The sequence below is a fragment of the Scyliorhinus canicula genome, chromosome 20 (genome assembly GCF_902713615.1).
Source record: "Scyliorhinus canicula chromosome 20, sScyCan1.1, whole genome shotgun sequence".
NCBI classification, from domain to species: Eukaryota; Metazoa; Chordata; class Chondrichthyes; order Carcharhiniformes; family Scyliorhinidae; genus Scyliorhinus; species Scyliorhinus canicula.
In genome coordinates, this window is record NC_052165.1 from 77,757,470 (window position 1) to 78,910,902 (window position 1,153,433).

General features: G+C 48.1%; 1 protein-coding gene, 1 long non-coding RNA gene and 1 pseudogene across 2 annotated transcripts; all 3 read right to left on the bottom strand.

The window, feature by feature from the left end:
* Positions 1-42,573: 42,573 nt before the first annotated feature.
* Positions 42,574-601,021, bottom strand: large1 (LARGE xylosyl- and glucuronyltransferase 1). Its single transcript, XM_038780758.1, has 15 exons — positions 600,603-601,021; positions 413,064-413,250; positions 279,690-279,976; positions 273,220-273,302; positions 258,315-258,438; positions 254,253-254,424; positions 218,547-218,651; positions 176,822-176,934; positions 167,991-168,116; positions 87,604-87,759; positions 66,473-66,636; positions 62,891-63,169; positions 55,415-55,561; positions 53,985-54,180; positions 42,574-46,506 (listed from the first exon to the last, which is right to left on the bottom strand). Exons 2-15 carry the CDS (start codon positions 413,167-413,169, stop codon positions 46,309-46,311), a joined length of 2,256 nt encoding a protein of 751 aa, XP_038636686.1. The 5' UTR covers positions 413,170-413,250; positions 600,603-601,021; the 3' UTR covers positions 42,574-46,308.
* On the bottom strand, positions 324,906-326,506 carry LOC119954984 (annotated as a pseudogene).
* A 437,786-nt stretch (positions 601,022-1,038,807) lies between the features above and the next one.
* On the bottom strand, positions 1,038,808-1,125,554 carry LOC119955053. The gene is made up of 3 exons (XR_005458374.1): positions 1,125,495-1,125,554; positions 1,106,891-1,107,081; positions 1,038,808-1,039,677 (listed from the first exon to the last, which is right to left on the bottom strand). It is a non-coding gene; the product is annotated as an uncharacterized LOC119955053 (long non-coding RNA).
* Positions 1,125,555-1,153,433: the final 27,879 nt, after the last annotated feature.

The following is a 1,153,433-nucleotide window of genomic DNA, read 5'->3' on the forward strand; positions in this document are numbered from 1 at the left end:
AGCAATACCCCGCACAGCCCCCCAGCACTGCCTGAGCAATACCCCGCACTGCCCCCTAGCACTGCCTGAGCAATACCCCGCACTTCCCCCCAGCACTGTCAGAGCAATACCCCGCACTGCCCCCAACTGTCAGAGCAAAACCCCACACTGCCCCCAGCACTGTCAGAGCAATACCTCGCACTGCACCCCAGCACTGCCAGAGCAATACCTCGCACTGCCCCCCAGCACTGCCAGAGCAAAACCCCACACTGCCCCCAGCACTGTCAGAGCAATACCTCGCACTGCACCCCAGCACTGCCAGAGCAATACCCCGCACTGCACCCCAGCACTGCCAGAGCAATACCCCGCACTGCACCCCAGCACTGCCAGAGCAATACCCCACACTGCCCCCCAGCACTGCCAGAGCAATACCCCGCACTGCCCCCCAGCACTGTCAGAGCAATACCTCGCACTGCACCCCAGCACTGCCAGAGCAATACCCCGCACTGCACCCCAGCACTGCCAGAGCAATACCCCGCACTGCACCCCAGCACTGCCAGAGCAATACCCCACACTGCCCCCAGCACTGCCAGAGCAATACCCCGCACTGCACCCCAGCACTGCCAGAGCAATACCCCGCACTGCCCCCCAGCACTGTCAGAGCAATACCCCACACTGCCCCGCAGCACTGTCAGAGCAAAACCCCACACTGCCCCCAGCACTGCCAGGTCAATACCCGCACTGCCCCCAACTGCCAGAGCAATACCCCGCACTGCCCCCAGCACTGCCAGGTCAATACCCCGCACTGCCCCCAACTGCCAGAGCAATACCCCACACTACCCCCCGGCATTGCCCCCTGAGAGTCAAATTACTCCATTCTGCCGGGAAACATGTAGCTGGGGTTGGGCACCCAGCGGAAAAGAGAATTGCAATGGCCGGCGGCTTCCGGCTGATATTTCATGATAAACGTTCTAAAATCCTTGCATACGTATTCCAAAAAGAGGACAAATACTTTTCGAAGGAGAGTGTAGTGAGTAGAGACACAGAGTACGCACAGTTACGAGAGCTCGGCTTATTCCCACTCGGCCTGGCCTGCCCAGACCCACACTCCATTGCTTGTTCCCTGTCTTCCCTTACCCCATACTGTTAATGACTCCACCCTTGTGTGGCTGGGCCCTCTGACAGCGGGTGGCGATCGTGGGGGGAGGAACTCTGAGCAGGGGGACTGGTCGGCCCCTGCGGGACGCCGCCCGTGCCTTTGACAAGCTGAGGGATGGAGACAGAGTTTGTACAGTGAGGGAGGAAGCAGCCAGGGCTTGTGAGCAGCAGGAGCCTGGGGCAGCCTGAACCCTCGGAGGGTGATTAAAGAGTCAAGAAATGGAATTGGGACCGAGTTAGGCTGACTGGCGGCACCACCGAGTCTATGGAGCCTCATGGAGATAGAGGAGAGGGCTGATGGGGTGGAGCCAGGAGCTGGTGGGCCAGACAAGATGCCTGGCGATCACTGCACTGAGGAGCTGAGGGCACGATTAGAACAGAGAACCGGAGCATTGGCAGTGAATATTCTCCGTAAATAATTGCTTCTCGGAGTTACGCTTCCCCCTGACAATTTATACAATTTGGATGATGGTGGAATAAAAGAACCTTGTTTCTAACCCTTGTGCAGTCTGCATGCTTAAACCACACAATACGTTTGTCCTATTACCCCCCTTTCTGCCCATCACACCATCCCTACCCCATTTCCCCGACTGTATTCTTGCTTCCTGATGCTCACTTGCTCTGCTGATTGGTCCGTCCTCCCACTTTAAAGTGTTGCAGCAGACCCAGGCCTTCTCCAACAGGCTTTTCCTCCCATTCAAAATGGTGGGCTGCCCAGCAGCGTGAAAAACAAACGAGGACCTCACCATTAATACAATGGGACCATCAAAATGGTTTCAGCCTCTCACTGACAGCACAGGGGCAAGGAAGGGTCTTCTGACTGCGACTGCCTGTGTTCAATAACCGTGTTCGAAAACTGACTTGGCTGAACCGAGGTACCAGAGGACCTCACTGTGGTGATATGCATCACTGTAAATACACAAGGGGTTAATGTAAATACACGTAGACTAGATAAACACTAGAGGGAGCACCAGAGACATGACACACAGACATCCAACCAATAGGCCAGTAAGATAGGACACGACCAATGGGCATTCAAGACACACACAGAGGTGACACTATCACAGGAGGGCATTGCACCAACCCACATAAAAGGACACAGCACACATGATCTTCCTCTTTCCAGTGGGAACACTTAGTGAGTACAGACAGGGTTGATTCAACACATCACATCCACCACGTGGATTGTAGCAGACTGGTTTGTCAGTCTGAGTAGCTATAGCAGGATTAACAGGAGAGTCAAATCCAAGTAGGAGAATTGTTAATAGTTCAATAAATGTGTTAAAGCTATCTCCAAGTCAGAACCTTCCTTTGTCAGTGCACAGCAAGGAAGCAGCTTATGCTACGTCAAGCGCATAACAAAACACTCACAACCATCCAAAGGAGGAGAAGGGATGTTCCAACCTTCATCCTTCCCTCATCTAACATATCAACAATCGCCTGCCTTCCTAAACTTTTATGTGGGAAAGTAAGTCAATGTATGTGAATCACTTCAAGACATAAAAGGAACAATATAGTTTTTATTATTATTGTGGAATTTTAGGAATAAAATATAGTCATAAAAGTCATAGAATTACAGTGCAGAAGGAGGCCATTCAGCCCATTGAGTCTGCACCGGCTCTTGGAAAGAGCACCCTACCCAAGCCCACACCTCCACCTTATCCCCATAACCCAGTAACCCCACTTTAGTGCAGCACGGTAGCACAGTGGTCAGCACAACCGATATGAACCGAGACATTTTCTCATGCAGCAACGTGATAATCGTTAAATCATCTATTGTTAAGTGATAATGGGTAAATATTGGCCAAGACACCCGTGATGACACCTCTGCTTGTCTTCAAAATAGTGCCGCAGGAAGTTTTATATCCACCCAATAGGGCAGAGGGAGCTTGAATTAACATCTCATTCGAAAGCTGGTACCTCTGACAGGGCAGTAGTCCCTCAGTTCTGTACTAGGATTACACGCCTTGACTTAGTGCTTGTGTGCCTGAAGTGGGATTTAAACCAGCTAATTTCTATCTCAGAAATGAGAGTGCTACCAACCATGAATGGAAGGCAATCAGGTAGACTCTTTTTACATAGTTCAATATTAGCAGATCTCTGTTATGGTGGCCATGAAAGACATTGGGGGGGGTGGGGGGAATCAATAGGGTTTCATGGACTATGAATTTCTCTATTAAGTGAGCGGTAGCTCGCCCAATTGGAAAGGTATGGTGGGAACTTAAAAATGGCCGCTCCAACCCACACTGGCATCTCCATAGATCCCCGGGCTTAGTTGCTTGTGTTGTACGCCATGGTATTTTTTGAGTAGTAGGGGCAACACGGTAGCACAATGGTTAGCACTGTTGCTTCACAGCGCCAGGGTCCCAGGTTCGATTCCTGGCTTGGGTCACTGTCTGTGCGGAGTCTGCACATTCTCTCAGTGTCTGCATGGGTTTCCTCCAGGTGCTCCGGTTTCTTCCCACAAGTCCCGAAAAACGTGTTTGTTAGGTGAATTCTCCCTCCGTGTACCCGAACAGGCGCCGGAATGTGGCGACTAGGGGCTTTTCATGGTAACTTGATTGCAGTGTTAATGTGAGCCTCCTTGTGACAATAAAGATCATTAGTATTAGGGGCCTCACGGTAGCATGGTGGTTAGCATCAATGCTTCACAGCTCCAGGGTCCCAGGTTCGATTCCCGGCTGGGTCACTGTCTGTGTGGAGTCTGCACGTCCTCCCCGTGTGTGCGTGGGTTTCCTCCGGGTGCTCCGGTTTCCTCCCACAGTCCAAAGATGTGCGGGTTAGGTGGATTGGCCATGCTAAATTGCCCGTAGTGTAAGGTTAATGGGGGGATTGTTGGGTTACGGGTATGTGGGTTTAAGTAGGGTGATCATTGCTCGGCACAACATCGAGGGCCGAAGGGCCTGTTCTGTGCTGTACTGTTCTATGTTCTATATTATAAAAGGGTTCGGTGTTGGCGAAGTTATTACGTTGGCGACGAGGAGTAAAAAAACAAATTTTTTCCGAGCAACATTCAGAGTCCAGCTCTGCCCTAGATGGATTTCAGACCAATCATGAAGAGGTGGAAGAGACCTCCTCGCCGGGGAGCACTGAGGATAGAGGGGGAGGGGTGTTAAGGTGACCACGGGGGACATGGGGGAATGTCAATGGATGCGGTAGCTCGCTCATCAGGAAATGGATGGCGGAAGCTTAAAACTGTTGCTTCAACCCAGACCGGCATCTCCGCAGGGATCCGAGCTTGGATGCACATATTGTAAGCTGTAGTAGCTGCTATTTTTTATTCCTACAATAAAGGGATTTGCTGATATAAGACTGGCCATGGCGAAGTTACTTCCCTCTCTGGCTCCAAATCTCTGACTTTTTGTATTCTTTAATATTTTAACTCAGTTCCTCGTGGGCCAACTTAGGTAACTTGAAGACTTCAGTGAGAGTGCCTAACACACTCTGCTTTATAAGACCATTTTAATTTCCTCTGAGCCCTGGAACATTGGGTTCCACCTTCCCACAACATTTGTTCTGTAGACCCAATGGGAATACTCGACAGAAGCATTAAAGCTTGTTTAGCCAATGAGTCACTTAAAGCCCTCATTATTCAATAGTGTAATGTTCCGTAACTAAGCCCAAACTGCCCAATTACTGGACATATAAATCAGCCATTATTATTTCCCCCGCCAAATTAGACTTCAGACTTTACATTGGCTTCTGCTAAAATCACATGAACTATGAGATAATAACTCCTCACAGCAAAGGAATGCACTGTATTATATCTGCTGTCATCTATTTATATATATACACTCAAGCATTTAGTCATCGAATCATAAAGTCAAAGTGGTCTACAGCACAGAAATGGCCCTTTGGCTCATCGTGTCTGAGGCAGTCAAAAACAATCACTCCTAAGTATTCTAATCCCATTTTCCAGCACTTTGCCCATACCCTTGTATGCCTTGGCGTTGCAAATGCACACCTAAATACTTCTTAAATGTTGTTAGGATTAATGACTAATGCTTACATTTTTTTTAATTTAAAAAAAAATTTAGAGCACCCAATTCATTTTTTCCAATTAAGGGACAATTTAGCGTGGTCAATCCACCTAGCCGGCACATCTTTGGGTTGTGGGGGCGAAACCCACGCAGACACGGGGAGAATGTGCAAACTCCACACGGACAGTGACCCAGAGCCGGGAACTAACCTGGGACCTCGGCGCCATGAGGCAGCAATGCTAACCACTGCGCCACCGTGCTGCCCTTACTAATGCTTACTTTAACATTAACATAAGAGGTCAAGATATATCAGCAGGTATAGCAGAATGTTTGTTTCAGATCGATTGTCAAAGCATTGGTTTATACCCCAGTTACCCTGGCACGTTATTATCCATATAAAAGCAAGTTACTGAGGAATGCTGGAATCTGAAACCAAACAGAAAATGCTGGACTATCTCAGCAGGTCTGACAGCATCGATGGAGAGAGAACGGAGCTAACCTTTCGATTCTGGATGACCCTTGTCAAAGCTGGAGAGAACTGGAAATAGGGTCAGATTTATACTGTTGTTGGCGTGGGTGGGTGTGGAGCAGTGGGGCTGCATAGAGGGCCAGCAATAGTAAGAAGTCTTACAACACCAGGTTAAAGTCCAACAGGTTTGTTTCAAACACAAGCTTTCGGAGCGCAGCTCCTTCCACAGGTGAGACTTCAGTAAGACTTCTTACTGTGCTCACCTCAGTCCAACGCCGGCATCGCCACATCATGGCCAGCAATAGGTAGAGATTGACAAAGCTGTCGTTGGCAGAAAAACAAAGGGAATGTAAACGGAGGTGATCAAGGCTAAGATAGTGGCACATGAAATGAAAAATGAAAATCGATTATTGTCACAAGTAGGGTTCAAATGAAATTACTGTGAAAAGCCCCTAGTCACCACATTCCTGTGAGGCTGATACGGGAATTGAACCTGTGCTGCTGGTCTTGGTCTGCTTTGCAAGCCAGCTATTTAGCTAAACCAGCCCCCACATTAAGAGATTAGAATGTGTTAATGGAAGAACAGAGGTAAGCAGTGTGTCAAAGGGCAATTAGGAACAGGGAACAAATGCCCCAAGCAAGGTGGGGTGGAGGAAGGGGGGAACAAGGTGAGGGAAAAACAGATCAATGGCAGAAATGAAAATAAATTGATAGAAACAAAAATGGGGTGAAGGTGGAGGAGAGGGTTCACAGTCTGAACTCAATGGTAAGTCCGGAAGGCTGTAACGTGCCGAATTGGAAGATGTTCCATAGTAATTGTCCATAGTCCACAATGGACCATTGACATCTCTCAGAGATTCAGCTAACATCAGCATTCCTCTATTGGTGGATGACCAGTGTGACTGAGATATGATAGGCCTCAGGTACAAGTATGCTGCAAAGCTCAGCTGGGCAGCACGGTAGTACGCTGGTTGGAACATAAGAACTAAGAGCAGGAGTAGGCCATCTGGCCCCTCGAGCCTGCTCCAACATTCAATGAGATCATGGCTGATCTTTTGTGGACTCAGCTCCACTTTCCGGCCCGAACACCATAACCCTTAATCCCTTTGAATAGTCTTCAAAAAATTATCTATCTTTACCTTAAAAACATTTAATGAAGGAGCCTCAACTGCTTCAATGGGCAAGGAATTCCATAGATTGACAACCCTTTGGGTGAAGAAGTTCCTCCTAAACTCAGTCCTAAATCTACTTCCCCTTATTTTGAGGCTATGCCCCCTAGTTCTCTTTCACCCACCAGTGGAAACAACCTGCCCGCATCTATCCTATCTATTCCCTTCATAATTTTAAATGTTTCTATAAGATCCCCTCTCATCCTTCTAAATTCCAAAGAGTACAGTCCCAGTCTACTCAACCTCTCCTCATAATCCAATCCCTTCAGCTCTGGGATTAACCTAGTGAATCTCCTCTGCAAACCCTCCAGTGCCAGTATGTCCTTTCTCAAGTAAGGAGACCAAAACTGAACACAATACTCCACAATACTCCAATACCTTATACAATTGCAACATAACCTCCCTAGTCTTAAACTCCACCCCTCTAGCAATGAAGGACAAAATTCCATTTGCCTTCTTAATCACCTGTTGCACTTGTAAACCAACTTTCTGTGACTCATGCACTAGCACACCCAGGTCTCTCTGCACAGCAGCATGCTTTAATATTTTATCATTTAAATAATAATCCCGTTTGCTGTTATTCCTACCAAAATGGATAACCTCACATTTGTCAACATTGTATTCCATCTGCCAGACCGTAGCCCATTCACTTAACCTATCCAAATCCCTCTGCAGACTTCCAGTATCCTCTGCACTTTTTGCTTTACCACTCATCTTAGTGTCGTCTGCAAACTTGGACACATTGCCCTTGGTCCCCAACTCCAAATCATCTATGTAAATTGTGAACAATTGTGGGCCCAACACGGATCCCTGAGAGACACCACTAGCCACTGATTGCCAACCAGAGAAACACCCATTAATCCCCACTCTTTGCTTTCTATTAATTAACCAATCCTCTATCCATGCTACTACTTTACCCTTAATGCCATGCATCTTTATCTTATGCAGCAACCTTTTGTGTGGCACCTTGTCAAAGGCTTTCTGGAAATCCAGATATACCACATCCATCGTCTCCCCGTTATCTACTGCACTGGTAATGTCCTCAAAAAATTCCACTAAATTAGTTAGGCATGACCTGCACTTTATGAACCCACGCTGCCCAATGGGACAATTTGTATCCAGATGCCTCGCTATTTCTTCCTTTAGTGATAGATTCCAGCATCTTCCCTACTCCCGAAGTTAAGCTCACTGGCCGATAATTACCCGCTCTCTGCCTACCTCCTTTTTTAAACAGTGGTGTCACAGCACCAGGGTCCCAGCTTTGATTCCGGCTTCAATCACTGCCTGTGCGGAGTCTGAAAGTTCTCCCTGTGTCTGTGTGGGTTTCCTCCGGGTGCTCCGGTTTCCTCCCACAAGTCCTGGAAGACGTGCTTGTTGGGTGAATTGGATAGTCTGAATTCTCCCTGTGTACCCGCACAGGTGCCGGAGTGTGGCGACTAGGGGCTTTTCACAGTAACTTCATTACAGTGTTATTGTAAGCCTACTTGTGACAATAATAAAGATTATTATAATTATAAAGCACAGGAAGTGAAGACTCAAATTCCAGGAAAGTTGCACAGGGATTTGAACCGTGCTGCTGGCCTGCTTTGGCCTGCTTTCAAAGCCAGCGATTTAGCCCTGTGCTAAACCAGACCCAATGAGCGCCACAGACGCAAATTGAACTAATTTTACAAGTAGTGTGGCCAATTCACCTACCCTGCACATCTTTTTGCGATGTAGAGGTGAGATCCGCAGACACGGGGAGAATGTGCAAACTCCTGGGGCCAGGATCGAACCCAGGGCCTTGGTGCCATAGGCAGCGGTGCTAACCACTGCGCCACCATGCCTGTGGCCTCAGAGGACAATCTATGGTTATTATATCCTTCCTCAGGTAAAGAGACCCAAACTACACACAATACACCAGGTGTGATCGCAGCAGGTGTGTTGTTGGTGGAGCAGACACGAGGGCCTGAATGGCTTTCTGCAACTATATATTATTAAATGTCCAAGACTTGATGGAAGAGCTGAACATTTCTAGCATCATTTCCATTAGTTAAAAAATGGAATTTACAGAATGTGGGGGTCGCTGGCTAGGCCGCCATTTATTGCCCATCCTGAATTGCCCTTGAGGTACTGGTAAGCTGCCTTCCTGAACTGCTGCAGTTCCTGAGGTGTAGGTACAGTGTTAACGTAAGCCTACTTGTGACAGTAATAAAGATTATCTATATTATCTTCAATCACTCACTTAGCAGGAGTTTAAAAAGGTAAGATTGGACCTTGGATGTTAAATCACGGGTGTTCCTTTCTCAGGCTCCTTTTCCGGGCCTCCTCCTGCCGGCGGGTGTTCCCGAAGAATTGTTATTCTTCAATCAGGTTCCTCCAAGTTGGTCTCTTCTGAGCAAAGGTCTCCCAGGCATTGATGTCTATGTTCCATTTCTTGAGGTAAACCTATAAGGTGTCTTTGAAGACCTTCCTTTGTCCTCCTCTTGTTTGGGATCGTTCCTTGACCTGGGTGAAGAAGATTTGCTTTGGCCGTCGAGACTGACATTTGGGCGGCCCAGGGGAGTTGGTTTCTGATTATTATGGTCTTGCTGCTGGTGCTATTGACTCCTTCAAGGACACTAATGTTAGCACGGCTGTCCTCCAAGCGGAATCAGAGCTAAAGTACATTTGGATTTTGCAATGTATTTTAAGCTGAGTTCTTTACGCGTCTCCCTGATATAATCTTCATCCTTAGAAGCCTCACCAATTACTTCAAATGATTTAACAAAGTTTAATGCCTTAGTTGATATATGCAAGTCTCCTGTAAGCTAATGTGAACTATCTCTCTGACAGGTATTGCAACAAATCAATCACCCACCCCTGAGAGTGCACTGCTAAAGACCATCCCGAAATGATGTCATGGGACACTGCACTTCAGCAGCTGCTGCTTTCGGACATTGAGCTTGTCAATTAGCGATTGTCAAAACCCTCCCCTTCTCCCCCTTTCCTCCCTGTCCCTGTTCCCACACTCTCTCCCCCCTTCCCTCCCTTCCCATTATAAATAGATGGGACCATTGTGTTTAAGTGAGAAAATATATTTTATTGCAAGACATTTGTAAAAGTTGAGGCAGTTTTATTTCATTGTTCAGCTGGTAAAGTCAAAAGTTATGTTAAATGTTAACTCTTTTCAAAGTTTTGTATTCATAAAATAATTTTCATGAATAAATGTTTTACATTAAACTTTAAAAGCTTCTACAAATGTTTTACTGAAGCATCAGAACACACCATTTAATTGAGATCATTATAAATGAATAAGGGAATTGAAGTACACAATGTAGAAACATATTTAACATGGTAACACAGTGGTTAGCACTGTTGCCTCACACCAGGGATCCATGTTCAACTCGGACCTTGGGTGACTGTCTGGTGTTTGTATATTCTCCTCCCGTCTGCATGGGTTGCTTAGAACCGTGGAATAGGACCATAGAATTCCTATAGCCCAGGAGCCATTCTTCTGCATTGCATTGATTCTATAATTACAATTTTTTTTAAAAATCAGATGTTACAAAGATAGAAACAGCAAAAAGCCCTGGGGCGCTTTTAAAATCTTATTACCATAATCTAAATTAAAACATACAAACATTTTTAAGAATGCCACATGAAAAATTGTATGATAATAGAGTGCAGATTTTAAATAGTTTCACAGATTTAAAACAAATAACCAAGTCTGTGTTCACTTCTAAATAATCACCATTAATCATAAAAAGATAAAAAATATACTTTAAAAGAATCAACACGAAAGGTAACGCTTGTTTTAAAGAAAAAGCGAAAGAATCTGTTAAAAAAAACGTCAACACACCTTTAAAACAGTTTTTTAAAATAGTTGCCTGCTGTTTTCTTTCTAAATCTATTGTTTAAATGCTTGTCCTCAATGGACAAGCCCAAGCTGTCCACGTCTTGAAGGGGTGGGGCTGCACTCCTTCTGCACCGCGCTGGAGCCTGCGCAGACGGGGTGCTGGAGGCCGTAGGCTGCCGAAGGGAAAGGAAGGTTCGTAGAACATAGAACATAGAAAAATACAGCACAGAACAGGCCCTTTGGCCCACGATGTTGTGTCGAACCTTTGTCCTAGATTAATCATAGATTATCATAGAATTTACAGCGCAGAAGGAGGCCATTCGGCCCATCGAGTCTGCACCGGCTCTTGGAAAGAGCACCCTACCCAAGGTCAAAAACTCCACCCTATCCCCAGAACCCAGTAACCCCACCCAACACTAAGGGCAATTTTGGACACTAAGGGCAATTTATCATGGCCAATCCACATCCCTGGACTGTGGGAGGAAACCGGAGGAAACCCACGCAGACACGGGGAGGATGTTCCTCGTAACATCGGAGCACAGGTAAGTACACACCTGCCTATTTCAAATTTGGCGACCCGTGGCTACCCACTGCAAGCAGGAAGTTACAGGCCATTGACTAAAATAAAGTGTTAAGCAATATATTCCACAGTTCGCAATATGATTAGATTCGCACGCTGAATTCCATTTTGCTTGAACAGCTTAACGTCTTTTTTAAATTCTGAATCCTGTTTGGGTTGCTTGAATATTCCCACATCAAGTGAATTGCCAATAACATCTGTGTATCCTGGCAATACGGAGTTTATAGAATTGCTCTCAACGCTTCAGCAGGTTTCCAAGATGGAACTAAAGGATGTATGTTTGCCATGGGATGTGGGCGTTGGTGGCTAGGCCAGCATTTATTGCCCATCCCTAATAGCCCTCGAGAAGGAGGCAGTGAGACGCCTTTTTGAACTGCTGCAGTCCATTTGGTACAGGTACACCCACGGTGCTGTTAGGGAGTTCCAGGATTTTGACCTAACGACAGTGAAGAATGGTGATATAGGTCCTAGTCAGCTTGGTGTCTGGCTTGGAGGGGAACTGGACAGGTGGTGGTGTTCCCATGTGTTTGCTGCCCTTGTCCTTCGAGTTGGTAACAGTCGTGGGTTTGCAAGGCGCTATTGAAGGCACCTGAGAGGGTTTCTGCGGTGAATCTTGTAAATTGTACACTGTGTGTCGGTGGCAGGGGCAGTAAATGTTGATGGTGGTGGAAGGAGTGCCAATCAAGAGGTTGCTATCTCCTGGATGGTGTCAACCTTCTTGAGTGTTGTTGGAGCCATGCTCCTCCAAGCAAGTGGAGTGTATTTTGTCACACCACTCGAGCCGTTATAGATGATGGACAGGGTTCTTAGTTTAAAATTCCAATGACCTTGTCCTTTTATATCTTTGTATTTCCTCCAGTCTCAAAATCAGTTGAGATATCTGAGTTTCTCTAATTCTGGCCTCTTGTGCATCCACGATTCTATGTGCTGTATCATTGGTGACCATGCCTTCAACTGCCTCGGTCCCAAGCACTGGATTTCCCTCCCTACATCCCTTTGCCACTATTTCACTTTGCTCCTTTAAGACAATCCTTAAAATCTATCTCTTTGTCCAAGCTCTCGGTCACCTATGCTAATGTCCCCTTTTGCGGTGATGCACAATCAATGACACAAAGACGAGAGTTGGTTGCAATTGAGGCTTTATTACACGAAGATGTGTGGCCTCCTACGGCAGCTGGCGAAATGGCTGCTGTATGGGGAGCACACATATTTATACTCCGCCGACTGGGCGGAGCCAGCAGGCAGGGATCTACCCCCGTACCTGTTGTTCAGGGCCTTACTCGTTCTCCCCGTGTCTGCGTGGGTTTCCTCCGGGTGCTCCGGTTTCCTCCCACAGTCCAAAGATGTGCGGGTTAGGTGGATTGGCCATGCTAAATTGCCCTCAGTGTCCAAAAAGTTTAAGTGGTGGTTACTGGGTTACGGGAATAGGTAGAGACATGGGCTTGAGTAGGGTGCTCTTTGTCAAGGCCGGTGCAGACTCGATGGGCCGAATGGCCTCCCTCTGCACTGTAAATTCTAAGATTCTACCATAAAGCACCTATATCGACATCCTCTATATACATTGAAATTCTCTGATAGATGGAAGCAATACTGCACTTCCAGGCTGTCACATGAAAAAAATAGTTCTTCGCCATTTGGTGGTTTCTTCATTCAATGGATTGCATTGGAGTCCAAATGATAACGTGCATCATTTCAATCCTGAAACATTTTGCTAAGTGGGGAGGTGGTGGTGCAGTGGTACTGTCGTTGGACTAGAATCCAGACAAAAGCACTGGAGAACCTGGGTTCGAATCCCACCATGGCAGATGGTGATTTGAATTCAATAAAAATGTGGGATTGAAAAGTGAATGATGACCGTGAAACCAGTATTGATCGTTGTACAAACTCATCTGGTTCACAAATGCCTCTTTAGGAGAGGAAATCTGCCATTGTTATCTGGTGTGGCCTACACGTGACTCCAGATCCACAGCAATGGGGTTAACTTTTAACTGCCCTCTGAAATGGCTCAGCAAGCCTCTCAATTCAAGGGCATTTAGGGTTGGGCCCTAGCCATCAATTAAGAAAAAAATCCCGTAATATTGAATAGTTAGATTGTTGATTAGATGGAGGTATCTCCTAATGCAGTAATATATCATTCAGACCACTGGGGTGAAGTTACTCTGAAGGGCAATTTTGGCCTAATGATGATAAAGATTGCTAAATGAGTGCTCTCCTAATGAGACAAACCTGTTTGAAATTCTGGGTTTAACACAGAGTTCTGATCCTAATTGGTAATTATTGTAATTTGAACTTGCTTGGAGGTGTTCCTTTCATTCCCGAAACAAGCTAAGTCAGGGGGGAGCCTAGTAGGATGCTGCATGACCAACGTTGCCTGTTTCTCTGGTAACCAAGATGCCCAATAAGGCAGCATTGTACAGCACTCCCTCTTAAGTGAAGTGCTCAGAGAATTTCCAGAATAAATTTTGCTGGAGTGTTGAAGTGTCTAAGGAAGTTTGCTGATGTGATAATTTCAGACGTTCTCTTCACAGCTCCGCGCAGCGAGTGAGCATGAAATGATGTATTTCCTTTTGAACAGTCAATGAAATCTACATCAAAGTCATGTTTAGTCCCAAACAGCTGGAGGCTTTTAGGAAAAGGTGATAGATCATGTGCGAGCTACTAAAAATGACACCCAGCCTTGTTAATGAGCACTCGTAGGCAATTTAATTATCAATTGGAGCCTTAACAATGGTCCAGGTGGCTCGCTTCAATCCCTTGCCAAAATGAAGTCCATGCACTAAATGTGGGATAAACCAATGTTACAGCAACACTCGAGCTCGGTCACCTCATGAGTATCTTGGGCGCCTCCAGTTTAAAGAAAATGTTAACGAAAACAAAATGAGGGTTAATCAGGAGCTGGTGACTGAAACATTTTGGATTGTAAAGGCTGGGCTATGGGGCCTTTGAGGGAGGTGAGGAGCTCCATGTTTTAGCCGTCTGGGAAGGAATGAGTTGATGGTGTGATAATATAATGTTTCACCTTGTGAAAGCACAGGAATCAAATGACATAGCCTGGATTTGTAGGTTCGTAAGTTCAAAATTAACCTGTGGAAACAATATTTCAGTGAGTGAATGGTCAATCCATGGGCTAAATAGTCTACCGAAGGAAACAATGGAACATTGATTCATTACTATACACATTCGAGATGTTTCTTTAGTTTAACATTTTCTATGTAAACATACTAATCATACACAAGGGTTGGTGAAACAATAACCTGGGTTCTTTATTTGTGATAAGGTGTGGAATTCTCCGACTGTTGGGATTCTTTTTTCCCGCCAATATTGCATCCCCGCCTGTGGGTCTCCTGGCGGTGTGGGGTGGCTTCAATGGGAAACCCCATTGACAAGCAGCGGGAATAGAGAATCCCACCACCAGTGAACAGCGCACTGCCAGGAAACACATGACTGGATAGATTTAATTGGGAAGCTCAGTATCAAACATTTCTACCCTGCTGATTGCTGACTGCCTACAAATCCCGGGACTGATACATCACATACTGTCGAGGTGTGTACTGATTGATAGTAAATTTGAGATAAGCGTCCTTAACGGAATCATAGAATGTACAGTGCAGAAGGCCATTCGGCCCATTGAGTCTGTGCTGGTTCTTGGAAAGAGCACCCTACTTAAGCCCATGCCTCCACCCTATCCCTGTGACCCAGTAACCCCACCTGACCTTTTTTGGACACTAAGGGCAATTTATCATGGCCAATCCACCTAACCTGCACGTCATTAGACTAAGGGAGGAAACCGGAGCACCCGGAGGAAACCCACGCAGACACGGGGAGAACGTGCAGACTCCACACAGACAGTGACCCAAGGCAGGAATCGAACTTGGGATCCTGGCTCTGTGAAGCAACTGTGCCGACCACTATGCTACCGTGCTGCCCTAACCAAAAGATTACCTTTAGAGAATCATGCTATTTACATATCAGCTCAATAAAGTAGCATTGTGTCTGCATGGACTTCAACACAGAGCAATACATTTCAAAGTCTCTGAACCGTATCCAGCTTTCGTTCTGGCGATCCTTGCTGGTGGCTGATGTAATTTTTCAGAATGCTGATGGGATTATGTTGCTTCTGTTACATCTGAGGCCACTATCCAGTTGCAACATGGACTACTCAGGGTTTCTGGTTGTTGAACTGTTCCGATTTGGCATCTGTTTCACCACATTGATTCCTGGGATGGCAGGATTTCCGGATGGAGAGAGACTGTGTCGACGAGGCCTGTATTCTCTGGTGTTTAGAAGAACGAGAGGGGCTCTCATTAACACATAAAATTCTAAACGGGGTTGGATAGACTGCATGCAGGGGTGATGTTTCTTCTGTTGGGCGGGGGGCTAGAACAAGTGGTCACAGACTCAGGACATGGTTGAGGCCATTCAGGACTAAGATGAGGAGAAATCCCTTCACTCATGGGGAGGTGAACATGCGGAATTCTGTTCCACAGAAGGTTGTGGAGACCAAGTCATTAAAGATATTTCAGAAGAAAATACATAGACTTTGAGATACCGAAGGCGTCAAGGGGGATGGGGAAACCGCGGGAGTGTAGCATTGAGATAGAGGCTCGGCCTTGAACATATTGAATTGTGGAGCGGGGTCGAAGATCCGAGTGACCTCCACCTTCTATTTTTTATGTTTCTATGTTTAATTGCTCTGTCATGCCAATTGCTATTGTTAGTTAATATGATGTTGGTGGTCATGTCCATCTTTCACCCTCCCCTGTTTTTCAAGTAATGCAACATGTGGTCCTGAGATGATAGACCAGTGATGACTGGGTAGGTTTTGTCCACCGAATAGTAATTCCACATTTGATTCCTCAGTATGGAGTTTGCAATTTCGGAATAGGTATCCGCACTCAGTTCAAACACTGTTGGGTAGGTTGTTGGCTTATGGTTTTATTACATAAGAACATAAGAACTAGGAGCAGGAGTAGGCCATCTGGCCCCTCGAGCCTGCTCCACCATTCAATGAGATCATGGCTGATCTTTTGTGGACTCAGCTCCACTCTCCAGCCCGAACACCATAACCCTTAATCCCTTTATTCAAAAAACGATCTATCTTTATGTTAAAAACATGTAATGAAGGAGCCTCAACTGCTTCATGGGGCAAGGAATTCCATAGATTCACAACCCTTTGGGTGAAGAAGTTCCTCCTAAACTCAGTCCTAAATCTACTTCCCCTTATTTTGAGGCTATGCCCCCCTAGTTCTGCTGTCACCCGCCAGTGGAAACAACCTGCCCGCATCTATCCTATCTATTCCCTTCATAATGTTAAATGTTTCTATAAGATCCCCCGCTCGGGTTACGCGTAACTATTTACAATCCCAGACCAGACCCCAACAGTGGCTATGATACTAAACAGAAACCCCAATATTTTATTTTAATTTTGTAAGACTACGAGGAAAGGATACCTCACTCCAGGAGTAATTTCACGATGAAATAGGAATATGGTACATTAAAAGAAACTTTATTACTAGTACAGTATTAAATTTAATATCACACAATAAATATCTTACAATTACCCCATTAAAAAATATTAATCAATACAGTAACACAATAACCCTTAACTTCCACTCAAACAACAAAACCATCTCAGATCCCAATCTACTTTCAAACACAGTTAGCACTCGGGAATTTATTGCTGTAAAGAGATGTCATAGACATAGACATAGAACAGTACAGCACAGAACAGGCCCTTCGGCCCTCAATGTTGTGCCGAGCCATGATCACCCTACTCAAACCCACGTATCCACCCTATACCTGTAACCCAACAACCCCCCCCTTAACCTTACTTTTATTAGGGCACTACGGGCAATTTAGCATGGCCAATCCACCTAACCCGCACATCTTTGGACTGTGGGAGGAAACCGGAGCACCCGGAGGAAACCCACGCACACAGCGGGAGGACGTGCAGACTCCACACAGACAGTGACCCAGAGTGTCTTGGACACTCCACTTTGAGAAGGAGGGATCTTTTGAGATTGCTTTAAATAAAGAGATCTGACACCCTGTCAGAACAATGCAGAATCTCTGGCTGTATTTCTTCAGGGAGTAGAGTATTTCTCTACTCCGCCTCCAGCCAAAACCTAAACTCTGAAAACCTCAAAGCCTGACTTCATGAGCCCTGACTCGTCCCATTGATTACATCATCTTACTGAACTGAACATAATGGGTGGGATTTACCGGCTGTCTACGCCGGCGGGATATTCTGGTCCCACCCACGGTGCACGGGTTTACCGGCGATGAGGGGTGCAGTCAATGGGAAATCCTGTTTACAATGTTAGGACCAGAAAATCCCATTGGCAGGCCACCTCCCCCACTGAAAAATAGGCATAGATTGGTCGGTAACTCGCTAAATCGCTGGCTTACCAAGCAGGCCAGCAGCACGGTTCGATTCCCGTACCAGCCTCCCCGAACAGGTGCCGGAATGTGGCGACTAGGGGCTTTTCACAGCAACTTCGTTGAAGTCTACTCGATAAGTCAATAAGCGATTTTCATTTCATTTCTCATTTCAATTGGAAAAAATAATTGGGTACTCTAAATTTAAAAAAAAAATCACCACCAGTCAGCTCTCTCTCTCTCTCTCTCTCTCTCAAAAGGTAAGGGCCTATGGTCCTCGGGAACTATGGCAACTTTCACTTTCAAATAATGTCCAAGGCAACGGAGGAAAACACTCCTTCAAAATAGGCCCAACTGCGAGAGCAGACAGTGCCTTGTTTTAATCTCATCCATTAACATCACTCCCTGATAGTGCCACCTATCAGCAATGCACTGGAAATATCAGCTAGATTTTTCTGCACAGAGGTTGTCTCAACCACGAGTCAAAGACGCAGTTCTGCAGTTGACACTGAAACGTTAGGCTTTCATGGTCATTATATGGCGAATGTTTTATGTTTGATCTACTCTTATGATACATTCCTGGATATGTAAAACATACTCGGAGATGCTGGTATAAATCTGAAATAGTCAACGACAATTGCAAATGGAAAGATATGCGACGATATTCGAGAGACCAAGTTATTCCCTGTCTCGTATTTAAACTGTAGGCTTTTCCATTACTGCAGTCGTTAAGTTTAATTGCTTTTGAGTTAAATTAAATTGACAGTTTTAAAGGTTTTCCAGCCTTTTTCTTTGGCGTTCTGGACAGTGAGCCGAACTACCACTGGATTACAGATGGTGGCGCTCCTGAGCTGTTGAACATCACGTCCTGCAAGTGTGGCCCACCTCTGGTGCTACTATGTCCAAGTGTGAGGTGTTTGAGGTGTTCTAACCCTCTGGTTTTAAAATGCCTCCTGACTCCGGGGAGGAGGGACAGACTGAGAAGGTTAGGAATTTACACGGTTTGACATGATGCACGCAGAGTCTTCATTCCAATACAGTTCTCCCAGCGTTACATTGTGTGCTACAGAAAGCAAAGACTCACGTAATATAGAAAGTTTCATGACCCCGAGACTTGCCAAAGCACGTTGCAGCTGGTGAAATATCTCTGAAGGGCGGTCACTGTATTGTCGGAAGTGTGACAGGTAACATGAGCAGAGCAAAATGCCATAAGCAGCATTTTAATGACAGCCAGATTTTCTGACTATTGGTTGTAAGTTCATCGAATTGACGGTGCAGAAGGAGGCCATTCAGCCCATCGAGACTGCACCAGCTCATGGAAGGAGCACCCTACTTAAGTCCATGCTTCCACCCTATACCTGTAACCCTACCTATAATTTTTTGGACACTAAGGGCAATTTATCATGGCCAATCCACCTAACTTGCACATCTTTGGACTGTGGGAGCAAACCGGAGCACCCGGAGGAAACCCACGCAGACGCGAGGAGAACGTGCAGACTCCACACAGACAGTGACCCAAGCTGGGAATTGAACCTGGGACCCTGGAGCTGTGTAAGCACTGTGCTAACCACTGTGCTAACATGCTACATGTATACCGTATATACATGTGCACACGTGGTTCAGCTCTATTAGCCTTGCTCAGACAGATGACAACACAGCCTCCTGATCTGGCCTCAATTGCACTTTCCCACCCATCCCCGATAACCTATATGAATATATCTGTATATATATTCAGTAACTTAAGGAAGCCAGTGGTAGTGGAACAAGGATTTACTGAACCATGTACAATACTCTGTGTTCGAGGGCTCTCCTGATCATGAAAGCACACAAAGAACACAAAGATGTGATTGCTATAAGTATTTATTCTTGGCACGCAGGATGGTAACAATGTAATTCTATGTACAAACAATTCTGTCTATGTTACTGTGAAGCTAAGGACAGAGGTAACTGTCCCATTGTTCGTCCTACTACCAAGTAGTAGTCTCGTCCGTCCCCTGGTATATATATGCCTAAATGGGTGACTGGTTCCACCTACTGGCAGGAGGTCGTAACTGTCACTACATGTATTGGTCAGTGGCTATGCACACTGGTGCAGTTATATACAAATATATACATTGGTGCAACTATGAACATTTATACATAGATGTGGCTATTAGCATATCATCACACTGCCCACGGCAGTGGCTCTTTCCCAATCCAGTCCTTGTTGGGACAGTCAACAACTCTGGGCCTTGCTTGGGCCGGCTTTTATGAGTAATCTTTAACGGGCTGGGTGGCCTCTGTCATAATATCCACTCATGTACATAATGAGATGCAGACAGGCAGTGATTGACACACAGGATGACCAATGAACACACAACACAGAATAACCAATCACCAGACAGGACACCACCACTATAAAGCCCACAGGGCATTAAGACTCCCGCTCTTTTCGGGACCCAGACACTGAGACAGTCAGAGTGCACAAGTCAGTGGACATTATTGCCAAGTGGTAGCTAGTAAGTCTGTTCGAGCTAGTAAGAGGTCGTCAGTAGGTTTAGTAGAGTGTCAACCCACAGCTGAACATGTACAGCTGTTCTTAGTTTAACTAAAACAGTGTTGGATCATCTCCGGTGTTAAACGTTTGTTTCTAGCTTCCCTGCATCCAGTTGCAGTCAACGTCAAACCCACCCGCCTCACACATCATGGTACCAGGGAGCTATTAATGCTGCTGAACCTACCTCGAGTAACTCTGCAACGACCAGAAAGTGGCCATCCAGCGATATGGACAACATCCGGCCTCCTCCGCAGCTCTGCATCTCCGGCACCTCGCCGCCAAGTGGCAGATCGTCAAGCAAAAGTTACTCCTGTATATCGAGGCCTCCGACCTCGAGGCAGCATCGGATACCAGGAAGATCGCGCTATTTCGCTCGACCGCGGGGGATCACGCCATCCATATCTACAACCCGCTTACGTTTGCCAATGGCGAAGGCAAGACGAAGTTTAAAACGGTCCTGCTAAAATTCGACAGCCACTGCGACATTGAAGTGAATGAGATGTACATCGGTACATCGGCTTTCAACGGTGCATCTTCCAACAGAAACATCAGGGTAAGGATGAACCTTTTCAGTCCTTCCTGACCCAGCTCCGCATCCTGGCGCAGTCATATAATTATGGCTCGGCAGCTGATTCCATGATCCGGGATCAGATCATTTTCGGTGTCCACTCCGATTCCCTGCGGTAGTAGATCCTCAAAATAAAACAGCTAACTCTACATCGCTATTGAGACGTGCGTGGTCCATAAGCATGCCAAGAATCGTAACTCCCACATCAGGGCGGCAGAAACTGCAAAACTGGCCTCCCACGAGGCAGAACGGGTGCAGGCCATTGAAAAAATGCAAGGCCTGAGTATCGAGGAGAGTGGCCGTTCTGCACGCTTTTCCCAGGTCCCGACACATGCGTGCCACAGCCGGGTGGACAACGAGGCTGAGAACCCTAATGCGCAGGTGCGTACGTCGGCCGACCGCGCTGCATATACGCGTTGGCGCACGGAACGCGCTGACGTCAGCGTTATGACGTGTCCGAATTGTGGCTCCGCCCATTTAAAGCGGCAATGTCCAGCCAAAGGATGGCGATGCCTACAGTGTGTGAAGCTTGGCCATTACACGGCCTGCTGCAGGTCCGCTCCCCCGATTATCAGCCAGCAATCCCAGACACGGCGCAGAAGTGTCCGCTCGGTGCAACAAGACATGCAGGATACTGATCCTGACAGCCCTACGGACCCCGATGCTGACTGCCTTGAGTCTCCATATTGGGTGGGCATCATAATCACACGCAAGCTGGTCCCCACTGCACCTGCAACCCGCCTTTCGATCCTCAGTGTGGATCCAGACGATGAGTGGTGTGCTGTCCTCACAGTCAACCAGGCTCGCATCCGATTTAAACTGGACACCGGCGCATCTGCAAACCTCATATCGCAGTCAGATCTCGACAACATCCGTGACCGACCTAACATTCTGCCACCAGCCTGCCAACTCCTTGACTACAATGGCAATACCATAGCTGCCAGTGGATTGTATCGGCTAGGGGTATCTCACAAGGAAATCAAGGCAACTTTACGATTCGAGATCGTCCGGCCTGACAGGGCGTCCCTGCTCGGTGCTCGTGCCTGCAAGCTCCTGAATCTGGTCCAGCGAATCCACACCATGTCCTCGACACCGCCGCAATGCCAGCAATCCCGCCTGTCCCAGTGCCGGCGTCTCCTGCTCCACCTCTGCGGCGATCGACCAGAATTCGGCGCCCACCTCAAAGACTGAATCTATAGACTTTACTTTTGTACATTTTGTTCAGTTTGCTCTGTATCTGCACGATCGACACCTTCCCATGTACATATGTCCGTTAACTCACCACTTGTACATAGTCAGGCATGTATATACCTTCACGTTCCATAACTTATTTTTTAAAAAAGGGGGGGAGATGTCATAATATCCACTCAAGTATATAATGAGATGCAGAAAGGGAGTGATTGACACATAGGATGACCAATGAACACACAACACAGAACAACCAATCACCAGACAGGACACCACCACTATAAAGCCCACAGGGCATTAAGACTCCCGCTCTATTCGGGACCCAGACACTGAGACAGTCAGTGGACATTATTGCCATGTGGTAGCTAGCAAGTCTGGTCGAGCCAGTAAGAGGTCGTCAGTAGGATTAGTAGAGTGTCAACCCACAGCTGAACAATGGGCAGCACGGTAGTATAGTGGTTAGCACAATTGCTTCATAGCTCCAGGGTCCCAGGTTCGATTCCCGGCTTGGGTCACTGTCTGTGCGGAGTCTGCATGTTCTCCTCGTGTGTGCGTGGGTTTCCTCCGGGTGCTCCGGTTTCCTCCCACAGTCCAAGGATGTGCAGGTTAGGTGGATTGGCTATGATAAATTGCCCTTAGTGTCCAAAATTGTCCTTTAGTGTTGGGTGGGGTTACTAGGTTATGGGGATAGGGTGGGGTTGTGGGCTTGGGCAGGATGCTCGTTCCAAGAGCCAGTGCAGACTCGATGGGCCGAATGGCCTCCTTCTGTACTGTAAATTCTATCTATCTATTCTATCTATGTACAGCTGTTCTTAGTTTAAATAAAACCGTGTTGGATCATCTCCGGTGTTAGACGCTTGTTTCTAGCTTCCCTGCTTCGTCAACATCAAACCAACCCGCCTAACACATCAGCCTCCGCCCCCTACTTGGGAAGCCCGTATTCCACGAGTCCCTGAATATTTATGGTATAACCCTGCCCCAGTGCTGTTCAGCTCATACCCAGGAGCTTAACACAAATGACCCTGTCAGGCCAAACGGATGACTGAAGCAGTTCTGTTTAACGGAGGGCCACGGTTGAAGGCCTTATCCACAGCCCCAACAAAGATGATCAGGTCAAAACACGGTTTGATAAATGATGCTGCTACTCTCTGTAACTCAAGGGTCATAGTTGACTCTATTGATCTGGCAGCAATGGACCAGAAGGTCATGACCCTGAGCTCACTTCTGAAGGCAATTGTAGCAAAGGGGCAGAGAATTCAATACACGCAACAAAACATTGACCAAGATTTGAGACAGTTGATGCATAATTCGGCTACTGTTATAAAGCCGAGCAGAGACCATTAATAAACTGATTAAAACATTCTGAATGATGCCTGCAGTACCTTTTGAATCCTTCATGAATAACCTTCATGAACAATAATTCATGAAGGCCCCCCCCGCCTTCTCAACCTTGCTCCTTGCCTGAGGTGTAATGCCCCTCATCTTAAATCGCCACCAGTCAGCTCTCCACCTCAAAGGGGAAAGCAGCCTATGGTCACCTGGGGCTATGGCAACTTTCTACACCTATGGATCATGGGTGCTTGAACAGACACTGGAAAATTTGAGGCAAATTAATGAAGGGGTGGTTCCCTTATGGGTAACAAATGCGCTACTGCCTCACGGCACCAGGGACCCGGGGTCAATTCCAGTCTCGGGTGACTGTCTGTGGGGAGTTTGCACTTTCTCCCTCTGCGTGGGTTTCCTCCGGGTGCTCCGGTTTCCACCCACAGTCCAAACATGTACAGGTTAAGTGGACTGGTCATGCAAAATTGCCCTTAGTATCCAAAAAGGTCAGGTGGAGTTACTGGGATACGGGGGTAGGGTGGGGGAGTGGGCTCTAGGTAGGATGCTCTTTCAGACAGTCGGTGTAGACTCAATAGTCCAAATGGCCTCCTTCTGCATTGTAGGGATTATCATGGGATCATAAAATTTAGTGCAGAAAGAGGCCATTTGGCCCATCGAGCCTGCACCGGCCCTTGGAAAGAGCACCCTATTTAAGCCCACACCTCCACCTTATCTCCATAACCCAGTAACCCCACCTAACCCTTTTTGGACACTAAGGGCAATTTAGCATGGCCAGTCCACCTACGCTGCATATCTTTGTACTGTGGGAGGAAACCGGAGCACCCGGAGGAAACCATCACAGACACGGGGACAATATGCACACTCTGCATTGACAGTGACCCAAAACGGGAATGGAACCTGGGACCCTGGAGCTGTGAAGGAACAGTGCTAATCACTATGCTACCATGCCGTCAATTCTATGATCTATTTAATCTTTCACAACACAAATACTAACCAGTTGCCAGCTCAGGGATTTAACACAAAGATATAGAACTAACGTTGGATGTATTGTGGATGTTGATCGATGTTGTGTTAGTAGTACCTGTCACACCCATTTCAACACCTGTCAGGATGTTATATAGAGTAGAGAGTATTGGGGTAATTGGAGGAAATTGTTATGTTAAATGCCATAACATCCCATTGTATGTTGTAGAAATAGAGGGAAATTTATCAGTATAGCTTTAGATAGGCGTAGAGTAGAAGTCACCTCATAGTTTGTGCACATCAGATATATGAATAGAATAATAATAATCACTTATTCTCACAAGTAAGCTTCAATGAAGTTACTGTGAAAAGCCCCTAGTTGCCACATTCCAGCGACTGTTCAGTGAGGCTGGTACGGGAATTGAACCCGCGCTGCTGGCTGTGTTCTGCATTACAAGCCAGCAATTTAGCCCACTGTGCTAAACAAGCCCCGAGGCAAGGTGTGGATTTAATGCTACAGTATATTGCACAATGGAGGCTATGTGACTTCAAAGAGCCAACCCAGTCGGGCAGCACGGTAGCATGGTGGTTAGCATAAATGCTTCGCAGCTCCAGGGTCCCAGGTTCGGTTCCCGGCTGGGACACTGTCTGTGCGGAGTCTGCACGTCCTCCCCGTGTGTGCGTGGGTTTCCTCCGGGTGCTCCGGTTTCCTCCCACAGTCCAAAGATGTGCGGGTTAGGTGGATTGGCCATGCTAAATTGCCCGTAGTGTCCTAGGAAGTAAGGTTAGGGGGGAGTTGTTGGGTTACGGGTATGGGGTGGCTACGTGGGTTTGAGTGGGGTGATCATTGCTCGGCACAACATCGAGGGCCGAAGGGCCTGTTCTGTGCTGTACAGTTCTATGTTCTATATTGCTTACCTGGGTGAAGAGAGATGTTGTAATACCACATGGTAGCAGATCCTTCAATATGGGAACAATCGGCTATGCCCCATACAGTGTGTTTCACCCACAAGTACCAGCAAAGAGTAGGGGAGATGGAACTAGTGAAAATATACAGGAGAGGAACATTTGACATGCGAATCGCAGAAAGTGTGAAGGACAATCTAACACTGTAGTTGAATCAGAACTCCTGTGCAATTCCCTTCCTGCCAGAACATCTGACAATGATTCGAAAACAGACTCAGGGAATAAATAGAACAGACTACATACTTCAACGACAAGCCCGAATCTTAACAGACAGTATTGATCAGATCGACGTCTCCATACCGTGGGAGGATCTGTGGAATAGGGGCTCAAGCATGCAAATAAGATCATGAGACCATAAGATATCGGAGCAGAATTAGGCCGCTCGACTCATCGATCATGGCTAATATGTTTCTAATCACTATTCTCCTGCCTTATTAATCAAGAACCGATGTATCTCAGTCGCAAAGACATTTAGGGTGCGATTCTCTGGGCTCGCTACGCTCTCACTCCAGCGTAACGAGGCCGGTGAACAGCAGGAGTGACCAAAATGAGATCCTTGCCAGGCACCAAACAGTTTGTGATGCAACCCATAGGCAAAATCAGGATCTCGCCGTAGTGTGGCGAGAAACCAATTATCAACACGTGAGCCCCATTACTGTACAATTAACGAGAGCCACCCGTCATCCAACGGCCTCCTGTCACTCAGCGGCCTTCCCAGCAAGTCCTCACGCTGGTGCTGATTAATACTCCTTCCGAAAAATACGAACCTGGCGGAAGGGGCTGGTTTAGCTCACTCGGCTAAATCGCTGGCTTTTAAAGCAGGCCAGCAGCACGGTTCGATTCCCGTACCAGCCTCCCCGGACAGGCGCCGGAATGTGGCGACTAGGGGCTTTTCACAGTAACTTCATTGAAGCCTACTCGTGACAATAAGCCATTTTCATTTTCATTTCATTTCAAGGGCTTCTGTGAGGAGTCGAGGATTTGAAAAGCCATCAGTGCTCACAGGCACAGGGATGCTGGGCTTGCCACCCCAGTGCTCGGTGGGGAGCCCCGTGGAGGGGGGTGGGAGGGTCCTCTGGGGATATGGTCTCCCCTTCCACCCCCAAGCTGGAAGACTCACGGGAGTGAATCTCCATTGGTCCCTTCAAGTGGGGACCAGCCACCATGGACACGGAGGGGAAGCAAGATGGTGAGTACCCCCTCTACACTTACCTCCAGGGTGCCAAGGGGGGTCCTTCAGGAGAGATGGAGCCTCGGGCCTGGCTGGAGGGGCTCAGGTCAGGAGTCTTTCCCGGGATGGGGTTCGTGCGGCAGGTCTTCCCTCTGTAATGTTGAAAATCATTAAACTCTTTCAGCATGTCAAGTTGGAGTTATGTTTTCCCTCTAATCTGTTGGGACCCTTTGGTGTCTCTACCAGCATGTCAGCATGGTGGAACAGTGGCTAGCACTGCTGCCTCACAGCACTAGGGTAGCCAGGTTCAATTCCGGCCTTAGGTCATTATCTGTGAGGAGTTTGCACTTTCTATCCGTGTGTGCATAGGTTTCCTCTGGGTGCTCCGGTTTCCTCCTACAGTTCAAAGGTGTGGAGGTTAGGTGGATTGGTCATGCTAAATCGCACCATAGAGTCCTAAAGGTTAGGTGGGGTTCCTGGGTTACAGGGATAGGCTGGAGGTGTGGGCTTAAGTAGGGTGCTCGTTCCAAGGACTGGTGCAGACTCGATGGGCGGAATGGCCTCCTTCTGCACTGTGAATTCTATGAATCTATAAGTTCAAAGATCTGTTAGATAATGGTAAAAGTCTTCTCTCTGTAGTGTCGGAAATCTTTGAAATACTTTTTTCACAGTCAATTACATACCCCTTTTACTTATTTCAAGCCTCTGGACATGCTGAAGAAGCCCAAATGCTTTTAACTACATTGTTTACATTCAATTTCAGTGTTCATTAAATATTAATGGGGCATTGGGGCAGCACGGTAGCATAGTGGCTAGCACAGTTGCTTCACAGCTCCTGGGTCCCAGGTTCAAACCCCACTTGGGTCACTGTCTGAGCGGAGTCTGCACGTTCTCCCCGTGTCCGCGTGGGTTTCCTCCGGGTGCTCTGGTTTCCTCCCACAGTCCAAAGATGTGCGGGTTAGGTGGATTGGCCATGCTAAATTGTCCCTTAGTGCCCAAAAACGGTTAGGTGGGGTGACTGGGTTACGGAGATGAGTTGGAGGTGTGGGCTTGGGTGGAGTGTAGTTTACAAGGGCCGGTGCAGACTCGATTGGCCAAATGGCCTCCTTTTGCACTGTAAATTCTATGAATTATTTGAACAAGACTCAGGGCTGGATTCTCAGATTCTGGGGCTATGTCCCCACACCAGCGTGGGAACGGTGGTGTTTTACGCCAGAAGAAAGTGCGCAAAACTGCCACCGATTCCCATCCGGAATTCTCCCTTCCGGGGACTAAGTCCCCATGCCGGCAGGAAAACTGGCGTCAATGACGCCGTCGTGAACGGCGCCCCAAGGTGAGGAATTCTCACCTGTCTATGGGACTAGGTGGACGCCGCTGGGTTTGGCGCCACTCCAGCTTGTGCCGAAGGGCCACCGCAGGTTCGTGCATGCGAGGAAGCGCCGGCATGATTCCACGCATGTGCGGGGTGCCCGGTGTATTCTCGCGCATGCGCGGGGGGTTCTCTTCTCCGCGCCAGCACCTGGGCAATATGGCTGAGCCCTACAGGGCCCCGGCACGGAAGGAAGGTGCCCCCACGGAACAAGCCTGCCCGGAGAACGGTGCTGGGTTACTGTCTGTGTGGAGTTTGCACATTCTCCCTGTGTCTGCGTGGGTCTCACCCCCACAACCCAAAGATGTGCAGGCTAGGTGGATTGGCCACGCTAAATTGCCCCTTAATTGGGAAATGAAAATAATTGGCTCCTCTAAATTTGTTAAAGAAAAAAAAGAAAATGATAAAAGGCAATGAAAGGAACTGTGACAAATCTACTTCAAAAAGTTTCCACCACATCAAAGGGAAAACTTTTACCTTCATCTCATGTACCAGCACGGTAGCATGGTGGTTAGCATAAATGCTTCACAGCTCCAGGGTCCCAGGTTCGATTCCCGGCTGGGTCACTGTCTGTGCGGAGTCTGCACGTCCTCCCCGTGTGTGCGTGGGTTTCCTCCGGGTGCTCCGGTTTCCTCCCACAGTCCAAAGATGTGCGGGTTAGGTGGATTGGCCATGCTAAATTGCCCGTAGTGTAAGGTTAATGGGGGGATTGTTGGGTTACAGGTATAGGGTGGATACGTGGGTTTGAGTAGGGTGATCATTGCACGGCACAACATCGAGGGCCGAGGGGCCTGTTCTGTTCTGTGCTGTACTGTTCTATGTTCTATACCTTTATTTTATCAAGCTGACAGACAGATTACACGTTTAAGGCGGGAAGACTTTCACTTCATTCTCACACATCTTTAATATTGTAAGAAGTCTTACCTGAGGAAAGAGCAGCGCTCCGAAAGCTGGTGTTTGAAACAAACCTGTTGGACTTTAAGCTGGTGTTGTAAGACTTCTCACTGTGCTCACCCCAGTCCAACGCCGGCATCTCCACATCTTTAATATTGACATGCTGACAGACAGTTTGAAGGGTTGGAAGGCTGAAGATGGAAAGACCAGCCAAACGATCTCCAGGACTTGTACCAATTCAAACCAGTGGGACTCGGGCTTGATTGGGGGAGGGTGGGGGGGGGGGGGGGGGGGGGGGGCGGGGGAAGCGGTGTGTACGGAAGCATTATAGGAGGAAGGTGGATCGGGTTTACAACCCGATAATTGCTTTCAAATAAATGCAGGTAAGGACTTTGCATTTTCCCGCCAGGTCTGGATGGAAAACCAGGTCTGTCGGGAAGAGAGACGAGTGAAGGGCTTGATGCCTGGTGTGAAACCCGTTTCTTGCCCAATGTTCGATTCAGCGCCAGTCGTGAATCCTGCCGCTAGTTGGCGGAGCTTAAGAACCCCCCCTCATATATTTATTTTAGTACAGTTGTTATAGGTAATTATTACTTAAACTTAATCAGGAAAGGGATCCATGCCATTGTAACAACAGTGCTCTGTGCTCGCTTTAATTAATCCTATTGGCAGGCCGGTGAGGCCTTGCACGTGGTTAATGTTTGCGTGCATGAATGCACAGTGGTTTGCGAGTTGGGCCATGTGGTCAGTGTCCGGTATTCCTGACCTCCGCCAGTGCCTGCCCTCGCAGGACGGGGAATGGTTACTACGGAAACAGCACCAAGTATCTGATCGAAGAAGCTCTGTGTTTGACAGTATTGGCTATCCAGCTTCCTGCTGGTCAACAGAGCGGGTAAAATCTTTAACCAATCACCTGGGTGATCACGGCATTCCCGAGCGAGATGTGCAGCTGTAACTTTATATCGGGTCTGTTTCCTTTACAAAGCAAGCCAGCGCCCAGTTACCACGTTCACGTTGAGTGCGGCGTACAAACCAATCATGAGCAAACTTTTCTTGCACCTCAGTTAATGGTTCACAGGATATAGAATCATACAATTTACAGTGCAGAAGGAGTCAATTCGGCCCATCCAGTCTGCACCAGCCCTTTGAAAGAGCCCATCATTTAAGCCCACACTTCCAACCTATCCCATAACCCAGTAACCCCATCCAACCCTTTTTGTGGACACGAAGGGCAATTTAGCATGGCCAATCCACCTAACCTCCGCATCTTTGGACTGTGGGAGGAAACTGGAGCACCCACAAGAAACCCACGCAGACACGGGGAGAACGTGCAGACTCCGCACAGACAGTGACCCAGCGGAGAATCGAAACTTGGACCCTGGAGCTGAGAAGCAACTGTGCTAACCACTGTGATACCGTGCCGTCCTAAGGATATATGTCCAAGTTATAGCTGATCCCATAAAATGAAATCTTGTGAACACAAATCGGACAGATACTCTACTCTTTATACAATGAAGCAGCGGAATTAAAATGCAGTGTTGATTCATAAGTTTATTTCACATCAACATTTCCATAATTTGAGGCTTATCCATAATATATCTAATTAGTGGTATGGAAGTAGGAATGGTAAATTAATAATCCCGAGGAAATGAGTTCAAATCCCACTCTGGCAGATGGCGCGTTTGAAATCAGATTTTTTTAAAAAATCTGGTAATAAATGGTAAGTGATCATGAAGTAAGCATCCTTTAGGAAACTCTACCCAGATTGGCCTTTGTTCATTGTTTATCTTCAGGACACACACTCTTTCATCTTTATAGAATAGAGGATGAGCAGGCTGATTATCAACTTGTAACCAATTCATTTTTTCCAATTAAGGGGCAATTCAGCGTGGCCAATTCACCTACACTGCACATCTTTGGGTTGTGGGGGCGAAACCCATGCAGACACGGGACAATGTGCAAACTCCACAATGACAGTGACCCAGAGCCGGGATCCTCAGCGCCATAGGCAGCAATGCTAACCACTGTGCCACCGTGCTGCCCTTGAATGGCATCTTGAATGCTCTTTCCAAGCCAACCAGTACCGGAGGAGGACTTGAACCCTGAACTGCTTTGTCAGAGACAGGGAAGCTTTCAACAGAGACAGTAGGCTTGCGACCTACATGTGCTTCCAGTCCTATGCCAGCATGGTTGTCTCTTAACCACCCAGTTGAAATAGTCTAGCCCACATCTTGAGAATGCATTAAAAAATAAATCCCCAAATCTGTGCCCCTCCCGCTAAGAAGGTGAGCCCAACAAAATGTCAAGATGCCTCGAATGCCAAACAAAACATGCCACAGGTGGTAGGGGGCGCGGGAGGGGGGGGGGGGGGGGGGGTGTGCACTGCATGCAGATGGTGGAGGGGTTGAACGTGTAAGGTGGTAGCTATGACAAAGTGTCATCCAGACTCGAAACGTTAGCGCCCTTCTCTCTCCACAGATGCTGTCATACCTACTGAGTTTTGTCGAAGAGCTATCATAAAATACCTACAGTGCAGAAGGAGGCCATTTGCCCCATTGAGTCTGCACTGACCCCTCGAAAGGACATGCTACATATGTCCACTGATGCATCCACCCAATCCTATCCCCATAACCTGCACATCCCTGGACACTAATGGGCAATTTACACTTTCCCCCTTACTTCCTTTTGCTTTTGTCCCTGTTTTACTACCTTCCGACTTCCTGCATCGGTTCCCATCCCCTTGCCACATTAGTTTAAACCCTCCCCAACAGCTCTAGGAACCCCCCCCCCCCCCCCCCCCCCCCCAGGACATCGGTTCCAGTCCTGCCCAGGTGCAGACCGTCCGGTTTGTATTCATCCCACCTCCCCCAGAACCGGTTCCAATGCCCCAGGAAGTTGAAACCCTCCCTCTTGCACCATCTCTCGAGCCACGCATTCATCCTATCTATCCTGACATTCCTACTCTGACTAGCTCATGGCACTGGTAGCAATCCAGAGATTACTACCTTTGAGGTCCTACTTTTTAGTTCAACTCCTAACTCCCTGAATTCAGCTTGTAGGACCTCGTCCCGTTTTTAAAATCTATATAATTGGTGCCTATGTGCACCACGACAGCTGGATGTTCACCCCCCCCCCCCCCCCCAGAATGTCCTGCAGCCACTCCGAGACATCCTTGACCCTTATACCAGGGAGGCAACATACCATCCTGCAGTCCCGATTGCGTCCGCAGAACCGCCTGTCTATTCCCCTTATGATTGAGTCCCCTATCACTATAGCCCTGCCATTCTTCTTCCTCCCCTGCTGCACAGCAGAGCCAGCCACGGTGCCATGAACCTGGCTGCTGCTGCCTTCCCCTGGTGAGCCATCTCCCTCAACAGTATCCAAAGCGGTATATCTGTTTTGCAGGGAGATGACCGCAGGGGACACCTGCACTGCCTTCCTACTCTTGCTCTGTCTTTTGGTCACCCATTTTCTATCTCCCTCAGTAAATTTCACCTGCGGTGTGACCAACTCGCTAAACGTGCTATCCACGACCTCCTCAGCATCGCGGATGCTCCAAAGTGAGTCCATCTGCAGCTCCAGAGAGGTCAAGCGGTCTAACAGGAGCTGCAACTGGACACACTTCTTGCACATGAAGGAGCCAGGGACAGTGGACATGTCCCTGAGCTCCCACATCGCACACGAGGAGCATGACACGGGTCTGGGATCTCCTGCCATGTCTTAAACCTTAGGTAAACTTACACAACTACAATTACAAATAACGAAAGGAAAAATAAATAAATAAAGAAAAACTACTTACCAGTCACTTACCAGGGTTAAAAAGCACCTCCTCCCCACCCAGCTTCGAATTGCCACCTAGCTTCAAATTCCTAAACTCAGACTTGGTTGTGCCTCACTCTGGCTGTGTCTTCTCTGGCTCACTGGGAGAACTCACCCAGGGTCTCAGATGCTCTCTGGTTCTCTCCCTTTCCTGATTATCTCACTGCGCCAAATTACCAAGTTCCAAATTCCCACTCTGGATGTGTCTCCTCAACTTGCGCAAAGCAGGTGAAATTGTGAGACTAGTTAAGAGGAAAAAGGAAGCATACATAAGGTCTAGGCAACTGATGACAGACGAAGCTTTGGAAGTATATCAGGAATGTAGGACCAATCTGAAACGAGGAATCAAGCGGGCTAAAAGGGGTCATGAAATATCTTTAGCAAACAGGGTTAAGGAAAATCCCAAAGCCTTTTATTCATATATAAGGAGCAAGAGGGTAACTAGAGAAAGGGTTGGCTCACTCAAGAACAAAGGAGGAAAGTTATGCGTGGAGTCAGAGAAAATGGGTGAGATTCTTAACGAGTACTTTGCATTGGTATTCACCGAGGAGAGGGACATGACGGATGTTGAGGTTAGGGATAGAGGTTTGATTACTCTAGGTCAAGTCAGCATAAGGAGGGAGGATGTGTTGGGTATTCTAAAAGGCATTAAGGTGGACAAGTCCCCAGGTCCGAATGGGATCAATCCCAGATTACTGAGGGAAGTGAGAGAAGAAATAGCTGGGGCCTTAACAGATATCTTTGCAGCATCCTTGAACACGGATGAGGTACCGGAGGACTTGAGAATTGCTAAAGTTGTCCCCTTGTTTAAGAAGGGCAGCAGGGATAATCCATGTAATTATAGACTGGTGAGCCTGACGTCAGTGGTAGGGAAGCTGCTGGAGAAGCTACTGAGGGATAGGATCTATTCCCAATTGGAAGGAAATGGGCTTATCAGTGATAGACAACATGGTTTTGTGCAGGGAAGGTCACGTCTTACCAACAATAGAATTCTTTGAGGAAGTGACAAAGTTGATTGATGAGGGAAGGGCTGTAGATGTCATATACATGGACTTCAGTAAGGCATTTGATAAGGTTCCCCATGGTAGGCTGATGGAGGAAGTGAAGTCTCATGGGTCCAGGGTGTACTAGCTAGATGGATAAAGAACTGGCTGGGCAACAGGAGACAGAGAGTAGTAGTGGAAGGCAGTTTCTCAAAATGGAGAACTGTGACCAGTGGTGTTCCACAGGGATCCGTGCTGAGACCACTGTTGTTTGTGATGTACATAAATGATCTGGAGGAAGGTATAGGTGGTCTGATTAACAAGTTTGCAGATGACACTAAGATTGGTGGAGCAGCAGATAGTGAAGGGGACTGTCAGAGAATACAGCAGAAAATAGATAGATTGGAGAGTTTTGGACTTCTGAGGCTATAAAAGGCTCTGGCCAGACTCCATTTGGAGTATTGTGAGCAGTTTTGGGCCCCATATCTAAGGAAGGATGTCCTGGCCTTGGAAAGGGTCCAGAGGAGGTTCACAAGAATGATTCTTGGAATGAAGAGCTTGTCGTATGAGGAATGGTTGAGGACTCTGGGTCTGTACGCGTTAGAGTTCAGAAGGATGATGGTGGGGATCTTATTGAAACTTACAGGTACTGCGCGGCCTGAATAGAGTGGATTTGGAAAGGATGTTTCCGCTGGTTGGAAAAACTGGACGCAGAGGACACAATCTCAGACAATCCTTTAAAACAGAGATGAGGAGGAATTTCTTCAGCCAGAGGGTGGTGAATCTGTGGAACTCTTTTGCCGCAGAAGGCTGCGGAGGCCAAATCACTGAGTGTTTTTAAGAGAGAGATGGATAGGCTCTTGATTAATAAGGGGAACACAGGTTATGGGAGAAAGGCAAGACAATGGGGATGAGAAAAATATCAGCCATGATTTAATGGCAGAGCAGACTCGATGGGCCATGTGGTCTAATTCTGCTCCTCTGTCTTATGGTCTTATCACCTCTTACATTTTCTGGGGTTTAGAAAAGTTTTGCGTTTGGTGTTCAGTCTCGCTGAAGGACAGTGAAGGATGGTTGGTGGTGGTGGTGGTTGAGGTGGGGGTGGAGGGGGAAAATTTCCTTTGACAAGTGATGTGTTGGGCAAACTGGGTCGATGTGGACTGCACTTGATGCAGTGTAGCGAGAGACAGACTTCCAACACTTGATGAGATGCAACACGATTTTATTTAACATCTAAATTATTATACACGTTCAACTGTGGGTTGACACTATGCTGACTTGACTGGAGGCCTGATGCTAGCCTGACCAGACTTACTAGCTACCACATGGTGTTTGCACTGGCTATGCTCACGAGCTCTGACTCTCTCAGAGGCTGGGTCCCGAGAGAGCGGGAAAACTGGTGCCCTCTGGCTTTATAGTGGGCGTGTCCTGTCTGGTGATTGGCTGCTCTGTTGTGTGTGCTTACTGTTGATCCTGTGTGTCAATCACTGCCTGTCTGCACTCCATTATATACATAGATGTATATTATGACAACAAGAACCTAAAGGCCGCAAATGTAATTAGTATTCTGAGGGGAAATGTGAGTTCTTGACTAGCAGTTTGAAGCAAGACATTAGGCCGAGCCGATGCACTCTGCTCTGCTCCCTAGAATGGCAAGCTTCTTTGACTTGTGGTTGCCCCACCGGGATTGTAACAAAATTGGGGACTTGAGTCGGAGATCAAACTGGGAGACAGTAAAGCCGGTTCACTGCAATATTCCAGCACCTAAACAAACAAGATTTCACAGTTGCTTTTGTTGCATTTCATGAGGAATCGGCATGGGTACCTTTTGAGGCTCAAGCCTTTGTTGAGGGAGAATCTGTTTCCCAGAGACTTCGAACAGTTGAGAAAAGATGATTTACAGGCTGCAACAGAGCATGGATCTAATCGAAGCGAAAAGGGACAGGACCTTTGAAGAATTGACTGGTCGCCTGGGGTTCGAGGAAGTAAGGGCCGGAATTGAAAAAGAAATAGAACTAAGAAAGAGTGACTGAGAGAGAAATTAATGGGGGGAAAAAGATGTTAAAAAATTGAAAATGAAGCGCGAGGCCCTATTACACAAGCTTCAGTTGATAAATATGTCTGACACAGAGGGAATTGCTCTAAATTTCCATTTGGAATTGGTGAAGAGTTATCAATTTGGTGAAAATTTAGGAAGTACCTAACTTTAGTCAGGAGAGAATGGAGGTATATTTTGTTCCTTCGAGAAAATTACGATGAACCTGAATTGGTTGATTGAGTAGGAAGGTGGCATTGTGGTTGGCACTGCTGCCGCACAGCACCAGGGACCCGGGTTCGATTCCGGCCTCAGGTGACTGCCTGTGTGGAGTCCCCCCGGATCTGTGTGGGTTTCCAACGGGTGCTCCAGTTTCCTCCCACAGTTCAAAGATGTGCAGGCAGCGCCGGCCCTAGGGTTGCTGGCGCCCCGGGCAAGCTGAACTTCGGCGCCCTTCGGGGGGGGGGGGGGGGGTAGGGGGAGCGGGGCCGGGGGGCCGAGGGGGCGGGGCCGGGGGGCCGAGGGGGGGGGCCGAGCCCGAGGGGGGGGGCGAGCCCGAGGCGGGGGGGGGGGGCGAACCCGAGGCGGGGGGGGGGGGGGCCGAGCCCGAGGCGGGGGGGGGGGCCGAGCCCGAGGCGGGGGGGGCCGAGCCCGAGGCGGGGGGGGGGGGGGGGGGGGCCGAGCCCGAGGGGGGGGGGGCGAGCCCGAGGCGGGGTGGGCGGGCCCGAGGCAGGGTGGGCGGGCCCGAGGCGAGCCCGAGGCGAGGGGGGCGGGCCTGAGGCGCGGGGGCAGGGCCGAGGGGGGGGGCGGAGGGGGCCGCCCTGGGGGAGGGCGGCCACCGCGCATGCGCATTTGGCACCGGCCCAACTGCGCATGCGCGGGACCCGAGTCTGGCGCCCCCTAGCACATGGCGCCCCGGGCGACTGCCCGAGTTGCCGGTGCCTTGGGCCGGCCCTGTGTGCAGGTTAGGTGGATTGGCCATGATCGGTGCTCAGAATTATGAGGATAGGGTGGGGGAGTCGGTTTAGCTAGAGTGCTCTTTCGGAGGGCCAGAGCACTTGATGGACCGAACAGCCTCCTTCTGCACTGCAGGGATTCCATGAAAGATCAGGGGGTTATCCTCCCACAATGTCTTCTAGGGAAGACTTCTGAGGTATACTCATCCCTTTTCGCAGACTGCTTGTGTTAGAGAACTTTGGGCTGCATGTGGTGCTGAATCTCTGCACAGAGTGATGCAAGTGTTTGTGGGGTACAGGATGCGGTATTGTTGTATTGACTATTTAGAGTACAAATTACCGTGGACTTCTGGTGGCGACACGTAGGTGCATTTCTCCTTTTCAAGACTTTGGCCATGATTCTCCGACCCTGTGCCGGGTCGGAGAATCCGCAGGGGAAGGTATGAACCCCGTTCCGCCGCCGGCTGCCTTATTCTCCGGCGCTGTTTTTCAGGGGCCGGTGGGATTCCCGCCACGCCGGCCGGGGGCCATTGGGGGCAGTTCTCCGGGCCCCAATGGGCCGAGTGGCCGTAAAGTTTTGGCCAGTCCCGCCGGCATGAATTGCTCACCTCACACACGGCAGGACCTGGCAGGAAAGTGTGTGAGGGTGGTCCTTGGGGGGGGGGGGGGGGGGGGGTCCGACCTCAGGGGGATCCCCACGGTGGCCTGGCCCGTGATAGGGGCCTACCGATCTGTGGCGGGCTGGTTCCGTGGGGGGTGGGGGGGGCCCTTCTTTCCTCCGCGCCGAGCCCCTGTCGGGCTCCACCATATTGCCCGGTGGCCGGCACGGAGAAGGGAACCCCTGCTCATGCGTGGAAATACGCCGGCTGGTCCGTGCATGTGTGGAAATACGCCGGCTGGTCCGTGCATGTGTGGAAATACGCCGGCTGGTCCGTGCATGTGTGGAAATACGCCGGCCGGTCCGTGCATGTGTGGAAATACGCCGGCTGGTCCGTGCATGTGTGGAAATACGCCGGCTGGTCCGTGCATGTGTGGAAATACGCCGGCTGGTCCGTGCATGTGTGGAAATACGCCGGCCGGTCCGTGCATGTGTGGAAATACGCTGGATGGTCCGTGCATGTGTGGAAATACGCCGGCCGGTCCGTGCATGTGTGGAAATACGCCGGCTGGTCCGTGCATGTGTGGAAATACGCCGGCTGGTCCGTGCATGTGTGGAAATACGCCGGCTGGTCCGTGCATGTGTGGAAATACGCCGGCCGGTCCGTGCATGTGTGGAAATACGCCGGCTGGTCCGTGCATGTGTGGAAATACGCCGGCTGGTCCGTGCATGCGCAAAATCACACCGGCTGTTCCGGGCATGCACGAACTCGCCTTCGGCGCCGGCTGGAGCAGCGGGGACGACTCCGGCGGCAACCTAGCCCCTGAGAAAGGTGAGAATTCCTCACTTTGGGGGGGCCGTTGACACCGGAGTCGTTGGCGCTGGTTTTCCCGCCGGCGTGGGGTCATAGTCCCATTTTCAGAGAATCCCGCCCTTTGTATTTTTGGGTCTCGGGTGGAGCTTGTGGGTGAGCTGGTGTGGGAAGCCCTAAGCAGTCAGTGGAATGTCGAAGTTCCAGTGGAAAGGTCAGGGAAGGAAGGGGGAGAGTGAAAGTCTGCCAGTGAGTCTGACAGGAGGAAAGATGGCGGGGGCTGGTTCATCGGGTGGGGTGGCTCCCATCACGGTTGAGACTCTGACCGAGGTGGTATCGGGGAGTTTGAAACGCTGTTTTCCAAACATTTAGACGTGCTTTGGAGGGAGAAGACGGCTTTGCTCAAAGAGTGGGTGGAGGAGGCACTTACCCCGATGAAGGTTGCATTAACGAAGATGTTGATCGAGGTGCAGGAGCAAGGGGAGAAGATGAAGGAGGTGGAAGAGGCACGGTCGCAACATAGCGGCCAGTTCACCCCAATGAGTGAGGAGCTGTTGAGGGTGGCAGAGGTCAATAAAGGGCTCAGAGGTCCTGGAGAACAGGTCGAGGATAGAAAATTTGAGGACCGTGGGTTTGTCCGAAGGGGTGGAGGGCCCAAAGTCGACCGGGTATTTTGCGAACATGTTCAGCAAGTTGATGGGGGAAAAGCCCTCCCTCTATGAGCTGGATAGGGCGCCTCGGTCACTCCAGCTGAAGTCCAGAATATGGGCGGCCATAGACTGCTTCCACAGCTACCAGGCGAAGGAGAAGGTTTTGAGCTGGACGAAGCAGAAGTGGGACGTGAAGTGGGAAGGCGCATACCAAGATCTTACGGTGGAGTTGGCGTGAGGCCTTCAGTCCGGTGAAGGCGACATTGCACAGCATTGGGGTGAGGTTCTGAGTGGCCTACCCTGCGAAGCTGAGAGTGACTCACAGCGCGAAGGACTTTTATTTTGAGACTGCGAAGGAGGCGTTCATGAAGCTTGAAGGACTGGCACTGAGATGGGATCAGGACTTGGACGGTGTGGACCGGGAATGTTTTTCTTTGATTTTTTTTGGGGGGGGGGGGGGAGGGGTTCTGTTTAGTGGATGTAGTCTCCCCATCCTGACGATATGGCTGGAGGGTCGGAGTTGGTTGTTGATGGGAGTGTGAGGTGGAGGGATTGGAGGGTTTATGGGCATGGGGGACTGGGTTGCTGAGGGTGTGGTGGGGAGAATGGGGGTTCTGGCAGGTGTCGCTGCACCAGCAAACAAAGTTTGGCTGGTGAACGGGAGTGTGATGGGGGAAGGGGCCGTGGTCATTGGAGCCTGGTCTGGACAGTTTCGACGGATCGGGGAGGTGTGAATGGTGGGGGGAGGGAATCGATACTGGGTGAGGTGTTTGCAAGAGGAAGTGGATTTTGGGAAGGGGGGTGGGGGTCGACAGTAACAAAAGGATAGGGTGGGTCTGGCTGGATGGGCGGGGCCTGGGTAATGGTGATGGCAGATAGGAAGGGTGGGGAGAGTCAGAGACTCCCAGTAAGAATGGTGATGTGGAACGTGAGGGGGTTGGGGAGACTGGTGACCAGAGCGAGAGTTTTTGCGCACTTGAAGTGATGCTGCAAGAGACCCATCTGAGAGTGATGACCGGATGAGGTTTAGGAAGGACTGAGTGAGCTAGGTGTTTCATTCAGGATTTGATAGTAAGGCCCGAGGGTGGCAATTATGGTGGTTATGCGGGTGAGGTTCCAGATGGCAAAGGTGGTGGCGGATCGGGGCGGGGGGGGGGGGGGGGGGGGTAAGTATTTGATCGATGGGCAAGTGTGTTGGAGGGGAGATTGGTGGCATAGCTAAGGATAAAAGTCCCCAATTGGAATGATGCGGGGTTTGTGAAGAAAACGCTGACTGTAATCCCGGATTTGGATATTCACAAGCTGATTGTGGGGGGTGGGGTTGGAAAACAGTGCTGAAGCCGTGGGTGGACAGGCCTAGCCGCACTCGCTGACCCTTGGAGGGGGCGAAGGCATTGGCTAGGCTTATGAGGGAGATGGGAGGGTGGGGGGGGGGTTAGATCCATGGAGATTTTTACACCCAAGGGATTGGGAGTATTCTTTTTCCCTCGTTCTCGAGGATTGACTTTTCTGAGGTGGGGAAGGCTATGTTGGTTGAGTTAAGAGGGCAGAGTATTTGGCAATTGTGACCTCGGATCATGCTGCACATTGGATGGGCGTGGTGCTGGAGAAGGGGTTGGTGCAGAAGCTAAGGTCGAGGATGGATATGGGGTTGTTGGAGGACCAGAGTTTCTGTGATAGGATGGGAAAGATGATTGAGGAGTATGTGGGGTCCAATTGTATGGGCGGGCTCGCTGTCAGTATTTTGGAAACCTCTGAAAGCATTGGTGAGGGGGGGGGATGTGATCGCATTTAAGGCTAAGGTGGATAGGGAGGAACGGCAATGATTGATAGAAGAGGTTATGGAGGTAGACGAGGTACGCAGGAGATGCAGGCTGGGAAGGTGTCGGGGCCAGATGGGTCCCTGATGGAACTTTACAAGAAATTTAAGGATAATCTGGCGCTGTTGTTAGTGAAAATGTTCGAGGAAGCGATAATTCCGGGGTTTTTTACAAAAACAATGGGACACATCTCCATCTCGTTGCTGCTAAAGAAGGACAAGAACCTGGTGGAATGTGGGTCGTATAGGCCCATATCTCTGCTGAATGTAGATGCCAAGATATTGGCAAAAGTGTTATGGTTGGAACAGATGGGGTTTTGTTAAGGGCAGACAGTTGTCATCAAATGTGGGGCTTTCTCTGGCTGGGGGAAGGGTGGTGGTAGCATTAGATGCGGAGAAAGCATTTGATCGGGTGGAGTGGAGTTATCTGATTACAGTGTTGGAGAAGTTTAGGATTGGACCTAAATTTGTGGTATTGGTTAGATTAAGTGAATTGGCTATGCTAAAAAAATTGCCCCTTACTGTTCAAGTTAGGTGGGGTTACAGGGATGGGTTGGCGGAGCGGGCCTAGGTCGGGTGCTCTTTCAGAGGGTTGGTGCAGACTCGATGGGCCGAAAGGCCTCCTTCTGCACTGTTGAGATTCTATGGTATCTATTCTATGGGATGATGGGCAGACAAGCCCCCTGGTCCTAATGGCCTGCTTCCTCGGGTCTTAAGAGAATTGGCTGTAAGGATAGTGCAGGCATTGGTTGTAATCTTCCAATTTTCCCTGGATTATGGAGAGGTCCCAGTGGATTGGAAACTCCAAATTTCCCGTTTCCGACCACTGGAGGAATTAGAAAATCCCAGCCTCGATGTCAGTTACCCTAACATCTGTTATTGGGAAAACGCTGGGATTTATTATCAAGGAAGTAGCAGAAGGGCATTTAGAAAATCGTAATGAAATCAAACAGCATCAACAGCTTCTGGAATTGAAATCATGCTGGACAAATCCACCCCATGGGGGGGGGGTCTCCTTTGGTGGGACCGGAAGATTTCGCCGATGGGAACGACTGGGAAATCCCAACTGTGATGTTTCTGGAATTCCAAAAGGCATTCCATAACATGCCAAACCACATGACAGATATCCGCACAATATAAAGAGCTCATTTTATTTATTTTTATTCGTTCACAGGACATGGGCTTCGCTGGCTGTGCCAGCATTTATTGCCCATCCCTAATTGCCCTTCAGCGGGCAGTTATGAGTCAACCACATTGCTGTGGGTCTGGAGTCACATGTAGGCCAGACCGGGTAAGGACGGCAGATTTCCTCTCCGAAAGGACATTAGTGAACCGGATGGTTTTTTTTCCGACAATGATTTCGTGGTCATCAAAATTCCAGATTTTTATTGATTTCAAATTTCACTATCTGCAATGGCGGGATTTGAACCTGGGTCCGCAGAAGATTAATCTGGGTCTCTGGTTAACTAGTCCAGTGGCAATACCAGTATGCCAGTGCCTCCCCAAATTTGGCTGATGGATTATAACGTGGGAAAATGTGAGGTTGTTCACTTTGGTATGAAGAATAGGAAAGGAGAATATTATTTAAATGGAGAGAGATTGCAGAAAGCTGCGTACAGAGGGATCTGGGTGTCTTTGTTGATGAATTGCAACCGTCAGCATGCAGGTACAGCAAGTAGTTAGGAAGGCAGATGGCAAGTTCATAGAACATAGAACGATACAGCGCAGTACAGGCCCTTCGGCCCACGATGTTGCACCGACATGGGAAGTCAAAAACTAAAAGCCATCTTTATTGTAAGGGGATGGCATATTTCAGTAGCAAAATCTCGCTACAACCGAACAGGGTATTGGTGAAATCAACTAGGGCGCAGTTTGGGTCCCTTATTTATGGAGGGACATACTTACACTAGAGGTAGTTCAGGGAATTAAGGTGATTCCTGGGATGAAGAGGTAGTCCTGTGAGGAAAGGTTAAGACCCATTGGAATTTAGAAGAACGAGAAGTGATTTTATTGACATAAAAGATTCTGAAGGGGTTTGACAGGGTAGGTGCTGAGAGAATATTTCCCTTCTTGGCGGAATCAAGAATAAGGGGGCCCAGTTTCAAAATGAGGAATTTCTCATCTAGGATAGAAAGATCCCAAATTAGTCTTTAGAATTTTCATTCATAGAGGGCAGTGGAGGCTGGGTCATTGGATCTCTTCAAGGTTGAGTGAGGTAGATTTAATCTACAAGGAATCAATGATTGTGAGGAGTTGCTTTGAGTGCAACTTTGTTGGATTGGCACTCTCTGATTGATTCTTGATGAACAGTTATTAAAATATGTGCCACAAACAAAGCCTTATTCAAGGAAGTAAGGTGCACAGGACTACAAGTTTCATGGGTTTTTAAAATATTTTTATTTATTATTCTCTCTTGCACAATGCCAAAGTCAGAAGACAGTTCTGCTTCATGCCGACTGACCGTTTCAACAGTCGTTCTGCCCATTGTGGTAACGAGTGAACTTTGTTCAGTGATCGGAAACAGCTCGCCCAGTCTTGCAGGCCTTCCAATTGTCCCCCAATGGCACTCCACACTGTCTCTAACTAACCTCAGGTGGGTAGTCTTCGCTGTCTAACTGTCCTCCAATGGTACGCCTACCTGTCCAATCTCCTCCAATGACACTGCCAGCTAGCTGTGCGTTATCCAGTCGCACTTGGAGAGGTCCTCTATCCTTCAATGGTCTTCCTAGCTGCCTGACTTTTCTCCAAAGGTGCTCCTAACTTTCCAACTATCCCCTGATGGTTTTCCTAGCTGTCTGACTCTCCTGCACTCGTGTTCCTGTCTCTGCGAATTGTCTAACTACCCTCCAATGTCACTTCTAGTTGGAGTACAGCTGTGCGACAAAGGAGTCAACAGTATGCCAGCAGCACCCTGTACAGAGTTCAACACTTCTCCAACGGTACGCTGAGTAATCCAACAAAAGGTACCTCCTATCAGTCCACGAGATTGATCAGTAGCTCTGCAAAGAATCCCCAAACTATCTAAAATAGCACTTCAAAATCCCAATGGTGGTGACATATTTAGCTCAGTGACATTCCAAAGGGTTAAACAATTGAAGCAGAGGGCCGGAATTCTCCAGCCGGTGGGATTAGTGTATCCCCCCTCTCCCCCATGGGTTTCCCGGTGGCTTCAATGGGAAATCCCATTGACAAGTGGGGGGGGGGGAGAACCGGAGAATCCCGCTCCATAAGTATTTCAAACAGGCCAAAGGATCCCTTCCTATCTAATACTGCAGACAGCCTGTGAGAATTTCAGGAAGTCCTACTCACACCCGGTGGAATAACATTAACAATCCGGCAATTGAAGCACTCCAATAGTGTTTCGTACAATCCACAGGATCTACCAATTTGTATTCTCAGAGGTCCAAAGATTCTTCACACATGCTCCAGTGATTCTCAAGCAGTTCAATGGTGCTTTGCGTCGTCCAACAGTCTTCCAGTGATTGTCCAGTCCAATGCAACACTGTGCTCTGATCCAAGAAACCTGAGGCTTACATAACCTAGTAATTAGTCTACAGTTCATCCATCGTGCTCTCCCTGAGGACAAAATGTGTTAAAAAAGGGTATATTTGTGTTTTTGCCTACCTGAAAGGTCCAATCAGATTATTTTGTGGGCACCAAGAAATGCTGATTTCTCTTTTTGCCAGTCAGTCACCAGAACAACTGGCTTCATCCACATTTATCCATTGTGAGTTGGGGGGGGGAGGAGGGGGGTTCACCAGAGCAGGTGAGAATTGGCCAGGCAGGCTATTAAGCTCACTTCCCTCCAAAAGGTCGCCTGCAGTTTGCACGATGGTGAATTCTCCCTCAATTTGGTGGATTTCTTCAGAACCGCGAGATAGGTTTGGATGAACAAACCCATGTGACCACGTTCTCCCCAAATATCAATCTGAACATCTTCCCATTGCTACATCCCATTGCTGGTTTAGCACACTGGGCTAAATCGCTGGCTTTTAAAGCAGACCAAGGCAGGCCAGCAGCACGGTTCAATTCCCGTACTAGCCTCCCTAAACAGGCGCCGGAATGTGGCGACTAGGGGCTTTTCACAATAACTTCATTGAAGCCTACTCGTGACAATAAGCGATTTTCAGTTCATTTCATTCCTTGCATTAACCTAGTGTCCCGACCTCAATCACCTTGAGTAGAAACCCGCCCCAGTGGTGATCCCCCTCTGCCTCTGATCATCTTGTTCTGAAATTAAATGGGCTCTATTAAATGAATCACCACATGTCCTGCGGAGAGATCATGGACAATCAACTGAATTTACCACCCTGCCCAAACCTTAGAGAGTGTGGGGGAGCGCGGGCACATCATGCCACTGTGGCCTACATTTCCACTGTCAATTTGACCTGGACTTCAACATCAAGGGTAGTCCTCGGACTTTCATGATTTCAACTCGACAGCTGCAACCCCAGCCTCGCTGTGTCTCAGGAAATTTAGAAACAGTTTGGCATTAACTGGAAAGGTTGAAATAGGAAGCCCCCAGGAAGAGGTTGAGAAATCTTCCTCCTCAGACCTGTCAACAGGTAAACATTTAAGCAGCCACCTTACTGCAGAGATTTGGTCAATAGACCCAAATTGGGAGCTTTCGGGAGAAGCGGTTAGCACTGCTGCTCCACGCCGCTGGGGACTGGGGTTCGATCCCGGCCTTGGGTCACTGTCCGTGTGGAGTTTGCACATTCTCCCCGTGTCTGCGTGGGTCTCACCCCCACAACCCAAAAGGATGTGCAGGGTAGGTGGATTGGACACGCTAAATTGTCCCTTAATTATGGAAAAAAAAATTGGGTACTTTAAATTTATAAAATAAAAACGCCCCCCCCCAGTTAAATTAATTTCTTTGATTCCAATTCACCCAGAGTGACCTCAGCAGCACAAATGACTCCCATCCTCGATGAACAGGCAGATGCTGTTCTGGCTCGGACAAATTAAATAAGATGTTACACCCCAGCATGTGATTCTGAGACACGGTCTCCTTCATTTCCTTTCACAGAAGTTGACAAATTCCACGTCCATATTATTTTTAGGTTTGAATCGTCAAAACCAACCCTGCTAATTGGGGGCAGCAGAGGCTGTGACCCAATCCAAGCAACGTCAGCCACTTGCGCGGGAAATTCAACTTCCAGCTGCAATGACTCAAGAGGTAAAACCTTGCAGCTTGATTTCCTTCTGTCGTTGGAAGCACCCACCCGTAGCCGTGCCCACCCCTGGCCCTCGGCTGGGCCGCCCTCCCCCACAAAACATGAACTCTGCTTCCCCCTCTACAGATGCTGCCAGACCTGCTGAGCATTTTCAGCATTTCTTTCAGATCTGCAGCGTCGGCGAAATTTGGCTTTTGTTTGACCGAGAGGTCGGATATATGGACGTTTTAAGTTTCGGATGGAGAGGAATTTTGGCTGCCCGTTGTCTCCCGACACCCTGAAGCGTTGACGTTGCTTTTCCAAGCAAAAGGTGACAGGGCCAGGCCGGGCTCTTGAATTGGCTCGAGGCAGCTGGGACATCGGGATGCGGTGGTGTGGGAACGCCCCCTAACAACGGCAAAAGGTGGCCGAGGAAAATTAACACCACAGTCGGGTCGTCGACGCTAGTTGCTAGGTTACACCAGCCCAGGGACAGCACTGCTGTTACTGATCTATACTGGGCCCTGCCATTCGTGTTTCTTGTGGGTTTGCTTGGCCGCCACAGCAACTGTGTTAAGCTCTTGAAGGAGGGCAGTCAAGGGTGGAGCCCCTCTGAATAATCAAGGAGCAACATCGTGGGGAGCACCTAAAGCCTGGACCATCCCACCCTCCCATCTCAAAGGGGCTGCAAGGCCATTAGTGACCTGCCTTGAGGGCAGGGCAATAAGATGGGGCAGAGAGGCCTTAACAAGCAAACGATAGGAATACTGTAACAGTGCCTTGGAGGACTCAATGTAAGCTCTTGTGAGTATGACTCTTCCACCCAAATCCTGACAGTTGGCGGGTACACACGTAAATTTTGGTTTCCATTTTTGCATGACTGGCTGAACACAGCCCCCATTTCACTCCTCGCAGTGTTTTAAGTGAAGTCAGCCGAGGGCAGTCCAGGGTCTCAGCTGTTGTTTTCCGCCGTCAGGTATTTGAGTGCCGCAAACCCGTAGCGGCGTGACATGTCCTGCTGGAACTCCTCCTTCAGCGTCTTCAGGCAAATTCGATATTGCTTGTTCGAGCGGAATTTGGTGATGTCAAAGCTGGGGGCGTGAGGCATGTGGATCATGTAAGCATTGGGAAGGACGATAAACTCATATTCCTGCAACAACACAAAGAGGGAGGTAGGTGGAGAACACCCTGTTAGATATGTACAGACAACTGGAGGAATGAGCTTTTGACTTATTTGTGATCTTAACATCCTCTGGGACCGGAGATGGGAGGGTTTGAACCCTCTTCTCGATAGTCTGATGAGGGGAGGCGAGAATGGAGTGTCCAGATGCTGCGTGACAGATCCAGAGTTAGTATTCCTACGTTCAGAATTGGACACTCAGCCCATGTCTGTCGAGACAGACACACTCCGCATGTTGTGATGAGGCCCAAAGTCGACAACAAATAGGTGGAAAATCAGGCAGTGAAGAGGAGATAAAGAGTTTACAGACGGATATAGATAGGCTCGGAGATTGGGCCTAAATTTGGCAGATGGAGTTTAATGTAGGTAAGTGTAAGCTTATCCATTTTGGCCGAAAAAATAGAAAGGCAAATTATCGAAATGGAAATCATATTCAAAATGCGTCTGGGCAGAGAGATCTGGGTGTCTTTGTTCATGAATCTCAGAAAGTCAGTATGCAGGTACAGCATGTAATTAAAAATGCAAATGGAACATTAGCATTTATTGCAAAAGGACTCGGGTATAAAAGTAGAGAAGTGTTGTTGCAATTGTATAGGGTGTTGGTGAGACCACATCTGGAGTAGTGTGTCCAGTTTGGTCTCCTGATTGGAGGAAGGATGTGGTGGCATTGGAGGCAGTTCAGAGGAGGTTCACCAGATTGATTCCGGGGATGGAAGGGTTGACGTGTGAGGAGAGTTTAAACAGTTTGGGTTTATACTGGCTGGAGTTTAGGATTGGGAGGGGATCTGTTTGAGGTATATAAAATGCTAAAAGGGATCGATAAAGTAAACGTAGACCAAATTTTCCCCCTTGTAGGGCAACCTAGAACATGTGGTCACAAATATAGGTTGAGAGGCGGTAGATTTAAAACTGAGATGAGGAGGGACTACTTCTCGCAGAGGGTGGTGAATTTGTGGAACTCACTGCCCCATAGTGCGGTGAAATCTGAGTCATTAAATGGTTTCAAGAAGGAGACAGGTATATTTCTGATTTTAAAAAAGGGTCAAAAGGATATGGTGAACAGGTAGGGAGGTGGATTTGAGACCAGGAAGTGATCAGCCATGATCTAATTCCTATGTTCCTAAAAACTTACTTTATTTTACAACTACTATTATTCACAGCTCCAGTAGCTCCCTACTGGGTCTTCTCTAGTCGGTGCCTGACTGGTAGGCTCTATTTATACAAAGCGAACATTGATAAAGGTCCCCCACCCTCTAATCGGAGGAGTTTATATTCTGCAAGATCCATGAGGTAGTTAATCATCCCTGTCCTGTAAAACCTGTGTGGGTTATAGCAGTAGGCATTGCTGACGGCTGCCAGGGACCCCCTACATTAAGGAGAGCTGGGCTTCTTTAGCCTTAGTTGTAGCCTCTCCCATAGGAGATTAAAAACAGTGAGGAAGGCAATGGAAAACCAACTCAAGTGGGAGACTTGAATTAGGATCGACCCTCGAATACAACTCGAGATGGTTGGACAGAAGTCACAAAATCACTGTTAACAGCAAATCAGCTGCCTCATAATCCAAGGTTACAGACTCAAAGCTTGTGAATCTCCCCCCACTACTGCTGCACCCCTCCTCTCCTCTCAGCCTCCTCAACCCCATTCAGACAGTCTTTAAACAAAACCTCAGAATGTCGGCAAGCCAACTGGTCACTGAATGCAGGACAGCCGAGACACATCCCGAGCTCCCCTGATGTTCTTGTACATTCACAGGAGTCAGTGGACAGCGTTCAGCTGTCGCAACGCTGCATGTCCTTCTGCAGCTCGAGACCAACAAAGTTAAAATGGAAGCCTCCTTATTACTATGCTGCCACAGCCTGTTGAGCTTATCAGGGCCTCAAGGTTCTGCACTACATAGACCATCACTGTTCACCAAACGCACCACAAGGTGTCGTTCAATATTAACAAAGTCCCTTCCTCAGCAAAACTGTATATTTTGGAATTCTGAACGTAATTTAAAGTTTAAATTATAATTTTGCCTCCTTTTAATGAGGACAAGGCACTAGATATTTATGTATTGGCTTTGGACCTTTATTAATCAGAGAATTTAATTGCCCTTGAGAAGTGACTTCATTAGGATCTCAGTGATAGATAATGAAGAGAAGCAAGGTGATATTTTTATCCTATGTCCGCTGAATTTTCTAAAAGAAAGCCCACACCAGCAGTACCATTACACTTATGGATGGATATTAAAAGGTCCTGTGACACTAATTCAAAGATGAGCTGGGGAATTATCTCCGGTGTCCTGGTCAATATGTATCCCTCAGGAAGCAACAGTAAAATAAATGATCTTCTCGTTATCTCGATGTCGCTTGCAGGATGCTGTGCACACAGTGGCTGCAGCGTCTCCTACATTGCAGCACTGGACGCGCACCCAAAAATAACTTAATTGGCCGTGAAACACGGCTGAACTTCCTGAGTTCATGAAAGGTGCTATAAAAATGCAGATCTATCACTCAAATGCACCACCGGAGGTGCTGTCCTTCAGATGACACATTAAATCAAGGCTGGCAGCACGGTAGCGCAAGTGGTTAGCACAGTTGCCTCACGGCGCCGAGGTCTCAGGTTCGATCCCTGCTCTGGGTTACTGTCCGTGTGGAGTTTGTACATTCTCCCCGTGTTTGCGTGGGTTTCGCAACCCAAAGATGTGCAGGGTAGGTGGATTGGCCATACTAAAATTGCCCCTTAATTGGAAAAAATTAATTGAATACACTAAATTTATATTAAAAAAAAGCCAAGGCTGCATTCGGCCCTCCCAAGTAGGAGTGGAAGATCCCGGCACACTATTGCAAGGAACCTATTTTGAATCCCTGTCTGATCCTTGTTTCCTTTTTATATTCCTGTCTTGCTGGCTGCTTTTAAACTGCAGACTTTTGAACCCCCCCCCTCCCACCGAAAGCTTTTGGTTTGAACTGGCCCAGGCGCACCCCTCAATCCTGTGTGCTATGTGGCTGGCTCCCGTGATGTCATTTTGCTGGACTTGGCTATCAGCCAATCAGCTCTTTTGAAATCCAAGTCTCTGACGGGCTCTCTATTCGTTCCAGAATGTTCTTAAACATTCTCTATGGTTCCAGAATGTTCTTAAAACACAGACAGGCTCCATTTTTCAGAGCTAAGCGTCAGTGCTGTTTAGAAATCGAGAGCAGCCAGAAGCAGGTTTAAAACACTCTCTCTTTCCAGCAAGGCCTGTGACATTTTATCTCTGATTAAAAGATTGCAAGCAGTTCTGTAAAAACCATCAGCTAAGGCTGGTGATTATAACACTTGTCAGCCTGACCTGCGAAAATGTTACTTCTGATTAAAAGGCTGGGGAGATGAATCTGATTTCTCTCAACTGGTGGCCTGTGTTTAAAGGCCTTTCTCTCTGCAGTCAGTTTAACCAATGTTAGGATCCAGTCCAACACCACTTGCAGGAAGAGGGGAATGTTTAAAATCCTCAGGTGAAGAATTCTAATGTTATCGCAGCAAGGCTAAGAGCCAGTCCGGTGGAGGTCATTCAAATGAAAGTGACTCCCAAGAGAGAATTCTAAAGCCTGCATGTTCTAGTTGGAGACAAACGTTATAAGATCCAAACCACCCGATGATTTCACCACTTTGTGTCATTGGACCTACAAAGATTAATCTCTTGCCCTTTTAATCCATGTTATTTTGTGATCCTTTACCTACCCGCACCATGTGTCTGTCTTGCATGTGTCTGGGTGGAGGGTGGGACGGGGTTAGGAGAATAATTAGATTAGCAGACCATTGTTCTAGAACATAGAACAGTACAGCACACAACAGGCCCTTCGGCCCTCGATGTTGGGCCGAGCATTGTCCGAAACCAAGATCAAACTATCCCTGTCATTCTGGTGTGCTCCATGTGCCTATCCAATAACCGCTTGAAAGTTCTTAAAGTGTCCGACTCCACTATCACAGCAGGCAGTCCATTCCACACTACCACTCTCTGAGTAAAGAACGTGCCTCGGATATCCCTCCTATATCTCCGACCCTGAATCTTATAGTTATGCCCCCTTGTAACAGCTACATCCACCCGAGGAAATAGTCTGAACGTCCACTCTATCTATCCCCCTCATCATCTTATAAACAAGATCTTCTGTTATTACCATTGCGTGTTCATCTCTTCTCTTGTTATAAATAAAGTTATTAAAAATGTTTTCCTTCAGGGAGCGGTGTATGAATACGGGGAGAAGGCGAGTAGGATGCTGGCACACCAGCTCCGAAAGTGAGACGTGGCCAGGGAGATTGGTGGAGTGACGGATAGAGATGGGAAGGTGGTGCGGAGGGGGTAGACGTTAATGGGGTCTTTAGGGACTTTTATGGGGAAATGTACCGGTCTGAACCCCCGGTGGAAGGGGGGGGAGGGGGGGAATGGGGCGCTTCTTGGACAAGCTGCGATTTCCGAGTGGAGGAGGGGCAGGTGGAGGGACTGGGGGCGCCGATTGAGCTGGAGGAGCTGGTTAAAGGGATAGGGAGCATGCAGTCGGGGAAGGCGGCGGGGCCGGATGGGTTTCCGGCCGAATTTTATAAAGTGTATCCGGACCTGTTGGGCCCCCTGTTGGTTCGGACCTTTAATGAGGCAAGGGAAGGAGGGGGGGGGGGGGGGGGGGCCTTTGCCCCCAACTATGTCACGGCCGCTGATTTCCTTGATTCTTAAGCGGGACAAGGACCCTCTGCAGTGTGGGTCATATAGGCCGATCTCGCTGCTAAATGTAGATGCCAAGCTGCTGGCAAAGATCTTAGCTACAAGAATAGAGGATTGTGTGCCGGGGGTCATTCACGAGGACCAGACAGGATTTGTAAAGGGAAGGCAGTTGAATACCAACATACGAAGGCTTCTCAATGTCATTATGATGCCGGCTGTGGAAGGGGAGGCGGAGATACTGGTGGCATTAGATGCGGAGAAGGCATTTGATAGGGTTGAGTGGGGGTATCTGTGGGAGGTGTTGGAAAGGTTTGGGTTTGGGGAGGGGTTTGTCTGTTGGGTGAGGTAGCTTTATGAGGCCCCGATGACGAGTGTAGCCACGAATAGGAGGAGGTCGGAGTACTTTCGGCTGCACCGGGGGACGAGACAGGGGTGTCCCCTGTCCCCCTTGCTCTTTGCATTGGCAATTGAGCCCCTGGCCATGGCGTTGAGGGAGTCGGGGAACTGGAGGGACCTGGTGCGGGGTGGGGAGGAGCATCGAGTGTCGCTTTCTGCGGACGACCTGTTGCTGTATGTGGCGGACCCGGTGGGGGGAATGCCGGAGGTGATGAGGATTTTCAGCGAATTTGGGGGTTTTTCTGGGTATAAGCTCAACCTGGGTAAGAGCGAGCTGTTCGTGGTGCACCTGGGGTATCAAGAGGAGGGGATTGGTAGGCTCCCACTGAAGCAGGCAGGGAGGAGCTTTAGGTACCTGGGAGTCCAGGTGGCTAGGAGCTGGGGGGCCCTGCACAAGCTCAACTTCACAAGGCTGATGGAGCAAATGGAGGAGGAGTTCAAAAGGTGGGATATGTTACCACTGTCACTGGCGGGTAGGGTGCAGTCCGTCAAGATGACGGTGCTCCCGAGGTTTTTGTTCTTGTTCCAGTGCCTTCCCATCCTTATCCCGAAGGCCTTTTTTAGGAGAGTTAACAGGAGTATTACGGGATTTGTATGGGCGCATGGGACTCCGAGGGTGAGAAGGGTGTTCTTGGAGCGGGGCAGGGATAGGGGGGGCTGGCGCTGCCCAACCTCTGTCGGTACTATTGGGCTGCCAACGCAGCGATGGTGCTTAAGTGGGTAATGGACGGGGAAGGGGCAGCATGGAAGAGGATGGAGATGGCATCCTGTGTGGTCACGAGCCTGGAGACGCTGGTAACGGCGCCGTTGCCGCTCCCTCCAACGAGGTATACTACGAGCCCGGTGGTGGCGGTTACCCTCAAAATTTGGGGGTAATGAAAACGGCATAGGGGGGAGGTGGGGGCCTCGATGGAGTCCCCAATACGGGGGAACCACCGGTTTGGTTTGGTGGGAGGGAGAATTGTGTACATGGGTTTGTTGGATGCGGCGGGGTGTTATCTCTTTCCTTTTTGTTGTTTGCTTTTTTTTTGTTTCAGTAGTTGCTTTTGTAGTTGGGTGGGCGTTGTTCTTGGGTTTTTACCATAGTTGTTCTGTTAATATTGTTTTGTTGTTTATATTTTGTGAAAACCTTAATAAAAATTATTTAAAAAAAAAATGTTTTCCTTTCAGATCTGGTGCCTGTAAGTCATTGGAATGAAAATGAAATGAAAATCGCTTATTGTCACGAGTAGGCTTCAATGAAGTTACTGTGAAAAGCGCCTAGTCGCCACATTCCGGCGCCTGTCCGGGGAGACTGGTACGGGAATCGAACCGTGCTGCTGGCCTGCTTGGTCTGCTTTAAAGGCCAGCGATTTAGCCGAGTGAGCTAAACCAGCCCCTGTTGGGGCAGTTGGGGGTCAAAGCTCTCAGGAAAACATACAAGTTATTGGTTAATTCACTTGAGTTGGGACTCGGGGGGCCTCTAGGCTGGAATTGACTAGCCCAGGGTAACACTATTGCAAAAAGGAACAGGCAAGTTTTCTAAGTGGCTTGGCCTCATATTTACTCATCTTTCAGCCAATAAAGGAGTGGTGCAATGGTTAGCACTGCTGCCTCACGGCGTTGAGTACCTGAGTTTGATCCCCACCCCGGGTCACTGCCCGTGAGGAGTTTGCACATTCTCCCTGTGTCTACGTGGGTCTCACCCCCACAACCCAAAAATGTGCAGGGTAGGTGGATTGGCCAGGCTAAATTGTCTCTTATTTGGAATACTTAAAACAAAATAAAAGGAAAAAATCTTTCAGTCAAAATTGGCAAGATAGATGATCTAGTCATGATCATAGTGCTGTCTGTGGGGGCTTGCTGTGCATCAAATGACTTCTGCACTTCCTGTGACAGACTACTCTTCAAAAACTCTTCAGCGGCTGTAGAGAAGTTTGGGATGTACTGAGGTGGCGGGCAAGCCAGAGAAATCCACGTCTGCCATTTATTTTCTGCATTTTGTCAGTTTGAGCTGTGTCGAGAGAAAGCATTCTGAGGTAGGATGACAGGTACTGATCGGAGAATGAATTAACAAGCCTCCAACAGAGTTACAGCCCGAGAAATCTCAGACTCTAATCGGGCAAGCCAAGCATCTCACTGCTTCATTTTACAAGTATGGAACTTTCAGGTGAAATATCGGGTTCAAACTGGTGGTGACAGTGATGGAGCAATTTGGAATGATGGATCAATGGAATCACACCAGAAGCATACTGCACATTAGAGTATATCAGTAAAAGAGTGATTTTCCCCATTTTGTATAGCGTTTAGTGCAATAAATAAGACAGGTGACAGTACAGGCTGAAACGACTTCCTTTGTCTAAGGATGCGGAAATTAGATGGATTACGGTACCTGTGCATCCAGCTCCATGACATGTGCTACTTTGTTCCAGCCAAACCCGACAAACCTCCTGTCGTACTCTGGGCAGTCGCGCCTTACTACAACGTAAGGCTCAAAGTCCGCCTCCCAGTTGACGTGATAGGGCGTGGTGGCCGTCCGCCACTTGGCAAAGTTCGTTGGAGCGTGACCCTTGGTCCAAACATGATACCTGCGGAGCAGACGATGGACAGTGAGTCACAGCTCTTCTCTATGCAGGCTCCTCAGTGCTCACAGCATGCCTGTTCGTGCGGATGGGGACATGTAGGAACCGGAGTAGGCCATTCAGCCCCTTGAGCCTGCCCCGCAATTTAATGAGATCATGCCTGATCTGTGCCCTAGCTCCATCTACCTGCCTCTGCCCACATCTCTCAATATATATACATATGGGATTTACCTGCTATACATAAATGGCCAGTATAATGAGGTAAAGCCATTACAGAATTCAATTATATAACAAGAATACTCCTTTTACCGTGTATTGTGGCTGTATTCTAACTGCCATCACAAACTGTGACCCTCACATCAGGGGATTAGATGGGATTAGACGCGGGTTCAAATGCACATTAACAAGATACCATTTATTTACGTTCCTTCTCGCATTGACTGAACCTTAATGAGGTCCAAACGAGAGAGAATGCGCAGCTGTTACATCCCAAAATAAATGTCAGAGGAAATGGTTAATGCTTTAACATCGACTCAAGTAACAGCTCATTTTAAACATGGGGCGTTTTGAGAGGAATGGACTGAGAAACCTCAACCCAACAAACTGCACCATCAAACTCATGTAGCTGCTGGAGATGAGGAAGAGGGGTTCTTTATAAAGTCTCTTACATGGAGAGCATGTGGCCATGAGGAATCCCCTTTATGATTTTGTTTCAATTAGCAAAGGAAAGGTTGCAAGTGGAGGTGCAGCTAATCCCTGGATTACGTTAGGCCTATTCATTTGGGATCATCTATTAACAAGTCATTTTCTGGTATAGAACATACAGTGCAGAAGGAGGCCATTCGGCCCATCGCGTCTGCACCGACCCACTTAAGCCCTCGCTTCCACCCTATCCCCGTAACCCAATAACCCCACCTAACCATTTTGGACACTAAGGGCAATTTAGCCTGGCCAATCCACCTCACCTACACGTCTTTGGACTGTGGGAGGAAACCCACGCAGACACGGGGAGAACGTGCAGTCTCCCAGTGGGGAATCGAACCTGGGACCCTGGCAGTCATTTTGCATACTGGATTCGATTTTTACCCTCCCTAGCCCAGTGGTACTAAGGCCAAGTGCTGATGGCCTGGCTGATCAAATATAATAGATTTGATCCAAAATGCATATGAGCGCATTATATTACATACTCACAATTTAAAATGTGTTATAGGCATAAAAATCTAACCTGTTCAATTATTACCTAAAAGTGAAGAGCGTTCCCATGTCTAACATGGACAATAACTCCGCTTTAGATTTTGGGAAGGACAGGCGATAGCGGAGAGTCTCAAACGCTGGCACAATTAGAGCTTTCTTTGTATTAGCCATGTCAAGCTGGACAACAGACTTCCTGCAAGAGAAGGACACACAGTCTTCAGAACTGCAAATAATTCAGATCACACAATATGATCCAGAGTATGAGAAGGGGGAGGAAACAGACAGAGAGGGCTTGGGGGAGAGAGCATACAGAGCGGGCTTGAAGGAGAGAGGTACAGAGAGGGCTTGGGGGAGAGAGGGTACAGAGCGGGCTTGGGGGAGAGAGGGTACAGAGAGTGCATGGGGGAGAGAGGGTACAGAGAGTGCATGGGGGAGAGAGGATACAGAGAGGACAAAGGATACATAGCGGGCATGGGGGAGAGAGGGTACAGAGCGGGCTTGGGGGAGTGAGGATAGAGGGGGCTTGGGGGAGGGAGGAAACAGAGGGGGATTGGGGGAAAGAGGTTAGAGGGGGCAAAGAATACAGAGGAGGCATGGGGAGAAAAAGGATGCAGACGGGACAATGGGGAGAGAGGATACAGAGGGGATATGGGGGGGCGTGAGAGGGAGTCGGAGAGGGCACAGGACAGAGGGAGACAGAAGGGGAATGGGAGAGAGAGGATACAGAGGGGGCATGGGGGAGAGAGAATACAGAGGGGGCATGGGGAGAGAGGGTACAGAGGGCATGGGGGATAGAGGTTACAGAGGGCATGGGGGAGAGAGGATACAGAGGGGGCATGGGGAGGGAGGAAACAGAGGGGGCATGGGGAGAGAGGATACAGAGGGGGCATGGGGGAGAGAGGATACAGAGGGAGTATGGGGGGGAGAGGATACAGAGGGGGCATGGGGGATAGAGGATACAGAGGGGGCATGGGGGAGAGAGGATACAGAGAGGGCATGGGGAGAGAGGATACAGAGAGGGCATGGGGGAGAGAGGATATAGAGAGGGCATGGGGAGAGAGGATAGAGGGGGCATGGGGGAGAGAGGATACAGAGGGGGCATGGGGGAGAGAGGGTACAGAGGGGGATTGGGGGAAAGAGGTTAGAGGGGGCAAAGAATACAGATGAGGCGTGGGGAGAAAAAGGATGCAGACGGGACAATGGGGAGAGAGGATACAGAGGGGATATGGGGGGGCGTGAGAGGGAGTCGGAGAGGGCACAGGACAGAGGGAGACAGAAGGGGAATGGGAGAGAGAGGGACACAGACGGAACATGGGGGAGAAAGGGAGAGAGATGGGGAATGGGGGAGAGAGGAACACAGACGGAACATGGGGGAGAAAGGGAGAGAGATGGGGAATGGGGGAGAGAAGGAGTCAGGGAGCAAGGGGGAGAGAGGGAAGTTGTAGTAGTGGCATATTCCTGCAGATGGTGGTGCTGAGCCACTCAGCAGAATGTACTCATTGGGCTGGATTTACCGTTTTCGGGCTTAAGTGCGGAGCATGTGTGGCATTTTACGTCAAAAAAATCAGCGCTGACCGCTCACCAATCCTGCGACCATAAAACCCCCGGCTCCCACGGTAAAAATGTCTGGAGAATGGCCGGGTCCTTGACCGCGCCTGCGCACAGCGACGACCTACAGCGGTTGCGTCGTAAATAATGGCGCTGGCCGTGCGCGGGCCAGACCTGTCAGATAGTGCCTCCCGGCCACTCGTGGACCCCCCCCCCCCCCCCACCCCACCCCGGGCCAGCAGCACAGCTCCCACCCAAGTGTGGCGGCCCTGGACACAGTCCACAGACGCCACATCGGGTTCCCAACATAGAGGCCACACGTCAACTGCTCGGTTGGTAACACGGCACATTGGGGGCAGAGCATCGGGGGAGGGTGTTCAGGTGACACGTTAACGCCGTCCCAACAGCGTGCGGTGCGACGCGATGACCCCATTTCGGAGGGGGCGGAGGAAACGATTTTGGCGTCAACAGGTGGGAAGGAAAGGCAGCTAATGATTCCAAATTCCGTTCTTGAAAACCTCTGTGAGGAAGGGAAGATTGAGAGGGGGAAGAATTCGGAGACACAGGAAGCCAGTGTCCAGTGGTGCACCACAGGGATCTGTGCTGGGTCCCTTATTATTCATCATTTATATAATCAACATAGATGATTATGTGGAGTGTAGGATCAATATGTTTGAGGATGACACAAAGATTGGCCGGGTGGTTAACAGTGAGGTTGAGTGTCTTGGTTTACAGATGGGATGGTCAAATGGACAGATAAATGGCTGATGGAATTTAACCCTGAAAAGTGAGGTGATAGTCTTTGGAGGGAAATATTTGACAATTAAGTATTCAACAAATAGCATAACACTGGGAAGTTCCGAGGAACAAAGGGAACTTGGCGTGTTTGTCCAAAGATCTCTGAAGGCAGTAATACGTCTTACAACACCTGGTTAAAGTCCAACAGGTTTGTTTCAAACACTAGCTTTCGGAGCACTGCTCCTTCCTCAGGTGAATGAAGAGGTATGTTTGGTATGTCTTCATTCACCTGAGGAAGGAGCAGTGCTCTGAAAGTTAGTGTTTGAAACGAACATGTTGGACCATAACCTGGTGTTGTAAGACTTCTTACTGTGCTCACCCCAGTCCAACGCCGGCATCTCCACATCATCTCTGAAGGCAGGAGGGCAGGTTAATGGGGTGGTGAAAAAGGCATACGGGACACTTGGAGCGGAATTCTCCGCTCCCCACGCCGGGTGGGAGAATCGCGGGAGGGCCGGGCGACTCACGACACGCCCCCCTGGCGTCCCCGCGATTCTCCCACCCCCCGCTCGGAAGAATCGCTGTTCCCCGTTTTTCCTGGCGACCGCCGATTCTCCGGCCCGAATGGGCCGAGCGGCCTGACGTTCCCGACTGGTTCACGACGGCGTCAACCACACCTGGTCGCTGCCGTCGTGAACATGGGCGCCAAATGCTAGTTTGAAGCTTGTGGGGGGGGGGGGGGCGGAGTGGGGAGTGAGCACCACGGCCGTGCTCGGGAGGGGACTGGCCCGCGATCGGTGCCCAAAGTGACGCACTCTTTCCCCTCCTCCGCCCCGCAAGATCAAGCCGCCATGTCTTGCGGGGCAGCGGAGGGGAAGACGGCAACCGTGCATGCGCGGGTTGGAGCCGTCAGCCGTCGTGACATCAGCGGCGCATGCGCGGGTTGGAGCCGGCCAACCTGCACATGCGCGGCTGACGTCACTTAGGCGCCGCCGTCGCGTCATTCTCGGCAAGCCGCCTTGACGCAAGCATCAAGGCCCCGCGGCCAAGAGTTACGGAGCACCTCTCCTAGACCCCCCCGGGTGGGGGCGAATAAGGTGCGAGGAGCGGCCTTCCCGATTTATCACGGGTGCGGAGAATTCCGCCCTTGATTTATCAATTGAGGCATAGATTACAAAAGCAGGGAGGTCAGGTATAGAACTTTGGTGAAGCCACAGCTGGAATACGGTGTGCTTTTCTGGTGGCCACCTTATAGGAAGGATGTGATTGCACTGGAGGGGGTGCGGAGGCGTTTCACCAGTATGCTGTCTGGGATTGAACATTTAAATTATGAAGAGATGTTGTATAGGCTTGTATTGTTTTCGCTGGAGGAGAGAAGACTAAGGGGTGATCTGATTGAGGTGTACAAGGTTATGAGGGGCATGGGCAGGGTGGATAGGGAGCAGCTGTTCCCCTTAGTTGAAGGGTCAGTCATGAAGGGACACAAGTTGAAGGTGAGGGGCAGGAGGTTTAGCGGAGATTTGAGAAAAATAATTTTTACCCAGAGGCTGGTGATGGTCTGGAATGCACTGCCTGGGAGGGTGGTAAAGGCGGGTTGCCTCACATCCTTTAAAAAAGTAACTGGATGACCACTTTTATAGAATTTACAGTGTAGAAGGAGGCCATTCAGCCCATCGAGTCTGCACTGGCCCTTACAAAGATTACCCTACTCAAGCACACGTATCCACCCTATCCCTGTAACCCAGCAACCCCCATTTAACGTAAGGGCAATTTATCATGGCCAATCCACCTAACCCGCACATCTTTGGACTGTGGTAGGAAACCGGAGCACCCGGAGGAAATCCACGCAGACACGAGGAGAACGTGCAGACTCCGCACGGACAGTGACCCAGCCGGGAATCGAACCTGGGACCCTGGAGCTGTGAAGCAACTGTGCTAACCACTATGCTACCGCGCTGCCCCTAACCACTTGACGGGGCTGCAGAGTGGCTAGTACTGCTGCCTCACAGCTCTAGGGTCCCAAGTTCGATTCCCGGCTTGGATCACTGTCTGTGCAGAGTCTGCACATTCTCCCCATGCCTGCGTCAGATTCCTCCGGGTGCTCCAGTTTCCTCCTACAGTCCAAATGTGTGTGGGTTAGGTGGATTGGCCATGATAAATTGCCCCTCAATGTCTAGGGATGTTCAGATTAGATTATGGTGTTCCAGGCATTGTGGGAGTGGATATTGGTAGAGCGCACTTTTGGAGGGCAGTGCAGACCCGATGGGCCAAATGGCCTCTTTCTGCACTGTAAGGATTTTATGATTCTATGATTGACACGTGGTAACATTCAAGGCTTTGGGCCAAGTGCTGGCAAATGGGATTAGGTTGGTAGATCAGGTGTCTTTCGTGTGTTGGTGCAGACTCAATGGGCTGAAGGGCCTCCTCTGCACTGTATTGTTCTGTGATTCTGAGATTCTGTGAATGAGTTATAGGCGGGTCAGGATGCATGGGGCTGAGAGGAGATCAAGCTGATGCTATTCCTGTGGGTGAACAGAAGCTAACACCTCAACACCATCCTGTCTACCTGCAATTCCTCAGTATGTCCTATTGAGATGTAATTCTTGGATGTGGGCATCGCTGGCTGGGCCAGCATTTATTGTCCATACCTAATTTCCCTTGAACTGAGTGGCTTGCTGGGCCATTTCTGAGGGCAGTTCAGAACCAACCACATTGCTTTGGGCCACAGGTAGGCCAGACCAGGTAAGGTAGGTCAGACCAGGGAAGGTAGGCCAGACCAGGTAAGGTAGGCCAGACCAGGGAAGGTAGGCCAGACCAGGGAAGGTAGGCCAGACCAGGTACGGTAGGCCAGACCAGGGAAGGTAGGCCAGACCAGGGAAGGTAGGCCAGACCAGGTAAGGTAGGCCAGACCAGGGAAGGTAGGCCAGACCAGGTACGGTAGGCCAGACCAGGGAAGGTAGGCCAGACCAGGGAAGGTAGGCCAGACCAGGGAAGGTAGGCCAGACCAGGGAAGGTAGGCCAGACCAGGTAAGGTAGGTCAGACCAGGTAAGGTAGGCCAGACCAGGGAAGGTAGGCCAGACCAGGGAAGGTAGGCCAGACCAGGGAAGGTAGGCCAGACCAGGTAAGGTAGGCCAGGCCAGGTAAGGTAGGCCAGGCCAGGGAAGGTAGGCCAGACCAGGTAAGGTAGGCCAGACCAGGGAAGGTAGGCCAGACCAGGGAAGGTAGGCCAGACCAGGGAAGGTAGGCCAGACCAGGGAAGGTAGGCAAGACCAGGGAAGGTAGGCCAGACCAGGTACGGTAGGCCAGACCAGGGAAGGTAGGCCAGACCAGGGAAGGTAGGCCAGACCAGGGAAGGTAGGCCAGACCAGGTAAGGTAGGCCAGACCAGGGAAGGTAGGCCAGACCAGGGAAGGTAGGCCAGACCAGGGTAGGCCAGACCAGGTAAGGTAGGCCAGACCAGGGAAGGTAGGCCAGACCAGGGAAGGTAGGCCAGACCAGGTAAGGTAGGCCAGACCAGGGAAGGTAGGCCAGACCAGGGAAGGTAGGCAAGACCAGGGAAGGTAGGCCAGACCAGGTACGGTAGGCCAGACCAGGGAAGGTAGGCCAGACCAGGGAAGGTAGGCCAGACCAGGGAAGGTAGGCCAGACCAGGGAAGGTAGGCCAGACCAGGTAAGGTAGGCCAGACCAGGTAAGGTAGGCAAGACCAGGTAAGGTAGGCAAGACCAGGTAAGGTAGGCCAGACCAGGGAAGGATGGCTCATGTTAGTGAACCAGATGGATTTTTACGATAATCAACGGTCATCATTACTGTGACGACTTTTCGGCTCCAGGTTTTATGAACTGAATCTAAATTCCACCAGCTGCCCTGGTGGGGTTTGAATCTGTGCCCACCAAGGTACCAGGAATATCAGATACTCGCCAATAAATCCAACAGGAATCAGGAGAGACCTTGTTACCCAAAGAGTAGCTGGAATGTGAGGACTTTTCACCAGAGTTGAGGTAACTAACATTTCAGAAGAAGCTATAAACTGAGAAGGGAGAAAGGAATGGAAGTTCATGCTGATTGGGAGTTAAAGAGGGGCAGTAGGAGGCTTGTGTGGATCATAAACATTAGCACGGGGCAGTCGGGCTGAATGGCCAGCTTCACTGCTCCACACAATTCTATACGTGGAAACATACACAGAAAATAGAGAAGGAGTATACCATTCAGCCCTTCGAACCTGCTTCACCTTTCATTATGATCATGGCCGATCATCAAGTTCAAGAACCTGATTCTGTTTTCCCCCATATCCCTTGATCCCTTAAGTCCCAAGAGCTATATCTAATTCCTTCTTGAAACTACACACTATTTTGGCCTCAACTACTTTCTGTGGTAGTGAATTCCACAGGTTCACCACTCTCTGGGTGAAGAAATTTCTCCTCACCTCAGTCCTGAAAGGTTTACCCCTTATCCTCAAACTATGACCCCTAGTTCTGGACTCCCCCACCATCGGGAACATTCTTCCTGAATCGACCATGTCGAATCCTGTGACCATTTTATAAATTTCCATGAGATCCCCTCTCTCTCTTCTAAACCTCTCAATTTACACCCATTCAAATAACAATCTGTCTTCCTATTATTGCTAATGAAGTGAATAAACTCACATTCAATGACACTAAGTTGCATCTGCCATGCACTCACTCGGCCTGTCCAAATCCCACTGAAGCATCTCTGCATCCTCCTCACAGCTCACCCTCCCACCCAACTTTGTACCATCTGTAAATTTGGAGATAATACATTTAGTTCCCTCGTCCAAATCATTATAATAATAAGAATTATAATAATCGCTTATTGTCACAAGTAAGCTTTAATGACGTTACTGTGAAAAGCCCCTAGTCACCACATTCCAGCAACTGTTCGGGAGGCCGGTACAGGAATTGAACCCGCCTTGCTGGCCTTGTTCTGCATTACAAGCCAGCTGTTTAGCCCACCGTGCTAAGCCAGCCCCGAATTCACATTAGTATATGATGTGAACAGTTGAGTTCCAGCACAGATTCCTGTGGTACCACACAAGTCATTGTCTGTCAGTCGGAAAAAAAATTCATTTATTCCAACTCTTGCTTCCTGTCTGCTATCCATCTCAAAACACTATAATAACATTTTCACTGCTGTCGCCACCATTCAGTCTATAGTTTGCGCCATCGTGGCAACTGTGACCCTGTCCTGCATGAATACTCAACTTCATCTCATTCATTACCTCAGGTACTCATAGAGACCATACATGGGGAGGAAGTCAATGTCAGACAGGAACATGTAGGGTGTGTTGACATGTTTCATCGCTATGTTCCGTAGCATATTGACAGGGTAGAATTGTCCTTCCTTGTAGACGATGTGATAGCCAACGTTGCTTCTGCTCATCAGAACCTCAGAGCCCTGGGCGTAGCGGAGGAACTGCTGGGCCTCAGCGTCAGACAGATAGAGCGCGAGACTGATCGGGCCCTCCCAGTGCTTACAGATTGCCTCCAACATCTGCAGTCTGAGGGAAGAGCAAAGATAATCAACAATGGGCAGTCGGTAATACGGGAATATGATAAGGAACATGCAAGGGATATCAGGGCTAGCACAACAAGTTGTACAATTAGTTGTCCGGGCGGCTAGGTGGCACAGTGGTTAGCCCTGCTGCCTCACAGCACCAGGGACCCGGGTTCAATTCCAGCCTTGGGTGACTGTGTGAATTTTGCACTTTCTCCCAGTATCTGCGTGGGTTTCCTCCGGGTGCTCCAGTTCCCACAGTCCAAAGATGTGCAGATTAGCTGGGCTGGCCATGCTAAATTGGCCCCTAATGTCTAAAAATGTGTAGGTTAAGTGGTGTTATGGGGACAGGGCGGGGGTCTAGGTAGGGTGTTCTTTCAGTGAATCAGTGCCGACACGATGGACCGAATAGTCTCCTTCTGAACTGTAGGGATTCTATGGAATTGAAGGCAAAATATTCACCTGATTAGGCAATACAGAATAGGAATGTATTGAAAGACGTGACAAATGGTGTCCCTCAAAGATCGGCGCTGGGGCCTCAAATGGTCACTGTATTTATTGATGACCCTCTTCCTTTCACATTGCACCTCCCTATGCCAACGCAGATGCTCTTTAACCTCCTCTCTTCCCACTGTCTGGGGCCCAAATTCCAGTGACTCAGCGGTTTACTCGCACTGCTTTCAATTTAGTTTATCACATTCACTGCTTACTATGTGGTGCCCTGTACTCTGCAGGGGAATGAACACAGGCTGGATGACCACTTTCTGGAACACCACTGTCCCATCTGCACACGTGACCCTGGGCTTCCAGTCACCGGCCATTTTATTTGTTCACCTTTGTTCTCGTGCTGACCTCTCTCTGTTCTCGGCCTCCTTAGCCATTGTTACTGATGCTCAGTGTAAAGTCGAGGGACAGCAGCACCTCATCTTTCAATGAAACACTTTACAGCCCTTCAGGCTCAACATTGAATTCAATCATTTCAGCCAGCCTGTGCCTCCAGTTTTACGGACAATAGCTATTGGCAACGGTTCTGCTATTCCCAATGACTTCTCCTCCAGGCGCACCATTTGTTTCTTTATCTGCCCCCTTTTACCATCTCCTTGTCTCGCGCCACCATTCCTTTTACCATTCAATCTTTCCATAGACCCTGCAGGATATGTAGGAACATAAGGAGCAGGCGTAGTAGGTCGTTCAGCCCCTCGAGCCTGCCTCGCCATCCAATAAAATCATGGCTGATCTGACTGTGGCCTTAAGCCCCACTTTCCTGCCCCCTCTCCCAATAAACCATTGTCTCCCTCGTGGATTAAAAATCTGTCTAACTCAGCCTTGAATATACCCAGGGGCCCAGCGTCTGCTGCTCTGTGGAGTAGTGGATTCCCAAGATTAACCCTCTGAGCGAAAATCTATTATCCTCATCCCCACCTCAAAAGGGAGACCCCCTATTTTAAAACTGTGTGCCCTAGTTCTAGATGAGGGGAAACATCCTCTCAGCGTCTCCCCCTATCAAGCCCCCTCAGGATCCTATATGCTTAGGGCGGCACGGTGGCGCAGTGGTTAGCACTGCAGCCTCACGACGCCGAGGACCCGGGTTCGATCCCCGGTATGGAGTTTGCATATTCTCCCACTATCTGCATGGGTCTCACCCCCACAACCCAAAGAGATGTGCAGGGTAGGTGGATTGGCCATGCTAAATTGTCCCTCAATTGGAAAAAAAAAGAATTGGACATTCTAAATTTATTTTTAAAAAAAAAGAAAAACCCTGTATGCTTCAATAAGATTGTCTCTCAATCCTCCAAACTCCAATGGCTCAAACATTCCTCATGAGTCAACAACTTCATCCCAGGAATTAACCCCCTGAACATTCTCTTCACCTGCTGAGTGTTTCCAGCATTTGCTCTTTTGATCATAGACAAATGATACCTTGCTCTGGTTAGCTTGTGGTTAATGCTGATCAGAGTAGGGTAGAAACTGGGTAAAAAAGCATTCTTGTTATATTCTCTGGTTGGTATTGTAGTAAGCTCTGCTGCCTCACAGTGCCAGGGACCCGGGTCCGATTTCAGCCTGTGCGGAGTCTGCACGTTTGCCCCGTGTGTGCGTGGGTTTCCTCCTGGTGCTCTGGCTTTCTCACACAAAGATGTGCAGGTTAGGTGGATTGGCCATGCTCAATGTGCGGGGCTGCAGGGATGGTGGGGACTTCGATGGGCTGAGTGGCCTCCTTCTGCACTATAGGGATTCTGTGGATTTTCATTGAGTACTGTGAAAGCACTACCACATTATAATGATTAATGAGTGTTGCGGTTAAATCATATTCACACAAACTTGCCTACTCTAAGTGGTGAGGACTGTATTCCTTTGTGAGCTTTATTAGGGTAGTATCGAATCTCACTATCTGATCAGCAGCTGAAGGAGTTGGGCATAAACTGTCGATGACAACGCCTGTGTATGATTGCAGTATGCAATGCACAGCAACAAACAATCATTAACATTGAACAAACAGAAAATGAACCGATGGAACTGACTAATTGCTTGAAAGGGGACAGGCATTGCAAGGCTATGGAAAGTGGACTAATTGAATAACTCTTTCAAAAAGATTTCATAGGTCAAATGGCTGCCCCTTCTGGGCCATACCAGTCAATGAGGTTCTGACACAATGACCCAAATATTCTGTTATCCGGATCACCAGAGAGTGGATGAATGACCCAAGACGCGAGTCAGGACTTTCATGAAAGTCCTGATCGGCTGACCTCTGTGGGAATTGCTCCAAAGTTTTGAACTTTCAATGGGCAATTGGCCCCACCCCAGGACCCTCTACGAATGTCTCCGACTTTGAGTTAGAGTCAGAGACTTGGGGCAGTTCCAAAGTACTTACGCGGATAGTTACCATGGAAAGATTTACAGCTGGCCAATAACCTGGTTAACGGCATAATTGAGCCCCCAAATCACTCACACTGGCCACCCGACACCCCTCTCAACTGCCCGCGCCCCCACACCCGACTACCCACCCAACCTCACTAGCCACCCCACCACCCGATTAACCCCTCACGTGACCTGGATTTGGGTTGACAGCCGAGACTGGTGAAAAATGTTGGTAGCTTGTAATGGACATGCGGGAAGTGCGCTTGGGAATTGTTACCCCAGCCCCTTGTTGCCACAGGCTCACTAATACTAACACACTGGGAAAATTCAGTCCCAATTAACAGTCAGAGGAGGAGGGTACTAGCCGTTGAGCAAAAGTTGATCATTGTTCTCTTTCCCACCACTAACTTCACCTTTAGGGACATGGATTAATAAAAGGATGCTTCCTGACCTGTCCATTGATAGCTGAGCCACCAGTGTAACCTCTGTGTTTTCAGCAGAAGGCTCAAATTCGTAGTGCAAGAAATAGAGATGGGTGCGGTGGACAGTGAATCGTTCCCTCCGGAATTCATAGCACGGGTCATCCTCATCCAATTCCAACAACTGCTTCTGAAGCTGAAAAACAGAAAATGTGTCACGACGAAGACCAAAGCAAAGTGAGAGGAACAGTATTTCATTTAGTGGGTCAGTACACCCACTGGGCCAGGGCTGTCAAGCTCACTGGAGATACTGAGCCTCATCCAACCTGCCCGCTCTTGGTGAGGGCCACGTGCAGGAGATATTCTCTGGAACCTTGTTTCTGCAGACATAATGTGAGCTTCCACGGAAACTCTGCCTCACCAAAATGGTTTCAATCACCCCGCTATTCCAAAGGAAACCTCGTACAGCGCCTTTAACGAAAGCTGCATTTTTGTGGCAACGTGAGCTACTTTTACAATTATTCCAGATATTGGAGAGACTGGAGAAGCGAATTGTTCTTCTTCGAGAAGAAATGGCAGAGTGAAGATTTGATGATGGCTTCCTTTTTGGGTGGAGTTCTGATGGGAATAAATGAGGGGAAACTGTATCCACTTACAGAAGGGTTGGCGACCAGAGAGGATGGATTTAGGGCCATTGGCAAGAGATTCAAGCAGAAGTGGAGGGGAATTTCTTAACATGGGGAGTTCTTGTGACCCACAATGCACTGCCAGACGCACAGTCAGCAGTAACTTACCTAAAGGAGCTGTATGTGTACTTGAAAAAGGCTGAGGGAAAATAGCAGAGGAGGGAGATGAATTGAACAGTTCTTTCAAAGTGCCATCTCATGATGGGCCAAATGGTCTCCTTCAGTGCTGTACCATTCTGTGCCAATTTGGAAAACTGATCTTTGTGTAACCTTCCCATGTAACATCTCATTTTTCTCATCCCATTTGCTTCATAGTATTTTCCAGTAATTTTTTTTGACAAATTAAAAGTGTGTTTTCCATTCAGATCCACAGAGAAATATAGAACTACATTTCAGAAATCCTATGTGGTGCTTTTAGGCAATTTGACCGATTGATGTGTTTCTGGAGTACAACCTGCTCAGTTTCGGTGGGAGGGCAGAGAACACCAAAGACGATTGAAATGGTTTAAAAAAACATTAATTTTCGCTTTGGAAAAAACTCGATTTTCTTTTGTGACAAAGGCAGTGAAGCAATTGTGTATTTCTTCCTCCTCCCCAAGTGAGTCAGTTGTTTGATTGAGGGAAAATAACTGAACTTTACTTTTAAATTAAACCATTGAACTGTTAGATTAAGCATCTCCATCAGCAGAGTAAATGGTGCAAATAAAAGCTTAGCAGTGGATTTAGGAATGGACACATTTGTCTCGCCAAGGTTTATGGATCTGCCTCATTAAAATAGCAGCCACCACGACAAGCTCCAACACCACCCTCTCCCTTTCACTCCGATCTTTCAGCTCCCCTCCGTTATCAGTCCCTGAAGCACAGTGGTGTAGTCATAATTATTCCGCTGCTCTGGCAAAACATCATTTTTCATTGTAATTAAAGTAACAGTCGCACCACCCAGGTGCCAGGCAATGACCGTCTCTGAGAGAGAATTTAACCATCTCCCCATGACATTCAAAGACATTGCCATCTTTAAATCCTCCATTGACCAGAAACTGAACTGGACCGGCCGCATAAATAGGGTGGCTACCAGAGCCGGTCAGAGGCTAGGAGTCCTGCGGAGAGTAGCTCACCTCCTGACTCCCCAAAGCCTCTCCGCCACCTACAATGGAGTACTCCCCACTTGCCTGAATGAGAGCAGCTCCAACAACACTCAAGATGTTCAACATCATCCAGGACAAGGGATCCCACTTGATTAGCACCCCATCCACCACCTTAAACATACACTTCACCACTGATGCACGTGTGCACCATCTACAAAATGCACTGCGGGAACTCATCAAGTGCAGGAGGCGGCCCTTCGGCCCATCGAGTCTGCACCGACCCACTTAAGCCCTCACTTCCACCCTATTCCCATAACCCAATAATCCCTCCTAACCTTTTTGGAAACAAAGGGCAAATTAGCATGGCCAATCCACCTAACCTGGACTTTGGGAGGAAACTGGAGCACCCGCAGGAATCCCATGCAGACACGGGGAGAACATGCAGACCCCGCACAGACAGTGACCCAGCGGGGAATGGAACCTGGGACCCTGGCGCTGTGAAGCCACAGTGCTATCCACTTGTGCTACCGTGCCGTCTCCTTCAACAGTACCTTCTAAACCTATGACAACTACCATCTAGGAGGACGGGGGGCAGATACCTGGGAACTCTACCACACGAAAGCCTCCCCTCCAAGTCACTCACCACCCTGACTTGGAAATATATTGCCGTTCCTTCACTGTCGCTCAGTCAAAATCCCAGAACTCTGTCCCAAACAGCACTGTGAGTGTACCTACACCGGATGGACTGCCATGGTCATGCCGTGCTTACCACTACATTCTTACAGGATAATCAGGGATGGGCAATAAATGCTGGCCTAGATGCCCACATCCCATGAATGAATCAAAACAAAAGTGCCATTTAGATATTCTGTGTATCAATCATTTCTTGAGGTTACTGCATTTATCACTCTGGATTCTGTTCATAGAGCAAGCCTATTGGGCTCAAACCACTATAGCTCTGCCTTTTCATGATGTACTTACTTTCTTAACTCACTTTTTCCTTCCAAATCAAACAAAAAGACAGATCTGTCGAGTGCTTTTGTGTGCGGAAATCTTTCCAACGCGAAATCCAGACTTTTCTCACCATGATTCCAAAATTGGCGGACATCTTTTTGTACATTATAATAACATTTACATTTTAACTTATAAGACCACAACCCAGAACAAAGTTGAATTTGACTTTGTAAAACAGGGTGTGAAACAATTAGCCCCTTGATCCTGTATTACAAGAGCTCAACGAGTTGAACATCGTATATCGTTCTTGCTCCAAAACCCTTAATCCCTTTGGAAAATGAAAATCTATCAGTATCAGTTTTAAAATTAACAATCGATCTAGCAGCAGTTGAGGAAGAGATTCCCAAACTTCCATCACCATGGTGTGTCAAAGTGTTTCCAAATGTCACTCCTGGAAAGCCTGGCCTCCTCGCTGCTCTCTATGCGTGCCCGTTATAATCTTGAAAAGCAATCAAATTACCCATTAGCCTTCGATGTTCTTGGGAATACAACCATTCCACATAATTTAACCCTTGAAGTCCGGGTATCACTCTGGTAAACCTATGCTTCATTCCCTTCACAGCCCAAAACTGCTCACGGTATTCCAGGTGTGGTCTGACCTGGCATTTATCTAGCTGAAGTATCTCCTCTGCACCGCTGTTTTCTTCTCCTCCAGATGTAAAGACCAGCATTCCTTAAACCTTCATGATTATTTTCCCGGACGGGAATCTCCGGTCCCCCATCCGTGTGTTTCTCGGCAGCGCCATTCGCTGGCGGTGGGATTCTATACTCCCGCCGCTTGTCAGTAGGATTTCCCGTTGAAGCCACCCCACACCGTCGGGAAACCCGCGTAGCCAGGGTGCGCTGCCGACGGGAACTGAGAATCCGAAAGGCTGGAGAATACCAGCCATGATCTCTGTTTCTGGGCCTCCGAGCTTTCACTGAGCCTCCAGTGTTAGAAATTCTGTGTTCTAACCTTTTTGTAAGTCCAAAATGGACAACGTCACAGCTGACGATATTAAAATCTGTCTGCTACAGTTTTGTCCATTCGCTAAATTTATTAATATCTCTGCAGTTTTATCTTTCCATCTTCACTTCTTAGAAAGCCGCCTATTTTTGTATAATCACTAAACGTGGATAGTCGGCTTTCTAGCTAATCATCTAAATCATTCATAAATATGATGAGTAACTGAGGCCCCAAAACTGATCTTTGCAGGGCACGACTAATCACATCCTGCCAATTGTGCACATGCCCATTATCCCTACTCACTGTCAATAGCTGTTCAGCCAATTTCCTTATCCCAGTCAATAATTTACCTTCAATTCCATGGCCTTCGCCTTCAACTGACAGTCTCTTAACGAGAAACCTTAACAAATGCCCTCTACAGGCCTTCCTCCCTCCCCCTCAACCCCCCCGCCCCCAGCCCACCCCCCCTTCAAAAAATTCAATCAGATTTGTCAGGCTTGATCCACCCGTTACAAATCCGTGCTGACTTCTCTGATCAGTTGGAAATTCTCAAGGTGTTCAGTCACTCTAGCCTTCATTATAAATGCTGGTAATTTGCTGACAGCAGATGCTAGGCTAACTGGTCTATAATTCTGTAGTGCCTCCCTCTTAACCTCCTTCACTGGCGGATAGTCGTGCACAGTTTCCAGCGACAGGTCTCTGAATCAAGAGAACTTAGGAGGATTTTAAAATTCTTTCAGAGGATGTGCCCTTCGTTGACAAGGACAGCATTTGCTGCCCGTCCCCGGTGGCCCGTGGACAGGGCGTCTTGATGGGCCACTTCAGCGGACATTGGTGTGGGTCTGGAGTCACATGTAGGCCAGACCAGTTAAGGATGACAGACTTCCTTTCCCTAAAGGACAAGAGTGAAGCAGATGGGTGTTTGAAACAATAGATGATAGTTGCCATGGTCACCACTGCTAAGATTAGCTTCAAGTTAAATTTCCAGACCTTATTAATTGAATTTAAATTCCACCAGGTGGGATTTGAGTCAGTCTCCTGAGAACATGAGCCTGGGCCTCTGGATTAGTCGTCCAATCACATCGCCATCACTCTTCTCTCTCCCCCTATATCATAGTTCAAGCATCTACAATGCATTACCTTCCTCTAAATCTTTAGGATGGAGACCATCTGATCCTTGGGATTTGTCACAGTTTACTACTGCAATTTTGTACACCGCAATTATTTGGTTTATATTAATTTGGTGATGCCCTGATGCTCCGGTTTCCTCCCACAGTCCAAAGATGTGCGGGTTAGGTGGATTGGCCATGCTAAATTGCCCGTAGTGTAAGGTTAATGGGGGGATTGTTGGGTTACGGGTGTACGGGTTACGTGGGTTTAAGTAGGGTGATCATTGCTCGGCACAACATCGAGGGCCGAAGGGCCTGTTCTGTGCTGTACTGTTCTAATTCTAATTCTAATACTAATTCCTGCTATATCCAAGGTATCGAAACATAGAAAATAGGTGCAGAGTAGGCCATTCGGCCCTTTGAGCCGGCACCACAATTCAATATTGTGGACCATTCTGGTCGCCACACTACCAGAAGGATGTGGAGGCTTTGGAAAGGGTGCAGAGGAGGTTTACCAGGATGTTGCCAGGTCTGGAGTGTGTTAGCTATGCAGAGAAGCTGAATAGGCTCGGACTGTTTTCATTCGAACAACGGAGGTTGAGGGGTGACCTGGTGGAGATCTACAAAATTATGAGGGGCATGGATAGAGTGGATGGACGGGCACTCTTTTCCAGGGTGGAGGGGGCAGTCTCCAGGGGGCATAGGTTTAAGGTTCGTGGGGCTAACTGCCACATGGGGTGACTTCAATGGGAATTTCCATTGTCAAGGCAGCGGGACTAAAAGATTCCGCCACCAGGGAACGGCGTACCGCTGAGAAACACGCAGCTTGGGAAACAGAGAATCGAGCCCAATATCTTTTCCATCTGTGCCCACCATTTACTAGCTTAAAGTCCTTGTGACCATCCTATTGGAAGCAGCTCAGAGAAGGTTTGTTTGTCTAATACCAGGAATAGGTGTGTTGTCTTATGAGGAAAGATTGGATAGGCCAGGTTCGTATCCCCTGAAGTTCAAAAGAGTAAGAGGTGATTTGACTGAAACATCAAAAATACAGAATTGGCGTACCTGCCCACAGATCTTCAAAGGTGGCAACACAAGTGGACAAGGTAGTCAATAAAGCATATGGAATGCTTGCCTTCATTGGACGGGGGCATCGAGTATAAAAACTGGCAAGTCATGCTACAGTTGTATAGAACCTCGTTAAGGCCGCACTTGGAATATTGCGCACAATTCTGGTCATCACACTACCAGAAGGATGTGGAGCCTTTGGAGAGGGTGCAGAGGAGGTTTACCAGGATGCTGCCTGGTCTGGAGAGTGTTAGCTATGTGGAGAAGCTGAATAGACTCGGATTGTTTTCATTAGAAAGACGGAGTTTGAGGGGTGACTTGATAGAGGTCTAAAGATTATAAGGGCATAGCTACAGTGGATGGGCAGGCACTCTTTCCCAGAGTGGAGGAGTCAGTCACCAGGGGTCATAGGTTTAAGGTCGGTGGGGCAAAGTTTAGAGGAGATGTATGAGGCAGGTTTTTTATGTAGAGGGTGATGAGTGCCTGAAACGCGTTCCCAGGGAAGATTGTGGAAGCAGATACATTAATGGCGTTCAAAAGGCATCTCGACAAATACATGGATAGGATGGGTATAGAGGGCTACTGCACTTGGAAGTGTTGAGGGTTTTGGCAAAGGTTGGTATCATGACCGGTACAGACTTGGAGGGCCGAAGGGCCTGTTCCTGTTCTGTATTGTTATTTGACCATGGCTGATCATGCAAATTCAGTATCCGACTATTTCTCTCCATACCCCTTTAGCCGCAAGGCCCACGTCCAGCTCCCTCTTGAATATATCCAACGGACTGGCCCCAACAGCTTTCTGTGGTCGAGAATTCCACAAGTTCACAACTCTCTGAGAGAAGAAGTTCTTCCTCACCTCAGACCTGAATGGCTTACCCCTTATTCTTAGGCTGTGACCCCTAGTTCCCAACATCAGGAACTTTCTTCCCACACCTAACTTGTCCAGTCCCATCAGGATTTTATATATTTCTGTGAGATTCCCTTCTCATCCTTCTAAACTCCAGTGAGTACAAGCCCAGTCGACCCAGTCTTTCTTCATATGTCAGTCCTGCCATCCCGGGAATTAGTCTGGTGAACCTTCGCTGAACACCCTCAATGGCAAGAATGTCCTTCCTCAAACTAGGAGACCAAAACTGCAGTCAATACTCAAGGTGTGGCCTCACCAAGGGCTTGTATAACTGCAGCAAGACATCCCTACTCCGTTACTCAAACCCTTTTCCTCTACTAAAAATATTTAAACACGAAAATAAAATATTTATTGAATATACCCCCCTCCCCATTTCCTTATTTTTACTAACAATACCACCATTATCCATTTGGATTGGCCCCCCTTTACTCTTGACCAGCCTCTTTTCCTAATAATGTTGTAAAGTGGTTTAAACCTCTTACAGGTACCTTCCCATGTACCCTTTTGTAGTTCTTGCTATTTGTTTTGCCACCCTTTTTCTCATTCTTACTTGCGAGGATCTGTGTGCTGTATCTTTGTGCATTTTTTAATGTTTTTCTTTTAGTTGTCCACAACTGTTTTCTTTGGCAGGTGGAGCTCTTTCCCCTTAGGGATATAAATTGGTAATGTGTCATGTTGAATCCTTTTTAGGACACAATCTGTCGGTCTTCTGTTGTTTTACCCATTAACAGATCTGTCCAGTTGACTGTGGACAGTCTCTGTCTCGTTCTATTGAAGTCAACCTGATCCAAATCTAGAATCTTCGCTGTTGCCCTCCATTTATCACTTTCCGTGCCACGTTTAACTTGATTATATTATGATCGCAATGAAATAGAGTTTCACATACTGTTCGGTTTTTAGCTAAATCTGGCTCGTCATTCATTACTCAATCTAATACGGCCTTGCTTGCTTGTCGGTTCAGCTCATTATGTGCAGCAACTTGCGCTCTCGGTGGTGGGGAACTTGGAGGTTCGAAGGTCATGTATTGTGGTGAGAGAGTGGCATACTGGAATCCTGCTGCCTTCCTGGCTCTTCCCAAATTAAATACTGGGCAGAAATGTCCATGGTCCACCTTCCCACCCTGCGACTAATTGAGGTCCTGAAGTGGGCAATTAAAGGGGCAGCACAGTGGTGCAGTGGTCGGCACCGCTGCCTCACGGCGCCAAGGACCTGGGTTCAATCTCGGCCCAGGTCACTGTCAGTGTGGAGTTTGCACATTCTCCCCGTGTCTGTGTGGGTTTCACCCCCACAACCCAAAGATGTGCAGGGTAGGTGGATTGGCCACGTTAAACTGCCCCTTAATTGGAAAAATTAAAAAGTGGGCAATTAATGACCGCATATGGGCCTCATCCCGCTGCCGTTGGTACTAACCCAGGTGTGCCTGTCACTATTCAGTGTTAACGCCATCTAAAACTTCATGAACTGTCACTTCCTGGGGTTGGGGGAGGTGAGGGGGGTTGGTTGCTTGATCGAGGGACTTGACATCAGGAAGGGGAGGCCCGCTGACAGCCACCCCACTGCCCTCGCTGCTAATCCCCCTGCATCGTTCTCCCTCTGACCCCAAACATGCGGAAGTACTCAGCCCATATTATTTACCTGTGACCTGGGTTGCTGCACGATCCTTGGGGGGTCTGGTGCATGTCATTCCAGCAGCAGCCACCACCTGCCCAGTGGTGCTGCTGAGCACAAGGGCTGCTGGCCTCTGAGACTCGAGGGAAAGGGCCGTCGGTGGCCTTGTCACTGGCTAATTGGCGTGTGGCTCAGTGAGCCTTCCCAATAGGAGGCAGCACAGGTTTCCTGCCAGCTCTGCAGCCTGATCCCCTGACGCAATGCGATTCTGCCCAAAATTGCAGAACACTAGCCTGAACAACTCAAAAAGATTGTTCCCTTTCTCACTGAGGCTAGTTTACTTATCCCAATCTATATGAAAGGTAATATCCCCCATTAAAACCAGTCTGCCATTCCTACATGCATATGCGATCTCAGCGCTTATAAAATCTGCCACTTTGTAACTTCTATCACAACTCCAACCACAATTTTAAATACGTTTCTATTTCTGAATTCTAGCCATAAAATCCCCTCTGCCTGCATATCCCTCATTACCTACTATATTTAATTCCCAGCCCTGACCATTTTGCAGTCATGTCTCCATTACTACTGTACCACCATTTCATACCTTTGAAGTTAAATTTATGCTGGAAATTCAGTGTGTTTGTTCCCTATACTCTGTCCATAGGTATAAAGAACACTAATTTGGGCCTATTTTGTCCTACTGATCGAATGCATTCCTCACGTGTTTCTTAATTCTCTTTCTGAATTCATTCATTTTACATATTTCAATTTTCCCTTTACCTGTGGCACCTGAAGCACAATTTCTGAACTGTTACTTCACTTTCATCTCTCTCGCTTGTTTTCATAGAATCATAGAATTTACACTGCAGAAGGAGGCCATTCAGCCCATCGAGTCTGCACCAGCTCTTGGAAAGAGCACCCTACCCAAGGTCAACAACTCCACCCTATCCCCATAACCCAGTAACCCCACCCAACACAAAGGGCAATTTTGGACACTAAGGGCAATTTATCATGGCCAATCCACCTAACCCGCACATCTTTGGACTGTGGGAGGAAACCGGAGCACCCGGAGGAAACCCACGCACACACGGGGAGGATGTGCAGACTCCGCACAGACAGTGACCCAGCCGGGAATCGAACCTGGGACCCTGGAGCTGTGAAGCGATTGTGCTATCCACAATGCTATTATTTCTAAAGGCCGGAATTCTCCAGCGGTTGGGATTCTCCGTTTCCTCCTATAGCCCACCCCTGCCCATTGGTTTCCTGGCAGCACGGGGTGGCTTCAATGTGAAACCCCATTGTCAAGGCAGTGGGACTAAAAAGTCCCATCACCCGGGGGCGGCTGAGGGATCGGAGAAACGAGCCCAATTCCTTTTCCATCTGTGGCCTCCATTTACTATCTTAAAGTTCTTGTGACCTGCTTGGGTCACTGTCTGTGTGGAGTCTGCACGTTCTCTCCGTGTCTGCGTGGGTTTCCTCCGGGTGCTCCGGTTTCCTCCCACAGGTACCGAAAGACGTACTGTTAGATGAATTGGACATTCTGAATTTTCCCTCTGTGTACCCAACAGGCGCTGTAGTGTGGCAACTAAGGGATTTTCACAGTAACTTCATTGCATGTTAATGTAAGCCTACTTGTGACAATAATCAAAAAAATAAGGGGCTGGGTTCTCCGCCGGTGGGTTCCTGCGTTTCGCCGGATGCGCACTCACGCCAGCGGATTTATCGTCAATGGGAAACCCCATTGGCCAGCTGGGGGGATGGAGGATCCCGCCGCTGGCAGGGTCACCCATTTAAAACGAGATGAGGAGAAATATTCCCCTCAGAGGGTCGCAAGTCTTCCTGAGAAGACGGTGGAAGAAGAGTCTTTGAATATTTTTAACAGGTTTGTTTCAAACACTAGCTTTCGGAGCACTGCTCCTTCCTCAGGTGAATGCAGAGGTATGTTCCAGAAACGTACCAGAACATACCTCTGCATTCACCTGAGGAAGGAGCAGTGCTCCGAAAGCTAGTGTTTGAAACAAATCTGTTGGACTTTAACCTGGCGTTGTAAGACTTCTTACTGTCCAACGCCGGCATCTCCACATCATGAATATTTTTAAGGAACAGTCGGATAGATTCTTGGTAAGTGAGAGCATGGTAATCGACGATGCAGATTTGAGGTGACTATCGATTTACCATGATTTTATTAAATGGCGGAGCAGGCTCGAGGGCCCGAAGGCCTACTCCTGCTCCTTGTCTGGGAATATTTTCCTTTCCTCTAGTCCTAACCTGATTCATCAACAGTTCTTCCTCCTCGTCGCAGTACTGGTGTCAGTGTCAAGCCGTTCTTTCTCAAATTCCTCTTTCAGCCAGGTGTTCTCCTCACGAATCTACTTACCCACAATTTGCAAGTGGCATAGATAATAATCTAAAGATAACAAAGCTTGAGGTCCTGTCCTCTAATTTAGCTCCTAGTTGCTGGCACTAACTGAAAAGGACCCCTCGCCCACTCTTCCCTATGGTGTTGCTCCCAACATGGGTCACACTGACTGGGTCATCCCCCTTCCTTTCCTGTATCCTTTCAAACTGGTTCGAGGTGTAATTCACCCTGGCACCGAGTTGGTAACACACCCTGTGGAACTCATGATCCTGCTTACTGCCGCCTTAATTATTGAATTCTCCACAACCACCACATTATGGCCGAATTCTTCAGCTGTTGGGATTCTCTTTTCCCATTGGCAGCTCATTCCCACCCACAGGTTTCCCGGTGACATGGGGTGGTTTTAATGGGAATCCCATTGACAAGTGGAGGGAAGGTAAGAAGCCTGCCACCAGCGAACGGCGCGCTGGGGGACCAGGGAATCACGCCCTATAGTTCCGCCGCTAATCCTCCTGTCCACTTTGGGTAGCTGCAGTTTCTTCAGAATCTCATTGGCTACCTTACCAGGGTTCTCCTAACTCTATGCTCCAAATCCATTCTGAGCCGGTACCTCTCTCTGAAGCAAACATCCCAGATACTGCTCCATATCTCTTCTGCGTCGAAGAGTCTATAAACCTCGTTCCAGGTCAGTGACTGAACCTGGGAGATTTGAGATGGAGACATGTAATCCTGATGTGTTTGCTATGGACCGACCTATGGTCTACAAAGCTCACCCATACTGCAGTCCCTAAGAGATAGGAGCAGGATATTGATCCAGCGACAGTGAAGGAACTGCAATATAGTTCCGTGAGGATGGTGAGTGACTTGGAGTGGCATATGCAGTGGATGGTGTTCCCATGTGTCTGTTTCCCTTGTTCTTTTAGGTAGTAGGGTTTGTACGTTTGCACAGTGCTGCTCAAGAAATCTTGGTGAATTGTTCGCCGTGCATCTTGTAGATGGTACATACTGCTCCCACGGTGCATCAGTGGTGGGGAGGGGGTGATTAATTAAGGTGTCGGATGGGGTGCCAATTAAGTGGGCTGCTCTGTCCTGGATAGTGTCGAGCTTCTTGGGTGTTGTTGGAGCTGCACTCATCCAGGCAAGTGGGGACTATATCATCACACTCCTGGCTTGTGCCTTGTAGATGGTGGACAGGCTTTGGGCGGCATGGTGGCACAGCTGCCTCATAGCGTCAGAGTCCCGGGTTCAATTCCGGCCTTGGGTGACTGTGCAATTTTCACTTTCTTCCCGTGTCTGCGTGATCCGGGTGCTCCGGTTTCCTCCCGCAGTCCAAAGATGTGCAGGTTAGGTGAATTGGCCATGCTAAATTGCCCCTTAGTGTCCCAAAGGTTGGGTTGTGTACTGTGTTTTGGGGCTAGGGGGGGCATGGGCCTACGTAGTGCGCTCTTTCCAAGGGTCGGTGCAGACTCGATGGGCCGAATGGCCTCCTCCTGCACTGTAGGGATTCTATGATCTATGAATCAAGGTGAGATACTCGCTGCAGGATTCCCAACCTCTAATCTACTCTTGTAGCCACAGCACCTTAATGGCTGGTCCAGTGAATTTCTGGTCACTGGTGACTCCCAGGCTGTTGATAATAATAATAACTCATTGTCACGAGTAGGCTTCAATGAAGTTACTGCGAATAGCCCCTAGTCGCCACATTCCGGCGCCTGTTCGGGGAGGCTGGTACAGGAATTGAACCCGCTCTGCAGCCTTGTTCTGCATTACGAGCCAGCTATTTAGCCCAGTGTGCTAACCCAGCCCCTTATGGCGGGAGATTCAATGATGGTAATGCCAAGGGGAGATTTTAGACTCTATCTTGTTGGAGGTGGTCATTGCCTGGCACTTGAGTGGCAAAAATGTAATTGCCTCTTAACAGCCAAAACCTGAATGTTGTTCAAACTTGGGCGCGAGCATCTTAATTATCTGGGGCGCTGTGAATGGGACTGAACAATGTGCAAACATCAGAAAATATCTACCCCCGACCTTGGAAGGTCATTGATGAAGCAGCCTGAGATGGGTGGCCTTGGACACCACTCTCAGGAACCCCTGTGATATCATCTTTCTTTGTGCCAGGTATGACTCCAATCAATGTTACTGTCACTTCCAGCAATCTCTTTCACCGTCTTCCTGTAATCTGTTTTACTGGCACTTCCTCTAGTCTGAGTTTCAGTCTCTTTTTGGAATGACTCGAGTTTAATAATACTTTCCAGCAAATCAATAGACCGCTGTCGGATCCCAGGCCCCGCGTAACTAGGTCTCTTGGGGCCAACGGCTTTTGTATGTTTATAGCTCACCTCCGACGCTGCACTGAGCATGAATATTACAGTCATAAAACTGCTCGCAATGGTCAGAATTCACTTTCACGATGGAAATTAAAACTATAATTTCTGCTTGCCTTAACCTTCCTAGTTCGCCCTTCTGAAATTAAACCAATCCTTCCTTCAGATTTTTTTTGCCTTAAGTGAAGCTTTACGATTTTCTTCCTCATGGCCATTTTCCCATCCATTTTGGAGATGGGAGTAAATTGAGAAAGCTACAGACCCAATTTTAACAGGACGACGCCCTGGTTCCGCCTCCCACCTAAAGCCGGTGGACGGAAGGGCAACGCTGTTTGGAGCCATGAGGATTGCCCTGGTAAGGTGAGTGGGGGAATGGGGAGGGGGGGCGGGCAAGGGCAGAGGGCTTTCCTAGTGGATTTTGACTGGAGGAGGAGTCAGGGAATCTAGGGAAGGGAAGTCCCAAACCTTCCTTGTTGCGCCAGGAGGGGCTTCTGATTCTCGATTTAGCTTCATGTGGGCTGGGAGTTAAAATGGTGCTGCTCGTCTCAACCCCGTTCTGTCGTTGTGAACTTTTCGGACCGTCCCTCGCCCTGTATCTGCCGTGTTGGGTGGCCCGACCAGGAGTAAGGAATGCTGCTCGGCATCGCTCAGGAAATCATTGGAAACCTCTCCATCACTTAAAGGTGCCAATCACCTTCGCTGATAGGATGCTTCTTTTCTTCTTAAGGATGACAGCTACCTTTCAGCAATGCTGGAAAGAACATTCCCAACAACGTCTCAACCGTGATTACACAGTTACAGCTGATACTCTCCAGGCTATCTCCCCCCACCCAATGGTACAATTCATGCAACAATCAATCAAAGCTAGTGCATTTTGTTCACATCAAAATGTGATGCATTCATCCTATGGATTTGGGAGGAGGAAGAACTCGCCCCGCCCCCTGCCCCGCCCAGTACCCCTGACTTCAGGAATACGGCAATTGTACCTATCTTCATGAAGGGAGATGCATCATATTGTCAAAACGACGGAGACATTTACAGATTGTGAGTAGCAGGGAAAGTCCTGACACACCCTGTCTCCTGAATCGGCTACTTCCCGTGGCTGTCTGGCATTTTCTGTTTTTGTTTCAGAGTCCAGCATCCGCGGTAATTTGCTTTTAACCAGGAATTCAAAGTTACATTCATCAACCTGACCAAAGGATTTAACTCAGCAAATCGCGAGGCTCTGTGGCTTGCGTTCCGAAGATGTGGATGTCGTAGAAACTTCATCACAATCTCTGCAATTGCTACATGATGATGTGACTGGGACTATCTGGAGTGGGAGACTTGAAACAGACACCTGGACCAGGGTCAAGCTCGGTGTGTGATACACCCTCCATACTATTTATAATCTACCCGACAATGGGTAGTCACCTCATCAAGGATCAACTGCCTGCTGGCATCAATACTAAATACCATCTAGATGGAAAACTCTTTCCCCTCAGTTGCCTCTGTGTAAAAAGCAAACTGACCAGCAGAGGTAGACATGAGTTACGGTTTGCGGATGATTGTAGCGTTGTTTCCCAGATTTGCAAACTAATCTCAATGAGATCCAGATCCTGAATTTTGCCAAAACAAAATTCTTATGTCAACCCATATCTGGCCAGCAAAATATTTCACCTCCCACATATGTTGAAGGGGAGACTCAGAAATATGTCGAACATTTCCCATATCTTACTCTCAAAAGGCCAGCATTGATGGTGGATCTGCCATGCCAGTTCAGCCTTCGACAAACGTGGGCTGAGACTGTTGGACAGCAAAGTCCTCCACAAGTCAACAAAAGTCCGAGTACTGCAGAGAGACCGGGGACTCTGGATCAGTGACAAATAAGGTTGCGAGGGACATTCACTCCGCTGTGTAATGGGAACATGGAGCTCACTGGCTGAAAAGGTTGGTCGAGGAGGGAACCCTAAGAAGCATTTGGATGAGCACACAAGGCTACGGATCAAGTGCTGGAAAATGGGATTGCAGTAGATAGGTGCTCGATGGCCAGCCCGGACACGATGGGCCGAAGGGCCTCATTCCGTGCTGAAAACTATGAAATAATAAAATTATCGGCCAGCATATAAATAAGGAATGGAAAAGTCGGGATGGCAATACAGAGATGGACAGGATAAAAAAAAATCACAGGCAGTGATAGGGAATATGAGGTACATTAAATTATTTTGCTTTATTCAGTATTTACCAGGGATACACCTGGGCATGGCCTCAGAAAAGGAGATTAGAAATGATATAACTACATTTATAATTAAAAGAGGAGAAATATTAAATGGTGTAATCAAACTGAAAGAGGATAAACCCGCTGATCTGGACAGATTACATTTCTGTATTTTTAAAAAATTGAGGGAATAAAGAGTAGCCACAATTACACATATTTACTAATTCATTAGACAAAGGTACAGTGCCAGAGAACAGGCAGATAGCTAAGATTGTACCCAACTTAAAGGAGGGAAACGGAACTTGTCCAGTGAGCTGTCGACCTGGAAACGTAACGGAGAAGGAAAGGAAAAAGAAAATGGGAAAAATATCTGGACATCAAAATTATAATCATAGAAAATAGGAGCAGGAATAGGATGGAAAACGGCAGCTTCCTTCACCATATTGTAAGTGACATAGGGAGAAAGATCCAAGGGACAGATCTTGCATTGTAAAGCTGGTGGGTGGGGAACACGATCAATGCCTGCTCTGCCCAGGAGCTTAGCTTTCAAAAGATTGGATACAAAAAAAATTAAACATCAAACACCAACCCCCAGCCAGAACGGGCCTCACCACCCCCCGAGAAATATCCCCCCACCCCCTCGACGGAATACCCCCCCCAAAGCAACACCCCCTCCCCCCCCCCCACACACACACACAGATCACCCCTCCTCACCCCCCACACTGACACCCGGCACTGCTCGGCAGGTGTGGGAGGCCAGTTGTGATGTATATTGGTGTACCCCCTTTTTCCGATGTGAATGGACAATCTAACGAGGGGGGTGGGTGGGAAATGAGTTTGTCCGGCGTAGAAACAGGATTTTCCACTCACTCCGTTGATCCCAACATCTCCCCCCCCTCCAAAATGGGAGCTGAAAATCCCCGTCTGTGGGTGGCACGGTGACGGTGTGGAGTTTGCAGTGTTGTTTCCCACTCTGCACCAAATTGTGTGGAGTTTGCACTCTCTCTGCGTGTCTGTGTGGGTTTCCTCCGGGTGCTCCAGTTTCCTTCCACAGTCCGAAGATATGCAGGTTCAGTGAATTGGCCATGATCAATGTGCGAGGTTGCGGGGGCTGGGTCTAGGTAGGGCGCTCATTCAGAGGGCCAAGGCAGACTCGATGGACTGAATGGCCTCCTTCTGCACTGCAGGGATTAAATGGATTCTCTGAAGGTCAAATTACAGCTTGACCCGAAACACTACTTACGTAGTGTCTCCCACCCATCCTCCTCCTCTAACTAAAAAAAAAAGTTCTGTCCGTTGGATTGCTAAACTAACAAGTTTTTAATTTTTATTTTTCAGTAGTTGGGAAGTTAGTTCACTGGGAATGGAGGCTAGGGCAGTTGAATGTTCCTCCTGCAGAATGTGGGAGGAAAGGGTCGCCTCTAGTGTCCCTTCTGACTACATCTGCGGGAAGTGCACCCAACTCCAGCTCCTCGAGAGCCGCGTTAGTGACCTGGAGCTGGAGCTGGATGAACTTCGGATCATTCGGGAGGCGGAGGAGGTTATTGAGAGGAGTTATAGGGAGGTAGTCACACTTCAGGTAAAAGAAGAAGGTAGATGGGTTACCATCAGGGGAGGGAGAGGGAACCGGCAGGCAGTGCAGGAATCCCCAGTGGTCGTTCCCCTCTATAACAAGTATACCGTTTTGGATACTGTTGCGGGGGACGACTTACCAGGGGTAAGCAATAGGGCACAGGTCTCTGGCACAGAGTCTGTCCCTGTTGCTCAGAAGGGAAGGGAGAAGAGGAATAGAGCACTTGTCATTGGGGACTCCATAGTTAGAGGAACAGACAGGAGGTTCTGTGGGAACGAAAGAGACTCACGGTTGGTGTGTTGCCTCCCAGGTGCCAGGGTTCGTGATGTCTCTGATCGTGTTTTTGGGATCCTTAAGGGGGGGGGGAGCAGCCCCAAGTCGTAGTCCACATAGGTACCAACGACATAGGTAGGAAGAGAGATGGGGATTTGAGACAGAAATTCAGGGAGCTAGGGTGGAAGCTGTGAGCTAGAACAAACAGAGTTGTTATCTCTGGGTAGTTACCCGTGCCACGTGCTAGCGAAGTGAGAAATAAGGAGAGAGAGGAGTTGAACACGTGGCTACAGGGATGGTGGAGGAGGGAGGGTTTTGGTTTCCTGGATAATTGGGGCTCATTCTGGGGTAGGTGGGACCTCTACAAACAGGATGGTCTTCACCTGAACCAGAGGGGTACCAATATCCTGGGGGGGAGATTTGCTAGTGCTCTTCGGGGGGGTTTAAACTAATTCAGCAGGGGGATGGGAACCTAAATTGTAGTCCCAGTGTACAGGATGTTGAGAGTAGTGAGGTCAGGCATAGGGTTAAAAGTTCGAAAGAGGGCACCGGCAAGCAGGACGCTGGTTTGAAGTGTGTCTACTTCAACGCCAGGAGCATCCGGAATAAGGTGGGTGAGCTTTCAGCATGGGTTGGTACCTGGGATCTCGATGTTGTGGCGATTTTGGAGACATGGGTAGAGCAGGGACAGGAATGGTTGTTGCAGGTTCCAGGATTTAGATGTTTCTGTAAGAACAGAGAAGATGGTAAAAGAGGGGGGGGTGTGGCATTGTTAATCAAGGAAAGTATTACGGCTTGAGGACTCGTCTACTGAGGTAGTATGGGCCGAGGTTAGGAACAGTAGAGGAGAGGTCACCCTGTTGGGAGTTGTCTATAGACCTCCGAATAGTTCCAGAGATGTAGAGGAAAGGATTGCAAAGATGATTCTCGACAGGAGCGAGAGTAACAGGGTAGTTGTTATGGGGGACTTTAACTTTCCAAATATTGACTGGAAATACTATAGTTCGAGTACTATAGATGGGTCAGTTTTTGTGCAGTGTGTGCAGGAGGGTTTTCTGACACAGTATGTAGACAGGCCAACAAGGGGCGAGGCCACATTGGATTTGGTACTGGGTAATGAACCCGGCCAGGTGTTAGATTTAGATGTAGGTGAGCACTTTGGTGATAGTGATCACAACTCGGTTATGTTTACTTTAGCAATGGGCAGGAATAGGTATATACCGCAAGGCAAGAATTATAGCTGGGGGAAAGGCAATTATGATGCTATTCGGCAAGATTTAGGATGTATAGGATGGGGAAGGAAACTGCAGGGGATGGGTACAATCGAAATGTGGAGCTTTTTCAAGGAACAGCTACTGCGTGGCCTTGATAAGTATGTACCTGTCAGGGAGGGAGGAAGTTGTCGAGCAAGGGAACCGTGGTTTACTAAGGAAGTTGAAGCACTTGTCAAGAGGAAGAAGAAGGCTTATGTTAGGATGAGACATGAAGGCTCAGTTAGGGCACTTGAGAGTTACAAGTTAGCCAGGAAGGACCTAAAGGGAGAGTTAAGAAGAGCGAGGAGAGGACACAAAAAGTCATTGGTGGATAGGATCAAGGAAAACCCTAAGGCTTTCTATAGGTATATCAGGAACGAAAGAATGACTAGAGTAAGATTAGGGCCAATCAAGGATAGTAGCGGAAAGTTGTGTGTGGAATCAGAGGAGATAGGGGAAGCGTTAAATGGATATTTTTCGTCAGTGTTTACACTGGAGAAAGACAATGTTGTCGAGGAGAACACTCAGGTTCAGTCGACCAGGCTAGATGGAATTGAGGTTCAAAAGGAGGAGGCGTTAGCAATTTTGGAAAATGTCAAAATAGATAAGTCCCCTGGGCCAGATGGAATTTATCCTAGGATTCTCTGGGAAGCCAGGGAGGAGATTGCAGAGCCTTTGTCCTTGATCTTTATGTCGTCTTTGTCGACAGGAATAGTGCCAGAAGACTGGAGGATAGCAAATGTTGTCCCCTTGTTCAAGAAGGGGAGTAGAGACAACCCTGGTAATTATAGACCTGTGAGCCTTACTTCGGTTGTGGGTAAAATGTTGGAAAAGGTTATAAGAGATAGGGTTTATAATCATCTTGAAAAGAACAAGTTGATTAGCAATAGTCAACACGGTTTTGTGAAGGGTAGGTCATGCCTCACAAACCTTATTGAGTTTTTTGAGAAGGTGACCAAACAGGTGGATCAGGGTAAAGCTGTTGATGTGGTGTATATGGATTTCAGTAAGGCGTTTGATAAGGTTCCCCACGGTAGGCTATTGCAGAAAATAAGGAAGTATGGAATTGAAGGTGATTTCGCGGTTTGGATCAGTAATTGGCTAGCTGAAAGACAGAGGGTGGTGGTTGACGGCAAATGTTCATCCTGGAGTAGTCTGTTTTGGGGCCACTGCTGTGTGTCATTTTTATAAATGACCTGGAAGAGGGTGTAGAAGGATGGGTTAGTAAATTTGCAGATGACACGAAGGTCGGTGGAGTTGTGGATAGTGCTGAAGGATGTTATAGGATACAGAGGGACATAGATAAGTTGCAGAGCTGGGCTGAGAGGTGGCAGATGGAGTTTAATGCGGAAAAGTGTGAGGTGGTTCACTTTGGAAGGAGTAACAGGAATGCAGAGTACTGGGCTAATGGCAAGATTCTTGGTAGTGTAGATGAACAGAGAGATCTCGGCATCCAGGTACATAAATCCCTGAAAGTTGCCACCCAGGTTAATAGGGCTGTTAAGAAGGCATATGGTGTGCTAGCCTTTATAAGCAGGGGGATTGAGTTTCGGAACCACAAGGTCATGCTGCAGCTGTACATAACTCTGGTGCGGCCGCACCTGGAGTACTGCGTGCAGTTCTGGTCACCACATTATAGGAAGGATGTGGAAGCTTTGGAAAGGGTTCAGAGGAGATTTACTAGGATGTTGCCTGGTATGGAGGGAAGGTCTTACGAGGAAAGGCTCAGGGAATTGAGGTTGTTTTCATTAGAGAGGAGAAGGCTGAGAGGTGACTTAATAGAGACATATAAGATAGACAGAGGGTTAGATAGGGTGGACAGTGAGAGTCTTTTTCCTCGGATGGTGATGACCAACACGAGGGGACATAGCTTTAAATTGAGGGGTGATAGATATAGGACAGATATCAGAGGCAGTTTCTTTACTCAGAGTAGTAGGGGTGTGGAACGCCCTGCCTGCAACAGTAGTAGACTCGCCAACTTTAAGGGCATTTAAGTGGTCACTGGATAGACATATGGATGAAAATGGAATAGTGTAGGTCAGATAGGCTTCAGATGGTTTCACAGGTCGGCGCAACATCGAGGGCCGAAGGGCCCATACTGCGCTGTAATGTTCTATGTTCTATTGGAATAAAGATTTGATAACAGTGGTCCCAACTGTTGTGTAGTGACCTAATCCCCACCTTCTGCCACCGTGAATAGTTCACGTGAAGAGGATGAATTACTCTTTCCTCTTACTCCCTGCTTTCTGAGTCACAGCCAGCTAGCAATCCATTCCAATCCATGTTTCTCAACTCTACATGCCCTGACCATATTCATCACTCTATTAAGGCACAAATGCCTTTTGAAAAATCCATATATATAGCATCTACTAAATGATCCTGATGTACTCTCTGTAATTTCAAACAACTACAACTTGCAGAAAGGCTGGAATAATTGGCAAATCTGTGCCCTGGCTAAAATCTATCCCTCAATCAACATAATTAAAACTGGTGATCTGTGCATAGGCTCATTGCTGTGAGCACATTGTCTGCCATGTTTCCCACATTTATAATCCTCATCTGATAGGCAGCACTTTCTGACAGTGCAGCACTCCCTCAGGTTGAACTACGTACTCAAATTTCTGGAGTTGGACTTGAATGTTTCGACTCCGAGGTGAGAGATCTACGCATCGACACCTCGGAATAAATCATTCCCAGTGAGCCCAAACACTCCCAGTCAAACAGCACCGATCGATGTTGGGTAGACTTCCTCCACACTCACGTTTTGACTGTTCTTGTCCACCTCGCTGGGACAGCCAAACAGCTCCCGACGCAGGAGATTCCCATCGTACTCCAGAAAAGTCAGATAAAGGTTTCGGAAGAACTCAACGTGCTTGTTCTTCACCCGCAGTTTCTTGGGAGAATTCCAGTGGATCACCTGCAAAGGCAATAAAGCACCATCAAAGTCATATCCACAAGCTAGCCCAAGAAGGCAGTCAGTACATATCACACAGTCGCACTATACTGAGGAACTGGCTCACTAACACTTTGCCTGGCCTTCATTGTAATTAATTACTGTCTGCTGCTAGGCTTCCATTACCATTCTAATTTATTCTTCCTTGTTAATTCAGCATTGCACCTTTTAAACAGAGGCTTGGTAGCACGGAACTTGAATATCGTTGAAAAAACATACTGCTGAGGTTTTTCGTCTTGCATTCATCGGAGTGGCACGGTGGCACAGTGGTTAGCACTGCTGCCTCACAGTGGCAGGGATCCGGGTTCAATTCCGACCTTGGGTGACCGTCTGTGTGGAGTTTGCACATTCTCCCATGTCTGCGTGGGTTTCCACTTTCATCCCACAGTCCAAAGGTGTGCAGGTTAGGTGGATTGGCCATGCTAAATTGCCCATAGTGTCCTTAAAAAAAAAAGTAAGGTTAGGGGGGGGGGGGTTTGTTGGGTTACGGGTATAGCGTGGGTTTGAGTAGGGTGATCATTGTTCGGCACAACATCGAGGGCTGAAGGGCCTGTTCTGTGCTGTACTGTTCTATGTTCTATGAAGCGAGAATGTGCTGTGGGCAGATTTAATTGCGGGTTATAAAATTATGGAAGGCTTAGATAGAGTCGATTGGAAGCACTATTTCCCTTAATGGGAGGCCAATAACCAGGGAGTATTGATTCAAAGAAATTGGCAGAAGGATTAGACGGGGAGTTGAGGAGAATTTTCCTCACCCAGAGGGCGATGGGAATCTGGAACTCACGACGTTAAAAGGCGGGAGAGACAAAACAGTCATTACCTTTAAAAAAAATACTTTAATATGCATTTGAAATGCCGGAGCCTACAGCGCTGGAGACCAACATCTTGACTGTGGGATTAGGCTGGATGTCAGTTCATCAGCTAGTATGGACACAATGTGTTCAAGTTGAGAATCGGTCTGCCGGACACATGAAGGCCCATGGCAGAAACTCATGACCCTGAGTAGGCGAGACCGCCAAATTGATGGACAACCACCATCAACTAAGGCTTCAGGGAGGGTTCAGAAAAGATTTACTGGAACGGTTCCCGGAATGAGGGATTTCAGTCTCCTGTAAGGATTGGAAAAGTTGGGGCTGTTCTCTTCGAAGAAACAAAATCTTTCGGAAGAGATTTGAGCAAAGTGTTCAAAACCATGCGGACAGCGATTTAAGGTGAATGACAAAATTGATGTCAATATGAAGAGACATTTTTTTTCCAAAGCAGGGGGTTAGGATCTGGAATATGCTGCCTGAGAGCGTGGTGGAGGCAGATTCACACAGCGAGTGGTCAGGATCTGGAATACACTGTCTGAGTGTGGTGGAGGGAGATTCACGCACCGATAGATAGATAGATAGAGAAATACAGCACAGAACAGGCCCTTCGGCCCACGATGTTGCGCCGAACATTTGTCCTAGGTTAATCATAGAATTTTGGACAATTTTTCATGGCCAATCCACCCAACCTGCACATCGTTGGACTGTGGGAGGAAACCGGAGCACCCGGAGGAAACCCACGCACACACGGGGAGGATGTGCAGACTCCGCACAGACAGTGACCCAAGTCGAAATCGAACTTGGGACCCTGGAGCTGTGAAGCAATTGTGCTATCCACAATGCTACCGTGCTGCCCTTAGTGGTCAGGATCTGGAATACACAGAGTGTGGTGGAGGCAGATTCACACAGCGAGTGGTCAGGATCTGGAATACACTGTCTGAGAGTGTGGAGGAGCAGATTCAATCATGGTTTTCAAAAAGGATAAACAGCTGGAGAGAAAAAAATTCCGAGGCTACACGGAAAGAGTGAGAGGAGCTGAGCTGTTTTTCCAGAGAGCCAGTACGAACAGAACCATTCTTTAATTCTATAGGTTTTTTAAAAAGAAAAATATGAAGGGCCATGGGGCGACACGGTGGCACAGTGACTAGCACTGCTGCCTCACAGCACCACGGAGCCAGGTTCAATTCAGGCCTTGGGTGACTGTGTGTGTGGAGTTTGCACTTTCTCCCTGTGGCTGCATGGGGTTTCTCCGGGTGCTTCAGTTTTCTCTCACAGTCCAAAGATATGCAGGTTAGGTAGAGTGGCCATGCCAAATTGTCCCTTAGAGTTCAAAAGGTTATTTGGGGTCAAGGGGATAGGGAGGGGAGGTAGGGTGCTCTTTCAGAGGATCTGTGCAGTCTCAATAGGCCGACTGGCCTCCTTCTGCACTGTAAGAAGTCTATGATTCATGGAGATAGGGCGGGGAAGTGGGATTTGAGTAACATTCCCAGATGAGGAGCAAACACTAATATCAGTGTGAAGGGCCACATTGTTCCCTTCTGCACTTTTAATCCTGTGCATTTCTTCCTCAAAAAGTATTTAATTCACAAAGAATAAAAGAATAAAAATCATCTTGCAGTGATAAACAGAGCAGTTCACCTTCTATCTGCCAGGATTCATTACAATAACTGGTTAGGCAAATAATAATGTATACAAAAGAGTGATGTACCATTAGAAAGATAATATTCATCCCACTCACAATGGGTCAGATTCTATTAATCAAATTAAATTAAATTGTTGCGCATGAGGACAAGCAGGGATTTGAATCATGGGAGGCAGTAAGATTCTTCCGACCTTCCTTGTCTAAATATAATAGATCTAATCTGTCTCACCAGATTACAGACTTTTAAAATTTCATTCTTGGGCTGTGGACACCATTGGCAAGGCCAGCATTTTTTACTGTCTAACTCTAATCGCCCTTGAGAAGGTGGTGGTGAGCTGCCTTATTGAACCGCTGCAGTCCATGTGTTGTTAGAGAGGGAAATGAAATGAAAATCGCTTATTGTCACGAGCAGGCTTCAATGAAGTTACTGTGAAAAGCCCCTAGTCGCCACATTCCGGCGCCTCTCCGGGGAGGCTGCTACTGGTATCGAACCGTGCTGCTGGCCTGCTTGGTCTGCTTTAAAAACCAGCGATTTAGCCGAGTGAGCTAAACCAGCCCCAGTGAGCTAAACCAGCCCCAAGATGGGAGCTCCAAGATGGGAGGGCACAGTGGTTGGCACTGCTGCCTCACGGCGCCGAGGACCACTGTCTGTGTGGAGTTTGCACATTCTCCCTGTGTCAGTGTGTGTCTCACGCCCACAACCAATAGATGCGCAGGGTAGGTGGATTGGCCGCACTAAATTGCCCCCTTAATTGGAAACATTTTAAAAAGAGGGAACTCCAGGATTTTGACCCAGTGACAGTGAAGGAACGGCAATGTATTTCCAAGTCAGGATAGTGTGTGACTTGGAGGGGGATTTGAAGGCAATGGTATACCAGTCATAGTCTGCCCTTGCCCAAGGTGGGCAGCACAGTGGCACAGCGGTTAGTACTGCTCCTTACAGCTCCAGGGACCCAGATTCAATTCCAGCCTCGGGTGACTGTGTGGAGTTTGCACTTTCTCCCCGTGTCGACGTAGGTTTCCTCCGGGTGCTCCTGCTTCCTCCCACAGTCCAAAGATGTGCAGGTTAGGTGGATTGGCCATGCTAAATTGCCTCTTAAGTGTCCAAAAGGTTAGGTAGAGTTATGGGGATAACGTGGAGGTGTGAGCTTAACTATGGCGCTCTTTCCCAGGGCCAGTGCAGCCTTGCTGGGCCGAATGGCCTCCTTCTACACTGTAAATTCTATGATTCTTCTGGAGGTGGGGGATTCTTTGATTTGATTTGATTTATTGTCACACGTATCAAAGTACAGTGAAAAATATTTTTCTGCGACCGCAGTACATACATAATAGACACAAAAATAACGCGGGCCAAGTTAACGCAGAGCATCTTATTGTACAGACTGTTTGATCTCCCCAAGCATTCCAAATTGACTTACACTCCTTTCAGTTTAATCTCCAGTAGTTGTTGCTCAGAATGCAGTCTGCTCTACATTGGGGACGCCAAATGCAGACTGGGTCGCTACTTTGTAGAAGCCCTCTGCTCAGTCTGTAAGCGTGTCCCTGATGGTCTGGTCACTTCTGTTTCACTTGATCACCTTGCTCCCCTGCTTACATTTCTGACTAGGTCTATCACATTGCTCCAGTGAAGCTCAACACAAACTGGAGGAACAGCAAAAACCTTCAGTTTGCGCACTTTAAAATCTTCTGGACTCAACATGGAGTTCAACAACATTAGGCCATGAATCTATCCTCCATTTTGATTACCTTCCGCCCCAAAAGGCCAGCTTGTAACTTGTTTTCATCATTTTGAAATAATTGACCTTTATTCTGTTATTAACACCTACTTCAGACCTATGATTTGTTTCTTTACTATCACGATTACAACTCCCTTTGTCTTTTGTTCTATGAAATGTTTAATATTTAATTTCCTTGGCATCTAATCTAGCCCTGACCTTCCCTTTGGTTCCACCTGACCCCCCTTTCCCCACTTTTGCAACAGCATAAAGCACACCGTGACCAAGATTCTCCGTTTCGCTGGCTGGTCAATGGGGTAAGCCCCACGCCATCGGGAAACCCCCCGGGCTGCCGGCAAAATGGAGAATCCCGACGGGGGAGAATTCAGCCCCGTATTTCTACCTTGCTTCAATTCTGAAGGCAAGTCATATTGGACTCAATGTTAACTTTGGCCCAGATTTTCACTAAGATGGAGATACTCTCTGTTGTGGATAAATTCTTGGCGGGTTCTCCGAGCCATCGCGCCGAAATCGCGATCGGCGCGGGGGCGGAGAATGGATGTCAAACCCGAGATCAGGTCCGACACCGCTCCAGCGATCCTCCGGCCCCCAGAGAACCGCTGCCAATCGCCGGCGAGCGGACAACGCGGCGCCGCTCGGGGGCCATTGAAAGAGGGTCCCGTGGCGATTCACCGAGTGCAGCTGACTGAGTTCCCGACAGCGTGGTTCTCTCATGGTTCCACCCTTCGGGAACTCGGCATGGTGGCTGCGGACTCAGTCCGCGGCCTCCCTACTGGGGTGGGGGGGGGGGGGGGGGGATCATTTACAGGGGGGGGTGGGTCCTCCAGGTTGGCCAGGCTACCGATCGGGGGTCACCGATCTGCGCGTGTGTGCGATCTTGGGGGGGGGCCTATGTTTTCGGTGCCGGTCCGCGGTGTGGGCACTGAAGACCTCCGCCGTGCGCATGCGCGGACCCCCTCGGGGCAAGGTCCCGTCTAGGCAGCCGGAGGTGCGAGGATTACTTCGGGGACCTGCTAGTCCCCTGCAAATTGGAGAATCATCCCAGGCTTTCTCCAGGTAAGTCCAGAGTGATTTGTGCACGTTTTTTCGCGTGCATGTGAGACATAGCCCCATTATTGGAGAATCCTGCCCCCTATTTTGACAGGTGTCATGCCTGGGTTCGCACATGCATGCTTTACAGAGGTAGCTGACCATTTAAATCATCAGCTTCCTCCACTGAAGTGGGATTTTGCTGGGCAAGGAATGTGAAACCTGAAACATGCAGATAGATGAGGTTCGGAGGTCAGAACTTGGATAGGGAGGAGATAAAGTACCTCTTTCGGTATGGTCCTGGGACACCTTTGAAGGAAGTACGTCACCTTTTAGAAGAGGTAAGGAACCCTTTAGAAGATATCCTTTGTGATTGTTACAAGTCAGCATGATTGTGCTTGAAAAGTGCCCAAACTCATTAGAACTGTCAAGGAGCTGTCAAGCTGCCAGAGAACTGTCAAAACTTATTTGATCTATCAAAACCTATTTGAACTGTCAAAGCCACCAATCGATTTAACTCTGTGGGCTTGAAATTTTAAAAGATTGTCTGGAATTTTTAAAAAATTGGTGCGTGATGTTTTATTCTGTCCATTGACATAAGCCTGAGTGTTGACCTTGTAGGATTTCTGCTGCAAAGGTTGATTATACCAGCTAACATTATCACAGTGAGGTGCCTGTTAAGTGTGCAATTTGGTTAACAGCTCTAAGTGGTCATAGCATGGAAACATGTTTTTGTTTAATAGTACTGTAATCAATAGACACAAACTGTATGTTAGCATGGAAATTAGGTTTGTCTGTGATGGATACTGGATGAATTGGCGTGGAATGGGTAAGGACCAAGCATGGTGAGGGGGGGGGGGGGGGTATGTGTGTGTGTGAATGGGTTGACACAAGTTGGCATAGGGTCTATAAAGGACCATGGGGGTGGGTAGAAGGACATGGGGTGGCGGGGGGCAGGGGAGACTGGTGTTGATGGTAGTATGATGTGGCATAGATTGTCCTGGGTGGGACATGGGGAGTGTGCCAGGGGCTGGGGACGATTTTGTAGACGCGTTGAGGTTTTCCGGCACTTTCTGTTTTCATTATTTGGATGCCCAGATACAGAAATCGTGAACAGAAGCTGCTCGGATATAAAAAGTAATCAAAATGATCAATAGAATTTTGATTTTGATTGCAAGGAGGCTAAAATGCAGAGGGCAGCTAAACTATATAAAAATGTGGTTAAATCCCAGCTATCGCTGTGTGTTGTTTCCAGTACCACACCTCAGGAAGGATCCACTGGCCTTGAAGAGAGTGCATGTGCACATTCCCCACAATGATAGCAGGGTTAAAAGCGATATATCATGAGGACAGATTGTACAGACTTGTTATCCCTTGGGTTTCGATGGTTGAGCGGTGATATCATTGATGCATTTAAAACTAAAAAGGATCAATGGAAAATAAATATGAAAAAATAATTTTCCTTGGTGGGGGGGGAATCCAGAACAACAAGACATGGTCCTAAAATTAGATATAGCCGCTCAGGAAAGAAATCAGGACGCATTTTATTTACACAACGGTGAGTAGAAATGTGGAATCTGCCCGAATAGGCTCGGGGGAACCCATTTTATGAGGGACAATATAGTAAGGCACATGGAACTGAGGTATAGATCAGCTATAACAGAACAAACTAGAGGGCCTGAATGGCCTACTACCAGTCCTCATGTACAAGAAAGTCAAAGACTTCATATATAGAAATTTAAAGTACAGAAGGAGATCACTCAGCTCATCGAGTCTGCGCCGGCCCCTGGAAACAGCACCCCACTTAAGCCCACACCTGTAACCCAGTAACCCAACCTCACCGTTTTTTGGTCACAAAGGGCAATTTAGCATGGCCAATCTCCCAACCTGCACATCTTTGGACTGTGGGACGAAACCGGAGCACCCGGAGGAAACCCACGCGTATACAGGGAGAACGTGCAGACTCCGCACAGACAGTGACCCAAGCCGGTAATTGAACCTGGGACCCTGGAGCTGTGCAGCAACTGTGATAACCACTGTGCTACCGTGCAGCCCCCTACCTTACCTTAGTTTTCATATTTTATACAAAATAAATTCCAGGTATTTTCACTGATCCTAAAAAGGATGTTTTGTTTCATCTATTTTCCTTCAGCTCAACGGAACTCGGCATCGGAATGGAACATACCATCCACATGCTTTCTGATCAGCCCGTCCTGCTACTCATCACTGAAGAGAATTCTGGATGATCACAAAATTGTTACAGTACAGGAGGCCATTCAGCCCATCGAGTCTGCACTAGCTCTCTGAAAGAGCAATCTACCTCGCCCCACTCCCCAACCTTATCCCTGTAACCTTGCACTTTATTTCTTTTCAGATGGAAATCAAATACAGTTTTGACTACCTCGATCGAACCTGTCTCCACCACCTTCTCAGGAAGTTTGTTCCAGGCTCCAGCCACCCTCTGGGTGAAAACCTATTTCCTCATATCACTTCTGCTCCTCTTGCCAATGTATTTGAATCTGTGCCCGGCAGCAATGTTAGTTAATTGAGTGCCATCAGTTGCTGGTGAGAGTTCTAGATTATCATAGAATTTGCAGTGCAGAAGGAGGCCATTCGGCCCATCGCGCCTGCACCACCTCTTGGAAAGAACACCCTACCCAAGGTCAATACCTCTACCCTATCCCCATAACCCAGTAACCCCACCCAACACTAAGGAAAATTTTGGACTCTAAGGGCAATTTATCATGGCCAATCCACCTAACCTGCACATCTTTGGACTGTGGGAGGAAACCGGAGCACCCGGAGGAAACCCACGCACACACGGGGAGGATGTGCAGACTCCGCACAGGCAGTGACCCAAGCCGGAATCGAACCTGGGACCCTAGAGCTGTGAAGCAATTGTGCTATCCACAATGCTACCGTGCTGCCCCAAACATGGAAGGGGGGCCATGTTCTGGGACATCACAGGGCCACAAGACATGGACAGGTGGGTTTGGAACCCCCAGCTCACCATTGGCACAGGCGAGAAAACCCCCAGCTCACCATTAGTTTAGCCCAGGCCACCCCCCACTTACCATTGGCACAGCTAAAGGCACCCCCTACGTCGACGCTACGGCCTACACTTCCTCAGGAAACTAAGGGAATTCGGCATGTCCACATTAACCCGTACCAATTTTTACAGATGAGCTATAGAAACCATCCTATCTGGCTGCATTACAGCTGGTATGGCAACTGCTCGGCCCAAGACCGTAAGAAACTACAGAGAGTTGTGAACACATCCCAGTCCATCATGTGAACCCGCCTCCCATCCATTGACTCTCTCTGTCTACACCTCCTGCTGTCTTGCAAAAGCGGACAGGATAATCAAAGACCCCACTTGGGTTATTCACTCTGCCATCAAGCAGGAGATATAAAAGTGAGAACACTCACTAACAGATTCAAAAACAACTTCTTCCCCGCCTGTTACAAGACTCCTGAATGACCCTCTTATGGACTGAACTGATCTCTTCCACACATCTTCTCTACTGAGTAGTACTACACTCTGTATGCTTCACCCAATAATAATAATCTTATATTCTCACAAGTAGGCTTATATTAACACTGCAATGAAGTGACTGTGAAAAGCCCCTAGTCACCACATTCTGTTGTGCCTGTTCGGGTGCACGGAGGGGGAATTCAGAATGTCCAGGTTACCTAACAAGCTCGTCTTTTGGGATTTGTGGGAGGAAACCGGAGCACCCGGAGGAAACCCACGCAGACACTGGGAGACTGTGCAGACTCCGCACAGACAGTGACCCAAGCCGGGAATCGAAACTGGGACCCTGGAGCTGTGAAGCAACAGTGCTACCCACTGTGCTACCGTGCTGCCCACCATTCCTGTGTCTATGTATTTACATTGTGTATTTATGTATGTCCTTTTGTTTTTTTCTCTTGCATGAATAGAATAGAACAGTACAGCACAGAACAGGCCCTTCGGCCCTCAATGTTGTGCCGAGCCATGATCACCCTACTCAACCCACGTATCCACCCTATACCCGTAACCCAACCCCCCTTAACCTTACTTTTATTAGGTCACTACGGGCAATTTAGCATGGCCAATCCACCTAACCCGCACATCTTTGGACTGTGGGAGGAAACCGGAGCACCCGGAGGAAACCCACGCACACAGGGGGAGGACGTGCAGACTTCACACAGACAATGACCCAGCCGGGAATCGAACCTGGGACCCTGGAGCTGTGAAGCATTTATGCTAACCACCATGCTACCCTGCTGCCCCTAATGATGATGGAATGATCTGTTTGGACTGCACGCAGAATAATACTTTTCACTGTACCTCGGTACACGTGACAATAAAACAAAACCAATCCAATCCGGGCCCACTATTGGCACAATCCAGGGCACCGTCATATCTCCACTGGCACAGCTTAGGGCATCCTGCTCATCATTGGCACAGACCAGAGCACTGAGTGCTAGGCAGCGCACCAGTGACATACCCCAGGGCACTCCGAATGCATAATTGGCACAGCCCATGGCACCCCCAGCTCACCATTGGCATATGCCAAATTCAACCTTTGACCTCGCAAATTAAATTTGGGTAGTATGACCACGGCCCTGGTGCTGAGAATATAACCAAGACAGTGATACTGGTAGACATGAGGTCTCATCCACCATCTCCTGAATTAGGTGGTGGCATTGATGTACCATCAATTGGACGCGAGACACGATGAAGATCCAAACTGTGGCTTTAATCAGCTAGTTGTTAGCCCGGTGGCCGACTACAGAGAAAGGCCGACCGCCAATGGAGGCGGGGTCTACTTGCCTCTCGACCAATTGGTGAGCAGTCACATGACTAGTCCCAGCCAATCAGGCAAGAGGGACATGACCAGCCAGAGCCAATAGGAAACCAACGCTCTGCACCAATGGCAGTGCTCCCATTCATACCACCACAGGCACATCCCAGTGTTCTGTCCAAACAATATGACTGACTCCAGTCCTGAGTGAAATCTGGTTTCTGATGGGCAAGTTAGAGTTTTATCGAGAATATATATTTTTGTTTGCATTTACTTGTTAAACATTTTAATCAGCTGATTTATTCACTTTACTGGATAGCACATCATGTTTGCCATAATTTTATTTGTCAACACTTTTAATTCTTGGCTGCTGCTGCCGTTTAATTCAGGCAATATAAAGTACAGATGGCAGAATTCCATTGGTTTACTGAACAAATGGAGTTTCATTTTCACTCCCTTTCACTTGGCGTCAACAGGAAGGTTAACAACCTCAAAATGCAGTTGCCTCCATTTGAAATGGCGCCTTACCTCTAGCTGTCCAAAAGACTGCCTGTTTTAATTGATAGGCCCTTGTTAATATGGAAATCTGGCCTCGAAGGAATGTCCCTTTGTAAAGCAGATCTGGAAAGAAATGCGATGGTTTTTGTGGAAGTTCACTCCAAACAGTTCCATAATGCTCTGCGCTCCAAGAGCTGTCCCCAGGCAGGCTCACTGAGACCAACATCAACTCGGTGAAAGAAGCTCTTTGATGCACCCAAAATATATCAATCACCTCCAAATTTGCGGAAGGCACAAAATTGGGTGGGAGGATGAGCTGGAAGCAGAGATCCTTCAGTGTGCTTTGGTCAAGTTGAGTGAGTGGGCAAATGAATGGCAGATGCAGTTTAATTTGGATAAATGCAACGTTATTCACTTTGGTAGCCGACTATCAACAGATGGCCATAAATTAGGAGAGGGTGGGCGGCACAGTGGTTAGCACTGCTGCCTCACGCCGCTGAGGAACATGGGTCGATTCTGGCCCCGTATCATTGTCCGGATGGAATTTGCACATTCTACCCGTGTCTGCTTGGGTCTCACCCCTACAATCCAAAGACGTGCAGGGTAGGTGGATTGGCCGCACTAAATTACCCCTTAATTGGAATTTTAAAACAAAATTAATTAATTAATTAGGAGAGGGGAATGTGCAATGAGACCTGGGTATCCTCGGACACAAGTCGCTGAAGGTAAGCATGCAGCTACAGCAGGCTGTAAAGAAGGCAAATGTTATGCTGGCCTTCATTGCGAGAGGATTCGAGTACAGGAGCAGGGATGTCTTGCAATTATACAGGGCCTCGATGAGGCCACACCTGGAGCAGAGTGTACACTTATCTGAGGAAGGATGTTCCTGCTATAGAGCGAATGCAGACTGATTCCTGGGATGGCAGGATGAATGTTTGAGGATAGATTGAGTTGGTTAGGATTGCATTTGCTGGAGTTCAGAAGAATGAAGGGGGAGCTCATACAAATGTATACAAAACTTAACGGGATTAGACAAGGTAAATGGAAGAAGGATGTTCCCGATGGTGGGGGTGTCCAGAATCAGGATCACAGTCTGAGGATACGGGGTAGACCATTTAGGACAGAGATTGAGAAAAATTTCTTATTTCAGAGAATGGTGAGCCTGTGGAATTCGGTACTACAGGAAGTAGTTCTATGTTTTCGAGGAGCAGCGAGTTATAGTATGAGAGGCAAAGGGGATCAGAGGGCAGGAGGGAGGGATTAGGCTATTGAATTGGATGATGCTCCGTGATAATAATGAATGGTGGAGCAGGCTCGAAGGGCCGACTGATCTCCTGCTCCTATTTTCTATGATGTGGAGATGCCGGTGTTGGACTGGGGTGAGCACAGGAAGAAGTCTTACAACACCAGGTTAAAGTCCAACATGTTTATTTCAGACACTAGCTTTCGGAGCACTGCTCCTTCCTCAGGTGAATGAAGAGCATACCTCTTCATTCACCTGAGGAAGGAGCAGTGCTCCGAAAGCTAGTGTCTGAAACGAACATGTTGGACTTTAAACTGGTGTTGGAAGACTTCTTATTATTTTCCATGAGAAAGAGCAGACAGGGAGATGTTGCTGAAAGCAGCGGGACTGGTGGCCTGAAGTGCATATGTTTTAATGCCAGAAGTATAACAGGTAAGGCAGATGAACTTAGAGCTTGGATTAGCACTTGGAACTATGATGTTGTTGCCATTACAGAGACCTGGTTGAGGGAAGGACAGGATTGGCAGCTAAACGTTCCAGGATTTAGATGTTTCAGGCGGGAGAGAGGGGGAGGTAAAATGGGTGGAGTTGCGCTACTGGTTAGGGAGAACATCACAGCTGTACTACAGGAGGATACCTCAGAGGACAGCGAGGCTATATTGGTAGAGATCAGGTATAAGAAGGGTACAGTCACAATGTGGGGGGGGTTTACTACAGGCCACCCAACAGCCAGTGGGAGATAGAGGAGCAGAGAGGTAGACAGATTTTGGAAAGGAGTAAAAGCAACTGGGTTGTCGTGATGGGAGACTTTAACTTTCCCAATATTGTCTGGAACTCACTTAGTGCTAGGGGCTTGAATGGGGCAGAGTTTGTAAGGAGCATCCAGGAGGGCTTCTTAAAACAATATGTAGATAATCCAACTAGGGAAGGGGCTGTACTGGACCTGGTATTGGGGAATGCGCCCGGCCAGGTGGCAGAAGTTTCAGTAGGGGAGCATTTCGGGAACAGTGACCACAATTCAGTAAGTTTTAAAGTGCTGGTGGACAAGGATAAGAGTGGTCCTAGCGTGAATGTGCTAAATTGGGGGAAGGCTAATTGTAACAATATTAGGCACGAACTGAAGAACCTAGATTGGGGGGGGGGGGGGGGGGGGTGTTTGAGGGTAAATCAACATCTGACATGTGGGAGGCTTTCAAATGTCAGCTGAAAGGAATTCAGGACCAGCATGTTCCTGTGAGGAAGAAGGATAAATATGGCAAATTTCAGGAACCTTGGATAATGAGAGATATTGTAGGCCTCATCAAAAAGAAAAAGGAGGCATTTGTCAGGGCTAGATGGCTGGGAACAGATGAAGCCTGTGTGGAATATAAGGAAAGTAGGAAGGAACTTAAGCAAGGAGTCAGGAGGGCTAAAAGGGGTCATGAAAAGTCATTGACAAATAGGGTTAAGGAAAATCCCAAGGCTTTTTACACGTACATAAAAAGCAAGAGGGTAGCCGGGGAAAGGGTTGGCCCACTGAAGGACGGGGAGGGAATTTATGTGTGGAGCAGAACAAATAGGTGAGGTACTAAATGAATACTTTGCATCAGTATTCACCAAAGAGATGGAATTGGTGGATGTTGAGTCTGGAGAAGGGTGTGTAGATAGCCTCGGTCACATTGAGATCCAAAAAGACGAGGTGTTGGGCGTCTTGAAAAATATTAAGGTGGATAAGGCCCCGGGGCCTGATGGGATCTACCCCAGATACTGAAGGAGGCAAGAGAGGAAATTGCTGAGGCCTTGACAGAAATCTTTGGATCCTCACCATCTTCAGGTGATGTCCCGGAGGACTGGAGAATAGCCAGTGTTGTTCCTTTGTTTAAGAAGGGGAGCAAGGATAATCCAGGGAACTACAGGCTGGTGAGCCTTACGTCAGTGGTAGGAAATTACTGGAGAGAATTCTTCGAGACAGGATCTGCTCCCATTTGGAAGCAAGTGGACGTACTAGCGAGAGGCGGTTTTGTGAAGGGGAGGTCGTGTCTCACTAATTAAAGTTTTTCGAGGAGTTCACAAAGATGACTGATGCAGGTAGGGCAGTGGATGTTGTCTATATGGACTTCAGTAAGGCCTTTGACAAGGTCCCTCATGGCATACTGGTACAAAAGGTGAAGTCACACGGGATCAGAGGTGAGCTGGCAAGATGGATACAGAACTGGCTAGGTCATAGACGGCAGAGAGTAGCAATGGAAGGGTGCTTTTCTGATTGGAGGGTTGTGACTAGCGGTGTTCCGCAGGGATCAGTGCTGGGATCTTTGCTGTTCGTAGTATATATAAATGATTTGGAGGAAAATGTAACTGGTCTGATTAGTAAGTTTGCGGACGACACAAAGGTTGGTGGAATTGCGAATAGCAATGAGGACTGTCAAAGGATACAGCAGAATTTAGATCGTTTGGAAACTTGGGCGGAGAGATGGCAGACCATGTTTAATCCAGACAAATGTGAGGTAATGCATTTTGGAAGGTCCAATACAGGTAGGGAATATACAGTGAATGGTAGAACCCTCAAGAGTATTGCAAGTCAGAGAGATCTAGGTGTACAGGTCCACAGGTCACTGAAAGGGGAAACACAGGTGGAGAAAGTAGTCAAGAAGGTAGTCAAGAAGGCATACGGCATGCTTGTCTTCATTGGTCGGGGCATTGAGTATAAAAATTGACAAGTCATGTTGCAGCAGTATACAACCTTAGTTCGGCCACACTTGGAGTATAGTGTTCAATTCTGGTCACCACACCACCAGAAGGATGTGGAGGCTTTAGAGAGGGTGCAGAAGAGATTTACCAGGATGTTGCCTGATATGGAGGGCATTAGCTATGAGGAGCGGTTGAATAAACTCGGTTTGTTCTCACTGGAACAACGGAGGTTGAGGGGCGACCTGATAGAGTCTACAAAATTATGAGGGGCATAGGCAGAGTGGATAGTCAGAGGCTTTTTCCCAGGGTAGAGGGGTCAATTACTAGGGGGCATAGGTTTAAGGTGCGAGGGGCAAGGTTTAAAGGAGATGTACGAGGCAAGTGTTTTTACACAGAGGGTAGTGGGTGCCTGGAACTCGCTGCCGGAGGAGGTGGTGGAAGCAGGGACGATAATGACATTTAAGGGGCGTCTTGACAAATACATGAATAGGATGGGAATGGAGGGATCCGGATCCCGGAAGTGTAGAAGATTTTAGTTTAGACGGGCAGCATGGTCGGCGCAGGCTTGGAGGGTCGAAGGGCCTGTTGCTGTGCTGTACTTTTCTTTGTTACAATGTTTCTGCCCCAAAGAGTGTTGCAGACTGGCACATTCCAAAGGGCCAGGACGACATGTTGAGCGGCGCATTAAAGCTTGAGGCAGTTGCCGCTAATGCTCAGTGGGGAAAAGACTACAGTCTAAGGCCCTCAAGCCACAGTACACAGAGGATCTGCAACTGCTCGGGCCACAGGCACTAGAGAATGTTTAACACGAAACGTATATTGTAAATACAACCTGTAATTTTAAGAGTAGTATAGCATTTCAGATTGCCACATCTGGAAAGAAATTGGATCGTTTTGCACTTTATAGGAGGTCATGCGGCGCAGTGGGTCGCAACCCTAGCTCAGGGCCAGAAGATCCTGGTTCAAGTCCCACTTCAGGACTTGGTGGCCACAGAAGGTGCATACATGACGTGGCCAAACAGATGGACTATCGTCCTTCCAATATGCCTGATGGCATGTGGTAGAGGAACAGTTTCCCGGTCAGCCATGTTGCAGAAGGAAAACTACCGCAGTATGTTGCCAAGCAAAATCAAGGAGCATCCAATGAAAGTCTATGGTTGCCAATGACATCTGAGGGCACTGCAGCTGGAGGAGGAAAATTGCCCCTTACGAAATGTCCGCTCGAACTGGTGCGTCATGTACCTTTCCCCGATTTTATGCATGAAGTATGTTTTTGAGAAAACAAAATGGGCCCATTTGTCATTTTGGTTTGGAACTGGGTGAACCTCATGCGTTGCAGCCAGTTGAAAAGGTGTTAGAACTAAAGTAGATTGCCCAAGGTAGTTGCTGAATTACCTTTGTGGGTCACGGCGGAGCAGAGAGTGAGCGCTGGCACAGGAAAGGTTAGGGCCTTCTTCACCATCAGAATGGGAGGCTGAAAAACCCACACTTCTATCGTTGGCTGGCAGTGGTCGAAAGATATGCTCATGAATTATTGAAACTAGGATGTCGAGTTCAATAAGCCCTGCATTAATACGTCCGATTGTAAATGTAAATGCTACATTTGACACATCTTTGTACTTTGCCCTCTTTATGAAATAAAATTGACTCGTAACTCGCTTAACAACACTTAAATCTAACCCCAAATCTAATCGGCAACAGCACATTTTCTTGCTTGCGTGCTCAAATATTTTTCGCTTGCTCAAAACGTAAGTGCATTCATATAATGCCTGATGCAGCTTCAGGAATCCCCCAAAGTGCTTTGCAGGCATTGAAGCAATTTTGAACTGTAGTCACTGTTGGTAATTTGAACAACTTATCATCCAATTGTAATAAAATCTGATCCAAAAATCCACAAACTGAAGTAATTTATTCGCAAAGGCGCAAAATGATTCTCCACCGAGGAAAAACTTAATTGATTGCAACTGAAAGATAAACAAAATGAGACACAAGTGTATAATCAGCTCTGTTGTCAGCTCGTGTAGTTGGCTCGATTCTCTTCCCCTTTCAGGTAAACAAACATCTCTATATACAAAACACACAGCCTGCATTAATTTTCCCTGAATAAGGTTTTGAAATGCCAGGGAGCAATATTTTTTCCATTGCGCTGAGGACAGTTACCGTGTCATCTGGTACAAATACATATCGGTGGGCGTGGGAGGGAGGGGTCACTTTGAAAAGGGTGAAAACGGTCACTAAGTAAATGCTGTGCTAATGAAATGAAAAAATGAAAATCGCTTATTGTCACGAGTAGGCTTCAATGAAGTTACTGTGAAAAGCTCCTAGTCACCACATTCCGGCGCCTGTCCGGGGAGGCTGGAACGGGAATCGAACCGTGCTGCTGGCCTGCTTGGTCTGCTTTAAAAGCCAGCGATTTAGCCCAATGAGCTAACACCGGAGGGAAAAAGCTTTGATAAGCTGTGTTTTCGGCCACAGGGTCAAGATTCCCAATCTTCCTGCATCCAGTCCCGCTGACCGCAATACCCTGAAAACTTTGTGCAGCTTTCTTGTTACCCTGATTCCCTCATGCAGCCCAGCACACGCTGCTAACTGGTTCCACGCACAATAGACGGACTAATAATGTGCGAGGTCAGCGCGTGTTCCAGATAACCTCCAGTAGATAACAAGTAGATTGACTTGTTCTTAATCTAGGATCGTGGGCCGAAGGGCCTGTTCTATGCTGTATTTTCTATGTTAACATAGAACAGTACAGCACAGAGCAGGCCCTTCGGCCCTCGATGTTGTGCCGAGCAATGATCACCTTACTCAAACCCACGTATCCACCCTATACCCGTAACCCAACAACCCCCCCTTAACCTTACGTTTTAGGACACTACGGGCAATTTTAGCATGGCCAATCCACCTAACCCGCACATCTTTGGACTGTGGGAGGAAACCGGAGCCCCCGGAGGAAACCCACGCACACACGGGGAGGACGTGCAGACTCCGCACAGACAGTGACCCAGCTGGAAATCGAACCTGGGACCCTGGAGCTGTGAAGCATTTATGCTAACCACCATGCTACCGTGCTGCCCCTATGTTCTAGCTCTTAAAGATAGTCTGTCCCTCTTAAAGGGAAACTGCAATCACAGGAGGCTGCTGCTGCTGAATGTCAGTGGATGGAAATGGAGGGTAGGGAGAGGGTACCATGGTTCACAGAAGCTCATTGGAGGCTTAAGCCCCAATTGGGGGCGAACAGGAGGAGATGCCATGTTTCAGCGGTACATTTCAGATCGGAACAACTCTCTGCATCAATGTCTTTTCCTCAAGGCCCCTCTGCCAGCCACAGGAAACTGTTTCTCCTTACTTAGCGATCAAAACCTTTCATGATTTTGAACATCATCTTAAACCAATCGAATAACAACAATAGTAATAACAACAGTAACTGAAGACTTCTATCCCTGGTATCCTTCCAGCAACTCTACTCTCCTCCCATTTAAGGCTCTTGGAAATCCTTCTGCAAATTTTCCCCAGAGATGTCCTACGTTTACGAAAAATACTGCATTTTTATTTACAAGTTTATTTCTTTCCTTTACAGTTCTGGCAAATCAAATCTCAAATTCATCCTTTCAGTAAAACCTAGGCCAACAGTTAGAAAGCTAAACGAAAGAAACTCAAAAATACGACAAATATTTTCATGGTTAAGTTTGATCATATCGTTGAAGGGGCGGCACAGTGGTTAGCACTGCTGCCTCACAGCGCCAGGGACCCAGGTTCAATTCCAGCCTCGGGTGACTGTGCGGAGGAGTCTGCACGTTCTCCCCGTGTCTGCGTGGGTTTCCCCCCGGGTGCTCCGATTTCCTCCCACAGTCCAAAGATAGGCAGGTTAGGTGGATCGGCCAAGGTAAGTTGCCCGTAAGTGTAGGTGGGGTTATGGGAACAGGGTAGGGGCTTGGACCTAGGTGGGATGATCTTTAGGAGGGTCAGTTCAGACTCGATGAACCAAATAGTCTCCTTCTGCACTGTAGGGATTCTATGATTCTATGTAACTTCCTGCATGTTTCTGCAGTGACATATTATTGTGCTTGGGTGTGACTGGGTTGCTACCTCACTTTGATTTCCTAGAATTTGTTTTTGACGGGCTTGGAGAGGCATTTTCTCAACATTATTTTCACCCTGAATTGATCTAAGGATATTTTTAACCTCCTACACTGATTATGGGTGGGTTCTTGTGGCACAGTGGTTAGTGCCTCTGCCTTTCAGACAGGGGCTCCAGGTTCGGCTCCCACCGCAGAACTGGATGGCCAACAAAGCTGTGTTCATAAGACGACCAAACAGGTTGTGTGTCAACCTACAAAATCCTTCCAACACGCCCAATGGGAGAGACTCCGTGATGTGGAGTGGCACCCCACAAACTGTAAGTCTCTGGTGACAGACGAGCGAACAGTTCCAGGGAAAAATGTCACTATGGGAATGGATGGAAAGTCTGTCTTGTACACCACCCGGTGCGGGAGAAGAGGAACAACATCGGTGACTATGGGACTCCCAATGGAAGAGCACGCCGGGAGTCGAGAGGCTTTGTTGTACTATGAATGGAACAGGCTTGACGAAGTCGTTGGTCTATTTCTGTCCTTTTATGTTTGAATGTTCCTCTACATAAGGGCAGCACGGTAGCATGGTGGTTAGCATAAATGCTTCACAGCTCCAGGGTCCCAGGTTCGATTCCCGGCTGGGTCACTGTCTGTGCGGAGTCTGCACGTCCTCCCCCTGTGTGCGTGGGTTTCCTCCGGGTGCTCCAGTTTCCTCCCACAGTCCAAAGATGTGCGGGTTAGGTGGATTGGCCATGCTAAATTGCCCGTAGTGTCCTAAAAAAATGTAAGGTTAAGGGGGGGTTGTTGGGTTACGGGTATAGGGTGGAAACGTGGGTTTGAGCAGGGTGATCATTGCTCGGCACAACATTGAGGGCCGAAGGGCCTGTTCTGTGCTGTGCTGTTCTATGTTCTATATGTATACATTAGAAATTGCAGTTACTGGGTAAGTTTGGCAGATCGAATATTTTTATAATTAAGCCATCCTTTCATTTGAACCTTCTCAATGGTTGATTCCTTGTTGCTTTCTTCCCTTTGACATGTATGTCTATCTCCTCAGTTCTGAGTCATTATTATTTTACTTTGAGACTGTCAACAAAGTATGACAGGAAAAGATGACGGAGATAGCGTTAGAGGCTTAGGACATGTTACAGCCCACCGGAAGTACGTGCTACATGTGCAACTTTAATATTTAAGGAAAGGACCATAGGCATCTCTTTCCATTAGAGAGATAGCCTGAGGGGTACCACTCCATAGCAGCCTTGGGCCTAGGCAAGTCTCTATGAACTACCATAGCTGGTACAGGGGTTGAATTTGGGTTGTTGCCGTTATTCTACACTATACTCTAAGCCATAAAGCCAACTGAGCTAATCGACTTCACAAATAGTTTTGATAAATCCAGATTGATGACACACTTGTCTCCAATTCAGTGATGACTGACAACTTAATGGAGTTTATACACCAATCCACAATGATTGCTAATCAGCTAATTCGCATCGGTATTAATAGGCGCTATTATGTCTCACATCTTGTTATTTCCTACTGTGCCGCAGTGTCAAGTTTGTTTGATGGCACTCTTTAAGGCACCTTGGAGCATTCCCACATTACGAGCGCTATATACCAGCAAGTGGTTATTGTCATGTGTGTAGTTATTTGTAATATAAAAGTGTTTGAAGAAAGAAATATTGACATTCGTGCAGCGCCTTGTCACGTCTTCAGAGAAGCATCTCAATACGTTCGACCGAGGGCTAAAATTTCAGTGATCGTTGGGGACGGGATTGAAGCAGTCAGACCCAGAATTATCCACTGGCACAGTCCTCCCTCTGAGCCAATAGATCAGGTCGGTGGGCAATAAAGGCAATTAAGGGGCCTGTTAAAGGGTCTGTTAAAGGACAAGGCCTTCCAGCAGCAGACCTGGGGGTCAGGGGGCTCAGCCAGAAATATTTAAAACACCGCTTGGTATGGATGTTGAAAGATGGCTCCAGCCTCTATCACATAACACAGACAAGTCGGCTGCTTTGGCCATTTTTACTTTGAAAGCATCATTATCACTCTCAACAAGTCCACCTGTTCGGCACACTCCAATTCTCACACTCACATCTTTCCTTGTAGGAGAAGAGAGCACAGAACACCCAGAGAGGAAAAGAAATGGAAGGGTTCTCCAGTAATTTCACAATTCACATCTGTAAAGAAGGTGTTGAGATATCAGTGGAGTCTCTGTGTGTCTGACCATTGGAGACGGGAGCATTTTCTCTTTGATTATTCCAATTCATGTCTCCCACAAAGTCTTCAAGTGTCCCACAAGAGCTTTCTAGAAAGGTGACGATGATGAGCCCACAGAGGAGGCCACACACTCTCTGGGTGTCACGGAACTCATGTGGACTCGCACTTTGGTGCGCCCATTCAGAAATCCCGGTGAGGCAGTAATATTTTACAGCTGTGACTCACATAACACAAGTCAGCAAGAACTGAAAGCGGAGAAAGGGACAGCAGTGGAGAGTTTTCTTCAGAGTGAGCAGGAGGTTCTAACCCCTCATCATCTGATCACAGAAACGGAATCTCGCTGGCCGTGAACAAACTGGATCCGGGACACTGTCGGCCTGACAGACTCAGGTTGCTGATCCTTTGCCTGTGAACTGTGTTTAGCCGCCTAAAAGTTGCACCTCACAGCAGGCCTGTGAGGAAGACTTCAAGCTGCACCTACTGATTGATACTCTTGGTCCTCATCTGAGCCCTGACCAAGATCGGTCACAGTTGCAAAGATCAGAAGCGCAAACCTGCAAAGTAGTGACATTAACTTTTCTGTATAGTGGGCAAACACCCTTCCACTCAGCCAGGCACAAAAGCAGCTGGGATGTTGCAGTACGTGGGGGAAATTTTTGTCTGTCCACTGTAGCACAGTGGTTAGCACAAATGCTTCACAGCTCCAGGGTCCCAGGTTCGATTCCCGGCTTGGGTCACTGGCTGTGCGGAGTCTGCACGTTCTCCCCGTGTGTGCGTGGGTTTCCTCCGGGTGCTCCGGTTTCCTCCCACAGTCCAAAGATGTGCAGGTTAGGTGGATTGGCCATGATAAATTGCCCTTAGTGTTAGGTGGGGTTACTGGGTTATGGGGATAGGGTGGAGGCATGGACTGGGTAAGGTGCTCTTTCCAAGAGCCGGTGCAGACCCGATGGGCCGAACGGCCTCCTTCTGCACTGTAAATTTGGTGAAAAACTTCCTCAATTGCTGTTGTGCTCTGACCTTATTTTCAGCGGCAAGTTTGAAGGCATGTCCTATTCATAACATGGATTGTGTTCACATGGACGTTTGTGGATTTGTCTGTTATTTTTTTTTCATGGATTCTAACAAGATAGCTAAGATGGCTGCCAAGGGTTATGTGACCGTTGAAACTTCAACACAGACAACCAGCCCTGGGATAGTCCAGACAGTGAATAGACGTCCAGACAGTGGCCCCTCTGTGAAATTCACACCTGCCATTGCTTAAGGTTTACTCCAAACTTAAAATCAATGGCTTTTCGGACTTCACATCTCCCGTTACAATTTAACAAAAGAGAACTTCAGGAGACCAGGTAACCACAAGTAGGTGTGAAGGTCTGATCCCAAACAGCTTATTATTCAAAGACCAAGAGAGACCAGAGCAGTCTGCAAAGAACACTGCTACAGATTAAAGCAGCAATACCAAAGCCTTTTTTAACCATGGAAGCAGTTGTATCTAAAAATGTCTCCCGGCTTGATTCCTAATGCAAGTCTGCTTGTAAAGATATTTGATCTCCTGGTACAAAAACCGTAAGTGCTAAACTTAATGACCTGCTGAATAGTCACCTCTTTCTCCTGCAGGGATCCTAATATCAGACTCTAGCTTCCACTCCAATTTGAGTGGAAGGCTTCTTTCTTTAAAGGGACTGACATAACCTACCAAACAGAGCCAAATGCGTGAATTATGAATTACTGTTTTGTTTACAACTTGTGAAAGTGCACTATTCTCTCTAACTGTAATTTTATTCGTGTGTGTGCATGTGCGAGAGTGAGAATGTAGTGACTGATGTGATGTTTAGACTTTTGTAGTGAATATGTTCATAATCCTCTTTAGTTAAACCCACAAATGCTTGCTGCTGCTGCTACCCAAATTGTCCATATAATCAAGGGGGTAAGGGACACACACACCTTCCTTTCCAAAGCCACACTAACTATGGATAGGAAAGGAAAGGCTTCAAGGATTTCAGTTCTCGTCTGGCCTTATCTGTAACACCATAAAGGTTTGTTAAAAAAAAATCACAGTTAAATGTGGATAGTCAATGGGTTAAGTCTTTGTCCTTCCCAACATTGCCAATTTCAACCCCTCCTAACCACTCCCAAACCCACAACTGCTGCAAATAAGTCCCACTTTAGTTATTGCAGCCAACAACCCACATTGCCTCATGCCACTAACCTTTGTCTGCATTAAATGTCATGCTCGTTCTTTATTTTATCAACAGAGCCATCCTTGATAGAACAACATCTCCATCTGCGCATCATTTAATGTGCTTACAGATGCTACAGAGTATAAATCATTCAGAGTGAGCCTGTCAGAGAGAACTCGTGGAGAATTGTGCTAGTGGGATCAAGTGACGATTTAAAATGTATTTGCTCATCTTTGCTACAGTCAACGTAATTCAGTTCTGGTGCAGTCTTCTGTTCAGTTTATTCAACCTATTTGCACTCATCATTTCAACCTGTCATATGCTGGGGAAACTGCCAGAATCATTTGGAAGAAAACAAATAACACTGCCCGAGTCCAAAAAAAAAACATAATGAAAGCTATTAAAACTAAAATTGTGACCACTGAACCCTGTAGAACCGCGACTGAGATCAATTTGCGGGAGTGATGAAAACCTAATCGGCTGCCGCCGTTTAGCGAGTTCAGGCCATGGACGGAATTTAATGCCCTTCCCTGTGGCCAGTTTTGTGGTGGTGGTGGTGGTGGGTGAGGAGGTGTGACAGGAGAAAACCTTCTGCCTTCCCACCTCTGACCCAATTAAGTCTACGGCACAAGGCCCATGGACAGCCTTCCTGCCCCACCACCAATGAAGTGGGCATAAATTTCCTACTGAAGGGCCTCATCCTGCCAACTAAGTGGGCATCATTCCTCATCCCGCCCGGCTGTACTTAACCCAGTGGTGGGTATAACGACCAAACCATATGGGGTTGTTTGCCATCGGCAGTTGTCAGTCGCTCAGTGCTTGATCGAGGGGTCCTGGCATCGGCCTGGGGTTGACCATGCTGCCGGCTCCTCCCCCCCCAGTACCATGACCCCAGCCTGCTACCCCTCCCTACAGCCATCACTCACCAGTGGCTTAGGATTCAGTGACAGTACTGGGCCTCGGATGTGTGTCATACCACCAAACGCCACTGCCTCCTCAGTGGTGCTGTTGTTCAATAGATTCTGATTGGCTGGGGTCCTTGATCCCCGAGAAGACCCGCTGTTGTCCAGGGCGATGCCCTAAACCTATCAAAGTCTTGACAGTGTGTCCTTGGATGGTGAGTCTAAATCTAGGAGTCAGAGTGTCAGGGTACGAGGTCAGCACTTAGGACTGAACTGAGGAGAAATTCCCTCATGTGCAATTTAAAAAATTTGTTCTTGTGATAGGAGCGGAGTTGGCTCGGCCAGCATTTGTTGCCCATCCCGAATTGAACTTGAGAAGGTGGTGGTGAACCATCTTCTTGAATCGCTGCCGTCCGTGTGGTGTACACCCACTGTGCTAGTAGGGAGGAACGACGATTTATTTCCAAGTCAACATGGTCAGTGGCTTGGAGGGGAACGTGCAGGTGGTGGTGTTCCATTATGCATATAAGGTCACCTCATATTAAACTAGGTCGTAGAGATAGGCATTAAGGAACCTCCTAAAGAAAAGAGAGAGCTACAAAGGTTAGGAGGGGAATTGTAGAGATTAGGGCCCTGGCAGCGAAAGACACAGCTGCCAACTGGACCAAGGGAATAGGAGTGATGAGAGGCCAGGACGAGAGGAAGGCAGAATTATTGTATTGGCGGACTGAAAGTCAACGTTAATTGTACTGCCTATGTACCTTGCACAGGTCACAGGTTTGGAAGGTGCTGTCAAAGGGGCGAGTCTTTAAAATTCTCTACCTAGACGGCTGTGGGTACTCAGTCGATTAGTGTGTTCAAGAATGAGCTAAATTTTGGGGGACTAAGTGAATCAAGAGTTGTGGAGAAAGGGCAGGGGGTGAGGTTCAGTGACAATCCTGTTACAGGGTTGTGCCACTTTGGAACTCTCGGCCTCAGAAGGCTGTGGAAGCGGGATCACTGAATATTTTTAAGGCAGAGGTAGATAGATTGGTGAGGGAATCAAAGGTTGTCAGTGGTAGGTGGGAATGTGGAACCTGTAACACAAAAATATCAACCTTGATCTTATTGAACTGCAGAACAGGATTGAGGAGCTAAAAGGCCTGCTTCTGCCCCAATTTTGCATGTTTGCAGGTATTGCCTCACAGCGTCGGGGACCTTGGTTCGATTCCGACCTTGGGTGTCTGCGTGGAGTTTGCACGTTCTCCCCGTGTCTGCGTGGGTTTCCTCCGGGTGCTCCTGTTTCCTCCCACAATCCAAAGATGCGCAGGTTAGCACGGTAGCATGGTGGTTAGCATAAATGCTTCACAGCTCCAGGGTCCCAGGTTCGATTCCCGGCTGGGTCACTGTCTGTGCGGAGTTTGCACATCCTCCCCGTGTGTGCGTGGGTTTCCTCCGGGTGCTCCGGTTTCCTCCCACAGTCCAAAGATGTGCGGGTTAGGTGGATTGGCCAGGCTAAATTGCCCTTAGTGTCCTAAAAAATAAGGTTAATGGGGGTTGTTGGGTTACTGGGATAGGTATACGTGGGCTTGAGTAGGGTGATCATTGCTCGGCACAACATCGAGGGCCGAAGGGCCTGTTCTGTGCTGTACTGTTCTAATTCTAATTTAGGTGGATTGGCCATGCTAAATTGCCCCTTAGTGTCCAAGGATTGAATGGGGTCTCAGGGATAGGGTGGAGGAGTGGGCCTGGGTGGGGTGCTCCTTCAAAGGGTCGGTGCAGACTCGATTGGCCAAATGGCCTCCTTCTGCTCTGTGGGGATTCTATGAATGCTTTGGGATATCCCAATGTGCTTTTCAGCCAATAGAGTGCACTCACTGCTGTAATGCAATTAATATGACAAGCCAATTTTCACAAAGCGAGATCTGACAAGTAGCAACGGGGAAAATGATCGTATCCGGCTTTTTAGGTGCTTATTGGTGAACACAAATTGGTCAGGACCACAGAGAATTTTCAAAAATTCTGTCATGGGATGTGGTCGTCGATGGCTGGGCCAGCATTTCTTGCCCAACCCTCACTGCCCTTCAGGAGGCAGTGAAGAGTCAAATGCATTGCTGTGGGTCTGGAGTCACGTGTAGGCCAGACCTGTCAAGGGTGGCAGAATTCCTTCCCCAAGATGGGTCTTTATTAAAATCAATAACGGTTTCATCATCAGACTTTTATCTCCAGATTTGTTTTACATTAAACTCGTTTTTCACCATCTGCCATGGTGGGTTTCGAACCTGGGCCCCGCAGTCCATTATCCAGAGTACAATGACGATACCACCAGCCAGTGCCTTGTGGAGTCCCTCATGATGGTTAAAAGTCATAGAGCTGACAAAGAACATTAAGCTATATATTTCAAATACTATTTTATTTACACTACTTTAAATGATTCGCACATCTTACTAAGTAATGGCTAAGAAAAGAACAGTATGAAATCTATGCTACAGAAATCTATAATATCTCTCTAATACAACTAACACCCTAACTCAACCCTTCTCTAACACCTTCTCCCAGAAACCTAGGAGGCACCGTATATTTATATGACTACTCTATGGTGCCATCTAGTGTTGAGATACATGGACATCATCTTTACACTCCCTACATTATACATATCACTACAAGTGCCTCCCTCAAATTCCCATGTACTCCATCACAATCATGCCATGGGATAATTTACTCAGGGACCCTGGAAGCAACGGTAGAAGTGATTTTCCGGTCCTTTTTGACTCAGACTCAAATCCCGATATGGCCGGAACCTCTTGCAAGAGGGTCATAATGGAATTTGCGATGGGGAGATCTCAGAATGAGGTCTTCCCGCTCGCAACGTAACCAAGTTCACATCCAGCGGGTGCGTGAACCTGATTTCCATTCATTTAAATACGTTTTTATATTCAAATTCGGCATAGATTTACATAGAATTTACAGTGCAGAAGGAGGCCATTCGGCCCATCGAGTCTGCACCGGCTCCTGGAAAGAGCACCCTACCCAAGGTCAACACCTCCACCCTATCCCCATAACCCAGTAACCCCACCCAACACTAAGGGCAATTTTGGACACTAAGGGCAATTTATCATGGCCAATCCACCTAACCTGCACATCTTTGGACTGTGGGAGGAAACCGGAGCACCCGGAGGAAACCCACGCACACACGGGGAGGATGTGCAGACTTCGCACAGACAGTGACCCAAGCCGGAATCGAACCTGGGACCCTGGATCTGTGAAGCCAATTGTGCTATCCACAATGCTACTGTGCTGCCCTTACAGGGACTGGTTTAGCTCACAAGGCTAAATCGCTGGCTTTTAAAGCAGACCAAGTAGGCCAGCAGCACGGTTCGATTCCCGTACCAGCCTCCCCGGACAGGCGCCGGAATGTGGCGACTAGGGGCTATTCACAGTAACTTCATTGAAGCCTACTCGTGACAATAAGCGATTTTCATTTCATTTTCATTTCATTAACGCCAAATCTTCTAGGAATGTCAGATGTTTCCACCTACCAGCGTGGCGTAAAGCCGGTGGGGAATGCAGACCTGACGTGATAACCATGCTGGGGTCGCGGAGGTCAGTGTAACCCTGGGGTGGTCAGGGACATGGCAGGGCAGTGATCCTGCATCATGAAGGGGGCGGGATCTGTAGGCGACCCCACAGCAGAGGTTCACTTCACGTGAGGGGGTAGACAATGGGAGGGGGAGGCACCAATGCCCCAAAGACTGGAGATCGGGGAGGTGAGGCTCAATGCCCAAAAAACCCGATTTGCCATTTTGTGGGGAAGATTCTGCTCAATCTCTCCAACAGTGCAGCACTCGCTCGGGACTGCATTGGTGTTTCAGCATGGATTATGTGTTTAAGGTCCTGGAGTGAGGCTTAAACCTACAACTGTCTCAAAGGCTAATATGCAGCAGCACATCAAAAAAATCTGCTGTTCGTCTTTGACTAGTGTACTCAGCGCATCGAAATCACGACAAAGAAACTGGGACTGCAGCCCAATCACAATGTTGGCGATCAATCTGCACCGAAGTCCTAATCAAACATGCATTCTTACCAGCAATGCATCTTTATCCAACCCCCTTTCCCTCAGCCTTATCTGTAATCTTTTCATAAATGTCAACACGGCTGCTTACTGCATTCTATCGTCTCTCAACTCTCTGGAAATAACTCTCTCCTGCTTACCTTCAACTTTAAGCTTCAGGGATCCAGCAATGGATCCTTGAAGCAACATCTATGTTGCCTCATCCGACAAAATGTTAGGTACCTCTGTCAAATCAGCCCATTTGACAAGTGTCTCTGTACACACCCCACCATTTAAAGCATCCTACCTTACCACAGGCAGTTTCTTGTATTTTGCAAATAGTGCTTGCCCATTTGCCACTAACTTTAAGTGCCAATAACAGTGCCCGCTCGTGGTGTTTAGTCTAATATTTCGCAACTCTTAAAGGCCGATTTTGTCATTGTTGCATCCAATCAATATCTCACTTTAGTATGTAAAGAGTGCCGTAAACAAATCGTTGAGACACAAAGTGGAGCGAGACAGCATAGCGGAAGTTGTCACATTTCCCAGGCATGTGCATAGATCCCCTGAAAATGGAATCACTCTAACCTCTTGGGCTTCTGCAGGACGGGATTCAGGGCGAGTGGAGGGCTCCCTTGGATTGGTCAGGTAGGTTATAAAGGTAATTTAGAAACAGCAAACAAGAACTGTTTTGACCCTCGTTTCGGGATTTCCCAGCCTCTTCCCTGCCTGTCGACAAGTCGTTAGGGTCACTGAGGTAAGTGCAGCAAGCCGAGGGTTCGTCAGTGAAATAGACAGGCTGGGAAGGCTTGATCAGGATCTCCAGACATGGTCATTGAGAGGCCATTGCTTGAACCACTTGTTCTCTCAGAGTGCTTTCAATGCTTGAGTGGTGTTTGTTCATATGCCCGAAGGCATTTCACTCATTTTCAGTTGCACTTGTTTGCTATCAGCCTTCGACAGACCAAAAGAGAAGCTCCACCTTCCATCTCTGATGAGAGGTAAGGAGGCAACTATCAGGGCAGCCAACAGCAGCTATAGCAGCAGGGGGAGTGAAATCAACAGTGATGCCGACTGCTTCTGCTCAGCTACATGTCCTTCTATGGAGAATAGGGGATGGACACAGAGATCCAGGTGGAAGGAGGTGAGACCCCAACACAGTGTGTAGGGGCAGAGGAGCAGCTCTCTCAATATGTCTGACAGGTTTGTTTGGAATCACTAGGTTTCGGAGCGCAGCTCCTTCATCAGATGAAGGAGTTGACGAAGGAGCTACGCTCCGAAAGCTAGTGATTCCAAGCAAACCTGTTGGACTTCAACCTGCTGTTGTAAGGCTTCTTACTGTGCCCACCCCAGTCCAACGCCGCCATCTGCACATCATCAATATATCTGAGCACTAGTGACTCACATCTACAGTGCTGACACATACAGCCCCCGGAACAAGACCTCCTTCCCGGTGATGACACGTTGCCAATGGTGTCTGACTCTGGAGAGTCACTCCCTTGAAAATGGTCCTGCCTTTCCGGAAAGGACTAAGTCAGAGAATTTTGTCCATTTCCTCAACATTCTCATTTCTCTCATGCCTGTTCACAGTGCAAACAGCTGATGAGGGCTTCTAATAATCTTAATAATAATAATCATTATTAGCATCACAAGTAGGCTTACATTAAAGTGACTGTACAAATCCCTTAGTCGTCACACTGAGGGCGAATTCAGAATGTCCAAACAGCACGTCTTTCAGGATTTGTCGGCGCACCCGGAGGAAACCCACGCAGACACGGGGAGAACGTGCAGACTCCGCACAGACAGTGACCCAAGCTGGGAATCGAATCCGGGTCCCTGGTGCTGTGAAGCAACAGTGCCAACCTCTGTGCTTTTGTGCCGCCCAATCAGTTTCAGTCAGTTATTTGCCCTATCAAAAGCCACAGAAGATAGTTGGGTAATGCATCCTCGCCACCTCAGTCACCTTCCCCATAGCCTCCTGTAAACCCATCTTGCCAGCTCACTGAGCTCCTTGTCTGTAAAAGAACTCCTTCTTACATTTCGGACTATGGTAACCTTCATGTATAGTGGGTTAATTGAACTGACACCAATGCACACGCTGCAAGTAGTTGGAATTGCTTTGTATTCCTACACCTTAAGCAGCATGCAATCTAACCTGTTCTCTACCCATCCCCATACCTTGACGTCCACCCCGTATAGTATGTGTGGTGAATGTAATATATGTTAATATATATGTTAATTCACACTGTTGTTGTACGCGCAGTAGCGCTGTCCTACCACTAGGGGGAGTAGCACTGGGAGCACTTAGGAACTTGTACTGGGCTCCACCCTTGGTTCCGCCCACGACTCCTCCCCCTAGTGCAGTTGTATAAGTACCTGTGTCCAGAGTCAGCCTGGGTCACTACGAGTTCATCGACAGGTAACAGGCTGGCTCTGAAGTAAGTCAATTAAAGCCTAGATTCACATCGGAAACACGTGTCTGGTGAATTGATGATTCCATCAGTATGAATTCCAAAACTGCATGCACATAGGCAGACAAGGTCTTGAAGGGGAAAATGGCACTGCAGTAATGTCACTGAACTAACTCCTTCCCCTCCCACCCAGAACCATGGTAGTACTCCCCTTTTTCCTCACTTTCCACCCCACCAGCCTCAGCATTCAAAGGATCATCCTATGACATTTCAATCTCAAAAGACCAAATGTATCCAATTTTCCATCAATGTAACCTTGGGATGCGGAACACAAAAAAAAACATGAGAGCAATTTTAATCTTGCCCTTTGAGCAGAAACCCATGGGTGCAAAATTGGCATTATACCCTGATCAATTTTACTCTCCACCTGTACAGGTGTAGCTTAAAAGTAGTGTTGGACTTGATGCTGTGGTTTCTCCATCTCCTGCGTCAGATTAAAATGACCTTCTAGAGGGTGTGTTACAAGCAGTACAAGATTCATCACAAAGCAGACCAGCTGTGATTTTGAACACCTCTATTAGTATGAATCTTCGCTGATCTAAAGAGGAAAATCCCAGCTTCCCAGTCATTCTATGGGACTGACGTCCCTCATCCCCAGTATTTTTCTGGTAATTCTCCCCCACATCCTCTTCAAGGTCTTGACCACAATACCCAAGGTTGAGGCTTAACCTGTGATTGAAATAGGTTTGGCACACCTTCCTTGCTTTTGTGTGCTCTGCCTCTATTTAAAGACAGACCAGATTATCTAGTTCCCCAACACGATATCTTATTGGCCCCTGAATGATGGTTTTTATTTCCATTGCTATAAGCTAAATCTCATTTCGCAAACTGATCAAAGTGTGTGCGTGAGATCTTTGACCTTAATTTACCTTTGCACGTTTGAACCTTTGCTTCTATCCCTGGTGTCACAGTTTAATTTTTAAAAACAAAATGTTGCACATGTACTTTCCACCCCATCTCTTTATTTTCTCTAAGGTCACCTCTTTGATGTATAATTCTGAGGCCCAAAAAGGCCAAGTCTTCTCGTGCTTTACTCATGACTCAGTGCTCTGTCACTACAGATCAATCTCACTGCTCTTCTCTGTGTGAGACTGATTTTGAAGGAGTTTAAAAAGGCATTTGGTGCAAATACAGAATTATCAAGGTGCCATTGACTTCTGGACAAATACAACTTAAAGAACAAGCAATGTTTGGTATGGTGGCGATAGCATGGGCAGTTCAGGCATTGTACCCCATTGATGTTGTAGATGAGGGGTTGCATGACAGAGGGCGACATCTAGGAACTAGCCAACTGATCTGCACACTTTTAAGATTTAATTAAGTCCCAAAGCAAGATGTGACCTTTATAGACAGTCCAATAAGACTGTGACCATTGTGTCCTTGGGCAAATGCACGGGAGTTCGCAACAGGAGGTAGACACCCATCAGTCACTCTAATTAGACAGAAGCCCGCGTGAACAAAGTACAGCACAGGAACAGGCCCTTCGGCCCTCTAAGCCTGTGCTGACCATGCTGTCCGTCTAAACTAAAATCTTCTACACTTCCTGGGTCCGTATCCCTCTATTCCCATCCTATTCATGTATTTGTCAAGTTGCCCCTTAAATGTCACTATTGTCCCTGCTTCCACCACCTCCGGTAGCGAGTTCCAGGCACCCACTACCCTCGGTGTAAAAAATTGCCTCGTACATCTCCTCTAAACCTTGCCCCTCGCACCTTAAACCTATGCCCCCACCTAGTAATTGACCCCTCTACCCTGGGGAAAAGCCTCTGACTATCCACTCTGTCTATGCCCTTCATAATTTTGTAGACCTCTATCAGGTCGCCCCTCAACCTCCGTTGTTCCAGTGAGAACAAACCGAGTTTATTCAACCGCTCCTCGTAGCCCTCCATACCAGGCAACATCCTGGTAAATCTCTTCTGCACCCTCACCTGTGGGGTGTCGGAGATTGTTAAAGAAGTAGAGCTCAGTCAGAGGACGAGCACAGCAGTCTCTGAGCATCACTAGGATGCTCCATAAATATGCAGATTGGGTGGATTGGCCACGCCAAGTTACCCCTTAGTGTCCAAAGGTTATGTGCGGTTGCAGGGATAGCATGGGGGATTGGGCCTAGGTGGGGTGTTCTTTCTGAGGTTTGGTGCAGACTCGATGGGCCAAAAGGCCTCCTTCTGTACTGTAAGGATTCCATGATTGTAAAGCTTTCTCCAGTAAGAGAAAGCCCTAGTTATTATTCTACATAGTGTGCAACTTGTTTGCACAGTTCAAAGTGGTCTCCATTCAGCTGGATGAGCTGCATTTTGATGGATGTTCTGCCATATGATGTTAGATAATGCGCTAGGAAATATGCTGCTGTGCAGTTATGTTGGTCTACATCCAGTCCCTCTCGATGAGGGCAGTAAGACGATGGGACAGGGCAGCCCGCTAAGTTCCCATTGTGGCATCCCAGTCTTCCCCAATTCAGTAAAACAGGCAAAAGGATATGACTCGCCAAAGCCTGTACACCATCTCCAAGCCACAAGTCAGGAATGTTTTGGAATACTCTCCACGTGCCTGGATGAGTGCAGCTCCAACACTTAAGCTCCTCAACACAATCCAGGATAAAGCAACCTGCTTGATTGGCACTCCATCCATCACCATAAGCATTCCCTCTCTCCAGCATGGATGCACAGTGACAGCAGCGTGTACCATCTACAAACAACTCACCAAGTCTCCTTTGACAGCACCCTCATAGCCTTCCACCACCTACAAGGACAAGAGCAACACGCACAGGGAAAACTACACCTGGAGGTTTCCCTCCAAGTCACTCACCATCCTGACTTGGAAATATATCACTGTTGCTTGGTCAAAATCCTGGAGTTCCCTCCCTAACAGCACTGTGGGGGTATCTACACCGCATGGACTGCTGCGGTTCAAGAAGGCAGCTCATTGTTGGGAAAAGAGTTAATGTTCCCCAGTGCTCAAGTTAGACTGGGAGCTTTCATTGCTTAATGGACCACACTTACTGTTTGATAAACTGCACATGAATATATAAAGGGGATACAGGTGGCACTGTGGAATATTGGAGAAGTGACTTCTCCAAGCGAACACAATTAACTTGGGAGTCAAAGAAGTCAAGACCTGCTTTCTAGTTCTTATTAGTGTTATGATCAGAGCATAACACTTACTATCACCTTCTCTTGGGCAATTAGGGATGGGCAACAAACTGTGGCCGAGCCACGATGCCCACATCTCGCAAAATAATTTTTAAAGATCCAATGTTCCATAATTGGAGGATGATCCTCAGGGAGGGGAGACACAGATCTATGATCAGTGGGCTTTGGTATTTGTGAGTTACAAGGAAAGGAGCTCTACACTATTTGGTTGACGAATTGTTGTTGAGAAAATATCAGGGTGTGACGAGTGCTAGTTATCTTGGCATTAGGGGCCCTTGCTCACATAGATTAAGTCCCCATCGTGTGTTGATACTTTGATGGGATGTGACATCCTGTGCTATTTCCTTTCACCCCTGTGAAGTGCCTCGGGCCATCTTTTCTAAGTTAAAGGCACTAGAGAAATGCACACTTCTGTCGGCTTGATGCAAGTGGGGGATTGGGCCTAGGTGTTCTTTCTGAGGTTTGGTGCAGACTCGATGGGCTGAATGGCCTCCTTCTGCACTGTAAATTCTATGTAAAGGCTTGCATTTATATAACCCTATCCCTGTAACCCAGTAGCCCCACAAAGGGGCAATTTAGCAAGGCCAATCCACCTAACCTGCCCATCGTTGGATTGTGGGAGTAAACTCCGGAGCACCCGGAGGAAACTCACACAGACACGGGGAGAACGTGCAGAATCCGCACAGTCAGTGTCCCAATCTGGGAATCGAACCCAGGTCCCTGAGCTGTGAAGGAACAGTGCTAACCACTGTGCTACCGTAACCAACACTCGTCGATGATGGTTCTGTCCTCTTAGTAAAGGCCAGCAAAAATATTAGCGAGTTCTGGTGGATTCGTGGTCAAAGGGTGGGTTGAGATTTGTGCGCGTCCAGTTATTTTGCCAGTGCCTGTGGCAGAACCCTTACTTACAAAACCACTTTCACTGGACTCGCAATACGGATAAGAGGCATCTTCGTGCCCAGCCGCTGTTAACTGAACACGACAAGTCTCATTTAAATCTGAGTGGGTGTGGAGGGGGTTAATAGTTAATTCTAAACCAGCAAGGGTTAAAGGCCATCACTCTGAAGATTTTCCTCTCTGCCAATTCCATCATTAATATAAACACAGAAATCCCCCGGTGATTCATTGATGTCAGTCTACAGTTACAGAGAGTGCTGAAATGACTATAAGACATCTGTAGCTCGTGAAGCAGCCCCAGCTGGGACTGCAGTTTATGATACATGGTCACTGTCTCTCTTCTCTCATTAAATTCCTGCTGAATTCGGAATTTTTTGCATTTCTACCTCGCACATAAATCCGTCCAAACACAAACAATTCCCTTCCATGTGCAGGTGATATTACAATTGTGATAAACAGCCCTGTATTTAAAGCTGTAGTATATTCCAGGATATCAGCCAGGATTTATTGCTCTCAGTTTAGCACCATTGAATCCTACAGACAACATCTGTTGGAAGTATTGCAGAGGGCTGCCTGATGGCTCCGTTTACCCAGTCTGTGCTGGCCCTCTTTTCTCTCCAGCCCGCATTGGGTTTAGCTGCTTTCACTAGTGCAGGTGCTACATTTGGACTCAATGCCCCTTCGTTTCATAGGAGAAAAGCAGTTCAGGTTCCTGTCCTTAGTTACAATCCAGTGGCCCCTCCTGTGCTCGGTGATGTGTGTTCGACAAGGACGAGGCTCAGCCACTCCCTCTCCCATACCAAAATATTACTGAGGATCATTGTCAAAGCTCACCCCATAAATAAAGACCACATTTTGCCCATCAGCCACGGAGCTGTGCTCCAGTGAGAAGAAGCTACAACGTCAGGAGAGGAAGTAAGAATAGAGGCTAAAATAGAGGCAAACCCCAGCCACTCCCTCCAACACCAACCCAAGGCCTGACGTACTGGAGAATCTCAAAAGGACAGGATAATTGAACTGAGAGAGGCACAGGATAACAAATGATAGAAAGGAAAGGACAGAGAGAGAGAAGGACAGAGAGGGGAAAATTCCAGAAAGAGATGGATTGAACCACAGTGAGAGAAAGGAAAGAGAGAGGGAAAGCACAAATAAGAGATAAACGGAGCCATCAATAAGAGAAAGGACAGAGATAGAGAAGGAGGATGAACAGAAAGAGAGGAAGAAAGGACAGAGAGGGGGTGGGAAAAGACAGTGAGGGGGTGGAAGGACAGAGAGAGGGAAAGAACAGAGAGTGAAAAAAGACAGAGCAATAAAGGTCCGGGGAAAAAGGACATGGACAGATATGGAAAACAGAGGTATTATGTTATGTTATTTGAGTAACGTAAGTCGCTACTTGCTGTAGAGGATGTTGAAAAATACTCCAGTCCTCAAAGTAAGTTGAAAGTATTTATTTAGCAATGACAAAGTTACTAAATGAGTTTGACACTCTGCTGATCTAACTCTAGCAACACAGTCAACGACTAGCTGTATTAACTGAATCTAAGCCACATGTAGTGGCCTACTTTCTACACTCGTTCTGTTCCTACAGTCTCTGCCGGGGAGTGAGAGCTTGTGTGAGCTGTGTTTTTATAGTGGTCGTGTAATGTCCTCTAGTGGTGATGCCACAGCTGGATGTTCTGATTACCCATTGGTGACATGTCTACATATCATTACAAGAGGGATAAAGGGAAACAGAGGGGATGGGAGAGGGAAATAGAGAGAGATAGAGAGAGAAAGAAAGGACAAAGAGAGAGGGGTAAAAGGATAGAAAAACAACATGACAGAGACGGAGGCAGAGTGAATGGACAAGGTGGGAGAAAGGAAATAGGGAGAAAGTACAGAGAAGGAAGGGGCAGATAGGGAAAGGGATAATGGCAGAGAGATAGAACAGAGAGAAAGGAAAGAGAGAGGAGCAAAGGACAGGAAGGGGGAAGGAACAAATAGAGAGGGAAAGGACAGAGTTGGGTGAGGGACAGAAAGAGAAGGAATGGTCAGAGGGCGAAAAGAACTGAGAGAGGAAGGGATAGAAAGAGTTAGAGGGAATGGCAGAGAGCAAAAAAGAAGAGGGAATAGGCAGAGAGAGGGGTTTGGGGAGGACACAAAATGAGATTTTAACTCCATTGGCGCGGGATGAAGCCAGTCAAATTTAACATTGATTGAAAAATGATGTACATCTACATTTCAGTAACTGAAATTTCTAATCTCCAAAAATTAGTTTATAAAATTATAATGACCTAAGAAAATAATTATTTCAAAATTATCTGATTAAAGCACCCTTTTGCATCTTTGAATAGTTTGGTTTATAGTTCGACTATACAGTCTTGTCGCCTGCAAAAGCTTTGAAATTGAGAGCTTAAATTTTAAACTGCTAGAGGATGTTGCAGACTGCGGAAAGCCAGAATTTCCAGAATCTACCAGTTAAATTCTTCCTTCATGGCTGTTTAACTTCATGGTTTAACAGAATTATTTCAGCTTTTGTTTTCCCCAAGTGCTTGGGAACCAAAACCTGAGAACAAATTTTCATCCTTTTTCCAGCTAAATTCACATTGATAGGATTATGAACCACTTAAGCCTATTATGAACTGATTAAATTTCTTTCAAGGGCACAGTCTGTTTCAGAGAGAAGAGAAACAATAGAGGGGGGTGGGGGTGGGGGAAAGAGATAACACCTGAGCGTGTATTAGATCCACAAATCCAAAGCAATGGCTCTCTCCAGAATATTGCTGCCCAGGCTGCAACATCTGTGCTTCAACAAATAAAAAGATGTCAAATTATCAGTTTGGTGTTTGTTTATTTCTCTCAGTAAGTCTCTTGGTTCCTCCCGATTGGCTACTACGTCAATCACAAGGAGTCCCCAAACCTCCAAATGTAAAAAAGGTCCGTCTCTTTTGAGTCAGGGAAACAAAATGGCGGCATATGGTGTTGGTAAGCTTCACCTCAAGATGTGCGAGTATATAAATCTGAATGTATCCAAATGTCAGACTCCCCAGTGTCGATAATTTTCAAAATCTCTAGTTTTAGTGTGACTATCATCTGCAGTTTGAATGACTATGTTATTAGGCACTTTGTGCTGAATTGATAGAAGCCATTTTAATAAAAACTAAACCAGCATCATTGTAAACCAGCCAGATTAGTTAAGCATGGTCATTAATTGTGAGACAATTAAAGGATAAGTAATTCATTAAGAGAGATACAAACAAAGAACAATGCAGCACAGGAACAGGCCCTTCGGCCCTCCAAGCTTGCGCTGATCACGTGTCCTATCTAGACCAACTGCCTGTATCCTTCTATACCCCGTCTGTTCATGTGTCTATCTAGTTAAGTCTTAAAGATCACTAACGTATCTACCTCAACCACCTCACTTGGCAGTGCATTCCAGGCCACCACTACCCTCTGTGTAACAAACTTCCCCAGACATCTCCACTGAACCTGTCCACCCCTCACCTTGTGCCCCTTGTAATTGTCATTTTCGCCCTGGGAAAATGCCTCCAACTGTTCACCCTATCTATACTCCGAATAATTTTATAAACTTTTATCAGGTCGCCCCTCAGCCTCCGTCTTTCTAGGGAGTGTTAGGCTGGAAATGTAATATGCACCACAAAAGTTTGTAACTTTTATAATTATAAATACATTATTAACATTTGATTATTAATACAGACTCTCAAAATGCTGTGGGAATTACAAGCGCTCATAAACCTCCCTCGTACCCGTTTGTAGCCTGGTAATTGTTTACATAATTCATCCTGAGCCTCATTGTTAAAAGATAAAACCAAATAAGCAATACATTGAGCTTGGACAAAGAGTCATCCAGACTCGAAACGTTAGCTCTCTTCTCTCTCCACAGATGCTGTCAGACCTGCTGCGGTTGTCTCCGTATTTTCTGCTTTTGCTTTCCAGCATCCGCAGTAATTTGCTTTTAACTAAGGAATATATTGGGCTGGATTCTCCCATTCCCCAGCCACGTGTTCGCTGGTGGCAGGATTCCGTCTTCCCGCCGTTTGTCAATGGGATTTTCCATTGAAGCCACCCCACAACACTGGGGAACCCGTGGGCGGGAGTGCGCTGCTGGCGAGAAAAGTAAATCGCAACGGCCGGAGAATTCCGACCATTATAATTGAACAGAATTCAGGAATCAAGGCCTTTAAAAACGAATGGAGTTTAAATTTGGATGATCAGTCAATGAATATATGAATGGCCCTGGGAATGGAGCAATACACACGGCACAATGCACTCTATAACGGTAGCATTGTGGATAGCACAATGGCTTCACAGCTCCAGGGTCCCAGGTTCGATTCCGGCTTGGGTCACTGTCTGCGGAGTCTGCACATCCTCCCCATGTGTGCGTGGGTTTCCTCCGGGTGCTCCGGTTTCCTCCCACAGTCCAAAGATGTGCAGGCTAGGTGGATTGGCCATGCTAAATTGCCCTTCGTGTCCAAAATTGCCCTTAGTGTTGGGTGGGGTTACTGGGTTATGGGGATAGGGTGGAGGTGTTAACCTTGGGTAGGGTGCTCTTTCCAGGAGCCGGTGCAGACTCGATGGGCCGAATGGCCTCCTTCTGCACTGTAAATTCTATGTAAACATTGCGCGTGCTCTAACCCACCAAGAACATGTTGGGAGGGATTCTCTCAGCCCGGGCCGGAGAATCGCCGCAACTGGCGGTAATCGCGCCCAGCCGGGACATGATTCTCCACAGAGTGGAAAATCAGCGTCATTGGCGCCGGCGTGGTCGGCGCAGAGCCGGTCGGGGGCCGCTTTACCCCCCCCCCCCCCCCCCCCCCGCCGATTCACGGCCAGGATGGCCTAGCAGCCGTAACAAAAAGCCCGAGTCCCGCCGGCGCCATCCACATGTGGGCTTACCCAGCGGAACCTCAATGTCTCCGCTGTGGCCAGACCTGCGATCGGGGCCCACCGAACTGCAGGCCGGCCTCTTTGGTTGGGGGCCTCCTTTCTTCTACGCCGGCCCCTGTAGCCCTACGCCATGTTGCGTTGGGGCCGGCGCGGACCCCGCAGCGCCCAGTTGACGCCGGGATCAGCAGCTGGAATGGCGTGAACCGCTCCAGTGCCATTCTGGCCCCCTGTAGGGGCCAGAATTGCTGATCCTGAGGCCATGTTGACGCCATCGGGAAATGCAACGGCGCTTCCAATGGCGTCAACACTTAGCCTCAGGATCAGAGAATCTCACCCCCTATGTCCATTCTCCTGTCGATCAGGTGTCGTGATTCACATGCCAAGGATTCATCACACCCGATTAACTCACCGCACATATTCATGAAGCCACAAGTCATCTCTCTGAGCAGCAAATTCATTCTAAAATCAGCACTTTCACCAGAAAACCACTAAGTAACATGTAAAAACACCAATCAGCAATGAGTAGTCAGCGCTCCACTCACATGCATTGATGGGAAATGATTGATGAATTCTCCCTTTCCCAGTTAGGCACAATGACAGTCGAGGATCTCTGTTGTGTATGAAGTCAAAGTAAGGTAACGTTTGTTAACTATTACCCAGCAACATTCCTGACTTCATATTTTGTATCCCAAAAATTTACACCGCCTGCTTTTCTTTCTTTCAGAAAAAAAGACTTCTTGGCAGAAGCCCCCCGACCAGGGGCACGACTGTCGTGAAATATGGCGGTGTAGGTCTCTCTCTCTCAGCAGCCACCACGCCAGGTTCACGGGGCGGCATTCTCTGATCTAGAGGCGAAGTGTTGACGCCTTTGTAAATGCCGTAACTCTTGTCTTTTTTAGGATTTTCAGGGTTGGTCCAGGCTCAACGGGGCAAATGGCCTCTTTCTGCACTTTAGGAATTCTATTCTATTCTAAACCTTCTCTGAATGGCTTGCAACACATTTACATCTTGACTTAGATAAGGAGACCAGTCCTGTACACAATGCACTGTACAACTGAAGCATAACATCCCTACTTTTGTAATCAATTCCCCTCACAATAAATTATAAAATTCTTGTTAACTTTCCTAATTACTTGCTGCACCTGCACACTAGCCTTTTGTGCATCGTGCACTTTCTTAGGACAAACTTGCTTATCTTCTTGATATAACGCAACAAAAAAATGCTTCTTTTGTCCTACCTCCCATGTAGAATGAACCCCTGAATACAGGGCCACTCCCTTTTTACATGGCACCATGTAATGAGAACATCATCATTGAACCAAACTAGTCCAATATCCCTCCTAGCTAGATCTCAAGGTAAAACTGTATTTGGAAGCACCTGGACCACAAAATAAAAATCGTCGGCCTTGCTTCTACTCATAAGTCCAGAATCGGTCTAGCTCAGTCTGCTAGACAACTGGTTTGTGATGCGGAGCAATTCCAACAGCGTGGGTTCAATTCCCGTACCGGCTGAGATTATTCATGAAGCCCCGCCTTCTCATTCTTGCCCCTCGCCTCACGTTAAATCACAGCCAACCAGCTCTCCCTCTCAAAAAGGAGAGAGAAGCCTGGGACTACGGCCACTTCCACTCAAGACGTCAGACCAATTCCTTCACCCCAGACACGGCTGTCAATCAAAATCACTAATTCCAAGTGCTGTAATACAGTGATCTATTACTGACATATTCAATTACCTGCATTGTCTGGTTGCTAGCGCACTATCTAACCAGATACTATTTCGTCAGCCTATTTTCCATTTTTCCCTATTTTCCATTGGCAGAAACCAAAACTGAGCCACGCATTAATTGCCCTCGGCTTTCCGAGCGAGCCAGGATATTTACTCATAAACTGTGAAAGAGAAACCAAATGTGAAAGATGTGCGGGTTAGGTGGATTGGCCATGGTAAATTGCCCGTAGTGTCCTAAAAAGTAAGGTTAAGGGGGGGGGGGGGGGGGGGGGGGATGTTGGGTTACGGGTATAGGGTGGATACGTGGGTTTGAGTAGGGTGATCATTGCTCGGCACAACATCGAGGGCTGAAAGGCCTGTTCTGTGCTGTACTGTTCTATGTTCTATGTACGAAAAGAAACTGTGCTGCTCAGTTGTGTGGGAGGGTGAGCTCTGAGGAAGATACAGAGATCCTTCAGTGTGATTTGGAAAAGTTGAGTGAGTGGGCAAACGAATGGCAGATTCAGTATAATGTGGATAAATGTGAGGTTATCCACTTTGGTACCAGAAACGAGAAGGCACACTATTATCTGAATGGCCATAAATTAGGAGAGAGGGGAATGTGCAACGAGACCCGAGCGTCCTCGTACACCAGTCACTGAAGGTAACCAAGCAGGTACAGCAGGTGGTAAAAAGGCAAATGGTATGCTGGCCTTCATTGCAAGAGGATTCAAGTATTGAGGCAGGGATGTCTTGCTGCAATTATACAGGGCCCTGGTGAGGCCACACCTGGAAAATTGTGTGCGCAGTTTTGGTCTCCTTATCTGAGGAAGGTTGTTCTTGCTATAGAGGAAGTGCAGCAAAGATTTACCAGACTGATTCCTGGGATGGTGGGACTGACGTATGAGGGGAGATTGAGTCAGTTAGGATTGTATTCGCTAGAATTCGGAAGAATGAGGCGGGATCTCACAGAAAACTATAAGATTTTAACAGGACGAGACAGAGTAGATGCAAGAAGAAGGGTGCTCCCGATGGTGGGGATATCCAGAGGCAGGGGTCACAGTCTGAGGATATGGAGTACAGCATTTAGTACTGAGATGAGGAGAAATTTCTTCACCCAGCGAGTGGTGAGCCTGTGGGATTCGTTACCACAGGAAGTAGTTGAGGCCAAAGCGTTGTATGGCTTCAAGAAGCAGTTTGATGCAGCACTTGGGGCGAAGGGGATCAAAGGATATGGGGGTGGAAGGCTGAATTAGACTATTGAGTTGGATGATCCGCCATGATCATAATGAATGGCGGAGGAGGCTTGAAGGGCCAAATGGCCTCTTCATGCTCCTATTTTCTGTTACTATGTTTCCAGCCAACGCAGAATTAAAAATGAAAACCTCGCGCGCACAAAAAAAGACATTTGTTTCCGTCAGCCTCTTTGTGGAGAAAGGAATACTAGAGGAATGCATCCAAATACACAGAATACTGTGTGAAAGCACCTGTTCACTGGGAAAAGTATTCTTTTGTGTCAGAACCATGGGGCAAAACATCCATGTGTGAGAGAATACTGGGAAAACACCCATCTGTGGGAAACTACTGGGGAAAACAGCCAAGGCAGTGAACCTTTGCAAATACCTGTCAAATAATACATGTTGTTTAATGAGAGGTTCCCACAGTTTAAATCCCTCTTGACTGCCTCTTACTTTTGTATATTGAACATGTCGGAAGTAAGGGTTTTCCAGAGACACGTTTTGGTACTGCTTTCATGTCGTGTGATATGTTACAACTTTCAACTCAATGGGAAAAATACGTCGGTTGACTCGTCTTGACCGTAGCTACATTCTCTGTTTGGATTAATTTGGCGTGAGTGTGAATCAATCTAGATCACACCTTCAGGTACGGCCAAGCTGAAATAAGTGTGCCAGTCACAGACCGAGCTTCCAGCTTTTTTTTTTAACTTCCACAGCGCTGGTACGTAGATGTGAGCTGCAAGGTCGGAAATTCAAATCCATGACTTTAATGGCGGGTGATGTGGTAAGAATGTTCATCAGCTTTTATCGTACCAATCACCAGAAGTGTAAGGATAGTTTCCCGGAGTCAGTCAGACAATTTTTACGGGGCTGGTTTAGCACAGGGCTAAAGAGCTGGCTTTTAAAGCAGACCAAGGCAGGCCAGCAGCATTTCATTTCATTTTTCTCCCCGTTTGGTTTTCAGGCACTGGGTAACAAACGGCCCATTACCGATGGTGGATAGGCAGTGAGCAGCCTAATCAGGAGGCCTAAGGCTGCCAACTCTGTTTGGACAGATTGCTGAAGGTTTCCTTACATGAACTTTCACCTCTAAAGCATCTGGCCCTCATGCTTACGTCTTTGCTGAGCCCACACGTTAATCATTGTGGTGTACCACCTACCCACGGCCAATTGACCAGCGAGCGGATAGTCTCTTGGTCACCTGACAGGATGAAGCTCGATGGTCAGTCAAACAGTTCCATCTCTGGTAATCTTTACAACTGATAAATGAAAACCGTTTGAAATAAAATTAAGAAAACGCATATTTTCTTTTTAATGCTGCTGTGATCATTCTGCTGTATTTCGCGCAGCAATGTCCCAGAGATAATTACTTCATTCTTAGAGACTGCAGGACAGTGCTTAAAGGCTGGCATGAAATGGGGCACTGACCTCAATAATATTATTTGGGTGAGATGCCTGGAAGATTTTGGCTTCTTCCCATGCCTGCAGTGGTATGGGTTAAATCCCTAAATTGATGTGGGTGACTGGGAAAGGGGAGGAGGAAGGAACATCATCCCCTCACGGTTCCACACAAGATCGATTGGAACGGGTTTCCTTTATTTAAGTAAAGATACCCAGTCATTGCTTAGGTTGCAGCAATGGTCGGAGAATCCAGAGGGCTGACAGGTCCAGAGGTTGTTCTGTTCATCCCCAAATAACTTTTTCCATGGGGAGGGTCCAGAATCATAGGATGGTTACAGCACATAAGGAGGCCATTCAGCCCAATGGTCTGTGCTGGCCCTCAAAAGGAACAGCTCATCTACTGCCACCCTCCTGTGGCCATGCAAATCTTCTCTCTTCAAATCCGATTCCCTTTTGATGCTCCGATTGAATCTGTCTCCACCACACTCTCAGGCAGTGTTTCCAGATTCTTGCCATTCATAAGTTATCATAGATTATCACAGAATTTACAGTGCAGGAGGAGGCCATTCAGCCCATCGAGTCTGCACCGGCTCTTGGAAAGAGCACCCTACCCAAGGTCAATACCTCCACCCTATCCCCATAACCCAGTAACCCCACCCAACCAGCGCCGGCCCTAGGGTTGCTGGCGCCCCGGGCAAGCTGAACTTCAGCGCCGTTCGGGGGCCGGGGGGGCGGCGGGGCCGAGGCGGGGGGGGGGCCGAGGTGGGGGGGGGGGGGCCGAGGCGGGGGGGGCCGAGGCGGGGGGGGGGGGGGGCGCCAAGGCGGGGGGGGCGGGGCCGAGGCGGGGGGGGCGGGGCCAAGGCGGGGGGGGGCAGGGCCGAGGCGGGAGGGGGGGGGCCGAGGCGGGGGGGCGGGGGCGGAGTGGGCCGCCCTGGGGAGGGCGGCCACCGCGCATGCGCTGGTTGGCACCGGCCCAACTGCGCATGCGCGGGACCCGAGTCTCTGGCGCCCCCTTACACATGGCGCCCCGGGCGACTGCCCGAGTTGCCGGTACCTTGGGCCGGCCCTGCACCCAACACAAGGGCAATTTTGGACACTAAGGGCAATTTATCATGGCCAATCCACCTAACCTGCACATCTTTGGACTGTGGGAGGAAACCGGAGCACCCGGAGGAATCCCATGCAGACACGGGGAGAACATGCAGACGCTGCACAGACAGTGATTCAGCGGGGAATCAAATCTGGGACCTTGGCGCTCTGAAGCCACAGTGCTATTGTTATGGACCAGGGTTTAGAGAACTCCAAAGTGTATCATGGAGTTCACCTGACCCACAACCTTTAATAGATTGTGGTATGGGGAGCACTCGGCCCACTCTACAGGTGTGGTACAGCAGAAATGGAAAAGTATTTTTTAATGTTTATTCTATTAACTCAAGTTAACCTTTTTGAAACATACAGTGAACATCTTAGCAACCATTAATTCAAATACAACCCCCAAAGAATACAACACTAAGTAATGCTTAATAACTTCCCAAACAACATCCAGAAGACAGAAGAAACACCTTTCAAAAGAAGCACATTAGGTTGACATTCACTACTGAGAACATTTATAATTCTGAATTCACCAAATGATCAAGAGATAGTCTTTTGATGGCAGAGAGAACAGCAGTACACCTGCTTGGTGTGGCTTCAGCTCCAACACTGAAAACGAAACTAAAACACACCCTGCAGCAAACAGCCTAAAACGAAAGTAAAAAGCTGACAGACAGTCCAGCCCACCCACGCTTTGACATCACTGCAGTAGTAAACACCCATTTCTTAAAGGTACTCTCACGTGACACTATTCACTTGTGCTACCGTGTTGCCCATGACTTCTCACGGCTTCTCGCCTTTCCAAAAGTGTGATGCCCAGAACTGGATGCAATATTCTACACGAGACTAAATCATTTTTTCCTCTTACAGGTTCTTCATAACTTTTGTATTCTATGGCCCTATTGATAAAGCTCAGGATACTGGATGCTTTATTAGCTGTGTTCTCCATTTTCCCTGCCAACCTCAATGATTTATGCACCTATAAACCCAGTTCCCGTTGCTCCGTCCTCTATAGATCTGTGCCCTTTAATTTAATTGTCTCTCTGCATTCTTCCAACCAAAATAAATTACTTCACACTTCTCTGCATACAATTTCATTTGTCACTTGTCTGTCTAGTCCACTAATCTGCCTGTTTCACTTTGATTCTGACCTGTTTCCTTCCGGTCTGCTTCACAGTGATGCTGACCTGCTTCATTCTCCTCCCGGTCTGCTTCACAGTGATGATGACCTGCTTCATTCTCCTCCCCGTCTGCTTCACAGTGATGCTGACCTGTTTCACACAACTCCTAGTCTGATTCACAGTGATCCTCACCTGCTTCACACCCCTCCCGGTTTCTTCACAGTGATCCTGACGTGCTTCACATTCCTCCTGGTCTGCTTCACAGTGGGGCGGCACAGTAGTTAGCACTGCTGCCTCACAGCTCCGGGGTCCCGTATTCAATTCCAGCCTCGGATGACTGTCTGTGAGGAGCTTGCACTTTCACCCCGTGACTGCGTGGGTTTCCTCCGGGTGCTCCGGTTTCCTCCCGCAGTTCAAAAATGTGCTGCATTGGTCATGCTAAATTGCCTCTTAGGGTCCAAAACGTTAGGTGGGGTTACTGGATTACGGAGATGGGGTAGAGGTGTGGGCTTAAGTAGGGTGCTCTTTCCAAGGGCCGGTGCAGGCTTGATGGGCCGAATGGCCTCCTTCTGCACTGTAGATTCTATAATGCAGATGTGCTAAACGCTCCTCCCGGTCTACTTCATGGTGATCCTTATCTGCTGCACACTCCTGCTAGAGGAAGGGTTCGAATGCCTCCTTTGGCTGCCCAAAATTGCATTAGCAATATAATGGCGCCCATGGGTAGGAATCAGGCATGGGGAATTTGCCCTTTGACACAAAATTCCATCCAGAAAATGTGAGCGAGTATCAATTTCTACCCACTGTCTCTGACTGGCGAACTGCTCAAGCAGCCCACTGCTATTCCTCCCAGTGCTGAAGTATAGCCTGCGACTGTCACTCGGCTACGTCACTGCAGTAGTTGCACACATCAAGTCCCCGAGAAATCCTTTCCACGGTTATGCTTGGATCGTGATCTGTGAAGCCCAAAGTTGATAACTTTCTTCCCTAGCCCAGGCCAATCGAGTTAACAATTCACTGCTTTAACTAGTTAAATCACTCAGAATCTTTAAAAAGCATGTAAAGTAATGTAGCTTGGACTACAGCGCAATGGCTCATGAAAAATAGGACCGCCAAGCTCAAAGGTTAATTGGCTTACCTGCCTGATGACATCCGAGAATTATTTCCCAGCATGGAAGGATCCATCTTGTCTGATTGTCTCTCTCACATCTGGTGTCCAATCTCTCTTTGTCTAAGTCGCGTGCTTTCGGAACTTTGCCCTCGTTTGACTCAGTTTCAAACGTGTTGGCCTACACATCCTTGGCCTCCCATAGTTTTGAAATCAGGATTCATTGTCCCATATCCTGTTCCAACTCATTCTTTCCCTCTACTTCAAGGCTTCTTGGGCGGGATTCTTCGATCCGCCAGCTGCGTTATACTGCCTGGCATGCCCTCGTCGACAGCGGGATTCTCCATCTTCGCAGGTTCCCACCGGGTTTTCCCATTGTAGGCCATCCCACGCCATCGGGAAACACGAGGACGCGGGAGCACTGCTGGTGGACCGGAGGATCACGCTGACGGAGAAACCCGCAGCTTATCTTTACTGGCCTTTCCCGCTCCCGCAATCTTCAGGATGATAAAACCCAAGTAAAGGCTTCGAACAATTGTGATGTCTCAGACTTGGCTCTTTTTCAGCCCTGTAGTGTTCTGCAGAGGTAGCTGATCAATAAATATTAAATATGATGAGAATCCAACAAGATTGCATTACGAGGAGTCCTGATGAGGAGTTTAGCCACTGGAACTACATAACAGAAACTGCGCACTATCTTCAACCCATTTTGTATAGAGTTGGACATAACCAGAAAATAAAACTCCCTGGTCTTTGGTAAAACAAGGTTTTGACAGGAGAAAGTTGGACTATCTCACAAGGTGAGATTTCTATCCTCCAGGTGCTGCAATGGTGCTTCCAATTAGCTCAACCAAATGGATGAGATCGGCCTACTGAATACAGACTGGGGATTGAACAAGAGAACTCAACTCACCTGCCATTATAACACAGCTCGTTAACTGTCTAAGTCATTAGGAAAGCAAAGGGAACTCCTTTGTTCTTTCACATCCACCGGAGAGGGTTTAACATCTTGGGCTGGATTCTCCGCCCCGCCGCGCCACATTTCTGTTTCTGCATGCTGGCAGGATGCTCCGTTACGCCGGCTGGTCAATGGGCTTTCCCATTGTGAGGCTGTCCCACGCCGTCGGGAAACCCCCGGGTTGCTGGCCAAATGGAGCATCCCGCCGGAGGAGAATCCAGCACCTTACCTAAAAGATAGTGGGCGGGATTCTCTGTTGGCTGACATTGAAATCGCAAAATGTGATTGGGTGGAGAATAGGTTCCGACGCAAAAATTACGGCGGCCCCAGATTTGACGCCAAATCACTATTCTCGATCACCTCGACAGCGGCGTCAATGCGGTCCGGAAGGCATGTACAGTGAACTCTATTTGCATATCATTAGTGGGCCGACTCGGTATTCTCTGGGGCCTCCGTGATGATCCTCCTTCGATGGGCCGAGTTCCCGATGGCACGGTTCACGTGCGCTTTTAAAAAGCGGCACGAAATGTGGCCAACATCGCCATAGTTGTCTGACAGCTGTGCCGCTGGCCGGGGAGCTTCTGCCAGGGGGAGTAGCGGCGGGTGGCCAGGAGGTGGGCTGTGGCGTTGGGATGGACGGACACGGAACACCATTGCTGCAGACGGAAAGACAGCCATGCAGCTGCGCACACCGCTGACTGGGGAATACGATGACAAGGATCCCAAAGATTTTTCTCACAATAACGTTGTTGGATCACCTTAGCAAAAATCTATATGTAGCTGTTCTATTCAACATGCTTCCCTCCAAGATCCTCACAATAGCTCTACAAATTAACTCTGAAAATATCCAGCCCGAGGGACGACACGCTGGCATGGTGGTTAGCAATTGTGCCTCACAGCGCCAGGGGACCTGGGTTTGATTCTGACCTTGGGTGACAGTCTGATGTGGAGTTTGCACATTCTCCCCATGTCTACAAAGTTTCCTCCGGGTGTTCCGGTTTCCTCCCACAGTCCAAAGATGAGCAGGTTAAGCGGATTGGCCATGCTAGATTGCCCCTTGGTGCCCAAAGGTTGGGTGGGGTTCCGAGGTTGCGGGGGAGTGGCACTAATGAGGGGCTTTTCTGGGGGGGGGTCAGTGCAGACTTGATGGGCTGCATGACCTCCTTCTTGAACTGTGGGGATTCTATGATCAACTTTGAGGAACTGTCCAATCTCTTTGGCTGTTTTAAGAGGATTGGGACAGGAAGAGACCAGTCAACCCCCCGTGGGGCCTGTTCCGTTATTCAGAAGATTGGGTGCCTCAGCTCCATCTACTCACCTCGGTTCTCTGAATGTTAATAGGCTGGCCTGACAAAAATCTATTCTTGGCACTTTTGAAGCTTTCAATTGGCCATTTTACTGCTGCTCCTTATATGATGGCTCCATCGGAGGGATTCACCCCCAGATAAACACAGTACTAGCAAAATGGCCAAGTTGGCAACATGTGGACCATTGGTTTACCAGTTACACTGGCAGGTCGCGTTCCATGATTGCATCCTCCACCGTTAAGTGGAGGTGGGAAGGTGCATCAAGATGTTCCTGTGACATAACACTGCAAGAAGTCTTGCCTCTCTGAAGCAGTGAGTCCAACATTCAACAACAAAATGGAGCAACCTACTATTTATACAACACCTTATGCAGGAGTATAATTATACAAACAATGTGGTGGGGGGGGAGGGGGGGTTGGGAGAGGAAAGAGAGGTTGAGAGCCACAAATTCATGGAAGGAATTCAAGAGCCAAGGGCCCAGATGGCTGAAGACATGATTGTCACCTGGAGTGAATGATGGTTGATGCACTGGGGGCCATAATTAGAGGAATAGTTCTCAGAGAGGTGTTGGATTGGAAGGGGTTTCAGAGGAATGGACGGGGTGGGTGGGTAATGCCGTGCAGGGTTTTGAACACACGGATGAGACAAAGGGAAGCTGATGACTGGCTGAGGCAAAAGGAGTGATTTCTACCATGTTGTGATTTGCACCATTTTACTCTAATTGTGGAGGCTGCCGAGTCAATCTCCGGCTCGGAAATTTAAACTAATGCTTACTCAGAAAAGTCAATTCCTGAAGCAAGCCGTGGCCTCTGCAGGAGCCAGTTGTTTCTGTTGCTATGGCGAACTCCACAGGCCTTGTCACATCCATTTATCACTGCGAGGAAATTGTCAAGTCAAACTGCTTTAAAGTTTGCTCGCCAATTTGTCATGGTTTAGAGGGAAGAATTGAGTTGCAGTAAGGAGGTCGAGTGATTATCCCGAACACCAAATCAGGCCTAACTGTCTCTCTGACTGGAGAAGATGTCTGAATCTGATTTTGTCTTGTACGGAGAGGGCCTGGGGTTTGCCGTCAGGAGACAATGAAGGCCATCGTGGCTTTGAGGGAACTGACTTTGCAAAGCGTGTACAATAGCAAATGGTAGGAATTTGTTTTCTGGTGTCAAAGCCTGCTGCCTCCGAGGTTGCTCACAGACTCCTTTGTGTAATGGATGATGGTCCGTAACCGAGATCCATTATAGTTTAGATAGGAAATCATTTCTGCTTCCAGTCAGCCTCCACCAAAAGAATGCACCCTTTACCATCCAAAATTCAGCAAAAGGAGTTGGGTGGATTAAATTGCCCTGTAAACCCGATCAAGATGTCCGAAAGCCCCATCCGCCCAAAGCCCCATCTCTCCCTCTATCAGTCGACTAATATTTCCGATACACAGCTCCAGGGTCCCAAGTTCAGTTGCGGCCTTGGGTGACTGCCTTTGTGGAGTTTGCAGGTTCTCCCCGTGTCTGTGTGGGTTTCTTCCGGGTGCTCCGGTTTCCTCCCATAGTCCAATTGGCCATGGTAAATTGCTCCTCGGTGTTTATGCGCAGTTAGGTCGGGTTACTGGGTTAGAGGAGAGGGCGGAAGCCTGGGTGCTCTTTCCAAAGGCCTGTGCAGACTCGATGGGCCGAATGGCCGACCTCAGCACTGTAAATTCTATGATTGGTTGCAGGATTGTTAACGGTGGTCAGCTGAGAGACGTCGACGAGCAGCCTGGCTCCCGGGATCATTTTAATACGAGATAGCTTTTAAATTCTTGCAGAAAATGTCATCCAGCTCCAACACCAAAGCCCTTGTTGCCAGATAAGATTCCACCTTCTACTTTACAAAGTATGCTCAGTTGACAAGAACGGCCTGACAACAGTACAGTTTGAGGGAAAATGCCAGAATCTATTATCACAGAATCTCTATGGGGCAGAAAGAGGCCATTTGGCCCACTGGGTCTGCACTGTCACTCTGGAAGAGCGCCCTACCAAGGCTCACTCATCAGCTCTATCTGTATAAACCTTTAACATAACCTGCACATCTGTGAATGCTAAGGGGCAATTCAACATAAACAATCCACCTAACCTGCACATATTTGGGCTGTGGGAGGAAACTGGGGCACCCGGAGGAAACCCACGCAGACATGGGGAGAATGTATAAACTCCGCATAGAGGTCACCCAAGGCCGTAATTGAATCCGGACCCCTGGCGCTGAGGCAGCAGTGCTAACCACGGTGCCACTGTCTGTGCTAACTGGACACTTCAAAAATAATGGTAGGGTTGGACAGAGTCAACAGAAGGTGGCTCTAGAAATAGTGGATGCATTGGTGGTCATCTTCCAGGATTCTATAGCTCACTTCACTCCGATATTCAAAAAGGGAGGTAGAGAGAAAGCAGGGAATTATAGACGAGTAAGCCTAACATCGGTAGTGGGGAAAATGCTTGAATCCATTATCAAGGACTTTATAGCGGAACATTTAGAAAGCAGTGGCAGGATCAGTCAGAGCCAACATGGATTTATGAAGGGAAAATCATGCTTGACAAATCTGTCGGAATTCTTTGAAGAGGTAACCAGTACAGTCGACAAGGGGGAGCCAGACGATGTGGTATATTTGGACTTTCAGAAGGCGTTTGACAAAGTCCTGCGTAAGAGATTATTGTGCAAAATTAAAGCGCATGTGATTGGGGGAAACTAGTGTAGGGATTAATGGGTCCTTTTCAAATTGGCAGGCAGTAACCAGTGGGGTACCACAGGTATCGGTGCTGGGACCCCAGCTATTCACAATATATATTAATGATTTGGATGAGGGAACAAAATGTAAATCTCAAAGTTTGCAGATGATACCAAATTATGTGGGAGGGTGAATTGTGATGAGGATGCAGGGATCCTACAGCAAGATCTGGACAGGTTGGGCGAGTGGGCAAACCAATGGCAGATGCAGTATAATTTGGATAAGTGTGAGGTTATTCATTTTGGAAGCAAAAACAGGAAGGCAGATTACTACCTGAATGGTTGTAAATTGGGAGAGGGGAGTGTGCAGTGGGACCTGGGTGTCCTTGTGCACCATTCGCTGAAAGTAAGCATGCAGGTGCAGCAGGCGGTAAAGAAGGCTAATGGTATGTTGGCCTTCATTGCGAGAGGCTTCGAGTATAGAAGCAGGGATGTGTTTCTGCAATTATACAGGGCCTTGGTGAGGCCACACGGAGTATTGTGTGCAGTTTTGGTCTCCTTCTCTGAGGAAAGATGTTCTTGCTCTCGAGGGAGTGCAGCAAAGGTTTACCAGACTGATTCCAGGGAAGGCGGGACTGTCATATGAGGAGAGATCGACTAGATTGGGATTGTTCTTGCTAGAGTTCAGAACAATGAGGGGGTATCTCATAGAGACTTAGAAAATTCTAACAGGACTAGACAGGGTAGATGCAGGGAAGATGGTACCAATGATGGGTGTGTACAGAACCAGGGGTCACAGCCTGAAGATTCAGGGTAAACCATTTCGGACAGAGATAAAGAGTGGTGAGCCTGTGAAATTCATTACCACAGGACATAGTTGATGCTAAAACTTTGAATGTATTCAAGAGGTGGCTGAATATAGCACTTGGGGAGAATGGGATCAAAGGCTATGGGGAGAAATCAGGATTAGGCTGTTGAATTGGATGATCAGCCATGATCGTGATGAATGGTGGAGCAGGCTTGAAGGGCCAAAACGCCTCCTCCTGCTCCTATCTGTATCCATGAAAGGGAAATCGTGTTTGACAAACCTTTTGGACTTTTTTGGGATTGTGAGTAGCAGAATAGATAAGGGAGAACCAGTGGATGTGGTACATTTGAATTTTCAGAAGGACTCCCACAAAAGAAGTTGGAAAAAAAAAGAGAGCACGTGGGATTGGAGGTAATATACTGGTCTGGATTGAGAATTGGTTAACAGACAGAAAACAGCGAGTTGTAAAACACAGTTCAATCTCATATTAGCAGGCTGTGGATAATGGGATAACGCAAGGATCAGTACTTGGTCCCCAACTATTCACAATCTATACCAACGATTTGAATGTAATATTCCCAAGTTTGCTGATGACACAAAACTAGGTGGGAGTGTGAGTTGCGAGGAGGCTTCAAAGGGATTTCGACAGGCTCAGTGAGCGGGCTAAAATATATGGCAGATGCAATATAATGTGGAAAAATGTGAAGTTATCCACTTTGGCATGAAAAACAGAAATTCAGAGCATTCACAAGGTGAGCGAGCTCGTTCATAAATGGTGCAACTGTCCTGTGAGGAGAGAGTGAGGAGTCTGGGCCTAGATTCTCGAGAGCTTCGAAGAATGAGAGGTGATCTCTGAAGCAGCCAAAATTCTAACAGGACTCGACAGAGTAGATGCAGGAAGGATGTTTCCCTGGCTGGAGAGGTTCTAGAACTGGGGACAGGGACGGGGATTGGGTGGGGGGGGGGGGGGGGGGGGGGGGGGGGGGGGGGGGGGGGGGGGGGGGGGGGGGGGGTGGACACATTCTCAGAATGAGGCAGGCCATTGAGGACTGAAATAAGGAGGAATTTCTTCACTCAGAGGGTGGTGAATCTTCGGAATTCTCCACCCCAGCATGCTGTGGAGATTCAGTCATTGAGAATGTTTAAGACAGAGATCGATACATTTCTAGATATTAAAAATATCAAGTACATTGGGGATAGTGCTGGAACTGGCTTTGCGGCAAAGGGCCGACCTTGATCTAATTGAATGACCGGTGGGGAGGGGGGGGGGGGAAGAGGTTTAAGGAGCCAAATGTCCTACCCCTGCTCCCGTTTCTTATGTTCCGAAGGATGCTTTCTGAAATCACATGTACATCTTGGCGGTTCCATATATCAATGGGTAGTGCTCTCTGAGTCAAAAGATTGTACGTTCAGGTCCCACCTTGAAGAATTGAGCAGAAAATTGGGGTGGTCACTCCGCTGCATTACCTGCTGCCTTTCAAATGGGATGTTAAGCTGAGGTTTCCACCTGCCCTCTCAACTGCTGTGATTCCTACCCTGAACAGTAACTGCACTCGAGAGCTGGTACTTTATCTTCCTTTCTACTCAAATGGGAATGCCCCTCACCGTGAACCTTTTTCATCCTTTCGGGGGACGTGGGAGTCGCTGGTTAGGCCACCACATGTTGCCCGTCCCTAACTGCCCGCTTGAATGTGATCATAAGCTGCTTTCTCGAAAACTGCTGCAGTCCATGCGGTGTAGGTACGGCCCCCACGGTGATGTCAGGAAGGGAGTTCCAGCGTTTTGATCCAAACGGATTGGATGACCACTTTGCGGAACACTCAGTTCTGTCCGCAAGTGTGAGCCATGGGTTTCCCCTCCTCTGTCATGTTAATTCATTGCTTTGCTCCCACTCTGACCTCCCTGTCCTTGGCCTGCTGAACTGTTCTAATGAAGGTCAACCTAAGCTCAAGAAGCAGCACCTTATCTTTCAATGAAGCACTTTACAGCCTTCTGGACCAATTTTTAGGACAGCAATATCATTCCTTTTTTCCCAATCGAATCTCTCCTGCCTTCTGCTTTATTTCAGACCTCCACTCCACCCCCCCCCCCCCCCCCCCCACCGCCCCGCCGTACTCCCGCTTCACTGCGGCATTTCTCACTTCTTCCAATTCTGTGAAAAGCCATCAGCCCACAATTCAAGGAGGACCTTATGTGTCGTGCAGCTAATCATTCACCTAAATATTGCTTGGATTGAACTTTCTCAAGGTTAATACTATTTACGTCATCGGCTAATGGAACTTGGGGCTAGCAAGACATCGGAATAATTTTTTACGTTTGGTGCAGCTCAGGAAGGAGTTGGAGTCCCTCCAGTAATCTGTCACCATTCTGTGTCTGGGTCTGCCGCAACTTGAAAATAAGGGAATGCACCAGATACGACTCACTTGGGACTGTGTCAAGTCAGTTCCCTGGCAGTTTAAATGCTGCAAAATGTTACCATTCCATGTGTGACTGCATTAGCCCTGGTATCGATGGCACTGGTCAGATACCCCTGCTTGACATTGGCATGCTATTGTGTATGGTAGACACATGTGATGAAAATACATTTTATTGTATTCAGGTACCATACATTGTATTGGCGTACAGGGCCAAATCCCTCATTCTCAATAGCGGTGCATGCTGAGACATTTGCTGCTATTTGAGGGTTGTAATGGCATCGGTGGTTCTGGGGCCTGATTTAGGTCTGAAGCAGGAACATAAAATACGCCAGAAATGGATCCGTGGAAAGCACTTGCCCCTTTGGGATCTATCAGCACGTAAACCTGGCCTCTTTGCCTGACTTTCTCTGGTTTTTATTGTAATTTACTTACAGCTGTCCCGAGCAGGAACACAACCTGCTAAGGAGCAGCTTGAAGGAAACCAGGGGGAGGAGGAGGGAAACTGCGCCACGCACCCATCACAGATCACCTTTCATTTCCCCAAACCCACCACTCTGCTCACCCCTCGCACACCCCCCACACTGCTCACCACCCACACACCCGTCACACACACTGCTCACCACCCGCACACCCATCACACTGCTCACCCCCCGCACCCTCCACACTGCTCACCACCGCACACCCGTCACACTGCTCACCACCGCACACCCGTCACACTGCTCACCCCCGCACACCCACCACACTGCTCACCCCCCGCACACCGCTCACCCCCCGCACACCCGTCACACTGCTCACCCCCGCACACCCACCACACTGCTCACCACCGCACACCCACCACACTGCTCACCACCGCACACCCGTCACACTGCTCACCCCCCGCACACCGCTCACCCCCCCGCACACCCGTCACACTGCTCACCCCCCGCACACCGCTCACCCCCCGCACACCCACCACACTGCTCACCCCCCACACCCTCCACACTGCTCACCACCGCACACCCGTCACACTGCTCACCCCCGCACACGCACCACACTGCTCACCCCCCACACCCTCCACACTGCTCACCACCGCACACCCGTCACACTGCTCACCCCCGCACACGCACCACACTGCTCACCCCCCGCACAACGCTCACCCCCCGCACACCGCTCACCCCCCGCACACCCGTCACACTGCTCACCACCCGCACAACCACCACACCGCTCACCCCCCGCACACCTGTCACACTGCTCACCCCCACTCTGCTCACCCCCCGCACACCGCTCACCCCCCGCACACTGCTCACCCCCCGCACACCTGTCACACTGCTCACCCCCACACTGCTTACCCCCACACCCTCCACTCTGCTCACCCCCACAAACCTGTCAGACTGCTCACCGCCCACACTGCTCGCCCCCCACACTGCTCACCCCCACACCCTCCACACTGCTCACCCCCACACACCCTCCACACTGCTCACCCCCCGCACACCCACCACACTGCTCACCCCCCACACCCTCCACACTGCTCACCCCCCGCACACCCACCACACTGCTCACCCCCGCACACCCACCACACTGCTCACCCCCCGCACACCCTCCACACTGCTCACCCCCCGCACACCCTCCACACTGCTCACCCCCCGCACACCCGTCACACTGCTCACCCCCCGCACACCCGTCACACTGCTCACCCCCACAAACCTGTCAGACTGCTCACCCCCGCACACCCTCCACACTGCTCACCCCCCGCACACCCTCCACACTGCTCACCCCCCGCACACCCTCCACACTGCTCACCCCCCGCACACCCGTCACACTGCTCACCCCCCGCACACCCGTCACACTGCTCACCCCCCGCACACCCACCACACTGCTCACCCCCGCACACCCACCACACTGCTCACCCCCGCACACCCACCACACTGCTCACCCCCGCACACCCACCACACTGCTCACCCCCGCACACCCGTCACACTGCTCACCACCGCACACCCTCCACACTGCTCACCACCGCACACCCACCACACTGCTCACCACCGCACACCCACCACACTGCTCACCACCGCACACCCTCCACACTGCTCACCACCGCACACCCACCACACTGCTCACCCCCCCACACTGCTCACCCCAGCACTGCTCACCACCCCCACACTGCTCACCCCCACCCCCACACTGCTCACCCCCACCCTGCTCACCCCCACCCCCACACTGCTCACCTCCCACACTGCTCACCCCCACCACACCGCTCACCCCCCCCCACACTTCTCACCCCAACAGTGCTCACCTCCCCCACCCCCTACACTGCTCACCCCCCACTGCTCACAACACCATCACCCACCACACTGCCCACCCCCAACACTGCTCATCCCCACCCCCCACACTGCTCACCAACCCCCACAGCTCACCCCCACCCTCCACACTGCTCACCACCCCACCCCCAACACATAGCTCAACCCCCACCTCCCCTACACTGCTCTAACCCCCCCACCCTGCTCACCCCACCGCACTGCTCACCCCCCCCCACACTGCTCACCCCTACACTTCTCACCCCTACACTTCTCACCCCCACACTGCTCACTCCCACTGCTCACCCCCCCCAACACTGCTCACCCCCCCCACATTTCTCACCCCCCACACCCCAACACTACTCACCCCCCACCCCCCAACACTGCTCACCCCCCACCCCCCAACACTGCTCACCACCCACCCCTAACACTGCTCACCGCCCACCCCCCACACTGCTCACCCCCCCACACTGCTCACCCCCCACCCCGCTCAGCCCCCACCCCCAACACTGCTCACCCCCCCACACTGCTTACCCCCCACCCCCCCACACTGCTCACCTCCCCAACGCTGCTCACCCCCCCACATTGCTCACCCCCACCCCCAAACACTGCTCACCCTCCCACACTGCTCACCCCTCACCCCCCCCCCACACTGCTCACCCCACCACACTGCTTAACCCCCCCACCTCCCACACTGCTCAACCCCCCTACACTTCTCACCCCCCAATGCTGCTCACCCCCCCACCCCCACACTGTTCACCCCCCCACTGCTCACTCCCCCACCCCCCCACACTGCTCACCCCTACCACATTGCTCACCCCCCCCACACCGCTCAACCCGCTACACCCTCGACTCTGCTCACCCCTCCCAACTGCTGAACGCCCACACCTCACCCTCCCACACCCCTCACACTGCTCTCCCCCCCCCCTCACCCACCACACTGCTCACCCTCCCACACCCCTCACACTGCTCTCCCCCCCACACCCACCACACTGCTCACCCTCCCACACCCCTCACACTGCTCTCCCCCCCCACACCCACCACACTGCTCACCCTCCCACACCCCTCACACTGCTCTCCCCCCCCCACACCCACCACACTGCTCACCCTCCCACACCCCTCACACTGCTCTCCCCCCCCTACACCCACCACACTGCTCACCCTCCCACACCCCTCACACTGCTCTCCCCCCCCACACCCACCACACTGCTCACCCTCCCACACCCCTCACACTGCTCTCCCCCCCCCACACCCACCACACTGCTCACACCCCTACCCACTCGACTCTGCTCACCCCTCCGACATTGCTCACACCCAGATGCAAAACCACGCTCCCACATCCGACACAGCTCACCCCACCATACCCGGCCCCGTGGACCTCCGACACTGCTCACCCCTCACACTGAAGCATCCTTGACACTGCTCACCCCCCCCCCAATATGGCTCATTCCCCGTGGAGCCCCCTTACTGCTCACCCCTCCCCCATACCCCTGACACTGCTCACCCCCCCCCCCCCAATATGGCTCATTCCCCGTGGAGCCCCCTTACTGCTCACCCCTCCCCCATACCCTTGACACTGCTCACACGCCCCACACCGCCGATACTACTCACCATTCCCACGCCACCCTGCCCAAAGCACATACTCCTGGTGGCCTCCGATTCCCTGGGAGTCGCCCACGAGTGCTGTTCCGCCCGGTCCCCATTTGTGGAGTCCACTACTGAACGGCGCTCACTCGAGGCGAAGGAGATTGATTCCACGCCTCGGGTACCTCAGAAATCTGCACACTAAAGTGAGACTAGTTGTCTCGCTCCTATCTGCAGATGTGCCTGAAAGTAATCTTATCCACAATGGGTGGGATTTACATTGCAACATCTCGTGAGATCGAGTTAGATCTTGAGAGGCGTGGCGAGCCGGGTAGATCCCGGGAACGGGTCCTCCCGGCTTCCGTCGTCTACGCTGCGCCGCGCCGACCTGCTTTACTGGTGCAGTGTGGCAGTAAAATCAGGCCCCAAATCTTTCAAATCCTCAGGCCGGGAGCAATTAGATGCTAAATTATTGAAATTAGGAGCAAAATGTTAACTTCAATGTTCAATTCAACTTTCCCAAGACTCAAAAGGGTCGTACAGCGGATAAACCAGCATTAGGGATGATTTTGCTCAAAATCACAGTCAAATCTTTTTCTCCCCAACATCTTTAAACTCAATACACAGAGTCGTGCACAAACAACCTTATGACTCTTTCAAGAGCAGTCTGACAAACATTCGGGTTCAGAGGATTTACATTCTGCCAGGGAACTTGTTAAAATTACAGATGGAATGCCTGCTGCCCTTGGGGAGAAACATGTGCAGTTAAATCACCAGGTTTGTGCACAGCCTCACATACAATTAGGCACAGAATACCGCAAACAAAATTAGAATGACATAAATTCATATTCCCTTGGCACTGAAGGAGGCTGGGCCGCACACTGTACCTGCATCGCCTCTTTGAAACAGTTATCCATTATTCTAACTCCCCTAACTCCCGACAGTTATTTTTATTTTTGAGTTACTCTCCTGTTTCCTTGCGTTCGACAGTCTCATCCTATTCATGTACTTGTCAAGTCGCCCCTTAAATGTCACTACCCTACCTGCTTCTGATGTGGAGGTGCTGGCGTCGGACTAGGGTGAGCACAGTAAGAAATCTTACAACACCAGGTTAAAGTCCAACAGGTTTGTTTCAAACACTAGCTTTTGGAGCACTGCTCCTTCCTGAGGTCACTTCTTACGGTACCTGCTTCTGACAGCGAGTTCAGGGACCCACTCCCCTCGGTGTAAAAAACTTCCCTCGTACATCTCCTCTAAACTTTGCCCCTCGCACCTTAAACCTATGCCCCCTAGTAATGGACTCTTCCACCCTGGGAAAAAGCTTCTGACTATCCACTCTGTCCATGTCCCTCATAATTTTGTAAACTTCTATCAGGTCGCCCCTCAATCTCCGTTGTTCCTATGAGAACAAACCGGGTTTATCCAAACCCTCCTCATAGCTAATGCCCGCCATACCAGGCAACATCCTGGTATACTCTCTTCTGTACCCTCTCCAAAACCTCCACATCCTCTGGTGGCGTGGCGACCAGAATTGAACACTATATTCTAAGAATGTCCAAAGATGTGGATTGGCCATGATAAATTGCCCTTAGTTGTAGGTTAGGTGGGGTTACGGAGGTAGGACAGGGGAGTGAGGCTAAGGTAGGGTGCTCTTTCAGAGGGTTGGTGCAGACTCGATGGGCTGAATGGCCTCCTTCTGCATTGTCGGAATTCTATGATTCTAGGCGAATCAGGCAATATTAGGTGCTTAAGGCTGGAGTCCAGAACCCTTTAACTCATTTTCAGAGTGTGATCCAGAATCCAGCTGCAAACACAACTCGGTTGCATTAAAATACATAAAGGCACAATACTACTGGACTTAATTATAAAATAGCTAACTGCTACATGAAATCGCAGTAAAATGATAAAATCTTTAAAATTGGTTTTCCTTTGATATTTCGTCAAAATCACTTCTGTAAGTGGTGTGAGTGACTTACGTCCAGGAGTATTCCTCCACTTTGCAATATCTTTTTCTTTAAACAAACAATTTTAATGAGGTTTTTTTGGCATTACAAACAGCAACAGTATAAAAACCGACTCCCTATTCTATGCTGCCCTAAACCCCCCCCCCCACTCCCGCGTGACGATTAATTCTCCGCAAAGAAGTCAATGAATGGTTGCCACCTCCGGGCGAACCCTAACAGTCACCATCTCAAGGCGAGAAAGCTCGCCATGTCCTATAGCCAGGTCTCTGACTTCGGGGGCTTTGAGTCCCTCCAAGCTAACAGTATCCATCTCCGGGCTACCAGGGAAGCAAAGGCCAGAACATCTGCCTCTTTCTCCTCCTGGATTCCCGGGTCTTCCGACACCCTGAAAATCGCCACCTCTGGACTCATTGCCACTCTTGTTTTCAATACTCTGGACATGACGTCCGCCTGCCGATATCCCAAGTTTTGGACACGCCCAGAACATGTGGACATGATTCGCTGGTCCTCCCAACACTTTGCAATATCTAACTGTACAATAGAAGAACCCAGAAGTAAAACAGTTCGCGAATACCTACCCCACCCCCATAACTGAGTGTGGTGAGCAAGTGTCTTGAAGTAAGAAGAAGGGGATTTGCCAAGTCTGGAACATGGTATAATTCATGGAATCATAGAATCCCTTCAGTGCAGCAAGAGGCCAATTTGGCCCATCGAGTTTGCACCAACCCTCCAAATAGCATCCTACCGAAGCCCACTCCCCTGCCTTAACCCTGCACATCTTTGGACACCAAGAGTTGGATTCTCCCGCCCCGCCGCTGCAGGAATGCCACGGGTGGGCCGTGTACAATGGAGACCTCCATTGACCTCGAGAGGGATTCTCCGGTCGCCGGGCGGATGCGGCCAGAGAATCCCAACCTCAGGGCCAATTTAGCTTGGCCAATCCATCTAACCTGCGCATCTTTGGACACTAAGGGGCAATTTTGCTTGGCCAATCCATCTAACCTGCGCATCTTTGGACACTAAGGGGCAATTTTGCTTGGCCAATCCATCTAACCTGCGCATCTTTGGACACTAAGGGGCAATTTAGCTTGGCCAATCCATCTAACCTGCGCATCTTTGGACACTAAGGGGCAATTTAGCTCGGCCAATCCATCTAACCTGCGCATCTTTGGACACTAAGGGTCAATTTTGCTTGGCCAATCCATCTAACACGCCCATCTTTGCAGATCGCACATCTTTGCCAAAGGGAAGAGAATGTATGGAAGCTACAAGGTGCTCAAAATATTGTTAAATTTATAATTGGACTTGTAACTGGCACGCCGATATGGGATGATTGCTTGGAGACCAAGAATTTGGAGGAGATGAGTTCATGTCTTGCTGTCAGGTAAGGGCTGAAGAACAAGGAACAAGTGGAGTCAGGCGGTCAAACCTGCTGAGGCCACCACTAACTAAGTAGATGATAAAAGCGGTGAGAGGGTCGACCGACTGTGAATAATGTTACGCTTCCCGCGGCATCTGTCAATAAAGAACTGATCAATCACCGAGCTGCGAGAAGGTGGGTTCAGCCTATCCGGAGCCGATTACACAGGCAGCATGCACAGAGCGGGGAATGAGAAACCGTGCTCCCGGATAATAGTTAGCTAGCTTAGGGCAAAGTAACCTGATAAACTACTTGGAGGCCAGACGGAGCGATCAGATGGTTCGCTCTGTTCCAACTCTCGGACAAACCCAAGCAGCCCCGCCCATGTGGAGGCGTGAATATAATTCTTATTGACTGTAGGATTTTGTAATGCTGAATAAACGCATTGGGTGCGAACAATAACTTGGTCGTCTTGAGTTGTTGATACCAGGAGTAAACCTCTGTACCATCAGTAGGGAGTCAGCTCGCACCAGGAGGGCTCCTTTGTAATTTGAATTGGACACCGTGGGCCGGATTCTCTGTCCCGCCAGCTCCGTTTTCCAGCGCGGGATCCTCCAATCCGGCAGCCGGCCAATGGGATATCCCATTGTGACCGCCCCACACCGCCGGAGCATGGGTACGTTCCCTTCACAATGGAGAATCTCATTGACAGAGAATCCAGCCCCCTGACTTTCACAGTACGCACGTGAAATACTAGCCAACACCCCATTGACATGATGTCGGATATGAATTGTGAAGCTGCGTTGTACACAGGCAGCAAGCTAACGTTACAGTCAAAGGAAATTCCACTGACTTTGTCCATTCTCATTTCTCTGCCGAAATTGTGGAAGAAATAGTAACCGACGTAGCCTGTTGCTTTTGTAGCTGACAAACATTTTGCATTTTCTGGCCAGAAAATTTGGGATCACAGAACTTGATCCATTGCATTGTAGCTTTCAGCTCTGACCCTAAGGCCATGCAGTGCTGACTCTTGCTCAACACGTTACTGTCCATGTACCCTTTACCCTTTCTCTTTGTGTGTTTCGAGCTGCAGGAAGGGGCTGCTGTTCATGGTCATTCTCAACCCAGTGGGTTTGTCAGTAAGACCAGCGACTTTGCCCCGGAACTACCCCCCACTCCAACCTCCCCAACCCCACTCCGCTTGGGGGTTAAACATTTCAATGGCCCTGGCCAACCTATGATGTGGGAGTGTTTGCCGCCCTGAGTGGCAGCCTGGGTGAGGGATCCACCATATGCTGCCAGGGTTAACAGCTCACTGCAGGTATCATAGGCTGGTCGGAACAAAAAGATCCCAAGGAATCCTAATGCTGCCCAATAATTGGCCACTCTGAACCCTCTTCGCCTGAATGTGTTAAGCGTACCAACTTCACGACCACTCCCACCTTCCTGTACCCGCTGCTATTGCACGAGCCTGGGAAGTGAGGGGGTGCCCAGCTATTAGACTGCGCGAGGCAGCACTACCGATGTCACTCCTGCATCCGCATGATGTTCAGATGGACACACACTCTTTCAGGAGTCACCAAAGTTTCGCTGATCTTCCAATCAAGGAACCACATTCATAGAACCAATGAGGCACAGGAAGAGGCCATTTGACCCATTGAGTCCATGCTGGCTCTCTGCAGCACAACCCAGTCAGTCCCATTACCTCACACTTGAGCATATTTGCGTAAATGCCCATCCAAATTGCTTTTTAAATAATGGGTTGGTGGGATTTACCGGTGCCACCAAGGTCAGCGGACCTTTGGCTGGTGCACCGCATTCCCCGGTCCCACTTTTGGCAGTCCAGTGGCAGGACTGTAAAAGCCAAGCATTGTCTCTGGTTCCACCATTCTTGTAGGCAGCTAGGTCCACATCATCACCAGTCTTGGTCTAAAAATGTTTTTCTTTCTGCCACCATGCGCTCCCGACCCACCCCTCTGACGATGATCTGTTACCTCAGAGCAATGGAGCCCAGAACATCCTGGTTTTCTGCGCTCAGCCACTCAATCCCTCAGGGAAACCCGGTGGCACACAGTGATTAGCACTGCTGCCTCACAGTGCCAGGGACCAGAGTTCAATTCCGACCTTAAGCGACTGTCTGTGTGGCGCTTGCACGGTCTCCCCGTGTCTGCGTGGGTTTCCTCCCGGGCACCCAAGATTTTTGGGGCCTCACGGTAGCATGGTGGTTAGCATCAATGCTTCACAGCTCCAGGGTCCCAGGTTCGATTCCCGGCTGGGTCACTGTCTGTGTGGAGTCTGCACGTCCTCCCTGTGTGTGCGTGGGTTTCCTCCGGGTGCTCCGGTTTCCTCCCACAGTCCAAAGATGTGTGGGTTAGGTGGTTTGGCCATGCTAAATTGCCCGTAGTGTAAGGTTAATGGGGGGATTGTTGGGTTACGGGTATACGGGTTACGTGGGTTTAAGTAGGGTGATCATTGCTCGGCACAACATCGAGGGCCGAAGGGCCTGTTCTGTGCTGTACTGTTCTATTTCTATTTCTATTTCTAAGATAGGTTTGGGTGTGGGAGGTTGCTGGTGCATGCGAGTGTGAGTGTGCGTGAGTGTGAGTGTGTGTGTTGGGGGTTTTGCCATTACAGGTCTGGTGAGGCAGTGAGGTGTGGCGAAGAGCCACCAGGGCCGTGGTTCCGATTTTGATGCGTTTTCCGTGTTAAAATCTGTGTGAATGACAGGACCAAGCAGCGAATCCCACCAATTGAATACTGGAGGAATTCCTAACCTTGCAGGTGACGACAAACAACTCCATAAATCACTGGCAGAAATAATGAATGAGCTGCAGTGTGCCCAGTGGGCCCAATTTCTTCTGGAACATTGAATTAGATTTGCATTAAACAGCACCAGCACAGCACAAAATCACTGGGAACATATTCCGAAACACTGCCAAGGGCTCAGTGACGTCACCTGCATATGAATACATGAGGGCAAGAAGAACGGAGGGCCCGGAGGTGGAGAAGGCTAGGAGGGAGTTTGCGTGGAGCTTACACTGTTGGGACTGTTTCTGTGCTGTACATTTTGGGCCATTCCACCGTGAAGGTCTGGAAGGATCCTGGCTGACTCTCCAGTCTGTGTTGAGTGGGCTGATTTTAGATAGGGTCGCTGGGGCTGTGAGGCAGCAATGCCAACCACCGTGCAACCCTGCTGCCATGCTGGAATTTGAGCCTGTGACCTTAGAGCATGAACCTGTGCCTCTAGATTACTAGTCTAGTGATATTATCATGATTCCACGCTCCCTCCAGACGCCACTGACTCCCTCTCTCAATAGACATTCTGAATATTTAAACCATCCTGGACATTTTTAAAAAAAACATTATTTCTTGGGATGTGAGCATCCTTGGCAAGTCCAGCATTGCTTTGGGTCAGACCAGGTAAGGACGGCAGAAGTCCTTCCTTAAAGGACATCAGTGAACCACATAGGCTTTTACAACCATTAAAGCTGCCATGGTGGGATTTGTACCCATGTTATAGAATCATATCATCCATACAGTGTAGAAGGAGGCCATTCGGCCCATCAAGTTTGCACCGACCCTCTGAAAGACAACCCTATCTAGGTCCATGTCCCCATCTTATTCCCATAAGCCCACCAAACCTTTTGAACAGTAAGGAGCAATTTAGCATGACCAATCCACCTAACCTGCACATCTTTGGACTGTGGGAGGAAACTGGAGCACCCGGAGGAAACCCACGCAGACGCGGGGAGGATGTGCAAACACCACACAGTCACCTGAGGCCGGAATTGAACCTGGGTCTCTCGCGCTCAAACAGGGTCTCCCAGATCATTACCCGAGGCCTCTGGATTATCAGTCCGGTGACATTACCATTACATCACTGCTTTCCCCTACACCTGCATGGCCTAAATACCCGACTCAAAGGTAAAAGGGTCTTAAAGTTCTTGTAAAAAGACAGAGAGGCCCTGATATTGATGAGGGGTTTGGGGAATGGGGGTGTTATGTTGTGTGGAAGAGTGTGGTGGAGGTCAAACCAACTGCTAAGGCCAGGATCTGTCAGGCTGCCAATTTCATGGAGGCCCTCGTTGATATTTTCATACCTTCATTTCCCAGCTGACACTAGCCAAATAGACAGCCATGCTGATGAGCTGGAGGGTCAACCAGCAACAGGAGTCTACAATCAGGAAATTAAGGATGTCCCTGACAATCAGGTGCTTGGAGAGGGGAGGCTGCAATTGGGACGGCTGACGGGATGGTGATGTGGGTTATGGAAGACTTGAGGCTTCTGATAGGAACGGTGGCAGGGCGGGCCGGGGCCTACTCCAGCTCCTTCAGGCCGGAGTGAACGGTATAAAACCACAAACCTACTACCTCCCTCTCCCTGCTGACTTTCCTGCCCTCTAAGGAAACCTATGCGTCACCAACCAATCTTAAATCAGGCTTCTTACTCCATGGTGGGAGCCTGCTTTAAACATGTTAATGAAGTGACCCATTTTTTTCCCAATCGGGCACCCTGATGTGACCACCATGGAGAGGTGTGCACTTGCATGGCACGTTTTCCCCATATTTGAGCATTTCAAATTCCTGTGCAGCCATCTGATTATCATGGGCGGGATCTACTGGTCGCCTTACCCTCGAAAAGCAGCGTGGCGAAGCCGGTTCTTTTGGGATCTACCCGGCTTGCCACGCCTCGCAAGATCTAACGCGATCTCGCAAGTCATCGCAATGTGAATCCAGCCCATTGTGGGTCACCTGGAAGATCTGCATATTCGACTGAGCCAGGTGGTCTCACTCTGATGTGCGTTTCCACGATCTGCCCAAGGCGTGGAATCTAACCCCTTCACTTTGGAGACCTCGAGCGAGCGTCGTCCAGCGCTGGTCCCCACACACGGGGACCAGATGGAACATCTCTTATGGGAGTCTCCCAGAGGATCGGAGACCCCCAGATGCTTTCCCTCTGGACAGGGTGGCATCGTGGCACAGCCAGCCTGTCACCCTACCCCTGCTGCCATTTTGTATGCAGTGGGGGTCAGGGCAGGGGGGGGTGCCCTGCGGTGGGGCACCCCGAATACCCCCTTACAGTGAATTGAGGCTTGGGGGACTTCGGGGGGTCACATCAGGAGCTCGAGAGGTTGGGACATCATTTAAAAATCTCTCGCTGCACTGAGGAGTTCCAGCGAGCGGACCTCTTCACTCCAATTAACGGGGCCTACGTGCTGCCTCGGCCGCGTATTCCCCGCTGGAGCCCCGGATCTAAGCGGATGGGCGTTAGACAGTGCTCCCTGTGCCGGGAAACACCCGGCTAATTGCGCTGCGCGACTTTGTCCCCATTTGTGCAGATCGCGCCCCATACATATTTGACATCGAGCCCAGAGTGTCTCACCAGAATCCCTCTCCTTCTGTTTCCACTCACTCTCAGAGAACATCTTAATTATAAAAAATTCATCTTCACTTTCCTACCTTCCAATAAGTCAGCTCCTCAGAATCATTACAATGCTTCAAAAATGTACCAGCTGACCGAGATCTCACAAGGGGGCCTTCCACAAGGTTGTGATGAGATAGATGGAGCTCTCAGATGAGATGTGCACCATCTGCAGAGCCTCATGAGGTACAAATATCCATTAGGATGTCCGGCCAGTGGTGCAGTAGCCCCCTGTCTGCACCTGGACCTATTACTGAAGATGTTTCGAACTGCAGTGGCCTGTACTTCCAAATTGTCACCATCTCCGCAGCGGTCCCCATCTCCGAAGAGTTCTCATCTCAGTGTCCCACCCATCCACACCACACCTCCCCCAAACCTTTACAGTGGACCTCATCTCCACAGTGTTCTCCATCTCCGCTGTGTTCCCTGTCTCAATGGCGCCCCCAGGCCCATCACAACCCCCACCATATATCCCCAAACAATTACAATGTTCATCACCATTAGGATCTCCATCTCCACATTAGCCAACATTCCCACTGTGTTGCCTATCTCCTCAGTGACCCCCATCTCCTCAGTGACCCCCATCTCCTCAGTGACCCCCATATCCTGTGACCCCCATCTCATTGGCCCACATCTCCTCAGTGACCCCCATCTCCTCAGTGGCCCACATCTCCTCAGTGACCCCCATCTCATTGACCCCCATCTCCTCATTGACCCCCATCTCCTCAGTGACCACCATCTCCTCATTGACCCCCATCTCCTCATTGACCCCCATCTCAGTGACCCCCATCTCCTCAGTGAACCACATCTCCTCAGTGACACCCACCTCTTCAGTGACCCCCACCTCCTCATTGACCCCCATCTCATTGACCCCCATCTCCTCAGTGACCCCCATCTCCTCATTGACCGCCATCTCCTCAGTGACTGCCATCTCCTCCTCAGTGACCGCCATCTCCTCAGTGACCCCCCCATCTCTTCAGTGGCCTGCATCTCCTCAGTGACCGCCATCTCCTCAGTGACCGCCATCTCCTCAGTGACCCCCATCTCCTCAGTGATCGCCATCTCCTCAGTGACCCCCATCTCCTCAGTGACCCCCATCTCAGTGAACCACATCTCCTCAGTGACCGCCATCTCCTCAGTGACCCCCATCTCCTCAGTGACCCCCATCTCCTCAGTGACCCCCATCTCCTCAGTGACCCCCATCTCCTCAGTGACCCCCATCTCCTCCTCAGTGACCCCCATCTCAGTCTCAGTGACCGCCATCTCCTCAGTGACCACCATCTCCTCCTCAGTGACCGCCATCTCCTCAGTGACACCCATCTCCTCCTCATTGACCCCCATCTCCTCATTGACCCCCATCTCAGTGACCCCCATCTCCTCAGTGAACCACATCTCCTCAGTGACCCCCACCTCTTCAGTGACCCCCACCTCCTCATTGACCCCCACCTCCTCATTGACCCCCATCTCCTCAGTGACCGCCATCTCCTCAGTGACCCCCATCTCCTCAGTGGCCCACATCTCCTCAGTGACCCCCATCTCATTGACCCCCATCTCCTCATTGACCCCCATCTCCTCAGTGACCACCATCTCCTCATTGACCCCCATCTCCTCATTGACCCCCATCTCAGTGACCCCCATCTCCTCAGTGAACCACATCTCCTCAGTGACACCCACCTCTTCAGTGACCCCCACCTCCTCATTGACCCCCATCTCATTGACCCCCATCTCCTCAGTGACCCCCATCTCCTCATTGACCGCCATCTCCTCAGTGACTGCCATCTCCTCCTCAGTGACCGCCATCTCCTCAGTGACCCCCCCATCTCTTCAGTGGCCTGCATCTCCTCAGTGACCGCCATCTCCTCAGTGACCGCCATCTCCTCAGTGACCCCCATCTCCTCAGTGATCGCCATCTCCTCAGTGACCCCCATCTCCTCAGTGACCCCCATCTCAGTGAACCACATCTCCTCAGTGACCGCCATCTCCTCAGTGACCCCCATCTCCTCAGTGACCCCCATCTCCTCAGTGACCCCCATTTCCTCAGTGACCCCCATCTCCTCAGTGACCCCCATCTCCTCCTCAGTGACCCCCATCTCAGCCTCAGTGACCGCCATCTCCTCAGTGACCACCATCTCCTCCTCAGTGACCGCCATCTCCTCAGTGACACCCATCTCCTCCTCATTGACCCCCATCTCCTCATTGACCCCCATCTCCTCATTGACCCCCATCTCAGTGACCCCCATCTCCTCAGTGAACCACATCTCCTCAGTGACCCCCACCTCTTCAGTGACCCCCACCTCCTCATTGACCCCCATCTCCTCAGTGACCGCCATCTCCTCAGTGACTGCCATCTCCTCCTCAGTGACCGCCATCTCCTCAGTGACCCCCCATCTCTTCAGTGGCCTGCATCTCCTCAGTGACCGCCATCTCCTCAGTGACTGCCATCTCCTCCTCAGTGATCGCCATCTCCTCAGTGACCCCCATCTCCTCAGTGACCGCCATCTCCTCAGTGACCCCCCATCTCTTCAGTGGCCTGCATCTCCTCAGTGACCGCCATCTCCTCAGTGACCGCCATCTCCTCAGTGACCCCCATCTCCTCAGTGATCGCCATCTCCTCAGTGACCCCCATCTCCTCAGTGACCCCCATCTCCTCAGTGAACCACATCTCCTCAGTGACCGCCATCTCCTCAGTGACCCCCATCTCCTCAGTGACCCCCTCTCCTCAGTGACCCCCATCTCCTCCTCAGTGACCCCCATCTCAGCCTCAGTGACCGCCATCTCCTCAGTGACCACCATCTCCTCCTCAGTGACTGCCATCTCCTCAGTGACCCCCATCTCCTCCTCAGTGACCCCATCTCCTCCTCATTGACTCCCATCTCCTCATTGACCACCATCTCCTCAGTGACCGCATCTCCTCAGTGACCCCCATCTCCTCAGTGATTGCCATCTCCTCAGTGACCCCCATCTCCTCAGTGACCCACATCTCCTCAGTGACCCCCATCCCCTCATTGACCGCCATCTCCTTAGTGACCCCCATCTCCTCAGTGACCCCCATCGCCTCAGTGGCCGCCATCTCCTCAGTGACCCCCATCTCCTCAGTGACCCCCATCTACTCAGTGACCCCCCATTCTCTGCAGTGACCCCCATCTCCTCCTCAGTGACCGCCATCTCCTCAGTGGCCGCCATCTCCTCAGTGACCCCCATCTCCTCATTGACACCCATCTCCTCATTGACCCCCATCTCCTCAGTGGCCCCATCTCCTCAGTGACCCCCATCTCCATAGTGGCCCCCATCTCCTCAGTGGCCCAGATCTCCTCAGTGGCCCAGATCTCCACAGTGGCCGACATCTCTGCCGTGGCCCCTATTTCTTCAGTTGCACAGATCTCCGAGGAAGCCCACATCTCGTCAGTGGCCCAGATCTCTGCAGTGGCTTCCATCCCCTCAGTGACCCCCATCTCCTCAGTGACCCCCATCCCCTCAGTGACCCCCATCTCCTCAGTGGCCCACACTAACTCTGGTGTCTCGCAAAATCTCCTTTAATGATGGCCCAAAGAAAACGGCAAACCGTCCCTTCCGGAAAGGGGGAGGGGGAAAGCCAGATGGAGCACAATTTCTCAACAACCCACTCTGTCCTTCATTAAAGCCCCAAAACAAATGATAACGCAGGGTTGCTGGGCGGAAGATGAAAAGCAACCCAAATTATTTATGACATGTATGGTTGCTGTTTGTTATTACAGTTCAAGTTTAGTTATTGAAGTTATATTCAAATTACCCGTAGCCCAGTTGAAATTAAATTACACATGTTTTGTTAAAAATTTGAAATCTATTCTCCCCCACTGGACATATAGTACTGAAGCCTTTCTCGTTTCAGCAGTTTGTAAACATTGCTGCGGGTAGTCATGTACATGTCAATTTTGTATTTGCACCTCTGTTCCTTGGTTCCCTCCAAGACCAACAAGCAGGGAGAGAAGATTAATGGGGCCGAGGCTTAATATACTGACAATTCTCTTTGTAAGTCAAGATGTTATTAATTATGAATATGCAACGGTAATAAACATTTAGAACTCCGCATTAAAAACAGCATACTCTCGGGAAGCAGCTTTGCTCAGATCTCATGCAGTGCCAAGTCATTTTTTCATTCATTCATGGCTAGGCCAGCATTTATTCCCCATCCCTAGCTGCCCTTCAGAAGGTGGTGGTGAGCTGCTTTCTTGAACCGCTGCAGTCCGTGTGGTGTAGGTACACCCACTGTGCTGTTCGGGAAGGAGTTCCAGGATTTTGACCCAGGGACGGCGAAGGAACGGAGATATATTTTCAGGATGGTGAGTGACTTGGAGGGAATTGGCAGGTGTTGGCGTTCCCATGTATCTGATGCACTTGCCCTTCGAGGTGGCAACAGTCGCAGGTCTGCAAGGTGCTGTGGATGCACCCCCATAATCCTCAAATGCCTTTTTATATTATTCGTTCATGGGGTGTAGGTGTTGTAGGCTGGGCCAGCATTTATTGCCCATTCTTAGTTACCCTTGAGGGGGCAGTTAAGAGTCAACCACATTGCTGTGGACCTGGAGTCACATGTAGGCCAGACCGGGTAATATTGGCAGATTTCCTTCCCGAAAGGAAATTGGTGAACCCGATGGCTTTTTAATGAAAAACCACAACGGTTTCATGGTCGTCAGGGCAGCACGGTGGCACAGTGGTTAGCTCTGCTGCCTCCAGGGACCCGGGTTCAATTCCCGCCTCAGGTGACTGTGTGGAGTCTGCACTTTCTCCTCGTCCTGCGTGGGTTTCCCGCGGGTGCTCCACAGTCCAAAGATGTGAAGGTTAGGTGGATTTGCCATGCTAAATTGCTCCTTAAGTGTTCAAAATATTAGGTACGGTTACTGGGATAGGGTGGAGACATTGGTTTAAGTTTCTTTTCAGGACCAGTCCAAACTCGATGGGCCGAATGACCTCCTTCTGTCCTGTAGGGATTTTATTGAATTCAAATTTCACCATCTGCAGTGGCGGGATTTGAACCTTGGTTCCCAGATCATAACTGTGGGTCTTTGGTTTACCCGTCCAGTGAAAATGCCACTACGCATTGCCTGTCTCACGTAACTTTGAATATATTCAATGACCCAGCCTGCACTACTCTCCCGAGGAGTGTATTCAAAGACAAACAACCCTCTCAGAGAAGAAATTACTCATCTCCGTCTTATTTTGAAACGGCGCCCTTATTTTAGATTCCCACATATGGTGAAACATCTCCCAGCACCCACCCTGTCAAGGTCCCTCAGAATCATCTATGTTTCAAGAAGATCACCTCCCATTCTTCTAATCGCTGATGAGTACAGGCCCAACCTGCTGAACCTTTCCTTAGAAGACAACACCCAGAAATTATCCTGGTGAACCATCTCTGAACTGGCTTAAATACAAGCATATCGCTCCTCATGGGAGGAGACCAAAATTATACAAGTGTGGTCTTACCTATACCCTGTATAGTTGGAGGAAAACGTCCTGACTTTAACTGTGCAAACCCCTTGCAATAAAGATCAACATTCCATTCACCTTCCTAATGACTGACTGTACCTGAATGCTGGTGCTTTGTGATAGATATATAACCAAGGGCAGCACGGTAGCATTGTGGATAGCACAATTGCTTCACAGCTCCAGGGTCCCAGGTTCGATTCCGGCTTGGGTCACTGTCTGAGCGGAGTCTGCACATCCTCCCTGTGTCTGCGTGGGTTTCCTCCGGGTGCTCCGGTTTCCTCCCACAGTCCAAAGATGTGCAGGTTAGGTGGATTGGCCATGATAAATTGCTCTTAGTGTCCAAAATTGCCCTTAGTGTTGGGTGGGGTTACTGGATTATGGGGATAGGGCGGAGGTGTTGACCTTGGGTAGGGTGCTCTTTCCAAAAGCCGGTGCAGACTCGATGGGCCGAATGGCCTCCTTCTGCACTGTAAATTCTATGATAAATTCTATGATATACAAGGACATCCAGATCCTTCTGAAATGCGGCATTCTGAACTAATAACATATTATTTTTCTATTCCTCCTGTCAAAGTGGACAACCTCCATTTGCCAAATTTTTGCCCACTCACTGAACCTGTCTCTATTGCTTTGTAGAGTCTTTGTATCCTCCCCACAAGTTGCTTTCCTACTTACCTTTATGTCAACAGTACGTTTGGCTAAAATACAGTCTGGGCACGATTCTCCAGAAAGATTTGTCAGTGTGGTAGTTAGCGGGAAATGCCACGAGTTTCCCGACGCTCGGTCCAGGGAGGCCGACAGTGTTCTTCAATGTCAATTGGTTCACTTAAGGAGGCCCCAAGTGCTTCTCTCCGCATATGACGTCTCACCAGACGATTCGCTGGCACACCACTCCCCAGCCCTCAGCTAACAAGGTTGAGCACCCCTTAAGTTACTCTTGCTAGGGCAGCACGGTGGCCTAGTGGTTAGCACAACCGCCTCACGGCGCTGAGGTCCCAGGTTCGAATCCCGGCCCTGGGTCACTGTCTGTGTGGAGTTCGCACATTCTCCCTGTGTCTGCGTGGGTTTCGCCCCCACAACCCAAAAATGTGCAGAGTAGGTGGATTGGCCACACTAAATTGCCCCTTAATTGGAAAAAATAATTGGGTAATCTATATTTAAAAAAAAAAGTTACTCTTGCCCAGCCAACCCCAGCCAGCCCACAACAATGGCGCCCAGGAGACCAGCCCCAAGATTCGGGGATGCTGGCCTGGGGAGGCTCCTAGGTGCAGTGGAGGCCAAGAGGGATGGCCTGTTTGCCCGACGGTCCCGGAGGGTCTGCCACATGGCAGCCAGGTTTTCCTGGGACGAGGTGGCGGCTATGAGCACCAGGAGTGTGACCAGGAGGATTGACCTCCAATGCCAGAAAAAGGTCAATGACCTATACTGGGCACCATGAGTGAGTCGACACCTCTCCATGCGACTTCCAACCCCCTCCCGCCAACCCCCTTCCTTCACCCCCCCACGCATGGTTTTGCCATGGGATTAAGGGTTATGGTGTTCGGGCCGGAGTGGAGCTGAGTCCACAAAAGATCAGCCATGATCTCATTGAATGGCGGAGCAGGCTCGAGGGGCCAGATGGCCAACTCCTGCTCCTAGTTCTTATGTTCTCTGTGTCTCCTCGGGAAAAGCTCTCCCACAACTGTCAAGGGAAAGCCCAGTTTGGGTGCCGGCCACATGAATCCTAACCTCCTTTGAGGAGCGGGAGGTGACTGGGTTGGCTGAGTACAGACTGTTCACCAACCCGGAGGCTGGTGGACGCCGCAGAGGTGAGGAACCACCAGCCTCCACCTGGAGGACCTGTCAAACACGAGTTGTTATTGCCTTACTGACTGACCCATCCCCCTCACTGACCCCATGTCTATTCTCCCGCAGGTCCTGCATTGCCCAGGTGAGTGTTAGAACGGTAATTCTTTTTCACCGCCTCTGCCTGGACTGCTCACTAGCACTCTATCCCCCAGACAGGGGTTCTCCTCTGTGGGGCTTCCTGAGAGGGGTCTGTTTTCTGGGGGTCTTCCGGTCAAGAATCTCTTTTCTGGAGGGTCTGTGGGGAGTTCTCTTTATTTGGGAGTCTCTGGCAGGGAGTTCTTATCTGGTCTCTTTGTTTAGGGGGTCTCACGGTGGTGATGGGGTGGGCAGGTGTTGCATTGTGGGGGAGGTGAAGATCTAGCTTTTATTTTCAGGAAAGAGAATTATAGAATTTACAGTACAGAAGGAGGCCATTCGGCCCATCGAGTCTGCACCAACTCCTGGAAAGAGCACCCTACCCAAGGTCAACACCTCCACCCTATCCCCATAACCCAGTAACCCCACCCAACACTAAGGGCAATTTTGGACACTAAGGGCAATTTATCATGGCCAATCCACCGAACAGCACATCTTTGGACTGTGGGCGGAAACCGGAGCACCCGGAGGAAACCCACGCACACATGGGGAGGATGTGCAGACTCCACACAGACAGTGACCCAAGCTGGAATCGAACCTGGGACCCTGGAGCTGTGAAGCGATTGTGCTATCCACAATGCTACCGTGCTGCCCAGAAGATTGAGATGAGATTTAATAGAGGTGCTCAAAATCATGAACGGTTTGAACAGAGTGAGAGGGAGCCACCGTTCCACCTGGTGGAAGGGTGGAGTATCAGAGGAAAATAATACCGGGGCAAATCTCTTTTCCGCAGCGTGTGGGTACAGATGGGGAGGGCGGAGTGACGACCTTCTGCCCTATGATTCTATGATCCAGTTCTGGGCTCTCTTAAATGGGATGCCGGTACACATTAGACCGAGAAGAGAATCTGGTTTGACTGTTACATCCTCCTGCGTTAACATAACCTCGCAATGAGGATATGGAAACCAGCAAGGGAAGCACGTTACACCATGTCCATCACGGCCTCAGAACATCCCAAAGAGCTTCGCCACCGTTGAATTACTTGTATAGATGTGGAGATGTGCGTTGGATTGGGGTGGGCACAGTAATAAGTCTTACAGCACCAGGTTAAAGTCCATCAGGTTTGTTTGCAATCACTAGCTTTCAAAGCGTAGCTCCTGAGGAAGGAGCTGTGCTCCAAAATAAACCTGTTGGACTTTAACCTGGTGTTGCAAGACTTCTTATTGTGAAGTGTAGTCAATGTTGTAATGTGTCATGTGAGAGTACCTTTCAGAAATGGGTGTTTATCAGTGATGTCAGAGTGTGGGTGGAGCTGGACTGTCTATCGGCTTTTTACTTTCATTTTAGGCTGTTGCTGCAGGGTGTGTTTTAGTTTTGTTTTCAGAGATGGATAGCTGCAGTCACAGCCAGAAGGTGTACGAGTCCCTCTCTCTGTAATCTAAAAACTGTAAATCGATCCGTTGGCAATTTAAAATTAATGACTGCTCTCAGTCGTGACTTTAACCTGATGTGCATCTGTTTTAAAGGTTTTTTTTAAAGTCTTATGGATGTTAAAAGGACAGCTTAAGCATTACTTAGTGTTGTACTCTTTGGGGGTTGTATTTGAATTGATAGTTGCGAAGATGTTCACTATATATTTTAAAAAGGTTAACTTGAGTTCATAGAATAAACATTGTTTTGCTTTAAAAAATACTTTTCCATTTCTGCTGTACCACACCTGTACAGTGGGCCGTGTGCTCCCAATCTATTAAAAGTTGTGGGTCAGGTGAACTCCATGATACACTCTGGGGTTCTCTAAACCCTGGCCCATATCAAATGTAAGGAAATACAACAATCCATTTGTACATAGCAAGATCCCAGAAGCAAACAGTAAAAAGAACCCTTAGAATCTCCTACATGCAGCCCATTGAGTCTGCACGGACTCCCTGAAAGAGTACCTTACCCAGGGTCGCTCCCCCATTCTATACCTGTAACCCCACCTAACCTGCACACCGTTGGACGTTAAGGTGCAATTTTGTCATGGCCAATCCACCTAATCTGCACATTTCTAGATTGTGGGAGGAAACCGGAGCACCCGGAGGAAACCCACAAAGACACGGGGAGAACATGCAAACTCCACACGGACAGTGACCCAAGGCTGGAATCAAACCCGGGTCCCTGGCTCTGTAAGGCAGCAGTGTTAACCACTGTGCCGTTGTGGTCACAAGTGATCGTTGGTCAGGAAACACCAAGAAAACTGTTTTTTATTTAAAGCGGCGTGTCTCCTCGCCAAAATGTCTCTCGCAATCAACATCATTAAGATCCAGCATCTAGTCATGTTCTGACCGCTGCTCTGTGTACTACACCACCTTGTTTCCCAGGTCGCAGCATCGACTACACTTCATCAGTTGTGAAGTACTGTGGAATACTCGAGAATGTGAAGGCCCACAGTAAAGTACCTTCATTGATTTGGAGAAGCAGGGAATATATCATGGAATATATCAGGGGAGATGAAATGAAAATCGCTTATTGTCACAAGTAGGCTTCAAATGAAGTTACTTTGAAAAGCCCCTAGTCGCCACATTCCGGCGCCTGTTCAGGGAGGCTGGCAGAAACTAAACATTTCGAGCTGCAGTCTAGCTTGGTAAAGGTGACAAGTAAGCATGTCTTTTGCAAGATGCAATTTACAGCAAATGTCGACATTTACTTCTCGACTTTGGATGACAGATAAATAGCGAGGACACAGAAGAGCAACCTCTCCATGAAGAGTAAGAAAAGGTAAAGCAAGGACATTTAGGTTTTTGATACCAGTCAAGCTTGAGAAGACAAATATGACAAGTGTTCAGGCCATTAAGGACATGTTGCTGCATTTCTCCACCCTCCCTTGCTGGTGTAGTTGCCTCCCGATATTGTTCATTAAAAGTCCCATTATTGAGGAATAAAACGACATTAATCTTCCATTTGAAATTGTCAACCGCATATTAGCAGGCGATGCACACCCTGTACAAAATGTTAATGTGCTCCAAAAGAGAACTGAGAAGGACCATCGAAATTAGCTGCCATTATTATTTATTAGATTGTAAAAAAAAAAAAAAAAAAAAAATCCCATTACTTATTCATGAGGCAGTCTTGTGGCCTCATTTATTGGCGGCAGACAGCCTTAGAGCTTCGTGGCATCGGTGGAAATGTCTACCACCCCATTACAAAGTCCCAGGCCCGGGTCTCCGATCTGGGTGCAGACTGTCGGTGTTCTGAGCTGACCACTCGGCTCCCACCTAACTCCTTGTTTCATCCCATTGTTGACGGCAATCGTCCTTCTGGAATGTCTGGCTGTTGGAAGCTCCCTCAAAGGGGAATTGGATGAATTCCCAAAGGGGGAGAAATGGCAGTGCTCGCTCTTCCACAATAGGCTCAGTGACCTCTTCCTGTGCCTGTATGATTCGACAAAGACCATCGTTTCAGCACGACCTGATGGGCTCAACAGCTTCTTCCTAACCTGATGGACCCGAGTTTAGTTCCTAACCTTCGAGTAGACATTCAGCCTATTTCCTCGCAATGAGAGACATGTGACGGTGGAAGTAGATATACCACAATCGGCCATGCTTACTGCAGAGAAGCAGTGAAGTAGATGGTTTTAAAAAAATTTATTTACGGGAATTTGGGCGTCGCTGGTTAGGCCATTTACTGCCCATCCCTAGTTGCCCTTCAGAAGGTGGTGGTGAGCTGCATCCTTGAACTGCTGCTGTCCCTGAGGTGTATGTACACCCACAGTGCTGTTAGGGAGGGAGTTCCAGGATTTTGACCGAGCGACAGTGAAGGAACGGCGATATATTTGCAAGTCAGGGGGTGAGTGACTTGGAGGGGAATCTCCAGGTGGCGGGGTTCCCAGGTATCTGCTGCTCTTGTCCTTCTAGATGGTAGTGCTCATGGGTTTGTAAAGTGCTATCTGAGGAACTTTGGCGTGTTCCTGCAGTGCATCTTGTAGATGGTTCACACGGCTGCCACTGTTTGTTAGTGGTGGAGGGTTTGAATGTTTGTGGCAATCAAGCAGGTTGCTTTGTCCTGGATGGTGTTGAGCTTCTTGAGTGTTGTTGGAGCTGCGCTCATCCAGGCAAGTGAAGTGCTGAGTGACTCTGGCGGAACCCAAAGTGAGCGTCTGTGAGGTTATTGCTTGATAACACTTTTGATGACTCCTAGATCTGTTCGAAATATACCCCATTTAGCACAATGGTAGTGCCACACAGCACGATGGGAGGTTTTCCTCAATATGAAGTGGGCACTTTGTCTCCACAAGGACTGTGCGGTGGTCACTTCTACCGATACTGTCATGGACAGATACATCGAGAGCAGGCAGGTTGATGAGGATGAGGTCAAGTATATTTTTCCTCCTTGTTCCCTCACGACCTGCTACAGTCCCAGTCCAGCAGCTATGTCCTTTAGGATTCAGCCAGCTCGGTCTGTGGTGGTACTACCGAGCCACTCTTGGTGATGAATGTTGAAGTCCCCCACCCAAGAGTGTAATCTGTGCACTTGCCACCCTCAGTGCTTCCTCAAAATGGTGTTCAAAATGGAGGAGTACCGATTCATCAGCTGATGGTGGCCGATTCGTGGTAATCAGCAGAGGCTTCCTTGTCCATGTTTGGTCTGGTGCCATGAGACTTCATGTCTCCCAGAGTCGATATTGAGGACTCCCAGGGCAACTCCCAATTGTATACCACTGTGCCACTACCTCTGAGGGTTCAATTCCCGTACTGGCTGAGGTTATCAGGAATACTTGCCTTCGCTACCTCTGCCTGAGGTGTGGTGATCCTCAGGTTAAATCACCACCAGTCAGCTCTCCCTCAAAGGGGAAAGCAGCCGATGGTCATCTGGGACTATGGCGAATTTACTGGATTTATGGTGAGTGACGAGTAATGCGAAAGATAAAGAGCAAGTTGGTTCTGTCTTAGACAAGGCTTAACTGTGCAAATTAACTGAGAAAAGCGGTTTAAGCTTTGCTGATCCGTCAAAGATTGAGGCAGAATATTCCACTGTGGACATCAAATATGAAAATGACTGCAAGATGCTCATATGTACGGAGTTACCTCTAGCTCTGGACAGTGGGGAAAATGTCTCACACACTTCCTATTCTAGCAACTATTATCCTTATAATAACAAGTCTTACCTTGAGGTCTGACACGTCTTTATAGCACTGTTCAGAGCGCGTGTGATCCGATAGCTGAACATTCCAGAAACACGGAAGCTGGTACACCAGGAAAGGATTCTGCTTAATGACGGCATTGAAAATATCCTGCATGGGCCAGGGAAAAAAAAAAGAAGAAACCAAAATTAGTAAGAGATTATTGCCAGTATTATATTGAGAATTGCAAGTGAGAGTTCGAACAGAAACAGTCCATAGATGTGCAGGTTAGGTAGATGGTGCTGCCGAATTTTTGCAGCTACTACTGGGCGGCTAATATAGCCATGGTTAGGAAATGGGTATTGGGGGAGGGGTCGGTGTGGGAGCGGTTAGAGGCGGCCTCATGCAAAGGCACCAACTTAGGGGCACTCGGCACCTCTGCCGTTCTCGCCGGCGCGCTACTCCTCAAGTCCGGTGGTGGCGGTGGCACTTAGGATCTGCGGTCAGTGGAGAAGGCACCGGGAGGTGGAGGGAGCCTCAGCTTGGGCCCTGATACGCAATAATCACAGATTTGGCCCAGGCAAGATAGATGGAGGGTTTCAAAAGCTGGCATAGGGCAGGTATTAAAAGGATGGGGGACCTGTTCATAGACGGGACTTTTCCCAGCTTGGAAACGCTGGAGGAGAAATTTAATCTGCCCCCTGGAAATGCTTTCAGATACCTTCAGGTACGCACCTTTCAATCTCTCAACATGTTCAATGTCTTCCCGTGCCAATGAGAAAGCAAATAGGCCCTTTATAACCCCACATTCTGGACTTTCCGTCAAGCAGCCTTTATATCACATTGCCAACATCACTATAACCAATACAGTGCTCAAATTAAAGGATGTTTTACCTCTGATTCCTCCCCCCCCCCCCCCCCCCCCCCCGGATATTAACCTCTAATTCGTGGTGACGCCAAGACAATCGTCAACTGCTGGCAACAGCCTGTCTAATGATCGAAGTCTTACTGGTCAGAACAGATGAGTCAAAGAAATACTTATTCCACAATAGCATCATCAACAACCTCAAACTGATCCAGTGTATCGTATTCAGTATGGACGGTATGTTAGGAATAGAGAGGGACGTAAAGCACAAGTGCTCCTGGCTACAAGTAAATAGTGACTGTGCTCCTAATGTCGACTCTAGAGTTGGTGCTGCAACACCTGGGCTTCTATTTGTGATCACCGTTCCCAGCAGGGTGCCACACAAATAAGGCTACATCCCTTGCACCACTTAATGTCTCCAATCTCCAAAACAATTTCCAACATCTTCCTTTGTGTTAATAGGTTAGTGAAGCAGCAACCTAACGCTCAGAGCTTTTCTTTATTGAAAGAGTTTATTGACTTGTCCACTCTCCCCACCCAGTGCCCCAGCTATCCCCTATTTCTACAGGCTCAAAGGCAATTAATACCCATCACCCAATTTTCTGACCATCAATAGTGCAATTAGCAAACCTTAAGATTGTAATTGATATTAAAAAACCATATCAATTTAATTTGACAAGACATAATAATTTTTATTAGTGTCTCAAGTAGGCTTACATTAACACTGCAGTGAAGATACTGTGAAAATCCCCTAGTCGCCACAGCACGGTACCTGTTCGGGTACACCGAGGGAGAATTCAGAATGTCCAATTCATCTAACAAGCACATCTTTTGGGACATGTGGGAGGAAATCGGAGCACCTGGAGGAAACCCACGCAGACACGGGGAGAACGTGCAGACTCCGCACAGACAGTGACCCAAACCGGGAATCAAACCCGGGGCCCTGATGCTGTGAAGCAACAGTGATAACCACTGTGCTACCGTGCCTATTAACACCTTGGAACTTATTCTAATAATAATCAGAGCAAGTTGCTTTCTTATCTCTATCTTGCTCATCTGCAGCCAATGGTCCCCGGTTTTGAACTACTCACTATTTTTGCATTGTCTGTATCTGCTTCACTGAATTGAAAACTTTGGTCACCCCAAAATCTCCCCTTTTAAGTGTGGCGGAGAGGAATATGGAGAGAGAGAGAGAGAGAAATGAAGTGAAAAAGAGTAAACATTTCTTAAGCTCTTCATCATCTTGTCAAAATGAACATCGCAGCCAAGACTTTTAAAAGATGCTATTTGTGAAGTTGGTTTAAAAAAAAGACAAAAGCTGAATTTCTTAAGCCTTTCCTTTTCAGAGAAATTACGGATTCCCAGAATAAATTTATTTCTTTTGCTTGAGGATCAACAATAGCTTTTCTGTTATTAGTTAACCAGAATTGCAGAGACCATTTCAGAGGAGCTGTAAACCTGGTGATTAATACTCAATCCTACTGGTAGACTAGCCGGCTTCTTTTCTTCAGGGCAACATATACTGAACTGGTTGCTGATTCAGATTTGACCACAAGTTCACTATACACCAAATTCTCAACTCTATTCACTCTTTTGACTTCTGAACCCTCCGCTCTTTATTTGAACTGCAAATTCCTGGCTCCCAGGCTCTTGGATATTTAAGTCTCCCGCACCTGGCTTTATTATTCCTTCAGGTCAAGAGCATTGAAACCTTGGCCGGAATTCTCCGACTGTTCCCTGGTGGTGAGATTCTCTGTTCCTGCCGACAGTGCACCACCACCTTTGGAATTCCCGGCAGCCTGGGGTGACTTCAATGGGAAATCCCATTGACAGCGGTGGGAGCAGAGAATCCAACCATCAGCCATTGGCATGCCACCTCGCGCCACCAAGGACCAAGCGGCTGGGAGCCCGGAGAATCCCGCTCATTAACTCTGTTTGTCTCTGCATGGATGCTGACAGACCTGTGGAGTATTTCCACAATTTGCTTTTATTCCACTTATCCCGGACCTGCAGTATTTTGCTTTTCCATTATTTCTTTTGTGTTTTCTCTGTTCACTTTTCAGTATCAAATGTTTAATTTGACATGTTAAGTAGCATGTTAATTTGGACGTTGTCTGATTGTTCAGAGAAATGTAGCACCATATTTTTTTTAAAATATAAATTTAGATTACCCAATTATTATTTTTTCCAATTAAGGGGCAATTTAGTGTGGCCAATCCACCTACTCAGCACATTTTTGGGTTGTGGGGGCGAAACCCACGCAGACACGGGGAGAATGTGCAAACTCCACACGGACAGTGACCCAGAGCCGGGATCAGACCTGGGACCTCAGCGCCGTGAGGCGGTTGTGCTAACCACTAGGCCACCGTGCTGCCCTAATGTAGCACCATATTGACCGATGTCCCTCAGTCGCTCTCTCAGGAAGCTCAATGGCTAGTGCATCAATTCATTGTCCTTCGGGTGCAAACAGTGATAATCATCAGGCTCGCTCTTTCAAGGGAGACATTTGCACACTGATTGATGAAAGCAGTCTCTCTATCAAAGAGACACTTATAAACTGACTGGTGTCTACCACTCTCTCCCACTCAGGGGGATATCTGTACACTGATTGGTGTCTGTCACTCTCTCCCACTCAGGGGGATATCTGTACACTGACTGGTGTCTATCACTCTCTCGCTCTCAGGGAGATATCTGTACACTGACTGGTGTCTATCACTCTCTCCCACTCAGGGAGATATCTGTACACTGATTGGTGTCTGTCACTCTCTCTCACTCAGGGAGATATCTGTACACTGACTGGTGTCTATCACTCACTCCCACTCAGGGGGATATCTGTACACTGATTGGTGTCTATCACTCTCTCCACTCAGGGAGATATCTGTACACTGACTGGTGTCTATCACTCCCTCTCTCTCAGGGAGATATCTGTACATTGACTGGTGTCTATCACTCTCTCTACCTCAGGGAGATATCTGTACACTGACTGGTGTCTATCACTCTCTCCCACTCAGGGGGATATCTGTACACTGATTGGTGTCTATCACTCTCTCCACTCAGGGAGATATCTGTACACTGACTGGTGTCTATCTCTCTCCCTCAGGGAGATAGCTATACGCTGACTGGTGTTTATCACTCTCTCTCAGGGATATATCTGTACACTGACTGGTGTCTACCACTCTCTCTCAGGGAAATATCTGTACACTGACTGGTGTCTATCACTCTCTCTCAGGGAGATATCTGTACACTGACTGGTGTCTCTCACTCTCTCTTCCTCGGGGAGATATCTGTACACTGACTGGTGTCTACCACTCTCTCCACTCAGGGAGCTATCTATACACTGACTGGTGTCTATCACTCCCTCTCAAGGAGATATCTATACGCTGACTGGTGTCTATCACTCTCTCTCAGGGAGATATCTGTACACTGACTGGTGTCTATCACTCTCTCTCTCAGGGAGATATCTGTACACTGACTGGTGTCTATCACTCTCTCTCTCAGGGAGATATCTGTACACTGACTGGTGTCTATCACTCTCAGGGAGATATCTGTACACTGACTGGTGTCTATCACTCTCTCCCACTTAGGGGGATATCTGTACACTGACTGGTGTCTATCACTCTCTCTCAGGGAGATATCTGTACACTGACTGGTGTCTACCACTCTCTCCACTCAGGGAGCTATCTATACACTGACTGGTGTCTATCACTCCGTCTCAGGGATATATCTGTACACTGACTGGTGTCTATCACTCTCTCTCTCAGGGTGATATCTGTACACTGACTGGTGTCTATCACTCTATCTCTCAGGGAGATATCTGTAGAATGACTGGTATCTATCACTCTCTCTTAGGGAGATATCTGTACACTGACTGGTATCTATCACTCTCTCTCAGGGAGATATCTGTAGAATGACTGGTGTCTATCACTCTCTCTCTTTCAGGGAGATATCTGTATACTGACTGGTGTCTATTACTCTCTCTCAGGGAAATATCTGTCCACTGACTGGTGTCTATCACTCTCTCTCTGGGAGATATCTGTACACTGATTGGTGTCTATCCGTCTCTCCCACTCAGGGGGATATCTGTACACTGACTGGTGTCTATCACTCTCGTCCACTCAGGGGGGATATCTGTACACTGATTGGTGTCTATCACTCGCTCCCTGAGGGAGATATCTGTACACTGACTGGTGTTTATCACTCTCTCTCAGAGGGATATCTGTACACTGACTGGCGTTTATCACTCTCTCCCTCAGGGAGATATCTATACACTGACTGGTGTCTATCACTCTCTCCCTCAGGGAGATATCTATACACTGACTTGTGTCTATCACTTGCTCCCGTAGGGAGATATCTGTACATGGACTGGTGTCTCTCACTCGGGTTGATACATGGACTGTGATGTATCTATCAGTCCCTCTTTTTCAGGGTGATTCTGTACACTAGCTGTTATCAGTTCCTTTCAGGGGAACACATTACACATCGAGTGCTGTCTATCAGCCTCTCTCTCATTGAGCTGTCTGTCCACCGAATGGGGCAACAAAAAAATAAAGCCATTCTTGTTAAATCTTTGCTTAACTCAGTTACAAGACATAAGGAACTGATTTTTCTCCTCCTCCCCAAGCGATGGCCCATTGAGATGTGCGTGCTTCACATCTCTTAAGTCAAGACTGTCAGAATCCCTCGTTATTGCCAGATTCAGGATTTTTCGACAGCACACATGCATGCCAGGTGGGAACCTGATGCACTGTTGCAAGCTGTAATGATCTCATTTCTCTTGTCTTATGACAGTGTGAAGTGTGGGAGATCGCTGGAGACAGTAAGTAGGGCTCCTGGGGTTTGATTAAATAATGCAGTGTTCCGCAGAACAGTGAGATTATTCAGTGATTTTTTTTTTTTTTACTTTAACAATACGCTATTTGCTTTGGAATGTCCTGATGATAGTAAAGGCGCTATATAAATGCAGGTTCTCGCTTTCTCCTCCATCCAGACTAGAAAGTGGTAGGGGTGAGCTGCCTGTGGCTTGGGTCGATGGTGGCATTCTCTCTTCCCAGTCAGGTTGTGGGTTCAAGCACCACTCCGGGAGCTGAGCATCTCATCGAGGTTAACAATACAGTGCAGTGCTGAGAGAGGGCTGCACTGTCAGCAATCCCATCTTTCAGGGGAGACTTTAAACCAAGGGCTTGTCTACCCTCTGGGTGAGCAAGATGCCAAGGCAATATTCAAAGAATGGTGGCTTCTCAACCAGTCCCCTGGCCGACATTTGCAAGACCACCAGAACAATTTAATTGGCCATTTATTTCATTGCTGTTTGAGAACTTGGCTGTGTGAAAATTGGCACAGAGGGCGAGAGAGAGGGGACCATCTTGCTATGAAGAAAGGTTGAGTAGATTAGGATTGTTTTCGTTGGAAAGACGGAGGTTGAGGGGGGACCTGATTGAGGTCTAAAAATTATGAGAGGTAGAACAGTACAGCACAGAACAGGCCCTTCGGCCCTCGATGTTGTGCCGAGCAATGATCACCCTACTCAAACCCACGTATCCACCCTATACCCGTAACCCAACAACCCCCCTTTAACCTTACTTTTAAGGACACTACGGGCAATTTAGCATGGCCAATCCACCTAACCCGCACATCTTTGGACTGTGGGAGGAAACCGGAGCACCCGGAGGAAACCCACGCACACAGGGGGAGGACGTGCAGACACCGCACAGACAGTGACCCAGCCGGGAATCGAACCTGGGACCCTGGAGCTGTGAAGCATTTATGCTAACCACCATGCTACCGCGCTGCCCCTCAATATGGATCAATATGGATCAATATGGTATGGACATTGTGGATAGCAACAAGCTTTTCCCAAGAGTGGGGGTGTCAGTTACAAGGGGTCACGATTTCAAGGTGAGAGGGAGAAAGTTTAAGGGAGATGTGCGTGGAAAGTTTTTTACGCAGAGGGTGGTGGGTGCCTGGAACGCTTTACCAGCGGAGGTGGTAGAGGCGGGCACGATAGCATCATTTAAGAAGCATCTAGACAGGTATATGAATGGGCGGGAACAGAGGGAAGTAGACCTTGGAAAATAGGAGACAGGTTTAGATAAAGGATCTGGATTGGCACAGGCTGGGAAAGCCGAAGGGCCTGTTCCTGTGTTGTAATTTTCTTTGTTCTTTGTTCAAATAATGCAGCACACCTTGGGCTGATTGCATGGTTCTGAACAAGCCTAGGGAATACATGATAAACGGCAGGACCCTGTGAAGTAGCAAGGATCAGAGGGACCTTGGTGCCTGTGCACTGGTCCCTGAAGGTGGCAAAGAAGGTGGATACAGTGGTGAAGAAGGCATATGGTATACTAGCTTTTATTAGCCAAGGCACAGGGTTTAAGAGCAGGGAGGTCATGCCGGAACTGCATAAAATATTGGTCAGGCCACAGCTAGAGTATTGTGTGCAGTTCTGGAATCCACATTGTAGGAGGGATTTGATAGCATTGGAAATGGCACAGAGGAGATTTACCAGGATGTTGCCTGGGCTGGAGAGCTTTAGCTATGAAGAGAGAGTGAATAGATCGGGGGTGTTTTTCTTGAGAGACATGGATAGAGTAGGCAGAAATAAACCTTTCCCTTGGTGGAGGGATCAGTGACCAGGTGACATCGATTTAAGGTAAGGGGCAGGAGGTTTCGAGGGGATGCGAGGGAAAACCTTTTCACCCAGAGGGTGGTGGGTGTCTGGAACCCACTGCCTAAAAGGCTGGCGAAGGCAGAGACCCTCGTAACATTTAAGAAGTATTTAGATGTGCACTTGTGATGCCAAGGCTATGGGCCAAGTGCTAGAAAATGGGATTAGAATAGTTAGGTGGTTGTTTCTGACTGGCAGAAACACGATGGGCTGAAGGGCCTTTTCTGTGCTGTAGACCTGTATGGCTCTATGACTTTAGATGAAGTTGCCTGGCAGGGAGCTGAAGAATAGTTTGCGGTGTTGAATTTACACCTAGCCCGATTTTGCTCCTTATTATAGACAAAGGGAAGAAAGACTTGGATTTATAGTGGGCTTTTCATAACCCCCAGACTTCTCAACATGTTTTACACCCAATAAAATGAGATAAGTTACTGTTGCAATGTAGGAAATACAGTAGTCAATTTACACACAGCAATATCTCATAAACAGAAACGGGATAATGTGCAGAGAATCTGTTTTTCTGATGTTGATTGAGGTATAAATATTGGTCAGGACATGGGGGATATACTCTCAGCTCTTCCTCAAATTGTAATCTCATTTTATACCCCCGAAAAGGAGGGCAGAATATCTTCCTTTCTGGTTTAATTTTCACCATTGTTACTGTCACATCTTGCCTGACAAGAGCAGTCCTTGCACTGGAGTGAATGATTGAAGCATCCTGTTATTCTCCAATGGATCCTGTGGTAGACTACATACCTGACATTACTTATGCTGTATTGTGACCAATGGGCAGTCCAAGGAGGGGAAAGAACAAATAAAGAACAGAGTTGATGGGAAAAGGGAGAATTCATCAGAGTATAATTTTTAGATTCAAGTTGGGGGGGTTAGGAAGCTGCAATTTGATCAAAGCCAACATATTTAAGTGTCCTCTCTTTCTAACTGGATGGCCGATGTCGCATGTTAAAGAGGTTAACTGGAATGGACTGAGCTTTTTTTAAATTCATTTACAGGATGTGGTCGTCACCATTATTGCCCATCCTGAACTGACCAACATTTCAGAGAGCATTTGAGAGTCAACCAAAAGTCCGTGGGTCTGGAGTCACATGTAGGCCAGACCAGGTAAGGACGGCAAATTTCCTCCCCTAAAGGACCAGATGGGTTTTACCGATGATCAGCAATGACTTCATGGTTATCATTAGATTTCTTTTTAAATTCCAGATATTTATTGAATTCCAATTTTGCCACCTGCCACGGGATTCAAACTCCGGTCCCCAGATCTTGCCTTGAGGGGTCTCTGGATTACCACTACGCCGCCATCTCCCCAAGATCCATTGTATGTGTACCTACCTGATCAGCCAGTGAAGTGGACAACATGTTCATCAGCTCCCGTTCTGCAGTCAAACGCCACATCTGCTCCCATTTCATTTTCCGCAACTTGTCTAACAGCAGTAGGATGACCCCTGAGAGAACAAAAACATATTCCTTGTGAGAAAAACTCATGAAAAGTCCAGAGGTAAAAAACTGGGAATCACATAGCAACAAGTACATAGAACATAGAACAGTACAGCACAGAACAGGCCCTTCGGCCCTCGATGTTGTGCCGAGCAATGATCACCCTACTCAAACCCACGTATCCACCCTATACCTGTAACCCAACAACCCCCCCTTAACCTTACTTTTATTAGGACACTACGGGCAATTTAGCATGGCCAATCCACCTAACCCGCACATCTTTGGACTGTGGGAGGAAACCGGAGCACCCGGAGGAAACCCACGCACACACGGGGAGGACGTGCAGACTCCACACAGACAGTGACCCAGCCGGGAATCGAACCTGGGACCCTGGAGCTGTGAAGCATTTATGAAGTAGGAGCAGGAATAGGCCTTTTGGCCCTTTGAGCCTGCTCCACCATTCAATATGATCAAGGCTGATCCTCGATCTCAATTCCATATTCCCACTTTCTCCCCATAGCCCTTGATGTCATTAAAATCTAACAAAATACCTATCTTTTGAATACATTCAGTGACTTGGCCTCCAAAGTCTTCTGTGGTGCAGAATTCCACAGGTTCACTATCCCTTTGAGTGAAGAAATCTTTCCTCACCTCATTCCTAAACGGTCTATCCCATATCCTGGGGCCGTGCCCCCTGGTCCTAGATTCCCCAACCAGGGAATACATCTACCCTGCACCTATTTTTCCAGCCCTGTTAGAATTTTGTACATTTCAATCATCAACTCAAAAAAAAAAATTATTATTTAAAAAATTCATCAGCTACCATCAATTCCACACACACAAGAAAACTTACATCCCAAATCTAGGAGCTGAATTCCCAGAATAGAATCTATCCAATGAAGAAATTTCCTCTGGCATCATCTTTCAAACTACCAACTCTGCTATCTCCGCAACACATCATCCAGATGCTTCTTAAAGTGTCCTGGATTGACCCACCTTTCCTGGCTCCGGCTCCAACTGTTGAACAATCTCTACATTAATAAATCTTTTTTGGTGTCTCTCTCTCTCTCTCTCTCTCTCTCAGGTTTGACCCGCTGTATTGCTGAGCCACAAGAAAGTCACCCAAAGAAAGTCAACTGAAATTTCTCATTGATCTTTGAAGGTAATCATTTAAAAATGCACCAATTAATCTTGACGTCAGTCTGAAATTTGTCCTCCCTATTCAAAAGAACCAAATCATGTTCCATTATATTGAACTTCAATACAGCTAGTCAGTTCCTATTAGCCCTCATTCAATAGAATAGAATTCTTACAGATTAAATTAGTTCTTATTGTGTTGGACAGATATCCGTTGCACCAAACCAATTTCTACTTGGTTCCATTGCACACATTGCTGTACATTAAATCAGATTCGATCCCATTACACAATAGGGTACATCTTCCATATCCTCGCTTGAAAATTTTCAAGACAAGGGAAACTTTTTGTAACTTTTCAACTCATTTAGACAGAGACGGAACTCACATGAACGTATGGGCAAGGAGTAGGCCATTCAGCCCCTAGAGCCTGTTCTGCCATTTAATAAGAACATGGTTGATCTATCTGATAGTGACCTCAAATCTACATCTCACGCACCCTCAAAAAACCTATCAACCCCTCACTTACCAAGAATGTATCCACCTCTGCCTTAGAAATATTCAAGGGCTCTGCTTCCACTGTGTTTTGTGGAAGATCCAAAGACACTCAAAGAAAAAAATGTCACCCTACCTCTGTTTTAAACGGGTGACCGCTTATTTTTAAACAGTGACCCCTAGTTCTAGATTCTCCCACAAGAGGAAACATCCTCTTCACATCCACCCTTTCAAGAAACTTCAGGATCTTGTATGTTTCAATCAAACGGGCAGCACGGTGGCGCAGTGGTAGCACTGCAGTCTCACGGCGCCGAGGTCCCAGGTTCGCTCCCGGCTCTGGATTCCTGCGGAGTTTGCACATTCTCCCCGTGTTTGCGTGGGTTTCACCCACAACTCAAAGATGTGGAAGGGAGGTGGATTTTACCACGCAAAATTGCCCCTTAATTGGAAAAAATGAATTGGGTACTCTAAATTTAAAAAATATATGTTTCAATCAAGTTGCCTCTTATTCTTATAAACTTCAGTGAATACAAGCCTAAACTTCCTGGCTTTTTTCTGGTCAAAGGCTCTATCCCCACATAGATCCATCCCCCTCCAGCACCCCAATCCCAATGGTTCCTTCCTCCACATCATGGCCTGTATACCTTGGTCCCATTTCTCCTCTTACCTAGGGCATCCCATTCTGGTCGCGCCCAAAACCCATCCCCAAGCTATCAGCCATCTAGACCTTGCCGCCTCTCTGTTCCAATAGCCTCCACTCCTAGTGGTGCCTCTGAGGCCGGAGGGCTACTGGACAATCAAATGGCCGACAGCTCTTGCAGGCAGGGCTTCCTGTATAATCTGTTTTAATGACATTAGGGAAAACCCGCGTGACCTCCTTTTGAAATTGCGGTGCCAGGGAGAAGCCAGTAAGGAGAACAAAGGGTTTTTTGGTAACTAACAAGGGTAACATAGCCTCACGATGTGTCTTCACACGCTGGCTCCCGGATTATCTCTGACCAGCATTGCTTCCCGGACCCCGCACCTTTCCCCCATTGGTCAGGGTTCATGTGCACCTGCATGGTAGACCATGAACCAGCCACTTGGAGTGTGAGGGCATGGGACATCCATCCCTCCTCAAGTCCTTAGGTCCCCCAGTAACATATTTACAAATAAGCTATGTAACTATGTACAAGGCTAAGGAAAACAGGGGAATAGAGTCTAAAACAGCCCATCACAATGTAAGCCTGTTAGGCGATTTTGTGTGTTTCGTAGACAACCTTAATCCCCCAACAGGCTCATCCAACTTAGAGGTACAAAACCAGGCCTGACTTGGACACAATTTGGTCTGGTAAACATAGTGGGTCTGAGGCAAAGTTTTTGACGTGAGCGACCCAATTGGAAAGATATGTCTCATTTTCACGAAGTAGGTTGTTTCCTCTAAGAGGCCTGCCTTTCCACTACCCTCCCCACCAAATAACAGCCCATAAGTCCTTCTGCTGGTGTGATGGCTGCAGTGGCATGGGGAGGTCATATTGTAAGACAAGGAAAGTAATTAAGCATTGGTAGCCGACGGCAGCACGGTAGCATAGTGGTTAGCACTGTGGCTTCACAGCGCCAGGGTCCCAGGTTCGATTCCCTGCTGGGTCACTGTCTGTGCGGAGTCTGCACGTTCTCCCCGTGTCTGCGTGGGTTTCCTCCGGTTTCCTCCCACAGTCCAAAGAAGTGCAGGTTAGGTGGATTGGGCATCTAAATTGCCCTTCGTGCCCAAAAAAGGTTAGGAGGGGTTATTGGGTTGGGGGATCGGGTAGAAGTGAGGGCTTAAGTGGGTCGGTGCAGACTCGATGGACCGAATGGCCTCCTTCTGCACTGTATGTTCTATGTTCTAAGGCCCTGTGCCAACTCCAGTGCACTAACTAACTTCCACCAAATAACATTTGAACTGTCCAAAGACTTGATGTAGAACTGTACACTAGAATATACCCTAATTATCTGTCTTTAGATGTAATTCTGAAGTATCAAATCACTCTCCATGTCCCCTCCAACAAAGTTGAGCACAAATTATCAGCTGATATGTTACGTTCTACATGGAACGTGGAATTGATGCCCTGTTTGACCTCATAATCACATAACTGCTTGAAGATAACCAGGGAAGTTCTCTCCAACGGTTAACCCTCAACCAATTTTACTGGAACGGATCAGCTAGTTATTTATCTCGCTGCTGTTGGTGATAGCTTGCTGTGCACAAAATGGCTGCCATGTTTGCCTACATTAAAATAGCAACGATACTTCAAAAGTGCGTGATTGGCATTCCCGGACGTTGTGAAAGGGTGCCATACAAATGCAAATCCTTCTCAAAACACGCAACATCCCAACATTTCAGCATTGCAAGATGAAGATCTGGGAGTTACCTTTTTTTTAAATATACAAACATAGAGGTGAAGAGGTTCACTATAGAGTTGAGGCTCGGTTGTCTATGCAGGTCAAGCCTTCGCCACAATGAAAATAGATTAGTACTGAAAGGAGGAGCAATTAATGGGTGTATAAGGGATGAAACTGTGAATATTAGAATGAGCAGGATCCAGCAACACAAAAAAGTGCAACACGGAGGGAGGAATTGGAGAATATCCCAAAGTGCTTTGGAGCCAACAAAATACTTTTGAAGTGTCGTCCCTGTTATAATGGAGGCAACGAACAAGGGCACTGAGTGTAAAGTGAGCAGACAATAACAAAAATGTTTTAAAAATGTTTTCCAATTATGTATCACCAATCCACTTATCCTGCACATCTTTGGGTTCTTGGGGAGACTGTGAGAACTCCACATGGACAGTGACCCGGGACAGGGATCGAACCCAGGTCTTCAGCGCCGAGGCAGCAGTGCTAGCCACTGCGTCACTGCGCCACCCATTGGTTACGGACATAAAAGCCGGCTTAGAAAGGGCACTGGGCAGTGAACTCCCTGCTGGAGCCTGGATTGTGACATGTAAATATTTTGCTTTGACAATAATTGGTTTTTGGTACACTCATACCTGACGTTGCAAAATTGGAGATCTTGGAAATCTCCTCTGACAGAGACGTGACAGGCATTCGGCTAATTTATAGGGCAATAGGTTTTTCCACATGGATAGAAAGAATGATGGAGGAGGGAAAATGGTTCCTTATGTTAAGGTCAGCACGAAGGAGAGAGTCGGTCAAATCAGAATCAGGGATGGGATTCTCCGACCCCCCGCCGGGACGGAGAATCGCTGGGGGGGGGGGGGGGGGGGGGGGGGGGGCACGTGGATCCTGCCCCCGCCGGCTGCCGAATTCTCCGGCGCCGGAGATTTGGTGGGGGCAGGAATCGCGCAATACCGGTCGCTCGCAGCTGCTGCCCCGGCGATTCTCCGACCCACGATGGGCCGAAGTCCCGCTCGTTCTATGCAGGTCCCGCCAGTGTAAATTGGACTAGGTCCCTTACTGGCAGGACCTGGCGACGCGGTCAGGCTCCGGGGTCCTGGGGGACGATCTGGCTCCAGTGGGGTGCCCCCACGGTGGCCTGGCCCACAATCGGGGCCCACCGATCCGCTGGCCAGCCTGTGCGCCGGCCTAGCCCCTGAAGGTGCGGAAGATTCCACACCTTTGGGGCGGCCCAACGCCAGAGTGGTTCGCGCCACTCCGTCCCGCCGGCACCCTCCGCCCCGTCGGGTACGGGAGAATCCCACCCCAGGTGTAGCTGAGATGCCAATGTTCTGAATGACTTTACAAAGAAGGAACTAAGGATTGGAATGGGAGCAGAAAGTGCCGGAAATGATCAGCAGTTCAGTAACAGAGGTTAACGGAGGTCAGGCAGCATCTTCTTCAGGGTCACTGACCTGAAAGGTTAAAACACTCTTTCTGATATGCTGAGTATTTCCAGCGTTCTCAGATTTCACTCAGAAACCAATGACTAGAATTGATTCTGGGTCATCTGTACAAGGAGAAAAAACAGGCCTGAAAGTTTACACTCAAAGCTGTAGGGGGAACAAACTCAACTGTTATGGGAAATCGGAATTTATCAGAGACGGTGGTGTGGTGGTAATTGCCACTGGATGAGTAAGCCAGAGGCCCAGGCTAATGCTCTGCGTCACGAGTTCAAATCCTGCCATGGTATTTAAATTTAATCGATAAAATATGGAATATAAAACTAGTCTGTGAATTATCATCGGTTGCTGTAAAAATCTATCCTTTAGTGAAGGAAATCTGCCGTCCTTACCCGGTCTGGCCTACATATGACTTCAGACCCACGGCAATGTGGTTACCTCTTAACTGCCCCCTGAAATGGCCGAGCAAACCACTCAGTTCAAGGGCAATTAGGAATGGGGAACAAATGCCAGCAGTCTTGCCAGCGATGCCCACGTCCCATGAAATAATAAAGAAAAACAAAATAAACTGGGAGGATTGTAAGGCCACACATGGCCAAAATAGTGAAGGAACCTCAAAGAGGAGTTGGGGCTGTTAAAAAATATGTTAAAGTATTTTAGAAGTACACAGAGAAGCAGGGGAAGTGTGGAACTACTTCAAACAAAATGCTGAAGCAAGCGACTGAGGAATGACAGGCGTACTGGGTGGAACCTTGGAGGAGAATTTTCCCAGACACGGGGAGATGTGGTAGAGCGCGTGCGGGGAATGAAATCCCCTCAAATTCACATCAGGTTGGGATCTCAACATCATCCCTCCCTCTCCTGAGTTTCTGTGGGGTGGGATTCAAAGGGTCTGTTGTTGGGTAAATAATTAAGAACCTTAAGGAGCCAATTAAGAACTCAGATTTCAACTTTGCAGCCAAGGCACATGTTTCCCAACCAGTCAGCGATTTACCAGCGTGAGCGCACAGTGGAAATAACTTCTTCAGTGAAACTGACAAACTGGGAAGGTTTGATCAGTTACAGTGAAGATCTTCAGCCATGGCCACTGAGAAGCTGCTGCTCAAAGTACACACAGAAGAAGCTTGGGAAGGGTATTGATGAAATTATGGGAAAATTATGCAGTGGTATTTTCATTAGATCTTGATCTGGAGACCTAATAAATGCTCCGGGGAGCCAGGTTCGAATCCTCACCACGGTAGATGGTGCCATTTGAGTATAATAAACAAATCTGGAATTAAAAATAACGGTGACCATCAAACTCTTGTCGATTGTCGTAAAAATCCATCTGGCCTACACGTGACTCCAGGCCCACTGAAATGTGACTCGGAAATGGCCATTCAGTTCAAGGGCAATCAGGGATGGACAATAAATGCTGGCCGAGCCAGCGATGCTCATATCCCATGAAATGATTTTTAAAAATGAATTGAAAATGGATCTGAAACAATACATGTGTAGGACGGTTGCTGGTGGAGCATGATCAGCATGAGATCAGGGGTGGGATTGATCCTGATTGCAGTGGGGGCCCAAACAAAGCCCTCCAAGTGTTAGAACCTGCAAGCACCCTACGGGATGGGAACAATCCACCCCCCCGTGGACCTTGCGGAATACGCTCCCCAGTAAGGGGGATCTCTAAACAAAGTATGATACATAAAGCTGGTCAGTTAGGCACCGGCGAGGCAGGCCCAGTTGGGATCTACCCAGAGATGTGTGATAACAGTGATTGCAATAAATTATTCTCTGAACTACTGGGTGAGGACTCCTTTGTGGCCTTATCAAACCAGGTTTACAGTTGGTTCCAAATTGGGAGGGACTGCAAACAATCAAAGAGACTGGATAATTTGTGAAGCTCAGTTGGTGGGTGGCAGATGGCATTAAATGCGGGTTAGTGCAAATTTATTAAAATTCAGAACGATTGTTAAACAGCGGCAACAGAAACTAAGTGATACTTTCGCAGGAGAGATCCTGGCAGATGAATCAGTAAATCCATCAGACATGGCGTGTGCCGAATTGAAAGGGAAGAAAATGGGACTTGGGGCCATGGAGCTCGAGAAATGGAGCACAAATGCCAGGACGTTATTGTGAATTTACTCTGAGATATTCAGGAGTGTTCTGGCTCCTATATAATGGTTCACTGTTTAAAAATAAGGAGTCGGGCAGCATGGTGGCGTAGTGGTTAGCACTGCTACCTACGGCGCCGAGGACCCGGGTTTGATCCCGGCCCTGGTTCACTGTCTGTGTGGAGTTTGCACATTCTCCCCGTGTCTGCGTGGGTTTCACCCCCACAACCCAAAGATGTGCAGGTTAGGTGAATTGGCCACACTAAATTGCCCCTTAATTGGAAAACAAATAATTGGGTACTCTAAATTTATAAAAACAAAACAAAACAGAAAATAAGGAGCCGTGCATTTAAAACGGGAGATGAAGTGAAGTTTATTTCACTCAGAGGGCGGTGTGTTGGCCTTGGGCAGCATTGTGGCTGTGGTCAGCACTGTTGCCTCACCTCGTCAGGGACCAAGGTTCAATTCCGTCCTTGGTAGCGTTCTGTGGAATTTGTACGTTCTCCCCGTGTCGGTGTGCGTTTCCTCCGGGTGCTCGGGGTTCCTCCCACAGTCCAAAGATGTGCAGGTTAGGTGGATTGGCCATGATCAATTGTCCCTTGATATGCAGCGTAGGCTCTGGGATTATGGGGATAGGGCAGGGTGGATGGGGGAAGTGTAAATGGGTAGCTCATTCAAAAGGGTCGGTGCAGACTTGATGGGTTGAATGGCCTCGTTTTGCACTGTAGGGATTTTATGATTCTATGAGTCTTCGGAACTCTCTTCCTGAGAAGGCGGTGGAAGAAGAGTCTTTGAATATTTGTAAGGCAGCGGTGGATAGATTCTTGGTGAGGGGTGACAGGTTATTAGGGAGCATGCTGGATGCAGATTCCAGGTTACCATCAGATCAGCCAGGACCTTATCAAATGGTGGAGCAGGCTCGAAGGGCTGAATGGCATACCCCCTATTCGTGTGAAGATTGAGAGCTGTGAATAGTCATCTGACTAAGAGAGGCTGCAAAAGATCACAGTACTTTTTCACTAACTTCCTTAATTCTTATTTAGCTATTGTGTTAAAGCATTGGACTAGAGTTAATCCAAACTGATGCATTCATTTCAATGGATCTGCGTCAAACTGTGACTGAATTGATGGGAAGTAAGTTGTTCTGTGAATAGAGGATAAAAGCTAGCAATCTGTACATCCAAGAAGTGCGTCGCTCTTAACATGCGACCTTGTCTTTACAAATTCCTCTCTGATGTATCCCTGTTTACGATCTTCATTGAGCTCCTTCGGGTCATTGTAACACAATTTGCATATTACATCAAGCAAAGCAAAGAAAATCCCAGCTGCAATAAATATTGTGAGGCCTTAACCTGCCGTCCAGTTCCATATACCATCAAATCTTTCGCCTCTCACTTCTAGCCGTTGTTCTACCGTTGCCTGTTTAATTCCAGGGGCTCAACATCAGGAAAAGCCGATCTGTTGCACAAACAGGGCCGGCTCAAGGTACCGGCAACTCGGGCAGTCGCCCAGGGCGCCATGTGCTAGGGGGCGCCACGAGTGCGTGACCGGCGTCAGAGACCCGCCGACAGAGAGACCGGCCCGCCGATCGGTGAGTCCCGATCATATACCAAGTCACTCCGGCCCCCCGCCCCGAACCCCCCCCGCCCCGAACCCCCCGACCCCCCCGCCCCGACCCCCCCCCCCGACCCAACCCCCCCTCCGACCCGACCCCCCCCGACCCGGACCGCCCCCCCCCCCCGACCCGACCCCTCCCCTGACCCGACCCCGAACCCCCCCGACCCGGACCCGACCTCCCCCACCCCGACCCCGACCCCCCCACCCCGGACCGACCCCCCCCCACCCCGACCCGACCCCCCCACCCCGACCCGACCCCCCCCACCCCCACCCCCCCCAGTTCCCCCCCCCGACCCCGACCCGACCCCCCCGACCCCGATCCGACCCGACCCCCCCGACCCTCCACCGACCCCCCCCCCCCCCCTCCACCGACCCCCCCCCCCCCCCCCCCCCCCCCCCCCCCCCGAAGGGCGCCGAAGTTCAGCTTGCCCGGGGCGCCAGCAACCCTAGGGCCGGCGCTGTGCACAAATGAGTAGTTGAGCAGAGGTGGTAACTTTAATTCAAAGAAAGGTGAATCGCTTTTGGAAACTGTGTAAGGGCAGCACGTTGGCGCAGTGGTTAGCACTGCTATCTCACGCCACTGCTTACGGTGATCCCAGCCCCGGGTCACTGTCCGTGTGGAGTCTGCACATTCTCCCCGTGTCTGCGTGGGTTTCGCCCTCACAACCCAAAAATAAAATGAAATGAAAATCGCTTATTGTCACGAGTAGGCTTCAATGAAGTTACTGTGAAAAGCCCCTAGTCGCCACATTCCGACGCCTGTTCGGGGAGGCTGGTATGGGAATTGAACCGTGCTGCTGGCCTGCCTTGGTCTGCTTTAAAAGCCAGCGATTTAGCCCAGTGTGCTGAACCAGCCCCTGTGCAAGGTAGGTGAATTGGCTGTGGTACATTGCCCCTTCATTGGAAAAAAAGAATTGGCTACTCTAAAGAGTTATTTAAAAAATAAAAAATTTTTTAAAAAGGAAATTGTGTTAGGGTTTCCCCGGTTACCAAACGGCTCAAATGTGGCTTTCGACATTGTTAAAAGTGAAGGCGACAGAACGTATACAAAAATGGCTCCCCCAATGGCTCAGCAGGTTGTGCAGTAAGGAACGGAATTAAATAGACCAGGTTTGATTCCTGTTCTATTTGGAGTTTGGAGACATCAGACGATGATGGGGTGCTAAAATGGACTGGGGCGTAGAGAGAGGAAGAGTGACCAGGGTTCCCGTTCTTGATCACGGTAAAGCAACCCTCGATCAGAAAGTGCCATATATAATAGGTGCTGCGCTATGTATGGTTCCACATTCAAACAGCCTTGGCTAAGATACTGGAACAAAATGTGACAGGACAGGAGAAAAGAGGCAAAAGCTAACAGAATTTGGGAAAGTTTATCATACTTTCAAATATGTTCACTGAGGGTATTACAGAGGTGAGCGCTTTTAATTAGTGAGTCAGAGTCTTTCATTTATAGAGTGGGGATGGGTCAGGGAACTCCCAAAAAATGGTGTTGGACAGTGCGTAAGTCGCTGATACCTGGCATGTCTGAGATGGCACATGGACTGAGGGGGAAGCACTTTAAGATATAAGGCTTCGCCCGACACCAAAATCGGGAGCGCCGATCGGGCGGAGAACAGCTCCCGACGCCGGAATCGCTGCAGGCAACGGTTTGATGCCGAGACGCAATGCTCCTCCCCCTCCAAATCGGCAAAATTGTGACGCGTGTAGATGCAACTGAGTTTGCATCTTATTATCGGGCCCACCAGCAATGCTCCGTCTCCGATGGACCCAGTTCCCGCTAGCGCGGTCCACGTGTGCTCTCAATAGCAGTGAACCTGGCGAAGCGGCTGCGGAGAGAGAGAGGGCGTACGGAAAGTGTCCAGCGTTGCTATACTTTGCCGACAGTCGTGCCGCTGGCCGGGAGACTTCTGCCAGGGGTGGGGGAGGAGTGTGGGGTGGCCAGCAGGTGGTCTGTGGGTCAGGATGGATGGGGACACGGTCCAGCACATCCGGCACCATCTTTTCGGGCACGATCGGTGTGTGTGTGGGGGTTGTACAGCGTACGCGCGGCTGCAGCTTGTCAGACCTGCGCGTGTCCATCATGGACCCGGAGATTCCTGCAGCGTTTTTCATGCATTCTGCGGTAGTTCCATGCGGCAACGGTGCTAGCACCTCACCGCTAGCCGAATCGGTGTGGGTGTGAAACCAATGTTTCTGACATGGAACTGCACAGATCCTCGGGGTAGCAGGGTAGCATGGTGGTTAGCATAAATGCTTCACAGCTCCAGGGTCCCAGGTTCGATTCCCGGCTGGGTCACTGTCTGTGTGGAGTCTGCACGTCCTCCCCCTGTGTGCGTGGGTTTCCTCCGGGTGCTCCGGTTTCCTCCCACAGTCCAAAGATGTGCGGGTAGGTGGATTGGCCATGCTAAATTGCCCGTAGTGTCCTAATAAAAAGTAAGGTTAAGGGCGGGTTGTTGGGTTACGGGTATAGGGTGGATACGTGGGTTTGAGTAGGGTGATCATGGCTTGGCACAACATTGAGGGCCGAAGGGCCTGTTCTGTGCTGTACTGTTCTATGTTCTATTGTGTTAGCACTTAAGACTCTGAAACGGACAATCCAGCCCATAGTGGACTGGATTCTCCAATTTGAAGACTAAGTGCCGACGCCGGCGTGGGAACAGTGGCGATTTACACCCAAAAAACAGCACCAAAGCTGCACCGATCCTACGTCTGGTGGGGGTGCTAGCAGGCACACAGTGTAAAGCCCCCGGCCGCGCGGATCCAGCCTGCCAAAAACTGCTCCCCTTTGACCAGGCCCGGACCATCCCCACCGGTGCCCCCAGCCCCTGCCAAAGCCACCCCTGCCCACGGAATGGCCCCCACCCGACTGTGGCAGCATTGGACTCAGTCCGCAGTCGCCACGCCGGGTTCACGAAAATAAAAAGGATAAGTATTCCACGCTGTCGGGAACCCGGCCCATTGGGGGAGGGCCTCAGGTGACGTCCTGAGGTCATCCCGACGGAGGATTGATGCAGCTTTGGTGTTCCATGTCAGAAACATTGGTTCCACACCCAGACCGATTCCGCTAGCGGTGAGGGGCTAGCACCGTTGCCACATGGAAGACCCGCAGAATTCATGAAAAACGGTGCATGATGGACACCGGGTCCATGATGGACACGCGCAGGGCGGACAAGCTGCATTGCAAAAGCAGCGCCGCACCCCGATTTTGGCACAAACGGTGATTGTCCGATCGCCGAAAGCGATTTCGGTATCGGCAATCGGATAATCCCGCCCGCGCTGTGTCTCAATTCCACAACAGCCCCAACAAGGGGTCCTTGAAATGTGGATTGGCGAACCATACTTTGCTCAAGTTTGCTTTGAGTTTGTTGTTAAATAGAAGCTGTAGTTCCAGCTTGATTATTTGCAGTTGTGCCGCATCTAAAGGGCAGCAAACTTTGCAGAGGATTAGCCAGGCCAGCCTTTAACATACTTTAACTTTATACAAGAAAACGGTTTTGCACACATTCTCCTGACTTGTTCCGTCATCTGATATTAAAGGGGAAACTAGTATTGTGATTAACAGCAAATTTCTTCTCACACTCGAGATATCAGGCATCAATTCCAAAAAGAAACTTGCTCTCGTGCTCACACCTCTCCTCATTTTGTTGCTGGAGTTCCAGGGAAGCTCAGTGAAAGCTGAGGGAAAGGCACCTCAACTTCCAATTCGGCACTTCACAGCCTTTTGGATTCAACACTTGCAAGGGTCCTTCCTGTTTATTTCCTGTCTATTCCCTTATTTCCCATTTTTTTTGCCGTTATATTTTTGATCCATGGACATGTGTCTTTCAGGCATCCTGTACCTTTAATTCAAGCAGAGGAATTCCGCAGAAGGAGACTGTGGACTGCCCAGCACCAATGACAGAGATTGGGCTGGGATTCTGTTTCATTGATTTGGCGGATGGCCAATGAATTGGCCCAAGTGGTTGGCTTCTGCCCGGTAACAGTTGGTGATTGGAATCGATTCCACGGGAATATTTTGAAAGTTCTGAGGGTTCCAGTTTCGATTCTGGAAATCTGATGGAGGGATCTAACTAACTCTCTCCCAAAAGTTCCAGCTAAACTCTCTTCAGCAGGCCACTGTGAGGGCTGACCCTCTCTCCAGTTCGTCTGGGTGCCATTCTCTTGACTTTTCAGAGGCCTGAAGTCAAACCGCAAGCTGGAAGCAAGTTTCATAGAACATAGAACAGTACAGCACAGGACAGGCCCTTCGGCCCTCGATGTTGTGCCGAGCAATGATCACCCTACTCAAACCCACGTATCCACCCTATACCCGTAACCCAACAACCCCCCCTCCCTTGAACCTTACTTTTTAGGACACTACGGGCAATTTAGCATGGCCAATCCACCTAACCCGCACATCTTTGGACTGTGGGAGGAAACCGGAGCACCCGGAGGAAACCCACGCACACACGGGGAGGACGTGCAGACTCCGCACAGACAGTGACCCAGCCGGGAATCGAACCTGGGACCCTGGAGCTGTGAAGCATTTATGAAGTAGGAGCAGGAATAGGCCTTTTGGCCCTTTGAGCCTACTCCTACTGGAGCTGTGAAGCATTTATGCTAACCACCATGCTACCGTGCTGCCCCGATGTGAAATAAAGTATCTATGCAGAACAATACAGGCCTGGATGTGAACCTCAAGCCGAAGGCCCAGCTTGATAAAAACTAAAAGGAGGCATGGTGGCACAGTGGTTAGCACTGCTGCCTCACAGCACCAGGGACCCCGGTTCAATTCCGGTCTCGGGTGACTGTCTGTGTGGAGTTCGCACTTTTCCCCTGTATCTGCGTGGGTTCCTCCATGTGCTCCGGTTTCCTCCCACAGTCCAACGATGTGAAGGTTAGGTGAATTGGCCATGCTCAATTGCCCCTTAATGTCCAAAGGTTAGGTGAGGTTACGGGGATGGGGTGGGGGAGTGGGCCCAGGTAGGGTGCTCTTTCAGAGGGTTGGTTCAGACTCAATGGGTTGAATGGCCTCCTTCTGCACTATGGGGATTCAATGAAAAGGCTTTCTTTAAGCTCGTTATTGTGAAAAATTGCCCTATCCAACATCCTGAAATGAAAAAGACTAACAATTTAAGAGCCAAGTTGGTCAATATTGCCTTTGATGCTCTATGAAAGCTTTAATAAAGCCACATAAATAGCAAACAAGCAACTGAGTTTATTTCCAGAGGAATAGAACTGAAAGTAGAGACGTGTTTGTGACATTATGTGAAATATTGAGAATACAAAGGGTTAATGTCATATCATAATTAACCACTAGATAGAGTTTGGTGCAGAACCATATAAAGCACTGACACAGACTTCTGGAAGAGAGCTGGAGAGAGTTCAGGGGAGAGGTCCAGAGAGCGTAGAGTACAGTTATAAATAGAGTGTAGAGACTAGTGTTAGAGTGTAGATTATAGATTACTAGATTATTGTTTACCATAGGAGTAAGTGGTCGAGCTTTAATAAGTAGTGGAAATAAAGGTTAGGCTTTGTTAATGAACTTAGCTTCTGTGGTCTTTGTGAATACTACAACATCCATCCTGATAACAGAATCACAAAGAACACCTCAGTTATGTTAAACGTGTATCAAACCTTGTTTAGGCCACACATGTGGCGCACTGTGTACAGACAGGCCTCCCTATTGTAAAAACGTCACAGGTACAATTGTGAAGGTAGGGAAAAAAATTCACAGGGAGCATACCAGAATTGAGAGGCCATAATTATCTGCAAAAGACTGAACAAGCTCTTTTGTGTAGGAAAGAGATGACTGAGGGGGGTGGGTGGGTGACCTAATTGAATTGCTTTGGATTATAAAATGAAGTGATCGGATAGACATAAACAAGGTGTGGGGTGGGTCAGAACTAGAGGCCTTAAATAGATAGTTACTAATAATCCAAGGGTGAATTCAGGGGCATCTTCCAGAGTTATGAGAATGTGGAATTAAACCTCATAATGTAGTTCAGGCAAAGAGTACAGATGCATTTAAGGGAAAATTAGAGAACAAAATAAGGGAAACGCAACAGTCGATGAGGATGATCGGGTGGAAATAGGCCTATGTGTAGAGCAAGCACCAGTATTGACTTGTTGGGTTTCATGGCCTGTCTCTGTGCCGAATATTCTAAGTAATGTTGCTGAACAACACTCGCCAAACGAAAGGCAAGACTAAATTAATCAACTGAACGCTTCATTTCCCAGAAGACACCGCTGCTGATTTTTCATGTCAAGAGGGCGAGCGGTAGGAACGCTGGGTGCCAGAGAGGAGCTCCAGACGTCACCTAGACAATGCACATCTTGTACCTCCAGTCTATTGAAAGTGACAATCAACAGGAACCGGGAGAAACAGGGATGTTAACCTTTATATCCCCCGGGAGGAGGAGAAAGGAAACATGAAAGCAACATTTTGAACACATCTGCCTTTTGTCTCTGTTGACAGCAGATTAAAGAAGGAATCCCTTGTGTCTCTGCAGCATGCCAGAAGCAGGCAGCTCCAGCCTCTCTCTCTAACTCTCTCTTTCTAAATCGTCCTCTTGTAAAATCAAGGGGTCCTGCCCATTACTAAACTGGTGAGACTGTAATAGTTAATTCCATGCTGCTGAACTCTTTGGCCTGAATTCTACATGGGGGCAGTGACCCTGACCTTAGTTGAAATTCTGAGGCCGAGCTCACCTCCGCTTGGCCAGGTCATCCCGCAGTGATTTTACTGCGATTTTAATTGGCTCAGGACAGGACCTCGCCCCATCTGGAAGGAGGCCCGGCCCTTGGGGAGCTGCCAGCCCACCAGCAGTGACACTGGGAGTGGAGGGAAGCAGTAGCCACTGCTGGGACTGCAGGCAAGCCTCCAGCAACGATTAACGATGGAATTGGGTGAGAAACTAGGTTGGGATTTAGATTATAGACCTTACAGTGCAGAAGGAGGCCATTTGGCCCATCGACTGTGAAAGAGCACCCTACCCAAGCCCACACCTCCACCCTATCCCCATAACCTAGTCACCCCACCCAACACTAAGGGCAATTTTGGACACTAAGGGCAATTTAGCATGGCCAGTCCACCTAACCTGCACATCTTTGGACTGTGGGAGGAAACCGGAGCACCCGGAGGAAACCCACGCACACACGGGGAGAACATGCAGACTCCGCACAGACAGTGACCCAAGCCAGGAATCGAACCTGGGACCCTGGAGCTGTGAAGCAATTATGCTAACCACCATGCTACCCTGTGGGATCTTCTGCTGGGGCCACTTCGGCAGGCCCAGGCAAGGAAGGCAGATGGAGAACTGGGTTCAGGAGGGCAGAGGGTGGGCGACATGTGAAGGGTGGGCACAGGTGGTCACCCCCGGCTCAGCCCACAAGAAAGTCGCCAGGCTTGAGAACTCCCGATTAGAAAAATGCCAGTATTAGCAGGAAGAGGCTTTTAATTAATGGTCTTCATTAGTCAAAGGGTGGGCAGCCTACCACTGGTAAACGAATGCAAGCGAGTATTTGAAAGGCACAGCTCCTCCACCATTGCGCCCAGTTTTATGCCACATCCCCTCCCCCACCAGCCCTCCCCCAGAATGGCTGAAAACTCCACTTTAAATGGCGACGGGCCTTTTCGAGACAAACTGGATTGGCTACGCAGGAATTGTTTCTGAAGCTGATGCTCATCCAGATTCAAATATTTTCTATAACGTTCCGCCCGACAAGTTCAGATGGGATTGATTGTGTTCTTTAACATTCGATCTGCCCTTCAAAGACCTCCCTGGACACACAGCGCAAAGGTTGTTTCGTCTATGACTCAATGCCAACTGATTAAACTCTGAGGTAGACACGAGACAGGATTCTCTGAAAATGGGGCTAGGTCCCCACGCCGGCGGGGAAACCAGCACCAATGACTCCGGCGTACATGGCCCCCCAAGGTGAGGAATTCTCACCTTTCCAGGGTGCTAGGTCGGCACCGCGCCAGCCGGCGGCGAGGGGCCGGTGCGAGTTTGCGCATACGTGGAACGGCCGGCATGATCTCGCGCATGCGCGGAGTGGCCGTCTTATTTCCACGCCTGTGCAGACCGGCCGCGGCGTATTACCACGCATGTGCGGGGGCTCAAACCCTCCAGGGGCCCAGCGTAGAGGAAAGAAGGCCCCCACGGAAACAGCCCGCCCGCAGGATCGGTAGGCCCCGATCGTAGGTCAGGCAAGAGTGGGGGCCCCTCCCGGGGTCGGATACCCACACCCCCCCCCCCCCCCCCCCCCAGGACCGCCCCCGCATACTCACCTGTCAGATCTCGCCGTGCGTGAGGTGAGTAATTCACGCCGGCGGACTGGTCAAGTCTGGACGGCCACTCGGCCCATCAGGACCTGGAGGATCGCCGGGGGAGGGGGGGGGGGGCGGGTGCTGTCAACGGCCCATGACCGTCGTGGCGGGAATCCCGCCGCCGTCTTAAAAACAGCGCCAGAGAATAGGGCAGCCGGCGTTGGGGCTGGATTCGCATTTCCACCCGGGGATTCTCCGACCCGGCGTTGGGGGGGGGGGGGGGGGGGGGGGGCGGGGGGCGGGGGGGGGGGGGGATCCTGGCCATGTTTTAAGGTTCCTGTGAGAAGCAGTGAGTAATTTTCCCTCAAATGAAGCCAATAATGCTCAATGATGCTTCTTTATCTCCTGACATTTCCATCAGCTTGGCTCTGTTCTCTCAACATGTGTCAAACGAACTTTGACTCCCAACACGCCTTAATCATTGGGACTGCGAGACGGATTGATTTGTCGTAATCAAATATCCCAGATTAAACAAGGCCAGCATACTTTCAGTTTATTATTGATTTATACTTTTTTCCTGACTTTCACTTTGGGTTATGAAAGGAATTTGGATTATAGGAGGTTTATCATGTTCTCCCGGGCATTGTGCACAACGCCTTCATCCTGGCACACTTGACAGTTCCTGTCCTCTTCCTAGGCACACAATGGCTGAAGGGTTGGTTCCTGGGTGACAGGGGTTATCCGCTGCGGTCGTGGCTGATGACGCCTAACCGGAGGTCACAGACCGACGCGGAGACCCACGATGTCCATGCAGTGACCAGGGACGTCATCGAGCTGTGCTTTTGCATCCTGAAGATGCGGTTCAGGTGCCTGAACTGCACTGGAGGGGCCCTCCGGTATAGTGCTAGGAGTTTCTCCCACATCGTGGTGGCCTGCTGCATCCTCCATGACGCAGCAGGGGGGGGTGACTGGTTGGAGGAGGGAGATGAACGCCGGCCTCGTCCGATGAGGATGTGGGGGAGGGTGTGTATGGGCAGGATGTGTGTTCTAATTGTCTCCAGGTTCATCGATTAGGGGACCTGGCCAGCGGCACTGACATCCCGTTCCACCCGACACCCCACCCTCTCCCATCAATACCTCCCCTTTGCAAACACCCCACCTCCGTGATTCCTACCTGCCTCATCTGAGGAAGGAGCAGTTCTCTGAAAGCTAGAGTTTGAAACAAACCTGTTGGACTTTAACCTGGTGTTGTGAGACTTCTCACTGGCCTCACAATGGAATGTGGGCCTTGGGTTGGCCGTAACAGCGGGCCTGGCCCATGGGATGGAGGATGACGATGATCCGCTCTGCGATGAGCTCTGGTGCTTCACATCGTCTGACAATGTCTGACCGCCCCACGGTAGCACTTTCCAACGTCAACTTGGGTTATTCCTGCATGCGAGCTGGCCATTCCATCACACGGTCCAATCAAATCCTTGGGGAGGTGGGTGGAGACAGTGTTGGGGGTGGGGGGAGGAGGGGGAATGAGATTAGGGGAGCGCTGGCTGAACTGAGGTCCCTGGGCCATGCCCAACCTAAACATCATGCCCATCACCCAACCCTGCCCCCTGCAAGAGCTATTCGTATCTATCTCATCCCATCCCTCACACCCTTCTGACAGAGCACCGAGGCAGGTTGTAATGTTGTAATGTAATGTTGTGCACAGGTGTTTAATGTGGACAAATATATACAGTTTTGTGCTTCAGCCCCTATCGCTATACTGTGCCCTGCCACAGTGCCAAATTAACTGGTATCTACCTTTCTGGCCTTAAAAGCCCTAACGCTACGCCTCGGTGAATCCCCAGGCAGTACAGCAGGAGTGGAGGCGGGCTGCTGTGATTCCCGCCCTGTGACCTGGGTTGCCTTTGGCGGCCATATTCTGGGATGACCGGGCCTGGGTGGGCCTGGCTGCTGCTCGGGTGCCGCAGATGGCGTGGTGCCACTCTGTTCTGCCCTCTTCCCACCAGGGACAGGAGTGGGGGGGGGCGGGAGAGAGTCCGAGGCACTGTGCAGTTCCGGCACCTCCTCTGCGTGAGTCACCTGCACAGGCCCCATTACCTCCTCCTCCCTCGGGGTGGATGGCCCCCCCGCTACTCCATGGGATGTGGTGCGAGCTGCCAGTCCTGGAGGGTCATGTCCGCCCCGACCAGGATCCCGATGCTCACGGCCATGGAGCACAGGGAGTGGACTACCTCTGTCTGGGACTGCGCCACATCACGCTCCGATTGTGCCACCACCTTCTTTGTCTGTGCCACATTAGCCAGTGATTGTGCCACCTCCCTCTGGGTCTGTGCCACTTTCATCAGTGCCTGGGCAATGCCACCATTGCCCTCAGCCATGGCCCGCTGTGACTGGGCCACGCTCTGGAGTGCCACCTCAATGTCCAGGTGGCCCTGGTACATAGTTGCCTGTGACAGGGCAGCCCTGTCCTGGGCCTCGGTCACTGCCCGCACAGATTTCCCCAGGCCTTGGACATCCTGATCCATGGCCGAAACATTTACCCCCAGGACCTCCGCTGTGAACTTGACCGGTGCGGTGTTGGTCTGGGTGGTACGCATGGTCACACCATCTACTGCTCCTGCAGGCGGTCAGACTCCTCCAACTGTGTCTTCAGGCACTGGATGGTTGCCGACCGCCCCTCCCCCATGCAGTCCCTGGCTCTGAGACTACATCTGCATTATCTATGGGACTGCCCTAAATCGTCTGGACGGCAGCTGGTCCCTGGGGTTGGGCCCCACTACAACCATCCGCCCCATCGGGGGTTCCTACCTCCACCTGCTGTACCGCGACACATGTGTGGTGAGCACCAGACAGTGCCCCAGGAGCCTCCACTAAATTGCCCAACCCCAGGTGAGTGTCTCTGGGATGGTGGAGGGTGTTGGAGGCGGCTGAGACAGAAAGTCAAGTGTCAGCCCTGGACTGGTGCTCCAGGGTGTCTCGAGGCTGTGGGTCGAGGGCTCCCATCAGTGTCAACCCCCTCCTCGGTGCTCTCCTACCGGGGTTGGGGTTGAGATTGGGGGGGTTACCAGAAGTGCCCACCTCAACGCCAGGTGATTATGCAAGACACGCGATAAGGCGCATGATGTGACTGCGGGCTGAGGTGGTGGAGGGGGCAGGATGGGTGTGGGGGTGGTGGAGACAGTGCGGGGATGTGTGTGTGTGGTGGTGGTGTCACACTTGCCATGGGGAACTGCAGTTCAGTGGGGTCTTACTTGCTCACCCGATGCTGACCTCTACCTCGGTGACCACCCTCTCCCCAGGCCCACCGATCAGGTCCAGCGCCCGCTGCTCAGCTGCAGTGAGGGCTGCAGGTCCGGCGGTTCCCCCTCCAGTTTGAGCACCGTGGAGGGGTCGCTTTTGATGCGACCGGAAGATCCGCCGGTGGGAAGGGTGCGAAAATCCCACCCTTGTCGTCAGAGACTGCCTGTAGTTCCAGCAGTGGCCACTACTCAATCCTGGTGTTGCTGGGACACGAGAGCTGTCACCCAATCTCTCTTGCGCGAGACGTCCTGTCCCTGAGGGGGACTTAAGGTGGCCCCCAAGTGTATTATTGCTGCTCGAGAGCTGAAACTCAGACGTTTCGACCAGGGCGCAGGTAATCTTTGGCCCTGTAAAACTCATCCCCTTTATTCTGTATTTCTTACCCAGCAACAGCACAGCAGGAAGATCCTCGGCCCATCAGGTTCTCATCTAATTGTCATTACCTTCCTCAATCCGACTTCCACAGTTAACCAGTCAAGTCTCATTTTGAAACCATTTGAAGTTTTTCTGATCTACTGCATATCCTTTCTTCAAGAAATTCCGTCTGGTCTGCTCGTCTATTTTAGTTGTCCTAACTGGAAACCACTCCCTATCTCACTACCCAGCTACCGGAGCGCAGCACAGAACATATCAACCCGCGTCTTTCCAAGTGACCGAATATCTTCACGACTCCAAACCCTGCCTCCCTTCCTCGTTTTGGTCTTCCGTTGAAAGACTGAGACAAAACATCTTCCATTTATCGTAAGACCATAAGTCATAGGGGCAGAAGTAGGACATTTGGCCCAGGGGCGACACGGGGGCACAACGGTTAGCACTGCTGCCTCACAGCACCGGGTACCCAGGTTCAGTTCCGGCCTTGGGTTATTGTTTGTGTGGAGTTTGTACTTTCTCCCCGTGTCTGCGTGGGTTTCCTCCAGGTGCCTTCGGTTTCCTCCCACAGCCCAAAGATGTATAGGTTACGTAGATTGACTATGCTGAATTGCCCCGGTTACGTAGGGTTACCGGGCTGGGGCGGCGGCTTGGGCCTAGGTAGGGTGCTCTTTCGGAGGGTCAGTGCAGACGCAATGGGCCAAATGGCCTCCTTCTGCACGGTAGGAATTCTAAGAGTCTGCTCTGCCATTCAATGAGATCATGACTGATCTGATATGATAATTCTCAACTCCACTTTCCTGCCTTATCCCCATAACCCTCGATTTCCTTACTGATTAAATATCTGTATCTCAACCTTGAACATACTTAACGACCCAGCCTCTACAGCTCTCTGCGATAAAGAATTCCACAGGTTCACTACCCTCTGAGAGACTCTTATGACAGACGCTGTCTATAACCATCCATCAAGACATGATTTATTGGCTCAATGCTTGATGTGCATCTCATTGCTTCCAGCCTGCTGTTCAATCTGGTGAATACATGCCAGAGTTGTTTTCTTCAAGCCTGTCCTTTACTTTTCTGTGTGCTACAAGAGGCCAACTTTCTGACAATATAGAACTGCTACATCCTCATAATTCCAGCAGATTTTAATAACAGTTAAAGCTCTTGTTTTGCATTTCTATCCTGGAATGAATTTTATAATTAAAGTAATGAACTTATTTTGAAACTGGGTGGTGCAGTCGAGGATGTTACAAAAAGCCTTTAATGTACAGCGGCCTGACAAAACTAGAAAGTGTGATCCAGTCATGGCTTCACTTTGGCTTGTGAGCAGAACACAGCACACACAGCTCTGCAAATGGTCTTTTCAATCTTTATGCTCATGTATAACTGTCCTTTTGTGCTTCGTCACAATAAATTAACCCATAATACGTCTGCACATTATGGGGGGGTGAACAGCCAGTGGTCGTGGTACACATTGGTATAAACGACATAGGTCAAAAAATGGAGGAGGTCCTGAAAACAGAATATAGGCAGTCAGGAAGAAAGTTGAGAAGTTGGACGTCAAAGGTATTGATCTCAGGATTACCGTCAGTGCCACGTGCGAGGCAGAGTAGAAATAGCAGGATGTATTGGATGAATATGTGGCTGAAGAGATGGTGTCAAGGGGAGGGTTTCAGATTCCTGGGGCATTTGGACCAGTTCTGGGGGAGGTGGGACATGTATAAACTGGATGAGTTACAGCTGGGCAGGACCAGGACTGATGGCCTTGGAGGGGTACTTGCTAGAGCAATTGGGGAGGGTTTAAACAAAATCTTGGAAGGGGGATGGGAACCTATATTAAGGATTCAGAGTGAATCAAGAACAAGAGAAAAACATAGCGAGGAGTATAAGAAAAGTGATAGGCAGAGAAACCAAGGGCTGGTGTCAGATAATAACACTATACAAAATAGTAGGGACCGGTCAAAGAATGTTAAAAGGATTCACCTTATGGTTTTGTACCTGAATGCTTGGAGCATGCATAAGTTATTGGAGTAGAATTAGGCCATTCAGCCTATCGAGTCTGCTCTACCATTCTATCATGGCTGATATGTTCCTCATCTGCGACCTACAATGTTACAGACCAAGAGCTGGATTGCGAAATCAGCCAGAGCATCTCCTGCCTAGAACACATGACGGGGCAGGAGTCGGCAATTCCGAGTTTAGCCTTTCGAGCATAAACGCATTCAATGTGATCATGGCTGATCCCACCCTGGCCTCAACTACCGTCCTGTCCATTCTCCATAACCCTTCAACCCATTAAAAATCTGCCCAACTCATCCTTAAATTTACTCTGGCCCGGCATCCACAACACTGGGGCAGCGATTTCCACAGACTCAACCCTTTGGGAGAAGTAGTTTCTCATCAAATCTGTTTAAAATTTGCTACATCTTATTCTAAGATTATGACCTCTCATTTTAGAATGCCCCACAAGAGAAATCATTAGCTCCACGTCTACTTTATCCATACCTTTTTGCATCTGGTATATATCAATTAGATCTCCCCTCATTCTTCTAAACTCTAGAGTATAGGCCTAAACTGTTCAATCTCCTCAGACGACAAACCCCTCATCTCTGGAATCAATCTAGTGAACCGCTACTGAATAGCCTTCAATGTGGCGGTGCCGGCGTTGGACTGGAGTGGGCATAGTAAGAAGTCTTACAAAACCAGGTTAAAGTCCAACACGTTTATTTGGAATCACTAGTTTTCGGAGCGCAGCTCCTTCATCAGGCAACTCACCAGGGGCTCAAGGACTGAACCCTGTGGCACCCCACTAGTTAGATCTTGCCATCCAGAAAAAGACCCATTTATCCCGTCTCTCTGTCTCCTGTCCGTCAGCCAGTCTTCTATCCAAGCTAATAAATTACCCCTATCCCTTGTGATCTCAACTTGTAAATTAACCTTCTGTGCGACACCTTATCAAACACCTTCCAGAAGTCCAAGATATACTACATCTACAGGGTCCCCATTATCCACTTTGCTTCTGGCAAATTAAATGGATGAATTAGTTGCGCAGATAGATGGAAAGGGATATGATATAGTTGGGATTAAGGAGACATGGCTCCAAGGTGACAAAGGATGGAAACTAAACATTGAGAGCTATTCAATTTTTTGGAAGGACAGACAGAAAGGAAAAATGGTGGAGTTGCATTGTTGATTAAAGACAATATTGAAGAAAGATATTAGCACAGAGGATGCGGAATCTGTATGGGTTGAGTTAAAGTACATCACGGGGCAAAAAGCATTCGTAGGGGTGGTATATGAACCACCAAACTGCAGCGGTACTGTTGGGAATAGCATTAGACAGGACATCAGAAATGCATCTGTCACATTCTCCCCGTGTCTGCGTGGGTTTCACCCCCATAACCCAAAGATGTGCAGGGTAGGTGGATTGGCCACATTAAATGGCCCCTTAATTGGGAAAAATAATTGGGTACTCTAAATTTAAAAAAAACTTTTTAAAAAAAAGAAATGCTTGTGTTAAAGGAGCATCTGTGATTATGGGTGACTTTATGTGTATGGGTTTGGTTTTCTGGACCAATACATTGAGGAACGAACAAGGGAACAGGCCACCTTAGACTGGGTGGAATGAGAAAGGTTTAGTTGGCAATCTTGTTGTGAAAGAACAGGGGATGAGTGATCATAACACGATAGAATTCTTTATCATGGTGGATAGTGAGGTACTTGATTCTAAAACAGGATCCTGAATCTCAATAAACATAACTATGATTGTATGAGGCATGAGTTGCATCAATCTTCACGGTGGAGGACACCAGTGGGATACCAGAGCTCCAGGAGAACCAGGGGGCAGAGATGAGTGCAGTGACCATTACGAAGGAGAAGGTTATGGGGAAACTGAAAGGTCTGAAGGTGGATAAGTCACCTGGAGCGGATGGACTACACCCCAGGGTCCTAAAAGAGATAGTTGAGGAAATTGTGGAGGCATTGGTGATGATCGTTCAGGACTCACTAGAGACAGGAAGGGTCCCAGAGGACTGGAAAGTGGCTAATGTAACATCACTCTTTAAGAAGGGAGGGAGGCAGAAGACGGGAAATTATAGGCCGGTGAGCCTGACTTCGGTCATTGGTAAGATTCTAGAGTCTGTTATTAAAGATGAGATTGCAAAGCACTTGGAAGTGCATGGTAAAATAGGACTGAGTCAGCACGGCTTTGTCAAAGGGAGGTGGTGTCTGCCAAATTTGTTAGAGTTCTTTGAGGAGGTAACAAGGAAGTTAGACAAAGGAGAACCAGTGGATGTGATTTATTTAGATTTCCAGAAGTCCTTTGAGAAGGTGCCACATAGGAAACTGTTAAATAAATTAAAAGCCCATGGTGTTAAGGGTAAGATCCTGGCATGGATAGAGGATTGGCTGACTGGGAGAAGGCAGAGAGTGGGGATAAAGGGTTCTTTTTCAGGATGGCTCCCGGTGACTAGTGGTGTGCCTCAGGGGTCTGTGCTGGGACCACAACTTTTCACAATATACATTAATGATCTGGAAGAAGGTACTGAAGGCACTGTTGCTAAGTTTGCAGATGATACAAAGATCTGTAGAGAGACAGGTCGTATTGAGAAAGCAAGGGGGCTGCAGGAGGATTAGGACAGGCTAGGAGAGTGGGCAATGAAGTGGCAAATGAAATATAATGTGGAAAAGTGTGAGGTTATGCACTTTGGAAGGAGGAATTTAGGCAAAGACTATTTTCTAAATGGGGAATGCTTAGGAAATCAGAAGCACAAAGGGACTTGGGAGTCCTTTTTCACGATTCTCTTAAGGTTAATGTGCTGGTTCAGTCGGCAGTTAAGAAGGCAAATGCAATGTTAGCATTGGTGCCAAGAGGGCTAGAATACAAGACCAGGGATGTATTTCTGAGGCTGTATAAGGCTCTGATCAGACCCCATTTGGAGTATTGTGAGCAGTTTTGGGGCCCGTATCTAAGGAAGGATGTGCTGGCCTTGGAAAGGGACCAGAGGAAGTTCAGAAGAATGATCCCTGGGAAGAAGAACTTGTTGTATGAGGAACAGTTGAGGACTCTGGGTCTGTACTCGTTGGAGTTTAGAAGGATGAGGGGGGATCTTATTGAAACTTACAGGATACTGCGAGGCCTGGGTAGAGTGGACGTGGAGAGGATGTTTCCACTTGTAGGAAAAACTAGAAGCAGAGGACACCATTTCAGACTAAAGGAACGATCCTTTAAAACAGAGATGAGGAGGGATTTCTTCAGCCAGAGAGTGGTGAATCTGTGGAACTCATTGCCGCAGAAGGCTGTGGAGGCCAAATCACTGAGTGTCTTTAAGACAGAGATAGATAGGCTCTTGATTAATAAGGGGATCAGGGGTTATGGGGAGAAGGCAGGAGAATGGAGATGAGAAAATATCAGCCATGATTGAATGGTGGAGCGGACTCGATAGGTAGAGTGACCTAATTCTGCTCCTATGTTTTTTGGTCTTATGATGGACTGGGAAACATTACTGAAAGGAAGGACAGTGGACAGGCATTCAAGGAACGAATGGGTGAACTCCAAAATTTGTCTATTCCTATTTGGCACAAGAGTAGAAACTGTGGCCAAACCATGGCTCTCAAGGGAAACTTGAGATAGCATTAGATTCCGAGAAGAGACATACAAGTTAGCAAGAAAAAGCAATAAACCTGAGGATTGAGAAGAGTTTAAAATTCAGCAAAAACAGACCAAGGAATTGATTAAGAAGGGGAAAATACAATATGAAAGTAAGCTAGCGGAGAAGATAAAACTGACTGTAAAAGGCGGGACTGTGGCACAGTGGTTAGCCCTGCTGCCTCACGGTGCCGAGAACCTAGGTTCGATCCCGGCACCGGATCATTGTTCGTGTGGAGTTTGCACAATCTCCCTGTGTCTGCGTGGGTCTCACCCCACAACCCAAAAAAGATGTGCAGGGTCGGTGAATTGCCCCTTAATTAGAAAAAAAAGAATTGGGTACTCTCAATTTATTTGAAAAAAAATGTAATTGATAAACAAAGTTATGTAAAGAGAAAAAGAGTGATAAAAACAAATATAGGGCCCTTACAGTCAGAAATGGGAGAATTCATAATGGGGAAAACAAAGAAATGACTGAGGAACTAACGCTGGGATTCTCCCTTCCAGGGACTAAGTCCCCACGCGGCGGGAAAACCGGCGTCAACGGGCCCCCAAGATGAGGAATTCTCACATGTCTCGGGGGTTAGTTGGACGCCAGAGGGGTTGGCACCTCTCCAGTTGCTGCCGAAGGGACGGCGCGAGTTCACGCATGCGCAAAAGGGCCGGCGTGATCGCGCGCATGCGCGGAACCGCCAGCGTCATTCCGCGCATGCGCAGACCGGCCGGCGTATTTTGGTGCATGTGCGGGGGTTTCTCTTCTCCGCGCTGGTCATGCCGGAGCCCTACAGGGGCCGGCGCGGAAGGAAGAAGTGCCCCCATGGAACAGGCCCGTCTGCAGATCGGTGGGCCCCGATCGTGGGCCTGGCCACCGTGCCCCTCCCCCCCCCCCCCCCGGTCGGATGCCCCCGCGCCCTCCCGAAGACCGCCCCCGCTGACTTACCTGCCAGGTCCCGCCGTGTGGGACCATACGTAACCCACGCCGGCGGAACGGGCCGAAGGCGGACCGCCGCTCTGCCCATAGGGGCCCAGAGAATTGCCGGGGTTGCCGCTGCCAACGGCCCCCGACCGGTGTGGCGTGAGTCCTACCCCTGCCCGAAAAACAGCACCGGAGAACATGGCAGCCGGCGTCGGGGTGGGATTTGCGCCGTCCCCCGGCGATTCTCTGACCCGGCGGGGGATCGGAGAATCCGGCCCCAAATTTGTAATTTGCTTCTGTCTTCGCAACGCAAGACATGAATAATTTACCGTAAGTTCTGAGAAACACAAGTTTTAGTGAGAAGCTAAAGGATATTAGTATTAGCAGAGAAATCGTTTTGGGGAAATTAGTAGGATTGAAGGCGAATAAATCCCCAGGGCCTGATAATCTTCATCCAGAGTACTTAAGGAAGTAGCCCTAGAATAGTAGACCCATTGTGGTTATTTTCCAAAATTCTTTGGGCTCTGGAATGGTTCCTACTGATTGGAGGGTAGCTAGTACAACCCCACTATTCAGGAGGGGAGGCAGAGAGAAAACAGGGAACTGTAGACCAGTGAGCTAAACGTCAGTAATATGAAGTTGCTAGAGTCCATTATCAAGGATTTTATAGCACAGCATTTGGAAAGCAGTGGTATAATCAGACAAAGTCAGCATGGATTTATGAAAGGGAAATCATGCTTGACAAATCTAATGAAACTCTTTGAAGATGTAACTGGTAGAGTTGCAAGGATCTGTGATAGGGTCCCAACTGTTCACATTATATATTAATGATCTGGACGAGGAAACTAAATTTATTATCTTCAAATTTGCAGACGATACAAAGTCGGGTGGCAGGGTAAGCTTGGAGGAGGATGCAGAAATGCTTCAGTGGGATTTGGACAGGCTGACTGAGTGGGCATGTGCATGGCAGAGGCAGTAAAATGTGGATAAATGTGAGGTTATCCACTTTGGAAGCAAAAATAGGAAGGCAGATTATTATTTGAATGGGTGTAAATTGAGAGGGGTAAATACTTAGCGAGACCTTGGTGTCCTCGTGCATCAGTCGCTGAAAGTAAATGCGCAGGTACAGCAGGCGGTAAAGAAGGCAAATATTATGTTGGCCTTCATAGCGAAAGGATTAGAGTATAGGAATAGGGATGTTTTACTACAATTGCATAGGGCATTGGTAAGGCCACACCTGGAGTATTATGTGCAGTTTTGGTGTCCGTTTCTGAGGAAGGATGTTGTTGCTATGGAGGGAGTGCAGCGAAGGATTACCTGGCTGATTCCTGGGATGGCGGGACTGTCGTATGAAGAGAGATGAAGTCAGTTAGGATTATATTCATTGGAGTTTAGAAGAGCGAGAGGGGATCTCAAAGAAACTTATACATTCTAACAGGATTAGACAGGGTAGATTCTGAAAGAATGGTCGGGGAGTCAAGAACTGGGGGTCACAGTTTGAAGATGAAAAAATTAAATGAAAATCGCTTATTGTCACAAGTAGGCTTCAAATGAAGTTACTGTGAAAAGCCCCTAGTCGCCACATTCCGGCGAGGCTGGTACGGGAATTGAAGCCGCGTTGCTGGCCTGCCTTGGTCTGCTTTCAAAGACAGCTCTTTAGCCCTGTGCTAAATGAAATGAAAATGAAATGAAATGAAAATCGCTTATTGTCACGAGTAGGCTTCAATGAAGTTACTGTGAAAAGCCCCTAGTCGCCACATTCCGGCGCCTGTCAGGGGAGGCTGGTACGGGAAACCAGCCCCTTTATAAGGATAAGGGGTGAGGACCTAGGTGAGGAGAAATTTCTTCACCCAGAGAGTGGTAAATCTGTGGAATTCATTAACACAAAATGTACTTGAGGTGAAAACATTGCATAATTTCAAGAAGGAATTAGATGTAGCTCTTGGGGCTAAAGGGATCAAGGGATATGGGAGGAATGTGGGATCGGGGTATTGAACTTGATGATCAGCCACGATCATAATGAATGGTGGAGCAGGCTCGAAGGGCTGAATGGCCTCCTCCTGCTCCTATTTTCGATGTATATTTCTCTGCAAATTCTCTGGTGTTATCGAGCAGATACGACGCTTTCATCCACGACATGAGCTTAAATCTGACCCAATCTGATTAGATAAAAATCCCCTGTCTGTTACCTGTGAGAGTCTGATAGTAAATGATTTGGACAGTTGACGTTGAGCTGCTAGTGGGGGGGGGGGGTTTGTATAGAAAATATTCCAGTGGAAACCTATTTCTAGTGCAGATTGCTCTAATCAAGAATCTAATTTTAATTCAATATTGTACATGACCTCCATACCCCAGAACTAATATCCCCAATTTGATAATCAAAAAAACATTTGACTATTGCTGGCTCTGGGGAGGAAATCTACCAACAATCATTGACCCAGCCCAGTGTCCCTCAGCTTTTGAGTCTAAACAATATGTCCCACATTTTCCAGCTCAGTGCACTTTGCATGTTAGAAACACAGAATATTTCCAATCCCCAGCCTTCAATTGTCCAACTGTTCAAATGAATGCTTAAGAGATCGAGGCGTGGGAGTACACATTTACCAATAGATGTTCCTGTAACTTGCAGGCAGCACTGAAGCAGAAATATTGGGTTGTAATGTTATGGCTTCCTGTTTTAAATGATAGTTATTGCGCAGTGAGGTGTTAGGTTATAGCGAGGCCAGTCAGTTAGCATATCCACACAGATCGCAGAGATGGAACAGACCACTTTACACTGTGCTTCACGTTATAGTCCCAAGTTGATGTTATAATTGTATGGCAAGATCCCTGAATGGAACCCCGGCACTAAAGATCGTAACTTTTACTTTTTTCTGTTCAACTGTACAGGGACAGAGTCACAAGACCACAAATTACACACACCGCAACAACAAATTAAAGGTTTATTGAACACGGAAAAACTGGATACATTACAATACTCATTTACGAGCCCCCTAGCCACACACACACCCCCCCCCCCCCCGCCCTGTGAGGGGTTTAGTGGGAAAGTGGTTTGGTGGGAATGTGGTTTGGTATGTGGGTGTGTATGTGTGTGTGTGTGTGGTTTACTGTGTGCAATTATTTGGTGTGCGTGTGTGGGTTTGGTGGGTGTGGTTTGGTGCGAGTGTGTGGGTTTGGTGGGTGTGGTTTGGTGCGAGTGTGTGGGTTTAGTGGGTGTGGTTTGGTGCGAGTGTGTGGGTTTGGTGGGTGTGGTTTGGTGCGAGTGTGTGGGTTTGGTGGGTGTGGTTTGGTGCAAGTGTGTGGGTTTGGTGGGTGTGGTTTGGTGCGAGTGTGTGGGGTTTGGTGTGTGAGTGTGTGGTTTGGTGGGAGTGTGTGGTGTTTGGTGTGAGTGTGCGTGGTTTGGTGCAAGTGTGTGAGTTTTGTGTGTGTGGTTTGGTGCGAGTGTGTGGTTTGGTGTGAGTGTGTGTGGTTTGGTGCGAGTGTGTGTGGTGTGCGAGTGTGTGGTTTGGTGCGAGTGTGTGGTTTGGTGCGAGTGTGTGGTTTGGTGTGAGTGTGTGTGGTTTGGTGCGAGTGTGTGTGGTTTGGTGTGAGTGTGTGTGGTTTGGTGCGAGTGTGTGAGGTTTGGTGCGAGTGTGTGTGGTTTGGTGCGAGTGTGTGTGGTTTGGTGCGAGTGTGTGGTTTGGTGCGAGTGTGTGGGGTTTGGTGTGAGTGTGTGTGGTTTGGTGCGAGTGTGTGAGGTTTGGTGCGAGTGTGTGTGGTTTGGTGCGAGTGTGTGTGGTTTGGTGTGGGTGTGTGTGGTTTGGTGCGAGTGTGTGTGGTTTGGTGCGAGTGTGTGTGGTTTGGTGTGGGTGTGTGTGGTTTGGTGCGAGTGTGTGGTTTGGTGTGCGAGTGTGTGGTTTGGTGTGAGTGTGTGTGGTTTGGTGTGAGTGTGTGTGGTTTGGTGCGAGTGTGTGTGGTTTGGTGCGAGTGTGTGGTTTGGTGTGCGAGTGTGTGGTTTGGTGCGAGTGTGTGGTTTGGTGTGCGAGTGTGTGGTTTGGTGTGAGTGTGTGTAGTTTGGTGCGAGTGTGTGTGGTTTGGTGTGCGAGTGTGTGGTTTGGTGTGGGTGTGTGTGGTGTGGTGCGAGTGTGTGTGGTGTGGTTTGATGTGAGTAAGTATGATTTGGTGCAAGTGTGCATGGTTTGGTGCGAGTGTGTGTGGTTTGGAGCGAGTGTGCGAGGTTTGGTGCGAGTGTGTGTGGTTTGGTGCGAGTGTGTGGTTTGGTGTGCGAGTGTGTGGTTTGGTGCGAGTGTGTGGTTTGGTGTGCGAGTGTGTGGTTTGGTGTGAGTGTGTGTAGTTTGGTGCGAGTGTGTGTGGTTTGGTGTGGGTGTGTGTGGTGTGGTGCGAGTGTGTGTGGTGTGGTTTGATGTGAGTAAGTATGATTTGGTGCAAGTGTGCATGGTTTGGTGCGAGTGTGTGTGGTTTGGTGCGAGTGTGCGAGGTTTGGTGCGAGTGTGTGAGGTTTGGTGTGTGTGTGCATGGTTTGGTGCGAGTGTGTGTTGTTTGATGCGAGTGTGTGAGGTTTGGTGTGTGTGTGTGCGGGGTTTGATGTGAGTGTGTGAGCTTTGGTGCGCTTGCATGTTTTGGTGCGAGTGTTTGTGGTTTAGAGTGCGTGGGGTTTGTGTCGTTTGGTGATCGTGTGTGTAGTGTGTCGTTTGATGTGTTGTAGCGATTTGATGTGAGGGTGTGTGGTTTGGTGCAAGTGTGTGAGTTTGATGTGGGTATGTGAGGTTTGGTGCGAGTGTGTGGTTTGGTGCGAGTGTGTGATGTTTGGTGCGAGTGTGTGATGTTTGGTGCGAGTGTGTGGTTTGGTGCGAGTGTGTGATGTTTGGTGCGAGTGTGTGTGGTTTGGTGTGCGAGTGTGTGGTTTGGTGTGCGTGTGTGTGGTTTGGTGCGAGTGTGTATGGTTTGGTGTGTGTGGTTTAGTGCGAGTGTGTGATATTTGATGCGTGTGAGTGTGGTTTGGTGCGAGTATGTGTGGTTTGGTGTGAGTGTGTGTGGTTTGGTGAGAGTGTATGGTTTGCAGAGTGTGAGTGGTTTGGGTGCGAGTGTGTGTGGTTTGATGCAAGTGTATGATTTGGTGCAAGTATGTGTGGTTTGGTTCGAGTGTGTGGGTTTTGGTGCGAGTGTGTGATGTTTGGTGTGAGTGTGTGTGGTTTGATGCGAGTGTGTGTGGTGTAGTGCGAGTGTGTGTGGTTTGGTGCGAGTGTGTGTGGTGTGGTGAGAGTGTGTGTGGTTTGCTGTGAGTGTGAGATTTGGTGCGAGTGTGTGGTTTGGTGAGAGTGTGTGTGGTTTGCTGTGAGTGTGAGATTTGGTGCGAGTGTGTGGTTTGGTGAGAGTGTGTGTGGTTTACTGTGAGTGTGAGATTTGGTGCGAGTGTGAGGTTTGGTGCGAGTGTGTGATGTTTGGTGTGTGTGGTTTGGTGCGAGTGTGTGGTTTGGTGTGCGAGTGTGTGGTTTGGTGCGAGTGTGTGGTTTGGTGTGCGAGTGTGTGGTTTGGTGTGAGTGTGTGTAGTTTGGTGCGAGTGTGTGTGGTTTGGTGTGCGAGTGTGTGGTTTGGTGTGGGTGTGTGTGGTGTGGTGCGAGTGTGTGTGGTGTGGTTTGATGTGAGTAAGTATGATTTGGTGCAAGTGTGCATGGTTTGGTGCGAGTGTGTGTGGTTTGGTGCGAGTGTGCGAGGTTTGGTGCGAGTGTGTGAGGTTTGGTGTGTGTGTGTGCGGGGTTTGATGTGAGTGTGTGAGCTTTGGTGCGCTTGCATGTTTTGGTGCGAGTGTTTGTGGTTTAGAGTGCGTGGGGGTTTGTGTCGTTTGGTGATCGTGTGTGTAGTGTGTCGTTTGATGTGAGTTGTAGCGATTTGATGTGAGGGTGTGTGGTTTGGTGCAAGTGTGTGATTTTGATGTGGGTATGTGAGGTTTGGTGCGAGTGTGTGGTTTGGTGCGAGTGTGTGATGTTTGGTGCGAGTGTGTGATGTTTGGTGCGAGTGTGTGGTTTGGTGCGAGTGTGTGATGTTTGGTGCGAGTGTGTGTGGTTTGGTGTGCGAGTGTGTGGTTTGGTGTGCGTGTGTGTGGTTTGGTGCGAGTGTGTATGGTTTGGTGTGTGTGGTTTAGTGCGAGTGTGTGATATTTGATGCGTGTGAGTGTGGTTTGGTGCGAGTATGTGTGGTTTGGTGCGAGTGTGTGATGTTTGGTGCGAGTGTGTGTGGTTTGGTGTGCGAGTGTGTGGTTTGGTGTGCGTGTGTGTGGTTTGGTGCGAGTGTGTATGGTTTGGTGTGTGTGGTTTAGTGCGAGTGTGTGATATTTGATGCGTGTGAGTGTGGTTTGGTGCGAGTATGAGTGGTTTGGTGTGAGTGTGTGTGGTTTGGTGAGAGTGTATGGTTTGCAGAGTGTGAGTGGTTTGGGTGCGAGTGTGTGTGGTTTGATGCAAGTGTATGATTTGGTGCAAGTATGTGTGGTTTGGTTCGAGTGTGTGGGTTTTGGTGCGAGTGTGTGATGTTTGGTGTGAGTGTGTGTGGTTTGATGCGAGTGTGTGTGGTGTAGTGCGAGTGTGTGTGGTTTGGTGCGAGTGTGTGTGGTGTGGTGAGAGTGTGTGTGGTTTGCTGTGAGTGTGAGATTTGGTGCGAGTGTGTGGTTTGGTGAGAGTGTGTGTGGTTTGCTGTGAGTGTGAGATTTGGTGCGAGTGTGTGGTTTGGTGAGAGTGTGTGTGGTTTGGCGCGAGTGTGTGGATTTGGTGCGAGTGTGTGTGCTTTGGTGTGAGCGTATGTGGATTGGTGCAAGCGTATGTGGTTTAGTGCGAGTGTGTGTGGTTTGGTGCGAGTCTGTGATGTTTGGTGAGAGTGTGTGATGTTTGGTACGAGTGTGTGATGTTTGGTACGAGTGTGTGATGTTTGGTACGAGTGTGTGATGTTTGGTACGAGTGTGTGATGTTTGGTACGAGTGTGTGATGTTTGGTGCAAGTATGTGTGTTTTTGTGTGAGTGTGTGTGGTTTGGTGTGAGTGTGTGGGGTTTGATGCGAGTGTGTGGGGTTTGATGTGAGTGTGTGTGGTTTGGTGCGAGTGTGTGGGGTTTGGTGCGAGTGTGTGGGGTTTGGCGCGAGTGTGTGGGGTTTGGCGCGAGTGTGTGGGGTTTGGTGTGAGTGTGTGTGGTTTGGCGCGAGTGTGTGGGGTTTGGTGCGAGTGTGTGTGGTTTGGCGCGAGTGTGTGGGGTTTGGTGTGAGTGTGTGTGGTTTGGCGCGAGTGTGTGGGGTTTGGTGCGAGTGTGGGGTTTGGCGCGAGTGTGTGAGGTTTGGAGTGAGTGTGTGTGGTTCCGTGCGAGCGTGTGTGGTTTGGTGCGAGTGTGTGTGGTTTGGTGTGAGTGTGTGTGGTTTGGCGCGAGTGTGTGGGGTTTGGTGTGAGTGTGTGTGGTTTGGTGTGAGTGTGTGTGGTTTGGCGCGAGTGTGTGGGGTTTGGTGTGAGTGTGTGTGGTTTGATGCGAGTGTGTGTGGTTTGGTGTGGGTGTGTGTGGTTTGATGCGAGTGTGTGTGGTTTGGTGTGGGTGTGTGTGGGTTTGGTGCGAGTGTGTGTGGTTTGATGCGAGTGTGTGGGGTTTGATGCGAGTGTGTGGGGTTTGGTGCGAGTGTGTGTGGTTTGATGCGAGTGTGTGTGGTTTGATGCGAGTGTGTGTGGTTTGATGCGAGTGTGTGTGGTTTGGTGTGGGTGTGTGTGGTTTGGTGCGAGTGTGTGTAGTTTGATGCGAGTGTGTGTGGTTTGGTGCGAGTGTGTGTGGTTTGGTGTGGGTGTGTGTGGTTTGGTGTGGGTGTGTGTGGTTTGGTGCGAGTATGTGTGGTTTGGTGTGGGTGTGTGAGGTTTGATGTGAGTGTGTGGGGTTTGATGTGAGTGTGTGGGGTTTGATGTGAGTGTGTGGGGTTTGATGTGAGTGTGTGAGGTTTGATGCGAGTGTGTGGGGTTTGATGCGAGTGTGTGGGGTTTGGTGCGAGTGTGTGAGGTTTGATGCGAGTGTGTGGGGTTTGATGCGAGTGTGTGGGGTTTGATGCGAGTGTGTGAGGTTTGGTGCGAGTGTGTGAGGTTTGGTGCGAGTGTGTGGGGTTTGATGCGAGTGTGTGGGGTTTGGTGTGAGTGTGTGGGGTTTGATGCGAGTGTGTGAGGTTTGGTGCGAGTGTGTGAGGTTTGATGCGAGTGTGTGGGGTTTGATGCGAGTGTGTGGGGTTTGATGCGAGTGTGTGAGGTTTGGTGCGAGTGTGTGAGGTTTGGTGCGTGTGTGTGGGGTTTGATGCGAGTGTGTGGGGTTTGGTGTGAGTGTGTGGGGTTTGATGCGAGTGTGTGAGGTTTGGTGCGAGTGCGTGAGGTTTGGTGCCGAGTGTGTGTGGTTTGGTGCGAGTGTGTGTGGTTTGATGCGAGTGTGTGGGGTTTGATGCGAGTGTGTGGGGTTTGATGCGAGTGTGTGGGGTTTGATGCGAGTGTGTGGGGTTTGATGCGAGTGTGTGGGGTTTGATGCGAGTGTGTGGGGTTTGATGCGAGTGTGCGGATTTGGTGCGAGTGTGTGGATTTGGTGCGAGTGTGTGTGGTTTGGTGCGAGTGTGTGATGTTTGGTGCGAGTTTGTGATGTTTGGTGCGAGTGTGTGATGTTTGGTGCGAGTGTGTGTGGATTGATGCGAGTGTGTGTGGTTTAATGCAAATGTGCTGCTTGATGCGAGTGTGTGTGGTTCGGTGCGAGTCTGTGATGTTTGGTGCAAGTGTGTGATGTTTGGTGAGAGTGTGTGATGGTTGGTGCAAGTATCTGTGTTTTTGTGTGAGTGTGTGTGGTTTGATGTGAGGTTTGGTGCGAGTGTGTGGGGTTTGATGCGAGTGTGTGATGTTTGGTACGTGTGTGATGTTTGGTGCGAGTATGTGTGGTTTGGTGCGAGTATGTGTGGTTTGATGTGAGTGTGTGTGGTTTGATGCGAATGTGTATTGTTTGGTGCCGAGTATGTGGGGTTTGATGTGAGTGTGTGAGGTTTGGTGTGAGTGTGTGGGGTTTGGTGCGAGTGTGTGGGGTTTGGTGCGAGTGTGTGATGTTTGGTACGTGTGTGATGTTTGGTGCGAGTATGTGTGGTTTGGTGTGAGTGTGTGGGGTTTGGTGTGAGTGTGTGGTTTGATGCGAATGTGTATTGTTTGGTGCCGAGTATGTGGGGTTTGATGCGAGTGTGTGAGGTTTGGTGTGAGCGTATGTGGTTTAGTGCGAGTGTGTGTGGTCTGGTGCGAGTGTGTGATGTTTGGTGCGAGTGTGTGATGTTTGGTACGAGTGTGTGATGTTTGGTACGAGTGTGTGATGTTTGGTGCAAGTATGTGTGTTTTTGTGTGAGTGTGTGTGGTTTGGTGCGAGTGTGTGGGGTTTGATGCGAATGTGTGTGGTTTGGTGCGAGTGTGTGGGTTTGGTATGAGCATGTGTGGTTTGGTGCGAGTGTGTGTGGTGTGATGAGAGTGTGTGGGTTTGGTGTGTGGGGTTTGATGTGAGTGTGTGGGGTTTTGGTGCGAGCGTGTGGTTTGGTGTGAGCATGTGTAGTTTGGCACAAGTATGTGTGGTTTCGTGCGCGCGTGTGTCGTTTGGTGCGCGCGTGTGTCGTTTGGTGCGAGCATGTGTGGTTTGGTGCGAGTGGGTGTGGTTTGGTGCAATCGTGTGTGGTTTGGTACGAGTGTGTGTGGTTTGATGAGAGTGTGTGATGTTTGGTGCGAGTGTGTGTGGATTGATGGGAGTGTGTATTGTTTGGTGCGAGTGTGTGTGGATTGATGCGAGTGTGTGTTGTTTGGTGCGAGTGTGTGTGGTTTGGTGCATTTGTGGGGTTTGATGCGAGTGTATGGGGTTTGATGTGAGCGTGTCGGGTTTTGGTGCGAGTGTGTGGTTTGGTGTGAGTGTGTGAGGTTTGGTGCGAGTATGTGTGGTTTCGTGGGCGCGTGTGTGGTTTGTTGCGAGTATGTGTGGTTTGATGCGAGTGTGTGGGATTTGATGTGAGTGTATGGGGTTTTGATGCGAGCATACATGTTTTGGTGCGAGTGTGTGTGGTTTGGTGCGAGTGTGTGGGGTTTGGTGCGAGTGTGTGTGGTTTGGTGCAAGCGTGTGGATTTGGTGCGAGTATGTGTGGGTTGGTGCGGGTGTGTGAGATTTGGTGCGAGTGTGTGTGATTTGGTGCGAGTGTGTGGTTTGGTGCGAGCATGTGTGGTTTGGTGTGGGTGTGTGTGGTTTGGTGCAAGCGTGTGGATTTGGTGCGAGTGTGTGGTTTGGTGCGAGTGTGTGAGGTTTGGTGCGTGTGTGTGTGGTTTGGTGCGAGTGTGTGAGGTTTGGTGCGAGTGTGTGGGGTTTGGTGCGAGTGTGTGAGGTTTGGTGCGAGTGTGTGGGGTTTGATGCGAGTGTGTGGGATTCGGTGCGAGTGTGTGAGGTTTGGTGCGAGTGTGTGTGGTTTGGTGCGAGTGTGTGAGGTTTGGTGCGAGTGTGTGAGGTTTGGTGCGAGTGTGTGGGGTTTGATGCGAGTGTGTGGGATTCGGTGCGAGTGTGTGAGGTTTGGTGCGAGTGTGTGTGGTTTGGTGCGAGTGTGTGTGGTTTGGTGCAAGCGTGTGGATTTGGTGCGAGTGTGTGTGGTTTGGTGCGAGTGTGTGAGGTTTGGTGCGAGTGTGTGAGGTTTGGTGCGAGTGTGTGAGGTTTGGTGCGAGTGTGTGAGGTTTGGTGCGAGTGTGTGGATTTGGTGCGAGTGTGTGAGGTTTGGTGCAAGTGTGTGAGGTTTGGTGCGAGTGTGTGAAGTTTGGTGCGAGTGTGTGGATTTGGTGCGAGTGTGTGTGGTTTGGTGCGAGTGTGTGGGTTTGGTGCGAGTGTGTGTGGTTTGGTGCGAGTGTGTGGATTTGGTGCGAGTGTGTGATGTTTGGTGCGAGTGTGTGATGTTTGGTGCATATGTGGGGTTTGATGTGAATGTGTGTGGTTTGGTATGAGTGTGTGATGTTTGGTGCGAGTGTGTGATGTTTGGTGCGAGTGTGTGGGTTTGGTGTGTGGGGTTTGATGCGAGTGTGTGGGGTTTGATGTGAGCGTGTGGAGTTTTGGTGCGAGTGTGTGGTTTGGTGTGAGTGTGTGAGGTTTGGTGCGAGTATGTGTGGTTTCGTGCGCGCGTGTGTGGTTTGTTGCGAGTATGTGTGGTTTGATGCGAGTGTGTGGGATTTGATGTGAGTGTATGGGGTTTTGATGCGAGCATACATGTTTTGGTGCGAGTGTGTGTGGTTTGGTGCGAGTGTGTGTGGTTTGGTGCAAGCGTGTGGATTTGGTGCGAGTGTGTGTGATTTGGTGCGAGTGTGTGGTTTGGTGCGAGTGTGTGTGGTTTGGTGTGGGTGTGTGAGGTTTGGTGCGAGTGTGTGTGATTTGGTGCGAGTGTGTGGTTTGGTGCGAGTGTGTGGATTTGGTGCGAGTGTGTGGGGTTTGGTGTGAGTGTGTGTGATTTGGTGCAAGTGTGAGTGGTTTGCTGAGTGTGTGTAGTTTGGTAAGAGTGTGTGTAGTTTGGTGAGAATGTGTGGCTTGGTGTGAGTGTGGTTTGCCTAATTTAGAGAGTTTCTGCCTGATTCTTGAGTCAGGATATTGGGAATTGGAGGAGGAAAGAGTGAGGAGAAATAAAGATATCTCTGTCGCCATGGGGAACTCTGGAAGAAAAGGAAAATAGCATCTCTGCGGTATAATATAATAGTGTGGTGTAATAAAATATAGTATAAGATCCCAATTAGATGACCTGGGAATGGATGGATATTTGCCCTGTTACCCCATGGTGCTAGTCATTAAATCATCACTTTCCACTGACCTTAAAATTAAGCAGTCTAAGGAAACTAGGGTAGCAATTATAAAACCTAATATTGATTCATTCTAAAATTAGCACAACCTGAAAGTTTGACTACATTTTTAAAAAATATTTTTCGGGATGGGGTATCGCTGACTCGGCCAGCATTTATTCCCCATTTCGAATTAACCCTTGAGTTTCACGGTGGTGAGCTGCCTTCTTGAACCGCTGCAGTCCCTGAGGTTTAGGTGAAAGCGAAGTTGCCATAGTCCCAGATGACCGTCGGCTGCCTTCCCCTTTTGAGGGCGAGAGGGTGGTGATTTAACCTGAGGCACCTCAGGCGAGGGGCAAGTTTGAGACGTTAGGGCCTTCATGATTAGCCTCAGCCAGTCCGGGAATTGAACCCACGCTCTTGGTGTCGCTCCGCATCACCAACCAGCTGTCCAGCCAACTGAGCTGCGGTGAATCCACGGTGCTCTTCGGGAGAGAGTTCCATGATTTTGACCCAGTAACTATGAAAGAATAGCTGATGGATTTCCAAATCAGGATAGTGTACGGCTTGGAGGGGAACTTCCAGGAGGTGGTGTTCTCATGTACCTGCTGTTCTTGTCCTTCTAGATGGTAGTACTTTGGACGGTACTTCCCACAGAGCTTGGTGAGTTGCCTCAGTGCATCTTGTAGATGGCACGCACTGTTGCCACTGTGCAACGGTGATGGAGGGAGTGAATGATTGTGCATTGGGCGCCAATCAAGTGGACTGTTTTGTCCTGGATGGTGTTAAGCTTTGTTAGTGTTGTTGAAGCTGCGCTCATGGAGCCAAATGGAGAGTATTCCATCACACTCCTGACTTGCGCCTTGTAGGTAGTAGACAGGTGGTCCAGTGGCTAGAATTGCCAGACACAGTGCCAGGGACCTGGGTTCAATTCCGGCCTCGGTTGACGGTCTATGTGGAGTTTGCAATTTCTCCCCGTGTTCTGCATGTGTTTCCTCCGGGTGCTCCGGTTTCCTCCCACACTCCAAAATTGTCCGGGATAGATGAATTGGCCATGATGAATTGCTCCTTAGTGTCCAATGGTTAGGTGGTTACGGGGATAATGTGGGGGCTCTTTCAGGGGGTCAGTGCAGACGTGATGGGCTGAATGGCCTCCCTCTGCACTGTAAGGATTCTATGAGACAGGTTTTGGGGAGTCCTGGATTCCTGGCCTTTGACCTGCTCTTACAGCCACAGTATTTACATAGAACAGTACAGCACAGAACAGGCCCTTCGGCCCTCGATGTTGTGCCGAGCAATGATCACCCTACTTAAACCCACGTAACCCGTATACCCGTAACCCAACAATCCCCCCATTAACCTTACACTACGGGCAATTTAGCATGACCAATCCACCTAACCCGCACATCTTTGGACTGTGGGAGGAAACCGGAGCACCCGGAGGAAACCCACGTACACACGGGGAGGACGTGCAGACTCCACACAGACAGTGACCCAGCCGGGAATCGAACCTGGGACCCTGGAGCTGTTAAGCATTGATGCTAACCACCATGCTACCGTGAGGCCCCAATATTTATATGGCTAGTCCAGTTTCTGGTCAATGTTAACCCTAAGAATGTTGATAGTATCTTATTTATATCAAAGAAACGATTTATTGAGATGATTCATGGGCAGCATGGTAGCAGTGGCTAGCACGGTTGCTTCACAGCTAAGGGTCCCAGGTTTGATTCCCGGCTTGGGTCACTGTCTGCGTGGAGTCTGCACGTTCTCCGTTTCTGCGTGGGTTTCCTCCGGGTGCTCCGGTTTCCTCCCACAGTTCAAAAATGTGCAGGTTAGGTGGATTGGCTATGCTAAATTGCCCTCAGTGTCCAATAAGGTTGAGTGGGGTTACTGGGTTACGGGGATAGGGTGGAGGTGTGGGGTTTAAGTGGGGGTGCTCTTTCCAAGGGCCGGTGCAGACTCAATGGGCCGGTGCAGACTCAATGGGCCGAATGGCCACCTCCTGCACTGTAAATTCTATGTCTATGACTCCATGCAGCCGAGGTGTCACATTTCCAATTTGCTTCAATTCGAGACAGATTTGGAAATTGCCCAGTGCAGGTAAAATTGGCATTAATGCCAAAGCGATTGGTGTTTGGCGCTGTCTACTTTGCCGGGTTACTGACCTGTGTTGTAGCCTCGACTCAATGCTGGCCACGGCCTGTGGTTCTTCCACAAGTTCCCAAGGTACCAGTCACTTTGGTTCTCCACCAAGCCGAGGACTTGCTGACCTGTGGGTGAGAGAGAGAGAGCAGGGAAGCATTAGCCTGAGACCGTCTGCCCGTACCCCAAGCTCTTCCTGTCATCAACGGGCTCTTTATTCAAACTCATGCTTGGGTGGATCCCTTCCATACCACCTTCCCCAGGTTGAGGACAGTGATTGTGGTAAATGACCCAATTTTCTGCAAACAGAACCGAAAGAGTGACCCCCGTTGCCCTCTGCACCAACACCGTCCGATCTGCCCAGCTATTCCAGCATTTTCGGGTTTTATTTCCGTCGCCGAGCCTCTGCAGTATTTTGCTTTTGACCTAGTTTTCCATTTCACTCCTGGTGATAGCAGTAAATTAACTTCTGATGAGAGTACCGAGTGGTCAGATCCACACAGGGATAGCAATGGAAATCTCGGTTGGCAATCTGTCCCCCCTGGGCACTGATGCCAGTTGTCTAAATGTGTCCTGAGCTGAGAATAACTAACCTAGTTGAGAATCAAAGGGGAGGCTTCAGTGCCAGCAGCACATTGACGCCTACTAAAACCATTAGGGGCCTGGGTTTCACACGGGAATCATTTTATCTTTTGACAGAACTTATACTGAGACCATGAGACATAGGAGCAGAATTAGGCCACTGGGCCCATCGAGTCTGCTGCGCCATTCATTAATGGCTGATATATTTCACATGCCCATTCTTCTGCCTTCTCCCCATAACCACTGATCCCCTTATTAATCAAGAACCTATCTGCCTCTGTCTTAAAGACAGTATTCCCGAAGCTTTAATAAGATCCCCCCCCTCATCCTTCCAAGCTCCAGCGAGTGGAAACCCAGTGTCCTCAACCGTTCCTCATATGACAAGCACTCTACAAGTATGGCTCAATAGTTCGTCAGTCTGAAGCAGCAGGCAGGGACACCATGGGCGGGATTGTCCGTTGTAGCAGCAGAGTGATGACGCCGTCGTAAACGCCGGAGCGTTTTACAATGACGTCATCTGGCCGGTAGGAGGAGAGACCCCCAACCCACAGGCGGCCAGCACGGCTCTGGAGCGCTCACGCAGCTCCAGCTGCCGATACGGGTTGCCTTCCCCGCGTCCGCCCCCGGAAACATGGCGGAGCCCTACAGGGGCCTGGCGCGGAGTAGTCCCCCCGCCGGAATTAGCCCGCCCGCCGATCGGTTGCCCCCGGTCGCGGGCCCGGCCACCATTGAGGCCCCCCCGGGAGTCGGACCCCCCCCCCCCCCCCCCCCCCCCCCACCCAACCAGGATGGCCCCCACAGCCAGAACGCCGAGGTCCTGCCAGGTAGGACCACACGCGATCTACACCGGCGGTACTCGGCCGAACTCGACGGGCTTTTGGCCTGTCGAGTGTGGAGAATCACGCCGACGCCATTCCCGGCGATTCTCCGGTCACCAGAGAATCGGCGGCCCGGCGTCGGAGCGGGTGTCGCGTGGTTCGCGCCCCTCCCCGCCAGCAATTCTCCGAACAGGCGCGGGATCGGAGAATCCCGCCCAATGCACCTGGCAGATTATTTAAGTCTGGTCTGCGCCAAGTTATTTGATCGCAGTTGGAGGTGGCAAGCAGGGTTCACGCAACTGGGCTCCCACTCAGAAGAGGGGTTTTATGATTGCATCATCTTTCTTTCACCCGCGCGGAGTTGGCAGCCCATCCCTTATTCCAAAATATATTATTCAAAGCTAGCATGGCCACAGCTGCTCAAGGATGCCACCCCCTCACCCTAATGGGCATCTCTGATCAACAAGAGCTGTGATTCATTGTGATTTCAAAATGGCCACCGTTCATTAGCCTGCGGAGAATAGGCTGCACTGAAGCACGAGGTGGTCCTGAATTGTGTGGAATGTGAACCTTGTTAGATTTGGCGAGACTGTGACTGGGCTGCAGACCGAAAAAAGTTGGCCTCGTCTTATTAACCTCCTCTCATGGTTACACCCAGCCACCCAGCAGGAATCTGGGGAATTATCATCCACAGCTGAAAAATCTTCTCTAAGAGTTTATTCTGGAGCTCCACTTTCCTGATTTTACTTTTCTCCGAGGCTTGGAAAGAGGGACTTGATACCCTTGAAGACAAAACCTAGACACAAAGCTTTTGTTTGCTGACAAGTTCAGTCTCTCAGTCCTCCTCCCACACAACCCCAGTGTCCCAGGTGTCTTTGATAAACTCTTTTGATAAAGTAAAGATCAATAAACGAAACAGATGATCAAATGGTGAGGGTGTTGGTGGGGGGGGGGGGGGGGGGGGGGCAGCACCTGGTGGAGCAACTGCAATTAAACCTTCAAAGGAAACTCACTCCATGAATGTAGCCATGGTAGAGGGGCAGGTATGGTAGAGTCATAGAAACATAGACAATCGGACCAGGAGGAGGCAATTTGGCCCTTCGAGCCTGCTCCGCCATTCATTATGATCATGGTTGATCATCCAACTCAATAGCCTGATCTCACCTTCCCCCCATAACCTTTGATCCCCTTTGCCCTAAGTGCTATATCTAACTGTGTCTTGAAAACATCCAATGGCTTCAACTACTTCCTGTGGTAACGAATTGCACCACTGTCTAGGTGAAGAACTTTCTCCTCCTAAATGGTTTACTCTGTACCCTCAGACTGTGACTCCTGGCTCTGGACACCCATCATTGCATCTACCCTGTCCAATCCTGTTAGAAGTTTGTATAGGTTTCTAAGAGATTCCTCCTCGTTCTTCTGAACTCCTGCGAATACAATCCTAAACTACTCGATCTCTCCTCATGGATCCATCCTTCCATCCCAGGAATCAGTGGGGTTGCACCACCCCCTGAACCGCCCGCTGCCTGGACCTGTTAACGGCCAACTTGGCGAGATACAGGAGCAAACCCACGAGAAGGTTCCCCTTCCTTCCCTCCCATCCCTCTCCTCACTGGGCGATCATCCATTGATATGGGCTCAAGGGCTATTAATGCCAATCGCAGTTTCTCTTAACCATAAGAGTGCAATTAACAAACCTTAACAGTGAAATCGACATTAACAACCCTCTCAACAGCATGAACCATTTCTCAGGTCAGATAAAGCCAAATTAAGAGAGGCCTTCATGGCTTGACCCTGACAATATATCTCATTGCACCTCCAACGAGCAGGGATAGCCCCTGCATCACTGCCTTTTCCAATAATCCTTACGCGCTGCCTATATCTTCCTGTGGTTGACAACTGAAGCTGCACATTAAACAAAATAAGGGAGTTTAGCCCATGGTTTGACATTGACTCAAGCAGATTGAGACGGTCTATGTCTATTTTACATGGGATTATTAACAGTCTCTTGAGGGAAGCAACATTTAATTTAGTCATTAATTCTTTCCGGGCCAAGGTACGAAAACCAATGATGCGACTACGAGCAAGTAATACCTCAATCCTCCTTCGAGGCTTAGTGTGACTGGACTGGGCCAAGGTCCAGGGGCTATTGTGGGGGTGGTAACGGGGGTGACGGGGAGGGAATTGCACAATATATTACATTGTAACGAGCTGAAAGAGGTCACCGCCACATGGTTCGACTGAGCTGCGTTTGTACCCTGTTCAGTAGAAACGTATGACTTAAAAAGCTGACCATCAGTCAACTAGAACTCAAGGTCGCTGTTCAAAAATGAGGGGTCGCTGATTTGAGGCAGAGATGAGGGGACAAGTCTCTGAAACTCACTTCCTCAAAAGGCAGTGGAGACAGAATCTTTGAATATTTTTAAGGCAGGGCGAGGTGAATTGTTAATTCCCAAGGGGATGAACGGGTATCGGGAGGAGGCAGGAATGTGGGGCTGAGCTTTAGACCACAAGGTCTGTAGGAGCAGAAGTAGGCCATTCAGCCCATCGAGTCTGCTCCGCCATCCATTGAGATCATGACTGATCTGACGTGACAATCCACAACTCCACTTTCCCGCCTCATCCCCATACCCCTCGATCCCCTCACTGATTAAAATCTGTCGATCTCAGCCTTGAGCATGCTTAATGACCCAGCCTCTATAGCTCGCTGCGCCAAAGAATTCCACAGATTCACTACACTCAGAGAGAAGAAATTCCTCCTCATCTCTGTCTTACTCTGAGATTACAGTTACAATGAGATTAGCTGCGATCTTATTGAATGGCGGAGCAGGCTCGAGGGGTCGAGTGGCCTACTCCTGCTCCTAATATATATGTCCATAGACAGCATGCAATGTCATTCTTGGTCAGGATCTAAACCCAACTATCACATACCACTAACAAAGAAAACAAGCAGGGTGATAGGTTCAACTAGGGTTACTGTTCAATTGAAAAGCAAGAAAGTCTTGCGTTTATTTAGCACTTTTCATGGACCCCCCCCCCCCCCCCCCCCCCCCCCCCTCCCCGCCGACGTTTTAACGTGCTTTAAGTATTTTTTGAAGTGGAGCCACATGTTTTTAAAAATAAATTTAGAGTACCCAATTCATTTTTTCTAATTAAGGGGCAATTTAGCGTGGCCAATCCACCGACCCGGCACATCTTTGGGTTGTGGGGGTGAAACCCACGCAAACACGGGGAGAATGTGCAAACTCCACACGGACAGTAACCTAGAGCCGGGAACGAACCTGGGACCTCGGCACCGTGAGGCAGCAGTGCTAACCACCGTGCCGCCCCAATCGCATGTTTTAATGGAGGAGACGCAGCAACCAACTGGCGCACAGCAAGCTCCCACACGCATGAGAATGACGAGATGATGAGGAACCTTACAAGAATTTGGCGAGGTGTCAGGCTCAGACTGAAAGCTGGCATGGAATTCTCCAGTCGCACAGACCAATTTTCTCGCCAAATCCCGAGCCTCTTCGTTAAAAAAAAAGGAAATGAGTGGGTGCGATCTGTTCAGGAATCAAATTTCTTTTTAAAAATTTGTTTACAGGATGTGGGTGACGCTGGCTAAGCCAGCATTTATTGTCCATGCCTACTTGCTCTTCAGAAGGCGATGGTGAGTTGCCTTCTTGAACCATTGCAGTCCTTGAGGGCAGTGTCTATTTCTGGACTGACTTGGGTGCAATGGGAGGCAATGTTAGGGGATTCAGCTGCTGGATCATCGCTACATAGCTGATCCTGTCCTTGGCGAACAGTTGGAAGCACTGAACTGATTGACCGTCCACTCCTGTGATACCGAGGCTCAATCCAAGAGAACTTTGGCTGCTGTCACCTGGCTTGGCATGGAGGAGGCATCCCCCATTATTCATCATTGCAGTGAACATTGGGCATGGAGCTTTGCCCACCTCTTGCAGGAATGATTTCAAGGTCATGGGGAAAGGATTCACGAAGTCACTTTAATCAGAGCATTGATAGAGATCTTCCAAATAATAAGCCATTTTGATAAGGTAAATGGAGGAAACATATTTCCACTGGATGGCAAGTGAGTAAAATGGAGGCTCATAAATTTACTACTATTGAAAGACTGACGGCTAGAGGGTGATTTTTGTTTTGATATATGTGAGTTAACTTTGGTCGAGAAAGGGCACCACGGTGGCCTAGTGGTTAGCACAGCTGCCTCACGGCGTTGAGGTCCCAGGTTCGATCCTGGCTCTAGGTCACTGTCCGTGTGGAGTTTGCACATTCTCCCCGTTTTTGCGTGGGTTTCGCCCCCACAACCCAAAAATGTGCAGAGTAGATGGATTGGCCACACTAAATTGCCCCTTAATTGGAAAAAATAATTGGGTACTCTAAATTTATTTTTAAAAAACTTTGGTCGAGAATTCCCTGTGACAGAGACACTGATGGAAGCCGGGTTAATGGGTGAGGATTACACGAAGAATCAGGGAAATGGTGACATAGTGGTAATGTCTCTGGACCGCTAATCAAGAGGCCTAGGCCCCTGGGGACACAAGTTCAAATCCCACCACAGCTGCTGGTGGAATCTTAAATTCATTTACTAAATGTAGAATATAAAGCTTGTCTCAGTAATGGAGCACCGATTGTCCCATCTGGATCACTCATGCCCCTTCCAGGAAGGAAATCTGCCTTCCTTACCCGGTCTGGCCTACATGTAACTCCAGGGTCTTAACCGGCCTGTAAAGTGGCCTCGGCAAGACACTCAGTTCAAGGGCAATTAGAGATAGGCAACAAATTCTGGCCTTCGCAGCAAGGCCCACATCCAGCAAAATAATTTTTTTTTAAATGCTAGATTAAGATCGATCAATGTCAACCTGATAATTGTGTGATTGAATAATCATAGAGTTGTTGAGGGTGTGTAGAGATCTACCATGCGGATTTAGTGCCACTTGCGAACACTAAAACACAGTAGAAATTTGAGTTAAAACTTCTTTGTGCAAATAAAAATTGCCTCTATTTGATTACAGTTGAGAGTCACTTAAATCTCATTCTCTAATAAGTCCAGCGAGCAAAAAGGACTTAAAGAGAAGCAACTTGTACACAATTTAACTTTTAAAATAATACAGAAATGGTTTCTAGCTTACGGCAAAACGGCTTGCATTTACTTCAAGAGTTAGAGTGGAAAAGTGAAAGTATAGAGTTAGAGAATAGTTTAGATCAAAGTACAGAATGATCCGGATAAAAATGGCTGTACGGACCCTCACGGTTATACTAAATCATATCAGTCTTTAGCCATTTATCTGCACCCCTATGTAATCCTAATTGGTTTGGGTTAGAATCAAATGAGTTTGATTTGACTGTCAGCTGTTAATCTTAAATGTGCAACATTATGGAGATAGGGTGGGGACTCTGGAGCGAAGCACTGCATAGGGTCAACTCCACCTCCACGTGCGCAAGGCTCAGCCTGACGCAACTAAAAGTGATACATAGAGCCCACTTAACGAGAAACCGTATGAGTAGGTTCTTCCCGGAGGTGGAGGACAAATGTGAGCGGTGCCAGAGAGGCCCGGCCAACCACGCCCACATGTTCTGGTCTTGCCCCAGACTTGTGGAGTACTGGACAGCCTTCTTCGAGGCTATGTCCAAAGTGGTGGGGGTGAGGGTGGAGCCATGCCCGATAGTGGCGGTCTTCGGGGTTTCAGACCAGCCAGATCTATTCCTGGGGAGGAGGGCGGACGCCCTTGCCTTTGCCTCCCTGATTGCCCGCCGTAGAATCCTGTTTGGCTGGCAGTCAGCAGCACCACCCAGAGCTGCAGACTGGCTGTCCGACCTCTCGGAATCTCTCCAAATGGAGAAAATCAAATTCGCCATCCGAGGGTCGGACGACGGCTTCCACAGAACGTGGGAGCCATTCATGCAACTGTTCCGGGACCTGTTTGTGGCCAACGTACATGAGGAAGGATAGTCGGGTGGCCAAGAACCAGGGGAAAATGGGCGGGAATCGGGGGAAGGTAGCCGGGGGGAGGGGGGGGGGGGCTACGGGCTCGGTATGGGGGTTTGATGGCAAGCCAAGGCCCAAAACCAAACTATAAATAAATGCCTATAAACATGTGCCTCGGCCATATTGGGGAATGTAAAATATGTATGCTGGCTAAAGGGGGCGGCCACAATTATTGTTATGAAGATGCTTACCTGTAAATATTCATGTTAAATTTTTGTGTTTTCCTTTTTTTTTTCTCTCTCTCTCTAATAACTTGTAATTTGTCATATATAAAATATGAAAACTCAATAAAAAAACATTTAGAAAAAAAAAATGTGCAACATTAGTTTTAAATGTTTCATGTTTGAATCTTGTGCATGTTATGGAATGCGATTCTATGCTGTTATCGCGACCAGCTTAAACTGGTCTACTGCTGACTTAGCTGCTATCTGCATTGTGAACAAAGGTGCCTTCATATTACAATGGCGTTGCTGTGGTGTTGCTCTGTTCTTGATCTGACAGCACAAGTATAGTTTCAAACTGTCTTGCAAATGTGCTGTTTTAATCTATAATGGAATTATGCTGTTTCATGCTGTTTTGTGTCTCTGTATGTTTTGAGATGACCTGAGGATATGAGTGAATTTAAAATGGGTATTTAAAAACTGGGGCTTAATATTTACACTAAATAGCTATCTTTTACCTATCAGATGTATTAGAAAATAGTTGGTTTCTACAGGGTGATGGTCGATATCAAACTCTATTAATTCACCAACAGCACAACCAGAACCATAATAGCTTTACAAAGGCAATTACAAGGGTTGGAGGGAGTGGCCAGCTAAGGTGAAGCTCTCTTTCTGGCCTATTTCGTGGAAAGTGCTTTTCTCTCTAGCTTGGCCAAAATCTACTTGTAGTTGGGTGAGGCAAAGGGTAAACAGTGGCTATCGCCCCCGACACTACTGCGCATAGTGCAACTGGTTAATCTAGCAGCACATTTAGCTCTTAAAATTACCTGGAACACTCCACCAGCAATCACTGGATTGATGTGACATCATTAAACAACACATCATTGCTAATGTTTGCTATATAATAGAAACTCCAACCATCAAATTAATCTGTCAAATCATCAAATTTATAGCCCGTTAACCTGTTACAGGGACATTCACAGAAACCTATTAAATACAAAACAGAGACCAACAGCAGATTTATAAATCCATCCTTTCACAGAGTGAATGTCCCTATTTCCTAATTCCTTTGAAAACAAATCAGGTATTTGGGAAGACGTTCCCACATCTTTTACCTCTGTCTCCAAAGCACTGCAAGGTCCATGTACACAAGAGAGCCTCACGCGGACTGTAACGACGCCTCATGTGGACTGTAACGACGCCTCACGTGGACTGTAATGACGCCTCACATGTGATGTGTTGGGTACTCTGGATCTGTGGAGACTGCGTTTACCTCAGCAGTAACACATACAGGCTACCAACACTTGTAATAGTACAACACTATTCTATTAAGCTAGAAACTGTTGAACATACTTTCACTGTGGGTCAACACTATGTTAGATTAAACTGAAGACCTATGCCTATCCTAACTAGTCTATACTATCAGCACGGTGAAGATCTGTGCTACAAGCTGTGAGCTCTGTCCTTCTTAGAGGCTGCATCCCAAATGAGCGGGAAAACTAGTGCCCCCTGTCTTTATAGTGAGTTTGCTCTAACTGGTGATTGGCTGCGGTGTTGTGTGTGTTGATTGGTCCTACTGTATGTCCATCAGTGTGTGTGTCTGCACCATGATATACGGGTGTGTATATTATGACGACATGGACTGTAACGCTGCCTCACACGACTGATATGCTGCCCCTCACGGACTGTAATGCCATCTCACACGGACTGTAATGCTGCCCCACACGGACTGTAATGCTGCCTCACACAAAAAATAACGCCGCCTCACACGAACAGTAACGCCGCCTCACACGAACAGTAACGCCGCCTCACACGGACATGGACTGTAATGCTGCCCCACATGGACTGTAATGCTGCCTCACACGGACTGTAGCATGAGTTACATGAGTAATGCAACATGAATCCAAGGTCCCGGCTGAGGCCGTACTCATGTGCGGATGAGTGCTCTGCATCACGAACCAGCTGTCTAGCCAAGTGAGCTAAACCACCTTTGTAGTTATAGTGCAAAATGGCAGAAAACAAGTGTAAATTGTCGGGGTATGTTCCTGGAGTCTGAATCAAGTGACCAGTGGAACAATGAAGCAGAGATGTGGCCACAAACTGATTCTCTGTCAAATAGACTTCAAACAGCTTCTTCCCCACTGTCACCAGACTCCTAAACGACCTTCTTATGGACTGACCTCATTAACACTACACCCTGTATGCTTCAACCGATGACAGTGCTTATGTAGTTACATTGTATGTCTTGTGTTGCCCTATTACGTATTTTCTTTTATTCCCTTTTCTTCCCATGTACTTAATAATCTGTTGAGCTGCTCGCAGAAAAATACTTTTCACTGTACCTCGGTACATGTGACAATAAACAAATCCAATCCAATAGAAAAGAAGTTATGACCTTGACGTTGTCACTTCCTATTGGAAATAAAATCAGATTATGACATCCATGCTCATTAGGTGGATAATAACGAAGGCTTCGACATTCCATTAAGAGTTCTTTGATGAAGTCTATATCTGTTAAAGCAGCATGATTTAGATTTTAAAAAAAACTGATGGTCAATCCATGGAGAAATATATCATGGACTTTGACAGAGTGAATGAAAGATTGACAGAATTCAATCTGAGGAATCCCTCAATCAGTATTAGCATTGAAACTGCTCAATTACGCTAAGGTGTTTTGTCGGAACAAGCTACTGGTTTTAACTAGTGTCTGGTTCTCAAAGGCGGAAGCTGTGCTAGACTAGATGTCTGCTGCCTGAAAAGAATTCCTGGGGGGAACAGTCATTTCCTTCAGCCCTCCATGGAACATTCCAGCGTGACACAAATAATAGAAGGCTCAATAACTGCCAGGCTTAGAACCCGTCAGACACTGGACACCGGCATCAATACAATGCAAACATTACACATAGACAAAATGGTTACCAGAGCAACTTTGGCAGATCTGACCATTACAGCTTAAGACAAATTGGATCAAAAACAACGAACAAATGAATCCCAGGTATGCCCAAGGAAGAGTAATAGGTGCAACAGGTGTTATTTGAAGTTCCACTATGTGTTGAATTGCCCAGAACAGAGAGGCAGAGTCTATGAAATGATACAGAGAATTCTGAGACTGAAGATAGAATTACAGAATCACAGATTAATACGGTGCAGAAGAGGTCCTTCGGCCCATCGAGTCTGCACCAACACACGGAAAACACCCGACCTGTCTACCATTTGCCAGCACTTGGCCCATTGTTTTGAATGTCATGATGTAAACATGGAGGTACTGTTTGAAGAGAGAACCTGCCTCGACCACCCTCCCAGGTAGTTTCAGACCATCACCGCCCTCTGGGTAAAAATATTGGGTGGGATTCTCCCATCGTGCGGCTAAGTGCGGATGCCGGAGTAAAAACAAGAGTGTTTTACTCCAGCGTCGGCGCCCGTTCCGCGACCCCATTCTGTGGCCCACAGTGGGGTAGCATGGCACTGGAGCGGCCCACGCCGTTTCAGCTGCTGATCTGGGCCTGAACCCGGCACCGAGGGGTCCGCGCATGCGCAGTTGGGCCGGTACCAACTAGCGCATGCGCAGTGGCCTTCTTCCTCGCACCGGCCTTGACGCCAAATGGTGCAGGTCTACAGGAGCCGTCACGGAGGAAAGGAGGCCAGGGGACAGAGAGGCCGGCCCACGGGGCCCTGATCACAGGCCAGGCCAGCATCCCCCCTCCTCCTCCCCCTTCCCCCCCCTCCTCCTCCTCCTCCCCCCCCCCCCCCCCCCCCCCGGGGTTGGGTCCCCACCTCCCCACACACAGGCCGCCACCGGACACTTCAAAGCCGAGATCCCGCCGACTCAGAGAATGCTAGAACGGCGCCGGCGGGACTCGGCTTTTTGATGATAGCTGCTCGGCCCATCTGGGCCGGAGAATCGGTGCGCTGGCCCATGCCAGAGAGTTGGCTCATACCCCGACCGGCGGTACGCGGACCACGCCGGAGCCGATTCCCCGCATAGCATAGAATTACGCCCCGGCATCGGGGCGGCGTGGCGTGATTTGCCGGCAGTGGGGAGGGGGGTCAGAGAATTCCGCCCATTTTTCCTCACTTCCTCCCTAAACCTGCCCTTCACCTTTAAATTATGTCACCTCCTGACTGACCCTTCAACTACGGGGACCAAGTGCTCCCTATCCACCCTGTCCATGCCCCTCAGAATCTTGTACACCTCGATCAGGTCACCCTTCAGTCTTCTCTCCTCCAGTGAAAACAACCCAAGCCTATCCAATCTCTCGTCATAACATCCTAGGCAACATCTTGGTGAATCACCTCTGCACCCCTCCAGCACAATCATATCTTTCCTATAAAGTGATGACCAGAACACACACAGTACGCCTTCTGTCTTCTACAGCGATGCCAATAGTGAATCAATCTGATCAAGTTACCCTGTATCCCATGTGCTTTCTTCCAACAGCCTCCCATGTGGGAACTTGTCAAAGGCTATGGTGAAATCCATGTAAACTACATCAACTACATACCCTCATCCAGACACCTGGTCATGGCCTCAAAAAATTCAATCAAATTTCTTAGGCATTACCTTCCTCAGACACAGCCATGCTGACTATCGCTGATCAAACCTTGATCAAACTTTGCCTCTCTAAGTGGAGATAGATTCTCTCCTTCAGAATTTTCTCCAATAGTTTCCCTACCATTGCCGTGAGACTCACTGGTCTATAGTTCCCTGCCTTATCTTTCTTAAATTATGGGACCACATTAATTGTTCTCCAGTCCTCTGGCACATCCCCCTTGGCCAGAGAGGAATTAAAAATTTGGGTCACTGCCCCTGCAATCTCCTCCCTCGCCTTCCACAGCAGCCTGGGCCATAATTGATCCTGATCTGGGGATTTGCCCACTTTTAAGCCTGCCAACGCTTCCAATACCTTGTCCCTCCCTATGTCAATTTGTCCAAGAACCTAACAGTCTCTCTCCCCAAGTTCCAAATCTATCTCCTCATTCTCTTGGGTGAAGACAGATGTGAAGACTCGTTCAACACCCTACCAAAGCCCACTGGCTCCGCCCACAGATTCCCCACTTGCTCCTGAATGGGCCCTACTTCTTCCCCAGTTATCCTCTTCCCATTGACATACTTACAGAATATCCTGGGGTTTTCACTACTTTTATCAACTAGAGCTTTCTCATATCCCCTCTTTGCTCTCCTAATTGTTTTCTTAAACTCCATCCTTCACTTTCTGCACTCCACTAATGACTCCATTGATTTGCTCCCCTTGTACTTGCTCCACATCTCTCTTTTCCTTCTCATCGTATCCTGAATATCTCTGATCATCCATGGTTCACTGTGCTGGTTACTACTTCCTATTATCCTAGAGGGAATAGGTTGGGCCTGTCCCCTCCCCATTCATTTTTGAACGACCCAACTGGTCTTCTGTAGATTGCCTACCTTGGCCAGATCCTGTTTTATTTTACTCTTCCCCAATCCAAAATCTTTTTTTTGCAACTAGTCTATTTCTTTGTCCATAACAAGCTTAAATTGTTCCATGTCCATCTTGAGCAGCATGGTGGCACAGTGGTTAGCATTGTTGCTTCACAGCTCCAGGGTCCCAGGTTCGATTCCCGGCTTGGGTCACTGTCTGTGCAGAGCCTGCGCGTTCTCCCCGTGTCTGCGTGGGTTTCCTCCGGATGCTCCAGGTTTCCTCCCACAGTCCAAAGATGTGCGGGTTAGGTGGGTTGGCCATGATAAATTACCTTAGTGTCCAGAATGGTTAGATGGGACCAGGATAAAAGGGATAGGGTGGAGGCGTGGGCCTTAAGTAGGATGCTCTTTCCAAGGGACAGTGCAGACTCGATGGGTTGAATGGCCTCCTTCTACAGTAAATTCTATGATGTGGAGATGCCGGCGTTGGACTTGGGTGATCACAGTAAGAAGTCTTACAACACCAGGTTATAGTCCAACATGTTTGTTTCAAACACTAGCTTTCGGAGCACTGCTCCTTCCTTTCACCTGAGGAAGGAGCAGTGCTCCGAAAGCTAGTGTTTGAAACAAACATGTTGGACTTTAACCTGGTATTGTAAGACTTCTTACTGTAAATTCTATGATTCTATGACTATTCCAATTAATGTAGGAAAAGTTGAAATCACCAAACATAATTACCCTCTCATTATTTTTTCGCACCTCCTCAAATTATGCACATTGTTTGCTCCTCAATTTCCCGCTGAATATCTGCCGATCTATAATAAACACGTAGCAACGCAGCTGTCCCTTTTTCATTCCTAAACTCTGGCCACCAGCAAGATAATCATCTCTCCTCACTGCAGTAACTAACTCTTCAACTAATAAAGCAATGCCGCCTCCTCTTTTACACCCTCTGTTTCACCTGAAGATTTTATATTTCAGAATGTTGAGCTGCCAATCCTGCCCCTCACTCAACCATGTCTCCGTGATGGCCACTAAATTCACAATTTCACGAGTCAATCCTCTCCCTTAACTCATCCTTTTATCTGCAATACTCCTGAGGTACATCCACCCTCATCTTACTCTCTTGAAACTTAATAAAAATAGATAATTATTTAATTAATAGTTTAATACAGTAATAGATAAATCTGCACTAATTATTCAGATCACAAGGAACCGTTAGCCCTGTTCTGAATGTATTAGCGGTAAACTCCTTTCACTGCACTGTCCTAGATAGTACTTGCACTTCAACAGTATGGGGTCAAGATTGGTCAAAATGTTATGTTGATTCACTTAGCAGTGGGGGATTGAAAAATGGTTAAGAAATAGAAAAGTACTACATGCTTTACGTTCGGAGATGACAACATTTTGAGGTCGCTAAGGAGAGTTGTGATCCATGTAAAATAGCGAGGTTAAACCCTTTTATAAATACTGATATAATCTCTAGTGAGATAATTATGCTGTTGAGCAAACCTTCTATAAAGAAACTGCACAAATGAAACTTAATTTAGAGCATGATAAGGCAATTATTTTAGAAAATCAGTGGACCCGAAGTCCTGTGAGGACATTATGATATCTTTTTGAACAAAACCAAATGCTTCTCATCAGAATGTTAGAAGTATTAATGGCATCAGGTGATAAGAAACAGGGAGAAAAGAAACAAACTGTCTTCCAATTATAGCTACTTGTCAAAGGGTAAACATTTTGCGAAACGATGCAGGCATAGTTGATGAAGAGTGTATGAGGCTAAAAGAGACTTCCGAGAATTGTGAAAGCTATAAAAACGATCAAAGGACTCCTCCATATCCTATTGCAAGCGTTCCATCGGTAGGTGACTTTAATGTAGCTGCCATGATCTAAATTTATGGGTATAATATTTTAATTTTATAAACCTAATGGCTGGATGTCGCCTTCCTGCAAACCGGCAAAAATTCATTCCTCACGATTAGTCAGAATCAATTATAAAATCTTTGATCCTGAGCAGAAGGTGCCTAAAGTGCTGATGCGGTTTGTGATGGAAGTGCCGAGGAACAGAATGCGGTCAACCAAAGGCAATATGAGCGATCAAGACACACTTGCGAGCGCTGTCATGTCCAAAGGCCAATCCCGGAGCAGCTACTCGGCTGACATGTATACCAGAAGGGATGCTGGGATGTGACAATTGTGGGATATGCTGGAAAGGCTACCAGCAGTTTTAGATATCGGTTGAACCTCCAGGATGATGGCCAAGCTGCAAGATCCGCGTACTGGCAGAGTGGGATGAAAGAGACGGCGTGTGAGTATACTGATCGTGCGTCTGGAAGAGACCTGCTATCAGAAAATGACCAGGTACCAGAGAAATACCGTTAGATACTGGAAGAGAGAGTTCTCCTGCAGTGGAGACACACCCGTTCTTGCTGAATTCCTTCAACCAAGAGCTGGACCTTGCACCAGTTGGGGCAGACATCACCTCTTATAAAAGGTACATGTTTGGGAAAATTTCAAGCAAGTGTGATCTCCTGGACCACTTACAGTGACTTAGCTGGGTCAGAGTGGAATCCCCCAGATTGGGAGAATTGAAAGATTTTAGATTTAGAGACAATAAATCTCATGATCACATTGCTTTGAGTGGGGTGGACTCCGTATATATTGTGATTCACAAGTTATGCTGTGTCCAGAACCAGGGGTCACAGTCTGAGGATTCAGGGTAAACCATTTCAGACAGAGATGAGGAGACATTTCTTCACCCTAAGACATGAAAATGAAATGAAAATCGCTTATTGTCACAAGTAGGCTTCAATAAAGTTACTGTGAAAAGCCCCTAGTCGCCACATTCCGGCGCCTGTTCGGGGAGGCGGGTACGGAAATTGAACCGTGCTGCTGGCCTGCCTTGGTCTGCTTTCAAAGCCAGCGATTTAGCCCTGTGCTAAACAGCCCCTCCAGGTGAGCCTGTGGAATTCATTACCACAGGAAGTAGTTGATGCTAAATCATTGAATATATTCAAGAGGCGGCTAGATATAGCACTTGGGGAGAATGGGATCAAAGGCTATGGGGAGAAAGCAGGATTAGGCTATTGAGTTGGATGATCAGCCATGATCATGATGAATAGCAGAGCAGGCTAGGAAGTCCTTCTCTTCCTCCTATCCTCTATGTATCTATGTATTACAATAGTGTGGAGCAGGCTGGGTGCAGCAGGAGGCCCATCACTATTTGCCTGTTTGCATAAACATTACTGTAAAATTAGAATTGAAAGTGCCAACTGCAGGTTAGCAATAAAAGCATGAATGTGAAATGGATACTGAAAGCGTTAATGTAAAATCAACAGTGACAGCATTACGGTGAAATTGTTACTGTAAACAGTAACTTATTCCAATGTCACAGAGGAATATTTGCTTTACAGAGATATTCTTTGAGAAAGAGATCTTTTGACACTGCTTTACAGTAAGATCTGACTCCTGTCAGAACAATGCATAAGCTTTGGCTGTATGTCTTCGAGAGCTGTTTCAATTGGTTTGTTTCAGCTCCCCCTTGTCCTTAGCCAAGTCTGCAATGCTTTAAGGATTGTTAATCACTTTTTAACTAAACTGCAGGGTTGAAAACATGACTTGCGGTTCCAGCTTCACCCAGAAGAGAACTGAACTGAAAATGCTTTCTCAAAAAAGCCTGATTCATTAGCTGAACCCAACAATGATATCATCTCACCAAGCTGGAAACTAATTAACTCCCCAGGGAATCCCCTTAATCAAAACAAAATTGAATTAGCCCAAGCTTTTTACGATGGTTAAATGCACCTCAAAAGCTTTGCTGTTTTCAGCCTAAGAATCTTCTAAAACATGATTTCAGCAGTCAAACACACTCTAATCCAGGCTTTTAACCCTTACTTTACCAAATATTTATACTACAATTTATCTGAAATTCCTACATTCGTCACAGTGGGTTTCCTCCAGGCACTTTGGATCCTCCCACAAAGATGTGCAGTTTAAGTGGATTGGCCATGCTAAATTTGCTGTCGCCACAGCAAAGTTCCACCGCGCCACAGCAAAAAACCGCACCGACCTCCTCAGAAGACAAACACGGGACACCACTGACAGAGTACCCTTCGTCGTCCAGTACTTTCCTGGGGCAGAGAAACTACGACATCTTCTTCGCAGCCTCCAACACATCATCAGCGAGGATGGACATCTTGCCAAGGTCATCCCCACACCCCCACTACTGGCCTTCAAACAACCGCGCAACCTCAAACAAACCATTGTTTGCAGCAAATTACCCAGCCTTCAGAACAGCAACCACAACACCACAAAACCCTGCCAGGGTAATCTCTGCAAGACATGCCAGATCATCGACATGGACACCACCATTACACGTGGAAACACCACCCACCAGGTACGCGGCGCATACTCGTGCGACTCGACCAATGTAGTCTACCTCATACGCTGCAGGAAAGGATGTCCCGAAGCGTGGTACATTGGCGAGACCATGCAGACACTGCGACAACGAATAAACGGGCATCGTGCGACTATCAACAGGCAGGACTGTTCCCTTCCAGTTGGGGAACACTTCAGCAGTCAAGGACATTCAGCCTCTGATCTCCGGGTCAGCATTCTACAAGGAGGCCTTCAGGAGACGCGACAACGCAAAATTGCTGAGCAAAAACTTATAGCTAAGTTCAGCACGCATGAATGCGGACTCAACCGGGATCTGGGATTCATGTCGCATTACATTCGGCCCCCACCAACAAGCCTGGACTTGCAGAGGCCTACCGACTGAACTGGCTTGGGACAATTCACACCTCTTTAACCTGGAGTTACCTCTCTCTCTGCATCTTTGATGATTTGATTGCCTGCAGGTGCTCGCATTCCGGGGCATCTCTGACTGTGTCTATATAAACATTTCTGGAACAAGCCTTTCCATTCACCTGAAGAAGGAGCCGTGCTCCGAAAGCTCGTGTTTGAAACAAACCTGTTGGACTTTAACCTGGTGTTGTAAGACTTCTTACTGTAACTTTCAAAAAGCACTGACCCCTGTTTTGCTGTGAATGCATTCTGCTATCTGACCTTCATGTCACTATTAACACCTACTTTAGTCTCTAACACTATCATTACTGCTCCCTTTGTCTCGTGTCCATGGCGCCGTTGCCAGTTTTCCTCTTCTGACCTTCACCTATCCCTGACCTTCGATTTTGCTCCACTTGCTCCAACCTCGCTTTTCAACCGTATGTAACCCATCACCTTGCTTCCTCTCCTCAGTTCTGAAGAAATCGTACAGACTCAAAACTCTTCTCTGTTTCTCTCTCTCTCCTGATGTTGCCAGACCAGTTGGGTTTTGCCAGCATTTTCTGTTTCCATTTCAGATCGCCTTGCCTCCTTCAGCTCTCCCTCCTTCCTCTAACCTATAGACTTATGGCCGGATCGACACCAAATCACCGTTCTGGCATTTCTCTGCATATCAACCTTGGCCATCATCCAAGCTCTTTAATTTAAAAAGAAATGGAAATATCCTGTGCGATTTATCAGAAAACGTTAACATTGGCCAAGTGTTCCTTCCCCAACCCAGGGCACCAGCGATAATTTAAGTATTCCTAAGCAACCCTGACAGATTGGCTGAGGCCACAGCTGGTATTGAATCTGGACGTTGCCTGGTCTGCATGGCTCAGTGAGTCCTGGAGAGCCTCGCTGTGCCTTCTGCAGAGCGGAGAGTAAGTGTTATATGGGAGATCTAAATGTTGGACCTTGTCATTCTTCCTGACTTGGTACAGGATATTTTTCTTTCAGTGCTTCGAGAAGGGGGATGCGTTGCCATTGACCTAAAATATGCCAACCTTGTCCTAATTATGGGTACGGACAGACAAAAAATGATAAATGCTAATCTTGCTATTTTTGGTTTCTGAGCAGAGAACTAATTACTCCGTGCTCAGAATAGACTCTTGGTGCTTCTCTCACCCATTTTCTCTAATCTATTTTCTCTCCCCCAACCACCCCGCAGTCGAGTTTCACAAAAACCCCAGGCCTCAGTATCTGTGAGGGCTGACTAGTGAACAATGCTGGTCAAAAGCAAATTACTGCGAATGCTGGAATCTGAAACCAAAAGAGAAAATGCTGGAAAATCCCAGCAGGTCTGGCAGCATCTGTAGGAAGAGAAAAGAGCTAACGTTTCGAATCCAGGTGACCCTTTGTCAAAGCTAAAAGGCATAGGAAGTGTGAGCTATTTATACTGTGGGGTGAGGGAATGAAAGATGAGCCATAGCCACAGAAACCACGGGGATAGAGTGCTAATGGCAGTCCCCAGAGAGAACAAATGGTGCGAACGGCCAAACAGCAGAGAAACTAAAATCAGAGGGTGAACTGTGCCAGATGTAGATGTGGGGGGAGGGGGTCATGTGTGGGAGAGAGAGGATGGGGAAGCAAAGGGGAGGAAAGGTAAGGGGGGGGGGGAAATAAGATGGGTGGGGGGAAATATATATATATAAAGAAAGAAATAAAAGGTAAAAGACAGTTAAAATTAAATGGAATGAAAACAAAGGGGTCAAGGTGGGGTAGAGTTGAAGTTGTTGAATTCGATGTTGAGACCAGAAGGCTGCAGCATGCCTAACCCGAAGATGAGATGCTGTTCCTCCAGTTTGCGTTGAGCTTCACTGGAAGCAGCAGGCAAACAACAGACATGTGGGCAAGTGAGCAGTGTTAAAATAGCAAGCAACAGAAAGGTCAGGGTCCTGAATGCGCACGGACCAAAGGTGCTCAACAAAGCGATCACCCAGTCTGCGTTTGGTCTCTCCGATATAGAGACCACCACATTGGGAGCAGCGAATACAGTAGACCAAATTGAAAGAGATGCAAGTGAAACGCTGCTTAACCTGGAATGAGTGTTTTGGGCCTGGGATGTTAAGCATGGAAGAAATAAAGTGGCAGGTGTTACACCTTCTGCGATTGCATGGGAAGGTGCCATGTTTGATGGGAGAGGTACTGGATATGGTGGAGGAGTGGACTGGATTGTCTTGGAGGGAACGGTCTCTGCGGAATGCTGACAGAGTGAGTGAAGGGAAGATGTGTTTGGTGGTGGCATCACGTTACGAGTTGGCGAAAATGGCGGATGATTACATATGGAGGCTGGTGGGGTGAAATGTGAGAACGAGGTGGACTCTATCCTTGTTCTAGGACAGTAAGAAGTCTTACAACACCAGGTTAAAGTCCAACAGGTTTGTTTCAAACACGAGCTTTCGGAGCACGGCTCCTTCTTCAGGTGAATGGAAAGGCTTTCCATTCACCTGAAGAAGGAGCCGTGCTCCGAAAGCTCGTGTTTGAAACAAACCTGTTGGACTTTAACCTGGTGTTGTAAGACTTCTTACTGTGCTCACCCCAGTCCAACGCCGGCATCTCCACATCATGGCTTGTTCTAGGAGGGAGTGGAAGGGGCGAGGGTAGTGGCACGGGAATTGGACCGCACATTATTGAGGCCAATAACTGTAGATAGGAAATCACGGCTGAGGAACAATGCTGGTCATTTGACTTTGCTGAGGGCAACATCAATGAACCTAGGCCTCAGGTTCAGCATGAATGATCAGATGATGATCATGGTGTCGGCCTGGGATTATCTGTCTCTCTGTCCTGGCTGAGATTGCTTAACCAAATAATATAAATAGAGCCATCAAAGGTTTCAAAAGTTCAACTTGTGATTTTTCTTCAGTGAGTGGCAGTAGTCCCAATTTTCCACACACTGGCTTGCATCTCCCCACCCACCCCCCGCCTCAGAAATGGTGGCTCGCACTGCTGCCTCATAGCACCAGGGATCGATTCCAGCCTTGGGTGACTGTGTGGATTTGCACTTTCTCCCCGTGTCTGCGTGGGTTTCCTCCGGGTGCTCCGGTTTCCACCCACAGTCCAAAGATGTGCAGGCGAGGTGGATTGACCATGCTAAAATTGCCCCTTTGTTTCCAAAGATGTGTAGATTATATGGACTGACCATTATAAATGCGGGGTTGCGGGGATAGGACGGGGGGGGAGTGGATCAAGGTAAGGTGCACTTTCGGAGGGTGCAGACTCGAAGGGCCAAATGGCCTCCTTCTTCATTGTTCATTGTAGAGATTCTATGGATTCAATGGAAAGAGGCAAGTCTCAGAAGTAACCCCTATTTCTATAGAGATTATAGCGAATGCGATTTGACCAATCAGAGCAGTTTTCCAACAATAGTGGTTGCAGAGGACATTGAGTTCCTGCGAGAAACGTTGAAGTGTTCCAATGGAGAAATGTATTGTCAGCACCTGGAAGGATGAGGTCAAATGCTCACCTACACCCAAACCTATCCTTTTGCAGTTTAGAGCATGTTAAAGCCATTCAACTGAAAACAAAACAATCTCAACAGTCGATAGCCAGTTCTGGTCCCCTTACTGAAGAAAGATAGACTGGCATTGGAGGCAGCCCAGAGAAGATTCATTCAGTTGTTACGGGTATGGAGGGATTTTCTTATGAGGAGAGGTTGAGCCTGTGCTCATTGGAGTTTAGAAGAATGAGAGGCGACTTATTGAGACATATCGGATTCTCAGGGGGATAGACAAGATAGATGCTGAGAGGGTTTCCTTTTTTGGGAGAGCCGAGGACCAGAGGGCACAATCTCAGAGTAAGGGGTCGCCCATTTAAGGCAGAAATGAGGAGAAATTTCTTCTCTCAGAGGGTAGTCAATGCGGAGGACTGTAAAGGCTGGATTGTTAAGTATAATCAAGGCTGAGATAAGACAGATTTTTAATCAGTAAGGGGATCATTGGTTTTGGGGATAAGGTGGGAAAGTGTTGAGGATTATAAATCAGTCGTGATCTCATTGAATAGTGGAGCAGATCTGATGGGCCGAATGGCCTACTTCTACTCCTATGATCAGAACTGCATGACTGGTGACAAGTGGAGCCATGATGATTTTACAATGTTAACTTTAGCCACCAAATATATAATCTCCCTTCAGGACTTAGTGGGTTAATAGCCTTCTTAAAACAATCACTAAACCTGCCATACATAATGGGTGTCAAACAAAAAGATGTTCCATGTTCCTTGGAGGCAGCATCAATCTAACTGTCCTTTGTTGTGTACGGCATATTTCTGAATGTAGATATCATAGAGTCATAGAGTTTTAAAGCACAAAGAAAGTTGTCATGTGAGAGTACTTTTAAGAAACGGATGTTTATCAAATAGCTGCAGTAATGTCAGTGTAGGTGGAGCTGAGCTGTGACTCTGCTTTTACTCTCGCTTTGAGCAAACAAAACTGGTGTGTGTATGTTTTAGTTTTGTTTTGGATTTGAAGAAGCTGCAGTCACCAAGAAGGTGCATTGATCTCTCTCTGCAATCTAAAGACTGTCTCCAGATCATGTGAGGATTTCAAACTAATACTTGTTTGTGTAGAGAATTTAAACCTGTCTTTCTGTAAAAAGGGTCTTTTGACCTCATGGATATTGTTAGGAACATTATGAAGGGTTACTTATAGAATATTGTATCTGTGGGGATTATTAGTGTTGATAGTTGTTAAGGTGTTTACTGTGGGTTTATAAAGTGTTAACTGGATTCATAAATAAACATGGTTTTGTTTTAAAAGTACTTTAGATCTCTGTTGCATCACACCTGTAAAGTAGGCCCTTGTGCTCCCCATAACCACAATCTATTAAATGTTGTGGGTCAGGTGAACTCCATGATACAATGCCGCCCCCCTCACTCACTTACCCTCCAATGCAGCCTCCTGCTCTTCCACTGATTGGCCCTCCAATTTCCCAAGTCCACCCGTCATCCTTGATTGCAAGATTATCCCGCCAGGCCATCAATTGGGGTAAGGGAGCACGGTAGCATAGTGGTTAGCACAATCGCTTTACAGCTCCAGGGTCCCAGGTTCGATTCCCGACTTGGGTCACTGTCTGTGTGGAGTCTGCACGTTCTCCCCGTGTGTGCGTGGGTTTCCTCCGGGTGCTCCGGTTTCCTCCCACAGTCCAAAGATGTGCAGGTTAGGTGGATTGGCCATGCTAAATTGCCCTGAGTGTCCAAAATTGCCCTTAGTGTTGGATGGAGTTACTGAGTTATGGGGAAAGGATGGGGGTGTGGGCTTGGTCGGTTGCTCTTTCCAAGAGCCGGTGCAGACTCGATGGGCCGAATGGCCTCCTTCGGCACTGTAAATTATATGAATACACTTTGGGGTTCTCTAAACTCGGCCTGTAATACATTGGGGGCTCGAGGGGATAAAAGTCTATCTATTAGATTGGTATTGTGAACTTAAACACAGTGAGGGGTGAGCATATTGTGGTTGCTTTTCAGTTGTGGTATTCCAGTTTAAGTAGGGAGTTGTGTTGTGGACAATGACTCTTTCAGAGGCTCGGAAGTTTTTGGGGGTAGAGAAGGTCACATGCAATGCCTTAAGAACAGAGACAAAAAAAGGCTTTTAGATATGGCAAAAACATTTCAGTTAACGCTACCTGACAGCATGCAAAAAGAAGAGGTACTTATGGTGCTAGCTGAGCATTTAAAATTGCCTGAGATACAGTCTGACTCATTAGAACTGGCAAAAATTCAGTTACAGATTATTAACAACTGGAACATGAGAAAGAATTAAAGCAGCTTGAATATGAAATGAGAGAAAAAGAGAGAAAGCGAGATACAGATCAGGGAAAAAGAAAAGGAAAGTAGAGAGAAGAAAGAAATGAAGAAAGAATAGCCCTAGCAGAACAACAAGAAAAAGAGAGAGAGGTAAGAGAAAAAGAGAGGGAAAGGGAGATATAGATCAGTGAAAAAGAAAAGGAGGGAGAAGAAACAAAAAACAAAAAGGGGGGAAAAGGGAAAAAGAGAGAGTTTAAACTTCAGAAAATGGCCATGAAACATGACAGTCAGTTAAAATTGGCGGATGTAAAGGGAAAAGTACAATTGGAGGATAGTGGTAAGGATAAAGAGAAAGAGCGTCATAGTCGAAGGCTTTGTGGGGATCTATTTAAATATGCCCAAGCATTGCCAAGGTTTGATGAGAAGGAGGTAGAAGCCTTTTTCATTTCATTTGAGAAGGTAGCTAAACAAATGAAATGGCCACAGGACATGTGGGTATTACTGATTCAAGCAAGGTTGGTAGGTAGGGCTAGTGAAGTGTTTGCACAACTACCAGAGGAGATATCTGAGACGTATGAGGAGCTGAAAAATTCGATTTTAGGTGCATATGAACTGAAGTCTACAGACAAAGGTTTAGAAATTTAAGGAAAGAACATGGTCAAACATGCTTGGAGTTTGAAAGGATCAAACATAGTAATTTTGATAGGTGGATAAGGGCTTTGAAAATAGACCAAACGTATGAAGCTCTCAGAGAAATTATACTTTTGGAGGAGTTTAAAAATTCAATTCCTGATGTAGGGAGAACTCATGTGGAAGAGCAGAGGGTTAAAACTGTGAGATTAGTTAAAGTGGTAAAGGAAAGCCCAAGTGAAGCGAAGGAGGTGCGAAAGATTGTTCCGCCTGATCAAGAGCTGATTGAGAAGAAGGTGCCAGATCTCTTCGAAGAATTTACTTGTGTGGGTAAAGTTTACTCACGTGTATCAGGAGGAGCAGTTAAAGAAGTCTCAATTTTAAGAGATACGGGAGCTAGTCAATCTTTAATGGCAAGAGATGAGGAGTTATGTAGTTTGGGAAGAATATTGCCAGAAAAGGTGGTAATATGTGGAATTCAGGGTGAGACGAGTGGTGCCCCATTATGTAAGGTAAGGTTGGAAAGTTCAGTGGTGAAGTGGTAGAAGGAGTAATAGAGAAACTATCTTGTCCAGGAATACAGTTTATCTTGGCTAATGATACAGCTGGATCGCAGGTGGGAGTGATGCCTACGGTGGTTGATACGACAGTGGAAAATCAGACAACTGAAGTGTTGAAGGACAAATATCCTGGTATTTTTCTGGATTCTGTAGTAACAAGGTTGCAAAGTCACAGGTTAAGATAAGAGGAGAAATCAAAGAGTGAAGATGAAGTTGAAGTGCAATTATCAGAAACGATTTTTGATCAGATGGTTGAAAACAGAACAAGAACAGGTGGATGACGAGGCGGATATTTTTAGTTCAGGAAACTTTCAATGGTTAACTAACAAAGTTGTTTCAGGGTTACCCAATTGTGCGGTATACATCGACGATCTGGTGATTTTCAGCCAGGCATAGAAGGAACATTTAAAGCATCGACTTCAGTAGGTGGGTTTGGTGGTAAACCTAGCCAAAAGTGAATTTGGAAAAGCCCAAGTCACTTTCCTGGGCCATACATTCGGACAGGGTCGAATGGTCCCACTGGATGTGAACACAAAAGTTATTGGGGAGTTTCCAATACCCTCGACACAAAGGGAAATAATGCGATTTCTTGGCAAGAGTGAATTCTACTGGAAATTTGTGCCAAATTCTAGCAGTATGGTTGCTCCACTGACGGACTTGCTAAGAAAGCGTAGCAAATTTAAGTGAACAGCGGGGTGTCCACAGGCATATGAAGGCCCAAAGGCTGTGATAACCAATGCTCCTGTGTTGGAGAATTACAGGAGACTGTGATCAGATTGAACTAAAGTATCCGACTTTAGAGAGAAATGCCACGGCGCAGAGAAATGATGGATCATGCAGAGACCTTCTTGTTCAAAGAGACTTCAATCAAGAGGAATTCCAGTTGGATGAAGAAGAACTGAAATGGACTATGTTAGTATACATGTTTGCGTGTTTTGTTTTGTTAAAAAAAAGCATATTCACTGTCAATATTTCTTAAAGGAAAGTGAAAAGGTGAAGAATGAAACCATCTTGAAGTTGGTGGTTTATTTATTTCTTGGGGGGAGGTGTCATGTGAGAGTACCTTTAAGAAATGGACGTTTATCAAATAGCTGCAGTGATGTCAGTGTGTGGGTGGAGCTGATCTGTGACTCTGCTTTTACTTCCGCTTTGAGCAAAAAAGAAACTGGTGCGTGTTTTAGTTTTGTTTTGGAGTTGAAGAAGGTGCAGTCACAGCAAGAAGGTGCATTGATCTGTCTCTGCAATCTAAAGACTGTCTCCAGATCATGTGAGGATTTCAGAGTAATACCTGTTTCTGTAGAGAATTTAAACCTGCTGTCTTTCTGTAAAAAGCATATTTTGGTCTCATGGATGTTGTTAGGAAAGTTATGAAGGGTTACTTATAGAATATTGTATCTGTGGGGATTATTGGTGTTGATAGTTGTTAAGATGTTTACTGTGGGTTTATAAAGTGTTAACGATTCATAAATAAACATGGTTTTGTTTTAAAAGTACTTTAGTTCTCTGTTGCATCACAGCTATAAAGTAGGCCCTTGTGCTCCCCATAACCACAATCTATTAAACGTTGTGGGTCAGGTGAACTGCATGATACTCTTTGGGGTTCTCTCAACTCTGGTCCATAACAGAGTTCCTTTGGCCCATCGTATCTGTGCTGGCCATCAAGTGCCTATCTATTCTAATTCCATTTTACAGCACTTGGTACGTAGCCTTGTATGTTATGGCATTTCAAGTGCTTATCTAAATGCTGCTTAAATGTTGTGAGAATTCCCGCCTCTGCCACCCCTTCAGACAGCGAGTTCCAGATTTCCACCTCCCTCTGGATGAAAAAGCTTTTCCTCAAATTGTCGTTAAATGTCCTACCTCTTAACTGAATTCTACACCCCTTGGGCCCTCCACTAAGGTTTCTCCCTACCTTCCCCAGCTATGATCCTCAGAATGTCCAACATCGATAAGATCCCCCCTCACTCGTTCCTGCTCCAAGGAGAACAAGTCCAGCCTAACCAATCTCACCTCAGAGCTGAATTGCTCCAGCCCAGGCAACATCCTAGTGAATGCACCCTCTACAGTGCATCTGCTGAAGCTCATTGCACCCTGCCACACTAACTTCTTACTTTCAGTACCAGAGACGAAAGATAAATTGAGCAAAATTCACACTTAGCTGAGTTGGCTGGGCGGCTGGTTTGTGATGTATAACCAGGCCAACAGCGTGGGTTCCATTCCCGTACCGGCTGAGGTTATTCATGAAGGCCCCACCTTCTCTGCCTTGCCCCTCGCCCGAGGTGTGGTGGTCCTCAGGTTAAATCACCCACCAGTCAGCTCTCCCTCTCAAAGCCTATGGTGACTTTAATTTACTTTTTTTTTTAAATTGACCATTGTTAATTCCACTAAACTGACTTTTTCTTCCTGAGGGTTAGTGTTTGCTGGAACCATTGCATGCAAACGTTTACAGGTGGGTTTTTTACATAGAATTTACAATGCAGAAGGAGGCCATTCGGCCCATCGAGTCTGCACCGGCTCTTGGAAAGAGCACACTACCCAAGGTCAACACCTCCCCCTATCCAATAACCCAGTAACCCCACCCAACACTAAGGGCAATTCTGGACACTAAGGGCAATTTATCATGGCCAATCCACCTAACCTGCACATCTTTGTCACTGTGAGAGGAAACCGGAGAACCCGGAGGAAACCCACGCACACACGGGGAGGATGTGCAGACTCCGCACAGACAGTGACCCAAGCCGGAATCGAACCTGGGACCCTGGAGCTGTGAAGCCATTGTGCTATCCACAATGCTACCGTGCTGCCCCGTTTATACAGTATATGAGTTCAACATAATCTCTCTACCGGATTTAGCAGTTAAGAGACTCAACAAGGACACGAGAGAGACAAAAGTGTTAAAATCGGGGGACTACTGGCAGTCAGATTTATAATCAAAAAAGACACGGCAGATCACTAAATCAAGACTTGGCAGGTCTGCGTCGAGTACAAAGGGGAGCAAGTAGATTGATCTTAAATGTAGAGGCGTGAGTGGATAATCTCGGCTGACATTCCAGCTGAATTGAGGGAGTGCTGCATTGTCAGAGCTGCCATCTTTCCAATGGGCTGTTAAAGGTAATGTCTGTCTAGTTGGGTGGCAGTTATTGGAATAGAGCGGTCCCTCGTGTCTTGGGCCCACACCGTGAAAGACAGATGAATTAATCATTCGTCTCATTCGGCTGTTTTTGAAACCTTCCTGCAATGGAGCACTGGCTGATGTGTTTGTCTATTGTAACGGCAATGACTTTATTTCAGAAACATAGGGAGCTATTCCCTCACTGGGCATGATCCAGATAATCAGATGTAAATGATCCATTAGCAGTGCCCTGGCAGTGCTCATGGTACCTTGGCAGTGCCGACCTGACACCCTGGAAGGTTGGCACTGCGAAGGTGCCAGGTTAGCACACAAGGGATTGGGCCTGAGGGTGGCCATGCCTATGAAAGGGGTGAAGAGGTATATGAAGGGTGGGGAAGTGGGGGGGGGGGGGGGGGGGGGGGGGGGAGGGGGGGTATTATGAATTGGTGTATGAAAGATAGGAGAGTGAAAGGGGGGAGGCCCTAAAGGTCAGGGTCCCTCAGCAATTCCATAACGGGCTTTGCTCACTTAAGGGGAATGTCCCAGTACCACAACATTGGATGGATCGGGGGCCAGGTCACCCTCATGCCTGAGTAGAGGGGTAGATATCATGCAGACTTTTAGTGATGGGGGGGGGGGGGGTTACCCCTCTGGGCCGAGGGTTGGGGGGTGTTGACCATGTCTGCAGGGGGTTATGATATCCGAGGGATGGGGGTGGGAGACCTTCTCATTGAGAGATTGGGGCACCCTTTCAAAATAGCACTGTGATCACTGAGGAGCCGTTCTTGCCGGTGACTTTAATCCCCACTGCCGAAACAAATTCAAAGTGTGGGATTTTCCCGGTGAGAACCTCCTCACACTCCAAATAAAGGACTATGGGTGGGATTCTCCGTTTCAGGGACTAAGTGCTGATGCCGGGACTGAATCGATGGCGTTCTACAACCTCGGAAACGGTGCCAGTCCCGGAGCAATTCAGAACCCATTATTGGGTGAGCGCAGGAGCTAGTGGAACTGGTGCAATTCCAATGCATGACAGCGTCCGATTCAACCAGGTCGCAATTGGCACTTGAGAGCTTGACAAGCTGCAGCCGCAAGTAAGCACTCCACCCCCCATACACACATATTTCAGTCAATAAGATGACACCTGTTACGGGCCAGGGTTTAGAGAACCCCAAAGTGCAGCATGGAGTTCACCTGACCCACAACTTTTAATAGATTGTGGTATGGGGAGCACACGGCCCACTCTACAGGTGTGGTGCAGCAGAAATGGAAAAGTATTTTTTAAAGCAAAACAGTGTACTCTATGAACTCGAGTTAACCTTTTTAAAACATAGTGAACATCTTAGCAACCATTAATTCAAATACAACCCCCAAAGAATACAACACTAAATAATGCTTAATAACTTCCCAAACAACATCCAGACAAAAGAAACACCTTTGAACCGAAGCACGGACAGAAGAGGCGGGACAAAATATATTTTTTATGGAATGTTAAGAAGTTTGACAGCTGTTGAAACAAGGTAAGGGAAGCGTAAACATTTGGGATTTTCAGAATAGAGTAGCAAGCCAAGGTGGGAGAGTTAATGTACTGGAGGCATAGACATCAATTGGGTGAATGGCTTTGCATTAAGTTAAGAATAGGCAATTGAATTTTCTTTCAAATTTGGCCAGACAATATCTAGAATCAATTTACTACCTGAGCAATGTTAGGTGAGACTTAACGGAACATCAATAAATATCTTTAGGTTGACCGAAGAGCGAAGCATCTGCCTTATTATCTTCAGGACTATTATGCCAATGTCAGAGATACAACTGAGTGATGCCAAAGCAAAAGATATCCCACGGCTATTTCCTCCTCAATAGCTTCTGTGAAAGCACAGCGCATCCTTTCCCATTGCAGCGTCAGTAAATTGGCATCATCAGGTTGTAGGTCCATCCATTGACCCCTCTGCCCTAGCTTCTCCCGTGACAACCACAGTGTTAGCACAGGCCAAACCTCCTACTTCCTCCCAAGAGCAAGCACGCTGACATCTGATGGAGCTTACAACAGAGCATTGGCTTCAGGGGCTTCAGGGGGTATGCTAGGAGTGAGGTCTGTGATCAGAGTAAGGTCAACTACGGGCAAGAGTACGGGCAGCACGGTAGCACAGTGGTTAGCACAGTTGCTTCACAGCTCCTGGATCCCAGGTTCGATTCCCTGCTGGGTCACTGTCTGTGCGGAGTCTGCACGTTCTCCCCGTGTCTGCGTGGGTTTCCTCCGGTTTCTTCCACAGTCCAAGATGTGCAGGTTAGGTGGATTGGCCATGCTAAATTGCCCTTCGTGTCCAAAAAGGTTAGGTGGGGTTACTGGGATAGGTTGGAGGTATGGGCTTAAATGGGGTGCTCTGTCCAAGGGCCGGTGCAGACTCGATGGGCTGAATAGCCTCCTTCTGCACTGTAAATTCTATGATGAATGATTGACCCCTTTTCCTGAGAATGTGCAAATGTCTCAGGATAATGTCAAATGAGACTCACCCCTACATTCTTTCTCCACATCCCTCCCAATATTTCCCTTCATCAAATATTCACCCCAATTCATTTTCAAGGGCAGTGTTGATTTTGTTCCCACCATCGATCAGACAGCACAGGCTGGATTCTTCTGCCAAGTCCGCCCGCCACAAGAATGCCACGAGCAAGATGCCGACAATTGACTCCGGCCGCGTCCGCCGGTGACCGGAGAATCCCGCCCCACGTACTAAATCCGAGTTTTGTTTTAAAAAAAGGTTTCCCCTCGGTGTCACCTTCAATTTTGGTCACCAATCACCTTAGATCTGTGGCCTCTGATTGTTCAGCCTAGTGCCGCTGGAAACAGTTTAGTTTTATTTAAACCGTCTAAATGGTTTTAAACATTTCGAGCTAATCTCCTCTTAGCCCTCTGCGCTCCCAGACAACAATCCCAATTCTCCAGTCTTTTCATATATTCATGCAATGCCTCATATCGTCAAGTGTCGTCAAGGACTATTTTAACATTAGGTCAACGTTTGTTGTTCAGAGTTTCGGATCGATTGGGAAGCTTCAGTGAAAAGTCAATAATCAATCATCGCTTTTCCTCCTCTATTGTGCTCAATGTGGGGTTGGGGGGGGGGGGGGGAGGGGTGGTAAACTGACATGACAGACCACAGGGAACCATAAAATGTTCAATGTTTTATTGAAAAGCAATAAATAGAAACGGTGGATGGTTCATAAAATTAAACTGGAGCTGGAGTACAAAATACTGACTTATTTAAAAGACACCATCACCGAGTGTGGTTTCTACTTCTATCCTCTTGTGCACTCTGCTCTCACTTCTCTGTACATTCCTCCACCTTCCCTCCTGAATTTCCTCCTCAAACCACTCCACTTTTCTACCTCGCCGTCATTTATGAAACTCATTAAAACCTCCCTAATAATTATATTGGGGTTTGGATTTTCTGCCCCCCCCCCCGGTGTGTTTTCCAGCAGCTACCGCGGTGGTGGTGGGGGAAGGGGGGGTCCACGTTTGGTATTATCAACTATCAGTACTACAAGGGTTACTGTAATGCCATGAATAGCCACTAGAGGGAGCTGCAGATACTATTATATAAAGCAGTGATAGAACATAGAACATAGAACAGTACAGCACAGAACAGGCCCTTCGGCCCTCGATGTTTTGCCGAGCCATGATCACCCTACTCAAACCCACGTATCTACCCTATACCCGTAACCCAACAACTTTAACCTTACTTTTTGTAGGACACTACGGGCAATGTAGCATGGCCAATCCACCTAACCCGCACATCTTTGGACTGTGGGAGGAAACCGGAGCACCCGGAGGAAACCCACGCACACACGGGGAGGACGTGCAGACTCCGCACAGACAGTGACCCAGCCGGGAATCGAACCTGGGACCCTGGAGCTGTGAAGCATTTATGCTAACCACCATGCTACCGTGCTGCCCGTGACGTTCGACCTTAGGGAGGCGTGTATGCAGGAGACAGATAGTGAAGGTCGTAACAGCAGTTAGTGTGAGAAGGTTAGATTATAGTTTATACAGCTAGTGGGATTAGCAGTAGATGAGTGTAGTTAGATGTTATTGATCAATTCTGTATTCTAAAACGACTAAGTGTCAAAACTCAGTTTAGTAGTGTAAATAAAATCCTAGCTTTGTTTAAGTAAAAGCTATACCTAAATAAGCAACACAAAGAACACCACACACATTTTGTAGGACCAAAATATCCTCCCGGTGGGAAGGGTTGGAAAATCAAATCCCACCTTTTGTGTCCATTTTCTGTCTACTTACATTCCATTGATGCGACTCTTAGCTACCTCAGAAGGAGCTTTATTAATGCAAGATGTTGCTACAAATCACCTCAGGAGTGAAAGCAATTCTAATTTTGCAGGGCGGCATGTGGCACAGTGGGTAGCACTGGGACTACGGCGTTGAGGACCCAGGTTTGAATCCCGGCCCTGGGTCACTGTCCGTGTGGAGTTTGCACATTCTCCCCATGTCTGCGTGGGTTTCACCCCCACAACCCAAAGATGTGCAGGTTAGGTGGATTGGCCATGCTAAATTGCCCCTTAATTGGAAAAAAAAATAATTGGGTTCTCTAAATTTTTTATTTTTTTAAATTCTAATTTTGCATGGAGGATGGATTTTTCTTTTACAATTCTCTCCCCACCTCCACCTGATGTGGGGGTACTGCTCCATGTAAGTCAAATTTGCTCCAGAAAACGATTGTCAGGGAGGCCTTTGACCTTTTAGAGCATCATAGAAACACACATAAAAAACAGAAGCAGGAAGAGGCCATTTAGCCCTTCGAGTCTGTTTGACCTTTCATTATGATCATAGCTGATCATCAAGTTCAATACCCTGATCCCGCCTTCCCCCCATATCCCTTGATTCCTTTAGCAATACCATATCTAATTCCTTCTTGAAATTACAATGTTTTGACCTCAACTACTTTCTGTGGTGGCGAATTCCACAGGTTCATCATTCCCTTGGTGAAGAAATTTCTCCTCACCTCAATCCTAAAAGTTTTATCCTTTATCCTCAAATGATGACCCCTAGTTCTGGACTCCCCCACCATCAGGAACATTCTTTCTGAATCTACCCTGTCTAATCCTGTTAGAATTTTGTAAGATTCTATGAGATCCCCTCTCACTTTTCTAAACTTCAATGAATATAATTCTGATATTTAGTCTCTCCTTATTTGGCAGTCCTGCATGCATCCCAAGAATTAGCCTGGTAAATCTTCGCTGCGCTCCCTCCATTCCTTAGATAAGGACACCAAACTGTACATAATACTCTAGCTGTGGTCTCACCAATGCCCCATACAATTGCAGTAAGACATCCCTATTCCTATACTCAAATTCTTGTGCTATGAAGCCAACATACCATTTGCCTTCCTTACTGCCTGCTGTACTTGCACACTTACGTTCAGCGACTGATGCACGAGGATTGATTGATTGATTAATTTTCGTATGTACCTAAGTACAGTGAAAAGTATTTTTCTGCAGCCAAGGGAAATTACGTACACAGTACGGACACAGCAGACAAAAAGAATAATTAACAAAGTACATCGACAAATAATGATTGGTTACAGTGAGGAACAAGGGCCAAACAAAGGAAATACATGAGCAAGAGCAGCATAGGGCGTTGTGTTCTCTCAATTTACACCTATTCAAGTAATAATCTGCCTTCCCATTTTTGCTGCTGAAGCGGGTAACCTCACGTTTATCCACATTATATTGCATCTGTCATGCATGTGCCCACTCACTCAACCTGTCCAAATCCTGCTGAAGTATCACTGCATCCTCCTCACAGCTCACCCTGCCACCCAACTTTGTATCCGCTGCACATTTGGAGATAATACATTTAGTTCTCTCGTCCAAATCATTAATATATAATGTGAACAGTTAGGTCCTAGCACAGGTCATTGCCTGCCAACTGAAAAAGACCCATTTATTTAGAAGTTTTGCTTTCTGTCTGCTAACAAGCTTTTTATCCATCTCAAGACACTACCTGTAATCCCATGTACTTTAACTTTACACATTAATCTGCTATTTGAGACCTTGTCCAAAGCCTTCTGAAAGTCTAAATAGACCACATCCACCTGGTCTCCCTGGTCAACTCTACTAGTTACTAGTGTAGCCACCTGGGGTGGCCACGTCCCGATTCCAAAATGGATACTCGCAAAGAGTACAGGGAAAAATGGACAGCACTAGGATAACAAGCAGGTGCAAGGTTTCCTGTGGATTGGAACTTGCAGAACCCAGACAGAACTGAAACTACAAGCCATTAGCATAGTAATGAGCCATCTCCAGGGACAAAAGGGAACACTGGCACAATCGGTACCAGGATAGACTTCCCGGCGCCAGTGGAAGCTAAAACAAAGGCAGGCCAACGGTCCCGCCCAACGATCAGGGAACAACCCCCTTATTGTAGAGAATCGATACAAACAATTGGGACATGGTCCAATTAATTGGGACCAAGTCCAGGGTTCCTCCCAGAAGGGTGTGAAACCCCTTGGGGTATAAAACAGAGTCCCCAAGGTCAGTTCGCTCTCTTGAGAACTCTTACTTTCTCCATCTTCACCTTGGCATTTGGCTCTCAGCGACGAGAGGCGGCCAAGCACCAGCCAAGTAAGTCTAAGATCAATGCACGCTACAAGATAGGCGCTCCTAGCTACTATTCTATACCAGTTCGAAGCCGGCAGTATCAGAACCGGACAACAGCCATTGTTCCTCTGACTGAGTGGGCACTCGAAGCTAAGTATAGGCTTTTAGTAGTAGTTGTAGTTTAGTGAGTAGAGTTCGTGCATGAGTAATAATTGACTGTGTGTGTAAATAAATGTGCATTGATTTCAAACCCTAACTGGTGTATCGAGTCATTGATCAGTATTCGGCATTAAACCCTGTGGTGGTATCAGAAGGATACCTGGCGACACTTGAGCAAAGGTAATTAAAACAGAGCAAATTAAGGGAAAGCATAACGAGCTATCATAATTTAGCCTAATCATCTTCTCAATCCAACAACCCCACCCCACACCTGATCGGGGTAGGTGAACAGCAAAAGTTGGCACAACGTTTTCGAGTCAACTGTAGCATTTTAGTTAACTCACCGACTGCATGCTATAAAACAAGCAGGGTGGCGCAGGGATAGCACTGCAGTCTCACGGTGCCGATGTCCCAGGTTCGATCCCGGCTCTGGGTCACTGTCCGTGTGGAGTTTGCACATTCTCCCTGTGTTGGTGTGGGTTTCGACCCCACAACCCAAAGATGTGCAAAGTCGGTGGATTGAACACGCTAAATTGCCCCTTAATTGGAATAAAAATATGAATTGGGCCCTCAAAGTTTATATTAAAAAAACAGGAAGGGTGGGATTTTCCAGCTGGTCCCGTTGGCAGGATCTTCTAGACACAGCGGCGGAAGGGACGAAGAACGGAAAACTCATTGACAGAGGCGGAATGGAAGATCCCACCACTGACCAATTGTGGGGGGCTACCTCCACTCATAGAACATAGAATTTACAGTGCAGAAGGAGGCCATTCGGCCCATCGAGTCTGCACCGGCTCATGGAAAGAGCACCATACCTAAGGCCAACACATCCACCCTATCCCCATAACCCAGTAACCCCACCCAACACTGCCGCAAACGTGTCTCCAGGTGGGCGAGGGGGGAGGAATCCCACCTGCATACCAAACCTCAAGCCGAGCTCTGTCTAACCATTCAGAATGGTGACATTTTCCCAGCTGTCAGATTGTGAACGGTTAGCTGCTCCCTCTTTCCCACCAAGGTAAGATTCAAAAACTTCCAGTCTGCATCTCAAAGCCAATTGCTGTTCTTTAGGGGCCACAGTGAAAAGACACTCGCACAATCATACACGTAATGGCACACGCTACCTTTGAACTTGTGCAGCACAGCCCAAAGTTCAGCGATGTCCGTCGCAAAAGTGATATCCGTGTCAAGCACAATGACCCGTTCCAGTGAAGCAGGCAGAGTCTTGGTGAGAACCAATTTCATTAGTCCATATATCCCTGAGTAATGCTTGTTTGGAATCCATGAGACTTCTGGCTGAAAAACATATAGAAATTGGTTTAAATTCAATTTGATGCTAAGCTTACATAGGACGCCCCACAGCACATCTATTGGCACAAGTGCTTGGAACGTGTGCATCCATTTTGCACATACTGACAAGAGATGGAACAATAATACGAGGCGGGTTAATCACATCATAAGGCTACTGCAGCTTCAGGTCTTGTAGCAGTCTGCTATCTCTGTTGCTGCAGTGGGTGGAATCATTCAGCTTGAAGCACCACTGCTATCCAATCTACATTGCAGCTATCATAGAATTTACAGTGCGGCAGGAGGCCATTCAGCCCATTGAGTCTGCACCGGCCCTTGGAAAGAGCACTCATGCCTCCGCCCCATCCCCTTTATCCCCGTGACCTCACCTAATCTTTTTGGACACTAAGGGGCAATTTAGGATGGCCAATCCACCTAACCTGCACATCTTTGGACTGTGGGAGGAAACCGGAGCACCCGGTGGAAACCCACGCAGAGAACGTGCAGATTCCGCACAGACAGTGACCCAAGCTGGGAATCGAACCCGGGACCTTGGAGCTGTGAAGCAACTGTGCTAACCACTATGCTACCGTGCTATCTGAATGTTCAAATAAAAAAGGGGTGGAAGGAGGTTCATGTGGAGTACAAACACTACATAGTTTCTGGGTTCAGCCCTCACAACATTTCATGTTTCATTTCAAATCATCTCCTCCACCTCCATTCTGGTCCACCACCACAAGCTGCTCCTTGTGGTACCTGGGAACCCATTAATGAAGTTGCCTTTCCTGGGTCACCCAGATCTAAGGCTGTCAATCCCCCCCCCCCCCCCCCCCCCCCCCCCCCCCCCAGGATTGGCCTGGTCTCCAAGGGAATTGAAGATCAATTTCCAGGACTCTGCCGTGTACAACCCTGGAGACAAAAATCGACAGGATGTTCAAAAAAGATTGATTTTGTTTTTAATTTTACTTTGAACGCTTCTCCTAATTGGGTAATGAGTCTTTTCACTTTCCAATTGACGTCAGAAGGCCATACGTCACAAGGGTAGATGGGCAGGCGGCTCATGGCAGGAGTGTGGGGGCTATTCATGTGTTGAAACCCCTAGGAATACATTCAATCACAGTTGGCAACCTTATCCAGCTCATAGGATCTCGACAGTACAGAAGGAGGCCATTCGGCCCATCGAGTCTGCACTGACCCCGGGAACGAGCGCTCTACCTCGGCCCACTCCACAGCCCACCCCGCCCTATCCCTGTAACCTAACCTGCACATCCCTGGATACTGAGGGGCAATTTACCATGGCCACTCCACCTAACCTGCACATCATTGGGCTGTGGGAGGAAACCGGAGCATCCGGAGGAAACCAACGCAAACACGGGGAGAACGTTAAAACTCCAGAGAGTCACCCAAGGCCAGTATTGAACCCAGGTCCCTGGCGCTGTGAGGCAGCAGTGCTAACCATTGTTCCGCCGTGCCAACCAGCAATGAAATGGTGACCATTTAATAAGGTCACGTTTGTACTGATTGTGGCCCAAATTCCATTTTTCTCTCTGCCCCAAATAACCTTTGACTCCCTTGTCTATCAAAAACGTGGCTAACTCTGCCTTGAACAGATTCAATGACCCAGCGTATCTGGGGAAGAGAATTCCACATGGTAACGATCCTCTGAGAGAAAACTTTAACCTCATCTCCATCTTTTTAACAGTCATTCATAAACTGCCTTGCTTAGCTCTAATCTCCCCTCCAAGGTGAAACACCTCTTAATGGGTTTTCACCCTATTAAACCCCCTCACAATCTTACATGTTTCAATAAGATCACCTCTCATTCTTTTAAACTCAGATGGAAATAGGCCCAAACTGTCCAACATTTCCTCATAACATAAATCCTTCATCTCAGAAATGGGTCGAGTGAACCTTCTCTGATCTGCTGCCAACCGAATTACATCTTTATTCAAATAAGGTTCTATAAACCTTAATGTCTAACAAAAATCTATCAACTTTAGTTTTGAAATTTTCATTTGATCTCATGCCTCACCAGTTTCTTTCGGAGGGAGATTTCCATTAATATTTTGCGTGTAGGAATGTCTTCTGACATCACCCTTAATGATCTCACTCTAATTTTATGCCTCCTTACTCTGGACTTTGCCACCAGAGGAATAATTTCTCTCAAGCCTGTCAAGTCCTTTAATCATTTAAATATCTCAATTAGATCACCCCTTGATCTATATTCAAGAGAATGCAGGTTTAATCTATCCAAACTGTCTTCATAATATGAACATATAAATCAGGAGGAGGATTAGGCCCCTCAGACCTGCTCTTCCATTCAAGAAGATCATGGTTGATCTGATTATAACCTCAACTCTTGGGGCTAGATTCTTCGGCCACGCCGGCCGCAAGATCGGCATCGATGGGATGGGGACCGTGTAAAGGTCTATTGACCTTGGGCGGGAATATCCGTTTGCTGGGCATGTGCGGCTTAAGAATCCCGCCCTATATCTTCAGATACATCTCCATCTCCAAATCTTCAGTCCATAAATGTGCAGGTTAGGTGGATTGGCCATGATAAATTGTCCTCAGTGTCCAAAAAGTTTAGGGTTACGGGGATAGGGTGAAAGTGAAGGCTTAAGTGGGTCGGTGCAGACACGATTGGCCAAATGGCCTCCTTCTGCCCTGTCTGGTCTATGTTCTATAAACTTTCACCTTGTTACTCAAGAATGTATCTAGCTCTGCCTTAAAAATATTCAAAGGCTAAGTTTCACAAAGACTCACTGCCCTCTGAGAGAAATGAAATTCTCCTCATCTCAGTCTTAAATGACCACTAGTTCTAGAATATATAGAATAATCTCACCCTCTAAGCTCTGGTATCATTCGACTGAATCTATGCTACACACCCTTGAGGTGGCACAGCGGTTAGCACTGCTGCCTCACAGCGCCAGGGACACGAGTTGAAGTCCAGCCTTTGGTGACTGTGTGGAGTTTGCACTTTCTCCCCGTGTCTGCGTGGGTTTTTTCCGGGTGCTCCGGTTTCCTCCCACAGTCCAAAGGTGTGTAGTTTAGGTGGATTGGCCACCTTAGTGTCCAGGGATAGCTCATGGGTAGTGGCCCTAGTCAGGGTGATCTTTCAGAGGGTTGGTACAGACTTGATAGGCCGAATGGCCTCCTTCTGCACTGTGGGCATTCTATGAACCCGATGAAACCAAAATCTCCTCCCTGTGGTAAGGTGTCCAAAGCTTGAGCTGGGGTCTAATCTGTGCTTTTATAACTGGAACATAACTTCCACTCCTTTGTATTTTATCGTGGTCCAATAGAACATAGAACAGTACAGCACCGAACAGGCCCTTCGGCCCTCGATGTTGTGCCGAGCAATGATCACCCTACTTAAACCCACGTATCCACCCTATACCCGTAACCCAACAACCCCCCCCCCCCCCCCCCCCCCCCAACCTTACTTTTTGGGACACTACGGGCAATTTAGCATGGCCAATCCACCTAACCCGCACATCTTTGGACTGTGGGAGGTAACCGGAGCACCCGGAGGAAACCCACGTACACACGGGGAGGACGTGCAGACTCCACACAGACAGTGACCCAGCCGGGAATCGAACCTGGGACCCTGGAGCTGTGAAGCATTTATGCTAACCACCATGCTACCGTGCTGCCCAATCACAGGGTTGCCTAGGGCAGTGAGAACCTAATTGCTGGTACTAAGCATGTACCTTTTGGCACAGGACCGCTAGCCCGCTTGGTTCAGGCCTCATAAATTAAGTTGGTGGGACAATCCATTGCTGGAGTAACTCTGGAAAGGGGTGAGTGGTGAGGAATTTAGGATGTGTTGGTGGGTGGGTGTGGGGAGGTTTGCTGGACCATGAAGCTGAGATAAGAAAGAATAAATAAACTCTAACCTTCAATTCATCGGCATCATAAAAGTTGACGGTCACTGCCGGAACCATCCACGTCTCAAAGAGATAGCCCAGGATTTGCTTGGCAATGGCGTCAGTGATGAAATGGAAATGCAAAGGATTTCGCCTGAGGGAACACAAGACGGGAGTATAAATTGAATGTACTGATGGTCACTGTCATGATATGCAAACATGCAGCTAATGAACACTTAGAATAGGACATGACCAATGAGCAGTGAGGACACCCAGGGGTGGTATCTCACTATAAAAGGGATGAGGCACTCACACCCTGCCTCTTTCCACAGATTAACATCTACAGAGTGAGACAGGGTGAACCCTCAGCATCACACCCCAGCACGTGGCTTCGAGCAGGCTGGTTCAGTTAGACTGAGTTACTACAATTAGATTAGCAGAGAGTCGAACTCATTGAGAACTGTGCTAATAGTTCAATAAAACACATTGAACTAATTTCATAGTCTGGAGCATCTTTTACTTAAAACTGCACCAAGCGGCAGCCTGTGTTATTCCAAACTACATAACACAACATGATACCAGGGGTCTGTTCAATCTAGTTAGTTCAACTCAGCAAGATCCGTGATGACCAGCTACTGCATACCAACGCAATGGAAAAAATTCAGGCTCCTCACCAGCTCAGGGCCTCCGGCAATCTCAGGGCCAACTGGCGGACATCCAAGCAGAAATTTCAGCTTTACGTCGAAACATCAGACCTCAATGGTGCGTCTGATGCACAGAAGATGGCTCTTCTCCTCACCACAGCGGGCGATCACGCCTTGGAAATATTCTACTCTTTTCACTTCGCCAAAAACCAGGACAAGACAAAGTACCAAACCACCCTGGACAAATGTGACAGCCACCGTGAGGTGGACACCAACGAAATCTTCGAGCACTACATATTCAAGCAGCGATTGCAAGGTAAAGACGAATCCTTCAACTCCTATATAACTAACCTTCGACTGCTAGCGCAATCCTGCAACTTCGGTGATCAGAGACCAAAGCGTTTTTGTAGTTCACTCTGATCCTCTGTGGGAGCAGTTACTGAAGATCAAGTATATGACCCTGCCAGTCGCGATTGAAACATGCACTGTGCATGAGCACGCTAAAAATAGCTATTCCCAGTACAAAACGGCAGAAAGCAAAAAACTAGCCGCCCACGAGGCAGAGAATGTGCAGGCCACCTCCCGGACGCAGCACCTCAACATTGACAAAACCGGCCATTTCGCGCACTCTTCCCGGGGCCCGACGCATGCGCGATGCGAACGGGATAACAGAAGCGGCCGAAACCCGCACTGCGCAGGTGCAGATGTCCAACAACCGCACTGCGCATGCGCAATGACGTATGGAGCGTCATGAAGCCGAAATCATGACGTGTCCGAACTGTGGCAGCGCCCAGATAAAGAAACACTGCCCTGCAAGAGGCAGACGCTGTTTAAACTGCGGGAAACCAAACCACTATGCAGCCTTTTGCAGATCTGCACCACCAGTCAGGAGCCAGAGCTCCCAATTTCTACAACGGCGCATCTGGAGTGTGCAACACTGCCTACAGGATTCTGATCCCAGCAGTGCAATGGATCCAGATGCTGAATGCCTGGACAACACTTACCGTGTGGCCTTATTACAAAGTGTGAATATGCCACACCAGACACATCGCAAGTCCAATCAATCCTAGCTGTGGATTCCGAGGACGAATGGCACGCAGTGATGAAGGTCAACCACTGCCCCATCCAGTTGAAATAGACACAGGTGCCTCTGCCTACCTACTCTCACAGGCGGACTTTAAAAGAATCAAGAAGCCCCCCATTGTCCTTCCAGCTGCCTGTAAGCACGGTAGCATGGTGGTTAGCATAAATGCTTCACAGCTCCAGGGTCCCAGGTTCGATTCCCGCTGGGTCACTGTCTTTGTCCTCCCCGTGTGTGCGTGGGTTTCCTCCGGGTGCTCCGGTTTCCTCCCACAGTCCAAAGATGTGCGGGTCAGGTGGATTGGCCAGGCTAAATTGCCCTTAGTGTCCTAAAAAAATAAGGTTAATGGGGGTTGTTGGGTTCCGGGTATAGGGTGGATACGTGAGGGTTTGAGTAGGGTGATCATTGCTCGGCACAACATCGAGGGCCGAAGGGCCTGTTCTGTGCTGTACTATTCTAAATTCTAAATTCACCCGGACACAGACAAAATCAAAGCCATCGAGGCAATGAAAGTCCCCGAGGGCAAGAAGATGGTACTGCGCTTCCTGGGTATGGTCAATTTCCTTGGCAAGTTCATCCCGAACTTGGCCACACACACCACGGCCCTACACAACCTGGTAAAAAAATAACTGCCTTTGAGTGGAAGACGGAACACCAGAGTGGCTGGAGCTGAAAGCCAAGCTCGCCACTGCACCTGTCCGAGCATTCTTTGACCCAGACCGGGAGACAAAGAAATCCGCAGATGCGAGTCAGGATGGCATTGGTGCTGTGTTGCTTCAACGAGATGACACATCATCCTGGGCACCAGTAGCTTACGCGTCACGGACAATGACATCCACTGAAACCAGATATGCACAGATTGAGGAGGAGTGCTTAGGTCTTCTCACCGGCATCCTCAAATTTCATGATTATGTCCACGGCCTGCTGACATTCACTGTCGAGACGGCTCATAGGCCTCTGGTCCACATCAACCATCAGGACCTGAACGACATTACGCCTCGGTTGCAGAGAACCCTGCTTAAACTTAGGACTTTGACTTGGTGTACTTGTCAAATAGCCCAGTGAGCCGCTGGAGATCGTCCAGCACATCGAATCGCAGGTGCAACTGTGTGCAAGTACTCCCTGGCGTCAGTTCAGAAGATCGTTCTCATCCAGATGAGACAGCCAAAGACCCCCTATTGCAGTGAGTCATCCAAAACCTCACCAATGGCTGGCAGAAAGGGCAATGCCCACAAATTTACAATGTTAAGGACGACCTGACAGTGATCGATGGCATCCTCCTCAAGCTGGACAGGATTGTCATACCGCTCAGTCTCCAGAGCTTGGTGCTGCGCCAGATTCATGAGGGACACCTTGGCGTTGAGAAATGCAGGTCCTGAACTGTGCTACCTGTCAACGGTTCCAGCCAGCGCATAGCAAGGAGGCGCTCCAACCGCATGACCTAGAGACCTCTCCATAGTCCAAGGTTGGCATCGACTTCTTCCATGCGAATGGTCGCGACTACATATTTATCACCGACTACTTCTTGAACTACCCTGAGGTGCTGAAGCTACCAGTCCTCACCTCTCGGACTGTCATCAAAGCCTGTAAGGAGACATTCTCAAGGCATGGCATCCCAATCACCGTCATGAGCGACAATAGTCCGTGCTTTCACAGTCGAGAATGGTCCACGTTTGCCAGGTCATACAATTTCAAGCATGTCACCTCCAGTCCACACTATCCACAGTCCAATGGAAAAGTCGAGAAAGGGGTGCACATTGTGAAACAGCTCATCTGCAAGGCCGCGGACTCTGCTTCCGACATACACCTTGCAATGCTCGCGTACAGGGCGACTCCATTATCCACTGGCATGTCGCCGCCTCAACTCCTGATGAACAGGGACCTACGGACGATGCTTCCAGCCATACACCTGCCCAACCTTGATCACCTCACAGTGCTGCAGAAGATGCAGCAGCTTCGAGACCGTCAAAAAGCAGGGCTATGCCAGCGATCTGGCCATGCTATCCCTGGCAGACACTGTCAGAATCAAGATACCGGATGGTGGGTGGTCTGCTCCGGCTGTCGTTGTTCGACAGGCTGCGCCCCGCTCTTATGTTGTATTTATGGCTGATGGCTCCATTGTGCAAAGGAATCGATGAGCACTGCGCAAACCTGCTTGCCCACAATTACTTTCCCCTCCATTTCCACATGTTGACTTGCCACCTCCAGATATCTCGAACCACGAGGTCACCAGTCCGGCTTCCATCCCGCCTGTTAAGGCGCCGTCATCCCCTCCACCACCTCTCCGATGGTCGACCAGGATCAGGCGCAATCCTCAGAGACTGGACTTATGAACACTTGTTCTGTTTGCTCTGTTCTGTATTCCGCAGTCAGTCACGTTAGACAGACTCATTCACATGTACAGACATTCACATACACCAACAAAACAACAAAAAAGGGGAGATGTCATGATATGCAAACATGCAGCTAATTAACACAGAATAGGACACAACCAATGGGCAGTCAGGACACTCAGGTGGCATCACCACAAGGGTGCATGACAAAAACACTATAAAAGGGATGAGGCACTCACACCCTGCCTCTTTCCACAGACAGACATCCAGAGAGTTAGATAGCGTTGATCAGCAGCATCACACCTCAGCACGTGGCTTAGAGCAGGCTGGTTCAGTTAGACTGAGTTACTACAGTTAGATTAGCAGAGAGTCGAACTCATTGAGAACTGTGCTAATAGTTCAATAAACACATTGAACTTATTTCAAAGTCCGTGTGGAGTTTGCACATTCTCCCCCTGTTTGCATGGGTCTCACCCCACAACCCAAAGATGTGCAGGGTAGGTGAATTAGCCATGCTAAATAGCCCCTTAATTGGAAAAAAGAAGAATTGGATATTTTAAATTTCAAAAAATTATATAAATAACATCCCAGGAACTATTGTGATCAGGAGGTGAAAGGGCGGGAGGGACTTAAAACAAGTACAATCACCAGGAAAAGAGTACTGAGGTAATTATTAGAACTAAAAGCTGACAAGCCCCCAGGTCTTGGTGGACTCCATCTTGAGAAGAAGTGGTTGCTGAGGTAGTAGATGCATTGGTTTTAGTTTTCCACTATTTCCTAGATTCTGGAAAGGTTCCATCAAATTGGAAAACAGCCAATGGTTACTCTTCTGTTCAAGAAAGCAGGGAAACAGAAAGCAGGAAACTATAGCTTAACTCTGTCAAAGGGAAGATGTCAGAATGTGTTATTGAGAGTGTAGGACACTGAGACAATCTCAATGCAATTACACAAAGTCAACACATTTTTTATGGACTGGAAATCAGGTTTTATTAATTTATTAGAGTTCTTTGTGAAAGTAACAAGCAACATGAATAAAGAGGAATCTGTAGATCTGCTGTACTTCGATTTCCAGAAGGCATTTGACAAGGTGCAACATCAAAGGTTACAAAATAAGAGATGGTGTAGAGGGTAACATATGAGCATGGATAGACGATTGGCTAGCTAACTGGAAACAGAGAGTCAGCATAAATGGGTCATTTTTGGGTTGGCAAGATACATAGAAACAATGCATAGAAAATAGAAGCGGGAGGAGGCCATTCAGCCCTTCGAGCCTGCTCCACTATTCATTATGATCGTGACTGATCATCAAGTTCAATACTCTGATCCCGCCTCCCCCCCCATATCTCTTGATCCCTTTAGCCCCCAAGAGCTATACCTAACTCCTTCTTGAAATGACAGTTTTAGCCACAACTACTTTCTGTGATAGCGAATTCCACAGATTCACCACTCTCTGGGTGAGGAAATTCCTCCTCACCTCAGTCCTCAAAAGGTTTACCCCCTATACTCAAACTCTGACCCCCCCCCCTAGTTCTCCCCCAACATCGGGAAAATTCTTTCTGAATCTCCCCTGTCTAATCCTGTTAGAATTTCTATGAGATCCCCTCTCACTCTTCTAAACTCCAATCAATATAATCCTAACCGACTTAGTCTCTCCTCATATGCAGATGTGATGAGTGTCGTGCCACAGGGATCAGTGCTGTGGCCTCAACGATTTACAATGTAGATCAATGAGTTTGACGAATGGACCACAGGTATGGTTGCTAGATTTGCTGATAACACAAAAATAGGTAAGGAACGTTGTGAAAAGGATATATAAGGGACAGGATCTACCGGGCGGATCGCGGCCTAGTGATCCTGGGAGGTGCCTCTCCCGGGTTTCCCGATGGCCGTTACATCTCACGAGAAATGGTTAGATCACAATGGGCGGGACCCAGTCTTGCACAGTTAAGTGACTTTAAATACCCACTTCGCTGTCCTGATGCCGGATCAATCAGCCACCTGGCATATATTCGCCGGCTGAGGAGACTCGAGCTGGGTGACGTTCAGTACTCGTCCCCACAAATGGGGACCAGGAGGGTCTCCCAGGCGATCGGAGGCCCCGGGTGGTCACCCTCCAGGCAGGGAGGCACCTTGGCACAGCTGGTGTCACCTGGCAGTGTCATCCGGCTGCCAACCTGGTACTGCTACGGTGCCCAGATGGCACTGGCAGGTTGGCATGTGCACTGCTAGAGTGCCAGGCTGGCAGTGCCAAGCTGACATTGTGCTCGTGCCACGTATCAGGCCTGGGGGTGCCCTGCTGGTATGTGGTGGGGTACGGAGGGGCTCAACGACCCTCCAACAGGTGAGTTGGAGAATTGGGGGATCTGAGGGTTTTCGTCGGGACCCCTGACTAATCCCACCCAGAATGGACTCAGTTTTATTTTGGTTACATTGCGCCCAAGGAGTCTGCAAAGGGGCTTGGATAGGTTAACTGAGTGGACAAACATTTGGCGGATGGAGTAAATGTGGACAAATGTGAACTTGTTGACTTTGGCGTGAAGAATAGAAAGGAGTATATTATTTAAACAGAGTGAGACTGCAGAACTCTGAGGCACAGAGGGATTCGGGTGCCCTTGTACACAAGTCAGAAAATATGCAGGTACAGAAAGTGATCAGGAAGGCAAATGGAATCGCACAATCCCTACAGTGCTGAAGAGGCCATTCGCCCCCATCGGCCCACTGAAAGAGCATCCTACTAAGATCCAATCCCCCACCCTATCCCCGTAACCCCACCGAGGGACAATTTATCATGGCCAATCCACCTAACCTGCATGTCTTTGGACTGTGAGAGGAAACCGCAGCACCCGAAGGAAACCCACGCAGACATTGGGGAGAACGTGCCAACTCCACACAGACAGTCGCCAGTGTTTGGAATCGAACTCTGCTCTCTGGTGGTGAGGCAACAGTGCTAACCACTGTGTCGCCCCTGCTGTCATTTATCGAAAGGGGGATGGAAGATTAAATTAAGGAATTTTGCTGTACACGGTATTGGTGAGACCACATCTAGAGTACTGTGTACAGTTTTGGTCTCCTTATTTAAAGAAGGATATAAATGCGTCAAATGCAGTTTAGAGAAGGATCACTAACTAATTCTTGCTGTGCTGGGGGTGGCAGCCTACAGTTATCTTATGAGGAAAGTTTGCACAGGTTAAGTCTGTGATCATTAGATTTTAGAAGTTTGAGAGGTGATCTTAATGAAATATTTAAGATCCTGAGATCCTCAGGAGAACTGACAGGGCAGATGTTGAAAGGTTGTTTCCCCTCGTGGCGGGGACGAGGACTAGGGAATACAGTTTAAAAATAAGGGTCGGAATTCTCTGTCCCGCCGGGACAGTTCTCTGGAGATCCCCAGGCGCGGGTGCGCTGCCAGCGTAACAGAGAATCCTGACAGTGGAGAATCCAGCTCAAGGTGTCTCCATTTTAAAACTGAGGAGAAACATTTCCTATCAGCGGGTTGAGAGTCTTTGGAATTCTCTTTCCCAGAGAGCGGTGGAGACAGGAATTGAATATTTTAAAGGCTGAATTTGACAGATTCTGACTCACAAGGGAGTCAAATAGTATCGTGGGCTGGCAGGAAAGTGGAATTGAGGTAATTGAATATATTGAATGGAGGAGCATGCAACAGGACCCAAATCGGCCATTCCTATTCCTAATTCACCAGGTTGTACCCGTGTATTTGTGGCTTGCAATCAGAGTTGATGCAGACATTCGTATCATGTTATGGTGGGCCTAGGGAAGCTGAGCCTGAAGGTTACTTCTGAATTCCGAGCGGGAATAGCGGAGAGGTTTCACTGTTATGAAAGGGCAGGTTCCTGTATCAATCACTCAGTTCTGCCATAAAGTTTCGGATGGAGGGGGAAGGGAGCGCAGGTAGTGCAAACCAACTCGCCTTTCAGCCCAACAAGCAATTGACCTGATCACATTATGTGAGCACAATTAGCGCCAAAAAATGAAATCTGGAAACAAGAGCACACTTAAGGGCCAGGCCTCGACAACCTAAGCCTTACACTCAGGTTGATAACCACAGTAATTTCCGACTCCACCAAAATGTCACCAGCAACTCCGCCCATGATTGTTGCTGGGTACACTATTCAACTGCATGTGGCCTCACCTTCATAGCTGAGGAGCAAGAGTCTGGGGCCAAGCTGATGGTTGCGGTTCGTGCCCATTTTTATTTCTTACTAAGATCTCATGATGGGCGTCACTGGCTGGGCCAACATTTGTTGCCCATCCCTAATTGCCCTTGAACAAAGAAAGAACAAAGAAAATGACAGCACAGGAACAGGCCCTTCGGCTCTCCCAGCCTGCGCCGATCCAGATCCTTTATCTAAACCTGTCTCCTATTTTCCAAGGTCTGAGTGGCTTGTTCAACCATTTCTGAAGGCATTTAAGAGTCAACCATATCGCTCTGCATCTGGAGTCACATGTTGGCCAGAACTGGTAAGGACGGCAGGTGGGTTTTTTTTAATGATAATGGTTTCTTTGGAGTTTAATTCCAGATTTGTATTGAATTCAAATTTAACCATCTGCCTGGGTGAGATTTGAACCCGGGTCCCCAGAGCATTATCCTGGGCATCTGGATTACTAGTCCATTGACAATAGTACCACACCCACCAGCACCTCAAAATTCATTTGCATGAGATTTGCATTCACATAGAGCTCTTTAAGATGACTGGATGTCTGAAAGCGTTTCACCGCTATGAAGCCCTTGTAATGAATGAAAATGAAAACCGCTTATTGTCACGAGTAGGCTTCAATGAAGTTACTGTGAAAAGCCCCTAGTCGCCACTTTCCGGCGCCTGTCCGGGGAGGCTGGTACGGGAATCGAACCGTGCTGCTGGCCTGCTTGGTCTGCTTTTAAAGCCAGCGGTTTAGCCTGGTGAGCTAAACCAGCCCCTGGTTTGTAGGAAATGTAGGAAAGGGTGTTTCATTTGGAATTTGGGGTTCCCGTAACCTGGTGCAAGCATTAGATTCTTCAATGAGATGATTCCGAGAGGCGAAAGGGTGAATTCCTTCTGACACCGAAGTAGAGAGCTGTGCCCTCCTCCTTGGGAAATTCTAAACCTCGAATGCTGAAATTAAAGGCAAGCACCAAAGTAAAACAAATCCTCCGGAAAAGTCAGTTGGGTTTCCACAGTGCCTCATGGAAGCTAAAGGAATGAGGCGGGAAAAGTGGGGGGTTAAAATAGACGCAACATGGAAATTAATAGTGACTCGCTTGTTGGCTGCACGTCGGGACTGAACCCAAGCTCGTCCGTGTCATATTCCAATTCCGCAGCCTCAGTGGTAGGCCCGTTATCGGAGGCTGCTTCTGTTTCTAAAATTTGGAGTCATGGAATAAAAGAGACAGTGGCAACATGGATGCAAAATGGACTCAGTGACAGGAAACACGAAAGCCGTGGTTTAAACAAGGGCTGGTTCAGCACACTGGGCTAAATCGCTGGCTTTTAAAGCAGACCAAGGCAGGCCATCAGCACGGTTCAATTCCCGTACCAGCCTCCCGAACAGGCGCCGGAATGTGGCGACTAGGGGCTTTTCACAGTAACTTCATTGAAGCCTACTCGTGACAATAAGCGATTTTCATTTCATTTTTCATTTCATTTCATAGATACTTCCACCCCGCCCACCGTAAGAACGCCATGGGCGGGATGCGAGCAATGGAGAAGTCCATTGACCTCGCGCGGGATTCTTCTGTCGCCGGGCAGATGCGGCTGGAGAATCCCGCCCATAGAATCCCTACAATGCAGAAGGAGACCATTCAGCCCATTGAATCTGCACCGACCCTTTGAAAGAGCACTCCACCCAAGCTCCCTCCCCCGCCCTATCCCAGTGACCCCTTAACCTATCTGACACATGCGTTGTTTTTCAGATTGGAGGAACATCTGCAGTGGAATTCTCCAGAGGTCAATGTCGGAGTCCTTTTCCTTTCCTGCCATCTATTCATGACCAAGTCATTGGTGTATAGGGCACAATTTGCAAATTTGAGAATGATATGAAACTTGGGAAGCATTACGAACTGTCAGGAGGATAGTGCAGATCTTCAAAAAGACATAGACAAGTTGATGGAATGGGTGGAAACATTCAATGTAGAGAAGCGCAAAGTGATTCAGTTTGATAGGAGGAACAACGCAAGACAACGTAAAATGAAGAATACCATTCTAAAAGGCCATCAATTCACTAGACACGTGATTGGAAGTGAACTGTGGTTTTAATAGTCTAACAACTAAGCCAGCCTGCGACCAGAGGAACTGAGAGTAGGCTTACGGCTGCAGTGCTTTATATGTCCGGTTAGTGGGAGGAGCCATGGGCGGAGCCAAGGGTGGAGCCCAGTACACACACCTCATCACCTTTGGGCAGAGCCGCGCAACGGCTCACATACAGAGCCCACAAGGACACAATACATGCAAGGCAATAAAGTGTGAATTACGATGGCATATAACTCACCACATTCACCCCCTGTAAAAAGTCACGTCCGGCGGAGGTGACGGGTCTACAAATCCGGTGGCTGAGTCGTCCTTTGGGATCGGCGGAGCACCGGGATTCCAGCCTCTTCGGGTGGTTGGGTGGTGGCGGTCGGTGAGGGTACGATGGACTCAGGGGGTGATTCGGTCCGAGCTTCGTACCGACCGGTGCGACGAGGAGCGCAGGAAGACTATAGGCGCGGAGCATGGGCATCGAACCTATAGGTGCGGGGGCGCAGGGTTGGGTGGGGTGTAGCGTGGGGGGTACCTCGGCAGTAATGGTGGCGGAGTTGGATCCTGCAGGCGCCAGGTCCCGGAGGTAAACAGTGTCCTGACGGCCGTCAGGGTATTCGATGAAAGCGTATTGGGGTTCGAATGGAGTAGGAGCACTCTCTCTACGAGCGGATTAGTTTTGTGTGCCCAGACGTGCTTCTGGAGGAGAACCGGGCCTGGTGTCTTCAACCAAGCTGGGAGCAAAACCCCCGTGGGTAGTGCCCCTAGAAAAAAATGAATAGCCGTTTGTGAGGGGTCTGGCTGGTGGCTGTACATAGGAGGGACCTAATAGCATGGAGCGCGTCGGGGAGGACCCCCTGCCAATGGGAGGTCGGGAGATTCCTTGACCGGAGGGTCAGTAGGACGGTCTTCCAGACTGTCGCGTTCTCCCTCTCCACCTGCCCGTTCCCCAGTGTGAATTACGATGGCATATAATTCACCACAGGGACAATTACCATCTTTATCCTGCGCTCACTCTCCATCTATTTCCTTGCGACTTCGGGCATGGGTTGTTGTTGGCTGATGTTCGGCAGTAGAGATCCTGGGTACAGTTCCTCGCCATTGCTCAAAGAGACCAAAACCGTCAGCAGGCTGGCTGCCAGCACCAAACAATCAGCCAAATGGGAACCGGTCGAAAGTGGGTTCTTCCTGGTTTGACTGGCTCAATGAGTCACTCAAGGAACTCAATCCAGCAATGAGGTCAGTGCTGGCCCCACTATATTTGCTGGCTTGCTGGAGTGAAAAAATGGGCGTCATTTTTGTCACCTTTGTCCCAAATTTTGAGTCCTAATGTCTCAGTGATGAGGCAAACGGGTGGAAGAGGAGGAAGGAAAAGGAAGCAAATCCTGCTATTCTGATCCCACTCGCTCATGGGACGTCCTGCATCATGTGCCCAGAGATCTGCGGTTTGAGGATTCACTTCAGTCACATGAAGACCCTCAGCAGAAACCCATGACATTGAGTAGGCATCATTTCTGAATCAAAGGACGGCCATGACACCGACCCAACAGGCTTCTACGGAAATAAGGCAGTGATGAACTTTGAAGGAAGGATGCACTATCAGATATAAACCTGATGGCATCTGTAGGCTCTCTCAGCACCGCAATCAGCACTGCCCCTTACACAGCTCCAGTGTGTCTGAAACGTTACAGCCCAGCGTGATTTATCCATTAAACATTGCAGCTTTTCAATGAAAAAGCTGAGACTTTTCTGGGCGTGAGTTACGAGGCGGCTGCAATGTAAATTTTTCTCTTCATGATAACAAGGCCACAGAGGCCATGAATTTTGCAACGGAGAAATTGCAAGGCCTGCAAAGAAAAATAACACACACACAGAAAAGCTTAATCTGCGGCTTTGCAAAGAAGCGGGATGAAGATTTTCAGCACAGTGGCTGCTGCACATTTTGTAAGCTTGTTTAACCTATGCCAAGGTATGAGGTGGGAAGCGGGGGGGGGGGGGGGGAGGAGGAGGAGTGGCAGGGCAGAACTCTCCAACCTTCCATAATTAAAAATGCTTACTAAAATTTTACTGACATTTTACAATGCAATTGACCTCCAGGGATTTTGATAAACAATCGAGACATTTACGTTGAAAAACACTTAATTGACTGGCACATGCTCGGAGGTCAGTTAGGCACTATATAAATGCAATGGGTGGGACTTTCCAGCCCTGCCTGCCAATGGGATCTTCCAGTTTTGCCAAAGGTGAATTCACCCCCCCCCCCCCCCCCCCTACTCCCTACTCCCGCAACAGTCATGCCTGCAAGATTGCGGCCAGGCCCCATTTAGTACTGGTCTACACAAACCTGGACCAGTCATAATGGCACCTTGAGGGGTGGGGAGGGGCGGGTCTCACAGGGCATTAGAGACAGGCAGGGTGCCAGGCTGCCACTGCCTGGAGTCATGCCCCGGAGGCCTTGCCAACTGGAGGAGGGAGGAGGCTTCCCAGACCTCGACAAGGGAGGGGGGGGGGGGGGGGGGGGGGGGGGGGGGGGGGCAGTGAAGTGGGGGGGGGGGGGTCAATAAAGCGGGGGGAGCCTGGACTGGGGAAAAGATCAGGATTACTGTTCAAAATGGCGCCCTAATCTGCAAACAGCCCTTCCTGCTGGCAAGATCGGCTTGATGGCAGGAAATCGCCTTGGCGGGGAGAAACTCCCTGAAATCCCAAAAAATGACAAAAGTGCCGTTAAATCACGGGGCGATTCTCAGTGCTGTAGTCATCGAGAAACACCCTGCCAAAAAACAGACTGAAACTTTTGCCTCCCGAGTCACGCCCATAGCATCTCCTCCAATGGCTCCTGGTATAAAAACAGGTTTAGAAAAAGTACAACTCGGCATTTACTTCAAACGCAACCTCTGTTCAAAACCCGTAAAAGACAACATAGCCGTGGCTCGCTGACAATGCTCCCTTCTCTGAGTCAATGAGTCAAGGGTGTGAGGCCCACTCCAGGGGTTTGAGTATATAAGCCAGGTTCATACTTCAGTGATGCACTGAAGGAATGTTGGATTGTTGGAGATGCTGTTTGTCAGATAAGGACTTCTGCCCTCTCCCATGGCAACATTCATAAGAAAGCAGTGGGGATCTCCTTGATATTCTGATCAATATTCATCATTAATCAGCATCACTAAAACAGATGATCTGCTCATGTTACCACTTGCGGGAGCTTGCTGTGCACAGAGTGGGCTGTTGTGTTTCACCCACTGCAAGAGTACGTCATGTGAAGAACCTTCGGATGTCTGAGTGTGAAGAAAGGCACTTTATTAATGTAATTTAGTTTTCACTTTCTAAAAGATCTGGTATATGTTGTTCACACTTGGAATGGGTATCCAATTAGGACAATGGAAACTATAACCTTGGCATTAAGCATCAACAAAAGATGTAGTGGAGGAATATAAGGTTTCCTTGGATGGATGAGCATAGATTGACTACCCGGTCTTCCTTATCTATATATATGTTATAGTGTGATGTTGCAAGGGGCTGAGGATTGTGATAGCGGGGCGGGCTAAGGGGAAGATGTGTTTGGTGGTGGCATCATGCTGGAGTTGGTGGAACTGGTAGAGGATGATCCTTTGAATGCGTACGCTGGTGGAGCAAAATGTGAGGACAAGGAGGACCCTATCCTGGTTCTGGGAGGGAGTGGAAGGCGTGAGTATCTTCCCCTCACTCCTCCTGTCAGCATTCCGCAGGGACCATTCTCTCAAGGCATACCTTGGTCCCCTCCCCATCTCACCCAATACCTCACCCCCTTCCCAAGGCACCTACCAATGCAATCACAGAAGGTGCCCCATTCCCTCCTCCCTGCTCACCATCCAAGGGTCTAAACACTTTTTAGGTGAGGCAGCGCTTCACGTGCACCTCCTTCAATCTGATTTATTGCATTCGCAGCTGCCAATGGGCTCTACTCTACATTGGGGTAACTAAACACAGACTGGGTGACCACTTTTCAGAACACCTTTGGTCCATCCACAAGCAGGACCCAGACCTTCCCGTCGTTTGCCATTTCAACTCACCGTCCTGCTCCACATGTCTGCCCTTGACCTGCTGCAATGTTCCAGTGAAGCCCAGCACAAACTGGAGGAACAGCACCTCATCTTCCAATTAGGCACATTACAGCCTTGTTAAGTCAGGAGTCCAAAACTACACACAGTTCTCCAGATGTCGTCTCACCACAACTGTACTGAGCTTCCCTACTTTTATATCTTTGCAATAAATAACAGCATTTCATTTGCCTTCCTAATTACTTGTTTGTACCTGTGTACTAACCTTTTGTGATTCATGTACCAGGACACCCAGATCCCTCTGTAGCTCTGGGTTCTAAGCTTGGCTTGGGGATAGAGAAAATCAGCTGGTGTTACCACTTACCATTACTAGAAAATCGAGGTGCTGGATTTTGTGCGAGAACGTGATTGATACTTTCCATACTTAATTATCTAGTTGGCGTTCACAATCTCTATTTGCTTTCTTATTTCAACAAGGCAACCAGCACATTCATCAGCAGATGAAGATAGACGAGTGGTACAATGACAGGCTTGGGACGCAAGGTCCTGCTCCTACGAAACATATACCGAAGCAAATTGTTGAAAATAGAGCATTGTGCATACACACCGGTGAAATAGAACGGACTTTACGAGTGTCACAACATCACGGCTTGCATTGTATCCTGCGCACACAATGGCAATGTGGATTGTCTGCAAAATTAAACAAAAAACAATTACATTTTCACATGGTCAACAGGAATCTTTTCCCCAATTTTCTTCTCTCCGGAAGGAACCCTTGCTGGTTTATCGTATTCAGGCAGTGAGCATTGTTCGGCAATTCAGCCATATTGGGCATCATAGCAAAGCCAATCCTGCCCTCAACCAAATGTCCACTCTCGGCACTTTCTATTTCCACCTCTCGCTGGGGAGCAACGGGGAGCTGGAAACCTGGGGATTTTACTCCTTACTGGTTCACGAAGTCCTGAAGCCAACTGTACTTTCCCAACAACTGCACTGGCCGAGGACAATGGGATATTCTCCTCTGTAGGGCTTAGTACAACATCAGGTGGTATCTGTGCTGCAAATCTCATGGATAGAATGTCAAAATCACATCATTGTCCGCTTGCACTATGATCTGGACATTTAAAAATCAGAACAAGACTTGAGCACAATGTGAAATAGAGTCCAGAATAACTCGGCGTTAACCTTGTTTCGACTGAGTGAAAATGAGAACCAACTCTCTCCCTCTCTCTCTGATCAGTGCAAGTTTCATGAATTCTCTCTTTCTCAGTAAACTTTCTATTAAAAGACAAAATTCTTGATTAAAGGCCGCTCTTCAGTAATGCTGCAACACTGTGTCATGAAAGGTTGAGACGCATATCTATACCCCAGCAAATTCTACAGGCCTGACCTTAACTCTGTGTCGATGGATGTTTTTGTGTGACATGAAATCTTGCCACCAACTTTCAACGATTCTCCTACCCAAGTCAACCATTTTCTCCTCCAAAAAGACAATCCTGAGAACTGGTCACCTGACTTAATATTCTCTCCAACGAATTGTTAATGAGATTGAAGACATTGCCTTTGGACCCTGCCACAAGCTCCATTCCCTGCCACTGTTTCCATCCCTCTACAAAATCTGAGGTTGTGCTCAACATTTTGCAATTTGGTGTTGCACTTGCCCCTGGAATAAGGTTCTGACCGCATATAGGTTCCATGGACAAAAATGACGACTTTCGTTTCCACAGCGTCATCCCAGTCTACCCTCCATCAGAGGCCCTATGCCGCAGCGAGAGGGTGCCACCCGATGGGTCAGAGGCTCCGATTCGCAATGTGGTCAAACAGGTTGATTAGCAGCTCGCAAATCCTTCCAATAGGCCTGATGGCAGGTGGAAAAAGCAGAGGTTTCCAGTCATCCACACTGCAGAAGGCAATGGCAAACCAGTGCAGTATTTTGCCAAGAATGATCATGGACTAATCCAATGGCAGATCACAGTCACCAATTTTGGATGCAGTGCCTGGAGGAGGAGGACCCTTCATAAAGTTGTGGTCAGGCCAAACACTGGGCACGATTTACAGTCTTTTCCCGGGGTTCGGGGGTGCCCTGCCTGTATGTGGTGTGGTGGGGTCAGGGGAGGAGGGGGCTTGGCGACCCCTCAACAGGTGAGTTGGGGCATTGCGGGGGTCCAGGGTCACGTCTGGGGGTCGATATCGCAGTGCCATTTGAAAATGGCACCCCGGTCTCTTGCTGTATCAAGGCGCTCCGCTCCCAGTGCAGGATATGCGGCTAAATGCAACCTCGGTGAGACATTCCCCTCTGGCTGTTGAAAGAAAACACTGTCATTCGATAGCAGGGTCTCACCGGGAACGACACCTCGATTCCCGCCCAGAACGGACTAGTTAAATCGTATCCTCTGTTTCATGCTTCTGAACTTGCACCAAATTCTGTTCACTCTTCACCCCTGTGCTCGCTGACCTACACTGGATCCCAATCTTCCATCCTACAGAAACCTGTGGTCAATTGTCCTAATATCTTCTTTCTTGTGTCGGTTCAACCTTGCGTGCTAATACTGCTGTGTCATGCCCGGGGATGATTTACTAAGTTAAAGGCACTGTGTAAATAGTTGGAGTTGGAGTTTAAGTGGCTCGGTGCCAAATTTTAATCTGAAAAAAGAAATGCAGAAATTACTGGCTTCTCTCAGCAGCTCTGGCAGCATCTGTGAGACAGAAACAGAGTTGATGTTTTGAGTCTGTATGACTTGTTCAGGGTTGAAGAGGGATAGGAATGCCTTGGGTTATATGGAGGGGGATGCAGGAGGTGAATAGAAGTCTGGGAGCACAGTGGTTAGCACAGTTGCTTCACAGCTCCAGGGTCCCAGATTCGATTCCCGGCTTAGGTCTGTGCAGAGTCTGCACGTTCTCCCAGTGTCTGCGTGTGTTTCCTCCGGGTGCTCCAGTTTCCTCCCACAGTCCAAAGATGTGCAGGTTAGGTGGATTGGCTCTGCTAAATTGCCCTTAAGTGTCCAAAAATGGTTAGTTGGGGTTACGGGGATAGGGTGGAGGGGTGCGGATAGGGTGTTCTTTCCAAGGGCCAGTGCAGACCCAATAGGCCAAATGGCCTCCTTCTGTACTGTAAATTCTATATTAGGTCGGAGCTAAAAGATTGAAAAAGATGTCATGGACACAAGACAAAAGGAGTGTTGATGGAAGCATTAAGGACTAAAGAAGTTCTTATAGTGGCAGAAAGGTAAGAGAGCAGAATAGAAGAACGAAGGTCAGTGTTCTGTGGAAGCAAAACTGAAAAACAAGTGCCAGAAGGCCCTGTGGGAGAGAGATGATGTGGCGTTGGACTGGGGTGGGCACAGTAAGAAGTCTTAAAACACCAGGTTAAAGTCCAACAGGTTTGTTTGAAGTCACTATCTTTCGGAGCGCAGCTCCTTCATCAGGTGGGTGGGGGAGAGAGGTTATATTTGGACAAACCAAGGAAACAAAAAAGGGATCAAGATGGTGGGAACATTTCAGCCTGAAATCGTTGTACTCAATGTTGACTGCAGAAGACTGTACAGTTCGGAAGATGAGGTGCTGCTCCACCAGTATTTGCATTGGGCTTTACTGCACCATTTCTGCAGGCCTAGGATGGACATGTGGGAATGAGAACAAGGTGCTGAGTTAAAATGACAAGCAGCAGGAAGGTTGGGGTCAGGCTTGAGGGCTGAACAAAGATGTATCGCAAAGCCGTCACCCAGTCTGCGTTAAGTCTACCAATGTGGAGGAGACCCCCAGTGGGAGCAGCGAATATAACAGACCGAATTCAAGGCGCTGCACGTGAAACGGTGCCTAACCTGAAAAGTCTGTTTAGGGCCTTCACACTACTACATCCATCACAGTCCTATCCCTCTTTAGCTCTGAAGAACAGTCACACAGATGCGGGACGTTAAGTCGCCCCCTCTCTCCACAGATGCTACCAGACACACTGAAATGTATCCAGAATTTTCTTCTTCATTCAAGATTTCAAGGATCTGCAGTATTTCGCTTTCATTTGTGCCACATTTTATCTGTTGTCTTCCACTGATTCAGCCAGTTATCCTGCAGAAACCGAGTGCCAGTTATCTTCTGCGAACACAGCCATTGCTAGTTATCGTCTGCTTGGCAGAAACCCAGTGCCAGTTATCTTCCGCGAACACAGCCATTGCTAGTTATCCTCTGCTTGGCAGAAGAGCTGGCACCTCAAGGGAGCTGCAGAAACTGTTCAGAAAGCTAATTGAGCTGCCATGGTACTGCTGTTCTCACACTCTGTCACCAGCACTGTCCCTCCTGCTCACCAATGTGTTTTTCCCCTGTACTGTGCCAAAAACAGATTCTTCAATCTGCGTCACATGGGTTGGTGGGGGAGGAGGGGGGGGGGGGGGGGGGGGGGGATTTCTGTTCCACTGTGTGCACTGTTGTGAAGTAACTTGAGTTCAGATGGAAGATATCACTTTCCTTGCTCATCTTCAAAATAGAGTGCAACAATCTGTGGAAAAGTAGGCCCGTCGTTTCATCTATAGGTGAGCACGACACAGAGGCTTGGACCTAGGTGATAGTCAATGCATTGATCCTTTGAAGGACACTGGGTAATTTTATTGCACTTTTAAGCTTAAGCAAATCCGGCAGAGGATTGGTTTCAACTGCGGACAAATGTTAAAAGCTTTTGAATCAATGCATCACATCCCAAGCGGCGTAACCATCAAGGAGCTTTATTCTAAGAAGTGAACAGGTTGTACATTGTTGAGTTGCATTGACATGAATGCAACAGGATCTAATTTCTGGGGCTAGTAGATGTTTAACAGCAGGCTGTGTGGTTACCTCCCTTTCCACCAAGAAAGGTCATTACGCTCTCTCAGGGGACTTGAGTAACCTGCCGCACGTTGTCTAAACATTAGAATGGGCATCTTAAGAGTAATTCCCACCATCATGTCCATCAGAGGCTCAGTCAGAGACTACCAAAAGAAGTAGAAAGCTTTCAGACAATCCTGCTCGATAAAATTTACATTGTGTTCGAGGCCAGTGCAGTACTGCAAGTTGCTGTCTGAATTCCTCTGGCTCCTATTTTAAAAGATAAGTATAATTTTTTTTTTTTACATTAAAAGTTCTATTTCATGTAACTTCCCGTACCAGCCTCCCCGGACAGGCGCCGGAATGTGGCGACTAGGGGCTTTTCACAGTAACTTCATTGAAGCCTACTCGTGACAATAAGCGATTTTCATTTTTTCATTTTTCAACTTGCTTTCTTAATTGTCTTCTGCTTCTGTATAATTGTCCAACCTGTGCAAAAATCTGAATATTTCTCTTAGCCTGAATCAAGAGTTGACATGTACCACCTTTTGCATCAAATATGAGATCATAGTAGACATATGCCTCATAATTTTTCATGTATTAAAATTTTAGGGGCAATTGCTTTGTGGTATGTTACCAAACGCATGACATACACGAGGGCTTGGTTTACAGGAGAATTAGCTTGCTTATAAAAAATGCTTATTAGCTATGGAGTAGATTATAAAAAAGCATAGGAGAAAATTCAAAAGGCATCTCCCTCGAGCCAGTCCCACCTGTAATGATATTATAATCTCAGGAGAGTAAAGGGTTAAGATGTTCATGTATATCAACACTAGATGGCATCACTGAGTCGTCTTATAAAAGGCTGTGTCTCTAAGCATTCTGGGAGACGCTGTTGGCGAAGATGATGTAAAAGGATAGTGTGAGGTTAAGTTAGAGTGTAGGTTGTATTAGACAGATAATTAATTACTGTAACAGATTCAATACTGTTATTTTGTTGGCTGTTGCTCAGTAGAGTGTGCAAACCATTTCAAGTAGTGTAAAATAAACTAGCTTTGGTTTAAACGTATAGCTTTATGTTATTTGTAAACACTACGACTTTGGCTTTGGCTATCTTGGAGAACAATACAAGGAACATAACACCACCTGCTCACACTTGTAATTGTGAAAGCGACAGTGTTACATGGGGGGGGGGGGGGGGGGGGGGGAAAGAGAGAGAAACAACTACAATTGACTAAAAAGACAGGATCTGCTGGAACTGCACAGCAGGTCAGTAATGTATCAGAAAGGGATAATACCAGGCAACATCTCAAGTAAAACTTTTGAACCGACTGGGTTAAGCTGCTCAGTAGCTCAACTGGCGAAAGGTGGCCCAACAGCACTTTTTCATGAATAATTAGCAATTAACAAATTGATAATTAACAAAGATGTCAATGGGCAAATCCCTGCGGGCCCAGAGGTGCAAGAGTCTCTACCAAGAGTCTTTGTGTGAATTTTATGAAACAATTAGGTAGGCCACACAATTGAGAGGATCCACAATTCAATTCCCAATTTGGAGGTCCCGACTGGTTGGCTGGAGCAGCCTCACAATTAGCCTCAGCACCCCTGGGTGAGCAAGGTTGGCAGGAATCGCCTTGCAATTAGCCTTCGCACCCCTGGGTGAGCAAGGCACATAAAAATAGTCACGAGGGGGGAAAGGAGGAAAGCCAAAATTTGATGCCATTGAGGGGAAATATAATAATAATAATCTTTTATTGTCACAAGTAGGCTTCAATGAAGTTACTGTGAAAAGTCCCTATACTGTGCACATTGGGGAGTTATAAAACATGTCAGAATTTATTTCCTGTTGCATACTACTCTGGACAGTGTCCAAGGCAGAGACAGACGAACAGATGGACAAAGAAAGAGAGAGAGACAGGGTGGGGGGGGGGGGGGGGGGGGGGGGGGGTTTGCAGGGAGTGAGGGAGAAAATAGATATGTAATTGGTTTATTGAAAAACCATGGTGGCTGGTGTCCAATTGGATAATGACACAACTGAAAGAAGCAATCATAATTTGTGACATAGTTATGGATAATCATTAAAATTGAAATAAAAAAACATTATTATGCACTTTTAATTAGGGAAAATGGAAAAAATGTTGAAGTAGAGAATCGACTCCATCTGCGTTGTGAACCATTATGGTTCTGTCAAAAATATGGAATGTTACCGCCACGGGGAAAATTCAACGAGAGAGATGGACACGGGATTGGAGCCAAACATGGAAGGGATAGAATTAGAGTTACCTCGCACTTTTCCACGGTGGGCCGTTTGCCACAATCCGAGCCGTTCCACGCCAACGCATGCACCACCTCATTGTCCCCCGTGCCTTCCTCCGTGGAATAGCTTTTAGAATGGTTCCTATGGTGATGGACCCGGGTCTGGGCGAGGCTGAGCTGCTTCCGAAGGGCCTGGTTTTCCTCTTCTACCTCACGCATTCGCACTTCCAGGGATTCCCGCTCTCTCTGATTGAACATGTACCGAGGGCTGTTTGCCGGGGCTTCGTAGGGAGACAGCGAGACTGGCTTCTCATCTGCAAATGAACAGACACGAGTACGGTTACGGCAGTGAACACAAAGTCAACGTACGCTCCTTTCTGACCATCACCAGAGCTGGCTTGAGAGCATCAGAAATGGAAAGGGATTTTTTTTTCTGCGTACAACCTATTTACCTTAAATTGGGTTACTCGCCCTAAGTGATTCGGCAGTGGGTGGCACAATGGGTTAGACATTCCTAGTTTAGCTAAAGAATATGAGTTTTGCGTCCAGCCGAGATTAATGAGATAGAAATCTCTGCGGTTTCTCAGGGTGTGATGGAGAACGACATTGGTTTAGTCCTCACTTCTGTTCATGGAATCAGAGAATGATATAGCAAAGCCTTTGGTCCATCATATCTGTTTGGTAGAGTGATCCAATAGTTCTACTCCCCTCTCCTTTCTCCAGAGCCTGTAAATTATTTTCCTTCAGGGTTACATCCAATTCCTTTTGGAAAAGTTACTAATAAACCTGCTCACAAGGCAATGCATTCCAGATCACCAGTCGTGAAGTAAAATATTTTTTTCTTCATGTCACCTCTGGTCTGATTCCTGATAGGAAGGTGTTGCTGGACCAATATGAGTAGTCACCATAGTTCCAGATGACCAAAGGTTGCTTTTCCCTTTGAGTGGGGAGAGCTGACTGGTGGCGGTTTAACCGGAGGATCACCACACCTCAGGCGAGGGACAAGGTTGTGGACGTGGGGCCCTCATGAATAAGCTCAGCCGGTACGGGAATTGAACCCATGCATCACCTTGCAAGTCTCACCCTGCATCATAAACCAGCTGTCTAGCTGCGGGTTCAATTCCCGTACTGGTTGAGGTTGTTCATCAAGGCCCCGCCTTCTCAACCTCGTCCGAGGTGTGGTGACCCTCAGGTTAAATCACCACCAGCCCATGGTCCTCTGGGACTGTGGCGACGTTTACGTTTGAAACAACGCATCTAAATATGGAAGCTGGAGACGATTGCATAGTAGTGTCACAAGACTAATAATACAGGTGCCCAGGCTACCTGTAAAGGGGTGGTTGCTGTTTGGCTGCCACACAAGCATCATCCCAGTGGGTAATGAATCTTTTTGCTTTCGAAATGGTGTGCATGGCCGTGCATCACAAGAATGGATGTGTTGACTGACTAATGGCTGGAGCACGGGAGCGGGCAGGTCAGTGACAAAACCTCCAGGAATACATTTATTCACTGTTGGCAACCCCACTGCTTCACTAATGTCCTTTAGGGAAGGAAATCTGTCATCCTTACCCGGTTTGGCCTACATGTGACTCCAGACATAATGTGGGGGACTCTTATCTGCCACCTGAAATTGCCCAGCGAGCCACACAGTTGCACCAAAAGGCTAAAGAGTCAAAAAATGGCCCGTAGCGGTTCAAGGTTGTGGCGCACCATCTTCTTATCAAGGGCAATTAGGGATGGGCAAAAAATGCTGGCCTGGCCAATAACACCCACCTCCCATGAAAGAATAACAAAATTCCCTCTTCATCAGCGAAAGATGAGAAAAATAACAGCAAAAATTGAATGCGGAGCAGGCTCATGGGCCGAGTAGCCTAATTCTGCTCCTATGTCTTATCGTAGAATTTACAGTGCACAAGGAGGCCATTCGGCCCATCGAGTCTGCACCGGCTCTTGGAAAGAGCACCCTACCCAAGGTCAACACCTCCACCCTATCCCCATAACCCAGTAGCCCCACCCAACACTAAGGGCAATTTTGGACACCAAGGGCAATTTATCATGGCCAATCCACCTAACCTGCACATCTTTGGACTGTGGGAGGAAACCGGAGCACCCGGAGGAAACCCACGCAGACATGGGGAGGATGTGCAGACTCTGCACAGACAGTGACCCAGGCCGGAATCGAACCTGGGACCCTGGAACTGTGAAGCAATTGTGCTATCCACAATGCTACCGTGCTGCCCCTTATGGTCTTATTTTACTGCAGAACGTAGTTCAAGAGGGCTCATTTGGGAGAAGGTCTGTTTCTATATAATTATTACTGATTGCAATAGCTATTAAAAGGTTTTAAGTAATTTCAATTAAGTAAATGCCAAAATAGAAGATAATTTATGCTATCCCTGGGCGCCAGGTTCCGTGTCCAACAATTATTCTCCACTTCAATATAGGTGAAGGTGATCATAAACACATGGCGGCGACCCTGACAGTAAAGGCCTTTTGAAATCGCCTAGCGAACCGCTCAGGCATCATGCAAATATATTACAAGTCATAAATAAAAAGAGAAGTCAGACAGACCCATCAACAATGACTCGGGCATCAAGCAGGACACGACTAAGATCATTTCAACAATGTCAACCCTGAGAAAGGCTCCTGATAAACATCTGAGATTGGTGTTCACGCTGTTGGGAGCGCTCACAAGCTGGTCAAAAGTCAGACTCATATCCATCAGCCAGTATTTTATAATCCTTCATAATTATGACTTGGACAAGTCTTGTCACAGCAGTAGTGGAGACCTAGCAGAGATACACAATTGGATGACCTGGAACATTGACCCTGCACCTCATGATGTTCCGTGGCATCAGGTCAGAAATGGACATGCTGCTGATTATCACCGACTGGTGCTTAGCAGCGAATAAATTAGTAATTCTCCACTTTGAGCGTGACTTGCAGGCTGCTCAAAGGAAAGTAAAGGCACAGAACAAACTGTAGGTGGAGGATTCAGTGTGGATGGACTCAGTGTGGGTGGAGGATTCAGTGTGGGTGGATTCACTGGGTGGAGGATTCAGTGTGGGTGGAGGATTCAGTGTGGGTGGAGGATTCAGTGTGGGTGGAGGATTCAGTGTGGGTGGATTCACTGGGTGGAAGATTCAGTGTGGGTTGAGGACGTACGTGGGGGTGGAGGGCTACAACCAGGAGCTGCCTGACAGCAGTGCATCAAAGCACACTAGTGAGGTTTTAGAAAGATTTACCTCACCAACCAAGGTTGATTCAGCTGGCGAGGAGACAAACACAAATAAGTAGCGGAGGCACAGTGGTTAGCACTGCTGCCTCACAGCAGCAGGGACCTGGTTCAATTTCGGCTTTGGGTGACCACGTGGAGTTTGCACTTTCGCCTTGTGTCTGCATAAGTTTCCTCCAGGTGCTCCGGATTCCTCCCACAGTTCAAAGAGTCATTGAGTATGTTCAGGAATGAGGGGTGGGATTCTCTAATCCTGCGGCTGAGCGCCCATGCCGTTATAAACGCCGTCACATTTTACGGCGGTGTGAATGGGCCGTCCCCATGACTAATTCTGGCCGGCAATAGGGGTCGGCACGGCACTGGTGCGGTTCACGCCGCTCCAGCTTTTGGGCACTGCGGGATCCGCGCATGCGCAGTGGCACCGCCGCCAACGTGCACGTGCGCAGTGCCTTTCTTCAACGTGCCGGCCCCGACGCAACACGGCGTAGGACTACAGAACCCGGCGCGGAAGAAACAAGGCCCCCAGCCAGAGAGGCCGGCCTGTATATCAGTGGGTCCCGATCGTGGGCCAGGCCACATCGGAGCCCACCCCCTGGGGTTGGAACACCCCCCCTCTGCCCCGAAACTTCCATGCTGAGTTCCCGCCGGCTGAGAGCAGGTGTGGACGGCGCCGGCGGGACTCGGCGTTTTCACGATGGCAGCTCGGCTCATCCTGGGCCGAGAATGGGCGGGCCAGCCGTGTAGAGTGGCCCCCGACTGGCGCTGCGCCAACCAAGCCAGCGGCAATGGCACCGGTGTGCCAGCGTCAGGGCAGCGTGGCGCGATTCGCGCCAGTCACGGGGATTCTCCAGCCCAGTGCGGGCTGAAAGAAACCCGCCCGAGATTGATGGATCAACAAGGGATATGGGGATGGTGCAGGATAACAGTGTTAAAGTGGAAGATTAACCATGATCACATTGACTAGTAGAGTGGGCTTGAAGGGCTGAATGGTCTACTCCTGCTCCTATTTCTTATGTTCCATTATTGGGGCGACATGGGGGCACGGTGGTTAGCACTGCTGCTCACTGCACTGGGACCTGGGCTCGATTCCAACGTCGGGTGACGGTCTGTGTGGAGTTTGCACTTTCTCCCCGTGTCTGTGTGTGTTTCCTCCGCGTGCTCCAATTTCCTCCCACAGTCCAAAGTTGTGCAGGTTCAGTGGATTGGCCATGATAAATTGCCCCTTAATGCCCAAAGGTTAGGTGGGGATACATAGGATTAGTTAGAGTGGGAATTGGGCCTTTTGAAGGGTCAGTGCAGATGCGATGGGCTGAATGGCCTCCTTCTGCACTGTTGGAATTCTATTCTATGGTACTTGACCTCATCCTATTGACCTTCCTCTCAAAAATACACCTACCTAATAATAGCGCTGGCAGGAATTACCAATGCTCGGAGTCTCCCCGAGTCTGTGAAGGCACCCACCACTGTGCACTGCGGCACACTATTAGGTTATGTGGGCCAGAGGAAGAGTAGATCACATCTAACCTGCATACGACCACATTCAAGGAACTCAACAGCATTCAAGGCAGAGACACTTAATTAGCGCCCCTGCTATTGGACCCAATATCCACTCACCACTCCCCCACCAGGTCACAACAGTTTATGTCTACAAGATTCACTGCACTAATTGACCTAGCCCACTTGTTCAGGCCCTCCCAATCCCATGGTCTGAAAAGAGCAGCAATTTCATGGGAACACCATCGCCTCTCGAGTCCTTCTCTAACACATCACCCGAACATGGATTTATAGAATCGTTCCGTAATCATCTCTGGGTTAATGTCCTGGATTCCCAACCTAACCCATAAGTGGGAACATCGTCACATGGGGACTGCAGCTTTTCGAGGGAAAGGGCCATCCTCACCATCTTAAGACACCCGGGTATGAACGACAAATGGAGCCCTGCCAACGTCACTCATTGAGAACTGCCCCAGAAGTGTACTAGAGGCAGGTTTGATTGAGACATTCAAGAGGACATGAGATGATTATCTGAATAGAAACAATGTGCAGGGGTACAGGGAAAAAGTCAGGAGGATGGCACTAAGTCATGATGCTCCTTCGGAGAGCCGGTGCAAGCACGATGGGCTGAGTGGCCACCTTCTGAACCATAGTGATTCTGCATAATATTCAACATTCTCTAAACTGCCAGCTTTCTGCTCATCAGCTTCCAATAGCTGACGCTGTCTTTTACAGGTTAGGATGGGTCCTCCCTAACCTGGCGCTACCAATCGATGATATTCTGTGATACATTGGCATCATGTGTCAATATTTGCTGAGGCTGTCAAGGAGTAAATCTGTATGTTCCCAGAAAATTGCCAATATTTGAAAGGATTTCTCACACAGAAAGGTTTGAAAAGCCTGCCTGTCACCAGCACAGATCATACTGACCATAAGACGTAGGAGCAGAAGTACTCCATTCGGCCCCTCGATTCTGCTCCGCCACTCAATGAGATCATGACTGATCTGAGATGGTAATCCTCAACTCCACTTTCCCATCTTGTCCCCATAACCATTGATTCTCTTACTGGGTAAAAATCTGTCTTCCACAGCCTTGAACACACTTAATGACCCAGCCTCTATAGCCCTCTGCGATAAAGAAGTCCACAGATTCATGACCCTCTGAGAGAAGAAATTCCTCCTCATCTCTGATTAGGGGCTGGTTTAGCTCACTGGGCTAAATCGCTGGCTTTTAAAGCAGACCAAGCGGGCCAGCAGCACGGTTCGATTCCCGTATCAGCCTCCCCGGACATGTGCCGGAATGTGGCGACTAGGGGCTTTTCACAGTAACTTCATTGAAGCCTACTCGTGACAATAAGCGATTTTCATTTCATTTCAAATGAGCGAGCCCTTACTCTGAGATTATGCCTTCTGGCTTCGCAGAGCCAGGGTCCCAGGTTTGATTCTCCGCTGGGTCACTATCTGTGCGGAGTCTGCCCGGTCTCCCCGTGTCTGCGTGGGTTTCCTCCGGGTGCTCCGGTTTCCTCCCACAATCCAAAGACGTGCAGCTTAGGTGGACTGACCGATAAATTGCCCTTAGTAAAGGTTAGGTGGGGTTATTAGGTTACGGGGATAGATTGGAAGTGATAGCTTAAGTGGGTCGGTGCAGACTGGATGGGTCGAATGGCCTCCTTCTGCACTGCATGTTCTATGTTCTTTGGTCCTAATTCCACCCCCCCCATCCAAAAGGGGAAACAACCTGTCAGCATCTACCCTATCAGGGCCCCCTGAGAATTCTATCTGTCTCAATAAGGTCGTCTCTCATTCTTCTGAAATTCAATGAGTACAGGCTCAACCTACTCAGCCTCTCCTCATAAGAAAATCCCTCCATACCCGGGATCAACCGAGTGAACCTTCTCTGGCCCGCCTCCAAAGCCAGTATATCTTTCCTTAGATAAGTGGACCAAAACTGTTCACAGTATTCCAGATATGGTCTAACTGTTGCCTTGTATAGTTTTAGCAAGACTTGCCTATTTTTATACTCCATTCCCTTTGAAATAAAGGCCAATATATGTCTGTCTTCAGAAAATAAGCATGAAGCAATGTTTTTAGAGGTAGAAACTTAAAGAGGACAGGAGAAATCCAAGAGGAGAGAATAAATCAAGACACCCTTCATAACATTGTTTCGCATCCCTGGCATCAATCATAGGAATGTGGGAAAAGGAGTAGGTCACTCAGCCCCTTGAGCTTGTTTTGACATTCAATGAGATCGTGGCTGTTCTACTATTTAGCTTGATTTGCCCACCTTTGCCTCATATCACTCAATACGATAAGAAAAATTGAGCGATCTAAAATTACAGATTAATAATTGATATACCATCAATTGCTGTTTCCAATAGAGAGTTGCAAACTTCTCTCACACTTGGCACGGTAGCTAGCACTGCTGCCCGACTGCGCCAGGGACCCGGGTTCAATTCCGGCCTTGGATGATTGTCTTTGCGGAGTTTGCTCATTCTCCCCGTGTCTGCGTGGGTTTCCTCTGGGTGCTCCGGTTTCCTCCCACAGTTCAAAGATGTGGTTAGATGGATTGGCCTTGGTAAAATGCCCCGTAGGGTGGGGTTGCAAGGATGGGGTGAGTGATTGTGCCTAGGTAGGGTGGTCTTTCGAATGGGTCGTCTTTTGAAGGGTCAGTGCAGACTTGATTGGCCGAATGGCCTCCTTCTGCGCTGTAGGGACCCCCATGTTTCCTTGGACCTCCCATGATTTACAGCTTTTCACCATTCACAAAGTTTTCTATCGTCACCTTTTAAATCTAAAATGGATGACCTCACAATGGTCGACATGAAAATCCATTTGCCACATTTTTGCCCATTTATTTCATCCATTTATATCTCTGTAATTTCACGTTTACAACGCTGCCTATCTTTTATCATCAGAAAAGTTGAATGTCTGACCCATGATAGAATCCATAGAATCCCTACAGTGCAGAAGGAAGCCATTCGGCCCATCGAGACTGCACCGACCCTTTGAAAGAGCGCTCTACCTATGCCCATTTCCCCGCCCTTTCCCCATAACCCATGCGTATTGATCATGGTCAATCCACCTAATCTGCACACCTCTGAACTGTGGGGGGAAACCAGAGCATCCGGAGGAAACCCACGCAGACACGGAAAGAACATGAACACTCCGCACAGGTAGTTACCCAAGGCCGGAATCGAACCCTGGTCCCTGGCGCTGTGAGGCAGCAATGCTCACAATTATGCCACAATGCCGCCCACACCAAGTCTTTCTTTTCGTTCAGCGACTCAGAAGAAATTGTCAACGATCTATAAAAGAAATGGAGTCACTTCACTTCTCAAAGTATATTTGTACCATTTCTGGTCTCTTCATCACCGCAACAGAATAATAATTGGTGTCACGCCAATTCAAGTGAATTTTTCCTGTTGTCTCCAGGTTTTTTGGAATGGGAGAGGGAGAGTAAGTCAGTCTGGATTTCCCTTGTATTTCATGGAGCTTTAATGAAAAGTTACTTGACAGCATTGGATTGGGCGTTTGTGCCTTGTATGGCAAATAGCCTTTGAGCACTCGCCTGAAGTTTTCACTTAAAGCTCGGGTTATAACTCCCCAATCAGGAGAGAGAAAAATTAAAAGTCAAAACCTTTCAACATAACTCATCAGCATTTGAACCTTAAGGTTTAATTTCTCAAAGGGCGGTGTTCCAGGACTAATGAACCAGAGGCCTTCTCCAAAGGCACACGTTCAAATTCCACTACAGAGGCAGGGGGAATTTAAGTTTAATGAATTAATAAATCGCAAATAAAGTCATTAATAGTGATCATGAATCTACCAGACTGTTGTAAAAACAAAAATCCATCTGGTTCACTAATGTTCTTCAGGCACTTGACTCAAGACCTACACCAGTGTGGTTGACCTTTAGTTGCCCTCCAACATGGCTTAGCAAGCCCCATAGCTGTAAGCAGCTTCCCAGCCCCTACTCACAAGATGCATAATAAAAGCTGACCTTGGCATTGATACATCCCATTGACAAGTGGAGAAAAAACACTTTACCTTTATCTGTGCTATATGCTTTTTAAAAATTCTCTCACGGGCATCTCTGCCAAGGCCAGCATTTCTTGCCCATCCCTAATTGCCCTTAAACTGAGTGACGTACGAGGTCATTTCAGAGTGCAGTCAAGAGTCAACCACATTGCTGTGGATCTGGAGTCAAGTGTAGGTCAGGCTAGGTAAGGGGGGCAGATTTTCTTACCTGAAGGACACAGGTGAACCAAATGGGTTTTTACAACAATCAATGGTTACTTCTTCTGCTTGGTGGGTTCCGCCATGTTGTGGTACAGCATCGAGTAAGTGATCACAATATGTTCTGTTTTGTGATACTGTGGTTTAAGTAATAGCTTCTGAGAGTAGTGGGGGCATGGAATGCACTGTCTATGGAAGTAGTTGAGTCGGAAACATCAGGGACCGTCAAGCGGCTATTGGATAGGTACATGTATTACGGTAGAATGATGGGATGTAGATTAATTTGTTCTTAATCTAGGACAAAGGTTCGGCACAACATTGTGGGCTGAAGGGCCTGTTCTGTGCTGTATTTTCTATGTTCTATGTTCATGGCTGCCATTACTAAGACCAGATTTAAGTAACACACGAATTACGAGCTGGACTAGGCCACTGGTCCTTCCAGCCTGTTCCGCCATTTAATAAACTCGCGTCTGATCTGATTGTATCTTCCGACCTACCACTGATAATTAGCTTTTGAGGAAGGCAGTTACAAAGACTCCATACCCTCAAACTCCAGATTTGTTGTATTAAAAATAAATGTTTTAATTGAATTTAAATTCCACCACAGCCATGGTGGGATTTGAAGCCATGCCCCCAGAACAGGGGCCTGGATTATTAGCCCAGTGACAATACTACACACCACCGTCTCCCCTTGTAATGCTTGGTACTGAGGTACGCCTGGAGGTGGCCCAGAAGCAGCAGTGACATCCTTGCCAAAACAACTGCCTCTATGTCATATCAATGGGTCTTTCACAACAAGCTATCCCCCTAACCAAAGAAAAAATGCTGGAAAATCTCGACAGGTTTGGTGGCGTCTGTAGGGAGAGAAAAGAGCTAACAGTTCGAGTCCAGATTACCCTTTGTCAAAGCGTTTAACAAAGGGTCATCTGGACTCGAAACATTAGCTCTTTTCTCTCCCTACGGATGCTGCCAGACCTGCTGAGATTTTCCAGCATTTTCTCATTGGTTTCAGTTCCAGCCTTCGTAGTAATTTGCTTTTATTTAAGCTATTCCCAAACCTGCACAAATCTACCACTGAAAAAGGGAACGTCACTTTGCATAATGCGACTCATTTAAAAAATACTAGAACATGGCACACCTAGATTGTCATCAACCTGTTGTCTTTTGTTACCAGCTCCTTGCCTATCCAGCTCATTCACTTTGACATATCACTGCTCAGTTTCCACTGAGTCTTTCAGGCAGGAACTGACAAAACCGACAGCCGTCAAAAATGTTTATAGTGCACTTCAAAACACATTAGCTGAGTACAGTGAGACGTCTCTCCGATGGGCATCCTGGATAAAAATTCTGCTGCACGCTATGTTTAACAAGGATTTTCTTGTTTCAGTCGTCATACTCCTGCTCTCCTTGACCTTCTAGCGGCAAGGGTCATGGGTTCTGGAGCTGCCGTCAAAGGATATGTTGCTGGCAGTGCATCTTGTATCTATTGTACACTGCAGCAATGGGATTTTGGTGGTGGAGGTCGTAGATGTTGAAGGTGGCAAATAGAAAGATGCCAGCTCAGACACTTTTCCTCCACCGTGCATCTTCCTAGAGAACCTTCTATTTAGATTTGTTCCTTACCAAGACCTTCAAACAACAGAATCCATAACCCCCTCAGTCTTTCCTTCCTTTGACAATTTAGAACCATTCAGTGCCAAACTTGGCATCACCAAGTCTATTTCTCCATTCACCTTGTCCTTTTTTCAACCCTGGTGCTGTCGTGCACTATGACCCTGGTGCGGCCAAGGCACCGTGTCCCTGGTGCGGCCAAGGCACCGTGACCCTGGTGCGGCCAAGGCACCGTGACCCTGGTACTGCCAAGGCACCGTGACCCTGGTGTGGCCAAGGCACCGTGACCCTGGTGTGGCCAAGGTACCGTGACCCTGGTGCGGCCAAGGTACCGTGACCCTGGTGCGGCCAAGGTACCGTGACCCTGGTGCGGCCAAGGCACCGTGACCTTGGTGCGGCCAAGGCACCGTGACCCTGGTGCGGCCCAAGGCACCGTGACCCTGGTGCGGCCAAGGCACCGTGACCCTGGTGCGGCCAAGGCACCGTGACCCTGGCGCGTCCAAGTCACCGTGACCCTGGTGCGGCCAAGGCACCGTGACCCTGGTGCGGCCAAGGCACCGTGACCCTGGTGCGGCCAAGGCACCGTGACCCTGGTGCGGCCAAGGCACCGTGACCCTGGTGCGGCCAAGGTACCGTGACCCTGGTGCGGCCAAGGCACCGTGACCCTGGTGCGGCCAAGGCACCGTGACCCTGGTGCGGCCAAGGCACCGTGACCCTGGTGCGGCCAAGGCACCGTGACCCTGGTGCGGCCAAGGCACCGTGACCCTGGTGCGGCCAAGGCACCGTGACCCTGGTGCGGCCAAGGCACTGTGACTGACATCTGGGGGCTTCTGGATTTGTTAGATCAGTTTTGATCTTAAGGGAACATACCTGTGATGAACTCTCACTATCTCTTCCTTGAATGCCTCCCACTGATTTGACATGGTGTTACCTTCAAGTTGCTCTTTCAAGCCCACCTCAGCTAAATCACAACCTGAGCTCAGTAACATTAGCTTTTCCCCAATTGAGAACTTTATTCCTGGTCTATCTTTGCCCTTTTCCATAGCCACCATAAATATAAGTGAATAATAATCACTTCCATGCAAAGTAATCCCTATGTGATACCCTGTTGACGTGCGGTGTTTCTAAAAGTCAGTCTAGAACCACGCCCCCTCTTGCTAGGCTTGCTACGTACAGGCTAAAAAACTTCACAATGCATTTTCTGAATTTTGCTCCTTCTGTGCTTTCCACAGGAATTATAGTACAGTTAACATTAGGGTAGTTGAAATCCCGCGTTATTGCTGATCCGTTGTTCGCAGAGATTTGCTGACATATTTACCACTGGCATGTCCACAATGCTGTCCCAGTTGTGTAACTGCCCCTTTTTTGTTCTTCGTTTCAACCCGTATGTCCTCATTTTATAATTAGAACATAGAACGATACAGCGCAGTACAGGCCCTTCGGCCCTCAATGTTGCACCGACATGGAAAAAACTAAAGGCCATCTAACCTACACTATGCCCTTATCATCCATATGCTTATCCAATAAACTTTTAAATGCCCTCAATGTTGGCGAGTTCACTACTGTTGCAGGTAGGGCATTCCACGGCCTCACCACTCTTTGCGTAAAAAACCCACCTCTGACCTCTGTCCTATATCTATTACCCCTCAATTTAAGGATAGAACAGAAATTCTTCTACAATTCTTCTTCACGACAATATATGTTCCTTCAATCATTACATGATGCGAACCCCCTTCTGTTTTCATCCGCCGATCCGTCTGAAAATCACGTAACCTGGAATGTTGAGTTGCAATTCCTGTCCTCCTTTCACAGAATCATAGAATCTACAGTGCAGAAGGAGGCCATTTGGCCCATTGAAAAATCTGACTGGAATTCTCCAGCCTTTGGGATTCTCTTTTCCCACACCCTCCCTTGAGTTTCCTGGTGGCACGGGATGGCCACAATAGGAGATCCCATTGACAAGCGCCGGGAAGAGAGAACTGCGCCGCCAGTAAACGGCGCGCCGCTGAAAAATACGTGGCTGGGGAACGGATATTCCCATCCAATTATTCTGTTTCCTCTCCCAGATGCTGCCAGAATCTGTTTTTCCTCAGTATTCTCGGTTCTTGACTAATTTGAGGTCGAGTTGAGATCAACCAACTCAGTACAGACAGAATAAACCTGCAGTCTGCCAGATCTGTAGATTTTATACTCATAAAACCTTACAGCTCTTTGAAAGACCTACCCAGTTAGCTTCACTGCCCCACACTTTGTCCATCGATCCCTTTATATTTTGTGCTATCTACCTATCCGCTGGATCATCACTGAGGATGTTATTGCTGGAGATATAATGGACTAGTTAAAAAGACCTTGGCCTTTCATTACTTAGGCATGTCACAAGATATTTCACCATCAATGAAGGGTATTGGACTACTTTCTCATTCAGAGTCATCTAACAACAATCAGGTTACATAAACACTGATAACCGTTACACTGCAGAATTACCGGGACACCAGAGTCACGATTCCCATCTGAATACCATTGGTAATTCATTCATATTTATACCATTCTGTCCTTTGTTCAATGCAGTTGATGTAGACCACCACTAGGTGGCCATAGTGAAGCAAAGATACATTCAAGTGACAACAGCATTACAACATTGACGACGCAAATTGCTCTTAGTCCTTCATAATCTCTTCCAATCATCCTGTTGCCATGGTTACATTGCCCTCTATATCCCAGCTGTCTTACTGAAGACTTGTGCTAAAGAACCAGGGTGTTTGTAGCCAAACTATTGCAGTACAGCAACGACCCAACAATGTTGAAAATTGCAGAGGTCTCTCTTGTGCACTAAATGCAGGTCAAATACAAGCCAGACACTTACCACCCCATCAGTCTTCTCTTATCAGCAAAATGATGGAAGGTGGTTGTCGACAGTGCTACCAACTGGCACTTACTCAGCAATAACCTGTTCACAGATGCTCTTTTTGGGTTCTATACTTGGCCTCATTGCAGCCTTGGTCCAAACATGAGGTGAGAGGCGAGAGTGGCTGCCCTTGACATCACGGCAACATTTCACAGTGTGGCAGATCAAGGATAAAGCTGTCCACTGGTTGGAGTCATACTCAGCACAAAGGAAGATGGTTTGTAGTTGTTGAACGCCAATCATTTCAGTCCCAGGATATTGCTGCTAAGATTCCTCAGTATAGTGCCCTAGGCCCAATCATCTTCAACTGCTTCACCAACATAAGGCCAGAAGGCAGGAGGTTTCTGAATGATTGTACAATATTCAGTAGCATTCACAACTTCTCAGATATTGAAGCAGCCCTTGAGCATAAGGAGCAAGACTTGGGCAATATCCAGCCTTGGGTTGACAACTGATAAGTTACATTTGCGCTACACTAGTACCAGGCAATGACCATCACCAACAAGAGATGATCTAACCATCTCACTTTGACATTCAATGGAATTACCTTTGCTGGATCCTCCACTATTAACATCACAGCGACTTATCATTGACCAGAAACTAAACTGGACCAGCCACAGTGTACAGGTTCTTCTGGTTCATTCCCTTATTTTCCCATTCTTTTGCTTTGCCATTATCATAGAACATAGAACATAGAACAGTACAGCACAGAACAGGCCCTTCAGCCCTCGATGTTGTGCCGAGCAACGATCACCCTACCCAAACCCACGCAACCCGTATCCCAACAATCCCCCCATTAACCTTACACTACGGGCAATTTAGCATGGCCAATCCACCTAACCCGCACATCTTTGGACTGTGGGAGGAAACCGGAGCACCCGGAGGAAACCCACGCACACACAGGGAGGACGTGCAGACTCCACACAGACAGTGACCCAGCCGGGAATCGAACCTGGGACCCTGGAGCTGTGAAGCATTGATGCTAACCACCATGCTACCGTGAGGCCCCTAACATGGATCATGTTTGATCCATGGGCGATTAATGGACCTGTGACTTTAAGTCAAGCAGCAGAGAGGAGCCAGTAATTCAGAAGATACAGGAAAGCACCCTGCTGGTTTGAACAGGAGGCCTCAGACTTTTTGGCAGCAGAGAGATGGGGTGAGACTCGGTTCGATAGGTTGGCTGGTGGCCAATGAGTTGGAGAAAAGGCTGCATGTTGCCTGGCAACGAGTGGTGATTGGACCCTACTTCAGTGGGATGATTGTCAGAGACCTCATCAAGCAGTTGAGTCTGAGACATACAGAGACAAGGACCTGCTCACTTTTTCTCCTCCTGTGTATTCTCCAGGAAAGCTGTATAACTGCTGTATTTCTGAAGCTGCAGACACTGAGTGAATTAATCTACAGAGAAGACCATTACAGGCTGCAATCAAGATTTTGACCTACAAGCTTACTGTAGGTGTGCTTAAAAACCACCATCTGAAACAATTACCCTTTTTTCTTCTACGTATTAATTTTACCCCTTTCTTCCCCTCTATGTTTGTTTGTCTTGTGTGCATGTGTATAGAGGGTGAGAGATTAGGAATTATATAATAAGTTAACCAGTTGTATTTGCTGCATATTTCATTACAGTTCTGTTATAAATAAACAATAATTGTGTTGACATTTACAAACCTGGTGACTGTAATTATTGGGCAGCCATTGGCCAAAGGAGTCAGGTCTTTTTCTTATTGGTTGATTTACTTGTGTTGTGACTCCGGGAGGTCAACAGGGGGCCGGAATTGACTGCGCACCAGCCCAGGGTGTTGTAACAATATAAATACAATAGCTACAAGAGCAGGTCAGAAACTGGGATTCCTGTGGCAAGTAAATCACCTCCTGACTCTCCAAAGTCTGTTGATCATCTAAAAGGCATTTAAATCCCCAGCACGATGGAATACTCTCCACTTGCCTGGATGAGAGCAGCACTAATAACTCTTAAGAAGCTTGATGCTGTTCAAGTCAAAGCAGTCTTTTTGCTTGGGGATCCATCCACCATATGAACTCCCTCCGCTACCAGTGCACAGTGGCAACAGTTTGTACAAAATGCACTGCATCAATTTGCCAAGACTCCTTCACCAGCACCGTCTAAACACGCAGACTCTACCATCTAAAACAGCAAAAGCAGCAGATGCAGTAGGGATATGAACAACTAGATGCCCTCTCAGTCAAACAACATACTGACTTTGAACTATATCGCCGTTCCTTCACTGTCGCCGGGTACAAATCCAGGAACTCCTTCTCTGACAGGTCTGTAGATGTACCTACACCACATGGACTGCAGAGGTTCCAGAACGCCGCTCCCCACCATCTGCCCAAAAGCCATTAGGGATGTGTCGTGAAGTCTGGTCTTGTCAGTAATGCTCAGACCTCGTGACGAATAATAAAAGTTCAGTTTCATCCCCCGTAAACAGAAGTGATTATGCCAATGTTCCAGAACATCGAACCATCAGTCACCTTATCTCCGGAGATACATTTTCTGAAAGTTCCCATGAAGAACATGGAGCCATTCTATGCTCAATATATAGTGGGTTTAACTCATTGTGTGCTAGTCCCACAATTATCCGGGATACTGAGGTGTTCAAATAGTGTCAACTTTCATTTCCTAAACACAGAAGTAAGTCACTTCACCAAAAAGGTCCACCTGGTGTTTATTCTCTGCACTAACCTCTTGCGCATCTAACCCCTATGTGCTATTCTTCTATTCCTTTCTTCCTCATGTGTTTATCATGCGGGAAGATGGTGATAATCCCGAGGCTCAGTCTAATTGCTCTGGGGCCATGGGTTCAAATCGCACCAAGGCAGCTGGTGGAATTTAAATTAAATTGATAACATCTGGAATCTAAAGCTATTCTCAGTAATATTGACCGTGAAGCTGTCATTGATTATTGTAGAAACCCAACTGGTTCACTAATATCCTTTAAAGAAAGGAATCTGCCGTCCTTCCCCGGTCTGGTCTCCATGGGACTCCAGATTCACAGCAATGTTGTTGACTCTTAATGGCCGTCTGGGATGGTGTTGCTGGCCACTTGGATCATGGGTAATTAGGCATAGGCAAAGAATGCTGGCCTTGGCAGCAATGCCAACAGCCAATCAAAGAATAAAAATACATATTTTCTGTTAGTCACCTCAACTATTCTCTTTACTGCTACAGCGAGTTCTACATTTTCACAACTCCCTAGATAATGGGGTTTCTTTGGAATGCCCTGTTAAATTTATCAATGACCGTTTCATATTCATGCACCCGGTTCAAGTCTCACCTGTGCCTGAAAACACTGGGCGCGATTCTCCTGACTTACGAAAAATCGGAGAATAGCGGGCGGCGTAAATTTTTACGGACACGCTGGTCCGACGCCCTCCCTCTATTCTCCCCCCCCCCCCCCCCCCCCACGCCCGCCTCCCGACACGAATCGCTGCCCGCCGTTTTTTTACGGCGAGCAGCGATTCTCTCCTGGCCGATGGGCCGATTTCCAAGGCCTTTACGGCCGTTTTTACAAGCGTAAAACACACCTGCTCTGACCGTTCGTAAAAACGGCCGTAAATTCCCGTTCTCGGGAACCATGGCACCGATTGGCACGGCCGTACCAAGGGTGCCATGGACCCGTGATCGGTGGGCACCGATCGCGGGCAGCGGTTACTTACCCCGCGCACTCTTTCTCCCTCCGCCACCCCGATGGATCCATCTGTTTCTGCGCGGCATAACGGCCCACGCATGCGTGGGTTTCACGCACAAGCGCGATGACGTCATCCACGCATGCGCGGGTTGGAGTAGTCTAATCTGCGCATGCGCGGCTAACGTCATCATGAGCGTCAGCCGTTGCTAACTTTGGCTCGCGAGCGTAGCGAAATTCGTTAAGCCCGCGATGCCGGTGTTCACGGCCGCGTGATGCTAGCCCCGACCGGGGAGCAGAATCGATTCCCGGTTGGGGGGGGCGGAGGCTGGCGTCAAACGAGCCCGTTTTTGAACCCAGCTTCCCGATTTTTCGTAACTCGGGAGAATCGCGCCCACTCTGTTTAAGTTCCCCTATCAAACTATTTCATAGTCTTAAAGACATCTTATCAGGTCAATCCGCAGCCTAATGCACAAGTGCCCTACATGAGTGGGTGGCATGGTGGCACAGTGGTTAGCATTGCTGCCTGACAGCGCCATTCCGCGCCAGGTTCTATTCCCACCTCGGGTGACTGCATGTGTTTGCATATTCTTCCCGCATTTGCATACGTCTCCTCCGGGTGCTCTGGTTTCCTCCCACAATCCAAAGATCAGGTTAGGTGGATTGGCCATGCTAAATTGCCCCTAGGTGGGGTTGCGGCGATAGGGTGGGGGATTGGGCGTAGGTAGGATGCTCTTTCAGAGAGTCGGTGCAGACTAGTTGGGCCGAATGTCCTCCTTCTGCACTGTAGGGATTCTCTGATACCAGTGGAGTAAGACTGACAATAAAACTGATTTATAATTAAAACACCTTTTGAGGTGTAGTCATAACTGCAATATAAGAAAAACACGGCACTGATTCATCCACCAAGCTCCCACAAACAGCAGAGATAATTGATTAATAATCTGGTGATGTTTCAGAAGTAAATATTAGCCAGAAGACTAGGAGATCTCACTCTACCTCTTCAAATAACCTGGGGTTTTTTGATATCTAGGCAAGGGGCTATATGGGGAGTTGGTTTAATGTCATCCTAATAATGGTACCTCTGACAGTGCAGCATTCCCTCGGTCCTGCACTGAAGTATCAGGGGTGCAATGTCTCGCGTGGGACTTGAAACCTAAGCTTCAAAGACCAGAGTACTATCACCAGGGAACACTAGAATTAACTTATGATGAAAATACAGTATATTTAATAGTTATGACTACAAAGCATTTTATCTGTTGCAGAAATCTAATAAAGTATGCAATTTTAATAAAACTCCAAGACATTATTTTCTCTCATTGTCACAGAATAATTAGAATGGAGACACTACTTCCAAATGCTCATATTGGGAGCCTTTGTGGAATTGAAATGCAAAATGTTTTAAAATTAATTATCACTGTCAAGCGACAAGTTACCACTGAAATACTCATATCTGAAAACTAAATTAAATGTTAATTCTTTATTACAGGTTACAGTAATTCAAACAATTCTATATTTGCTAAAACTAACTGTACATAGTATCAATATTAATGTTTAATCAGAATTCTTTGACTTAAATCACATCTTACTAACTGCAAGCTCTCACACAATTTCTAAATATATAAGCGGATTTGTAGGTGGTCAGGATCCAAATCAGGAAAGCAGAACGCAAGGTTTTTCTTTATTGAGAGAGTTTATCAACTTGTCCCAGTCTCATACTCTCCTCCCACATGCCCAGTGTCCCAGCTATCCCCTATTGACATGTGCTCAGACAATCAGTACCAATCACCTGTTTTCAACAGTGTAATTGATAATGACAAACCGCAACAATGTTATTAGCAAGACATCGACAACAATTTCAGTTCCATAATTTGTACATAATAAAGACTTCCATGATCTCAAGATGTCCCTAAGCGCTTTACACTGTTGCTGTTATATGGCTTCTTTAACATACTTTTAAAGTGTAGTCACTGTTGCAATGTAGAAGGGTGCAGTGGTTAGCACTGCTGCCTCATGGTGCTGAGGACCCGGGTTTGATCCCAGCCTATGTGGAGTTTGCGCATTCTCCCCGTCTCTGCGTGGGTCTCATCCCCACAACCCAGAGATGTGCAGGGTAGGTGGATTAGCCACGGTAAATTGCCCCTTAATGGAAAAAAATAATTGGTACTCTAAATTTATGTTTTAAAATGTCGCAGTCTAGAAAGTGCAGCAGCCGGTGGTAGGTTGTTGGAATATGTTAATTAGACCCCTATCTGATTTCCAATTAATGGCCTCCATTGACTGCTACCCAGTCCCTATGTGTGATTCCCTTCCAGTCAGCAATCAGGATGTTTGTGCGTACGATATGCGTACGATGCGTGTACGACGTGTGCATTTCCTTACCACACTGATTTTCCCTAATTTAAAATAAATTCCAGCAGCAGGCCTTTTGGTGATTTTAAAAATAAATAAGGTTATTGAATATCAGACACTTGCCCCTGATGTTTGAATGCGACATCGCAATCACTGGCTTCACTCACACTATCGCACACACCAAGATTAGATATAGATGAGACTAATGCCAGAATTATAAAAATGGAATTTATAACAGTCCTTGTGTCAATGTAGGCCTGACGTCCACATAATTGGGTTGATACTTTTAGATGGAGTAAAGGTCCTTTCAAAACAATGGATATTCATGGAGCTGTGAAGCCTCTTGTTGACGAATAGCCAGGAGATTGGTCCTCAAGTAGACTTTGAAGCTGGAATAAGTATAGTACTTAGCTCAGCTGGTTCTGATGTTTCTCTGCTCAATTTGATTTGTCCAGGTTGTATTGTAATATTCACTCTTATCTATGTCCCAACTTGAGATGAAATACTCCCCTTTGCTCAACGTAACACTCGGAGACCAAAGGTCTCATATTTCTCAAACACTGGTTCATCCTTAAACAGTGAGATGTGTAGGGCAGCACGATGGCGCAGTGGGTTAGCACTGCTGCCTCATTGCGCCGAGGTCCCAGGTTCGATCCCGGCTCTGGGTCACTGTCCATGTGGAGTTTGCACGTTCTCCCCGTGTTTGCGTGGGTTTCGCCCCCACAACCCAAAGATGTGCAGGCTAGGTGGATTGGCCACGCTAAATTGCCCTTAATTGGGAAAAAGAATAATTGGGTATTCTAAAAAAAAAATTTTTTAAGTGAGATGTGTAAACGCCACAGGTGGCTGAGAAGCTCCTTTGTTCAGGTTCACGTTTCACTAAACATTGGCCACAGAATCAAATACTACTGTCCACAGTTTAAATGCCCACAGTCACATGTCATGCTGCAGCCATCTTAACAGAGGTTGTGGCCATGTTTACAAAGTATGGTCTTAAAATCTTTAATATTTAATAAAAGGTACAGTAAAGTCGCCATCGTCCCAGCTGACCATAGGCTGCTTCCCCCATTGAGGGGAGAGAACTGACAGGTGGTGACTTAACCTGAGGATCACCACACCTCAGGTGAGGAGCAAGGTCGAGAAGACAGAGCCTTCATGAATAACCTTAGCCAGTCCTGGGATTGAACCCGCGCTGCTGACGTCGCTCTGCGTCATGAACCAGCTACCTAGCCAAGTGAGCTAAACCAGCCTGAGCATGACAAGAGACAGCAGGCTGAGCAAGGTGAAGTACACTCAGAGGAACACCAAAAGTGAAAAATGAGTTCTGTGTCAGCTTAGAGGGCGACACAAGAGTGGCAGGTCACAGCAAAGCAACCAAAACAATGGGGCAAGTGTAATAGAATGCAAAATGGTGCACTCGCATTTGGTTACGGCAATCGTGCTATCTTTTTTTCATTCCCTTCCACTTATCTCTCTCTCTTCCTACATCCTCTGATGGCTGTGTCAGTATTGGAAGCCCATTGATATCCCATTCAACCTGATGGCTGAAGCTGCACGGTGCACAGGTTGATCATAGTCAGGTAAAACAAAGAAAGGTGCATTTACATAGCACCTAAGGGCATCCCAAAACCATTTCCTGCTAACAAAGTTGTTTTAAAATGTTGTCACAGTCATAATGTAATCAATGTATTGGGCGATTTACTGGCATTAGGGTCCACAAACAGAAATGTGATCATGACCAGACAATCTGTTTTTCAATGTTGGTTGAGGGATAAATATTGGCCAGGACACCAGGGTGGGAGGGGAGTAACAGTGTCTTTCATCTGAAGGAGGGCAGAGGGAATCCCAGTTTATTTAGTCATCTGAAAGAGCCCACCTCTGACAGTGCAGCACTCCCCCAGTACTGCACTGGAGGAGGAGAGGTTTAGGGAAGGAATTCCAAAGGTTAGGGCCTTGGCAGCTGAAAGCCTAGCCACCACTGTGAAATGATTAAAGTTGGGAATGACCAAGGGGCTGGAGTTGAAGACGTGCAGAGATCTCAGAGGGTTCAAGGTGATTATCGAGATAGGGAGGAGTCAGGCTATGGTGGGATTTGTAAACAAGGATGAGAATTTCAAAATCCACTTAATCCCGAAGCCTCCACTGAATCCTCGACCCGTGCAATACAAGTGATACAATAAGGAACCTTCATCATTCCGCAGGCCAAGGTCTACCTCCAATAAAGGGTTGCAGGCTCTCATCTGAAAATGGATGGGGACAGAGTCAAAAAGAGACATAGACTGTGGCCCTTTTCAACTTATTAAACTCAATGTTGAGGCAGGGAGGTTTGACTTTTTAAAAATTCTTTCACAGGGTCTGAGCATCACTGACTCGGCCATCATTTATTGCCCATCCCCAACTCAAGAAAGTGCTGGTGAACTGCCTTCTTGAGGCATTGCAGTCCAGGTGGTGTAGTTACACCCACACAGCTGTTCGGAAGGGAGTTCCAGTATTTGGCCCAGATACAGTGAAGGAACAGCGATATATTTCCAAGTCAGGGTAGTGTGTGACTTGGAGGGGAATTTGCAGATGGTGATGTTCCCGTGCATCTGCTGTTCTTGTCCTACTAGGTGGTAGAGGTTGCGGGATTGGAAGGTGCTGTCGAACGCCTTTGTGCTCAAATTTCTGTGAGCTTCACTGGAAGAGTAGCTTCTGAGGTTGGAAAGATCAGACTGAGGTGGGATGGTGAATTAATATGGTGAGTGTTGTAGGGTGTCGGTTACAGTTCAGTAAATCTGAAGACGTCTTCATAATCATACGTAGGTTAACTGTCTTGTTGACTTAAAGCAATTTACAAATATACATTAAAGGTGTCAAGCTAGGAATTGTCTCCATTCTTGCCGGTGTACACATCTCTGTCTAATACTCAACTGCGCGGTAGCACTGTAGTTAGCACTGTTGCTTCACAGCGCCAGGGTCCCTGGTTCGATTCCTGGCTTGGGTCACTGTCTGTGTGGAGTCTGCACGTTCTCCCCGTATCTGCGTTGGTTTCCTCCGTGTGCTCTGGTTTCCTCCCACAAGTCCTGAAAGACGTGCTTGTTAGGTGAATTGGACATTCTGAATTCACCCTCTGTGACCCAAACAGGCGCTGGAGTGTGGCAACTAGGGGATTTTCACAGTAACTTCATTGCAGTGTTAACGTATGCCTGCTAGTGACACGAATGAAGATTATTATTATGGGCGGCACGGTAGCACAGTGGTTAGCACTGTAACTTCACAGCGCCAGGGTCCCCTGTTCGATTCCCGGCTTGGGTCATTGTCTGTGCGGAGTCTGCACGCTCTTCCTTTGTCAGTGTGGGTTTCCTCCGGGTGCTCCGGTTTCCTCCCACAGTCCCGAAAGACGTGCTGTTAGGTTATTTGGACATTCTGAATTCTGAAATGAAATGAAAATCGCTTATTGTCACGAGTAGGCTTCAAATGAAGTTACTGTGAAAAGCCCCTAGTCGCCACATTCCGGCGCCTGTTCGGGGAGGCTGGTACGGGAATCGAACCGTGCTGCTGGCCTGCTTGGTCTGCTTTAAAAGCCAGCGATTTAGCCCAGTGAGCTAAACCAGTCCCAAACAGGTGCTGGAATGTGATGATGAGGGGTTTATCACAGTAACCTAATTACTGTGTTAATGTAAGCCTACTTGTGACAATAAAGATTATTATTAAAGATTATTATTAACTGACCCTGGGTGGAGTCATGTGCTCTCTTACATCACTGTGAGTGTGGTACTGTACTCAGTGCCACTGTAACCCTATATGTCCCGGACCATTGTAACACATCGAACAATCAAAAGCTTTCGGTCCCGTTTTAGGACTCGGCAAAGCAGTCCCCAATCTGTACTTGGTTTCTTCAAAGTCGAGGAGTACATCTTGATCCATGTGCCAGATGCAGGGTTCAAGCAGAATATATACTTCAAAACCTCTAATCCTTCGATTGATTTTTCTCACCAAATACCTACCCAGATATTCTTAGAATTCACCCACTTTGGACTTTTTGAAGAAGATGATGGTACGATTTTTGCATTTGTCGTTTGTTTTGGACAAAGTTAAGCCAAGGCTTAAAAGGGATTCTGCCTGAGAGAAAAACAATCCGTTTTCATTCTTTTAGTTCTGATTGACAGCTCTTGTCATGCAGTGAAAAGACCTATTCTCATCTAATGTAATCTTTTTAATGCATGATTAGTGCCCTTTAGACTAAAGGCCTTTAATCCCCCCTCTGCACTGAATCCAGCAATAAAGCTTCAAAGAGCTCCCAGAATATCTCGGCCCTGCTGCATGGGTTGTAATGCCCTCAGGAGAAGGAAAGTTCTCTCAAGAACTTTTCTTAAAATTCCAATTAAGATTCAGCCAAGGTAAGGAGGGTAAATGGGGCCGGCTAACTGTCGATGCATTAAATAATGAGCCTTATCACAGGAAATCAAACTAGCTCCAGATATCTCACCAGCTCCAAATATATCTCATACCATCGCCATTGATAAATGTTCAATGTACTTTCAACCAAATTCAAACCTACAACAGAGAATAAGAGGGTCAAAACTAGGCATCCATTTCAGCATTCCTTTAACTGAGGGATGCGGCCTAACAAAACCCAAACTCAGTTTCCTGATTATTCAGTCAGTTTGTCTCATAAATAAGTTAAGCCGCTTGGAGCTGGAGGATCCCAGTCTCCATCCCCAATCTACGTTGTCTCGGCCAGATCATGAATAAAGCTGCCACAGCGTCTCAGAGTCTAAGTTAGAGAAAGAATAAGAAGCGGCTATCTAAAAATCTGATCGTTGCCTGACAAGTTCAGCTCGACAGTACATGCCGTTGGACATCGACAAGATTAGACTCAGCTACAATAAGCCCGCACGGCAGGATAATTCGTGATATTCTGCCAAAAAAAAAATCATGTTTGAAAGATAATCTCAACAGGACAAATCTGTCCTAAAACTACCCTGAGCCAGGACTCCTTGCCTTCAGGAGAGGAGTGGAGACGATTGGCAAGAGATCGTTGCAGCATGTAACCAAACTGCATTTCCATTCTGAGGGATGCAGGCGACATAAATGTTTCCGGAGTTGTCGTCAAGGATTGGCCCCTGCTGTTAAAGATGCGATGGTGTTTTGTGCTGGAAGTGAGAAGTTGAATCAACATCTGGGACTTGCGTTAACCGGGCAAGCAACTAATCATGTAGGATATTGTGAATTTAACAAGACTAAGAAGCAGAGTAAATTGCGAGTGGATGAATTTAATGTCAAATCAAGACAATAAAGTAAAATAAAGAGAAGGAAAGAAAGATTGGACCGAGAGAGAGAAGGCATAGACAGAATGAAAACCTTTCTGAAATAAAGATTCAAATCCTGCAAAATTCAAATTAGAAGGAATGAGACTCCACACTTTTAATTAATTCCCAGCTGCAGAGGTTAATTGGCAGCAGTTACACTTATTATATTGGCAAAAGTCTATTTGCATTTGTAATTATAAGGTTTGATACTTGTTCTTATCTACTGTAGAAATTCAGAAAAGTCACGCCATACAATGCATTTAAGAGGGGAGCCAATCAGCTTAATACTTAGAGTGGAATCACTCAACTAGGATGGGAATATTTAGATAGCTGTGTTTTAACCATGCATCTGATGAAGTTGCTGCATCATGTATGCATAACTCACTTCCTGGCTATCCAAAGTCTTCCCACCATCTACAAAGCACAAGTCAGGAGTGTGATGGAATACTCTCCACTTGCCTGGATGAGTGCAGCTCCAACAGTACTCAAGATGCTCGGCACCATCCAGGAAAAAGCAATCCCCTTAATTGGCTTCCCATCCACCATCTTAAACATTCACTCCCTCTGCCACCAACGAACAGTGGCAGCCGTGTGTACCATCTATTAGATGCACTGCAGAAATTCAACAAGGCTCCTTTGACAACGCCTTCCAAACCCACAATCTCTATCACCTAGAAAGACAAGGGCAGCCGATGCATAGGAAAACCACCACCTGTATGTTCCCTTGCAAGCCACAGCCTTCACTGATGCTGGGTCAAAATGCTGGAACACCCAGTGCAGTGGGTCAAGAAGGCAGCTCACCACCTCCTTCGCAATAACAATTAGGGATCAGCAACAAATTACGGACTTGCCAGCAATCCTCACATCCCAGAAAAGAATAAAAGTCGAGACTTATTTTCACTGCCTGAAAAGGTTGGACATTTAGGACAAAAAGTGGAAGTAGGCCATTACGTTAGATGATCAAACGCGATCATAATGAATGGCGGAGTAGGCTCGAAGGGCCGAATGGCCTACTCCTGCTCGTGTACTCTTTGAGACTCCTTTCAAAAAGGAGCCAGCAGCAGCACTGGCTGTTAAAGGCTCCTGACTACATATTGCCACGTAAATGGAGTAAAAATTGGCCGTAATCTATATATAGGATACCTGAACCAATTGTGTTGTTTTAGGGACTTCACCTAAAATTACACCTTTATCCATAAGTACGTTAGGTTTAGGATATTGGCCAAACTGATAATGTGAGTCAGGATAATGAACAACATCGCCAGGAATATCTGGGAATAAATGTCACCCCACTCTATTTAGGCCTCACCTTCAACTCATGCTTGCTCCCTTTTGGTTTCTATCTTATTTTAGGGAATAACTTCACTTAACACAGCAGAATGACTGGATTCACCTGTTGGATTCTGAACCCAATGATTGGTTGCATAAGCTGGAACTATGGCGACACACAGGACTGCAATAGTTCCATCTCAGATCCATCCAGATCGGTGCGATGTCAAAGCATCATGCCATTAAAAGAAGGGAGAGCTGGAATAGAGTTGGGGGGGCAATAGAGCGGGTTAAATTTGAGGAAGAAGGTGGAGAACTATTTTTATTGTGCGTGGTGTTGAAAGCGTTCCAGTGCTGCCGGAGTGAGGAAGGAGAGAGATATAAACTGGAAGAGCTGGAGGAAGAGAGCCAAAGAGCTCATTTGTGAAACTTCGATGAGAGTCAGACTCAGCACACCACCTCACTGTGTCACTAGATAGGGCTGGGATAGAAAGGCCTCCGTAAATTGGAACATGGGTTGAGAGTGGGCAAAACATCTGGAGGTAGAAAATGATGGCACGGTGGCACAGCGGTTAGCACTGCTGCCTCACAGCTCCAGGCTCCCAGGTTCAATTCCGGCCTCGGGTGACTGTGTGGAGTTTGCACTCTCTCCCTGTGTCTGCATAACTTTCCTACAGGTGCTCTGGTTTTCTCCCGTAGTCCCAGGATGTGCAGGTTAGGTGGATTGGCCGTGATAAATTGCCCCTCAGTGTCCAAGTTAGTTGGGGTTACTGGGTTATGGGGATAAGGTGGAGGCATGGGCCTAGGTAGGATTCTTTTTCCAAGGGGCAGACCCGATGGGCCGAATGGTCTCCTTCTGCACTGTAAATTCTATAACTGCCTTATAAAAATACTAAATTATTTAGCATGAAAGTTGTTAAACTGAATTAGAATGCATTTTTAAAATTCTCTCATAGGATGTGGCTGTGTTTGGTTAGGCCATCATTTATTGCCTATCCCACTTGCCCTTGAGAAGGTGGTGGAGGCAGGGCTTCACAGCAGTTTAATACAACAGAGTGACTCGAGAAGCTATTTCCAGAGTCAACCACATTGCTGTGGATCCGGAGTCACATTTAAACCAGAGGCAGATAATCCATTCCTGAAGGACACTAAAGAACCAGATGGGTTTTTACGACAATTGACAATGCTTTCAACTATTACTGAGACAAGATTTCAGTTCCAGATTTTCTTGTTAATCGAATTTATATTCCACCAGCTGCTGTGTCAGGGTTTGAACCCACATCCCCAGAGTATCCAGCCCGGGATCCTGAATCGCTAGTCAGTGAAATTATCCCTACGCCGCCGCCTTCCTTTTTCATGTAAAAGTTCAAATTCCTGAGGTACTAGAAACGGATCACCAATTTTGTGCGACTAAATTAATAATAATAATAATCGCTTATTGTCACAAGTAGGCTTCAATGAAGTTACTGTGAAAAGCCCTGAGTCGCCACATTCCAGCGCCTGTTCGGGAGGCTGGTACAGGAATTAAACCCGTGCTGCTGGCCTTGTTCTGCATTACAAGCCGATTGTGCTAAACCAGCCCCAGTCAAGTTGTGCCTTTCTTTCAGACTTTCAATTGCTTTCAACTGCTTTAGTTTAGCGCTCCTTCGTTTAGTACCAATTGGACGTCCGTTAAGTGTAGAAAGCCCCTCGTAGTGACTTGTTTTCACCCCATAGGCTTATATGCAGGGCCGCTCCGGTGTTGTCAGCTTGAGGTTGGCAATGCTGAAGCTAAAGCTAGAATTAGCAAGAGGGAAATCTGGGGGTGACGTGCTGGGTTCCAGGAAGGCATGAGAAAATAAAACAGGAGTCAATTCAATTTTAAATCCCCCTTTAAGCGCCGTGACAGGATGTAAGAAACACGAGGAAAAAGACCCAGAACAAGAGCGCTGTAAGCAGCTTAGAACGAACCTCAAGGCTCACAACTAATTATTTTCAGTTGAGAATATGGCCTGTCGAAAAGCTTCCGAGGCCAGGGAGAGAGATACAGGTCAGGTGGGGATAAGTGGGTATTAGCAGGGGAGATACTGAAAGGAGGGCGAATATTGCTTGCGGAAGATTATTTTGTTTTTTAAAAAAAGGATTAAATATGAGGTTGGTCCTTTCAGGGTTGGTTTGGGAGATCAGCAAATGGAAAATGTGCTGTCGGATTTCGACAGAGACAGCTGCACGTCCAGTCAAACTGGATTCGGAATCTTGGAAATGAGTGGCCACAAAGTGCTGACAAGCAAGGACTTCCAACAAAGTCCCCAAGCTCAAGCTCAACAGCCACATAGAACAAGGCGGCACGGATGGCACAGTGGTTTGCACTGCTGCCTCACAGCACCAGGGACCTGGGTTCAATTCCAGCCTTGGATCACTGTCTGTGTTGAGTTTGCATGTTCTCCCCGTGGCTGCGTGGGTTTCCTCCGGGTGCTCCGGTTTCCTCCCACAGTCCAGTGATGTGCAGGTTAGGTGGACTGGCCACGATAAATTGTCCCTTTGTTTCAAAAAAGATATGTAGGTTAGATTAAGGTGTTAATGGGATAGGGCGGGCCAGTGAGCTTGGGTGAAGTACTCTTTCGGCGGTTCAGTGCAGACTCGATGGGCCGAATGGCTAAATAGCTGGCTTTTAAAGCAGACCAAGGTAGGCCAGCAGCACAGTTCAATTCCCGTACCAGCCTCCCCGAACAGGCGTCGGAATGTGGTGACTAGGGGTTTTTCACAGTAACTTCATTTGAAGCCTACTTGTGACAATAAGCGATTTTCATTTATTTTTTTTCTGCACTGTAGGGATTCTATTCCAAGCAATTTGTTAATCTTGGGTTCATACTTTGGGTTCAATATTTTTAAATTGGAAATGTTTCATGGGTGTGTTCTTCAAAGCCCCAACAGCATCAAGTCCTGAAATCATCGTTACATTGGAAACAGAGTTTCTAAATGAGCTCAAACTACCGCTTCAAATACCCAGCGCTATTAAACAGCGAGCAGAATAGAGTGTTACCATGGTAAATTTAGTTGAGAAAATGAGCAGAAGGCTCGAGTGGAGCGTAAATGGCAGTATGGGCTGATTAGGCTGGACGGTCTGGTTCTCTGCTGTTTATAGTGGAATATTAAATTGCTCTAACTATGATTGATTGATTTTATTAGGCTAGAGCATTTAGGAATACAGAAGCCAGACCAGTAAATGGAGTTAAGATACAGATCAGCCAAGGTCTAACTGAAATGGCAGAACAGGCCTACTCTTCCTATGTTATAAGTTAATAATGAAGCCAAGATCTTCAATCATAGAATCCCTAGCATGCAGAAGGAGGCAATTCGGCCCATCCAGTCTGCACCGGCCCTTGTAAAGAGCACCCTACCTAAGCCCAAGCTTTCATCCTATCCCCTTAACCCTGTCTAACCTTTTTGGACACAAAGGGCAATTTAACATGACCAATCCACCTAATCTGCGCATCTTTGGACTGTAGGAGGAAACCGGAGCATCGGGAGTAAATCCACACAGACACGGGGAGAACGAGCAAACTGCACACAGACAATCACCCAAGAATTAACCTCAGTATTGTTCAGCTAAGGAAGGGGGGGAAAGATATTGGCTGCTCCAGATTGGTTTCCAATGACCTCTGCTACAAGGTCGGGAGATCAGATGGTGACATGGGCCAGAATATTCCAGGCTTTCTCGGCAAGGGCAAATAGAATGGGAAACCCCAATGGCGAGCCTCCTCTGCGAGACACGTGGATGGGGCACAGAAAATCACAGCCATGACCACTTACCAACGCTGGACCTTCACCACCCATTTTCAGAAGCACGACGAACACAGACATACACACACGTGTAAAAGCCCAGAAACCTCCACCTGTGTGTGGGGCATCCTTTGGGTTTCAGGGGATGTTGCCATCACCAAGAAAGAAACATCCCGACTCAAAAATGGAAAGAGGTTATCGAGGAAATCATCAAAGAGAAGCACCACAGAGCTGATGAAAGGTGATCCATTTAGTGAACTGAGCCAATTTAGCGATGTGATTATGTATATGTATATCGGTGCTCCTTTTCTTTCTCCTGTTTAAAATGAACAGCGAGGCTGTAATCAAAAATCCTCGCTGTTGTGGTCGAGGCAACAATTGCATGGGTCACAATCACTGCTTTACCTTTCTTTTCAATTCTTTCATGGGATGGGGACGTCGCTGGTTCAGCCAGCATTTATTGCCCGTCTCAAAGGGACCGTGAACATGTTTTCCGCTGATGAGGGAGTTCACAAGGGAGCAGAATTTTATAAATGGAGCCAGGCTATTCGGGGGTAATGTCAGGAAGCACATGCTCACATAAAGCAGTCAGTGACCCTGCCCCCTCCCTTGCCACCCCCACCCCCACTCCCCCAGCCCCAAAGGACTGCAGATGCTGTGGTTCAATAGAGATTTTAAAAACTGATTGATGTAGATATTTTTTTACAATATCAAAGGATGGGGGAATCAAGGCGGGTAAATGGAGTTCCGATACATGTCATCTAGTAGCTATCTGAATAGTGAAGTAGGCTCGGGGGACTAAATGGATATGTGTTCCTAGATTATTTCCCCCATTTCCTATAGTACAGTAATATTCCTGTTTCTAAACTTGGCAAATGGATGATTGGCTCAGAGAGGAACATCCCAAACCTTTCCTCACTGTGACTCCATTTTGTAACTTCAGAATGGTGGTCAGGGCGAGGGGAAGAGGGGTTTATGAGGTGGGGTTGGATGGAAGCATTGCAAGAGGGCGGGGGGAGAATTGAGACAGCAGGGGAGAGAGTCACAAATATGTAGAGGCTGGGGATGAGGTTTTTTTTTTCCATCCAGGGTGTGACAACCCTAATGAGGACCAGGGGAATCACTCGCCAATATCCCCATGGGTTTTGTGGAGTACGAGTTCCCACGGTAACGGGCTAAGGCTTGCCCGGGGTGATTCGTTACCGAGCCCTTTAAATGGCGGATCGGGTGTTCTGTTAGCCCGGGCGCACGTCGCGAGTGTAGATTTGCTTTTGCGTTTAGAATAACTCTGTTTAAACCTTCATCTTCCTGTCTCCTGGAATACTACGCAGAGTCTCATTCAGGCAGGGCGCAGAGGCCTCAGACTTTACTCACTGAAGTCAAGCCCTTTAAACAGCAAGAAATGAAAAAATGGCGCACACACATTAGCGGCCTCCGAGTCAATCACAGGTCTATGGGGCCACAGTATTTCACTCCTCACTGCGGCCTTGGATTGAAGGAAGCCCATGACCCAATTGCATGTTGGGGAGGGGGGGACACTAATAAAGAAGGGCTGGAAATTAATTGGGCGGCACGTTAGCACAGTGGTTAGTACTGTTGCTTCACAGCGCCAGGGACCTGGGTTCAATTCCGGCTTGGGTCACTGTCTGTGAGGAGTCTGCACATTCTCCCCGTGTCTGCGTGGGTTTCCTCCGGGTGCTCCGGTTTCCGCCCACAGTCGAAAAATGTGCAGGTTAGGTGTATTGGCCATGATAAATTGCCCTTAGTGTCCAAAATGATTAGGTGGAGTTACTGGGTTGCGGGGATTAGGTGGAGGCGTGGACTTAAGTGCGGTGCTCTTTTCAAGGCCCAGTGCAGACTCGATGGGGCCGAATGGCCTCCTTCTGCACTGTAAATTCTATGATTCCATGAATTGCTGACTTCCTGTGTTGCAAGACGGTTAAATTGATGCGACAATCTTTTGTCCTGACATTCTGCAGCTGACAATAGGTGAAGTAACCGTTTGGTTCCAAATACCTTCATCCCAGCCACAAAGAGATTGCAGGGCCTTGGGAAACTCTGATCACAAAAGCAAAGTTCAGGCCACAGAACAAAGCTGTTGAAAAACAATGGTGTGTCTGCCGTGGCTCAGTGGCAGCACTCGCTGAGTCAGAGCTCCACAAACTCGAGCCTTTTTGAACCTTTTGAAAGTAGAGAAGCGGCCTTGAATCCTATCCTTGTTCCCAAATCGAACATCGTAGGTGCAGCCAATGGTGTGAAAGTACATTAGCTGGAGTTATAAGTTTATAAAGCTTGACAAAGGCTTCCGAAAGCTCAGACATTAGGCAAGATTTGAATTGTTTCTTCGGTGTAACATTGTGTTCTGTGTGGTGTGAAAGAGGACAACAGCTCTTAGTTCATTGTTTAAGAAGAAAATTTGTGAAGCAGCAAAATTAATTCCAACAGCCTCATCTGCCAGAGGTACTATTATCACCTTTCTAAAAGAAATCAATAGACAATTTACAGTCTATTATATAAGGGACTATATTAGTACAAATGTTCTCAATTGAAGAGGACCAAAGGCTTCCTCCAGGTTATCTTGCAAAACTTTACCTAACACACTGACAACTTTTTTTTGGGTGGGTAGGGGGGGGGGGGTTGCTGCTCCCATTTTTGTGGCGATCGGAATAGTGGGCCAGTATTTATAGGCTAATCCAGTTCAGTTTCTGATCAATGGTAAGCCCCGGGATGTTGATCATGGGGGATTCAGCGATGGCAATGCCATTGAATATCAAATGGGCAATGGTTAGATTCCCTATTGTTGGCGATGGTCTTTGCCTGGCACTCGTATAGCATGATGTTGTTGTCACTTGTCAGCCCAAGCCTGGATATTGTCCAGGTCTTGCTGCATTTGGACATGAACTGCTTCAGTATCTGAGTAGCTTCGAATGTTGTTGAACATTACGTGAACAGCCCCACTTCTGACCTTGTGATGGAAGGAAAGTCATTGACGATGGTTGAGCCTAGGACATTATCCTGAAAAGCTCCTGCTGAGATGTCCTGGAATTGAGATGATTGACCTCAACAACCACAACCTTTGTGCTAGTTATGATTCTGGCCAGTGGAGAATTTTCCCATTGACCCCAATTTTTCTAGGGCTCCTTGACGTGGCCTCCAAGCGTCTGCTTGGTATAGTTTGTGTAGCTCTTAGCATAATTTGTACAAGGCCGACCCCACTTCATCTCTGTAACCACCTTCAGCATTAACTTCCACCAAGGAATCTGTCTTCCTCCAACACTGGCCAACCCATATTTTCTTCACCCTCCCTTCTATTGCTGGCCGTGCCTTCAGTCATCTCAGCCCTAATTTCCCTCCTTGAACCTCTCTGTGCCTCTGCACTTCTCGAATCCTTCTTTCAATTACCATCCTTTAATCATTACTCCGAAACACTGATTTACGACTTGGGACTTGATATATAGTCCCTGCCAGGGCTATGTTCGGAGGCAGCAGGGCATTAAAAATAGCACCTCCCACTGGGCCATTTTTGTGTAGCAGATCTAGCTTGCCAATGGCCAACCAGGGTCAATTAGAGGAGGCCAACTGAGATCTTCTAGTTGTACTCAAGGTTCTTGCACTTGGTGGGAACCAGCTCACTTGCCTGGGAGGCCACTTCCTCATGGCGGACTGAGAGGCCCTCCATGTCTGCCTGGGTGTTATAGCAGGGTGCAAGGCTTCTACTGAATGGGATCGCTCCCCGCCTCCCCCAACAACCCCATAAGGGGCGGCTAGTTACCAAAGACATTGCTAACTTAAACTTTAAAAAAAGTTGAGGAGACAACACCTCCATTTTGAAATCTCCGCTCCCTCACTCATCTCTCATTGCAGCCTGGAGGGCTTCCATTAGCCCCTCCAGTTTTGAGAGTCTGCCTGCTGTCACCTACTGGAATGGGGAGCCCATCCTCTAAACATTAATTGGCTACAGTGGGAAAGATCACAATGTGTGAATGTTACCCTACACAGTGCTGGCTTCTAATCCACATCTAAGCTCAATGGTGAACTGCAGGAACCTTTTTTTATTAAGTTACGAGATGTAGGCTGGTTAAGCCAGCATTTATTGCCCATCCCTAGTTGCCCTTCAGACAGTGGTTGCCTTTGTGAATCACTGCAGTCCTTCAGGTGTAGGTACACCCACTGTGCTATTAGGGAAGGAGTTCCAGGATTTTAACCCAGCGACAGTGAAGAACGGCGATATACTTCCAAGTCAGGGTGGTGAATGATTTGGAGGGGAACCTCCAGGTGGTAGGGTTCCCGGTATCTGCTGCTCTTGTCCTTCTAGATGGTGGTGGTCATGGGTTTGGAAGGTGCTGTCTAAGGAAGCTTGGTGTATTACTGCAGTGCAGCTTGTAGATGATGCACACGGCTGCCACTGTTCGGTGGTGGAGGGTTTGAATGTTTATGAAAGGGGGAGTAATCAAGCTGGCTGCTTTGTCTCCTGGATGGTGTTGAGCCTTTTGTTGGAGCTGCACTCATCCAAGCAAGTGGAGAGTACGCCATCACACTCCTGGCTTGTGCCTTGAAGATGGTGGACCGGCTGTGGGGGTTCAGGAGGTGAGTTACTCGCCGTAAGATTCCTGGCTTTGATCTGCTCTGGTAGCCATGGTCTTAATGTGGCTAGTCCAGTTCAGTTTCCGATCAACGGTAATCTTCAGGATGTTGATTGTGGGGGATTCAGCAATGGTAATGCCATTGAGTGTCAAGGGGCAATGGTGAGATCCTCTCTTGTAGGAGATGGTCATTGCCTGGCACTGGCGTGGCGCAAATGTATCTGGCCACCTGTCAGCCTAAGCCTGGATATTGTCCAGGTCTTGCTGCATTTGGACATGGACTGCTTCATTACCTGAGGAGTCACGAATGGTGCTGAACATTGTGCAGCCATCCGCAAACATCCCCACATCTGACCTTATGATGGAACTGATGAAGCAGCTGAAGATGGTTGGGCCTAGGACGCTACCCTGCAGTGATGTCCTGGAGCTGCAGTGAAAATCGAGGCCTTGTGTTGGACGACAGTACTGGGATGGAGCTTGCAATGCGTTAAAGGCATCGTAGAAATACACGCTGTTGTTGCTATGGTACAGGACCCAGCCGTGGGAGTGCTTGATGCCAACACATTGGTCCTAACAAACTGTGCTGGCCTGTGACTCCCCACTCCCTCGACCCACACCTGGCTGACAGCTCTCACTTTACTCAGGAAAAAAAAATTGTGAGGGAAAAAAATTACAATCGACTTTTCTTAAAAAACGAGTTTTTGTGGTATCTATTCTTGATTCATGTTATAAATAAAAAAAATAGTCTCTTTAATAAAGGCAGATTCTTGTCATTCAGGCAATTTGTCCCACCGCACCGTTAATCAATAACATATTTTCAAGGACACACAAAGATTTTGGTGACTTGCATAAGCAACATCGCCACACAAAATAAAATGTGACTTTCCCACAATGCAATGTATTTTTGAAGAGAGTACATGGATGCCTCATATCAGCAGGTTCAAATTAGGAGGCTGAAGGTTTTCTGAAACGGTAAAAATATTAACTTTTTAACCACAACTTCTTGCAGAATGTGGTGAAGCTTCACATCATGATTAGGGAATAAATTAAAACCATGTCGCACAGATTGGTGGTGGGGTTGCCAACTCTTGTTTGAGATTTCACTGGAGATTTTCATCACATGTCCACTCAAGCCCTGCCCAGTCAGTCTTTTTCCCTAATCCAATACCTCTCTGGCTAACAGACATGGAAATATATCACTGTCCCCTCACTGTCACTGGGTCAAAAACCCTGGAACATCACACCCTCCCGAACAGCACTGTGGGCGTATCTACACCAAGGGAACTGCAGTGGTTCAAGAAGGAAGCTCACCTCCACCGTCAAGGGCAGTGAGGGAATGGGCAATGCTGGCCTAGCTAGCGAAGCTTACAATTATCAAAATTTTACAGGGTTTTTCAAAAACAATTTATTTTAGTGCCCCCCTTATGGTTTTTCACTTCAGGGTTCGCATTAGTGCCTTGGAAATTCTAGAACAATCTTTGATTATTGGCCAGTCTGAACAATGGATTGGGTGCTCTCTCCTGATGTAGCAGGACTGCTGGGGAAGAGGGAATATCCAACATATAGCACTCCCTCTCCTGACCAACCATTGCTGGTAAACACGGTGTGATCCTCGAATCAAAATATCTGAAGCCCATGCCAATACTTGCAGGCAGATTGTCCGCACGCTCAGACTGAAATGGATGCCAGAAGCTTGCACTGTGCGGTAAGCCATCACTCAAGGTGGCCCCTGCTGAATTGGCCAATTAGTGACCAGAATGCGGGCTCATCGTCCAGTAAAAGACGGCACGTGAGCTCTCGAAGCCCAATCTGAAGGTCAATCTGAGGCCTTTGAGATTGAAAGGAGCAGCGGGCTGCAATAGCAGTAAAGTGACACTTCAAAAGGGTGGCCTGTGGTTGCGGCAGCAGGCAGAGAAGGCCTGCTTTGTGTGCTGGTATCTATCTGCAGCTGGAAGGCCACCTCAGAACGCGCTTGCCGCCTGCGGAGAACCTGAAGGCTGACTGGAAAATCCCATCGGCCTCCTTCAGTTGGCCTTGAGTGGGCCTCCACAAAATTGATCAGCTACCCTCTGCATGCGGTGCATAGAAGTCCCAGTTTCCAGAATTCCTGCATGCATGAGCTTGATGGCCGGCGCAGACACGATGGCCTCTTCCTGTGTTGTGAAAGTCTATGACGTTCCTGGCCGGTCTCTCTTCTTCCCACTCATCAATATCTCCTATTGGGTAGGAGGATATAAATGCTGTGCCTTGATCCCTATCACATCACAATTCGAACAGTCAAGGCCAAGGAGTACGTGGACGCTTTCAAGAGGAGAACTAAATAAACAGCGACAGCGACAAACCTCTCATGATTTGACAATCGTGCCAATGGTACCATTATCAGAGGTCATTCTATTCCTGCCAAGAATCTACCCAAGCAAGTTAATGGTTTCAAAGTTCAGACAATTTTTAAAGTTAGCCATCAATAAATGGACTGCACCAGTAAAAAGGAAAACAAATGATCTGAGCTGACAATTGCTGGGATTCAGTGCGAGTGCAATACACTTTTAGGGGCTTCAGCAAGAGGTCAGCGGTGAAACTTCAATCAGGTTGAACAGCAGTTGTTAACTTTCCAAACTGCTGGTTTTTAAGGAGTTGTGCCTGTGGTGATTATTCATCTTATTCACTCATGAGGCACCACTGGCCATTGAGTCATTGAGGTTTACAGCATGGATACAGGCCCTTCGGCCCAGCTTGTCCATGCCGCCCAGTTTTTAACCACTAAGCTAGTCCCAATTGCCCACATTTGGCCCACTTCCCTCCATACCCATCTTACTCATATAACTGCTTTTTAAAAGAAAATTATATCCGCCCCTACCACTGCCTCTGGCAGCACGTCCCATAAGCATAGCATAAGCGGCTTCCTTGTGGTCCACTTGACAAAGGAAGGTTCAACACGTTTATTAAACTATTTACACTTCTCCATGGGTTTGCCACTACTGTTAATCCTTCTGCAGCTACTCAGACTGACTAACCAGTCTGCTACTAACCAGACACTCACCACCCCGTGTGAAAGAATTGCCCCTCTGGACAGGCCAGCATTTGTTGCCCATCCCTAATTGAGTTACCTTCTTGATCCGGTGCAGGCTCTGAGGTGTAGGTGCACCCACTGTGCTGTTAGGGAGTCCCAGGATTTTGGCCCAGCGACAGTGAAGGAACAACAATATATTTCCAAGTCAGGACGGTGAGTGGCTGCAAGGGGAAACCGCAAGGTGGTGGTGTTCTCATGATATGCTGCCCTTGTTCTTCTCGATGGTAGTGGTCATTGGAGTGGAAGGCACTGTTGAGTGGGAATTGGTGAGCAGACGCGATGCATCTTGCAGAAGGCACACACCGCTGCCACTGTGCGTCAGTGAGGGAGGAGTGAATATTTGTGGAAAGGGTGCCAACCAAGTGAACTGCTTTGCCCTGAACGATGTTGAGCTGCTTGGGTAGCACGGTAGCATGGTGGTTAGCATAAATGCTTCACAGCTCCAGGGTCCCAGGTTCAGTTCCCGGCTGGGTCACTGTCTGTGCGGAGTCTGCACGTCCTCCCCGTGTGTGCGTGGGTTTCCTCCGGGTGCTCCGGTTTCCTCCCACAGTCCAAAGATGTGCGGGTTAGGTGGATTGGCCATGCTAAATTGCCCGTAGTGTCCTAAAAAGTAAGGTTAAGGGGGGGTTGTTGGGTTACAGGTATAGGGTGGATACGTGGGTTTGAGTAGGGTGATCATTGCTCGGCACAACATCGAGGGCCGAAGGGCCTGTTCTGTGCTGTACTGTTCTATGTTCTATGTTCTTGGGTGTTGTTGGAGATGCACTCCTCCAGGCAGCTGACTTGTGCCTTGTAGATGATTAACTTCAGTCGTAAAAAACTGGAGATGCCTGGAGAACTTGCTAGTATTGTCAGACGTTTTAGTGCACAGTCTATAGCTATCACTCTGTTCTTATAGGCTGTTAGAAAACCAGAGCCTCAAGCATGTCTTTAACAGATGTTTTTAGTACATATCCTGATGTTGTCAATCTGATCACAACATCCCAGTTACAGGAAAGTTTTGCAGAACCTCCAATACTGAAGTGCAGTTGTAAAGATATGTCAATATTGAAGCTACATCAATCCTGCCACATGAATATGGTCCTCTGGTAACTAGGACTAAGCTGACAAGTGCACAGTGAGCAGTGACTCCATGTACATTGAGCCGAGTGGCGAAGGGGACTGGATGTTACAGTGATCTGGAGTGGAAGAGGGGGGGTCCCTTATCTCTCTGGTTGAAGATTTTGAATAGGGTCGTCAACTCTGGTTGGACATATCCCTGGAGGCGTCATCACATGACGTACTTCCAAATGCCCCACCCCCACACTCTGACCATGTCCACCCTCACGGTGCACCAGCCTCCCGCATCAAACAGAAAAGAAAGAGACTTGTTAACCGATTTGAGTTCCCCTCATCTCATATCCGATTGTTAGTTGTAGATTAGTAAACAAAAGTGTTCAAATTATTATTTTTTAAAATCACAATGTTTCATTGTCCTGTGATTTTTCTCCCTTCTGTCCCGGGGATTGGATTTAAATTCCTGGGGGCTTCAGGGTGAACCTGGAGCGTTGGGAACCAACTCTGGCCATGTTCAAGGTGGTCTTGGAATCTGTCTTGTTATGCTAGGCGTAGCATAAGCGGCTTCCTTGTGGTGCACTTGACAAAGGAAAGTTCAACACATTTATTAAACTATTTACACTTCTCCTACTCGGGTTCTCTGCTACTGTTAATCCTTCTATAGCTACTCAGATTGACTAACCAGTCTGCTACAATCAACGTGGTGGGTATGATATTGAATCAACCCTGTGTCTCTACTCACTGACTGTCTCCACGAGAAAGAGGGAGATCATGTGTGTTGTGTCCTTTATATATGAGTTGGTGTAATGCCCTCCTGTGGTCGAGTCACCTGTGTGTATCGTGAATGCCCATTGGTTGTGTCCTATCTAACTGTTCTATTGGTTGAGTGTCTGTGTGTCATGTCTCTGGTGTTCCCTCTAGTGTCTAGCTAGTCTACATGTATTTACATTAACCCCTTGTGTATTTACAGTGATGCACATCACCACAGGATCCTTGTACAAAACTACCCTTAACACGCCATCATTTTTATTCTCGCCCAGAGAGGCCACATGGTTGCTTTCATGGCTCTGAACAGTGTAGATGGATGAACTGAGGATGGGAAAGGTTTCCAAAATGAGAGGTAAGGGGTGAGGAATGGGGCGGGGGCAGACCTGGTGTGATGAGCTCATTGAGGACACGGTGACAATATTGAGAAGGAACATTGACGGTGGCAATATTAAGGGAGAGGACAACAGATCCTGGCATGGACTCATTGGGCAGAACGGCCACCTTTCTGTGCCCGAATGACTCTAGAACTCAATGATGGAGGTGTGAGAGGGTTTAGGTTTTCTTGTGAGGAACACGGGTTGATAAAGAATTATGTGCAGTGATCAGCTGAACAATGATCCTTCCGCACTATTTCTGTTGGGAGATCAGAATACAAGGAACAGGAATCTGGCAATCTGACTCTTCAAACTATTCAGATGGAACGCTGAATGTTTCTTTGCTTTGCCAGTGACTGCATCGATAAATAAACAAGCCCTTAAGGAGTTGTTTCGGTGATGAGATTTGCTCATCTCTCCAGGAAGGGAATCACCAGTCCTTCAAACATTTCCATTTCTTCTCAACAGCTCATCGGCTGAAAGCAATGAGTAACTGAAGCCATTACACATCCTGGCACACCCTAGGCGGGTGTGTGCTGACTGGACAGGGTGGTGAACGCAGTCTGTAATTGACCTCAGTACCTCTTGCTTTTGTTGGGGGAGGTTATTGAGTAAATTACTCAAGGTTCCTGATCCAGATTACTGTCTAAAAATGTTAACATTGGAGTACAGGAAGTACTGGACTTACCGGGAGAGGGTGGTGGTTTTGGGGGGGGGGGGGGGGGGGGGGGGGCGGCAGTGGTGTTGTCATGGTAATGTCACTAGACTCAAAATCCAGATACAAAAACAAAAAATACTGGATAATCTCAGCAGCAGTGGAGAGAGAAGTGAGCTAACGTTTGGCGTCTGGATGACTCTTTGTCAAAACTGGAGAGAACTACCACGAAGGGGGGGGGGGGGGGGGGGGTGCAGCAGTGGGGCTGGATAGGGTGCCAGTAATAAATGGAGATTGACAAAGATAACAAGGACAGAAGACAAAAGGAATGTCGATGGAGATGATTACGGTGCTGATCGTGACACTTAAACAGATTAGAATGTGTGAATGGCAGAACAACGGTGAGCAGTCAAAGGGCAACAGCCCCACAGTAATCCAGAGTCCCAGGCCAATGCTCTGGGGACAAGTGTTCAAATCCCATCATCACAGCTGCTGGAATTTAAAATCAATTAATAAAACCTAGAATTGAAAAGCTAGTCTCCGTGATGACCATCGATTGTCGTACAAACCCATCTGATTCACTAATACCCTTTAGGGAAGGAAATCTGCCACCCTGACCTGGTCTGGCCTACATGTGACTCCAGCCCCACACCACAGCAACTGAGCAAGGGCAATTAGATATAGAACATAGATATAGAACATACAGTGCAGAAGGAGGCCATTCGGCCCATCGAGTCTGCACATTAAGCCCTCACTTCCACCCTATCCCCATAACCCAAACCCCTCCTAATCTTTTTTGGTCACTAAGGCAATTCATCATGGCCAATCCACCTAACCTGCATGTCTTTGGACTGTGGGGGGAAACCGGAGCACCTGGAGGAAACCCACGCAGACACAGGGAGAACGTGCAGACTCCGCACAGACAGTGACCCAGCAGGGAATCGAACCTGGGACCCTGGAGCTGTGAAGCCACTGTGCTATCCACAATTAGGAACCACCAACAAACGATGGCCGTACCAATGACCCCTTTCCATGAAGGAATAAAGATGAGAAAGGTCAATGTAGTTCGCATTCCACTATCCTGCCAGTCACAGTCACATAATGATAAGGGAGCTATTGATTAATCTTAACAAAAAACCTCTATCAATGGGCTGCGTGTGATCTCAATGAACATGAATAGGGTTAAAATCTCGCCAAACTTAACCACAACAAACACAGGCATTGATGGTAGGAAACTTAGATTCACAGAATGGTTACAGCACCCGATTGCATCCGCCTCCAACACACTCTTACATTCCAGATCCCAACTGTTCAGTCAGTGAAAAAACCTTTTCCTTGTGCTGCCATTGGCTTTTGCAGCCATTCACCTTCAATTAGCGTCCTCTAGTTCTCGAGGCTTCCGCGTGCTACTGGGAACGCTTTTTCTCTCACTCCGAACCCTTTGAGGGTTTTGAACACCTCCATCGAACCTCCTCTCGACCTTCTTGAAGACCAACCCCCGCTTCACCAATCGATCCACGTTACTGAAGTTCCTCACTCTTGGAACCATCCTGATATTTTTTTTCTGCACCCTCTCTAATGCCTTCACATCCTTCCAGAAAGGGACAATACTTCAGCTCAGGCCAAATCAATATTGTATCAAGGTTCACCATAATTGCCTTGCTCTCTATGCCTCTACAGTATTCATAAAGCCCAAGATTCCGTCTGCTTTTTTTTAAAACAAATTTCTCACTTAGCCCTGCCACCTTCAATGATTTGGTCACAGTTCACGCACCCACTTAGCCCAGATTTTCCTGTCACTGGATAGTTGGACACCACCACGTACTCCGGAAGTTGTGCAACGTGATCCCTCTGAATTCCCGATGCAAAGACTCCGTGAGAATTTTCAGAGAAGTTTCTAATGGACAGTTCCCCAGCACCCAGAACAATCCTGTAAAGTCTGGTTTAGAGTCAGAGACCCAGTTACCCAGGAAATATTAGACAGGGGAAAAAAAGTCTCACTCCTGGGTATCTATAACCGACCCTCCCCCCCCCCCCCCTCCCCCCCCCAGTCCCGATTTCCCACCGACTCCTGAGCCACCAACTCGCCCCAACTCTCTGATCCTCCCTTCCTCCAATCCACATTACCAAAACCATCTGACTCCCCACAATCCTTCAACCTCCTTACCCTCCAACTCACTGCTTATGCTCCACCTACCCCCCACCCGGCCTTCTGACTCCCTCCCTCCAAATCCAAACTCGCCATCTTACCCACTTACCTCAAGCACACTCATTCATGAACATGAAGCTTTTCAGAGTGCTAGTGAATGAAAATTTTCTGAAGTATATAAGAATAATAATCTTTATTGTCACAAGTAGGTTTACATTAATACTGTAATGAAGTGGGGCAGCACGGTGGCACAGTGGTTAGCATTGCTGCCTACGGCGCTGAGGACCCGGGTTCGAATCCCGGCCCTGGGTCACTGCCCATGTGGAGTTTGCACATTCTCCCCGTGTCTGTGTGGGTTTCACCCCCACAACCCAAAGATGTGCAGGATAGGTAGATTGGCCACTCTAAATTGCCCCTTAATTGGAAAACATAATTGGGTATTCTAAATTTATTTTTTAAAAATACTGTAATGAAGTTACTATGAAAAGCCCCTAGTCACTACCTTCCGGCGCCTGTTCGGGTACACGGGGAGAGAACCCAGAATGTCCAATTCACCTAACAGCACGTCTTTCGGGACCTGTGAGAGGAAACTGGAGCACCCGGAGGAAACCCACACAAACACGGGGAGAACGTGCAGACTCCGCACAGACAGTGACCCAAGCCAAGATTCGAACCTGGGACCATGGTGCTGGGAAGCAGCAGTGCTAACCACTGTGCTACCCTGCCGCTCGGAACACACAGCAGCTAGTGTTGTAAAAAGGAGGCGTTACTTGGGCTGGTTTCCCGACGACCCTACACTCCGAGGAAGGACTCCGAAGCCAGGTACTCTTGCCATTTCTGATGAGGCCCAATTTGGGAGTCTGGCCAGAGGTGTGGCTCTCCGAATGGCAATCCAACGTGATTGCCACTCCTCGGAAGATTTTATCCTTTCGTTTATATTACCTCTGCTCGGTCCTCCCACCAAATCTATCACTTTGCTCTTCTCTGCATTAAAGTTTACTGTCTGCCCATTCCACCAACCTGTCCATGTTCTCTACACAGTTAACAATAGTCATCTCCAAATTTTGAAATGATGCCTTGTGCACCAAAGTCTAGAACATTAGTTTGTATCAAGAAAAGGAGTGGGCTTACTACTGGCCCCCCATGTTTACCTCCTCCCACTCTGAAAAAAACAACTGTTCGCCACTGCTCTCTATTCCCTGTCATCCATCTTTGTATCTAAGCGGCCACCACCCTTTTTATTCCCGGGCCTTCAATGTCGCTGAGAAGCCTGTTACATAACTTTTTATCAAATGCCTTTAGCAAGTCCATGTACACCACAGCAGCCATATTGCCCTCAGCAACCCTCTCTGCTCCCTCATCAAAAAACTCAGTCAAGTTAATCAAAGACATTCAACAAATCTTTGCTGGTTTTCATTAATTATTCCGCGCCTGCCCAGCAGATCCGCGCTTGCCCAGCAGATCCGCGCTTGCCCAGCAGATCCGCGCTTGCCCAGCAGATCCGCGCTTGCCCTGCAGATCCGCGCCTGTCCAGCGGATCCGCGCTTGCCCTGCAGATCCGCGCCTGTCCAGCAGATCCGCGCTTGCCCTGCAGATCCGCGCTTGCCCTGCAGATCCGCGCCTGTCCAGCGGATCCGCACTTGCCCTGCAGATCCGCGCCTGTCCAGCGGATTCGGGCTTGCCCTGCAGATCCGAGCTTGCCCAGCGGATCCGCGCCTGTCCAGCGGATCCACGCTTGTCCAGCAGATCCGCGCTTGTCCAGCAGATCCGCGCTTTCCCAGCAGATCCGCGCTTGGCCAGCAGATCCGCGCTTGGCCAGCAGATTCGTGCTTGTCCAGCAGATCCGCGCTTGTCCAGCAGATCCGCGCTTTCCCAGCAGATCCGCGCTTGGCCAGCAGATCCGCGCTTGGCCAGCAGATTCGTGCTTGGCCAGCAGATCCGCGCCTGTCTAGCAGATCCGCGCCCGTCCAGCAGATCCGCGCCCGTCCAGCAGATCCGCGCCTGTCTAGCAGATCCGCGCCCGTCTAGCAGATTCGTGCTTGGCCAGCAGATCCGCGCCCGTCTAGCAGATCCGCACCCGTCTAGCAGATTCGTGCTTGGCCAGCAGATCCGCGCCTGTCTAGCAGATCCACGCCTGTCTAGCAGATCCGCGCCGTCTAGCAGATCCGCGCCCGTCCAGCAGATCCGCGCCTGTCCAGCAGAACCGCGCTTGTCCAGCAGATCCGCGCTTGCCCAGCAGATCCGCGCTTGTCCAGCAGATCCGCGCTTTCCCAGCAGATCCGCGCCCGTCTAGCAGATCCGCGCCCGTCTAGCAGATCCGCGCTTGCCCAGCAGATCCGCGCTTGTCCAGCAGATCCGCGCTTTCCCAGCAGATCCGCGTCCGTCTAGCAGATCCGCGCTTGCCCAGCAGATCCGCGCCCGTCTAGCAGATCCGCGCTTGCCCAGCAGATCCGCGCCCGTCTAGCAGATCCGCGCCCGTCTAGCAGATCCGCGCTTTCCCAGCAGATCCGCGCTTGTCCAGCAGATCCGCGCTTGCCCAGCAGATCCGCGCCCGTCTAGCAGATCCGCGCCCGTCTAGCAGATCCGCGCTTTGCAGCAGATCCGCGCCTGTCTAGCAGATCCGCGCTTGCCCTGCAGATCCGCGCTTGTCCAGCAGATCCGCGCTTGCCCTGCGGATCCCTACTTGCCCTCTCTGGATATTCACTTGTTCATGTGAATTTGGCAACTGCAGGCGAAATGTCTACGGATCCACACAAGTAACACTCAGCACATCACATCTCAAATTACTCAAATACTGCATCCAAAAATACTATTTTCTGAAAGAAAACTATTGAGTTGATGTTTGAATGGATCAATACTCATCCACTGTTTCCCAACGGAACAGGTTTCATAGACTGACCACTTGTCAATGAAATAATGCTTCCTCCTCTGCTCCAATGCACATCGACTCATTTCTCTCCACATAACAATTGTTTCTGATCCCTGGTGTTACCCAGTGACTGTGGGGGTTTTAACATGTCCGCGGAGGTCACATTATCACCGAACAGGTTGGTTGACTTTTAGGAGCACAGTAGCCAACTGCACTTTGGACTCCAGCCATTGGAAAACTTTACGAAGCTGGGGTCACCATCCAATGGCATACAACCTCTCGTAATGAAGACCCAACCTTATCACTTAATCAACAAATGTGCCAACTGCCACAAAACTTATGAGTTCCAGTGTAATTAACGTACCACTGCAGTGCAGAAGGAGGTCATTTGGCCCATTGTCTCTATGCTGGCTCTTTCCCACTCAATCAATCCCACTCCCTAGAACTAGTGGGCATAGCTTCAGAATAAGACATCGCCCTTTTAGAATGGAGATTGAGAGAATAATTTTTTCATGGGCAACAGCTTTTTATTTAATTCTTTGCATAAACACTTTATGTTTCTGGAGCAACAGCCAACTGGGACATTGGGCACTCACGCAGGTGGGGTCTTGGCCAGATGGTCAGTGAATTCCTTGGTAAGCAAAGTCGCTTTCAATAGATCCGGGGTCAGATAACTGTAGGTCTCAGAGATGGCATCAAAATCAGCTTTAGCAAAGTTGCCCAGTGTGGCTGTGGTGTAGCAACCGTCAATACCAGCCATCTGAAGCACTTCGTTGGGTACAGGAGCTCAGACAATAGCAGTACCATGGGATGCAAGGATTAGACGCACCAAGACTGAATCGAAACGTGGTACAGCGTGTGGCTTTCTAATTTTGTAACGCCAGTAGCCTTCTTACAGGAATGATTAACAGCGTTGTCAGAATAACAGCTCCATGAATGACAGTGGCTAAGCAGATAGATAGGAGCACTTGACATCCAATCCAACATGTCCGCTATAGTCAGCAATAGCAACAAAAGCCTTGAACCTTGTACATTGACCGGCACGGGTCTGCTTCTGTACAGGCATGATCTTGAGAACCTGGACCTTTAAAGCCAATCTCAGGAAGAAGGCAATGATTTCAGACTCCTTGATAGGGAGGAGAGGTGAATTTCCTCCATAATTTTGATCTTCATAACCTTTATCAAAGGCCCAAGCTTAGTTACTGGCACCCATTCCTTGCCTTTCCACCATGAGCACCATGGCTTTGGCTGTGTCCACCACCACCCCATCTACGTCCACCACAGCCAAAGCCTCCGCGGAAACATCTTCAACCAGTGGCACTGTCCATCATTTGGTAATAATTTTTAGTCAGAGGGTCATTAATTTGAGGAATTCCCTTTCCCAAGACAGCAGCGGAGACTGGGACATAGAATGTATTCAAGATTGTTAAATGCATTGTGCACAATGATACAGTGGTATTGACATTGGATTAGTAACCTAGCGACCCAGGATTATGTCCTAGGGACCCGGGTTCGAATCCCATTATGGCAGATAGTGGAATGTGAATTCAATAAAAATCTGGACTTACAAGTCTAATGATGACCATGAAGCCATTGTTGTAAAAACCCATCTGGTTCACTATTTTCTTTAGGGAAGGAAATCTGCCATCCTTACCTGGTCTGGCCTACATGTGACCCCAGATCCACAGCAATGCAGTTGACTCTTTAAAGAATGCCCTCTGAAATAGCCCAGCAAGCCACACAGTTCAAGGGAAATTTGGGATGGGCAACAGGCGCCCATAAATGAATAAAAAAATAGTAATTCTGGAGTGGACATATTATTAATAATCACCAGCATAGGCCCCGGCCTACAAAGAAATACAGCTGGGAGCACTTAAAGGGCACTGCCATGAAAAAAGAAACAAAGCACTTTCAATTTGGCCTCGGCTACAATGAAAGAGGAAACACAAATAAATGTTCCATTCTTGTCGAGGTTCAGCTCCACAATGCAAGGTTCAGTGCTCGACAGGCTTTTCCCAGCTAGACATCAACTGCTGTTGGAGGGCCCATCAACTTGGTGAAAAATGCTCATCGGTCTACTCGTGACTTGCTGATCTTCCAGCGTGAATGACCTGTTGATGACCGGGTGTTGCTGTCTGGCCCATTCCAAGATCCTGGACTATGTGCTGAGGGGCACATTGTTGGACATGCCTTTTACGGCTAGCAGCATGCCACAGTGTTCGGCACAGCAAGGATTAATTTGGGACTGGTTAACAGCATCATCCGCAGTATGATGTACAGAGTCACAGGGGAGACAGAATGAGGCGATATGGAGCCTGTACCCATACACGTCAGTGCTTGGGAAACGTCCATCATTATGGTAAACTATAAATTGCTTTATTTTAAATAAGCAAGTCTCCAGACGTCTTAGTGAGACATCAAACCAACCTTTACAACAGCACTAAATCTGGGGCAGCCAACGCAAAGGCTGAATGAGGAAAGGCCAGTGTCAGACAGGCACTCCCATCATAGTACACTGAGGGACTGCAAACCATGTAAATCCCTCAGGCTTTATGTACCAGAGAATGTTTGAAAGGGAATGTAAACGGACATTGTAAACACAACCAATAAAGGCAAGTGTATTGAGGCACCTCACGTACTGTATTTGATAGACGCCGATCTTTACTTTATGTCGTCAAATTTGAACCGTTATTGTTTCATTTTGAAAAATATTTATTGGAGGTATTTTCAAATATATACAGCACAGAAACGGGCAAACAGCAACAGTAAACCATGCACAGTTACAGGGTGGCACGGTGGCGCAGTGGTTAGCACTGCTGCCTCATGGCGCCGAGAACCCGGGTTCGATCCCAGCCCTGGGTCACTGTCTGTGTGGAGTTCGGTAAGAAGTCTTACAACACCAGGTTAAAGTCCAACAGGTTTGCTTAAAATCACTAGCTTTCGGAGCACTGTTCCTTCAGGACCTGGTGTTGTCAGACTTCTTACTGTGCTCACCCCAGTCCAATGCCGACATCTCCACATCACGTGTGGAGTTCGCACATTCTCCCCGTGTCTGCGTGGGTCTCATCCCCACAACCCAAAGATATGCAGAGAAGGTGGACTGTCCACGCTAAATTGTCTTAATTGGATTTATTTTTTCTTAAAACATGCACAATTGCTCCTGTTCCCCCGTACCATAGAACCATAGAATACCTACAGTGCAGAGAAGGAGGTCATTCAGTCCATCATGTTTGCACCGACCATCTCTCTGAAAGAGCACCCTAGCTAGGCCCACTCCACTGCCCTATCCCCGTGATCCGATAACCACACCTAACCTGCACATCTTTGGACTCTAAGGGTTAATTTAGCATGGCCAATCCATTTAGGAAACCCACGTAGACACAGGGAGAAAGTGCAAACTCTACACAGACAGTCACTCATGGCCGGAATTGAACCCAGGTCCCTGGCGCTGTGTTCACCACTGCGCCACCGTACCACCCCCTCGACCCCTTCCTTTTACACCCGACCCCTCGCCAAACTCAAACAAAACACAAATACTGTGGGGGGGGGGGGGTTTAAAACAAGTTTTATGAATAAACTGTATTTTGAAAAAAAATGTTTCCCTCATATTTTTCTTCTCGACTCCCCGGAAGGCGCTGACTCACACTGCCTCTACAGGTGCTGGAAATGTGTTTGTGGAAATGTCTTTCCGGCACATTAGGATGGCATTGTACCTTCAAGTAACCCGCAGTGACTCACCAGAGTTAATTGGAACAACTCACATCAAGATTGGAACTATACCAGACTCAGTTTACAACACTCCAGGACTGAAAGCTACAAGAAGGACTGACTGGTGAGGAAGTGAAATAAGTGCAGTTGGAGCTTGGTGGAGCAAATTGCTAAGGCTTGGATGGCCACCGAAGGCCCAACAGGCCACAGCTTGGACACCTCAGGCCCAGCAGGTGAAGAGCCTCTTCAGCGGGCCATACACACGATAAGGTCCCAGGGTTAGTCTGCACTCAGTCAAATCTATAGAATGAATCTCAATCCTGATGGGAAATGCCTTTATGCAGAAGCCGAGCAGGGTAGAATTGGAATTGAGTGCAATGTCCTGTATGGACAAATGGCCGACCACTTTTGCAAAACCCTGCCCATTTAGGCAATGCTCTACGAACTGTCTGATATCTGTGAAACTGTTTACTAACGTCCATCACTCAAGATGGAAGGGTGGATATTGGGGTGGCGGTGTTGGGGTCCGGCATCCTTCCCTTCCTCGCCCCACAACTCATGTACTCTGCAAATCCTGGGTCTTGGACCTGTTCATCGTTATTAAATGGAGTCAAGGTAGCTCCATCCACAATCGCAACATTCCCAGGCACCTCAAAGTCCTTTGAACCAGTAACACTGCACACATGTAGCCAGAATAATGCTCCCTTTTCATCTTATTCTCATGGTCAAATGGCATCAAGGTATAAGTGTTGAAATAGAACTGAAAATGGAGCAATGAGGGTTTGCGAGAAATGACTTAAAAATCACTTGTGTTTGCTGAGCTGTGTTGACTCGATCATCACCTTCATTTCTCAGCAAAATTACACTCTCTTTGGCTAAGCCATTCTGATAGTTCACATTGTAAATAAATCTCCCACGGTGGCCTGAAGAGAAAACTTATGATTTGGACATAAACTGTTTTGAAGAGCACCTCAAAATGCTAACCTTTGCAAAGAATATCAGCCATGCAGACTAAAAACAACCCCTGACCTTTGGCAAGCGAGTTACTTCAGCCAAGGTAGAAATAAAGGCAATATAGCGGGTTTAATTGCTCCTTGACATGGTTTCCTTCAGGTGTACAGCTGAGTTGCAATCAATTACATTGAAGTTGTCAATTTGAAGTCCAGAATCCTACGCATTTTGTTACAAGCTATCTGCAATTGAACAGGGGATATAAATAATAAGTCCAAGTTATTTCTACATCAACACAATTTCTGTAGTGAGATCAAATCTTTACTGAGGCATTTGTTTTTCCAGCTGTCCCTGATCTATTTAATTTGAACATAAAGTTTTCACATTGCCCCTGTGGAACTACAAAACCCAGGCACCACCTTAAAAATCAGGCAGAACAGTCCGAAAAATCTGCCAGGCAGCAGAGAAATTTCAAAGGATTTTAATCTAGTTTTAGGTGTCAAATTAAAAAGCCAGAGCTGTTTGTGAGGAGATCTGATTTGGGAGATTGATGTATTAAACACGGGCACACATGCACGCACAAACATGTGCACACAAGCACATGCACCTACACATGTGCAGTCACACGTGTGCGCACACACAGAGACCGACACCACAGGGACTGCAGCGGTTCAAGGCAGCTCGCCCCCACCTTCTCAAGGGCAATCAGGGATGGGCAATACCCGCATGCCATGCCCGCATTTTGGAAATCAATTTTAAAAAGGAAGTGTTGCACACACATGTGCAAACACCCACATACATACTGGTATTTGTGTGCCTCTGGTTTTGTTGGCCTCAAACCATGTAGCCAGGCATACCCAGACACTAGAAGTGACCATCTCTTCAGTAGAGTTCCCAGTTCAGGCTGGACATATTCTAGAGAGACGTCAGCAGAAGTGGTGTCACAGAAAACCTGCGGCACGGGTGTGAGCAGGTTCTCGGTTCATGAGTTGGCTGTATGAATTGAGAAATTACTAATTCTTCCCCACTTCCTCTTACTGCTGTCAATGTCAAATGGTGGGGTGGGGGTCGGGTGGGAGGGGTGTAGTGAACAGATACTGGAAACATCAGTAACAATAAAATCTCAATCTTAACTGAGCTATTTCCTCTCCCTCACAGCCGTCGACAGCTCCTACTCTCACACGTCACCAAACACTTCTTGCATTTCACTTGACAAGGCACGTCACCGCTCAATGAGGCCACTCAGCCCATCATGTCTGCATTGAATCTCCAAATGAGCAATTCATTGACTGCCATTCTTCTGCCACCCCGTAACCCTGCGCATTCTTTCTTTTCGGATATTAGTGCATTCCAGAGCCTAACCATTCACTGCGTGAAAACGTTTTTCCTCGTGTCACTTTTACTTCTTTCACCAATTACATTGAATCTGTTCCCTTTCATTCTTGATCCTTTCACAAGTGAGAAAAAAGTCTCCTCAGTCCAGACCCCCCCTCATTAACACTTCTATCAAATCTCCTCGCAGTCTCTTCTTCCCCAAGGCAAACAGTCCCCAAGTCTCCGCTCTGCTGGACAATAGGACAAATGCACGATGGCGGAAAAACGTTTTAGTTGTTTCGGGGAAAGATTAAGATAGTGGAACAAAAGGGAGAGTTCCTTCAAAGAGCTAGCATAGGCACAATGGACCGAATGGTAAACACTGTCAATCCAGCACGGGAAATGGAGCCAACTGAAAATAGTAAGGACTTGCATTTTGGGATAGAAATAGTATTTCAAATATAATACATAAGTGTACTCTGTATCTTCCAGCATCAGTCAAGGTTTTGCAATATTTTTACCTTCCAACAGTGTAATTCATTTTTGCAGTAAATTTGCTGTTTTCACTGAATGGGGATTCAAGGCGCTCGTAAGCATTAGAATCTTCACTGCATGTCTTCGGGTTCCCACGAACAGCACCAAAGGAAGTTCAGTAATCTAGCATTAAATGGTGTAGATAGATAGGCCAATTATTACTCCAGACAAGTTAACCTAGGGAGGTAAGCCGATTTAGACTTGGATTTGTGCAAAGTAAATTTACACTGGCAAAAAAAATGTCTTCATTTAAAGGCTGAAATAGGTTGGCAAAAAGGTAATAAGAGTGAGGAAATTGAAACGCTACAAAGATGCGGTTGGGCATCACCTGGGGGAGGGAGGGGGAGGAGGGGAGGTAGTGTCAGGGTGGGAGTAGGGGCTCTGATGTTGAGCTGGGGAATTGGAGTTGGGTGTTAAGTTGTGGTCAGGGATCAGAGTACTACTGGCACGAGTTCAATGGGCCAACTGGTAATTTCTCAGACTAATTTGCATCTTTACCCCTATGTATGAGTTACTGAGAATGATGATTGGCTGTTGCGGGGAGTGAATTGTGGAAAGCTGCTGTCGGGTGAGTTTCTAGAACTAATATATTTCAGGCAGTGGCTAACCCCAAGACACTACACAGTTAGTGTCTCCCACCCATCCTCCTCCTGTGTGGTGAGTAGGTGAGGTAAGCTTTTCTTTCCGTTTCCTCTCTCCACCCTTCCACCACCTCTAATCTGCGGGGTGTGAAAATCAGGGAAGCTTTTTTTTCTCTCTGTAATTGTCAAGTGGATAAATGGAAGGGGCGGCAGAGAGGGCAGTACAATGTTCCTCCTGCAGGATATTCGAGGTGAGGGACACGGTCAGTGGCCCTGCTGAGTTCACCTGCGGGAAGTTCACCCATCTCCAGCTCCTCAAAGACCGTGTTAGGGAACTGGAGCTGGATGAACTGAGGATCATTCGGGATCAGTCGGTTATAGATAGAAGCTACAGGGATGTAGTTACTCCTAAGAATGAAGGTAGCTGGGTGATGTATAGGAGGAGGAAGAAGCAGTCAGTGCAGGGATCCCCTGCGGTTGTTCTCCTCAATACCAGGTGTACCGTCTTGGATACCGGTGGAGGGGGGGGAGGGGGGGGGGAACCCTACCAGAGGTAAGCAATGGTGACAAGGTCTCTGGCACTGAGTCTGTCCCTGTGGCTCAGAAGGGAAGGAGGGAGAGCAGGAGAGCATTAGTTATTGGAGACTCTACAGATCTCAGATAGGCAGTTCTGTGGCAACGATAGAGGCTCATGGTTGGTGTGTTGCCTCCCAGGTGCCAAGGTCTGTGATGTCTCTGATCGTGTTTTCAGGATCCTTCAGGGGGAGGGGGAGCAGCCACAAGTTGCGGTACACATTGGTACGAACAACATAGATAGGAAAAGGGATGGGGATGTAAAACAGGAATTCAGGGAACTCGGATGGAAGCTGAGAGTGTTAAGGACAGACCGTGTTGTCCTCTCTGGTTTGCTGCCAGTGCCACGTGCTAGAGAGGTGAGGAACAGGGAGAGAGTACAGTTTAACACGTGGCTACAGGGATGGTGGAGGAGGGAGGGTTTCAGTTACTTGGATAATTGGAGCACATTCTGGGGAAGATGGGACCTGTACAAACAGAACGGGTTACACCTGAATCAGAGGGGCGCCAATATCCTGGGAGGGAAATTTGCTACAGCTCTTCAGGGGGGTTTAAACTAATTTGGCAGGGGGATGGGAAACTGATTTGTAGTCCAGGAGATAGTGTTGCTGGAGTTCATGAAGTTGAGGGTAGTGCAGTACTGAGGAAGGTACCAAGGTCACAGGAGTGGACCTGCAGGCATGAAGGTGGTTTGAAGTGTGTCTACTTCAATGCGAGGAGCATCAGGAATAAGGTTGGTGAGCTTGAAGCATGTATTGGTACCTGGGACTACGATGTTGTGGCCATTACGGAGACGTGGATAGAACAGGGGCAGGAATGGTTGTTGGAGGTTCCTGGGTTTAGATGTTTCAGTAAGATGAGGGAAGGTGGTAAAAGAGGGTGGAGGAGTGGCATTGTTAATCAAGGATTGTATAATGGCTGCAGAAAGGAAGTTTGAGGAGGATCTGTCTACTGAGGTAGTGTGGGCTGGTTAGAAATAGGAAAGGAGCGGTCACTTTGTTAGGAATTTTCTATAGGCCCACAAACAGTAACAGAGATGTGGAGGAAATGATTGCAATGCAGATTTTGGATAGGTGCGGTAGTCACAGGGTAATTGTTATGGGTGACTTTAACTTTCCAAATATTGATTGGAATCACTATAATTCGAATAGTTTGGATTCTCCGCCCCGTCGCTGAATGCGATTTTGGCGTTGGAGATTGGAGAATCCATCCCAGGGAATTAGGCCTCGCAGCGCTGGCGATGGATTCTCTACTCCCGCTGCTTGTTGATGGGATTTCCCATTGAAGACACCCCACGCCAAAATGGAAACCCACAGGTGGGGTTGCACTGCCGCAGGACCAGAGAATCCAGCCACCTGCGAACGGCCAGAGAATTCTGGCCCTGATATCCCTGGGGTCATGTTTGACAGATCAATCTGCTTTCCTGCAAAAGCAGCAGTCCAATAGCATTGGAAATTGTGTTGGGGGATAGTCAGCGGCAGTTTTGCACTCAGCGTTGAATGGCAATGCCATTGGGATGGTGGCACAGTGGTTAGCACTGCTGACTCACAGCGCCAGGGACCCGGGTTCAATTCCGGTCTTGGGTCACCGTTTGTGGGGAGTTTGTATGTTCTCCTCATGTCTGCGTGAGTTTCCTCCGGGTGCGCCTGTTTCCTCCCACAGTCCAAAGATGTGGTTAGGAGGATTGGCAACACTAATAAATTGCCCCTTGATGTGCAGGTTATGCTATGGGGTAATGGGGATAGGACGGGGGAGTGTAAATGGGAAGCTCATTCAAAGAGGCCGATGCAGTCTCGATGGGCCAAACTGTAGGGATTCTATGATTCTATGAAATACCAGACATACCTGGTGTAATTAGGGCCTCAGACACACAGCAACACAGTCCTTGAACATGTCAAGCGCACAAATCCCACACTGCAAATTCACAATGTCCCATGTGCTTGTTTCCTGGTGCAGGAAACCTCAGAACATTAGGAATTAGTGGGTGACGAAAGAGCAAGGCCCATTTCTACCAACCTGGCTATCTCAAGGGACAATCTTGGAATTGTTGACGAACCTAACTCTGTCAATTAGTCTATGAAAGACCCAGTCACAAGGAAAATGATCAGTTGTGGCAGTTTTCAGAACCATAGGTTCAAAGTCATCTGTTCCTCTCAAGGGTGCTACATTTACCATATGTCATGGCCACATTGCTGGATCACAAATTGACAATTGTTCACAAACTGGAAACATTTTATTTGTTGCTTTTGGAAGTTTCAATAAATCCTTTGGACAACGAGCGAGCCTGTAAAGAATGAACAGAGAGAATGTACATTTCCCAGTGCCTTTCAAAACTGCACGATGTTCAAAGTGCTCTCGTCAAGTCAATGCTTTTGTGAAGTGTATTCGCTGTTCTAGTGCAATAAAGGTGTCAGCCAATGTGCACAAGGCACAGACAGAAATATGGAAATGAGACAATGTGCAGGAAAGCACATCGTTGTCAATTCAGGGACAAATATAGGGCAGGATACGGAGAATACCCCCTCCCCCCAATCAGGATACGGAGAATACCCCCTCCCCTCAATCAGGATACTGAGAATAATACCCCCCTCCAACCAGGATACTGAGAATAATACCATGCAGCCCCCACCACCCCAACCAAGATACGGAGAATAATACCCCCTCCCCCCAATCAGGATACTGAGAATAATACCCTCCCGGCCGGGATACTGAGAATAATACCCTCCCAGCCAGGATACTGAGAATAATACCCTCCCGGCCAGGATACTGAGAATAATACCCTCCCGGCCAGGATACTGAGAATAATACCCTCCCCCCAATCAGGATACGGAGAATAATACCCTCCCGGCCAGGATACTGAGAATAATACCCTCCCGGCCAGGATACTGAGAATAATACCCTCCCTGCCAGGATACTGAGAATAATACCCTCCCGGCCAGGATACTGAGAATAATACCCTCCCTGCCAGGATACTGAGAATAATACCCTCCCGGCCAGGATACTGAGAATAATACCCTCCCGGCCAGGATACTGAGAATAATACCCTCCCGGCCAGGATACTGAGAATAATACCCTCCCGGCCAGGATACTGAGAATAATACCCACCCGGCCAGGATACTGAGAATAATACCCTCCCAGGCAGGATACTGAGAATAATACCCTCTCTGCCGGGATACTGAGAATAATACCCTCCCGGCCAGGATACTGAGAATAATACCCTCCCGGCCAGGATACTGAGAATAATACCCTCCCGGCCAGGATACTGAGAATAATACCCTCCCAGCCAGGATACTGAGAATAATACCCTCCCGGCCAGGATACTGAGAATAATACCATCCCAGCCAGGATACTGAGAATAATACCATCCCAGCCAGGATACTGAGAATAATACCCTCCCGGCCAGGATACTGAGAATAATACCCTCCCGGCCGGGACACTGAGAATAATACCCTCCCGGCGAGGATACTGAGAATAATACCCTCCCAGCCAGGATACTGAGAATAATACCCTCCCAGCCAGGATACTGAGAATACCCTCCCGGCCAGGATACTGAGAATAATACCCTCCCGGCCAGGATACTGAGAATAATACCCTCCCGGCCAGGATACTGAGAATAATACCCTCCCGGCCAGGATACTGAGAATAATACCCTCCCGGCCAGGATACTGAGAATAATACCCCCCCCCCCCACCCCACCCCGGGTCAGGATACTAAGAATAATACCCCACCACCTACGAAACTGAGAATAATACTCTGCCTGGCCAGGATACCGAAGAAATGACTCTCCAGCCAGGATACGGAGAATAATACCCCCCCCGGCCCACGATACTGCAGATAATACCCCCCCCACCCCCCCGCGCTGGCCAGGGTATTGAGGATAACATCCCCGGATGACGACATTGCAGACAATTAGAACGATACAGCGCAGTACAGGCCCTTCGGCCCTCGATGTTGCACCGACATGGAAAAAATCTAAAGGCCATCTAACCTACACTATGCCCTTATCATCCATATGCTTATCCAATAAATTTTTAAATGCCCTCAATGTTGGCATGTTCACTACTGTTGCAGGTAGGGCATTCCACGGCCTCACCACTCTTTGCGTAAAAAACCCACCTCTGACCTCTGTCCTATATCTATTACCCCTCAATTTAAGGCTATGTCCCCTCGTGCTAGCCACCTCCATCCGCGGGAGAAGGCTCTCGCTGTCCACCCTATCTAACCCTCTGATCATTTTGTATGCCTCTATTAAGTCACCTCTTAACCTTCTTCTCTCTAACGAAAACAACCTCAAGTCCATCAGCCTTTCCTCATAAGATTTTCCCTCCATACCAGGCAACATCCTGGTAAATCTCCTCTGCACCCGTTCCAAAGCTTCCACGTCCTTCCTATAATGAGGCGACCAGAACTGTACGCAATACTCCAAATGCGGCCGTACTAGAGTTTTGTACAACTGCAACATGACCTCATGGCTCCGGAACTCAATCCCTCTACCAATAAAGGCCAACACACCATAGGCCTTCTTCACAACCCTATCAACCTGGGTGGCAACTTTCAGGGATCTATGTACATGGACACCGAGATCCCTCTGCTCATCCACACTACCAAGAATTTTACCATTAGCCAAATATTCCGCATTTCTGTTATTCTTTCCAAAGTGAATCACCTCACACTTCTCCACATTAAACTCCATTTGCCACCTCTCAGCCCAGCTCTGCAGCTTATCTATGTCCCTCTGTAACCTGCAACATCCTTCCGCACTGTCTACAACTCCACCGACTTTAGTGTCGTCTGCAAATTTACTCACCCATCCTTCTGCGCCCTCCTCTAGGTCATTTATAAAAATGACAAACAGCAACGGCCCCAGAACAGATCCTTGTGGTACGCCACTCGTAACTGAACTCCATTCTGAACATTTCCCATCAACTACCACTCTCTGTCTTCTTTCAACTAGCCAATTTCTGATCCACATCTCTAAATCACCCTCAATCCCCAGCCTCCGTATTTTCTGCAATAGACGACCGTGGGGAACCTTATCAAACGCTTTACTGAAATCCATATACACCACATCAACTGCTCTACCCTCGTCTACCTGTTCAGTCACCTTCTCAAAGAACTCAATAAGGTTTGTGAGGCATGACCTACCCTTCACAAAACCATGCTGACTGTCCCTAATCATATTATTCCTATCTAGATGATTATAAATCGTATCTTTTATAATCCTCTCCAAGACTTTACCCACCACAGACGTTAGGCTCACCGGCCTATAGTTACCGGGGTTATCTCTACTCCCCTTCTTGAACAAAGGGACCACATTTGCTATCCTCCAGTCCTCTGGCACTATTCCTGTAGCCAATGATGACCTAAAAATCAAAGCCAAAGGCTCAGCAATCTCTTCCCTGGCTTCCCAGAGAATCCTAGGATAAATCCCATCCGGCCCCGGGGACTTATCTATTTTCACCTTGTCCAGAATTGCCAACACTTCTTCCCTACGCACCTCAATGCCATCTATTCTAATAGCCTGGGTCTCAGCATTTTCCTCCACAATATTATCTTTTTCTTGAGTGAATACTGACGAAAAGTATTCATTTAGTATCTCGCTTATCTCCTCAGCCTCCACACACAACTTCCCACCACTGTCCTTGACTGGCCCTACTCTTACCCTAGTCATTCTTTTATTCCTGACATACCTATAGAAAGCTTTTGGGTTTTCCTTGATCCTACCTGCCAAAGACTTCTCATGTCCCCTCCTTGCTCGTCTCAGCTCTCTCTTTAGATCCTTCCTCGCTTCCTTGTAAATATCAAGCGCCCCAACTGAAACTTCACGCCTCATCTTCACATAGGCCTCCTTCTTCCTCTTAACAAGAGATTCCACTTCTTTGGTAAACCACGGTTCCCTCGCTCGACCCCTTCCTCCCTGCCTGACTGGTACGTACTTATCAAGAACATGCAATAGCTGTTCCTTGAACAAGCTCCACATATCCAGTGTGCCCAACCCTTGCAGCCTACTTCTCCAACCAACACATCCTAAGTCATGTCTAATGGCATCATAATTGCCCTTCCCCCAGCTATAACTCTTGCCCTGCGGGGTATACGTATCCCTTTCCATCACTAACGTAAAGGTCACCGAATTGTGGTCACTGTTTCCAAAGTGCTCACCTACCTCCAGATCTAACACCTGGCCTGGTTCATTACCCAAAACCAAATCCAATGTGGCCTCGCCTCTTGTTGGCCTGTCAACATATTGTGTCAGGAAACCCTCCTGCACACATTGTACAAAGAATGACCCATCTAATGTACTCGAACTATATCTTTTCCAGTCAATATTTGGAAAGTTAAAGTCTCCCATAACAACTACCCTGTTACTTTCGCTCTTTTCCAGAATCATCTTCGCCATCCTTTCCTCTACATCCCTAGAACTATTAGGTGGCCTATAGAAAACTCCCAACAGGGTGACCTCTCCTTTCCTGTTTCTAACCTCAGCCCATACTACCTCGGAAGAAGAGTCCCCATCTAGCATCCTTTCCGCCACCGTAATACTGTCCTTGACTAGCAGCGCCACACCTCCCCCTCTTTTGCCCCCTTCTCTGAGCTTACTAAAACACCTAAACCCCGGAACCTGCAACAACCATTCCTGTCCCTGCTCTATCCATGTCTCTGAAATGGCCACAACATCGAAGTCCCAGGTACCAACCCATGCTGCCAGTTCCCCTACCTTATTTCGTATACTCCTGGCATTGAAGTAGACACACTTCAAACCACCTACCTGAACACTGGCACCCTCCTGCGAAGTCAAATCTGTGCTCCTGACCTCTATACTCTCAATCTCCCGTACCCTAAAACTACAATCCAGGTTCCCATGCCCCTGCTGAATTAGTTTAAACCCCCCCAAAGAGCACTAACAAATCTCCCCCCCAGGATATTGGTGCCCCTCAGGTTCAGATGTAGACCATCCTGTCTATAGAGGTCCCACCTTCCCCAGAAAGAGCCCCAGTTATCCAGAAATCTGAATCCCTCCCGCCTGCACCATCCCTGTAGCCACGTGTTTAATTGCTCTCTCTCCCTATTCCTCATCTCACTATCACGTGGCACGGGCAACAACCCAGAGATAACAACTCTGTTTGTTCTCGCTCTGAGCTTCCATCCTAGCTCCCTAAAGGCCTGCCTGACATCCTTGTCCCCTTTCCTACCTATGTCGTTAGTGCCAATGTGGACTACGACTTGGGGCTGCTCCCCCTCCCCCTTAAGGACCCGGAAAACACGATCCGAGACATCACGTACCCTTGCACCTGGGAGGCAACATACCAAACGTGAGTCTCTCTCGCTCCCACAAAATCTCCTATCTGTGCCCCTGACTATTGAGTCCCCAATTACTAATGTTCTACTCCTTTCCCCCCTTCCCTTCTGAGCAACAGGGACAGACTCCGTGCCAGAGGCCCGTACCCCATGGCTTACCCCTGGTAAGTCGTCCCCCCCACAAGTATCCAAAACGGTATACTTGTTACTCAGGGGAACGACCGCAGGGGGTCCCTGCACTGACTGCTTCTTCCCAGTCCCTCTTACAGTTACCCATCTATCTCCAGTCTTTGGTGTAACTATTTCCCTGAAGCTCCTATCTATGACCCCCTCTGCCTCCCGAATGATCCGAAGTTCATCCAGCTCAAGCTCCAGGTCCCTAACACGGTTTTTGAGGAGCTGGAGTTGGGTGCACTTCCCACAGATGAAATCAGCAGGGACACTGACGGCGTCCCTCACCTCAAACATTCTGCAGGAGGAGCATTGTACTGCCTTCCCTGACATCACCTCTAGATTTAAAAAAAAACAAGAAAAAGAAAAAGAAAGGAAGAGCTTACCTGATATTACCTCAAACCCTGCTCCCGCTCAAAGGTAAGCAAATTTAAAGGCACTCACTCACCTTCACGACAGGCCCCTGCTCCCGCTTCCCAACCACCGTGGGGTGGGGGGGTTGGTTAGAGGAGGAGGTAGGGTGGGAAACACTCACAAAGTGTTTCGGGTTTAACTGTCACTTGCCAACAGCCTCTCCACAAACCACCTTCAACTTAGGCTGACCGCACTGCACGTATGCAAATTTCCCCCGAACAGCTGATCAGTAGCTCTGCTCTGCTGCCCTCTGCTGGATGATTGCCTTCACTCAAACTCCTCGGGTCCCCTTCGCAGATTCACCTTCAACTTAGGCTGACCGCACTGCACGTATGCAAATTTCCCCCGAACAGCTGATCAGTAGCTCTGCTCTGCTGCCCTCTGCTGGATGATTGCCTTCACTCAAACTCCTCGGGTCCCCTTCGCAGATTCACCTTCAACTTAGGCTGACCGCACTGCACGTATGCAAATTTCCCCCGAACAGCTGATCAGTAGCTCTGCTCTGCTGCCCTCTGCTGGATGATTGCCTTCACTCAAACTCCTCGGGTCCCCTTCGCAGATTCACCTTCAACTTAGGCTGACCGCACTGCACGTATGCAAATTTCCCCCGAACAGCTGATCAGTAGCTCTGCTCTGCTGCCCTCTGCTGGATCTATAGCCCCTCCCCGCCGGCCAGGGTACTAAGGATAGCAGCCCCCCCAACACCCCCCCTCCCACCCCGGCCAGGCTGCAAAGAATAATAGAAAAATACCCCACACTCGCCCCCCCCCACTGGCCACGGTACTGAGGATGTATAAATAAATCATTCTATGGTATTATTCAGAATCCTGACAGGGGGTGGGGTGGCGATTATTCTGAATAACATCATTGCTCTTTCTGAATAATGCCATAGAATGCTTTATTTATACATCAGAGGGAGGACTGTGTCTCAGATTTTAAAATTTCACTTATGGGACGTAGGCAGCGCTTGTTCGGCCGACATTCAATGCACATTTCTAATTGCCCTTGGGAAGGTGGGCATCCCTGGCTGGGCCAGCAGTTATTATCCATCCCCAGTTGCCCTTGGTAAAACGGCGCTGAGCTGCCCTCTTGAACCGCTGCTATCCCTGTGGTGTAGGTACACCCACAATGCTGTTAGGGAGGGATTCCTAGCCTCCAACCTGGTAGCCACGGTATTTATATGGCTAGTCCAGTTCAGTTTCTGGTCAATGGCAACCCCCAGGATGTTGATAAATGGATCAGGTAAATGGAGTAAGAGAACCAGAACCAGCCATGATCTAACTGAATAGTGGAACACGCTTGGATGGGGGTGGCCAATTAGCCTCCTGCTGGCGCACGGTGGTGTGGTAGCTCGATACCGGCCCAGGGTCACCGTCCGTGTGGAGTTGGCACATTCTCCCTGTGGTATGCATGGGTCGCACCCTCAGAACCCAAAGATGTGCAGGGTAGGTAGATTGGCCACGCTAAATGGCTCCTTAATTGGAAAAAAAATAATTGGGTACTTTAAATTTATTTTTAAAAAGTAGCTTCTTTTTCCCTCTCAAAGCTTACAATTTGCAACTTAAAAAAAAAAAAATCTTCTCCGGATGAAAACTTTCCCAACAAAATGTGATTTACAGTGAAAACTATTTGAGGAGCCAGAGTCAGTTCAATTTGAAATGTTATTATTCCTGTCAAATTGTGGGATAATCACCCAGGAATACCGAGACTTATCCAGCATCCATCTGCTGTGACAGGCTCTCTGTTATTGGATGAAGTGATGCACGATGCAGTCAGATTACTCTGCAAACGTCAGCCTGAACCTAACCGCACGTGTCCCTGATTGATATGCCCTACTATTTAATCTTCAAAAAGAAAACACTCACACAAAATGGTGAAACCAGAGAAACAAAGGGCGGTATTTAATGGTGGGGGTCTCATCCGCTGTGCTATTATTACCATAGAATACCTTGGATTTATTTACAGTATGGGACAGAAGGCAGCACTCAGAAGAGATTGGGGAAACATATTGTGGGTTTGTTTATTAAGGGTATGCACATGGGAGCAGTTGTACATGGCTATAAAGCATGGAGACATCAGAGCTTGTGCGCTCTGCTCAAAGCGATAGTGAAACCAAGACCAGATTGCATGACATATTTCCCTTCAATGAGCTCAGTCTAATAGTTATTAAAGGCATCGTCCGGACACCCAGCGAGAGCCCTACTTTGCTTCTTTTCAGCAAGAGGCTGGCTGAATACGATGTCAGTCAGGTGCTTAACTGGACAGCAACATGCCTTCCCTGGGATCAAGGACGAAGTTGGGCTTCCCCCTTTCTCAATGCGGACACCATGGGCGGGATTCTCCGACCCCCCCCGCCGGGTCGGAGAATCGCCGGCGGAGCGGCGTGACTCCCGCCCCACCGCTCCGACGCTGAATTCTCCAGCGCTGATTTTTGGGCGGGGGCAGGGATCGCGCTGCGCTGGTGGGGGGGGGGCATTGGCAGCGCCCCCCACTCCCCACCCGGCGATTCTCTGGGCCCCGATGAGCCGAGCAGCCAGCCATTTTCAGCCAGTCCCGCCGGTGTAGATTAGACAAGGTCCATACTGGCGGGACCTTTCCCTCTGCGCCGGCCTGTGTTAGGCTCCGCAATGGCTGGCGCGGAGAAGAAACCCCCTGCGAATGCGCAGCAATCACATTAGCGGTTCTGCGCATGCGCTAGAACAAGCTGGCGCTCCAGCGCATGTGCCAACTCGCGCCGGCCGACGGAGGCCCTTTGGCGCTGGTTGGCACGGCACCAACCACTCCAGTGTAGTCCCCGGAAGTGCGGAGGATTCCGCACCTTCTGGGCAGCCCAACGCCAGAGTGGTTCACACCACTCTTTGATGCCGGTACAGGCCGCCCCGCCAACTGCGGGAGAATCCCGTCCCATGACTTCAGACACTGAGTGCCTTTGAATGAAGGACCCACTGGAAGCAAACATGTAATCCCAACAAGGTTCGCCTTTTGGGCTTCCTTCATGGTGAGGCCCCTGCCTGCCGCTTGGTAAACACGACAGCGGGCGGGAGGAGACCATTAAGTATGTATTAACTGGCCACTCAGGTGGCTTCAGTTGCCGATGGGGAGCGAAGGTCATCCACATGCCTTCCCGTCACAAATTAAAGTGGGGCAGGAACAAAAAGGAGACAGGGGCCCAACCTGCCACCTGCCCACCTGCTACCACCAAACCCATTACGGGAATGTCGGCAAATTCTGCCTAAAATGCGGCAATTTCCCATCTGGTCTTGGACAAGTGAAGACACCTATGTTTCTGCCACTGCCCAGGGGCAATGTCAACAAAACATGGCACCAAGTCACTTAAGGTGGTATTAAAACAAGCCTTAGACCTACAACTTCACCAAAGAGCTAACTTTTCAGGACCCGCTTGGGAGAGATGGGAGAGGTAGAGTGCTGGAGGGATTGAGGGAAAGAATTCCAGAGATAAGGGCCGAGGCAGCTGGTGGCAGAACCAGCCACTGGAGTGATGAGTGATGTGCAAGATTTTGGAATTATTTATGTCTGTAAGGAATAATGTACAAGAGTTGCAAAAGGTGCAAATGATCCCTATTAGTAATATCGTTCACCCAGTTGGAGACAATATATATATATTTTTTGAGTTTTGTACGTGCCTGTAGCTTCAAAGAAAGTTAGCGAGCCTTGTCAGGGATAATGTGCAGGATGAATAACTTATAAACATAGCCAGCAAATATTAAAGCTCGACTCCAATCCTGAACGCTCCTCTAGAATTATCTTTGCCTTTTCTTTACAGAGCAGGTTAATCTGCAGGATAACATGTTCCAATTGGGAAAATGTTTTTTTTGCCGTGCATCTGCACAGGCCCCTGCATGGCTTCATAGAGAAGGGCAGTTAGAAATGTCAAAGTTGTTACCTCTCATTACTGTCACCCATCCGGCTCTCGTTCCCTCGGGACAAAGAATATGAAACATGCCAGCGCTCATTCAGATTATTGGAAGTTTGAAATGAAGGAACTGGCGTCTGCCATTCAGCCCCTCAAACATTCAAGGGGCGATTTAACCAAAAAGAAAGAGACCGTTCTGGGCAGGAATCGAGGCACTGGGAACGACCCCGCTATCGAACGGTACTCTTTTTTTTTTGTCCGTCTCCGGCGGGGAACGCTCCGCTGAGGCCGCACATCCTGCACTGAGGAGCTCTGATAAGCAGAATTCCTCAGTGCAGGCAGAGATCAGGGCGCCATCTTTAAATGATGCCCCCAATCTTTCAACCCTTCACCAATGCCCCATCTCGTCACCCATCTCCCACGCACCCCATCACAGGGCATCTGTGGGCAGGGCACCCCGCGGTTCAATCCCTGGCAGGGGCAAAATACCACCCTAGCACCTTGGCTCTGTCAGCCTATAACCCTGGCAGTGCCAGTGTGGTACTACCAGGATGCCCAGGCTGGCAGTGCCAAGGTGCTCAGGTGGCACTGGCAGTGCATGGCCAGAGGCCAACCACTGGGGACTTCCAATAACCTGGGAGAACCCCCCCCGCCCCCACCTCCAAGTGCCGTTCCACCTGGTCCCTGTTTGTGGGGACCAGTACAAAATGGCGCCCAGCTGGGGTCTACTCGGCAAGGCCGATAGATGCCGGGTAGCCGTTCGGTCTGGCGGCACCCCAGCACAGTGAGCTTTTCGGCTCTTTTAGCGATGCGAGCTTGGGTCCCGCCAATTGTGGGTGGGATCCAGATCACGACGGCTCGTGAAATCTAAGGCGTAACGACTGTCGGGAACATCTCTCCTGGGATCTGCAGACCGCATCCATCCCAAATCCGGCGGGATGAGGCTGGTAAGTCACGCCATCAGATGGGGTATGATTCACTTGCGGTGTCACTCCATTTATCAGACTCTTGCCTCATAAAAAAATCTACGTCAGCTTTGAAAGCTCCAGTTGACCCCAGCAACCACAGCCTTTTGTGGAACAGATTTCCGTATGATTAATAATAATAATCTTCAAATAATAATCTTCTAATCCTCCCTCCCTACCCTTTTATAATTTTCAGATGCTTATCCAATTCATTTTTTTCTATGGTATAGCCTGTGCTTCAGTCACGCACTTGCGGCAAAGCATTCTGTAATTTGTGGGGAAAATCTCGTTTTTTTTTTGTCGACTGGTAGTCTTGGATTTATGTTCTTATTTTACAAATTAAAAACCAAGAGAAACCATTTTTCATATGCTTTTCACCTTCCATGGTTTTGAAACCTGTTAAACCCGCTGACCACCATGGTGGCTGATGCACAATCAATGGACACGAAACGTAGGGGAAGTCTGAAACGAAAGGCTTTAATCAGCAAGAAGTGAGCCCGGCAGCAGACGTACAGAAATAGCCTGGCTGCAGGGGAACACTGGTTCTTATACCCCGCCTCATAAGCGGAGCTAACTTCCTCTTAGCCAATAGGAATACAGAGAACACGCCACTTGGGCCAATGGGCAGCGAGCCCTCTGCACCAATGGCAGCTCACACTCCCAGGTACCGTAATACCCCTAGTCATACTACCACAGTGGCGTAGTGAGAATGTCTGGGCTGGTAACCCAGAGCCCGAGGTTAATGTTCTGGGGGTCATAGGTTCAAATCCCACCATGACAGATGGTTTAATTGAAATTTAATTAATTAAAAAAAAATCAAATCTGGAATTAAAGCTTGTCCCAGTCATAGTGACCATGAGTGGCATTTTCTAATCCCCTCTGCCCCAGGATCGGAAATTTGGCTGGTCCGTCTTAATCACTGTCCCGCCCGCGACGAATCCCGGAAGATGTAGGCCCATGAAATTGTTGTGGATTGCTGTAAAAACCCATCAGGTTCGTGAACGCCGCTTTGGGAGAGTAAACCTGCCGTCCTTTCCTGGCCTGGCTCACGCGTGACTCCAGTTGACTCTTCTTTTGAAAAACCTAGCCAGCCACTCAGTTCGAGGGCAACTAGGGATGGGCAACAAATGCGAGTCTTGCCTGTGGTGTAGGAATAAATGTAAAAGTCCCATTCTGTTCCAGTGAAGATACTCCAGCTTGGAGTGCCAGCGGTGGCTCAGTTGACCGCACACACCTTCGAGTCACAAGATTCCAGGTTCAAATCCCCAATCCAGGGCTTGAGGGCAAAAAGCAAGGCTGATACTCCAGCGCAGGACTGAGGGAACGCTGCACTGACAAAAGCGCTAGCTTCTGGGTGAGACATTAATCGCGGTGGCACAGTGAGTTAGCACTGCTGCCTCACAGCGTCAGGGTTCGATTCCGACCTTGGGTCACAATCTGTGCGAGTTTACACATTCTCCCCATGCCTGCATGGGGTTCCTCCGGGTGCTCCGGTTTCCTCCCACAGTTCAAAGATGTGCAGGTTAGGTGGATTGGCCAGGCTAAATTGCCCCTTAGTGTCCAAAGATGTGCAGGTTAGGTGTGGTTACGGCGATAGGGCAGGGGTGAGCCTAGGTAGGGTGCTCTTTCGGAAGGTCGGTGCAGACATGAATGGCCTCCTTCTGCACTGTTGGGATTCTATGGATTCAACTCCCAACTGACCATAGAGGGATCATAGAATCATAGAATTTACAGTACAGAAGGAGGCCATTCGGCCCATCGAGTCTGCACTGGCTCTTGGAAAGAGCACCCTACCCAAGGTCAACACCTCCACCCTATCCCCATAACCCAGTAACCCCACCCAACACTAAGGGCAATTTTGGACACTGAGGGCAATTTATCATGGCCAATCCACCTAACCTGCACATCTTTGGACTGTGGGAGGAAACCGGAGCACCCGGAGGAAACCCACGCACACAGGGGAGGACGTGCAGACTCCGCACAGACAGTGACCCAAGCCGGAATCGAACCTGGGACCTTGGAGCTGTGGAGCAATTGTGCTATCCACAATGCTACCGTGCTGCCCTTAAGAACAAGTTAATCTACACTCCATTATTCTACCGTAATCCATGTACCTATCCAATAGACGCTTGAAGGTCCCTAATGTTTCCGACTCAAGTACTTCCACAGGCAGTGCATTCCATGCCCCCACTACTCTCTGGGTAAAGAACCTACCTCTGACATCCCCCCTATATCTTCCACCATTCACCTTAAATTTATGTCCCCTTGTAATGGTTTGTTCCACCCGGGGAAAAAGTCTCTGACTGTCTACTCTATCTATTCCCCTGATCATCTTATAAACCTCTATCAAGTCACCCCTCATCCTTCTCCGTCCTAATGAGAAAAGGCCTAGCACCCTCAACCTTTCCCCGTAAGACCTACTCTCCATTCCAGGCAACATCCTGGTAAATCTCCTTTGCACCTTTTCCAAAGCTTCCACATCCTTCCTAAAATGCAAATTCTACCATTTTAACAGGATAAAGGCGTTATCTAAATGCAAGTTGTTTTTAAATCTCAATTATTTCATGGGGTGTGGGGGTCACTGGCAAGGACGGCATTTATTGCTCATTCCTAATTGCCCTTGACCTGAGTGGCTTGTTGAGCCTTTTCAGAGGGGCACTGAAGTGATCCACATTGCTGTGGGTCTAGAACGGGCAAGAGGGGCACACGCCTTCCAAAAGGACTGAATTGGGTTTTATTGATTGAATTTAAATTTCACCAGCTGCCTTCTTGGGATTTGAACCGGGTTAGCCTGGGCCTCTGGATTACTAGCCTTGTGACATTACCACTATGTCTCCATATCCTGTTTAGTTGTTGTTTGTTTCCTCGCAGAGACACTGATTTTTTTTTAAAGAAAAGATATCCTGGAGACAAAATTTTAAATAATCATCCGAAAGGCAAACATGAAAAAGATCCACTTCCTATTACATTCACACCCAAAATTGGTTACAATTCTACATATAAAGTTTAATCGCATGATTTTTAAAAAAAAATTATAACTACTCTGTGATGTTCTTTGTGATTCTGTTATCAGGATAGATGTTGTAGTATTCACAAAGACGACAGAAGCTAAGTTCATTAACAAACTTCACTTTTATTTTCACAATTTATCATAGAATTTGCAGTGCAGAAGGAGGCCATTCGGCCCATCGTGTCTGCACCGGCTCTTGGAAAGAGCAGCCTACCCAAGGTCAACACTTCCACCCTCTCCCTATAACCCAGTAACCACACCCAACACTAAGGGCAATTTTGGACACACTAAGGGCAATTTATCATGGCCAATCCACCTAACCTGCACATCTTTGGACTGTGGGAGGAAACCGGAGCACCCGGAAGAAACCCACACACACACGGGGAGGATGTGCAGACTCCGCACAGACAGTGACCCAAGCCGGAATCGAACCTGGGACCCTGGAGCTGTGAAGCGATTGTGCTATCCACAATGCTACCGTACTGCCCCAATCTACACTCTACTAACACTAGTCCTTACACTATCTATAACTGTGCACTACACTCTCTCATTGCTACTCTCCAGCCTTCTCCCAGAAGCCTGTGAGTCAGTGCTTTGTATAGTTCTGCATCTAGCTCCATCTAGTGGTTAATTAGATATGATATTAACCCTTTGTATTCTGAACATTTCACATAATGTCACATGTCACAGGCTGCTTTTCAGGAAGGCACTTTCTTTTTACTGTAACTATCCTGCCCGTGATGTTAGTTAGCAAATATTGACCTTGTTCAGAGAAATAATCGCCATAAGAGTTAAGAGGTGCTGACTCTCAAGGTAGAATTACAGCACAGAATGGCCTCCTTTACAACTACAACTACAAGTTGAGCAGCAGGGCTATGGGGCAGGAGCAGGACGAACTGAATAACTATTTTAAAAGGGCACCACAGATGCGATAGGCCGAATGGCCTCTTTCTGTGCTGTTTGATACTGTAATTATTTTGTAATTGTAGGGTCGACACCAATGGGACAATCAGGTGATAAGCCCTGCTGGGGTATAAATACCTGGCCCAGGTGAGGGCCGGATGCGGGGGGGCCCGATCAGACAGTAGGAGGATTATACAGTAACCTGATTAAAACCAAATCTTTCAACAGACATCCAAGACTTGTGTTTATACTACCCTAATCATATCTCAGAACACTTCACTTGCATCGAGCCACTTTGAAGTGGCCATTCAATAAAAACGGGCATCGTTTCAAGCACAGCAAGAGCCCAAAAACAGCAATGGACAAATGTCAAATTAATCAGCTTTGCTGGTGTTAACGGAGGAAGAAATGTTGGCTCCAACATTGGATGAACTCCCCAGCTGGTCTTCATATTGTGCCCAGGACACGTGGCATCAGCTTAAAGCCTGGAACAAGCAGAGAGGGCTTCAATTAATGGACTGGACCTTGCTGGAAAATTAACTGTTGTAACCCTACAGGAGGCCCAGGAATCTGCAACATCAGAGTTCCTGTAGCCTCACCTGAATATCATCGACCCAAATGAGGGGGCGGAGCTAATCCCACTGTTCCTCGGACTGCTGGGGTATAAATACCTGGCCCAGATGAGGGCCGGATGCGGGAGCCCGATCTCAGACAGTAGGAGGATTGTCCAGGAACCTGAATAAAACCAAATCTCTCTACAGACATCGCTTCCGAGTGGTCACTTGCATGACACTTTACAATAGGGCAGGTGCACAATGCCCGCCATTATTAACATACAAATCAGCTCGCAAGTTCAGGGCATGAAGAGATATGCCATGAGCTGAAAATCTCCAAAATGTGCTGGTCAATGTATGCCATTCCACCATTTGCTTTGCAGTACAATCATTCTGCCGTTAACCCTCCAGTTATTTTTAAGCACTTTTGGATTGCATTTTAATTGCCCGTTAAACTTGCCACCAAAAATTACATCTGGTAATTAAGAGTCTAAGTACCCTTAACAGCATGATAACTGTTAATGCAATGCCAATCAACCTCCCTGGCCCAGAAATTGAACAATTTAAAGTCTCATTCCAACAGGTAGTAAACAGGTAGACCACAAGACATAGGAGAAGTAGGCCATTTGGCCCATCAGGTCTATTCTGCCATCTGATGAGATCATGACTGATCTGATGTGATAATACTCAACTCCACTTTCATGCCTTGTCTCCATAACCTTCGATTCCCTCACTGATGAAAAACTCTGGGCTGGAATCTCCGGTTGCCAACGGCAAAACCGTGTTCGGCAATGGGCCGCAGAATCCAAATTCCTGACAGAATCGGGGACGGCGCTGCTTTCACGATGCTCCACCCCCTCCAATGCAGCGTATTCAGATCCACGGCCTCACCCATTGCCTGAGGCCCCCCCTCCGCTGCTCCATCCCCGACCGGCTGAGTTCCCGATGGCGAGTGTCCCACATGGTCTCGCCTGTCAGGAACACAGCATGGCAGCCGCGGACTCAGTCCAGCGCCGCCACAGTCGGGAGGCCCGATCCACGGGTAGGGGGGACATTAGTCGGGGCTGGGGGCACTGTGGTGGGGCGGTCCGAGCCAGCTGAAGGGGGGATATTTTGCAGGCCAGATCCGCGTGCGCCATCCACCATGAAGCACGGTGCAGCCGGGCATTCTGCGCTACCGTCCTGCTAGCCCCCAGCAAAACGGGGAATCAGTGGCCGTTTTGCGCCAGTTTTCCTGCCATTCCCACGCCAGCGTGGGGATATAGTCTCCAAAACAGAGAATCCAGCCCTCTGTCTATCTCAGCCTTGAACATACCTAACAACCCAGCCTCTGAAGCTCTCTCTGCGGTAAAGAATTCCACAGATTCACTACTCTCAGAGAAGAAATTCCACCTACTTTCTGTTTAAACAGGCGACCCCTTATTCTGAGATTATGATCTCTGGTCCTAGACTCTCTCCTAAAAGGAAACAACCTCTCAGTATCTACCCTGTCAATCCCCCTGAGAACCCTGGGCGGGATTTTCTAATCCCGCAGCAGAATGTCCACGGCGTCACGTTTTACGACGACATGAATGGGCCGACGACTAACCCTGGCCCACAAAAGGGGCCAGCACGGCACTGGAGCGGTTCACGCCGCTCCAGCTGCTGCTCCCGGCGCGAACTGGGCGCCACAGGAACCACACAGGTGCAGTGGCACCGGCGCCAACGCGCGCATGCGCAGTGCCTTCCTTCAACGCGCCGGCCCCGATGCAACATGGCACGCTACAGGGGCCGTCGCAGAAGAAACAAAGCCCCAGCCAGAGAGGCTGGCCCGCTGATCGGAGGTGGGCTGGTTGAGGGCAAGCAGTACTTTGCCTGGTGTGAACAGTCAAAGGGATGCGCTGTTTGATTCACATCCCCCAGTAATTGGGATGTACGGCCAACATGCCTGGCATCACAGTGCCACGCAAATTCATGCTCCACATTAGTCATGTGCATGGTATTCAGAACTGCTTTTGGAGGAATAAACTTTCGCTGTTAATCTTGTAAGTGCTGTCATAAAATATATCATCTAGAACACAAGGCTGGAGAGCATTTTGAGTTACTTGTGTTCGGGGCAGGAAGGAAACGTACACAAATCTTTCCTTAGGAGGTGAAATAATTCAATAACTTGGCAACAAAATGAATTGAACTTTGGAGTGTGGAAGGACTGGACACGTCAGACTGAATGTCTTTTTCCTCAGCCGATCTTCATTTGTTTCCATCTTTTCTTGGTTGAGCAGGACTTCTTATTAAGTCTTTTTTTTAAAAATCTCATTTGAGTGTGCAGCAGGGCAGAAATCAATCATGGCTTTCATTAATAGGAAGAAGAATTTGCCTATGAAAAGAGAAGATGTGTGATGGGCCATCAATTGTACAAGAGACGAGTTGCTTTACAAAAGTTAGGCTTTAATAAACTAGAACTTAGCCCTGCGATCGTCTACAATAAAATGGACGACCGCCGGGTGTTTGACTATTTATACCTCGGCAAAGAGGCGTGGTTAACTTAGCCTCTCGACCAATCGGTCGAGAGGCACATGACCGACCAGGGCCAATGGTAAGCCGGTGTTCTGCGCCAATGGCAGACAGGTATGCAAATCATATCACCACAATGTGAGAAATGGATTGTACTGTTGTTGTAGGCAAAAAGAGCCAGGAATTTCATTGCTGTGTGAAACGTATTCTCCAGTCGCCAGGCGCAAAATTCTCCCAGAGTTAGCCAAGCCCAGCTGCGGCACCTTGACCTTTGCGTTAATAGGGCCTGTTCCGATTCCCGTTCTCCAGGAATCTGGCTGTTCCAGGAACAAAAGGTCTGTGCACAAAGATCCACCAACGATTACATGATGAAACAAATCATATTATTTCTTCATGATTCCATGCCTCCTGTGGAGATGTTTTTTGTCTAAGTTCCACCAGACAACAGTCCAAAGTTACTGAAACAATCAATCTATTTGGCCTTGTTGAGAATTGTTTTCATCCCAAACCCACTTCTGCTATTACTGACAACACCAGGATACCATGAATTGATCCCAAATTATAGAATCATAGACTCCCTACAGTGCAGAAGGAAGCCATTTGGCCCATTGAGACTGCACCGACACTTTGAAAGAGCACTCAACCTAGGCCCACCCCCGCCCAATCCCGGCAACTCCGTACATTGACTCAGCCAACCTGCACATCTTTGGACTGTGGGAGGAAACTGGAGCACCCGCAGGAAATCCACGGAGACACGGGGAGAACGTGTAAACTCCACACAGTCACCCTGTCATAATATCCACTCATGTATATCATGAGATGCAGACAGGCAGTGATTGACACATAGGATAACCAATGAACACACACGACACAGAACAACCAATCACCAGACAGGACACCGCCACTATAAAGCCCACAGGGCATTAAGGCTCTCCCTCTCTCACAGGACACGGCTAAGGAGACAGTCACAGTGCACAAGCCAGTGAACATCATCACCATGTGATAGAGAGCTGGTCTGGTCAAGCCAGTAGGAGGTTATCACTTATGTTAATAGAGTGTCAACCCACAGCAGATTATGTACAGCAATCAGCAGGTTCAATAAAACAGTGTTGGACCATCTCCTGTGTCGGAAGCCTGTTTCTTATTTTACTGCATCCAGTTGCAGTCAATGTTCGACCAACACAGATAACACATCACACCCAATGTCGGAATGGAACCCAGGTCCCTGGCGAGGTAGAAATGCTAACCACCGTGCCATGCTGAGCGAACCACTTTTCTTCCAAAGTAAAGAATGTGTATTGATATAGTGCCTTCTATGACCTGAGGTTTATTGTAGAATTCAGGTTCAAATTTAACCACCTCCCATAGTGGGATTCCAACCTGGATCCCCAGAGCATTGCTCTCGGTTTATGGATCCACCGGGTCAGTGACCTGTACCACTAGGCCACAGGAGGAAGCCAAAAAGCCTCCCCAAAGCACTTTTGAAGTGTAGTGTCTGTTGTAATGTAGGAAATGGGGCAACCAATTTGTGCACAGCAGCATCCCACAATCAGCAAAATGATCACAACCAGATCATTTAAAAACAAATTATATAGGTTGAGAGATTATTAATAAATATTTGGATAAATGCTACTCCCCCTGCTCATAGAATCACCACAGTGCAGAAGGAGGCCATTCAACCCATCAGGTCTGCACCAGCCCTCTGAAAGAGCGCCCCACCTCGGCCCACGCCCTATCCCTGTAACCCAATAACCCTCCGTAACCTTTTGGACATGAAGGAGCAATTTATCATGGCCAATCCACCTAATCTGCAAATATTTGGATTGTGGGAGGAAACCGGAGCACCCGGAGGAAATCCACGCAGACACCCAAGGCTGGAATTGAACCCAGGTCCCCGGCGCTGAGGCAGCAGTGCTAACCACTGTGCCACCCTTCAACTTCGAAATAGTTCAATGGACTGTCTTACATCTAGCTAAGGGAACAGATAGGACTTCAGGTCACAGCTCATGTGAAAGACAGTGCCTCTGACAGTGCGGCGCTCCCCCAGTATTGCCCGGGAACAGCAGGCCAAATATCTTGTTGAAATCTGGAAGCCACTATCCACCGACGCAAAGGTGGGGGGGGGGGGGGGGGGGGGGGGGGGGGGGGGGGGGTGACTACTACAAGGCTGATGGTATGGAAAGAAAGCCTTTTGATGAGCTGATGTACCTTCTGAAATACATTTAGAAAATATCATCACTGAGTTTTTATCTAAATCATGCTTGGAGATTCGAAAACAAACAGTGGTTAGCACTGTGGCTTCACAGCGCCAGGGTCCCAGGTTCAATTCCCTGCTGGGTCACTGTGCGGAGTCTGCACATTCTCCCAGTGTCTGTGTGGGTCTCCTCCGAGTGCTCCAGTTTCCTCCCACAGTCCAAAGACATGCAGGGTAGGTGGATTGGCCATGCTTTTTTTTTAAATTTAGATTACCCAATTATTTTTTCCAATTAAGGGGCAATTTAGTGTGGCCAATCCACCTACTCTGCACATTTTTGGGTTGTGGAGGCGAAACCCACGCAGACACGGGGAGAATGTGCAAACTCCACACGGACAGTGACCCAGAGCCGGGATCGAACCTGGGACCTCTGCGCCGTGAGGCGGTTGTGCTAACCACTAGGCCACCATGCTGCCCTGGATTGGCCATGCTAAATTGTCCTTAGTGACCAAAAAGGTTAGAAGGGGTTATTGGGTTATGGGGATAGGGTGGAAGTGAGGACTTAAGGATGTCGATGCAGACTCGATGGGCCGAATTGCCTTCTTCGGTACTGTATGTTCTATGATCGGATGTGTAGGAGTGGCTGATAGTGTGGGTGGAGCAGTTGCCTGTGGCTGCTGCAGCGCCCTCATTTAGCGAGGCTGTACAGGCTGAAGGAGAGCCATTCACCAGCCAGCCAATGTAGAGACACATGTTCAAAAGTCAAACACTTTGATAGATACGCAACAATAATGCATTTTTAATGTCTGCCCATTTGCTGAGCACCACATTTCACGTCTGCGCCTCAATTCCTCACTCGAGTAACAAGACGAGGGCAAAACGTCAGCAGCTAATTATGCTCCGTAATGGATGTGGTGCCTTTGTCGGAGGACAAAGCTCAAACAAACAGCCTTTTTTAAATATATTGCAAGTGACTGCTACCAAAAGTAATTCACACTCATTTACACAAAGATATTTTCACGAGGCGGCAAGGTAGCGCAGAGGGTTAGCACTGCTGCCTCAAGGCTGCGAGGACCCGGGTTCGATCCCGGTTCTGGGTCACTGTCACATTATCTCCGTGTCTGCGTGGGTTGCACCCCCACAACCCAAAGGTGTGTAGGGTAGCTGGATTGGCCACACTAAATTGCGCCTTAATTGAAAAAATAAAAAAAGATATTTTCACCCCCAGATTAAATGCCCCTGAAATATTGCTTCATGCCTTTTCGTGGCTTTGACCAATTTAATCTCAACGGTTCAAACGTCCAATCAAGGTGGCAAATCCAGGACTTGCCTGAATCTTTTTTTCTGGCCGCTTGTTCATCCTAGGCTCATTACTACCTTGCAGCTCACTGCGTACCACCCACGGGTCTCACAAGGATTAGAACTCTCTTTGCTTGCTCTGAGATTTACAAATGATTGCACCAAATGGAGAGAAAAAAAAGGATAAGAGACAATAGTGGTTCAAGTCATTGTGAAAAACATTCTGTGCACAAATGTGATAAATCAGATGTGTGTCACCAGGGAAATTTCACCACGATTATGAAATAATTATCAGAGATTAAGAGGGGGAAATTAAATAGAATGTACTAAGATTAATTCACTTGGTCTCCTGCTAAACGTTTGAATAACAGCCCTGTGACAGATTTGGGGTCACGTCACGCTCTAATCCTTCAAATAACACTGGAGTTAAACATACAATGCAGGCTGATGCTGCAATGTGATGAGGAGGGAGTGCTGTTCCCACCAGCTGAGGCGTGCTTCATCTCATCACTCACTTGGACATCAGAGACCCCATTAGAAGAGTAAGACACACTGAAGCCACTTTTCCATCCTCAACCAGTGCCGCAAGCCAGGGTATATCAGTGTTCAATGGTAGCACAGAGATCCCAAAGTAGATACCACGCCCTTTTTACTCAAGTGTCGATGAGCAAAACAAGTTTGAAGTTAGGGTACTTGTGCGTTGCTCCACGCCAGTGAGGAGATGGAGGTTTGGGCATTGGGGAATATTTGGGGGGGGTTCCAAGGAAATCTGGGGATTGAGGTAAGCTTTAAGTGTTGGTGGATATTTTGAGGTTGAGGGTTAGAATGGAAGGTCTGGGAGTTGGAGAACGTTTGGAGATCAGGGCAGGTTACGAGGGTCAAGGGAGCATTGGGAATCAGGGCAGGTTATGAAGATCAAGGGAGCATTGGGAATCAGGACAGGCTATAAAGGTCAAGGGAGCATTGAGGATCGGGACAGGTTTGGTGATTGGTAGCTTTGCCCGTCAGTGGAAATTTGGGGGTTGGGGAGGTTTACGAGTTGGAGACTTTCCAAATGTTGGGCTAGAGACTTGAGCACACTTCCGATACTGAGGGAATGTTGCAATTGGCAGACTGCTACCTTTCAGATGAGTTGCTAAGGTAGAGACTGCAGCTGGCCCATCAGATTGTTGTAACAGATCCCATGGCATTATTTAAAGGAGAGTGCGGATGTTTTCCTTGTATCCTGGCCAAACTTCTACTTTTCATCCAGCAGCACCCAAAAGACGCAACACCTCATTTATCTCATTGTTTGTGTGACATCACACTGTGCAAACTGGCTGCCACATTCTCCTACATTAGACTACACCAACTAAATTTATTAATTGGCCATGTGGAGCCCAAAATGAAAAATGAAATGAAAATCGCTTATTGTCACGAGTAGGCTTCAAATGAAGTTACTGTGAAAAGCCCCTAGTCGCCACATTTCGGCACCTGTTCGGGGAGGTGGGTACGGGAATTGAACCGTGCTGCTGGCCTGCCTTGGTCTGCTTTCAAAGCCAGCGATTTAGCCTTGTGCTAAAAAGTCGATAAAAGCCGGGGACCATCCCATAGAGCGTGGGGGCTTGGGGGGACGGAGGCAATCAGGGGTCACGTCGTGGGCTTTGGAGTTTAGGACGCCATTTAAAAATGACAGTCCAATCTCTCGGTACGCGAAGGAGTTCCGGCGAGAGGAACTCCTCGGTGTAGAAAATGGAGCTATGTGAGACCTCGGCCGCGCGTTTCCCGCTAAGGCCCCTTATTTAATGCAAGTGGCGTTGTACAGCCAAGTGTTTCTGGACACAACGAGCACTGTGAACACGGGGCTAAATGAGCGCTATGGGACTTTCTTCCCATTTAATTGAATCACGGCCATTGACTGTAAAACATTGCAGGCCATCTTGAGGTTGTGGAATGTGTAAATATTTGTAGGTTAAAGATGCTACATGTAATGGAAGTTTTTGTTAATTCCTGTCCTTCTCATATTGCCTTTGATAGGAATACCTGAGGGGTTCTGGGAATAAAAACAGATGGTTAATCCACAAGTCTGAACCTTTATTTGGACATAACAATGAGATGTTTACGGTGGGTTGTGCAGTAAAAGGAGCAATGAAAATAAATTGAAGATGAAGAGAAAGCTGCTGAGGCCATTCTTACAGCCTCGAGTAAGAATCACATGAAATGCTACGTCAAAGTACAGGGCCTAAAACTGGTCAGGGTGTAAGCCTTTATTGGGTTTTAGTCTTTCTGGGTGACTCCCATAGACCGTGTACCTCTCTGAACTTTGTGAAATTTCCACATGCAGTAGGATTGCCAACTAGTCTGGAAAACCGGGAGACTCCCAGAATTGCCCCCGCCCCACCCAAGCCCTCACTATTAAAAGCAATCCCAGGGATTTTGGGCGGGGTTTTCCACGCATCCGTCCACGTATTTTGCCGTGGTGGAGGCGGGCCCCCATTGGCCAGTGGAGGGATCTTCAAGTTCTGCTATTGTCAATGGGGTTTCCCATTAAAAACAATAGGATTGCCGAAAAATAAATCAACATCTGTTTCAGCATTCGCAGAGTCTATTTCGCTGAACATTTGGAATACTGTGTCCAATTCTGGTCACCACACTACCAGAAGGACACGGAGGCTTTGGAGAGAGTGCAGAGGAGGTTACCAGGATGTTGCCTGGTCTGGAGGGTTTTAGCTATGAGGAGAGATTGAATGAACTGGGATTGTTCTCCCTAGAGAGACGGAGGCTGAGGGGCAACCTGATAGAGGTTTATAAAATTATTCGGGGTATAGATAGAATTATCATAGAATTTACAGTGCAGAAGGAGGCCATTCAGCCCATCGAGTCTGCACCGGCTCTTGGGAAGAGCACCCTACCCAAGGTCAACACCTCCACCCTATCCCCATAACCCAGTAACCCCACCCAACACTAAGGGCAATTTTGGACACTAAGGGCAATTTATCATGGCCAATCCACCTAACCTGCACATCTTTGGACTGTGGGAGGAAACCGGAGCACCCGGAGGAAACCCACGCACACAGGGGAGGACGTGCAGACTCCGCACAGACAGTGACCCAAGCCGGAATCGAACCTGGGACCCTGGAGCTGTGAAGCAATTGTGCTATCCACAATGCTACCGTGCTGCCCTCAAGCATAGGGTGAACAGTTGGATGCTTTTTCCCAGGGCGGAAATGACAATTACAAGGGAGCACAAGTTCAAGGTGAGGGGGGGAAAGGTTCAGTGGAGATGTGCGTGGGAAGTTTTTTTACACAAGAGGGTGGTGGTGGCCTGGAATGCACTGCCACGTGTGGTGGTTGAGGCAAATACGTTAGCAACCTTTAAGACTTACCTGGATAGACTCATGAACAGATGGGGTATAGAGCATAGAGGCCTTTGGTCTCGATCGGGCACGTAATCGGCGCAGGCTTGGAGGGCCGAAGGGCCTGTTCCTGTGCTGTATTGTTCTTTGTTCTTTCTTTGTTCTTCAAGCAAGCCAGGCAGCACTCCTGCGCAGGTTCCGCCAGTCTGATGATGCTGCACATTACGCTACTGAGCTCATGGACGTCGCTGCTTGCTGCCAGACCTGTTTCCCCCCCCCCCCCCCCTGTCGGTGGCGAGGTGAGTGTGCTGTGAGCTGGCAGAGGAATCGGCGCTCCTGCATGGTCCCAGGGATGGAACTCGACAGTCTGCGATTGTAACCAACAGGAGGGAGCAGGACAGGTTGGACGTCCGTCAACCTCAGAACGGAATCCGGGGCGGCGTCAAGTGTGTCTGTGCTCAGAATAGGCTCTGAGCCCGGGGGGGGGGGGGGGGGGGGGGGGGGGGGGGGGCACTCGTTCCATAGCACCGGGATTCCAAGACATTATTTCCCGGTCTCCCGGAATATGCTCAGTCAGAGCTGGCAATTCTTTGAGGTGTATCGACCGTTATGGAGGAATCCATGTGCTGCCTGCTGGGTGGCTTGGCACATTAATCCTCAGGCGTCACCTGTTTCATGATGAAACATTCCTCTTGGCAGCTTTTCCACTCTACGGAAGCCTAGTATGGCAGCAAATGTGCAGGCGGCAGAATTCCATAAAGAGCAGTGAGGGTAAGGAGCAGTTTATCCTTTGGGGTAATCTTAGTTGCCGAATACATCTTGGCCAGCACACGGAAGGAGAAAGCAATTCAATCTTTGGTGTGCTCGTGAATAATAATAATAATTATTATTATTATTATTATAATAATCGCTTATTGTCACAAGTAGGCTTCAATGAAGTTATTGTGAAAAGCCCCTAGTCACCACATTCCGGCGCCTGTTCGGGGAGGCCGGTATGGGAATTGAACCTGCGTTGCTGGCATTGTGTTGCATCACAAGCCAGCTGTTTAGCCCACTGTGCAAAACCAACCCCAAAGAGGCAGGCTGAGCTCCCAACACCTGAAACATGCCTCCGCCAATGTTTGGATGAATTGAAAGAATGTCTAGTGCAGGAGCAGAATGCTTGCCGTGTCATGGTAATGGAAGGATGTGGGTTTAATTCAGTCCCTGCCTCCCCTCTGGCCCTTAGAAAACACTGCAGTTCAGGCATCACCTCAGAGCAAAACCCCCAAAAGAATAGAATGGGCAGCAGCTTTGGCGAAAGTCGAGGCAGATCTTTCAATGGCTGTTGGGTGGGTAGGGGCGGGTGGGAGTGCAAGAAAGGCAAACACACACTGAATTCCTGCTCCCTGACCATTAACGACACCAGGAAGGGAGAATGATTGAAATGTTGCTAGTCACTGAATATTTCCCCTTGTTAAACATCACTGTGTTTGCTCCTCACGCCAGGCTTCACTTGCAGACATTTGTTTTGCTGTTAAGATCAATAAAGATTTATTGCAAAGGAGCTGAGCGTTCGTGCAGCATTCCTATTTTCCTTATTTACTCACCCCATTTGGATGCTTTTCCACACTCTGAGGTCAAATCCATTTGTCAACAAAATGTGTTACTCTTCACAGTGATCGACAGCACATCAAAAGCCCTTTACGTGAATGCAGACAAAAGAATGCAGGGCAGGTCCTGGTGTGCTGTTCCCAGAGACAGCAATAAGTCACTTTGCCCATTCCTTGTCCTCCTCCTCCTTCTCCACCATAACAAGTTTGCTTTGGCTTTTCCCCTGTTAATTGGTCCACTGCCTTTTTCTTTTAAAACAAAATACATCAGACTGAGAAACATTTTGGGCTATTGTGGTCATACCAACTTGTCCAGTGACAGGCGCAATGGGCCAGGATTCACTGACAAAATAATGGTGAGGCGAATGGCCTTCAATGTTTCTTAGGGGCTAACTGTACACCAACATCAGATGTGGAGCAAATACGAAATTAGGTGTGAATATTTTGCAAATGGCAACTCGCCCTCAGCTCACCCATGATTTTCATGCAGTTGCCAAGTTTGTCCATTAACTGCCCATTTAACTCAATGTAAAATGTTAGATCATGTCATTATAAATGTAAGCAATCTTTCGGCAACATGATGTGTCAATCAACCTTTCTGAAAATGAGTCTTTTCCAAGTGTGGATTCTCATTCTTTCAGATCTGGTTGCGTTTCATTGGAAGAGTGCTGGTTAATTTCTATCCCTATCATTGTATCCTAGTTGCTCTAAGACCTGCATTTCACAGTACGCTATCAGTTATACTGTCATATAGATGCAGGAGTAGATCTCAACCCGATTTAAGAATGCCTACAATCACAGGGAAGGTCGGTTTCAGGAATCAGCTCTTGACCCAAGTTTTGGTGCAATTTCTTTTACATTGATGCCTGGGGAGGAGGGAGAGAGAGTCCAGAATTAGGGATGGTAACTTTGAAATTAGAGTTAGGTTGTTATGGGCTGAGCAGAAAGCGCAACTTTGCACAAAATAGTAGAAATCTAGAAATCTCTCTCCCTAAAGCTGATGAGGCTGTGGAATCAATTGAAAATTTCCTTGAAAACGACTATTGTTAAGGTTTTGGTCGGCAAAGGTTACGGAAACAGGGTATGAGCAAGGTTGCCATGGTCCCAGATGACCACAGGCTGCTGTCTCCTTTTGAGGGGGAGAGCTGACTGGCGGTGATTTAAGCCGAGGGTTACCGCACCTCAGGCAAGGGTCTAGGTTAAGAAGGTGAGGCCTTCATGATTAATGTCAGCTGCGGAGGGGAATTGAACCCGCGCTGTTGGCTTCATTCTGCATCGCAGACCAGCTGTACAGCCGACTGAGCTAAAACGGCACCCGTGTAGGCAAGATACACCAGCCATGATCTAATCGAATGGTGACAGCCTTGAGGGGCTAAATAACATCCCTAGATTTATAAGCGTTGCGAGCAAGTAGACCCTCATCACTGTTCCTTTATCAGGGTTAAAAAAGGCTACAGCTGAGCAGGGTTGCGTGCAAAGGCTGTCGACGCGCAGCCTGCAGTATAACTCGCCGGTTGAAAATATTGCGCTGCTATTGGCTTTGGACCAGTGTAACTACAGTCTCAAGCCCAGAGGACAAGAATTGGTGTTAACCTCACCGGAAACGTGACAGGATCTGCAGCACATTCATGGGATCAAATTCCGTGATATGCTTTTTCTTATCCCCTGAAGAAAAGCCTGGTCTGCCTTTGCTGAAAAAGTCAGTAAATCACGCTCATGCAGAGCTGCCCTCGGTTTCGGAGTGGAGCAGTAATGCTGAGCACAAACAAGCAAAAACAAAAACCATCAATTTCATCTTGGAAAGAAAATAAAAAATCACCACATACAGCTCGAAACATCAGATAACACTTATGGATTTCGGTACAATTTTCTTTCCCCCCTGAAGCATGCATTATGAAACTGGGTCAATCGCTTCCAGGCTGGAAGCAACGCATTCATCATGATATGAGTGACAGAACAATAGGGGTCCTTCGCTGTCGGAGGATATTGTAAAATACGGTCTGCGCCATCAAGCAAATCGACAATCTCTTGACTGTCTCAGCACAGGGAATAGATGTCACTCTGGGGATCTGATTCCTTGCCAGGACCTTGGCATTCAGGTTGCCTGGAGACATCCTCGCGCGACCTCTCAATGCCTGACCACACCGACCACACCGACCCGACCAGACCAGACCAGACCACACCACACCACACCACACCACACCACACCACACCACACCACACCACACCACACCACACCACACCACCCCACCCCACCCCCCCCCCCCCCCCCCCCCCCCCCCCCCCCCCCCCCCCCCCCCCCCCCCCCCCGCTCCATTGATAATAGTGCTACCCAGTGTGTTACCGTGTTGCCCGGAGAAGATAGGCACGGTAGCAGTGCTTAGCACTGCTGCTTCACAGCGCTGGGGTCCCAGGTTCGATTCCCGGCTTGATTCACTGTCTGTGCGGAGTCTGCATGTTCTCCCAGTGTCTGTGTGGGCTTCCTCCGGGTGCTCCGGTTTCCTCATACAAGTCCTGAAAGCAGTGCTTGTTAGGTGAATTGGGCATTCTGAATTCTCCTTTAGTGTACCCGAACAGGCGCCAGAGTGTGGCGACTTGGTGGATTTTTACAGTAACTTTATTGTGGTGTTGATGTAATCCCACATGTGACACCAATAAAGATTATATTTCTGAGGAACCTATCAAACACCTCAAGCCTGTTCCACCCATTTGATTAGATCCTGGCTGACCTACATTTACCCACCTTAGTTCCATATTTCCTTATCGTACAACAATCTAGCTTGAAAGCACCACCTATCCCATCGACAACCTTTCGGTGGGGAAGAGAGTTCCCGATTTTCACCAGCCTTTGTAAGAAAATAAAAGTGCTTCCTAATTTCAGTCCTGATTGTCCTATCTCCATTTTAAAGAGATCCCTGGTTCTGGGGGTTGTCCTACGAGAGGGAATATCCTCTTCGCAGCTACCCAGTCGAATGGTTTTAACATTTTAAACACACAATTAGATCAGCCTCCACATTCTAAACTCAAGGGATTACAAACCAACCTGTCCTCAGAACATAACACTCAAAGCCCTGCTATAATTCTCGTGAGGCTGCTGCACTCCACCTCCTTCAAGGCAAATACATCATTTCTGAGGAGCGGTGCCCAGCACTGAACACTGTGACTAAGTGAGCCCCTGTACTACCTGCTCGAGTGCCGCCCTGAACAGCCCAACCACCTTAGCCAGGCCCTCTGAGGCCTCATTCCTCTGCTGCTGGAGCTTCCTGTTGAGTCATTCCACCAGCTGCCTGGTAGATCACTGGGCGAGCAAGCAGCACTGCCCCTCCAATTCTCCACAACATCTCCTCTTTCGTGCCACTAAAACTCTCTTGCGCAAGCTGCTGTATCTTTCCCGTTGCACTTCTGGTCCGATGAGCCATAAACCAGTCCCACCAGAGGAGTTTTACATTCCCTCAGCGCCCCTGCACCTTCTGCCATCCAACACCACACGATTCGGGCGGGGAAGGATCGAAAAAATCCACCTCAAGCAGGAGTGACCAAATGTGCGACCTCTCACTCCATGGCCACCACCGGAAGTCAACCATGGAGGTCTTATAAACTTCATACAGATGGCACAAATGAAAATGGCAAAGGTAGTCTGGAAGATGAATTTGCAAATGCTTTTGCAGCAACATACGTTATGGAACCAATTAGGGACAAAGCTATTTTAATTGTAGGATTGTGCAATGATGCAGGGTTAATTAGTAATCTCATAGTAAAAGGTCCACTGGGAAATAGTGATCATACTACAATTAAGTTCAATATTTGTTTTGAAAGTAACATACTCGAATGCAAAACAAGAATCTTAAACCTATGCAAAACCAATTCCATAGGTATGAGGAAGGAAACTGGATGAGGTGGACTAAATAGGTGAAAAGCCAAGGTGCTAAATAAACAGTGGAAAACATTCCAAGGAATATTTAATAGAAATACATTTCAAGGGTGGCACGGTGGGGCAGTGGTTAGCACTGCTGCCTCACAGCGCCGAGGTCCCAGGTTCGATCCCGGCTGGCCCATTTTCCCAGGACACTAGGACTCCAATCAAGCAACCGGTACAGCCACAGATAGATCGGCGCCACTCCCCTTTCTCAGAAAGCACAACTGCCAAGGTCAATGACCGCTGAGGACCCACCCAGCTACCAAGGCACCCGCCCTTTTATTGGTCAAAATTGAAGAGAGTGATCAGAGCCCTGTCGAACTATTGGGTCCAAGGTTAAGGACCGACCAAAGAGCTCAAAATCCCAGAGGGATAAAAGAGAGCGCAGCCATGTGTTCTGTCTCTCTTGGATCTGCTGCAGGAACAGCCAGCTAAGTTCAAGACCAACAATCGCTACCTGATGGGTGAGCCCAGCAGAGACAGAGCCATTTTCTTCAAGCCATCCAGCTAAGTGAAATCCAGATAAAGGCCTTTATCCATTTGCACAGTGCGGGTCGCCTTGAAGTTAAGTATAGGTTATTGTAGCTGATCGGTGTAGTTTAACTCACAGTAGATATTGTGTTTACATGTTGAGCTAACTCTTGTGTATGTAAATAAGCCATCATTTGAACTAACTAACTGGTTGTGTGGTCATTTGATCGATACAAGGGAAAGGCTTGTGGTTCACCGAGATAAATAGAGCAACAAGTGGAAAAGTGAGGACAAACTAGCTAAGAATATTTTAAAAAGGATTGTAAGAATTTTACAGGTATGTAAAAGAAAGAGTTGCTAAAATAAATATTTTTTATTCATTCATGACTCATCAATGTCACTGACTCAGTCAACATTATTGCCCTTGACTTGATCGGCCATGTCGGAGTCCACCACATTTTAAGAGCCAACCACGTTGCTGTGGGTCTGGAGTCACATGTAGGCCAGACCAGGCAAGGACGTCAGATCCCTTTCCGTAAAGGACAATGGTGAACCAGATAGATTTTTACGACAATTGACAATGGTTTCATGGTCATCATAAACTTTTAATTCCAGATTTTTTATTGTATTCAAATTTCTATCATGGTGGGATTTGAACCCAGGCCCACAGGACCTGAGCCCATTGTATCACCAGCTCCCCTTTGAGATATTGTGAGATATTATCATGTGAAATGTGGAAATGGCAGAAACGTAGAAGATGCAAGTTACACACCTGAAATAGTCGGGGCAAGAGGGAAGGGGTGGGGAGGGAGTGAAGAAAATAGGGTAATTAATATCAGCAGAGACAAGGGACTGGAGAAACCAGAGACTAAAATCTAATAAATTCTCAGGACCTGAAGACCCAAGTCCTAAAAGAGCTAACAGCAGAAGTAAGTGGATGCTCTGGCTATGACTTCCCAAAACTCCCTAGATTCTAGAATAGCCCCTGCAGATTGGAGGTGGCAAATTAAAGCTGCTAATCAAAAAAGGAGGGAGAGAGAAAAGAGTGAGATACAAGCCAGTTGTAGTGACATCAACAGCTGGGAAAATATTGCAATCTCCTATTAAGGAAATCTCAATGAGATGCTTAGAAAATCATAGTATGACAGAAAAGATTTTACAGAAGGAAAATCATGTTTGGAATATCTATTAGTGTTTTTGAGGATGCAACTAATAGAGTAGATAAAGGAGAACCAGTAGATGCGCCTATATTTGGATTTCCAAGAGGCATTGATATAGAGCCAGGTAAAGGTTCATACTCATGAAGTTAGAGGTAATATTTTAGCATGGATGAAAGATTGTTCAACAGACACAAAGAGTAGAGAAATGGTGCATTTTCAAGTTGGCAGGGTCCATGTTTGGGCCTCAATGTAGTCTATTAATGACTTGGACAAAGAGAGAGAGGATGATGTATCCAAGTTTGCTGATGATTCAGAATTAGGTGTGAATGTAGGCTATGAGGAGGACACAAAGAGACTGGAAAGAGACATAGGGTGGAACTTTATCAGTTTTTGACTAAGTGCCAAGTGGGAAAGTGGTATTGACATAGAAAGTCAACCATGATCAGGCTTGAAGGACCATATAGTCTACACGTTTTATTTCTTGTGTTCGCATAGAATTATTGAGTTTCACAGCACAGAAAGAGGCTCTTCGGCCTATCGTGCCTGCACTAGCCATCAAGCACCAATCTATTCTAATCCCATTTTCCTGCACTTGATCCATAGCCGTGTATGCTATGGCATTTCGTCTGCTAATCTAAATGCTTCTTTTTTTAAATAAATTTAAGAGTACCCAATTCATTTTTCCAATCACGGGGCAATTTAGAGTGGCCAATCCACCTACTCTGCACATTTTTGGGTTGTGGGGGCGAAACCCACGCAGACACGGGGAGAATGTCTGGGGGAAGGGCAATTATGATGCCATTAGACATGACTTAGGATGTGTAGGTTGGAGAAGTAGGCTGCAAGGGTTGGGCACACTGGATATGTGGAGCTTGTTCAAGGAACAGCTATTGCAGGTTCTTAATAAGTACGTACCAGTCAGGCAGGGAGGAAGGGGTCGAGCGAGGGAACCGTGGTTTACCAAAGAAGTGGAATCTCTTGTTAAGAGGAAGAAGGAGGCCTATGTGAAGATGAGGCGTGAAGTTTCAGTTGGGGCGCTTGATAGTTACAAGGAAGCGAGGAAGGATCTAAAGAGAGAGCTAAGACGAGCAAGGAGGGGACATGAGAAGTCTTTGGCAGGTAGGATCAAGGAAAACCCAAAAGCTTTCTATAGGTATGTCAGGAATAAAAGAATGACTAGGGTAAGAGTAGGGCCAGTCAAGGACAGTGGTGGGAAGTTGTGTGTGGAGGCTGAGGAGATAAGCGAGATACTAAATGAATACTTTTCGTCAGTATTCACTCAAGAAAAAGATAATATTGTGGAGGAAAATGCTGAGACCCAGGCTATTAGAATAGATGGCATTGAGGTGCGTAGGGAAGAAGTGTTGGCAATTCTGGACAAGGTGAAAATAGATAAGTCCCCGGGGCCGGATGGGATTTATCCTAGGATTCTCTGGGAAGCCAGGGAAGAGATTGCTGAGCCTTTGGCTTTGATTTTTAGGTCATCATTGGCTACAGGAATAGTGCCAGAGGACTGGAGGATAGCAAATGTGGTCCCTTTGTTCAAGAAGGGGAGTAGAGATAACCCCGGTAACTATAGGCCGGTGAGCCTAACGTCTGTGGTGGGTAAAGTCTTGGAGAGGATTATAAAAGATACGATTTATAATCATCTAGATAGGAATAATATGATTAGGGACAGTCAGCATGGTTTTGTGAAGGGTAGGTCATGCCTCACAAACCTTATCGAGTTCTTTGAGAAGGTGACTGAACAGGTAGACGATGGTAGAGTAGTTGATGTGGTGTATATGGATTTCAGTAAAGCGTTTGATAAGGTTCCCCACGGTCGGCTATTGCAGAAAATACAGAGGCTGGGGATTGAGGGTGATTTAGAGATGTGGATCAGAAATTGGCTAGTTGAAAGAAGACAGAGAGTGGTAGTTGATGGGAAATGTTCAGAATGGAGTTCAGTTACGAGTGGCGTACCACAAGGATCTGTTCTGGGGCCGTTGCTGTTTGTCATTTTTATAAATGACCTAGAGGAGGGCGCAGAAGGATGGGTGAGTAAATTTGCAGACGACACTAAAGTCGGTGGAGTTGTAGACAGTGCGGAAGGATGTTGCAGGTTACAGAGGGACATAGATAAGCTGCAGAGCTGGGCTGAGAGGTGGCAAATGGAGTTTAATGTGGAAAAGTGTGAGGTGATTCACTTTGGAAAGAATAACAGAAATGCGGAATATTTCGCTAATGGTAAAATTCTTGGTAGTGTGGATGAGCAGAGGGATCTCGGTGTCCATGTACATAAATCCCTGAAAGTTGCCACCCAGGTTGATAGGGTTGTGAAGAAGGCCTATGGTGTGTTGGCCTTTATTGGTAGAGGGATTGAGTTCCGGAACCATGAGGTCATGTTGCAGTTGTACAAAACTCTAGTACGGCCGCATTTGGAGTATTGCGTACAGTTCTGGTCGCCTCATTATAGGAAGGACGTGGAAGCTTTGGAACGGGTGCAGAGGAGATTTACCAGGATGTTGCCTGGTATGGAGGGAAAATCTTATGAGGAAAGGCTGATGGACTTGAGGTTGTTTTCGTTAGAGAGAAGGTTAAGAGGTGACTTAATAGAGGCATACAAAATGATCAGAGGGTTAGATAGGGTGGACAGCGAGAGCCTTCTCCCGCGGATGGAGGTGGCTAGCACGAGGGGACATAGCCTTAAATTGAGGGGTAATAGATATAGGACAGAGGTCAGAGGTGGGTTTTTTACGCAAAGAGTGGTGAGGCCGTGGAATGCCCTACCTGCAACAGTAGTGAACACGCCAACATTGAGGGCATTTAAAAATTTATTGGATAAGCATATGGATGATAAGGGCATAGTGTAGGTTAGATGGCCTTTAGATTTTTTTCCATGTCGGTGCAACATCGAGGGCCGAAGGGCCTGTACTGCGCTGTATCGTTCTATGTTCTATGTTCTAATGTGCAAACTCCAAACGGACAGTGACCCAGAGCCGGGATGGAACCTGGGACCTCAGCGCCATGTGACAGCTGGGCTACCCACTGCATCACCGTGCTGCCCATCTAAATGCTTCTTACAAATTGCCTCTACCCCTATTCAGACAGTGAGCTCCAGATTCCCAACACCCTCTTGGTGTAAAAGCTTTTCCTCAAAACCCCACTTACCTTAAAGCTATGCAACCTGGTTATTGACCCCTCCGCTAAGGGGAAAAGTGTCTTCCTATCTCCCCTATCTGCATTCCATAGTTTAATCCACTCATTGTTAACCTGCCCGTGCTCTTCATAACTTCCTGCTTTCAACTAAAAAACCTATTGTGCCTCCTAATCGAGCGTCATTTTTGAACTTGGATGTATAGCTTTCTATCCCTTTATCTCGTCTCGCCAATCAAGAGTATATCCCCTTGATCCCTATTCACTGTTTCCATACTCCCAGCCAACTAGCAACAAGTGTTAGACGGTTATGTCCAATCAGATCGGACAGCCTTTACCCAGGTAGCATGTGTTCCGAGGTGACTACTTTCAGTAAAGTGCTGATGGCCACAGAGAAAGCCAATATTTCCATAGGCCTCAAGCAGAATGCAACTCCCATCCCAGCTGCCTCGTTCAGGGAGTCTCTCGCTGCTTTTGTTAAAAGCAACAACAATAATTGCTCAATGTCTCCGCTTCCTTTTTTGTTTTGGATGATTTAAAGCCCATGAAAGGATTTAAATCTGCAGCGCATGATTTGTACATGGTACATCAGTCTTTCCGAAAGTTTTCGATCTCCCCGGGTGGTTCAGGCTGTCCCTTCCTATCCTTTCCCTTCCCTGACGGGGCTTTTCTTTTTGATGAACTAGCTGGTGTTTGAGAGTCGGACAAGCTGTTGTGGTGATAAAGTGGTTGATATTTGGAAACGTGTTAGGCTGTTCGACTGATGGAGTACTCGCCTGTGTAATCTGATAAATGGAATCAAAGGCAAGCTAGTGGCTTACAGCCTCATGCAAACAAATGCTGCGGTACCCCCGTAAACTACCTCACGCTGTTTATGTAATATACCTTGAATCATAGAAGAGAAGAATCATGGAATCCCGACAGTGCAGGAGGAGGCCATTCGGCCCACCGAGTCTGTGATGACCCTTCAAAAGAGCCCCCCTACCCATGTCCACTCCACTGTCCACCGCGCCCTCTCTCCATAACTTAATCTGCACATCTCTGGACACTGAGGGCAAATTTAGCATGGCCAAGCCACCTAACATGCACACCTTTGGACTGTGGGAGGAAACTGGAGCACCCGGAGGAAACCTATGCAGAAATGAGTGCGGTGTTCTATGTGTTGCTTATTTCAGGATGGTTGGCATAGTGTTCACAAAGGGCACAAAATAGCTTGAACTTAAGCAAAGCTATAAATTTATTAACGCTATTAATTTGGATTCGACACATACTCCTAAAGAACACAGTTGATTATTAACATTTAAAGTACACTAATCTACAGCTAATCTCAATACTGATATAAATTATAATCTGCTCTCACTTACACTATTTGTACTTCTGATTCTCACTAGCTAACTCCTGCACACACTCTCCCACAAGGCTCAGCATCACTGCTTTATACCCTTGTAACTGTAGCTCCCTCTAGTGGTTACTCTGGACACTTCATTAACCCTTGAGGTTCTGATAATACCACAATGGTGAGAATGTGCAAACGCGACATGGACAGTCACCTAAGGTCGGAATCGAAACCGGGTCCCTGACAGTGAGGCAGCAGTGCCACCCATGCCTGAAATATATTGCAAGTACACTTGTTTCCGAGAGGGCCCCACGAGATAAAAAACTGCGTGTGAAGATTGGGTGAGAATGGTCTAAAAGCCTTCTCACTGACTGGAGCTGAGAGAAGTGTGAGAAAGGGCGAATAAAAATGATGTGGCTATTTCCAGATTCCCTGTCCCCAGGCAGGTGTTTTTTCCCTCCATACCTGACGATGACAAATGACTCTGGTCCAGTCCTCTTCAGAAAGTGCCATTTTTTTTTCATTCTCTCTTGATAAAAATTCCTTTTCCTCCTGCATAGCCTGCGAGATTTATAGTTTCCCATCAGCTCTCAGGCTCAGGGAATCAGCCTCAGAAAGCACACATCAATTGAAAGATAAATGTTTTTGCCCCGTGACAGTATATTGCCTGCTGCCTCTCCGCGTTACAATCATTTTTCGTTGTGTGTCTGTATAATGGGCCTTCGCAAAGCAAAGCTCAACGGGTCGACATTCTCCAAGTGTGAGAGACCCTAACATCCGCTCAGTGCCATATGGGTTCATTCCCAAGCCTGCTCACATTTGATTTAAGAGCAGAGTACTATATGGGGTCTTCAGGTACCAGATGCTTCCTAAGAATCTGGTGGCTGCTGATATTTACTCGCCGTTGTTGCCTTGGTCCTCCGACGCTCCCGAAAACATTGACACCTCCTGCAATATGTTTATAGAAGCACCCATATGCTTCAGTAGACCCAGTCTACTGGTTGCTGATTGATCAGGAAGAGGGTCATGGAAATCCAAAGGGAATGCTGGATTTTCAGAGGCCAGGAATTCCAGAGCTCGGGGTTAGGCGGATAAAAGCAAGTCCACCAATGGTGGAGAGATTCAATCAGGGTGTTTTCAGAACCCTTAAGGGGGAGGGGAACAATCACAAGTAGTGGTACACATTGGTACCAACGACATAGGTCAGAGAAGGGACGGGGATTTAAAACAGGAATTTAGGGAGCTAGAGTGGAAGCTGAGAGCCAGGACAAACCATGTTGTCATCTCTAGTTTGTCGCTGTTGCCACGTGCTAGTAAGTGGAGGAACAAACAATGAGAGAGTGCAGATTAAACACGTGGCTGCAGGGATGGTGTAGGAGGGAGGGTTTCAGTTACTTGGATAATTGGAGCACATTCTGGGGAAGGTGGGACTGTACAGACAGGGTGGTTTGCACCTGAACCAGAGGGACACCAATATCCTGGGAGGGAAATTTGCTCCGGCTCTTCGGGGGGGGGGGTTTAAACTAATTTGTCAGGGGGGTGGGAAAACGAGCTGTAGTCCAGAAGCCAGTGTTGAGAGTAGTGAAGTACTGAGGAGGGTATCAAGGTCGCAGGAGTGTACCGCAGACAGAAAGCTGGGTTGAAGTGTGTCTACTTCAGTGCAAGGAGCATCCGGAATAAAGTAGGTGAACTTGGGAGCGTGGATTGGTACCTGGGACTACGATGTTGTGGGTATTACGGAGACATGGTCAGAACAGGGACAGGAATGGTTGTTGGAAGTTCTGGGGTATAGATGTTTCAGTAAGAGTAGGGAAGGTGGTAAAAGAGATGGAGGAGTGGCATTGTTAATCAAGGATAGTTTAACGGTTGCAGAAAGGCAGTTCAAGGGGCATTTGCCTATTGAGGTAATATGGGCTGAAGTTTGAAATAGGAAAGGAGCGTTGTTAAGAGTTTTCTACAGGCGCCCCAAATAGTAATAGAGATGTGGAGGAAGAAATTGCAAAACAGATTATGGATAGGTGTGGAGGCCTCAGGGTAGTTGTCATGGGTGACTTTAACTTTCCAAATATTGGTTGGAACCTCTATAGGTCGAATAGTTCGGATGGGGTAGTTTTTGTACAGTGTGTGCAGGAGGGTTTCCTCACACAATATGTAGATAGACCGACAAGAGGTGGGGCCACATTGGACTTAGTACTGGGTAATGAACCGGGCCAAGTGTTAGATTTGTTTGTGGGAGAGCACTTTGGAGATAGTGACCACAATTCGGTCTTTCACTATTGCAATGGAGAGGAATAGGGCCATATGGCAGGGCAAGGTTTATAATTGGGGAAGGGGTAATTATGATGCGATTAGGCAAGAATTAGGGAGCATACGATGGGAACAGAAACTGTCAGGGCAAGGCACAAATAAAAAGTGGAGCTTGTTCAAGGAACAAATACTGTGTGTCCTTGATAGGTATGTCCGTGTCAGGCAGGGAGGAAATGGCCGTGTGAGGGAACCATGGTTCATAAAAGAGGTTGAATGCCTTGTCAAGAGAAAAAAGGAAGCGTATGTAAGGATGAGAAAATAAGGTTCAGTTGGGTCGCTTGAGGGTTACAAGGTAACAAGGAATGAGCTAAAAAAAAAAAGGGCTTGAGAGCTAGGAGGGGGCATGCACGGTAGCATGGTAGCATTGTGGATAGCACAAATGCTTCACAGCGCCAGGGTCCCAGGTTCGATTCCCCGCTGGGTCACTGTCTGTGTGGAGTCTGCATCTTCTCCCTGTGTCTGCGTGGGTTTCCTCCGGGTGCTCCGGTTTCCTCCCACAGTCCAAAGATGTGCAGGTTAGGTGGATTGGCCATGATAAATTGCCCTCAGGGTCCAAATTGCCCCTTAATGTTAGGTGGGGTTTCTGGGTTACGGGGATAGGGTGGAGGTATGGGCTTGGGTAGGGTGCTCTTTCCAAGAGCCAGTGCAGACTCGATGGGCCGAATGGCCTCCTTCTGCACTGTAAATTCTATGAGAAGTCCTTGGCAGGTCGGATCAGGGAAAACCCCCAAGGCTTTTTACTCTTATGTGAGAAATAAAAGAATGACCAGGGTGAGGTTAGGGCCGGTCAAGGACAGTAGTGGGAACTTGTGCATGGAGTCAGAAGAGATAGGAGAGGCGTTAAATGAATACTTTTCTTCAGTGTTCACCAAGGAGAGGGGCCATGTTTTTGAGGATGAGAGTGTGATACAGGCAGGTAGGCTGGAGGAGGTAGATGTTCTGAGGGAGGATGTATTAGCAATTTTGAATATCCTTAGGGTCGACAAGTCCCCTGGGCCAGATGGGATATATCCAAGGATTCTTTGGGAGGCAAGGGATGAGATTGCAGAACCTTTGGCTTTGATCTTTGTGTCCTCACTGTCCACGGGGATAGTGCCAGAGGACTGGAGAGTGGCGAATGTCGTTCCTGTTCAAGAAAGGGAATAGGAATGACCCTGGTAATTATAGGCCAGTTAGTCTTACTTCGATGGTCGGTAAGTTAATGGAAAAGGTCCTGAAGGATAGGAGTTATGACCATTTGGAAAGATGCAGTTCAATCCGGGATAGTCAGCACGGATTTGTGAAGGGTAAGTCTTGCCTCACAAATTTGATTGAATTCTTTGAGGAGATAACTAAGTGTGTAAATGAAGATAGAGCAGTTGATGTCGTATACTTGGATTTTAATAAGGCGTTCGACAAGGATCCCCATGGTTGGCTCATGAAGAAAGTAAGGAGGTATGGGATAGAGGGAAATTTGGCCAATTGGATAAGTAACTGGCTATCACATAGAAGACAGAGGCTGGTGGTGGATGGAATATTTTCAGACTGGAGTTACCAGCGGTGTACCATAGGGATCAGTGCTGGGTCCTCTGCTATTTGTGATTTTTATCAATGACTTGGAGGAGGGGGCTGAAGGGTGGGTCAGTAAATTTGCTGATGATACCAAGATTGGTGGAGTAGTGGATGAGGTGGAGGGCTGTTGTAGGCTGCAAAGAGACATCGATAGGATGCAGAACTGGGCCGAAAAATGGCAGATGGAGTTTAACCCTAATAAGTGCGAGGTGATTCATTTTGGTAGGAAAAATTTGAATGCGGATTACAGGGTCAACAGCAGGGTTCTGAGGAATGTGGAGGAACAGAGAGATCTTGGGGTTCATGTCTACAGATCTCTGAAGGTTGCCACTCAAGTGGATAGAGCCGTGAAGAAGGCCTATAGTGTGTTAGCATTTATTAACAGGGGGCTTGAGTTTAAGAACTGTGCGGTTATGCTGCAACTGTACAAGACCTTGGTTAGACCACGTTTGGAGTATTGTGTGCAGTTCTGGTCACCTCACTATAGGAAGGATGTGGAAGCATTGGAAAGGGTGCAAAAGAGATTTACCAGGATGCTGCCTGGTTTGGTCTTATAAGGAAAGATTGAGGGAGCTAGGGCTTTTCTCTTTGGAGAGGAGGAGGATGAGAGGCGACTTAATAGAGGTTTATAAGATGATGAGGGGGATAGATAGAGTAGACGTTCAGAGACTATTTCCTCGGGTGGATGTAGCTGTTACAAGGGGGCATAACTATAAGATTCAGGGTGGGAGATATAGGAGGGATGTCCGAGGTAGGTTCTTTACTCAGAGAGTAGTTAGGGTGTGGAATGGACTGCCTGCTGTGATAGTGGAGTCGGACACTTTAGGAACTTTCAAGCGGTTATTGAATAGGCACATGGAGCACACCACAATGACAGGGAGTGGGATAGCTTGATCTTGGTTTCGGACAAAGTTCCGCACAACATCAAGGGCCGAAGGGCCTGTTCTGTGCTGTACTGTTTTATGTTCTGTGTTCTAGGGTGGCTCATGAAACTGGAATGAGAAGAGCACAAATATTGCTGAGTTGGAGGAAGTATTTTGGCACCCTGGGCTAGAGCACGGTCAGTTCCAGTCCCACTTGACCCGGAGTCAGAATTACGACAATGGTTTTATGGTCATCATTAGATTTTTAATTCCAAATTTTTATTGAATTCAGATTTCACCATCTGCCACGGTGGGATTTGAACTCGGGTCCCCTGAGCATTACCCTGGGTCACTGCATCACTAGTCCAGTGCCAAAAAGACTGTGCCATCACCTCTCCATCCTTGTGATCAAATTATTGCATCGCTTCTTCCATCCCGAACACTGCAACCCCCTCCATGTCAATATAATGTTAATTATATTGTTAAGATACATAGGTGATGGGCATTGTTTAATTAAGAACGTTGAACATATATAAATAGAGGACAACTGGGACACTGAGTGGATGTGAGGAGAGCTATAAGATTGAACAAAGTCAATAGTGGGCGGCACAGTGGTTAGCACTGTCACTTCACAGCTCCAGGGTCCCAGGTTCGATTCCCGTCTTGTGTCACTGTCTATGCTGAGTCTGCACGTACCCCCCCCACCCCCCGTCTCTGCATGGGTTTCCTCCGGGTGCTCCGGCTTCCTCCAACTAGTCCCAAAAGACGTGCTGTTAGGTGAATTGAACATTCTGAATTCGCCCTCAGTGTACCCAAACAGACGCCGGAGTGTGGCGAGCAGGAGATTTTCACAGTAACTTGCAGTGTTAATGTAAATCTACCTGTGACAATAATATGTATATATTATATTATATTTATGAGCTTTGATGAAAACTCAGAAGTTGCATGTGGGCAAACCACAGGTTTCCAGCTCAATGCTCAAATTTCCAGCTCAAATTAGGGCAGCACGGTGGTGTAGTGGGTAGCACTGCTGCCTCATGATGCCAATGTTCCAGTTTCCGGCTCTTGGTCACTGTCCGTTTGGACTTTTTCCCCACCTTTGCGTGGGTTTCGCCCCCACAACCTAAAGATGTGCAGGGTAGGCACAGTGGTTAGCACAGTTGCTTCACAGCTCCAGAGTCCCAGGCTCGATTCCCGGCCTGGGTCACTCTCTGTGCAGAGTCTGCACGTTCTCCCCGTGTCTGTGTGGGTTTCCTCCGGGTACTCTGATTTCCGCCCACAGTCCCAAGACGTGCAGGTTAGGTGGATTGGCCATGATAAATTGCCCTTAGTGTCCAAAGTTGCCCTTAGTGTTGGGTGGGGTTACTGGGTTATGGGGATGGGGTGTTGACCTTGGGTAGGGTGCTCTTTCCAAGAGCCGGTGCAGACTCGATGGGTCGAATGGCCTCCTTCTGCACTGTAAATTCTATGATAATCTATGATAAGGTGGTTGGGGAGGCTTATGGGATACTTGTCTTTATAAATCAAGGCACAGAATATAAGAGCGGGAAGGTTATGATGGAGCTGTACATAACCCTCGTTAGGCCACAGCTGGAGTAGTGTGTGTCAGTTCTGGTCACCACACTATAGGAAGGAAGTGATTGCACTGGAGAGGGTGCAGAAGAGATTCACCGGGACGTTGCCTGGACTGGAGAGTTTCAGTTGTGAAGAGAGGCTGGTTAGGCTGGGGTTGTTTCCCTTCGAGCAGAGCAGGCCGAGGGGAGACCTGATGAAAGTGTACAAAGCTATGAAGGACATAGATAGCGTAGATAAGGTGGGAAACCTCTCCCGGGACGGCACGTGGCGCAGTGGTTAGCACTGGGACTGCGGCCCCGAGGACCCGTGCACAAATCCCGGCTCTGGGTCACTGCCCGTGTGGAGTTTACACATTCTCCCTGTGTCTCGGTGGGTTTCACCCCACAACCCAAAGATGTGCCGGCTAGGTGGATTGGCCATGCTAAATTGCCCCTTAATTGGAAAAAGCATATAATTGGGTACTCTAAATTCATTAAAAAAAAAGAAATCTTTCCCTTTCGTAGAGGGGTCAATAACCTGGAGGGGGGGGGGGGGGGGGGGGGGGGGGGGGGGGGGGGATAGATTTAAGGTAAGGGGCAGGAGATTTAGAGGGGATTAGGGGAAAACCTTTCCCCCCCAGACGGGGGTGGGAATTTGGAACACCCTGCCCAAAAGGGTGGGACAGGAGGACGGCCTCACAACATTTAAGAAACATTCAGACGACCACTTGAAACACGACAGCATACAAAGCTATTGATCATGAGCTGGAAAATGGGATTAGAATAGATAGCTGCTTGATGGCTGGTGTAGACACAATGGGCCTGAAGGGCCTCTTTTTATATTGTAAAACTCGATGACTCAAACATTAGGAGAGAAAGCGCAGCATGTGTTGAGAAATGTGCCCTTGCAATTGTAATCTCAATAGCCTTGCAATGTTGTAATTTGCAGCGGATGGCGATATGGTATCCCATCTGAAACTCCACACCCACACCCCATCACCAACTTTAATACCCTGGCTATTTTCACATTGGTGTCGGGGAAGGGGGTGAAGGGGCGTTCTCAGGTTGTGGTCGTAGCAATGCAATTGGGACAGAATGGAAGGGACTTTCCTCTCATCGAGCTGCACTATATATCTGAACCACGGAAGGCATGATGCCACAGAGTGCTGTAAATGGAAAACTGTCCATTGCTCAACACTGACACTTTAGTATAGAGAGGTGACAACAGAGGCCTATAAATTCCGAATGCAAGTTTCAATAGTTGTTTGGGAGCACAGAGCTTGAGTATCGCTGAAAAAAGAAACATCCTGTGGAAGCTTTTCACCTTGTACTCACGAGGACAGATTCACAAGAATATCAAATCTCAAAGGGTACAACAATTTAAATTGCATCGGAAAAGGGGTGCTGTTTGGTTGGAAAGTCAGCTCCGATTGGTTGAGATGTTGCCATGGTGAATGCACCAAAGATCTGTTCTCCCCCATGCTTTTGTTTATTCATAAAAGTCTACAAAATTATGAAGGGCATGGACAGAGTGGATAGTCGGAAACTTTTTCCCCAGCGTAAAAGAGTCAAATACGAGGCGACATTGGTTTAAGGCACGAGGGACAAAGTTTAGAGGGGATGTGCGAGGGAAGTTTTTTTTTTTACACAGAGGGTAGTGGGTGCCTGAATGCGCTGCCGGAGGAGGTGGTGGAAGCAGGTACGATAGTGACGTTTAAGGGGCGTCTTGACAATACATGAATAGGATGAGAATAGAGGGACACGGACCCTGGAAGTGGAGAAGGTTGTAGGTTTCGACGGGTAGCGTGGTCGGCACAGACTTGGATGGCCAAAGACCTTGTTCCTGTCTTTGTTTTTTTATTCCTTTTGCCTGCAGGTGGCAGGTGCAGAGGGCAGGTCCACAGCACCCCCTTTTCCCATGTAGTACAAATTTTGTTCCCTTTGAAAATTGGCATTTTTGTGATTATCCTGATGGGTGCAAGATGGAAAGCTTCAACAGCCCGTCTCTTTTTTCAGTAATACTTCACAGTAGGCGGGTCAGCACGCTGGCTCAGTAGTTAGCCCTGCTGCCTCACAGCACCGGAACCCGAATTTGATCCCAGCCCCGGATCACTGTCATAGATCATAGAATTTACAGTGCAGAAGGAGGCCATTCAGCCCATCGTGTCTGCACCGGCTCTTGGAAAGAGCAGCCTACCCAAGGTCAACACTTCCACCCTATCCCTATAACCCAGTAACCACACCCAACACTAAGGGCAATTTTGGACACTACGGGCAATTTAGCATGGCCAATCCACCTAACATGCACATCTTTGGACTGTGGGAGGAAACCGGAGCACCCGGAGGAAACCCACGCACACACGGGGAGGATGTGCAGACTCCGCACAGACAGTGACCCAAGCCGGAATCGAACCTGGGACCCTGGAGCTGTGAAGCAGTTGTGCTATCCACAATGCTACCATGCTGCTGTCGTGGGGAATTTGCATGTTCTCCCTGTGTTTGCATGGGTTGCACGCCCACAATCTGAAAGATGTGCAAGACTACCCACGCTCTTCATTGCAAAAAATAATTCAATACTCAAATTTTTTTTTTTTTTAATAAACTCTACAGTAGTCTTTGGAGAGTTAAATGAAGGACTAGAACTTCCAAAAATCGGGTAAGTCAGGATTCTTCTGGAGGGAGTCAGAATTGTGGTCTGCATGACAGTTTCTACCTGCATCAGGTTAGATTGACCTGTTGCTCATGCTTAGGTCTTCATCATTCAACACACCATTTATTACTAGAAGTAACTTTGGTTGAAAGGTCACTGTTTAATCCAGATTCTATTGCAAATCATTTGCCTTGCTCTGTGCCAACAGCCTCTCAGTATGATTTTGACTTGTGGGTCACCTTGCCCTTGTTGCAACCCTTCTCAGATAAAGCATCTGATTTATTGCTACAGTAAAGTGCTATCAGAACTCAATCAATACCTGCTAAGAGATCCTGACTGACTTCATAAAACCACTTGAATTTATTAAGATAATATTAGTCAACACCATTAGCTGTAATGAAACCACACAAGCAGACCACAGCATTCTCTGTTTTCAAGAAAGTAATTTGAGGGGAAGGCCATAAATAAATATGGCCGGCCGGCAGTCCAGCTAAATTTTTATGACTTATATAACCCTCCATGGATTTATTATTCTTAAGGTGAGCCTGCCATTTTGATCAAGTGATTCAGGCTGCCTTTGTATTACAGCCTCCTGTGATGAAATCCATGTGCCTCTCAAACCGCTTTGTGCAATGGCCGTAGGCAAGTTACTGGCCCTCGGCTTTGTTACTACGGGAGACAACAAGGATGCCATTGGCTGCAATGGAAATCTGGGGGGAAATGGTCAAGTGTTAACGCACCCCATGCTTGGTGGTTACTGAACATAGAACAGAGAACATATAGTGCAGATGGAGGCCATTCGGCACATCGAGTCTGCACCGACACACTTAAGCCCTCACTTCCACCCTATCCCCTTAACCCAATAACCCCTCTAACCTTTTTGGTCACTAAGGACAATTTATCATGGCCAATCCACCTAACCTGCACGTCTTTAGACTGTGGCAGGAAACCGGAGCACCCGGAGGAAACCCACGCAGACCCGGGGAGAACGTGCAGACTCTGCACAGACAGTGACCCAGCAGGGAATCGAACCTGGGACCCTGGCGCTGTGAAGCCACAGTGCTATCCACGTGCTACCGTGCTGCCCCAAAGGGAGGGGATCTTTGATGGAGGATTCGCCCTCTGACAGATGAGAACTGTCGAATGTCTGGGGACCCACACCATTTCTCCAAATTGAATCTACTGGGATCTGGGGCCGAGCGAGAGAGGGGGAGAGGAGGCCCGAGGACCAATGGAGAACTGAACACCCAAAGGGAGAGCCTCTTTACAGAGCAGCTGGTTTGGAGAGGTAAGCTCGGACAATGGATGAAGAAGTGGAGAAACAGCCAATGAATCACTTTAGGGTTAAAAATTGATCCCAAACTGTTAACGTTGGATCTCTGACATTTTCCACCTCTGCTCTTTGCGAAGGCTGTGAGTGAGGATCCATTGTTTCTCTGTACAGGAGCAGATTAGTTCCATCGGAATAAAGGAGGCTATTCAGCCCATCTTACCAATGCCAGCCCTTTGACAGAGTTATCCAATTGTTCTCATTCCCTTTCTCTTCCCTATAACTGCATATTTTTTCTATTTAAATACATTTCCAATTCCCACTGAGAATGTGTATTGAATTTGCTTCCACCACAATTTCAGGCAGCGCATTCCAGCTCATAACAACTTGCTGAATTTTTATAAAATTCCCCTCACCTGACTTTTACTTCATTTACCACCAACGTAAAATCTCACAAAGTCCCAGAGGACCATAGGCTATTCTCCCCTCTGAAAACTGACTGGTGGTGATTCAACCTGAGGATCACCTCACCTCAGGCGAGGGGCAAGGTTGAGAAAGGTGGGGCCTTCATAAATAACCTCAGCCAGCAGCAAATTGACCTCACGGTCACTGACCCCCTTCTTGCTGGAACCTGTGATTATACGAGAAGTCGGCTTGCTCAGCTGGCTGGATGGCTGGTTCCTGATGCAGCAGGGGTTCAATTCCCGTATCGGCTGAGGTTATTCAAGGCCTTCTTAACCCCACCTCTGCTTGAGGTGTGGTGATCCTCAGGTTAAATCACCACCAGGCATCTTTCCCCCTCAAAGGGGAAAGCAGTCTATGGTCCTCTCAGATGGTGGAGACTTTCATTAACAATGAACTTAAAGCTGTGCTCCCTGGCTACCAACGCTGCTTCATGTTTTTAATGCAACAGCCTTCTCAGCTTGTGCCACCATCTACAGAGATTGGTGTACATAGACCTCCAGTGCACCCTGTTCTTGCATTTGTTTTAAAACTGCACCTTTTGAGTTTATATGGCCTCCCCATAAACATTCCATTGAAATGCACCATTAAACATGGCTGGGTCAAATTTAATCTGCCACATGTCTGCCCATATCACCATTCTTTCTATGCCTTCATTTAGTCTATTACTGTCTGCCGTATCATCAGCCATCAGACAGTTAAGTGGACGGCGACACAGGCCGCCTACCAGACTGAGGACCCCAGAGAACGACTTCCTATTCACTCGCCAAGAGCTGCCGGTCAATCAGAGGCCAGCAGCTCTTTATGCTCAGCAGCACCATGGAGGCAGCTTTGGCTGCTTCTGGAACAACACCCCTCCCAAAATCGTGGAGCGACCCAAGAACTAAGTAAGCACTGGGGGAGGGAGGTGCAAGGATGGTGGCGTGTTGTTGGGGGGGGGGGGGGGGACTATTTGTTCCTTATCCCTTTAATGGTGACCATGAAATGATCAGCTATTGTTATAAAACCCCATCTGGTTCACTAGCGTCTCTTTAGGGAAGTCGAGCTGTTGTCCTTACCTGGTCTGGCCGACACGTGGCACTAGACCCACAGCAATGTAGTCGACTCTGAAATGGGCCGACCACTCAGTTCAAGGGCGATTAGGGATGGCCAACAAAATCTGGCCCAACCAGCGACGCCCTAATCCCATGAACGAATCAGAGAATTGCCCTAAAATGTCATTGTGTTCCTCAGGGTCAATTTTTGTACAATGATGCTCTGGTGAAACGCTTTGGGACATTTGACCACATTAAAGGAGGAGTATAAAGTTATTGATGTTGCGCAGTTCACAAGCAAGAAAAGAGGTCTCCAGAGTGGAGATGCCCCCCGTGGCCACCCCTGGTTGTTCCAAGTTTAGAAGTCGAGGTTGATGCCAGACTCATCTTCTGAAAGAGGGAGATTTCAGGAGGCGTTAGTTAAAGAACAAGACACATAGGTTGACGATTTGTCAGGAAAATGTGATTTGAGTGAGGCTGAAGGCACAGGAGAGATAAGTGCAGTGTTCTGATAGTGACAAGAAGTATTTGTACGAGATGGGCAAAGGGCATTGCAGTAACATTTCTGAGGGAGAGACTGGGAGATAGAGAGCACAGGGACATTGTGAGAGAGCTTTTGTTTTGAGTAGTGCTGCATGACTGATATCCAATATTAAATTAAAGGAAACGGAATAACAGAGGAGAGGCCCTCGACATATTGCTGATCCTGATTTGGAAGTAAATGTAGCACGAGAGGATTGCAACCAAACCATCCCCATTCAAATCAAAACTGGAAGTAGTTATTCTTCATGAGTGAAAGTTTTGGGTTACAACAGCAAATTAAATCCAGGATTTACAGTTGTTGCAAATATTGCTGCAGTTATGTACAGCTTTGATGAGAAAACACCGAGTCTAATATGTAATTTTGGTCTCCGTTCCTGAGGGATGTTAGGATTCCCGTACAAGAATTCCAACTGTTTACCATTGGTAATACTGCAAGAGAAGCCGACTAAACCACACGAGTGGTAACACTGACCAAAAGGCATCTTTTATGTTAAAACAAACTTCAAAACAGAAGAAATCACATCAGCAACACAGTATTAAATATCCAATTAACAATTAAAATGCCATTGTACGGGGGCAATCCAATGGTCGTGTCGCCACATTCCGGCGCCTGTTCGGGTACACGGAGGGAGAATTCAGAATGTCCAAATTACCTAACAGCACGTCTTTCGGGACTTGTGGGAGGAAACCGGAGGACCAGGAGGAAACCCAGGCAGACTGTGCAGGCTCTGCACAGACAGTGACCAAAGCCGGGACCCGGGCGCTGTGAAGCAACAGTGCTAACCACTGTGCTGCCATCCGGCCCCCAATGTGAGCCCTCTTAAATTGATGGGAAAAGGGCGGAATTCCTCTGCACGCTTGCTCACGAATGAGATTGTGCAAAGTCAAAAGCACTTGCAGTTTGGTTAAGGGTTAAATGTACCACATACTCACAGCAGATCCCCGAGGTGACAATCCTCGCGTCACAGCAAAAGCTACCAACAGTCATGTGAGTTCAGCCCTCCCGTTGTTCCCTTCCTCAACCTCCAATCTATGGTTAAGCTCTCATTTCTTCTACATTTTCTAAGCTGTTCAAATCTGCAGGCATATCCAATCTGATATCTTACATAAAAACGTAGTCCCACTCATTCACAGATTGGTGGTTCAGCCTCACATCAAAAGAGCCAAAGAAACAATATTTGGACTCCAGTTGGGAGCGATAAAGTGAATCAAAATGTAAAAAAATGTGCTGGTGTCTTGTCCTTCGAGGACAGCTCTTGAGCAGATATTTTAGTGCTCGAGTTGAAGGCTGTGGAAAGAACTAAGATTTAACGACCAAGAATAAAACGGAATCTGACATGAGTGATCCTTCTGGATAAAATGCTTTCTCTTACTATCCCTCAGTGTTCATGTCGAGCACCAGCTGAGACCAGCTAACCAGGGAAAGGAAGCAGGCGTATCCCCTCTCTCCAACTCGTTAGATGCTGACTGGATAGATTTGCTGAGCCATCAGGGGAGCATAAAGCGGCTTTTAATCACATATTTAAACTGTCTGCTTTCATTAGTTCAGCTGCTCGACCGTTAACACCAAGAACCTCTGATGCTAACAAGTCATCTTGTACTTAATTTATTTAGTAATTTGAAAATATTAGTGGAGGACAGTAAGGAGAAGGCCCAACAGGACTGATCGAACAGGTTGTGGAACATGAGCGGCTGGTGCGTGGAGATGTCACGGCAAGTTGAGCAACAGGTCAGAGGTCAATAACAGAGCACGTGGCCAGAGTCGTATATTCTGGTCTTTGGCATGAATTATCAAAGGACGGGGAGAGATGCCGAATATGTTTGTGCATTCGGTTTGACGGGGATCCAGGGAGTAGTTTCATGGTGCACTGAAGACGATGGGCGTGAATGTGGGGTGAATATGATCAGCATGTTCACGGATGGCATTGAAATTGGTGGTGGGGTAAATAGCGAGAAGGAAAGCTTTAGATTACAGGACGAAATAGACGGGCTGGTCAGATAGGCAGAACAGTGGCAAATGCAATTTAATCTTGAAAAGTGTGGGGTGATGCATTTTGGGAGAACCAGCAAGGCAAGGGAATAAAGAATGAATGGTAGGACGCGAGGAAGTACAGAAGACCGGAGGGGCCTTGGGATGCAATCCAAAGATCCCTGAAGACAGCAGGACAGGTAGAGAAAGTGGGTAAGGCGGCATTTTGGATACTTGTCTTTATTAGCTGATGCATACAATATACGAGCAGGGAGGTTATGATGGGGCTGGTTAGGTCACAGCTGGAGTACGGTGTGCAGTTCTGATCACCACACGATAGGAAGGATGCGACTGCACCAGAAAGAGCGCAGAGGTGATTCACCAGGATGTTGCCTGGGATGGAACATTTCAGCTATGAAGAGAGGTTGGTTAGGCTGGGGGTGAGGGGGGGGGACCTGATTGAGGTATCAAAAATTATGAGGGACTTAATAGGGTGGGTAGAAGGAACCTTTCCCCTTAGTTGAGGGCTCAATAACCAAGAGGCATAGATTTAAGGTGAGGGGCAGGAGATTTAGTGTGGATGTAAGGAAAATCTTTTTTACCCAGAGGGTGGTAGGAATCTGAAACTTGCTGCCTGAAAGAGTCATGATGGCCTGCAGGAAAGGATGTCCCGAAGCGTGGTACATGAAATGAAATGAAATAAAAATCGCTTATTGTCACGAGTAGGCTTCAAATGAAGTTACTGTGAAAAGCCCCTAGTCGCCACATTCCGGCGCCTGTTCGGGGAGGCTGTTACGGGTTACATTGGCGAGACCATGCAGACGCTGCGACAACGAGCGAAGGGGCATCGCGCGACAATCACCAGGCAGGAATGTTCCCTTCCAGTCGGGGAACACTTCAGCAGTCAAGGGCATTCAGCCTCTCATCTCCGGGTAAGCGTTCTCCAAGGCGGTCTTCAGGACACGCGACAACACAGAATCGCCAAGCAGAAACTTATAGTTAAGTTCTGCACGCATGAGTGCGGCCTCAACCGGGTTCTTGGATTCATGTCACATTACATTCATCCCCCATCATCTGGCCTGGACTTGCAAAATTCCACCAACTGTCCTGGCTTGAGACAATTCACACCTCTTTAACTTGGGGTTACCCCTCTCTCTGGATCTGTAAAGATTTGATTACCCGCAAATTCTCGCATTCCAAGCATTGTCTGGCATCTCTGACTTTGTCTATATAAATGTTTCTGGAACATACCTCTCCATTCACCTGAGGAAGGAGCAGTGCTCCGAAAGCTCGTGTTCGAGACAAACCTGTTGGACTTTAACCTGGTGTTGTAAGACTTCTTACTGGCCTGAAAGAGTGGTAGAGGCAGGAACCCTCTATTTACAAGAAGTTTTACATGAGTGCTGGAAATGCCATAGCATACAAGGCTGCAGGCTGTGATGCGCGATCAATAACTACTGAAACAAAGGAGTAGCCCGAATTGAAGGCTTTAATCTACAAGATACTTCCCCAGCAGCTCGATACAGAAAGAAGGATGGCCGCTGGGAAACACTGGTTCTTATACCCCTGCCTCATTGGGCGGAGCTACCTTACGTCTTGACCAATGAAAAGGCAAACACGGGACAATGAGCAGTGAGCCTTCTCCACCAATGGTAGCTCACATTCCCAGGTACTGTAGTACCTCTAGTCATACTACAACACTGTGCTAGATAGTTGTGTGATGGCTGGCATAGATGTGATGGGCCAAAGGGCCCCTCTCTGTCTTAAATTCTATGACTCTGATTGATACACGCCCTTTACAAGTCAATGGCCGATGTAACTATATCCTGAGCGGTTTCTTTAAATTAATTTTAGCTTGCGTAAATGTAGTTATCTGCATTGCGAGCTGAGGGTTCTGTCTTCATTGTGGCGTGAATATCATTTCAGTAGATTCTCACTCACTGCCCTGGGTCTCCCTCAGCTTCTGACCCTCTTCCTTCTCCCCCCGCCGCTCCCGGCTGTTTTACGCCTGAAGGAAACTTTTGAATCTGAAGCTATGGGTTCAGACAGTGCAGCCAAAGTGACAGCCTGTTTAATGGCTCCAGGCGGTATTAACGTATAACTCAACCAGCATAGGGTAGGGACGCCCTGTGAACCGTGAATTGCTGGATGGCCTCCACTGTTATGGCAGCTCTCTCTCAACCTCTCCCGGAGTTTCAAGAAACAATTGCACTGGCACATCAATCACTCAAGAAACTAGCCACAGAAAGTTAGGGCTGGCACTCAAATCTTTACGTCTGAATTGAGTATGCCAGCTACATCCACGTGACCGTTGGTGTTGTGTGTGTGTGTGTGTGGGGGGTGGGGGGGGGGGGGGGGGGGGGGGCATCTCGGCCAATCTGATTCACAACAACAACTTACATTTACATTGTATCTTTGATGTAGTAAAATGACCTGAGTCAGATGGAAAAAATGCCATCAAGCAACAAAGTGAGATGCTGGGAGAGGTGAACGAAAGCTCGCATGGCCGTCAATGGTGGGGAGAGGGAGTGGAGAATGGACATTAGGCTTGAATTGAAGAAATAGAATTAATGGAACCAAATCTGGTTGGCAAGGTCAAAACCAAGACACTGAGAGTTCAGAATATATAATATAATATAATCTTTATTATTGTCACAAGTAGGTTTACATTAACACTGAAATAAGAACGTGCAAACTCTGCACAGACAGTGAGCCAAGCCGGGAATCGAACCTGGGACCTTGGCGCTGTGAAGCAACAGTGCTAACCACTGCGCTACTGTGTCACCCATTATTGATTTTGTTCAGTCTCATAGCTCTCCTCACATTCACCCAGTGTCCCAGTTGTCCTCTATTTATATGTGCTCAATGTGCTTAATTAAACAATGCCCTTCAGCTGTGTATCCTAACAATATAATTAACATTATATTGACATTGAGGGGGTTGCAATTGTCGGGATGGAAGAAACAATGTAAGGATTGGAACACAAGGATGGGGAAGTGGTGGCATAGTGGTTTTGGCACTGGACTAGTGATGCAGTGACCCAGGGTCATGCTCATGGGACCCGAGTTCAAATCCCACCATGGCGGATGGTGAAGTTTGAATTCAATAAAAATTTGGAATTAAAAATCTATTGATATTCGGGGGAACCACAGATTTGAGCCAGGGAGGTGGGATGGAAATTTCGGGAAATGGGAAGAGAAGGGAATTAAGACACTAAAAGATTTGTTTCTTAGGGGACGGTTTGCAGGATTGAAGGAGCTGGAAGCAAAGTATGGGCTGGAGCAGGGAGAAATGTTTAGATACGTGCAGGTTCGAGATTTTGCCAGAAAGGAGATACAGAGCTTCCCAGAGCAACCGGCTTACACATTGCTGGAGGAGGTGCTGACGACAAGGGGATTGGAGAAGGGGGTAGTGTCAGCGGTGTACGGAGCTATTTTGGAAGAAGATAAAGCACCACTGGAAGGGATCAAAGCAAAGTGGGAGGAAGAATTGGGAGAGGGTATAGAGGCGGGTGCCTGGTGTGAGATGGTCCAGAGAGTACATGCCTCCACCTTATGTGCGTGGTTGGGGCTGACACAGCTGAAGGTGGTATACAGAGCGCACATCACAAGGGCGAGGATGAGCCGATTCTTTGAAGGGGTAGATGTGTGAGAGCATTGCGGGGGGGGGGACCCTGATAATCACGTTCATATGTTTTGGTCCTGTCCAAAGCTAGAGGATTATGGGAAGGTGGTTTTTAGTGTAATTCCCAAGGTGGTGCACGTGGAACTGGACCCGGGCCCTCAAGAGGCCATATTCGGGGTGTCGGACCAGCCAGGGTTGGAAACAGGTACGGAGGCAGATATCGTAGCCTTTGCCTCGTTGATCGCCCGAAGGTGGATCGTGTTGGGATGGAGAGCAGCCTCTCCACCCTGTGCCCTGACGTGGCGGGGAGACCTGTTGGAATACTTGACCCTTGAGAAGATTAAGTTTGAACTGAGGGGAAGGACAAAGGGGTTCTACAAGTCATGGGCATTATTCATTATGCACTTTCAAGAACTGGATAACATTGAACATTAGTTGGGGGGGATGGGTGGGAGGGTCGGCGGGGCTGTGTGTATTAAGGGTGACTATGGGTAATCCCTGATTCCTTTTTGTCAGTTGTTCATATAAACATGCAGGCTAATGTTTTTGGTTTGGTGGGAGGATGGGATCGTTGTTATTGTTATGGGGATTGACATATTTGTACATTGTTGTATTATTGTATATTGTTGGTGGGTGTAAATTTGGGAGAAAATGTGAAAAAGGAGGCGAATAAAAATATTTTTTAAAAAAATCTAATGATGACCATAAAACCATTGTTGAAATTATGACTCCGGGTCAAGTGGGACTGGAATTGACCGTGCCCTAGCCCAAGGTGCCGAAACACTTCTTACAACTCAGCAATATTTGTGCTCCTCTAATATCCAGTTTCATGAGCCACCCTGATTGAATCTCTTCACCATTGGTGGCCTTGCCTTTAGCTGCCTAACCCCGAGCTCTGGAATTCCCAGCCGACACCTCATTGCCTTTCTAAACCTTCCTTCCCTCTGTTGACACGCTCCTTGAAACCATCCTTTAACCATCTGCTTAATATTGTCTCATAAGGCTGGGTGTGATATTTTATTATTAATGCTCCTGTGGCGTGTGGGATGTATTGGCTTGTTTAAATCACTATGCATCACAAAAAGGTTGTTGTTGTTTTATAGTCAAAGTGTTACCAGGCCGGGAATATCCAAACACAAACACTTTCCAACGTGCGTTTGTGGTCTAGGCCAAGAAGTATTTCTGACTTATTCTATTCTGTCCTGGATTACTTTCCCAACTGTTCCTGCTGCAGGCAAGGTATCTTTCACTCTAAATTCTTAGTTTGGTGGCAGAAGTAGAAGTGTGAGTGATCGTATCAGTGGGCATGGGGGGTGGGGGGGGGGGCAACAGACAAGATCTTGCGCTGTCGCTGTTCAGGTGGGATTTGAGGAACTAGGTGCCTGATGGGCAGTTCGGACCAGATGGGCCGAAGAGCCTCTTCCCTTGCCATAAAGAAAACTCTATGAGCATGATTCTTCCAAAATATTTCTCAGTTAATTTGCTGGGGGGGTTTTCAGGGAGTTTCCCGCAGCTATTCAATGACACTTAGTCACTTTTTTGGGCCCTGGGGTGTTTCTACCGGTTTAGTCCGCACTTTAAAATTTATTTTAGCACTGAGGAGGTGAACTCCCAGTTTGAAAGGGTGCCCTTGTCTCAAAGTGAGCTTGTGGGTCCCCCACACCGCCCACACTACACCAGACCATCTCCCTCCCCCCTCCTCCCAAGTGAGGACCCCCCGCTATAGGGTCCCACGGGGTCTCCCATCCAGGCACCCCCTCCTTTCTGGGAACCCAATCCATCACCCCGCTGCCGCCCCCCCCCCCCCCAACCTCCCAGAGGCCCCTACTTACCTTCCCTGCACTCCCCAACATTCAAACCGCACCCCCCCCCCCCCCAACTCCACCATCATCCTCATTTCATGGGCATGGCCCCCCTCGCTCCCTGACCCCACAGCAGTGCCACCCTGGCACCCAGGCAGTGCTCCTGCTGACTTGGCAGTCCCATCTGGGCACCTTGTCAGTTCCACCCCCCGCCAACCCGTTTCAGCCTTCGTGCAGCTGGTGTAAGGCAAAAGCTGCTTCTACATCGCAAAGCCATGGAATAAGTGAATCTCGTCGACCTCACGCCATTTATATACAGTCGCAAAAGTGAACGTTGTAGGATCCCGCTGGAGGGGGAAACTTAATTTGGGGGAGGAGCTCAATTCCAGCAAGGTGGAGTTTTAATGATCAAGCGTGAGATGCTAAAATATGCTTCTCGACATCGTTCGTCATCAGAAATCTCGACCCGCCTTTAAAACCCCGGGAACAGAATTCCGACAGTCCGTCCCAATGTCAGGAAACCGATTCTTGGCCTCACGCCAAATTAAGATTCCCGCTCCCACCACCCTTCCCGCAGCTGGCGCGACCAGAAGATTCCGCCCCAATGAACAGTCCGGGACCATTAGTCTAAGAGGCTCGGTATTAAATTAGATTACCTTTTAAAACAAAACGGAAGAAGTACTTGGGAGCAGAATTTGACATGTTCCACGGGAAACGGTGCAAAGCGAATTGCCGGGGAACAGATGCAATAAAGAAATTGGGGGGGGGGGGGGGGGGGAGGAGAAGGTGGGGATAACATTGATTAAGTCGCTAAAGTTTGTGGTGTGAACAGCTGTTCAAAAATAAAAACACAGATAGCCTTTTGTACAATGGGCGTTTTAATATATGAAGTGATTATAAACTGAATTCATCGCACCCCAGAGTGATACAAACATTATCGCAATGTTGGGATAATAAAGTCTTCCTCCTGCCTGTTAACTGCTATACATCTGCTGTATTTGCTTGCTGTGCGATGGTTGTACAGCACTTAGGGCACACTGTAACTGCACTGAAACAGTAGGCCTGGTGTCTCTGCACAGCAGCGAGCTGAACACTTGACAATATGTTTGGTCTTTGATCTTGATATGGAGTCACGCAGCCTGTAATACTCGCCCAGGATCCACGAGTCACGCATGCAGGCTGCAGTCGGAATGATTCAGGCTAAAAAAGACCTTGGGAATTCAGTATTTGGGTCAAGATGGGACATTTTTCCGGATGCTGGGTGGCTGTATCGGGAATGAGGCAGGCCCAGGGAGCAATGGAGGCAGCACCACACTGCCGATCTTTATATTCAGCTTTCAAATAAAACAAATCAAAATTGTTCCCAGGAAACTCATCAGTTGGGAACACTGTATGGACCAGAGGTCCTCAAAATTGTCATAAAAAGATCTGAGCTGGTTTCTACTCCTAAAGTTGGATTTTCCCTGTGGGATCCACAGTCAGTGTCAAATGGGGTAAGAAACCCACACTGGCTGGAATATTCTGCTCTCTCGTGTGGTGACCTTGGAGGCGGGAAGGGTATATCATTTGGCCGGATGGTGGCCATTGTCCCGTCTCCGACAGAACAAAGTTCTGGACAGCAATGCCTGTGGTGGACCTTCGGGCTACGCTGCTTCCCAATCCAACTGCCTGCTTGTTCTTACAGATCGCTGGCTGACAGAAGAAGAAAGGTTGAGACGCTGAAAAGATTTGCCACTGCCTATGGATCTGTTCAACCCCACAGAAAGTGTCAGCAGAGAGAAGGTGGAAAATGAAAAAGTCGGTGCTTTTCCACTAAAGCGGTACGGTAGCACAGTGGTTAGCATTGTTGCTTCACAGTGCCTGGGTCCCAGCTTCGATTCCTGGCTTGGGTCACTGTCTGTGTGGAGTCTACAAATTCTCCCCGTGTCTGTTGGTTTCTTCCGGGTGCTCCGGTTTCCGCCCACTAGCCCCGAAAGACGTGCTGTTCGGTGAACTGGACATTCTGAATTCTCTCTTTGTGTACCCGAACAGGCGCCGGAATGTGGCGACTAGGGGCTTTTCACACTCACTTCATTACAGTGTTAATGTAAGCCTCCTTGTGATAATAAAGATTTTTATTTTAAAAAATTATTATAAAGCAAGGGAACAGAGGAAGAGGGTGAGAGGTGGGTCAGGACGGGGCGAAAGAGAGTCTTTGATGTAGATCCATTCCCATCCGTGCTTCATAAGGCCTTGTGCATCGGTGAGAGTTTGCAGCTGCTAAAAGATCTCTTGCTTGACACTTACATCATCTAGACTCTGCTAAGAAGTGAATAATGAGGCATTAAACTGACCCATTTAACAATTTCAGATATGTTATGGCTGACACCCGGTCCATTCATCTGTTGCTTAAGTGCATGCTGTTTCTGTGAGCGCTAACGAGTGGCTAAGCCCCATAGATCTGAATCAGCACTAACTCTTGTAATTATACCACAGCCAAGTCTGGGCATGCGCACAATCTCACTACTATAATAAAGGTAACTGCATGAACTAAGTTGCACTTAATGCCAGTTGTGCTATTGGGCAGCACGGTAGCACATTGGTTAGCACTGTTGCTTTACAACGCCAGAGACCAGGGTTCAATCCCCAGCTTGGGTCACTAGCTGTGCAGAGTCTGCAAGTTCTCCCCGTGTCTGCGTGGGTTTCCTCCAGGTGCCCCGGTTTCCTCCCACAAGTCCCGAAAAACGTGCTTGTTAGGTGAATTGGACATTCTGAATTCTCCGTGTGTACCCAAACAGGCGTCAGAGTGTGGCGAATGGGGGATTTTCACAGTAACTGTTAATGTAAGCCTACGTGTGACACTAATAAAGATTATTATTATTGGTTCAAAGTGAGTGGTCACACTCCATTCTCATTTCAAGATCCTCCATATCAACGATCTGCCTCAAACGTTGTCTTGGAATATCATCTCGGGTGCAATTTAATGGAAATGGAAGAGAGGGCTCGATTCAAACAAGTGGGAACAAAGTCTCGGTGAGCGCATTTAACCGCGTGTTCCCCGGCGCTCACAGTGCCGAGAAACACATGGCCATTCAACGCGACTCGCGTTGTCTCAGGGGCCTCAATGGGGAACGCATGGCCGAGGCCTCACATAGCTCCGCTCGCTGGAACTCCCCAGTGTACTGAGAGATCGGGACGCCATTTAAAAATGGTCCCGATCTCCGACATTCTCAGAGATCCCTGACCTAATCAATAAGGGCAGGGGGGGATTAACTAACCAATAAGGGGGTCCGAGCCCCCCCCCCCACCCCATCTCATAAGGCAGGGCACCCCCCGGGCCAGATTCCTGGCACAGGAATGATGCCAGCTGGGCACTTTGGCCCTGCTAGGGTGACACTCAGGTGACGCTGCCAGGGTGCCATGGTGGCATTGGGGTACCAGGGTACTCTCCTGGCCAGAGCCCATCCATCCTTGGGCCCCCCAATTGCCTGGGAGACCTCCCCAAGTGCCGGTTTTCTTGGTCCATGTTTGTGGAAACCAGTGCTAAACGGCACCTGCCTGGGGTCTCCGAGGCAAGGCTGTCCGATCCGAGGCGCTAGGTAGATCCAGCATTGATACATTCAAATGGGACTGACTGCTCACTTGAATATGCAAATCTGGGTCCTGTCCTCAATGGGAGGGATCCAGATCACAAAGCCCACGCGAGATCTCGTTAGATCTCGTAAGGCCATGACAGGGCAGGTAAATCTCACGCAAAGCTTCTTGCACAATTTAGCGGACTGGTCGCATCCTGATCGCGCCCCTAATCTGATGATATCTGTTGCATCTCTCAGACTTGAGCATTTTCTAAACTAGAGGCAATATTAAACAATGATGTTGCAAAGCTGGCCGGCTATTGTGAGGCACGGCTTCGCCAGCCCAGTAGTTACAAAATAGTTTCAAGTACATTCCACCCCCACAACGCCAAGAGGGAACTCAACATTTCCCTGGAGCGTAGGAGTCTATGGGGCGATCTTATGGAGGTCTATAAAATAATGAGGGGCATAGATACGACATATAGTCAACATCTTTTCCCAAAGGTAGAGGAATCTAGAACTAGAGGGCATAGGTTTAAGGTGAGAGAGGAGAGATACAAAACAGACAAGAGGGGCAATTGTTTCACACAGAGGGTGGTGAGTGTCTGGTACAAGCTGCCAGAGGTAGTAGTAGAAGAGGGTCCAATTTTGTCTTTTAAAGAAACATTTAGACAGTGGGGAAGCTGGCAATAGAGTGTTATGGGCCAAATGCGGGCAAAAACTTGGCAGCACGGACAAGTTGGGCCGAAGGGTCTGTTTCCATGCTGTAAACCCTATGACTCTATCCTGTTGAGTGGCAAGAGACTGAATCAGGAACAACATCCTGTTTATCTTGATGTTACCCTTAATCGAACAATAAACATGTGATGAAGACAGCAGCAAAGATCAAAACACGAAACAACCTCCTCAGCGAACATTGCTGGCTCTTCATGGAGTGCATTTGTTCAAAACTTCAGGACCTCAGCTCTTGCCATTGCCTGCACGATCGCAGAGTGCTGTGTGCCAGTATGGTACAACTCATCCCACACCAGTCTTGTAGATACCCTGCCTCAACACAACAAAGTTATAACCTCGGGTATCCTCCGATACTCAACTCCCCTGGCTCCCAGTCCTGAGTAAAATCCGTCCCATCACAGAAGGAGGGAGATTGCAACAAGAAAGCTCCTGGAAAATGTTTACATCACCACAAGCCAGTAGCTGCCCAAGCATCTGAACAATCCACTGCTGCCCATCTCCCATCAAGCCAGTGTCTACAGCTAAGACCACCGTGCAAAGGAATTATTTTTACCCAGAGGGTGGTGGGGGTTGGAGTCCGCTGCCTGAAAGGATGGTGGAAGCAGATCCCTCATTACATTTAAGAAATGGGCCGCATGTTGGCACAGTGGTTAGCACTGCTGGCTCACAACTCCAGGGACCCGGGTTCAATTCCAGCCTCAGGTGACTGTCTGTGTGTAGTCTGCACTTTCTTCCCGTTTTTAGCGTGGGTTTCCTCCGGATGCTCTGATTTTGTCCCACAGTCCAAAGACGTGCAGGTTAAGTGGATTGGCTATGCTAAAATTGACCCTCATGTCCAATAGGATAGGTGGGGTTACAGGGGTAGGGTGGAGGTGTGAGCTTAAGTAAGGTGTTCTTTCCAAGGGCCAGTGCAGACTCGATGGGCTGAATGGCCTCGTTCTGCACAGTAAATTCTATTCTAATCTATGCAATATTTAGATGTGCATTTGTGATCCTTTGGGTCAAGTGCTGGGAAATGGGCTTAGAACGGTTAGGTGCTTATTTTTGGCTGGGGCAGACACGACGGGCCGAAGGGCCTTTCTGTGCTGTTGTGATTCTACAACAGCAGAAGCTCTATGGCACAGGGATGGAACCCACACGCCACCATTAAAAACCACTACCTCACCACAGATCCCACAGCCTGTCTACCCGGCATTCAGCCATGCTAATATTGCTCATTCCTCGGTCATTTCTGCACTGGCCAAGGCCTTTGCACCTGGGGCCTTGCAGGGGACCCGGACGGCAGCTGTGGTGGTGCCCCCCCCCCAAATCAAGGACTCACATCATTGAGGGCTACCCCCCTGACAAAATTCAGCGGAGGGCTCAGAGAGCTCGATTTATTCACTGTGGAAGCTGTTGTCTGGCTTGGTGATTACAGCACACACTATAAAAACAATTGCAGGATTTAATCCATGGTTTGGGAGTGACGCCATAATTTCTTGTACTTTTCTGCAGAAGACTGGAAACCAATTGCCTGAGCGATGATGGAGGTAATGCGGCGTGAATGGCATGATTGAATTTGCCTCCATCGCACTCTCAGACAGCGCATTCCAAATCCAAATCACTCGCTCTGTAAAAAAAATGGTTTTCTCATGGCCGCCATTTGTTCTTTTGCCACTCATTTGAAAATCGGTGCCCTCGAATTGCCGAAGACTCGGCCAATGGGAACAGATTCTCTATATCTACTCTGTCCAGGTCTCTCTCCCCCACACCCCCTCCTCCCCTCCCTCACACCACCCCCTCCTGATTTTGAACACCTCTATCAAACCTGCTCCCAACGTTCCCTTCACTGATGATCGAAAGATAAGAGCTGGTTGCTGTGGATTTGTTAGAAAGGGGCGGCAGGGTAGCACTGTTGCTTCACAGCGCTAGGTACAAGTTCAATTCCCGGCTTGGGTCACTGTCTGTGCGGAGTCTGCACGTTCTTCCAGTGTCTGCGCGGGTTTCTTTCGGGTGCTCTGGTTTCCTCTCACAAGTCCCCAAGATGTGCTTGTTAGGTAAATTGGACATTCTGAATTCTCCCTCAGTGTACCCGAACAGGCGCCGGAATGTGGCGACTAGGGGCTTTTCACTGTAACTTCATTGCAGTGTTAAGGTAAGCCGACTTGTGACAATAAAGATTATTATTGTTATTTTGCGACGATCGCAGATTTAGACTAGACTACAAACGCACTCTGTGAAACCGCTATCACAACACATGGAAGAGTTTGATTCAGTTAAGCCTGGTCGATAAAAGGGGACAGGGTGGGGAGCCTGCAAATCATTTGTTAAAAATAATTTCTGAGGCAGTGTGCGTTATCAATGTGCTTGCTCCCAATTTGGTCACTGAACACAGTGCCCAGAATAGCAGTACGCTTTTAGAAGGTGCTCCTGATGTTCCCTGGTGCCTCAGGCTCTGTAACATAGATGGAACATTGCCAGTAAATGGGAAAGGTAGAACTGAACTCATAACAATTTTGTGTACATTGTAGTTCAACCTGCTGAGGACTTCCACGGGGCTTGATTTGCACTCCTTCTATGTAGATGCCTCAAAGAACAACCCTTGTCCTTAAAGAAAATCTGACGATGTGAATAGAACATAGAACATAGAACAGTACAGCACAGAACAGGCCCTTCGGCCCTCGAAGTTGTGCCGAGCAATGATCACCCTACTCAAACCCACGTATCCACCCTATACCCGTCACCCAACAACACCCCCTTTAACCTGAGTGGTAGGTCTGTGGAATTCATTGCCACAGAGGGCGGTGGAGGCCGGGACATTGAGTGTCTTTAAGACAGAAATTGATAAATTCTTGATTTCTCGAGGAATTAAGGGCTATGGTGAGAGAGCGGGTAAATGGAGTTGAAATCAACCATGATTGAATGGTGGAGTGGACTCGATGGGCCGAATGGCCTTACTTCCACTCCTATGTCTTATGGTCTTATGGTCTTAACCTTACTTATTAGGACACTACGGGCAATTTAGCATGGCCAATCCACCTAACCCGCACATCTTTGGACTGTGAGAGGAAACCGGAGCACCCGGAGGAAACCCACGCACACACGGGGAGGACGTGCAGACTCCGCACAGACAGTGACCCAGCCGGGAACCGAACCTGGGACCCTGGAGCTGTGAAGCATTTATGCTAACCACCATGCTACCGTGCTGCCCCAAAATAGGGAATAGGGAATAGGATAGGGAAAGGTTGCGTACAATTAGAAAGAGGCAGGCTTCAGGACACGTGACAACGCAGAATCGCCGAGCAGAAGTTTATAGCTAAGTTCCGCACACATGAGTAGGCCTCAACCTTGGATTCATGTCGCATTACATTCATCCCCCACCATCTAGCCTGGGCTTGCAAAATCCTACTAACTGTCCTGGCTTGAGACAATTCACACCTCTTTAACCTGGGGTTACCCCTATCTCTGGATCAGTAAAGATTTAATTACCTGCAAAGACTCGCATTCAAACTATCGTCTTGCATCTTTGACTTTGTCTATATATGTGTGGCTGGAGCCTACCTCTTCATTCAGCTGAGGAAGGAGCAGTGCTCCGAAAACTAGTGATTGAAAGAAACCTGTTGGACTTTACCCTGGTGTTGTAAGACTTCTTATTGTACAATTTAAAAGACCTTGAGTAAAGGGGACAAATATGGGAAAGTGAAATTAGTGCATGACCAATGATAAATCTGATAGCATTTATCATTATCAATAGCGATAGACAATTGCTGTGTGAATAGATCAGTGAGGAAGACAACCAAGAAAACAACCAGATAGGGAGGAGAAGGAGGAGAATTGTGTTTCACAGAAGCGAGTTGTGCTCTGGAATTCACTGCCTAAGAGGGTTGGGGACGTGGACTCAAAATGCGTTTGCAAAAGGGGATACTTGAAAAAGATGGTTTGCCAGGCAGGAAAGAGAAAGAGAGCAGGAGAGTGGAATCAATTGCCTGAGCGATGATGGAGGTAATGCCTCTTTCAAAGATCATGCACACGCATAATGTGCTGAATGGCCTCCTTCTGGACTGTGAGTGTTCAGTCGGAATCTTCCAGCACCCCACTCCCACTCCTCCCTCTGCCCCGTGGTTTCGGGCTTCCTCGTTGCCCCATGGGTTCCGGCTCTCCCCTCCCCCACCGCCCCCCGCCCCCCCACACCAGCAAACCATTGCCATCGAAATCTCCATTCATGTCGTGCGAGAGCAGAAGATCCTGGTCTTGGTGCGAGCAGGATATATGCTAAAAGAATGGCTGGGCCCACGCCTGTGGTGTAAATGTGGGCAATTCCACAGCCTTGCTCGAAGGACAGTGACTCCATTTAAAATACAATACTGAAGCTCTCCTCAGAGCCGTGCTGCTTGGAGTGGCCGCTCCTGGGAGGAGAGCAGGTTGGGACTGAGTTTAGGAGGAACTTCTTCACCCAAAGGGTTGTGAATCTATGGAATTCCTTACCCAGTGAAGCAGTAGAGGCTCCTTCATTAAATGTTTTTAAGATAAAGATAGATAGTTATTTGATGAATAAAGGGATTAAGGGTTATGGTGTTCAGGCCGGAAAGTGGAGCTGAGTCCACAAAAGATCAGCCATGATCTCATTGAATGGCGGAGAAGGCTCGAGGGGCCAGATGGCCTACTCCTGCTCCTAGTTCTTATGTTCTTATGTTGGGGTACTGCTATCTGATAGGCTCGGAAAGTTATTTTTTTTTTTTACTTTATTCGTTCATGGGATTGGGCTTCGCTGGCAGGGCCAGCATTTATTACCCATCCTGGAGGGAATTTAAGAGTCAATCACATTGCTGGGGGTCTGGGGAGTCACATGTAGGCCAGACCAGAAGGATGGCAGATTTCCTTCCCTAAAGGACATTAGTGAACCAGATGGTTTTATTTTACAATAGATAATGGTTTTATGGTCATCCTTAGACTTTTAATTCCAGATTCTTATTGAATTTGAATTTCACCATCTGCCATGGTGGGATTTGAACTTAGGTCCCTAGAATATTGCTCTGGGTCTCTGGGTTATTAGTCCAGTGACAAAACCACTACGCCACAGCCTCGATTTGGGAATGGTACCTCAGGATCGCAAGAGAACAAAAGTTTTCCAGATTCAGCAACTCTATTAAAATGGACAGACAATGACAAAAGTGCTTTGAAGGATGCACTATTCCAAGCCTCCTGCACACATTGCCCTGCTGTGCTACAGAATTCCTCTTGAATGTGTTTCTGTAGAATGTTTCTGGAGCGGGGGCACAATTGTATTTACACAGGTTTAGCAGATGGGGGAGTGGAGGGTAAGTGGATAATATGTAACCGCCAATTATTTTCCCTCAGACTATAAACATTCGAGCGACTTGTCATCAATAAATGCCTCACACTCCCGTCGTGTTGCCAAGTTAGACACCCCATGTCTGGCTGCAAACAGAGAGAGATAAACCACAGGGAGAGTGACAGAGAGAGAGTGACAGAGAGAGAGAGAGTCAATTAGGCTTTGGGAACAGAATGGTATAGAACATAGAACAGTACAGCACAGAACAGGCCCTTCGGCCCTCGATGTTGTGCCGAACAATGATCACCCCACTTAAACCGCAGTCAGGTCTCACAAACACTGTGAGCAAATTAAAACGGCCCAATGGGGAATGTCTCTGCATGATTACTCACAGACCAGTTTTACCAATTGAAGTGAGTGAATTTGGTCCTGACTATATTGCTGTACTTTCACAAAAGAGGTGAAATGATTGTGTACCTGTCCTTGTCTAACTCAGTGTTGAAAGAACATATCTCAAAGACATTAATATCCAGTCCAGATGACATATGTGTTCTATGATTATACTCGTGGGTTATCAGATGCCTAGATATTAAGTGCAAGGTAATTGCTAAGCTCAAGACATTCCATGGCACGGTGGCACAGTGGTTAACACTGCTGCCTCACAGCACCTGGGACCCGGGTCCAATTCCGGCCTTGGGTGTCTGCCTGTGTGGAGTTTGCATTTTCTCCCGTGTCTGCATAGGTTTCCTCCGGATGCTCCGGTTTCCTCCCGCAGTCCAAAGACTTGGTTAGATGGATTGGCCGTGCTAAATTGTCTGTGTGCAGGTTAGGTGGGTTACAGGGCTGTGGGGATAGGGCGGAGCCGTGGCTTGGGTGCTCTTTCAGAAGGTTGGTGCTAACTTGATGGGCTGAATGGCCTCCTTCTGTCAGGATTTTATGATTGTATCAAATTAATTGTGGGACTGACTAATACCATTCTGCCAAAAACAATAGTTAAGGAACAATCACAAACTTGTAACGCTCCCGCTCTTAACTAAGTAAATACTAAATAATGAGAGCACCATTCGGTTTCAAGAGGGAGTCTCACCGTCAAAACTTCGTTCAAACATCAAGGTCATTAGAAAGAACAATCAATAGGGTGGTGCAGTGGTTAGCACTGCTGCTTTAAGACACTGAGGACCTGGGTTCAATCCTGCCCCCAAGTCACTGTCCATGTGGAGATCGTATATTCGCCCAGTGTGCGCGTGGGTCTCACCCCACAACCCAAAGTTGGATTAGCCACGCTAAATTGCCCCCAATTGGAAAAATGTTTTTTTTTTTAATTTAAGATGATTCACATTTTTGAGCAGCACTGTGGCCCAGTGATTAGCACTGCTGCCTCACGGTGCCATGGGTTCCAGGTTCGATCGCAGCTCTGGGTCACTGCCCATGTGGAGTTTGCACAATCTCCCCGAGTCAGCGTGGGTTTCACCCCCACAACCCAAAGATGTGCAGGGTAGGTGGATTGGCCACGCTAAATTGCCCCTTAATTGGAAAAAATGAATTGGGTACTCAAAATTTTTTTTAAAGGGTCAAATTTAAAAAAAAAAGAAAAATCAATGATTTCAAAAACTATTTGATCTAAGTTGTGACTCCCACTGACATTTGAAGAATTTGGTTTGTCGGGGCAATCAGAACAGTAAGCTTTGGGCCAATCTCAAGCAGGAGTCTTTCAGATATGAGCTCGCTTCATAAATATTCACTCACAATATAATCAATATTTCAATCCATGTATTTATCTGTTCACTCTTCTCTTTTTTTTCCCATTGCCCTTTTAGCCCATTCATTCTTGTCTTTTCATATCTATGTGATCACGGGTTAGAGCATTGTATTGCATGAGAGAACAAGAGAAGGAAGACATCAATGGAGGTACTGCTATCTCAGCAGTCATATCAACAGTGACAGTCCCCTACTAAAGCCAAAGGCCCATAAAAAGAAGGCTTCGGCAAACACTCCGAGTGCAGGGTAACAACCACGCAGCATACACTAGCATTCCAGACCAAGAAAGCAAGGGAAATGCTAGATATTACCAGCATGATAGGAGAACTGAAATGAACATTAATGTACTTAGACTGACAAGGTTAATAAAGCACTGCTGGATTAATGACTATATTGAGACTGATGTTAATTCACTTCCTTCACCTTGTCAGTCAATAATATCTTCTGCAAGTTTCCCCATCAATTAGTGATGGTAAAACCGACAATAGCTATCACAGCACAATCATGTATTTCACAAGAACTGTGTTGGTACGAAATGTTTAAGCTTCTGGATTGCTGGAGAGTAAAGGAGTCAAGAGTTCTGCTTCTCCGTGAAACACCTTTATTTCTTTGATCCAACTTCACACACAAATCTCCACCAATAAATAGTGCCACCTGTAATCCCTTTATATATCAGTGACTTCTATTGGATAATTGACATCAACTTAGTATTTAATTGAAAAGTCTGTTAACCCCATTCCTAACACGAAGCCCTTGCCTATTTTTCTGGATCAGGCTATTCCTGGAATGCATGCCTACATTTAGATATAACCAGGGTTTTGGGAGGCACTTTATTTCCACAGTGCCTGAAGGAAAGATTTGCATTTATATAGCACCTTTCACAATCCCCGGAGGTCTCAAAACATTTCACAGCCATAAATCAGGTAATTTTGAAGTGTACTTACTGTTGTAATATAGAAAAATACAGCAACCAATTGATACATAGCAAGGACCTTCAAACAGCAACGAGATAATGAGATAATCTGTTGTAGTAATTTTGATCGAGGGGAAAATCGATCTTGGCCAAGACCTCTCTGAAATAATGCCCTGGGATCTTTTATAACCCTCAAGAGGACAGGCAGGGTCATGGTTTACTGGTCCATCTGATAGAGGGCACGTCTTACAGTGCGGCCCTTCCTCAGTACGGCGACAGATTTTGGCCTGGCTATTTTATCCTTAATTTCGACTTAAACCCACAAACCATGGACTCAAAGACAAGTGTGCTACCCACTGCCATGGCAGACAAGCTAAACCCTAATGGCAAACAGTCACTGCTCCACGTTCTCCAATTCTGTTAAACACCAAGGTTCACAACTAGCACCCTCATAGGTTTTGCAAGCTGTGTTGTGGATCCCAATACGATGGAACAAGAGCAACGTCTTGTTCCTCTATCCTCCGGGTCATATTCGGAATTAAAATTATTGAAAAGGTGGATAAAATTACATACATGATCATTTTCACATGATAGGGCCAGGATGTGAAGTGATGCTCCAGGTTGAGTGAAGGGCAGGTTATTTGGTTCTGTTCTTTGATGGGATGTAGGTGTTGCTGGCGAGGTCAACATTTGTTGCCCATCCTATTCACCGATGAACTGAGTGGCTTGCTAGGCCATTGTGGAGGTTAAGATTCAACCACATTTCTGTGGGTCTGAAGTCACATCTAGGCCAGGCCAGGTTTCCATCCATTAATGGCAGATTTCCATCCATTAATGAAGCAGATGGGTTTTTACACCTATCGATGACATGACCTGGAGGTCGGTTCGCTCAGTTGGCTGGACGGCTGGTTCGCGATACGGAGCTACGCCAACAGCGCTGCTTCAATACCAGTACTGGCTGCGGATACCATGAAGGCATGCCCTTCTCAACCTTGTCCCCTCTCCCGAGGTGTGGTGACCCTCAGGTTAAATCACCTCAAAAAGGGGGGAGAGCAGCCTATGGTCCTCTGGAACTGTGGCAATTTTCAAAATCACCATTACTGAGACTAGCTCTATATTCCATATTTTATTAATTGCATTGAGATTTCGCGAACTGCTGTTGTGGGATTTGAACTCACATCCCAGAGCATTAGCCTAGGTCTGCTGGATTAATAGTCCAGTAAGAAGTCTTACAACACCATAATTCACCTGAGGAAGGAGCAGTGCTCCGAAAGCTCGTGTTTGAAACAAACTTGTTGAACTTTAACCTGGTGTTGTAAGACTTCTTACTGTGCTCACCCCAGTCCAACGCCGGCATCTCCACATCAGGATTACTAGTCGAGTGACATTATCACTAAGCAACCATCTTGCCCTAGTTCGTGCAAGGTCAACGGGGTCAGCCACTTGACATTTTTCCTTTTCATAGTAAGCATGGTGCCCTAGTAGTTATGATACTGGATGAACATTCTAGAAGTAGCGTGTTCAAATCCCACCATGGTAAACTGTGGAATTTAACTGAATAAATCCATCAAAAAGTGGGTGATGTGAACTGATGTAAAAAGCTACTGACTCACTTATGTCCTTCAGGGAAGGAAGTTTGCTATATATGGCCCTGGACGCAGACTGCAGAGTTGACACATTAGATTCCGATTTACTGTCTAAGGGAATGAGTTTTGAACGTGTTAGAACTAGGCCCCATTTTTTGTATTGGCAGTTGGGTAATATATAGTGCCATGTTAGTGCCCACATTCCAACAAGGAAAAATGAATTCCTGTAGTTTGGAATCTATAATTCATGCCAGTAAGCTATTAGGCCATGTACGGCATTATTCATGAGGTTGATTCTCTACTGACTGCATATCCTCAACATCGAATAGGAGTCAATAGATAACAATAAGGATTTGGCTCAGAGTGATTTTTCACCCAGGGGTTGGTGGGAATCTGGAACTCGCTTCCTGAAAGGGTGGTAGAGGTGGGAACCCTTAGAACTTTTAAGAAGTATTTAAATGAGCACTTGAAATACTACAGCAGACAAGGCTCCAGGCCAAGTGCTGGAAAATGGGACTGAAGTAAATGGGTGCTTGATGGTCAGCGAGGACACAGTGGACCAAAGGGCTCTTTCCTGGCTGGAAAAACTCTATGACCCTCTATGACTCTAATGATAGAAGCATACTAGTCAATGCCTCAGCTCAGACAGAGTCTGGGGATTTGAGATGGAACCTTCCAGACTTGGCATCTCAGAGCCTTCAAAGATATGACTTCCTCCATCAGCATCATCCATCCTCTGTCCCTTCCCATCCCCGTCACCTCCTCCAGCCCAACAAGCTCCCGTCGCCGCTGGTTCCTCCATATCTGGCCTCCATGTGCATTCCTCCACTCCCACCATTGGCGGCCATGCTTTAAAATGACCAGACCCCAAGCTCTCGAATGCCTAATCACCCCTACAGCCTGCTCTCTAAGATGCTCCTTAAAAACTATAATCAAGCTTTGTTCACCTGCTCGTATCTGATATGGCCTGGTGTCAAATTTTGTCATGCCGCTGTGTAGCATCTCGGGGCACATTGGGCGCGATCTAACCAAAGAAAAGTTTATTCTTGGCGGGATTAGAGGGGTCATTCCCAGTGCCGTCTAATGGCACTCTTTTTTTTGGACCTCAATGGGGAACGCTCCAAGGTCACATTCAATCATATTTCCTACAATGAGGAGCTCTGACAAGTGGAGTTTCTCAGTGCAGGAGAAGGCGCCCTGATCGCTCGACACCCCAACGTGACCCCCAGATCCCCCCCCCCCCCCAATGCCCCAACTCACCTGTTTTGGGGTCCTCGAGCCTCCCCGCACACAACCTCACGCAGAGCACCCCTAGGCCCAATCCCCAGTGTGGGCAAAATGCAAGGTGCCAGGCACTTTGGCACTGCCAGCCTGGCACTGTCAGGGAGGCACCTAGATGGCACTGCCAGGGTGCCCAGGTGGCACTGTGAGGCTGAGTCCCACCCATTGTGGGCGGGGTACAGATTGCAAAGTCTCGCAAGATCCCGTAAAATATTGCAAGGCATAACAACTGTTGGGAATCCTGGGAGAGGCCTCCTGCGGGATTTACTAGCCGGGTCCCGTTCCGATTCCGGCGGGACGCAGTCGGTCTATCGCGCCCGTTGTTACAGGTTAGATGCAGCCAAACCACTTCACACAATCTACTTTGAGAAGCAAATGTGTGTAAACTGAAGGTTGCCTCCTCAAAGCAACAGGTTTCTCAGTCAAAAATCAACCTTCTCCAGAAAAGACTGACTTCACAGAGGCCTTTCCAATTATGTCGGCGTTTGATCAGGCCTAGAGAAGGTTTTTCTACTTGTGGGGAAGTCCAAAGCTAAGGGACATAAATAGAAGCTAGTTACTATTAAATCCAGTACAGAATTCAGGAGAAACCTCTTTATGCAGAGTGGTTAGAAAGCTAAACTAGATGCAACGCAAGGCCTCATTAGGATGAATAGTAAGAAGTCTTACAACACCAGGTTAAAGTCCAACAGGTTTGTTTCAAACTCGAGCTTTCGGAGCGCGGCTCCTTCCTCAGGTGAATCAGGATGAATAGTGTAGCTATATTGAAAGGGGAGCTGGAAAAGCTGGAGTGAGATAAAAACAGATCGAGCTGATAGAGTGAGATGAAGGAAGGAAGGAGGAGCCTCGTGTCGAGCATAAACATTGACACAAACCTATTGCACTAAATGGCCTGTTACTATGCTGTCAAATTCAATGTAATCCAACTGAGATCCATTCTTCTTTCTGTTAAAAGCGTTTTGCATAAAGCTAACGCGAGGCCTTTCGTTCAATTTTCATCTTCAAGAGCTCCTCCTCGCAATACACACACCAATGATCTATAAACCCAGAGCGAGGAGCGGGTAGGAATCAATTTTCTGGCTGCCTGGGCAGATCTATTATTTTTGTAATAAGGAGAGATGACATGGTTAAATAAAGACTTGCTCGCCCCCGCACCAGTCTGCGCCTCTGAATCCGTGAAACAATATCACTGTCTGAGAGCTTCCCATCCCCAGTCCGCGCTGCTTGACACACTGAATTAGATTCATAATCATTCAGTAGCTACTCCCAAATAAACATCGTCTGGAACGGCCCTGAAACCCTCTCTCAATAAGCAAATGATTTTTAAACAATTCCAATATCTGAATGGTACATTAGAGTTATTCCCTTGAACAGTCATGCAAGTGACAGACATCAGCAAGCAATGAGCATGAGAAGATCGCTTCTGACACTTCAGATCAAGATTAATCTAGCCGGTTAGGTGACGGGAAACAATATTCGGCAGAATTGTGGATAATTTTTTTTGTTGCTTTATTGTTGTGCGAGGTATGAAAGATTGGCTGGGAACTGACAAAGGATACAGCTCGCATGTAGCGATTCAGAAGAGTGTGAAATGGATGCTTGCCATTTTGTCCCAGGAATGACATTTGTCATTCAGTGGCCGGACACAGTATTGGTTCCACGCACCCACTCAATTTCGCAAGTGAGCTGGTTCTCTGTCTCAGAGAACCTACACAAGTTCAACATTGGCAGCCGATTTTTAGCATTCTGAATTGGTCGTCATTGACAAAGACGCAGATTAGTCAAGGGCACGGAGTTTAGATTTGTCGAGAGAAGGTCCCGTCTGACTAGCTTGATTGAATTCTTTCGAGGAAGTGGCAAAGAGGATTGGTGAAGCTGGCACGAGTTTTAGCATAGTGGTTAGTACTGTGGCTTCACAGCGCCAGGGTCCCAGGTTCGATTCCCTGCTGGGTCACTGTCTGTGCGGAGTCTGCACGTTCTCCCAGTGTCTGCGTGGGTTTCCTCCGGGTGCTCCGGTTTCCTGCCACAGTCCAAATACGTGCAGGTTAGGTGGATTGGCCATGCTAAATTGCCCTTAGTGACCAAAAAGGTTAGGAGGGGTTATTGGGTTGGGGAGATGGGGTGGAAGTGATGGCTTAAGTGGGTCGGTGCAGACTTGATGGGCCGGGTGGCCTCCTTCTACATTGTATGTTCTATGTTTTATGTTCTATGTTGATGCAGTGGACATGGGTTTTAGGAAGACTTTTGACATGTTAAGGCTGGTAAGAAAAGTAAATACCCCATTGGATATCAAGGACCGTGGAAGCAACGGGTAATGGATGACGGGTTTCTTTGGCACTGGAAAGGTTTGCAGTGGGGTTCTGCAGAGCTCGGTACTGGGCCCCTTGCTATCCGTGGCCTCCAGCACTGTTTTGGGCTGAAATGCATGGGGCATGAATCAATACGGTTGCAGATTAGACAAAGTTTGATGTGTCAAACAGAAGGATCGAAAGCTGCAAACCCCAGAAAGCTATCAATGGGCCGATCAGAAGGGCGGAAAAATGGCAAACGGAATCCAACATGGAGGCTGATGGATTTGAAGAGCAAACTAGACAGAGGAATGCCGAATGATTTGTAGGATACAGAGAGATGTACAAGAACAGAAGGAGTGCACATCCAGAGATAATGGTTGGTAAGGTTGTCAGGAAATCTTTCTTTTACTAGCCAAGGCGTGGACTAAAGGAGGAGGGAGGTTCGGCTGCAACACGAGTTAAACCACAACCAGAGAACTGCTTACATCACAGGATGGATGTGCTGGCATTGGAATGGGCACAATGGAGATTTCAGAGTATGTTGCCAGGAAAGGAGAATTTTACGAATGAGGAAAGATTAGAGAGGGTGTGGTTGTTTCCTTTGGAGCAGGAGACACAAAGGGAAAATTTGAGGTACATAACAGTATGAGGGGCTGAGATCGAGTAGATAGAAAGGACCTATTTCTGTTGGCAAGGGAGGCCAATAATTTGGGGTCATAGTTTTTTAATTTCCAATTAAGGAGTAATTTAGCATGGCAATCCACCTATTCTATACATCTTTGGGTTTATGGTGGCGAGATCCACGCAGACACAGGGAGATTTTGCAAACTCCACACGGTCAGTGACCCGGGGCCAGGATCAAACTCGGGTCCTCAGCGACATGAGGCAGCATTTCTAACCACTGTGTCACCGTGCCACTCCAAGGGGGGGGGGGGCATAGTTTTTAAGTAATGGATGGAAGTATTAAGAGATTTGAGGAGAAACCTTCTCAAAGGGAGGTGGAGATATGGAATTTAACTGTTTGACAGGATAGCAGAGGTAGACATGCACCGTGCATTTAGAAAACACTTCAACATGCACTCGAAGAGTGGCAGGCCGAGAGGGAGATGGTGGGATTAGACCAATTAGCTATTTTCTTGGCCAGCGCAGATACAATGTGTAGAATGGTCTCCCTCTGTGCTGCGAATTTCTATGATTTTGCTGCTAAAAATAACGTGGTTAATGGTAGTGACTTTATGAAGAGGAAGATGCACCAAAATGAGTTGCTGAAGTCCACATGTTGCTGGATGATTTATGCCACTCCATTGCAAACCTTGTGAAAACAGCAGCTTGCTCACAATGCCACGCGAGTCTCAAGACATTTGCATGTTAATTATCCATTTGGCTCGCCACAGAAAGTCAGGGCTGGTACTAATCAGCGTAAGGACTGTTTTAATAACTAGATTTAATGCAACTGCATGGACATTCTGCCTCTCTGCCCAGGAAAGGAAAAACTGAAACTGTGGTCTTATTCCTGTCAGTAATAAGTTGTTCTTAGGCATCTTTTAAATTTCTCAATTTTCTCTCACCCACCCGATCTTTTTGGTCTCTGGCGCCGAAACCACTCTTCATTTTCCAATCTTTGGGCAGAATTTTTCTTTCCAAGGACTAAGTCCAGCGGTAAAAGAGAAAGTCGGAGTGACGTCCGCTGGATAGTGAGGCAGCTGATTAAGCAGCCACAAGAAGCATATTGAACCTCATGGTTGGGCAATCTAGAAGTGAACCCGCCCCACTGTTATCTCATACGCGCCAACGTTCGACCGATTCCCAGGCAGCCATTCACTCTTTCCTCTCTGTTCCTTGACGTCTCCACTGTTGTGCCCTGGTCTCACCCCTCCCGTGCCCAGCTTTGGCACAGTTTAAGGATTAAGGCAACTGATATCTCACAGTGACGGTGCAAAAGGAAGACATGAAGTGGCTTTTGACCTGAAAGTCCAGGAAGAAGTAGTCTACCTCACCAGATACCCGTCACTTTATGTATAGTGTGAAAGCAGATGGGGACACTATGCTTGGAGGAGGAACAGGATTCTGGTGTGTTGCATTGTAATAAACATTCATGAGATGCAAACAGGGTTCCCAACATAGCTCCACAACACATTCAACCTTTTTTTTTATTAAACGTTTTATTGAGTTATTTTCTTTGGCAGTTTAACAACAACAAAATCCACAATATAAATAACAAGAAAAGAGAAAAGTATATACATAGTGCAAATTCCGCCAATTTCTCCCACAGGTCCTGCCATTACTTACCCCCTTATGCTACACTAACCTCCCCCCCCCCCCTCCCCCACTTCTGCTGATATTTAATTCTCTGCGAGGAAGTCAACGAATAGTTGCCACCTCTGGGTGAACCCTAGCAGAGACACTCTCATGGAGAACTTAATTTTTTCCAGACAGAGGAAACCTGCCATGTCTGAAAGCCAGGTCTCCAATTTTGGGGGCTTTGAGTCCCTCCACGCCAGCAATATACGCCTCCGGGCTACCAGGAAAGCAAAGGCCAGAACATCTGCCTCTTTCTCCTCCTGAATTCACGGGTCCTGCGATACCCCAAAAATCGCCACTTCCGGACTCATTGCCACCCTCATATTTAATACAGTGGACATGGTGTCGGCGAACCACTGCCAAAATCCCCTCAGTTTTGGACATGCCTAAAACATGTGGACATGGTTCGCTTGCCCCCCCCACCCACCCACCCAGCTTTATGTCATCTGCAAATTTGGCCACTTGGAAAAAGGCCCATTAATTCCTACTCTTTGTTTCCTGCCTGCCAACTGGTTTTCTATCCATCTCAATACACCATCGCCAATCCCATGCTCTTTAATTTTACATGCTAAACTCTTAGGCGGGACTTTGCCAAAGGTCACTCAAAGTCTAAATAAACCACATCCACTGGCTCCCCCTCATCAACTCTAAGTTACATCCTCGAAGAATTCCAGTCGGTTTGTCAAGCATGATCGTAAATCCGTGCTGACCCTGTCCTATCCTGCCACTGTTTTCTAACTGCTCTGCTGTAAAATCTTTTATAAATGGACTCTAGAATTTTCCCCACTACCGATGCCAGGCTGATTGGTCAATAAATCCATTTTCTCTCGACCTCCCTTTTTAAGTAGTGGGGTTACATTAGGTACCCCGCAATGACCACCAATGCATCCACTATTTCTAGGGTCATTCCTTACGTACTCTGGGATCTGGATTATCAGGTCCTGGGGATTTATCGGCCTTCAATCTCATCAATTTCCACATCACAGTTTCCATACTAATACTGATGAGTATTGGTACTGAATACGGGATTTGCGGAAGAGTGTAGGAACCTGGAAATGTGCTGAGGAGGGATGCCAGTGTGAAGTTGCAAAGGAAAGCTGGAGTGAGAAGATGGAGACAATAGGTAGGATTTGCCAGCCTAGCCTTCGCCTCCCGCCCACTGTCAGGATTGTCTGGTCTCCAGGGTGGCATGTGGCGCAGTGGTTAGCACTGGGACTGCAGCGCTGAAGACCCAGATTCGAATCCCAGCCCTGGGTCACTGTCTGTGTGGAGTTTGCACATTCTCCCCGTGTCTGCTTGGGTTTCACCCCCACAACCCAAAGATGTGCTGGTTAGGCAGATTGCCCATAATTAGAAAAACAAAATAATTGTGTACTCTTCATTTTAAAAAAAAGGGATTGTCCGGTCTTGCCAAAAGCAATGGACTTTTGGCTGGGCTGCCAAATCTCCCACGGTTGGCCTGCAATGACAGAGCCGGAAAATCCCAGCTAATATCTGAGGGGATGGAAAATGCCAACTCAAACTAAGGGAATGGGAAGAGGTGGAATTTTGCAACCTATAAGGACCTTGGTTAGGCTGCCTGCAGCCTGAGCCACCTGCTTTAATGCCAGCCAGTCAGTCCCACAGCGGAGACCTCAAACACACCTGACCTTTGGCCTTTACCAATATGGCTAACAGCACACTTGGAGTTTGAAATCAGGGCGTGCTTGCTGCACGCGACCTTGGGTTCTTAGAGGGTTGTATAGAGCTCATTTTAAAAAACGTTACAAAGCCAAATGTTTAGGGCAATAATTTTTCCAAGGATGTCATGTTGAGAGGAGTCAAATGCGACACAAGTCTCAGATATCACATAAATAAGTTGTAGCTATTAACCAATGCCACAGCCAAGGTCAAAAGAATGCTGGCCACTTAGTTGATTCACATCCACCTGGTTAACACAGGAGCCATAAAACAAAGCTTAATACGATCCGCCGATGATTTAATTATGCCTGAATGATGAAACTTTCACCCATTCTGGACATTCAAATTTTCGCTGCCTGGATGTCCATCTCACAAGCTCAATACAGGTTAAGGAATCCACTCTGTCCAAGTTAGGCCATTCTAAAGGAATGTATCCAAACCACATCCCATCCCCACCAACCCACTCCCAAACAGAGTCAAACCTGGCTGGACATATCCCTCGATGTTTTCCTCACATGACTACCTGCCTCCTCCCCGCCCCTCCCACCAGCACTCCTGCCATTGGGCACCCGACATGGCAGTCATCAAGGCAGCTCACCTTGCTCTGCCAATCAGAAAGGGAACAGACTTCATTACAGGGGACATAGCCTCAAAATAAGGGGAAGTAGATTTAGGACTGAGTTTAGGAGGAACTTCTTCACCCAAAGGGTTGTGAATCTATGGAATTCCTTGCCCAGTGAAGCAGTTGAGGCTCCTTCATTACATGTTTTTAAGGTAAAGATAGATAGTTTTTTGAAGAATAAAGGGATTAAGGGTTATGGTGTTCGGGCCGGAAAGTGGAGCTGAGTCCACAAAAGATCAGCCATGATCTCATTGAATGGCGGAGCAGGCTCGAGGGGCCAGATGGCCTACTCCTGCTCCTAGTTCTTATGTTCTTATGTTCTTATTACCCACGTAGATGATTCTTCAGTGAGTCAACAGATGTTTGGCCCCACCGCCAATATTTTTATAACGAATGAACAAGGAGGAACGTTGAAAGAAAATTAAAAGTAAATACGATTTTACTGCCTCGAGTGATCTTTCGCCCAGATTACTCAATCGTGGAATCCTGACAATCCCCTGCCCCTCTTCATATGTTAACACAGCAACCAACCAGTTTCTTATGTGTCAACGACTCATTGTCAATTCTCTGTCCAACATCGAGTCCACTCACTAATCTCCCCACCATGACTTTCTGAAATAGCATTCAGGGTAGAGGAAGAGACGGAGCGAGAGGTACAATTACAACACTTGCCTTTAAACGTTCCAGAGAAGAGGTAAATCCAGGTAAATGCTGGCACAAAGAGAACGGTCAGGGTGGCCGCAAGGAACTTCCGGCGTCCTCTGCAGATTCCCAGCATCCTGGGGAATGTCGGAGTCAGGTTGGCGGTGCTGTTCCTAGGTGGGTAACATCAGATCCTCAGCAAGGTGCATGTTAGTCCCTGAAATTAGAAAGACAGGATCACTTGGCAACTTGTTCGGGTCGACGAGCTGTGCCCACACATTCCCTTAATGCAACAACGCCAGCTGGGAAGGAAAGGTTTTGAAAGACAATCTGACAATGCTACGCGCTGTGGCGTAACGATGATACAAACTGGTGTGTAATCCAGAACACTTAAAAATCAGTGTTAAACAGGATGAAAATCAGAGCACCTAAAACAATGCTCACAGTAATCAGGTTATAAATCTTGACAACCTACAAAATAACTCAAGGAAAACATTGGAGCCACGATTTTTCCTTCATTGTGAGTCAGGTTGTCTACCCTCCTGTATTGTCCTGCCGTCTCCAGAAATTTAAGCTAAATCCTCGACCATTGGAAAATCTGGGACATAAATCATGTTGCAGCTCATTAGCTCCCACTCGGTAGTCTAGCTCTGTCTCCAGCCAGTGTTCCCGCTCATTGCCCGCAGTTCGCATTCTCGATCACAGCTCTGTTAGGTTGTCAATAATTACCGCATCTCCTCCCCTCGCCCCCCCAATCTTCATTCTAGTCCACTGTGTCCAGATCCATGGTCTAGATCGCTGCTCCCCAATTGGCATTCTAGATCACTGTCCCTGGCACCTCATCTTGTGTTCCAGATCAACAGATAAATAAATGCATGCGCATGCCTACAAACACACACGTTATCAATGTTCCAGTTATGGATCTGATTCGCTGGTCTTGAATCCACGATCTGAACCGCTGGTCTGCAGTCTTGCGCTAGGTCAGTCTATGTACGGGAACAATGTTCAGCAGTCCATTATCAAACTTTGAGACCACCACTCTCGCACTCTGTTCTAGATCACTTTGGGTTGCAGGGATGAGGCCCCCCAACCCATCTTTATTATAAGTCACCCCCACATGCTGCCAGTTTTTATTCTAGACCACTTTCACAATCCAGATTCTAACACAATGCACTCCATAGTCCAGGTTCTAGCACTGTGTCCCCACAGTCCAGGTTCTAGTTCCCTGTTCCCCAGTCCAAGATCTAGCTCATTGTTCACCAGTCCAGGTTCCAGCTCACTGTTCCACAGTCCAGGTTCTAGCTCCCTGTTCGTCGGTACAGGTTCTGGCTCCCTGTTCCCCAGTCCACATTCTCGCTCACTGTTCCAGATTCCACATTGTAGCTCACTGCTTCCCATTCCAAGTTCTAGTTCCCTGTTCTTCAGTCTACATGTTAGCACACTGTTCCCCAATCCAGGTTCGAGCTCTCTGTTCCTCAGTCCAGGTTCTAGCTCACTGTTCCACAGTCCAGGTTCTAGCTCATTGTTATATAGTCCAGGATCGAGCTCCCCTGTTCCTCAGTCCAGGGTCTACCTCCATGTTACCAAATCCGGGTTCTAGCTCGCCATTTGACTGTCCAGGTTCGAGCTCGCTGTTCCCATTCCAGGTTCTAGCTCACCATTCGCCTGTCCAGGTTCGAGCTCACTGTTCCTCTGTCCAGGTTCTAGCTCAGTTCCCCTATCCAGGTTCTAGCTCACTGTTCCCCTATCCAGGTCTAGCTCCATTTTCCCAAGTCCAGGTTCTAGCTCACTGTTCCCCTGTCCAGGTGCGAGTTCGCTGTTCCCAGTTCAGGTTCTAGCTCACCATTTGCCTGTCCAGGTTTGAGCTCGCTGTTCCCATTCCCGGTTCTAGCTCACCATTCCCCTGTCCAGGTTCTAGCTCACTGTTCCCCAATCCAGGTTCTAGCTCACTGTTTTCCAGTCCAGGTTCTAGCTCACCATTCGCCTGTCCAGGTTCGAGCTCACTGTTCCCCTGCCCAGTTTCTAGCTCACTCTTCTCCAATTCTAGTTCTAGCTCACTGTTCCAGAGTCCAGGTTCGAACTCACTGTTCCCCAGTCTAGGTTCTAGCTCACTGTTCCCAGTCCAGGTTCTAGCTCACTATTCTCCAGTCCAGGTTCGAGCTCACTGTTCCCAGTCCAGGTTCGAGTCTGATGTCTTGAGTTCATGTCCTAGGTTTCTTCATGCAAGGGGTTGTGGGGGAATTGGCAATGCACATCAAAACCGTCTGACGTCTTTTCCACACAAAAATAAAACCTCAGGATCTTTGATGATTTAATTATGAGGAGCCTTTTATGCCTTCTTTATATATCTAAAATGCTGCTGCAACTCATGAAGGCACAAGATAACAAAACCTATTCCCATTTCTTTCCCAGATGCAGTGACACATTTTCACTTCAAAGCACTTTCAAATAATCCCTTCCCTAAATCTGGACAACGCAGAATACAAAAGGTTGTCTTTCAGAACCACTTTTGATCTTCCAGCGCCTGCTTTGTTACAAAACGCTGCCTTTATGTTTTTTGAGCAAACAATTCACTTATCAAGGTTCGGCTTGATCCTGCTCTGAAATAGAAGTGTGTGCCACTCGCTGGTATTTGAGGGTAATTATGTACGAACGTTATTGAGTCAAAAAACAGATAGCATAAAAAAAAGAATATCTTTATGCTAAAATAATCTACTTTAGAAAGGGCCGTCTATCTCAACGTGAGCTAATCTCGATCTCAGAGCATCATAAGCTATCATGCAATAAAAGCTGCATTTATATAGTACCTTTAGCACAGAAAATACCCAGGGCACTTCATAGAAGTGTCATGGCGCCGAAGGAGACGCCATGAGTAAAAACCTCCTCACACAGCGAGTGGTTGGGATCTGGGATGCACTACCTGGATGTGTGGTGGAGGCAGGTTCAATCGACGCATTCAAGAGGGCATTAGATGATCATTTCAATGGAAACAATTTGCAGGATACATGGAAAAGGCTGGAATGGTACCAAGTCATAATGCTCATTTATGGCCTGCAGTCTACGCATCCAATCCCCTCCAGTGGAAATTGCCCCAGTATTAGCCCAATGGCTCACCATTAAGATCAGTTAGCTCTCCAAAACATTGGCATCATGTTTGACCCACAGGTCTCAACACTATGTAACATACATTTCTCCACAGTTGGATGTATTGGCAAACCTCACTGTTTAAGGTCACAGACACAGACTGCCCATAGGTAATGGGAGGTGCTCGGTGCGTGGAAATACATCCCAGCAAGATTGCCAACCTTTCCAGTTGAGAAGAGACAACTGGGGAATAAGCTCAGCCATTAGAGAGTTCTGACAATTTTATTACATTCACAGAAGTCTTCTTATTTTCAGGAAGAACTCCAAGGCATCTGGTCTCTTGCTATTGTTCCATCTGTTTACAATTATAAAGTATTGAATTATTCCCCTGTTACTTCCAATACAGAGCATAAAATTCCTGGAACACTTTCAGGACTGCTTTACCCGGACACTTAAAGAGTAGACACGATCGTGATTCAAATAACTATCTCCTGCACGTGCCCTCCGGCACAAGGGCAAAATTCAATTTTACTCAAGTGACCAGATAATGTTTTTTTTAATTTAGAGCACCCAATTCTTTTTTTTCCAATTACCGGGCAATTTAGCATGGCCAATCCAGGGGGAGAATGCTCAAACTCCACACGGACAGTAACCCGGAGCCGTGATCGAACCTGGGACCGCGGCACCGTGAGGCAGCAGTGCTAACCACTGCACCACCGTGCCGCTTGTGACCAGATAATCCTTTTTTTCCCAGAATATTTTATTGAGGCATTTATATTATAAATTTCACCACCATGGGCAACAACACCCCGCCCCCCCCAAATCAGCCAACATGGCTTCACATAACTAACACCCCAAAAGACATTCCCCACCACTCACCCCCACCTTACATAGAACATAAGAACAGTACAGCACAGAACAGGCCCTTCGGCCCTCGATGTTGTGCCGAGCAATGATCACCCTACTCAAACCCACGTATCCACCCTATACCCGTAACCCAACAACCCCCCCTTAACCTTACTTTTTAGGACACTACGGGCAATTTAGCATGGCCAATCCACCTAACCCGCACATCTTTGGACTGTGGGAGGAAACCGGAGCACCCGGAGGAAACCCACGCACACACGGGGAGGACGTGCAGACTCCGCACAGACAGTGACCCAGCCGGGAATCGAACCTGGGACCCTGGAGCTGTGAAGCATTTATGCTAACCACCATGCTACCGTGCTGCCCAAGGTTGAACCCTTGTTCAACCCCACCTGCCGAACAGATAATCCTTGACAATAATGTTATTCGCTAAGAGCTGGAAGGTCAGGTGAGTTTTTATAAAATAGCAGTGTATAGATTTTGAGGTTACAGGGGCTGGTTTAGCACAGTGAGCTAAATAGCTGGCTTGTAACGTAGAACAAGGCCAGCAGCGCAGGTTAAATTCCCGTACCAGCCTCCCCGAACAGGTGAAGGAATATGGCGACATTCAAGGGCTTTTCACAGTTACTTCATCGAAGCCTACTTGTGACAATAAGCGATTATTATTATTATTAGGTTCAAACTGCCTTTGAATCAATGTGTCAGGTCTCCTTATTCAACACACAGATATAGGGCACTTAAGTGAACCAGGATTCAGTACCATTTTCAGTTTAGATGTTGCCGTGAGGTGGCTTGGCGAACTGACAGGATTTCTATCTGGAAAGGGTCGATCTGACTCAGTATAGCTCTACGTCCCGCAGTTCAAAAGGTTCTAAGTTCCTCTCCTGGAGTTCGGGATCACGGGCAGTGCAACACAAAAAACTAGCAAGGTTCAACGGATTCATTTTTGAGGACAGATTCAATAGATTAGGTCCATTCCCTTGAGTATAGAATATCTAATGAGGGATTTAATTAAATTGCTTAAATTTGATTAAAAAGTTGATAGTGTATATAGAGAATCCAGACTCCAGAACTCCACGGAAGGGGCTTAACCTTAAACTCACAGCAAGTTCTTTCGGACTGATGGCAGTAGGAGATATTTCTTCACATCAAAGATCAAAGAAATCTGGAACCTTCTTCAAAAGCTGCTGCTGAAAGGGGAGATCCATCAAGTATAACGCAGGGAGATTTCTTATTTCTAAGGCTTTCCAAGTCTTCAACTTGCTCTCCTTGAGATTTATCTAACAGAAGAGCAAACAGTTGAGGGGAGAGCAGTTGGTGGGAATATTAGTAAGCATGTCCCCGCTATCTCAGACAAATCATAGAATCATAAAATTTACAGTGCAGAAGGAGGCCATTCGGCCCATCAAGTCTGTACTGACCCTTGAAAAGAGCACCCTGCCTTAAGGCCACACATCCACCCTATCCCCGTAACCCCATCCAAACTTTTTGGACACAGAGCAATTTTTCATGGCCTAACCATGCACATCTTTGGGCTGTGGGAGGAAACCGGAGCACCCGGGGGAAACCCACACAGACACGGGGAGACTGTGCAGACTCCACACAGACAGTGACCCAAGCCGGGAATCGACCCGGGACCCTGGAGCTGTGAAGCAACTGTGCTGCCCATGATACAACCATGGTCCAAAATCTGTCAGGTTCTTCTGCAGGCACATCTCATGGCTTTTGTTTTCCCCAGCAACACCTGAGCTCAGGACTCCAAATCAAAACCAGATTTGCCTGACACCAGATCAATGCTTTTGCTGTGTTATTCCTGACCAATGATTGAAGAAACCCAAATCACAGAGCCAATTCACTCCCGATTTGCTTTTGTCCCAAAATCTTAAATCCCATGCTGAGGAGGAACATTAATATTAAAGATACTGCCATTTACCACCCTCTCACCGCCCTCAAAAAACAGCAAGGAGGCAGTTCAACAAAAAGATGACCTTCCGAAATTCAGCAAAAATCACTCTGGGTCGACTCGGCTACGCTCACTCCCTTTCACATCAACTCAGGTGACAGAAATGTTTTTTTCCATTCAATACCTATCTGCTTTGTATCGCGAACTCTGCACTGGAGGAGATCTCTCTTCCTTTCTTCAGTTGCCAACTCCCTATTTCACAGTTCAGGAGATATGGCAGATTAACATGGGGGTGGGGAAGGAGGGAGAAGAAAGGGAAACCTCGTGCATCAAGTTGCTTTAATTGCCCAGGTGCACGAGGAGACGGGTTTCTCCGTCGACGGGATCCTCCGCTTCGCTGGCAGCGCACCCGCTGGTTTCCCGACCGCGTGGGATGGCCACAATGGGAAACCCCACTGGCCGGCTGCGGGAAAGGGGAATCCCGCTGCCAGTGGGAGCACGCTGTACCGGAAAATTGGGCTGGCGGGACAGAGAATGCCGCCCCAAAAGCTTATGGGGCTGGTTTCGCACAGGGCTAAATAGCTGGCTTTTAAAGCAGACCCTGGCCGGCCAGCAGCATGGTTCAATTCCCGTACCAGCCTCCCCGAACAGGTGCCGGAATGTGGCAACTAGGGGCTTTTCACAGTAACTTCATTTGAAGTCTACTTGTGACAATAAGCGATTTTCATTGCATTTTACATTTTTATGGCACGGGCTGTACTTTTGCAATCCTTTGCATTCTGAATGTCCACAAGTGCAAAGGCACATTCTTTCGTTTTTATAAAGATCCCACATATACCATCTTGGCCACCTATCAAGGTGTGAGCTAGCGGTGGGGGGATGACACAGATTTTGTCCTGTTTTGACTTTTTACGCTCCAAGTGATGGACCACTTCCATATAACACCAAAGAAGAGATTCTCAGCAAACTGACGGAGATGCAGAGATGTTCAAGCACGCTGCCTCAGCTTTCAGAAGACCCACTGCTTTCATCTCTCAGCTGTCACTCAGCTATAAAGTGGCTATAACAGCCACTTAAATACCACTGGAAACTAAATGGGTTAGTGGTGACATTGAAATGGTCTCTCCAGATCGATCGCTTAGTGAACAGTGCTGGAAATGGGTGGCTCGGTTTGACTGTTCAGCTGGATGTAAAAGTTCTCGTGTTGTTGTTCAGTGCGAAGAACATAGAAAATACAGCACAGAACAGGCCCTTCGGCCCACGATGTTGTGCCAAACTTTTGTCCTAGATTAAGAACAAAGTAATCTGCACCCCAGCATTCTACCGTAATACATGTACCTATCCAATATCCGCTTGAAGGTCCCTAATGTTTCCGACTCAACTACTTCCACAGGCAGTGCATTTCATTCCCCCACTACTCTCTGGGTAAAGAACCTACCTCTGACATCCCCCCTATATCTTCCACCATTCACCTTAAATTTATGTCCCCTTGTAATGGTTTGTTCCACCCGAGGAAAAAGTCTCTGACTGTCTACTCTATCTATTCGCCTGATCATCTTATAAACCTCTATCAAGTCGCCCCCCATCCTTCTCCGTTCTAATGAGAAACGGCCTAACACCCTCAACCTTTCCTCGTAAGACCTACTCTCCATTCAAGGGAGAATAATCCAGGCTTTCATTTCCCCCCTCAGCCAGTGCCGTTGAAAGAAATGAATAGTGTCGGCACGGCAGCACAGTGGTTAGCACTGCTGCCTCGCAGCACTAGGGTTCAGTGTTAAATTCCAGCCCCGGGTGACTGTGCGGAGTTTACACGTTCTTCCCCTGTCTGTGTGTGTTTCCTCCGGGTGCTCCAGTTTCCTCCCACAGTCCAAAGATTTGCAGGTTAGGTGGATTGGCCATGTTAAATTGCCCTTAGTGTCCAAAGATGTTCCGGTTAGGTGGGGTTACTGGGGTTATAGGGATAGGGCGGGGAAGAAGGCCAAGGTAGGGTGCTCGTTCAGAGGATTGGTGCTGACTCGATGAGTCGAATGGCCTCCTTCTGCAATGTAAGAATTAAATGGTTCTATGATTTGCTTGCTGTTTGCTGTGCAAAACCTGGCTGCCGCACTTACCTCCATGGTAGAAACTTTGAATGCAGTTTGTTGGCTGTGGAATCATAGTTTACCGTCCAGAAAGAGGTGGCCTAGTGGTGTTGGCACTAGATTGGCAATCAGAGGCAAGACCCAGGTTCAAATCCCACCATGGCAGATGGTGGAATTTGAATTGACCATTTAATCTAGTTCACTAATACCCTGTTGGGAAGGAAATCTGCCCTCCTAGCCTGGTCTGGCCTACATGTGACACCAGCTCCGCAGCAATGTGGTTGACTTTCGAATGCTCTCCGAAATGAAGGGCAGTTAGGGATGGGTAATAAATGCTGGCCCAGCCAGTGATGCCCACAACCGGTCAATCAATTCATAAGAAAAGAGGCCACTTGGCCAATCATGCCTGTGCTGGCTCAATCCTAGAATTCCTACAATGCAGAAGGAGGCCATTCGACCCATCAAGTTTGCGTCGTCCCTTCGAAACACTACCCTACGCCCAAAGGCGCAATGTGCCTTGGCCGATCCACCTAACCTGCACATCTTTATTCTGTGGGAGGAAACCAGAGCACCCGGCGGAAACCCACACAGTCACCCAAGGTTGGAATCAAACCCGGCTCCCTGGCGCTGTGAGGCAGCAGTGCTAACCACTGTGCCACCGTGCTCCCCCCTTTGAGACATTGAGGACACGATCAGCTGCAATTTAAAAATGCAAATTCTGCCTTTCAGCGAGCGTTCTGAATAAAACGTCAATGAAACTCTTCGCCACTGCAGCGGTGTCACTCCATGAACACAGAAGAGCACTTGAGCTACCGTTACAAGCCAATGTTAGCTCATTAACATCAAGCTCATATTTCTCGCACAATAGTCTAACCAACATTGCCGACATGCAGAGCACTGATTCATTTTTAAACATCAGTATTTTTGAAGTAAAATGTTCCTTGTTTGGTTTTGACAGTATTTTAAAAAATGTCGCTGTAGTAGTTAAGTCCCTTGACATTCCAAATAAGAAAAGTGTTTGACAGATCACTAAAAGCACTAGACTTAGGTGGAAAAAAAATTTCATCAGGCAGCTATGCACTTTAACCCTTCTCAGGCTGCACAGCCTTATTAAGCCTTCAAACCAGCATGGATTTAGAATCTCAGAATTTCTACAGTGCAGAAGGAGGCCATTTGGCCCAACGAATCAGCACCAACCCTTAGAATGAGGACTGTACCTAAGCCCACGCCCCCACCCTATCCCCGTAACCCAAACTAATCTGTACATCCCTGGACATTAAGGAAAAACATTTTTTTGCATGGCCAATCCACCTAACCTGCACACCTTTGGACTGTGGGAAGAAGCTGGAGCTCCCGGAGGAAACCCAGGCAGACATGAGGAAAACATGCAGACTCCACACAGACAGTTACCCAAGGCCGGAATTGAACGGAATTGGTGCTGTGCAGCAGCAGTGCTAACCACTGTGGTACCATGCTGCCCAGGTTAGGTGAATTGAACATTCTGAACTCTCCCTCAGTGTACCCAAACAGGCGCCAGAGTGTGGCGACTAGAGGCTGTTCACAGTAACTTCATTGCAGTGTTAATGCAAGCCTGCTTGTGACACTAATAAAGATTAGAATAAGGGCTAAAAGCCTTCCTTATTGTTTTGCTTCATTCACAGGACATACATTTTGATGGTCCATCCCTAATCACCCTCGAGAAGGTGGTGGTGAGCTGCCTTTATTGAGCCACTGCAGTCCATATGGTGTAGGTAAACCCACAGTGCTGTTAGGAAGGGAATTACAAGATTTTGACCCAGTGACAATGAAAGGTAGCGTGTGGTTTGGAGAGGAACTTGCAGGTTGTATTGTCCCCATGTGTCTGCTACCCTTGTTCTTCCAGGTGGTACAGGTCCTCTAAGATTAAAAAAAAAATAGGCTAGTCTCCACTGGAGTATAGAAGAGGAAGAGGCAACTTGATCAAAACCTTTAAGATGCTGATGGGTATTGACAGGGTAGATGAGGAGAAGATATTTCCTCTTGTGGGAGAATCTAGAACTAAGGGTCACGGTTTAAAAATAAGGGATGGCTCATTTAAAACAGAGATAAGGAGAATATTTTTCATGAGGGTTTGAGTCTCAGGAACTCTCTTCCCCACAAGGTGGTGGAAGCAAAGCATTTGAATGTTTTGAGGCTGAGCGAGAAAGATTCTTGACTATCAAGGGGGTGAAATGTTATTGGGGAAAGGCAAGAATGCGTGGTTGAAGTTACAATCAGATCAGCCACGATCTTATTGAATGGCGGAGCAGGCTCGAGGGGCCGAGTGGCCTAGTCCTGCTCCTAATTCATATGTTTGTTCAAAAGGTACTGTCGAAGGTTTTGGTGAGTTGTTGCAGTGCATCTTTTTCGGTGGTTCACACTGCTGCTACTGTGCATCAGTAGCGGAGGGAGTGGATGTTGAAGGTGATGGATGGGGTGCCAATCAAGCCGGCTGCTTAGTCCTGGATAGTGTTGAGCATTCATCTGTAGCTGCACTCATCCAGCCAAGTAGAGAGTATTCCATCACATTCCCAACTTGTGCCTTGTAGCTGGTAGAGAAGCTTTAAGGAATCCAGCAATGAGTTACTCAATGTGGAATTCCAAGCCTCTGACCTGCTCTTGTATTCCAGTAATGTGTCTAGTCCAGTTCAATTTCTGGGCAATGGTAACCTCCAGAATGTTGATTATGGGAGATTCAATGATGTTAATGCCATTGAATGCCAAAGGGAGAAGGTTGGATTCTTTCTTGTTGGAGGTGGGCATTCCCGGCACTTGTGTCGTGCAAATATTCCTTGCCACTAATCAGTACCTGAATGTTCTCAAAGTCTTGCTGCATATGAACACAGACTACATCAGTATCTGTGGAGTTGTGAATTGTACTGAAGACTGTGGAATCACCAGGGAACATCCCCATCTCAGACCTTATGATGGAAAAAAGGTCATTAATGAAGCAGTTGAAGATGGTTGGACTTAGAACACACCTCCGAAGAACTCCTGCAGTGATGGCCTGGAGCTGAGATGATTGATCTCCAATCACCACAACCATCTTCCTTTGTGCCAGGTATGACTCTAACCAACTGAGAATTTCCCCCATGATTTTGCCAGGGCTCTTTGATGCTATACTCGGTCAAATGCTACCTTGATAGTGAGGTCAGTCACTCTCACCTCTGGAGTTTAGCTCATTTTTTTAAAGTTTAGAATATCTAATTCATTTTTTCCAATTATGGGGAAATTTAGCATGGCCAATCCACCTACTCTGCACATCTTTAGGTTGTGGGGGCGAAACCCACGCAAACACAGGGAGATTGTGCAAACTCCACACAGTCAGCGACCCAGAGCCGGGATCGAACTTGTGACCTCAGCGTCGTGAGGCAGCAGTGCTAACCACTGCACCACCGTGCTGCCCCTGGAGTTCAGCTCTTTGCCCCTGTTTGAATCAAGGCTGTAATGAGGTCAGGAGCTGAGTGACCTTGGAGGAACCCAAACTGAGCATCCGTGAGCAGGTTATTGCTGAGTATGTGTCACTGTCAACACCCCTTCCAAGTCTTTGCTGATTATCAACAGGAGATTGATGAGGTAGTATTTCACCAGATTGGTTTGTCTTGCTTTCGTGGACAGGACCTATATGGGCAGTTTTCCACATTGCCAGGTAGATGCCAGTGTTGTAGATGTACTGGAACGGCTTGGCGAGGGGTGCTGCAAGTTCTGGAGCACAGTCTTCAGGACTATTGCCTGAATACTGTCAGGGCCTATAGTTGTTTGCAGTATCCAGTGCCTTCAGCCATTTCTTGACACCATGTGGTGAATCGGATTGACTGAAGACTGACATCTGTGATGCTGGGGACCTCCAGAGAAGGCCGAGTTGGATCATCCAGAAGATTGTTGAAAATTCTTCAGCCATGTCTTTTGCACTGATGTGCTGGGTTCCTTTATCATTGAGGATGGAGATATTTGTTAAATCCCCTCATCCAGAGAGTTGATTAATTGTCCACAATCATTCATGACTGGATGAGGCAGGACTGCCGAGATCACAGATGTGATCCGTTAGTTGTGGAATTGCATAGCTCTGTCCACCACATGCTGCTTTCGTACCCCTTTACCATAATAAGTTTACAACCCTTTTGTAAATTTGTATGTGCAACCTGCCCGCATAATTTCACCCTCCGAACTCAGCCCAATCTAATTTGAAGCTATTGGCCATCAAAGAATGTGAAGAGTTTGCAATGGCCATGACATGCCCCACCCCACCTCTTATTTTCGTGTCTCGTCACAGGGCTTTGGGGAACTTTGCATCTCATGTGTAGAAGAACAACTGGGTGACTGCCTGTGTGGAATTTGCATGTTCTCCCCATATCTGCATGGGTTACAAAGAACAAAGAAAAGTACAGCACAGGAACAGGCCCTTCGGCCCTCCAAGCCTGCGCCGACCATGCTGCCCGTTTAAACTAAAATCTTCTACACTTCCGGGGTCCGTATCCCTCTATTCCCATCCTATTCATGTATTTGTCAAGTTGCCCCTTAAATGTCACTATTGTCCCTGCTTCCACCACCTCCTCCGGTAGCGAGTTCCAGGCAACCACTACCCTCTATGTAAAAAAACTTGCCTCATACATCTCCTCTAAACCTTGCCCCTCGCACCTTAAACCTATGCCCCTAGTAATTGACCCCTCTACCCTGGGAAAAAGCCTCTGACTATCCACTCTGCCTATGCCCCTCATAATTTTGTAGACCTCTATCAGGTCGCCCCTCAACCTCCTTCATTCCAGTCAGAACAAACCGAGTTTATTCAACCGCTCCTCATAGCTAATGCCCTCCATACCAGACAACGTCCTGGTAAATCTCTTCTGCACCTTCACTAAAGCCTCCACATCCTTCTGGTAGTGTGGCAACCAGAATTGAACACTATACTCCAAGTGTGGCCTAAGTTTCTCTACAGTTACAACATGACTTGCCAATTCTTATACTCAATGCCCCGGCCAATGAAGACATGCCGTATTCCTTCTTGACTACCTTCCCCACCTGTGTTGCCTCTTTCAGTGACCTGTGAACCTGTACACCTAGATCTCTCTGACTGTCAATACTCTATAGAGTTCTACCATTCACTGTATATTCCCTACCTGTATTAGACTTTCCAAAATGCATTACCTCAGATTTGTCCAGATTAAACTCCATCTGCCATCTCGCCACCCAAGTCTCCAAACGATCTAAATCCTGCTGTATCCTCTGACAGTCCACATCGCTATCCGCAATTCCACCAACCTTTGTGTCGTCTGCAAACTTACTAATCAGACCAGTTACATTTTCCTCCAAATCATTTATATATACTCCGTACAGCAAAGGTCCCAGCCCTGATCCCTGCGGAACACCACTAGTCACAGCCCTCCAATCACAAAAGCACCCTTCCATTGCTACTCTCTGCCTTCTATGACCTAGCCAGTTCTGTATCCATCTTGCCAGCTCACCTCTGACCCCGTGTGACTGACCTCCGGGTGCTCTGGTTTATTCCCACAGTCCAAAGATATGCAGGTTAGGTGGATTGGCCATGTTAAATTACCATTACAGTTTTAAATTGCCCTCGAGCGTCCAAAGATGTGCAGGTAAGGTGGGATTACGGGGACTGAGCGGGGGACGTGGGCCAAGATAGGGTGCTCTTTCAGAGGGTCTGTGCAGGCTCGATAGGCTGAATGGCCTTCTTCTGCATTGTATGGATTCTTTGGAAGACAGGAAAGAGAAGATACTGAATAATTTATACCAGGGGAGCTCCTTCAGTGTAAAGTACTTGGCCAAATCTCATTTTTCATGCGGTTTTGAAAACAATCCTATAAGTCACGGCGAGGCACAACATCCGAGTAAATCAAGAGGATGTCACAAAGCTCTCCTGGCTGTCCCCAACATGGAAAACATTGAGAAATATTCAAAAAGTTGCTCCTTAAAATACATACAGCTGTAGCTTTCCCCATCGTCTACTGACTCAAAATTACATCGCAATGACCAGAATGCCCCAAGTCGATGGACGTCTGTGAGCTGATCTCGACCAAGCAAGAAGTGGAGATGGAAAAAAACCTCGCCTCAATGGCCTTTTGTTAGGGATGAGGGAATAAAACTGCTCCAGGGTTCCTGCTCCTATTTGTAAAGCAGTGATCTCTGACAGAAAGCTTTGCTGTGCATCAGCCTTGGCAGCACGGATGCCTGTGAGTTAGAGGGTTCAAGTCCCAACAGCCAGTCTGAAGAACAAAATCGAGGCTGACACTTGGTGCAGTACTGACGGAGGACTACACGGGCAGGGGCGCCATCTTCCCTGTTAAAGGGAGGCCTCGCCCACCCCCAGCTGGTGGACAGAAATCGTCTCAGATTACTAATTGCATGAGAGGTGGGGAATTCCACCCCCCCCCCCCCATTCCTCCTCCTCCCCCCCCCCCCCATTTCTCCTCCTCCCCCCCCCCATTTCTCCTCCTCCCCCAATTCATCCTCTCTCCCCCCCAATTCATTCTCCCCCCCAATTCATCCTCTCACCCCCCCCCATTCCTCCTCTCTTCCCACCCCCAATCCCCCCTCTCTCCCCCCAATTCCTCCTCTCCCCCCAATTCCTCCTCTCCCCCCCAATTCCTCCTCTCCCCCCCAATTCCTCCTCTCCCCCCAATTCCTCCTCTCTCCCCCCCCCCCAATTCCTCCTCTCCCCCCCAATTCCTCCTCTCTCCCCCCCAATTCCTCCTCTCTCCCCCCCAATTCCTCCTCTCTCCCCCCCAATTCCCCCTCTCTCCCCCCCAATTCCTCCTCTCTCCCCCCTCAATTCCTCCTCTCCCCCCCACTTCCCCCCCTCCCCCCCTCAATTCCCCCTCTCTTCCCCCCACTTCCCCCCCTTCCCCCCACTTCCCCCCCTCTTCCCCCCACTCTTCCCCCCAATTCCCTCTCTTCCCCCCAATTCCCTCTCTTCCCCCCAATTCCCCCTCTCTTCCCCCCAATTCCCCCTCTCTTCCCCCCAATTCCCCCTCTCTTCCCCCCTCTTCCCCCCAATTCCCCCCCTCTTCCCCCCAATTCCCCCTCTCTTACCCCAATTCCCCCTCTCTTACCCCCAATTCCTCCTCTCTTACCCCCAATTCCTCCTTTCTTACCCCCAATTCCTCCTTTCTTCCCCCCAATTCCTCCTCTCCCCCCCCACCCCCCACCAATTCCTCCGCCCCCCCCCACCCCCCACTTCCTCAGTTCATTTCACCAACAACTTGCATTTAGACAGCACCTTTAACGTAATAAAAGGCTAGCTAGTAACATGAAGATGGATAGTAAGAGTTCCAGTAGATATTCAAATAAGAAAAGAGTTAACGAAGTGAGCATTGGTCCTATAGAAAGTGCATGTGGGGAATTGATAATGGAAATTAGGGAGATGGCAGATTAATGCAACAGGTATTTTGAACCTGTCTTCACCCGAGAGGATTCGAGAAATTTCCTAGAAATTGCTGTTTTAGAAATAGAAATAGAAAAAATATGAACTGGAAGTGAAGGAGGAAGTTGGGACTATTACAATCACTAGGGAAGTGGTCGTGAGCAACGTGTTTGGTCCTGAAGAAAGCTAAATCCTCGGGTCCGGGTGGACTTCACCCTAAGGTCTTCAAATAAGTAGCTAATGAGATAATGGTTTTAATTTTCTAAAATTCCCTAGATTCGGGGCAAGTTCCATCCGACTGCAAAAGAGCAAATTCCTTTGTTCAAAAAGGGAGGGAGACTGAAATGAGGAAACTACAGGCTATTTTCCCAAGACATCCGGTCTTCGCACCGGTCACCGAGTCGATCATGAGTCACCCAACTCATGGTGCCCGATGTGATCCAGATAAAGATGCAGGCAGCATGGTAGCACAGTTGCTCGACAGCTCCAGGGTCCCAGGTTCGATTCCCGACTTGGGTTACTGTCTGTGTGGAGTCTGCATGTTCTCCCCGTGTCTGCGTGGGTTTCCTCCGGGCGCTCCCACAGTCCAAAGATGTGCAGGTTAGGTGGATTGGCCATGATAAGTTGCCCTTAAGGTTGGGTTGGGTAGGGTAGGGTTACAGAGATAAGTTGGAGGCGTGTGCTTAAGTGGGTTGCTCTTTCCAAGAGCCGGTGCAGACTGGATGGGCCGAATGGCCTTTTCTGCACTGTAAATTATATGAAAGGCCTGCCACCAGTAGGGGCTTCATAAAGACACCGCCCATGGCTGGGGGGCCCTCAAGATCACCCACAAAGCCGGCAGGAAACATTGTGCCAAACGCACCCGAAATGTCACTTTGGAATTTGGCTGAATCGTGGCCTAAGTGTTGCCGCTGGGACTGAATCACATGAGATTCCCGTTCCCTATGGAGCGCTATTTGGTGAGTGCGTCAGGACATACAAATGGGTCAGCACTTTGCCAGCATGAATTTAGAGCAATTCTCAGCCCAGCAGCTGTTAAAACCACTGGGGCCGGAATTGGCACTAAAGAGCTTGCCAGCTGGAGCTGATTTTAAGCGCTCCCCTTACCATACACTCATTGCAGCCACAAAAAAGACTCCCAGAAGACTTGCTCCCTGCGTTCGAGTGCACAAGGTGGACCCGCAGCGCCCTGCCAGTGGAGAGAGGAGGGACACAATTTTCCTGAGGGTGGACCGCATACCCAAGCCTGCTCTCCTTGACATTACCTGGAAGGGGCAGTCAGTGCTGTCAGCCTCACATGGAGGAAACAGCTGATATCTGGGGGGGGTGGCCTCTGCCCTGAGAGGGTCAGCTAATCAGAAAGAGCAACAAAGTGCAGGTGTCCTCTGGTTGCACGGAGCTCCCTCGGTCCCCTGCATGGGGCAGCACTTCTTTTTTTTTACATTTTTCCAATTAAGGAGCAATTTAGCGTTGCCAATCCACCTACCCTGCATATAACATAGAACATACAGTGCTGAAGGATGCCATTTGGCCCATTGAGTCAGCACCGATACACTTAAGCCCTCACTTCCACCCTATCCCCGTAACCCAATCACCTTTTTGGTCACTAAGGGCAATTTATCATGGCCAATCCACCTAACCTGCACGTCTTTGGACTGTGGGAGGAAACCGGAGCAAACCCGCAAACCCACGCAGACACGGGGAGAACGCGCAGACTCCGCACAGACAGCGACCCAGCGGAGAATCGAACCGGAGACCCTGTCGCTGTGAAGCTGTGAAGCCACCGTGCTATCCACTTGTGCTACCGTCCTGCCTCTTTCGGTTGCGGGGTCGAGACCCAGGCAAGCACGGGGGGGGGGGGGGGGGGGGGGGGGATGGGGCAGCATTTCTGAGGAGTGCCAACAACTGGTGGGCTCCTGATTGAGCTTGGCCACGCCAATCTCCTTGATGATACAACTGGGGTACGAGGATGCCCAGAGGGGCGGCCTGGATGACCACAGGCCTTCTGAGCATTTAAAGGACCCAGGCAGCACTCAGCGGTGTGAGCATTCAGGAGCTTGTAAGCAGCACTAAAGGGGTGCGTTTCAAAGACAGGCTGCAGCAATGGCGGTCTGAGCCAGGCCACTCCGACCCTGAGGGGGACTTGGTGCAAGTTAGGGTACAGGAGTTTTGGATTACCTTAGGCTTGTCGATGGAGGACGGCAAGCCAGGAGTGCGCCCAGGAACAGTTGAGGAAATAACTGCATGGATGAAGGTTTCAACAACAGGTGAGCTGAAGGAGAAACGGAGCTGGATGAAGTTGCCATGAGGTAACAAAAAGATGAGAAATAAGGGGGTTGGGCAAGGATAGATGCTTGGGGGAAACATCACAGGTACCTGTAGTAACGCTCTGGACATGATTAGAAAGATAGAATTGGAACCACTTGAGAACAGTCTTCTCCAGCTGGATAACAGCGCAGAGGAAATAGTGTTCAATTTTATCAGTTGAATTTAAATTCCACCATTTGCCCTGGTGAAATTTGAAACCATGTGCCTGGCCTCTGGATTTTGTTTCCAGTAATTTCGCCATTTTGCCGTCATCTCCCAGTGTTAAAATTCTCATCCTTGTCTTCAAATCCCTCCATTGCCTTGCTCCTCCCTGTCGCTATAGTGCCCTCCACAATCTATAGTGCCCTCGCTATACTGCACTCTACAATCATGACAAATACATGCTGGGAACATACAGGAAGACGGGCAGTGACTGTCAGGCAAATGCTTCTGTAAAAGCTGACATTTCGGGGCAGGAAAGGGGACAACTGGGGAGAAAACAGGAGGTTGGGGTGCACAGCAACAATGAAGAAAGACGACGTACTGTCAGGTTATGCTGCAGTGTGCTCTTGTGTGGCACATTTCTCTGCATTTACGGAAAGCGTGAAAAATAAATAATTCAAAAGTCCCTTGATGAGAACAGCACGTTGTGTTATCTAAGTGGCTGATCCATACCTCCAGCATTTCACAAGTTGGCAACTCTCACACAGTTTCCTCTCACTCACCAATCCCCGTCGAGCATTTTGCTCTCCTCAAGGAGAATGCAACATCTTTTTAAAAAATACAGTCAGTCAATCAGAACAGCGACTCTCAAGTGCAATAGCAAAATTTCCATTAACTATAGGGCCAGAAGGAGGCCATTTGGGCCCTCGAGTCCGTTCTATTTCTTGATTAGGTTATGGCTGAAGTTAATTGCAAATTAATTTTGTTTCATTAAATCCAGGTGGAAGGTATTACTTGTGCAGACAAGACACTCAAACTGGGGAGTAGTTGAGTTAGGAGGCACATGCTTCTAATGTCTCATTCTGTAAATAAATGTAAGACTACTCAAAGGTTGGTTTTGTACTATTTGTCCCTAACTGGCTTTCTTCAGTATAACGGCCAATAAAGTAGCATGGTGGCGCAGTGGTTAGCACTGGGACTACGGCACTGAGGACCCGGGTGCGAATCCCATGTCCGTGTGGAGTTAGCATATTCACCCCGTGTCTGCGTGGGATTCGCCCCCCACAACCCAAAGATGTGCTGATTAGTTAGATTGGCCACGCTAAATTGCCCCTTAATTGGAAAAAAATAATTGCGTACTCTAAATCTATTTTTTAAAAAGTATAACGGCCGATCTCCATTAACTTCATTAACCCATATGCGTTCTGCAGAACTTCTCTTCGCCGGAAAATAAAAAACTATCAATCTCAGTCTTCACAGCTGCAGTTGAGTCCCAGTATCCGCAGCCATATGGGACAGGGTCCCAGCTTTTCCGCTACCCTTCATGTGGAAAAAGTGCTCCCTGATTTCCCTCCTGAATGGCCTTCTCCAATTTTTGAGATCCTGAAAGTCTCTGAAAGAGACACCGTTAAATGCCATTCAGATAGCGTTGCATACTGAGCCTGAAGATGAGTGAGACACCCCAGGCAGGTTGCTGACTAACAGGGGAACTGGGGAGTAATCTGTATTAATTCCATGTGTCAAGACAGAAAAACAAGTTGGTTCAACTGGGAGATGAGCCACAAATGGGAGCACCGGGGAGGAATAGAGAAAAGTCATAAATTAAATTAGAAACCTTATTATAAAGAAATAGTTTGAACAAATGTGAAAGTCACATTCACTGTGGATGTTATCAATAGTTAGACTGAACATCAGGCAGGAGGAAAACATTGCCTTGGCTGCCTTGTGTTAGGGGGTAAATTTCCTGTGACTGCTATTTCTTTCAGAAACTAAAACAGTTCAATGGAAATATTCCCACTATTGCACAAGGACCAGAGGGAATCTTCCCTTCCCCCTCTCCTCTGGGCGAATGAAATAATTCTGGGCACCGGAAAGATAACCATAGGATTGTCTGTCGTCTAGGACTGGCCATGCCACTCATGGGCGTTATTGGCTTGTGATTAAAAGGAACTCTCCTCACAGTATTACAATTTGATTTGCGGTTTACGCTTTACAAAAGAACAAAGAGAACAAAGCCCTCCGGCCCTGGAACTTGCTGACCTTGCTGTCCGTCAACTAAAACCTTCTCCACTTCCGGGGTCCGTACCCCTCTATTCACATCCTATTCGTGTATTTGTCAAGATGCCCCTTAAACATCATTATCGTCCCTGCTTCCACCACCTCCTCCGGCAGCAAGTTCCAGGCACCCACTACCCTCCGTGTAAAAAAACTTGCCTCGCACATCTCCTCTCAACTTTGTCCCTCGCATCTTAAACCTATGTCCCCAAGTAATTGACTCTTCCACCCTGGAAAAATCTTCCGGCTATCCACTGTGTCCATGCCCCTCATAATTTTGTAGACCTCTATCAGGCCGCCCCTCAACCTCCTTTGTTCCAGCGAGAAGAAACCGAAAATGCCAATATGACGTTGAAGGAATTTTGCGAGCAGGCCCAGTGAAGGTTAAATCCAAGGGTTTTTTCCTTTGTGATTATTTTTTCATCTCTATTGTTAAAAGCAGCATCTGTGAGTGGGTACAGAAGTGCAGGGGCAATGGTATTGGTGTAGTGGTCCTGGAATAAAAATTCCAGACAAAGACAATTCAATGACACCATGGTGGTTTTAAACATTTGACCTCAAGTTCAAACAAAGCTTGAAAATAAAAACCTGGTATCGGGAAAAGTGACCATGAATCTTTTGGGTTGTCCAATATTTTATCGCCAGTGTCAGAAGGAATGAAAATGCTACACTTTTTTTAATACACGTCTCTATAATTTTCCCCAGGGTTACTTGCAGTAATATCCAGGAGAATCATTTTTAAAAATTCTTTCATGGGACGTGGGCGAAGCTGACTCGGCCAGAATGCATTGCCTGTCCTTTCCATTCCACTGTGCCGTCAGGGATCGAGTTACAGTGTATTGACCCAACAACAGTGATACCTACTTCTCAGAGCCACTATTTCAATCAGAGCTCCCCCACGCTCCCCAGTTTCGCTTCCCTATGTGGAACCTCCTCCACCGCCCTGTCCCAACATACCACCCATCACCGGGCCTGGCCAAACTGGCACCAACGAAATCCCAAACTCATCTGGGTTTGTGGGCATTCCTGTTTCCTCTTGGTCCTGGGCGCCCTGCAGTGGCAGTGGCCACCGATCCTGGTGTGGCACAAAGCTGCTGGCCTCCGAATGGCCGACAGTTTATAAATGAGGTCCCACCTCGTACCAATCCAGGTGCCGTCGGCTGAAGAATTGAAGCCGGATGAGCAGGAAACCCACTCGTTGAAACAAGCCCATCGACACTAAAACCGCTTTTGAAGGCTGTTTCCAGTTTGCCTCTATCACGCGTACACCTAAAGATATTGAAGTTGAAAGTCCCTGAAGTACTTTATAAACAGCCTTTGTAATGGAGAAAACACTTTACACATACACAATGTACAGATTCATATAAGAAAGAGTGAGATAGGGAGAGGGCTTAAGAGTCCGTTATTTTTAATCGAATGCACTTTAAACAGTCCTCCGCGTTGGCTTTCAAATCTCATTAACCTTGAGCCTTCACGATATACAATATGTGGGACGTCAACCCCCTCCCTCCCACAGTGTCGTGCTGACATTGAGCTCCAACAATACAAAACAACATTAATGACAGGAATTCCTGTCAGGAAAATCAGGCCTCTTCAACAGCATCTTGTCCTTCAATTGTAAAAGCCAAAATGGCATTTATTTTTTGCCCAATGGGCTCTATTTGGGATTAGCTTGCTGAATGGAAAATGGGTTTTATCTTTCTTTGACTGAGAAAGGAGGTAAATCTATTCTTCTTTGTGGTGAATGGCATTGCGTCAAGATCTTACATTTCCAAGTCACACTATCCTCCTAAATCAGCTAAATCGCTGGCTTTTAAAGCAGACCAAGCAGGCCAGCAGCACGGTTCGATTCCCGTACCAGCCTCCCCGGACAGGCGCCGGAATGTGGCGACTAGGGGCTTTTCACAGTAACTTAATTGAAGCCTACTCGTGATAATAAGCGATTTTCATTTTAGGGGCTGGTTTAGCTCACTGAGCTAAATCGCTGGCTTTTAAAGCAGACCAAGCAGGCCAGCAGCACGGTTCGATTCCCGTACCAGCCTCCCCGGACAGGCGCCGGAATGTGGTGACTAGGGGCTTTTCACAGTAACTTCATTGAAGCCTACTCATGACATTTTCATTCGTCCAACGCCAGTTATGCAATTAAGAGGGTATTTTGTTCAGAAAAGGGACATGAAACTTGCCGATTTTGTTTTTCTGGCTATACCTCTGCAAATGGACTTCGTCTTTTCCTCCAATTAGAACAACACAGGTGGAGAAGGTAGTCAAGAAGGCATAGAGTATAAAAATTGGCAAGTCATGTTGAAGCTTTATAGAACATTAGTTAGGCCACACTTGGAGTATAGTGTTCAATTCTGGTCGCCACACTACCAGAAGGATGTGGAGGCTTTAGAGAGGGTGCAGAAGAGATTTACCAGGATGTTGTTTGGTATGGAGGACATTAGCTATGAGGAGAGGTTGCATAAACTTGGTTTGTTCTCACTGGAATGAAGAAGGTTGAGGGGCGACCTGATAAGAGGTCTACAAAATTATGAGGGGCATAGACAGAGTGGATAGTCAGAGACTTTTTCCCAGGATAGAGGGGTCAATTACTAGGTTTAAGGTGCAAGGGACAGGATTTAGAGGAGATGTATGAGGCAAGTTTTTTTTTTTTACACAGAAGGTAGTGGGTGCCTGGAAATCACTGCCAGAAAAGGTGGTGGAAGCAGGGACGATAGAGTCGTTTAAGGGACATCTTGACAAATACATGAATAGGATGGGAATGGAGGGATATGGACCCCGGAAGTGTAGAAGATTTTAGTTTAGACGGGCAGCATGGTTGGCGCAGGCTTGGAGGGCCGAAGGGCCTGTTCCAGTGCTGTACTTTTCTTCGATCTTTGTTCTGGAGGCTCCATATGAATGGTGTTTTGTTGGCAACTCTGGGCGAGGACCTCACAGCCAACACTCATTTGGTACTACAGAACTCATTGAAAGGGAAGAACTGTTGCTGAAGTGTTTCATCTCACACTGACCAGGACAAATGCAAGAATACAAACAACATAGGTAAAAAAAAAAAAGGATGAGGTCCTAAAAGCAGAATACAGGGAGCGAGGAAGGAAGTTAAGAAATCGGACCTCGAAGGTAGTGATGTCAGGATTACTACCGGTGCCACGTGCTAGTCAGAGTAGAAATGACTGGATATATAGGATGAATATGTGGCTGAAGCAATAGTGTCAGGGGGTGGGTTTCAGATTACAGGGGCATTGGGACCGGTTCTGGGGGAGGTGGGACCTGCACAAACTGGACGGGTTACACCTGGTGTCGTGAGAATGTCACTTTTAAGAAATGTTTGGCTGCTCATGTTACTGCAGTGATGTCAGAGTGTGGGTGGAGCTAAGCTCTGGCTCTGCTTTTTAGACATAGAATTTACAGTGCAGAAGGAGGCCATTCGGCCCATCGAGTCTGCCCCGGCTCTTGGATAGAGCATCCTACCCAAGGTCAACACCTCCACCCTAGCCCCATAACCCAGTAACCCCACCCAACACTAAGGGCGATTTTGGACACTAAGGGCAATTTATCATGGCCAATCCACCTAACCTGCACATCTTTGGACTGTGGGAAGAAACCGGAGCACCCGGAGGAAACCCACGCACACACGGAGAGGATGTGCAGACTCCACACAGACAGTGACCCAAGCCGGAATCGAACCTGGGACCCTGGAGCTGTGAAGCGATTGTGCTATCCACAATGCTACCGTGGTGCCACTTTGTTTCACTTTGAGAAAAGCTTGGGTGTGTCTGTGTCTTTTTGGTTTCATTTTTCAGTGTTGGAGCTGAAGCCAGACAAAGCAGGTGTACTGCTGTTCTCTCTGCCATGAAAAGACTAGACTATCTCTTGATCATTTGGTGAATTCAGAATTATAAATGTTCTCAATAGTGAATGTAAACCTGATGCGCTTCTGTTAAAAGGTTTTTCTTTTGTCTTCTGAATGTTGTTTGGGAAGTTATTAAGCATTACTTAGTGCTGTATTCTTTGGGGATTGTATTTGAATTGATGGTTAAGATGCTCACTGTATGTTTTAAAAAGCTTAACTTGAGTTCACAGCATAAACATTGTTTTGCTTTAAAAATACTTTCCATTTCTGCTGTACCACACCTCTTGAGTGGGTTATGTGCTCCCCATACCACAATCTATTAAAAGTTGTGGGTCAGGTGAACTCCATGATACACTTTTGGGTTCTCTAAACCCTGGCCCATAACACTGGACAGGACTGGAACTGATGTCCTATTTGCTAGAGTGGTTGGGGAGTGTTTAATCTAATGTGGAAGGGGGATGGGAACCGATGCAGGAAGTCGGAAGGTAGTAAAACAGGGACAAAAACAAAAGGCATTAAGGGGAAAAGTGTACGGTAGAGAAGCCGCAGTCAAAAATCAAAAAGGGCGCCAGTACAAGGTACAGTGACTGAGGGGAGCTCAGTGAATAGGCCCAGTAATATAAAAGGAATAAAACGGGAAGTAAAAACATAAATGCAAAGCGACGCGGCAGGTTGTTACATGAAGATATGGGTTCAACAACAAGGAAAATTAGGAGAAAAGTTAAGACGAAAAATAACTTAGGAGAGGTTAGTGATCAAGGTATTAAGATTCAAACAGAGGTATAAAAGCCAACTTAAGTGTACTTTACCTGAATGCTCGTAGTATTCAGAATAAGGTAAATTAGTTGATGGCGCAAATCATCGTGAATGACTATGATTTAGTGGCCATTACTGAAACATGGTTAAAGGATGGTCATGACTGGGAGTTAAATATCCACGGGTATCAAACTATTCGGAAGGACAGAGTGGATGGTAAGGGAGGTGGTGTAGCTCTGTTATTTAAGGATGACATCCGGGCAATAGTAAGGGATGACATCGGTGCTATGGAGGATAAGGTTGAATCCATTTGGGTGAAAATCAGGAATAGTAAGGTGAAAATGTCACTGATAGGAGTAGTCTATAGGCCACCAAATAGTAACAGTATGGTGGGGCAGGCAATAAACAAAGAAATAACGGATGCATGTGGAAATGATCCAGCAGTTATCACGGGGGATTTTAATCTACATGTCGATTGGTTTAACCAGGTCGGTCAAGGCAGCCTTGAGGAGGAGTTTATAGAATGCATCCACGATAATTTCCTAGAACAGTATGTAATGGAACCTACGAGGGAACAAGCGGTCCTAGATCTGGTCCTGTGAATTGAGACATGATTGATTAATTAACTCATAGTTAGGGATCCTCTCAGAAGGAGGGATCACAATATGGTGAAATTTAAAATACAGATGGAGGGTGAGAAGGTAAAATCAAACACTAGTGTTTTGTGCTAAAACAAAGGAGATTATAATGGGATGAGAGAAGAACTAGCTAAGGTAGACTGGGAGCAAAGACTTTATGGTGAAACAGTTGAGGAACAGTGGAGAACCTTCCAAGCGATTTTTCACAGTGCTCAGCAAAGGTTTATATCAACACAAAGGAAGGATGGTAGAATGAGGAAAAATCAACCGTGGATATCTAAGGAAATAAGGGAGAGTATCAAATTGAAGGAAAAAGCATACAAAGTGGCAAAGGTTAGTGGGAGACTAGAGGACTGGAAAATCTTTAGGGGACAATAGGGAGCTACAAAAAAACTATAAAGAAGAGTAAGATAGATTGAGTGTAAATTTGCTCAGAATATGAAAAAAGATAGTAAAAGTTTCTACAAATATATAAGACAAAAAAGAGTGGCTAAGGTAAATATTGGTCCTTTAGAGGATGAGAAGGGAGATTTAATAATGGGAGATGAGGAAATGGCTGAGGAACTGAACACATTTTTTGGGTCGGTCTTCACAGTGGAAGACACAAATAACATGCCAGTGACTGATGGAAATGAGGTTATGACAGGCGAGGACCTTGAGATGATTGTTATCACTAAGGAGGTAGTGATGGGCAAGCTAATGGGCCTAAAGGTAGACAAGTCTCCTGGCCTTGATAGAATGCATCCCAGAGAATTGCAAATGCACTAGTGATGATTTACCAAAATTCACTAGGCTCTGGGGTGGTCCCGGCAGATTGAAAATTAGCAAACGTGACACCACTGTTTAAAAAAGGAGGTAGGCAGAGAGCGGGTAATTCTAGGCCAGTGAGCTTAACTTCGGTAGTAGGGAAGATGCTGGAATCTATCATCAAGGAAGAAATAGCGAGGCATCTGGATAGAAATTATCCCATTGGGCAGACGCAGCATAGATTCATAAAGGGCAGGTCGTGCCTAACTAATTTAGTGGAATTTTTTGAGGACCTTACCAGTGCAGTAGATAATGGGGAGCCGATGGATGTGGTACATCTGGATTTCTAGATCACTTTTGACAAGGTGCCACAAAAGGTTGCTGCATAAGATAAAGATGCATGGCATTAAGGGTAAAGTAGTAGCATGGTAGAGGATTGGTTAATTAATAGAAAGCAAAGAATGGGGATTAATGGGTGTTTCTCTGGTTGGCAATCAGTAGCTAGTGGTGTCCCTCAGGGATCAGTGTTGGGCCCACAATTGTTCACAATTTACATAGATAATTTCGAGTTGGGGACCAAGGGCAATGTGTCCAAGTTTGCAGACGACCAAGATGAGTGGTAAAGCAAAAAGTGCAGAGGATACCAGAAGTCTGCAGAGGGATTTGGATAGGTTAAGTGAATGGGCTAGGGTCTGGCAGATGGAATACAATGTTGAAAAATGTGAGGTTATCCATTTTGGGAGGAATAACAGCAAAAGGGATTATTTAAATGATAAAATATTAAAACATGCTGCTGTGCAGAGAGACCTGGGTGTGCTAGTGCATGAGTCACAAAAAAGTTGGTTTACAGGTGCAACAGGTGATTAAGAAGGCAAATGGAATTTTGTCCTTCATTGCTAGAGGGATGGAGTTTAAGACTAGGGAGGTTATGCTGCAATGGTATAAGGTATTAGTGAGGCCACACCTGGAGTATGGTGTTCAGTTTTGGCCTCCTTACTTGAGAAAAGACGTACTGGCGCTGGAGGGTGTGCAGAGGAGATTCACGAGGTTAATCCCAGAGCTGAAGGGGTTGGATTACGAGGAGCGATTGAGCAGACTGGGACTATACTCGTTGGAATTTAGAAGGATGTGGGGGGGATCTTATGGAAACATATAAAATTATGAAGGGAATAGATGCAGGCGGATTGTTTCCACTGGCAGGTGAAAGCATAACTAGGTGTCATAGCCTCAAAATAAGCGGAAGTAGATTTAGGACTGACCTTAGGAGGTACTTCTTCACACAAAGGGTTGTGAATACATGGAATTCCTTGCCCAGTGAAGCAGTTGAGGCTCCTTCATTAAATGTTTTTAAGATAAAGATAGATAGTTTTTTGAAGAATAAAGGGATTAAGGGTTATAGTGTTCAGAGCTGAGTCCACAAAAGATCAGCCATGATCTCATTGAATGGCGGAGCAGGATCGAGGGGCCAGATGGCCTACTCCTGCTCCTAACTCTGATGTTCTTAATACCAAATTTCAAACAAACACAACAATTTATACTCCAGAACAAGGTGCCGATTGGTTGGCAAGTCGACTCTGGCTGAGATACTGCCCTGGAGAAAACAATGAGGAACTACAAGCTCTCAGGCACCTGGGTAATTCAAAAAAAGTACAAGACTTGAACGTATTCCTTTTGCTTGCACTTGCAGACAACAGGTCACTGTGTAACAGTGTCACTTCTATCAAGTGTAAATGAGCCACGTTAGGATCTCAACGGATTAGCTTATATTGGTGGTTAGCGTAGCTGTTAGCACACTCAAGATTGTTCAGCAAGTGTTGCCCAATCACAGAATCACATCCAACAGCAGACTTTTTTGGGGGGTTTTACAAGCGTGGGCTGTTTGAGTACAGTCTGTGCTCTGCCTATTATGAACAACAAAAAGAACGTTCTGTTTGATTTGGTCAGCTAATCGCTGGGATATACGGCCCACGTATCTGGCATCGCACCAGCTTTGAAATCCATACTCAAGGTTGTTCAATTGGCAGGATGCTCTTGCTGTGTGGTTTCACAGCCATTTCAACTCCGCATGAAGATCATGAGAGGTCCTCTCTTCACTTGATGGATTGAAGCTGATTATGTTCTCTCATTAAATTCATCGTGACTCAAAGCCAAAGTAAATTGTGCAGCCTTCCCCTGATAGCCGACCTCCAAATTCTGACTTTGCAGAGTGCGCGACACAGGCTCAATTGGAGAAGGGGCACTTCAAAAGAGCAAACCCTTTCTTAAACAAAAGAACAAAGGCTGCTTTCCCAGGACGTCAGCATTCCTGGCACTCTTCATGCCTCCTTCTTCCTGAATGAGATTAATAACTGTGACTATTTGTTTGACTGGAGCATAAGAGGGAGAGATACGGAAATGCTCAGCAAATAATATTAAAGCCACTTTCAAAGGACAAACTCAAGGAGACTGGGTGGTACGATTTACAGGAGAAAGGTCATCTGTCAGAATGATTCGGAGATGGGCGGGTGCCAAAGCAATTCTGACCTTTTCAAGGTGGACAAAGGTTCAGACAGTCACACTCAGGCTGGAACATGTTCCTGACCAAGATTGAGGAATTTATTTTTAAAAAACAAAAGTTGAGTGTGGGACAACTGTCTCTTACTTGAGCCAAAACCCACAGACAATGGCCAGAATTTTCCCAACAAATGACAAAATGTCATTCGCGCGTAAAAATCAGTGTGATTCATGTCGGCTGTTCCGGCATCAATCAGCTCCCGATATTCTCGCACACTCATTTGTTTTGAGGGGGCTGGGGTTATTTGTTTTGAGGGGGCCGGGGGCTATGTTTTCAATATCATTGAGCGGGCCGGGGTCTAAATACACCAGCAGGTTTGGCTCCTCAGAGTTCGGGGCATCTTTTCCAGGGTCCAATCGCAAAGTTAAATGAAAGATCCCTTTCCATCCTAAGGGAAATCGCAATTGCCTACAGCCAAGGGGAACACCCCCAACGCTTGACCAGAGAGGTGCAACCCTCCCCACCCCCCCACTAAATGTTTGAGCCGCACCGCAAGTTCCCCCCCACCCCATGTAGGCATCATGCTGACCCAACCCCAATCCAGCCCCACCTCCTCAGTCACTGGTATGAGGCCCCCCTGAGGTCCCCCGTCTCAATTCTCAACATCAGGCAACCCCTCCCCTCACCCCCCCAAGTAAGCAAGACCCAGCTGTGGGGTTGACAAATATCCCGCCCCTTCAGACACCGTCCCTTTGCATTGGCCCCTGTCCCCGACCAACTAGGAGCTACAATGGCCTCCGAATTTCACCCAAGTCCCAAATCTCTTCTGCCCTCCTTCCCCCGCCAGCATGGTCATCACATCTTAGTCTCCGTTTTGTGGAGACCAATAGAGATTTTCTGCCGGCGTTACATTGCGTCAGCAGGAGGGAGAATTTATAAAGGGGATATTTAGGGCGCGATTCTCCGCAAATGCGGCGAGTCGTAAAGGCTGCCATGAAATTGGCCGTGTTTCACGGCAGCCTCCGAGCCCCCTCCCGGGACCCGGTTCTCCCCCCCCCCCGTACTGGGCCCCGTGAAGCACGGCATCGCGGGCTTAGCGACCGTCGCTAAGTCCGCGCGCCAAGCGTCACACCGGCTGACGCGCACGATGACGTCAGCCACGCATGCGCGGATTGGACGGCTCCAACCCGCGCATGCGCGGGGCCGTCATCTCCCTCGGCCGCCCCGCGGACTGATCGCGGGCCCATGGTACTGCCGTGCAAATCGGGGCCCTGGATGCCCAGAACGGGCATGTTGCGGCCGTTTTTACGACGGCAGCAAGCAGGTGTGTTTGCTGCCGTAAAAACGGTCGTAAAGGCCTGGGCACTCGGCCCATCGGTCTGGGGAGAATCGCTGTTCGCCGTAAAAAACGGCGAGCAGCGATTCATGTCGTGGGGCGGCCGTGGGGGGGGGTGGGAGAATAGCGGGAGGGCGTGAAAAATGTCAGGGACACCCTCCCGCTATTCTCCGACCCGTCGTGGGCAGCGGAGAATCGCGCCCTTAGTATGCAAGCGTGTGAACCAGACTACATCCACCGGGAGGGCCCGGGGCAGCACGTTGACACACGTGGCTAGCACTGTGGCTTCACAGAGCCAGGGTCCCAGGTTCGATTCCCCGCTGGGTCACTGTCTGCGTGGTGTCTGCACGTTCTCCCCTTGCCTGCGTGGGTTGCTTCCGGGTGCTCCGGTTTCCTCCCACAGTCCAAGGATGTACAGGTTAGGTGGACTGGCCATGCTATATTGCCGTTATTGTCCAAAAATGTTAGGATGGGGTTATTGGGTTATGGGGATAGGGTGGAAGTTATGGCTAAAGTGTGTCGGTGCAGATTCGATGGGCCGAATGGCACTGTATGTTCTATGTATATGTATCTATGCAACACCACACGATGTTTGGCGCCTGGCCCCCAATGTACACGATAACCTTGAAAACACACAAAAGCAGGCAGCAGCTCCCAGAGAGAAGCTTAATAAACTCACAATTTAAATGAAAACCAACAGTTCAGCCCTGACTGAGCAGAGCCCATAGTGATAAATTCTTTCCTCGAGTACCCTCAAGGACATGGATAATGGTTCCCACTTGGCGCTGACAAACCAATACCCTTAGGGGGCGCCTACTGACAAGACACTGACAAGCTAGCCAGTGCTCGTAAGCAGTGTGGTCTCGGCCAATTAAATTTCACCCTGGCAGGCATTGACAAAAGAAAAATACAACCTTGAGTGAACCATTACCAAAGATGTGCAGGTTAGGTGGATTATCCGTGCTATATTGCCCCTTTGTGTCCAAAAGATTCGGTGAGGTTACGGGTGGAGGTGGGGCACTCCTTCGGCGGTCGGTGCAAACTCGATGGGCCGAATGGCCTCTTTTTGCACTGTAGGGATTCTACGATTGCTACACATAAAAATGGTTCAATGGATTGGTGCTGTCACACTATTTACTTAATGTCACATCCGCTTGATAATGTCAATCCAGCAGCATCTCAGGAGGCTGCATCTCTGAATTGGTTCTTTTCTACATTATGCCTGCGATGATGCCTGGGCAGCACGGTAGCAGTGGGCAGCACGGTAGCAGTGGGCAGCACGGTAGCATGGTGGTTAGCATAAATGCTTCACAGCTCCAGGGTCCCAGGTTCGATTCCCGGCTGGGTCACTGTCTGTGCGGAGTCTGCACGTCCTCCCCGTGTGTGCGTGGGTTTCCTCCGGGTGCTCCGGTTTCCTCCCACAGTCCAAACATGTGCGGGTTAGGTGGATTGGCCATGCTCAATTGCCCGTAGTGTCCTTAAAAAGTAAGGTTAAGGGGGGGGGGGGGTTGTTGGGTTACGAGTATAGGGTGGATACGTGGGTTTGAGTAGGGTGATCATTGCTCGGCACAACATCGAGGGCCGAAGGGCCTGTTCTGTGCTGTACTGTTCTATGTTCTATGTTCTATGATTAGAGTTAGTAAGGTGCTGAGTGAAGGATCGGGAGCCGAGTGGCTCTCCGAGATGGATGGGAAACATACTCTTCTTCCTTCTCGTGAGATTATGCCAATACCCATGCAGACAAGTTTTATACACTCCACTAATCAAAAACAATTTTCGGTGAAAATCAAACACAAATTCTTGTTTGTGTTCACTTCCTAAATGTCACCCGTAAAAGAGATATATCATAGCTATTATCAGATGCAGTAATATACTCATAAAACCACAGAAAGCACATCATACTTGTAAAACATCTAAACCAATTCAACTAAAAAGAAAGGAGGAATCTTTCAACACAGCGCGGGGATCAACGTGCATTCATTTAGGACTGAGACCAGGAGAAATTACTTCAGGCTGTGAATCTGCCTTCCGGTAGCGGCCATGTCCGAATAGGTCACGCACACGAAACTTGGAGTTTCGGGCCTTTAAACGGGTCGCCAACAGCACTTGAAATGAAATGAAATGAAATTAAATGAAACGAAAATGAAATGAAAATCGCTTATTGTCACGAGTAGGCTTCAATGAAGTTACTGTGAAAAGCCCCTAGTCGCCACATTCCGGCGCCTGTCCGGGGAGGCTGGTACGGTGATTACCGGCATAGGAAAGGACGCTGGAGAGGTTCCCCCCACTGCTGTATGGAGGCAACCAGGAACGGGGCTGTTAAAAGAGCGATTGCGGGGAAGCGAGCGGAGCGGGTCTGGGAGGACACGACGGTGGCCGGCGTGGACCAAGCAGCGTGGGCCCAGTGGTCGAGGGAGCAGCAAGAGTTTCTGGGGAGCTGCTTCGCAGAGCTAAAGACGGAGAAGCTGGCCCCTATGAAGGCCTCCATGGAAAAGATGGTGGAGACTCAGAAGGTGCAGGAGAAGGCGATAAAAAAGGTGGAGAGGAAGGTATCTGAGAATGAGGATGAGATCCTGGGCGGTCAGAGTGGAGGCGCACGGGGCCTTACACAAGAGATGGCAGGAGAGACTAGATGACCTCGAATATAGGTCTATGAGTCACAACCTGCAGATTCTGGGCCTCCCTGAAGGTGCGGAGGGGGCGGACACGAGCACGTATGTGACTACAATGCTGGGGACGCTGATGGGCGCGGGGGCCTTCCCGCGGCCCTTGGAACTGGATGGGGCGCATAGAGTCCTCGCGAGGAAGCCTAGGGCGAACAAACCACCAAGGGCGATGGTGATAAGGTTCCACCGCTTCACAGACCAAGGAACGTGTCCTGCATTGGGCAAAGAAAGGAGCGGAGCAGTAAGTGGGAGAACTGAGAGATTCGTATATACCAGGACTTGGGAGTTGAACCGACTAGGAGGCATGCGGGATACAACCGGGCGATGGCAACCCTCCACGGCAAAAGGGTGAAGTTTGGGCTCCTGCATCCGGCAAGAATTTGGGTAACGTACCAGGACAGGCACCATTATTTTGATACTCCAGACAAGGCGTGGATATCCATTAAGCACGAAAAGCTGGACTTGAACTAAGGGGCAGCTCCAGGTGGGTGAAACGCGCTGGCGGAGATGCGTAACCGGGTGTTGGCCTGGTGTAAGACTGTTAGTAGAATTTAAGTTGTTTCCTTTTCTTTTCCTGTTTTTGTTTCGGGGGTGGGGTAACACCCGGGTTGTGTTTCTCGTTGTACGGGAAGGATCTGGATGGCTCTTGCCCTCTTACCCTGTGGGGAAGGGGGCCCGAAGGAGGAGACAATAGTGAGATTGGATGGGGGGGGAAATCAGTGCTAAGCGGGTGCTTAGCATGGGGGGTTGGGGTTGCAGGGGGGATGGGGCGCTGCTTTGCTGACTGAAGGGGAGCCAAATGTTGGGGACGGATGGAGAGTCGGATTGGGGGGGGCCTCCGGCAGGGGGCCCCCTACTGAGCCCACTCCTGCTAAGAACCTTTAGCGAGGCAAAGGAGAGAGGAACCCTCCCCCCGACTATGTCGCGGGCATTGATCTCGCTCATTTTGAAGAGGGAGAAGGATCCACTTCAATGTAGGTCCTACAGGCCAATATCGCTCCTGAACGTGGATGCCAAACTGCTGGCAAAAATTCTGGCTACCAGAATAGAGTACTGCGTCCCAGGAGTGATCGAGGAGGACCAGACAGGTTTCGTCAAGGGCAGGCAATTGAACATGAATGTGAGGAGGCTCCTGAATATTATGATGCCCTCGGAGGGAGGGGCGTAGAAGTAGTCGCTGCAATGGATTCAGAGAAGGCCTTTGACAGGGTGGAGTGGAGGTACCTGTGGAAAGTGTTAGGTAGGTTTGGATTCGGGGAGGGATTCATAGGGTGGGTCAAGCTACTGTATCAGGCCCCCATAGTTAGTGTGTCCATGAACCGGCTGAGGTTGGAGTATTTCAGGCTGCACCGAGGGATGAGGCAGGGATGCCCCCTATCCCCGTTACTATTTGCCCTGGCAATTGAGCCGTTGGCCATAGCACTGAGGACTTCAAGGAACTGGGAGGGGGCTGGTCCGGCGGCAGCTGGGGTCAGTGGAGAAAGCACAGAAAGGAGGAGGTGGTCCTCAGTTTGGACCCCGATACGGAACAACCATAGATTTGCTCCGGGCAAGATAGATGGGGGGGGAAGGGGGGGGTGGGTTCCAAGGCTGGTATAGGGCAGGCATCAGAAGGATGGCTGACCTGTTTATAGATGGGACCATCCATAGCTTGAAGGCGCTGGAGGAGAAGTTTGGCCTCCCCCGGGAAATTATTTCAGATACCTCCAGGTCCGGGACTTTCTTAAAAAAACAGGTGGGGACATTTCCGCGGCTACCCCCTCGAAGGATACAGGACAGGGTAGTGTCTGGCATCTGGGTAGGAGAAGGGAAGGTGTCAGACATATACCAGGAGCTGCAGGAGGCGGAGGAAGCCTCAGTGGAGGAGTTGAAGGGCAAGTGGGAGGAGGAGCTAGCAAGGTGCTGGATGAGGACCTGTGGGCTGATGCCCTGGGCAGGATGAATTTGCATCTTGTGCCAGGCTCAGTTTACTTCAGTTTAAGGTGGCACACTGGGCGCACATGACGATGGCGAGAATGAGCAAGTTCTTTGGGATGGAGGACAGGTGCGCGAGATGTGCAGGGAGTCCAACGAACCGTGTCCATACATTTTGGGCATGCCCGCCACTTAAAGAATTTTGGCAGGGCTTTGCGAGGGCTATGTCCAGGCTATTGGACACGACGATGAAGGAGTGTCCAACAATAGCAATCTTTGGGGTGTCAGAGAATCTGGGAATGCAGGAAGCGAAAGAGGCCGAGGTGTTGGCCTTTGCCTCCCTGGTAGCCCGGAGATGGATCTTATTAATGTGGAGGGACTTGAAACCTCCAAGCGTGGAGACCTGGGTTAGTGATATGGCTGGGTTCCTCAGCCTGGAGCGAATAAAGTTTTCCTTGAGAGGGTCCTTGCTGGGGTTCTCCCGGCGGTGGCAACCTTTCCTTGACTTTCATTAGAAAGGAGAAGGAGAGGGCAGCACGGTGGCGCAGTGGGTTAGCCCTGCTGCCTCGCGGCGGTGAGGTCCCAGGTTCGATCCCGGCTCTGGGTCACTGTCCGTGTGGAGTTTGCACATTCTCCCTGTGTCTGCGTGGGTTTCACCCCCACAACCCAAAGATGTGCAGGCTAGGTGGATTGGCCATGCTAAATTGCCCCTTAATTGGAAAAAATGAATTGGGCACTCTAAATTTTTTAAAAAAGAAAGGAGAAGGATGAAGGGCGACTTGATTAGAGGTTTAGAAGATGATCGGGGAGAAGGTAGAGTAGACAGTCAGAGACTTTTCCCCCACATGGAACAAACCATTACATGGGGACATAAATTGAAGGTGAATGGTGGAATATATAGGGGGGGGGGGGGGATGTCAGAGGTAGGTTCTTTACCCAGAGAGTAGTGGAGGTTGGACAAAAATTCGACACAACATCGTGGGCCGAAGGGCCTGTTCTGTGCTGTATTTGTCTATGCTCCAAGTTCTAATGTTCTAGGGGAGCAGTAAAGTGTCAGCAGCAGGAGCAACTGGGGGGGGGGGGGGGGGGGGGGGGTGGCTCAGGTGGGGGGAATTTTCTATTTAATGTTAATTTTCTTTTTGTACAATGATGACAGCCATCTAGTTTTGTTAAATATTTTTCGTGCATTTTTCTGTTGTGCAAAAATTCTGCTTGAAAAAGCTTTAATTAAAAAATTTTTTTTTTTTTATAAACAGGGTTGTGAATCTCTGGAATTCTCTACCCCAGAGGGCTGTGGATGGCAAGGCCTAGTGTTTATTGACAATCCTCAATTGGCCTGGAGAAGGTGGTGGTAAGCTAGCTTTTTGAACTGCTGCGGTCTGCCTGGTGCAGGTGAGGGCACAGTGCTGTCAGGAAAGCAATTCCAGAATTTTCATGGACAGCGGCAAAGGAACGGCGGTGACAGATGTCAGGATGGTGCGTAGCTTGGAAGAGAATGTGCAGCTGGTGGAGTCCACGTGACCAGTGTTTGTGTTTATTTAATCTTAGCCAGATGTGGGCGTCATTGGCAAGACCAACATTTGTTGGCCATCCCCGATTGCCCTTCAGCCCAGGTCAGGGCAACAACCACGTTGCTGTAGGTCACCTGTGGGCCAGGCCAGATAAGGACAGCAGATATTCTTCCTTACAAGGCATTAATGAACCAGATGGGTTGCTACAGCAACCAATAATAGTGTCATGGTCATCAGTATGGAGTTAGCTCCCAATTCCAGATTTAATTTGCTGAATTTAAACTCCACCAGCTGCCAAGGTGGAACTGTGTCCTCATAGCCCTGAAAGTCCTCATGTACTTTTCCAGTTCCCTTTTGGAAAGTTATCAAATCTCCTTCCACCGGCCTATTGAAGATGCATTTCGGACTTTTGTCACCTCACTGAATTAAAAGTAACTCTCACCTCCCCTCTTGTTTATATGCCAATTACTGCAACTTTGTGTATTCTGTCTGCAACTCTGTGTATTCTGTCTGCAACTCGGTGGCACAGTCGTTAGCACTGCTGCTGCCTCACAGCGCTCAGGATCGGGGTTTGATTCCCGCCTCGGGTGACTGTGTGGAATTTGCATGTTTTCCCCATGTCTGCGTGGGTTTCCTCCAAGTGCTCCATTTGTTTCCATTTTCAGGTTAGGTGGGGTTACAGGGATTGGGACTTCTGTATGGTGCTCTTTCGGAGACCTGGTGCAGACTCGATGGGCTGAATGGCCTTCTGCATTTTAGGGATTCTACGAAACATGCAAACATATGAAATAGGAGCAGATTTAGGGCATTTGGCCCCTTGAGCCTGCCCCACCATTCAATAATATCATGGCTGATCTGTCTGTGTTTATAATCCCACATTCCTATCTACCGGGATTATATCTACATCATAGACAATAAGAGCAGGACATCATAGAATTTACAGTGCAGAAGGAGGCCATTCGGCCCATCGAGTCTGCACTGGCTCTTGGAAAGAGCACCCTACCCAAGACCACACCCCCTCCCTATCCCCATAACCCAGTAATCCCACACACCACATTTAGGGCAATTTCGGACACTAAGGGCAATTTCGGACACTAAGGGCAATTTAACATGGCCAACCCACCTAACCTGCACATCTTTGGACTGTGGGAGGAAACCGGAGCACCCGGAGGAAACCCACACAGACACGATGAGAACGTGCAGACTCCGCACAGACAGTGACCCAGTGGGGAATCGAACCTGGGACCCTGGCACTGTGAATCCAGTGCTAGCCACTTGTGCTACTGTGCTGCCCAGTAAAAATTGACCCTATTTCTTTCAGTGATCGAAACCCCAAAACTACGGAACCAAAGGATAATCCTGGAGATGATAATGATTCAATTTAAGTGTAACTGTACAAATACTAATGGGAATGTGTTTTGTATTTAAATTGGTTAGGATTGTTCTCGCTGGAGTTCAGATGAATGAGCGGGGTATCTCAGAGATTTATAAAATTCTAACAGGACTAGACAGGGTAGATGCAGGGAAGATTTTACCAATGTTGGGTGTGTCCAGAACCGGGGGTCACAGTCTGAGGATTCAGGTAAACCATTTCAAACAGAGATGAGAAGACATTTCTTCGCCCATAAGGGTGGTGAGCCTGTGGAATTCACTGCCACATGAAGTAGTTGATGCTAAAACATTGAATATATTCAAGAGGCAGCTGGATATAGCACTTGGGGAGAATGGGATCAAAGGCTATGGGGAGAAAGCAGGATTAGGCTATTGAGTTGGATGATCAGCCATGATCGTGATAAATGGCGGAGCAGGCTCGAAGGGCCAAAAGGCCTCCTCCTGCTCCTGTCTTCTATGTATCTGTGTACACAGTTTATAATGTTATAAGATAAATATTAGGTGCTTAATGTATTATTTAGTGTTGTTAGTTTCTACTTTATTCCATTCCAATGGTCCTTTATGAATTTCACCTGGCACCTAAAAGCATGGAAACCCCTCAAATCATTACCAGTGTTAAAATCTACTCCTTGGCGTCCGGTCTAAACTGTTGGGTCTCAAAAATTCAACTTTTGCACTGTTTATGGGGAAATCTGTAAAGGATGATTTGTGCGATTCCATTGCAGGTTATGTAACTGGTCTGAGAAAGAGCAGTCGCCCGGTCACCCTAAATTTGCCAATTTTGCTTGGTCATATTCCTGGAAGTGTGAAATATGACCTTTGACCTCCAACAGCCCTGCTCCATCAAGCAGTTTTGTCTCCCATCGCCACGCATCTTCCCCCCCCCCCCCCCCCGCACCCACTCATAATATTTGCATAACTCATGAAACAATGAATATGGAAGAAAAGTGGGGTGTTTGTAATTTATATGATTTTCGCTGAGTGCCTCACAGCAATGTCCAGGCAGATCAATCCTCACTTCCAAGGCATTCCTGAAGGGTTGGAAACCTTAAGTACCCTCGCCACGTTTTATGATTTCCAGACATTTGAAATAACCACACTTTTAGACACATGTACTGGAGCCTACAACAAGGGTAGAATTATACGGATGGCGCACGCCGAGAGTCAGTGCCTAACAACTCTCGAACTCCCACTGCCGTTTAACACTCACTTGGGCTTTGATTGGCATTGGGCAGGAATTCTACCCTTGGAAGGAAGTGCCACCTGTGAACGGTGTCGGCCAATCAACCAAGCACAGCGCTGCAGTGGCTAGAACTGGTACTGCAGTGCTCTTCTGGGACCTTTGAAAGGGTAAGTCCCGGGGTGGATGGGTAGGGGGCACCCGAGGTGGGGGGAATCGATCATATCACCAGGGTTGGATTCGGGAGCGGGGGGGGGGGGGGGGGGGGGGGGGGGGGGAATGATCCTGGAGCTCCAACGGGCTGGGTTTGGGCAGGCAGGTTTCCAAGCGAAATACGGCCCATTCCATTTTACACTCCCCCCACCCAGCCTCAGAATCTGCCTTGGAGGGGGGGGGGGGGGGGGGTGTGAAATTCTGCCCCAAGAATGTTTCTCCAGATATCTCACTCAGTGCTACAGAACAATATGTTGGTGCTTTGATGCACTGACCTGGCTTTGCTACGTTGACTGTAGTGCACTCAGACTGTGCATGTGTACCTCAGCATGAAAATACGGTTTCTAAATCATTATGGAACAATAGTCAGTCCTAAATTAGAAGGGGATGGGGAAGTAAATCCACTGGAGATCGATATTGCGGTGTTAACTGGTCTAGGGAAACATTAAATGAGCAAAATCGGTCTCATTTATTTAGCTCTGTAACCCCACACTCTGACTGACCCACATTACAATAACTGGCATCCTCAAAAGGTCACACACACAACTCATGATGCACTGTGCTAGTTTTGAATCCAACGTGCTAACCTTAAAATAAACACCTTTATTAAAAATTGAGGAACACAATAATAAAACCATTAATTCAGCCCCGTCCATAAAGCATTCGGTCCACAGAATAGAATCTGTACACCACCCTTATCGGTTCCTCTAAGATTAGCAGCTGTGTGCGACAGCTCCCTCACGTAAAATAGAAAATAGGAGCAGGAGGAGGCCCTTCAGCCCTTCGAGGCTGCCCCACCCGAGTCTGTTATGGTTGATTATCCAACTCAATAGCCTAATTCCGTCTTCCCCCAATATCCTTCGACCCCCTTCACCCCACGTGCTATATCTAACTGCTTCTTGAAAATATACATGGTTTTGGCCTTGACTACTTCCTGTGGTAACGAACTCTACAGGCCGACCACCACCCTCTGGGTGAAGAAATGTCTCCTCATCTCTGTCATAAACAGTCTACCCCGTATCCTCAGACTGTAACCCCTGGTTCTGGACACCCTCACCATCGGGAACATAAGCTGTTGTGCCATATTGTGGATTGCCCTATTTTTTCCCCACACACACCCAATCACTGATTCATTGAAATCCAAAACAGAAGTTCATATTCTTTAACATTTAACTCGTTCTTCAAATGCAAGTTTCGCAAGTATCGGATAATGCAGAGGACGAGAGTTTGAACCCCACTAAAAAAGGTTGCAAACTTGAATTCAGTGTTTAAAAGGTGAGAAATAAAAACCTGGGCTCAGTCAACCTGTTAGGAGCATCCTTAAAAACTCACCAGGTTCAACAATGCCCTTTAAGAAATAAGACCATAAAACATAAGAGCAGAATTAGGCCATTCGGCCCATCGAGTCTGCTCCCCCAATAAGCCATGGCTGATATGTTTCTCATGCCCATTCTCCTGCCTTCTCCCCATAACCCCTGATCATACATACAATCATACAATGTACAGTTCAGAAGGAGGCATTCGGCCCATCGAGTCTGCACTGGCCCTTTAAATTTCCTGAGTCCTTCAAACTGAATTCTCAAACTGTCAAATTGGGCAACACGGTAGCACAGTGGTTAGCACATTTGCTTCACAGCTCCAGATTCCCAGGTTCGATTTAGAGCTTGGGTCTCTATCTGTGCGGAGTCTGCACGCTCTCCCCATGTCTGCGTGGGTTTCCTCCGGGTGATCCGGTTTCCTCCCACAGTCCAAAGATGAGGTTAGGTGGATTGGCCATGCTAAATTGCCCTTAGTGTCCAAAAAAAAAAGTTTGGTGTGGTTACGGGGATAGGGCGGAGGTGTAGGGATATTAGGGTGAAGGTGTGAGCTTAGGTAGGGCGCTCTTTCCAAGAGCCGGTAAGGACTCGATGGGCCAAAATAGCCTTCTTCTGCACTGGAAATTCTATGATTCTATGATACTTCAGAAGGGAACGAAAACAGAAAATACTGGACTAACTCAGCAGGTCGGACAGAATCTATGGAGGCAGAAGGGAGCTAATGTTTCGAGTCACTGAATCCCAACAGGGCAGGCGGAGGCCATTTGGCCCATCGAGTCTGCACCGACCCTTGGAAAGAGCACTCTAACTTGGCCAATTCCCCCGCCCTATCCCCCATCACCTCGTAACCCCAGCTCGCCGTTGGGTATTAAGGGGCAATTTAGTATGGCCAATTCACCTAATGCACACACTATTGGTCTGTGGGAGGAAACCCACGCAGACACAGGGGGAAAGTGGAAAATTCCACAGTCGCCCAAGGTCGGAATTCAACCCGGGTCCCTGGCGCTGTGAGGCAGCAGTGCTAACAATAGTGAGTCAGGATAACTCTTTGTCAAAGCCTTGGAAGGGAGTCTGTCCAAACCCACAGCTGAGGCAGCTAACCTCCAGAATCGGAGAGTTCACATGAAATAGTATTGAAAACATCCCAGAGGCACTTTGGAGATGCGAGATAGAGAATCCTCAGCTAGCAGGCAGAGTATAAAAGGGTGGCTGGAGCTTCGGGTTAAACAGGGATATTATTTCGGGGAGAAATGCTGTTCATTTCCAGCATCACGTGAAGTAACATTAAAGGAAAGCCATCAGATTCAATATTCATTCAACTGCTCCGACTCAAGGATGTGAATCAAGACCATTTCCAAGTAGCCAAGAAGTGGAGGGGAAGTGCAGGGAGAAAGAGATGGACAGGGGGGAATCAGCATTTAGATAAGGAAGCGGCCGAAACTGTTTATTTATTTGACAGCATCCTTTTAACTCCTGTTTGCACCTTTTGCTCTTCTTCCTCCTCCAGGTACTGTGACCCAAGAGGGCGTTGGCAACCACGGATATCCAGTGGATTTTTCCATGATTATGCTTGGCAAAGTGAAGCAGTGGTTTTCTGCTGCCTTCTGCCATATGGTTGACCAGGAAACGCACCCTCTCTTACTGCCTACCATCAGGCATATTGGGAGGGTTTACAAGCGGATGGTCGACCAGTTTGCCCACACCGTGAACGCACCTTCCAAGGTCATCAAGTCCTGAAATGGGGCTTTAACCGTGGGCTTCTTGCCCAGAGATGGGGAGGCAACCATTGCGCCACAAGATCCCCTTCACCGTTACCATTGCCTCTGCATCCTTCACGAAATATGAAGATGAAGATCAGCCAGGATGCCAAGTGCGTGCAAGGAAACAAGTGTAAAATGGGGAAACTTACACGTTTGAACATTTGTTCATCTTAATGGAGAATTTCACAATTGATGTCACTTAGTGGGGCTGTGACAATGTTCACCACTGCATTCAATAGTGGGAGAATGGATGGAGTGGCATCTCACAATTGCAGGGACCGGGTTGAATTTCATTCAGCCTTGGGTTAGGTGGATTGGTCAGGCTAAGTTGCTCCTTAGTGTCCAAAGATGTGCAGGTTAGGCAGGGCTACAGGGAGAGGCGCCAAGGTAAGGTGCTTTTTCAGAGGGCCAGCGCAGACTCGATTGGCTGAATGGCCTCCTTCTGCACTGTAGGAATTCTCAGGATTCTAATTTATTTTCTTTTGTAGGCATCTTGCCCATCCCTAATTGCCCCTGTGGGTCTGGACTAGTTAAAGATGATAGATTTCCTTCTCTAAAGGCCATTAGTGAGCCAGAGAGGTTTTTAACAACAGTTTATAATTTCAGGGTCAGCGCTGCAGAGACTAGTTTTCAATTCCAGATTAATAATTGAATTTAAATTCTATCATCTACGGATAGCCCCAGAGCTTTAACCTGAGCCTCTGGATTACCCAGCCCCGCGACATACTTCTATACGGCCATCTCCCTGTGAACTGGGCCCCAAAGAGACTGACTGTAACCCAAACGACCTGGGTGGGCAAGGGCAGATTCAGCTCAGCTGCCTGTTTGACATCAGTTGTGATTTGATAGTCCTTTGACTGCAAAAGAAGAATGAATTTAGGTGGGGTTTAAAGGGGGATTCTGACCTCAGGTGGCACAGTGGTTAGCACTGCCGCCTCACAGAGCCAGGGACCCAGGTTTAATTCCAGCCTTAGGTGGAGTTTGCACTATCTCCCCTTATCTACGTGGGTTTCCCCCGGGTGCTTTGCTTTCCTCCCACAGTCCAAAGATGTGCAGGTTGCGTGGGGTTATGGGCTTATGGGGATAGGGTGGGGGAGTGCGCCTAAGAAGGGTGCTCTTTCAGAGGGCTGGTGCAGACTCGATGGGACAAATGGCCTCCATCGTCGCTGTTGGAATTCAATGGTTCTAACCTGCTTCACTCTCACTTGCCAGGTTAAGATAAAAATTGTCGCCCGAATTTCGCATGTGGCACAAGATAAAAAGAAAGGGAGAATGCTGACTGACTTTCCCTCTCCAAAAACATAGGGGCTGAGTGCAGTCAGATCAGCACAGCCTGGGGACTGAAGTGGAGCCCTTTCCCATCGATATGGCACTGCGCTTGCACCTGCTCAAGAACCAGCCCTTGCTAAAAAGCAAGTTAAATGCATAGCCAATCTCTGGGAATTCAGCGGTTAAAATCTAGTCCAGTAACAGTGGAGACAGTGGCACAGTAGCATTGTCACTATTTAGTAATTCAGAGACCCAGGGTAATGCTTTGAGGTCCTGGGTTCATAACGCAGATGGCGAAATTTGAATTCAATAAAAATCTGGAATTAAAAGTCTAGTGATGACCATGAAACCGTTGCCAATAGTCGTAAAGACCCATCTGGTACACTCATGTCCTTCAGGGAAATCTGCCGTCCTTACCTGGTCTGGCCGACATGCGACTCCAAACTCACACAGCTATTGTGGTGGAGTCTTAACTGCCCACCCACTGAAATGGTCTAGCAAGCCACTAAGTTCAAGGGCAATTAGGCTCGGGGGGGGGGGGATTCTGGCCCAGATCCCAGCAACGAATAATAAAAAAGTAACCGCTACACACTGCCTACTGGCAATGGAATTTGCTGCACTATTGCAAAAAACTATCAGTTAATTTTTGTTTTGGAGCAATTTCTTGTTTTATGGTAGCAATGGAGTTTTCTTTCTAAAGCAACTCCCTCTGGTAGTTCCACACACATCAACTTTGAAAGATCCAAATAAAGTTCATCGATTTGAAAAGGGCAGTCTGATAAATTGCTCAAAATAGTAAGTGGAGTTCATGAATTTAAAGAAAGAGTTGGCATATTTTTAAAAAGGTGCAATGGGGTCAGACGCATATCGGAATGAGCTGTCTGTTCAGCATCGCCTGTCCTTGGAATAAGTGGCTTCGGCTGCCTGATAAACAAACCCTGGTCACAGCAATATATCCGGTCAAACTGGGATGTTACTTCAGTGAGAAGAAATAAGTGCTATCACGTTCAACCTTCATCTAAATGTCCATGCTCAAATTGGTACCAACTTGGCATGGTCAGTTGGTAGCTCTCTCATTTGCGTCAGCCAGTTCTGGGTTCAAATCCCACTCCGGATACTGGAGTAGAAAGTCCAGGCTCCCACTCACAGTATCGAGGGAGTGCTGCACTGTGAGAGAAACTGTCTATCAAATGAAACGTTAAACCAAGGCCCTCTCAGGTGAATTGAAAAGATCACACATGGCACTTGTCGAAGAAGGGCTGGGCACACCTCTCGGGCATTCTGGTCCATATTTGACTCACATCAATTTGGAAAACAAGTTGGGCAGCACAGTAGCATGGTGGTTAGCACAGTTGCTTCACAACTCCAGTGTCCCAGGTTTGATTCCCGGCTGGGTCACCGTCTGTGTGGTGTGTGTACGTGGGTTTCCTCCGGGTGCTCCAGTTTCCTCCCGCAGTCCAAAGATGTGCGGGTTTGGTGGATTGGCTATGCTAAATTGCCCTTAAATGTCCAAAAATTGTTAAGCAGGGGTTACAGAGATAGGGTAGATACGTGGGTTTCAGTAGGGTGCTCTTTGTAAGGGCCGGTGCAGATTCGATGGGCCGAATGGACTCCTTCTCACTGTAAATTCTATGATTCTATGAAAGGTTATCTGGTCATTACCACACTGCTGTTTGTGGAAGCAAATTGGCTGCTGCATTTCCCACATTACAACACCGACAACACTCCACAAGAAACCAACACAAAAAAATGGGAGCAGGAGAAAACAATATGGTCCATCGAGCCTGTTCCATAATTCAATGCAAAATGGTGGATCTTGGCTTTCATCCACTGTAGAGCACCTTGGGGTGCCCGGAGAGTCGCACAACGCTATATAAATGCAAGTCATCTGTCATGATTAGAGACTTCATTAGTGAACAGGGATTTATTACACAGTCACAGAGCAGCAGCACTTCTGCAGCTAACTCTGGAATGCCTCTGCCTAGGAAAACCTGTGCGCTGGGGTGATTCCCCACTCTGAGCCCAGGTTGGCCATCTAGTCCAAGTAACCCTTACTCTGCTGTGTTGCCCTTTAAGGGGCAGTCTTTTCTCATGAAGCCAGATCAAAGCATCTACGGAACAGATCAGAAGCAATTTTACGCTGCATGTAACCAGGGCTAAAAGCGAACCTGGACCTGACTGATGCTCAACAAAAAGTATTTTTGAAATGGAAAAACTAATGGGCGGGATTCTACAATCCCATGGCAGAGTGCCCACGCTGTCGTAAATGCCGTTGCCTTTTACGACGGCGTGAACGGGCCACTCCCACGTTTAATTCTGGCCCTGCCAGGGGCCAGCACGGTGCTGGAGCGGTTCACAGGATTTGTGCATGCGCAGTTGCGCCGGGGCCAACGAAGACATGCACAGTGGTGCCAACGCATGCGCGCGCGCACAGTGACCTCCTTCAACGCGCCTGCCCCCGACGCAACATGGCGCAGGGCTACAGGGGCTGGCACGTAGGAAAAGAGGCCCCCAGCCAGAGGCCGGCCCGCCGATCGGTGGGTCCCGATCGCGGTCCAGGCCACACTGGAGGTCCCCCTCCCCCCCCCCCCCCCCACAGACCGCCACCCAACCCTTATACACTGAGGTCCCGCCGGCCCAGAGCAGGTTAGAACTGCGCCGACGGGACTTGGCTCATTTCCTATGGTCGCTCGGCCCAGAGAATCGTCGGGCCGGCCGCGTAGAGTGGCCCGCGACGCGCCAACCACGCCGGCGCCAATGGAGCCGATTCTCCGCACTGCGGATATTCGCGTGCCGGCGTCGGGGCGGCGTGGTCCGTTCGCGGGGATTCTCCGGCCCGGCGCAGGGCTGGGAGAATCCTGCCCAGTGTTTCATCCGCCACCCTAACAAGCAGAAAATTACTGAGAGAGCGAGAGAGAGAGAGAGAGAGAGAGAGAGAGAGTTTTAAGAAAATAATCCTGACAAATGCTTCAAGAAATGACACAATGGGGAAAAAAAGCGAGCGAGAGAGTGGAGAGAGAATATTAGTGTTGATGCCTCGCTGCCTGCATTTTGTAAGGCATCGCCTGCCAATGGCATGTGTAAGTTGGCAGTGTGAGTGATCCTGTTAATTAGAAAGTGAGAGTCCAGCCTCTTCGCCTACAACCTGCATCAAGCAGCAGTTGTCACAGTGCTGAAGGGGCCAGTGCTCCTGTCTCCAGGCCTTTTATGGTAATTATCAGTGGGTCCACTGATCTAGTAGAACTTCATTATTCCAATTCGGTTACCAGTCTACCGAATCATTGGGGTTTCTGTTGCTGTACTCATGTCATATTCACGGGCCATGTTACATTTAAGTGAAGACTCCAGGAGTTTATTGCTTTAATGTATACAAAGGTTATTTTGCTCTTCACAATCAGGAGCACTGATTTAGGTTGACAGACCAACTCAAATTCCATTGGAATTACCTGGGACGTATAGATCCTTTGGGCATTGCAATTCTTTCAGCAATACATAAAAGCCTCTCTTGTAACATGGCGACACAGGCTGATGTCATCCTGTGTGTCGGATAGCTACAAGGTAACTCTCCACCATGTCCACTGAATAATATTTATCTTATAACCAACACTGGTAAAAACAGGTAGTCTAGTCATTATCACTTTGCTCGGGCAGCACGGTGGCCTAGTGGTTAGCACAACCTCCTCACGGCGCTGAGGTCCCAGGTTCGATCCCGGCTCTGGGTCACTGTCCGTGTGGAGTTTGCACATTCTCCCCGTGTCTGCGTGGGTTTCGCCCCCACAACCCAAAAATGTGCAGAGTAGGTGGATTGGCCACGCTAAATTGCCCCTTAATTGGAAAAAATAATTGGCTAATCTAAATTTAAAAAAAAAAATTATCACTTTGCTCCTTGTGGGAGGTTACTTTGTACAATTTGGTTGTGGTGTTTCCCACATTATAACAATGACAACTCTCCAAAAAGTACTTCATTTACAATGAAGCACATCTGGAATATTCTTGTAGCGAACTGAAAATTGCATTGCACATTTTGTCCACGAGACTACCATAGTACCATGTACCAGCAGAGGGGGTCTACTGTGAAGAGATAATAAAGGACCCAAGTTTAACAGCAATTCAAATTCGTAAATACCTCTGGCTGAATAGATATTCTGTCCCAAGAGGTTCACAGTCCTGAGGTTATGAATAGCAATCTACAAGTATATATTATTAATGCAAGTCTTTTATTCTTTCAAAGTTACTCTTTGTCAAAATGCAGAGTCGAGTCTTTTTTTTTTTTAAATCCTAGGTGATTCTCATTGACATGATTATCTACCAAGCCAGTTTCTACATGCTTCAAGGTGAAGGGTGTCAGTGCCAGTATCAGCATCCCTGGTTAGGTACAGCACAGTGTGAATATCCTTTATTCAACCCCAGCAATGCACCTCCAACCCAACCACAGGACAGTATCCCGTGCTGCAGTGCGATATTTTCCCCCCTTTCCCACACCAGCAAATATCTTGACATCCAAGTGAGATTGCAATTTATTTTTAGTAAAAGCTGTGCCAGCAGAGTGCAAAAGAAAAAAATAACGCTGAATGAACCACTTTTGGTGTCTCCCCCCATCCCACACAAAATAAAAATAACAAACTTTTCCAGGCATTTTATGTACTGGTATACTTTCAAGAGCTCCTTCCAAACACTGGCACAATTACAGCACCTTCGGTAAACACTAACATACCTCCAGGAGCAACTTGCAGAATCTACAAATTACATCAAGTGTTGGGCGGGCCAAAAAAGTGGCATTAAAGAGCATACCGGTTTGCCAGCACATTTCCATCTCCAGAACGTTTTGGTAAAGGCAGAGCCTGTGGCCTATTTATTAATGGGGCCTATTAAGGCAACATAAAATGTCATCCAATTATCCTATATTGAAACACACAGAAAGACAAATAGTGTTATCAGGAAGTCAACGATGACAGAAACCTCATTCTCACCTATCAAAGTGCCAGCCAGACTTGACTGAAATTCCATGTGTTGGATTGGGTTTAATGCCTATTCACCCAAGGAGCTTCGACAGACCACCACGTGACCTCGTCAGATCTTTACAACCGACTGTCACACCAAGGAGATTTAACCAGATTCAAAGCCAAATCCCATAGGAGGTCATTGAAAGCAGGCTGTACTGTGCGCATGTGCAAAGTAAACACACAGGAATGGACTACGATGAATATAGGAATTTCAAATAAGTTATATTGTATGTATGTGGTACAGTGAGGGTTAAAAAGCTGGGTTAGGTTGTGACTGCTAATGTTTTTAAAGGTCCTGGTTTGAAAGACAGCAGGCATTTAGGCTACGGAGGTGCAATTAAAGCATCATAAAAGTTGGTTGGTGACATTTTGTTTATATAAAGAAGGTATAGGGGAATGGATAATTAGAGCCATTGTGTCCAGCTCTGGTAAGATGATGTAGTTAATGGGGGGTGCCAGGGGCTGAATTAGTCAGGTGTTGAGTTTTCAGTTTTGAAGTTCAGTTTAGATTGCAGAAGGAGGCCATTTGGCCCATTGAGTCTGCACCAACCCTAAACCCACCTGAACTACACATCGTGGACTCTGAGAGAGAACCGAAGGACCTGGAGGAAATCCCACGCAGACATGGGGAGAAAGTGCAAAGTCCACACAGACAGTCACCCAAGGTCAGAATGGAACCCAAATCTCTAGCGCTGTGAGGCAGCAGCTATCCACTGTGCCATTGTGCTACTGGGAAGTTAAACAGTAGTTTGACATAGGCAAGAATCTGAAAGATAATTCCCAAAGGCTCTGTCTTTCTCAAAGCAGTATCCAAGACATCTCTATAAACAAGTATTCCTGGGTCTACTAACTCTATTTAAAAGTGGACTCTGACCAGAGATAGGTTTTGCTGGAGTCCATATAAATGAGAGCAATTAGGAGCATTTTATTTTGTTGTTATTCATTGTTTAATTGATAATTTGATGCTATATTACACACATATATGCATGCACACACACGCCACACACACAACTTGCAATGTATGCAATAAATTCATTTGTCCAATGGGGCTACGAACGCTTTGGCTTCCATAGCAGATTAATGCATTGAAGGTCATGGAAGAAATCCTCTAATCAGTGGAGTTTTTTGTGTTTTTAATAAAATTTTAAGTACCCAATTCTTTTTTTTCCCTCCCCAATTAAGGGGCAATTCAGCGTGGTCAATCCACCTACCCTGCACATCTTTTGGGTTGTGGGGGGGGGGGGGGGGGGGGGTGAGACCCATGCAGACATGGGGAGAATGAGCAATTTACACACAGACGGTAACCCGAGGCCGGGATTGAACACAGGTTCTTGGTGCCATGAAGCAGCAGTGCTAACCACTGCACCACCGTACCACCCTTGAAATCAGTGTTCTTGAACATGTCACTCTCTCATCTTTGTTAGCAAAATCCCTCACTATCTCTATAATCACTTCCAGCCCCATAACCTGCCAAGATAGCCATGCTCCCCAGAATCTAGCCCTCTGGGACACTACGATTTTACTCACCCCATCATTGGCAGCGGTACCCGGATGCTGCTCCTGAAAGTCAGCTCCTCAGTACCTCAGCGATTTTAGTAATGTCAGCCCTCGCATTGTGTGCACACATTTCTCTCCACGTAGCCGGTGTTCTGGGACGACACTCCATTCAGCAATCTGAGGGCAAGCACACCCAATTTCTCGGCTAGTTCTTGCAAATTGCAATGGAATTCCTCAAGCCAAAACTAATCTCTGGACTCCTATTACTCGCCTCGGAACACAACAGACTGCTTGCTGTAACTTGCACGCAGTGTGAAATGGAATGTGCTCATTCTGCAAACCAGCCTGAACCTTTAGATGCTCAACAATTCACATTTACTCCTCAAAATCCACTCCAGCTTAGACATAGATCAGCCTCGAGGATAGAATTTATTTTTAAATTCTTTCATCGGGTTTGTGGATATCACTGGCATGGCCAGCATTTATTGGCAAGTCTTATTTGAGAAGGTGGTTGTGAGCTGCCTTCACCCACAGTGCAGTTAGGGCAGGAGTTCCAGGATTTTAACCCAGCGACAGTGAAGGAACAGCAACGTATATGAACGGGCTGCACAGTGGCACAATGGTTAGCACTGCTGCCTCACAGCGCCAGAAACCAGAGTTCGATTCCAACCTTGGGTGACTCTGTGTGCGGAGTCTGCACGTTCTCCCCGTGTGTGCGTGGGTTTCCTCCGTGTGCTCCGGTTTCCTCCCACAGTCCAAAGATGTGCAGGTTAGGTGGATCGGGTATGCTAAATGTTCCCTAGGTGGGATGCGTGGATAGGGTGGAGGATTACGCCTAGGTGTTCTTTCATTGGGTCGGGGCAGATTTGGATGGGCCGAATGGCCTCCTTCTGTGGGGATTTTATGGATTCTGTGAGTGACTTACATAGAACATAGAACAGTACAGCACAGAACAGGCCCTCGATGTTGTGCCGAGCAATGATCACCCTACTTAAACCCACGTAACCCGTATACCCGTAACCCAACAATCCCCCCATTAACCTTACACTACGGGCAATTTAGCATGGCCAATCCACCTAACCCGCACATCTTTGGGCTGTGTGAGGAAACCGGAGCACCCGGAGGAATTTAAGTGGGGTTCCGGAGGGGAACTTGCAGTTGGTTGCGTTCCCATGTGTCTGCTGCCCTCATCCTTTCTAGGCAGTAGGGGCTGGAAGGTGTAAAGAGATACTCAGCGTTTGGGCAATTTCTTTTTACAATCCGAACCATTACCCAGTCGGCACAAGGTACCGGAGCTCCCCCTCTCCATAACAACCGGACAACTTCAGACAAATTTCAACCCAGTGCTGGTCCTGGAGACTCTCGACAATCACATGGATTCTCCAACTTGCAACCAGTTTAGAAAGAAACTTTGAGCCAGTCTATCACAAGTTAAATAAACAGTAAGACAGATGGGAGGGAATCGAGGGCCGTGGCAGGTTACACAAGACTAATTGTTTACGGTTCATGTCGCCCATGACGTCATCTAAACCTTTTGCGCAGCTGCCTCACAATTCCCTCCTACAAGTCCATTATTCCAAACCTTAAATAGATTAAACTGGAGCTGCACTCCTGCAATTTGTGAACAATTTAGCTGCTTTGGTTACACGCAATTGGTACATGTGCCAGAATCAGTGCGGCCACAGCAGCAAACACAACACGGACGTGGCAGTCTCTGATCGGCTGGGAATTTATTTCTAAAAAAGGACTCTTAGCTGATGGGCGAGCCTGGCAAGGCTGCGTTTCTTGCCCATTCCCCAAATTCCACCTGAAAAGAAGGTGCCCCAGAAAAGGAGCGGTACCGTTGCCCACTGATGAGTGACTGTTTTAAGCAGTGGCTCAGTGCCAACATTCCAATCTCGGAGGAAGAGGAACATGGGTTGTGGTGCCACTTCGAAGGCACAAGCATACAACCCAGGCTGGCAGTGCTGAGGGAATGCTACATGGCAAACATATTTAATTTCAGATAAGACATCAAACCAATGATGGGCAACCCAGGCTCGTGAGTGGGCCGCAAGATTGATATTGGGCATGTTGACTAATGATAACCCTTGAATAAGGTCGAATACACTATTTGTTTTTTGATTCGCTTACGGGATGTGGGAATTTCTGACGCGACCAGCATTAATTGCCTATCTCTAGTTACCCTTCAGAAGGTGGTGGTGAGCTGCCGTCTTGAACCACTGCTGTCCCTGAGGCGTAGGTATACCCACAGTGCTGTTAGGGATAGAATGCCAGGATTTTGACACCGAGTGAGTGAAGGAACGGTGACATATTTCCAAGTCAGGGTGGTGAGTAACTTGGAGGGGAGCCTCCAGGTGGTGGGGTTCCCAGGTATCTGCTGCTCTTGTCCTTAAGAGATGGTAGTGGTCGTGGGTTTTGAAAATTTGAGTTCCTGCGCTGCATGTTATAAATGATACACACAGATGCCACTTGGGGAGGGGGGGGGGCGTAGGAGGGGAGTTACTCACCGCAGGATTCCTAGCCTTTGACCTGCTCTGGCAGCCGCAGTATTAATGTGGCTAGTCTAGTTAAGTTTCTGGTCAATGGTAAACTCCAGGACTCAACGTGACAATGTCATTGAATGTCCAGAGGAGATGTTTTTTTTTCCTCTCTTGTTGTGATGGTCATGGTCTGGCACTTGTGCGGCATGAATTTTACTTGCCACTTGTCAGCCTAAGTCTGGATGCTGTCCAAGATATGCTGCATTTGGACATGGACTGCTTCAGCATCTGAGGAGTCGAGAATGGTGCTGACGATTGTGTAGCCGATTGTGTAGCCATTAGCAAACATCCAGACTTCTGACCTTATGATGGAAGGAAGGTCATTTACTATGCAGTTGAAGGTGGTTGGACCTAGGACATTACCTCAGGAGTTGCTGCAGTGATATCCTGGAGCTGAGATGATTGACCTCCAATCACAACTATCTTCTGTGTCAGGTGTGACTCCAACCAGCGGAGAGTTTTCCCCTGATACCCATTAACTACAGTTTTGCTCGAGCTCCTTGATGTCAGACGCAGTCAAATGCTGCCTTGATGTCAAGGGCAGTCACACTCTCACCTCACCTCTGGCATACAGCTCTTTTGTCCATGTTTGAACCAAGGCTGTAATTAAATCAGGAGCTGAGTGACCCTGGTGGAACCCAAACTGAGTGTCTGTGAGCAGGTCATCAGAACATAGGGGCAGCAGGGTAGCATGGTGGTTAGCATAAATGCTTCACAGCTCCAGGGTCCCAGGTTCGATTCCCGGCTGGGTCACTGTCTGTGTGGAGTCTGCACGTCCTCCCCGTGTGCGTGGATTTCCTCCGGGTGCTCCGGTTTCCTCCCACAGTCCAAAGATGTGCGGGTTAGGTGGATTGGCCATGCTAAATTGCCCGTAGTGTCCTAATAAAAGTAGGGTTAAGGGGGAGGTTGTTGGGTTACGGGTATAGGGTGGATACGTGGGTTTGAGTAGGGTGATCATGGCTCGGCACAACATTGAGGGCCGAAGGGCCTGTTCTGTGCTGTACTGTTCTATGTTCTATCTATAAGAACATAAGAACTAGGAGCAGGAGTAGGCCATCTGGCCCCTCGAGCCTGCTCCGCCATTCAATGAGATCATGGCTGATCTTCTGTAGACTCAGCTCCACTTTCCGGCCCGAACACCATAACCCTTAATCCCTTTATTCTTCAAAAAACTATCTATCTTTATCTTAAAAAAACATTTAATGAAGGAGCCTCTACTTCTTCACTGGGCAAGGAATTCCATAGATTCACAACCCTTTGGGTGAAGAAGTTCCTCCTAAACTCAGTCCTAAACCTACTTCCCCTTATTTCGAGGCTATGCCCCCTAGTTCTGTTTTCACCCGCCAGTGGAAACAACCTGCCCGCATCTATCCTATCTATTCCCTTCATAATTTTATATGTTTCTATAAGATCCCCCCTCATCCTTCTAAATTCCAACGAGTACAGTCCCAGTCTACTCAACCTCTCCTCATAATCCAACCCCTTCAGCTCTGGGATTAACCTAGTGAATCTCCTCTGCACACCCTCCAGTGCCAATACGTCCTTTCTCAAGTAAGGAGACCAAAACTGAACACAATACTCCAGGTGTGGCCTCACTAACACCTTATAAAATTGCAGCAGAATCTCCCTAGTCTTAAACTCCATCCCTGTAGCAATGAAGGACAAAATTCCATTTGCCTTCTTAATCACCTGTTGCACATGTAAACCAACTTTTTGCGACTCATGCACTAGCACACCCAGGTCTCTCTGCACAGCATTGCTGAGTAAGTGCCGCTTGATAGCACTATTGATGACCCCTTCCATCACTTTGGTGATGATCAAGAGTAGACCGGCGGAGTGGTAATTAGCCAGGTTGGGTTTGTCCTGTTACTTGTGTACAGGACATAGCTGAGTAATTTTCCACATTGCCAGATAGTCGCCAGTCTTGTAGCTGTCCTGAAACATCTTGGCTAGAGGCGCAGCAAGTTCAGGAGCACGTCTTCAGGACTATTGTGGAATATTGCTTTGGCACATAGCCTTTGGCCGCGATTCTCCGCAACCACGATGGGTGGGAGAATAGCGGGATATCCGCTCCCGCACCTCCCGCTATTCTCCCACTCCCCCCAAAATGGCGTGTCTGGTTTTCCGACATGCCGCTCGGAGAAACGCGGGCCGCCGTTTTTCACGGCGGCCTGCGATTCTCCGACCCGGTTGGGCCGAGCGGCCTTCCGTTCCCGACCTGTTCACGACGGCGGCAACCACACCTGGTCGCTGCCGTTGTGAACATGGCGCGCCAGGTGAGTGTGGGGCCTAGGGGGGGCGGATCGGGGATCGAGCACCACGACTGTACTCGGGAGGGGACTGGCCCGTGATCGGTGCCCACCGATTGTCGGGCCGGCGTCTCAAGGAGACGCACTCTTTCCCCTCCGCCGCCCCGCAAGATCAAGCCGCCACGTCTTGCGGGGCGGCTGAGGGGAAAGACGGCAACCGCGCATGCGGGGTTTGAGCTGTCCAACCCGCACATGCGCGGCTGACGTCATTAGGCACCGCCGCGGCGTCATTCTTGGCGCGCCGGGCCTTGAAGCCAGGGACAAGGCCTGGCCGCCGAGTTTCCCGGTACGGCCCGCCTATCCCCCTGGGTAGGGGAGAATAGGGGGCCGGGAGAGGCTTCCGATGCCGTCGTGAACCTCTCTAAGGTTCACGACGGCGTCAGGCCTTGCGGAGAATTCCGCCCTATGCCTTCAGCCATTTCTTGATATCATGAGCGAATTAAATTGGCTGAAGACTGACATCTGTGATGCTGGGTACCTGCGGAGGAGGCTGAGATGGATCATCCACTCAGCACTTCTGGCTGAAGATTGTTCCGAATGCTTCAGCCTTATCTTTTGCACAGATGTGCTGGGCTCCTCAATCATTGAGGATGAAGATATTTATGCAGCAAACTCCTCCAGTGAATTGTTTAATTATCCACTGCCATTGACGGCTGGATGTGTCGGGACTGCACAGCTTATATCTGATCCATTGGTTGTGAAATTTGTTAGTTTTGTCTATTACTTGCTGCTTATGCTGTTTGGCACACTAGTCCTGTGTTGTAGCTTCAGCAGGTTGGCACCTAATTTTTCGGTGTGTCTGATGTTGCTCCTGGAATGCCCTCCTGTACTCTTCATTGAACCAGGGTTGATCCCCTGGCTTGGTAGGACTGGCGGATATGCCAAGGCACGAGGTTACAGATTGTGGCTGAGTACAATTCTGCTGCTACTGAAGGCCAACAGCGCCACATGGATGCCCAGTCTGGAGTTGCTAGATCTGTTTGAAATCTATCCCATTCAGCATGGTGGTAGCGCCACACAGCACGATGGGGTGTATCCTCAATGTGAAGATGGGACTTTGTCTCCACAAAGACTGTGTGGTGGTCATCCCACCAATATTAAAATGGGAAGATGCATCTGTGGCAGGCAGGTTGGTGAGGATCAAATTAAGTATATTTTTCCTTGTTGTTGGTCCCCTCACCACCTGCCGTAGTCCCAGTTGTGATTAATGTCAATATCAGATATATATTGTAGTATTTGCATCTGGTGCAGTAATGGTTAAAAGCCTGAGTTAGTGTGTGTATGTATCTAGTAATAATCTTTATTATCACAATTAGTATTAACACTGCAATGAAGTTACTGTTGAAATCTACTACAATAAAAAATAATGGGCCACATGTGACCCCTGGGCTATAGGTTGCTCACCACTGGGTTAAACCAAGGACCAAGGTTTAACTGCCCCCCCCCCCCCCCCCCCCACCACCCAAGGGATGTGTGAGCATTGTTGTTGAGAAGGTGGTTGGAAGCTGCCTTCTTGAATATCTGTGCTCCGCCTGGTGACACATACAATGCTGTTTGGAAGGGACTTTCAGGATTTTGACCCAGTGCTATAGAAGGGAGAAGTAATATGTTTCCAAGTCAGGAAAGTGTGGGTCTTGGATGGGAATTTGCAGGTAGTGGTGTTGCTCTTGTCCTTGTTCTTCTCAGTGGTAAAGTTGGGAAGCGGCTGTCAGAAGGAGCCTTGGCCGGTTGTTGCAGTGCATTTTGTAAATTAAATGATGAACACATGGCTGCCACCATACTGCATTAAATGGAGGACATTATCTGCATCTCACACTCATCCTTTATCTCCCAGAACTTCATCGCTTTCAATCTCCTCCTCCTCCCTTGGCCATCATCAAATTTTGAACCCCAAAGGTGGGCGTCGTATGTGAACCTTAACCCTTCAGAGATTTTTGTCGCTAAAATAAAAATGAGCCGTAAATAAACAAGGAGGGAAAAAAAAAGCATGTCAAATGGCCTGGGGCCTCTGGCAGGTTGACTGGGGAGGGGCAAAGTTTGAAAATCGACCTAATCTGTTAATCCTCTTGCTGGATCTGAGTGTCAGGCGGGAGGAGGAAATTAAATCAACTGGAGGTAGAAAGAGCCAATAAAATAAATTGATAATTCTTATGTTTTGACAAAAGAAATACTGTTCAGATTGAACAACTCATGTGGGGCAAGAGGCCGAGTGTTCCATCACTGAAAGGGTGAAATAAATCCTTTATTTTTTTTACTTTACTACCAGCTGATTAATGTCTGTTCACTCTAATGCCCACAATTAGACACACAACAATTTTACAGGCCAGGAATGGGTGCCCAAAACAACAAACTATTCCAGTTGATTGCAAAACATGGAACTACTGAGGCAGATTTCTAATTATCGGTTTATGTGTTTCTCTATTACATCCCTTAAAGCCTTCATGAAACGCCATCAATGAAGGCAATTAAAAACCCATTGATAAAATTACCTTCTTATTGACCCTTTTGTTACCAGCTGCTGCCCGTCAGATGCCCCAGAACAAGGGATGGCGAAGGGTGCACTGATTGATAAAAAGGTCATTTTTTCTCTCCAGCTTGTGTGTGCAACAAAGGGTAACATCACCTTGGAAATACTGCAAGATTTGTTTGTTTTGTAACAGGTTCTGAGTGGTTGGGGAAGGGTTGAAGTGCTAGCACGTGTGAGGCAGGGCACACAAAACTAGAACAGCAGAGAGAAGGTTGACTTGACAGTGAATGCCTAAAGGATTATGATTTGAGTGAAGAAAGGGTGCTGGCTAAAAATCTTAGACCTGCACACACAACTTTCCAAGTTATGCGCTGGTGGTTGCAAACAAGAGCCCAAATATGGATCAATTAGCATTGGCTGTGGAAAATTATCACTTTAAAAACTCCAAATTTTCCCAGATTCCAATGACAACAGCTCACTGCTCATGGCAGAGAGATGCCTGACAGAACTTTACAGAGAAGAACAGCAGGAATAGCAAGCAGCCGGACAATGATGCTGTCTCAACGGTTGAAGGTAAATGTGCCCAGATTTGGGGAAGCAGGGAGGTAGTTTGAAACAAAGTTACAACAGATGTAGGAATGGCCACTGTCGTCCATGTGGGTGGATCTGCCATCCACTGGCTCCATTATTTTAGCTATCCAGGCCAAGCCACAATATCATTGGCAATGGCTTCTTTTCCCATTCCCACACACTTGACTCTGGTATCCTCTAAGGATCTGGACCCTATCCTATTTCTCATTCTACATGCTGCCCTTGGGGGACATCATTGGCATAATTTTCCACATGTATACTGATGACATCCAGATCTGCCGTACCACCAAATCTCTTAAAGCAACCCCCCCCCCCCCAAATCTCGAAATTGTCCCTCCTGCTTTTCTGACTTCTGGATTAACTAAAACTTCCTCCTACCAAAGTCTTTGATCCCTGTCGCTAACCCCGCTGCCAACTCCTGTCGCTCACCCTGGCAACGATCAGAGGCTGAAGCAAACCGATCACAACCGAAGGGACTTTATTTGACCCTAAACTGATCCGCCTATTTCCAAATCAGTAACAATTGCCTGACTCCATCCTGCCTTAGCTAGTCTGTCGCTGAAACAATGTCCTTGTTAGCACAAGTTATCCCACCACAGTTCTGGCTGATCTTCCTGTAAACATGACTTCAACCAAACCTCTGCTCCTCGTGTCTTAATTTGCAACCATGTCTTCACTCCACACACACCCTGTGCTCCCTGACCGCCACTTGCTCCCAGTTAAACACCGCGATTTGGAAAATCTCACCCTCATTTTAAAGTTCCTCCATTGCCTTATCGTTCCCAGTCTATCATCTCCATCCGCACAGCCAGATAACCACACTGTTCGGATTCAAGCCTCCTGAAAATCCTCCATTTTAATCCACCATAGGTGGCCACTCCTTCCGCTGCCAAGTTGGCAAGCTCTGAAATTCCCTTCCTAAAGTTCCCCACCTCTCAAATTTTTCCTCCCTTGAAAACAGTTGGAACTCTCGGCTGAGGGTGCTCCATGATGGGGAGGCACGATAGCACAGTGGTTAGCACAGTTGCTTCACAGCTACAGCGCCCCAGGTTCGATTCCCGGTTTGGGTCACTTGTCTGTGTGGAGTCTGCACGTTCTCCCCGTGTGTGCGTGGGTTTCCTCCGGTTTCCTCCCACAGTCCAAAGATGTGCAGGTTAGGTGAATTGGACATGATAAATTGCCCTTAGTGTCCAAAATGATTAGGTGGGATTACTGGGTTACGGGGATAGGGTGGAGGTGTGGGGTTAGGTAGGGTGCTCTTTCCAAGGGCCAATGCAGACTCGATGGGCCGAATGGCTACCTTCTGCACTGTAAATCCTATGATCCAGTATATTCAAAGTTTGGTTTCTCATCTCTCAACGAGCCAATGAAATGGGGAGTGAGCAGGAACGTGGAGTTAAGGCAGAAGGTCAGCCATGATAGGACTGAATGACGCGGCAAGCTCATTATAACTTTCACTCTTTTATGGAAATGTGGGTGTCGCTGACCAAGTCCACATTTGTTACCATCCCTAATTCCCTTGAACAGAACGGCTCACTTGGCCATTTAAGACAGTAGGTAAGCAGCAACTCTGTTGCTGTGGGGACTGGAGTCATATGTAGGCCAGAGCCGGTAAGGATGACAGATTTCCTTGCCAGAAGGATAGTCTCATTCTTACCATTACTGAGACTAGCTTTACTTTCCAGATTTATTAACTGATTATAAATTCCACCAGCTGCCACTCCAGAGCATTACCCTGGGGCTCTGGATAACGGGTTCAGTGACATTACCACGGCAACATCGCCTTCCCCCATTGTGGCGGACTCCTGCTTTTATTCCTAATGTTTAAGACCAATTTTTGGTCATCTTCCTCAGTATTTCCTGACATAGTTTGGTATAAAAATGTCTGTTAATGGGCCTGTGACCACTTCACAATATTAAAGATTATAAATACTGTTGTTGTCGTCAAATTACAAAGATAGGGAATCAGGAGTAGATCAGTGTCAGAGGAACGAAGGGTATAAATAGATCTTGGTGTTAAACCAATACAAGCTTTGGATCAAGCAAGATGTCAAGATAGCATAGCATAAAAGGTTCATCTGACGAGAGAGTAAAGGAACTTGATGAATGCAGAGGCACATAGAATCTGAAAAGGATAGCCAGGACACTGGGAGAACTCCTGCGTTCCTCTGCAAATAGTTTCATGGAATCTTTTATGTTCACCCTCAACTGGATCAGTCACGGAAATATGCTGGCTGTAAAAGCAGGTCAGAGGCTAGGAGTTCTGCAGTGAGTAACTCACCTACCAACTCCTCAAACATACATAGAAACAAACATGGAAAATAGCGGAGGCCATGTGGCCCTTTGAGCTTGCTCCACCATCTATTATGATCATGGCTGATCCTCAAGTTCAATACCCTGATCCCGCCTTCCCACCATATCTCTTGATCCCTTTAGCCCCAGGAGCTATATCTAATTACTTCTTGAAATCACACGTTTTGGCCTCAACTACTTGCTGTGATAGTGAATTCCACAGGTTCACCACTCTCTGGGTGAAGACATTTCTCCTCACCTCCTACTTAAAAGGTTGACACCTTATCCTCAAACTATGACCCCTAGTTCTGGACTACCCCACCATCGGGAACATTCTTTCTGAATCTACCCTGTCTGATCCTGTTAGAATTTTATGTTTCTATGAGATCCCCTCTCACTCTTCTAAACTCCAATGAATATAATCCTAACCGACTTAGTCTCTCTTCATATGACAGACCCATCATCCCAAAAATTAGCCTGGTAAACCTTTGCTGCACTCCCTCCATTGCAAGTCGGGTGCTCTTTCCAAGGGCCGGTGCAGACTCGATGGGCCAAATGGCCTCCTTCTGCACTGTAAATTCTCTGATTCTAAGGTGCAGTGCAGAAACTCACCACTTAAGCAGCACCTTCCAAACAAGAGACCTCACCCACCTAGTGGGACAAGGGCAGCAGACATTTTGGAACACCACCACTTGGAAGTTCCCTCCAAACCATTCACTATCCTGACTGGGAAATATTCATTCATCACCACCGGATCGAAGTTCTGGAACTCCCTCCCGATTGTGGGTGTACCTACGTTGACTGTAGTGGTTGAAGAAGAGGGCTCACCACCATCTTCTCGATGAGGGATGGGTCAACCAGCAATGGCCACATTCGAGGAAAGGAGACAAAGCCCCGAGGGAGCAGGCAGACCACACATTAAGGCCTCATCCAATAGACAAGAAGCTTCAATACAACAATCCTTCAGTACTGCGCCCAATTGTCATAAGTATTATGCTTAATGTTCCAATGTAGAAATTAAGTGAGAAATTGGGATGCAGCCAAGATTTTAAAATTGTGAAGAAAGAAAGTATTGGAGCTGAAGTGGCAGAGTCACAGGTATCGTTACAGATTGCCTCAGCTTTTGGAATGACGGTCCATAAACCCCTTATCCAGCAGGGAGCAGACGGCTAGGCAATGAGATGGTTGCGAGGGAAGATTAACCATTTGAGATTGCGTTGTGACATGCCCGCCAGGACTGGCCTAGAGTCTCCAGGCATTGAAGATCAAACTTCAGAGCACTTGTGTACGAACTCTGAAGAAAAACTATCAGATGATTCAGGGAAAAAAAAGTTTTGCCATTTTGTTAAACATTTCTCTACCAGATATGAAAATGTTGAAAATTGATGGTGGCTGTTTGGCTGAGAGTCAAGCATCATCCAATTGCGTAATAAGCTTTTTTACTTTCCAATTGGTGCAGAAAGAAATGCGTCACCAGGATGGGTGTGTTTGGCCAACTAATGGCTGGTCTGTAGGGGAGGGGGGGAATTCATGTGACAAAACCTCCAAGAATACATTTAATCGTAGTCGGCAACCCTATGTTGCTTCTACACTCCAATGTAACTTGGGAGCAGTAGGTGGACAGGAAACAGCAGTAAGTTATATGGTAATAAGCCAAAGCTGGAGTTGAAGTACCAGGCCTATTGCACAGTCAAACATCAGGCCTAGAGAGCGCAGGCTGTGGAAATAATAGATCCACAATAGAGATCTAATACGACAGTACAATTAAATGTGAAGGCAGTTCATGGAAGAGGAGAGCAGGCAAGAAATCAAGACTGTGGCAAGTCATAAAAGGAAACCAACACATCTCGAGGGAAATAATTTTCACAAATCTACTGGAATTCTTATTGTCACCCATCCAGTGACTTACCTCGTTGCATGGGTTTTCTGAATGTATTTTCAATATACTTCAGCATGCAGGAATTTGAAAGGTGAGGCCCCTGTAACTAGGGGCAACATCCTCCAACTGCCTGACAGCACAGCAGAATGAAAACTGGAATTATCAAGAGCTGACAGTTCCACACGGGCCCCCCTGCTGCTCCTATGCAGGAGAGTAATCATCCCAAATGTTCGAAGGACTATGGACAGACAATAGGAGTGCACTGAGGAATAGACACATGGACTTCAGAGGGATTATATAATTTGTACTTAAACGGAGCCTCATCACTTTGAAACAAATCAAAGGCACAACACACAATGGGCAGCATGGTAGCACAATGGTTAACACTCTTGCTTCACAAAGCCAGGGTCCTCCTGGGTTCGATTCCCAGCTTTGGTCCCTGTCTGTGCGGAGCCTGTACGTTCTCCCAGTGACTACATGGGTTTTCTCCAGGTGCTCCATTTCCTCCCACAAATCCTGAAAGACGTGGTTGTTAGGTGAATTCTGAACTCTCCCTCAGTGTACCCAAACAGGCGCTGGAGTGTGGCAGCTCGGGGCTGTTCCCAGTAACTTAATTGCAGTGTCAATGGAAGCCTATTTGTGACTCTAATAAACATTATTAATTTCCGGCTGTTGCCGCTGGTCCCGTTGACGACGACCTTCCCCCACCACCGAATTACAGTATTCCCCCACCCCCATCGAACTACAGGAAAAATATGGGCAGCACGGTAGCACAGTGGTTAGCACTGTTGCTTCACAACTCCAGGGCCCCAGGTTCGATTCCAGGCATGGGTGACTGTCTGTGGGAAGTCTGCACTTTCTCCCAGTGTCTGCGTGGGTTTCCTCCGGGTGCCCCGGTTTCCTCCCACAAGTCCCGAAAGACGTGCTATTAGGTGAACTGGACATTCTGAATTCTCCCTCTGTGTGCCCGAACAGGCGCCAGAATGTGGCGACTAGGGGATTTTCACAGTAACTTCATTGCAGTGTTAGTGCAAGCCTACCTGTGACAATAAAGATTATTATTATTATTATTATTAAGAAACCTAGTAGACAGCAGTGGGACCAGAAGATCCCATCACCGGGCTGCAACCACTGCTGTAAAACATGGTGGAGAGGGGTGAATCCCATCCACTGAATCTCACTTGGACTGTGGTGCCCTATTATGTGAACATTTGATACGATGATTCAGAAAGCAAACATGGATATAGTGAATGGGCAACACACAGCTCTTCTGGAAGTGGGATTTGGGATCAGCTACTGACCTGTCATTAATGCAAAGTTGTAGCAACAAGACTGCTCACCTACTGAGGTGAATTGGGAGGGCATTTAAAGCTGATTTGGGAATTCCTATATAGTTCATCGAGAAGGCAGCAAGAATCATTGCGATTCTTAACTGTCAAAAAAGAACGTGAATATGTTACAGAGTTCAAAGAAGGAGATTAAACATTTTTCTGGAGCTTAGAATCATGAATTAAGAGGAAAGCTGAAAAAACATTCAACTCATCTTCTTTGAAGAAAAGAAAATTGAGAGCAGATGTAATTCTTGTCTAAGTGCCAATGATCCACAGATAAGATAGACAGAAGTGGGTTTTACACTTGAACTATGATCACAGGAATGGAGGATGCAGGAGTTTGCCAGTCCTGAACAACTCAGAACTCCCTTTTTCAATCTATCGCAGAATAATAACAGGACAAACATTCAGCCCATCATGTCTCTTGTCAGTTCTTTGAAGAGCGAGTTTGCATTGTTAGACTATCATACTGCAACATATACTGGATATTTAGCCTAATGTACTTCCGGGAATTAACCCAGAACATACACAGCAAGGCACTTGTTTAGGCTCAGCGAGTTCTCGTGGCAGCCTTAAGATCTTTGGCCCTCCGGGATATCTTCCAGGTTTAAACCCTGTCTGGTTTGGAGATGATTTTTGCTTTAGGCCAGTTTACATCAAGCAGCTCATTAAAAAAAAAATTCTCCAATTAAGGAGCAATCTAGCGTGGCAAATCCACCTACCCTGCCCCTCTTAGTGTTGTGTTGGTGAGACCCATGCAGACCCAGGAGAAATTCCACATAGACAGAAACCTAGGGCCAGGATCAAACCCGGGTCCTCGGCGCCATGGGGCAACACTGCTAACCACGGCGCCACTGAGCCGCCCAGAGCGAGCAGCTTAAAGTTGGTTATTTTTTTAGAGAAGGGCTTTTACTAGATCGGCCACGGCAATGAGTAAAATGGTCAATAACAGACCTTACACAGAGTGAGTAACAAAGTTAATTAAAAGACAACAACAGATAAGTGTGGGGAAAGGATAAAAGGATCAGGACGGGGGAAATGGAGAGATGTTCAGTAACAGAGCTCTGCGATAGAGTGGATGGGCAGGCATACTCTTTCCCAGAGTGGGCCATGGGGCAAAGTTTAGAGGCGATGTGCGAGGCAGGCTTTTTACGCAGAGGGTGGTGAGTGCCTGGAATGCACTGCCAGGGGAGGTTGTGAAAGCAGATACATTAACAGCATTCAAAAGACATCTTGACAAACACACGGATAGGATGGGAATAGAGAGATACGGCACAAGGGACCTGGCAACGGTTGGTATCGTGTCCGGTACAGTTTTGGAGAGCTGTTTTTTATTCTCTTAGATCAGGGGTGGGCAAACTTTTCCATGCAAGGGCCACATTCAGAAATTCACAATTTTAAAGGGCCGCATAGTATATTAATTAATAGTCCTGGTTGTAACCAATTAGCGTGCGGCATATACCTCAGCGCTTCCCCCGGCGGCATCCTGCCTTTAGCCCTCTTTATCTCTACTTTTCAAAAATGGCGCTTCACCCGGTTATGATTCTGGGCGCCTCATATAGAACATAGAACAGTACAGCGCAGAACAGGCCCTTCAGCCCTCGATGTTGTGCCAAGCAATGATCACCCTACTCAAGTCAACGTATCCACCCTATACCAGTAACCCAACAGCCAACCCCCAATTAACCTTATTTTTTACAAAAATGTAAAAAAAAAAATTTTATAAAAAATTTTTTTTTTTATGACTTGATCTTGGTGGGCCGCATAAAGACCTTTGGCGGGCCGCATGCGGCCCGCGGGTCGTAGTTTGCCCACCCCTGTCTTAGATCATGGTTGATCTGATCTCAACTCTATTTACCCTCCTTTGCTTCATGTCCTTCGATGCCATTACCTAATAATAATCTATCAATCTCAGTCTTCACAGCTCCAGTTCAGCACGAGAACCCACAGCCATATGGGAAAGGGTACCAGCTTTTCAGCTACCCTGAATGTGGAAAAAGTGCTCCCCAATTTCCCTCATGAATGACTTGCTTCAATTTTTTTTTAAGATCCTGGAATTCTCCGAAATCCTCGTGAAGGGACACCGTTAAATGTCAATCGGATAGTTTTGAATATTGAGCCTGAAGATGAGTGAGGCACACCAGGCAAGTTGATGACTAACGGGGGAACTGGGGAGTAGTTTATACCAATCCTACACGTCAAGACAGGAAAACAATGATGGTTCCACGTGGGAGACGAGCAACAAATGAGATCACCGAGTGGGGAGGGAGGGGGTAGTGCGGAAAGAGAAGGGAGTTGGGAATTCGAGACCTTTCAATAATTTCATTATAAATAAATATTTTGAATGTTTATTCTGGTCACATTTAGTGGGTATGAGGGTGGGGAGGAGAGGAAAATATTCTCTTAAGCTGCCTTATGTTTGCAGCTTCAATAATGGAGGAGGAAAATCCATTCCCCTGACTATCATTTCTCATGAAACGATAATCGAATTCTTTCAAAAAAAATGTTGCAGCTCATTATTTTTCTGCGTTTTCTCCATATCCCCAGGTACCACTGCTTAAGAAAAATCTGACCAATCTTGGCTGGAAAGCTTCAATGATGTCCAAACCCACACACCTTTTTGGGGAAGGATAGGGGGGTTGTCACAGTTTTAAAAATTATTGTCATCCACAAGGCACGGAAGATCAATTAGTAAGACACAATTTTTTTAAAGGGGCAGAATGAGGAAGAGAATGAGTGTGGTGGGGGGGGGGGTGTGGAGAAGAGAGGTCAGGGGGCAAAGCACAATGTAACAGAAGCGTCAGAAACAGAGGGGAAGTAACCAAAAAAGAGAATGCAGGACAAAACAAAATAGGCTGATCAAAGCTTAACCGGAATGTCATTTGTTCTGTAAGTCCGAACATCATTTGGAAAAATGCAAGGTTAAAAAAAGCCATAAGAGGAGTTAAATATAAAAACACACTGTATATGAAGAACAAGTATTAAGTAGCGGGAACAAGCGTAACCCACAACATTCTGTACACAGTTGAGAAGAAAATGACTTGTCAATCTAGCAGCACATTGGGTTCCTATCCATCCATTGAGGGACAGGCAGAAATATCTCTGAAAGGAACCTTGAGGGAATTTGGAAGAATGTTGGGTTCAAATTGAAAACTGGTGTGCAACCCTCCAGTTGCACAGATCAGTTTTCTCTCCAGAGAAGAAAAAGAGGGCAAGGTTTACACCATCATTCTGTCGGGGCGGGGGCTGATAGAGCCGCCGACCTGCTCCTCAGAGATCAGTGCGCCATGTTTAAAGGGCGCCCCAATCAGTGTTGCAATCTACCGGCCCCCTGCCCCCACCATGGAAATATCAGGGGCTCTCTCCTCCCCCCCCAACCTCATTTTATAAAGGAGCTCCACCCCCACACCAGCAATGCCCCTTGGCACAGGTTGGCACAGTCAACCTGGCAGAGCCGACCTAAGCCAGGGGGCAAAGCCACAGTATTCCCTAGGCACATCCCACTCCCGCCCGGGGGGCTATATTTACCTCTGCACCCCCTCGAGGGATCCCCTCGACTTATTCTCATTTGGCCGAATCAGCGTTCAACCTCGCCAACGTGACATCACGTCAGCGAGATATAAATATTTAGTCAGGGGGAGTCATGTGGAGGAGAGGGCCAATAATAGTATTTAAATACTATTCATACAAGGGCGATGCCTTCTGTTGGAGTAAACCTCGTGATGCCGCCGGCGAGGGAACATGGAAAATCAGGAAACTATCTCTCCCGAGGAAATTAGGTCTCCCAATTTTCTATGGATTTTCCACACATGTCGCGAACACCCGCCGTGAATGGTCCAGCAGTAGGGGCTGGATTCAATGGGAAATCCCACTGACAGAAGCAGGACCAGAAGATCCCGTCTCCAGGCAATGGGGCGCAGAATAATTTTAGTCTCCAGTCTTCTGCACACATGGGTATTTATGGCACGGTTGAGTTGCACCTTGGCACAGTGCTCTCACCTGAACCTTTGTGGGTTCAAATCCCACTGCAGGCTCTAGCATATCGAGGTTAGTATTTCTGAGCATGTCTGTTGGAGAGCGTTTTTCTTTTAAATGCGCTGATGGGATTTGGGTAAAGCAGTACTTATTGCCCAATCTGTGTCCCCAGGAAAGCTTGAAGTGACGGGAATTGTAAGACTTGATGAAGTGACGTATGTCCCAAGCGGTAGCATTCCTGTTGCATTGCTGCTCATATCCTTGGTGATGACAGTCACAAAGCTGTGGGAGCACCACCCATTGGATGAGACATGGAACCAAGATCCCGCCTGCACACTCAAGGCACTTAAATGACACAATTGGAATATTAGCAGGAATTAGAGTTAGAAGGCCGGATTTTATGGGGTCCTGGAAAAGTCAGAAACAGGTGCCGGAATCAGCAAAACTGCAGCCTTTAACCAGAAATTTGATTTTCCCCTTCAAAAAAGGGGCCCTTCCCATCGGCAAGAAAAGGTTCACGTTAGGCACAAACCTGTACATACACACCCTGCGACTTTGAAGTCACTATTGACAGGTCTAGGAGCAATTTTTGTTTTGTTTCCTGCATAATATTGTTCAGGTCATGGGTGGCGGGGGCTCAATTTGGAAGCCTTTGGAAAACCTGTCAGGTCTAAAGAGGTCATGGCCCCTTGGCATACAACAGCTAAGGAAGAGAACATTCTGACAGCTAAGTGTTAAATATTTGACAATTTCAAATGTCGCTATTATTAGCTGTCGTATAAGTGGGATGTGCTTTTGATCATCTGAGACGGTAAGTTGACCAGTACAATGACCAGCATTCTGTGAGCATCGAGATGCACTTGAGTATTATTTCCCCATGGAAAAAGTGATACTCTGTAATCAAAACTGTAGAACGGTGTTTAGGAATTCTGCATTTTTAAATCACTTCAGATCATGCTTTTCATTTTTAAAAAAAAGGCCTGCTGCTTTAAGTTAGAAAGAAACACAGTCGCATATTTCTAGAATTATTTTGATAGCAGGCCATCTGGTCTAGTTTCGGGAAAGAAAACTCGCAATCTGTTCTTGTACTTTCAATAGGCTCCATTATCTGGAAGAACAATGGTATGCTTTAACAGCTGATCCCATTATGAATGCTTGGTTAAGTTTCAAAAGTGTATGACAATTTTGCTCAGCAGGAGACTGCACAGTTTTTAAATGTGATCAAAGGATTATATATATTGGATATGGTTTCTGAATAGATGTTTGTTCTTGCATCTGAATGGTCACTTGATAGGATTTAACATTTTGTCAAGGGGTCTGGAGGTTTGTTTACTGTGCACGATGAATGCTGTTGTGCTCGAGGGGGGCATGAGGAGTGCGTAGAGTGGTTAGAGGGCGTGGGGGGCAAAAACAATTATCTTGGACTTTTGTCAGATTGGAAGAGATTACAGAAATTAGGGAAGGCAAGGTTATGGAGGGATTTGAAAACAAGGAATACAATTTTTAAATCAAGACATTGAGCATGAGCCAGTACCGTGTAGCAAACAAACTGGTGATAGTGGAGTGGGGACTTGGTGCAAGTGAAGACAAGGGTAGTGGAATTTTGGATAACCTCAAGTTTACAAATTTTGGAATATGAAACAGCCAGGCTGTAATAATTAACTTTAGAGGTAACAAAGATTAGGGTTTCAGCTGCAGGTGAGCTGAGGCAGGCTTGATGTCGGGCGATATTATTGAGGTGGAGGAAGGCAGCCTCAGTGGGTGACACAAACATAAGGTCGGATGTTCATTTTGGGGGTCAATTCAGGCACCAAGATTGCAAACAGACTGGATGAACCTTTGACTGCTGCCAAGGAGACGGAGCGCTATGAATTTACGAGAACTTAACGAGGGCTGGAGATTTACAGTTCAGAGGGACAGCTTGACTATTTACTTCCCTCTCGCGCCAGGAAGGTTGGGGTGTGACCTGATCTTCAGAGTAACGCTAGAGTAAAAGGCACCACATGTCAATCAGACAGCATTGAGGTGCCACAGATTTACGAATTTTGGAATAAGATGGAAACGGGAGGAGGGAAAAACATTCACCATACCGGGGGGGGGGGGGGGGGGGGAAGAAGAGATAAAAACACAAAATTACCTGTCACAAATTGTTGTGCTTACAAAACAGAATTGACGTTGCTTCATAAGAAAAATGTACCCAGGGACATGGATGCGAGAAGGAGAGTGGGATGGGACTTGGTGGGAAAACAACATTAGCAAGGTCGAGGTGTGCCAAATGGCCCTGGCTTCATGAGCATTCTGTCATGCTCCAGCAAATGTTGATTGCCCCATGTACTGGAGCTTGTCCTTCCACTCTGTTCTGACATTAGCACGGTTGTAAAGCACAAGCAAGCTAGATGATTATGTCTGTGTGTGTGTAAATATATTAAACAAATGCACATGGACATGCAAAATCTTGGGCTGTCTGAGGAGCTGACATTTTTGACATCAAATGAAATACTTTGACGCTATGGATACAGCGATTCTCTCAGATTTCAAAAGGATGGAATCAGTATGGGTTGTGCACTCACAGGACCTGAATCCATTGCAGCTTTTTAAGATATACCACCTCCCCGGCTCTTCCTATTCCCCCAATACAAGCTGCCTTCCACTGATGGGATAGCATCGAGGATTGTCTCCCACACTCCTGCAAAGTTCCCTCCCATGTGCAAAATCTGGGAAAATCCATTATCCGGAATGGTCGCGGAGGTGCCACATTTAAAGACATGGGACCTGTATTTACATTGGTGGGTGGGTGGGGGGGGGGGGAAAGACAGAGAGAGAGAGAGAGAGAGAGAGCGAGAGAGAGAGGGAGGGAGGGAGGGAAGGAGGGAGGGAGAGGCAGGGAGGGAGAGAGAGAGGGAGGGAGAGAGAGCACGAGGGAGCGAGGGAGAATAAAAGCGAGAGAGCGGGTGAGAGAGAGTGAGCACTAGAGACACACGTATAAATTTACATATAGAACATACAGTGCAGGAGGCCATTTGGCCCATCAAGTCTGCAGCGACCCACTTAGGCCCTCACTTCCACCCTACCCCTGCAACTCAGTGACTCCTCCTAACCTTTTGGTCACTAAGGGCAATTTATCATGGCCAATCCACCTAACCTGGGTAAAGTCTTGGAGAGGATTATAAAAGATACGATTTATAATCATCTAGATAGGAATAATATGATTAGGGACAGTCAGCATGGTTTTGTGAAGGGTAGGTCATGCCTCACAAACCTTATCGAGTTCTTTGAGAAGGTGACTGAACAGGTAGACGAGGGTAGAGCAGTTGATGTGGTGTATATGGATTTCAGTAAAGCGTTTGATAAGGTTCCCCACGGTCGGCTATTGCAGAAAATACGGAGGCTGGGGATTGAGGGTGATTTAGAGATGTGGATCAGAAATTGGCTAGTTGAAAGAAGACAGAGAGTGGTAGTTGATGGGAAATGTCCAGAATGGAGTTCAGTTACGAGTGGCGTACCACAAGGATCTGTTCTGGGGCCGTTGCTGTTTGTCATTTTTATAAATGACCTAGAGGAGGGCGCAGAAGGATGGGTGAGTAAATTTGCAGACGACACTAAAGTCGGTGGAGTTGTAGACAGTGCGGAAGGATGTTGCAGGTTACAGAGGGACATAGATAAGCTGCAGAGCTGGGCTGAGAGGTGGCAAATGGAGTTTAATGTGGAGAAGTGTGAGGTGATTCACTTTGGAAAGAATAACAGAAATGCGGAATATTTGGCTAATGGTAAAATTCTTGGTAGTGTGGATGAGCAGAGGGATCTCGGTGTCCATGTACATAGATCCCTGAAAGTTGCCACCCAGGTTGATAGGGTTGTGAAGAAGGCCAATGGTGTGTTGGCTATTGAGCTCCGGAGCCATGAGGTCATGTTGCAGTTGTACAAAACTCTAGTACGGCCGCATTTGGAGTATTGCGTACAGTTCTGGTCGCCTCATTATAGGAAGGACGTGGAAGCTTTGGAACGGGTGCAGAGGAGATTTACCAGGATGTTGCCTGGTATGGAGGGAAAATCTTATGAGGAAAGGCTGATGGACTTGAGGTTGTTTTCGTTAGAGAGAAGGTTAAGAGGTGACTTAATAGAGGCATACAAAATGATCAGAGGGTTAGATAGGGTGGACAGCGAGAGCCTTCTCCCGCGGATGGAGGTGGCTAGCACGAGGGGACATAGCCTTAAATTGAAGGGTAATAGATATAGGACAGAGGTCAGAGGTGGGTTTTTTACGCAAAGAGTGGCGAGGCCGTGGAATGCCCTACCTGCAACAGTAGTGAACTCGCCAACATTGAGGGCATTTAAAAGTTTATTGGATAAGCATATGGATGATAAGGGCATAGTGTAGGTTAGATGTCCTTTAGTTTTTTTTCCATGTCGGTGCAACATCGAGGGCCGAAGGGCCTGTACTGTGCTGTATCGTTCTATGTTCTATGTTCTATGTCTTTGGACTGTGGGAGGAAACTGGGGCACCCGAAGGAAACCCACGCAGACCTGGGGAGAGCGTGCAGACTCCGCACAGACAGTGACCCCAGTGAGGACTCGAACCTGGGACCCTGGCACTGTGAAGCCCCAGTGCTATCCACGTGCTACCCCGGTACTATATACATATAATATATGTATTCACATTAACATATTCCAGCACCAATGAACATTCAAAGATATCAGTCCTAAGTATGAAACGTTTGTCCAACTCTGTGCTCAGCACATCACCCTTAGGTGACCTGTGGAGTCTGATCAGAGCCCAGTTTAATGCACAGCGCACAAAGTTAAAGCAGGCACATCCCTTACACGCCTGGAATTATACCTGATCAGTGCATATTTATGATCAAATTTTAAATTGTGGCTTAGGCCGATTGGAATTGCTGGCAGCTTCGATATCTGGAAAGCTGCATTTCAACACAAGATTGTTCTGCCAGTGCGTCAATTTGTTTTGTTTTATCAGCTTTACGATCTGGGTTTGGGTCATTTTGCAAATGGTGCCTTCCCCGTTTTGATTCCTGTTGTTTCAATGGTCTATTTTTAAAGTCAAAATGGAGTTTTTTTTTAAAAAAACTTTGAATTGAAAAATAAAGTGAGGTGCCTCTTTCAATGCTGTGCTCCACCATGAGAAGTGAACCTCTTCCACTAACACTACTGCACGCCACACAAACTGTATTGCCGAATGTCCAGATATGACTGAACCAATTAACCCAGAAACCTCTCTGAACAGAATAGCAATTAATTCTTTGTTCGGTGACAGTGACTTCCAAGTCCACTTGAATACTGCTCAGAAAGGACAGCAAGATATGCGACAGTTTTAAGAACTTACTATTAAATGTCACATCACAGTCATGATTTGGACTAAGAATTGACCTTAACCCATTTTAGGCCACGTTCTTTTCCCAGACAAAATGCTTGAGAAGTGGCCATCCCAACTCAATATTCAGCACAATACAACAATGGATTACCGTGAGAAATTAAAGGCCAGTGAAGCTAGAGGGCAAATAAAATATATTAATAACAGGGTCCACCTAAAAATATTTATTTTCTGTTTGAATAATGTTATCAGAACATAGTGTTGGATAGCAAAGTTCCTCCGGAACTCTTGGAACTGTAAAAACTAAGTGTAAAGTCTCAGGCAAGCAACCAGTGACCACTCGGAAGCGACTGCTGTAGAAAAAGTTAGATTTATTTCCTTTTGCACCTCTCCAAAGAGTCTCCCACGTCCGTCCCAACTTGGTCCGGGGCGTTTATCTCCCAGCAGTCTTGGATTTAAGGGGGTAGTACCACCCTCCTCATCTGGGTAGATCGCACTCAAGTGAGGGTCACAGGGACTCTTGAGGTTGCAGATCCCTGGACCTCCTGCCAGGTTATAACAATAAGGAAAACTACATTTGCTGGTCTGTCCACTACCCAGGGCATCAGAACCATGCAGACTAGACCCCCAATCTTTGGATAAGATCACCTAAAAACCCAATGTTGGCTGGTGTCGTGAATCTGTCTGGAGACAGATTCCAGCACCAATGAACATTCAAACTGACATAGACATCAGTCCCAAGTATGAAACGTTTGTCCAACTCTGTGCTCAGCACGTCCCCCTTAGGTGACCTCTGGAGTCTGATCAGAGCCCAGTTTAATAGACAGTATTCAAAGGATCTCAATTGGTATGCATCTGGTAACGAGTTTAGAACGCCAGTTTAGACAATAAGTGCAAATAGCTTATGGAGGAGAAACAGATTATAGACGATTGGGAAGGTCCCCGAGATACACATTTTAATGTATAGTCAAGGACGTTGATGGGGCAGACAGCCAAATACACAGAAGCTATAATCAAAGAACAACAAAGGTATAATTGTCCAGACCCTGAAAAGCCAGTCGAGGCAATTGTCATCTAGCAGTCTTGGAGAGCGAACAGGCCAGTTTCCAGCCACCAAGCCTGAAGGCCAAACAAGCTTCTCAGACTTGGAGTCAAGGCAGTGCAGAAAACCTTCTTAACAGCAGTATTAAAATATCTTTGTTGGACCAGGAAAAAGGCAGTTCCCAGATTGGAGTATCATCCTGTATTGTATGGCAACTATAGCTGGTTATTCAATTTGGATGTTGTCTGGGGAATGGGGGAAGTCTTACAGAATTCAGGTATTGTAGATATATTACGTAACAAGGGGTACGTTCTATACAAACTGTGTGTGTTTAGTAATTCAAACATCTTCATTGTGTGAATAAAATCGTTCTGTTTTGTGTACATCTTTTCTTTACTTGAATAGTCTTTAATAATTGTTACACGACAACTGGGCTGTTTATTCTCACTGGGGTTTCACTTGTCTCCTCACACAGAAACAAAACTATACACCCCACAAACCAGTGTTGCAAGCTCGGGTACCATTGCAAATAACATCAACATGCTTCGTGACACTTGTATCAGGTGTCACGACATTGGGCTACCAGTGCAAGTGTGCAGATGTGATTTGTTACCCTGCCACGTTACAAACGTGGCGAATTTTACTGATGAACGAGTCCCAGACTCGTTCATAGAACATTACAGCGCAGTACAGGCCCTTCGGCCCTCGATGTTGCGCTGACCGTGAAACCCTCTAAAGCCCATCTACACTATTCCCTTATCGTCCAACATGTCTATCCAATGACCATTTGAATGCGTTTAGTATTGGCGAGTCCCCTACTGTTGCAGGCAGGACATTCCACACCCTTACTACTCTCCGAGTAAAGAACCTACCTCTGACATCTGTCCTATATGTATCTCCCCTCAATTTAAAGCTATGTCCCCTCATGCTAGACATCACTATCCAAGGTAAAAGGCTCTCACTGTCCACCCTATCTAATCCTCTGATCATCTTGTATGCCTCAATTACTTCACCTCTTAACCTTCTTCTCCCTAATGAAAACAGCCTCAAGTCCTCAGCTTTACCTCATAAGTTCTTCCCTCCAGACCAGGCAACATCCTGGTAAATATCCTCTGCACCCTTTCCAATGCTTCCACATCCTTCCTATAATGCGGCGACCAGAACTGCAAGCAATCTCCAAATGCGGCCACACCAGAGTTTTGTACACCTGCAACATGACCTCATAGCTCCGAAACTCAATTCCTCTACCAATAAAAGCTAACACACCGTACGCCTTCTTAACACCCTCTCAACCTGGGTGTCAACTTTAGGGATCTATGGACATGGACACCGAGATCTCTCTGCCCATCCACACTACCAATAATCTTACCATTAGCCCAGTACTCTGCCTTCCTGTTATTCCTTACAAAATGAATCACCTCACATTTTTCTGCATTAAACTCCATTTGCCACCTGTCAGCCCAGCTCTGCAGCTTATCTATGTCCCTCTGTAACTTGTAACATCCTTCCGCACTGTCCACAACTCCACCGACTTTAGTGTCATCTGCGTTCGGTTCCAGGATAACAGCACAGCATGAACTGCGAATGCAGCCAGTGAAGTGAGACGACATTTTAAATCATCCAAGGCACTAACATATATTTCACACAGAGAAACTAACTTTTAAACTATCAGGATGGAATTAAATGGTCAGAGGGAGTATAATTATATTTCAGAGGGACAATTGCAGGCTAGGGAAAAAGAATACTCAGGAAGAGTTATTTACAAGAAGGTAACGGACCAAAGGGAGAGCTGGAGAATCTTTGTAAGTCTTTGCAGGATCTACTGTCAGAACTTACAAGATGGAGACTTCCGGGTGCGGCTATGACCAGCTAAGTCGCACGTTTGGCTGCTCCTGCTACAAAGGTGTTTTCGGGCCGATTGGAGGGCCCCAACGGCGCTGTAAGGACAAATCCCGGTGGGGGAAGGCTCCCTGAAGAGAACCAGACCAACTTTATGGTCGGTACCCGGAGTGGGGTGGTAAAGAAAGCAACAGCAGCTCCCAAAAAAAAGCGGGGGAAGAAGACCAAAATGGCGGCCGGTGGAGCACCCGAGGAATGGAGGAAATGGGCGGAGGAGCAGCAGGCCGCTCTCCTGCGCTTCTTTACGGAGCTGAAAATGGAGCTCTTGGAGTCAATGAATGCGACGACCACCAGGCTGATGGGAGCCCAGGCGACCCAAGAGGCGTCGATTCGGGAGCTGCAACAGGAGATGACTGTGAGGGAGGAGGAGGCCACGGTCCTCGTGGGAAAGGTAGAGGTGCACGAGGCACTCCACCTGAAATGGCAGAGCCGTTTTGAGGAGCTGGATACCCGAATGAGGCGGAAGAACCTGAGGATCTTGGGCCTGGCAGAAGGCCTGGAGGGGTCAGACCTCCCGGGATATGTAGCAGAAATGCTGAGCTCCCTGATGGGGGCAGGGGCCGTCCCTTCGCCCCTGGAGCTGGAAGAGGCCTACAGGGTCATGGCCAGGAGGCCAAGAGCAAATGAGCCCCCGAGGGCGGTGCTGGTGCGGTTCCAGCGACTCAGCGACCGTGAGAGAGTGCTGGAGTGGGCCAAGAGGGAAAGGAGCAGCAAGTGGGAGAATTCGACGGTGAGGGTCTACCAGGACTGGAGTGCGGAGGTGGCAAAGCGGCGGGCCCGGTACAACCGGACGAAGGCGGTGCTACATGCAAAACGGATCAGGTTCGGAATGCTGCAGCCAGCGCGCTTGTGGGTCACCTACAGGAACCAACACCACTATTTTGAGTCCCCAGAGGAGGCGTGGGCCTTTGTACAGGAAGAGAAACTGGACTCGAATTAGACCCAGGGGATACTTGGCGGCCGTAGCCGCTCGGGTACTTTCAGCTGAATTCTTTGTTTGGATTTTGAACTCTTGCTGTGGTTTTTCTTCTGATGTTTTTTCCCCCTTTGCCAACTTCCCTTAGTTATTGTTATTGTGGTTATTCATGGTTATTTATGGTTATTTATGCTGTTTGGTAGAGGGCGACTGTTAAGTACATTGTTATTTGTTATTTATCTGTTATTTATAATGTTAAGTTGGGGAGGTGGGACGGGGGGGAGAGCAGATCGGGGATTTGGGCTCCTAGGGGGGGTTCTTTTACAGGCATGGACGGGGACGGGGGTGGAACTGAAGATGGCGGGGTGGGGTGTGGCAGGGCGAAAGCGCGGGCTTTCCTCTGTTTTCCCGCGCGCGGGGCAGAGGAGGGGGGAGGGGAGGAGTGCGGGGCGTGGCTAGCAATGGCGACCTTTCCCGCGCTGGAGCGGGGCCAGGGAGGAGTGGCAAGGGGGGGGGGAGGCCCCCCCCGAGCCGGGGGGAGTCGGAGTGGGGCAGGAGCAGCCGGGTCAGCGTGAACCAGCTGACTTACGGGAGTACGATGGAGGGTACATCGCGGCTAGGAGGGGTCCTAGCCTGGGGGGGGGGGGGAGGGGGGTTAGGGAGGGACACCGGGTTGCTGCTGAAAAGACCAGAAACGGGAAGTGGAGGACTGGAGAGGTGGGGGGGGGGGGACATCGCCATGGGGAGCGGGTCAGAAGGGGAGGGTCGACCCGGGGCGAGCAGGGAACAGGACATGGCTAATCGGCAGGGGAAGGGGGCGGGTCGTCCCGCGACCCGGCTGATCACTTGGAACGTGAGGGGGTTGAATGGGCCGGTCAAGAGATCAAGGGTATTCTCACACCTGAAGGGACTGAAGGCTGATGTAGCAATGTTACAGGAGACCCATTTGAAGGTAGTGGACCAGGTTCGCCTGAGAAGGGGGTGGGTGGGACAGGTGTTCCACTCTGGATTGGACGCAAAGAACCGGGGGGGTGGCGATTCTGGTGGGAAAGAGGGTGTCGTTCGTGGCGGAGGAGGTGGTGGCGGATAAGGAGGGTAGGTATGTGATGGTGAAGGGTAAGCTGCAGGGGGAGAAAGTGGTGATGGTCAACGTATATGCCCCGAACTGGGATGACGCGGGTTTTATGAGGCGCCTATTGGGCCTCATTCCGGGACTGGAGGCAGGGGGCTTGATCATGGGGGGGGACTTTAACACAGTGCTGGACCCCGGGCTAGACAGATCGAGCGCAAGGACCAATAGGAGGCCGGCAGCGGCAGAAGTGCTGAGGGGGTACATGGAGCAGATGGGAGGAGTAGACCCATGGAGGTTTGGTAGGCCGAGGGCGAGGGAGTATTCCTTTTTCTCCCACGTCCATAGAGTGTACTCCAGAATCGATTTCTTCGTGTTGAGCAGGGGGCTGATCCCGAGGGTACGGGAAGCTGAGTACTCGGCCATTGCGATCTCTGATCATGCACCGCATTGGGTGGATGTGGAAATGGGGGAGGCGCGGGACCAGCGCCCGCTGTGGCGGCTGGATGTGGGGCTGTTAGCGGACGACGAGGTGTGTAAAAGGGTCCGGAAGAGCATTGAGAGCTATCTGGACTTGAATGACACGGGTGAGGTGCAGGTGGGGATGGTCTGGGAGGCCCTGAAGGCAGTGATCAGGGGAGAGCTGATCTCCATAAGGGCGCATAGAGAAAGAAAGGAGAGGCAGGAGAGGGAGAGGCTGGTGGGGGAGCTATTGGAAGTGGATAGGAGATATGCGGAGGCACCAGAGGAGGGGCTGCTGGAAGAACGGCGCAGCCTGCAGGTCAAGTTCGACCTGCTGACCACCAGGAAGGCAGAGACGCAGTGGAGAAGGGCACAGGGCGCGGTCTATGAGTATGGGGAAAAGGCGAGCAGGATGCTGGCACACCAGCTTCGCAAACGAGATGCGGCTAGGGAGATTGGGGGAGTGAAGGAGAGGGGCGGGAAGGTAGTGCAGAAGGGGCAAGAAGTGAACGGGGTCTTCAGGGATTTTTACAAGGAGTTGTATCGGTCTGAGCCGCCGACAAGGAGAGGGGGAATGGAGGACTTCCTAAACAAATTGAGGTTCCCAAGGGTCCAGGAGGGGCTGGTAGAAGGGCTGGGGGCGCCAATAGGGCTAGAGGAGCTAGTCAAGGGAATAGGTCAGATGCAAGCGGGGAAGGCGCCGGGGCCAGATGGGTTCCCGGTGGAATTCTATAAAAAAAATGTGGACTTGGTGGGACCGGTACTGGTACGAGCCTTTAATGAGGCGCGAGAGGGGGGGGTTCTGCCCCCGACAATGTCGCAGGCTCTGATCTCCGTGATATTGAAGCGGGATAAAGACCCCGTGCAGTGCGGGTCCTACAGGCCTATCTCGCTTCTGAACGTGGATGCCAAGTTGCTGGCAAAGATCCTGGCAGCTAGAATAGAGGATTGTGTGCCAGGGGTAATCCATGAGGACCAGACGGGGTTCGTGAAGGGGCGGCAGCTCAACACGAACGTGCGGAGATTGCTGAATGTAATTATGATGCCGGCAGTGGAGGGGGAGGCTGAGATAGTGGTAGCGCTGGACGCGGAGAAGGCATTCGATAGGGTGGAGTGGGAGTACCTGTGGGAGACGTTGAAACGGTTTGGGTTTGGGGAAGGGTTTATTAAGTGGGTGAAGTTGCTCTACTCGGCCCCGACGGCGAGTGTAGTGACAAACGGGAGGAGGTCGGAGTATTTCGGGCTCCACCGAGGGACCAGGCAGGGATGTCCCCTATCCCCCCTACTTTTCGCACTGGCGATTGAACCGTTGGCGATGGCACTGAGGGGTTCAGGGGGGTGGAGAGGACTGACTAGGGGAGGGGAGGAACATCGAGTATCGCTGTATGCGGATGATCTACTGCTGTACGTGGCAGACCCAGAAGGGGGAATGCCGGAGATAATGGAACTATTAGCAGAGTTTGGGGACTTTTCGGGGTACAAATTAAATTTGGGCAAAAGCGAGGTTTTTGTGATACACCCGGGGGACCAGGGAGAGGGTATTGGGAGACTCCCCTTCAAGCGAGCAGGAAAGAGCTTTAGGTACTTAGGGGTGCAGGTGGCAAGGAACTGGGGGACCCTCCACAAGTTGAACTTTTCCAGGCTGGTGGAACAGATGGAGGAGGAGTTTAAGAGGTGGGACATGGTACCGTTGTCGCTGGCGGGGAGGGTGCAGTCAATCAAAATGACGGTCCTCCCAAGGTTCTTGTTTTTATTTCAGTGCTTGCCCATCTTCCTCCCTAGGGCCTTCTTCAAAAAGGTGACGAGTAGCATCATGAGCTACGTGTGGGCGCATGGCACCCCAAGGGTGAGGAGGGTCTTTTTGGAGCGGAGTAGGGACAGTGGAGGGCTGGCACTACCCAATCTTTCGGGGTACTATTGGGCGGCAAATGTGTCAATGGTGCGCAAGTGGATGATGGAAGGGGAGGGGGCAGCTTGGAAACGAATGGAGAGGGCGTCCTGTGGCAACACAAGCCTGGGGGCCCTAGTAACGGCACCATGGCCGCTCCCCCCCACGAGGTACACCACGAGCCCGGTGGTGGCGGCCACCCTCAAGATATGGGGGCAGTGGAGGCGACATAGGGGGGAAATGGGAGGTCTGTTGGCGGCGCCAATAAGAGGGAACCATAGATTCATCCCGGGGAACATCGACGGGGGATTTCAGAGCTGGTACAGGGTGGGCATACGGCAGCTGAAGGACCTGTTTATAGAGGGGAGGTTTGCGAGCCTGGGAGGGCTGGAGGAGAAGTTTGAGCTCCCCCCGGGAAACATGTTCAGATATCTACAAGTGAAGGCATTTGCTAGGCGGCAGGTGGAGGGGTTTCCCCTGCTCCCCAGTAAGGGGGCGAGTGATAGGGTGCTCTCGGGGGTCTGGGTCGGAGGGGGGAAGATATCAGACATCTACAAGATAATGCAGGAGGCGGAAGAAGCATCAGGGGAGGAGCTGAAAGCCAAGTGGGAAGGGGAGCTGGGAGAGCAGATAGAAGACGGGACGTGGGCGGATGCACTGGAGAAGGTCAATTCTTCCTCCTCGTGTGCGAGGCTGAGCCTCATTCAATTTAAGGTGCTGCATAGAGCTCACATGACGGGGACAAGGATGAGCCGGTTCTTTGGGGGTGAGGACAGGTGTGTCAGATGTCTGGGAAGCCCAGCGAACCATGTGCATATGTTCTGGGCATGTCCGGTGCTGGAAGGGTTCTGGAAGGGGGTGGCAAGGACGGTGTCGAAGGTGGTGGGGTCCAGGGTCAAACCAGGATGGGGGCTTGCGATCTTTGGGGTCGGGGTAGAACCGGGGGTACAGGAGGCTAGGGAGGCCGGAATACTGGCCTTTGCGTCCCTAGTGGCTCGACGAAGGATATTAATTCAATGGAAGGACGCGAGGCCTCCAAGCGTTGAAACTTGGATTAACGATATGGCTAGCTATATTCAGCTAGAAAGGATCAAATTTGCCCTGAGGGGGTCGGTACAGGGATTCGCCAGGCGGTGGCAACCTTTCCTTGACTTTTTAGATCAGAGATAGACGTTCGGGGTCGTGGCAGCAGCAACCCGGGGGGGGGGGGGGGGGGGGGGGGGGAGGGGGGGGAGGGGGGGGGGGGGGAGGGGAGGGGGGGGGGGGGGAGGGGAGGGAGGGGGGGGCAGCAAGGGTCGTGGGGGGACATGCACGACTGTAACGCGGGCAAGCCTGCTCGCTGCTCATGTCTGAAACTGTAGGCTGCCTTGGTTGTTAAGGTTGCCGGGGGGGGGGGGGGGGGGGGGGGAGGACTGGTGCGCGCGAGAGGGCGGGCGAGGGAGGGACATTTGCCTAGAGGGATTGTGTTGTAAATAATTTAAAAATTAGTAGGGGTAAATGTCTGTATGGAAAAACTCTTTCAATAAAAAATTATTTTAAAAAAAAAAAGAACTTACAAGATGTCAGTAGATTAGAATCATCAGCACTCTTGCAAGAGAAGAAGAAATAAGTGAAGTGATCTGCAGATGTGGAATATTTATTTATTTATTTTTTTAAATTACTTTTTCTGAGTTACAAAGCCAGAGTGTGGTCAGGGGCAAACCCCAATCCAGCTCCTTGCCGGCTCCAAAAACCAATTCAAATTCAAACCAAATCCAATTCATGGTCCCCACAAAAGAGACATACCAGATCTGAGCCAAAAGGCGGAGAAGCGATCAGGTGTGGAATATCAATCCAAGTTGATAATAAATAATCAGGGATCACATTCCAGGGGCCAAGTCTGTCACCAAACTACACCATAAAATGGACATGGAATACAAATTCCATGCTTCCCACCTCACAGGGGCTGTGGGATTTTAAGGACTGTTAAACAAGGGCTATGCAGGTCACCCCCACTCCTGGGGAAGAGTGGTTAAAATAAAATAAGGAGATGTGGGAGGAGAGAGGATGGATATCTCCCTGTGATAAACGACAATGGAAACTTGTACCCATGGGAGCCTGCACAAATACGTTACACATGCAAATTTTCCGTGTGATATTTAGCCAGTCAGCAAATCAAATGCCAAAAGGCTTGTGCAACTATACCAATGAGATGCCTACCAGCAAAATGGCACAATAAATAGTCAAAGATTTTGTAGAAAGGAGTACTGAAAAAGGTAGTGCTGGATATTGGCCTCCCCAGAATGGGTAGCATTGAGGTTAACACAAATGATAAGAATATAGAGCGTGTGAGAAGACGACAAGGAGTGGGAAAGTGAATAGGAGCAGGAACTAAGGGGCGCTGTAGTTTGGAACAGGATAGATATAGGCCGAGATTCTCTGGCCTCCCCTCCCCCCTCGGCGTGTTTCTCAGGGGCGGGAGGCGGCCGGCCAAGGATCTCCTGGTCCCACTGCAGTCAAGGAGATTTCCCATTGAATCCACCCCACACAGCCAAGAAACCCACGGCAGCTGTGCGCCATCGGTGGGACCAGAAGATTATGCAGGCGTGGACAGCCAGAAGATCTTGCCCAAAGCACCAGGGTGTCAACATAATAAGACTACAAGAGAATAACTTCAGGGAGGCATCATCCAAATGGATGACAAAGGTGCCAAAATCAACACCAGGTTTGGTGCAGAACTTACAGGAAATCTTATGCGAAGATGCATAAAGATAATGCTCAGAACGGAAAAAGCAAGATAAGTAGTGGTAGGAAATAGTTGGCAGCACCAGTCACCATGTCCAGGCAGGAATGGTATACGTGAACAGGTAGATAAGGTGGTTAAGGAGGTATGTTGAGGCATAGAATATAAGAGCAGGGAGGTTATGATGGAGCTGTATAAAATGCTGCTTAGGTCACAGCTGGAGTACTGTGTGTCAGTACTGGTCACCACGCTGTAGGAAGGAAGTGATTGCACTAGAAAGGGTGCAAAGGAGATTCAGCAGGATGCATTTCAGTTATGAAGAGAGGCTGGTTAGGCTGGGGTTATTTCCTTTAAAAGCAGAGAAGGCAGAGGAGGGAGATCTGATTGAGGTGTATAAATTATGAGGGACATAAATAAAGTAGTTAGGAAGTTCCCCCGAGTAGGCGTGGCCAACAACCAAGGGTCATAGAGTTACGGTAAGAGGCAGAAGATTTAGAGGGGATTTAAATAAAGATTTTTCACAAGAGGGTGGTGGGAATCTGGAACTCACTGCCTTAAAAGGATGGTAGAGGTGGAAACCCTCAACATTTAAGAAGCGTTTAGATGAGCACTTCAAACACCACAGCATAAAGGGGTTAGCACTGCAGCCTCACTGCACTGAGGGCCCAGTTCGATCCTGGCCCCGGGTCACCGTCTGTGTGGAGTTTGCACATTCTCTCGGTGTTTGTGTGGGTCTCACCCCCACAACCCAAAGATACGCAGGTTCGGTGGATTGACCATGCTAAACTGCCCCTTTGGGAAAAAAAAGAATTGGGTGCTCTAAAAAAAAATGTTTTCAAACCATAGCGTACAAGGCTACAGACCAAATTCTGGAAAATGGGATTAGCATAGATAGGTGCGTATGGCCAGGACAGGCAATATGGGCTGAAGGGCCTCTTTTTGACTCTAAGGTACTGGTATCTGTTCGGTGCCTGGTTCCCAACAGCCCCAATCACTATGTTGTGATATCAGTGGGTGTTTGATATGCTGCCTGACCCATCAAATCAACAACCAAGAATCGGCATGTCCTGGACGGTGGGGAGGACAGCTGTGCCACGGCTAATATGGTGGCATCCTAGGAACTCTCTCCGAGGTGGTCTCCTGGGAGGCTAAAGAGGGTGCCACCCGGGATGGGCCGGCACTGCCGGCTGGAGGACCTGCGGGAGAATGGACATGTGGTCGGTCAGTCAGTAAGGTAATAACAACTCATGTTTGACAGGTCCCCCAGTTGGAGTCTGGTGGTTCCTCATCTCTGCAGCGACCACCAGCATCCGCGTGGGCGACCACTCTGTCTCGGTCATCCGAATCACCTCCAGGCCATGCTGCTTGAAGATGGTGAAGATTTATTTAGATCTGGCAGACCACCGCCAGTCTGGCCCCTCCCCCGGTGATTATTGGGGGGGGGGGGGGTGCTTTCCCTGAGGATATACGGCAGGAGACACAGAGGGCATCATTAGCCACACATGTGGTTCAGTGGTGGGGGATGTGAAGGGGGGGTTGGAGGTCACATGGAGATCTGGGGGGGGGGATGCTCCCGTGGGGGTGGGGGGGGGGGGGGGGGGCATTGTTCTCTACTTACTCGTGCTGCCCTGTGTAGGTCTTCTTCTTGCACTGAAGGCCAGGTCACAATCCCTGAGCTGACAGCTGCTGCCTCCTCATCCCAGGCAGCACCCGCCAGGACCCTCGGGGGAACAGGATATCCCTCCTGGCTCCACGGCATCCCGGATCCTCCCCAGGTCAACGACCCGAATCTTGAGGCTGGTCTTCTGGGCGCCATTGTTGCGAACTGATTGGGGTTGGTTGAGCAGGAGCTGTTTAAGTGCTGCTCAACCTGGTTAGCGGGGGGCTGGCGAACGTGGTGCCGGTGAGTCTTCATTTGCGGCGATAAGTCCGTGGGGGCCTTTTGGACCAATTAATGTTATATTACGTTGCCAGCCTTGCTCGACAGAGTGCCGGGAAGCTGGCGGAAATTCCCGCTCGCTATAACATTCGGAAAACTTTCCGGAGAATTGCGCCCGAAGTTTGTCCCTCTCAGAGTATGCCAAATACCTATATATTTTATATATCATAGAATTTACAGTGCAGAAGGAGGCCATTCGGCCCATCGAGTCTGCACCGGCTCTTGGAGAGAGCATCCTACCCAAGGTCAACACCTTCACCTTATCCCCACAACCCAGTAACCCCACCCAACACTAAGGGCAATTCATGGCCAATCCACCTAACCCGCACATCTTTGGACTGTGGGAGGAAACCGGAGCACCCGGAGGAAACCCACGCACACACGGGGAGGATGTGCAGACTCCGCACAGACAGCGACCCAAGCCGGAATTGAACCTGGGACCCTGGAGCTGTGAAGCAATTGTGCTATCCACAAGGCTACCGTGCTGCCCTTGTATATACACACATATGTACATACATACATGTGTGTATGTGTGTGTGTGCGGTATGTACATATGTGATATGCATATTACATACACATACCTGCATGAAATAGGACAAGAAATCAGCACAGCTGAATTGAATAGAGCTTGTGAACATCTCAATAGTCTCGGACATCAAACGGATACAAGTAATAAATCTTCTGCAACTTAGCTTCAAAAGCCAGAGGTGGTAGATGTTTTTTGGGGAGGATAAAACCAGTCAGAAAGAACAGCATGAGAGATGATGAGGGACAAATGATTGATCAAGGCCAAGAGGCACATGTAAAGGCTCAAGAAGCAAACAGCAGCTGCATGACATTAATGGCTGGATTGGCAACATCCAGAGGATGAGGAGACCAGTCAATAATTCATTCTGGTATCCACCCCTTGTTTGTTTTGTATCTTCAAACAGCTTTATAGAATAGTAGGGGGGTGTTGGAATCATTAGAAGGCTGTGTGATGGTCACTCCTTCCGTGGTCATCAAGTCCTGTATCCCATTTAGTTATTTAAAAACTCTTTTGTTGCAGTTTTGGTCGCACTTCAGCCCCATGCTCCGAAAACACGGGCACCCGGTGAGGAGAGGGGAAGTCGGGTGGAGGACCTCCTCATGAACCTGCTCCTGGGCCAGGCGCAGCTTGCCATCAATAGATTCAGGCAGCGAGCGATCGAGGGGGTTGTCTGACCAGACTGCCTGCCCCTCCGTCGCGGCTACATTCACGGCCAGGTGTCCATGGAGAGGGAACATGCGATGTCCTCGGGCACCCTTAAGATCTTCCATGCCTATTGGGCATCCCAGGAACTGGGATGCCTTAATGATCAACTACATTTCAATTTCATGTTTAATTTATCATAGAACGTACAGTGCAGAAGGTGGCCATTCGGCCCATCGAGTCTGCACCGGCTCCTGGAAAGAGCATCCTACACAAGGTTAACACCTCCACCCTATCCCCATAACCCAGTAACCTCACCCAACACTAAGGGCAATTTTGGACACTAAGGGCAATTTATCATGGCCAATCCACCTAACCTACTCATCTTTGGACTGTGGGGGGAAACCGGAGCACCCAGAGGAAACCCACGCACACACGGGGAGGATATGCAGACTCCGCACAGTGACCCAAGCCGGAATCGAACCTGGGACCCTGGAGCTGTGAAACAATTGTGCTATCCACAACGCTACCGTGCTGCCCCACAATTTGTGGTTCTTTTTTTTGTTTAAGGCAGTTGCCATTTGGGACTCTTTAATTTATCCCTCAGTTAATTTGATTTTGTTTACGTAGTTCTTTTGTGCGACAAAATAGTTGGATTAGATTGCAGTAACATAGGGTACGATCCAATGGCCATGCTGCACCCAAAAAGCAGCTCGCCATGGCCCAGCATGGCTGATATAAGCCGGGAAACCCCGCTTCCATTGCGCCTTTGCGACACTTTTTGGCAAATTTGCACATTAGAGTGAGACAGCTAGTCTCACTCTAATGTGCAGATTCCTGAGGTACCCGAGACTTTGGGATTCATACCCTTTGTCTCAGGGACCTTGGGGGAGCGGCCATTCAGCACTGGTTTCCACACTGGGGACCAGATGGAGCGGCAGCTATGGGGGCCTCCCAGGGGATAGAAGGCCTCCAGCTGCATGCTCTTTGGGCAGGGTGGTGCCCTGATGCAACACTAAAGTGGTTTGTCAATACCGTACCTGAAGTGCCAAATCCCAAACATCTCAAAACGGAGGTGAAAGCGTGACCAAACTCTGCCAGGCAGATACTTCAACGAACTTTCAATTAGCCCAAACCATTTCAGCAATTAATTCATCTTCCTCTTACCCTGGTACACATTAAAAGATGCATATCTAACAAGAAAAGGACAGCCTCTCGACTCTGCAAAATCCAATCTGGTCGCAAAATAATCATCATCGTGGTGATCTCTCGATTATTCCAGAATCGTGTGACTGCGGCAAGGAGTTAAGCCACCTTTACAATCGGCTTTGACAAAGAGATCCTCCAGACCCAAAACATTAGCTCCCTTCCCTCCACAGATGCGGTGAGGTTGTCCAGTATTTTCTGCTTTTGTTTATAATTACTGAACTTTGTTTGGGGAAGTAAACAAAACCAAATTAACTGAGGGATAAATTAAAGCCTTATTGGGGAAGTCCGAATTGTGTTTGTGTTTGGGCTCTGGACTGTATCATGGCGTCGCAGTGTGGTAATGTATGGGACACTCTCCCCTCATAACTTTGGACCAGGTTTTCCATAGCTGTCAGCAGAATTGTAAACCTATATTTTTCTCTCTCTCTTCCCCCCCAACCTCCCCAGTCTTGGTTGCAGTCTGTTCCCCAATATGGACAGATGTTGGTCTTGATAGCTATTGAAGGGAGTGGTAAAGGCAGGGTCTATCAGGATGATAATCAGCCAGCTCTCTGATCCTTCTAACACCTCCCCCACTGTTCCCAAAAGGGGGGGGGGGGGGGGGGGGGGGGGCAAAGTTGTGTGAAGATACAAAATTGGACACTTGAAAATGTAGACAACAGTAGACCAGCTGTGCACCTGCAGTTAATTGTAATATAAAAGCACTGTCATGTTGGCCGACAGTCACTCTCAACTGAACACAAACCCAAACTGTCTGTTATCATCCAGTTTTATTGACAATGCACATTCACATGGAAGAACCATTGCAAATAATATGCTGTTCAGTCACTATCTCGGATTCCCTGGTGTTCTGTGAAACATAACATGTCAATAAATTCCTCTCCCCCCCCCCGCCCACTGCATGCAAAGTGCAGGAGGTTGATGACAAAGCCGCAGAGCGATATTGATTGTATTATTCTGTGAAAGAATGTACCTGAATACACTTTCATTTATGCCGCTTAAATAAAAACTATTTTCTCCTCTTGCGCTGTTAGGAAGTTGGAATAAAATGACAAAAAAATAAGTGGAGTAAAAAGAGACACGGGGATTTAGCTGCACTGCCGAGTTGTGAGATACAGATTAGCCTAGTAGCAGGGTGAAACACCAACGTTGGGCACCATCTGATGGCCACTCTGCACCAAGAAAGCAGCTCGCCAGGGCACAGCATGGCTGATAAAGGCCGAGGGGCCCCGCTGCCGGGATCTACCCGACTCGCAACGCCTCGAGATCCAACACGATCTCGCGAGACGTTGCGATGTAAATCCTGCCGATTGTGGGCGCGATCACTTTTTGGCAAATCTGCACATTAGAGTGAGAGAGCTAGTCTCACTCTAAAGTGCAGATTCCCAAGGTACCCGAGACTTTGGGATTTATCCCCTCTGTCTCGGACGAATGCCATTCAGCACTGGTCCCCACAAACAGGGACCGGATGGAACTGCACTTGTGGGGGTCTCCCAGAGGATCAGAGGCCCCCAGCTGCATGCCCTATGGGCAGGATAGTACCATGCACTGGTACTACCTGGGTGCCAGCCTGGCACTGCCAAACTACTCAGGTGACACTGGCATGGCCACTGCTAGTGCCAGGTTGGTGGTGCCAGGTTTTCTATGCCGGTGCGATCAGGCCCGGAGTGCCCTGCATGGGTGTTTGGGGGGGGGGGGGGGGGGTGGGGGGGGAGAAGGAAAGGGGTGTGTGGAGGGATAGGGGGCTCCCATAGTGTGTTCGTGGGAGGCAGAGTTCAGGATTGCTTCAGGGGCCTCGGAAAACTCTTGCTACACAGGGAAGAAAACGGGGCTATGTGCGGCATCAGTCGTGCATTCCCGTTTAGGCGCTTATACAATTTGAGTGGTGTTGAATAGCCCTGTGTTTCTCGGCACTGGGAAACATGCGGCTAAATGCATTCGCTGTGGGACTATGTTCCGTTTTGGGTGAATGGCGCCCTTTGTTAAGCAAATCAGAGACGAGCCGTCTCGGGACTCGATCATAGCCACATCCAGTTACAAAGCAGACCTCTCACACAGAAATCAAGCTGTCTGTGTTACACACCTCGTTCGACTCGGAACTGCAAGATAGGTTCCCAAAATAGATACATTAACGGCGTTCAAAAGGCACCTTGACAAATACATGGATAGGATGGGTATAGAGGGATATAGCACAGGGAAATGCTGAGGATTTTGGTCAAGGTTGGTATCATGACCGGTACAGGTTTGGAAGGCCATAGGGAGTGTTGCTATGCTGTATTGTTCTTTGTTCTTAATAAATCTACACCACCTGTGTGGTAATTATTGGCAGGTTTTGGCTCATAGTTTAAAATCTATGTGCTATTTTGGGTATTCTCAGAGTTTAGAAAAATAGATAGATTTGGATTCGGGTGATTGAAACATAGGCCGGAATTCTCTGGTCCCACCAGCAGTGCACCCCTTTTCCGTGGGTTTCCTGGTGGCATGGAGTGACTTCAATGGGAATCCCCATTCACAGCAGCAGGACCAAAGAAATTCCCACCACCCAGAAGCATGGAGCTGGGAGGCTGAGAATCTGTCTTGTCTGAGTAACTACTATTGTTGACGATTGCAAATGTTGTTCTTTACTGTTGCCTTTCTGGTTGTGCTTTTTTAAGATTAATAAACATTTGAATAATTTACAAGACTGACCTCTCTCCTCACTGGATTTCATCTTTTTTCTCTAATCTTTTCCAAATCAAAAAAAAAAGTTTAGAGCCTGCATTCCAAGTTTACCTCCCAGGATTCGAGATGCCCTCACATTGAACATCAGCAGGGTTCATAACATCTGCTCAACAACTGCCAAATTCAGGCTGGCAGGTGGGCACAGACTCAGGGAATGTCTCTATTGTGCATGGAAGACCACACCCGGATTACTGTGAACAGTTTTGTTCTCCACGTTTGAGAAATGGCAGCTTGCATTGGAGGCAGCACAGCAAAGGTTCACTAAATTGGTCTCTGGGATGAAGGGATTGTCCCATGGTGAGAGACTGAGTAAATTGGGTTTTTATTCTCTAGAATTTAGAAGAATGAGGGGGCACCTCATTGAAGCTACAAAACCTAAAGGGGATTGATAGGGTGGACGCGGAGAGATTGTTTCCATCGGTGGGGGAATCTAAAACACGGGGAGCACAGTCTCAGGATTGGGGGCCAATCATTTAGGACTGAGATGGAGAGAAATTTCTTCAGTCAAAGGGTACTGAAGCTTTGGAATTCTCTATCCCAGAGGATTGTGGATGTTCCATCCTTGAATACATTTAAGGTCGGGATAGATTTTTGGAGTCTCAGGGAAATAAGGGAAGTGGAGAGCGGGCACGAAATAGAGTTCGAGCCCAAGGTCAGCCACGATCATATTGAATGGTGGGGCAGGCTCGAGGGGCCATATCGTCGACTCCTGCTCCTCTATCTTGTGTGATAGCTAGTCAGCAACCCATTCTCCACCTCTTTCCATTTTCAGTCCTGTCCATATAATGGAAATGAAACTCGAGAGAGATGTCAAATGGGCTATCTACTGGCTATCATTTGCTTCACACTATCAGGCAAAGTCAACATCTACCTCAGGGCAGCGATCCTTTGGCTGTCACAGTCAGCAGCAACAAGTACCATTTACTGGAGCACCTCTGATGCAGAAAACATTAAATGGGGGAGAGAAAGGGAGAGATAAAAAAAACAAAGATAAATTAAAGAAATAACAAACGACAACCATGCCCAGGAGGGGGTGAGGGGAGGAGACCAAAGATTTATCAAGAAGGATGAGATTTGAACAAGTTCGCAAGAGGCAGATGTAATGTGGAGGACCTGAATAAAGGTAGAAGAATAGAATTGTATTTTTCATTCATTCTTTTTATAATCTGGTTTTTAACATTTAGAGTACCCAGCTTTTTTTTTTCCAATTAAGGGACAATTTAATGTGGCCAATCCACCTACCCTGCACATCTTTGGGTTGTGGGGGGTGAAATCCACGCAGACATGGGGAGAATGTGCAAACTTCACACTGACTGTGACCCGGGGCTGAGATCAATCCCAGGTCCTCAGCGCCATGAAGCAGCCGTGCTAACCACTGCACCAACTGTGTTTTACATTTGTTCTTTCATGGGATGAGAGTGTCACTGGCATGGCCAACCCCAGTCACACTTCAACTGAATGGTTGGCTGGGCCATTTCAGGTACGGTTAGAAGTCAACCACCTGGTTAAATGTAGGCCAGACCAGGTAAAGACAGTGAATTTCCTTCTCTAAAACAGTGGTTCTTTTTACAATAATTGATAATAATTGTCATGGTCACCACCACTGATGAATCGTGAATTTTCTTTATCAATTAAGGGGCAATTTAGCGTGGACAATCCGCCTAGCCTGAATATTTTTGGGCAAAACTCACGCAAACACGGGGATAATGTGCAAACTCACACGGACAGTGACCCAGAGCCGGGATCGAACCTGGGACCTCAGCGCCATGTGCTAATCACTGCACAACCGTGCTGTCCCTTGAATCGTGAATATAACTGCAGATTTATAAATTGAATTTAAATTCTACCAGCTCCCATGGTGGGATTTGAACCCATGTCCCAGAGCATTGGCCTGGGCCTCTGGATTACTAGTCCAGCGACTAGTTGAACAGGTTTCACATGGTCAGGTTCAGAACCAGTAGTTAAACAACATATAAAGGCTTTGAAAATCAGAAGCACAAAGGATCTTCTCTTAAGGTTAACGTGCAGGTTCAGTTGGCAGTTAGGAAGGCAAATGCAATAGAAGATAGAACATAGAACAGTACAGAACAGGCCCTTCGGCCCTCGATGTTGTGCCGAGCCATGATCACCCTACTCAAACCCACGTATCCACTCTATACCCGTAACCCAACAACCCCCCCCCCTTAACCTTACTTTTTAGGACACTACGGGCAATTTAGCATGGCCAATCCACCTAACCCGCACATCTTTGGACTGTGGGAGGAAACCGGAGCACCCGGAGGAAACCCACGCACACACGGGGAGGACGTGCAGACTCCACACAGACAGTGACCCAGCCGGGAATCGAACCTGGGACCCTGGAGCTGTGAAGCATTTATGCCAACCACCATGCTACCGTTATGAATGTTAGCATTCATGTCGAGAGGGCTAGAATGCAAGACCAGGGATGTACTTCTGAGGAGTCATAGGCTCTGGTTAGACCCCATTTGGAATACTGAGAGCAGATTTGGACCCCGTATCTAAGGAAGAATGTGCTGGCCTTGGAAAGGGTGCAGTGGAGGTTCACAAAAATGATCCTCAGAATAGAGGGCTTGTCATATGAGGAACGGTTGAGGACACTGGGTCTGTACTCGATGGAGTTTAGAAGGATGGAGGTGGAGGGGATGTCATTAAAACTTACAGAATACTGAAAGGCCTGGATAGAGTGGACAGGGAGAAGATGTTCCTTTAAAACAGAGATAAGGAGGAATTTCTGGTGAAACTGTGGAACTTCTTCTCACAGGGGGCTGTGGAAGCCAACTCACGGAGTGTCTTTAAGACAGAGATAAATGGGTTCTTGATTAATAAAGGGATCAGGGGTTATGAGGCGAAGGCAGGAGAATGGGGATGAGAAACATATTAGTCATGATTAATTGGTGGGGCAGACTCGATGGGCTGATTCTTCTCCTGTGTTTTATGGTCTCAACTCTCACACAATTCAATGTTATGGAAGTGTCTTCTCATCTTCCGGCTTTCTGTCTGATCTCAAATTAGGAGCGGAGTGAGACGTGAGGGGGAAGGCATTGGTATGGTCACTGGACTAATAACCCCAAAACCAAGGATAAAGCTCCAGTTCAAATCCCACCACAGCAGATGTAGAATTTGAATTCAATAAAAGTCTAACGATGACCATGAAACCATTGTCGATTGTCGCAAAAACCCATCTGGTTCAGTAATGTCTTAGAGAGAAGGAAATCTGCCATCCTTACCTGGTCTGGCCTACATACAACTCTGAATGCCCTCATAAATGGCTTAGTAAGCCGCTCAGTTTAAGGGAAATTAGGGATGTTGGCCTTTCCTGTGACTCTCGCATCCCGTAAATGAATTATAAAAAAATCAAATTCACCCAATTAAAACAAGTCCCGACATGATGTGCCAAATAGCCTCCTTCTGGACTGTAACCGTGCAATGTTTGGAAGATGCAGGCGCTTAAATAAGAGGTGCAAGAAGCAGTTTTAAAATATTCTGAAGGATATAGTTCAGTGTTGAAACAAGGAAATGCAGCAGCCAATCAGCCTGTGGCAAGGTCCCACCAAAAGTAGTGCGATAATGACCAGATAATCTCTTATTTAGTGAAGTTGCTTCAGGATTAAACACTGGCGAAGACATTGGAGAGAATTCCCCAGACCACCTTCGACCAGCGTCATGCGATCTTGTACGTTTGCTCGAGAGGGCAGGTGCGTCCTGGGTTTAACATCCCACGTAACAGACCGAAACTCCGACAGTGCAGCACCCCCTCAGCGTGGCAATGAGAGGTGTCAGCCTGAATGTTGTGCTCTGGTCCCTGCAGTGGAATTTGAATCCCCTCGATTCGGGTGAGAGCACTGATGACATTTTGGGACTGCACATTGTAACGGCAAAAATGCGTGCTGTCTGCATTGGGCCTGCAACTAGTGATAAAATCAACATCTTCTGTGCCAAGCTAATGTTACAATCTACCAAGGTTATATTATAAATAGGCTCCCCAAACTTCACTTGGAACCCTATCACTGTTCTCAAACGTCTCCATAAACACATATATAGTTCAACCATATGAGCGGCTAAGGATATCTTAGTCTGCCGGCTGACTCAAACTATAATAATAGCTGTCATGAATTAGACCCATGCCAAATTCAGCTCAGGCAACTAGGTGGTAATGTAATCTTCACTTAGCACCGTCCCTGTTATAGGATTCATCATGACAAATGTGGGTCACCATGGAGATCATTTGCTTTTTAGTTTTTCGTACTCGAATGTGAAAAGCTGTAGGAAAAGAGCCATTCAATCGAGCTAGCGTTTTCAAAGATCACAGGTGGGATTCTTCATTGCGAGTCCGCCCCACTACTGCTGCTAAGGAGGACAGAGATTTTGTTGGGCTGTTCGGTGGCGGCGGGAATCTATACTCATGCCGCTTGTCAATGGGATTACCCATAGATGCCACCCCGCTCCTCCAGAGCAACCCACCCCACACAACATCAAACCTGCTTTGAAACCACATCTCTGTGCTTGCCACAGTTGCCACAATGGTGGCCTTGAGCCCCATTCACACTCATCTGTTTCAACACTCGTTTCCCATAACAGACTGCAATCGGACCTCAGTGGAAAATCAATAAGGAATTCTGAGAAACATCTTCACCCAGGTGGCGGCGAGCATCTGGAACCTGCCTGCAGAAGGGGTAGCTGAGGTGGATGGCGGAGGTGTATTTGCGCGGAAGCTGGATAGACACATGGAAGGGAAAATAAAAGGTATGGTGGAGGGATATAAAGGGATTATGAGGAAGCTAAATGGACCATTTGTCCACACTGGGTGAGAATGTCTGCCTTTCGCCCTTCTTACTTCTAAATTCCTCAATTTAACTTATATTCCCCAATATTTAACTTCCCTACCATGGTGAGCAATTCACCGGATTAACTTTCATTCTCCTCATAACCGTAAAACAGCCTCCCAATTAGATAATCTCTTGCCTGTTTTCCAAACACAATAAAGCCCAAAGCAAGTCAGTTACAAATATTGTGTTTTTTTGCAAAAGCTACTTTGATATATTGCCCTTAAATCACTTGGGTTTTATAGGAACAATATATTACCTCATCACAGTCTTCGATGTCCTAAAGCACTTAATATCCATTAAATTACTCCTGCAGGACTGTCACAGTTGGCATGTAAGCAAACACTGTGGCCAATTTAAAAAAAAACACACAGCAAGGCTTCATAAACAACAAATGAGATGAATGACCTGTTAATTATTTTTGGTTGTGATGTTTGAATGTTGGGCAAAGTACCAGGAGAGCTCTCTTGCCTCTTCTGCAAACAGAATAATGTGATCTTAAACAATAGGACAAATTGAGCAATATAGGGGGGTGGGGTTCTTAAGACAGCAGCACATGTGTGTCTCAGAGACCGAGGTCAGAAACCACAGGGTCGGATCTGATCCAATCTAAAAGTCCACTCCAGGCATTGAAACGAGAACCCACTATAATGATGTTTTGAGGTGATAAAAATGCATGGTTAATTCCAACATAGCTATTCTGTCTGAAACACGGGCAGAATGTGGATAAGAGGACCAGCAGGAGCTTAAAACAAGGTCCGCAAATAACCTCAATGTCAAACAGCAGCAGTCACGATGTAATGAGTGTTGGCCATCCCGTGTCAACACTCCCAAGAATAATATACCAAATGTTGCTGGAACAATAATGCTGTGTTCATCTTTTTGGACAGCTCTTGACCCCCGTTCCATGAAGAATCTCAAGATAGAGTTGTAGAACCTGCACCCAACATCTCCCCCCCCCCCCCCCCACCCTACCTCGGGGGGGACCCACCAATGGAACCCTCGCCAGTTCCAATGCTACATTAATAACACACTGAATCATTGTGAAAAATCAGCCAACAAGGCCGACAAGGGACCTTGTTGTGCACGCCCCTAGATCCATGAAGACAGCAGGACAGGTGGATACAGCGGTTAAGGTATATGGGATTCTTGCCTCTATTAACTGAGGCATAGAAAAAATGAACAGGGAGATTATGAAGGAGCTATATAAAATGCTGATAAGCTGGGTACTGTGTAAATTCTGGTCACCACACTACAGGAAGGATGAGATTGCACTGGAGAGGGTGCAGAGGAGATTCACCAGGATGTCGCCTGGGCTGGAGTGTTTCAGCTTTGAAGAGAGGTTCGATAGGCTGGGCTTGTTTTCCTTGCAGCAGAGAAGGCTGAGGGGGACCTGACTGAGGTGGACACAATCATGAGGGTCAGTTAGGGTGGATAGGTAGACTTTTCCCCTTAGCGGAGGGGTCAACAACTGGGGACAAGATTTAAAGTAAAGGAGGTTGAGGGAAGATGCGAGGGAAAACCCTTTCTCCCAGAGGGTGGTAGGAATCTGGAACTTTGCCTGAAAAGGTGATGGAGGCAGGAACTCTCAATATTTATGAAGTACTTAGATGAGCACTTGAAACACCCCATAGCATGCCAGGCTAAGTGCCATGTGCTGGAAAATTGGATTAGAGTAAATAGGTGCTGGATGGTAGGCACAGACATGATGGGCCGAAGGGCCTCTTTCCATGCTGCAAGATAGAACATACAGTGCAGAAGGAGGCCACCCGCCCACCGAGTCTGCACCGACCCACCCAAGCCCTCACTTCCACCCCATCCCCATAACCCAACAACCCCCCCCAACCCCTTGGTCACTCAGGGCAATTTAGAATGGCCAATCCACCTAACCTGCACGTCTTTGGACTGTGGGAGGAAACCGGAGCACCCGGAGGAAACCCACGCAGACACGGGAAGAACGTGCAGACTCCGCACAGTGACCCAGCGGGGAATCGAACCTGGGCGCAGTGAAGCCACACTGCTATCCACTTGTGCTACCGTCCTATGACTCTTGCTATGATTCTGAAGGTTGGGGATTAAGAAATAAACCAAACGTTCTGAATCTCTAGAACCTGCCGTTTGCTTTGCACAAATGGAATCACATCCTTAGCTGCATCTTTTTTTTTAACAATTTGAGAAACACTTTTAACAAATTTATAATATTTAATACATTGGCAATCAACCTCTCTTGACCCAAAACGGGTTTTTCTTTTCTTTTCTTTCTTTTAAACTTTACAGTCTCAATTCTAAAAAAGGTGGAAAATTTGTCTGAGATATAAAATTGTAAAGGCGTTTTCTAACTTTGCCACTTTTGTTTTCCCTTCCCTTCAGCGTTTGGCCAAAACCTCTCCAGTCAAAGAGAATCCTGCCACCTTTCTTTCTTCACCTCAACTGCTGACATCCTCAACAAAAATGCTTTGAAAGCAGCACAGTCAGTCAACCCGAAAAGGGTGAAGCATCGAAACGCAAACATCAGGAAAAAAAGCTTTGCACATTAATGGATTTAGGTCACAGACAGTTCTCTGCAGCTCTACAGGTCTCAGAAGGACCATATTTAAGACTTTCAAACGAGAGGCATATCTGTGGCTGGCCACAACAGGCAAGGTCACACCGGATACACTAACTCAAGATCTGTGATGCTCGCCAGAGAAAAAGCTGACCACATCTTACCAGTTATTCGGCATTAGAGTGAGGATCCTAGTCAACTTGCATAGATGTTTTCTGACGGATTTCTATCTGCCCACTGATGAGGCACATTCATTTGTCAAAACACTATCTTGAGCTCATATTGCTCACATGGTCAAACCCATAAAACATGTTTATTTGTTCCTTTCTGTCATCAGTAACTCAAACTTTCTCAAGGACTGTCCTGAGATAGGGATTGACGTACGCCAATTTAAACCTCGCAACTTTAGTTCCAGACATGATCGTTATACTGATAGATTACCTCAGGAAACATGTTACTCAGCTCACCTCATTCAGCAAGAGATTCCATTGGGGCAGAACCCTTTTGTTCAAGAAAAAAAAAATAGCCTCCTGACGGTAGTGTTCAATTTTCTTAAAGACTGTGCTAAAAGCTTCAGCCACGCTCAGTCAGATCAGTGTACCTTCAATCACACCTTTCCTCACCTCAGGATTTCCCAAAACACTTTACAGCCATGGTTATTAGTGGCTCCTCGAATTGAGGCATGGGACTGGCCTTGCTTTATAACAAAAATAACTTAATGCAGTTACTGGCCGGAAGCTTTAAGAATGTTTAATCAAGACTAAAGCATATTCCAATAGCTTAAAATTACAAGGATGGCTGCAGATTTGCTTCACTAAATCACACAATCACTAACTGCTTCAAGATGCAGTTAGATTTAACACTCGGGGTGATGGGGATCAAAGGGTATGGGGGGGGGGGGGGGAGAAGAGAAGAGAAAGCGGGATTAGGCTATTGAGCTGGATGATCAGCCATGATCATAACGAATGGTGGAGCAGGTTCAAACGGCCGAATGGCCTCCTCCTGTTCCTACTTTCCGTGACTCTGTATTGTTTTAATAAATTAAAAATACCCAATAATTTTTTTCCAATTAAGGGGGAATTTAGTGTGGCTAATCCACCTACCATGTACATCTTTGGGTTGTGTGTGTGTGTGTGGGGGGGGGGGGGGGGGGGGGGGGGGGGCGAGACCCACACAGCCGCAGGGAAAATGTGCAAACTCCACACGGACAGTGACCCAGAGCCAGAATCGAACCAGGGTTCTCGGCACCGTGAGGCAGCAGTGCTAACCACTGCACCACCATCCCGTCCATTCTCCAAGTTTCTATAAATCTTCAACATACTGAATCCATCAAAACGGAGGCAAGATGTCTGAAATACATCATGACGAACAATTGCCTTGAAGGAGTATGAATGAGGGCCATCACATATCCCATTAGTAGAAGCATTGAGGCAATCATCTGGATATTCAACGGAGACAAAACCATGAAAACTAATCACTGGACAATGGGACACCAGTTGTGAAGGGAATTTGTGCAGGTATCATCTAATCATGCAAGCCATGCACTGGAGAGTCCACCATACCACAAGCATATGAGGTAACTGGCCAGTTGAAGAGAGGGGATCATGTAACAAGCAAGTTAACCCTTTGTGTTCAGGCATCTATGTTTCTAGGCAGGGCGGCACAAGCAACCAAGATGGTGAAGCAGCAAGATCCCTTTGAAGGTCTCTCTTTCTACCTCACGTGCAAGCTTTAAACCCTTCCTGCTGCTTTTATCTCTCCCTGTGCCACAGACCGAGATTTTACATAGAACGCAAACCGGCAGCTGCAATCAGAAGAACAGGTAACTTGTCAGTCAACATCTTTAAACCACCTTAACATTGAACACAATTGACCATCGAGTTCCGACTGAGTTCAGTCAAGTCACCAACCTTCAGGAGCCTTAGATAATTTAACCTTACAGGATTAAGATTGCTTAATCGACCTTCCCATTCTGTAGCATATCTGTTTGTGTGTGTGCCTGTCTGCGTCTGTCTCAGAGCGTTTGCATCTTGCAGCGATGCGCGTGTGTGCACATCTGAGCATGTGCATGCATGTGTGAATGTGCATCTTGGAGCATGTATGCGTGCACGTGTGCGCATCTCAAGTATGTGTGCTTGCGCGCCTCAGAGTTTGTATATGTGTGCATGTATCTGGGAGTGTGTGCATGCCTCACATTGCGCGCATGTGCCGGAGTTTGTGTGTGTATGTATCTGGGAATGTGGGCACTCCTCAGAGTTTGTGTGTGTGTGTGTGTGTGTGTGTGTATTATCTGGGAGTGTGCGCCTGTGCTTCGGAGTGTGCAGTGTGCACACCTCGGAGTGTACGCGTGTGTCTCAGATTATGTGCACAGGTCTTTTCTGAAAGACAGCGCTTTTGATAAGGAAGCTTTTCTCCACCACTGCACCAGACTGTCATCCTGGATTTTAGGTTTAAATCTCTGAAGTGAAACTTGTACCCACAGCCTCCTGAATTAGAGATGAGAATGTTACTGCTGAACATTCTAGAAGCCTTTACTACCATGCTCAATTGAGACGGTAAGGGCGAGAACCTGCTTCCGTTAATTAATGAATTACTTACAATGCAGCACAGAATGGGAAACTTCACTATGGAGAATGATAGGGAGGTTGGAAGACATTTTTTTTAATGAGTTTAAATGGAACATGGAATAGTTAACCCTAAGTGGCTATTGAAGTAGAAATTATTAACCTCACTTAAAAAGGAAATGAGGGCATATTTGAAACTGAGAAAATTTCAGAGCTGGACGGCTGAAGGTCTAACTGTTAATAGGAGGGAGCAATTACAATCAGGGATGTGCAAGAGACCAGAATGAGAGGAGCACAGGGAATACCAGGTTGATGTGGGGATGGCGTGTATGACATTATACAAATGTGCAGCATATGAAGAGTTAATGTCATGTTAAACCTAGCCACTAGAGGGAGCTAAGGGACAGTACTATAAATAGCACTGGCTCTTGGGTTAGAGGAGGAGACTAGGTCTGGAGCTGACAACAACAAGATTCATATTGTGTCGCAGAGTTAGTTAAGATATAATTGTTATAGTTAGTAAATATCATAGAATTTACAGTGCAGAAGGAGGCCACCCAGCCCACCAAGTCTGCACTGGCTCTCGGAAAGAGCACCATACCCAAGATCCACACCACCCCATCCCCATAACCCCACCCCAACACTACGGGCAATTTAGCATGGCCAATCCACCTAACCTGCACATCTTTGGACTACGAGAGGAAACCGAAGCACCCGGAGGAAACCCACGCACGCACAGGGAGAATGTGCAGGCTCCGCACAGACAGTGACCCAAGCCGAGAATCGAACCTGGGACCCTGGAGCTGTGAAGCAATTGTGCTATCCACAATGCTACCGTGCTGAGATAGCGTTAGTGAGTGTAGTTTAATTCTTATATGTATGTTTGCTAAAGTGTCAAACTCAAATTTAGTAGCGTTAATAAAATTAGTTTAATTCTTCAAAAGATCACCACAGCATGAGGTTGTGGGAAGTGGAGAGGGGGTTTGGAGATTAGAGAGAAAGGTGATATTAGAGAGGAGGTATATGAAAGCAAGTATAAGGGTGGAGGACTAGGTGGATTTTGAGGAGTTAATAGTCAATTATTCCAAAACATCCGCAGTGCTAAAATACATTCGAAGCTCCCATGATGGTGCCAAGTTCAAATCATTGGGTACAGGGAGGCCTATTGGTTTAGACCTTCGTCTTTTAACTCGAGTCATATCGATAGGATAATAGGCTTGTTTTTATAAATTTAGAGTACGCAATTATATATTTTTTCCAATTAAGGAGCAATTTAGCGTGGCCAATCCACCCACCATGCACATTTTAGGGTTGTGGGGGTGAGACCCAAGCAAACATGGGGAAAATGTGCAACTCCACATGAACAGTGACCCAGGACTGGGATTTGATCCAGGGTCCGCTGCGCCGTCGGCAGCAATGCCATCCACTGTGCTACCCAGGATAATAGGTTTTGATTGGTTGTACAGCAGTAACCTGTGAATACTCCTCAAGCCTGGGTGCCAGTATACAGAGTGACCACATTCTTTAACTTGGACTAGATCGCCCAGGGAGCCAATTTGTTCAGGGTTGGGGACGGGGTGTAGAACAGAGAATATGCAAGTTCCAAAAAAAATGTGAAGAATCTAGTGATGAGTCACCATTTTCTGAGGACTACACAATAGCATAGTGTGTGATGTTTGAAGTATCCTCACGTTCTCGTAAAAATGAATCCCAACAGGCCCGTTTAAAGCACACTCGGAAAAGGTTCTCAGGGTTTAGCACAGACCAAACCTACAAACTGTGTGTGAGCGTATGTGCACGCAATGACAATGTGGTCCTTCAGAAAATTCCTAACATCGTTTACCCCTTGTCCCTGGTTGAAGCTTGGTTTCTCTTCACTACCTGCGCTAAAATGTGCACAATGCTCTGCCTTGCTGTTAGCTCTGCATCTCGGCCACATCATTACGGGAGGCTGTAATAAGCCCACAGAGGCAGAAGTCCCTTCATCAGAATTCCTTTCATTTACAAAACCAACAGCCGAACAACCAGGTGCATTCAGCTTGCTGCCTACACTGGGAGTGCAGAGGATCTGACACTCCCCGTTATATACAGAGAAAGGGGTTCCCCTGATTGGGCCACTAATCCAGGGCCACTAATCAGGGAACTCTTATTCCAATTGGCCAATCTCAAAGGCCTGGCCCAAGTCATTCCAGAGGCACCAGAGCTTACCCATGAAGAGGAAGTGATAATCCGAAGCTAAATGATGGGCGGGATCTACCAGCCGGCTATTTGGGGGAAACAGCATATTCTTCCATCTGCCGCATATTCTCCTTTGATGATCAGAGGCATTGTGCATAGTGATGCAGTAAATTGGGCCTCACTTCTCTTGGCGTACAATGCTCTGAAGCACAATTTAGAAGCCAAATAAAAATTTTATAAGGCAGTTGACTCATCACGTTAGACAAATCTTACAGCTGTAACCTTTGAATCTGCTAAATCAAAATGGTACACCTGTTCAAGCTCTTTGGGTGAGATTTGCCGGCAGGAAATTTTGGTCCCACACCGGCACACTGGTTTCCCGGTGACGAGGGGTGCTGTCAATGGGAAATCCTGTTGACAACAGCGGGACTGGTAGATCCCACTGGCGGGAGGGGGTGGGTGGTCAGTACATCCCACTCTTATTTTATTTTGGCTCATAAATATGATGGGAGTAAGTGTGCAATTGTAGGGACAGGGTCAGAGGTCAACAAAATTTCGGGTAAAGCAGGTTAGTTATAGAATAGGAGATGGTAAAATGGATACGGTATGGGAGGAAGAAACAACATAGAATAGAGATAGGGATTGGGCAAAGAATTGATACACGTTAGAGAACCCCAAAAAGTGTATCATGAGTTCACCTGACCCACAACTTTTAATAGACTGTGGTTATGGGGAACACACGTGCCTACCTTACAGGTGTAGTGCAACAGAGTTAAAGTACTTTTAAATTAAAACAATGTGTATTTATGAAACCAGTTAACACTTTATAAACCCACAGAAAAAATCTTAACTATCCACAACAATAAATTCCCCAAAGAATACAGTCCTCTTATAAGTAACTCTTAATATTTCCTTGCAACATTCACAAGACAAAAAAAGAACCCTTTTTACAGAAAGACATCAGGTTTAACTTTTCTACTAAAAGCAGTTACCACTTTGAGATCACCAAATGAACATTCTTTAGCTTGCAGAGATTCATACACATCTTCCTGTGACTGCAGCTTCTCCAAATCTAAAACAAAACTAAACACACCCTGTAGCAGACAACCCAAAGATAAAGTAAAAGCAGACAGAAGGCCCAGCTCCACCCACACTGAAATCACTTATAAACACCCATTTCTTAAAGCTACGTCCACTACAGCTATTTTATAAACCCCCATTTCTTAAAGGTGCTCTCACATGACACATGTCTGTTTTCTCATGCTCTATGGCTTGTACGCCCAGGGTGGGTTTTTGGACAGCATCAGATATTTGTCATTTATTAAAGGTTAACACTGCAATAAGTTACACTCCCTCCCGATATCACTGGACCTCACACCCCAACGGGCAGATAACAGGTGGCTACATCAGCCCTTCCATCACCTTCAATCTCGGCTTTGCATTTAGCTTATTCATTCAACACACACGGACTCAAACAGACTGCACTGCACGATTACAGGATACAACAAACTACCTTATCTGTTCATTGTACAAAAAATAATAAACAGATAGATGTGCCTGAGAATGCTCGACCTATCCAAGGCTGTGTTATATGGCAAGTTGCTGCCATTTTATAGATAGCATCTGTCAGCTACATTTGCAGACATTACAATTCGAACAACAGAACAAATAAAATGAAAGCAATGCAAATGATTTTTGTATATAAAATCAAGCGATGAAGAAGCAATTAGATATTACATTGGGGATGGAGGGCGTTAGGATTTGTCTGAATCGATACATTAAAGTGGGCCAAATGATATTTCTCATCCACAATTTACTTCACAAAATCATAATATAACGAGGAGGAGGACGACAAAGTGAGGAAGCTGCAGGGAAGAGGGGGTGAAAGAAGTTGAAGAGAAGAGGAAGAGGATAAAATTGGAAGGTAGTGCAAGAAAGAGAGAATGGGGAAAGAAAGGAGAGGAGAAAGTAAGTGAAACAAGGGGGGGGGGGGGGGACAGCAGTTGCATGGTGCATGTAGACTTTGCATCACGCATCAACTAGATATCCTGCCATTGGCCGCAATCCTACGGCCCTGCAACGGCAGGTGTGGAGCTATATAATGCGGCAAGCTATTCAAAACGCCATTGACCTTGCCAGGACTGGAACATCCCACCCAGACGCAGATGAACACTTTTGAGGGCACCATGCTCTCCCTCTTTGCAGGCCAACCCCCCTCATGGGGCAGCATGGTAGCATTGTGGATAGCACAATTACTTCACAGCTCCTGGTCCCAGGTTCGATTCCGGCTTGGGTCACTGTCTGTGCGGAGTCTGCACATCCTCCCAGTGTGTGCGTGGGTTTCCTCTGGGTGCTCCAGTTTCCTCCCACAGTCCAAAGATGTGCAGGTTAGGTGGATTGGCTATGACAAATTGCCCTTAGTGCCCAAAATTGCCCTTAGTGTTGAGTGGGGTTACTGGGTTATGGGGATAGGGTGGAGGTGTGGACCTTGGGTGGGGTGCGCTTTTCAAGAGCTGGTGCAGACCCAATGGGCTGAATGGCCTCCTTCTGCACTATAAATTCTATGTCTATGTCTATGTCATGCCCCGCCCTCTGGTGATCTGGTGACACACCTCAAATGACACCAAGCCCCACCCCCAATGACATCAAAGCCCCCCTGACCCCACCCACCCTCAGCTCACACAATGCCAGCCAAGATACAAAAATTGCTGCTTAACAGCTCAAGTGCTTTTTAATCTCATGAAAACAGGCCTGTAATTGCAGAGTTGAAATCCAGGCCTAACCATTGACAGCAGGATGGTAGGGATGGTCAATATTGCGATCTATGTGTGTTGAGGCAAGCAAACATGAAACTGGCTGATGAGGAACGGGATGGAGAAATCAGCCAATGATATAACTGCATGCAGCCCAGCACAGGCAAGGCCAGTGCAGGACAGAATGAGCCAGTAAATGCCCAGTGCAGGAGCAGATACTCTAATGAAGTGGAGTGTCCAGTTTACAGTAGTGACATTTATGGGGTATCTTGACAAATAAGAGTAGGATGGGAATAGAGGGATACATAGAACATACAGTGCAGAAGGAGGCCATTCAGCCCATCGAGTCTGCACCGACCCACTTAAGCCTTCACTGCCACCCTATTCCCGTAACTCAATAACCCCTCCTCACCTTTCTTTTTGGTCACTAAGGGCAATTTATCATGGGCAATCCACCTAACCTGCATGTCTTTGGACTGTGGGAGGAAACCGGAGCACCCGGAGGAAACCCACGCAGACACACGGGGAGGATGTGCAGACTCCGCACAGACAGTGACCCAGCGGGGAATTGAACCTGGGACCTTGGCGCGGTGAAGCCACAGTGCTATCCACTTGTGCTACCGTGCTGCCCAAACGGACCCAGGAAGTATAGAAGATTTTAGTTTAGACGGGCAGCATGGTCGGCGCAGGCTTGGAGGGCCGAAGGGCCTGTTCCTGTGCTTTGTTCTTTGCAAGTCTAATATCAGTGGCTTTGCTGGCAGGATTCCGTTCTTTATCCAGGAGAGTTATTATGAAGGCTAGTAAAGGGCAGCACGGTGGCACAGTGGTTAGCATTGATGCCTACGGCGCTGAGGACCCGGGTTCGAATCCCGGCCCTGGGTCACTGTCCGTTTGGAGTTTGCACATTCTCCCCGTGTCTGCGTGGGTTTCGCCCCCACAACCCAAAGATGTGCAGGTTAGGTGGATTGGCTACGCTAAATTGCCCCTTAATTGGAAAAAAAAATTGGGTACTCCAAATTTTTTTTAAAAATGAAGGCTAGTATTGAGAGCGAAGGGGGATGACAGTTACTCACCGGTTATAACTGTCTGCATGCGACCACCAGCCATTATAACAGATCAGCATATGTTCTCTCTTGAAGAACAGAATTGAGACTGGAGAACATGGTAGGGAGACAGATTGTTTTAGGTTTTCAGGCTTCATCAGTTGTTTGTAATCCATGGCAATTTAGATAGCTTTTCTTATGCACAAAATCATCAACATCATCGGAGGTAAAATCTTGTAAGGATGCATTTTCAATTGTCAGTATTGCTGAACTTGTCAAACATTCCTGACTCATCGTACTTTGCAGATAATTGTTCACTCTTTTCAATACAGAAAAAGAACGTTCACCAGAAGCATGTGTGACAGGTATTGTTAAAAATATTTTCAGAATGGATTACACATTTGGAAAGGTTGCCTACAAACCATGACGTACAAGTCTGTACAAATCAACTGGTGATCTCGAAGCACAGGGCTAATCATTATCAATGAAATTAATCAATTGTTTCACAGGGCAGCACAGTGGCGCAGTGGGTTACACTGCGGCCTCACGGAGCTGAGGTCCCAGGTTCGATCACGGCTCTGGGTCACTGTCCGTGTGGAGTTTGCAGATTCTCCCCGTGTTTGCGTGGGTTTTGCCCCCACAACCCAAAGATGTGCAGGCTAGGCGGATTGGCCACGCTAAATTGCCCCTTAATTGGAAAAAATGAATTGGGTACCCTAAATTTAAAAAAAAATAGAAATAAATTGTTTCACTTCAGCTTCAAAAAGATCCTAATGTAGAATTAAATGAATCTCTTACTGCAGCATCTCTAATCATCCTTATCCAGACGTCTGTCGAAAAGAGCTTTAAAAAAATCAGTTTTCTTTAGAGATTCACTTCTACTCTGCAATTGCATTATTATTGTGTAACAAAGTGGGGTGATCTTTACCAGGGCCAGTGCAGACTCAATGGGTCAAATAGTAAATTCTATGATTCTATGAAATAACAGACAGTCTCAATGATGATCTTCCCTCCCTTTCAAAGGTTTCTAGTTTCATCAAAAAATAACTTCCTGTGTCTTGTACTCTCAGAGGAACCTGTATTCTTTGTTATTTATTTATTTTTAATAAATTTAAGAGTACTTCCAATTAAGAGGCAATTTAGCATGATCAAACCAGCTACCCAGCACATCTTTCAGTTGTTGGGGCAAAACCCACGCAAACACAGGGAGAATGTGCAAACTCCACACGGGCAGTGACCCACAGCAGAGATCGAACCTGGGACCTCGGCGCCGTGAGACAGCAATGCTAACCACTGCGCCACCGTGCTGCCCTGTTCTTTGTTAATATTAGCGCCTCTGCTTCTAATAATATTTCAAACTTCCATTGCAAAACCTCTAACTGAGGATAACAGTGTGAAGCATTCAATAAAGTTTATCAACATTTTGCAGTGATTTTCTGATGCCATTAATTCTTTGAAGTAAACAGTTCCACAAAACAGAAAAACAGCAATTTTGAACTTTTCAAACTTCTCTGCTGAGGATGTTGCTTCAGCATTCACACGTGGTTGATCTGAATTTGATTGACAATGTTCAGTCTCAAAGCCAAAACAGTATCTGCAAAAGCAGACCACCTCTTGTCACAAATTATTTCGACCGTCAAATGCTTTACATGCGCCTGCTCCAAGGATGATTGCAGCATATTGCACCAATGCATGGAAACCGAAAAAAAGGCATACAAATTTTGAACAAAAGTAAAAAAAAAAAAACTTATGGCTGCCTCATGATTCAGCTGCTGCATTGCAGATTAAATTGAACATGGGATGAATAATGCACAGGGGCTTGCATTGTTCAGTCTTGCTGGTAGACTTGAATATATTTTCCTGCCATATTTGCAGCATTATCGAAGCTATGCCCACCACAATTTTTGATGTCCAAACCTGAACTTGCAATGATTTCCAAAACCGTTGTCTCCAGAAACTCTGTCATGTGAGATGGTAGCTGGACGAAACAGAGAAATTGTTCTACAACTTCACCATCACTGGTCATATATCATAGAATTATCATAGAATTTACAGTGCAGAAGGAGGCCATTTGGCCCATCGAGTCTGCACCGGCTCTTGGAAAGAGCACACTACCCAAGGTCAACATCTCCACCCTATCCCCATAACCCAGTAACCCCACCCAACACTAAGGGCAATTTTGGACACTAAGGGCAATTTATCATGGCCAATCCACCTAACCTGCACATCTTTGGACTGTGGAAGGAAACCGGAGCACCCGGAGGAAACCCACGCACACACTGGGAGGATGTGCAGACTCCGCACAGACAGTGACCCAAGCCGGAATCGAACCTGGGACCCTGGTGCCGTGAAGCAATTATGCTATCCACAATGCTACCGTGCTGCCTTTAATTATATCCTAAAATTAAAGTTAATTGGTCCACATGACTCATATATGGTGTTGAATCAACTATTAAGGATAGTATTTGGCATCTTGGACTTCATTAGTGAATTGGTTTCTAAGATGCTATGCCATTACCGTGATGAAGTCATCCTTGGTTCTATGCATTAAAAAGCTGCTTGTCCCCGAGCCATAATATTTATAACTTTTCAAATGCTCGTTGAGAAACTTGTCAAATTCACAGAGATATTCAAGGCAGGCTAAAAAATTACCTTTTTGACTTGACACTGATGACTCATCGTGTCGTCTTAGAGGCAGTCCCAAGGAAGGCCGCACTTTAGCCGCGGCAACGGCACACCTCGGCACTTTCCTCCAGTAAGGACACTCCTTTTCAAACTGAGCCGATAACGCAAACCAACACGTCTCCAGTTAGTACCCATAGAATGATGCTGGTATCTCTTTACTAGGGTCAGGTAATAATTTGTAATTATAATAGACTACGTTAGAGGTTTCTGAAACAAAACAAAAAAAAAAAATCAACCAATTTCTCCTTTCTGCATTGCCATTTCTCTTCACCCTCGGAAAATTCCCGTACCAGCCTCCCCGGACAGGCGCCGGAATGTGGCGACTAGGGGCTTTTCACAGTAACTTCATTGAAGCCTACTCGTGACAATAAGCGATTTTCATTTCATTTCATTTCATTTCAAAATGGGTTCGTTGTTGGCACAGTGGCTCGCACTGCTGCCTCAGTGCCAGGGACCAGAGTTCAATTCCGGCCTTGGGTCACTGTCTATTTGGAGTTTGCACTTTTTCCCCTCGTCTGCCTGGATTTCCTTGGGAGCTCCGGTTTCCTCCCACAGTTCAAAGATGTACAGGTTAGGAGGATCGGCCATGATAAATTTCCCCTTCGTATCCAAAAGGTTGGTGGGGTTACTGGGTTACAGGGATTGGGTGAGGGCATGTGTCTAGATAGAATGCTCTTTCAGAGGGTTGGTGCAGACTCAATGGGCTGAATGACCTCCTTCTGCACTGTAGGGATTCTGTTCAATGAGTCCATGAAAATGTCTAAGCTGCTTTCACTCTCAAACCCTTATCTCAAATTTTCCAAGCTCCCTATGCTATATTTATAATGAAATATTCAATTATACCCAGTGGAACAGATTTGGTCCATAAGGCAATGTCTTCAGGGTAGGTTTCTTCCCTCACTTCATCTGCAGAAGAACAATGAGTTTGAGCAGTATCTTGTAGTGCCATTCTCATTTAACAGTCCACTTCTTGTTAAGTTTTCAAGCAATGTGTTGACTCCGGAAATGGACAGCTCAAAGTCATCAAACAAATCACCAAATCCTTTGCTGGAAGTTGTTGAGGGCGAACGTGCTGTTTGGGAACTGCAAATTATTACCTGACCCTAGTAAAGAGAAACAAGCATCATTCTATGAGTACTAACTGGAGAAGTGTTGGAAGAGAAATACTCTGAACATTTCAAAGTAATGCGCCAAGCTTACCTCACTGGACTCGCCCAACTTCCTGCGTTTTTGACTGCCAATTCAGACCTTCTCTTCGTATTGACTGATCTTTCAACAACAAATGAATTTTCACGCTTCTTCACCCTCCTCAGCCCTGGCCTGGAGGCCGGGTTGCCCCTGCAGCTGCTCCCCTCAGCAACTTAAGCCCCCCGATGTGCTGGCGGCTCACTAGCTGCTGTTTGCCATACCCTGGCCTCTTGTCAGTCCAATTGCTGCTTCTCAAGTCGCCCCGCTGCTCCCCAAAAACCACGCCGATGCCTTCCTGGCCCTCCCAACAGCCTCCCTCTTGCTTGGACGGACGGGCATCGAGCCTCGATGGCACGTACTCCTCGCTGGCTGCCTGACTGCTTCTGGCTTTATCCGGCCTGCCCTGGTCCGGCGTCTGTTGGCCTGGAAGTCAGGCGCTGCTCACTTGGGCAGCCATTGGCCAGTGCTTCCTCTTCCATCCTCACTAAAGGCCTCGCAGGCTCGCACTCCGACATAAGGTCAGCAACCTCATTTTGGCTCAGGCTGATGGGTCCTAATATTGGAAACCTGGCTGCTGCTTCACTAAAGGAAAGTTCAGAAACGCCAATCAGGAAATCAGTCCGAACTGCTCTCCACAACCCTTCGACGTCTGGGACAGTTTTCCCGCTCGAAGGGGACTCCATCAACCAGAGCCGGACGTTGTGCTGTATTGACTGCTGATTCAGCCAATCAGCAAGCTCAGATCCATCAGACTCTGATTGGTGCTCCCAAAGGCACCTCAGAGTATGAGCTCTCCCCATTGGCCGGAGCTCCACACCACAGTGCTGACGGTTTCATTGCAAGTCTGCCTCGGACTCCGCCCATTAAATCTATTAGTCTTTTTTAGACTGGAATATGCAGGACGACTGACATCCGGGTTTACTCTACAAAATTCAGTTCCCTTAATCCTGGTGGGAAGGTTAGAGATGCAGGATGGACCAAATCTGTTGCTGGGATAAGGCCACCAGATTTTAATGGTCAAGGATCTACCACACAGTGTCTGATATCCTGAAATCCCATCTTAACAAGGACCTATGCAACAACAGCCTTCACCAGCTTGTCAGTCAGCTGAGCAAGGGAGTACAGCAATTATATGCTTGGAAATTAATTTACATATAAATTGATTACAAAACAGATTCTACCCTATAATTCCAAAACCGCAAGTCCTGTCTTGATAAAATTTAGAAATTATAAATCATCGCTCATTGAAAGGGAAAAAATACTAATGAATTATGCTAATTACGCTTAATTTACATATGCAGATAAGACTGCTTGTAGATCTTCTTCAATGTTATGGCAATCTTGTCAGAAGCAACTATTACAGAATTGTTATAGTTCCTTGCACTGTTAATGGGAGCAGAAGCATTGCTGTTTGAAAGAGAACGTAGAATGTATAATTATGATGCTGCATTGTACTAGCACAATGGTTAGCAATGTTGCTTCACAGTTCCTGGGTCCCAAGTTCGATTCCTGGCTTGGGACACTGTGCAGAGTCTGCATGTTCTCCCCGCGTCTGCGTGGGTTTCTTCCGGGTGCTTCGGTTTCCTCCCACAGGTCCCAAAAGACGTGCTGTTAGGTAATTTGGATATTCTGAATTCTCCGTGTCCCCCCGGATAGGCACCAGAGTGTGGCGGCTAGGGGCTTTTCACAGTAACTTCATTGCAGTGTTAATGTAAGCCTACTTGTGACAAAATATTATATATACCTGCTGAAATAGCAAATTGATACAGCACAACTTAATTACATCAATACCGTATTAATCCCCTACCGGCCTCCACAACAGACACCGGAATGTGACGACTAGGGGCTTTTCACAGTAACTTCATAGAAGCCTACTGGTGGCAATAAGCGATTATAATTATTAATATTCTTTCCATATCCATGCATCAGCCATGGCTCAGTTGAATCGTGAGGCTCCGGGTTCGAGTTTAATTTCAGCACATTAGAGCAGGAAAATCAACACTTGACACTCCAGTGCACAGCTGAGGGATTGCTACATTGTCAGAGGTGTCATCCTTCAGGCGAAGAGGTTACATTGGGGCTCCTGTCTTGCTCGCTCAGTTGGCTGGACAGCTGCTTCGCGATGTGGAGCGACGCCAACCGCGCGGGTTCAATCCACGTGCCGGATGAGGTGATCCATGAAGGGCCCACCCTTCTCAACCTTGTCCCTCGCCCGAGATGTGGGGAGCCTCAGGTTAAATCATCGCCAGTCATCTCTTTCCCCCCCCCTCAAAAAGGGAGAGCGGCCTGTGGTCCTCAGGCACTGTGGCGACTTTCATTTGATTCCAATTTAGTCAATGAGAAGCAAGTTAACATCCTCCTACCAAACAGCTGCTAGTTAGCCACTTGGACCCGTGCCAGGGAAGCAGAACAATGCATGGAATCCAAGATGAGAATTCTCTCTGCACCTTTCAATCTGCATTTCCCATGTTTCACTTACCTTTTTACTCTGGACACAGAACCCGAAGGTACCATGGCTGTTTTCTTGGAAAGATTTTTATCCTTAGTCCATATTGTGCGCACTGCAGCCGCCTCTCACACACGCAATAAATCCTCACTGTATCATTTTAAAAATAACTCCGAAAGCATGCACATTATTTATGACTTTTCAGTAATAGAGGCGCCATATATATATATATATAAAGTTACAAGTGCCTCTCTGAATTACTGCTATCTCTGATATTACACAAACTGGTAAGATTCCCGCTCATCAGTGATTAAAATTCAATTAAAATAGTTTGTTGCGAACACTTCTTTCACCACAGCATTCTCAGATGTATTGCAGCCTCTCAAATAACACAAGCAGTTTAAATGTTGAAGATTACAGACGGCTGATTAAATATTACCGCTGTGTGAATTCCAGTTACGTTTGTTTTGCCAATCCTCTTCTTGCTCTCCGTGGCAAGCTCTCCAATCCTCCCGTGCTGCAAGCTCAGCGAGTTTGGATTGGCTATTCCACCAGGATGGGGGCATGGTTCAAGTCTGTCCACACCCAATTCCCACAAATTCATAATTCGTATCCTGGTTTTCAAACCACTCCAAGGACCCCTCCCCTCCCCACCTCAGTAATCGTCTGCAGCCCTGCAACCATCGGAAATATTGCCCTCCAATGCGGACCTTCCTGGGCAGCCATGTTGGTGATACTGCATGCAACCTCTGAGCAAGCTCTGGATTACCTGCCTAAACCTCTCTGGCTCACTTTCCTCCTTTAAAATGCTCCTGAAGACCTTTCCCTCTGCTCAAACATTTGATTACCTGAACCACTATCTCCTTCTGTGGCCCCAAGTTAAATTTTGTCCAACAACGGAAGTACTGTGGGGTATTTTAGTACATTAAACGCACTGCAAAAATCAATTTCTGGCAAGGGTTGTTCAATACTAATTAGGAGCAGCAATATTTTCCCTTGCATCATGCATAGGTTTTCAGGCTAACTATAGCGCCCACATTGCTTTCCCAGCTAAGATCAGATAACTCGAGCACAAGTTGGCTATCGAGCCTGGAACCTTATATTTACGGCCCCAACACTCGATCGTGTGGTGCCTCACCCATGTTGTTGGTGTGGGGGAAAGGTCGGGGGAAGCGGGAGAATGGAGTACTACAGAGCACTCAAAATGCTTGGTTGCTTATTTCATGCAGAACTTAGATGAATACCCTTTTGGTGTTTGACTCACCACAACACGGATCCTTTTACTATACAGTGGAGAGACTAAAATAAGTCTGATGTTAGGACCAAATTACTTCACTTGGGGTGCTCAGAGATACAAAGTGTTCAAACGAAAAAGGAGTGTAACTTTTTCACAAGTCCTCGATGCATTACATCCCACACAAATATATTTTTTCCCCCCGATTTAAGGAAACAAGTTGTAGATTAGTTACGACACAGAAGGAGGCCATTCATCCCATCTAGTCCATGTCCAATCAACAAAAATTATTTCTCAATTGCCTCTTAGAAAAATTGATAACTGAACACGTTATGCGATTGGAAGGCAGGTTTGCAAATTCATTCCAACATAATTTAAGTTGGAATAGATTTGTGTGGGCTGTGGCTATGCTTCTGTGCCTATCGCTGCACGTTCATTTTTATTTTGAGGTGCGCACTAAGTGAGACGAAGAAGCCTTCATTGAAGAAAGAAAAAAATGAGGGGTAAAATGTTTTGGTGGGGACAAGCAGAATCAACATAGTGCTGAGTCCTGCAGGCTTGGCAGTGTCAGATTTGGGGTTCCTGGTAGCGCAGTTAATTGGTCTCAGGCAGGACCAAGGACAGAAGCATTACAGCTTCACATTGCTCTGTGCTAACTGGAGGGTGAGCCAATCAGCAGGCGGTGCGCTCCTGACCAATAGCAACACTTGTTGATCATCCCTGGTGTTGCAAATCGTCACAAAAATGTGAAGCACCATCAGGAAGGTGCTAATCAATCAGCAATTCGGGCGGATGGGTAATAGATCTCTGCAGAGAAATAGGATGCAACACATTTCAAAATCACTACAAAGGTACCTCAAATGGGAAAACTGAATGAGCAGAGCAGTTGGGCCATGAAAAGACACGAGATATACAAATGCGACAAAACAAGTAGATCAGGCTTTAAAACCAAGGCGTCCTTGGTGTTATATGCAAAGGCATAGCACACAAAAGCCAGGAGCTAATTTTGGTATTGTACAAATCTTTAGGCCTTATGTTGAATCTATATGATGCCTTATTTTCATTAGAGAGAAGAAGGTTAAGAGGTGACTTAATTGAGGCATACAAAATGATCAGAGGATTAGATAGGGTGGACAGTGAGAGCCTTTTTCCTCCGATGGTGATGGCTAGCACGAGGGGACATAGCTTTAAATTGAGGGGAGATTGATATAGGACAGATGTCACAGGTAGATTCTTTACTCAGAGAGTAGTAAGGGCGTGGAATGACCTGCCTGCAACAGTAGTGGATTCGCCAACACCAAGGGCATTTAAATGGTCATTGGATAAACATATAGATGATAAGGGAATAGTGTAGATGGGCTTTAGAGTGGTTTCACAGGTCAGCACAACATCGAGGGCCGAAGGGCTTGTACTGCACTGTAATGTTCTATGTTCTATTATTATAGGAAGTGCACAAGATGATGGTGGGGTGGAGACGCCAAGGCAAACGCAGGGCAAGTAGGGCAGGAGAGTCAGAGGGACAACAGGCGAAGGCACACATGGGGGCGACCACAACAGCAAACCCGAAGACCGCACGACCAACACCAAACCCCCACCCCTCTGGCATGTTTTAGTACCGGGGTGCAGCAGGGACATAGAATGGTTGTGACAAATGACTCACGGGGCCCAAGAAAAGGGGCCGCAACCATACCTGCACATAAGTACATTTGCGTGAGTGTATAAAGGTTTGTTTATCTTTCATTATTTCCATTTGCATCCCCATTTTGTAGATTCCCGTTTTTCTTTCTTCTCTTATGTTGTTGCGTGTCATCCATAGAAAATATTATTGGAAATAATTGTAAAACCAATAAAAAATATTTTTTTTTTTAAAGTATAGGATGTATACAAAGGCAATGGAAAGATGCTCCATAGATTAACAAGAATAGGGAGAGCAGTCAGAGCCATTCCAGAAATTAGGCCCTTTTCTTTAAATAAACTGGGGCTGGGAATGTTCAGGAGAAGGCCTGATAAAGATCTATGCGATTATTGTGACAGGGTAAATCGTGATTAGATGGTTTCCACTGGTCAGTCGCAGGAAGGCACAGTTTTAAGATGATCACAAAAAGATTTGGGAGGGTACAGGAAAATTCACTCAAACAGTAATTTTTTAAAAATAAATTTAGAGTACCCAATTATTTTTTCCAATTAAGGGGCAATTTAGCGTGGCCACTCCACCTACCCTGCACATCTTTTGGGTTGTGGGGGTGAGACCTATGCAGATACGGGAGAATGTGCAAACTCCACACAGACAGTGACCCAGAGTCGGGATCGAACCCGGGTGCTCAGCGCCGTGAGGCAGCAGTGCTAACCACTGCACCACCATGTCACCCTCTCAAACAGTAACTTAGATTGTGGAATTCTCTGCCACGAAAGACATAGTAAGAAGTCTTACAACACCAGGTTAAAGTCCAACAGGTTTGTTTCAAACACGAGCTTTCGGAGCACGGCTCCTTCTTCAGGTGAGCCGTGCTCCGAAAGCTCGTGTTTGAAACAAACCTGTTGGACTTTAACCTGGTGTTGTAAGACTTCTTACTGTGCTCACCCCAGTCCAACGCCGGCATCTCCACATCATGACGAAAGACATAGGGTGGGATTCTCCATGAGGCCATTCATGACCTTCTCAACCTCGCCCCTCACCCGAGGTGTGGTGACCCTCAGGTTAAATCACCACCAGTCAGCTCTCTCTCAAAAAGGGGGAAGAGCAGGCTATGGTCCTCAGTGCAGTCACATATTTACATTTGGTAGCACTCTCCTCAGTCGGAAGGTTGAAGGTTCAAGTCCCACTGAGGGAGTATCTCACTATTCAGAGGTGTCATGTTTCAGATGATACATCAGTCCAGTCCATCTCTCAGGTGGACTTTACTATTTCGAGGAGGCATTGAAGAGTATGAATAAGTTTTATCCATTGCATCCTGGCCAATGTTTAACCCTGAAGCAACATCAGTATACGCACACTGCATGCACAAATATGCGCATGCACACACATAATACACAACTTCCCCAGGAATGCACAAAATAAACAAATCTTTACCAAGTCTTGGCCAAAAGGTAAACTCCGAAACATTATTCATGGATGCTTGTTCACAGCTGGAGAGTCAATTTCCTTGGCGTCTGCTAGTACTTTGGTGCCGTATTCAAACAGTCGCTGTGGAATCATGGTTGGTTGATCCACTTTCCTCTTGATGATGGTTGAAGTTATTGAGTTGAAAACATCCATTAAGACTTCCGTATGCAGCAATGAGGTCTTCGCATGGGTTTTCAAACCAAAAACAGGACTCTGCTTTGTTGAGAGGTTTCAGAGGAGGAGGGGGGGGGGGGGGGGGGGGGGGGGAGGTTAGGCTGTTGCCCCCACTGTGCCTGTGGCAGTCTCTGTCCATTAGTTCAGATCCAGTATATTTTACACCCAAGAGGTGGGTCCCTCTTTCTAGTTTTGACCTGGGCCTTACATTAACCATAGCCTTGGTGAGCTCTGTAAACTTCATGTTTCCATTAAATGACTTTTGGCCTTCACAAATTCAACTTAGTAGCTGTAGACCAGTATCCTACAGCACAGAACGTTCTTTTCAAAAGGTTCAGTGTACATATCCAGCAGATGACATTACACATTAATATTCTACAGAGCATCTCTGTAACAACGTAGATAGGAAATGCTCAGAGGCCAGGGCAAGACTGAGCTCAGCTGTCATGCCCTCTATGACTGAATGGTCCACTGGCATTTATTGTCCAGATTCTCAGAATGAGATAGCTTGATAGAACATAGAACATAGAACAGTACAGCACAGAACAGGCCCTTCGGCCCTCGATGTTGTGCCGAACAATGATCACCCTACTTTAAACCCACGTAACCCGTATACCCGTAACCCAACAATCCCCCCATTAACCTTACACTACGGGCAATTTAGCATGGCCAATCCACCTAACCCGCACATCTTTGGACTGTGGGAGGAAACCGGAGCACCCGGAGGAAACCCACGCACACACGGGGAGGACGTGCAGACTCCACACAGACAGTGACCCAGCCGGGAATCGAACCTGGGACCCTGGAGCTGTGAAGCATTGATGCTAATCACCATGCTACCGTGAGGCCCCGTGGTACAACAGGGAGTCCGGCACCAATGGAAGAGATCCCCCAGCAAACGTCTGTGCCATCAGGTAAAAATTGAAAAGTAGTAACAGTATAGAAGACAATTTAGCTGAAACTTTCGTCAATCTGTGAGTTGCTTAGTGATACACTATCAATGACCACAGAAATGAGGTTGTAGTCCGAACTGTAGGCTTTAATAGGCTAGATGTTTCCCCCAGCAGCTCAGGTACAGAAAGGAAGCTGCGGGGGATACACGGGCTCTTATACCCCGCCTTTACTGGGCGGAGCTACCTTACAACCTTAACCAATAGATGACAAGTATTACATACCAATGGACCAATAAGCAGCAAGCCTTATCCACCAATGGTGTCTCAGCATTGTTATGTACCATAATACCGCTAGTCATACTACCACACTTAGGCCAAGCCTAATTGTTTGAAAGACAGCAGTTAATTCAACAGTGGTGGATCCAACAACCGGACACTGTTTGAGAGTCAGTCATGGAAACTACTCAGACATTTAAAAATGGCAGGCTGGACCTGGATTCAGAAGTTCTATCCCCATTTTTTTCTTCACATTGCAAGGTGGTGTGTCATGATTGCACAGGAGGAAAACAGTCTCAGGGGGGCCATCCAAACTCAATGCCAAATTCGAACAGGCCCCTTTTTCACTGTGGCTAGGACCTTAGCCCGCAGTGTATATGTCACTCACTGTTAAGAGTTTGCAAATAATCTTGGAAGTGCCTGTAGAACTGTCAAGCACAAATTATTTAAATCCCCAGTCCTTTAGAAAAAAGAAACGATTGCCTGTGTCAGTGAAATGTAAAATATCAGTTCTAGCATTTACAATAGTTATTTATTGGCATTACGTCAAGGCCCATCATTACGAATGGCTAACTGCAGTGAGTAGCACTGCTTGCTCATGGCACTGAGGTCCCAGGTTCGATCCCGGCTCTGGGTCACTGTCCGTGTGGAGTTTACACATTGTCCCCGTGTCTGCGTGGGTTTCACCCCCACAACCCAAAGATGTGCAGGGTAGGTGAATTGACCACGCTAAATTGCCACTTAATTGGAAAAAATGAATTGGATAGTCTTAAATTAATTTTTTATAAATGGCTAACGGCTGGGGAGCTTTTCCAGCCCGAGGGAGTTCAAGGAGAAATTTGAATTGACATGAGGGAATGCTTTTAGGTACCTACAGGTGCGAGACTTCCTACGCAGGCAGGTCTGGACCTTTCTGCTCCTACCGCCAAGGGGGATACAGGACAGGATAGTTTCCAGAATGTGGGTGGGAGAAGGGAGCGTTTCGAACATTTACAAGCAACTCATGGGGTCAGAAGAAAAAAAAAAAAATCGCAAACTGAGGAGCTGAAATGCAAATGGGAAGATGAGTTAGGAGGAGAGGTAGAGGATGGTCTCTGAGCGAACGCGTTGAGTAGAGTCAACGTGTCCACAACATGTGCCAGGCTCAGCCTGATATAGTTAGGGTCTTTCACTGAGCCCACATGACAGTGGCCTGGATGAGCAGGTGCTTTGGGGTAGAAGATAGGTGCACAAGGTGTGCGGGAAGACCAGCGAACCATGTCCACATGTTCTGGGCATGCCCATAGCATAGGGCATTCTGGCAGGGGTTTGCAGATTTCATCTCCAAGTTATTAAAAATAAGGGTGGCACCGAGACCAGAGGTGGCGATTTTCGGAGTGACGGAAGATCCGGGAACCCAGGAGGAGAAAGAGGCAGACGTTCTGGCCTTTGCTCCCCTGATATGCCGGAGACGGATATTATTAGCTTGGAGGGACTCAAAGCCCCTGAAGTCGGAGACCTGGCTAACTGACATGGCCAGCTTTCTGCCTGGAGAAAATCAAGGTTGCCCTGAGAGAGTCAATGTTGGGGTTCGTCCAGAGGTGGCTGCCAGTCGTCTACTTCTTTAGTGAAAATTAAAAGGGTCAGCAAAAAGAGGGAGGGGGGGGGGGGGGGCTGGGGTTTAGTTTTGCTTCAAGTAGGGTGTTAGAAAAGGTGGGACCTGTGAGGGAGGAAGACAGCTTTTGCACTATGTCTATATTTGTATGTACAACAAAACCATAAATATCTCAATAAAATGTTTATTAAAAAATGATTGGCTGACTGCTTTTCACAGCCCAACAATTATCCCAGTAGGGCAGTTGCAAGTTCAGAGTTTGACAACTCAAAGAGGTTATTAGGGGATTAGCTGTCATTCATGTAGAGTTATGAATGCAAGTCTGTTTCGACAGAGGATAAAGAACTTGAGGGGATTTTAAAGTTTTGAATAGGTTTTTACAAATGGGAGATTTTTAAAAAAACAAATTAAAGGCTAAAATATATATTTAGATCATTAGTTTATTTCATCGCAGCATAACTCCCGAGGACTGCGTATGGTCAATATTGGTCGAGTTGGATGGAGGATGCAAGGAAAATACATGGTGGTTGGGTTGACATAAATCGGCATGGGGAATGTAAAGGGCGGTGAATTGGGGGGAGATCATGAGCTTGCATGGAGGGTATGGGAGGTGAGTGGCGAGGAAGGCATATGTTCGCATAAATGGGGGATTTAGGTGAGGGCTAGGGCCTAATCTTTAATGAACAACTGGGACAAATGTCCCATGTAACAGATGCAGGTCTTTTTGAACAGGTCCCCTCAGCACTTGGCAGGCCTTGTCACTACTTCCAATCTTTGTCTGGAGGGCAGCGGACCTGACTCCACCCTGTTCCCCCATCTGCCCTTCTGGAGCAAAGATCCAGTGCACCATTCTGAGCACGTATTCATGAAGAGGGTGCATCAAGTTGAAAGATTTCCTGACTGGTGCTACCTGACTCGGGCGGCACAGTAGCACGGTGGTTAGCACCGCCGCAAAACAGCTTCAGGATCCCAGGTTCGATTCCCGGCTTGGGTCACTATCTGTGTGGAGTCTGCACGTTCTCTCAGTGTCTGCGTGGGTTCCCTCTGGGTGCTCCGGTTTCCTCCCACAGTCTAAAGATGTGCAGGTTAGGTGGATTGGCCATGATAAATTGCCCTGTGTCCAAAAAGGGTAGGTGGGGTTACTGGGTTCAGGGAATAGGGTGGAGGTGTGGGCTTAAGTAGGGTGCTCTTTCCCAGGACTGGTGCAGACTTGATGGGTTGAATTGCCTCTTTCTGCACTGTAGATTCTATGATTCTATGACTCAGGAGTAAAAATCTAGGCCATAGAGTCATTACAACACTGAAGGAGATCATTCAGACCATGGAGTCTATGCTAGCTCTCTGGAGAGTAATCCAGTCAGTGCCAATCTCCTGCTCTAACCTGTTCTCTTAGCAAGTTTATTATTCTCAAATATCCATCCAATTTCGTTTTGAAATCATTGCTTCCACTTCCATCAACGTGACAAGCTCCAAGCTATTGTCACTAGCAATGGGGAAAAAAACTCTACCTCACATGATTGCTGGATCCCTTGCCCAAAAGCTTAAATCTTTGTCTCATCAGTTAATGGGAACAGCTAATTTCCAACATCATCTTTTTGTATTACTTGACCAATACTGTTTCAATGGGCACTCCTGTGAGGAAGTCACATTGACACGCCATTGTGAAAATAAATATTGCCCTTTCCAGAACAGCTATCAAATGCAAACTAGCGTTTCCACTTCAGAGGTCAAGTAGAATGTAACAAGGTTCACAACAGCTGATGGGGTATTGGGAGGAGGGGGGGGGGGGGGGGGAGAGAGAGAGAGAGAGAGAGAGAGAGAGAGAGAGAGAGATATATATATATATATATATATATATATATAGAGAGAGAGAGAGAGAGAGAGATAGAGAGTGGTGTTGCCAATCCTCCAGGATTGACCTGGAGTCTCCAGGGATTGAGGATCAATCGGCCGCCCAGGAGAAAATCATCAGGGCATTGAAGATGATTTTTTTTTAAATAAAAATATAGAAATATTAAAAAGGGAGGGGGAGGCTGTAGAAAAGGCTGTTTTGGCTGATAGTCAAACATCATCCAATTGGGTAATAAGTCTTTTTACTTTCCAACAGGAGTAGGAAGGCCGTGCATCACACCAATGGTCGTGTTGCGTTGGTTAGTGTGATATGTGGAATGTTGGGTAATTGATTTTCAAATCTTTGTTATTGTTGACCGTTTAATAAACAAAATACTCTTTTTTTTTTTATAAAGTGACAAAACCTCCAGGAATCCTTTCAATCGCAGTTGGCAACCCGACGGCAACGTTAAAAAGACAGCAGGGGGCAAGTTGAAGAATGCAAGGCAGTAAGAATTTGTCTAACAATTGAAAAACTCTCTGAACAAGCCTGCTGAAAATCGAGTGACTGTGTAGAAGCCGGTCCCTGGAGACAGCCAGAGAGTGCGATAGTTTTGAAGGGCAGAGTTCATTGTGAAAACAGGAACATTGGTGGAATCATTTGCAAACTCTCCTGCTTGGCAACTGGATGCCTGAAACTCAAAAAAAAAAATACTCCAAAAGGGCAAACTGGTGAGAAAATTAACAGAAGTCATCACCAACGGTGTGTTCCCCCCCTGCAGCACCAACTCTTTAACTAGGTATGTTACAGCTTAGCAGCACAGAGCATTAGCATAGCCCTCATGGTTTATTCAATGCGAGTCAGCCGAGACACCCGAGGTCTTTAACAAGGTTATCTGCAGCTAAGCAGGAGGAGTCCTAGCCCTCCACCCACTTTCGTGACACTGCTGCCCCTCCATGTCTATTTAATGGGTTGCTCGATGCTGAATGGAATAAATTGCATCGGGGGTCTGTTAATGGAATCCAGACAGCCTGCAGTGTTGAACACCAGTGTTTACTTCCACTGCAGAAACAAACAGCAGCAACATGGATTACTGTTGTCAACTCTGTTTGGGATGTATCGCTGGAGATTTGATCCCATGACCTCTCGCCTCTGACAGTCTTCTCTTCACCACCCCCCTCATTTCCACCATTAAACCATGGAACAGGTACAGCGCAGAGGGAGGCCATTCAGCCCATTGGGGTCATGCCAGCCTTCTGCAAGGGCAACTGCTGAGCCCACCATTTCCACCCCTAACCTCTCCACCACCGCCCCCCCCCCCCCACCCCACCTGCCTTTTCAGCTCCTCATCCAATTTCCTTCTGAAAGCCACAATTGAAGCTGTGTCTGCCACACACTCAGGCAGTGCATTCCAGTTATTAATCACCCGCCGCATTACCAAAAAAAAAAAGTGTCCTCAAGTCACAGATGGTTCCTTTGCCATTGACGTTAAAAATCTGTGCCCTCTGGTTCTTGAACCCGCCACCAATAGGAACAGTTTCTCCTTATCTACTCTGACCAGACCCCTCATGATTTTGAACATCCCTATCAAATCACCTCTCGACTTCCTCTTTTGGGAAGAGTAACAGCCCCAATTTCTCCAATCTAGCCACGTCAGTGGACTCCCTCATTCCTGAAACTATTATTGTGAATTTTCTCTGCTCCCTTTCCAATGCCTTCACATCCGTCCTAAAATGTGGTGCCAGAATTAAAGTCATAGAGCTTTTTCCAGCATGGAATGAGGCCATTCGACCCACCGTGTCCGGACCGGCCATCGAGCACTATCTACTCCAATCCCATTTTCCAGCACTTGGTCCATAACCTTGTAGGCTTCGGCATTTCAAACGCTCAACTAAATACTTTAGTGTTGTGAGGGTCCCCGCCTCTACCACCCTTTTGGGCAGCGAGTTCCAGATTCCCACCACCCTCTGGCTGAAAACATTTTTACGCACGTCCCCTCTAAACCTTCCTTCCTTTGCCACCACAATTTCACCTCTGTATTGTTTGTGGGTGTAGAGAATGGGGGTAGTTTGGAAGGAGGTGTTGGGAAAGGGGTATTAAGATAGTCAGTTACATTTTCTGTCCGTTTAATTATATTACTAAACATAATAAAAGGTTACTTGTGTTTTAAAGTTACAAACCTGGTGACTGTAATTTATTGGGATCCACCAAGGACCGCGGGTATTTTATGAAATCTTATTTCTCCTGTGTTGTGATTCCGGGTCAAGAGGGACTGAAAATGACCACGCATCAGCCCAGGGTGTCACGGCAACAGCTTGCCAACCATTTGCAAACGAGACCCTCCTTAACCTCAGCCACCACGGGGAAGCTCCACTACGAGCACAACTTGTAACAAAATAATAAAACACAATCATCAAGAAAGGGCTTCACGCCAGTTCAGCACACCCAGTCCCCACCCCCTCCTCCTAACTGTAGCCAACGATGTCTTTCCAATTAATTTTACAAATCAGGGACACACCTTCCCGGTCACCGGTGAATCTTGATGAGGGATCGGATGGATCCTAAATCACCACTTTGCCATCAACTAAATCGTCTGGACCTCTATTATTCTTTCTTCCTTCCTGTCTCTCCTCTTCACCCTTGGGTCATGTCCTATATTATGCCCCCTTAATCTTCATTTTTCAATTTGAAAAAGCAAATGCAGCCCTCTGCAGCGATTTGTAGCTGTTTTATCGGTGAAATGGTCAAATGCCTGCCTGCCAAACAGCCTTGACCAGAGAACAGTATGTCATGAGTGAACGCTCCTTGGAAAATAAGTATGTCCTTGATCATTGAAGTTGCAAACTCTGAGCTTTTAGAGGTTGTTTAATGTCTTTGGATCGATAGCAAAGGGGATGGTGAAGAGCACCCATTTAAAAATTACATGACCCTCTTGTACTGACTCGGATGTATCTTCCATACTCGCAATCAGATCCATTTTTCCATCATATATAATTACTTCAGTACATCACCATGACAGTTTCCCAGACTCCCGTGAAACTGCCCAGATAAACTGAGATGATGCATCCCTCCTAAAGATTACATTAGTTACTTATCAACTACCCAGCTGTTTAAACTGATCTAGACTCAGTTCATATACAGTTCAGACGACAGAATGCAAACAAATAAATCACCAAGGGTTATAGCGTGGTCGTGCTTGCTGACTGAAATGGATTTGCGTTTATGTGGCGCTTTTCACTACCACAGGACCATTCCAAGCACTTCATAGCCAATGGGGTACTTCTGAAGCATGGTCGCTGTTGGAATGTCAGAAACTCAGCAGCCAATTTGCACGCACCATGCTCACTCAATCAACAATGCGATCATCTGTTTTGTTGTGTGATGTTGATTGAGAAATGTGCACTAATCCCCCCCCACCCCTCCAAACAATTCCTCTTCAAAAGGGACTCATGTACATCCAACTGAGAACACAGGCAAAGCCTCAGTTCAGTGTTTCATCTGAAAGACGGCACTTTCGTCAGCGCAGCCCTCCCTCAGTATTGCACGGGAGTGGGAGCCAAGACACTCTGGGAGTGGAACTTGAATCCACAGAGGCAAGGGTGCTACCAACTGAGCCATGCCCACACTGGAAGAGTTATAGCTGGATGGTGGATTGTAAGGGCTGTAATTTAATTTTAATAATCTCATAAACTCACGAATGGCACTTCAATGTCAAATGATCTTTCATCATAAATTGCAACTCCACATACCTGCCAAGATGTGCTAATTCGGCTTATATCCAACTTAAACTAGTGCACTTTAAATGTTGTTCCACATTTTTCAATTAACCTCTTCAAATTATCGTTCCACTCTTAGCACCAATGCATATAACCCTGTAGTACATCAATACAGTATGCTAGCTTATACAGGTCAAATCGCACTCCGAACACAAATGTTGAAGGTCTCAATCTCCCAATTGTTCCATTGGTGGAGTGTGTTTACTATTTTTTAAAATTCATTCTCTGGGTGAAAGTTAAGGATTTCTGGGAGTCCACAGGTGCCAGCTGGGGCTAAGGTAGCAGCACTCTCGCCTCAGAGTCAGAACATTGTAGGTTCAAGTCCCACTACGGAGACATGAAGACACAAAAATCCAGACTGACACTCCATCGAGGAACTTGGGGAAATGCTGCATTTCCGGATGTGCCCTCTTATAAAATGGGACATTAAAGTGAGGCCCCGCCTGACCCCTCGGGTGAACGTGAAAGGATTTCAGAGGAGAGCATGGAAGTGATCCCAGGTCAACATGTAACCACACATTGCAAGGGGAGCATTGTCTAGGTATTATTACATTGCTGTATATGTGACCTTGCTGTGTGCAAATTGACTCTTGCATTTTATACTTTACCAAAGTGACTCATTGGCTGCAAAGTGTTTTGGGAGGACCGAAGGTTGTGACAAATGCAAGTCTGTCTTTCTGATCCAGCAAGGCGAGAGTATTGTGTGCAGTTCTGGAATCCACATTTGGGGGTCCAGGATGTTACCTAGGATGGAGAGCTTTAGCTATGAAGAGAGATTGGATAGACTGGGGTTGCTTTCCTTGGAGCAGAGGAGACTGGGGGGGCAGAATTGTGATGTATAAAAATATACGGACGCTGAGTTTGGATTCCTCTGGGGTCACTCAGCTCCTGACCTCATTACAGCTTTGGTTCAAACATGGGCCAAAGAGCTGAATACCAGAGGTGAGGCGAGAGTGGCTGCCCTTGACATCACGGCAGCATTTGACCGAGCGCGGTATCAAGGAGCCCTCGTAAAACTGGAATCAATAGGAATCAGGGGGAAAATTCTCCCGTTTGGAGACATGGAGGAAGGTGGTTGGAGGTGAATCATCTCAGCTCCAGGACATCATTGTTGGAGTTCCTCAGGGTAGTGTCCGAGGCCCAATCATCTTCAGCTGTTTCATAATGACCTCCCTGTCACCAAGGTCAGAAGTGGGGATGTTTGCGGATGACTCACAAATGTTCAGCACCATTCGTGATTCCTCAGATACTGAAGCAGTCCATGTCTAACTGTACCAAGACCTGGACAATAACAGTGGCAGCCGTGTGTACCATCTACAAGATGCACTGCAGTAACTCACCAAGGTTCCTTAGACAGCACCTTCCAAACCCACGACCATTGATGTCTAGAAGGACAAGAGCATAGATACCTGGGAACCCTTCCACCTGGAGAATCCCCTCCAAGTCACTCACCACCCTGGCTTGGAAATATATCGCCGTTTCTTCACTGTAGCTAGGACCACACCCTGGAACTCCCTCCCTAACAGCAAAGTGGGTGTACCTAGGACTTCAGCGGTTCAAGAGGGCAACTCACCACCACCTTCTGAAGGGTAACTAGGGATGGGCAATAAATGTTGGCCTAACCAGCAATGCCCTCATCGCGTAAAATGAAAAAAATTATGAGGGGCCTAGATAGAGAATACGGTTTCCCTTGGTGGAGGAGTCAGTGACAAGGGGGGATACAGTTAAGGGGCAGGAGGTTTGGAGGGATGCGAGGAAGAACCTATTCATCCAGAGGGTGGTGGGAGTCTGGAACTCACTGTTGGAAAAAGAGTGGTGGAGGCAGAGACCCTCATAACATTTAAGAAATATTTAGATATGCACTTGAAATGAAATGAAATGAAATGAAAATCGCTTGTCATGAGTAGGCTTCAATGAAGTTACTGTGAAAAGCCCCTAGTAGCCACATTCCGGCGCCTGTTCGGGGAGGCTGTTACGGGAATCGAACCGTGCTGCTGGCCTGCCATGGTCTGCTTTCAAAGCCAGCGATTTAGCCCAGTGAGCTAAACAGCCCCTGGTAAGGGAGAGAAGACTCTTGGCCAAGTGCTGGAAATTGGGATTAGAATAGTCAGGTGGTTGTTTTTAACCTGTGCAGGACTTTTTCTGGGCTGCAGACATCCATGGCAACAACGTATACCCAAATTACGATTGTGTGTGACTCCAGAGTTGAATTTGGAAGTAACGGCATTGCCATGTAGACATCTTGGAGCTTAAAGGGTTCATATTCAAAATCGCTTGTATCTTGAAGCAACGGCTTCGCAAGATAGACAGGCTTTGAAGTGATCGGAGAAGAATGCAGAGATTTGTTTTCCGATCCAAAAAGTGGTTGTGTGAGAAAAGACGTGATAGCACATCAGCCGCAAGTGATTAAAGTATAACTTCAGGAATTGGCTTAAGAAAGGTAGGTAGAAGGATCAGTTGTAGTGGCAAAATAGAGCAATTGATCAAACTCTGTCCTTCAAATGTTTGCAAACTGTCAGGTCCATGAAGCAGTCCATGTCCAAATGCAGTGAGACCTGAACAATATCCTGGTTTGGGCTGACTGGTTACATTCACAGCACACAAGTGCCAGGCAATAACTATTTCCATCAAGAGGCGACCTGACCATCGCCCCATCACATTCAATGGTTTTACCATCACTGAATCCCCCCACAATCAACATCCTGGGGGGTTGCCATTGATCAGAAACTGAACTGGACTAGCCGTATTAATACTGTAGCTGCCAGGGCAGGTCAAAGGAGAGGAATCCTACGGTGAGTAACTCACCTCCTGATACCCTTCCCCACCAAACCCAAAAGCCTGTCCATCATCCACAAGGCACAAGTCAGGAGTAAAATGGATACTCGCCACTTGCCTGGATTAGTGCAACTCCAACAACACTGAGCTCGACACTATCCAGGCCAAAGCAACCTGCATGATTGCTACCCCTTCCACAAGCGTTCAAACTCTCCACCACCGAAGAAACATTGGCAGCCATGTGTACCATCTAAAAAAAAATGCACTGCAGTAACTCACCAAGGTTCCTTACGTAGCACCTTCCAAACCTACGACCACTGCCATGTGGAAGGACGAGGGCAGCAGATACCTGGGAGCCCCACCACCTGGAGGTTCCCCTCCAAGTCACTCACCATCCCGACTTGGAAATATATCACCGTTCCTTCAAGGTCATTGGGTCAAAATCCTGAAACTCCCAAATAGCACAGTGGGTGTACCTACACCAGATGGGCTGCTGCGGCTCAGTTCGCAGCTCACCACCACTTTCTGAAGGGCAACTAGGGATGGGGAATAAATGCTGGCCTAACCAGCGACGCCCACATCCCGCAAATCAATTCTTTAAAAAAAAGTCAGGAAGTCTTGTTTAAAATAAGTATGTCCTTGCATTGATAATATCCTATAACACCCATTACAACCACCAGATGTCTCAAAATAATTTACGGTCACGGGAGCCATTTATGGCCACGAAGCCACTTAAAGCATAGGAAACACCATTAGGACAATGGAGTCCATGCCAGCTTTTGTGGAGAATGCCAGTCTTATTTCCTCACTCTATCTCTGAGAGTTTATTTATTTCAAGTGCCCACCAATTTCCTTCTGAAATCATCTCCTTACATGCAGCGAGTTCCGGTTCCATTACCACTCGCTGTGTAAAATAAATCTTCCTCTCATCTCCCTTTGTTTCTCTTGCTCAGAACATTAAATCTTTGCCGCCCAGCCTTTGGATAAAACAGACAAGATGACAGCTTGTTCTTGTACACCTCAATGGTATTTGCCCTGAATCGTGTTATGCTGTCAGGAGAACAACCCCACCTTCTCTAATCTATCCCTGTAGCTAAAATCCCTGATCTTTCCAAGCAATTCAGTCAAATCTCCTTCACTATTCTCTTAAAGACCCTCTATCCTTCTGAAAGTGTGGTGACCAGAACTGAATGCAATATTCTACGTGTGGCTTGACCAGAACTTTATAAAGGTTCAGCATAACGTTCCTGCTTCTGTTTGCAACATCTTGATTTGTGAAGCACAAGCAGCAACATGCTTTGTTACCCACACTTTCTCTATAGCCTGTCGTCTTCAATGATCTATCCACCAACCAACTAAGTACTTTTTGAAGTGTAGTCACTATTATAAATGTTGGAAACGTGGCAACCAACTTACACAGCAAGCTCCCGCAACAGCAATGTCACAAAGACTAGGTTTTCCCTGAATCAACAACACAAAAAGATATTGGACGTGATTTACCGGCCGCATCCTGACAATATCTGTTTCCGTGATATTAATTGAAAGGGCAGCACAGTGGTTAGCACAGTGGTTAGCACAGCTCCAGGGTCCCAGCTCGAGTCACTGTCTGTGCGGAGTCTGCACGTTCTCCCAGTGTGCGCGTGGGTTTCCTCCGGGTGCTCCGGTTTCCTTTCACAGTCCAAAGCTGTGCAGGTTAGGTGGACTGGCCACGCTAAAATTGCCCTTAGGTGTCCAAAAAGGTTAGGTGGAGTTACTGGGTTACGGGGATAGGTCGCAAGTGTGGGCTTAAGTGGGGTGCTCTTTTTAAGAGCTGGTACAGACGATTGGCCGAATGGCCTCCTTCTGCACTGTAAATTCTATGATTCTATGAGGTGTACTTTGCAGGGCACTAGGGAATTCTGCTGCTATTGTTAATGGCAATGGACCTTTTGCATCCACCAGATGAGTCTACACCTAAAGAGATTCTAGAAAATTTTCTTCTGCCCCATGTTTCTAGTCCGTGGCCTACTCCTAGTCTGTTTTCAGAGCCTTCCTGCTCACAGTATGTCCTCATTCCTGTCAGGCGCAGCTTTAGGTTATTGATGACGTAGGAATTTTATTTTCCCCCCACACGGATGTGGGCTTTGCTGACTAAGCCATCATTTGTTGCCCATCCCTAATTGCCCTCGAGAAGGTGATGGTGAGCTGCCTTCTTGACCTCTGCAGTCCCTGAGGTACAGCCACAGTGCTGTTAGGGAGGGAGTTCCAAGATTTTGGCCCAGCGACAGCGAAGGAACGACGATATATTTCCAAGTCAGGATGGCTTGGAGGGAAGCTTGCAGGCGATGTTCCTAGCTATCTGCTGCTCTTATCTTCTTGCTGGTCCTGGGTTTGGAAGATTCTACCTGAAACCTTAGTGAGTTCCTGCAGTGCATGTTGTCGATGTTACAGACAGCTGCCACTGTGCGGCAGTAGTGGAGGGATTGAATGTTTGTAGAAGAGCTACCAATCAAGGTACTGGATGGTGTTGAGCTTCTGGAGTTGTCGAAGATGCTCGCACCCAGGCAAGGGGGGAGTATCCCATTACACTTGGTTCATGAAAGATCGATATGCAGCTTCCAACCGTGACCAACCTAACCCATTTTGATGGCAATTGAAACGAAGAATCAGATCCAAGCTCTGAAGAAGTTCTGCCACATCTAGTTGTGAATGGTGATTGGCAATTGAACAACTAACAGGAAGAAGCTCCCCAACCTCATCCTCAGTAATCGGGGAGCCCAGCACAGCAAAAGATAAGGCTGAAGCATTTGCAATAATTTTCAGCCAGAAGTGCCAAGTGGATGATCCATCTCACCCTCCTCCAGATCTCGCCAACATCACAGATGCCAGTTTTCAGCCAATTTCATTCACTCCACAGAATATCAAGTAATGGCTGAGGAACTGGATACAGCAAAGGCTATGGGTCCTGAACTGCATTCTGGCAATAATGCTGAAGGCCTGAGCTCCAGAATAAAGGGTCCCTAGCCAAACTGTTCCAGTACAGTTGTCATCTACCAGACAATGTGATAAATTGCTCATGCACTACCCACACAAAGCAGGACAAATAAAACGGAACCAATTCTCACCCCATCAACCTACTCTCCGTTATCAGCAAAATGATGGAAGGGGTCCTCAACAAGTGCGATCAAGCAGCACTTGCTAAGCAACAGGTAGCTCGGTGGATTGGCCATGCTGAATTGCCCCTTAGTGTCCAAGGATGTGCAGGTTAGGTTATGGGTTTGCAGAGGTAGGCTGGAGTGGAAGAGGGAGAAGTAGGGGCAGCAGGGTAGCATGGTGGTTAGCATAAATGCTTCACAGCTCCAGGGTCCCAGGTTCGATTCCCGGCTGGGTCACTGTCTGTGTGGAGTCTGCACGTCCTCCCCCTGTGTGCGTGGGTTTCCTCCGGGTGCTCCGGTTTCCTCCCACAGTCCAAAGATGTGCGGGTTAGGTGGATTGGCCATGCTAAATTGCCCGTAGTGTCCTAATAAAAAGTAAGGTTAAGGGGGGGGTTGTTGGGTTACGGGTATAGGGTGGATACGTGGGTTTGGGTAGGGTGATCATGGCTCGGCACAACATTGAGGGCCGAAGGGCCTGTTCTGTGCTGTACTGTTCTATGTTCTAAGTGCTGGGCAGTGTTCTTTCATAGGGTCGTTGCAGATCCGATGGGCCGAATATTGTCCTCCTGAGGGTTTCTACGAATAACCTGCTCACTGACGCTTAGCTTGGGTTCTAGCAGAGTCACTCATCCCTGACCTCATTGCAGCCTTGGGCCAAACATGGGCAAAAAGAGCTGGTCTCAAGCAGCGAGGTGAAGGCGAGAGCCCTCAATATCGAGGCAACATTTGACCAGAGTATGCCAAGGAGCCCGAGCTGAACTGGAGTCAATTGGGGGGGGGGGGGGGGGGAACTCCCCACTGGTTGGAATCATACCTGGCACAGAGGAAGATGACTGTGGTTGTCGGAGGTCAATCATCTCTGTCCTGGGAAATCACTGGGGGAAGTTACTATTGACCAGAATCTGAACTGGACTAACCACAGAAATACTCTGGCTACAAGAGCAAGTCAGAGATGAGAGTTCTTCATCCGCCAACCTGCCCAAGAGTGTCCAAGGCACAAATCAGGAATATATTGGGATACTCTCCACTTGCCTGGATAAGTGCAGTTTCAACAACACTCTCAACACCATTAACAACAAAGCAACATGCTTGATACACACCCTATCCCTTCACCACTGACACACAGCGGCAGCAATGTATACCATCTACAAGATGCACTGCAGCAACTTACCACGCCTCCTGTGACAGCATCTTCCAAACCCAGAAGCATCCAGAAGGACAAGTGCAGCAAATGTTAGGAACACTGCACATCCCCCTTCAAAAGGTCACCCACCACCATGACCTGGAAATAATCACCTTTCCTGTTGTTGGACCAAAATCTTGGGACCCCCACCCCCAACAGCACTGTAGGTGCTCCTCTGCCACAGGGACTGTAGGGGAGTAGCGACTCCCCACCACCTTCACAAGGGCAATTAATGAAAATAAATGCTGGCTTAGCCAGTGATGCGCCCATCCCATCAAAACAAAACGTTAAAAATAGCTTGCGACTTTTCCTTAAAATTTTGTACCATTGCCCTTGTGAGAAAGCATCATTGACAACTTTTAAATCAAATGCCCTCTTTCATTTATATCATTTAATTGGAGTAATAGCGTTGTGACTCTTAAGGTGGTGCGTTTGAGGCTAAATTTAAAATGGTTCATTTTCTCATTAAGATTGCCACTAAAGTATTCTAATCTCAAGTCTCACTTGAAGTTTATTAATTGCACACTCCAGCTCTGCGGCCAAAGTTTCAATTAATCATTCACATCCATCCATGTTTACTCGCCTTGTTGATAATGGCGTCAGATTGAATGGACAGGTTCAATGATCAGTCAGTAATAACATCCAGCCCTCGCTAATAGGCAGCCATTCATATCAATAATAAGCATTACCACACACTTTAGACATTTGAAGTTTTAAATGTCAAAGCTCAGCCTATTTACCTCATCTATCCACAACTCTTTGCATCCTATTAACACTTTCATGCTAGTTATAAGCCTATTGCTTGAATTGCTGGCTAATTTTACAATACTACCTCTTTTTTCCAATTAAGGGGCAATTTGGCATGGCCAGTTCACCCACTCTGCACATCTTTGGGTTGTGGGGGTGAGACCCACATAGATAGGAGGAGAATTCCACAGGGACAGTGACCCAAGGCCAGGATCAAACTGGGTCCTCAGTGGCATGAGGCAGCTAACCATGAAGCCACCGTGCCGCACGCCCCTACAATACTATGTCTTACAGTTCTTCTATGCCGTTATGTTCTATGAAAGTCACCAAGTTCCCCGAGGACCATAGGCTGCTCTCTCGCTTTTTTGAGAGAGCTGACTGGTGGTGATTTAACCAGAGGGTCACCTCCTCAAGCCAGGGGCAAGCTCCATGAATAACAACATCAGCCGGTACAGGAATTGGACCCACGCTGTTGACCACCCTCCACATCACGGAACCAGCCGTCCCCCCATTCATCTGAGTCCCATCTTTTTCATCTACAAACGCCTGGATGTCATCACTGAAAGAAAGGCCTTTCCATCATTGTTCAAATTGGCTTAGCTGTGTTTGCAGGCCCATCTCTACAGCCAGCTTAAAGTGTTAATAATTCAGCCAAGCAATGGGAAGGCTGTTTCTATTCTCGTTAACACCCAAGGCAGGAGCAGTGCTCTGAAAGCTAGTGATTTGAAAAAAACCTGTTGGGACTTTAACCTGGTGTTGTAAGACTTCTTACTGTGCTCACCCCAGTCCAACGCTGGCATCTCCACATCATATTCTCGTTAAGACCATGCTAACAGGAAACAAAGCTAACCTGCTTCACAGGAAGCTCTCTAGGGCAGAGCTTCTGAACTCAATACTGAAATGCTAATACCACAGTATCTCACAGCTCAGGAAAAACAAAAGCGTTTGTATGCACACCCTGCAGCAGGGAAGACTGCTACACTTCAAACTGGAAGGGTTGCTGCATTGACATTTGGAAATGCAAGACTGCATAACATTCTTACTTATGTGTTTATTTACTGACAGACAAGACGGGAGTGCTTTGTATTCCCCCTGGATGGGAGCGGAAAGGGCGTTCTGTGATTTTAGACCGTTTAAAACAAGCTTTATTCAGCAGAGTAGAGCCGGGGAATGCAGTCAGCCACGGATCGGCTGATAGATGGAGGGTGTGAATCCCACTCGATAAGATTGTGGACGGGATTGTCTGATCCTGAAGCTAAGTGTTCTCGACGGCGTCAACACGACCCCAGGATCAGCAATTCTGGTCCCTACGGGGGGTCAGCAGGGCGCTGGAGCCGTTCACACTGGTCCAGCTGCTGATCAGGCTGTGGAATGGGCGCCGGTGGATGCGCGCATGCGCAGCGAGTCCGCTGCAAACCCGCAAATGCGCAGTCCCACCGGCACGATTTCCGCGCATGCGCGGTGTCTCCCTTGTCTGCGCCGGCCCCGACCCAACATGGCGCAGGAGTACAGGCGCCGGCAGGGAAGAAAGGAGGCCAGGAGACAGAGACGGCCCACCGATTGGTGGGTCCCGATCGCAGGCCAGGCCACATCGGAGGCTCCCCTCCCCCGGGGTCGCCGTCCCCCACCCCTCCCCACAGGCCACCACCTAACCCTTCAACGCCGAGGTCCCACCGGCTCAGAGCCGGTTAGAATGGCGCCAGCCCATCCGGAGAATCCCGCCGTATATTCTTTTTCAAATTAATTTGCGGACAGTTGTTGTTCTGTTGCAGACATTGTTCATCCCTGGTTGGTCTGACTAAAGGGTTGGTTAGGTCTATTCAGGACAGCAAGTGACAACCATGTTCGCGTGGAACTAGAATCACACGTGGAACCAGACCAGGCAAGAACTGCTGGCTTCCTTCTCAAAGTCATCTGTGAAACCACAATTAGGTTTTTAAACAACCATCCAACATTTTCAAGGTCATTTCATTGGGGCAGCACGGTAGCATTGTGGTTAGCACAATTGCTTCACAGCTCCAGGGTCCCAGGTTCGATTCCGGCTTGAGTCATTGTCTGTGCGGAGTCTGCACATCCTCCCAGTGTGTGCGTGGGTTTCCTCCGGGTGCTCCGGTTTCCTCCCATAGTCCAAAGATGTGCAGGTTAGGTGGATTGGCCATGATAAATTGCCCTTAGTGTTCAAAATTGCCCTTAGTGTTGGGTGGGGTTACTGGGTTACGGGGATAGGGTGGAGGTGTTGACCTTGGGTAGGGTGCTCTTTCCAGGAGCCGGTGCAGACTCGATGGGCCGAATGGCCTCCTTCTGCACTGTAAATTCTATGATAATAGAAACCTTTGCTGATTTTTGGGGGGGAAAAAAAACTGAATCACCCATGGCCCAATGGGTAGCACTCAACCACAAGGCTCCCGTTTCAAATCCCACTCTAGGCCTTGAGCACAAGCACAAATCGAGCCCAGCACTCCAGTGCGGTACTGCAGGAGTGCTGCACTGTGGGGGGCGCCGTCTTTTAAACTGAGGCCCCATCTGTCATTTTGGGTGAGTGCATAAGATTCCATGGCACTATTTAAGAAGAACAGCGGAGTTAGCTCTGGTGTCTTGACTGATGTTTATCCCGCCCCCCATCAACAATCACAAAAATATATTATGTGTTCATTATCTATTACTGCTGGTGGGAACTTGCTGTGTAAATTGATCTTCCTACATTATTACAACAGCGACTACGATATTGCAAGAAATACTTGATTGTAAAGCTTTTTGAGACATCTGGCGGTCATGGAAAATGCTATATCAATGCAAGACATGCATATCCTGGGGAATCTTACCTAATGCGGAAGGATAAACTTGGCTCTGCTGTCTGTTCCAACAGTGCAGATCGGATGTCATTCCCCCCCCCCCCCCCCCCCCGCCTTTGTATCTTTGTTGATTTACCTCCGATGTTTATCTTCATTCTCAAGAAGCCCTCCTTCAAAGCCTAGCAGAGATCAAAGACATTTGCCAGATGTCTCCCGAATGAGCAGACAGCAAAAATCGACTGGGTCACTGTTCGGCATTTGTAAAAAGACAACTGCATTTCAATCATGTCTCAACTTCAACATGAACAGAAAATACAGAACAGTCTCAGCAGGTCTGGCAGCATCTGTGGGGAGAAGGGAGCTTTGAGAGTGATGGGCGGGGGGGGGGGGGGGGGGTAGGTGCTTGCCAGCAGGCTAAGCGAATCTATATGGCTATAAAATTCCAGCAATGGTTACAACTGCCCAGGTACTACGTTTTGTCATTTCCTCCCTAAAACTCTAACCTTTACTGCTCCTTCAATGCAATATTTTCATCTGTCCTAATATAGTCTTCCGTGGCTCTTAGCTTCCTAGTTGAAACCCACTGCCAGCTGAAATCCACCCCACCTCGCCACTTGAAGATCCATCAATTTTTCTCATTGTGCACCCTTATCCATTGTCACAACCCAGTCTAATTGCTTCTCCTCCTGCATACATAACATTTCATTCACAGTAGCGCCTCCCATTCCTCCATCTTCCATTAGAAACATTCCTGTTTCATTTTTAATGGGCTCCATCATCATTATCCTTTCACTCTTTAGCTTCATAAATTCGATCATTTTCTTTTGTGCACCTCGACAGGTTTTCAGATCCATTCAAGAGCCTTTTTGCTTCTCACCCTATAATTTTGCCAATTTGCTACATTTTTGGATCTATTATTAGATTGATCATGTGCTCCTTTTTTCTTGTGTTCCTTTGTTCTTCCTGGAATTGCTGATTTTGCTGGAGTCCCTTTACTCCACCTCAGAGAATGTCTAGAAGGTGCCATGAATATCCATCTGATCAGACACCAACACGAAACCCAACACTAGGCCTCACTACAAGCCAGCAGGGCCAGATAAAGCATACTGAAACAAAGAAATGAGCAGACTAGAGTGGGTAGCAAGGCAGACGGGTAGTTATAAAGTTATTTTTATGATGCCAATGACAGGATTTGTTTTTAAAACTTAATTTATGGGATGCGGGTGTCTTTGGCTAGGCCAACATTCATTGCCCATCCCAATGACCCTTGAGAGCATTCCCCTTTCCTCTTCAGATACGATTTCACTATCATGTTGAGTGTTGCATTGAAGTGAATCTGTTTTATCAAATGATTTGAGTGTTTCAAACTACAAACGCAAGGATACAGGCGCTCTTCCGATTCGGATCTGCTCCTCCTTGATTTTAATTGCTCCACCATTGGAGATCGAGCTTTCTGCTACCAAACCAGAGCTCTGGAATTCCCTCTCCGAACTCATCTCCACCTCTCTTTTCTTTTTCCAGAAATTCGTCAAGACTGCGTATTGCCACCTAACTCGGAGCGTTATGCTGCAAAAACGCTCATTCACACATTTCATAGAATCCCGACAATGCAGAAGGAGGCCGTTTGGCCCATCATGTCTGCACCGACCCTCTGAAAGAGCACCCGACCCAGTACCCCCCCCCCCCCCCCCAAAACCACCCTCAGCAACCCTGCAGCCCCATCTAACCTTAAGACACTAAGAGGCAATTTAGAATGTCCAATGCACTTAACCTGCACATATTTGGACTGTGGGAGGAAACCGGAGCACACGGGGCCCACGCAGACACGGGGAGAACGTGCAAACTCCACACAGACAGTCATCCAAGGTGGGAATTGACCAGGGACCCTGGTGCTATAAGGCAGCAGTGCTAACCACCGTGCCACAGTGCTGCCAATTATTCCAATGTGTCGGCGTCCAACTTTCCACCTCCTAAAATTGCCATCCTGGTTTTCAACTCCCACCATGCTCATCTCTAATAATAATATTTATCATGGTCACAAGTAGGCTTACATTAACACTGCAATGAAGTTACTGTGAAAAGCCCCTAGTTGCCACACTACAGTGCCTGTTCGGGTACACCGAGGGAGAATTCAGAATGTCCAATTCACCTAACAATCCCGTCTTTCGGGACTTGTGGGAGGAAACTGGAGCAAACCCACGCAGACAGTAGTAAGGGCATGGAATGCCCTGCCTGCAACAGTAGTGGACTCGCCAACACTAAGGGCATTTAAATGGTCATTGGATAAACATATGGATGATAAGGGAATAGTGTAGATGGGCTTTAGAGTGGTTTCACAGCTCAGCGCAACATCGAGAGCCGAAGGGCCTGTACTGCACTGTAATGTTCTATTACCTATTGACAAGGGGAGAATGTGCAGACTCCACAGAGACAGAGATCCAAGCTGGAATCGAACCAGGGATCATGGCACTGTGAAGCAACAGTGCTAACCACTGTGCTATTGTGCCACCCAACAACCCTCCCAGATACTTGCGCTGCTCTAATCCTGGCCCACTCAGCATCCATCCGCAGTTTTAATTATTTATCATTGGTAGCTATAGCTTCAGCTGCCAAAGCCCAAAGCTCAGAATTCCATCTATAAACCTCTCTTGACTGTCAACATGTATCTCCTCAAAGACACTTCTTAAAACCCAACTCTTTGATCAAGGTTTGGTCATCTGCCCAAATATCTCCTGATGTGGCTTGGTGACAAATTTCATTTTATACTGTTCTGGTGAAGAGCCTGGAGCTGTTTCAATAAATTAAAGGAACAAATTGTTGTTTTGATTGCCGTAGTCCAATAATGGGAGAAGGAAGGAGGAGGGAGCAGAAGCAGGAGAGCGCAGAGGTGAAAGAGTACATGTGACCTCCACAAAAACTTGGATTGCCTTTGATTTCAAATCAAATTGTGGGGGTAGAACAGCAGACACACGAGGCAGATTGACAGTATGAATTTCCACCAAGACAACACATGAATGAAATGAAAATCGCTTATTAGAACATAGAACAGTACAGCACAGAACAGGCCCTTCGGCCCTCGATGTTGTGCCGAGCAATGATCACCCTACTCAAGCCAACGTATCCACCCTATACCAGTAACCCAACAACCCCCCCCCCCCCCCCCCCATTAACCTTATATTTTAGGACACTAAGGGCAATTTAGCATGGCCAATCCACCTAACCCGCACATCTTTGAACTGTGGGAGGAAACCGGAGCACCCGGAGGAAACCCACGCACACACGGGGAGGACGTGCAGACTCCGCACAGACAGTGACCCAGCCGGGATTCCAACCTGGGACCCTGGAGCTGTGAAGCATTTATGCTAACCACCATGCTACCGTAGGCTTCAATGAAGCTACTGTGAAAAGCCCCTAGTTGCCACATTCCGGCGCCTGTCCGGGGAGACTGGTACGGGAATTGAACCATGCTGCTTGCCTGCATGTGCGCTTTAAAAGCCAGTGATTTAGCCTAGTGAGCTAAACCAGCCCCAGATTAATTCACCAGAATGAATGATAGACTTCCTTTTATGTAGTCTTTCACAACCACACAATATCCCAAGATCCTTTATAACTAATGAATTACTGCAGTCACTGTTGTAACGTTGAAAACACATCAGCCAATTTGTGCACAGCAAGCTCCCACAAATAATGTAATAATGATCACATAATCGGTTTTCATGTTTATTGAGGGATTACTATTGGCCAGGACACCAGGGATACCTCATGTGCTCCTCTTATCAATGGGGCCAATGGATCATTTTATGTTCACCTGAGAGGACAGATGGGGCCTCGATTTACATTTCTTCCAAAGACAACCCTCCCTCAGCACTGCTACCAACGAGGGAATCTTCCGGCCCCTCCTACCTGCTGAAGTGAATGGAAGTTTGAATGGTCTGCCACATCCACCACGGATGTTAAATCTTGGGGTTGGAGTTTAAAGCTACAACGTATGGTGTCAGGCTGCTACCAACTTGGCCACAGTGGTCACTCAAATCAACAGCGCAGGCCTACTGAAAAGACAATTGATAAAACACACCAACAACATTGGCAGCCTGACCCAACAAACGCAGAAGCTGCCACAACTGTGGATTGAGGCACAGCGGCACATTTTCAGGGCATGATTCACGATGTTGTTGCCGCACATCACTACATTATGACTTCTGTCAGCATTATCCAGAGCCAACGCAGTACAATGTTCAACCAAACACAAATTCGTACTGTTTGACCCATTTCAGTGCATCCTTAAAAAAACAAATATATTCACCTTGAAGTGGTTTCCAACAACAACAGGACAATATGGACAAAGCAAAGAATGACATGAATTGGAGCACCATTTCTTTTTCCCCATTTTGAAGGGGTGGTTGAGATGTTAAGAGCTCGATTTAATATTTTCAGCAACACTTTTTGTCACTGTTAATTTTCAGATTGTTTTTTCTCATGCTCAGTAGTTTTCCCCAATAATTGATGATGTCAATACTTTGTCAGCTTTCTGTTTGACTGCCCGTTGAAGATCATGTCAGGGGAAATTAATCGCATCAAAATTAATCAGATATAAAAGGTTTCTAATGACAACATTCATTTCTCAGAAGCCGTCAGTCACCAGCAGAATCTAATTGTTGAGGTAACGTGTGATTAGGTCCAACACACAGCAACAATTAGCATTCTGATAAATCATTGTGTCAACCTTGGTGATCAGGGATAATACTAGGCCTACGGCAGGGACCAAGGGTCCCAGGTCAAAATGGGGACTGGTCAAGGCCCAACCTCCCGTTAAGGGGAGCGGTACCAACCAACTTCCCCCTCCCTTTCTCTCTCACCCCCCCCAACACACATATACCAGGCGGAGAGGCCTATTCTAAGTGGCAAACTGACAGAACCAGTTACAGGGCCTAAGAAGCCACGGAGGAACTTGTACCTGAGTTCTGATACAAGGCCTGGATGAGGTACCCAGATGAGCACTCGGGTCTTGCGCAGATCAGCTAGTGGGGATATCCGCAGACATCTTGAACCTCTCTTTACAACAATCTGTGGTCCCTATCTACTTCAAGACGATGACCATCATCCCTGTACCAACAAAAAAGTCAAGCAGCGTGCCTTAATAACTATCGTCCAGTGGCTGACATCCATCATCATGAAGTGCTCCGAAAGGTTAGTCATGGCACAAATCAACTCCAGCCTCCCGGATTGCCTTGATCCACTACAGTTCGCCTACCGCTGCAACAGGTTCACAGCAGATGCCATCTCCACTGCCCTGCACTCTATCCTGGAACACCTAGATAACAAAGACACCTATGTCAGACTCCTACTTATCGACTACAGCTCAGCCTCCAACATCATCATTCCGACAAAACACATCTCCAAACTCAGTGTCCATGGCCTCAGCTCCTCCCTCTGCGACTGGATCCTGAACTTTCTAACCCACAGGCCGCAATCAGTAAAGATAGGCAACAATACCTCCTCCACGATCATCCTCAAACACCAGTGCCCCACAAGGCTGTGTCCTCAGCCCCCTACTATACTACTCATACACCTATGACTGTGGCCAAATTCCCCTCCAACTCGTTTTCCAAATTTGCTGATGACACCACCATAGTGGGTCGGATTTCAAACAATGACGAGACAGAGTACAGGAATGAGAGAGAGAATCTGGTGAACTGGTGCGAAGACAATAATCTCTCCCGCAATGTAAACAAAAAAAAGAGATTGTCATCAACTTCAGGAAGCAAAGTGGAGAACATGCCCCTGTCTACATCAATGGGAAGGAAGTAGAACGGGTCGAGAGCTTCAAGATTTAGGTTTTACAGATCACCAACAGCCTGTCCTGGTTCCCCCATGCAGACACTATAGTTAAGAAAGCTCACCAACGACTCTACTTTCTCAGAAGACTAAGAAAATTTGGCATGTCAGCTACCGTCTACACTCACCACTGTCTACAGATGCACCATAGAAAGCATTCTTTCTGGTTGTATCACAGCTTGGTATGGAGCCTGCTCTGCCCAAGACCGCAGGAAACTACAAAAAGTCGTGAATGTAGTCCAGTCGATCACGCAAACCAGCCTCCCATCCATTGACTCGATTTATAGAAAGGCAGCCAGCATAATTAAGGACCTCACGCACCCCAGACATACTCCAGAACATAGAACAGTACAGCACAGAATAGGCCCTTCAGCCCTGGATGTTGCGCCGAGCCTTGTCCTAGACCAAGGTCAAGCTATCCCACTCCCTGTCATTGTGGTGTGCTCCATGTGCCTATCCAATGACCGCTTGAAAGTTCCTAAAGTGTCCGACTCCACTACTGTATCACAGCAGGCAGTCCATTCCACACCCTAACCACTCTTTGAGTAAAGAACCTACCTCTGATATCCCTCCTATATGTCCCACCCTGAATCTTAAGAGTTATGCCCCCTTGTAACATAAGAACATAAGAACTAGGAGCAGGAGTAGGCCATCTGGCCCCTCGAGCCTGCTCCGCCATTCAATTAGATCATGGCTGATATTTTGTGGACTCAGCTCCACTTTCCGGCCCGAACACCATAACCCTTAATCCCTTTATTCTTCAAAAAACTATCTATCTTTACCTTAAAAACATGTAATGAAGGAGCCTCAACTGCTTCACTGGGCAAGGAATTCCATAGATTCACAACCCTTTGGGTGAAGAAGTTCCTCCTAAACTCAGTTCTAAATCTACTTCCCCTTATTTTGAGGCTATGCCCCCCTAGTTCTGCTGTCACCCGCCAGTGGAAACAACCTGCCCGCATCTATCCTATCTATTCCCTTCATAATTTTAAATGTTTCTATAAGATCCCCCCTCATCCTTCTAAATTCCAACGAGTACAGTCCCAGTCTACTCAACCTCTCCTCATAATCCAACCCCTTCAGCTCTGGGATTAACCTAGTGAATCTCCTCTGCACACCCTCCAGCGCCAGTACGTCCTTTCTCAAGTAAGGAGACCAAAACTGAACACAATACTCCAGATGTGGCCGCACTAACACCTTATACAATTGCAACATAACCTCCCTAGTCTTAAACTCCATCCCTCTAGCAATGAAGGACAAAATTCCATTTGCCTTCTTAATCACCTGTTGCACTTGTAAACCAACCTTCTGTGACTCATGCACTAGCACACCCAAGTCTCTCTGAACAGCGGCATGCTTTAATATTTTATCGTTTAAATAATAATCCCGTTTGCTGTTATTCCTACCAAAATGGATAACCTCACATTTGTCAACATTGTATTCCATCTGCCAGACCCGAGCCCATTCACTTAACCTATCCAAATCCCTCTGCAGACTTCCAGTATCCTCTGCACTTTTCGCTTTACCACTTAGTGTCATCTGCAAACTTGGACACATTGCCCTTGGTCCCCAACTCCAAATCATCAATGTAATGGAGATGTAATGGACATTAATGTCATCAATGTAACAGCTATATCCACCCAAGGAAATAGTCTCTGAACGTCCACTCTATCTATCCCCCTCATCATCTTACAAACCTCTATTAAGTCGCCTCTCATCCTCCTCCGCTCCAAAGAGAAAAGCCTTAGCTCCCTCAGACTTTCTTCATAAGACCTATCCTGCAAACCAGGCAGCATCCTGGTAAATCTCCTTTGCACCCTTTCCAATGCTTCCACATCCTTCCTATAATGAGGTGACCAGAACTGCACACAATACTCCAAATGTGGTCTCACCAGGGTCATGGGCAGCACGGTAGCATAGTGGTTAGCAAAATTGCTTCACAGCTCCCGGGTCCCATTTTTAAGCTCATTCCTTGCTACATTGCAACCCCCAAGGTACCCAACTGAACCTTGTTTTCTCATCCTTACATACTCTTCCTTTTTCCTTTTGACAGGGCATTCAACCACTTTTGTGAACCATCGTTCCCTCACACGGCCCTTTCCTCCCTGCCTGACAGGGACATGCCTATCAAGGACACGCAGTATTTGTTACTTGAACAAGCTAATGGGGCTAAAGGTAGACAAGTCTCCTGGCCCTGATAGAATGCATCCCAAAGTGCTAAAAGAGATGGCTAGGGAAATTGCAAATGCACTAGTGATGATTTACCAAAATTCACTAGACTCTGGGGTGGTCCCGGCGGATTGGAAATTGGCAAATGTGACACCACTGTTTAAAAAAAGGAGGTAGGCAGAGAGCGGGAAATTATAGGTCAGTGAGCTTAACTTCGGTAGTAGGGAAGATGCTGGAATCTATCATCAAGGAAGAAATAGCGAGGCATCTGGATGGAAATTGTCCCATTGGACAGACGCAGCATGGGTTCATAAAGGGCAGGTCGTGCCTAACTAATTTAGTGGAATTTTTTGAGGACATTACCAGTGCGGTAGATAATGGGGAGACAATGGATGCGGTATATCTGGATTTCCAGAAAGCCTTTGACAAGGTGCCACACAAAAGGTTATCCCTCAGGGATCGGTGTTGGGCCCACAATTGTTCACAATTTACATAGATGATTTGGAGTTGGGGACCAAGTCCAATGCGTCCAAGTTTGCAGAGGACATTAAAGGTGAGTGGTAAAGCAAAAAAAGTGCAGAGGATACCGGAAATCTGCAGAGGGGTTTGGATAGGTTACGTGAATGGACTAGGGTCTGGCAGATGAATACAATGTTGGCAAATGTGAGGTTATTCATTTTGGTAGGAATAACAGCAAAAGGGATTACTATTTAAATTATAAAATATTAAAATATGCTGCTGTGCAGAGAGACCTGGGTGTGCTAGTGCAGGAGTCGCAAAAAGTTGGTTTACAGGTGCAACAAGTGATTAAGGCGGCAAATGGAATTTTGTCCTTCATTGCTAGAGGGGTGGAGTTTAAGACTAGGGAGGTTATGCTGCAATTGTATAAGGTGTTAGTGAGGCCACACCTGGAGTATTGTGTTCAGTTTTGGTCTCCTTACCTGAGAAAGGAAGTACTGGCACTGGAGGGTGTGCAGAGGAGATTCACTAGGTTAATCCTAGAGCTGAAGGGGTTGGATTACGAAGAGAGATTGAGTAGACTGGGACTGTACTTGTTGGAATTTAGAAGGATGAGGGGGGGATCTTATAGAAACATATAAAATTATGAAGGGAATAGATAGGATAGATGCGGGCAGGTTGTTTCCACTGGCGGGTGAAAGCAGAACTAGGGGGCATAGCCTCAAAATAAGGGGAAGTAGATTTAGGACTGAGTTTAGGAGGAACTTCTTCACCCAAAGGGTTGTGAATCTATGGAATTCCTTGCCCAGTGAAGCAGTTGAGGCTCCTTCATTAAATGTTTTTAAGATAGAGATAGATAGCTTTTTGAAGAATAAAGGGATTAAGGGTTATGGTGTTCGGGCCGGAAAGTGGAGCTGAGTCCACAAAAAATCAGCCATGATGGCCTACTCCTGCTCCTAGTTCATATGTTCATTTGTGCCTTTCCCGGACAGTTTCTGTTCCCATCTTATGCTCCCTAATTGTTGCCTAATCGCATCATAATTACCCCTCCCCCAACTATAAACTTTGCCCTGCCGTATGGCCCTATCCCTCTCCATTGTAACAGTGAAAGGCTCTCAGCCACCTTCCTCCGGCAGCAAAAAGATACCAAAGTTTGAGGTCACGTACCAATCAGCTCAAGAACAGCTTCTTCCTTACGGCCATCAGAGTTTTGAATGGACCTACCTCGTATTAAGTTGATCTTTTCTCTACACCTTGCTATAACTGTAACATTATATTCTGCAGTCTCTCCTTCCTTCCCTATGTACGGTCTGCATTGTTTGTACAGCATGCAAGAAACAATACTTTTCACTGTATACTAATACATGTGACAATAATAAATCAAATCAAGTAAGGCCCTGCCGGGGCTGGCACACAAATAAGTAAAACCCTGCCAAAATGTAAAATAGGCCAAGGTGCCAAGGGAACACCTAAACAGGGGGAGGAGGAGGACTAACCAACAATGAGGAGGGGGTGGGAAGAAGGAACTACACATATGTAAATACATGATGATCACATGGTGATCACTTTTTGTAATCTATCTACAAACTGTAAAATACCAATAAAAATATTTTTCAAAATAAGAAATTATATTCATGGGCAGGCAGTCAATGCTTTTAGAGCCCCGAGAGCAAGTCTGAAGATTGGCACAACCAAGTGGTGCTTCTGCGAAGGGCCCATACAGAGCAGGTCAGCACCGAGGTGAGAAGGGGTGAGGAGATCTACCTGGAAATAGTGAGGCCCTGCTCGCGATTTAAAAGCCTCTGAATTAACAAGAGGAAAGGAAAATACGAAGAAACAGAAGTTCATCAGGTATAATAATAATCTTTATAGTCGTAAGTAAGCTTACATTAACACTGCAATGAAGTTACTGTGAAAAGCCCCTAGTGGCCACATTCCGGCGCCTGTTCGGGTACACACGAGGGGAGAATTCAGGACGTCCAAAGAAGCGAACAGCGCGTCTTTCGGGACTTGTGGGAGAAAACCGGAGCACCCGGAGGAAACCCCACGCAGACACGGGGAGAACTTGACAACTCCACACAGACAGCGACCCAAGCTGGGAATCAAACTTGGAACCTGGCACTGTGAAGCAACAGTGCTAACCACTGCGCTACCATGCCACCCATGGTACGAGGTATGAGGTGGAGTCGGAAAAAAACAAGTTGTAGTAGTAGACGGTTTGCGTAGCAGCAACATGAGCCACACTTCTAATGAGCCATAAAACAAAAAGAATTTTTAAAAATGCAACTGCCAAGATGTTGATCATAACGGAAGATAGGAATGCTGGGCAAAAAATGTAAGGGTCCATCTTGTTTGCCTTTTACTCTCCTGGTAGTAGCATTTTTCTTTAAACTCCTTTATTCATAGGATCACTGGCAAGGCCAGCATTTATTTTCCTAGCCTAATTGCCCTTGAACTGAATGGCTTGCTAGGCCATTTCTGAGGGCAGTTTAGAATCAGCCACGTTTCTGTGGGTCTGTAGGCCAGACAGGGTAAGAACGGCAGATTTCCTTCCTAAAGGACATTAGTGAACCAGACGGGTTTTTACAGCAGTCAATTATATTCTCATGGTCACCATCACAGAGATTAGGTTCGTATTCTAGTTTTTTTTTATAAATTGAATTTAAAATTTCACCAGCTGCCATGGTAGGATTTGAACTGTTGCTTTCAGAACAGCTAGGCATTTGCCTCCATTCAAATCTTACAACCATAATTGAGTGGTTGATGAATCCTGATAATCAATCATGCATCTTTTTATTTGTTTATAAATTTAGAGTATCAATTTTTTTTTATTTCCTCAATTAAGGGGCGATTTAGCGTGGCCAATCCACCCATCTTGCACGTCTTTTTGGCTTTTGGGGATAAGACCCACGCAAACACGGGGAGAGTGTGCAAACTCCACACAGACAGTGACCCGGGGCAGGGATCGAACCTGGGTCCTCAGCGCCATGACGCAGCCGTGCTATCCACTGCACCACCGAGCCGCCCTATCAATTTCCAATCTATAACAGATTTACCATCTATAACATGGTAAAAAATGGAAAACCCAAGGGAAATTCCAGTGGTGGGAAGCTTGAATGGAACTTTGCATTCGCTTGGAGTGAAATGCAAAGAAACAACATCAGACCGTGGCTGACTTCAGTTGGCCAGGTGAGGCAGCAGCCTTCCGCAATTGGCATTGTGTGTGACTGCCAGTGTATGGAGCAGTGCATTTGTAGACAACACATCCTACCTTCTAGTCAAAGTCATTCTCCCACCAGCGCCACAAAACAATTCAAATCTTGGCCACCTCTTTTCCTTCAGAGACAGGCTTCTAAAGGCCAAGAGGGAATAACTTGCTCCTATGGACCTTGTCCCTGCCAGTTCAGGGAGAATGCAATGGCTGCTCCCTATCTACACAGTAAATCCTGATTAAGACAACCATAAGAATTAGGAACAGAAGTAGACCGTTCGGCCCATCGAGTCTGCTCTGCTATTCAATAAGATCATGACTGATCGGAGATGACATCCCTTACTCCACTTTCCCGCCTTAACCCCATCACCCCCGATTCCCTCACTGATTAGAAATCGGTCTATCTCAGCCTTGAACATACCTAACAACTCAACTTCTACAGCTCTCTGCGATAAGGCATTCCACAGGTAGCATAGTGGTTAGCACTGTTGCTTCACAGTGCCACGGTCCCTGGTTCGATTCCCACTTGGGTCACTGTCTCTGCAGAGTCTGCATGTTCTCCCCGTGTCTGCGTGGGTTTCCTCCGGGTGCTCCATTTTCCTCCCACAGTCCAAAGATGTGCGGGTTAGAGGTATTGGCCATGTTGAATTGCCCTTAGTGTCCAAAAACATTAAGTGGGGGTTACTGGGTTACAGGGATAGGGTAGATTGGCGGGCTTGAGTCGGGTGCTCTTCGTAAGGGCCAGTGTAGACTCGATGGGCCGAACGGCCTCCTTCTGCACTGTAAATTCTATGATTCTACGGCACCCGACCGGCGCCGCGTTGACCGCATGCGCTCGACTGGTGCTGATTCTCCGGAGGTTCATGTCCCGCCGCTGGACCCGATCGCAGGTCTGAAGCCCCATTCTCTGCCCCTTCGCCCAGCGAGATTTCAGCACGAAGGCTCAGAGAATCCCGGCCAGTGAATTTCCCGTCCACAGACTTTGTTAAAAAAATCCCAAAAAGGGGGCCAGGAAAATAAATTAACTCACTGCAAAAGGTTAAATTTAACTTTCAGTTTTATTTTTACAATAAAAAGAATAAACCCAACGGACGTCCGTCACATCAAACTTGTTCCTTTGATTTCACCGCCTCTAACCCTCTCTACCTCCCTCCTTCCCCCACAACACACCCACCTGCACACAGTGGCCAGAGAGTGGGGCATCGCGTTGCCCGTATTCAAGTGAAGCTTATGATCCTCCAGTCAGACTGTGGAAAGCGCTCACAATATACTGGGCAAGATCAGTGCTGTCAACTGATTGTGATGTGTACTTGCAATTTGCCAGACAGGCTGGAAAATGTGATATTGCAGTCACACAATCTTTGCCAACTGTATACAGAGCCCGACAGCAATAATAAACACTCTCTAAAGGTTTCAGTGACCGTGGCAATATAGCCCACAGTAGGAGCTTTAAATTGGCCAAAAATAATCAAATACCGAAGCAGATGGAGAGAACGTCTGTGTTCAGAGTAACATCATACTAAAAGACAGACCAATGGAATTTATTCCTCGTGATGGTGATGGATGATGACAGCTTTTTCAGCTGCCTTTTAAAACTGGATGAGAGCAGAATGGGTAATGATGTACTTTACAATGCCCTTCTACATCAGGGTGGGAGCAAACATCAGCCACCTCAGAGAATCCTGTCCCGCAGCTCCGGGATATGTGTGTGGCTCTTGGGTAAGCAAAGTGTCTCATTCGACCAGATCCTCCTCTTTCCTCCCGTCACCGTGGCAGAACTGCAAAAAGGCAGGAAACAAATTTCTCAGTTTGGGAGACAATAGGTGGGATTCTCTGATCCTGAGGCTAAGTGTTGACGCCGTCATAAACACAGAAAAATATGCCGTCACCATTTCACAATGGCGTCAACGTGAAAATGAATGAAATGAAAATCGCTTATTGTCACGAGTAGGCTTCAATGAAGTTACTGTGAAAAGCCCCTAGTCGCCACATTCCGTTGCCTGTTCGGGGAGGCTGGTACGGGAGGCATGCCCTCAGGAGCAGTGATTCTGACCCCTACAGGGTGCCAGCAGTGCAGTGAGGCAACCCACACCACTCCAGATACGGATGTCAGCGTCAAGTAGGTATTGTGGGTCTGCGCATACTCACTGTGACCGGCGCCCATGGCGCTGATTTTCCGTCTCTGGAAAATGGCCAATTCACCCAACAGGACATTTTTTTCTGGATTTGTGGGAGGAAATTGGAGCACCCAGAGGTAACACGCTCAGACACGAGAAGAACGTGCAGACTCTGCACGTTCCCAAGCCGGGAACCAAACCTGGGACCCTGGCGCTGTGAAGCAACAGTGCTACCCAATGTGCTACCATTATAATCCGCCAATAACAAAGATGATGCAAACTGTGGGAAACATGGGTGAACTGCAAGGGTCGGCAATGCTGTGGAACATTCGGCTAGGGTGCTAGCTATGAAGAAAGGTTGAGTAGATTAGGATTGTTTTCGTTGGAAAGACGGAGGTTGAGGGGGGACCTGATTGAGGTCTACAAAATTGAGAGAGGTATGGACAGGGGGATAGCAACAATCTTTTTCCAAGAGTGGGGGTGTCAATTACAAGGGGGTCACGATTTCAAGGTGAGAGCGGGAAAGTTTAAGGGAGATATGCGTGGAACATTTTTTATTTATTTATTTTTACGCAGGAGGTGGTGGGTGCCTGGAACGCTTTGCCAGTGGAGGTGGTAGAGACGGGCATGATAACATCATTTAAAATGCATCTAGACAGATATATGAATGGGCCGGGAACAGAGGGAAGTAGATCCTTGGGAAAAACGTGACAGGTTTAGATAAAGGATCTGGATCGATGCAGGCTGGGAGGACCGAAGGGCCTGTTCCTGTGCTGCAATTGGGGGGGGGGGGGGTTGGGAGACGGGACACAATCGTGGGAAATACTTCTAAATGTAAACCATGAGGATAAACTAGCAAGTAGCATAAAAACAGACAGCAAGAGACATTTTAAATAGATTAAAAGGAAAGAGAGAGACCAAAGCGAACATAGGCCCCTGACAGAATGAGATTAGGGAAATAATACATTGGGAACCAGAAAATGGCAGCGGAGCTAAATTAATACTTTGTGTCAGTCTTCGCAAAACATTCCAAAAATACTAAATAATTCACGGGTAGGATTGGGGTGGAAAAAATACAGTAATTATTACTGGAGAAAAAGGTACTCGGGAAACTAATGGAGCTGAAGACTGACAAGTCTCCTGGACCTGATGGGTTGCATCCCAGGATATTAAAGGAAGTAGCTACAGAGATAGTGGATGCAGTGGTAGTAATCTCCCAAGATTCCTTGAATTCTGGAAAAGTCCCAGAGGATTGGGAAACTGCCAATGTTAATAAAACTGCCTTATTCAAAAGAGAGGGAGACAAACAATAGGTAACTGTAGGCAAGTTAGCTTTACATCTGGCATTGGGAAAATGTTAGAGTCCATTATAAAGCACGCAAAAGCAGAACATTTAGAAATGCGTAATATAATCAAATAGAGTCAGCATGGTTTCATGAAGGAGAAATCATGCCTGACAAACGTATTAGAATTCTTTGAGGTGGTAATGAGCAGGATAGATAAAGAGGAATCGATAGATGTAGCATACTTGGATTTTCAAAAATCATTTGATAAAGGTACCGCAGAAAAGGCTACTTAATAAGATAAGAGTTCATGGTGTTGGGGGCAGTATACTAGCATGGACAGTGGATTGGCTAACTGATAGAAGACGAGTTGGGAATAAAAGTGTCATTTTCAGGATGGCAGCACCACTTGGGCAGCCTGGGAGTGCCACCTAGATACTACCCTGGCAATGCCACCGACTGCCACCCAGGTGACACCTTGGCATCGCTTGTGCCAGGAATCAAGCTCAGGGTAGCCTCACTGGGGAACGCCAAAGGTCAGAAATGAAACAGATCCCATTTAATAGAGAGTCATTTTCAGTGCTGACAGCGCTGGAAAACACCCGGGACTCTGCTTCATTTCTGTTAAATTGCGCCCATAGACCGGCTGAGTGAACGGGCTAAAACTTGGCAGATGGAATATAATGTAGGAAAATACAGGGTGGAATTCTCCCTTCCGCCAGCCCCCGTTTTGTGGCAGTGGGATCCCCCTGTTCGGCAGTTGGCCAACGGGCTTCCCATTGCGGCCATCCCACGCCATGCCGCCGAAGCGGAGGAGCTCGCTGACGGAGAATCCCACAAATAAAGGTTACACTTTGGTAGGAAGAATAAAGAAGCTGAATATTATTTAAATGGAGAAAGATTGCAGAAAGCTGCAGCACAGAGGGATTTGGGGATCCTCGTGCATAAATCACAAAAAGCAAATGGAATGTTGGCCTTTATTTCAAAGATATACGGGGGGGGGGGGGGGGGTGAGATCAGGCTATGGAGTTGGATATCAGCTATGATCATAATAAACGGCTTGAAAGGCCTCCTCCAACTCCTATTTTCTATCTAACTGTGATGTCACCCTAGTCCCAGATGACCATAGGCTGCTTTCTGCTTTGAGGAGATAATAATAATCACTTATTGTCACAAGTAGTTAAATACATGAATAGGATGAGAATAGAGGGATACGGACATAGAACATAGAACATAGAACAGTACAGCACAGAACAGGCCCTTCGGCCCTCGATGTTGTGCCGAGCAATGATCACCCTACTCAAACACACGTATCCACCCTATACCCGTAACCCAACAACCCCCCCCCTTAACCTTACTTTTTAGGACACTACGGGCAATTTAGCATGGCCAATCCACCTAACCCGCACACCTTTGGACTGTGGGAAGAAACCGGAGCACCCGGAGGAAACCCACGCACACACGGGGAGGACGTGCAGACTCCGCACAGACAGTGACCCAGCCGGGAATCGAACCTGGGACCCTGGAGCTGTGAAGCATTTATGCTAACCACCATGCTACCGTGCTGCCCTAAAAACCTGTTTAAAGAGAGAATGGAATCTGATTTTCATTGTCCATCCTTCTTGTTATTTCTGCCTTTGTATCTATTCAATTACAGGATAAAACCTTTTCCAGAATCATCTGGCAATATAAAGTTCATGGACTCACCAAAGCAGTTAATGGCTGTTTCTCATTACTGAGTAAATTAAATTATTAAAATTTAATGGCAGGATTCAGGGGCATCACTTTGCCAGTGTCATTGCCCATGACCATTCACTTCTTCACACCTGGAGTATTGTGTTCAGTTTCGGTCTCCTTACTTGAGAAAGGACGTACTGGCGCTGGAGGGTGTGCAGAGGGGACCTCGGAAGTGCAGAAGATATTAGTTTAGACGAGCAGCATAGTCGGCGCAGGCTTAGAGGGCCGAAGGGCCTGTTCCTCCGCTGTACTTTTTCTTTGTTCTTCGTAGGCTTCAATGAAGTTACTGTGAAAAGCCCCTAGTCGCCATATTCTGGCACCTGTTTGGGGTGGCCAGCATGGGAATTGAATCCGTGCTGCTGGCATTGTTCTGCATTGCAAGCCAGCTATTTAGCCCACTGTGCTAAACCAGCCCCTCTAAACTAGTGGTGATTTAACCTGAGGATCGCCACACCTCAGGCGAGAGGGAAGGTTGAGGGAAGGTATGTTCTATTGGCATAGTGTAGGTTAGATGGCCTTTAGTTTTTGACTTCCCATGTCGGTGCAACATCGTGGGCCGAAGGGCCTGTACTGCGCTGTATCGTTCTATGTTCTATGTTCTAAGGCCGGGCCGGTGAGGGAACTGAACCTGCAGTTGGCCTTGCTCTGCATCACAAACTAGTTGACCAGCTGGACCGGCATAAATAACTTCCAACTACACTTGGGATATGGTGAACAGTTTTGTCCCCTTATCCAAGGCAAGATATACTGACATTGGAGGCAATCCAGAAGGTTCATTAAGGCAATCTCTGGTCTTATGAGGAGAGGTCAGGTAGGCTGGACCTGCACTCACTGAAGTAATGAGAGGTGACCTTATTGAGTCATGCATATAGGATTCTAAGGTGGCTTGACAGGGTAAACGGGGAGAGGTTAAATCCCCTTGTGGGAGACTCTAGGGCCAGAGGGCATAATCTGAGTAAGTGGTCGCTCAAAGACAGAGATGAAGAGGAATCTTTACAGTAACTTCATTGCAGTGTTAATGGAAGCCTTCTTGTGACAATAAAGATTATTTCTTCTCTCAGAAAGCAGTGAATCTATGCAATTCTTTACCGCAGAGAGCTGTAGAGGCTGGGTCTTTTTTTTTTTTAATTTATAAATTTAGAGTACCCAATTATTTTTTTTCCCAATTAAGGGCAGTTTAGCGTGGTCAGTCCACCTACCCTGCACATCTTTGGGTTGTGGGGGGGTGAGAACAATGCAGACACCAGGAGAAGGTGCAAACTCCACACGGTGACCCAGAGCCACGTTCGAACCCTGGTCCTCGGCGCTGTGAGGCAGCAGTGCTAACCACTGCACCACCGTGTTGCCCCAAGAGGCTGGGTCATTAACAATATTCAAGATTTGAGATAGACTGATATGGGGATACGTGGGAAAGTGGAATTGATGATCATCATATCAGGTCAGTGATATTCTCATCGAATGCTGGAGCAAACTCAGTGGGCCGAATTGGACTGCTACTACTCCTACGACTTTTGGTCTTATGCAGAGAGAGTCTCTTCAATTTCTCATGGTCACAAAGGAGCATGAACTCCAGGATATTTGGACATCAATGTAAGGAACATAGGTTTGGCGTTTTGAAGGGATTAATAGCTTCCTCAATGCTGTAATGACTCAATGATACTTAACAAAAGGCCGCAGTCCATCTCGTTCACCTCACACCATCCTGCTAAAACGATAATAGAGTTGCTGACTAATCATAGTGATCAATCTATATCAGTTAGCCTACAACAGAGCCAAACTCCTAGAGTAACATTCCGACTGGTGGAGCGCTTCAGGAACCGTAGATCCAAAGTCACCAGGTCCTCTAACCCCCACGCACGCTACAGTGTCCATCGACATTCCCAAGGCAACTTTGACATTCCCGTGCAGGTGGAGCACAAATTGGCCCCTTTAAATTACCACCCATTGTCAACCATGCAAATAAATAAAGGATTCACACATTTAAATTAATTGACCAGAGACAACAACAACAACATTTAGAGCAACGTTGGTTAGCACACTCAGACTGCATCCCAAAATACTTTCTGAAAGAATCTCAATCCAGATTCAATAGTGTCCCCAAGGACCCTGTGCCATAGGATGACCACTCATTCATCAAAATACTGCTTCTGCCAATTCGTCACCAGTTTACACCCCTTTCCTCTGGTTTTCCTCTTCTAGACTGGGTGAGGCAGTTCACCTGCAAGCTTCCCCATCGAGACCCGATAGTGTTCAATCGTGACCCTCTATTTATGGCAAAGTCCTCTCTATTATAGGCAGCACGGTAGCATAGTGGTTAGCACAAATGCTTCACAGCTCCAGGGTTCCAGGTTCGAATCCCAGCTTCGGTCACTGTCTGTGTGGAGTCTGCACGTTCTCCCAGTGTGTGTGGGGGTTTCCTCCGGGTGCTCCGGTTTCCTCCCACAGTCCAAAGATGTGCAGGTTAGGTGAATTGGCCAGGCTAAATTGCCCTCAGGGTCCAAATTGCCCTTAGTGTTAGGTGGGGTTACTGGGTTATGGGGATAGAGTGGAGGTATGGGCTTGGGTAGGGTGCTTATTCCAAGAGCCGGTGCAGACTCGATGGGCCGAATGGCCTCCTTCTACACTGTAAATTCTATGAAATCTATTGAATGTCATCCTGCAGTACAGTAAATACTGGCGCGGATCAGGTACTTTCAGGGTTAAAGGTTTGACAGCACCTTTCATACACTGCACTGTTATTTTATTAAGTATGCCCATTACAGCCAATTGCTACTGGGGGTGTTAGATTAAAATTAAGTGGAAAATGCAGCAGTGAGCCAACTTTCTGAACACAAGCTAATGCACTGATGTGTGACGAGTGGATTGGCAGGAACGGGGGGGGGGGGGGGGGGGGGGGGGGGGGCTGGGGGGGAGGGGGGGGCGGCACAGAGGAGTTGGAATCTTGGGAAGGCCTCGCTCAGAGATGGCCCTCCCAATGCTTAGGAAACCATCCCCAACACTCACATCTCCACCATCTGAACCCACAAGGCCACAGAAGATGAACAATTGGCTGCAGCAAGTTCCTCAATCCTGAAAGAGAGGCCATGAGTGAATGTGTCAGGCAGAGTTCCTTGGTTAGAAGTCACTCCAACGTCAATCAGGCCGACGGGATTCCCCCAGCTCCCCTTTCATGTTGTTGATTTTCAAAGATATACCACTTGAGTAACACTGTACTGAGCGTGTTCACCATGTTGACTTGTTCTAATCATGTATTTTCTTCATGTTTTCGTCATCGGGCTACTCAAAAGACTTGTTGTATACAGTCTTTGTCAACCCGTTCTTTCTCTATACAAAAAGGGGAGGCAGTGGCCTAGTGGTATTGTCACTGCACTGGCAATCGAGAGACCCAGGTAATGCTCTGGGACCTGGTTTCTGGAATTAAAATTCTGGGTTCCGAAATTAAAATTCTGGAATTAAAAGTCTAATGGTGACCGTGAAACCATTGTCGATTGCCGTAAAAATCCATCAGGTTCACTAATGCCCTCCAAGGAAGGAAATCTGCTGCCCTTACCTGGTCTGGCCTGCATGTGACTCCAGATACACAGCAAGGTGATTGACTCTTAAATGCCCTCAGGGATGGGTAATAAATGCTGACCCTGCCAGCAATGCCCACATCCCATAAACGAATAAAAAAAATATATATATATAAAATCATAGAATTTTACAGTTCAGAAGGAGGCCATTCGGCCCATCGAGTCTGCACTGGCTGCTGGAAAGAGAACCCTACCTAAGCCCACACCTCCACCCGATCCCCATAACCCATTGATCCCACCCAACACCAAGGGCAATTTTGGACACTAAGGGCAATTTAGCATGGCCAATCCACCTAACCTGCACATCTTTGGACTGTGGGAGGAAACCAGAGCACCCGGAGGAAACCCACGCACACACGGGGAGAACGTGCAGACTCCACACAGACAGTGACCCAAGCCGGGAATCGAAATTGGGACGCTGGAGCTGTGAAGCAATTGTGCTAACCACTATGCTTCCGTGCTGCCCAGACGGTGTGTGTGGTGGTCATGTCACTGAACCCGTAATCCAGAGGACCAGGCCAATGCTTTGGTGGCACAAGTTCAAATCTCTCCATGGCAACAAGTGGAATTTGAATTCAGTTAATAAAAGAGAGTAGCAATGGCCACGAAACCATCGTCTCATAATTCCTGATGAAGAGTCATACAGATTTGAAAAGGTCACTGTTTCTCTCTCCACAGTAAGTCTTACAACACCAGGTTAAAGTCCAACAGGTTTGATTCAAACTCGAGCTTTCGGAGCGCAGCTCCTTCCTCAGGTCATGGCTACCATCTCTCTCCACAGAGGCACATGCTGCTTTTTTCCAGCATCTTCTGTTTTTATTTGGTATATTATATGAAACTAACGATTGTCATTCTGGTTCATTAATGCCTTTTAGGGAAGGACATCTGCCGTACTTACCTGGTCTGACCTACATGTGACTCCAGACCCACAGCAATGTAGTTGCTGCCTTTCCCTACCCTCGGCAATGGCCTGCCAGCTCAAGGGATGGCCAACAAATGTTGGTCTTGCCCAATGATGCCCACATCCAGGTTAGATTAAATAAACACAAACACCAGACACATGGACACCACCGTCTCTTCCAAGCCTATCCTAGCTTGGAAATATATCGCCATTCCTTTATTGCTCTTGGACAAAATTCCTTTCCTGACAGCACTGTGCCCTCACCTGCACCAGGCAGACTGCAGCAGTTCAAAATTCTAGCTTACCACCACCTTCTCCAGGACAATGGGGGTTTGTCAAAACCCAGTACACCTTTTCAGCATTTATGAATGATAGAAATTATTTTTTTTTAAGTGCCGCCTTGATGACATGGGGCTCAGTTAGCTGGATTGGAATTTTCCAAACCTTCCCACCCGCAGTGGGCCTGGCGAGCCACTGAACTCTCCATTCACATTGGCAAGACTGGAAGATCCTGTCGGCGTGAAGGGAAGGGCTGGAAAATCCCTACCCTCCTTTTTCTCCCCACCGTAATTCTGCAAACTTAAAAACAAAACATCATTCACGGGACACGTTTTTTGCTTCCTATGAAGTGACATTTGCTGCCTTGGAACTTGTACATCTTTGCGGAAAAGTAAAATCCATTTTGAGTGGAAAGATTCACGTTGTACAGTGGAATGGAAATGCTGCCGAGGTGTGTGTCAGTCTGTATATTCTCTAAAGGCACGGGCCTGTGCACAATGGATCAGAAGATCAGTTTGCAACCCTGATGCTGCCAAAAGATTACTAATGTTTGCGAGGCACTTGCTCGCTGCTATTTCATTATTTTTGCGACTTGGTGCAAAACTTGGAGTCAAGTTGTCTAATTTTGCACACAGTGAATTCTGTCTGACAAACACATTGACTTGTTTTTAAAAAATGAAATGAAAATAAAAATTCCCATTTATATCATGCCTTTTTTGATCTCGCACGCTCTAAAGCACGTCACTGCCCATTGTGCAGTGTTGTAATGTAGAAAACACACTCGCCAGTTTATCCGATAATGATCAGATAATCTATTTTGGTGAGGTAGTTGATGGATAAATATACACCGGTTATGTTGACGAAAATTCACCAGTTCTTCTTTACGTCCACCAGAGACAGACTCTGTTTAATGCCTCACCCAAAAGATTGTACAAAACTCAGAAGTAACCAGGAAATAGGAGGAGGCCCATCGAGCCTGTTTCGTCATTAAATAGGATCACAACTGATCTGGGTTTCAACTCCATTTTTCCATCCGTTTCCATTATCCGTGAATTCTCCAGAGAGACCAAAAATCAATCAATGCCAGCATTAAATATATTCAATAACGGAGCACCCACAACCCTCTGGGATAAAGAATTCCCACAATTCACAGCCTTTTAGAGTGAAGAAATGTTTCCTCATCTCAGTCCTAAATGATCGGCTCCTTATCTCGAGACCACTCCCCATCCCCACCATTTTAGATTCCCCAATCAATGGAAACAATCTCTGTGTCTACCCTATGAAACTTTTGAAATTTTGTAGTTTTCAATGAGATCACCTCTCGTTCTTCTATATTCTATGGAATTTACTCAGCCTTTTGTCATGGGCCAACCCTCTCATCTCAGGGACTAATATAGTGAACCTTTCTGTCTTTGTTCATTCATGTATAAGCACAGTGCCTTACATCCTCCATCATTTTGGCAATATTTCCCATCAAATATTTACTTCACATTTACAGTTTTTCCCATGCCCCAGTTCAGTTACGGACAGCTAACACTCAATCCACTCAAACGCCATCAAGCAATTCGCCACGCCATAGAAACACAATCTATATGTTAAACTGCTTCAATCACACTAGTGTTTTAATATCCTCTTCTACACGCATGTATTTTTTTTTTGCACACATCCAAGTCCTTTCTTGAATATGAAACTTTAAAAAAGTAAATCACACGTCAGACACGGTGTGAAGTACACCGGGATATCCACTGGCCTTCAACGTGTCCACACAAAACATTAGTCCCACGAATATCTTGATTAGCTGAAACCTATCCATGAACAAATCAGAACACTTCACTGTTTAAGCCCCTTCTGACAGAATTCAGAGTTCAGGGAGTCAGTTAACCCCTTAAATCACTTTTCCTGAACCCAAAATGATTCAAAGGGATGATCCTTATTGGCGACAGTGGTTAGATCTTACTGAGTGCAGGTAAGACTTACTCACGTCTCAGACAGCATCATCAAAGCACAACAATATTACCATTACATCTTGGATAGAGGCTCGATCTCCATGCAAACACGTCCTGATCTGCCCCAGGTACGTGGGCATCAATCAAGGCAATTTGTGAACCCTGTACACTCGGCGGCTACCTGCCGATTGATTTACACAGTAAAATCTATGCAAATTGATTTCACCCAATCACTGCCTAGTTATCAGTTGAATTACAAAAGGTTGTCATGGAACCATCTGTGCCAGCCCAGGCCATTTCAATCATTCATAACAATTGGCTTCCCACTCTCTGTCCCTTATCAGCTTGCCTAGCATTCCCACACTAAGCAGTGAAAACAGGGTGGCCTTGGGACCCAGGTGTCTGGTCTAGGATTTGATGAATTATTGTTTATCTATGTTCTCTGGGAGCTGTTCATCTCTCTACTCCCACATAGCAAGTTGGCGGTTATCAGCTCTGCTAGATTTCTGCTGACGCCTGCCTTTTGACCGTTTGAGCCCCTTTTCATCATCTTTTGGAGCAAGACACAATTCACTAACACTAAAACTGCTTTTACCCAGGGTGTATTACCAATCGCTATAAAGACAAATCTTAGCGTAGCAACAAAAATTAAGGAAGTGCAGACAGGCATCGTCTACAAGTGAGCTCCTGTTAATTCGCAAGAAAATAGGGCGGCACAGTGGTTATCACTGCTGCATCACAGGTTCAATTCCAGCCTTGGGTGGAGTTTGTACGTTCTCCCCGTGTCTCCGTGGGCTCCCTCCCGCAGTCCAAACAGGTGCAGATTAGGTGGATCGGCTATGATATATTGTCCCTTTCTGTCCAAAAAGGTTAGATGAGGTTACAGGGATAAGATAGGTCGTGGGCCTGGGTGAGGTGCTCCTTCGGGGGGCCGGTGCAGACTCAATGGGCTGAATGGCCTCCTCCTGCACTATAGGGATTCTATAAAAGTAGGGTAGGAAACAATCCAAGAGCCAATCAGGCATTCTTACCCTCGTAGCCAAGATGTTTGACACCAAAGTTGTCTTCGATTGGTTGCTGGGAAATTTATGGAAAAGCTCATTTGTTTTCATTAACTCGCAAAATTCCCTTTCCGCTATCCAACTGTTTTTCTGAAACTATTCAAGCAATGCATCTGCTAGTTTCCACAGCCTGTTTGTATGAGATTTACAAGGCATTTTCTCTTTAACGATCTATCTTTCACAACCCCAAGATGTCCTGAACCATTGCAGCAATTTGGGGGAAGTGGAAGCCAATTTGTGCATCGCAAACTCCCACAAACTGGAACCAGTTCCAGTGACTCTCCTACTTGTCAAAGAATGGTATGGGATCTTTTACAACCATCCGAGGGGACAGACAAGAAACTTGGTTTAACGACCCATCTGAAAGACTAGACCTCCGACGGCACAGCACTCCATCGGTACTGTACTGGAGGGTCTGACTAGAATTCTGCCCTCGAGGTCCGGGAATGGGACTTGAACCCACAACCATCAGACTCAGGGAGGTGGGAGTGCTACCCACTAAGCCACAGCTGACACCTATGAAAAGAACCGCAATGAAGTACAACTACGTTCAAATGCTGAGTGCATTTTCGGGGGTAGCGAACGGTGCGCTGCCGAGAATCCCGCCTCATAGGTTTTCAAGCACTTCTTAAAACCTATTGTGGCTGACCATGTTTTTGGCTATCTGTACTCATAGCTCCTTAACTGGCTCAAAGTCATATTTTGTTTTAATATGTCTCAGTGAAGTGACTCGAGATGTTTTTGTGAAAGACAGAGGGTATAGTCCATCACATGACTAGTCCCCACTCTGCCGCCATTAGTTGGTCAATCCATTTGATGCCCTGCCTAAATTGATCTTCAACTCCTGAAGACAGGAGGGTTGGTAAACCTAAAGACCATAAGATATAGGAGCAAAATTCGGCCATTCGATCATGGCTCAGTGTGTAAATACAAGTTATTGTTATTGTTAGGTTCACCAGTCTTAAGTACAGCACGACAATTATTCCCAATGGGATGGGGGACTAGAACTGGTTGAAGTCTGGGCTGAGATCAATAGATCTTTGTTCATTCACGGGTAGGGGGATAGTCCACAGGAGAATGGAATGGAGTTCAGGTTGACTACTCACTGTATGGCAGTGCAGGCTCGAGGGGAGTGAATGGCTTCCTATTCTGCAGTTATTCCTGGTCCATCAAGGACCTTTCATCCAACTGCATGCCGTCATGACGGACGCACAAAGAAAGGTCATCCCAGAGGGCAGCCCCCATCCAATTCTCTCCTCCCCCCCCCCCCCTCCCCCATCCATCCCATAGCCTCTGGAGCTGGCCTTCCCCCTTTCACCTCAAAGAATGTCCAAGTTCCCCAACAGGAAGAGGAAAACAAACGGGCAAAAAAAAAAAATAACAGTAATGAGATTTCGTTTTGTTCTTAATTGCAATACATTTTGCAATGAAGACCTGCTTCCTGAGCATTAAACTGATTCGGAAAGCTCAGGGCAATCATTGCACTTCAGTGACTAGGCAATAAAACACTTGAGTGCTGCTACACTGTGCCTCAGACAAGACTGTAAAGAATACGTTCAGATTTCAACAGGGTGCCATTAATAATGTTAAACTGTAAATGCGATAGTGCATTAATGCACTTGACGTCAATAAACCAGGTGCAACTTCAGCTTAGCGAGGTTGAAATCTTCATTTTCAGAGGAACGAATGGCTGATATTGTGGGACCTGTGCATATTAATGAGGCTAATTACATATTTAAATCAACATCATGTACCATTAGGCAGCATTACCTACGCTGGAAGATTCCTCCAGCAGCTCTGTCTCTATCATAACAAACAGAAAGTACTCGCTGGTCAGGTCGCCTCTGGTGGCGAGAGGAAGAGGCTGGGATTTTCCAACCCCGTCATGGCGGGAGATTCAGCAGACCAGCCAAAAGCCCATTGACTTTTAACGGGACCGGGTGATCCCAGTGGCTGGCGGGACCGGAAAATCCCACCCAGCGTTAATGGCCCTGCTTTCATCCGCCCTCAAAAGTCCCAAAACTCAATTGTTAAATCCCTCCCTGAAATGAAAATTGCTCATCGTCACAAGTAGGCTTTAAATGAAGTTACTGTGAAAAGTCCCTCGTCGTCACATTCAGCGCCTGTTTGAGGAGGCTGCCTTTGGTCTGCTTTCAAAGCCAGCGATTTAGCCCTGCGCTAAACCAGCCCCATAAGTCTTCTAAGTGTCCTGTAACTCCTCGTCTAATCCTGGTGTCCTTTTTAATCCCCGTCTTACTGGCTGTTTTTTCTGCCTGCTGTTTTCAAAACTACAGACTTTTGATTTTGAACTGAAACCCCCCCCCCCCCCGCTGCAAGCTGCTATTTGGACTGACCCAGGCACACCCCTTCATGCAGTGTGCGCCGTGGCATAGCTCATGATGTCATTTTGACGGACTTGGCTAGCAGACAATCCCCTCTCCTTAAATTCAAGGACAGCTTCCATTCGAGTTTGGGATTGGTACAGACTTTCAGAAAATCTGGAACAGAATGCAGGTCCTATTTTGGCTTTCAGTTTTTATTCGGAGCAGGAGCTGACCAAAAACCTATTGGATATCTCTCCAAGAAAGGCTAGAGCATCAACCCTCTCTGGTCCCTCAGCTAGGGTCTGGACATTCTTTCTTCTAGCAGTCCTGTGAAGTAACTCCCGACTTACATGCTGCAAGCACTCTACCCAACCAGGCCAGTGCAAGTTTAAACCTCTGATCAAAAGGCTGCAAGCTGTCACCAGCCAGCTCTGTGAAAGCCTAAACTCTGTTTGGAAGGCTGTCGATTTAAAACACTCAGTTAAGGCCGGCGGTTAAAATGCGATCCAGCCCGGCTGGTGAACATGCCACCTGATTAAAATGCTGGGGCACCGAATACGATTTCTCTCAATTGACGGCCTGTGTTTAAAGACCCTGTGGGATTCTCCATCAGCAAGATCCTCCACTTCGCTGGCAGCACATCCACATCCCTGGGTTTCCGACAGCGTGGGGTGGCCACAATGGGAATACCCATTGTTCGGCTGCGGAAACGGAGCGACCCCCTGACGATGGGGGTGCGCCACGCCGGAAAACAGGGCTGGCGGGGTGGCGGGAATCCCGCCCCTTTGCTGCAGTCAGTTCAAGTTGTGGGAAGTTCCAGTCCAGTGCCGCCTACCGGAAGAGGGAGCTGTTTGAAATCCTCAGGTGAAGGATTCCAATATTACCTCAGTGCGTCCGAGGGCCAGACTGGTGGAGGTCATTCAACTGAAAGTGATTCCCCAGAAAGAATGCTACGGCCTGCATGTTTTAATTGAAGACAACCATTAGAAGATGCAAACCAACCAAATGATTTCACCAATTTGCGTCCTTGGAAGATTGCCAGCTACACGGACTACAACCTCAGCAGCAATGATTCTTCTCGCATCCCCAGTTTAATTCCTGTTATTTTGAACCTATCCTACCACCACCATCTCCCCCCCCCCCCCCCCCACCCTCATGTGTTTGGCTTGTGTGTCCGGAAGGATGATGGTGGGACAGGGTTTGGGGAATAGTTAAAACTAGTAGACTATTGTTCTATTATTTTCATTACATGTTTATCTTTTCTCAATGTTTTACTTACAAATCTGGTGCCTGTAAATCATTGGAGCAGTCGAGAGTCACAGATCTTAGGAAGACATATGAATTATTGGTTAATTCACTTATGTTGGGGCTCTGGGGCTGGAATTGAGCACACACTAACCTAGGGTGTCGTAACAGTCTCTGCTTCACACAAATAGGCGCTGCTCTTTTCCATGTTGGATTCTTGGGGAATTTCCCAGACTCTCGGGAGCAGATCCTCAGCCACATGAGATGCCAGTTGGGAATTCATATGTCGGCAGACATTACTTCAAGTTTGTGTCCCTTACAATTGTCGTTTGTGGACAGCGGGATTGCAGAACTTCCCATTTCTCTCCTCCCTGTTCGTTCACTATATGTGAAAGGTACGATATTCCCAATAAAATCATTGCAAAGTGCTCTTGTTGGTACTTGGGTCCCTGCAGTTGGCAATAATTGCACTTTAAGCTCGGAAAGATCAGAATTTTATATCTTTATATTGACATGCTGCCTTTTACGAAAGGAGGACCAGTTGAAACTGATTCACCATCACATCAGACTCTAGTGCAGTCGTGAAACGTGGACCCCTGTAACACTTACACATGACAGTTAGTTCCAAGCCAATTGGTTCCCCACTCTTTATGGATAGTACAACAATCTATAAACATCAAACCAAGCAACCTTCCTGGGGTGCCAGAAAGTGGAGAGTCAAACTAAACCATTGTAGGCCTTGGCCTGGACCCAGAGTTTAAAAATTACCATGCACAAGTCTCTCTTTCATAAACCTTAGCCACACCGTCATTTATCCATCCAAATATGTCTCGAGTATCCGACAGAACCTTCTTGATGCAACTGTCCTCCAACCAGCATCAGTCCTCCTTACATTCCGGAGCCCTCTTCTCAAACATTTTTACAATCCCTTTCCGTTTTTCTAAGCGTCCTTTCTCCTCGTATTCTTGATGCACCTTTGACCTTTTTGTGTCTTTAAATCAACCTGTGAAGGGCTGCAAGTTAATGCTCAGCTTCAGTGTCAAAAAGTCTTTCATTTTCCATTGATAGCTCACGTTAAATAATCTGCCAACTCCTCCCAAAAAAACAAGAGCCTGCGTCACGCTCTCACAGACACAAACACAGACAATAACAATCATCAACCCAGCAACTTGGCAGTCGGGTCAGCCATTCCACTCCCTGCAAAGCTAAATCCACAGCTGGAAGATCACTTTGGAATTCACGCTGGGCGTCAGATGCAGCTCAGTGGGTGGTGTCCCCGTCTCGGATTGGGAAGGTTGTGGGTTCGAGTCCCACTCCAGAGACCTGAGCGCAGAATCCAGGCTTGGCACTGGGAGCTGCCGTATCTTTTTGCAGACGAGATGTTAAATGGAGGACTGGCTTCTTCAGAATAATACTGAAATACAAGAGGCTCAATACAGAATCTGAACTGGGGATAGAAACATTGAAACGTAGAAAACAGAAGCAGGAGGTGGCCATTCGGCCCTTCAAACCTGCTCTGCCAATCATTATGATGGCTTATCATCAAATTTAGTACCCTGATCCTGCCTCCATCCCCATACACCAATTCCAGAGATATATCCTTCTTGAAATTACACAACGTCTTGGCCTCAACTACGTTGTGGTAATGAATTCCACAGATTCACCACTCTCTGGGTGAAGACATTTCTCCCCACCTCAATCCTAAAGGGTTTACCCCTTATCCTTAAACTATGACCCCTAGTTCTGGACTCCCCACCTTGAGAACATTCTTTCTGAATCTATCCTGTCTAATCCTGTTAGAATTTTGTAAGTTTCTACGAGATCCCCTCTCACTCTTCTATACTCCAATGAATATAACCCTAGCCGATTTAGTCCCTCCTCATATGACAGCCCCGCCATCCCAGGAATCAACCTGGTAAATCTTCGCTGCGCTCCCTCCATAGCAAGAACATCCTTCCTCAGAGAAGGACACCAAAACTGCACGCAATACTCCAGATGTGGCCTTGCCAATGCCCTACACAACTGCATGAGGCATAAGGGTTCGTGATTTTGCAAACACTGCCATTATAACATTCCTCCTGCTTCCTAGAGGTCTGGCAAACTCCCGATCCATTTTGTCCAGCTCTTTGAATTCACCACAACTGAAGTTCATTCATAGTTCACGGTTTTTCAATTCCTTTTTCCTGAAGGTTAATGAACACCCTTCATTCTCTTTGAACCAGGTGCTCCTGCATTCCCCAAAACGGTCATGCACTCGCAAATCAGCATTCGCAACACTCCCCCAAACCGACCTGTTCTCTTTAAAAACCTATTGCCTAAATGGAGGAGTGCTTCAGTGCAGAGAGATCTGGGTGTCCTCGTGCGTGAAGCACAGAAAACAGGTACACAGGTAATAAGGAAGCCAATGGAATTTTGGCCTTTGCAGCTGAAGGGCTAGAGTATAAAAGTAGTGGTGTTGCTGTACAAGGCATTGGTGAGGCTGCACCTGGAGGCCTGTGAAAGGATTTACAAGATGATAAAAGGCATTGACAAAGTAGACGTAGTTGTGGGGCAATCTAGAACGAAATGTCATAGTTTTAAGATAAGGGGTAACAGATTCGAAAGAGAGGTTTTGGAATTCACTACCCCCAGAGTACGTTGGATGCCAGGATATAGTGTGAATTTGAAGAGATACACAGATTTTTTATTAAAAGGTTATGGAGGACGGGTGGGAAAGTGGAGTTGAGGACGAGAGATCAGCCATGATCGTATTGAATGGTGGAGCAGCCTCGTGGGGCTCAATTACCCACCCAAAGGGTAGCACGGTAGCATGGTGGTTAGCATAAATGCTTCACAGCTCCAGGGTCCCAGGTTCGATTCCCGGCTGGGTCACTGTCTGTGCAGAGTCTGCACATCCTCCCAGTGTGTGCGTGGGTTTCCTCCGGGTGCTCCGGTTTCCTCCCACAGTCCAAAGATGTGCGGGTTAGGTGGATTGGCCATGCTAAATTGCCCGTAGTGTCCTAAAAAAAAGTAAGGTTAAGGGGGGGGTTGTTGGGTTACGGGTATAGGGTGGATACGTGGGTTTGAGTAGGGTGATCATGGCTCGGCACAACATTGAGGGCCGAAGGGCCTGTTCTGTGCTGTTCTATGTCCTATGTCCTGATCCTAGTTCTGATATTCCTAAAAGGAAGCTGGTGCAGTGCTATGGCGGGGAGGTCAGGGAATGGCACGAGGTCAATTGTCCCTTCAGAGGTCCAGCACAGGCACAATGGGCCAAATGGCCTCCTCTGGTGCAGTAACCATTCTGTGATGTTGCCACAGGTGACAATGAAAAATCAAATGGGACCATTTGAAGAGCAGATCTTCCCGGTGGCACCTGCCGCTATTTATCCCTCAAACCAGATTATCTTGTTTATTGTCTCATTGCTGTGTATGGGATCCTGCTGTGCCTAATTTATGACATTACAGCAGTGACTCCACTTCAAAATCATCATCAGCTGTGAAGCACTGGGTAACATATCGAGTTGGCGAAAGGATCTATGAAATGCCCGTCAGGGTTTTTGTTTTTTAAATTGCTGGTTGCCGGCCGACGAGGCTGGACAATGCTGCAAGCTAGCCAAAAGTCTTTGATACTAGTGGCTCTGGAATATTCCGGCCCTGAGGTTCAAACTTTACTTTTGAATGCATAATCGGCTCTGCTTAATATTAAGGGTTTTAATTCCGCCACCCACTCTGCGGCCAGAGGTGGTTACAGAGATTGGGCTGGGCATGACCATGGAGGGCTGGGCATGACCATGGAGGGCTGGGAAAACAAGGATGAGAATTTTAAAACCAAAACTTTGCATGACCACTAACCAGTGTAGGTCAGCGAGCACAGAAGTGATGCACTGGACACTGGTTGCCTTCTCGCAGTCTGCCCAAGTCAGCTCAGAGAGTTATTAAAGAGCAATATCCAATCTTGCATGAATAACAAAAATTATGGTTTACAGTTGCAACTGTTTTGTTTTTCATCATTTCAGCTGAATTGGGGTGGCATAGTGGCACAGTGGTTGGCACTGCCGCCTCACAGCACCGAGGAGCCGGGTTCAATCTCGGCTCCGGGTCACTGTCCGTGTGCGAGAAGTAAATTAATACAATAATAATCTTTATTGGCACAAGTAGGCTTACATTAACACTGCAATGAAGTTACTGTGAAAATTCCCTAGTCGCCACACTCTGGCGCCTGTTCAGGTACACTGGGGAAGAATTCAGAATGTCCAATTTACCTAACAGGACGGGACTTGTGGGAGGAAACCGGAGCACCTGGAGGAAACCCACGCAGACATGGGGAGAGCGTGCAGACTCCACACAGACAGTGACCCAAGCCGGGATTCAAACCTGGGGCCCTGGAGCTATGAAGCAAAAGTGCTAACCACTGTGCTACTGTGCCGCCCATATATCAGCAGGAGACATGGCCATTAATGGGAAATGCTTTACAATCATACCGTTTGGTTTTCACGTGTCCCCCTTTAACGGAATTAAGCAGGAGTTCTGATTTTCTTTCCCCCACCTCCTTCCTTGCCACCCTAATCCAAAATCCAGCAAGTTCCCAAATCCGACATGGACTAAAGTCCCAAGCTTTTTTTTTTAATTTTAGAGTAGCCAATTATTTTTCTTTTCCAATTAAGGGGCAATTAGCATGGCCAATCTACCTAACCAGCACATCTTTGGGTTGTGGGGGTAAAACCCACGCAGACATGGGGAGAATGTGCTAACTTCACACAGACCGTGACACAGGGCCGGGATTCAAACCCGGGTCCTCAGCGCCGCAGTCCCAGTGCTAACCACTGCACCACATGCCACCCCTCCAAGTCCCAAGCTTGTCGGTTTCGAGACAGTAGCTCTCACTGCAAGAACAGTAATGAACTCTCCTCTCCGAGAGATCATTGCGAAAATAATTGGAAAAGCAATTGCATTTTGGCTAAAAGTTCAATCATTTTAAATAAACAAAATTAATTTTGCCTTTATCCAACAGAAACTATTAGCAACCATCAGGGAACTGTTCGTATATGTGAGAATAATGGAGCAGAATAATACAGGCCCAGGAGCAAATATCTTGTGTACATTTGAGAAGTTTTAATACCTTATTGATCTGCATCTCCTAGCACTTTTAAATTGAATCTTTATTAATCTTCGATTAGTGAATAATGACAAGGCACAATTTACTGCATTTATTTAATTAGTGCAACATTTTGCGTCTCCATAATCAGTTGTAACCTTTTTGGCTGGGGGAGGAAGGGATGCGCTTGTGACTCACATTTTGCCAACATTTGTTGTCCAGCAGCAAGAACAAATTACCCCCAGGTCACAACAATCATTCATAATCCCAAAGTGAGCTACTGACTCTCACTAGTAATGCAGACTGGCTCGTGTTGAATTTCCCTTGAAATTGGGCCATTTTATCCCACACCATTTTACGTATTTGAGGGGCTTTGACCCCCTTTGGTCTGGGTTAGATTCCAAGGAGGTGCAGGTGGACTTCCGAATCCAAAAGTGGTATCATAAGGTTGCCTAAAAAGCCAAAGCCACCCTTACCATCACCGTGGGCCAATTCCACCCTCGAACTGCAAATCTCACGGCCTGCACTTACTCTGTAATTTGGAGTGTTTTTCTACCGATTATCCCTACTCTGCTGCTGATCGTGTGGTTTGCACAGTCCAGCTGGTCTCTGATGGATTGCCCAACTGGCCACTCATGGTGTGAGAATGTATACCAGCAGGAACATCACCATCAGCACGGTAGCATTGTGGACAGCACAATGGCTTCACAGCTCCAGGGTCCCAGGTTCGATTCCAGCTTGGGTCACTGTCTGTGCAGAGTCTGCACATCCTCCCCGTGTGTGCGTGGGTTTCCTCCGGGTGCTCCGGTTTCCTCCCACAGTCCAAAGATGTGCATGTTAGGTGGATTGGCTGTGATAAATTGCCCTTAGTGTCCAAAATTGCCCTTAGTGTTGGGTGGGGTTGCTGGGCTATGGGGATAGGGTGGAGGCGTTGGCCTTGGGTAGGGTGCTCTTTCCAAGAGCTGGTGCAGGCTCGATGGGCTGAATGGCCTCCTTTTGCACTGTAAATTCTATGATCAAGCACTCTCATGTTCTCTGTAAACTCAAGCTCATCCAAAATTATGCTGCCTGCACCCTAACACGGAACAAAGGGGTGATTTAACCTGCAAAAAAAGTAAAGACCATATTGGGCCCTTATAGCGGGGTATTTCTCGGAGCAGGACTCTGCTTTTATTTTTGGCTTCGGAGAGGAACTTACCCAATTTTGTAGGAAGGTGAATCATGGGTAGGGGTGCCATTTTTAAATGCTGCCACCGCAGCCTCCGGATCCCACCCCCACCCTCTATCTTACCTCTTAGAGGGTCTTTTGAGACCCACCCCCTCACCCCATCTTTTTTTTAAATTTACAGTGCCCAATTTTAAATTTTTTCCAATTAAGGGGCAATTTAGCATGGCCAACCCACCTAGCCTGCACATCTTTTGGGTTATGGGGTGAGACCCACGCAGACACAGGGCGAATGTGCAAACTCCACACGGACAGTGACCCAGGACCTGATCGAACCTGGGACCTCGGCGCCACAAGGCAGCAGGGCTAACCACTGCACCGCTGTCCTGCCCTCCACCCCATCTTTTTACGGCAGAGGCCACCCACCAACCCCGGCCTAATACTTGGCACAGCAGCATGGCACCCAGGCACCTTGGTACTACCAGCCTGACACCCTGGGGATGTCCCTGCTGTCCTGACAGTGTCACATGGGCAACCTGGATGCCAGCCTGGCAGTGCCAAGGTACCACTCTGCCCTGTCCCCAACCACCCAGGGCCTTACAATGGCCTGGGAGCTCCCTCACCCCATCCAGATGCCATTATGCCTGGTCCACATTTATGTGGATCAGTGCGAAACAGCGCCGGGGCGAGGCCGTTAGTTTCAGGACCTCAGGAGGTTCCTGTGTTGCCATATTTAAATGCACTTAATGCCTCATTTAAATATGTTAATCTGCTGGGCGAGATCCAGGTCGCGACATCTGAAGAGATCTCGCTAGATCTCGTGAGGTGCTCAGAGAGTCACAAATCTCGTGAGAGATGGCCTCATCTCCAAGTCGGGCCAACGAGGCAATTAGATCATGCCCCAAGTGTATTTACCCCCCCCCCCCCCCCCCCCTTCCCGGTTATCTCTTGGGTTCACCAACCCTCAGCATCTCCACTAGCCTCGAATGCAGAACCACCTCAATTTAAAAATTCTCATCCTGGTTTTCAAATCCCTCCATCTCCTGTCCCCTCCCTAATCATCCCTTAATGTCTCTGTGCATCTCATTTCGATTTGTTCGAATTAACTTCCCTGGTTTTAAATGTTGACAGTGTTACGAGGGGCATAGATTGGAAGGGTTTTCCCTTAGTAGAGGGGTCAGTAACCAGGGTGTGTAGATTTAAGGTCACCAGGGGGTGTAGATTTACGGTAAGGGCAGGAGATTTAGAGGGGTTTTGAGGAATATGTTTTCACCCAGAGGGTTGTGGGAATCAGGAACTCGCTGTCTTAAAGAGTGGTGGAGGAGGGAACCCTCAACATTTAAGAAGCATTTAGATTATCACTTGAAATAATAATAAACTGTTTATTATCACAAGTAGGCTTACATTAACACTGCAATGAAGTTACCGTGAAAAGCCCCACGTCACCACATTCCTGATCGGATACAAGGAGGGGGAATTTAGAATTTGCAGCTGGTACGGGAATTTAACCGCTGGCCTTGTTCTGCATCACAGACCAGCTGTCTAGCCAACTGAGCTAAACCAGCCCCCAAGCATACATATGCCATAGCATGCAAAGTTCAAGGGCCAAGTGCTGGAAAACGGAATTAGAAAAGATAGGTGCTTGATGGCCAGCGCAGACGCAATGGGCCGAAGGGCCTCGCTTTGCCCTGTAAAACTCTATGACTGAGCGTCATGCAAATATAAAAGTTGTTGGGTTGATGAGGCACAAAGTGTGTACAAGTGGTGATGAGATGGCCGTGGTGACTTTTGAAGAATTTATTCCCGCTGAGCTAAAATGAAGTCATGGTGACATAGGGAGGGGGGGGGGGGGGGGGGGGGGGGGGGGGGGAAGGACAAATCACAATGATCAGCCAAACCGATAAGTACAGAGCCATTAAAAAAGCCACTTCTGAGGAATTGGTATCAAAAATCTGTGTTACCATGGAGACCATTCACGACGGTGCGGCTCCCCCACTGCCCATTATGCACAATTGAAAAAATGACAATGCTCGCTGTCACCCCGGTAAAATAAATTGGTTCACAAGCAATGACATCAAGGGCCAATTTTTTTTTTGTTAAACTTTTAAGCAGATCTGCTACTCTGAGCCCCGCCGGAAAACCTGCACAGTGAGGAGTCCTCCAGTAGCATTGTGCTAACAGGAGCAGCAAGTCACAGAGGGATGGGGGCCTACAAGCTAAATCTGTGACAGATGGGAGTTCAATGTGGGGAAGCGTGCGGCCTACCATTGTGGATCTGGAGGAGCAAAGGGATTTGGTTGCCTATGTACATCAATTTCTCAAAACGAGTAGGCAGGTTAAAAAAAAAAACTAATGAATTGTAGCCTTCATCTTGAGAGAGACATAAAATACAAAAGGAATCTTGGGCCGCAATCTTCCAGCTGACCTGCGCCGGAAAAGCAGCTCACCAGGGCGCAGTGTGGCCGGTGAAAGCCGGGAGACGCCGCAATCTTGCAAGTAGAATCCTGCCCATTGTTGAAAATTGCAGCTATGAGGAAAGATTGGACAGGCTGGGGTTCTTTTCCTGAAATTTCGGAGTACGCCTAATTGAGGTGTACAAAATTATGAGGGGCTTAGACAGGGAAGATCTGTTTTTCGCGTGCCAACGGGTCAATTAACCGGGGCCATAAATTTAAGGTGGTTGGTAGAAGGCTTTAGAGGGAAAACCTTTTCCACCCAGAGGGTGTCGGGTGTCTGGAATTCATTGCCTCCGTTGATGGTTGAAGCTAAAATGCTCATTATTTAATAAGGTACCTGGATTTGTATTGGAGGTGCTGTAACCTGCGAGGCTACAGGTCAGGAGCTGGAAAACGGGATTAAAATGAGCAGCTGGTTTCTTTTTTCTCGTTATTGGCTGGTACAGGCAAGGCGGACTGAATGGCCTCTTCCTGTACTGTAAATGTTCTATGGGAGCAATGAAACTCTCAAGGCAGAGGTTGGTAAGATTTCTGTTGCGTGAATGAATCAAAGGATATGGAGCAAGGCTGAGTAAATGGAGTGGAGGTGCCGATCTGACTGAATGATGGAACCGGTTTGAGGGGCTGAATGGCCTTCTCCTGCTCCTATGCCCCCCCCCCCCCCCCCCCCCCCCCCCCCCACAAGAAGGTCATGATTCAAGCAACTAATGAAGTGTCAATTCGAAGGTATTAATATTCCCGGAGCTCAAGGGCGCCAGACATGGATGGAAATGGAGAAACCATTACTGTTATTGATGGATGTAACGAACTTGCATCTGTAACCTGTCCATCACTTCCTCAGCCTAAAGCATTTTCCATCAAGCGAATTATTTTTGAAGCTTGGTCAACGCTGCTACGTGGGCAGCCACTTGGCACACAGCAAGTTCCCAGAAGCAGCAGTGCGATAAATGACCAGATGATTTTGCCGCTGGGGTTTGAGGGATGCGCGTTATGGAGGGGACGGAAAGAATTTTCATACAAGAGCCACCATGGATGTCTCCATGCCATTGCAGGCAGAACCCTCGCTCCGAAGCCCCATCCAAAAGACAGAAAAGCCCCCCGACAAAAGCTTTGCTTTCTCGGATCATTGTAAACGTGCGAGCTTCAAGCATGCGCTGCAGTTCCACCTCAAAGGGGTGAGAGTGACAAGCAGACATCGGGCTTCCACTGCCACAGGAAAGGTGCAACACGTGAAAACGGGAGGTGTTGCACCTGATATTATGCATTGCAAAATAGCAGAATATTCCCGAAAAAACAAAAGGGATTGAATAGTGGTTGGGGTAGCACAGAACTGGAGTTGGGTTGAAAAAAGAAGCTCTTTATCATGCACTCTTTAAAGACAAAACAAAAAGGGAATTTCCACAAACCAAGTAGCCCTGGTTCCATTCCCAACATGCTTAGCTCTTGACACATACAAGTACAGTATTTTGGAAAAGAATGGTAGACTTATTCTGTTGAGAGTCTGATACATCATAGGGCGGCAGGGGCAGCACGGTGGCATAATGGATAGCATTGCTGCCTCACGGCGCCGAGGTCCCAGGTTCGATACCGGGTCTGGATCACTGTCCGTGTGGAGTTTGCACATTCTCCCAGTGTTTGCGTGGGTATTGCTCCCACATCCAAAAGACGTGCAGGCGAGGTGGATTGGTCACCCCAAATTGCACCTTAGTTGGAAAAAAATGAATTGGGTACTCTAAAGTTTTTTTTAAATATCATAGGGCGGCACGGTGACACAGTGCACTGCTGCCTCACAGCTCCAGGGACCTGGGTTCAATTCCAGCCTCGGGTGACTGTGTGTAGTTTGCACTTTCTCCCCGTGTCTGCGTGGGTTTCCTCTGGGTACTCCAGTTTCCTCCCACGGTCCAATGAGGGATGTGTGTTAACGAAGACATGGGAAGAGACAGAAAGAGACCATTCGGCCCATCGTCTGCGCACCGGCCCTTGGAAAGAGCACCCTAATTAAGTCCACACCTGCACCCTATCCCCATAATGCCTCCCAAATGTTTGGATACTAAGGGGCAATTTAGCATGGCCAACACACCTAACCTGCACTTCTTTGGACTGTGGGAGGAAATCAGAGCACCCAGAGGAAACCCACAGACATGGGGAGAATGTGCAAACTCCACACAGACTGTCACCCGAGGCTGGAATTGAACTCGGGTCCCTGGTGCTATGAGGCAGCAGTGCTAACCACTGTCATCATTTCACCCCCCGATGGAGTGTGTGCGTAGCCCCAGGTGTCCTCTTAACACGCTTCAGCCCCTGATCAATATCAGATCCTTATATCAGTAGAACACACAATTCAAATGTGCTGGGAGAATACTGAATGATGAACAACTCCCACGTGGCCCCTGAAGATGTTTATCTTTAATTTCCCCAGTGCTTCGAAGCCCTGTTTTTTGAGAGGCAGAAATAGTCAGAAATTAGTCAATTGATCTATTTTTATTCCAGCTCTTCATTCCACCATCCTTTACACACGCGTCTACTTCTGCACACAGCTTCACAGACACTAGAATTTACTAGATTAAATATTTAAGGGAAAAACGCATTTTTAAAAATCCACCTACTTCTGAAACTGCTGCTCCATCATCAATTGATGCACGATATGCTGCATTCAAATTTGAAATTCATCTTCCCGGACAAAACCTACTGTTTCAACTTAAAGATTCCATATGCTGTCTCTTTAACGTGTCAGCGTGTTTCAATTGGTGAAGCAAAATGAAAATAGGTCAACATGCAAACAAGCCCTTCAGGAGTACAAGTGTGCTTGTGTTTATTAATTTTTTTTGCATGTATTGCTTTCTTCTTTCTGTGGACTGTGCAAATACAGCTGATGCGTTAAAGAGGATGTACATACGAGAGGCCACCCGATGGTTTAGTGAGAACGGAGCTCCCGGCTCCAATCCACCTGGCTGCCGCGACGATTCTGTTGCCAACTCTGGTTCGACGTACTCCTGGAGGTTTTGTCACATGACCTCCTGTCACCACCTGCCCCACCACCCACCTCAGAGCGCCGAGTGAACAGAAAACAGACCCCCGTCACCCGATTGGAAGGACCTTGAATACCTGACAGACTTTTTGAAAAGAAAATGGAAAACCACAACTATTTTTTTTTTTCTGTTAATCCGCAAGTTGCTCACAACAGTCGCTTGGAGTCCAAGATTGCGTTCCTGGAGATTTCCGGGCACCCCCAAGTGGTGGCCCATCAGCCTGGCCAAGTGGCCGTGGGCTAGGCAGCAGTGAGGATATGACTGCCTGATCACTACAGTGACATCTGCTGGAGCCTGCGTGTACTGAAAATAGAAAGAGGCCACACATCCTTTATCTTTACACTGATAGGAAGCAGAGTGGCACAGCGGAACTGTGCTGGCACAAAACCCATAGGTCAATAGATCGAAACCATTCACTGCTATCTTTACACTGATGGGTATTCTTTTCCCCGTGACAAAGGGAAGGCAGGGTGGCACAGTGGTTAGTACTGCTTCCTCACGGTGCCAGGACCCCGGGTTCAATTCCTGGTTGACTGTGTGGAGTTTTCACGTTCGCCCCGTGTCTGCTCCAGGTGCTCCGGTTTCCTCCCACAGTCCAGAAGATGCGCAGGTTGGGTGGATTGGCCATGATAAAACTGTCCCTGAAGTGTCCAGGGATGTACAGATTAGGTGGGGTTGGGGGATGAGGAGCGGGAACGAGCCTAGGCAGGGTACTCTTTCAGAGGGTCGGTGCGGACTCGATGGGCCAAATGGCCTCTTTCTGCACTGCAGGGGTTCCAGGAATGATTCTATGACTAAGGGGTTTGCAGCGAGCATGGGGATCTGCTGGCTAAATGCACGTGGCTCAGTCCATCCTTCAAGTCTCTTCTGCATTTCCCCTCGAAGAAACAAAATGTCCCTTTTTACGTACCAGTTACCTCCTTTGTGACAGCATCCCGTGTGTAATACCTGAACCAGCACATGAACTGAATCTATGACAGCTACACAGGTAGGTTATTCAAACTATGCTAAAGCAATGAGTTTGAAACAGAGAGGAATTGCAAAGCTTTCCTTGTGCAATTCCAACAATTCATCGATGTTTGCCTCGGAGTTGCCCTGCAAGTGCCAACCTTTTTAGCCTCTATTAAATAGGAACTCCAGAAACAAACATTTGGCCCAACAGCTCTGACGCCACACAAGCCTCGTCTCAATCGAATTACCTCAATGTCTTCCTCTGTTAAAGTTGCGTCAACTGTGTCTGCTTCAGCCCCTTGCATGTAGCAGCAGGTTTGACATTCTCAGTGCTGCGAGAACAATTCTTGCGTTTGCTCTGCTAGTTATATTTATGCAGCCTTGTTCTACTCTCACCCACAAATGAAAACTATTTCCCCACATCCACCTCACTGAATCTCTTTGCAATGCGAGACATTCTTGCTCTCTCTCAAATCACCCCTTCGGTCATGTTGTTAATTGTCAGCTTGGCTCATTGGCTCACAATCTTGCCTTCCGAGGTCCAAGGCCTACACCAGGTCCGAGGTCCCAACAGCCTACCCGGTCCTTAAGACCATAAATTAGGCCATTCAGCCCATCGGGTCTGCTCCGCCATTCAATCATGGCTGATATGTTTCTCAATCATGGCTGATATGTTTCTCATCACCATTCTCTTGCCTTATCCCTGTAACCTCTTATCCCCTTATTAATTAAGAACCTATCTATCTCTGTCTTAAAGACACTCAGTGATTAGGCCACCACGGCGTTCTGCAGAAGAGAACAAATATCCGAACAATACAGCACATTAGGGCAAAAACTAAAAGTTCCTTTGCACTGTTTGAAGAGCAGAGTTCGTAAGCTGTGGTGGCCAACAGTCCTCCCTCAACCAATGGAGAAACACATCCAATGGTTCACAGTAGAGGCCTTGGGGTTCACAGTAGAGGCCTTGGGGAAGGTTATGGAGGCACCAGCATGATACCAGGGATGATGGACTTTAGGTATTGTACCAACTGGAGAGGCTGGTGTCATTCTCCCTCGATAGAAGGTGAAGCCATTTGTAAAAATAAATTTAGAGTACCCAATTAAGCAGCAAATGAGTGTGACCAATCCACCTACCCTGCACATCTTTTGGGTTGTGGGAGCGAGACCCACCCAGACACGGAAAAGAATGTACAAAGTCCACACGGACAATGACCCGGGGCTGAGATCGAACCCGGGTCCTTGGTGCCATTAGGCACCAGTGCTAACCACTGTGCCACCATGCAGCCCTGAAGCCATGATTTAGTAGAGATGATCAAAATCATGAAGGATTTTGAGAACATGGATGGTGAGAAAACAGTGGAAGGAGAAACATTAACCTGAGGAAACAGCGATTCTGTGGCCCACAGGGGCCCAGCATGGCGCCAGAGGGCTCCACGCAGCTCCTGCACCTCCAGCCGTGGGTCAGGGCATGCGCGGTGCGGCCACTTCCGCGCCGGCCCAGCGTGACATGGCGGACCCACACTGCAGACTGCCGTGGACAAAGGTAGCCTCTCCCCCCCGGATCACGCGCGCCCACCGATTGGTGGGCCCCAGATCGTGCGAGCCCACCGATTGGTGGGCCCCAGATCGCGGGCCTGGATGTCATGGAGGCCCCACCCGGAGTCTGATCCCCCCGCTCCCCCACCAGGACGGCCACCGCAGCTGCGACGCTGAGCTCCCGCTGGGTGGAACCATACGTGAACCACTTTGGCGGGAACTCGGCCAGTTGACCACGGAGACTCTTTCAATGGCCCCCGACCAGCACCACGGCGACCGCCGCAGATTCTCCGGTCGCTGGAGGGTCGCATCCCAGCGTCGGACCCAATCGCGGTTCTGACGCTCCATTCTCTGCCTCAGCACCTCGCCAGATTTCGGCGCGGAGAACGGCCATTGGAGGGTTGAATTGGGGGGGGGGGGGGTCAAAGATAAGGGAAAGAAAAGGTCATGGAGGCATGTGAAAACAAGGATGAGTTTTTTTTTATGAAATGAAATGAAAATCGCTTATTGTCACGAGTAGGCTTCAAATGAAGTTTCTGTGAAAAGCCCCTAGTCACCACATTCCGGCGACTGTTCGGGGAGGCTGTTACGGGAATCGAACCATGCTGCTGGCCTGCCTTGGTCTGCTTTAAAAGTCAGCGATTTAGCTCAGTGTGCTAAACAGCCCCTAAATAGAGGATTGTCGGGAGTCTCCAGGGATTGATCAATCTCCAGGATTGCAACCCTGGAAAAAAGCATTGGCACATTAATTTTTTTTAATCATTTCCTATGACCATTTTATCTTTACCAGGTATCAAAGTATTAAAAATCATAGAATAGTCCAGCACTGAAGGAGGATATTCAGCCCAGTGAGTCTGTGCCGGTCCTTTTGAAGAGTGCTCCAATTAGCTGCATTCCAACGCTCTGTCTCCATATCACTCAAATGTCTTCCCCTTAAGTATTCATCCAATTCGCTTTTCAAGATACGATAAACACACACGTTTTTGGAATCTACCTCTTCATTCACCCGAGGAAGGAGCAGTGCTCCGTAAGCTAGTGATTTGAAACAAACCTGTTGGACTTTAACCTGGTGTTGTAAGACTTCCAAGATACTATTGATAATGTTTCCACTGTCTATCGAACAGTGCATTCCAAATCCTAACCATTCAAGTGAAAGAGAACCTTTTTCCACAATGGCACCTCTGGGCCTTTTGCCAATCACCTTAAAACTATGTCCTTTGGTTATCAACCAGCCATTGGAAAGTGCTTCTCCCTGCTTACATTGTATGTGATTTTAAACACCTCTCAAATCTTCTCTTGGCCTTCGTTGCAGGGGGTGGGTGGGGGGGGGGGGGGTGTTAAGCTTGTACCGGCTGCAGAAACAGGGAGTTAACCAGTCCAATCATTCCTTACGTGAAGCAGAATATCTGACCCACTCAGCCCAACAGTATGAAACTCATCGAAAATGGAAAGACAAACTGCAGACCTGCGACATTTACAGTGAACAGTTCCTGGGCCTCTTCGCTACAACAGGATTGGTCACACTTTGAAGTCTTTTTTCACCAAGTTAAACAAAAGTAGATGTCACCGTCTTTATCGAGGAAAGTCCGAGCAAGAGAAGGGCAAACACTGAATTATTGCCTGCACACAATGATTCATGAGCTCGTTATTTTTTAAAATATCTCTCTCGTCTTCCTCTGCTGCCAGTGCAACTGGCTGGAACTTTATGCCACGTGAGTTAGTCACCCTCCAGCTCCTCACTCGGGGCATTCATCCACACGCCATAGCAACAATCGTTGGCAGGCCCATTCTAGGTGGGACAGCCAAATATAATCCGATGCCCACCTTTCCAGCTGGCATCCCTGGGCAGGTAACCAGGTGTGGGGAGCAACAGTTGATTATTCCTCCTGAGCCAAGAGGCATCAATGCCAATTGTTGTGCGCCAATTGGGATTGGCTAACTCAGGGCAGTCAGGAGGTCAAATCAGAGCCCTTCCTAATTGTAGCAGTTCCTCCATTCATTGGCTGAAGTTACTGAGTCATTGGTGGGAGCTGTCAATGTCCTGTAAAAGACATCCTAACCATACTGAAAGTAAAATCAAAAACTTTGCCATTTACTCTTCTGAAGAACTTGAAACGTTAACTCTGGACACAACTCTGGGCACAATTTAATGGAAATGAAACAGAGTCCCACATCGAGCGTGTTTAGCCGGGTGTTTCCTGGTGCCTGCAGCATCAAGCATTTTTGCACCCGGTCCTGAGAACAATCGGAGTAGGAGTAGGCCACATGGCCCATCGAGCCGTCGCCTCCATTCAATCTGATCACACAAAGAAAAGTACAACACAGGAACAGACCCTCCAGGCATGCACTGACCATGCTACCTGTCTAACCCAAAGCCTTCTACACCCGGGGTCCATATCCGTTCTAATCATGTATTTGCCAAGATACCCATTAAACGTCATTATCGTCCCTGCTTCCACTAGCTGCTCTGGCAGCGAGTTCCAAGCACCACTACCCTCTGTGTAAGAACTTCCCTCGCACATCTCCTCTAAACTTTGCCCCTCGCACCTTAAATCTATCACCTAGTAATTGACTCTTGCACCCTGGGAAAAAGCTTCTGACGATCCATTCTGTCCATGCCCCTCATAATTTTGTAGACCTCTTATCATCAGGTCACCCCTCAACCTCCACTGTTCCAGTGAGAACAAACCGAGTTTATCCAACCTCATAGCCAACACAATCCAGAACAGACAACATCCTGGTAAACCTCTTCTGCACTCTCTCTAAAGTCTCCACATCCTTCTGGTAGTGTGGCGACCAGAATTAAACACTATATTCCAAGATCATTGCTGATCTTCTGCCTAAACTCCACTTTCCTGCCCGCTCTCCATATTCCCCGATTTCCTGACAGACCGGAAATCTGTCTATCCCTGCCTTAAATGATGGAACATCCACAACTTCCTGAGTGAAGACATTTCTCCGCGAGAGATTTCTACTTTCGATTGTCAGAGGACACACCCCCTTCATCCTCACTCGAACTCCAAGCGGGATTGCATCAGAAATGTTCTTCCCGATGATTATTCTTCCTCAGCGAGGAATGAGTGCGATGCAGCAACCTGGAGCCCAGTTAGTTCTGAGCTATCTTGACAGCTGCTGCTAAAGTCAGTTGCGACAGAGAATTGGAATCTATGACTGGGTCAGTAATTTATAAAGGAGGAATGAGAAAGTAGCAATGCCCTTTTTGCTTTCGCCAACTGAGGCAAGAAGACTCACACGCGGAGTCGTGTTCCACCTCGTCCCGCCCTCTCCCAGGGGGTGGGGGGGGAAATAAATATTTACATTTCTATGGCAGCTCACTGACCACAGGGGGCCCAAAGCGCTTTACAGCCAATTAAGTATTTTAAGTTCAGACACTGTAATGGAGGTTACAATGGCAGTCAGTTTCCGCACAGCAAGATCCCAAAAACAGCTAAGCGATCACGACGAGGGTAAACGGGTTTTAGTTATGCTGTCTGAGGCAGGAACATTGATCAGGACACGGTAACAATACTACACTTCTTCCAAATCCAGCCGTTGGGTTATTTGCAGCCACTCAGAGGCCTTGGTTTAACATTTGAAAGACTGGGGGGGGGGGGGGGGGGGGGGGGGGGAGCAGACACCAGTATTCATTCTGTGGCTTTCCGACAAGTCACTCGGAAATCCCTACCACAGAGAGAAAGAGAGAGAGAGAGAGAGAGAGAGAGAGGAGAGAGAGAGAGAGAGAGAGAGAGAGAGAGAGAGAGAGAGAGGAGAGAGAGAGAGAGAGAGAGAGAGAGAGAGAAATAGAAATGCAATTAGAAGAAGCAAGGAATTAAATAGAAAAATCAAAGAAGAATATCTCAAAAATATTTATTGCCCCGATAATCCACGCGATAGATAGTGTGTCAATTTAAACCAAACTTATGTTTTTGCACATCCCGTGAGCAAAAAGCTCACAGATTCAAAGGTATGTCAATTTTCAGTTAAAAACAATATTAATTCAGCAAGAAACTCCCTTTCTTGCTTTCAGTTGAGCCCTGACTTAGCCGAGATTACTGCCTGACCAATTTTGGACAACAGCAGTCAGGAAATATCTGCATGGCAGAGTGTGAGAGGGAGAGAGAGAGAGAGAGAGAGAACTTTACACCCTACACTACACTAACAACATTGGTGAGACATTTGACCGTTCAGGGAGATAGACATTTTAAAGCTCACTCGACTGTCAAATCAGTAAAACCCACTGGTCTCTTCCCTACCCATCAGCTGCGGCTCACTCACCTCAGAATGACAAGGCTCCGAGTTCAAATCCCACTCCAGGACTTAGGACAGACACTCCCAATGCAGTACCGGTGGAGTGTTGCACTACTAGAGGTGCTGCCTTTTGGTTGAGACATTTAAAACCAAGGCTCCACCTGCCGGCTCAGGTTAATTTAAGGAGATCCCAAAGAAGAGGAGGGGAGTTAGCCTGGTATCCAAGTCCAATATTTATCCCTCACTTTACATCAAAGAAAACACGGTCTGATTTTTTTTTAAATTTTTTTTTTTTATAAATTTAGATTACCCAATTATTTTTTTTCTATTAAGGGGCAATTTAGCGTGGCCAATCCACCTACTCTGCACATTTTTGGGTTGTGGGGGCGAAACCCACGCAGACACGGGGAGAATGTGCAAACTCCACACGGACAGTGACCCAGAGCCGGGATCGAACCTGGGACCTCAGCGCCGTGAGGCGGTTGTGCTAACCACTAGGCCACCGTGCTGCCCGAACACGGTCTGATTACTGTCACATTGCTGTCTGTGGGATCTTACTGTGTGCTAATTAGCTGCCACATTTCTGATATTACACTTCAAAAGGAGTACCTCATTGGCTGCAAAGCACTCTGACATGTCCAGTGATCGTGAAAAGTGCTTTATACAAACTGAAGAGTACAAGACCAGATGCTTGTGTCTGATCCTTACCCTGTACTGGAGTGCTATAATTAAATACAAGTAACATTTGCGCCATGCAAGTGCCAGACAATCACCATCTTGGAACAAGTGAGAACCCAACCATCACCCCATGACATTCAATGGCATTACAATCACTGGCTCCCCCACTACCAGCAGTCCAAGGTTACCTTTGAACAGAAACGTGACCTGGACCAGCCATATATAGAAATACTGTGGCTACATGAGCTGGTCAGAGGCTAGAAGGTCTGCGATGAGTAACTCACCTCCTGACTCCTCAAAGCCTGTCCACATTAGTGGTTTGGACGTGAATGTCGGAGGTATGATCAGCAAGTTTGAGATGATATGAAATGAAAATGGGAATCGCTTATTGTTGTCACAAGTAGGCTTCAATGAAGTTACTGTAATCAGTCCCTAGTTGCCACATTCCGGCGCCTGTTCGGGGAGGCCGGTACGGGAATTGAACCCGCGCTGCTGGCCTTGGTCTGCTTTACAAGCCAGCTAGTTAGCCCATTGTGCTAAACCAGCCCCTAAAATTGGTGGGGTGGTAAATAGTGAGGAGGAAAGCCTCAGATTACAGGCTGGTTAGATGGGCAGAACAGTGTCAAATGGAATTTAACCCTGAAAGGTGGGAGGTGGTGCATTGTGAGGGGACTAACAAGGCAAGGGACTATACAATGAATTGTAGGACCCTCAGAAGTAGAGAGAATCAGAGGGATCTTTGGTGTGCATGTCCATAGATCTGAAGACAGCAGGATAGGTGGATAACGTGGTTTAGAAGGCATATGGAAACTGGGAAGGCACCATTAGCAGAAATAAAGCGGAGGTGGGAGGAGGAGCTGGGGGGGGTTGCAGGGAGGGGGGTGGTGCCTGGAGTGAAATTCTGTATTAGGTGAGCTCTGCTCCCTCGTGTGCCAGGGTGAGCCTGATACAGTTCAAGGGGGTCCACAGAGCTCATACGATGCAGGCTCAGATGTTCAGGGTCTCCTCGAGTTGGAGAATGGGAGGGAGAGGTGTGCGAGGGAGCCGGCGAATCACTTCCACATGTTCTGGTTCTGCCCGAAGCTAGTAGAGTTTTCGGTATTGATCTTTTGAGACATTGTCAGGGATTGTGGGGGTGAGGGAGGAGCCGTGCCTGCTAGTGGCAATCTTTGGAGTGTCAGAGGTGTCAGAGCTACTGGAGGCGAGGGGGGGCTAATGTCATTGGCCTTTGCCTCTCCGATTGCTCGGTGACGAATTTTGCTCGGGTGGAAGTCGGCAGAAGTCGGCACCACCACCGAAGGCGTCGACATGGCGGGGCGGGGGGGGGGGGGGGGGGGGGGGGGGGGGGGGGGGGGCACGGGGAAATTCCTGCAATTGGAGAAAATTAAGTTTGCCCTTTAGTGGGTGAGGAGGATTTTGGGCGAGATGGAGGCTGATTATAACTGTGTTTGAAGATTTGTTTGTCTTTGCGCAGGGAGGGCTAAGGTTTAAAAGGGGAAATGATAAGCCACAGCTGGAGTTCTGTGCGCCGTTCTGGTCACCACACTGTAGGAACGACGTGATTGCACTGGAGAAGGTGCAGGGGAGAATCACCAGGATGCTGCCTGGGCTGGAGCAGTTCAGCTATCAAGAGAGACTGGTTAGGCTGGGGTTGTTTTCTTTGCTGCAGAGAAGGCCGAGGAGGGACCTGATTGAGGTGTACAAAATTATGAAGTGCTTGACAGGGTGGATTGTTTAGTGGAAAGGCCAATATACAGGTGACATAGATTTAAGGTTAAGGGCAGGAGACTTAGAGGGGATGTGAGGAAATACTTTTTCACCCAGAGGATGGTGGGAATCTAGAGCTCACGGATTGAAAGTGGTTGATGTAGTAACCCTCAGGGCATTTAAGAAGCATTTAACTGTGCATTTGAAATGCAATAGCTACAAGGCTATGGACCAAGTGCTGGAAAATGGGATGAAAATAGATAGAGGCTTGATGGCAGCACAGACTTGGATATGCCGAAGGGCCTCTTTCTGTGCTGTAAAACACCATGATTCTTATTTTAACCATCTACAAGGCACAAGTTAGGAATCTGATGGAATTCTCTCCATCTTGCCTGGATGAGTGCAGCTCTAACAACAGTCAAGAAGCTCAACGCCAGGGGTGGCATGTGGCTCATGTGGATAGCACCAGGACTGCGGCGCTGAGGATCCGGGTTCGAATCCCGGCCCTAGGTCACTGTCCATGTGGAGTTTGTACATTCTCCCCATGTCTGCATGGGTTTCACCCCCCACAACCTAAAGATGTACAGGTTAGGTGGATTGGCCATGCTTAATTATCCCTTAATTGGGTACTCTAAATTTATTTTTTTATTTTATTTTTTTTTAATTTTTTTTAAAAAGAAGCACTACAGCATCCAGGACAAAGTAGCCTGCTTGATTGGCACGCCATTCATCACCTTCAACTTCCAATCCCTCCACCACCGGCAATGCACAGGGACAGCCATATGTACCATCTACAAGATGCACTGCAGCAACTCACAAAGGGTCCTCAGACAGCACCTTCCAAACCCACGACCATCTAGAAGGACAAAAGCAGCAGATATGTGGGAATCACACCACCTGGACTGCAGCGGTGCAAGAAGATAGTTCACCACCACCTTCTGAAGGGCAATTAGGGATGGGCAACAAATGCCAGCCTACCCAGTGAACCACACATTCCATAAATGAATTTTTAAAAACTATAGCATCCAATGTGAGAGTGATGGGAATTCAGCTATCATTGTCCAGGTGTAATCAAAAGAGAAAATTCTAGAAAATCTCAGCAGGTCTGGCAGCATCTGTAAGGAGAGGAAAGAGCCAACGAAAAAAGCTCTTTTCTCCCCTGCCCCCCACAGAGCTCCACCCCTCCCCCCCACAGAGCTCCACCCCTCCAAACGCCTCTCACAGCCCCTCCCCCCCCCCCCAGACACCCCTCTCAGCTGAAATTAAAAGTCTGTGAACAGAACCTTTTTGACATCAATCTTCACTCTTACACCATTAAAGCCTAGCGCCCCCCTTCCCACCATACACACACACACACAAACTGCATCACAACCCTCATAACACAGGGCTGGATTCTTCCAGTACACCCACTGCAAGATCGCCACGGGCGAGACGTGGACAATGGAAAAGTTCACTGACCTCGGACGGGATTCTCCGGTCACCGGGTGGCAGTGGCCGGAGAATCCCACCCACAGTCTCCAATCCTTTAGGAAATAGATTGATTCTGGATTTTAACCTGAATGTCAGCCTTATCGAGGTATATCACTCCCAAATATCCCACCTACTCCCAAATACTTTTCGCCTGGGTTAAGATTGCACAAGGCTGGTGATATTTAAAAAGTATCAAAGAGACAGCTTGGTAAGCAAACCTGTTGCTATTAAGGGATCTGCCCTGACATCTCGCAGTCAAATGATGCCAACTGCAGCGCTTAGTAGCTGTGGTAAAAAGCTCAGCCCCAAAATGATGTCCATTGGCAACATTCGTCATCAGCTTTCCTTTCGAAAGCCCACTAATAATGACATAAATCCAAAGACAATTGTCCCTCCTATGAGAGTCGTGAGGATAACCTGCACAGTGTGTTCATTCCTTACTTCCCTACTGGGTTTTTCTTTTATACAGCAGAAATTCACAAGAACCCAACGGAGACCAGCTTTGTGCATTATTTTTTTTTTGCGTGATTCAAAGCAAAAATGTCAAGAATCCAGCAGAAATGTGCTTCTATTTATAGCAGACCGGGAATAAAACGTTCAGTCGGGACAACGTAGGTAAGGAGCTGAAGGCTAGGATGTGGAAATAGTTTTTCTATCTGTGCTAAGAGTTTTAAGTACTTAAGAGTTAAGCCATTGTTCAGACTGCAGGAACCTGCGGATTCAATGCAGGAAGCAGTGGCAGGCACCCAATTCAAAAGAAACGCAAAAGACAATAGGTCTCTAATTAGCTGGGACTCCCAGGTCCCAAATGGAATCCAGTCTCTGTGCCCTCAGCACTGGCACGCTAGCTGGCAGTGTCTGAAGATGCTGTGGAGCAAGGATGTTCCCGGGAGACTCCAGCCTTTTAGCCAGGTAGGTGGGCAAATCAGGCTGGGCAGCTTCCGAAAGGGAAGCACATCAGCAATGTGTCTCTTCATTTGTGCCCCTTTATTTCAATAAAGATTTACTTTCTGGCTCTGGCTCCAGCCCCCCCCTCCCCCAGCTAGGGTAGAGATGTGAAGCAAGTGTGACTCGATTTCCACACAGGACCCATCCAAACACAGTCCCCACACCATTGACCCCCCCACCCCCCACACAACACTCCCCACAAATATACACACACACACACACACACACACACACAGTCCCCCTCCCCACACATACACACGCCCCCCCCCCCCCACGAAATCAACCCTCATACACACACACACCCACACAGTTCCCCCCCAGAAAAATCACTCACCACCTCCAACGCCCTTCCCCCACCCCCACACACAGTTGGAACAATACGATTGCGAAAACCACTGCCAACACCCTCCCAGCCAAAGAGAGGGTAGCCAACACGACAAAGCTGGGGGGGGATCAGCTTCTAGAACTCACTAGCTTCAGCCTCAGTTAGTCATCGGGGGGGGGGGGGGGAAGAGAAGAGAAAGAACTCTCCCCGGCAGCACAGTTCAGTGGGAAACAGCCCTCACAACTGCTCAAGCCCAAACATTTTCTAAAGTGGTGTTAAAAAAGACCTGCTACTGTTGCTGCAGGCCCTCAGCATCGGACAGCACAGCAGGGACCACTCAGCCCATCGCGCTCATGCTGGCTCTTTGGGAAACCCAATGCCCCCCCCCCCCCCCACCTCACCCTCACACTCTTCCCCCCCCCCCTCCCCCACAGTCTGACACAGTGTCCCCCTTCTTCTGTGTTTCTCCAATTCTGAAAGTTACAATTGAATCTACTTGCAGCACCCTTTCGCGTAGTGTGTAAAACCAGCGTATCCTAACAACTCGCGACACAAGGAGAAGTCAAATGCCACCCCTCCCCTCCAGTTCTTATTGTCGATTATCTTCAACCTGTACCCCCCCCCCCCCCCCCCCCCCAGCCTCTGGAAACTGTTACTCCTGATTTACTCATATCAAAGCCCCTTCCTCATTGTGAATGCCTCGATCACATCGCTGCTGAATCCTTTCAGTCAGTGCACCCCGCTCCCCGCCAGCTCTCCACAATTTGCTTCAACAGGAATCGCTCTCCAGCAAAAAAAAACGTGGCCGCAATTCAGGAGGAGAAAAAAAAAACCTGCCGGCGTTTTGAGAAGTGTTGGCCCTGGCACGTCCATCGCTTCACATCTTTAAAAAGAGACAGAGAGAGAGAGAGAGCCGGTCACTTACCCTTTGAACACTCCCAGCTCCACAAGCAAGAAGCGGTCCGTTGTGCCTGCGGTCGCTGCTGGCCCTCCCCCGGTCTCTCTCTCTCACAGGCACACATACACCGAGTAGCGGGGCTCCTCCGCTCTCGCCCCTGGAGCGGGGGGCAGAGAGGGCAGCTGCCTTCAGAGCGGAGACGCCGTGGGCTGCAGAGGGGCCAGTAACAGCGGCAGTTCAGAGGCAGCCAGGCCCCGCTTGCTTTTCCCCCTGTGGCTTTGTTTCCACGGAATGAATCGCAGTTGTAGAGTCAGCTAAAGGTGGGGGATGGTGGATAGCAGGGAGGGGGGAGACAGAGAGAGAGAAGCCTCTTTTATCGTGGCAGTGTGCAAGGGCCAGCACTCGGGGGCTGAGGGGAGAATGGAGCTCAGATCAGCTGAGGCGCTGTGCCTTAATCTGATACACTGGCAACAACCAATCACATCCAGAGCAGCTGAGACACTCCAAGGCTGGAAAACCTGGAAAAACCAGAATTCCAGGGATTAGGATGGACTGACTCAGCCAGCCCACGCTGCAAGCCTTCACCCTGTGCATTTGGCGGCATGGAATGCAAAGGCTGCCCACTTGTGTCCAGTGGCCAAAGAGGAATTTTATACCTCCTCCCCCCCACCCCACAGTGCAACAAACTTTATGGGTGGCACCAGCATTCGGGACCCGGGTTCAATGTCTGGGGTGACTGTGTGGAGTTTTCACTATCTTCCCATGTCTGCATGGGTTTCCTCCCAGTGCTCCGACTTCCTCCCACAGTCCAAAGATGTTCAGGTTTAGGTGTATTGGCCATGCTAAAATTGCTCCTTACTGTTCAGGGATGTGTGGGTCACACGGGGTTGTAGGGTAGGGTGCTCTTTCAAAAGGTCAATAGAGACCCGATAGGCCAAATGGCCCACTAGGGGCTGGTTTAGCTCACTTTTAAAGCAAACCAAGCAGGCCAGCAGCACGGTTCGATTCCCGTACCAGCCTCCCCGGACAGGCGCCGGAATGTGGCGACTAGGGGCTTTTCACAGTAACTTCATTGAAGCCTACTCGTGACAATAAAGCGATTTTCATTTTTCATTTCTGCACTGTAGGGATTCTATAAGCAACTCATTATTTGTTGAGTGGGAGACGAAATGCCTGCCCTAAAGGACGCTGTGATGTGTTGACACCTTCCCCTTCATTCATCTGAAGCTCTGATTGAATGAGTCTGGATTATGGTTTACCACTGGTATTCCCCCAACGACCTACCTCTTGCACCCCTCTCCGGAATGTGCTGAACCTTGGTCAGGGCCCAGGTTCCACATGTAGCAGGAGTTAGTGATACCTTGGATGTTCATAGATCATTGAACATAGATCATAGAATTTACAGTGCAGAAGGAGGCCATTTGGCCCATTGAGTCTGCACCGGCTCTTGGAAAGGTCAACACCTTTCCAAGGTCAACACCTCCACCCTATCCCCATAGCCCAGTAACCCCACCCAACACTAAGGGCAATTTTGGACACTAAGGGCAATTTATCATGGCCAATCCACCTAACCTGCACACCTTTGGACTGTGGGAGGAAACCGGAGCACCCGGAGGAAACCCACGCACACACGGGGAGGATGTGCAGACTCCGCACAGTGACCCAAGCCAGAATCGAACCTGGGACCCTGGCGCTGTGAAGCAATTGTGCTATCCACAATGCTACCGTGCTGCCCTAAACTATTTAGCCAGTCGGGGATGGTGGGAGAGAGAGAGAGAGAGAATCACAGCTGTCCTTGAAGCTAAGTATAACTCTCCTTTTTTTTTTATATAATTTTTATTGGAATTTTTTACAGAAAATATAAAACATAACGACAAACAATGAAATGCAACAAAATAACCCATACTAACTGTGACACCCCCAGACCGTATCGGCGCATGTATCACATCCCCCCACCCCCCCCAACCCTAATGAACAACAAAAGAACTTTAAAAATATAAAAATTAAATAAACAAACATAGTCATTGTCGGCCCCCCCCCCTTTTCCCTCCCCTTTTCCCTCCCCGGGTTGCTGCTGCTGCTGTCCCCGTACCCTATCGTTGAGCCAGAAAGTCGAGAAAAGGCTGCCACCGCCTAAAGAACCCTTGTACCGACCCTCTCAGGGCGAATTTGACCTTCTCTAGCTTAATGAAACCCGCCATGTCATTGATCCAGGTCTCCACGCTTGGGGGCCTCGCATCCTTCCATTGTAGCAAGATCCTTCGCCGGGCTACTAGGGACGCAAAGGCCAGCACACCGGCCTCTTTCGCCTCCTGCACTCCCGGCTCCACCCCAACCCCAAAAATCGCGAGTCCCCATCCTGGCTTGACCCTGGATCCCACCACCCTCGACACCGTCCTCGCCCCCCCTTTCCAGAACTCCTCCAGTGCCGGGCATGCCCAGAACATATGGGCATGGTTCGCTGGACTCCCCGAGCACCTGACACACCTGTCCTCACCCCCAAAGAACCTACTCATCCTCGTCCCAGTCATGTGGGCCCGGTGCAGCACCTTGAATTGGATGAGGCTAAGCCGCCCACACGAGGAGGAAGAACTAACCCTCTCCAGGGCATCAGCCCATGTCCCGTCTTCGATCTGTTCCCCCAGTTCCCCCTCCCACTTCGTTTTCAGCTCCTCTACTGACGCCTCCTCCGCCTCCTGCATAACCTTGTAGATATCAGATATCTTCCCCTCTCCGACCCAGACCCCCGAAAGCACCCTGTCGCTCACCCCCCTCGCGGGAAGCGAAGGGAATCCCTCCACCTGCCGCCTAGCAAATGCCTTTACCTGCAGATACCTGAACATGTTCCCCGGGGGGAGCCCAAATTTCTCCTCCAACTCCCCCAGGCTCGCAAACCTCCCATCAACAAACAGGTCCCTCAGCTGTCTGATGCCCGCTCTGTGCCAACCCTGAAATCCCCCATCAATGTTCCCCGGGACGAACCTATGGTTCCCCCTTAACGGAGCCTCCATCGAGCCCCCCACTTCTCCCCTATGTCGCCTCCACTGCCCCCAAATCTTGAGGGTAGCCGCCACCACCGGACTCGTGGTATACCTCGTAGGTGGGAACGGCCAAGGCGCCGTTACCAGGGCCCCCAGGCTTGTATCGCCACAGGACGCCCTCTCCATCCGTTTCCATGCTGCCCCCTCCCCCTCCATTACCCACTTGCGCACCATCGACACATTGGCCGCCCAATAATACCCCGAGAGATTGGGTAATGCCAGCCCCCCACCATCTCTACCCCGCTCCAAGAAGACCCTCTTCACCCTCGGGGTCCCATGCGCCCAAACAAAGCTCATGATGCTGCTAGTCACCCTTCTAAAAAAGGCCCTAGGGATAAAGATGGGCAAACACTGAAAAAGGAACAAGAACCTCGGGAGAACCGTCATTTTGACGGACTGCACTCTACCCGCCAACGATAGCGGCACCATGTCCCACCTTTTAAATTCCTCTTCCATCTGCTCCACCAGCCTGGTAAAATTAAGCTTATGGAGAGTCCCCCAACTCCTGGCCACCTGCACCCCCAGGTATCTGAAACTCTTCACTGCCCTCTTAAATGGGAGTCTCCCGATTCCCTCCTCCTGATCACCCGGGTGTACTACAAATACCTCACTCTTGCCTAAATTTAACTTATAGCCCGAGAAGCCCCCAAATTCCGCTAACAGCTCCATCACCCCCGGCATTCCCCCTTCTGGATCCGCCACATACAACAGCAGGTTGTCCGCATACAGCGATACACGATGTTCCTCCCCACCCCGCACCAGACCCCTCCATCTCCCTGACTCCCTCAACGCCATAGCCAAAGGTTCAATCGCCAGTGCAAAGAGCAAGGGGGACAGGGGGCACCCCTGCCTGGTCCCACGGTAGAGCCTAAAGTACTCCGATCTCCTTCCATTGGTAACTACACTTGCCATCGGAGCCGCGTAGAGCAGCCTCACCCATTTGATGAATCCCTCCCCGAATCCGAACCGCTCCAGCACCTCCCACAGGTACCCCCACTCAACTCTATCAAATGCTTTCTCCGCATCCAGCGCCACCACTATCTCCGCCTCCTCCTCCACTGCCGGCATCATAATAACATTTAGTAGTCTCCGCACATTCGTGTTGACAAATCCTGTCTGATCCTCATGTATCACCCCTGGCACACAGTCCTCTATCCTGGTGGCCAGGATCTTCGCCAGCAACTTAGCGTCAAGTATAACTCTCCTGAGGCACAGTGGCTGCAGCACAACGCCATCCTAACCTGACACTCACACGAGGGGAGGGTTCACGGTGAGGGTGCTGAGGGTGGAGTGGGGTCAGGCGAGCGAGCTGAGAAAAAAGCAGTGCTTATCTTACTGACATCAATGGTGGACACAATCAGTCCGAGCACTCCCTCCCAAGAAAGGGGAAGCTGAGTATACAATAGATCCAATCGGCCAGATCCCATGTTCTGGTAACTTACTGTTCGATTGTCATGTGGAAACTTGGTCACATCATTTACCCACAAAGCCAGCGGACGGATCACACTCAGGTTTCTGACACAGAAATAGAAGCTAAGTACAGTCTTTCTAATATAATCACCAGTTGTGGGCTGAAGGCAAGTCATCCTCTCATGTAGGCCTAGTCTCTGTTCACACTTTCTCGCTGTTGCTAAGGTGGCCAACAGAGTTCTTCAAAACCCAGAGCTACTTTACTAAAATAGGACATTGGTCCCCTCAGAGGGCAGCGGCTCTCACCGTGGTATAATGCCAAACATATCAGTCTCCTAGCATCGAGCTCAGTCTAGGACACCATCCGTAGCCTGACCACAGCTAGAATACTGTCCAGTTTGGGCACTGAATCCCTGCGAAGTTAGGGAACCAGAGTTACACCATGGGTTAAAGGGCCCAATTGTGATATTTGGCTCGTTTCCCCTTGTGGTTTGAGGGATGGTCTAATTGAGGTGTAGGGGCAGCACGGTGGCACAGTGGTTAGCACTGCTGCCTCACAACACCGAAGACCCGGGTTCAATCCCAGCTCCGGGTCACTGTCCGTGTGGAGTTCTCCCCGTGTCTGCGTGGGTCTCTCCCCCATAACCCAAAGATGTACAGGGTATGTGGATCGGCCACGCTAAATTGCTCCTTAATTGGGAAAAAAAAAATTGGGCACTTTAAATTTAATTTTAAAAATAAATAATTGAGGTGTTGAAAATCACAGAATCATAGAACGGTTACTGCACAGAAGGAGGCCATTTGGCCCATCAAGTGTGCACTGACTCTGAAATAGCACCCTTTTCGGCCCTTTAGGCCTTTTCCCCATGACCCTCCTAGGGGCAATTTAGCATTGTCAATCCATCTAAACTGCATATCTTTGGACTGCGGGAGGAAACCAGAGCACCCGGAGGACACACAGACACGGGAAGAATGTACAAACTCCACACAGACAGTCACCCGAGGTTGAATTAGCCCGGGCCCCTGGTGCTGTGAGGCAACAGTGCTGTCCACTGCGCCATCATGCTGCCCGTTCTTTACCACGTGAAACAAATGAGAGAAAATTGCCATTTGCAACTTGGCAGAGGTTGGCACTGCAACGGAGTTCCATACTCTTTCCTATGCTATTTTCACCAGGGCCTGGTGTTAAGGTGTAAAGTTACAACCCAGTCTGATGAGCCCCAGTTTATAGCCAGCACTGCGGGCAGACAACAGCCTCTCAGGGCAACTGCTGTGGGTAAGATCCTGTGAACCAGGTCTGGGGAGATGCTGGTCTGTAAGGCACAATAGGTAATTGATCTAACAATTGTCCAATTGGTTAAGTGCCAACTGAAGAAGGTGTCTGTGAGAATGCTGAACTGGGTGGTAATCCTACAAGTTTATCTATTAAAAAAAATTGCTTATTGTCACGAGTAGGATTCAATGAAGTTACTGTGAAAAGCCCCTAGTCGCCACATTCCGGCGCCTGTCCAGGGAGGCTGGTACGGGAATTATTAAGGTTGTTTCAGGGCAGCACGGTGGCGCAGTGGGTTAGCCCTGCAGCCTCACGGCGCCGAGGTCCCAGGTTTGCATCCCGGCTCTGGGTCACTGTCCGTGTGGAGTTTGCACATTCTCCCCGTGTTTGCGTGGGTTTCACCCCCACAACCCAAAGATGTGCAGGCTAGGTGGATTGACCACGCTAAATTGTCCCTTAATTGGAAAAAATGAATTGGGTACTCTAAATTTATTTTTTTTAAATTAAGGTTGTTTCAGCTTCTATTATAGATCCAGAGGCAATTTTACAGGGAAGCCTAATAACTATTATGGAGATCTTGTGGCTCTGTGTAGTGCGCCTACCTCTAAACCAGAATCATAGAATTTACATTGCAGTAGGAGGCAATTCGACCCATCGAGTCGGCAGCGGCCCTTGGAAAGAATACACTCTTTAAGCCCACACCTCCAGCCCATCCACATAATCCAGTAACCCCACCTAACCTCTTTTACACTAAGGGGCAATTTAGCATGGCCAATCCACCTAACCTGCACATCTTTGGACTGTGGGAGAAAACTGGAGCAGCCAGAGGAAACCCATGCAGACATGGGGAGGAAGTGCACACTCCTCACAGTTACCTGAGGATGGAATTGAACCCAGGACCTTGGAGCTCTAAGGCAGTAGTGCTAACTACTGTGCCACCATGCCGCCCCTTTTCCTTTTTCAGAACTTGGCCCAGTTACTTTTGGCACAGTAGGATCACGGGTCAGACACCAGCTGTTTCCTTGACTGAGCCTGTGTTACTCTGAGCCGCCGATTTGGCAGTACAAGCTTATGGGACAAGGGCAAATACAGTGGCGATGGCTCCGAGTTTCAGTTCCCCATCAGGACTTGATGGCTAAGGAAGGTGCGTTCATAACGCAGTCAAACAGGTTGAGTGTCACCCTCCGGAATCCTTCCAACGTGCCAATGGCCGGCAGTTAGAATGGGAAAGGTGTCTGGTCAGCCAAGCGTGATGTAGAATGGCGCCCCCTTAACCTAAAAGGCTCTGTCGACAGACTAGCGACCGGTTCCAGGAATTACTAGCTGTGAATAGGGCAGCATGGTGGCACAGTGGTTAGCACAGCTGCCTCACTGTCCCAGGTCCCAGGTTCGATCCCGGCTCTGGGTCACTGTCCTTGTGGAGTTTGCACATTCTCCCCATGTTTGCATGGGTTTCGCTCCCTCAACCCAAAGATGTGCAGGGTAGGTGGATTGGCCACGCTAAATTGTCCCTCAATTGGAAAAAATGAATTGGGTACTCTAAATTTGAAAAGAAAGCTATGAAAACAAACTAAAGTCTGCCTTATTGCACCACTAGGTGTGGAAAGTGAATCGGAATAGTAACTATTGGCGCAGGGCACTAAAAGCTCAAGATATGATAAGGAATCGCATATGCATTCTGGTATTAGATACTAACCCCTCCCCCGCATTTCAAAGCAACTGGAAGAATCACTGCTTACCCATGAAGACCTGCACATCCAGACATAGAAACAGCTTCTTCCCCACAGCTACTAGACTCCTCAATAACTCCCCCTCGGGCTGATCTATTCCCTGTAAGAACACTATTCACGACACCCTATGCTGTTCTTGCTCTTGTAGTCCGCACTGTAACCAATCACTATTTGTCGATGTACTTTGTTGATTATTCTTTTTGTCTGCTGTGTACGTACTGTGTACGTAATTTCCCTTGGCCGCAGAAAAATACTTTTCACTGTACTTCGGTACACGTGACAATAAATCAATCAATCAATGAATAACATCACATACTGCAACGCATGGGATGACCATGGCTCACTGTTAGTGCTCTCAGCTCTGAATCCGAAGGTTGCAGAGTCAACCTGCAGAGTCAGATGCTTAAGCTTGATCTAGGCTGACAGTCCAATGCAGAACTGAGGGTGGGCTGCACTTGTCTTCAATGGAGACACCAAACAGAGCCTGTCTGCCCTCTCAGGGGCGTGTAAAAGGTCCCACAGCATTATTTCTAAGAAGTGGGATGTTCACTCTGGTCAATATTTGCCCCCAAAACATCCAGCATCACAAAAAAAATGACCTGGCCGTTAGAACTGTGTGGATTGCGGGATCTTCCTATGCACAAATGTTTCCGATCGTACGGCAGTGATATTTACTTCAGAGTGGTTTAATTGTGGTAAAACACGTTGGGACGCCCTGTGGTAATGGAGGCAGCTTAGCTACATACAAGTTATCTTTTCCCACATACCACATCCTGCTCCTTCGCTTAATTGATTTGAACAATACCTCAAGACATCTGGAGGGCAAATGGATCTGACTAGAATTAAGCAGAGACACAAATATTGAACGGCATCTACTTTCTTCTAAAGGCACAAAAAACTCCTTCAAAACTTGTCCTGATATTGTTGCGATCCTTGTCTTCGGAATAGTCACAGAATCAGGCAATTGTTACAGCGCAGAAGGAGATTATTCAGCCCATCTTGTCAGTACCGCCTCTCTGAATGAGCAATTCACTTAATTTCATTCTCCCACCTTCTCCTCCTTACTGTTATAACCTGCCTGCTTATCACTGCCTGGTGATTAATGACAATCCCACAATCCTTAGAGAGTATGAGCTTCCCCAATGAGGGGGGGGGGGGGCAGAGAAATCATTAGCACGAGGGAGTGGGCATAGGCAGGGTGCTCTTTCAGAGGGTTGGTGCAGACCTGGTGGTCTGATCGGCCACCTTTTACACTGTAGGGATTCTAAGCAGGGTTGTTACCTCTGGTGTCCTGGCCAAGCTATATCACTCAACCAACATTCTGTTCCAACATTACAAGAATTACTATGATTCAAAAGTACATCCGGCACTGGAAAACGTTGAGAGTGTGGAAAATGTTTTTCTTTCGTGTCGGGAATCTTTCAGTTGCAAGGTGGGGCAGGGAGCGGCACTGACTATACTTCCCAAGAAAGCATTTGGAAATAAGTGTGACATGGCTGTCCAAAGACACTAAAATAGTTGTCAGGAAATGAAGCATTAGCATTTCCCATCCTGACTACAGTTGAAGAATTGAATATTCATGAACAATTCACTCTTTAAACGGTGGGATTTTCTTTTTTTTTAAATGCTATTGTTCCTTTTTCACTCGGAGCCAGACAAGTCTCTGCTTCCTTCTCTGAAACATGGAATGCTGAGGTGTCACAGGGGCGGAAAGGATAACATGTCCCACCAGGGAAAGAATTTGGAAGGAATTTTAAGAATTCTGCCCAGAGAAAGTGAAGTAAATGTTGTTTGATTCACTCCAAGAAAATTATCTGTGTTTTGTTACATTACAAATGGGTAAATGGACACTTACATTAGAAAACAGACATTGATTTTGAATTGGAAATATTAACTCAGGTGCAGTGAAAGTTCTCCCCCCTCGACCCAGACCCAATCTCAACATATCCGTGTGTCAGACAACTGTCAGCTACTGACTGGAAAGAAAAAAAGATCTTGCATTTAGATGACCTTCTGTGGCCTCACGATGTCTCAATGTTCAAGATGAACTTTGGGCTCATATTTACTTCATCTCAAAGACCACCAACTCCCAACTCCAGAATATTAATCTGTCTCTCCCCAGCATATAACCGTACAAATGTTTTTCCCCCATTTTTGCATGGGTTTTGCCCCCAAAACCCAAAGATTTGCAGGGTAGGTGGATTGACGACGCTAAATTGCCCCTTAATTGGAAAAAATGAATTGGGTACTCTAAATTTATTTTTAAAATGTCCAAATGTTAAATTAGGAGCAGGAGAAGATCATTCAGCCCCTCAAGCCTACTGCACCATTCAATAACATCATGGTTGACCTGATTCTGACCTCCCTCCACTATCCTGATGACCTTTCTCTCCGTTGTTAGTCAAGAATCTATCTACCCCACTGTTACGGCACTCTGGAATAGTGCACAGTCAATTCCAGCCCGACTTTAACTTGTTCCCAACGCTCTGTGCGCACACACACACACACAAATATCACAGATTTGGGCAGCACGGTAGCATAGTGGTTAGCACTGTTGCTTCACAGCTCCAGAGTCCCAGGTTCAATTCCCCGCTGGGTTACTGTCTGTGCGGAGTCTGTACGTTCTCCCTCGTGTCTGCGTGGGTTTCCTCCGGGTGCTCCGGTTTCCTCCCACAGTCCAAAGATGTGCAGGTTAGGTGAGTTGGCCATGATAAATTATCCATAGTGTTCAACAAGGTTAGGTGGGGGTTACTGGGTTGTGGGGCTAGGGTGGACGTGTGGGCTTAGGTGGGTTGGTCTTTCCGGTGCGGACTTGATGGGCCAAATGGCCTCCTTCAGCACTGTAAATTCTATGTCTACAACCACAGACGGGAAGAAAGGGGTGAAAAACTATAAGTAAAAGGAAAAAAGAGTCTTTGTTTCAGATGGTGGTCTCCAGCACCTTACTCCTCTTCAAACCTTGCTTTGAGTTCAAGGTTTTTTTAAACCATAGATTCCTTCAGGCCTCTGTAGTTTCGGAAACAGTTTTGGACTGTAGGAGGAAACCGGAGCACCCGGAAGAGGAAACCGGAGCACCCAGAGGAAACCCACGCAGACACGGGGAGAACGTGCAAACACCACACAGGCAGTTATCCGAGGCCTTTCTTAGAGAGAGAGAGAGAGAGAGAGCGAGGGAGAGAGAGAGATGGAGGGAGAAAGGGAGGGAGAGAGATGGAGGGAGAGAGAGAGGGAGGGAGATGGAGGGAGAGAGAGGGAGGGAGGGAGAGAGAGAGATGGAGAGAGAGAGGGAGGGAGATGGAGGGAGAGAGAGGGAGGGAGGGAGAGCGAGAGATGGAGAGAGAGAGGGAGGGAGGGAGGGAGAGAGAGCATGTGCTGGTCTTTGTTTGCAGCCTGTAATGATTTTCATAGAATCCCTACTGTGCATATGGAGATCTATACCGACCCTCTGAAAGAGTACCCTTCCTAGGCCTGATTCCCCCCCCCCCCCCCCCCCCCCCCCCCCCCCCCCCCCCCCCATCCCTGTAACCCCACATCTTCAGCCATGATCTCATTGAATGGCGCAGCAGGCTCGAGGGGCCAAATGACCTACTCCTGCTCCTAGTTCTTCTGTTCTTATTATGTTCGGACACTAAGGGAGAGTTTTACATGGCCAATGCGCCTAACCTGCACATCTTTGGACTGTAGGAGGAAACCGGAGCACCCGGAAGAGGAAACCGGAGCACCCAGAGGAAACCCACGCAGACACGGGGAGAACGTGCAAACACCACACAGGCAGTTATCCGAGGTCGGAATCAAACTCGGGTCCCTGGCACTGTGCCACGGTGTCACCCTCAGGAATGAATCATGTAGATTTATTCATTCTGGTTCTCTGCAGCTTCAGAAATACAGCACTCAGCCTTTCTGGAGGAAACACAGAGGAGGGAGAGTAAATCCTGTCTCTGTGTTGCCAGGAATCAAACTGAGCCTGTGAAATTCATTCCCCTGGGATACGATCCAATCACCACCTGTTACCAGGCAGAGTATGACCTTTTGGCAATTCAGTGACCACCAGCCAATCAATAAATCCGTGTCCCAGCCCATCTCTCCCTCTGGTGCCGAGAAGTACAAAGTTCCTGTTCAAACCAGCAGAGACTCGCAGAGTGTTCTCTCCTATAACGTCTGAATTCCTCAATCTCTCTGCTTAAGATCCGTGGATCAAAGAATAGAGAATATGGGAATAAACAAAAGGGACCCTTACACAGCCGTAAAAAGATTCACTGGCCCCGTTTCTACCACTCGTTGTAAGTAAAACCTTCCTTTGACATCCCAAGTCATGATTATTCCAATGCCCTCTGGGTCCGTAAAACCATAAGATGTAGGAGCAAAAGTAGGCCATTTGGCCCATAAAATCAACTTCCCATCATCTGGTGTGCATAGATTCCAGCTTATCCAAACTCCCAGTATCCTAACTCACACCAAGTCCACACACACACAATTCCGTGTTCACTGACCGACATTCTCCTCCGGTCCAAAAACACCTCAAATTTAAAATACCTCTTCTTGCTGTCAAATTCCTCCAATGCCTCTCTCCTCCCCATGTCTTTTAAAAAAAATAAATTTAGAGTACCCAATTATTTTTTCCAATTAAGGGGCAATTTAGCTTGGCCAATCCACGTAGCCTGCACATCTTTTTTTTTGGGTTGTGGGGGTGAAACCCACGCAGACACGGGGAGAATGTGCTAACTCCACACGGACAGTGACCCAGAGCCGGGATTCAAACCCGGGTCCTCAGCGCCATAGGCAGCAATGCTAACCACTGTGCCACCGTGCTGCCCCTCCTCCCCATGTCTTAATCTCACCGGCCCTACTACTCTCTAAAATCTTCGCTCTCCTCTTTAAACCGACCCTCTTTACCGGCCCCCCTCCTTTAGCTCAGTGTGAATTTTAATTCGACTGAGCCCTTCTGAAGCACCTTGACAGACTTCCGCATGACAAAGGGGTTATATAAATGCAAATGTTGTTATTAAATATTTAGAGGTTTAGCTATCTCTCCCACTGACTGTCTTTCAGGCTCTCTGTGTCTCTCTGATGCCTTCAGGTGGACGATTTAACTTGGAGAGGAAAAAACGTTTGAACAAAAATCTAAAGGTAAAGTTCCCCGTCTGCCACGGGTGTAAACCCCATTATGGTTACTAAATCTCACAAGAGGGCCAAAATGGGATTTGCGCCAGCGAGGCTCGGTTTGAGATCTTCCCCACCCCCATCAGTGACATGATCAGGTTCACGCGTAAGCAGGGCTTGAACCTGATTCCATGAATTTGAATACATTTTTAATGTAGTTAAATGGCGTTACACTGTTGTATCTGCCCAAGATGCATTCTGTCAGCCCAGCCACTTGACATCACGCCAGCGTGAATCGCTACTGGTTTTCAAAAGTGAAAACCAGTCGTGGTGACCAGGCTGGGGGGCACGAATATCCCTGTAGTCCCCGGGGGTAAGGGCCAAAGCTTAGGCATTGCCCCTGAGATCCTGGCAGTGCCTACAGGCATGCCAAGTGGGCACAAGGAGGGGACAGTACCAAGAGGGTTCTGGCAAGGGAGTTACCCTCCTTTATTTGGGGGGGGGGGTGGTTTCCCTAAGTGTCATAGGAAGGTAGAGGGTAGGGGGGGAGAGCCTCGATGATAGTGCAAGGGGGGGTTAGAGAAGGGAGCACCGATGACAGTGCAAAGAGAGGGGGAGGGGTTTGAAGGGAGTACCTAATTACAGTGCGAACGGCTAGAGGGGAGAGCCTCAATTACAGTGGAAGGGGGGTAGTGATGAGTGCGTCAATGACAGTTCTTTAAAATTCATTTACGGGATGTGGGCATCATTGGTTATACCAGCATTCATTGCCCATCCCTAGTGCCCTTCAGAAAGTGGTGGTGAGCTGCCTTCTTGAACAGCTGCAGTCCTTGAGCTGTAGGCATATCCACTGTGCTTTTAGGGAGGGAGTTCCAGAATTTTACCCCAGCGACAGCGAAGGAGCGACAAGTCAGGATGGTGAGTGACTTGGAGATGAACCTCCAGGTGTTGGAGTTCCCAGATATCTTCTGCTCTTGTCCTTCTAGATGGTGGTGGTTGTGGGTTTGAAAGGTGTTAACCAAATAACTTTAGTGAGTTACTGCAGTGCACCTTGTGGATGGTACACACGGCTGCTGCTGTTCATCGGTGGTGGATTGTTTGAATGTTTGTGGAAGGGGAGTAATCAAGTGGGCTGCTTTGTCCTGGATGAATTCGAGCTTCTTGAGTGTTGTTGGAACTGCACTCATCCAGGCAAGTGGAGAGTATTCCATTACACTCCTGACTTGCGTCTTGTAGATGGAGGACAGGCTTTGAGGGTGGGTCAGAAGGTGAGTTACTCACCGCAGGATTCCTAGCCTTTGACCTGCCCTGGTAGCCACAGTATTAGGGGCAGCATGGTGGCACAAGTGGATAGCACTGTGGCTTCACAGCGCCAGGGTCCCAGGTTCGATTCCCTGCTGGGTCACTGTGCGGAGTCTGCACGTTCTCCCCGTGTCTGTGTGGGTTTCCTCCAGGTGCTCCGGTTTCCTCCAACAGTCCAAAGACGTGCAGGTTAGGTGGATTGGCCATGATAAATTGCCCTTAGTGACCAAAAACGTTAGGAGGGGTCATTGGGTTACGGGGATAGGGGGGAAGTGAGGGCTTAAGTGGGTTGGTGCAGACTCGATGGGCCAAATGGCCTCCTTCTGCATTATATGTTCTATGGTTGGGCCTGAGGAACTCCTTCAGTGATGTCCTGGAGCTGAGATGATTGACTTCCAACCACCGCAACCATCTTCCTTTATACCAGGTATGACTCCAACCAGCGGAGAGTTTTCCCACTGACTCCCATTTACTACAGTTTAGCTAAGGATCTTTGATGCCATTGGTCAAATGCTGCCTTGATAGGGCAGCACGGTGGCCTAGTGGTTAGCACAACTGCCTCACGGCGCTGAGGTCCCAGGTTCGATCCCGGCTCTGGGTCACTGTCCGTGTGGAGTTTGCACATTCTCCCCGTGTCTGCGTGGGTTTCGCCCCCACAACCCAAAAACGTGCAGAGTAGGTGGATTGGCCACGCTAAATTGCCCCTTAATTGGAAAAATGATTGGGTACACTAAATTTATAAAAAAAAAAAAAATGCTGCCTTGATGTGCAGCCGCTCTCACCTCACCTCTGGCATTCAGCTCTTTTGTCCAAGTTTGAACCAAGGCTGTGATGAGGTCAGGAGCTGAGTGACTCTGGCAGAACCCAAACTGAGTGTCGGTGAGTAGATTATTGCTGAGTAAGTGACACTTGCTGGCACTGTTGATGACTCCTTCCATCAGTTTGCTGATGATGGAGAGTGGACTGATAGGGCGGTAATTGGCTGGGTTGGATTTGTCCTGTTTCTTGTGTACAGGGCACAACCTGGGCAGTTTCCCACATTGCTGGGCAGATGCCAGTGTTGTAGCTGTACTGGAACAGCTTGGCTAGGGGTGCGGCAAGGTCTGGAGCGCAAGTCTTCAGTACTATTGCCGGAATATTGTCAGGGCCCTATAGCCTTTGCCGTATCCAGTGCCTTCAGCCATTTCTTAATATTACTTGTAGTTAATTGTATTTATGAAGACTGAAATTTGTGATGGGGACCTCCGAGGAGACTGAGATGGATCATCCACTCTCACACTTCTGGCTGAAGATTGTTGCGAATGCCTCAGCCTTGTCTTTTGCAATATGTGCTGGGGTCCTCCATCATTGAGGATGGTGATATTTGTGAAGCCTCCTCCTCCAGTGTGTGGTGATCGTAGATTGACTAGATACAAAACAACTGAGCAAACACCAGAGGGAGAGCTATAAATACACCGGGACAGGATGTACAATTTTCTTTAACGATGTACAGAAAATATGTAAAGAGAAAAAGGGGGATGTGGTGATCACAAGTTAACTAGATGCAATACAACTGAGCAAACACTAGAGGGGGCACGGGAGAGCCATATAAATAGACGGGGACAGGAAGTGAGGACACACTTCACAGAGGGCAGAACTTGGAGCAGGACACACACACACACACGCCAGCTAGGAGCACTGAAGGTAGCCGCAGGAAACAGCTCTGAAGAGAGAACGAACTCACAATAAAGCATCTTCTCCACATTTGAGACTACGAGCTTTATTAAGACACGAATAACAACACACAGTGAGTTGTTCAATTATCCACCACCGTTCACTGCCGGATGTAGCAGGACTGCAGAGCATGGATCTGATGTGTTCGATGTGGAATGGCTTAATTCTGTCTATTATTTGCTGCTTATGCTGTTTGTCACACACGTAGTCCTGTGTGGTAGCTTCACCAGGCTGACACCTAATTTTTCAGTGTGCCTGATATTGCTCCTGGCATGCCCTCCTGTGCTCTTCATTGGACCAGGGCTGTCCCCTGGCTTGGTGCTAATGGTAGACTGAGGGTTAGCCAGGCCATGAGATTGCACATTGTGGTTGAATACAATTCTGCTGCTGCTCAAGGGCCACAGCACCTCATGGATGCCCTGTCTTGAGTTGCTAGATCTGTTCAAATTTAGCAGTGGTAGTGCCACACAACACGATGGAGGGTATCCTCAACGTGAAGACGCGACGTTGTCTCCAGCTGGACTGTGCGGTGGTCACTTCTACTGATACTATCATGGACAGATGCATCTGCAGCAGGCAGATTGGGGAGGATGAGGCCAAGTATGTTTTTCCCTCTTGTTGGTTCCCTCCACTTGCTGCAGTCCCAGTCTAGCAGCTATGTCCTTTAGGACCTGGCCAGCTCAGTCTCTGGTGGTACTACCGAGCCACTCCTGCCATCCTCAGTGCTTCCTCCAAGTGATGTTCAACGTGGAGGAATACTGATTCATCAGCTGATGGTGGCCGGTATGTGGTAATCAGCAGGAGGTTTCCTTGCCAATGTTTGACCTGAAGCAATGAGATTTCATGGGGTCCAGAATCGATGTTGAAGACTCCCAGGGCAACCCCCTCCCGACTGTATACCACTGTGCCAACACCAACTCTGGTGGGTCTGTCCTGCCAGTGAGACAGGATATACTCAGGAATGGTGATGGTGATGTCTGGGACATTGTCTGTATTGTATGATTCTGTGACTTTGACCATGTCAGGCTGTTGCTTAACTCGTCTGTGAGACAACTATCCCAACTTTGGCACAAGCCCCCAGATGTTAGTGAGGAGGGCTTTGCAGGTTTGACCGGTTTGGGTTTGAAGTTGTCGTTTGCGGTGCTTGGGTCGATGGAGGGTGGTCGTGCAGTTTCATTAATTTTTTGTGTTTTCACAGAGGTTGACTACAACTCAGTGGCTTGCTGGGCCATTTCAGAGGGCATTTAAGAGACAACAATGTTGCTGTGGATCTGGAGTCACATGTAGGCCAGACCAGGTCAGGATGGCAGATTTCTTCCCCTGATGAGTTTTTATGACAATTGACAATGGTTTCATGGTCATCATTTGACTGTTAATTCCAGATATTTTATTAAGTTTAAATTCCACCACCTGCCGTGGTGGGATTCAATCCCTAGGTCCCCAAATCATTATCCTGGGTCTCTGTGACATAACCACTATATCACCACCTCCCCTGCGAGGGGGAAGGAGGGTAGAGGAGAGAGCTCCATGACAGCATAAAGGGGGGAGGATTAGAGGACAGCAGTGCGGGCGGTGGGGGGTGTACAAGAGAGCCTCGGTGACAGTACGCGGATTGTCTGGCTGTGAAGTGGGAGCATGTTTAAGGGGCTGGTTTAGCTCACTGGGCTAAATCGCTGGCTTTTAAAGCAGACCGAGGCAGGCCAGCAGCACGGTTCGATTCCCGCACCAGCCTCCCCAGACAGGCGCCGGAATGTGGCGACTAGGGGGCTTTTCACAGTAACTTCATTGAAGCCTACTCGTGACAATAAGCGTTTTTCATTTCATTTCATGCTCCTGAAACATCCATGGGGAGTGGTCATTCTTATCTATGGGGGAGTTGGGATAAACGCAGATCGGGGCACCCTTTAATGATGGTGCCCTGATTGCTGTGGAGTAGGCCTTGCTGGCTCTATCAGGTCCCCCCTCGTCAAAATGATGGCATAGGGGCAGCACGGTGGCACAGTGGTTAGCATTGCTGCCTACGGCGCTGAGGACCCGGGTTCGCAACCCGGCTCTGGGTCACTGTCCGTGAGGAGTTTGCGCATTCTCCCCGTGTCTGCGTGGGTTTCACCCCCACAACCCAAAAGATGTGCAGGGTAGGTGGACTGGCCACGTTAAATTGTCCCTTAATTGGAAAAAATAATTGGGTATTCTAAATTTATTTATTTTTTTGAAATGGTGGCATGAAGCACATCCCCAGACTTTCTGTGCACTGTGGCAGAAAATGTGGTCTGAAACCTCAGCTGTGTTGAAACACGTTGGTTTTCTATCAGGCCCTTACACTGGGAAAATTCAAACCACAGTCCAAGTTATAGGCTTCAAACTTAAAAAGAGCTGTCAAACATGGACATGATTAAAACCAGCACAGACACAATATTAATAATAATCTTTATTAGTGTCACAAGTAGGCTTACATTAACACTGCAATGGGGTGACACGTGGCACAGTGGTTAGCACTGGGACTGCGGTGCAGAGGACCCGGGTTTGAATCCCAGCCCCTGGGTCACTGTCCGTGTGGAGTTTGCACATTCTCCCCGTGCCTGTGTCGGTTTCACCCCCACAACCCAAAGATGTGCAGGGTAGGTGGATTAGCCACACTAAATTGCCCCTTAATTGGAAAAAAAATAATTTGGTTCCTCTAAATTTTAAAAAGAAAAAAATACATTGCAATGAAGTTACTGTGAAAAGCTCCCTAGTCGCCGCATTCTGGAGCCTGTTCGGGTACACTGAGGGATTATTCAGAATGTCCAATTCACCGAACAAGCACGTCTTTCAGCATTGCTGCCTCAGGGCACCGAGGTCCCAGGGACCATCCCGGCTCTGGATCACTGTCCGTTGGAGTTTGCACATTCTCCCCGTGTTTGCGTGGGTTTAGCCCCCACAACCCAAAGATGTGCAGGGTAGGTGGATTGGCCATGCTAAATTGCCCCTTAGTTGGAAATAATGAATTGTGCACACTAAATTTTTTTTTAAAAGCATGTGCGGGGTCTCTGACGCCAAGCTGACCCCGACGCCGGCACTCGATTCTCTGCGGGGAAACAGCGCCATTGGCGCCGGCTTGGTAGGCGCGGCGCGGGCTGCTCTACGCGGCTGGCCCACCGATTCTCCGGCCTGAATGGGCCGAGCAGCTGTAAGAAAAGAGCCGATTCCCACCGGCGCCGTTCTAACCTGCTCTGGGCTGGTGGGACCTCAGCATGTAAGGGTCGGGTGGCAGTCTGTGATGTGGCCTGACCCGCGATCAGGGCCCACCAATCAGCGGGCTGGCCTCTGTGGCTGGGGCCCTCCTTTCCTAGGCGAGGCCCCTGTCGTCCTGCGCCATGTTGCATCGGGGCCAGTGCGTTAAGGAGGCCAATGGGCATGCGCGCGTTGGCGTTTACGACGGCGTGGACACGACGGCTTTTACGACGGCGTGGACACTCTCCTGCGAGATTGGAGAATCCTGCCCCATGTCTTTTGAGACTTGTGGGAGGAAACCGGAGCACCCGGAGGAAACCCACGCAGACACAGGGAGAATGTGCAGGGAATCGCACCTGGGTCCCTGGAGCTGTGAAGCCACAGTGCTAATCACTGTGCTACCCTGCCACCATGGGTTAAACGTTCTTCTTCTGTGCTGTATTGTTCCATAATTCTATCATTTCAACCAAATTGTTGGCTCTTCTCTCAGGCACTGAGCCAGACACAAAGCCCATATTCCGACAGAGCAGTGTCAAAATAAGATGGGCCTCTTTCCAGGAACTCAATCTAACCATCTAATGTACTGGCAGTAAGAAAGATGCCAATAGCATCGATGAAAATGAAAATGCTTCATTCTGTCACGCACATTCCACAATGCATGTTTTATTCTTTCATTCAAGGCCCACTCCGGAGCCTGGATATTTTGTGCGCACTCGGCCGGCCGGCACGGAAGTGGCCGCGAAATGCACCGCTGGCCGCCATCGGCCCGAGAGTTCGAATTCGCAATGGCTGGCCGTTAATTGGCGTTAAACCCGTGCTCTGGAAAGGTGAGCGCTGCCCCAAAGACGGCGGGAAGAGGACGGGTGCCGAGAGAAGTGCAGATGGACATTTCCAACGAGTCCCCTGAAGGTTGACAGCTGACTCAGTGAGACGCAAAAACCTTCTGTAAACTCTCTCTATTAGAACATAGAACAGTACAGCACAGAACAGGCCCTTCGGCCCTCGATGTTGTGCCGAGCAATGATCACCCTACTCAAACCCACGTATCCACCCTATACCCGTAACCCAACAACTCTCCCCCTTAACCTTACTACTAGGACACTACGGGCAATTTAGCATGGCCAATCCACCTAACCCGCACATCTTTGGACTGTGGGAGGAAACCGGAGCACCCGGAGGAAACCCACGCACACACGGGGAGGACATGCAGACTCCACACAGACAGTGACCCAGCCGGGAATCGAACCTGGGACCCTGGAGCTGTGAAGCATTTATGCTAACCACCATGCTACCATGCTGCCCCATTGAATCAAACAACTGTAAACATAGCACGTAATGCGGCAACTCTCAAATATTCTTTTTCAACCCATTTTATCCCACCCTAGATTGGGAGCGGTGAAAAAATGTGGACATTATCTTGCTGATTGGCCCATGCGCCAAGCTTAAAAGGCTACGGGCCACCTCAAACCAGGGCCAACTGCATACTTAAAGGGCTTAATTGCCCTTTCAATTTTCAGCGAGCCGCTCCTGACTCTCATCTGCGCCAGCCGACTGCTCTACGAGGAAGCGAGTTCCACAGACTCACTACCCTCTGAGAGGAAAGATCTCTCCTGATCCCCGTCTTAAATGGGAGACCACTTATTTTTAAACTGTGTCCCCTCGTGCTGGTCTCTCCCACAAGGGGACACATCCATTCACCATCCACCTCTTGAACCTATTTTTCGGCCTGTGGTTGCATTGACTTGAGGGTTCATCTGTCCGCTTTGCTCATGATCAGTTATTGTTGCGCTTTCTCGTTAAAGTGTGAGTGGCCAACATTTGACGAAAACATTAGATGGGGCAAGTGTGAAAAAGTTATTTTGTGCATACATGCGAATGCCGTGTAGCATGAGTTGCCTCAAGCAAACTGGACAGTACTTACAAGTCATCGGTTTTTATGATAAGAATCCATTATATATTAAATGTACACAGCCTACATTTTTATTGTACTTTTTCTGACCCCGTGTACTTTCGACCCAAAGGACTTTGAGTCATGAAGTACTTTTGAAATGTAAGGCAGGAAACCCTGAGGCAATCTGCTCAGAGCAAACTCTCAAAACCAGCAATGTAATAACGATCAGATAATCTGCTTCAGTGGTAAAAACCGAGGGATTGAATAATAAATTTGGCAAATGTGGTGCTTCTTCCATTGAGTGCACTTTCTAAAGAGCTGCAGTACCTGTTACTCCTCTAGGTGGCACCATGACAGGCATTTTCAATGGTAAAGGTGTAACACCGCACTTATCATAGGCTGTCTGACACACAATCAATAAACCAATTAACATATTGGAATGATTGTGGAATCTGCCTCAAGGGTTTGATAAATCATTCAAAATATTCTTTGTTTTTCCTCTGAATCTGCTATTTTTCCCCCCCCTCAGTAACTGAAATTTCTAATGTGAGGATTTACAGCCATGGAGTCGCTCGAGCAGAGTAAGAGGCCATTTAGACCGTCGAGTCCACGTTAGAAATGCAAATTACATTTGTGCAATGGTACAGGTCGGATGTTAAACTGAATTGCCTGATCAGTTTGATCGGTTGATTAAAGGTCTCGGCCTTTCCCAAAATCAGGGCTTAGGCTGGATATCAGTTTTCCTGTGAGCCCCGAGCTGAGTTTAGATTGTGCAGTCAGACGCAGATAGACTTCAGCGACTGGGAGACCCTTGCTCAGAAGAGACCTACTTAGAGGAACCCCCTGATCGAACGGACACAGTTCTTTGAGAATACCCGACAGCAAGAGGAGGCCCGGAAATAGGAGCTGAGAAAGGAATGCCAGCGATCTAGATTCCAAGAACCGATCCCACCTCTCGGAACCACCTGCCAGGTATGTGATCAAAAATGCGGTTCTAGGATCGGGCTCATCAGCCACGCAAGGACCCAGAGAACCCATGGCCATGGAGTATCTTAGCTGGACAATCATATCGTTAGGGGGATCTCATAGAGACTTATACATTTTAACGGGACTGGACAGGGTAGATGCAAGAAAGGTGTTACCAATGGTGGGCGTGTCCAGAACCAGGGGTCACAGTCTGAGGATTCAGGGTAAACCATTTCGGACAGATATAAGGAGATGTTTCTTCACACAAAGACTGGTCAGCCTGTGGAATTCATTGCCACAGGAAGTAGTTGATGCTAAAACATTGACTATATTCAAGAGGCGGATAGATATAGCACTTAGGGACAATGGGTCAAAGGATTTGGGGAGAAAGCAGGATTAGGCTATTGAGTTGGATGATCAGCCATGATCATGATAAATGATAGAGCAGGCTCGAAGGGCCAAAATACCTCCTCCTCCTACTATCTGTATCTATATGATTGCCAAAGGAGAGGAAGAGTATTCCTCATTTCCCAGGACACACCAGGACGACCAGACCTCCCGGTTTTGCCAGGACGGTGCCGGATTTTGATTCAACGTCCCGCTGTCCCCAGACTTTCCTAAAAATCTTGCAAAGGTCCTGCCTTTGGCTTTTCAGAAAACATTTTGCAAGGGGAACAAGGTGGAGGGGAATTGTTAATTCAGCCGAATGTCAACCGAGAAGATACAGTAGGGCTGGGTCAAAATGTGGGAGTGGGGGAAACCCCCTGGGATGATTGACAATTGATCCCAGGGCGATATCCTGGGAAGGTGGCGTACTGCTCCAGATAAAGGTGCCCGGCGAGGGGGCTGAGGAGAAATAGCTCTGCGATGGGGCACAACCACACAGACTCTCACATTTCCTCCACGTGAAACTCAATATTGCTGGGCTGCTGGCCAATGTGTTCCCTGTTTTGACTAGCGCAGGTTCAATTCCCATACCGGCCTCCCCGAACAGGCGCCGGAATGTGGCGACTAGGGACTTTTCACAGTAACTTCATTGAAGCCTACTCGTGACGATAAGCGATTATTATTATTATTATTATTATTGAGAATATGGGCCGGGATTCTCCCCTACCCGGCGGAGCTCGACCTAACTTTTTTGACACTAATGGGCAATTTAGTATGGCAAATCCACCTAACCTGCAAATCTTTGGGCTGTGGGAGGAAACCGGAGCACCCGGAGGAAATCCACGCAGACACGGGGAGAAAGCAAAAACATATAGACAATCACCCGAGGCTGCAATTGAACTGGAGCTGTGAGGCAGCAGTGCTAACCGCTGTGGCACCGTGCTGCACCCATCGTGTGACGTTGGCCCTTTAAGACAACATGCAAAAGAAAGGGATCCCAGAAGATCTCAAACCTCTTTAGAACCACTGAAGTGTCTTTGAAGGGTAGTCACGCTTGTAAGTAATTTGTCCAACCTTGTCGATACATTTACAGTATTGGACTCAAATGGAATCCCTGTGTTATGTAACCTTTCAACTGAGCTTGAGCTACAGTATCTCCACGACAACCGGAAAGGTGCCATGTATTCAATGACTGATGAACAAATGGAAGATTATGGCCTTTCTCGGGATTGATTTTTTTTTAAATTCAAAATTGTCTTTAATTTTTCACCTGCACAGCTTTTTAAAGTTACAATCCAGACTTGATTATGTACCAGTCATTGACTTGGAGAGAAAATACTTCAGTCCTTTGCGAGTAATTTTTAAAAGCATTCGTGTGGTAAATTGTTCAAATCCATGCTGCAGTCCCGACTGGTTATTATTATTTTTCTGCAGCCTCTTACAACGCAAAGAGGATTGGAGTTTGGCGCAGACTATCAAGCAAGGTTCTTGACAAAAATGTGATGTTACAAACAGAATTGGCTGGAAGTGTAGAAGAGGAGAATCAGTATTTGAAAGCAAAAGGATTGATTAATCTGTTACCTCTTTGTCAGAGGTTGCACCATCTGGCCTCGTAGGGCCTGTCCTGGAGGAGGATGGCCTTGGTCATGGTGTTTGTATCTGTTCAAATACCCCACTTCCTTTCCTCTTCCATGAAACACATGCATTCAACCAACCAGGCCCTGAGCACTGTACCTCCCTCTATAAACCTCTCTCTCCTCCTTTAAGACACTATGATGTAGGAGCAGAAGTAGCCCACTCGGCCCATCGAGCCTGCTCCGCCATTCAATGAGATCACGGCTGAACTGATGGAGGGTGGCTTTGTGGTTAGCACTGTTGCCTCACGGCACCGATCCCAACCCTGGGTCACTGTCCATGTGGAGTTTGCACATTCTCCCCGTGTGTGCATAGGTTCTATCTCCACAACCCAAAAAGATGTGCAGGGTAAGTACATTGACCACGCTAAATTGCCCCTTAATTGGATAATAATTGGGTACTCTAAATTTATTTTAAAAATTGGCTGATCTGATGTGATGATCCTCAACTCCACTTTCCCGCCTCATCCCCATACCCCTCGATTCCCTCACTGATTAAAAATCTGTCAACCTCAGCCTTGAACGTACTTAAAGACCCATCATCTACAGCTCTCTGCGGTAAAGAATTCCACAGATTCACTACCCTCTGAGAGAAGAATTCCTCCTCATCTCTGTGTTAAATGGGCGACCCCTTACTCTGAGATTGTGCCCTCTGGTCCTAGTCTCTCGCACAAGGGGAAACTACCTCTCAGCATCTCCCGTGTCAATTCCCCTGAGAATTCTATGGGCTCGATCTAACGGGAGAAGCTCTAAATGCGGTAGCAAGGAGAGGGTTGCTGGGTGCTTCCAGATGGCCAACCTCGCGAGACAGTGACCGGTATCTGATGTCAATTAGGGCCGGTAATGATGACCCACAGGCTTCATGGCAAAAATGAATCACCTGGATCGCATCAGCTCCCCGCTAACGAGGGGGAGCAGCACATAAATTGCTCCCTCCGAGCAAACCCAAAACAGCACGCAGCCATGCCACCGTGCAGACCAACCCCACGTTTCATTTCTGCCAATCTTGCCAGACTGCTGGACACAGTGGAGTCACAACAGGACACCCTATGCCCCTGGGGGAGTGGGGGGCTCAGAGGGTCAGCCACAGGTCAGCCGAGCCACCTGGGAGGCAATGGCAGCAGCCGTCAACTCAGGGAGCGTAACCCAGAAGGACCACTATCCAGTGCAACAGGGAACTCAGTAACCTCCACCAGACCACACGGGTGAGTTGGCATCGGCCCCCTGGTACCGGTTCTGCCTGTCACCCCAAGACCTACCCCCCCCAGTGAGCCAGAGGTTGGCACTGCAATACCCCCAATGCCCCAGCGCTCCCTGGAACATGGGCCGGTACCAACCAGCGCATGCGCGGCGGCCACCCTCCCCCAGGGCGGCCGCCCCCCCCTCCGTCCCGCCCCCCCCCTCCGTCCCGTCCCCCCCCCCTCCGTCCGTCCGCCCTGCCCCCCCCGGGCCTCGGCCCCCCCCTCGGCCCCCCCCTCCTTGGCCCCGCCCCCCCTCGGCCCCCCCGGCCCCGCCTCCCCTCCTCGGCCCCGCCCCCCCCTCGGCCCCACCCCCCACCCCCCCAAGGGCGCCGAAGTTCAGCTTGCCCGGGGCGCCAGCAACCCTAGGGCCGGCGCTGATCTCCATCTTCCACCAGCATATTGGTGGGCAACATTAGTGGACAGGCTTCTGGGCCCAATCTGGTGAGCACCACATAGATGCTGCTACACATCAGGTGGAGGCAGGAACACCCAGGGGAGACAGCAGTGGGAGATCTGTGAATCCCAGAACCCAGCTGAGTCCCAGTCAGAAGCCGAGCCTCTGGACTAATTTGTCCCAGAGCTGATACAGATGCTAGGGTGTGGCCGTGAGATTTAGGAGGGGATGTCAGCAACACTCCAGTGGGTCCATAACCGATTGGAGGAGACCCAAAGGTTACGGGCGCAGGAAATGGTGTCAGAAATGCGTGCCATCAAGTCCAACACCGCTAGGGTGGCAATTGCAGTGGAGAGCCTGGAGTGCAACAACAGCAGAATAAGTAGTGGTGTCCAAGGTATTGTCCAGTCAGTGACGGCCATGGCTGAGCGTCTCAACAGCGTGCCCACAGCGTGTTCCAGTCGCTGAGGAATATCGCTGAGAGCAGATATGGGGCACTATGGGGCAGACGATGAGGAACCACTAGGGCTGGTAGAACCAGACAATGCATGGACCTCAGGAGCCAGCTGCCCCTCTATCTCAAGGTGGCCCCCAGGACCCTACATGCACCATCCTGGAGGAGGAAACACCGGAGGCCAACTTGGAGCCTTCCAACAGGGAGACGAGAGTGGTCTCCAGCTCTCCCGAGTTGCCCTTCTCCTGACAACGATGCATCGCGAGGTCAGCGGGTGGAAGTGTGGCACGGCAACGTAAGTACCACCGGTAAGGTGGCTGGGGCCCTCCAGACCCAGATCATCTAGAGGACACATGCTGAGAGCAACAAAGCCCACGAGGAGCGGAAAGCAGCAGGTTGCCTCCACCTCTGAAGGGCATCCTGGGGACACACCTAGATGTAGCTGCAGAGTACGGTGAGCTAAGAAGATACAGGATTGCTGAGGGGGTACTGGGGGCGAGGGAGGCAGCACTATCAGTAGGTAGGGACAGTTATTGTTTTGATTTTACACCATTAAAAAACGTTAGACCCAAGACATGTGAAGCCTCTGTCACATTATTCAGCACTGCGGGCTGGGCTGCACCCCCTACTCCCTGGTGCCCTCTGCTCTCCCCATCCCCCACCACCCCGGGAACGGTGGTCGTAGATCTGGGGCCCCCCGAGGAAAACCACGTTCAGGTGATGGGTGTGAGCGCACTGTCAGCAGAAAGGCAGGATTCACACTATGACATAGATTGAGGAGCACCGGAACTCAGCTCACAGCAGGTTGACATCACCCTCCTGCCTTGTACATTGACCCACTGTCAGTGTTGACACAGACCCATCACCTTGATGTTACACAGGCCCTGGGGGAGGTGGAGGGTGGGTGGTGAGGCGGAGGGAATGGGTAAAGTGGGTGAGGGAATGTTTGTGGTGGGGGGGGGGATGTGGTTCAGGCAGGGGAAGGGGGAGTAGGAGTAGGAAGGAGAGGGGTGGGAGGAGGAGAGGGAGTGAAATGGTGGATGAAGCTCCGTCCGCTGAGAAGCAGGTGTGGATGCGGGCCTCCCTGGTCCTCCGGGCAAGCCGGATCCTCGCCACCACCTGCCTTCTATCCACCAGCTACTCCAATGGGTCCGACACAGTCTAGTCCTCTATCCCCTCCTGGTCTGGCCCCTCATCGTCCCCCTCCACAGATGAGGCCACATGTCCTTCCTCCTTCACCTTCAGCACGAACCCCCACTGCTGTGCCAGGTTGTGGAGGGCACAGCAGAACATCACAAAGTGGGCATCCATCTGAGGGGATACTGCAGTGCACCCCCAGAGCGGTCGAGGCATCGGACCTCCATTTTGAGCAGTTTGATGCACCGCTCAATGAAAGCCCTGGTGGCCACATGGGCCTCGTTATATCGGTCACTGGTCTCCATACTGGAGTCATCAGCCAGGACCATAACATCACTCAGTAGCCAACCCCTCCTTCTGGGGAACTCTGACTGTCCCGGGATGTAGCTGTCGTGTACACTCCCTGGGAAGTGTGCACACTCGTGCATGATCCGGAGGTGGTGGTCACACATGAGGTGAACATTCAGGGAGTGAAACCCCTTCCTGTTGGTGAAGGGCGCTCCTGGGCAGCTTGGTGTGCGCAATGTGACATACGTGCCATTTACTACCCCCTGGACCTGGGGTGCCCCAGCGATGGTGGAGAATCCTGCTGGCCAGCCATCTTGTTGGGCTTGGTCCAGGTCAAAGGTTATATAGTCAGCTGCCCGGACACACAGGGCATCCGTGACTTCATGGATGCACTTCTGGGCTGTAGGTTGTTAAATGCCACGCAAGTCCCTCCTCGAGTCCTGGAATGAACCCGAAGCGTAGATGTTCAGGGCTGGTGTGACCTTCACGGCCACTGAGAGTGGGTATCCTCCTCCTCCATGGGAAGCCACACCCACAAGGACATGGTACAGGTGCCGGACTGTCGCCTTGTTGGGGCGGAGCCACCTGCAGCCCAATATCTCCTCAAACCACCATAGAACATAGAGCACAGTACAGGCCCTTCGGCCCACGATGCTGTGCCGACCTAGTCTGAAACTAAGATCAAATCAACCTACTCCCAATCATTCGTGTGCACTCCATATGCCTATCCAATAACCGCTTGAAAGTTCCTAAATGTGATTACGTGGAATGTGAGAGGTTTGAATGGGCCGGTCAAAAGGGCTCGCATTTTCACGCATTTTCAGGGGCTGAAGGCAGACGTAGCAATGCTTCAGGAGACACATCTAAAGATTATTGACCAGATGAGATTGAGAAAGGGGAGGGTTGGTCAGGTGTTCCACTCGGGGCTGGACTCAAAGACCAGGGGAGGTAGCAAAATTGATCAGCAAGTGGGTGGCGTTTGAGGCTGGAAGAATTGTGGCTGATACGGGGGGGGGGGGGTTGATATATAATGGTGAGTGGGAAGTGGGCGGTGCTTGTGAACGTATGTGCGCGGAACTGGGACGATGTGGGATTTATGAGGCGGGTGTTAGGCAAGATCCCAGACTTGGAGTCTCACGGCCTGATCATGGGGGCGGAGTTTAACACGGTCATTGATCCCGATCTGGACCAGTCAAGAGGCCTGCCGTGGCAAAGGAGTTGAGGGGTTTTATGGAACAAATGGGGGGTGTAGACCCGTGGAGATTCGAGCGTGCGAGGGTGAAGGAGTTTTTATTTTTTTCTCATGTCCGTGAAGTTTACCCCTGCATTCGGCCAATATAGCTATGCTTAGGAAGTGGGCGATGGGGGTGGTGGTGGGGGGGGGGGGGGGGGGGGGGGGGGGGAGCAGCTGGAGGCGGCGTCATGTAAAGGTACTAGTCTGGGAGCTTTGATAACAGCTCCTTTGCCGTTCTCGCCGACCCGTTACTCCACATGTCCGGTGGTGGTGGCGACACTGCGGATCTGGGGACAGTGGAGGAGGTACAGGAAGGTGGAGGGAGCGTCGGTCTGGACCCCGATATGTAACAACCACAGGTTTGTCCCGGGTAGGATTTGTGGTGGGTTCCAGAGCTGGCAGAGGGCAGGGATCAGAAGGATGGGAGATCTGTTCATCGACGGAAGCTTTCCCAGTTTGAAGGTGCTAGAGGACAAATTTAATCTTCCGCCAGGAAACGTCTTTAAATATCTGCAAGTATGATCCTTCCTGAAAAACAGATAGTGGCCTTTCTGACGCTGCCGCCATGAGGGTACAGGACAGGGTGGTCTCCAGCACCTGGGTGGGGGAGGGGAAGGTGTCAGATATCTACCGGGAACTACAGGAGGCAGAGGAAACCCCAGTGGAGGAGCTCAAGGGCAAGTGGGAGGAGGAGCTAGGCGAGGAGTTGGAAGTGGGTCTGTGGGCACAGGTCCTGGGCAGGGTTAATTCCTCCTCCTCATGTGCCAGGCTCAGTCTAATTCAATTTAAGGAGGTCCACCGGGCACACATAATGGCAGCGAGAATGAGCAAGTTTTTTGGGGTGCAAGGGCAGCTCTGCAAACTATGTCCACATGTTTTGGACATGCCCGGAGCTCAGCGAGTTCTGGCAGGGATTTGCGAGGGCAATGTCCAAGGTGCTTAACACACGGGTGGTGCCGAGTCCGGAGGTAGCGATCTTTGGAGTGTCGGAAGATCCGGGAGTTCAGGGGGCGAAAGAGGCCAACGTCTTGGCCTTTGTCTCCCTAGTAGCCTGGAGACGGATTTTATTAATGTGGAGGGACTTGAAGCCCCCGAGTGTAGAGACTTGGGTTAACGACATAGCTAGGTTTCTCAGCCTCGAGAAAATAAAGTTTGCCTTAAGAGGGTCTACGCTAGGGTTCTTTCTGAGGTGGCAGTCGTTCGTCGACTTTCTCAGGGAAAATTAAAATGTCAGCAGCAGCAACAATCCGTGTGAGTGCTTCATTGGGATGGTGTGGGAAGTCTGGGTCGCGTGGGTAATATCTATTTAATTGTTATTGTATATTCTCTTTTTACACTCTAGTTTGTTTTATTATTGTTACTACGAAAAATTTTGCAAAACCTTAATAAAAATACTTTTAAAAAAAAGTTTACTCCCGCATTGATTTTTTTGTTTTGAGCAGGGCACTAATTCCGAAGGTTGTGGGGATGGAATTTTCGGCGATTGCACTCTGATCATGCCCCGCTTTGGGTGGATTTGCAGTTGAGTGAGGAGCGAGGGCAGCACCCGTTGTGGAGGCGAGATGTGGGGTTGTTAGCGGACGAAGCTGTCTGCGGGCGGGTTAATGAGTCCATCTAGAATTACCTGGAAACAAATGATACAGGAGAGGCATCAGCAGCGCCGGTTTGGGAAGCTCTGAAAACAGTTGTAAGAGGGAAACTAATTTTGATTCAGTCCCATAGAGAAAAGGTGGAACGAGCAGAGGGGGAGAGATTAGTGGAGGAGCTATTTCGAGTGGGTAGGAGATATGTAGAGGCCACGGACGCTGGGCTCCTGAGGGAGTGTCAGAAGCTACAGGCAGAGTTTGAGTTGTTGACCACGGGGGGAGCGGTGGAGCAGTTGAGGAGGGCAAGGGGGGTGCACCAGCTTAGGAAGAGAGAGTTGACCAGGGAGATTGGGAGAGTAAGGAATAGGGAGGGTAACATGGTCTTGGACCCAAGGGGGGTGAACGACGTTTTTAAAGAATTTTATAGCAAATTATGAGTCGGAATCCCCGGCTAGAGTAGAAGGGATGAGGCAATTCCTAGATCAGTTGAGGTTTCCTAGGCTGGAGGAGGACCTGGTTGAGGGGCTGGGGGCCCCGATTGAGGCAGAGGAAATTGTTAAAGGACTGCAGGGCATGCAGTCGGGCAAACTCCGGGGCCGGATGGTTACCCGGTAGAATTTTATATGAAGTTCTCAGAGGTGTCGTGCCCACTGCTGATGAGGACCTTTAACAAGGCCAGAGAGAGCAAGATTCTCTCCCCAACGATGTTGTAAGCCTCGTTTTCGCTCATTCTAAACAAGAGAAGCACCCGGAGCAATGAGTCATTTAGGCCGATTCGGCTTTTGAACGTAGATGCCAAGCTGCTGGCTAAGATTTTGGCCACCAGAGTAGAAGATTATGTCTCAGGGGTGATGGGGGAGGACCAAACTGGATTTGTTAAGGGCAGTCAGCTCAACGCTAATGTTCGGAGGCTGTTGAATGTAATTATGATACCCTCAGAAGGAGAGACGCGGAGGTCGTGGTTGCGATCAACGCGGAGAAGCCTTTTGATCGGGTGGAGTGGGACTATCTATGGGAGATACTGGGAAGGTTTGGGTTTGGTGAGGGCTTTATTGACTGGGTGCGATTGCTCTACCAGGCGCCGGTAGCGAGCTTGTGCACGAGCCGGCTGAGGTTGGGGTACTTTAAGCTATGCCGAGGGACGAGGCAGGGGTGCCCCCTCTCCCCGTTGCTGTTCGCTCTGGCTATAGAGCCGCTGGCCATGGGGCTGAGAGCATCAATGAAGTGGTAGGGGCTGGTTCGGGCGGAGCACCAGGTTTCGCTTTACACCGACGATTTGCTCTTGTACATTTCAGACCCAGTGGACTGGATTGGGGAGGTTATGCAGATCTTGGGGGAATTTGGCAGGTTTTCGGGGTATAAATTGAACATGGGAAAAAGTGAATTGTTCGTGATCGAGGCAAGGGGCAGGAGAGGAGACTGAAGGAGCTGCCACTCAGGATGGTAGAGAAGAGCTTTCGCTACCTGGGAATACAGGTGGCTCAGAAATGGGAGGCATTACACAGGCTGGTAGAGCAAATGGAAGGGGATTTTAAAAGTTGGAATATACTCCCCCTATCACTAGCGGGGAGGGTACAGACCGTGAAAATGAAGGTCCTCCCCAGATTTATGTTTGTCTCCCAGTGCCTCCCCATCTTCATCCCTAAGACCTTTTTTAAGCAAGTAAACAAGATTATTTTGGGCTTTGTATGGGTGAATAAAACCCTGCGAGTGAAGAAAATGTTGTTGGAGCGCAGTCGGGGGGAGGGTGGGTTGGTGCTGCTGAACTTCTGCAACTACTACTGGGCGGCGAATATAGCCATGATTAGGAAGTGGCTGGTGGGGGAGGGGTCGGCACGGGAGGGGATGGAGGCGGCGTCATGCAAAGGCACCAGTTTGGGAGCACTGGTAACGGCACCTCTGCTGTTTTCGCCGGCCCGTTACTCCACTAGCCCGGTGGTGGTGGCATTGAGGATCTGGGGGCAATGGAGGAGGTACAAGAAGGTGGAGGGTGCATCGGTCTGGACCCCGATTTGCAATAACCACAGGTTTGCACCGGGCAGCATAGATGGCGGGTTCCGGAGCTGGCAGAGAGCAGGAATTAGACAGATGTGGGATCTATTCATAGATGGGAGTTTTCCCAGTCTGAAGGCACTGGAGGACAAGTTCAAGCTGCCGCCGGGGAATGGTTTCAGATATTTCCAAGTGCGGGGCTTTCTGAGGAAACAGGTGTTGTCTTTCCCGCTGATCCCGCCACGGGGGATATAGGACAGAGTAGTCTCTGGTATCTGGGTGGGGGAAGGTGTCAGATGTCTATCAGGAGTTGTTGGAGGCGGAGGCAACCCCGGTGGAGGAACTGAAGGGCAAGTGGAAGGAGGAGTTAGGTGGGGAGTTAGAGGCGGGTCTGTAGGCGGACGCCCTAAACAGGGTTAATTCCTCCTCATCATGTGCCAGGCTCAGTCTAATACAGTTTAAAGTGGTACACCGGGCACACATGGCGGTGGAGTGGATGAGCAAGTTTTTCGGGGTAGAAGATAGATGTGCGAGGTGTGCGGGAAGCCCAGCAAACCATGTCCATATGTTTTGGGCATGCCTGAAGCTTGGAGGGTTCTGGCAGGGGTTTGCCAAGGCAATATCCACGGTGCTAGGAACGCGGGTGGTGCCGAGTCCAGATCTATGGAATCTATGGAATGTCACAAGATCCAGGAGTTCAGGGAGTGAAAGAGGCCGACGTTCTGGCCTTTGCCTCCCTGGTAGCCCGGAGATGGATCCTTTTAATGTGGAGGGACTCGAAGCCCCCGAGTGTGGAGACTTGGGTCAGTGACATGGCTGGGTTTCTCAAGCTGGAGAAAATAAAGTTTGCCTTAAGAGGGTCTACGTTGGGGTTCTCTCGGAGGTGGCAGCCATTCGTCGACTTTCTCGGGGAAAATTAAAATGTCAGCAAAAGCAGAATTCTGAAGGGGGGACGCGGGTAGGTGCTATATGGGTAAGGGATGTCCAGAAGTGGTTGGGTGGGAAATGTCTATTTTACCATGTTGATGTTTATGTTATTATTATTTTGTTTGTTACTGTTATAAAAATTTGGAAAATACTTCAATAAAAATATTTAAAAAAAAGAAAGTTCCTAAAGTGTCCGACTCCACTACCATAGCAGGGAGTGCGTTCCATGCCCCAACCACTCTCTGAGTAAAGAACCTACCTCTGACAACCCTCCTATATCTTCCACCCTGAACCTTATAGTTATGCTCCCTTGTAACAGCTACATCCACCCGAGAAAGAAGTTGTTGAATGTCCACTCTATCTATCCCTCTCATCATCTTATACACCTCAATTAAGTCACCTCTCATCCTCCTTCGCTCCAATGAGAAAAGCCCTAGCTCCCTCAACCTTTCCTCATAAGACCTACCCTCCAATCCAGGCTGCATCCTGGTAAATCTCCTTTGCACCCTTTCCAATGCTTCCACATCCTTCCTACAATGAGGTGACAAGAACTGCACACAATACTCCAAACGTGGTCTAACCAACGTCTTGTACAGTTGCAGCATAACCTCACGGCTCTTAAACTCAATCCCCCTGTTAATAAATGCTAACACATTCCAGGCTTTCTTCACGGCTCTATCCACTTGGGTGGCAATTTTCAAAGATCTATGGACATGAACTCCGAGATCTCTCTGCTCCTCCACATTCCTCAGAACCCCGCCATTAACCCTGTAATCCGCATTTAAATTTGTCCTACCAAAATGAATCACCTCACACTTATCAGGGTTAAACTCCATCTGCCACTTTTCAGCCCAGCTCTGCATCCTATCAATGTCTCTTTGCAGCCTACAACAGCCCTCCACCTCATCCACTACTCCACCAATCTTGGTGTCATCAGCAAATTTACTAACCCAACCTTCAACTCCATCATCCAAGTCATTGATAAAAATCACAAATAGCAGAGGACCCAGCACTGATCCCTGTGGTACACCGCTGGTGACTGGGCTCCAGAATGAAAATTTACCATCTACCACCGCCCTCTGTCTTCTATGTGATAGCCAGTTACTTATCCAATTGGCCAAATTTCCCTCTATGCCATGCCTCCTTACTTTCTGCATGAGCCGGCCAATGGGCACCTTATCAAACGCCTACCTAAAATCCATGTATACGACATCAACTGCTCTACCTTCATCTATGTACTTAGTTACCTCCTCAAAGAATAGAATTAAACTTGTGAGGCAAGACTTACCCCTCACTTGCTTGCTATTGTTTGTTGTTATATTTTCTGTAAAAAATTTCAATAAAAATTATTTAAAAAAAAAAGACTTACCCCTCACAAATCCGTGCTGACTATCCTGGATTAAGCTGTATCTTTCCAAATGATCATAAATCCTATCCCTCAGGACCCTTTCCAATAATTTATCTCTGACCGAAGTGCCTCGAAATTCCCGTACCAGCCTCCCCGAATAGGCGCCGGAATGTGGTGACTAGGGGCTTTTCACAGTAACTTCATTGAAGCCTACTCGTGACAATAAGCGATTTTCATTTCATTTCAAGTGAGACTAACCGGCCAATAATTCCCAGGGTTATACCTATTCCCTTTAGAACGTAGAACATAGAACAGTACAGCACAGAACAGGCCCTTCGGCCCTCAATGTTGTGCCGAGCAATGATCACCCTACTCAAACCCACAAATCCACCCCACACCCGCAACCCAACCCCCCCCCCCCCCCCCAACCTTACTTTTTAGGACACCGGGCAATTTAGCATGGCCAATCCACCTAACCCGCACATCTTTGGACTGTGGGAGGAAACCGGAGCACCCGGAGGAAACCCACGCACACACGGGGAGGACGTGCAGACTCCACACAGACAGTGACCCAGCCGGGAATCGAACCTGGGACCCTGGAGCTGTGAAGCATTTATGCTAACCACCATGCTCCCGTGCTGCCCTTTCTTGAACAAGGGGACAACATTCGCCTCTCTCCAGTCTTCTGGCACTATTCCTGTAGTCAGTGAGGACATAAAGGTCAAAGGCAAAGGCTCTGAAAACTCATCCCTCACCTCCCAATGAATCCTAGGATATATACCATCAGGCCTAGGGGACTTATCTATCCTCAGGCTTCTCGAAATTTCGAACACATCTTCCTTCCGAATATCTACCTCCTCCAGCCTACCAGCCTGTATCGCACTATCCTCCTCAACAACATGGCCCCTCTCCTTTGTGAACACTGAAGAAAAGTATTCATTTCGGGCCTCTCCAATGTCTTCAGACTCCATGCACACGTTCCCACTACTGTCCTTGACCGGCCCTAACTTCACCCTGGTCATTCTTTTATTTCTCACAATCATGACTGTACACCTTACACCGTCGCTGGCCTCCCCTTTGTGTCCTTTCCCTAATTGATGTCCGCCTAGCTGCTTAGATGTGGTGGCGAGCTCCTGGACTGCCACATCGAGTCTCTGTCGATGCTGCTGCCATTGCCTTCCCTGGCAATTAGCCTATTAGCCTGGCCTGTCACCCGCACTGTGAGGGCAGCTGCTGGAGTGTCCACAATGATATCTGTCAGGAATTAGCGAGGGTGAGAGACCGACAATCAATTATGGCTTCCACCCCAAGACCCTCGAGGTTCCGCAGCCTCTCCCACCCTTACATTTCCCATCTTCTCTTAGGACGCCAACAAACGAGCCAGTTGTGCTGGGGAATAATAATAATAATCTTTATTAGTGTCACCAGTAGGCTTACATTAACACACACTGCACATTCATCCCCGGCCACTGCAGGGGCCCCGAACCCCAGACTCCTGCTGGGAACATAATTTGGACAATCCACCCACGATCCACACACTCGCCCTCTGGTCGTGGGGATGTCCCCAGCGCAGAGGCCTATCTCTAGGCTGTTTAATTCTGCTGCACCCTCTGTGGTGTTGACACCTCCAGTGTTCAGGCAAAGTGTCCAGGACACCCAGCCTGATTGGGATGCTAGGCAGTAACACTCACCTGCGACAGGGCATGTGGACCCACAGGAATCTACTTGAGAGCTGTGAAGTCCTCGCGTAACTAACAATGCCAATTTGCTATTAGCAAACGCCTTCAGCTGTGCACCCAGAAGCCATCACTGTCAGTGGGAGTTGACATAATTACCATGGTCAGAGCTCTGTCCTGGGGATGTTCGGTGGGACGGACAGGCAGCAACTGAATTTGCCCCTGTTATGGATAAGCAACATCTGGGGGATGGAGACACAGGAGCTGAGCCCCTCGCCCGCCAGCCTAGAGGCGGTCCACCAACAATGGGTCCCGTTCCCCCCTTCGACCAGGCCCATCTCCCCCTGGGAGTTCACCCAACTCCTTCCCCTCCCCAGGACTGGGGCAGCAGCTCTGGAACCCCCTGGGCTAAATACCCGATTTTGAAGATGGCTACTTGCCTACTCTAATCTTCTGATCAGCCGTTGCACTGGCATCACATTTTCAATGGGAGTGCTGAAGGGCCCCCATGTGACCGCTCGCTGGGGAACCGGTTAGATCAGGTGAGGCCATTAGACAGGGGCATCATTCCATTTGCAACATAAAGATTGACCTCAATTAGTGCCAATTGGTTTGTCGGTAAGACTAAATGGGATTCAGAACCTGCCAATGGGAGTAGACCAGTTAGATCGGAAACCGATCGGTGCCCAGTGCTGATCCCGATTTTGGCCTGTCCCACGATCTTGCCGGCTGGAACAGATCTGCGCCGGCACGATGCAGCCTTTAGATCACACCCTATATGTCTCAATGAGGTTGCCTCTCATTCTTCTAAACTCCAATCAGCACAGGCCCAACCTCCCCAATCTGTCCTCATAAGAAAATCTCTCCATACTCGGGATTAAAATGGCAGGGAGATGGCAGCATAGACAGCTGAATCCTTTTTAACCCTTGGCACCAGTTTTGTGAGGGTCACGAAGAATCCAGCAGGAGTTTGCAGAATCGAAAGAAATAACTTGATTTACAATTACATATATACTGGTTCCAACTTTCCAGATAAGGGGACCAAAACTGTTCACAGTACTCCAGATGAGGTCCACCCAATGCCTTGTAGTTTTACAGTAAGAAGTCTTACAACACCAGGTTAAAGTCCAACAGGTTTGTTTCAACCAAACCTGTTGGACTTTAACCTGGTGTTGTAAGACTTCTTACTGTGCTCACCCCAGTCCAACGCCGGCATCTCCACATCGTAGTTTTAGCAAGACTTCCCAATTTTTATACTCCATTCCATTTTTACCTTCCCTATTACCTGCTGAACTTGCATGCTCCCTTTTGTGATTTATACACGAGGACCCCCAAATCCCTCTGTGCAGCAGCTTTCTGCAATCTCTCGCCATTTAAATAATATTCAGCTTCTTTATTCTTCCTACCAAAGTGCATTACTGTCCATTTTCCGATATTGTATTTAATCTGCCAAGTTTTTGCCTACTTGACCTTTCGATACCCCTCTGTAGACTCTGTGTCATCCTCACCACTTGTCTTCACTCCTATTTTTGTGTCATCAGCAAACTTGGCAATAGTGCGTTCGCTTCCCTCGTCCAAGTCATTTATATATATTGTAAATAATCGTGGTCCCGTCACCGATCCCTGTGACATTCCACTCGTTACAGCATAGCATCATGGCTGATAAACAATGCTGGTTCATTCGTTTAATCCCTCTCTCTTAAGTTTCAAACATTGCCAATTGAACAAAGGAAGGCAAAATTGATATGCTACTAATTCAGAAAAATCCACACAGATGAGGAGGAATTTCTTCAGCCAGCGGGTGGTGAATCTGTGGAACTCTGCCGCAGAAGGCTGTGGAGGCCAAATCACTGAGTGTCTTTAGGACAGAGATAGATGGATTCCTGATTAATAAGGGGTTATGGGGAGAAGGCAGGCGTACTGGAATGAGAAAAATATCAGCCATGATTGAATGGCAGAACAGCCTCGATGGGCCGAGTGGCCTAATTCTGCTCCTATGTCTTAGAACATAGAACATACAGTGCAGAAGGTGGCCATTCAGCCCATCGAGTTTGTACCAACCCACTTAAGCCCTCGTTTCCATCCTGTCCCAGTAACCCAATAACCCCTCCTAGCCTTTTTGGTCACTAAGGGCAATTTATCATGGCTAATCCAACCTAACCTGCACGTCTTTGGACTGTGGGAGGGAATGGAGGAAGCCCACGCAGACACGAGGAGAACGGGCAGACTCCGCACAGACAGTGACCCAGCAGGGAATCGAACCTAGGATCCTGGCGCTGTGAAGCCACAGTGCTATCCACGTGCTACCATGCTGTCTTATGGTTTTCTGCAGCAATCCGATGACCTCTGATTCCCTGGAAGATGTCCAAGGCTCAGCGAAGGACCTCATTGAAGAATATACCTGTGATAGCGGAAGGGAGAAATACTTAACCTCTTACGGTAACAGATGCAAGGCTGCAATTTCTCTTAAACACTGCATGTCACTTGCAACACAATCACATTATTGGAAGCAATTGAGATAGCAATCGATGTTGGTGAGGTGAAGGCATGTACCAAAGACAGGAAATAAAAACGAGAGGCTAATAAGAAGCAGCAACAAATAATTTCTCAGCGTAAATGATCTTCCGGTGTTTGTGAGTACAATTGAGAAAATGAGAGTAGTGATGAGTAAGAATGGGAAATCTATGAAATGATTACTGATGTTGATGTCTCTGTGTCACAGACCATTACCTTTTCTAACTTAATATTATTTATTGCTTTATATGTTACAGATATTCTGCCCACCAACCTGGCGTTTCACCCTTTGGAGCTGTTCCTGACTCTGTCAGTGTCTATTCTTTTTCAAATTCCTTCTCCACTGAGGATGGCTCAGTCGTAGCATTCTGACCAGAGCATCGGGGGTTCAAGCCCCCCCCCCCAAAGTGACATCAACACATAATCTGGGCTGACACTCCAGTGCAGTACTGAGGGAGCGCCGCACTGTAGGAGGTGTAATCTTTTGCATGGGATCTTCCGATCCTGTGGCACAACTCGAAGATGGGCAGTCAAATTCTCTCCAGTGTCACGGTCAACACTTATCCCTCTCGAGGGATCTTACTGTGCACATGATAACTGACACCTTTCCTAAATTAGAAAAGCAACTACACTTCAAAAGTATATTGGCTGCAAACCAAGTTGGGATCTCCTGGGTCTGTGAAAGGTGCCGCATAAATGCATGACTATCGCCTTCAATTGCATTGTAGCCATTTTGTTATGTAGGAAACATAACAGCCAGTTTGTGCACAGTAAACTCCCACAAACCTATTTGATAATGATCAGTTAATCCATTTTGTTTCATTCATTTTATGGGATGTGGGCATCGCTGGCTAGGGCAACATTTGTTGCCCAGCCTCGTTGCTCTTGGGAAGGTGGTAGTGAGCTGCCTTCTTGAACCGTGCAGTCCCTGAGGTGTAAGAGAGGGAATTTGACCCAGTGACAGTGAAGGAACGGCGATATATTTCCAAGTCAGGATGGTGCGTTGCTTGGAGAGGAACCTCCAGGTGTGATGTTCCCAGGTATCTGCTGCTCGTGTGCTTCTAGGTGGTAGCGGTCACGAGCTTGGAAGGTGCTGCCGAAGGAGCCTTGTAGCATTGTTGTCTGTAAATTATCAGACACTTAATTGAAAATTTACCCAGATGTCCTTATTTGCGAGGTGACCAAAGCACAAACACAGGTTCACGATTCAACACAAATTTATTCACAATAAAACAGTTTCCCAAATTACCCCAAATCTGCCCAAGATTCTAATACTACTCACACTGATGAACTTGGAACATAGAACATAGAACTGTACAGCATAGTACAGGCCCTTCGGCCCACGATGTTGTGCCGAACTAGTCTGAAACTAAGATCAAATCAACCTACTCCCAATCATTCTAGTGCACTCCATATGCCGATGCAATAACCACTTGAAAGTTCCTAAAGTGTCCGACTCCACTACCATAGCTGGGAGTGCGTTCCACGCTCCAACCAGTCTCTGAGTGAAGAACCTACCTCTGACATCCCTCCTATATCTTCCACCATGAACATTATAGTTTTGCCCCCTTGTAACAGCTACATCCACCCGAGGAAAAAGTCACGGAACGTCCACTCTATCTATCCCTCTCATCATCTTATACACCTCTATTAAGTCACCTCACCTCCTCCTTCGCTCCAATGAGAAAAGCCCTAGCTCCCTCAACCTTTCCTCATAAGCCTTACCCTCCAATCCAGGCAGCATCCTGGTAAATCTCCTTTGCACCCTTTCCAATGCTTCCACATCCTTCCTATAATGAGGTGACCAGAACTGCACACAATAGTCCAAATGTGGTCTAACCAAGGTCTTGTACAGTTGCAGTTCAATCCTCTGAGCCTCAGTCATCTCAGGGCCCTCGTCTGCAAAGTGGGTCTCACACGCCTCTTCCACCGTCGAGTCTTCTCCATTACCTTTGCATCATGTCTTCACTGGGAAGGCTCTCTGAGTGCCTCTTCTAAACTCCCTCTTCGTGTCCTTCCAGATGTTTCTCTGGCCCTCAGCCAATGAGGTCCCTGGTCGAGGCTCGCAGCACCCAATGGCCTCGCTGATTGCAACTCTACAAAACACCAGGCACCTCCTCCCAAGAACCATCCTTAGCTCATTGTCCACGCATAGCCTTATCCAATATAACATTACGGTGGGAAATCTAGGTGCCAGAAAGCTAGCTTCATCTGGCCAATCCACAACAATCAATCCATTTGAATGGGGTCAATTATTTTCCGATGACGGCCCAGACTTGCCCTGGCTGTCTATCTCTATCTAGTATATTCAAGTTTGGCTGTTTAACTTCCCATCATGCCTGCCGTTTGCCATTTTACCACAACATCTTGTGGATGGTACACACGGCTGCCACTGTTCTTAGGTAGTGGAGGGAGTGAATGTTTGTGGAAGGGGTGCCAATTAAGAGGGCTGCTTTGTCCTGGGTGGTGCTTCTTGAGTGTCGTTGGAGCAGCATTCATCCAGACAATCATTCCATCACACTCCTGACTTGTGCCTTGTAGATAGTGGAAAGGCTTTGAGGGGTCAGGAGGTGAGTTACCCACCACAGGATTCCTGGTCTTTGACTTGCTCTGGTTGCCACAGTGTGATGAACGGTTACTGTACCTTTATCATCATTTAGGTGATGCCTCTTTAAGACCGGGCTTGGAACCCTGGGGGACTCCGCCTCCGGCTCCGCCCACCAGGGTCGTATATAAGGGGTCACCCTGTATGCGGAACCCAGTCAGCACCCGTCTCGGCAACAGGCTAGTTCTCTGCTTATTAAAGCCTTCTTTACCGTTCTACTCTTTTGTGTCGTTATTGAGGGTACTACACAGCATTTTACGATAGTGACATTTAAGAGGCATCTTGATAAATACATGAATAGGATGGGAATAGAGGGATACGGACCCAGGAAGTGTACAAGATTGTAGTTTAGACGGGCAGCATGGTCGGCACGGGCTTGGAGGGCCAAAGGGCCTGTTCCTGTGCTGTACTTTTCTTTGTTCTTTGTTCTTTATTTATACGGCTAGTCCAGTTTAGTTTCTAGATCAATGGTAAGCATGGTTTGCTTCAAATCATGCAAGTGCTTGTATCCAATGGAAGGACAGGCAGGGTCTTTGTTTAACATACCATCGAAAGACAGCACCCCCAACAATGTAGCACTCCTTCAGCACTGGAGTATCAGCCTTGATTTTGTGCTCAACTCACTGGATTGGAACTTGAACCTATATCCTGCTGGCTCAGGGTTAAGAGTGCTGGACACGGAGCCATGTACAGGTTGACAGAGGAAACAGCGCAGTGTGGGTTGAATTTATGAAGCTGAAGAAAGCAAAGATCGACTTTTTGCGTCTTGGTTGGGAAATCAACGCTGAGTCAAAAAAAAACTCACCAGACCTTCTATTTAATTGGTTTGACATTATGTCTGTGGGCCTAACTGTACTTTGCTGACACAGTGAGTGTTTATTATAAGCATTTCTGAGTTTCAGGGATATGCCCAGTGTATACATTGTCTACAACAGCATCGCTGTTAAGAGAAATGTACAGCAATATCACCAGGGTATCATTACTAGTTGTGATCATCCATCACAACACTTTCATACACATATACAAGGCAAGTGAGTGTCAACCAGGTCCTCGTGGGCAGTGCAATCCTTTAAGAGTTAAATCAGGACAATTTACCATCAATGCAGTTTTTTTTTTACCGAGAGTGCATTTTTCCACCCGCTAGACTAACCCCATCATTTCTACCTCAATCGCCTTTAATATTGTCAGTAAATCCCAAACATTATTTGCACCCGTCATTTGGCACCCTGGGTGGGTGACATGTGTGGCTGGGGTGCGCGGTGCTAATCGGGGCCACCATGTAGCCCATCACACCTGGTTCCATGCGCCATGGTAACGTTTTATCCCCTCACCCCCTGCAGATCATAATGTTTGGGAACCACCCAGCGATGTTGGCAGCCATGGCGGGGGCCGCTGCCCTGCATGCAGCCCTGTGGCAGCGTCAGCGGAGGCTGCAGCAAAGGAGCGGGCCGCCGCTCAGGCTGGAGTGTCGCCTGCCCGACAGGCCGAGGAGGAGGAGGAACGAGGAGGAGGAGGAGGAGGAGGAGGAGGTGGTGGTGCCAAGGAGACCACCTGATGAGGTCCCGCGTGGACCGGCGCCGCATGTCCTTTGAGGAACCCCCGGACCGGACATGCAGGAGGAGACTGTGGATGAGCCGGGAGACTGTCGGACACAGCTGCCACATGATGGCACACTTGGCACCGTAGGGGAGTGGGGAGGGCATCCGCTCCCGGTGGCCGTCAAGGTGACGGTCGCCCTGAACCTCTATGTGATGGGGTCGTTCCAGTCGCCGAGTGGGGACCTGATCGGCATCTCCCAGGCATTGGTGCACAAATTTGTTCTTGCGGATCGGTACATACAGTTCCCTGTGGAACGCGCCCACCAGGAAGCCTGGGCAGTGGGGTTCGCTGCCGTAGCCAGGATGCCCCGGGTCCAGGGGGTAAACGATGAGGTACATGCCGCTCTGTGGCCACCTGTGGACAACAGGCCACTGTTCACCAACAGGAAGGGGTACCACTCCATGAACGTTCAGGTGGTCTGTGACCATCAGATGGAGATCCTGCAAGTCTGCGCCTGGGCAGTGTGCATGGCTCGTCCGTGTTGGCGGACAAACAAATCACCAACTAGGCGGTTGTGGGCGGGTGGGGGGGGGGGGGGGGGGGGGGGGGGGGGGAGGGTTGCTCAGCAGGGGCACGGGTACCACAATTCCACCCCCCTCACCACTAAACACCCTCACCTCCCACACCCCCGACCACCCTCACCTCCCACACCCCCGACCACCCTCACCTCCCACACCCCCGACCACCCTCACCTCCCTCCACCACCGACCACCCTCACCTCCCCACCACTGACCACCCTCACCTCCCACACCACCGACCACCCTCACCTCCCACACCACCGACCACCGTCACTCCCACACCACCGACCACCCTCACCTCCCACACCACCGACCACCCTCACCTCCCACACCACCGACCACCGTCACTCCCACACCACCGACCACCCTCACCTCCCACACCACCGACCACACTCACCTCCCACACCACCGACCACCCTCACCTCCCACACCACCGACCACCCTCACCTCCCACACCACCGACCACCGTCACTCCCACACCACCGACCACCCTCACCTCCCCACCACTGACCACCCTCACCTCCCACACCACCGACCACCCTCACCTCCCACACCACCGACCACCGTCACTCCCACACCACCGACCACCCTCACCTCCCACACCACCGACCACCGTCACTCCCACACCACCGACCACCCTCACCTCCCCACCACTGACCACCCTCACCTCCCACACCACCGACCACACTCACCTCCCACACCACCGACCACCCTCACCTCCCACACCACCGACCACCGTCACTCCCACACCACCGACCACCCTCACCTCCCTCACCCCCGACCACCCTCACCTCCCACACCACCGACCACCCTCACCTCCCTCACCCCCGACCACCCTCACCCACAACCCCGACCACCCTCACCTCCCTCACCCCCGACCACCCTCACCTCCCACACCAGCGACCACCCTCACCTCCCACACCACCGACCACCCTCACCTCCCACACCACCGACCACCGTCACTCCCACACCACCGACCACCCTCACCTCCCACACCACCGACCACCCTCACCTCCCACACCACCGACCACCGTCACTCCCACACCACCGACCACCCTCACCTCCCTCACCCCCGACCACCCTCACCTCCCACACCACCGACCACCCTCACCTCCCACACCACCGACCACCGTCACTCCCACACCACCCCCACCCTCACCTCCCACACCACCGACCACCGTCACTCCCTCACCACCGACCACCCTCACCTCCCACACCACCGACCACCCTCACCTCCCACACCACCGACCACCCTCACCTCCCCCACCACCGACCACCCTCACCTCCCACACCACCGACCACCCTCACCCTCAACCCCGACCACCATCACCTCCCACACCACCGACCACCCTCACCTCCCTCACCACCGACCACCCTCACCTCCCTCACCACCGACCACCCTCACCTCCCACACCACCGACCACCCTCACCTCCCTCACCACCGACCACCCTCACCTCCCACACCACCGACCACCCTCACCTCCCTCACCACTGACCACCCTCACCTCCCCCACCACCAATCACCCTCACCTACCCCACCACCAATCACCCTCACCTCCCTCACCCCCCGACCACACTCACCTCCCACACCACCGACCACCCTCACCTCCCAACACCCGACCATCCTCACCTCCCTCCACTCCCGACCATCCTCACCTCCACACCATCGAACACCTCAGCTCCCTCACCCCCGACCACCCTCACCTCCCACAACACCGACCACCCTCACCCTCCCTCACCCCCGACCACCCTCACCTCCACACACCACCGACCACCGTTACTCTCCACACCACCGACCACCCTCACCTCCCACACCACCGACCACCCTCACCTCCCACACTACCGACCACCCTCACCTCCCAACACCACCGACCCACCCTCACCTCCCCCACCACCGACCACCCTCACCTCCCTCACCACCGACCACCCTCACCTCCCACCCACCGACCACCCTCACCTCCCACACCACCGACCACCCTCACCTCCCCCACCACCGACCACCCTTACCCTCCCACAGACCACCGACCACCCTCACCCTCACCCCGAGCCACCATCACCTCCCACACCACCGACCACCCTCACCTCCCTCACCACCGACCACCCTCACCTCCCTCACCACCGACCACCCTCACCTCCCACACCACCGACCACCCTCACCTCCCACACCACCGGACCACCCTCACCTCCCACACCACCGACCACCCTCACCTCCCACACCACTGACCACCCTCACCTCCCCCACCACCAATCACCCTCACCTACCCCACCCACCAATCACCCTCACCTCCCTCACCCCCCGACCACACTCACCTCCCACACCACCGACCACCCTCACCTCCCACACCCCCGCCATCCTCACCTCCGTCACTCCCGACCATCCTCAACTCCCACACCACCGAACACCCTCACCTCCCTCACCCCCGACCACCCTCACCTCACCACACAACCGACACCCTCACCTCCCACACCACCGACCACCCTCACCTCCCACACCACCGACCACCCTCACCCTCAACCCCGACCACCCTCACCTCACGCACCACCGAACACCCTCACCCTCAACCCCGACCACCATCACCTCCCTCACCCCCGACCACCATCACCTCCCACACCACCGACCACCCTCACCTCCCTCACCACCAGACTCCCTCACCTCCCACACCACTGACCACCCTCACCTCCCACACCACCGACCACCCTCACCTCCCACACCACCGACCACCCTCACCTCCCACACCACCGATCACCCTCACCTCCCACACCACCGACCACCCTCACCTCCCACACCACCGACCACCCTCACCTCCCACACCACCGACCACCCTCACCTCCCACACCACCAATCACCCTCACCTCCCCCACCACCAATCACCCTCACCTCCCTCACCCCCCGACCACACTCACCTCCCACACCACCGACCACCCTCACCTCCCACACCCCCGACCATCCCCACCTCCCTCACTCCCGACCATCCTCACCTCCCTCACCACCGAACACCCTCACCTCCCCCACCACCGACCACCCTCACCTCCCACACCACCAACACCCTCACCTCCCACACCACCAACCACCCTCACCTCTCACACCAGCGAATCAACCGCATGCACACCCCCCTCCGTTATATATACCTGCTGCACACCGAGCTGGGGGCACTGGGTTGGCAGTGACACCAGGTCTGGTCCGTGGGATGGAGGATGATGACATCCTGCTCTGCGATGAGCTCCGAGCTCCACATCGTTAGACAATGTCTGACTCATGCCCACAGTAGCACCTTTCACCTGGTGATTCCTGCATGCGAGCTGGCCAGTCACCACATGGCCCTGTCGAATAGCTGGAGACGGGGTGATGGGACGGTCGGGGGTGGGGGGGGGGGGGGGGGGGGCTGCACGGTCCACCTGCTGGGCCTCACTCGTCCATCACCCCTCACCCAATGTGGCCATCACTGACTGCCCCACCCCTCCACCCATCAGACAGAGCATTAGACACAGCGTTCAATGGTGTGAATATGTCTTTAATGTGAAGAGGTATATAGAGTCTGTGACAAGCCGCTATAACTAAACTGTGCTCTGCACCCATGTCAACCTGGCTGGTGTCTAGATTTCTGGCCTTACGGGCCCAAACACTATGCCTAAATGGTTCCCCAGACGGTACAGCAGGAGTGAAGGTGGATTGCTGTGACTCCTGCCCTGTGACTAGGGTCAGGCTGCTCCTTGGACGTAGTGCTGCCCTGTTCTGCCCGCTGCCCACCAGATTCACCAGCGACAGGAGGGAGAGGGGAGGAGTCGAGGTGCTGCGGTGTTCCGGGACCTCCCCTGCAGGAGTCACGGGCAGGGGCACCAGCAACTCCTCCTCCCTCGGGGTGCCCAATAGTCCCTGGGTTTCTCCATGGGATGGGGGTGCGAGCGGAGCCAAACCCGAGGCCCCCCCAACACCTGGCGCTGCCAGTCCTGGATGCCCGCTCTGGTATCGACCAGGGTCTGTATGTTTGCAGCCAATGGAGCACAGGGAGTGGGCCATCCGTGTCTGGGACTGCACCATCTCCCTCTGGGACTGTGCGACACCGGCCAGCACCTAGTCAATGGCGCCGATGCTCTCAGCCATGGCCTGCTGAGACTGGGCCACGCTGCGATCTGCAGCTGGCTCTGGCACATGGTTGCCTGTGAGTGGGCAGACCAGCCCTGGGCAGCAGCCGCCGCCTGCACGGAATGTCCCAGGCCTCGCAAAACCTGACCCATGTCTGACACCGCCACCCCCATTGCCTCCACCGCGGACGCCGCTACCCGTGCGGTTTCGGCCTGGGTGGCACGCAAGACCAGGATCACTCCCTGCTCCTGCACGTGGTTGGACTCCTCCACCTATGACTGCAGGTGCTGCAAGCCGGCCGTCATCCCCTCCTCTAGTCCCTGAGTCTCTGACTGCGCCTGAACTATGAGAAGGGCCCGGGGACTGCCCTCCGACCGTCCGGCCCCTCGGCAACTCCTACCTCCACGTGCTGTGCCGGAGCGGCTGTGTGGTGCGCACCAGTGAGTGTCCCAGAAGCCTCTCTACTAAATAGTCCAACCGCGATGATAGTCTCTGAGATGGTGGATGGTGTAGGAGACAGCAGTGACGGGACGTCTATGTCCCCAAAGTCAGGGGTCTCCTGGGTCATGGTGTGCTGTGTTTCTGTCCCCTGGGTCGTGGTGTCCTGTATTTCTTTTCCCTGGGTCATGGTGTGCTGTGTATCTGTCCCCTGGGTCATGGTGTGCTGTGTATCTGTCCTCTGGGTCGTGGTGTGCTGTGTATCTGTCCCCTGGGTCATGGTGTGCTGTGTTTCTGTCCTCTGGGTCGTGGTGTCCTGTATTTCTTTTCCCTGGGTCATGGTGTGCTGTGTATCTGTCCCCTGGGTCATGGTGTGCTGTGTATCTGTCCCCTGGGTCATGGTGTGCTGTGTATCTGTCCTCTGGGTCGTGGTGTGCTGTGTATCTGTCCCCTGGGTCATGGTGTGGTGTGTTTCTGTCCCCTGGGTCGTGGTGTGCTGTGTATCTGTCCCCTGGGTCATGGTGTGCTGTGTATCTGTCCCCTGGGTCGTGGTGCGCTGTCTGTCTGTCCCCTGGGCCATGGTGTGCTGTGTATCTGTCCCCTGGGTCATGGTGTGCTGTGTGTCTGTCCCCTGGGTCGTGGTGCGCTGTCTGTCTGTCCCCTGGGCCATGGTGTGCTGTGTATCTGTCCTCTGGGTCGTGGTGTGCTGTGTATCTGTCCCCTGGGTCATGGTGTGCTGTGTATCTGTCCCCTGGGTCATGGTGTGCTGTGTATCTGTCCCCTGGGTCATGGTGTGCTGTGTATCTGTCCCCTGGGTCATGGTGTGCTGTGTATCTGTCCCCTGGGTCGTGGTGCGCTGTCTGTCTGTCCCCTGGGCCATGGTGTGCTGTGTATCTGTCCTCTGGGTCGTGGTGCGCTGTGTGTCTGTCCCCTGGGTCATGGTGTGCTGGGTATCTGTTGATGACCATCAATTCAGTCGAGACAGTTTGTACCAAAGAACAGTAGTTTTAATCAACGAGGTGTGTGCCAACCTGTAGCTTCCCCCGCACTGAGATCCTGTCTCAGATCGGCCGGTTATATACCTCCTCAGAGGGGCGGAGCCACAGGCGGAGCCAACAGCAGCATCAACACAACAGTAACAGCAACAACAGTAAGTATATACAATAGTGGATGCCGATGGCAATAGTAATAATAGAACAACATTGAGTATATACAATAGCCATACGTGGATCACCACATTCACCCCCTGTTAAGAAAGAAAAATCCGGCGGGGGTGAAGCGGGCTCATAAGTCAAGTGTCAAAAGAGCAGCACTGTGGCGCAGTGGGTTAGCACTGCTGCCACACAACGCTGAGGTCCCAGATTCGATCCCTGCTCTGGGTCACTGTCCGTGTGGAGTTTGCACATTCTCCCTGTGTCTGCGTGGGTTTTGTCCCCACAACCCAAAAATGTGCAGGCTAGGTGGATTGGCCACACTAAATTGCCCCTTAATTGGAAAATAATAATTGGGTACTCTAAATTTATTTTTTAAAGTCTCACAGGAGCCCCTATCGTCCGCTGCAAACGCCGCAGCCCTGGCTGCGGTGTGGGAAATGGTGTCGAGACCTTCGGCTTCAGGAGCATGTCGTCTTCACAATAGGTCCTGGACAGGGCGACGGCGCAGGGGCGGAGCTAATGGGCCCAGGGAGGGATGTTGGTGTAGATGGGGAGGTAGATGATGGGCGCGGGGGTACCCACGGGAGCCAGGTCCCAGAGGGAGACTGTGCCCTGCCGTCCGTCGCAGTGTGCCACCTAGGCATACTGAGCGTTCGCGTGGAGGAGCTGGACCCTCTCGACCATGGCCTTATGGCTCCTCATGTATTTCCGGAGGAGGACAGGCCCAGGTGTTGTTAGCCAGGACGGAAGCGAGACCCCGGGGATCGACATCCTGGGAAAGACAAATAGCCGGTCGTGAGGGGGCTCATTAGTTGCAGTACACAAGAACGACCGGATGGAGTGGAGTGCATCGGGGAGGACCTCCGGCCAGCGGGAGACTGGGAAATGTCTAGACCGTAGGGCCAGAAGGACGGCCTTCCAGACCGTTGCATTCTCCCTCTCCAACAGCCCTTTCCCCGGGGGTTGTAGCTCGTAGTTCCGCTCGAGGCGATGCCCTTATTGAGCAGGTACTGAGGCAGCTCATCAGTCATAAAAGAGGCGCCCCGATCACTATGTATGTAGGTAGGGAAACCGAACAAGATGAAGATGCTGTGTAGGGCCTTGATGACAGTGGCAGGGCATGGGATGGCAAAGGGAAAACGTGAGTACTCATCAGCAACATTGAGAAAGTACACGTTACGATCAGTGGAGGGGAGGGGCCCCTTGAAATCCATACTGAGGCGTTCGAAGGGGCGGGAGGCCTTCACCAGATGGGCCTTGTCTGGCCGATAGAAGTGCAGTTTGCACTCTGCGCAGATTTGGCAGTCCCTGGTCATGGCCCTGACCTCCTCAGTAGAGTAGGGCAGGTTGCGGGCCTTGACGAAGTGGAGACGCTGGGTGACCCCCGGATGACAGACGTCATTGTGGATAGCCCGTAACCGGCCTGCTTGCGCGTTGGTGCAGATATCGCGGGACAGGGCATCTGGGGGCTCATTGAGCTTCCCAGGACGATACAAGATCTCAAAGTTATAGGTGGAGAGCTCGATCCTCCACCGCAAAACCTTGTCGTTATTAATTTTGCCCCACTGTGTGTTGTTAAACATGAAGGCAACCAACCGTTGGTCTGAGAGGAGAGTGAATCGCCTGCCGGCCAGGTAATGCCTCCAATTCCGCGCAGCTTCCACAATGGCTTGCCCCTCCTTTTCGACAGAGGAGTGTCGAATCTCAGAGGCATGGAGGGTACGGGAAAAAAAGGCGACATGCCTCCCTGCCTGGTTAAGAGTGGCTGCCAAGGCAAAGTGATGCATCGCTCTCCACTTGGAGCGAGATGGATTTGTCCACAGCGTGCATCGTGGCCTTGGCAATGTCGGTTCTGATACGGTTAAAGGCCAGGCGGGCCTCAGCCATCAGGGGAAAAGTAGTGGGCTTAATAAGTGGGCGGGCCTTGTCTGCATATTTGGGGACCACTGGGCATAGTAAGAAAAGAACCCCAGGCATCTCTTCAGGGCCTTGGGGCAGTGGGGAAGGGGGAGTTCCAGGAGGGGGCGCATGCGGTCGGGGTCAGGCCCTAGGACTCTGTTTTCCATGACATAGACGAGGATGGCTAGCCAGGTTGTGTGGAAAACGCATTTCTCCTTATTGTACGTCAAGTTAAGGAGTTGGGCGGTGCGGAGGAATTTTCTAAGATTGGCGTCGTGGTCCTGCAGGACATGGCCGCAGATGGTGACATTATCCAAGTACGGGAATGTGGCCCGCAGCCCGTACTGGTCGACCATTCGGTCTATCGTTCGTTGGAAGACCAAAATCCCGTTGGTGACGCCGAAGGGAACCCTGAGGAAATGGAAGAGGTGACCGTCTGCCTCAAAGGCAGTGTATTGGCCGTCCTCTGGGCGGATAGGGAGCTGGTGGTATGCAGACTTCAAGTCTACCTTGGAAAAGACTAGGTAGTGCACAATCTGATTGACCATGTCAGATATGCAGGGGAGGGGTACGAATCGAGCTGCATGTACCGGTTGATCGTCTGACTGTAGTCGACTACCATCCGGTTCTTCTCCCCGGTCCTGATGACCACCACTTTTGCTCTCCAGGGGCTGTTACTGGCCTCGATGATCCCTTCCTTCAGGAGCCGCTGAACCTCTGACCCGATGAAGGCCTTGTCTTGAGCACTGTACCCCCGTCTGGCGACGAACTTACAGTCTGGGGTGAGGTTCGCGAAGAGCGAGGGAGGGGCGACCTTCAGGGTCGCGAGGCTACAGATCGTGAGAGGGGGCAGGGGTCCCCCGAACTTCAAGGTCAGGCTTCGGAGGTTGCATTGAAAGTCTAAACGTTGTGGCAGCAGGGTGCAGAGATGGGGGAAGGACGTAAAGCTTGAAATCAGCGTACCCAACGCCATATATCGCAAGGTTAGCGATGCAATACCCTCGGATCTGCACAGAATGTGATCCGGAAGCAAGGAAGATGGTTTGTGAGACGGGGAGGACTCAGAGGGAGCAGCGCCTTACCATATCCGGGTGGACGAAGCTATCTGTGCTCCCAGAGTCGAAGAGGCAGGACGTCTCCTGTCCATTGAGTCGGACGGTCATCATGGAGTTTTGAAGGTGATAATGCCGGGACTGGCGAGCTGAACCGAGCCGAGTTGCGGGCGACTGGTAGTGGCAGTAGCGGGATGGTCCCAACATGGCGGCCCCCACCAGTCGCATGTGGCGGGCTGCTTCAAAGATGGCGACCAACATGTCTGCCCCCACTGGTCGCACGAGGCAGACGATGCGTCAGAAGATGGTGGGCCCGGCAGGCACAATGCCACGCTGCGGGGTCTGTGTACCTCAGGCCGGGGCCTGGCAGGCTTTTGATTTTTGGACTTCAGGTCGGACCAGGCATACCTTAGCAAAGTGCCCTTTCTTGCCACACTCGTTGCAGGTCGTGTTTCGAGCCGGGCAACGCTGCCTGGGGTGCTGGCCCTGTCCGCAGAAGTAACAATACGGCCCCTGGAGCTGGCAGACTGCCATGCGGCGCAGGTTTGGGGCATGCCCGGTTGGGTGATGGCTGCGCCTCCAACGCCCTCGAGGATACCGCGTGGTCGGATGGAAAGGCCTCCATGCTCTGGACAGCTACTTCCAGCGAGGTTGCTAGTTTCACCGTCTCCTCGAGGTCAAGGGACCTTTTCTCGGGAAGTCGTTGCCGGATGTAGCTGGACCCGACTCCTGCCACATAGGTGTCTCGGATCAACAGCTCTACGTGCTGTACTGCCGTGACCGTCTGGCAGTTACAACTCCGGACGAGTACCCTCAGTTCGCGCAGATATTCAGCCAGCGACTCACCCTGGCGCTGCGCCGTGTGGTCAGGTGTCGAGCGAGCACCTTGTTCACTGGCATCACAAACTGTCCTTTGAGCAGCCCCACTGCCCCCGTGTACGAGGCCGCTTTCCTGATTATCCAAAAAATCCTGTGGCTCACCTGGGCGTTGAGGAGACGCTGTTTGAGTACCGGGGAGACCGGCTGAGGAGTCGAGGTAGGCCTCGAAGCAACTGAGCCAATGCTCGAAGATAGCCGTAGCTTCAGCTGCCTGCGGGTCGAGTTCAAGACGATCTGGTTTCAGAGCGGCGTCCATTGTGGAAAAAACTAGTTGATTAAATTGATGACCGTCAATTCAGTTGAGACAGTTTGTACCAAAGAACAGTGGCCGCGATTCTCCGCCCCCCACGACGGGTCGGAGAATAGCGGGAGGGCCTTCCCAACATTTTTCCCGACCTCCCACTATTCTCCCCCCCCCCACGGCCGCCCCACGACACGAATCACTGCTCGCCATTTTTTGACGGCGAGCAGCGATTCTCCCCTATCCGATGGGCCGATTTCCCAGGCCTTTACGGCCGTTTTCACGAATTTAAACACACCTGCTATCACAGTTCGTGAAAACGGCCGCAAAGTGCCGTTCTGCACAACCATGCCACCGATTGGCACGGCCACACCACGGCCGTGCCAAGGGTGGCATGGGCCCGTGATCGGTGGGCACCGATCGCGGGCAGCGGGTCCAATTCCCGCGCACTCTTTGTCCCTCCGCCGCCCCGCAGGATCAGTCCGCGGGGCGGGTGAGGGGCATGACGGACCGCGCATGCGCGGGTTTGACGCATATGCACGATGACATCATCCGCGCATGCGCGGGTTGGTGCCGTCCAACCCGCGCATGCGCGGCTGACGTCATCGTGCGCGTCAGCCGCCGTGAGTCTTGGCGGCTGGGTTTAGCGAACGTTCGCTAAGCCCGCGCTGCCGTTCTTCCCAGGGCCGCGATGCTAGCCCCGACCGGGGGGGAGAATTGGGTCCCGGGAGGGGGCGCGGAGGCTGCCGTGAAACACGGCCGGTTTCACGGCAGCCTTTACAACTCTCCGCATTTGCGGAGAATCGCGCCCAGTGGCTTTAATCAACTAGATGTGTGCCAACCTGTAGCTTCTCCCGTACTGAGATCCTGTCTCAGATCGGCCGGTTATACACCTCCTCAGAGGGGCGGAGCCACAGGCGGAGCCAACAGCAGCATCAACACAACAATTTACCAGCAACAGTAACAGCAACAACAGTAAGTATATACAATAATGGATGTCGATGACAATGGTAATAATAGAACAACAGTGAGTATATACAATAGCCATACGTGGCTCACCACAACTGTTCCCTGGGTCGTGGCGTGGTGTGTTTCTGTTCCCTGGGTCGTGGTGTCCTGTGTTTCTGTTCCCTGGGTCGTGGTGTCCTGTGTTTCTGTCCCCTGGGTCGTGGCGTGGTGTGTTTCTGTTCCCTGGGTCGTGGTGTCCTGTGTGTTTATTCCCTGGGTCGTGATGTCCTGTGTTTCTGTTCCCTGGGTCGTGGTGTCCTGTGTTTCTGTTCCCTGGGTCGTGGTGTCCTGTGTTTCTGTCCCCTGGGTCATGGTGTGCTGTGTTTCTGTTCCCTGGGTTGTGGTGTCCTGTGTTTCTGTTCCCTGCGTTGTGGTGTCCTGTGTTTCTGTTCCCTGGGTCGTGGTGTGCTGTGTTTCTGTTCCCTGGGTTGTGGTGTGCTGTGTTTCTGTTCCCTGGGTTGTGGTGTCCTGTGTGTTTGTTCCCTGGGTCGTGATGTCCTGTGTTTCTGTCCCCTGGGTCGTGGTGTGCTGTGTTTCTGTTCCCTGGGTTGTGGTGTGCTGTGTTTCTGTTCCCTGGGTTGTGGTGTCCTGTGTTTCTGTTCCCTGCGTTGTGATGTCCTGTGTTTCTGTTCCCTGGGTCGTAGTGCCCTGGGTAGTCTCGGGCAGAGGGCTGGTGTTCCGGCTGCTCTCACTGTCTTGTGTCCCTGGGGGCCACCGGACATGGCACTGGCTGGTCCTGTAAGACACAAGACAGCATGTATGGTTAGACAGACAGACAGGGGTGAGGCCTGAGGTGGAGGTCTGGTTGGTGTGAGGGTGTGGGGTAAGGGGTGGAGGGGTTTGGGGTGTGGGGTGAGGGGGGAGGAGGGTGTGGGGGTGAGGACCCGCAACCAGGTAGGGGGATATCACTTGGTGGCTCACCTCCGACCTCCTCATCGGCGACCTCCCTCTCCTCTGACCCGCCGTTGATGTCGAGCGCCCTCTGCTCGGGCACGGTGAAGGGACGCAGGCCTTCCAGTTCCCTTCCGGTCTTCTCCCGCTCCCCGTTATGCGCGGACTTCTCCTGGGGTGGGGGGAGTGCGGGGTGGCGGAGAACACAAACAGCGACAGTGTTAGACGGTCCGACGCATGCAGCCCAGGGTTTGGGTCTCTAATGGCACCGGTGCCCTGTGCATCCGGCCATTGTGCCTGGCATGGATGGGTGCAGCCGTGTGGGTCAGGGCAGGGGTCCGATGGTCCTCCTGGGGGCGGGCAGGTCACATGTGTGTGGGGTTAGGGGGGTTGGTGCCAGGGGCACAGTGCTGGGTACTCACCCTGGCCACGCTGAGGAGGTTGTGCAGCTTCTTTGGGCATTGGTCAGCTGTCAGGGCTGTCAATGGTGCTGATGGCATTGGCCACCTCTGCCCACGCACGGCGGACAATGGTGCCCGCTGTCCTGCGGCCCGGCCTGGGTTATAGTATGAGCCTCCTCTCCACGGCGTTCAGGAGGGACTCTAGCTCCCCATCCCCATTTCAAGGTAATGGCTTTCAAGTGGCGCTAAAAATTGAAGTGGTCCAGTCCCCATCACCTTTCTTTAATTTTTTTTCCAATTAAGGGGCATTTAGCTTTACCAATCCACCTACCCTGAACATCCTTTTGGGTTGTGGGGGTGAGACCCAGGCAGATACGGGGAGAATGTGCAAACTCCACATGGACAGTGACCCGGGGCTGGGATTGAACCGGATCCTTGGCGCCGTATGCCAGCAGTGCTAACCACTGTGCCACCGTGCCGCCCAAGCCCCCATTACCTGACTGCTTGTTATCTTTCGAATAACGACAACTCAAATTTACATAGCACCTTTCCTGTAATGAAACGTCCCAAGGCACTTACAGGAGCATTATCAAACAAAGTATGGTACTGAGCCACATAATAATAATAATCTTTATTAGTGTCACAAGTAGGCTTGCATTAGCATTGCAATCAAGTTACTGTAAAAATCCCCTAGTCGCCACACTCCAGCGCCTGTTCGGGTACACAGAGGGAGAATTCAGAATGTCTAATTCATCTAACAGCACGTATTTCGGGACTTGTGGGAGGAAACCGGAGTACCCGGAGGAAACCCACGCAGACACGGGGAGAACGTGCAGACTCAGCACAGACAGTGACCCAAGCCGGGAATCGAACCCGGGTCCCAGACGCTGTGTGAGGAGATTTCAGGAGGAAAACCATCGGACTTCGGAAGATGCGATTCAGATGCCTGGGCGTCTCGGGTATCTCTCTGCAATACACAGCAGAGAGGGTTTCCTGCCCGATCACAATTTTATGTGTCCTTCACAATCTGGCGATGCAAAGAGATGAATATTCCCCAGGATTGCCACAGGATGAGGTGTGAGAACCATGTTGGTTACGCTGGTGTGGTATGAAAGTGTCTGTGAGAGAATGAGTGTTTATATGTGTCCCCTGCTAATGGGTGCATGAGATCCCTGAAGCGAGTGTCTGCTTGAGTACTTGGTGTCATGATGGGAGGTTGATAGTGGAGGGAGTTGAGGGACTGGCAGAGCGGATGGGATCATTCATTCACTTCCTGCACAGCGTTGCGCTTCTGGCACAGTTGACAGCGTGCTGACCTCCTGGGCAATGGCCACCCATGCCAGAGAGGTGAGATAGCCATGCTTGCTGGAGCCATCCTCTGTGCCCAGGCTCCTCGAATCAAAGCCACAAGGGCAAAGGTGGTGAATCAAGGTGCCAACTTCTTCTTGAGGCTGCTAGCCTTTTGCCTCTGGGTTCCAGACATCCAGCAAGACCCCTTGAAGGCAGGCGAACTGGAGGGAGTGAGATGTAGGTGTAGGACGGGCATTTTACATATAGTGCCCAGATGTTTGAACCAGCTAGCTGATGTCGAGCAGATGAATCAGCTCCTGACCCACCATGTGATTCGGAGAGATACTCGCTCGTGCATAATTAATGAGGTCACAAGGTTAGAATTAGCCGTGACTTCCACCCAAAGGGTTGTGAATCTATGGAATTCCTTGCCCAGTGAAGCAGTTGAGGCTCCTTCATTACATGTTTTTAAGGTAAAGATAGATAGTTTTTTGAAGAATAAAGGGATTAAGGGTTATGGTGTTCGGGCCGGAAAGTGGAGCTGAGTCCACAAAAGATCAGCCATGATCTAATTGAATGGCGGAGCAGGCTCGAGGGGCCAGATGGCCTACTCCTGCTCCTAGTTCTTATGTTCTTATGTTCCTGCCGGACAGCAGGAACGGCACCAAAGGAAGTGCCCACCACCACACTTAGAAAATAAATTGGAGAATTCAGCCCATTAAGACAGATGGCCAAAAATGTGGTCAAAGGGTCTTAAAGGAGGAAATCGAGGGAGGGAATTTTGGAGCCTGGCAAGCTAACGGGACAGCCACCACTGGTGGAGCAATTGTGATTGGGAATTCACATGAGGCCAGTATTAAAGGAACATAGATATCTCACAGGAATTGGTGGAGATCCATGGAGGGATTTGAAAACAAGGGTGAGACTTTTACAATCAAGAGTTGTTAGGGAGCCACTGTGGACCAATGTACACAGGGGTGATTGAGGAACAGGACTTTCTGCAAGTTAAGACATGGGCAGCTGAGTTTTAGATTCCCTTCATTTTAAAGGGGGTACAAAGTAGGAGGGTGGTCTTGTGGTGCAGAGGTAGTGCCCCTAACTTTGGACCAGAGGATTCTGGTTCAAGTCTCACTTCAGGACTCGATAGCTATGGGACGGTGCATGCATAACATGGCCAAACAGATTGATTATCAATCTCTAAACGAATTGCAGAATTGTAACGGTGCAGAAAGAGGCCATTTGGCCCATCATGTCTGCACCAGCTCTCCAAATGAGCACCATAACTTATTGCCACTCCCTTACCTTTTCCCCTTACCCCTGCACATTGTTTTTATTCAAATAACCAAACAATACCCTCTTGAATGCCTCGATTGAAGTTGCCTCCGTGATATTACGGGACAGTGCATTCCAGACCCCAACCACTCGCTGTGTGAAAGGTTTTTTCTGACACCACATTTGCTTCTTTTACAAATCACTTTAAATCTGTGCCCTCTCGTTCCTGATCCTTTTACAAACGGGGGCATTAGGAAACAGTTGCTCCCTATTTACTCTGTCCAGCCCCCTCATAATTTTGAACATCTCTTTCAAATCTCCTCTTAACCTTCTTCTCTCCAATCTATCCTCGTAACTGAATCGTTTCATCCTTGGAACCATTCCTATAATCCTCTTCTGCACTCTCTCCAATGTTTTCACATCCTTCCTATAGTGTGGCTCCCAGAATTGTACACAATACTCCAGCTGAGGTCTAACTGGGGTCTTGTATAAGTTTAGCATAACCTCCTTGCTCTTGTATTCTATACCCCTATTAATAAAGCTCAGAATATTATATTAACAGATCTCTCCATCTGTCCTGCCAACTTTTAAAAAAATTTTAGAGTACCCAATTTTTTTTCCAATTAAGGGGCAATTTAGCGTGGACAAAGGGTAGCACAGTGACACAGTGGTTAGCATTGCTGCCTCACGCGCTGAGGTCCAGGTTCGATCCTGTCTCTGGGTCACTGTCCGTGTGGATTTGCACATTCTCCCTTTGTGTTTGCGTGGGTTTCTCCCCTACAACCCAAAGATGTGCAGGGTAGGTGGATTGGCCACGCTAAATTGCCTCTCAATTGGAAAAAATGAATTGGGTACTCTAAATTTATTTTAAAAAAATTTAGCGTGGACAATCCACATAACCTGCACATCTTTGTGTTGTGGCGATTAAACCCACGCGGACACGGGGAGAATGTGCAAACTGCACACAGTCAGTGTCCCGGATTCGGGATCGAACCCGGGATCTCAGTGCCGTAGACATTAACCACTGCGCCACTGTGCTGCCCCAATGTTCTGCCATGTCCAATGATCTATGCACATCTACACCCAGATCACTCTTCTCTTGCACCCCTTTAAGAATTTTGCCCCTTATTTTATATCGTCTCTCCGTGTTCTTCCTACTAAAATGCATTACATCATTTTAGTTCTCCGCGCTGAACTTCATCTGCCAGCTATCTGCCCCAACCTGTCTGCCATTTTGAAATTTTAAATTGTCCTCATCACAGTTTGCAATACTTCTAAATTTTGTGTCATCCGCAAACTTTGAAATTGACTCCTCCACAACAAGATCCAGATCATTAATCTATATCAGTAAAAACAAGTGTCTCAATACCAATCCTTGGGGAAAGCCACTACAAACTTTCTTCCAGCCCAAAAAATATTGATTGACAGTTACTCTCTGCCTCCAATTATTCAGTACATTTTGTACCCACTTTGCTACTGTCCCTTTTATTCCATGAGCTATATCCTTTCTCAAAAGTCTGTCATGTGGCACTATATCAAATGCATTCTGAAAGCCCATGTACACCATATCAACAGCATTATCTTCATCGAGCCTTCCTGTTACCTCCTCAAAAAACTCCAGCAAGTTAGTTAAACACGGTTTCCCCTTTGGAAATAATGGCTGGCTCTTCCTAATCAACCCACATTTTTCCATTGTGACTACTAATTCTACCCCGATAATTTTTCTAGAAGCTTGCCCACCGCAGATGTTAAACTGACTGGTCTGTGATTTCTGGGGCTATCCTTGCAACCTTTATTGAACATACCACCTTCCATCAGGCCTATTGGAAGTAAGAGCGGGTCAGTTTCCTGGTTACTGCAGAAGGCATTGGTAAACCGTTGCCTTATGCTGCCAAGCACGATCTTGGACCAACCCAGTGGAAGTCCATGGTCGCCAATGCCATCTTAGGGCCTGGTACCAGATACAGGGGAAGAATGTAGGAGACTACCCGGGGCAGTGCAGTCGGTGAATCCATGGGTAATAAAGGAAAGGATAAGAGTTTCAGCAGCAGATGAGCTAAGACAGGGTAAAGCCAGGAATTGTTACATAGATGGAAATAGGCGGAATCAGAGATGATATGAATATGAGATAGGAAGCTCATGTTAGGTGCAAATGCTATGCGAAGGTTGCGAGCAGATTGCTGTGAGGGAGAATGATGGATTTGGCAGTCAGGGAATAGAGCTTAGAACATGTCCAAAATCAATTGCTTTGGACAGCACAGTGGCACAGTGATTAGCACTGCTGCCTCACAGCGCCAGGGACCCGGGTTCAATTTCCGCCTTGGGTCACTGTCTGTGCGGAGTCTGCACGTTCTCCCCATGTCTGTGTGTTTCCTCTGGGTGCTCCTATTCCTCCCACAGTTCCAAGGTGTGCAGGTTTAGTGGCTTGACCATGCTAAATTATCCCTTAGTATTCAAAACGTTCAGTGGGGTTATTGGATTATGGTAATAGGGTGGGCTGTGGTCCTGGTGGGGTGCTCTTTGAGAGGGTCGGTGTAGACTCGATGGGCCAAATGGGCTGCACTGTAGCGATTCTATGATTCATAGATCATAGAATTTACAGTGCAGAAGGAGGCCATTCGGCCCATCGGGTCTGCACCGGCTCTTGGAAAGAGCACCCTACCCAAGGCCCACACCTCCACCCTATCCCCATAACCCAGCAACCCCACCCAACACCAAGGACAATTTTGGACACTAAGGGCAATTTAACATGGCCAATCCACCTAACCTGCACATCTTTGGACTGTGGGAGGAAACCGGAGCACCCAAAGGAAACCCACGCACACACGGGGAGGATGTGCAGACTCCGCACAGACAGTGACCAAAGCTGGAATCGAACCTGGGACCCTGGAGCTGTGAAGCAATTGTGCTATTTCTCTTCATTCCAATATTGCATGTTGGATAAACAATCTTGCAAATTAGTAACAACGGGGGAGTTAAGAGAGGTGGTGGTGGGTGTCAACAACAGATATACAAAAACTAACATACCTTCAGATGCTGTCACCAATGTATGGTGCCAAGAATTGATCCTTGGGGGAACTTCAGACGTAACGGAGTGGGAACAGGAAGAGAAACCATTGCAAGTGTTAACTGGACTAGTAATCCAGACCTCGGGAACATGGGATCAAATCCCACAACAGCACCTAGTGGAATAATCTAGAATGTCAAGCCAGTCGGAGTAATGGTGTCCATGAAACTATCATCATAGAACCCCATCTGGTTCACAAATGTCCGTTTAGGGAAGGAAATCTGCCGTCCTTACCCGGTCTGGCCTACATGTGACTCCAGACCTATAGCAATGTGGCTGATTCTTAACTCTCCACCCCCCGTCCAGCAAGCCGCTATGTTCAAGGGCAATCAGGGATGGGCAACACATGCTGGCCCAGCCAGTTTCACCCACATCCCATGAAATAACACATTCTTTAAAAGTGATTCTCTTACGACGAATAGATAGCGAGAGAGCAGCAACGTTGTCAGAAACTTTTTGAGAAAGACAAACAATGTTACATTTGGATTGTTCATTTCAAACGTTGATGTATTGGAGCAAGGAAAGCAGACTCATACAAAATGTATGCTGTCATGATATGCACAAGGCAAGTTATACATCATGTTATGCACGACAACTGACCACTAGGTGGCAGTGTAAATCCATCAAGTGACTGGGTCTGGGGAGTTGGGAGTAGGTTGTGCTGGAGGATAGACAAATTCTTCAGTAGTTCCACAATAGTTAATTAGAGTTGGTTGTTTATTATTTTATATGTCCTAGTTATCTACCCGCGCAGTTGTTCTACAATAAATTATTTAAACTAAATGTTCAGTAGTGCACCATTCACTTCGGTCAGTCTACAGAACGTGACATTTGCGAAGAGGTTTTCTTTGCTAAAGGCTAAAGAAAAAGAAAATGCAGAAATTAGAAACAATCCTTGGTCATTGTACTGCATTTGATGTTTGGACATGTTCCTCATACAGAGATACCCTGCTACGCTGATGGCTCATTTATTCAGACAGAGCAAGAACCTTTAATGTTATTATCCACGTTTTAAAATTCCTCCATGTCCTCTTCCCTACCTATCTCTGTCACCTTCACTATGGAAGCATTGAATGACTCAACTACAGAGAGTGGCACATTTTGGGTAATCAGTCAGTTCCGCTCCTCTGTTCTTTCCATAGAATCCCTACAGTGTTGAAGGAGGCAATTCGGCCCACCGAATCCACACCGACCCTCCAAAAGAACAGAACACATAGGCCCACACCCCATCACCGCAACCCCACCTAACGTTTTGGACACCAAGAGAAAATGCAGTAATGCCAATCCACGAACCTGCACATCTTTGGACTGTGAGAGGAGACTGGAACACCCGGAGGAAGCCCATGCAGACACAGGGAGAATGTGCAAACTCCGCACGTCACCTAAGGTTGGAATTGAATCCAGGTCCCGTGAGGGAACACTGCTGACCACTACACCATAGTGGTCATTGCACATTGCACCTTGCACATTTTTCTCCCTTCAGGTGCGTATCAACTCCCTATTGAGAACTGCAACTAAACAAGCCTCCGCCACATTCACAGGGAGTGCATTCCAGATCCTAACCTCTCAGTCCCCTCACGATAGCATGGTGGTTAGCATCAATGCTTCACAGCTCCAGGGTCCCAGGTTCGATTCCCGGCTGGGTCACTGTCTGTGTGGAGTCTGCACGTCCTCCCCGTGTGTGCGTGGGTTTCCTCCGGGTGCTCCGGTTTCCTCCCACAGTCCAAAGATGTGCGGGTTAGGTGGATTGGCCATGCTAAAATTGCCCGTAGTGTAAGGTTAATGGGTGGATTGTTGGGTTACGGGTTACGTGGGTTTAAGTAGGGTGATCATTGCTCGGCACAACATCGAGGGCCGAAGGGCCTGTTCTGTGCTGTACTGTTCTATGATCTATAAATGATTTCCTTACATTGCCGTTGGTTCTTTTGCCAGTCCCCTCTGGTTCTCGACCCTTCCAGGAAAGCTTTTCCCTCCCTACTCTGTCTGAACCCCTCATGATTTTGGGTGCCTCTATCAAATTACCTCTCACCCTTCTCTTTCAGGAGGAATCCCTCTAAATCCCACCATGACAGAAGCTGAAATTTGACTTAAATAAACCAAATCTTGCATTAAAAATCTGATTCACTAATGTCTGGCTCACATGTGACTCCAGCAATGCAGTTGACTAGCATGCCTAAATACTCCAGTCTACTGACATTGTTGGAAGTTTTTTCTTGCATTCATCACCCCCACAGCTCGCAAGAGGGGCTGGTTTAGCACAGGGCTAAATCTCTGGCTTTGAAAGCAGACCAAGGCAGGCCAGCAGCACGGTTCAATTCCCGTACTAGCCTCCCCGAACAGGCGCCGGAATGTGGCGACTAGGGGCTTTTCACAGTAACTTCATTTGAAGCCTACTTGTGACAATAAGCAATTTTCATTTCAAGAATTGTCCAACAATTTATACAGCATGAGAAGAGAATGTTTGACAAGTTGACTCTGATTGGTGGAGGTGTTGCCATGGAACACTTAACTGCACAACTTTGTTCAAATTCAAACCAGGCAGGTCGACTCCGATTGGTCAAGGCAGTGCCCTGGGGAATGAACGAGGGAATGGCTGTTCCCTAGCTTTTGTTCAGTTGAAAAAGGTTCAAGTGTTTGTTCTGTCTGCAAAGGGCAGGACCCTGTGTGTGGCCTCTAGCAAGCGTACGTGACATACATTCCGAAACCTAGGAAGGGTTGTAAGATATTGGACAGCGTTTTTGCAATTTCTGCCTTCACTTCTCTCCACGTCCTCAGATGCATGCCATCTGGTCCTGATGATGTAGCAATTTTTCATATAATCAGCCTCTCTAATTCCCTCTTTTGACCACATTTTCTTTTTTTAATATAAATTTAAAGTATCCAATTATTTTTTTCCAATTAAGGGATAATTTAGAGTGGCCAATCCACCTAGCCGGCACATAGAACATAGAACAGTACAGCACAGAACAGGCCCTTCGGCCCTCAATGTTGTGCCGAGCCATGATCACCCTACTCAAACCCACGTATCCACCCTAAACCCGTAACCCAACAACCCCCCCTTAACCTTACTTTTTGTAGGACACTACGGGCAATTTAGCATGGCCAATCCACCTAACCCGCACATCTTTGGACTGTGGGAGGAAACTGGAGCACCCGGAGGAAACCCACGCACACAGGGGGAGGACGTGCAGACTCCACACAGACAGTGACCCAGCCGGGAATCGAACCTGGGACCCTGGAGCTGTGAAGCATTTATGCTAACCACCATGCTACCCTGCTGTCCCACATCTTTTGGGTTCTGGAGGCGAAACCCACGCAGACACGGGGAGAATGTGTAAACTCCATATGGACAGTGACCCAGAGCCAGGATTGAAACTGGGACCTCGGTGCAGTAATTTTGACCACATTTCCGTCCACTCTCTCAACTACCTCTTCCTTCCTTATGAGACTGGCAACATCTTCCTCGGTAAAAACAGATGTAAAGTATTTAGTTTAATACCTTAACCTTGCCCTCTGCTTCCAGGTATAGATCCCCTTCTTGTTCCCTAATTGACCCCACCCCTTCTTTTACAACTCTTTTACTATTTATCCGCCCATAGAAAACGTTTGGTTTCATTTTTATATTTAGTTGCCAGTCCCTTTTATTTTTTTGCCTTTGCCTCTCATTTCCTTTTTATTGACTCTGAATTTTTGACAATCAGCCTGGTTCTCACTTGTATTATCAAACTGACGTCAATCATACTTCTGCTGTATCCTCATCCTCTCTATTTTTTTGTCATCCGGAGAGGTCTGGGTTTGGTTGTCTTCTGATTTGACTGTACCCAAACCATCTCCTCTTTGAAGACAGTCTGTTGTTATATTCCAGTTTTTCCCTGTCAATCAATTCCTAAATTTACTTGGAGCAGATCCATCCTTAACCCACTAAACTGGCTCTCCTCCATCCAGTTAATTATTTGTACTCTGGACTGCTTTGTGTCCTTTTCCATAGTAGCCTAAACCCTATTACTGTTATCACAAGGGCGGCACAGTAGCACAGTGGCTAGCACTGTTGCTTAACAGCGCCAGGGTCCCAGGTTTGATTCCTGGTTTGTCTGTGCGGAATCTGCATGCTCGCCCCGTGTCTGCGTGGGTTTCCTTCCACAAGTCCCGAGAGGTGTGCTTGAAAGGTGAATTGGGCATTCTGAATTCTCCCTCTGTGTACCTGAACCGGCGCCGGAGTGTTGCGACTAGGGATTTTCACAGTAACTTCATTGCAGTGTTAATGTAAGCCTACTTGTGACAATAACAAAGGTTATTATTCCTTAAATGTTCCCCTGCCGACATTCGATCCACTTGACTCATGTCCAGAGCCAGATTCAGCAATGACACCTTCACTGCCCTCGAGACTATTACTGTCGCTGGCTATAGTCGGATAATTACAGTCTCCAATTATTTTGCACCTCTCTGTAACTTCCCTGCAAATGTTCTCTATCTTTCTCACGAACTTGACCTGTAAAACACAGCCAGTAGTGCAATGGCACCCTCGTTTCTTAACTCTGACTAAATAGACTCTGTCATCCACTCTGGAGCGTCCTCTCTCTCCAGCACTACAATCCAGTACTGCCATCCTTCCATCCTAGAATCATAGAATCTATACATTCTGCCCATCGAGTCTGCATAACCCTCTGAAAGAGCACACCACCTAGGTCCACTACCCCCTAACCCCACCTAACCTTTGAACACCAAGGGACAATTTTAGAATGGCCAATCAACCCAATCTGCGCATCTTTGGACTGTGGCAGGAAACCGGAGCACCCGGAGGAATCCCACGCAGACACGGGGAGTACGTGCAGACTCCACACAGTCACCCGAGGCCAGAATCGAACCCGGGTCCCTGCCCCTGTTAGGCAGCAGTGCTAACCATTGTTCTTCTGTGCTGCCCTATCTTTCCTTGAACTCGGTGTATTGAGGGACATTTGAAACCCAGCCTAGCCACACTTTGAATCAAGTCTCCTTTATCACCACAACATAATATTGCCTTGTGGCTATTTATGCCAGGAGCTCATGAGCATCATTTTGCCACATTTCATACATTTAGGTGCACAACAGAAAACCCAAAGGAGGTCATTCTGTATTTCCTACAAAACAATAATAATAATAATAATAATAATAATAATAATAATCGCTTATTGTCACAAGTAGGCTTCAATGAAGTATTACTATTTCTTACTCTAGTGTTATCTGTGTCTCCCTATATTTTGTTTACCTTGTTTATCTTCTCTATTAATGCATGCGGTTCCAGTTTCTCCGCCAAGTTAGTTTAAACTCTCACCAACGTCCCAGTAAAATTATTGATCCCAGATCTGTTGACGTCCAATGATGGCCATAAGATCATTGCCGATTGTCGTAAAAACCCACCTGGCTCACTAATGTCTCCTTGGAGAAGGAAATCTGCCATCCTTACCTGGTCTGTCCCACAAGTAACTCCAGATCCACAGCAATGTGATTGATTCTGAACTGACCTAGCAAGCCACGCAGTTCGAGCTCAATTAGAGATTGGCAACAAATGCTGGCTTTGCCAACGACATCCAGATCCCATGATAAAACAAAAAACAAATTTACTGTGTTAATCGTGGAATAGCAATTAAAATTTGTGATCCTTGATTTACAGTAAGTTAATTAATCTGTTTTTTGTTTACCTTTCATGGGATTTGGTGGATCAGCATTTGTTGCCCACCCCTAGTTGCCTTTGAACTAAATGGCGGCACAGTGGTACAGTGGTTAGCACTGTTGCCTCTCACCTCCAGGGACCTGGGTTCAATTCCGGCATTGGGAGACTGTGCGGAGCTTGCACTTTCTTCCCGTGTCTGTGTGGGTTTCCTCCGGGTGCTCCGGTTTCCTCCCACAGTCGAAAGACATGCAGGTTAGGTGGATTGGCCATGCTAAATTTCCCTTAGTTTCTAAAAGGTTAGGTGGGGTTACTGGGTTAAGGGTTAGGGTGGAGGCGTAGGGTGCTCTTTCCAAGGGCCGGTGTGGCCCGTTGGGCCGAAAGGCCTCCTTCGGCACTGCAAATTCTATGATTCAATGAAATGGCTTGCTGGGCTATTTCAGACAGTCAACAATATTCTCACTGTGCTGCGGACCCGGGTTTGATCCCGGCTCTGGGTCACTGTCCGTGTGGAGTTTGCACATTCTCCCCGTGTCTGCATGGATCTCACTCCTGATGTGTTGGGTAAGCTGGGTCTGCGAGGACTGCGTTTACTGCAGTAGAGAGAGAGACAGGCTTCCAACACTTGAAGAAATGCAACTCGATTTTATTGAACTCTTAACTATTAAACGTACTTTAACTGTGGGTTGACATTATGCTGAGTTGACTGGAGACCTGAGGCTAACCTGACCAGACTATCTTACTACCACATGGTGTATGTTCTAGTTGTTGCTCACGAGCTCTGACTGTCTCACAGGCTGCATCCCGAGAGAGGGGAAAACTAGTGCCCTCTGGCTTTATAGGGGTCGTCTCCTATCTGGTGATTGGCTGTGTGTTCATTGGTCATCCTGTGTGTCAATCACTGCCTGTCTGTGCACCATCATATACCTGTGCGTATATTATGACACCTCCCCCCTTTTTTCTTTACTTTAAAAAAATGTGTATGGGTCAATAAATAGTGAGTGTGTGTGGGTGTGTGTGTAGGAGCCTGACTATATACAAAGTACGTGAGCGTATTTACATGGGAAGGTGTCCAGTGCAGATAAAGGGCAGATAACAAATTAGGAAGAAACAATATGTACAGATGTGTAAATGGATCACAAGGTAATGCAACATTCAGTCTATAAATTCAGTCTCTGTGGCGGGCGACAAATTCTGGTTGACCGCCTCAAGGGTGGGTCAGGGGCCGCCTGCACTGGAACGGGCGGAACTGCCTCCAATGTAGAGGTCGGTGAAAGAACTGGCAGATCAGTAGCAAAATGCTTGGCTTGACGTGGATGGTATCCAGGTCAGACTTTGAAATGAGGTTAGCTGAAGGGCCGGTGTCCAGCCTGAAGCGTATGCAAGCCTTGTTGACCGTGAGGGTGGCACACCATTCGTCGTCCGGATCAATGCTCATCACTGGGAGTTGTTTCACCTTCTTGGCGGAAAGCATTGTATGCTTGGTGATGATGCCCACCCGGAATGGGGATATGAGGCCCTCGGTGTCGGGATCTGGAACCATGTCGGAGTCGGAGTCTGCAAAGGGTTGCTGCACTGACCGGGTGTTACTGCGCTGCGGCTGGGATCGCTGTGTGTTGGGCAGTTGAGCAGGTCTGCACAGGGCAGCGTAGTGGCCAAGCTTACCACACTGGAGACAGAGTCGAGATTTCGCGGGACATTGCCGCTTTAAATGGGCGGAGCCACAGGGGCTGGTTTAGCTCACTCAGCTAAATCGCTGGCTTTTAAAGCAGACCAAGCAGGCCAGCAGCACGTTTCGATTCCTGTACCAGCCTCCCCGGACAGGCGCCGGAATATGGCGACTAGGGGCTTTTCACAGTAACTTCATTGAAGCCTACTCGTGACAATAAGCGATTTTCATTTCATGTTGCACATCGTGGCGCTGACGTCAGAATGCTCTGTGCACCACCATGCATGAGTGGTGCGGTCGAACAATGTGCGCACTTGCGCAGGTCGGTCATCGTCCTCGCTATCCCCTTGGTCATGGCGCGCATGCACAGGAGCCTGGGAAAAGCGCACAAAATGGCCACCCTCATCCAGACTCAGGCCCTGGAGCTGTTTAACGGCCTGCACCCGCTCTGCATCGTGGGGCCTTGCCGTGCCGTCTCTGCCACCTTGATATAGGAGTACCAGTTGTTTGCGTGCTTGTGTAGGAAGCAGGCCTCGATGGCGATGGTAAGGGTGAGCTGCTTAACTTTAAGGAGCTGCTGGCGAAGGGGATCAGAGTGGAGCCCGAAAACGATCTGGTTGAGGATCATGGAGTCGGAAGTGGAGCCGTTGTTGCAGGATTGCGCGAGGATACGGAGATGGGTTAAAAAGGACTGAAAGGGTTCATCCTTACCCTGAAGCCTCTGCTGGAACACATAGCATTCAAAGCTCTCGTTGACTTCGCTGTCACAGTGGCTGTCGAACTTCAGCAGGACTGTTTTAAACTTTGTCTTGTCCTCACCTTCAGCAAAGGTGAGGGAGTTATAGATGTGGATAGTGTGGTCCCCGGCTGCAGAGAGGAAGAGAGCGATTTTCCTAACATCCGATGTGGTTTTGAGGTCAGTGGCTTCAAGATACAGCTGGAACTTTTGCTTGAATATCTTCCAGTTTGCACCAAGGTTGCCAGCGATGCGGAGCTGCGGGGGAGGGCGGACGCTGTCCATGTTACCGGATGGCTGATCGCTGGTCAAAGGCAGACTATCTCAAGGTAGGTCCGTCAAACCCGAGCATGACTCACTGGTACCATGATGTGTTGGGTCAGCTGGGTCTGCGAGGACTGCGTTTACTGCAGTGGTGAGAGAGACAGGCTTCCAACACTTGAAGAAGTTCAACTCGATTTTATTGAACTCTTAACTATTATACATACTTTAACTGTGGGTTGACACTATGCTGACTTGACTAGAGACCTGAGGCTAACCTGACCAGACTATCTTACTACCACATGGTGTTTGCACTGGAAGCTGCTCATGAGCTCTGACTGTCTCAGAGGCAGGATCCAGAGAGAGAGCGGGAAAACTAGTGCCCTCTGGCTTTCTAGTGGTCGTGTCCTGTCTGGTGATTGGCTGCTGTGTTCTGTGTGTTCATTGGTTATCCTGTGTGTCAATCACTGCCTGTCTGCATGCCATCATATACCTGTGTGTATATTATGACAACCCCCACAACCCAAAGAAATGTGCAGGGTAGGTGGATTTGCCATGCTAAATTGCCCCTTAATTGGAAAAAAAAGAATTGGGTACTATAAATTTATTTTAATAAACAGTCAACCATATTGATGTGGATGAAGGCCAGACCAGGTAAGGACAGCAGATTTCCTTCCCCAAAAGGACATTAGTGAACCAAACGCCTTTTTAACGACAATGGTTTGATGGTCATCATTACTGTGGCTAGCTTTTCAGTTCCAGATTTACTCATTGAATTTCAATTCCACCAGCTGCTACAGTGGGATTTGAACCCTTGACCCCAGAGCTTTGACCTGGGCATCTGGATTACTAACCCAGTGATAATCCCCCAACCCCCAGCCCCGCCAAGTGATTGCAGGACCGTCACAATTGGCCGCAGTGCCCAGAATTAGGGCAAGAAGAATCAGTCCGCGTCTCCTATCCTGATTGCTACCATGACAGGCACTTGAAGGGGCAGGCTAACAGACATTGGATAAGGCTGTGACGTGCTCTAACGCTCACTGCCGTGACTCACAGATCCTTGTCAAAGACAACCAGGGACACATCCGGATCTGAGGTACTGCAGCGTAATGAGGAATCAACACCTTCATTTGTGAGATACGGGAAAAAAAAGATCAATTTGCAAGTTTATTTAAATTACGTAATCCTGAGACATAAATTTGAATATAATTAATATATCTGTTCCTAGTTTGCCACAGATTTAGAATGCACAATTCCTATTTTCCAATTAACGGGCAATTTAGCGTGGTCAATCCACCTATCCTGAACAACTTTGGGTTGTGGGGGTGAGACCCATGCAGACGCAGGGAGAATGTGCAAATTCCACACAGACAGTGACCCGGGGCCGGGATCGAACCTGGTCCTCGGCGCCGTGAGGCAGCAGTGCTAACCACTGTGCCGCCCCACAGATTTGCCTTATTCCCATCGATCCCGCCTCCTCTGAGTTCTGAATTTCTATATGTCACAGTGTCAGTTCAACCCCTTGTCCAGGTTTGCAAATCATCCCATCCTGCCTTGGCCATCGGCACCTACCTGCCGGCATAAATCCCACTGAGGGAGTGTTCCGCTTTCAGGGCGGGGTTCTCCATCGGTGGGATCCTCTGCTTCGCTGACAGCGCAGCCACACCTGCAGATTTCCTGATGGCGTGGGGGTGCCCACAAAGGGAAACTCCATTGGCCGGCAGCCAGGATGGAGGATCCCGCTGCTGGCGGATGTGTGCCACACCAGAAAACAGGGGCAGCAGGGTGGAGAAACCCGCCCACCATCTTTGGACAAGACATGAGACTGAGGCAATTTGAGACATCTCAGGAGAATGTAAAAGAACCCACTCTATTATTTTTCATAAAAATCAGGAAGGTTCTCATTGGTGGTTTGGCCAATATTTATCACAACATTCGATATTCCACTTCTGCAACACCCGAATAATGTTCCACACACACATTCCCTCAGTTGTATCCACACGGGATGCTCATTCAGCGTGACACTCATTTCGATACAATCCCTGATTTCTTTCTGTTTTGCCATGTACTTCCTTGTTTTCCCTCAATTTAGCCGTGCCTCCAGCTCCCTGTCAAACCCTCTCCAAACTCCTCTGTCTTCCCCATGTGTGGTGAAAACATTTCTTCCTTACTCAACCCCCCCCAGCCCAAAAGTCTATCCTCCCTGTACAAGGAACAAGTCGGACGTGTAATGGAATACTCTCCACTTGCCTGGATGAGTGCAGCTCTAACGACACTCAAACAGCTCGACACTTTCCAGGCCAGAGCAGCCTGCTTGATTGCTCCCCCTTCCACAAACATTCACTCCCTCCAGCACCCACGCACAGTAGCAGCAGTATGTACCATCGAGAGTGTTTTTCAAACTTTCTTGCCTGGGACCCATTTTTACTAACCGGCCATCCTCTGGGACCCAGACCGGCCGATCTTCGAGATCCACGCCGGCCAATCTTCCAATCTTCGTGACCCACGCCGGCTAACCCTTGCGACCCACACCGATCGATCTTCGCGATCCACCATTTTAACTTACCTTAAATGTGATAGATGAGCCTGCTTGGTCCTCATGATCTCCCTTGCTTTGTTATTCAATGTCACATTTCTGATAATTATTCCGCTGATGACTTAAGATCTCACTGCATCCGTTGAAAAAAATAAAGAGGTTTGTCCTCGAACTCACCATGTTTAGTCTTCAAATATCTTTGAAGTTTTGAGGGTTTTAAACTTTCATTTGCCAGTGCTTCCCTGCATATAACACACATGAACTTCGAATCCTGATTTGCAGTGGAACAATTAATAAATCTACACCTCAAGTAAGCATCTTTATGCTGCTTTGTTCCTGTTCCTGTTTTCAGCTTCTTCTTCATGGATTGTTCACCAGAGGCCCTGGAGTTCGCACCAGCATTGCTGGCAGCTGTAAAATGGAGGGGTCTCTCTTGCACCCAGAACACGTGACGTCAGTACAAGGGACGCATGGCCTGCTCACTGCCGCCGTTTCCAGTGGGAGGACTCCATCGTTTTCGGAAAAAGACTGGCCCAGGACCGTGAGGCGACATCAGGAGGAGGCGGTCCATCCCGCTGGGCTCCGGGACTGCCCGCTGCTTGGTCCGGCACACGTGCGCGGGATGTCCGGCAATCTTAAAAGTCTTTCATGGCCGGTATTTTTAAAAGCTTGTCGTGGCCGTTGGATGTTTTTCCCGCGATCGGGAACACCGCGACCGAGCGCTTGGACCCTCTCAAACCTGCCCGCGACCCTGAGTTTGAAAACCCCTGATCTACAGGATGCACTGGAGGAACTCAGCAAGGTTTTTTAGGCAGCACCTTCCAAAGCCACAACAACTACCATCCAGAAGGTCAAGGGCAGCTTTGGGAACACCACCAGCTGGAAGTTCCCCTCCAAGTCACTCACCATCCTGACTCGGAAAGAAATCACAGTGTGGTGAACGTATTATACCAACCATTCACCACTGTATCACATTGTGTATCACATTGTATTATGCTGTTGCCCATGTGGGCTCCACCTATGGACCATTGTACTGTACTACATGGAATGTATCATGTTGGTGCCCTTGTTGGCTCCGTCCTTGGCTCCGCCCCCTTGAGGGGAGGTATAAAGAGCAGCTGCCCCGTAGGCGGCTCTCAGTAGCAGTCTCAGGCAGGCACTCTTCTAGTCGATTAAAGCCACAGTTCACTTCCACTCTCTGCCTCGTGTGAATTGATGGTCGCATCAATTTAATCGACTGCAACACCACAATGGAATCAGCCCTCATACCTAACCGACTGGAACTCGACACCAGCCACGGAAGCCAAAGGGATTTTTTCACACTTGCTCCGATGTTTCGAGGCCTACCTCACCGCCTACTCCTCACCCTCCGTCACTGACGATTAGAAGCTGAGCCTCCTCCAATCCCGGGTGAGCCATCGAATCTCTGTACAACTCGAGGAAGTCTCTACATACGCGGGTGTCCTTGCGATGCTGAAGCGCCTATACGTAAGACCGGTGAAAGAAGTGTACGCGGTGCATCTCCTCACCACTCGCCGCCAATGCCCCGGGGAATCGCTGGAGGAGTACCTACGTGACCTCAAAGTCCTCGCGCGAAGCTGCAACTACCAGGCCGTCATGGCCTCTGAACATATGGACCTCGCCATCCAGGACGCCCACGTGGCTACAGTCAGGTCCAACTATGTCAGACAGCACCTGCTTGAGAGAGATGCCCTCGACCTAGAAGAGACGGTAAAACTGGCAACCTCTAGAAGTAGCGTTCCGAAGCCTCAACGCGTTCCCGTCTGACCACGCGACTCCCTCGTGGACCCCCGACCAGAGAGTACCCCAGGCCTGTGCCGCATGGCTGCCCACCCCACCCGGAGGGCTACCCTGCTATTTCTGCGGCCAGCTCCAGCACCCCAGGCAGCGCTGCCCGGCCCAGAACGCGAACTGCAGCGACTGCAGCAAAAAGGGACACTTCGCCAAAGTTTGCCTGGCCAGGTCCAAATCCTCCAAATCACAGGCCCGACTCTCAGACTCACAGGCCCGCAGATCCCCGCTGTGTGGCTGCGTGCCTTCCGGCTCCGCCCCCTCCGGACGCATCATCTACCTCATGTTGTCCGTGGGGGCAGCCATCTTCAACTCAGCACACCATGTGCGACTCACTGAGGCCGCCATCTTGGCCGCCGTCTCTCACGCGGCCCGCCACGTGCGACTCATGGGGGCCGCCATCTTGGACGTCATCTTCCTCGCCGCCCGACAAGTGCGACCGACGGGGGCAGCCATCTTGGGGCCACCCCATCACCTCCGACCACGCCGGCTACCCGCAACTCTGCGCGGTCACCCTCGACCAGTCATGACCAAAGCACCTCCGGAACTCCATGGTGACCGTCCGGGTCAATGGACACGAAACACTTTGCCTGTTTGACTCCGGGAGCACGGAGAGCTTCATTTACCCCGAAACACTAAGGAGCAGCTCGCTCCAAATCCTCCCTGCACTTCAAACAATCTCCCTCGTTTCCGGATCTCACTCAGTACAGATCCAGGGGTACACTGAACCTCGCGATACAGGGCGCCGAGTACGCCAACTTCAAACTATATGTACTCCCCGATCTCTGTGCTCCTCTCCTGTTGGGACTGGACTTCCAGTGCAACCTCAGGAGCTTAACCCTGAAGTTCGGCGGGCCCCTACCCCCGCTCACCATATGTATCCTCGCGACCCTGAAGGTCGACCCTCCCCCGCTCTTCGCAAATCTCACCGTCAACTGTAACCCAGTCGCCACCAGAAGCAGGCGGTACAGCATCTAGGACAGGACTTTTATCAGGTCCGAGGTCCAGCAACTCTTGCGGGAAGGGATCATCGAGGCCAGTAATAGCCCCTGGAGAGCTCAGTTGGTGGTCGTCAGGACCGGGGAAAAGAACCGTATGGTTGTAGACTACAGCCAGACCATAAACCGGTACATGCACCTCGATGCGTACCCCCTTCCCCGGATAGTGGACATGGTTAATCAGACCGCACACTACCGAGTCTTCTCCAGGGTTGATCTGAAGTCCGCATACCACCAGCTCCCAATCTGCCCGGAGGACCGCCACTACATGGTCTTTGAAGCGGGCGGCCACCTCTTCCACTTCCTCCGGGTCCCCTTCGGCGTCAGAAATGGGGTCTCGGTCTTCCAAAGAACGATGGACCGAACGGTGGACCAGTACGGGCTGCGGGTCACATTTCCATACTTGGACAACATCACCATCTGCGGCCACGACCAGCAGGACCACGACGTCTGAAATTTCTCCAAACTGCCCCAAGCCCTCAACCTCACTTATAACAAGGAGAAATGCGTTTTCCGCACAACCAGACTACCCATCCTCGGCTACGTCATGGAAAACGGAGCTCTAGGGCCCGACCCTGACCGTATGCGGCCCCTCTAGCAACTCCCCCTTCCCCACTGCCCCAAGACCCTGAAAAGGTGCCTCTGGTTCTTTTCCTATTACGCCCAATGGGTCCCCAACTACGCAGACAAAGCCCGCCAACTAATCAAAGCTACCATCTTCCCACTGGCAGCTGAGGCCCGCCAGGCCTTCAGCCGCATCACGGCAGATATTGCCAAAGCTGCGGTGCGTGTGGTGGACGAGTCCATCCCCTTCCAGGTGGATAGCGACACATCAGAGGTCGCCTTCGCCACCACCCTCAATCAGGCGGGGCAGGCCAGTAGCATTTTTCTCCCGTGCCCTCAACGCCTCCGAGATTCAACGCTCCTCAGCCTAAAAAGAAACCCAAGCCATTGTGGAAGCTGTGCGGCATTGGAGGCACTACCTCACCGGTAGGAGGTTCACCCTTTTCAACGACCAACGGTTGGTAGCCTTCATGTTCGATAATACACAGTGGGGCAAGATCAAGAACGATAAGATCTTGAGGTGGAGGATCAAACTCTCCACCAATAATTACGACATAGTGTATCGTCCTAGGAAGCTCAATGAGCCCGCAGATGCCCTGTCCAGCGGCACATGCGCCAGCGCGAAGATGACTGACTCTGGGCCATCCACGATGACCTCTGTCACCCGGGGGTCACCCGGCATCTCCACTACATCAAGGCCCGCAACCTGCCCGACTCCACCGAGGAGGTCAGGGCCATAACCAGGGACTGCCAAATCTACGCAAAGTGTAAGCCGCACTTCTATCAACTGGATAAGGCCCACCTGGTGAAGGCATCCCGGCCCTTTGAGCACCTTAGTATTGACTTCAAAGGGCCCCTCCCCTCTACCAACCGCAACATGTATTTCCTCAACGTCGTTGACGAGTTCTCCCGCTTCCCTTTTGCAATCCTCTGCCCCGACATGACCGCATCCACCGTCATCAAGGCCCTACATTGTATCTTTATCTTGTTCGGTTTCCCCACTTACATCCACAGTGACCGGGGCTCCTTGTTTATGAGTGACGAACTGCGTCAGTACCTGCCGGTAAGGGCGTTGCCTTGAGCAGGACTACCAGTTACAACCCCCGGGGAAATGGACAGATGGAGAGGGAGAACGCGACGGTATGAAAGGCCATCCTCCTGGCTTATGGTCTAGTAATCTCCCAGCTTCCCACTGGCAGGAGGTCCTCCCCGACACGCTCCACTCCATTAGGTCCATCCTTTGCACAGGCACGAGCAAGTCCCTTCATGACCGCCTCTTTGTTTTCCCTGGGAAATGCACCTCCGGAGTCTGCTTCCGTCCTGGCTGAAGACACCGGCCTACTCCGCCAACATGTAAGGAGCCATAAGTCCAACAACCTGGTCGAAAGGACCCAGCTCCTTCACACAAACCCCCAGTACGCATACATAGAACATCCCGACGGCCGACAGGATACGGTTTCCCTCCAGGACCTGGCACCCGCAGGCTCCTCTACCAGCACCCCAACCTATACCGACCAGTGCCTGCCCCTACATGGCCTCCGCACCCCCTCCTATACTTCTTCCCCCCTTCGCCGGCCCACAGGATGAAGCTCCTGAAGACAGGTTCCCGGAGTCCAGGCCTGTGCCCGCACCGACGAGTTCGTCACCCGGGCCCGCTGCGGTACTAGAGCTCCGGCGATCACAGCGCACGATCAGAGCACCGGACAGACTGAACCTGTGAGCCCTTCACCCCCGCCGGACTTCAATTTTTTAACAGGGAGTTAATGTGGTGAACGTATTATACCAACCATTCACCAATGTATCACATTATGTATCGCATTGTATCATGCTGTTGCCCGTGTGGGCACCACCTATGGACTATTGTACTGTACTACATAAAATGTATCATGTTGGTGCCCTTGTGGGCTCCGCCTCCTTGAGGGGAGGTATAAAGAGCAGCTGCCCCGTAGGCGGCTCTCACTGGCAGAGCAGTCGCAGGTAGGCACTCTTCCAGTCGATTAAAGCCACAGTTCACTTCCACTCACTGTCTCGCATGAATTGATGGTCGCATCACACAGTCCCTTCACTGTCGCTGGGTCAATATCCTGGAACCCTCCCTAACAGCACTGTGGGTGTACCTACACCACATGGATTGCTGTGGTTCAAGAAGGCAGCTCACTCCCACCTTCTCAATGGAAATTAGGATGGGCAATGAATGCTGGCCTAGCCACCGACGGCCACATTTGATGAATGAATATTTTTTTAAAACTGCATAATGTCAATATAAACACTGCTGCTGTTGTTGTAGAAACACACCTACTGCTTGGATGATGAACCCGTTATGTTTAGCAGGAATTGCAGCTTCCTCCAAACTGTATACCAAAAAAAACAACGGTCAAACTGTTATCATCTTCTACATTATCTGAAAATGCAGTGATATCTGTATTTAGCATTAAGATGGAATGTTACACTGGCTTAGATTCATTCAGGAGAGAAGAACTAAAAAATTATCAAACCCCAAATTACAGAGTTGCCACAGTGCAGAAGGAGGCCATTTGGCCCATTGAGCCTGCACCAACGCTCTGAAAGAGCCCCCAACCAAGGCCCACTCCCCCTGCTCTATCCCTGTAATCCAGGACACGGCGTGGCCAGTCCACGTAACCTGCACATCTTTGGGCTGTGTGAGGAAATCGGAGCACCTGAAGGAAACCCATGTAGACACAGGGAGAACGTGCAGACTCCGCACAGCCACCCAAGGCTGGACATGAACCTGGATCCCAGGTGCTGTGAGGCAGCAGTGCTAACCACTGTGCCATCCCGATCAAATCAGCAACCACACGTTGTGGCATCCCTAACTGATTTTGTCCTTACTGAATTAACGATGTCCCATATGAGCACCTTCAGTCCATTTGCGCTCTCCCTGACTCCCAATATTGAAGGCAATCTTTCTTATTGCACTGTAGGAAAAGAAGAATAGCCTGTTCCATCATCCCTTTAGGTAATGGGTAATCTGTACCTCAACCCTATATTCTCAGCTCCATTTCCCTTCATATATAAGGGGGGGTCTCTCATTTAAGATGGAGTTTGAGGATAATGTTTCTCTCTCTGAGGATCATTATTCTGTGGAATTCCTTTCCCCAGAGAGCAGTGAAGACTGGGGCATTGAATTTATTCATGGCTGAGTTAAACAGCTACTTGATAGACAGGGGAGTTGAGGGTTACGGCGGGGCCAGACAGGAACATAGAACATACAGTGCAGAAGGAGGCCATTCGGCCCATCGAGTCTGCACCGACCCACTTAAGCCCTCACTTCTACCCTATCCCCGTAACTCACTAACCCCGCCTAACCATTTTGGACATTAAGGGCAATTTATCATGGCCAATCCACCTAACCTGCACGTCTTTGGTCTGTGGGAGGAAACCGGAGGACCTGGAGGAAACCCACACAGACACGGGGAGAACGTGCAGACTCCGCACAGACAGTGACCCAGCAGGGAATCGAACCCGGGACCCTGGAGCTGTGAAGCCACAGTGCTATCCACTTGTGCCACCGTGCTGCCCTGGGCTACCGTGCTACCCGCTTGATTGCAACGTGGAGTTGAGACCACAAAGAGATCAGCCATGATCTTAACAATTGGCAAAATAAACTCGAAGGGCTGAATGGCCTACTTCTGCTCCTAAATCCTCCTATAATATCTTTACCTAACAAAAATCCACTGTACTCAGTCTTCCACAAGTCACAGACAGGAGGAGGGGGGGGGGGGGGGGGAGGAGAGGGGGGGGGGGGGGGAGGGGGGGGGGGGGGAGGTGGCGGAGGGGTCCAATTTAAATTGCCCTGATTTTTGTTTTAATAATTTATGGGAAGTGGGATTCGCTGGTTAGGCCACTATTTATTGTCCATCCCTAGTTGTCCTTAAGAAGGTTCTGGTGAGCTGCCTTCTTGAACCGCTACAGTCCCTGAGGTGCAGGTACACCAAGAGTGCTGTTCGAGAGAATTCCAGGATTTTGATCCAGCGAAAGCGAAGGAATGGCAATATATTTCCAAGTCAGGGTGGAGAGTGACTTGGAGGGGAACCTCCAGGTGGTGGGGTTCCCATGTATCTACTGCCCTTGTCCCTCATGGTAGTAGTGGTCATGCTATCTGAGGAACCTTGGTGTGTTACTGCAGTGTATCTTGTAGATGGTACGGCTGCCACTGTTCGTTGGTGGTGGAGGGTTTGAATTTTTGTGAAAGGAGGAGCAATCAAGCGGGCTACTTTGTCCTGGATGGTGTCAAGCTTCTTGAGTTTTGTTGGAACTGCACTCATCCAGGCAAGTGGAGAGTATTCCATTAAACTCTTGACTTGTGCCTTGTAGATGGTGGACAGGCTTTGGGGGGTCAGGAGGTGAGTTACTCGCCGTAGGTTTCCTGGCCTTTGACCTGTCCTGTTAGCCACGGTATTTATATGGCTAGCCCAGTTCAGTTTTTGGTCAATGGTAACACCCAAGATGTTGATGAAGGGGTAATTCAGCGATGGTAATGCCATTACATGTCAAATGCAATGTTTAGATCTTCTCTTGTTGGAGATGGTCATCGCCTGGCACTTCTGTGGCAAAAATGAAACTTGCCAATTGTCAACCAACAGATATTGTTCAGTTCTTTCTGCATTTGGACATGGACTGCTTTATTATCTGAGGAGTCGTGAATGGTGCTGAACATTGTGCAGTCATCAGTCAACAGCCTCACTTCTGACCTTATGTTGGAAGGAAGGTCATTGATGAAGCAGCTGAAGATGGTTGGGCCTAGGACACTACCCTGAGGAACCCCTGCAGTGATGTCCTGGATCTGAGATGATTGACGGCCAACCACCACAACCATCTTTCTTTGTGCAAGGTATGACTGTAACCAGCGGAGAGTTTCCTCCTGATTCCCATTGATTCCAGTTATACGAGGGCCCCTTGATGTCATACTCGGTCAAATGCTGCCGTGATGTCACATCAGCTTTAGCATTCAGCTGTTTTTCCCATAGAATCATAAAATCTACAGTGCAGAAGGAGGCCATTCTACCCATCGGGTTTGCACCGGCCCTTGGAAAGAGCACCCTACATCTCCACTCTATCCCCGTAACCCAGTAACCCTACATAACCTTTTGGAAACTAAGGGGAAATTTTGCATGGCCAATGATGGAACCATCAATTCAGCGAACACGTGTAGTTGGATCTGAACAGAGGCTTTAATACACTTACAACAGAGCCAGCCTATTCGTCGTTGAACGTCAGATGAACTGGCAGGCTGGCTCTAAGGCACTGATCTTTATACATCGGTCCCAGGGGGAGGAGTCCTGGGCGGAGCCAAGGGAGGAGCCTAGTACAAACTCTCGCGTACTCCCCCTGGTGGTCAGATAGTGCAACTGCACTTACAATGGTGGATAGCGAACATATACACGGAGTTATATTGGCAACTATATATAGTGTGAATCACATTCACCACAGCCAATTCACCTAACCTGCACATCTTTGGACTGTGGGAAACCCATGCTGACATGGGGAGAACGTGCAGACTCCACACAGTCACCCGAGGCCGGAATTGAAACTGGGATCTTGGAGCTGTGAGGCAGCAGTGCTAACCACTGTGCCGCCCATTTTCGAACCAAGTCTGTCATAAGGTGAGTGACCCTGGCGGAACCTATACTGATTGTCAGTGAGCAGGTTATTGCTGAGTAAGTGCTGTTTGATAACGCTGTTGATGACCCCTTTCATCACTTTACTGATGATTGGTAATTGGCTGGGTTGGATTTGTCCTGCTTTTTGTGCACAGGGCCTACCTTGGCAATTTTCCACATTGTAAATGCCAGTGTTGTAGCTGCACTGGAACAGCTTGACTCGGAACGCAGATAGTTCTGAAGCACAAGCCTTCAGTACTATTGCTGGAATATTGTCAGGGCCCAATGTCCAGCGGCCAAACAATGACAGTAGTAAAAATACACCAACCATTATATTTTCATCTTACCTCGCGATTGCGATGCAAGTTATTAGCCATGTTTGATATGGAGTGGTCTCCCTCGAGGGTGGCATGGTAGCACAGTTGCTTCAGAGCTCCAGGGTCCCAGGTTCAATTCCCGGCTGTGTTACTGTCTGTGTGGAGTCTGCACGTTCTCTCGTGTCTGCGTGGGTTTCCTCCGGATGCTCCGGTTTCCTCCCACAGTCCAAAGATGTGCCGGTTAGGTGGATTGGCCATGATAAATTGCCCTTGGGTTAGGTGGGGTTATGGGGACAGGGTGGTGCTCTTTGCAAGAGCTGGTGCAGACTCGATGGACCGAATAGCCTCCTCCTGCACTGTAAATTCTGATTCTATGAGTGTCTTCAGCTGTTTCTTGATATAACGTGGGGGTGAATCGAATTGGCTGAAGACTGATTTCCCCACTCTCCACCTGTCCTTAAATAGAAAGGTGTTTTTAAATTCTGATTTCCCCTTTATCAATATTGCCATATTTTCCCCAATCCTTACATTTGGAAATGTTCCAATCCTCTATTAATAACCTGCATCGCAAACGCGAGGTAAGATGAAAATATATTGGTTGGTGCATTTTTACACATACACACACATATATATACACACATACACACACGCACACACACACACACACGTGCGAGCGGGGCTTCATAGTGTCCACTCCTTTCTTTCACTCTCGACAAATGGGGGATGAGGATAAAGGAAGAGGGTTCTGGGCACGACCACAATAAAAAAACAATTATCAGTTTTACAGGTGTCTGGCGTCCAGAATCAGAAGTCATCCGGAATGTTCCTTCTGAGGGGAGGTTGGCTGATTATAAAATGCTCCATCTTCCCGGGAGAGACTTTCAGGGCAGGAGACGGCACAAAGAGTGAGTCAGTCTGGTGGCACAGGTTCCGGAATGTTCCAGCAGTTGGCAGGTGTGATGAGGGCCTGAGGTATTACTGCTGCCTTCGGCTCGATGGCAGACAGCACAGGCTGTTGCCTGGTGTTCTGTTCACGTGGGGGTCAAAATAGTAACTGCTCGAATTCAGTTCCACTGGACGATATCACAATGCAGCCTTGATGTGGAGATGCCAGCGTTGGACTGGGGTGAGCACAGTAAGAAGTCTTACAGCACCAGGTTAAAGTCCAACAGGTTTGTTTCAAACACGAGCTTTCGGAGCACTGCTCCTTCCTCAGGTGAATCCTGAGGAAGGAGCAGTGCTCCAAAAGCTCGTGTTTGAAACAAACCTGTTGGGCTTTAACCTGGTGTAAGACTTCTTACAATGCAGCCTGGGAGAGGTGTTGTTATATACCTCCTCAATGTTGGGGACAGGATGTATATTCCCAATGCTGGAGTCTGCATGGTTAATTGGAGCCAAGATTCCTTTGTTCCAGGGGTCACTGGTTTCGGATTGGTAAAAAGGCTCTCCCTTGTCTAATCCATTTTTATCAGAATTGCTAATGCTTTGGCCATTAGCACCAGTATGGGAGATAAAGACCTGTGAAAACTTGCCTTTGTTTGAACATGGCTGGAACAGACTCACTGGCCAAGTGGCCATTGTTACTTTGAATCTGCTGCAAGGCATAAGCTGACCTTCTGAACCATTTTGTCCACTCAACAGGAAAAAATGACTACATTAAATAGTCCAGCTGATGAAAATATATATTTTTAAAATCGTTTACATCTTGACCATGACACATTTCTCAAAATTGGTCTGGTGTAGTACAACAGCAGTAAAAGCTGGGGAGTCCGCAGGCTCCTCCCAGGTAAAGCAGGAGACTTGCATGATAATGTTTGTGGTACCCCAGGTGAACTGTGTGGGGGATGTTTCGAAAGTGTTGTCGGGCAGCATGGTGGCACAGTGGATGGCATTACTGTCTCACGGTGTCGAGGTCCCAGGTTCGATCCCAGCTCTGGGTCACTGTCCGTGTGGAGTTTGCACATTCTCCCCATGTTTGCGTGGGTTTCACCCCCACAACCCAAAGATGTGCAGGCTAGGTTGATTGGCCATGCTAAATTGCCTCTCAATTGAAAAAAATTAATTGGGTACTCTAAATTCAAAACAAAAAGAAAGTGTTGACTCAAGGCAGGGTTCTGCAAATAAGGACAGAGCCATTGTTGTCAAATACCTCAGATACTGCCGTGAAGTTCTATGCAGCACTGAGTGATGTGCGGCAACTACTTATTCCAAAATCCCTCATGATTTAAAATAGCAACTAACACAGCGATCGCACTTGATCGCACTTCATCTGATGAAGGAGCAGCCCTCTGAAAGCTTGTGATTTCAAATAATCCTGTTGGGACTTTAAACCTGGTGAAGTGAGACTTTGTACTGTGCGGACCCGAGTCCAGTGCCGGCACCTCCACATCATGGCACTTGATAAGGACATCAGTCTTTTGAAGACTCAATCTGCACGTCTGCATTTGTGAACTAAATCAACCAATCTGAGAGAGAAGTCTTAAGATACAAAGAAGCATAATGATGATAGAGTAAATAAGGAGATCTGTTTTTTTTTTACTAGCTGGAGAATCGATAACTAGAGGAGACAGATTTAAGATAATTACTGAAAGAACCACAGTGAAGCTGAGGAGAGTTCTGTGATGCAGCACATTGTTGTGATCAGTAATATACTGGCTGAAAGAATGGTGGAGGCAGATTCAGTCAGAAGATTCTAATTAGACTAATTGAATAGCTCTTTCAAAGAACCAGTGCATGCACGATGGGCTGAATGGCCTCTGTTGGTGCTGTTGGATTCTATGATAATTAATTCCAAGCTGGCAAATATTGAACAGTTGTCCATTTCTCTTCAGATACAAAATACGACCTACCCCATTCATTACCGGAACCAAAATAGCAGTAAGTGGAATAAATAAAATGTCAAAAATGATAAAGACAGGCTGCGGGATTCTCTGCATCGCAGGCAGCGCACCCACGCACTTGGATTTCCCGACGGCATGGAATGACCACAATGGGGAAATCCCATTGGCCGGCTGCCGGAAGAAAAGATCTCGGTGCCGGCGGGGTGCAGCATGGCCCGGCGGAAAATGGGGCTGGCGGGATGGAGAATCCCGCCCGGGGTGGGTGGGGGGAGGGAATGCTCCCAAACCTTCCGCCGAATGAAATCTTTTGCCCTCAACAAGTATTTCTCATTCAGCCTTTCGCGCATTTGGTTCAACCTGTCTCCTGCTTCCCCAATATAAGTGAAAGATTGCTGGCTGCATTCCTACAGCTTAATTTGTTGTTCTTTCTGCTGGCCAACTGCTGCTTCACGTCATTCGTTTTTCTTGAGTTGCCTTCTTTTTAAAAGCCTTTTATCAGTTTTTGCTCATTCATGACGTTAGTACATATAAATGTCTGTAATGTAGCTAAATATTGAAAGGCACGACCCAGGAGAATAAACAAACTAAAATTGACACAGAATTAAACAACAATTTGAGGAAAGGTGATCAAATGCTTGGTTGAAGAATTACGTTTTAAGCAGTGTCTTAAAGGATGAGACAGAGGTGGAAAGGGCTGGGGAGGGATTCAAAGAGCATGGGGGATGGACAGCTAAAGAAATGACCCACCAAGTGGACAAGAGGCCAGAGGTGATGGAACAAAGAGTTCACAATAGAGAACAAAAAATATATTTCAGTTGTCTCCTCACCAAATGTTCTCCGACATCGGCTGTCGGAGAGGTTCACTGTGGTGGTGAGCAGATACATTTTTCCAAAGATAAAGTCGACCCATAATCATGAGGTGTTTTAGAGACGAGGTAATACTGATAGCCCTCCCCTCCATACGACAGGCAGCAGTCTCTGCACAGCACCCTGTCCCTGTTGTTAGGGGTCTCTGGGGGTCCCTGCTCCCCCAGTAGGGGCACAATTGAAATTGGAAATTCTTCAGAAAGCAGTGAAGCCCTATTTTGAAAAACTTTCGAATTTACCCAGTGATGCACGATCAGTCACTACTGAAGCGAGATTGTAGTCCAATTGAAGGCTTTAATGAACAATTAGTTACCCCAGCAGCTCCGGTACAAAATGACTGCTGTGGGTGAAACACAGACTCTTATGCTCCGCCTGCTGGGCGGAACCAGCAGGCAAGTTCTACCACTCATACTACAGTATAAGGTACATCCCACCTAGTTACCGCGATACCCCTAATATAGCCTACCACACCCAGGGGAATAACAAACCAGCAACTCCCTACGCACTAGGGAGCATCCACAATCCTGTAGGCTGTCGATTGGTCTTATTAAGATACAGGGACAGCTGTACACGAGAAATGATCTCAGTGCATGTGGTGAATTCACTTTAAAAATTAATAAATACAGGCGTATCTCTCCTTATTCAGCTGCTCGGGGTCGAAGAAGTCTGAGATGACTGATAAGACTGATGTGAGGCAGCATGGTGACGCAGTGCTGCCTCATGGCGCCGAGGTCCCAGGTTCGATCCCGGCTCTGGGTCACTGTCCGTGTGGAGTTTGCACATTCTCCCCGTGCTTGCGTGGGTTTCGCCCCCACAACCGAAAGATGTGCAGGGTAGGTGGATTGGCCACGCTAAATTGCCCCTTAATTGGAAAAAATGAATTGGGTACTCTAAATTCATTTTTAAAAAGTCCAATGTGCAATCTTCTGACTGCCGCATGTGGTGCAGGTGGTGCTTGGAGGGTTGGTCCAAGGGCTGTTTGGAGGTGCCTGCTTGCACCTTGACTCCCTCTGTGCGTTTCTAATGAAGTTTCTTGATGTGTTCACTACCTTCCTGGAAGACCCGTCACCGCTTTGGCTGGTTATAAACCAGGCACTCTGGTGAGTCGGCAGGCATGTTTGACCTCTTTGCTTTGAGGATTCATACAGCATTTAGGGGCTGGTTTAGCACAGTGGGCTGAACAGCTGGCTTGTAATGCAGAACAATGCCAGCAGTGCAGGTACAATTCCTGTACCGGCCTCCCCGAACAGGCGCCGGAATGTAGCGACTAGGGGCTTTTCACAGTAACTTCATTGAAGACTACTTGTGACAATAAGCGATTATTATTATTCTGCTGTCAGCCTGACAGTTTCCATGGTAACCAAGTTCCAAGCGGAGTATTTGCCTCAGGAGTCCGGTGTCAGGCATGCTAATGACTCGTCCCACACCGTGGAGCTAGTTTTGAGTGATTAGCACCTTGATTTCGGACAGGTTGGCTTCCAAGAGAAGGCTGATTTTGGATTGTCTTTCTTGTCACCAGGTTTTGTGGGTCTTGCCCCTCTGCCAGTACTTCGCCAGCTGTTTTCAGGTACCTGCTTCAGACTGGGACTAGAGTCCCAGGTCAATGAAACAAACCCAAGCCGTCTATGGCAGGGCTTACATGAGTTCACAGGCTACAAAGCAAGGCCAGGCGGAATCTCTGGGGTTGGAGCACCCCTCCCCGATGAACTGAACAGGTTCTATGCCTGCTGTGAACAGTCAGCCAATACATCAGTTCCACCCGTCACAACAGCCTTGGGCACACCCATACCCACTATTCCAGCCTCAGTAGTAAGAGCTGCCTTCTTGAAAGTAAACCCACGGAAAGCGACGGGCCCCGCCGGAGTCCCTGGGCAAGCACTCAGAGCCTGCCCTGACTGCTGCCGAGTGTATTTGCAGATAACACCTCACTTCTCCGCTCCGAGGTCCCTACCTGCTTCAAGAAGACCACCATAATACCAGGACCAAAGAAGAACAAGGTAGCCTGCCTCAACGACTTCGACTGCTGGCTCTAACATCTGTTATCATGAAATGCTTCGCTGGCTGATTATGAGACGAGTCAATGCCTGGCGCCGAGATGGTCTCGATCCATTGCAGTTTGCCTATCGCGGCAACCGATCCACAGCTGATGCTATCTCTCTGACCCTACAATCAACTCTCAAACATCTCGACAACAAGGACACTTAAGTTCATAGACTACTGCTCCGCCTTCAACACTATTATCCCAACAAGATTAATAACCCAACTCTGCAATCTTGGACTTGACCACTCCCTGTGCAGCTGGATCCTTGACTCCCTCACCACAGACCGCAATCTGACAGGATAGGTAACAGCACCTCCTCCACAATAGTCCTCAACACCGGGGCCCCACAAGGATGTGTGCTCAGTCCTCTACTGTACTCCCTATACACATACGACTGTGTGGTGTGATTCAACTCTAATTCAATCTATAAATTTGCAGATCATACGACTGTGGTCGGTCGTATCTCAAACAACAACGAATCAGGCTACAGAAGGGAGATGGCTCACTTGGTTGCATGGTGTACCGAAAACAACCTCTCTGTAAATGTCAGAAGGATAAAGGAACTGATCATCAACTTCAGGAAGCGTAGCAGGACACACACTCCCATGTACATCAATGGCTCCGAAGTAGAGATGGACGATAGCTTTAGGTTCCTGGGGGGGGGGTCACCATTACCAACAGTCTGTCCTGGTCCACTCACATTGATGCAACAGTCAAGAAAGCCCAACAACGTCTCTACTTCCTCCAGAAGCTAAATAAATTCGGCATGTCTGCATCGACTCTCACAAACTTCTGCAGATGTGCCATAGAGAGCATCCTATCTGGCTGCATCACAGCCTGGTATGGCAACTGCTCGGCCCAAGATCGCAAGAACCAGCAGAGTGTGGTGAACTCAGCCCAATGCATCACACAAGCTTTACACCCTCCCATTGATTCTGTCTATACCTCCCGCTGCCTCAGGAAGGCAGACAGCATTATCAGAGATCCCTCACACCCAGATTTTGCCTTCTTCCAGATCCTTCCATCAGGCAGAAGATCCAGAAGTTTGAAGACCTGCACATCCAATCATAGGAACAGCTTCTTCCCCACAGCTACTAGACTCCTCAACGACTCTCCCTTGGATTGATCTGTTTTCTGGAAAAACACTATTCACAACGCCCTATGCTGTTCTTGTTTGGCTTTGTTCCACACTTCAGCGTGGGCTCAGGTAGGGTGCTCTTTTCAAGGGCCAGTGCAGACTCGATGGGCCGAATGGCGCCCTTCTGCACTGTAGGTATTCCATGATGATTCTATGATTCTATAACAGCTCTTGACCACATAAAAAGCAGTAAAGTGCTTTCACTTCCTCGTTTTCTCTCCGGGATGTACTTTACTGCTTTTGATTGTTTTGCATTGATTTCAATAGTATTAACGGCCCCACTGCCAAATGATCCCCACCCATTAAATATTCTTACCTCGCCAACCTGACATTATGTCAGCGAGGTTTACAACAGATTTGGCCAAAGGTGAGGCAGTGGAGGGGATCCGTCCATGGGCACAGACTAAGTACAGCCGCCCCCCCCCCCTCCGACCCCCCCCCCGGTGGGAGGGAGGAGGGTGGGGAGACGGCACAGGTTGACACTGCCATGTTGACACAGTACCATAATGGCAGTGCCAACCTGTGCGGGGGGCAGTGCCAGGGGCATTGATGGCTGGATGCACTGATGTGTGGTGCGGAGGGAATGCCACCTCTACTTCTGCAGTGTTGGTGGGGGGTTCAGTTCCGCTGGTTGATGTGGCGATGGGGGAGGGAGTGGAATGCTGCAGAGGATCGTCGGGAGGAGGTGCCTTGGAGCCCGTGGTACCTTCATGATAGGGGCTGGGTGCCATTAGGTACCCTTTAAAGATGGCGCCCAATCACTTTGGAGCTGGTTGCCGGCTCTGTGAGAAAGTGATGGTGAGAAATCATGGTCACTCATTTTCTTTTGTCGAAGAGGCTCAAGATTTGACAAGACAACTGGGGAGGATGCACCCCTACCCGGCGGGGAGGGGGGTCCCGGTGGGACGGAGTGGGGTGAACCACTCCGGCGTCAGGCCCCTCCCCCAAACCCTCCACACCTTCAGGGGCTAGGCCCGCCCCGGAGTGGTTGGCGCCCGCCTTCCGGTGGGAAAGGGGCTTGGCGCCATGCCAACAGGCGCCGAAGTGCCTCTGCCAGCCAGCGCGGGTCGGCGCATGCGCGGGATGCCTGCGCATGCTGGCGTCATCCCCGCGCATGGGCAGAGGGATTCGCTTCCGCATCGGAATGGCGGAGGACCACGGCCTCATGTGCGGAAGGATAGAGTGCCCCCCACGGCACAGGCTCGCCCGCGGATTGGTGGGCCCCGACCGCGGGCCAGGCCACTGTGGTGGCAACTCTGGGGGCTAGATCCCCCCGCGACCCCTCAAGAACCCCGGAGCCCGCCCGCGCCACCAGGTCCAGCCGGTAAGGGACCTACTCTAATTTATGCCGGCGGGACTGGCAAAGAATGGGCGGGACTTTGGCCCATCGCGGGCTGGAGAATTCGGTCAGCCCGGGGCCCATTGAGTCACGCGGGACCCGCTATTCTTCGAGGTGGGCGGCGCAAGTCACGCCGGGGCAATTTTTGGGGGGGTGGGAGAATTAGGAGGACGGCGGGGGCGGGATTCATGCCGACCCCTGGCAATTCTTCCAGCCGGTGGAATCCCCTGTTGCGGGATTCTCTCCTCCCCCAGTCGTGTTTTCCCGGGTGCCCTCACCGGCAGCGGGATTCTCCGTTTCTGCTACCAGCCAATAGGACTTCCCATTGTGTCCAACCCACGCTGCCGGGGTTGGGTGCGTTGCAGGCACAATGGAGAATCCCAATGGTGGAGAATCCCGATGCTAGTCTGTACAACTAGAGAGTTCCACACCAGTTTTCTGCCTGATCCTGACACTTGGTCAAATCCTGGTAAGCTTCCGCTTGATGTCTACTGTCACACCTTCAAGTATAAGCCACTTCAGTAAAGTTCTTGTTGTAGAGTAAAGGGTTGAGTAAAGGGGTAGCACGGTAGCATGGTGGTTAGCATAAATGCTTCACAGCTCCAGGGTCCCAGGTTCGATTCCCGGCTGTGTCACTGTCTGTGTGGAGTCTGCACGTCCTCCCCATGTGTGCGTGGGTTTCCTCCGGGTGCTCCGGTTTCCTCCCACAGTCCAAAGATGTGCGGGTTAGGTGGATTGGCCATGCTAAATTGCCCGTATTGTCCTAAAAAGTAAGGTTAAGGGGGGGGTTGTTGGGTTACGGGTATAGGGTGGATACGTGGGTTTGAGTAGGGTGATCATTGCTCGGCACAACATCGAGGGCCGAAGGGCCTGTTCTGTGCTGTACTGTTCTATGTTCTATGGTTATGATAGTGAGGTTAATGATGTTGTAAGTATGACATAAAGAAACATATAACCAAGAGGCTCCAAGGGAGCAAGACACAGAAAGGTCTGTGTCCTTGTGGGGAGCCACGTATGGCTACGTAAGGCTGTTATATATATAACACTGTGGCTTTCAACCACATCAGAGCCGACTTTGCCAAGGCCACAATGCAGGTGGAGAGCGATGTGTCTGACTTTGCCCTGGCCGCTACCCTCAACCAGGCAGGAAGGCCAGCCGCCTTTTTTTCCCGTACCCTCCATGCCTCCGAGATTCGACACTCCTCCGTCGAGAAGGAGGCACAAGCCATTGTGGAAGCTGTGCGACACTGGAGGCATTACCTGGCTGGCAGGAGAGTCACTGTGTGTTTAATAACACACAGCGGGGCAAGATTAAGAACGACAAGATTTTGCGGTGGAGAATCAAGCTCTCCACCTTGTTGTGCCAACAATTGCACACAGAAACACGAAACGGTACAAAAGAGGCTTTATTACCGTGAGATGTTATTTCCTCAAGTGGAGCTGTAAAATGGCAGCTCAGGAGACCTCATGGATATTTATACTGCTCCTGTGGGCGGAGCTAGCCGGCAAGGGCTTACCGACAAACTATGCAGGGGCTTACCGACAAACCTGTAATAGCCGGTACTATTGTACATCCCCTAATAGAGGCACACACATATATATACAGTGGTATTACCACACACCTATAACTACGACATCTTGTATCGCCCTGGGAAACTCAATGAGCCCCCAGATGCCCTGTCCCGAAGGTCTCGACGCCAATGTCCACGCCGCAGCCGGAGCTGAGGCGTTCGCAGCGAACAATTTGTCCTCCTGTGAGACTGAACTTGTGAGTCCACTTCACCCCCGCTGAACTTTTTTTCTTAATGTGGTGAGCCACGTATGGCTACGTAAGGCTGTTGTATATATGTTCACTATTGTTCTACTGTTCTATTACTATCATTATCTCAACTGTTGTATATACTTACTATTATTGCTGTTCTGTTATTGGTTGTTGCTGTTGTACTGTTGGAATGTTGTTATTGGTGCAGCTGTTGGCTCTGCCTCTGGCTCCGCCCCTCTGAGGAGGTATAAAGCCCGTCGATCTGGGGCAGTCTTGCCGTGCGGGAGGAGCTACAGGTTGGCACACTTTTAGTCTATTAAAGCATCAGTTCACTACTACTCAGCGTCTCGACTGATGTCCATCAGTCCTGAAAACCATTTACTTGCCATGAGATCTTTGTGATTAGTTCTGAATCAATAGTTTCAAGAAAACTGTACATTAACTCACTTAAGTCATGCACGAGCAAAACCTCATCAAGACATGGTAACATTCCAACACATAGTGGCAGCAATATCAGAAACAGCGGCTTCAGATTCATAACCCAATTGGGAACAGCTCGACTTTATAATAAAGCAGAACAAAACTGACCTTGGTAGGGAACAATGAACCACACACCATGTTGGCAGCCATAGAATACCCTTACCCTTTACAACACATTGAGGGTACCGCAGAAAGGACAATTATGGGATCTGCTGAGGAGACCTTCGAAAGGTACCAAATGGCTTCAGGATTCCAGAAAAAGAACAGAAACACCAGGGCTGTATCCTTTTATATGCAATTGGTGCCATAGCTCATAAGAACATAAGAACTAGGAGCAGGAGTAGGCCATCTGGCCCCTGGAGCCTGTTCAGCCATTCAATGAGATCATGGCTGATCTTTTGTGGACTCAGCTCCACTTTCCGGCCCGAACACCATAACCCTTAATCCCTTTATTCTTCAAAAAACTATCTTTATCTTAAAAACATTTAATGAAGGAGCCTCAACGGCTTCACTGGGCAAGGAATTCTATAGATTCACAAATCTTTGGATGAAGAAGTTGCTCCTAAACTCAGTCCTAAATCTGCTTCCCCTTATTTTGAGGCTATGCCCACTAGTTCTGCTTTCATCCGTCAGTGGAAACAACCTGCCTGCATCTATCCTATCTATTCCCTTCATAATTTTCTATGTTTCTATCTCCCCTCATCCTTCTAAATTCCAATGAGTACAGTCCCAGTCTACTCAACCTCTCCTCGTAATCCAACCCCTTCAGCTCTGTGATTAACCTAGTGAATCTCCTCTGCACACCCTCCAGTGCCAGTACGTCTTTTCTCAGGTAAGGAGACCAAAACAGAATATAATACTCCAGGTGTGGCCTCACCAACACCTTATACAATTGCAGCATAACCTCCCTAGTCTTAAACTCCATCCCTCTAGCAATGAAGGACAACATTCCATTTGCCTTCTTAATCACCTGTTGCACCTGTAAACCAACTTTTTGCGACTCATGCACTAGCACACCCAGGTCTCTCTGCACAGCAGCATGTTTTAATATTTTATCATTTAAATAATAATCCCTTTTGCTGTTATTCCTACCAAAATGGATAACCTCACATTTGTCAACATTGTATTCCATCTGCCAGACCCTAGCCCATTTACTTAACCTATCCAAATCTCTCTGCAGACTTCCAGTATCCTCTGCACTTTTTGCTTTACCACTCACCTTAGTGTCGTCTGCCAACTTGGACACATTGCACTTGGTCCCCAACTCTAAATCATCTACGTAAATTGTGAACAATTGTGGGCCCAACACTGATCCCTGAGGGACACCACTAGCTACTGATTGCCAACCATAGAAACACCCATTAATCCCCACTACTTGCATTCTATTAATTAACCAATCCTCTATCCATGCTACTACTTTACCCTTAATGCCATGCATCTTTATCTTATGCAGCAACCTTTTGTGTGGCATCTTGTCAAAGGCTTCCTGGAAATCCAGATATACCACATCCATTGGCTCCCCGTTATCTACCGCACTGGCAATGTCCTCAAAAAATTCCACTAAATTAGTTAGGCACGACCTGCCCTTTCTGAACCCATGCTGCGTCTGCCCAATGGGACAATTTCTATCCAGATGCCTCGCTATTTCTTCCTTGATGATAGATTCTAGCATCATGATGTGATAAGAGTCGAGACAATCTCAGTACTCCAGCAAAAGGTTATGAGGACCTTCAAAAATTACTTCAACCCTAAGTCTAGTCATTAACAGGGCAAAGTACAATTCGGGAAGTCAAAGGCTTGATGAATTAATTAATCCATTTATGACTGTATTAACTGGCTATTTGCGGCTACGGAGTTTTAAAGCATTTTGCACCATAATCAGAATGCTCAACAACATGCCATAGGATTTTAAAAATATATAAATTTAGAGTACCCAATTAATTTTTTCCAATTAAGTGGCAATTTAGAGTGACAAATCCACCTACTCTGCACATCTTTGGGTTGTGGGGGCGAAACCCACGCAAACACGGGGAGAATGTGCAAACTCCACACAGACAGTGACCCAGAGCCGGGATCGAACCTGGGACCTCGGCGCTGTGAGGCAACAGGGCTAACCCACTGCACCACCGTGCTGCCCCTGGATTTATTTGCAATCCAATGCGAATTAGACCTTACAGAAGTCGGTGTTTTCAAAGCGGGCAGAGCTGTGACAACAGAATTGAGCTGTACTTTGTGGCAATGTCAAGGCTTGGGGGGAGCCAGCCCAGTATGTAGGCCCAGAATTGGGAGCCCCCCCCCCCTCCACCATTGAAGCACATGAAAAAGTCTGCCAAAAACTATACCCTGTCTATAAGATTATGAGGGACATGGAGAGAGTGGGTGGGCAGGCACTCTTTCCCAGGCTCTGGCGGGGGGGGGGGGGGGGGGGGGGGGGGGGTGTCAGTCACCAGGGGCATAGGTTTAAGGTCCGTGGGCCAAAGTTTAAAGGAGATGTGCGAGGCAGGTATTTTACGCAGAGGGTGGCGAGTGCCTGTAACGCATTGCCAGGGGAGGTTGTGGAAGCAGATACATTGACAGCATTCAAAAGGGATCTTGACAAACACATGGATAGGATGGGTATAGAAGGGCAGCATGGTGGCATGGTGGTTAGCACTGGGACTACGCCGCTGAAGACCTGGGTTCGAATCCCGGCCCCGGGTCACTGTCCATGTGGAGTTTCCACATTCTCCCCGTGTCTGCGTAGGTTTCACCCCCACAATTCAAAAGATGTGCAGGGTAGTTGGATTGGCCATGCTAAATTGGCCCTTAATTGGAAAAAAATAATTGGGTACTCTAAATTTTAAAAAAAAGAGGGATATGGCATAAGGAAGCGTTGAGGGCTTTGGCAAAGATTGGTATCGTGGCTAGTTGCGGGCTTGTAGGGCGGAAGGAACTTTCCTGTGCTGTATTGTTCTTTGTTCATGTTAAAACCGCTGAAAGGGTTGGATGAAAGTTGGATGCTTTGGATCCATGGAACACATACAGGCTACCGACACTTAAAATAATACAACACTATTTTATTAAGCTAGAAACTGTTGAACATACTTTCACTGTGGGTTAACACGATGTTAGATTAAACTAATGACTGATGCCTATCCTAACCAGTCTATGCACTCAGCACATAGTGAAGATCTGTGCTGCAAGCTGTGAGCTCTGTCCTTCTGAGAGGCTGCATCCCGAATCAACGGGAAAACTGATGCTCTCTGTCTTTATAGTGAGTGTGCTCTAACTGGTGATTGGCTGCAGTGTTGTGCATGTTGATTGGTCTTGCTGTGTGTCAATCAGTGCGTGTGTGTCTGCACCATGATATACTGGTGTATATTATGATATCCCCCCTTTTATAAAAAAATGTATGTTTGTGGCAATAAATAATGTGTGGTAATAATGTTCCTAACTACGTGTGGGGTGCGAAGACATATTTACAGGATTATGTACATAAGAACTAAGCTATTTACATGGGAAGGTGCCTGGTGCAGAGAAGCAGTATGCAACATGAGTAACGAGATCAACATTATATACAAACCAGGGAAATGATCAAACAAAGCAACAAAACAATTCAGAGAGTCCATAAATTCGAAAAGTTCATAAATTTAGTCTCTGAGGTGGGCGACGAATTCTGGTTGACCGTCTCAAGGGTGGGTCGAGAGCCGCCAGTTCAGGAGCAGGCTGGACTGCATCACAGTCAGGGGGAGGCAGAGTGATAGGGAGCTCTGCATTGTCCGTGGCAGGATCAGCGTAGGGGAGAGGCGACACCGGAGGATCTCATGGCGAGCGTGGAACGAAGCGAAAGGCGCGTCGATTGCGGCGCAGAATGGAGCCATCCGGAACGAGCGGGGGGGGGTCCACCTGCCGAAGGACAACAGCGGTTGCAGACCAGCCACCATCCGGGAGATGGACGCGGACATTGTCATCTGGAGCCAAAGCAGGGAGATCAGCTGCACGGGAGTCATGAGCCGCCTTGTGCTGGGCATGAGACAGCTGCATCCGGCGAAGGACCAGAACGTGGTTGAGGTCTGGGACATGGATAGCCGGCACCGTCGTCCTCAGGGCGATTCATGAGTAGTTGGGCTGGCGACAGGCCAGTGGACAGTGGGGCAGAGCGATAGGTCAGCAAGGCAAGGTAAAAATCAGACCCAGCATCGGCAGCCTTGCATAGGAGCCTCTTGACGATATGTACTCCCTTCTCTGCTTTGCCGTTGGATTGGGGGTACAGGGGACTGGACATTACATGGGAAAAATTGTACCGCCGGGCAAAGCTGGACCATTCTTGGCTGGTGAAGCAGGGGCCATTGTCTGACATCACCGTGAGCGGAATTCCGTGTCGAGCAAAGGTTTCTTTACATGCACGAATGACTGCAGATGAGGTGAGGTCGTGCAACTGTATCACCTCCGGGTAATTTGAAAAGTAGTCCACGATCAGGACATAGTCTCTATCCAGCGCGTGGAACAAGTCGATGCCCACCTTGGTCCATGGTGACGTGACTAACTCATGGGGCTGCAGGGTTTGACGTGGTTGGGCCGGCTGGAAATGCTGACAAGTGTTGAGCACTGTGTTGGCTATGTCCTCATTAATGCCAGGCCAGTACACTGCCTCTTGGGCCCGTCGGCGGCACCTTTCCACGCCAAGGTGGCCCTCGTGTAGTTGTTCCAGGACAAGCTGGCGCATGCTATGCGGGATGACAATGCGGTCCAGTTTTAGAAGAACCCCGCCAACCGCCAGATCATCTCTGACATTATAGAATTGAGGGCATTGGCCCTTGAGCCACCTGTCCGTTAGGTGGCGCATGACATGCTGTAGCAAGGGGTCAGCCGCCGTCTCGCGGCGAATGTGAACGAGGCGTTCATCCGAGGCAGGTAGATTGGAGGCTGCGAATGCCACGTGGGCGTCAACCTGGCAGACAAATCCCGCTGGGTCACATGGAGTGTTGACTGACCTGGAGAGAGCGTCAGCCACGATGAGTTCCTTGCCTGGGGTGTACACCAGCTGGAAGTCGTATCGCCGGAGCTTGAGAAGAATACGCTGGAAGCCAGGCGTCATGTCGTTCAAGTCTTTCTGATTTATATTGACCAGCGGGCGATGGTCGGTCTCGACGGTGAATTGAGGAAGTCCGTAGACATAATCGTGAAATTTAACAACACCAGTCAGAAGACCCAGGCACTCCTTTTCTATCTGCATGTAGTCAGTTTTGCCTTGAGTCCCCTCCATTCGTGGTCGTGGGCAGGGAGCCACTAGAAGTCTGTCGTCTTCCTGACCAGGTTCCTGAGATCCGTGGTATGAGAGGCGAGGTTAGGGATGAATTTCCCTAAAAAATTGACCATGTCTAGAAAGCGGAGGACCGCCTTCTTGACCTCCGGTGTCTTCATAGCTGTGATGGCAGCGACCTTGTCCGCATCCGGCTGCACGCCCAATTCGGAGATGTGGTCCCCGAGGAACTTAATTTCTGTCTGACCAAAAGAGCTTTTGGCCCTGTTGAGGCGGAGGCCATGCTCATGTATACGTTTGAATACGCGCTGGAGGCGATTAACATGCTCCTGCGGAGTGGTGGACCAGATGATTATGTCATCGACATAGATGCGAACCCCTTCAATACCTTCCATCATTTGTTCCAGAATCCTATGGAACACTTCTGATGCAGAGATGAGATCGAACGACATCCTGTTGTAGCAATATCTTCCAAAGGGGTATTGAACGTGCAGAGTTTCCTGCTGGATTCATCGAGCTGGATTTGCCAGAATCCCTTTGAGGCGTTGAGTTTGGTAAAGAGCTTGGCGCGAGCCATCTCACATGTGAGCTCTTCGCGCTTGGAAATTGGATAGTGCTCTCTCATAATATTGCGATTGAGATCCTTGGGATCAATGCAAATTCTCAATTCGCCGGAAGGCTTTTTTACACATACCATGGAACTGACCCAGTCGGTCGGTTCCGTGACCCTGGAGATCACTTCTTTGTCCTGGAGGTCCTGCAGCTGAGGCTTGAGGCAGTCCTTAAGGGGCACTGGGACCCTGCGAGGTGCGTGCACCACAGGCGTGGCATTCGGTTTTAATAAAATCTTGTAGGTGTATGGGAGCGTGCCCACGAAGACGTCGTGGTACTGGTTGATAATGGCGTCGAGCTGCGCCCTGAAATCAGTGCCCCGAAAGGCAGACGTGTCAGCAGGAGAGAGAGAGTGAACTCTCGGAACTAGGTTCAACAGCTTGCATGCCTGCGCGCCAAGCAGGGAGGCTTTCGAGGAGCCCACGGTTTCAAAGGGAAGGATGGCTTTGCGTGACCTGTGCGTCACTTCAAGTTGGCATGAGCCGCTGGCAGCAATGGCATTGCCATTATAATCTAATAGCTGGCAGGCTGATGGCAGGATGGCTGGTTTGACACAAAGGCTTTGGAGGTCAGATTAGAGATTGGCGGAGGCACCGGTGTCCAGGCGGAATCGTATTTGGGACCGGTTGACCGCAAGGGTGGCACACCACTCATTGTCCGGATCGATGCTGTATACCGGTAGAGGCTGGATTCTTTGCTTCGGGGGCACCCCGTGTTTGGTAATGATACCGACTCGAAAAGGCGCCTTCAAGTCCTCGGTGTCAATATCGGGTAGCAGGTCCGAATCGAGCTCGGTGACCGTGGGTTGAATGGCCCGGATATCCCTGCGAGGCTGGCTGGAGCGACAAAAGCTAGCAGGCTGAGCTGATCCGCATAAAACAGCATAGTGGCCAAGTTTGCCACATTGCAGGCATCGTCGGGATTTGGCAGGACATTGCTGCTTTAGATGGGCGGAGCCACAGTTGCCGCACGTTGTAGCGTCAGTCGCTCGCTGCGCCACCGCGCATGCGCGGTGCGGTCGTACGTGGTGAGCGTCTGCGCAGTACGTTCGTTGATGTCGCCGTCCCCTCATTCGGTGCACACAAGCGTGGGAGTCCTCGAAAAGCGCGCAAAATGGCCGCCCTATTCCAGGCTGAGGCCCTGGAGTTGCTTGATTGCTTGTACCCATTCTGCCTCGTGGGGACCTTGCCGCGCCGTTTCAGCCGCTTGGATGTGGGAATACCGATTAGTGGCATGTTCATGCAGCACGCAGGTCTCGATGGCAATCGCTAGGATGAGCTGCTTAACCTTGAGGAGCTGCTGGCGTAGGGGGTCCGACTGAACACCGAAAACGATCTGGTCGTGTATCATGGAGTCGGAGGTGGACCCGTAATTACAGGACTGCACAAGGATGCGGAGGTGGGTGAGAAAGGACTGGAAAGGTTCATCCTTACCCTGCAAACGCTGTTGGAAGACATAGCGCTCTAAACTTTCATTCACCTCGATGTTGCAGTGATTGTCAAACTTGAGGAGGACCGTCTTGAATTTTGATTTATCTTCACCATCGGCGAAGGTGAGAGAATTGAACATGCGGTTGGCATGGTCCCCGGCTGTGGAGAGGAAGAGAGCGATCTTCCTGGCGTCTGAAAGCAGCTTCCAGGTCTGTGGCTTCAAGGTAGAGCTGGAAGCGTTGTTTGAAGATCTTCCAGTTGGCCCCTAGGTTACTGGTGATGCGGAGCGGCGGTGGGGGGCGGGCACTGTCCATTTTGCAGGATGGCTGTAGACTGGTGGAAGGCAGATCACTTGCAGGTAGGTCTAAGAAGTTCTAACATCAACTACTGGTACCATGATGTGTCGGGTGCTCTGGATCCGTGGAACACATACAGGCCACCAACACTTAAAATAGTACAACACTATTTTATTAAACTATAAACTGTTGAACATACTTTTACTGTGGGTTAACACGATGTTAGATTCAACTAAAGACCTATGCCTATCCTAACCAGTCTATGCACTCAGCATATGGTGAAGATCTGTGCTGTAAGTTGTAAGCACTGTCCTTTTGAGAGGCTGCATCCTGAATGAGCGGGAAAACTGATGCCTTCTGTCTTTATAGTGAGTGTGTTCTAACTGGTGATTGGCTGCAGTGTTGTGCGTGTTGATTGGTCTTGCTGTGTGTCCATCAGTGTGTGTGTGCCTGCACCATGATATACTGATGTATATTATGACAGGGAGGACCCCATGCTAAAATGTTTCAGACACGACACCAAAAGACAACACTGCCAGGAAGACTGCCCAGCAGTGCTCTCTCTGTGGCAAGCTCGGACATTTTAAACACTTCTGCAGATCGTAATTCAACCATTTTATAGTCTGAGATGCAGGAAATATAGGGGGGGATTCTCCGGTTGCCGATGCCAAAATCACGTTCGGATATCAGCCAGAGAATCAACGTTTCTGAAAGAATTGGGGGCGGTGCCACTTTCAGGATGCTCCGCCCCTCCAAAGCGGCGTACTTTCAGAGTACACCGTGCGCTGTATCAACGGCCTCAGTACGTCGCCAGAGGCCCTCCGGCCGATGTTCCACCCCCAACCCGCCGAGTTCCCGATGACGTCGGTTGCGTGTGCTATCATTTGTTGGTAACTCGGCGTGGCGACTGTGGACTCAGTCCAGCACAGTCAAGGGAGGGCCGATCCGCAGGCAGGGGGGACTTTGCCATGGGGCTGGGAGCACTGTTGGGGGGTGGTCCAGGGGTTGCGAGCCGGCCAAAGGGAGGGCACTATTTTGCAGGCCTGGTCCGTGCACGGCTGGCGCCATGTTGCACGGTGCGGACGCTGCAGACCGCCACCGTGCACATGCGCGGCCACAGACCCGGCAATTCTCCGGGCCGTATCGGCAGCTAGAACTGGGTGCTCTATGCTGCCTGCCTACTAGCCCCCCACCAAATGGAGGATGGGTGGCCATTTTGCGTTGAATGTTCGGTCGTAAAACGCCACCGTTCCCACGCTGGTGTCAGGACATAGCCTGAGAATTGGAGAATCCAGCCCATTGTTTCCTAACCTGATGGTTTCCTGGCAGAACACAAAGATTTTGATAAAACAGTGCTGGTCTGTAGACTTGGAAATCCCAGTATTCAGAACAGAATTCAAACTGGACATGGGGGTCAGGGGGGTCACAGTCTGGTCACACAACCTGGACTGGCTTGAGAACTGGTTTGAGAAAGGAAACTCCTACTATCCAACTTAAAGCTACAAGAGTCAGGGGGCACACCCTTAAAATGAAGAATCCGTTCACTACAACATTTTGTCATGAAGATAAAGAAATTAACGGCATCAGCAAATCCCTCTGCCCAGAAGGTCAGCGTGTTTGAGACCCGTGCCGGGATATTCTGGACCCATTGTGGCACATGAGGTGAGCCAGCCAAAAGTCCAGCGACTTCAGCTGCACCGGCAAATCCCACCATTGGCAGGACTGGAAGACCCCACTGTTGGTCTTCCACAGATTCATAGAATCACTACAGTGCAGGTCGATGATGTAATAGTAGAGGACTGGTTTTTTTAAGTAGTCAATTCTTTTTTTTTCCTATTAAGGGGCAATTTAGCATGGCCAATCCACCTTCACTGCATATGTTTGGGTTGTGGGGGTGAGACCCACGCAGAGCCAGGGAGAATGTGCAAACTCGTCACGGGCAGTGACCCGGGGCCGAGATCGAACCCAGGTCCTTGGTACCATGATGCAGCAGTGCTAACCACTGCGCCACCGTAGTGCCCGACTGTGGAGCAATACTCAGGCATGAATATCTAAAACTCATGAGAAGACCAGCAAATCGCAAACCCGCAGCAGGGATTGAAGTCCACTTGTTGCGTAGGGAGCTGGTCTCTATTGTAAAATCACCATCCACTGGACGACAGGGGGAGATTGCAGCTCTGTCATTTCTCTTTGAAGGCTGGAAGGGCAGAAATTGGAGGCCAGCTTCTACATATCAGTTGACTCTTTCAGGACAGAGTTCAGGAGAACAAAGTCATCGCAGAAACGGTTGATCTGCCAGAAGAAGAGTTCCTAGACCCCACTATGATAAAAGCAAAATAGTGTGGATGCTGGAAATCTGGAATAAAAACAGTAATTGCACGATACACTTAGCAGTTTGGCAGCATCTGTGGAGAGAGAAAAGCAGAGTTACTGTTTCGAGTCTGGATTGGATTGGATTGGATTTGTTTATTGTCACGTGTATCGAGGTGCAGTGAAAAGTATTTTTCTGTGAACAGCTCAACAGATCATTAAGTACATGAAAAGAAAAGGAAAGAAAAGAAAAACATAATAGGGCAACACAAGGTACACAATGTAAATACATAGACACCGGCATCGAGTGAAGCATACAGGGGTGTAGTGTTAATCAGGTCAGTCCATAAGGGGGTCATTTAGGAGTTTGGTAACAGGAGGGAAGAAGCTGTTTTTGAGTCTGTTCGTGCGTGTTCTCAGACTTTAGTGCCGCCTGCCCGATGGAAGAAGTTGGAAAAGTGAGTAAGCTGGGTGGGAGGGGTCTTTGATTATGCTGCCCGCTTTCCTCAGGCAGCGGGAGGTGTAGATGGAGTCAATGGATGGGAGGCAGGTTCGTGTAATGGACTGGGCTGTGTTCACGACTCTCTGAAGTTTCTTGCAGTCTTGGGCCGAGCAGTTGCCATACCAGGCTGTGATGCAGCCAGATAGGATGCTTTCTATGGTGCATCTGTAAAAGTTGGTGAGAGTTAATGTGGACATGGTGAATTTCCTTAGTTTCCTGAGGAAGTATAGGTGCTGTTGTGCATTCTTGGTGGTAGCATCGACGTTGGTGGACCAAGGACAGATATTTGGTGATGTGCACCCCTAGGAATTTGAAACTGCTAACCATCTCCACCTCAGCCCCATTGGTGCTGACAGGGGTGTGTGCAGTACTTTGCTTCTTGAAGCCAATGACCAGCTCTTTAGCTTTGCTGGCATTGAGGGAGAGATTGGTATGGCTGCACGAGACTGTACAACTCTTCTTCAGAGTTCTTTGTCCCATCTGCCGATGCTTGTGAATTCTCTGTTGTCTATTTTGAGGAGAAACTTCCTTTTGTTGAAGAAGATAATTCAGAGGTAGATTTGCTGACGCATTCCAGCAAGCCCACCGATTACTTGCATCAAAAATGGCATGCAACCAGAAGTAAGCAATCCAGGTAGAATGAGATGCTTAACTCAAAGCTGGATCAAACCAATAGTGGAAGTTCAGGAGATTATTGCTTTGTACAGATATAAACTGCAGCTCCATTTGAATCTCATCAGCAAGTCAGTGATATTCTCAAATCTTCTTTGTGTAATAGATATGCTCAGATCTTATTTCAGTAATAGATACATTAAAATCTTCTTTCACTAATAAATACTCTCAAATCTTATTTCAGTAATAGATACATTCAAATCTTCTTTCACAAAAAAATCTCTCAAATCTTCCTTCATTGATAGATACGCTCAAATCTTATTTCAGTAATAGATACATTCAAATCTTATTTCAGTATAAATATAGTCAAATCGTCTTTCAGTAACAGATACCCTCAAATCTTATTTCAGTAATAAATATACAAAAATCATCTTTAGTAATAGGTACACTGAAATCATCTTCCAGTAATACATACCCTCAAATAATCTTTCAGTAATAGATACACTCAAATCTTCTTTCAGTAATAAATACACTCAAATCTTCTTTCAGTAATAAATATTCTCAAATCTTCTTTCAGTAATAGATACACACAAGTCGTCTTTCAGTGATAGATGTACTCAAATCGTCTTTCAGGAATAGATACACTCAAATCTTCTTTCAGTATTGATGCAAAGACCCAATCCACAGAATTTCTACAGCTGAAGATTACTATGCAAATTTTCACATAGATGCATGCCTGGAGAATTATTCTGTTGTGTATGATGGCGCTATCCTGCATACTCAGACTAACCCTGGGATTACATTGTCTGCAGTTGAGCGGACTGAGACTGAAGCAAGTGTGGGAAATAAAACCTCTACTTATGCAAAATGTAAATCTAACCTATGAGTAGTTGGGACATCTTTCTTTCCTCCCATCCAGCAGTGCCTACCAGATTCATTCATGTCTCGGGTGTTGAATACTCCTCTTATCATCACAGTGGCCAAGAATGTTGTAGCTGTGAGGTTTCTCCCAGGAGATGAAAGCGTTCCATTTTCTCAAGCCAGTGTACAATGCGGAACAACACAGCCGAGAGAATATCAGTTCATCGTCTCCCTTTCCAACGGGTTGTAATTGGTCGATTCCCAACGATTTATCTCTTGAATCAATCTTTCCTTGATTGGTTTTCACTGCCTTTATCTTCAAGTTGTTATTAAGAGACACAAGCCCGGAACCAGCTCTCATGAGAAGCTGTTACTCTCACTCCATCAATGTATCCGCCTTCCAAGGAGGAAATACTGGAACACACACGTCATCCAGGAGAGCCAGGAACACAGTTGGTGATTGTTGTCTTTGGTGACAGTGACTGAGGGAATGGTAGGCCATAGATGGAAACTGTAAACAATACATGATGCGGCCTACAGATGTTGGGAATGTATTGTAAATAGTTTAATAAAATGTAACAGTTTTGAGACTATACTTGAGGTGGGAAATGGAGAGTAAAGGCTCAAAATTATTTTAATGAGGCAGTGAGGTTAATGATGATGATCCATTTGCTGGCGGTGGGATTCTTTGCTCCCGTTGCTGTCAATGGGAATTGTGACTGAAGCCTCCCCATGCTGTGCCGGCGGGATTAAAGGATCCCGCCGACAGTGGATGGAGAATTCTGACCCAAGACACAGGTGACCATGTACTTACCCTGAGGTCTATGTAAAGTGCTTCAAATTGATGAAGAACCTTTTGAAGTGTAATCACAGTTGTAACGTAGGAAGAGCATCAAGCTCGTACAAACCATGAACAGTGCACACCTACTAACTCGGAGCAAGAATATGTCACTCAGCCCTTCAAAGGTGCTCATGCTGATCTGATTGAAACCGCAGCTCCACTTTCCTGCCGACCTCCAGAACTCCCCTGCCTTACATTGAATAGTGCAATAGGATGTTTATGTCTGAAAGACGGTACTATCAGAATTGCAGCACACCCTCAGTACTGTACTGTTGCATCAGCCTGGATTTTGTGCTTCAATTTCTTTCTTCTTCCATGGGATGTGGACATCGCTAGCAACTTCAGCATTTGCTGCCCATCCCTAATTGCCCTTCAACTGAGCGCCATTTCAGAGGGGAGCTACGTTCCTAAGGTTCTGGCGTCATATGTCGGCCAGACCAGACCAGTTAAGTGTGACAACATGGACATTATATGGAAAAGGAGGGATTAATAATTTTATGTAAATGCTTCTAACCACCAGGTTATGATCAAGAGCAGCCACGTAGATCACGCGCCACCTAGATTCTGGGAGTAGATGATTCAGCGGGATAGAGAGTAGTCGTATGTTCAGGAGATCTGCCGATAGATTTATAGCTTAGCTTACTTAGCAACCTTGTAATCTTAGTTAACGTTTGAATCTAGTAAAAAGTAATGTTACTAAATTAGCTTTGTTAATCAACATGACTTGATGTTCTTTGTTGAACACGGTAGATCAAAGCCATCCTTATCCAGAAAGCAAAGAATATCACAGTAGGGACAACAGTTTTCTGTCATAAAGGACACCATTAAAGCAGATGGGCTTGGACAACAATTGTTTCATGGCCGCCATTATTGATATTGAAATTTGCTTCCAACTCCAGATTTTTTTGGTTGAAGCTAAATTCCACCAGCTGACATTGTTAGGTTTGAACCCACATCCCCAGACCATGAACCTGGGCCTCTAACGTCCCAGGACATTACCACTATGCCATTATCTCCTCCACTCCTCATTTACTCTTATTGCTATTTTAACTGTTAAGTTACCGTTCTCTTTGACAGACCGAGACTGTAAAATATTCCCTGATCTCACCGGCTTTCTGAAATCCTGTTTCAGTGTACAACCCAATACCTGCAGATTGTTAAATCACTGTTTACCAGCAGCACTCAGAGTATTCTTACTGATATATCAAATGGCCACTCCTTTAACTTCCGAAATGAGCCAAAGGCAATGACCAATTGCCCTCAACGGGAACACTGTTATTGGGTCCGCTGCCTTTCACTTACACAGATTTGTGGTGACAGTCATGGACTATCTGCGCATTCATTGAAGGGAGCCAAATAAGGCTAATGAATACCCTGACTGTGAATGTGATTTTGAAGACTTTGTCCTATGGGGAATCTGGCCCTTTAAAGAGTGCATTGCCTTTTCATTCTGCTGCAGGCTCTCCACGGGGGAACCTATGAAGGAATTAGCCCTAGCATTTGTCATCTGCTGAATACATCAGTGCACCGCTGATTGACTGAAGCTATAAACATCCTGCGAAAGGATCCAGAGGCTGAATATTCAGTGCTTCAGCTACCCTCACAGCCACTAGCACAGTCCCCTTGGCCCATCTTGTCTGCATGTCAGGCTTGAGCAGATAGCCTGACTTTATCACTGTCTCCTTGGTGAAGCGAAGCGTGCTAGGTCAACGTTTCCTCGATCATTCTCAGGTCACTGCCTGACTCTGTAGACGCAGCTTCCTGTTTCAGGACAATTCTTCATCCTCGACAAGAAAACACACTCCTCGTGCTCCTGCTCCGAAACACTCCGGTAGAGAGGGACAGACAGTAAGTATTCCGAGGCTAGAATTTGTATTGCAGCAACTGAGATTGGAGATCTGATAAATCATCCATGTGAACTATCCATCCGTTAGAGTGACCTTCAAGATCTCAATTAAATTTTCATGCACCTCCTGTCAGAATCCTCTTTGAGCAACAAACACAGGTTGGAATGGATAGAATAAATTGAACAGTAATTAGATGGAAGCACTCAAATGTTAGGTACCCTTTGACATTGAATGGGATTACCATCACAGAATCCCCTGCCATCCCATCCTGGATCTGAACTGGATCTGTCATATATGGTGGCAGGGTGGCACAGTGGTTAGCTCTACTGCCGCACAGCGCCAGGGACCTGGTTCAATTCCGGCCTGGGGTGACTGTCTGTGTGGAGTTTGTACATTTTCCCAAGTTTACTCCAGGTGCTCCGGTTTCCTCCCGTAGTCCAAAGATGTGCAGATTGGCCATGACAAATTGCCCCTCAGTGTCCAAAACTGTGTATACTGGGTTAAGGGTTTATAGGAATAGGATGGGGGAGTGAACTTTGGTGGAGTACCTTTTCAGAGGGTCGGTACATATTCGATGAGCTAGATGGCCTCCTGCACTGTAGGATTCTATAATATCTATGATATAAATACTGTGGCTACAAGACAGGTCAAAGGTTAGAAATTTTGTGGTCCTTCGGCTCCTGTTTTCCCAAAGTCTGTCCTCCATCAACAAGTCAGGAGTGATGCCTGGATGAGTGTTTCTCCAACAGCACTAAAGCAGCAGGCTTGAATGGCAACCTCTCCACAAATAGTCGCTCCCTCCACCACTGGTGAACAGTGGCAGCAGTGTGTACCATTTACTAGATGCATTATAGCAAATCAAGAAGGCTCCTTTGACAGCATCTTCCTAACCTGTGAGCATTACCATCCAGGAGGACAGGGACACCAGATGCACAGAAACACTAACAACTGCAAGTTCCCCTCCAAGCCACCCACCATCCTGATTGGGAAATATATTACCATTGCTTCACGGTGACTGGGACTTCCTACCTAACTGCAGTGTGGGCATATCTACACTGAATGGATTTCAACGGTTCAAGAAGGCAGCTCAACACCACTTTCTTGAAGGCAACTAGGGATGGGCAACAAATATTAGCAGCAACACACATGCCTCCTGTTGTATCCAGTCTGGTACCATTAGACCACAGACACTAGAAAGAAGATAGTCGAGGGAAAATAGACTATTTGAAAGTATGACACAAAGCACGTTAAAGAAAGGACTTGCAGCTACATGAGTAGAGGTATTGAACAAACACTGTTGTTATGAAAGGGCCTCCAAGTTGGCTGAGATGGAGAGTGAAGCTAGCAAGATGTCATCTTCATGAAGGAGTTCAAGCCAGCAGTCGGAATGGTGGCTTGGAGGCCCATTAAGATGTCTGCCAACGCTCGTTAAAGAAACTGCATGGAGTGGCGGAAATGTCTAATTTCAAGATTCAATTAATAACCAGGTATTCAAATTCATTTGATGGTGGTCACTGGTCTCCCTTGAGGTCGCAACAAATGGCAGCTTGGGTGCCTAGCCCTTTCCTGATCACTTGGGAGAAATGAGATGCAAGCTTCTCAATGGTACAGTATTCACCCGTTCACAGTTCTTGTCACAACTGTGAAGGGAAACAAACTGAGCAAGTCTTCACCAAATACTGAGCATGCTTATTCCCAACCCACTGGCTGTGACCAATTCCTACAGATAAAAGACAAAGGTGGCCATCGGGCTCAAGACCTACCCAAGACAGCCACCAACCCCGCCCCAAGACGAGACACAGAAACACCCTTAGTCCCAGTCAGATCCCTACCTCTCCTGCATGAAAAAAAAAGCTTTCCAGAGACAGCTTCCCCTCCGTCTTCCAACCAAATAAATAAACTAGGCTCACTGAACCATGTCCAAGCAGGTCCAACAAGCCGTAGCCCCTCCCCCCTCATCACATCCATTCCAGCTAGCAAAGGTACCCCCCCCCCCCCCCCCCCCCTATCCCCCACTCAGGGTGTGTGCTCAAAGAACAAAGAGAGAAAACAACACTCCCCAGCCGGTTCCAACTAGAGTTACCAAAGCCCAACACCCTTACAATATTTATAATACTTACCACACAATACCCTCTGGAGGCTATATATTCAACATGCTGTTACCTTGTCCACTACCCCCAGACAACTGTAGTCCCCTCAATCCCAAACATACACCAAACAAACTACAAAACATCTCAAACCAACCCCTCCCAACTGTCCACATTAAACTCCCAATCGAATCTATTCAATCCTGTCCAAGTCCTTGCTCATTACAAAAGCCTCCGCTTCCTCCGACCTATTAAAAAATGATCTTTCAGCTGAAAATTCCACTCTCAGTCTTGTTGGGTACACCACCAAACCTGACCCCATTCCTGAATAGTGCGAACTTCACCTTATGAAAAGCTGCCCGCCATGACTTATGGTGGCGGCCATGGTGTGAGCGGTCGCACATTTGGTGGCTCCTGCATGTGGTAGACCTTTTGGACCTTTCCCCCACCTAACGTCTGGGAAGTGAGGTTGTAAAAGGTGCAGGAGGGGGTTGAAGAAGAGAGCATCCCACCAGTGCATGGATTCGTGGACCAGAAGTGGTCGAGAAAGGAGGGAACAATCATCGAAAGCTGGTATGGTGCCCGCGACACAGGGGAAGATGGCGGAGGGTCAGGGACCGATCCGGACTGCTCAGAGGTCGACGGAGCTGTAAGTGAGCTTCCTCCAGGGGACATTTGCCCAGCAAAAGAAGGAGAACCTGGAAGACCTGGCCAGGGTGGTAGAAAAGGCGGGGATCAAACGCATGGAGATGAGGTTAGAGGCCCAGGGCCAGGTGATCCAGAAGATGGAGGAGGCGGTGGGGGAACACGAGGAGCAGCTTGCCTGGATGGCAGCAGAGATGGGATTGATGCAGGATTAACAGAGGAGGCCGCAGGAGAAAGTGGAGGATCTGGAGAATCGATCGCGCAGGCAGAATTTAATGATCGTGGGCCTGCCGGAGGGCAGTGAGGAAGAGGATGCCGGCGCATATGTGGCGCGGATGTTCAAGAAGTTGCTGGGCATTTGTTTGTCCCTTGGAAGTGGACGGAGAACACATGGTGCTTGTGAGGAAGCCACAGGGGAATGAGCCGCTGTGGACGATGGTGGTGCGCCTGCACCGGTTCTTGTATAAGGAATGGATTTTGAGGTGGGCCAGGCAGACAAGGTGCTGCACCTGGGAAGATAACGAACGGGGTGCGGAGCTGCCCTTATGGAGAGAGAGCGTCAACAAGGTGAAGGCGGACCTCTTTAAGAAGGGGGTGAAGTTTGGCATGCTGTACCCAGCGGCCCTGTGGGTCATATAGAAAGGTCGGCAACTCTACTTTGGGACGCCAGAGGAGGTGATGGAGTTTGTCAGCGACAATGAACTGGCAGGAGAAGGAGGACATTGATTTTTGAGGAAGTGTTCCCGATATGTTCTTTTGGGGTTTGTTTGGGTCACTTTTGCACTGTGTCTGGGTCTGTTGTTTTGCTTTGGGTTTGCTTTTCCTTGATGGGAGATGGCGGGTTACTCTTTTCTGGGTGTTTGGTGGGAGTTGTTAGGTTTGCACTGGGAGGATTATTGAGCGGGGGCGGGGGGGAGGGGAATCAGTGGGAGGTAGGATGCTAGGCACCATGGGCGGAGGCCACTAGGCTAGTTGGGCGGGCTAGTTCACGGAAGCGCAGTCGGGGGTGGTGAGCAGGTGCCTAGTGGGTGAAGTGGGTTTCGGGTTGTTATTTTGTGTTGGAGGGAGGGGGCGAACTACTGGCAGGGGAGGGCCTTCTAAAAGGTGATATTGGGGGGGGGGGTCGATGATGGTGAGCGCCTGAGGGCGGGCCTAAGGGGGTGTAGGATGCGGGCTGGAGGCTGGCCCAGGAGGGGCTATGGTTAGAACATAGAACATAGAACGATACAGCGCAGTACAGGCCCTTCGGCCCTCGATGTTGCACCGACATGGAAAAAAAAAACTAAAGGCCATCTAACCTACACTATGCCCTTATCATCCATATGCTTATCCAATAAATTTTTAAATGCCCTCAATGTTGGCGAGTTCACGACTGTTGCAGGTAGGGCATTCCACGGCCTCACCACTCTTTGCGTAAAAAACCCACCTCTGACCTCTGTCCTATATCTATTACCCCTCAATTTAAGGCTATGTCCCCTCGTGCTAGCCACCTCCATCCGCGGGAGAAGGCTCTCGCTGTCCACCCTATCTAACCCTCTGATCATTTTGTATGCCTCTATTAAGTCACCTCTTAACCTTCTTCTCTCTAACGAAAACAACCTCAAGTCCATCAGCCTTTCCTCATAAGATTTTCCCTCCATACCAGGCAACATCCTGGTAAATCTCCTCTGCACCCGTTCCAAAGCTTCCACGTCCTTCCTATAATGAGGCGACCAGAACTGTACGCAATACTCCAAATGCGGCCGTACCAGAGTTTGGTACAGCTGCATCATGACCTCATGGCTCCGGAACTCAATTCCTCTACCAATAAAGGCCAACACACCATAGGCCTTCTTCACAACCCTATCAACCTGGGTGGCAACTTTCAGGGATCTATGTACATGGACACCGAGATCCCTCTGCTCATCCACACTACCAAGAATTTTACCATTAGCCAAATATTCCGCATTCCTGTTATTCTTTCCAAAGTGAATCACCTCACACTTCTCCACATTAAACTCCATTTGCCACCTCTCAGCCCAGCTCTGCAGCTTATCTATGTCCCTCTGTAACCTGCAACATCCTTCCGCACTGTCTACAACTCCACCGACTTTAGTGTCGTCTGCAAATTTACTCACCCATCCTTCTGCGCCCTCCTCTAGGTCATTTATAAAAATGACAAACAGCAACGGCCCCAGAACAGATCCTTGTGGTACGCCACTCGTAACTGAACTCCATTCTGAACATTTCCCATCAACTACCACTCTCTGTCTTCTTTCAACTAGCCAATTTCTGATCCACATCTCGAAATCACCCTCAATCCCCAGCCTCCGTATTTTCTGCAATAGCCGACCGTGTGTAACCTTATCAAACGCTTTACTGAAATCCATATACACCACATCAACTGCTCTACCCTCGTCTACCTGTTCAGTCACCTTCTCAAAGAACTCGATAAGGTTTGTGAGGCATGACCTACCCTTCACAAAACCATGCTGACTATCCCTAATCATATTATTCCTATCTAGATGATTATAAATCGTATCTTTTATAATCCTCTCCAAGACTTTACCCACCACAGACGTTAGGCTCACCGGCCTATAGTTACCGGGGTTATCTCTACTCCCCTTCTTGAACAAAGGGACCACATTTGCTATCCTCCAGTCCTCTGGCACTATTCCTGTAGCCAATGATGACCTAAAAATCAAAGCCAAAGGCTCAGCAATCTCTTCCCTGGCTTCCCAGAGAATCCTAGGATAAATCCCATCCGGCCCCGGGGACTTATCTATTTTCACCTTGTCCAGAATTGCCAACACTTCTTCCCTACGCACCTCAATGCCATCTATTCTAATAGCCTGGGTCTCAGCATTCTCCTCCACAATATTATCTTTTTCTTGAGTGAATACTGACGAAAAGTATTCATTTAGTATCTCGCTTATCTCCTCAGCCTCCACACACAACTTCCCACCACTGTCCTTGACTGGCCCTACTCTTACCCTAGTCATTCTTTTATTCCTGACATACCTATAGAAAGCTTTTGGGTTTTCCTTGATCCTACCTGCCAAAGACTTCTCATGTCCCCTCCTTGCTCGTCTCAGCTCTCTCTTTAGATCCTTCCTCGCTTCCTTGTAACTATCAAGCGCCCCAACTGAAACTTCACGCCTCATCTTCACATAGGCCTCCTTCTTCCTCTTAACAAGAGATTCCACTTCTTTGGTAAACCACGGTTCCCTCGCTCGACCCCTTCCTCCCTGCCTGACTGGTACGTACTTATCAAGAACATGCAATAGCTGTTCCTTGAACAAGCTCCACATATCCAGTGTGCCCAACCCTTGCAGCCTACTTCTCCAACCAACACATCCTAAGTCATGTCTAATGGCATCATAATTGCCCTTCCCCCAGCTATAACTCTTGCCCTGCGGGGTATACTTATCCCTTTCCATCACTAACGTAAAGGTCACCGAATTGTGGTCACTGTTTCCAAAGTGTTCACCTACCTCCAGATCTAACACCTGGCCTGGTTCATTACCCAAAACCAAATCCAAAGTGGCCTCACCTCTTGTTGGCCTGTCAACATATTGTGTCAGAAAACCCTCCTGCACACATTGTACAAAGAACGACCCATCCAATGTACTCGAACTATATCTTTTCCAGTCAATATTAGGAAAGTTAAAGTCTCCCATAACAACTACCCTGTTACTTTCGCTCTTTTCCAGAATCATCTTCGCCATCCTTTCCTCTACATCTCTAGAACTATTAGGTGGCCTATAGAAAACTCCCAGCAGTGTGACCTCTCCTTTCCTGTTTCTGACCTCAGCCCATACTACCTCGGAAGAAGAGTCCCCATCTTGCATCCTTTCTGCCACCGTAATACTGTCCTTGACTAGCAGCGCCACACCTCCCCCTCTTTTGCCCCCTTCTCTGACCTTACTAAAGCACCTAAACCCCGGAACCTGCAACAGCCATTCCTGTCCCTGCTCTATCCATGTCTCTGAAATGGCCACAACATCGAAGTCCCAGGTACCAACCCATGCTGCCAGTTCCCCTACCTTATTTCGTATACTCCTGGCATTGAAATAGACACACTTCAAACCACAGACCTGAACACTGCCGCCCTCCTGCGAAGTCAAATCTGTGCTCCTGACCTCTCTACTCTCAATCTCTCGCACCCCAAAACTACAACAAATCTCCCCCCCAGGATATTGGTGCCCCTCAGGTTCAGATGTAGACCATCCTGTCTATAGAGGTCCCACCTTCCCCAGAAAGAGCCCCAGTTATCCAGAAATCTGAATCCCTCCCGCCTGCACCATCCCTGTAGCCACGTGTTTAATTGCTCTCTCTCCCTATTCCTCATCTCACTATCACGTGGCACGGGCAACAACCCAGAGATAACAACTCTGTTTGTTCTCGCTCTGAGCTTCCATCCTAGCTCCCTAAAGGCCTGCCTGACATCCTTGTCCCCTTTCCTACCTATGTCGTTAGTGCCAATGTGGACTACGGCTTGGGGCTGCTCCCCCTCCCCCTTAAGGTTGATTGGCAAGGGGGAGGGGGTGCCCTCCGACCAGGCTGGTCACATGGAGTGTGAGAGGATTGCATGCGCCAGTCAATAGGGCCCGTGTGTTTGCGCATTTGAAAAGCTGAAGGCTGGCGTGGCGATGATTTAGGACAGGTATTGTCAAACTCAGGGGCTTGACCTGTGGGTGGGTCGCAGGCGGGTGTTGGGAGGGTCGTGGAGCCGTCCATCGCGGCGCTCCTGATCGCGCAAATCCGTGCGCAGCAGCCGCAGCAGCCGGCTTTTAATATTGCTGGCTGCGAGCTGCCTTCAAAATGGCCAGGAACAGATTTTTAAAAATTGGCCGCACTGCGCCAAATGGTTTTCGGTCCCTTTGGCCCTCCTAACTTGGAAATAAAAGGCTGCGACAACATAACAAAAAAATGCAGCCGCACTGCGCATGCGTGCCTGATCATCCATGCAACATTCTTAAGTCGCTCTGTGCTTCGGATTTCCTCAGCATTTTTCAATTTAGAAAATAGTCTGATGAGACCATCAATTCACAAGACACGTGATTGGAAGTGAACAGTGGTTTTAATAGTCTTACAACTGAGTCTGCCTGCGACGAGATGAACTGGCAGCAGGCTCATGACTGCAGATCCGGTTAGTGGGAGGAGCCATGGGCAGAGCCATGGGCGGAGCCAAGGGTGGAGCCCAGTACAAACTCCTCATCTCCTCCTATGGGCAGAGCTGCGCAACGGCTCTTATACAGAGCTCACAAGGACACAATACATATGATACAACACAGTGTGAATTACTAGGTTTATAATTCACCACATTCACCCCCTGTAAAAAAAATCAAGTCCGGCGGGGGTGATGGGTCTACAAATTGAGCCGGTCGGGCGGCCGAGTCGTCCTTTGGGATCGGCGAAGCACCGGGGTTGCAGCCTCTACTGGTGGTTGGGTGGTGGCGGTCGGTGAGGGTACGATGGTGGATTCCGGGGGTGATTCGGTCCGAGCTTTGTAATCGACTGGTTCAACTGGCGACGGGGAGTGCCGGAAACCCATAGGCGCGGGGGCGCGGAGCACGGGCAGTGAACTTGTAGGTGTGGGGGCGCAGGTCGCGGAGGGTTGTGTGGGGTGTAGTGTGAGGGGTACCTCGGCGGTAGTAGTGGTGGGATTGGATCCTGCCGCCGCTAGGTCCCGGAGGGAAACAGTGTCCTGACGGCCGCCAGGGTATTCGATGAAGGCGTATTGGGGGTTGGAGTGGAGTAGGAGCACTCTCTCTAGGAGTGGGTCAGTTTTGTGTGCCCGGACGTGCTTCTGGAGGAGTACCGGGCCCGGTGTCTTCAACTATGCTGGGAGCGAAACCCCCGTGGTAGTGCCCCTAGAAAAAACAAATTGCGTTTGTGAGGGGTCTGGTTGGTAGCTGTACATAGGAGGGACCTAATAGCAAGGAGCGCGTCGGGGAGGACCTCCTGCCAATGGGAGGTCGGGAGATTCCTGGACCGGAGGGTCAGTAGGACGGTCTTCCAGACCGTTGCGTTCTCCCCCTCCACCTGCCCGTTCCCCCTAGGGTTGTAGCTGGTAGCCGTGCTCGAGGCAATGCAGGTACTGACGCAGCTCGTCGCTCATAAAGGACGAACCACTGTCGCTGTGTACGTAGCTGGGGAAACCGAACAGGGTGAAGATACTGTGCAGGGCTCTGATGACTGTGTGGGAGGTCATATCGGAGCACGGGATAGCAAAGAGGAAGCGGGAGAACTCGTTGATGACGTTCAGGAAGTACACATTCCGATTGGTCGAGGAGAGTGGCCTTTTGAAATCGATAGCGAGGCGTTCAAAGGGCCGGGAGGCCTTTACCAGGTGGGCCCTGTCTGGTCTATAGAAGTGCGGTTTGCACTCCGCACAGATCGGGCAATCCCTGGTGATGGCTTTTACCTCCTCGATGGAGAAAGGCAGATTTCAGGCTTTGATGTAGTGGGCGAGCCGGGTGACCCCCGGGTGGCAAAGGTCATTGTGGATAGCTTTCAGGCGATCGTCTTGCGCGCTGGCCCACGTGCCGCGGGACAGGACATCTGGGGGCTCGTTGAGCTTCCCTGGTCGATACATAATATCGTACTTGTAGGTGGAGAGTTCAATCGTCCACCGTAGGATCTTATCATTTGTAATTTTGCCCCTTTGTGAGTTGTCAAACAAGATGGCCACCCTTGTGGATCACACGTGGCGGGCGGCGAGGAAGATGGCGCCCAAGATGACGGCCCCCATGAGTCGCACGTGGCCGGCCACGTGGAGGTGGGTGGCCAAGATGGCGGCCCCCGTGAGTCGCACGTGTCAGGTGGGGCGGAGTCGGCATACAGGCGGCAGCATTTCGGGGCCTGCGGGCCTGCGAGTTTTGGAAGCGAGTGCTCTGGGCAGCGGGAGAGTTTGGAGAGGGAGATTTCTTCGCCAGGCAGACCCGGGCATAGTGTCCTTTGCGTCCGCAGTTGCTGCAGGTCGCGTTGTGGGCCGGGCAGTGCTGCCGTGGGTGTTGGGGCTGCCCACAAAAATGACACTAGGGCTGCGTAGTGGGTGGGTGGCCACGCGGTGCATGCCTGGGGCAGTCACTGGTCAGGGGCCCAGGATGGGGTCGCTTGGTCTGCGGGGAACGAGGTGAGGCTGCGGAACGAGGCCTCCATGGTTGTAGCTAACTCTACAATGTCCTCCAAGTTCTGGGCCCCTTTTTCAAGCAACCGCTGGCGCACATAGTTTGACCTAAGCCCTGCCACGTACACATCTCGGACAGCGAGCTCCATATGCTGGGCGGCTGATACAGCTTGATAATTACAGTCCCGAGCTAAGGCTTTTAAATCACACAGGAATTCATCCAGTGACTCCACGGGCGCTGGCGGTGGGTCGTAAAAATGTGGCGCACGTAGACCTCGTTGATGGGCCTCACGTACATTCGATCGAGCATGGTCATGGCTGCCGTATACGAGGTAGTACTGTTAAGTTGAGTAGAGATACGGTGGCTCACCCTTGCATGCAGTAGGCTGAGTTTCTGCTCCTCCGTAGTTTCTGAAGTGCTTGATTCAGCCAGGTAGGCCTTGAAACATCTAAGCCAGTGAAGAAAGATTTCTTTCACCTCTGCAGCCTGTGGGTCAAGTTCTAGTCGGTCAGGTTTGAGGGCTGATTCCATAGTCGTTTTCTTCAAGTTTCCTAAGACTATTAAATTGATGAGACCATCAATTCACAAGACACGTGATTGGAAAGGAACAGTGGTTTTAATAGTCTTACAACTGAGCCTGCCTGCGACGAAATGAATTGGCAGCAGGCTCACGTCTGCAGATCTTTATACTTCCGGTTAGTGGGAGGAGCCATGGGCGGAGCCAAGGGTGGAGCCCAGTACAAACTCCTCATCTCCCCCAATGGGCAGAGCCGCGCAACGGCTCGTGTACAGGGCCCACAAGGACACAATACATATGATACAGCACAGTGTGAATTACTAGGTTTATAATTCACCACATAGTCTATGCCTAAATTCCTCCTTCCAAAGTGCATAACCTCACACTTTTCGACATTGTATTCCATTTGCCACTTCACTGCCCACTCTCCTAGCCTGTCCAAATCCTTCTGCAACCTCCTTGCTTTCCCAATACTACCTGTCCCTCTACAGATCTTTGTATCATCTGCAAACTTAGTAACAGTGCCTTCAGTACCTTCTTCCAGATCATTAATGTATACTGTGAAAAGTTGTCCTGAGGCACACTAGTCACCGGCTGCCATCCTGAAAAAGACCCCTTTCTCCCCACTCTTTGCCTTCCGCCAGTCAGCCAATCCTCTATCCATGCCAGGAACTTACCCTTAACACCATGGCGTCTTCACTTATTTCACAGTCTCCTATGCGGCACCTTGTCAAAGGCCTTTTGGAAATCTAAATAAATCACATCCACTGGTTCTCCTTTGTCTAACTTCCTTGTTACCTCCTCAAAGAACTCTAACAGATTTGTCAGACATGACCTCCCTTTGACAAAGCCGTGCTGACTCAGTCCTATTTTACCAGATACTTTCAAGTACTTCACGAGGGCCTGGGGGTCCCAATTGGGCTGGTTGAAATGATGGAGGGGCTGGAGGCGATGCAGGTGGGCAAGGCCCCGGGCCTGGATGGGTACCGGGTGGAGTTCTATAAAAGGTTCTCAGGAGCAGTGTGGCTCTTGTTGGTAAGGACGTTTAATGAAGCTAGGGACCGAGGGGTGCACCTCGCGACGATGTCGAAGGCCTCGTTTTATCTCATCCTGAAGCAGGATGTACCCAGAATAACGTGGGGCATACAGGCCAATCTCCCTTCTAAATGTAGATGCCAAGCTCTTGGCCAACATCCTGGACTCGAGAGTAGAGGGTTGTGTGCCGGGGTGATAGGGGAGGACCAGATGGCGTTTGTGAAGGGGAAACATTTGGCAGCGAATATCAGAAGGCTGTTAAATTTGATAATGATGCCCTCCGAGGGACAGAGGGGTGGAGGTGTTGATCGCCATGGATGTGGAAAAGGCCTTTGATCGGGTGGAGTGGGAGTACTTATGAGACGTCCTGGGGCGTTTTGGGTTTGGGCGGGGTTTTGTGGACTGGTTCTGGTTGCTGTGCTAGGCAGCGGTGGCGAGAGTGTGGATGAACTGGGTGAGCTCGGACTATTTTAAGCTGCATCGGGGATGAGATAGGGATGTCCACTCCCCACTGCTTTTTGTCTTGGCTATGGAGCCACTGTCAATGGCGCTGAGAGCATCGGAAGACTGGCAGGGGATAGTACGGGGGGGATAGAGCATAGGGTCTCACTATTTGTGGATGGGGTCTGATGGGATTTATCCTAGGATTCTCTGGGAAGCCAGGGAAGAGATTGCTGAGCCTTTGGCTTTGATTTTTATGTCATCATTGGCTACAGGAATAGTGCCAGAGGACTGGAGGATAGCAAATTGGTCCCTTTGTTCAATAAGGGGAGTAGAGATAACCCCGGTAACTATAGGCCGGTGAGCCTCACGTCTGTTGTGGGTAAAGTCTTGGAGAGGATTATAAAATATACGATTTATAATCATCTAGATAGGAATAATATGATTAGGGATAGTCAGCATGGTTTTGTGAAGGGTAGGTCATGCCTCACAAACCTTATCGAGTTCTTTGAGAAAGTGACTGAACAGGTAGACGAGGGTAGAGCAGTTGACGTGGTGTATATGGATTTCAGTAAAGCGTTTGATAAGGTTCCCCATGGTCGGCTATTGCAGAAAATACGGAGGCTGGGGATTGAGGGTGATTTAGAGATGTGGATCAGAAATTGGCTAGTTGAAAGAAGACAGAGAGTGGTGGTTGATGGGAAATGCTCAGAATGGAGTTCAGTTATGAGTGGCATACCACAAGGATCTGTTCTTGGACCGTTGCTGTTTGTCATTTTTATAAATGACCTAGAGGAGGGCGCAGAAGGATGGGTGAGTAAATTTGCAGACGACACTAAAGTCGGTGGAGTTGTAGACAGTGCGGAAGGATGTTGCAGGTTACAGAGGGACATAGATAAGCTGCAGAGCTGGGCTGAGAGGTGGCAAATGGAGTTTAATGTGGAGAAGTGTGAGGTGATTCACTTTGGAAAGAATAACAAGAATGCGGAATATTTGGCTAATGGTAAAATTCTTGGTTGTGTGGATGAGCAGAGGGATCTCGGTGTCCATGTACATAGATCCCTGAAAGTTGCCACCCAGGTTGATAGGGTTGTGAAGAAGGCCTATGGTGTGTTGGCCTTTATTGGTAGAGGAATTGAGTTCCAGAGCCATGAGGTCATGTTGCAGCTGTACAAAACTCTAGTACGGCCGCATTTGGAGTATTGCGTACAGTTCTGGTCGCCTCATTATAGGAAGGACGTGGAAGCTTTGGAACGGGTGCAGAGGAGATTTACCAGGATGTTGCCTGGTATGGAGGGAAAATATTATGAGGAAAGGCTGATGGACTTGAGGTTGTTTTCGTTAGAGAGAAGAAGGTTGACTTAATAGAGGCATACAAAATGATCAGAGGGTTAGATAGGATGGACAGTGAGAGCCTTCTAGGGTGGCTAGCACGAGGGGACATTGCCTTAAATTGAGGGGTAATAGATATAGGACAGAGGTCAGAGGTGGGTTCTTTACACCAAGAGTGGTGAGGCCGTGGAATGCCCTACCTGCAACAGTAGTGCACTCGCCAACATTGAGGGAATTTAAAAGTTTATTGGATAAGCATATGGATGATAATGGCATAGTGTAGGTTAGATGGCCTTTATTTTTTGACTTCCCATGTCGGTGCAACATCATGGGCCGAAGGGCCTGTACTGCACTGTATCGTTCTATGTTCTATGTTCTATGTTCTAATGTACATTTCTGACCCGCTTTGGGGGGTGTGGGGGGATTGGAAGGATTAGGATCCTAGAGTAATTCGGCCGGTTTTTGGGGTATAAATTGAGTATCAGTAAAAGTGAAGTCTTTGCGATTCAAGCAAAGGGGCAAGAGAGGAGATTGGGGGGATGCTGTTCAAGGTGTTGGGAGGGAGCTTCGGTATCTGGGCATCCAGATGGTGCAGGAGTGGGAGCAGCTCCACTAGCTGAATCTGTCTCGGTTGGTGGAGCAGATGAAGGGGGACTTTAGAAGGTGGGATGTGCTCCCATTGTCACTGGCGGGGAGGGTGCAGATGGTGAAGATGACTCGCCCGAGATTTCTGTTCATATTTCAGAGCCTTCCTATTTTTTGCCCCAAGGCTTTCTTCAAGAGGGTGAATACAGTGATTTCTGGGTTTGTCTGGGGCGAATAAAGCCCTGTGGGTGAAGAAGGTGTTGTTGGAATGGGGTTAAATGGGGGGGGGGGGGGGGGGGGGGGGGGGGCGAGTGGGGGTGGGGGGCTGGTCCTACCAAGTTTTATAAATTAATATTGGGCGGCGAACATAGCAATGATCAGGAAGTGGGTAGTGGGGATCGGTATGGGAGCGGATGAAGACAGCCTCATGTAGGGGCACGAGTTTACGCTCCACTTCCCTTTTCCAACATATTCCCTACGTACGCGCCGGCGTCTGCACCCACGATTCCCTCTGGCAGGACCATGATTCTTAGATTCTGCCTGTGCGATCAGTTTTCCATGTCCTCAACTTTCTCTTGCAGCCGTCTCTGCTGATTCCGCATCAACCCCATCGCCGCTACCATCGAGGCGAGCTCCTTATGTTCCCTCACCATCTCCTCCATCTTCTGGATTGCCTGGCCCTCTGCCTCCAGTCTCGTCTCCACGCGGTCGATCACTGCCTTAATCGAGTCCAGCGTCCTGGCCAGGTCCTCCAGATTCTCCTTTCGTTACCGGGTGAACTTCCTATTCAGGATTCCCACCAGCTGGTCCTTTGACCATTGAGCCGGCAGGGCCGATCCCTGCCCCTCCGTCATCTCCACATGTGTCGCAGGCACCACATCAGCGTTTGCTATCTATTCCCTTCTTTTGCGACCGCGTCTGGTCTTCGACTCCATGCGCCGGTGGGCCACTCTCTCCTACCAGCACTCCACACATCCACCCGTTAACCTGGGAAAAGGTCCAAACAAACCACCACTAGTGGGAACCACCAAATGTGCGACCACTCACACCATGGCCGCCACCAGAGGTCTATCTTAGGGGCACTGTTAACGGCGCCTTTGCCGTTCCCGCCGGCTCGGTACTCCACAAGCTCAGTAGTAGTGGCTGCCCTGAGGGTCTGTGGACAGTGGCGGAAGCATGTGGAGGTGAGGGGGCATTGGTGTGGGCACCAATTTGTGGCAACCACCGGTTTGCCCCGGTGGGGGGCTAGATGGGGGATTTCGGGGGTGGCAGCGAGCTATGATCGAGAGGTTTCGTGATTTGTTTATCGACGGGGGCTTTCCATATTTGGAGGAATTGGAGGAGGAGTTTGAGCTGCCGGTGGGAATGCGTTCCGCTACTTGCAGGTGTGGGACTTTGTGCAGGTTTTAACCTTTCCGCACCTGCCGCCCCCGGGGGCACAGGACAAAGTAGTGTCGAAAATGGGAGTGGGGGAGGGGAAGGTATCGGAAATTTATAAAGAGCTGATGGATTGGGAGGGAGCCTCGATAGGGGAAGTAAAGTGAAAGTGGGAGGAAGAACTGGGCAGGGAGTTGAAGGCTGGGTTATGGGAGGGTGGCCTGAGGAGAGTCAACGTGTCCTCGCCGTGTGCCAGGCTCAGCCTGATACAATTTAAGGTGGTCCACAGGGCACACGTGACTGTGGCCCGGATGAACCGGTTCTCTGAAGGGGTGGAGGATAGTTGTGGGTGATGTGCGGGAGTGCCCGCAAATCATGTCCATATGTTTTGGGAATATCTGAAGTTTAGGGGATTTTGGCAGGGATGTGCCGATGTCATGTCAAAGGTACTGAAGGTACGGGTGCTTCCGAGTCCAGAGGTAGCAATCTCTGCTTATTCGGATGATCTGGGAGTCCAGGGGGCGAGAGGGGCTCATGTTTTGGCCTTTGACTCCCTGATAGCCCGGAGACCGATCTTATTGGCGTGGAGAGATGGGTCAGTGACATGGCCGGGTTTATCAGGCTTGAGAAGATCAGCCGCACATTCCCCCCAAAAGCTTGACAAACATCTCAGAAAAGTACTCTGTCAACTTTGGGCCCTCAACCCCCTTCGGTAATCTCACGAAAAATAGAACACTTCAGAATATTGACAGGCAGAGGGATCTGGATGTACAGATCTACAGATCACTGAAAGTGGCAACACAGTTGGAGAAGGTAGTTAAGAAGGCAGATGGCATTTTTGCCTTCATTGGTTGGGGCATTGAGCATAAAAATTGGTAAGTCATACTGCAGCTATACAGAACCTTAGTTCGGTCACACGTGGAATATAGTCATGATGTGGAGATGCCGGCGTTGAACTGGGGTGGGCACAGTAAGAAGTCTTACAACACCAGGTTAAAGTTCGACAGGTTTGTTTCGAATCACTAGCTTTCATTCACCTGAGGAAGGAGCTGCAAGTGATTCAAAACAAACCTATTGGACTTTAACCTGGTGTTGTAAGACTTCTTACTTTGAATATAGTGTTCAATTCTGGTTGCCACGCTACCGGAGGGACCATGGATGCTTTGGAGAGTGTACAGAAGAGGTTTACCAGGATGTTGCCTAGTATGGACGGCATTAGCTATGAGGAGAGGTTCTCACTGGAACAATGGAAGCTGAGGGGCGACCCGATGGAAGTTTACAAAATTACTAGGGGCATGGACAGAGTGGATAGCCAGAAGTTTTTCCCAGTGTGGAAGAGTCAATTACTAGGGGACAGAGGTTTAAGGTATGAGGGGCAAAGTTTAGAGGGGATGTTTTTTACGCAACTCGCTGCCGGAGGAGATGGTGACATTTATGGGACGTCTTGACAAATCCATGAATAGGTTGTGAATGGAGAGTGATGAACCCTGTTGAAGGTTTTAAGTTAGGCGAGCAGCATGGTCAGGCCAGGCTTCAAGGATCGAAGGGACTGTTCCCTTGTTCTTTCTTTGTTCTTTGATTTTGAGATTCTGTCTTCTCAACCTATTCTCCAAGACATTCATCCTCAAAGTCTTGTTCCTCTCCTTCACCAGCATCTTCTCAGCTTCCAACGAGGTGATTCGATCTTCATGTTGTGACATAGCAGCCTCCCATCCTTCATCGCCTCTGAGATTTTTCTCAGCTTCTCCTGGATCGAGCCAAGGGCCTCTTCCATTGACCACTTGAGGGTCTCCATCATCGCCCTACCCTGCTCCTCAAAATCCTTGGCAAACTGTTTTGCAAACTCCTACACCATCACCCCAGTCAGTGTTGTGATGTGAGCAGCCACACCCAAGCGGGGTCCACCGCCTTTCCTCCTGCTGAGCTTCGTGGGCTTCCTGGCTCCATCGAAGGATTACCCCCTCTAACCTTCTTGCCACCAATGTTCTTCATAGATTTTGACGACAAAGTCCTTATCGCATCCGATGGGCCTGTTTTGATGGCAAAAATCCCCAGCAACCGGGTTAAAAAGTCAAGAAACGAAGACCATCACGGGAGCCATCTTATGTGCGGCCTTCTGCTAAATGTCGCCACCGGAAGTTCCTGGCTGATGAATCAAAGGAGGACATGAGGGCAGGCACAGCAGCTGCAGCAGTAGTGATAATAATCTTTGTTAGTGTCACAAGTAGGCTTACGTCAACACTACAATGAAGTTACTGTGAAAATCCCCTAGTCGTCACATTCCGGCGTCCGTTTGGTACACAGAGGGAGAATTCAATTGAAATGAAATGAAATGAAAATTGCTTATTGTCACGAGTAGGCTTCAAATGAAGTTACTGTGAAAAGCCCCTAGTCGCCACATTCCAGCACCTGTTCGGGGAGGCTGTTACAGGAATCGAACCGTGCTGCTGGCCTGCTTTCAAAGCCAGCGATTTAGCTGTGTGCTAAACAGCCCCTATTGACCTTTATTTGACCTAACAAGCACAACTTTCAGGGCTTGTGGGAGGTAACTGGAGCACCCGGAGGAAACCCATGCAGCCATGGGGAGAACGTGTAGACTCCGCACAGACAGTGACCCAAGCCGGGAATCAAACCCGGGTCCCTGGCACTGTGAAGCAACAGTGCTACCACTGTGCTATCGTGCTGTCAGGAAGGTGAGGATGGTGAGGTTCTGTCCTTCCCTCCTGGAAGCACAGGACATCCCTGTTTCTCTGCACCTCCTCCATTACAACCAGCAATGCAGCTGGAGGGAACCTGTGTTCCCTTTCCGTTAATTGGTCCTTATGCCAAACTGGAATGCCCCACTGAGTGCCAGCCTGGACTTCCCAACTCTTCAACCATTCTTGGCCCTGATTTCCAGGGTTACATAAATGAGGCATGGTGACATAGTGGTTAGCACTGCTGTCTCACAGCGTCAGGGACCCAAATTTGATTCCGACCTTGGCGACTGTGTCTGCATGGGTTTCCTCTGGGTGCTCCGGTTTCCTCCCACAGTCCAAAGATGTGCAGGTTAGGTGGATTGACCATGCTAAATTGTCTCTAGGTGGGATTACATGGATATGGGCCTCGGATAGGTGCTCTTTCAGAGGCTCAGTGCATACCTGATGGGTCGAATGCCTCTTTCTGCGCTGTAGGGGTTCTAAGCGAGGTCTGGAGTCGCCTGAGAACTCACTAATGCAATCTGCCAAACTCTGTTCCTGTGCTGTTTTGTTCTTTAGGGTTTTGGGGAAGGGTGGTATCATGACTTGTATAGTCTTGGAGGGCCGAAGGGCCTGTTCCTGTGCTGTATTTTTCTTTGTTCTTTGTTCTTATTACTTGCAGATAAACCTCACAGTGGCTACCAGCTATAGAACACACGACAACTAGCTGAATTAAGATGTAAAAGGACGATACTTAAGAATAGTTCAAGGCCATATCTCATCTTCACAAGGAATTAATTCTTTTAAGATTATTCAATCCTGATAACATAAAGACCTTAATCCACTCTGCTCTTCATAATCTTTTTTTTACTTGGAAAATGCGACATTGCATAACTTACCTCAATTCAGCCCTTGGCTGTGATGGTATTTGATTTAAAATAAATAAACCTTCGATTGCTGATGAGGTTGAAGTGAGGAGCTAGTAGCTGCTTCGCGAAAATTGTTTTAAAGCAGCACTTGAGGGCTGGACCTGCAATGTATTGGATCCAGCACCTCTGGGCAAGTTCAAATTATAGCAATCAACAATTAGGGTCAGAATTGTGGGTTGAAACTGAATTTTCCAATAGGCGTGTCTTATTAGCATGACACCCATTCATTACTTGTTTACAACCTTTGGACAAAATAAGCTTCATTTTGCCTTTCACCATTTCGCAGATGATACAAAAATTGGTGGGGTGGTAAACAGTGAGGAGGATAACCTTAAATTACAGGAGGATATGGTCAGATGGGGCAGCACGGTAGCACTGTGGATAGCACAATCGCTTCACAGCTCCAGGGTCCCAGGTTCGATTCCGGCCTGGGTCACTGTCTGTGCGGAGTCTGCACATCCTCCCCGTGTGTGCGTGGGTTTCCTCCAGGTGCTCCGGTTTCCTCCCACAGTCCAAAGATGTGCAGGTTAGGTGGATTGGCCATGATAAATTGCCCATAGTGTCAAAAATTGCCCTTTGGGTGGGGTTACTGGGTTATGGGGATAGGGTGGAGGTGTTAACCTTGGGTAGGGCGCTCTTTCCAGGAGCCGGTGCAGACTCGATGGGCCGAATGGCCTCCTTCTGCACTGTAAATTCTATGTATGGTGATCATGGCTCGGCACAACATCGAGGGCCGAAGGGCCTGTTCTGTGCTGTACTGTTCTATGTTCTATGTTCTATGTTCTATGTTGTATCTATGGGCTGATCAGTGGCAAATGGAATTCAATGCAGATAAATGTGAGGTGATGCACTTGGGTAGGGCAAACAAGGTAAGGCAAGACCGGGTAAGGACGGCAGATTTCCTTCCCTAAACGGACATTTGTGAACCAGATGGACTTCTATGATGATAGTTTCATGGACACCATTACTCCGACTGGCTTGACATTCCAGATTATTCCACTAGGTGCTATAGATAGAATAGAACAGTACAGCACAGAACAGGCCCTTCGGCCCTCGATGTTGTGCCGAGCAATGATCACCCTACTCAAACCCACGTATCCACTCTATACCCGTAACCCAACAACCCCCCCCCAACCTTACTTTTTAGGACACTACGGGCAATTTAGCATGGCCAATCCACCTAACCCTCACATTTGGCCATGCTAAATTGCCCGTAGTGTCCTAAAAGTAAGGTTAAGGGGGGGGGGTTGTTGGGTAACGGGTATAGGGTGGATACGTGGGTTTGAGTAGGGTGATCATTGCTCGGCACAACATCGAGGGCCGAAGGGCCTGTTCTGTGCTCTACTGTTCTATGTTCTATCTTTGGACTGTGGGAGGAAACCGGAGCACTCGGAGGAAACCCACACACACACACACGGGTAGGACATGCAGACTCCGCACAGACAGTGACCCAGCCGGGAACCGAACCTGGGACCCTGGAGCTGTGAAACATTTATGCTAACCACCATGCTACCGTGCTGCCCAAATTGTGCACACCTAAATTACCCCTTAATTGGAAACAAATAATTGGGTACTCTAAATTTACCGTGGTGAAGAGGTTATGCCACTGGACTAGCAAACCAAAAACCCAGGCAAAACCTCTGTGGGCAGAGTTTTAATCTCACCACGGCGACTGGTGGAATTTAAATTCAATTAACAAAATCAGGAATTGGAAGTCTCCGGAATGGTGACCATGGAGATATCATCGGTGGTCACAAAAATCCATTTAGGATGGGCAACAAATGTTGGCCTTGTGTTATGGGCCAGGGTTAAGAGAACCCCAAAGTGTACCATGGAGTTCACCTGACCCACAACTTTTAATTGATTGTGGTATGGGGAGCACACGGCCCACACTACAGGTGTGGTACAGCAGAAATGGAAAAGTATTTTTTAAAGCAAAACAATGTTTATTCTATGAACTCTTAACCTTATTAAAATATACATCTTAGCAGCCATTCATTCAAATACAACCCCCAAAGAATACAACACTAAGTAATCCTTAATCTGTCCTTTTAACACCCATAAGACTACTGAGAGCAGTTATTAGTTTTAAATCACCAAAGGATCGATTTGCAGTTTTTAGATTATCGAGAGAGAGACTAATACCCCTTCTGGCTGTGACTGCAGCTATCCAGCTCTGAAAACGAAACTAAAACACACCCTGCAGCAAACAGCCTAAAACGAAAGTAAAAAGCTGACACACAGCCCAGCTCCACCTACTATCTGACATAACTGCTAAACACCCATTTCTTTAAGGTACTCTCACTACATATATTTATATACACACCCATTTATAAACACCCATTTCGTAAAGGTACTCTCACCACAGATATTTATATACACACCCATTTATAAACACCCATTTCTTAAAGTTACTCTCACATGACACTTGCCAATGATGCTCACACCCCACAAAATTGACAAAAATATCCAAAACCGGCCATGATTTAAAAAAAATCCCCATTGACATGAGTTCCAAACAGAGGCACACAAAACTGAAAGGAGCCTGCTATCCTTACCTGGCCTGGTCTAGTCTTCATGTGCGCACAGCATTATGGGTCTTTACTGCCCCCTGGAAAAAAAGGCCTCAGTTCAAGGCAATTAGGGATTGGCAACAAACGTTGGCCTAACCCAGCACCACCCAAAACCCCAGAAAAGTTGGTAAAGGGCAGCAAGCATTGCTTAAAGTACTGAAAAGATTACGAATGGAAATTCAATGGAATTTTCTTTCCTCTTCCGAGCAGACTCCGCATAAGGTAAGCGAGACCAGTCCTGTGGACTTATTAAAACGCAATGAGACTCCATGATGGAGAGTTAATTACTGGAGGGGTGGACTTTGATTAGATGAACAACCTTTTATCATCCCTAACTTTTCTTATGTGATGTGACATGCTGAAGCTGTGAACAGACATAGGACTGCAAACTATAGCCTATCCTGGGATTTGTAAGTGCTTTTTAACTCTACTCAAATGAGTGGCCCTGATCCAAGATGGGGCAGTGATGGATGTGCCTCATCGGCATAAAGCATTACAATATGTTATTGTGAAGGCAATAAAACAAGAGATAAATGAAGCTTGTTGTATCTACTGAGGTTTCTCTCATGAATAGTTAATCTGCAATGATCTAAGTCCCAGATATGGTGAGGCTCGCTGAATTTTGACGAGCTTCACAGATTTCCTTCTCGTGTCCCAAATGAAGCCGTCGAACATCTGCCTCACATTTTTTATGCAAAAAAAAAGGCTGCTTTTGTGCGTAGCTATTTGGAATTCATGTCAATGAATTGTTTTAATGGCCTGCTTTTGGGGTATTTTGGTTGTTGGCAATTTCATGGGATGGGGGCATCGCTGGCAGAGCCGGGTGCCGGAATGTAGCGACGGGAGGCTTTTCACAGTAACTTCATTTGAAACCTACTTGTGACAATAAGCGATTTTCATTTCATTTGTTGTCCATCCCTAATTGCCCTTGAACTGAATGGTTTGCGAGGCCATTCAGAGTGGGGTCTGGTGTCAAGCGTAGGGCAGATCAGGTAAGGATGGCGTGGTGAATCACAATCTAGTAATTCATACTGTATGTGTTGTGTTATTGTAAGCTCGGTATACGAGCAGTTGCGCGGCTCTGCCCATAGGGGGAGATGAGGAGTTTGTACTGGGCTCCACCCTTGGCTCGGCCCATGGTTCCGCCCATGGCGCCTCCCACTAACTGGAAGTATAAAGCTTTGCAGTCGTGAGCCTGCCTGCCAGTTCATCTCGTCGCAGGCAGGCTCTGTTGTCAGACTATTAAAACGACTGTTCACCTCCAACCACGTGTCTTGTGAATTGATGGTCACATCAGATGGCAGATTTCCTTCCCTAAAGGATACCAGGGAATCAGGTGGGCTTTTATGAAAATTGATGATAGTTTAGCTGTGCTAATTCCACATTTTATTAATTTAGTTTAAATTCCGCGAACTGCCGTGGTGGAATTTGAACTTCTGTCCAAAGAGCACTTGCACTTGGATTCGTAATTCAGTGATATTACCAGTACCATCTCACAGTGCCATTGCAGGCTCAGCAAACGTTAATTGTAAACCCTAACCGACCACAGGCCACATTTCAGTCTGTGATGCGTTCTCTGGTTTCCCATGAGTCAGATTGGGCTGCTTGTTGACCTGGCAGCCACTGTCATGTTAGATCTGGGGTGGTCGGTGGAAGTTTTGGGGCTGATTGACCTTCAGTGACCTTCAGTGATCTTTATATTTTGTAACCCCTGCTCCATCTGGCTTCACGTGACCTTTGCTGATTACTTTTTCCTAGGTCGGATCCACGGTGGGAGAAGTGCTGCCTGGCCAGTGCTGTACCCCACTGTATAACAGTGACAGATTATTGGCCCGGAAGAAGTATCCGTTTTGTGCGCTGGTTCCAGTCCTCAACACCGGCGTCAAATGCATCTCAGCACCCAAGCAGACGCAGATAGGAGGTTCCGGCCTGGGTCCAAAGAATCGGGGAGGGGGTGCAGCCCAGTAGGTTGCAGTGTCGACAGCAAACCAATTTACTCCTCAACGCCAGTTTAAAAAGGACACAGGGAGACTACGTTGAATAAAATAAAGAACTGATGTATTTGCAATATGATACACACACTGCCAGTTGATCTCTACCAGGTTTCTTTCACTAATGCTCGGTGCCCTACTGTCCGACCTTTAATTCAGAGATTAATAGAGATCCCTGAACCGGGCGGGGAGCATGTATTCCGCAAGAACCATGGGGAAGTTAATCATTCCCACCCCATACCAGTACTGTACCCCAGTGTTATACAGTGACAGACCTGTCCCCACCAGTACTGTACCCCAGTGTTATACAGTGACAGACCTGTCCCCACCAGTACTGTACCCCAGTGTTATACAGTGACAGACCTGTCCCCACCCATACTGTACCCCAGTGTTACACAATGACAGACCTGTCCCCACCAGTACTGTATGCCAGTGTTACAGGAGCAAACCTGTTCTCACCAGTACTGTACATCAGTATTATACAGTGAAAGACCTGACTAAACCAGTACTGTATGTCAGTGTTATACAGTGACAGACCTGTCCCCACCCATACTGTACCCCAGTGTTATACAGTGATAGACCTGTCCCCACCCATACTGTACCCCAGTGTTATAGTGGCAGACCTGTCCTACCAGTACAGTATCCCAGTGTTAGACAATGCCCACCAGTACTGTACCTCAGTGTTATACTGTGACAGACCTGTCCCCACCAGTACTGTACCCCAGTGTTATACAGTGACAGATCCGCCCCCACTAGTACTGTATTCCAGTGTTATACAGTGACAGACAAGACTCCACCAGTACTGTATCCCAGTGTTATAGTGACAGACCTGTCCCCACCCATACTGTACCCCAGTGTTATGCAGTGACAGACCCGTCCCCACCAGTACTGTACACCAGTGTTATAAGTGACAGACCTATCCTCACCAGTACTGTACCCCAGTGTTACACGGTGATAGACCCGAACCCACCAGTACTGTATCCCAGTGTTATACAGTGAACCCCAGTATTACACAGTAGCAGACCTGTCCCCACCAGCACTGGACCTCAGCGTTATACAGTGACAGACCTGTCCTCACCATAAGAACAGAAGAACATAAGAACTAGGAGCAGGAGTAGGCCATCTGGCCCCTCGAGCCTGCTCCGCCATTCAATGAGATCATGGCTGATCTTTTGTGGACTCAGCTCCACTTTCCGGCCCGAACACCATAACCCTTAATCCCTTTATTCTTCAAAAAACTATCTATCTTTACCTTAAAAACATTTAATGAAGGAGCCTCAACTGCTTCACTGGGCAAGGAATTCCATAGATTCACCTTTGGGTGAAGAAGTTGCTCCTAAACTCAGTCCTAAATCTACTTCCCCTTATTTTAAGGCTATGCCCCCTAGTTCTGCTTTCACCCGCCAGTGGAAATAACCTGCCCGCATCTATCCTATCTATTACCTTCATAATTTTATATGTTTCGATAAGATCCCCCCTCATCCTTCTAAATTCCAACGAGTACAGTCCCAGTCTACTCAACCTCTCCTCATAATCCAACCCCTTCAGCTCTGGGATTAACCTCGTGAATCTCCTCTGCACACCCTCCAGTGCCAGTATGTCCTTTCTCAAGTAAGGAGACCAAAACTGAACACAATACTCCAGGTGTGGCCTCACTAACACTTTATACAATTGCAACATAACCTCCCTAGTCTTAAACTCCATCCCTCTAGCAATGAAGGACAACATTCCATTTGCCTTCTTAATCACCTGTTGCACCTGTAAACCAACTTTCTGTGACTCATGCACTAGCACACCCAGGTCTCTGCACAGCAGCATGCTTTAATATTTTATCGTTTAAATAATAATCCCGTTTGCTGTTATTCCTACCAAAATGGATAACCTCACATTTGTCAACATTGTATTCCATCTGCCAGACCCTAGCCCATTCACTTAACCTATCCAAATCCCTCTGCAGACTTCCAGTGTCCTCTGCACTTTTCGCTTTACCACTCATCTTAGTGTCATCTGCAAACTTGGACACATTGCCCTTGGTCCCCAACTCCAAATCATCTATGTAGATTGTGAACAATTGTGGGCCCAACACGGATCCCTGAGGGACACCACAATCTACTGATTGCCAACCAGAGAAGCACCCATTAATCCCCACTCTTTGCTTTCTATTAATTAACCAATCCTCTATCCATGCTACTACTTTACCCTTAATGCCATACATCTTTATCCTATGCAGCAGCCTTTTGTGTGGCACCTTGTCAAAAGCTTTCTGGAAATCCAGATATACCACATCCATTGGCTCCCTGTTATCTACTGCACTGGTAATGTCCTCAACAAAATCCACTAAATTAGTTAGGCACGACCTGCCCTTTCTGAACCCATGCTGCGTCTGCCCAATGGGACAATTTCTATCCAGATGCCTCACTATTTCTTCCTTGATGATAGATTCCAGCATCTTCCCTACTACCGAAGTTAAGCTCACTGGCCTATAATTTCCTTCCCTCTGCCTACCTCCTTTTTTAAACAGTGGTGTCACGTTTGCTAATTTCCAATCCACCGGGACCACCCCAGAGTCTAGTGAATTTTGGTAAATCATCACTAGTGCATCTGCAATTTCCCTAACCATCTCTTTTAGCACTCTGGGATGCATTCCATCAGGGCCAGGAGACTTGCCTACCTTTAGCCCCATTAGCTTGCCCATCACTACCTCCTTAGTGATAACAATCCTCTCAAGGTCATCACCTGTCATAACCCCATTTCTATCAGTCACTGGCATGTTATTTGTGTCTTCCACTGTGAAGACCGACCCAAAAAACCTGTTCAGTTCCTCAGCCATTTCCTCATCTCCCATTATTGAAACTCTCTTCTCATCCTCTAAAGGACCAATATTTACCTTAGCCACTCTTTTTTGCTTTATATATTTGTAAAAACTCTTGCTGTCTGCTTTTATATTCTGAGCACGTTTACTCTAATTATCTTACTCTTCTTTATAGCTTTTTTAGTAGCTTTCTGTTGCCCCTTAAATATTTCCCAGTCCTCTAGTCTCCCACCAATCTTTGCCACTTTGTATGCTCTTTCCTTCAATTTGATACTCTCCCTTATTTCCTTAGATATCCACGGTCGATTTTCCCTCTTTCTACCGTCCTTCCTTTTTGTGGGTATAAACCTTTGCTGAGCACTGTGAAAAATCGCTTGGAAGGTTCTCCACTGTTCCTCAACTGTTCCACCATAAAGTCTTTGCTCCCAGTCTACCTTAGCTAGTTCTTCTCTCATCCCATTGTAATATCTTTTGTTTAAACACAAAACACTAGTATTTGATTTTACCTTCTCACCCTCCATCTGTATTTTAAATTCCACCATATTGTGATCGCTCCTTCCGAGCGGATCCCTAACTATGAGATCATGAATCAATCCTGTCTCATTACACAGGACAAGATCTAGACCCGCTTGTTCCCTCGTAGGTTCCATTACATACTGTTCTCGGAAACTATCGCGGATACATTCTCTAAACTCCTCCTCAAGGTTGCCTTGACCGACCTGGTTAAACCAATCGACATGTAGATTAAAATCCCCCATGATAACTGCTGTACCATTTCTACATGCATTAGTTATCTCTTTGTTTATTGCCTGCCACACCATAACGTTACTATTTGGTGGCCGATAGACTACTCCTATCAGTGACTTTTTCGCCTTACTATTCCTGATTTCCACCCAAATGGATTCATATCCTCCATAACACCGATATCATCCCTAACTATTGCCCGGATGTCATCCTTAAATAACAGAGCAATACCGCCTCCCTTACCATCCACTCTGTCCTTCCGAATAGTTTGATACCCTCGGATATTTAACTCCCAGTCGTGACCATCCTTTAACCATGTTTCAGTAATGACCACTAAATCATAGTCATTCACGATGATTTGCGCCATCAACTCATTTACTTTATTCCGAATACTACGAGCATTCAGGTAAAGTACACTTATGTTGGTTTTTTTACCTCTGTTTTGAATCTTAACATCTCCAGTTTTATTCCTTTTGTTATTACTGGGCCTATTCACTGAGCTCCCCTCAGTCACTGTACCTTGTACTGTCGCCCTTTTTGATTTTTGACTATGTCTTCTCTGTCTTGCACTTTCCCCCTTACTTCCTTTTGCTTCTGTCCCTGTTTTACTACCTTCCAACTTCCTGCATCGGTTCCCATCCCCCTGTCACATTAGTTTAAACCCTCCCCAACAGCTCTAGCAAACACCCCCCCTAGGACATCGGTTCCAGTCCTGCCCAGGTGCAGACCTTCCGGTTTGTACTGGTCCCACCTTCCCCAGAACCGGTCCCAATGCCCCAGGAATTTGAAGCCCTCCCTCTTGCACCATCTCTCGAGCCACGCATTCATCCTATCTATCCTGACATTCCTACTCTGACTAGCTCGTGGCACTGGTAGCAATCCTGATTACTACCTTTGAGGTCCTACTTTTTAGTTTAACTCCTAACTCCCTGAATTCAGCTTGAAGGACCTCATCCCATTTTTTACCTATATCGTTGGTGCACGACAGCTGGCTGTTCACACCCTCCCCCCCCCCCCCCCCCCCCCCCCCCCCCCACCAAAATGTCCTGCAGCCGCTCCTAGACATCCTTGACCCTTGCACCAGGGAGGCAACATACCATCCTGGAGTCTCGATTGCGTCCACAGAACCGCCTGTCTATTCCCCTTACGATCGAGTCCCCTATCACTATAGCCCTGCCATTTTTCTTCCTGCCCTGAACCTGGCTTCTGCTGCCTTCCCCTGGTGAGCCTTCTCCCTCAACAGTATCCAAAGCAGATCTGTTTTGCAGGGAGATGACTGTATGTCAGTGTTATACAGTGACAGACCTGACTCCACCAGTACTGTACCCCAGTGTTATACAGTGACATACCCGCCCCCACCAGTACTGTACCCCAGTGTTATACAGTGACATACCCGCCCCCACCAGTACTGTACCCCAGTGTTACACAGTGATAGACCCGACCCCACCAGTACTGTACCCCAGTGTTACACAGTGATAGACCCGACCCCACCAGTACTGTACCCCAGTGTTATGCAGTGACAGAACCGTCCCCACCAGTACTGTACCCCAGTGTTACACAGTGACAGACCCGCCCCCACCAGTACTGTACCCCAGTGTTACACAGTGACAGACCTGACTCCACCAGTACTGTTCCCCAGTGTTATACAGTGATAGACCCGACTCCACCAGTACTGTACCCTAGTGTTGAACAGTAAACCCCAGTGCTATACGGACATAAGAATATAAGACCATAAGAACTAGGAGCAGGAATAGGCCATCTGGCTATCTCTCGAGCGTGCTCCGCCATTCAATGAGATCATGGCTGATCCTTTGTGGACTCAGCTCCACTTTCTGACCCTGAGACCATAACCCTTTATTCCTTTATTTACTGTGAAAAGACCCTAGTCGCCATATTCTGCCGCCTGTTCAGGGAGGCTGGTATGCGAATTGAACCGTGCTGCTGGCCTGCCTTGGTCTGCTTTAAAAGTCAGCTATTTAGCCCAGTGTGCTAAACCAGCCCCTGCCTTTCTTAGGTAAGGAGACCAAACGTGAACACAATACTCCAGGCGCGGCCTCACTAACACCTCATACAGTTGCAGCATTATCTCCCTAGTCTTAAACTCCATCCCTCCAGCAATGAAGGACAAAACTCCATTTGCCTTCTTAATCACCTGTTTCACCTTTAAACCCAGTGTTCACCGTCTCCACCTGTACTGTACCCCAGTGTTATACAGTGACTGACCCGTCCCCATCAATACTTTACTCCAACGTTATACAGTGACAGACCTGTCTCCACAAGTATTGTACCCCATTGTAATAGAGTGACAGACCCATCCCCACCAGTACTGTACCCCAGTGTAATACTGTGACAGACCTGTCCTCACCAGTACTGTACCCCGGTGTTATACAGTGACAGACCCATCCCCACCAGTACTGTACCCCAGTGTTATACAGTGACAGACCTGTCCCCACCACACCTGTACCCCAGTGTTATACAGTTTCAGACCCGTCCTCACCAGTACTGTACTCCAGTGTTATACAGTGACAGACCTGTCCCCACCAGTACTGTACCCAGTGTTATACAGTGACAGACCTGTCCTCACCAGTACTGTACTCCAGTGTCATAGAGTGACAGACCCGTCCCCACCAGTACTGTACCCCAGTGTTATACTGTGACAGACCTGTCCTCACCAGTACTGTACCCCGGTGTTATACAGTGACAGACCCGTCCCCACCAGTACTGTACCCCAGTGTTTCTACAGTGACAGACCTGTCCCCACCACACCTGTACCCCAGTGTTATACAGTTTCAGACCCGTCCTCACCAGTACTGTACTCCAGTGTTATAGAGTGACAGACCTGTCCCCACCAGTACTGTACCCCAGTGTTATACAGTGACAGACCTGTCCTCACCAGTACTGTACTCCAGTGTTATAGAGTGACAGACCCGTCCCCACCAGTACTGTACCCCAGTGTTATACTGTGACAGACCTGTCCTCACCAGTACTGTACCCCAGTGTTATACAGTTTCAGACCCGTCCTCACCAGTACTGTACCCCAGTGTTATACAGTTTCAGACCCGTCCTCACCAGTACTGTACCCCAGTGTTATACAGTTTCAGACCCGTCCTCACCAGTGCTGTATCCCAGTGTTATACAGTGACAGGCCTCTTGTAGACATCTGGGATGGCCACTTCCAGAATACAAAATGGATGTTTGCAAAGACTATAGGGAACTATGGACAATGCTAAGAAAGGAGGCAGGCACAGAGCCTGTATGCGTATTGGAACCATAGCTCCCAGACAAGACTGAAACTGTAAGGCAATTAGCATATTGATGGCCCTTCTCCGGGAACAAAGGAATGACACTCAAGTAACCGATACTATAGTAGATAGCCTGGCGCCAGAAAGACACAAACAAAGCACGGCCAATGGCCACCTAGGACACGCCCAGCCATCATGGCACCTACCCCTTTATTGGTCAAGATCAATAGGCATGATCAAGATATGGCCCAATTAATCGGGGCCAAGTTCAAGGCCTGTCCAAAAGCACGCGAAGCCCCTTCGGGTATAAGAAGAACTCCCCGAGAGAAGATCGTTCTCTTGGACTTGGCTCTTGAAGTGGAGAGACCCATCCACCAGATGCACCAGAAGCAAGTAAGTCCAAGGTCAATGCTCGCCATCAGACGAACGACCTTAGTTGTTCTCCTGTTACCTCTTCGTACCCAACAGCCTCAGATCCGAACAACGGCCATTGTTCCTCTGACTGAGTGGGCACCCGAAGTTAAGTATAGGCGTCAGCATTAGACATAGTTTAGTTTGTGGTATTTGTGCATGAGTATCTATTATTGTGTGTGTAAATAAATCGTATTGACGTTGAACTAACTAACTGGTGCATTGGTTCTTTGATCAGTATTCGGGTTTGAACCTTGTCGCGGTATCGAAAGATACCTGGTGACTCCAGAGCAAACATAATGAGGATTAAGGAAGGCGACCAGATTGACCACTGTATTTAGAACCAGATAAACAGAGCAACACTCTCTACACCAGTAGCGGGGGACAGTGACAGGCCTGTGCCATGTGTTATGGTTCAGGGTTTAGCAAACCCCAAAGTGTATCATGGTGTTCACCTGACCCACAACTTTTAATAGATTTTGGTATGGGGAGCACACGGCCCACTCTACAGGGGTGGTGCAGCAGAAATGGAAAAGTATTTTTAAAAGCAAAACAGTGTTTATTCTATGAATTCAAGTTAACCTTTTTAAAGCATACAGTGAACATCTTAGCAACCATTAATTGAAATTCAACTTCCAAAGAACACAACACTAAGTAATCCTTAATAATTTCCCAAACAACATCCAGAAGATAAAAGAAACACCTTTTAACAGAAGCACATCAGATTTGCATTCGCTACTGAGAACATTTATAATTCTGAATTCACCAAATGATCAAGAGATAGTCTTTTCATGGCAGAGAGAACAGCAGTACACCTGCTTTGTCTGGCTTCAGCTCCAACACTGAAAATGAAACCAAAAAGACACAGACACACCCAAGCTTTTCTCAAAGTGAAACTAAAAAGCAGAGCCAGAGCTCAGCTCCACCCACACTCTGACATCACTGCAGTAACATGAGCAGCCAAACATTTCTTAAAATGACATTTTCATGACACCTCCCCCCAAGAAAAAAAATCATCGACTTCAAGATGGTTTCATTTTTCACCTTTTCTCTATCCTTTAAGGCACGCACACATTAAATATACTTTTTTCCGTTTCAAAAAACACCACACGCAAACAGGTATAATAATACAGTTCATTTTTTTTCATTCTTCTTCCTCCAACTGGAATCCTTCTCGATTGACAGTCTCTTCTGACAAGAAGGTCTCTGACGATCCATCCATTTCTCTACACCTCGGCATTTCTCTTTAAAGTCAGATACTTTAGTTAAATCTGATTACAGAGTCCCTCAGATCACAGGAGCATTGGTTATCACAGCTTTCAGGCAGTCAAATACCTGTTGAAAGTCCGCTGTCCATTGAAATGTTCGACGTTTCTTCAGCAAGTCTGTCAGTGGAGCTACCACGCTACAAAAAGTTTTCACAAATGTTCGATCAAATCCACTCATGCCAAGAAATCACATTATTTCCCTTCATATCGAGGGTATCAGAAACTCCTCAATAACTGTTGGTTACATATCACGTGTAACCATTCAACCCTGTCTGATTGTATGGCCAGGTAAAGTGACTTGGGCTTTTCCAAATTAACTTTTGGCTAGGTTTATCACCAAACCCACCTCCTGAAGTCGATCGAATAACTCCATCAGATGTTTTAAATGTTCTTTCCATGTCTGGCTGAAAATTATCCGATCGTCGATGTATGCCGCACAATTGGGTAATCCTGAAAGGACTTTGTTAGTTAACCATTGAAATGTGGCTGGGTGATTTTTATGCCAAATGGCATAACTTTGAATTGGTATATACCATCTAGAGCCACAAAAGCTGAAATCTCCTTCGCCCTTTCAAATAAAGGTGCCAGTAACCTTTAAGTAAATCCAGTTTGGAAATAAAAGCTGACTGACTACGCCTGTGATGTAGTCGGGTCCGGTGGGGGCCGCGATGGTGGTGGTCCACGAGGGGTTCGCCGGGTCCGCGGGGAACGCGCTGAGGCTCTGGTAGGCCACCTCTAACAAGGTAGCTAGCTTTACCGTGTCCTGCAGGTCAGAGGTCCCGTTTTCCAGGAGATGCTGCCTGATGTAGTTAGATCGGACCTCAGCCACGTAGGTATCCCGGATCTGCAGCTTCATGTGCTCCTCCGCCGTCACATTCCGATAGTTGCAGTTCCTTGCGAGTAGGGTCAAGTTTTCCAGGTACTCGTCCAGCGAATCCTCGGCGCATTGACGGCGAGTAGTGAGGAGGTGTCGTGCGAACACCTCATTTACGGGCTTCACGAAATGCACCTTGATGGTTGCGACTGCCGCCTCGTTTGTGGCAGCTTTCTGTATCATGACGGAGATTCGATGGCTCATCCGTGCATTGCGGAGGAGTAGAGGTAGACCTCGAAACAGCGAAGCCAGTGTGAGAAGATCTCCTTAGCCTCTGTTGCTCGTGCGTCGAGTTCGAGTTTATGTGGCTTTAGATCAGCTTCCATGGTAATGTCGTTGGATAATAAATTGTTATACCGTCAATTCACTGCGAGACTGTGCGAACGAGTGAACGTAAGGGGCGGAATTCCCCCCCCCATGCCGGGTGGGAGAATCGCCGGGGCAGTGTGGCGGACCTCGCGTGGTGCCCCGGCACCCAAACGCGATTCCCCCACCCCCCAAACCAGCGCGGCGAGAATCACGGCTGGCTGCTCGGCGAATCGGCGCTCGCCGTTTGCAAAAGGCGAGCGGCGATTCTCCAGCCCGGATGGGCTGAGTGGCCGCCCGAACACGACAGGTTCCCGCCGGCACCGTCCACACCTGGTCGCTGCCGGCGGGAACTGTGGGGTGGTGGCCTGTTGGGGGAGAGGGTGTTCCTCCGATGGGCTCTGGCCCGCGATCAGGGCCCACCGATCAGCGGGCCGAACTTTCTGAAGGAGGACCTCCTTTCCTCCGCTGTCCCGCAAAATCCATCCGCCATCTTCTTGCGGGGCGGCCTCGGGGAGGACGGAAACCGCGCATGCGCGGGTGACCATTTACGCGACGCCGGCCGCGTCATTTCGCTGTCCCGCTTTTTATACAACGCCAAGGCCCAGCGCACGTACAATACGCGACGCCGCTCCTAGCCCCCCCCGGGGGCGGGAGAATAGGGGGCTGGGAGTGGGCTCCGACGCCGGAGTGAAACACTCCGGTTCTCACTCCGGCTTCGGGATTTTGTCTCCATTTCGGATAATCGCGCCCAAGGCTTTATTATCCAGGAACTCGCCTGCCAGTGCCTGCTGTACACATGAGTGCCACCCACAGGTGGCCAGTCTATATATCGCCCTGGGGAGGCGGAGCCCACCGGGATTCCAGTACAGTACCTGGAAGTAGACCATATTATCATTTCCAGGTCATAGGTCACAGCACTATACAGCACAGGTCACAGCACTACACAGACAGTTCACACTTAGGTGAATACATTCACCACAATTGTGCTGCGAGGTGCTCAGTGACATCCTGCCATTGTGACAGGTGCTGTGTAAATGCAGATTTGTTTGAACTGAAACAATAAAACTGTGTTTTTGCTTTAGGTCCAGCTGTGATCTTTTTTTTGCCTCTTGGTTCTGCATGCCTTTGAAAAAAAAATTGCTACTTCCTTGAAATCCCTGTACAAAACCATTTCAAATAGAAGGTGCTCACGGCAATCCCACAGGCCCGGCTTGTTCAGGCATGTTCCTGGCTCAGTTCCTCACCTCAGCTATTCAGCCATCCCTGAAGCTCCGCAGATCAGGATCAGGAGAAGGAAAATCTGTATTAACCCAGGGATCTCTGCTCCCTATTGCCGGACACCTTTCCACCTGGATGGCAGACAAAGGGCAGGGGAAACCTCTAGTGTGATGCCCCTGCTGTCAAACTGCCCACCAACACCCTCTGGCAAGGCTGTCTGATCAAGAATGGCTAGCTGGGCAGGATGATGCCAGACTCTTGTGGAAACAAAGTTGAGCAAAGGGTCATCGCCCTTGGGACACAAAGGTCACTTGGCAAAACGAAACAACAAATAATGAATAGGACTGAAGCTAATTAGCAGCATTGATTTCTCCGCTATTGCAAGACTTTACGGTTGAGGAAGTATTGCATGTTGCACAGTACAATATGATAACACACATTACACCTCGACACTGCTGTGGGCAGAATTGAAAAATGTCATTGAAATTGTACTCTTAACGTCAGGAATAAAAACAATTTCAACCTAGTTTTGGTCAGGTGCCATCTGTGCGCCACCTTAAGCTGGTTCAGATCAATCCATGGACATAGAGTGCAGCTTGCGCAGAGCCTCACTGCACACCTTATCATCCAATATAGGCTCCAGCTCCCTCTCCGTCTTCACTCCATCCCCCACGTCCGAGTCCTCAGGCACATTTCACCCAGTAACACAAGGGGCTGGATTCTCCGGTTTTGGGAGTATGTCCCCACACCGTCGGGAAAACTGTGGTCTTTTATGCCAGGAAAACTGGCATCAAAAGGCCACTGATTGCCTGTTTTGCTGGGGGCTAGCAGGTACCTGCCTCCCCGCACGTCCAGGTCAGAGGCCGTACATGCGCGCGGTGGCCGCCTCAAGTGGACGCGCCATGCTCCATGGCGGACCCAACAAAATGGTGCCCCACATCGGCCGCTCGCGCGCCCCTGAATGCCCACACACGTTGCCCCCATCTCCGAATGAAGCCCCCCCAGCCCGCCGATCGGCCCTCTCCCGACAGTTAGGGCATGCGAGAATCACGGAGGGTGGGACCACACGAGTCCCACGCCTTTGGGAATTCATCGCAGGACGGGCCTCAGGCAATGACCTGAGTTGGGTCATTGTACACTGATTTTCCGGGCACGGAGAATTGAAGAACTGGCACCGCTCCTGATTTTGTGTGTCAAAACGGATTCTCCGCCCTGTCACCGAATGAGATTTCGGGGTGGGGGGGGGGGGGGGGGGGGGGGGGGGGGAGGTGGGGGGGGGGGAGAATCCAGCCCCAGATGTGCTCCCCTCTTCCAACCTCGCCAGCGAAAGTATCCTTTCCAACAGTGACGTCCGCAGTACCTCGTGAAATGTTGGGAACGTCACAGAATTCCTCCAAACTTGCAAACTGTCGCTCTGTAACAAATCCCCGGATCTCTCCAGCCCTTCCTTCCCCACACCACGAACGTAGTGTCCAATCGCGATGGCTCAAATTAATGATTGGCACAGATAGAAGCCAACTTTGACATGGGTCCAAGCTTGAAATGCTGCCTGAATTGTCCCTATATCCTCAAAGTAGTTATGACCACCGGGTTTGACTAGTACCGAGTTGGAGAAAATGGAAGCGAGGCTATCACCAACGCACCCGCTACACGACCTTACCTCCATCTGCCCCTATAGGGAATCTGGGTCACTGCACTACCCCAGCACCTTCTCAGCATTGGCCGCCCAATAATAATAAAGCAAATTCGGCATGTCTCCCTCCCCCACTGCCTATTGCTTTGAAGAACCACTCTACGAATCCTTGGAGATTAAATAAACCTATTGACCTTCCCAAAGAAAGATTTAGGGAGGAAAACAGGGAGATATTGAAACAAAAACAAAAACCTCAGAAGAATATTCATTTTGATAGACCGGCCTCTGTCCACCAGGGACAGAGGCAGGGGTCTGGATTCTCCGTCCCGCCACGCCACTTTTCTACCTCAACCCGCCGGCGGGATTCTCCATTACGCCGGCCGGTCAATGGGGTTTCCCATTGTGAGGCAGCCCCACGCCGTCGGGAAACCCCCCGGGCACCGGCAAACAGAGAATCCCGCCAGTGGAGAAGAGAATCCCGGCCAGGTTGTTCCATTTTTACTGATCGGACTTAACCTTGTCCATGAGGCTCATGAAGTTCAATTTATGCAACCGGGCCCCATCATGAGCTACCTGGACTCCCAGACACCTGAAGCTAGAGCTGGCCAAGCAAAAAGGCCTCACTCCCAAGTTGGCTCCCTCCCCCAGGGGATTAAACGGAAAACATTCACTCTTTTCTTGATTTAAATTGTAGCCCGAAAATGAATCAAAAGTCCTCAATAGCTCCATTATATCACCCACAGTGGGGATAGGGTCTGTGACATAAAGCAACAGATCATCGCATACAGGCTGGTTTAGCTCAGTGGGCTAGGCAGCTGGTTTGCGATGCAGAACACGAGCAGCAGTGCGGTTTCATTTCCCGTATCAGCTGAGAATTCTGAATTCTCCCTCTGTGTACCCGAACAGGCGCCGGAATGTGGCGACTAGGGGCTTTTCAGTTAGTGTTAATTTAAGCCTACCTGTGACAATAAAAAGATTATTATTACAGACACGCTACACCTACCCTCTTTATCCCCTTCCATTGACCGAAAGTCCTCAAAGATATGTCTGAGGGCTCAATCGCTAATACAAATAAGAGGGGAGACGTTGGAGGGGAGACTGTTTGGTCCTCCTATTCAAATAGATGTATGGGTACGAACAGTAGCTAAGGGGCCCTGTACAACAACTGTGCCCATTAAATCAATTTTGGCCAAAGATCGAACCTGTCCAGAACTTCGACAAGTACCTCCACTCCACCCTGTCGAATGCCTTCTCAGCATCGAAAGTCGCAATCACATCTGGTGTGGGCTCCTCAGATGAGGAGAGAAGGACAATCAACAGCCTCCGGATATTGGCTGTTAATTGCCAGTCCTTGACAAAGCCTGCCTGATTCTCCACAATCACTTCAGGGAGACAGGGCTCCAGCCTTACCCCCAATACCTTACCGGTATCTTGGCATCCACATTTAGGCCAGTATGACTCACACTCCATTGGGTCCTTATCTTTTTCAACAGTAGTGAAACAGAGGCTTGTGAGAGTGTAGCAGGCAGGGACCCCAGGACAGAGGGTTGTTAAACCAGCAATGCAACCAAATGATCTGCAAACGTCTTATCGAACTTCACTGGAAACCTATCAGGCCAATGCATTCTATCCAGTTACATCTGCCCAATACCAGTCAAAATCCCCCAGGACCTTACAGGACCTCCAACTCTTCCCGTCTCTGATCCCCTACCAACGGAAACTCCAATCCGCCTAAAGAAGTTGGCATATCCATCCCCCCAAACCGCACCCCCCAACACTCCCGCCTTCCCACAGTCGAGGGGCGCGATTCTCCGCTCCCCAGGCCGGGTGGGAGAATCGGGGGAGGACCGCTCTGGCACCCCCTGCGATTCTCCCACCCCCCCCCCCCCCAAAATGGCGTGTCGCGTTTTGCGACACGCTGCTCGGAGAATCGCGGGTTGCCGTTTTTCACGGCGACCCGCGATTCTCCGGCCTCCGAGCGGCCTGCCATTCCCGACCTGTTCACGCCGGCGGCAACCACACTTGGTCGCTGCCGGCGTGAACAGCGAGCCAAGGATGAGTTTGGGGCTTGTGGGGGGCGGAGAGGGGATTGAGCACCACGGCCGTGCTCGGGAGGGGACTGGCCCGCGATCGGTGCCCACCGATCGTCGGGCCAGCGTCTCCAAAAGACGCACTCTTTCCCCTCTGCCGCACCACAAGATCAAGCCGCCACGTCTTGCGGGGCAGCGGAGGGGAAGACGGCAACCGCGCATGTGCGGTTGACGTCATTATGTGCCGCTGGCCTCGTCATTCTCGGCCCGGCGGCCGAGTTCCCCGTAAGTTTCACGACGGCGTCGGCCGTTGTGGGAATTCCGCCCGGGGACTCCGATTTATACATATTCTTATAAAATTCTCAAATGCCGTGTTAACTTTATCTGGGACGGAATCAAACTCATCCTCAAATCCCTAACCAGAGTAATTCCCAGGAGATCCCATGCTGCCTCGGCTGATGAGCTAAGAGACGGCTGGCCTTCTCCCCATACTCATAAAAAAAAATCCGTCGACCACCGCAGCTGTCTCACCGTCTTCCATGTAGACAATAAATTAAACTTTCTGCACTTTTTTTTCCTGCTCGCCATAGCTCCGGGAGAGGTTGTATGAGTACCTGCTGACCGCCATCAAGATTGTACCCACCAACCTCGAACATTCTGCCCCATCTTCCTCTCCATCTGCACCTTGTACAATATGGCAGCACGGTAGCACAGTGGTTAGAACTATGGCTTCACATCGCCATGATCCCAGGTTCGATTACCGGCTTGGGTCACTGTCTGTGCGGAGTCTGCACGTTCTCCCCGTGTCTGCGTGGGTTTCCTCCGGGTGCTCCAGTTTCCTCCCACAAGTCCCGAAAGACGTGCTGTTAGGTAATTTGGGATTCTGAAGTCTGCCTCCATGTACCCGAATAGGCGCCAGAATGTGGGGCTTTTCACAGTAACTTCACTGCAGCGTTAATGTGAGCCTACTTGTGACAATAAAGAGTATAACATTTTAAAAAATGATCTCTCCTCTAATCACAGCCTTCAAGGCCTCCCAATCATGGCGGGCGAGACTGAATCATTCTTACTCAATTTCACAGACGCAACAACGGCCTTGGATATGCACCCACAAAACCCTAAATCTGCCAATAACCCTACATCTAAACTCCACATTGGGCACTGTGCGGGGCCAGACTCCAAAACCAAATCCACCAGAAGTGGGCATGGACCGAGATGACAATGGCCGAGTATTCGACTTTCCCACCCAAAGGAGAAGAGACCTACCCACCTTAGGTATTGGGGAGAAGAAGGAAAATTCCTTACACCCCAGGAGCATAAACCTCCACAGATCTGCACCCCCCCACGCCCCCCCATCTATCCCATAAACGCTCATAGCACTGACACCATCCCCAAGAGTGCCAAAGATTTCAGCCCAGAACAGTCCATCAGCCCAAAATTCAGTTGTTGGTGCACCCATATCCAGAAAGGATGCCAGCATCTTCCTAATAAATGCTGCATCGTTCCATTTTGGGGCAATTACGTTAAGTAACATCACCAATCTCCCTGCAAAAGACCCGCGACCATCACGTACTTTGCATATAGAGCCGCCAGAACATTGTCCACCAAAAAAGAAACCCGTTTATTTATTAAAATTGCCGCCACCCGTGCCATTCCCTGAGCCCTACCTTGAAGCCCAAGTGAAAGATCTGGCTCACCCACCCCTTCCGCAGTCTGGTCTGGTCCCTCACCCTCAGGAGAGCCTCGTGCAAAACCACCACATCAGCCCTCAAATTCATTAGGTGAGAGAAAACTCGACCTTTTTACTGGGCCCCCCGATCCCCCTACATTCCAGGCTTAAGGGCCAAAAAAACAAGTACGCTGGTGGGAGCTACCTAATGCACGACTCCCCTACTACATGATGCCACCAGAAGTCAATTTACCCTTTATTTCAAGTTCCCAAATATTGTACTGGTTTCGCTGGTTCAATCTGGCGTTACAAACAGAAACGCAACTATCCGACCAAGAGGAGATACTCATGTGATTCTGATTAAAAACAGCGGGCTGGATTCTCCACCGGCGGGATTCTCTGTTTTGCCAGCAGCCTGGAGGTTTCCCGATAGCGTGGGGCTGCCCCACAATAGGAAACCCCATTAACCAGCCGCCGTAACGGAGCATTCCGTCGGCGGGGTGAGGCAGAAATGTGGCCTGGCCGGACGGAGAATCCAGCCCAGCATTTTGCAAAATATAATAGGTGACGTGCTGGCAATGGGTGGCACAGTGACTCAGTCGTTAGCACTGGTGCCTCACAGCGCCAGGGACTCGTGTTCGATTCCAACCTTGGGTGTTTGTCTGTGTGGAGTTTGCACCTTCTCCCCGTATCTATGTGGGTTTCCTCCGGGTGCTCCGGCTTCCTCTCACAGTCCAAAGATGTTCAGGATAGGTGGATTGGCCATGATAAATTGCCCCTTAGAGTCCAAAGATAAAGTAGCGTTACAGGATTGGGGTAGAGGTGTGGGCCTAGGTAGGGTGCTCTTTCAGAGAGTTGGTGGAGACTCAATGGGCTGAATGGCCTCCTTCTGCACTGTACAGATCTATGATTCTATAATTCTATAATAACCACACGCTGCATATTCAGGAAGAATAACTTTGGAATTCCAGAATGTATGGCTACAAGGAAATGTCCATTCAGACCCTCCCTTTAGTCCAACCATCTATTTCTATAGAATCCCTGCAGTGCAGAAGGAAACCATTTGGCCCATTGAGTCTGCACTGACCTTCCGAAAGAGCATTTTACTGAGGCCGACACCCATTGCCCAATCCACACAATATCGCTGTGCATTGATCATGTCCAATCCACCTAACCTGAACATCTTTGGACTGTGGGAGGAAACCGTAACACCCGGAGGAAACCCACTAAGACATGGGGAGAATGTAAACTCTTTACATACAGTCACCCAAGGCTGGTATCGAATCCGGGGCCTGATGCCGCGAGGCAGCAGTGCTAACCACTGTGCCACCGTGAAGCTGTTTGATGCCCACCTGCTTCACAACTTCAAAAGACTATTTCTAAATAATGGTCAATGGCAGAGGTTTTGTTAATACACCCAAGAGAGAAAATGCTGGAAAGTCTCAGCAGGTCTGGCAGCATCTGCAGGGAGAGAAAAGAGCTAATGTTTCGAGTCCAATTACTCTTTGTCAAAGCTAACAGTCAGAGAAAGTGGGAAATAATTATACTGTGGTGTGAGAATGAAAGATTTGCGAATACAACTGTACTTTGGAATCCCATAAGGAATGCTTGACTGGGCTCCAAACTGCACTAATGCATTCGCTTCAGCAGGGTTTGTTTGCACAGGTGTCAAAGGGACTGCGCAATTTAATCAGATTGACAATTTTAAGAACAGTTAACAGTATTAAAGTTTTTAGAATACATTTTGAATGGCTGTTTGTGTTATTTGGCAATATATTTTATAAGCACTTAGGAAGACGAAAGCTTTTTGAACTGGTTTTGAATGGGCGTTTGTTTATTTTGACAGTTTCATGAGCATCTCAAAGACATTGGGTGGGATTCTCCGACCACCCTCCGGGTCGGAGAATCACCGGGGGGGGGGGGGGGGGGGAAGGTGGCATGAATCCCGCGCCCGTCGGCTGCCGAATTTTCCGGTGCCGGAGATTTGCGGGGGCGGGAATAGTGCCGCGCCGATCGGAGGCCCCCCCATCGATTCTCCAGCCTGTGATGGGCCAAAGGCCCGCTTGTTCTATGCGGGTCCCACCGGCGTAAATTAGAGTTGGTCCTTTACCGGCGGGATTTGGCGGTGCAGGTGGACTCCGTGGTCCTCAGGGAGGGGGGAGGGGCGCGGGGCGATCTGGCCCCAGCGGGTGGCCCCACGGTGGCCTGGCCTGCGATCGGGGCCCACCGATCCGCGAGTGGGCCTGTGCCGTGGGGGTCACTCTGCTCCTACACGCCGGCCGTGTAAGCCTCCGCGATGGCCGGCGTGGTGAAACCCCCCTGCGCATGCATGGGGATGACGCCAGCAGCCGCTGATGCTCCTGCGCATGCGTGGACCCACGCCGGCCGGCGGAGTCCCTTCGGCCCCGGCTGGCACGGTGCCAAAGGCCTTCCACCCCAACCGGCAGGGCGCAAACCACTCTGGCACCGGCCTAACCCCTGAAGGCGTGGAAGATTCTGCGCCTTTGGGGCGGCCCGACGCCCGAGTGGTTCCCGCCACTCCACCATGCCATTTCTGCCCATCCCGCCGTTTCCCGGAGAATCCCGCCCATTGAATCATGAAATTGTTACAGCGCGGCACTTTCTGGCACCTCCCACAAGTGGGATTTTCCGGTTCTGCCAAAGTCAACAGAGAAATGAATGACCTGCCTTGTCCGTTGCGAGGGAACTAGCCGGAGCAGAGCAGCGAAATCCTAACCATTAAATCTGTTTCCCTCTTCCCAGATGCTGCCAGGCCTCTCGGGTTTTTCCAGCACTCTGATTTTATTTCAGGTTGCCAGCAACCGCAGTGTTTTTGCTTTTATTAGGGAAACGACCTCTCGTGCATCTCACTTACACAACGCTGCTCAAGTTAATGGCCACTTACATTTTTAAGGACACAATCCTTATATTTGAATTTGGCAAGATTGTTTGAATTTACCTGTCACAAGGTGACAAGCTTCCCTCAAGGATCAGAAACTAACTGTCACACGTTTCAGGAACACACCTGACTCAAACTCAGAAAAATTCAAAGTGAGGCAGGCAATTGAAATTTTGAACCTGATGCCTGTTTCAGCGTGCGTTAAGTTGTAACATGTTACGTCCTCATGGCAGTAAAGATGGCAGCCGGTGGGAAACCGGCTGGGAAATTTACGGTACCCACAAAAGGAGGGCATTAGCTATGAGGGGAGATTGAATAAACTCGGTTTGTTCTCACTGGAACGACAGAGGTTGAGGGACGACCTGATAATGTTGTACAAAATTATGAGGGGCATGGACAGAGTGGATAAGCAGAGGCTTTTTCCCAGGGTAGAGGGGTCAATTACTTGGGGGCATAGGTTTAAGGAGCGAGGGGCAAGGTTTAGAGGAGATGTACGAGGTAGGTTTTTTACACAGAGGGTAGTGGGTGCCTGGAACTCGCTGCCAGAGGAGGTGGTAGAAGCAGGGACGATAGTGACTTTCAAGGGGCATCTTGACAAATACATGAATAGGATGGGAATAGAGGGATACGGACCCCGGAAGTGTAGAAGATTTTTTCAGCCTGTGAGGAAGCGTACTGACGGACTGTTGTACCATCGGAGGCACTGAGACATTCAGCCCTCTGACCTGCGACCTCTGCACTCTGACAGTGCCGGCCTCTAGAGCGTTCCAGACCACCATTCAGCAGCTAGTCCCGAAGCGCTAGAATTCCCTCCTTACAGCTGTCCCCCTCACCACCTTTCGCTCATTCTTTCATAAGAACATAAGTACTAGGAGCAGGAGTAGGCCATCTGGCCCCTTGAGCCTGCTCCACCATTTAATGAGATCATGGCTGATCTTTTGTGGACTCAGCTCCACTTTCCGGCCCGAACACCATAACCCTTAATCCCTTTATTCTTCAAAAAACTATCTGTCTTTACCTTAAAAACATTTAATGAAGGAGCCTCAACTGCTTCACTGGGCAAGGAATTCCATAGATTCACAATCCTTTGGGTGAAGAAGTTCCTCCTAAACTCAGTCCTAAATCTACTTCCCCTTATTTTGAGGCTATGCCCCCTAGTTCTGCTCTCACCTGCCAGTGGAAACAACCTGCCCGCATCTATCCTATCTATTCCCTTCATAATTTTATGTTTCTATAAGATCCCCCCTCATCCTTCTAAATTCCAACGAGTACAGTCCCAGTCTGCTCAATCTCTCCTCGTAATCCAACCCCTTCAGCTCTGGGATTAACCTCGTGAATCTCCTCTGCACACCCTCCAGTGCCAGTATGTCCTTTCTCAAGTAAGGAGACCAAAACTGAACACAATACTCCAGGTGTGGCCTCACTAACACCTTATACAGTTGCAGCATAACCTCCCTAGTTTTAAACTCCATCCCTCTAGCAATGAAGGACAAAATTCCATTTGCCTTCTTAATCACCTGTTGCACTTGTAAACCAACCTTCTGTGACTCATGCACTAGCACACCCAGGTCTCTCTGCACAGCAGCACGCTTTAATATTTTAATCATTTAAATAATAATCCCGTTTGCTGTTATTCCTACCAAAATGAAACAGCACAATCCTTCAAGTCGGTCTCTTTGACCAAGCGCTTTGTCATTTGTTTCGATGTTGCTTGCCGACAAATCTTTTTTGGCTATTTTACACTCCCCAGAAGCACCTTTGTATTGTTAAAGGTACTATATGAATGCAAGTTATTATTGTTGAATAGGAATATTAGTAATTGCAAAAAATAGTCAATGAATCCCGCTGGTGTCAGCGATTGTGAACTCCTGCTATGATAGGCTATTAAGGCAGTTGTTCCAGTCATTGCAACAGTATTTGCTTTCGAGTAAACTGAGAAGGAAGAGCTGTGTGTTTTGTACAAGATTGTAAAGACTCAGGGGGAACCCAATGCCTTCATTGATCTTCATAAGGTTTATGAGCTGGTACATCTTGTGGCGCTGATGAAGGAGGCGGAAGCTACAGGAACACGTGACTAAATCTTGGAATATATCCAGACCAGCACTCCAGCTTCCAGATCAATGCTTGGAGAGACAGGAGATTTATGTTAAATCTATTGCTCTGAAAAGAGGAATGTTGCGATTGTCCATCGGCACGCAACCTATTCAATATCTTCAGCAGTCATGAGTTTGATGGTATAGTCAAGGATGATCACAGAATATCTGCCCGAGACATTTCTGAACAATGAGCTGAACAATGGGTTATGGTACTGAATGCCCCCAGTGTACAATTATGTTTTTTTTGTTTTGCAACAATGCTGGAGTTTTTCCAGAAATGTGCAAGATTATTGAACATGAGAACTCCAAGCTACACACTGGGTTGCTCATCTCCCTGTCGGTGCGGCCAGGAGCTGTGAAGGTTGATTGGCCAAAAACGTGAACAAAATGAGCTGCGCTGTGTGGTTCATGGGAAATACGTTTGAAGGCAGACCAAGAACCTTGGTGCTGTTGACGTGCCTCAATTGTTTCTTCTACCTGTATCACCCTTGGCTTAGTTGGTTGCAGGCTTACCTAGATTCAGAGGTTATGTGTTCAAATTCCCACTCTCGGGTTAAACCCATGCTGAAGTTAACACTTCAATGCAGTGCTGCACTGTCAGAGGAGCTGTCTTTTGGATAATGTTACACCAAGGCCCCATCTGTCTCTTCAGAAGGATGCAAAATGTCACACAGCACAATTTTCCAAGAAGAAAAAAATTCGCCCCTGCCAAAAGAACATAGAACATTTAGTGCAGAAGGAGGCAATTCGGCCTATCAAGTCTGCACTGGCCCATTTAAGCCCTCTCTTCCACCCTATCCCCATAACCCAATAACACCTCCTACCCTTTTTGGTCACTCAGGGCAATTTATCATGGCCAATCCACCTAACCTGCATACTTTGGACTGTGGGAGGAAACCGGAGCACCCGGAGGAAACCCACGCAGACATGGGGAGAACATGCAGACTCCTCACAGACAGCGACCCAGTGGGGAATCGAACCTGGGACCCTGGCGCTATGAAGCCACAGTGCTGGCCACTTGTGCTACCTTGCTGCCCTTTGTGCTACTGTGCTGCCCTTTGTTCTACCGTGCTGCTCTACGAATCAAATGAATCACGACTTCCTTACTGCCGAACTCAAATCCATTTGCAATAATGGCGAACACCCATGTGCCGGCATTATTGCTCTGCTGAACCTGAATATTAGCTTTTGGAGACTCTGGAACAAGGACATGCAGGACTCTTCGACATCAACACTTCCCAATCTCTGCTTCCGCTGGAGACAGGTAGGTGGAGGTCACAGGTTAGGTGGCTCCTGCTGGAGCTTTCATTTTTTGGCCCTTTTAAGCCAGATTTGGGGGGGGGGGGGATTTTATACGATTGATCTCCAGGAAACTACAGAATGTCTAGAAACCAGAAGAAAAATATGGTCGAATAGATGCGAGCGATAGTCCGCCTGAGTGCTCGAGTTTGGTGCGGAGTTCTGTGGGAGGAAAGGTGGTGTGGGAAGTTCACTGGTGGGGCTGCGCCTGTTACAGTGGACAATCTGGCTGAGGGTGATGGTGGTGTAGCTTGAGCGGCAGTTTGCCAAGCTTTCTGCCAGACATCGGAAGGAGATGATGGCCTTGCTCAAGGAGTTAGTGGACCATATGTTGGCCCAGATAAACAATGCTCTGGGAAAGACATTGATAGCGGTGCAGGAGCAAGTCAAGGAGAGGTATTAAAGGGGGTGGAGGAAGCATTGTCGCGACACAGTGACCAGCTCACCTGGATGGGAGAGGGGCTGAGGAAGGTGGAGGAATGTAATAAACGGGCTGAGAGCCAGAGTGGAGGATCTGGACAACAGGTCACGGCGGCAGAATCTGCGGATTGTGGGACTGTCTGAGGGGCTGGTGGGCCGGGGACCAATGGAGTACTTTGTGGAGATGTTCTCCAAGTTGTTGGGGGAGGAGGAGGACCCCATCCTTTCTGAGCTGGATAAGGCTCACCGGTCACTCCGTCTGAAACCAAATTGAAATGAACCACCAAGGGCTGTGAGAGTCTGTTTTCACAGCTAACAGGTGAAGGAGAACGTTTTTATCATCTTTGTCATGTGAAATCTATTAAAAGTTGTGGGTCAGGTGAACTCCATGATACAGTTTGGGGTTCTCTAAACCCTGGCCAATAACAAATTGGGGGTTCGAGGGGGATAAAAGTCTATCTATTGGATTGGCTTAGTGAACTTAAAGACAGTGAGGGGTGAGCATATTGTGGTTGTTTATCAGGTGTGGTATTCTAATTTAAGTAGCGAGTGTGTTGTGGACAATGGCTCTTTCAGAGGCTCAGAAGTTTTGGGGGGTGGAGACGGTCACACACAGTACCTTATGGACAGAGACTAAAAGCAGACTGTTAGATTTGGCAAAAACATTGCAGTTAACATTACCTGTCAAGTGATTGCGAAACCTCAAGCAGTGATAAAACCAGTGCTCTTAATGCCCATTCCAGCATTTGAGGAACCTTTTACAAGGGTCTACTTGATTGCATAGGGCCGCTTCCTAAAACAAAAAGTGGGAATCAATATCTGTTGACTATAATGGATGTGTCTACTAGGTTTCCAGAGGCCATTACAGTATGTAATATTACAGCTAAAACGATTGTGGAGGGGTTACTTAAATTCTTTACTAGATATGGACTACCCACAGAAATACAATCGGATCAAGGATCACATTTTACCTCAAGGTTATTCTAAGAAGTTATGGATAGCTGAGGAATAAAGCGATTTAAATCAACTGTGTACCTTCCAGAATTGCAGGGAGCGTTAGAAAGTGGCATCAGACATTAAAGACAATGTTGAGGGCTTATTGTCAAGATTATCCAGTACTGTTTGCAATTAGGGATGCAGCTAATGAGTCAACCAAATTCAGTCCTTTTGAACTAGTTTTTGGTCATGAGGTAAGAGGACCACTTAAATGAATTAAGGAAAAATTGGTGAGTGAGAAGTCAGAAATTACATTATTGGATTACGTGTCAAATTTTAGGGAATGATTAAATAGAGCAGGTGAATTGGCTAGACAACATTTAAAAGTTGCACAAAATGTGATGAAACGGGTCGCGGACAAGAAATCCAAAGTTCGTAGTTTTGCCAGTGGAGATAAAGTTTTAGTGTTGTTACCACTGATAGGTGAGCCTTTAAAAGCTAGGTTTTGTGGACCTTATCAGATTAAAAAGAAGGTAAGTGAGGAGCGTAATGTGGTAAAACCACGAGATAGAAGGAAGACTCACCAAACGTGTCATGTGAATATGCTTAAAAGGTACTTTGAAAGGGAAGGAGAGAAGAAGAAGCTTTTAATGATTCTAACTCAAAGGACGAACCAAATCCAGATGACTGTGAATTTGACATACCTCAAATTAAATAGGAAAATGAGGATGTTCTTAAAAATTGGGATAAATTGTTGAGTTACCTTCCAGAGGAAAAACAATGCGATTTCTTGGCATGAGTGGATTTGATCGAACATTTGTGAAAGAGTTTTGTAGCGTGATTATTCATGGACCTAAAACTAATTTAAAACTAATAACATCTCTCAGTTGACTTTAACCTGATGTGCTTCTGTTGAAAGTTCTTTTTTTAAAGTCTTATGGATGTTAAAAGGACAGCTTAAGGACTACTTAGTGTTATATTCTTTGGGAGTTGTATTTGAATTAATGGTTGCTAAGATGTTCACTGTATGTTTTAAAAAGGTTAACTTGAGTTCATAGAATAAACATTGTTTTGCTTTAAAAAATACTTTTCCATTTCTGCTGTACCACACCTGTAAAGTGGGCCCTGTGCTCCCCATACCACAATCTATTAAAAATTGTGGATCAGGTGAACTCCATGATACACTTTGGGGTTCTCTAAACCCTGGCCCATAACATCTTTATTGTCACAAGTCGCTTACATTAACACTGCAATGAAGTTACGGTGAAAAGCCCCATATCACCATATTCTGGCGCTTATTCGGGTACATGGAGGGAGAATTCAGAATGTCCAAATTACCAAGCAGCACGTCTTTCAGGACTTGTGGGAGAAAACCGGAGAACCCGGAGGAAACCCACACAGACATGGGCAGAACGTGCAGACTTCACACAAACAGTGACCTGGGAATCAAACCTGGGATTCTAGCACTGGCGCAACAGGCTAACCACTGTGCTTCCATGCCGCCCATGGGTTTTGTGATGGGAGAAGCCGAATCGAGAGGTGTGGGAAGTCAGTGGTATTTTTATATCCAGGACATCTCTGGCATTGGGAAGATGGCAGATGGCCTTTGGTAGAGCGAAGGCAGCGTTGTACTAGAGCGATGTGCGGCTTGGGCTGGTCTACTCTGTGAAGTTAAGAGTTACACGCAACTCTCCAGGGACTGTTACTTCAAGTCGGCTTGGAGGAGGCAGAAGTATTCGTGAAGCCTGAAGGACTGGGACTGAACTGAGTTGACTTTGTTTTGCTTAATGGTTTGGAGGGAAGGGTTTTGGGACATTGGGGTAATTTGTGGGGTTTGTTTCCTTTGTTTGGGTTCCTATTATGTTGGGTTGTTTGGAAAGACTGTGTTTGGGGAGGGGGGGGGGGGGCTTTTATGTTGGCTTTTTGGTACTGGTTATGTGGGTTTTGGAAATTCTTAAATATAGGGCTGAGTGATCTTCAAGTCACCTGCTGACTGCTGTGAACTCACCATTGATTTGATTCAATTTATGTGACGTTCAAATTTCCCTATTTCACTGCAATAGAGATCTGAGACTCTTCTTTTTCAGTCTGCCTCTTTCTGAAGTCAGCTGGCAAGCCGCTGGCAGCCTCCAGAGCTCCTATGCTTCAGTTTTCCAGGGATATTCACATCCAGAACTTTCCTCTCTTCTGACTTGTCTTTGACTGCTATCTCCTCTTTCCCTTTGGAGAGATCCAATCTTATTTTTTATTCATTTAAAGGATGTAGGCTTCGCTGGCTTGGCCAGCATTTATTGCCCATCCCTAGTTGTCCTTCAGAAGGTGGTGGTGAGGCGCCTTCTTGAACCGCTGCAGTTCCAGAGATGTAGATACACCCACCGCGCTGTTAGGGAGGGAGTTCCAGGATGCTGCTCCAGTGACAGCGAAGGAACGACGATAAATTTCCAAGTCGGAGTGACGAGTGACTTGGAGGGGAACCTCCAGATGCTGGTGTTCCCAGGTATCTGCTGCTCTTGTCCTTCCAGATGGTAGTGGTCAGGAGCTTGGAAAGTGCTGCCGAGGAACCTTTGTGAGATCCTGCAGTACATCTTGTAGATGGCGCACACGGCTGCTGCTGTGCGTGGAGTGATTGAATATTTTCAGAAAGAGAAGCAGTCAATTGCTGAACAGTTGGAGGTCCAAAGAGTTGTCGTGCTTGGTGTACACAGATCAATATATATGTATACCAAAAAGAGAATGCTGGATAAACCCTGCAGGTCTGGCAGCATCTGTGGAGAGAGAGAGACGTTTCAAATCCAGCATCTGCAATATTTTGATTTTAATGGTCAACTAAAGCAAAAATCAGATAAGGTAATGGGAAATTAGTATATAGAATTGTACCCTCGGGAATAACGTGGAGAAAACTTTACTCCAGCTAGCAAGCCCTGGTTAGTCCATAATTGGAGGATTGTGTTGTTCTGAGCACTGCATCCACAGCTTATACTGACCTTGGAAAGAATAAAACAGCGCAGTCAGTTCTTTCAAAGAGAAATCCAGTTAGTCCAACTCCATGGCTCTTTCCCAATACTTCCGCACATTTTTCTCCTTTGAGTATTATTCCCCTGAGAAAGTTCCTATTTCATCTGCATCCACCATCTGCTCAGGCAGTGCTTCCCAAACCCTAACGGTTGTAATATCCAGTGAAGGGCTAACCGCAGGCCTTCACTGGAATCGATAGTGTCATGTGACCCAGTCTCATTTTCCAGCCCCCCCCGGTGGGATTCCACTATGGCAGCTGGTGGAATTTAGATTTAATGGATGAATCTGGAATATTGATTGATTGATATTTATTGTCACATGTACTGTGAAAAGTATTTTTCTGCGGCCAAGGGAACGTATACAGTACTTAGTAGACAAAAAGAATAATCGACAGAGTACATTGACAAATGGTACATCGACAAACAGTGATTGGTTACAGTGTGGTGCAAGGGGCCAAACAAGAGTAGCATAGAACGTTGTGAATAATGTTCTGACAGGGAACAGATCAGTCCAAGGGAGAGTCGTTGAGGAGTCTAGTAGCTGTGGGGAAGAAGCTGTTCCTATGTCTGGATGTGTGGATCTTCAGACATCTGTACCTTCTGCCTGATGGAAGGGTCTGGAAGAAAGCTAAGCCTGGGTGGGAGGGGTCTCTGATAATGCTGTGTGCCTTCCTGAGGCAGCGGGAGGTGTAGACAGAATCAATGGGAGGGTGTAAAGCTTGTGTGATGCGTTGAGCTGAGTTCACCACACTGTAGTTTCTTGCAATCTTGGGCCGAGCAGTTGCCATACCAAGTTGTGATGCAGCCGGATAGGATGCTCTCTATCGCACATCTGCAGAGGTTTGTGAGAGTCGATGCAAACATGCCGAATTTCTTTAGCTTCCGGAGCAAGTTGAGACGTTGTTGGGCTGCTCTCAGTAATAGGCCAGAATTCTCCGGTTGTTAGGATTCTCTGTTCTCACCGGCAGCGCACTCCCCGCCCAGGGGCATCCCAGAGGCTTGGGGGCGATTCATTGGGAAATCCCATTGACAAACGGCAGGGGTAGGGAATCCCAAATGGCACGCTGCCGAGAAACACACGACTGGGAAAACTGGACAATCCAGCCCCAGGTTTCTGAAACTTGAAGATATTAATTCATATGGGGATTCAGCTCCATGAGTGGCATCAGCCCACTCCCCCAATTCCTGGAGTCCAATCCGAGTTTGGACACTGAGTGTCCACAAGCTAATCGACTCTAGGAGGCATCGCACCCTGTTCTCGTCCAATGGCCCACATAAAAATCTGCACTTTGCGCCAGGGGTGATGGGGCAGGGATCAGAAACTCAAGTCTAAGGGGCACTGTGATAACACTTCCTATGTCTGCCATTGGCAAACTCTGAACAGAGACAAGGACTGGACACCAGGATCTGTGTGAGGCGTAGCTGCAGCTAGCCTCAGGCGAGTGTGCAAGCCTCAGACATTACTTCCAGCCGAAATGTGAAAAAATTAAAATCTCTGATTTGAATCTGTGCCATTTGATTATCAATGTAGAGAGTTAAAAGGAGCCAGGCTTCCCTCCAGACCTGAATATGTCCTCAGAGGGGGTCCTAACCCTGTAAAATTTACAGCCAGTCATTCCCTACAATGCAGGAGAATTTTCACATTTGGTTGAACATCAAAGACGTACAGTTACATAATTGGTCTGAAATGAATGTTTCATTAGCGACTTTGAATGCCAAGTTTCCCAAGAATTGTTCGAGATTAAATATCACTCCTGGATCCAGGGCAAGGCTAAAAAGCCTGTGGTCTGGAAATGCTTCATTATCCCGTCGCTGATTGACAGTCTGTCGGCCAAGGCCAGAGACCTGGGATCGGCCCTGTAGGCTTGGAAGTAATCAGCATCAATTTTTTACTGCAAGTTCTCACCAGCAGTCACACACTTGTCAGCTGGGTTGGTTTAGTCTGTATGCTTAGAACCGTTATAAGAACATAAGACCATAGGGGCCTCACGGTAGCATGGTGGTTAGCATCAATGCTTCACAGCTCCAGGGTCCCAGGTTCAATTCCCGGCTGGGTCACTGTCTGTGTGGAGTCTGCACGTCCTCCCCGTGTGTGCGTGGGTTTCCTCCGGGTGCTCCGGTTTCCTCCCACAGTCCAAAGATGTGCGGGTTAGGTGGATTGGCCATGCTAAATTGCCTGTAGTGTAAGGTTAATGGGGGGATTGTTGGGTTACGGGTATACGGGTTACGTGGGTTTAAGTAGGGTGATCATTGCTCGACACATCGAGGGCTGAAGGGCCTGTACTGTTCTAGAAACTGTTCTACAAAATAAGAACTAGGAGCAGGAGTAGGCCATCTGGCCCCTTGAGCCTGCTCCGCCATTCAATTAGATCATGGCTGATCTTTTGTGGACTCAACTCCACTTTCCGGCCCAAACACCATAACCCTTAATCCCTTTATTCTTCAAAAAACTATCTATCTTTACCTTAAAAACATTTAATGAAGGAGCCTCAACTGCTTCACTGGGCAAGGAATTCCATAAATTCACAACACTTTGGGTGAAGAAGTTCCTCCTAAACTCAGTCCTAACTCTACTTCCCCTTATTTTGAGGCTATGTCCCCGAGTTCTGCTGTCACCCGCCAGTGGAAACAACCTGCCCGCATCTATCCTATCTATTCCCTTCATAATTTTAAATGTTTCTATAAGATCCCCCCTCATCCTTCTAAATTCAAACGAGTACAGTCCCAGTCTACTCAACCTCTCCTCATAATCCAACCCCTTCAGCTCTGGGATTAACCTAGTGAATCTCCTCTGCACACCCTCCAGCGCCAGTACGTCCTTTCTCAAGTAAGGAGACCAAAACTGAACACAATACTCCAGGTGTGGCCGCACTAACACCTTATACAATTGCAACATAACCTCCCTAGTCTTAAACTCCATCCCTCTAGCAATGAAGGACAAAATTCCATTTGCCTTCTTAATCACCTGTTGCACTTGTAAACCAACCTTCTGTGACTCATGCACTAGCACACCCAAGTCTCTCTGAACAGCGGCATGCTTTAATATTTTATTGTTTAAATAATAATCCCGTTTGCTGTTATTCCTACCAAAATGGATAACCTCACATTTGTCAACATTGTATTCCATCTGCCAGACCCGAGCCCATTCACTTAACCTATCCAAATCCCTCTGCAGACTTCCAGTATCCTCTGCACTTTTCGCTTTACCACTCATCTTAGTGTCATCTGCAAACTTGGACACATTGCCCTTGGTCCCCAACTCCAAATCATCTATGTAAATTATGAACAATTGTGGGCCCAACACGGATCCCTGAGGGACACCACTAGCTACTGATTGCCAACCAGAGAAACACCCATTTATCCCAACTCTTTGCTTTCTATTAATTAACCAATCCTCTATCCATGCTACTACTTTACCCTTAATGCCATGCATCTTTATCTTATGCAGCAACCTTTTGTGTGGCACCTTGTCAAAGGCTTTCTGGAAATCCAGATATACCACATCCATCGGCTCCCCGTTATCTACTGCACTGGTAATGTCCTGAAAAAATTCCACTAAATTAGTTAGGCATGACCTGCCTTTTACGAACCCATGCTGCGTCTGCCCAATGGGACAATTTCTATCCAGATGCCTCGCAATTTCTTCCTTGATGATAGATTCCAGCATAGAACATAGAACAGTACAGCACAGAACAGGCCCTTCGGCCCTCAATGTTGTGCCGAGCCATGATCATCCTACTTAAACCCACGTATCCACCCTATACCCGTAACCCTACAACCCCCCCAACCTTACTTTTATTAGGACACTACGGGCAATTTAGCATGGCCAATCCACCTAACCCGCACATCTTTGGACTGTGGGAGGAAACCGGAGCACCCGGAGGAAACCCACGCACACAGGGGGAGGACGTGCAGACTCCACACAGACAGTGACCCAGCCGGGAATCGAACCTGGGACCCTGGAGCTGTGAAGCATTTATGCTAACCACCATGCTACCCTGCTGCCCCAGCATCTTCCCTATTACCGAAGTTAAGCTCACAGGCCTATAATTTCCTGCTTTCTGCCTACCTCCTTTTTTAAACAGTGGCGTCACGTTTGCTAATTTCCAATCCTGTGAATTTCAGTGAATTTCGGTAAATTATCACTAGTGCATCTGCAATTTCCCTAGCCATCTCTTTTAGCACTCTGGGATGCATTCCATCAGGGCCAGGAGACTTGTCTACCTTTAGCCCCATTTGCTTGCCCATCACTCCCTCCTTAGTGATAACAATCCTCTCAAGGTCCTCACCTGTCATAGCCTCATTTCTATCAGTCGCTGGCATGTTATTTGTGTCTTCCACTGTGAAGACCGACCCAAAAAACCTGTTCAGTTCCTCAGCAATTTCCTCATTTCCCATTATTAAAACTCCCTTCTCATCCTCTAAAGGACCAATATTTACCTTAGCCACTCTTTTTTGTCTTATATATTTGTAAAAACTTTTACTGTCTGTTTTTATATTCTGAGCAAGTTTACTCTCATACTCTATTTTACTCTTCTTTATAGCTTTTTTAGTAGCTTTCTGCTGCCCCCTAAAGATTTCCCAGTCCTCTAATCTCCCAGCAATCTTTGCCACTTTATATGCTTTTTCCTTCAATTTGATACTCTCCCTTATTTCCTTAGATATCCATGGTCGATTTTCCCTCTTTCTTCCGTCTTTCCTTTTTGTTGGTATAAACCTTTGCTGAGCACTGTGAAAAATCGCTTGGAAGGTTCTCCACTGTTCCTCAACTGTTCCACCATAAAGTCTTAGCTCCCAGTCTACCTTAGCTAGTTCTTCTCTCATCCCCTTGTAATCTCCTTTGTTTAAACACAAAACACTAGTATTTGATTTTACTTTCTCACCCTCCATCTGTATTTTAAATTCCACCATATTGTGATCGCTCCTTCCGAGAGGATCCCTAACTATGAGATCATGAATCAATCCTGTCTCATTACACAGGACAAGATCTAGGACCGCTTGTTCCCTCGTAGGATCCATTACATACTGTTCTAGGAAACTATCGCGGATACATTCTATAAACTCCTCCTCAGGTTGCCTTGACCGACCTGGTTAAACCAATCGACATGTAGATTAAAATCCCCCATGATAACTGCTGTACCATTTCTACATGCATCAGTTATTTCTTTGTTTATTGCCTGCCCCACCATCTCGTTACTATTTGGTGGCCGATAGACTACTCCTATCAGTGACTTTTTCGCCTTACTATTCCTGATTTCCACCCAAATGGATTCAACCTTATCCTCCATAGCACCGATGTCATCCCTTACTATTGCCCGGATGTCATCCTTAAATAACAGAGCAACACCACCTCCCTTACCATCCACTCTGTCCTTCCGAATAGTTTGATACCCTCGGATATTTAACTCGCAGTCGTGACCATCCTTTAACCATGTTTCAGAAATGGCCACTAAATCATAGTCATTTACGATGATTTGTGCCACCAACTCATTTACTTTATTCCGAATACTACGAGCATTCAGGTAAAGTACACTTATGTTGGTTTTTTTACCTCTGTTTTGAATCTTAACATCTCCAGTTTTATTCCTTTTGTTATTACTGGGCCTATTCACTGTGCTCCCCTCAGTCACTGGACCTTGTACTGTCGCCCTTATGGATTTCTGACTATGTCTTCTCTGCCTTGCACTTTTCCCCTTACTTCCTTTTGTTTCTGTCCCTGTTTTACTACCTTCCAACTTCCTGCATTGGTTCCCATCCCCCTGCCACATTAGTTTAAACCCTCCCCAACAGCTCTAGAAAACAGCCCCCCTAGGACATCGGTTCCAGTCCTGCCCAAGTGCAGACCGTCCGGTTTGTACTGGTCCCACCTCCCCCAGAACCGGTCCCAATGCCCCAGGAATTTGAATCCCTCCCTCTTGCACCATCTCTCGAGCCACGCATTCATCCTATCTATCCTGACATTCCTACTCTGACTAGCTCGTGGCACTGGTAGCAATCCTGAGATTACTACCTTTGAGGTCCTACTTTTTAGTTTAACTCCTAACTCCCTGAATTCGCTTGTAGGACCTCATCCCGTTTTTTACCTATATCGTTGGTGCCTATGTGCACCACGACAGCTGGCTGTTCACCCTCCCCCCCAAGAATGTCCTGCAGACGCTCCGAGACATCCTTGACCCTTGCACCAGGGAGGCAACATACCATCCTGGAGTCTCGATTGCGTCCACAGAACCTCCTGTCTATTCCCCTTACGATCGAGTCCCCTATCACTATAGCCCTGCCATTTTTCTTCCTGCCCTGCTGTGCAGCAGAGCCAGCCACGGTGCCATGAACCTGGCTGCTGCTGCCTTCCCCTGGTGAGCTATCTCCCTCAACAGTATCCAAAACGGTATATCTGTTTTGCAGGGAGATGACCGCAAGGGACACCTGCACTGCCTTCCTACTCTTGCTCTTTCTTTTGGTCACCCATTTTCTATCTCCCTCAGTAACCTTCACCTGCGGTGTGACCAACTCGCTAAACGTGCTATCCACGACCTCCTCAGCATCGCGGATGCTCCAAAGTGAGTCCATCCGCAGCTCCAGAGCCGTCAAGCGGTCTAACAAGAGCTGCAACTGAACACACTTCTTGCACGTGAAGGAGCCAGGGACAGTGGACGTGTCCCTGAGCTCCCACATCGCACACGAGGAGCACGACATGGGTCTGGGATCTCCTGCCATGTCTTAAACCCTTGGTAAACTTAAACAACTAGAATTTCAAAATAAAAATAAATAAATTAGACAATGAAAAGAAAAAGAGAGACTACTTACCAGTCACTTACCAGGGTTAAAAAGCACCTCCTCACACTCTGCACCGAATTACCTCACTGCAACAAATTACCAAGTTTCAATCTCCCACTCTGTATGAGTCTCACTCCGGATGAGTCTCCTGGAAAAGTGCTCGCTTACTGTGTGCGCTGTCTGTCTTTTATACAGACCTTATGGCACGGTAGCATTGTGGATAGCACAATCGCTTCACAGCTCCAGGGTCCCAGGTTCGATTCCGGCTTGGGTCACTGTCTGTGCAGAGTGTGCACATCCTCCCCGTGTCTGCGTGGGTTTCCTCCGGGTGCTCCGGTTTCCTCCCACAGTCCAAAGGTGTGCAGGTTAGGTGGATTGGCCATGCTAAATTGCCCTTAGTGTCCAAAATTGCCCTTAGTGTTGGGTGCGGTTGCTGGGTTATGGGGATGGGGTGGAGGTGTTGACCTTGGGCAGGGTGCTCTTTCCAAGAGCCAGTGCAGACTCGATGGGCCGAATGGCCTCCTTCTGCACTGTAAATTCTATGAATGAATTCAGCACGGAGGAAGAGCCCATGATGTTCAGGGTAAGATCCTGGCATGGATGGAGGATTGGCTGACTGGCAGAAGGCAGAGAGTGGAGATAAAGGGGTCTTTTTCAAGATGGCAGCCGATGACTAGTGGTGTGCCTCAGGGGTCAGTGCTGGGACTATGGGCGGGATTCTCCGACCCCCCGCCGGGTCGGAGAATCGCCAGGGGCGGCGTGAATCTTGCCCCCGCCGGGGGAAATGGCCCCGGGAGGTGCCCCCACGGTGGCCTTGCCCGCGATCGGGGCCCACCGATCCGCGGGTGAGCCTGTGCCGTGGGGGGCACTTTATTCTTCCACGTTGGCCATGCAGAGATGAACCCCCTACACATGCGCAGGAATGACGGCAGCACACGCTGGTGCTCCTGCGCATGTGCCAACTCCTGCCGGCTGGCGGAGGCCCTTCGGCAGCAGTTGGCATGGCGCCAAGCCCCTTCCCCGCAGGCCGGCGCGGCGCAAACCACTCAGGTGCCGGCCTAGCCCCTGAATATGTGGAGGATTCTGTACCTTTGGGGCGGCCTGATGCCGGAGTGGTTCACGCCACTCCTTTGTGCCGGAGTTACCCGCCCGGCCGATCCCCGCAGAATCCCGCTCCATAACTTTTCACAAAATACATTAATGATCTGGAGGAAGGAACTGAAGTCACTTTTGCTAAGTTTGCAGATGATACAAAGATCTGTAGAGGGACAGGTAGTATTGTAGAAGCAGTTGAGCTGCGGAAGGACATGGACAGGCTGGGAAAGTGGGCAAAGAAGTGGCAGATGGAATACAATGTGGAAAAGTCTGAGGTTATGCACTTTGGAAGGAGAAATGGAGGCATAGACTATTTTCTAAATGGGGAGATACTTAAGAAATCAGAAGCACAAAGGGACTTGGGAGCTTGGGAGTCCTTGTTCACGATTCTCTTAAGGTTAACGTGCAGGTTCAGTCAGCAATTAGGAAGGCAAAAGCAATGTTAGCATTCAAGTCGAGAGGGCGAGAATCCAAGACCAGGGATGTTCCTCTGGGGCTGTATAAGGCTCTGGTCAGACCCCGTTTGGAGTATTGTGAGCAATATTGGGCCCTATATCTAAGGAAGGATGTGCTGGCCTTGGAAAGGGTCCAGAGGAGGTTCACAAGAATGATGCCTGGAATGAAGAACTTGTCGTATGAGGAATGGTTGAGGTCTGTGGGTCTGTACTTGCTGGAGTTCAGAAAGATGAGTGGGGATCTTATTAAAACTTACAGGATACTGAGAGGCCTGGATCGCGTGGACATGATGTTTCCACTTCAAGGAAAAACTGGCAGAGGACACAATCTCAGACTAAAGAAACGATCCTTTAAAACAGAGATGAGGAGGAATTTCTTCAGCCAGAGGGTGGTTATTCTGTGGAACTCTTTGCCGCAGAAGGCTGTGTACGAAAAAACACTGAGTGTGTTTAAGACGGAGACAGATAGGTTCTTGATCAAAAGGGGATCGGGGTTATGGGGAGAAGGCAGGAAAACGGGGATGAGAAAAATATCAGCCATGATTATATGGCGGAGCAGACTCGATGGGCCGAGTGGCCTAATTCTGCTCCTATGCCTCATGGTCTTATGGAAGAAGAAGGCTAGCCGCCTCCTCGTGTCCCTGCTGCCTCGGCTAAGGAGCAATTAACCAGTTGCCAATCCCCCTGCACCCACCCCCCTCCCCACATCCATGCACATTCCTCCCTTTCAGATATTTAGAAAATGTAGAAAAATATACAGCACAGAAGGAGACCATTCTGCCCATCATATCTGTGTCGGGTGGAAAAAGGGTCCCGCCCAGCTTAATACAGCCCTTGGTCCACAACCCTGGAGGTTACAGCACTTGAGGTGTGTCCCCAGACATCTGGTAAATGAGTCGAGGGTTTCTACCACCCTTTCAGACAGTGAGTTCCAGACTCCAGCCGGCTCCTGGGTGAAAACACCTCCCCTCGAATCCGTCTCTCAGTCACTTTCTATCTATGCCGCCTTGTCGCTGACCTCTCTTGTAAAATTGTTTTCACATCAATTCCACCCTCCTGTGGAATGACAACCATGCAGCTTTGTACTGGGGGAGATACAAGAAGTCATGATTTATTTTGCAGGAGGGAACCTACGATAGAACAATGAGATTTTCTTTGACCTCTTTTCTGCATTAGCTTAAACAATATTGGAGATGGGGTGAATAGGTGGCCCCAGAATATTCTGATTGGGTATATGTCCAATTAGCTGCAGGAAGACAGGGCTCCAGACGATGGTCCTTGTCGTCTGAAAGAAGGTGGGAATGTGGAGGGCGCAGATGATTGTGGACAGGACGTCATGTGATGAATCCTCCAGTGTCAGTAACGCTACCGACTGCTAATCGCCTGTAGGCATTTTATACTGGATAGGGTTTGCCCCTCGACTCTGACAGCCCTCAGTGTGCTCAGACAGTGTATGAGGGAGACGGGAGGTCACCGTGGAGAGTGAGGAGATGGGAGGTCACGGTGGTGTGTGAGGAAATGGGAGGTCACGGTGGAGTGTGAGGAGATGGGAGGTCACGGTGGTGTGTGAGGAGATGGGAGGTCACCGTGGAGAGTGAGGAGATGGGCGGTCACTATGGAGAGTGAGGAGATGGGAGGTCACGGTGGTGTGTGAGGAGATGGGAGGTCACCGTGGAGAGTGAGGAGATGGGCGGTCACTGTGGAGAGTGAGGAGATGGGAGGTCACGGTGGTATGTGAGGAAATGGGAGGTCGCGGTGGAGTGTGAGGAGATGGGCGATCACTATGGAGAGTGAGGAGATGGGAGGTCATGGTGGTGTGTGAGGAGATGGGCGGTCACTGTGGAGAGTGAGGAGATGGGAGGTCACCGTGGAGAGTGAGGAGATGGGCGGTCACTGTGGAGAGTGAGGAGATGGGAGGTCACGGTGGTATGTGAGGAAATGGGAGGTCGCGGTGGAGTGTGAGGAGATGGGAGGTCACGGTGGTGTGAGGAGATGGGAGGTCACCGTGGAGAGTGAGGAGATGGGCGGTCACGGTGGAGAGTGAGGAGATGGGAGGTCACGGTGGTGTGTGAGGAAATGGGAGGTCGCAGTGGAGTGTGAGGAAATGGGAGGTCACGGTGGTGTGTGAGGAAATGGGAGGTCGCGGTGGAGTGTGAGGAGATGGGAGGTCACTGTGGGGAGTGAGGAGATGGGCAGTCACTGTGGAGAGTGAGGAGATGGGCAGTCACTGTGGAGAGTGAGATGGGCGGTCACGGTGGAGAGTGAGAAGATGGGAGGTCATGGTGGTGTGTGACGAAATGGGAGATTGCGGTGGAGTGTGAGGAGATGGGAGGTCACCATGGAGAGTGAGGAGATGGGCGGTCACGGTGGAGAGTGAGGAGATAGGAGGTTACGGTGGAGAGTTAAGAGATAGGAGGCTACGGTGGAGTGTGAGGAGATCAGAGGTCAAGGTGGAGTGAGGTGGGTCACCGTGGAGAGTGAGGAGATGGGAGGTTACGGTGATGTGTGAGGAAATGGGAGGTCATGGTGGAATGTGAGGAGATGGGATGTCACCGTGGAGAGTGAGGAGATGGGAGGTCACGGTGGAACGTGAGATAGGAGGTTACGGTGGAGTGTGAGGAGATGGGAGGTCACGGTGGTGTGTGAGGAAATGGGAGGTCGCGGAGGAGTGTGGGGAGACCAGAGGTCATGGTGGAATGTGAAGAAATGTGAAAATGGAGTGTGAGGAGATGGGAGAGCAAAGTAGGGTGCGAGGAGCCAGCATATATTACCCATCCCTAATTGTTCTTTAACTGAATATTATCTTTGCAGAGGGCAGTTCAGAGTCAATTGCATTGATGTGGGTCTGGAGTCACATATAGGATATGGACATCAGAGAACCATAAAATTCCCATAGTGCAGAAGGAGGTAATTCGGCCCATTGAGTCTGCACCTACCCTCTGAATGAGCGCCCCACCCAGGTCTATCCCCCGTTCTATCCCCGTAACCATGTCTAACCTGCACATCTTTATACTGTGGGAGGAAACCAGAGCACCCGGAGGAAACCCACATAGACACGTGGAGAACATGCAAACTCCACACAGGCAGTTACCCAAGCTTGGAATCGAACCTGGGTCCCTAACCACTGTGCCACTATGTCAAACACATCTGAAAGAATGTTTGTGCACCAACTGGATTTTGACAAAAAAAAGCAATACTAGCCATCACAATCACCATTACTGTCACAAGATGGCTTTGTTTTGCAGATTTATGAAAGGGATTGAAGTCACACCAGCTGTCATAGAAAAACATAGAAAAATACAGCACAGAACAGGCCCTTCGGCCCACTTCTTGTCCAATGTTATTACCACTAATGCCGCTGCTGACCCGGAAGTTGGTAGAAATGGGGATCTCCCTGGGATGTGCATTGGCAGGTTAGAAACAGCCTGTAGAGAGTGGACTGGAGGTAGCAGGGCTTTGCATGGGGGAAGCTTAAAAGTTGGCACAGGATTGTGGGCCGTATGGTGGCACAGTGGTTCACACTGCTGCCTCACAGTGGTAGGGACCCGGGTTCAATTTCAACCTCGGGTGACTGTCTGTGTAGAGTTTGCACACTCTCTCTGCGTCTGCAAGCATTTCCTCCGGGTGCTCCAGATTCCTCACACAGTCCAAAGGTGTGCAGGTTAGGTGGATTGGCCATGCTAAATTGCTCCTAAGCATTACAGGGTTACAGGGATAGGGCAGGAGATTGGGCCTAGGTAAGATGCTCTTTTAGAGGTTCGGTGCACACTCAATGGGCCAAAAGGCCTCCTTCTGCACTCTAGGGATTCCATCATTGCCCCTAGTTTTGCTTTTAAACCAATGCACCCAACTTCAAAAATAACTTGCCGGTGAATTGGCATCTAGATATTGACAGTCCGCTTTTAACTTTGAGCAACATTTAGTTAATTTTCAATATTTAGTCTGGAATTGTTTGCCTCTGAATCAATAATGTGCACACAGAACTGGCGAGCTGTCGTTTGATGGACAGTGAAGTTGATGTTAGTAATTATATAATGTATAGATCTTTCTTTATTTCCTCTGGGAGAAAGTTGTTTTATAGAATTTCCCACGTCAGGGTATAGATTACCGCCTTTGTTTATTCTTCCCTTCAAGTGTCTTCCATCTGTTGATCTTCATTATAAACAACTGATTTAATTTCTTTACAATCCCCATTTATTTTTAAAAAGGTGCTATGCACAGAATTTCAGTCCGCAGCAGAAGATTTAACGCCCTTCATTATTTTGTTTTGTTCACCTTCCTTGGACAGCTTGGAGGTGTGAGATATTGGTGCTGGCGAATGGATATTTTCTTTTTTGAGTGCTCCCGGGGCAGGAATCGATTGTATACAGTTTGAGGCAAGATAAAATTCTGCCAACTCTTCCCCAGCAAACACGCTGCATTAGTCGCGGTTTCTAATCAGGAACCTCTGCTGCAGAATGTGGCATTTTCCCACTTTTCACAAGATGGAGTGGCCTCTCTGAGCGAGATTGATGATTTCCATAGCTCCTATTCAGCCCTTTGAGCCTACTCCGCCATTCAATCAGATCATGGCTCATCTCTTCCTGGTCTCAAATCCACCTCCCTACCTGTTCCCCATATCCCTTTAACACTTTTTAAAAATCAGAAATATATCTATCTCCTTCTTGAAACCATTTAATGATTTGCACTCCACCGCACTGTGGGGAAGCGAGTTCCACAAATTCATCATCCTCTACGTGAAGTAGTCCCTCCTCATCTCAGTTTAAAATCTACAACCTCTCAATCTATATCTGTGACCTCTCATTCTAGATTTCCCTACAAGGGGGAACATTTGGTCTACGTTTATTTTATCAATGCCTTTTACTATTTTATGTACCTCGATCAGATCTCCTCTCACCCTTCTGAACTCCAGCGAATATAAGGCCAAACTGTTTAATCTCTCCTCACACGTCACCCCTTTCATTCCCGGAATCAATCTGGTGAACCTCCTCTGAACTGCCTCAAATGCCACCACATCCTTCCTCAAATAAGGAGACCAAAACTGGACACACTACTCCAGATGTGGTCTCACCAACACCCTACACAATTGCAACGACACTTCTCTACTTTTATGCTCAAGTCCTTTTGCAATAAATGCTAACGTTCCATTTGCCTTTTTAATTACATGCTGTACCTGCATACTGACTTTCTAAGATTCGTGAACTAAGACACCCGGGTCCCTCTCCACAGACACAATTTGAATCTGCTTTCCATTTAGAATTACTGTACTCTTCTTAAAAAAAAGGAAGTCTATTGGTGAATGTTTCATCCTGGGCAGCCGGTAAAACAAACACGATGGATTTTCTTACGCTGAAAGTTCAAGACAGTGACGCCTCCAGGACGTTGTCCAACTAACATGTAATCATTGGTTTCATTATTTCCAATCAAATCATGAGTGGAATTTTAAAAACGTTAGTGCGTCTGGGGCTTCAGACACGCTCCTCCTGACTCTGTTTCATGACAGAGGCAGACAGGTACCAGCTGTCTGCCTCTGTGATCTTTCCCAGCAGCCATTCTTCATGCAAATGAATGCAAACTGAATATTCCACTGCAGATAGCAGATAGAAAGAATAACAGGAATGCGGAATATTTGGCTAATGGTAAAATTCTTAGCATTGTGAATGAGCAGAGGGATCTCGGTGTCCATGTACATAGATCCCTGAAAGTTGCCACCCAGGTTGATAGGGTTGTGAAGAAGGCCTATGGTGTGTTGGCCTTTATTGGTAGAGGGATTGAGTTCCGGAGCCATGAGGCCATGTTGCAGTTGTACAAAACTCTGGTATGGCCGCATTTGGAGTATTGCGTACAGTTCTGGTCGCCTCATTATAGGAAGGACGTGGAAGCTTTGGAACGGGTGCAGAGGAGATTTACCAGGATGTTGCCTGGTATGGAGGGAAAATCTTATGAGGAAAGGCTGATGGACTTGAGGTTGTTTTCGTTAGAGAGAAGAAGGTTAAGAGGTGACTTAATAGAGGCATACAAAATGATCAGAGGGTTAGATAGGGTGGACAGCGAGAGCCTTCTCCCACAGATGGAGGTTGCTAGCACGAGGGGACATAGCCTTAAATTGAGGGGTAATAGATATAGGACAGAGGTCAGAGGTAGGTTTTTTACGCAAAGTGGTGAGGCCGTGGAATGCCCTACCTGCAACAGTAGTGAACTCGCCAACATTGAGGGCATTTAAAAGTTTATTGGATAAGCATATGGATGATAATGGCATAGTGTAGGTTAGATGGCCTTTAGTTTTTGACTTCCCATGTCGGTGCAACATCGTGGGCCGAAGGGCCTGTACTGTGCTGTATCGTTCTATGTTCTATGTTCTAGAGGACATCTCAGGCAATCCTATCCTCAGCCAATGCGTTCAGTTAAGCACTTCCCAGCATTTTATTTTATAAATTCAGAGTGCTCAATTTTTTTTTCAATTAAGGGGCAATTTAATGTGGCCAATCCTCCTAACCTGCACGTCTTTGGGTTGCGGAGGTGAGACCCACGCAGACACAGGGAGAATGTGCAAACTACATAGGGACAGTGACCTGGGGCCGTGATCGAACCTTGGCTGCAGCTGGCTCCCGACATAGCATCATAGAATTTACAGTGCAAAAGGAGACCATTCGGCCCATTGAGTGCTAACTACTGCACCACCGTGCCACCCTGAACCGCTTCCCACATGCAGAAACACCGTTGCCTGCAAGGAGTGGTGAAATAATCCTTTAATTCTTTCACCAAATCAGGTGGATATATAAGATCCCATGGACCTATTTGAAAGGAATGTTTTTACCTGTCCTGGGACCAACATTCCTTTCCCCGTTAACACCTCAAAAAACAAGGGTTGCTGGTGGAACGGCGCAGTTTGCAGGCCAAATTCGACTTGTTGACCACCAGAAAGGCGGAGACACAGTGGAGGAGGGCGCAGGGCGCGGTATATGAGTATGGGGAGAAGGCGAGCAGGATGTTGGCGCATCAGCTCCATAGGCGAGATGCGGCTAGGGAAATTGGTGGAGTGACAGATGGGGGTGGAAATGTAGTGCAGAAGGGGACAGAGTAAATGGGGTCTTTAGGGACTTCTACGAGGAACTGTACCGGTCGGAACCTCCGATGGGGAGAGGGGGGGATGGAGAGCTTCATGAACAGGCTATGTTTCCCAAGGGTTCAAGAGGAGCTGGTAGAGGGGCTGGGGGCGCCGATAGAGTTGGAGGAGCTAGTCAGGGGGATTGGACAAATGCAGTCAGGTGAATCATTCACCTGAGGAAGGAGCAGTGCTCCGAAAGCTAGTGTTTGAAACAAACTTGTTGGACTTTAACCTGGTGTTGAAAGACTTCTTACTATCGTTTATTGCAACCCAGTATTTCCACAGGGCTAACACTTGTACCTCTGACTCAGAGGGTTATCTGTTTGAGCCCACAATCAGGAATGGTTGCGCAAGATCAAAATGAATGCTCCACTGCAGTTTGGCAGTAATGCTGCCCTGCCAGAAGTGTTGTCTTTCAGCAGAAACATTTAATTAAGACCCTGTCTGCCATCTCGTTTGGCTGTGGAAGATTGCAACCTATTTGAGGAAAAACTGGGCAATACTCCATTGCGTTTGAACATAGAGCACAGAAAAATACAGCACAGAACAGGCCCTTCGGCCCACGATGTTGTGCCGAACCTTTGTCCTATATTAAGAACAAATTAATCTATACCCCATCATTCTACCGTAATACATGTACCTATCCAATAGCCGCTTGAAGGTCCCTAATGTTTCCGACTCAAGTACTTCCACAAGCAGTGCATTCCATGCCCCCACTACTCTCTGGGTAAAGAACCTACCTCTGACATCCCCCCTATATCTTCCACCATTCACCTTAAATTTATGTCCCCTTGTAATGGTTTGTCCTACCAGGGGAAAACGTCTCTGACTGTCTACTCTATCGATTCCCTGATCATCTTATAAACCTCTATCAAGTCGCCCTTCATCCTTCTCCGTTCTAATGAGAAAAAGCCGAGCACCCTCAAACTTTCCTCGTAAGACCGACTCTCCATTCCAGGCAACATCCTGGTAAATCTCCTTTGCACCTTTTCCAAAGCTTCCATACCCTTCCTGAAATTAGGTGACCAGAACTGCACACAGTACTCCAAATGTGGCCTGACCAAGGTTTTGTACAGCTGCAGCATCACCTCACGGTTCGTAAATTCAATCCCTCTGCTAATGAACGCTAGCACACCATATGCCTTCTTCACAGCTCTATTCACTTGAGTGGCAACTTTCAAAGATCTATGAACATAGACCCCAAGATCTCTCTGCTCCACATTATCAAGAACCCTGCCGTTCACCCTGTATTCCGCATCCATATTTTTTTTTTTTTAAATAATTTTTATTGAAGAAATTTTTCAAAATACAAACATTTTAACCCCCCCTACATTTACATTTAAATTATAGCAAAACAAAGTCAGACCCCCCTACTTAACAAAAAAGTCCCCCCCACCCCCTAATCGCGCGTCCCCCCCACCCCCCCACCCCCCCCGCCGGCGAACCGACAGTCAGACCAACTTATCATTTCTGGCAGTGTCCTCGGGCAGGCCTTGCCCGTGCCACCACCGCTACCGTACTTCCTTCGTTGTTGTCTCCCCTCCCCCCCCCCCCCTCCCCCCCCCCCCCCTCCCGCCCTCCCCTCCCTTCCCGGGTTGCTGCTGTCACGGCCTCAGTTTCTATCTCTGATCTAAGAGGTCCAGGAAGGGTTGTCATCGCCTGAAAAACCCCTGCACCGACCCTCTCAGGGCGAATTTGATCCTTTCCAATTGGATGAAGTTTGCCATGTCGTTTAACCAGGTGTTAACACTTGGAGGCCTGTCGTCCCTCCACTGAATCAAGATCCTCCTCCGAGCCACCAGGGACGCAAAGGCTAATATTCCAGCCTCCCTCGCCTCCTCCGCATCCATATTTGACCTTCCAAAATGGACAACCTCACACTTCTCAGGGTTAAACTCCATCTGCCACTTCTCAGCCCAGCTCTACATTCTATCTATGTCTCTTTGTAGCCAACAACAGCCCTCCTCACTATACACAACTCCACCAATCTTCATATCGTCTGCAAATTTACTGACCCACCCTTCAATTCCCTCATCCAAGTCATTAATGAAAATCACATACAGCAGAAGACCCAGAACTGATCCCTGCAGCACACCACTGGTAACTGGGCTCCAGGCTGAATATTTGCCATCCACCACCACTCTCTGACACCAACTGGCCAAATCTCCCACTATCCCATGCCTCCTTACTTTCTGCATAAGCCTACCATGGGGAATCATATCAAATGCCTTACTAAAATCCATGTACACTACATCCACTGCTTTACCTTCATCCACGTGCTTGGTCACCTCCTCAAATAATTCAATAAGACTTGTGAAGCAAGACCTACCCCTCACAAATCCGTGCTGACTATCCCTAATCAAGGAGTGTCTTTCCAGATATTCAGAAATCCTATCCCTCAGTACCCTTTCCATTACTTTGCCTACCACCGAAGTAAGACTAACTGGCCTGTAATCCCCAGGGTTATCCCTATTCCCTTTTTTGAACAGGGGCACGACATTCGCCACTCTCCAAACCCCTGGTACCACCCCTGTTGACAGTGAGGATGAAAAGATCATTGCCAACGGCACTGCAATTTCATCTCTTGCTTCCCATAGAATCAATGGTCAGTATTCATCCCTCAACTCATGACGCTGAGGACCCGGGTTCGATCCCAGCCCCGGGTCACTGTCCGTGTGGAGTTTGCACATTCTCCCCGTGTCTGTGTGGGTCTCAATCCCACAACCCAAAGATCTGCAGGGTAGGTGGATTGTCTATGTTAAATTGCCCCTTAAAAAAGTATTCATCCCCCAACCTACATTACTAAAGTACGATATTAAATGAAAACATCTTCTTCTCTGAAAAAGAGTCATATGGACTCAAAACGTAACTCTGTTTCTCCCTCCATAATTTATGCCAGACCTGGTAGGTTTTTCCAGCAGTTCCTGTCTTTATTACAATAAAATACAGAATGCTTGCTCATTATCATTTTTTAAAATTTAGAGTACCCAATTAATTTTTTTCCAATTCAGGGGCATTTTAACATGGCCAATCCACCTCCCCTGCACATCTTTGGGTTGTGGGGGTGAAACCCATGCAAACACGGGGAGAATGTGCAAACTTCACATGGACTGTGGCCCAGAGCCGGGATCAAACCTGGGACTTTGGCGGCGTGAGGAAGCAGTGCTAACCACTGTGCCGGCATGCTGCCCCGCCTGCTCATTATCGCATTGCTTTTTGTGGGGACCAATGGTGTGTAGATTTGCTATTGCCAGTCTCAACACTGGCATTTCACTGGCCGTAAAGTGTTTTCGTTCATCCTGAGGCAGGTCAAATGCACTGTTCTTTGCCTTCTTTCAGACAAACGGACTCTTTCAGTTGATCTGACAAATTAGAATCTCTGGCGAGCACAGATTTTTTGTCAGCTACATAGCACGAGAAATAGAAACATCTATAATGTATGGTTGCCCAGCAATACAGTAATGGGATTTGCCTGTACTGCCATGCCAAATTACAGATAGACAAAGAAACTGACAGGCTCCCTCCTCGAGTCTCATTCCTCTATTATTCAGTCTCTCCTCAACGTGTAGGGACACAACACATGAATTGTCATAACTGATTACCACCTGAAGATTTTAGACATTCCACATTGCACGCTCAATTTAAATGAGTCCATTAAGTATTTACCTCAACGGGTTCGCAAGCGGAGGCAGTGCCATCACCTAGGTCATTCTGGTGACCTATTCTATTCTTACTGCAACCCGAGAGGAGGTATGGAACCCAGAAAGCTCCTTTCAAGCCCGCTAACTTGGAGGAGTTAATAAGGTTGAGACAGAACGTGGGAATGGAGGCTTCAAACCGCTTGGAAAATCAATGCTCAAATGGGGCAAAGAAGCAAAGCCACCAAAGTGCCACAGGGCCATCCTGGCTGGAGGATCATCAACTCGGTGAAAGATGCTCTTTGGTCTGCTTGCGAAACTTATTGATCTTTCAGAGCATGGAGTTGTTCCCGACAGAGTACTCCAGACTGGCACATTCCAAAGTCCAGGACTACGTGCTGAGGGTTGCACTAAAGCTTTGGGCAGCCAGTGCAGCGATGCAATGGGGAAAGGTTGCTGTCTAAGACCTTCAACCATAGTGATTTGTGCGGGGTGGAATTGTGCAGAACCCTCTCGGACTGTATCACTTATACTGCATGTACACAGTGAATATTACACGCATCACAATTGTATTGAAGCAGCTCAAGAGTGCAACTTGATCTATGTGGACAACTTAAATGCCTTTGCACCATTCCTAATGACCATTTTGAAATGTCTGTAATGTTTCTTTGACTGCATTGAAGCACCTCAAGAGTGCAATATCATGTATGTAGAAAACCTGAATATTATTGCACTTTGAAATGTTTGTAATGTTCTTTCAGAAATGTTACAAATAAAGTACACTTTTGCAAAAAAATGATACTAAACAATATGGCTGAAGCAAACCAAACACTGATGTTAATTTCTAGAGGGCTATTAAACTTGTATTGAACCTCTCCATATTAGATAGATAGATAGAGAAATACAGCACAGAACAGGCCCTTCGGCCCACGATGTTGCGCCGAACTTTTGTCCTAGGTTAATCATAGAATTTTGGACAATTTTTCATGGCCAATCCACCCAATCTGCACATCTTTGGACTGTGGGAGGAAACCGGAGTACCTGGAGGAAACCCACGCAGTCACGGGGAGGATGTGCAGACTCCACGCAGACAGCGACCCAAGTCGAAATCGAACTTGGGACCCTGGAGCTGTGAAGCAATTGTGCTAGCCACAATGCTACCGTGCTGCCCTTAAGAAGTTAACCTACACTCCATTATTCTACCCTAATCCATAATATTCTATAAAGTGAAGGCGATTTGCAAGGGTGATACCAGACAGCTTCAAACTAACACGAAAGACTGAACAGATTGGGTTTCTTTTTCTCGAGAAAAAGGAATTTGGGCTGTGATTACCGGATTTCTAAGATAAAGAAAGAAAAGGCTTCAAGCTAATGAAAGGATTTGATAGTGTAGTGGTGATGTGTTACTCACTCAGGGAGTCCGGGTTGCCGTGGCAACATGCTCCGCTCCTCCACACGTGTTTGCAATCTGGTGTTTTGACTATCATAGAATTCATACAGTGCAGAAGGAGGCCATTGGGCCCATCGAGTCCGCACCGACCCTCTGAAAGAGCACCTTATCTAGGCTCAATCTTCCACCCTATACGCATATCCCCACCTAGGGACAATTTCGCATATCCAATCACCTACCCTGCACATCGTCAGATTGTGGGAGGAAACCGGACCACCCGGAGGAAACCCACAAAGACAGGGGGAGAATATGTAAACTCCACACAGATATTCACCCAAGGTCGGAATTGAACCTAGGTCTCTGACGCTGTGAGGCAGCAAGGTTCACCACTGTGCCACTGTGCCGTCCCTTGTGATGATACTGGCCGCAACTTTCTTTACATCAGATGCCTGGTGGGTTCATTCAGAGAATCACCTGACTTTACCGTGCAGAGTTTTGGTTTCCGTATTTAACAAAAAGATATCATTGCATTAGAAGCAGTTCTGAGAAGGTCAAGTCTGTTCCTGGGAATGCGATGAGGAGGCCAAAGTGTGGGGGGGGGGGTGGGGGGCTGTGGAGGGTAGTGGAATTGTCTTATGAGGAAAGGTTGGACAGGTTGGGCCTGTATCCGTTGGAGTGTATGAGAACGAGAGGTGATCTTATTGAGACATATAAAGATCCTGAGGAGACTTGGCAGGGTGGATGCGGCAAGGATGTTTCCCCTTGTGGGAGAGACAAGAACTAGGGGGCACAGTTTAAAAATAAGGATAACAATATATGTATTGTAAGGAATACAAAGGATTAACAATAAGGTAATAATACTTCTCACCACCAGATGGAGATAAAGAGCGGTGATATAAATATCATGTGACATCTGGGATTCTGGGAGATTGTAAGGCGTTAGAGAGATTAGATGCATAGTATTGAGTTCTGTTGTAAGATATATCATTTTGATTCATTAATTAACTTATTCTTTGTTGACTGGTTAAAATATTTAATTTAGTAGTGTAAAATAAATCAGCTTTGTCAATAACTCGGCTTGATGTTCTTTGCTATCGCTATGTTTTCAAAGCATCCTGATAGACCCAACAGAGAACATCACAATAAGAGGTCTCCCATTTAAGATGGAGATAAGGAGAACATATTTTCTCTCAGAGGGTAGTTTATGGAACTATCTTCCCCTGAGAGAGTTGGAGGTGAGGTCAATGAATATTTCAAAGCTGATAGACTTTTGACTGACAGGAAAATCAAAAGGAATAGAGGGGTAGGCAGGAAAATAGAGTTGGGGTCTCAATAAGATCAACCATTTTCTTATGAAAAGGTAGATCAGGTACAGGGGGCTGAATGGCCTACTCTTAATTTGTATGTTAATGGTTGACCTGGAATCTTTCTCTCTCATGGGTTGACATTGACATGTGTTGGAAATATTGGCAGGATTTTAATGGACCTGTTTGGCCACATTAAGAACCTGGGGCTACAAACTCAGAGGCAGGAATACTACCCACAAGATCTCCTATCTGATAGTCTACAGGTATGGAAGTCCAAAACTAGGAGTCATAAAGAGAATAAGTTAAATACAGCTGATGCGGAAACTGGAATAAAAACAGAAAATACTGGGTAAACTCAGTAGGTCTGGCAGGATCTATGGAGGGAGAAATAGAGTTAACATTTTGAGCCCATATGACACTTCTACATAACTGAGAAGGGATAGAATTTTTAAAAATCATTTTACGGGATGTGAGCATTGCTGGTCAGGCCTATTTATTGCCCAGCCCTAGATACCCTTCAGAAGGTGGTGGTTACCTGCCTTCTTGAAATGCTGCAGTCGCTGAGGTGCTGTTGGGGAGGGATTTTCAGGACGTTGACCCAGTGACAGTAAAGATACAGTGATATACTTTCAAGACATTAGGTGAGTGACGTGGAGGGAAACCTCCAGATGGTGGGGTTCCCAGGTATCTTCTGCCCTTGTCCTTCTAGGTGGTAGTGGTTGTGGGTTTGGACGATGCTGCCATGGAATCTTGGTGAGTTCCTGCAGTGCATCTTACAGATGTTACACAAGGCTGCCAGTGTACATCGGTGGTGGAGGGAGTGAATGTTTGTGGAAGAGCTAGCAATCAAGCAGGCTCCTCTGGTCTTGGAGGGTGCCGTGCTTATTGAGTGTTGTTGGAGCTGCAGTCATCCAGGCAAGGGGGACTATTCTATTACACTCCTGACTTGTGTCGTGTAGATGGTGTACAGGCTTTGAGGGTCAGGAGGTGACTTACTCACCACAGGATCTTCAGCTTCTGATCTGCTCTGTAGCTACAGTATTTATATGTTGCAGGTTACAGAGGGACATAGATAAGCTGCAGAGCTGGGCTGAGAGGTGGCAAATGGAGTTTAATGTGGAGAAGTGTGAGGTGATTCACTTTGGAAAGAATAACAGGAATGCGGAATATTTGGCTAATGGTAAAATTCTTGGTAGTGTGGATGAGCAGAGGGATCTCGGTGTCCATGTACATAGATCCCTGAAAGTTGCCACCCAGGTTGATAGGGTTGTGAAGAAGGCCTATGGTGTGTTGGCCTTTATTGGTAGAGGGATTGAGTTCCGGAGCCATGAGGTCATGTTGCAGTTGTACAAAACTCTGGTACGGCCGCATTTGGAGTATTGCGTACAGTTCTGGTCGCCCCATTATAGGAAGGACGTGGAAGCTTTGGAACGGGTGCAGAGGAGATTTACCAGGATGTTGCCTGGTATGGAGGGAAAATCTTATGAGGAAAGGCTGATGGACTTGAGGTTGTTTTCGTTAGAGAGAAGAAGGTTAAGAGGTGACCTAATAGAGGCATACAAAATGATCAGAGGGTTAGATAGGGTGGACAGCGAGAGCGTTCTCCCGCGGATGGAGGTGGCTATCACGAGGGGACATAGCCTTAAATTGAGGGGTAATAGATATAGGACAGAGGTCAGGGGTGGGATTTTTACGCAAAGAGTGGTGAGGCCGTGGAATGCCCTACCTGCAACAGTAGTGAACTCGCCAACATTGAGGGCATTTAAAATTTTATTGGATAAGCATATGGATGATAAGGGCATAGTGTAGGTTAGATGGCCTTTAGTTTTTTTTCCATGTCGGTGCAACATCGTGGGCCGAAGGGCCTGTACTGCGCTGTATCGTTCTATGTTCTATGTTCTAAGTTTCTGGTCAATGATAACCCCCTGGATATTGATAGTGAGGGATTCAGCAATGGTAATTCCATTGAATGCAAGGCCTGTTGGTTAGATCATGGTTGGACATGGCCATTGCCTGGCACTTGTGTGTTACGAATGTTACTTGCCACTTTTCAGCCAAGCCTGGATATTGTCTAGGTCTTGCTGCATTTGGACATGAAGTGCTTCAGTGTTGGAGGAGTCGAGAATAGTGCCGAACACTGTGGAGTCATCCCCTGACATCCCAGATGAATTATGTACTTGGAAAGGGGAGTGAGGCTGGATAGAAAGTCAGTGATAGGTCGGAGTAAAGGAGAAATTGACGAAGGTTTCATGGATATAAAGAGAAGTTTGTCACTAATAATTCTAACTGGGAATTTAGGAGAAGCTTCTTTACCCAAAGCAAGGTTAGAATGTGAAATTGTAACCACACTGGATAATTGACACAAATAGTATGGGAATTAAAGGGAAGCTTCAAGTACACGAAGAAAGGAATAGGGGATTTGTTAATAGGGTTAGTTGAAAGAAAATGGGAGATGTCTCTTGTGGGGAATAATTAGGAGCTTAACTTTTGGGCCAAATGGTCTGTTTTTGTGCTGTAGTAGATGCATCCTGGTGATTGGATGTATCTACTGCCAGCGACTGGTTCTTAGAGACGGTGGACTCATGGTTTTGCCCACCAAAAATCTCTCAACCCTCCTTTCTCCTTCTTGAAGACCAAATTACCCTCTTCCCTGTCTCTTGTGCATTCCCCACTCCCCCACAATGCCCCTTGCCCCAGCATCGGCAGCCAAGCTTTGAATTCCTTGGTATCCCTCTCCTAAACCTCTGCACTTCTCTCTTCTTATTAAAACAAAATCCTCACAAAGTTTAGCACATTCAGCATTTTACGTCTTCCATTCTCACCCCCCCCCCCCCCCCCCCTATCCAGCTTTGAGGCTTTTTCTGTCCATCTATCAATAATCAGAACCCTTATTGGTGACTAGGGGCTTTTCTCGGTCTCTTCATTGCGGTGTTAATGTAACCTACTTGTGACACGAAAGATTATTAAGGAGGCTTACATTGCAATGAAGTTACTGCAAAAATCCCCTAGACGCCACATTCCGGTACGTTTATCTAAACCTGTTGCCTATTTTCCAAGGTTTACTTCTCTCTGTTCCCCACCCGTTCATATGTCTGTCCAGATGCATCTTAAATTATGCTATCGTGCCCGCCTCTACCACCTCCGCTGGCAAAGCGTTCCAGGCACCCACCACCCTCTGCGTAAACGGCAATAACCTTGGGTGAAATCCTCCCCTACCCGGCGGGGTGGGGGGTCCCGGCGTAGCGGAGTGGCGCCAACCACTCTGGGGTCGGGCCTCCCCAGAGGTGCGGAGAATTCCGCACTTTTATGGGCTAGGCCCACACGGAGTGGCTCCCGCTGCGCCGACTGGTGCCAAAACGGCCGCCAATGGCCTTTGGCGCTACGCCGATCGGCGTTGGGGCTGGCCGAAAGGCCTTCGCCGGTCGGCGTGAGTCCGCGCATGCGCCGTGGAGGGGGTCTCTTCCGCCTCCGCCATGGTGCAGGCCGTGGCGGCGGCGAAAGAAAAAGAGTGCCCCCACGGCACAGGCCTACCCGCTGATCGGTGGGCCCCGATCGCAGGCCAGGCCACCGTGGGGGCACCCCCCGGGGTCCTATCGCCCCGTGCCCCCCCAGGACCCCGGAGCCCACTCGCATCGCCAATCCCGCCGGCACAGAGGTGGTTCAAACCACGCCGGCGGGAAAGGCCTGTCAGCGGCGGGACTTTGGCCCATCGTGGGCCGGAGAATCGCCGCAAGGGGCACGCCGATCGGTGCGGCGTGATTCCTGCTCCCGCCGATTCCCGGGTGGGAGAATTCCGGCCACGACGGGGGCGGGATTTTCGCCGGCCCCGGGCGATTCCCCTGCTCTGCGGGGGGTCCGAGAATTCCGCCGCTTGTCTCAACTAGCCTTTGGGAGAACCATGCTCTCTGCTCCGATTTGTTCTGGCTTGATTGTAACCAGGTCAACATTGCGCATGCACAACGAGCATCACCTTGAAGCCTGTGTTTGGCCAAGACATGGTCGATAGTCTGGCACCTTGGTGGTGGGGGGGGGGGGGGGGGGGGGTAAAAGGTCCATGTATGTGGTCAGTGGTGAGAAATGGCTCCTGGTGACACCTTGAAAGTGGTCTCTGTCACTGAAGCTTCTTTGCGTATAGTCATTAGTACTATAGCTGCATAAGTGTCATGGGTTGATGGCTTTGGGTGTTATCTGTAGCATAAAGGGTTTACAGATGCAATATGATGTAGGCGATGATGTTTCACTGACACCAATCAGTCATCTGTTGGACTGTTGAGAGAGAGGTCGGAATCATGCCAAGGAACAACATGCCTCCTCTGTAACCTGCTTAGGTGTAGTGCTAATCAACACCCGTTTATTAGCACTACCCGCTTTTCACAGTAACTTCATTGAAGCCTACTCGTGACAATAAGCGATTTTCATTTCATTTTCATTTAAACCACCGGTGGCCGGTTTAGCTCACTTTACTAGGCAGCTGGTTTGTGATGCAGAGCGAAGCCAGCAGCGTGGGTTCAATTCATATACCGGCTGGGGTTATTAATGAAGTCCCTGCATTGTCAATCTCGTCCTCGCCTGAGGTGTGGCGATCCTCAGATTAAACTACCACCACTAGGCTCTCCCCCCTCAGAGGGGAAAGCAGCCGAAGGTCATCCGGATCTATGGTGACTTTACCTTGCTAATGAACATATGTTAAACAGATACCAAAGTGTGCCTATAGTCTGTCTATGAACCAAGACCCACACCAAGAGTCCAAGGTAGAAGGATTCAATCTTAGGACAATGTCAAGATACTTTCAGATGCTGGAAAATATAGGTTGCAAATGAGTCACTAATTAAGTAGCTGTGCAGTCAAAATGGACATAGGTTTTGTCGGTTTTGTCAATTTTTTCCCCTCCTCCTCTCTTGATAGCACTGGGTCCAAGGGAACTAATTCTTACACTTGGCTGCACGGCAGCACAAGTGAATAGCATTGTGACTTCACAGCGCCAAGGTCCCAGGTTCGATTCCCCGCTGGGTCACTGTCTGTGCGTTCTCCCCGTGTCTGCGTGGGCTTCCTCCGGGTGCTCTGGTTTCTTCCCACAGTCCAAAGACGTGCAGGTTAGGTGGATTGACCATGATAAATTGCCCTTAGTGACCAAAAAGGTTAGGAGGGGGTTATTAGATTACGGGGATAGGGGGGAAGTGAGGGCTTAAGTGGGTCGGTGCAGACTCGATAGGCTGAATGGCCTCCTTCTGCACTGTATATTCTATGCTCTATGTACTTGAACATTCTTGCTGTGTGAGCCACAGACAGTATCAGAGAACAAAGAAAATTACAGCACAGGAACAGGCCCTTCGGCCCTCCCAGCCTGCGTCGGCCCTCCCAGCCTGCAGGCGAGGATCATCATGACTGTACTCAATCAGTCCAATGACTTTCCAGCCTGCTGTCCCTATTGCCAAGCAATGGAAGAGATCCAGGCTGATGTGTTCCCCCTGAAACCAAGGCACTGGGGCCGATCATAGCCCCAGCATTGCCTCGGCTAGCTCAACAGAGACAAGGGAAATTATCCTCTATGTGCCTGGGTTGTGTTAAGCCAAGACTAATGTCAACTCAAGACGAAACAGGTGGCACACAACATGACGCTTGGGGTTAAATTTCCCAATTCGAAATCGGGAAAAGGTAAGATCTCACACAAATGAGGTAAATGGCACAATTTAAAGATATTAGACTATGTCGTCAGCATCATGAAAAGCTACATTTACGGTGTTAATTGGATCTCTAGTACTGTGTCAGCTGATTAAGTAGAACCATCTGCTGAGTGAAACATCCAGTTAATTTGACAGATTTTCAACTGCTTCGAATAAATCACTAACTTTTACTTGGAGCAACATGGTCTCATCACTTGTGCTTAGTAACCCCAATAATGCATTTGTGGTAAAACAATCTGTCTCTCTCTGTCTCTCTTCCGCTTTCAACTTCTATGTCTTCATTTTTCCTGTTAACTTTCTATTCCCCATTTTTTTCCCTGTTCGCTGCTGAAGGTGCCGATTTCTACTGGACCACAAGTCTCTTTTCCAGTTCCTTGCCCGTATTCCTCCAAAGGAGGCTCCACTCGTCCAAGTGTATCCATGCCGTGGCCAGAATTTTCCAGCCGTTCTCACTGACGGGATCTTCCAGTCCCGCCGATTGCAAATGGCCGCCACGGTTTTCCCAGCGGTGGGGGGGGGGGGGGGGGGGGGGGGGAGGCATGGTGCAGAGGCCACATGGCCAACGTGGAGGAAGGGCCCCCTCTGCCATTACGGAACACGTCGCTGAAAAACCCTGCCCCATGTGTTTCAGCTGGCTGCTCTACACTGGGGCAAGGTCTGAACATGTCCTTTTCTAGAGGTTGCCAGTGAGGGGTCAGTAACAGGAAGCCAGATTGATTTCCACCACCATACCCCCACCTTCACTCTATCGTCCATAAGGACCCTGCCTCACATCAGACCGCATACTGAACCTCTAAATTGCTGTTGTATATGGCTGGGGCCTGTAATGGCGATGCCTTTATACACTAGGAAAATTGGGGAATCTGTCTTGCTCTCTTTATTTTATCAATAATCGTCAGTGCTCCTCAGAAAAGAAAGAGTTGCATTTATAAAGCACTTCCCAATGCCGCTGGATGTCTCAAACCACTTTATCGCTAATGAAATACTTCCTTTGAAGTGACGCCATTGCTATAACGTCTCACAATCAGCAATGTGATAATGACCAGATAATCGTTGCTGAGGGGTGAGGGGCAGCACGGTAGCATAGTGGTTAGCACAATTGCTTCACAGCTCCAGGGTCCCAGGTTCGATTCCTGGCTTGGGTCACTGTCTGTGCGGAGTCTGCACGTTCTCCCCGTGTGTGCGTGGGTTTCCTCCGGGTGCTCCGGTTTCTTCCCACAGTCCAAAGATGTGCAGGTTAGGTGGATTGGCCATGCTAAATTTGCCCTTAGTGTCCGAAATTGCCCTTAGTGTTGGGTGGGGTTATTGGGTTGTGGGGATGGGGTGGGGGTGTGGGCTTGGGTAGGGTGCTCTTTCCAAGAGCCAGTGCAGACTTGATGGGCTGGGGGTGTGGGCTTGGGTAGGATGCTCTTTCCAAGAGCCAGTGCAGACTTGATGGTCCGAATGGCCTCCTTCTGCACTGTAAACTCTATGATTTTGGAGTTATTGAACTTTACAGCACAGAAAGAGGCCCTTCGGCCCACAGTCTGCTTCGGCCGTCCTACCCCTATCTATTCTAATCCCATTTCCCAGCACTTAGCTATGGATTTTCAAATGCTCAGATAAACGCTTCTTTCTACCACCCTTTCAGGCATTGAGTTCCCATCACCCTCTGGGTGAAAAAGCATTTCCTCGAATCTCCTCTAAATCTCCTGCCTCCTACCTTAAATCTATGCCCCATGATTATTGACCCCTCCCTATCTGCCCCATCTATGTCCCTCATAATTTGTGCACATCAATCAAATCCCCATTCGGCCTTCTCTGCTACAAGGAGCACAACCTCAGTCTAACCACCCTCTCCTCATAGCGGAAATGCTACAGCTCAGGCAACATCCTGATGAATCTCCTCTGCATTCAAAGAACAAAGGAAAGTACAGCACACGAACAGGCCCTTCAGCCCTCCAAGCCTGTGCCGACCATGCTGCCCATCTAAACTAAAATCTTCTACACTTCCAGGGTCCGTATCCCTCTATTCCCATCCTATTCATGTATTTGTCAAGATGCCCCTTAAACATCACTATCGTCCCTGCTTCCACCACCTCCTCCGGCAGCGAGTTCCAGGCACCCACTTCCTTCTGTGTAAAAAAAACTCGCCTCGTACATCTCCTCTAAACCTTGCCCCCTGCACCTTAAACCTATGCCCCCCAGTAATTGACACGTCTACCCTGGGAAATAGCCTCTGACTATCCACTCTGTCTATGCCCCTCATAATTTTGTAGACCTCTATCAGGTTGCCCCTCAACCTCCGTCATTCCAGTGAGAACAAACCGAGTTTATTCAGCCTCTCCTCATAGCTAATGCCCTCCATACCAGGCAACATCCTGGTAAATCTCTTCTGCACCCTCTCTAAAGCCTCCACATCCTTCTAGTAGTGTGGCGACCAGAATTGAACACTATACTCCAAGTGTGGCCTAACTAAGGTTCCATACAGCTGCAACATGACTTGACAATTTTTATATTCAATGCCCCGGCCAATGAAAGCAAGCATGCCGCATGCCTTCTTGACTATCTTCTCCACCTGTGTTGCCCCTTTTAGTGACCTGTGGACCTGTACACCTAGATCTCTCTGACTGTCAATACTCTTGAGGGTTCTACCATCAACTCCAGTACAACCACATCCTTTCTATAGTGTGGCGATTAGAACTACACACAGTACTCCAGTTGTGGCCTAACAAGCATTTTATACAGCTCCGTCTTAATCTCCCTGCTTTTATTCTATGCCTCAGCTAATAAAGGCAAGTATCCCATATGCATTCTGAACCACTTTATCTACCAGTCCTGCTGTCTTCAGGGATTTTAGTGAAAAATGAAAATGAAAATCGCTTGTTGTCACGAGTAGGCTTCAATGAAGTTACTGTGAAAAGCCCCTAGTCGCCACATTCCGGCGCCTGTCCGGGGAGGCTGGTACGGGAATCGAACCATGCTGCTGGCCTGCTTGCTCTGCTTTAAAAGCCAGCGATTTAGCTGAGTGAGCTAAACCAGTACATGTAGTCCAAGGCTCCTTTGTAATTCCCAGCATCCTACCCTTCATTCTGTATTCCTTAGAAGGAGAAATATTGGCTAGGGAACCAGAAAAATGTCTCCTGCTCTTCATCATGGAATCTATTTACATCAACGCCAAGCAGGCAAGATGGGGAATCTATTTAACAACTCTTCCAAAGACAGAGGGCGGCATGTGGCGCAGTGGTTAGCACTGGGACTACGGCGCTGAGGACCCGGGTTCGAATCCCGGCCCTGGGTAACTGTCCGTGTGGAGTTTTCACATTCTCCCCGTGCCTGCGTGGGTTTCACCCCCACAACCCAAAGATGTGCTGGTTAGGTGGATTGGCCATGCTGAATTGCCCCTTAATTGGAAGAATAAAAATGATTGGATACTCTAAATTTATAAAATAAAAGAACTCTTCTAAGGGCAGCACCTCCAATAGTGCAGCCCACCCTCAATATTGCACTGGAATGCAAGCTCGATTTCTGCTCTGGAGTGGGTCTTGAACCCAGAACCTCAGATGCCAGGGTGCTGTTACCCGATCCATGGCAGAGGTTAACACACGTGTTTTAAGCTGAACTAATGTCGCTCTTCCTCATCTCTGCAGCCTTATTGAGCTCAAACCAAGACTGTGGCCATCATTTCCATCCCGGGGTCAGGAGCGCAGTCGTGTGATTGTCCAGCGTGGTGAACTCGACATATAAAAATGGCCGCCAGCTGGTCGGAGTTGAGTCGAAGGCGGGGTGGGCTGAAATAGTTGGGTTGGGCAATCCCTGAATGAGTGCAGAGGTTGCTCAGTGCGGAAAAGGGCCTGGTGCAATGCTGATCTCTGAGCTCCTGCACTATGTTTAAATAATTAATAATGAAAGAATAAAACAGGGATCAGCCCTCCAGGCCTCACTCCTTTGTTGGAATGTTGAGGCAGGTCCCAAGAAGTGTTGGCGAACTGTACGTCTTTATTGGCTCTTAGTCTCACAAATAGGAAATTCTGCCTGAATGCGGTGACGAGCGGTCCCAGCGGTATCGACCTTCACCATTCGAACGGAATGGTGGGAACTCGCGCCCAATTCAGTGCTTGGAAGGTTATAAATTATGCACAGCTGAGTTTCATGCCTAATCATCTGGCAGGTGGGGAACGACTGGCCCGGCCCGCCTTTAGCTGATGATTTAAAGGTCAGGGCACCATCTCTAAACGCCAGTTCAACACGTACATCTCACTTTCTGCAGCCCACCTGTCCTCAGGAGACGTGAAGAGGTGTCTCCCAATCACCAGACGAAAGCAGAAAGTTTGCAGCCTGCTTCATCCACCAGGCCCCCAAGGCCTCGATCGATGAATCTGATCAGGAAGGGTCTGAGGCAGTGTGGCAGGACAGCACTGCTAGGCTGAGACAGTGTGGCAGGACAGCACTGCTTGGCTGAGACAGTGTGGCAGGACAGCACTGCTTGGCTGAGACAGTGTGGCAGGGGAGCACTGCTTGGCTGAGGCAGTGTGGCAGGGACAGCACTGCTTGGCTGAGGCGGTGGCAGGGAGCACTGCTTGGCTGAGGCAGTGTGGCAGGGACAGCACTGCTTGGCTGAGGCAGTGTGGCAGGACAGCACTGCTTGGCTGAGGCAGTGTGGCAGGGACAGCACTGCTTGGCTGAGGCAGTGTGGCAGGACAGCACTGCTTGGCTGAGGCAGTGTGGCAGGGACAGCACTGCTTGGCTGAGACACTGTGGCAGGCGGAGCACTGCTTGGCTGAGGCAGTGTGGCAGGGACAGCACTGCTTGGCTGAGGCAGTGTGGCAGGACAGCACTGCTTGGCTGAGGCAGTGTGGCAGGACAGCACTGCTTGGCTGAGGCAGTGTGGCAGGGGAGCACTGCTTGGCTGAGGCAGGGTGGCAGGAGAGCACTGCTTGGCTGAGGCAGTGTGGTAGGAGAGTGATGCACCATCAATTGGATTCGAGTCGTTAAGAAGTTCCAAATATCAGGCTTTAACGAACTAGTTGTGTGCCTGGCAGTCGACTTACAGAGAAAGGCTGACTGCCGGCTGCTACGTGTTCTTATACCCCGCCTCGTAGGAGGGTTACTGGCCTCTCGGCCAATCAGCGAGCAGTCACATGACTGACCACAGCCAATTGGCAGAGAGACACATGACCTGCCTGAGCCAATGGGCAGCGAGTCCTTTGCACCAATGGCAGCACTATTCTGAGGTACCGTAAACCTCCTAGTCATACCACCGAAGAGAGCACCGCTTGGCTGAGGCAATTTGGCAGGAGAGCACTGCTGGGCTGAGGCAGTGTGGCAGGGGGAGCCCTGCTTGGCTGAGGCAGTGTGGCAGGGACAGCACTGCTTGGCTGAGGCAGTGTGGCAGGAGGGCACTGCTTGGCTGAGGCAGTGTGGCAGGACAGCACTGCTTGGCTGAGGCAGTGTGGCAGGGGGAGCCCTGCTTGGCTGAGGCAGTATGGCAGGGACAGCACTGCTTGGCTGAGGCAGTGTGGCAGGGGGAGCCCTGCTTGGCTGAGGCAGTATGGCAGGGACAGCACTGCTTGGCTGAGGCAGTGTGGCAGGACAGCACTGCTTGGCTGAGGCAGTGTGGCAGGGGGAGCACTGCTTGGCTGAGTCAGTGTGGCAGGGACAGCACTGCTTGGCTGAGGCAGTGTGGCAGGACAGCACTGCTTGGCTGAGGCAGTGGGGCAGGGGGAGCACTGCTTGGCTGAGTCAGTGTGGCAGGGACAGCACTGCTTGGCTGAGGCAGTGTGGCAGGACAGCACTGCTTGGCTGAGGCAGTGGGGCAGGGGGAGCACTGCTTGGCTGAGGCAGTGTGGCAGGACAGCACTGCTTGGCTGAGGCAGTGGGGCAGTGGGAGCACTGCTTGGCTGAGGCAGTGTGGCAGATGGAGCACTGCTGGGCTGAGGCAGTGTGGCGGGGGGGGGGGGGGGGGGCTGCTCGGCTGAGGCAGTGTGGCAGGAGAGCACTGCTTGGCTGAGGCATTGTGGCAGGGGGAGCACTGCTTGGCTGAGGCAGTGTGGCAGGAGAGCACTGCTTGGCTGAGGCAGTGTGGCAGGGGGAGCACTGCTTGGCTGAGGCAGTGTGGTAGGAGAGTGATGCACCATCAATTGGATTCGAGTCGTTAAGAAGTTCCAAATATTAGGCTTTATGAACTAGTTGTGTGCCCAGCAGTCGACTTACAGAGAAAGGCTGACTGCCGGCTGCTACGTTCTTATACCCCGCCTCGTAGGAGGGCTACTGGCCTCTCGGCCAATCGGCGAGCAGTCACATGACTGACCTCAGCCAATTGGCAGAGAGACACATGACCTACCTGAGCCAATGGGCAGCGAATCCTTTGCACTAATGGCAGCACTATTCTGAGGGACCGTAAACCTCCTCGTCATACCACCAAAGAGAGCACTGCTTGGCTGAGGCAATTTGGCAGGAGAGCACTGCTGGGCTGAGGCAGTGTGGCAGGAGAGCAGCTTGGCTGAGGCAGTGTGGCAGGGGGAGCACTGCTGGGCTGAGGCAGTGTGGCAGGACAGCACTGCTTGGCTGAGGCAGTGTGGCAGGAGAGTGATGCACCATCAATTGGATTTGAGTCATGAAGAAGTTCCAAATATCAGGCTTTAATGAACTAGTTGGGTGCCTGGCAGTCGACTTACAGAGAAAGGCTGACTGCCGGTTGCTACGTGTTCTTATACCCCGCCTCGTAGGAAGGCTACTGGCCTCTCGGCCAATCGGCGAGCAGTCACTTGACTGACCTCAGCCAATTGGTAGAGAGACACATGACCTGCCTGAGCCAATGGGCAGCGAGTCCTCTGCACCAAAGACAGCACTATTCAGAGGTACCGTAAACCTCCTAGTCATATCACCAAAGAGAGCACTGCTGGGCTGAGGCAGTGTGGCAGGACAGCACTGCTTGTCTGAGGCAGTATGGCATGGACAGCACTGCTTGGCTGAGGCAGTGTGCAAGGGGGAGCACTGCTGGGCTGAGGCAGTTTGGCAGGAGAGCAGCTTGGCTGAGGCAGTGTGGCAGGGACAGCACTGCTTGGCTGAGGCAGTGTGGCAGGAAAGCACCGCTTGGCTGAGGCAGTGTGGCAGGACAGCACTGCTTGCCTGAGGCAGTGTGGCAGGAGAGTGATGCACCATCAATGGGACTCGATTCGTGAAGAAGTTCCAAATATAAGGCTTTAATGAACTAGTTGTGTGCCCGGCAGTCGACTTACAGAGAAAGGCTGACTGCCGGTTGCTACGTGTTCTTATACCCCGCCTCGTAGGCGGGCTACTGGCCTCTCGGCGAATCGGCGAGCAGTCACATGACTGACCTCAGCCAATTGGCAGACAGACACATGACCTGCCTGAGCCAATGGGCAGCGAGTCCTCTGCACCAATGACAGTACTATTCAGAGGTACCGTAAAGCTCCTAGTCATATCACCAAAGAGAGCACCGCTTGGCTGAGGCAGTGTGGCAGGAGAGCACTGCTTGGCTGAGGCAGTGTGGCAGGAGAGCACTGCTTGGCTGAGGCAGTGTGGCAGGAGAGCACTGCTTGGCTGAGGCAGTGTGGCAGTGGGAGCACTGCTTGGCTGAGGCAGTGTGGCAGGGGGAGCCCTGCATGGCTGAGGCAGTGTGGCAGGGACAGTACTGCTTGGCTGAGGCAGTGTGGCAGTGGGAGCACTGCTTGGCTGAGGCAGTGTGGCAGGGGGAGCCCTGCTTGGCTGAGGCAGTGTGGCAGTGGGAGCACTGCTTGGCTGAGGCAGTGTGGCAGGGGGAGCCCTGCATGGCTGAGGCAGTGTGGCAGGGGGAGCACTGCTTGGCTGAGGCAGTGTGGCAGGGGGAGCCCTGCATGGCTGAGGCAGTGTGGTAGGAGAGTGATGCACCATCTATTGGATTCGAGTCGTGAAGAAGTTCCAAATATCAGGCATTAATGAACTAGTTGTGGGCCCGGCAGTCGACTTACAGAGAAAGGCTGACTGCCGGCTGCTACGTGTTCTTATACCCCGCCTCATAGGAGGGTTACTGGCCTCTCGGCCAATCGGCGAGCAGTCACATGACTGACCTCAGCCAATTGGAAGCGAGAAACATGACCTGCCTGAGCCAATGGGCAGCGAGTCCATTGCACCAATGGCAGCACTATTCTGAGGTACCGTAAACCTCCTAGTCATATCACCAAAGAGAGCACCGCTTGGCTGAGGCAGTGTGGCAGGAGAGCAGCTTGGCTGAGGCAGTGTGGCAGGAGAGCAGCTTGGCTGAGGCAGTATGGCATGGACAGCACTGCTTGGTTGAGGCAGTGTGGCAGGACAGCACTGCTGGGCTGAGGCAGTGTGGCAGGACAGCACTGCTTGGCTGAGGCAGTGTGGCAGGGACAGCACTGCTTGGCTGAGGCAGTGGGGCAGGGGGAGCACTGCTTGGCTGAGGCAGTGTGGCAGGGACAGCACTGCTGGGCTGAGGCAGTGTGGCGGGGGGGGGGGCTGCTTGGCTGAGGCAGTGTGGCAGGGACAGCACTGCTTGGCTGAGGAAGTTTGGCAGGAGATCACTGCTGGGCTGAGGCAGTGTGGCGGGGGGGGGGGGGGGCTGCTCGGCTGAGGCAGTGTGGCAGATGGAGCACTGCTTGGCTGAGACACTGTGGCAGGGACAGCACAGCTTGGCTGAGGCAGTATGGCATGGACAGCACTGCTTGTCTGAGGCAGTGTGGCAGGGACAGCACTGCTTGGCTGAGACAGTGTGGCAGGACAGCACTGCTTGTCTGAGGCAGTGTGGCAGGGAGAGCACTGCTTGGCTGAGGCAGTGTGGCAGGACAGCACTGCTTGTCTGAGGCAGTGTGGCAGGGACAGCACTGCTTGGCTGAGACAGTGTGGCAGGACAGCACTGCTTGTCTGAGGCAGTGTGGCAGGACAGCACTGCTTGTCTGAGGCAGTGTGGCAGGGACAGCACTGCTTGGCTGAGACAGTGTGGCAGGACAGCACTGCTTGGCTGAGGCAGTGTGGCAGGACAGCACTGCTTGGCTGAGGCAGTGTGGCAGGACAGCACTGCTTGGCTGAGGCAGTGTGGCAGGACAGCACTGCTTGGCTGATGCAGTGTGGCAGGAGGAGCACCGCTTGGCTGAGGCAGTTTGGCAGGGACAGCACTGCTTGGCTGAGGCAGTGTGGCACGGGAAGCACTGCTTGGCTGAGGCAGTGTGGCAGGACAGCACTGCTTGGCTGAGGCAGTGTGGCAGGACAGCACTGCTTGGCTGAGGCAGTTTGGCAGGGACAGCACTGCTTGGCCGAGGCAGTGTGGCAGGGACAGCACTGCTTGGCTGAGGCAGTGTGGCAGGGGGAGCACTGCTTGGCTGAGACAGTGTGGCAGGACAGCACTGCTTGGCTGAGGCAGTGTGGCAGGACAGCACTGCTTGGCTGAGACAGTGTGGCAGGACAGCACTGCTTGGCTGAGGCAGTGTGGCAGGACAGCACTGCTTGGCTGAGGCAGTTTGGCAGGGACAGCACTGCTTGGCCGAGGCAGTGTGGCAGGACAGCACTGCTTGGCTGAGGCACTGTGGCGGGGGGGGGGGGGGGGGGGGGCTGCTTGGCTGAGGCAGTGGCAGGGACATGCTTGGCTGAGGCAGTTTGGCAGGAGAGTGATGCACCATCAATTGGATTTGAGTCGTGAAGAACTTCCAAATATCAGGCATTAATGAACTAGTTGTGTGCCCGGCAGTCGACTTACAAAGAAAAGCTGACTGCCGGTTGCTACGTGTTCTTATACCCCGCCTCGGAGGAAGGCTACTGGCCTCTCGGCCAATCAGCGAGCAGTCACATGACTGACCTCAGCCAATTGGCAGAGAGACACATGACCTGCCTGAGCCAATGGGCAGCGAGTCCTTTGCGCCAATGGCAGCACTTTTCTGAGGTACCGTAAACCTCCTAGTGATACCACCAAAGAGAGCACCGCTTGGCTGAGGCAGTGTGGCAGGGACAGCACCGCTTGGCTGAGGCAGTGTGGCAGGGACAGCACTGCTTGGCTGTGGCAGTGTGGCAGGGACAGCACTGCTTGGCTGAGGCAGTGTGGCAGGACAGCACTGCTTGGCTGAGGCAGTGTGGCAGGAGAGCACTGCTGGGCTGAGGCAGTGTGGCAGGGACAGCACTGCTTGGCTGAGGCAGTGTGGCAGGGCAGCACTGCTGGGCTGAGGCAGTGTGGCAGGGACAGTACTGCTTGGCTGAGGCAGTGTGGCAGGGGGAGCCCTGCTTGGCTGAGTCAGTGTGGCAGGGGGAGCCCTGCTTGGCTGAGTCAGTGTGGCAGGGACAGCACTGCTTGGCTGAGGCAGTGAGGCAGGGGGAGCACTGCTTGGCTGAGGCAGTGTGGCAGGGGGAGCCCTGCTTGGCTGAGGCAGTGTGGCAGGGACAGCACTGCTTGGCTGAGGCAGTGTGGCAGGGGGAGCCCTGCTTGGCTGAGGCAGTGTGGCAGGGGGAGCCCTGCTTGGCTGAGGCAGTGAGGCAGGGGGAGCACTGCTTGGCTGAGGCAGTGTGGCAGGGACAGCACTGCTTGGCTGAGGCAGTGTGGCAGGGGGAGCCCTGCTTGGCTGAGGCAGTGTGGCAGGGACATGCTTGGCTGAGGCAGTGTGGCAGGGGGAGCCCTGCTTGGCTGAGGCAGTGTGGCAGGGACAGCACTGCTTGGCTGAGGCAGTGGGGCAGGGGGAGCACTGCTTGGCTGAGGCAGTGTGGCAGGGACAGCACTGCTTGGCTGAGGCAGTGTGGCAGGAGAGCACTGCTTGGCTGAGGCAGTGTTGCAGGACAGCACTGCTTGGCTGAGGCAGTGTGGCAGGGACAGCACTGCTTGGCTGAGGCAGTGTGGCAGGAGAGTGATGCACCATCAATTGGATTTGAGTCGTGAAGAACTTCCAAATATCAGGCTTTAATGAACTAGTTGTGTGCCCGGCAGTCGATTTACAGAGAAAAGCTGACTGCCGGTTGCTACGTGTTCTCATACCCCGCCTCGGAGGAAGGCTACTGGCCTCTCGGCCAATCAGCGAGCAGTCACATGACTGACCTCAGCCAATTGGCAGAGAGACACATGACCTGCCTGAGCCAATGGGCAGCGAGTCCTTTGCGCCAATGGCAGCACTTTTCTGAGGTACCGTAAACCTCCTAGTGATACCACCAAAGAGAGCACTGCTTGGCTGAGGCAGTGTGGCAGGGACAGCACTGCTTGGCTGAGGCAGTGTGGCAGGGGGAGCACTGCCGGGCTGAGGCAGTGTGGCAGGAGAGCAGCTTGGCTGAGGCAGTGTGGCAGGACAGCACTGCTTGGCGGAGGCACTGTGGCAGGGACAGCACTGCTTGGCTGAGGCAGTGGGGCAGGGACAGCACTGCTGGGCTGAGGCAGTTTGGCAGGGAGAGCACTGCTTGGCTGAGGCAGTGTGGCAGGGACAGCACTGCTGGGCTGAGGCAGTGTGGCAGGAGAGCACTGCTTGGCTGAGGCAGTGTGGCAGGGACAGCACTGCTGGGCTGAGGCAGTGTGGCGGGGGGGGGGGGGGGGGGCTGCTTGGCTGAGGCAGTGTGGCAGGGACAGCACTGCTTGGCTGAGGCAGAATGGCAGGGACAGCACTGCTGGGCTGAGGCAGTGTGGCAGGAGAGCACTGCTTGGCGGAGGCACTGTGGCAGGGACAGCACTGCTTGGCTGAGGCAGTGGGGCAGGGACAGCACTGCTGGGCTGAGGCAGGGGGAGCACCGCTTGGCTGAGGCAGTGTGGCAGGACAGCAATGCTGGGCTGAGGCAGTGTGGGACAGCACTGCTTGGCTGAGGCAGTGTGGCAGGAGAGTGATGCACCATCAATTGGATTTGAGTCGTGAAGAAGTTCCAAATATCAGGCTTTAATGAACTAGTTGTGTGCCCGGCAGACGACTTACAGAGAAAGGCTGACTGCCGGTTGCTACGTGTTCTTATACCCCGCCTCGTAGGCGGGCTACTGGCCTCTCGGCGAATCGGCGAGCAGTCACATGACTGACCTCAGCCAATTGGCAGATAGACACATGACCTGCTTGAGCCAATGGGCAGCGAGTCCTCTGCACCAATGACAGTACTATTCAGAGGTACCGTAAAGCTCCCCGTCATATCACCAAAGAGAGCACCGCTTGGCTGAGGCAGTGTGGCAGGAGAGCACTGCTTGGCTGAGGCAGTGTGGCAGGAGAGCACTGCTTGGCTGAGGCAGTGTGGCAGGACAGCACTGCTTGGCTGAGGCAGTGTGGTAGGAGAGTGATGCACCATCTATTGGATTCGAGTCGTGAAGAAGTTCCAAATATCAGGCATTAATGAACTCGTTGTGGGCCCGGCAGTCGACTTACAGAGAAAGGCTGACTGCCGGTTGCTACGTGTTCTTATACCCCGCCTCGTAGGAGGGTTACTGGCCTCTCGGCCAATCGGCGAGCAGTCACATGACTGACCTCAGCCAATTGGCAGCGAGACACATGACCTGCCTGAGCCAATGGGCAGCGAGTCCATTGCACCAATGGCAGCACTATTCAGAGGTACCGTAAAACTCCTAGTCATGTCACCAAAGAGAGCACCGCTTGGCTGAGGCAGTGTGGCAGGGACAGCACTGCTTATCTGAGGCAGTATGGCAGGGACAGCACTGCTGGGCTGAGACAGTGTGGCAGGGCAGCACTGCTTGGCTGAGGCAGTGTGGTAGGAGAGCACTGCTTGGCTGAGGCAGTGTGGCAGGTCAGCACTGCTTGGCTGAGGCAGTGTGGCAGGACAGCACTGCTGGGCTGAGGCAGTGTGGCAGGACAGCACTGCTCGGCTGAGGCAGTGTGGTAGGAGAGCACTGCTGGGCTGAGGCAGTGTGGCAGGGACAGCACTGCTCGGCTGAGGCAGTGTGGTAGGAGAGCACTGCTGGGCTGAGGCAGTGTGGCAGGACAGCACTGCTTGGCTGAGGCAGTGTGGCAGGCGGAGCACTGCTTGGCTGAGGCAGTGTGGCAGGAGAGCAGCTTGGCGGAGGCAGTGTGGCATGGACAGCACTGCTTGGCTGAGGCAGTGTGGCAGGAGAGCAGCTTGGCGGAGGCAGTGTGGCAGGGACAGCACTGCTTGGCTGAGGCAGTGTGGCAGGGGGAGCACTGCTTGGCTGAGGCAGTGTGGCAGGGACAGCACTGCTTGGCTGAGGCAGTGTGGCAGGACAGCACTGCTTGGCTGAGGCAGTGTGGCAGGACAGCACTGCTTGTCTGAGGCAGTGTGGCAGGGGGAGCCCTGCTTGGCTGAGGCAGTGTGGCAGGACAGCACTGCTTGGCTGAGGCAGTGTGGCAGGGGGAGCACTGCTTGGCTGAGGCAATGTGGCAGGACAGCACTGCTTGGCTGAGGCAGTGTGGCAGGGGGAGCACTGCTTGGCTGAGGCAGTGTGGCAGGGACAGCACTGCTTGGCTGAGGCAATGTGGAAGGGGGACCCCTGCTTGGCTGAGGCAGTGTGGCAGGGGGAGCCCTGCTTGGCTGAGGCAGTGTGGCAGGAGAGCACTGCTTGGCTGAGGCAGTGTGGTAGGAGAGTGATGCACCATCAATTGGATTCGAGTCATTAAGAAGTTCCAAATATCAGGCATTAATGAACTCGTTGTGTGCCCGGCAGTCGACTTACAGAGAAAGGCTGACTGCCGGTTTCTACATGTTCTTATACCCCGCCTCGTAGGAGGGCTACTGGCCTCTTGGCCAATCAGCGAGCAGTCACATGACTGACCACAGCCAATTGGCAGAGAGACACATGACCTGCCTGAGCCAATGGGCAGCGAGTCGTTTGCACCAATGGCAGCACTATTCTGAGGTACCGTAAACCTCCTCGTCATACCACCAAAGAGAGCACCGCTTGGCTGAGGCAGTGTGGCAGGACAGCACTGCTTGGCTGAGGCAGTGTGGCAGGACAGCACTGCTTGGCTGAGGCAGTGTGGCAGGACAGCACTGCTTGGCTGAGGCAGTGTGGCAGGACAGCACTGCTTGGCTGAGGCAGTGTGGCAGGACAGCACTGCTTGGCTGAGGCAGTGTGGCAGGAGAGCAGCTTGGCTGAGGCAGTGTGGCAGGGACAGCACTGCTTGGCTGAGGCAGTGTGGCAGGACAGCACTGCTTGGCTGAGGCAGTGTGGCTGGAGAGCACTGCTGGGCTGAGGCAGTGTGGCAGGGGGAGCCCTGCATGGCTGAGGCAGTGTGGCAGGAGAGCACAGCTTGGCTGAGGCAGTGTGGCAGGGGAGCACTGTTTTGCTGAGGCAGTGTGGCAGGGCAGCACTGCTTAGCTGAGGTCTAACTTGTTGGTGCTGTGAGAGTGAACAAGAGTGAGCTCAGTTAGAAAGAAGGAAGACGTCCGTGGGAAGGAAGCTACTGAAAGTCAATACCTCCCATTAACACTGTTAAAGGGAGAACATAGAACATACAGTGCAGAAGGAGGCCATTCGGCCCATCAAGTCTGCAGTGACCCTCATTAAGCCCTCACTTCATCCTTTCCCCGTAACCCAGTATCCCCAGCCAACCTGTTTGGTCACGAAGGGTAATTTATCATGGCCAATCCACCTAACCTGCACGTCTTTGGACTGTGGGAGAAAACCGGAGCACCCTGAGGAAACCCACACAGACACGGGGAGAATGTGCAGACTCCGCACAGAGTGACCCAAACCGGGAATCGAACCTGGGACCCTGGAGCTGTGAAGCAATCGTTCTAAGCACTGTGCTACCGTTCTGCCCGATTAGCCATCAGTATTCCACGGTAACACAGTAGTTAGCACTGCTGCCTCACAGCTCCAGGGACCCGGGTTCAATTCCAGCCTCGGGTGACTGTCTGTGTGGAGTTTGCACATTCTCCCCGTGTCTGCGTGGGATTCTTCCGGGTGCTCCGGTTTCCTCCCACAAGTCCAAAGATGTGGAGGTTATGTGGATTGGCCATGCTAAATTACTGGCCAAAGTTTAGGTGGGGTTGTGGGGATAGTGTGGGTAAGTGGGCCTAGATAGGGTGCTCTTTCAGAGGGTCGGTGCTGACTCAATGGGTCAATATGCCTCCTTTTGCACTGTAGGGATTCTATGACTTCCAAAACAGCTGGACGGTTCCTTAATAGTCCGTTGATAGCTGGACAGTTGCAGTTGGACATAACAATGTTCATTTTTAACAATCTCAAAGGACACCGCACCTATCCCAAAGGTGTCCTGGGACACTCTTCAAGGGAGTGCCTTGACTCGCCAAAGGATAACCAAACAAATCCATCAACCTGTTCTAATGTACACACTCCGGATTCAACACTCTTCCAAAATCCCACTTCAGTGGAGGCAGCTACCTCAGTGAATCGCACATGTGCCTGGTCTAACCACTCCAGGCCATGCCAAAATGGGAAAGACTGGGCTTGGGGATGGGAATTAGAAATACCAGCCATTTCTGGGATTTTGGCCATGGTGGACAGACTCTCCCCCAACCTGGTTATCCTTCGCTGCCGCCTACCCCTCATGATTCTTTGCGTTAGCTCGACAGCTACTTCCGCATTTTCACATTACAATCTTCGAGCTTTTAAACTCCAACCGGGGCACAATCTGGCCAATGCCTTGACGTGATTTACTTTGCGTTCGCGTTACTCTTTCAGAGTTCACCGGTGTCCTGTCTTGCTGAACTTCACCCGGGGTTGTTTATTCAGCCTGTGAGAAAGCAATGATTTCAATCAACTCGAGCTCGCGTTTTCACACAGCGACTCATCCAACTTGTACTTTTTGATATTTTATTAACGTGGGTTTGAACATCACGCCAACTAAAAAGATAACTTGTTGGGGATTATAGTATGATTAATCGCAAGTGATAATTGTTGTCTATCTGGTTCACACATCTTACCTCATTTTGAGACATTTCAGGAACTATATGTCAAGGACACAACCTCCATTTTGGGATCTTAACAAATTAAATTCTGGAAAGGGATTCAGTCTAAAAAATAAACTAGAATTCGAGTGGTAATTATTCAAACTTTAATTTTCACTTAAGGTGTAAATCGGTTTCTTAATAACGGCAGATGATTTTTAAATTTTTGGCATTACTGCCCTTACAATGTTTTGTTAATGTAATTATGTGCGTCTGGAGTTGGAGTGGATTTGTTTATTGTCAAGTGTACCGAGGTACAGTGAAAAGTATTTTTCTGCGAGCAGATCATTAAGTACATGAAAAGAAAACGAAATAAAAGAAAATACATAAAACGGCAACTCTACATAGAGTTGCATCTAGGCCAAACTAGGTAAGGGAAGGGGTAATAAAATTTGTGAATCAAGCAAAGGGTGATAAACGCTCAAGGGAAATTAAAAAAAAAATTTAAAGTACCCAATTCTTTTTTTTCCCGATTCAGGGTCAATTTAGCATTGCCAATTCACCTACCAGGCGCATCTTTGGGTTGTGGGGGTGAGGCCAATGCAGACACGGGGAGAATGTGCAAAGTCCACATGGACAGTGACCCGGGGCCGAGATCGAACCTAGGCCCTTGGCGCCGTGAGGCAACAGTGCAAACTACTGCGCCACTGTGCTGCCCAACACTCATGGGGGGGTTGTTGGCAGAGCAGGCTCGAGGGGTTGAGTGGCTCCTGATTTGTTTGCTGATACCACCAATTTACAGAATTTACAGTGCAGAAGGAGGCCATTCAGCTCATCGAGTCTGCACCGGCTCTTGGAAAAAGCACCCTACTTCAGCCCACACTCCACCCTATCCCCCTAACCTTTTGGACACTAGGGGAAATTCATCATGGCCAATCCAGCTAACCTGTACATCTTTGGAGTGTGGAAGGAAACCAGAGCACCCGGAGGAAACCCACGCAGATATGTGGAGAACGCGTAGACTCCACACAGACAGTCATCCAAGGCCAAAATTAAACCCGGGACCCTGGAGCTGTGAGGCAGCAGTGCTAACCACTGCGCCACTGTGCCGGTCCTGTTATGGAAGCAATGTTATAGAAAAACCTACCGATTCTTGACTGTTCAATACCGATTGATGTGTTGGTGCTGTACCTGTTCAGCTTTAATAAGGTGAGCTGACACTACCTTATCCAATCTATTGGTAGTTGTGATCGTGATTCTCGTCGTAAGTACAGTCTCTCATTGCTCCGTAAGCCAGGGATTCTGCAAAGCCTCTTGACAGTGAAGAACTGATCTCGGCTATTTCAGACTAATCCAGTTTCAGAAATCAGAGAAAGAAACCGACAGGAGCAAATCGTGTCGGTGAATATCTCGCATCTGCAGCCCGATGATTCTTTATGTCCCCTTTTAATGATGAAGCGGAACTTTTGACTTCAGACATCTGGGGACCAGCGGTGGCTTCCACGCCCGACCAGCCACCGCTGTGAAGACAAAAAGAAAATTTCAAAAAGGAAACGTCCGTCTCTCAATAGAAAATTCCATTGGTAAACGGCCAGATGATGCTTAAGAAGGTATGGAGAGAAAGCAGCTACTCTGCAACTAGAAGGGATGTGGACCGTGATTCCCCGGTAATATTCCTACATTCATTTGTGCCGGCGGGTTCCTAACGGTTATTCGATGACACTTACTCACTGTTTTGGGCCGTGAGGAGTTTCTCACCGGTTTGGGCCACACTTAGGGCGCGATCTGGCCTCCTTACACTCGCGCTCAAGCGTAACGAGGCCGGTGAATGGTGGGAGAGGCCAAAAACAGGAACCAAGCCAGGCGCCAAATTATTTTGCGATGCACCCGGCCCGCTCCCATAGACGAATCCGGAATCTCGCCGAATTGCGGTGAGAAACCAATTATCACCACTTAAGCTCCATTTCCATACCATTAACAAGAGCCTGCTTTGGGGTTATGGATAGAGAATTGGTTCTCACCAAAACTGAAGGGTTTGGAAATACACCACTGCTTCCAAAGGAGGAAATAAAAAACAATCAAAACATCATCCTGTTTACTGAGAATTCAGGGCTGTTAAAATTAAACACCATCCTGTGTTTATCCTAGAAGATGACTGGTTGAGGGCAATGCAGGACTCGGGCATCAGAGTTTTGAATTCCTGACTCAGTGGTGAAAGCATCGCAAACAGAGCCAAACTAAGCCAAATGACAATATTAGTTTTGGATGCCTATGTTCAACTGGCATTGATTTAATCCCCAGGCACAAATTTGCGCTGCTCCTCTCTATATCTTGCCCAATGTACCAATGGAAGAATCGCCAAAATAAAATACATTATTTTTTGAATAAATATTTTTACAACAGAACATGATCATTGCATTTAAATGTTGCTACAGTCCCATAGGTTGTACTCCCTGTTTTGTTATGCTCTTGATGTAGGGGCAGCATGGTAGCATGGTGGTTAGCATAAATGATTCACAGCTCCAGGGTCCCAGGTTCGATTCCCGGCTGGGTCACTGTCTGTGTGGAGTCTGCACGTCCTCCCCGTGTGTGCGTGGGTTTCCTCCGGGTGCTCCGGTTTCCTCCCACAGTCCAAAGATGTGCGGGTTAGGTGGATTGGCCATGCTAAATTGCCCGTAGTGTAAGGTTAATGGGGGGATTGTTGGGTTACGGGTATATGGGTTACGTGGGTTTGAGTAGGGTGATCATTGCTCGGCACAACATCGAGGGCCGAAGGGCCTGTTCTGTGCTGTACTGTTCTGTGTTGATGTAGCATAAGCTGCTTCCTTGATGTGTACTCTGACAAAGGAAGGTTCAGACTTGGAAATAGCTTTAACACATTTATTAAGCTGTTAACGACTCTCCTTCTTGGATTCGACTCTCCTGTTAATCCTGTGTAGCTACTCAGACTGACGAAAAAGACTGCTACAATCCACATGGTGGGTGTGATGTGTTCAATCAACCCTGTGTATCCACTAAGTGTCTCCACTGGAAAGAGGAAGATCATGTGTGCTGTGTCCTTATATATGGGTTGATGTAATGCCCCCCCTGTGGTAGTGTCACCTCTGTGTGTCGTGAATGCCCATTGGTCGTGTCCTATCTTACTGGCCTATTGGTTAAATGCCTGTGTGTCATGTCTCTGGTGCTCCGTCTAGTGTCCAGCTAGTCTATGTGTATTTAGATTAACCCCTTGTGTTTTACAGTGATGCATATCACCACATCCCCCCTTTTTTCTTGTTACTTATTTTCTGAAGTGTTAAAGAAAATTGAACAAAAACAGGTAGATAAGTGATGCTCTGTATAAGTTATGATAACAGTGATCATTAAACAATAAGTCCAAACCATATGCATGAGTCCAAAATTCATTAATTATTATGGTCGAGTGTCTTTCTTGTTTGGTTGGTGAGTTGGTGATGTTGATGGTGGCATGTCCTTGTGAACGCCATTAGTGTCCCTGTGCTTAAGGAACCAAGAAGGGGTCAAATCACTTTGTTGTCTGATATGGTCCCTTTCTTTCTTTCAATACTTGCGGTAGCGATGCATGCAATCTGTGTCATCCTGCCATGGTATGTCATTGTACTGAGCTGAGCAGTAACAGTGTCCCTCATTTGCAGAGTTGTACCATGTCATACCAGTCGTTGTTCCATAGGTGTTGTTTTTGTCGTGCTTGTTGTCGACGTTGTTGCCGCTGGTACGCTTCCTGTTATTGTCTTTGATGTTGTTGTTGTGTTGGTTGGTTTTGTTGTCATGTTTGTTGCGCTCAAGGACCACATTCTGTGGATAATACGAATCCTTCACACAGTTACTCGTGTCAGCGTGCTTTGTGACACCTGTTGTTTCCTTGAGCGTGCCGTCACTGAGTTTGCGGCGCTCCCCGTCTGGAGTCATGTCCGGCTTACTTGAATCAGCTTTGGCTTGTGGTTCTCCCCGTCTGGAGTCTGGTCTGTTTCACCTGAGTCAGTTTTGGCTTGTCGATGCTCCTCATCTGGAGTCATTTCAGGTTCGCTTCCATCTTCTGAAGTTTCGTTATGCTCCATGTCCAGAGTCAAAACGTTCAGGAATGCATTTGCTTGTGGAGAGGCTCGAGTGAACATAAGAACATAAGAACTAGGAGCAGGAGTAGGCCATCTGGCCCCTCGAGCCTGCTCCGACATTCAATGAGATCATGGCTGATCTTTTGTGAACTCAGCTCCACTTTTCGGCCCGAACACCATAACCCTTAATCCCTTTATTCTTCAAAAAACTATCTGTCTTTACCTTAAAAACATTTAATGAAGGAGCCTCAACTGCTTCACTGGGCAAGGAATTCCATAGATTCACAACCCTTTGGGTGAAGAAGTTCCTCCTAAACTCAGTCCTAAATCTACTTCCCCTTATTTTGAGGCTATGCCCCCTAGTTCTGCTTTCACCCGCCAGTGGAAACAACCTGCCCGCATCTATCCTACCTATTCCCTTCATAATTTTAAATGGTTCTATAAGGTCCCACCTGATCCTTCTAAATTCCAACGAGTACAGTCCCAGTCTACTCAACCTCTCCTCGTAATCCAACCCCTTCAGTTCTGGGATTAACCTCGTGAATCTCCTCTGCACACCCTCCAGTGCCAGTACGTCATTTCTCAAGTAAGGAGACCAAAACTGAACACAATACTCCAGGTGTGGCCTCACTAACACCTTATACAATTGCAACTTAACCTCCCTAGTCTTAAACTCCATCCCTCTAGCAATGAAGGACAAAATTCCATTTGCCTTCTTAATCACCTGTTGCACTTGTAAACCAACTTTCTGTGACTCATGCACCAGCACACCCACGTCTCTCTGCACAGCAGCATGCTTTAATATTTTATTGTTTAAATAATAATCCCGTTTGCTGTTATTCATACCAAAATGGATAACCTCACATTTGTCAACATTGTATTCCATCTGCTAGACCCTAGCCCATTCACTTAATCTATCAAAATCCCTCTGCAGACTTCCAGTATCCTCTGCACTTTTCGCTTTACCACTCATCTTAGTGTCATCTGCAAACTTGGACACATTGCCCTTGGTCCCCAACTCTAAATCATCTATGTAAATTGTGAACAATTGTGGGCCCAACACGGATCCCTGAGGGACACCACTAGCTACTGATCTCCAACCAGAGAAACACCCATTAATCCCCACTCTTTGCTTTCTATTAATTAACCAATCCTCTATCCATGCTACTACTTTACCCTTAATGCCATGCATCTTTATCTTATGCAGAAGCCTTTTGTGTGGCACCTTGTCAAAAGCTTTCTGGAAATCCAGATATACCACATCCATTGGCTCCCCGTTATCTACTGCACTGGTAATGTCCTCAAAAAATTCCACTAAATTAGTTAGGCACGACCTGCCCTTTATGAACCCATGCTGCGTCTGCCCAATGGGACAATTGCTATCCAGATGCCTCGCTATTTCTTCCTTGATGATAGATTCCAGCATCTTCCCTACTACCAACGTTAAGCTCACTGGCCTATAATTCCCTGCTCTCTGCCTACCTCCTTTTTTAAACAGTGGTGTCACGTTTGCTCATTTCCAATCCACCGGGACCACCCCAGAGTCTAGTGAATTTTGGTAAATCATCACTAGTGCATCTGCAATTTCCCGAGCCATCTCTTTTAGCACTCTGGGATGCATTCCATCAGGGCCAGGAGACTTGTCTACCTTTAGCCCCATTAGCTTGCCCATCACTACCTCCTTAGTGATAACAATCATCTCAAGGTCATCACCTGTTATAGCCTCATTTCTATCAGTCACTGGCATGTTATTTGTGTCTTCCACTGTGAAGACCGACTCAAAAAACCTGTTCATTCCTCAGCCATTTCCTCATCTCCCATTATTAAAACTTCCTTCTTATCCTCTAAAGGACCAATATTTACCGGGTTAGGTACGTTTTGGCGCAGCCATTTGGGTGCGGCCATTTTGGCGCCAACCGTTTTGGCGCCGGCTGTTTTGGCGCCGGACGTTTTGGCGTCAACATGAGGGAGGTGTGTTCATCAAATTTAGTAGTCGCACAAACTTTGTTACATTTTGTTTAAAAACCAGTGTTCTTACTCATACATGATACAGTAGTCCCCCTTTATAACGTGGGTGTTGGGGTCCAAGACAGCCACCCGCGTTGTATCCGAGCCGCGGATATCCATGATGGGTGTTTTAAATTTATTTTAAAATCTATGCATGCGCTTCCCATTGTGAGTCTACGGGGGGGCGGGGGGAGAGGTCAGACCCCCGTAGACTCACAATGGGAAGCGCTCGCATAGATTTTTAAATAAATTTAAAACCCCCATCGTGGATCCAATTAAAATTTCAGCGGCCGGCTCACTTTGATCCGGAGAAGGAAGCTGCTCTCACTGAAATCAGCCGGCCGCTGAAATTGACACTGCCCGCTGCTCTCTCCCTCCAATCCAACTTTTAAGTTTTAATGTTTCTGATTGGAGGGAGAGAGCAGCCGGCAGTGTCAATTTCTTTTTTTTCCCTCCGGCTTGCCCCCTCTCCCCCCACATCCTCCAACTAGACCCCTCTCCCCCCACATCCTCAGGCTCGCCCCCTCCCCACACCCTCTGGCTCACCCCCTCCCCCCCCCCCTCTCTTCCCCCGTCCCCCAACACCTGCAGGGCCCCCCTCTCTCCCCCAACACCCGCAGGGCCCTCCCCTCTCCCCCAACACCCGCAGGGCCCTCCTCTCTCCCCCAACACCCGCAGGTCCACCCTCTCTCCCCCACACCCCCAGGGGGGTCTCCCCCACACCCGCCCCCCTCCTCTCCCCCCAACACCCGCCCGCCCTCCTCTCTCCCCCACACCCGCCCCCCTCCTCTCCCCCCCAACACCCGCCCCCCTCCTCTCCCCCCCAACACCCGCCCCCCTCCTCTCCCCCCAACACCCGCCCCCCTCCTCTCCCCCCCAACACCCGCCCCCCTCCTCTCCCCCCCTAACACCCGCCCCCCTCCTCTCCCCCCCAACACCCGCCCCCCTCTTCTCCCCCCAACACCCGCCCCCCTCTTCTCTCCCCAACACCCGCCCCCCCCTCTTCTCCCCCCCAACACCCGCTCCCCCTCTTCTCCCCCCAACACCCGCCCCCTCCCTCGGCAGTGTCAATTTCAGCGGCCGGCTGATTGTTTCAGTGAGAGAGCAGCTTCCCTCTCCTGATCAAAGTGAGCCGGCCGCTGAAATTGACACTGCCCACTGCTCTCTCCCTCCAATCCAACTTTTAAGTTTTAATGTTTCTGATTGGAGGGAGAGAGCAGCCGGCAGTGTCAATTTCAGCGGCCAGCTCACTTTGATCCGGAGAGGGAAGCTGCTCTCTCACTGAAGCAATCAGCCGGCCGCTGAAATTGACACTGCCGGCTGCTCTCTCCCTCCAATCAGAAACATTAAAACTTAAAAGTTGGATTGGAGGGAGAGAGCAGCCGGCAGTGTCAATTTCAGCGGCCGGCTGATTGCTTCAGTGAGAGCAGCTTCCCTCTCCGGATCAAAGTGAGCCGGCCGCTGAAATTGACACAACTGACAGTTCAAAATAGTAAATTGAATGTTTCAACAACAAATACAATAGTTTTCTGAATACAAGAATTTCTGTTGTCTGCGCCCAAACGGCCGCGCCAAATTGGCTGCGCCCAATTGTCCCATGGCGCCCAAACGGCTGCGCCCAAACGGCCGCGCCAAAACGGCCGCGCCTAATTGTCCCATCCCCATATTTACCTTAGCCACTCTTTTTTGCTTTATATATTTGTAAAAACTTTTGCTGTCTGTTTTTATATTCTGAGCAAGTTTACTCTCATACTCTATCTTACTCTTCTTTATAGCTTTTTTAGTAGCTTTCTGTTGCCCCTTAAATATTTCCCAGTCCTCTAGTCTCCCACCAATCTTTGCCACTTTGTATGCTCTTTCCTTCAATTTGATACTCTCCCTTATTTCCTTAGATATCAACGGTCGATTTTCCCTCTTTCTACCGTCCTTCCTTTTTGTGGGTATAAACCTTTGCTGAGCACTGTGAAAAATCGCTTGGAAGGTTCTCCACTGTTCGTCAATTGTTCCACCATAAAGTCTTTGCTCCCAGTCTACCTTAGCTAGTTCTTCTCTCATCCCATTGTAATCTCCTTTGTTTAAACACAAAACACTAGTATTTGATTTTACCTTCTCACCCTCCATCTGTATTTTAAATTCCACCATATTGTGATTGCTCCTTCCGAGAGGATCCCTAACTATGAGATCATGAATCAATCCTGTTTCGTTACACAGGACAAGATCTAGGACCATTTGTTCCCTCATAGGTTCCATTACATACTGTTCTCGGAAACTATCGCGGATACATTCTATAAACTCCTCCTCAAGGATGCCTTGACCGACTTGGTTAAACCAATCGACATGTAGATTAAAATCCCCCATGATAACTGCTGTACCATTTCTACATGCATCAGTTATTTCTTTGTTTATTGCCTGCCCCACCATAATGTTACTATTTGGTGGCCGATTGACTACTCCTATCAGTGACTTTTTCGCCTTACTATTCCTGATTTCCACTCAAATGGATTCAACCTTATCCTCCATAGCACCGATATCATCCCTAATTATTGCCCGGATGTCATCCTTAAATAACAGAGCTATACCACCTCCCTTACCATCCACTCTGTCCTTCTGAATAGTTTGATACCCTCGGATATATAACTCGCAGTCGTGACCATCCTTTAACCATGTTTCAGTAATGGCCACTAAATCATAGTCATTCACGATGATTTGCGCCATCAACTCATTTACTTTATTCCGAACACTATGAGCATTCAGGTAAAGTACACTTATGTTGGTTTTTTTTACCTCTGTTTTGAATCTTAACATCTCCAGTTTTACTCCTTTTAGTATTACTGGGCCTATTCACTGAGCTCCCCTCAGTCACTGTACCTTGTACTGTCACCCTTTTTGATTTTTGACTATGTCTTCTCTGTCTTGCACTTTCCCCCTTACTTCCTTTTGCTTCTGTCCCTGTTTTACTACCTTCCAACTTCCTGCATCGGTTCCCATCCCCCTGCCACATTAGTTTAAACCCTCCCCAACAGCTCTCGCAAACAGGACATCGGTTCCAGTCCTGCCCAGATGCAGACCGTCTGGTTTGTACTGGTCCCACCTCCCCCAGAACCGGTCCCAATGCCCCAGGCATTTGAATCCCTCCCTCTTGCACCATCTCTCGAGCCACACATTCATCCTATCTATCCTGACATTCCTACTCTGACTAGCTCGTGGCACTGGTAGCAATCCTGAGATTACTACCTTTGAGGTCCTACTTTTTAGTTTAACTCCTAACTCCCTGAATTCAGCTTGTAGGACCTCATCCCATTTTTTACCTATATCGTTGGTGCCTATGTGCACCACAACAGCTGGCTGTCCACCTTCCCCCCCCCCCCCCCCCCCCCCCCCCAGAATGTCCTGCAGCCGCTCCGAGACATCCTTGACCCTTGCACCAGGGAGGCAACATACCATCCTGGAGTCTCGATTGCGTCCGCAGAACCGCCTGTCTATTCCCCTTACGATTGAGTCCCCTATCACTATAGCCCTGCCATTTTTCTTCCTGCCCTGCTGCACAGCAGAGCCAGCCACGGTGCCATGAACCTGGCCTCTGCTGCCTTCCCAGGGTGAGCCATCTCCCTCAACAGTATACAAGGCGGTATATCTGTTTTGCAGGGAGATGACCGCAGGGGACACCTGCACTGCCTTCCTACTCTTACTCTTTCTTTTGGTCACCCATTTACTATCTCCCTCAGTAACCTTCACCTGCGGTGTGACCAACTCGCTAAACGTGCTATCCACGACGTCCTCAGCATCGTGGATGCTCCAAAGTGAGTCCATCCGCAGCTCCAGAGCCGTCAAGCGGTCTAACAGGAGCTGCAACTGAACACACTTCTTGCACGTGAACGAGCCAGGGACAGTGGACGTGTCCCTGAGCTCCCACATCGCACACGAGGAGCATGACATGGGTCTGGGATCTCCTGCCATGTCTTAAACCTTAGGTAAACTTATACAACTACGATTTCAAAATAAAAATAAATAAATTAGACAATGAAAGAAAAACTACTTACTAGTCACTTACCAGGGTTAAAAAGCACCTCCGAAAAAGCACCTTCTCTCACTCAGCACCAAATTACGAAGTTGCAATTCCCACTCTGGATGTGCCTCACTCCGGCTGTGTCTCTTTGACCTGCGCAAGCTTCTTACCTGATATTCCCTAGAGGAGATGGAAGGGTGGGGGACACTGCAAGTGCAGTGTCTCGGGTTTAGCAACCGCCCGACTTGTTACAGGCACTCACCTTCACGACAGGCCCCTCTCCCGCTTCCCAATGACCGTGGTTGGTTTTTTTTGGTTAGAGGAGGGGGTAGGGAGGGAAACACTGAGGATTGATTTAATGTGGTGTCACCGGAGTCACCAGTAGTCTCACTGTGATTGTCGAGTGCCTCTGTACACAATAGCTGAGGTCTGTCACGTTGCACATCTTGTATGGGAAGTGAGATGCCGTCATCACTTGTCGCACATACAGTCGGTAGAGCCTCAGTGTCTTCTTGCTGTTCGCTGGAGCTGGGTAGACTGTCAGAGTCGTCTTGCTGTGCACTTCAGCATGGCAGACTGTCATAGTCATTCTGTTGTTCACTTGAGCGTGGCAGACTTGCATCGTCTGCTGATGGTTGCTCAGAGGAGGTTGCTAGACCCTCATGGTCTTGTTCATGCAAGGACTGCGCTCTGGAGTCTTGTGTTCCTTCAATCGTGGAGTCTGTCCACGAGCTCGATGTGGAAGCTTGGTGTCACTCCCTCTGTGAAGTCTTGCAGCGTTCCCTGTGTGGAATCGTGCATTGATTTCACTGTGGAGACTTTCATCGCCTTCTGTGTGGAAGCTGGGACCCTTCGCGGTGTGTGGGCCACTCTCTGTGTGGAGTCGGGGACTCTTCGCGGTGCGTGGACCACTCTCTGTGTGGCAGCAGGCCGCTCTCTGTGGGCTTGTACCGCTCCCTGTCTCTCGGTGTCAGGCTGCAGCATAATCCTGCACTCATGAGTCGGGATGTCACATATGCTGGGCTGAGGACTCGCTTAAATTTTTTTTCTTGTTTTGGGACATTTCCCCTTTAAGTGGGCGTGGTCTGGAGCCTCTGACACCACGAAGCATGTGACGTAGTGGGTAGGAAGCGATTGCGCATGCACAGATCGCTGTTCCTTTACTTGGGGCCTTTTTCGCAATTGGGCATGCAGGGCTTCTCGCGCATGCGCAAAAGGACCTTCCCGTTCGGTGCGCTCTTCGCGCAACTGCGCATGTGAGGCTCCTTTTCCAATATGGCCGCAAATCAAAACTGCCGTTTTCTGCAACGGACAGCTTACCTTCGCCTCGTGGTCAGGATTGGCGCCTCTTTTACTGTTTGTTCTCATACCTGCCTCAGAATTCTTGAAATTTGTCCAGGACTGCCTGGAAGTCGCTCTTGTTTTGCCCCTTTGAGTATTTGAAGGTCTGGAAGATTTCAGCTGCTCTTGGACCCGCGATAGTAAGTAGAAGCTTAATTTTCTCTGCATCCACCACGCCATCTAAGTCGGACACTACCAGGTAGATCTCGAATCTCTGCCTGAACCGACGCCAGTTTTCACTGAGATTGCCTTGATACCTGAGCTGCTGTGGAACCGGAATCTCGAACATCATCTTGCTTGGGTGCTGCTGCTGGTAGTCACTGTTTGCTGAGTTGTAACTATATGGATTTAACAGTCACTCACTGGTACCATGTTTTGTTATGCTCTTGATGTAGCATAAGCTGCTTCCTTGATGTGCACTCTGACAAAGGAAGGTTCAGACTTGGAGATAGCTTCAACACATTTATTAAGCTGTTAACAAATCTCCTACTTGCATTTGACTCTCCTGTTAATCCTGCTATAGCTACTCAGACTGACGAACCAGTCTGCTACAATCCACGTGGTGGTTGTGATGTGTTTAATCAACCCTGTCTGTACTCACTGAGTGTCTCCACTGGAAAGAGAAAGATCATGTGTGCTGTATCCTTATATATGGGTTGGTGTAATGCCCCCCTGAGGTAGTGTCACCTCTGTGTGTGTCGTGAATGCCCATTGGTCATGTCCTATCTTATTGGCCTATTGGTTGAATGTCTGTGTGTCATGTCTCTGGTGCTCCCTCTAGTGTCTAGCTAGTTTACATGTATTTACATTAACCCCTTGTGTATTTACAGTGATGCATATCACCACACTCCCTTTTGAGAGCTGAGCTCAGGCAAGGTTGAGAAGCTGGTAGAGGAATTGAACCTATGGCGTTTTCATCTCTCGCATCGTGAGCCAGCCTTCCAGCCAACTGAGCTGAACTGACCACCAATCATTGACGTTTTCTGATGATGCAGCTTCATATTCAGCTCACTATGGACTGGATTTGATTGGATTTGTTTATAGTCACGTGTACTGAGGTACAGTGAAAAGTTTTTTTCTGCGAGCAGCTCAACAGATCATTTAGGACATGAAAATAAAATAAAATAAAAAGAAAATACATAGTAGGGCAACACAAGTTACACAATGTAAAGACATAGACACCGGCATCGAGTGAAGCATACAGGAGTGTAATATTAATCAGGTCAGTCCATAAGAGGGTCGTTTGGGAGTCTGATAACAGCGGGGAAGAAGCTGTTCTTGAATCTGTTCGTGCGTGTTCTCAGAGTTTTGTATCTCCTGCCCGATGGAAGAAGTTGGAAGAGTGAGTAAGCCGGGTGGGAGGGGTCATTGATTATGCTGCCCGCTTTCCCCAGGCAGCGGGAGGTGTAGATGGAGTCAATGGATGGGAGGTAGGTTCGTGTGATGGACCAGGCTGTGTTCATGACTCTCTAAAGGTTCTTGTGGGCTTGGGCCGAGCAGTTGCCATACCAGGCTGTGATGCAGCCAGATAGGATGCTTTCTATGGTGCGTCTGTAAAAGTTGGTAAGAGTTAATGTGGAACGGTGACAATTGTCACCCGCATGGTGACAATTCTTATTAGATCTGCCTGCAGATTAATGGGATCAAATCCTTCCACACTCTAAGAATCCAATTGGGAGGGCAGCACGGTGGCACAGTGGTTAGCATTGCTGCCTACGGTGCTGAGGACCTGGGTTCGAATCCCGGCCCTGGGTCACTGTCTGTGAGGAGTTTGCACATTCTCCCCGTGTCTGCGTGGGTTTCATCCCCACAACCCAAAGATGTGCAGTTTGGCCACGTTAAATTGCCCCTTAATTGGAAAAAATAATTGGGTACTCTAAATTTATTAAAAAAAAAGAATCCTATTGGTTTGTGTTGCACTTCCAATAGACATTGGGCGGGAGTTTTACCTGTTATTCTGCAAAGTGCAGCTGTGGGCTGGAAAGATGGCCTTTAGAACATAGAACATAGAACAGTACAGCACAGAACAGGTCCTTCAGCCCTCGATGTTGTGCCGAGCAATGATCACCCTACTCAAACCCACGTATCCACCCTATACCCGTAACCCAACAACCCCCCCCCCCAACCTTACTTTTTTAGGACACTACGGGCAATTTAGCATGGCCAATCCACCTAACCCGCACATCTTTGGACTGTGGGAGGAAACCGGAGCACTCGGAGGAAACCCACGCACACACGGGGAGGACGTGCAGACTCCGCACAGACAGTGACCCAGCCGGGAACCGAACCTGGGACCCTGGAGCTGTGAAGCATTTATAACCACCATGCTACCATGCTGCCCCTTTAAACTTTACTACAGGAATGTAACACAACATCACGCTGGTGTCAATTGGAGCCCATCACACCAGAAACTTGGATTTTAAAAGTTGATGCATGTTTAAAAACCACCCCGGCACACAAAAGTTCAAATGGAATCCTCCCACCACCACATCACCCCCCCACCACCACATCACCCCCCCCCACCCCACCCCCCCCCTCTCCGGCACTGCCCTCAAGCCAATGTGATTTCTGAACCACTGGGACTATTTCTGGGGAAGGTGGGAACTGTACAAGAGGGACAGTCTATATCTGAACCAGAGTGGAAATAACATCCTTGCTAGTGGGTTTGCTAGTGTGGTTGGGAGGAGTTTAAACTAATTCGGCAGGGGGAGGGGGCGCAGTATAACATAGAAAAACAATCAGGTCAGCGGGAATACAGCGGTAGTAAGTTTCGGGAGAGTAAGGCAAGGCTGAATGGCCTCTACTTTAATGCCCAGAGTATTACAGGTAAAACGGACGAGTTAAGGGCGAGGGTTGACACATGGAATTATGATTTAGTAGCCATCGCAAAGACGTAGTTGAGGGAGGATTGGCAGCTTAATATCCCGGGATACAGAATCTCCAGGAGGGACAGGGGAGAGGACAGAAGAGGCGGAGGCATTGACTATTAGTTAAGGTGTCAATTACTGCAGTAAGGAGAGATGATATGTTAGGGGTGGCGTTAAATGAAGCTTTGTGGGTAGGTCTCAGGAATGAAAAAGGGACAGCTACATTGCTTCGGTGATTATTATAGACCCCCAGATAGTCAGTGGGAAATAGAGGAGCAATAGGTGTGCAATTTGCAGAAGTGTGTAAAAATAATAATAGGGTAATCATAGTGGATGATTTCAACTTTCCCAACATTAATTGGGATAGTAACTTTGTAAAGGACTAAGATGGAGCAGAGTTCGTAAAATGTATACAAGAGAACTTTTTAGCTCAACATGTGGAGGGTCCAACAAGGGATGGTGCAGTGCTGGACCTAATTCTGGGGAATTAAGCCAGACAGGTGGTTGATGTGATCGTTGGGGAAGCATTTTAGTGATAGTGGCCACAACATGGTGCAATTTAAGTTTATTACGGACAAGGAACTAGACAAATTGCAGAAAAAGGTCTTGGATTGGGGGAGAGCAGACTTTAGTAAAATAAGGCAGGATCTGGCCAAGGTAGATTGGAACAAGTTACCGGTGGGGAGATCGACAGAAGAGCAATGGGGGGCATTCATAAGAACATAAGAACTAGGAGCAGTAGGCCATCTGGCCCCTCGAGCCTGCTCCGCCATTGTGGACTCAGCTCCACTTTCCGGCCCGAACACCATAACCCTTAATCCCTTTATTCTTCAAAAAACTATCTATCTTTACCTTAAAAACATGTAATGAAGGAGCCTCAACTGCTTCACTGGGCAAGGAATTCCATAGATTCACAACCCTTTGGGTTAAGAAGTTCCTCCTAAACTCAGTCCTAAATCTACTTCCCCTTATTTTGAGGCTATGTCCCCTAGTTCTGCTGTCACCCGCCAGTGGAAACAACCTGCCTGCATCTATCCTATCTATTCCCTTCATAATTTTAAATGTTTCTATAAGATCCCCCCTCATCCTTCTAAATTCCAACAAGTACAGTCCCAGTCTACTCAACCTCTCCTCATAATCCAACCCCTTCAGCTCTGGGATTAACCTAGTGAATCTCCTCTGCACACATTCAAAGAGGGAATGGGAGGGTACAGCCCAACATGTTCCCTCTTGGGTAATAGGAAGGAGTAACAAGCCCAAGAGAACCATGAATGACCGGAGATACAATGAGAAGGAAGAGAGAGGCTTTTTACAAGGGGAGAAAATCAACAGAGGCATTGGTGGAGTACAGAAAGCGCAGAACGAGCTTAAGAAAGCAATTAGGATAGCAAAGAGGGGATATGAGAAACCTCTAGCTGGTAAAAGTAGGGAAAATCCCAAGATATTCTGTAAGCATATCAATGGGAAGAGGATAACTAGAAAAAAAGTAGGGTCCATTAGGGACCAAGGGGGGGAACTGTGGGTGGAGCCAGAGGACATCGGGAGGGTGTCCGATTAATATTTCACATCTGTCTTCACCCAAGAGAATAAGGAGGCAGATATGGAACTCGGGGAGACAGACTGTGAGGATATTGAACAAGTTATCATAGGGATGGACAAGGTATTGGAGATATTGGCAGGATTAAACGTGGAAAACCTCCAGGTTTGGACGAATAGTATTCGGGTTTGTTGTGGGAGGCGAGGGAGGAAATTGCAAGGGCCCTAATCCAAATTTTTAATTCTCCTCTGGCCACAGGAGAGGTGCCACGGATCGGAGAACCACGAATGTGGTCCCACTATTTCAGAAAGGCAGTAGGGATAAGCCAGGGAACTACAGGATAGTGAGTCACAGGTCAGTGGTGGAAAACTGTAATGATATCTAGTATATCATCTTTGTACATGTGAATGCTCATGTAGATTAGTGTGTAATTACAGCATCCAGCCACTACATGGAGTAAGAGCACATCTCACAACGCACACAGTGGTCCACATGATCTTGGAGTGAGGTAGTAGAGAGGGCTGGAGACAGTTGTGTTTTTCAGTAGTTCTGTGTATTGTAGTTAATTGATCTAATGCTTAGCTTTTTCGGCTTACTTAAAAATTCACAATTTATAGCGTAGTGTAAATAAATTGACTTTGATTTAGTACTAAGTCTGCACATTCTGAGGGGAGAGGGCTGAGGGGGGAGGGCTGAGTGGAAAGGGCTGAGGGGAAAGGGCTGGGGGAAAGGGCTGAGGGGGGAGGGCTGAGGGGAGAGGGCTGAGGGGGGAGGGCTGAGGGGGAAAGGACTGAGGGGGAGGGCTGAGTAGAAAGGGCTGAGGGGAAAGGGCTGAGGGGGGAGGGCTGGGGGTGAAGGGCTGAGGGAGGAGGGCTGGGGGTGTAGGGCTGAGGGGAGGGCTGAGGGGGAGGGCTAAGGGGAGAGGACTGAGGGGAAAGGGTTGAGGGGAAAGGGTTGAGGGGAGAGGGCTGAGGGGAGAGGGCGGAGGGGAGGGTGGAGGGGAGAGGGCTGAGGGGAGAGGGCTGAGGGGAGAGGGCGGAGGGGAGGGTGGAGGGGAGAGGACGGAGGGGAGGGCTGAGGGGGAAGGGCTGAGGGGGAGGGCTGAGGGGAGTGAGTGAGTGGGAGGGCGGAGGGGAGAGGGCTGAGGGGGGAGGGCTGAGGGGAAAGGGCTGAGGGGGGGGGTGGAGGGGGGCAGAGGGTAGAGGGCTGAGGGGGAAGGCTGAGGGGAGTGCTGAGGGGACAGAGCTGAGGGGGAAGGCTGAGGGGACAGGGCTGAGGGGAGAGTGCTGAGGCGACAGGGCTAAGGGGGAGGGCTGAGGGGAAAGGGCGGAGGGGAGGGCGGAGGGGAGAGGGCTGAGGGGAAAGGGCTGAGGGGACAGGGCCAAGGGGGAAGGCTGAGGGGAGAGGGCTGAGGGGAAAGGGCTGGGAATAGGGCTGAGGGGCGAGGGTTGAGGGGAAAGGGCTGAGGGGAGAGGGCTGAGGGGAGAGGGCTGAGGGGGAAGGCTGAGGGGAGAGGGCTGAGGGAAGGGCTGGGGAGAGGGCGGAGGGGCGAGGGTTGAGGGGAAAGGGCGGAGGGGAGAGGGTTGAGGGGAGAGGGCTGGGGGAGAGGGCTGAGGGGGACGGGCTGGGGGAGGGTGGAGGGGAGGGCGGAGGGGAGAGGGTTGAGGGGAAAGGGCTGAGGGGGGAGGGCTGAGGGGGATGGCTGAGGGGACAGGGCTGAGGGGGAAGGCTGAGGGGAGAGGGCTGAGGGGGAAGGCTGAGGGGAGAGGGCTGAGGGGAAAGGGCTGAGGGGGAGGGCTGAGGGGAAAGGGCTGAGGGGAGAGGGCTGAGGGGAAAGGGCTGAGGGGAGAGGGCTGAGGGGAGAGGGCTGAGGGGAGAGGGCTGAGGGGAAAGGGCTGAGGGGAGAGGGCTGAGGGGAAAGGGCTGAGGGGAAAGGGCTGAGGGGGAAAAGGCTGAGGGGGAGGGCTGAGGGGAGGGGTGAGTGGGAGGGCGGAGGGGTGAGTGGGAGGGCTGAGGGGAGAGGGCTGAGGGGGGAGGGCTGAGTGGAAAGGGCTGAGGGGGAGGGCTGAGGGGAAAGGGCTGAGGGGGGAGGGATGGGGGAAGTGAGCCAGCAGCGGGGCGGGATCTCACTTGGTGGCGCACCCCCGACCTCGGCATGGGTGATCTCCCGGTCCTCGGGTGCACCACTATGTCCAGTGCCCTCTGCTCGTGCATGGTGAGCTGGCGCAGGAAAGGTAGCGAGAATTTCCGCTCTCGTCACCATACCTGCCCGTAAAGGACAGGAGTGGAAAGTCCCAGCCATAGACCATGAGTACAAAACCTTCCATGATTTAGTATCAGCATTATGTTAAAATCTTCCGCAAAAGACCAACCATAATAACTTTTGTTTTGTTTTTTTAACGGCATAAAACATTGCAGTCTGCTTCACTGGAGCATTAGTAAACTAAATCTGAGAGTGAGCCACATCAGGAGATGTTAGCGGAGGTGACCGAATGCTAGATCAAGGAGATGGGCCATCAATGGCCGAGCAATTAAAATTGGGGATATTCAAGAGGTCATAATTGGAGGAGGAAACTGTGCTCTCTGTAAAGATCCCTGCAACAGGCTGTCTCTCATTGTAAGCCTGCTGTGCATGTGTGCGTGGTTTCAGTAGCAGAGCCATGAGCTATATCATGAGCGGATATCCCTGATTGCCCTGTAGTCAGTCAGACACAGACTTGCCATTATGGGATAATTTACCGTGGGAATTATCGCCCATTCAGTAATATTTTCGTCACTACCTCAACTCTGTGGGTAGACCCAGTGCTTTTTAAATACGACCTTAAAAATCATGGGGAGTGAAGTTTCTGCTTGTATCTGATGTCTTGTTATGCTCTAAACGTAGCATAAGCGGCTTCCTTGTGATGCACTTGACAAAGGAAGGTTCAGACGTGGAGATAACTTCAACACGTTTATTAAACTATTTACACTTCTATTACTCGGGTTCGCCACGACTGCTAATCCTACTATAGCTAACCAGTCTGCTACAATCCACATGGTGGGAGTGATACTGAATCAACCCTGTGTCTGTACTCACTGACTGTCACCCACAGGAAAGAGGAAGATCATATGTGCGGTGTCCTTTATATATGGTTGGTGTAATGCCCTCCTGTGGTCGTGTCACCTCTGTGTGTATCGTGAATGCCCATTGGTCGTGTCCTATCTAACTGCTCTATTGGTTGAGTGTCTGTGTGTCATGTCTCTGGTGCTCCCTCTCGTGTCTAGCTTGTCTACATGTATTTACATTGACTCTTGTGTATTTACAGTGATGCACATCACCACACCTGATAGTTTTAACAATGAAATCTGGATGAAATTGGCTGAGCTCGTGCAAAGGACCAATCCATTTCAAACTTTGCTCAGTTTTCCATTACCTTTCTTGATGTTTGTCCATATAGTGACATTCCGCCAATTGCCTTTGTGTGTGTGTGTGGGGGGGATGGGCGGGAATAGCATTTGAAATTGCGCTCATTAACTTAGACATGTTTTTGATATGAAATCGTATTTAATTTACTAAAAATAACTGATGAGTAAACACTAATGAAACTCTTAAATGAAATGAAATGAAAATCGCTTATTGTCACGAGTAGGCTTCAGGTTCGTTATCGTTCTTTTATGTTATTTTTTGTGATTTTAAGTCCAGTTTTTCACAATGGCAGATTGACCACCTGACTTCAAAATACTTATTTTTGTTGATCAACCTATTTTCCAAGGTTTTATTAAACCTAGTTGCCATTCTTATATATCAAAGAAAATATTTTAGTGGAGAAAAATATTGTGTTCCATTACCCTGTCCAATTGTGCTGTTTATGGATTGCATTACATTTATGATTATATTAACATAAGCATGGGCGGCACGGTGGCGCAGTGGTTAGCACTGCTGCCTCACAGTGCTGAGGACCCGGGTTCGATCCCAGCTCTGGGTCACTGTCAGTGTGGAGTTTGCACATTCTCCCGTGGTTGCATGGGTCTCACCCCCACAACCCAATGAGATATGCAGGGTAGGCGGAATGGCCATGCTAAATTGACCCTTGATTTGGGAAAAAAAATAATGGAGCACTCTAAATTAAAAAAAACATTAGAACAATGATGACGTGTAACCTAACTAGTTAATTTCAAGCATATTTTGTCTGCAGTTCTCCGATTGAAAGGGTGGAAACTGTTCTCCAAAGCGGAAAACTGTGGGCGCGATTCTCCCAAAACGGGAGAAATCGTAAAGCTGGCGTAAAACCCGGGCGGGTTTTACGGCAGCGCGCCCCTTCCCGACCGGGGACCGATTCTGGTCCCCGGTCGGGGCTAGCAGCCCGACGCCGTAGGCTCCGGCAAGACGGGCTTAACGAAAATCGTTAAGCCCGCTTGCCGGAGTTAGCGCCGGCTGACGCGTCATATGACGTCAGCCGCGCATGCGCAGTTTGGAAGACTCCAACCCGCGCATGCGCGGGTGACGTCATCGCGTTGTTGCGCGAAACCCGCGCATGCGCGGGCCGGGTTGCCCCTCAGCCGCCCCGCGAATGGATACTGCGGGGCGGCGGAAGGACAAGTAGTGCGCGGGCATCGGGCCCGCTGCCCGCGATCGGTGCCCACCGGTCGCGGGCCCATGGCACCCTTGGCACAGCCGTGGTACGGCCGTGCCAATCGGTGCCATGGTTATTAATAGCGAGTTAGTCACGCCGTTTTTACGAACGGCAAGACCAGGTGTGTTTGCCGTTCGTAAAAACGGCGTAAAGGGCTGGGACTTCGGCCCATCTAACAGCTGAGAATCGCTGCCGGCCGTAAAAAAAACGGCGGCAGCGATTCGGGTCGGGACTTCGGCGGGGGGGGGGGGGGGAGAATGGCGGGAGGGCGGCAAAAATGTCGGGAAGGCCCTCCCGCTATTCTCCCACCCGTCGTGGGGGGCGGAGAATTTTGCCCTGTGTCTATCTGGTGGAGCGATAGACTGCAGTTCGAAACCAGTGCGTAGTGACCAACATCCCTGGCCTAACCCAAATAGATTCCCAACTAGAATCCCCAATCCAACTTGTTACACCATCTTTTATCAAACTGCTTCCATAGCTGAGGGAAACGAACTCAGCAAAGATGCAGCATCAAACGAACATGCAGCGGGTGGGATTCTGTCTGTCCAAGGCAGTGGGATTCTCTGCTCCCGCTGCTGAGCGCCACATTCTCCATCCTTGCTGGCAGAGGAAGTGGGGCGGACTCACAGCGGAGGATCCCTGACATAGTGACATCCTGGGAAGAGCGCCAACCCGCTATACCATTTAGGAAGTTGTTAGGAACACTATCCCATTCAATGCCCGATAATAGCCTATGACTCGGGCGACAGACTAGAGACCTTTTCCAGGAATTAAGAGCTACTGAAACATACAAAAGTGCACCCCTGGGGGCAGTGGCGAACTGGCCAGGGTGTCAGCTTGCCCGATGGCAAGTGGGCCCCTGATGAAGTGGGCCCCCTATATCAAATAAAAATGCAATAAAGAAACAAACACAGACAACTGTAATAAAAATAAATAAGAAAAAAAAGAGAACAGGACACAAATAAGCAGTGCATGAAAAGGAATGAAGCAGGGGAGGTAGTGGAAGAATGTGGAATAGGGGGGCCCGGGTCGGGCATAATTAAGGAAATTCCATGTTTTCAGCAAGAGTGTGTGAATTTAAAGATAAAGTTATAATTCGTGATTTGAGATGGTCGGCAACTTCAAAGGATATCAAGCAGTAGTCTTGGTTCAGCCGGTACATTGATCCGGGGCCCGGAGAGCCAAGAAGGGGCCCGTGAATCTCTGAAGGGCCCTTAAAAATTATAATTAATTAGATAAATAAATCTACAACTTCTTTCCTGAGATTTGTATTCTAACTTAATAAAATATAATTGTTTTTAAAAAGAGCAATACCAAATAAAAGTGCAATAAAGAAACAAACAAATAATCACTCAGTGTATGAAGGAACGAAGCATTGTTAAACGGATGTGAAAAGAGTGGGGGGTGGGGTGGGGTGGTGGGGGGGCTGGTTCACCCAGGTCGTTCATAGTTGGAAATCCATGTTTTCAGCAAGAGTGTGTGAATTTAAAGATAAAGTTACAGTTCGTGATTTGAGATGGTCGGCAACTTGAAAAGATATCAAGCAGTACATAGGGTCGTGAGGTCACCGAAAAGGTGAAGCGGTACCTTTGACCGTGAATCATGAGGTCAAAGATATTGAAGTGATAAGCCATGATCGGTAAACTCAAAGGGTTGCGACTTGTAACACTACACTGGTATCAAACTGGACATGTTAACTTTGGCCGTGGGACCATTCTTAATGTTTTACTATAGTCGGACCAAACTTCTAAGTTTCAACAGTTGTCTCAGTTGCTTGCTGGTGTGAACACTGGACAGTGGATTGTCTCCTCTTCTGAAGCTGCATAGGCCAGAGTAGTATTGACTAATGAATATAGCCTATTGAAGTGTAAGTAAGTTATTTTATATTTTTTATCAAGTAGGGGTTTATCTGGCGTTCCTTCAAGTCATTCTTGCAATCATCAATATTCATTTTTCCCAATGTGGGCTATTTTTAATTACGTTTTTATTTCAGGAATATTACCCCTACCAGCATGGAAAAGAAAAAGCATAAATCTGGGTCACTAAAACGCAAAGAACAAAAAGAAACAGAAATGAAGGAATCAGCTAAGCGATGCAGGCCTATTACAGAGTTTATAATACCACAAGCACAATCCACATCAATATCCAGTTCTGCAACAAATAATCAAGAAGCAAGAAATAATGCTCATGGTGATGATGCAATGACATGCGAGTTACAAGAACAGAGAAGAGCTACTTTGAATGTAGAGACAAATACAAGTGCATGCATTACTAATCAACCCAGGCCCAATATTTCTTCTGGCTTCCTTGTTCCGGTATCTGTACTGCCTGTAGTTGCAACATCTGAACACATAGCTTCAACTAGTGACAGGGAATCAGATATTCCTTCAAGCATAAATGACTTGGTTTCTGAAGCACATCCTGTAAATGAACCTATGCAAGAAAATGAAAGATCAATTACTGGACTCTTCCAATATCCATCACGAGCAAAGCTAAAACAGTTTTTTGCTGAACATCCACTTCAGCCACTTGATAATCTGCCATTTGATGCTCGTTTGTATGAGAGGAAAATTATGAATGACTCAGTCCCAAGAAAATGGCTAACATATAACAAAGAAAATAGATGCTTATATTGTTCATACTGCTTAGCTTTTGAGTTTCCCAACACTTGTAATCCATCACCCTTTGTACGTGGCTTTAGTGACTACAGGCATATTAGCCAGAGCTTGACTTTACATGAATTGACACATGTCAGAAATGCTCAGCAATATATCAGTGTGGTTAATGATGGCACCTTAGATACATTTTTTGCAGCATCACTAATTAAAAGGAAAGAAGAAGTATTGAAGCAGAGAAGTATTGTCATGACGATTATAGACATCATAAAGATGTTAGGCAAGCAAGCACTTCCTTTTTGAGGTCACAGAAATGAATCGGCCTACACTCTAGATAATGAGGTTCTGAATCATGGCAATTTTTTAGCTACAGTGCAGTTGATGGCAAAATATGATCTCATTGTGGCAGCTCACGTTTCTGCAGTGCAAAACAAGTCTAAACAAAGAATCAAACGATTAGAGCAACAAGGAAAGGCTCAAAGTAAAGGCCGTGGTGGACTTGTTACATACCTGAGTAAAACAACTATAAACATGTTAATCAAAATTATGAAGAATATGATACAAGAAAGAATTAGTCATGAAGTTTCTCAAGCAAAATATTATTCTATTCAGGTTGATTCAACACAAGATAATTCATCCATCGATCAGTTTAGCATTATTATTCGGTATGTGCTTAAAGGTATTATCTGTGAGCGACTACTTTCAGTTGTGCCAAGTAATGATGGTACAGGACAGGGACTTTTTGAACTATTGATTGAAACATTACAGCATCTTAAAATTGACCCCCAAAAATGTTTATCTGATAGCACAGATGGCGCTGCAAGCTACCATGGCCAGTATAATGGTTTACAAAGTTAAATTGCTGATGTGGCTGATCAACATGTTCATATATGGTGCTATGCCCATGTCTTGAATTTGGTGATAACTGAAACAACAAAATGTTGTGTGCCTGCAGTTTCTTTTTTCAATTTGCTCCAGAATATAGCAACTTTTGTGAAAGCATCATACAGGAGAATGGCTGTGTGGATAGAAGTTGTTGGAAAACATCTAGGACAAGAAAAAATGAAATGATTAAAGCTAATTGGTGAGACCAGATGGTCAGGAAAATCCAATGCAGCAACAACTATATTTGGATGTTTTGATGATGCCGCTGCCAGTACTTTCGTAAATCTATTGACATGCTTATCAATGATACAAGATTCAGAAAAGTTTGATGCAAAAACAAAACATGAAGCAAATGTTTTACTTCAAAGTCTTCTAAAGTTTGAAACCATATTGACAGCATTTACTTACTTGTATATATTTGAAACTACAACCCCGTTATCAAGTTATCTAAAGACAAGTGGTTTAGATATGTTTACTGCATGGAGTTTGGTAGATTCAGCTACAACAAAGTTGAAGGAACAGACAAGAACATTTGATAACATTCACAGCAAGGCTTTGGAATTTGTAAATAAATGTAATGACAGGATTTCACAGATGAATATGGATGAAAATCAAACATTGGAAATTGATGAGTTGGAAACAGCATTGCCAGTTAAGAGGCAGAGGAAGAAGAAAAGAATGGCAGATGAGCTTATTGATGATGAAAGAAATTCCTCAAATTCTGTAGCTGATTTTCGAGTAAATGTGTTTAACCTAATAATGGATCGCATTGTCCAGTCACTAGAATCACGCTTTGTGCAACACAAACAGTTGTATAAAGATTTGTCCTGCTTGGACCCAGCAAAGTTTAAAACTATTGCAGAGAAGGGCCTTGAGGATGAAGCATTGGAAGGTATTATTAAGCTGTTTCCACAAATCAGCAAAGATCAAGTAATATTGGAATAGTTTTCTTTTGCTTCAAACTTTGATGTATTAAATCTATTGCTTAATGATGGTGAGAATATGGATTCCAGTTGCAACAATTGTAAAATTTGCAGCACTTGCCCATCGTGTGTACTAAAAATTCTGGCATCCAACAGACTTCATGACAAGGCATATGATAACCTTTATGAACTTTATAAAGTCATCTGCACACTATCAGTTACTCAAGTCCAATGTGAGAGGACATTTTCAAAGCTAAAGATCATAAAGACAAGGTTAAGAAATTCGCTGTCTGAGGAGAATTTGGAATCATACATGTTGCTATCCATTGAAAAGGAATTGTTAGATGAATTGGATGCAGAAGCAATTATTGGCAGATTCGCACAATCATCTAGCGAACACAAACGATTGCTCTTAATATAGTGGACTGCATGCAATGCTCTATTGTGATTTTGAACTATCTGTTAATGTGTAAATTGTGCAGTAAACTATTTAAAAATATCAACCAATTACTTAAAATTAAAATAAATAAATAAAAGATTCAATTATAACATTCTGTATTTACATTTGCTATCTACTGCCAGTAATATGTGCAGTACATGTACACTGTAATTACTAAGAAATACACATTTTTTCCACAAAAATTTTAATTGTACCCTTTTTTCCATATGTATTTTTTGAAAATTTTATTTATTCGTTATGAAAATTAAATGATAGCATTGTAGTTGTGGGTGGGCCCCCTTTGTCTCCTGGCAACCAATATTTTTAGACCCAGTCCGCCACTGCCTGGGTGTGGGAGGAGAATTGGAATAGTCTATGACAATTAATCCAATTTTTAAAAATTGCTGTGTTCCCTGTATTTAAAATAAAACTTCACGCACAGGACATGGGCCGATGTTTTCTTGCAGCACTGGGTAGCGGTCCTCCTTGTCACCCCGAGCTGACAGTCCCTGGCACTGTCTCGCAGGCAGCACTAGCTGCCCTGTGGCTGACACTCCAACCCACCTTGGTGGAGCAGAGTATCTTGTCTCGACCACATCCATGAGCCACGTCAGGTCGGCATCCCCGAACCATGGTGTATGTCTACCTGGTGGATGGCCGTGTGCTGTCTGGGGATTGCTCTGCGGGACCGGTTTAAGTGCTGCTCCTTCTCGCTAGCGGGGAGCTGCTGAGCACGGTCCCGGCGAATCAGCTGGCGCGATAGTCATTTGCGGCATGAAGCCCATGGGGCTCCATTAAGTGGCCAAATTAACATTAGATACCAGTGATGGCCTCGCTGGGTTGGTTATCGGAAACTCCAGCCATTTCCCACTCGCTACCACACTTGGAACTAATTCCATTAGATTTGTTTCTCTCTCCACTGTCGATGCTGGATCTGCTGAGGTTTTACAGCACTTCCTGTTTTTTATTTCTGAAGTGGCCTGAAGTGATTTGCCAACATGGACCAAGTGGAAAATTTCAAGAGATAAAAATGGATGACTGCACATAATGTTCAGCTAGTATTTAGGTCGGTGTGAATTAGCTACTGAAGAATGTATAAAGCAGTTAAAGGGGGAGGGATGTGGTGATTGCCCATTTCAGGGCAACACAGCAGAGTAAGGGTCATCTGGCCTGGATGACCAATCAGGCCTCAGAGTGTGGAATCACCCCATGATGAGAAAGGCTCGTAGGTAGAAACACTTTGGGAGCAAGCTACAGCCATGAACCAGCTGTACAAACCTTATTAATAAATACCTTTTGTGATTACTAATGAAGACTGTCAAAGTGCATCATTACACAGGGCGACGAAGGTAAATTATCCTGAACTACTTCTGTCCCGACACCTATCAGTGTTCTGTTTTAATCGAAGTCTGAAAAAATAAGTACTCACCAGAATAGCTCTTTGTGCAAATAGGCCTATTTGACTCCTCCACAAGGACAGGACACAATCTATCGAGTGTGTTTTATTTCCAATCAAACAACATAGGGGAGGAGGTGGAACACAAAGCAATTCTCCTAAGTGTTTGTGGAACTCAGAACTATAATCTTATTAAAAGTCTTACAGCCCCACGTGCACCAGACTGCAAATCAGTTAGTCTTGAAGGCTCAATTTCAACTTCAACCATCAGTCATACTCCAGATATTCAAATTTAATTGGAAGGGGAGAGCCCCAGGCCAATCAATAGTGACTTACAATGCTAAACTGTAGCAACTATTGGACTATGGTGATTTTGAAGCCACCCTATGAGCGGAAGAGACACCATTGTTGGTCTTGGAGGGCTCCCCAGGAGGAAGCTTTCAACAGAGTAAAGCAATTGCTGCATTTCTCAAACCTGTTAGTACACTTCGACCCATTAAAAGGACTGATATGGACCTGCAATGCCGCTCCATTTGACATTGGTGTGGTGTTGCCCTCAGAGGTGGACGGCGGCTCTGAAAGCCAATAGGGTTTGTGTCAAGAACCCTCTCAAGGGCCGCAAAAGGCTACTCACAAATCATGAAGGAAGAAAGACCAATAGTCTTTGGTGTCTAGAAATTCCACCAGTACTTATATGGTCAACACTTTACCATTATTTGTGACCACGAACCACTCTTAGATCTCTTCAAAGAGGACAAGACTATCCCACCAGTTACCTCAGCATAAATCCAATAATGGGCGTTGATTCTTTTTTAAAAGTATTTTTATTCCAATTTTCAACATTTTACATTGTACAATAACAACCCCCCAAACATATTAAACCCCCTACACAGGAAGACAACCCCCTCTTCCCCCCCCATTAATGGTCGATGGAAACCAGCTCTCCAAAATGCAAGATGAACAAACACCACCTCTTGTGGAACCCATCACTCCCCCTCCAACGAGGGAAAATTTCACCTTCTCCAGGGCTAAAATCTCCATTAGGTACCCCTAATGGGGGAGAGGGTAGAGAAGCTGACCTCCACCCCAACAGAACCCACCTCCAAGCAATCAGCAATGCAAAAAAACAAAGAACAAAGAACAAAGAAAAGTACAGCACAGGAACAGGCCCTTTGGCCTTCCAAGCTTGCGCCGACTATGCTGTCCGTCTAATCTAAAATCTTCCACAGGCGAAGGCTATAATATCTGTCCACACTTCTGTCTGCAACTCCGGCAGGTCCGACACCCCAAGTATGACCTCCAGAGGACCGGGCTCCATATCCTCATATAAGACTGCCGGAATGATGCTAAAAACTGACCTCCAAAACCTTTCCAGCTTCAGGCAAGAACAGACCATTAGCACATGGTTAGCAGGGTCCCTCCCACATCACCACAGATTTCCTCCACCCCTTCAAACAGCCAGCTCATCCTTGACTTTGCCAGATGTGCCCTGAGCACCACCTTCAGCTGTATCAGCCCCAGCCTCACACACGGGACTAAGGCATTCACACTCGCAGGCACCTCGCACCACAATCTCTCCTCTAATGCCATCCCCAACTCTTCCCATTTGGCCTTAATCCCCTCTATGGACACCTTATCCTCCTCCAGAATCCTCCCATAAATTGCCTTGATGGCCCTCCTTTCCAGCCCCCTCACTGACATTACCTCCTCCAACAATGAGGAGTCAGGCGCTATCAGAAAGGTCAGATAAACCTTCTTCACAAAGCCTCCACCTGTATGTACTGAAAATTCTCCTCCCGCGCCAGTCCAAACTACTCCTTCAATTCCTCAAACATCGCAAACTACTCTCTGAGAAACAGATCCTTATCCCCCTAATCCCCCTCTCCTTCCATTCCCAGAACGTTGCATCAATGGCCGTTAATTCTGTCCACCTATGAATAAACTTTCAAGTGCTGACCTGGAACACGCATAGCGAATGCGGCTGCTCTTAGCCCCCTACCCTTCCAAGAAAGTATCACCTGTCCTCCAATACCCAAAAAAATCATCAGGACATTAAATCTCTTAGACACATTGCCAGTCCTGGTGAAAAAATGGACCAATCGAAATCCACTTGTCCAAAGTGAGAGACAAATACTTGTAGGACTGGTAAATGAGCCAGTTTCCGAGGAATTGAAACCATTGTTTGTCATAATATACACCAGTATATCATGGTGTAGACACACACACTGATTGACACACAGCAACACACACAACACCGCAGCCAATCTCCAGTTAGAGCACACTCACTATAAAGACAGGGGGCATCAGTTTTCCCGCTCATTCGGGATGAAGCCTCTCAGAAGGACAGAGCTCACAGCTTGCAGCACAGATCTTCACTATGTGCTGAGTGCATAGACTGGTTAGGATAGGCATAGGTCTTTAGTTTAATCTAACATAGTGTCGACCCACAGTGAAAGTATGTTCAACAGTTTCTAGCTTAATAAAATAGTCTTGTACTATTTCAAGTGTTGATAGCCTGTATGTGTTACTGCTGAGGTAAACGCAGTCTCCACGGATCCAGAGTACCCAACACATCATGGTACCAGTAGTTGATGTTGGAACTTTTTAGACCTACCTGCATGTGATCTGCCTTCCACCAAAATGGACAACGTCCGCCCGCCACCGCCGCTCCGCATCACCGGTAACCTAGGGGCCAACTGGAAGATCTTCAAACAACGCTTCCAGCTCTACCTTGAAGCCACAGACCTGGAAGCTGCTTCAGACGCCAGGATGATCGCTCTCTTCCTCTCCACGGCCGGGGAACACGTTATCCACATCTTCAACTCTCTCACCTTTGCTGATGGTGAAGATAAATCAAAATTCAAGACGGTCCTCCTCAAATTTGACAGTCACTGCAACGTCGAGGTGAATGAAAGTTTCGAGCGCTATGTCTTCCAACAGCGTTTGCAGGGTAAGGATGAACCTTTCAATTCCTTTCTCCCCCTCCTCCACATCCTTGCGCAGTCCTGGAATTACCGGACCACGTCCGACTCCATAATACGCGACCAGATCGTTTTCGGTGTTCAGTCGGACCCCCTACGCCAGCAGCTCCTCAAGATAAAGAAGCTCCCTAGTGATTGCCATTGAGACCTGCGTGCTACATGAACACGCCACTAATCGGTATTCCCATATCCAAGCGGCTGAAACGGCACGGCAAGGTCCCCACGAGGCAGAATGGGTACAAGCAATCAAGCAACTCCAGGGCCTCAGCCTGGATGAGGGTGGCCATTTTGCGCGCTTTTCACGGCCTCCCGCGCATGCGCGCACTGAACGAGGGGGGGGGGCGACATCGCTGAATGCATAGACTGGTTAGGATAGGCATAGGTCTTTAGTTTAATCTAACATAGTGTCGACCCACAGTGAAAGTATATCCAACAGTTTCTAGCTTAATAAAATAGTATTGTACTATTTCAAGTGTTGGTAGCCTGTATGTGTTACTGCTGAGGTAAACGCAGTCTCCACGGATCCAGAGTACCCAACACATCATTGTTTACCCGTAAGAATAATCTGAGTAGTCAGGATGGCATCATACTCCGCAGAGCAAGGGTAGCCGTTCCTGTAGCAGGCAGCGGGCTACTCCTAACTGAATTACACAGTGCTCATCTGGCATCTCTAAGACGAAGATGCTGCCAGGAATTATGATGGCCTGGTATTGATGCTGATCCTGAGAAGCTAAATCTTGTATAAAATGTTAAAAACTTAATAAAAACATTTTTAAAAAAGCTATTGAGAAGCTAGTCATGGACTGCCAACAGTGCCAACTTCAACAAAGGTTGCCTGCAACAGTCCCACTACACCCTGGCCGGTCATGGACATGAATCCATACCGATTATGTTGGTCCATTTCTGGGCATGATGCTTTTGCTCATGATTGATGCAGACTCTAAATGATGGACATTTTTGAGTTGAAGTCACCTACATCGCATGCTACTGTAGAAGTCAACTATTTCATAATACACCTGATAGGTAAAAGAAAGATATTTAGGATAAATATTAAGCCCCAGTTTTACCCATTTTAAATTAAGGATTTCAACACTCTCATAACCTCAGGTTACCTCAAAACATACAGCTTACAAAACAGCATAACACAGGATAATTCACTTTACTAAGTTCCATTATTCTAGCAAGACAGTACAACATAAAAACAACAGAAACACAAAAGAACCTGATACATGCAAAAGCAGTAGAGATTAAAACAAAGACTTTAACTGAACTAATGAATACATTTTTCAAGACAGTGTCCAAGGATAGGGCAGGCTCCATAGCAACAGCATAGCAACAACACAGTAACATGAAGGCTCTATTGTTATAACAGCTAAGTCAGCAAAAGACCAGTTCAAACTGGTCGCGATAACAGCACAATATCGCATTCCTTAACATACACAAGTATGTAGACACACGAAACAATTAAAACTAATGTTCAAGATGAAATGAAAAAAAAATGAAATGAAAATTGCTTATTGTCACAAGTAGGCTTCAAAAGAAGTTACTGTCAAAAGCCCCTCATCGCCACATTCCAGCGCCTGTTCGGGGAGGCTGGTATGGGAATTGAACCGTGCTGCTGGCCTGCCTTGGTCTGCTTTAAAAGCCAGCTCTTTAGCCCTGTGCTAAACCAGCCCCCTAGATGATGGATGGCTTGCCGTCAAATCAGATGTGTTTGAGTCTAACCCAAACCAATTAGGATGATATTGAGGTGTAATTAGATGGCTAAAGACAGATATGATACATGAGAACTCACGGGGCCTCACGGTAGCATGGTGGTTAGCATCAATGCTTCACAGCTCCAGGGTCCCAGGTTCGATTCCCGGCTGGGTCACTGTCTGTGTGGAGTCTGCACGTCCTCCCCGTGTGTGCGTGGGTTTCCTCCGGGTGCTCCGGTTTCCTCCCACAGTCCAAAGATGTGCGGGTTAGGTGGATTGGCCATGCTAAATTGCCCATAGTGTAAGGTTAATGGGGGGATTGTTGGGTTACGGGTATACGGGTTACGTGGGTTTAAGTAGGGTGATCATTGTTCGGCACAACATTGAGGGCCGAAGGGCCTGTTCTGTGCTGTACTGTTCTATGTTCTATGTTCTATGTTCTAACTGTGAAGGTTTGGTCAGCCATTTTCAGCTGGAGTTGGATCACGAGCTGGATTTCTCTCTCTTTAATAAATCATCTATACTTTGATCTGAACTATTCACTGTCTCCTTGTCTTCATATTTCATTTTCAGACTTTGACTTCTAGTTATTGCGAGTTGTTTGCCTCAGCAAGAAAATCATTTCTGTGATTCTTTGAAAGTTTTCAATTGTCTATGAATTGCCTTTTAAATGACTTTAGATTGTAATCAATAGAAGACAAATAAAACAGTTCTTATGTGCACCTGAGAAGTTTTAACTTAAATTTCGATTGGGTTCTAGTAATCACAAAGTGCTACTAAAACCGCATGGTAGATCTATCAGCTACCATTGAAAGGTTACTCACAGGTTTAACTCACAGATTAACCAAAGTCATGGAATCAGAAAATGGAACTGTATTCACAAGTGTTGAGTTTCCAAACTTCACTGCTCTCAACGGTATTAAATGCATTAGAGCTGCACCTTACCAGCCAGCATTCTATAGACGACCCAAGACAGCCAACTGCATTTTCAGGTCTGACCTGAAGAAACTGTCAGAAGGATCTTTGCAGACCAAACTCCCATGATTCCTCCTCAGCTATCATATCGCTCCACATGCAACAACGGGAGTTCCACCAACAGAACTCCCAATGTCTCAGAACAACATTGCAAGTTTGCCAAGGAGGGTAGAAGCCAGGCAGAGTAATCAGAAGCAAGCCATGATTCACATAGTACAGCACCATTTACAGTAAATAAGCCTTAAATATGAGGAACTTCACTAGTGGATCACGTTGGATCCCGGGGGCAGCTCGGCGGCGCAGTGGGTAGCATTGCTGCCTCACGGCACCGAGATCGCAGGGTTCGATCCCAGCTCTGGGTCACTGTCCGTGTGGAGTTTGCACATTCTCCTCGTGTTTGCGTGGGTTCCACCCCCACAACCCAAAGATGTGCAGGGTAGGTGGATTGGCAACGCTAAATTTAACCTTAATTGGAAAACAAAATGAATTGGGTACACTAAATTTATTTTTTTAAAAGTTGGATCCCCGGAATTATTGTCCCTGAGACCGGACTCCTGTTGTACCAAGTGGACTTGGAGGAACGGATCGTTCGTAAACACGTGGACGATTCGAGGAGTAGAGAGACGCTCCAGCAATCAGTGCTGCCATCAGGAAATGATAATGAACCCGTAAAACCACAGTACCTGATTGATCTCTTATAGAAACAATCTGTTACCTCCGTAGAAGAAAATAGTGAAGAATTGCCTGTGCCAGAAGTGGCACCCATTATTGCAGTTTCTGTTAATGTCGATCCTGTGGAAGCATCTCAAACAACACGATTATACCACTCCACAACAGACAAACCCCCTCAAAGATTCGACTTACAATTCATATGCATAATGTTTACTTAGCATTTAAGACAGAGTGAATATGTTATTGAAGGTTGTACAAAGGAGTTAAAGGGGGAGGAAGGTGGTGATTGTCCCTTTAAGGGCAACACAGCAGAGTAAGGGTCACCCGGTTGGGTGGCCAACCTTTTATCAGCATGGAATCACCCCATGGTGAGAGAGGCTCCTAGACAGACATTTTGGGAGCTAACTACACTGACTGCTGCATAATTCTTATTAATAAATACCTTTTGTGTTTACAAAAGAAGCCTGTGAAAGTGCATCTTTATAATAATAATAATAATTATTGTCACAAGTAGGCTTACATTAACACTGCAATGAAGTTACTGTGAAAATACCCTAGTCGCCACATTCCGGCACCTGTTCAGGTACACAGAGGGAGAATTCAAAATGTCCAATTCACCTAACAGTACATCTTTCGGGACTTGTGAGAGGAAACCGGAGCACCCGGAGGGAAACCCACGCAGACAATGGGAGAATGTGCAGACTCCGCAAATGATGTGTGGACTTTAACCTGGTGTTGTAAGACTTCTTACGAGACTCCGCAAAGACAGTGACCCAAGCCGGGAATCGAACCTGGGACCCTGGTGCTGTGAAGCAACTGTGATTCCTGGCTTGGGCCACTCTCTGTGAGGAGTCTGCACGTTGTCCCTATATCCACATGGGTTTACTCCCGGTGCTCTGGTTTCCTCCTACAGTCCAAAGATGTGCACGTTAGGCGAATTGGCTAAATTGCCCTTAATATCCAAAAAAAAGGTTAGGTGGGGTTACTGGGGATAGGATGGGTGAGTGGGCTTAAGTAGGGTACCCTTTCCAAGGGCTAGTGCAGACCCAATGGGTCGAATGACCTCCTGCACTATAAATTCTATGATTTTATGATTAATAGCTTTTAGTAGGCTGTAATTGACAGGGTAATAGCTTACAAATAGCCAGTTATTTGGATTGTTTATTTTAATTTCCCTTCACACTTGAATGCATCTCAAGTATCCTACTTTGAACCTAACTACACTGTTTATAAACATCTATGAGTTAAGTGCGTTCACTTCCTCTTTTTCTCGCAGAAAGCAATTGCCTGTTTTTGATGTGGTCAGGAACTGTCAATCATAGCTAGACTTTTACGACTTCGACATCACAACCGATGCTCTGCCCACCCGTGTTTCCTGATTTTTGCATCGGCAGACACCAATTCCCGCCCATGGACTTTCTTACTCGAGAAGAGATCTTGCTGGAGGCAATGGTCTTTCTTTCAAAATGTTTCACTACAACTATTTGGGTTACGGAACATCAGGACAAAGCTGCAGCACCGTTTGAAGGTGGTTCTCGCTCATCTTCTCTCAGTCAGACATTGCAACTTATGCACATGCTCAGTAGTTAGCTGCAGAGTTAACCCTTTATTGTAAAGTGATCACACATCAATATCCCTTCATTGAATGTAAATTGCCTTGAGACAACCTTTGTGATGGGGGCTGTACCAATCCATTCTTGGTTGGTGCCCTTGAAGCACCGAACAATCATTTGAGATTGTCAGTTACGACAGTCTCAATTATGTGATTATGAACTGTGCATTTTTCATAGCTTGTGCTATATTGAATTATTTGTCAGTGTATTAGTGTTGAGATTAGAAAAATTAGTGCAATTGACCTTCCCTCGTCCTTAAAATATTAAGTTATATCGTAGCCCCATTTTTAGCACCCTGCAGTGTGCCAGCTCAGATATTGGGCGTGATTCTCCACTCCGTCAGTTTTCCTGGTGACGAGCCTTTGCCGGCAGCAGGATTCTCCGTTCCCGCCTCCTGCCAATGGGATTTCCCATTGTGGTAACCTCATGCAACCGGGAAAGCCGAGGACATGGGTGCGCTGCCGTCACAACGGAGAATCCCACCGGCGGAGAATCCAGCCCATTGAATGTCTCCAGTGCAGTATTTACACTGCTCCAGTCTAACCCTGCTCATCTTAATCATCAAACCTTTCTTCTGCATTTACTTTCACACCATAAAAATCTGAATCGGTCACTCCTGGCCATTTTGAAGACAGTTTTATTGCATTCTGTCATTTTACCACGTTAGCATTCAGCTTGACATTCCAATTCCACATAGTTCTCAAGGTTCTTAAATCTGCGAGAAGCTTCTATCCTTTATCTTTAGAATGACTTTAGAGGCCGATCACCCTACAAGCAACCACCAAACTGGACTGTCTGATGGTGCATCTGCACATGAGTCTTGTTTAAAGGTTAAGGTTTAGAACTCGGAATGCAACACTCAAACCTTTATGTTCATCTGAGATTCAAATGCCTCACCTTCTCATTCACATTGCAAATTTACATGATATCCTGACCATTGGACCGTAGCTCTTCAGTTTTGTTTCTGTGGTGGGGATGATGGTTGGAGGTGAGGAAGTGAAGGGATCGGGTTGGTGGGGTGTGGGGGGAGTGGGGGGGGGGGGGGGGGGGGAGGCTCGGTGAACGATGAGACTCGGGGCCCGTGAATTGTTTGGGGGTGGGTGGGGTAGTGGGTGATTAGTCTGGGGGTATGCAGGTGTCCCATACAGGAATCAGTCTGGGAGTTTAAGTTAGAAGAGGCTTTCTTCAAACCTTTTTCTGAGTAATTATTTTTTTATTTTTTATAAATTTAGATTACCCAATTATTTTTTCCAATTAAGGGGCAATTTAGTGTGGCCAATCTACCTACTCCACACATCTTTGGGTTGTGGGGGCGAAACCCACGCAGACACAGGGAGAATGTGCAAACTCCACACGGACAGTGACCCAGAGCCGGGATTGAACCTGGGACCTCAGCGCCATGAGGCAGCAATGCTAACCACTGTGCCACCGTGCTGCCCGGTGAGTAATTATTAATGCAGGCCTGGCAGAACCATCTGAAGTTTCCAATTTAAATCGCTTTCTCGGATGGATCCCAATGCAGCGCAACTGTGAACGGCAAGATAGCCCTTCTGGACAATTGCCGGGTAAACCCTTCCCTGGGAATTTCCGAGGGATTTCCCCAGTGCATCATTGGGGTACACCACCAAACCCGACGATGGGAAGCCAGAAGGATACAGGCCGTTAAGATGACCTGTTTGTGATTCGAGTTCCACATTCCCATTTACCCTCGAAGACCTTTGATTGCCTCGCCCAACAAGAATCCAACTATCTCAACCTTAAAAATATTCAGACACCCTGCTTCTACCACCTCCTGAGGCAGAGAGTTCCAAAGTCGCGCAACCCTCAGTGAGAAAATAATTCTCCTCATCCAAGTCCTAAAAGGGAGACCCCCTAATTTTAAAACAGGTTCCACTAGTTCTGATCCCACCTCCAAGAGGAAACATCATTTCCACATCTACCTTGTCAAGACAGTTCAGGATCACCTACACTTCAATCAAGCCATCCCTCAGCCGTCTAAATTCCAATGCAAACAAACCCACTTTGACTAACCTTTTCTCATAAAATGCCCGCTCATGCCAAGAATAATCCAGCCAACCTCTTCTGAACCACCTCCAATGGATTTATAGCCTTTCTTGAATAAGACCAATACTGCCCACAGTATTCAAAATGTGGTCTCACCAATGCCCTGTGTAACTCAGCATAACAATGATATTTTAATGTTGAATTCCTCTTATAATAAATAAAAGCATTACATTAGCCTCCTTAATTACCTGCTGTACCTGAATAGAAACATGTTGTGAAATGTGGCCACTGTTGAATTTAGCAATTAACGGCCACCAATTTGTGCACAGCAAGCTCCCACAAACAACAATGATATAAATAACCAGATAATCTGATTTTTGGGGATGGTTGAGGGGTAGAAATTGGCCAGGACACCAGAAATGACGCCCCTGCTCTGCTTCATACAGTAAGGAATCTCACAACACCAGGTTAAAGTCCAACAGGTTTATTTGAAATCACAAGCTATCGGAGCACTGCTCCTCCATCAGGTGAAGTGTCTCAGGTTCACAAACACAGGAAATATAGGAGAAACACAATTGCAAGATAATTACAGATTGGAATATGAAGAATGAGGTAGCATGGTGGCGCAATGGTTAGCACTGCTGCCTCCCAGCACTGCGGAGGTATGAATTGTCTCAAGCCCGGGCAGTATGGTGGGGATTACATGTAATGTGACGTGAACCCGAGACTGTCTTCATGCGTGGGCAACCTGTCTCTGCCTGTATATGCTGTGTTTGTGAACCTGCCTCCGCTTCACCTGATGAACAGCAGTGCTCCGCAAGCGGGTGATTTCAAATAAACCCGATTGGACTTTAACCTGGTGTTGGGAGACTTCTTACTGTGCCCACCCCAGTCCAGTGACGGCATCTCTACATCATGGTTCTTTGGCATGTAGCTCACTGAGCTAAATCGCTGGCTTTTAAAACAGACCAAGCAGGCCAGCTGCACGGTTCGATTCCCATACCAGCCTTCCCGGACAGGCGCCGCAATGTGGTGACTAGGGGCTTTTCACAGTAACTTCATTGAAGCCTACTCGTGACAATAAGCGATTTTCATTTGCAGGGGCTGTTTATCACAGGGCTAAATCGCTGGCTTTGAAAGCAGACCAAGGAGGCCAACAGCACGGTTCAATTCCCGTAACAGCCTCCCCAAACAGGCGCCGGAATGTGGCGACTAGGGGCTTTTCACAGTAACTTCATTTGAAGTCTACTTGTGACAATAAGCGATTTTCATTTCATTTCATATAATGTCATAGGTTCTTTTATGTCCACCTAAAAGGGCAGCAGGATGACTTGGGATTAATAACTCAGCCAAAAGATTAACATGTACAACCACGGTCAGCACGGTAGCATAATGGTTAGCACAGTTGCTTCACAGCTCCTGGGTCCCAGGTTCAGTTCCAGGCTTGGGTCACTGTCTGTGTGGAGTCTGCATGTTCTCCCAGTGTCTGCGTGGGTTTCCTCCGGGTGCTCTGGTTTTCTCCCACAGTCCAGGATGTGCAGGTTAGGTGGATTGGCCATTCTAAATTCCCCTTAGTGTCCAAAATGTTTAGGTGGGGTTACTGGGTTACCGGGATAAAGGTGATAGGGTGGAGGTGTGGGGCTGAAGGGTGCGCTTTCCAAGGGCCAGTGCAGACTCTATGGGCTGAATGGCGTCCTTCTGCACTCTAATTCCATGATTCTATGATTCATTGTCTGCATGCGTTCAACCCTTTGGGAGTGGATCCTGAATGATTCCGAGGGGCGATGAAATTACTGAGCCTTGTCTTGCTCAAGAGCTACATACCAAAATCAGAAAATGACCCCCCCCCCCCCCCCCCCCCCCACCCCCTCGCCATTAAATCTTCTTGTATCATACACATTTACAAAAAAATGGGCAGGAAAAGATCAGTCGGATCATTAAACCTGCACCATGTCTTTATGAGTCTCACAAAAATGCATTGTGCACTTAATTTGCATAACACAGCTTTTTTACAAGTTAAAATGCAAGTAGCACAAAGAGAATGGGACTTTTTGCATTGATTCACCAGTAAGTATCACTCTTTATTGCAGCCTTTCCTCTCTTATGCACTTAATTTTACATTCTGCACTTTAGCTTTGAGTATCCTTCACAGAGTTGGAATAATGGAGTTCAAAGCCAGCCTGAATGACTGAGAAGAGTACTGTGTAGTCAGTTCAGTGAGCATGAGTGCCTGATGATGAATACTTCTGGTACTGACTCAATCAGAACTCTCAAAGTCCCTCTGCTTTGATGCTGCTGTCTTTCACCTTGTCAATTGATTGGTTTTTCACACTGTCATGTTTCCAACTTACATGCAGGCACCTTGCTTACCAAACCCTCCTCCAGCACTCTGGAATATTAGCTCCTTTCTCTCAATCCTTCTGGAAGGTCGCAAACTCACAGAGCCAGTGATGGTTAACCCTGGATCCTTGAACTCGTTCACAACAGGGATACAGAAAATGACTTGGGGCATCTTAATTCATTAAGGTCAAAGAAATATCTCGGACACGATTCTCAGGCCTCGTTGCACACTTGCTCGAGCGAAACAAGGCCGGTGAACAGCGGGAGAGGCCAAAAATGCCAGGTGCCAATCAGTAAGAAGTCTGACAACACCAGGTTGAAGTCCAACAGGTTTGTTTCGCATCACTAGCTTTCGGAGCACTGCTCCTTCCTCAGCTGAGTGACGAGGTGGGTTCCACAACCACACATATAGGCAAAGTCAATGATGCAAGATGATATTTGAATGTGAGTATTTGCAGATAATTAAGTCTTTACAGGTCCAGATTGTTTTATTGGGTTCGCTGTCGGCCTCTTGGGGTCTGTGGAAGAACTCCACTGTGGATGGACTCATTTGCCTGATGATTTCCTCCGTGTCTGCCGCGAGACTGATTGGGGTCCATTTTGGTGGTGGTGTAGAACTTGAGCCCTCTGCTGAGGACTTCAATTTTGTCTGGTTGAAGGGGTAGTCCGACAAGTTGACAATGGATTTCCCTGTATTGCTTTCTACTGTAATACCGGGGTCGGCTTGGTTACTGCTGGTGGTGATGCCTAGTTTCCCAAGCTTTCTGTTCTTGGTGTGCATAAAGGTGGCATAGTACCGTTGTCTCACCTGCTGGTCTGCTGGGTCCTGAGTGCAAATTGAGAATATGGACTCTATCTTGGTTACCAGGTTGCGGCGTTTGCTGTAGAGCTGGTGTACGAGGTGGCTGAGGAGTGTGAGAGAGGTGTGACGGCAGAGTCTCTCAGCATAGTCTGTGTTGCAGGTCGACTTGAGTGGGTTTGTGATCTGTAGTCCTTTTGGGATCTTGCCTGCTTTCTTGCATCTTTGTAGAAACTTGATCTGTGTCTATATGCGTGATCTTCTTGGCGGTCCTCCCCACTTTGAGCCGGCAGTTTGCGGTGTTGATGGTAGCCATGATGTGGAGATGCCGGCGTTGGACTGGGATGGGCACAGTAAGAAATCTTACAACACCAGGTTAAAGTCCAACAGGTTTGTTTCGAATCTCCAGCTTTCGGAGCTCCTTCATCAGGTGAGTGAAGAGGTATTTTCCACAACCACATATATAGACAAAGTCAATGATGCCTCACGGGGCCTCACGGGGCCTCACGGTAGCATGGTGGTTAGCATCAATGCTTCACAGCTCCAGGGTCCCAGGTTCGATTCCCGGCTGGGTCACTGTCTGTGCGGAGTCTGCACGTCCTCCCCGTGTGTGCGTGGGTTTCCTCCGGGTGCTCCGGTTTCCTCCCACAGTCCAAAGATGTGCGGGTTAGGTGGATTGGCCATGCTAAATTGCCCGTAGTGTAAGGTTAATGGGGGGATTGTTGGGTTACGGGTATACGGGTTACGTGGGTTTAAGAAGGGTGATCATTGCTCGGCACAACATCGAGGGCCGAAGGGCCTGTTCTGTGCTGTACTGTTCTATGTTCTATGTTCTATGTTCTATGATGCAAGACAATATTTGAATGTGAGTATTTTTTTTATAGGGTTCCCTGTCAGCCTCTTGGAGTCTGTGGAAAAACTCCCGGAGCCTCATTCGCCTGATGTGACTTCATTCGCCTGTAAGACTTAATTCCCTGCAAATACACGTCTTGCACCACTGACTTTGTCTATGTGTGAGTTTGTGTAACCTACCTCTTCACTCACCTGATGAAGGAGCAGTGCTCTGAAAGCTAGTGATTCAAAACAAACCTGTTGGACTTTAACCTGGTGTTTTAAGACTTCTTACTGTGCCCACCCCTGTCCAACGTCGGCATCTCCACATCATAGGTACCGACCAGGTTGTGATGCAACTGGCCTTCTCCCACAGATGAGATCGGGATCTCGCCGTAGCGTGGCAAGAAACCAATTATCATCACTTAAGCCCTAGTCATATACAATTAATGGGAGCCATCCCATATCCACCGACCTCCCGTCATTCATCAGTCTCCCCAGCAAGTGGCAGCAGATTAGTACTCCTTTTAAAAATGTGAACTTGGCAGAATTGCTTCTGTGGGGAGCCGAGGAGGTGAGTAGCCATCTTTGCTCACAGGCAAAGAGCCCGGGGCACTGGACCTGCCACTCCAGTGCTCGGCGGGGGTGGGGAATCCTCGGCTAGGGGGAATCCAGCTGAGGAGGGGAACCCTCCGCAGGAGTGGATCGTCAGGGGAGGGTGGGGTGGAGGCGCTGGGGGGGGGGGGGATGGGCAATCGCGCATGGCACCACCATGCCAATCCCTGGAATGTGTGTACCCATTCCTGAGGCAACCTTTGTTCCTGCCGTCACCCCCACCCACTGCCGAGGCCTCTGGCCATATGGCTGAGGGCTCTTGCCAATAGGGAATTTGCAATTGTGGTTAAGTGAGCATTTCACACAAACCAAGTGGATTCCTATGGGTGGGCAGGCCATGAAGCAGTACCTATCTTCCCAATCAGACCACTATGCCTGGATATTGTGCCTGAACACTGCAGGTGTGATGTTACTGCAGGTAACATCACACATGTAACATCTGAACACCCAGGGGATGGGACACGCTCTAGGAGACATGTCCCCAGCCAGAGGGTGGGTGAGTGCCATGTTCAGGGGACCAGTACCCGGTCCGGGTGATGTTATGAGCAGTTGTCTGGAGTTCAGGGTCGTGGATCCAGTGAGTGGCGCCCGCTATGGTCGGGTGTGATGGGCAGGGTTTTCCAGGTTGGGGTGAAGGAGGGATCAATGGGAATATGGAGGGTCCCAGGGTGGGATCCCCAGCTGCTTGTCAGTCTAACACCCTCTCCATATTGTTTTGGTCCAGGGTTTAGAGAACCCCAAAGTGTATCATGGAGTTCACCTGACCCACACCTTTTAATAGATTGTGGTATGGGGAGCACACGGCCCACTCTACAGGTGTGGTGCAGCAGATATCTAACAGTATTTTTAAAAGCAAAACAATATTTATTCTATGAACTCATGTTAACCTTTTTAAAAACATTCAGTGAACATCTGAGCAACCATTAATTCAAATACAACCCCTAAAGAATACAACACAAGGTAATCCTTAAATATTCCTTTTAACATCCATAAGACATAAAAAAAACTTTTAACAGAAGTACATCAGGTTTAAATTCACTACTGAGAACAGTTATCACTCTGAATTCACCAAGTGATCAAGAGATAGTATTTACATGGCAGAGAGAACAACATTACACCTTCTGGGGCTGACTGCAGCTCCAACACTGAAACAAAACCAAAAAAACACAGACACACCCAAGCTTTTTTCAAAGTGAAACTAAAAGCTGAGCCAGAGCTCAGCTCCACCCACATTCTGACATCACTGCAGTAACTTTAGCAGACTACCACTTCTTAAAGTGACATTCTCATGACACCTACCCCCAAGAAACAAAATAAACCATCAACTTCAAGATGGTTTCATTTTTCACCTTTTCACTGTCCTTTAAGTAATGCACAGAGTAAATATACTTATTTGGTTCAAAAAAACAACACGCGCAAACTGGTGTAATAATATTGTCCATTTTTTTTTTCTTCGTCCAACTGGAATCCCTCTCTATTGGCAGTCACTTTGAACAAGAAGGTCCCTGCACGATCCATCCATTTCTCTACGCCTCAGCATGTCTCTTTAAAGTCAGATACTTTAGTTCAATCTGATCACAGAGTCCCTTGTAATTCTCCAACACAGGAGCATTGGTTATCACAGCTTTCAGGCAGTCAAATGCCTGTTGAAACTCTGCTGTCCGCTGACATTTTCGATGTTTCTTCAGCAGGTCCATCAGTGGGCCAAGCACACTACAAAAAGTTTTCACAAATGTTTGATCAAATTCACTCATGCCAAAAAATCGCATTATTTCCCTTTGTATTGGGTATTGGAAACTCCCCAATAACTTTTGGTTTCACGTCCCGTGGGACCATTCGACCCTATCCGATTCTATGGCAAAGGAAAGTGACTTGGGCTTTTCCAAATTCACTTTTGGATAGGTTTATCACCAAACCCGTCTCCTGAAGTCGATCCTGTCATGTCTGGCTGAAAATGACCAGATTGTCGATGTATACAGTACAATTGGGTAATCCTGAAATGACTTTGTTAGTTAACTGTTGAAATGTGGCTGGGACATTTTCATGTCAAATGGCATCACTTTGAATTGATATATACCATCTGGAGTCACAAAAGCTGTAATCTCCTTCGCCCTTTCGGTTAAAGGTAACTGGCAGGTACCTTTAAGTAAATCCAGTTTGGAAATAAAAGCTAATTGTCCCATGTTCTCAATGCAATCCTCCAAACGTGGGATAGGATAAGATTCCGTTCTTGTAACTGCATTAACCTTTCTTTAGTCCACACACAACCATTGGGTACCGTCTGGTTTAGGTACCATCACTATGGATGAGCTCCATTGGCTGCAACCCACTTCAATTATGCCATTTTTAAGCATACTCTCAATCTCTTTGTTAACCTGTGCCAATTTTAAAGGGTTAAGCCTATATGGATGTTGTTTGATTGGAACAGCATTTCCCACATCTACATCATGCATAGCCATTTTAGTACTTCCCAATTTATCTCTACAAACTTGCCCATGTGATATCAATAACTCTTTCAGGTCAGTACGTTTTTCCTCTGGAAGGTTACTCAACAATGTATCCCAATTTTTAAGAACACCCTCATTTTCCAATTTAATTTGAGGTGTGTCAAATTCACAGTCATCTGGATTTGGTTCACCAATTTAAGTGAGAATCATTAAAACCTCCTTTTTCGTCCTTCCCTTTCAAAGTAGCTTTTAAGCATATTCACATGACACAGTGAGTCTTCCTTATTCCCAAATGACCTCCCACTGGTACCTCATGTGCAACTCGCAACACCTCCTTTCTATACCCTATTGGCAATACTACTTGATAAACTTCTGCCCACTTTTTATCCGCCTGCATATTTACAGGTCTCCATTTTCTCATCAAGACATCACTTTTACAGCAATAACACCCCAGTATACACTCAGATTCCTCTTCCATGTTTGCTTTCTGATACATCCATTTTATTTCTACATCTTTCTGTTGTAGCTCCGCCAATTTTCCTGAACTAAAAATATCTGCCTCATCCTCCACCTGTTCTTGTTCTTTTTCAACAATCTGATCAAAAATCGTTTCTGATAATTGCACTTCAACTTCATCTTCACTCTTTGATTTTTCCTCTTGTCTTAACCTGTTACTTTGCAACCTTGTTACTACACAATCCGGAAAAATCCCAGGATACTCGTCCTTCAACACTTCAGTTGTCTGATTTTCCACTGGCTTATCAACCACAGTAGGCATCACTCCCACCTGTGATCCAGCTATATCATTACCCAAGATAAACTATATTCCTCAATAAGATAGTTTCTCTACCACTTCCGACTACCACTTCACCACTCTTCACTGGACTTTCCAATCTTACCTTATATCATGGAACACTACTCCTCTCACCCTGAATTCCACATATTACCACCTTTTCTGGCAATATTCTTCCCAAACTACATAACTCCTCATCTCTTACCATTAAAGATTGACTAGCTGCCGTATCTCTTAAAATTGTGACTTCTACCTGCTCCTCCTGATACATACGAGTAAATTTTACCCACACAAGTAAATTCTTTAAAGAGATCTGGCACCTTCTTATCAATCACCTCTTGATCAGGTGGTACAATCTTTTTCACCTTCTTCGCTTCACTTGGGTTTTCCTTTACCACTTTAACAAACCCCACTTTCTTATCCTGTTTTACCATGTCAACCTTCCTAGTGCTTTTCTTCAACCACCAACACTGTGACTTTACATGGCCTAGTTTATTACAGTGAAAACATTTGAAACTTTTCATTTCTTTTCCACCCTCCTGGATTTCTTTTTAATCTGACTTACACTCTCCTTATTATCTCCCATCAGATCATCTTTGCCTCTACCACTTGAGTATTTCTCATGTCCCCAGTTTCTATCCCTCACAGGCTGAAACTGATGTCGGAAACCAAGCTTTGATTTATGAACTAATTAATAATCATCTGCCATTTCTGCTGCTAATCTCACAGTTTTAACCCTCTGTTCTTCCACATAAATTCTCACTACATCAGGAATTGAATTTTGAAATTCCTCTAAAAGTACAATTTCTCTGAGAGCTTCATACATTTAGTCTATTTTCAAAGCCCTTATCTACCTATCAAAATTACTCTGTTTGATCCTTTCAAATTCCATGTATGTTTGGCCAGGTTCTTCCCTTAAATTTCTAGACCCTTGTCCGTAGGCTTCAGGCACTAGTTCATATGCACGTAAGATGGATTTTTTCACCTCCTCATATGTCCCAGATACTTCCTCTGGTAGTGTTGCAAACACTTCACTAACCCTACCTACCAGCTTTGTTTGAATCAGTAATACGCACACGTCCTGTGGCCATTTCATTTCTTAACCACCTTCTCAAATGAAATGAAAAATGCTTCTACCTCCTTCTAGTCAAACCGTGGCAATGCTTGGACATATTTAAATTAATCCCCACCATGCCGTCGACTTTTACGTGCTTTCGCTTTATCCTCGTCACTATCCTCAAACTGTACATTTCCCTATAAATCCACTAATTTTAACTGACTGTCATATTTCATGGCCATTTTTCAAAGTTCAAACTCTCTCTCCCTTTCTTTTTCCGCTCTCTCTCTCTTTCTTTTTCCTCTCTCTCTTTTTCTTTTTCCTCCCTCTTTTGTATTCAAGCTGCTTTAATTCTTTCTCATGTTCCATTTGTTTAATTTGTAACTGAATTTTAGCCATTTCCAATGAGTCAAACTGTATCTCGGGCAACTTTAAATGCTTAGCCACCGCCAGAATTACCTTACCTTTTCCCATTCTGTCAACTAATGTTAACTGCAATGTTTTTGCCAAATCTAACAGTCTGCTTTTAGTCTCTGTCCGTAAGGTACTGCGTGTGACCGTCTCCACCCCCAAAAACCTCAGAACCTCTGAAAGAGCTATTGTCCACAACACACTCCCTACTTCAACTGAAATACCACACCTGAGAAGCAACCACAATATGCTCACCCCTCACTGTCTTTAAGTTCACAAAACCAATCCATTAGATAGACTTTTATCCACCTCAAACCCCCATTTTGTTGTGGGCCAGGGTTTAGAGGACCCCAAAGTGTATCATGGAATTCACCTGACCCACAACTTTTAATAGATTGTGATATGGGGGGCACACAGCCCATCTACAAGTGTGGTACAGCAGACAGCTAACAGTATATTTTAAAGCAAAACAATGTTTATTCTATGAACTCACGTTAACCTTTTTAAAAACATATAGTGAACATCTTAGCAACCATCAATTCAAATACAACCCCCAAAGAATACAACACCAAGTAATCCTTAAACTTTCCTTTTAACATCCTTAAGACATTAAAAAAAAACTTTTAACAAAAGCACATCAGGTTTAAATCGACTACTGAGAACAGTTATCACTCTGAATTCACCAAATGATCAAGAGATAGTATTTACATGGTAGAGAGAACAACATTACACCTTCTGGGGCTGACTGCAGCTCCAACACTGAAACAAAACCAAAAACACAGACACACCCAAGCTTTTCTCAAAGTGAAACTAAACACTGACACCATTGCAGTAACATAGAACATCGGCCCATCGAGTCTGCACCGACCCACTTAAGCCCTCACTTCCACCCTATCCCCGTAACCCAAGAACCCCTCCTAACCTTTTCGGTGACTAAGGGCAATTTATCATGGCTAATCCACCTAACCTGCACATTTTTGGACTGTGGGAGGAATCCGGAGCACCTGGAGGAAACCCACGCAGACACGGGGAGAACGAACAGACTCTGCACAGACAGTGACCCACTGGGGAATCGAACATGGGACCCTGGTGCTGTGAAGCCACAGTGCTAGCCACTTCTGCTACCGTGTGTAACTTTAGCAGCCTACAATTTCTTAAAATTACACTCTCATGACAATATCCACTTCATTTTGACTTGGTTAGCATAACATTTTGGGAAAACCAGAAACATTGTTGATCTGCCCATACCGAAAGGATGCTTAGTTTCAGCTGTTGGAGTTGTTACGGTAAACCATCTCCTGAGGGATCTTGAACTTTATCTATTATCTTGAAGATTTAACGAGTCTGCTGAGATGTGTTTTTTTTACCTAACACATCTTGCGTGTTGGTGAAGTTTGCCGTGTCCAGCCTGCTTTGGCATTATGGTCCTTTTTGCCACATTTCTTGCACTTGTTTTCTCTCTTCCAGCATTCCCCCATTGAGTGTCCAACTTGTGCACATCGATCGCATGGTTGCATACTTGTTCCTGGTGGTCTCCATCTTGTGGATCTTCGCTCCACTTCCTTTCCATGAAGCCTCTTTTGCTGCTAGCTCCATAAACATGGTAACCTCTACATCTGATTTGATAGTTGTCGCTTAGAGTAAGCATCTTTCTCTGAAAAGCTGCATTGCGGAGTCCACATACCAGCCGATCACAAAAGGTGTCACAGCTCACAGTATTTTGCTAATCTTCTTAAAGTCGCTATGTGAAATGCTTTCATCTTCTTCCTGACTAGGACAGTGGAAACAAAACCTTTCTGCAATTAAAAGCGGCCTTGGTGAGAAATGCCCTTCCAGTATCTTCATTAATTTGTTATAGGTCTTGTCTCCCGGCTTTGCTAGATGGACTACGTTTTGCAGTAGCATAAAAATGTTACACCTTACTGAACTGGGAAATGTTGCAACCTTCAGGTCTTCCTGTATTGGTTTGCTCTGAGATAAAGCTGAAATCTCGCTTCATGTGAGTTCTAAGTCTGTTAGGAGTTTGAAGACGATTTAAAAGGAAATGATATACAGCACATCAAGTCGCCTCCATACCGTTGGCTGAGTGATTCATACACATGCGTAAACATTCAATCACGGCATCAACGGACCAAGGTATATTGTCAAGAAGCGTGAATAACTTCTAGATGTCATACCGAAACACCACACACGCAACACAGCATTCACCGGAATGCTACCTTTCAAAAGAAAGCTAAGAACACAGTTTGACCGTTAGATATCACCTGATACTTCAGAGATTCATAGATCATAGAATTTACAGTGCAGGAGGAGGCCATTCGGCCCATCGAGTCTGCACCAGCCCTTGGAAAGTGCACTCTACTCCACCCTATCCTGTAACCCAGTAACCCCACCTAACCATTTTGGACACCTGAGGGAAATTTAGCATGGCCAATCCACCTAACTTGCATTCTTTGGACTGTGGGAGGAAACCGGAGGAAACCCACACAGACACGGGGAGAAAGTGTAAGCTCCACACAGACAGTCAGCTGAGGCCAGAATTGAACCCGGGTCACTGGAGCTGTGAGGCAGCTGTGCTAAACACTGTGCCACCGTGCCGCCCTTGTCAAATGACAACAACAATCACAGATTGTTAGGAGGGAGCAAAAGTGTTAAAGGAGAGTATTAACCCAAGGAGAGTGTGAGCAAGAAACTACACCATCAATGAGAAATGGTACCCCAGCAAACCAGGTCCAACATCATACACCGTACAGACTGATATGAGAGAGTTTGGCGACATCATACTGACCAACTACCCCTCCCACCCGGGTTATTCACTCTTCTGACCTCTTCCATCAGAATGAAGATACAAAAGTCTGAGAACACACACTAACAGATTCAAAAACAGCTTCTTCCTGCTGTTACCAGACTCCTGAATAACCCTCTTGTGGACTGTACTGACCTTTCTACACACCTACATATCTTCTCTACTGTTGCAGCACTACACTCCGTATGCTTCACCTGAAGCCTATGTCTATGTATTTACATTGTGTATTTATTGTATGTCCCATGTTTTTTCATGTATGGAGCAATCTGTCTGGACTGTATGCAGGACAATACTTTTCACTGCACCTCGGTACACATGATAATAAATCTAAATCTAATCAGAAAGTGAAACATTGAAACCTCACTGGAAAATCTAAGCAGCAATACCTCTAAACAGAAACCAAACACCGAGACAAAGACAGATTCTGTTTCTGAGGGCTTTTCAATACCTGTGGAGATGGGCACTGAAGTAACCTCTGAAGAAAAAGAAGACACATCAAATGTCTTGGGTAACCAGATTCCAGAATGTCGAGTGCAACCCAAACTAAATTAATGTCCACCTTATTAAGTTATACATATGTAAAAAGATAGTAGTGCAGAGTAATGTATCCTGTTGTTTACATTTTAAGGAACATTGTAATTTGTACTATAGAAGTAAAGGGAAAGGGGTTATGTAGTAAAGAAGACATCCCTGCTGGTGCTATGTCATGTGATCTGAAGTGATGTCATGAGCATGTTGGCGTGGCCTTCAGTTCTCCATCTCAGCAACATGAGCAACATCTCTTAATAAACCGTTCATCATGTTCATGGTGTGTGGCGCTTCCATACCTTTTTTGTTTGTGACACATTGAGAACGTAACAACCTGCTTTTTCCCACTGTAGCTGAGAGTTGAAAATGCAGTCGCACCATCCCTTCATACCATGGCTGCACATGCCGTTGCAAACTGTTACAGTCTCACTCTCTGATGCCCTATCAATTACGAGGAGACGAGAGTAGAATGTAATCGAGGCTTTATCACACTGAGATGTGTGGCCTCCTACAGCAGCTGACGAAATGGCTGCTGTACGGGGAGCACACATATTTATACTCCGCCTACTGGGCGGAGCCAGCAGGCAGGCATCTACCCCCATACCTGTAGTACAGGGGCCTTACCGTAAAACACATATATATACAGTATATACATAAGTGTTGACTCTCCAGCCTCGACTCACTGTTCAGCTGCCTATTCAGTTTCCCACTAACTCCTTATCCCCCCTTCCACACTACCAGCTGTCAATCACAGGGTTGGCAACTTGGCTGGACATATTGCAAGAGAAGCTGGCGGGAGTGACCTCATGGAAAGCCTGCGTCGCGGCACAAATAGGTGCAACCATATAGAAAAGGCCTATGATGCCGAGTGAGAACGAATAAAGTGGCCTCCATTCAATGGGCAGCACAGTAGCACATGTGGCAAGCACTGTGGCTTCACAGCGCCAGGGTCCTAGGTTCGATTCCCTACTGGGTCACTGTCTGTGCGGAGTCTGCATGTTCTCCCCATGTCTGCGTGGGTTTCCTCCGGGTGCTCCGGTTTCCTCGCACAGTCCAAAGACGTGCAGGTTAGCTGGATTGGCCATTCTAAATTGCCCTTAGTGTCCAAAAAAGGTTAGGAGGGGTTATTGGGTTATGGGGATAGGGTGGAAGTGAGGGCTTAAGTGAGTCGATGCAGTCGATGGGCCGAATGGCCTCCTTCTGCACTGTATTTTCAATGTCACTGCCGAGTCTGAACAAATCCCTCCCCTAGTTTGGGGGACGGAAATCCACGGTGCACCAGTCTGCCTGGTCACCACCAATTCAATCAGACACGAATTGATAATGTGCATAACACTAACTAATCACCAAACCAGCATTCGACCAGTCTCAGCTGAGCCTAACCTTGACTCATCATCATTACCCATTCCTCCAGCTCTGCAGCCTGGGTGGCCATCAATTCAACTGATTGGAGCAATGATCACATGGTCTGTTGGCCTCACAAGCTATTCAATTAGGGATAGCGTCAAGTGGGAGCCTTGCCAGCGATGCCTGCATCCCATGAAAGAATAAAGAAAAAAATTCCAATTTCCCGACATATTCCTTAAATTCCTTACGGATCCCCATATTCCTTACGGTTCAAAAATCTATTTGAGCCTTGGCCATAGTCAAGGACCGAGTCCTCTGGGGTAGAAAATTTCAATGATTCACAAACCTCCTCGCCCCAGTCTTAAATAAACAACCCCTTATCCCTTCGATCATAACACTTACATTCAAAAGACATGAGGCAAGTTATGAGCTTGTTAAATATATTTAGCATGCTGTCTTGTCAAGTAGAGGTTGACAGGCAGATAAGGAAGAATTTGTGAGGAGTGTACTTCAGGGCAAAATTGTTCAGTACATATAAACAGCACAACTGGGGCTGAAGCCTGAGGTCTTGACTTCTGATGATCCACCATTGACAGCTGCACGGAAGCTGCCTTGTCGCTAAGCTCCAGAACTCCCTCTTCAACCTTCCCCCTGCTCTCTAATTCCTTAAGATGCTCCTTAAAACCTACTTCTTTGCCCAAGCTTTTTCTTATCTCTCCTAATATCTGCTGAGGTGGCTTGTGTCACATTTTGTCTAACAGTGTTCCTACGAAGCGCCTTGGGATGTTTTACTACATTAAGAGTGTTTTAAATACAAGGTGTTGAGAGCTGCCTTGAACGATGCTCAACTCTTTGAGTGGCAGAAAGAGGTCCACATTCTGAAACTGAGTAATCGTCAGCAGTGAGAAGGGACCATTAATGTATGTGGGAAATGTCATTACAAGCGCGATGTGTCAAAGACACCCAGGTATAATTGCCTGTTTCAGTGTCCTCTATAATGGAGCTACCAAACTTGGTTCAGAAGCTGAATTGAGATCAGCAAATGTCAAGCCACCACTGTGACAAGGTTAAGTGAATAAACCGAGCTGTAATTGGCTACATCCAAGTGCTGTGATGGTTAAAAGTCTAATTTCTCTCTTGTGTAACGTTCCCAGAGAGCTTTTACAGTCCCGTAATCAATGCACGCATCCATTCTTACTTCCCTTTAAGTCACTTCTCGTGGACTGTGCCCAACTAGCGCTGTGAGGTAAAAGCGAATTCCAATGTTTACAAAGAGATGAGATGGGCAGCAGAGCCACGATGAGGAAGGATTTCCCTCCCCTCACACCCCCGCCCCCTCCTGCGAGGAGACCAGGAGGATTGAATGTGCTCTTGTGAAAAACTGGCCTGGGTCAGCCTCGTCAGCTCACTGAGAAAATAAACCAGAAAATGGATTGAGCAGCTCGAAGGTCAAATAACAGAACAGACGGCTGTACTGGACCACAGGAAGAGGAGGAGGCAGTTGTCCTCGAGGCAGCCTCGCGTTTCAGTGAGATCATATCGGATCTGTGCCCCAACTTCATTTACACATTTCTCCTTATCCCTTGGTACCCTCACCAAACCAGAATCCAGTGACCTGATAACTGAATCCTTCGATTGGCCTCCAGCATGTTGAGAAGTAAGTTCTAGACCTCCACTTTCTGTGAAAGACTGCTTCCTGAATTCATTTCCAAATGGCTTGGCTCCAATTTTAAGACCATGTTGCCTTTACCTAGACTTCTCCATGGGAGGCAATAGCTTCTCTGAACACTGAATTGTTTTATAAATTTCAAACACCTCAGTTACATCGATCTTCAACCATTTAAACACCAAGGAACACAAGCTGTTTATTGCAACCTGACCTCATAAATTAACTCTTTTTCATCCATGTTCTCCCCATTGTCTGCGTGGGATTCCTCCGGGTGCTTCAGTTTCTTCCCACAACCAAAGATGTGCAGGTTAAGTGGATAGGCCATGGGGTTACGGGGGTAGGGCGGGGAAGTGGGCCAAGCTAAGGTGCTCTTTCAGAGGGTCGGTGCAGACAATGCGCTGAATGGCCTCCTATCACACTGAAGGAATTCTATGGATTCTTCCGCTCAATCCCCTTCAAAGTTAAATCACGCTGCCTGAGGGGCCATGACCAGGACTTACCACAGTTCTCCAAATGGGGCTGATGGATCTGGCAGGCAGGACAAAGAGGAGCATGAATATGCTTCCCTGTCCCATAAGAATCTTCATTGCAGGTGGTCCCTCAATGGTCTCCCAAGGATTAACTTTCTCCCCATCAAACCCTTTTGTAGACTCACGTCTGACTCATCTCCCGCAGAGATGTTGTTCGACGTCTCACATCCCCTCCCTAGGTATGAGCTGCTATTAGAGTTTCTTGCTGTTGGCAACCTCAAATCAAAAGGTTGCCATCCATGGAAGTGCTTCTCCCTGGTGCCATTGGATGTGCTGTACAACACTCTAGACTCTCCTTGTCAAATGTGTTCAAAAACCCAGCCCCACAGAGTCTCCTGTATCTGCTCATTGCTGTATATATATTTTTACATATCTGAACTACCTCACAGCCATGCAGACTCCTGTTCTGAGTCGATAACATGCTTATTTGTAAGTGCTTTAAAACATCTTTTCAATTATATGCCACATGTCCAGAGCTCCGGATTCTCAGATCTTTCTGGAAGCTTCTGTTGACTTGAGCTCTCAGAGGCTACATCCAGGCTTACTCAATCACACAATGAATGTAGATCAGTCAACAGCTTAACATAATCAAACACAGATCACTTAAACCATGGAACGCCACACTTATCACAGAGATAGGAGCAATGCTGGAAATTAATAAATAATAATAATAATAATCTTTATTAGTATCACAAGTAGGCTTACATTAACACTGCAATGACGTTACTGTGAAAAGCCCCTAGTCACCACGTTCTGGCACCTGTTCGGGTACACAGAGGGAGAATTCAGAATGTCCAATTCACCTAACAAGCATGTCTTTCGAGACTTGGGAGGAAACCAGAGCACCCGGAGGAAACTCATAGAGACACGGGGAGAATGTGTAGACTGCGCACAGTCAGTGACCCAAGCGAGAATTGAACCTGGGTCCGAAGCGCTGTGAAGCAACAGTGCTAACCACTGTCTACTATGATGCCCACTTCTTCCAACATTGGTCATGCTGCCCGCTTGTCCTCCTGTTCATTGTTGGTTGTTCTGGGTGAGTGTGCTTATCACTCACTTGGCTCTGTTTCTCGTTCTAAGCTCTGGAGTCGCCAGGTGCCGTTAAGACACCGCCACAAGTTTCAAGGTGAAGTTCAAAGCAATAAAAACCGTACACCAATTAGTAAGTCCAAATAACTAGAGTTTATTATAACACAATTATAATAACTACCCATGCACATGCTAAAGACTTAAACTTACTCCTACTGCTAAACAACTAATACTTATCTTGAAGGAACTGCGAGGTCAGGGAACAAGGCCTCTTGCTCTGCTCTGGTCTGCAGACTTCGGATTGCAATCAGTTGCCAAGGGTGTCAGGAGTGCCTATGTCTGGTAGCGGTCGTTGTCTTTTAGGCACTTACTTGCTGGTGGCTGCTGCTCGACAGCTGTAGAAGACAGGAGCCCGGAGACAGGAGACTGAACCATGTGTGGGACCTTTCTTTTATAGATCCCAGGGGGTCCGCGCCCCTTTGGGCGGACTCCCTTACCTGCTTGGAATCGATTGGGTCTCTTCCCAATCGATATGTTTTGAACCCCCCAATCCTAGGGCAGTTCCTTGGTTGCTGGGCGGTTCTTGGGACCTTTTGTGTTGGGCTTCTCTGGCGCCACTGGGTCTGGCCTTCCATAGAATGTATCGATTTGTTCTTAATTTGACTCCATTGTATCTGGGACTCGCCGGTATTGCCTCATTAGTATGTTAATGTGTTTTCTTTCACAGTGCTGTCTGGTCTCTGCAGCAGCAGAAACCAGTTTCTGCAGTCGTCCCAATACACAATCGCCTTGCAAGCTGCTTGCTTTCTTCACAGTGGAAGACACAAATAACATGCCAGCGACTGATAGAAATGAGGCTATGACAGGTGAGGACCTTGAGAGGATTGTTATCACTAAGGAGGGAGTGATGGGCAAGCTAATGGGGCTAAAGGTAGACAAGTCTCCTGGCCCTGATGGAATGCATCCCAGAGTGCTAAAAGAGATGGCTAGGGAAACTGCAGATGCACTAGTGATAATTTACCGAAATTCACTAGACTCTGGGGTGGTCCCGGTGGATTGGAAATTAGCAAACGTGACGCCACTGTTTAAAAAAGGAGGTAGGCAGAAAGCAGGAAATTATAGGCCAGTGAGCTTAACTTCGGTAGTAGGGAAGATGCTGGAATCTATCACCAAGGAAGAAATTGCGAGGCATCTGGATAGAAATTGTCCCATTGGGCAGACGCAGCATGGGTTCGTAAAGTGCAGGTCATGCCTAACTAATTTAGTGGAATTTTTTGAGGACATTACCAGTGCAGTAGATAACGGGGAGCCAATGGATGTGGTATATCTGGATTTCCAGAAAGCCTTTGACAAGGTGCCACACAAAAGGTTGCTGCATAAGATAAAGATGCATGGCATTAAGGGTAAAGTAGTAGCATGGATAGAGGATTGGTTAATTAATAGAATGCAAAGAGTTGGGATAAATGGGTGTTTCTCTGGTTGGCAATCAGTAGCTAGTGGTGTCCCTCAGGGATCTGTGTTGGGCCCACAATTGTTCACAATTTACATAGATGATTTGGAGTTGGGGACCAAGGGCAATGTGTCCAAGTTTGCAGATGACACTAAGATGAGTGGTAAAGCGAAAAGTGCAGAGGATACTGGAAGTCTGCAGAGGGATTTGGATAGGTTAAGTGAATGGGCTAGGGTCTGGCAGATGGAATACAATGTTGACAAATGTGAGGTTATCCATTTTGGTAGGAATAACAGCAAACGGGATTATTATTTAAACGATAAAATATTAAAGCATGCCGCTGTTCAGAGAGACTTGGGTGTGCTAGTGCATGAGTCACAGAAGGTTGGTTTACAAGTGCAACAGGTGATTAAGAAGGCAAATGGAATTTTGTCCTTCATTGCTAGAGGGATGGAGTTTAAGACTAGGGAGGTTATGTTGCAATTGTATAAGGTGTTAGTGCGGCCACACCTGGAGTATTGTGTTCAGTTTTGGTCTCCTTACTTGAGAAAGGACGTACTGGCGCTGGAGGGTGTGCAGAGGAGATTCACTAGGTTAATCCCAGAGCTGAAGGGGTTGGATTATGAGGAGAGGTTGAGTAGACTGGGACTTTTGGAATTTAGAAGGATGAGGGGGGATCTTATAGAAACATTTAAAATTATGAAGGGAATAGATAGGATAGATGCGGGCAGGTTGTTTCCACTGGCGGGTGACAGCAGAACTAGGGGGCATAGCCTCAAAATAAGGGGAAGTAGATTTAGGACTGAGTTTAGGAGGAACTTCTTCACCCAAAGGGTTGTGAATCTATGGAATTCCTTGCCCCGTGAAGCAGTTGAGGCTCCTTCATTACATGTTTTTAAGGTAAAGATAGATAGTTTTTTGAAGAATAAAGGGATTAAGGGTTATGGTGTTCGGGCCGGAAAGTGGAGCTGAGTCCACAAAAGATCAGCCATGATCTCATTGAATGGTGGAGCAGGCTCGAGGGGCCAGATGGCCTACTCCTGCTCCTAGTTCTTATGTTCTTATGTTCTTTCCAACATGTCCATTTTCCCTGCATTCTTTGCAATCTTCCATTTTGTGTTGGGCAATTGCCACCCCAGGTGGCTACAGCAGCTTGATTCATTGTCAGCTCATAGTCCCCACAAGTCCTTGTCAAACAATCATGTTTAAGGATGGGGACAATTGGCACCACCTATTCTGAAACTGAACCAGTATGATTACACCCAGCTCTTCCAATCTCTTTAACTCTGCTTCAACCTTCTGATGCAATGTGTATGGCTCTTGTCTGACTCTGAAGAACTTGGGTGGCGTTGAATCCGGATTGGCATGTATCTTGGCTTTTACATGCTTAATTTGGCCCAATTCTTTGTAGAACATCTTCAAATCTCCTTAAGACATCTTGGAGGATGCCTTCAGATATTTTAAAGATTTACAGCCAGTTGAGTACTCTTTTGTAACCAGTCTCTTCCCAACAGTCTATATTCTTCCATGAAATCCAAAGGCAGCTTGGCCTCCTGCCCTCCGTAGGCCATTACGGTATTGGCTGTTCTGAGAATCTTCAAAATCTTCCCAGTGTATGTCCAAAGCTTGGTTGCAGTACTCTTCAAGGCTAAAGACTGAGTTCCTGCATGAAGATATTGGAAAGCCTGCTCACCGAAGCCCCGGTGTCAACTTGCGGTGTTTAAGCCGATCTTGCTACAAGCTGGCAAGGCCGAGCTATGAAGGCTGAAACAGACTCTTCATGGTCCCTCACTGCAGAGTTTAATGTTTCAGGATAATCGAGGGCCTTGGGCCGTAATGTTCTTCAACCAATTTCACTATTTGGTCAAATTCTTCGGGTCAGGTGCCTTCGGGGATTTGAGGGATCCTAATCAAATTACACATCTGGGGCCTACAAACTGTCAGATCTTTCACCTTCTGCTTATCCTCACTGGTGACCATGTTCATGGTAAAGAAGAAATGGAGGCGTTCGATATACTAACTCCATTACTTAACACCATTGTCACATGGGTCTAGTTTCTCAATGACAGGCATTTGCACTCACAATTTATATGATTCTGACTCTTGCTGGAGCTTCTCTACTTTCTCAGCTGTTCCTGCCTTCCCCCTCAGTTCACAATGACTGTCAGCTGCAGATCAATAACTTTTATTTTGTCGCCAATGTGGTGGCTCGAGACACCAGTAGTTAACAAAGGCGTTTTACTGATGAAAGGCAAAGACAGGTCTTTACACTTCAGCTCCTTTGTCCACACTGCCCCGGGGTCCTGCTCCCAGGACCCCACGTAAACTCCCCATTGGCTGGGCTTGCATTCTTCTTTGTGATTGGCCCCAAGCCGGGCACATGGTCCTTGGAGCTCGCCCCCTTAAAGGGGCCATGCTACCACACTAAAAGACATTACTGAACCATATGGGTTTTTTGTTTGCAACAATTGACAATGGTTTCATGGATATCATTACATTTTTTATTCCAGATGTTCCACTGAATTTAAATCCCACTATCTGCTGTGGTGAGTTTCGAACCAGGGTCCCCAGAGAATAGCCCTGTGTCTCTGGATCACTAGCCCAGCAACAGTACCACTGCTCCACCACCACCTTTGCTTTGAGCAGAGCACCCACACACATCTCTGATGTCTTCAGACGTTATACCCACATATGACTATTCTCATGTGCGTGGTCTTAATAAGTGAACCCACAAAGTGTATACCCAATCCCTTATAAGTGACTGATGCCTCATGTCTTGTACAATAATCCCAAGGTATTGTATTGTAATAATAGCATTACACTCCTGCTGCAGAAGGCTGCTTCCTGCTCATTCTTCCGCATCACACATATTAGTATCTCCTTGCTAACCAGAGAAGAAGAAAACATTGGGGATACTCCAGGTACCTCACCTACCTCTAACCTCACACTCCTCTCTTGAACACAGGGAGAAGCATGGTATCATAGTGGTTAGCATAGTTGCTTCACATCTCCAGGGTCCCAGGTTCAATTCCCGGCTTGGGTCACTGTCTGTGCGGAGTCTACGCGTTCTCCCCGTGTCTGTGTGGGTTTCCTCCGGGTGCTCTGGTTTCCTCCCACAGTCCAAGGATGTGCAGGTTAGGTAGATTGGCTATTCTAAATTGCCCTCAGTGTCCAAAATAGGTTACTTTGGGTTGCGGGATAAAGGGGGATAGGGTGTGGGGCTTAAGTGGGGTGCTCTTTTCAAGGGCTGGTGCAGACGCGATGGGCTGAATGACCTCCTTCTGCACTGTAAATTCTATCTCTATGAGAAAGCGAAGGCATGCATGTCCAACCACTGACTGCTCTGCAGGTTCTCCATGAGAGTCACCAATCTCTCGATGGAAGAGGCCATTTGCAGAGGTGAGGGAGAGAGCGTCATGGACTGGATGGACTCTTCCACTGTCTCAACCAGGGTGCAGCTGCCCTCTGAAATCTCCGCCGGATCTTCACACACCTCATTCTGCCTCACTGATGACACCAGAGGCACCGGTCTGGAGCTCAACATAGTCTTTCTCCCAGCGCCTTAGCCCACCGTGCACGACCCTCTGACTGTCACAGCATCTCCCAGGTTCGCGACCCTGAATCAATTGCTGATTGCACACCCACTGAGGTGACAGTGTCTGTGCTGGTGGAGCGTGGGGGACGGAGGTCTGATGCTGCACCTTCTGAGATTCTCTCGTCCCCTTTCTCAGAGATGCACAATTGTCCAGCCGAGATGGCAGCTCTCTGGTCCTGTGAATGGTCAGGCCCACTCAACCCTGCGGACAGGAGCCCACGGATGTGGCTGCACCTCAAACAGATGTCTGTTACTTGGAAGGTTTGACTAACACCCAGCCTCACGGGAATGGTCTTGTGTGGGTTGGCAGTGCCAGGCCTGTGCCTCCTGAAAGATTTGCACCCATTCCGTCCATATGTTGGACTCTCACGTCACAGCATCCCCACCATCAACATTAAATGGCACCCCCAGAGGAAGATTGAGGTTTTACATGAACCCTGGCAGAGCAGAGAAGGCCCTTGATCCACTTATGGTACTGGTTTCATTTTCTCTAGTTGACCAGCAATCTTGTCCAACATGTCCCCTCGTTGCTTCCCTGGCAGTTACTGCCCTCCTCTGTGACCACCATCCAAGCTTGCCTGGTTATGTGTGCAGGCCCTGTGGTAGAGGAACATCTGAAAAGAGTATAAGCAACAAGTCATGGGCAGCAGGGTAGCATGGTGGTTAGCATAAATGCTTCACAGCTCCAGGGTCCCAGGTTCGATTCCCGGCTAGGTCACTGTCTGTGTGGAGTCTGCACGTCCTCCCCCTGTGTGCGTGGGTTTCCTCCGGGTGCTCCGGTTTCCTCCCACAGTCCAAAGATGTGCGGGTTAGGTGGACTGGCCATGCTAAATTGCCCGTAGTGTCCTAATAAAAGTAAGGTTAAGGGGGGGGGGTTGTTGGGTTACGGGTATAGGGTGGATACGTGGGTTTGAGTAGGGTGATCATGGCTCGGCATAACATTGAGGGCTGAAGGGCCTGTTCTGTGCTGTACTGTTCTATGTTCATCACTGAACTGTGGGGCCACCCGCACTCTGGCTTACATCTTGCCCTCAAGCAGATTGCACTCAACTTGATTGGCTGGTATGAGCCAGAAGGGTTTTACCTTGCTGAGAGGCAGCGGGATGAAGAAAGGGGGTGGAGCCAGGCAGGATCTTCAGCAAATGAACAGGGTTTCATACGGCTGAGGATTTCCTCCTCAAAATATCTGCATGCGGGCATCAGGAGCTCACAGTTCTTTAGATTCAAATCCATAGAATCCCTACAGTGCAGAAGGAAGCAATTTGGCCCATTGAGTCCGCATCGATCTTCCAAAAGAGTCCGCCATCTCGGCCCACCCTATCCCCGTAACCCCACCGAATCTTCCCATCTTTGTGCACTAAGGGGTAATTTAGTATGGCCAATCCATCCAACCAACAGATCTTTGGAGTGTGGGAGGAAACCAGAGCACCCGGAGGAAACCCACGGGAAGAACGTGCAACTCCGCAGTCACCCAAGGCTGGATTCGAACATGGGTCCCTGGCGCTTTGAAGCAGCAGTGCTAACCACTCTGCCACCGTGCTGCCAACTTCCCCTTCTGTGTCATGGACAATGCTGCTGCCCGACCTCAACCCTGCCCTTCCCCCCCGCCTGTGTAGATTTATTAGCAACATTACTTGGTAGCCACTAATTGACCAGCCGGCAGGTGATGGCAACGGGGGGGCAGAAGTCAGGACAGGAGTGCCTTTGCCTCCCTACCTCCACTTCTGGCCCCCTGTGACCTTGCTGCTCATGGTTAAATTCCAACCAATGTTCCAGCTGACATCTAACTGATGCCATACTGCATCAAAGTACCCAAGCCTACCCTCACTGGGGCACCGTATCTTCTACTAAATCCACTGCAACTGCTCCTGAAGGCTTCATTGACAGAACCTTCCAAACCTGCGGCCTGTAACTTCAAGGTCAGCCGATACATGGAAATGCCCCCCACCCTTCTCGCCACATGCACCATTCAAACTTGGAAATATATCACCGTTCCTTCACTGTCGCTGGGTCAAAATCCTGGACCTCCCTGCTTAACAACACCACGCAGTGTACCGACACCCAGACAGACTGCACTGGTTCAACATAACGGCTCACCTTCTCAAGGACATGGGTGATAAATGCCGGCCTAGCCAGCCACGGCCGCATGCTGAGAATCAATATATAACCTGTGCTTTGTGCTCCTTTCTCTTGGCTCACCTGCTGATGTGCAACGCTCAGTGTAAAGTAAGAAGCCCCTGGCAACCATCACAGCCATGGTTGCATCGCGAGCCACCAATCATAATATTTCATGCTCAGCATGAAAATAACAATGTTTTTCTTGCCTTGCTCTCTTCTGCCAAACAGATTATCGGAAAACACTTTCTTGATCTTCTGGTTTCCTGCTTGAACAATGCACTGAGTTCGGAGGCCTCAGGCTGTTGGTACTGCCAAACAGAAATGTAGAAACTTGACAGTACACAGGAGACCCTCCAGCCTATTGTGTGTGTTGTGTGCCAGCTGAAGAAAAAGCTGCCGAGCCTTATCCCGTTTCCCTGCACTTTGGCCATTGCCCTGTAATTCCAGTGGCTCCGGTAAACATCTAAGAATTCTTTTAAAAAGGGCGCTTACGAGCTTCCGTTTGAGGAGAAAGCTTGGAGTGTCTGTGTGTTTTGTTGAGAGCAGCTGAAAACTGCTTGAAAGGAGAAAGCCAGTTTATGGTGAAAGCGGGGAGTGTCTGTGTGCTGCTTGAAAGGAGAAAGCCAGTTTGAGGGGAAAGTTGGGAGTGTCTGTGTGTTTTGTTGAGAGCAGCTGAAAAGTGCCTGGCTGGTTTGCTGAGAGCTGCTTGAAAGGAGAAAGCCAGTTTGAGGGGAAAGCAGGGAGTGTCTATGTGCTTTGCAAAGAGCTGCAGGAAGAAAACACAGAGCTGGTCTGTGGATGTCTGCAAATCCAAAGATTATAAATATATTGAAAGTAACCTCATGTCTGTTGTTACAGGTGAAGTCTTTTGGATGTTTGAAGGAACATTTTGAGGGATTATTTAGTGTTGTATTATTTTCAGGGTTATCTTTGAAGTAAGGGGTGTTAAGAGATCCAATGTTTATTTCAAAGGTTAATTTGAGTTCATGAAATAAACATTGTTTTGTTTTAAAAAAAAAAGAGCGCTTACATTTCTGACCATTTTGCAATGTGGGACTTTGCCCAAAACCTTGCTAAGATCTACAGAGACAACCTCAAATATGCCACCCTCCTACCCTCCTACCTCATCCCAAAATGCAATTAGGTGAGTCAGACGTGACCTCCCCTGAACAAATTATGCTGACTGCCCGTCATTAATCCACGCCAGCCATCCCATCATTTCAGATACTGAGGTCAAAATTTTACAGCTGTTGCCACCAGTGGGGTCTTCTGGTACTGCCAATGGCAACCCCCGGCCGCAGGTTTCCCCAGCAGCGGAGGGTGCGAGAAACAGGAAAACCCATTGACAGCAGAAGAACTGGAAGATCCCACAACCGGCCAATGTCAGGCCACCTCCTTCGCCCCCACAAAACCCTCTCTCAAATAGCTTGAGTCTTTGACGATACCAAATCTAGCCAATAGGTTGTCTCTTTTGCTCTCCTGCTCTCCTGAAGCTATTGCCTCTTATTTAGGTCCAATTCCACTGTCACCCAGTGTTATTTGCTACTCACAGATGAGCTTAAGTGGCAGATGTTAGTTGGCTGTTTGACTACAGGCAGCATCACAGCGACACTCACCCATAGTCCAAACAGGAGCACTTAACCAATTGGAGTTCACTGGAGAGTGTTGAGGTGCGGGACCCCTGGCTGACTTTGGCCTCCAAGCACTCTGCATGCCAGCACACTCATTGCAGTACCCTTGGCCGCAAACAGCCTTCTCCGCACAACCCATCTAACCTGGATGATTCTCGTATACACTACGGTACAGGAAAGTATGGAAGTAATCTTTATTGTCACAGGTAGTCTTACATTAACACTGCAATGAAGTTACTGTGAAAAGCCCCTAGTCGCCACATTCCAGCGCCAGTTCGGGTACACAGAGGGAGAATTCAGAATGTCCAAATTACCTAACCGCACGTCTTTCGGGACTTGTGGGAGGAGGCCGGAGCTCCCGGAGGAAACCCACGCAGACACAGGGAGAACATGCAGACTTCACACAGACAGTGAGCCTAGCCGGGAATCGAACCTGGGACCCTGGCGCTGTGAAGCAACAGTGCTAACCGCAAGCATTTTGCTCCCATTAACTTTTACAAACAAGGGTGGCGCAATGGTTAGCACCACTGCCTCACAGTGCCAGGAACCGTGTTCAATTCTGGCCTTGGGTCAATGCTTGTGCGGAGTCTGCACTTTCTCCCCGTGCCTGCATTTGGTTTGCTCCGGGTGCTCCGGTTTCTTACCACAGCCTAAAGATGTGCAGGTGAGGTCGATTAGTTGGGCTAAATTACCCCTTAGTGCCCAGCTCCGAAGCTAGCACTCAACACAGCACTCAGTCACAGCACACAAAACGAGGACGCAACCCCAGCACCAACACAGCATCCAATCCAGCACCAACACGTCATTCAACACAGCATCCAAATCAAGGACCCAACTCATCACCCAACACAGCACAAAAACTCAGCACCCAAACGCATCACCCAGCACAGCACCCAATCCAGCACCCAGTGCATCACCGAACACAGCACCCAAATCGAGGACCCAACACAGTACCTAGTGTATCACCCAAACCCAGCACCCAAACCCAGCACCCAATCCGAGCACCCAACACACCACCCAAACCCAGCACACAAATCTAGCACAACACAGCACCCAATCTCAGCACCCAGCCCAGCACCCAAATCAAGACCCAACACCACCCAAACCCAGCACCCAACACATGGAACTCCTGGGAGTATCTTTATACATGGACTGTAATGGTTCTAAAAGATGACCCACCACCAATTTCTGAGGTTATCATTACCAGTGAATGCTGGCATGACTAAAGAAAGAAGAGTATCAACTGAGACTCGACTCAAGGAGCTTCTAATCTGAATGATTCTGGTGCTAGGCTGCTTTCTAGATCTTGGCCATGGGGGATGACAATTGCTGGGATCCGGCTGCACCCGCTTATACTGAGAAAGCCTTTCAGTAATGAGTTACCTGAGGCACATCTTAATGAGAATGAGCAGTGAAGAACAAGCACGAATTGTGAAGACAACCCACACTTTGCAAGTTATACTCACCCTGCACATCCTCCCCGTGTGTGTGTGGGTTTCCTCCGGGTGCTCCGGTTTGCTCCCACAGTCCAAAGATGTGCAGGTTAGGTGGATTGGCCATGATAAATTGCCCTTAGTGTCCAAAATTGCCCTTAGTGTTGGGTGGGGTTACTGGGTTATGGGGATAGGGTGGAGGTGTTGACCTTGGGTAGGGTGCTCTTTCCAAGAGCCAGTGCAGACTCGATGGGCCGAGTGGCCTCCTTCTGCACTGTAAATTCTATGATAATCACCACCAGTATGCTTGCTCAGTCACTTTGTGCTGGCTGCTCGGTCATAATTAAGGTTCGTAGAGAGACTTACTGTTCCTATTTTGACACAGACACAGCACACAGCATGCCATCGTCAGCAGAGGGATTTATGTAAAAATAATATACTGTACTCAGCAAATCATTTACATCGAGTAAAAATCAGCATTCTCCAGGAAACCATTGCTGGAGAGCATAGCAACATCGGCCCCTGTGTCTACATCTCCATTTGATTAGACTGTGCCTGATCGGTATCCGAAGACCATCTATGTCATGAGCCTTGTTTCTATAATCCTTCATACTCTTGCCTAACAATCTATTAACCGTGATATTTACATATACATGTTTCCTCTTGTGGAAGAATCTAGAACTCGAGGTCACTGTTTAAAAATAATAGACGGGTCACCCATTTAAGACAGAGATGAGGAGAATCTTCTTTTCTCAGAGGGTCATCAGTCTCTGGAACACTCTTCCTCAACAGGAAGTGGGAACGGAGGGCTGAATTCTCCGCCTTCGGGATTCTCCGTTTTGTCGGCAGCCCGGGGGTTTCCAGACGGCGTGCGGCAGCCCCAAAATGGGAAATCCCATTAACCAGCCGGTGAAGCGGAGAAACTGGGGCAGCACGGTAGCATGGTGGTTAGCATAAATGCTTCACAGCTCCAGGGTCCCAGGTTCGGTTCCTGGCTGGGTCGCTGTCTGTGCGGAGTCTGCACGTCCTCCCCGTGTGTGCGTGGGTTTCCTCCGGGTGCTCCGGTTTCCTCCCACAGTCCAAAGATGTGCGGGTTAGGTGGATTGGCCATGCTAAATTGCCCGTAGTGTCCTAAAAGTAAGGTTAAGGGGGGGGTTGTTGGGTTACGGGTATAGGGTGGATACGTGGGTTTGAGTAGGGTGATCATTGCTCGGCACAACATCGAGGGCCGAAGGGCCTGTTCTGTGCTGTACTGTTCTATGTTCTAAACCCGCCCAGCGTCTTTGAATATTTTCAAGGCAGAGCTAGATAGATTCTTGATTAATAATGGGATGAACGGTTATCGAGGGGTAGCAGGAATGTAGAGTTGAGGTTACAATCAGATCAACCACGATCTTACTGAATGATGGAGCAAGCTTGCGGGACCGAGTGGCCTATTCCTGCTCCAAATTCGTATGTATGTAAAATTAACCCCGCGATTCAATTAATTTTGGGGAAGAGGGTTCCAGATTTCCATTACCCTTTGTATGTAGAAGTACTACCAGATTAATTTAGAGTATCCAATTTTTTTTTTAACCAATTAAGGGGCAATTTAGCGTAGCCAATCCACCTCCACTGCCCCTTTTTTCGGGTGATGTGTTATCTGTGTTGGTCTAACATCGACTGCAATTGGATGCAGTAAAACGAGAAACAGGCTTCCGACACAGGAGATGGTCCAACACTGTTTTATTGAACCCACTGATTGCTGTATATAGAACATAGAACAGTACAGCACAGAACAGGCCCTTTGGCCCTCGATGTTGTGCCGAGCCATGATCACCCTACTCAAACCCACGTATCCACCCTATACCTGTAACCCAACAACCCTCCCTCCCCCCTTAACCTTACTTTTTAGGACACTACGGGCAATTTAGCATGGCCAATCCACCTAACCCGCACATCTTTGGACTGTGGGAGGAAACCGGAGCACCCGGAGAAAACCCACGCACACACGGGGAGGATGTGCGGACTCTGCACAGACAGTGACCCAGCCGGGAATCGAACCTGGGACCCTGGAGCTGTGAAGCATTTATGCTAACCACCATGCTACCACCATGCTACCGTGTTGATAATCTGCTGTGGGTTGACGCTCTATTAACCTAACTGATAACCTCCTACTAGCTTGACTAGACTAGCTCTCCATCACATGGTGATGATATTCATTGGCCTGTGCACTGCGACTATCTCCCTGGCCGTGTCCTGTGAGAGAGGGAGACTTAATGCCCTGTGGGCTTTATAGTGGTGGTGTCCTGTCTGGTGATTGGTTGTTCTCTGTTGTGTGTGTTCATTGCTTATCCTGTGTGTCAATCACTGCCTGTCTGCATCTAATGATATACATGAGTGGATATTATGACAATGGGGAGAATGTGCAATCTCCACACGGACAGTGACAGTGGGCCGCGATTGAACCTGGGACCTCGGCGACGTGTAGCAGTGATACTGTGCCGCCCACTCTCCTGAAGTGGTCTAACCTCTTTGTATCCTGTCCTCCACTGTCTCCCTGCACCACCTCCATCCAGAATTGTTAAGTACGAGTGCACAGGCTTCTTTAGAAAGCTGTGGGCCCGAGCAGCTTGAGATCTCTGATGCCCTGTATGTCTCAAGTCTGCTAAATAAGACGTTGTGATTAATGCTATCAGAAGTCTTTCTGAAGCCCCAAACCACATCAGTGAGTCATCCTTAATCCACAATGTTTGCTCGGCCATGCATAACAAGCCAAGCCATTTAAAATGAAAAAAAAAAACAATTCCAACTCAAAGTCATTATTGTTTGTTGTGAAATGAAAGTTGATTGAATACAATTTTCTGCCATCAAAGTTACAGAAAATAGGAATAATTTATCATTTACATCGCACTTGTCTATCAAGACACAGTGGTCGGTTTTTGCGCAGCATTACCATTAGAAAAAGGGAGAACTTCCTTTAGCTCCGTTTGTTCCCACCCCAGAAGGCTGTGTCCGGTGCAAAGGCCAGAATGTGCAAACAAGATATTTGGCTACAAAGGGCATCAGAGCCAAGACTGACCCCGTCCTCACATGCTCATAGAATAGAATCTATAGAATCCCTACAGTGCAGAAGAGGCCATATGGTCCATCGAGTCTGCACTGACTCGCCCACCCTATTCCCACAACCCCACCTAACCTGCACTACTTTTCAACACAGTTGAGCATGGCCAATCCACGTAACCAAAACATCTTTGGACTGTGGGAGGAAACCGGAGCACCCGGAGGAAAACCACGCAGATACAGGGGAGAAAGTGCAAACTCCACACAGAAAGTCACCCGAGGCTGGGATTGAACCTGGGACCCTGGAGCTGTGAGGGAGCAGTGCTAACCACTGTGCCACCATGCCGCATCCTTGAACTGAGTGGTTGGCTCAGCCATTTCAGAGGGCATTCAAGAATCAACCACATTGCTGTGGATCTGGAGTCACATGTAGGCCAGACCAGGTAAGGATGGCAGATTTCCTTCCCTGAAGGACATTAGTGAACCAGATGGATTGTTACCAAAATTGACATTGGTGTTTCATGGTCATCCTTCAATTCTAATTCCAGATTTTTATGAATTAAAATTGCACGACCTGCTGTGGTTGAATTCGAAACCGGATCCTGGGTTTCTGGATTACTAGCCTAATGACACTGCCTCCCCCTTAATTAGATGAGTACATTAACCTCGGAGGAGTGTAGGGCTGGAGGAGGTTACAGTGATAGAAAGGGAGATTCATAGAATCCCCACAGTGCAGAAGGAGGCGATTCGGCCCATCGAATCTGCACCAACTCTTCAGGGGAGCACTCTCCAATCCCCCGCCCTACAATTTGAAAACAATGATGAGAGTATTTATATCGAGGCGATGCTGCACCATCGCCCATGTGGATCAACGGGCACTGGGTGGTATTTGAACAAGACCTAGTGCAAATTAGAGAAAAGCAGCACAAGAACACAAATTTGGAAGAAAGTAGGGACGTTCCGCTCCATGTGGAATTCTATCGTCTACAGCATTAGGGGCAGCACGGTAGCATTGTGGATAGCACAATCGCTTCACAGCTCCAGGGTCGCAGGTTCGATTCCGGCTTGGGCCACTGTCTGTGTGGAGTCTGCACATCCTCCCCGTGTGTGCGTGGGTTTCCTCCGGGTGCTCCGGTTTCCTCCCACAGCCCAAAGATGTGCAGGTTAGGTGGATTGGCCATGATAAATTGCCATTAGTGTTGGGTGGGGTTACTGGGTTATGGGGATAGGGTGGAAGTGTTAACCTTGGGTAGGGTGCTCTTTCCAGGAGCCGGTGCAGACTTGATGGGCCGAATGGCCTCCTTCTGCACTGCAAATTCTATGATTAAATTCTATGATTAGCCGGATTTATTTATCCTAATGAGGTAGCAATACACGGGGCGATTGATCACCCGCATCTCTGCAACCTTTTCCAAGTCACTAACCAGATGCTGACATTGCTTCAAATAGTGACGTGGGATCTTTTCTCAGCATACGAGAAGGGAGTTGGGTCTTTAGTTAAGCATCTTCCTGGAAACACAGCTCCTGGGATGCTCCCTCAGGGCTGCGTTGTGGAATAGACATGAATGACATCCACGAGCTGTTGGAGTTGGGATATAAACCCATGAGCTTCTGATTCAGAGTTGAGATTGAGACAAACTGACCCACTGTTGACACACAAATTGCAGCTCTGAGCTCGGTATTGATCCCATGCCATTAGGAAGAGTTTTCCATCCTAACCACATTCCCTAGATCCCATAATTCTGGGACCTTTTACCTTTTCGACTTAAAAACGTGAGACTTTGAAAACCTTAACTTGATTTTTACCAATGATTGCTTTCTGATTCTCTCCTTTCCCTGATCATCCAGACTCTGGACACTGTACCTTTCACTCTGGTGATCACCTGGACAAAAGAGGACACAAATCAGACACCCGGTGGGGGGTCGGAGAATCCCCGGGGAACGGCGTGAAACCCGCCCCGCCGCCCCGACGTTGGCTGCTGTATTCTCCGGTGCCCCCCCCTCCCCGCCATTTCTCCGGACCCATTGGGCCGAGTGGCCGTCGGTTTCTGCACAGTCCTGCCGGCGTGGTTTAGACATGGTCCCACATGGCGAGACCTGGCAGGTAAGTTGGCTGGTGCGGTCCTCGGGGGGAGGGGGGGAGATCCGACCCTAGGGTTTGGGCCCCCAGGGTGGCCTGGCCCGCGATCAGGGCCCACCGATCTGCGGCCTGCCTGTGCCGTGGGGGCACTTCTTCCTTCCGCGCTGGCCATAGCGGAGCCCTTCCGTGCTGGCCCCTGTAGGGCTTTGCCATGGCCGGCGCGGAGAAGATACCACCCTGCGCATGCGCCAGAATACGCCGGCCAGTCTGCGCATGCACGGAACCACGCAGGCGGTTCTATGCATATGCTAACTTGCGCAATTCCTTCGGCGCCGTCTGGCGTGGCACCAACCCCTCCGGCGCCAGCCTAGCCCCTGGAAATGTGGAGAATTCCGTTACTTCCAGTCGGCCCGACGCCGGATTGGTTTGCGCCGTTTTTGACGCCGCCATTGGGCCATTGCGCCGTTTTTGACTCCGCCATTGGGACATGGCATCGCGGAGAATCCCGCCCCAGAGATGTTGAAGAATGAAAGGTTAGTGAGAAGGAAGAACTGAGGGAGATCAATATTATTAGAGAAATGATGCTGGGAACATTGATGGGTTTGAAGGCGGATAAATCCCCAGGGCCTCAGAATCTGCATCCCAGAGTGCATAAGGAGGTGGCTCTGGAAATAGTGGGTGCATTGGTGGTCATCTTCTGGGATTCTATAGATTCTGGAACTGTCCCTGCAGATTGGAGGGTAGCTCACGTCACTCTGATATTCAAAAAGTGAGGCTGAGAGGCAATAGGGAATTAGAGGCCAGTAAGCCCAACATCGGTAGTGGGGAAAATTTTTGAATCCATTATCAGGGACTTTATAGCGGAACATTAGAACAACATAGAACATACAGTGCAGAAGGAGGCCATTTGGCCATTGAGTCTGCACCGACCCACTTTAAGCTCTCACTTCCACCCGACCCCCGTAACCCAATAACCCCTCCTAATCTTTTTTGGACACGAAGGGCAATTTAGCATGGCCAATCCACCTAACCTGCACATCTTTGGACTGTTGGAGGAAACCGGAGCACCCGGAGAAAACCCACACAGACACGGGGAGAACGTGCAGACTCCGCACAGACAGTGTGGCCCAGCGGGGAATCGAACATGGGATCCTGGCGCTGTGAAGCCACAGTACTAACCACTGTGCTACCGTGCTGCCCTTAGAAAGCAGTGGTAGGATCAGTCAGAGTCAGCATGGATTTATGAAGGGGAAATCATACTTGACAAATCTGTTGGAATTCTTTGAAGATATAACCAGTGGAGTTGATAAGGGGGAGTCAGTCGATGTAGTATATTTAGACTTTCAGAAGGCGTTTGGCAAAGTCTCACATAAGAGATTATTGTATAAAATTAAACAGCATGGGATTGAGGGAAGTGTACTGAGGTGGATAGAAAACTGGTTGGCAGGAAACAAAGAGTAGCGATTAATGGATCTTTTCAAATTGGCAGGCAGTAACCAGTGGGGTACCACAGGGATCGGTGCTGGGATCCCAGCTATTCACAATATATATCAATGATTTACATAGATACATAGAAGGTAGGAGCAGGAAGAGGCCTTTTGGCTTCTCATTTCTGTCTGAAATGGTTTACCCGCCATCTCTGGAATCAGTCTGGTAAACCATCGCTGCACTCCCTCGAGAGCAAGAACATCCTTCCTCAGAGAAGGAGACCAAAACTGCACACAATGGTGGCCTCACCAAGGCCCTGTGCAATCACAGCAACACATCCCTGCTTCTATACTCGAAACGTCTTGCAATGAAGACCAACATGCCATTAGCCTTCTTACCGTCTGCTGCATCTGCACGCTTACCTTCAGCAATCATTAATATACTTTATGAATAGTTGGGGTCCCAGCACTGATCCCTGTGGAACCGCACTAGTTACTGCCTGCCAATTTGATTTGGATTTGGATTTGGATTTAATGATTTTGATGAGGGAACAAAATATAACATCACAAAGTTTGCAGATGATACTAAGTTGGGTGGGAGGGTGAACTGTGACAAGGATGCAGAGATCCTACAGTATGGTCTGGACAGTTAGCCGAGTGGGCAAATCAATGGCAGATGCAGAATAATTTGGATAAGTGTGAGATTATCCACTTTGGAAGCAAAAACAGGAAGGCAGTTTACGACCTGAATGGTTGTAAATTAGGAGATGGGGTGCGCAGCGGGACCTGTGTGTCCTTGTGCACCATTCACTGAAGGTAAGCATGCAGATGCAGCAGGCGGTAAAGAAGGCTAATGGTATGTTGGCCTTCATTGCAAGAGGCTTCGAGTATAGAAGCAGGGATGTGTTGCTGCAATTGTACAGGGCCTTGGTGAGGCCACACCTGGAGTATTGTGTGCAATTTTGGTCTCCTTCTCTGAGGAAGGATGTTCTTGCTCTCGAGGGAGTGCAGCGAAGGTTCACCAGACAGATTCCAGGGATGGCGGGACTGTCGTATGAGGTGAGATTGACTAGGTTGGGATCGTTCTCGCTGGAGTCAGAAGAATAAGGGGAATCTCATAGAGACTTATAAAATTCTAACAGGACTAGACAGGATAGATGCAGGGAAGGTGTTACTAATGGTGTGTCCAGAACTAGGGTCACAGTCTGAGGATTCAGGGTAAACCATTTTGGGCAGAGATAAGGAGACATTTCTTCAAACAAAAGAGTGGTGGGTAATGGAATTCATTACCACAGGAAGTAGTTGATGCCATAACACTGAATATATTCACGAGGCAGCTGGATCGAGCACTTGGGGAGAAATCAGGATTTGGCTATTGAGTTGGATGATCAGTCAGGATCGTGATGAAGAGCGAAGCAGGCTCGAAGGGTTGAAAGGCCTCCTATGTATCCATTTATCTATGGACACTGAACAATGTACCTGCCAGTCTAAACATATCCTGGAAACTGGACACTGTCCCTGTCACTGGGAAGTCCTACTCACTGGACACTGTCCCTGTCACTGTGCTGATGTCCTGGTCTCTGGACACTGTCCCTGTCACTCTGGGGATGTCGTGGACACTGGACACTGTCCCTGTCACTCTGCTGATGTCCTAGACACTGGGCACTGTGCCTGTCACTCTGGGGATGTCCTGGTCTCTGGACACTGTCCCTGTCACTCTGGGGATGTCCTGGTCTCTGGACACTGTCCTTGTCACTCTGCTGATGTCCTGGACACTGGGCACTGTGCCTGTCACTCTGGGGATGTCCTGGACACTGGACACTGTCCCTGTCACTCTGCTGATGTCCTGGTCACTGGGCACTGTCCCTGTCACTCTGCTGATGTCCTGGACACTGGGCACTGTGCCTGTCACTCTGCTGATGTCCTGGTCACTGGGCACTGTCCCTGTCACTCTGCTGATGTCCTGGACTCTGCACACTGTCCCTGTCACTCTGCTGATGTCCTGGTCACTGGACACTGTCCCTGTCACTCTGCTGATGCCCTGGACACTGGGCACTGTGCCTGTCACTCTGCTGATGTCCTGGACTCTGCACACTGTCCCTGTCACTCTGCTGATGTCCTGGACTCTGCACACTGTCCCTGTCACTCTGCTGATGTCCTGGTCACTGGACACTGTCCCTGTCACTCTGCTGATGTCCTGGACTCTGCACACTGTCCCTGTCACTCTGCTGATGTCCTGGTCACTGGACACTGTCCCTGTCACTGTGCTGATGTCCTGGTCACTGGACACTGTCCCTGTCACTCTGGGGATGTCCTGGTCACTGGACACTGTCCCTGTCACTCTGCTGATGCCCTGGACACTGGACACTGTCCCTGTCACTGTGCTGATGTCCTGGTCACTGGACACTGTCCCTGTCACTCTGCTGATGTCCTGGTCACTGGACACTGTCCCTGTCACTCTGGGGATGTCCTGGACACTGGACACTGTCCCTGTCACTCTGCTGATGCCCTGGACACTGGACACTGTCCCTGTCACTGTGCTGATGTCCTGGTCACTGGACACTGTCCCTGTCACTCTGCTGATGTCCTGGTCACTGGACACTGTCCCTGTCACTCTGGGGATGTCCTGGACACTGGACACTGTCCCTGTCACTCTGGGGATGTCGTGGACACTGGACACTGTCCCTGTCACTCTGGGGATGTCCTGGACACTGGACACCGTCCCTGTCACTCTCGGAATGTCCTGGACACTGGACACTGTCCCTGTCACTGTGCTGATGTCCTGGTCACTGGACACTGTCCCTGTCACTCTCGGAATGTCCTGGACACTGGACACTGTCCCGGTCACTCTGCTGATGTCCTGGACACTGTGCCTGTCACTCTGCTGATGTCCTGGACACTGGGCACTGTCCCTGTCACTGTGCTGATGTCCTGGTCACTGGGCACTGTCTCTGTCACTCTGCTGATGCCCTGGACACTGTCATAGAACATCGAACATTACAGCGCAGTACAGGCCCTTCGGCCCTCGATGTTGCACCAACCTGTGAAACCACTCTAAAGCCCATCTACACTATTCCCTTATCACCCTCTTCTGATGTCCTGCTCACTGGACACTGCAATCACTCTGGTTCCTCAATTTCAATAAAATAAGTACAACTATCAATCACACAATGGACCTCCGTACGCACAATAAACGTATTTGGCTTTAGTTTTTACATTGCTAATCGACCTACCAACACTTGTTGCATTTTCACTTTTCAGTGACTTTGAATTTAATTTAATTTCTCCATGTGGTGTATGTAGGAATTCCAGATGTTTTCTCTTATAGGTAAATGGTGCTGAAAAGGTTAAAAGCCTGGATCAGTAAAGTTCTTAAAGAATCCTGAGATGAAAGATTTGGGGAGCCAGGGATGCAATTAAAGCATTGAAAAAAGCTTGGGCTAATGGAATGTTGTTTGGATTCTGAGAATTTCCTGTGGAAGTAACTGGACTTAAACTTGGTAACACTATGTAATTACTTGGAGGGGCCAAGGTATCAGGCATTTTGCAGAAAAGCAGTTTAGTGGTGTGTTATTTTGAGATGTGAGCAGAAGTCAAGCAACTCAGTTCAGTTAAAAGATATGTCTGTAGATAGGTTAGCAGTTTGTTTCCAAGCAGTTCAGAAGAGTGCAAGCTGAAACAAGTTAAGCAATTTCTGAAGGAATACAACAGGAGTTTCTGCATGGTTCTGACAGCATTCAGGTCTTTTCTTTGAAGTGGTGTCAAAAGATCTCTCTTCCTCAAAGAACATTTCTGTCAAGCCGGTATTCCTCAGTGCTAACTGCATTTAACAGTGGATTGAGAGCTGGGATGTTCACTGTATTGATTATCATTGTTTAACGGATAATTGTAAGCTATTTTCTGGTGTGATGTTAAAGATATTTTAATATTATGTTAGTAATAAAGTTTGTTCTAATATACCATACCCCTACTTCTTTGTGCAATCATTCCTGTTGAGAAGTATCCTTTCCTCACAGTCTTATAAAATTAAAATTAAATATTGGGGTTTCTGTCCAGTATTCTAGCCAGCATAGAGGTCTGGTCTGGGAGCGTAATACTCCATCTTCATCCAGTTCTCCCAACTGCCCAAGTCAGCAAGTAGATCCATGGGCCTCTGAGCGACAGAGGCCGGTATGTTCAGAGGTTAATTACTAACTCATGCTACGTGTAGCTGAGCTTAGTTAGGGTGAAAGATAGGTTTGATATAATTGTGTATTTTGCAGTAAGTTACCGAGGGAGAACTCTTTCCCTGCGACTCAATACTGCTTGTTATTCGAGGCCCACCAAAAAGATAATTACACATCTGTCTACGGATACCGAGAAGAGCAAAGCATTAATATTCCTCAAAAAGGCTATTATTATTGCTCCCCTGTACTCTGTCTGTTTGCATTAGATGGGCTTAGTCCCTCTCCCAGGATAACCACCTCACACCAAAGAACAAAGAAACGTACAGCACAGGAACAGGCCCTTCAGCCCTCCCAGCCTGTGCCGACCACGCTGCCCATCTAAACTAAAATCTTCTATACTTCCTGGGTCTGTATCCCTCTATTCCCATCCTATTCATGTATTTGTCCAGATGCCCCTTGTGGTGATATGCATCACATACACAAGGGGTTAATGTAAATACACGTAGACTAGCTAGACACTAGAGGGAGCACCAGAGATATGACACACAGACATTCAACCAATAGGTCAGTAAGATAGGACATGACCAATGGGCATTCACGATACACACAAAGGTGACACTACCACAGGGGGGGCATTACACCAACCCGTATATAAAGGACACAGCACACATGATCTTCCTCTTTCCAGTGGAGATACTCAGTGAGTACAGACACAGGGTTGATTCAATATCACACCCACCACGTGGATTATAGCAGACTGGTTTGTCAGTCTGAATAGCTATAGAAGGATTAACAGTAGTGGCGAGACTGAGTAGGAGAATTATAAATAGTTCAATAAACATGTTGAAGCTATCTCCACGTCTGAACCTTCCTTTGTCAGAGTGAACATCAAGGAAGACGCTTATGCTACGCCAAGAGAATAACAAGACACCCCTTAAATGTCACTATGTCCCTGCTTCCACCACCTCCTCCGGCAGTGAGTTCCAGGCACCCACTACCCTCTGTGTAAAAACTTGCCTCATACATCTCCTCTAATCCTTGGCCCTCGCACCTTAAACTTATTGGGCATAAGTTTAATATTCCTCAAAAATACTAGGGGGCCTAGTAATTGACTCCTTCACCCTGGGAAAAAGCCTCTGACTATCCACTCTGTCTATGCCCCTCATAATTTTGTAGACCTCTATCAGGTCGCCCCTCAACCTCCTTAATTCCAGTCAGAACAAACCGAGTTTATTCAACCGCTCCTCATAGCTAATGCCCTCCATACCAGACAACGTCCTGGTAAATCTCTTCTGCACCTTCACTAAAGCTTCCACATCCTTCTGGTAGTAGGGTGACCAGAATTGAACACTATACTCCAAGTGTGGCCTAACTAAGGTTCTCTACAGCTGCAACATGACTTGCCAATTCTTATACTCAATGCCCCGGCCAATGAAGGCAAGCATGCCGTATTCTTTCTTGACTACCTTCCCCACCTGTGTTGCCCCTTTCAGTGACTTGTGAACCTGTACACCTAGATCTCTCTGACTGTCGATACACTTTAGAGTTCTACCATTCCCATACCAGCCTCCCCGGACAGGCGCCGGAATGTGGCGACTAGGGGCTTTTCACAGTAACTTCATTGAAGCCTACTCGTGACAATAAGCGATTTTAATTTTTCATTTTTTTTCATTCACTGTATATTCCCTACCTGTATTAGACTTTCCAAAATGCATTAGCTCAGATTTGTCCGGATTAAACTCCATCTGCCATCTCTCCGTTTAGTCTCCAAACGATCTAAATCCTGCTGTATCCTCTGACAGTCCACATCGCTATCCCCAATTCCACCAACCTTTGTGTCGTCGGCAAACTTACTAATCAGACCAGTTACATTTTCCTCCAAATCATTTATATATACTCCGTACAGCAAAGGTCCCAGACCTGATCCCTGCGGAACACCACTAGTCACAGCCCTCCAATCAGAAAAGCACCCTTCCATTGCTACTCTCTGCCTTCTATGTCCGAGCCAGTTCTGTATCCATCTTGCCAGCTCACCTCTGATCCAGTGTGACTTCACCTTTTGTACCAGTCTGCCATGAGTGACCTTGTCAAAGACCTTACTGAAGTCCATATAGACAACATCCACTGCCCTATCTGCATCAGTCATCTTTGTGACCTCCTCGAAAAACTCTATCAAGTTTGCGAGACATGACCTCACCTTCACAAAACCGTGCTGCCTCTCACTAATACGTCCATTTTCTTCCAAATGGGAGTAGATCCTGTCTCGAAGAATTCTCTCCAGTAATTTCCCTACCACTGACGTAAGGTCACCGGCTTGTAGTTCCCTGGATTATCCTTGCTACCCTTCTTAAACAAAGGAACAACATTGGCTATTCCCCAGTCCTCTGGGACATCACCTGAAGACAGTGAGGATCCAAAGATTTCTGTCATATTCAAAGCCAGGCAGCAGATTGGGTCATGGACTTTGCAGATGGTTCATATTTAATTCTAAGCTGTTAAAATACTGTTGTAAAATCCTTTTTGTCTGTCCTGTATTTTCCCCTTTCTCCCCGCCCTGCTGCCTGTCTTCTGGTTAAGCTACACCATCTGGGATTTCTGTGTAAAATTCAGATTTTAGGCAGTGTTGGGACCCCTAACGTGATGGACCAAATCATGACCTCTTTAGGTTTGGTGGTAGAACCGGTGATGATGATTTGATATACTTTGCAAGCAGGCAATCAGAAATGTACATTCCTATTGGGGTCTGTGATCGGTGGGGCCAGTCAGAAAGATCCAGTAGTAAGGCGGATCTTGTGATGAGTGCCATTTTGTTTAGGGTGTGTGCTGTGAAGAGATCCAGGCACGGGGCAGGTTGTAAATCTCTCTTTCTCTCTCTGCCTGCTGATTTAGAGAGCTTTCTACAACCTACAGGTTCAGATTCGATACATGTTTCGGAGATCACTGGCTACAAAGAGCGACATCGGCACCTTTGAACAATTTAATCACTACTAATCTCTTTTTCAGTTAATACCACTCCCCCCCCCCCCCCCCCCCCCCCCCCACCCACCCCCGTATTCCCGCCGTGTATGTCTGTCTTGTGTATGTCTGAATGAAAGGTGGGTTTTGGGATTAGGTAGATTGTTAGATCATTGCTCTGTTATTACCTCATATTTTCCCCTTGTTGTTAATAAATCGTTTGTTAACATTTTTACTGATAAATCTAGTGGCTGCATCTTATTGCAGCAATTTAGAGCCAAAGTCTCGATAGGTTGTTATGTTATGACCCTGGGGGTTGAGGGGGCTGGAACTGACCCCACGCTCGCCCAGGGTGTTCGTGACTGTCATGATATGCAAACATGCAACAAATAAGCACTCAGAATAGGATGCAACCAATGGGCAGTCAGGACACTCAGAGGTGGCATCACCACAAGGGGGCATGACATAAACACTATAAAAGGGATGTGGCATTCACACCCTGCCTCTTTCCACACACAGACATCTAGAGAGTTAGACAGGGTTGATCAGCAGCATCACACCCCAGCACGTGGCTCAGAGCAAGCTGGTACAGTTAGACTGAGTTACTCCAGTTAGATTAGCAGAAAGTTAAACTCATTTGAAAACTGTATTAATAGTTCAATAAACACATTGAACTCATTTCAGAGACTGGAGCATCCTTTAGTTAGGACTGCATCAAGTAGCAGCCTGTGTTATCCGAAGCAGCATAACACAACAGTGACAAAGCAATCCTTCCAAACGCTGAGAGGTATGGGAGAACAGCTGATTGGCCATTTTTAAAAGTCAGACATTTGGCATCGAATTTACATCTTGGAAATATTTGCTCAGTTCCGTCAATAAGACTCAGGCTAAATCTGAACAGCTGTTGACCCCCTCCTGAATCCACCCCACTTGTCCCAGCAATGGCCTTTGCAGCCTGCTGTGGTGAGATAATAGGGCCTTTCTTCAAGGGAGACTCACACCATTGAATCTTCTGTTCGAAAACAGGAGACTCACCATCAGGACATCATTGTGCACAGGAGGGTCAGAAATAATTCCCATCGGTTTTCTGACATCCTGCCACAATTAGTAACTTCCTCTCTGGACAGAGGTCTCCTCCCTTAAACTGTAAGGAGTCTTACAACACGCCAGGTTAAAGTCCACCAGGTTTGTTTCAAACACAATCTTTCGGATCACTGCTCCTTCCTCAGTGTGGTGAATGTGATTCACACCGGATTACAATCTGTATATACATGTGTCTATATTGTAAGTGCAGTTTCACTTCCTGTCCTCCAGGGGGAGTAGCTCTGGGAATGCTCAAGTTGTATGGGGCTTCTCCCTTGGCTCTGCCCAGGACTCCTCCCCCGGAAGCTGCTGTATAAAGATCAGTGCCACATGGTCAGCCGGCCAGTTCACCGAAAGTTCAATGGCTAACCGGCTGGCTCTGTTGTGAGTATATTAAAACCGCTATTCTAATCCTACAAGCACGTGTCCGTAGAATTGTTGGTTCCAACACTCAGGTGAACCTGAGGAAGGAGCAGTGCTCCGAAAGCTCATGTTTGAAACAAACTTGTTGAACTTTAACCTGGTGTTGTAAGACTTCTTACTGTGCTCACCCCAGTCCAACGCCGGCATCTCCACATCATCCCTTAAACTGTGGCACAAACACCCCTGCTTGGGAAGCAGCTGACGGCTATAGTGGAGTAGCGAATCATCTTACTGATTCACAAAACATGAGAAGCCTCCGGCCTATTTGGTCCTTCGAGGCTGCTCCACCATTTAATAAGCTCTTGGTCGCTCCTTGCCCTGGTCTTCATTTTCATGCCCCACCTCCTTGACCCGTGATTTCACCAAAATTCTCAACTTTGAGCAAACTCAACGATTGAACATCCACAGTCATCTTGGGTAGACAATCCAGAAGACTCGCAACCCACTGATTGAAGGAGTTTCTCCTCATCTCCTTCTGACATGCCTATCTCGTGAGACAATTTGCTGGATTCTAACCTCCGGAAGCCTGGTGAAACAGCCTCTCTCAGTATGAAGTCCTCTAAGAATCTCATGGGCTGGAAATGTGTGAGCCCTTATCTTTTGTTGGGGGGGGGGGGGGGGGGGGGCGCAAGGCCCATGACCCTTCCCTCACCCATTAGAAATGGCATGGGCAGCATACAACTGTCCTATTCATCCGACTCACACCTCAGCTGCTCACTGTTAACAAGGGGGTACTGCTTTCAAACGTTACCTCACCACTCACTCCCAGTAAGCATGGCAGACCTGCTCCTCGTTTTGGGGATGCCGACCTGAGCAGGCTTCACCGTGTGATGGATGAGAGGCGGGGCCCCGTTCCCCCGAGAGGGGCCAGGGAACCAGCAGCAGGGTCAACAATGACACCTGGGAGGCAGCTGCAGTTGCAATGAGTGCAGGCAGCGTGACCAGGAGGACCACCGTCCAATGTCGGAAGGAGACGAACAACCTCCTATGAGCTGCAAGGGTAAGTTACCACCTCTCTCCTGGCATCAGTCCCGCCTGCCATGCCCTCAATTTCCCAAACAATGACCCCCTCCCCAACCCCCCGCCGGACCCTCGTAACATCCGATCTTCAAGCTTATTCTTCAGAACTGCCTGGCACACCCACTAGCACAACCCCTTCATGACCAGGTGCAGTGCCCACACATGTCTCCTGCTATAGACCCCCTTATCCCATCAAACAGCGGATCACAATCCCTCTCCTTGTCCCTGCAGGAGAAGATAGACCATAATAAGAGGGAAAGGGTGAGGACTCAGGGAGGAGTCCCAGAGATTCCGAATCCTCATCCCCGATGAGGAACAGCCCCTGGAGATTGCGGGGTTGCCCGGGGAGACAGCAATGACTGACAGTGAGGTTGGCCTTCACAAGAGATGCAAGGATCCACTACCCCTTCATCCAGATGACCCCACCAAGTATTATCCTCCCTTTCACAGACAATTAAGGGGCATCTTCCTGAACTGTGGTGCCAGAATTGGACATGACTCTCCAGTTGTGGCCTGACCACTGTTGTATTAAGGTTTACGGTAGTTGTAGAGAAATGTAGATCACTTGTGGCCTAGCTGATGGTCTTTAATAAGACCACTGGAGGACCTCCGGTGACGACATGTAGGAGGAGGTTGCAGGTTGGATAGCTCCCATCACAGGCCTCGGTGTTTGGCGCTTTTCACCTGATTTCCGGGGAGAATTTGTCAGAAAACCCGTCCCAGGTGAGATTTAGTTATTAATAATATCCAAGAACCAAAGAAAGAATATTGGGAAGATGGTGCGAATGCGAGCTCGCTGGCAGAGTTGAGCCCAGCACACAGTACACTGGGAGGGAAGAAGGTGCAGATAAGCTCACCGGGTGGGGCTGCTCTTATTACGGTGGATACGCTGGCAGAGATCATGGCGGCTGAATTCAAATGGCAGTTCAGCAAACATTTTGAACGGTAAAGGAGGGAGACTCTGAAGCAGTCAGTGGAGGACGTGCTGGCCCCGATAAAGGAGCTGCTAAAGGTGGAGGACTGGAATCAATAAATTAAAAAATGAAAATGAAAATCGCTAATTGTCACGAGTAGGCTTCAATGAAGTTACTGTGAAAAGCCCCTAGTTGCCACATTCCGGCGCCTGTCCGGGGAGGCTGGTACGGGAATCGAACCGTGCTGCTGGCCTGCTTGGTCTGCTTTAAAAGCCAGCGATTTAGCCAAGTGAGCTAAACCAGCCCCTTGAGTTTAGTGCAAAGGCCTGAGTGCAAAGGCCGAGGACCTGAAAATTGGCTGCAGAGGCTGAGCCTAAGGATCATGGGGCAACCTGGGGCAGGGCCCAAGGCCAATGGAGCACTTTGTGATAATGTTTGTGAAGCTGGTGGGGGAGGAGGACAACGTACCTCCCCTTCGAGTTGGATAGTGCCCACCGATCGCTGCAGCTGAAACCATGACCGAATGAGCAACCAAGAGTTATGATGGTCTGTTGTCACAGATATCAGATGAAGGAAAAGGTTCTGGGTTGGGCCAAGCAGATTCAGGAGGTGAGGCGGGAAGGCAGTGTTATTCGAATATACCAAGATATATACCTCTAACAGGGTGACGGCAGCACTTTACAAGACTGGCGTGCATTTTGGAGTGGTCTACCCGGCAAAGCTGAGGGGCACACATAACTCCAGGGATCACTATTTTGAGACGACAGATGAGGTGGAGGTGTTTATGAGGGCGGAAGGATTTAGACTGAACTTCGAATGGTGGAAGAGGGAAGGTGCTGTTGGGATTGGGATGGGTATGTTTGGGGAACATTGTTGTTATAGGTTGGGTGTTTTCTTTTGTTTATATTTAAATATTTTCTGGTGCCTCTTATTCTCATGTACAAATTATTGTCAATTAAAATGATGTTTGGGATTTGCCCGTTGCCTCCTCGACGCTGGACTCTGGGGTCGGGGGACACCAGAGGGGCTCACCAGGTGATCCTGAAAGACATAAGACATGACGCATGATTGGATCGCGGGTTGGGGTGGTGGGTGGTGTGGGGGAGGTGGGATGGTGTGGGGATGGTGAGGGTTGTTGCTGAGTGGGTGGTGTGGGGTCCTTGTGGGAGTGGTACAGGAACAGCATGGGGGCGGTAAGGGGGTGGTGTGGGGTTGGTGTAGAGGCAGTGAGGGGGTGGTGCAGGAACAGCGTGGGGGCGGTGAGGGGGTGGTGTAGGAACAGCGTGGGGGCGGTGAGGGTGTGGTGTGGGGTCAGTGTAGACGCGGTGAGGGGGTGGTGTGGGGGTGGGGAGGGGGTGGTGTGGGGAGGGGGTGGTGTGGGGTCAGTGTAGACGCGGTGAGGGGGTGGTGTGGGGTCAGTGTAGACGCGGTGAGGGGGTGGTGTGGGGTCAGTGTAGAGGCGGTGAGGGGGTGGTGTGGGGGCAACGTGTGGGCGGTGAGGGGGTGGTGTGGGGTCAGTGTGGGGGCAGTGAGGGGGTGGTGTGGGGGTGAGGAGGGGGTGGTGTGGGGACAAGGTGGGGGTGGTGAGGGGGCGGTGTGGGGTCGGTGTAGGGGCAGTGAGGGGCTGGTGTGGGGACAGTATGGGGGTGGGGAGGGGGTGGTGAGGAGGTGGTATGGGAGCAGTGTGGTAGTGGTGGTGTTATGGGGGTGTTATGGTGTTGTGGGGGAGTGTGATGGGAGTGGTGTGGGGTGGGGTGGGGGCGTCGTGCCATGCATGCCATGATAAACCATAACGCAGTGTGGTCTCACCTGCTGGCCCCATGCCAACCTCTGTTTCAACGACTGTCTTCTCTCCGGGCTCATCGACTGTGGTGATAGGCATCACTGTAAATACACAAGGGGTTAATGTAAATACACTTAGACTGGATAAACACGCAAGGGAGCACCAGAGACATCATGATACACAGACATTCAACCAATAGGTCAGTAAGATAGGACACGACCAATGGGCATTCACGGCACACACAGAGGTGACAATACCACAAGGGGGCTATCCATATATAAGGATACAGCACAATGATCTTTCTCTTTCCAGTAGAGACACTCAGTGAGTACAGACAGGGTTGTTTGAAACACATCACACCCATCATGTGGATTGTAGCAGACTGGTTCGTCAGTCTGAGTAGCTATAGCAGGATTAACAGGAGAGTTGAATCCAAGTAGGAGATTTGTTAACAGTTTAATAAATGTGTTAAAAGCTATCTCCAAGTCTAAACCTTCCTTTGTCAGAGTGCACATCAAGGAAGCAGCTTATGCTACGTCAAGAGCATAACAAAACATGGTACCAAGGAGTGATTGTTTAAATCCATATAGTTTCAACTCAGCAAGCCGTGACAAACAGCAACAGCACCCAGGCAAGTTGATCGAGATTCCGGTTCCACAGCAGCTCAGGTGCCACAACAATCTCAGTGAAAACTGGCGTGCATTCAGGCAAAGGTTTGAGTTCTTCCTGGTAGCAGCCGACTTACAAGACGTGGCCGATGCTGAAAAGACAGAGCTTCTGCTCACAATTGCGGGTGCAAGGGCAGAGGAAATATTCAAAACATTTAAGTTCTCCAAAAGGCAAGACAAGAACGACTTCCAGACAATCCTGGACAAAATCGAACAATACTGCGAGGAAAACACAATGGTAAAAAGAGGCGCGAATACTAATCACGAGGCTGAGGGAGGTGAGCAACAAACGACAATTTTGATTGGCTGCCATCTTGGAAAAGGTGCCACCCATGCACAGTTGAGAGAAGCGTGCAAAGTAAAGGAACAGCGATCTGCGCATGCGCAATCGCTTCCTACGCTCTACGTCACAAGCTTCGTGACATCAGAGGCCCCGGGCCACGCCCACTTAAAGGGGAAATGTCCCAAAACAAGAAAAATTTTTTAAAGCCTCAAAATAAGATTCTTTCACCTGGAACGACAGAACAATGCCTGAACTTCGACCAGTAGCTGAAAGTAACCTCCGCAGGACCCTGCAACAAGCAGTTAGCACCGCCCAAAGAGATGATACAGTCCTTGAAGACTGCGACTCAGACCTTGATTTCTCCTTTGGACATCGCGAGCCCAATGGCAGCTCCGACACAAAACCTGATGATAGGGTCCGAGAAGACAACGACTCAGACGATGATTTCATCTTTGGATATGGCAACCCCATTACCAAACCCGAACCACAACGAGATGTGTTGCACAGTGACGAATCCGACACAGACGCAGATGTGTTTCTTCGGATTGGGGAATCCTCAGCCCAGCATATATGACATCCCGACTCGTGAGTGCAGGATTATGCTGCGGCCTGACACCAAGAGACAGAGAGCGGTACAAGCCCACTGAGAGCGGCCTGCTGCCACTCAGAGTGGTCCATGCACCATGAGGGGTCCCAGCCTCCACGAAAGAAGCAACACAAGACTCCAGAGCACAGTCCTTGCATGAACAAGAAGTGATGACAGTCTGCACAGCGAGACCAATGCACGATTCCACACAGTGAACGCTACAAGACTCCGCAGAGAGAGTGACACAAGACTCTGCAGCGAGCTCGTGGACAGACTCCACGATTGAAGGAACGCAAGACTCCAAAGCGCAGTCCTTGCATGAACAAGACCATGAGGGTGTGGCAACCTCCTCTGAGCAACCATCAGCAGACGATGCAAGTCTGCCACGCTCAAGTGAACAACAGAAAGACTATGACAGTCTGCCACGTTGAAGTGCACAGCAAGAAGAATATGACAGTCTTCCACGCTCACGTGAACAACAAAGCGACTATGGCAGTCCACCCAGATTATTTGAGCCACCAGAAGACGACTCTGACAGTCTACCCAGCTCAAGTGAACAACAAGAAGTCACTGAGGCTCTACCCACTGTATGTGCAACAAGTGATGACGGCATCCCACTTCCATACAAGATGTGCAATGTGACAGGCCTCAGCTAGTGTGTACAGAGGCACTCGACAATCACAGTGAGACTACTGGTGACTCCAGTGACACCACGTTAATTCAAACCTCATCCGCTCGAGCCTCTCCACAAGCAAATGCTTTCCTGAATGTTTTGACTCCGGACGTGGAGCATCAAGAAACCTCAGAAGATTCAAGTGAACCTGAAATGACTCCGGACGTGGAGCATCAACAAGCCAAAGCTGATACCAGTAAGCCGGACATGACTCCAGACGGGGAGCGCCGCAAACTCAGTGATGGCACACTCAAGGAGACAGCAGATTCCACAAAGGACGCTGACACGAGTAACTGTGTAAAGGATTCGTATTATCCACAGAATGTGGTCCTTGTGCCCAGCAAACACAACAACAGAACCATCTAATACAACAACACAATTTATGAAAACCACATCAAAGATAGTATCAAGAACCGTACCAAAGGCAACAAAGTCGACAACAAAAACAACAACAAAATCTACAAATCCAACGACAACAGCAACAACAATGGAACTACGACTGGTACGACATGGTACAACTCTGCAAATGCGGGACACTGTTACTGCTCAGCTCAGTACAATGACATACCATGGCAGGACGATGCATCTTACTAATTCGCGTTTGCTACACTACCAACGGGCAACCCAGCTTTCAGGACAGATGCCATCAAGAATTGCTACCATAAGCATCGAAAGAAAGATTCCAAATCAGTCAATAAAGTGATTTGAACACTTGAACACCTCCTGATGAACAAACACCAGGACATTGACGGCGTTCACAGTGGAATGACAACGTTACCATTGACACTTCTATACCAGACCAGATAAATTCATGAACTATTGAACTCATAACTTTTGTGTTGTATTGTCTTATCCTCAAAGTCATCACAACTATTATTTGGTCTTGTATACTATTGTACAGTCATCACAGTCATCATAACTTGTACAGAGCATCACTTATCTACCTGTTTTTGTTCAACTATCTTTAACACTGTACAGAAAATATGTAACACGAGAAAAGGGGGATGTGGTGACACGCATCACTGTAAATACACAACGGATTAATGTAAATACACTTAGACTAGATAAACACTAGAGGGAGCACCAGAGACATCATGACACACAGACATTCAACCAATAGGTCAGTAAGATAGGACACGAGCAGTTGGCAGTCACGACACACACAGAGGTGACACTACCACAAGGGGGCTACCCATATATAAAGACACAGCACACATGATCTTTCTATTTCCAGTGGAGACACTTAGTGAGTACAGACAGGGTTGATTGAAAAACATCACACCCACCACGTGGATTGTAGCAGACTGGTTTGTCAGTCTGAGAGCTACAGCAGGATTAACAGGAGAGTCAAATCCAAGTAGGAGAATCATTAAGTTTAATAAATGTGTTAAAGCTATCTCCAAGTCTGAACCTTCCTTTGTCAGAGTGCACATCAAGGAAGCAGCTTATGCTACGTCAAGAGCATAACAAAACATCTACGAGATTCAATGCACCCGCTCCTGTGGCCATGAGGGGCCACAGGTCTCTCTCTCTCTCCCTGCAGTTGTGCGCAAACTTTTCCAGAGGGTGAAGGAGGAAGGTGTGGAGACAGAAAGTGCACAGTGTCAGACTGTCAGATGCGGGCAGCACAGGGGTGGCCTTCGTGGCCAGTGCACCCAGTCACTGCGGCCGGTATGGGTGCTGGCATGAAAATGAAATGAGAATCGCTTATTGTCACGAGTAGGCTTCAATGATGCTACTGTGAAAAGCCGCTAGTCGCCACATTCCGGCGCCTGTCTGGGGAGGCTGGTACGGGAATCGAACCGTGCTGCTGGCCTGCTTGGTCTGCTTTAAAAGCCAGCGATTTAGCCGTGAGCTAAACCAGCCCCATGTGGTGCAGGGTAGGGAATGTGCACACTGCCAGCAGGTAGGGTTCAGTCATCCTCCGGATGGGGAGAGGTGTTGTTATGGGCCAGGGTTTAGAGAACCCCAAAGTGTGTCATGGATTTCACCTGACCCACAACTTTTACTAGATTGTGGTATGGGGAGCACACGGCCCACTCTACAGGTGTGGTACAGCAGAAATGGAAAAGTATTTTTTAAAGCAAAACAATGTTTATCCTATGAACTCAAGTTAACCTTTTTAAAACATACAGGGAACATCTTAGTAACCATTAATTCAAATACAACTTCCAAAGAATATAACACTAAGTAATCCTTTAAGCTTTTCTTTTAACATCCATAAAACCTAAAACACCATTTACCAGAAGCACATTAGGTTAAAATCACTACTGTTATTAGTTTTAAATCACAAGGATCGATTTACAGTCTTTAGATTATAGAGAGAGATTCATTCACCTTCTGGCTGTGACTGCAGCTATCCAGCTCTGAAAACGAAACTAAAACACACCCTCCCTCAAATGGCCTAAAACGAAAGGAGGAACTTCTTCACCGAAAGAGTTATGAATCTATGGAGGAGCTCAGCCCGCTCCTGTCGATAGCAAGGGAGATAGTGCAGGAAAATGGCTTTGAAGTAGAAGATCAATCATACTCTAATTGAATGGTGGAGCAGGCTTGACGGATCAAAGAGCCTAAAACCTGTGTTCCAGTGTTCCTATGTCCATTGTTCAATGTGTAATACTGTCAGATTATGATCACTCTTTCCCAGAAGATCTTTACTCTGTCATTACTTATTACACAAAACAAGGGGCGATGTTCTGTGGTTTCCCCCAGCCGTGTGTCTCTTGGTGGCAGGCCATTCGCTGGCAGGGGCATTCTCTACTCCCGCCAGTTGTCAATGGAATTGCCCATTGGAGCCGCCCCACGCTGCCAGGAGCTACGAGGGTGTGCTGCCAGCAGGAAAACAGAATCCCAATGGCTGGAGAATTCCTGCAAGGTCAAAATAGCCTGTATCTGGGCTGGTCTTGTTAAATTTGTTTCCGTGAACTGACTGGAATGAATTCAAGAACTTCTCCTCCAAACTATTTGTGTTGATTTGATTTTTCCTTTCTATTGAAAATGAAAGACCTGCAGGCTTATAATTACAAGCTCCTCTTACCTATTGATTGATATTCCATGCGACCGTCAGAGGTCCTGTAAACTACCCCCTCCAGGGATTTCTGACCCTTGTTATTTCAGGTATCTACTCAGGCTGATCCTACTTCTAAGATCCTTTCTCACTGCTGTCCTCAGGTTACCCTTTATTATCTAGGCTATTCTTACTCCCTATCCATTTTGTCTGTCTGTTTGAAACATCATTGATCCTGAAATATTTCACCTTGCAAACACGACTCTGTATTGGATATGAGATCAAACCCATTTGTCTCTATTAATTCATCCACATTGTGTGGAATGCTTCAGGCACCCAGGCAAAATTTTAAACATTTTACCATTTTTCCCGATGCAATGTTACCGTTAAACGTTTTGCTCCTGTCTATCTTTACCCAAATAGCTACACTGCTCTCTGGTCTTGACTTTTCTCATTTGATTTGTGAATTTTGCTGCATTTGAACTCTCTTTCTGAGCCGTGAAGAAGGCCTATAGTGTGTTAGCGTTTATTAACAGGGGACTTGAGTTTAAGAGCCGTGGGGATATGCTGCAACTATACATGACCCTGGTGAGACCACATTTGGAGTATTGTGTGCAGTTCTGGTCACCTCATTATAGAAGGGATGTGGAAGCATTGGAAAGGGTGCAAAGGAGATTTACCAGGATGCTGCCTGGTTTGCAGGATAGGTCTTATGAGGAAAGGTTGAGGGAGCTAGGGCTTTTCTCTTTGGAGCGAAGGAGGATGAGAGGCGACCTAATAGAGGTTTATAAAGTGATGAGGGGGATAGATAGAGTGGACGTTCAGAGACTATTTCCTCAGGTGGATGTAGCTATTACAAGGGGGCATAACTATAAGATTCAGGGTGGGAGATATAGGAGGGATGTCCGAGGTAGGTTCTTTACTCAGAGAGTGGTTAGGGTGTGGAATGGACTGCCTGCTGTGATAGTGGAGTCGGACACTTTAGGAACTTTCAAGCGGTTATTGGATAGGCACATGGAGCACACCACGATGACAGGGAGTGGGATAGCTTGATCTTGGTTTCGGACAAAGCTCTGCACAACATTGAGGGCCGAACGGCCTTTTCTGTGCTGTACTGTTCTATGTTTCTAGAATGGTTGGGATTCAATTTTCTCACTGGCAGGGTACCGCCGCCAGCGGGTGATTACAACGGGAAGCCTCATTGACAATTGGCGGGAAGCTAGAATCCCACCACCAGCGAATGGCATGCCCACTGAGAAATACACAGCTGGCGGCCCACTATCTTGTCAAATTTGTTATGACCAGTCCTTGTCAAGGCTCACAGATCTTTTACCCTCCATCCCCTTTGTGGGAACTAATTAGACACAAACCCCAATTTGTTAAATTCTGGAGGAGACACCCCGAGATTTTTATGCCCCCAAGTGAGGAGGGATGAACTGGCTCCCTCTACAACCCCTTCTGTTCATTGCAACAAGATTACTTTGAAACAAATCCCTTCCCTTGTAGATACCTATTCCCCCATCCAAATACATTTATGTTTTACAATGAGCTGATTTAACCAAGCTCTCTTGAGTTAAAGCAAGTGTGTTTATTAGCGACTATATGTGAGAAATGTAATAAAACACTTGCACATACAGTCACATGGATTAGAATCGAGCAATGAATCCACAAGTATGTAAAAAGGAAAAGACGAGTCGTAGAGTCATAGGGGATTACAATGCAGAAAAGGCCCTTCAGCCCATTGCGTCAGCGCCGGTCAAAACAACCACCTAACTATTCTAATCACATTTTGCAGCACTTGGCCCACAGCCTTGTATGCCTTGGCATCGCAAGTGCACATCTAAATACATCTTAAATGTTATGAGGGCCTCTGGCTCCGTCACCCTTTCAGGCAGCGAGTTCCAGACACCCACAACCCTTTGCGTGAAAAGGTTTTTTCTCACATCCCCTCTAAACCTCCTGCCCCTTATCTTAAATCTATGCCGTCTGGTCATTGATCCCTCCACCAAAGGGAAATGTTTGTTCCTGTCGACTCTTATCTGTGCCCCTCATAATTTTATACATCTCAGTCATGCCCCCCCCCCCCCCCCCCCCCCCCTCAGTCTCCTCTGCTCCAAGGAAAACAAGCCCAGTCTAGCCAATCTGTCTTCATAACTAAACCTCTCCAGCCCAGGCAACATCCTGGTAACATCCGGTCTTTGACTTATCCATGAGGAGTACATGGTGAAATGTTGCAGCCGTTTAAGGTTCATGATTAAAGTCGCACAGTCTTCAGCAGTTGAGCTGTTGGTGTTGAGATTCCAGGGTTCTGCAGTTCAGCCGAGACGTTTTCCTGCTTCCTTTGCAGCTGTGGCTTTGCTGACTTGGGTTGCTTCAGTCATCAGAGGGAGAGTGAGACTTGTATTTGTACTTGCCGGAGCAGGGTGGGGTGGGGGCGGGGACAAGGGACGGTGGGGGGGGGGGGACTCTGCTGTCTTTTTGCTTCTGTGCCACACACTCTGACACACTCAGCACTTGTCCACACACCAAGGTTTGCAGCTGATTTTTAATCCCGGTCTCTTGTATATCCCAGGAAGGTGAAAGTCCACAAAATGGACTCGGACGTAACTTGAAATGAAAATGAAAATCGCTTATTGTCACGAGTAGGCTTCAAATGAAGTTACTGTGAAAAGCCCCTAGTCGCCACATTCCGGCGCCTGTCCGGGGAGGCTGTTACGGGAATCGAACCGTGCTGCTGGCTTGCCTTGGTCTACTTTCAAAGCCAGTGATTAGCCCGGTGAGCTAAACAGCCCCTTACAAGATATAATTCCTACTGAGATAATAACCAGGTTCCATTATCTCCACAGGAGATGGAATTCACATTTGCATGGTTTATTCTTACACGTGCTGGAACGTGGTGACTCGAGGCTTTTTACAGTAACTTCATTTAGACCTACTTGTGACAATAAGCGATTATTATTATTATTTATTCCTTTCAAATGTCTATCTGAGACAAAGGGTACAATATTCCAATGTCTCTCACTTAGTGTCACCCACATCTGCAGAGATCAGTGTTTATTTTCCGTATGAGAGAGTCCTTGCCTTTCCCATAGCCCATTCTGCCGAAAACACTTAAAATGGCCCCCTGTATTGTGCTGTCGGTTTTCTCATCCACTCTACTGATTCTGCCCTCAGTCACCCAGACAGAAGAACCTACCTATTGGAGCAGGGCAAAGACCAAGGCTCCTCCAGCAAAGTACCTGGGGTCCCCTTACCTGCCTGACTCACTGCCACACAACCTCCTGTTCCTGACCACCGACCATGCCAATCCTGAACCTCAATAGTGGTGAGAGCATCTTAAATCAGAATATCCAGGTTAACTCCCGCCTTCCTTGCTGCATCACAATGTCTGATCTTCTGACTTCAGCTCACCAATTTGGGCAGCACGGTAGCATTGTGGTTGGCACAATTGCTTCACAGCTCCAGGGTCCCAGGTTCGATTCCCGGCTTGGTTCACTGTCTGTGCGGAGTCTGCACGTTCTCCCCGTGTGTGCGTGGGTTTCCTCCGGGTGCTCCGGTTTCCTCCCACAGTCCAAAGATGTGCGGGTTAGGTGGATTGGCCATGCTAAATTGCCCTTTGTTTCCAAAAATTGCCGTCAGTGTTGGGTGGGGTTACTGAGTTATGGGGATAGGGTGGGGGTGTGGGCTTGGATAGGGTGCTCTTTCAAAAAGAGCCGGTGCAGACTCGATGGGCCGAATGGCCTCCTTCTGCATTGTAAAATTCTGTAATTCTGAGCTGATGTTCCTCGATATGCGGACGCTTTCCAGGATCAATACGCTCTCCAAAATCTCCCACATGCTGCAGCTATAGCAGAGCATCTGCCCTCCACCCCCATATAACCTTGTTTTAATTATTTAATTCAGGAGTCTACGCATTTAATCAACTTGGCAAATGGATTTTAGTTTGTTAGCTAATTACTTGATGGGGTTTACTTTATGGGTTGATCAGATATTTAGCTGTGACACAAAGCACGAGATCTACTGGAGGTAAAGAAGGCAAAACCTTTCTTGTTAAATGCACAAGCTTTGCACATTGGAATGCACTCTGCTTTTGACCCACTCACTAAAGTCCTTAAAGAAACCAGCCTGTCCAATATGTGACTCATAGAAGCTCAGAAAATAGGAGCAGGAGGAGGCCATTCAGCCCTTTGATCCTGCTCTGCCATTCATTATCATCATGGCTGATCATCAAATTCAGTAACCTGTTCTCTCTTCCCCCCCATATCCTTTGATCCCTTTAGCCCCAAGAGCTATATCAAACTCCTTCGCGAAAACATACAATATTTTGGCTTCAACTGTTTCCTGTGCTAGTGAATTCCACAGACTCACCACTCTCTGGGTGAAGAAATTTCTGCTCACCTCTGTCCAAAATGGTTCACCCAGAATCCTCAGACTGTGACCCCTGGTTCTCGATGTCATAATATAGACACAAATATATGATGGTGCACAGACAGGCAGTGATTGATACACAGGATTACCAGTGAACACACAGAACACAGCAGCCAATCACCAGATAGGACACGACCACTAGAAAGCCAGAGGGCACTAGTTTTCCCGCTCTCTCGGGATCCAGCCTCTGAGACAGTCAGAGTCCGTGAGCAGCAACTAGAACATCCACCATGTGGTAGTAAGATAGTCTGGTCAGCTTAGCCTCAGGTCTCCAGTCAAGTCAGCATAGTGTCAACCCACAGTTAAAGTATATATGGTAGTTAAGAGTTCAATAAAATCGAGTTGCATTTCTTCAAGTGTTGGAAGCCTGTCTCTCTCGCTACTGCAGTAAACGCAGTCCTCGCAGACCCAGCTTACCCAACACATCACTCGACACTCCACCATCGGAAACATCCTTCCTGCATCTGCTCTGTCTAATCCTTTAAGTATCTTATAGGTATCTATGAGATTCCCCCTCATTCTATTGAACTACAGCGAATATCATCTTAACCGACTTAACCTTTCCTCATACGTCAGTCCTGCCATCCCAGGAATCAGTCTGGTAAACCTTTGCTACACTCCCTCTATATGTAACCAAAGTGGACAATCTCACATTTATCCACATTATACTGCACCTGCAGTACCCCAGTCCCGCATCAACATGGTTGCTCCATGGGTGGCTAGTTGATGCCCGCCTTGCCAGCAGGAGTGTAAAGAGGACCACTCTGAAGGCATTTATTATCAAGAGAAATATCAGTCATGGAATTGTATAGAAAATGTTGAGGTGGTTTTCTCATTCTCGCTTTTTCATCCATGTCGCTTGTCATTTCAATTCATTCACCTGGATTCTAATACTTTAAAAGGGAAATTAACAGGATTCAAGCAGTAAAGCTTGCTTCTTCCTCAGATTCCTGATGAACCGTTTATTTAAATTCGTTGTATAAAAGCACTCATGTCTGTTATTGGATATTATTATGCAATACCTCGAATGGCACTGCCATCTCCTTCTGTTTACCCCCCTCTCCTCCTTGTAATTGTCATCCTCTTGCTGGGATGTGAGCCTACTCAGGCTCGGGCGGCCTTGTAACACGCTCCCCATGATTCGTGCAGGAGCCTGGGCCCCAGAGGGGCCAGCCGAGACTCCTGAATGCAATCTCACCTGCCAGGAGTGAGTCGTGATAGAGATGTCGGCGGGAGCGATGGATATCCTGGCCATTAAAGCCGATAAGCATCTCGGCCAATGGGCTGACAGATATCTGCGCCCGATTCTTTAACCTTTGCCCCTTGGGGAGGGTGAGGACAAATAGAAGAGGGCCCCGCCTCACAAGGTTCATCCTGGAGTGCTGGTGGGCTTTGCAAAGCTGGGAGGCTGGGTCACACCTTCTTTCAAACCTCTCTCTGCAAACATTTGTATTCTTTACCTGCAGCAACAAGATGCTAAGTAGAAGCAAGCGCCGTGACTGGTTTATTCTATAACTGATTCCAATTGTGACACTTTCGCTAATATCAGCCTGGGCAAAGCTCAACTCTTTTGTTTAATTTAGAGTAACCAATTCTTTTTTTCCAATTACGGGGCAATTTAACGTGGCCAATTCACCTGCCCTGCACATCTTTGGGCTGTGGGGGTGAAACCCACGCAGACACGGGGAGAATGTGCAAACTCCACACAGACAGTGACCCAGTGCCGGGATCGAACCTGGGACCTCGGCACCGTGAGGTAGCAGTGCTAACCACTGCACCACCACCCTCCCCTCAGCTCAGCTCTTTTGATACTTGTTTAAGAGTTAGTGTTTTGGTTTTCCAGCTAAGTTGCTGTAATTCGCCGATCACCTTGCCAAATTTGTTTGCAACACTAAAATTGGGCTAATTTGTTATCTGTTATAATTTGTTATAGAGCACGGGGGGGGCAGTGGTCTGGTACCCCATTGATATGTTAGGCAGGTTGGTTCAATGTGGACTGCACTCAATGCAGGGAAGTTAGAAACAGACGTCTAACACTGGAGAAGATCCAACACTGTTTTATTCAACTATAGAACTGCTATACATATTCAGCTGTGGGTCGACACTATACTGATCTGACTGGTGACCTTGCAGTAGCCTGACCAGACTTACTAGCTACCGCATGGTGTTTGCACTTGCTAGCTTGTGGACTCTGACTGTCTCAGTAGCTGGGTCCTGAGAGAGCGATTGCAGATGTCCATCACCGCACCATGTGAACAAACTGACTTCATCTGCCACATGAAATGAAAATCGCTTATTGTCACGAGTAGGCTTCAAATGAAGTTACTGTGAAAAGCCCCTAGTCGCCACATTCCGGCGCCTGTTTGGGGAGGTTGTTACATAGGGCCGTGGTGTGGGATGCCATATTGGGAATGAATTTCCCGAGAAAGTTGACCATCCCGAGGAAGCGGAGGACTGCCTTCTTGTCCTCCGGGGTCTTCATGGCGTTGATCGCCAAGACCTTGTCGGCGTCTGGCTGCACACCCTGCTGCGAGATGTGGTCACCTAGAAACTTAATATCCGATTGACCAAATGAGCACTTGGCCCTGTTGAGCTGGAGACCATGTTCATGAATTCGCTGGAAGACCTGCTGGAGGCGAGCGATGTGTTCCTGGGGCATTGTGGACCAGATAATCACATTGTCCACGCTGCATTTGCCAACAGCCCCGGGAGGCGTCCAGCTTAGTGAAGAATTTGGCATGAGCCATCTCACTGGTCAACTCTTCACGTTTTGGTATCGGGTAATGCTCCCGCATGATGTTGCGGTTTAGATCCTGAGGATCAATGCAAATGCGGATCTCCCCTGATGGCTTCTTAACGCAGACCATGGAGCTGACCCAGTCTTTTGGCTCTGCGACCTTCGAGATGATGCCCTGGTCTTGGAGGTCCTGTAGCACTTTTTCAGACGATCCTTGAGGGGCGCCGGCACCCGGCGTGGTGCATGAATTACAGGGGTGGCGTTCGGCTTGAGCAGGATTTTATATCGGTACGGGAGCGTGCCCATTCCATCGAATACGCTGTGGTACTGCGTGCTAATGTCGTCTATGTCGGCTTGCAAATTTCCATCGGGTGAGGCCGTCGCCGGTGACGATGGCATGGTGTGGATTCGGTGAACCAGGTTCAGGAGCTTGCAGGCGTGAGCATCGAGCAGGGACGCCCTGTCAGGTCTGACGATTTCAAGCCGTAATGTTGCCTTGATCGCCTTGTTGGATACTCCTAGTTGACACGAGCCACTGGCAGCTCTGGCATTGCCATTGTAGTTAAGGAGCTGGCAGGCCGGTGGAAGAATGCTTGGTCGGGCCTGGATGGTGTCGAGGTCGGATTGTGAGATGAGGTTCGCAGACGCGCCGGTGTCCAGTTTAAATCGGATGCGAGCCTTGTTAACTGTGAGGACAGCACACCACTCATCGTCTGGATCCACACTGAGGATCGAGAGGCGTTGCGCAGGTGTGGTGGAGGCCAGCTCATGTGTAGGTATGATGCCCACCCGATATGGAGACTTGAGGCAGTCAGCATCAGGATCCGTTGGGTTGTCGGGATCGGAATCTGGCATGCCTTGCTGTATTGAGCGGACACTTCTGCGCCGCAGCTGGGATCGCTGGCTGCTGAGCGGTGGAGCAGATCTGCAAAGAGCTGCGTAGTGGCCACGCTTGCCACACAGGTGACATCAGCGTCCTTTTGCCGGACATTGCCGCTTTAAGTGGGCAGAGCCACAATTCGGACATGTCGTGACGCCGACATCAGCGCGTTCCATGCGCCATCGTGCATACGCAGTGCGGTCGGTCGAAGTACGCACCTGCGCAGTCGGGTTGTCGGTTTTGTCGTCCACTCGGTCGTGGCGCGCATGCGCAGGGATCCGGGAAAAGCGCGCGAAACGGCCACTCTCCTCGATGCTCAGGCCCTGCATCTGTGCGATGGCCTGCACCCTTTCTGCCTCGTGGGAGGCCAGCTTTGCAGTTTCTGCCGCCCAGATGTGGGAGTAACGATTTTTGGCATGCTCATGGACAACGCAAGTCTCAATAGCGACAAAGAGGGTCAACTGTTTGATTTTAAGGAGCTGCTGCCGCAGGGAGTCGGAGTGGACCCCGAAAACGATCGGATCCCGGATCATGGAATCAGCCATTGAGTCATAATTACATGACTGCGCTTGGATGCGGAGATGGGTGAAGAAGGAGTGAAAAGGTTCATCCCGACCCTGAAGCCCCTGTTGGAAGATGTACCGTTCAAAGCTCTCATTCACCTCAATGTTGCAGTGGCTGTTGAACTTCAGCAGGACTGTTTTGAATTTTGTTTTGTCTTCGCCCTTGGCGAACGTAAGGGGGTTGTAGATATGGATATCGTGATCCCCCGCAGTGGAGAGAAATAGCGCGATCTTCCTGGCATCCGATGCTGCCTCGAAGTCGGAGGCCTCGATGTACAAGAGGAACTTTTGCTTGAAGATTTTCCAGTTGGCGCCGACGTTGCCGGAGATGCAGAAGTGCAGAGGAGGCTGGATGTTTTCCATTTAGCTGGATGGGTGCTTGCTGGTCAATGCTGATTCACTCAAGGTAGGTCCGTCAAGATCAGTACCACTCTGGTACCATGATGTGTTAGGCAGATTGGTTCGATGTGGACTGCACTCAATGCAGGGAAGTTAGAAACAGACGTCTAACACTGGAGAAAATCCAACACTGTTTTATTCAACTATAGAACTGCTATACATATTCAGCTGTGGGTCGACACTATACTGATTTGACTAGTGACCTTGTAGTAGCCTGACCAGACTTACTAGCTACTGCATGGTGTTTGCACTTGCTAGCTAGTGGGCTCTGCCTGTCTCAGTAGCTGGGTTCCCGAGAGAGCGGGAAACCTAGTGCCCTCTGGCTTTATAGTGGTAGTGTCGTGTCTGGTGATTGGCTGTATTGTGTTGTATGCTTACTGGTCATCCTATGTGTCAATCACTGCCTGTCTGCATCTCATTATATACACGAGTGGATATTATGACACCCATGTGACTGGCTCAGGAGCAATCGCGCGGGAGTGTGTGAACTCCAGCGAGTCGCGACTTCGCATGAGTCTGGTCTCCGGAGCTGGAGAGTTAAGGCCCATCCTATTGTGTTCTGTACCTGAATAATGACCAGTCTTCACCTTTCATTATTAAACCCTTTGTTACTAATGGAAGCCTCCAGAGTGTTTCTCGAGTCACCACATTGGCGACGAAGTAAAAGGTTCAATCAAAGCCGGCAGTATTTCATGACCGAGGGGGAAAGGAAGGAGAATTTGGTAAAAGAGAGAAGGACCGACAAGCGTCGGGACCATCAAAACGTGAATGAAGATGCATATTATTGGTAAACTAGACCTGTGTGACCAGGGGCTGGAGATTGGAGCCAGTACATTGAACGGCTCCGCCATTTCTTGACCGTGAATGAGATCAGAGAGGAAGACAAGCAGAAGATGACATGCCTGACAGTTTGTGGGCCCCAAACTTACAATTTGATTTGGAACCTCACCTCCCCAGACTCAAAGATCTTTGATCAGACAGTCAAGTTGGTCAAGGATCATTTTAACGCAAGGCCCTCCAATATCCTCTATTGTTATAAATTTAATTCTGCTGTTTGCACCCCTGAAGAGTCCATCTCAGTCTTCATGGACAGATTTCGGCAGCTCGCTGAGCACTGCGGGTTCTGGGGATGTTTACTGATATGTTCCGCGACTGGAATTCATAACATCAACATCCAAAAGAAATTCCTGGCTGAAACAACCATAATGTTGGTAAAAGCTTTGCTGAAAAAGGCGCCACTGAGCTCCAATGCGTGGCTGAAGGGGAAGTCAAGCGAGGATAAGAACATAAGAACATAAGAACTAGGAGCAGGAGTAGGCCATCTGGCCCCTCGAGCATGCTCCACCATTCAATTAGATCATGGATGATCTTTTGTGGACTCAGCTCCACTTTCCGGCCCGAACACCCTTAATCCTTTTATTCTTCAAAAAACTATCTATCTTTACCTTAAAAACATTTAATGAAGGAGCCTCAACTGCTTCACTGGGCAAGGAATTCCATAGATTCACAACCCTTTGGGTGAAGAAGTTCCTCCTAAACTCAGTCCTAAATCTACTTCCCCTTATTTTGAAGCTATGTCCCCTAGTTCTGCTTTCACCCGCCAGTGGAAACAACCTGCCCGCATCTATCCTATGTATTCTCTTCATAATTTTAAATGTTTCAATAAGATCCCCCGGCATCCTTCTAAATTCCAACGAGTACAGTCCCAGTCTACTCAACCTCTCCTCATAATCCAACCCCTTCAGCTCTGGGATTAACCTAGTGAATCTCCTCTGCACACCCTCCAGTGCCAGTGTGTCCTTTCTCAAGTAAGGAGACCAAAACTGAACACAATACTCCAGGTGTGGCCTCACTAACACTTTATACAATTGAAACATAGCCTCCCTAGTCTTAAACTCCATCCCTCTAGCAATGAAGGACAAAATTCCATTTGCCTTCTTAATCACCTGTTGCACCCGTAAACCAACTTTCTATGACTCATGCACTAGCACACCTAGGTCTCTCTGCACAGCGGCATGCTTTAATATTTTATCGTTTAAATAATAATCCCGTTGCTGTTACTCCTACCAATATGGATAACCTCACATTTGTCAACATTGTATTCCATCTGCCAGACCCTAGCCCATTCACTTAACCTATCCAAATCCCTCTGCAGACTTCCAGTATCCTCTGTACTTTATGCTTTACCGCTCATCTTAGTGTCATCTGCAAACTTGGACACATTGCCCTTGGTCCCCAACTCCAAATCAGCTATGTAAATTGTGAACAATTGTGGGCCCAACACAGATCCCTGAGGGACACCACTAGCTACTGATTGCCAACCAGAGAAACACCCAATAATCCCCACTCTTTGCTTTCTATTAATTAACCAATCCTCTATCCATGCTACTTACTTTACCCTTAATGCCATGCATCTTTATCTTATGCAGCAACCTTTTGTGTGGCACCTTGTCAAAGGCTTTCTGGAAATCCAGATAACCACATCCATTGGCTCCCCGTTATCTACCGCACTGGTAATGTCCTCAAAAAATTCCACTGAATTAGTTAGGCATGACCTGCCCTTTATGAACCCATGCAATGTCTGCCCAATGGGACAATTTCTATCCAGATGCCTCGCTATTTCTTCCTTGAAGATAGATTCCAGCATCTTCCCTACTACCGAAGTTAAGCTCACTGGCCTATAATTTTCTGCTCTCTGCCTACCTCCTTTTTTAAACAGTGGTGTCACGTTTGCTCATTTCCAATCCACCGGGACCACCCCAGAGGCAGTGTGACCACGAGGTGTGCGGCTGAAGCAGCAGGCACAGCGAGAGAACCAGGCATGGCTCTCGAAACCGGACTGGAGTCAAAGGACCGGCAAAAGCACGTAGGGCGTGGACCCAAGACAGGGGTGGACTGCTATCGTTGTGAGGGGGAGGGGTCCCCGCCTGACTTGCCACTGTCGTGGGTTTGTGTGTTGCCTTTGTAATCGTAGAGGGCGTATTCATGCATGTTGCTGCACAAGACAGAACACACCAATGCAAAAGAAAACAAGAGCAGCTGCATTCCACAGCGCCACTGAACATAATGGAGAGGAGCTCTGAGGAGGAGCATGCAATGTACTGTTTGAACACAGTCCAGTTAAACAAGACAGCGCCTATTGAAACTACCCAAATGTGAATAAGAAGCCCCTGTAATGAAAGTTGACACCGGGGCCTCGGTGACAGTTGTGGGGAAGCAGACCTTCAAGTATTTCCGTGACAGAACTCCAATTTTAAGTGGGAACAGCATCACAGCCAAGCTTTCCAATGAGCACCAGTGGCTTACAGCTATAAAGAGGCTCACCTACCCCTGGTTGTCATAGACGGACCCCCCCCCCCCCCCCCCCCCCCCCAGCCTAATGGGCAGGGACTGGTAGCAGCAAATCAAACTCAATTTGCGAGGAAATTTTTACATTTTCAACAGTTCAAGATGTCCTGAGAAGATACTGGGACGTTTTTCACAGCGAACTAGGCCGGATCAAAAGCGTCAAAGCCAAAGTTTATGTCAAGCTGAACTGGACACCCAAATCCTTTGGGGCCAAACCATTTCCCTATGCCTTTCATCATAATGTGGAATTTGAGCCGGAGATTAGTAGAACTAGGCCTGATCACACCATTTCAGTTTCCCAGTGAGCAGCCCTCATAGCTCCCTTTCTCAAGCTGGATCGATCCGCAAAAATCTGTGCGGACTACAAATTATCCACAAATCAGGCTGCCCAGGTGGATAGGTACCAGATCTCCAGGATCGAAGACCTCTATGCCAAACTGAGGGGAAGCCTCACCTACTCTAACTTAGATCTCTGCCACATGGTGGCACAGGGTCAGCAATACTGCCTCACAGTGCCAGGGACCCAGGTTCGATTCTGGCCTTGGGTGGCTGTCTGTGGGGTTTGCATGTTCTCCTCGCATCTGTGTGGGTTTCCGCTGGGTGCTCCGAATTCCTTCCAAAGATGTTCAGGTGAGGTGGACTGGCCATGCTAAATTGCCTCTTTGTGTCCAAAGATGTGCAGATTTGGTGGGGTTGCAGGGATAGGGTGGTGGTTGGGCCTTGACACGGTGCTTTTTCGGAGGGTCGGTGCAGACTTGATGGGCTGAATGGCCCATGTCTAGCCTGGAGGAGGCGTTGAAAATGTTTTGGGATGCGGGTGTCCACCTCAGATGCGTAAATTGTACAATCTCGGCCTCAGCAGAGACGTACTTAGAATTCTGAGTCGATGCAACAGACGTACGTCCTCTCGAGGAGAAAGTAAAGGCTCTCGTGAGGTCCCAGCAGCCAAGAATGTAACTGGGCCCAAATCCTTCCTCAGCATTGCAAAACATTGTGGAAGATTGATTCTGAATATAGCCACAATGTTGGCACCATTGTACCAGCTACTAAAAAAACATCAACGGTGCAATGGAGGGAGCCTCAAGAAGAAGCTTTTCTCTTGGTGAAGCAAGCTCAAATCCTTTAGTTCACTTTGACCCTGGGAAATTGATTGTGCTCACATGTGATGCGTCTCGTCACGGGACAAGGGCTGTATTATCCTACAAGATGGAGGATGGTACATTGATACATTGAGCTGACTCCCCCCTGCTGAAAATCGCACCCCTCCTCCAGTACCTCAGGAGATCATATTGGCCTTGAATGTATTAGACGCCTTGCCAGTTTCAGCAGGTGCATTCTGAATTGGAACCAGAGGGATCCCATACTGTCGAAAGTAAAGCGAATGATAGGCCGGGTGGCACCATGGGAAATCTGAGCACCTGAAGCCCTATTTAACCTGCCAAGGTAAACTGACCTGTGAGGATGGTGTGGTCTTGTGGGACTCAGGAGTCATTGATCCACCACCAGCCAGGGGACCTCTCTTACAGGAGCTGCATAGTGCCCACCCAGGGCAAACAGAGGTGAAGACACTGCCACACACTATATATGGTGGCCATTGAGAAAATGGTACAGCAATATCTCCCCTGTCAGACTCAATAACCCCTGCCTCCATTGGCCAGTCTCCACCCCTGGGGATGGCTGGGGCGCCCATGGACCCTCTCTTGGGCAGGATGCTTTTAGTTTTGGTGATGTGGATGCACAACCCAAGTGGCTGTCTACACAGGAAATGGGGACCGAGACCTCAGCAGCTTTGGTGGTTGCTATACATGGACTTCCAGAATCCATTCTATCCGACCACGGCACCCCTTTGAGTCTTGACTCGTACCTTTACTTTGTGGTCACTATGGTTAGCCGGGGAGATTGTGTCCGAGTCTGGGCCTGTGTCATAGGTGCTGAATGTAATTGGAAGGACCATCAAAAAGCATATTGACCGTTTGAGGAGCCGAGGGGTGGCAACCCCCATTTCAGAGCAGACGGACCCGACCTATGTTTTTGACACTCCTGTGAATGTTCCTGAGCTGAGGCATCTGAAAGCCCCTGAGTCAGCCGGGGAGGCCTGTTCTCCTACTGATCAGATGATGCCTCCTGAACTGCCCCTGCTATTGACTACATGACTATCTCGAAGCATGTTGAGCAAGCGGGAGGCCTGAGGAGGTCTGTGAGGACTCAAAGGTCTCCAGATCATTCTGACTGGCACCCCAAGGCAGGCCAGCAGCACGGGTTCAATTCCCGTTCCAGCCTCTCCGAGCAGGCGCCGGAATGTGGCGATGAGGGGCTTTTCACAGTAACTTCATTGAAGCCTACTTGTGACAATAAGCAATTTTCATGAACTTTCAGTTTCATTATGTCTTTTGCCATGTATAAAGAACCTGTACATAGGGGTGATTTAACTAAATGGAAACAAAGTGCCATAGTGAGTGAGTTTAGCTGCGTGTTTCCCAGCGCTCACAGCAGGTTAGGTAGGGGGCCTCAGTGTGGTACGGTTGTCCAAGGCCACATATTGCCGTTTTCTACACTGAGACACTCCGCTCACAGGAACTCCTCAGTGTAACAAGAGATCTCTAAAGCCCCCGACCCCCACCCCAAGCCCTAACTCACAATGAGGGGGGGGGGGGTTCCAAGCTCCCACAGCCCTCTCAAAACCCCCGCTGGGCACCACGGCCCGATTGCAGCTGCGTGAAAAATGTCACCTTGGCTCCTTGGCAGTGCCGACCTGGTATCCTGGTAGTTAGCAGTGCCAAGTTACCACCCTGACCAAAGGGCATGCACCTGGGGGCCTCCGATCCCCTGGGAGACTCCCACGAGTGCAGACCAGTTCTGAACAGCACTCAACCGAGGTCTCCAAGGGAAAGGGGATAGTTCCCAATGTCTGGGTTGCCTCGAGAAACTGCATATTAAAGTGAGACTCGCTGTCTCGCTCTAATATGCAGATTTGCCAGAAAGCAATCCCACCCACAACGGGAGCTAGGTAGATCTCAGGAGCGGGGTCTATGCTGCTTTTCGGGTGCAGCGTGGCCGTTCGATCGCACCCATAGTTTTAGCATATTATATGATAAGGGACTTAACTGGGGAGGGATGTAGTGGCACGGTCCCTTTAAGACCTAGCCACGACTATATCATAGAATTTACAGTGCAGAAGGAGGCCATGCGGCCCATCGAGTCTGCACCGGCTCTTGGAAAGAGCACCCCACCCAAGGTCAACACCTCCACTCTATCCCCATAACCCAGTAACCCCACCCAACACTAAGGGCAATTTTGGACACTAAGAGCAATTTAGCACGGCCACTCCACCTAACCTGCACATCTTTGGACTGTGAGAGGAAACCGGAGCACCCGGAGGAAACCCACACACACATGGGGAGGATTTGCAGACTCCGCACAGACAGTGACCCAGCCTGGAATCGAAACTGTGACCCTGGAGCTGTGAAGCAATTTTGCTATCCACAATGCTACCGTGCTGCGGACCTAGCAGCCCATGTATATATACACCAGCATTTGCCTTTCAATAATAAACCCCTTTGTTACTACTGGAAGCCTCCAGAGCCACCACATTAAGACTCTTGTTTCATTGGTTTCTCAGTTGAAGTGCTACAAAACCTAGGCTGACACTTCAGTGCAGCCCTTCGGGGCTGCTATTTCTGAAAGGGAGATTAAATCTAAGCCCTATCCACCTGTTCAGATGGACATATAAGATCCCGAGGCCTAATTGAAGGAGGGCAAGGATCTCTCCCAGAGTCTTGCTGAACATTCATCCCTTGACCAACACCACCACAAAAAAAGGAAATGCTCATTTATATAATTTGCTGTGTATGGGATCCTGCTGTGTGCAATGTGGCTGCACTTTCTACCTGCTTCATAAGATGTGACTTCACTTCACAACTGAACTGGGCTGGGAGCTAGAGCTCAAATGTGAGGTACAAGAATCCGGTGGGGTGTGAGATCAGATGACCATGATGTCAGCAGGAGTGATTGGGAGACAAGTATTGGAATTTCCATTGACGTGTTCCATTGGATTTTTACTCCATTTCAGTGCTAATCCAATGGACCTTTTAATGTTGTTTAATCAGGGCCTTAATCTGTGAGCTGGTTTCAGGTGATAACATTCCGTCAAAATAATGGGGAGGCTAATGGCACTCAAAGTTAATGATGTGCAAATTGTACAGCGATGTCAAGCGAGGTTAAATCTTCCACTAGAACTATACACAGGTTCTCAGCTCGCCCAAGTTATGCCCAAGTCTGCCATTAGCTCTGCGAAAATTGCTTTGCGCTGTATCCCTCACTCTTGAGAAGTGTGACTTTGCTGTATTTGCGCGGTAGATTTAATCGAAACATGCCACAGAAAATTCGGGATACTGCCCGAGTACCACTTAATCGTAACTTTTAATTAATGCTAATCAACCTCTTTGGCACTGAAGACCACTGCTGCACGAATTTGAACGTTACTGATCGGAGAGACGTATTGCCAAAGCTTACTGTCTCGCACTCAACAGAACAAACTCAAGAATGCCCGATTTGCAACAACAATTTCATTGATTGGCAAGACGACTCTGATTTGCGGAGGAAACAATCCAATGGACAGGACACATAATGGGGTACTGGAGACTGCTGGGAGTGCTGCGTCAATAATTCTGTTATTTGGTTCAGGCTGTCCACAACGGGGGGGGGGGGGGGGGGGGGGGGGGGGTTGGTGGGAATATTCCTTGGCCGGTGCTTTTTCTTTCTGGATCAGGCCATCCCTCTCGATGTTCACTTGGAGGAGTGCCACCGATAATTAGTATGTGTGTCCAATTGAGGGAACTTGGCAGGTTTGCAACTAATCGTGCAATGGCAAATTGTGTCATGGGTAACTGCAGTTGCTGTTAATTATCTGCAATTGGCATAATTACGGGGGACGAGAAATTAACTAAAAAAAACAGTGACTCAAAGGTGTCCCAAATGGGGGGAGTGGTGGTGGTGGAGGAGGCGGGTTTGTGGAATTATGACTAATTCAGACCATTTCCCTTTGTTGGACCAAGTAATGAAAGTAAGAGGATAATTTTTCACAATTACCAACCAGTTGCTCTCAAAATTACCAGTGCGGATAATTCACAGTTTCTACCAGACTGGAATCAACTGTTTGAGGAATTCTCTTCCCAAACCCTTCTCTCTTGCTTCCCACTTTAAAGCCACCTCAAAATTTGTCTATTTGATGGTGTCTTTGGTCACCTCCTCAAACTCTTTTTCCAACTCCTTCTTGGTATCTGACCTGCTCTGTGGACCAACATAGGATGTTGTTCAATGTAAAAGTACTATGTAAGCGTAAGTTATTTTGATTGATGTGGACTTGCAAGAGTAGTGGAGACCATTGGAAGGCAACCAGAGTGCAGAGGAACAACATTACAAGAGGGAACAGGTGGCACAATTGGTAACCACATATTAACTAGTAGGAAATGTAAATGACTTACAAACAAGCAATTGGGGTACTTTACGTTAGTGGCTTAGGCATTCTGGTAGAGTAATCAAAGCATTACCGTCTCTAGTCTCTGTGGTAGAGCAATAGGAGCATTACTCTGGTGCTAATTCATGAAGTACAGTATTAGTAGCATTACTATGGCTCCAGTCCATGAGGTAGATAGACTAATAGGGGCATGAGGAAGACTAAAAGGAATGTTACACTGGCGTTAATTCTTGAGGTAGAATAATAGGAATATTACTCTGGTGTTAATCCATGAGGTAGATAAATAGGAACATTACACTGGCTCCAATCCATGAAAGAGACTAAAAGGAACATTAGTAGCATTACTATGGCTCCAGTCCATGAGGTAGTTAGAGCAATAGGAGCATGAGGAAGACTGAAAGGAATATTACACTGGCTCTAATCCATGAGGTAGAGTAATATTAACATTATACTGGCTCCAATCCATGAGGTAGAGTAATAGGAACATTCCCCCAGTACCATTCATGAGGTACAGTAATAGGAAAAATACAGTGGCTCTAATCCATAATGTTCAGTAATATGAACATTGAACTGGTGCTAATCCATGAGGTAGAGTACTGGGAACGTTACTCTGACACCAATCCATGAGGTCGAGCAATAGGAACACTACTCTGGCACCAATCAATGAGGTAGAGTTATAGGAACAAAACACTCGTGCTAATCCACGAGGTAGTGTAACAGGAACATTACTCTTGCATTCATCCATGATGTAGAGTAATAGGAAAATTACTCTGCGACCAGTTCATGAGGTAAATAGGAACATTACACTGGTGCTAATTCATGATGTCGAGTAATAGGAACATTACTCTGGGAACAATCCATGAGGTAGAGTAATAGGAACATTATACTGGCTCCAATTCATGAGGTAGAGTAATAGGAACATTCCCCCAGTACCATTCATGAGGTAGAGTATTAAGAACAATACAGTGGCTCTAATCCATGATGTTCAGTAATAGGAACATTACACTGGTGCTAATTCATGAGGTAGAGTACTGGGAACGTTACTCTGACACCAATCCATGAGGTAGAGTAATAGGAACACTACTCTGGCACTAATCAATGAGGTAGAGTAATAGGGACAAAACACTGGTGCTAATCAATGAGGTAGTGTAACAGGAACATTACTCCTGCATTAATCCATGATGTAGAGTAATAGGAAAATTACTCTGGGACCAGTTCATGAGGTAGAGTAATAGGAACATTACACTTGTGCTAATTCATGATGTAGAGTAATAGGAACATTACTCTGGGAACAATCCATGAGGTAGAGTAATAGGACCATTACTGGGAACAATCCATGAGGTAAAGTAATAGGAACATTACACTGGCATAATCCATGAGTAACCTGCAACTGAAGGAGGAGTAAGAAGCTGGGGCTATTTCAATCAATCACAGAGGCCTAGGGCCTATGACCTGGAGGCCTCATAGCCTGTAGGAGAGGGAGGAACAGGAGGACCAAGAAAAAACTGCAAGGTAAAATGGTTCATTTACTTATTGCTGTGCTAAGACAGAAGCGGGAGGTGAAACTAAACATTCAATGTGGACATTTTGCTGGGCCCACCTGGGCTGAAGACCCTGCCCTCCCACCCACCAACTCTCTAAAGAAGACCCGGAAGGCTAATCACCCCCCCCCCCCCCCCCCCCCCCCCCCCACCCCCATACCCTCAGCTTTCCACTGAACCTGGGGAACCGGTCCATCTTTTGAGCCCCACCCTCCCGTGCCGCCCTCCCCTCTACCCCCTCTGTGTCTCTCTCTCTCCCTTCCGCTCTCTGGGGTAGAGTTCCTACCACAATTTGTAATAATAATTATAATCTTTATTTTTGTCACAAGTAGGCTTACATTAACACTGCAATAAAGTTAGTGTGAAAACCCTCTTGTCACCACACTCCGGCACCTGTTCGGGTACACGGAGTGAGAATTCAGAGTGTCCAATTCATAGAATTTACAGTGCAGAAGGAGGCCAATCGGCCCATCGAGTCTGCACCGGCTCTTGGAAAGAGCACCCTACCCAAGCCCATACCTCCACCCTATCCCCATAACCCAGTAACCCCACCTAACACTAAGGGCAATTTGGACCCTGAGGGCAATTTAGCCTGGCCAATTCACCTAACTTGCACATCTTTGGACTGTGGGAGGAAACCGGAGAACCCAAAGGAAACCCACGCACACACGAGGAGGATGTGCAGACTCCACACAGACAGTGACCCAAGCCAGGATTCGAACCTGGGACCCTGGAGCTGTGAAGCATTTGTGCTAACCACTATGCTACTGTGCTGCCCATAAATTCACCTAACATGCACATCTTTCTTTCCCCCTCTCAAACTCAAAACATTACTAATCCATGAATAGATTAATAGGAGCATTACTATAACTGTAATTTCCTCCCTTCCTCTCTTGTGAAATGTTAATTGTTACAGAATTACTAAAGCACTTGCCATTCTTCCAATGTGAAGGAGAGGAAGAAAGAAATAGATTTACAAAGCATCTTGCATTCAAATCATTGATTAAGTGTAGTTACTGTTGTAGCCAAGGCAACCATTCTGTGTCATTGAAGACCCATAAATTTCTATAATCTGGATGATCAGTTGTAGAAAATGTACGGTGGGTCACTGCGCAGGGAAGTGGCAGAGTGTGGCATTGGGCCATGAGGGGGCATTGGGGGTGGGTAGAAGGGCAGAATTTGGCAGAGGGGACCTTTTGAATTTTAAGAGGTCCCCTCAAGACTCCTCCAAGGAGTCGTGAACTACAACCCTTTAAAAATCAGGCCCGACTTCATGTAAATTGTGAAGTAGAGGATACCTAACTCCACAATGGTCAGGATGCTGGATGTTGGCTTCTGACAGGGCCACTCCCGAAAATTATATAGCCTGCAAATGGGGGCGGGATTCCCAGAATTGGGACCCATCTGCCATTTTCAATGGGCTCCCGAGTCATCCTTAAACTGTGAAAATCCAGGCCTGCATGTGTGGGGGCGAGCTTCGCCTGAGATCCTATGAAGCTTTGACCTGAGCCTGTTGAAGCTTTGACCTGAGCCTGAGGGACCCAGGTTTTGTGTCCATGAGGACCTACAGCTTGCCAATGGGGTGGCTGTACACTGGCAGGAAGAGACTTACACATTAGCATTGCTGCTAGCCAGTCCTGTAGACTGTAAATGAGAAGCAAACCAAAGCACAAAAGCAGAAAGCATGTTGAGTCTCTTCACCTACACACTCGATGCATCACATTGACCTGTTGGATACATAACACCATCTATCAGCATTGACCGTGCGATGCTGGAGGTTCTTGTTTGCTTCACATAGCTAGACTCCATGGTCACCAACAATCTGTCAGTTGATGCTGAAATAAACACATACTTTGCAAAAGCTGCAGCTGTTTTGTCAAAGTCGAGTAAGAGAGTGTAACAACAGCAACCGGACTGAAAACACCAAAATGCGGGTCTACCAAGCCTGTGTCCTCAGTACACTTGTCTACAGTGGAGAGATCTGGATGACGTTAGCTAGGTCAGAGAAAAGGCTGAACAGTTTCCAACTTTGCTGTCTCAGATATGTGCTTAACATTCCTTGGCAGAACCAGAAAATCAACTCCGAGGTCCTGGAGCTTGCGAATTCCATCACCATGGAATGCTTACTAAGCTATCACAGTCTGCTCTGGCTGACCATATCCTTTGGACAGATGACAGATGTATATCCAAAGGCTTTCTGCTTGACAGGGTCATGCCCTACTGGACATCTGTACCTCCACCACAAGGACCCTGCAAGTAAGTTAGGAAGTTGGCGAATATTGACAGTGACAACTAGGTGACAGTCGCTGATGGCCGTATCCTCTGGAGGCTGACTGTTTAGAAGGTTTGGAAGAGGTTGAACAGAAAGGAAAAGCTGAACTGGTTGGGGAGGGCCCATAGAAAACAGAGGCCGTGTATCCTGAACCTTCTCGGCCCGCTATCTTCCTCTGAGTATATACGACAGAGACTGTCGTGCTGGAGTGGGACCCCTGAGTCACATCAGGCGCTGCTTAACACAGAGTTGACCACCGCAGACGCAAATGATTGTCTTATGAGACTGAAGACTGCCACAGTGATGGCTTTGGTGCTCATGGTACCCAGGAAGAGGAGTGTCACTTAGTGAAGGGTTGGATGTCAGCTAGGCCCAGAGGTGAAGTGGGGAGTTAAAACCGGGTGTCGTCAGAATAGATATGGGAGTTACAGAGCAGTGTACAGATACGGTAAAGGAGGGCAAGATGTCCGGGCCAATATGGGCTCCCTCCTGAAAGCCCTGCAAAGATACAACAATGTGAGTGATGAAGAGGTCCCAGTCGTGGAAAATTGTACAGAACGGGCAGCACGGTAGCATAGTGGTTAGCACAATCGCTTCACAGCTCCAGGGTCCTAGGTTCGATTCCGGCTTGGGTCACTGTCTGTGCGGAGTCTGCACATCCTCCCCGTGTGTGCGTGGGTTTCCTCTGGGTGCTCCGGTTTCCTCCCACAGTCCAAAGAAGTGCAGGTTAGGTGAATTGGCCATAATAAATTGCCCTTAGTGTCCAAAATTGCTCTTAGTGTTGGGTGGGGTCACTGGGTTATGGGGATAGGGTGGTGTTGACCTTGGGTGGGGTGCTCTATCCAAGAGCCGGTGCAGACTCGATGGGCTGAATGGCCTCCTTCTGCACTGTAAATTCTATGTAAACCTCTCGGTTTATTGTGAAATGGTTACTGCTGTTTAGGTGAGTAATGATTTCAAATGAGAAATTGCGTCTCAAGCAAAAAAGGTTGTCAAATTTCAAGGAGCGACTTTAGGAACGAGTATCAGCAAGTTTCCTTGAGGCATTAGGCAGCCATGCATTTCCAATGCGCTGTTTTGTGCTGCCTACAATTTTGCAGACATTAAACAAAAACAGCGTTCGAGAAATAATGCTCGCCTCTAACCTCAGGGAACATCTGCTCTTTCTGTAACTTGGATAATGAAACGCTGTGTGTTTAAATTAATGACATGTTTCTGTCCAACTAAAGTGGGACAGTTAATTCAAGACTCCCAGCTGATGGCTGACACAACAGCAGCTTCAATATTCAGCAGGTTTAGCCCAATGACTGGTCCCAAACAACCTCAGATAATAGAAAAATAATGCAAGCCTTATTGCCTGGTTTATATTCATTCATTCTTTGATATGGGGGTCTGTCTCAAGGTACCCTGAGAAGTAGGTGCATCTCCTGCTTGAATTGCTGGTAGCAGTTTACTACAATTGAATGGCTTACCAGGCCGCTTCAGTAAAGAGTTGACATTTATCTACATCACTGTGGGGACTGGCAATCACAGATAGACCAGTCTCTGAGTTAAGGGTGGCAGCATTCCTTTTCTAATGGACATTAATAAATCAGGTGGGTTTTCGCAACAATCCGACGATCGATAGATTAATCCACCAATAAGAAAACAAACACTATTTTGTGAAAATGGCATTAAGAGCTTGGCTAATTTACATAAATTCACTGGGAATACCTTGAAAGAAAGACTTGTATTTATATAGCACCAGTCACAACCTCAGGGCATCCAATGAAGCAGCTTTGACACGGAGTCATCCAGACTCGAAGCGTTGGCTCCATTCTCTCTCTCTCTCTCTCTGCCCCTCTCCATCGATGCTGTCGGATCTGCTGAGATTTAACCAAACTTTCTGTTTTTATTTCAGATTCCAGCATTCACAATGATTTGCTTTTACCTTTGAAGTCCAAAGCTGTGCAGGTTGGGTGGATTGGCCATGGAAAATTGCCTTTAGTGTCCAAAATTCTATGATTAACCTAGGACAAAGGTTCGGCACAACATCGTGGGCTGAAGGGCCTGTTCTGTGCTGTATTTCTCTATCTAAGTGTAGTCTCTGCCTTAATGCAGGAAACTATTTTCTGTACAGTAAGCTCCCATAAACAGCAAGATAATCTGTTTTTGTGATGCTGGGTCCATTCGAACTCTCTTCCCACACCTAGTGGTACACGAAGGCAGACCTTTGTCCATTTCTATAGCTAGTAATCCTTTGAACATGTCGCTAATTTGTCGCCAGGGGCTTATAGCTTGAGGGAACGCCACTCCATTCACATTTGGCTGACCAGGAATCACTCCGTGGCGGCATGGTAGAACAGTGGTTAGCACTGTTGCTTCACAGCTCCAGGGTCCCAGGTTCGATCCCCAGCTTGGGTCACTGTCTGTGTGAATTGCGCTTTCACGTATCTGATCGTCAGTCCAGAAGTAAAACACTCGAACACGTCAGTAACGAATATTCGTTTATTCACGGCCGGGACAAATCTCTAAGCAGTCGGGTAACCACCTTCGAGAAGTGCCAAAATCCCAGAATAAGGACTGTATTTTTATACATTTTACAGCTTAGGGGTGGTCCCCTTAAATTCCTAGATACACCTATGATTTGGCAAGGATCCAGAACATGTACATATATGGAATTATTCTTCGAGGTCGGGAGGTTATTTTTGACATAATCATTAGCACAAGTCACTATTAATGCTATTACAAAGGTTTTTCTTATCCCATGGCCATCTGGCCCAAAGCCCATTCCTTTTACATTTCAATGTTTATTTGTTTCAACTGGTCAAACGAGCTTAATTGCGCTATCTCCGCAATAAAGTAACGCTTCCCATTCATTCCATTCTTTGACTTTTTGACCTCTCTGCTTTCACAGATGCGGGTCAGAACCTTAAATGGTACCAAAGCCACACTCCCCTTTTTCCATCCCATGCCCTTCTGCCATCTCTGCTTTCACAGATGCCGGTCAGAACATTAAATGGTACCAAAGCCACACTCCCCTTTTTCCATCCCATGACCTTCTGACATCTCTGCTTTCACAGATGCCGGTCAGAACACGCTCCCTTTATTTCATCCCTTGACCTGTTGACATCTCTTTCACAGAGCTTTTCAGAACTGTTATATTAACCCTATCAGCGAAGTTCCAAATGAAATCCACTTCTACATCTGTACGGAGTCTGCACGTTCTCCCCGTGTCTGCGTGGGTTTCCTCCGGGTGCTCCAGTTTCCTCCCACAGTCCAAAGATATGCCAGTTAGCTGGATTGGCCGTGCTAAATTTCCCTTAGTGTCCAAAATGGTAGGTGGGGTTACTGGGATAGAATGGAGATGTGGGCTTAAGTAGGGTGTTCTTTCCAAGGGCCGGTGTAGACTCGATGGGTCTCAGGGCCTCAATCTGCACTGTAATTTCTATGATTATATGAATGTGGCAAAGCATAGTGGACAAAACGGGCCAACACGCCATGGCTCTCCACTTAATTGACAGTGGCTCTTACCAAAGTGTTAGCCATTGCTCTGTGATGGCACTCTGACCGAAAAGTTTGTTTCAACTCCTACTCAGGTGACCTTAAGATTACAATGTCGTTTTTGATGAAATGCAACACTATTGGGGAAGTCATTTTTGGATGAAATATTAAACTGAGATCCTGCCGACACTCAGGTGAGTGTGAGAAATTCCACAGCACCATTTCGGAGAGGAGCAGAGCAACACGGTAGCATGGTGGTCAGCATAAATGCTTCACAGCTCCAGGGTCCCAGGTTCGATTCCCGGCTGGGTCACTGTCTTTGCGGAGTCTGCACGTCCTCCCCGTGTGTGCGTGGGTTTCCTCCGGGTGCTCCGGTTTCCTCCCACAGTCCAAAGATGTGCGGGTTAGGTGGATTGGCCATGCTAAATTGCCCGTAGTGTCCTAAAAAGTAAGGTTAAGGGGGGGGGGTTGTTGGGTTACGGGTACAGGGTGGATACGTGGGTTTGAGTAGGGTGATCATGGCTCGGCACAATATCGAGGGCCGAAGGGCCTGTTCTGTGCTGTACTGTTCTATGTTCTATGTTCTAACACTAAGGACAATTTATCATGGCCAATCCACCTAACTTGCACATCTTTGAACTGTTGGAGGAAGCCGGAGCACCCGGAGGAAACCCACGCACACACGGGCAGAGCGTGCAGACTCCGCACAGACAGAGACCGCAGCCGGGATTTGAACCTGGACCCTGGAGCTGGGAAGCAACAGTGCTAACCAATGTGCTACCTTGCTACCCATTCAACACTGTTGAATGCAGCGTGCCTATTGATACATTTAGGACACTTTCAGAATTTTCCTGTGCTTTTGTACTCCAATCATTATGTATGCTTCTGCTACACATTTCTTTTCAATCTGCAATATTTTATATTTGTGAGTATAAAACTGAATTCACAATTTGCAGAGAGAAGAAATGCTTGACGATATCCTCCTTTATTCCTAGTTTAATTGCTGTCAGGAAGATTGGAATTAGCATCAGCATTAGGAGATACATGTTGAAAATAAACGACAGGATCGATCTGGTCATTACCATAGGCAGTGGCAATTATAATTTCATGAAACAGTGGCCAGCAGCCGCTTGATGAAGGCGCTCTTGCATCATGGAACAAGACGAGCCATCATCTCTCTTATTGCCTGAGATTTGAACAGCTATATTTCAGTGGAGATATCGCAAATTGTGGGTTGTGGGTTTGAACCTCACCCAAGGGCAATTTTGGACTCTAAGGGCAATTTAACATGGCCAATCTACCTAACCTGCACATCTTTGGACTGTGGGAGGAAACCGGAGCACCCGGAGGAAACCCACGCGGGCACGGGGAGAACGTGCGGACTCCACACAGACAGTGACGCAAGTCGGGAATCGAACCCTGGAACTTTGAAGCAATTGTGCTAATCACTATGCTACCGTGCTGCTGACTGGCCGCATCCCATGAACGAGTATATAAAAAAGTACCACATTAGTCAGAAGTACTATCCTGCTGATGAGGTGTTTAGCTGAGGCCTCATTTGCCCTTGTGGGTGAATATAAAAGATTGCATGGTATTATGCAGAAGAAGAAGAGAAGGGATACTTTCCCCGAATGTCCCAACCAATGTCTCTCTCTCAAACAACCTCCTGAAAAAAAGAATCTGGCTTTCAGTTTGCACAGATTTACTCCTGTGTTTCCCATATTGCAATAGTGACTACCCTTCAACAGTAAAGCTATGGTTCCGATTGACCACTTCTGTATACAGCACAAGTGCTGGGCGTGCAGTGCATAACTCAATTTGTTCAGTTGTTGTGAACCATGAAACAAAACTTGAAGTCTCGTCTTAAAGTGACCGTCTTCTTGATAATGTGTTTTTGCCAGTCTTATCCTTGCAGACTGACAAAAGCCAGAAAACCGGTCCATCTTTTCAGTCATGGCACAGAGAAAAAGTGTAGAAAGTCAAAGCGAGGGTCAACGAAGACCGTTCTTGTAACTCATGAGAGAGTAGACAATAACAGAGTGGAGAAAGCCTAAAATAGATAATAATGGACTGAGAAGGAACATTAAAACAGGCAGAGGTAATAAAAGCGAAATACTGCAGGTTCAATTCCTCCCTCGGGTGACTGGTTGGAGTTTGCACTTTCTCCCCGTGTCTGCGTGGGTTTCCTCTGGGTGCTCCGGTTTCGTCCCACAGTCCAAAGATGTGCAGGTTAGGTGGTTTGGCCATGCTAAATCGCTCCTTTAGTGTCTAAAGGTTAGGTGGGGTTACAGGGATAGGGTGGGGGGAAGTGGGCCTGGGTGGTCTTTCATCGGGGTCGGTGCAGACTCAATGGGTCAAATGGCCTCTTTCTGCTCTGAAGGAAACTACACTTTATCACTCTAGGAGCATGGCAGTTTCTGGCATTTTGCACTGATTTCTAGTAATAAAAGGAATGGCAGAAAAGAATAACCTGGGATATTTCATTTTCACCATCCTTCCACAAAGCAAATTGGGAACCTGTCATGTGAGAGTACTCGTTAAGAAATGGGTGTTTAAGAAATGCACCTTTGAGAAATGGAGCTGCTCATGTTACTGGACTGATGTCAGAGTGTGGGTGGAGCTGAGCTCTACGTCTGCTTTTTTTTAGTTTCAGTTTGAGAAAGAGCTTGGGTGTGCCTGCGTTGTTCAGGGAGCTGAATCTGAAGTTAAAAGTGAGCTGCACTGCTGTTGATCTCTGCCATCAAAAGACTATCTATGGATCATTTGGCGAACCCAGAATTGTAAAAAGGTCTCAGTATTAAATGTAACCCTTCTATGCTCCTGTTTAGAGATTTGTTAAGTTTTTGGATGTTAAAAGAATAGCATACAGATTACTTAGTGTTTTATTCTTTGGGGAGTGTATTTGATTTAATGGTTGCTAAAATATTCACTGTTTGTTTTTAAAAGGTTAACTTGAGCTCATAGAATAAATATTGTTTTGTTTTAAAAAAACACTGGTCCATTTTCTGTTGTACCATACTTGTAGAGTAAGCCGTGTGCTCCCCAAACCACAATCTATTAAAAGTTGTAGGTCAGGTGAACTCCATGATACATTTTGGGATTCTCTGAACCCTGGCCCATAACAAACCAAATGAGCCCCAAACTGCACTTACATGTAGACAGTGGAAAACTGCTGTGTTATAAAGGATGACAATGAGAAAACAGATATGAGAAAGGCAAGTTGTTTCATTCTCACAGCTGCATATTGTGTTTACTGTTGATGGACATGACAGAGCAGGAGATACAAGATGACTTTCCTCAAATCAGTATTTAAGTTTGACAAAATCTAATCAACGTGCAAAGATTTCATGCCTGGTCAAGCGCGAATGATAAATTACTTAAATATGTCAGAGAAGGTTTCTCCTGCCCTGCACTTTACTTTGTTTTACACCAAGAAAGAAAACCCTAACAGGAGAATGTCATTTGCTCGTCATATTCTGACTGAACTCGACCAGATGGGAAGGAGGCAGTCAAAAAGGTGGGATTACAGAAAGTGTTTGGGAAAGTGATTGGGTGGCTGGCTTCACAACTCGGACTAGTATGGGAGGGGCGTGGGTACCGGAGCAATAGGTCAGAAGGTGAAATAATTGAGGGAGAACTCGGGAATTGGGCCAGTATGGCTGTGAGGAAGAGCAAACAGGGAGATGTTGCTGAAAATAGCGGGACTGGTGGCCTGAAGTGCATATGTTTTAATGCAAGAAGTATAACAGGTAAGGCAGATAAACTTAGAGCTTGGATTAGTACTTGGAACTATGATGTTGTTGCCATTACAGAGACCTGGTTGAGGGAAGGACAGGATTGGCAGCTAAACGCTCCAGGATTTAGATGTTTCAGGCAGGATAGAGGGGGATGTAAAAGGGGTGGAGGAGTTGCGCTACTGGTTAGGGAGAATATCACAGCTGTACGAAGGGAGGACACCTCAGAGGGCAGCGAGGCTATATGGGTAGAGATCAGGAATAAGAAGGGTGCAGTCACAGTGTTGGGGGTTTACTACAGGCCATCCAACAGTCAGCGGGAGATAGAGGAGCAGATAGGTAGACAGATTTTAGAAAGGAGCAAAAGCAACAGGGTTGTTGTGATGGGAGACTTTAACTTCCCCAATATTGACTGGGACTCACTTAGTGCTAGGGGCTTGGATGGGGCAGAGTTTGGAAGGAGCATCCAGGAGGGCTTCTTAAAACAATACGTAGATAGTCCAACTAGGGAAGGGGCTGTACTGAACCTGGTATTGGGGAATGAGCCCGGCCAGGTGGTAGAAGTTTCAGGAGGGGTTCATTTCGGAACAGTGACCACAATTCAGTTCGTTTTAAAGTGCTGGTGGACAAGGATAAGAGTGGTCCTAGGGTGAATGAGCTAAATAAGGGGAAGGCGAATGATAACAATATTAGGTGGGAACTGAAGAACCTAGGTTGGGGCGGATGTTTGAGGGTAAATCAACATCTGACATGTGGGAGGCTTTCAAATGTCAGTTGAAAGGAATTCAGGACCAGCATGTTCCTGTGAGGAAGAAGCATGAATACTGCAAATTTCGGAAACATTGGATAACGAGAGATATTGTAGGCCTCATCAAAAAGAAAAAGGAGGCATTTGTCAGGAGTAGAAGGTTGGGAACAGACGAAGCCTGTGTGGAATATAAGGAAAGTAGGAAGGATCTTAAGCAAGGAGTCAGGAGGGCTAGAAGGGGTCACGAAAAGTCATTGGCAAATACGGTTAAGGAAATTCCCAAGGCTTTTTACACGTGCATAAAAAGACAGGGAAAAGGTTGGCCCACTGAAGGACGGGGAGGGAATCTATGTGTGGAGCCAGAGGAAATGGGCGCGGTACTAAATGAATACTTTGCATCAGTATTCACCAAAGAAAAGGAATTAGTGGATGATGGGTCAGGAGAAGGGTATGTAGATAGCCTGGGTCACATTGAGAAGAACTAGCTAAGGTAGACTGGGAGCAAAGACTTTATGGTGGAACAGTTGAGGAACAGTGGAGAACCTTCCAAGCGATTTTTCACAGTGCTCAGCAAAGGATTATACCAACAAAAAGGAAGGACGGTAGAAAGAGGGAAAATCGACCGTGGATATCTAAGGAAGTAAGGGAGAGTATCAAATTGAAGGAAAAAGCATGTAAAGTGGCAAAGATTGGTGGGAGACTAGAGGACTGGGAAATCTTTAGGGGGCAACAGAAAGCTACTAAAAAAGCTATAAAGAAGAGTAAGATAGAGTATGAGAGTAAACTTGCTCAGAATATAAAAACAGACAGTAAAAGATTTTACAAATATATAAAACAAAAAAGAGTGGCCAAGGTAAATACTGGTCCTTTAGAGGATGAGAAGGGAGTTGTAATAATGGGAGATGAGGAAATGGCTGAGGAACCGAACAGGTTTTTTGGGTCAGTCTTCACAGTGGAAGACACAAATAACATGCCAGCGACTGACAGAAATGAGGCTATGACTGGTGAGGACCTTGAGAGGATTGTTATCACTAAGGAGGTAGTGATGGGCAAGCTAATGGGGCTAAAGGTAGACAAGTCAACTGGCCCTGATGGAATGCATCCCAGAGTGCTAAAAGAGATGGCTAGGGAAATTGCAGATGCACTAATGATGATTTAGCAAAATTCACTAGACTCCGGGGTGGTCCCGGTGGATTGGAAATTAGCAAACGTGACACCACTGTTTAAAAAAGGAAGTAGGCAGAGAGCAGGAAATTATAGGCCAGTGAGCTTAACTTCGGTAGTAGGGAAGATGCTGGAATCTATCAGCAAGGAAGAAATAGCGAGGCATCTGGATAGAAATTGTCCCATTGGGCAGACACAGCATGGGTTCATAAAGGGCAGGTCGTGCCTAACTAATTTAGTGGAATTTTTTGAGGACATTACCAGTGTAGTAGATAATGGGGAGCCAATGGATGTGGTATATCTGGATTTCCAGAAAGCCTTTGACAACGTGCCACACAAAATGTTGCTGCATAAGATAAAGATGCATGGCATTATGGGTAAAGTAGTAGCATGGATAGAGGATTGGTTAATTAATAGAAAGCAAAGAGTGGGGATTAATGGGTATTTATCTGGTTGGCAATCAGTAGCTAGTGGTGTCCCTCAGGGATCCGTGTTGGGCCCACAATCGTTCACAATTTACATAGACGATTTGGAGTTGGGGACCAAGGGCAATGTGTCCAAGTTTGCAGATGACACTAACATGAGTGGTAAAGCGAAAAGTGCAGAGGATACTGGAAGTCTGCAGAGGGATTTGGATAGGTTAAGTGAATGGACTAGGGTCTGGTAGATGGAATACAATGTTGACAAATGTGAGGTTATCCATTTTGGTAGGAATAACAGCAAATGGGATTATTATTTAAACGATAAAATATGAAAGCGTGCTGCTGTGAAGAGAGACCTGGGTGTGCTAGTGCATGAGTCACAGAAAGTTGGTTTACAGGTGCAACAGGTGATTAAGAAGGCAAATGGAATTTTGTCCTTCATTGCTAGAGGGATGGAGTTTAAGACTAGGGAGGTTATGTTGCAATTGTGTAAAGTGTTAGTGAGGCCACACCTGGAGTATTGTGTTCAGTTTTGGTCTCCTTACTTGAGAAAGGACACACTGGCACTGGAGGGTGTGCAGAGGAGATTCACTAGGTTAATCCCAGAGCTGAAGGGGTTGGATTATGAAGAGAGGTTGAGTATACTGGGACTGTACTCGTTGGAATTTAGAAGGATGAGGGGGGATCTTATAGAAACATTAAAAATTATGAAGGGAATAGATAGGATAGATGCGGGCAGGTTGTTTCCACTGGCGGGTAAAAGCAGAACTAGGGGGCATAGCCTCAAAATAAGGGGAAGTAGATTTAGAACTGAGTTTAGGAGGAACTTTTTCACCCAAAGGGTTGTGAATCTATGGAATTCCTTGCCCAGTGAAGCAGTTGAGGCTCCTTCATTAAATATTTTTAAGGTAAAGATAGATAGTTTTTTGAAGAATAAAGGGATTAAGGGTTATGGTGTTCGGGCCGGAAAGTGGAGCTGAGTCCACAAAAGATCAGCCATGATCTAATTGAATGGCGGAGCAGGCTCGAGTGGCCAGATGGCCTACTCCTGCTCCTAGTTCTTATGTTCTTATGTTCTTATGTCCCCAGGGCCTGATGGGATCTACCCCAGAATACAGAAGGAGGCAAGAGAGGAAATTGCTGAGGCCTTGACAGAAATCTTTGGATCCTTACTGTCTTCAGGTGATGTCCCGGAGGACATGAGAATAGCCAATGTTATTCCTTTGTTTAAGAAGGGTAGCAAGGATAATCCAGGGAACTACAGGCTGGTGTGCCTGTCATTGGTAGGGAAATTATTGGAGAGAATTCTTCGAGACAGGATCTACTTCAATTTGGAAGCAAATGGACGTATTAGCGAGAGGCAGCATGGTTTTGTGAAGGGGGGGTCATGTCTCACTAACTTAATAGAGTTTTTTGAAGAGGTCACAATGATGATTGATGCAGGTGGGGCAGTGGATGTTGTCTCTTTGGACTTCAGTAAGGCCTTTGACAAGGTCCCACATAGCAGACTGTTACGAAAGGTGAAGTCACATGGGATCAGAGGTGAGCTGGCAAGATAGATACCGAACTGGCTAGGTCATAGAAGGCAGAGAGTAGCAATGGAAGGGTGCTTTTGTGATTGGAGGGCTGTGACTAGTGGTGTTCCGTAGGGATCAATGGTGGATCCTTTGCTGTTCGTAGTATATATAAATGATTTGGAGGAAAATGTAACTGGTCTGATTAGTAAGTTTGCAGATGACACAAAGGTTGGTGGAATTGCGGATAGCGATGAGGACTGTCAGAGGATACAGCAGGATTTAGATCGTTTGGAGACTTGGGCGGCGAGATGACAGATGGAGTTCAATCTGGACAAATGTGAGGTAATGCATTTTGGAAGGTCTAATGCAGGTTGGGAATATACAGTGAATGGTAGAACCCTCAAGAGTATTGACAGTCAGAGATATCTAGGTGTACAGGTCCACAGGTCACTGAAAGGGGCAACATAGGTGGAGAAGGTAGTCAAGAAGGCATATGGCATGCTTGCCTTCATTGGCCGGGGCATTGAGTATAAGAATTGGCAAGTCATGCTGCAGCTTTATGGAACATTAGTTAGGCCACACTTGGAGTATAGTGTCCAATTCTGGTCGCTGCACTACCAGAAGGATGTGGAGGCTTTAGAGAAATGAAATGAAATGAAATGAAAATCGCGTATTGTCACGAGTAGGCTTCAATGAAGTTACTGTGAAAAGCCCCTAGTCGCCACATTCCGGCGCTTGTCCGTGGAGGCTGGTATGGGAATCGAACTGTGCTGCTGGCCTGCTTGGTCTGCTTTAAAATCCAGCGATTTAGCCCAGTGAGCTAAACCAGCCCCTGAGCCCCCAGAGGATGCAGAAGAGATTTATCAGGATGTTGCCTGGTATGGAGGGCATTTGCTATGAGGAGAAGTGAATAAACTCGGTTTGTTCTCACTGGAACGACGGACGTTGAGGGGCGACCTGATAGAGGTCTACAAAATTATGAAGGGCATAGGTAGAGTGGATAGTCAGAGGCTTTTCCCCAGGGTAGAGGGGTCAATTACTAGGGGGCATAGGTTTAAGGTGCGAGGGGCAAGATTTAGAGGAGATGTACGAGGCAAGTTTTTTTACACAGAGGGTAGTGGGTGCCTGGAACTCGCTGCTGGAGGACGTGGTGGAAGCCAGGAGGATAGTGACCCGGAAGTGGAGAAGATTTTAGTTTAGACAGGCAGCATGGTCGGCACAGGCTTCGACGAGGGGCTTTTCACAGTAACATCATTGCAGTGTAAATGAAAGCCTACTTGTGACAATAAAGATTATTATTATTATGTCCTTGTTAGTGACAATAAAAACACACATCTTCCTTAAATCGACACGATTTACGAGCATGGTTACCTCCACATTGGTAATGTTCCACTTCAGACACCGATAACTGATTGCCCATTCTATACCTCTTTTTTTCCAGGTGGATTTAATTGTTTCCCGCTTCGCGACTGCTTCAGCGATTTTGGCTGCTTGGCTGACTGCAAGTTCTTTGTCCTTTTCAGAACTTTGCATGGCCAGTGCTATCTCCATTGCTCATTTAAAATTGATCTCTGCCTCTGCAAGCAATCTGCGTTGACTAGCATCGCTGTGCATACCACAGACTAACCTATCTCGAACCATGTCATTCAGAGTGGCTCCAAAATCACAATGATAATTGCTTCAGTTCAGCAATGCAAATTGCAATCAATACACCTGTGGCTGTCACCTTTGAATGAAATTTGAATCTCTGGAATTGACTGATGGTTGAGGTTGCAATTGAGTCTTCACTATATTCATGATCTCACTAAATAATGTGGAGTCCAGTGCAGTTGGGGCTGTAAGACTGTGAATAAGATTATAGGTCTGAGTTCCAGATTCACTTAGGAGAATTGCTTTGCGTTTTATTTCATGTTCTATTTCAATTGCATGGGAATAATACCCAAGTCGCTCGATGTATTTTGTCCGGTTCTCTGTGGAGGAGTCAAATTCGGTCCATTTGCCCAAAGAGAGGCATTCTGGTGAGTTCTTTTTTCATTAAAACACACAGCTGTCCGACTAGGAGTAGTGTTAGGATACTTTTTCCACATCACCAGATGTAGGGATGCATTTTCACAGACTTCATTCATGAAAGTAAAAGGTGCTCATTAATAATAATCGCAAAGCAGCCTCATGACTGTAGCTACCTCCCAAAATGTCTCTTTGCCTCGGATACTCTCTCACCATGGGGTGATTCCACACTCTTGAGTCCCAATTGGTCACACAGGTCATGTGACCTTTACTCTGCTGTGTTGCCCTTAAAGGGACAATCAGCGCACTGCCGTACAGAATTGTACCAGCAGAGGGAGTCTGCAAGCTGAAGCAGGGAGTATGAAGAAGTCGTTTTCAGATAAGGAGCCATTATGCTTGTGCACTTTAAACTCTAGGTGCCTCTGGTTGTTTCTTGTCTCAAGATCCTCACATTGCTGATGAACAAAGAATAAAGAACAAATAAAATTACAGCACAGGAACAGAACCTTCGGAACAGGCCCCTCCCAGCCTGCGCCAATCCAGGTCCTTTATCTAAACCTGTCTCCTATTTTCCAAGGTCTACTTCCCTCTGTTCCCCGCCCGTTCATATACCTGTCTAGATGCCTCTTAAATGATGCTATCGTGCCTGCCTCCACTGGTAAAGCGTTCCAGGCACCCACCACCCTCTGTGTAAAAAACTTTCCATGCACATCTCCCTTAAACTTTCCCCCTCTCACCTTGAAATCGTGACCCCTTGTAACTGACACCCCCACTCTTGGGAAAAGCTTGTTGCTATCCACCCTGTCCATACCTCTCATAATTTTGTAGACATCAATCAGGTCCCCCCTCAACCTCCGTCTTTCCAACGAAAACAATCCTAATCTGCTCACCCTTTCTTCATAGCTAGCACCCTCCATACCAGGCAACATCCTGGTGAACCTCCTCTGCACCCTCTCCAATGCATCCACAGCCTTCTGGTAATGTGTCGACCAGAACTGCACGCAGTATTCCAAATGTGGCCGAACCAAAGTCCTATACAACTGTAACATGACCTGCCAACTCTTGTACTCAATACCCCGTCCGATGAAGGCAAGCATTCTGTATGCCTTCTTGACCACTCTATCAACCTGCGTTGCCACCTTCAGGGTACAATGGACCTGAACTCCCAGATCTCTCTGTACATCAATTTTCCCCAAGACCCTTCCATTGACCATATAGTCCGCTCTTGAATTTGATCTTCGAAAATGCATCACCTCCCATTTACCTGGATTGAACTCCATCTGCCATTTCTCTGCCCAACTCTCCAATCTATCTATATTTTGTTGTATTCTCTGAAAGTCCTCCTCGCTATCTGCAACTCCACCAATCTTAGTATCATCTGCAAACTTGCTCATCAGACCACCTATACCTTCCTCCAGGTCATTTATGAGGATGATGCAAATGAAGAAGGTCTGAATCTGTTTTGGAGGAATTTGCCTACTCCATGCAGGGTAAACAGCATTTTAAGCTGTAGACTTAAGGAAACACACCAAGGTTGTTTCAAATGCAAGCAAGCTCAGATGAGCGAAGCAAGAAAGATTTACAGACATGCTTTATCACAGTTGATGATGGAAATGGCACTGTCTATGGCCAATACACTGTCCTCTGTACTCCCACATTGACAACAATTGCAGTGACTATAAATGGTGATGGTTGGATTGGCCATAACAGACAACAAAAGGCAATAAGGCCTTACTTTTCCACGACGGTGGTGAAGAATGAGAAGTATTCTTTGAAACACGTACAGCTGAGCAAAATGACGACGCAGTTACGAAGACGCTAACGTTCTAATTTACCCCCAGGAAAACGGAAATACAGGAAACAATCATCTTTAGATGCATGAAGCAAGGCACTAATGAGACAACTGATTAGTTTTGCACATCAAATGTGACTTTGACGAAGTTGAGCAAGCCAAACGGGAAATAAAGAGGACAAATTGTTGAAGGTTGTCTCTCCAGCCAATGACACCTTAAAGCACTTGAGAAAGACAGAAAACTGCAGAGCTGTTGGCATTAGTGCTGATCTTATTTAAGGAAAGAGGTAAACGTGTTGGAAGCAATAAAGAGAAGGCCCCCTGTAAATTGATTACATTGTCTGGAGTTTAATCGGTTTCTTGACGAGATCAACCCATTTTGTATTGCGACACACACACCGTTTATCTATAACAGTATCATCGAGGCCAGTGATGTCAGTCGATTAGCACGGCCTTTGTATTGCTAATATATATTCATATCTGTAGAAATACTGCAGTAGTCATTGACATCATCTGATCACCCCTCCTTTGTATCGGAATTTTCCCTTTGCCTCTGTGTAAGCCAACAGAAAGACTCAGCAATTATCTCTGTATCACCTGTGACGGGGATGGGTATAAATATCTTTACTTCCCTCATGTTCATCAGAGTGGGCCTAGCTGCAACCTTTGTTCATACAGGTCTCTCTTGCCTTGTTCAAGTAAAATTCTTTAAAGCATTAACTGTGTTGTTATCTGTTTCGCTCTTTTAGTCCAAAAGTCTTACTCGGTTGTTAAAGATTTCGACAGCGGGTTGACTTAGATGAAAAGTTGGACAGGTTAGGTTTGTATCCATAGAATCCCTACAGTACAGAAGGAGGCGATTTGGCCCATCAAATCTGCACCGACCATCCAAAGGAGCACGATACCTAGGCCCACTCCACTGCCCTATTCCCGCAATCCCGCGCATTGATCATGGCCATTCCACCTAACCTGCACGTCTTTGGACTGTGGGAGGAAACTGGAGCACCCGTAGGAAACCCACGCAGACAAGGGGAGAATGTGCTGACTCCACACAGACAGTGACCCAAGGCTGGAATTGAACCCGAGTCTCTGGCTCTGTGAGACAGCTGTGCTAACGACTCTGCCACCGTACTATGGATTCTATGAACATGAAGAAGATACTTTTTTTCTCCATGAGTCACTGGAATTCCCTTTCTCAAAAGGCAGTGGAAGCAGAATCTTCTTTGATGATTTGATTGCCTGCAGGTGCTCGCATTCCGGGCATCTCTGACTGTGTCTATATAAACATTTCTGGAACAAGCCTTTCCATTCACCTGAAGAAGGAGCCGTGCTCCGAAAGCTCGTGTTTGAAACAAACCTGTTGGACTTTAACCTGGTGTTGTAAGACTTCTTACTGTGCTCACCCCAGTCCAACGCCGGCATCTCCACATCAATATTTTTAAGGCAGAGGTGGATAGATCCCCAAATAACAAATGGGTGAAAGATATTGGGGTGGGCAGGAATATGGGGTTGAGGTTACAATCAGATCAGCCATATATGGCGGAAGGGCTTGAGGGGGCGAGTGGACTAATGCTCTTAACTTGTACATGAAAAACATCTTATGTGAAATTGCTTTCCCAGTTCAGAGTGACTGAAGTTGAGGCTGCCATAATTCTTAAAGTTCAACTCCTGTCATCCGTCACCCATGTGCCAGGGGACGCCTGTAAATCGACAACAGCAGCCTCTCAAAGAGAGTGCAACTGCCCAAATAATCCATACTTGTCAATGTCCTGCAACTGATAAACTGTGTAAAGCGTGTGGAAAACCCAACCACTTTGCTCATGTTTGTCGCTCACCAGCAAAAACAACGACCAAGACTAACTGAATGGTGCTACCTCGATGTGCCATAAACTAAGGAGCTGGTCATCGACTTCAGGAAGCAAAGTGTAGCACACACTCCTGCCTCTATCAATAATGCCAAGGTGGAGATGGTTGACAGCTTCAAATTCCTAGGTGTGCACATCACCCACAATCTATCCTGGTCCACCCACGTTGACGCTACGACCAAGAAAGCACAACAGCGCCTATACTTCATCAGGAAATTCAGCATGTCCACATTGACTCTTACCAATTTTTACAGGTGCATCGCGGAAAACATCACATCTGGCTGCATCACAGGCTGGTATGGCAACTGCTCTGCCCAAGACCGCAAGAAACTTCAGAGTCGTGAACATAGCCCAGACCATCATGCAAGCCTGCCTCCCATCCATTGACTCTATCTACACATCCCGCTGCCTTGGGAAAGGGGGCAGCATAATCACAGACCCCTCCCACCTGGATTATTCTCTCTTCCAACCTCTTCCATGGGGCAGAAGTTACACCAACAGATTCAAAACAGATTCTTTCCCGCTGTTGGCAGACTCCTAAATGACCATCTTATGGACTGAACTGATCTTTCTATGCATCTTCACAGTTGGAGCACTATATTCCGATGCTGCACCCAATGTATATGTTTGAGTATTTACACTGTGTATTTAAAGCCATGATGTGGAGATGCCGGCATTGGACTGGGGTGGGCAGAGTAAGAAGTCTTACAGCACCAGGTAAAGTTCAACAGGTTTGTTTCGAATCACTGAGTAAGGAGCTGTGCTCCAAAAGCTAGTGATTCGAAACAAACCTGTTGGACTTTAACCTGGTGTTGGAAGACTTCTTACTGTGTATCTATAGTGTGTCCTATGTTTTTCATGTATGGAGCAATCTGCCTGGGCTGTACGCTGAACAATACTTTTCACTGTACCTCGGTACACATGACAATAAATCTGAATCGAAATTGTAGCAAAAGGCTGAGAGAATGTGGCTGATGACCCTGAACATACCTGAGTGCACCCTTTCAGAAACAGCAAAGAGTCACCTGCGGAAATGACCATTGACTGTTCAGATGTAGATTCTCTCAGAGAAACAGAAATGTTCTCAGTGCCACTGGAGATAAAGCATTGACGGAACCTCACTCACCCAATCTCTGCAAACCAGAAAATGTGAGAATGTGTCAAACCACTGAAAATTGTCCTGACTTTTGAGTCTTACTGAAAGACACCGGGAGGAGTTCTCCATTATGCCGGCAGTGCACTCATACTCATGGATTCCCTAACACGTGGGGGTACCCACGATGAGAAACCCTATCGGCTGGCTGGAGGGACAGAGTATCTCGCTGCCGGCAGGATGCGCTGCACCAGAAAACGGGTGCGGCGGGATGGAGAGTACCGCCCACTATTTAATGAATGCTGTAATGGGCGTCACAGTAGCACAGTGGTTAGCACTGTTGCTTCACAGCACCAGTGTCCCAGTTCTATCCTGGGCTTGAGTTACTATCTGTGCGGAGTCTGCACATTCTCCCTGTGCCTGCGTGGGTTTCCTCCGGGTGCTCCGGTTTCCTCCCACAAGTCCTGAAAGACCTGATGTTAGGTAATTTGGACAGTCTGAATTCTCCCTCTGTGCACCCGAACAGGCACCGGAATGTGGCGACTAGGGGCTTTTCACAGTAACTTCATTGCAGTGTTAATGTAAGCCTCCTTGTGACAATAATAATAAAGATTAGAAGGATTATTTTATGTCCTATTTGGAGAATGCTCATCGGTCCTCACACAGCAGCAAAAATGCAAGTGATTGCTGGCACAAATGTGATTCCGATTGCATACCAACAACATTCTCGAAATCATATGCTGACCGCTTCACTGGTATCGGCAGCCCCCCCCCCACCATGTGTGTGCATTAATGGTGACGAATGCCACTTCATTTCGGGAAACAGACTAAAAGGTACTTGAACATCTCGTTGACATTGACATTATTGGGAAAGTTGGTGCAAAGTTTACTCTTTACGTCTCACTCACACGAGTAGTCAAGAAACCCAAGAATGAGAATCTGCATTGATACGTGGCCATTAGACCAAGCCACACAATAAGAAAGACAATTGACATCGACAATTGATGGTATCAGAGAAATTGAATAGTGCTAAACTTGATCACACTGCAGGATACCATTAGACTGAGTTTGCAGAAGAGCCAATATGCTTTATAATCACCTCAACTTTGGAGTACTTCAGCAATCTGTTTCAGTCTGGTACTTCATGTCTTGAAGGCAGGCTGAACATCAGTGATGATATTCTCACCTAGGGTTGCACTTAAAGTAAACTCGAGACATGCACATCCATGCCTACAACGTAATCGGCACAGTTTTACGGTGGTTGGAAATGCTGCCTCACAGCAGTCAAAACCAAACAATTCCTGAGGGAAAAAGTATGGTTTCCAGTGTGGTGTTATTTGTGTTGCTAAATTCAGGATGGTTGTCATAGCATTCACAAAGACCACAAATAGTTTTTAACTTGAACATAGCTACAAATTTATTAAAACTACTTAATTGGATTCAACACTTATTCCTATATAATACACAATTGATAGTTAACATATAATCTACACTCATCTACTGCTAATCTCTACATTATTACATCAACTGTGATCTGCTCTCACTCATACTATCTTTCCTTCAGTCTGTACTCTAGCTTTCTCCTCAACCTCTCACCCGATGCTTAGCATCGATGCCTTATATAGTTGCACATCTCGCTCCCTCTAGTAGCTGATTTAAACATTACATTTCTTTACATTTATGATAATGTCACACTCAGGTTGGTATAGCACAGTTGAGCACAAAATCAATCAGTATCAGGCAACCACAATATCAAATCTTCCTGATCCTCTCAACATGTCTGAACTACCTCCAGGACCATGGGTTGAGGTAAGCAGTGATTTTGCTCACTGGTCGACACTGGCTTGTTGTCACTGATGATCAAAGCAGGTTCCTCATCGTGGAAATACTTACGTCAACTTCAAGGAAAACTGTAATCCCAAAGATTAACCAGATTTTCACTTTGTTTGAAATCACTCCGACAGTGAGGAACGACAGACAATGGATATTGATTCAATGGCAATGAATTCAGTAAATTTGTAAACTATCTAGGTCTCACATATTGAAAGTTGACACCCCGTTCACCTAGAGCTAATAGAGAGGTTGAGAGATCTTTCCGTACATTAATGAAAGTGTTACCGACGGTTATAACTGAGGCCTATAACTGAGTTATGGAAGCCAGAGCTGTGTCGGTTTCTTGGCAATTACAGTGACCCCTCACTAACTTCTGGAAAGTCTCCAGCTACACTCGTCTTTGCACATCTTATGTGCACACGTCATCCTGAGTGATCCTTTAGAATTATCGAGCAACACATACATGAACCCAGTTGAGAATAAACGGAGAGTAAATGTAGAATGAAGCATGAAACTCAGCACTACACCACTAAAGTCAGTGTTAAAAAGAATCTGTGCTTGCTATTTCACTCTTGACTATTCGCATCTGCCTGAGGATTATCATCACAGGATTAGTGCTACATGACTAATTTTACAACCCATCATTATCATATTGAGATCTGTCAGTTCACAGTAATTATAAACTCTTTGAGCTTGGATTATGAATATAAATGCTTGTTTTCATAAGAGATTAAAAGAACCGAAATGTAGTTGCTGTTTGAAGTGTTTTTTTAATTGAAATAGCAAATTAATCAATAAACATTTAAGAATGTTATTTAATCTCAACCTGGGTCCTCAGGTGTTCTCATGGTGGGTACTCAGTGAATTGGCATGGTAGTTATAAGGGTAAAGTGTGGCGGGTGGGGCCTGAGTTGCAAGAGTTGGCGCCATGTTGACATAGTGGCTATAAAAGACAATTGCGAGTAGGTGGCATGTAAATTAAAGGGGGGGGGGTGGAAGGTGGATGACCTCAGTTGGCATGGATGGGACATGGTGAGCGCTTGGGGGAGGGGGTGGGTGAGAGGGTAAGGTCTGATTTTTGTTTTATTCATTTTTTGAGATCTTCAGCAAACTGCTGGAGCATCGAGGCAGACCACCCACCCAGCCTGCGCCAGCAGGTGGCAGCCTCCACACTGTTTGCATGGTTAGACGGAACGGCTGCCATTGTCGCCCTCAAAAAAAATCTGAACTTCTGGGGTGCTCTATCCCAGGTTGCATTTGCAGAACCGGGAATTTTTCTGACACACGTAAGCGATTAGAGTACAGAGATGTTCTGAAATTGCAATATGTTCAGGTCACTCACTCGAAGTTACTATGCAGAATTATGCCGGCAGAGAAAATCTGAAATCTGAAGAAGCTGTATTGATAAAAGAAGCCATTATACTCATGCACATTTGAATATAGCTGTCTCTAGGTGTTTTTAGTTCCAGGAACCTCACACCAGCAGGTAACTTGCTAGGTAATTCTAGAACTGAGACAGCATTCATGTCAGATGTGCAGTGTCAACATCAACAGTTCCCAGTATCATGCAGCCCTTATCAGCCAAACAGTTCCTTCTACCTTGCCTAAGCAACCATTCAGGACAAGAACAGAACACGGTTAGATACAAAGTAAAACTCCCCCTGCATTGTCCCAGCACAAGTACAGCACAGGGTTAGATACAGAGTAACGGTTATGCTACACTGTCCCCATGAAACACTCCCAGGAGAGGTATAGCATGGAGTTAGATACAGAGTAAAGCTCTCTCTACATTGTCCCCATCCAGCACTCCCAGGACAGGTACAGCACAGAGTTCGATATAGAGTATAGCTCCCTCGGCACTGTCCCTGTCAAGCACTCCCAGGACAGGTTCAGCATGGGGTTAGATACAGAGTAAAGCTCCCCCGGCACTGTCCTCATCAAATACTCCCAGGACAGGTACAGCACAGAGTTAGATACAGAGTAAAGCTCCCTCAGCACTGTTCGTATCAAGCACTCCCAGGACAGGTACAGCACAGAGTTAGATACAGAGTAAAGCTCCCTCAGCACTGTTCGTATCAAGCACTCCCAGGACAGGTACAGCACAGAGTTAGATACAGAATAAAGCTCCTTCTACACTGTCCCCATCCAACAGTTCCAGGTCAGGTACAGAATGGAGTCACGTACAGAATAAAGCTCCCCCTGCACTGTCTCATCACTGTCTCATCAAGCACTCCTAGCACAGGTACAGCATGGAGTTAGATACAAAGTAAATCAGCCTGTCCACTGTTCCCATCAAACACTTTCAGGGCAGATACCCATGGAGTTATGAAGGACCTCATCTTTCTGAGGCAGGATTGTGTTTTTTAAATAGGAGCTGATAAATTCCACTTGTTCATTGGTGGTGGGGGTCGGGATTAGTTCCCTCAGTCTATGCAGAACGGAAACATACAATAAGTCTACAGCTGGTCAGAGAGGTCAATATTTATTCTTTCCCCTCTAATCCTTCAGTGTCCTTTCCCCTCTCGTCATTCCTGCTCCATTAGATTTGTTTTTTTCCTGCCTTTTGCCTCTTCCTGATTCTTTCACTAATGAATGTTTCTTTTTATTTTTGGAATTCAAGTCCGATGAGGAGTTTTTGTTTTCGCTCCCGTTGCCCTGACTTAAGTCGAAGTCAGACCGACGTAGGATTTTTATGGTCATTAATGTGGTTCTTCTGGACAATTGCAATGACACCGCACACCTTCCATGACCCCGTCCTCCTCAGCCAGCCTGTCTCAATCCACCAATCTCCGTAGTTACGAGTCCATCGCACACTCCAGTTCTCCACTAATTGGGCCCTGGTTCGCTCGGATCTGTTATGAGGCTGGCGGGATGAGAAGTGAAAATGTCAAGCTTGTGATTTTGGAGGTGAAGGTCAAAACTGAAGATGCCATTCTCCGAGTGCACTGAACCCAAAAGCTGACTAACACAATTATATAGAGTGAAGGTGTGAGCAATTTGTACTGTCTGGGCAGCTTACAAACTGATTCCGGTTTCTGTCAGACAAGTTAATTCATAAATTCATTTTGTGTGCTTGTGCTGAGCAACTGGATATTTTTTCTGTGTTTCCCACTCACAGGATTATTACAGCGCAGATGGAGGCCATTTGGCCCATCGCACTTGCACCAGCTCTCCAAATAAGCTACTCACCTAATGCCATTTCGCCTCTTTCTCTCCGTAACCCTGCACATTACCCCTTTTCATTTAACATTCGTCACGGTGGTTAGCAAAGTTACTTCACAGCGGGAGGGTCCCAGGTTCGATTCCCAGCTTGGGTCACTGTGCGGAGTCTGCACGTTCTCCTCGTGTGTGTGGGTTTGCTCAGGTTTCCTCCCCCAGTCCAAAGATGTGCAGGTTAGCTGGACTGGCCATGATAAATTGCTCTTAGTGTCCAAAAGGTTAGGTCGGGTTCTGGGTTGCGGGGATAGTGTGGAGGTGTGGGCTTAAGTAAGGTGATCTTTCCAAGGGCCCGTGCAGACTTGATAGGCCGAGTGGCCTCCTTCTGCACTCAGAGCCGGCCCTAGGGTTGCTGGCGCCCCGGGCAAGCTGAACTTCAGTGCCCTGGGGGGGGGGGAGCGGGGGGGGGGGGGGGGGGGTGGAGCGGGGGGGGGGGGGGAGAGCGGGGGGGGGGGCGAGGTGGGGGGGCGAGGCGGGGGGAGCGGGACCGAGGCAGGGGGGGCGGGGCCAAGGCGGGGGGGCCAAGGCGGGGGGGCGGGGGGGGGCCAAGGCGGGGGGGGGGGGCGATGCGGCAGGGGGCGGGGCCGAGGTGGCGGGGGGGGCGAAGCGGGGGCGGAGGGGGCGGACGGAGGGGGTACGGAGGGGGGGCGGACGTAGGGGAGGACAGAGGGGGAGGGGAGGATGGAGGGGGGTGGCCTGTGGGAGGGCGGCCACCGCGCATGCGCTGGTTGGCACCGGCCCAACTGCGCATGCGCGGGACCCGAGTCTGGCGCCCCCTAGCACATGGCGCCCCGGGCGACTGCCCGAGTTGCCGATACCTTGGGCCGGCCCTGTCTGCACTGTAAATTCTATGATTCAAACTCCCTTCAGAGTGTCACGATTGGACCTGCCTTCACCATACAATGCTACATTCAATTGCATCTGGTAGAGTTACAACATAGAAAATATTTAGGGTCACATTCTCTTTGTATTACTCCATAATGTGTCCTCTTACAAACCTCAGAAGAGCAATTCACGTCACATCATAAACTTCTCCCATTCCAGCCACCTGGTGAATTTTTCAATAGGAATTAGGGCCCCCCATCCTTTCTCTCGATTAGGTTGGAGTAATGAACACTCCTGTGTGACTGGTCCAAAGCCAGTCACATGGATCACAAAGCCCACCCCCTTTAAATCCATCATTACATTTAACAAAGTAACGTATATACAAGTGCTATATACATGGTCGAGAGACATAAGGGAAAACAGCTCATCACAGAGATCAGTCTGTCTGGGGACCTTCATGTCCTTAGTCCCCCAGATGTCCCCCCCCCCTCCCCCTCCCCCCCCCGTCCCTGAGGTAGTTTTGTTGTCCAGGTGACTCCACCTCCACTTTAGGGTTGTTCGACTTGCCGATTTCCACTTGGACTGCTGGCGGGGTGGACACTGAAATTCCCGCTCCCTCCGCTCAGAAACAGCCACAGGAGTGCCAGTGGAACTAGTTGGACCCATCTGATCTGGAAGAGAGGTTACCATCCCCCAGTTCCTCACATAGTTGACTGGCCTCTGCACAGTTCCGCCATTGACAACGACCACATACGATACAGGTCCTGTTTGGGACACAGTCCAACCGGCTAACCAGAGTGGGTCCGAGGTGAAATTCTGGACTGGAATAATCTTCCACCTGGAATAATCTTTCACCCTTCTGTGAAGTATATTGATTTTTCTGGAAGGCCTGTTTTGGAAATATCAAGTCCAAACGGGTTCTGAGGTTGATGGTCTCTAAGCAATTCAGCCGGTGTGACTTCTGTGGTGGCGTGGAGGGTCGTGTTGTAGGACAATAGAGAGTTGGCCAGCCGATGGCACAATGGCCGGTCTGATACCATTCTCAGAGCAAAGGTCTACACAGGCATTTTTGCCAACCCGTTGGATGCAGGGTGAAATGGGGCTGTCCTGGTTTGCCAAATTCCATTTGTCTCAATAAAGTTTTGGAAATCATCCTCATTAAAAGGGGTGCCATTATGGGACACAATGGCTTCTAGTAGGCCATTGAATGCCCGGCGTAAGGTGTTCACAGTAGCTGCCGAGGTTGTAGCTCCCATCTCTTGTATGGATAGCCATTTGGATTGATCATTCACCAAGACATGGAACATCCTGCCCAAGAAATGGCCTGCATCGTCGCCGTGTACTCTGGTCCATGGATGACCCGCCCACTCCCAGGAGTGGAGATTGACCAAAGGAGATAATAATTGTGGAGTCTAGCGGGGAATGAATTGCAAGGTGGATTGGCCATGCTAAATTGCCCGTAGTGTCCGAATAAAAGTAAGGTTAAGGGGGGGGTTATTGGGTTACGGGTATAGGGTGGATACGTGGGTTTGAGTAGGGTGATCATGGCTCGGCACAACATTGAGGGCCGAAGGGCCTGTTCTGTGCTGTACTGTTCTATGTTCTATGTAATACCAACTCCTCAATGGCTTTATCGGTTCCCAAGCACCCGATATAACTGCAGCCCAGCATCTTCATCTTTGTTTGGTCCTGAAGTGCGCTGTGTAATCTTGTAAGAGGGGTTCCCTCGCTGGGGACGGAGAGACAACTCGAGAGCCCCAAAGTATTGCTCCAAACTCGCAGGTGAGTTCGTCCCTGCTCGTTAAGTAGAGCCTCAACTGTTTGGACTTCTCATGATGCCATCCTGTTTGTATCATGCGTTTCACCTTGGAGAATACCTGATCTTGCTCACTCCAATTTTGTACGTGTCTGGACAACAACAGCAAGGCGTCCAAGAGGTTCAGCGCTAAGATCATTTCTTGGGATACTGGCGACAGTGTCAAGTGCATCCACATTGGAGATTTGGGTGCCAGGCCTGTGTTAGAAATTATAATTATCGGTCGCAAGCAGCAAGGCCCAACATTGGACCCTGGTGGGGTTTTGGCTTGACCTTTCTCAGCAGGCCCAATAGCGGCTTATGGTTGGTTATTATAACAAATTGCTTTACGTAAACATATTGGTGGGACTTTTTAACACCATAGATGGCGGCTAGCCCCTCCTTTTTGACTTGAGTGTAATTTTGCTCAGCTTCTAGAACATAGAACATAGAACAGTACAGCATAGAACAGGCCCTTCAGCCCTCGATGTTGTGCCGAGCAATGATCACCCTACTCAAACCCACGTATCCACCCTATACCCGTAACCCAACAACCCCCCCCCTTAACCTTACTTTTTAGGACACTGCGGGCAATTTATCATGGCCAATCCACCTAACCCGCACATCTTTGGACTGTGGGAGGAAACCGGAGCACCCGGAGGAAACCCACGCACACACGGGGAGGACGTGCAGACTCCACACAGACAGTGACCCAGCCGGGAATCGAACCTGGGACCCTGGAGCTGTGAAGCATTTATGCTAACCACCATGCTACCGTGCTGCCCCTTCTGAGGGGGTCCTTGAGGTAAAGGCAATTGTCCGTTCTCATCCGTCCTCCATCTTATGGTATAGAACCCGTATGGCGACATGTTAAATTTGAGAACAATTAGTTTCTCTGGGTCGAAATGAACTAAATGTTTGACAATTGCAAAGCATGTTTTACCGAATGTAAAGCTTACTCTTGGTGCTCCTTCTATTCCCAACGTTGGTTTCTTGGCAAATGGTGTAGTGGTGCCAATGTCGTGGCCAGGTTTGGGGATGAACTTGCCATAATAGTTCACCATTCCCAGGAAGGATTTCAGCTATATTTTGTACTTGGATCTCCCAAATGACTTTGACATTTTCTTCGAGTGAGTGTAGACCTGTGGCATCCACTCGGAACCCCAAGTACGTGACTTCATAGAATTTATCGTAGGATTTAAAGTGCAGAAGGAGGCCATTCGGCCCATCGAGTCTGCACCGGCTCCTGGAAAGAGCACCCCACCCAAGGTTAACACCTCCACCCTATCCCCATAACCCAGTAACCCCACCCAACACTAAGGGCAATTTTGGACACTAGGGGCAATTTATCATGGCCAATCCACCTAACCTGCTCATCTTTGGACTGTGGGAGGAAACTGGAGCACCCGGAGAAAACCCACGCACACACGGGGAGGATGTGCAGACTCCGCAGAGAATGTGACCCAAGCCGGATTCGAACCTGGGACCCTGGAGCTGTGAAGCAATTGTGCTATCCACAATGCTACCGTGCTGCCCCACTTCTACGGCCTGGAAGGTACTTTATTTCCTGTTCAAGGTGCACTCCCACATCTCTGAATCTCTTCAACACCTCTTCCAAACTTGACATGTGTTCCTCATCTGTGATTCTGTGACTAAAACATCATCTAGATAGGACATGACTTTTGGATATCCTGAAGGCGGTTTTCCAAGGTACGGGAGAAAATAGTGCAAATTGAGGAAATGCCGAAATAACCTCATGTACTGAAATAGGTCCTTATTTGTATTGATGGCGGCAAATTTCTGGGACTTCTGCTCTAATTCCAACTGCAGGTACATGTGGATGAGATCCAGCTTGGAGTAGATGAGCCCTCCCGCCAGTTTGGTGTAGAAGTCTTCAATTCAAGGAATCAGCTTCTTGGATGATACTGGGTAGTCCCCACATATTCTTATTGATCGGTTTGGCTTCAGCACAGGGACAATGGGGACTCGGAAATTATTCCCAGTTCCTCTAACCACTTTAGCTCAGCTTCAACCTTTTGATGCACGGTGTAAGGGACTAGTCTGGCACTAAAGAACATAGGTGTCGAGTCTGGATTGACATAAATAATGGCTTTAATGCTCTTGATCCACTCTAACCCATTAGGGAACACTTCCTCACCAGCACAGTAGCATGGTGGTTAGCATAAATGCTTCACAGCTCCAGGGTCCCAGGTTCGATTCCCGGCTGGGTCACTGTCTGTGCGGAGTCTGCACGTCCTCCCCGTGTGTGCGTGGGTTTCCTCCGGGTGCTCCGGTTTCCTCCCACAGTCCAAAGATGTGCGGGTTAGGTGGATTGGCCATGCTAAATTGCCCGTAGTGTCCTAAAAAGTAAGGTTAGGGGGGGGGGGGGGGGTTGTTGGGTTACGGGTATAGGGTGGATACGTGGGTTTGAGTAGGGTGATCATTGTTTGGCACAGCACCGAGGGCCGAAGGGCCTGTTCTGTGCTGTACTGTTCTATGTTCTATGTTCTATCTTACCAGGACATCTTGGAAACCATTGTTGGAGATGTTAAAGATTTCTGGTCAATTTAGTTAAATTCTCAAACCAGCCCATTCCCATCAGGCTTGGTCTGCTGCTCTATGACAATCTCAGGCAGCTGGGCTTCATGTTCTTTGTACGTTACTGGCGTACTTGTGCTCCCAAGAATTTTCAGGGCTTTCCCCACATAGGTTGATAGCTTGGGCGTCGGGCTACTCAAATTCAGGGTCTGAACCCTTTTCCGATTATAATCAAAATTCTGCTCCCCCAAATCTGTAACCAATACCTGGTATTGACCTCCATCTTCAAAGGTCTTCCATTCATTTACAGATTTATTTTGATTGGGGCTGTCTCCTTTACTTTGACAACACTAAGTTGATACATTTCATACATTGATAAATGTGAAGTTATCCATTTTGGTAGGACTAACAGCAAAAGGCATTATAATTGAAATGATAAAATATTAAAACATGCTGCTGTTCAGAGGGACCTGCGTGTCCTAGTGCATGAGTCGCAAAAAGTTGGTTTACAGGTGCAACAGGTGATTAAGAAGGTGAATGGAGACTAGTGACGTTATGCTGCAACTGTATAAAGGTGTGAGTGAGACAAGACCTGGAGTATTGTGTTCAGTTTTGGTCTCCTTACCTGAGAAAGGACGTACTGGCGCTGGAGGGTGTGCAGAGGAGATTCACTAGGTTAATCCCAGAGCTGAAGGGGTTGAATTACGAGGAGAGGTTGAGTAGACTGGGACTGTACTCGTTGGAATTTAGAAGGATGCGGGGGGATCTTATAGAAACATATAAAATTATGAAGGGAATAGATAGGATAGATGCGGGCAGGTTGTTTCCACTGGCGGGTGACAGCAGAACTAGGGGACATAGCCTCAAAATAAGGGGAAGTAGATTTAGGACTGAGTTTTGGAGGAACTTCTTCACCCAAAGGGTTGTGAATCTATGGAATTCCTTGCCCAGTGAAGCAGTTGAGGCTCCTTCATTAAATGTTTTTAAGATAGAGACAGATCATTTTTTGAAGAATAAAGGGATTAAGGTTATGGTGTTCAGGCCGGAAAGTGGAACTGAGTCCACAAAAGATCAGCCATGATCTCATTGAATGGCGGAGCAGGCGCGAGGGGCCAGATGGCCTACTCCTGCTCCTAGTTCTTATCTTCTTATGCTCCTCCTCAGAGCTCTTCTCCTCTGGTTTCAGTCATGTTGTGGATTGCCACTTCTGTTGCTATCTTTGTCCCATGCGGACACGTGGATATGACTTTTCGCTTGCAATGAAAACAGACAAACTTGTCACAATCTTCCTGCAGATTGGGATTGGGATGGGGGGGGGGGGGGGGGAGAGGAAGAAGCCCCCAAAGACAGATGAGAATTGGGAACCATCGATGGTAGCACCCAAAAAGTGAATGAAAATACCAATGATCAGGGACTTGGACCTATTCGACCAGAGAGTTGAAGACTGGAGCCAGATCATTGAACTTCCTGGGGGTAATCTCCGCAACAATGAAAGCTCTGTCTTGGGCTGCTAACCTATTCTTTTCCTGGTTCTGAAACTTGAATCGTTCCCGATGACCTCTCTACTGTGCTTATTAAAGTCGCCACTGTCATAATATACATCTATGTATACAATGGAGTGCAGACAGGCAGCGATTGACACACAGGATGACCAGTAAGCACACAGAACACAGCATCCAATCACCAGACAGGGCACGACCATTATAAAGCCAGAGGTAACCAGTTTTCCCGCTCTCTCGGGATCCAGCCTCTGAGACAGTCAGAGTTCGTGAGCATAGCCAGTGCAAACACTATGTGGTAGTCAGTAAGTCTGGTCAGGCTAGCATCAGGTCTCCAGTCAAGTCAGCATAGTGTCAACCCACAGTTGAACATGTATAATAGTTTAGATGTTAAATAAAATCGTGTTAGGGCAGCACGGTGGCCTAGTGGTTAGCACAACCGCCTCACGGCGCTGAGGTCCCAGGTTCGATCCCGGCTCTGGGTCACTGTCCGTGTGGAGTTTGCACATTCTCCCCGTGTCTGCGTGGGTTTTGCCCCCACAACCCAAAAATGTGCAGAGTAGGTGGATTGGCCACGCTAAATTGCCCCTTAATTGGAAAAAATAATTGGGTAATCTAAATTTAAAAAAATAAATAAATAAAAATAAAATCGTGTTGCATCTTATCAAGTGTTGGAGGTCTATCTCTCGCTACACTGCATCAAATGCAGTCCAGGTCGACCCCGCCTGCGTAACACATCAGTCATGTGCTATAGCGCCCCACAGCTGGTTCACTTCCCCTTCCGGCACGCTTTGGATCTCAGATGCGCATTTTTCAGTGCACTCCCGCACCTGAACTATCTTGATCACTTACTGTCTAATGTGATTTCAGTTTCAGCCAGGGGGTGTTCTGGATGCTGAGGTTGTTAATCCCGCAAACTAGCCGGTTGGGCAGCATATCACTGAGCACTGCACCAAACTCACAATGCTCGGTCATTTGGAGGAGCTTGGCTGTGAAGGCGGAGATGAACTCTTCTGGGCCTCTGAGAGTAGAGATGAATTTATACCTGTGCAGGATGATCGAGCGCCTGGGGTTAAATTTTCCTTGACGAATGCGACAAACTGGTGGAATGATTTTGAGTGAAGAGAATCCGGGGTCATAAGATTTCTCATCAGGATGTAGGTTTGAGGCCCACAAACTGTCAGAAGTATCACCTTCTGCTTGTCTTCCGCTGCTGTTTCATTCGCTGGGAAAGAAGTAGTGGAGTCGTTCGATGTTCTGGCTGCAGTCTTCAACTCTCTGGTCGAATTGGTCCAACTACCTGATCATTGGTATTTTCATTCACTTTTTGGGTGCTACTATCCATGGTTCCCAATTCTCATCTGTCTTTGTGGGCTTCGTCCCGCCCCCGCTCCCCCGCTACCGAATCCCAAATAGTGTGGAGGTGTTGACCTTGGGTAGGGTGCTCTTTCCAGGAGCCGGTGCAAACACGATGGGCCGAATGGCCTCCTTCTGCACTGTAAATTCTATGATAATCTATGATTAATCTAGGACAAAGGTTCGGCACAACATCGTGGGCCGAAGGGCCTGTTCTGTGCTGTTTTTTCTATGTTCCATGTTCGAATTGAATTGAACCATTTACCTCATCCCCAATGTGGTGGCACAAGATAATAAGCTGGGGACATCCACGAACAACAAATGGTGTTTATTATCAGTTGGCAAAAGCAACTATACGTAGACACAGAGAGATGCTTGATCGGTCTTTAATCTCCAGCTCTGGTTTCCACACTGTCCGGACATCACAGCTGTGATTAAGGAGGGCACGATGGAGGATTCGAGCACTGAGGCAATATGGTTAGAGCTAAGAAATAGGAAGGGTGCAGTAACATTGTTGGGACTTTACTATAGGCCTCCCAAAAGCGAGCGTGAAGTAGAGGTACAAATATGTAGACAGATTATAGAACAATGCCGTGGTGCATATAGGCACCAACGATATAGGTAAAATACAGGATGAGGTCCTACAATCAGAATTTAGGGAGTTAGATAAGTTAAAAAGTAGGACCTCAAAGGTAGTGATCTCAGGATTGCTGCCAGTGCCACGAAACAGTCAGAGTAGAAATTTAAGAATAGACAGAATGAATACGTGGCTTGAGAGATGGTGCAGGAGAGAGGGGTTCAGATTTTTGGGACATTGGAACCGATTCTGGGGGCAGTGGGACCATTACAAATTGGATGGTCTACACCTGGGCAGGACTGGAACCAATGTCCTAGGGGGTGCTTTTGCTAACACTGTTGGGGAGGTTTTAAACTAATGTGGAAGGGGATGGGAACCAGGTTAGGAAGTTAGAGGTCAGTAAAGAAGCAGCAACTAAAGCCAGTAAGGTACTGGATACTAAACTCAATGTGATTAAGGGGAAGAGTAGACAGGGAAGAGATGATGATCGTAAAGGGACAGGTGGTCTGAGGTGCATTTGTTTTAATGCGAGAAGTGTAGCAGGTAAGGCAGATGAATTTAGGGCTTGGATTAATACCTGGGAATATGATGTTATTGGTTTGACTGAGACTTGGTTGAGGGAAGGGCAAGACAGGCAACTAAATATCCCAGGGTTAAGATGCTTCAGGAGGGATAGAGAGGGAGGTAAAAGGGGTGGAGGAGTTACATTACTGGTCAGAGATGATATCACAGCTGTGATTAAGGAGGGTGGAGGATTCGAGCACTGAGGCAATATGAAAAATGAAAAAGAAATGAAAATCGCTTATTTTCACGAGTAGGCTTCAAATGAAGTTACTGTGAAAAGCCCCTAGTCGCCACATTCTGGCGCCTGTTCGGGGCGGCTGTTACGGGATATGTACAGAGCTAAGAAATAGGAAGGGTGCAGTAAAATTGTTAGGACTTTACTCCCAAAAGCGAGCGTGAAATAGAGGTACAAATATGTAGACAGATTATAGAACAATGTAGGAGCAATAGGGTGGTTGTGATGGGAGATTTTAACTTCCCCAACATTGAATGGGACTCATGTAGTGTTGGAGGCGTAGATGGAGCAGAATTTGTAAGGAGCATCCAGGAGAGTTTTTTAGAGCAGTATGTAAATAGTCCAACTCGGGAAGGGGCCATGCTGGGCCTGGTATTGGGGAATGATCCCGGCCAGGTGGTTGACGTTTCAGTCGGCGATTACTTTGGGAATAGCGATCACAATTCTGTAAGTTTTAGAATACTCATGGACAAAGACGAGAGTGGTCCTAAAGGAAGAGTGCTAAATTGGGGAAAGGCCAACTATAACAAAATTCGGCAGGAGTTCGGGAATGTGGACTGGGAGCAGCTGTTTAAAAGTAAATCCGCATATCAAATGTGGGAGTCTTTTAAGGAAAGGTTGATTAGAGTGCAGGACAGACATGTTCCTGTGAAAATGAGGGATAGAAATGGCAAGATTAGGGAACCACGGATGACGGGTGGAATTGTGAGATTAGCTAAAATGAAAAAGGAAGCATATGTAAGATCGAGGCGACTGAAAACTGATGAAGCTTTGAAGGAATGTCGGGAAAGTAGGACAAATCTCAAATGCACAATAAAGAGGGCTAAAAGGGGTAATGAAATATCTTTTGACATGATGAATGTTGAGGCTAGGGATGGATGTTTAAATACTCTTGGTCATGTCGGCATAAGGAAGGGGGAGGTTTTGGGTATTCTAAAAGGCATTAAGGTGGACAAGTCCCCAGGACTGGATGGGATCTATCCCAGTTTACTGAGGGAAGTGAGGGACGAAATAGATGGTGCCTTAACAGATATCTTTGCAGCATCCTTGAGCATGGGTGACTGGAGAATTGCTAATGGTGTCCCTTTGTTTAAGAAGGGTAGCAGGGATAATCCAGGGAATTATAGAGCTGTGAGCTTGACGTCAGTGGTAGGCAAACTGTTGGAGAAGATACTGAGGGATAGGATCTATTCACATCTGGAAGAAAATAGACTTATCAGTGATAGGCAGCATAGTTTTGTGCAGGGAAGGTCATGTCTTACAAACCTAATAGAATTCTTTGAGGAAGCGACAAAGTTAATTGATGAGGGAAGGGCTGTAGATGTCATATACATGGACTTCAGTAAAGCATTTGATAAAGTTTCCCATGGCAGGTTGATGGAAAAAGTGAAGGCGTATGGGGTTCAGGGTGTACTAGCTAGATGGATAAAGAATTGGCTGGGCAACAGGAGACAGAGAGTAGTGGTGGGAGGGAGTGTCTCAAAATGGAGAAAGGTGACTAGTGGTGTTCCACAGGGATCCGTGCTCGGACCACTGTTGTTTGTGATATACATAAATGATCTGGACGAAGGTATAAGTCGTCTGATGTGCAAGTTTGAAGACGATACTAAGATTGATGGAGTTGCAGATAGCGAGGCGGACTGTCAGAGAATACAGCAAAATATAGATAGATTGGATAGTTGGGCAGAGAAATGGCAGATGGAGTTCAATCCAGGCAAATGCGAGGTGATGCATTTTGGAAGATCTAACTCAAGAGCAGACTATATGGTCAATGGAAGAGTCCTGGGGAAAATTGATGTACAGAGAGATCTGGAAGTTCAGGTCCATTGTAGCCTAAAGGTGGCAACGCAGATTGATAGAGTGGTCAAGAAGGCATAAAGCATGCTTGCCTTCATCGGATGGGGTATTGAGTACAAGAGGCAGCAGGTCATGTTACAGTTGTATCGGACTTTGGTTAGGCCACATTTGGAATACTGTGGCAGTTCTGGTCGCCACATTACCAGAAGGAGGTGGATGCTTTAGGTGGTTCACCAGGATGTTACCTGGTCTGGAGGCTGCTAGCTATGAAGAAGGGTTGAGTAGATTAGGATAGTTTTCGTTGGAAAGACGGAGGTTGAGGGGAGACCTGATTGAGGTCTACAAAATTATGAGAGGTATGGACAGGGTGGATAGCAACCAGCTTTTTCCAAGAGTGGGGGTGTCAGTTACAAGGGGTCACAATTTCAAGGTGAGAGGGGGAAAGTTTAAGGGAGATGTGCGTGGAAAGTTTTTTACGCAGAGGGTGGTGGGTGCCTGGAACGCTTTGCCAGTGGAGGTAGTAGAGGCGGGCACGATAGCATCATTTAAGATGCATCTGGGCAGATATATGAACGGACGGGGAACAGAGGTAAGTAGATCCTTGGAAAATAGGCAACAGGTTTAGATAAAGGATCTGGATCGGCGCAGGCTGGGAGGGCCGAAGGGCCTGTTCCTGTGCTGTAATTTTCTTTGTTCTTTGTTCTTTGTTTTGTTACCTGAGTCCCACACTTTCTCCCTATTGGCTGGGGTTTTCACACTTCCACACGATTGGTCCCTTACTAGTCACATAGACCGCAAAGACCGCCCCCTTAAAGGGGCCGCGCTACCTCACTACCTGTATTAATAACCTCGGCATTTAGTGAAACTCCTCTCTTCACTCCCCAGAGTGTTTCTCCCTCTGCTATGAGCTGTTCTGCAGGATTCTCGTCGGCGGGAGCCTCTGCTTCACTGGCAGCACACTCCCACCCGAGTGTTTCCCGATTGGCTGGCTGAGGGAATGGAGAATCCTGGCCGCGCGCAGTGCCGGAAAATGTAGCTGGCGGGAGGGAAAATCCCACCCGTTAATTTTACAGGGCTTCAGATCCAAACCTGCCAATATGTCGAGGGGTCAGTATTGAGGCCAGCAGGATGCATTGTCAAAATGACTGACCATAGGAAGCATCTCAACCAAAATCCGCCCTACAATCAACCCACCTGCAATTTCAGTCGGAGGCCACTTGATGGCGATACCCCTGAGCGATTTTGCCCTTCTTGGCCCCGAGACATTGGGCAAAACTTTCTGACTGCTCCCACCAGCAGGATCTTCCAGACCTGCTGACATCTTAAGCAGATCGACCCTCAATCTACAAACTCAATTCACATGTTCTGCTGAATTATAAACCAGAGACAATGGGCGGCATTCTCCCCTACCCGGCGTGACGGAGGGTCCCGGAGTAGGGGAGTGGCGCCAACCACTCAGGGGTCGTGCCTCCCCAAAGGTGGGGAATTCTCCCCACCTTTGGGGGCCAGCCCCGCGCCGGATCGGTTGCCACCAGAAGACCGGCGCAAAAAACCGGTGCCCCCGGCAGCGGGGCTGGCTGAAAGGCTTTCGCCGGTCCGCGCATGTGCCGGCAGTGACGTCAGCGGCAGCTGGCCGCTGACGTCACTGTCGGCGCATGCGCAATGTGGGGTTCTCTTCCGCTTCCGCCATGGCGGAGGCTGCGGAAGAAAATAGAGCAGCCAGGGCACTGGCCCGGACTCTGAGGGGGGGCCCCGATCGCGGGCCAGGCCACCGTGGGGGCACCCTCCGGGGTTCGATCGCCCCCCGCCCCTCCCAGGACCCCGGGGGCCTGCTCGCGCCGCTGAGCCCGCCGTTCCAGAGGTGGTTTAAACCTCGGCGGCGGGAGAGGCCTCCCAGCGGCGGGACTTCGGCCCATCCGGGCCGGAGAGTCGCCGCAGGGGCCGCTCCGATCGGAGTGCCGAGATTCCTGCCCCCGCCACTTCCCGGGTGGCGGAGAATCTCTGCCAGGGCGGGGGCGGGATTTTAGGCGCCCCCAGGCGATTCTCCGACCCTGCTGGGGGTCGGAGAATTTCGCCCAATGAGTCATAAATTCGAGAACCCCTCCAAAATGGCCATGTGGGATCATAATTGGAATGCCGACTGGAAGCATTGGAGGTAGCACATCATCTTGGTGCTGCCTGCACATTAGTGTGCACCCAATGCTAACCACACTATGTCCACCAGTAAGGGAAGGCAAATCAGCACTTACTTAAACTACATAAAGCTATTCTGCACCTTTTAAAGGGGAAGCGCATTATATGTGGGGTAAGTGCGAGGTGTATCCATAGAATCCCGAAAGTCCTGAAGAGGCCATTCAACCCATCGGGTCTGCACTGAGCCTCTGACAGCACGCAAACTAGACCCACTCCACCGTTACTATCCACCTAATCCTGTCACCCACCTAACTTGCACATCCCTGGACGCTATCTAATGGGCAATTTAGCAAGGCCAATTCATCTAAACTGCATATCTTTGGACTGTGGAGGAAACCCATGCAGCAGACACGGTGAGAATGGACAAACACCACACAGTCACCCAAGGCTGGAATTGAACCCGGGTCCCAGGCGCTGTGGGACAGCAGTGCTGGGCAAAGCAGCACTTTATATGCAGAATGTGACCAGCGAAGGCAAGTTGCTGACTGTAGTCACCATCATCCTTCCAGAGGGTCTGGCCAATCGCTTTAGCCCCCTGCCCATGAATTAGACACCATCAAGAGACCCACCGCTGGCACCGCAGTAATGATGAAATGTCACACCCAATGGTAGGAAGCTCTTCACTCCCTTGTCCTGTTCAAATCAAAAGGCAATGAGGGTGTCCCTAACACTTCATCTCATGTTTGCCCTGGCCATGGCCCAAGCTCCCTCCTCCTCCTCCGTGGGTCGCCCCTCGCCTCGCTCCTCGACCTCCTCCTTATCCGCTCTTCCATCTCCAACTGGGACCAACTGGTCTCCCCTCTGCAATGCCGTCCTGGCTTATCTGGTCCCAGTCCAAGTTTATATATATGTGGGCCCTCACATGAAGAGCATCTGCTACCTTCCTTATGTGTTTGTGTGCTGCTGACTGGGAAATGCCACACAGATGACAGGAGAATGAGCGCACTCTAATTTTCAGCTACCATGAAGGAAGGCCACTCCCTCAAAGGCAATCTGGGCACAAACCCGGCAAGAAGGACACGGGAAGCAATGCCTGCATGCCAGTCTTCAGATCCCTTAAAACAAGGGGCTCTTCGACATGGAGAAGATAAGGTTTGCAAGCGACTCCTCACCCCCCCCCCCCCCCCCAACCCCCCTCACCCTCACCCCCGCCTCACCGAGAAAGCCTTTAAGACAAAGGAAAACTGAAGGGAGAGATGTAAAACCTCAATCAGCAGAGCGAAAGCATAGTTTAAAAGACGATTTGAAAGTAGAAATTGAAATCACTTGATTGGAAGCCAGAGTTCAGTGAGACAAGGTGGCTCATGGCATACAAATCATCTGGGGGTATTTTGAGGGCAAATTCACAGACATTCATTTGTGTTCAGAGAGGAATGTGTCTCAGCACAGTCATCTTGTGATCCGAACAAGGATGTTGTGTGTAAATGAGACCATTGTAGTTTATCCTTTACTTTGAAATCTGTGTTAATCTTAAAATCTGTGTGTAAATGTTAAACTATAGGTGAGTAAAGAAGTCTTGTATCAAAATCCAATATTTTCATCTTTTAAATGTTTTCTTTTCTTGTTCAAAATCTATCTATTTAATTTGATTTATTGTTGTCACATGTATTAGTATACAGTGAAAAGTATTGTTTCTTGCATGAACATAGAACTGTACAGCACAATACAGGCCCTTTGGCCCACAATGTTGTGCCGAACTAGTCTGAAACTAAGATCAAATCAACCTACTCCCAATCATTCTAGTGCACTCCATGTGCCGATCCCATAACCGCTTGAAAGTTCCAAAAGTCTCTGACTCAACTACTATAGCTGGGAGTGCGTTCCACACCTCCTCTCTGAGTAAAGAAGCTACCTCTGGCATCCCTCCTATATATTCCACCATGAACCTTATAGTTATGCCCCCTTGTAACAGCCACATCAACCCAAGGAAACAGTCGCTGAACGTCCAATCTATCTGCCCCTCTCATCATCTTATACGCCTCAATTAAGTCACCTCTCATCCTCCTTCACTCCAATGAGAATAGCCCTAGCTCCCTCAACCTTTCCTCATTAGACTTACCCTCCAACCAGGCAGCATCCTGGTAAATCTCCTTTGCACCCTTTCCAATGCTTCCACATCCTTCCTATAATGAGGTGACCAGAACTGCACACAATAGTCCAAATGTGGTCTAACCAAGGTCTTGTACAGTTGCAGCATAACCCCACGGCTCTTAAACTCAATCCCCCTGTTGATAAATGCTCACACACTCCAGGCTTTCTTCATGGCTCTATCCACTTGGGTGGCAACTTTCAGAGATCAATGGACATGAACTCTGAGATCTCTCTGTGCCTCCACATTCTTCAGAACCCTGCCGTTAATCCTGTAATCCACATTCAAATTTGTCCTACCAAAATGAATCACCTCGCACTTACCAGGGTTAAACTCCATCTGCCACTTTTCAGCCCAGCTCTGCATCCTATCAATGTCTCTTTGCAGCCTACAACAGCCCTCCACATTATCCACTACTCCACCAATCTACTGACCCACCCTTCAGTCCCCTCCTCCAAGTCATTGATAAAAATCACAAATAGCAGAGGACCCAGCACTGATCCCTGTGGTACGCCGCTGGTGACTGGGCTCCAGAATGAAAATTTACCATCTACCACCGCCCTCTGTCTTCTATGTGATAGCCAGTTACTGATCCAATTAGCCAAATTTCCTTCTATGCCGTGCCTCCTTACTTTCTGCATGAGCCGACCATGGGGCACCTTATCAAACGCCTTACTAAAATCCATGTATACAATATCAACTGCTCTACCTTCATCTATGTACTTAGTTACCTCCTCAAAGAATACAATCAAACTTGTGAGGCAAGACTTACCCCACACAAATCCATGCTGACTATCCTGGATTAAGCTGTAACTTTCCAAATGATCATAAATCCTATCCCTCAGGACCCTTTCCAATAATTTATCTATGATCGAAGTGAGACTAACCAGCCTATAATTCTCAGGGTTATACCTATTCCCTTTCTTGATCAAGGGGACAACATTTGCCTCTCTCCAGTCTTCTGGCACTATTCCTGTAGACAGTGAGGACATAAAGATAAAAGCCAAAGGCTCTGCAATCTCATCCCTCGCCTCCCAAAGAATCCTAGGATTAATCCCATCAGGCCCAGGGGACTAATCTATCCTCAGGCTTCTCAAAATTTCTAACACATCTTCCTTCCAAATATCTACCTCCTCCAGCCTACCAACCTGCATCGCACTATCCTCCTCAACAACATGGCCCCTCTCCTTTGTGAACACTGAAGAAACGGATTCATTTAGGGCCTCTCCTATATCTTCAGACTCCATGCACACGTTCCCACTACTGTCCTTGACTGGCCCTAACTTCACCTTGGTCATTCTTTTATTCCTCACGTAAGTGTAAAAAGCCTTGGGGTTTTCCTTGATCCTACCCGCCAAGGACTTCTCATGCCCCCTCCTAGCTCTCCTAAGCCCTTTCTTGAGCTCCTTCCTAGCTTTCTTGTATCCCTAAAGTGTCCTAACTGGACCTTGTTTTCTCATCCTTACATAAGCCCCTGTCTTCCTCTTGACAAGACATCCAACCTCTTTTGTGAACCATGGTTCCCTCACTCGACCATTTCCTCCCTGCCTGACAGGGACATACATATCAAGGACTCGCAGTATTTGCTCCTTGAACAAGCTCCACATCTCAATTGTGCCAATCCCTGACAATTCCTGTTTGCATCTTATGCTCCCCAATTCTTGCCTAATCGCATCGTAATTACCCTTCCCCCAGTCTCAACCTTGCCCTGCCGTATGTTCCTATCCCTCTCCATTGCTATAGTGAAAGTCACCGAATTGTAGTCACTATCTCCAAAGTGCTCTCCCACAACCAAATCTAACAGTTGGCCCGGTTCATTGGTTCGTGGGCAGAAGGGCCTGTACTGCGCTGTAATGATCTATGTTCTATGTTCTATTACTCAGTACCAAATCCAATGTGGCCCCTTCTCTTGTTGGTCTATCCACATATTATGTGAGGAAACCCTCCTGCACACACTGGATAAAAACAGCCCTATCCAAACTATTCAAACTATAGTGGTTCCAATCAATATTTGGAAAGTTAAAGTCACCCATGACAACTACCTTGTGACTACCGCACCTATGCAAAATCTGCATTGCAATCTTTTCCCGACACATCTCTGTTACTGTTTGTGGGCCTATAGAAAACTCCTAACAAAGTGACCGCTCCTATTTCTAACTTCAGCCCACACTATCTTAGTAGACAGATCCTCCTTAAACTGCCTTTCTGCAGCTATTATACTATCCTTGATTAACAATGCTACTCGTCCACCTCTTTTACCACCTTCCCTAATCTTACTGAAACATCTAAACCCCGGAATGTCCAACAACCATTCCTGCCCCTGTTCTATCTATGTCTCCATAATGGCCACAACATCGTAGTCCCAGCTACCAATCCATGCTTCAAGCTCACCAACCTTGGGCGGAATTCTCCGACCCCATGCAGGGTCAGAGAATCGCCCGGGGCCGCTGTAAATCACACCCCCGCCGTGGGCGGAATTCTCCGCCACCCGAGAATCGGTGGGAGCAGGATTTATGCCACGCCGATCGGCGTGCCCCGCGCAGCAATTCTCCGGCCCGCAATGGGCCGAAGTCCCACCGCTGACAGGCCTCTCCCACCTGCTGGAATTGGAGCACCTCTGGTGCCAGCGGGAGTGGCGGCCGCTGACGCACTGGCGCATGCGCGAACCGACGAAGGCCTTTCGGCCAGCCCCGACGCCGGCCGGCGGGCGTCAAAGGCCGTTGCCGCCGGTTTTGGCGCCAGTCGGCGTGGCGCCAATCACTCCGGCGCGGGCCGAGTCCCTAAAGGTGCAGAGAATTCCGCACCTTTGCGTAGGCCCGACGCTGGAGTGGTTGGCGCCACTCCGCTATGCCGGGACCCCCCTGCCCCACCGGGTAAGGGAGAACCCCGGCCCTTATTACTGATGCTCCTCGCATTGAAGTAGACACACGTCAAACAACCTTCATGCCTGCAGGTCCACTCTTGGACCTTGATACCTTCCTCAGTCCTGCACTACCCTCAACTTCCTGAACTCCAGCAATGCTATCAGTTTGCCATCCCCCTGCCAAATTAGTTAACCCCCCCCGCCCCCCCGAAGAGCTGTAGCAAATTTTCCTCCCAGGATATTGGTGTCCCTCTGGTTCAGGTGTAACCCGCCCTGTTTGTACAGGTCCCACCTTCCCCAGAAGGTGGGGCTGTTCAGCACAGGGCTAAATCGCTGGCTTTGAAAGCAGGCCAAGCAGGCCAGCAGCACGGTTCGATTCCCATAACAGCCTCCCCGAACAGGTGCCGGAATGTGGCGACTAGGGGCTTTTCACAGTAACTTCATTTGAAGCCTATTCGTGACAATAAGCGATTTTCATTTTCATTTTCAGAGTCGGCTCCAATTATCCAAGTAACTGAAACCCTCCCTCCTCCACCATCCCTGCAGCCACGTGTTTAACTGCACTCTCTCCCTGTTCCTTACCTCGCTAGCACATGGCACTCGCAGCAAACCAGAGAGGACAACACGGTCTGTCCTGGCTATCAGCTTCCACCCTAGCTCCATGAATTCCTGTTTTAAGTCCCCGTCCCTTTTCCTATCTGTGTCATTGGTACAGATGTGTACCACGACTTGTGGCTGCTCCCCCTCCCCCTTAAGGATCCTGAAAACATGATCAGAGAGGTCACGGACCTTGGCACCCCGGAGGCAACACACCAAACGTGAGCCTCTATCGTTGCCACAGAACTGCCTATCTGAGAACTATAGAGTCTCCAATAACTAATGCTCTCCTGCTCTCCCTCCTTACCTTCTGAGCCACAGGGACAGACTCAAGAATGACCCTAGTCATTCTTTTATTCCTGACATACCTATAGAAAGCATTTGGGTTTTCCTTGATCCTACCTGCCAAAGACTTCTCATGTCCCCTCCTTGCTCGTCTCAGCTCTCTCTTTAGATCCTTCCTCGCTTCCTTGTAACTATCAAGCGCCCCAACTGAAACTTCATGCCTCATCTTCACATAGGCCTCCTTCTTCCTCTTAACAAGAGATTCCACTTCTTTGGTAAACCACGGTTCCCTCGCTCGACCCCTTCCTCCCTGCCTGACTGGTACGTACTTATCAAGAACATGCAATAGCTGTTCCTTGAACAAGCTCCACATATCCAGTGTGTCCAACCCTTGCAGCCTACTTCCCCAACCAACACATCCTAAGTCATGTCTAATGGCATCATAATTGCCCTTCCCCCAGCTATAACTCTTGCCCTGCGGGGTATACTTATCCCTTTCCATCACTAACGTAAAGGTCACCGAATTGTGGTCACTGTTTCCAAAGTGCTCACCTACCTCCAGATCTAACACCTGGCCTGGTTCATTACCCAAAACCAAATCCAATGTGGCCTCGCCTCTTGTTGGCCTGTCAATATATTGTGTCAGGAAACCCTCCTGCACACATTGTACAAAGAATGACCCATCTAATGTACTCGAACTATATCTTTTCCAGTCCAGTCAATATTTGGAAAGTTAAAGTCTCCCATAACAACTACCCTGTTACTTTCGCTCTTTTCCAGATTCATCTTCGCCATCCTTTCCTCTACATCCCTAGAACTATTAGGTGGCCTATAGAAAACTCCCAACAGGGTGACCTCTCCTTTCCTGTTTCTAACCTCAGCCCATACTACCTCAGAAGAAGAGTCCCCATCTAGCATCCTTTCCTCCACCGTAATACTGTCCTTGACTAGCAGCGCCACACCTCCCCCTCTTTTGCCCCCTTCTCTGAGGTTACTAAAACACCTAAACCCCGGAACCTGCAACAACCATTCCTGTCCCTGCTCTATCCATGTCTCTGAAATGGCCACAACATCGAAGTCCCAGGTACCAACCCATGCTGCCAGTTCCCCTACCTTATTTCGTATACTCCTGGCATTGAAGTAGACACACTTCAAACCACCTACCTGAACACTGGCACCCTCCTGCGAAGTCAAATCTGTGCTCCTGACCTCTATACTCTCAATCTCCCGTACCCCAAAACTACAATCCAGGTTCCCATGCCCCTGCTGAATTAGTTTAAACCCCCCCAAAGAGCACTAACAAATCTCCCCCCCCAGGATATTGGTGCCCCTCAGGTTCAGATGCAGACCATCCTGTCTATAGAGGTCCCATCTTCCCCAGAAAGAGCTCCAGTTATCCAGAAATCTGAATCCCTCCCGCCTGCACCATCCCTGTAGCCACGTGTTTAATTGCTCTCTCTCCCTATTCCTCATCTCACTATCACGTGGCACGGGCAACAACCCAGAGATAACAACTCTGTTTGTTCTCGCTCTGAGCTTCCATCCTAGCTCCCTAAAGGCCTGCCTGACATCCTTGTCCCCTTTCCTACCTATGTCGTTAGTGCCAATGTGGACTACGACTTGGGGCTGCTCCCCCTCCCCCGGAAAACACGATCCGAGACATCACGTACTCTTGCACCTGGGAGGCAACATACCAAACGTGAGTCTCTCTCGCTCCCACAAAATCTCCTATCTGTGCCCCTGACTATTGAGTCCCCAATTACTAATGTTCTACTCCTTTCCCCCCTTCCCTTCTGAGCAACAGGGACAGACTCCGTGCCAGAGGCCCGTACCCCATGGCTTACCCCTGGTAAGTCGTCCCCCCCACAAGTATCCAAAACGGTATACTTGTTACTCAGGGGAATGACAGCAGGGGGTCCCTGCACTGACTGCTTCTTCCCAGTCCCTCTTACAGTTACTCATCTATCTCCAGTCTTTGGTGTAACTACTTCCCTGAATTGTTGAACTGTTAATTGTAAAGCTATTTTCTGTGATGTTAATATTGTTTAATCTTGTGTTAATAATAAAGTTTGTTTTAATGCACCATATCCCTATTGGTCAGTGGAATCACTCTAAGAGCGAAGTATCCTTTCTTCACAGTTTTACAAATTGTTTTAAAGTGTTTGGGGTTCTTCTCTGGTATCCTAACATGTGTTGGAGTCTGGTTTGGAATCTTAACACATAACCGAACTGAATGGTGAATAGACTTGTGGAGCAGACTGGCCTACTGCTGTTCTTCTATGTCGTAAAATTTCTCTCTCACTACCTATCTCCAACTGTAATAAAATTAGCTAACTAAAACTAAAGGTTTGCTCCCTTGGAGAGCCTCAGTTGCTGAACAACGGCTTCTTTTTTACTTACTCTTTACAACGCAGCACTCTCCAAGCACAATAGAATCACATTTGGAATTGAACCAACCCCTACACATACAAACACATTTGTTCAGCATGAATCTAACAATAGGTTTTACCCTTCCAGGTACATAAATATTAAATTAACGCCACTTAAAACAAAACCTTATTTCTAATGTTTTTAAATGCAAACATAAGTTTCTTAAAGCTACCTTTGTTTTCCCAACAGAGTGAATCCTTTTTGACCTTTAGTCAACAATCGGTAGCACAAGTGGATAGCACTGTGGCTTCACAGTGCCAGGGTCCCAGGTTCGATTCCCCGCTGGGTCACTGTCTGTGCGGAGTCTGCACGCTCTCCCCATGTCTGTGTGGGTTTCCTCCAGGTGCTCCGGTTTCCTCCCACAGTCCAAACACTTGCAGGTTAGGTGAATTGGCCATGATAAATTGCCCTTAGTGACCAAAAGGTTATTTCTGAGTGTTATACATTCAGGGCAGGTTGATTGTCCATGTACTGAGAGCTTTTATACTCCAACTGGTTGTCATGTTTCTTACATTATAAAAGACCAAAAAGGGGTTGTTGGGTTACGGGGATAGGGTGGAAGTGAGAGCTTAAGTGGATCGGTGCAGACTCGATGGGCAGAATGGCCTCCTTCTGCACTGTGTTCTATGTTCTCGGCTTCCTCACTTCTTAATTTTGAAATTGCGTGAGGAAATATGCTTCAGAGTGAATAAGTTAAACCATTAAGGCGACACAGTTAGATCAGTGAGAAAATGAATTTGACTGAGAGCAGAAACAGCTTTGCCTTTATAGGATAGCAACATGGCATCGCTTTAAGGGAATGTGATCTAGCCTCGGATTCGCTTCAACCTGGAGCAGAACGAGCACACACACGTTATGTAACTCCATGCCTGGTGGGCATCCTGGGACAGACGTGTTTTATCCACCCCTCCAATCACATTTTCTTTTGCTGTTTTCAGTTCCTTTGGAGATTTTGTTTACTTCGATGCCTTTAAGAGGCTGTATTTTAATTTATTCCTTAGTTTGTTGATTTAGTTTATTTGATTACCCAAAGGAAACACACAGCTTTTTATCCATGTGTATCTGTTCACATGTACCTGGAATGAATAAATGAACCCACAGTTCACTTATTAGGGCAGCACAGTGTAGCACAGTGGGTAGCACTGTTGCTTCACAGCTCCGAGGTCCCAGGTTCGATTCCCGGCTTGGATCACTGTCTGTGCGGAGTCTGCATGTTCTCCCCGTGTCTGCATGGGTTTCCTCCGGGTGCTCCAGTTTCATCCCACAGTCCAAAGACGTGCTGTTAGGTAAATTGGACATTACAAAGAGATAGAATGAAGCCTGGAAACATGGACAGCACACTGCTGCTGGGTTCAAGAGTGAAACAAAGGGCTTGCATTTCCACACCGCCTTTTATGTTTTCAGGATGCCGCCAAATTTTTTTTTACAGTCAATCAAAATATTTTTGAAGTGTCGTCATTGTGTAATGTAGGAAATACAGCAGCCATTTTACACACTGCAAGAGCTAACACATAACAATGGGGTAAGGATCAGTTAACCTGTTTTAGTAACATTGTTTTAGAGATGAATGTTCACAAGGGCACTCTGCAGATCGCTCTGAAATGAACTTATTTAAAAAATTTTTTTTTATTATTCTCACAAGTGGGCTTACATTAACACTGCAATGAAGTTATTGTTAAAGGCATCTGGACAGATATATGAACGGGTGGGGAACAGAGAGAAGTAGGCCTTGGAAAATAGGCAACAGGTTTAGATAAAGGATCTGGATCGGCGCAGGCTGGGAGGGCCGAAGGGCCTGTTCCTGTGCTGTAATTTTCTTTGTTGTTCTTTGTAAGCCCCCAGTCGCCACATTCAGGCATCTATTCGGGTACACAGAGAATTCAGAATGCCCAAACAGCACGTCTTTCGGGTCTTGTGAGAGGAAACCGGAGCACCTGTGGGAAACCCACACAGAAACGGAGAGAATGTACAGACTCCACACAGACAGTGACGCAAGCTGGGAAGCGAACCTGGGATCTCGGAGCTGTGAAGTAACAGTGCTAACCACTGTGCTACCGGGCCGTGAACTTATGAACTTCTAATTCTGAGACATCAGGGGCTGAATTCTCCGCCATCAGGATGCTTCGTTTTGCCAGCAGACCGGTGGTTTTCCGACGGCGAGTGGCTACCCCACAATGGGAAACCCCATTGACCAGCCGGCGAAATGGAGAATCCCATGGTGTGCTGAACCAGAAATCTGGTGCAGCATGTAATTGAAAATATGGAAAGATGTGTCATTTGAAACATGGAAGTTTGGCAATACCTGATCTGAGAAACATGAGAGAATGTAGGGGAAAATCCCACAAAGGGTTAACAGCAGCTGCCAGGAGAGGATTGTAAAATGCAGATAGCCTTGGTCAAGCAGGCTTAGCAAACAAAACAAAACAGGATTTTAGTATACAGCTAAAAGTAATATTTCACACCTTAATTGAAGTTAATTATTTTTAAGCAGCTGGAAAAGAATGATGAGGTTTTCAGTTGAATTAGGTGACAATGTATAGGTGTGAAGCTCTGCTGACATCAGGTAAATTAAAGAAAACTAGAGACAACCTGTCTACAAGAAAACAAATTAGACCCAAATCAAAGTCAAAATTATCAGCTGGGGACACAATTTGATAATAAAACTATAGAAATGACAGGAACCAAAATTCACACCCCTATTGAAATCAAAGCATTTTGAACATCACAAAGGACACAATGTAATCATATCTATGGGCTGAGGTCATGCCCAAAATGAATACTTAGTCATGTTAGAAAAATTTAGATTAAAGGTACCTTTTCCAATCCAAGTGAAATAAAAGTTACTTTACAATAAAGTCATAAAAACTTAATAACTGTTGGAAAAATATATAAACCCTGAGAAAGGGGCAGAGAAGGAAAGAAGCAGGGAAGGAACAAGAGAAGCAAGTAGGGTCAGCTCGGTCATGGGAAAGGGACAGAGCAAAGCAGCCGAGCTAAAACAGCAAATACATCTAAGGAATACCAGAATTTAAAGAGGAGGCAGAGTCAGCTCAGAGTCAGCTCAGAGATAGCCAGCAGAGCCAGCTCTCATAGCTCGGTACATGGGAACAACAAGACATAGCAACCGAGCTAACCAGCGAATACATCTAAAGAAGACCAGACTTTAAGGAAGATTGATTGTCAAGGTGGGCCTGAAGGTCCCTTCAACCAACCAGGAGGGTCCAGAAGCAAGATCTTTTTACCTTTCTGTAAAGACAGTGATTGCAGCTTTGAAAAGAAAAAATATAATAATAAAATAACTTAAAAGTTTTAACCTGAAACAGTGGTTATTCCTAAGCCTACTTTACTTACTTAGCAATGCAGGACCCAGGACATTGATGCTACTAAGTGGTAAATAGGTAAAATTCTTCTATGAAGATATGGGTTATACCAGGGGATAACATAAATATACTTTGACCTGAATTGCACCCACCTAAGCCTGCATAGGAGTCAGGGAGTGAGAATCCCTGTTCACCATTTAGAATGTTGACCCTTTTTGGTACAGGGGGAATTCTAAGAATAGTGGTGAGTTTTCAACAACAGGTAGGACGGAGAAACCCATCCTAGTGTCCTCGCTGAGACACAGCTCAGCTTTGACCTCAGTAAATGTCTCTCTGGGAGTGACAGTCCATGGAGTGTCAAATAAGGCAACCCTCCAGGCCTCCTTTTCTTTTGGCAGTAGCGGTACTGTGAGATCAGAACACCGCCAGGTCTGAATGCGCTGCTCCAATCTCACACCACCAGCGCTTTGGCAAGTGTGGCTTCACTACTTGACACCAAATATTCTCCCCCCCCTCCAAATGAAAGCTTTGAATATTTAAAATCTGGCAGCATTGCCGCACATCTAACCCCCGCAGAGAACTCTCAATTGCTGGCAGATTACATCTTGGGAGCTTCCCCTGCAAGTTTAATGAGGCCAGAGGCCAAATAATTAATCACAGTTGGACATGTAGGGTTGTCAGTCTGTGTGCTGTTCAACGAAGTATTGAGGATAACCACAGTTTAAATAAGCAATCGGAACATGCGCTGGTTTAGCAAATGTTGAGTCAATGCTCAGCTAGAGAGGGGCAGTTAAATCTAGGGAACAGATAGGCAATCGTACATCAAATAAAGAATTTTTTTTAAAATTACATTCTCAGAGTTACAAAGCCAATGCACAGAGTGGGCAAGGAAAGGCCTTACTTGCTCCAAAAAGCAGCTGGATTTTCCGTTTCTGAGATTACGTGCTGTATCTCTGATTTGTGCAGCTATGTCCGAAGGAAGTATCTGGTCTTACGACTGAAATGTCGGCAGCGCCCCTGCACCTGCATCGCCGCTCCACCCAGTGGGGGTCTGGCAGCCGTGCCACATAAAGCCCTCAACTTTACCTGCAGATATCCTGGGGCAGCACGGTAGCCTTGTGGATAGCACAATCGCTTCACAGCTCCAGGGTCCCAGGTTCGATTCCGGCTTGGGTCACTGTCTGTGCGGAGTCTGCACATCCTCCCCGTGTGTGCGTGGGTTTCCTCCGGGTGCTCCGGTTTCCTCCCACAGTCCAAAGATGTGCAGGCTAGGTGGATTGGCCATGCTAAATTACCCTTAGTATCCAAAATTGCCCTTAGTGTTGGGTGGGGTTACTGGGTAATGGGGATAGGGTGGAGGTGTTGGATAGGGGTAGGGTGCTCTTTCCAAGAGCCGGTGCAGACTCGATGGGCCGAATGGCCTCCTTCTGCACTGTAAATTCTATGTAATCTATGTAATATGGCTGTAGAATGGCCGGGTCCGTGGCTGCGCATAAGCACGACGGCGGCCTGCGGCGGCCGGGCAGTACAACATGGTGCCGGCCGTGCACAGACCCGGCCTCCAGATAGTGCCCCCCCTGTAACCCCCCTCGTCACCCGCGGACCACCCCCCACGTCCCCCCAGCCTCTGCCGAAGCCCCCCCCCGCCCAGCGGAATGCCCCTCCCCGCCCAGACTGTGGCGGCGCTGGACACAGTCCGCAGCCAGCACCACACCAGGTTCATGAAAGTTGAGAGGACATGTTCCATCGGGGGTGGGGCATGGGGGGAGGGCCTCAGGTGACGTCCTGAGGCCGTCCCAACAGCCTGTGGCGTACTCCTTCAGTATGCTGTTTTTGAGGGGGCGGAGCATCTGAAAACCGGCACCACCCCCAATTTTGGCGTAAAAACGGATTCTCCGGCCGATCGCCGATAGCAATTTCGGAGTCGGCAATCAGAGAATCTCGCCCATTGTGTTAACACTAATTAATAATCTTTATTAGTGTCACAGGTAGGCTTACATTAACACTGCAATGAAGGTACTGTGAAAAGCCCCCAGTCCCCACACTCTGGTGCCTATTGGCGTACACTGAGGGAGAATTCAGAATGCCCAATTCACCGAACAAGTGCAAACCACTGTGCTACTGTGCTGCCCATTTTGTGGACTCCGGGGCAGGATTAGTGGAGTTCTACAGCAGCAAAACTGGCGTTGCTCCTGGACTGATTCAGTGACTGTTGAGGGGGTAGCACCGGCACCAAGTGGAACACGATCAATTGCAATCGAAAACTGTGCCGGATTCGTCGGGATCAGGATTGGCCCTGGAGAAGCTGACAAGCTGCAGCCGCATCTGATCACTCCACTCCCAGCCGCCAACGTGGCACTGGGTGCGCTGAAGCACGCCCATCCCGGTGATCGGCCAGCTAGGGCCAGACGGTTCCGAGGCGGGATGGCGGAGGGCCCAGAGAATACTGGGTCTGGCTCACGAATGATATGCCAACACCTTTTTACTGTACATAGAACATAGAACAGTACAGCACAGAACAGGCCCTTCGGCCCTCAATGTTGTGCTGAGCAATGATCACCCTACTCAAACCCACGTATCCACCCTATACCCGTAACCCAACAACCCCCCCCCCCCCCCTTAACCTTACTTTTAAGGATACTACGGGCAATTTAGCATGGCCAATCCACCTAACCCGCACATCTTTGGACTGTGGGAGGAAACCGGAGCACCCGGAGGAAACCCACGCACACACGGTGAGGACGTGCAGACTCCGCACAGACAGTGACCCAAGCCGGGATTGAACCTGGGACCCTGGAGCTGTGAGGCATTTATGCTAACCACCATGCTACCGTGCTGCCCATGTGGAGTGGAACATGTGGAGTGGAACGCACCGACACTGCTGTTGAGGGACCGGAGAATTGTGATTTGGCGTGAACTTGGCGTCCGTCACGATTTCGGCGTCAAAACCGATTCTCCACCCAATCACCATTTGCAATTCCAGCGTCGGCCAGCAGAGAATCCCGCCCGCATTTAAATTCAAATTGAATCCAATTCACGTCCTGACATGAGAGGCATACAAGCTCCAAGCCGACGAGAACGGGCATTGCACCTCATTTCCCGTTTGATCCTAGGCCTGATCGTAACCATCAACTAAGGGATTCAGAAACTCCTTTATTCAGAAAATGTGGAAACTCGCTGCCACAAGGGATAGCTGATGATTTGGGTCAAGTTGCCCACTATTGTGCTACATCTTCTATGTCATTCTACATCATACAAATAGTCGAATTATACACAGTTTCCATAATTAAGTCAGCTAATGCCTAACCTTAATTAGTGTTCAGGAAGCAGAATTCAAATAAGTAGTCAGAACATGCATTATTGCGATAAGTAGCCAGCCAAAGTACATCTATAAATAGCCTGATTGCTCACAGCTCCAATATGTCTATGCAGAGCTCTAATATAGTTAGATTAGACACAACTCCAATAACCAGCCAGACAATGCACAGTTCAAAGGAATAGTCAATCGACACGTGGTTCCATCAAGCAACCTAATCTAAGCACAACATGAAGAAATAGCCATTCAACGTAGAATTTAAATAATTATCCAGTTTTGCACAGCTGATTATAATCCAGTACAGCCACTCCCCACCGTACCCCAAAGGCATGCACTTAATATTCCTTTGATAAGTCAGACAAAGTTAGAGGAGAAACATAACAATATAATAAGGTACCAAAAATATGCTTTAGCATTGCTTAGGACACAGTTTATTCAGCTAGATTCTACACTGACACTACCATTGACTATTCCTATGAATTCTATACCGATAGTCCCATTGACGAACCCTATGAATCTGAATTGGCACTCTTTAGAATAGAATCTCTACAGTGCAGAAGGAGACCATTCGGCTCATTGAGTCTGCACCAGCCCTTGCCAAGGGTACCCTACCTAGGCCAATGCCCCGACCCTATCCTTGCAATCCAATAGCACCACCTAAACTTTTGGACACTAAGGGCAATTTATCATGGCCAATCCACCAAACCTGCACATCTTTGGACTGTGCGAGGAAAGTGGAGCATCCGGAGGAAACCCACGCATACACGGGGAGAAAATGCAAACTCCACACATACAGTCACCCGAGGTTGGAAACGAACCCGGGTCCCTGTGAGACAGCAGTCCAAACCACTCTGCCACTGTGCCGCCCTGACTCAGACTGACTATCCCTATGGATTCAACGCTGACACTCTCACTGACTATCCCTGTGGATTATATACTGACCATACAACTGATTGTCCATATAGATTGTATATTAACCATTCCATTAATTATCCCTATGAATTCTATATTGACCCTCCCATTGAATGCCCCTAGGGAATCTATACTGATCCTCCACTGAAATGCCCTATGGGTTCTACGCTGACATAGCACTGACTGTCCTCTGGCAGGATCAGTCCCATGATGACCCATGATGGTCAGGTGGGAGGGGAGGAACCAGGCAAAGCCCAATCCAAAACAAGTCACAACTATGGATCAGGCAGAAGATGTAAGATATCAACGGCTGTATTGTTGCAACAATGGGGAGATCCCCAGTCGTCGACGTTCCCTTGTCACTAGAACTGGACCTATCCTCGACTTTGTGTCGAGGAAGGCTAATTATAGCAATATTAGACAGGAACTGTAGGATCTAGATTGGGGGCAAATGTTTGAGGGTAAATAAACACCTGGCATGTGGGGGGCTTTCAACTACCAGTTGATAGGAATTCAGGACCGGCATGTTCCTGTGAGGAAGAAGGACAAGTACAGCAAGTTTCGGGAACCTTGGATAATGAGGCATATTGTGAGCCGAGTCCAAAAGAAAAAGGAAGCATTTGTAAAGTCACACGGTTTCAGAGCTGAACTGGCAAGATGAATACAGAACTGGCTCGGTCATAAAAGACAGAGGGTAGCAGTGGAAGGGTGCTTTTCCAAATGGAGGACTGTGACTTGTGGTGTTCCATGGGGATCAGTGCTGGGACCTTTGCTGTTTATAATATATATGAATGATTTGTAGGAAAATGTAACTGGTCTATTTAGTAAGTTTTCGGATGACACAAAGGTTGGTGGAATTGCGGATAGCGATCAGGACTGTCAGGGGGTACAGCAAGATATACATCGGTTGGAGATTTGGGCGGAGAGATGGCAGATGGAGTTTAATCCGGACAAATTTGAGGTAATGCAGTTTGGAAGGTCTACACAGGTGGGAAATACACAGTATATGGCATAACCCGAAAGAGTATTGACAGGCAGAGGGATTTGGGTGTACAGGTCCACAGGTCACTGAAAGTGGCAAGGCAGATAGAGAAGCTAGTTATGTAGTACAGTGATTAGCACAGTTGCTTCATAATGCCAGGGTCCTAGGTGAGATTCCCAGCTTGCGTCACTATCTATGTGGAGTCTCGACGTTCTTCCTGTGTCTGTGCGGGTTTCCTCCAGGTGCTCTGGTTTCCTCCCACAAGTCCCGAAAGACGTGCTTGTTAGGTGAATTGGACATTCTGAATTTTCCCTCAGTGTACCTGAACAGGCGCCGGAATGTGGCGTCTTGGGGATTTTCACAGTAACTAACACACTAAGTGTTAATGTAAGCCTACTTGTGACAATAATAATTATAGAATTTACAGTGTAGAAGGAGGCCATTCAGCCCATCGAGTCTGCACCGGCTCTTGGAAAGAGCACCCTACCCAAGGTCAACAACTCCACCCTACCCCTATAACCCAACACTAAGGGCAATTTTGGACACTAAGGGCAATTTATCATGGCCAATCCACCTAACCTGCACATCTTTCGACTGTGGGAGGAAACCGGAGCACCCGGAGGAAACCCACGCACACACGGGGAGGATGTGCAGACTCCGCACAGACAGTGACCCAAGCCGGAATCGAACCTGTGATCCTGGAGCTGTGAAGCGAGTGTGCTATCCACAATGCTACCATACTAGATTGTTATTAGAGAGGGCATATAGCAGGTGGCACAGTGTGCAATGGTTAGCACTGCTGGCTCATGACGCCGAGGATCCGGGTTCGATTCCAACCCAAGGTCTGTGTGGAGTTTGCACATTCTCGCTGTGTCTGCGTGGGTCTCTACCCCACAACTCAAAGATGTGCAGGGTAGGTTAATTGGTAACGCTAAGTTGCCCCTCAATTGGGAAAAAAAAAGAATTGCGTACTCTAAATTTAAAAATTATTTTTAAAAAGAAAGTATCTGGCATGCTTGCCTTCATCGGCTGGGGCATTTAGTATAAAAATTGCCAAGTCATGCTGCAGCTGTATAGAACCTTAGTTCTGCCACACTTGGAACATAGTGTTCAATTCTGGTCGCCACACTACAGCACAACACCCACGCAGACACGCCCTGCGGCGATTGCCGAGAGGTGATGGCGACAGGACCATGAAATCTGGAAGTCCTGAGCTTCGACCTGCATGTTGGCAGTGGAATTTGATTCAGTTATATCGCTCTTGGAGTAGGAACAGGAGCACAATTCGACAGCGTTCTTCACAAGTGAAAACCCTCTTCAGGATCCAGTCTGCTCATCCTGAATGGGGAAATTGCTAGGCAACGTGCCCTAAAAATGGCCTGCTCTGTCACCAACCTGGATGGGAAACCACATCCAGCGGGCTTATCTACCTACAATCAGAAAATTAATGTTAAATTGAGTTTTGGAATCTGGAATGTACAAACAGTTATGGAAAAAGCGCAAAATTTTCAACCGGAATGAAGAACTGCCCTTCTAATCCGTGAACTCAGGCACTTCAACGTTGACATCGCGGCCGTGCAATAGACCCGAAGAGCAGGCAAAGGGCAGCTGAGTGAAGATGGCGGTGGTTACATCTTCTTATGGAGAGGAAAACCCGAGGATCAGCCCAGGACGCATAGAATTGGTTTCGCCATCAAGAACAAGCTCAACTGGCCCTCAGTGCTCCATGTTGGAATTAAAAAGTGCCTCATGATCCTCCGTCTACAACTTGACAAAAACCAACAGGCAATGGTCGTGAGTGCCCCAACCCTTGTTGTCAATGATGAGTCCGAAGGAAGATCCTCATTGAGGACTTCAACAACAGGGCTGGAAAGGACACCCAAATCTGGAAAGGAAGGGGTTGGGATTTACAGCTCAATGGAATTCTCCTGCTCACTAAAGGCACAGAACCCCAGCTTGTCATCACTAACACACTGTTCCACCAAAAGGACAAGTTCAAGACTTCTTGGAGTCATCCATCAAAGGACTGGCACATGATCCACTTTGTCATCGTCCAATCCTGATACCAAAAGGATACACACCATCAGTGCAGATGATGGCTGGACAGATTACAGGCTCATCCATTTCTCTGTGTCCATCAAACTCCACCAGAAACAGTGGAAGCTGAAGAAACAGCACCCAAAAGAGTTCAACATTGAGTATCTTCAAGAACCAAGCATGCTAGTGAACTTCCGTTATGACACAGTGGGCTAGTGCACAGTCAGTTCGAGCCCCACTTGATCCAGAGTTGCAACAGAATTAAATTTAATAGATAAATCTTAGAAAAATACTCAAAGTCCTCGGCTCTTGGTTGACCAATAACTGCAGTCACCAGGTTTGTAAATTTAAGCACAATTAATTAAATTAATAACAATAACTACAATTAAATATGCAGCAAATACACCAGGTTAAATATTACCTAATTCCTAACCTCTCCCCCTTTAACTTGCCCCAACCCTCTACACGCACACTCTCTCTTTCACACACAGACACATGAGACAGACAAGCAAACACAGGGGGGGGGGGGGGGGGAGAGGGGTGTAATAATAATCGGTAAAATAGATGAGTCTTTTTTAAAAAATGATTGTCTTCTTGCACACCTTTCTTCAATCTAGGCTTTCAGTCCAAGGTTTCTGCTTTCAGTCTGTAATGATTTTCAATGAAAATTCATTCAGATCTCTGTTTTTTCAGAAATACAGCAGCTATTCAGCTTTCCTGGAGAAAACGAGAGAGAAAGAGAGAGAGCAGCTCCTTTCCTCTCGGTGTCCACAACCTGACTGTCCTTCCCTTGCATCTCTGAAAACCATCCCACTCAGGTAGGATCCAATCACCTCCTGTTACCGGGAAGAATACAGCCTTTTGGCAATTCATTGGCCACCAGCCAACCAATTGAACTGAGCCCCACCAATCTATTGGCTGCCAAAGAGTCTGCATTCTGCTGTCCGAAGGCTAGTACAGTGTACTATGTTGTAACCTTTGTGTTCCACACCCCCTCTACTTGACTTAAAGATATAAATCAATTAAACATCCACGGACTACAATGATAATGGCAAAAATGAAGGGAAAATAAGGGAATCAACAGGAAGACCTTACACTTCCAGTAATGGCTTCTCCAAAATCTCAAAAGTGTCCATTCTAATGGAGTGGAAGAAAGCTGGAAAGAGCTGAAGACAGGCATCATCTCAAGCTGTGAAGAAACCATTAGTTACAAGACCAGGAAACACCAAAACTGGATCAGTGAGATTGACCACATCATACTCAACCTCATCGACAAGAAGAGAAAAGCTCTCCAAGTTTGTAAAATAACAAAACATGCAAGGCAAAGAGGAGAACTCATCAATCAGCCAAGGTGGAGATACAAAGAAGAATTAGGGAAATCAAGACCAATGATGGACTGAGAAAGCTAAGGAGCTGTTACTCCTTGCTGCCAAGGACGACTCCCAGGACATCATCAGTGTCACTGAAGGAATATTTGGACTCTAAGCTCTAGGCCTCAAACAGACAGAATCTTCTTGAGAGACAGACACAACATCGGCCTTCGATTGAGAGAACACCTTGATACAATCATAGATGAAGACGTATTTGAGGAAATCCACCAACTCCCCATCAAAGGTGATCTTGGACTGCCACCAAGTGTGGATGAAATGAAAAATGAAATGAAATGAAAATCGCTTATTGTCACAAGTAGGCTTCAATGAAGTTACTGTGAAAAGCCCCTAGTCGCCACAATCCGGCGCCTGTTCATGGAGGCTGGTACGGGAATTGAACCCATGCTGCTGGCCTGCCTTGGTCTGCTTTAACAGCCAGCTATTTAGACCTGTGCTAAACCAGCCCCTGAAGTCGAAGTCGAAGCAGCCATTAAACCATGTGAAGAATGAAAGGCCGCAGGAGTGGACGGGATTCCAGTGGAGATTTTCAAACTTGATGGATTTCAGCCATCACCTCCATTGGCTGTTCTTGAAAATCTGGGACAGAGATGAATTACTGCTGACCTAAGGGATGTCACCACCACCGTCATCTTCAAGAAAGGAGACAAAGTGGACTGTGGGAATTACCGAGGAATCTCACTATTCTCCATCACTGGGAAGACCATTTCTCAAATCCTCGCTGGGCGCCTTCCCACAGTTCTGAAGAAATCCTTCCAGAAAGCCTGTGTGACCTCTGATCAATCCATGGAACAGCGGGCATGATTTTCGCTGCTCGACAACTTCAAGAGAAATCCCAGGAGCAACATCAACCACTCTACATGGTCTTCATCGATCTGACCAAGGCTTTTGACTCAGTCAGTTGGGAAGTACTATGGAAGATCCTGTCAAAGGCCGGTTGCCTCGAGAAATTCATCCGCATCCTCCGACTCCTCCACGACAAGCTGTCGGCGACAGCCCTCAGCAACGGATATAAGGTGGTGTCAAGGCTGGATCAAGCAGGAATGTCATCATCCCCACTTTTTTCATCTTCATCGCCACCGCCCTTCACCTTGTCAAGTGCCAGTTTCCCAGTGACATGGACATCATCTACAGGGTGGATAGAAAATTTTTCACCCTCAACTGGTTGAAATACAGGAAGAAAATGACACTGGCATCGTTCATGAATCTTCAGTCTCTCACTCCATCAAGAACAATGGAGAAACCCGACCAAAAGTGGAACATTTCCCCTACCCAGGGAGTCACCTCTCATCTAAGGTGGACATCGATGTGGAGATCCAATCTGCAGGCACTTCTTTTGGACTTCTAAGGACGAGAGTCTTTGATAATAGCAGCATTCATTCTGACACCAAGATCCTCGTCAATAAGGTGGTCATCCTCTTAACTTATCTATACCGCTCAGAAACGTGGACTATACAGCGACACCACCACAAGGCCCTGGACACATACCATCAGCACTTTCTGAGATGGATTCTCCACATCAGCTGGGAGGGCAGATGTACTAATGTCAGTGTCCTTAAAGGGGCCAAGAGCAGTAGTGTCAAGGCCATGAGCACCCAAAACCAACCCCACTGGGCTGGCCATGTGCTTAGGATATCTGAGTCCTGACTACCAAAGCAAATATTCTTCGCCCAGCTCAAGGAAGGCTCCCGAACAAGAGGAAGACAAAGGAGACACTTCAAAGACACCCTGAAGACTTACCTCAAGAAATTCAACATATGCGTCAATGTCTGGGGGACCCTTCTTCAGTTCAGGAGACCTATTTAGAGGAAACCTCTTGATGGAAAGGATAGAATTATTCGAGAACACCCAACGGCAAAAGATGGCCTGGAAATGGAACCTGAGAAAGGAGTGTCATGATATGCAGAATTACAGCCAGGCACAGACAGGCAACTAATGAACACAGAGAACAGGACATGACCAATGAGCAGACAGGACACTTAGGTGTGGGACCTCACTATAAAAGGCATGAGGGACTCACACTCCACCTCTTTCCACTGATGAACATCTACAGAGTGAATCAGGGTGTATGTACAGTATCACACCCAGCACATGGCTAAGAGCTAGTCTGGTTCAGTCAGACAGAGTAACCACACTTAGGTTAGCAGAGAATCGAACTCATAGAGAACTGTGCTAACTGTGCTACTGGTTCAATAAATCAGATTGAACTAACTTCAAGGTCTGGAGTATCTTTTGGTTAAAGCTGCATCCAGTTGCAGCCTGTGTTATCACAGAGTACATAACATATCATGCTACCAGGAGACTGCGTAATCTAGGTGGTTTACCTCAGTCTGTTCCGTGACAACCAGTGAATGTATCCTGGCACCATGGAGAAGATTCAGGCTCCTCAACAGAGGACCTCCGGCAATCTCAGTGCCAACTGGGAGACATTCAAACAAAAGTTTCTTCTGTAAATCGAAGTTCAGACCTCGTGGGTGCGTCTGATGCAAGGAAGATCGCGCTTCTCCTCTCAACAGCGGGTGATCAAGCCATCGAACTCTTCAACTCTTTTCACTTCACCGAAGACCAGGACAAGCCAAAGTTTCAGACCATCCTGGAAAAGTTTGACAGTCACTGTGAAGTGGACACCAATGAAATCTTCGAGCGCTACATATTTAAGGGCAGCACGGTAGCATTGTGGATAGCACAATGGCTTCACAGCTCCAGGGTCTTGGGTTCGATTCCGGCTTGGGTCACTGTCTGTGCGGAGTCTGCACATTCTCCCCGTGTGTGTGTGTGGGTTTCCTCCGGGTGCTCCGGTTTCCTCCCACAGTCCAAAGATGTGCAGGTTAGGTGGATTGGCCATGCTAAATTCCCCTGAGTGTCCAAAATTGCCCTTAGTGTTGGGTGGGGTTACTGGGTTACTGGGTTATTGGGATAGGGTGGATGTGTTGAACTTGGGTAGGGTGCTCTTTCCAAGAGCCGGTGCAGACTTGATGGGCTGAATGACCTCCTTTTGCACTGTAAATTCTATGATATTCAAACAGCATCTACAAGGTAAAGATGAATCTTTCAACTCCTTTGTAACTAACCTCCGCCTGCTAGCGCTGTCCTGCAACTTTGGTGATATTGCTGACTCCATGATCAGAGACCAAATTATTTTTGGAGTTCACTCTGATCCTCTGAGAGAGCAGCTACTGAAAATAAGCATAGGACCCTGCCAGTCACGATTGAAACATGCACAGTGCATGAGCACGCAAAAAATCGCTATGCCCAGTACAAATCGGCTGAAAATGAGAAACGTGCCTCCCATGAGGCAGAGAGTGTGCAGGTCATCTCCCGGATGCAGCGCCTCAACATTGATGAAAGCATTGATGAAAGCAGACATTTTGCGCGCTTTTCCCGGGCCGCATGCATGCGTGATGCGAACGGGGTAACGAAGCGTTCGGCACCCGCACTGCGCATGTGCGATGACACGGAGCGCAGGACGCCGACGTCATGACGTGCTCGAATTGCGGCAAAGCCCACTTAAAGAAATACTGCCCTGCAAGAGGCAGGCGATGTTTAAACTGCGGGAAGCCTGGACACTGTGCAGCCTTGTGCAGGTCTGTACCACCAGTCAGGAGACAGCGCTCCCAATTCCAATGACGGCGCGTTCAGAGTGTGCAACAACGATTACAGGATTCTGATCCTGGCAGCACAAAGGATCCAGAGGCAGACTGCCTGGACTCTGCCTACTGTGTGGGCATCATTACCAAATGTGAATATGCCACATCCAACTCATCACAATTTCAATCCATCCTCGCTGTGGACTCTGCGGACGAATGGGGTGCAGTGATGCAGGTCAGCCACTGCTCCATCCATTTAAGCTGGACTCAGGTGCTTCTGCCAACCTCCTCTAATAGGCAGATTTCAAACGCGTCAAGAAGCCTCCAAGCTCCTTCCAGCAGGCTGCAGGCCCCTGGACTACAATGGAAATGCCATCACGGCACTGGGATCCTGCCATCTACTCATCTCCACCCGGAGCACCCATGCACGGTTACGTTTTGAAATTGCCAAGCCAGACAGGGCATCCTTACTTGGCGCGCATGCCTGCAAGCAGCTGAACCTCATGCAGTGGGTTTACACAACGACATCCTCCAATGTGGATGTTCCGGCCGCATTGACGACACCCTCGCTCAGTATCCGGATGTGTTTGACGGGATGGGCACGCTGTCATATCGATACAAGATTCTGTTACGACCTGATGCCAAGACAGTGTTCCACGCACCACACCGGGTCCCGGCTCGGCTGAGGGAGCGCCTGAAGGCACAGCTCAAGGATCTTCAGCAACAGGGCATCATTTCCAAGGTAACCGAACCGACTGACTGGGTCAGCTTGATGGTATGTGTTAGAAAGCCTTTGAGAGACCTGCACATCTGCATTGATCCCAAGGATCTCAATAAGAATATAATGCGTGAACACTACCCCATCCCGAAGCGGGAGGAACTCACCAGTGAGATGGCACACGCACGTTTTTTTACCAAGTTAGATGCATCACATGGATTTTGGCAAATCCGGCTGGATGATTCCAGCAGAAGGCTCTGCACCTTCAACACACCGTTTGGCAGATACTGCTATAATCGCATGCCGTTTGGCATTGTCTCGGCATCGGAGATCTTCCATCGCATCGTGGAGCAGACGACGGAGGGTATTCAAGGGGTTCGTGTGTACATGGGCGACATCATCATATGGTCCATGACCCCTGAAAAGCATGTTTCCCGTCTCCAGCAGGTATTCCGCCGTGTCCATGCCAATGGCCTAAAGCTGAACAGGTCCACATGTTGCTTTGGCATGTCAACACTCAAGTTCCTAGGTAACCAGGGTCGAAATTCTCCGACCCCTCGCAGGGTCGGAGAATCGCCCGGGACCGGCGAAAATTCCGCCCCCGCCAATTCCCGGGTGGCCCGCGATGGGCCGAAGTCCTGCCGCTGAGAGGCCTCTCCCGCCGCAGTGGTTTCAACCACCTCTGGTGGCGCCGGGATTTGCAGCACGAGGGGGCTCCCGGGGTCATGGGGGGGTGCAGGGCAATCGGACCCCGGGGGGTGCCCCCACGGTGGCCAGGCCCGCGATCGGGGCCCACCGATCGGCGGGCCGGCCAGTGCCGTGGGGGCACTCTTTTTCTTCCGCCGCCACCATGGCCTCCACCATGACGGAGACGGAAGTGAACCCCCCTACCGCGCATGCGCCGATGGTGACGTCAGCGGCAGCTGACGCACCGGCGTATGCACGAACGGGCGAGGGCCTTTCGGCCAGCCCCAACGGCAGGCGGCGGGCGTCAAAGGCTGTTGACGCCGGTTTTGGCGCCAGTTGGTGTGGTGCCAACCGCTCCGGCGTGGGCCTAGCCCCTCAATGTGAGGGCTTGGCCCCTAACGGTGCGGAGAATTCCGCACCTTTGGGGAGGCCCGGCGCCAGAGTGGTTGGCGCCACTCCGCTACGCCGGGACCCCCCGCCCCGGCGGGTAGGGGAGAATCCCGCCCCAGATCTCTCAGCAGGGCTTGCGCCCGGTCACAGAGGTCAAGGCCATTGAAGCCATGAACGTCCTAGAAGACAAGAAGGCGGTGTTGCGCTTCCTGGGCATGGTTCCTGGGGCTGTTTAGCACAGGGCTAAATCTCTGGCTTTGAAAGCAGACCAAGCAGGCCAGCAGCACGGTTCGATTCCCGTAACAGCCTCCTCGAACAGGCGCCGGAATGTGGCGACTAGGGGTTTTTCACATTAACTTCATTTGAAGCCTACTCGTGCCAATAAGCGATTTTCATTTCATTTCATTCATGGTCAATTCTCTGGGCAACTTCATCCCAAACCTGGTCTCATACACCACGTCCCTACAAAACCTGGTGAAAAAATCCACTGCCTTTGAGTGGAAGGCAGCACATCAGGCAGAGTGGTTGGAGCTGAAAGCCAAGCTCATTACTGCACCTGTCTTGGCATTTTACGACCCAGACAGGGAGACGATGACCTCGACAGATGCGAGCCAGAATGGCTTCGCTGTGGTGCTGCTTCCTCAACGCGATGACACTTCATCCTGGGCACTAGCAGCCTACGCTGTCATAATATACATCTATGTATATAATAGAGTGCAGACAGGCAGTGATTGACACACAGAATGACCAGTAGGCACACAGAACAGAGCAGCCAATCACCAGACAGGACACGACCATTATAAAGCCAGAGGTAACCAGTTTTCCCGCTCTCTCGGGATCCAGCCTCTGAGACAGTCAGAGTTCGTGAGCATAGCCAGTGCAAACACCATGTGGTAGCTAGTAAGTCTGGTCAGGCTAGTATCAGGTCTCCAGTCAAGTCAGCATAGTGTCAACCCACAGTTGAACATGTATAATAGTTCAGATGTTAAATAAAATCGTGTTGCATTAAGTGGCAGCACGGTAGCATTGTGGATAGCACAATCGCTTCACAGCTCCAGGGTCCCAGGTTCGATTCCGGCTTGGGTCACTATCTGTGCGGAGTCTGCACATCCTCCCCGTGTTTGCGTGGGTTTCCTCCGGGTGCTCCGATTTCCTCCCACGGTCCAAAGATGTGCAGGTTAGGTGGATTGGCCATGATAAATTGCCCTTAGTGTCCAAAATTGCCCTTAGTGTTGGGTGGGGTTACTGGGTTATGGGGATAGGGTGGAGTTGTTGACCTTGGGTAGGGTGCTCTTTCCAAGAGCCGGTGCAGACTCGATGGGCTGAATGGCCTCCTTCTGCACTGTAAATTCTGTGATCTCATCAAATGTTGGAGGTCTATCTCTCGCTACACTGCATCAAATGCAGTCCACATCGACCCAACCTGCCCAACACATCATACGCATCGAGGGCCATGATGCCCACCTAAACAAGGTATGTACAAATAGAGAAGGAATGCCTGGGTCTTCTCACTGGCATTCTCAAGTTTCACGACTATGTCTACGGCCTGCCAACATTCACTGTCAGGATGGATCATAGGCCTCTGGTCCACATTATCCACAAGGACCTGAACGACATGGCGCCTCGGTTGCAGCTTATCCTCCTCAAACTCAGAAGGTACGACTTTGACTTAATGTACACGCCTGGCAAAGAGCTCATCATTGCTGATGCATTGTCCCGCTCCATCACATTGCCTAGTGAACCGCTGGAAATCATCCGGCAGATTGAATCACAGGTGCAGCTGTGTGCTAGTACCCTCCTGGAGTCTGATGAGAAGGTGGTTCGTATCCGTGAGGAGACAGCCAAAGACCCCCTCTTGCAGCGTGTCATGCACCACCTCGCCAATGGCTGGCAGAAAGGGCGGTGCCCTCAATTTTACAATGTAAAGGACGACCTGACGGTGATTGATGGTATCCTCCTCAAACTGGACCGGATTGTCATTACACTCAGTCTCCAGAGCTTGGTGCTCCGCCAAATCTATGAGGGACACCTGGGCGACCAGAAGTGCAGACGCAGAGCCAGGCAGGCTGTCCACCGGCCCGGTATTAGCCAGGACATCTCGAACATGGTCCTCAACTATGCGACCTGTCAACGCTTCCAGCCAGTGCAGAGCAAGGAGACGCTCCAGCAGCATGAAATAGAGATCTCCTCGTGGTCCAAGGTTGGCATCAACCTCTTTCGTGTGAATGGTTGTGACTATGTGTTGATTATTGACTATTTCTCCAACTACCCTGAAGTCGTGAAGCTCTCAGACCTCACATCTCGGTCCGTCATCAAGGCCTGTAAGGAGACGTTCTCCAGGCATGGTATCCCACTCACTGTCATGAGTGACAATGGCCCGTGCTTCAACAGCCACGAGTGGTCTATGTTTGCCAAGTCATATCATTTCAAACATGTCACTTCCAGCCCACACTATCCGCAGTCCAATGGGAAGGTTGAAAAAGGGATGCACATTGTGAAACAGCTCATCTGCAAGGCCGCGGATTCTGGTTCTGACATCTATCTCACGCTGCTTGTGTACAGGGTGACCCTACTGCCCACTGGCATGTCGCCGGCTCAACTCCTGATGAATAGGGACCTGCGGACGACACTTCCAGCCATACACTTGCCCAACCTAGATCACCTCCTGGTGCTGCAGAAGGTGCAGCAGCTCTAAAACCAGCAAAAGCAGGGCTATGATGCTCATGCCACCGATCTGCCTGTGTTATCCCCAGCAGACACTGTCAGGATCAAGATACCGGATGGTGGCTGGTCTGCTCCAGCTGTTGTTTGACAGGCTGCGCCCCACTCGTATGTTGTACATATGGCTGATGGTTCTGTTGTGCGACAAAACAGACGGGCGCTGTGCAAAGTTGCCTGCCCGCAACCGCTTTCTTCTTTGTTTCCATCCGTGTTTTGCCACCTCCTGATACATCGAACTACGAGGCCACCAGTCAGGCTTCCATCCCACCTGTCAAGGCGCTGTCATCCCCACCGCCACCTCCCTGGTGGTCGACAAGGATCAGACGCAAGCCCCAGAGACTGGACTTGTGAACATTTGTTTTCTTTGCTATGTTCTGTTTTCTCAGATTAGACAGCTGTTTTCACATGTAAATACGTTCACATATGCCACCGCTGGTAAATATGTTAATATATGCCACCGCATGTAAGCACGTTCCCATGTGCCAACAAAACAAAAAAAAGGGGAGATGTCATGATGCAGATATGCAGATAATGATATATAGACAGGCAGCTAATGAACACAGAGAACAGGACATGACTAATGAGCAGGCAGGACACACAGGGGTGATATCTCACTACAAAAGGCACGAGGCACACACTCTTTCCACTGATGAACATCTACAGAGTGAATCAGGGTGTATGTACAGTATCACACCTCCAGCACGTGGCTAAGAGCTAGTCTGGTTCAGTCAGACAGAGTAACCACACTTAGGTTAGCAGAGAGTCGAACTCATAGAGAACTCTGCTAACTGCGCTACTGGTTCAATAAATCAGATTGAACTAACTTCAAGGTTTGGAGTATCTTTTGGTTAAAGCTGCATCCAGTTGCAGCCTGTGTTATCCCAGAGTATATAACACATCAAGGAGTACTAGCAATCTCCAGTCCAAGGACCGATCCCCCCCCCTCCCGGAAACACCTTCTAAGAATGTGATCGATGATACGGTTCTCGGATCGGTTTCCTCAGCCATGCAAGGTCACGCAGAACACATGACTAGTGACACAGAGTTTCTTCAGTGGACAATCCTACTCATAAGCAAGCGATCGCCAAAGAAAAAAAGAAGACACCGGCAATTCTAAACACAATTGATTAGACAAATAATTCTGAGAAAAATACTTGAAGTCTTTGGCCCTTTACTGCCCAATAATTACAGTCACCAGGTTTGTAAATTTAAACACAATTACATTTTATTTATAACAAATACTGTAATGAAATATGCAACAGATTCAGCGGGTTAACTATTATCTAATTTCTAATCCCCACTTTAACTTGCGCCCAACCTCTACACATGCACACACACTCTCACCACACACGTGCACACTCTCACCACACACGCGCACACTCACACGCGCACACCCTCACACACACAGGACAGACAAACACAGAGGGGAGGAGTGAAAATAATAAGTAAAAGGAAAAATATATTTTTTTAATAAACAATTTTATTGAGGCATTTTGGCATATTAAACAGCAACAATACAAACAGTTTGCAAAGAACAATCAACATAGTGCAAAAGCCAGCTCCCCTCCCACAAGGACCCGCCTAACTAACCCCCTAATCTACGTTGCCCTAACCCCCCCCCCCCCCACCCCCCCCGATGACTAATTTCCACCCTGACAGTGACCCTCTCAGAGCGAACTTAATTTTCTCCAGACCGAGGAAGCTCGCCATGTCCGATTGCCAGGCCTCCGACTTCGAGGGCTTTGAGTCCCTCCATGCCAGCAGAATTCATCGCCGGACAACCAAGGAAGCAAAGGCCAAAACAAACAAAGAAAATTACAGCACTGGAACAGGCCCTTCGACCCTCCCAGCCTGCGCCGATTCAGATCCTTTATCTAAACATCAGCCTCTTTCTCCTTTTGGACTCCAGAGTCCTCCGAAACCCCAAAAATTGCCACCTCTGGACTCATTACCTCCCTTATTTTCAGTACCCGGGACATAACATCCGCGAATACCTGCCAGTACCCCCTGAGTTTTGGACATGCCCAGAACATGTGGACATGATTCGCTGGTCCTCCGGCACATCTGCCGCACCTGTCCTCCAGTCCAAAGAATTTACTCATCCGGGCCACTGTCATGTGGGCCCGGTGGACGACCTTGAATTGGATCAGGCTGAGCCTGCACATGTTGCAGTCGCGTTAACCTCAACCCCTCTACCCATAAGCCCCCTTCTATCTCACCTCCGAGCTCCTCGTCCCACTTAAGCTTCAGCTCCTCGGTCAGCGTCTCCTCTGCCCCCATAAGTTCTTTATATATATCCGAAACCCTCCCCTCCTCCACCCATCCCTGGACACTGTCCTGGATCCCCCTCAGTGGCAGGCGTGGGAAGGATGGAATCTGTCTGCGTAGAAAGTTCCGCACCTGCAAGTACCTGAAATCATTCCCTCCCGCCAGCCCAAATTTCTCCTCCAGCGCCCTCATGTTCAGGAAGCTCCCTTCTAAGAACAGATCCCCCATCCTCTCAATCCCAGCCCTCGGCCATATTCAGAACCCACTGTCCATATTCCCTGGGGCAACCGCTGCTTGTCGCAAATTAGGGACCAAACCGATGCTCTCACTTCCCCCACGTGCCTTCTCTTTATGTGAAATCCCTCTAAAGCCCATCTACACTATTCCATTATCATCCGTATGTTTATCCAATGACCATTTTAATGCCCTTAATATTGGCGAGTCCACTACTGTTGCAGGCAGGGCATTCCATGCCCTTACTACTCTCTGAGTAAAGAACCTACCTCTGACATCTGTCCTATATTTATCTCCCCTCAATTTAAAGCTATGTCCCCTCATGCTGGACATCACCATCCGAGGAAAAAGGCTCTCACTGTCCACCCTATCTAATCCTCTGATCAACTTGTATGCCTCAATTAAGCCATCTCTTAACCTTCTTCTCTCAAATGAAAACAGCCTTAAGTCCCTCAGCCTTTCCTCATATCTTCCCTCCATACCAGGCAGCATCCAGGTAAATCTCCTCTGCACCCTTTCCAATGCTTCCACATCCTTCCTATAATGAGGCGACCAGAACTGCACGCAATACTCCAAATGCGGCCGCACCAGAGTTTTGTACAGCTGCAACATGACCTCCGAAACTCAATCCCTCTACCAATAAAAGCTAACACACCATACGCCTTCTTAACAACCCTATCAACCTGGGTGGCAACTTTCAGGGATCTATGTACATGGACACAGAGATCTCTCTGCTCATTCACACTGCCAAGAATCTTACCATTCGTCCAGTACTCTGTCTTCCTGTTACTCCTTCCAAAATGAATCACCTCACACCTTTCTGCATTAAACTCCATTTGCCACCTCTCAGCCCAGCTCTGCAGCTTATGTATGTCCCTCTGTAACCTGCAACATCCTTCCGCACTGTCCACAACTCCACCGACTTTAGTGTCATCTGCAAATTTACTCACCCATCCTTCCATGCCCTTCTCCAGGTCATTTATAAAAATGACAAAATTTATATTTCCCTCCCACTGACTAAAACTACTGGGTTTTCCTTTCCATTTTGCTGATTATTCTTTTGGGTTCTATACTTTGTTCCCACCGACTATCCCTATAAGTTGTTTATTTCCTGTCACTGATTATTTCTATGGATTCCAAACATCTCTCCCACTGAACATTCATATGGATTCCATGCTTCCCTCCCACTGACTATCCCTATAGGCATTGCTTATTTCCCTTCCGCTGATTATTCCTATGGATTCTATACATATCTCCCACTGAATATCCTTATTAATTATATACTTCCTTCCAACTGACCATCCATACAGGTTGTTTATTTCCCTTCCACTTATTATCCTGATGGAATGGCTTCCCTCCGACTGACTATCCCTATGGTTTCTGTACATAATTTCCCACTGTGCATACTGCTGAAATCCACCATATTCAATGTGCTTCACCTTCTATTTGGGAGGTTCTGATTTCATCCTCATGTGTCTGACTGTGGAAACCTTTGAAAAGCCCATACCTCTGTGTGCATTTTGCAATTTATTATTCAACTCTTTAATTTATAAACTGCCCAATTATGGAATTTGCTGCATTTATGCACTTGCTCCTGACTGCTTCCTCTGTTTGGCTCACACCCTCCGCATGTCCACTACCACTGGCAGGATATATTCCAGGAGGTGTTTGACGGTGCACTGGGCTCAGGAGCCCTGCAGTCAGGCAGCACCGAGATCCACCCCTCACTGGGTCAGGTGAGGATAGCCCAGGGAGAAAATGAACGCTCAAGCGAACTGGTCTGTCTGAATGGCCTGTTTCCCTATTGTAACCTCGACAAGGCACACCGCAGTGGACTGCAAAGTCGGAAGCAATCAAATCCAAGAGCAAAGAATGATTGGAGATACTGCAAACGTGCGAATTCTCTGATTTCATAGAATTTAAAGTGCAGACGGAGGCCATTCGGCCCATCGAGTCTGCACCAGCTCCTGGAAAGAGCACCCTACCTACGGTCAACACCTCCACCCTATCCCCATAACCCAGTAACCCCACCCAACACTAAGGGCAATTTTGGTCACTAAGGGTAATTTAGCCTGGCCAATCCACCTAACCTGCACATCTTTGGACTGTGGGAGGAAACCGGAGCACCCGGAGGAAACCCACGCACACACGGGGAGGATGTGCAGACTCCACACAGACAGTGACCCAAGCCGGAATCGAACCTGGGACCCTGGAGCTGTGAAGCGATTGTGCTATCCACAATGCTACCGTGCTGCCAGCTTCCAACAAGCAACCTCACTTTAGGATTGTTTACCAGAAGATCGCAAGTGTATCATCCCCACGTTTAATCATCTTAATTTGAAAGTACCTGCATGTGCAAGTTGAACACAGCCCGTCTCCAAATAACCTGATTATTCTTGACAGGGCAGTCCCTATGGAGTATCTCAGAACGTTCCTAATGTTATCATATAGCATTTCTACATGCACCTCCCTAACCTCAATCCATTTGCTCGTATTGTTAAGGTATGTGAAACCAGTTCCGCTCAGCAATTTCTGAGCACCATAATCGTTTCGCTCACTAATTGTTCAATGGAGGAAGCACTGGAAAATTGATCAATTTTTTATTCACAACGCAAGTTGCAAATGAAAAGGATCCTGGTGCATATAAACAGCAAGGACTGGTGTCCATCTCCAAATGGAGTATAGTGAAATGTGTGAACAATGGGCACTGAGTGGACTCGCATCCATCTGTCCATCTTTTCCAAATGGTCATTGTACTCTATGTAGTTTTAGCTAGAATGTATGTAGATAGGCAGCAGCTCACTTTTAAATAGCCTGCTTGTAAATAGCCCAACTCGGGAAGGGGCCATATTAGACCTGGTGTTGGGAACTGAGCCCGGCCAGGTGATCTAAGTTTCAGTCGGAGATCATTTTGGGAACAGTGGTCATAATTCTGTAAGCTTTAGGCTGCTAATGGATAAGGACAAGAGTGGTCCTCAGGTGAAGGTGTTAGACTGGGGAAAGGCTAATTACAGCAGCATTAGGCAGGATCTGGAGAGTGTTGACTGGGCGAGGCTGTTGGAGGGAAAATCAACATCCGGCATGTGGGAGGCTTTCAAATGTCCATTGATTATAATTCAGGACAGGCATGTTCTCGTGAGGACGAAAGATAAGGGTGGTAAATATAGGGAACCCTGGGTAATGAGGGATATTATGAACCTTGTCAAAAAGAAAAAGGAGCATTCGTAAGGTCGAAAAGGCTTAGGACAGATGAAGCCCTTGAAGAATATAAAGAAAGTAGGAAGGAACCCAAGGTAGGAGTTAGGAAGGCTAAAAGGGGTCATGAAATGTCATTGGCAAACAGGATTAAGGAAAATCCTCAGGTGTTTTATACATATGTAAAGAGCAAGAGGGTAGCCAGAGAAAGGGTTGGTCCATTCAAGGACATTGGAGGAAATCCAAGTACGGAACCAGATGAAATGGGAGAGGTACTAAATGAATACTTTGCCTCAGTGTTCACCAAAGGACTTGGTGAATGTGGAGTATAAAGGGAGAGTGTGTAGATATTCTGAGTCATATTGATATTAATAAAGAGGAGATATGGGTGGCACGGTAGCACAGTAGTTAGTACTGATGCTTTACAGCACCAGGGTCCCATCCCCGGCTTGGGTCACTGTCTGTGCGGAGTCTGAACGTTCTCCCCGTATCTGCGTGAGTTTCCTCCGGGTGCTTCGGTTTCCTCCCACAGTCCAAAGATGTGCAGATTAGGTGGATTGGCCATGCTGAATTGCCCATAGTGTCCAAAAAGGTTAGGTGGGGTTACTGGGTTACGGGGATAGGGTGGAGGTGTGGGCTTAGGTAGGGTGCTCTTTCCAAGGGCCGGTGTAGACTCGATGCGTCTTATGGCCTCTTTCTGCACTGTAAATTCTATGATTCTAATTCTATAAACTTAAAAAGCATTAAAGTAGATAAGTCCCCAGGGCCTGATGGGATCTACCCCAGAATACTGAGGGAGGCAAGGGAGGAAATTGCTGCGGTCTTGACAGTCATCTTTGTATCCTCATTGGCTACAGGTGAAGCTGCAGAGGACTGGAGAGTAGCCAATGTTGTTCCATTGTTTAAGAAGGGCAGCAGGGATAATCCAGGAAATTATAGGCCGGTGAGTCATACATCAGTGTAGGGAAATTATTGGAAAAAATTCTTAAAGATAGGATTTACTCACGTTTGGATCCAAATGGACTTATTAGTGATAGACAGCATGGTTTTGTGAAGGGGAGGTCGTGCCTCACTAATTTGATTGATTTTTTTTGAGGAAATGACAAAGATGATAATGTGGGAAAGGCAGTAGATGTTGCGTACGTAGACTTCAGTAAAGCCTTTGACAAAGTACCACATGGTAGGCTGGTACAAAAGGTGAAGTCCCATGGGATCAGAGAATAACTGGCAAGTTGGATGCAGAACTGGCTTGGGCACAGAAGACAGAGGGTAGCAGTAGAAGGGTGTTTTTCTGAATGGAAGGCTGTGACTAGCGGCGTTCCACAGGGATCAGTTCTGAGACATTTGTTGTTCATAGTGCATATATGTGATTTGGAAGAAAATATAGCTGGTTTGATTAGTAAGTCCACAAACGACACAAAAATTGGTGGAGTTGCAGATAGTGGAGGATTGTCAGAGGATACAGCAGGATAGAAACTGGTTGGAGTCTTGGGTGGAGAAATGGTAGATGGAGTTTAATCCGGACAGGTGTGAGGTAATGCACTTTGAACATAGAACATACAGTGCAGAAGGAGACCATTCGGCCCATCGAGTCTGCACCGACCCACTTAAGCCCTCACTTCAACCCTATCCCCTTAACCCTATAATCCCTCCTAACCTTTTTGGACACTGAGGGCAATTTAGCATGGCCAATCCACCTAACCTGCATGTCTTTGGACTGTGGGAGGAAACCGGAGCACCCGGAGGAAACCCACACAGACACAGGGAGAACGTGCAGATTCCGCACAGACAGTGACACAGCAGGGAATCGAACCTGGGACCCTGGCGCTGTGAAGCCACAGTGCTAACCACTATGCTACCTTGCTGCCCAGACTTTGGAAGGTCCAATGCATGTAGGAATTACACAGTAAATGGTAGAACTCTTGCGAGTATTGACAGGCAGGGAGATCAGGGCGTGCATATCCACCGATCACTGAAAGTGGCAATGCATTTGGATAAGGTGGTCAGGAAGGCATACATCATGCTGGCCTTCATCGGCGGGGCATTGAATATAAAAATTGGCAAGTCATGTTGCAGCCGTTACAGAACCTTAGTTAGGCCTCATTTGGAATATTATATACAATTCTGGTCGCCACACTCCCAGTAGGATGTGGATGCTTTGGAGAGGGTACAGAAGCAGTTTATTAGGATGTTGTCTGGTATGGAGGACATTAGCTATGAGGACAGGTTAGATAAACCCGGTCTGTTCTCGCTGGAAAGACGAAGGTTGAGAGGCGACCTGATAGAGGTCTACAAAATTATGAGGGCATGGATAGAGCGGATAGTCAGATCCTCTTTCCTAAGGTAGGAATGACAAATACTAGGGGACATAGATTTAAAGTGCGCAGGGAAAAGTTTAGAACAGATGTGCGAGGCAAGATTTTTACACAGAGAGTAGTAAATACATGGAAAGCGCTATCTGGGGAGGTGGTGGGAGCAGGTACGATAGTGGCATTTAAGGGGCATCTAGACAAATATACGAATAGGATGGGAATGGAAGGATACGGACTCCATAAGTGCATACAGTTTTAGTTTGGGTAGGTACCATGGTCGACGCAGGCTTGGAGGGCCTAAGGGCCTGTTCCTGTGTTGTATTGTTCTTTGTTGTTCTTTGTTCAGCTCTCTTCATATAATGGAAATTTTATTTCCATAAAATCATCAATTAATAAGCGCAATCAATTCATTCAATCTGTTATTCATCCATACACTCATGCAAATAAATGACATTCATTCATCATTGGCCTGGAGATAGTCAATGATTGATGCTTGTAAGTACTGGGCTTCTGACCACCATGTGGAGGCCACTCAACATATGAGATTCTGAAGCCAATGAGAGATTACTGGTCGGGGAATCTAGAACCTGGAGTCACAGCCTCGGGATAAGGGCCGGATCATTTAGGACTGAGGCGAGGAGCAATTATTTCACTCACAGGGCGGTGAATCTTTTGAATCCTCTACCGCAGAGGTTACGGATGTTCCATTGCTGAATATATATTAGGTTGTTCGCATGGATAGTGCAACTGGTGGAATTTAAATTCAATTAATAAATCTGGAATACAAAGCCAGCATGAACGTGGAACCATCACGGATTGTTGTAAAAACACTGAACCCTCAAATGGCCAAGCTATTCAGTTCAAGGGCAATTAGGGATGGGCAGCGAATGTTGTTCTTGCCAGTGATGCCCAGATCCCATGAAAGAATTTTTTTAAAACGATGACCTTCAGCACAATAGCACAGTGGTTAGCACAGTTGCTTCACAGCTCCAGGGTCCCAGGTTCGATTCCCGGCTTGGATCACTGTCTGTGCGGAGTCTGCACGTTTTCCCCCCATCTGCGAGGGTTTCCCTCAGGTGCTCCGGTTTCCTCACACAGTCCAAAGATGTGCAAGTTAGGTGGACTTGCCACGCCAAAATTGCCCTTAGGTGAGGTGGGGTTGCTGGGTTACGGGATAGGGTTGAGGAGTGGGCTTAAATAGGGTGCTCTTTCCAAGAGTGGTGAAGACCCGATGGGCCGAATGGTCTCCTTCTGCATTGTAAATTCTATGATTCTATGAAAATCTGCTACCCTTAGCTGGTCTGGCCTTCGCGTGACTTCGGACCCAGAGACATGTCATTGACTTTTAACTGCCCTCTGAAATGGCCGAGCAAACCATTCAGTTCCATTCGCATTGCGGAATGCCGCATTGTGGGAAGGGTAACAAATGCTGGCCGAGCCAGCGACACCCACATCCCATGGAAGAATGTGTTTGAGTAGGGTAGGAAAGTGAATTTGAAGTCGAAGATGGGCTGGGATTTTTCGGATGGTAGGGTTTCCCGTGCCCCAGCGGAAGAGTCGGTGGACGCATTACTGCCGATCGTGGCTTCCCCACAGCCATTCGCCACGGAAAACTGCAGATGCCCCCACCCCCCACCCACCCTCACTGGAGATGAAGTCCCACTTCAGAGAGCTGCTCGTCAGTATGATTGTCCAGGGAGAATAGAAAGCTACAGTGGACAGAATTGTGATTGTGAGTAGTCTCCAGGATCCAGAGTGCGGAGTGCCAGGGAGGGAGGAGAAGTGAGGCGCAGGAGTAGGGTTTGGGCAAGAAGGGAGCCCTCTGCATGGGGGGAGGGGGATTGCTCCATGTTGAAAGGCAGCCGTTGATGAAGGTGCCCACCCCCACCCCTCCCCACCCCTCCCCACCCCCCAGGAGGAAGGGCAGTTATACTAGACTAGGCCTCAGCCTGTCCCATTGTAAATTTACAGAGAGGCTGGGGTGGGCAGGAAAGTCTTTCCAAGAGATTTTACGCCTCCACTCCCCCCTCCCCAACAGAGTGATGTAAAACTCTGCCCTTGATGAAACTGAGGAGGATTGTCTGATCATCTGGTTTACTCCCTGTACTTTTTCTTGTGCTTTTATGTTCATCTGTGCTAATGCGCAAGAGCAACCTGCTGTAGACCTCGGAGGAGGCAAATAACTAAATTTCTGACATAATGGAGACTTCTTTGCAAGCTGGGATCTATCTATTTCCTCTTTAGCTAGTTCTGCTCTATGAAAAAGAGATTCACCACTCAAACTTGCAACGTTCTCCTGAAGATAGGAATATCTCAGGCTCTTTAGTTTGGCAGAGCATATTTTTATTCGTTCGTGGGGTGTGGACCTCGCTGAGTAGGCGAGCATTCATTGTCCACCCTGAAATGCCATTGAAAAGTTGGTGGAGTCATCTTCTTGAACTGCTGCAGTTCCCGAGGTGTAGGTGCTACTGTGCTGCTCGAGAGGGAGTTCCAGGATTCTGACCCAGCGACAGTGAAGGAGTGGTGGGTGGCCTGGAGGGAAACTTGCTGGTGGTGATGTTCCCATGGGTCTGCTTCCCTTGTCCTTCTGGATGGTAGTTGTCGTGGGTTTGGAAGGTGCTGTCTAAAGGAGCCTTAGTGAGTTCCTACAGTGCATCTTATAGATGGTGCACACGACTGCTACCGTGCATCAATGGTGGAGGAAGTGAATGGTTATGGATTGGGTGTGAATCAAGTGGACTGTTTTGTGCTGGATGGTGTCGAGCTTCTTGTGTTGTTGGAACTGCACTCATCCAGGCAAGTGGAGAGTGCTGCACCACCCTCCTGATTTGTGCCTTGTCAATAATGGATAGGCTTTGGGGAGTCAGGAGGTGAATTCCCTACCACAGGATTCCCATCCTTTGACCTGCTCTTGTGGCCACAGTATTTATATGGCGAGTCCAGTTCAGTTTCTGGTCAATGGTGACCCTCAGAATGTTGATAGTGGAGACTTTAACGAAGGTAATTCCATTGAATGTCAAGGGGTGATGGTTAAATCCTCTCTTGTTCGAGATGGCCATCGCCTGGCACTTGTGTAGCGCGAATGTTACTTGTCACTTGTCAGCCCAAAGGTATTGTTCAAGTCTTGCTGCATTTGGACATAGAACATAGAACATAGAACAGTACAGCACAGAACAGGCCCTTCGGCCCTCAATGTTGTGCCGAGCAATGATCACCCTACTTAAACCCACGTAACCCGTATACCCGTAACCCAACAATCCCCGCATTAACCTTACACTACGGGCAATTTATCATGGCCAATCCACCTAACCCGCACATCTTTAGACTGTGGGAGGAAACCGGAGCACCCGGAGGAAACCCACGCACACACGGGGAGGACGTGCAGACTCCACACAGACAGTGACCCAGCCGGGAATCGAACTTGGGACCCTGGAGCTGTGAAGCATTGATGCTAACCACCATGCCACCGTGAGGCCCCTCATGGTTTCAGTGTCTGAGCAGTCGCAAATGGTGTCGAACATTGTTTAATCATCAACGAACATTCCCACTTCTGACCTTATGATGGAAGGAAGGTCATTGATAAAGCAGCTGAAGATGGTTGGGCCTAGGGTACTACGCCGAGGAACTCCTGCAATTATGTCCCCCGCCAGCTGATCCGCGCAAGACCTGAGTGCTTGTCCGGGTACCCCATCCGGGCCAGTGGCTTTCCATGGGTTGACCTTCGCGAATGCTGCTCTGACGTCTATAGTGGTCATCTCAGATACGAGATCATCCGCGGCTTCTGGGGTAGAGGGCTCGCTCTCGCTGAACTCTTGCTCAAAGCGGGCGTAGAATGCGTTGAGCTCATCAGGGAGGGGTGCGTTGGAGCCGAAGATTTTAAATGCCTTCATCTTGTAGCCCGTTATGTCTTGCAGACCTTGCCATAGACGGTGCGGATCCATGTGGCTAGCCTGGGACTCGAGCTTGGTCCGGTCCTGTCTTTTGGCACCTTTGATGGATTTCTTTCGATCATATCTGGCCTTCTTGTAGAGGTCAGGGTCGCCTGACTTGAACGTCTCAGACCTAGACTTCAGCAAGCAGTGGATATCCCTGTTCATCCAGGGTTTCCGGTTGGGAAACATGTGGATTTGCTTCTTTGGCACACAGTCTTCTACACACTTACTAATGAAGTCAGTTACTGACGTGACGTCCTAAAGATGTTTCGCATGAGGTAAGTGGGGCAGTTGATCATAGTTGCAAATGGGCAGGTACGCACTGCAAAATTGCATTTATAGGGGTGGCGGTGGTGTGGTGGTATTGTCTCTGGACTAGTAAACCAGAAACCCAGGGAAACTCTGAGGCCTGTGTTCGAATCCTTCCCAACGAAGATGGTGAAATTTGAATTCAATAAAAATCTGGAATGAAAAGTCTAATGGTGACCATGAAACCATCGCCAATTGTTGTAAAACCCCATCTGATTCACTCATGTCCTTTAGGGAAGGAAATCTGCCGTCCTTACCTGGTCTGGCTGACATGTTACTTCAGACCCACAACAATGTGGTTGACTCTTAACTACCCCTTCAAGGGCAATTAGGGACGGGCAATAAATGCTGGCACAGCCTGCGATGCCCATGTTCCATGAACAAAAACAAAATACTTTTTAAAAAAAATTTAGACATGAATGGTTTCAGTGTCTGAGGAGTCGCAAATGGTGCCGAACATTGTTTAATCATCAACGAACATCCCCACTTCTGACCTTATGATGGAAGGAAGGTCATTGATAAAGCAGCTGAAGATGGTTGGGCCTAGGGTACTACGCCGAGGAACTCCTGCAATTATGTCCCCCGCTAGCTGATCCGCGCAAGACCTGAGTGCTCGTCCAATTAATTTTTTCCAATTAAGGGGCAATTTAGCGTGGCCAAGCCACCTAGTCTGCACATCTTTGGGTTGTGGGGGCGAAACCCACGCGGACACGGGGAGAATGTAAAAACTCCACACGGACAGTGACCCAGAGCCGGGATTGAACCTGGGACCTCGGCGCCGTGAGGCAGCAGGGCTAACCCACTGCGCCACCGTGCTGCCTGAAAAACAAAATACTTTGACACAGGATGATTTGTGTGGGACATCATTCTTCTCCGAATCCCTCGTTTTTGGTAATGAATAGGGATATTATCGGCATTTATCATCAAAATGTTTTTGCCCTTCAGGTAGTCAGTCGCATTAAGCCCCCTCTTTCAAACCACTTCAGTCTGTAAGGTGAAGATGCTCCCTTCAGTATCATCTCCCACTCTAGAGAATACATCAATGAAAAATTGAGAAAACAAAGGAGAGCGTTTGACGGAAGCAGGATTGTAATGATGTGAATTACAAGCCTGCTACTCATCACAGATCAAGCAGTGAATGCGGAAAGAATAGATTAAGTTTGCGGGTACACCCACTTCTACTGCTGCAATGGTCATCAATAAAACAATCAGGCAAGACAGGAAGAAGCTGATTAACGCAAGAAGATTAATGAGAAGAAGCCGGGATGAGAGGCGTGTGTTCACTGTCGAAAGGTCGTTGCAGGACTGGTGCATTTACAATCAGAACCTGATGGGTTGGAAATTGATTGGAGGAGCCCCTGAGGGGCCAATTAGATAATCAGCCTGTTTGTTCAATTCGTATTCTGTACGAACACAGAACTGGAACATTTTACTTCTCACACTGCTGAGCTCCAATGATAGGGTGGAAAGGTTCGGAATAATGGACCCAGTTTCTCCCCTGTGCTCCAGAGCAAAAGAACCAACAGCTTTGCAACTAAACCATGCAAGTTGGAAGGTAAGTGACTCCAAGTCTGTGCTGATTTAAGTGATTTCAATCAGGGCGTACAAAACTAGGATTTGAGAGAAAGACAGAATTGAATTTCATGATCTCCAAACACCCAAAAGAATTCAATGGCAATGATTCACTCATGAATTGTAGTCACCGTAACAGAGAGGGGAGAAACGGTCGGGATGGTTCCCATTTTTCCACCTCTTGAATGATTGAAGACAGCGAGCGGAATTTTCTGATCAGATTTACCTTGCGGTCCTGACGAAGTCAGTGGACTCTTGGCTGGGTCGTCGCTTCTGCCGGGGTGGGATCAGAAAGTTCTGGCCGGTGTGCTTTACCAAAGACGCGGGATCGATCCCGGCCCCGGCTCACTGTCTGTATGGAGTTTGCACATTCTCCCCGTGTCTGCATGGGCCTCACCCCCACAATCCAAAGATGGGTGGTGGATTGGCCACACTATATTACCCCTTAATTGGAACATTTTAGAAATGAAATAAAATAAACTAAAAAATAAAAGAAAGATAAATGTTTATTAGACAAAACCCAAATATATATGCAATCACACACACACTCATACCGGCACACACACTATAATAATAATCTTTATTGTCACAAGTAGGCAATGAAGCAATGATGTTACTGTGAAAAGCCCCTCGTCGACACATTCTGGCACCTGTTTGGGTACACGGAGGGAGAATTCTGAATTCCAAATTACCTACGTCTTTCGGGATTAGTGGGAGGAAACCGGAGCACCCACACGAAGCCCACGCAGACACGGGGAAAACGTGCAGACTCCACACACACAGTAACCCAAGCCGGGAATCGAATGTGCAACCCTGGAGCTGTGAAGCCACAGTGCTAACCACTATGCTATCGTGCTGCCCTTGTGTATTGGAGCAAATGATATACTGGTGTGCATTTCCATGCACCATGGTGATGTTAAAGTGAAATACAGTCCCAAGACTGATCTAGCATTTATACAGGATGAGATTGAACAGATTGGTAACAGGGTTACTAATTTACCTCGTGCCCTGCACTTGTGTTTGTTCTGAGGTACTTATATCCCTTTAATTTTTGACTTGATCCATTTGTGCTGTTATATTTCCTCACTAGATAACCACACCACAAACAATACGGTCGTACTGTAAACTCACTTAAGGGGATGTGGTTTGGCAGTGCAATTAATGTCGTAAATCTCTCTGATGACGTACTCTCAAAAAGGAAGGACTTTGGGCGAAATTCTCCCCCCCCCACGACGGGTGGGAGAATAGCGGGAGGGCCTTCCCGACTTTTTTGACGCCCTCCCGCTATTCTCCCCCCCCCCGCCGAAATCCCGACAAGAATCGCTGCCGCCGTTTTTTTACGGCCGGCAGCAATTCTCAGCTGTTAGAAGGGCCGAAGTCCCAGCCCTTTACGACCTTTTTACGAACGGCAAACACACCTGGTCCTGCCGTTCGTAAAAACGTCGTGACCACCTGGAAAAAAATAACCATGGCACCGATTGGCACGGCAGTACCACGGCCGTGCCAAGGGTGCCATGGGCCCGCGATCGGTGCCCACCGATCGCGGGCAGCGGGCCCGATGCCCGCGCACTATTTGTCCTTCCGCCGCCCCGCAGTATCAATACGCGGGGCGGCTGAGGGGCAACCCGGACCGCGCATGCGCAGGTTTCGCGCAAAAACGCGATGACGTCACCCGCGCATGCGCGGGTGGAGTCTTCCCACCTGCGCATGCGCGGCTGACGTCATATGACGCGTCAGCCGGCGCTAAGTCCGACAAGCGGGCTTAACGATTTTCGTTAAGCCCGACTTGTCGGAGCCTCCGACGTCGGGCTGCTAGCCCCGACGGGGGACCAGAATCGGTCCCCCGTCGGGAAGGGGCGCGATGCCGTAAAACCCGCCCGGGTTTTACGGCAGTTTGACGATTTCTCCCGTTTTGGGAGAATTTCGCCCTTTGTACTTGCGCATTTTGATGTCTATCCCACATCAAACGAGAGGAAGTATTTGCTGAGTTCAAACTTCTCTACCTCTAACTTTCCCGCCATAAACCAGTGTCCAATGAAGATGCTGAGTCCTTGAAAGCATGCTTCGCTGATCTAGCACACGCATATTTGCAGGTTTCCAAAGGACTTGGTCGAATTTCACATGCACCATGAATGTTTGGTAGCATTGCGAGATCTCAAGGCCAATGCAGACATGCATTTTTAAAAATTTGTGGGTGTTGTTGGGTCGGTCAACATTTATTGCCCATTCCTAAAAACCCTTGAATTGAGTGGCTTGGCATTTAGGAGTCAACCACTTTGCTGTGGATCTAGAGTCACATGTAGACCAGATCAGGTAATGGATGGCAGATTTCCTTCTCTAAAGAACGTGAGTGAACAAGATGGGATTTTCCGAAAATCGTTTCCTGGTCACCGTCAGACATTTTAATTCCAGATTTTATTCAATTCAAACTTCACCATCGGTCGTGATTTGATTCGAACCCGAGTCCCCAGAGCATTGCCACTAATCTCTGGATTACTAGTTCAGTGACAACACCACTAGGCCAACCCATTCTGTATTTGTAAGCCTGAGAAAGGGAGTGGAATAGACACCCTTAACAAGTATGACTATATCAGCAAAGTGTGCATCAATTTTAATGACAGTCCAAATTTGTATCCATTGGACCCACTGCCAAGCATGCGGACACTATTGGAAGCAATTCTGAGAGACAGGAATTAATAAGAACAGTCAGGATGGCTTTGTTAAGGAGAGGTCATGTCTGACCAACCTGATTGAATTTTTCAAAGAGGTAACCAGGTGTGTAGATGGGGGCAATGCATTTGACGTAGTCTATTTGGACTTCAGCAAGACTTCAGATAAGCTCCCACACGAGAGACCGATAGCGAAGGTAAGAGCCCATGGGATCCAAAGAAATTTGGCAAAGTGGATCCAGAATTGGCTGAGTGGCAGGAAGTAGAGGGTGATGGTTGAGGGGTGTTTTTCTGACTGGAAGCCAGTGTCCAGTGGGGTCCCACAGGGATCAGTGTTGGGGCCCTTGCTGTTTGTGGTTTATATAAATGATTCAGACATGAGCGTAGGAGGGTCGATCAGTAAGTTCACAGATAATACAACAATTGATGGGGCAGTAAATAGTGAGGAGGATAGCCTTCAATTATAGGAGAGTATAGATGGGCTGGTCAGATCGACTGATCAGTGACAAATGGAATTCAATCCGAATAGTTGTGAGGTGATGATGTGGGCAGAACAAACAAGGGAATACATGAACCCTGGGAAGCACCAGAATTCAAAGGGACCTTGGCGTGCGCTATCCCTTAAGATAGCAGGCAGGGAGATATAGTGGTTCAGAAGGATGGTTTAGCTCACTGGGCTAAATCGCTGGCTTTTAAAGCAGACCAAGCAGGCCAGCAGCACGGTTCGATTCCCGTACCAACCTCCCCGGACAGGCGCCGGAATGTGGCGACTAGGGGCTTTTCACATTAACTTCATTCAAGCCTACTCATGCCAATAAGCGATTTTCATTTCATTTACGTTCAGTAGCTGAGGCATAGAGGGCGAGATTCTCCCATATGGGGAAAAATCGTAAGGCTGGCGTCAAATCCGGGCGGGTTTGACGCCAGCCCCCCCCTTCCCGACCAGGAACCGATTCTGGTCCCCGGTCGGGGCTAGCATCCCGACGCCGTAAACTCCGGCATCGCGGGCTTAACGAATTTCGTTAAGCCCGCTTGCCAGAGTTAGCGCCGGCTGACGCGTGATATGACGTCAGCCGCGCATGCGCGGATTGGAAGACTCCAACCCGCGCATACGCGGATGACGTCATCGCGTATTTGCGCAAAACCCGCACATGCGCGGGCCGGGATGCCCCTCAGCCGCCCCGCGAATGGATACTGCGGGGCGGCGGAAGGACAAATAGTGCGCGGGCATCGGGCCCATTGGCACGGCCGTGGTACTGCCGTGCCAATCGGTGCCATGGTGATAAAAAGCGAGAGTTTACGGCCGTTTTTACGAACGGCCAGACCAGGTGTGTTTGCCGTTCGTAAAAACAGCCGTAAAGGGCTGGGAACTCGGCCCATCGATCAGCTGAGAATCGCTGCCGGCCATAAAAAAACGGCGGCAGCGATTCGTATCGGGAGTCGGGCGTGGGGGGGGGGGAGAATAGCGGGAGGGCGTCGGAACAGCGTGGCCGTAAAATTTTACGAGCCACGCTATTCTCCGCACCGTCGGGAGTGCGGAGAATCTCGCCCAGAGTTTTAGAGCAGGGAGATAATGGTGGAACTGTTAAATCGTTGGTTAGGCCGCAGCTAGAATATTGTGTGCAATTCTGGAATCCACATTATAGGTGTGATAGCACTGGAAAGGGTGCAGAGGAGATTTACCAGGAGGTTGCCGGGCCTGGAGGGTTTTTAGCTATGAAGAGAGAATGGATAGACTGGGGTTGTTTTCCTTGGAGCAGAGGAGACTAAAGGGGGAACATGATGGAGATGTATAAAATTATGAGGGGCATGGATAGAGTGGACAGGAAAGAACTTTTCCTCTTGATGGAGAGATCAATGATCAAGGGGCATCGATTTATGGTGAGGGACAGGAGGTTAAGATGGGATGTGAGGAAAAACCTTTTCACCAGAGGGTGGTGGGTGTCTGGAACTCGCTGCCTGAAAGGGTGGTGGAGGCAGAGACCCTTGTAACTTAAGAAGTATTTAGATGTGAACTTGCGATGCCAAGGAAAACAAGACCAAGTGCTGCAAAATGGGATTAGAATACCTCGGTGGTTGCGATGGTGGTGGCAGATGCGATGGACTGAAGGGTCCTTTCTGTGCTGTAGACCTTTATGACAAGTGGCGGGAAGAGAGAATCCTACAGTCAGCAAACGGCGTGCCGTTGAGGAACACGCGGCTGGGTGTCCGTGGAATCCAGGCCTGACAGAGCCTTTAAATTGCTAACTTCAGTTAGTTAGTTCTACCAGTTTTACACTAATAGTTACTCTAAAAGATGTGGAGGAATCTCCACACACAAATTACCGCTGTGTCCCTTAATGGACCCTCTCCCATGGGAATTCAAATTGTAGGCACCCCACGTCACCGGGACACCCGCAGACCGGGGTGCATTGCCAACGGGAACAAGGAATCCCGACGGCCGGAGAATTCCGGAAAGTCTTTCACCTCCGATGCTGCTTTCTCGTCAGTATTTCTATGGTGTGGCCCACAGCATCTGTATGAGATACGAGTTGTCAGCAACAGCTCAGGTGGGAGCAGACTTGCCTCTCAGCTTGATAGGCCGTGAGTTCAACGTCGCCTTCAGAGACCTCAGCATCAAACCTCGGCTGATATGCCAATGCGGTATTGATGGAGCTCTGCTTGCATCTTTCAGAGAAACTGAAGCCCCTGTCTGTCCTCTCAGCTGGATGTAAAAGATGTCATCCTTCAAAGGCCTGTTAAATAGGTCAATATAGTTCCCTCTAACAACACCCTAGCTGTTTCTGGGAGATTGTTGTGTGAAGATTTGCTGCCACCTTTCCCACAAGAGAATGCAGCATTTCAAAAGTACTTAATTGGCTGTAAAATACTTTGGAACACCCTGAGGTTATGAAAAGTAATGTAGAAATAGTAAGTTCTTTTTTTGCTGTCCATGTGATGCAATTTGTGCTGTTGAACACCCCCCCCCCCCCCCCCCCTCTGAGTGCATTGATTGTCCCGCAATTTATCCACTGATTTTTCCTGTCTGTTGCCTTGAGCACTCATCAGACAATCGAAACGCAGACAGTTTTGGTTCAATCCTGAGCGGCTGGACCTTGTGACATATGGAACGGTAGAGGTTATATCATAATTGGGGATTATTGGTCCATTGCGGTGAAGGCTTTCTGGGTGGACCTGTCAAACCCAATCTCATTATCCTGCCTTTTCCGGCCTCCTGCTAGATCTTGCCTTTCAAATACTTGTCCAATTCTTTTTCAAAGCCGAGCTTCTGAATTCCGTCTGCAGGCAATCATTGCCTCATTGCCCCTGGGTTTGATTAGAGTGGATAGAAATAATAGCTTGTGTTTCCACCATTTTCAAACATACTTTCAAGGCAGGTAAAACGGTGAGAAAATCGGCTTTACGCTCTCTGCTTCACTGGCTGCTTCAGTGCAAATAAACCTTCTTTCATTTCCTTCCACATTATTGTGATGATGATTCAAATCTAAAAACTCTTGTTACTGATCCGCATATATACTTGTAGCAACTACATTTATCGTGTGTTTGATCCCAATTTTCTGAGAAGGTTGTCTCCCCCCCCGCCCCCGCCCCCGCCTCCCGCCTCGCACTACTGCATGTTTTCCGGCGCAGGGTGCCGGCCTGATTGGATCTTCTCGTCCCGCAGATGTCTGTGGTCTGTTGCATGGCTCGCTCCCTCCACTGTCTGGGAACCCGCCCCCGTGGGGGATGGTGCATGGGAAGGCGGGGCGGGGCGGGGCGGGGGTATCATCGGCTGGATTGGAAGAACCTGTCAGCGGGAGTGGCCGGAAAATTCAGCCCACTTGTTTTTGACCCCAACAAAGAAACCTCATTTCCCAGATTATTTCTTTTTTTTTGCCACACCTGGAGGCCGTTCCTGAGCAGCACGGTGGCTCAGTGCCAGGGACTCAGGTGACTGTCTGGATGGAGTTCGCACTTTCTTCCCGTGTCTGCTTGGGTTTCCTTCAGATGCTCTGCTTTCCTCCCACAGTCCAAAGGTGGGCAGGTTAGGTGGATTGGCCACGCTAAATTGCCCCTCCGTGTCCAAAGATGCGCAGGTGAGGTGGGGTTACAGGCATCGTGTGGGGGGAGTGGGCCTACATAGGGTGCTCCCTCGGAGGGTCGGTGTATACTCGATGGGCCAAATGGCCTCCTTCTGCACTGTAGGGATTCTATGGATACTTCTGCATCTCCAAGCAGCAAGCTGATTACTTGAGGGGCCCCGAACCAATTTATAGGCTGTGATTTTGCTATGAGGCAGGGCACAGAGGCTAAGATTACCTCAGCTGGAATGAGGAGTGAACCCTAAACTGCTGGCATTAGTTCTCAATTATGGTAATGTCACTGGTAATCCAGAGGCCCCAGGCTAATGCGTTGGGGACACGGGTTCGAATCCCAGTCTGGGAGTTGGTGAAATTTAAATCAATTTATAATTTGGAAAATAAAGCTCGTGCCAGAAATGATGACCTTGGCAACCATCATTGATTGTCATGAAAGTCCATCTGGTTCCCTAATGCCCATTTAGGGGGGCAATCTACCACCCTTACCCGGTCCGGCAGGGATGGGCAACAAATGCTGGCCCAGCCAGCAATGCCAACATCCCACAAAAGAATAAATATAAAAATAAATGCTAGCTGTTTAATGCTTAACTGACATTCTTCTGGAAGGTTCCTGCTCTGAAAAATTGATCAGAAATATTCACTGCTATATTTCACAATCCAGGAATTCCAACCTCCTCCTTCACCAAGACGATCGCCTGCACATCACCTTGACACACTTGGCAAAAATAACCACCGAACCTTTTAGATTATGGAACTCTGAGAGTGGTTGAGGCAAAAAGTATCGATGCATTAAAATGAATCTCCTGCGCTGGCTAAGGCTGATGCAGCTCAAGGTAGTGCACTTTACCAAGACGCATTTGAGCGAGTTCTTCCCGGAGGTGGAGGATAGGTGTGAGCGGTGTCACGGGGGTCCGGCCAACCACATCCCCATGTTCTAGTCCTTCCCCAGACTCATGGGATTCTGGACGGCTATCTTCGAGGCTACGTCCAAGAGGGTGGGGGGGTCGAGATGGAGCCGTGCCCACCTGTGGCAGCCTTCGCGTTGTCAAAGCACCCAGAGCACTGAGCAGAGAAAGGGGCGGATGCCCTGCCTTTCACCTCACTGATCGCCAGGCCGAGACTTCTACTAGGGTGGAAGACAACAGCTCCATCCTAAGCCTCGGAATGGCTCCCAGATCTAGCCGAATTCCTGAGGCTAGAAAAGCTAAAATTCAAAATAAGAGGGTCCGTGAAGAAATTCCACGGCACATGGAACAAATTCGCAAGGCTCTTCGCAGGCCTGTTTGCAACCAGCAGCCAACCGCGAGGGGGGGGGGGTGTAGAAGGGTGGAGCTAGCTAGGGTAGGGGGTAGAGGTAGGAAGGCGGGGGACAAAAAGTGGGAACAGGGAAAGCTGTCCAGAGGAAGGTCACCTCAGGAGAAACGGAAAGAATGTGGAAGAGGGCCACTCACTGGAGGGATCATGGGCCTCCCCTACACAGGGAGAAATGGGGTAATGCATGGACCGACCCTTCTCTTGAAAGCTTAAGCAGAAGGGGTGAGGGGGACATTCCCCCCCCCCCCCCCCACCACCAATGGAAAGGAGTTAACCAATGAGCGAGGGGAAGGACCCCAACTACACCTGGATATATATATGGATAAAGCTGGGGGCACCCCTGCCGCCAAGTGGTAGGAGCCCAGGCTGAAACCCGATAAACCACTGTAAATACCGAACACCAAGTATAGATGTAAACATTAAGTAGCATTGGAGCCCCAGTCACAGTCATGGTGACAATGATGGGCTCAGATCTTGTTATTCCTAATGTTGTTTATCATTACTGCTGTTGCATTGCCTGTTACATGCAAAACTCCACTTTGTCTTTCATTTTTCTGCATCCATAACTCCAAACACCAATGGACATGTTTTAAAAAATAAATGGAAGCTGGAGAAGTGAGGGACAAAGGAAAAGAAGGTAATGCTGATTTGGTTCCATGAAGAAAGGATCAGGATGCTCCTGTGGAGCATAATAGCCAGCCCTGCCAATTGGGCTGCATGTTACGTCATTGGAAACTAATCTAGTCACAGATTAATTGTTGAATTATTATTGAACAAGTCCTATTTTCTGTATACTTCAGCGTCAGTGTCTGCCCCGCAGATATTTGCTAGGTTCCGGTTCCTCAACTGAGTCAGGCAGAGTCAGGTGGTCAGTTCAGTCATCTGCTGCTGCATGAGCTGGTGTGCGGGGTTTCTATAGAGTTTTCCATAATTGGCCTTTAATGAAGCCAGGATGGACACAGAACAGCCCGCTGCTCACCGATAGCAGTTAAACTTTCTCCAAGGATTGAAATCATCAGAAAAACGGCAACAGAAAAAAAATCACATTTTGCTAATTCTTGCTGACATCCCACAAGTGTTTCACAACTGCCCACATTGGATAGGTGTGAAAATCCAACTGGACAAAGCCATCCAATTGAGAGTTCGACATAGAACATAGAACATAGAACAGTACAGCACAGAACAGGCCCTTCGGCCCTCGATGTTGTGCCGAGCAATGATCACCCTACTCAACCCCACGTATCCACCCTATACCCGTAACCCAACAACCCCCCTAACCTTACTTTTAAGGACACTACGGGCAATTTAGCATGGCCAATCCAACTAACCCGCACATCTTTGGACTGTGGGAGGAAACCGGAGCACCCGGAGGAAACCCACGCACACACGGGGAGGACGTGCAGACTCCGCACAGACAGTGACCCAGCGGGGAATCGAACCTGGGACCCTGGAGCTGTGAAGCATTTATGCTAACCACCATGCTACCGTGCTGCCCCTACTCTCAGCTCTCCAGGACTCCAGCCCGGATTCTCCATTGTGAGTCCAGGGCGCTCCCGTTGCCAGCGAGGACGAAGAATTTGGCGCTCAGCCAAATCCCCATTCCGTCTAGCGGGAGCGGAGAATCCCACAGGCGTGAATGGATGGAGAATCCCGCCTTCTTTCCCTATTCAAGACCAGGTGACAGTCACTTAACTGATTAAGGAACCAAAGCTCAAATGTTGCACCCTTGAAAGGAGGTTGCAAACCAGACAATACGCAACACGTTAGGACATCCTCAGGTTGTGAAAGGAACTCTGAAAGACAAAGGGCTGGATTCTCCTGCAAGAATGCCATGGGCGAGCGCGTACCATTGAGAACTCCATTGATGTCGGGCGGGATTGTCCGGTCGTCGGGCGGATGTGGCCGGATAATCGTGCCCAAAGGCATGGATTTTCCAGCCCGCCCCCCTCCCCCACCCTCTGGCATGATGGGTTTTATGGCAGTGGTAACGGATTTGCAATGGTTGCCGGTGGGATCTCCAATTCCACTGAAGTCAATGGCCATTTGCATTGTCACTGGTTGCGCTGTCGGGGATCCCGCTGTATGGGTCAACTGCGACGGGATCAGAAGATTCCGCCTGCCGGAAGGGCTGGAGAATCCCAATGAGACTCTTTAGTGGTGGCTTCGGAGAAAGTGCTCCATATTGCAGCAACTCAGCAGTAAGTGTGTCGAAGAGGGAATCAACCTCACAACATCTATACTGTAGCCCATCAAGAGGGACAAAAGAAAGGCTGACTGTTAAATGGCGCCACACACAACCTCAGGGAGTCCCAAAGTCTCTTACCACCAATGGAGTGCAACCACTCTTCTAATGTAGGAAATACAGCAGCCAATTGTTACAAAGCAAGATCCCATGAAGTGCACTATGTTTACGATCTGACAACCTGGACAGTGATCTTGTTTGAGCGATAAATATGGGTCAGCATAGACAGGAAGGACTTCTCTTGTTCTCTTTTGCACAGAGCCAAGGGATCTCTATCGTCTCCATATAGTGGCAGATGGTCTCAATATTACCTTATGTGAAAGTCTGTGGCTGAAATAGTCGACGCTGTTTCAGGAGCATTGGACCTCCACATCTAGATCATCAAAGTGGCTGCCGTGAAGCTCATTGTGGGACCTTCCAACACGACAAAAGCAGATACCCATTGGTAATTGGGATGGCAGATTCTGGAAGGACGGGTATAACAGTGCTGGCCTACATATCCAAAGATCGGTGCCTCCTTATGAGTTGGTTGTGACCTTAAGACCATAAGACGTATGAGAAGTAGGCCATTCAGCCCATTGAGTCTACTCCACCATTCAATATCATGACTAACCTGATGTGATGATCCTCAACTCCAATTTCATATCTCCATAGCCCCGATTCCCTTATTAATTAAAAACCTGTCCATCTCAGCCTGGAATGTATTTAATGACCCAGCCTCTACAGCTCTCTGCAGTAAAGTATTCCCGATTCACTGCCCTCTGAGAGAAGAAATTCCTCCTCATCTCCGTCTTAAATAGATGACCCCTTACTCTGAGATTGTGCCCTCTGGTTCTAGACTTTCCACAGGGGGAAACAATGGGCGAGATTCTCCGCACTCCCGACGGTGCGGAGAATAGCGTGGCTTGTAAAATTTTACGGCCACGCTGTTCCGACGCCCTCCCGCTATTCTCCCCCCCCCCCACGCCCGACTCCCGATACGAATCGCTGCCGCCGTTTTTTTACGGCCGGCAGCGATTCTCAGCTGATGGATGGGCCGAGTACCCAGCCCTTTACGGCTGTTTTTACGAACGGCAAACACACCTGGTCTGGCCGTTCGTAAAAACGGCCGTAAACTGTCGATTTTTAAAACCATGGCACCGATTGGCACGGCCGTGCCAAGGGTGCCATGGGCCCGCGATCGGTGGGCACCGATCGCGGGCAGCGGGCCCGATGCCTGCGCACTCTTTGTCCTTCCGCCGCCCCGCAGTATCCATTCGCGGGGCGGCTGAGGGGCATCCCGGCCCGCGCATGCGCGGGATTCGCGCAAATGCGCGATGACGTCATCCGTGCATGCGCGGGTTGGAGTCTTCCAATCCGCACATGCGCGGCTGACGTCATATGACGCATCAGCAGGCGCTAACTCTGGCAAGCGGGCTTAACGAAATTCGTTAAGCCCGCGATGCCGGAGTTTACGGCGTCGGGATGCTAGCCCCGACCGGGGACCAGAATCGGTTCCCGGTCGGGAAGGGGGGGGCTGGCGTCAAACCCGCCCGGATTTGACGCCAGCCTTACGATTTCTCCCCATATGGGAGAATCGTGCCCAATCTCTCAGCATCGATACTGTCAGTTCCCCTGAGAATCCTATCTGTCTCAATACCGTCACATCTCATTCTTCTGAGCTCCAGTGAATACAAGTCTAACCTACACAACCTCTGATAAGAAAATCCCCCCACACCTAGGATCAACCTCGTGAACCTTCTTCGAACTGCCTCTAGAGGCAAACAGATGCTGCTGTAATCTCCCTGCCTCCAACTCGGTAAAATTGGGTGTCCATGCTGTGGTCAAGAGGTTGATCATAGTGAGTTCACCTGCCTGGGGTAAATTGGCTACTTCAACCCGACTGCTCATAAAGGGTTCTCAAAACCTGCTTTTTAATAACTGAGAGCCCAAACCTGTATATGATAGATGCAAAAACAGGCCGTTCAGCCCATAAAACCTCCACCTGTTCCCTCTATTAATTGAATCCAAGCTGGTTGGTGAAGTCAAAACCAAGACACAGGGGGCTGGATTCTCCCCTACCCGGCGTGACGGAGGGTCCCGGAGTAGGGGAGTGGCGCCAACCACTCAGGGGTCGGGCCTCCCCAAAGGTGGGGAATTCTCCCCACCTTTGGGGGCCAGCCCCGCGCCGGAGCGGTTGGCACCAGAAGACTGGCGCAGACAACCGGCGCCCCCGGCAGCGGGGCTGGCCGAAAGGCTTTCGCCGGTCGGCGCATGCGCCGGCAGTGACGTCAGCAGCCGGCCCACATGCGCGATGTAGGTTTCTCTTCCGCTTCCGCCATGGCGGAGGCCGTGGCGACCGCAGAAGAGAAAGAGTGCACCAGGGCACTGGCCCGGAGTCTGAGCGGGGGGCCCCGATCGCGGGCCTGGCCACCGTGGGGGCACCCCCCGGGGTCCGATCGCCCCCCGCACTCCCCCAGGACCCCGGGAGCCCGCTCGCGCTGCCGATCCCGCCGCCACCAGAGGTGGTTCAAACCTCGGCGGCGGGAGGGGCCTCCCAGCAGCGGGACTTCGGCCCATCGCAGGCCGGAAAATCGCCGCAGGGGCTTCGCCGATCGGAGTGGCTTGATTCCCGCCGCTGCCACTTCCCGGGTGGCGGAGAATCTCTGCCACGGCGGGGGCCGGATTTTCGGCGGCCCCAGGCAATTCTCCGACCCTGCTGGGGGTTTGAGAATTTCGCCCCATGTTCCCATATGCAATCATCCCCTTTTCTGGAATGTCCCCACCATATGGAATGTTTTATGCTGAATTGCTTCTCTCTCAACCATTAACTTGGGAAGTGAATTTTACAGTTTCACGAACTCTCCGTTGTGAAGATTATTTTTTCTGATTTCTGTTCTCACTGACGTCTAATCCTGTCTTAATGCTGACTTGTTACTGAGCCCTCAAACAGGGGCAACCATCTGCTACTATCAGCTTTGTCCCCATCCCAATGCTGCTATTGTATCACCCCATAATCAGCGTTGCTCAAACCTTCCTTCGCATTCATAGTTCGTGCTATTAGGCAGCATTCTCAGGAATATTCATTGTACCCCCTCAATATTCGTCCTATAGAGTGGAGTCCATTACTGCCCTCTAACTGAGCACTTATTAAGAGTTTAGAGGAGCTCATCATTGCCTCTTATTTTTTTATAGTCCAGACTGTGTGTGGTAAAATATAATATTCATGGTCTTTTATTTAACAGCCTTATCAGCCAAAGGTTTGGCTCTTCATAGCCATCCTACTTCCATTAAGAGTAGCAATACTGCTGTTATTTTTTTTTCTCGCAAAGCTTATCACCTCACACTTAATGACATTTAATGCCATCTGTCACCCTTTAGCTCATTCCCCCTTCTCGTCTTAGTCCTGGAGCTATTCACATGCAGAATGATCAGCATCATACAATGAACACTGAGGAATATCATCGCCCCACTTCCATCCCCTCGAATATGCCCAAATCATTCATTTCTCACTTCGAACCAGCATTTCATCCACTTTGCCTCACCCATATTCCCCTTCATTCCCTCTTGGGATGTGGTCACTCCTAATTGCTCCTACTAGGCCATTTCAGAGGGAAGTTATGAGTCACATTGTAGTAATCCACGGGAGGCAGGAGTTCCGTCAGCACACCAATAGTTATTTACAATAACGATATTACAGGAGCAGCTACAAACAGTGCTGCTAGCAGTCCAGTCAACTTAAGACTGGCTCACAAAGCCTACACAGGTGCTTATATGGGCCCCCTCAATGAGCTATCATTGAGGGAGCTCATACTCCAATTGGCCAACCAATAAAGCCAATTGGAGTTCATTACACACATTAGGCTGGGCAAGGAAAATTTCCATTCGTGAGCCAGATGGGGTTTCCATGACAGTTGGTTGTTATGGTCACCATTACTGAGACTCTCTTTCAATTAAATTCCACCAGCTGCCAAGGTGGGATCTGAACCCATGTCCTCAGAGCATTATCCTGGGCCTCTGGATTACTAGTCAAGTGACACTTTAAAAGCGGGCTGAAACTAAACACATGTAAAACAGATTGTATTCTGAATATTTTTTTAAAAAGGGCAGCATGGTAGCATTGTGGATAGCACAATTGCTTCACAGCTCCAGGGTCCCAGGTTCGATTCCGGCTTGGGTCACTGTCTGTGCGGAGTCTGCACATCCACCCCGTGTGTGCGTGGGTTTCCTCCAGGTGCTCTGGTTTCCTCCCACAGCCCAAAGATGTGCAGGTTAGGTGGATTGGCCATGATAAATTGCCCTTAGTGTCCAAAATTGCCCTTAGTGTTGGGTAGGGTTACTGGGTTATGGGGATAGGGTGGAGGTGTTGACCTCGGGTAGGGTGCTCTTTCCAAGAGCCGGTGCAGACTCGATGGGCCGGGTAGCCTCCTTCTGCACTGTAAATTCTATGATAATTACCACTACACCACTGTCTGGCCCTGATATTTTCTCTCATAATGAGAATGTTAAAGCTAGATCATAGAACATACAGTGCAGAAGGAGGCCACTCGGCCCATCGAGTCTGCACCAACCCACCCAAGCCCTCACTTCCAACCCAACAACCCCTCCCAACATTTTTGGTCACTAAGGGCAATTTATCATGGCCAATCCACCTAACCTGCACGTCGTTGGACTGTGGGAGGAAACCGGAGCACCCGGAGGAAACCCACGCAGACACGGGGAGAACGTGCAAACTCCGCACAGACAGTACCCAGTAGGGTATTGAACCTGGGACCCTGGCACTGTGAAGCCACAGTGCTGTCCACTTGTGCTACCGTGCTGCCCGTTGGTAAGGTGGTAAGAAATTCCACATTCAACCCTTCATTCAAATGCAACCGCTGCATTTGACCCACAAACCATGTCTGTTACCTCTTGAAAGAATTCAGTTAAATTTGTCATGAATTATCACCCCATTTGAAAACCCTACTGGCTATAGTTGTTTCACCTCGATATTACGGGAATTTCAAATTTCATCCTCAATTAAAAGCCATAACATTTTCCAATCACAGATGTTAAGCTAAGTGGCCTGTAATTACCCGGATTAGATTTGTGTCCCTTTTCAAAAATGAGCCTTACTCCAGTCCTCTGACACATGGCCACACTCAATGAAGCCTAAAATTTAAATGCCACACTGCACTGGCAGCTGCAAAGACCCTGAGCGGGATTCTGTGATCCTGAGGCTAAGTGTTGACGCCGTCGGAAACGCTGTTGTGTTCCTCGACGGCGTCAACACGGCCTCAGGATCAGCAATTCTGGCCCCTATAGTTGGCCAGCACAGCACTGGAATGGTTCATGCCGCTCCAGCAGCTGATCCCGGTGTCAACTGGGCGCCGCAGGATCCACACATGCGCAGTGGCTTCCTTCAATGTGTCGTCCCCGACGCAACGTGGGGCAGGGCTACAGGGGCCGACGCGGAAGAAAGGGAGCCCCCGGCCAGAGAGGTCGGCCCGCTGATCGGTGGGTCCTGATTGCGGGCCAGGCAAATCGGAGGCCCTCCCCGGGGTCGGACACCCTCTCCCTCCCCCTCCCCCGCCCCCACAGGCCGTGAGCAGGGGTGAATGGCGCCGGCGGGGCTCGGCTTTTTTACGACGGCCGCTCGACCCATCCCGGGCTGAGAATCGGTAGGCCGACCGCGTAGAGCGGTCCCCGACCGGCGCCGTGCCAACCACACCGGCGCCAATTCATGTGCTGGCGTTGGAGCGATGTGGCACGATTCATGCCGACGCGGGGATTCTCCGACCCGGCCCCGGGCTGAGAGAATCCCGCCCCCTAAGACCAGAAGATAGAGGAGCAGAACGAGGCCATTCAAACCAAATGTGTCTGCTCCGCCATTCAATCATAGCACATATATTCCTCATTCCCATTCTCTTCTCCTGCTTTCTCCCAATGGTTGGCACGGTGGCACAGTGGTTAGCACTATTGCTTCACTGTGCCAGGGATCCGGGTTCGAATTCCGGCTTGGGTCACTCTCTGTGCGGAGTCTGCTCGTTCTCTCTGTGCCTACGTGAGATTCCTCCGGGTGCTCCGGTTTCCTCGCACAAGTCCCGAAAGACGTACTGTTAGGTGAATCGGACACTCTGAATTCTCCCTCAGTGTACCCGAACAGGCGCCAGAATGTGGCGACATGGGTATTTTCACAGTAACATCATTGCAGTGTTAATGTAAGCCTACTTGTGACGATAATAAAAATTAAGATTATTAACCCCTGATCCCATTATTAATCAAGATATATCCTTACTAACCAAGAACACCATATTTGTTCTTGAGGTACTGTTACCTACAGAGCAAGAGCTGGAAGGTGGTATTAGTCAGAATAATTTTAGAATATAAGAACTAGGAGCAGGTTGAGGAAATTTAGCCCTTCAGGTCTGCTCCACCGTTCAATACAATCATGACCGATCTCATCATGGCCTCATCTACACTGTGCTGCCCGTCCTCCGTCACCCCTCAACCCCGAACAAATTAAAAATCTGTCCAACTCCTCCTTAAATTTACTCACTGCCCCTCTATCCACAGTACTCTGAGGTAGTGAAGTCCACAGATTCCCAACCACAACTTATTTTAGGAATTTCTTTAATCGATCACGATATTGCTCATCTCTCTCTCTCTTTCTCTCTCTCTCTCTCAACCATTTCAAGATTCAAGTCTGGTTCAATATTCTTCACTTGTAAAATATTCAGATATTAAGCAAATACTTCCAAGATTTTTTTTTCATGATCCGCTACAAATTGAAAATTCTCTCAGGGGCCCTCTTTGAATATTTACTTTTTCCTCATTTTTTAAAATTTTGAATATTATTACTTTCCTCTTCCACCCTCTTAGTTTATTCTTCTTGTGCCAATCTGTCTTTGTTGGTTATCTTCCTTCAGTTTTCTGACTGCTTTCTAACACCTATATTTATCCATGGCCTCAAACTACAGGTAGCTTCCTTCTTTTCAAATGGAGCGAACTGATTCTGAACTATTCATGAAAAGAAATCTCCCTTTGCTGTTGTACAGTGCTGTGTGTCCATTTCTCCAGGTATAGTTATTGATTGAATTGGCAGCCTGGCTCATTATTGTGACCCAGGAGGGAAGCTCCACTATTGGATTTCAGAATCCATTTCAGACAAGTCCGATACCACAGGGAATCCCTCTTTTGTACATGTAAGCTGTGAACTTTCAAATAAAACCAAACTACAGCGGATGCTGGAAATCTGAAATAGAAAGAGAAAATGCGGGATAAATTCCGCAGATCTGGCAGCAGTTGTGGAAACAGAAACAGAGTTTTAAAAATATTATTTTTTCTATTAATTAATGGGCAATTTTGTATGGCTAATCGACCTGGGCTGGTTTAGCACAGTGGACTAAGCAGCTGGCTTGTAGTGAATAATGAAGGCCAGCAGTGTGGGTTCAATTCCTGTACCGGCCTCGCCAAACGGGCACTGGAATGTGGCGACTAGGGGCTTTTCACAGTAACTTCATTGAAGATTACTTGTGACAATAAGCGATTATTATTATTATTACCTTGTACATCTTTGGGTTGTGTGGAGGTGACACGGGGAGACACGGGGAGAATGTGCAAACTCCACACGGACAGTGACCCAGGTCCAGGAACAAACCCACGCCTTGGCGCTGTGAAGCAGCAGAGCTAACCACTGTACCACCGTGCCGACCACCCAGAGTTAACATGACTGTGAACTTTCCCCTCTATCATGACCCCCCCCGCCCCTTTTTTATTTTTTCATTCTCTTGGATTGCCCCAATACAACTCCACCCCGTCCCGCACATACCCACCTGTCCCTTGGTGTTCAGTTATGTTCCCTCTGAGCACCGATGTTTGTTCGCCTATTAATAAATTCCGCTACCCTACCTTTTGCCTCTATTAACACTCTTCGGTCTGTAATGGCACCATTAACATATTCCTTTGTCTTACGTCCCTGATACCTTTGTCAATCTCTCCTTTGTTTCAGCCTATCTGACCTATTCTTCCGACCTCCTCTATCCGCCTCTCCAACTATATAGTTCATTACAGTTCTACCCCTCCTGAGGTTTCATAGATTTCGTAGAATTTACAGTGCAGACCTCTGTGGGAGTGTCATATGGACTCAAACTGTTGACTCTGTTTCACTCTCCACAGATTCTGCCAGACCTGCTGAGTTTACCCAGCGTTTTCTGTTTTTATTTATTATTATAGCTGTGAACGTTTGGCTGGTCGAATGCCAGCAGCAGCATATCTGTGAAGGAGTCTTGACCTTGCCAACCTCGGCATGAACTTCAGTAAGTGGTGTTGAACTCTTGGAGTTTTTGATGCCGGTCTTAAGGAGTCTGAAGTATTGACTATAACCCTGGATTCCTGAGCAGCTAAAGGAGCTGAATTTAGTTGAAGGAACGGTTAAACTGACTGCCAAGAAGCTGGAAAGAGGGACCAAATTCAAACAATAGCCAAAGTTTTCTGGTCATTCCTGCTGGTGGTATCTCTCGGTTGCTCTGATAGCGAACTCCACTGCAGGTTCCCTGGTGGCAGAGAGTCAGAACAGCCCGCTGACACCCCCGCGACCATGAGATCCCACCACTGCCACGTCCTCCACCATAAAACACGCCGCTTAAAATCCCGCCTACCGGCTCACAGGCTCCGGATAAAGAGGCCTTGAGAGACAGTAGCAAGCTACCATCAACACCAGGTGCTTTTTCAATAGGAGTAAGAGTGTGTGAGAGAGGAAAGTTACTAAAAAAGGTTGTGTTTTTGACAAGAATTTACAAGAGCGACTATTTTAAAGTGAACAAGCAAACACAATGCAGAGATCAGCAGAGACTGGATAGACACTGAACAGGGATTGCCTCGAGCAGCTAGAGATCGGTTCGAGATGTCAATGACCTTTACCTTCTCACTGTCGTGATGCCGAAGAACTAGTCAATCTTAGTTTTGAGTTGTGCTTCCCAATAAAGTTGTGAAACACATTGCATTTTAATGAAAAATCGCTTATTGTCACGAGTAGGCTTCAATGAAGTTACTGTGAAAAGCCCCTAGTCACCACATTCCGGCACCTGTTCAGGGAGGCTGGTACGGGAATCGAACCGTGCTGCTGGTCTGCTTTAAAAGCCAGCGATTTAGCCTGGTGAGCTAAACCAGCCCCTGGTAATAAAGCAACCATATAAAACAACAAAGTTTGATGTGTTGGTTGATTTCACTTCTCAATTACAGGCCACTTACATTAATGGGTAATCTATAAAAAGCCAGGACTGGAATTTGTCTTTAATGGATTGCGTGTTCCATATTGGGCCAGCAGAACCTCTCCAGCGAAAGCAAAACCCTTCAATTGCTTGATTTGGAAAATCTTAAAACAAGGTAATGGGTGTTGTTATGTTTGTGAAATCAAACTGACCAATATCACAATTAAGGCACCCAACTGGAATCCAAGACTCACTATGATTAGTATATCCGTTCTAGCATTATCATATAATAATAATTGTTATTGTCACAAGTAGGCTTACATTAACACTGCAATGAAGTTACTGTTTGTTCAGATCATTAAATGCCAATAAAGATGTAGATAGTGGAGCTGATAAGGGGGAGACAGTGGATGTGGTTTATTTGGACTTCCATAAGACTTTCTCTACAAGGTCCCATATAAAAGATTAGTGTGTAAAATCAAAGCACATGGGATTGGGGGTAGTGCATTGAGATGAATAGAAAACTGGTTGGCAACAGGAAACAAAGAGAAGGAATAAACGGGTCATTTTCCAAATGGCAGGCAGTGTAGTGGGGTACCATCGGAATCGATGCTAGAACACTAGCTATTCCCAATATATATTAATGATTTAGTTTAGGGAACTAAATGTAATATCCACAAATTTGCAGATGACACAAAGCAGGGTGGGAGGGCGACCTATGAGGAAGATGCAAAGATGTTTCAGTGTGATTTGGATAAGTTGAGCGAGTGGGAAAATGAATGGCAGGTGCAGTATAATATGGGTAAATTGAGGATGCCTACTTTGGTAGCAAAAACAGGAAGGCAGATTATATCCGAAATGGCTATAGATTTAGAGACGGGAATGTAAAGTGAGACCTGGGTCTCTTTGCACACCTATCAGTGAAAGTAAGCATGCAGGTGCAGCAGGTGGTGAAGAAGGCAAATGGTATGTTGATCTTCCTAGTGAGTGGTTTTGCATACAGCTCAAGTGATAGAAACTGGGTGGCATGGACAAGCTGGACCAAAGAGCCTGTTTCCATGCTGTAAACATCCATGACAGGAGCAGGGGTATCTTTCTGCAATAATACAGGACTTTTTTGAGACTGCGTCTGGAATACTGTGTGAGGTTTTGGTGTCCTTATCTGAGGAAGGATTTTCTTGCTATGGAGGGAGTGCAGCAAAGGTTTACCAGGCTGACTCCTGGGGTGATGGGGCATACGTAGGAGAAAAGATTCAGTTGGTTAGGATTATATTCGCTGGGGTTTAGACGAATGAGAGGAAATCTCATTGAAAGCTATAAAATTCTAACAGGACCATATGCAGGAAGGATATTCCCAATGGACAGGGAGACCAGAAGCAGGGTCACAGTCTGAGAAAACAGGGTAGATCATTTAGGGCTGAAATGAGGGGAAATTTCTTCACCCAGTGACTGGTGAGCCTGTGAAATACTCTACCACGATTGATGCCAAAACATTGTATTTTTTCGGGGAGGAGTTATATATACCTCTTGGGGGCTGTGTAGATCAAAGTTGGCACGGTGGCACAGTGGTTTTCATTGCTTCCTCACAGCGCCAGGGACCCGGGTTCAATTCTGGCCTTGAGTGACTGTCTGTGTGGAGTTTGTACTTTCTCCCCGTGTCTGTTTGGCTTTCGTCCAGTTGCTTCGGTTTCCTCTCACTGTCCAAAGATGTGCGGGTTAGGTGTTTTTGACATGCTAAATTGTCCCTTAGTGTCCAAAGAGATCCAAGTCAGGTAGGGTGATGGTATTACAAGGATAGGGCACGAGAGAGTGGGTCTTTCAGAGAGTAAGTGCAGACCGGATGGGCAGAATGTCCTCATTCTGCGCTTTAGGTATTAGAACATAGAACATAGAACAGTACAGCACAGAACAGGCCCTTCGGCCCTCGATGTTGTGCCGAACAATGATCACCCTACTTAAACCCACGTAACCCGTATACTCGTAACCCAACAACCCCCCCATTAACCTTACACTACGGGCAATTTAGCATGGCCAATCCACCTAACCCGCACATCTTTGGACTGTGGGAGGAAACCGGAGCACCCGGAGGAAACCCACGCACACACGGGGAGGACGTGCAGACTCCGCACGGACAGTGACCCAGCCGGGAATCGAACCTGGGACCCTGGAGCTGTGAAGCATTGATGCTAACCACCATGCTACCGTGAGGCCCCCAAATTCTATGGATTCTATGACATGGGGGTAAAGCATGAATAGGTTACTGAGTTGGTTGATCAGCTATGAGAATAATGAATGGTAGTGTAGGCTCGAAGGGCCGCATGGCCTACTCGTGCTCCTATTTTCTATCTTTCTATGCTATGTCAGTGTGAAAGGGTAGAAAGGGTAGAAAGAAAAATGAAGGCAAGGAAGAGGCAAGATAGCCATAGTCGCTTGATGATAGCGGAGGTCACACATGCAATGAGTCAAATCCGTGTCAAAATTCTTGGTCAGGTTAACAAACATCATTTTGAGGTCCTCATTGAGTTCGCAGGATGTTTCTTGAATTTGACGTGCTGCAAAGATCTTGTCCCCTGTTCCCAGTCCTGTACGAAAGCCACACTGTGACTCTGGGTACACAGATTCAATGAGGTGAGTGGCAATCTGATTAAGAATAGTCTTCACAAGAATTTTCCCTGCTGTTGAAAGAAGCGATAGTCGGCAGCGAGGGTTGCCAGATGCCATCACACAAAACGCACATGCTACAGACCAAACAGAGAGAGATGAAGAATTGATGGTGGGAAAACAAGGTTGATGCAGAGGCTACTAAAAGTGACCTGAAAGCTACTCATGGAGGTCTGCGATCAGCCTATGCACCCAAAACCAACCTTGTGACACACATCCTCTCAGCAGATGGCAATCAGCTCCTAATTTATAGGCATGGGGTTCTATCTCATTTGGCGAGCACTGCCGTGTTTTGAAAAACCAATACGCAATGATAGCTTTGAGTGACTTCCACACCATACTCTGGGAAATCTTGCTTCCGATCATTCTCGACTTCCAAAGGCTAGAAAGCAGCTTCAGAAGGGCATGTTTCCAGAAGCTGATGTCAGGGGTTCTGTTCCCTTCCACCTTGCAGTAATTATTGGGCCTAGCTGGGATTACAAGAATAAACATGCGACAAAAAGCTTTTGGCTCCACCTTAAACTCATTCATTTATCAAACCAACAAACTGCTCGGACAATGAAAACAGAAATTGCTGAATAAGTCGAACAGGTTTGGCAGCATCTGTGGAGAGAAACAGAGTTAACGCTTTGTGATGATTGTAAGAAAGCGGTATATTTTATATTTCATATTTGTTGCTTAATGTTATAAAAAATGGGTTTAAGAGACATACAGCCAGTATGTCTGCTAAAGCTCTGCTTAATGGCTCATAAAAGTGAGGTAATCTTGATTTTTGCAGATGGAGTGTGCTGCTTGTAGATTTGAGAAGCATTTACTTGTTCGCAGATAGATAGCTAATGGAATATTGTTCTGTATTTGCAGTCCCTGGCGTATGGATAGTTTTTGAGAGACATTGTATTCTGTCCTGTCTAAACAGATCATAGGATATTTTATGGGAGGAGACAGAAGAATGCCGTATGCTTTTGGTGTACATACTATTATTAAAGGGAGGAGCCAGGTCTGTCTGTAGTTTCAGTTTGCCGTAGGATTTTAGTCTGCCAAGAAGTAAATTGCAGTTTGTGTCTGAAAGGTTCTCTCCAATGGCTCTGCTCAGAGAAAAAGCAATTAAACCTGATTGTTAACTTTATTTAGAAGTATTATTTGAACTATATTGGTTTGCTTAATTGGAATATATAGTGGCATGTAGGGAGTAAGTTTAAAAAAAAAAAATTTAGAGTACCCAATACATTTTTCCAATTAAGGGCCAATATATTATGGCCAATCCACCTAACCTGCACATCTTTGGGTTGTGGGGGTGAAATCCACGCAGACAAGGGCAGAATGTGCAAACTCCCCACAGACAGTGACCTGGAGCCAGGATCAAACCCGGGTCCTCAGCAGTGTAGGGAGTAAGTTAAATTTTTTCCTTTTACTTATGGACTGTTATCTGTATAGCTATTTCTTTGTTACTTATGTGGTTAATTCTGTGCTTAAATTAAAATTAGTTTTAACATAAAAACTAACTATCGGTCAGTGTTATCACTCCCATGGTAACCTTTCCTCAGTTTTACAAATTGTAAATAGTTGGACTCTCATCTTGGATCCTAACAGTTTCGGATTTAAATAATTATTTTCCTGGTCAGTTTAGCTCTGTTCCTCTCTCACTGATGCTGCCAGACCTGCGGAAATTTATCCAGCGTTTTGTTTTTAATTCTGCATATCAGCATCCACAGCATTTTGATTTTATTAAACCATTGGAAAAGGATCTTTAGGTTTTGACTGAAACTTACAATCGCTCTGCCGTGACTGGTCAATATCGATGTTGATTGCATGTCTGAAACTGTCCAGTCTCCATCCTTCTTCTCCTGACTTCAGTGCCCACCAGTCAATTCTTTACATAGTATCCTAGTCACGCTATCACACACCTGGACCTCAGGTATAGATTCAGTTCGCCTGCTGGATCACCAAATCTTTCATTCCCCTTTATCTTGGTCTTTCGATCTCCTGGGCTACGCAAAACTGTAAAACCCAAGACAATTCTTTACCTCCTCCCCTGCTGTTTACACAACAATGGAAGCGGGCACTAAGGCCACAGCATTATTCTGATGTCAGTGCTTTTGCCAGGAACTGATAGTGATTCGGAATTACAGTTCATTTATGGCATTGTCCATTTTTTAACGTTCTCCAAACCAATCACACGTCACGGTTTCAGTTGACTCATTCTTGCTGGGCAATGAGGTTAACTGATTCATGTGCTCAGAATACCAGCATCCACAGTGCTTTGCTTTTATTAAACCATTGGACGAAGCTCTTTATAATGGCATCTGCACCAAAAGCATGAGGCATTCTCACCTGAAGTATCCCAATATGGTGGAACTCACATCCAGAGGCAAGGCATCAGTCTTTTCTGTCTAATCTGCAGCAGGGGCGAGTGTTCCAAGACTAATGTTTATCCCTCAGCCAACATCAATAATGCAGATCAAGTTATCTGCTTTTTGGGAGCTTGCTGTGTGGAAATTAACAGCTGCATTTTCCACATCATTACAGTGACTACACTTCAAATTAATATAGCTCTTGGGGCTAAATGAATCAAGGGGTATGGGGGGGGGAAAGTAGGATCGGCGATTTTTACAGTAACTTCACTGCAGTGTTAATGTAAACCTACTTGTGACATTAATAACGATTATTAGATTATTATTAGTGAACTTGACAATCAGCCGTCATCACAATGAATGGTGGAGCAGGCTCGAAGGGCCGAATGAGCCCCACCTGCTTCTATTTTCTATGTTTCCGTGCTAAATAAGCTTCATTGGCTGTAAAATGCCCCAAAATCGAAAGCGGCACTATGCAAATGCAACTTCTTTCTGTTTCTCAGGGCATGGTTCAAGGGGAGTAATTGCGATTCATGAGTATGCCATCATATGTATATTATTCCTTGGGGCTCTTGAATATTGCTGATGCTTTTCTCAGCATTGGCTATTGCCGGGGTGCATCAATGAAACCAGCGGTAGGAAAGAGGCTGATCTGGTGGATGGACATGGTTCGCACATGACAGTCATTGAATCACTGCTTGATAAAAATAAATTGTTGACCGCATTAAGTAGCCTGGCTTGTGCACATCTTAAACCACAGCACCAAATCGACAACTGTTAATTAATTATGAATAATTTATAACTTTCTATTGCAATCAGATTTAGTGTGCATCCCCATTCTAAATGGAAGACATGTCAAGGACTTATTGGATGCAATCATCTAATGATACGAGTAGCATTTGCCACAGGCACCTGCTTTTGGTATGAAGGTTCAATAAAATGTCTACGTGTATATAAATAGTGCCTTTAATGTGGTAAAGTGCCCCAAAACACTTGGCAGGATCATTATCAAGCATTAATTATACACTGAGCTCATTAGGAGACATTAGCGCAGTGACCAATGTGTTGGTCAAAGAGATAGGCTTTAAGGAGCATATTAATGGAGATGAGAATAGTGGAGAGGTTTAAGGAGGGTATTTCTTGAGATTGTAGATGGCTAAAGGCATTGTCGCTAATGGTGGAATGATTGAAATTGGGGATTTGCAAGAGGGCAGAATTGGAGGATTGCAAGGATCTCGGATCGTTGTCGAGACCGGAAGAGGATACAGAGTTGGAAGGGGTGAGGCCAAAGGCTGAGCTAAACCTAAGGACGTCGCATTGTGGATTGATGTTGCTGATGAGGCAGTCTGCTCGAGGATCATAAAAATAACCAAAGGCTTGTAACAAAGTATTGTATAGATGCTGGAAATCGGAAATAAAAGCAGAAAATGCTGGAGATACTCAACAGGTCAGGCAACATCTGTGGCGAGAGAGATAATTAGCTATTGGCCTATGGAGAGGGGCCTGTGTGTAAGAGTTTGCATGTCTGTGTGTGCATGTGTGGGAACATGCATGTGTATAAATAGCACTCGGCCAATCACTATTCTCATTCACACATGGGAATAGTCATTAATGCAAAGTACAGGTGGGATGTGAGGAAAGGCACACCAGCACTTTCAGGGCAGAGCAGCAATGTTTTGGGCAGAGTTACAACATGTTTACAAAACAGAGCAAGTCAATTGACCCAACATGTCAACATTTATATTCCACACAAACCTCTTCCTACCCTTCACCTCACCATCAGCTTACCTTTCTAGTCCTTTCCCCCTGACAAGCTTATAAGATATAGGAGCAGATATAGGCCATTTAATCCATTGAGTCTGCTCCGCCGTTCAATCATGGCTGATCTCACCCTGGCCTTAACTCCACTGTCCTGCCCATTCTCCATAACCCTTCAACCCATTACTAATTAAAAGGCTCTCTATCTCCTCCTTAAATTTACTCACTGCCCCAGCATCCACCTTACTCTGGGGTAGCAAATTTCACAGATGCACAACCCTTTGGGAGAAGCAGTTTCTCCTCAACTCTGTTTTAAATTTGCTACCTCTCATCTGAACATTATGACCTCTCATTCTGGAATTCCGCACAAGAGGAAGCATGCACTCCACATTTACTTTATCCTTACTTTTAATCATCTTGGATTCCTCAATTTGATTTCCCCTCATTCTTCTAAACTCCATAGAAATTCTATACAGTTCAATCGCTCCTCATCTCTGGAATCAACCTAGTGAACCTCCACTGAACTGCCTCCAATGCCACTACATCTTTCCTCAAATAAGGGGAGCAAAACTGTGCACAAAATTCCAGGTGTGGTCTTACCAATGCCTTGAATAGTTGCCACAACCCTTCCTTTCCTTTATACTTAGTTCCTTTAGCTATAAATGCCATCATTTTATTCACTTTCTTTATTATCTGCTGCACCTGCATTCTAGTTTTCTGTGGTTATGAACAAGGACACCCAGATCCCTCTGCACTAGAGGTCCCTCCCCATTTGGATAAAAAGTTGCCTTTCCATTTTTCTGACCAAAATGTGTGACCTCACATGTATCTATATTAAACTCCATCTGCCACATTTTGGCCCACTCTCCTAACCTATCTACATCTGTTTGTAAGGTTCTTATTTCTGTCATAATATACATCCAGGTATATGATGGTGCACAGACAGGCAGTGATTGACACGCAGGATGACCAGTGAACACACAGAACACAGCAGCCAATCACCAGACAGGACACGACCACTATAAAGCCAGAGGGCACCAGTTTTCCCGCTCTCTCAGGATCCAGCCTCTGAGACAGTCAGAGCCCATGAACACACACCATGTGGTAGTAAGATATTTTGGTCAGGTTAGCCTCAGGTCTCCCGTCGTCAGCATAGTGTCAACCCACAGTTAAATCGAGTTGCATTTCTTCAAGTGTTGGAAACCTGTCTCTCTCATCACTGCAGTAAACGCAGTCCTCGCAGACCCAGCTTGCCCATCAATTTCCTCATTGCAACTTGTGCCCCCCACCTATTTCTGTGTCATCTGCAAATTTGGTTATAGAATCTTCTATGCCTATATCCAAGTCACTTATATAGATTGTAAATAGCTGGGGGCCCAAGAACCGAACCCTGAGGCACCCCACCAGTTACATCTTGCCATCGAGAGAAAGACCCATTTATCCCGACTCTCTCTTCTGTCTGTCAGCCAGCCTTCTAGCCAAGCTCACAAATGATCCCTAATCCCATGTGATCTAACCTTGTGAATTAACCTTCTGTGCGGCACCTTATCAAACACCTTCCGGAAGTCCAGGTATACTACATCTACAGAATTCCCATTATCAATTTTGCTAGTTGCATCTTTGAAGAACACTAGCAAATTAGTAAAATGGATTTGCCCTTCATAAAACCATGCTGACTCTGCTTGAAAATGTTTTGACTTTCCAAATGTCCTGATGTTACTTCCTTAAAAATTAATTCAAACTATTTCCCAACAACAGACGTTAAACTAACTGGTTTGCAATTTCCCACACTTGCATCTCTTGCTTTTTGAATAAGGGCATTACATGAGCATTTGTGCAATCCACTGGAACCTTTCCAGTGTCCAGGAAATTTTGGAATATCAAAACCAGTGGATCCACTGTCTCCACTGCCACTTCCTTTAATACCCGAAGATGTTAAATCTACACTAGAATCTACACTATTCACCTCAACTACTCCTTGAGGCAGCATTATCCACATTCTCACCACTCTGGTAAAGAAGTTTCTCCTGAATCCCCTGCTGAATTGAGGAGTGACTATTTTATACTTACTGCCCCTAGTTCAAGTCCCACCCATAAATGGGGACAGCTTCACCCAGTTCACCCAATATTGGGCCGTTCAATAATCTTAAAAAACTTCTCCCATGTCTTCCCTTTTCCAGTTCTGCAGTACTTCGAGTTAATTAGTTAAAAAGCATTAAAAGGAGTTGGAATGTTCTAGATGGAGGTATTTTTTTGTTAACCAATAGTGATGTTTGCAAGTCAAGCATTCGCCTAAGTGAGAGAAAAATAAGTGTTACAGAAAATGCCCCTTAGCACACCATAGTCATAGAATCATAGAATTTACATTGCAGAAGGAGGTCATTCAGCCCATCGACTCTGCACAGGCCCTAAGAAAAAGCACCCTACTCAAGCCCAGGCCTCCACCCTATCCCCTTAAACCAGTAACCCCACTTAACCTTTTTTTGGACACTAAGGGCAATTTAGCATGGCCAGTCGACCTAACCTGCACATCTTTGGACTGTGGGAGGAAACCGGAGCACCCGGAGGAAACCCATGCAGACACGGAGAGGACATGCAGATTCTGTACAGATAGTGACCCAAGCCGGGAATCAAACCTGGGACCGTGGAGCTGTGAACCAACCGTGCTAACCACTGTGCTACCATGCTGCCCTCATAGTTCATCTGTTAATGTTAGAAACCCAACAGTGCCTCCCACTGCATCACTTAACCATCTTCATCAACTCCAATGTTCTTGCCTTCACTTCCTCATCTGGAAGATCTCTCTGAGTGTCACTCACTCTTCATGTGAAGAGAGTCTTCATGTCTGGTCCAAACTTTGCTTTCATCAATTTTCACCCATGCCACCATTAAACTAATACCCTAATAGAAGATGAAATTGTGGTCCAGGTTAATATCACCTATACTGTTTTAATCCATGATGTGCTTCTGTAAGGTCCCCCTCCCCATGTCTCGCATCCGGCATAAATCGTAGAATCATACAGCACAGAAAGAGACCATTAGGCCCATTGTACCTGTGTTGGCTCTTTGAAAGAGCAATCCAATTGGGCCGAGTGCCCTGGCCTTTCTCCACAGCGCAGCAGAGAACGTATCCAATTAGTTTCTAGTATCCTTTGATGCTCGGAATCAAACCCCACCGCTGAGTAACTGGAGCGTACAGATCCAACACTGCTACTTTCCCCTTCATCAATGTTTAAATCTTGAAGCTGAATGCTCTCTTTCGTCTAGCTGTCAAGTGATATGATAATTGACTATTGATCAACTGTAATTTCCTATTGGTGAACTTCAACTCATGCATGCTAATAAGACTCCAGGGAATAATTTAACTGTAGGCCCTAATTAGCCAGTTTTAATCCTATTATCATTTATCTCCCCAGGGGAATTTTAAGGTGCGAGATAGAAATGGAATACTTCCTATTTTCTATATTTTCCAGAATTAACGGAATGTCTTCTATTTTGAGTATGAAACAACAGCATCAATCACTGCCAATTGAGGTTTAGTGCAGGGTCACGCTCCCTATTCCAAAAATGTGCCTCAGTCCTAACCTGACCAGAGTATCAACTACTGCACTGATACAGAATCACGGTTTGGTTACAGCACAGGGCAAACAACATGAGAAAGACGGTAACACCAACAGCAACATGCATTTACATTGCACCTTTAACATAGCAAAATTCCCAAGGTGCTTCAGATGAATTTTTTCAAATGAAACTTTGACATCAGGATAAAGAAGATGGCATTAGGCAGCTGATCAAAGAGGTGTGTTTTAAGCAGAATGTTAAAGAGAGAGGCGAAGAAAGGTAAATCACAGAATCCCTAGAGTGCAGAAGGAGGCCATTCAGCCCATCGAGTCTGCGCCAACCTTCCGAAAGAACACACTAGCCAGGCCCAGTCCCCTGCCCCATCCCCGCAAATCTTTGGATACTAAGGGGCAACTTAGCATGGTCAATCCATCTAAGGGGCAACTTAGCGTGGTCAACCCACCTAACCTGCACATCTTTGGACTGTGGGAGAAAACCGGAGCACCCGTTGGAAACCCACGCAGATGCGAGGAAAATGTGCAAAATCCACACAGCCACTCACCGAAGGCCGGTATCGAACTCAGGTCCCTGGTGCTGTGAGGCAGAAGTGATAACCACTGTGGCACCACGCCAGATTAGAGGGCGTATCCCAGAATTTAACCCCTAGGTGGCAAGGCTGCGAAAGAACGTAGTTGATGCACGAGTGAAGAGAGAGTTGGAGGAAAGTGTTGCATTCTTGGAAAGGTGTTGGATGAGATTAGAGAGATGTAGGGAGGCCATGGGAAGATTTGAATGTTAGACATTTAGCTGCTGTGAGTCAAAAGTTCTGCTGCTTTTCCACAAACACCTTTAATTTACTTCAACAGACTTTGCACAAAACTCTAACATCACATCACCTGACATAAGGGCCACCTGAAGCCCCTTTAGATATCAGTGTCAATTATTGAACGCTTAACATAAATGAGACAACTAATTGTGCAACAGTGACAGATTAATGAAGATTTTCAAAATACTGTAGTATTTTGCCCCTGTCACAGATGAATGAAGATCACAAAGGGGTGAGAGACTGAGATAGAGTAACCCAAAAATGTCTGCAATTGTGCATTAAGAGAGAAGCAAGAATTTGTATTCAAGGATGTGCAGATGAGAGAGATTAAACGTTGTTATAAAGTTCACTATGGATTATTTCCATAATTCCACCTTTAGGGAAGCAAAACTTTAGGGAAGTAGTCACATATAAATCGAGACCCAACCTTCCTCTTAACAACTATGATATAAAAAAGCAATACCCCAGTGGTGGATGCAGGGACAGTGAGTAAATTTAACGAGGAATGAGACAGACTTTTAATTGGTAATGGGTTGAAGGATTATGGAGAACGGGCAGGACGATGGAGTTGAGGCCAGGATGGGATCAGCCGTGATCATATTGAGGGTGGTAGGCTCGGGAGCATAAATTGCATACTCCATTCCTAGGTCATGGGCGCGATTCTCCGCCCCCCACGCCGGGTGGGAGAATAGCAGAAGGGCCTCCCGACATTTTTCACGCCCTCCTGCTATTCTCTCCCCCCCACGCCCGACCCATGCCACGAATCGCCGCTTACCGTTTTTTACGGCGAGCTGCGATTCTCCGAGGCTGATGGACCGAGTGGCCGGGCCTTCACGCCCATTTCAACACGGCAGCAAATACACCTGCTCGCTGCCGTCGTGAAATGGGCGCCAGATGCCCGTTTGGGGCATCTGGGGGCCCGATTGGCACGGCAGTACCACGGCAGTACCATAACGGACGCACTCTTTTCCCTCCGCCACCCCGCAAGATCAAGCCACCACATCTTGCGGAGCGGCTGAGGGAAAAGACGGCAACTGCGCATGCGCGGCTGACGTCATCGGCCGCGTCAGCCGGTGTGACGCTTGACATGCGGCCTTGACGCACGGGGCCGCGCTCCTAGCCCCGCCCAGGGGGGTGAATCGGCCCCGGAAGTGGGCGTGAAGGCTGCCGTGGGTCACGGCCTGTCCCACGGCAGCCTTTACGATTCTCCGCATTTGCGGAGAATCTCGCCCCATGTGTTTGAGGGAGGAGATGCTCTGGCTAATTTTACAATCCACCTCGTGTCCTGTAACATTGTCGGGAGCAGATGAGGACCATATCAGCCATGATAGAAATGAGGAGCAGACCCGATGGGCCGAATGGCCTGATTCTGCTCCTATATGAAAATGAAAATCACTTATTGTTACATGTCGGCTTAAAATGTGAAAAGCCCCTAGTCGCCACATTACGTTCAGGGAGGCTGGTTGGGGAATTGAACCCGCGCTACTGGCCTTGTTCTGCTTTGCAAGCCAGCTGTTTAGCCCACTGTGCGAAACCAGCCCCTATATGGTATGAACTTACGAACATGCTGGAAATCCAAAAAGCAAAACAGAAAGAATTGGAAAGACTCAGCAAGTCTGCGTTTTAACTCTGACCCTGGCCATCTTTGACTAGGAATGTGACACAAATACAATAGTTAATTCTCACAGTAAAAAAGGAAATCTGCAGAAAAACAACTTGCAGTTTGTTGTTCACCACATGCCACCTCGCTAGTTAGTCACATTTGTATGAATTTCAGAGCAATGTGATTTTTCAGTCCTGCCTTCCCCGAAACTGAAATACGTGCCTGAGTTCAGTGGACCTTTTAATGGCCTGTTAAATTTTCCAGTCCCGCCCATGACAGTTCCTGTGGCAGACAGGACCGAAATATTCACCCCAGAGATGGTGATTTTTCAGGCCTGTGACCTTTCTTTAGACTGGGAGAAGTTAGAAACGTAATCAGCATTGAGAAAATGCAAAGGGGGTGGTTGGGACTAAACACCAAAGGGAAAGTTGCTGATAGACAAGGTTCAGAATGTACCCCCTCCCCCCTTCTCCCAATCTCCCCCCCCCCATCCCTACCCCCCCCCCCCCCCCGCCCCCTCCCCCCCACCCCGCTCCTCATCGCCCCAGTGGGTTCTGAGGTGGGATGAGGGGAGCGTGAAATTTCATGGAGGGCATTCCCTTCGAATTGCACCCACCCTGACCTGGTTGCGATTTTACACTGGAGGAGCTGGTCCTCAGACGGGAAGTCCACCCTTGCCCCTATTAAGGTCTTTACGTGACCAGTTAAAAGCTGTTTCTTGGCAAGCCTCAATATTTAGGTTGTTGGGCAGAAGACAGCTTGACAGGGGGAGGGGGTGTGGTGCACGTAAATAAGGATCGAAGGTGTTCTGCGAAGCAGTCACCCAGTCTGGGGTTTAGTACCACCAATGTAGATTTGGAGCAGCAAATGCAATAGATAAGTTTGAAGGAAGTGCACGTGAAGCAATGTCTCACCTTAAAAGAGTGTTTAGGGCCTGAGATGGTGTGCAGGGAGGAGGTGGAGGGGCAGGTGTTACATCTTCTGCGATTGCATGGGAAGGTGACGTAGGAAGGAGATGAGGTGTTGGCGATGATGGAGGAGTGGACCAGATTATCCCGGAGGAACAGTCCCTGTGAAATCCTGATGGAGGATGTGAGGGGAAGATGTGTTTGGTGGTGGGATCATGCTGAAGTTGGCTGCACTGGCGGAGGTTGATTCTTTGAATGCGGAGGCTGGTGGGGTGAAAAGTGAGGACAAGGGGTGGGTGCTTCTGAGAGGGAGGGGAAGGGGTTAGAGCAGAAGTGTAGGAAATGGGTCGGACACGATTGAGAACCCCGTCAACCACAGTTTGGCGGGAAACCACGATTAAGGAAGAATGAGGACATGTCAGCAGCACCGGTTTTGAAAGTGGCATCATCAGAACAGATGTGACGGGGGCAAAGGAACAGGGAGAATGGGATGGAGTCCTTACAGGATGTGGGGTGTGAAGACCTGTATGAGAGTCACTGGGTTTGTACTGGGTACTACTGGACAGGTCATACAGGTACTACTTGACATAGAAAGTTCGAGGAAGGGAAGGGATGTGTCGGAGATGGACCATGTGAAGGCGATAGAGGGGTGGAAATTGTAAGCAAAATTAATACATTTTTCCAGGTCCAGATGGGAACATGAGTGGCACCGTAACATTTGTCGATGAACCGATTAGAGGGATGGAGCGGAGTAGGACTGGAACAAGAAAGGTTCCACATACCCCATAAAAAGAGGCAAAATTGGGACCCATGAGGGCACCCATAGCCACGCCTTTGATTTGGAGGAAATGAGACATGTTAAAGGAGAAATTGTTGAGTGAGAGGACAAGTTCAGCCAGAGGACACGTTCAGCCAGAGGGAGGAGAGTGGTGATGGATGAGGATGGTTGAGGCCTCTGTCCAAGGAAGGAGCAGAGATTCACAAATATAGCTAAGTGGCATGTAGTGAACAACAATCGCAAGTTGTTTTCCTACATATTTGTTGAGAGAATTAAACCATTGTGTCTCTATCACATTCACAGCCAAAGGACCAGGGTCCGAGTTCAAACCGGCAAATTTTCATTGTTAAGCGTACAAAATATTAGCTCTGTGAAAATTGCCAGATTTACCCTAGGGAAAACAACAAATCTTAAACGTTTTTAGTGTGACATATCAGCACATTCTTCAGCAACTTCCCCTTAGGTAAATGTAAGGGGATTTAAATGTGCTTTAAGACAAGATACAATGGAGAACGACAGAATATTTGAGCTCATGTTGAGGACCTCCTAACCCGCCAAGGAATTCCGGCTGGTATTTTTCATGATCTTTTTAAAATCCTGCAACGCTCTATCGGTTGCTGTCCCCAAGCTAGTTGCAAACAGAGTCTTGTCAGGGAGTTAATCAGCTGCACAAAAGTTCTTATTGTTTTCCCTTGCACTCCAGACTGGTCCCTGGAGGAATCTGGCTGCTGTAAGCATACTCGCACACGTGCACAATACAGCATTGATAGAGGAGCTCATCTGAGGATGCTGCTAAAAAATGTTTGGGCAATTTGCCAGGAACCTAACAGAGCGTGCAGCAAGTAATGACCTGATTCGCAGCTCAAGAGATAAATATTGTACCATCATGAAAGGGAATGGAAAATTTCAGCAGAATAACAGTAAATATAGAAGTTGATGGTGGAAGTCAGAATTGTTCGGCAAACACAGAAGAAATTAGTTGCCTCAGCACACCTGGGGCACTGTAAGCAGTCCAGCGACAGAACATGTGAAGTGCTTCATTCGGTATATCCTCCAGAGGTATGATTCTCTGACAGCTCGACTGTTTGAACATTTGACTTTGTTCTTCAAGCTAACGAGTTTCAATCACTTGGGCTGGTGATAAGACTCAACCAATCAGCCTGCAGGAGCAGAATGGCCCGCCTGCGGGCTCAAACACACCAAAATGGTGGAACCCGATCAATTTTGGCCAAAATGGTTAGCTCATCACACAATGCCATTGATTGGATGCAATACTCTCCCAGTCGAGAGGACCCGAGCAGTGATTAGTTTAAATGGTTCCAATGAATCAGAAAATGTGCAAATAATTGACACTTCAATGAAATAGAAATAATCATGCGTGGGATTCTCCGTCCCACCGCACCCATTTTCTGGTGCGGCGTGCCCCCAGCAGCAGCGCGATTCTCCGTCCTGGCAGCCGGCCAATGGGGTTTCCCACTGTGGGCACTCCCACGCCGTCAGGAAATCCACGGCCGTGAGTGCGCTGCCGGCAAAATGGGGGATCCCGCCAAGGAGAATCCAGCAGCATATGTTTGCGGTGGTATATCCCGCTCACCAACACATTGCTAAGAGTTGAACAATGAACTAAACAAAATTAAGAGGGACATAGATAGGGTGGATAGGAAAGAATAACCAGGGGACATAAATTTAAGGTAAGGGGCAGGAGATTTTGAGGAGATTTGAGGAAAAATAACCTTCTGGCTTCAGTGTCCAGAATTGAGTTGTCTTACCAACTTTTACAGATGCACCATAGAAAGCGTCCTATCAGGCTGCATCACAGCCTGGTATGGCAACTGCTCAGCCCAAGACGGTAAGGAACTTCAGAGTCGTGACCACAGCCCAGTCCATCACACAAACCCACATCCCATCCATTGACTCTATCCACATCTCCTACTGTCTTGGTAAATAAAGCAGACAGCATAATCAAAGACCCCTCCCACGCAGGTTACTCTCTCTTCCAACTTCTTCCATTGAACATCTTCTCTACTGAGTCATACTGCACTCCGTATGCTCACCTATTGCCTGTGCCTCTGTATTTACATTGTGTATTTACGTATATCCTATGTTTTCAGGTATGGAACAATCTGTCTGGACTATACACAAAGCAATACATTTCACTGTAACTCGGCACACGTGACAACAAAACAAATCCAAATCCATTACGAACTGGTTGGAAAGGCGCCATTTGCTTTTATTGGTTTTGTTGAGCTTTTACTTTGAGTGCACCGATGTTGTACTCTCATATTATTGGTGCCCTAAAAGGGGTGTTTATTGTGCTGGTGCTTGCTTGGTAATGTTGAAGGTTAGATTGGTAATCCATATTGGTCCATCGATATAAGCCCTTCCCCACCTAACCCCCTCCATAATAATAATAATCTAATGATCTTTATTATTGTTACAAGTAGTCTTGCATTAACACTGCAATAAAGTTACTGTGAAACCATGTATAAAACCCAATAACAACATTTAAAAAAAGTTACTGTGAAAAGCCCTTAGTAGCCAGACTTCGATACCTGTTTGGATACACTGAGCGAAAATTCAGAATGTAGATGATAACAAGCACATCTTTCGGGACTTGTGGGAGGAAACCGGAGCAACCAGAGGAAACCCACGCAGACACGGGGAGAACGTGCAGACTCCGCACAGACGGTGACCCAAGCCAGAATCAAACCTGGGACCCTGGCGCTGTGAAGCAACAGTGCTAACCACTGTGCTACCTTGCTGTCCTATATGGTGATGAGTCAGATTCCCTCAGCTGGGTTGGCTGATTTCACAGTAGTGAACCGGGTCTTCATTTTCACACGCCCGTCAAAACTGACCCGCAGATGGAGCTGTTGAGAGACTGTTGACACATCGTAATCAGATGCTTACAGTCTCTAGCTCATTCCATAATGCTTTCTCTTCAGATTTTTTTTAACTGACTAAAAGCCCTCCATTTGAAAGGATAGATAAATCTTTTATATTTCTTTCTATGAGTCGCTTATTGGTAATACTGTCACCATCAGTCAGCCTGGAATACAGACTACTTCATGACTGACTGGACTAAGCTATTATGACGTGATGTTCCATCTAGCAGGCTAGCAGAGTTTAATTAGATTTTGGATGCAATCCAGCCAGTTCAGATGATGGTTCACTCAATGAAAGCTTGGACATTCAGAAATCCCTAGAAATAATAAAAATTGAAGAAGATTTAATCGTAGAATCCCGACAGTGCAGAAGGAGGCCATTTGGCCCATTGAGTCAGCACCGGCCCTCCAGTGGCATGGTAGCACAGCGGTTAGCACTGTTGCTTCACAGCGCCAGGGTCCCAGGGTCGATTTCCGGCTTGGGTTACTGCCTGCGCAGAGTCTGCACGTTCTCCCTGTGTTGGCGTGGGTTTCCTCCAGGTATTCCGGTTTCCTCCCAGAAGTGCCGAAAGACATGCTGTTAGGTTTAGAATTTTGGCATTCTGAATTCTCCCTCCGTGAAACCGAACAGGCGTTGGAATGTGGCAACTAGGGGCTTTTCATGGTAACTTTATTGCAGTGTTAATGTAAGCCTACTTGTGACAATAAATATTATTATAGAAGTGCACCCTATCCAGGCCCGCTCCCTGTAAACTCACCTAACCTTTGGACACTAAGGGGCAATTTAGCATGACCAATTCACCTAACCTTTTTTCAAAGGGTCGGTGCAGACTCAATGGGCCGAGTGACCTCCTTCTGCACTGTAGAGATTCTATAACTTCGATTGTATAACCTGCACATCTTTGGGACTGTGGAAGTTAAACTGGGGCACCCAGAGGAAACCCAGGACAACATGGGGAGAACGTACAAATTCCACATAGACAGTGACCCAAGGCTGGAATTGAACCCGGGTCCTGGGTGCTGTGACGCAGCAGTGCTGACCACTGTGCCTCCGCGCTGCAATCGGTTGAATACAAACCAGAAAAGACTGATGCTGCAGAAGGCCACATCTCGTCCAGGTTAAAAATGGGAACTGGGGACTGCATGTGGCCCTGTGGTTAGCACTGGGACTGCTGAGGACCCGGGCTTGAATCCTGGCCCTGGGTCACTTTCTGTGTTGAGTTTGCACATTCTCCCCATGTCTACGTGGGTTTCGCCCCCACAACCCAAAGATGTGCCGGTTAGGTGGATTGGCCACACTACATTGCCCCTTAATTGGGAAAAAAATTGGGTACTCTAAATTAAAAAAAAAATGGGAACTGGTTGGCACTGAACCATTGTATAAAGATAAAGAAGAAGCGTTGCATTTCTGCAATGCCTCTCATGACCTCAGGCCATCCCAAAGAATGTTATAAGCAATGAGGTGCATTTGAAGTGTAGCCAGGATCTCAGCGTTCGAGAAAGTTTCAATCTGTGGGAAGAAAACGTGGGCTCAGCTTCAGCTGCCGATACGCATTTTACAACTGCAAAATGATTCTTTCCTAAAACAAAGATTCAATGCCTTTTTGTAGTTTGACAGCTCGTTGAATACTGACAATACTGACAATTAAAATCCAGCTGAAGAAAAAGACTGCGATGGCTGGAAGTCTGAAAGCAAAACAGGGAAATGCTGGGAATACTCAGTGGGTGAGGCAGAATCTGTGGAAAGAGAAACGGTTCAAGGGCAGTTAGGGATGGGCAATAAATGCTGGCTTAATCAACGACGCTCACATCCTGTGAAACAATATTTTTTTATCATAATGAGCGTTCATGGTTATCTGATAAGGAAGAGACTATGGCATCTCTTTTTCACAAAATATACTTTGTTCACAACATTTTTGTTGTTGTGGTTTAGCTCACTCAGCTAAATTGCTGGCTTTTAAAGCAGACCAAGCAGGCCAGCAGCACGGTTCGATTCCCGTACCAGCCTCCCCGGACAGGTGCCGGAATGTGGCGACTAGGGGCTTTTCACAGTAACTTAATTGAAGCCTACTCGTGACAATAAGCGATTTTCATTTCATTTCATTTTAAAGACAGGTTATATAACTCTTCCAATTTACCATTAGACAGATTACAAAAGATTTCAATTTCTTTCATTACAGTACAGTACATGTTAGTTGAGCTGCCTCACCACACTTACAATTACAGGTTGTATTTACAATATGCCTGAGGGCTTTTACATGGATCTAAGTGTGAGGGCCTTAGAATGTAGTGTAAATTTAGAGAGGTGGAAACTCAGCGAGACCTTGGTGTCCTCGTGCATCAGTCACTGAAAGTAAGCGCGCAGGTACAGCAGGCAGTAAAGAAGGCAAATGATATGTTGGCCTTCATAGCGTGAGGATTTGAGTATCGGAATAGGGATGTTTTACTACGATTGTATAGGGCTTGGGGAGGCCACATCTGGAGTATTGCGTGCAGTTTTAGTGTCCTTATCTGAGGAAGGATGTTCTTGCTATGGAGGGAGCACAGCAAAGGTTTACCTGGCTGATTCCTGGGATGGCGGGACTGTCATATGAGGAAAGACTAAGCTGGTTAGGATTGTATTTATTAGAGTTTGGAAGAATGAGAGGGGATCTCATAGAAACTTAGAAAATTCTAACAGGATTAGACAGGGTAGATTCAGAAAGAATGTTCCCGATGGTGGAGTCCAGAACGAGGGGGTCATAGTTTGAGGATAAGGGATAAACATTTTCAGACTGAGGTGAGGAGAAATTTCTGCACCCAGAGAGTGGTGAACCTGTGGAATTCACTACCACAAAAAATAGTTAACGCCAAAACGTTGTGTCATTTCTTCTTTTTTTTTCTTTTTAAAAAAAATTTAGAGTACCCAATTAATTTTTTCCAATTAAGGGGAAATTTAGCATGGCCAATCCACCTAGCCTGCACATCTTTTGGGTTGTGGGGGCGAAACCCACACAAACTCCACACGGACAGTGACCCAGAGCCGGGATCGAACCTGGGACCTCAGCACCGTGAGGTTGCAGAGCTAACCCACTGCGCCACCGTGCTGCCCCCGTTGTGTAATTTCAAGAAGGAATTAGATATAGCTCTTGGGACTTAAGGGATATGGGGGAAGGCAGAATCAGGGTATTGACCTTATGCTCAGCCATGATCATAATGAATAGCGGAGCAGGCTCGAAGGGGCGAATGGACTTCTCCTGCTTCGATTTTCAATGTACATTGCGATGTATGTGGTCTTCCTTCATTGAGCCCTTGTAGTGGCTGCCTAAAGTTTTTACTGCATCCCTCAGCATCTAGCCGTGGATCCTGGAATGTGCTAGCCCACATCATTTGGTCACGGGAGTTGGAAGACCAACATATATAGGGCAGCACGGTAGCATTGTGGATAGCACAAATGCTTCACAGCTCCAGGGTCCCAGGTTCGATTCCGGCTTGGGTCACTGTCTGTGCGGAGTCTGCACATCCTCCTCGTGTGTGCGTGGGTTTGCTCTGGGTGCTCCGGTTTCCTTCCACAGTCCAAAGATGTGCAGGGTAGGTGGATTGGTCATGATAAATTGCCCATAGTGCCCAAAATTGCCCTTAGTGTTGGGTGGGGTTACTGGGTTATGGGGATAGGGTGGAGGTGTTGACCTTGGGTAAGGTGCTCTTTCCAAGAGCTGGTGCAGACTCGATGGGCCGAATGGCCTCCTTCTGCACTGTAAATTCTATGATATCTCAGGCAGGCCAAAGAGCGATGGTCCTCCAGCAGCGGTTGATGTTTATCTCGGTGTGCGTTCCTGTGAACAGCCTGTGGACTCAGAGGTCTGTGTTACGAAGCGGCCTGGGATGAACCTTGACAAAATACACCGCACAGTTTTATTTTCCAAAAATATATTTTATTTGTAAAATTTGTAACAGTACATTACAAAACATTTCACCTTGAAAACGGCATAAATTTAGACTGGTCCCCATACATTTTTGGACGCCTCTGTGCAAATGTAATGCTGCCAATATTTACAATATACATTCCATGTCAGGCATGCAGCCTGAGGCAAGACATTTCAAATTGAAAAATTACAGAAAAGTGCAATAGAATTCAACTTCCCTCTCTGAGGTGACTCAATACAATTTAAAAAATCTTCTCTTTCAATGGTTGTTTGGTCATGCAGAGCTTGAGTAGTGCTGAAAAAATATATTTTGTCGAAGCTTTTTGTCTTGAACTCATCAGGACGCTTTGTAAGAATAGCTAGGGGGAACAACAATTTATGCTGTCTGAGTAGAGAGTGCTGATTGGTTGGCAAGTGGACTCTGATTGGTTAGAGGCATTGCCGTGGAGAATGCAGCAGTCGATGGTTACTGACAATTAACTGCCAAGCACTTTTTGAAATTTAAAGCAGAACGTTTGACTCTGATTGGGAATGGACAAGCGGATCATTTGTCACGGTAAAGTGTTTCTGCTGTTCAAACCATATTTTACTGCCAACTGTCCTCTGCTAGGGCCACGCTTGTTGTCAGTAGTGACGGATGTGAACACAGTCCTCATCTCGCACTGGCTCCTGGCAGATGTGCTGAGGATTCCTGAAGAAGTTGGCAGTTGTTTTCACTCCAATTGGGAGTTTAACTCGAATACCTCAACCAGGATGATATCATGTGTCACAAGAAGTTTGAAAGTGACCCTGATAGTGTGTGTGTCTGCAGTCATTTAATGTTTCCCTTGAACATACATCACCTCACGTTTGAAACACATAAGACGCAAGCGGGATTTATGAATGCTGGGAGTATCTTTGCAAGTTGCTTCTCATCAAACCGTGATCCATTTTGATGGTGACCCACAAGCTGGTGATGTCTACAGAGATCCTATCTCAGCCCACCTGACTGTGAGAGCTTCTTTTTCGAGAACGTAATACCGTATCTCTGTGTCTAACAGTCCTCTAGATGTTCATATCCTGGTATGTGACATTCATGAAGTTGTCCTTGGAATAAAACTGTCTCTTCATCTGTGGTGGAGAGTGAGCCAGGATATCGAGCGAGAGCAATCCGCCTTTGATATGGCTGAATGCTTGCTCTAGACCCGCATCCCAGCACCGTGCCTGGTCCTTTTTTAGAGGTTGTCACAATGAGGGCTCTGTAACCTGCACCAGGTTGGGCAGAAATTTCACCAACTGGCTGACCACGCCCAGGAACTGTTGGAGCTTTGGAATAGTTGATAGGGTTAGGAACTTGCTGATTGCCTTCGTTTTGCCCTTGCTTGTGAAGCAAGTGCAGCAACAATTGGACGAGGTGAACAAAATGAGGAATTACCTCCCCTATAACTCAGTCAATGTGTTTTTAGATGCGCCCAGTTCCAAAGCCAAACGTATCTGTATTTCCGTTGACCTGATATAACTCAATAACACAATAGCTGCAGGAAAGCCAAGCTTCAGGTTAGGCCCATGGGGTGCAATCCAGAAGGTTCCACCACCGGCCAACGGTGTGGGAGGCCAGAAAATCATGCCCAGGGTTAATGCCTCAAGCCTGTATGACTCTTCTTCAGAACTGGAGAGCTCTGATATATTTGTTTTACAAATGTAGTGTACCCAATTATTTTTTTCCAAGTAAAGGGCAATTTAATGAGGCCAATCCACCTACCTGCACATTTTTGGGTTGTGGGGGCGAAAGCCAAGCAAACACGGTGAGAATATGGTAACTCCACATGGGCAGTGATCCAGAGCCGGGATCCAACCTGGGACCTTGGCGTCGTGACACAGCTGTGCTAACCACTGCGCCACCGTGCTGCCTCTGGAGAGCTCTGATGAAGTTATCTGGACGCGAAACATTTACTCCGTTTCTCTCCCCACAAATGCTCCCAGCCTTGCTGAGTTTATCCAGAATCTTCTATTTTTATTTGTAAAGTAACAGTGTTGGGTATGGACTTAGGGGAGGTGTAGTATAAGGTTGATTGGCATTGCATGGGACGGGAGAACAGTACTGGCTGGAGAATGACAAAACAGGCAGCATGACAAGAGACCTAGATCAGTCTAGGAGTAGGTGTAGAAGCATGGAAATGGGGCAGCACGGTGGCACAGTGGTTAGCACTGCTGCCTCACGACGCCAAGGTCCCAAGTTCGATCCCGGCCCTGGGTCAATGTTCGCATGGAGTTTTCACATTCTTCTGTGTCTGTGTGGGCCTCACCCCCACAACCCAAAGATGTGTAGGGTGGGTGGATTGGCCATGCTAAATTGCCCCTTAATTAGAAACAATTAATTGGCCACTCTAAATTTAAAAAAAATAGAAGTAAGCATGGAGTTAATTCGCAGTTTGGGCCATTCCCTGTGCATGTGTATATAGTGATGAGTTACCAATAAACAGTTAATGTTCAACCTTACAAAACCTCTGAATCTCTATGTGAGGCCTACTGAACAGAAGATACAAAATACGACCAGAGATAAGTGCTGGCAATCAGGAAACAACAGAGCTCATTAAAGACAGGAATGAGCTCAAGAAAGAAGGAAAGAAATCAACTGCAAGCCAAGAGATAACAAAAATGAGTACTGTAGCAAATCCAAAAATGTGTGTGAATGTTTTTATTAATATCCGTAGGAAACACCGGGGACAAAAGGAAACAATGGAAGCCATGAACAATTGTGCAGAGAAATGACGAACAATGACGAAGGAATGGCAGAGATCCTCAATGGCTTCTTGGTATCAAAGCTGGAAAGTGGATCCGCTTTTTGATGTGGGATTGGAATTTAAGAGTCAAAGGAATTAAAACAATAGATAATGATATTGTGCACTAAAAGAAAGGATAGTGTTATGAGGCTATGGTGCAGAGGAGGTTTACCAGGATGTTGCCTAGTCTGGAGGGTGTTAGCTATACGGAGAGGCTGGCTGAATAGACTTGAGCTGTTTTCATTAGAAAGACTGAGGTTGAGGGGTGACCTGATGGAGGCCGACAAGATTATGAGGGGCATCGATAGAGTGGATTGGCAGGCACTCTTTCCCAGGGTGGAGGAGTCAGTCACAAGGGGGCATAGGTTTAAGGTCCGTGGGGCAACGTTTAGAGGAGATGTGTGAGGCAGATGTTTTACACAAAGGGTGGTGAGTGCCTGGAACGCGTTGCCGGGTGGGGGGAGGAGGGGGGGGGGGGGGGGGGGGGGGGTTGTGAAAGCAGATACATTAACGGCATTCAAAAGGCATCTTGACAAATACATGGATAAGATGGGTATAGAGATACGGGATGAGGAAGTGTCGACGCTTTTGGCAAAGGTTAGGATCATGACCGGTACAGGCTTGGAAGGCCGAAAGGCCTGTGCCTGTGCTGCTTGTTCTTTGTTCTTTGACACCCTGGAAAAGTGCGCGGCCAATTCCAGCCTCACCCGTCCCGGAGTCACAAGTGAATTAACCAACAGAATTCTGTGAACATTCCGAATATAGTTGGCCCTTGGCTTCCCAATAATCACAGTCAGCAGGTTTATAATTTTAGACACAATTGCTTCAGATGATGAGTCCCTTGGTGCACTTTCTTCAAGAATGAGTTTTCAGCCTGTAAAGATCTTCCTTACAGTTAGCAGTATCTTACTCACTGCTTTTGTAGGAGAGGCCCTTGGCTTCACACCAGTCTGCTCCGCAGAGAGAGTTATCACTTTCTGGTCTCTGCTTGCATCAGCCTTTTCTGCGGAGAGAGGGTTATCACACTGACCTTTTGGCAGGAATTAACTGGAGCGAACAGAATAAGGAAAAGAGAGGTTTTCTCCTATAGCTGCCAAAGTGAAACCAAAAGCTCTTTACATCTCTGAACCATTTCAGTGGGAACAGATCCAAGCACCACCTGCTACCGGGCAGAGCTCCACCCTTTAAGCCAATTCATTGGTCACCAGCCCAGTCAATCAAACCAAGTCCCAGCCAATCTCTGTCTCTGGTCAATATTCAGCTTAAACCAGCACAGCCTTTTATGGATTCTTCCATATGAATTAAAGGCACATGCCATGGATTTTTTCTGCTTGAATCAAAATGGCAGACTGCCTAAAGACACACGTCCACGAAACATCCATTATCAAAAATGTAATGACAAAAAATAAAAGAAAGAGGAAATAAGGGAATTAAACAGGGAATAAACAGGAACAATCAGGAAGGACCCTGACAATAGCACCAAACTCCCGTGAACATCATAGCATAGTATTCTAGCAGAAACAGCTCACCATGCTGGTGTTTATCCACAGCACAAGGAGATTTATTAATTCAATATGTCCAACCCATCCCCATATCCTTTGTTTCCTTTCTCTTCAACTACTGAAAGGAGGTAGCAAACAAAGCCAGTCGGATAGCTTGAGGACATTGCCATATACCGAAAATCATGCCAAGGCGCTGTGGAGAGGCAAAGGTGAGGATGATTACCAAAAGGATGACTCAGGCAGCTTTGGGAACATGGGCTTGACATTAATAGTTTTAACAATGGCTGGAAGAATCCTGAAAGACAGAACGATGAATCATGAAGAGGAAAGTGGTGTGATAAGATGAAGACAGCATGACTTTATGGGTCATAGATTTTCTTGACAAATCAGCTGGAGATCTTTGAGGATTTATTGGAGTTGGTTGACAAGGCAAACTTACATTGAATACACTGAGACTGAGGGATGGGTAGTAAATTGCCTTGCAAGGCATAGGCCAGAATTTTACATTGAAAGGTGAGCGCGCGCATGGCCCAGAGACACGCAGAATCACGCGAGTAGACGTTGGCCGTGCATCACTCGTCATGCTGCACTCATGGTGCACGTGTGAGCATAAGCCGGATATATTCCGGCCGATCATTAACAAGCTAAGTAAAAGGGATTAAACAGCAACTGATTTGAATTTTATGTTGCCTGTGCGATTTTTAGATCGTTGTATCGGCAACGCGGGCAGGCGGAGAATCCACTTTTGCCAATTTGTCATCCGAGGCCGAATAGTTAACGTGCAAATTCAGTCGGCAGTTAAGAAGGCAAATGCAATGTTAGCATTCATATCAAGAGGGCTAGAATACAAGACCAGGGAGGTACTTCTGAGGCTGTATAAGGCTCTGGTCACACCCGATTTAGAGTATTGTGGGCAGTTTTGGGCCCACTATTTAAGGAAGGATGTGCTGGCCTTGGAAAGGGTCCAGAGGAGGTTCACAAGAATAATCTGTGGAATGAAGAACTTGTCAGATGAGGAACGGTTGAGGACTCAGGGTCTGTACTCATTAGAGTTTAGAAGGATGAGGGGGGATCTTTTTAAAACGTAAAAGATACTGCGAGGCCTGGATAGTGGACGTGAAGAAGATGTTTCCACTTGTAGGAGAAACTAGAACCAGAGGACACCATCTCAGACTAAAGGGACAAACCTTTAAACAGAGATAAGGAGGAATTTCTTCAGCCAGAGGGTGGTGAATCTGTGGAACTCTTTGCCGTAGAAGGCTGTGGAGGCCAAATCACTGAGTGTCTTTAAGACAGGGTAGATAGGCTTTTGATTAATAAGGGGATCAGAGTTTATGGGGATGAGAAAAATATCAGCCATGATTGAATGGCGGAGCAGACTCAAAGGCCGATTGGCCTAATTCTGCTCCTATGTCTTATGGTCTTATGGATAAAAGGAAGCCGGAGCAAAGGCAGGTTGAGTTTGTCGGAGACAGTGAGAGTTCGATCTGGGTTAATACTAGAGTTTTGTGAAAGTTCTCCACCTTTCTGTTTTGATATTTTTGCATATTTTAAAAAATGCATGTTTCATGCATTTTAGTCTTGTAAGTTCTCTCTGAGAATTATAACTCATTCACACCTATAGTGCACGAGTCAGTCCCATTTGCATCTCGGAAGATGGGTATTGTTAACTCAGCAGGGGGCTCCTCCTCTGAGGAGGAAGAGAGGGGCTGAAGAGAGAGGAGGCCGAGTCATTGCAGGCATCACCTTAGAGGAGAGACACAGACACAGGGTGTTCAGGGCCAGCAGGGAGGGCAACTAGGAGAGACCTGCAGAAGATACAAATTGCCAGGGTGTACAGGCAGCGATCCAGCCACCTAACATATCTGAGGCCAATGCCGGTGACAACCTTAATCTCAGGGTGGACCAAGCCAGCCATGTTGAGCGGACCAGAAGCTTTGTGGCTGGTGCAAACCTCCCCCACTGCAGAGTGTCATCGATTGCACCCGTGTTGCCAAATAAGCACCAGTCAGCCAGATTGATGCTTTTATCACTAGGAAGTGGTATCACACCATGAATATTCAAATTGTGCATGATCACACGACCCAGATTCTGCAAATTGGTGGGAGATGCCCTGACAGCTCCCATGATCCTACATACTGTGCCACTCATAAGTGCCAAGACTGTTTGTGGCTCCAGCTCACCTAATCGATGGTTGCTGGAAGGCAAAGGTTATCCTTTGTAAAGGTGCCTGATGATGCCACTCAGAGACCTGAGGATAGAGGCAGAGGCGGGGCTCCAGAGGGCCCTGCAATATCCTCCAGGGTGCATGAGGAAACCACTGGACGGGGAGGACATTGAGGAAGGCGCTCTCATCTCAGAGGAAGAATCCAATGAGGAGTCGGAGGGTGAGCCCAGGCAGACACATGGGGGGGGGGGGGGGGGGGGGGGGGGGGGGGGGGGGGGTGGGGGGGCAGGGACACCAGGGAGGCCTTGATTCAATGTTCCTTCATTTAGGTTGCCTTCCTTCTGAGCCCAAGGGCATCACACCCTTTGCAAACATTTCAGACAAAACTATGCCATGAGCCCAATGTTACAACACTCCTCTGTAATAAAGTTTTCTGACCCAATTGTCTTTCGCCAGCCATTGACGAGGCCAGAATCTATTGGAAACATAGAATACCCAGGGCTCATGAGCTCAATAGTAATCCTATTATCTTTCGAACTCAGAAAAAGTGAAACATAAAAACATACACGGTTGATACTGTTAAACGAGAACGAAACATTTCATAGAGGAAAAGATTCAAGGTATCTCCATAAATACCTTCCCGTGCCCACCTGAGCCTTAAATTTATTTTGGAGTACTGTGCTTTGGTGTTCCCTCCTTGCTGGCAGCGACATTGGAGTCAAATTGCTGATTCTGCTGACTTGTTGGCTATAATGACCTTTGCCGTTGTCCTCAGACTGGTGAGGTCTGAACAGGCTCTGCCTCAGAGACTCTGCTCAGGCTGAGCATTCCTCAGCCATCGCAGTGTCTGAGAATGGCACAGTGATTGGCAGAGAGCTGAAGGAGATGCCACTCTTGCCCAAAGCGCTGTGAGAGGAACCCACAGTGTAATGATCTGTATATAGTCAGGCTAGTGAAGGGTTAATTATTACATCTCTGTCTCGTTCAAACACTAGAGGGCGCCACCACTTCTCTGTATATAAATCAGACCTCAGAGAATGGTGGGTATTTAGTGAAGGAGAAAGCAAGAGAACAGCACTAGGAGAAGACTAGATTAGATAGAGTTAACACTAGGTTAGATCATAGTATAATTAGTGACTATTTAGATTATTGAGTGCTGCTAGACAGATTCAATATTTGTTTATTATTAACTATAGCTCAGTAGAGCGTGCGAACTTCATTTCATTAATAGTTGTTCAATAAATCAGTTTTGTTTCAATCTAATGATTGGTAGATTCTTTGCCATTAACACAACGGACCGTTCTGGAAGAAAAGACAAAGAACACAACATATTACCACCAAGGGTAATATAACACACAGAGATGACAGGCAGCTTGCCTGTCTGTACATGTAGAGTATGTCTGTACATCCCTGCTTGCCATTAGTAGAGGAACATAGGACATAGGGATCATAAGTACATTGGAACAAGAATAGGCCATTCAGCCCCTCAAGCCTATCCCGCCATTCAATGAGATTATGGCTGACTGTGACCTAACTTCATATTCCTGCCCTTTGCCTATATCCTCTAACATATTTATTTAACAAAAATCTGTCTATCTAACTGTTCTAGCTTTAACTAGAATCATAGAATTTACAGTGCAGAAGAAGGCCATTCAGGCCATCGAGTCTGCACTGGCTCTTGGAAACTGCTGTTTATGGGAGAAAGTTCCAAACCTCTACCATCCTTTCAGTGAAGTTCTTCCTAACATCTCTCCTGAATGGTCTACCTCAAATGTTTAGACAATGCCCCCTAGTTTTAGAAACTCCAACCAGTGGAAATAGTTTATCTTTATCTACTGGAGTAAAGCTTTGACAAAGAGTCATTGGACTCGAAACGTTAGCTCTTTTCTCTCCCTACAGATACTGCCAGACTTGCTGAGATTTTCCAGCATTTTCTCTTTCGTTATCTTTATCTACCTTGTGTTTCTCCGTTAGTATCTTGAATGCCTCGATCAGATCATCTCTTAACCTCCTAAATTCTAGCACAAACAGATCTAATTTATATGATCTCTTTTCGTAACTTAACCCCTGTAAACCAAGTCTCATTTTTGCAAACCTATATTGCACTCCATCCAAGGCTAAAATATCCTTCCTCGGGTGTGGTGCCTAGATGTCTCACAGTACTCCAAGTGGGGTCTAACCAGGGTTTTGTACCATTGCAACGTAATCCCTGTGTCTTTATAGTCCAATCCTCGAGAAATAAAGTCTAGCACTCCATTAGCCTTTTAGATTATTTTCTGCACTTGTTCGTGGAATTTTAAGGATCGATGCACCTGAACCCGCAAATCACTTTGGATATCCACTATACTTTTAGTACCTGGTTCTATCTTTTCTTGGTCTAAAATGGATAACCACACTTGCTTTCATTGAATTTCATCTGCCAAAGTTTTGCCTATTTGCCTCATCTGTCAATATCTCCTTTGCAATGTTATGCTATCATCTACGCTGCCTAACTTTGTATCCATGATGTGGAGATGCCTTTCCATTCACCTGAAGAAGGAGCCGTGCTCCGAAAGCTCGTGTTTGAAACAAACCTGTTGGACTTTAACCTGGTGTTGTAAGACTTCTTACTGTAACTTTGTATCATCATCAAATTTGAATATATGATTTTCTATGCCATCATCCAAATCGTTGATGAATAAGGTGAATAATTGAGGCCCCAACACAGATCCCTGTGGTACACTACTGGTCACCTCCTTCCAATTAGAGTATTAACTCATTATCCCCACTCTCTGTCACCTGTCACTCAACCAATTTCCTCATCATGTCAATAATTTGCCCTCAACCCCACCTTAGTTACCAGTCTCTTGTGTGGGACTTTATCAAATGCCTTCTGGAAGTCTAGAAATAACATCCATAAATATTCTCCTCATCCACTAACTTCAGAAAATTCCATGAGACTTGTTAGGCATGACCTTCCCTTCACAATTCCGTGCTGGCCCTCCCTGATCAAACTTTTCCAAAGTGTTCAGTTGCCCCATCCATGGTTAACACTGCTGCCTCACCGTGCCAGGGAACTGAGTTCAAATCCAACCTTGGGATTTTGCACATTCTCGTGGGTTTCCTCCGGGTGCTCTGGTTTCCTCCCACAGTCCAAAGATGTACAGGTTAGGTGGATTGGCCATGCAAAATTGCCTCTTAGTGTCCAAAAGACTTGGTGGGGTTACTGGGTTATGGGGATGGGGTGGGAGCATGGGCCTAGGTACTGAAAACTGAAAAAAACTGAACATCACTTATTGTCACAAGTAGGCATCAAATGAAGTTACTGTGAAAAGCCCTGTCGCCACATTCCGGTGTCTGTTCGGGGAGGCTGGTACGGGAATTGAACCCGCGTTGCTGGCCTTGTTCTGCTTTACAAGCCAGCTGTTTAGCCCACTGTGCAAAACCAGCCCCTACCAACCAGGGGTCGGGTGCTCTTTTGGAGATGCTGACTTGATGGACTGAATGGCCTTCTTCTGCACTATCGTGATACTATGATTCTTTCCCGAATTATAGACTCCAGCAATTTACCCACCATAGATGTTAGGCTAACCGGTCTGTAATTCCCTGGTTTCCCCCTTTCATCCTTCTTAAAAGGTGGAGTGACATGTGCAATTTTCCAATCCAGAGGGACTACCCCTGAGTCTAACTCTGGAAGACAGGCACCTAACTGAGAACATCCATCTTTTACACTGGCAGTGACCACCTGAGGTTATTGCCTGTGTGAGGGCTTGCAGGTCTGGGTGTAACCCCAGGTACCCCTCATTCTGTCCTGGTTCTGCTTCTCCATGAGAGTCACCACTCTCTGAATGGAGGAGGCTGTGGGCTTGTAGCTCAGGGTTAGCACAGTACTCATGCTCCGCATGGACTCCTCAATGACAGATACCATGGCACACAGACCTCATGTCAATAATTTGTACAGTAACTTCTGGCACCTCTGCCGGAACATCCCGTGCTTCCGGCTGGACATCCTCTGCATTCTCCGCCTGTTGGATGAGCCCAGATGCTCCATCTACCTGAGCTAAGCATGGTCCTGGTCTCCAGCAGTCCTCCGAATGCCAATGCCCTGGGCACACTCTGCTTCCACCACCTGCTCATGCGAGAGTGATGTGCCCTCACCACTGTGCACTACCACCTGAGCCAACGTGCTATTGGCGACCGACTTGCATATTTCTTCCCTGGTGCTTAGTACAGAGAGAAGGTTTGACGTGGGTGTGTCTGCCAGTCAGTAGCACCTCCTCAGGTGTAAATGGAGGGTCCTGGGAGTCCCATCTGGCTCTGGATGATGTCTCATCTGATGGAGGAAAACAATCGTTCAGTATTATCACTCATCACATAGTCACTGTGTATGCTAAGCAGTCAGATGTGACTGATATTAATGGCATCACAATGGGTAATAAACAGGATGTCTTTTATTAAATGGCAGTGACTAATGGTGTACCACAGGGATCGCTGCTGGGACCCCATGCTATTCCCAATATATATTAATGATTTAGATGAGTGAACAAAATGTAATATGTCCAGATTCGCATTTGACACCAAGCTGAAAGGGAGGTGTGAAGAGGATGCAGAGATCCTTCAGTGTGAATTGGACAAGTTGAGTGAGTGGACAAATGAATGTCAGCACACGACTGTGACATTGGACACTTTCCATTCACCCTCTCGCCCCCTCTGCAGCCATGGCACCTGTTTCCAGATTTTTGAGAGGACAAGTGAAACTCGGCACTAATAATTCCTCCCGGTGGAGGCGGTGGATCGTGGAGGCCCCGGAGAATACCAGGTCAGGCCCATTAATAATATACGGACAGTGTTTACTGTACGTGCAGAGTAGAACGCATTGCCGCTGCTGTCAAGGCACCGGAGCATGGCATTCTGGCTGGCGCCCGGCGCCGACCACCCTTTTGTTCTCATGACCGATTCTCCGCCAAAATGCCTTTCCCGATTTCGACATCGGCTGATGGAAAACCCTGCTCAGTGTGTTTTCAAGAAGGAGTTGGATATGGCACTTGGGGTTAAAGGGATCAAAGGATATGGGGGGGGGAGGGAGAACAGGTTACTGAGTGGCACGGTCAGTCATGATCATAATGAATGTTAGAGTAGATTCAAAGGGCCGAGTGGCCTCCTCCTGCTCCTATTTTTTATGTTTCTAGGAATCAGTGCAGACTTTTTCTCATCAGCCCTTATGAGGGACGAGATGACTCTACATTCTTTTCATTCTCCGCCTGTCCCATTTCTAGCCACTGGGCTCTAATCGTCCTCAGAAACTCCTCTCTCTCCATAACATGAGGACTTTGCTCACTGCTCTCTCTCAAACTGCAGGGCACCTATTTCATGCCAGGTCACTATCACCATGTTGGACACCTCCCCCCCCCCCCCCCCCCCCCCCCCCCCCCATCAGCTACAGATTACTCAGTGGTATTGTGGTTCCTCTCCTCATGTAAGTGCAAAGCTCCATTCAGAACCAAACACTCATAGAACATAGAACATAGAACAGTACAGCACAGAACAGGCCCTTCGGCCCTCGATGTTGTGCCGAGCAATGATCACCCTACTCAAACCCACGTTTCCACCCGATACCCGTAACCCAACAACCCCCACTTTAACCTTACTCTTTAGGACACTACGGGCAATTTAGCATGGCCAATCCACCTAACCCGCACATCTCTGGTCAGTGGGAGGAAACCGGAGCACCCGGAGGAAACCCACGCACACACGGGGAGGACGTGCAGACTCCGCACAGACAGTGACCCAGCCGGGAATCGAACCTGGGACCCTGGAGCTGTGAAGCATTTATGCTAACCACCATGCTACCGTGCTGCCCCCAAACCACTCCAACTCCAACACCATACCATGCTGCTCCCCCACCTCTGTGAACCCTGTGGATATTTTCAAATTTGACCCTGAGATGAACCCAGGGCTTGCGATCTTCTCTTCCAGCCTTAACACACACAGGCGGATGTGCACTTGGAGAATATGTTTCCTACATTCTTTAACTCAACTAAGGGCGAGCAGCCTTCCACACTGCTCCACACTGGACCATACCAACTCAGTACTCAGATGCAGAAGGTCATCGAACCTTTTATGGCACTGTATCTATTTGCGATCATGCTGTGAAATGAAATGAAATGAAAATCGATTATTGTCATGAGTCGGTTTCAAATGAAGTTACTGTGAAAAGCCCCTAGTCGCCACATTCCGGCACCTGTTTGGGGAGGCTGTTACGGGAATCGAACCGTGCTACTGGCCTGCTTGGTCTGCTCTCAAAGCCAGCGATTTAGCCCTGTGCTAAACAGCCCCTAAACAGTGTGCCCACTTACCTTGGCCGCTACCTCTTCCCATGCCTTCTTGCATAGGTGGGGTGGCCTCCGCTTGCCATGCCAGGCACCCAACGAAAGCCCGAAGGCAATTGTCAGAAAAAAAACAGGGGGCTTGGTGCCCATCTGCATTGCCCTCTCGCCTGGATGCCGCTGCCATTCTGGAGAGCTCCCGGTGCCTCCTTTGATGTCTTTAACAGTCTCAGTCAGCCGCCTTTAACCATCCCGCCGGGCGTCCATTGGACCACCGCACCCCAACCCCCGCTGGCCATACTGGGTCTATTTGGTGGCATTTCACACTGGTCAGCCTTTAATTAGCCTGACAGCATATCACGTGGTTTCTTTGATCTAGGGCAGAAGTGGAAAATGAGGCCTCTTCCAGTCCTGCCCGCAGATGTCACAGGTAAAATTCTCGCCATGAATCATATCATAGAATTTATATAGAATTTAGAGTGCAGATAGAGGCCATTTGGCCCAATGAGTCTGCACCGGCTCTTGGAAAGAGCACCCTACCCAAGCCCACACCAACCCACACCTCTGGGATCAGCTTGTTTTCAATGCAATTTGATGGTTTGGAAGATGGGACAGACAAAAATGAAGATTCCGCATTGGCTCCTGGTGCCAAACTGGAAAGGGCCAGGATTGGTATACGGGAAAGGGCCTCATTGCAAAAGGATGGGGACAGTTTTGGAGTTTGGGTCAAAAAGTGGGAGACGTTTAACAAAGAAAGATGCCAATTCATGAACCTGGGGAAAGAAACCATGGGATCACCAATTAAATAAGAAGAGACAGTACAAAACACCACAGGAGGCATATTTAACAGTTCTATTCATTAAACCATCAGCACATTGTACAGCCTAAGTGCAAAACTTAACACGATTTAGTGATGCCTAGCTAAAGAGATAGAGCACAAGTCCTCGGTGGTAATTCATTTGAACAAAATGTCGGCCATGTAAGCTTCTGTTTACCATACAGATGGGAGGGTGGTGAAGAACTACAAAGAATAGTTCCATCGGAAATTGATCCCAGCTTCTTTTTCCCAGTTTCATGCCCTCCCTGGAAGTTGTTGTGGTCGTCTCATGGGGTTGCAGGGGAGGTGGGGGGGGGGGGGGGGGGGGGGTGGAATTTGTGATGGGGCAGGGGCCATGAACTCATTCAAAATAGCACCACAGGCAGCTGTGAAATCCTTTGGTCAACACCCTGCATTGTAAAAATCAATTCTGTGGGTTTCATTTCAGCGAGAGAGCAACACTCCTTTCAGTGGGACGACTTCCACATTTTTCAGGTTGCTACAGCGATTGATTTTCTCGTCTCCAATTAAAGTCATTCCCTCCCCTGTGTACTGACATCTTGCTGAGGCCTAATCTGCAAAATACTGCACTTAAAACAAGTCTTGCCACATATCACCATGATGTAAATGTAAAGAAAATGCTTGCAGAATTGACCAGGGAATATGTACATTGGCTTCAGTGGACTTAATCTGTCTTCAATCAATGTTTGCCAATGTTTCGGCCATGTTTTCTTTATCCCCGCTCCATTGCCTCTTTCCAATGTAGCAGCTCCTTTTTGGATAGGGCGGCCGGCCTTCACCGATTACCCAGGAATTGAATGTTTATCTCTTGGACACTGTTGCAAGGAACTCAGGAAAGAAAATCATAGGGGCATTACCTTTGTAAATGTAGTGTTCTGTGTTGCCACCTTGCTCTGTGTGCTTTTGCTGTCTGATGTCTGCTGGTCTGTGTGATCTATCGTCTCTAGATAAACTGTAGCCTTACTCTGGTACCTGCTTTAAACTGGTTTATTAACACTGTGTACAAGACAGATAAAGTGTAGGCATATCTCTCTGACTCTTGAATGTCAAGCACAGTGGATAGCACTGTGGCTTCACAGTGCCAGGATCCCAGGTTCGATTCCCCGCTGGGTCACTCTCTGTGCGGAGTCTGCACGTTTTCCCCATGTCTGCGTGGGTTTCTTCCGGGTCCTCCGGTTTCCTCCCACAGTCCAAAGACGTGCAGGTTAGGTGGATTGGTAAATTGCCCTCAGTGACCAGAAAGATTAAGAAGGGTTATTGGGTTATTGGGATAGGGTGGAAGTGATGGCTTAAGTGGGTCAGTGCATACTCGATGGGCCGAATGGACTCCTTCTGCACTGTATATTCTATGTTCGCAGACATGCCCAGATGAGGCAGCATGGTGGCATAATGTCTTACTGCTGCCAGACAGCGTCAGGGACCCAGGTTCAATTCTGGCCTAGGGAGACTGTCTGTGTGGACTTTGTACGTTCTCCCCGTGAACGCGTGGGCTTCCTTCGGGTGCTCCAATTTCCTCCCACAGTACAAAGATGTGCAAGTTAGGTGGATTAGCCATGATAAAATTGCCCCTTGAAAGGAAGGTTAGATTGGTCTATGGGGTTAAGGGCATAGGGTGGGGGATTGAGCCTAGGTAGGATGCTCTAGCGTGTGGGCGGGGGGGGGGGGGGGGGGGGGTTTAGTGCAGACCTGATGGGCTGAATGGCCTCCTTCTGCACTGTTGGGATTCTATAACTGCTAATGCCACGAATACATCATAATCGACATCAAACATATCTCCCTGATTAATCTATTAGGCCACCCCATCCCACCAAGTATTCTATCAACTTCTTATCAACAATATGCATCTATATTTTAACTATCACTTCTGTATGAAGCATTTCTGTAGCTTCCTTTAACTCTACTGATTCTTCCCCACTCCTCCTCTTACGCTTCCCCCTCTCCAAGTCATTGTTGTGAGGGATTTAGTCTCTCATAGCTTTCTCGGCCATTAGGGAAGACATCTCAGAGACATACAAACATTCCTCTCTTCCTTGGCGGACATCATGATGAGGAAAATGGTGTAGTAACTATCCAGATTTGCTGATAATCAGAGAGTAGACTACAAGGTGGCTGAACTGTAAGGACAACAGCCTTTTGCCAATGAAGAAGCGACGCAAGGAAGAAGACCAAAGGACGTCATGCTTTGGACTCTCTTGAAGTCGAAGTGAAGAAATTAGGAATGCGATGCTCCCTCGGAGAAAAACCTGAGAAGACAAACTGATCGACAGCTCCAATGAAACCTCTCAGGGCCCTATCATGAATCAGATTGAAGATTAGAGATTCCATTGAATATTTATAATGAAAAGGAAAAACAACATCATTCCTGAAGACATTTAGGAAATGAAGGGTGACACATTAAAGTCCCTCCCACTCACACAATTTTCCAGTCCAGCCGAAGTCCATGATGTTGTGAAGGGCTCGCCGCAACAGCGGCCCAAACTTCCGCCCGAAAAAGAGATGATTTCCCAATAATATTTCAGAATGGATGTTATTTTTCTGTCGGCAGGGCAGCACGGTGGCACAGTGGTTAGCATTGCTGCCCCACGGCGCTGAGGTCCCAGGTTCGATCTCGGCTCTGGGTCACTGTCTGCGTGGAGTTGCATATTCTCCCCGTGATTCCATGGGTTTCGCCCCGACAACCCAAAGATGTGCAAGATAGGTGGATTGGCCACGCTAAATTGCCTCTTAATTGGAAAAAATGAATTGGATACTCTAAATTTATAAAAAAATAAAGAAAAATTCTGTAGGCAGTAGTGACATTGCTCCACTTTTCCCACTACGAGTTCGCTCCTCGGCGGGCAATGGGAAGAAATGTTGAGGATATGAAGAGAAGATGACACAATTTTCTTTAATGAATCTCTGAGGTGATATGAATCCACATTTCCTGTCGATTAATTTCTTCTAGGCCAGTGTCCTGCACAGGATTCTGAAGCTTTAGAAGCTCCGAAGACTCCGCCTCTGTATCGGTTCTGAAGAACAGCTCGAGTGGGAAGAAGGTTATTAACTGGGACTGAAGCATGATCATCAATTGACTTTCACCTTTGGAAATAGGTGCAACCCATATCTTTGTCAGCGCCATCCTCCATGGAGTCAAGCCTGGAATCAAGCAAGTCATTCTCTCTGAATTACACATAATGGTTAACCAACGATAGACCGGGTCTAAATGAGGCTGGTTTAGCACAGTGGACTAACAGCTGGCTTGTAATGCAGAACAAGATCAACAGCACCGGTTCAATTCCTGTACCGGCCTCCCCGAACAGGCGCCATTGAAGCCGACTAATGACAATAAGTGATTATTATTATTACAATGCATTGTCATATTCAGTGAAATGAAGAACTGAATGGCACTCAGCTGGTTTAGCAGGGCTAAATCACTGCTTTGAAAGCAGACCAAGACAGGCCAGCAGCACGGTTCAATTCCCGTACCAGCCTCCCCGAACAGGCGCCGGAATGTGGCGACTCGGGGCTTTTCACAGTCACTTCATTTGAAGTCTACTTGTGACAATGTGATTTTCGTTTCATTTCATTTCAGCCATTAGAAACACAGCCGACTCCAAAACAAAGAAACCAAAGTCTTTGGCTGGGATTTTCCACTCTCGTTTGCAGTGGGCAGATTTGGCGACGAGAGCTGCGAAGCTGCATTTTACGTCAGTGTAAATGCATGACGCGATTGTCCGTGTTTCCTAACATTAAACGTTGGGAAAATCATTTGGATATATTACCATATCATTATTCGGCCCCTAGACTCCACGCCATTCCCCGTCCTCCCCACTGCTGTCAGAAAATCCATCGACGGCAGCATGTTGACACAACGGTGTGAATCACAATTGGTCCCCCAAGGCGAGCACTTGGCGGGTAGACCTCCCAGGGGAGGTCTGGGAGAGAGGGTCATGTCCGGGCACTGCTTGGGCACTACTCAGGCACTGCAGCGGAGCAATGATACTGCCTTTTAAAAAATAAAATTTTATTGAAATTTGCATTTTTACCCTGTACAAGAAATAGATGAGGAGGAAACAGTTTGGATGTAGGTGATCCTGCCTTTTATTGGCAGCTTTGTGCCACTTGGACTTTGCAATTTAATATCTGATGGGTGAAGGGTATTGGCTCAAGTCAGTCTACATCATTTGCTGGTATGCCAATGCCAGCTCTGGTATGAAATTCAAGCTGGTGTTGAATCCTTTAACTTGCACTGTAGCTGACCAATAAATAGTCTAAAGATCATTTACTTCTCCTAGAAAGTCCATAATTTCATCTTTGTTTTTATTTCCAGTTTCTTGGGTGGAGTATGTTTCATAAATATTCACTTGCCTTCTTTCTTGTTAGAGTTGGTGGACCTGCAGAAGTACTTGAAATTTCTGGTCTTCCCTCACTGGAATCGTACTGCGCCTTCTGCAGGTCAGCCTTGGCGCCTGTGTTGTTTCTTTGCACCACGATGTAAGCATCTCAAAGTGGCAGCTCTGGGTTTTCCTGCCCTTTCGCCCATTTTTGAGGGCCTTGTATAGGTGGTGCCGCTGCCCATGGGCCTACCCAGTTAATGGAGTCAACCAGAGTCTTGGATTCACGCAAACTACAGCGCAGTTTATTTCTCCGAGCTTGGCCTACCAAGTGGTACTGGACCACTTGATCCAAAGTAAAGTCACCCTTGGTCTGTCAGAAGTCGGAGAACTTCATATATGCCAATTGCAAAATGGTCATATATGAGCTCGTCTTTCAGCGCCCCATATCTGAAATAGCTGGCAAGACGTTATAGGTCAGCGAGAAATAATTCAACCCATTCCCCTCGTCTTTGTGGTCTTTTTCACCAGATTTCCCTTCAGGCTAAAATACGTGTTGAAGGCTCAGAGAATAAAATCTGCAGAGGACTTCCTGCCTCAAGAGGACATCATCGGCAGCTAACCCTACGGCATAAAGGCATGAACTATCCTGGCTCTCATGCTCGTTAACGCAAAGGGCCATTGCTGCTCGATATCTGAGGAAGTGCTTCTTCCGTAAACGTCCACTTTTGGCCTTTCCATGGGCAGAGATCAGGGCAGGGACTGTTCGCCAGCTGCAAACTTTGTTAAATCTTTTAAATTTGCCTCCTCTCTTGGTAGGTTGGTAAGTAGGAGCTGTCGCAAAATTTTCTTTTGTTCTCTTCCTGTGGTCCCATCGATGGCACCAACCTCTGGCTAGATTGGTGAGACCACTGTTCTGTGTTGCCACCTTGTTCTGTGTAGTTGGCCTGGTTCTTGGTTACTGGTATGCATGACCCATCTTGCCGAGTTATAGTTTTACTCTGGTGATTGCTGTTCATGACCAAATATATATATAGAAGAGATTACACAGTAAATCTTTCAATTTCAAAAAATATATTTGGATTAGAATTTTCCACTTTTAACAATTCAACATTTAGACATATAAAACACGTAATATTTACAGAATGAGAGAGTTCTTATATACAATTTTACATGATTCCCTTTCATTGTCCTCTCCCTTCCTCCCCCTTCCCCCATCCCCCCCCTTACCCCTCCTCCCCCTATTGTTAATCGGGCTCCATCTTGGCCCCTTCAATGGGTGTTGTAATCTTTCTTTCATATTGTAATTGTTGCTGTTGCCCCTATAGTTTTGGTATGTCTTTCCTGAATATGTATAATAATAATTATAACAATAATCTTTATAGTCACAAGTAGGCTTACATTAACACTGCAATGAAGTTACTGTGAAAAGCCCCTAGTCGCCACACTCCGGCGCCTGTTCGGTACACAGAGGGAGAATTCAGAATGTCCAAATTACCCTAACTTGGTGGGAGGAAACTGGAGCACCCGGAGGTACTGATTAATACAGTGTGTTCCAATCTCTCTCTCTCTCTCTCGGGATCACATGACTGCTGATGCCACTAATACATCACTCATTCTCATATCAATTCGACTAATTCAATGCAGTTCAAATTATGCTTCTTTTATTTTCTATCAATGCCTCTACTTGTTAGTTGTAAAAGTATCAGAGATGAGAAAAAATTGCCGCTTGCCTGACAGTCAAGGTTCATCCAATGTGATATCAAAGGATCTGTGCAATTTCTGATTGGTGGGGAAGGTGGTGTGCCACAAGGATGGTACGTTGCTGACCAGGGCAGGCAAGTGGGACTACGGAACGTGGCAGTGGGAGGTCAAGTGATGAGAATTTCCGACAACATATTGTCATGACATCTTGGGTCAGGACGCGATCAGTTGTATTAACCAATAATTCTTCGAAAAATACCCGAAGTCTTTGGCCTTTGGCTGCCCAATAATTACAGTCACCACGTTTGTAAATTTAAATATAATGACCTTTTATTTATATCAAGAACTATCATTAAATATGCAGCAAATGCAACTGGTTAACTATCATCTCATTCCTAATCTTGGAATCGTAGAATTTACAGTGCAGAAGAAGGCCATTCAGCCCACTGAGTCGGCACCGGCCCCTGGAAAGAGTGCCCCACTTAAGCCCACACCTCCACCCCATCCCTGTAACCCCACTTAACCGTTTTGGCCACTGAGGGCAATTTAGCAAGACTAAACCACCTGCACATCTTTGGACTGTAGGAGGAAAACCGGAGCACCCGGAGGAAACCCAGGCAGACCCAGACACGGGGAGAATGTGCAGACTCTGCACAGACAGTGACCCAAGCCTGGAATCTAACCTGGGACCCTGGAGCTGTGAAGCAACATTGCTAACCACTGTGCTACCATGCCGCCCCTTTCTCCCACTTTAACTTTCCCCTATCCTCTGCATTCAAACATACATAAGACAAACAAACAGAGAGGAAGAGAAAGGTGAATAATAAGTAAAAGGAAAAAAAAGTATGCGTTTCAGATGGTTGTCTTTAGCACACTGTCCTTCAAAGCAGGCTTTTACATTGAGATTTCTGCTTTCGAGTCTGGAATGGATTTTACTATTGATTCATTCAGGCTTCTGCAGTTTCAGAAATAAAGAAAATCACAGCCTTTCTGGAGAAAGAGAGAGCAGGTCCTTCCCCCAGTGTGTCCAGGTCTTAATTCTGCTTTCCTTAGGTCTACGGAAATCATTACACTCAGGCAGGATCCAATGACAGGAACATTTCAAAAAATATAAAAAGGTGTTTGGAAACTCACTGGGCTCAATGATCGGAATTGAAATCCAACTCAAAATTAAGACAAACAGTACGCCAAAATGCCTCGAGGCCAGAACTGTACCATACGCAATCAGGCCAAAAGTTGAAGAAAAACTAGAATGACTAGTCTGAACAGGAGTTCTTGAAACAGTTACTACAAGTGATTGGGCAACACCAATAGTTCCTGTACTAAAGCCAGATTGCTCAGTAAAGATATGCAGAGAATTAAGACAACAATAAAACCTGTATTGTGTGCAGGTCACTATCCATGGCCACTGCTAAAAGACTTATTTGCTAGATTTTCTGGAGGTCAGAAATTCAGTAAAATATTTACAAATGAATGTTATTGAGCTGATATTCTCATCAACAGCACAAGTGAACAAGGGCACTGGCAGAATGTGGAAGCTACACTGGAATAACTACAAAACCATAATCTCAGAGTTAAAAAGGAAAAGTGTGACTTTCCCAAGACATCCATAAGCAATCATTGATCAAGATGGCTTGCACAAGAACATAGAACATACAGTGCAGAAATAGGCCATTCGGCCCATCGAGTCTGCATCAACCCACTTAAGCCCTCACTTCCACCCTATCCCCGTAACCCAATAATCCCTCCTAACCTTTTTGGTCACTAAGGGCAATTTATCATGGCCAATCCACCTATCCTGCATGTCTTTGGACTGTGGGAGGAAGCCGGAGCACCCGGAGGAAACCCATGCAGACAGGGGGAGAACATGCAGACTCCGCACAGACAGTGACCCAGTGGGGACGTGGGACCCTGGCGCTGTGAAGCCACAGTGTTATCCACTTGTGCTACCGTGCTGCCGTAAAGGAGCCAAAAAAGATGATAGAAATCTGAGAAGCACCACGTCCCCCAAATGTGACACAACTGAGGTTGTTTCTGGTATTAATAAACTATTCCCAGAAGCAATGCTAGTGATGCCATTTCTGCATCCTCCGGTGGAATATCCGGTGGCCGAGGTGGCTTTCCATTGGCCGCCGGCAAGGTATTGCAGGCCTGCTGATGTCAGTGGCCACATGCTCACCAACGGGCTGCTGGAGATCCTGTCACGAGCGGAAGATCCCACGGTGGGAGGAGCTGAAAAGTCCCAGCCTTTGAGTACAGGCAAACACAGCAGTCAAATAGCACTAGATGTTTTAGTGGTGATGCTGGAGGGAGGGATGTTGGCCCCCAACACTGGGGGACAACCTCTTTGTTGCCATGGACGCTATCACTGTCACCTGAATAGGCAGATGGTGCCTCAAATTAAAGAATATCCAATACCTCCTACCTCAGGCAGAAACAGTATTTTTCCTGTTAGTATCAATTTGGGCTCTGTGCCGAAGTCTCTGGAGTGAGGCTTGGGGCAGTATGGTGGCACAGTGGTTAGCACTGCTGTCTCACATCACCAGGGACCCGGGTTCGATTCCAACCTCCGGTGACTATTTGTGTGGAGTTTGCACATTCTCCCCATGTCTGTGTGGCCATCTAAAATGGTGTCCAGCAAGGGATGCTGGGAAAAGTGGTCAAGCAAATGGACAGGCAAGCTACTGGCAGATCAAATAAAACTACAGGAAAAGGCTTTGCAGACTTCAAGCAAATTCACAGCTTGATGCGAATAACGTAAGTAAAGGGCTATCTCCAGGCCACCAACAGGATCAATAGAGCTGCCTCGTGAATCACAATTGTTTACCATACACTAACTTCCTTATTTGGAAGGGCCTACATGTTTCCAAACTTTCAAGTATGGCTACTGAGTGCCCACCCCAAAATTGGTGTGACAACCCCTGATTAGATTTTATCGATCAGGCTGATTGAGCCCTGATAAATTGATTGACAAATGACCCAGAGACCCCCCACCGAAAGAGTCATAAAATTCAAACAGCATAAGTTACTGCACAGGTTCATTCTTTCTCCGGAGCAGCAGTAACTAACAACGGTGACTTCCACCGTACGACGAAGACCATCCACACTACCAACAGAAGGAAGAGCAGAGCCAGAAGAGAACCAGATTGATAACCAACTAACAAAGGACTAAAAGACTGGAACTATGGATAACAGGCCTGTATCTACCGAGGGCTTGTCGGTCACTGCCAAGTTAAGTTAAGATCTTGGAACTATTGGTGTATAGTGTCACCTATGATTGGGAGTGTGTGCGATTGAATAACCATAACCATTGTCTGTGCGTGAATAAATATTGTTCTGTTTTATAAACTGAGTCTCATAGTTATTTGTCCACCATAAGACACAGTGGTTTAGAAAGGGCAGCATCTGCTTCAGGTGTTCCGGTTTCAAAGAACATAGCACATACAGTGCAGAAGGAGGCCATTCAGCCCATCGAGTCTGGACCGACCCAGTTAAGCTCTCACTTCCACCCTATCCCCGTAACCCAATAACCCCTCCTAACAATTTTTTGGTCACTAAAGGCAATTTATCATGGCCAATCCATCTAACCTGCACATCTTTGGACTGTGGGAGGAAACCGGAGCACCCGGAGGAGGGAATGGGACTATTTGCCGCCGATCATTTGGCGCCGACCTTTTGGCGCTCATCGGTTTTGGCGCTGGCCTTTTGGGCGCTCATCTGTTTGCCGCCAATTCAGACTACTTCAGCAATTAATGATAACAATCTACAGCCTTGGTGCTACATAAGCCTGTTCTCTTTTCACATTTGAAAGCTAGAAATACAGTTTTGCTTTTAATTTCTCTTAGACCCCATACCAGAAATGGCTGAAAAAATTCTAAGCAAGAGAGACAAACCAAAATCAACACACAATGGATATTTATACGTGTTTGATAAATGTAGCAAAAGCGACCCATTGTTAATGTTTTGGAGATGCGAATTAATAAACGAGTGTAAAGGTCGCATTCACACTAAAAACAATGAAGTAGTGAAGGAAGTGGACGGACATTCTCATGGTGCTTCAGCAGTGGGTGTGGAAGTTGCTACCATCAAAACAAGTTTGAAGCGTAAAGCTGAAAAAACTCTTGAAGTGCCGTCAACAAATATAAACGGATGTCTTGAAAATAGTTCTCAAGCTGCACAAGCATCACTTCCAAACTCAGAGGCTATGAAAAAAATCGTAACAATCTACAGCCTTGGTGCTACAGCCTTTTCTGCAATGAAAGAATGTTTTCCGGAAGTGGAGCTGAAAGGCTGCTTCTTCCACTTAGCCCATAATATACATAAGCATTTGAAACACCTTGGGCTCCAGCATTTGTACAATAATGATCCTGACTTTGCCTTAAAAGCGAAAATGATCGTAGCATTATGTATTGTACCTGAGTCCCACATGGATGTCTACATCGATGCTTTACCGGAGGACTTACCTGATGAATTTCAACCATTGCTGAATTGGCTCGAAGATAATTACGTTGGGAGGACAATGAGACAAGGCAATGGGCGGCAACTGCCGCTTTTTCCTACAGAAATGTGGAATCAGTACAGGCGAACAATAGCTGGTGAGGACCGAACAAACAATCATGCTGAAGCAGCACACAGAAAAATATATGCAGAATTAGGAATGACCCATCCCGTTATATGGAAGTTCATCGATGGTATAAGGAAAATTCAAAAAGGGCGTGATGCTTACTACGAGCAGTTGATTGCCGGGAATGCTCCAAATCAAAAACTTCTGAAATACATTAAGGCCGATGAGCGTATCTTAAACATCGCACAACAGTTTGATTCACGGGCACCACTTGAATATTTACGTGGTTTGGCCCACAACTATGAACTGCATTAAACTTTTATACTCATTTTACTTAATATTTGGTGTTAGAAATAAATGTCATGTTTTTATCCATTATTATTATTATTATTAACTATGAAATGCATTAAACTTTTATACTCATTTTACTTGTTATTTGGTGTTAGAAATAAATGTCATGTTTTTATCTATTATTATTATTAACCTATCATTACATTCCTGGCAATATATTCGATACACAACAAAGGCGCCAAAATAATGAGCGCCAAATCAATTTAGCGCCAAAATGGCGGTGTCAAATGATCGGTGCCAAAAGGGCGGCGCCAAAACATACCCGACCCCCCGGAGGAAACCCACGCAGACACGGGGAGAACGTACATAGAACATAGAACATAGAACAGTACAGCACAGAACAGGCCCTTCGGCCCTCGATGTTGTGCCGAGCAATGCTCACCCCACTTAACCCACGTAACCCGTATACCCGTAACCCAACAATTCCCCCCATTAACCTTACACTACGGGCAATTTACCATGGCCAATCCACCTAACCCGCACATCTTTGGACTGTGGGAGGAAACCGGAGCACCCGGAGGAAACCCACGCACACACGGGGAGGACGTGCAGACTCCACACAGACAGTGACCCAGCGGTGAATCGAACCTGGGATCCTGGAGCTGTGAAGCCACAATGCTAATCACTTGTGCTACCGGCTGGCCATTTTTGTTTCCTCCCCCAGTCCAAAGATGCGCAGGTTAGGTGGATTGGATATGCTAATATTGTTATGGGCAGAGCGCGGGGAGTTAGGCCGAGGCAAGATGCTCTTTCAGAGGGTCGGTACAGACCTGATGGGCCGATTGGCCTCCTTCTGCATCGTAGGGATTCTCTGATTCTATGATTCACAGCTTTCAAACTCAATTCCACCACTGGTTTGAAGTGCAAGTACTATCAAATGAGCCAAACTAGCCAGCAGAACGCCCAGTCTGACTCGTTAAACTCAATAGTGAGAAAAGAAACTCACAGCTAAAAGGTCAGTGAAATAAACTCATGTAGGAGACGCTGGAAAGAGCATTGGATAGAGATGAGGGAGTTACATTAATGGCACAGGAGGATCCCATTTTGCCGTTCGTAACCAATAATATGTTTCTCACCCGGGTATATGGGACCTCTGGGGTTTCCCTTATTTTGATATCAGTGTTGATGTTGTTAATAAAACAATCACGGTAGAATAGTACCAGCACAGTTCCTCCAGGTAAGCTATTCATTCTCATTGGAAAATTATACATCAGTAAACGGCTGAACTCACTCAGTACAGCATCCTGGCTGCAGTATTGAAGACTTGTACTCCAGAACTAGCTGCAGCGCCAGCCAAGCTGTTCCAGGACAGTTAGGACACTGGCAGCTACCCAGCACAGACCTAGCAATGTCATTCCTGCAAAAATAAGAGCAAATCCAATCCAGCCCATCAATCTACTCTCAATGATCAGAAATGATGTGAGTTGTTATCGACAGTGGCCAAAGTGGCACTTACTCATCAAATGCCTGCTCAATTTGGGTTCCACCAGGACCACGTGGCTCCAGATATCATGACAGCCTTGGTTCAAACTTGGACAAAAGCACTGAATTCGAGAGAGAAGGCGAGAGTGACTACTCTACATCAAGGCATCAAATGACTGAGCGATGCACCAAGGAGCCCGAGCAAAATTGAAATGAATGGAAATCAGGGGGCATATTCTTCACTGATTGGATCATACATTGCACAATGGTAGATGGTTGTTGTTGGAGGCCAATCTTCTAACTCCTGGGGCATTGTTGCAGCAGTTCCTCAAGGTCATTTCCTTGACCTACTAATTAGCGACTACTCCACATGATGCCAGAGGTGGGTGGTGTGGTAATATCTGTATATAACTGTACAAATGTATAAAGCTAGTTATCAATGCATGTCATCACGGATATGACCTCCTGCCAGTTGGTGATGCCAGACATGCATCACGTGACTGATGCAACTCGGTAGTAAGGATAGTAGGACAGTCACACTTAGAGTCGCTCTCCAAAGACTTCAATAACTTTGTGTACAGGTCTGTTAGTTATCTCCCACATGTTTAACAATAAATTATCATTCTGGTTGAACACATTCATGTTGTGTGTGTGTCTTCAACATCGGGGGAACCATGGGACATAACATGTGGGTTTGCATGTGATTGCACAATGTTCAGTACCATTTGCAACTCCTCAGATACTGAAGCAGCCCATCTCCAAAAGTAGCACGCCTTGGACACTATCCATAGAAAATTCTGGGAAAACCCAGCAGCTCAGTATTTTCTTTTATAGTACTGGACAATATCCAGGCTTTGGATGACAAGCGGTAAGTGACACTCACATCACACAAGTGCCAAGCAAAAGACCATTTCCAAGGCTCTGGTCAGACCCCATTTGGAGTATTGTGAGCAGATTTGGGCCCCGTATCTAAGGAAGGATGTGCTGGCCTTGGAAAGGGTCCAGAGAAAATTCACAAGAATGATCCCTGGGATAATTGGGGCCTCACGGTAGCATGGTGGTTAGCATCAATGCTTCACAGCTCCAGGGTCCCAGGTTCGATTCCCGGCTGGGTCACTGTCTGTGTGGAGTCTGCACGTCCTCCCCGTGTGTGCGTGGGTTTCCTCCGGGTGCTCCGGTTTCCTCCCACAGTCCAAAGATGTGCGGGTTAGGTGGATTGGCCATGCTAAATTGCCCGTAGTGTAAGGTTAATGGGGGGATTGTTGGGTTACGGCTATACGGGTTACGTGGGTTTAAGTAGGGTGATCATTGCTCGGCACAACATCGAGGGCCGAAGGGCCTGTTCTGTGCTGTACTGTTCTATGTTCTATAAAGAACTTGTTGTATGAGAAACTTTTGAGGACTCTGGGTCTGTACCCGTTGGAGTTTAGAAGGATGAGGTTGGATCTTATTGAAACTTACAGGATACTGCGAGGCCTGGATTGAGTGGACGAGGAGAGGATGTTTCCACTTGTAGGAAAAACTAGAACCAGAGGACATCATCTCAGACTAAAGGGACAATCCTTTAAAACAGAGATGAGGAGGAATTGTTTCAGCCAGCGGGTGGTGAATCTGTGGAACTCTTTGCCGCAGAAGTGTGTGGAGGCCAATTCACTGAATGTCTTTAAGACAGAGATAGATAGGTTTTTGATTAATAAGGGGATCAGGAGTTATGGGGAGAAGGCAGTAGAATGGGGATGAGAAAATATCAGCCATGATTGAATGGCGGAGCAGACTCGATGGGCCAAGTGGCCTAATTCTGCTCCTATGTCTTATGGTCTTATTTCCAACAAGAGGGAATTTAAACATCAACCTTGACACAATATCATCGCTGAATCCCCCACCATTGACCATAAACTGAACTGGACTAGGTATTCAAATACTGTGGCTACAAGAGTAGGTCAGAGGTGAGGAATTCTACAGTGTGTAACTCACCTCCTGACTCCCCAAAGCCTGTCCACCATCTACACGGCACAAGTCAGGAGCGTAATGGAATACTCTCCACTTGCCTAGATGGAGTGCAGCTCCAACAACACTGACAAAGCTTAACACCATCCAGGACAAAGCATCCGCTTGATTGGCACCCCACCATGACTTTAAACATTAACCCTCCTCCACTAATGCACAATGTTAGCAGTGTATACCAGGCAATGAAACCTTGCTGAGTTTAGCAGCCGAGAATTTCAACTCCAGATGCACCTCATGACCTGAGATACAGCGATCTGGCCACACACGTATCACACCTCTTTCAGGTTCTTCAGATGTGTCCATGGAAAAAAAGGTGAATGGTGCAAAAATTCCAGATCAGGGATTGTCAAGAGCAGAGTGTTATGAGCATCAGGTTTCCCAGGTAAGGGACAAGGGAGGGGGCCAGGGAGAAGGCCTCAGGATGTAAATTAAAAGAAAGAGGCAGAGAAACAGGCTCCAAATTAACAACCGAGCTGCAGTTAGCAGACTTTATGTGAGGTGTACTCAGGATAAGGCCCAAAGGTCCAAGAAAGCAGCTGAAGGTTGGTAAGCCAGCGTTGTGGGCCACTGGGGCAAAGATATCCCCTCAGAGTGGCAGTTCTGCTTGGCACGGCCATTTATCTGGAATTGTGCTTGCAAGGTGACACTTCGGTATTCTCAGGAATCCCGGGGATCAGAATCCCGGAAGGCGAGATTGAAACCCTAGAATGTACGCCATTGTAGAAGCTGGCTGAGTAGGAGTGAACCTTGGATAAAATCCAAGGCAATATCTTCAAATGTGTAGATTGGAAACCCTCATGAGAAAGATGAGGTTTCAGTTTGATTGGTTGTTGAGAAATCCATGGAATCAGGTTTAGTTGCATCTGTCGCGCATTGTGCACTGAGGTGTGTCCGACCACAGTTTGCCTGTTAATTCACATATACCTCTTAGTAATCCTGAATGTTAGGGTATAAGGTAGATATTGTAAATTGTTTTATCTTTCTGAACTTATATAGTAAAGTTTGTTTTTGGTTGTTCAAAATCCATAGAATCTTGTGGCTGTCTTCATTTAGTAAGCATCTTAGAACATAGAACATAGAACAGTACAGTACAGGCCCTTCAGCCCATGATGTTGTGCCAACTATTTGGCCCAATCTAAGATCAACCTAACCTCCACCCCTTCAATTTACTGCTGTCCATGTGTCTGTCTAAGAGTCGCTTAAATGTCCCGATTGACTCTGACTCCACCACCTCTGCTATCAGTGCATTCCACACACCCACCACTCTCTGTGTAAAGAATCTACCTCTGTCATCTTCCCTCTACCTTCCTCCAATCACCTTAAAATTATGCCCCCTCATGACAGCCATTTACACCCTGGGGAAAAGTCTCTGGCTATCCACTCTATCCATGCCTCTCATCACCTTGTACACCTCTATCAAGTCACCTCTCTTCCTTCTTCGCTCCAGAGAGAAAAGACCTAGCTCCCTCAACCTTTCCTCATAAGACATGCCCTCCAGTCCAGGCAGCAACCTGGTAAATCTCCTCTGTACCCTCTCCAAAGCATCCACATCCTTGCTATAATGAGGCGACCAGAACTGGACACAATATTCCAAGTGTGGTCTAACTAGAGTTTTATAAAGCTGCAGCAAAACCTTTGGCAGCACGGTAGCATAGTGGTTAGCACAAATGCTTCACAGCTCCAGGGTCCCAGGTTCGAATCCTGGCTTGGGTCACTGTCTGTGCGGAGTCTGCACGTTCTCCCCGTGTGTGCGTGGGTTTCCTCCGGTTTCCTCCCACAGTCCTAAGATGTGCAGGTTAGGTGGATTGGCCATGACAAATTTCCCTTAGGGTCCAAATTGCCCTCAGTGTTAGGTGGGGTTACTGGGTTATGGGGATAGACATAGACATAAACATAGAATTCACAGTGCCGAAGGAGGCCATTCAGCCCATCGAGTCTGCACCGGCTTCTGGAAAGAGCACCCGACCCAAGGTCAACACCTCCACCCTATCCCCACAACCCAGTAACCTCACCCAACATTAAGGGCAATTTTGGACACTAAGGGCAATTTATCATGGCCAATCCACCTAACCTGCACATCTTTGGACTGTGGGAGGAAAGCGGAGCACCCGGAGCAAACCCACGCACACATGGGGAGGATGTGCAGACTCCGCACAGACAGTGACCCAAGCCGGAATCGAACCTGGGACCCTGGAGCTGTGAAGCGATTGTGCTATCCACAATGCTACAGTGCTGCCCACGGGTGGAGGTATGGGCTTGGGTAGGGTGCGCATTCCAAGGGCCGCTGCAGACTCGATGGGCCAAATGGCCTCCTTCTGCACTGTAAATTCTATGAAATCTATGGCTCTTAAACTCAATCCCCCTATTAATGAAAGCCAACACACCATACGCCTTCTTAACCCTATCAACCTGGGTGGCAACTTTGAGGGATCTAAGTACGTGGACCCCAAGATCCCTCTGTTTTTCCACACTTCCAAGAATCCTGCCTTTAACCCTGTATTCAGCATTCAAATTCGACCTTCCAAAATGAATCACTTCACATTTATCAAGGTTGAGCTCCATCTGCCACTTCTCAGCCCAACTCTGCATTCTGTCAATGTCCTGCTGTAACCTGCAACAGCCCTCAACACTATCTACAACTCCCCCAATCTTCGTGTCATCGGCAAACTTACTAACCCACCCTACCACTTCCTCATCCAAGTCATTTATAAAAACCACAAAGAGCAGAGGTCCCAGAACAGATACCTGTGGGACACCACTCGTCACCAACCTTCAGGCGGAATACTTTCCATCCACTACCACTCGCTGTCTTCTTTCGGCCAGCCAATTCTGTATCCAGACAACCAAATTTCCCTGTATCCCATGCCCCCTAACTTTCTGAATGAGCCTACCATGGGGAACCTTATCAAATGCCTTACTGAAATCCATATACACCACATCCACTCCCTGACCTTCATCAATGTGTCCCGTCACATTCTCAAAGAATTCAATGAGGCTTGTGAGGTATGACCTGCCCCTCACAAAGCCATACTGACTATCTTTAATCAAACTATGTTTTTCTAAATAATCATAAATCCTTTCTCTCAGAATCCTTTCCAATATTTTGCTCACCACAGACGTAAGACTGATGGGTCTGTAATTCCCAGGGATTTGCCTATTCCCTTTCTTGAACGGGGAACAACATTCGCCTCCCTACAATCATCTGGTACTACTCCAGTGGAGAGTGAGGACACAAAGATTATCGGCAATGGCGCAGCAATCTCCTCCCTCGCTTCCCGTAGTAACCTTGGGCATATCCCATCTGGCCCAGGGGACATCTATCCTGATGCTTTTCAAAATTTCCAGCACATCCCCCTTTTTAATATCAACCTGTTAGCGTCTATTAACATGGTGTACACTGTTCTCATGAGCAACAAGGTCCCTCTCTCTAGTAAATACTGAAGCAAGGTATTCATTTAGGTTCTCCCCCATCTCCTCAGACTCCAGGCATGTTCCTTCCACTATCCCTGATTGGCCCTACTCTCACTGATCATCCTCTTATTTCTCACATAAGTGTAGAACCTTGGGGTTTTCCCTAATCCTTCCCACCAGGGCTTCTTCATGCCCCCTTCTAGCTCTCCTCAGTCCATTTTTGAGTTCCTTTCTGGCTACATTTTATCTCTAGAGCCAATTCAGATCCTTGCTTCCTCAACCTTACGTGAGCTTCCTTCTTCCTCTTGACTAGAAGCTCCACTTCTCTTGTCATCCCAGGCTCTTTCACCTTACCATTCCTTCCTCGTCTCAGCGTGACAAAACTATCCAGCACTCGCAGCAAGTGCACCTTAAACAATCCCCACATTACTGTTGCGCATTTCCCCGAGAACAATTGTTCCCACTTCATGCTCCTCAGCTCCTGTCTAATAGCAGTATAATTTCCCTTCCCCCAATTAAATACCTTCCCATACTGTGTGTTTCCTATCCCTCTCCGTGACTGTGGTAAAGGTGAAGGTGGTCACTGTCGCTGAAATGCTCTCCTACCGAGACATCTGACACCTGGCCTGGTTCATTGCCGAGCACCAAGTCCAATACGGCCTCCCCACTAGTCGTCCTATCTACATATTGAGCCATGAATCCTTTCTGTGTACACCTGACAAAATCTGCTCCATCCAAACCATTTACACTAAGGAGATTCCAGTCAATATTAGGGAAGTTGAAGTCACCCATGACAACAACTCTGTTACTTCTGCACTTTTCCACGATCTGCCACTCAATCTTGAATCTCAAACTTTGCCTACTTTAAATAAACTATTATTTGTCCCTAACTGGATATCCCCCACAACCCAAGGCTTGGCCAAGGATCTTAATAATAATATAAAGTCGAACTTCAACAACTCATCCAGCCTCCTTTGACTGCACCTTCTAAACACATGGTCGTGACCATCTAGCAGAGCAAGGATAGCAGATGCATGGGAACATCACAATTTACAATTTAGGTCACACACCATCTTGACTTGGAACTAAATTATTGTTTCTGTACTGTTACTGGATCTTAATCCTGGAACTCCCTCTTATCATGTTCAATGGCTTAACTGATCTGTGTCTGATCATGTTAGTTTGTTTACTGATCTATATCACAGTACTTGATTACTTAAGCCTAGGAAGGCATTGTTAGCTAATAAACAGAAGCTTCCAGAGAAAGAGCCGCGGGTCCTTCAGACATCTTGCAATAGCTAAGGTATTTTAAAGTATTGTGAATACTTGTTGCAGACTTAGAACTACTTCCATTTCTGTATTGCTCTGAAGTAAATCAGATATAAAAACAAAACAACAAATGAGCGAATACACAGTACCTCCCCTAAAAGCACTACAGATATACCTACACCACGTGAAGTGCAGTAGCTCAAGCAGGAGGCTCACTACTCCCTTCTCAGTGGCAAATAGTGCGGATATTAAATGTTGGCCTTGCTACTGAATACCCACATACGAAGAATGAATAAAGAAGAAATTGCGGTGGATTGCAGAGCTGGAGGTTATTCTATGAGGTCTTACAATAAATGAATGTTAATCAGGTTCAAAAGTAAGTGAAAATTGAGGAGCACACAAATCCTTTGAAAAGTTGAATCATTCAGTTGATGAGCTGCACTTACATTCTGGGCTAAAGATATGAATTATTAATGTTTGAAAACTCAAGAAGATGCTAATTAAGCAATGACAGGGTACATGGACTTGTCGACAATGCTATGGTTCTCCTATATTGGTGATAGCGGTGTGGCTGCCACTGGGTTTGCGAAGCAGCTACTGTACCTTCCCAGTGAAGAGCACTGGATGTAGAAACGTACTGATTGAGGGGGTGGGGTAGGGTGGGGGTGACTGCCGCAGTGGTACTCGCGCTGCCCCTGAGCTCGGCTTCAAACCCATGGCAACCTGAGGGGACGTAACAAACCTCTGTCGGTCGTGAAGCACCTTGAACCGAGGCTCAATGTAATGATCAAAAATGTGTCACATTTGTCTGATTTGATGGTAGCAAAGCCAATGAGGAAGGACGGTGGGTTAAGTGTCACATCGGCAAGCTATGCTGCAGTCTCCTGTGATTAAAGAACAGAGGAAGAGCCGCATTTATGCCGCACCTTTCACAGCATCCAAATCCCGTTATAACCAATGGAGCACTTTGTTAAAATCTAGCCACTGTTGTGAGGCGGAGAAATCAATTCGTGCACAACAAGGTCCCACAAACAGCGAGGAGATGGTGACCAGCTCATCTGTTTTTAATGGCATCAAAACAGAGAATGCTGGAGAAGCTCAGCAGGTCTATGTGGTGTTCTTTGTGATTCTGTTATCAGCTTCGATATTGTAGTGTTCACAAAGACCACAGAAGCTAAGTTTATTTATGAATCTAACTTTTGTTTACAGTACTTAAATTAAGCTCAACCAATTACTCTTATAGTAAACAATAGTCTCTACACTCTAACTCTGACTGTATTCTATAGTCTCTAGATCTCTCCTGTGCACTAGACTCCAGCCTTCACTCTCTCTCCCAGAAGCCTGATAGTCAGTGTTTTATATTGTACTGCATCTAGCTCTATCTATTGGTTAATTGTAACATGACATTAACTCTTTGTAAAGAACAAAGAACAAAGAAAAGTACAGCACAGGAACAGGCCCTTCGGCCCTCCAAGACTGCGCCAACCATGCTGCCTGTCTAAACTGAACTTCCGGTGTCCGTATCCCTCTATTCCCATCCTATTCATGTATTTGTCAAGATGCCCCTTAAACGCCACTATGGTCCCTGCGTCCACCACCTCCTCCGGCAGCGAGTTCCAGGCACCCACTACCCTCTGTGTATATTGGACATTTCTATAATGTCACAGTCTAATTGATAAGAAATAGGAACAGCAGTGGTCCATTCAGCCCTTTGAGCCTGCTACTTCATTTAATACGGTCTGGCCGCATCTGTGGAGCGAGGAACCGAGTGCATCAGCATTTTCTGTTTTTCTTTCCAGCACCCCAGCAGCATTCTGCTTTTGTTTTCCGTGGTGTTCCTTTGAGGGTTAAATATTCACCAGGGCACATGGATAGAGCTTCCCTTCTCATTTTCAGACGAGTGCTACTGCACGTTCCACCTGAGGGGGTGGATAGAGCCTCAGTTCAGTATCCCGTCTGACACAGCACTGCACTGAAATGTCAGCCGAGATTTCTGTGCTCAAACCGCAACCTTCTCACTCCAAGGCAGAAGTGTCAACTGAGCCATGGCTGACATTGTTGGGGGTCACAGCCTTCGGTGATATGCCTGTGCGCAGTTCTGTATATTTTTAGCAATGCGACCTCCAACCAGCTGATGGTGATAGAGATCTATCACGACTCTCAAGACACCTGCCATTTGGTAGTGAGATGTACAAGAGGATAGTTGCACTTAAAGTAGCTCCAAGAGAATTCACCAAATTCACTTAGTAGCCATTGTTTGTATTATAGTTTGTTAGTTATCTTTCCATGTGTTTATTAATAAATCATCTTTCTCGTTAAACAACTCTATGTTCTGTGTACACCATTACAATGGTCATCACACAGAACATAACACAGCCCAAGCTTGAATTTCCCCCTAACCTAAACGTGTTTTACACCGATACTGGGATCTGGCAATGGTCTGCTGCACGCCTACAATGGGAAAGGCTGACAGAGGCACCCCCTGTTCATATTCCCTCAGGGACAATGATCCCAAAGGTTGTACTCCACAGCAAATATTTATTTCAGATATTTATCAGACATCCTGCAGTCCAGTCTATAGACCAGCTTCAATGGTTACAGTCACTGTCCTTCACCCTCAGTGTCTAATGAAGATCACAAATGCCCTGAGCTCTAATCCTGGAGAGACATCCCAAGCCGGATTTTGATGGTGTCAATCAGCCTGACACAGGTGCCTGTCCGTTCTGTGAGCCAGCGTTTTCACTTTCAGTGCCCGTGAATGTGAGGATGGTGTTTCGCAGCTTCACAGGTTGTTCCCAGTCTCTTATTGCTATCATCAACTGTCTTGCCTCAACATAATAAAAGTAAATTAGCTTACAAAACCATTAGCTGTGATCGAACGCTGATAACTACATATAATCCCATGTTTGAACTGTTAACAACCAAATGAACCAAGCAATCAGATTCAATCTGATGCTTTTAGCCGAGTAACCTGTGGTGCAGTGGATAGCGCCCCTATCGAGAGCCAGAATCCTTGGGTCCAAGCCCCTCTTCAGGAATTGATGGCCAAATGTGGTCAAACAGGTTGATTATCATCCTGTAAATTTTCCAAATACGTCTGATGGCAGGTGGTAAAAGGCGGGCAGATTTCTGGTCAGCCATGCTACAGAAGGTCATACAAAGAACAAAGAACAAAGAAAATTACAGCACAGGAACAGGCCCTTTGGCCCTCCAAGCCTGCGCCGATCCAGATCGTTTATCTAAACCTGTCGCCTATTTTCCAAGGATCTACTTCCCTCTGTTCCCCGCCCGTTCATATATCTGTCTAGATGAATCTTAAATGATGCTATTGTGCCCGCCTCTACCACCTCCGCTGGCAAAGCGTTCCAGGCACCCACCACCCTCTGCATAAAAAACTTCCCACTCACATCTCCCTTAAACTTTCCCCCTCTCACCTTGAAATCGTGACCCCTTGTAATTGAGACCCCAACTCTTGGAAAAAGCTTGTTGCTATCCACCCTGTCCATACCTCTCATAATTTTGTATACCTCAATCAGGTCCCCCCTCAACCTCCGTCTTTCCAATGAAAACAATCCTAATCTACTCAACCTTTCTTCATAGCTAGCACCCTCCATACCAGGCAACATCCTGGTGAATCTCCTCTGCACCCTCTCTAAAGCATCCACATCCTTCTGGTAATGTGGCGACCAGAACTGCACGCAGTATTCCAAATGTGGCCTAACCAAAGTCCTATACAACTGTAACATGACCTGCTGATTCTTGTACTCAATACCCCGTCCTATGAAGGCAAGCATGCTGTATGCCTTCTTGACCACTCTATCGATCTGCATTGCCACCTTCAGGGTACAATGGACCTGAACTCCCAGATCTCTCTGTACATCAATTTTCCCCAGGATTCTTCCATTGACCGTATAGTCCGCTCTTGAATTAGATCTTCCAAAATGCATCACCTCGCATTTGCTTGGATTGAACTCCATCTGCCATTTCTCTGCCCAACTCTCCAATCTATCTGTATTTTGCTGCATTCTCTGACAGTCCTCCTCGCTATCTGCAACTCCACCAATCTTTGTATCATCTGCAAACTTGCTAATCAGACCACCCATACCTTTCTCCAGATCATTGATGTATATTACAAACAACAGTGGTCCGAGCACGGATCCCTGTGGGACACCACGAGTCACCTTTCTCCATTTTGAGACACTCCCTTCCACCACTACTCTCTGTCTCCTGTTGCCCAGCCAGTTTTTTTATCCATCTAGGTAGTACACCCTGAACCCCATACGACTTCACTTTTTCCATCAACCTGCCATGGGAAACTTTATCAAACACCTTACTGAAGTCCATGTGTATGACATCTACAGCCCTTCCCTCATCAATTAACTTTGTCACTTCCTCAAAGAATTCTATTAGGTTTGTAAGACATGACCTTCCCTGCACAAAACCATGCTGCCTATCACTGATAAGTCTATTTTCTTTCAAATGTGAATAGATCCTATCCCTCAGTACCTTCTCAAATAGTTTGCCTATCACTGACGTCAAGCTCACAGGTCTATAATTCCTTGGATTATCCCTGCTACCCTTCTTAAACAAAGGGACAACATTAGCAATTCTCCAGTCCTCCGGGACCTCACCTGTGCTCAAGGATGCTGCAAAGATATCTGTTGAGGCCCCAGCTATTTCGTCCCTCACTTCCCTCAGCAACCTGGGATACATCCCATCCAGACCTGGGGACTTGTCCACCTTAATGCCTTTTAGAATACCCAAAACCCAAAACTTCTCCCTTCTTTATGCCGACTTGACCTAGAGTATTTAAACATCCATCCCAAGCCTCAACATCCGTCATGTCCCTCTCCTTGGTGAATACCGATGCAAAGTACTCATTAAGAATCTCACCTATTTCCTCTAACTCCACGCATAAATTCCCTCTCTTGTCTTAGTGGGCCAATCCTTTCTCTAGTTACCCTCTTGCTCCTTATGTACGAATAAAAGGCTTTGGGATTTTCCTTAACACTGTTAGCCAAAGATATTTCATGACCCCTTTTAGCCCTCTTTATTGCGTGTTTGAGATTCGTCCTACTTTCCCGATATTCCTCCTCAGCTTCATCAGTTTTAAGTCGCCTAGATCTTGTGTATGCTTCCTTTTTCATCTGAGCTAGTCTCACAATTCCAACCGTCATCCATGGTTCCCTAATCTTGCCATTTCTATCCCTCATTTTCACAGGGACATGTCTGTCCTACACTCTAATCAACCTTTCCTTAAAAGACTCCCTCATTTCAAATGTGGATATACCCTTAAACAGCTGCTCCCAATCCACATTCCCTAGCTCCTGCTAAATTTTGTTATACTTGGCCAGTATGGGCCCTTCCCGAGTTGGACTATTTACATACTGCTCTAAAAAACTCTCCTGGATGCTCCTTACAAATTCTGCTCCATCTATGCCTCCAACACTACATGTGTCCCATTCAATGTTGGGGAAGTTAAAATCTCCCATCACGACCACCCTATTGCTCCTACATTTTTCTATAATCTGTCAACATATTTGTACCTCTACTTCACGCTCGCTTTTGGGAGGCTTGTAGTAAAGTCCCAACAATGTTATTGCACCCTTCCTATTTCTTAGCTCTACCCATATTGCCTCAGTGCTCGAATCCTCCATCATGCCCTCCTTAACCACAACTGTGATATCATCTCTAACCAGTAATGCAACTCCTCCCCCCCTTCTACCTCCCTCTCTATCCCTCCTGAAGCATCTTAACCCTGGGATATTTAGTTGCCTGTCTTGCCCTTCCCTCAACCAAGTCTCAGTCAAACCAATAACATCATATTCCCAGGTACTAATCCAAGCCCTAAGTTCATCTGCCTTACCTGCTACACTTCTCGCATTAAAACAAATGCACCTCAGACCACCTGTCCCTTTGCGTTCATCATCTCTTCTCTGTCTACTCTTCCCCTTAGTCACATTGAGTTTATTATCTAGTACCTTACTGGCTTTAGTTGCTGCTCTTTACTGACCTCTAACTTCCTAACCTGGTTCCCATCCCCCTGCCACATTAGTTTAAAACCTCCCCAACAGTGTTAGCAAAAGCACCCCTTAGGACATTAGTTCCAGTCCTGCCCAGGTGTAGACCATCCGAATTGTAATGGTACAACCGCCCCCAGAACCGGCTCCAATGTTCCAAAAATCTGAACCCCTCCCTCCTGCACCATCTTTCAAGCCACGTTTTCATTCTGACTATTCTTGAATTTCTACTCTGACTGTCTCGTGGCACAGGTAGCAATCCTGAGATTACTACCTTTGAGGTCCTACTTTTTAACATCTCCTAACTCCCTAAATTCTGATTGTAGGACCTCATCCCGTTTTTTACCTGTATCGTTGGTGCCTATATGCACCACGACAACTGGCTGTTCACCCTCCCCCTTCTGTATGTCCTGCAGTCGATCGGAGACATCCCTGACCCGTGCACCCGGGAGGCAACATACCATTCGGGAGTCTCGTTTGTGACCACAGAAACGCCTGTCTACTTCCCTTACAATTGAATCCCCTATGACTATAGCCCTGCCTGTCTTTTCCCCGCCCTTCTGTGCAGCAGAGCCAGCCACGGTGCCATGGGCCTGGCTACTACTGCCTTCCCCTGGTGAGTCATCTCCCCCAACAGTATCCAAAACGGTATTTGTTTTGGGTTTTGGAGGGAGATGACCTCAGGGGACACCTGCACTGCCTTCCTGCTCTTTCTCTGCCTTTTGGTCACCCATTCCCTGTATCCCTCACCAATCCTAATCTGCGGTGTGACCAACTCACTAAACGTGCTATCCACGACCTCCTCAGCATCCGCAGCTCCAGAGCTGTCATGCGGTTGAACAGGAGTAGCAGGTGGACACACTTCCCGCATATGAAGGAATCAGGGGCATCGGCTGCGTCCCTGAACTCCCACATTGAGCACGGGGAGCATAACACGGGCAAACCGGGCCAGCACTTTGCCAATCAAAATGATGGAGCAATTCAATGGAAGTCCATAGTCATCATCGCCCTCTTAGGGCACCATACCTGAAGGAGGAGGTGGATCTGCATGCAAACAGATGAGTAAGAGACCACTTCCAGTGTAGTTGTGGCCGAGTGGTTAAGGCGATGGATTAGAAATCTGAGTTTATTATCTAGTACCTTACTGGCTTTAGTTGCTGCTCTTTACTGACCTCTAACTTCCTAACCTGGTTCCCATCCCCCTGCCACATTAGTTTAAAACCTCCCCAACAGTGTTAGCAAAAGCACCCCTTAGGGATTCCCCGCGCAGGTTCGAATCCCGCCTACTATGAAGGTCTTTTTTTTCTTTGTTCTTTGTTTTAGATAGGGGATCTGGATCGGCGCAGGCTTGGAGGGCCGAAGGGCCTGTTCCTGTGCTGTAATTTTTCTTTGTTCTTCTTTGTTCTTTGAATGCTGGGAATGAGAAAGGCACCAGACTGCTTTATAGCTTTTGACAGTAATCTGTTGAAGTAAAAGTTAGTGAGTTAATGCAGCAACACAGCAGTGGAGAGGAGAATTGGTATTGATTCAGGGACAGATGCTAGAATTTTATGCATCCCAGGTAAATGCTCACTCGACCTGGAAACATACAAAATCACATGGGAAGATGTCAGGCGTGTGTCCCACATCATCATGCTTCCGCTGACAATTAAGCAGATAGCTAAAGAGGTTAAAACTCCAACTGACTTGAATTTTATGTTCTCCGTGCAACTTTTATGGTGGCGCATAGACAACACGGGCAGGCGGCCAATCCATTTTTGCCAATTAGTCATCCAAGGATGGGGTAAAAGGAGGCCAGAGAGAAGGCTGGTTGAGTTGGTCGGAGTCAGTGAGAATTTGGCCTAAGATTCGAGATTCATGGCTGTTTTCACTGCTTTCTTGTGAGGTTTTTGCATATTCTTTGGACTATTCCAGCAGAGGGCAGCAGAGCAGAGCTACTGATCAGCTGTTCTGGGGAAATTTGCATACGTGCAGTGCGGTCAGCCTAAGTTGAAGGTGAACCGGCGAAGGAGACCCAAGGAGTTTGAGTGAAGACAAGCATCCAGCAGAGGGCAGCAGAGCAGAGCTACTGATCAGCTGTCTGGGGAAATTTGCATACGTGCAGTGCGGTCAGTCTAAGTTGAAGGTGAACCAGCGAAGGAGACCCAAGGAGTTTGAGTGAAGACAAGAATCCAGCAGAGGGCAGCAGAACAGAGCTACTGATCAGCTGTTCTGGGGAAATTTGCATACGTGCAGTGCGGTCAGCCTAAGTTGAAGGTGGTTTGTGGAGGGGCTGTTGTCAAGTGACAGTTAAACCCGAAACACTTTGTGAGTGTTTCCCACCCTACCTCCTCCTCTAACCAACCCTACCTCCTCCTCTAACCAACCCCCCCACCCCACGGTGGTTGGGAAGCGGGAGCAGGGGCTTGTCGTGAAGGTGAGTGAGTGCCTTTAAATTTGCTTACCTTTCAGCGGGAGCAGGGTTTGAGGGAATATCAGGTCAGCTCTTCCTTTCTTTTTCTTTTTCTTGTTTTTTTTTAAAATCTAGAGGTGATGTCAGGGAAGGCAGTACAATGCTCCTCCTGCAGAATGTTTGAGGTGAGGGACGCCGTCAGTGTCCCTGCTGATTTCATCTGTGGGAAGTGCACCCAACTCCAGCTCCTCAAAAACCGTGTTAGGGACCTGGAGCTTGAGCTGGATGAACTTCGGATCATTCGGGAGGCAGAGGGGGTCATAGATAGGAGCTTCAGGGAAGTAGTTACACCAAAGACTGGAGATAGATGGGTAACTGTAAGAGGGACTGGGAAGAAGCAGTCAGTGCAGGGACCCCCTGCGGTCGTTCCCCCGAGTAACAAGTATACCGTTGTGGATACTTGTGGGGGGGACGACGTACCAGGGGTAAGCCATGGGGTACGGGCCTCTGGCACGGAGTCTGTCCCTGTTGCTCAGAAGGGAAGGGGGAAAGGAGTAGAACATTAGTAATTGGGGACTCAATAGTCAGGGGCACAGATAGGAGATTTTGTGGGAGCGAGAGAGACTCACGTTTGGTATGTTGCCTCCCAGGTGCAAGGGTACGTGATGTCTCGGATCGTGTTTTCCGGGTCCTTAAGGGGGAGGGGGAGCAGCCCCAAGTCATAGTCCACATTGGCACTAACGACATAGGTAGGAAAGGGGACAAGGATGTCAGGCAGGCCTTTAGGGAGCTAGGATGGAAGCTCAGAGCGAGAACAAACAGAGTTGTTATCTCTGGGTTGTTGCCCGTGCCACGTGATAGTGAGATGAGGAATAGGGAGAGAGAGCAATTAAACAGGGATGGTGCAGGCGGGAGGGATTCAGATTTCTGGATAACTGGGGCTCTTTCTGGGGAAGGTGGGACCTCTATAGACAGGATGGTCTACATCTGAACCTGAGGGGCACCAATATCCTGGGGGGGAGATTTGTTAGTGCTCTTTGGGGGGGTTTAAACTAATTCAGCAGGGGCAGGGGAACCTGGATTGTAGTTTTGGGGTAAGGGAGATTGAGAATATAGAGCTCAGGAGCACAGATTTGACTTCGCAGGAGGGTGCCAGTGTTCAGGTAGATGGTTTGAAGTGTGTCTACTTCAATGCCAGGAGTATAAGAAATAAGGTAGGGGAACTGGCAGCATGGGTTGGTACCTGGGACTTCGATGTTGTGGCCATTTCAGAGACATGGATAGAGCAGGGACAGGAATGGTTGTTGCAGGTTCCGTGGTTTAGGTGTTTTATTAAGCTCAGAGAAGGGGGCAAAAGAGGGGGAGGTGTGGCGCTGCTAGTCAAGGACAGTATTACGGTGGCGGAAAGGATGCTAGATGGGGACTCTTCTTCCGAGGTAGTATGGGCTGAGGTTAGAAACAGGAAAGGAGAGGTCACCCTGTTGGGAGTTTTCTACAGGCCACCTAATAGTTCTGGGGATGTAGAGGAAAGGATGGCGAAGATGATTCTGGAAAAGAGCGAAAGTAACAGGGTAGTTGTTATGGGAGACTTTAACTTTCCAAATATTGACTGGAAAAGATATAGTTCGAGTACATTAGATGGGTCGTTCTTTGTACAATGTGTGCAGGAGGGTTTCCTGACACAATATGTTGACAGGCCAACAAGAGGCGAGGCCACATTGGATTTGGTTTTGGGTAATGAACCAGGCCAGGTGTTAGATCTGGAGGTAGGTGAGCACTTTGGAAACAGTGACCACAATTCGGTGACCTTTACGTTAGTGATGGAAAGGAATAAGTATACCCCGCAGGGCAAGAGTTATAGCTGGGGGAAGGGCAATTATGATGCCATTAGACATGTCTTAGGATGTGTAGGTTGGAGAAGTAGGCTGCAAGGGTTGTGCACACTGGATATGTGGAGCTTGTTCAAGGAACAGCTATTGCATGTTCTTGATACGTACGTACCAGTCAGGCAGGGAGGAAGGGGTCGAGCGAGGGAACCGTGGTTTACCAAAGAAGTGGAATCTCTTGTTAAGAGGAAGAAGGAGGCCTATGTGAAGATGAGGCGTGAAGTTTCAGTTGGGGTGCTTGATAGTTACAAGGAAGCAAGGAAGGATCTAAAGAGAGAGCTGAGACGAGCAAGGAGGGGACATGAGAAGTCTTTGGCAGGTAGGATCAAGGAAAACCCAAAAGCTTTCTATAGGTATGTCAGGAATAAAAGAATGACTAGGGTAAGAGTAGGGCCAGTCAAGGACAGTGGTGGGAAGTTGTGTGTGGAGGCTGAGAAGATAAGCGAGATACTAAATGAATACTTTTCGTCAGTATTCACTCAAGAAAAAGATAATATTGTGGAGGAGAATGCCGAGACCCAGGCTATTATAATAGATGGCATTGAGGTGCGTAGGGAAGACGTGTTGGCAATTCTGGACAAGGTGAAAATAGATAAGTCCCCGGGGCCTGATGGGATTTATCCTAGGATTCTCTGGGAAGCCAGGGAAGAGATTGCTGAGCCTTTGTCTTTGATTTTTAGGTCATCATTGGCTACAGGAATAGTGCCAGAGGACTGGAGGATAGCAAATGTGGTCCCTTTGTTCAAGAAGGGGAGTAGAGATAACCCCGGTAACTATAGGCCGGTGAGCCTAACGTCTGTGGTGGGTAAAGTCTTGGAGAGGATTATAAAAGATACGATTTATAATCAACTAGATAGGAATAATATGATTCGGGACAGTCAGCATGGTTTTGTGAAGGGTAGGTCATGGCTCACAAACTTTATCGAGTTCTTTGAGAAGGTGACTGAACAGGTAGACGAGGGTAGAGCAGTTGATGTGGTGTATATGGATTTCAGTAAAGCGTTTGATAAGGTTCCCCACGGTCGGCTATTGCAGAAAATACGGAGGCTGGGGATTGAGGGTGATTTAGAGATGTGGATCAGAAATTGGCTAGTTGAAAGAAGACAGAGAGTGGTAGTTGATGGGAAATGTTCAGAATGGAGTTCAGTTACGAGTGACGTACCACAAGGATCTGTTCTGGGGCCGTTGCTGTTTGTCATTTTTATAAATGACCTAGAGGAGGGCGCAGAAGGATGGGTGAGTAAATTTGCAGACGACACTAAAGTCGGTGGAGTTGTAGACAGTGCGGAAGGATGTTGCAGGTTACAGAGGGACATAGATAAGCTGCAGAGCTGGGCTGAGAGGTGGCAAATGGAGTTTAATGTGGAGAAGTGTGAGGTGATTCACTTTGGAAAGAATAACAGGAATGCAGAATATTTGGCTAATGGTAAAATTCTTGGTAGTGTGGATGAGCAGAGGGATCTCGGTGTCCATGTACATAGATCCCTGAAAGTTGCCACCCAGGTTGATAGGGTTGTGAAGAAGGCCTATGGTGTGTTGGCCTTGAGGGATTGAGTTCCGGAGCCATGAGGTCATGTTGCAGTTGTACAAAACTCTGGTACGGCCGCATTTGGAATATTGCGTACAGTTCTGGTCGCCTCATTATAGGAAGGACGTGGAAGCTTTGGAACGGGTGCAGAGGAGATTTACCAGGATGTTGCCTGGTATGGAGGGAACATCTTATGAGGAAAGGCTGATGGACTTGAGGTTGTTTTCGTTAGAGAGAAGAAGGTTAAGAGGTGACTTAATAGAGGCATACAAAATGATCAGAGGGTTAGATAGGGTGGACAGCGAGAGCCTTCTCCCGCGGATGGAGGTGGCTAGCACGAGGGGACATAGCCTTAAATTGAGGGGTAATAGATATAGGACAGAGGTCAGAGGTGGGTTTTTTACGCAAAGAGTGGTGAGGCCGTGGAATGCCCTACCTGCAACAGTAGTGAACTCGCCAACATTGAGGGCATTTAAAAGTTTATTGGATAAGCATATGGATGATAAGGGCATAGTGTAGGTTAGATGGCCTTTAGTTTTTTTTCCATGTCGGTGCAACATCGAGGGCCGAAGGGCCTGTACTGTGCTGTATCGTTTTATGTTCTATGTTCTATTCAAGAATCTGAGAATTGCATCTTTTGGCACCTCCAATGCGCCAGGTGGCCCCATCACCATTTCAGCAGATGGGTATTGTTTTTTTAAAAACATTTTTTATTAGGGTCTTGCAGAATTCTTCATAATAAAACAGTAGTAACAATGATAACAAAACAAAATAGAGTGAACATTAACATAGTGCAAAAAGGGAATATAGAATAACAGTTAAATTAACATTACCCCACGTGATTCAGTCTTCCCACACCATCCCAATGAAGCACTCACCCCCCCCCCCGCCCACGGATTGCTGATGCTGCTGACATTTAAATTTTCTCCGAGAAAGTCGATGACTGGCTGCCATCTCCAAGAGAACCCTAGCGTGGACCCTCTTAAGGCAAACTTTATTTTCTCGAGGCTGAGAAACCCAGCCATGTCGGTAACCCAAGTCTCTACACTCAGGGACTTCGAGTCCCTCCACGTTAATAAAATCCGTCTCCAGGCTACTAGGGAGGCAAAGGCCAAGACGTCGGCCTCTTTCGCCCCCTGAACGCCCGGGTCTTCTGACACTCCAAAGATCGCTATCTCTGGACTGGGCACCACCCGTGTGTTAAGCACCTTGGACATTGCCCTCGTGAACCCTTGCCAGAACTCTCTAAGCTCCGGGCATGCCCAAAACATGTGGACATGGTTTGCAGGGCTGCTCTTGCACCTCGTATACCTGTCTTCCACTCCAAAAAACTTGCTCATTCTCGCTGCCGTCATGTGTGCCCGGTGGACCTCCTTAAATTGAATTAGACTGAGCCTAGCACATTGTGAGGAGGAATTAACCTTGCCCAGGACCTCTGCCCACAGACCCGCTTCCAACTACTCACCTAGCTCCTCCTCCCACTTGCCCTTGAGCTCCTCCACCGGGGTTTCCTCCGCCTCCTGTAGTTCCCGGTAGATATCCAACACCCTCCCCTCCCCCACCCAGTTGCCGGAGACCACCCTGTCCTGTATCTTCAGTGGCGGCAGCGTTGGAAAGGCCACTATCTGTTTTTTCAGAAAGGCTCGTGCTTGCAGATATTTAAAGGCATTTTCTGGCGGCAAATTGAATTTGTCCTCTGGCGCCTTCAAACTGGGAAAGCTTCCGTCTATGAACAGATCTCCCATCCTTCTGATGCCTGCCCCCTGCCAGTTCTGGAACCCACCACAAATCCTACCCGGGACAAACCTGTGGTTGTTACATATCGGGGTCCAGACCGATGCTCCCTCCACCTTCCTGTACCTCCTCCACTGTCCCCAGATCCTCAGTGTCGCCACCACCACCGGACATGTGGAGTAACGGGTCGGCGAGAACGGCAAAGGAGCTGTTATCAAAACTCCCAGACTAGTACCTTTACATGACGCCGACCACTGCCCCCCCCCCACCCCCCCCGCCCCATCACCCACTTCTTAATCATGGCTATATTGGCCGTCCAGTAGTAGTTGCAAAAGTTTGGCAGAGCCAACCCACCCCCCGCCACCCCCCGACTGCGCTACAACAGCGATCTCCTTACTCGCGGGGTCTTATTCGGCCACACAAAGCCCGTAATTATCCTACTGACCCGCTTAAAAAAGGCCTTGCGGATGAAGATGGGGAGGCACTGAAAGACAAACAAAAATCTGGGGATCACAGTCATTTCCACGGTCTGCACCCTCCCTGCCAGTGAGAGCGGGAGCATGTCCCACCTTTTAAAGTCCCCTTCCATTTGCTCCACCAACTGGGTCAGGTTGAGCCTGTGCAGGGCATCCCATTTCCTGGCCACCTGTATACCCAGGTAACGAAAACTTTTCTCTATCATCCTGAGTGGCAGCTCTTTCAGTCTCTCCTCCTGCCCCTTGGCCTGAATCACAAACAACTGGCTCTTTCCCATGTTCAGTTTGTACTCTCAAAAACTACCAAAATCCCTCAGGATCCGCAGAACCTCCCCCATCCTCTCCACAGGGTCCGAAATGTACAGGAGCAAATCATCCGTGTAGCGAGACACGATGTTCTACACCCCCAAACCAGTCCGCGCCAGTTCCTCAAGGCTCTCAGCGCCATAGCTAGCGATTCTATAGCTAGGGCAAATAGTAACGGGGAGAGGGGACACCCCTGCCTTGTTGCCCGGTGAAGCTCGAAGTACCCCAACCTCAGCCGGTTTGTACATACACTTGCTACAGGCGCCTGGTACAGCAATTTCACCCAGCCAATAAAGCCCTCACCAAACCCGAACCTCCCCAGCGTTTCCCACAGGTACTCCCACTCCACCCGGTCAAAGGCTTTCTCTACGTCCATCGCTGTTTCCACCTCCGCCTCCCCTCCTTCTGAGGGCATCATAATAATATTCAAAAGTCTCCGGACATTGGTATTGAGTTGTCTGCCTTTAACAAACCCAGTCTGGTCTTCCTCTATCACCCCTGGGACGCAATCCTCAATTCTTGTAGCCAGAACCTTAGCTAGCAATTTGGCATCCACGTTTAAGAGCGAAATTGGCCTGTATGATCCGCATTGTTCAGGGTTCTTCTCTCATTTAAGAATGAGTGAGATGAAAGCCTGTGACATTGTTGGGGGGAGGGTTCCTTTCTCTCCGGCCTCATTGAAGGTCCTCCTCAGGAGTGGGCTCAATATTTCTGAAAATTTCTTATAAAATTCTACCTGGTAACCGTCCGGTCCCGGGGCTTTACCCGATTGCATGTCCTCTATACCCTTGACAATCTTCTCCAATTCAATTGGGGCCCCCAGCCCCTCCACCAGGTCCTCATCCACCTTTGGAAACCTCAACTGGTCCAAAAATTGCCTCATCCCTTCCGCTCCCGCCGGGGGCTCCGACTCATATAGTTTACTATAGAATTCCATAAAGACTCCGTTCACCCCCCTTGATCCAAGACTGTGTTACGCTCCTTATTCTTTACTCCCCCGATTTCCCTGGCCGCCTCCCTCTTTCACATTTGGTGTGCCAGCATTCCACTCGCTTTCTCCCTGTATTCATAGACTGCCCCCCTTGCCTTCCTCAGCTATTCTACCGCTTTCCCTGTGGTCAGCAGTTCAAATTCCGCCTGCAGACTCCGCCGCTCCCTCAGTAGCCCCGTCTTGGGGGCCTCCGCGTATCTCCTGTCCACTCGGAGTATCTCCTCCACCAGTCTCTCCCTCTCTGCTCTTTCTCTCTTTTTCCTATGGGATCGAATTGAGATGAGCTCCCCTCTGACAACTGCCTTCAATGCCTCCCAGACCGTTGCCGCTGCTACCTCACCCGTATTTTTTGTTTCCTGGTAATCCCGCCAGCAAAGTTCTTCGTCTGCCAGCAGCCCCAAATCCAGTCTCCAGAGCGGGTGCTGCCCTCTCTCTTCACTAAGCCGCAGGTCCACCCAGTGCGGGGCATGGTCCGAGACTGTGATTGCTGAGTATTCTGTCCCCGCCACCTTTGGGATTAACGCCCTACTCAAGACAAAGAAATGTATGCGGGAGTAAACCTTATGAACGTGGGATAAAAAAGAGAACTCCTTCGCTCTCGGCCACGCGAACCTCCAGGGATCAACCCCCCGCCCCCATCTGCTCCAGAAAACCCTTCAGTTCCTGAGCCGCTGCCGGTCGCCTCCCTGTCCTGGACTTCGATCGGTCCAGCTCGGGGTCAATGACTGTGTTAAAGTCACCCCCAATGATCAGGTTGTGTGACTCGAAGTCCGTCTCTAGCATACGTCTCATAAATTCCACATCATCCCAATACGGAGCGTAGATGTTCACAAACACCACCCGGACCCCTTCCCACTTTCCACTCACCATTATATACCTGCCCCCTTATCTGTCACAATTCTCCCAGCCTCGAATGCCACACCCTTACGGAGCAGAATTGCTCCCCCCCCCGGTCTTCAAATCCAGTCCCGAATGAAACACCTGGCCTACCCATCCCTTTCTCAATCCCGTGTGATCTGCGAGCTTTAAATGTGTCTCCTGAAGCATTGCTACGTCTGCCTTTAACCCCTTTAGAACGCGAACACGCGCGCTCTTTTGACCGGCCCATTCAAACCCCTCACATTCCCCATGATCAACCTGTACGGGGAGGGGGGGGGGGGGGGGGGGGGCTGGGGCTAATGCCCCACCCCCCACAGCCCCCTGCCGACTAGCCATCGCCCTTTTTTGGCCAACCTCGAGCCCGCGCCCTTTGCTTCCTTGAGCTCCCCCACAGGGAGCCACCGCCCCCAACCCTCAATTGGCACCCCGGAATTGATACCTCCTCTGTCAGCAAAGCAGCATCCCTCCACCCCCCCCCCCCACAACAGCCCCACGACCCATAACCCCCGCCAAGCATCAGCTGAGCACTTGCTGACCCCCCACTACGCTCCTCAGAGTCAGTTGACCCAAGCTGACCCCGGCAGCTCCCGCCCCTGGCGCCGATCAGACTGTCGCCTCATTGTCCGGACCCATCTCCCCACGTGAATAAACCAATTTAGCTACCTCTCCAGCCCTAGTGAGTAAATAGTAATATGAAAAGAAAAACAAACAGAAGACACTAATATTGTCCTGTGAGTAGACACTAGTTGAACCAAGGTTCCAACTTCCCGAAAAATCGCACTAAGTACAGTGCCCCCTCCCCGCTCCGTATCTCAACTTTACCAAAAACACTGCACCCTCCAGCCACCACCACAGCCCTTACTCGCACCTAACATTGTAAACAATCTTATTGTTAGCAACGGTACCGAGTTACCCAGCCCCACCGCCGCATTCCACCAAAGCTTAACTGTCCTTTAATTGGAGTCCAGCTTTTCTTGTTTGACGAATGTCCACGCCTCATCCGGCGTCTCAAAATAGTGATGCTGTTCCTTGTACATGACTCATAGCCTCGCTGGGTGTAGCATCCCAAATTTCACCCCCTTGCTGAAGAGCTTCGCCTTCACCCGGTTGAATCCAGCACGCCCCTTGGCCAGCTCCGCACCCAGGTCCTGGTAGATGCGTATCACGCTGCTCTCCCACCTGCCGCTCCATTCTTATTTTGCCCACCGCAAGACAAGTTCCTTGTCTGAGAAGCGATGAAATCTCACCACCATGGCCCTTTGCGGTTCATTCACCTTGGGCTTCCTTGCGAGGGCTCTGTACGCCCCGTCCAGCTCCAGGGGTCGAGGGAATACCCCCATCCCCATCAGCGTCTCCAACATCTTGGACACAAATACTCCCGCATCCGACCCCTCCACACCTTCGGGGAGGCCCACAATTCTCAAGTTCTGCCTCCTGGACCAGTTTTCTCCAGCCTCTCCTGCCACTTCTTGTGGAGGTCATCCTGCGCCTCCACCTTAAGGGCCAATACGACCAACTCATCCTCATGGTCAGATAGCTTTTTCTCCATCTCCTTAATCGCTTCCCCTTGCGTCACCTGAGTTGCGATCATTTGGTCTATTGATGCCTTCATCGGGCCAGGATGCCCCTTTTAAGATCAGCAAAGCAGCCCCTAAGGAACTCCTGTTGGTCCTGTGACCACTGCGCCCATGCTCCCTGATCGATATCAGCCGTCATGCCGTACCTCGGCTCCCGCTCTGCTAGCTTCTGTCTGTTGGGACTTAAACACTTCACCCGGCCACTCCTGGTCCAGCTATCCATACAACAAAGAGGGAATCCTTTTGGCAGTGTTCACTTCACCAATCTGTCCCCAAAAATCCCTGAAAACTCCTGAAAAAAGGTCCGAGAATCCGTTCCAGGCGGGAGCTACCGAATGAGCGACCTCCTCCTCCATGGCCACCACCGGAAGTCTGCAAATGGTTATTGTTACCTCAGCAGGTGGCACCTCTCCTGAGGAGGAAGAGAGGGGCTGAACAGAGAGGAGACCAGGTGGTTACAGTCATCACCTTATGGCAGAGGTACAGGCAGGGATGACAAGGAGGAGAGGCCTGCAGACGACACCAGTATCCAGATGCTCAGGTGTACATGACAGAGGTCCAGTGCCACAGAACGTTCTGCCTCTGACCCTTCCATATGCCAGAGGATTGGGCCCGAGACAGCCTCCAACTGTTTTTATGCGGATATACAATGCCCATTGTAAGGAACCTTTTACACCCATGCCTGGTCCTGGTTTCCTTTTAATCCCCGTCCTGCTGGCTCTTTCTAAAACTGCAGACTTTTGGTTTTGAATTGAACCCCCCCCCCCACACCCCTGCTGCAAGCTGCTATTTGAACTGAGCCAGGCACACCTCTTGGTGCAATGTGCTCCGTGGCATAGCTCGTGACTTGAATAACTTTTCATAGACTTGACTAACAGCCACATCCCTCTTGTAGAATTCTGGGGTGTTTTCTGTTTTGGATTGGAATTGTTAGAGCCCTTCAGAAGATTCTGGAGCAGACGACAGGGTCCATTTTTGCTTTTAGTTTTGTTCTGAGAAGGAGCTGTGCAGATGCCTGTTAAATATCTCTCCCAGAAAGGCTGGAACTTTTTCTCTCTGACATCTCAGCTGCAGTGAGCAGGTCAAGTCACTTTATGTTAAACCTGTGACGGTTTAACTCCTGATTTAAATACTGCAAGCATTCTCTATCCACCCAGGCCTGTGACAGTTAAACCTCTGAACCTCTGTGAGAAAGGCTGGGGGGCAGCACGGTAGCATTGTGGATAGCACAATTGCTTCACAGCTCCAGAATCCCAGGTTCGATTCCGGCTTGGGTCACTGTCTGTGCGGAGTCTGCACATCCACCCCGTGTGTGCGTGGGTTTCCTTCGGGTACTCCGGTTTCCTCCCACAGTCACAAAGATGTGCGGGTTAGGTGGATTGGCCATGATAAATTGCCCTTAGGGTCCAAAATCGCCCTTAGTGTTGGGTGGGGTTACTGGGTTATGGGGATAGGGTGGAGGTGTTGACCTTGGGTAGGGTCCTCTTTCCAAGAGCCGGTGCAGACACGTTGGGCCGAATGGCCTCCTTCTGCACTGTAAATTCTATGAAAAAAGCCCAGGCTGATATCTCTCGTGAGAATCCTAAAAGGGTCCTGAAGTCCAGGTCCTTTTCTCTCTCTCTGTACCACAGCCAGAACCCATGCACAAAGACCATGCAAGAGGTGAAAAGCTAGAGTGGACGGTGAACTCACTGTCAATTCTCAGGTGGAGAATTCTAATTGTTTTTATTCATTTACGGGACGTGGGCATCACTGGTTAGGCCAGCATTAATTGTCAACCCCTACTTGCCCTTCAGACTGGACAGACTGACTCTGTGATGGAATCTTTTCCCTTATGCCTCTTGACCTATATAGCTTATAGGTCTTATTTTTAATTTTGTAAAATGTAATGAGGGCCTAAACGGGGGCGGGGGGCTGCTGCTTGCAGTCCACGTAACAACTCGGGACCAATCACACAGGAGCCTGCAAACCCCGACCAATAGAGAGAAAGTGCGGGGCCCTGGGGGCAGGGGCCTGGGAAGTGTGGAAATCGAAGCTGGAGATTTAAGACAAATCAAACATTGCTCTGTGCCTGTATATGGTTGCCAATGCCAACTATTAATAAACGTCTTTTAGTTGTTACTGGAAGTCTCCATTGTATTGTCTCCAGCCACAACCCAGATCTTCAGCAACTCAACCAGGTCCGTGTCCAGAGGACAGTAGCATCCAAGGTGGTGGTGGCCTTGGTAGTAGCATCATAGAACATAGAACAGTACAGCACAGAACAGGCCCTTCGGCCCTCAATGTTGCGCCGAGCAATGATCACCCTCCTCAAACCCACGTATCCACCCTATACCCGTAACCCAACAACTCCCCCCCTTAACCTTACTATTAGGACACTACGGGCAATTTAGCATGGCCAATCCACCTAACCCGCACATCTTTGGACTGTGGGGGGAAACCGGAGCACCCGGAGGAAACCCACGCACACACGGGGAGGATGTGCAGACTCCACACAGACAGTGACCCAGCCGGGAATCGAACCTGGGACCCTGGAGCTGTGAAGCATTTATGCTAACCACCATGCTACCGTGCTGCCAAATCATCAACATAACACTTTTGACTGAGGGTCCATTCAAACGCTTCAGCCTTGTCTCTCACACTCATAGTCTAGGCTCTGCTACAGTTGACACTGGAAATATCCATGGAAACCTCTCTTCCTATTAGTTTCTGGGGTACAAACCTCCACTCTTAACACAATGTCAGTGCTGTTGAACTTTGATCTGCCACATTGGTTGTGGAACCGTTCAGCTCTGCCGAAGTACCACTTGCTGCTTTAGGTGGCTAGCATGCATCACTGATGTCGCACCTCATCCTAAAGTATGCACAGTTAACTGGACGACTGGTTTGTGATGCGGAGCGACGCCAACAGCGCAAGTTCAATTCCCGCACAGGCTGAGGTGATCCATAAAGGACCTGCCTTCTCAACCTTTTTACATAGAGGGTGGTGAGTGCCTGGAATATGTTGCCTGGGCAGCTTGTGGAAACAGATACATTAACGATGTTCAAAAGGCACCATGACAAATACATGGATAGGGTCGGTATAGAGGGGCAGCACGGTAGCATAGTGGTTAGCATCAATGCTTCACAGCTCCAGGGTCCCAGGTTCGGTTCCCGGTTGGGTCACTGTCTGTGCGGAGTCTGCACGTCCTCCCCGTGTGTGCGTGGGTTTCCTCCGGGTGCTCCGGTTTCCTCCCACAGTCCAAAGATGTGCGGGTTAGGTGGATTGGCCGTGATAAATTGCCCGTAGTGTCCTAAAAAGTAAGGTTAAGGGGGAGTTGTTGGGTTACTGGTATAGGGTGGATACGTGAGTTTGAGTAGGGCGATCATTGCTTGGCACAACATCGAGGGCCGAAGGGCCTGTTCTGTGCTGTACTGTTCTATGTTCTATGATACAGCACAAGGAAGTTTTGGCCAAGGTTGAATCATGACTGGTACAGGCTTGGAGAGCTGAAGGGCCAGTTCCTGTGCTGTATTGTTCTTTGTTCTTTCTCCTTGCCTGAGGCGTGGAGGCCCTAAGGTTAAATCACAATCAGTCAGCTCTCTCTCTCTCGAAAGGGCAGAGTAAGAAGTCGTACAACACCAGTTTGAAGTCCAACAGGTTGATTAGGAATCACAAGCTTTTGGAGCTTGGCTCCTTCACCAGGCGAGTCCGAAAGCTCATGATCCCAAATAAACCTGTTGGACTTTAACCTGGTGTAAGACTTTTTACTGTGCCCACCCCAGTCCAGTGGCGGCATCTCCACATCAAAAGGGAAGAGCAGCCGATTGGCCTCTGGGAATATGATGACTTTCATTTTGTACTGTGGTGCTGCTTCTGGCACCCACTACTACTCCCCCTATTGAACCAGCTTTCAGTAAGCTAAGCTGCCACTTTTTATCAATCCAAAAATTCCATCAATGAAGTGCATTTGCATTATGACTTTAAAGGATTGCATTTTTTTTAAAAAGGAAGGTTTCTGTTGAGTTTTATGTCTTGGAGATATGACGAGATGACACACTGCAGGTTAAATGTCTCGGCAGGAGTTTTATTCATTGCTTCAAAATGTCTGCTCTTAAACTTCCAGCTGCTTGCTGACAGTTTATAATCTTTTTCTCCATCACTCACCACATTCAGGCTTAACAACCACACGTAATTGACAGACACACATAAACACCAAACAGTTGAGCACTATGATTTATATAATGCTTTTAATTGCTTTACAGTGAATAAACTACTTTTGGAGTGTAGCCACTGACGTAACATGGGAAACGCCACAGCTAACAGCGACCAGCAAAAACCCACGCACTGCAATGTGATAACGACCAGGTGATCTGTTTTTTTGTGATGCTGACTAGTCAATATTGACCAGGCTGCTGGGATAACCACTGTTCATTTTTAAAATATACCATGGGGATCTCCTCTATCGACCCCAGATGGCACCTTTGACAATGCAGCACTCCCTCAGTACTGACCCTCTGACAGTGCGGTACTCCCTCAGTACTGACCCTCTGACAGTGCGGCACTCCCTCAGTACTGACCCTCTGACAATGCAGCACTCCCTCAGGACTGACCCCCTGACAGTGCGGCACTCCCTCAGTACTGACCCTCTGACAGTGCAGCACTCCCTCAGTACTGACCCTCTGATAATGCAGCGTTCCCTCAGTACTGACCCTCTGACAATGCAACCCTCCCTCAGTACTGACCCTCTGACAATGCAGCACTCCCTCAGTACTGACCCTCTGACAATGCAGCGCTCCCTCAGTACTGACCCTCTGACAATGCAGCACTCCATCAGTACTGACCCTCTGACAATGCAGCACTCCCTCAGTACTGACTCTCTGACAATGCAGCACTCCCTCAGTACTGACCCTCTGACAATGCAGCACTCCCTCAGTACTGACCCTCTGACAATGCAGCACTCCCTCAGTACTCACTCTCTGACAATGCAGCACTCCCTCAGTACTGACCCTCTGACAATGCAGCACTCCCTCAGTACTGACCCTGACAATGCAGCACTCCCTCAGTACTGACCCTCTGACAATGCAGCACTCCCTCAGTACTGACCCTCTGACAATGCAGCACTCCCTCAGTACTGACCCTCTGACAATGCAGCACTCCTTCAGTACTGACCCCCTGACAATGCAGCACTCCCTCAGTACTGACCCTCTGACAATGCAGCACCCTCAGTACTGACCCTCTGCCAATGCAGCACTCCCTCAGTACTGACCCTCTGACAATGCAGCACTCCCTCAGTGCTGACCCTCTGACAATGCAGCATTCCCTCAGTACTGACCCTCTGATAATGCAGCACTCCCTCAGTACTGACCCTCTGACAATGCAACACTCCCTCAGTACTGACCCTCTGACAATGCAGCACTCCCTCAGCGCTGACCCTCTGACAAAGCAGCGCTCCCTCAATATTGACCCTCTCACAGTGCAGCACTCTCAGTACTGACCCTCTGACAATGCAGCACTCCCTCAGTACTGACTCTCTGACAATGCAGCACTCCCTCAGTACTGACCCTCTGACAATGCAGCACTCCCTCAGTACTGACCCTCTGACAATGCAGCACTCCCTCAGTACTGACCCTCTGACAATGCAGCACTCCCTCAGTACTGACCCTCTGACAATGCAGCACTCCCTCAGTACTGACCCTCTGACAATGCAGCACTCCCTCAGTACTGACTCTCTGACAATGCAGCACTCCCTCAGTACTGACCCTCTGACAATGCAGCACTCCCTCAGTACTGACCCTCTGACAATGCAGCACTCCCTCAGTACTGACCCTCTGACAATGCAGCACTCCCTCAGTACTGACCCTCTGACAATGCAGCACTCCCTCAGTACTGACCCCCTGACAATTCAGCACTCCCTCAGTACTGACCCTCTAACAATTCAGCACCCTCAGTACTGACCCTCTGCCAATGCAGCACTCCCTCAGTACTGACCCTCTGACAATGCAGCACTCCCTCAGTGCTGACCCTCTGACAATGCAGACCCTCTGACAATGCAGCATTCCCTCAGTACTGACCCTCTGATAATGCAGCACTCCCTCAGTACTGACCCTCTGACAATGCAACACTCCCTCAGTACTGACCCTCTGACAATGAAGCGCTACCTCAGTACTGACCCTCTGACAATGAAGTGCTACCTCAGTAATGAACTGAGGAACCAATGTGGATTTGTTATTTTTGTGTGCTCATGGAATTTGAGCCCAGAACCTTGTGACCCAAGAGACAATGGTGCGACCAACTGAGCCTGACTGACAACCTATTTTTTGTTTAAAGGGGCAACTTAACGTGGCCAATCCACCTCCCCTGCACATCTTGGGCTTGTGGGGGTGAGACCCAGTCAGATACGGGGAGAATGTGCAAACTACACATAATCAGTGTGTTATAGCAATTTTAGTACTTCCCAATTCATCTCTACAAACTTGCCCATGTTTAGAGAACCCCAAAGTGTATCATGGTGTTCACCTGACCCACAACGTTTAATAGATTGTGGTATGGGGAGCACATGGACCACTCTACAGGTGTGATACAGCAGAAATGGAAAAGTAATTTTTAAAGCAAAACAAAGTTTAATCTATGAATTCAAGTTAACCTTTTTAAAACATTAAGTGAACATGTCAGCATCCATTAATTCAAATACAACCCCCAAAGAATACAACACTAAGTGATCCTTAATAACTTCCCAAACAACATCCAGAAGACAAAATAAATAACTTTTAACAGACGCACATCAGGTTTACGTTCCCTACTGAAAACATTTATAATTCCGAATTCACCAAATGATCAAGAGATAGTCTTTTCATGGCAGAGAGATCAACAGTACACCTGGTCTGTCTGGCTTCAGCTCCAACACTGAAAACAAAACTAAAACACACCCTGCAACAAAATAGCCTAAAACAAAAGTAAAAAGCTAACAGACAGTCTAGCTCCACACACTCTGACATCACTGCAGTAATATGAGCAGCCAAACATTTCGTAAAACGACATTCTCATGACACCTCCCCCAAGGAAAAAAATAAATCATCAACTTCAAGATGGTTTCATTTTTCACCTTTTCACCGTCCTTTAAGAAATGCATACAGCAAATATACTTTTTTGTTTCAAAAAACAACACATGCAAACAGGTAGAATAATATAGTCCAATTTTTTTTCTTCTTCCTTCAACTAGAATCCTTCTCAATTGACAGTCTCTTTGAACAAGAAGGTCTCTGCATGATCCATCCATTTCTCTACGCCTCGGCATTTCTCTTTAAAGTCAGATACTTATGTTCAATCTGATCGCAGAGTCCCTTGTAATTCTCCAACACAGGAGCATTGGCTTTCACAGCTTTCAGGCTGTCAAATGCCTGTTGAAAGTCTACTGTCCACTGAAATTGTTGATGTTTCTTCAGCAAGTCCATCAGTGGAGCAATCACGCAACAAAACCTTTGCACAAATGTTCGATCAAATCCATTCATGCCAAGAAATCCCATTATTTCCCTTTGTGATGAGGGTATTGGAAACTCTTAAATAACTATTGTCTTCACATTCCGTGTGACCATTCGACCCTGTCCATTTGTATGGCCAAGGAAAGTGACTTGGGTCTTTCCAAGTTCAGTTTTGGCTCGGTTTATCACCGAACCTGCCTCCTGAAGTCGATCGAATAACTCCATCAGATGTTTCAAATGTTCTATCCCTGTCTGGCTGAAAATTACCAGATCGTCAATGTATACCGCACAATTGGGTAATCCTGAAACAATTTTGTTAGTTAAGCGTTGAAATGCGGCTGGGGTGTTTTTCATGCCAAATGGCATAACTTTGAATTGGTATATACCATCTAGAGCCACAAAAGCTGAAATCACCTTCGCCCTTTCGGATAAAGGTACCTGCCAGTAACCTTTAAGTAAATCCAGTTTATAAATAAAAGCTGATTGTCCTACTTTCTCAATGCAATCCTCCAAACGTGGGATAGGATAAGAGCCCGTTCTTGTAACTGCATTAACCTTTCTATAGTCCACACACAACTGTTGGGTACAGTCTGGTTTTGATACCATCACTATGGGTGAGCTCCATTGGCTGCAACCCACTTCAATTATGCCATATTTAAGCAAACTCTCAATCTCTTTGTTCACCTGTGCCAATTGTAAAGGGTTAAATCTATATGGATGTTGTTTGATTGGAACAGCATTTCCCACATCTACATGTATAGCAATTTTAGTACTTCTGAATTCATCTCTACAAACTTGCCCATGTGATATCAATAACTCTTTCAGGTCAGTTTGTTTTACCTCTGGAAGGTATGTCAACAATTTGGCCCAATTTTTAATAACATCCTCATTTACTAATTTAATTTGAGATATGTCAACTTCACAGTCATCTGGATTTGGTTCGTCACTTTGTATTAGAATCATTAAAACCTCCTCCTTTTTCTCTCCTTCCCTTTCAAAGTACCTTTTAAGCATATTCACATGACACACTCGGTGAGTCTTCCTTCTATCTGGCGTTTTTACCACATAATTTACCTCACTGAATTTCCTTTTAATCTGATAAGGTCCACAAAACCTAGCTTTTAAAGGTTCACCTACCACTGGTAACAACACTAAAACTTTATCTCCACTGGCACAACCATGAACTTTGGATTTCTTGTCTGCTGCCCATTTCATCACATGTAGTGCAACTTTTAAATGTTGTCTAGTCAATTCACCTGCTCTATTTAATCGTTCCCTAAAATTTGACACATAATCCAATAATGTAATTTCCGATTTCTCACTCACCAATTTTACCTTAATCAACTTAAAGTTCTCCTCTTACCTCATGACCAAAAATTAGTTCAAAAGGACTAAATTTAGTTGACTCATTAGGTGCATCCCTAATTGCAAACAGTACGAATGGAATTCCTTTATCCCAATCCTCTGGATAATCTTGACAATAAGCCCTCAACATAGAACATAGGACAGTACAGCACAGAACAGGCCCTTCGGCCCTCGATGTTGTGCCGAGCAATGATCACCCTACTCAAACCCACGTATCCACCCTATACCCATTACCCAACAACCCCCCCTTAACCTTACTTTTAGGACACTACGGGCAATTTAGCATTGCCAATCCACCTAACCCGCACATCTTTGGACTGTGGGAGGAAACCGGAGCACCCGGAGGAAACCCACACACACGGGGAGGACGTGCAGACTTCGCACAGACAGTGACCCAGCCGGGAACCGAACCTGGAACCCTGGAGCTGTGAAGCATTTATGCTAACCACCATGCTACCGTAAAGACGTTGTCTTTAATGTCTGATGCCATCTTTCCAACGATCCCTGCGATTCTGGATGGTACGCAGTTGATTTAAATTGTTTTATTCCTAAGCTATCCATAACTTCATTGAATAACCTCGAGGTAAAATTTGATCCTTGATCCGATTATATTTCTGTTGGTAGTCCATATCTAGTAAAGAATTTAAGTAACTCCTCCACAATCTTTTTAGCTGTAATATTACGTACTGGAATGGCCTCTGGAAGCCTAGGAGACACATCCATTATAGTCAAAAGTTATTGATTCCCACTTTTTGTTTTAGGAAGCGGTCCTACACAATCAATTAGGACCCTTGTAAAAGGCTCCTCGAATGCTAGGATGGGTATTAAGGGTGCTGTTTTATCAATGCTTGAGGTTTCCCTGTCACTTGACATATGTGACATGGTTGACAAAATTTAAGTACATCTTTATGTAATCCAGGCCAATAAAAATGTTTCTGGATTTTAGCATGAGTTTTCCTTATTCCCAAATGACCTCCCACTTTTACCTCATGTGCAACTCGCAACATCTCCTTTCTATACCCTATCGACAATACTACTTAATGAACTTCTGCCCACTTTTCATCCTCCTGCATATGTAAAGGTCTCCATTTTCTCATCATACGTTAATAACACTCTGGTATACTCTCATATTCTTCTTCCGTGTATGCTTTCTGATACGTCCGTTTTATTTCTACATCTTTCTGCTGTAACTTCGCCAATTTTCCTGAACTCAAAATATCCGCCTTATCCTCCACCTGTTCTTGGTCTTTTTCAACCATCTGATCAAAAATTGTTTCTGATAATTGCACTTCCACTTCATCTTCACTCTTTGATTTCTCCTCTTGTCTTAACTTGTGGCTTTGCGACCTTGTTACCACACAATCCAGAAAAATCCCAGGATATTCATCCTTCAACACTTCAGTTGTCTGATTTTCCACTGGCTTATCAACAACTGTAGGCATCACTCCCGCCTGTGATCCAGCAATATCATACCCAAGATAACCTGTATTCCTGGACAAGATAGTTTCTCTATTACTCCTACTACCACTTCACCACTCTTCACTGGACTTTCCAACCTTACCTTATATAATGGAACACTACTCCTCTCACCCTGCATTCCACATATTACCACCTTTCTGGCAACATTCTTCCCAAGCTATATAACTCCTCATCTCTTACCATTAATGATTGACTAGCTCCCGTATCTCTTAAAATTGTGACTTCATTATTTGCTTGTCCTGATACACATGAGTAAACTTTACCCACACAAGTAAATTCTTTAAAGAGATCTGGCACCTTCTTTTCAATCACCTCTTGACCAGGCTGTACAATCTTTTGCACCTCCTTCACTTCACTTGGGCTTTCCTTTACCACTTTCACAAACCCCACTATCTTATCCTGTTTTACCACATCCGCCTTCCCAGTGCTTTTCTTCAACCACCAACACTATGACTTTACATGGCCTCGTTTATTACAGTGAAAACATTTGAAACTGTTCATGTCTCTTCCATCCTCCTGAATTTCTTTTTTAATCTGAGGTACACTCTCCTTATTATCTCCCATCAGATCACCTTTACTTTTACCATTTGAGTATTTCTCATGTCCCCAGTTTCTAGCCCTCAGGCTGAAACTGATGTTGGAAACCAAGCTTTGATGTATGAACTAATTCATAATCATCTGCCATTTCTGTTGCTAGACTCACAGCTTTAACCCTCTGCTCTTCTTGAATTATGTGTTCTCACTACATCATGAATTGAATTTTTAAACTCCTCCAAAAGCATGATTTCTGAGAGCTTCATACGGTCTATTTTCAAAGCCCTTATCCACCTATCAAAATTACTCTGTTTGAGCCTTTCAATCTCCATGTATGTTTGACCAAATACTTTCCTTAAATTTATAAACCTTTGTCTGTAGACTTCAGGCACTTGTTCATGTGCACCGAAGATGGATTTTTTCACCTCCTCATATGTCCCAGGTACCTCCTCCAGTAGTGATGCAAACACTTCACTTGCTCTACTTATCAGCTTTGTTTGAATCAGTAATACCCACATGACCTGTGGCCATTTCATTTGTTTAGCTACCTTCTCAAATAAAATGAAAAAGGCTTCCACCTTCTTCTCGTCAAACCTTGGCAATGTTTGGACATATTTAAATATATTCCCACTAGGCTGTCGACTTTGACGCTCTTTCTCACTATCCTCATCACTATCCTCAAACTGAACATTTCCCTTCATATCTGCCAATTTTAACTGACTGTTATGCTTCATGGCCATTTTCTGAAGTTCAAACTCTCTTTCTTTATCTTTTTGCCTGATCTGTATCTCCCTATCTCTTTCTTTTTGTTTTGCTCGGGCTATTCTTTCTATTTTCCTCTCTCTCTTTCTCTTTCTTTTTCCTCTCTCTCTCTTTCTCTTTCTCTTTCCTCTCTCTCTCTTTCGTATTCAAGATCCTTTAATTCCTTCTCATGTTCCATTTGTTTAATTTGTAACTGAATTTTTGCCATTTCCAATGAGTCAAACTGTACTTCAGGCAACTTTAAATGCTTAGCCACCACCATAGTGTCCTCATGTCCAAAGATGTGCAGGTTAGGTGGATTGGCCATGATAAATTGCCCTTAGTGTTGGTGGAGTTACTGGGTTATGGGGATAGGGTGGAGGTGTTGATCTTGGGTAGGGTGCTCTTTCCAGGAGCCGGTGCAGACTCGATGGGCCGAATGGCCTCCTTCTGCACTGTAAATTCTATAATTTGTATCATCTTTTCACATTTTGTCAGGTAATGCAATGTTTTTGCCAAATCGAACAGTCTGCTTTTAGTCTCTGTCCGTAAGGTACTGCGTTTGACCGTCTCCACCCCCAAAAACTTCAGAGCCTCTGAAAGAGCCATTGTCGACAACACACTCCCTACTTAAACTAAAATACCACACCCGATAAGCAACCACAATATGCTCACCCCTCACTGACTTTTTCACTAAGCCAATCCAATAGATAGACTTTTATCCCTTTGAGCCCCCAATTTGTTATGGGCCAGGGTTTAGAGAGCCCCAAAGTGCATCATGGAGTTAACCTGACCCAGAACGTTAATATATTGTGGTATGGGGAGCACACAACCCACTCTACAGGTGTGGTACAGCACAAACCGAAAGTAATTTTTAAAGCAAAACAATGTTTATTCTATGATCTCAAGTTAACCTTTTTAAAGCATACAGTGAACATTTTAGCAATCACCTACAACCCCAAAGAATACAACACTACATAATCCTTAATAATTTCCCAAACAACATCCAGAAGACAAAAGAAACACCTTTTAACAGAAGCACATCAGGTTTACATTCACTACTGAAAACATTAATAATTCCAAATTCACCAAATGATGAAGAGATATTCTTTTCATGGCAGAGAGATCAACAGTACACCTGCTTTGTCTGTCTTCAGCTCCAACACTGAAAATGAAACTAAAACACACCCTGCAGCAAACAACCTAAAATGAAAGTAAAAAGCCGACAGAGAGCCCAGCTCCACCCACACTCTGACATCACTGCAGTAATATGAGCAGCCAAATATTTCGTAAAGCGACATTCTCATGACAAGTGACCTGGGGCCAGCATTGAACCTGGGTCCTCGGTGCCATGAGGCAGCAGTGCTAATTACTGCAGCACCGTGCCGCCCAGCTGACAACCTAAAAGATTGCGTCTGGCACAGGCTTAATGGGGGCAACTGTATGATTCTCATTTCCCGTCAATGCCAGCAGCTGGCACAATAGAACATTGAGCTACTTTATTAGAGGTCAATAGAGGTCAATAGGAAGGAGAGGCAATTACTTCAACGTTATATAAAAAGCTCTTCAGGTCACACGCTGAGGTCAAGAGGAGCAACAAATCTGTAATGCATAACTGAGAGGATCATTAATATCAAATACCAGGCTTGGAAGAGAGTTGTCTGTGTTCATGAAATCTATCAAAAATGAAACTCTATCACCAGATCTATTCAGCTGCTCCAGGATGTCAGGTTCAGCTCAAATCATAGAATCATAGAACCCCTCCAGTGCAGAAGGGGGCCCATCGAGTCTGCACCGACCCAGAGGGTCTTGTTAATTCATTCATTCATTCATGCACAAAGTTACATTAAATGTATAATTTCAGTGAACAGTATTCTATGTGAGTGGAAATAGCGTATCGCCTGAAGTCACATGTTTATAGATTATTATTGCAACAATTGGATTTTGTCAAGTTTTCGGTGAAAATCCCGGTGCATTGGAGAACACAATGATAACGTCACTGCATTAGTAACCCAGAACCTTATCTTAGGCTCATGGGGACATGGGTTCAAATCCCATCACAGTAGCGGGTGGAATTTAAATTCAATGAATAAGTCTGGAATTAAAAGCTCACCTCAGTAATGGTGACCACGGAACTATCATTGATTGTTGTGCAAAGGGTCCTTTCTGTTGATTCCTTTATTTCCACTTTTATTTATTTTTGCAGTTATTATTTTTGATCCATGGATGCTTAATGGACATGTATCTTTCGATTAAGCAGCAGAGAGAGTGAGGAATTCAAGGAGCTGCAACATAGTATACGGTGCTGGTTTTTCAAACAGGAGACTTTCGGCTTTTTGGGACCCTTCACGGTTCAGTGGCCTAAGTGGTGAAACACCAATGTTTACAAACATTGACCACATCAAAGAGAGATAAGTGCTTTCCAAACACTGCATTCCAGTCACTCAAGCATGTGATTGCACTGCACTTACCTCTCTTTGCTGTGGTGAATATTTACAAGCATTGAGGTTTCACCACTGAGGCCAGTGAACCGCATTCTGCCCGGAAACAGAATGCAATGTGGAATGATTGTCAGAAACCCAAGGAGCTCAGTTTGAATCCTGGACACACAGAGACAAGGACCTATTCTCTCTCTCTCTCTCTCCATCATGCTTTCCCCAGAAAAATTGCACCGCAATGCACAGAGGGTGGAATTCTCCATTTGCGAGGCTAAGGGCAGTGTTCTCCGTTTGGAGGTGAATTGCAACCAGTTTACAACCCCCCTGGGAGCAAAAACTGGCAATCAATTCAGTATTCCTTGCCGCACAGCATACCCCACTCCTGAACTACCTGAATGAACCCCATCCCCTGTCCACCAACTGGATGTAAATGAGTCATTACGACCCATTTGCATTTGTTTACATGCTCACACTGTTGCATGGTGTGGATCTTAATTTCAGGGGTCGGAGTATCACGTTTAAGTCAGTGCCTGGCACGATGATGATTTTGTGCTGACTCTCGATTCTCCGTCCCAACAGGGAACGCGATCCAGGCGTCCTGTGATGGAGAATCCTGACCTAAGTGTTGATGTTGGGACTGAACTATGTTGGTTTTGTGTTCCCGTTTGGGGAGCTGGCGTGATTTGCTGGGGTGGGATTGGGCTCTGGAGAGCCTGGCAAGTTGGAGCTGCTGGTCAGCACTGCACTCCCCACACACTCTCATTCCAGCCAAGAAGATGACAGCGTTCCCCCCATTCCCCCCTCCTCTCCTCCTCCTCCCCCCCCCCCCCCCCCCCGACCCCGGTTCACTGATGCTGAACTAGACTGGGTGCAGGATACAGTGGAGGAGAAGTGGGGCAACCGCTTCCCCAGGGTGGGCAGGAAACTACCACCCATTGATATAAACTAGGCTGGGGCAGATGTAGCAGAGACAGTGAGCACTGGGGGCGCTGCCAGGCGGACTGGCATGCAGTGCCAAGAAAAGCTGAATGACCTCCTTAGGTCAGCTCGGGTGAGCCACCACCTCTTGTGTCTCTGAAATCACCTCCACCCCTTACTCCTCCTCCCCCCCCCCCCCACCCCCGGCCCATCCCTCACTCCCCACAACCCCCACCCCGGCCCATCCCTCACCCCACAACCCCCACCCCGGCCCATCCCTCACTCCCCACAACCACCTCCCCTTGGCCCATCCCTCACTCCTCACGAACCCCCTTCCCCTCGGCCAATCCACCACTCCCCACAAACACCCTCCCCCCCAGCCCATCCCTCACTCCTCACAAACCCCCTCCCCTCAGCCAATCCCTCACCCCACAAACCCCCCTCCTCCCCTTCCCTGGCCCATCGCTCACTCCCCAAAGACCCTCCTCCCCCAACCCATCCCTCACTCCCCACATACCCCCTCCCCTCATCCAATCCACCACTCCACACAAACCCCCCCCCCCCCCACCCCCGGCCCATCCCTCACTCCCTACAGACCACCCTCCCCCTCTCCCGGCCCATCCCTCACTCCTCACGAACCCCCTACCCTCGGCCAATCCACCACTCCCCACAAACACACTCCCCCCCCAGCCCAACCCTCACTCCTCACAAACCCCCTCCCCTCAGCCAATCCCTCACCCCACAAAGCCCCCTCCTCCCCTTCCCTGGCCCATCGCTCACTCCCCAAAAACCCTCCTCCCCCAACCCATCCCTCACTCCCCACATACCCCCTCCCCTCATCCAATCCACTACTCCACACAAACCCCCCCCCCCCCCGGCCCATCCCTCACTCCCTACAGACCACCCTCCCCCTCTCCCGGCCCATCCCTCACTCCCCACAACCCCCTCCCCTCGGCCCATCCCCTCACCTCACAAACCCCCTCCCCTCGGCCAAACCCTTACTCCACAAACCCCACTCCTCCCCTCCCCCGGCCCATCCCTCACTCCCCACAAACCCCCATCCCTCACCCCACAAACCCCCCTCCCCCGGCCCATAGCTCACTCCCCAAAAAACCCCTCCCCTCGGCCAATCCCTCACCCCACAAAACCCCCTCCCCTGACCCATCGCTCACTCCCCAAAAATCCCCCGCCCCCTGCCCATCCCCCACACTTCACAAACCCCCTGCCCTCGGCCAATCCACCACTCCCCACAAACCCCCACCCCTCACTCCTCACAACACCCCCCCCCCCCCCCCCCCACCAGGCCAACCCTCTCTCCTCACACGTCCTTAGAGGCGAAGGAGAAATAGGTGCCGTCATGTTATTGTTGCTGGATGAGTAATTCAGTCATGCTCTGGGGACCCGGGTTCGAATCCCAGCATGGCAGATAGTGAAATTTGACTTCAGTAAAAATCTGGAATTAAAAGTCTAAAGGTGACCATGTTGATTGTCATAAAAATCCATCTCGTTCACTAATGTCCTTCAAGGAAGGAAATCTGCCCTCCTTACCCGGTCTGGCCGACATGTGACTCCAGGCACAAAGCAATGTGGTTGACCAGTAAATACGCTCAGGGATGGACAATAAATGCTGTCCCAGGCTGCGACGTCCATATTGAAGGAATTCAAAATCAAAACCTATTCTGGAGCAGGGCCCAGTCACAAAGGGTCATAGCCGAGGGCATTCAGAGCTTTGGCCGGGTGCTGACTGAGCTGGCCCTGTCTCAGAGGGCCATGACCGAGGCTCTGAGGGATCTGACAGAGGCGCTGAGGAACATGACAGGTGCAGAGGGACAGGACACACTTGCTAAGGGTCGCAGCCCAGTCTCTGTGCTCGGGACATTGAGAACCAGGTTGAAACGAGAGCGTACAACAAGGGCTGGCAGCGGCAGTTGATGGTGGAGCCCTCAGAGCTCACTCCGGCCTCACCTCCATCCCATGGAGCAGCTCGGAGGCTTTCGGGCACCCTCATGGAGGGCGATGGAGCCTGTGCTGGTGCCTCCCATGGGGGCGGTGCTGCAACACCCCAGCGCTTCTGAATTCCCCCACCTGACACTTGTGCATCTGATGGGCAGCGGGCAGAACAGGGTGGCACCTCATCAGCTGAGACATCCGAAAGTCAACCGTACCCATCCAGGTCCAGGCCCTCCAGAGGACAAAAGTACCGCAGGTCAAAGGGTGAAATATGGAGCCAACCGCCTCCATGTCTGATGTTGTGTCCTGGGTCACATCTAGAAGGAGCGTTAGGTCAGATAAGATAACAAAGTTAGACACCAGTTAAACTGACACGGGTGCAGCATATAGTTTAGAGGCAGGGCACAATAATGTAAATAGTCACTATTAATCACCTGTGCACCACATTGTGACCCATGTCAATCCTCTGTCTGACGATGTGGGGGATGGGCTGGGCTGGATGTGGAAGATGCAGAGGGTTGGGGGGGGGGGGGGTGATGGGTGAGGTTGGTGGAGTGGGATGTGGGTGTTGAGGGTTAGCACGGGAAGGCCCCTGAGGACAATCCGACATTCCACCAGGGATCACCCTCATAGGCGGTGGGGAACAAGGCCGGAAGTGTAAGGGTGCCGTGTAGGACAGCTCACCCAGTGAGTGACCATCACCTCTCACCATCCTCATTTCCGCATGCCCCCCCCACCCTCAGCCCTAAACCACCGGAGGTTATATGGGCCTGAGAGATGGAATGGCCAGAACACATGAAGGGATAAACTGGGCGGATGCTGGAATATGATCCCAAAGGCAGGAGCCAGAGTTAATCTCACAGCGAGTTGTCATCACCCTCTGTCCCATGTACAAAACCCACTGTGAACCCAGGATCAGCACCCTGTAGTGATGTTGGTCGGGTTCTCGGGGTAGGGGAGCTGGGTGGGGGGGCGGGGGGGGATCTCCTCATCAGATGAGGCCTGGTGTTCCTCCTCCTCCAGCATGTCCCCGTCTGCTGCGCAGTTTTGCACAGGTCACAGCATCTTGGGGCTGTGTTGGAATCCTGCTGCCCAGGCATCCCGGTTGGCTTGGTCCAGGTGGAAAGTTTTGTAGTCTGGTTCCTGGGCATATAGTGCATCCATAACTGCGCAGATGCACCAGTTTGTGTAAATCTGTGACATCCTAGACAGAACCCTGCTCAGCCTCTGGTAAGACTCCAAGCCAAAAACGTTCAGGGCGACCCTCACCTTGACAGCCACCGGAAGCAGGTGTCCTTCTCCATACCCCTGGGTGCGCCATCATCTGGCACAGATGTTGCACGGTCGTCCTGGTTGGCAGGAGTCTTTGGTGACATGCTCGGTCCGGCAGGTCCTCGAAGGACAGGCACTGACAGTATACACATGGCCTGATGTGGCGCTTTGTACCTTCTCCTTGGCCTGTTAGACGGCCGGCTCCCCAGTCTGACAAACTGGCCCCTGTTTCCTGGGGCAGGTTCCTGTTGTGCGGGGTGCTCCCCGACAGCGCCTGCGCCTGCAGCCTTCATCCGTCCGTAACGGCAGCGGCAGCCAGGCAGATAGCAGGCATTCCTGGCTGTACTCCGAATTTCAATCTCTACAATGGGGAAAAGAGAAGACATGTTCGCAAGATGTGTATTCCCTTGCCCATCCAGATCCACCAGGCTTCATGGCGACCCTGAGTTTCACTTCAGCACCACCCTCCACATGTCCCCCCAATCCCACCCCCACCCCTCAGCCATTCCCCCCCCCCCCCCCAATATGTTGCCTTCCACACTGCACCCTTGACTTCATCAGTGAGTGGCACTGGTAATCTCTATCTTCAGCATCTGTCCCTGTCGACAGTTACCAGTGGCTGCCACAACCCGTGTCAGCCTCAGACTCTGCGGCTCCTGCCCTGACTCCCCAAGTGGGGCCGACTGTGGGTGACCTCACTGGGTGGGCATGGAATCTCCCGCCAGCAGGGTGGCTTCTGGTTGTGTATTCACCACTCTCTTGCCCTCTGTTTGTTTGTCTTGTGTACATTTGTGTGTAGAGGATGGGGGAAAGTTAAAGTGGGGGATTAGGAATTAGATGATAGTTAACCAGTTGTAGTTGCTGCATATTTCTTTGTAGTTCTTGTTATAAATAAAAAGTGTTTAAATTTACAAACCTGGTAACTGTAATTATTAGGCAGCCAAAGGCCAAAGACTTCGGGTTCTAAGAATTATTTGTTAATTCAATTGTGTTGCGACTCTGGGTCAAAGGGGGCTGGAATTGACTGCTCCCTACCCCAGAGTATTTTAATAGTTGTAAAACCCCATCTGGTTCACTAATGTCCTTTAGGGGAGGAAATCTGCCGTTCTTAACCAGTCTGTCCTCCACGTGACTCCAGACCCACAGTGGTTGACACTTGAATGCCCCTCTGAAATGACCTCCCAAGCCATTCAATTCAAGAGTAAGTAGGGTTGGGAAACAATTGTTGGCCCGGCCAGGGACACACACACATCCATCAAAGAATTTCAAAAAAACCTCAGCAAAATATGGAAAACACTAGATTCTCAAGTAGCTTGTTATAATGAGGAAGTGCTGCATTTATTCTTTGGAAGATCCAGGAGGCCTTATAGATAAATAAACACAAAGTTATTGCAGTCAAATTAAACGGCCATTACGGCGGCGTACACACAATCAGTCATATAATGGGCGGCACGGTGGCACAATGGTTAGCACTGCTGCCTCACAGCTCCTGGGACTCGGGTTCAATTCCAGCCTCGGGTGACTGTCGATGTGGAGTTTGCACCCTCTTCGTGTCCCACGGTCCAAAGATTTACAGGTTAGGTGGATTGGCCACGCTAAATTGCCCTTTCTTTACCAAAAGGTTAGGTTGTGTTACTGGGCTACGGGGATAGGCTTGGGCTTAAGTAGAGTGCTCTTTCAAGGACTAGTGTAGACTCAATGGGCTGAGTGGTCTCCTTCTGCACTGTAAATGCTATGATTCTATGATCAGTCCCCATCCAGACTACCAGAATGACGGTCCCTGTCTGGGCCGGCTTTTACATAGCCTATTAACAAGCCACAGATGAGGAGGCCTCCGCCCACGAGCTGGGAAGTTTGTACTCCATGAGTCCCATGGAATGATTGATTAGGGTATCCCCGTGGACCTCGTGAGGAGTATTACAATTCAGCGCTTTGTTACATGTTGGGAGAAGCGAATATTAAAGAAACACTAAGTTACTGAAAAGCACCTATCTTAATGATCCCTCGTGGAAATCATTGTCTTCTCTAACTTCAGAAATAATATCCAGATGTAAGTTCATCGACTTAAGCTTTTAGCGATAAGGCCGGGAAGGCGTTCCTCCATAAAGAAACTCCCATTCCTTTTATATTCAGCTCTCTGTAACCTTCGTTCTTCATGGACACGCTGGGGGCCATGCAAGTCTGATCTCGAGCTCAGTTGGCACCCACAAGAGGGCTCTCAATAGAACCAGCAGGAATCGGATTGCAATTTGCCCAAGCTGGAATGTCAGATTGGAAAGCCGACAGCTTGCGTGTTACAATGGAAGCGGGATGGAACTGTAGTTCTGCCAATTGTTCCCTGCCTAACAAAGGGGAGCAGAGACCAATGAGATCAGGCGTACTCTCAAGCTGTTGAGGATCAGCTCCTCAGGGCAGCCCAGGTGGGGATTGAACTTGGCACCTGGATTGTGGAACCCAAAACCTGGCAGGCACAACATTATTACTCTCACTGAAAATGTGTGAGAAAGTGGCTTACAGCATTGCCTGCTCATTAACCTCGTTACACCTCGCTTTATTTAATTCATTCCATTTAATTAAGTGTCTACATACTGTTGCTCTTTTTAATGGAATACTATCCCACCAGCATCACCAATAATGTTGCCAATCGGCACCGGAGTAATGTTGCCAATTAATAATGATGCACTTTAGAGTCGCCAGGTATCAAATGACACCACCACAAGGCTTTACTGGATATCGATCAAAGGATCACGCAACCAGTTAGTCAGTTCAAGTTCAAAGGTGGTTTATTTACACACAAGGGGTGGGGGGTGGTGTTTATTGAGGAACAAACTCCGAACCCCAGTCCCTGGACATACTGATGATAAACAAGCAGATGGAAGCTCGGAGGAAGTTAATTCAAATCACTGGGGCTCAACCATGGAGAAATTTCACTTGGCAAGTTTTGAAAAAGGTGAGTTGACCTCTCGCCGTCCTGCTTGTCACCTTGAAGCATCCTGAGAATTGACCCAGGAAAGCTTGGTCAAAGGTAATGATCAATGATCTGCCTCCAGTTCCAACTATTGAATGAACTGTCCAGTGAACCCCGATTCTGTGTTTTGTACAATCAGAGTGGTCTCCTTCTTTCTGATTGATGTTGAGGTGGGAGATCTTTGATGAATGATTTTTTCACCAGCAGGCAAATACATGGGTGTCAGCCCTTGGTACGTGCTTGTAAAAGGCTAATGGAAGAGGTCTGGTTGCCCCTCCTAACACACAATTTATTTTTATCGCCATGCTTTACTTTTTTTAAATTAATTTACGGAATGCGGGCATGGCTCACCAGGCCAACATTTATTGCCCATCCCTAATTGCCCTAGCGAAAGTGGTGGTGAGCCTCCTTCTTGAACTACTGCAGACCACGCGGTGTGGGTGCACCCACGGTGCTGTTAGGGAGGGAGTTCCAGGATATCGACCCAGTGACAGTGAAGGAACAGTGAAGGGGCGGCACGGCGGCACAGTGGTTAGCACTGGTGCCTCACAGCGCCAGGGACCCGGATTCGACTCGGCCTCGGGTAACCGTCTGTGTGGCCTCTGGAAATCTAGTACACACACCCATTATGCTCAACAGATGCCGAGTCCCGGGTGGCATGATGGCATAGTAGTTAGCACTTCGGCCTCACAGTGCCAAGGACCCGGGTTTTATTCCAGCCCTGGGTCACTGTCCATGTGGAGTTTGCACATTTGCCCCTACTCTGCATGGGTCTCACCCCCACAGGTGGGTTGGCCATGCTAAATTGGCCTTTAATCGGGGGGAAAAAAGAATTAGGTATTCTAAATTTATTTTAAAAAACAAATACTGATTCCCACTTTTTGTTTTAGTCAGGGGTCCCACACAATCAATTAAGGACCCTCATAAAAGGTTCCTCAAAGGTCGGAATAGGTATTAAAGGGGCTGGTTTGATTATCTCTGAGGTTTACCTGCTACTTGACAGGTGTGACATGTGCAGCAAAATTCCACTACATCCTTATGCAGTCCAGGCCAATAAAAGTGTTTTTGTATTTTTGTTTTCCTTATTCCTAAATGACCCCCTACTGGAACTTCATGGGCTATCCGCAAAACATCCTTTCTATAACCCACTGGTACTAATAGATAGAATTTCATAGAATTTACAGTATAGAAGGAGGCCATTCGGCCCATCGAGTCTGCACCGGCTCCTGGAAAGAGCACCCTACCCAAGGTTAACACCTCCACGCTGTCCCCATAACCCAGTAACCCCACCCAATACTAAGGGCAATTTTGGACACTAAGGGCAATTTATCATGGCCAACACCTAACCTGCTCATCTTTGGACTGTGGGAGGAAACCGGAGCACCCGGAGGAAACCCATGCACACACGGGGAGGATGTGCAGACTCCGTACAGACAGTGACCCAAGCCGGAATCGAACCTGGGACCCTGGAGCTGTGAAGCGATTGTGCTATCCACAATGCTACCGTGCTGCCGTAATACTTGATGTTCGCCTGCCCACTTCTCATCTGCCTGAGTATGTAAAGGTCTCAATTTTCTCATTGATACATTATTTCTAATGTAATAACACTCAGATTTTATTTCTGTATATGCTTTCCGACCCAACTGCTTTATATCTGAATCTTTCTGCTGCAATTCTCCCAACTTTCTTGAATGAAAGATATCCGCTTCAACCACGACCTGCTCTTGTTCATTATCAACCATCCGTTGGATCGTGGTTTCTGATAACTGAATCTCAGCCTCCCTATCGATTCTCCTCGAGTTCTTCTCCTCCTGGCTCAACCTGTGGCTTTGTGATTTTGAATCATAATCAGAAAACACCCAGGATATGATTCTTACAGAATCTCAGTTGACTAATTTTCCACCGCTTTTTCAACCACAGTAGGCATCACTCCCACCTGTGATCCAGCTGCATCATTACCCAGGATAAATTGTCCCCCTTTAAAAGGTCATTTTTCTATTATTCCTACCACTACTTCACCACGTTTCACTAGGCTTTCTAACCCTACCTTACATAGTGGCACACTATTCCTCTCACCACTAATTTCACATATTACCACCTTTTCAGGCAATACTCCTGCCGAACTACATATCTTCTTATCTCTCACCGATAAAGATTGACTTGCTCCTGTATCCCTTAAGATCTTATTCTCCTTGTGTACTCCACTTTGTACACTTGGTATTCCCACAAATAATTTTTTAAAAAGATATGCTTATTTACCAACCAGGCTGTTGCACCTCGTCCACTGGGACAATGGTTTTTCTTCCTACTTTAATGAACCCCACTGGCTTATCTCATTTTAACGAGTCTGTCTTCCCAGTTCCTTTCTTAAGCCACCAGCATTGCAAATTGATTACAGGGAAAACATTATTGACACCCCTGCACACACTGTTAAAAAAAGCACCAGAAGTGGTTATGGCAGGCGCTGCACATGGAGCCTTCATCAAACATCCTGGTTCATTATAACCCAAGAGAACTGGCATTAACATTTGACGCCTCTCCATGTAGAGTAGGGGCAGTCCTTTCCCATCGATGGGACGATGGCACAGAGAGACCCACAGCATATCCATCCAGAACCCTGGCAGATGCGGATAGACACTATTCTCAGATCGAAAAGGAAGCCCTCAACAGTGTGCTGTCCATCTCCCGCATCACTACCCTTGCCCTCTCCCCTCCCTCCAAGAACAAGGATAGTCCCCCTCGTTCTCACATTTCACACCATCAGCCTCCGTATGCAAAGCATAATCCTCCGCCATTTTCACCAACTCCAGCATGATGCCACCGCCACACATCTTCCCTTCACTCCCTCTGTCAGCATTCCACAAAGACCGTTCCCTCTGGGGTAATCTAGGCCACTCCTCCACCATACCCAATACCTCTCCCATCACCCATGGCACCTTCCCATGCAATCGCTGAAGGTGTAACACCTGCCCCTTTACCTCTTCCATGCTTAACAGTCCAGGCCCAAAACACTCATTCCAGGTTAAGCAGCGTTTCACTTGCTCCTCTTTCAATCTGGTCCACAGTATTCGCTGCTCCCAATGTGGTCTGCTCTATAGTGGAAAGACCAAACGCAGACTGGGTGATCGCTTTGTTGAGCATCTTAGGTCTGTGCCCATTCAGGACCCGGACCTTTCCGTTGCTTGCCATTTTAACACAAGACTCTGCTCTCATGCCCACATGTTTGTCCTTGGCCTGCTGCAATGTTCCAGTGAAGTCCAAAACAAACTGGAGTAACAACACCTCGTCTTCCGATTAGACACGCTACAACCTTCTGGTCTCGACATCGAATTCAACAACTTCAGATGATTAGATCTATCCCAAGTCGAACCATTTGTTTTTAGCCCATTTCTTTTTAACTGTCTTTTATCATTTCTTTCTTGTCTTTCTTTATATATATTTACTCACTCCCCCCATCTTATCCACCTTTCCTTACCCTTTCTCCCCTTTGCTTCACCCTTCCCCTCCCCCCGCATCTCCATCTGGCACAGTTTACCCTCTGATGATAGTTTCTCTGCTGTTCGGCCTTTCACATCTTTTGTTCTCTCTGGGGACTGCCATTAGCACTCTTTACCTTGGTTTCTGCGGCTATTAGCACCCGGTTGCCCTGGGTTTCTGTGGCTATGACTCATCTTTCATTCTCACTCCACATATAAATATTTCTCACTTTCTCTGACTGTTGGCTTTGACAAAGAGTCATCGGACTCGAAATGTTAGCTCTTTTCTCTCCCTACAGATGCTGCCAGACCTGCTGAGATTTTCCAGCATTTTCTCTTTGGTTTCCTATTGATGCTTACTGTGCTTGATTTGTTAAGCCTGGGTGTGGACTTTAGAAAGAAGCACCGTGGGGGTGTATAAATTCCCCCCGCCCCCCCCCATAAATTGCAAGTAGCTGGGGTCCAAGCACTGATTTGTGCGGTACCCCACTAGTCACAACTTGCCAACCTGAGCATGATTTGTTTTCTACCCATTACTCAGTCCATACCAGCATATTGCTCCCAATCCCATCTGCTCTAATTTATCTCACTGGCAGCACGGAGGTGTAGTTGTTAGCACTGCTGCCTCACGGCGCTGAAGACCCGGGATCAATCCCTGCACCCGGTCACCGTCTGTCCATGTGGAGTTTGCACATTCTCCATGTCTGCATGGGTCTTACTTCACGCTAATTTACCTCTTAAAAAAATAATAATTTTACTCACTAACCTCGTGTGTGGGACCTTATCGAAAGTTTTCTGAAAATGTTTGCCACAATTATCTTTATTAATTTTTTTTCCCACATACATAGAATTTACAGTGCAGAAGGAGGCCATTCGGCCCATCAAGTCTGCATTGGCTCTTGGAAGAGCACCCGATCCAAGCCGACACCTTCACCCTATCCCCATAACCCAGTAACCCCACCCAACACTAAGGGCAATTTTGGACACTAAGGGCAATTTAGCATGGCCAATCCACCTAACCTGCACATCTTTGGACTGTGGGAGGAAACCGGAGCACCCGGAGGAAACCCACGCACATATGGGGAGAACGTGCAGACTCCACACAGACCGTGTTACCTACAACAGATTTTACAGACCATTTTTATCTTCCTCGTTGGTTTACTTTCATATTTGATTTTATCATTCTTTCCCAATTTATTGGGTTCTCATTTGTTGAATTTTAAAATGCGCCCAATCCTCGGGCAAACTACTTCTTTGGCAACTTTATAAGCCTCTTCCTTTAATCTAATAGAATACTTAAATTCTCTTATTAGTCATAGTTCGATCAGTTCTTCTGCTGGATTTTTGTGCCTTAAAGGAATGCACATCTGTTGAAAACCAGGTATTAATTCTTTAAATGTTAGCCATTGCCTGTTTAATGTAGTTCCCTAATCTACCTCAGCTAAATTGACCTTCATACCTTTGTAATTTCCTTTGTTTGCATTGAAGAGCCTGCTTTTGGATTGACCAACACCACTTTCAAACTTCAATTAAAATTCGACCATATTATGGTCAGTCTTCCCTAATGGGTCAGTTACAATGAGATTATTAATTAGTTCTTCATCATTACACAATTCTAGATCTAAAATAGCTCAGTCTCTAGTTGATGAATGACTCCTACCAAAGTTTGTTGCCACTTAGCTCGATCGAAACTGATTGTACATCTTGATCTTCCGATTTAAGATCCTCTTTCACTCAGTTATTGAACCCATCCTTTATTAATAGTGCAACACGATCTCCTTTTCCTTTTTGCCTACCTTTCCCAACTGATGAATCGTTTTGAACTTTCAGTTCCCAGCTTTGGTCACCGTGTAGCCATAGCAATGGAAATATCAGGTCATATCGACACTTATATTTGTACCATCAATCCTTGTTGTGAATAATCTAAAGTCACCAGCCACTGGAACCAACCAGAGTGTCAATACCCTTCAGAATCTTGTATGTTTAAACGTGATCACCTCTGATTCTAACTGGGTAAGCCCAATTTACTCACGCTCTCACCCCAGGAATGATCGAGTGAATGTTCACTGTACTGACTCCACAATTAAGAAAATCCTTCCTTAGATATGGGGCTGGATTCTCCAATTCTAGGGCTATGTCCCCTCACCGGCATGGGAATGGTGGTGTTTTACGCCAGAAAAACTGACATAAAACAGCCACCGATTCGTCGTTTTGCTGGCGACTGACAGGAAGGTAGCATAGAGCACCCGGCTCTAGCTGTCGATACCGCCTGGAGAATTGCCAGGTCTGTGGCTGCGCATGCTCACGGTGTTGGGCCATGCAACATGGCGGCAACAGCTCGCGGACATGGCCCGTGTAATAGTCCCCCCCTTCGGCCGGCTCACGCACCCCGGACCCCCCCCCCACTCCCCCCCCCCCCCCCCCGCGCGCAGTGCCCCCAGTCCCTGATGAAGCCCCCCACAGTCTGCGGATTGGCACTCCCCCGACTATGGCGGCACTGGACTGAGTTCGCAGCCGCCACGCCGAGTTCCCGACGGGTGAGACCATATGTGTCTCGCGCTGTTGAGAACTCAATCGTTCGGGGGCGGAGCATCGGGGGACAGGCCTCAGGCAATGTACTGAAGCCGTCAATACGTGGCGGACGTACTCTTCGGCGACCGGAGAATCTAGCCCATGGAGTCCAGAACTGTACAGGCTTCTCCTGGTCTGGTCTCACCAAAACCTTATGCAAGTGTGATAAGACTTCCTTATACTTGCAGTCCTTGCAATGCCATTTGTCTTCCTAATTGCTTACTGTACCACATGCTCACCTATTCCTTGTACAAGTACACCAAAGCTTCTCTGACCATCATGACCTCTCGTCTCCATCAGCCCACCTGACCTCTTCTGCCTCGTCAATATTCCGCAAACTAACGAACAAAAAAGTTCAGATAAACCAAGAAAAACTCACCATTTCTTTTCAACATCCCAATGACTTTTCTCACTATAATGCACCGTGGGACAATCTTCAATTGCTGGGGGTTAGATCTTCCCGGATGTTTGGCAGCCCTACTGAGAAAAGAGATGGACTTGGATGTGATGGCTCCACGGTTCAATATCTCGCCGATACCCAGTCCCATGTCATCCTTCAGCGCAAATAATCTGTGAAATGAAATGAAAATCGCTTATTGTCACGAGTCGGCTTCAATGAAGTCACTGTGAAAAACCACATTCCGGCGCCTGTCCAGGGAGGCTGGTACGGGAATCGAACCGTGCTGCTGGCCTGCTTGGTCTGCTTTAAAAGCCAGCGATTTAGCTTGGTGAGCTAAACCAGCCCCTAAAGAGGAGGGAATATGACCTTTTAAAACTAGATGCACCATTGAGCCATTGTGTGTTACTCTAGTGTGAGAAGAATGAGGTTAACTTTATTGGCAACCAACTTATTGGAGATTTTCCCCTTGTAGGAGCACAGAATTGCAGGACATCTTCATGTTCCATTCAGCAAGCAACAAATCTGAAATAATGAGGTTAAAATGGCTTCTGTCACAAACTTAGAAAATGTGTTTTTGCAGTATAGTCACTGGCAGCATGCTTAGTTTCTTAAAGTATTAGTTCCTTGTTTCTTTCGACTGCAGAATAAGTCAATTTATATTCCAATAAATGTCTCCATTACTGAAATTGTCAACTATATATGAGACGGTTTAGAAACTAATCATTATTGTATCTTCAAATACAGTGCAGCAGCAGCAGCAGGGGTTTGCATACATAACATGTTCTGCTTCAAATAGTCATTTTCTTTCTGTTTGGCAAGGAGAGATCCAAATGATTACAATTAAACTGCACCTCGGTTACCGTCTCCCAACAGTTCTTCGGAATTTGTAATTCCCAGATTTGGGATTCGGGTGCATTGGACACAATCCTCAGCAGAAGCCCAATTCTCACCCCTCCCAGTGTTGGGCCTAATTTCCATGAAATGACTGAGCAGCCACTCATTCTCTCTTTCTCCTTGAGGCTCTGCCATAGACTGACCTACTGTAACACTCGCCGAGGCCCTTAGAGGCACCGTAGCACAGTTGTTAGCACTGTTGCTTTACAGCACCAGGGATGGGATAAGGGGGGGTGGGTGGGGAGAGGGCGGGAGGGAGGGGGGGCGCCGAAAAGGAACAATGTGTAAATTATAACCATTTCAATCATTTCTTGTGCAGTGTAAAAATGTTTACGTTAATAAAAATATTTATTAAGCAGTGCTGGTGAACAAGCACCAAAACCATCTTTGTTCATATGGTGGCAATGCACTGCTAGACAGAAGTGTGCAAACATTCCTGTCCACCACATCCAAACATAGTAGGCCCAAATTTTCAGCACTCTGATGAAAGTGATGAGCAAGGTACAGCACCTAATAACAATGCAGTCTAGGGTTACTCAATGGGTTAGTGGTTGAATGTATAGACTAGGCCTGTGTTCCCTCGAGCAAAGAAGGTAAAGGTTAATGTATTTAATAATAATAGCTTATTGTCACAATGGAGTTACTGTGAGAAGCCCCTAGTCGCCACATTCCGCCGCCTGTTCAGGGAGGCTGGTACAGGAATTGAACCCGCGCTGCGGGCCTTGTTCTGCGTTACAAGCCAGCTGTTTAGCCAACTATGCTAAACCAGCACCCATGATGATTAGAAAGAGGGAAACCAGAGGGAATTGTTCCAAGTTTAAATACGTGAGTCTTTCCAGTGTCGTTTCTTTATTAAACTGAATGTGACATGGGCTCATGGAAGCAGTCACATGACTACAGAAAGCCAGGTAGCCTTCGAGGGCAACACGGTGGCACAATAGTTAGCATTGCTGCCTCACCCGGGTTTGATTATGGCCTAGGGTTACTGTCTGTGTGGAGTTTGCGCGTTCTCCCCAAGTCTTCGTGGGTTTCCTCCGGATGCTCCGGTTTCCTCCCACATTTCAAAGATGTGCAGGTTAGGTAGATTGGCCTTGTTAAAATTTCCCCTTCATGCCCCGGGTTCTGCAGTTTATGTTACGGGGATTGGGCGGGGCACTGGACCTGGGTAGAGTGCTCTTTCAGAGGGTCAGTGCAGCTCGATGGGCCGATTGGTCTCATTCTGCACTTTAGTGATTCTGTGATAGGACATGTCGTAACGATTACGTTTCAAAACCCAAGCATCACCCTTTTCAGAAAGAACAAAGACACACAAACATGCCCGTTTCCCTACCAAACAAAATTCAAATTTGCATACAGTAGAAGGTGTAACTGTGATTTATCAAAGTTACAACTGTTGCCATGCTGTTTAATGTGAAGAACAAGCTGTTTGGTATTCTAGTCAGTTTCTACACATGCATTGCACACATAGTTGTTAAATTGTGCAGGTCTCTTAGTGGTACACACACGTGGTATCACGGGTTGTTCATTTGAGTGATGTTCCTCCCCCGGGAGTATCATTTTCGTGGCACTTGGTGTTGCCATGGCAACAGATTTTGGTGACTGACTGATGTCTGTGCAGATGGCAAGAACCCATCTTTGTGACCTTCCTGGTGTAGGTGCACCCACAGTCCTGTTAGGGACGGAGTTCCAAATGATGGAGGAATGATGAGGGATTTAGAAGTCCGTATGGTACATAACTTGGGCTTAAACCTCCGGATGGAGGTTGACACTTGAGGACACCTCTAAAGCATTTTCATTGATCTCCTTGTGGTAGTCACCACTAACTGTATATTAGATGTAGTACCTCTATATTAGATGTAGTGAGGGGTCAGTCACAAGGAGCTATAGGTTGAAAATCCGTGGGGCAAAGTTTAGTGGAGATGTGTGGTAGGGTTAGGGTCAGTAGGCGGCGTATAAATGTGTGTGCTCGCCAGTGCTGCTCCCATTCTGGAAGCAGGTACAGGAGGCCACACATCTTTGCTCAATAAAGCCTCGATTATTCACTACTCTCGTCTTTGTAGTGATTATTGATAGTGCATCACTCCTTTGCCAGGCCTGAGCTCCCCCTGGAGAGATTCCATCGGATGTCTGGTATCAGGCATACGAATGATGTGTGCCACCCAGTAGAGCTAGTTTTGAGTGATTAATGCTATGATGCCAGGTGTGTCAGCAAGGTAGGGGGGAATGCTGTTGGACTGCCTTTCTTGTCACAGATATGGAGCATCTTGCGAAGACACCGCTGTCAACATCTCCAGTGCTTTGAAGGGTCTGCTGTAAGTTTTCCAAACCTACAAGAACATGGGAGTCAAGAGCAGAGGTACACCACATAGCCCATTGAGCCTACTTGGCCATTCAATACAATCGTGGCTGACCTCCGGCTTCAACTCTACTTTCCCACCCCCTACCACACATCTCCTCTAAACTTTGCCCCACGGATTTTCAACCTATAGCTCCTTGTGACTGACCCCCACCTTGGGAAAGGGTGCTGACCCATCCACTATCCATGCCCCTCATAATTTTGTAGACCTCTATCAGATCACCCCTCAACCTCCGTCTTTCTAATGAAAACAGTTTGAGTCTATTCAGCCTCTGCATAGTTCCAGACCAGGCAATATCCTGGTAAACCTCCTCTGCACCCTCTCCAAAGCCTCCACAACCTTCTGGTAGTGTGGTGACCAGAATTGTGCGCAATATTCCATCATCTTAAAAGGGAGGCTCCTTATTTTTAAACTGTGTCCCCCTAGTTCTGGTCTCTCCCACAAGGGGAAACATTATTCAGCATCCACCCTGTCAAGTCCCCTCAGAATCTTATGTTTCAATAAGATGACCTCTCATTCTTCTAAACTCTAATTGATACATGATGTGGAGATGCCGGCGTTGGACTGGGGTGAGCACAGTAAGAAGTCTTACAACACCAGGTTAAAGTCCAACAGGTTTGTTTCAAACACGAGCTTTCGGAGCACGGCTCCTTCTTCAGGTGAATGGAAAGGCTTGTTCCAGAAATGTTTATATAGACACAGTCAGAGATGCCCCGGAATGCGAGCACCTGCAGGCAATCAAATCATCAAAGATGCAGAGAGAGAGGTAACTCCAGGTTAAAGAGGTGTGAATTGTCCCAAGCCAGTTCAGTCGGTAGGCCTCTGCAAGTCCAGGCTTGTTGGTGGGGGCCGAATGTAATGCGACATGAATCCCAGATCCCGGTTGAGTCCGCATTCATGCGTGCGGAACTTAGCTATAAGTTTTTGCTCAGCAATTTTGCGTTGTCGCGTCTCCTGAAGGCCTCCTTGTAGAATGCTGACCCGGAGATCAGAGGCTGAATGTCCTTGACTGCTGAAGTGTTCCCCAACTGGAAGGGAACAGTCCTGCCTGTTGATAGTCGCACGATGCCCGTTTATTCGTTGTCGCAGTGTCTGCATGGTCTCGCCAATGTACCACGCTTCGGGACATCCTTTCCTGCAGCGTATGAGGTAGACTACATTGGTCGAGTCGCACGAGTATGCGCCGCGTACCTGGTGGGTGGTGTTTCCACGTGTAATGGTGGTGTCCATGTCGATGATCTGGCATGTCTTGCAGAGATTACCCTGCCAGGGTTTTGTGGTGTTGTGGTTGCTGTTCTGAAGGCTGGGTAATTTGCTGCAAACAATGGTTTGTTTGAGGTTGCGCGGTTGTTTGAAGGCCAGTAGTGGGGGTGTGGGGATGACCTTGGCAAGATGTCCATCCTCGCTGATGATGTGTTGGAGGCTGCGAAGAAGATGTTGTAGTTTCTCCGCCCCAGGAAAGTACTGGACGACGAAGGGTACTCTGTCAGTGGTGTCCCGTGTTTGTCTTCTGAGGAAGTCGGTGCGGTTTTTTGCTGTGGCGCGGTGGAACTGTCGATCAATGAGTCGAGCGCCATATCCCGTTCGTACGAGGGCATCTTTCAGCATCTGTAGGTGTCTGTTGCGCTCCTCCTTGTCTGAGCAGATCCTGTGTATACGGAGGGCTTGTCCATAGGGGATGGCTTCTTTAATGTGTTTCGGGTGAAAGCTGGAGAAGTGGAGCATCGTGAGATTATCTGTGGGCTTGCGGTAAAGCGAGGTGCTGAGGTGACCGTCCTTGATGGAGACGAGTGTGTCCAAGAATGGAACTGAATTTGGAGAATAGTCCATGGTGAGTTTGATGGTGGGATGGAACTTATTGATGTCATCGTGTAGTCGTTTCAGTGATGTCTCGCCGTGGGTCCAAAGGAAAAAAATGTCATCGATGTATCTGGTGTATAGCATCGGTTGAAAGTCCTGTGTGGTGAGGAAGTCCTGTTCAAACTTGTGCATGAAGATGTTGGCATATTGAGGTGCAAATTTGGTCCCCATGGCTGTTCCGTGCGTCTGGATGAAGAATTTGTTGTCGAAGGTGAAGACGTTGTGGTCTAGAATGAAACGGATGAGTTGCAGAATTGCGTCTGGAGATTGGCAGTTGTCGGTGTTGAGGACTGAGGCTGTTGCAGCAATGCCGTCGTCATGGGGGATGCTGGTGTAGAGTGCCGAGACATCCATTGTGACGAGGAATGTTCCTGGTTCAACTGGTCCATGGGTGCTGAGTTTCTGTAGGAAGTCCGTCGTGTCGCGACAGAAGCTGGGTGTACCTTGTATGATGGGTTTCAAGATGCCCTCGATGTGGCCAGAGAGGTTCTCACACAGGGTCCCATTGCCTGAAACGATAGGACGGCCTGGTGTGTTGGCCTTGTGTATTTTCGGGAGGCAGTAGAGATCTCCAATGCGGGGATTACGTGGGATGAGAGCACGTAGGGTGTTCTGAAGGTCTGGATCTAAGGTCTTGATCAGTCTGCTGAGTTGGCGGATGTGTTCCTGGTTGGATCTGCGGGTAACTGCCTGTCGTGTTCCTGGTTGTCGAGTTGTCGGTATACTTCTTTGCAGTAGTCTGTTCTGTTCATTATGACGGTGGCCCCTCCTTTGTCTGCTGGTTTGATGACGATGTTGCGGTTGGTCTTGAGAGTGCGGATGGCGTTGCGTTGTGCTTGGGTGACGTTTGAGGCTGCCTTGTGATTGCGAGTGATGAATCTGGCATTGACACGACTTCTGACGGCTTGAGCATACATGTCGAGTCTAGGGCAGCGGCCTTCCGGAGGGGTCCAATTTGACTCTTTCCTTTTCGGTTGCTGCACTGCAGATCTCGCGGTCTGCTGTTCCGGTTCATTGGTCGTGTCCCTGGGTTCGCTGTCGGCCTCTTGGGGTCTGTGGAAGAATTCCCGGAGCCTCATTCGCCTGATGAATTCCTCCGTATCTGCCGCGAGACTGATGGGGTCAATTTTGGTGGTGGTGCAGAAATTGAGCCCTCTGCTGAGGACTTCGATTTCGTCTGGTTGAAGGGTGTAGTCTGACAAGTTGACAATGGATTTCCCTGTATTGTTTTCGACTGTTGTACCGGGAGAAGCTTGATTGCTGCTGGTGGTGATGCCAAGTTTCTCAAGCTTCCTGTTCTTGGTGTGCATGTAGGTGGCATAGTATTGCTGTCTCATCTGTTTGGCGGTGTTCCGCAGCTGGTCTGCTGTGTCCTGAGCGCAAGTTGAGAATATGGCCTCTCTCTTGGTTTCCAGGTTGCAGTTACCCGCAGATCCAACCAAGGAACACATCCGCCAACTCAGCAGACTGATCAAGACCTTAGATCAGGGGTGGGCAAACTACGGCCCGCGGGCCGCATGCGGCCCGCCAAAGGTATTTCTGCGGCCCGCCAAGTCATTCAAAAAAAAAAAAAAAAAAAATTTTTTTTTTTAATTTTTTTTTTTTTTTAAATTTTTTTTAAGGTTAATGGAGGCGGGCTGTTGGGTTACTTACTGGTATAGGGTGGATACATTGACTTGAGTAGGGTGATCATTGCTCGGCACAACGTCGAGGGCCGAAGGGCCTGTTCTGTGCTGTACTGTTCTATGTTCTATATGAGGCGCCCAGAATCATAACCGGGTGAAGTAATTATTTTACTTAATATACTATGCGGCCCTTTGTGAATTGTGAATTTTTGAATGTGGCCCTTGCACGGAAAAGTTTGCCCACCCCTGCCTTAGATCCAGACCTTCAGAACACCCTACGTGCTCTCATCCCACGTAATCCCCGCATTGGAGATCTCTACTGCCTCCCGAAAATACACAAGGCCAACACACCAGGCCGTCCTATCGTTTCAGGCAATGGGACCCTGTGTGAGAACCTCTCTGGCTACATCGAGGGCATCTTGAAACCCATCGTACAAGGTACACCCAGCTTCTGTCGCGACACGACGGACTTCCTACAGAAACTCAGCACCCATGGACCAGTTGAACCAGGAACATTCCTCGTCACAATGGATGTCTCGGCACTCTACACCAGCATCCCCCATGACGACGGCATTGCTGCAACAGCCTCAGTCCTCAACACCGACAACTGCCAATCTCCAGACGCAATTCTGCAACTCATCCGTTTCATTCTAGACCACAACGTCTTCACCTTCGACAACAAATTCTTCATCCAGACGCACGGAACAGCCATGGGGACCAAATTTGCACCTCAATATGCCAACATCTTCATGCACAAGTTTGAACAGGACTTCCTCACCACACAGGACTTTCAACCGATGCTATACACCAGATACATCGATGACATTTTTTTCCTTTGGACCCACGGCGAGACATCACTGAAACGACTACACGATGACATCAATAAGTTCCATCCCACCATCAAACTCACCATGGACTATTCTCCAAATTCAGTTCCATTCTTGGACACACTCGTCTCCATCAAGGACGGTCACCTCAGCACCTCGCTTTACCGCAAGCCCACAGATAATCTCACGATGCTCCACTTCTCCAGCTTTCACCCGAAACACATTAAAGAAGCCATCCCCTATGGACAAGCCCTCCGTATACACAGGATCTGCTCAGACAAGGAGGAGCGCAACAGACACCTACAGATGCTGAAAGATGCCCTCGTACGAACGGGATATGGCGCTCGACTCATTGATCGACAGTTCCACCGCGCCACAGCAAAAAACCGCACCGACCTCCTCAGAAGACAAACACGGGACACCACTGACAGAGTACCCTTCGTCGTCCAGTACTTTCCTGGGGCGGAGAAACTACGACATCTTCTTCGCAGCCTCCAACACATCATCAGCGAGGATGGACATCTTGCCAAGGTCATCCCCACACCCCCACTACTGGCCTTCAAACAACCGCGCAACCTCAAACAAACCATTGTTTGCAGCAAATTACCCAGCCTTCAGAACAGCAACCACAACACCACAAAACCCTGGCAGGGTAATCTCTGCAAGACATGCCAGATCATCGACATGGACACCACCATTACACGTGGAAACACCACCCACCAGGTACGCGGCGCATACTCGTGCGACTCGACCAATGTAGTCTACCTCATACGCTGCAGGAAAGGATGTCCCGAAGCGTGGTACATTGGCGAGACCATGCAGACACTGCGACAACGAATAAACGGGCATCGTGCGACTATCAACAGGCAGGACTGTTACCTTCCAGTTGGGGAACACTTCAGCAGTCAAGGACATTCAGCCTCTGATCTCCGGGTCAGCATTCTACAAGGAGGCCTTCAGGAGACGCGACAACGCAAAATTGCTGAGCAAAAACTTATAGCTAAGTTCCGCACGCATGAATGCGGACTCAACCGGGATCTGGGATTCATGTCGCATTACATTCGGCCCCCACCAACAAGCCTGGACTTGCAGAGGCCTACCGACTGAACTGGCTTGGGACAATTCACACCTCTTTAACCTGGAGTTACCTCTCTCTCTGCATCTTTGATGATTTGATTGCCTGCAGGTGCTCGCATTCCGGGGCATCTCTGACTGTGTCTATATAAACATTTCTGGAACAAGCCTTTCCATTCACCTGAAGAAGGAGCCGTGCTCCGAAAGCTCGTGTTTGAAACAAACCTGTTGGACTTTAACCTGGTGTTGTAAGACTTCTTACTAATTGATACAGGCTGACCTGTTCAAACTTTCCTCATAAGACGCATCGCAGGACTCAGTCAAGTGAATCTTCTCTGAGCTGTTTCCAATGTAATTATGTCCATTCTTAGGTAAGAAGACCAAACTGTCCACTGACCAAATGTTCATTTCCAATTCTCTTCCCGCACCTGGAGGTGGATTGTTGTGGGAACATGAATGATTTGGATTTATTAACAATAATCTATTGGGACAGTTAGCACTTATTCTAAAGGATTTTATCGTGTAGTACAGTATGTTAAAGCAATTTACATAAAGATGTCAGCTAAAAGCTGGCACCATCTACAGCAGTCGATATAAGGGTCAAGCATGTCCCAGTTCCAGTGACCTTAACAGCTTGTTCTAAGTCACAATCTGCAGCGATCAGTGTAAAAAGTAACAAACATGTTTTCCGATCTCGACCTACGACCAGACACATCTATGGAGTCTGGGACCAAGTAGGAAGATTTGGGACAAATTCGTAGACAACTGAAGGGTAAATAACACTGACTCTGCCTGGGTGCGCATAGCTTGTTTAATGTAAGATTTAAAGCAGACATGATCCAATGTAAACAATATTCTGACATATGTAACCATATTTTGTATAAATGCCGCCTGATGATGTACGCTGGCAGAGTCAGCTCCGGAGGTTTATCTCTGAAGTTGGGCTCTCCCGGTGTGTTGACCAATAAACAATTGTTCTCGATCTGAGACCCCTCCAGTTATTTCGTGGAAAGGAGTAAAACCACAATATGCACTAAGGCAGACTTTCGTTTGTTTCCATAGCTGATAATTTCAGAAACAGGTTGCTAGTCTGTCACAAGGGGCTTATAGTGTGAGGGGTCACCACTTCACGACAAATGTGAAGGGAAGCACGGTAGCACAGTGGCTAGCACGGTTGCTTCACAGTGTCAGGGCCCCAGGTTCGATTCCCGGCTTGGATCACTGTCTGTGCGGAGTCTGCACGTTCTCCCCGTGTCTGCATGGGTTTCCTCCGGGTGCTCCGGTTTCCTCCCACAGGTCCCAAAAGACGTGCTGTTAGGTGAAATGGACATCATGAATTCTCCCTCTGTGTACCCGAACAGGCGCCAGAATGTGGCGACTAAGGGCTTTTCACAGTAACGTCATTGCAGTGTTTATGTAAGCTTACTTGTGACAATAAAGATTATTATTATTAAATATGGTTGAGCAGGAGTCCCTCCCATTCTAACCGTCACCATTGGTGAGTTTGGAAGGATATTGCTGGTTGACACATTAAACTTCTTTGGCTGCGTTATGACCACACCTTCTTTAGCCATCAGGTTCTGGGGTGGGACTTGAACTGGAGGTCCTGGATCAGTGGCAGGGATGCTACCCACTGTGCCACAAGACCTCCTACTCCAGATGTAGTGTCGCCAATGCCCTGTACAACTGCTGCAAAACATGCCTATCTTTACATCCACTCCCCTCACAAGAAACTAAAACATTTAATTTGCCATCCTAATCACTCGCTGCAAAATGTTTATGATTTGATCCATGTGCCAGGACACCCAAATGACACAGCCATTATCTGCATTCCGAAGCTTAATGGCTGCAGGTGGAGTGATTTTGAGTTAGGACTAGAGGTGGCGGATGTTGAACATTCTCCCATCTCTCCTGTAAACCATCTCCATGCCTACAGGAAATTTACTCGAGGTAAGGTGCAGACATGAAGAAAATGGAGAAGACAGTTGGTGCAGCGACTAACGCCGCTTGACCCCAGTCTTCACTTGTTTTGTTACCTGTGTGGTAGGTAACATGTGCTACTCACTCCTTGGTTAATGATGAGGTCTTCTGAATCTCGATGAAGAAGACTCAAACTCGTTCAGTAGTAACAAAAGGTTTATTGAGGAACTATAACAATAATTACGTGAGTTATTTACTTTAACTTTGATACTAGTGATAAGGTTAACAAGATCTAACTACAGTAACTATACGTAACTCCACTAGCCATCTGAACTAATCTGATACTGCCCTGGTCACAGTGCACCCAAGAGAGAGAGAGAGACACACACACAATGTGGTTGCTTTTTCTACCCCTGTTGGTCCGGCCCTCGAGTGATCATGTGGTGCTACTGATTACACATTAACCCCTTATGTACATGCACATACAGAGGTCACCACATCACTGACAAAGGCACCGTGGTCATTTTGATGGTGAAGGTCGCAGTTTGCATGTATTTATGGAGCAGACAAATGTTGGTGACAAATTTCCGAGTGCAGCCAAATTTGAGACGGATGCTCCATACCATTGACCGAGTCAAAGGTATTTACCAGGTGGAAAAGGTCATATATTGCAAGTGTTGCTGCTCCTTGCTGTGCAATGAAAGTAATATCTGTAGTGCCTCTCGTTTGGGGAAAACCACACCATGTCTTTGGTTGGAATTTATCCGACATTAGGAGGAGACAGTTGAGGAGGACTCTTGCAATGATCTTCCCTACGGCAGACAACAAGGAGATTGTTCTGTAGTTATCGCGATCAGACTTGCTTCCCTTTGCGAATACAGTCGCTTCCACAGCATCCCTGATACCATGCCCTCCTCCCCCAGCACGCACCCCTATTCCCAGATGCTGGACATGAGATTGTGCAGCCACGTCAGAGGCCAGTTTCAGAATTCGGGGCAGAAATTTTATCTTCTCCTGAGGCTTTGTAGTTTTCCAGTTGTCGAATGGCTTTTTCAACTTTGTTCCAGATGGAGGAAGGTGTGAGATTGAGCTGGATGGAGTGTTCAAGAACGGAGCCGAGGGTATTCAAGTCGAAGACAGGATCGAGTCTGAAGAGTTCGTCAAGCTAAGGTCGCAACACCATCCATTAGACAACCAGCATGTTTACCAAGTTACAGGCAAGGAGATGCAAATTTTAAAAAAAATAATGAGCGGGATTCTCCGGTCCACCGGCCACATTTTCCTGTGTGGCACGCCCTCGCCGGCACTGGGATTTTACGTTCACACCAACTTCCAATGGGATTTCCCATTGTGGCTATCCCACGCCTCTGTGAAACTCCCATGGTACCCTCCCTCCCCATCCTATCCCTCCTTCCCCCACTCCCCCATACTCCCCCATACTCACACTCTCCCTACCTGCTGGCAACAAACAGATCCGTAACCAGAGACACGAACAGCCTCCATCTCTTGGAAAGAGCACCCTACCCAAAGTCAACACCCCCACCCTATCCCCATAACCCAGTAACCCCACCCAACACAGTGCAATTTTGGACACTAAGGGCAATTTATCCAGGGCCAATCCACCTAACCTGCACATCTTTGGACTGTGGGAGGAAACCGGAGCACCCGGAGGAAATCCACGCACACACGGGGAGGATGTACAGACTCCACACAGACAGTGACCCAAGCCGGAATCGAACCTGGGACCCTGGAGCTGTGAAGCAATTGTGCTATCCACAATGCTACCGTTCTGCCCAATGCTACTGTGCTGCCCAATGCTACCGTGCTGCCCTTTGGATGAGGGAATAAAATGTAACATCTCAAAGTTTGCAGATGATACCAAGTTAGGTGGAAGGGTGACGAGGATGCAGGGGTCCTACAGCATGATCTGGACAGTTGGCCGAGTGGGCAAGTCAATGGCAGATGCAGTATAATTTAGATAAGTGTGAGGTTATTCACTTTGGAAGCAAAAACAGGAAGGCAGATTACTACCTGAATGGAAGTAAATTGGGAAAGGGGAGTGTGCAGCGGGACCTGGGTTGTGCATCAGTCGCTGAAGGTGCAGTTGGCGGTAAAGAAGGCTAATGGTATGTTGGCCTTCATTGCAAGAGGTTTCGAGTATAAAAGCAGGGATGTGTTACTGCAGTTGTACAGGGCCTTGGTGAGGCCACACCTGGAGTATTGTGCGCAGTTTGATCTCCTTCTCTGAGGAAGGATGTTCTTGCTCTCGCGGGAGTGCAGCGATGGTTTACCAGACTGATTCCAGGGATGGCGGGACTGTCATATGAGGAGAGATTGACTAGGTTGCGATTGTTCTTGCCGGAGTTCAGAAGAATGAGGGGGTATCTTGTAGATACTTATAAAATTCTAACAGGACATAGAACATACAGTGCAGAAGGAGGCCATTCGGCCTGTTGAGTCTGCACGGACTCACTTAAGCCCTCACTTCCACCCTATCTCCGTAACCCAATAACCCCTCCTATCCTTTTTGGCCACTAAGGGCAATTTATCATGGCCAATCCACCTAACCTGCAAGTCTTTGGACTGTGGGAGGAAACCAGAGCACCCGGAGGAAACCACACAGTCACGGGGAGAACGTGCAGACTCCGCACAGACAGTGACCCAGCGGGGAAATCGAACTTGGGACTGGCGCTGCGAAGCCACAGTGCTGTCCACTTGTGTAATCGTGCTGCCCATGGACCAGACAGGGTAGATGCAGGGAAGGTGTTACCAATGATGGGTCTGTCCAGACCCAGGGGTCACAGTCTGATGATTCAGGGTAAACCATTTTGGACAGAGATGAGGAGATACTTCTTCACCCAAAGAGTGGTGAGCCTGTGGAATTTATTACTACAGGAAGTAGTTGATGCTAAATTATTGAGTATATTCACGAGGCGGCTAGATACAGCACTTGGGGAGAATGGGATAAAAGGCTATGGGGAGAAAGCAGGGTTAGGCTATTGAGTTGGATGACCAGCCATGATCGTGATGAATGGTGGACCAGGCTCGAAGGACCAAAAGGCCTTCTCCTGCTCCGATCTATGGATCAATGTATCTACGTGACGATTGCGTATCAAATACTGATCAATGTGAGGATTAGGAATCAGAATCGGATCAATGTGAGGATTGGAAATCACAATCAGATCAATGTGAGGATAGGGAATCACAATCTGATCAATGTAAGGATTGGGAATCTGAATCTGATCAATGTGAGGATTGGGAATCAGACTCGGATCAATGTGAGGATTGGGTATCGGAATCTGATCAATGTGAGGATTTGGAATCGGAACCTGATCAATGTCAGGATTGGGTATCTGAATCTGATCAATGCGAGGATTGTGTATCGGAACCTGATCAATATCAGGATTGGGAATCACAATCTGATCAATGTGAGGATTGGGAATCTGAATCTGATCAATGTGAGGATTGGGAATCAGACTCGGATCAATGTGAGGATTGGGTATCGGAATCTGATCAATGTGAGGATTGGGAATCGGAACCTGATCAATGTCAGGATTGGGTATCTGAATCTGATCAATGCGAGGATTGTGTATCGGAACCTGATCAATATCAGGATTGGGAATCAGACTCATCAATGTGAGGATTGGATATTGGAATCTGGTCAATATGAGGATTGGGAATCTGAATCTGATCAATGCGAGGATTGGGAATCTGAATCTGATCAATGCGAGGATTAAGTATCGGAATCTGATCGATCTGAGGATTAGATATCGGAATCTGATCAATGTGAGGATTGGGAATCAGAATCTGATCAATATGAGGATTGGATATCGGAATCTGATCAATGTGAGGATTGGATATCGGAATCTGATCAATGTGAGGATTGGGAATCGGAATCAGATCAATGTGAGAATTGGGAATCGGAATCTGATCAATATGTGGATTGGGAATCAGTCTCTGATCAATGTGAGGATTGGGAATCAGAACCTGATCAATGTGAGGATTGTGAATCAGTCTCTGATCAATGTGAGAATTGGGAATCAGAATCAGATCAATGTGAGGATTGTGAATCAGTCTCTGATCAATGTGAGGATTGGGAATCAGAATCAGATCACTATGAGGATTGGGTATCGGAATCTGATCAATGTGAGGATTGGGAATCAGAACCTGATCAATGTGAGGATTGGGAATTAGAATCTGATCAATATGAGGATTGGGTATTGCAATCAGATCAATGTGAGGATTGGGAATCGGAATCAGATCAATATGAGGATTGGATATCAGAATCTGATCAATGTGAGGATTGGATATCGGAATCTGATCAATGTGAGGATTGGATATCGGAAACTGATCCACATGAGGATTGGGTATCAGAATCTGATCAATGTGAGGATTGGAATCAGAATCAGATCAATGTGAGGACTGGATACCGGAATCTGATCTATGTGAGGGTTGGGAATCAGAACCTGATCAATGTGAGGATTGGGAATCAGAATCTGATCAATGTGAGGATTGGGAATCGGAATCTGATAAATGTGAGGATTGGGAATCAGAACCTGATCAATATGAGGATTGGGAATCAGAATCTGATCATTGTGAGGATTGGGTTTCGGAATCTGATCAATGTGAGGATTGGGAATCGTAATCCGATCAATACGAGGATTGGAAATCAGAATCTGACCAATGTGAGGATTGGGTTTCAGAATCTGATCAATATGCAGTTTGGGTATCGCAATCTGATCAATGTGAGGACTGGATATCGGAATCTGATCAATGTGAGGATTGGATATCGGAAACTGATCAACATGAGGATTGGGTATCGGAATCAGATCAATGTGAGGATTGGGTATCGGAACCTGATCAATGTGAGGACTGGGAATTTGAATCTGATCAATGTGAGGATTGGGAATCAGAATCTGATCAATATGAGGATTGGGTATCGGAATCTGATCAATATGAGGATTGGGTATCGGAATCTGATCAATGTGAGGATTGGGAATCAGAACCTGATCAACATGAGGATTGGGTATCGGAATCAGATCAATGTGAGGACTGGAATCAGAATCATGTCAATGTGAGGATTGGGAATCAGTCTCTGATCAATGAGAGAATTGGGAATCAGAATCAGATCAATGTGAGGATTGTGAATCAGTCTCTGATCAATGTGAAGATTGGGAACCAGAATCAGATCAATATGAGGATTGGGTATCGGAATCTGATCAATGTGAGGATTGGGAATCAGAACCTGATCAATGTGAGGATTGGATATCGGAATCTGATCAATGTGAGGATTGGGAATCAGAATCTGATCAATATGAGGATTGGGTATCGGAATCAGATCAATGTGAGGATTGGGAATCGGAATCGGATCAATGTGAGGATTGGGAATCTGAACCTGATCAATGTGAGGATTGGATATCAGAATCTGATTAAAGCGAGGATTGGGAATCGGAGTCTGATCAATGTGAGGGTTGGGAATCAGAATCGGATCAATGTGAGGGGAAAATATTGGAATCTGATCTATGTGAGAATAAGGTAATGGAATCAGATTAATCTGAGGATTGGGTATCAGAATTTCATCAATGAGAGGAGAGGTGATTAATGAGAATATTTGGTCGCAGAACCTGATCAATCTGATGATAGGCTTTCCAAATCTGATCAATATGTAGATAGCTTCTCAGAAATGGACACCAAGGTGTCTGTGCCTATAGTTGGCATTGTGTCCGGGATCGAGAACACAGCAATAACGACGGGAATACGACTGGACGACAGTCGTCCATTGTGATAGAGAACTCAGCAGGGAGTGGTAACCGAATCTAACAGTTCCTCTTACATTAACAGGCTTACATTAACAGTGTAATGAAGTTGCTGTGAAAAGCCCCTAGTTGCCACATTCCAGCACCTGTTCAGGTACACAGAGGGAGAATTCAGAATGTCCAAATTACCTAACAGCATGTCTTTTGGGGCTTATGGGAAGAAACCGGAGCAGCCGGAGGAAACCCACATAGACACGGGGAGAACATGCAGACTCCATACAGACAGTGACCCAAGCCGGGAATCGAACCTGGGACCCTGGCGCTGTGAAGCCATAGTGCTGTCCACTTGTGCTGTCGTGCTGCCCGCAGTTCGACTGAGCATGGAGGCATATGGGGAAGGGTGAGATTTAACTGAATCAGTAGTCTTAGGAGTTAATGTTTCTTCGAGAGTCAGTCTTGGAAAGCCGAGACATTGTGATGAAAGTGTACTTCTTTTGCCTGTTTTTTCTTTGTGGGGGGGGGGGGGGGGGGGGGCGGTCTTTTGTGAGACCACCTTCGTTGTTGAGGAATGGAACACTTTCCAATTAATGGCAACAAGCACTCAGCCCAGGTACAGAATGGACTCAGTGCTTCGGAAAACCAGCCTCATTGTCCGATCTCAAATCCAGAAGAGCTATTCCTTTCCTTTTCGCTTCCGACATAACTTTCCTAAAACGCCGGCCTGACCCTCTGGTTGACCGAGTGATACGGCCATCTCGGTGCTAAATCAACGCTGAACGAGGTTTTGTGGTAGGAAAGCGCTGGATTGAGATTTGCTCCAACATTATTTACTTAAAGGGTTGCTGTAAAAGTCAGAAATGTAACAACAAGAGTAGATCATTCAACCCCTCCATTTATATCATTCTATTTTGTGGTTGATCGGCAAACTCCATCTATCCACCACTTAGGATGTTGATCAATGGTGGACCAGTTTCTTCATTAAACCCGGCCTGTGGAAAGCAAGTCAAAAGGCTCTTGTGATAATCTGGCTCTTGGCCTACTGGGTGACTCACAGCATTCTGGGAAATAAAAAGCAACAAAGCAGACTCTTGCTGATAAGGTGAGAGAACAATAACAAGCCTGTGTGGCTGAGGTAGAGGTCGAGGAGATTAGGAATTGGTCATTTGATATCAGCTCCCTGGGATAATAAGAACAGATATGCGCATCTCTGCTTTTGTTTTAATTGTGTCGACATTGCAGAATGATGTCCGTATTCTTTTATTGTTCATTTTTATAAAGTACCCAATTCTTTTTTTTCCATTAAAGCAGCAATTTACCCACACTACATGTTTTTGGGTTTGTGGGGGTGAGACCCACGCACACATGGGGAGAATTTGCAAACTCCACACAAACAGTGACCCGGGGCCGGGATCGAACCCGGGTCTTCAGCAGCGTGAAGCAGCACCGTGCCACCCCATTATATCCGTATTCCACCAACGTTTGTATGGGCAGTGCCAGCGAAACCAGACATGACTTATTGAAACGGCAGTCTTGATAATGATGTCGGCAGGTCCATGCAGCCAAATAGTACAAAGACAAAAGCATCCTACTTCCAAAAGTTAAAGCGCGCGAGACGTTTCGTTGCCATGACGATAGGCCTAGTCTGATCACCTCAAAGTCTGCGGGGAAACCATGCTACATTGCCATTTAATTTAATAGTGGTATAAGAATCACACTTAATAATAGTAATCCCTTATTGTCGCAAGTAGGCTTCAATGAAGTTACTGTGAAAAGTCACCACATTCCAGCACCTGTTTGGGGAGGCTGGTATGGGAATTGAACCTGCGCTGCTGGCCTTGTTCTGCATTACAATCCAGCTGTTTAGCCAACTGTGCTGAACCAGCCCCAGTGAATGAATGTTAAAGGTTTTTGATTCAACCCACTCAAGGGAGGATTACATGGTAACTGCAGGACTGTCAAATCTTTCTTTTTAAAAACTTCATTTGAAGCCTACTTGTGACAATAAGCGATTTTCATTTTCACAACCCCAGGAAGAAATGTGCTTTCCTCCTTTTTACTCGATACCCTTTTCGTAACAAAAATCTACCAATTTTTAGTGTCCTAAAAAGTAAGGTTAAGGGGGGGGGGTTGTTGGGGGTATAGGGTGGATACGTGGGTTTGAGTAGGGTGATCATGGCTCGGCACAACATCGAGGGCCGAAGGGCCTGTTCTGTGCTGTACTGTTCTAAGGTTCTAAGGTTCTAAGGTCAACCTTGAGAATTTTAACTTACCTGGGGCAGAATTCTCCAAAATGGAGCTATGTCCCCCACGCCGGCGTAAAAACGCTGGAGTTTTACTCTGGAGATTCCTTAAAAATATTAGCAGCCATGCACCCACCTGCAGGGAGCTGGCAGGGCCCCGGAGTGACTCTCGCAGCTTCAGCTGCGGATACGGGCACTGCACCTCCGGTTGGGAGTCCGCGCATGTGCACGGCAGCGGAGAATCCCCCCCCCCCCCCTCCTGAACTGAGTGTGTGAAATTTCTCATTGCTTCTGTCATTGTGTTAACATTTGGATGCAACCCAGCAATTCACCAAGTTAACTCAACAACACCTTTGCTGCGTGACTACCGTTGAGAAGGACAGGGGCAGGCATGTCACCACTACCTCCAATTGCCATATATCACCATTCCTTCATCATCGCCGAGCCCAATATCCTGGGGCTTGTGACCAAACAGCACCGACACCACATGGACTGCAAGGGGAAGGTTAACCGTCACCTTCTCAACGGCAGTCAAAGGGATGGGATTTTAAAAACAAATAATGCCTTGCTTGCGTTGCACACATTTTAAAGAAGAAAGGTGGGGCCTAAATTCTTCAGTCCCGCCTGTCACAGGAATCGTCCACAGACGATAATTGGACAGAGCAGCAGTTGGAAGAGCAGAGTTCATTGACCTCGGGTGGACGGGGCCGGATTATCCCATGGGAAGATTCCAGTGCTTCCCTGCAACTGGGGCTGATAGCAGAGGGCGCCACGCTGTGCTTCACTTAACCTATTCTGAAGTCTAAGCCATGTCTTAGCTCATTATTTCCATAGCGTGAGTGTTCCAACATTTCTCACTACATGAACGCGAACTTGTTTGCATAATTACCTGCAACAGCACATTAATCATAAGACCTTCTTTATTCGACACGACAGAAACTAGTTATTAATTCACTGATACAGAAATTAATTAGAGGTAAACAGTCTACTTGACTTCCAATTCAGAACTGATGACGGCAGCAGAATAATTAGTTCAGCTTCGCCATAGGCTGGGTGCAGTGAGAAAAGGTCACCCTGGCAAACACAAGGTTTTGAGGTCGGACAGCTCAGCTCGTAACGTCCTGTTCTTACACTCAAATTATCTTCAATTTTTAAAATCTTTTTTTGCGTGAGGGGGAGAGCTGAGCTGATACACACACTAGTGTGAAACCACTCGACGGTGGGGATGTCATGCAGCACCCTGCAGGATCCAGCAATGACAGGCCTGACTGGCATAGTGGCATTGCCCCCAGACTATTAAACCAGCAACCCAGAGTAATGCTCTGTAGACCCAGGTTCAAATCCTGCCACTGCAGATGGTAAAATTTGTGTTCAATAAAAACCTGGAACTAAAAGTTTAATGATGACCATGAAACCAATGTATTTGGATTTGTTTACTGTCACGTGGACAGTGAAAAGTATTTTTCTGCGAGGAGCTCAAACAGATCATTTAATACATGAAAATAGAAAAAGAGAATATATTATAGGGGAACACAGGGTACACAATGTAAATACATAGACACCGGCATCAGGTGAAGCATATAGGGGTGTAGTATTAGAACATAGGACATTACAGCGCAGTACGGGCCCTTCGGCCCTCGATGTTGCGCCGACCCGTGAAACCATCTGAAGCCTATCTGACCTACACTATTCCATTTTCATCCATATGTCTATCCAGTGACCACTTAAATGCCCTTAAATTTGGCGAGTCTACTACTGTTGCAGGCAGGGCGTTCCACACCCCTACTACTCTCTGAGTAAAGAAACTGCCTCTGACATCTGTCCTATATCTATCACCCCTCAATTTAAAGCTATGTCCCCTCGTGTTGGTCACCACCATCCGAGGAAAAAGACTCTCACTGTCAGTCCATAAGAGGGTCATTTAGGAGTCTGGTAACAGAGGGGAAGAAGCTGTTTTGAATCAATTCATGCGTGTTCTCACACTTTTGTATCTCCTGCCCGATGGAAGAAGTTGGAAGAGTGAGTAAGCTGGATGGGTGGTGTCTTTGATTACGCTGCCTGTTTTTCCCACGTAGCGGAACATGAAGATGCAGACAATGGATGGGAGGCAGGCTCATGTGCTGGAGTATGTGTTCATGACTCTGACGTTTCTTGCGGTCTTGGGCCGAGCAGTTGCCATACCAGGCCGTGATGCAGCCAGATAGGATGCTTTCTATGATGCATCTGTAAAAGTTGGTAAGAGGCAGTGTGGACATGCCTAATTTCCTTAGTTTCCCAAGGAAGTGTAGGCGCTGTTGTGCTTTCTTGGAAAAACCCATCTGTTTAGGGAAGGAAATCTGCCATCCTAACCTGATCTGGCCTACATGTGACTCCAGATCAACAGCAACGTGGTTGACTCTTAAATGCCCCCTCAAGGGTAATTAGGGATGGGCGATAAATGCTGGCACAGCCTGCGATGCCCACACCCCATGAACAAAAAACATTCTGCCCGTCGCAACCTCAGGACATCTCGAAGCACTTTATAGGCAATGAAGCACTTCTGAAATGTAATCGCCGCAGCAGCCAATCTGTGCGCAGTAAGATCCCACAGCCACCGGTGTGGCCTTGACCGGATTATTGGCTTGTTTTCAGTGATACTGGTTGAGGAACAGATGTTGGCCAGGACAAACAGAGGACTCCCCTGCTCTTCCATGAAAGGCGGGGGGGGGGGGGGGGGGGGGGTTATGTCCATCTGCAGCCTTTCGTTCAACATCTCATACATCTCAAACGATAGATAGCACCCGCTGCCAGTGTAGCACAAGTGGACTGGGGTGAGACTTAAACCAAGGCCATCTGACTCTGGGCCAAGCATGTTACTGACTGAGCCAAGGTCAGGAGAGAGCAGAGGTCCTTAACTTTACAATATCCTAACATTAAGCCAGCACAGACACATGATGGGATGGATGATCTCCTTCTGTGCTTGGACCTGCCTTGTCAGACAGTACGGTGGCACACTGGTTAGCATTGTTGCCTCACAACGCCGAGGTCTCTGGTTCGATCCTGGCCCTGGGTTACTATCTGTGTGCAGTTTACACATTCTCCCCATGTTTGTCTCGGGATCTTTGCCCCCAAAAGATGTGCAGCGTAGGCGGAACGGCCTTGCTAAATTGCCCCTTAATTGGGTACTCTAAATTTATTTTAAAAAAGCTTAGATTTTGTCTTAACATCGGAGCAACAAAGTAATAAGGAAATGTGACAGGAAAGAGAATTCAGCAATGAGATATCACCCTTGAGCCTGATGTCAGCCTGGCACATATAGGAGTAATTATTCAACTTATCTGATTGTGTTTTTGGTGATATAATATTATTAATTGCAGGAGTTACAGACATCATACCGAAGTTTCAAAAAGAAAAGGAGCTGCTATGTCCCGTACTTTATTTGCAAAAACCCTGCTCTTGCCTATTCAAATTAAAAATACAAAATTATTTGTTCTTGCCCTCCCTATGTTGGTACTGCCTCCCAAACTTCTGACCCCTAGAGGTGGGAACAGGTGAGAAGAAGAAAATGAAGGCTCCACAGCATAACACTGGAAGCCAGTTAGAATGGTGAAATGAAATGAAATGAAAATCACTTATTGTCACAAGTAGGCTTCAAATGAAGTTACTGTGAAAAGCCCCTAGTCACCACATTCCGGTGCCTGTTCAGGGAGTCTGGTATAGGAACTGAACCGTGCTGTTGGTCTGCCTTGAAAGCCAGCGATTTAGCCCTGTGCTAAACCAGCCCCTAAAATGAAAATCACATTGCCACAAGTAGGCTTCAATGAAGTTACTGTGAAAAGCCCCTAGTCACCACATTCCGCCGCCTATTCGGGGAGGCGGGTACGGGAATTGAACCCGCGCTGCTGGCCTTGGTCTGCTTTACAAGCCAACTATTTAGCCTACTGTGCTAAACCAGACTTTGCTGATTGAATCATAGAATCCCTGCAGTGCAAAAGGAGGCCATTCGGCCCGTCAAGTCTGCACCAACCACCCGAAGGGCACTCTACCTAGGGCCACTCCCAGCCCTATCCCTGTAACCCCATAACCTAACCTGCACACCCTTGGACACTAAAGAGCAACTTATCATGGCCAATTCACCTAACCTGTACATCTTTGGACTGTGGGAGGAAACCGGAGCCCATTGATTTTATGAAGTAATTATCCTCCACTCATTTTTCTGGAGAAATGTTTGGGGGGGGGGGGCACCGTTGTAGCTTTGGTCATGGATTGGGAGAATCTCAGGTTCTGCCCCAGACATGTAACTAATTGGGCAGACAATTATTCACGCTGAAAATAATAAAGGAGACTATCAGTCAGTGAGCAATAGTGTTTGTCCCTTTGATTTTGGGTGGCTGTAGGGAGTAGGAGAGGGAGAGGGAGCAGTCATTCTGGGTCAAGGGATCAGATAGGAAGATGTTGAATTGGGCCGAGATGCTGGATGGGCCAAAACCAGTGTTATGACGGGGAGGACCCATGTCTGGACATGCCCTTTCTTTCCCACTCTTCGATTGATTGGAAACATTTGTTTTCTGTAATTTGTAAGGGCTATGAATTCAAAGCTATGAATTCAATGTTTGTGTTTAACCATTTACATGCTGATTGCGAAGAAACCAGTCTGACAGTTTAAATAAAAGGGGTTAGTAATTTTTAAAAATTGAGTTCAAAGCCGACCCAGTCAAAGATGTGGGGCTGGATTCTCCGTTTGAAAGACTGTGCTGATGCCTGGATTGATTTGGTGGTTTTCTGAGAGCACGGGGGCAGAGCCTGTCCCAAGTAAATGCATTCATACATGTGTCCTGCCAATGTGCGTCTAACCCTGTGTTCCATCCCCTCTCCCCACCCCACCGCCTGACACTGCACCACCCCACAGCCCATGCCCTCACTACCCCACCGCCTGACAGTGTACCACCCCCACAGTCCACACCCTCACCACCCCACCGCCTGACACTGCACCACCCCACAGTCCACAGCCTCACTACCCCACCGCCTGACAGTGCACCACCCCCACAGTCCACAACCCACCGCCTGACACTGCACCACCCCACAGTCCACAGCCTCACTACCCCACCGCCTGACAGTGCACCACCCCCACAGTCCACAGCCCACCGCTTGACACTGCACCACCCCACAGTCCACAGCCTCACTACCCCACCGCCTGACAGTGCACCACCCCCACAGTCCACAACCCACCGCCTGACACTGCACCACCCCACAGTCCACAGCCTCACTACCCCACCGCTTGACACTGCACCACCCCACAGTCCACACCCTCACACCCCACCGCCTGACTGCACCACCCCACAGTCCACACCCTCCCACCCCACCGCCTGACACTGCACCACCCCACAGTCCACACCCTCACAGCCCACCGCCTGACACTGCGCCACCTCACAGTCCACTTCCTCACTACCCCACCGTCTGACACTGCACCACCGCCACAGTCCAAACCCTCACACCCCACCGTCTGAGACTGCACCACCCCCACAGTCCACACCCTCACAGCCCACCGCTTGACACTGCACCACCCCCACAGTCCACACCCTCACTACCCCACCGTCTGAGACTGCACCACCCTCACAGTCCACACCCTCACTACCCCACCGCCTGACACTGCACCACCCCACAGTCCACACCCTCACTACCCCACCGCCTGACACTGCACCACCTCACAGTCCACACCCTCACACCCCACCGCCTGACACTGCACCACCCCCACAGTCCACACCCTCCCACCCCACCGCCTGACACTGCACCACCTCACAGTCCACACCCTCACACCCCACCGCCTGACACTGCACCACCCCCACAGTCCAAACCCTCACACCCCACCGCCTGACACTGCACCACCCCCACAGTCCAAACCCTCACACCCCACCGCCTGACACTACACCACCCCACAGTCCACACCCTCACTACCCCACCGTCTGACACTGCACCACCCCCACAGTCCACACCCTCACTAACCCACCGTCTGACACTACACCACCCCCACAGTCCACACCCTCACACCTCACCGCCTGACACTGCACCACCCCCACAGTCCACACCCTCACCACCCCCACCGCCTGACACTGCACCACCCCCACAGTCCACTCCCTCACTACCCCACCATCTGACACGGCACCACCTCACAGTCCACACCCTCACGACCACCCACCGTCTGACACTGCACCACCCCCACAGTCCACTCCCTCACTACCCCACCGTCTGACACTGCACCACCCCACAGTCCACACCCTCACTACCCCCACCGTCTGACACTGCACCACCCCCACAGTCCACACTCTCACAACGCACCCCCTCAACCCCTAACTAACGACGATGCTAGACTAACGATACCTGCCTTAATGTGTTATCCAGGGCCACACGAGCACCACCGTGGGACCGACCGTTCACCACGCCGAGGTGCAGCACAAACGTCTTCCGGCCGCAGTGTCCATCCGGGCAGACGAGAAGGACCACGGGCAGGAGAGCCATCCTCTGAAGCCGGCACACCGAGGCCTGGTGGACGGGGAGGGGACAGCGAGTCCGGACAGTGATGCACAGTGGACGTCGCGGCATTCGAGGCACAGGGGTACGGAACCTCGCATCGGCCGTGGTCGAAATCCAGCGGGCCATGGCTCCACACAGGAGACAGAGCTGGGACAGACGAAGACCTAGCAGCACGGAACTGCTATCAGCCACACACCCCGATATCACAGATACACTCACCTCGGTTGGGCAAGTTAGTGGCGAGGCATCTGGTACACATTCTGATGCGCACCACACAGTGGAACCGGTACAGCAGGTGGAGGTAGGAGAAGCCGAGGGCCAGGACGGTCGGAGGACAGGCCAGACCCAGCACCCAGCTGCTGCCCAGACGGCTCCCGCTTTCCTGGCCATCGCAGGCCCACACACAGACCCAATGCAATTGACACCCCAGGGACCAGACGGCGGAATGACGGCTCTCTTCCGGCATCTGCAGACGCAGCTGGAGCCGCCCCAGGAAGCGGGCACCGACGGGCAGCCAAGTCGAAGGGCAGGACTCTCAGCAGTCCGCCTCCACTCCTACTGTACCATCTGGGGGAACACCTAGACGTAGTGGTAGGGTCCGTAAGGCCAAAAAGTTAGGCATGTAGTAAGTTGGCACGGGTGCAGGGAACAGATTAGTCATAGGGGCTAGGGCACATGTGTTGCATTGTCACTATAAATGTTGCTACTCCAAACCTCCATGCGTCTGTCCTTTCTCTGGTGCCTGGGGGGTGGGGGATGTTGGGGGGGTTACGGAGGAAAGCGAGGGTGGCTGTGTAGGGGGGTTAGGCGGGAGAAGTGGGGGTGCCCGCTGACGGTGCTGACCGAGGATCATCGCAAGGGTGAGGCCGGGAGTGGACCCCATTCCGACACCAATCACACCTTGTCCTCCATGTGACAACGCCCGTGGCCCCACATAGACATGTGATGGAGTGTCCCTTATGCACAGAGGGGACACCGAGATGGTGGTGTTCAGAAATGGTCATGAGTCAGACGGTCAGTAGCGATCTGTAGCTCACAACTCATTGCAGAGCGGGTTGTCATCATCCAGCATGGCAGTGTTCATACCCGCTTATAGAGGTGGCAGTCTACCGACAGTGACAAGGTGCCGCAGGTGTAGTGCGACGTGATGGTGGTGCCGTGTCTGGTAGGGTTGGGCTTTGGTGCGAGACGTGTGTAAGGGGGGTACTGGGTGGTGCCATCACGCACGGTCAATGGTGCCAGTGCCTTGAAGAACGATGCCCTCCCCCTAGTGAATGAACCGTGCAGCAATCAGCGCATCTCGTGCCCACTGCCCCAATCGGTTCCGTCGTGCGGCCTCTCAGCCGTACCCCGATGGTGTCTGTGCCCCGCCGCTCTCCCACCCCTCCTCTTCCCCCACCACCTCCTCCTCCTCCACCTCCTCATAATCAGCGTCGGCGGCCTCTTCGGCCTCACGTGCGTCCTCCTCCTCCATCACATCGCCCCTCTGTTGGGTGATGTTGTGCAGAACACAGCAGGCGACAATGATCCGTCCGACCCTGTCGGGGTCGTATTGCAGGGCGCCCCCTGATCGGTCCAGGCACCTGAACCTCATTTTGAGGAGGCCGAAGCACCTCCCCACGACACCCCTGGTTGCTGCGTGCGCCTCATTGTACTGGCGCTCCGCGTTGGTCTGTGGCCTCCGTATGGGCGTCATTAGCCATGGGCGCAACGGATAACCCCTGTCGCCCAGCAACCAGCCATTCATCCGGGGTGGGTGACCCTCAAAAATTGCGGGGATGAACAACTGTGCCAATATAGAGGCGTCATGCACGCTTCCCGGATACTGGCCGCACACGAGCATAATCCTCATACCCTGGTCGCACACCACCTGTAGGTTGATCGAGTATGCCCCCTTCCTATTCATGAAGACGTCCCTGTCCCATGGTGGTGCACGCAGGTTGACAAGAACACCATCCACGACGCCCTGTACCATCAGTATGCCGGCCACCGCGACAAATAGCGATGCCCTGGCAGCCTGGTGAGCGTGGTCCTCCGGGAACCGTATCGCGACTGCATCGAGGCCATCGGTTACTGCCCGGATGCACCGGTGCACCGAGGCCTGACTAATTCCGCCCAGATCCTCGCTCGGCATCTGGAAGGAGCCGGTCGCTAAAAAAATTCAGGGCCACAGTTACCTTCACCCTCACTGGGAGGGCATGTCCTCCCCCTGTTCCACGTGGCTCCAGGTGCGCCAGCAGGTTGCATACATGTGCGACCGTTCCACGGCTCATCCGGAGTATCCTCCTGCTTGCCACCTCCACCATGTCCTTATACGAGATGCGGCCCCGGTACACTCGGTCACGCATGGCACGCCTCCGCCGCCTTGGTGCGACCACCTGATCGTCCTCATCCCCCTTCAGGATCTGTGTGGTCGCCCTGTTCCCGGCTGGCGACTTTGGGGTGTTCCGCACCCTCCGCCTCCTCGTGGACTGGTCGGGCATGGTGGCCTGCAGCAGCAGCACCTGGCAGGGGGCACTCCGCTGCCACTCCCTCTGCTGCACCCTCCATGAGCCACCTTGCTCGCACGCAACGGTTGGCCAACTGCATGTCTGCCGCTGACGCCACGGCGGCGAACATCGACGGCTGCTGCAAAAACATCATGCACTTGAAGGGAGGGGGGGGGTTGGTATGGGAGGGAGAGGCAAGGACGCTTGTTCAATCAGACACGCACCATTCCACCCGCCACGGTATCCATTTCCCGCAGCTCTCAACCCGTGCCTCCGCATCGCAGGGCCAGCCCTTCACCATAGCGCCGGTTTGGTACGATGTATTCGCACCATCCGCCGCATTCCATCAGGGGTTCTCCGTCCCGCGGCCAACAGTTGGTTGGGCCCCCCCCAATCCGGCAGGATGATGGGATCATTTGCCCCGCTGCGTCCCCCTTCCCTGGACCACTACACCGCCTTCCCAGGACCACGACACCGCCACCGTCCTCAACCCCATTTCCCCTTTCCGTGTACTCCCTCACTCAACCCACCCTCGTTGGCCTTGTCGTCGCCCGTCCCAGACCGCCTTCCCCCCCCCACTCCCCCCTTCCCTCCCTTCCCCACTCCCTTCCCCACTTCCCCTCCCTCCCTTCCCCACTCTCCCTTCCCTCCCTTCTCCCCCCTCACTCCCCCCGCCCTTCCCCACTCCCCCTCCCTCCCTTCCCCCCTCCCTGCCTCCCCCCTCTTTTACCCACTCCCCCCTCCCTCCCCCGCACTCCAAACCCACCACTCCACCCCCCCACTCCACCCCCCTCCGCACTCTCACTCCACTGCCCCCTCTCCCTCCACTCCCCCCCCCCCCTCCCCCCCCCCCAAAGACCCCACACAGCTACAGTAATCTATGTATAACACTTCATGGATCCCCCTTTAACTTCCAATTCAAAAGCAAAATCCAATGAACCAAAAAACCCTTTGTTCAAGGGCGTGGCCCAGCAATCTGCATTTTCACTTGAATGAGACTGGCAAAGTGGAGCAGAAGTAGTCGGTTGGATTGTTTCCTCAATGGGGTTTAGTGGTTTGTACTACTCTTGCTGCCAACCCATTTGGAAGCAGAGTGTTATCAGGCCGTACCTACGTGGTGGATCCCATTAGGTTTGATGAAGAGCTGAAACCCCTCGGCTGTGGAAGCGGTGTCATTACGAGAAACAATGACCTCCTACAACCTTTGTGCTCAACATAAAGGTTGTATGTCAGGTGAACTCCATAATATGGAGTTTCTAAACCCTGGTTCATAACCCACTGGGGGCTTGTCTGGGATAAAAGTCTATATTTCACGATTGGGTTGGCTGAGTGAACTTACAGACAGTTATGGGCCTCAAGGTAGCATGGTGGTTAGCATCAATGCTTCACAGCTCCAGGGTCCCAGGTTCGATTCCCGGCTGGGTCACTGTCTGTGTGGAGTCTGCACGTCCTCCCCGTGTGTGCGTGGGTTTTCTCCGGGTGCTCCGGTTTCCTCTCACAGTCCAAAGATGTGCGGGTTAGGTGGATTGGCCATGCTAAATTGCCCGTAGTGTAAGGTTAATGGGGGGATTGTTGGGTTATGGGTATACGGGTTACGTGGGTTTAAGTAGGGTGATCATTGTTCAGCACAACATCGAGGGCCGAAGGGCCTGTACTGTTCTATGTTCTAGGGGTGAGCATATTTGTGTTTGCTTTACAGGTGTTGTATTCAAGTTTAAATAGGGAGTGTGTTGTGGAAAATGGCTCTTTCAGAGGCTCAGAAATTTTTGGGGGGTGGAGAAGGTCGTGCGTAGTACCTTATAAATGGAGACTAAAACAAGGCATTTAGAATTGGCAAAGAAATTGCAGTTAGCATTGCCTGACAAAGTACGGAAAGAAGGGGCAATTGCGGTGGTAGCCACCTTAAGTCAATGATTTTCCTTGATTTTTAAAAATCCTTTTAAAACATTTCTCTCTCTCCCTTTCTATGTATATATATGACCAGCCGATGAAATTAAAGATTAAATCACTCATGCGCACATCACAGCATCATGACAGACAGAGAGCCTTATTTAAAAATGAAATGGAAGGGAACCAAAAATAGAATGTAGAGCTGTCAAACAAGTAAAATAAACAGTAAGGTGTGGCTAATGCACCAATATTCAACAAAAAGCAATTGAAAAAAATATATGACACTAAACAAAAGCTTTTTGGAGCAAAGCATTAAAATCGAATAGTCTTGTCAATAGTTAATTTTTTAAAAACTTTTGGATATTTGTTGGGGAGAAAGACAGTTGCCGGCTTTTGCAATTAAACTGAATCCTGGTGTCACAGACATATTCTTCAGTTCAGTTTAAGTTTTTCTTACGGTATAGTTCGCTGTGAGAATATCTCAAGTGATAAAGCATGCATAACTCCGATGGGTGAAATTAAATATGTGATTAAAAGCAAGATTAATGGAGATTAAAATATTTAATGGAGACATTAATCATGATTCATTTTTTTCAGTGGTTTGACAACTCGAGTTATATTATCCCTGATGCAAGTTCATAATCTTGGCCGACACCGGAGCAGTACTGAGCTTGAGCTGCACCATCTAAGGCGCTGAGACATGACTTGCCTTCTTGATCAGGTGCATGTGATATATTTCCCAGCACCAATAGAGCAATGTGGGGTGGGGGAGGTACCTGGCTAACGTTCATCCCTCAGCTAACAAATACTGTCAACTAACTGGTTATTTGTCTCGGTTGTCGGCTGTGGGACCTTGCAATGTGTAAATGGACAGCTACACTTCCTCCATTTGCTGTCGTGTCTGGAATTCAAAAGTAATTCAGTGGCTGCCAAGCACTTTGGGGGTATCCCGATCATGTGACAAGGTGTTTCCTGAATGAAAGGTCCTTCTTCGAGCGACTGAAAATGGCATTTATTTGCACGAAAATGAAAAGGGGTGTGGGCAATTTATAGTTAAATGGATGCAACTCTGAGGTGAGATTGAATGAGATGATGTAGGGCCAATAGTCTCCATCGTTATATTTATGAAGGTTCCCTACTGCAAATTTTCTTTTCATTATTTAGCACAGGCGTACCATGAAATTGTGTAAAACAGCATCAACGCACTTACCCAAAGAATCTCGGAGAGTGCACAATCATCCATCCCAGTGACACACAGTGGCGTTATTGTGTACCATAAAGAAGATGCTTTTCAGCAAATGACCAATCCTCCTTCGACAGCACATTCCAGAAGATGCATGGGGGCGGCATGGTGGCACAGTGGTTAGCATTCGGCCTCAAAGCGCCAGGGTCCCGGGTTCAATTCCAGTCTCGGGTGACTGTCTATGTGGAGTTTTCATTTTCTCCCCATGTCTGCATGGGTTTCCTCCAGGTTCTCCGGCTTTCTCCCACAATTCAAAGATGATGTGGAGATGCCGGTGTTGGACTAGGGTGAGCACAGTAAGAAGTCTGACAACACCAGGTTAAAGTCCAACATATTTGTTTCAAACACTAGCTTTCGGAGCACTGCTCCTTCACCTGAGGAAGGAGCACTGGTCCGAAAGCTAGTGTTTGAAGCAAACATATTGGAATTAAAAGATGTGCAGGTTAGGTGTATTGGCCATGCCAAATTGCCACTTAGTGGCCAAAAGTTTAGGTGGGGTGACTGGGTTATGTGAATATGGTGTGGGCATGGGCCTAGGTGGGGTATTCTTTCCGAAGTCTGCACGATTTGATGGGCCGAATGGCCCCCTTTTATCACTGTAGATTATTCTAACACCACTGTAATAGCCCACACAGAGCCTATGGGGTATGAATGATTATTTTCTCTGTGGTCGTGCAGAGTATGAGCTCCCCTACTAGGGGCGGTGGATCTCCATTAAACTAAAAGGTTGGCCAGTAAGTCACCGACCAAAATAGGAACCAGGTAATGGGATCTCCCGGGCAGGGTATATAACATGTTGTAAATAAAAATATGTTTCTTTATTTTATTCCCGGTGTCCTTATTAAACTGATCCCATCCTCATCGCCAGACCATGGGAAGATAATCATTCCCGCCCCATAGACTCCATGCAGGCTATCACAACCATCGCCTGCAAGTCGCGCATCAAGCTGACTTGGAAATATATCGGCATTCCTACACTGTCGCTGGGTCAAAATCCTGGAATTCCCATCCTAACAGCACTGTCGGTGTACCTACACCACGGGGACTGCAGCCGGTCAAGAAGGTGGTGAGCAAGGGGCTGGAGGAGAGAATCTCGCCGCCAGCGAACGATATGCCGCCGTGAAACATGCGGCTGGTGAACCGGAGAGTCCCTCCTGCCCGAGATCTTTCGGAGGCGACCGGTTTTATGTGTTTCCTTATATCTTATGGGGTTGCATCGGTTTGTACTCCCTGGAGTATAGAAGATTAAGGGGTGGATCTCACTGAGGTATTTAAGAGGGTTTTGGGAATTGATAGTTTAATAGAGGAAAACTATTTCCTCTGGTGGGCGAGTTCAGAACAAGGGGCCAAAATCTTAAAATTGCGGCTTGTCGGCCATTGTGTGGTGATGGCGGGAAGCACTAGTTCACACGCAGGGGAGGACAACCTGAAACGCTCTCCCTCAAAACACCGTCAAAATGGTGGTGTTAGGCCAGTCGTTTTGTTGGGTAAGGGTTTTAAGGATTACCAAGTCACCGAGAGTATGGGGCAGGTCAAATTGAATGGCAGAATAGGCTTGTGGGGTGAACACTATCTCTCTTTAACGCAAGCGGCTTACAATTTTAAGCTGTCCCCCCCATCCCCCCCCCCCTCCCCCCATCCCCCAGTAGGTAGGAGAAGGCCGAGTGTGATTATGGCTGAGCTGGGAGCGGAAACGTGGGGATCGAGCAAGCTGACTCCAATCCATAGGCCCATGTAACACATACAGCGGCGATATAAGCCTTGTACAATGAAATGAAAAATGAAAATCGCTTATTGTCACGAGTAGGCTTCAATGAAGTTACTGTGAAAAGCCCCTAGTCGCCACATTCCGGCGCCTGTCCGGGGAGGCTGGTACAGGAATCGAACCGTACTGCTGGCCTGCTTGGTCTGCTTTAAAAGCCGGCGATTTAGCTGAGTGAGCTAAACCAGCCCCTGGTACAAGGGTCTAACTAAATTTGTGCTGAGGAGAGTGGGGGCGGGGGATTGCTACTTTAAATGACAACTATGCGGCCGATGACCTTATTGGCACCATAACTTAATTTTAACAGAGGGAGTGTGCCGTACTGCCTGTTGCCTGGCAACGGCAAACATGGTGGGAGCATATGAGTGACAAGAAAAGCGCCAGGTATATTTTAGAACATTGGCTGAATTTAAACTTCCTGCGGTCCAGGAAGAGCAGGAATTTCTTCCCCCGGGATCAGAGGAAGCCTTTGACCGGCCCTCCCTCCCCTCAAACATTAAGATTGTCTGGACCCCTGCACTTCTGACTTTGAATCGGTGCTCACCACACTAAATGGCTCCCCTGACTCTTGTCCATTAATAAGGGGATTGGGTGCACCGGTGTCATTATTCAGCACAATTCACGGGCAGACTGTGCCTGTATAATCTCAGCCTAACAGGAAAAGCAACGGCAAAGCAAGATCAAAGCAAGTCAGGATCAATTCCAGCTGGACCCTCTGTCATAATGTCTTGTCTATTGCTTTAGTACCACACGAGCATTTCGAGAAAATTACATCATATAAATTTAAAAGCAATCATAACATTATTATAGATTTAAATAGCGTTCTTCAGGGTATCCCATAAAATGTTTTATGCATCATTAACCCGCAGTTGATGTAGCTGGGGATGCGTGTTTCTATTCCCATTGGTTCCGAAAATCAATACAGTTTAAACACATAAAAGATAGGAGCTGCTAGTGTACCAGCTGGTAGGGGCACAGGGCAGGACTGCAACAAGGAGCAGTTTCATCACACACCCAATCTGTCTTGAGGTAGCTGATCTCATCCGCATGCCAGTTAGTCATTTGGCCTCAGTGCCCTCTTTGGTGGCTGACCCCCCCCCACACACGTTCATTCCAGCCAACAAAATGGCAACGAAGAGTGGCACCCCACGTGGAGCTCGAAACCTCATGTCATGGAGGAGGCACCGGGTACTCTGTTCCCCGGGTTGGGAAGGTGGCGGCCATCCGCCGACTTATGTCTTACGGGCCTGGGTGTAGGTGGCAGAGGCCGTGAACTGGGTGGGCCCCACTGCCAGGACCAGCCAACAGTGCCAGAAGAAGCTACACGAGTTCCTCAGGGCGGCCAGGATGAGTAACCAACACCATGCCCTGGCACCAGCCCCCGCCTCACACACCCATAACCTGCCCCCTCCCCCAGTCCCGGAGGGTGACCGAACCCCGCACACCATCAGTCTGTTCTCAACCCACAATGCACCATATGTCAACATCCATACAGCCCACCATGGTCAGGAGCCCTGGCCACAAAGGCCACTTGCTGCCCATCCCCGTGCTGCCCGCATCCGGCTGCCAAACACTATGCACTTTCTGTCCACCCTCTCCCCCGTTCGAGGAGAAGGTGGCGCACATTCGCAGGGAGAGAAAGAAGACCAGACGGGGTGCGCCAGACGTGTGTCCCCTCACCATTGAGGAGCTGGTCGGGGAACCAAGTGAGCCCAAGGCACTTCTGGCACCGCTGCACCACCGCACCACCCCCACACCTTGGTATGCATCAAAAAACAGAACAATAATCTCCGGATATGCATGGACCCCATAGACCTAGAACATAGAACATAGAACACTACAGCGCAGTACGGGCCCTTCGGCCCTCGATGTTGCGCCGACCTGTGAAACCATCTGAAGCCTATCTGACCTACACTATTCCATTTTCATCCATATGTCTATCCAGTGACCACTTAAATGCCCTTAAAGTTGGCGAGTCTACTACTATTGCAGGCAGGGCGTTCCACACCCCTACTACTCTCTGAGTAAAGAAACTGCCTCTGACATCTGTCCTATATCTCTCACCCCTCAATTTAAAGCTATGTCCCCTCGTGTTGGTCATCACCATCCGAGGAAAAAGACTCTCACTGTCCACCCTATCTAACCCTCTGACTATCTTATATGTCTCTATTAAGTCACCTCTCAGCCTTCTCCTCTCTAACGAAAACAACCTCAATTCCCTGAGCCTTTCCTCGTAAGACCTTCCCTCCATACCAGGCAACATCCTAGTAAATCTCCTCTGAACCCTTTCCAAAGCTTCCACATCCTTCCTATAATGTGGTGACCAGAACTGCACGCAGTACTCCAGGTGTGGCCGCACCAGAGTTATGTACAGCTGCAGCATGACCTTGTGGTTCCGAAACTCAATCCCCCTGCTTATAAAGGCTAGCACACCATATGCCTTCTTAACAGCCCTATTAACCTGGGTGGCAACTTTCAGGGATTTATGTACCTGGATGCCGAGATCTCTCTGTTCATCTACACTACCAAGAATCTTGCCATTAGCCCAGTACTCTGCATTCCTGTTACTCCTTCCAAAGTGAACTACCTCACACTTTTCCGCATTAAACTCCATCTGCCACCTCTCAGCCCAGCTCTGCAGCTTATCTATGTCCCTCTGTATCCTATAACATCCTTCAGCACTATCCACAACTCCACCGACCTTCGTGTCATCTGCAAATTTACTAACCCATCCTTCTACATCCTCTTCCAGGTCATTTATAAAAATTACAAACAGCAGTGGCCCCAAAACAGATCCTTGCGGTACACCACTAGTAACTGAACTCCAGGATGAACATTTGCCATCAACCATCACCCTCTGTCTTCTTTCAGCTAGCCAATTACTGATCCAAACCGCTAAATCACCTTCAATTCCATACTTCCTTATTTTCTGCAATAGCCTACCGTGGGGAACCTTATCAAACGCCTTACTGAAATCCATATACACCACATCAACAGCTTTACCCTGATCCACCTGTTTGGTCACCTTCTCAAAAAACTCAATAAGGTTTGTGAGACATGACCTACCCTTCACAAAACCGTGTTGAGTATCGCTAATCAACTTGTTCTTTTCAAGATGATTATAAACCCTATCTCTTATAACCTTTTCCAACATTTTACCCACAACCGAAGTAAGGCTCACAGGTCTATAATTACCAGGGTTGTCTCTACTCCCCTTCTTGAACAAGGGGACAACATTTGCTATCCTCCAGTCTTCCGGCACTATTCCTGTCGACAAAGACGACATAAAGATCAAGGACAAAGGCTCAGCAATCTCCTCCCTGGCTTCCCAGAGAATCCTAGGATAAATCCCATCTGGCCCAGGGGACTTGTCTATTTTGACATTTTCTAAAATTGCTAACACCTCCTCCTTGTGAACCTCAATTCCATCTAGCCTGGTCGACTGAACCTGAGTGTTCTCCTCGACAACATTGTCTTTCTCCAGTGTAAACACTGACGAAAAATATCCATTTAATGCTTCCCCTATCTCCTCTGATTCCGCACACAACTTTCCACTACTATCCTTGATTGGCCCTAATCTTACTCTAGTCATTCTTTTGTTCCTGATATACCTATAGAAAGCCTTAGGGTTTTCCTTGATCCTATCCGCCAACGACTTTTCGTGTCCTCTCCTCGCTCTTCTTAACTCTCCCTTTAGGTCCTTCCTGGCTAACTTGTAACTCTCAAGTGCCCTAACTGAGCCTTCATGTCTCATCCTAACATAAGCCTTCTTCTTCCTCTTGACAAGTGCTTCAACTTCCTTAGTAAACCACGGCTCCCTTGCTCGACAACTTCCTCCCTGCCTGACAGGTACGTACTTATCAAGGACACGCAGTAGCTGTTCCTTGAAAAAGCTCCACATTTCGATTGTACCCATCCCCTGCAGTTTCCTTCCCCATCCTATACCTCCTAAATCTTGCTGAATAGCATCATAATTGCCTTTCCCCCAGCTATAATTCTTGCCTTGCGGTATATACCTATCCCTGCCCATTGCTAAAGTAAACATAACCGAGTTGTGATCACTATCACCAAAGTGCTCACCTACATCTAAATCTAACACCTGGCCGGGTTCATTACCCAGTACCAAATCCAATGTGGCCTCGCCCCTTGTTGGCCTGTCTACATACTGTGTCAGAAAACCCTCCTGCACACACTGCACAAAAACTGACCCATCTATAGTACTCGAACTATAGTATTTCCAGTCAATATTTGGAAAGTTAAAGTCCCCCATAACAACTACCCTGTTACTCTCGCTCCTGTCAAGAATCATCTTTGCAATCCTTTCCTCTACATCTCTGGGACTATTCGGAGGTCTATAGACAACTCCCAACAGGGTGACCTCTCCTCTACTGTTCCTAACCTCGGCCCATACTGCCTCAGTAGACGAGTCCTCAAGCGTCCTTTCTACCGCCGTAATACTTTCCTTGATTAACAATGCCACACCCCCCCCTCTTTTACCATCTCCTCTGTTCTTACAGAAACATCTAAATCCTGGAACCTGCAACAACCATTCCTGTCCCTGCTCTACCCATGTCTCCGAAATCGCCACAACATCGAGATCCCAGGTACCAACCCATGCTGCAAGCTCACCCACCTTATTCCGGATGCTCCTGGCGTTGAAGTAGACACACTTCAAACCAGCGTCCTGCTTGCCGGTGCCCTCTTTCGAACTTTTAACCCTATCCCTGACCTCACTACTCTCAACATCCTGTACACTGGGTCTACAATTTAGGTTCCCATCCCCCTGCTGAATTAGTTTAAACCCCCCCGAAGAGCACTAGCAAATCTCCCTCCCAGGATATTGGTACCCCTCTGGTTCAGGTGAAGACCATCCTGTTTGTAGAGGTCCCACCTACCCCAGAATGAGCCCCAATTATCCAGGAAACCAAAACCCTCCCTCCTGCACCATCCCTGTAGCCACGTGTTCAACTCCTCTCTCTCCTTATTTCTTACTTCGCTAGCACGTGGACCTTAACCTGAACCTTAACATCAAGAGAGAGCACTACCCGATTATGAAGAGGGAGGAAATAACATGTGAGGTGGCTGGAGCAACATGTTTCAGCAAGTTGGACGCGTCACAAGGCTTCTGGCCGCTCATGCTGGGCAAAGCAAGCACAAAGCTGCGTACCTTTGGGCGCTATTGTTTCCTGAGGATGCCATTTGGCAATAACTTCAGCAACAGACATTTTCTATCCTGCCACGGAGCACGTAGTTAAAGGGCTACCAGGCATTCGAGTCTATGTGGATGACATAATAATCTGGGTGTCCACAATCGACGAACACGACAGATGGCTTCTCAGGGTCTTACAAAAGATAAAGAAAAATGGTCTGACGATCAATAAAGTAAAATGTCGAATTGAGGTTGACAGCATCACCTTCTTGTGGAACAGGCTCTCTGCACAATGTGTGTAATGGTATGTAATCCCAAAACACTTGAAGAGGATACAGACCACCTATCAGAGCCAGCAATCAGAGAAACATCCGCAGCAATAAATACAGAACAAGCAGGAACACCAACAATAAATAATGGTAGAACATGATCACCTATTTAGCCATTACTCAGGAGGTCAACCAGATTATGTTGTAAACCTGAGAGACTGAATTTGTAGTGAACGTGGATCGTACATGTTTAAAGTCATAATGCATATCATGTTTCATAAAACACAGTTACATTTGTAAATGTTAACACTTCCAAAGGACGGGGGATGTGGTGATATGAATGTGCACATCAATGTATATAGTTATCTATCAATGGCCTTGCCTGGTCTGGTCTAAATGTGACTCAAGACCCACAGCAATGTGGTTGACTCTTAAATTCCCCCTCAAGGGCAATTAAGGATGGGCAATAAATGCTGGCACAGCCTGTGACGCTCACGCCCCATGAACGAAAGTACCCCTCCCCTGTCAACACCAACACCCCTCCCCCTACCACCCTGGGGCGTGTGATGGAATGGCCAGCTCGCATGCAGGGATAACGCAGGTGGGCCATGCCAACGTGGGAGGGCAAGAGTCAGACTCCTGTCAAATGATGTGGAGCACCAGAGCTCATCGCGAAATGAGTCATCATCATCCTCCATCCCATGGACCATACCCACTGTAACTGTCAATCCAGGGCCTGTACCCTTCGACCTTTTTATCCGAGTGGCCTGTAGCGGATCTCATCATGACAAGGTGGGGAAACCCCGGCCTCTGTACCTTGTTCCACATTCAGATCTGCAGCACCTGCAGCATTTTCTGCTATTACTTCAGAGGGCCTGGAGTTAGGGCCAAGGAGTTTGAGGGGAGATGTGATGCAGGTGTACAAGATTCTGATTTAGATGAGGTAAACAAAAAAAAAGTTCATATATTTATTCCCTGATGGTACAAGGGCCATGGGGGCACAGTCTGAAGTTTTGGACAAGCAGTGCAGGGGGAATATAAGGAATACCTTTGTTAATGCAGGGAGTAGTAACGACCTGGAACCTACTGAGTGGTAGACGCGAAGTTTATTACTGATTTCAAAAGGTAAATGCAACCCCAGGGTGTTTTGACATAGGGAAGGGCAGTCCTGGCATCCTGACTCATGGAACCCTGACACCCTGGCAGTACCAACCCAACGCTGCCAGGTTGGCACTGCGCATGTGCCAAGCGACAGGATCAGGACACCATAGGACATTGTCAAGGGGCGGAGGGGGATTGGCCATGAAATAGGGCGGCAGTTTGAGGGAGGAGCATGAAGAGGAGAGATGACAGGGGGTGTGAAGGTGGGTAGGAAGGGCGGCATGAAATGGGGGCTTGAAGGGAAACCTGAAAGGAGGCATGAGAGAAGCAGGGTGGGGCATGAACAGGGCCTTTGAGCACCCGATTGTGGGGTATTAGTCAGATGTGGGATGGGTGGGTGGTCCAGCAATGGGGGCCTATGATTAGGCGGAGGGGGGGGTGGTTGTCTCTGTTGGTGAGTGGGGGGGGTTTGCTGTCGGGTTGTTTAGCTGTCTGGTGGCCCTTTAAAAATGATGCACCCATCTCTGAGGTGCCAGTCTTGCTGGGGTCATGAGGTCATCACTCTAAAAGAGATTCCAGGAGAATTCAGTGAGAATCACCCCAAGCTCAAAACAAATGTCCCCCACGCCGGCGTAAAAATGGTGGAGTTTCACTCCAGAAATTCCGAGAAACATGTTGAGCTAATCCCTGCAGGGGGCGAGCAGGGACCCGGAGTTAATCTCCCAGCTTTAGCTGCGGAGACGGGCCCTGGCACTTCCAATTTGGCAACTGGGCATGCGCACGACGGCAGCCTCCAGCGGCTGTGCCGAGCTCCATGGCGGATTCGGGCCGCGGAGCCAGACGGAAAAATGAGACCCCCCCAATCGGCCATGAGCCCGGGTATCATATTGCGTGGATCTAACCCCTGGCTGCCTATAAGGCCCCCCCCCCCCCCCCCTCATGTCCGATTCCTCCATCCCAATCAGGCCCCCAGTCAGCAGCTGCCACGCGAGCATCCCGACTAGCAATAGACGGTTACTTCCACGCTGTCGGGAAGTCAGCCGGTCGGGAATGGAGGATCGCTGGGTGGTCCTCTGTCAATGGGCCCCCAGCCGTGCGCCGATATTTGCATCCCGGAGAATTGCTGAATCAGCACCGGGCCCGATTACGGCGTGAAAGTGGATTAGAACATAGAACATAGAACAGTACAGCACAGAACAGGCCCTTCTGCCCTCGATGTTGTGCCGAGCAATGATCACCCCACTTAAACCCACGTAACCCGTATACCCGTAACCCAACAATCCCCCCATTAACCTTACACTACGGGCAATTTAGCATGGCCAATCCACCTAACCCGCACATCTTTGGACTGTGGGAGGAAACCGGAGCACCCGGAGGAAACCCACGCACACACGGGGAGGACGTGCAGACTCCACACAGACAGTGACCCAGCCGGGAATCGAACCTGGGACCCTGGAGCTGTGAAGCATTGATGCTAACCACCATGCTACCGTGAGGCCCGCCTCAGCGCCGGCCGCTGTTTCGGTGGGGGGCTGCGGAGAATCCAGCCCATTGATAAGGAAGGGATTCTCCTTCCGTTCACAGCAGCGGGATTCTCCAGTTCCGCTGCCGTGAACGGGAGATTTGGCTGAGCACCGAATTCTCCGATCTTAGTGGCAGCGGACGCTGGGCGAACCCGCAACGGAGAATCCCAGCCTCAGTGTCCGTAGATCACGATGGGAATCCCGCCAAAATAGCTGATGGGATTCTCATCAGTTTTCCCTCTCCAACTGACACAGGCCGGAATTCTCTGGACATTCGCTGGCGGCGTGATTCTCTGGTTGCGTTGGCATCTCGGCCCATGGGTTTCCCAGCAGCGTGGGCTAGCATCAATGGGAACTCCCATTGACAGTGGCAGGAGCAGAGAATTCCAAAAGGCACATCACTGAAAAACACACTGCTGGAAGGCCGGAAAATCCCGCCCCTTGTAATGTTTTGGGAGAATAATCCCCGATGACTTTATATGGCTAATAGCAGTGCGATGTCTAGAGGTCCTGGGGTGGGATTCTCCTGTACCCGGTGGGGCGAGGGGTCCCGGCGGGATGGAGTGACGTGAACCACTCTGGCGTCGGGCCGCCCCAAAAGTGCAAAATCCTTCACACCTTTAGGGCCTAGGCCCGCCCCGGAGTGGTTGGCGCCACGTCAGCCAAGGCCGAAGGGACTCCGCTGGCTACCGTGGGTCCGTGCACGCGTGGGGAGCATCAGCGGATGCTGATGACATCCCCGCGCATGCGCAGTGGGGGGTTCACCTATGCGTCGGCCATGGCGGAGGCTGACATGGATGGTGCGTAGGAAAAGAGTGCCCCCACGGCACAGGCCCTCCCACAAATCGGCGGGCCAGGCCACGGTGGGGGCACTCCCCGGGACCAGATCGCCCCGCGCCCACCCCAGAACCCCGGAGCCTGCCCGCGCCACCAGGTCCCGCCGGTAAGGGACCTAGTTCAATTCATGCCGACGGGACTGGCATAGAACCAGCCGGACTTCAGCCCATCGTGTGCATTCGGTGCCGGAGAATTCGGTGGCCGGCAGGGGCGGGATTCACGCCGCCGCCCCCGGCGATTCTCTGACCCAGCGGGGAGTCGGAGATTCCCACCCCTGGTTTTCCATCAATTTAACCTCAACGCCTGGAAACATAAGGGTCGCTGAGCCAATAATGTTAAAATGTATGAGGGGGGGACATCTAAGTGGACATCTGACTTTCTTGGAACAGGTGGCATAATGAGGTCTGCCGATCTTTCCAAGGATTCAAATACAGATGTTTGCAGCAGTTAGATGGGAGTAGGAGTTCCTGAAGCCAGAGAAGAGGATACCTCCAGTCTTGGGATTAATGATCCAACAATTAATACTGTGCTCTAACATAGGATGATCGAAACCAAATGCACAAAATACTTCTCACAATGCATTTTATCAAAAGATATTGGTCGAAGACAGCGGGCGGGATTCTCTAACCCAAGGCCGTGTCGTAGAATCGCCAGGCGGTGGCGCGATACACACGACACCTCTCCGATGCTGGTCCGACGATTCTCCGGTTACCAGAGAATCTACGCCATTTGCGCCGGGATGGGTCGAGTGGCCACCGAGATAGGCCGAGTTCCCATGTGGTCCTACCCGGCGGGACCTTGGCATCCATCCTGCGGGAGGGGCAGCCTGATGGGGGAGAGGGGGGGGGGTCCGACCCGGAGTGGGCCTACACCTTGGTCTGGTTCGCGGTCGGGGCCTACCGATCGGTGGGCTGGCTTCTCCTGGTGGGGGGCTCTTTTACTCTGCGCCAGGCCGCTGGTGCAGTACGCCGGGGCGTGGAGAAAGAAACTAGCACCCATGCATGGGTTCGCGCTGGTCGTAATGCACATGCGTGAATTTGCGCCAGCCGCAGTGTGCATGTGCAGATCCGCGGCGCCCGTTTTACGCCGGTATCAGCAGCTGGAGCTCCATGAGTCGCTCCAGTGCTGTGCTGGTCCCCTGTAGGGCTCCAGGTCGCTGATCCTGGGGGCCTGTTGATGCTGTCATAAAATGCAACGGCGTTTACGATGGCGTTAGCACTTAGCCTCAGGATCAGAGCATCACGTCCAGCCAGTCACGTTCAGAAAGAATCCTGGGAACCTTCTAAATGAAGTATTATACTTTGAATAATTCATGCATTAACAAGGAGAGATTTTCAACATGCTACCTAATTGTGTTAGGTAGAAGAATGAAAGACTCCACAGCCAATGGAATGTGCTTGAAGTGCAGTCACTGTTGTAACAGGGGAATTGAGGCAGTCATGTGCATGATAAACTTCCACAAGCAACAAGGTGCTGTTGGTTCAGCAATACATATTGGCCAGTATATCAGAGAGCGCTCCCCTGCTCTTCTTCAAAATGGTCCTCCTGCATCCACTTGAGAGGAAAGGTGCCGCCATACTTAATATCTCTTCTATAAGTGGCACCTCCAACAGCGCCGCACCCTCGCCGTACCTCACTGGTAGAGTCAGCCTAGATTTGGTGCTCAGGTCTTCCGATTGGGGCTAGGAGACACGATACACAGACTCAGGGACAAGGAGAATGAAGTCAGGGGGTGTGGTTGTGCTGTTCGGGCATCATTGAGTAAAAGCAAAAATGAACTTGGAAAATACAGAACTGAGAATGGTTTCGGCCAGGAATGACAGTGGAGATTCCATATGTGGTCACTTCTGTAAAGTCCATTCCAAAGTTTCTAGTTATATAGGGAGGGCCTCATCTTTAAATGGGGGGAATGGGGGCAGGGTTTGACTGCAAAGTTCAAAAATGCTTCATCTATCTGTGATGAATGTAATAAAGTACACATATATTTTGTAGTAATGTTATTAAAACCTGGATTAAGTTGCATGCAGCCTGTATGTCTGTTAAAGCTGTAATTAAGGGGTCATAAAAGAGTGATAATGAATGATTTTGCAGGTGATGTGTCCTGCTAATAGATTTGAGAGTGATTTACTTGTTTACAGCTCACCAGCGAATGGAATATTGTTTATGTTTAAAGGACAACTGAGGTGTAGATAAATTATGAGGGGTATTATGTTTGGTCCTGGCTAAACAGGTCATGGGACATCTTGAGGGAGGAGGGAGAATAATGCCTTGTGCTTTTGGTACAAATGACGTAACTGAAGGGAGGAGCCAGGTCTGTTTCAAAACTTTAGTTCTTCCGAGCATTTAAATCTGAACAGAGGTGTTTCAGTTTTGGTCCTGAAAGGTTCTCAAACAAAATGTCCTGCACAGAGGAAAGCACATAAAATACCTGGTTGTTAACTTTATTTATGAGTGGTACTTGAACTATGTTGATTTGCTTATTTAGAATATAGTGACAGGTTTAGGAAATAAGTTAAAGTTTCTTATTTCACTGAAGAACTGTTGTAACTGTTAACTATAAAGCTATTTCTCTGTTGCTAATGTGGTTAAAGTTAATTTTCACAGAAATGATACCTATTGGTCAGAGTTATCACTGCTGCGGTGCAGTTACATTTCTTCACAGTTTTGCAAGTAGCCGGGTTCTCATCCGGTATCTTAAGACATCCATTACGATGATGGATTAGTTAAACATTGAAGGCAAGATAATCAGTGAAAGTAAGGGTGAAGCATTATGCCCAGTTTGCTAAAGAAATGGGAAGTCAACGCCAATCTGACAGTCCATTATATCTGGAAGCCAGGAAAGAAAATGTGCTCAGTCAGGAGCACAACTCGTGGAGGAAAGGTGATCATTTCCCTTGCACGACCGTCCGTGGAGAGGCAGGAACTGTGGCCGCGATTGTCCGCACCGGCGGCAGAGTGCGGGTGCCGGCGGGAAAACGGGTGCGTTTTACCTCGCTGCCGGCGCCCTTTCCGAGACGGCATTCTCTGGCCTACAAGGGGGCTAGCATATGCGTGGCGGGAAGCGTGGGGGCGCGGCCTTGGAGCGGCCTCGGAGACCCAGTAAACGCCGCGGTGGCGTGGCGCACAACAGGTGACGCTAGCGCACAGGCCGCCGACGGGGGACCATGGCGCCATGCCGAGCAGCGCCCAGGTTCACACACCACGACCTGGAGACGCTGCCTGGACGTCCTCGAGGGCGTCCCCCCGACCCGGCAGGAGGGTGCCAGCCAATGTGGCCCGGCGTCTGTGGAGGAAGGTGGGCGCGGCCGTGAGTGCCACCGCAGTGACACCCAGGACTAGCGAGCAGTGCCGCATAAAACTCCACGACCTACTGAGGGCAGCCAGGGTGAGCACACAGCAGTGTGCCCATAGTACCAACCCCCCTACCCCCACATGTGTGACATCAACCCCCTCCCCAGGGGGATGGTACAACCACAGCCGTGTGGCACATGGCTGCAGCCACCCATACAAGCCACGTTGGCCCTGTGCCCTGTGCACCCATGTCAACATAGACCCAACTGCATGCAGTGGACCGCCTAACCATGCTGTTATTCCTCCCCCTCCGCCAGGAAAAGAGTGCCCATAACCAACAGGAGCGTGCCCGAAGCAGAGGGGGCGAACCTGACCTGCGCCAGCTCACTGTGCATGAACAGAGGGCACTGGACATAGCTGGTGCACCTGAGGACCGGGTGATTGCCCAAGCCGAGGTCTGGGGCGCACCACCAAGCTCTGCCTGGCTTTCTTCCCCTCAGCCCCACCCCATCAGCCCTTTCCCCTCAACCCTCTCCCCTCAGCCCTCTCCCCTCCACCCTCCCCTCTGCCCTCTCCCCTCAGCCCTCTCCCCTCCACGCTCCCCGCCCTCCCCTCAACCCTCTCCCCTCAGACTTCCCCTCAGCCCTCCCCCTCAGCCCTCTCCCCCAGCCCTTTCCCCTCAGCCCTCTCCCCTCAGCCCTCCCCCTCAGCCCTCTCCCCTCAGCCCTTTCCCTCAGCCCTTTCCCCTCAGCCCTTTCCCCTCAGCCCTTTTCCCTCAGCCCTTTCCCCTCAGCCCTTTCCCCCCAGCCCTTTTCCCTCAGCCCTTTCCCCTCAACCCTCTCTCCCCAGCCCTTTCCCCTCAGCCCTTTCCCCTCAGTACTCCCCCCCTCACCCCATACCGCGAACCACACGCCCCTGCACCTGCCCAACCATGATGGTGTGTTGCGGGGCCACGCAGTGACTGACCAGGAGCATCCGGCAGACACCGCCCACATCCAGCGACTGGAAGGCCAGCCGACGCGGACCAACTGGGTGCATCAGGCTTACACCGCCCCCGGCCAGCGCCCAGCCCAGTGACAACACGACAACACAGGACACCAGCACACAGGGGACAGACGGACACAACACACCCACAGAGGACACGAACACACAGGGGGCAGACGGACACAACACAACCACACAGGACACCAGCACACAGGGTACAGATGGACACAACACGACCACACGGGACACCAACACACAGGGGACAGACGGACACAACACACCCACAGAGGACACCAACACACAGGGGACAGACGGACACAACACACCCACAGAGGACACCAACACACAGGGGACAGACGGACACAACACACCCACAGAGGACACCAACACACAGGGGACAGACGGACACAACACGACCACACGGGACACCAACACACAGGGGACAGACGGACACAACACAACCACACGGGACACCAGTACATAGGGGACAGACAGACATGAAATGACCCAACACGACACCAACACGGAGGGGACGGACAGACAGGACACGGCACATCAGGAGATCCCCGACCACAGGTCCGATGAAGACACTGAGGTTGCGTCACAGCTATCTCCTCCACCCCCGCCATCGCAGAGACACTCACCTCGTTTGGCCATGTTAGTGGTGAGGCTTCTGAGACACTATCAGGTGCTCACCACACAGCCGCTCCGGTACAGCAGGTGGAGGTAGGAGCAGCTGAGGGGCCGGATGGTGGGAGGGCAGCCTGTGGTAGTCACCACTGATGTATATATTGTATATAGAGGATGTCGATGTAGGTTCTTTATGGTAAGGCCCAGTACAACAGCCAGGGTAGTTCCTTGCCTGCTGGCTCTGCCCAGTAGGCGGAGTATAAATATGTGTGCTCCCAGTCCAGCAGCCAT

Bases quoted from the DNA above. Each gene is read 5' to 3' on its own strand.
- large1 (XM_038780758.1), bottom strand. From the start codon at position 413,169: ATGCTGGGAATCTGCAGAGGACGCCGGAAGTTCCTTGCGGCCACCCTG. The intron at 176,935-218,546 runs GTCAGTAACCCG...TTGTTCTCTCAG, and splicing joins GAGTCGAGGCTACAACACAG to GGGTCATCCTACTGCTGTTA. The intron at 46,507-53,984 runs GTACCGTAATCC...GTGTTGTTGCAG, and splicing joins TCATGGAGCTGGATGCACAG to GAATATGAGTTTATCGTCCT.